The 886,692-nt window shown below is 40.7% G+C and overlaps 3 protein-coding genes across 6 annotated transcripts; 1 reads left to right on the top strand and 2 right to left on the bottom strand.

Moving 5' to 3' along the window:
• Positions 1-35,494: 35,494 nt before the first annotated feature.
• Positions 35,495-524,133, bottom strand: neurl1b (neuralized E3 ubiquitin protein ligase 1B). Of its 2 annotated transcripts, none has more exons than XM_072590954.1 (5): positions 523,814-524,133; positions 76,738-77,298; positions 56,024-56,731; positions 50,018-50,143; positions 35,495-42,667 (listed from the first exon to the last, which is right to left on the bottom strand). In XM_072590954.1, the coding sequence occupies exons 1-5, from the start codon at positions 523,923-523,925 to the stop codon at positions 42,423-42,425; spliced, it is 1,752 nt and encodes a 583-aa protein (XP_072447055.1). In that variant the 5' UTR covers positions 523,926-524,133; the 3' UTR covers positions 35,495-42,422. The 2 variants fall into 2 exon arrangements, with proteins under 2 accessions (XP_072447055.1, XP_072447056.1); XM_072590955.1 differs by lacking the exon at positions 523,814-524,133 and adding an exon at positions 97,795-98,348.
• A 138,465-nt stretch (positions 524,134-662,598) lies between these two features.
• Positions 662,599-665,069, bottom strand: dusp1 (dual specificity phosphatase 1). Its single transcript, XM_072590950.1, has 4 exons — positions 664,567-665,069; positions 664,103-664,251; positions 663,609-663,828; positions 662,599-663,302 (listed from the first exon to the last, which is right to left on the bottom strand). Exons 1-4 carry the CDS (start codon positions 664,934-664,936, stop codon positions 662,938-662,940), a joined length of 1,104 nt encoding a protein of 367 aa, XP_072447051.1. The 5' UTR covers positions 664,937-665,069; the 3' UTR covers positions 662,599-662,937.
• A 127-nt stretch (positions 665,070-665,196) lies between these two features.
• ergic1 (endoplasmic reticulum-golgi intermediate compartment 1) lies at positions 665,197-799,904 on the top strand. 3 transcript variants are annotated; one of them, XR_011963503.1, is made up of 12 exons: positions 676,720-676,863; positions 710,146-710,207; positions 726,940-727,012; positions 731,584-731,678; positions 734,417-734,541; positions 741,148-741,252; positions 743,000-743,060; positions 748,990-749,090; positions 753,591-753,713; positions 768,375-768,489; positions 798,254-798,303; positions 798,817-799,904. XR_011963503.1 is itself a non-coding variant. In XM_072590953.1 (10 exons), the coding sequence occupies exons 3-10, from the start codon at positions 726,963-726,965 to the stop codon at positions 768,480-768,482; spliced, it is 768 nt and encodes a 255-aa protein (XP_072447054.1). In that variant the 5' UTR covers positions 665,197-665,349; positions 710,146-710,207; positions 726,940-726,962; the 3' UTR covers positions 768,483-773,112. The 3 variants fall into 3 exon arrangements, 2 of the variants coding, with proteins under 2 accessions (XP_072447054.1, XP_072447052.1); XM_072590953.1 differs by lacking the exons at positions 676,720-676,863; positions 798,254-798,303; positions 798,817-799,904 and adding an exon at positions 665,197-665,349 and having other exon boundaries at positions 768,375-773,112; XM_072590951.1 differs by lacking the exons at positions 798,254-798,303; positions 798,817-799,904 and having other exon boundaries at positions 768,375-773,112.
• Positions 799,905-886,692: the final 86,788 nt, after the last annotated feature.

Below are 886,692 nucleotides of genomic sequence, written 5' to 3'. Positions count from 1 at the left end.
TGGGCTGGTTGTATTCTTTAGAAAACCTCACTTCATCCGGAGGCTCATTGATGATATGACCTAGTATGGTGACGAAACGTCTGAAAACAAACCTTCCAGCTCAGCAAGCAAACCTACATGCAAAAACTTGCTGGTATCAAAGTATTTGTATTACTGACTTACACTCTCTAGTGTGCTGTTCTGGTAGTTCTCTATCTGTTCACCAGTCATGTAACTTTTTCATTCTTCTATCTTTAAAGCCAGTCCTGCATTTCGAGAAGGTTAGATAATTGTTTGCTAGCCTGGTACTTGCTTCCAAAGCGCAAGTTGTGAGGATGGTCACCATTTTTTCATTGGTGTTGTATTAAAATGCAGCATGGAAATTTTGTTTTGTTGCTTGAGCCTTGACATGATAGGCGATATCATTCATTTTTGCTAGAAGGAGGATGCAAGGTGATTTGATATGTCAATTTCAAGGCATACACATCTTGAAACAATTTTCCAGTTAACTAAAAGATGGTTGTTGGATACACTGTTCTGGGACACTAAATAAACAGAAAATAATATTTATTATATCTGTAATTTGAGTGTAAATGTGACAGGATATCCCGCACAATCCAAAGATGTGCAGGTCAGGTTAATTGGTCATGCTAAATTACCCATAGTGTTAGGTGCATTAGTCAGAGGGAAATGGGCCTAGGTAGGTTACCCTTCAGAGGGTCGGTGTGGACTTGCTGGGCTGAAAGGCTTGTTTCCACACTGTAGGAAATCTAATCTAGTCTCTTCACTGACTGTAGTATCAAGATCTTGACGAGTGATGGTTTTCTAGTAGCGTTCGCTCCATCCTAACATTTGGTAAAATTTCCATTTCAAAAGTGGACTTCTGGAAGTGGGCTGATAGAAAGTGAGGATTGCAGATGCTAGAGATCAGAGTCGAAAAGTGTGGCGCTGGAAAAGCACAGCATGTCAGGCAGCATCAGAGGAGCAGGAGAATCGATGTTTTGGGTATGAGCCCTTCATCAGGAATGTGTGGGTGAGGAAGGGGGCTGAGAGATAAATGGGGTGGCGTAGGGCTGGGGGGTGTGGAGAAGGTATCTGGGAAGGCAATAGATAGATGCAGGTAGGGGTGTTGGTGATAGGTCAGAGCGGAGGATGGAGTGGATAGGTGGGAAGGAGGATGGATAGGTGGGACAGTTCAATATGGACATTGACCTCAAACCCACCAACTCTCACAGCTACCTGGACTACACCTTCTCCCACCCCTTTCCTGTAAAAACAGTATCCCTTACTCCCAATTCCTCTGTGGTATCTGCTCACATAACATCCCAGATAGCCTCCTACTTCAAGGACTGCAATTTCCCCTCCCATATGCTAAACAATGCCCTCCCGTGCATCCCCTATACTTCTCACACCTCCTCCCTTGAACCCCACCCCTCCAATCGCAACAAGGATAGACCCTCTGTGGTCTACACCTTCCACCCCACCAATCTCCAGATACAGTGCATTATCCTCCACCATTTCCACCACCCATAGTCAGACCCCACCACCAGAGATACATTTCCCTCCCAACTCCTATTAGCAGTGTGCTGAGACTAGTCGCCCCACGACTTCCTCGTTAGGTCATGCCCCCCAATCAACCCACCCTCCACTCCTAGCACTTTCTCTTGCCACCGCAAGAAAGTGTAAAACCCTGCCCCCACACCGCCCCCCTCATGTCCGTCCAAGGCCCCAAAGGATCCTTACACATCCAGTAGAGAGTTTCCTGCACATCGAATCACCTCATCTACTGTGTCCACTGTTCTGGATGTGGTCTCCTGTACATTGGGGAGACAGGAAGCTAATTTGCAGAATGTTTCAGAGAACATCTCTGGGACACGCACCAAACAACCCCACCGCCCTTAGCTGACCACTTCAATGCCCCCTCCCACTCCACCAAGGACATGCAACTCCTTCACTACCAAATCCTAGCCACCCAATGCCTGGAGGATGAAAGCCTTATCTCCTGCCTTCTGATCCTCCAAACACACAGCATCAACATAATTTCACCAGTTTTCTTATCTCCCCTCCTCCCACCTCATCACAGATCCAACTCTCCAACTTGGCAATGCCATCTTGAACTGTCCCACCTGTCCATCCATCTTCCTCCCCACCTATCCACTCCAGCCTATCACTATCACCCCTCACCTGCATCTATCTATCACCATATCTATGACTCTATGATTCTATGACCTTGCAGCTATCTTGACCCCCAGCACCCCCCCCCCCCCCACCCCCATTGATCTCCCAGCCCCTTTCCCCACCTCCATGTTCCTGATGAAGGGCTTATGTCTGAAACATTGATTCTTCTGTTCCTCTGCTGCTGCCTGTCCTGCTGTGCATTTCCAGTGCCACACCTTGCAGTTTTTAGAAATGGGTAGAACCTGAACACAGAAGTCCTTCCTCCACTTCCAACAGATTGACTGATCGATTTATTCATTCCCAGGAAAAGGCAAGAAGTATTTCACACTAGTGGAAAAAGTGAAGCAAGTCCATTTTGGTGGGTCCAAGGACATTAACTCATCATTGGTGGCATGGCGGCTGTGTAGATAGCACTTGACTCACAGCACCAGGGACCCAGGTTCACTTCCAGCCTTCGATGCCTGTGTGGAGTTTGCATGTTCTCCATGGTTCTCCTTGAGGTGCTCCAATTTCCTCCCATTGTCCAAAGGTTAGGTGGATTAGCCATGTTAAATTGTGTATAGTTCCAGGAATGTGTATGTTAAGTGAATTATCCATTGGAAATGCAGGCTTATGGGGATAGGGTAGTGGAGTGGATCTGAATGGGATGCTCTTCTGAGGGTCGGTGCAGCTGCACTGTTTTATAATGAGAATCCAGACAAAGGTGTAAATATTATAACATCAAAAATACTTTCATAATGTCATAATGAACATCACTGCCATGGTCTTGCTCATGTGGTAGCTACAGCGTGTGAAATTCAGGTGGTCTGTCTTATATGCATACTGTCATCTGTGTTGCATACTGTGCATTTTGTGGTAAGTGTTAAGGGGAAGTGACGGGTGCAAGATTGGGAGAGGAGTAGGAGGTAGGCTGAAGAGAAGTAGGGAGATCGAATTTGGATGAGAATCATAAAATCCCGATAGTGTGGAAGCAGGCCATTTAGCCCATCAAGTCCACTCTGACCCCCTGAAGAGCATCCCACTCAGACCACGCCCCCCAAATCTCAGTGACCTTGCATTTCCCATGACCAATCCACCTAACCAGCACATCATAGGACTATGGAAGGAAACCCACACAAACACAGGAGAATGTCTATGTGGAGTTTTCACAGTCACCCGAGAGAGTGGAATCGAACCTGGGTTCCTGGTGCTATGAGGTAGCAGTGCTAACCACTGAGCCATAATACCTCCCTGGTTACAAGACATATGGAATAGGGCAATGGAGAAAAGAGAATGCTTGCACAACCTTGGAAACAATGTTTTGACAATAAATTGAGCTCTTGTAGTGTGACTGCCATAATGTATCCAGAGTTGTTGACAGCAAAATGCATGTTTGCAAATGTGTGTCTGCACCTTTTATGTTAATCTATATTGACTGAGTGTTTTGCAGGGCTGCTTCTTACTGAAACAATTCAGCTAGCTGCAAGCAGAGAATCTTGCTACATACACTGACCAAAGCTCTTGGTCAAAGGCATTGATCAGTCTGACAATTATCTCATAGAAATCAGTGTCCTATTCTTGGCATTTCTCTTGAAACTACTTGAGTGCAAACACAAAATCATGGTTCCTTGATTTTTTTCTAGAATTGCTCTCATCCTTTTGTCACAAACCCTCTTCAAATAGTTCAGTCTGGTGAAGATTTTGCTTGAGCTGGAAAGGAGTAAGATTCCTCTATGATTGCCCAAGTTTAACGAATGTATCCACAGCTGCCTGAGGAACACTCTTGTCTTTATTGATTGTGTGATGCATGCAAGAATTGCAGCAGTAAGTGCGGTCTTCAACAGACTTAAGACATGAATCTGAGAATGAAATGAAGGTCTATATAGTAATTGTCTTGTCCACTCTGCTGTACAGATGCAAGATTATACCGTGCATCATCATCATATGAAGCTGAATCATTTCTAAAGATCAGATGGCAATACAAAATACAAAACACCGGAGGTGTTCACTTGGGCTCAAATGCCCACCATTTTGAAACCATTACAACCAAACTGGGATAGTCATGTAGCCAAAATGGCTGACACTCACCAAAGTGTCTATTCCACAGCATACTGTTCTCATGGCACTCAAAAAAAGTCAGAAAACTCCAAAAAGAATTATAAAACCAACTACATATTTGGGGAAAAGCTGTTTCTTAATTGTAGTATTTGTTGTCAACTTCAAAACCAAATACCTATCAAAGCTGAGAGTAAAATTAAGTAGAGGAAAGGTCAAACTTGTAACATGTCCAAAACTCAATAAACCTGTAGTATTCTATCCTATGTGCAGCAGAACATTCTGGACTCTCATCAGTAGTTATCCAGCAGAACATTACTAAACACTGCAGGCCTTAAAATAATGAGTAAAAAGAAGGTACACGAAACAGCATGTTTGCACATGAGATGATGGTGTCAGGTATATTACTATTTGGGCAATTTATCAATAAGGAGTCAGAGGCCCAATTCCACATTCAGGTGATGTGTATACAAGTACCAAGTTAGGCCTCAGCATTCACAGGTCCCAAGGGCGAAGTAAGCAGATGAAGCATGGATGGGTCATATTTGTCCTTTGCTCATTGAAGACGTAACATCTGTACCAAAATCTTCATTCCAGAAAATGATGAAATTATGAAAAACAATAAACTCATCACAGATATTTGCAGAACCACGTTTCTCAAAGCTGAAATGTTAAATAGTCAGCCAATGGCCAAATTGTAACAAATCAAGAAAGAGAAATGTTCAGCAGGAGGTGAGAGGGGTAAGATTTAAAAGGGACCTAAGGGGTAACTTCTAATGTAGAGGATGGTGCGTGTATGGAATGAGCTGCCAGAAGTAGTAGTGGAGGCTGGTACAATTACAACATTTCAAAGGCATATGGATAGGAAGGGTTTAGAGGGATGTGGGCTGTGTTCTAACAAGTGGGACTAGATTAGTTTAGGATATCTGATCAGCATAGACGAGTTGGACTGAAGGGTTGTTTTGATCCTGTACAGCTCTATGACTCTGATGATGACATCTCGCAGGGATAACACCTTGAAATGGAAAACCTGTGCTGGAATGCCACTTAAAGACATCTGGAGGAATATAATGCTTTGATACTCACTACATAAAAAGTATATTTTCATTTTGTATAGCTCATAAGTTGCCTCTTAACAGAGCTCAACAGCGTACATACAGCAGGCTGGGTTGTCCAGAACCAGGGGATTGAGTCTTAGAATAGGAGAGGTAATTTAGGGCGGAGAAAAGGAAGCATTTATTCACCAGCTTCTTCTTGAATCTTTGGAATTTTCTACCCTATAAAAGTTGGTAGATTTCTAGACATGAAAGATATCAAGGGAAATGGGGTTAGTGCAAGAAATGGTTTGTAAGTAAATGATCAACCATTACCTGTTTGCAGAGAGGAGCAGGTTCAATCGGTCAAATGATCCACTTGCGTTCACACATTCTGACTGTGTTCTAAGTAAAGAACACATTAATATTTTTATGCAGCTGAAGGAACCCTAAGACCAACTGTATATATGAAAATGAGTCAAAAAGGAAACTTCCTGCTTCATCCAGACTGTCGGGCACAGTTATAATGCATTTTTCTTTTCATCACGTGTTCATCATTGGCAAAGCCTAGCTCTATTGCTCCTTCTGTGTTTTTGGAGACACACTCACTCAGGCAAGTGAGAAAAATTCCACACACACACCTGCCTGTGTATGGTTGACAGGATTTGGTGAGCCAGGAGACAGGTTGCTCACTTCAGGTTTCTAGCCTCTGACCTTTGTTGTAGCCACTGCATTTATGTGGCTCCTCTGTTTCTGGTCAATTATGATGCCCTAGGCTGTTGATAGTCAGGGTTATTGCCATTGAATGTCAAGCTGAAAAATCACAATACAGCAACATATTGTCCAACGTGTTTATTTGAAAACTCTAGCTTTTGGAGCGTTGCTCCTTCATCAGGTGCACCCTGATGTAGGAACAGCGCTCCAAAAGTTAGTGTTTTCAAATAAACCTGTTGGACTATAACCTGGTGTCGTGTGATTTTTGACCCTGTCCAACCCAGTCCAACACCAGCACCTCCACATCAATGAACTTCAAAAGTCAGTTGTTAGCTTGCCTGACTTAGCAGAGATGGTCATTGCTTGGCATGTGTGACAGAAAAGTTGTTTTGACTTCATAAAGAGATTTAAGTCAAATGAAAACTAGTATAGTGCATCTTGCTTCATATGAACACAGTCAGAAAGAAACATTACTGTGTTTTCTGTAATTCACTTTATTTCCACAAGTAGTGAAGATGATGGAAAAACTGAATATGTTGTACAGTTTCTTAAAATACTGATGAAAAAGTGTCTCAGAAGTAACTGTAACAAATAACTGTCCCATCTATAGCATGTAAGACTATAGTGTGTATCCTTCAGATTTACTTGACCACACGAGCAAACTTACCATGATGTCTTGTAAAATGTCTTTTAAAAATGTCAAGATTATATCCCATTACATATTCCATGAATTCATAACAATTTCACTGCAGCAACTCTTGAGTAATAATTTAAGTCATATATAATTTCCCATCATCTTGCCATTCTCTTTTGGTTAAATGACCTACCATTATTAACATAGTTAATGACATGGTTGCTGGACAGTTCAGACTTGAATTTCCGAGAGTTTTACGAACTGAATCACTCGAGTGTTGATCTTCCGAAAGCAATTGTCTACAAGTTAGCAATGTATCACTAAATTCAATGTGAGCAAGAGCTCAACACAAAACAAAGCACATTTAACAGTTGAGACTTGTGCATATGTATCATTTGTATGCAAAAATAATTTTCTTATTACTCCATGATAATCAAGTGGCATAAACAAATTCCCATTAAAATGGCAAGTTAGAGATTACACCATCTTAACAGCTGTTAATTCAAACTTTTTTATTTTGTTCTTTATAATCAAGAATTGCACGATAATTAAACACCAATATCAGGAGCACTTATCTGTGGTTGCATTAGAGCTAAATTTGCACTTGTAATGCTGAGTCAGTTCATTTCAATAACATGGCTAAATTTAACTGTACTTTAACTTTAGTGAAGCAGCAGCAGTCCCAAACTATTCCTGGCTACCAGTAAATTCAACAGAACAGCACATTAATGTAATCAACAAGTACTGTCTCGGCTCTCGAGTAATAAGAGTTAGGATGCAAATAAATTCTTTTATCCACAGTATCTACAATGTATTTAAAAGCAGATATAGGCAGAATACAGAGACTGCTGTGCCATCCAAGCAGATTATGGTTGATGTGATAATCCTCAACTCTACTTTCCCATCTCATCCCCAACCTTTGGTGCCCTTACCAATTTGTAATCTATCTCAGCCTTGAAATATACTTAACAACTCAGCCTCAACTGCACTCTGCAGTAAAGGATTCCACAGATTCACTACCACTAAAAAAAACAAATTCCATCACATCTGTATTGAATGGGCAACCCAATACTCTGGAGGTTACACCTTCTAAGTCCTAGACTCCTCCCAAGGGGAAACAACCTCTTCACATCTACTCTGCCAAGCCCTAGAAGAATCTTGTGTATTTCATTCTCCTAACCTCCAGAGGGGTATAGGCCCAATCTATTCAATCTCTACTCATAGGAAAATCCCTCTGTACCCAGAATCAACTTAGTGAACTCTATCTGAATTGCCTCCAATGCCAGTATAATTTCTCTTTAGAAATCGTGTGCATGTATAGTTTTAGCAAAACTTTCCTACTGTTCCTATTGAAACAAAGGTCATCACTCCAATTGTCTTTCCAATTCCTTGCTGAACTTGTATACTAGCATTGTGATTTATGCATGAAGACACCAAATCCTTCTGTGCTGCAGTTTTCTATAGTCCTTCCCCATTTAAAATCAAATTCAACTATTCTTCCTACCAAAATACAGATTCTCACATGTTCCCACTTTATATTCCATCTGGCAATTTTTTTGCCCACTTATTTAGTTTATCTAATATCCCTCAATAGACTGTCATCCTAACTACTTATCTTCCCATCCATTTTTGTGTCATTTGGCAACAATACATCCATATCATGAATATATATATAGTAAATCAGTTTATCCAAAACAATGATCCTCATGGTACTCCAATAGTTACAGGTTTCTATCCTGAAAATAGAACTAGATCATTACAGCGCAGTACAGACACTTTGACCCTCTATGTTGCGCCGACCTGTGAAACCAATCTGGAGCACATCTAACATATACTATTACATTTTCATCCATATAACTATCCAATGACCATTTAAATGCCCTTAAAGGTTGGCATGTCTACTACTGTTGCAGGCAGTGCATTCCACACCCCTACTGAGTAAAGAAACTACCTCTGACATCTGTCCTATATCTATCACCCCTCAATTTAAATCTATGCTCCCTTTGCTAGCCACTACCATACAATGAAAAAAGCTCTCATTATCCACCCTATCTAACCTTCTGATTATCTTATATGCTTCAATTAAGTCACCTGTCAACCTTCTTCTCTCAAAGATAAACAGCCTGAAGTCCCTCAGCCTTTCCTCATAAGGCCTTCCCCCATACCAGGCAGCATCCTAGGAAATCTCCTCTTTTCAAAGCTTCCACATCCTTCCTATAATGCAGTGACCAGGACTGTATGCAATACTTCTGGTGTGGCTGCACCAGAGTTTTGTATAGCTGCAGCATGACCTCATGGTTCTGAAACTCAATCTGTCTACTAATAAAAGCTAACACACCGTATGCCTTCTTAACAACCTGAATCAACCTTAGCAACTTTCAGGGATCTATGTACATGAACAAAGAGATCTCTCTGCTCATCTAAACAATCAAGAATCTTACCATTAGCTTAGTACTCTGCATTCCTGTTACTCTTTCCAAAGTGAATCACCTCACACTTTTCCCCATTAAACTCCATATGCCACCTCTCAGCTCAGCTCTGCAGCTTATCTATGTCCCTCTGTAACCTATAACATCCTTCTGCACTATCCACAACTCCACCGACCTGAGTATCATCCGCAAATTTACTAACTCATCATTCTACGCCCTCGTCCAGGTAGTTTACAAAGGACCCAAACAGATCCTTGCGGTACACCACTAGTAACTGAACTCCAGGATGAACATTACCCATCAACCACCACCCTCTGTCTTCTTTCAGCTAGCCAATTTCTGACCAAAAACCGTTAAATCACTCTCAATCCCATGCCTCTGTATTTTGTGCAATAGCCTACCGTGGGGAACCTTATCAAATGCCTTACTGAAATCCACATGCACCACATCAACCGCTTTACCCTCATCCACCTTCTCAAAGAACTCGAAGGTTTGAGACGCATGACTTACCCTTAATAAAACCGTGTTGACTATCCCTAATCAACTTATTCCTTTCTGGATGATTATAAGTCTTATCTCTTATAAACTTTTCCAACACTTCACCCGCAACCGAAATAAGGCTGACTGATCTATAATTACTCTACTCCCTTGTCTCTACTCCCCTTCTTCAACAAGGGAACAATATTTGCTATCCTTCAGTATTCTGGCACTATTCCTGTAGACAATAATAACATAAAGATAAAAGTCAAAGGCTCTGCAATCTCCTCCCGAGCTTCCCAGAAAGTTTGACATTAAATCCCATCCAGCCCAGAGGACCTATCTATTTTTACACCTTCCAGAATTGCTAACATCTCCTCCTTGTGAACCTCAATCCTAAATAGTCTAGTAGCACATATCTCAGTATTCTTCTCGACAACATTATCTTTCTCTAGTGTGACTACTGATGAAAAATATTCATTTAGCACTTCTCCTATCTCCTCTGACTCCACACACAACTTCCCATGACTATCCATGATTGGACCTAATCTTACTCTAGTCATTCTTTTATTCCTGATATAGCTATAGAAAACCTTAGGGTTTTCCTTGATCCTATCTGCCAACAACTTCTCATGTTCCCTCCTGGCTCTTCTTAGCTCTCTCTTTAGGTCTTTCCTGGCTAACCTGTAACTCTCAAGTGCCCTGTGTTCACATCTCATTCTAACATAAGCCTCCTTCTTCCTCTTGACAAGAGATTCAACTTCCTTAGTAAACCATGGCTCCCGCCCTCGACAACTTCCTCCAAGCCTGACAAGTACATACTTAAAGGATCCACAGTAGCTGCTCCTTGAATAAGCTCCACATTTCAATTGTGCCCATCCTCTGCAGTTATGGTCACTATCACCAAAGTGTTCACCTACCTCCAAATCTAACACCTGGCCGGGTTCATTATCCAGTACCAAATCTAATGTGGCCTTGCCCCTTGTTGGCCTGTCTACATACTGTGTCAGGAAACCTCTTGCGCACATTGGACCAACATTCCTTTAGATGAAGCCTGTCTTTTGTTAGTCAATTCTCTAACCATACTAAGATGTTACCACTAACACCATGATTTATGAGAGGTACCTTATCAAATGCCTTTTAAAAATCTAAATTCATCACATCTGCTGGCTCCCTTTTATCTATCCTAGATATTACATCCTCAAAGAACTTGTCTAAATTTTTCAGGTATGATTTTCCCTTCATGAAGCTATGCTGACTCTGCTTGATTATATCAAGTATTTCTAAATGCTTTGCTCTTTCAAATAGATTCCAAAATGTTCTCAATGACAGAAGTTAAGCTATAACTGCATTATAATTGTCTGTATATTTTGTCTCCCTCGCTTTTTGAATATGGATGCTACATTGGCAATTTACCTAAATAATCTCCATAATTATTTCCTTTAAGATTCTCGGATGCAACCAAACAGGTCCAGGGGATATGCTTGTCTTTAGCCCCATTAGTTTCCCTTGCAATTTTTTCTCTAGATTTAGTTAATGGGCTGAATCTTATGTTTCTTTGGCTAAGTTTGTGGCAGAATAATTTGGAGGAATTCTCACAATGATGCCCACCAAGATATTGCACCATATCTTAAATATGGTGGGCGGCACGGTGGCACAGTGGTTAGCACTGTTGCCTCACAGCGCCAGAGACCCGGGTTCAATTCCCACCTCAGGCGACTGACTGTGTGGAGTTTGCAAATTCTCCCTGTGCTCCGGTTTCCTCCCACAATCCAAAAAAATGTGCAGTTTAGGCGAGTTGCCCGTAGTGTTAGGTGAAGGGGTAAATGTAGGGGAATGGGTCTGGGTGGGTTACGCTTCAGCGGGTCGGTGTGGACTTATTGGGCCGAAGGGCTTGTTTCCACACTGTAAGTAATCTAATCTTAAATGCACCTCATTGGCTACAACCCTGCCTCTATGGTGTCCCTCACATTTGATTCTGTCCCCGTGGAACAACTTGCCATTTTTTTGATATCTGTTGAAAGACCAGAATGCCTGACACCTGTACCATTTTTAAAAAGGCCACCGTGACCTGGACAAGCACTGGCATTCTGAAGCTGCCCTTCTCATTCCAGGATGGAATTGGAACATGTTGGATAAGGACAGAGTGCTGAAGGTGTTGGAAAGGAGGAGCATCCTCTTCCTGGAATACAGGTACAGAACACTATGACACCAGACCAGCTACAACAGCCACATCTCATTCTTCAGTACCTCTCCCCTGACCAGACCATGCCAGCCTATCAGTGCCTCCTAGGTCATTGACATCTCAGCAAAGTGGAGGAATGGGCAAGAAGGTCAATGACCTTGTCTGCTTCATAAAAGGTAGTGCCACAACTCTTCTGTCTGCTACCTTGAACTCACTATCTTGTCTGCTGCCCACCAAGGCTCGTGATTTAGCAATTTTCCCTCCTTCACTCAGCCACGACCTCCCATACCACTAACTCTACGCTGGTTTCTGTGCTGCTTACTTAATTGTCTGGGACACCTCATCACCTTTCGACTACCTGCACCAGCAATGACAACCATATCAGCACTTGCAGCTCACTCAACTCCTCACTTTTTCTGTCATCCCTGAAGTCAACACACAATAGGGCAGAAAGGGCTGACAATGGAGGGTACCCAACATACTTCTTTTCAAGAGAATCCAGGACCTCGCAAGAAAGAATTTGACTACTCCAACAAGATAGATAGGTTTGTCCTGCCAATGGAGTAGGTGCCACTTTTCAGTCCACAACACCACTGCTGACAGTGTCATTCATTGCAAACCACTTCTAAAGATTGCATGTGATGCCTTCTTTCTTTTCTCTTGCAGGTAGTAATGTCCAGCACCTCCATGGAGAAATGACCAGCTTTTACCAAATTGTTCATTTTCTTCAAGTTAATATTGTACTTAATGTCACGAGTTAACCAGGTTTGGTTTATCCTCTTCCTAGAATCCTTCCTCCTCACTAAGATACAACTTTGTGATCCACAACTATGTTCCTATACTCTGTCAATATAATCAACCATCTTTTCCATAAACTCCTTTCCCAAATTGCTCCAGCTGACATTCCTTTATTATTAACCTTTTTAAGCTTAGCATGACTGTTTCTCACTCACAAGCTGAATACTCAATTCTACAATGTTCTGGTCATTGTTTCCAAGGAGACCTTTTACTCCCAGCTCATTATTAAACCTGCTTTGTTACCAGATCAAAAATAACCTGATATCTGGTTTGATCCACAACATATGTTTCCAGGAAGCTGTCTCAAATGAATTCATCTTCATGGTTACATCAGCCAATTTGATTTTTCCAATCTACATAAGATTGAAGGCACCCGAGATTAACGTGCTATCTTCTTTTCAGACATGACCTCAATATCTCCTGATTCATACTTGTCCTTGAGGGCCTAATGAATTAGAGAGCAGTGTCGTCTTCCTCATGTTATTTTGACCCATATGGATTCTATATCTTCAAATCCAAGACCACTTTACATTATTGTAGCTAGTGCATTTCATACTCAAAGTTAGCCCATCACCCTTTCCTTCTCACTGTCATTCCAAAAAGTTACATATGCTGAATATTTAATTTCCAGCTTTGATTTGCATATATCATGTTTCTATAGTATGTAATGTCCTGCCTTAATTTTTAAGTCCGATTAGTAATTTATTTTCCATGTGATGTAGCATATGTATAGAACAGATTCGCAGGAGTAGAAAACATTGCAAATTACTAAACAGTAACCCCATAAAATGCCAGATTTTCATCTTCACCCTAGAAGAATGGGACAGGGATCCATAAAGCCAGATTGCCATCAAAACAATTTTACTGTGCAGCTGGATTCAATTGAATACATGTACACGATTGAGCAATCTATCACTTCTGTCAATGCAGAAGAATTCCATATGCTCAATACTTCATTCATTTTAGAAGGCAAATGGAATGAGATACTGAACTTTAAAGCTCCAGTTATACAGACTGCAACCACATCTTGAATACTGTAGTATTTTCTCATTTCAGAAAGGATGTAAAGGCATTGGAGGTGATTCAGAGGAGATTTACTAGATTGATACCTGGAATTAGTAGGTTGATTTATGACAAAAGATTGGACAGACCTGGGCTTGTTTCTATTAGAGCAGAGAAGAGCAAAGGGTGAGTTGACTGAAGTGTATAAGATCCTGAACAGAGTTTACAATGTGGATGTTGAAATGCTTCCTCTTCTGGGTGTGTCCAGCATGAGAAACACAGTTATAAAATTATGGTCCTCCTTTTAGGATATAAATGAAGAGTGTCTTTTTCTGACCACTGGTTGATTTAGAACTCTGCCTTAAAAAGCAGAGATATGGTCATTGAGTAGGTTTAGGTTAGAGATAGGTAGAGTTTTGTTAGGCAACAGAATCAAAAGTTATGGTAAGTTGATAAGAATGTAGAATTCTAAAGCTCTCACAGACAAATCAAGGTCTTATGCAAAGGTGGAGCAAACTTGAAAAGTAGGCCAAACACCCCCTCATAATCTGGTTATATAAATCTTTGACATTTACAAATATTTTCATATCACTTATTTTATTTTCAATTTTGCACTCCTGACATATGGGTTTTGATCTGTGTAAGAGGCTGTTTAATAATTAACTTGTTAGTATTTCTGAACAAGTAAACATTGAAAAGCATTAGATTGTTTTTAGTTTAGAAGAATGAGATTTTTGTTTGTTTGGGGAAAATGCATAGCTTGGAAAGATAAGGTTTCAAGACTCCTGATGAAAATTAAATGCATGAAAATGTGTTTTCCGGAGAAATGAGACAGTTTAGAACAGTTAGAATTAGGTTGCTTCATTGTAGGGTTTAAGTTAAAAGTACCAGACCTGAAGACTTTGTGTAGGTCCCTAAGGAAGGGTTATTTGAAGCAAAGAAAGTTAAAGCTCAGTTGTGTGACTAATCAGTTAAAAAGGCTTAAACTTTCAAGACCAGGAATTCAAAGAAACAGCTAAGTCAAACCTACAGATGTGATAGAAAAGTGAACTCTCTGGGTGTTTGAGTACCATAAAATGATGATGTTGGGATTTTACCATATATTTCTAAAATCTTTCAAATTTTGTTCTGTAAATAGTTTGACATAATAAATTATTTTCATTTTTATATTAAGCGTATATTCTATTGTTGAAACTAAATTTGCTGCATGATGTCCTTGTGAATATAATCGATCAAGCTAGATTTTGATGTGGGGTGTGACTTTTCCAGTAATAACAGTCAGAATCATAGTTTATATCTTTCACTTATGACTGGCAGCATCATACAAATTATTCTTTTTATTGATAGCTGTCACAATTCTTCATTGTTCCATGTCTTTCCTGCTCGCCTCCTCTCCCAGTCAATTTTACCTAGCTCCTCTCTCATGCCTCTGTCATTGCATTTATTCAGCTGTAACACCGTTACCTCTGATTCTATCTTCTCCCTCTCAAATTGCAGAGTAAATTCAATCATATTATGATCACTGCCTCTGAAGGGTTCCTTCACCTCCATCTAATATTCCACGTGGTCTTGGTCTCTTTACCCATGCAATGTAAGGCGAGTGATTGAGGGAGTGAAACAAAGGTTCACTAAACTATTTCTTAGCATAGAGACACTGTCCGATGAGGAAAGATTAAACATACCCCCAGTTGTTACTCAGAGAATTGGTTGGACGTAACCATTAGGTGGATTGTTGATGAAGAACTGTGAGCACTAACTGTCATTATCCCTCTGAAACTGACCACAGCTGTAGAATACATGGTTAATATGGCAATTCCAAAATTGCAATCTATAATTTAATTCTCCTATATTTAACTGCACTTTATACCCACACACCATAACCTTCAAGCTAGAGTGATTGCAGTGAGAATTTCAACTTTCCCACTCTAATATCATTCTTAGAAATGCTATAAAAATTTACTCAGGTGTAGTTGGATTTTTAAGTTTGATGTGATGTCATACATTTCATAAATAACAGAATGGCTGTGAAAAATGATTTTATTGTTGGGGAGTGTGGAGTATTAAATGACTGATTAATCAGATAATTTCAAAGTAACCTAAAACAAAATTTTAACTTTTCTTCTATGTTCCAATCTTTACTTTCTCTATGTAAAAAAAAAGGTATTCTATTTGATTTCTGTTTGTATAAGCATGATTCTTTAATGGTGGCCTGCTGACGCCATTTCAGCTCTGTCGAAAATGCTCAGGAATTGACTCTGCACTCCATTTCAAGATCGTTACATGGCATTAGAGCTGAAATTCTCAACAGAGAGAAAGAGAGAGAGAGAGAGACATTATTAGATTTTGCAGTCAGCAGAATAGGTAAGATGTTCACCACTGGCAATGAAAACCAGATCTATTTTGAACATAAGAAATAGGAGCAGGAATGAGCCATTTGATCTTTTGAGCCCACACCAACATTTAATAGGATCTATGGCTAATCTTCTAACTTAACACTGTTTCCCTGCACTATTCTACACTTGGTTGATCATTTTTAGCATGGAGAAATGTATCAGTCTTGTACATCCTCAGTGACAGAGCCGACATAGCCCTCAGGAGTGTAGAACTCCAAAGATTCACCATAGTCAGAAGAGATTCCTCCCAATCTCAGTCCAAAATGGTATGCCCATTTGAGATAGTCTCCTGATTTCAGATGCCCCAGACAGATAAAACATCCTTTGTGTATTTTACACTGGCAATCCTATAAGAATTTAGTATGTTTGTTTGAATGAGATCTACTCTTCTGAACTCCAGAAAATATAGATCCTGTCTGTTTAGTCTTTTCTCATGGGACAGTGGCTCTGTGCCTAGAATTAGTTTAGTGAACCTTTGTTTCACTCCCTCAATCACTCGCCTTACATTACTTGGGAAAAGAGACCAAGACCGCGTGGAATATTAGATGGAGGCAAAGGAACCCTGAGGAGCACGTGATCATAATATGATTGAATTTACTCTGCAATTTGGGAGGGAGATGATAGAGTCAGAGGTAACGGTGTTACAGCTGAATAAAGGTAACTGCAGAGACATGAGGGAGGAGCTGGGCAGAATTAACTGGGAGAGGAGCCTAGCAGGAAAGACAATAGAACAGCAATAGCAGGGGTTTCTGGGAGTTACTCAGGGGACAGTAAAAGTTCATCCCTAGGAGAAACAAGCATGGTACAGGGGGGATGGGCCAACCATGGCTGACTAGGGAAGTCAGGGATAGCATAAAAGCAAAAGAAAAAGCATATAATGTGGCGAAGGGCAGTGAGAAACCAGACGATTGGGACCCACTAAGACCGACAGAGGGCAACAAAAACAAAAATAAGGAGGGAGAAGATTAAATAAGAGGGTAAGCTAGCCATTAATATAAAGGAATACTGTAAGAGTTTTTTTAGATGTACAAAGGGCAAAAGAGAAGCAAAAGTGGACTTGGGCACTGTAAAATGACGCTGGAGAGATAATGGTGTGGAACAAGGATATGGCTGAGGAACTGAGTAATTACTTCATGTCAGTCTTCACAGTGGAAGACATGAATAATACCCCAAAGATTCAAGAGAGTGAGGGGGCCATCAAGTAGAAGGTGCTAGAAAAACAGAATGGCCTGAAAGTGGGTAAATCTCCTTGAGGTGTTTGTGGTGATCTTTCAGGAATCGCTAGAATCAGGGAGGGTCCCAGAGAATTGGAAAATCATTAACGTGACACCCCTGTTTAAAAAGGGAGTAGGGCAAAAGATGGAATTTACAGGCCAATTAGCCCAAACTCAGTCGTGGATAAGATCCTGGAATCCATTGTGAAGGATGAGATTTCTGAATACTTGGAAGTATTTGGTAAAATAGGGCAAAGTCAGCATGACTTCATCAAGGGGAGGTCATGCCTGAGAAATCTTATAGAATTCTTTGAGGAAGTAACGAACAAGAAAGACCAAGGAGAGCTCATGGATGTAATCTACCTGGACTAGAAGAAGGCCTTTGACAAGGTGCTGCAAAGGAGGCTACGGAGTATGATGTCAGAGGCAAGATGCTAGCATGGATAGAAGCTTGGCTGTCTGGCAGAAAGCAGAGAGTGGGCATAAAAGACTCCTTCTCAGGATGGCAGCCGGTGACAAGTGGTCTTCCGTAAGGCTCAGTGTTAGGACCACAACTTTTCACTTCATAGATTATTGATCTAGATGAAGGAACTGAAAGCATTCTGGCTAAGGTAGCATTGAGGAGGTGGAAAGGCTGCAGAAGGATTTGGGCAGGTTATGAAAGTGAGAAAAGAAGTGGGCAAAGAAGTGGCAGATGGAACACAAAATGGGCAAGTGTGAGATCATGCACTTTTTCTAAATGGGCAGAAATTTTGGAAGTCTGAAGTGCAAAGAGCCTGGGGAGTTCTAGTCCAGGATTCTCTCAAGGTAAACTTTCAGGTTGAGTCAGTAGTTAAGAATACAAATACAAGGATGGCATTTATTTTGAGAGGTGTTGAATATAAAAGCAGGGATGTACTTTGGAGGCTCTGGTCAGACCACATTTGGAGTATTGTGCGCAGTTTTGGACCCCATATCTCAGGAAGGATGTACTGGCCCTGGAGCAGGCTCAGAGGAGGTTCTAGGAAATGGTCCCACAAATGAAAAGCTTAACTTATAAGGAATATTTGAGGACTGTGAAGTTTAGAAGGATGACGGGGGGTTGTAATTGAAACAAAATGTACTAAATGGCCTGGAAAGAGTAGATGTTGGGGAGATGTTTCCATTGGTAGGAGAGAGTAGGACCCGAGGGCACAACCTTAGAGTAAAGGGAAGAGCTTTTAGAACAGAGATAAGGAGAAACTGCTTCAGCCAGAAAGTGGTAAATCTATGAATTCACTGCCACAGAAGGCTGTGGAGGCCAGGTCATTGAGTATATTTAAGACTGAGAGAGATAGGTTCTTGAGTATCAAGGGGATCAAGGGTTACGGGGAGAAAGTAGGAGAATGGGGTTGAGAAACTTATCGGCCATGATTGAATGGTGGAGCAGGCTAGATGGGTTGAATGGCCTAATTTCTGCTCCTATGTCTTATGGTGTAATATTGAAGGGGTAGTCACACCAAGGCTCATTACATTGTAGCAAGTTATTTTCAATTCTCTTGTAATAAAAAGCTACCATACTCTTTACTTTCTGCATTGCTTGCTATATCTGTATGTTAATTTTGAGTGATTCAAACAAGGACACGAAGTCCTTTTAAACTTAAGCACTTCCCAGCCTCCCTCCTGTTATATATCCAACCAAATACCACCTCACAGGTACCAGACTGCCTACTCACCACAGAGACCCAGTTGACACCACTCTCAACTCAACCCTGAACCTAACCAAACCCCAAACACTTAACCTCCCCACCTCTTCTCACCTGTAAGCCTTGGCCACCCACTTGGCACCCCTCCAACTGGGCACCCTACCTGCTTCACACACCTACCTCTTACCTGTACCCCCTTAACCATTCATTTACCTTCCATTCCATTACCTACTGACACAATACTGCCCTCGCCACTTATTTTACACAATTACCTTCTTTCAGTAGCTAAAGGAAGTGACATTGGGATCTTTCAAACATGTTACCAATATTTAGCAACTTTTAGGGAGGTGTGGTGTATGCAATGAGCCACTGCAATACTGGACTGCTTCTGTGGTAATGGATCCTGCATGCCTCATCTGGTTGGAAATGAGGATTCTTACCCCGATTGAAAGATTGAGTTCAAAGTATCAGATTTCATGCCCACTTATGAGTGTCATTACTTCAATGCTGACTGTAAAATCCACATCACTATTGTCCTACTGATCGCTGCCTTGCTCATGTGAAATGCTAAATTCTATTCAAACTTGGCCTACTCACATTTGCCGAGGTTTAAACCCATGAATGATACAATTTCAACTCGCACAGCCCCAGGAAACCAGGTACTCCTTGCAAATTGGAATAGAAAAGATTTTTAAGAAGTTCAAAATAATACTTTGGACCTACGAATAACACCTTTTGCAGCTACTGTTCTTTATCAGGTCAAAGTGAGTCTTTGAAAGAACTGATTCCTTCTTTATTCATAATTATTTTCAAGTTTCCACACAATGGATGTTAAATAAAATGCGAACAAAGCTTTCCAAATATTTGGGTGCAGAAGGTTGCCACCTGGTGGCTATAATATGGAATAATTCAAATACTCATTTACTCAAATAAGTAACAATTACTTCCACCTCCCAAGATGTTATTACTCAGCAGCATTTGGATACAGAAGTAATATTCACAAGTATATTTTTGGCAAAGCTATTTTCACCTATAGTCCCTAATGCTTTCAATTCATTACTATATCTTTCAATTGTAAATTTTTTTTATTCTACCCTTCAGTAAGATTTCCCATTACTTTCCTATCACCAATGTTCAACAGTCTTCTATAAAGCTCTGGATGAAACTTATGAAGGAAGAATTGGCTGTTCAGTCCCTCAAGCCTGCTTCGCTATCCAATGAGATCATGGATAACCTCAAATCTAGCTGATACCTCCAAATCTCAGCAATCTTTCACAATTTTCTTTCTTCTTTTAACAGGAAGAATAATGAAGAAACATGATTAAATGGTGAGAGACTGTAGAGCTTAGATGCAGAGAGATCTGGGTAACTTTGAGCATGTATCACAAAAGATTAATATGTAGGTACTGAGAGTAGTTAGGAGAGCAAAGATTATCACTTATTGGAAGGTACATTTAATACAAACAGAGATGGTTATGCTTTAGATCTACAGGGCATTGGCTATTCTCCAGTCTTCTGGGATCTCACCTATGGCTAAAAAGGATACAAAAGATCTTTAAGACCCAACAATCTTCTCCCTTGCCTCCCTCAGTATCCTGGGATAGATCCCATCAGGCCCAGAGGACTTATCAACCTTAATGCTTCTCAAGAAATCCAACACCACTCCTTCCTTCATACCAGCATGCACTGAAATATCAAAATACTCTTCCCTAATCTTACCATCATCCACATTGCATTTATATTCACCAAGGAGGAGGGCAAAGTACTCATTAAAAGACTTCACCCACTTCCTCTGGCTTCACATACAAATTCCTTCCTCTATCCTTGAGTGGACCCATTCATTCCCTAGCTATCCTCTAGTTCCTAGAATGTACAAAATGCATTGAAATTCTCCTTAATTCTATTTGCCAAACGCCTTTTATGGCCCCTTTTAGCTTTCCTAGTTTCTTGTTTAAGTTCTTTTCTTGCTTCCGTTATATTCCTCCAGGGCCTTGTCAATTTCAGTTTCCTAAAACTTGCATTTGCTTCCTCTTTTTTGGTTATATTTAAATTTTCTTTAAACTTTACTCTCTGCCATCATCCTGGGTCCCATCCTTACCTTTCATGCTCACAAGAACGTGCTGGTTCTGAACTCTGATCATCTAGCCTCTGAAAGACTCCTACATGTCAGATGTGGATTTACCCTCAAACAGCTGCTGCCAATTTAATTTCTCTAGTTCTTGCCTAATACTGTTGTAATTAACCTGCCCCTGATTTAGCACTTTCACCCAAGGACCATCATTATTTGAAAACTTACAGAACTATGATTAGTATTTCCAAAATGCTCTCTCACTGAGATGTCAATCACTTCACCAGACTTATTTCCCGTTACACGTTCTAGTAGTGCCCCTTTTCTAATTGGACTATGTATTATCTCAACAAACACTCCTGGATGCTCATGACAAATTAAAACCCATCTAAGCCCATGGCACGAGGTGAGTCCCATTTAATAGTGGGGAAGTTAAAATTACCCACTACAACAACCTTGTAGTTTTGACATCTTTCCATGACCTGCTTATATATCTGTTCCTCAATCTCCAGCTAGCTTTTGGGAGGCCTACATTATAACCCCAACATAGTGATTGCATCTTTCTTATTTCGGAGTTTATCCATATGGCCTCACTGGATGAGCCCTCCAAGATATCCTCTCTTAGTACAGTTTTCACATTACCCAGTAATGCAACTCCCCTGCTCCTTTTACATCCCTCTCTATCATGCCTGAAACATCTAAATGCTGGAATGTTTAACTGCCAGTCCTGCGCTTCTCTCAACTAAGTTTCTGTAATGGCTACAACATTATAGTTCCGTGTACTCATATAGGCTCTAAGCGGTAAGCCTTACCCATTATAATCCTTACGTTGAAATAAATAGAATTCAGACCTTCAATCCTGCCATGTTTATTAACCTAGTCCTGGCTGTTCTTCCAATTAGATTTCCTTGACTAAACTTCTCCCTTCTCTTCACACCACATGCTGCCTTACTGCTGATTCCCACCCCTGACACACTAGTTTAAACCATCCCAAATGGTACTAACAAACCTCCCTGTAGAGATATTGGCAGCCCTCCAGTTTAGGTGCAACATTTGCTTCTTGTACAGTTCCCACCAACCCTGGAAGAGATCCCAATGGTTGAGATATCTGAAGCCCTCCTTCCTACACCAGCTGATTTGTTAAATGTATTATTTTCCCATTTCTGGTCTCACTAGCGCCTGACACAGCAAGTAATCCTGAGATTACAATACCAAGGATTCTGCTTTTCAACTTTCTACTTAACTTCCTAAATCACCTTTTCGGGACCTAATTTCTCTTCCTATCTACATCCAACCTCTAGCTGCTCACCATCCCCTATAAGAATGTACTGTATCTACTCAGAGACATCACACAGCCACAAATACCCCTGTGACCCTGACTGAGAGTCCTCCATCACTTTGACCCTCCTTGCTATACCACAGCCAACTGTGGTGCCACAAATCTGGTTGTTGCTATGGCTTTCCCCAGGAGTATCTAAAATGGTATACTTGTTTGAGGGTGGAATAGCGACAGGGGACTCCTGCACTGCCTGTCTGACCCTCCTAGCGGTTCCTCCTGTCTGGCTGAACGTAGAGGTTTCAGGGATGTGGTCACACCAGTCTATAAAACTTTCTGCTTCCCCTATGCTCCTCTGAGTTTAACTGCCACTCCATTTGATCCATGCAGTCCGAGAGGAGCTGCAGGTGGACACTGCCTGCAGACACAGTTAGAACATTTCACTTCTCCCTGATCTCCCACAATTCACAGGAGGAGCATACCACTAAGTGCCATTACTGCCCCTCCAGAACTATTCAATTAAAAGAGGAAAATCATTACTATGCCTTGCCTTAATGCTCCTCAAAGATGGCACTTTGACCTCAACAAACAGCACTTGCACTGCTCAGACCCTTTCCAATGTGTTGAGTTGTCATAGATCTAGCAATTCCAAACAGGACATCCATGAGGCACGATAGGTCATCAACAGCAGTGGGACTGTTCTCAGGCAATCTGTACACTCATGCCATCCTATGGAGAGCACGTTTGTGCAGTGCGTGAGAGAGTGAGTCCACTGTTGCAGCAAGAGAGCAGGCAGCACCAAGTCTCTCAGCATCTGTTACTGGCGGCGAATGCGGGGGAGATAGAACTTACCTTCTGGAGACAGCTCATTGCAGCAGCAGGGGGCCTGGATCGGGAGCTTGACGGTTGGAGATACAACCCAATGCAGGAAGAACAAGCCCGATGCGGTAATGAGGGAGAGCCCCTGGCATCTGTGGCAATGGCAGAGAGCAAACAGCTTGAGGTCTTCCAGGGAGCAGGCCAAAGCAGAGGAAATTGAGCCCTTGTGTGCTAAGCATTAAAGACAACGATTCAACTTTTAGCTTTAATTTTCTACTTTATACTACAAGGGACTATAATGTGTTTGTTTCTTTATCTTTCTACTTTGTACCTAAGATTGTCTACCTAGGTACAAGATGGCACTGGAAATGGTAACACTGTACAGTTTTCACTGTACTCATGTATTTTTGTACCTTCCCTGTTCAAACACCATTTGCAACCCATCAGATACTGAAGCAGTCCATGTCCAAAATGCAGTAAGAGTTGAATAATTGTGGTTTAGATTTGCAAGTGAAAAGTAACATTCATGCCACACAAGTGCCAGGAAATGAGAATTTCCAGTATGACAGAATCTAACTCCTGCCTACATTACAAATGCAGTTCAGTTAACACTCAAAAAATCTCAACATTATCGAGGCCAAAGCATCCTAATTGACTGGCACCCCATCCACCACCTCCAACATTCCCTCATCACTGATAGTGATAGCTAGTGGGCAGCATGGTGGCACAGTGGTTAGCACTGCTGCCTCACAAAGCCAGGGACCCGGCTTGATTCCCATCTTGGGCAACTGTCTGTGTGAAGTTTGCAGGTTCCTCTGTGTCTGCATGGGTTTCCGCCGGGTACTTCGGTTTCCTCCCACAATCCAAAGATGTGCAGGTCAGGTGAATTAGCCATGCTAAATTGCCCAGAGGGTTAGCTGCATTAGTCAGGGCTAAATATAGGGTAGTGGAATGGGTCTGGGTAGGTTACTCTTCGGAGGGTTGGTGTGGACTTGTTGGGTCGAAGGGCCTGTTTCCATACTGTAGGGAATCTCGGCAAACAGAACCACAACAACGAGCACCCGAGCCACAAATCTTCTCACAAACCTTGAACACCTACGGGCGAGAGACACTGTAGGGAATCTTATCTACAGAATCAAGATACAGGCATCTATTCAGTCCCCTCTGATACCTTCCAAACCCACAATCTCTACCTTCTCAAAAGGGAGGACAAGGGCAGCAAATGCATGCACATACCACCAGCTACAACTTCCCGTCAAAACCATACATTAAGCTAAAAGTCTGGAACTCATTTCCTAACAGCTCTTTGGGTTTACTTATACTCCCCAGATCTAGAGGTTCAAGAAGGCAATGTGCCATCATCTTCTCAAGGGCAATAAATGTCTCACCTTTCAAAGAAAGAAAGGCTACATTGTGAGCAGGTGATCATAACTGTTGTTGTATAATGAGTATTGTGTAATTTGTCATGATTGTATCTGACATAGGTAAGAGAGGAGACACCAGTCTAGAACAAGCATGTGAAGAGAGAAGTCTTAGACACAACACAACATAATTGGTATTTGAGAATCCCATATGCACAGATGAGAATTATGCTTGTTACAGTATAAAGATGAGTTGAAGAGACTCACTGATTGGGTATAAATAATGTCAGGCATGGAGTATGTGCTGACACCCAGAGCTCAGAGATACCCTAGACTGGTATCTCAATGCAGAGGTAGAAGTATTGGCTTAAAGCACAAGATAATGTACCTTGGCAACTAAGGAAATAAACCTTCAGATCCAGGATTTGAAGTTAAGAGTTCATGGGTTACAGCTGAAAAGGGAAGATCCCAAAGGTAGGACAGGACCTTGACAGACATCAATAGGTGCAGGTGGGGAGAAAATGGAATGATTCCAGGCTAAAACCTCAGAAGACTTTAATTTTAAAGGACTACAGAGTAGGAGGACTGTGAAGAGCAGGAGAAAAGAACCTTGGAAACTTCAAAGCCTGGCCATGAACTGTACAGAGACTCAGAACATTTTGATAGTAAGAAAGTATTCAACTAGGTCATTCAGGCCTGAGTCTGGAGGGATGGAGCTCCAGAAGTGAATGTCGTTACTTCAACTTTTTGATAATGAGGAAGGTCCATAATGAGGACAGAAGTGGGTGCTCTGGAAGTGACAGATCTGGCTTACACATCAGTGCTATGAAGTCAACAAGATTTATATTTTGTAAATCCAATTGCTGATATTGCATGGAGGAGAGCAATATGAAGTATGATTCATTAGTTAATGTATTTGGTGTATACTGGCTTGAAAATAAATTAATGATAAAACAAGCATGATTTGGAACAGTAACCTATTTACTTTACCAAATGTGAAGACAGCTTTTAAACAGATTTATATAATCTCCCACAGGATGATGCTGAAAGAGCTTTGAAGTACGAATGTACTTGGAACCTTATAGTTGCTGGTCTGAGGGAGACGAAGTTATCAGATTTTCTTCAAAAGGAGAATTTAACAATCTAATTTGCTGTTACGTCATTCACTGACATGGTAAGATTAATGGATAGGGAGGGGACCAGACAGTCTCAAAGTGAACTGTCGGGGGTGGGGTTTGAAAATTTCAGGAAAATCCTGGTCTTTCTGGCCTTGAGGGGAGTAGAGCGTCAAGTGCATCAGGACTTCAGTGATTCGGGGCTCGGGCCAAAAACTGGGACATTGAAGGTTACATAAAATCAAAATCAGGGTGAGAAGCCATTGAAGAAGCAGGTATCAGAATACAGCAGTGGTGGAGAATATGGGGACAGCATTGAGAATCATAGATAGAATTTGAACCTCCTTGCAGTGAAATCAAAATCTGAAGCTCACCATACACTCCTAAGCTTTGATACTGACAAAGTGGGATGAGTAACTATTTGAAAGGGGGCAGAAATGGCAAGGAGAGTACCAAAAAGCTATTCTCGTAATCAAGACGCCAGTGAGTAATCAGTGCTGACCATTTGCCTTCAATTCTGATTGAATCAGTATGCCAACATTTCTCATAACATCCAGGGGGCTCTTGGTCCAGGTTTAAGTCCCATTTGCAGTAGAAATATGTCTGGACATGTTCTAAGAGTTTGGTATGAGAAACAACTTCTCAAAGGATCTTGTGGCACTCTGGCATTGTCCTTAGACTAGTGTTAAAAAGGAAGATTAGCGGTAGCATATATACCCAAAAGAGATCTTAGCAGAATCAGGTGCCAACTGCAGGCATCTCTTAGAAGATGCCATAGTTTGCTTTTGATTTAAAATTGGAGGTGACAGCCAGGATGGCTATTGAGAAGGATGATAATAAATTTAATAATGATTTATGGATAGATAAACTGCTGACAGAATTGGACTAGCTGGAGTTAACATCAACCTTCATGAAAATTCAGTTTTTGACAGATCATATGAACACATAAATGAAAAGGTGAGAAAAAGCTCTCAGGCCCATCAATATTCACCCTCACCACTAGATGGTGCACAATCTCTCCCAACTGCTCATGCTGCAGTGTTCTCCAGTGGTAGTTGTGCAGAGGCAGCTTCTTCATTGGAAAAGTTAAATGTTGTCTTATTTGATGACAGGAAATACAACAGACATGCTGAGGAAGTCTGATGGTGACATATTCACTTTAGATAAATGTGATCTTGCTAGTCATTGTGATCATAGAAAGTGGCAGTGCTACACTAATTTAACCGATACTTTATCTTCTGTTGAAGATGTTACATGTTTGTGAAATTAATTTGCGGTCTGTATGAGCTGGGTTCAAACCTCCTGGGAAACAACCTTTATTTATACTTAGAATTTGATTTCTTTGAGAGTGGTGATCCAAAATGGGAGGGCAAGGGTGTTGACTTCTTCGGAGGGATATTGGTTTTTATTTAGTGGCTCACCTCAGAAGTTTTATCTTAAATAGTTCCAGATTGCTTTTTTTTTCAAACTGTTACAAACCTCCAAGGGGATTACAGAATGGGTCTATTTAACTTATTGCACTTTTGGCAAGGCCAGCACTTACCTCTTCTATGTAATTGCACTTGCCAATTGGTGAACTGCGAGAGGCAACCATTTTGGGGGTTGCCATTGTTTGACCAATTAGGAGAACAGCACAGTAGAATGGCAAGAGAATCAAGAGTGAAGGCAACCAGAGCACAGACATACCAGAGACATTTCAATACAATTTGGGCAATGGGGTGCATTTCCTGTTCACCCATTCCCCTTCTAACTCTAACATTCCATCACATGGAATTCATGGAGAGCTTGTCAATTGCATACAAAATTAGCTTCACAGTAGGAGACAAAATGGTAATAGCGGAGGTCTGTTTTTCAGACTGGAGGCCTGTGACCACTGGTATTTGATGGGATCAGTGCTGGGTCCACTTTGTTCATTTATGTAAATTATTTGGACAAGAATTTAGGAAGCATGATTAGTAAGTTTGTGGATGATATCAAAATTGTGGTAAAGTGGACAGTGAAGAAGGTAATCTCAGATTACAAAGGGATCTCGATCAACTGGGCTTATGGGCTGAGGAGTGGCACAAAGAGTTTAATTTGAATAAATGTGAGGTGTTGCATTTTGTTAGGTAAACCAGGGCAGGACTTACACAGCTAATGGTAGGGCCCTGGGGTGTGTTGTTGAATAAAGAGACCTAAGGGTTTAGGTACATAGTTCTTTGAAAGTTGCATCACAGGTGGACCAGGTAGTGAAGGAGACTTTTAGCACACTTGCCTTCATAGCACGGATCTTTGAGTTTAGGAGTTGGGACGTCGCATTGTGTTGTACGGAATGATGGTAAGGCTACTTTTAGAACACTGTATAGTTCTGGTTGTCCTGCTGTAGGAAAAGTTACTAAATTAGAGTGCAGCAAAGATTTACAAGGATGTTACTGGGGCTGGAGGGTTTGAGTCATAAAGGAGAGGCTACAAGAGCATAGGAGGTTGAGGGGTGACTTTTACAGAGGTTCATACAATTATAAGGGGCATAGATAAGGTGAACAGCAAAAGGTCTTTTCCCTAGGATAGGGGAATTCAAAACAAGTGGGCATACTTTTAAAGGTGAGAGGAGAAAGATTAAAAAAGGCACCTGAGGGGCAACTTTTCCCCACACAGAAGGTGGTTCTTATGTGGAATGAACTATCAGAGGAAGTGGTGGATGCAGGTAAAGTAACAGTATTTAAAAGACATTTGAACAGGTACGTGACTAGGAATGATTTAGAGGGGTATGGGCCAAATGCAGGCAAATAGAATTAATTTAGTTTGAGAAACTTAGTCAGCATGGAGGAGTTGGACGAAGAGGTCCATTTCTGTGCTGTATGACTGAGTTCAAACTGGCTTATTATAAAACTGCTCAAGATGTCAGAGGTGTCAAGGTTCTGAGAACCCCTTAGGAAATGATTTCAAATTCTGTCCAAATTGATTCCAACCCCATGGCGCTTTGAAAATAATGGCCCTTGGTGCACAAGAACAACTAAGAAGTTGAATGGTGACTTTACAGAGGTTCGACTCAAAACAGTTAGACTTGAGGATAATACTTTTTAAAAAGCAAAGTGGAGGAGTGGAAAACTACAAATATTAGTGGCATAACAGATGAGCAAGACAAAATAAATTGGGTCAGCAGTAATAAATGTTCCAGCACAAGATGGTGAGGGTAAAAGATGTGTTCTGCAAAGCATAAGATGGGAATATCAAATAAATGGACTTCTGTGGTTACAGAAACTCAACTGCAAAGTAAAAGGGCACTATGCAAGGTATAGAATTTCCCAGTACAGGAGGCCATTCAACCCATTATGTCTGTGCCAGCTCTGGACAGAGTTCAATTCTCCAGTGCTCTCTCAATAACTCATCAATAATTCAACACTTTCAAATATATATCCAGCTTTCTTTTGAATCCTAATATGGAACAACTCCATCACTCTCTCAGGCAGTGCACGACAAATCACAGCAGCTTCTCATCTCACTTCCAGCGGTCTGGTTGACACTTGAAATTTTGAGCCCTGGGTTTGAATGGCCTCCTTCTGTACAGGGAAGTATTTCTCATCACTAGTTTAGATCAGTTTCTGGTCAATAGTAATCTCCAGGATTTTGATAGCGTGGCAATCAGCATGATTGCTAAGGGATGAAGTTTGGATTCTCTTTTGTTAGAGAGTCACTGCCTGGCATTCAAGAGGCACAGATGTTATTTTTATCACCAAGCCCAAAACCTAGATGTTATCCAGTTCTTGTTGCGTTTGGACATGGGACTGCTTCAGTACCTGGAGGAGTCATAATTTTTGTTTTAAACTCACTTGTGGGATGCGGCTTGTCAGCATTCATTGTCCATCCCTCATTTCCCTTGAGTAGATTATGGTGAGCTGTTTTCTTCAAATGCTGTAATCAGTGCCTGACCCACGATGCCCTTAATGAGAGAATTCCAGGAGTTTGACCCAGTCACAATGAAGGAATGGCAAGATGGTGGAGAGTGGTTTGGAAGGGAATTTATAGATGGCGTTCCCATGTATTGAGCATGGTGCAGTGAACATCCACACTTCTGACCTTACGATGGTAAGAAGGCTGTTGATAATGCTTCTGAAACAGCTGGGCCCAGATACTCTCCTGAGGAACTTCTGCGGTGATGTCCTGGAGCCTCAGGTGACCAACATCCAACAACTACAACCATGTTCCTTTGTGCTAGGTATGATTTTAACCAGTAGAAGGTTTTCCTCTCAATTCCATTGACTCCATTTTCACTAGGATTCCTTATTGCAACACTCAGTCAAATGCTGACTTCTTGTCAAGGGCAGTTACTCTCACCTTATCTCTGGAACTCCTTAGAAAAAAAGTTCAGCTCAGGATCAGATCTTTCGGTCCACCAAGTCTAAGCTGACACATGACACTTTTCAAAACTAAAAGCCTCTAGTCTGTAGACCTCCATTCCCTGTTATTCAGTATCTGTCAAGGTGGCCCTAAAACATTGCTAGGAGACAGTGAGTTCTGCAGATGCTGGAGATCAGAGTTGAGAGTGTGTCGCTGGAAAAGCACAGTAGGTCAGGCAGCATCCGAGGAGCAGGAAAATTGACGTTCCGAGCCCTGATGAAGGATTGGCCCAAAACGTCGATCTTGCTACTCTTCGGATGCTACCTGACTTGCTTGTGCTTTTTCAGCAACACACTCTCAACCCCTGAACATTGCTACTGTAACTGCTTCTACCACCTACACTGGCAGTGCATTCAAGGCAGTTACCACCTTCTGTGTAAAATAAAATTTGCCTCTCATCTCCTTTTAACTTCCCCCTTTTACCTTAAACTAACGTCCCCTAGTAATTGACATTTCTACCTCCTCAGACAAAGGCCAAGTATAATATCGCCATCGGGTTATTTTTAAAAAAATAAATAAATGATAATGCTTCCACAAATGCATTTAGTGAATATTTAAACAGTGGTAGAACCACTTAAAATTAGCGAAGTGTGTTTTTTAAAAAATCTTCATTCACTCAGGCTGATGTTGCTCCAATACCAGCATTTCTCATTTGGGAATCTAGAGAAGCCACAGAAAATATTTTGGAATAAATATTTCGGTCATGTTGTTCCATATTCTCGTTTAGTACATCTGTGTACAGTTTGATAAGCGATACTGTAAAACTTAAGATTTGGTTTTATAATAATAAAAAAGTCAGGAACCAAATTTTCATCTGGACTTTAGAAAACCCAAGCTGCATACTAACATAGCTCACAAAATGCACTCCATGTGACTTATAAGAGATGTGTGTTGTGACACAGGAATGTGATTTGCAGTATATTTTCTGAGAAATGGTTGAGTGAGTGAAGATTGTTCTTGCAGTGGGGGAGTGGTTGGAAGGCCCATCTCAGATCTCTGATGGAGCAACCCAGTTTAAAATGTCACTTAAAGGCCTTTAAGCCCTCACCACTCATCACCTCACACCTGCCTATGCGATACTCTGTTGGCCCATTGACATTCCCCCATGCTATCCTATGCATCCTCACATTCCCAATTTGCACCTGTGCTCCCTTTGATATCCCCCATGGTTTGCCACTTTCCTCGATGCCACCTCTGCCTCTCCCCCAATAGATACTTCCCAACTTCCCTCAGTACACGTGCACAATTGTCAGGAACAATGAAATTAAAATGGGAACTACAGTATTTTAAAATAATTTTAAAATATTTGAATGGTGAACAATCTAAGAAAACCATTCATTTATACTCATTACCATTGAAACTGTTGCAATCCAATAGGTGAACACACAAAGAACTACGCCAAAGGCATAATTTGCTGTTATATGCTGATATAGCAGAGTTCTTGGATCAATAAGGCCACTTGCTGAAAGCCAACCCAGCATTCAAAATGAAACTCACCTCATGATAAATGCTTCCATCTCCACTGATAGAATATATTTTCATTTCAAAGCAGGCAGCATATCAATGAATGGAGGGGAACATTTTCTCTACCTTCAGAATCTATTTGCTTTTGTAAACACCACTGAATCTTTTATTCTGATTAAATCAGAGCAAGAAAATGCCAAGAAAGGACCTTTTGTTTATAGCTGTCATTCACGTTGGGATTTTCCCCATTGGAAAAGTGAATGACTATCATTGTATGGTCAGTGTAAGGGTCAATCTACCTTTCCAGGTTAGATCCCCATAATAAATGTGTTTTTACTTGGGATGTTTATATTATGATGCGCCACCCAATAGTGATATACGATAGCATGAAAAATATTACACCTAGCTTTCAGAATTTTCCCAATTCCCCAGCAGGCTTTCCATTTCCTTCACAAACTCTCAACTCTGATATCCTTTCAATGAGCTTCTGATGCCTTACACCAAAATGGCGGACAGGAAGAAGTCCTACTTCTTTGCCATTTAAAAAAAAAGAGAAACCTGAGTTCAGAAGGAGGAAGGTGTTGGCATTCCTGAACCACAAAGAGACTAGAAGGAAAGTGGGGGATGCTAGATCTGGAATGCAGTGCAGATGAGATTTCCCCCCAAAAATTCAAAGTGTGAACACTCATTTACTGGAATACGCCTCCACATACAGATGAAAACATGTCCCCAGAACAGAAGATTAGCTGATCAAAGACAAATCTGAAGCAACTGCACAAATTTTATGTACTGCCTAATGAGAATTGGCCTAACAGTCCACTTGCAGACAGAAAGTATAATTTAGCAGTGTAAATTATGACCCTCAACATCACATCAAGAGAGAATATAGCAGGGATTTTGACAGTTTCTCATGTACCACTGGCAAATGCCTTGGAGGAGTTAAATATCTGCATTGCTTTCAACTACTACATATGTTTTACTTGGAGATAACTTACCAGATTTAGTGGTTGTGCCTTATCTCATCAATCTCTACAATACCCTCCAGGGCTGGTGACTTTTCAATTTTCTGGTTTTTGGCAGTAGCTCTACTGTTTTGGTTAGAAGAAATTTTCATTCTTATTGTCAGATGTGATCTTCAACTAGTATGAAAAAGCTCTTGAATTCTTTATTTCCCAACCACATCATTTGGAAGCAAAATGTTTATAAAAGGACACAAATCTGTATTTTGTTACAAGGCATGTTGCAATTGATTGTACCAACACTGAAATTTAATTCCATTATATTAATATGTTCTTCATCAATATAATTAGATTAGATTATCAGGGCCAACCTTTACAGCAGCTTGAGTTATAATGGGGTAGTAGAGTGCCATCAACTTAAACCCCTACTCAATAAACCTAGATTCCTTAATTTAACTACATTTTCCCACTTGTTTCTTTATCAGAGTCAATGAGCTGATTTTCTATATATTGTGGTGATTAATAGTGATTAGCTCCCTATTCACTGGACAGTTTACCTGATACTAATCTAAAATGGCTTTAAGGTGAAAATGGAATTGAAGCAGCTTGGTTGTAACACATGTTTATGTTTAAAAAAACATCTCAGTGCTTTAACATGAAGAACAACCGTCATGACTTGAAACATTTGGTCCACCTGTCTCTTTTAGCTCCTGATAAATCTATTGAATACTGACAATATTCCCTCTTAAAAATACTGCAAAGTTAAATAAAAGGCTGTATTTGCGGTATGTTGAAAGCTGCTCTCCATGATTTCTCTTTTCAGAAAATGAAGCATTACTTGATTTGGATTCTCTATCACTCCAAAAATGAGGAGAAAGTTAGCATGGTTGCTTGACATTCACCTAATATGAACATCTCATCCAGCTGTCAATCCTGTGACATTGCAGGAAATGATGTCAGGTCATGTGACTCACTGTCGATAGGGACGCAACCTGCAGGGATTTTTCTTTGCACTATACAAGATGCACATAGTTCATTAAATGATTCTGCTTACCAAGACCTGCTCCACACTTACAACAATTATGGGGTCAAACTGGGCTGCTTATTCATGTCAAAGTAGGTGATTTACAACAATGCTTGAACTGAAAGTTCTGTTCATTTATGATTATGTTTTTTTCTCATATACCAATTTAATTACAATTCACAAGTCATCGCATTTAGAAAATAAAATACTGCAATAGCACCTGATCTTACAAAAAAGCTAGTGGAAATAAGATTTTCCAAGGGCATAGGTTGGAGGTAAAAAGACCCTTTCACATGCAGGTATTATTCAATAAGTGAGCTGTCTTTGTCAGCTATGTTCTCTGTGTCACTACACAGAATTCAAATTGGATGATAACTGAATTTCTTACCACAAGGGAATTTTTATGATGTCTGTCATGATAAGTCAAACAGACTAGTTTTAACCTTAAAGGGACTGTAAAATCTAGTGAGAACCTCTGATAGGTAGAAAGCAGCAATTTATTATAAGTTGATTTAAGATTTAACACACAAACTAAACGCCACAGAATAGGTCTTAAAAAGACTTTATAAGCCTGGTCATGTGATCAACATGGTCACAGAACAAAGGAATGTTACAATTATGCAACTGGTTACAACAGCATTAAAACTGCATTTTCATCTGAAAAAACTCCAGTATACAGTGAAGCAGTCTACCATGAAGCTTTACAGTATGTATTTATTCAGAACCAGAATCAACAGTGTTTTGAAGCAAATAATTTACAAAAAGCAGCAAAAACATAATTTGTTTGCAGTGTTTTCAGAAAATTAACCTCTAAAGAACAAGGATGAGGGAAATAACTTGTTTCTGATCTTCTTCCTACAGAAATATTACAATTTCAATTCATTCTTTAAGTATTTAAATTTCAAAAGAAACTTCATTTTTAATTAATCAAAATATGTTTTTATGTTGGCACTTGCTTGATTTTGATTTAGATCTTTGTGAATGGAAATAACACATCTAGTTGGATTCAGTTTGGTAAACAAAATTAGATTTAAAGACTCATTACTTCTTTTAAAGGGAATGACCATCCATTTTACTCTTTCATAGTTAACAATTGCATTCTTACATGCTTTACCAGAAACAATGTGTCTCCCTTAGTTCCTATATAAACAATATGCTTAGATATTGGACACCATTTTAACCTTAACTTGGTGCAATGACAATGCAAAGATGTGGATCAATCAAGTTAACTTGTGATCAATTGAGATTTTAAGGTGCTCATAAACTGTGTGTAAATTATTGCTCTGCATGGTCCAACCTACTGCACACAAACAAAATTAGCCACGGGTACTGCTAGGCAGGGTAAAGAATGTCTCCATACAATCATTCATCTAATTTATTTTCACTGGACACCCATCCAGCTTTTTGTTTTACAGTATTTCTCTTTAAACATATTTTAAGAACTGGTACTATTCTTAAAGTATTTACTAATGCTAACTGCACTTTAGGAAATTAATACAACTTTTCTCCAGATGATAATGCCAAATGTCACTGCATGTGGCATAACCTTCATTGCACCACCAGAAGGAGGTTAAAATTAGGACCATCATCTTTAAAGCCTACATAAAATAGATGCTAAAACTGCTTACAAATTAAACTAACGCCAGTGATTGATTTATTTTAATAGTTTACAAAGTTTCCAAAAACAGACACAACCCAAGAAAGAGTGATGCACACAGTGGAAATGCAGTGCAACTCCTTAAAACCTTATGAGGGTTAAGAACATGAATGCAGGTTAGATAGGCTTAAAAACAGTCCAATGAACCCCACAATCAATTCCTTTGCACTTTAATGGAGCTTAAAATGTTGCACCATACATAAAATGCACCTTGTTAACAGATGACAGCAGAAATACAAAAGTGAAAAACTGTCATCTTTAGATGTCAGCCTGTGCAAGGTTTCACTGCAGCACTTTTACAGAACTTAACATGGAACACTGATTTTTTTTTTCAGAGGAACACATTAATCTGAGGAAAGATGAACAAGCATGATCTGAAAGCATATTTCCCTTGAAGTAAAACTAATCAGTTAATTCTTAACATACCAGTGAGGTGTGGTATGGAACTATTGCCCAACACTGTTAGCATGACTAAGGTGGCAACGTTAAATCCTCTTTGGTTGTTTCTAAAATCAGTTGCAAGGTGTTGAGTGTCATACTTGTGGACCAACATGACAAAGATAACACTTAATGTAACAATAATTAATTCGGGATGACCTGTTTGCTGCCCTCCCCCACAAACCCCCCCACCCCCCACTGACCAAGAGAAAGGCACTACCTCATTACATGCGATTTTTGACCATATCACATTAAGTCTAGTTCATCAGTTAGCCCAAGGAAGAGTTTCAAGTAAAAAGTTACAGACCAGGGTTGACTCAATATTTTTTAAACCAGGTTTATTAAAAAGTGAGGATTTAAAATTTTAGATTTTCTACATATTAATTGATTGAGGGGGAAAAGGTTTCTAGTAATAGTAAGCTCTACAAACAAGGACAATTAGTGGAGTCGCAGGTAGATAGGATAGTGAAGAAGGTGTTTGGTATGCTTTCCTTTATTGGTCAGAGTATTGAGTACAGGAGTTGGGAGGTCATGTTGCGGCTATACAGGACATTGGTTAGACCACTGTTGGAATACTGTGTGCAATTCTGATCTCCTTCCTATCAGTAAGATGTTGTGAAACTTGAAAGGGTTCAGAAAAGATTTACAAGGATGTTGCCAGGGTTGGAGGATTTGAACTATAGGGAGAGGCTGAACAGGCTGGGGATGTTTTCCTTGGAGCGTTGGAGGCTGAGGGGTGACGTTATAGAGGTTTGCATAATTATGAGGGACATGGATAGGATAAATAGGTAAAGTCAGGAAGTCCAGAACAAGAGGGCATAGGTTTAGGGTGAGGGAAAAGATATAAAAGAGACCTAAGGGACAACTTTTTCACACAGAGGGTGGTATGGGTATGGAATGAGCTGCCAGAGGAAATGGTGGAGGCTGGTACAATTGCAACATTTAAGAGGCATTTGGATGGGTATATGAATAGGAAGGGTTTGGAGGGATATGGGCCAGGTGCTGGCAGGTTGGTCTAGATTGGATTGGGATATCTGGTCGGCATGGACTGGTTACACCAAAGAGTCCGTTTCCATGCTGTACATCTCTGACTCTATGATGCTTGATATGTACTGACAGGGCAGCAGCAGCGATGCTCAGATTAATTTCAGTATTCAGAGCAAGAAGCTGAAGTGGAGACCTGATGCCCAAATCTAATTGCTTTCTGGAACACACACAAGTAAAGATTTGGAGAGAAATTGGGATTGAGATAGTTGTATTTTTTCCATGATCAGATAGCCTGGCACTCACTGGACTTGTAGTCTATGAGACTACTTTTGAGTGATGGTGTTAATCATGGAACAGTAAACTAGCACAAGTCGATAAGTTCACTATGAAAATAAATTGCAGTGAAGGACAAGGGGTTTTACAGGTGAAATCAACAGGAAAGCAGATGTTAAATGCAAAAGGCTTCAACACATAGGCTAGCATTTTACTACTCTCTGTAGACAGAATGCCATTTGAGAGATCCTTGCAAATTTGGAAATCATTCCTGGCCCCTACTCACAGAGAAACCCTACAGTGATAGAAGAAGACCATTCAGCCCAATGAGTCCACACTGTCTCTCTAAAGAGCGTCGCACCCGGACCTACCCTATCCCTGTAACCCTCCATTTCCCTTGGCCAATTCACCTAACCTGCACATCTGTGGACTGTAGGAGGAAACTGGAGCACCAAGAGGAAACCCATGGAGAAATGTTAGAATGTGCAAACTCCACATAGTCATCTGAGGGCGGAATTGAACCCATGTCCCTGGTGCTGTGAGGTTGAAGTGCTAACCACTGAGCTGCCGTGCCACCCTAATGGTATGGATACACGATTGGCTGGCTAGCGGAAGGCAGACAGTGGGGATAAAGGGGTCTTTTTCTGGACAGCAGTCAGTGACTAGTGGAGTTCCTCAGAGGTCAATGTGGGTATCACAACTATTCATGTTATACATTAACTATCTGGACAAAGGAACTGAAGAGCATTGTTGTTAAGTTTGCTGATGACACAAAGATAGGAGGAGGGTCATGTATTGTTGATGAAGTAGGGAGGCTGCAGGAGGACTTGCACAAGCTAGAAGAGTGGGCAAAGAAGTGGCATATGGAATATAATGTGAGAGGTTATGCACTCTGGTTCAAGAAAAGAGGTATAGACTAATTTCTAAACGGAGAAAGGCTTTCAGAAATCTGAAGGGTCTAAGGAGTCCTAGTTCAGGATTCTCTTGGTTTAACATGCAGTTTCAGTTGGCAGTCAGGAAGGCAAATGCAAGTTTGGCGTTTATTTCAAGAGGGCTGGAATACAAAAGCAGAGAGATACTGCTGAGGCTGTATAACACTCTGCTCAGACTGGTCTGGAACATTGTAAAGAGTGTTGGGCACAAGGAAGAAGGTGCTGCTCTTGGAGAGGGTCGAAAGGAGGGTTACAAAAATGGTGCAGGGGCTGAAAGGCTGGGCATATGAGGAGCAGTTGAAGATTCTGGGTCTGTACTCGATGGAGTTTAGAAGGTTGGGCGGGGGGTGGGGGGGCGGTTGTCAATGCAACGCATAAAATACTGAGAGACCTGGATAAAACGGATATGGAGAAGATGTTTCTAATTACAGGAGAGACGAGGATCTGATTGCACAGTATCAGAGTAAAGGAATGAGGAGGCTGGTGAATGGGATTGAGAAATTAACAATCATGATCAAATGGCAGAGAGGCTTAATGGGCCAAAAGGCCTAATTCTGCTCCTATATCTTATGGTCACACCTACTGCAATTTTCTCAAGGCAGAGTCAAGCAATAAATTTGCCCATGGGTCACTAAGAGTTCTCCTGCTAACACTGGGATTTTACCTGTACAATGCCTCACAGCAGGCTGCCAGGTAAAACCTGATAACATTTGTTGCGGGGCTGATGGGTGGATCGGAGGAGTTGCCTTTGAGGGACATCCAGTGACAGGTGGAGGGCACACCTTAAGGTGCGACCACTCTTTTCCAATGACACGTCTCCTCAAACCTCTCACTGGGGCCTCATCCTACCTCTGACACTAAAGGCCTTCCTCTCATTCTTCTGTTGTTGCAGCTGTGTCCACCAATAATGCAACATGAAATCTGCCATCCCTCCAATTAGCTGGCAGCTCTCTGAGACAGAACCTGGTTTTGGTGAAGAACGAACTTTCAATAGCAATGAGATGAGCTCAGCAAGTGCAGGGAGTCTCATCCCTGACATTTATGTGAATGGGTGCAACCACCACCAGAGTTAAATTCTGTCTATAATCTAGACCAATCCTTTCAGTACAGTAATGTTGAAGTGCAGCTTTTCAGATGACTTATTAAGCTAATAAGTCTTTCCTCTCAGATGAGTGAAAAACATCCTAGGACGCTATTGGAAGAAGAACGAGGGTTTTCTTCTGGCCCCTGCGTCAATATTTATTCCTTAACCAATACCATCAAAGACATGGTCATTTGTTTTATCTCACTGATGGCAAAACCTTGCACTACAAAAATTAACACGTTTCCTACAATACAACTATTACTCCAAACAAAAGGCTTCTTAGGATGTCCCAAGTGATTCACAGCTTGAGATTATGATAGGGCTATACAAAAACACTTTCAGTCCTTAATTCTTTAATGTCTGAGAAAAACAATGAACACGTTCTTCATATGGTACTGATTCACTGTAATATTCCCTGTTTCTTTGCTAAACCCAAAATACTGGGGCAAGGTTTTACTGTTTTCCTCAAAATGCCAATACCCCAAAGTGATATGTCTCATTATCTACCTCTTTGGTACATGCTCTTAGACAGAAACTTTCTTCACACTCTTTATAGACTTTCCCATGCATTGGGTAAAGTAACTATCATTTGATCTAACTCATCACCCCTTTGGCAGCATCTTCCAAACCTGTAACCTCTACCACCTAAAAGAACAAGGTTGTCACCATCAGTTGCACATTCCCTCTAAATCACATATTTTCCTGATTTGGAACTGTATTGCTGTTCCTTTACTGTCATTCAATCACAAACCTGAAACTCTCTTCCTAACTGGTTGTATACAAACACATGATGGACCGCAATGGTTCAAGAAGGCAGTTCACCACGACCTCTCCATGGCACTTACTGGGAACACTCGTAACCTGTGAACATCCTACGTTAAAGAAAAGTCTCCTTTGTTTATTTCCCAGGAGTGACAAGCTAAAATCATGAAAATACGGGACAGGACTTTGTGCCCTCTCCTATGATGGGTTTGGTAACAATGAATAATTTCATTCTATCCTCTTAGGTTCACTCTAGTTAAATCCATTGTCATCTATCTGCACCATGCTGGTATGAACTGAGCAGCTAGTGTTGGTGGTGTGAGGGGGTGGGGGATAGGATTGTAGTGTTGGGAGTATGATAAATAAACACAGGCATGTTTCTTTGACTGTAGACTCACCATTATTCACCCCATCTAAAGCTGCTCAATGGCTGATTGAGAGATGTGACATGAGGAAGTAGGGAGCCACCTTCTTGCATTTGATGCTGACTCCCTTAACCCCAAACCATCCCTTGCAAGCCCATCTCTTGCCATCACTCACCTCTGCCCAGGGATCCAAGGACAATCCTCAGGTGGCTGTTGTACTGAACAGCAGTCACCATCTTTCTGGTGCCATTGGAGTTCAATAGGATTGCTAGAATCTATTGGCCAACAGCTCTTGGAAAGTAGACCATCCACCACCATGGTCTTTGATCTTAGGGAAAGGCCTGACCTTGGTCTGCCAGAATAGACGGCCTTCCTAAAAAGAGGAGATGGAGCTATTCTTCAGCCAGCAGATGAAAACCTCATTGCTTCCACAAGATTCTGTCCATGGAAATTTTTAACAGGTCAAAGGCACAATCAGTAGTTCTACAACCTGAATAGTCTATGGACACATATAAATAAGAGCCTATAATGGAAAGATATATTGAACTTGAAATGTCAAAAAGATAATTACAAAGTTGAAAGTAGTAATGGATGGACAAAAGGTTTTAGGATGGAACCGAGGAATTATAAATTGACTGGAAAACAAAAGCAAATGAAGAATAAAAGACAACTAAATTACACAGTTAAATCTTAATTTGAGTTTGATAAATTATTCAAAGATCTATTGGACACTTGTTCATATTTCCTTAAAAGAATGTGCTATTAAATGCTGTTATGAACTATATAAAGAGGAGTTCTGTCAGTTCTGATTGCCAATCCTGTCAGGCCTTCGTGAAAGGTACGCTCAAACCTTTAATTTCAAATTTCCGTCTCATTTCCTCTTTTGCAACTGATTCTGTCATCTTTTCATTCACAGTGCAAGCACACACACACACAGAAACTCAAACCTTGGACAACAAAAAACATTTAAATTAAGTGCAAAAGAATTTATAATGTTTACACTATATATTGCGAGCAAAGTTTATACAAAGTGTCTGTTGACGTTTGTAGTATGAGCCATCATCTTCAATATTGAAACAATACTCTAACGAAACTAGATACTATTTTTGTACAAAGTCAGCAAATTAGGCAAGATATTAAATATATTTGTGTTAGATACCATTTTCACTCCATTATCAAAAGGAAAATATTTTTGTGGTTGTCACGTGAGTCCTATAAAACTACTTTGCCATTAGTCAGTGAATCTATAATAGTGGCAGTCAAAGTTCACGGGGAATCAGAAAAAAGTGCATCACCTTCCTATGTAAGGCACCTGTAGCTTTGAATCACCACAGAAAAAAATCCAGCATAAAACTTCTACTTATTAAAGCCATATTAAAAGTTGCATTATCTCTTTGCTGGCATGTTAGCCAAGATTCTGAAACTTATGAATCAATTGAAAATTTGGTTAATGGAGCCTCTTGGGGCTTCCTCTCCTCACCCTGAATCATTTCTGTTTCTTCCACTTCATGGAATGGCCTCTCCATGTCCTGAACCATGGGATTACAGGGAAGCAGATCTCAATCAGATACGGCATCGAGTTGTTGTTGTTTTTACAGAGGGGTACAAGTGAAACAGCTGTTAATGAACCAAAAACCTGTGAGATGACCTGATCAGCAGATACAACAAGAAAAGGACCAATTTTAAACAAATAATAAAACAAGATTTCTTTGAATAAAAGGTCCTGTTTGTGGTCACTGTTATGCATTTATTTTTTATTGTTTTTGAATTTGCGCCCAAAAGGGATACTACAACTTCCAGTCATTATATTGAAGCCATCAAGCTCCCCAATTCCTTCTGCGAAGTCACTGCTTGATGTTTTAGAAAACTTAAACAAAATAGCTCTCAATTTAGGGGTACTTCACCACTGGTGAGCTATCAATTTTGGCATGCATGTCGCATCCACAACACAACAGCAATTAGACATGAATTAATCTGTTAGAAATATGTACATTATCTCCAGATTAAATTTAATATGTACTTTAAAGGCAACTATGATGTCTTAATTGAATATGGCAATTGAGATCTCTCTAAATAAGTTTGCAGGCTGTTGTGCATGAAGCAGATGCAATAATATCAATCTTTGTGGAGAATATGTGGAGAGAATTCATTACTGATCCCTGTAGACCAATAGATAACTGCCTGTGGAAAATAACTGCTTATAGTTAGTCATTAGGAATATTGTGGTAGATGTGATCATGAGACATCCTTACAGAATATCTTTCTTTCTCAGATTATTTGGTCTTTCTTGATGATTAGTATTTTTCCTGGAGCAATGACAGAATTGCAAAATAAATCAGAAGAATATTGCTCTTCAATTGAACAGCTTAATTTTAGCTAGAATAATTAACCTGTATTCAGACTGGCTATGAGATGGTGTCCAAATTTCTCCGCTTGAGATACACTGATTAGTTATCAAGTGGCTCTGTTTCTACAGGTGGAAATGTGTGCAGCCATCCCAACTTCCTGCCAGCGAGTATCTGCAGACAGCAGGTACAGGGACAGAAAGGGGGAAGACAAATAAAGAGATAGAGAAACTAAGTGAATGACAAAGAATACAGCGACACTTTGTGCATATAACTGAAATTAAAGTGAGCAATAGAAGCTTTACATATCCATAAAAACTCTACATTTAAAAAAAAACAACAGTGTGGATTGAGAAACAGTCCTTATAGGAGCCAATTATCTCATGGACGGTATATCTTAATGACATCCTTTATAACTCGCCTGCAGATGGGACAGCAGGCATTGATCTGCTTCTTCAGCTTAAGACCACAGTCGTAGCAGAGACACATATGTCCACAGGTGTAAATAACAGTGTCAACTTCACTGTCGAAGCAGACGGCACATTCTCCATTTTTGCTACTCGGTGGTTCAGGCGGAGAGAAACTTGGGGAGAACTGAGGGCTCAGTGGAGAGCTGGGTGCAGTCACTGTGGGAAACAGAAAAAACATCAATTGACATCCCAAAATAGACACCAAAATAACATTGAATAGCACGTAGCCTTAGTACATGGTGTACAATGCAATGAAAAAGGCAGTTTGCAGAGGGTTAACACACAAAAGAAATTACATTCTTATTGATATTACAAATAGACATTAGGATTGAACTTGAAAGTCTTCTATTTTATAAACTGTAGCATATATAACATTTCCAATTGTGAATTAAAATTGTGCAAACAAATTGTCATGTTGGTCACACTATTTCAAACCTGTATAATTTCTTAATATAAAAAATCATGTATATGTGACTATTATGTGAGTTAAATTTTTAATTCAGTTGAGTTTAAATGTCTTTAAATTCTGAAATGTGCAGCTGACTTAAGACATTTTGTGACTGTCACCTCATCTGTGGTTGCCTAGTTATTCTCTCGTTCCATTTTTGCTTCTGGGCTGTGCATGGTTCCCTTTTGAGAAAGCTCATGCACATTTTTTTGACAACACTGTGTTGTGCTGCGATATATCATTCCTTCTCTGAGAACGGTGCAAATAATTATGAATGATAATGTACACTATTGGCTACTAACAATTAAAGGAAGAAATCAACAAAAGCCAGTTAGTGCAAGAACCTACCTTGCCTGTTTAAGTCAAAATACAGCACCCTATGAAATAATTCTTTTAGTTGCTTGTAACTAATTATTGTGAACTAACATCTAGCAGAATCCAGTTAGCGGGGTTAATGGAATGAAGGCACTAAGAAGATTGAAAAAGAAATTGGTCAGACTGAATAATTTGTAACTTATCACAGAATGGTTACAGCATAGGAAGTGGCCATTCACTGCATAATTTCTGTGCTAGCTTTCTGAAGGAGCAATTTACCCTGGTTTACTTCCCTGTACATTCTTACTTTGTACTTCAGATAATATTTCAATTTCCTATTAGGCACCTTGCTTTAACTTGGTAAAAACAATGTCTGCAGATGCTGGAAACCAGATTCTGGATTAGTGGTGCTGGAAGAGCACAGCAGTTCAGGCAGCATCCAAGTAGCTTTGAAATCGACGTTTCGGGCAAAAGCCCTTCATCGTTCCTGATGAAGCTACTTGGATGCTGCCTGAACTGCTGTGCTCTTCCAGCACCACTAATCCAGAACCGTGCTTTAACTTGCCTCCTCTAAACTCTCAAGCATTGGTATTCCAGATCCCAATCACATTTTTCTCATGTCACGATGGCTTCAGTTGTCAGTTACCTGAAATCTGTTCTCTCTGATTTTTGATCTTTTCACCGATAGGAATTTTTTTTTAAAAACTGTTTTCAGACCTCTCATGACTTTGTAGATATCCATCAAGTCTGTCTAAGTCTTCACCTTCCAAGGAAAACAATCCCACCTCACCATGTAAAACTGATGTTAACTGAAACATGCTGAACATCTGCTTATTTTAATTTGTATAGGAGATTGTTAAAAGTTGTCCTAAAACGTTCTGTAGCTACTACATAAGGTAATCTTCTTTTGAGGATGTAAATTGTAAAAGTGTAGTAAGAAAAGATTGGGATTGTTTGGCAACCAAAAAAAGAGACTCCTGTATGGCAGCGGTTGGTATGGCTGAGTTACCGACTGAGTATTTTACATTCATATTTACCTAGTGGGAAATATATTGGTGGATGTTTTGGTTCAGATAATGGATGGTCTACAAATTGATAAAGAGGACATATTCGAAAGGCTAATTATTTGATATTTGATAAAATGCCATACACAAGGCTTTCAACATTAAAATTATTAGAATAAAAAGATACAAAATTGAAATGATTATTTCTTTGTTGTAGGAAGCTATAGACCACACTGCTATCCCCCAGCAAGCGTCTGTACCATGTCCAAAACATTTTCCTTATATATATGTATATTAATTGCCAAGATATATGTGTGTGTGTGTGTGTGTGTGTGTGTGTGTGTGTACGCGGGGCACAATTTCAAAATTTGCGGATGAAAACAGCTTGGAAGTACAGTGAACCATGAAGTGAATATTGATATTCTTCAAAAGGGAGATGCAAAATACTGCAAATCACATTCGGGATTACAATCTTCTAATAATAGAGTCATAGAGATGTACAGCACAGAAACAGATCCTTCGGTCCAACCCGTCCATGCTATCCAGATATCCCAACCCAACCTAGTCCCAACTACCAGCACCCAGCCCATATTCCTCTAAACCCTTCCTATTCATATATCCATCCAAATGCCTTTTAAATGTTGCAACTGTACTAGCATCCACCACTTCTTCTGGCAGCTCATTCCATATACGTACCATCCTCTGCGTTAAAAAGTTGCCCCTTAGGTGTCTTTTATAACTTTCCCCTCTCACCCTAAAACTATGCCCTCTGTTCTGGAATCCCCCATCCCAGGGAAAAGACTTTGTCTATTTATCCTATCCATGCCCCTCCTAATTATACAATATGTATGTCTTAATTCAGTAAAAGAGAGAAATCTTAAAATAACTAGGCATAAAGGTTGAGATTACAACAAAGAAAACTCATTGCAGACTGTCCTACAGATGGCGCTCATGCATCTCCTTTCATCATTGAATGAACTCCTTTTAACCTGCTATCATTCAGGAAATTCGCTTTGGCGTAATTATAATCTGTTATAAAATTCCCATGACATCGAGTTTGTCCTTTGGCCTGAGTGTCTATTTCTGTCCAAATAACGAATCACCAATGACCCTTTTACATGACACAGTAACATTCAGCAGGATTCTCTCGTAGTACAAATATAGGTTTCCTTTCTTTGTTTAATCATGACAGAAGAATCATGCTACTACTCCATTTTAATTTTGTTGGCAATGTCAATTGCTGATAGTAAATGTTGTGAAACTCAACAGCTGCTTTATAAGTATTTTCAGTTACAAATGGGAGATATCCTATGACTTGTGGTTCCTTTTCTGCTAACCTGCACTTTATCTACTTTTGTTATAGTACATTTACAGCAAACAGACATGTGTAAGATATATTTACAATTTAGGTTATGGTTTTACCAGAACAAACATACAGGTCGTTGTTCAGAAACATCAGATTTTGTTGGCTGAATGTTTTGCAATGTGCTTATTAGGCATATAAAAAGAGATGTAGTAGAATGTAACAAGTATTGTACTACCAATTTGTTGTTTAGATTCTGAAATTGGGTGACTAAGTAAGTGTCATGGACAGACCTTGTTTCTTTATTGTCCATTATCAAAGTGTTTTGTATAAGGATCTACACTTTCTTCACCTCAGAGTGATTTATCCCAATTTAAACAAATTAAAGAAGGCATTTCTATCAGTTTAAAAAATAATGAAGGTTATTATTATCCGACAATTTCCTTAGATGTTTAAAAATGCAATGTTTCACTCTATTGACTGTCAAACACACAACCACACAAACAGCTTACATACACACAAAGGAAAAAAGTAATACAATTACACCTTAAGATTATTTGCGTCTCTTTCATAACAGGCCTGTGTTTTTTAGGTGAGCTAATAGTTTGGCTGGAGGGCAGGATTTGAAGAGCAGGAAATTCTCCGTAAGCTGTGAGACGTTTTGTAGTTGAATTGTCAGGGAGATATTTTCCACAGGAGAAGTTGAGGTTGAAACAGTTTGGGCAAATCCTACTCTTGAGTTCATGGTGTAGCTCTTCATTACCGAGGCAGTTCGAGTTGACTGCAGCTGCTCAATGGCTTTCAGATTGTGAATCTGCCTCCACAACAGCTTCTTACCATCTTAAAACAAGGCCACAAATGTGGCTTTCGTCACATGGCTGACTGCCATGCATTTAGTATAGGTAGGCGCACAATGCTTGTTAGGTAGCGGGGTCTAGGATTTTGACTGAATGGCACTGAAGGAGAGGCAATACATTTCCAAGTCAGGATGATGGAGTAGTTTGGACGCGAACTGCAGGTGGTGGCTGTTCTTGTCCTTCTAAATGGTCGTGATTGTGGGATTAGAAGCTGATGTCTGAGGAGCCTTGGTAAATTTAATATACCTTGTAGATGGTACACACGACTGCAACTGCGTGTTGGTGATGCAGAGTTTGAAAGTGTGGATGTGGTGTCAATCAACTGGGCCACTCATGATGTCAAACAATTCCTACTGACTCCAGTTTTCCTAAGGCTTCTTGAAACCAGACTCTGTCATATGTGGCCTTGATGGCAAAAGCAGTCACACTCACCTTACTGCTGGATTTCAGTTCTTTTGTCCATGGTTGAACTAAGGCAGTCATAGGTCAGTGGCTCTGGTATATCCCAAAAGTGAGCTTCAATGAGCAGATTATTGTTAAGCATGTGCTGCCTGATAACACTGTTGATGACACTTTCTATTATTTTCCAGATGATCTGGAGTAGGCTATTGGGGCAATACTTATTTGCATTGGGTTTGTCCAACCTTTTGTACATAGTGTATCATTGGGCAATTTTCCACATTGTTGGGTAAAGCCAGTGTTGTAGCTATACTGGAACCACTGGCACGGTGGCTCAGTGGTTAGCACTGCTGCCTCATAGCACTAGGGTCCCAGGTTCAATTCCAGCCTCGGGCGACTGTCTGTGTGGAGTTTACACATTCTCCCAGTGTCTGCGTGAGCACCCCTCTGGGTGCTCCGGTTTCCTCCCACATGTGCAGGTTAGGTGAATTGGTCATGCTAAATTGCCCATAGTGTTAGAGGGACATGGGACTGGATGGGTTACTCTTTGGAAGGTCGGTGTGGACTTGTTGGGCCAAAGGGCCTGCTTTCACACTGTATGGAACCTTAGCTAAGCGTGCAGCAATTTCTGAAATTTAAGTCTTCAGGACTGTTGCTGAAATGTTGTCAGGCTCATAGTCTTTGTAATACCCAATGCCTCTGGTTGTTTCTTCATATTACATGCAGTGCATTGAATTGGCTGAAGACTAGCATTTGTGATGCTGAGCTTTGCCAGAAGGTGGGGGGAGGGGGGTTCATGAGAGCCATCACAGTATCATGAAAGGTCAAAGGAATTTATTTCACATCTAGCTCATAACAATTGAAATTCAATGTATCTTTGTCAATTCTGAAGCAGAAAGTCAAGTTGCTCAGAATGTTCTACTTCCTTTTTGTTGCTGATCATTCCTTAAACAATAGAAAATGTGCAATTTAAAGGTATCCGAAAGGCTCTTTCACTCAGGTCCATGTTGAACAGGTAAAAGCAACAGCATCTACTGTCCACTGTTTAAATGCAAAAAGTGAAAGTGTATCCACCTTGAGAGCTTTTGTGTTTACATTTCAAAATAAAGAGTAAAAATTTGTAATATTTTCATATCTTTAATGGGGATGATATCCATTAAATAATAAGATGCATAGGAATCAATCCCATTTGGTCAATAAATGGAAGACCTGAAAACATTTTTATACTGCTTTAGCTAAAATCAATTTTTGCAAGCAATAAAGGAGTGAACCTCAGTTTGGGTCAGATATCCCACTCCACAAGTTAACTGCAGCCAATTATGAGATGAAACTGAATTGTATGTGCTGATTCAAAGTTATATAGCACATACATCAATCATGTGCAATGATGTTCTGAGTTATATGCTTGGTGTGAGTAAATATCAGGTGTATAAATGCTCCTGTGTTGAGGCTCATTCTGATTATCATAAGAACAGAAGCATTTGTCAATATGAACCTTCCAATGAAGTAAGAACATTACAGTACAGTTGGAAGTCAGCTTGACAGGGACCTCTTGTCTCCAATTTTCAAGTGTTGGCTATCCTTCTCAATATCAATATGGAACAGTAATACAAGTTACTGCTCTTCTGTTAGTACTTACCAGTTTTTCATACACATGTACAGGTTGTGACGTGCTTAGCTAACGACATTTCATCAAAATTGAAACATTTGAGAGGCAATAGATTTTAAGCAAGTGAAAGAGGAAGTGTGAAAAGGAGAAAAAAATCAGTGATAGGGCAGAGGTCAAGAGGGATTATAAGACAAAAGGTGCACAGTGCAAGGTCAAAGGGAATGCTAAAGAGTGGCTTCAGTCTTGGGACATCCAGAGATTGGGGCCAGCACAGCTGGAGGGGATACAAAATTACTATCCCATTTTTTAAAAAATGGTGTTTAAGTTTTGGGCTGGGTGTCAAGATCGCAGTGACCCTATTCCCATTTTACCACTCTTTTTTTCTGCAGGAATGTTGATGTGGGTTTGTTATAAAGTTTCTATGAGAAAAACCATATCTAGAATGTTGGATGCACGTCCAGCTCTGCATTCACAGCAGTACATGTCCATGGTGCCTCATTAACACGTTTCTTGTGGAAGGATGAAGGACTCACATGGATGCAGCTACCTGCTGCCAGCAGTGAGAATCATGCTAGCCTGTACATATCAGGAAAACATCTCTGGAAAACAGGCATGTAATTCCATCTACCTTTTCAAATACACAATTTTTTTCCTTGTTTATGTTCCCTCATTATTGATTCACCAACCAGTGGAAATAACCTCTTAGTTACATTATCATCCTGAACATCTCTAATAGATCACCACTTAAAATTGTTAAGTGATAAAAACATTAACTTCTCATGAAGTGGAGACGCTAGTGTTGGAAGTCACTTCACCTAACGAAGAAACGGCACTCTGAAAGCTTGTGATTTTAAATAAACCTGTTGATGCAAGGTTTGTGAAGGTTTGTAGCTCAGGTTGAGGTTTAGGGTGTAGGTTTGCTCGCTGAGCTGTAGGTTTGATATCAAACCTACACCATAAACCTGTTGAACTATAAGCTGGTGTTGTGAGACTTCTGACATGAACTTCTCAATGTAATTTAGATGATAAACCCCTGCTTCTGAGCCAGGTATTATATTCTCAGTTACTGCTGTGAAGTAGCCATCAGCTTCACTCTGACACTGGAAAAGCACAGTAGGTCATGCAGCATCCAAGGAGCAGGAAAATCGATATTTCAGGCAAAAGCCCTTCATCAGGAATGAGCTATGGAACTGTGCTTATTAGAAACTAAATTGAGACCAATCAAAGTTATTTTGAGTAGGACCTTAGAACCGGTGCATAATACATTTTCTTCCATCTGTCAGGGTTGAAATTGAAACCTGTCCGAGTATGAAATAATATACATGCTCTCTGTTCTCAATGCCACATAATTCATTCAAACAGCTACATCAAAAGCTCTTGTTTCTCAATCACATAGAAATCTTGGCTTAAATAAAACAAAGATGAAGAAGAATCACTGGAGATGAAATGTTAATTCCGCTTTCTGCCCACAGATGCTGCCAGACCTGCTGGGTTTCTCCAGCAATTTCTGTTTTTGCTTTAGAAAACTTGGCCTAGTGTTTTCATGCAAACAGTCGAATGTATTTCCTTACCAAGTGATGATTCAGATGCAGATGAGGATCTATTAACGCTGAATGCCATGTCAGAGTCACTGTCATAATGGGAACCACCTGGAGAACCTGAAGGAGATACATCTGCAGGACTGGACTGAGACGTACCTGCAGGGGGAATATTAAAGCCTGTTAACCCCACAAAGCACACTCCATTTCAGTGAACATTATTGTTGCTGTATGCAACATGCACAGAAACATTGGCATGATATAAATTCCAGTGCTAATGCACATAATAAGTGTATATTTTCCTGTTTTGTTACATATTTGTAACATCATTTCATATAGCAGGGGTAAACAGAAATTCATTTTGATCCTAAAGCAATTCAAACTATATTTACTCATTGGTAACACAAACTGAGGGTATGAAACATACACCCATTCAATTTATCTGTTGTTATTGATAATAAATGTATCAGAAGTAAAGGTTTATTTTGAAAATAGGTGGAAGGTAAATGGTGATAATGACACAGAGTCTGCAGTGGGATATAAACAGTTTGAGTGGCCAAAAACTTGGCAAATGGAATGTAATGTGGGAAAATTTGGGGTTCTGCACTTTGGCAGGAAAAATAGATGAGCTGACTATTTTTTAAATGAAGAAAGACTTCAAACAGCTATGAAACAGAGAGATTTGGGAGTCCTCATCCAATGAAACACACTAAACTATCATCCAAGATTAGCAAATAATAGGGGAGGCAAATGCAATGTTGGTCTTTATTTCAAAGAGAGTAGTAAGGGTATGGAATGCTTTGCCTGCAATGGTAGTAGATTCACCAATTTAAGTACATTTAAGTCGTCATTGGACAAGCATATGGATGTAGATGGAATAGTGTAGGTTAGACGGGCTTCAGATTGGTGTGACAGGTCAGCGCAACATCGAGGGCTGAAGGGCCTGTACTGCGCTGTAATTTTCTATGTTCTATAAATGTAGGGAAGTCTTGTTAAATATAAGGTACTCATCAGATCACAGCAGGAACAGTTTTGGTTCTCTTATCTATGGAAAGATATACTGGCATCGGAGGCTGTCACTAGGCTGACATTAAGTATGGAGGGATTGTCTTATGAAGAGTGATTAAGTAGATTGGGCCCATACTCATTGGAGTAAGGAAGAATGAGAAGCAATCTTATAAAACATGTAAGATTCTTCAGGGATTTCACAGGGTTAATGCAGAAATGTCATTTCCACCTGTGGGAGAGTCTGAGGCCAAAGGGCATATTCTAATAATAAGGTGTCACACATTTAAGATGAGTAGGGATTTCTTCTCCCAGCTGGTAGTGAATCTGCAGAATTCGATATGGCAGAGGAATGTTGAGGCTGGGTAATTAAGTATATTCAAGGATGACATAGATCGACTTTTAAGCAGAAAGAGAATAAAGGCTTATGGGGAAATGACAGTAGAGTTGAGGATTATCAGAAGTTATCATGTCATTTATGGCAGCACAGACTTGGGCTGATTGGGTTTTGATTCTGTATCTTATGGACACTAATCCAAGGTCAAATACAGAATGGCCGAATGAAGACTGAGATGCTCTTTACTCTATCGTAATGAATGTGCTTTGACATTTACCTCAGGGAAGGACCACAATGTATCAGTTAACATCTCCTCTATACCTCCTCAAAACATACTTGTTTTTATCACGAACCAGAAGTGAGGTCTATGGTAGCACCAAAAGGCAAACTATATCCCACTTTATTCCTTTTGTTTGTCCCATGTGTATTTGGTTTTAGCATTTAATATTTAATTAACTTGATCAACAGGACTTTCATTGTACAAACTGATTTAATGTTTTTCAATAAATTAACTCTTCAGTTCCACAAAGTCTGGCAATGTTGGTGGCCCCCTTATTATGATTACATTAAAATTGATGTCCTGTCTCTCTGTTTCCTCATGGGAGGATATTGAGCCTATTTATAAAAACTATTTACAAGAAACATTTGTGGCCTCAAGTGTGGAATCTGTTTAATCTGTCATGAGTATCAGCTATGATTTTATGGTTGCACAACCACTTCTGAATCAGAAGGTTATGAGTTTAAGTTACAGTTCAGTGACTTTAGCATAGAAGTTAGGCTGTAACTCCACTGCAATACTGAAGGAGTACAGCACTATTGGAGTGAGGTATTTTGGATGAGATATTAATCTGAGGTCCCTTGTACCCTCTCGGGTGGACTAGAAAGACCTCATTACACAGTACGGCAGATCTCCTCAGTATCCTGGTCAGTATTTGTTCTTCAATGAACACTGAACACATGCATAAAAAATTGCAGCTTAGATCTTCAATTAATTTTAAAATACATTTCACAAATTTTGGATTGCAAAACCCTGAGGTTTATAGTTTGACCATGTTTTTTTCTAAGTCTTGCTCAAATAAGATTGATACCTGAAATGACATTGATTAATATTGAAATGCAGTGATTGCTCTTGTGTATAAATCAGATAACTTCTTGGACATTCACCACCAAAATGTCTTTAGTGATTTGTCTGAATGCTGAGAATTTCTTCAATATCAATTGACTTTACAATAATGGACAAAAAAAGGGTGTGTTCTTCAAGATAATTTACAGCAGAATTTTAAGTTTCAAAGGACTGTCTCAAGTATCTAAAGCTTGACAAGTTGCCTAATCACTAATTTCCAATGTTCCTCTATTTGTTGAAAGAGCAAATAGGTAAATAAAATGGTCTGCACACAACGCAACAGAAGGCAGATAGAGAGAAAACCTTAAGGTGACCAAACTGGTATTTTCAAGAACATGAAGGGAACATGGTTATAGTCAGAGTGGTGAGCAGCTTATAGTTTGAAAAACTGATAATCAAAATAGAGAAATTGTATTTTACGTAAAGCATGATATTCATGAAATAAGTTATCAAGCAAAGCTCTTGAAGGAAATATCGTAAAAAACATCAATGAGCAATTATGTACTTTTCTACGGAGAAAAAAAACAGAATTTGCATGTATTGAGATCAACCTGGATTTAGTTAGTTATTCCTGTTCTTGAAACCTCTAGGGATAGAAAATGAAATGTAAGTGGTAATGTAGAGGTAATGTGCTAAAATCATGAAGATAAAAAAAATTCTGTAGAAATACTGTAATAAGAGTAAGAAGATACACAAGGCGGGAGTAGACCCAACAAGAGTTTGTAGCAAAGCATGAAGCTTGTAGTTCAGTGTGAGATAATGACAGAGATTGAATAGGTAGTCTGCTTCAGTGACAATTATTATTCAAAGAGATAGTCATAAAAAGTTATTAGAGCTCACAGTAATTAAATTACGAGGATCTATTGGTTTACATTGAAACACTCTGAGGGAAATTCAGGGTGAAATAGACACAGCTGATCATAATTTTTCAAAGTTCTTATGAAAAATTGTGTCAGAGGACTGAAAGATAACCAAAGCCTGTGAGCTTTACTTCGGTTGTTAGTAAATTAGTTAAGTTCAGCTCAAAATTACTAAATTTCTCTAAGATAGGTAATGCTTGAATTCCTGTAATGAATAGCAGAGGACACTTAAGAGTAATGGATGTGATCAATGAAGACTGCAAAAACAAAAATCGATTCAGTACAATAAGAAATTTATGGAAAAAAATAATGGCACATTAAATGAGTAAGGAATGTGTCTAACAAGATAGAAAGACGATTGAACGGCAGAAAATAAACCTGCTCCAACATTCATTAAGATCAAATTGCTTATTTACCTCAACTCCAATTTCCCTATGTATCCACATATCCCTTGGGTCTCTTACATTCCAAATCTCCAAGGCTGAAATTCCAATAAACCCTTTCAATGAAGAAATTTCTCCTCATCTCAGTCCTAAATGGTGAGGCCATTTGCTAAAATGTCAGCACCAGGGGCTGAGCAAACCTGATGAGGAAGACCAAATCAGAGGCACGTGGAGCTGAAATTTCATCCCCTCTGATTCCTGCCAACTGCCTTGGGATCGGAACATGGCAGGTAGTGACCCAACATGCTCTTACAGTGCGAATGGATTTGCTATTTGAACTCCTTCTCCAAATACAACTTTTCCTTTGGTTGGTATTTTGTCAAGGTGGGTAGGTTTCTGAAAGTTGTGGTAAATGTGTCTGTAATGTAGGAAGCAAGCTGTTGTATCAGGATTCCTTTGACAAGAAAGATTAACAACTTTTGCCAACTTCAACTGTGATAATTAAATGTAGTTATTCAGGTCAGAAGTCACGTGACGCCAAGTTATAGTCCAACAAGTTTATTTGAAATCACAAGCTTTCGGAGTGCTGCTCATTCATCAGGTGAACTTCGCCTGACACAGGAGCAGCTTTCCGAAAGCTTGAGATTTCAAATAAACCTGTTGGACTATAACCTGGTGTCATGTGACTTCTGATCTTGTCCACCCCAATCCATCACCAGCACCTCCACATCACTGTTATTAAGGTATGCTATTATTGTAGGGATTGATCATAGGACTCTCTCATTATTAGATTGATGTAAAAGGTTCAGATACACTAATTTCTCCAATGAATAAAGTCATCTTCTGCATGTTACAGTTTGGAGAACCAGTTAGGGGACTTTTACATTTACTTTATCATTTGGTATTTGTTGAGCCTTTGAAACACTCTTACAGTATCCAAATGAATAGAATCAACGTACCACATAATCACAGTGCCAATTCTTTCAAATCCTCATGAAATAAAAAAGCCATTTAAAATTACCTTTGAAAAAAAATTTCCAATCGAGCATAGCCAATAGGAAAAATGAACAAACTTTAAGTGATTTAATGTCTCCTAACTTTGCTCAAATAAACTAAAGTGAATTTTTAAAAGATTTCGAAGAAAGATCATAAGCTTATCAAACTGTCAATGAAACAAAACCAGCAGTCCGCTTTGCAGCTGTACAAACAGCAACCTGCAGGACTGAATTCATTAGGTGAGTTCAGCTAAGCATTGGCAATGATATGCTGTGAGCAACACAGAACAGGAGAGGTTCCCTGACCAACACAAATTATCCCTGGACTACCCTACTCCCAACTTACTTTTCCCTGGCAACACCTGTAATGACCTTGAATTTTCCTCTCCAGCAATAGCTGTATGCAACTGGGCTATTCCTTTGGGCCCCCAGCTTCCACTAGCTTCAAATTCGATGATCAATCACACTTTAATCTTTTGGCATCTCTCCCACAAACTGATTAGGTACCAACCATCAATTATTTTAAAATGGAACAAATGAGCTGCCTGAAGAAACAAGCTTACTAAAGGATATAGGGAATGGGACAAAGCTCATAGGTAACTCATGTGCAGAACTGAAGCAACACAAACCTAAAAAGTCAATTTGTCACTTCCTTTGCTAGAATATTTGATAATTAATCTAGTGATTCAGCAATCCTAATATTAAAACTCTGTTCATTCCACTGTTGCACAGACTCAAACTTGCTGCATTTTGTTAATTTCCCAAATGATTTGATGATGCAAGTCACAGCTATTACAATATCTGAGGAAAAAAAACACTAATACACACAACTTATATACTTTATGAAACAAAATATTTTGGTTTACTTATTGAAATTTTTATGTAGGATCCAATAAGAGTTGATTAAAGAGCCTTTAAGGACAGTAATTCCAAATCAGGGGTTATTATTCTATGTATCTCATTTCAATATGCCCAGAGGTTGATTAGGATAGTACTGAAGGATGTTTCTATTTTCTTATCTTGAAGATATTGATTCATGCAGTAACTGCTCAGGAGGAAGATGTGTATCTGTGGTGTGGTATGTGTATAATCTATTAATCATTGAGCTGAACAGCATTATTTCCTTGTCTGACAATCACGTAAGGGTACATCCAAAAAAAAGGATCACAGACCAATAAACAGTAGAAGCCCAGGAAAAGTTTCCTATTCTTATCTATTAGGGTTTTCTTGTCTTTTATGGTTTGTAAATTCAACATACGGTTTATTCACCATTTTATAACTGGAATTTCAATAAGCTTGATATGTAAAATGAAGAAGCAAGTACCAGTCTCCTTACCCAGTATCCTGAGCTGATTGACCACTCCATGTAAGCTGAAGAATACCCACAGTGACTGGGTGGTATCCACAAAGACCAGCATCCCTACATTTATTCCGTTAACACGATGATGGAGCTCACCATTTGGCAGAATAGTGAAACTGAAAATATCACCGCTGTTGGGCACTGAAAAACCTCTGTACACCACCCAATACTCCTTACGATCAAGCAGGAAGTCTGGATCCGCTGGGAGCTCATTTGTTCGCAGATTACTGGGGTCGCATGATGTCACACCAAAGAGCAGAGCACCATAATATGGTAACCCTAAATGCCCCACCTCCACATACAAGGTCTCCCCAATATGTAAAGGTCGGTCAGAGAACACCAGGGTCCTAGTACTCTCCTTCCAGTTTGTGCACGCGCCCATCCTGTCCTGAGAAAGAGTGATGTCAGGCCCTCGTATGTGGTGAAAGTGAAGGTCAGTGTCGAGGAAGGATGGTAGGCCTCGTGAGCGAAGCCTTCTGTTGGTACAACATGGTAAATTGTGATTGTCTGCTGCAAGGCTTTGAACTTCACCTACATTTAGGTTTGTGATTTTTGCCACCACAACACTATTCTCCAGTTCATTATTATTGAAGTTGGCATTGTCATGACTTGTCTGAGGAAGGCAACTATTCAGTCGTGCTGTGTTGAGTCGTGCTGAAGTTATGGTTTCTGCAAACATACTCTCTGTAATAGAAATAGAGGGAAAACATTACTGCTGTTACATCTTTGGTGAGAAAACATTTCTTACAACAAATATTATAATACCAGACTTGCGCGATACTCATAAATATGAAGAAATGGTGAATTTGACCAGAATTCACTAACTCTAATCACAATTACTAATTAATACATAGGTATTGTAACTGTGTGAACCTGTTTTTCTATATTTCATTCTGTCTGATTACTTTCCTGTTTCCTCTCAAATTGAAACTAATTTAGAACTATGTTCGTCAATACTTCGGTATCATTAGCTCAGAATCTATTCACTCCACGGAAAATGTTGTTAATGTTTTTTTTCCTGTTTTGATGGTATTTTTCCAAATTGAAATTTCTCTTCCCTGTTTTAAAATCAATATGTAGGACTTGAAACAGCTGGAAGCCTATACAAATCTGCAGAACAACAACCGGGCACTGTGTTGTTGCCTTTTGTACACCTGCTTGCCCTCACACAGCTATATTGTTTGTTAATCAAGGTGAACAATGAAATGGGAAATCAAGGAGTTTGTGCTGTGCATTTTTCGGAAACCAAACATAATACACAGCTCCTTCAACTGATCCTCCCATCTCACAATATTGAAAGCAAACCACCAACGTTCATCTGAAGGAAACTTCCAATTATTACATGAGATTGCTGCCAAGCTTTCTACAGCAACTGCGTAGAAGCTGAGAGTACTTTACATTGTATGTCTTGCCCACTGAGAATTGGATAAAAGCACATTAATTCATGACCTTCAATAACTGACACATAAGAATTTATCAAGCTAATTTATAATCAAATTCAGAGGTTAAAGTCTGATATTCATGTCATTAGAACCACATAGGGTCAGAGAGTCATAGAGCACGGAAACACTCTTCGGTCCAACTCATCCATGCAAACCAAATTGTCCAAACTAAACGACACTCTTCGGTGTGTGTTTGGTCCATATCTCTCTAAACCTTTCCTAGTCATGTCTTTTACATGTGAAAACTGTACCACTTCCTCTGGCAGTTCATTCCACATATGAACTACGTTCTGTGTGAAAAGGTTGTCCCCCTTGGGTTCCTTTTAAACCTTTCTCCTCTCACCTTAAAATTATGCCCTCTAGTTTTGAGCTCCCCAAGCCCAGGGAAATGATCTTTGCTATTCACCTCACCTATGCCCCTCATGATTTTATAAACCCGTATAAGGTCACCCCTCAACCTCCTACGCTCCAGTGAAAGAAGTCCCAGTTTACCCAGCCTCTCTTTATAACTCAAAACCTCCAGTCCAAGCAACAGCCTGGCAAATCTTTTCTGTGCCGTCTCAAATTTATAATATCCTTCCTATTAAACGCAAGTAGTCTTGTTTGGTAGCTTCAACAGGTTGTACACATTTTTAGGTATGCCTGGTGCTGCATTCAAGATTAAGGAGAAAACGACAAATATGAAGGAGTACAGGCTGGGTTCAAAACTTCAATAAGACATAAGACATGGATAATACTTGGCATTGTTTTCATTAGAAGTGGATGGAGAAAACTGCATGATTTATGTACCATCAATGTTGTTGGAAGTATGTTGTTCAGCGACATACTGAAAATCAGCCAGTGATAAACTCTGTTTTTACATGTAGGAGCTTTACTAGCAAGTGACACTAAAACAGATCATTAACTTAAACAGAAACTTGGCCCTACAATTATTCCAATGATTCTGTGAGGATCCTTGAGCAAAACGCTATTCCTACATCCTTGATTATTAAGGTTTTTCTTTGATTAGTGCTGCAGCCGTGTTACTGAGCTACCAGCACTAATAGTCAATTGTAGGGTGGTGTTCTTGAAAGGCTACTGTAATTGAACTGTAATTGAACTAAGAGTTTTTATGAGGAAACAGTCATTGGTTTCACCATTACCATAATTTTACTTGTCCATGAAAGCTGACTTGACAGGTGTGGGTGGACTACAAAATCATGGTGTTTTTGGAGCTCTGTACTGACTAAAATGTTGAGGTTTTGTTGCAGCAACCATACAGAATATACGTTTGTTCTTAGAATTGAAACTTGCGGCCCCAGTTGAGCCTCATCAACCCAAATTAAGTTGCATTGAGGAAGCTGCCTAAGGAGCACACTGCTTCATTGGTAGACTTTCAGTCACTTAGTATACAAGGGTCATCATCTACTGAGTTCTTCATCTACTGAGTGATTCAGAGTGAAATGCTATTTATGGCATTCTAGCAGGCACTAAATCCATGGGGATTAAGCTCAACCCCTCATCCGTTTTTGTTAACTAGAAACATCAGGTGCTAAATTTGATAGGCCCTAACAGATGGGGAGATCATGATGCACAAACCTATGCTCATTCAAAATGATGAAGGCAACATGCCAACTTCATATTGCCTGCTGTGAGCCGACAATACTAGCAAGACTGTGCAGATTTGCCTGCCTCAACAGGCCCCAAAATTCCAACAGGTTAATATGAATTAAGGCTAGCCAGCACCAGTTCATGCCTGAACCTCTTAAAGGGGGATGTATTGTGACTGGACCAGGTGCTGGGAGGTGTTGTACAACTGCTTCTGACTTAACACAACGCAGGACAGAATAGGTCCAAGGTTTTCAGAATGGTGAAGGGAAAGAGAGATCCTGTATCCATATGGATAATATAAAACTATGCAGACACAAACAGAAGGTAGCAGGAGCAAATAGCCATGCTAGGAGTCCAATCCTGAGGATCTCAAAGCAGAAATGCAAAAAGTTTAGATTAGATTAGGTTCCCTACAATGTGGAAACAGGCCCTTCAGCCCAACAAGTCCACACTGACCCTCTGAAGAGTAACCCACCCAGACCCAATTCTCTCTGACTGATGCACCTAACACTATGAGCAAGTTAGCATGGCCAATTCACCTGACTTGCATATCTTTGGACAGTGGAAGGAAACGCAAGCATCCGGAGTAAACCCACGCAGACACAGGGAGAATGTGAAAACTGCACACAGACAGTCATCCGAGGCTGGAACCGAACCTGGGTCCCTGGTGTAGTGAGGCAGCAGTGCTAACCACTGAGCTGCCCCAATGAGCTTAGCCAGGTTGTCAAGGTCCATAGGACCATACGACCATAGGAGCAGAAATTAGGCCATTTGGCCAACTGAGTCTGCTCCACCATTTAATCATGGCTTATCATGAGATAAGTTTCTAAACTATATTGTCCTGCTTTCTCCCCTTAACCCTTAATCCCCTCGATATTCAAGAACATATCTATCTCAGTCTTAAACATACTCAATGACCTTGCCTCCACAGCCTTCTGTGGCAATGAACTCCATAGACTCACCACTCTCTGGCTGAAGAGGTTTCTTCCTATCTCCATTCTAAAAGGTCTTCCCTTTACTCTAAGGCTGTGCCCTCGGGTCCTAGTCTCTCCTACCAATGGAAACATCTTCAATGTTTAAATTACATTCCCCCTCATCATTATAAACTCCATTGAGTATTGACATTTCTCATATGTTAAGCTTTTCGTTCCTGGGACCATTTTCAGGGACCTCCTCTGAGCCTGCTCCAGGGTCAGTACATCTTTCCTGAGATATGGGGCCCAAAACTGTGCACAATACTCCAAATGTGGTCTGACCAGAGCCTTATATTTCAGATGTACATCCCTGCTTTTATATTCAATTCCTCTCAAAATAAATGCCTTCATTGCATTTGCCTTCCTAACTACTGACTCAACCTGCAAGTTTACCTTGAGAGAATCCTGGACTAGAACGCGCAAGGCTCTTTGCACCTCAGACTTCTGAATTTTCTCCCCATTTAGAAAATTTTCCATGCTTCTACGCTTCCTACCAAAGTGCATGACCTCACACAATTTCCCATGATGTACTCCATCTGTCACTTCTACTAACCTGTCCACATCCTTAAGCAGCTTCCTGCATCCTCAGTGCTTCCTGTCCCTCTGCCTACCTTTATCATCTGAAAACCTAGCCAGAATGCCCTCAGTTCCTTCATCGAGATCATTAGTCTATAATGTGAAAGGTTATGGTCCCAACACTGAGCCTTGTGGAAGACCATTTGTCACCGGCTGCCATTCTGAGAAGGAGCCTTTTATGCCCACGTCTGCTTTCTGCCAGACAGCCAAGCTTCTATACATGCTAGCACCTTGCCTCCAACACCACAGACCCTTATGTTGCTCAGTAGGCTTCTGTGCGACATCTTGTCAAAGCTTTCTTGAAGTCCACGTAGTTAAAATCCATTGGCTCTCCTTGGTCTAAATTGCTCATTACTTCCTGTAAAAATTCTAGCAGATTTGTTGATGAAACGATGCTGACTTTGCCCTCTTTTACCATACTTCATGTATTCAGAACAATGGATTCCAGGTTCTTACTTACATTTGAGATTAGGCTAATCAGTCTGTAATTTTTCATCTTTTGCCTTACTCATTTTTTAAATGGAGTGTCACGTTAGTGATTTTCCAATCCTCTGGTACCCTACCTAATTCTAGTGATTTCTGAAAGATAGCACTAACGCCTCCACTGTCTCTTCAGCTATCTCCGTGCAAACTCTGGGGTGTAGGGCATCTGGTCCAGGTGATTTATCCAGGCCATTCAGTTTTTCTGGCAACTTCTCCTCGGTGATGGCTACCATACTCAGCTCTGGTCCCTCACTCGCTTGAATCTTTGGGAAATTACTCATGTCTACCACCGTGAAGACTGACATCAAGTAATTATTTAGATCCTCAGCCATTTCCTTGTTCCCCATGACGATCTCTCCAGCATCATTTTCCACCACCCAATGTCCACTTTTGCCTCTCTTTTGCCCTTTATATATCTAAAGAAACTCTTACAGTCTGCCTATATATTACTGGCTAGCTTACCCTCATATTTAATCTTCTCCCTTCTTACTTCTGTTTTTGTTGCCTTCTGTTGGTCTTAGTAAGCTTCCCAATTCTCTGGTTTCTCACTGCCCTTCGCCACATTATATGCTTTCTCTTTTGCTATCCCTGACTTCCCTAGTCAGCCATGGTTGCCTCATCTTCCTCGTACTATGCTTTTTTTTTTCTTGGGATGAATCTCTGCTGTGCTTCCTGAATTACTCCCAGAAACTCCTGCCATTGCTGTTCCACTGTCTTTCCTGCTAGGCTCCTCTCCCAGTCAATTCTACCCAACTCCTCCCTCATGCCTCTGTAGTTGTCTTTATTCAGCTGTAATACCATTACCTCTGACTCTATTTTCTTCCTCTCAAATTGCAGATTAAATTCAATCATATTATGACTGCTCCCTAATGGTTCCTTCACCTTAGCTCCCTTATCAAGTCTGCCTCATTGCACAACATTAAACCTTGTATTGTCTGTTCCCTAGTGGGCTCCACCACAAACTGCTCCAAAAAGCCATCTCATAGACATTTCACAAATTCCTTTTCTTGCAATCCAATACCAACCTGATTTTTCTAGTCCACCTGCATATTGAAATCCCCCATGATCACTGTAACTTTGCCTTTCCTACTCATCTTTTCTATCTCCTGGTGTATTTTGCACCCCAGCTCCTCCCTCCTGTTTGGAGGCCTGTACATAACTCCAACTAATTTTTTTCACCTTTGCGGTTCCTCAAGTCTACTCATACAGATTCTACTCTATCTGACCCTAATTTGTTTCTAACTATTGATTTAATTTCATTTCTTACTAATAAGCCAGTCCCATCCCCTCTGCCCACCTGCCTATCTTTTCAATAGGATGTATATCCCTGAATATTCAGCTCCTAGTCTTGATCCCCTTGCAGCCATGTCTCTGTGATGCCCACCACATCATACCTGCCAATTTCAATCTACGCCACAAGTTCATTCTCCTTATTCCTTCTACTGCATGCATTCAGATATAACACCTTCAGTCCTGTATTAACCGTTGCTTTTCTCATTGTCATTCATTTATCCAGCATGCTTGAAGTTAACCCTTTCCCATACACTCTGTCCTATTTGTTTCTGTGCTTGAGATTTTAATAACCTCTCCTGAGTTCTGCACTCTTATCACTTCCTTTTAATTTGGGTTTTCTAATTTCCCCTGGAACTGAACCCTTCCCCAACTCCCCCATTTACTTTAAAGCCCTGTCTACAGCCCAAGTTATGTGATTTGCTAGGACTCTGGTCCTAGCATGGTTCAGATGAAGACTGTCTCATTGGAACAGCTCCCTTCTTCCCCAGTACTGATGCCAATTCAGAGAGTATTACCTTTTTGGTTTTGTTTGTTAATTTAGTTCCTAGCTGTCCATACTCCCTTAGCAGAACCTCTGCCCTAGTTTTGTCTGTCATTGGTACCTACTTGGACCACAACTACTGGATCTTTACATTTCCACTCCAAGTTCCTCTGCACCCAGATGAGATATCCTGAACCCGAGCACCAGGCAGACATCTCGACCTTCGGGACTCTTGACCCTGGACACAGAGAACAGTGTCTATGCCTCTAACTATCCTATCCCCGATTACAACAAAGGGGGTTATATAAAGCCAGAGTATACAGACTGAATGTTTGCTCCAGAATTGGGAGTGAAAAGTTGGGAACAATTCTAGTTGCTAACCTGACTTGGCAGGAGTGGCAGGAGGTGCACAAGATTGAGTTGGGCCTGTCACACCTCCAGAAAGAATGCAGAGATAGACACAGGGGCTACATAAAAGGCCCAATCCATCTGCAATAAAAAAAAACAGGAAACAGTCCTGTAAGGCCCTATTCTTATTATTCCGCTCTCCTTGTCCCATCCATGCTGTCTCATACTCCCCTAACCGCCTCACATGATGATGTATAATACCTATGCCAACTTAGGTCTAATAGATGTCAACTCATAACATCTATCCTTAACACCTAAACTCATAACACTTTGCCCTTATACCTACTGTGCCAAATCCTCCAGTACCTAACATGGGCAGACTTCAGGACACATGCTGAGGTGAAATAAAGTCCTAAGCATCTATCAATGACATCACTGTTAAAAAATAATCTCCTTGATAAACTCTACTCAATGACATTTAAATTCCTTCAATACTTAATTCCATATGGAAAAAAAAATTGTTTCATAGCTACACATCATGAACTCTATAATCACTCGGGGCTGTCAATCGAATTTTGAACTTACAGCTCTCCGTGGAATTAGTCATGTTGCACCAATTAGATGATGGGGAGGCAGTGGCCTAATAGTTTTATGACTGGACTGTTAATCCAGAGACCCAGGTAATGTTTTGGGGACCTGGGTTCAAATCCCACTATTACAGATGGCAGGATTTGAACTCAAAAGAAGTCTGGAATTAACAGTCTAATGATGACCATGAAGCTATTGTTGATGGTCAGGAGAAACCCATCTGGGTCAATAATATCTTTTTGGAAAGGAAACTGCCATCCTTACCTGATCTGGCTTACATGTGAGTCCAGACCCACAGCAATGTGGTTGATTGTTACCTGCCCTCTGGACAATAAATACTGGCCCAGCCAGGGACACCCACATCCAGTGAATGAATTTTAAAAAACTATATTGATAGCCCTCGTATTATTTCAACAACCATTCACTGAAATTATAAGCAATAGGCTGGTGCCTTTCTCCAATTTAAAGAGTTTGGGGATTTAAACACCTTGGCAATTTACAGCTCCAGTGAGTTTATCCCATTTTTACACACATTCGTGCCTACCTTTAACAATCTCAAAGACCACCTGAGGTCTGCTGAAGGACAAATGACCTCAGGAGGCCTAAGAGACCTACACCCTCACCTCACAGAAAGGAAATCCAACTCCCCAAATGCCTCTGGCAACTTTAGATGTTTTGCTCAAATGCCTAAAGCTCCTTCGTTATGCTTTCACATCTCACTACTGAATAATTCACCTGTTTTGACACGTTCAGCTCTACATCAGTGGCTCACAGAGGCTAACTACAACTTGGCCTCACGTGCACCCCCAGCAAAAATGGTGTGGGCTGAGTTTGTGATATACAAGAGAGAGTTATGAGTTATTGGATAAAACCAGGAAAATGGAGCTCAGACCATCACCAGATCAGCCATGATCTTACTGAACGGTGAAGCAGACTTCAAAGGCCAAATAGCCCACTCTTAGATCCTACATTCCTATGAATCAGGGGTCCAGTATCATTTTGGCCAAGTCAGAGGCCCTTTCAACTTCCATGAAAATCCAGCCATATCTCTTTAGATGTTATACAGAACCAACGACACCGGACTCAGCCACTGTGAAGTTAACCAGCCCACAACTTTGAATAATTCCTATCAATCAGATTTGAAGCTGACATTCATATGCTCCATTACATCCTCGCATAATTAGCATTGCTGCCAGTCACATACCCACTGTTTGTACACATTGCTAGTTATTCAACAATGACAGCCAACTCATCCAAATAGATTCACTTGCATACTTCTTTCTTTCCCACAGGGCAGGGTTGCACATGGTGGAAGCAGGGGGAGCAAACAGAAGAGCCAGGCATGCCTTCAGCTGCTGATGCATAAAGAAATAAATGATGTCCACTCCTGAGTCATCTAGTGTGGAGAGTAGGAAGAGCACAGATGCTATAATTGACCCAATCCTTATATTCAATTTTCCATTCCACATTATCCCTCCCCTTTATTCCACAAAAACTTAGAATTTTCAAGCTGCAGATGGTGAAGTCATGATCTTCTCAGTCTACACACTTCCCCACATCACAAGAATGCCTAAGAAGGGCAATCAGATACAGCAGTGCAGGAACACTAAGCATTCGCTCATGGGATGGGTCAATAACAATTGCATATCCCTAGATACCCTTCAGAAGACGGTGGTGAGTTTCATTCTTGAACTGTTATAGTCCCTGAGCTGTAAGGAGACATACCATGTCATTGGGGAGAGAAATTCAAGGATCTTGACTCAGCAATAATGAAGGAACAGCAATATATTTCCAAGTCAGGATGTTGAGTAGTTTGAAGGAAAATTTGCAGATGGTGATGTTCCCATGTATCTGCTACCCTTGACCTTCCAGATGTAAGTGTTTGTAGGTTTGGAAAGAACTTTGGTAAATTTCTGCACCAGTCAAGGAGGGATGGTGTCAAACATTTTCTGTGCTGATGGAGTTGCATTCATCCAGCAAGTGGGGAGTATTCCATTAAACTCCTGGCTTATGACTTGTAGATGGTGGACAAGCTTTGAGGAGTCAAGGTGAGTTATTCACTGTCGTATTCCTAGCCTTTGACCTGCTCTTGAAGCCACTGCATTTATATGGCTGGTCCAATTCAGTTTCTTGTCAATGGTAACCTCAAATCTTGGTAGTGGAGGATTCAGTGATAGTAACACCATTGAATATCAAAGGGCAATTGTTAGATTATCTCTTATATGGTCACTCTCTGGCATTTGTGTAGTGCAAATGTTAGTTTCCAATTATTCAGCTGAAACTTGGATGTTGTCCAGATCTTACTGTATTTGGACATGGACTGTTTTGGTAGCTGGGGAGTCACAAATTACCCTGAACATTGTACAATCATTGGCGAACGTCACCACTTCTGACCTTATGATGGAGGGAAGGTCAGTGGCATCCTGCACAGATGTCCTGGATCTGAGATGATTGACTTCCAAGAACTGCAAACTGCATCCATCCAAGCTAGATATTACTTGTCCTGTAAGCTGTATCCTGCAGTTTCCTGTGCTGACAAATAAGGGAGGTATCATAGTGGTCTGCTAAACATACTAGCACCACAATTACCTCATATGGAGCATGGTATGTGACTGCAACTTGGTTTAAATATTTGGGATTTGTTTACAGTAAACTCCATTTGCTGTGATCGAACATTGTGATCAGGTTTGGCCAATTCATTGGTTGACTGCCATAAAAATTTTTGGAAGAATGAGCACAGTTTAGGATAAAAGCCAAAAGCTCAAAGGATTTTATGAAGCAACTACTGCATTCGGACTGGGGTGATATTTGTTTCAAGTCAAACTTATAGAGGTAGAGTTAGAATTAAAGTTAGATGTGTTTTAGTTTATTTTTGTTTTGTTCAATTTATTTATTTATTGTCAAGTGTATTTTGTTACAGCATCATCTTTAAACACAGAAAAGTAAACCAAAACGTTGAATATAAAGGCAAAAAAAAAGAAATAAAGAGAACGTGTTCAACTTTACAAATGTTCTTGTGAAGTGCTCCAGTGTAGGCCATGGGCCTGGTGACTAAACATGAGTCTCCTTCACCATGCCATCTCGTTTGCATCAATGCCCTCATCACTGAGTGCTTGCTGGCCCTTGCCAATGCTGACACCACTGATACCGCACTTGCCCAAACTCGACTCTGCTGCCATTAGTCCACTTTGGGTGCAACTTGCTGATGTAGCCACTGCTGTGCTGTTGTATCCCTCATACTAAGCCCAAACTCACCTCTTCTGCTGCCTCCATGAATCTATGCTGGACACAAGCACCACTGGGAACCCAAACCCGTCCCTGCTGCAGCAGCCCTGAGTCAGCATTAAGATCGCCTCATCAGTACAGAAGCTGCCAGGAAACCAGACACGCCAAGCTGCCACCACGAGTCCACGCTAGGCTCAGTCAAATCTGTGCTGGGATAACTCACCATGACCAAGCTCTTCATTTTATTAGAGACCAAACTCCCACCTCCCTCAACACTCTGGGATAGAGAATACAAAAAGACAATTGCTTCTATGAAGAAATTTCTCCTCACCGCAGTCCTAAATGATTGTCCTTTTTATGGCGAGACTAGTCATTAATATAGCTAAGCCCCATTTGTGTTCATGACATCATACCAGTCAAAGCCTGCTAATCTGAAAATGAGTCTCATATTCCTATTGTTTCCTATCCTTTAATCATGGCTCTGCCCATTGTCATACATAAGAGCTCTTGGTGTTGGGGATTATGTCGCACACCAAACTTATCGAATGTCTTTTACAAATCTATACGTGCTACATCCACTAGTTCCCGTACCTGTTTCTTCCAACCTCAAATAGATCTGTGAAATATAATTTCCCTTCTTATTAATTCATGTTGAATCTGCCTAATCATATCATTGTGTTAGTCTGCTATTACCACTTCCTTACTAAAATATTGCAGTAGTTTACAGATTATTGTTTTCAGGCTGTGATTTCCCTTTTTCGTTTTTCCTATTTTCTACAATAATGGAGTTATATTTACTCCCTTTCAATCCACTGGGACCGTTCCAAAATTCAATAAATATTGGAAACTTATAACCATCAATCCTCATGAAATTGCATGCTCACTCCGCCTCTTCTCTGCGAAAATATATTTAGCTCAAAAAAAGTGTCAGCATTCTTCCTTACACAACTATGAAAGGCAAACTGCAACATTTTCCAAATCTACTCATCTCTAACCAGGACAGAGCTGGGTGCATAAAAGTACCTCATTATGATCACCTTCACAACTATTCATAATGGGGTCCTCTCCCTGTTTACAAATTGCAATGTGGTTCCAATAGGTGACAGATTTCAGTCAGGACATCCTTGCTGAAGCAAGCATGTTGCCCCTCTTGTTCCATGCTGAGATCTGGGTGCAGGAAGTGTTTCCTGAACATTCCTCCTGATGAGAGCCCTTCTCATCAAAAAACACCAAACACCTGAAGAATCATAATATCAATCAGAAGAGACCAGCCAGCACTAATATGAAACTGGCTGGGTGGTCTTTTTAAATAGCATTAGAATTGAATTCCTCTGCTGCTGAATACATGGTCAGCCAAACATTATTAACAGACAAAGTAAAAACCAAAAGAACTGCAGATGCTGGGAATCAGAAACGAAAGCAGAAATTGTTGAAGAAGTTCTGCATATCTATCAGCAACTGGGGAGAGAAATCAGAGTTAAGGGTCCAGTGATTTTTCCTCAGAATGCTGAGACCTGAAATGTTAACTCTGATTTCTCTCCACAGGTGCTGTCAGACTTGGGGACCTTTTCCAGCAATTTCTGTTTTAGTTATTAAGAGACAACATCAGCTTAAGTCTTGAGTTTCAAAGTGACAGCATTTCTCTTCAAACTGTGCACAATATCACAATCTGTCAACTCCGCATTCTTGTAACAGGTATTTACTATGTGCTTGAGACTTGTATCGATACGGTCATGTAGGCCGCTAGATTTCAAATGGCATTAAAATGCACTTCTACATGAGTCCTCTGCCAAAGGCAGGTACTACCCATGGTGCTAGGACCTCCAACATGAGAAATGAAAGCAGCCCAACACTAATTTCACTCCTGCTGAAATGAAGATTGACTCCATGCTTTTGGTAGCAATTTGATCTGAACTGGGAGTCTAGCCAAAGCAGCCAAGTAGGTCCTCACGGGGTCTGAGTTACTGTGGCAACATACATTTCAACATGCATGTTGCAGCTTGGACAATGTTGGTAGAAGCTCTGAATTCTTTATATTACATGATTGATCAGGAATCTCTCCCACTCTTACTGCCTACCAAAAGTGTGCATTGGAAGGATTTACAATTGATAGTCAAGTTATTTAGTTACATTATGAACACACCATTCTCATCACTCAGTCTTGGTTTGGTCTTGAATCTGCCGCTCTGGATCTGAGGCAGGGACACTACTGACTACACTATGGGTACCCATCCTTATTATACTTCTGAGCTGATGGTGTCTGAAAGTTACTATTCAGTTTACTAAATTATCAGTGCTGTGCTTGAAACTTTAATTTTAATTTCTTACTTATTTCTCTGATTATGTTTTATAAAACATGGATAGTCATAGATGCATTCAGCTGCTGGTGGAAAGCCCCTTCCATTAACACACAGAATCAAAGAGTCACATATACCATAGCCAATTATCATTCTAATTTGTCCCCAAGGAGATTATGTGCTGATGTCCGGATGTGCAAATACATTGGGAATGATGTGCTATTTTAATTCCAGATGTTTCCTCCACATCATGAGGTGGGAAAAGGGAGGACTTTTTCCTGTATTCCTTAACTGCAGTGTTTTTCCTCTTGTTTTGAACAGTGCAAAATATTTCAAGGTCATATGGATTTATCAAGAGATATTTTTTGCATTAAATAAGGCATCCACCCCTTGCCAAATCTTTGAACCTGTATTGTGGCAGATAACTTCGTTGAAGAATTAAGAAGCACATTGTGTTAACAGATAAAGTCTTTACAATATTTGTGTTGTTATCTATAATACTACCAGACACCATTTAACACTGCATTTGTAAATGATTTGAAAAAGATTTATAAAGTTATTCAAACAAAGGATTTCTGACATTTCGGCAGAGACAGGCAGTACTTGCTTATTTCAACTTTAGGTCCTGTTTTTCACATGGCAACGGATAGTGAATGGAGTGGAATGTGAGAAGTAGTGAGTGGTTTTTGTTAGATCCAAGACTCAGCAGCTTCTGAATTTAATCACTGATCAGGCCTGAATGTATTCTGTCGGGGAATTTGTCAGGTCAAGAATACTGTGATTAAGGCACAAAGGTTACAGGCTGTTTTAGACACACTTTAAGTCCAAATGCCCTAATGATGGTGCAGAGTGGTGGTAGAGAAAGAAAGAAAAAAAAGCGGATACCATACTCCACATCTTTGGGATTTCCTTTCTCATGTGCCCAAGATCTGTAGGTTGAGAATCAGCCTGTTAAGTCACAAAGATTCACAGCAGAAGTCTGCAACTGTGAGTTGGCGACATCCTCAATTTGAAGAATAGCTGACAACAGTGACAGGTTGTAGTAGCCAATTAAACATGTATCTTTCCTAATGTATTTTACCTTTACTTTTTCTCCTATTAATTATGTTACGTAAGTGCGTTACCTACTGTGTCTAATATTCACACAGCAAATCCAGGTAATAAGTGGAATTTAATCGCTATTTAAATGATACACTTGAAACTAAGAGTAATTTTTCTAAAACTAGCTCTTCTTGAAATATTCTTGGAAGAATGGTGTTTCATAAAGTCATCACCACCAGGATGTTCCAAAATGTTAAATATCTCTTAGTTTTCAGGCATACTATTCATATGATTGTAACTATTGCAAACTACTTTTGGAACTTAAATACTGAAATCATTCCATTTATAGGTTACAACATGTACATAGGTTTAAGAGGAAATCTAAGATGAACTGTAAAATGGCTGGTGTGGGGTGAGCATTGAGCTCAGTCTCAATTTTGATGCCTATATCTATTAATGCTCCAACTGCAAGTGAGAAGGTGAAATAAAAAAAAGATTTTTGGGTAAAGGGAAACAAGCCACAACAGTTAAACTGTTGTAATACATTATCTTCCACATCTTTCATAACTACCGCAAAATAATTACCACCTAGTTTGTTGTCAGCTAACAAAGTATATTTTCACACAACAATTATACAGGTGATGTCCTTTGTTATGATTACATTTAAATATGTTTTACTTTCAGTGATCAATCTTTTGGTAAATGACAAACGTGGATCAATATTTTGGGAAAAGCTTCATTCTCTTGACGTAATCCTTCCTTGTAAATTAAATTAAATTCAGATTCAGTTTAGCACAAAGAGTGCCTTCATTGTTTCACAGCCATCAGCAATAGTCCCAGTTGCTGTTTATTTTTGGCAGGCTCAAACTCTTATGACTATACCATACACATTATCCATTAAGCAATTTTTCTGGGGAAGGACAGATAAATTTGGATACAGATTTCAGCAGAGGCATTGAGGCGTAGTGAAATATGCTATCTGCCTAACATCCTAGGTGTGGTAGTAAATCACAACTTATTCCAGATAAATGTTATTAGCTAGCTTACAAATAGGGACAATGCTTTAAAGTCGCCTCCAATCACCAATATAAACAAGGTCAATTAAGTACAAGGGCACAGTAATTGGGAAGCAAAGTTAGTTGACTTGCTACAGATTGAAGTTATTATAGAGTAAATTCAAAGTGGCAAGGAGACATGGAGACATGCCAACCATAAGGTTCTTGTGATACAGTGTGATGTTCCTACTTCGGGGCCAGAAAGTCTGTCTTCAGGTCCCAGCTGCTCCGGAGGTGTGTCAGAACATGTCCAAACTGGTTGACGAGAAATATCATTAAGGGTTCACCTATTTACTAATCTGTTTGTAGTTCACAGGAAATGTCAGCTTTGGACACTGACATCAAAGATATTAGTAGAAACTTCTTGTTGCTTGGGACTGAAGCAACGGTACCTCAATAAGTGTTGCTAGCAACTGTAACATTGAAGAGTTGCTATGGAGCTGTCCAGTCCTGTTAAAGCATGGAAAAGACCCCAGTTCCTGAGTTCCCATCAGAGAGTCTGAAAGTTGAAACTTCTCTGTTTGCTAGTTCAAAAGGGAGTAATATCCTACTCAAATTTCTGTGCAAGTGGGAATAACTTATATGACAAAATTTTATTTCTCTAGACTTCCCTTCCTTCAAAATACATTACTGGGACAGAATTCAAGTAATGCTGCTGTATATCTCTTTGTGTTTATTTGATAAGGAATGATTGGCAATTGGTGACAGGAGTGGGACATTTCTGCTGATGATAAGTTACAATTTGATTTAGCTAAAGTCCTTCAATTTAAAATATATGATTTTATGTCACTTTTATTAACACTGTGCAGACCAAATTGTATGCAAATAAGCTGGTAGACAACAACTTTGTGCTCCCACCATAGCTTAAAACAAAATTAACCTTTATGTACTGTGCTCAGTGCAAACATCCTGATTCTTTACTCAAACTTTCATAAAAAGACAATTAAAAAGTTCATAACGTACAGAAATTTTAGTCACTATCCCCCACAATTGATATCCTTAATATTATGAACACAACATTTCTGAAAAAAAATGCAAACTAAAGAGATGTGAAATTTGATATCCAGTAGGGATATAAATCAGGGAATAAAGATCGTTTTTTTTCCTCAAGTACTTGCATATCATTCAAAAAACAAAGAACTGAGGATGCTGGAAATCCTGACACCCTCCCTCAACACTCCATCACAACGAAAACAGAAATTCCTGGAGAAATCAGCAACTCTGGCAACCTCTGTGGAGAGAAACTGGAGTCAACGTTTCTGATCAGATCTGGAGAAAGGTCACTGGACCCAAAACATTGACTCTGCTTTCTCTCCACAGAGGCTGCCAGATGTGCTGATTTTTTTCCTTGTATATGGTTAATGATTATTGCTTGTTAGAAAATGTACAGCATTTTAGGAAAAAAAAATGTCAACATTCTACTGTTTAAATTGAAGTGTGTTTTAGGAGTATATTTTTGTGGCTGCTTTATCAGCAAGTAGAAGGTTACTTCATGCACCGATGAAATTGGTATAGAAGACATTCATTGCATCTTAAGAAATGAATTTGACCTCACATTAACCTTTGTTTTCTCCTTATGTGCTGGTAGGATTGGAATTTAATCTTAATGAGTGTAACAACTAAAAAGATAAGCAGGCACAGAAAGAAGAATTATTATCCCACTAATCAAGGGATTACAAATTATTAGGGAATAGAAAAGTTATCAGTTAAATTTAAAGCTGCTGTATCAGGATAGTTAACAAAACTATTCTTAAATATCTAGCTGTAATGAAGGGCAGCGTATTCTTTCACTTTGCAATGTGTTCCAATAACTGTTTTATATTGCAATTATTTTGAAACCATTGAAAAGCAGAACTGATGAGACCCATACCTGCATGTTTTGCAGGATGATGCTGAAATTGGAAGAATATTTTTCTCAGCATTATACCTCAAAAAATGATATTGCCTTTTGGGTCATTTTTGGGTGGTTTAGATTCAAAAATTTCACCTTACCATTGCTGTATTGGTACCTGGAAAAATCCATGCTGCATAAAATGTGATAATTGATGCCATCGTGATATTTTCACAATAAATTATTTTGAAACATTAACAAATTTGATAGACCACACAATTTAACTGTTGTGATATCACTGCACACTTCAATTTACAGAAATTTTATGGGAATGATATTGATTATTTAAACTTGCACTGCTAATGGCTGAATTGGCAAAAGTGGCTGGATTTTCCAGTGGCCAGATAGTCATTGCTGCAGCATTGATGAGAGTTACATGTTGGAACCCTGAAGAATCCGCGACAGAGCAGATTCAGAGGAAATTGTCAGGGAAACTGAAATTGGAACCTTCCAAAAGCATCAATTTAAATCAGAGTTAACAGTTGCTCAGGGAAAGTTAGAAGATTAAAAACTTAGTCTTACTTCTGGATTGCTATTAAACAGACACCCCAACTCAGCATTCACACTCCAACTGCAAATTCCCACAGACTCCCTTCTATTCCTCAGCCCATGATCCAACTGCTATTTTCCCCATCCACTGCTGGATCTGTCACCTTGACATCAGCTGCAAATTTCCAGTTCGCTTGGCTCCAGCTGCTTCCTCTTGACCGTGGATGTGCAATCCCTTTCCACATCCTTCTCCCAGTCAGGATGGCCTCAGGGCAAATATCTGAACCATCCTCATCCACCACCACCCCTCTCTGCCTGGCCAATGGGTCCTCAGTTTGAATAATTTCTCCCTCAACTCCTCTCACTTTCTTCAGGTCAAAGGAGTGGCCATAGGTACCCTAATGCTGCCTAGTTATGCCTGTCTCTTTACGGAGTAAAGGGAACATTTCTTGTTCCAGTCCTAATGCGGCTCTTACCCACAACTCCTCCTCTGGTACACTGATTACATCATTGATGCTGCTTCTCTCTCTTATCCAGAACTGGAAAAATTTATCAATTTCACTTCCAATTTCCAACCTGCCCTCACCTAAACTGGTCCATCTCTGACATCACTGTTTCTTCTCTTCCTCAACATCCCTGTTTGCAATTCTGGGATAGGTTGGCCACTGATATCCACTACAAAGTTCACAACTCCCAGGGTTCCCTTGAATATACTTCCTCACACCCTGCTTCCTGTAAAGACTGTATTCCATTTTCCCAGCTCCTCTACCTCTACCACATCTGTTCTGAAGATCCACCTTTCAGGGGAGGCCTCAGAAACATCCATTTTCCTGGACAAAGGATTCCTGCTTCCATGGTCGACTGGGCCCTTAGCTATGTTGGACACATCTCTCACCCCCCTACCCTCATCCCTTCCCTTCTCTCTCACAATAATGATAGGGTTTGCTTGGTCCGCACTTATCATCCCAACAGCCTCCACTTCCAAAGGATTGTAAGCATCATTTGCATCATCTCCGACAGGATGCCACAACAAGACACATATTCCCCTCCCTCCCCTTGGCAACATTCCACAGGGTCTACTTGCTCTGAGACACTTGGGTACACTCCTCAAAGAACAACATTTCATTTTCCTCTTGGGGAACCTGCAGCCTCTAGGATCAAAATTGAGTTCAACATCTTTACAGCCTGATTCCATCTTCCCAGTTTTTTACCCACCCCATATCTGGTCTTGTTATGACATGGTTGCTTTTAGCACAGTCACCCATTCCTACACAATCTTCTGCCCATTACCATATTAGACTAGGTTGCAATCAGTACTGCTGACCCATTTTCTCGCACTTAGCTCTTATTACGTCTTATTCAGCTTTTCTTCTCTGCTGGCCTGCTATCCATAATCTCCTTCTTTACTTAAAACTTTCACATACCTTTCTCCATGGATTCCATCTCCTCCTATCCACTCACCTCTCCCCTTGCCCCTCCACTACTTCAACTTCAGCATAAATGTCAATTTGTCATAGCTTATAACAGTTCTGAAGAAGGGTCACTGGACTCAACTCTGTTTATATTCCACAGATGCTGCCAGATGTTCCGAGTTTCTCCAGCAATTTCTGCTTTTGTACTCATTCCCCCGACTTACCTACATACTTGCCCTTTGACAGGACATGGAAAAATTTCTGCCTGTGCTGCTGGATAAGTAAATCATAGAATACAGCAATTACTAACATAATAAAGGAGCTGCAGTCTGACTATACCCCACCAAACACCTGATTCTTCTGCACATCGAGGGCCCTGTTAAACTTAAAGTATGCTCCGAATTGCTGAAGGACCCATGATCAGAATTTCTGGCCAGAAGAGAAGTCTTAAAACTAAAAAACGAGAGTGGAGTGGCAATCTGACTGTCAATCTGCCACTCCTTGGCAAATCCAGTCCATTGTGACTTGTAAAAGTCCTTCAACTAAATACATAATCTTAAATCACTTACAATAATGTCTCGCAGACTAAATCACATGAAAATCAGTTGGGCAGACAACAACTTGATGTTCTAATACCAGTTTCACCTTAGATTAACTCTTCGGAATTGTGCTGAAAACATTTATGCTCCCAACACAGTTTAATTTTAATCTAACATTTATGTGCTGTGCTCAAAGCAAAACATGCTGCTTCTTTTTGCAAGCTTTTACATGATAGCAATAGGAAAGTACATAATATATGGAAATTCTAGACTACTTCCCCACTCATTGGGAAAAAGACAAGGCTACTAACTTGATACTTATAAAAATCTAAAAATAACTGTTTCAATTGATATGTGCTCAATGGCAGAACTAAAGCATGACAGAGATTGCAAATATGGAGCTGTGCTTTGAAATTCAAAGAAAAAAAAACCTCAAAATGCTGTTGTAACTCTCAAAATGTTTTACTGAATAAAATATCTAGTCTGATGCCTATGAGCTGATCACCAAATGATCTCAGATCCTTACAGAGATTCCAGACAAAAGCTCAAATAAAAGTCTCAAACTTTGATCAGCTATTGCTGACTTTCCCAAAACCATATTCAATTGGATGGCTGTGAATGTTAAACCATCATTGGCAATGGACTCTTTGATGCTGTAGAAAAGCAGACAGCTAAAAAAATAAAGGACAGGAGTTGGAAATACACATTGTTACTCCACAGAATTCTTACATTGATGTTGTGCACTTGCAAGCAAGCTGCAACAACATTTCTTTCTCTTCTAGATTGTGGGTTATGACTTATAAGTTACAAACCTTGATCTCAGCTGTGGGAGGGCAAAAGTAGGTGGGCTTAAGTAATCATCATGTAAAATCAGCATGTCGGGTACAGGCACTTATTACATTAGATAACTCAAATACCTTATCTTTGCAATTATTGGGATGTTATTTTTATTGCTAGAATACTTACCAAGCATTTGGACCTCTTGTGTAATTCCATAAATGTCAATCAATGCCCAGAGTGGTCCTGAAACATTAATACCACACTGGAAAAGAACAGGGTCTTCATCGTTCACATTGTAAAATACTCGTCCATGTCTGTCCACCCAAAAAGCAAGGACATTGTCTTTCAGAGCAAATCTTTCAGGCAAAGCTTTGGCCCAGAAACCAGGCCTGGTTACCAAATCAGGGCAGGCATACTTTGGGATATCTGCAGAGCTCATCTGAGAGGGATCATGACTTGTAAAACCAAACCGTAAAGCACCACTCCATCCATGAAGTACCACTGATAACCGTAATCGCACTTTTTCATAGAGGTGAACTGGACGGTTGCTGAACGTTACACCATTACAGAAACTATTTTTCCGGGTGGCTTTTCTGAAATGCGAGTCCAGACGAACATTTTTCCCTTTGGCCTGCGAATGAAATCTCGGAGGTTCAGCAATGTTTAAATGTGCTCTCCGTTCATGACCGCTGGTTGGAACTGTATAATACTGACGAGCAGATCCAGAACGGGTCTGGTGAGCTGCATCTGTAAGGTTAAAATTTAATAGTGTTAAAAAGGCTGTCAAATTTTAGTTCAATATAATGAATATGTTCCTTCAATGACAGTAAGTTATTTATCAATAGGAGCTTCTATAAAACTGAACACCGTATCTAGTTTAATATGAGTGTTAATCTATTTTCTATTTGTTTCATCACTGCTGATTCTTAAATATTTGCTAGCTGGTCTTTGATACCTTCACAAATCCTCTCCCATCAGAAGTGTAGGATGATAAATGTCTCCAGGTCTTAACTGATTATTGATGTTGTTCTACAATTACACTGTATGTACTACAATTCAAACTTGAAATAGTTAGTAGCATCAGTTTCCATTAAAAAAATTATATAAACTGGTATGGTGTCATAATTAAAAATTGCTTGGCCAATACAGGCAGGGAGTTCCTCTGAATATTTAACAGCTCAAGCCCAGAACCTTGTGGTTAATAGCCCAATACCGGATCTTTAAGCTCATCTTACTGAATGGCTCATTTCGAAAGAACTACTTTGCTTGTCAAATGTCTCAGGTAAATTGCACTTGGCTCAGAATGAAGAGATTTCTATCTATTGCAACAACTGCAGTGGACAAGTTAATAATGTCAACAGATCAAACCTATATTTAGAATTGTCAAGGTATCAACCACCTGAATAAAACTAGGTACTGAATGTTAAATGTTGAAATATTTTTGCATCTTATTTTTTAAGGATAAAGTGATAATCATTTTGTTTTACTTAGTTGACTGTTGCAATAAAAATCGTAACAAATTGTTTAATATTTGTGCTTTCCACCTTATCTATAAAGAACATAAGAACGAGGAGCAGGAGTAGGCCATCTGGCACTTCGACCTGCTCCGCCTATCAATACAATCATGGCTGATCTTTTTGTGGACTCAGATCCACCTACCTGCGCTTGGACCATATCCCTTAATTTCTTTATTGTTCAAAAAAAAAATCCTAGCTTTAAAAACGTTTACTGAATTAGTGTTAACTACTTCACTGGGCAAGGAATTCCATAGATTTACAACCTTCTGGGTGAAGAAGTTCCTTCTGAATTCAGTCCTAAATCTGCTCCCACTAATCCTGAGGGTCTTGTCTTAGTTGCACCTGCCAGTGGAAACATCCTGTCTACTTCAATCTTATCTATTTCCTTCATAATTTAATATGTTTCTATAGGATACCCCCCCATTTTTCTGAATTCCAATGAATATAATCCCAGTCTACTTAGCCTCTCCTCATAAGCCAACCCTCTCAACTCCAGAATCAACCTATTGAACCTCCTCTGCATCCCCTCCAGTGCCAGTACATCCTTGCTTCAGTATGGAGACCAAAACTGCACATAGTACTATCAGATACTTGTGAGGTCAAACAACGGTGGAGGGATTTAAAAGTGTTACATATTTAAGAAATTGAATAAAAAGATTAGGATTCTCACAAACCACATGCTCAAACCTAGTTCAATTTGAAAAACGCTGAATGGGAGACAAACTTCATTTTGTTGCATATTCTCAAACATCTAGGACTTGTACATTAAACAGACTGCTTACTGGAGAATCTCCACAATTTTTTACTTACAGTGTGGAAACAGGCCCTTCAGCCCAACAAGTCCACACTGACCCGCCAAAGCACAATCCACCCAGACCCGTTCCCCTACATTTTACCCCTTCACCTCACACTACGGGCAATTTAGCATGGCCAATTCACCTAACCTGCACATTTTTGGACTGTGGGAGGAAACCGGAGCATCTGGAGGAAACCCACGCAGGCATGGGGAGAATGTGCAAACTCCACACAGTCAGTCGCCTGAGGCGGGAATTGAACCCGGGTCTCTGGCGCTGTGAGGCAACGGTGCTAACCACTGTGCCACCGTGCCGTCCACTAAATTGCTAAAGTACAATTTATAATAATCTTTCCAAAATAGGCTACCATCATAACATCAATGAGGTAAAAACAATGACTGCAGATGCTGGAAAGCAAATACTGGATTAGTGGTGCTGGAAGAGCACAGCAGTTCAGGCAGCATCCAACGAGCAGCGAAATCGTCGTTTCGGGCAAAAGCCCTTCATCAGGAATAAAACGTCGATTTCGCTGCTCGTTGGATGCTGCCTGAACTGCTGTGCTCTTCCAGCACCACTAATCCAGTACCATCATAACATCCTCAGTGCTGATTTATTGCTATGCTTCAGACTATATTGGAAGTTCTTGGCCCTTTTTCGATTACTACAGACATTCAGAGTAAAGAATCACCCTAAAAAACGATGTTTGAGACAGTCAGAAGGGATGAACTTCGCTGCAAAGGAACCACTATTTGGGTGATTTGAAGAGGCAACAGATAAAGGTACTTCAGATGTAAAATTAAATTTGAAATCAGTACAAAATGAGGAAGTCCAATTTGAGATGTGGAACAGAATGGCTAATCCTAATCTGAACAGATTTTATCATCATCCTGTCATATACCTGGTACAAAAATAAGTACACCTTGTTTGCATAAGTGAGTTCTGTGGTTTAAAAAAAAGTATGAATTCATCAGCCAGACACCTGTTGTAAAATAATTAATGTATCAATCTTTATAGAAATGTCTTAACATTTTCAATCTGCCTTCTTCTAGTTTCCACATACAGTGAATGTTTGGAATCCTCTGCCCCCAGAGGGCTGAGAGGTTTAGACTAAGATTAGATAAATACTTTTGAAGGAGAAATATCATGGAATTTGGAGATTATGCAGGAAAATGGTGTTGAAGTGGAAAATCCACCATGATCCATTTGAAAGGCCTGAATAGCCCATGCTGCTCCTCTTTCTTATGTTCTTACATATATTTCATAAGTCAGAATAATGACACGTAACATTAAAATAATTCTTTATGCACTCTTCAGGAATCAAATTTTAGTGGACTGTTAAATGAAAATCTAACTAGTACAGATTTATAAATCTGAGAGCAAAAGTAAAGAAAACAAAAATAAGTCAAAAATAAACAAGAAACAAGTCAGCTTTTAGTCAACATTAAAGTTCTAATACCCTTACACAGGATTGGTCAGAAACCTCAACAAGTGACCAATTTCATGACTAATAATTCATGGGATTCCTTTCAGGTACAGACTGAATCACGAATAGTGTTATTTAAAGGGGCACTCAGACATAGGTGCTCAAGTCTTCGGAGTGTGTGCACCAAATGGATTTGCTTGTGAGGAGTGAACCACCAAACAGGAATTTCTAACTTTAAGCACCTCACATCCTATGAAGGAGAAGGCATGCAGCCTGGGGGAAGCATTCTGTAACATATTGAGATCAATATCATATTGCTTGCACTTCTAGTCTTCTTTCCTGCAGATTCCCAATTAAGGGAATGACAATGAAGGTGAAGATGAAGGTAGAAGAGCTGAAACCACAGAGGCATCAGTGCAAACAGATGAATGTAGTTATGAGTCATCATGGATTAGAAGGTAAAGCTGATTCATTGTATCTTTGATGAAACAAATACACCATCGCACAAAACTCCTCCGTAATAGCCTCATTTAATCTGTTTGGCTGTACAGTCAATGGTAGGAGGTGGGGTACCTAGTGACGTGCATCCTCTTTAAATGCTCCCTTCTTTGTCCTTTTCTAGGCTTCTCATGTTCCATGCTATGGCCCACAGGTGTAGTCCCAAACGGAATACCATACTTCCTCAGGAGAAGCTCTTACCTGGGGTAGGATGGTTGGGTAAAATTCAACAAACAGAAACTGAAATTGCTGGAAAAGCTCAGAACTGTCTGAGGAAGGTCACCAGGCCAAAACATTAACATTGATTTCTCTGCACAGATGGCTGCCAGACCTACTGAGGTTTTCCTGCAATTTCTGTTTCTGTTTAAGATTTACAACACCTGCAGTTCTTTCAGATTTTATTGAGTAAAACTGCCAGTTTGTTTTCATCCTTTCAGAAGCAGTAAGAAGGTCCAGGTGTGTTTGGGTAGATCAAGTTCAAAAAGAAAATTCAATCTCAGGAATCACTAATGAAACTCTTTAAGCTTAGATGCTCCTCATTTCTATCTGTATCAGGAAATTATGATCAGATCCGTGTTTTATAAATCTGAGTTTAACTTAGAACTAATGCATTATAAAAATAATGCAGGCAAGATGGAAGTGTAACACTATTGACTATTGTTTTAAATGAACATATTCAGGACAAATGTTCCTCTAACTTCTATTTGCTGTACTTTAAGATTATGAACAAATGGAGCTTAATAAGCCATTCATTGCCTCGCGGCATTCAATAAGATCATGACTGATCTGATTGTGGCCCAACCTCATCTCCTGTCCAAATCCCATATCCCTCAACACCCTTCTAGATTTAAAAAACTGTCTAACTGTGATCCAGCCCAATGCACTCTGAATGAATATATTGCACTGCATAATTCCTGTAAGACTGCCACATGTCTGTGCATGCACACATCTTAAAAGGAATATTTCTTTGCATAGGCCATTTGTTCCTGATGCAACCATTTCCCAATTACTGCACATCCACGGAAATTAGAAGGAATAATCTCAGGTCTCAACTGGTGATATGGTAAGGACAAATAAATACAAGTGATTTAAAGTTGAATAACTGGCAGAAACCACTTCTCAATATCTGCCACAATTAAGTATAAAATCACATAATACCAGGTTATAGTTGAACTGATTTACAGTATTTAGAAGCACTAGCTTTTGGAGTGCTGCTCCTTCATTTACCTAATGAAGGAGCAGCATTCTGAAAGCTAGTGATTCCAAATAAACCTGCTGGACTATAAACTGGTGTTGTGTGACTTTTAACTTTGTCCACTCCAATCCAACACCAGCTCCTCCACATCACAAATAAGTATGGGGACCAAAAGGTGGAAACACGGATCTGATCATAATTTCCTGATCCAGATAGAAATGAGGAGCATCTAAGCTTAAAGAGTTTCATTAGTGATTCCTGAGATTGAATTTTCTTTTTGAACTGGATCTACCCAAACACACCTGGACCTTCTTACTGCTTCTGAAAGGATGAAAACAAACTGGCAGTTTTATTCAATAAAATCTGAAAGAACTGCAGAATCACAGGACCTGAAACATTATCTTTGATTTGTCTTCACAGGTGCTAGCAGAGCTGCTGAGCTTTTGCAGCAACTTCTGTTTTTGTTTCTGATTTACACTGTCCACAGTTCATTAGGTATTCATTTGGAAGAATTCACCTTTCCTACATTCATTTTTAGAAGAAAGATTATTTTGCCATTCAACTTCAGGTGGCACTGCACCCATGTATGACATAACAAGTAAATAGAGCAAAGAAAAAAATGACCCATTTATGGTGTCATCTGCATTATATTAGAAAACTTTTGAAAGAAGTGTACATCTCCCTGAAACCTTGTATCATTTTTCACTGCTGGAAAGTTTATGAAGCATTATAACTTATTCCCACCTGCAAGATTTACAGACTGTGGAGCTGTCACATTGGTTAAAAGGTTACACCTCATTGTCCTGGCCAGAGATTCTATAGAATCAATTGTCCATTTATTGTATGTGGTACATTAGTTTATTGTATATTGATAAACTGTTACGGTTCTGATGTAAATTAGACCGAGGTGATTGCCGGTAACAAGCATCTGTTTGGAGTGTGCAGTTGCTTGCAACAGCTTCTTTGATATTCATGAAGAAGCTCATTTGGTTTTTAAAACTCCATATACAGAAACTGGTACAAAAACTGAGAATTTTTAAGACAACACAACCTTGTTCATCAATTTTGCTAAAAATACGTTCTTTGTAAATTGACAAAACGCACACATTCTGATGTAATAGAAAATAAGGTGAGGAGAAATAAGATTGAATGCAATCTTTTTTAAAAGGTCCTGGCACAAGTCCAGGGTACCTTTTGACTTGGAAAGCAATCATTAATTGGGATTAAGTGCATAAAATATGAAAAGGATGTTAATATTATATACAAGGTTATCATTATTCTGTAATTTAACTGTACTTCATCAGTGCATAATTTTCTAGAACTGGTCTTTTTCTAAGCAAGTTTTAGGATCTCCTCAAAGTTACTCACATTCATTAGTTTAACAATGAAGCAGCTGACAAATATATAAAATTATTTATGGAATTGCAAGGAACTTGTGCACCTATTCATAAATAAATGGCCCTGTGAAATGGACACGTGACCATTTATTTGGTACTAAAAGCTATATTATATTAATTTACTAGTTTTCTATTGGAAATAAATTAGAACTACTTTTCCTAAAAGCATAAAAGCAAACCAATTACCACAAAAGAAAATGTTATTACGTCTACTCAACTTGTTCTTATAAATGACAACAAGTGCCATAAGAATTTGTTCAGTATTTGCCATCTGAAAAAAAATCTTTGACAACCATTTGCTTTCTTTGTAAACTACTGATATATTTACCAAGGTCATTGCATACAAGTTATTCAGTTCAATGATATAATCCATTTCGAACAGCTTTTGAAGGCTTTTTGAGCATGGTATCTCTGGAAACCTACGGGTCAACATGGCTGTATTAACTCAAACAGTGAGCCATGTTGTTCTAAACAGTTAACAGCATGACAGCAAACAATGTGCATTCACAGACTCCAGCTGCAAATCTACAACATTTGACCAGAATTATCTCAGACCGATTAAAAAAAGTTCAATTCAAGTGGTAAACCATTGTATAGAACAGAAATGCTTTGTAATTAGGTTGGGATGCTAACAGTATCACAATCAGACTCTTTACTCAAAGCAACTGTTCTTTATTTTGACTATTGAAAGTTCCATGTAAAAAAAACAGATGGTGGCCCAGATGGCTGCTTTTCCTAAGAAAGTTACAATTTAATGGACATAAGTGATTGTTAGTTTTCATTTGCTCATGTTCCACTGCACGTTAAAAAAAAACTCACAATATTCTTATGGGATGAACAGAGTGGAAGGGGAGATAATTACTCTTGGTAATTATGCACTCATAATCCAAAGAGATTTAAGAGTTTTCACAATCTATTAACAAGAATCCTTTTGGGATTTTTTTGAAACGGAAAACATTTTTCAAATTCTTTCTAAAAATAACCTTCCATTTTTCATCCTCAGTGATTACAAATGTGATTCAACATTCAAGGCTCACCACAACCGAAACCTTTTGATAATACTCAATTCTACTGCTCTTTTATAATTCAGTAAACAAAATCACTTTGTAATGCAGAGTTTATCTTCATAATTTATATATTAAGCAGGTAAACTTAAACAATTATAATAAAAGAGCAAACTCCTTTAAAGCACTAGATAGCCACATCCAGTTGAGTGTAGTTTTTTTTAAATTAGAATGTGTAAAACCAATAATTGATATAGATTCTCCTGGAAAATAAGGACATAAAATGTGTTAGTTAGGCCTAGATATCTTGGAACTGCATCACTGCAGAAAGCATCAGAGCTGCACCTTCCTATTCACAGTTTCATTTGTTTCCTTGACAGCACATGGTATAATGACATATGTGCTATATTAAAACATCTGTCACTGTACCAGATGAAAGGCAATCTCTTCCTCAAAACTGACATAAATGTTAAAAAACAAAATAACTGTTTGGTTAAAGGTTACACAAATCTTTTACAAATTAACACCAAGATGTTCTGCTCAGCACTCCTAACATGGTGAGAGAGTATTGGAAAATTTAATATCCCCAGCATATGATTTTCACAATTGTTAGATTAGATTCCCTGCACAATGGAAACAGGCCTTCAGCCCAACAAGTCCACACTGAACCTCCAAAAATTAACCCACCCATACCCTATATTTACCCCTGACTAATGCACCTATCACTATGGGCAATTGAGCACGGCCAATTCACCCAACCTGCAAATCTTTGGACTGTGGGAGGAAACCCATGCAGACACGGGGAGAATGTGCAAACTCCATGGAGACAGTCGCCTGAGGCAGGAATCAAACCCAGGTCCCTGGCACCATGAGGCTGCAGTACTAACCACTGAGCTACCATGCCAACCCACAATTTCCAACAATTAAAATAGCTGGTTGGAAAAGCAATGGCTGTGGTTGCACATATTTTCAATATGAAGTCTGATAGTAGCATGTTGATGAAAATGAAAATTACCAATTATAACTTAACAATACTGTTCTGCGAGAATAGATAGGAGCTATTTTTCCTGCTAGGGGCCTGCCATCCTGGAGCTGTATTGTTAGAGAACTAGTTTGTAGATTACAGTATATAAAAACATTGGTAATTTCCACTTAATCAGAAGAGAAGTTGGTAGCTTCACTTTGGTTTATTGGAAAATGTGATTAAATTCAATAAAAGATCTGTGGTTTACCACAGAAAAAAAATCTAAATTCTAAACTGTTGACAGCAATCTTTGGATTATATAATTATACATGATATAGAACATTTAGGAACAATTTTCTTTTGCATCACAAATATTTATACAAAGATTAACATTTATGTCAATGTAGAATGGTAAAAATGAACAAACTGAACAAATCATAGCACATGCATCATTTGAATGCAAATATGCTGTTGATTGGTGAGTTGCTATATGTGAAATACATTGGAAGGATTTTTTTTTGTATTTGCTGGGGTTTCTGCTTATTTTAGGCTCCTTTTGAATTGTATACATCACTCTCTTTTGAGCAGGTTCCAAAATGGGAAACAGTAGTCAGCCAGTCTGCCAGTAATAAATCAATACCGTTTCTTTAGAAATCAATTGTAAAAGTTACTTTGCTGGTTGGAATGACATGAGTAAAATATTAATATTTGTAGCTTGATAGCCACTAGAAACTTCTGGTTGTTGTGTTACTTGTGATCAGTTGTAAAACCCAAATATAAGGAAACTATGTAGAGTACTAACACTTCTTTGTCTAATAAGGTTCAAACACTATTCATTCTTGGCTTGTGAATCTGCTTCAAACAATAACTTGATACATGTGGTATTTCTTGGATAAAATTGCAGTGTGGCTTATAGACTTAGTTTTGGTTTCTCCAGGAGCATATGGTGATATGATGTTGTAAAAGATCACAGAAAAGTAAACAGGAATGCATCCATTTTACTAGCTCATACAAGAGTTACAAGAATACAATACTTTGTTGAAAGCAATTCCTTGTGAACGTGGACTAATTCTCTCCAACTATTGGATTAAGTTGTTGACAGTGAGAAAATATGAATACTGTTTGAGTTAATACAGCCATGTTGACCCGTAGGTTTCCAGAGATACCATGCTCAAAAAGCCTTCAAAAGCTGTTCGAAATGGATTATATCATTGAACTGAATAACTTGTATGCAATGACCTTGGTAAATATATCAGTAGTTTACAAAGGAAGCAAATGGTTATCAAAGATTTTTTTTTCAGATGGCAAATACTGAACAAATTCTTATGGCACTTGTTGTCATTTACAAGAACAAGTTGAGTAGAAGTAACAACATTTTCTTTTGTGGTAATTGGTTTGTTTTTATGCTTTTAGGAAAAGTAGTTCTAATTTATTTCCAATAGAAAACTAGTAAATTAATATAATATAGCTTTTAGTACCAAATTTCATCTGCAAATTAACATTGAATAAATGGTTTGAGTTTGCACACAGTGGTCTATAGTGTGGTTATCATGCCTTTTGAGGCAATAGGAAAAGGTTGGAACATTCTAGCAAGAGACTGAATACAATTTCAGCTAATTGTTAGAAGTGGGCTTTGCCCATGGCTGATGTTACAGTTTAGGATGACTATAACCTAGGCATGAACAGACAGAAGGGAAAAGCTCAAAATGAAACAAGGTATCATTATGGTTTTGGTTAGAGTGCAAGTTAATCAAACTCCTGATCAACTTTTACTCAAATAGTAAATCGTTCGGTGATCATTTTTGGGTCACATTGATGCCCTCAAACTGTACCATAATTAAACTCTCATTCAGTCCCTTTTCAATAATTAAGGAGGATGCCAGATTGTCAGGTCCCAGGACTTTTCAGGAAATGCTCTGTTATCTGAATTATAGAAAGTGCACGTGGGTGCCCCAAATGAATTCTCTTTCTCATGAAGGAGCACCGCTTAAAACAGGCTAAAATGGTTAGCACTGTCAATAGTAAGCCCTCATGTAATAAAACATTCCAAGGTTCTTCATAAAAGCATTAGAAAATAAAGTATGACAATGAACCATAAAAGGAGACATTCAGACAAAAGGTAGGCTTTAAGGAGTTCTTAAAGGAGACAAGAGAAATTTAAAGGTTTGGGAGGGAATTCCAGAGGTTAGGGCCAGGCGGCTGAAGCAACGCATGATGGAATGATTAAAACCCAATAATCTCAAGAGTTTGGAATTATAAGAGTGTCAAGATCACAGATGGTTATAAGGCTGGACGAGATCATGGAAATAGGAAGGGGCAAGCTTTTGGGAGGGGGGGGTTTGGGTTTGAAAATGAAATTGAGAGTTTTAAAACTGACGAGCTACTTATCTAGTATAGATAAACAGGTACATGGGTGATGGGTAAGCAGCATTCGGTGTAAATTAGGACACAGGCAGTGGAGTTTTGGATGACATCTAGTGTATAATGAATGTGAGAGGTCAGCAGAAGTGTGGTAAATTTGCCAAGTCAAGATATAACAGAAACATTGAGTCTTCATTTATAACTAGCTTTCCCTTGGGCCAAGAGGGATGTGTCAAAAGTTCACATTGGTACTGTGGTCTATGGGCTCAGTTGATTTTGGTGCCTGCCATTTGACCATTCAGTTCTGGTAGCTCTTTTGAGAATTGTAGAGGATTCTGAACTGTTTGCTTTGTATGGTGGAACGAAGAAACCATGAAGGAATTAAGCAATGAAGGAGAATGAGAGAACATCAAACAAAATTAAAACAAAGTGCATTAGGTCAAGTGTTAGCATTGGAAGCTCAACAGTGGTGGGCTCACCCTGTGTTCACAGATACAAGTTTCTATGTTTATGGATACCAAATATCATGGAAATGTCAGTTTTAATTCTCACATGAAGTTCTGTTAATAAAGTCTCTTTTCACTTATCGACATTAACACATTTTTAGATGTTGTGTTTAGCATACTCTAAATTATGTTGCTGCACACATCTAATGTAAACCTATCTTAACACACTTTCTCTTTTAATCCCCACCACATCTTTCCTAAGTAGAGGCCTAATTTATAGCCTTCCCCAAAGCTAATAACTAGCATTTCTCAAAATAAAACCACAGGTGGCAACATTCCAGGAGCATAGTTAAATTCCTTAGCAATTTGAAAATCAGCACCTTAATCTACCTACAAAAGTGAAGGAATGGAGTCACCTCTGAGTTATTAGAAATGCCCCGGTCACAGGAAATAACTCAGCTTTGTACATTAAAAAAGATAGAAAACAAATATCTTATTCAGTACCAACTTTTTGATAATAATTTAATGCATCTGTGCATTAATGCATCTGTAGACATTTTAAAATAAAGTTTAAAATAGTCAGAGAAAGCAAAGTGAACAAGCGTTTCAGTTCTTCCTGTTAAGAGCTTTTGGCTAACAAAATGCTGAGGAAAGATTTTATATTCCAAAGAAAGCAGAACTTCATTAAGCCGATAATTACCAATTATATAAAAAAACTTATTTTTTAAAAAACCTTGTTTTTTGTGAGTATTAAATCCATGATTAATTGTGTTAATATTGGATTAGTGATCAGTTAAAAATGACAATGTAATAAATCATGTTACAATCCGATGTTAATTAACTTGAGAATGAAGACAATTCTTTGACTTGTTCACTTTGTCATTCTTGATTCTTAAAATAGCTTTTGAAGAACAAGGGAATTCATCCTACTATAATATTCAATATGCTGTCTGACTCCCCCTATACTAGCTCCCCACATATAAACAACCAATTACATTCCAAAAAACAATTTTATTGCTTGATTTTAAAAGAAAATTAGGGATGCTATGTTAAAATTAAGCATTGAATCTAACATTCAGCAGAATACCAATGTTTTAAGTTCTATCCATACATAATGGATTAAGTCAATTTCAGCTCCTGAAATGGGAGTTTTCAACCTCCAAATAGGTGCTGGCCTTGATCCTTCAAATAATGACAGAAGCCCAGGAATTGCTGGGAGTCACTTTTTGGGCTGAGACTAAATAGTTGCTCCAATCAGCAGGCTCCTTTTGCTCTTCACCAAGAAACATGACAGATTGACAAATTGGATTTTGAAGATTCAGACTATCCCACGGATGCAATTGCCAACAGGTCTCAGGATTTGGGTAACAGAAGTTCTATGAAACCAAGAGAAGCACTCCTGTTTCTTTTGGACCCACCTCAAACTCTTAAAAATAATGGATTTGATTACAGTCCATGGACCAGGCAGCACAATTACAAAACCCTGTACAGAACATGTCTGTTACTTTCTCAAATCAAGGAAAGTCAGTTTCTCATGACATAGGCAAGTGGCCTAAAGTACATTTTAGGTGATCTCCCTGGTTGTATGAAAAACAGGAGAAAGTAAGGACTGCAGATGCTGGAGATCAGAGTTAAAAATTGTGGCGCTGAAGGGCTTAAGCACGAAACATTGATTCTCCTGCTCCTCGGATGCTGCCTGGCCTGCTGTGCTTTTCCAGCGCCACACTTTTCGACTCTGTATGAAAAATGCTCTAACACCCATCTTAGATCAAAAAGTACTTTAGGTACCAGTAGTTTGAAACACCGAAACTGAATATATCAAGAATAACTACAAAGGAAACTCCAAAATGTTACAATGTTTGTCTAGCAGAAAGCAGTACTTCAACAAGTGACAATACCTACCATGTACCACTGACCATTTAGATAACATTTTGGTTCATACAATGTGTTTGGTTTCTGTGTTTCAGACTACTCTTATATTGTTTGAGAGTTCTGTCTGCTCTGTCCCAAAGTGTTGTCATTTGTCCAGATACTTGTATTAATTTCCATGTTCAGAAAACAGAGAACTCTCTTCACGTTATTTCTTTTATTGATCATATCCTATTTATTCATAAAATTTACTGTCTTCTGAAAGCAATACAGTACTCTACAGAAGACTAGTGGAAGTGGTTTAGGGTGAAATTAATGATACCCTACCATCTTAACTAATGACAATGATATAAGATAATTAAAGAAGCAGGTTGTAAAAGTCAATAAATTTCATTTAAAAAAATACAATTGAAGGAAAATAAACTATTAAAATGCAATTATCTTTATAGAAAATGACAACATTGCATCAATTAGGATTTTCTTCACCATGCGGTTATATTAATTTTTATAAATTTGAGTTGAATTACCACCAATCAAAAGCAGTAAATTACTATAGATAATTGTTTCAAATAGGGTTTTTTTGAATTATAAATTTTAAATTTGTTCTCGATAATTGTTTGATTTACGGGCACTGGTCAATCTAGGTAGCAAATTTTACCTTTGCTTACATGCAATGTTTTACTTGTACAGCCTGGTAGTTAATCAGTCTGAGTAATATGGGACCTTCTTATTATCATGAATATTACTACATCCATTGCAAGTGGCATAATAAGAAATTCTCCAATTAAAGGCAGATTGATTAACACTTTAATGAGGCGAGGCCAGATTCTTATCTTACTTAAGCTGCTTTAAAGATAACAAATAAGAGTTGAAATAGGTCTCAATTACTGCAACTGTACTATCTGAGTTTTCTACAAAGGTTAGGAAAAGATGTTATCTCATAAATGGGCAAAGTATTTTTGCTTTTAGTCAGTGTCAGCATCGATTGAGACACAGACATTTATTGCGCTTGGTCAGCTCAACTTTAGATAAACTGTTTGAGCCCCACTTGATTCTGTCTCTCAAGCTGGCTCTGAACACATGGCGTTGTTCTTTTATTTCTTCTGTTCACTAATTGAAATTAGATCCCATCAGCTGTTATGTTTGAATTTGAATCTGTGATCCTCAGAACTGTAATCTAGGTCTCTACTTCAGTGACATTACGACATTAGCAATCCTACCCTATTCCTTGTGTTCATAGAAAACAGAGAGAGAAGTTTCACATCTCTTCTCATCTAGGATCTCTGAACAAGGCTGTTCTTTTAACTTGCCATAACCCTCTTGAAAGTGAATTCTTATCAGGCACCCAAGCTGTGAATGCAAGAATACCATTTGTGAACAGCATACCAGAATTCTAAAGGAAATTATATTTTATTGGAAATTGTTATGGACAGTAGCTTCAACAGCTATTTCATTAACATTAAAGATTTCTTCATTGTCTCATTTATTCTCCTATCGGTTAGTTCAGTTGGCTGGATAGCTGGCTTGCAATACAGAATGATTAATTTCCACACAGGCTAAGGTTACCACCAAGGATTCTCCTTCTCAGTCTCTCCCTCATCTGAAGTGTGGTGACCTTCATGTTAAACATTTCTCATCATTCCTCACACTAATGAGAGAGCTGTTCTCTGTGACTATGGTGATTTTACCTTTGCCTTTAGACCCAGTACAGGACATACACCTTCTGTTAAAGACAAGAATTGACTGTATCTTTGACTCTAGATCTTGACTTAAAGTTGAAATATTTTATAACTTAAAACAAAAAATCCCTCCAGGGTAAAACAGCTGTAATAATTAATTCCAAATTACTGGAAACATTGTACCTAATAATTTTCAAAAGAGTGTGATTTTGTAAAAAGAAACTAAAATTGCAAACATTAAGATCAAAATTGCCGGGTGGGCAGTTCTTTGATATAAATGCTCTAACCAAACTCAATGAAAGTACTGTAAAATTACTTTGTGTTGTTCAACATTTTCCAAATTTGTTGGCAAATGACATTGTTCTTTAAAGTAATTCACACTTTTCTGCAAGCAAGGGCATGTTTCTGCTTGTGAATATGAGGTATTGTTGAGCTGTCCCGGCAAAAACAGCAAGCAAAGAATCTCAGCAAGGAATTATTGTGTGATTTTGTGGTCAAGAGAGTTAATGTCAAAGGAAGAAGACAAAACAAAAGGGTATAACAGTGTTGCATGGGCACCAGAATATAAAACACAACTTTATTCCACTAGTAAAAAATAATTGGTGTCAATAAATAAGCCATCCATTATACAATACAGTATAGGTATAAACAATATATTCAGTGTTACAATTTCATATAAATCAAAAGTCTACAGCTGTAATATTGCAACTTCCACAAACCGCAACCGCAAATGCTCCAGGTTACCAGTTAGGTAAAGCAATGGAAACTAGTGTGTTATGCTCATGTAACAACTGTATTAGTTACTTTGAAATGATTCCTGGATGTTTTTATAATTCTTTTTAATTTTTTTTATTTCAAATGTGACATTTAGTAAATTTTGCAAATTATATTTAAAAATGCATAAATATATCACTTTGTAACATGGACTTGTTATTTCTTCACACCAATTTCAGAACTTCGATGTTTAGTGAATCCTTTTGTAGTTCAAGCTTGAATGTAATGCCTCTTAGAAGATTCATGGAACATGGTTTGCCATTTCAGTCAATAGTTGAGCCATTCTCATCATGCTTTTTGATTCAATAACAAGTGTTACCTGACCACAGTTTACGAATTAGCTCGTTACGTTTGACCACAATGTACTTTACCCCACACTTGATCTCCTTGATATTCAAGAACCTATCTATCTCAGTCTTAAATATACTCATTGGCCTGAGGCTCCATAAGGCTCTGGTCTCACCACAGTTGGAGTATTGTGCACAGTTTTGGGTCCCATATCTCAGGAAAGATGTACTGGTCATGGTGTGTGTTCAGAGGAAGTTCACGAGAATGGTCTGAGGAATGAAATGCTTAGCACATAAGGAACGTTTGAGGACTCTGGGTTTATACCTGAAGGCGCTTAGAAGAATGAGGGGTGATCTAATTGAAACATACAGAATACTGAATGTCCTGGATAGAGTAGATATGGGGAAGATGTTTTCATTGGTAGGAGAGACGAGGACCCAAGGGCATAGCCTTAGAGTAAAGGGAAGACCTTTTAGAACAGAGATAAAAAGAAACTACTTCTGCCAGAGAGTGGTGAATCTATGGAATTCATTGTTACAGAAGGCTGTGGAGGTCAGGATATTGAGTATATTTAAGACCGAGATAGATAGGTTCTTGAGTATTAAGAAGATCAAGGGTTATAGGGAGAAAGCAGGACAATAGGGTTTAAAAACTTATCAACTTTGAATGGCACAACAGAGTTGATGGGCTGAATGGCCCAATTTCTGCTCCTATGTCTTATGATCTTTGCATGCTTCAACTGAACTTTCTGCCACTCCATTTCCAGGCAGTGCATTCTATACCCTAATTACTCACAGGGTGAAAAAGTTTTTTTTCTCACAGCACCCTTTCTTTGTTTGCACAACACTATAAATCTATGTCTTCTCACTTTTTTTTTCTTTTATGAACAAGAACAACTTTTTCCGATCTATTCTACCCAGCATATTCATATTTTTGAAAACTAATGTCATAATTTTAAAGATATCTACTCAGTCTTCTTTCATTCACGTAACAATGCATGTTAAGTGCATCCACATTGATACAATTAACCAATGGTTCTGTCTTAAAAATATATACCATAAGATTTGAGCTTGATATTCTAATCGGCTTTCAGGCCTCCAATTTGTGACTTCAAATAATACATTTAACCTATTGTATTTACCTTGATTTGCTTGCAATTAATATCATCAATGAAATTAGTCATATGATGGTTTCACGAGAATCTATTCAGAGTCAAATTTGAGAATCAAAACCTAGTTGAAATGTGCAGGAAAATTAAAGCTGCATACAATAATAATTGTTGAAAATGACATAGTTTATATAAAATGTAACATGCAAGATTTGTAATACTGTTGTTAGAGTATAAAGCCTTACTTTAGAAAGGACATCAAAACCATGAGAAGCTTGCACAAGAGTCACTAAAATGAGTTGAGAGGCTAATAAAAGTAACTGGAAACCCTGGGACCCTTGCCTTTAGAAGAAAGAGGGTTCTTAGGGATCTTACTGGTGTGTTCAACATGATGAGTGGGGCAATATCTACAGGACAAAAATTAGTAATCAAATGAACAAGAAGGTAATATTAACCTCCTTACCATCATTTGTACAACTGGAATAAGACAGAAGGAGTAAAATCAATTGAATGGGTCCTGCTTTATTCCCACATATGAACTGCTGCTATTTTCTAGTTCAAACAGGTAGGATCCTTATTAGCCTACGTAAATTGAGGTTCTACAGCAGCTGGCAACAGGAGAAAATACCGGAAACAACAACAATCTGTAAAGAAATGTGCACTTAATTCACATGCAATACTTGAGGCAGAACCTGCTTCTCACAGATAAGACTCTTCAGCCATCAGTTAAATTATAATGTATAAAACTGGCCCAGTCTCAAGGATTTGACTTGTTGCATGTCCATCACTGAATGCAAATGGATTCATGCTGATGTAGATTGGACACGGACACATTTTAGATGTAGTCCCTGTCCAACCTCTGATTGAAAAGCAGTCACAACATTATCCTTTAAAGGAATCATGAAAGGCTGCAGTGAAAAGAGAAAGCGATTGTTTTGGGGAGATTCCATTGACTTGTGGAGTGTAAGTTCCAGCCCACTATTCCACCAAGTTGGACCGGCCCCTCTCTTTACATGGCTTTTGGCAGTTCAGCCCTGTGGTTGGGCCATTGGATTTCTGACCTGACTGTAGATTATTTCACCTCCAATAATACCAACTATGACAAGTTTCAAGGCCTCTCATCCACCACCACCAAAGTTTTGTGTATCTCAAAATGCCTCCCGACCACACTGTCCCTGTGTCACCTGTTCAATCACTACCAAAATTTGAAGATTGCTCAGAAGAATTAATTTTTTATATATACAATGTGCTTGGAATACCTGATCAGACATGGGGCAAAAATAAAATCTAAAAATGCTTTTTTTTCAGAAAAGAACAAATATTTGATAGAAAAATGGGAAAGGTTGGTGGGGGGAATAATTAATCAAATGATGTGTGCATGAAAATCTACCCAGAATTAGATTTGAGAGTTAGAGACTCATCAAAATAATTTTAATTTTTAATTAAAAAGAATGATTCTGTTCCTGTAGAAAGCTCTGGAGGCCAGGTGATTGAATTTACTTAGCGTAGAGTTAGATTTTTGATGAATAAATTACTCAAAAGGTTTTGTTTGTCAGATAAGAATATGGAGCTGAAACCACAAGCAGTCATTAATGTACTGAATGGTTGAGTAGGCTCAAAGGGATGTTCTTAAAATGTAAAAAGATGTCAAATCTTGTGTACCATCTCTTAAAATCACAATTTCTGAGAACTCATTTAATGTAAAATATTCCGTATAAGTTTTATAACACTATAATAACAATCTTGCAATACAATAATTTAGGGAGAATGTCAACGCCATGAAAAGCATACAGACGGGTTTCACAATGATGTTTAAGGGTGAAGAGAAAACATGGAGTGCTTTGTGGAGTGGCTATATCTTTCCCAGTTAGAGACAAAAAACTGCAGCTGCTGGAATCCAAAGTAGACAAACAGGAGGCTGGAAGAACATAGCAAGCCATGCAGCATCAGGAAGTGGAGAAGTAACATTTCAGGTTGAGCACTAGCATAGGCATAATAGACTGAATGGCCCGCATCTGTGCTGAGATATTTTGTGGTGATAGCTTACATAATTCAAATACATACAATGAGGTTCTCAAGTGCTTAGTATTGTGATGTTCACTTAAACTATAAAAGTCATATTACCAACAGACAGAAAACATGGAGGTAGAAGTGATCACTTCCTAACAGGTTACGCTGAAAATTTAAACAATCCCACATTTTATATACAATTAATTAAACTTATTTTTTGTGATGCAAATAATTTTTCTTCATCTGCACAATTACGACCTGAACGCATTTTTCCGGATGTGCCAGAATTTCAGACAGAACACATGTTGACACCACCATCCCCTTAAATAGAAACAAAATTAAACATCCTCCACTGCACACCCGCATCTTTTCAGAAGCAAATCCCAAAAGCGGCCTTAATGAAAACATACAGGACACGTTCGTTCGTTATTTATGTAACAATAAAACTGCAGTGCTAATTTTTCCAAATATTATGAAAACATGGTGTGGTTTAGTTGCAACCTTAGGACTGCACTGCACTCAGTGAAATGTGAACATGACAATTTCGGGCAAAATTGCTTCTTAGAGAACACCAGCACTTTTTTTTGTCATTAATTAGTTCGACTGCGAACCGTACTTTTGTGACATAGAGACTCACTCCATTGCTGCTTTAACCAGTGGCCCTTATTCAGGAGCAACTGTCACATTGTCTCACCACCTGTTCGGAACTTTTGGAAGCTGAAAGCAATGAGGTGCTTTCCAACTGAAACACACACCTTCCCTCGACAGCTGAAGACTGGAACCCCCACCCCCACCCCTGATACAGCAGTTAGTTGTGACTAAAGATAGCAGGATTTTTAAACAGTCACACGGACCTCAGTCCACATCCAGCGCAAAAGCTATTTTTTTCTCTCTCTCTCTCGAAGGCACTTGACAGCTATGGGGATTTGGTTCCCTGGCATCCTATTTCTTAGAGCGGCCTCCGTTTTTTATACATAAAAAAACGACACGAATAAGCTCCCCTACCTCTATATTTAAAACTGCTCGTCACGAAGGGCCTTGCAGATCTATTTATAATTCCTTGAAGTGACTTGAGATCAGAGGTGATTGCCATAAAAAGAACTGCGTTGTTAATCTAACCTTAATTAATGAGTTCTGGTTGACCAGGATTTTTTTTAACAAAAACAGCGAGATCATATTCTGGGCGGTTGGGGGCCACACTTTCTCGTTGACAGCAAGTTATATATTTTTCCCTGGTCTATTTCCCCTGGACACTCTTCTCTCTTTGTGTATTATGATGACAATTGACTGGTCTTTTTTTTTAATCACCCATTTTTTTTTTCTTAATCAACCTGTTCAGAGATGCTATTACACACCTCCGGGAGCAGGTAAGACGTGAATTTGGGTCTCTGGGTCAGGGAACGACCCACGGTGCAAAAACGGAGAGGAGAGGCGAGCCTGCCAGGTTGGAGAAGCGGAGGTCAGGAGCCCACAGGGGCTGAGATTGAGGGGCGCTGTCACCAGCGGCTGCAGAGGCGGAGGGTTCGGCGCACAGAGTCCGGGCGGGAGGGCGGGGCGGTGGCACTGAAATCACCCAGGAAAACCGCTTTGGCAAAACAAAAAAAAACACCGCAGCCACCAGCCCAGAGAAGAACAACAACGATTAAAAAGCATCATCGGAGGGCCTGGGCTTGTGTAACATGTGCCTCTCTCTCTAGCGCGCATAACGAAAGGATTTGCCTGTGGTCACAATAATCGAAGATGGATCACACAACCAAAAGCAAATGGGTCGGGCGGTCTGCCCACGAGGAAACCCTGTTTCACTTTAGCTTTTCAAGGCTGTCGGAAGCTGGAAAGTACAGGTTTGTGGTTCCCGGAGCAGGAGATCCGCGGCAGAGGGAGTAGGGTGAGGTGGGGGGGGAGAGGAAGCTCCCTACCTGCATGGGTTTTCTGAGCACTGTTTCCCATCCCTTCCTTTCATTTAAAGCAAGACAGAGCCGCCTGCGGTTGGTTTCATGTGGATCTCAGCAGCACTGTAATTTCTGCCCCTGGCTTCGAAAGGTCCATCTACTCGCGGGAGCAGGTCGTTTCAATGAACACACCGAGAGGGAGGTCTTCAGGTTCCAAACTGATCTCAGTCTTGCCTTCGACACAAAGAAAGCCCCTGCCGCTGTTCCCCGGAGAGGGGGGGGTTGGTTGATTCAAGCCCCTTCCTTATCTGGGGAATCACGCAGGGATTGCAATTGGCCAGGCTACCACACACACACACGAGTCGGCGCGGGGAACGACCCCACCGGTTCTCCCGGACTTAAGAAAAGTCAACTACTTCCTTCTGCGATCTCTAATGATCCTGGCAACGGCGCTGCCCATCTCTCGTCACTGCATCCCACCGCTCACTCCCCCACCCCCGGGCGAACCGAGAGTCCAACTCATTGAATCTCACAGCTTTTGGCAGTTCTGCCTCTGGATCACGCCGCTGATCATCTGCGCCGACAGTACCAACATTTCTGTTATTTTTTTTCTCTGACAGCCCGACTCCCCCCGCCCCGCACTCACGCACCCCCCCCCCCCACACACACACACACAGTCCTCCAGCAATCAGAAAACTGATTCTTAATATGTGACTGGCATAGCGTGAGAACGACATCACGCCTTAGGAATGTTTTATAGAAGCTAATGCACAGAATATCACTGGTATAATCAGGCCGGATTAAAGAATCTCTGTGTTGGTGTATCATTTCATCTAGAACTTCTTACAATTCACCAGTCAAATGGATTGAATTTCTACAGGTTTTCTCCCTTTCGCCGCGAAAGCAGAATTTTCTCAGATCGCCATCCTTTTTTCTGATTTAAATATCATAAACTGGGCAAATACAACTTGCTTGAAAGACAATCAAACCAACTACCTCATGATAACTGATTTTGCGTCCAAGTTCCATTTTATGATCAAAGTGAGTTGAGGTTCTAACTGAATAAGACCAATCCTTAGCCACATAACTTGAACCAATCATGTATTGAGCATCAGAACCTCAAGAAGGTCCTCATGTCTCTGATACAATGCCAGCACTCTTTTGTTTACATCTTATGATTCACGTTAAACATAAGCAGTGCAAGATCTGGTTGAATAGAACAATAATATCAAAACAGGAATCAAAGCCACATATTTTAGATGGTTGTTAGCATAAAACCATAAATTTTAATCACAATAATAAAGGCATCTTATCAGAAGGCATTGAGAATCTTCACAATTGTCCTCAACTTCATTGAACTCCAGGTGTTTCCATGTAAAATACGTAGCCCTGCATATGACCCACAGATAAACTACATCAGTCCAGCACAAATGCTTCCATTGAATGTCAGTGACGCAAATATTCTATTTCAAAAACAAAATCGAAAAGAAAATCTAAGTAAACCACAGCACACTATGAAGACAACCTGTAGCAGACCGGGAATTATTACTAGCTAAGAATGTATTTAGCATACAAATTATGTTACTCTAACTTATTCAGATTGGTTTGGGGGAAAAGAAGTATGAACATTTCATTTGCATAGCTATGGTATTAACTTGTTTTTATTTAGTAGTGTTAGCACTCTTGCTTAGAAACATGGAATTCGTATAGACTCATCCCAAGGTCGATTTTAACTCTGAGCACGACTGAAAAGTAGGAGATAGCAAGTTGGTAAATAAAAATTGAGATGTGTATAACAAACTGTTGTTGTCTCTTATTTTGCACTATTATCCAATGACCCCCCATCCCCCACCAAGACTTTAGAACTTCATTAAAGTTAACTCAAGTTTAAATTTTGCTTTCTAAAATATGATGTGCTTCGGATTAGATGTTTATCTAAAATCTTATTCCAATACTTAAATTGTTCATAAAATTTGAACCCTGCAGTCAACATCATGAGAAACATATTTTGCTGTTCATTCATCTTCTTGCTGTCAAGACAATTTGGTTGTGTACAAAATAGTTGCTGAACTTGCCTACAGTTTAGTTCAATGTGAAGCATTCAAAGATATAACAAGGAGTTCTTTACATATAACTCTTTACAAACTGATATCAAAAAATCTTATTTTTATAATCCAGCATTCCAAAAAATCTTATATCTGGGCCAAGTGATTTTGTGTTTTCAATGCCTGTATTGTAACACTAGAACAAGCAGTTGCAATACCATAATAGTTATTCAAACATCAGGGTCACTAAAATTAACTATAAATCACTCAAAGATTGACATAAAATACATTTAATGTAAAATAATATTTTAAAAACTGCACTCTGCTGCTTTATTCTTCTTATTGCATCATTCTGTTCCCTTCTGAACTTGGTCTCCTTGACCCTATTTTCATTTTAACCTTATTTAACCAATTTATCAATTTATGTTTGTCTAATGTTAAAGCCTGTTCCTAACAATACATTTTGGAATCTTGATTGTTATAATCTGAAAGCTAGTTTTATGATTTGAATTTTCAGCTAATCAAAAATTTCAAGAGGAGAATAATTAAATTGGTGACTTGTCCCGTTCACTTGTCCTGGTCACTGTATCACATGACTTGACATTATGGAGCCTGCTAACTCCATGGCAATGGGGCAATGATGCAATGATGCAACAAAAGAAATAGTGATTGATTTACCATCCTGTTCCTTGATATGCTTGGCTGTCCCTATTGTCCAAAGAGTGCAATGCTGGGTGACAGCAGTGCCTACTTAAGTCAGGCAGTTGTCCTTTCTCATTTGTTAGGGACACCTATTGATCTGGACAGAATTCAGTTTGGCTTTTAAGGAGAGCACTGAGTAGAGTGGTACCAAGCATACTTTGCACAATACTGAGTGGGGATCCAGCTGAAGAAGAGTCCGGAAAAAAAGTTTTCATTTATTTTGTGGACATTGGAGAATCAACAGAACTTAGTTCTCTTTGTCTTGTTTTGAGAGCCGATCTCCTCTGTGGTGATATATCAATGGTCATTATGTTTACAATATATATCTGAATAACATGCAACATTTTATTTTCTTACATGTAAATTACACAGAAAATTAATTACTCTAGCTGGTGGGAGCAGTTTTGAAATTAGCTACTTAGTGTATATTACTGTAGTCAGGATGTAGAACCCTTTCTGAGTGAAATGGAGTTTTATGGTCGCATGCCAGAGGATGAAGATTTTCTTATTTGAATCATCATATACCATTATCTTCAAAGCACTAAGTTGTGGAACACTTTTGGCTGTATTTCCTTTCTTTCAGGATGGGAGTCACGGTCGTGACTCTTAACACACATGACCTGACACAGTTTCCTGAGATGGGGCTGTTTCTCTTTGTAGTAAAGTACAGGCTTTTGTTGAGATCCTTGGATCAAAAGGAAGCCTGGCCAGTATCAAAGAGCAAAAGGGAGGTGGGGCTGCAGCAGGACATTCAATGGAGTAGAATCAAGACAGAATGGCCAGCAGTGTTCCTTAAGTAGCATGGGTTCATCTTCCACTGTGGGGTAGAGATTCATTCTGCTTGGTTTTTGCTATCCTGTTATTTTTGAATTTATAAGGAATAATTTAAAAAAAACATCTAAAATAGATCCAAAACATCTAATCTAGAACTTTTATTTCATTCAATATGTTGATACATTAGCAATTGAATGAGTAAGATTCTATGAACTTGTTGTTAATCTTGGAGTTTTTAAATTCATCAATGTTACCACCTCATCTCTGAAATTGCAAATTTGTTCAAAGTCAAAAAATGCCGACAGATATTGAGTTTGTTATAGTTTGTTTGTTTTCTCAAAGTTATAAGAGACTAAGTTACGCAAAAATACAAATTCTGTACACAATGATGTGATATACATCTCCTTGTGCTGATGGAAATCAGTTTGTAAAATACTGAGGTATAAATTTTCACTCCTGGGTCAGGGTTGCAGAGTGTTGAAAATTTCCGGCTCTGCAAACCTGACCTATGAGAAAATGTCCTGGATTTCCTGATTTTGGTTCTGGAGTGGTTGAATATAAATGGGAGTTGGGCTGCTGCCTCCAGACAGTAGAAACAATTGGAGACAGCCATGGTCTGCCAGATGTGGGCTGTGTGGTAGGCCCACCTCTCAGATCAAGGAATTTGTTGCAGCTTTAAAGAAGGCATGAAAATTAAAACCAATCCTACAGCCCTCACACCTCATTCTAGTCAAACCACGCTACCTCAAACTGTTCACATGCCATAGTCATAGCCCTTCATGTTCTCCACGCAAAACTATACTACTCTACCTATCAGCATGGCCCTTCATATTCCTAGCTTAAGGCTAACGTATACTTCATAACTCACCCAGTGTTCACCACAGAAAGATCTCAAGACTTATGTTGAGATGAAATAACATTCTAAATGTAAATTGATGAATTCATTTCATTAAAAAACTCTGATTGATTTAAAAAAACACCAAAGATTTTATGAACACTTTGGGAAAAGTGTCACAGTGAAGGAAGAGATGGTATAACTGGGGAGGGGGTGGTGTACTGGTAACATCACTGGATCAGTAATTCAGAGCCTAAGGCTAATGTTCTGGGAACATGGTTTGAATCCCACTGTAGCGACCATAGCATTATTTACAGTCATAGGGGTCTTGGGGGCCTTTTAACAATGTTGGGGAGCTGGGATTCTGAGTCAGAAAACTGAAACTTGCCTCCTAAAGAGCTCTAATTTGTACCCACATCGTCATGAACTCCATCATGGCCCCTAATTTACATTGTGACCTAATCTCTGTGTGGAAAGACTGAAATCTCAGGCAGAGTCACAAATGGCTTGATGTGTATTTCAAAAGGGACAAAAGTGCACACGTCAAGTTTTCCTAAGCCCACAGGAAACTCCAACCTGATAAGTCTGAATTAATATACTGCTACTTTGAATGAATGATCAAATTACAAATGTGCTTGATTTCCTGTTTCAGCTCTGAGAAGCTACAGGAAATCACAAAAGGATAACATTAGTGCTTGCACTAGCAGAACGAAGATGTTTCATACACAAAGGTTATTTGCAGCACTTAGTGCACTTTTGCAGTTCTAATAAATCAACAGATGTTCTGGTTCATTACACTGTTCATAATGATTATAATAAATAATTGTGCTATTTTAATCTCCTAATGGCCTCAGTGAATACTAGCCCTCCCTATTTATTTTGCAAATAACTTGCTGTAAACCTAACTTTCATAAGCCATACAAACTACTGCTATCATCAGCAGTTTAATTGTTTTAGTAGCATTTTGTGTGCATTAATTAGAATGTTTTGCAGGAAATCTGATAAATTAACTAAGGAAAACCTGATCCAACATTGGTTTCAAAAAGATTGAATGCCATACAACATTTTAATATATGATAATCACAAAATGAATTATTCTTGTTGACAGGAGGAGATATGTATCTTACTATCTGACTAGTGTACTGAGAAAGTGTCTTTGGTTATGAAAAAAACATGTAAAATGTTTTGGATATCACATTGTAATGTATTTTTAAATAACAGCTTTTATTCTACTGTGAAAGCCGTAATAACCACAGCAACATGTTAATATTTTAAACTTTCTTCCTCAAAAGCATCCATTAGCCTCATGATATTATAATGCAACATCTTTTACCTCATTAAGTAAATATTTAAGTTCTCATTTTTAAAAATTGTTTTTGTTTGTGGGTCTTCTAGTAAGGCTAGCATTGATTGCAATTCAATAATCTGTTTTGGTCTATTTAAATGATCAAAAATGAAAATTTTCAAAGTGATGAAAATTCAACAGTACAATGGTTTTCAAAAACAATGGCAGAGTCAACATCTGATGATACATTGTTGATGATAAAAGTAGATGATTTAAGAAATATATTCAGGCAGTATGACTCAGATCATTTATGTCATATGGTAGGTCAGTGATGACTGACCTACATTTATTTTTACTGGGTTGAATCTGATTTGGGTGTATTAAACTGGATAATACATCATATAGTCTTGCAACCTCCTCCAGTATGTATTAATATCCTTTTTGTTTCAGTTGCTTCACAAACATATCTATTGCACTAGGTTGCTATTCCATTAGCATCACTCAGGATAAAATCCACTTTAAAGCTTTACGGGATGTATGTTTCTCCATAATTAGGCAGAGTTAAAAATAAAGTTGCTTTACTGACTCAAATTAATTTAAAAGCTGAATAAAGGTTTTGCAGTAAAACTACCACCACCTTTGACTAAAGGCACCTGAATTTCTCAAAAATGTCTTTATTTTATTGACTGGAGTTGAACAACTGAAATGGATAACTGAATTGGCAGAGCTGCAATATAGGCAAAAGTGAGGACTGTAGATGCTGCATACCAGAGTTTAGATCAGAGTGGTGCTGGAAAAGCACAGAAGGTCAGGCAGCATCCGAGGAGCAGGAAAATCGACGTTTTGGGCAAAAGCCCTTCATCAGGAATAGTTGAGTATGGGGAAGAAGGTGTGATGATGATGATGATATCAGATCCAACTAGCATAAATGATAAACGTGAGAGCACAATGTTGTAATGATTTTAGGCACCGAATTATCCTCATTACTAAACCTCCTTACAACAAGGGAAAGTATGTTTAATATTATAATATTATGATAGGTAATAAAGATGGTTCAGTGCTAAAATCATATTTTTTCAGTTATATGCAGAACATTATAAACAAATAAAAATCACTAAAGCAATAAAAGTTGAGCTCAATAACTTCGGTTTTTTTTGTTTTTTTTTCAAAAGAAACCAGATTTGTTTGAAAGGTTCTTTAAAGGGTTTCTTTTTCAAGGTTTGCTGGACTAATTTGAATGATCCAACTTCTAAATTAATTTGCAATGAGTTGGCCTCTTTCTAATGCCCAAAAGAACATGACCATATGTATCAGGCATTTTGTAAAACACAAGTTCTGCTGCACAGAAAATTGGTAGCAAAATGTGGTCTAAAGTCGAACAAGTGAACTGGGTTATATTGAAAATAACTATATACAGAAGATGCTAAGAAAGGATATCTTATCTGGAGCCTTACACACCCAGCTCCCTATTCGCGTGATCTGATCTCACTCTGACAATAATTCCTTTGCACATATTTTGTTGCTATCCTCAGAATAAAGTGTAATTCCCTTTACTCAACAGAAATGTCCATGATGTACTGCAGAGTTCTGACCAGTGATCACATGAAACAGTTAAAATGCTTGCTGAACCCTACTCCTAAATGTGTTGAAAATACTCATACAAAAAATACAATGGAACAAAGAATTAAAATATAAAGAAAGCTTTTCTAATCCTGCACTTAATGTTGAGTCTTATGTAGGAAATCCTCATCAAGTCAAACTTCTCATCAGACGGTCTGACAATTCCACAAAAGTAAACAAACTCAACCTATCTGGACCTGCAGTAGGTGAATGTTCTGTCTGATGAGTATTGGGTATGTAATGTTGATAGTGAAGTAATTCAGATGATGTAGACTTGTGTGTAGTTTCAAATTTTCTCATGGAGTCTCTGAGTTCAAATGACAGCTCCAAGTTGCATTCAGAACTTGACTCCCACGATGTGCCAGTTTTATCAGTTCTTAATTCAACCACCAGATGGGGTGCTTTGCAGCAGAGCGATGGACCACCCTATTGAGGACCAACTGGTGGCACTTGACTCACTATTTTGAATCTCACCTCTGGTTAGATATTCCTAAAACTTCCTCTTGGAGGGATCATGACATCAAAAAAAAATTTAATGACCAATGAGGAAGTGCAATATGTGCCATGGTTTAAAAATATTCACAACCCATCCATTCAGTTTCTCACCCAAATTTAACAATTCATCTTAAAAGGTTCATCAGACTTCCTCCAAACCCCATCTCAGAAATATTTCCCAATTACAAATACTGACTGCCAAAAGAGAAAAGGCATAGAATGTATGAAGGTAAAATATGTTGCATCTTAAATTTACAGAATATGGTTCAAGAGAATGGCAGAGTAGTAGAGATTCATGATTCCCCCTTCACCTAACCATTTGGAAAATGACCAACAAACACCATTTGGATGGAAATTGCACTAATGTGCTTTCAGGCTTGCCATAGTAATGTGACGTCTGCTGTGAAGCATTCCCTGCCGGAAGCCATTTTACCACCAGTTCAATAAAGACATAATACAAACAAGACTGCTATCTAGTGAGCTCATAACAAATACTTCCTGGACATTAGTCCAGGAAACTTGTCCACTAACCACTGTCATTCACAAAAGGCCTAATTCTCATTCTAGTTTAGTTGTCATTCCCAATTTGATAACATGCTTGTCAAGTCAACCACAGCTGCAGTGTAATCCTCCGGTCAGTCAACCAGGTACTGCAACGATCAGGGGTTAGATCTTACAGCTGGATAGGGTTAGTGCTACTGAAATGAGTCATTTGTTTTTCACTTGATAGTAGCACCAAGAATAGGGTTTTAGCAAATTTTCCAGTTTGGCATTTCCTACTAAATGGCAGCACCCCCACGGGCCTATTACTGGACCTTAGGGAAGAAAGCTTATTAGATTGCTGTAAAATTGCTAAGTCTCATCTCTTTGATACCAGTTCTATTGTCAACAGATTAAGACTGATTATAATATTCTCCTCTCAGAGCTATCATTACCAAATACACATGGTGTCTGTGTTAGGGGATGGGTGTTCATACTTATAAGTTACTGCTTAAATTACTAGAGTTCACAACATTGCAGGACGATGTTCGTAGTTATTATCCTTCACAAAATAAATGTATTATCAGCAATAATTAAGCATACACTTAACAGAAGCATTTATGGAAAATTGTGAATTCACCAGATAATTCACATACTAGGTTCTCAAAGTTTACAAGCTGCTCAGACCTCGTTGAATTCTGCAATATTTCCAGCATCACTACCTCTACAGGGCAGATTCCAATAGGGGTCTCAGCATTGTGAGCTACAGTGAGAAATATGGCAAAATGTCCAGCGAGGCATATCTCAATGGAAGAAACAACTCACTGCAGCTTTTAAATAAATTTCAAGTGTAAAGGTGAGATTCCTATATACCAGGCATCAATGTCTCAGAGCCACACTCCATGCACTCCAATCCAAAGAAGTTAGCAAATGATATGTGACAGCTACTATGAAGATGTGGGTGTACTGTACCTTTAAGAGAGTAAAAAGCTAGCAGAACTACCTGACACAGCACCAAGTGTTCAGAATAAGGTAATAATGTAACACTTGGTTGAAAGCTAGATTAGCTGGTTGCCTGGAGACAACAAAACAAATTTGAATTAGGCCAATCAGTTTCAGATTAGATGCTTGGAGTACAGGCCATTTGGCCCAACAAGTCCACACCAACTCTCCGAAGAGTAACCCACCCAGACACAATTCCCTCTGAATAATGCACCTAACACTAAAGGCAATTTAGCATGGCCAATCGACCTGACTTGCACATCTTTGGATTGTGGGAGGAAACCAGGGCACCCGGAGGAAACCCATGCAGACATGGGAAAACGTGCCAACTCCACACAGACAGCCACCAGAGGCTGGAATCGAACTTGGGTCCCTGGCGCTGTGAGGCCCCATTAAATTATACTCCGAAAAAATACCAAACTCCAATCAAGTTTGAATTTAGTATATTGACAATCTTAAAAGTCAATGACACAATTCAATGCTTTGGCGGTATAAGACTGGGAAAACCTGAACAGTTGAGGGAGAACTGCCAAACCACCAGCATCTGCAGCAACTGCCAGGAGAATAGCTCTCTTAAATGTACCTTTATCAATCAGTGACCTGTGAAACAGAAATCCATAAGAAGAGAAGAAGACACAGGAAGAGAAGAATCGACATCTGGCTGGTTTTGAAAACTTGAATTGTTGGTAAATCTTAATTGGGGGTTTTGATCGGATTAGTATTGTAGAACAGGAAGGTAAAAGATAGGTCAGAAGAAGGAGTTGTAAATAGTTGTTAACTATTCTCTGTTATACCTTAAGAAATAAAGTTGATAATTTTTACTTGAAATAGTTATTGGCCTCTCGAATTTTCACAGATATTGGATGTGATAAATCTTTTCTATGTTGCTGGTTTAAATTAAGCAGGAGGGTTTACCCCGCGTCGTAACACCGCCTCTAAGGCCCCTCATTGCACATCTCCAATCCATTTACTGGATGCTTCTGAATTTCAATCCTGCACCTAAATGAGCAATGACAACTATAATTATAATGCTGCAGTGAGGACACCTTATGCTCAGGGACATACATCCAACTTGTGGACTGGACTGGACTGTTTGCTTGCTGTCTTAGTGCTCACTCATTTGAACATACATGGATGCTCACAATATTCTGGCTTTGTTTTGCCTTGCCTTAAACTTTTGCGACTTGTCCCCTTAAGCCAGAAGTACCAGGCTTACAGTGTTGCTGTATTACAGTGTCATTTCACACCGACATAAAGCCAGGAAGGTTTTCATAGTTGTCAGTAGTCTGACAAACCTGTAGTCCAGGGGCTTGGACACAGTCAGTCAACTGTTTAAGGTGTTCAGACACAGAATCCTTTGTTTATAACTGGTGAGGATTCAAATGTCAGGCAGCACACTCTTTCTCACTTTCTTTGTACACTCTCACTTTTTCTCCTCCATGTTTTCCTCCCAGAATAGGGAGATTGAAGTGAAGGAAGATGTTATTGGCAATATTTAGAGTGGTACAGCATTGACCTTGGTGTGAGGTGGATATAGTAGCAGAGATAGGGTGAGTGTGAGGTTTCAGACAGAAGATGGTGACACATATTTTTTACCAGGCAGCTGAGCATTCCTCCAGATGTCTAACATTGACCCAAATGGCAGCATTAAACCAGAGTGGCATTATCTGGTGTTCACAAGAGGACAATCAACTCTCTCCTACCTTATCCAGAAGACCACCAGATCTCTGGTTACAAAGTAGAGTGTGAATCTTCCCAAATCTTTCATGTTCAGGGTAAATGTAAGGAACATGTACTGCAGCTCCAGGCTTACAGTCTGTGCCCCAGTGCACAACAGCTCTTTAAAGATATTGCCAGTGTTAGGGATGTCAGTCCATGAAAGGATATTCCAGTAGTGGTGAGTTGCCCATGTATGGCGAATGGTAGAATGGAGCTTATATCAGAGGTGCGAAAGGGGTAGGATAGGTATTTAATGAGGTGAGTTTGGAAAGATGTGGTGAGAAAATTCACTAGGTTTCACAGAGAGAAACCCTTCATGAAGCCTGATGAAACTGACAGTTAAAAAAAACTAAGATTCCACCCTTTTTTTCCAATTCTGTTTGCTTTAGCATTATCTAAACTTGGTTCCCTGACCTTATCAAAATCTTCAGTTTTAGAGCTGTAATAATCTGATAATCAAGTTTTTGGACTGAAGAAAGTTACAGGAATTTGTGACTCATTAATATCTTGTAAACCACGGGTGTTCCTTTTCTATCATTGACACGTGTATAACTTTTAAGGTTTTCTGTGCATGAAGCCATTAATATATTAATACAACACTTTCCTACTACTTCTATCAAATCATCATTAAAAATGCCACATCTCTTCTATATCCCTGTGATATTGAAAGATTACGCCATGTTATTTATTCAGCCAGCCCTTTCTGGTACTTCATAACATGCTGCAATGAGTCCAAAAAGACAGACTGCAACATAATGCATGATTTCAGCGATAGTTTGATTCCAACTATGTAGGTTGCTCAGCTCAGAAATTGGCTGATGGAATCATCAGTCAATTCTTTTGGTTGCTTGCAACAGGCAGAACACAGACCATACTCAGCCAGTCTGCACTTGCAAAACCCAAATCAAAACATCGACTATTTGATGATTTTGTGATTACATTTGCTGTAAATTCTTGAGTGCACTAATAACAACACAAACTGCCAATTGAAGATAATTAGTGTCTGGATTAGAGTGGTGCTGGGACAGCACAGCAGGTCAGGCAGCATCCAAGGAGCAGGAAAATCGACGTTTCGGGCAAAAGCCCTTCATCAGGAATAGATGCTGCCTGACCTGCTGTGCTTTTCCAGCACCACTCTAACCTAGACTCGGGTTTCCAGCATCTGCAGTCCTCGTTTTACCTAATTGAAGATAATTAGTTGAGCTTGTAACATGGCTCATTTATACTTGCAAAAAGTGACATTCATTCATACATGGGGCCCATTTTCTGCAAATAAAAGGATTTGTTCAAACTTTGCACCTTATTTTTGAATGACCTAGGAATTTGGGAAGCCTATAGTTTCTCATTGCTTTCTCCATGCTAATAACTCAGTTAATCAAAGATGACTTGCAAAACTAATCAAAACTTGTTTCTCCTGTAGTTTAAGGCCATACATAAGAACCTAAGAAATAGGAGCAGGAGTAGTCCACTTGGCCCTTCGAGCCTGGTCTGCCATTCAGTACCATCATGGCTGATCTTTTCGTGACTTCAGCTCCACTTACCTGCCCTCTCACTATCACCCTTAATTCCTTTACTGTTCAAAAAAATTATCTATCTTAGCTTGGAAAGCATTTACTGAGGAAGCCTCAATTGCTTCACTGGGCAATAAATTCCATAGCTTCACAACCCTCTGGGTGAAGAAGTTCCTCCTTATTTCTGTCCGAAAATGGCTGCCCCTAATTTTGAGGTTATGCCCTCTTGTCTTAGTTTCACCTGTCAGTTGAAACATTCTATCTACTTCTATCTTATCTATCCCCTTCATAACTTTTTATGTTTCAAAAGATTCCCCCTCAATCTTCTAAATTCCAGTGAACATAGTATAAGTCTACTCAGTCCCTCATCATAAGCCAACCCCCTCAACTCTAGAATCAAATTAGTGAACCTCCTCTGCGCCCCTTCTAGTGCCAGTATATCTTTTCTCAAGTGTGGAGACCAAAACTCCAGGAGTGGCCTCACTCCAAGTGTGGCTGAAACATAGCCTCCCTACTTTTAAACTCCCTTTAGCAATGAAAGTCAAAATTCCATTTGCCTTCAAAATTGCCTGTTACACCTGCAGACCAACCTCCTGTGCATCGTGAATGAGGACACCCAGGTCCCTCTGCATAGCAGCACACTGCAATTTTTTGTTTAATCATTCAAGTAATAGTCCTGTTTACTGTTATTCCTACCGAAATGGATGACTTCACATTTGTTAAAATTGTATTCCATCTGCCAGATCTTTGCCCACTCACTTGAACTATCTATATTGCTTTATAAAGTTTCACAGTCCTCTTTGCTCTACCATTCAGCTTAGTGTCATTCACAAACCTTGACACAATACATGTGCTCTCCAACTCCAAATCATTGCGAATAATTGCAGCCCCAACACTGATCCCTGAGGCACACCATTAGTCACTGATTGCCAACCATAAAAGCACTCATTTTTCCCCACTCTTTGCTTCTTATTAGTTAACAAATCCTGCATAGATGCTAATCCATTGCCCGTAACACCTTGCATCTTTAGCTTATGTAGCAGCCTTTTTCACGGCATCCGATTGAATGTATTTTGGAAATCTAGATACACAATGTCTACTGGGTCCCCATCTTCATAGAATTTGAGTACATTAGTTATGCATGACCTGCCCTTCATGGATCCATGCTGTATCTGCCCAACAGGACATTTTCTATTTAGATGTCTTGCTATTTCTTCCTTGATAATAGACTCAAGCATTTTCCCCATTATAGAAGTTAAGCTAACTGATCTATAATTCCCCATCTTTTGTCTACCTCCTTTTTTTAAACAGTGAAATCACATTTGCTGTTTTCCAATCTGCTGGTACTGCCCCAGACTCCAGTGAATTTTGGAAAATTACTACAAGTGCATTAGCCGTTTCTCCCACCATCTCTTTTAGTACCTTGGAATGCATTCCGTCAGGGCCAGGAGACTTGTCCACCCTCAGCTCCATTAATTTGCCCAAAACTATCCTTTTTGGTGATAACAACTGTTTTTAAGTCCTCACCTATCTCCATCTCTTTGTCAATTACTGGCATGTTATTCGTTTTCTCCACTGTGAAGACTGACACAAAATACCTGTTCAATGCCTTGGCCATTTCCTCACATCCCACTAAGTTGTTATGATCATTCAGAATTTGGCATTCTTGCATTTGTCCCGATGTGGGAAAGCCAGAAAGCTGTGGCAAGTGTCTTTCTTTAAAGCAATATTCAAATTCTATACTACCAAGTGACCATTGGAATGAGAGCAGATGATTATGTTGTTTCTAGTCTGGCACTCATGCATTGACCCATAGAAGATGTTGAGGACAGTACTATTCCTCTAAACCACTCTTTAACAAAACTGAGTGTTTGAAACGTAGGACAAAATGGAATGGAATTTGAAATCAGTCGTATTTTGCATGATTGAATGGTGCTTTACTGGATTATACCTATGTACTGAGTCACTATGCTACTCACCTTGTAAATCTCCAAAGGTTAAAACAAAGATTTTTTTTCTCCCATTCTTCTCTATTGAGAGCACAAAAATCTTTCAGACCTCAGTCAATTGACTTTTTTTTTGTAAGCCCTGAAATTGACTGTCAATATAGTGTTTTATCATGGTGACATTACAGTGAATTTCACTGTGTGTTTTACATGGTATTAATCTGTTCACACTTACAGGCACTTACTCACTTACTGGTGTTCAGAAGCAGCCCTTTTATTTGATCTTTCATTTCTTAGTTCAGTAGAACTTATGGCTATTTTATTACTGATCTTGACTAAGGAAAGCTATATTGATTTTTAAAAATATCAGCATAATACTTATAATAGGAAAACATTGCCTTATAAAAAGGTAATTTTTAAAAGAATTAGCTAAAAATGTACTTAAAACCAGAGTTTTCAATAGCTAATACTGGTTTAGGTTACCGATACAAACAAAAGAAATAAACATACGGTCGTGAGACCAACTGTGTAGCACTTTGAAATCAGTTGTACTAACTTTATAGTTATTGCCTTAGGTCACAAGATATAATATTAAGATTGGCATTTCTTTTTAAAAATTGACACCTTTTAACCACACATGTGACATGGGTGCCACAATTCTTCATAACAAGATAAAGATTATTTTTAAAAGTTTAAAAAAAAGGTCATATACATTAATCTGGTTTCCAGTTCTAAAAGATCACTCAGTTGATCTTACTTAAACACGGTTATGAAGTGAGTTGAATCTACTAAAGGTGATGTCTGATAGCCTGAATTCAAACTTACATGATACTTTGTGGAAAACAGGCCTTTGGCAGATTTACCTCTTTTTAATAATGCAATACCCCCAGTGCAGCCAGTACCTTGAAGTACTGCCTAATGGACTGTCATTCTTTCTTCAGCAAGATCCAGAAAACAAGTGGTGACTTGTACAGGGAATGAAGTGAGTAATTACAATTTATTGTCATCATGTACAAACAATTGCTTGAAGTGCTGCAGCTGGAAATGGCCTTCTACTGGAATATTACTCAAATGTTCGGGATTTTGTTATTCCAATTTCTAAAGACAATCGTATTTGAAATAAACTAAAACCCCAATTCAGAAATTCTTACATACAGATTGGAATTTGAGCATCAATTTCAATATAAACGTATGCCAGACTGAATAAAATCCCCAAGACAGCATTTTGGCATTGTTAATAATGACAGGATGATGAATAACTTTTAGCTTACAATTATACTAAAAAAAGCATTTGTGATTGAGGATACAAGGCATTTATGAATAAAATGTTTTCATTATACATGATGTGAGAAGGAATCAGATGACAATGTTGAGTGTTACCTTTTTTTTATATTTTAAACATTAGTATAAGTTGCATTAAGGTCACTGTGAATGCATCTTCAGCTGTGCAAGGTTAAAGTTAATAGTTATAATTTTGTAAAAGATAGTCACTCAGAAGCAGCAAAGAGCAAACAATAATGCTTGAATCAATCCAGAAGAGTTTAATATTTATTTCAGGATTTATTTCTCATATGATGTAAAAATCTGCAAAATTCTTTGATGGTATAGGCAGAGTTGACTTCCTGGTTGCAGTATTTGTACATGGGTGAGGGGCAAAGTGTTGCCCACTACAGAGTTTTGAGAGATGATTATAGAAACTGAATGAAATGTTATGTTGAATTCTGAACTGGAACACTACTGAGGAGATTACTATTTCTATGTTTATACAAAACAAGCTTTTGAGGTTCATGGTGTTAGAATCAGAGGCCAATACCTACATTGAGGTAACGGGCAGTGGCATCTTCAAAATTAATCCACAGAAGTAACAGCACAGTCCGACAGAGATCAATTGATAGAGCAAGCTTCAATACACTGTATTATGGTGGTCAAAGCAGTTGGAATGAGTTCATTTACTGCAGGTGAGACCCATGTCTTTCAGAAATAGCATTAACGGGCAGAGTAAATGGGCAATAGTCTAAAGGCAAACATTTGTTAACTGTCTTTGTAGTTAGCACTGTTGCCTCATAGTGTCAGGGACCTGGGTTCCTACCTCACCTCGGGCGACTGTGTGGAGTTTGCACATTCACCCAGCGTCTGCATGGGTTTCCTCCCACAATCCAAAGAAGTGCAGGACAGGTTAATTGGCCATGCTAAATTGCCCATGTTAGGTGCATTAGTCAGAGGTAAATAAAGGGTAGGGGAATGGCTCTGGGTGAGTTACTCTTCAGAGGGCTGGTGTGGACATGTTGGGCTAAATGGCCTGTTTCCATACTGTAGGGAATCTAATCTAATCTAATTTCTTTTAGGAAGGAAATATGCCATTCTTACCTTGGATAGCTAATATGTGACTCCAAACCCCCCTCTGCCATGCCCTCTGAAATGGGCTAGTAAGTTGCTCAGTTCAAAGGCAACAAATACTAGCCTTGTCAGTGATAAGTACAGCCTGTGCAAGGATAAAGCAGTCAAGTACATTTTAATTGGAGAAAAGCATAATATTGTGTGAAAAGGAAGGTTGTAGCCATCTAGGACATTGAAAAAGGAAGCCACTTTACTTCTCCTTACGTGGTCGCAATAAGCCAGATCACAATATTGTTAAGAAAAATCATTATCCTGAGCCAACTCATTTAAATATGGCTGCATTAGGAGAATATTGTGAGTAGCTACTCCTCTGAATCAAAGATTTCAAGCAACCTTTTTATTAATGCAGTTAACAATAGTAATCCTCACTCACAGTACTCTGTCTAAAATTCATATAAAACTGTATGATGAATATTTTATATATTACAGTTTATTTTCATTATTTACTCAGACAATTGCAAGCTTTCATCTTAGAAATAATATTGTTTCACAGATGGGGGTATGACAACTGTTAAAATGACACAATTGTCTACTTGTGGCAGTTGTATTCCCAAACAATGTTGGAATTGGCCACGCCATTGAGGAACAGGCTCGGAACATGGAACTCATCTGGGTTTTGCATCTGTAATGTCACTTTGAATATGTGACACATAATTAACATTCAACCATGAGCATAAGGGTTACCCAGGATGCAAATATGCACAAGCCCCTTCTATGTGTCCACTGTGACACTGATGGAAGAAACATAGAAATTGTAAAGTGATAACATAAACACCACCTCAGCATCATCTAGGAACAGTGAATGAGAACAAGACCCTCTAAAAGTTAATCTCCCTAGTCCCAAAGAACTGAGTTAGAAAGAAGACTGGCAAAACTGGTTTCATTGATTTTGAAAGGAATTAATTGGCAATATACATTCCAGAGGCGTATAAGAAATGCAACAATATAGTAAAGGTAATTGAGAATACAGTTTTGACTGCAGAACAAAAGAAAACATCAAAGCAGTCACTTCAGTGGTGGGTTAGTGTGACAATAGATTGACTCATTTGGCTGAACCTTTGCTCCCAAGTCATGTCTATGAGTTTTTGTATGAGTTACTGCTGCCTTATTTCTGGGCATAAATGAACTAAAGGGTGCTCTAGTATCCTTGACCACATGTCTACCTGAAATTTGCACCAGCATAAAAGCACAGCATTAGTGTCCATTGCAAAACCAGTAGAACTGTCATAACCAGTTCCATGACAGGCAGATAAAACCCCTTTGATACAACTCCTTAAATTTCATAACACATTGGCAACAAGTAACATTTTCTGGATTAGTGGTGCTGGAAAAGCACAGCAGTTCAGGCAGCATCCAAGGAGCAGTAAAATCGATGTTTTGGGCAAAAGCCCTTCAACAGATTCCTGATGAAGGGTTTTTGCCCGAAACGTCGATTTTACTGCTCCTCGGATGTTGCCTGAACTGCTGTGCTTTTCCAGCACCACTAATCCAGAATCTGGTTTCCAGCATCTGCAGTCATTGTTTTTAACAAGTAACATTTAACTAACAAAACGTTCTGCAGTGTGTCCCTTTTAAGGAACTCCACCAGGGTGCCTTGCCTGGCATGCTTCAGTTGTTTCAAGTTATGTATGTTTGCCCTTGTCTGGTTTCAATGAACTCCAAATTCAAGTCTGATAAACATGAAAGGAAACATATTATGCAAAAATATTGCAGAATCGTTTTGTTAGGGTATGAAAACATTTTTTTCATCTCTGAATCTCTGAAAGCTATTTCTGTTTTACACTTAAGTTTGTAACCCAACTGTGGCCCCTGCAGTGTATTAAGAAATGCCAGTAGAGAATTCCAAGGTCAGGGACTTTGCTGGAAATATATGGTACAGCAAGTTGGTCAGGCCCAGAATACACACAGTCATAGAGATGTACAACATGGAAACAGACCCTTCAGTCCAACTTGTCCATGCCGACCAGATATCCTAACCGAATCTAGTCCCATTTGCCAGCACTTGGCCCATACCCCTCTAAATCCTTCTTATTCATATATCCATCCAGGTGCCTTTTAAATGCTGTAATTGTACCAGCCTCCAGCACTTTCTCTGGCAGCTCATTCCATACATACACCACCCTCTATTTGAAAATGTTGCCCTTTTATATCTTTCCCCTCTCACACTAAACCTATGCCCTCAAGTTCTGGACTCTCCCACCCCAGGGAAAAGACCTTGTCTATTTATCCTATTCATGCTCCTCATGATTTTATAAACCTCTATAAGGTCACCCCTCAAACTCTGACACTCCAGGGAAAATAGCCTCTCCCTATCTCTCAAATCCTCCAACCGTGGCAACATCTTTGTAAATCTTTTCTGAACCCTTTCAAGTTTCACAACATCCTTCTGATAGGAAGGAGACTAGAATTGCACGCAATATTCCATGCGGCCATGTTTTACAATCATCTTTATTATTCTCCGCTAAATAAAGGATAAAGTTAGAGACAAAAAAACAATTGTAGATGCTGGAATCCAAGGTAGACAAACAGGAGGCTGGAAGAACACAACAAGCCAGGCAGCATCAGGAGGTGGAGAAGTCAAAGTTCAGGTAAGAAACAAAATCAGAGCGAAGGCTTAAACCTGTTGGACTATAACCTGGTGTTGAGTGATTTTAAACTTTGCCCACCCCAGTCCAACACTGGTACCTCCACATCATTAGCTCATTCAGCATTAAAATGATGTAGCACAGTTCATATCAGAGCATCAGTTAAGGTGAGGTAAGGGAGACTGCAATTAAAATTATGGGGAACAAATGAGAAATGAAGTTTAAAATTTAATTATTGTATTACAGTACTATGTTAACTGTGTTTCAATCTGCTAGAATGCAAGGACCTTTCAACTAGAGTTCTGGTGGAAAATGACAAAGCACCAGAAACAAAGATTTTGACTTTTTAAAATTTTGCATTAGAAATTTAGATTTCTGTTAGAAGTGTATAAATAATGCTACAAATAGTTGTTATTTAGAGCAAGGGGCGAAACCAGAAGGTTACCACAACTGGATTTACACTTGCTTGTCCTTTGCTTACTGAACTTGCTTAATTCCTCAGTTGGGAGACTATTAATCATTAACTCTATTTGAAAACAACTAGGTTTAACAGTTACAAATTGTAGTGTAGAATCTGAAAAATTAATTGGCAATAATATAAAAATGTGCTAACTTGTTGCTTATATTTGAGGAAAATAAAGTATCTTCAGTCAATTTATGATTTGGAGATGCCGGTGTTGGACTGGGGTGTACAAAGATAAAAATCACACAACACCAGGTTATAGTCTAACAGGTTTAATTGGAAGCACGAGCTTTTGGAGCACCGCTCTATCATCAGGTGGTTGTGGAGGACACAATTGTAAGACACAGAATTTATAGCAAAAGTTTACAGTGTGATGTAACTGAAATTATAATTGAAAAATACCTTGATTGTCTGTTGCGTCTTTCATCTGTTCGAATACCCATGATAGTTTCACTTCTTTCATATGTAAATCACAAAACCTTGTTTTAAAAGTTACATTCTCAGGTTAACTGTAACAATTAGTGTTGGCCAGATAATATGTTGAAGGTGTTAGCCCCCTGTGTTCTCTGTCTGTGCTATAATGTTTAGACTGATTCTAATCTAAAAAGTGAGTTAACAGAGTCTTACATGAATTCGTGCAGTTTTTGAGCAAAGTACAATGTAACTCTGCAAGTACAAATTCATCCCACAAACATATATGTATATGTGTGCATGTGGGTTTTTGTGTGTGTGTGTGTCTGTCTGTCTGTCTGTCTGGGGTGGGGGGTTGTGAGTGTGAGAGAGTGTGTGTGTCTGTAAGTGTAGAGTGTCTAAGTCTGTGAGGGGGTGCATGTGTGAGTGTGGGAGTGTGTGTGTCTGTAGGAGTGTGTGTGTGTCTGAGAATGTAACTTTTAAAAAAAAGTATTGTGATTTACATATGAAAGAAGTGAAACTATCATGGTATTCGAACAGATGAATGACTCAACAAACAATCAAGGTATTTTTCAATGTATAATTTCAGTTACATCACACTGTAAACTTTTGCTATAAATTCTATGCCTTACAATTGTGTCCTCCACAACCACCTGATGAAGGAGCGTCGCTCCGAAAGCTAGTGTGCTTCCAATTAAACCTGCTGGACTATAACCTAGTGTTGTGTGATTTTTTTAACTCAGTCAATCTAGTTTATGGTAAGCAACTGAACTTTATAAAAGGAAGATTTCTCACAAACTTTAAAAGCTGCAATCGTTTCAAATTTATTCAGTTATTCCAATGTAAAGTATTCTAAATTAGTGCTGCATAAATGAGTTTTAATGTTTGGATAAAGAAAACCTCTTCCATTGAATTTACGAAGCTTCTCTTTACAGTTAATTCAATAGAATATGGCAAACTAGCATTCAATTCAATAATCCCCAACCTACATATTCTTTCAGTAAAAAAATATCAGAATGATATTGAAATTCATGGAACAGAACAAAGAACTGCTGCTTCTGTGCAGGGGAAAAGAAAATGAGGGATTTCCTTTCACATTGAAACCAGAAATTCAGTGGTATGTCAATCCATTTGCTGATTCGATATTTGTCTCTTTCAAATTCACGTACCAAACCTCAATTCAGAGAACCTTCCATGGGTTACAGTCATGTCTCACACAATGGAAGATTTTTGGCGTTGTTTGAGACTACAGTTCCCCAATGTCCTCGGCCCAAAACCCATCAGTTGCTAAACCTGTGAAATTCTATACATCATGAATGCTGACGTGGGGATATTTACTGAAGATTGCACAAATTGCAGCACCATTCACAACACCTCAGATACTGAAGAACCATTGCCCCTTTAGGACTGCAAGAACAATGGTCTTAAAGGGACTTGTCAGGGAGTTGAGCACAATTCCACCCAGCAACTAATCAACAGAACTGTGCCCCAAAGCTGAAGCTTTCTATGCAATAACAAAATATGTTGACCTCTACAGAACATACAAGGCAGAGCTCTCTTACATAAAAACTTAGGAACGAGAATTGGCTATTTAGTCCATTAAACCCATTTCAGCATTCAATCAGATCATGGATGACCTTCTACCTCAATGGTATATCCCTTTACGTAACTAATCTACAGAAATCTATCCATTTCTGCGTTCCTCAATTATTGTCTCCACAGCCTTTTGAGGTAAAGAATTCCAAAGATTCATCACCTTCTAAGTAAAGGAATTCCTTCTCATCTCAATCTCAAATGATCTACCCCTTATTGTCAGATTATGTCCCCTGGTTTTATATTTACCAACTAGGGAAAATATCTAGTCTACATCCACCATGCCTGTAGGATTCTGATGAAGTCATCTTTCTTTCTTTAAAATTTTAGGGAATAGAGACTCAATCTCTCTTTGTAAAACAACACCACCATCCCTGGAATTAATCTGGTGAACCACTGTTTTATTTCTCCTATGGAAAGTATATCCCCCCCCTTTATATGGGACTAACACTGCACACAATACTTCATGTTAGGTCTCAGCTAAAGTCCATACTATTACAGCAAAATATCTTTACTCCTGTCCTCAAAAACTCTTATAGTGAAGGCCTTCCTAATTCCTTGCTGTTACTGCATGCTATCTTTTAGTCACTCATGTACAAGGATACCCAGATCTCCTTAGTCATGTATGCTACTAAATCTCTTCCCTTTTAAGAAATATTCTGCCTTTCTGTGTTTTTCAACCAACACACATAACTTATTCACATTACATTCCATCTGCAATGTTCTCACTTATTAAATTAGCCTGTCCAAGTCCTCTTGAAGCCTACTTGCATCTTTGTCACAAGTTACAATGCATCCAGTTTGGTCACATAAGTAAATGTGGTAATATTACAGTTTCCCCACATTCCAAACACTTATCAATATTGTAAACTGCTATGGACCTAGCACTGTTTCTTCTAGTAGCCAGTAGTCACAGCCTGCCATCCTGAAAATGATGTATTTATTCATAACCCTTGAATTCCTGCCTGTTAACCAATTCACAATCAATACTAGATTATTTTCTCAATGTTCTCTTAATTGTATTTATTAACCTGCTGTGAGCAGCCTTATCAAAAGTCTTTTGAAAATCCAAATTTGTCACATCCACTCATTCTCCTTTATTGATGCTGCAAGCAATATCCTCAAAAATCTCAAACAAATTTGTCAAACATTATTTATAAATCTATGTTGGCTCTGCCCATTTTGCCATTCTTTCACAAATGCCCAATTATCACAATCTTTAAAATGTTTATAACATTTTCCCAACTACTGAAGTCAAACTAACTGGTTGTTAGTTCTCCATCTTCCATGTTCCACTCTTCTTAAATAGTGGAATTACATTTGCCACATTCTAGTCCACAGGAATCTTTCCTGAAGAATATAATTTTGAAAAATAACCACCAATGTATTCATTATATCTTTAGTCACTCATTCACCATTCTGAGATGAAATTCATTGTCCAGCGGACACATCAACCTTTAACCCAGTTAACTTTTAAAGTACTATGTCTTTATTAATTTCTTTTATTCCTCGATTTCACAAGTTCCTTGGTCATCTAGTATTTCAGGGAGATTTTCTACGGATGGAATGATACAGTTTATTTAACAAAGTGTCATTATATTGAGTTCAGTGGAGTGAATTCTTGCCTTGAAGCCAAGAGAGTTGTTTTGGTGTATTGTTATTCGAGTCCTTGTGATGTGCATGACATCTGATTTTCACCCCATAACATGACATACTTTTCTCAGAGCAATTTGCTACAGAATTGACTGGTACCACTGGTAACCCAAGACATTTTAAAAGTACACCCAATAAAGCAATCTCAATCTGGAGCTGCCCTGCATGGTTCCTGACATTTGTCCCAGAATGGCAGATGGAGGAGATTGTCACCCTGTCTTATGGGTGTTGTCCTAAAGCTTCTGGGTTCATGTTGCCAGTTACTACTGAGTGGTTCGAGATGTTGTTGCCCAGTGACCAATAATGAGGTCTTCTGGGGCAAGCAGTGAGTTGATCCACCAGAAACCCACGCTGGTTTCCATATTAAATTCTCCCCGTGTCTTTTTTAACTGTGCGTTTCGTATGATCACAACCCGTGATGAGCTGGACTGTTAACAAGACATTTAACAAGCAACAATGATTGTTTCTTGGGAACTCAATGCTCCCTTATGAAAACCTCCCAATGATGCTTCAGCAATGTAGGGAATTTGCAGTGATATCAGATCACTGTCTCCCTTGATTCTCTGCCATTTCCCTATTCTCCATTATAAATTCTCCTCTTCGAGCTGTAATTGGCCCATGCTTATTTTAACAATTTTTTTTCACATATCTAAAGAAAATTTTATGATATAATTTAAACTTTGGTAGTTTAAATTCATTGTCTTTTTTCTATTTTGTTAATCAGTTTCTTGGTCTTCCTTTGCTGAGTTCTAGATTACTCCCAATCCTTAGACTCACTCTGTTCGCTTCTTTTTTTGGTTTCAGAAAACTGCTGTCATCATTACCATGAAGTATAGTCCAAGAAAAATTTGAGATTCCATTAGACAATTAGGGCATTTGAGTGGAAAGAAACTCATTTGCTGATTCTGTTTGATATGACTGGTATTTTATAAGCTCCTGGAATAATTTGATAGAATTATGATATTTGAAGCACATTCCAAAAGAAGGAATTAGTTAGAGAATAATTTTTGATCAAAGATCTAACTCATACTCTGGTTTGGGTAGTTGTGATTGTTCCAGAATAAGTAAACACGGTAACAGCAATTGATCAAATCTGTGGACTCTCAAAAATCCAACTCATGCAGGAACATAGTAGATTAAATAAATTGGTCTGGCACGTAAAATGACTCAATTTCCTTTGGCCTGAAAATTCATGCTTTTGCATAAACTCTGAATATAAATTGATCCCCTTTTCAGTCTGACATACTAGATTCGTATTACAATTCAGCCTCAGTTTCTCATCTCAAAAATGCATGTTTTATTTACCAGTAACTTATAACTGGGTATAAGGCATCAAACAAGCAAGATGCTTATGTTGCAAAGATGCATCAGAGCAAACTCTGCATCATAAAGAACAAAGATGGCATACACCCACTCACATGCTGACAGTTCACTTTTATACTGAATGTATAAATTGACCCGGTTGTTTGGTATGGTTTACTGAGGCTTCAAACATTTAATTATACACCTACATCTCTGGTATTTCCCCACATCTCAAGTCCATTTGTGGGTTAAGAGATAACATGAATGCTTCAGAAAATCATAAAAGGTATGGTAAAATTCCTCCTTCTAATGAAAATTAATTTCAAAGAAAAACATTGATTGACACCTTATTTCCATCATACTGTTGAAGATGTATTAGTTTCATTAAATCATGAGTGCTAAAGGTAGCATTGTCAACCAGTTATGGGCCATTCTTCCCTCAGAAGATTGTAAATTCACATCCTGCTCCATTGACATGAGCACAAAATAGCATCTATATGGAAACTCATTAAGTGCTGTCTTTCAGACGAGAATGTAAACTCAGGCCTTGTCTGTTTCCTCAGGAGAATGTAAAAGATTGTATGGTACTATTTTTAAAAAGAAATTATCCTTGGTGTCCTGATTAATGTTATTTCTTAATAAATATCATTGAAGGAAAACACTTATCTGGCCATTATCATATTGCTGTTTGTAGGAATTTGAGTTCTGCAAATTAGCTGCCATTTTACATGATAACAACAGTAAATACACTTCAAAAATTCTTAAATAATTGCAAAGTACTTTGGGATATTCTGAGGTTATGAAATGCATTCAGTAAATGTGATCTTTCTTCTTTTCAATGTGGAGAACCTACATGAAGTGTTAGGAGGGATGATTTTATCTCTTGCATGTCAGAAGCCACAAGTAGTTCAAGTCAAGCAGGAGATTTAATCTCTGAAGTATAAGTTGTTCCATTGTTTCTTAGTTAAGGCCCTGTTCAAAGCAGGCAGCAAGATTACCAGCCCTCTATCAGCAGGTTACTTCTTTAATACATCGACTGGGATCCACCAACACTTCTGGGCCCTGATTTCAGTCTCACCTAGTCACCTAGTGCAGGTAAGCATAACAGAAAGTGGAGCCAAAGCCAAAACCAAAGCAGTGTCAAAAAGGTTCTTTTTTTAAAAAAAACCATTAGCTTTGCCTTAGGGTCAGAAGAAGAAGGAGTTCTCTTCTTACCCCCATATTGAAAGTTTAAGGATTTTCCTAATCTCCAACTTCCTGACCATGAGATCATCCTAAAGTCCTCTCCCGTACTTGCATACTGAATACTTAGTTCTTTGTGAGTGTTTCAGTTTTGAAAAATGATGACTAAAATAGTCATCATTCTTGACCTTCAAAGAATTGTTCAGTTGTTATGACTATATCAGTTATTTAAGTTTCAAATAAATCAAGATCAAAACTAATATTTTAAGGATTATAGGCAGCTTTTACTTACAGAAACTCAAAATAAATATTAATTAAAGTAGTATTTAACATTACTCCCCAGGTGTCTTCAAATGCTGCCACTGGACCATCCTTACTGTATGAGTCTGACTTTAAGACAATAATTCCTTATACTTGGGAAATTTCAGTTTCCAATTTTTATAGATTTACAATTGTCCCTCCTTATTCTATACACAATAAACCCCACATCTGAAAGGCTAAGATTTTAATGTTTATATGGATTGTTAGATAATGTCAAGTTGTTTTGCAATGTAGTAAATTATTATTGACAATGATTTGATATAATCCAAGTGTGAGTGTACAACAGATTTATTACTTCATCATTATTAAATTAGTGCTTTCATTAAAACATATCCAAGAGTAAGATATGTAAGGGAGCTGCAGTGTGAGTTAACTCAATAATGAAGGTCATCAGAGCTCTAGAAATCTCAACAAGGTTTCATTATGCACAGAAGCCCTTGTTGAATCTCTGTCTTCAAAACTTTTGCACTTAAGTTTCTATTCTGATAAATAATGCTATATTGATAACCATTTCATTATTGATAAAAATTGCAGGATTTGTCCATAATTGAATTAAGTACAATCGTTACAAGCTAAATATGACACTAATGAATCAGCTCATCATGTCCATGACAGAAGGCCAGAATCCTCATCACAACATGAATTGTCATTGACTATGGGTCAAATGTTTTAGGAAAAGCTGCAAGATTCCCTATCACAAACTGAGTGAAAGAGGAGAGTAGGAGAAAGTGCAGAGAGGAGGGTGAGCAGAAAAATAGCTGAACCTTCTTAGTCATGCCACTTAGAGGACTGACAAGCAGGCAATGATTGACGACGACCATGGTGATAATGTCTGCTGGATGGACAGGCATGCACCTTCACCCTAGATATGCAGAGTTTGGAATGAAATGCTGCATTATTGGCAGTTACATTTAAAACAGAACAACTAAAAACCACAGTGTGTCACAGCCAATTAAACCAAAATAGACTGTAAAAAAACACACACACATGTCCAGTCAAAAGCTTATTTAATTTCAGTTTGAATAGAAAATGAGGAGTAATTTTCTACAGCAAGTGAAGAAATGCTCACTGAATAATGATTGCATTCTGTACCCTGCAACCTGTTTTCAATACTCCTACCACTGTGCCATTATGCCAACGCTGCCTGCAGCAGCTCCCAGAGCTCTCCTGCCATTCATTTCAAAGGAAATCAGTGTGCTCTTTTCATAAAAAAACTGTCTTATTAGATGGCATTAATGCCATTTGTATTTTTGTTCAGAATTTGGGACAACAAACATGAAATGATGTAAACACTCATTGGTGTGCTTTTAAAGCTACTCCACTTTTCACTGATATAAATGTCAAGTGATAGCTTCTTGAACCCAATTTGAACTTCGGGCCATAAAGACCATAATCAGTTTGGGATGGCATGACCTGACTTGAAAATAGTCCACTTGTATATTTGCCACAAGTCAGTTAATGCACTGTAGCATGAAACAATCACAAAACATTGATTATTGATAATTATATCAATGTAATTATATATTGATAATTAATATGATAGTTACAACTGTGCTCTGCACTCGTTTCATACAATGCATTGTTGCCTGAAATTATCGCAAAATTTTGATATTGTGGACACTTAATGGGATATTTACTGTTGTATTCTGCAGTAGTTTCATACTAATAAACTCAGAATCACACCGATGTCTGGTGTCACACAGTACCTTTTCCACCAAGCTTTCCATTATCTGTCCTGAATGAGCTGCCTCATCCTGGAAGATGTCTATTATCCTAAACTTCACTTAAATCGTCTTTCGGAATATATGAGTCCTTACTTGTATATAGAATAATGGGAGTAAGGCAGGGATGGCTATTACACACAAATCTGAGAATACACTAATTGAAATATACTAATTACAGAAAAAGCGACATTTTTGTGCTGGAGAAAATACAATAATTGACAGAGATGATTAAGGTGAGTGGGTCATTCAATAAATGTATTGAGTTCCAAAGATTTCAGAAAATATAAGGCACACAAATTCCAGGCAAAATCCATCTACAACAAGAGATTATCAAGCCACTTCCCTTGACAATTAATGGCATTATCATCATTGTATTCCCCGTTACCCACATCCCAATGGTTACCATTGACTGGAAACTTTACTGAATAACTTTATAATTATTGTGGGTTCAGAAATTGAGTAGATTAGATTATTCAGTGTGGAAACAGGTCCTTTGGCCCAACAAGTCCACACCGACCCTCTGAAGAGCAATCCACCCAGCCCCATTCCCCTAACACTACAGGCAATTTAACATGGCCAATTCACCTAACCTGCACATCTTTGGACTGTGGGAGGAAATCCACACAGAGAGAATTGTGCAAACTCCACACAGACAGTTGCCCGAGGCAGGAATTGAACCCGGGTCTCTGGTGCTGTGAGGCAGCAGTGCTAACCACTGTGCCACCATGCCGCCCATTATTGGCCAGAAGCTCAGAACTCTGTGATGAGCAAATCATCTCCTGACTCCCAAATTTTGTCCACCTTCAGAAGGCACAAGTAAAATTGTAGTGTTAGGTTTCTCCCAAGTAGGCACATGCAGTAACTTGGATAAATGTGAGAGATATGATCATGAAGGTCTTAAATATTTATTCAATATAAATGGGACCTCGACATAAATTCCATTCTTGGTTTGCATTACAACCAGGTTTGGTTTGAGACCTTTGCCGATACGAAGGGAAGTGGTTATGCTTCACTCATGCCCTCTCCCTCCAAATGAAGAGATAAATTATAACCAGTTCAACAGAAATACAACGAATGAGTAACAGCAGTCATGAAAATTCTACATGTAAAATGCTGAAAAACATGATCTGACAGACAGAAGAGCCTGTGGACAAAGGGAAGGTTGGACACAAGCTGAGAACAGGAACTTGGTAAAAGCTGGAAATGCTCTTCACAGATGGAACTTTACTAACTTTCTCAAAACTTCTAACATTTTACATTACCTTTCTGCAACCGCTTCTTCAAGCAGAAATTTTATTTAACAAAGCTAAACAGGAACTCCTGTGTTTGATTTTATGCATGATATTTTACAGGAAAAGGTTAGACATGGTGATGGTAGCCAGGTGTTTGCAGTCAGGAAGCTGCTACCAGCAGTTCAGGGTATCCTATGTAAAAGAGAAACCAGTGCATGAAGATATCCACTTGAGGAATAGTAGACTGTGAGTCAAAAAGAGAGGTATCTTACAGCATCAGTGCACATAAGGATCTGGTAGTGGAAGAGAGGGACAGTGCCATTCTCCTGCAGGTGGAGGGTGCAGAAACTATTTCCATTTCTTAACTCACTCAGCCAGGGCTGACACTTGATCACTAGGCCCTTTGTTGTTGTACCAGCATCAGAGGGTTGCAAGGAATGGGCATTGATGTCATTGTTTCTTTCAAGAGTGGCATTAAATAGAGTGAACAAATAGTCACCAAGAAACAGGGAAAAGCTTCTCTGCTCTTCTTTGCAATGGTGCAATGCAATAATTTACAGTCACCCGAGAAGGAGGTGGAATCTACATTTAACATCTCCCCTCGTGAATGAACTGAAGTTTCAATCTGGATCACATAATCAAATTCTTGAACATTCTGAACTGATTTAGAGGCAGGAATACTGCCAATGAGCCAAAGGTGACTCCTGAAGATAGTCCCTACAAACCTGTATTAACACCTGAGGGTTACAAGATATGGACATGTCATCATAGTGTTCTTCAAGAGTGATCATGAACATGCTGCCCTTCCAACAGCTCTATCGGAAAAAAATAGGCTGGGAATTCTTTGAAAATGCAAGAAAAAATAACTGTTGGAAGAAAATCACTGACCACAATGAAATTTGAGCCATCTAGTGGTTGTGAAAAGTGCTATATAAATGGAAGCCTTTCCTTCCTTGCTTTCCCTTCCATGGGAACTTAGCCAGCCTGTAAAATGCCATAGTTCTGTCTCTTTTGCTTGTTAGCTTCCATTATAAAGGATATGAATTAAATAGTGTTTTTAAATAGATCTCCAGTGACATTCTTGATACTGTAGTGAACAGCTGCCTCATGCGGAAAAGGTCATAAGTCGTCACTAGTAAAAACACAGTCACCAAGAAACAGAGGTTAGGAGTGACATTGGTTATTGTAGGAAAGTTTGTTTTCTTGGTGGAAGTGGGTTGCAGTTCTTCACACAATTTGACATATTTCTCCAATAGCCTTGTTAGGGGAAAGTATAGCGTTCTGAGGTACTCAAAGCATGGTCTGTACACCTCAGTGAGAATGCACAAACAAGAAAATAAGTTCTTCTGTGATACCAGGTTTTAAGTGACTGCCCCTTTTCCTGCCATGGTCCCAACCCGACGTGCAGACCATACTCCCCCAACCCATCATCCAAACCACAACCACAAAATCATTTATCTGGTTAAAAAGGTTTGGCACTCTTTGTCAAGGAATAATTCTGTTCCAGTTTTCTAACAGCTAGTTTGATGTGGTAGCTGGGAGCTGCTAAGTACCAATTAAGAATTTACTATTTGCAACATTGTCATCGCAGTAAAAAATATCTCGCTCATTTTGTCACATGGAATATTTTAAATACTTTTCTAAACAAGCATTTATCAAAAGCTGAATGAAACCTTTTTTTCCTCTTTCACTTTCTTTGATATGCATGTTAATCAGCAAACAAAATTACATTTTCAGTTGGTTGACAAGTCAAATGTACTCAGTAGATTAAAACAAGCACCTCTTATTGGCCTCTAGCCTGTACAGGGTGGGTGTGTTTTCCTAAACAAAAGCATTCTATGAGAATGGATGACCTTTTAGGTACAAAATCATTAGTTTAGCTAATTTTAGAAGCTGACAGGATGAAAAACAGTTATTTCTATTCTACCACTTCAGAAATATCACACAGCCAAGTATTAAAACAATGCATTCTCCAAATGGCGTGAAAACAAAGCTGTTCTTCAGTCGTCTCAACTCTCGAATTTCTATTCTTAGTAAGGGTGTGTTTCTGCCTGTATGCTTTTGTAGCCAGAGAGTTGAACGTTATTGATCAATTGGTCACCAATGTATCAAATTTTGGACCAATGCTCATATTTCAGTAAAACACAAAATCAAACAATTCAAAGTCATAAAATTTGAAAATTCTCATCAGTTATTTTAAAAAAAAATTGTTTTCTAATCTGAACAAGCAGATTACACAATATAGATAATGCAGATTGTTAATAAAAATGGCCATTGAAAATGTGCTGCCACAGTCTCATGGTATAATATTATTTAATTAAGTGGAGCACTGGCTGATTAGTTTAATGACATTTCATGCTCAAGAAGTCAGTCATGGGACAGCCTTTGAGTTTAACAAGCAAACCAGTCCACACTGGAAGAAGCTTTCAATAACAAGCATCATAAAATGAAATTAAGTGAACAAAGCTGCTTAGCTGAAATAAACTGAAAAACAAAGTCATTATTTGATTTTGTGAGCAAATGTAATGGCAGATAATAAAAATCGGATGACTTTCTGTCAAGGTTTGCTCACAGTAATTTTGTTGGAAGTGTGGCAGAAACATAGAAAATATGTTTTCTTGAGATCTTGGCAAAACAGCAGCAGAATTCCCAAGCACATGGGGAAAAGGATGGGGTGGTTGACACTTTCCATGACCATGGAAAAAGATGTGATGAACACGACATGGACTAGACCCATGTGGAACATAAGCCATAGGATAGACCTGATGAACGGAATGATCTGCTTTGTGTTGTACATTATGTCAGAAAAAAGTGGATGCTGATGTTATGGAAAGTGAAGTCCTGTGAATGTTGGAAATCTGAAATTAAAACAGAAAATGCTGGAAACACTCAGCAGGTCAAAGAATGTGAGGGTAGGGAGAGTTGGTAAGCCCGATATTTGCTTGGGATTATGAGAAGTAGAGTGTGGAGCATGCGAGTTGGTGTGTGTGTGGGTGGATGTGTATGCAGGTGGGGGGGAGGTGGTTGTTACATCTGGAATGAAAAATCCAGAATCTCAAGCTGGACTCCTTTTAATCTATTTCAGCAGTTTGTTTCCCTACAGCCATTCAGTGAAGGAGAATGGTGTGAGAGTCAATGATTGCAGCCTTTGGGGAGCGTTAGGGCTTGTGGGGGAAGGTGGGTAAAGTCTGAGATCACAAGGAAGTAGAAGAGTTAGAGGTCATCGGATGAGGTGGAGGAAGTTTATGATTTCATGGGATTGGAAGGAATAGGAAATGATGGAATGGAGATTTCTAACTTGCATCCACATTTTTGCTAAAAATAATGAATGATGGAAAATACCTGAGCCAATGTACTATAGGGGAATTGCTGATAGTTTCACAGGAATAGCTAACTATGATAACTGTGATAAAGCTAAAACAAATATCTAACCGAGTTTAATTAATGCTTATTAAACTTCTCACCTACCACAATCTCATTATAAAAGAAACGAAAAATCATATGCTATTGTACCAAACATCTCCAATTCGTTTAGATAATAGTCTCATGCTTTTATAATCAGATCTCTGTATTTTATTCTGATATCAAGGAAGAGTGAATATCCCAAGAAATCAATTATATGTGCATAAGTATAGACTGAAAAGGCATAGTGGGGGATAGCACTGTGAAATCTGATCCTTTAACCATAGCAGCATTTGTTTCCAGTATAGAGCCGATAGCCTTGGTGGGAGACTTGCATTCCAATGACAGTGCCATTTCACCTTAATTTATGATCCATAGCTAACAACAGTTTTGACCAAGAAGGGATTTTTTTTTAAGCAACAAGTTACACATTGGTCACTAAATGATATCATTAAATGCTCAGCATTTTAGTCCTGATAGTTCCTTCTTAAAATCTTTTGAGAAACCCCGTAGACAAAGTGGGAACCAGGAGCTCATCTAACATTCTGAAAGACATAACTGAGCCTGTCATTCTTGCAAATATTTACATTCTTTGGCATGCAATCAGTGGAATCTTGACTCCCTTCCTTCCCTCAACATATAAATTTGAAGTAACATAGGTATGATTATTTGCATTGACACATCAGGCTGCCATAGTAAATGTTTAAAAACTACAGAGTTTAGCAAACTTAGAAATAAATGAGGGCATTTCATTAGCAGTTACAATTATGGACAGTGGAAAAATCACTTCCGTTAATCATGCTTGTACTTACAAAATGTATTTGTCATTGTTTTTATTTGTTGTTCATTTAATTCTATTTATAGATAGTAGCAAATGCTATTTGGTGGCAATAGTGGGCTATGACTGTGTATAATCAATCCTGAAAGCCATTCAAGTATAGGCACACAAAGGAGGAGTAGCTGGCTACTAGTTATGCTTGTGGAGAGAATCTGTTGCTGGAAACATTATGCGTTGTTGGAGGAATTGGAGGGAAGAGGAGCTAAGCCACTAAATGAGGTGGAAAAGAGAATTTTCAGATTGTATTTTTGGGGAAATCAGTTCTTCCTTTACTTGTATTTATATAACAAACTGAACTGCGTATAAAAGCCATACTTGGATAATTGTACTGCACGTCAAAGTGTGTTGTTTTGGGTGGTACAAAAGCAAATAATATTATGGTGCTTCCAAATCCTCATGCAACTTTAAAATTGTGAAACAATGAAGGAAATTCTTCATAATCAGGGGCAGTTCATTATCATCCATGCAGATGGGGTAGCAATCAGGATTTTATTTTAGTTAAGACTCTCCGTAGGAGCCGTTCAGTTTCCAGAATCAATAACCTGCAAAAAGCATTGGTATCATAGCAACTATGCACACTAACAAAAGCAAACTTAATGTAATCAAAATGTTAATAAATTACTGTATTGAGTGCAAAATATTTATTTGCATGCTTTATTCAAGATCCTTGGCAAGCAGATTTTTACTCCTATCATGTAGGATTGAATACTGCATATGAACGGTGGGCCTTAATCAACTAAGGTGTTGTTTTGGAGCTTTCTAGCCAGGAACCATGACTAATGAAACAGATAACTGAATGAAGAAAACAGTTTTATCTTTGCAGTTTCCCATAGTAAAGGGCTGCTAAGGTATTAGTTCATTACTTTATCTATGTTTGATCATACCACACCATACACCAATTTTATGACTCTGTTATACTTTGCTATAGCTTCTGCAACAACTGCATTTATATAGCACTGTTAATGATTCAATAACCTTATCCTAAGCATATGCATCAGCCAATGATAGCAGTGGTATGAGTGATCATGACACAGTCCTGTGTGAGCACAGGATTCCATCCTTGCAATCTTTTAATTGTATTGTGTGGCACTACCACTGTGCCAAATATGATAGATTCAAACAACTTGAACTCATCTTAATGCTTGATATTAATAAGGCATTGTTGGCTTACCTGGTTGGATAGGATTCCATGCAATCTGAAAATGTGTGTCAGCATATACATCATCCGACAAGGAACCAACTTTGATTCACTCATAATGGTGGGTGAGCATCCTGGTGCCAGTACAGGACAATGTGCATGCTAAACATCATATCAAAGCACTTCAATTCCGTTACAACCATTTGTGAAACATTATTGAACAATTAAAGAATTAATGGAAAACATAGATTTCATAAACATGCCCAACATCAACAATGACAGCTGAGTGCTGGGTGCAAATTACAAGGCTGATGTGCATGAAACTAATTTTAGCCAGAAGTGTCAAGTGGATAATCAATCTAAGCTTTCTCCTGAGTTCCCCACAATCAGAGTTTGTTGTGTATGAGAGATTATTTATTTTATGTTTGGACAGTGTTCCTTTAAGAGATAAGTCATGCGAGCACTGATGAGTCACACTGATCATTATCCAGTCAACCGGCATGTTCAGACTTGTTTTGATCTCTGACAGAGTCCATAGCTACAGAGGAAAAAAAATAAAACCTTCGGTTGGCTTGCAGTAAATGATGAGTTTGTATGTTCTTTAGTTCTGACTGGAGCTTGGTAACTGTCCAATATGGAATATAGATGACTGTCTTCTGCCATTCAATTCTTTCAAAATGATCTTAAGTAACAGTTGATGACATTGGACATAGCAAAGGTTATAGGCCCTGACAACATCTTGACTGTAGTGCTGAAGACTTACTCTTCAGAAATAGCTGTACCCCGAGCCAAGCTGTTCTCGTACAACGTAAACTGGAATCTAGGAGAACGTGAGGACTGCAGATGCTGAAGATCAGAGTAAAAAAGTGTGGTGCTGGAAAAACACAGCTGTCAGGCAGCATCCGAGGAGCAGGAGAGTCGACATTTCGAGCATAAGCTCTTCATCAGGAATGAGTCATGAAGAGCTTACAACTCTCTTGATCCTCGGATGCTGTCTGACAGGCTGTGCTTTTCCAGCACCACACTTTTTGACTTTAAACTGGAATCTACCTGACAATGTCGAATTCTGTGGAGTGTAACTCAACACCTGACAACTCAAAACTTGTCAAAACCTGAAGCGGTGGTATAGTGATATTGCCACTGGATTTGGAATTCAGAAGCCTGGGCTATATCTCTTGGGATATGGATTTGGATCTCATACAGCAGATGATGAAACTTGAATTTAACTAATGAATCTGGAATTAAAAGCCAGTCTTGTGGTAACCTTAATTGTCATGAAACTCGAGCTAGTTCACCAATGTTCTTTAGGGAAGTAGAATCTGTTACCCTACACATCACTCCAGAATCATGGGAAGATAATTGATTCTTAACTGTCCTCTGAAATGGTTTAGCAAGCGCGCTGTATCTAGCCAATACAGGGCCTAATAAAAGGAATGGACAAACAGATCACCTGACATTGTTGTTTGGGTGCCTTGCTCAATGTCACAAGTAGTTCTGTTGACCCTGCAAAGTCCTCCTCACTAACTTTTCCAGTTTTCACAAAAATTGGGAGAGCTGTATCATAGACTAGTTAAGCAACAGTTAACATAGATTCCCACAGATTCAGATTTTACAGACAATGTACCAGACATATCCATCACTATTGCCAGAGGTGGTTGCATAATGGTATGCATTTGCGAGGCAGTTTTCCTTGGAGTCCTCAACATTGATTTGGGTCCTGTGAAATCTCATATCACCATGTCAAACATTAGCAAGATCCTGCAGATTATCACTTATCATTCTCTGCTCAACTGTTGACACGGTTGACCTCATGATGAATAAAACTCAAGAATGCAATATGAGTTGCAAGGCAATGGATGTGCTCTGGAGAGGGCACTTCAATATCCATTACAAGGAGTGACCCAGCAGCACCATTACTGACCAAGTTAATGGATTTCTCAAGGGCATAGTTGCCAACTTGGATCTTAGGCAGGTGTGAAGGAGCCAACAGGACCGAAAACCTTATTGACTTCATCCTCACCATGACAGTATCAGTTAGAAGTGAAATCATTATTGACATACAGTCCTGCCTTCACATTAAGAATACCCTCCATTGTGTTGCCTGGCAGTGCCACCATGATGGATGGGATGTGGATTGAACAGATATAGCAACTCAAGACTGGATGTCAATGAAGCACTGCGGGTATCATTAGCAGAACTGTAACCTCTTGCCCAGCATATATCAGACTCTAATATTACCCCCAAGCCAGGGGATCAATGCTAGCTCAATGAAGAGTGTAGGAAGGCAAAACAGGAGCTGCATCAAGCAGACATAAAAATAAGCATCAACTGGGTAAGTTACAACACAGGTCTACTTGTATGCAGAGCAGAGTAAGCAGCATGCAACAGACAGAGCTAAGTGATGCCACATGCAACAGTTCAGCTTTACACTCTGGAGTCTTGTCACATCCAGTTATGATTGATGGAAACTATAAAATATTCTCATCCTCAACAATTAGGGAGCCAAAGCATAGTGGAAAAAATAGGGCTGAAGCATTTTCAACAATCCTCAGTCAGAGCTACTGAATGGAGATTCATCTTGGCCTCTTCTGGTAGTTGGCAACATCACAGTTACCAGTGTTTAGGAATATGATTTGCTCCATGCAATATGACGCTTGGTACTACAAAGCTTAACAGCTGTAACAATATTCCTGCAATACTACTGAAGACTTGTGCTCCAGAACTTGCCATGCCACTAGCCAAGCTGTTCCAGTATTGTAATCAATTAATACACCAAACTACAGACAAGGCATTAATTATAGGTATTTTCACACCCTTGAATTCCCATACTACAGCAGCTGAGCTTGATCATTTCTGTTTACTGTGGTACAGGCGCAAGACCTACTGAGCCATTGAGTGGAAAAAGATGAGTGACTGAGAGGAGAGAAGAAGAAAAATAAAACAAGGTTAATAAAGGAAAATGCAGATCAGGGCCTTTCTGTTTTATCACATATTTATATGGTGCAGTGCACTCTCTGTAGAGTGCATTCTTCACAAGAAGCCGTCCAAAGTTATTCCCAAGTTCCAAAAGATTGCTTTTCTCTGCTTTGCTAAGTTCTCAGAGTTATTGTCAAAGGCCTTTTCACTCAATCTTAGTGAAATCTGAAACAGCCTTCAGTAGCATGGTTCACTCAAGTGATTCTGTGACTCAAGTAAAGCTGTCAGCGTCTTTAAATTTCCACAGGTTCTAGTTCTTCAACTGGAGAACATCTTCTCACCATTTTCTGTGGCAGCTAAACGAAAGTCTTTTTTCCTTTGTTGACTCAAACATGCATTCCTTCTCTCACTCTCTCTTTGTCCAAAGTTTCTGAGATAGCCCCAAGTCAGTCCAACAACTTCTACCTTTGTGTTCAAGTGTGAAAATTAACATTGGGTTTCAACAGAAGTAATCATGAGTGCCTAGAGCCCATGATAATCAGGTTAGCAGATAGAACAAGCAGGAAAGTTATGTAATCCCCTTTTACCATGAATTAAAAGAGACAGTTTAATATGTAGAGTCTTTACATAGAAACATGAAACAGAAACAGAACTTGCTGGAAAATCTCAACAGGACTGGCAGCATCTGTGGAGAGAAATCAGAGTTACCGTTTTCGGTTCAGTGATGCTTCTTCAGAATGCCATTTTTGTTTCAGATTTTCAACATCCCTAGTTCTTTTGATATTGCATTGAAGCATTTTCAACATTTTTGACAATATGGTATGGTCTTGAATCATTCCTAGCAATATTGCCTTCCTGTGCAGGGTGTTTATTCACATTTTCAGAATCAAGGTAACAACCCATTAGTGTGGCTATTTTAGGAAATAATTCCCACTATTCTAGTAGTGAAGTGAGTCATTGCATCTCTTTAGTCCCATGACATTCAAGTTGATGATCCTGCTGGGAGAACACAAGTGCCAATCTTCTTTAAATCTTATTCATTTTGACCAAAAGACTTTAATTTTCTTCATTTTTACTTCTTTCCTCTCTGAAGCGCCTGACTCATGCTTATGGAGCTTTTCCATTAGAGATGGATGAGTACCAACTGGTACTCATACAAAATGTTAACTCTCCATGCATGAAAATTGCAGAACTACTGTTTCCTTTCAGCAGTCAGTTTGTGAGCCACTGTGCGAAGGGTCACAGGACAGTGATTGGAAATGGAAACCCTGGCTAATAATTCTCATCTATGACCTAGGGCATTTTTCCTTTGGTAACAGTCCTATTGTTAAACTACTTGACATCATCTAAATGATAAATGCTAGCATTTCAAAAAAAAAAATTAGTGGTATTTGGCAGATGGTTGAATCAGAATTTTAATCATTTTACAACTAGGACAGAAAGCATTATGTATGTTATGTAGTCTTCCTTTTGATATTACAGTGAAAAACATGAATGGAAACTTTTTTTAAACAGTCCAACACCACGTGTTTCATCAAAAAGAACATGCCTATAAACATTTTAATTTGTGAGCATGTATTTTTCAATTTTGGAATAGAGGGAGTTATTTTAAAAGTTAAGAAAAATCTATCCTTAAAAATGAACCGAAATTCTTTGCAATAAGCTTTGTCATTAGCTTATTTTTCTGGACACTTTTGTTTAAGTAGGCATTATGATTTCCTGTATATTTGCTTGCTTTGGCCCTCTCTTTAATATTGTATGCCAGCAATATTTCAATGGATTTTGCTTCTACTTTCTTATTTATTCACAGAACATGGAAACTGTTGCCCATCCAGAATTACCCTTGAGCAAATGGTGATGAGGCTGCCTTCTTGAACTACTGCACTTCCTATGGTGTAGGTACATCCAAAGTACTGTTTGGAAGGGAGTTGCAGATTTTGAACCAAGTTGTGAGTTACTTATCACAGAATTATCAGCTTCTTATTGTTCATGTTCTTTATATTAGCTTCCTCATGTAGATTTCTGATTAGTGATGATTCCCAGTAGGTCGATAGGTGATTCAGGGATACTAATTCTGTTGAACATCATAGGTAAATGATTAGGTGGTCTTTGCAGGGCACTTGTATGGCATGAAAGAAACCTATCAGACCAAGCCTGATATTGTCTACATCTTGCTGCAGTATTGGAGGAACTGCATATGGTACTGAATACTATGCAATCACCAATAAACAGTTCCATTATGACCCCAATGATGGAGCAAATTAAAATGGGCAAGACCTATGAAACTACCTTGAGGAACTCTGGCAACAATGTCCTGTGGCTGAGATGATTAACACCTAACAGCCACAACAATCACCCTTTATAGTAATATGACTCCAACCAGTGGAGAGTTTTCCTGATTTCGTTTTCAAGTAGGCTTCCTGATGCTATACATAGTCAGATTAGCCTGGATGTCAAGTTCATCGCTCCAATCTCATCTCTGAAATTCAGCTGTTTTGTCCATGCATGAACTAAGGCTGTAGTGGGGTTTGCTGCCAAATAATCCTGCCAGGATTCGAACTGAACAGATTATTGGTAAGTATCTTTTGATGTCATGGTTGATGATGCCTTTCATCTCTGTTAATGACAAGAAATAGATAGATGGGCCAATATGTGGCTGGGTTGGAGCTGTCTTGCTTTTTGTGGCAATGACCTGCCTGGGCAATTTTCAACATTGCTCAGTAGTTTCAAGGGCAGTTCTGGAAGAGATTGGCTCAGAGTATAGCTATTTCTGATCTTCAGATCTATAACACTGAAGCTAAGATGTTGTCCAAACCCATGACATCAACTGTAGCCAGCTGGTTTTGTTTAATATCATGTGGATTAAATCTAACTCGCTGAAGACTGGCATTTATGATGCTGGGAACTTCAGGAGGAGGTTAAAAATATAATCCACTCAGCATTTCTGGCTGACTATGGCTTGGCAATCAGACACTAGGTGTTGACCGTGAGGCTGCAGGGATCAGAAATTTGGGGGTGTCAAGATATTGAGCAATAGCGGTCCTGGAAATGTTTGAAGGTTGGGAATGATGGTGTAGCTAACATAAAGGAAGAATCATATGAATTTAGCACTGCAAATGGGAAAGGGAAGAAATATATAAATATTGTGTGTTTTCCCATTGTAGAGTAATAGCAATGATTGGAAAATGTGTCAGTCATCATTATTGTAGGGTCAGGTTCGGGTGGTTATTATGATTGTCATCTTTCAAATGTAGGTTTCATATTAAATTAAGTAAATTTTAACAATTTTCCTTTTAGGTGCCAGGCAGTTTCAAGGGCAGTTTTTATTGACCATAGTTGGGGTCAATCTTTTGGGATAATTTCAACTTGAAAAACAGTGATTGAAAAGGGTATTAGTCTCCAAGCACCCTTGGCATTAACCTGAACACCTATTCTTCTTTCTTTTCCAAATCTGATATGGGTACATTTCCTTTTAGAAATATATGCTCCCATCTTGCTGGTGGGCTGGTTAAAGCCTAAAAATTACAAAGATTCATACACCCAAATCTTTCAATTAGAATTTACGTATAAGTCTCATATCTGATCATTATGTTGTGGTTGTTCATGGAAATTTAGTTAATTCAGAGACTATAACAGGAGTTCTTGACAGACAACTGGTCCATACATTTAAAAAAAATCAGTCAATCAAATAAATTAAAATATGGACCCAAACATATGTCCTAAAATGCAATAATAAACAGGATACTTTTGCAAGTCATACCATTTTAAAGTGTATTCTGGCCCTTTAGATTCTCCAGATTCCCCTGCAATGTTTGTACTTCTGAAATTAGGCTTTTATTTGGACTGTAAGTATACTTTAATATACTTCAGACTCATTGGTTTTATGTATGTATATGCAGTTAATCTTCTGCTGTTCAAGGACACACCGACCTCATGTCATTTTGAAAATATGTAAACATAATTAAACTTATCAATGACGCACAAACTGATATTCCCATCAGTAAATGTACCTGCACTGTTGCTCTTCAAACAGTTTTCAAATTCCAAGAGTATTCTATGTTGGCTAGAATCAAATAGGAAGGGGAAGTATCTCAACAAGTATGCATGAAGGGGTCCTATCTCCTCAATGGGATCTCAACACCACCTTCAGTGGTGTTCCTGTCCAGCAGATGGTAAGGATCCGAAACGGGCACTGTCAGTGAAAAAGATGCATAGTTCTAAATATATGCTGATAATTGGTATCTGTCTGAACAGCTGGTTTGTGATTTTTATTTGCCTGACATTTTGCTTTTGGTTTTGTGTTGCTTTGTATTTTAGCCAGAGATTTTCTTCCTTTACTTAGTAATACAAATGACGTTGGTCACTGTTTATTGGTATTAAAAACAAAAACTGAACAAGCTTCAGGAAACAATAGGTGTTTCAAAGGAGTCAGCAAAGAAGGAGATCTACTTGTGGATAGCTTCAGATTGTTTATCAACTTAGATAGAGATAGCTGAACTTTAGTAAAAATCAGCGTTAAAAAAAAAAGTGGACTTATCAGATGAGGCAATATTAGAAACCTGGAGAATGATACTGTAGGAGTAAAGGTTTCTATCAGAGGGAGCATGACATTATTTCTGGCAGATAAGGCCCTGAATGCAAACCATTATGTCAAAGATTACTTCTGTATTAAACGGTACCTCAGTTTAACTGTGCAAATTTGCTTTAAACAGGTGTTGTCCTGCCCGTAGCCCACCTTCCAAAGCAGGCAAGCCACATCTGAAACTTGAAACAATCAAAATAGTTCAGACTTCTACTGTTGACATTAGGTTAGTGCTCCTAAGCTTCAGTCACCAATCCTCCCATGCACACTCTAACACTTCAAATCTAAGGTTGGTCAAATTTGGAAATTGCACTTTTCACAGATCACCATGAATCAGCACAGTTCTGCTCTCCAGTCATTCATGAATACAGAAACTGAACACAACAATAGCTAGAATAGATTGAATCACGTACTGAATAAAATTATAATAGAAAAAAGCTTATGCAAAAAGACATGCGATAAAAGATGTGGAACATATGCTCAGGGAGAATACAGGGATAATTAGCCATTTGGACTGGCTTGAAGATGCGAAAAAAGACAATGGTGGTGGAGGGTTGCTTTTCAGACTGGAGGCCTGTGACCAGTGGAGTGCCACAAGGATCAGTGCTGGGTCCACTGCTTTTCATCATTTATATAAATGAAATGGATGTCAATGTAGGAAGTATAGTTAGTAAGTTTGCAGATGAAACAAAAATTGGAGGTGTAGTGGACAGCAAAGAAGGTTACCTCAGAGTTCAATGGGATCTTGATCAGATGGGCCAAAGGGCTGTTGAGTGGCAGATGGATGTTAATTTAGATAAATGTGAGGTGCTGCATTTTGGAAAGGTAAATCAGGACAAGATTTATACACTTAATGGTAAGGTCCAGGGGAGTATTGCTGAACAAAGAGACCTTGGAATGAAGGTTCATAGTTCTTTGAAAGTGGAGTCACAAGTAGATCGGATAGTGAAGAAGACATTTGATATGCTATCTTTTACTGAGTATAGGAGTTGGGAGGTCATGTTGCAGCTGTACACGACATTGGCTAGGCCACTTTTGGAATATTGTGTGTAATTCTGGTCTCCCTCCTATTCATAAGATGTTGTGAAACTTGAAAGGGTTCAGAAAATATTTACAAGAATGTTGTCAGCGTTGGAGGGTTTGAGCAATCGGGAGAGGTTGAATAACCTGGGGCTGTTTTCCCTGAAGCGTTGGAGGCTGAGGAGTAATCTTATAAAGGTTTATAAAATCATAATGGGCATGATAGGGTAAATAGACAAGGTCTTTTCCCTGAGGTGGGGGAGTCCTGAACTAGGGGGCATAGGTTTAAGGGGAGAGGGGAAAGATTTAAAAGGGACATAAGGGACCACATTTTCACACAAAGGATGGTGTGTGTATGGAATGAGCTGCCAGAGGAAGTGGTGGAGGCTGGTACAATTACAACATTTAAAAGGCATCTGGATGGGTACATGAATAGGAAGGTTTTAGCGAATATGGGCCAAATGGGACTAGATCAATTTAGTATATCTGGTCAGTATGGACCTGTTGGACCAAAGGGTCTGTTTCCGTACTGTACCTCTCTTTGATCTTTGACTGAGGTTCATATACAGCACATTACACATTCTGCTTAAACTATAAGCAAGCCACCAAATGAATGACTAAGATCTCAGCCATCACCATATTAACTATATTAGAAAGCTGGTAGTGGGTTACTCATGTGAAAGGAATTGGAATAATTTCTTTCATTGACTATTGCTCAATTTATTAAAAGATATCTGCAATATATATTATAACTTAGTAACATGCTGCTAAATTGCATCTCAAATAGATATGGGTTAACTACTGAAGTTTTTTCTAATAGTAACCAATTTACCAGGAAATGGGATTATTTCCACACGAAGGCATGTCTAAATGCTCAAAATATATGCTTATGGGCAGTGGTCACACAGATACACACACACAAACACACACACACACACACAAAACCAACCGCACTGCATCGCCATGGCATATTTCTGACCCACATACAATTTGGTTTTGCATTTCACTGCTGCACTTTGGAGTGGGCACTGCCCTTCAATCTAATGCTGCTGCCAAGATAATTTGTGCTCAGTGCAAACTACCAAACCTGGGCAAATCCATCTCATGAATTCGACCCAGAGGGCATTTTAGGGTTCCTCTCTCACTCTCTTAGCACTTACTTACTTTGCGCTGACTTTGATGCTCAGAACATCCTTGCCTTGCCTTTTGTGCTTTGCTCCTCAGCTGGAGCTTAAAGTCTCACAGTATTTTACCTTGATTTGTCTTTTGGTGTGGACAGGTTGCTGTATGTGACTGTGTTACATCAATCTCACATCTGCATCATGTGCCATGGCAAAAACTCTGCACATGCTTCAATGAAATGGCCATGTCTCAAAGTCAACGTGAGTAGTCCTGAGTTAATTCTAAGACAGGAGGGTACTGGCACTGTCGGTCAAAGGCTCTAACATCTGCTCAGCAACAGTGACACCCAACTTGAATCTAAAAAAATGCTGACTGTTGGAGGGGTGCAGGAGGCATCAGTGCCTTCTCCTTCAGAGGTCAAAGAGGGCATATCTTGCTGGGTCAGTTTCTAGACTGCTGAAATTGTATTGTTGCCACTCGTACATGCAGGAGACAAAAGACAAAATGCATAATGGACAATGGGTAAATGTTATGACATATTAAGAAAACATTCACAGAGGTGGCAATGGGAGAGTAGCGCAGAGTGGGACAATGCTTTTTATTTGCTTGCAGTGACATGGTGTCTTTGGTTTTCATCATCGCTGGCAAGCATCGGGGTCCTGTTCTCATTGGGGGTGAGAAGCTGAATAATTATGAAAACCTCTATTTGTATTTGTGCTCTTGTTATTATTGTGGGAGCGGACAGCTTGAACCACCCCTGAAAGAAATTCAAAACTGAAGCAAACAACAATGCATGCTAATACAGGAAAATTAATCTCGTGGAACACCTCCAAGGTACACCAGAACAAAGAAAGAAACTGCATTCATATTGTGCCTTCAAACCATTAAGATCTCCCACAGAAATTTATAGCCAATGAATTACTTCAATATTAAATTCTTCGCTTTGACGTAAATGTCCATGTTACAGAACAAAGACTGGTGAAACAATAATATGGGTTGTTTATTTGAAGATAAGAACATTTAGACATATGGTTAACTGAGAGACTAAGTATCGATATAGCTTATCACAATGTAGGAAAGGCAAACAGCTAATTTCTAACAAACAGAAGCAAGTTCTAACAAACAGAAATTTGATAATGACTAGGTAATCTGTTTTGTTGGCTAGTAGACCAGCAAGAAGATCATTGAATGTTGCACAAGTATTCCAGCACTGTATGAGAATTAAGGGACCTGATGTGGTGGTGCACAGGTGGACATGAGGTTAAGTAGTGTACAAGGCGGCATGTGGCACAGTGGTTAGCACTGCAGCCTCACAGCACCAGAGACCCGGGTTCAATTCCTGCTTCAGGCGACTCTCTGTGTGGAGTTTGCACATTCTCCCTGTGTCTGCGTGGGTTTCCTCCGGGTGCTCCGGTTTCCTCCCACAATCCAAAAAATGTGCAGGTTAGGCGAATTGGCCATGGTAAATTGCCCGTAGTGTTAGGTGTGGGGGAATGGGTCTGGGTGGGTTGCGCTTCAGCGGGTCGGTGTGGACTTGTTGGACCGAAGGGCCTGTTTCCACACTGTAATCTAATATTTAAGTTAACCTTTGTGATTATAGATGATATTATTGAGGCACAGAATGTAACTAAGAAAGAGAAAGAGTTGAAGGATAGATGAGTTGATAATTATTTTGAGAAAGCTTATGGCAACTGTAGTTATTGAGGAGAGAGGGATGGTACCTAGTAATGGGTATCCTAAATGATAGCAGCTAATATGGGTATGAAGGAGAGGAGCTGAGTGATTAAGAGCCGTATGGGGAAGATATTGAATGGCCAGTCTTTAGAATTTAAAGGTAAGACATGGTGGAGAGGTGAGAGGGAGATGGTGCACTATCATGAGAGTTTCAGGATAGAGGAATTAGAGGGTGATTTGGGGCTGCCAAGCAATTCATAACTATCATAATCAGCTACATTTCAGCTACACTTCAATTTCTATTCCTTTATCTTTAGAGAAGGAAATATGGGCTGTACCCTGGGAGTGACAGGCGTGGGAAACTGCATTCAATTTTGTGAGAACTGGAGCATCGAAGGTACAGAAAGGAAATGATTGAGCAGGTTAGTGATAACAGATAAATGTAATGGGCAGAAACTCAAACATGAAGGAGCTGGGAATCTGCATTTAAATTTGTGAAGAACAGAAGACTGTTTATTTCTCCCCATGGCCAGAATAGACTATTTCAGGAGGAAGCATATGCAGTGAGGCGGATCACGTGCATTTTGCAAAGTGGTGCAGAGGTAAGTTTGAATCGGGTGGTGTGATGGACCAGAAGAGGGTAAAGTACTCAAATTGGAAATTGCTGGAGAAGTACTGGCTGGAGGAGTACTGAGAGCATTCGTGAAAATTTATGGCAAAGTGGTCATGTTGCGAGCACTGTAGTTATTGGGGGCGGAGGGTGGGGTTAAGGTGCAGAAAGGGAGGAGTTTTAACTCTGCAGTATGCATGGTTAATCTTTCAAACAGCCAGATTAATATCCTGGGGTCTATCAACAATATAAATTGAGATTAAATGCCCACAGGTGAGGGAATTATATTGGATCATAATTTGTGCTTACATAAAGAGAGGAGGCATACAGTGGTCATAGAGTCATAGTCATAGAGATGTACAGCACGGAAACAGACCCTTCATCCAATCCGTCCATGCCAACCAAACATCCCAACCCAATCTAGTCCCACCTGCCAGCACTTGGCCCATATCCCTCCAAATGCTTCCTATTCATATACCCATCCAGATGCCTTTGAAATGTTGCAATTGTACCAGCCTCCACCACTTCCTCTGGCAGCTCATTCCATACACGTACCACCCTCTGTGTGAAAAAGATGCTCCTTCGATCTCTTTTAAAGCTTTCCTCTCTCAACCTAAACCTATGCCCTCTAGTTGTGGACTCCCCGACTCCAGGGAAAAGATTTTGTCTATTCACCCTATCCATGCCCTTCAAAAATTTGTAAACCTCTATAAGGTCACCCACCTTGTATGACCAGTAGGCATCACAAGGGCGACAATGTATCATATCACCACTTTAAAGGGACACTATGGTTCATTCTGAAATATTTTCTATGTTTTTGTCTTATCTGCAATAATGGAAATTATTTTTTCCCAAATCACCACCACTCCCCTCCCCCGCCACCCGACCTTGGGGGAGCTGGTAATTTATTATTACTCCTATGAGTACTCAAAAAAAAGATTTCTTGACACGGAGGTGCATAAGAAATAAGAGCAGGAGTACAATATTCAGCCTGTTAAGCTGACTCTACAACTTAATAAGATCGTAGCTGATCCAATTACAGCATTAATTACAGTTTTCTGCTTGTTTCCCCTTCATCAATGACTAAGTTTGTGATCATAAATTATGACTGTGAATATATTCAATGACACAACCTCCACTGTGCTTTGCAGAAAAGAATTCAAAGACTGGTGACCCTCTGAAAAAAATAACTTTAACCTCATTGTAAATATTTTTAAATTCTGCCCCTTAATTCAAGCTCCTCCCCCAAAAAGATCAATATCTAGCCAATCAAACCTCCTTAGAATTTTATACATTCAATAATCTTCTGAATGCCAATGAGTGAAGGCCCAACCTGCTCAATATTTCCTCATAAGCCAACATCTTCATCCCGGGAATTAGTCATGGGTGCTTTGTCTGAATTATTTCTAATGCAGGTATGTCCTTCTTCAGGTATGGACAATAGAACTGTACAGAGAACACAAGGCATTCTTTCACCAATGTGTGGATTTAGCAAGAAACCTCTTCTTTATATTCCATCCCACTTGCAATAAAGTCCAACATTCCATTTGTCTGCCCAATTAGTTGCTCTAATTGCATGTTAACATTTTGTGATTCATATAAAAGGACAACCAGATCCCTCTGTACTGCAGCATTCTGCAATCTTGCTCAAGTTAAATAATGTTCTGCATTTCTTCTTTTGCCAAAGTGGACAATCCACTACTTGCCCACATTATTTCCCAGTTTTTGGCCAATCACTTAATCAAGCATATCCTTTCGTCCAAATTTTTATCAGGATAGAGAACCTCTAAATTGTGGCAAAAATAGTAGAACTAGCTATTTTTGAGTTCCGAGCACAAACAAAGCACCTGTCATTTTTTTCTGAATAAGAAGGGACTTGACTCAGGATTAGAATATGCACGATTTATGAAGGTAGTTGTCCATTAAAATCATCAGTTTCCTCCCTACACCATGATTTTGTTTAGATGGGTCTCTGAAACCATAAGTGTGCAGATGCGACCAGGTAAGAGCAGATCTGAATCTTGTGAATTTGTTCGGATAACCAAGGTTCTTCCCTTTTAGAGAGGTAAAGCATATGTTTGGATCTGATCCTGGTCCATTTTTGAAGGAAGTAAGCTGCCCTTTGGTGGAGGTAAGGCGCCTTTTGAGAGAGATGAGGCATCTTTTGCAAGTGATCGCGTATCCCTTTGAGATAAGTCTTTTTTTGGGATTGTCAAAAATAGATGTGTGTGTATACAAAATGTTTAAACCCTGGGATTGTCAAACTGGCAAAGACAATACTGTCAAAGAATTGTCAAAACTGTCAACGGACTGGCAGATTTATTAAAGAACTGGCAAGTTATCAAAGGACTAGAAAAGCTTTCAAAGGGACCAGTCAAGGCGTTTAAAATTTCAGGCGTTTGTTTCGATATGGTTTTATGGAGATTTAGGAATTTAAATGTAGTAAATATGTTTTTGTGAATTAGTGGCTTTCTCAATATAGTGAAATCTGATATACACTTAGTTTATTTAATGGATTCCACACTTGATCATATGAATCCAGACAGTAAGTAGGCTATTGGCCTTTCAAGCTTGCTCTAACATTCAAGAAGATGAGACTCATCTGCCAGTGTTCTGAATTACACATTCTCATCTATCCTCAGTAACCATTAGATTCCTGTTAGTCAAGGTAACCATCTGGCTCCACCTTAAAAATATTCAATGACCCCACCTTTATCATTTTCTGAGGCCAAGTTCCTAGTCAAACAAACTGCACACAGCATCACCAGGCTCCCTGTTATCCACAGGACATGTTACTCCTTCAAGGAATTGCAATAAATTTCTCTTCCACTAACTTGTTGCAGGTATCAATCTCATACATCTCTCCAATGCATTTTCATCCTTTCTCAAATAAGGAGACAGAAACTGCATACAGCAATCAAGATGTGCTCTCATCAATCCTCTATATAGCTGAAACACAACATCCTTTCTTTCATAAAAACAAAGTAGCGTGGATGCTGGAGATGCAATCAGAAAGTGCTAGAGGAACTCAGCAGCTCTGGCTGTATCTGTGAAGAGAGAAACAGAGTTACCATTTGGGTTTAATATGACTCTTCTTCAGAAATCTTTACTTGCATGTTCAATTACACTCATACTAAATGACAGCATTCCATTAGCCTTCTTAATCACTTGTTGTATCTGCATCCTAACATTGTTTTGTGATTCATGCACTAAAACACCTAGATCACTTTGTATCTCAGAACTCTGCAGTCATTCTCTATTTAACTAATACACTTTATTTGTCCTGTCAAAATGAATAACTTCACGTTTTCCCATATTATAGTAATAGATTTTTGTCCACTCACTTAATCTATATATGGGTATACATTCTTGTTGTGACGTCTTCATAATATACTTTCTTATCTTTAGGTCATCTGTATATTTCGTGATAATGCGTTTGGTCCTCTCATCTAAGCAATTGCTATAAAGTTTAAAAGGTTGAAGGCCCAACACAGACATCTGAGGGACCTCACTCATCAGATCTGGTCAATATGAAAAAAAGACATACTTATCCATATACAGAGAAACCTCATTTATCCAAATGAGACAGACGGGGAGTATTTTGTTCAGATAATCGAATGCCGGACAACACAGTTAAGCCAAGCATCAGCACCTTGCGATGTTATCCAGATAATCCAAAATTTGGATAATCGAATTTCCTCTGTACTCTGTTTTCTGCCAGCTAGCCAATCTTCAATCCATTCTCACATGTTAGCCTCTACTCCTACTTTATGCAAAAAGCTTTTGCATGAAACCTTGTCAAATACTTGCTGGATGTCCAAGTACACAGCATCACCAGGCTCCCTGTTATCCACAGGATATGTTACTCCTTCAAGGAATTGCAATAAATTTCTCTTCCACAATATCATTCTGACTCTTTCCTACCACCTTGCAATTTTCTAAATGTCTAGGTACAACTTCTTAATGATCCATTCTAACACCTTCCCCATGACAACATCAAGCTAAATGGCCGAGTATTTCTTTCTTTCTGCCTCCCTCTCTTGAGACCATAAGACCATAGTACATAGGAGCAGAAGTTAGATCATTCACCCCATCCAGCCTGCTCCACCATCCAGTGTTGGCTGAAAAGCTTCTCGACCCCATTCTCCCGCTTTCTCCCCATAACTCTTGACTCCTTTTACAACCAAGAACCTATCTATCTTCATCTTAAATATACTCAATGACCTTGCCTCCACAGCCTTATGTGGCACGGAATTCCATTGATTCACCACGCTCTGGCTGAAGAAGTTTCTCCTTGTCTCTACTTTAAAAGGTTTTCCCTTTACTGTGGAGCAGCACAGTGGTTGGCGCTGCAGCCTCACAGCGCCAGGGACCCGGGGTCGATTCCAGTCTCAGGCGACTGTCTGTGTAGAGTTTCCACATTCCCCCTGTGTCTATGTGGGTTTTCTCTGGATGCTCTGGTTTCCTCCCACAATCTAAAGATGTGAAGGTTAGGTGAATTAGCCATGTTAAATTGTCCATGGTGTTCAGGGATGTGTAGGTTAGGTGTATTAGTCAGGGGTAAATGTGGGATAACAGGGTAGGGGAATGGGTCTGGATAGGTTACTCTTCGGAGGGTTGGTGTAAACTTGTTGGCCTGTTTCCACACTGTAGGGATTCTATGATTTTCTCTAAGGCTGTGCCTTTAGATCCTAGTCTCTCCTACCAATTAAAATATCTTCCCAACATCGATTCTGTCCAGGCCATTCAGTATTCTGTAAGTTTCAATTAGAGCCCCACTCATCCTTCTAAATGCCATTGAGTGTAGATGCAGAGTCTTCAACTTTCCCCGTATGGTGAGCTCTTCATTCCTGGGACCATTCTCATGAATTTCCTCTGAACATGCTCCAGGGCTAGTATATCCTTCCTGAGATATGGGGCCCAAAACTGCACATAATACTCTAAATGTGATCTGGCCAGAGCCTTGTAGAGCCTCAGGAGTACGTGCCTGCTTTCATATTCGAGTCCTCTTGAAATAAATGCCATCATTGCATTTGCCTTCCTAACTAAAGGAATCTTCTTGAATCGAGAGGTATATTTGCTACTTTCCAATCTGATAGAGCCTATCTAATGGACTTTGGAAAATTAACACCAACACATCTACTACCTCCTTAGCCACCTTTTTCCATGACCTTAAGATTAAGTCTATCAGGCTTATCAATCTGCCCGTCCACCAATTTGCTGATTACACTACCCCACTGATTTTAATTTTACCAAGAACTTCCCTTATTCAGTCATGATCTGCAGGAATTATGAGAAATTTTTTGTATCCTCTATAAATAACCAACAATTATTATGCAGGACTTTGATCTATGCGTAGAGTGGAAAAATCAGATGGGAAAATGTCACCTAAATGAATAATTCATTGAAGCTTTGGAGCAATTTCTTAACCAACATGCTATGCCATTAACCAGACAGGAGGCTACATGAGACCTGGTTTTAAGTTATTAATGAATTACTGACCTCAGAGTGAAAGGGTCCCTGGGTAACAGCCACCAGAATCAATATTCCCTTGAATTTCCTTACCAGCTGCATGGGCCTCCAAGGCCCATACACAGCAGTGATTTCTGGAAATGGAAGTCAATGCCACAATTGTCATAAAACATGCATAGCCACACAGGTTTAGGGAAATTTGACTGAATATTATACAGTTTGAGGGACAGAAGTGTAGGTCCATGAATATTATTTTTAATTTAAAACAAGGTCATTAGAAAACTGGTGGCAAGCATCTAAGGGGAAATTCCAGAAATTGCAGAATAGTTATAGTCCAACAAATAGGAAAATCTCTCAGGGATGGAATTACCATCTGTGGTTAAGTAAACAAGTTAAAGATTGTATCAAACTCAAAGAAAAGACATATAACTGTACAAGAATAGGTGGCAGGTTAGAATGTTGGACAGAATGTTTAAAAAAAAATATCAGAAGAATAAAAAGGAAGGAATATTTGGAGTAAAAGAGAAAGGCAAGAATAGAAAAACAGATTTTGAAAGTTCCTTTAGGTATTTAAACGAGAGTTGACAAAGTAAGTGTTGGTCCTGTGGAAAATTAATTTGGGGAATTAGAAATGAAGAATAAAGAGATAGCAGATAAATTGAACAGATATTTTGTGTCAGTCTCCTCGAGAGAGAATACGCGTAGCATTCTGGAAATAGCGGTATGTCAGAAATTGAAAGGGAGGGGGGAAACTCGTGAAAATTACAATTACTAGGGAAGTAGTACCGAATAATTGTTGAAGCTCTGAGTTGACAAGTCTCTATAGTACGAATGTTTTGAAAACAGGTCACTGGACTTGAAACATTAACTCTGTTTTTTCTTCACAGATGCTTCCAGACCTGTTGAGGTTTTGTTTCAGATTTCCAGAATCCGCTGTTCTTTGTTTTATTTTGGTATGGATAGAATATTGACTGGCTAACAAGAAACAGTGAATAGAAATATAGATAGCCAAAAGTAATTATATGAAGACAAAGAATGTGTTAACATAAGAAAACTCAAGTTTTTAATGAGGAAAACTCATAAGATGTGATATCCTACCCACTTTCCTGTAGGTCTCAAAATTTTGGTCGATAAGTATGGCTCTTTGTAAAAGGCCTTAAAAATGTGGATGCTACAACATAAGTTCAATATTGTATGTAGAGATCAGAAGTTAAATATTGTATATAGAGACCAGAAGATAAATGAAAAGGTGCTTGATATTTCACAGGCAAAACTGCTAAAAAGTGATATCCAGAGAAGAAAATTTCTTTTTCAGTTTTACAGTCATTTGATCAGAACTTAAAGCTATTGCAATGTTTTCCAGAAGAAAAAGTGAAGGACAGCAGAAAGAGGAGTCAACTCAAGCATAGCTGGAAAATTGGGTCATATAGTGGTTGCAATGACCTACAATAGATGAATGAGGATGGCACAATACAGAATGGCATACCATGTCAGCAGATCTCCTTGCAAGAGCAATTATAAGCACAACAGCAGCAAAGGTTCACTTCTGGCTTCCTCTGTAACCAACTGGATATGGAGTTAAACAAGCTATGTTGCATGAGAGGCTAAAGCCCTGAAGTAGTTAGGTTACAAGTAGAAATACTCTACAGAATAGCTGTAGAAATTATAGTGTGAGGGCAATGGGCTGGTAGATACAGCTTAATTTGGAGGGTTGCAAATGTTAATATTGTGATGAATAGAGAAAGATTTTATGGTTTATAGTGGTGGGGGTTGGGTTCTTAGTGACCTCATGGGTCGATGATGACAATTGGAAACTGTAATCACATGGCAGTGGTTCAATCACAGGAAGGAAAACAGGTTTGTTGAAAGCATCTAGTAGGGAATACTACTGCTTCTGTTGGCCTACAGCTGATGCTGGAAAAGCACTTCCTCTTCCACACAGCAAATCTCATCTCTCTTAAAATGCTTTCTTTTTCAGAGATCGAGAAAACCAAACTGGACCATGTTAAAGTTGAAAGAGAGATAAAATCTGGGACATGCAGTTTCATTAAAACATTTAAATTAATATTCTATCTACTAGCAGTGGGCTTGTCATATGCTTCATGCCTTCCTTTTGATAAACTAATAAGTTGGACTCATTGGAGTCGCACTGTGTTTGGGTTTGAAATTTTGAAAATTTAATGTCACATTTTGGGGACTGGTTCAAATTAACCTATCACTCTTCAAATCGACAATAGTATTCGAAGATTGTGAAGTGTCTGTTGCTGTTTTTTAACTTTTATTCAAGCTTCTGGGGGGCGGGGGGGAGGGGTGGGAGTGGTGCGTGCACACACACACACACACACACACACAAACACACACTCACACATGAAAAGAACACTGGAACAGTTCTAAATTTCTGTAATTATTTCTTCCAGATCGTTTGCTCACAATAATTGCTTGAAGTTTATTACATCAATGCGGTTGCTTTCATGCCCTTAAATGGGGAACATTTTGCTTCATGGGAGGAAAACGATTATGTAAGCATGTCACTTTGTTCAGTTCAGTTGGTCCTCCAATCCTCTGACTGTGATGTATTGATTGCTGTTAAAATTGCTGAAGTATGTATGTTACTATATTTCTTTTGCAAAAACTATGCCTTAAAAATCAGTTCTAATTTCCAACTGAGGTCCCCTTTCTCACCCTCTTTTATCTTGGAGCCCATTTATGTCCTCATTAAACTGACTTTAAGTAGATAATCAGCTCTCTGGGAAAGTGTCAATTCATAGATGATAACAAGCAGCCAAAATGAATTATAGATTTGTACAAAGTCCAGCATTAGATTTGGCAAGGCACACATGAAATTCAAGCGTGGAACCACTGTAAACATCATTGTAATTTATCCCTGACCAGTTGTAAGTTTACAGAACAGCAGATACCTTGGTGAAGTGAGAAGACTATAGTGGCAAGGAGATCACCAAGAATTCTCAAAAAGCATGTAGTACAACATGCATTAGAAAATAATGAGCAGTTAATTCCAAAGATATAAAGCACAAGGAAACATTGCATTATTTCAATGTGTCAGTTTGAACTTAACAGAGTTTTTTTGTGTATTTGGAATAGAGGTGTATATTAGGTATAATTTCCTGCATGCAAAATAGGATAGCAACTAGTACAAACAACATCAAAGTGTTTTAAAAATATTTGTTTGCAACAGAAACAGTAAATGTTTTAATAAATTTGATATCTTGTTTCATTTATTTATTTATTTTTCCCTCGAACAAACATGTCACACAGCTACTTTGAACTTAGGAGAGATTTAGTATTTTATCAGTGGAAATGTCTGACATTATTAGTTTGCCATAACTTTAAAAAAAATAAAGTTGAGACGAGCCTCAACAAGCCTTGTTTGTGAGGTGAATTCCTGCACATGTCATTTAAGTATTTTTTATTATTACTGTAATCTGCTTGAAACTCATTAAATAGTTACATTGAACTGAATTTTGAAAAACTGCTGAAAGCAGGAACTGCTGTGTGTAACCCAAAAATTGATTGGTGCCAGACAGTGTACTAGTCTGCTGGTATTATCCTACATCCAATTAGATTTTCTTGTTTGATGTAAAATTCCAACCATGAATTTTGGCCTTATCCTGCATCAGTACATGCTCATTTTTTAACAACACCAACTGCACTCCAGCTGTAGTTGCTGAATAATGATCATTCACAAGCTGGCTGATTTTTCCTTTTGAATTCAGGAGTGAACAAGGCAAACTGAACAGCACGTTATCTATATGCCTAGCTGTGATGACTTCAGATCACACTAAAAATCTCTTGATCTCTAGGACACAATTACATATAGGGTGGCACCTTTAAACACTTTCCCAAGAGAAAACTCTCCTTGATACTAATAAAATTGTACAACATTGTTTTCAATGTCTGTTACTGTTTAATACTGCCATTTCAGATTGTGGTCAATTTTCTGATGGCACATTGCACATGATCTAGGAATACCATTAATATGTTCTTAGCTGTGACTCCAGAGATCCATATGGGGTTCACGTCCTGCTCACAGTATGGAGATTTATTTATTGGGATTCTCCTTTATGGATACCTTTTTTGGCAACTTTTTGTGATGGTGGAAGCTTGAGATTACAATGGCTGACAGCTTTCCCACTGTGGATGCATCCTGGCAGATGTTACCTGTTTATGAAAGTGAGGGGGTGAGTTTATCAGCTCCACAGGAGAGAATTACTTTCCCTTGTAAAGCATACTTTATACTTTAATACATTATTTTTTAATATTTTATAAGATTATGGAATTGGAATCATGCCACAATTCCAAGTAAAGCTCTAAAATGAGTTCTACATCTGCTGTTTTATTAGTACAATCATTCTGAGAGACAGGAGAGTTTGAATTCAAATCATATGGGGAGGGGGGAGGGGGGGGGGGGGGGGTCACTCCCTCTGTCCCTTTCTGTGCCTCTGATAAAAATATATGGGAATGTACTGGCATGTTGGATTCCAGCTGAAATTCCATTTCCAGCAAAATTTACCAGGGTGACTATACTTGAAAAGTCATGACAGTTCAGGGTCAGTATCTGCCAGGTTAGCTGCTGTAATCACGTTAAAAGATTGTGACAGAAATACATTGCCCTATATTGCCTGAGGGAGCATAAGCTATCATTCTGATATGTGGACCAGGTTTTGAAACTTGCACATGCCATTGCCATGAAGTAATTCCCATGACACATATCAATGAGGAATGCTGTTTCCTTGGAGGTAGAAGATAAGCTTAAAAGTCTTTCACCATTGCCCTATCCTGTTAATGCCTTAATCTAACTTATATTGCTGCTAGTCTATGACATGATGAAAACTGGACTGCCCAGTTCTTTGCTCTCAAGCCATTATTTCCCCCATCAAGCTGGATTCATTAGCTCAATTAGATCAAATTCGAGCCAAATACAACACAAAAGACAATATTACATTTTGTGCAGTGCAGATATTTCCTCCCAATGTTCTTTAAGCTTTTTTTTGCCAAAGGCCATTAATACAGCTTGAATGAAAGCATCTGGTGATGTCTCATTTTATCTTCTGGTGTAATAAAGCAGACAGTAGAATTCATGGTCTGTTTATCAGTAAAACAGTAAAAAATTCTCACAGGAAACAGATTGCTTTTCCTGTCTCTTGTAGGACTTCACAGCTGAGACATATTTACTACCTCTCCCACATTCTACATTCTTCCTGCCACGTGGGTTCATTAACTTAACATTTAAAAGAAATTAACTTTATCCACCAAAAGTCTTAAAATTTTCTTTCTGCATAGTGCTGAAACATACCGTGGGTGGCACGGTGGCACAGTGGTTAGCACTGCTGCCTCACAGCGCCAGAGACCCGGGTTCAATTCCCGCCTCAGGCGACTGACTGTGTGGAGTTTGCACGTTCTCCCCGTGTCTGCGTGGGTTTCCTCTGGGTGCTCCGGTTTCCTCCCACACTCCAAAGATGTGCAGGTCAGGTGAATTGGCCATGCTAAATTGCCCATAGTGTTAGGTAAGGGGTAGATGTAGATGTAGGGGTATGGGTGGGTTACGCTTCGGCGGGGCGGTGTGGACTTGTTGGGCCGAAGGGCCTGTTTCCACACTGTAAGTAATCTAATCTAAATACTTATTCAAATATCATAGGATGGCACCAAACAAAGATAGAAACAAGAGTGTACCATTTCTGCTTTCCCTTGGCACGAGGCTGGAAACCTTGCAACAATTTGACTGTCTATTCAATCTGTGCCAGCTATAGAAAAGGACTGGTCTCCAATGATGTGGTGTGTCAAATAGGGAATGAGAGTGTGGTGCTGGAAAAGCACAGCAGGTCAGGCAGCATCCGAGGAGTAGGAGAGTCGATGTTTTGGGCAAGCGCCCTTCATCAGGAATGAGGCTGAGAGCTGAGGGGGTGATGAGATAAATGGGAGGGGGTAGGGCTGGGGGGAAAGTAGCTAAGAGTGCGATAGGTAGATAGAGGTGTGGGTAATGGTGATCGGTCGGAGGGGAGGATAAGTGGATAGGTGAGAAGGAAGATGAACATGAAGGACAGGTCATGAGGGCAATGCCAAGTTGGAAGGTTGGTTCTAGGATAAGGTGGGGGGAGGAGAAATGAGGAAACTGGTGAAATCCACATTGATGCCATATGGTCAGAGGGTCCTGAGGTGGAAAATAAGGTGTTCTTCCTCCAGGTGTCAGATGGTTAGAGAGTGGCAATGGAGGAGACCCAGGACCTTCATGTCCTTGGTGGAATGGGAGAGGGAGTTGAAGTGTTCAGCGACAGGGCGGTGGGGTTGGTTGGTGTGAGTGTCCCAGAAATGTTGTCTGAAGCATTCTGCAAGTATGCCATCTTCAAACTGTCCTTCCCACCTATCTGCTCCACCCTCCCCTCTTACCTATCCCCCACCTCTACCTACCTATCGCACTCTCAGCTATCTCTCCCCCACACCCCCCGTCCCATTTATCTCACCACTACCTCGGCTCACAGCCTCATTCCTGATGAAGGGCTTTTACCTGTAATACTGACTCTCCTGCTCTTTAGATGCTGCCTGACCCGGTGTGCTTTTCCAGTACCACACTCTCAACTCTAAACTCCAGCATCGGCAGTCCTCACTTATCCCTGTCAAATAGGGATGTTCAAATAAATGAGAAAATTAAATTGATGAATCTTTCAAGTTCACCATCTCTTAATATAGGGGCTCAGAGGGCAGAAGTTTAAGCAGAAGTTTAAAATAGACCCAATGTTAGAATCACTTCTGGGTTCCTCTCCCAAACTTCCCCTATAAGTTGGCCACATCCATGTCATTCATTTAATTAAAGATGGCAGATAGGTTCCTGACAGCCACAACCTTGGAAGGTCAACAGCCACAGTGGTACAGGTGTCCCCAGTTTGGTCCTGGAATGGGAAAGTTTGAACATGTCTCCTTCCAACACCATTTTGAATTAGCCCCCATCCCCCTCCCTGCCTTTTTTTTGGTTTGCATTGCCCTTAACAAGCTTTGCATGTAAATTATTCAATTGGAAACATGGACAATTTACTGCCAGTGGTTAATAGATGAAAAATAATTACTTGGGTGATTTGGTAACGAGAAAAAGCAAACATACAGTTGTATGTAAGAGCACTTCCGGATATAAAAAGGAAAGAGAATGGTCTAAATGTGAATTGCATGTGTCGGTTGCGGGATACCAATGTGGCTCATTAGTAAGCCACTTAAAGCATGAGCTTACTGCAAATTTTGTGTTGGCTCAGGGATTTAATGTGTCTTGTACAAGTCTAGGGCAGCTCTTTGAGCACTTAAACAAACCTTAGCATGTTTGTCAGCAGCCTTATGGAACTTGATGGAGGAACCTCATATTGGGAAATTTCAAAAGTTGTCTGAGGAAAATTTACCTGGGCTAGGTTAGGTAAAAACTATGCCAGCTGGTACACCGTTTATATAACCTGTTGGACTTCTATAATATTCCTGGATGACAGAAATTTCCTGATGCCTCCTTTCTGTGGATGTGGCATCTATTTTCTGTTCCTAGCTGTCCTTGAGAATGTGGTAGTGAGCTGCTTTCGTGAACAACTTCAGACCACCTGCTGTGGGTTGACCCACAATGCCTTTAGGAGGGAATTCCAGGATTTTGACCCAACGACAGAGAAGGAACGACGATATATTTCCAAGTCAGAATGGTGAGTGGCTTGGAGAGGAACTTGAAGGTGATGGTATTCCCATAGGTCTATCTTTGTCCCTCAAGATGAAAGTGGTTGTGGGTTTGGAAGGTGCTGTCTAAAGATCTTGTTGTTCTGCAGTGCATCTTGTAGATAGTACATATTGCTGCTACTGAGTGTCGATGGTGGAGGGAGTGGATGTAGTGACAATCAAGCAGCTGCTTTGTCCTGGATAGTGTCAAGCCTCTTGACTGTTGTTGGGCCTACACTCATCCAGGCAAGTGGGGAATATTCCATCACACTCCTGACTTGTGCCTTGTAGATGGTGGACAGGTTTGGGGAGTCAGGAGATGAGTTACGTACCACAGTATTCCTAGCCTCTGACCTGCTCTTGTAGCCACTGCATTTATGTGGTGAGCCCAGTTGAGTTTTTAATCAATGATTATTCCCAAGCTGGTAATACCATTGAATGTCAAGGGGTGGTGGTTAGATGTTCTCTTGTTGGGGATGGTCATAGCCTGGCATTTGTATGGTACAAATGTCATTCGCAACTTATCAGCCAATCTTGGATATTGTCCAGATAGTGTTACATTTGAACAAGGACTGCTTCGGTATCTGAGGAGTCGAGAATGATGCTGAACATTGTGCAATCATTGGTGAACACCCCCACTTCTGACCTTAAGATGGAGGGACAGTCATTGATGAAGTAGCTGAAGATGGGTTTGGCCTAGGACACTACTCTGTCAAACTCCTATGGAAATGTCCTGAGATGACTGACATCCAACAACCACAACCACCTTCCCATGTACGAAGTATGATCCCAGAGATTTTGCCCCTGGATTTCCATTAACTGCAATTTTGCTAGGGCTCCTTGATGCTACATTTGGTCAAATGTAGCTTTGATATCAAGGGTTGTCACTCTAACCTCATCTTTGGAATTTAGCTCTTTGTCCATTTTTGAACAAAGGCTGTAACAAGCTCAGGAGCTCAGTGGCCCTGGTGGAACCAAACTGGGTGTCACTGAGCAGGTTACTGCTGAGTAGGTGCTGCTAGATAGCGCCGTTGATGACACCTTCTATCACTTTACTGATGATCAACAATAGACTGATGGGGCGGTAATTGGTTGGCTGGATTTGTCCTGCTTTTAATGTAGACATGCTCGGGCAATTTTGCACATCGTCGGGTAGATGCCAGTGTTGTAACTGTATTGGAACAGTTTGGCTAGGGAGTGGTAAGTTCTGGGGCACAAGTGTTCATTACTATTACCGGAATATTGTCAGGGTCAATAACATTTGCAGCATTCAGTGCATCCAACCATTTTTTTTGAAATCATGTGGAGTAATAAAATTGACTGAAGACTGGTATCTGTAATACCGAGGACCACGGATGGAGACTGTGATGGCACTTCTAACTAAAGATTGCTGCAAAAGTTTCAGCTTTGTCTTTTGCACTGATATGCTGGGTCCTTCTATCATTGAGGATGGGGATATTTGTAGTTTCCTCCTCCAGTGAGTTGTTTAATCATCCACTACCATTCACAATTGGATGTAGCAGGACTGCAGAGCTTAGGTCTGATCCATTAGTTGTGGGATTGCTTAGCTCTGTCTATCACTTTCTGCTTATGTTGTTTGGCATGCAAGTAGTCCTGTTTGTGGCTTCACCAAGTTGATACCTCATCTTCAGGTAAGACTGTTACTGTTCCTGGCATGCCCTCCTGCACTCTCCATTGAACCACTGTTGATCCTGTGGCATGGGGGATAATGGTTGAGTGGGGGATATGCCAGGCCATTAGGTTACAGATTGTGCTGGAGTACAATTCTGCTGCTGTTGATGGTCCACAGCGCCTCATGGATGCCCAGTCTTGAGTTGCTAGATCTGTTCAAAGTCTGTCCCATTTAGCATGGTCATAGTGCCACACAACATGATGGAAGTCATTCTCAATGTGAAGGTGGGACTTCATCTCCACAAGGACTGTTAGGTAGTTGCTCTTACCAATACTGTCATGTACAGATGCATCTGCAATTGGCAGATTGGATAGGAGGAGACCAAGTATGTTTTTTCCCCTTGTTGATTCCCTCACCACCTGTGCAGACCCAGCCCAGCAACTATGTCTTGGAGTGGAAGCTGAAGGGGGCATGTGTTCCCATATATCTGCAGTCCTTGTGCTTCCACTTGGAAGTGGTTGTGTTTAAAAGGTGCACCTGAGAATCTTTGGTGAAATCCTGCAGTGTATCTTATAGATAATACACACTGCTGCTACTGAGTGTTGATGGTGGAGGGAGTGGATGCTTGTGAATGTGGTGCCAGTCAAGTGGGCTGCTTTGTCCTGGATAGTGTCAAGCTTCTTGAAAGTTGTTGTTCCAGACAAGTGGGGAATATTCCATCACACTCCTGAGTTTGCCTTGTAGATGGTAGACAGGTTAGGAGGTGAGTTAGTCACTGCAATATTCCTAGCCTCTGACTTGCTCTTGTAGCCACTATGTTTATATGGTGTGTCCAGTTGAGTTTCTGGTCAATGATAACCACAAGGATGTTGGTAGTGGGGGATTCACCACTGAATGTTAAGTGTTGGTGGTTAGATTGTTGGTGATGCTCATAGCATGATATTTATGTGGTGCAAATATCACTTGCCACTTTTCAGCCCAAGCTTGGATATTGTCCAAATCTTGTTGCATTTAAACATGGACTGCTTCAATATCTGAGGAGTTACAAATGGTGCAAAACATTTGTGCAATCTTAGGCGAACATCCCCACTTCTGACCTTATGATGGAAGGAAGTTCACTAATGATGATTGGGCCTAGGACACTACCCTGAGGCACTCCTGCAAAGATGTTCTGGAGCTGAGAAGACTGACCACCAACAACCATGACCATATTCCTGTGAGCCAGGTATGACTCCAACCACCAGACAGTTTGCCCCTGATACCCATTGATTCCAGTTTTGCTGGGGTTCTGTGATGCCAAACTCAGTGAAATGTGATATTAACATGAAGGGCTGTCACTCTCACCTTACCTCTGGAATTCAGCTCTTTCATCCATGTTTGAACCAAGGCTGTAATGAGTTCAGGAGTTGATTGTCCCTGGCAGAGCCTAAACTCAGCATCACTGATCAGGTTATTGCTGAGCAGGTGTTGCTTGATAGCACTGTTGGTGGCACCTTCCATCACTTTACTGATGATTGTGAGCAGACTAATGGGGCGGTAATTGGTCAGGTTGGAATTGTCCTGTTATTTGGATTTGCTACAAAAATAAAAGTACAACTGACGTTCAGGAGAAGGGTCACTGGACTCAAAATATTAACTCTGCTTTCTCTCCATAGATGCTCCCGACCTGAGTTTCTCCAGTAGTTTCTGTTTTTGTACCACAGTTTTGCTGTTTTTGATATTTAGTAGCCCCAGAATATTAGTCGGAGCTTGCATAACATGAATACAGACTAGTCTTAACAAGTATAGGAGTTGGGCTTGTATAGGGTTCAGCAGTCTTGTTTCAATATTGAAATGAAGCCAACATTTATTTTAGACAGTCATCAGGTTCATTTAACAAAAAAGACTTCATTTATTAATTTGCTGGAGGTCCAAATCCCCTTGTAGATTGGGTGTGAGCTTTTGCACTGCTGAATCTGTCATTGTGAGGGTTGAACTTAGGCTCCACCAAATCTAAACATTGTAGTCAAGATCCCAAACTTTGAGGTGGGGGTGAGGGTGTGGGGGGGGGGGGGGGGGGGGGGGGTGCTCATGTGATTAAGACAGCAGGCTTTAGGAAACAGACCATGAAATAAACCTCTACAATCAATACAGGAGGAATAATTCTCAATATCTTTCTTACAAATGAAGTTAGAAGATGCATTGCAACAACTTGCTGAGTCTTCTTCAATCAAGGTTCTCCACCCACAACCTCTTTTAGCTGGAAGAATAATGGCAGCAGATACATGAGAACTCTAACACTTCCAAGTGTCCCCCTATATCACGTACCATCCTGATAGACTGGACATTGACAACAGTAGTTCAAGAGGTTGACTTAACATCACCATCTTCTCGAGATTATGGATGGGAGATAAATGCCAATCTTGCCAATGATGCCCATGTTTCATGAACAAATTTTTAAAAAGCTTCTTAATGAATAGATTTCTTGGAACCTAATACCAGATATATGTAATTCTATATAATTAGTTATTTGAATGCAAGATTCAAACAATTATGCATATATACTTTGCACAGGCATGGCTGAAATTTAAGGCAGCACCAAATGTCCTGATTGAATACAAGATCCCTACAGTGTGGAAAGAGGCTATTTGGATCATCTGGTCTGCACCAACCTCTAACCCGACCTAGTTTCCACACCCTCTTCCTGAAGTCCACATTTTACCACGGCTAATCCACCTAGCCTGCACATCCCTGGACAAAACAAGGCAATTTAGTATCGCCAATTCACCTAACCTTTTGACTGCGTGAGAAAATCAGAGCAATAACTGGAAATCCATACAGACATGGGGAGAATATCTATGTGGAGACTGCACAGTCATTCAAGGTTGGGATTGAACCAGGGTTCCTGACGCTGTGAGACAGTGGTGCTCACCACTGAACTACCATGTTGCGCTAACATTTTGAATATTATGGATGAGCTTTTATATTTTATTCCATAACAATAATGAAGAAGTACATGCCATTATAGTGTACAGACAAGCAGACATGGTGTACAGACATGGAACATTAAGGAACCCATACAATACACAAAGTTTTACATGGGATAGTTTCAAAATACTCATCAAAATTACAGTTATATATTATCTCTAATTACCATTTAAATACAAGTTTATCTGGTGTTAAAAATAATTCAAACCAAATGACAGACTTAGTGTGTTGTATTCAATGAAATTGAACATTCCTAATGGCTGTTTTCCTGCCCTTTCCCCATAACCATTGATTCCCTGACTGATCAAGAAACTGCCTAGCTCAGCCTTAAACAATTACAAAGACTCTGTTCGACAGCTATCTATGGCAAGGAGTTCCAGAGACTCATAAACCTCTGAGAGAAGAAATTCCACCTTATCTCAGTCTTAACTGGTGCTCCTTTATTCTGAGAGTATGCCGTTTCACCTAGACTCTCTCATGAGGGGAAACATCCTCACAGCACTTACCCTGTCAAGCCCCTTAGGATTCCTGTACGATTCAATCAGATCACCTCCCATTCTTCTAAATTTCAATGAGTAGAGTCCCAATCTGTTTAACATTTGCTCATAAGATAAGCTCTCCATACTGGGGATCATCCCAATGAACCTTCCCTGAGCTGCTTCCAATGAAATAATAGTGTTCCTTAGAAAAGGGGACCAAAACTGCTTATAGAAATCCAGATGTGATTTCACCAGCATCTTGTACAGCTATGGGAAATGTTGGAAAATTGGCTTTAAGTAAAAATAAATTTCAGAATTTACTGTCTAGAGCTAATGTTTTCCAGAAAACAGCTCCATGAATCAATTGATTAATTTGTCAGTAAGTGTCATGACAAAGGCAATAACACAATTTTTCAGAGGCTGAGCTTTCTGAACAGAAAATGTTCTGAGCAGTTTGGACTGGACTCAAAACATTGGCTGCTTCTCTCTCCACAGATGCTTTCAGACCTGCTGAGTTCTTTTTCCACATTTGCTATATGTGTTTGGCAAATAATAGAGCTGGTTATAGCTACAATGTCTATTGAAGCTGTCTAAAAAACATGTCTTAGAGAAAAAACAGAGTAGTGATTTTGATACACTGCTTAAAGATGGTAGAAAACATGAAGCAATTGGAGACAGAGAACAACATCTGCAAGTATGAAGTGCATTTACCAGTCGTGGTTCAGTAGCCAGGACGCTGAAAACAAGAAAGCTGTGTGTGATGTGTAGTCTGTTGTTTCCATTGTGGACCTGTCCTTCTTACCAAGGTCTTTGCAAGTCAGTGGCACACATGGACATACAGCTTGCCTTAGCAAAAAGTCTCACTTCAAAGATCCAACCAGAGGTTACAAAACAAGTTGTATGCTGGCTGCAACTGTAGAATTGTACCAGAGAACAACAGAAATACAAGCACATACATGAGGTTAACAGAAAGGCTGATCAAGGCACAGATTCCGAGTGAAAGAAGATTCAATTTAAATGTAAACAAATCTTCCACATTATGAATGTGACTCATTGTATGGATGAAGTCCAACAGTTAGAAACTTTGCCACCATTAACGTCATATGCCTGAAGAGATTTGGCACATATTCAAGACCAAAGTTAACTTGGGAACTTATGAACACATCCTACTCGTCAGAATCCTGAAAGATAGGAACCTGGATCACTGAGTCAACAGCATAATTACTTGTAAATAATGCAACATTTATTCTGTGCATTGACACATCGACAAAAAAATGCACCTATGGAAATTTTGCATGGAAATTACAAGATTTTCACTTACAAGTGGACCAACAATAGCAGAATAGCCAGCTTGCATACATCTAAATAACATGACCATTCACAAGATCACCAAGATAGCAAGTGCAGAAGATATCAAGAAGTCTTGCATTGAATCAGTTATGGTCTTAGAACAATTATACCTCGATAGATTCGATGCAAGGGCAAGCTTCAAAGATGAATTGTACCTCGGGGAAGATGCAATTCAATCAACTGACCCTTTCTTAAAGTGTGCAATTATATAGAAGAGAAGCCTAAGAAAGCTTTAGATGAAATGGAACATCATGGCATAATCCATCATATACATTCGCACACAGACTGGTGCCAAACTATTACGTGTATGCTGAAGACGGTACAATCAGAGTGTATTTGGATCCAAGACTTCTAACCCTTTCTTTAAAGAGATACAAAATTCCACACAAAACTCCAAAATTGGAGGAACTAATCTCAAATTCACAGTGGCTAAATTCTTCCTCAAGCTGGATGCTAAACACCGATATTGGTCAGTTCACTTTGCAAAAGAATCTCAAGAAATCACAACTTTTAGAACATAATTTGGAAGATATTACTTCCTGAGACTTGCAGTCTATCTGTCAATCAGGATCTGTTCCAGCATCATATGGAGAGAATTACAGAAAATACTTCTGGATATGTGTGCATTGCTGATGATATTGAGCAGATGGACAAAATTTAAAAAAAATCACAACCCAGATCTACGCTCACTAAAGTGTTCTGAAAATTGTGATGCCAGTTCTCATTAAAAAAAAAGACACTGTGTAAAGTGAAAATAAACCTTATGAAACAGTGAACCGAGCAATGTCCAATATACGCCAACAATTTATTTCAGGTCTATAATTCTATCTTCTTTAAATTGGATTTACAAGCAGGATCCTATAACTGCCCCTCCCTTTTGTCCTCTAACACCATTGTTATAAACACAATGGTGGTGCATTCCTTAGATAACTCTATTGAATATTCTGCAGAATGGAATTGTGCCAAAGGACACTAATACTTAAGGAAGAAAATGATCATTGTATTTGAGTTTTTTTATTGTATTGTTCACTGCCAGCAAACTTGCACTTAGAAAATAGTTAAAGTCTTGAAAAATATTATGGTGTCTGATCTTCAAAGAGATAGATTTTGAAATACTAACTGATAAAGGACTCAAGAAGATGACAAATAACATCAAAACATGTGTGTCCAGTGTTAAAATAACAGTTAGTAGCACTTGCAATGTCATCTGCAAGTCATTTAAAGGGTGGTGGTGATACATTGAGCATTTTATGGTCAGACTCGGTTCATAGAGAACAGCTGTTTGTTAAAACACACATGCAAGTTCACCACAAAAAAGACTGAAGGAAATTCAACAACGTCCAATGGTTCAGGGGGAGTTTTGTCACTCTTTAGGTACAGCGAAGAGGAAATAGGGCTGGAGACCCTTTAGTCCATTTCACTGTTCCCACGGGTTATTGCAGAATCCTTGAAGAAACCTGGCACAAATTCGGCTCAGCCACAGAGCTCATTGAGAGGCAGGAACTAAACCCGGGTTCCTGGCGCTGGAAGGCAGCAGCGCTAACTAATGAGCCACCGTGCCATCCTTAATTCAAAACCTTTAACTTCAGTGAGGTCTACTTTGACATCTTGTAGGCTTTTCTCGTGTGATGTGACGAGTTCCTGATTATTGATTGTTTAACACCTCATTAACGTTCCAACTCGCAATCAGTAGCAATCTTAATCAAACTCGCTGTACAAACTGACAAACTGTGAGAAAAGTGGAAATGGCAGACCACAGCAGCTTATTGGCGGGTTCAACTTGCCACTTACTCCATAAGACCGACATGTTGGACAGTGTACACTCAGGGATACACACCCAGCTCATGTACTGGACTAGGCTGCACCTCCAGGGTTCTTTATTCATTGTCATTGTGTTTACTCAATCCGAGCAAAGCTGGATGCTCCCAACACCCCCGCCTTGCAGTGCCTTGCCTTTTTGTACTTTACTCCAGCCTGAGATTCGAGGATCATACCACTACTAATCCACTATACTATTTTGTGCCAAAAAGAAAACCAGGAAGCTTGCCATGCGTGTCAGGAGGCCTCAGTTCAGTCACCAAAAGAGAAAATGCTGGACAATCTCAGCAGGTCTGGCAGCATCTGTAAGGAGAGAAAAGAGCTGACGTTTCGAGTCTAACTGACCCTTTGTCAAAGCTAAAAAAGGGGGAAATGGGGATGTATTTATACTAGGCTGGGAGAAGGTGAGTCATGGCTCCAGAAGCAAAGGTACCAATAAAGAGGTGAACTTGACTGTGCTTGGAGAGATTATAGGGAGAGGAGCTGTAATGACCAAGGCTGAAGCCAGTGCCATGTGACAAAATATGTGGGAGATGTCAAGGAGCTCAGCCTTCTTTAAGGGAATCCCAACACACTAAGTAATGACTGCCCTGATACCATTGCAGTTTCTGATTGTAAGGGGTGAGGTACCAAATGATGACAATACCCCACTTACCTTGCCTTTTTCTGCTCTAGTGTGGTCTGTTTTTCTCTTGGAATGAGAGAAAGGCAGATACTATAGAAGGTGAAAGTGGCTGACATAGCACTGACATAATGTTAGTGCAGGTGGGGAGTTTTCCTGAGTGAGTGAGTGGGCAGCACAGAGGGCATGGAGAGTTAGGGTGTTAACCTTTAGAGTGGGTGAGGGCAAGTGGAGAAAATGCTGCGGTAATAGTGAGAGTGGTAGAGCATGTGCCTTGGTGGGAGGTGGGTGCAGTAGCAGAGATAAAGTGAGTGAGAGGTCATAGAGATGTACAGCATGGAAGCAGACCCTTCGGTCCAACCTGTCCATGCCAACCAGATATCCCAACCCAATCTAGTCCCAACTGAAAGAACCCGGCCCTTATCCCTGCAAACCCTTCCTATTCAAATACCCATCAAAATGCCTCTTAAATGTTGCAATTGTACCAGCCTCCACCACTTCCTCTGGCAGCTCATTCCATACACGTACCACCCTCGGCATAAAAACGTTGCCCCTTAGCTCTCTTTTATATCTTCCCCCTCTCATCCTAAACCTATGTCCTCTAGTTCTGGACTCCCCGACCCCAGGGAAAAGACTTTATCTATTTATCTTATCCATGCCCCTCATAATTTTGCAAGCTGTCAGCCCTCAGCCTCCGACGCTCCAGGGAAAACAGCCCCAGCCTGTTCAGCCTCTCTCTATAGCTCAATTCCTCCAACCCTGGCAACATCCTTGTAAATCTTTTCTGAACCCTTTCAAGTTTCACAACATCTTTCCGATAGGAAGGAGACCAGAATTGCATGCAATATTCCAACAGTGGCCTAACCAATGTCCTGTACAGCCGCAACATGACTTCCCAACTCCTGTACTCAATACTCTGACCAATAAAGGAAAGCATACCAAACGTCTTCTTCACTATCCTATCTACCTGCGACTCCACTTTCAAGGAGCTATGAACCTGCACTCCAAGATCTCTTTGTTCAGCAACACTCCCTAGGACCTTACCATTAAGTATATAAGTCCTGCTAAGATTTGCTTTCCCAAAATGCAGCACTTCGCATTTATCTGAATTAAACTCCACCTGCCACTTCTCAACCCATTGGCCCATCTGGTCCAGATCCTGTTGTAATCTGAGGTAACCCTCTTTGCTGTCCAGTACACCTCCAATTTTGGTGTCATCTGCAAACTTACTAACTGTGCCTCTTATGCTCGCATCCAAATCATTTATGTAAATGACAAAAAGTAGAGGGCCCAGCACCGATCCTTGTAGCACTCCACTGGTCACTGGCCTCCAGTCTGAAAAACAACCCTCCATTACCACCCTCTGTCTTCTACCTTTGAGCCAGTTCTGTATCCAAATGGCTAGTTTTTCCTGTATTCCATGAGATCTAACCTTGCTAATCAGTTTCCCATGGGGAACCTTGTCGAACGCCTTACTAAAGTCCATATAGATCACATCTACTGCTCTGTCCTCATCAATCTCCTTTGTTACTTCTTCAAAAAACTCAATCAAGGTTATGAGACACGATTTCCCATGCACAAAGCCATGTTGACTATCCCGAATCAGTCCTTGCATTTCCAAATACATGGTACTTCCTGTCCCTCAGGATTCCCTCCAACAACCTGCCCACCACCGAGGTCAGGCTCACTGGTCTATAGTTCCCTGGTTTGTCTTTGCCGCCCTTCTTAAACAGTGGCATCACATTTGCCAACCTCCAGTCTTCCGGCACCTCACCTGTGATAAATCGATGATACAAATATCTCAGCAAGAGGCCCAGCAATCACTTCTCTCGCTTCCTACAGAGTTCTTGGGTACACCTGATCAGGTCCTGGGGATTTATCGAGAAGATGGTGGCACTCACGCTGGCAGAATGGAGAAAGTCATTGATCTTCTTCTTAAAGTATTAGACATTTCTCCAGGCATTAAGGCTGTTTCAGCATAGGTGGCAACCTCTGGTGCTGTGGCCTCCACTGCCATTCTGAATTGACAGTACTTATTAGGGTGCACAATGGTTTTTTAAATATATCATAGGTGCCAGAGATGTTGGTCAACTCCAGGATCTGCAGTGAGTCGTGAGTTGCTCGGGAGCATGTGTGATAAGATGAGACAGAAATCAGATATGACGTTCATCTTTAGGGTGGCAATTGCAATTAATGTTGCAAGTTCAGTCAGATACTGCAGGAAAATTTCCTCAGCCTCATAGTAAGAAGAATTCCATGAAATGCAACACAATGCACACTTAGCCAAAACTGTAAGATTTAGCCCGTACTTCTGCTGCAAGTCATAAGAATGTAAAATATATTTGGCAGATGTTCTCAACTGGGGCTTCAAACAATAACAGTTATAATATGAAAAAGTAAGAAGTTTTCTATCCAATTGTCATTTAGTTCATTGACAGCACTAGTGGATAAATTTACTTAAATACTCTACAAACAATTGATTCATCAGCTGGTATGCTGAATGGAGCTTTAACTGTATTTAAAAGACATTGTACAACCTTGTAGCTTCAAAAATCCTAAAGGGTCAAGTTTTCCTTAGTCATCAATTCATGTTTATAATCCTGCATGTACCATGTGTAACATTGTTGTGTACACAGTGCAATTCATTTTCTTCCAAAGATAAAAGCAAAGGGTACGCTGGATCATTAAAGGTACAGAATAAGCAATTATTCCTCATTGTAAAGACAACTTAAATTCTATTCATCTTGTGCATGCTCACTAAGTGAGAAGCAAAAAACCTATGAATTAAGACAGGAAGCCCCTGAAACACAAAGACTGAGTGACCAATCCTGAATCATCTGCTGCTGCCTTTATTCCCATGAAATATAGTCTCCTATATCAGAAAAGATCTAGCCATGGGGAAGGGATTTACCAGGTTTGACATTTCCCTATCTTAGCCCAGGTAGCCACGATACAGGGGAAAGCAGAAATACTGTGCTCCTGATCTGTTTCTTGGCCTGGAATGTCAATAAAATCATAATATTCCTGTCAAAACGTAGGTATTGTGAAGACCAGATTTCTGAAATAAAAACAGAAACAACATTGTCTGAGTGATAGGAAACAGACAGTAATGGTGAATGGATCCTTTTGGGCTGAAGGAAGGTTTGTAGTGTAACTCTTCCGGTATTGACATTGGGAGCCTTGCTTTTCCTGATATATATTAATGATATAGATCTTGGTGACTGGGGACAATTTTAAATGTTTGCACATGACACAGAACTTGGAAGCATTATAAACAGCAAGGAGGATAATATGGAACTCAGGCTTTTGCCCGAAACGTCGATTTTCCTGCTCCTCGGATGCTGCCTGACCTGCTGTGCTTTTCCAGCACCATTCTGATCTAAACTCTGGTTTCCAGCATCTGCAGTCCTCACTTTTGCCTAGGAGCCAGATGAAGCTCGATGTAGAGAAGTGTGAGGTAATGCACTCTGGTTGGAAGAACATTGAAAGACAATATAACATAGAGAGAATAATTCTGATCTGGTGTATACATACAGAAACCATTGGAGGTGACAGAAAAGGTGGACAAATCAGTCAATGAAGCTCACAGTTTTCTCTGCTTTATTGATAGGGGCAGGAAACACAAGAGTAAGGAGGTATTGTTGAACTTGTACAAGACACTCGTTAGTCCTCAGCTGCAGTACTGTGTACAGTTGGCGGTGTGACATTATAGGAAGGATGTGAAGGCATTTGAGAGATTGCAGAAGTGATTTGTAAGAATGGTTCCAGGAATGAAAAACGTTAGCTAAGGGGATATATCGAAGAGGTTGGGATTGTTCTCCTTGGAGAGAAGACGACTGAGAGGAGATTTGATAGAGCTTTCCTAAATTATGAGCAGGCTGATTAAAATAGATAGAGGTATGCTGCTCCCACTCATAAAAGAACAAAAAATGAGAGGGCATAAATTTAAACAAAGCAAAGGTAACGTGAGAGAAAAGAACTTATTCCCACAGCAGGTGGTTAGGGTATAGAATACATTGCCTGGAACTGTGGTGGAGGCAGATTAAATTGGGGCATTCAAGAAGATTACTCAGACAGAAATGTGGAAAGGGCAGGAAATTGACGCTAGGTAACAGAAGCAGGGCAGGCAAATGGGTAGAATAGCCTCCTTCTGCACAGTAATGAGCTGTAGGAGTGAAACATAATTAATTTTCAGATCAATGACCTTTGGTCAGTATTGTTCTGATGACATGCATTTGAAGCAGCAACTCTAATTGATTAGAAATTGTCATTGGCTTGAGGCTGTTGAGGTACTCATCCCAGCACGTGGCCATACCTGCACAGGTCCAGCAGATACTGGCATAGGTTCCCAACTTTATTATTTAAACAAGAGAACTCTGTCCAAACCTTGGTGCGGTCATTGGATCAGTGGTTAAGATTCCTGCCACTTACATCAAAAGCATAAGTTTCGAAGGGTCATGGAGGACAATTGTCTCATGGACCCAGTATAGAAAAAGATTTCTGCCACGCCATAAGGTGTCTAAATAAGGTCGCATGAGGTATAAAGGACTGTTTTTAGACATTAAGTTCTAAATGTACAATGGTTTAAAACAAATTTGATAGCAAATTATTTTAAAGAATGATTGTTAACTTTGCTTCCTTCTTATCCAAGAGTGCACTTGTCAGAGATGTTACATGCTGTCAGCTATTAGCACTTGAAGAATGGCTGAATTTATGGTAACTAGAGCGAATAAGGCTTGAGGAAGGATATATGAACATCTGAAACTGAAGTTGTATCAATAGAAGGAATATTTAGTTAGGAAATACAATGAACTGCAGTAGTGTGAGAAAGGTAAACAGAGAAGATATTAAACATTTACTTAAAAACAATTGAGGCGACTGGTTGTACAGACTGTGGAATGAAATTGGTTTAAAAAGAAATTAATTGACCTGTTCAGACATGTTATAACATATCCCCTGGGCAGGTGTGACTTGAATCTAGACCTGCTTGGTGCAAAAACAAGAACACTACTAACGTATCACTAGACCCCCTGTGAAGTTAGGCTGTGCTAGCTGCACAAAGACAGGCTCACGGTGTTAAAACAGTCAATTTTTCACTGTGTTAGTTTTTATTTTACATTAACTTTGAAAACAATAGCAAGAATTTTAGTTCCAATCGAAATGAAAGTGACAGTGATATTGTGGCTAAATCTTCAAAAACAGTTTAAGCTATTGTTCTGCGAGCTTCAGTTGAAAGATCAAATTTTGCTTCTTATTCATGACAAGCTGCTTCGTGATCATGGTGTAGATCTCTGAAGTGTGCTTTAAGATATCATGGTACTGAGACATTAAGCTGAGCTTGAGCTGCGCAGGCTTGAAAAGACAAAATTGTTTCAAAGAATGCATCATCACAGTAATTCCAAACTGAGTTTTCAATTGTTCAAAGCTATCAGATCCAACATTCAACTATTTTCCTTAGATGAGGGAAATACTTTTGACACTGATTTTATGGCAACAAATAGTTGTTCTTTCACTCTTTTAATAGATTTGCTCAAGCAAGAAAATGTAATATTTATTCTTCTTCATTTACAGGATGTAGCCAATATTTATTGTCCACCCCAAATGCCCAAGTGTCAAGCATGTTGTTGTGGATCTGGACTTACATATGCGCCAGACCAGGTAAGGATGATAGTTTCCTTACATAAGTGAACCAGACATGTCTGTCCCCCAGCAATCAGCAACAGTTTCATTGCCATTGTTAAACTCTTAGTTCCAGTGTTTTATTAAATTATCAAATTCAAATTTCAACATCTGCCGTGGCAGAATTTGAACCAACATCCCCAGAACATTACCTGAGTCTCTGAAATGATAAATCTAACAATAATATCACTAAGCCATTGCCTCACCATAACATGCACTGAAATATCATTATACATTATCTAAAATTCAGAATAACGATTGGTTCTCAAATACATGGGCGGCACGGTGGCACAGTGGTTAGCGCTGCTGCCTCACAGCGCCAGAGACCTGGGTTCAATTCCTGCCTCAGGCGACTGACTGTGTGGAGTTTGCACGTTCTCCCCGTGTCTGCGTGGGTTTCCTCCGGGTGCTTCGGTTTCCTCCCACAGTCCAAAACAAATGTGCAGGTCAGGTGAATTGGCCAGGCTAAATTGTCCGTAGTGTTAGGTAAGGGGGAAAATGTAGGGGTATGGGTGGGTTGTGCTTCGGCGGGGCGGTGTGGATTTGTTGGGCCGAAGGGCCTGTTTCCACACTGTAAGTAATCTAATCTAATCTAATGGCAATGGGATCAAAAGATGGTATTCATCTAATCCATTGCCCTTATGATTTTATAAACCTCTATCAGTTCACTCCTCATTCTGTGACACTCCAGGGAAAATAGCCCCAGCCTATTCAGCCTCTTCCTATAGCTCAAACCCTCCAACCCTGGCAATATCCTTGTAAATCTTTTCTGAACCCTTTCAAATTTCACAACATCCTTCCTATAGCAAGGAGACCAGAATTGCATGCAATATTCCAACAGTGACCGAACCAACGTATTGTTCAGCCACAATATGACCTCGCAACTCCTTCACTCAATGCACTGACTAATAAAGGAAAGGATACCAAATGCCTTCTTCACTATCTTGACTGCCTATGACTCCACTTTCAAGGAACTATAAACCTGCATTCCAAGGTCTCTTTGTTTAGCAACACTCCCCATAACCTTACCATTAAGTGTATAAGTCCTGCCTTAATTTGCATTTCAAAATGCAGCACCTCACAATTAATCTAAAGTAAACTCCATCTCCCACTCCTCAGCCCATTCGCCCATCTGATCAAGGTTCTGAAATAACTTTCTTCACTATATGCTACATCTCCAATGTTGGTGTCATCTGCAAACTTACTAACCATACTTCCTATGTTCGTATCCAAGTCATTTATGCAAATGATGAAATGCAGTGGACCAAGCACCAATCCTTGTGGCATACCATTGGTCACAGGCCTCCAGTCTCATAAGCAACTGTCCACCACCTGTCTTCTACCTTTGAGCCAGTTCTGTATCCAAATGGCTTGTTCTCCCTGTATTTCATGTAATCTAACCTTGCTAACTAGTCTACCAGAATCTTGATGACTAACATTGTTTGCTTCTGTCACTGTAACACCACCTGAACCCATAACTGCCAGAGTTCAGCTGCTATCAAAACCCTTAGCCATGCATTTGATATTGAAATGTTTGACTATTCTAAAGGACTCCTGGATGAATTATGTTCCCCCAATCTCCATAAATCTAAGTTTATCCAAAACTGTCTTGCTTGTAGGCCAACTCACAGCATGTACCACTCACCTCTGATCAATATGTTCACTAACCTATGTGGAGTCCTATGTGTAACATCTTTAAATTCTTAATTTTATTTCCAAATTCTCCCATGATGTTACACTCCCCCCCACCCCCCATCTGTGTAACCACGTCCAGTTCTACAACATTCCAAAAAAATTACTGCACTCCTCCAATTCTAGCCTCTTGTCTATCCCTAATTTTAATCACTTCACAACTGTGAAGTGCTTTCTGTGCTTTCAGCTGCCAAAACCATAAGTCTGGAATTCCTGTACTAAATATCACAGCCTTTCTTTAAGAGGCTTATTAAAGCCTATCTAATTGATCAAGCTTTTGGTCATCTGCCCTTCATGGGCTCAATTTTCAGATTTTGTTTGACGATGTTTCTGAGAAGTGCCTTAGGATATTTTGGTATGTTAATGGTGTTTTATAAATGTAATTTGCTGTTTTGGTCATATAATGTCTTGATCCTAATCATAATTTCTACGGTACTACAGCTTTCCTAATCTTTTGTGGAAGAACACATTTGCTTTTATTTGCAAAGTGCAGCAAATGGTGAGACATGAGACAAGCAGCATTGGAAGAATCTGAGGAAAAACAGGAAATGAGTGCAATGTGAATTTTATATTCAGCTGCATCACTGGGTGAGGGGAAAAGGACTGAAAAAGACTTATAATCTTTTCAGTGTTGACAGAGGCATTAACATTCCCTTTTCTGAAGCCCTGCTGTTTAAAAGCACCAACTTGTTCTATGTATGATGACCAATTTTGGTTTTCACTCACTTAAACCATGAATGAAAGTTATATTTTGATTTTCGGTTTTCCATGCCATCTTTGTTCTTCTTCAGAAGGTGGCCATGGAACTAAATCTTTCCAGATTTTAGCTAAACATCCATTCTTGGAAGTTTGCTGTGAGCCCAAGTGATCTTTCTCAGGCACTTACCTCCTGCTCACCTCATCAAGTACATATCCTTCCTCTACATTCACTGTTGCCATGCAGTATTATGTTCAGCAGAGTTGAAGTGGTCACTGGGGCTGGGCCTTCCCAGATTTCGATAAGTGGTTGCCATATTTAAACCTCACTGCATCTTTCCATTCACTGTCGGCCTGGAACCGCTTTCAGTGATTTGCTGTGCAATTTCATACAACATAGATGGAGAGGCAAGTTGGCAAACCACTTTACAAACAGGAGGTGGAAGTTAGATTGGATTGGAAAGGAGGATTATCCTACGTCCCCAGATTAGACAGAGGAGACTGTCAGTCTGGTCTGAAATAGCCATCCATGTCAATTCAGTGTCCATACTCTGGAGGAATATGCAACAAAGCCATGCAAAGGTCATTGGCCTTCTGCATTTCATCAGAGTGAGTGTCACCAACTTCGCTCTCCATACCCATTCTATTTCTAGCCAATACAGCACCTTTCAACCAAGGCGCATGGTCTGCCACACCCATGATTGCAATGCAGTGTCTTCCCTCAATGGCTCTCACCAATACCATCCTCCCAATCTATCACAATCTGCACTTCATACTTACTCGGGAAACTTTAGCAATTTTCCTGACTGAGGATGGACAAGCTTCTGATAGCTGCACGGCTGCTCCAATGACTTACCGGCAACACATACTAACAGATTCAAGAACAGCTACTTTCCTGCTGTTATCAGACTGCTGAATGAACCTCTCAAAATTTAAGTTTAAATGTTGATCTCCCTCTTTGTGCACCTTCTCTCTAGCCATAAAATTGTATTCTTTGAACAAAGAACAAAAGAACAAAGGAAATTTACAGTTCAGGAATAGGCCCTTCGGCCCTCCAAGCCTGAGCTGATCCAAATCCACTGTCTAAATCTATCGCCCAAATCCACTGTCTAAACCTTTGCTCTGTTCTGTTACCCTACTGCACTTTGTTTGGTATAATCTACCTGCACTGCACACAAAACAAAACTTTTCACTCTACCTAGGTAGGTATGACAACAATAAATCAAATTTTAAAAAAAATGAATCTTTAGACTGCAGGATGATTGTATCCAAGCCACAGAATGAGAGGACAGGAATTCTGATTGCACCAAGTGCCCAACTTACCATGGCCAAACCTTGCCCTTCACCACTGAGATCGTTCGTTGCCCTTGATTGATTCTGGCAGCACCTCATATTGGACTGAGGACTTCTTCCCTTAGACTTCCCTGGCTATTTGGTTGAAGCACATGCAGTATGTTTGCCGCATAAGCTGCTGGCACATGCTGTGGGTTTGACACTGAAGTAGCACCGTGTCGTATAGCAATATTTCTGCCCTGTAGACAAATCATTGCTGGCAAACATGACAAGCTGCTTGGCTTTCTGCCTGGGATAAAATGCAATGCAAGGCAGAGCTGCTGTGAGCATCTAAGTATGTACAAAGGTAGTGAGCAATGAGAACGCAATTTAAGAACCCTGAAATGCAACTTGTTCCAATGCAATGACATGGGTGCTCGTCTTTCCACCAAAGTAGCCTGGAAGAAGCATAACAATGTAAGTTGTCAGTGTTGAAGTGTATGTATTACAAATTAATTCAAGATGTGTTACAATGATGTGTTGAAATTGGTGCTTTACCATTTCAAGATATATAGACAGGGACGGATGTAGTTGCTACCCATGAAGCACGCTCCGAGTTGTTGAGGAATGCTGGAAAACAACTCCCAAATATCCTGTCTGATTTTCAAATCAGGAATTGGTACTGTTCTCTGGTACACAGGAGAATAGCAGTTTGAATTTAAATGAGGCAGGATGAGGTAATAATGAGGTACAAGCAATTGTACCTCAATTCGACAAGCAATTAGGGCCCTCACTGCTTACCAGTGAGTTACTTTTCTAGCCATTGAAGCCTTAAGGAGAATAACGAACATTTTTTTCTTGATGTCGAGAATCTAATTTTTCCATTCTCGCTGTATTCTATGAATTTCTTGCTATTGCCAATGTTGTTTATATGCTGGAAAAATTCTGTCCATAACTTTTGACTTTTTATATGGACGCCTGATGGGATCTGACAACTGGCAGCCTGCATCTGTTATGAAAATGTAGTTGCTATAGTGGGGCATTGCCCCTTCTATACTGGGCTGGAAAAACAGCAAGCAGACACCCTGATGTAGCTCATCAGAGTGTGACTGGAATAACAGGCTGTCCCAGCTGCTAGTCTTCAGTGTAAGTGCAGAAATGTGGGGCAAATCCAAGACCTGACATGGTCCAAATGATTTTTTTGGAGACAGCGAGAACTGCAGATGCTGGAGATCAGAGTGGATAAAGAATGGAGCTGGAAAAAGCACAGCAGTTCAAGCAGCATCAGAGGAGGAGGGAAGTCGACGTTTCAGGTCAGAAGCTTTCATCAGGATTGGGGGAGGGGAACGGGCTGGGGGAAAGGTGGGTAGGATGGTGATGGATGGATGCAGGTAGGAGGTGGCTGAGATTCATCAGTGGGAAGGGTGGAGCAGATGGGTGGGTAGGAAGATGGACAGGTAGGGTCAGGTTAAGGGGTTGGGGTGGAGAGGTAGGACTGGGCCTGGGATGAGGTGGGGGAGATTTGGAATTTGGTGAATTCTATGTTAAGGCCACATGGTTACAAGCTGCTGACGCAAGTAATGAGTTGTTCTTCCTCCAGTTTACATATGGCCTTGTGTTGGCAATGGAGGAGCCCCAGGATGGACATGTCATCAGGGGAGTTGAAATAGATGGTGACAGGAAGGTGGGGTTGTTTGGAACGTACAGACCATAAATGTTCCCTGAATTGTTCTGCAAGTTTGTGCTCAGTCTCTCCGATGTAGAGGAGACCAGATTGGGAGCAACGGATGCAATAAATCAGGTTATACAAAATGCATGTGAATAGCATAGTGTTATGCCCCCACAGTTGATATAGAACATAGAACATAGAACAATACAGCACAGAACAGGCCCTTCGGCCCACGATGTTGTGCCGAACTTCTATCCTAGATTAAGCACCCATCCATGTACCTATCCAAATGCCGCTTAAAGGTCGCCAATGAATCTGACTCTACCACTCCCTCGGGCAGCGCATTCTATGCCCCCACCACTCTCTGGGTAAAGAACCCACCCCTGACATCTCCCCTATACCTTCCACCCTTCACCTTAAATTTATGTCCCCTTGTAACACTCTGTTGTACCCGGGGAAAAATGTATCTTTAAAAGAAATGTTCATGATATCATCACTTTACCATAGTACGTAACACGAGGATCTCAGAGTCTATCTTAAATTGGGCAACTAGAAGCATGATAGATTGATGAAAGTCAATAGCTATTGTTAGTTGAGACACAGATGTGCCTATGAATATGATACCTGGAGACATTTGTGAACTGCAGTGAACAAAATAAAGTACAATAACATGAAACAAAGAACTGTGGATTCAGGAGATCTGAAACAAAAAAACAGAAATTGCTGGTGAAACTCAACAGGTCAGAGAGTCTTAGAGATGTACAGTATGGAAACAGACTCTTCGGTCTAACTCATCCATGCCGACCAGATATCCTAACCTAATCTAGTCCCATTTCCCAACACTTGGCCCATATCCCTCTAACCCCTTCCTATTCATACAGCCATCAGATACCTTTTAATTGCTGCAACTGTACCATCCTCCACCACTTTCTCTGGCAGCTCATTCCATACATACACCACCCTCTGCATGAAAACATTGTCCCTTAGATCCCTTTTAAATCTTTCCCCTCTCACCCCAAACCTAAGCCCTCTAGTTTTGGACTGCTGCCCACCCCCACTCCAGGGAAAAGACTTTGTCTATTTATCCTATCCAGGCCCCTCATTATTTTATAAAGATACAAAGATATAATAAAACTTTATTATTAGCATATTAAACATAAGCCAACAAATAATACATTATTTTCATTGCAAAATGTGATTAGAAAATGTTGATATCATCACACAATATACCCACCATAATTAATTTCACTAAACAAAGTTAAATAGACCATAAGGTTTAAAATGGATTCTGATGTGGACTTTTCACATAATTTGTGGAATGAATGCAAATATTAATTTTACAACTGATCATCGAATAGGTTCTTTCCCATTGCAGCCTTCTGGGATTTAGAACCTTCAGCAAGTATTGGAGATTTGCATAGTAATTACATTTAAATAACCCTAAGGTTTAGAAAATGATATATTTGATGGAAAATCATGAGCACTGTGGCCAAGAGTTCTGGAGGGATCCTCCATTGGTTTCAAAGCTTTGAGTCGGATTAGTACCTGTCATTGTCCCAAAATGTGGGCCCTGTCCTAAATGACAGGCTTGGGGGTCATATAAATGTCTGGCTCTGCAACTTGGTGCTAGCCCTGAAGTGCTCTGCTGAATATTGCATGATCCACAAACATTCTTCTATGAGTAGTTTCAACCCCAGTCTAAGACTGAGGAAAGAAATAGGTACATACATCTGGAGCTACAAAAGAAACTATGCTTTATTCAATAGAGGTGAACTTTTTTTTGATTTTCAAAGTTCAGTCCTGAGAGTTCAGTGGTACTCAAACTGTCAACTGAAGTAAATTCCACAGAAGTCTGAAGTGGACATAAAGGAATGGATTTTCCAGGGAATGTCTGTGAGACCACGCACATCCCTTAATGGAGAGGACAGCACATAAATATCTTGGCCTCACAACGGAAATCAAAGCATTTATGTAATCATTTGACAAGATCATTTAAATCATACATCACTCTTATAAGCCTTATTACAATATAAAGGACAAGTTATTTCCAAACCCAGAAAAACACCCTGTTTCTGATCTCATTGGTGAAATATGCAACAATAAAAAATGATTTACAGCTTTTTAACTTCCATAAAAATTAAACATTTACCACCTTTAAAATTTATGATTCCTATTTGTTCGATGCAAACAATTAAACTGAAGTCTGTTTAAAGTAAATGATCTTATTTTAAAAAATGATGGACATACTATTGAGAAGAAAGTGCTAACTTATCAATTAAATAAAATAGAACTCTTCCAATTTTTGTTTATAGATTTAATTGATTATTGATTTTTTTTACCATTCATAGCCTGAATGATTAGAATGAATTACCCAATAATTAAATTTGATACACAGCTGCACATATTCATAAGATAACACAGTGACTTTAAATGTCTGTGTTTTTTTAAAAACAGTATTGTAACAGTAATTTGTTTAAGATCTGCAGTATGATTGAATACATATTGCACTGGGAAATTGAACAAAGTTGAACTGTGATAAATTAGTCTGAATCCTGGTTGATACAGTTGTAAATGTTTAATGCTTCAGGTAACTGATCAACAGGATGAGATTTCAGGATAATGTAAATTGATTTCTAAGTACTTAATCAAATCTGACCTTCAAGTGCTTTTAACTATTTTTCCATTGTAAAGTGACAACCTTTGTATTGCTGCCTTTATGTCTGAATTTCCAATATGTATATCCATACTTTACTGACATTTAAACTATAGTCTAAATAATTTTCTTTGTACTTTAGCTTTCAGACCAAGCATGGCTGTGATTCAGAAGTTATGAGTAATCTTAACATGTTACATTCTCAGCTTCCAGAGGCAAGTTGGCACATCAATTATTTGATTCACAAGTAGCTAATGAAATTTGACATTATAGTGGTGCTGATGTGTTTCAATGTATGGCATGTGCTGTATAGCAAAAGCCACAATTCTATATTACAGGGTTTAGGTGAAGTTAATATTGACCAGAACTGACTTTATTGTCTTGTTTCAAATTCTGAATTATCATATTCTTCAATTCTGTGATTGTGTTCCCGATCAGTTAATACTGACAACAAATACCTATGGTATATGATACCTCAGAATACAGCTTCAGAAATATCTGCAAGGCTTGCATTACTTTGGACCTGCAAAAGGCCAGTTACTTATAAACCATAAACAAGAGGCTGGGTAGGAGTAAAACTCACAAATCTCTGGGTGACTTTAATAAGGCTTTTTTGCAAAAATGTGAAAGTGTGAATATACTCCTAAAGTAACGGCAAATTAAAAGTTCTTGAGCATTTTCCTTACCTCTTTGAATTAATTTTATATAAAAATGAGAACTACTTTAATTTATTGGCCCCAGCATTTTAGGTGGACAGACTCCTTTTTAGGGAAGACTGAGGGTATTGCATTAACATTTTGTCACTAATCTACAGCAGTTCTACATGCAGCATGTGGCACAAAGATAAAAATAATAGGCAGAATACTGTCATCTTAGAGTGCATTCCAACAACAGACTGCGAGTGGGTGGTGCTTCTGCTCCTGATGGAAATGGCTGGACAATCACAGGCTGTTGGCCAACAAACTTAGCGGAGGTGCCAGATCTGGTTGTGTGATGGGAACGGGAAGCTACATGATCAGTTTGAGTGGTAGCCAGAGATATCTGCATTGTTTATTAGCCAACAACATAAATTTTTCAGAGTCTGCTAAAGAATCCCTGGAGCAGACCTTGACTTTGAGACCAGGTATCCTCTCCAACACTGCTCTGTAAGACCAGGACCTAACCTTCCAGACACATGGCTCAGAGTTGACAAAGTAAGGCCCCACGGTTCAATGATACCTCTCTGCACGTTCTGCTGAAGACTGCCTGTCAATGGTGGGATTCCCACTGATGGCAGAAGGAGATCCTCCTGCCTTACAAAGAAAGTTGAGCTGGAGATTGTAGCAGAGGCTAGATACTGTTACATCCACAGTTGCACTTGGTTCCATTGCAGAAAGTGGGTCGATGAGCTTCATCAATTGTTTTTTTGTTAATGGGAAGTGGGCTTAGCTGGCTAGGACAACATTTATAGCTCATCCCTAAATGCCCAGAAGACAGTTGAGAGTCAACCAGATTGCTGTGGGTCTGGAGTTACGTGTATGCCAGTGCAGGTAAGAGTTTCCTTCTCTAAAGGGCATTAGTTTATTTTATATGACATTTAAATCCAGATTTTCATTGGAATTCAAATTCTGTCATCTGGGATTTGAACACAGTTCTCCAGAATGATACTAAATCTGTGGTGTACTAATCCAGTGGCAACACCACTATCCCATTGCTTCCCTCACTCCCCCATCCCGAGGATCAATAGAACAGAGGCTTTAGATCAATGTTACTCAAATGAAGTTAGCAGGCAATGTGTCTTAGTGAGGGAATGAAGCAGGCAGGCAAGCAAATGAGGTGCAAGACATAGCTACAGCTACATCATGAGGTTTAGATGGACCTGGTCCAAAATTTCAAGCTCATACTTCATTGTATCTGAAGTACTGTATGAGTAGGAGTGTGGACGGGTAACCCGGGAGGCCAAATCATCAGGCGAGGAATGTACGTCGATAAGCTTATTGGGTGCCAGTAGAGTTAAAACTCATTCTCCTCCTCTGAACACAAGAGAAAGTAGTACATAATGCCAAAGAACATGCAAAAAAGATGAAGAAGTACTTGACATAAGGCCGATTACACCTGCAGAAGTGATACTAGCCTGTGCTGACAGCCACACAAAACTCATTAGGTTAGACCTAATGAAGTCGAGCAACATTGAGGAACATCAGGGACTCTTCAAATGGGGACTGAGCAGAGGAGGAGGAGAAACAACAAAAAACAACTCTTCATTGAGGGCAGCTGATTGAAGAAGGGAAGTTAGTACAAAGCAAGGAAAACTGGGAAAAGAACACTAAGCAAAACCAAAAGGATGATGGGAAGTATGAAAGCCTGAATAAAGCCATAAAGAGGACAAATGAAGGTGGACAGAATTGAAAGACAGGAAGGTAAACCTGTCCACAAATTGGAATGACTCCAAAACTCTGCACAGAATGGGATAGGAAATGACTAGTACATGAAGCAAGACCACTGTACCATTCAAGGGTAAGAATAGTAGGACATTATTGACAGACAAGGAGCGGGAAACAAAGTGAACAGAACACCTTTAAGAGATCCTTAACCCAGCCCAAGGCTAGCAACGTGTTTGAGTTTGTTGACTGCACATCAACAGCTGAATGCCAAATTGCAGGAACTTGCCAGATGAGAGGTCCAAAGAGCTATCAAGAGCTTGAGGAAAAAGAGAGGACCTGAGATTGAAGACATAACTGCAGGACAATTGTAACTTGGTAAGAACCCCATCACTGTAGAATTCATAGATTTGTTTAATAAGATTTGGACTGCGGAAGACATTCTGGATGACTGCAGAAAAGAAATAATCATCAAGCTGCTGAAGAAAGGGTGCCTGAGTGACCACAACAACTGAAGGGGCATAACACTGCTGTCAGTAACGTTTTCACCACAATGCTCCTCAACAGATTTCAAGTAGAACTAGGATGTACCCTTTGTGAAGAACAGGTATCTTTCCACAATGGCAGATTATGCTGCAAGCTGATCTTCACATTGGAACATAGGAGGAGGGGTAGGCCATTCAGCACCTTGAGCCAGGTTTGTCATTCTAGATCATGGCTAATCATCTAGCTCAACACCATTTTCCCATGCAATGTTCATATCCTTTGGTGTTAATTATATCTAGAATTCTACCAATATCTATCCTGAATATGCTCAATGACTGAGCTTCCACAGTCCTCTGGAGTACAGGATTCCAAAGATTCACTATCTTTTGATTAAAGAAATTCCTCCCCATCTCAGTCATAAATGGCTTGCCCTTTATTCTGAGATTATCCCCAGTTCTAGATTCAGCAACCAGGGGAAGCATTCTTTCTCCATCCAACTTGTCAGAACCCCATGGGAACCTTGTAACTTTCAATAAGATCATCTCTCATTGAAAATTGGGAGAATGCAGACCTATCCCTCCTCATAGGACAACCCTACCATCCAGGAATTACTGACCTTCTGCTGTACATGCTCTTTGGAAAGTAATCAAAATTGCACATCAAATTCCAGATGTGGTCTTACCCAAGTTCTATATAGTTGAAGCAAAGCATCTTTACTCCTGTACTTGAATAGTCTTGATATAAAGACCAACATACCACTTGCCTTCCTAATATCTTGCTGTGCCTAGACATTAGTTTTCAATTGCTTATGTATAAGGACATCCAGGATACTTTGGAAATCAACATTTCCCAATCTCTCACCATTACAATGCAGCTCCTTAACAACTTTATGCTTACCATATTACATTCCATCTGCAATGTTCTCCCTGCCCAAATCCCCTTGAAGCCTCTTTGCAGAATCTTCACAAAACAGACCACCTAGATTTGAGCCATCTGCAAATTTGGAAATATTACATTTAGTCCTCACATCCAAATCATTGCTATAGATTTTGAACAGCTGGGTCTCAAGCAGAGAACAATGTGGTACCTTACTGGTCTCAGCTGCCACCCTGAGAATGACCCATTTATTCCTACTTGTTCTTTGCATGCACCAATCTCCAATCCATGCTAGTGTATTACCCCCTAGTATGTTAACCCCTGTCTCATGTTATCTGAATTTGTTTACTAATCTCTTGAATGAGGCCTCATTGAAAACCATAGGAACATTAGAACAGGGGCAGAATTTACTTGTTATTCAAAAAAAAATTCCAAATCTACTTCTATGAACAATTAAAACCCCCAGTAAAGTAGTAAAGTCATTAATGTACCCAAACTGTTAATTTAGTTTATTCTGAATACATTTTTGTGCCTTTATTCTTCAAAACTGGTTGCTTTCTCCCACACATCAGAAAACTAGCTGAATTCTGCCTGCCTCTTTATAATAGATGATGATATTGCAGCAAAACAGAACAATTTACATTTATAATCATGAACTAAGACAAAACAGGGGTTTGCAGGTTCCCAGGGATATGACAATCTGCTACTACAGTGTATAATTAAAGAGACCAAGATGAGGCCAAATCTAGTTATTATTACAGAAAAATAATTAATGTAATACCAAATATTCTAGATTTAAAATATGCAAATTGCTAGAGAGTTGCCCTTGTTGAATCAAGCAATGACCTAAAAATGTAATTAAGATGAGAAATCCCCAGGCTTTAAGCTTGTAACTATTTTTCCAGGCTTGAGTTAAAGAAACAAAATTTATTGCATGCTTTTTATGCTTCATTTTGGGAACTAAAGAAAATTAAATTTTCTTATTCAATTCATTTTTTTCATATTTGCATAACTAATTTATTGTATTGAAATGAAAAAACCCAAACACTTTTCCCAAAGATACTATAAAAAGCTTCCAGCATTCCCTATTTCAGAATTTTTATAACTGCATAAAGAGCATTACTGTACAGAGAAATATTGTAGCTGTTATTACAAGGAATGCTTTCTAAAATTTATTTGTTTGATTTTTAGAAGTGTTAGAGTTTACTATACATTCAAAACATTCTTCAGAAGAATATATTACCAATGTTAAAACATTAAGTTTAATTACATAAACTGCAATTAATAACCAGAAAACCCTAGAAGCATGGCACTCCAACCAGAACTCTATCAACAAACATATTAACTTGGATCCCATTTACCACCCCCGAGAAAAAAAGAACAGGAAATGACATCACCACTGGAAATGACATCACCAAGCCAAGGAAGCCTAAACACATAAATAGAAAGTGGGCCGTGCCACCAGTGCCTCATCCAGAGGCTCACTGATGATGAACTTTCCAGCTCAGTGAGCAAACCTACATCCAGTAAAGCTAATACTTCAAGTGCATATAAATTGTATATATTTATTCCTGGCTTATTTTTTGTAAATTTGTAATATCCACCTCCTCCTTTAGGCCTTGTGATTATATACATCATGCTGCATTGTGTAATGATTAGAATGAGGTCAGCCAAGTGGACCTCATAGCATTTGAGTTCCCTGAATGGGGCTGTTAATTTGGTCCAATTAGGGAGCTCCGCCTGACAGATATAAACAGGAATATCAATAAAATAAAAATAAAATTTTAAAAAAAGTAAACAGGAGTGCCACAGGTTCTACTCACTCTGAGAGCTGGCTTTGAGATTTGAGTCATCATTGTCCACAGGTTGAGTACCAGAAAACTGGAGGATTGCAAATGTTGTAGCCTTGTTCAAGAAGGGCAATAGAGATGACCCAGGTAATTATAGACCAGTGAGCCTTACTTCTGTTGTAGGAAAGGTTTTGGAAAGGATTATAAGAGATGAGATTTATACTCATCTAGCAAGCAACAATTTGATTTCAGATAGTCAACATGATTTTGTCAAAGGCAGGTCATGTTTCACAAACCTCATTGAGTTTTTTGACAAGGTGACCAAGCATGGCAATGAAGGTAGGGCAGTTGACATGGTATACATAGACTTCAGTAAAGCCTTTGATAAGGTTTCATATGGTAGGCTGTTGGAGAAAATGCAGAGGCATGGGTTTGAGGGTAATTTAGCAATTTGGATTAGAAACTGGTTTTCTGAAAGAAAGCAGCGAGTGGTGGTTGATGGAAAATATTCAGCCTGGAGTCCAGTTACTAGTGATGTGGCACAAGGATCTGTTTTGAGACCACTACTGTTTGTAACTTTTATAAATGAGTTAGACGCAGGCATAGGTGGATGGATTAGTAAATTTGCAGATGACACTAAAGTCAGTGGAGTAGTGGACAGTTTAGAAGAATGTTACAGATTGCAGGGGGACTTAGATAAACTGCAGGTTTGGGCTGAGAGGTGGCAAATGGAGTTCAATGTAGCTAAATGTGAAGTGATGCGCTTTTGGGAAGAATAACAGGAAGGAAAGTACTAGGTCAATCGAAAGATTATTGGTAGTGTGCATGTGCAGAGGGCTCTTGGAGTCCATGTACATAGATCCCTGAAAGTTGCCACCCAGGTGGATAGTGCTGTTAAGAAGGCATACAGTGTTTTAGGTTTGATTTGTAAAGGAATTAAGTTCTGGAGCTGCAATATTATGCTGCAGCTATACAAAACTTGGAATATTGTGTACAGTTTTGGTCGCCATATTTTGGGAAGGATATGGAAGCATTGGAAAAGGTGCAGAGGAGATTTAAGAGGATGTTGCCTGGTCTGGAGGGAAGGTCTTATGAGGAAAAGCTGAGAGACTTGTGTCTGTTCTCATTGGAAAGAAGAGGCTAAGAGGGGATTTGATAAAGACATACAAGACGATCAGAGGATTTGATGGGGTAGACAGAGAAAGACTTTTTCCTAGGATGATGATGTCAGCTTGTAAGAGGGGGCATAACTACAAATTGAGGGGTGATAGATTTAAGACAAATGTCAGAGGCAGGTTTTTTACTCAGAGAGTGGTAAGGGCGTGGGATGCCCTACCTGCCAATGTAGTTAACTCAGCCACATTAGGGAGGTTTAAACAATCCTTGGATGAGCACATGGATGATGAGAAGATAGTGTAGGGGGATGAGCTGAGAATAGTTCACGGGTCGGCGCAATATCGAGGGCCAAAGAGCCTGTTCTGCGCTATATTATTCTATGTTCAAAGCTGGATCAGTGTCAAGGATTCAGTACGTGTATATAAAGGGTGATTTGTTGACAAGATACCGGCCTCTGTGGAGTTATTTCACATTGAGCAGGGCTGGGTAAACAAAATATGACTTGTACTCTGATGTGCTCCTGCACTGGATTAAACTGGCTTTGAGTAGTAAGGATTGATATGACTTCATATATCTTTTTCTACATCCGTTCTTCAAACTGGCTCTGTCCCCGCCCAACTCTCAACAGCCAAATTAAGGCAATGGTGGAATTCGTTAGAAAAGCTTCTTTCTTTCAATGACAATGTACAATGCTACAATTAGTGTGGATGTATTGTCTAGGCCTGGCCACCTGGAAGTTTAATCAATTGTTAAATTAATTCCAATCTTGAATACTTTAAACCTGTGATCTTTTTTAAAAAAGCAACAATTCTGATCAAAGTCAATCTAGTGTTTTCAGATTTTCCTGATTCTAATTATCATGACCTGTTTCTCAGTCTCATCCTCGTTTAGAATGCTGAATTTAATTTCCTTGAAAAATTAACAAGTCAGGTAACTCATGGACAACATGCACTAATGCAAATATCTGACTAACAGATTAGGTACTGTAGGAATAATTGCTGATTTCTTGAAATCATGATATTATTCAAAAAGATATTTATCCTGTTGTTGTCTTTGCACCCTGTGAAATTAAGTCTTTGATAAATTGATATCTTAATGCATTCTTTGTATATGATGTGAACAGTAAATTCCTTTACTTCTTAAATATGTTATCTAGTATTTAAAGAAAATAAGTCAACTGCTAAAGAATAATTTGTCCTGGGAAGAAAACTCCCTCACTGGGGAAGATTAGTTTGTGGTGAATACAGTACAACAGCATTTAATTATGCTTTAGTTCTAATGTTTCTGAGTCAACTGAGAAACCTTCATGAAGGGCATGCCCTTAGCATTTCTGGAGACAATGGTACTCAAGGGATTCAAAGATACTTCACAACACAGAAAGAAATAAAGCTTTCCACATGAACTGTCCATCACATCACATCAATCATTGTAATCGTTATATTTGAGGACATCATGCTGCTGTACTGCAGTATTAATAGATATTCTAATAAGCAGTAATGAGCAGGACGAGAGGTGTCATTCAGTTACTTATATTGAATACATTACTGTTGGTGGCAAGAGTGGGGAGTGATTATTAAATCATTAATTGTTATCTCTTAATTTGCCACATTTGGATCTAGTTTGATGATATGCAAATTAAATCCAACTTCAGCTCTTCCACATTACGGCGGTGAGTCGATACAATAATACACACAGATAATATGTAGCTTAAATGAGATACAAGACAGTAATTTGATGGAACAATGCTGGGAAGGAAGGTAAAAATTCTACAAGATAACAGTGAGGCAGGTGAATTGGGGAAGAAGTGAAAATAGTTCCTCAAACCCATAGTTTTCTTCAAGTACTCATTCAAAAAATCAGTAGGGCAGTATGGTGGCTCAGTGGTTAGTCCTGCTGCCTCACAGCGCCGGGGACCCAGGTTCGATTCCAGCCTTGGGCAACTGTCTGTCTGGATTTTGCACATTCTCCCTGTGTCTGTGTGAGTTTCCTCTAGGTGTTCTGGTTTCCTCCCGCAATCCAAAATTGTGCAGGTTAGGTGAATTGGCCATGCACTGTACAGTAGGTTATTAGTTAGGGGTAAATATAGTGTAGAGGAATGGGTCTGGGTGGGTTACTTTTTGGAGGGTCAGTGTGGACTTGTTGAGCCAAAGGGCCTACTTCCACACTAAGATTCTTCTATATCCAATGGTCTTTTCCACTCAATACCAACACTCGTGGACTGAATTTTATGAAAAATTGGATAAATGTCAATTTTGGGAGTTTCATATTTTCAAATGAGGTCTAGCATTTTATGTTACTGCTCACCTTATTGAATACATGTTGTGCCTCTATGGTACTGCTCTCATGATATCATGCACTCAGCAAGAGCAGGAGTACTTGTGCTGACAAGACCTTCCAAGAAAGCTGTCATTGGTGCCAAATTTAAACCCTGGCACAATCAAGATTTACTGTTCCAAGTGGTAGTGTGTGAAGAATTACCTGGATATAGCTCCAAAAAGGTAGGAACTATTGTTTTCTCATTTAATATGTCAAACTCTATCTCTGCTACTGCACCCACCTCCCATCAAGTCTACCAGACTCAAATCTGCATGCAGCATATGCCCTCACTTACTTTCACCCACCTATTCCTCCAGACCACTAAATCTGCATGGCCTCACTCACCTACTCACTCACTTGGGGCATCTCACAGCCTTTTCCCCAAGTGCGCCAGCCACTTTCATCTCACTCAATCTCTTCCTTTGTCTCATTTGAAGAGAAAACATATCACAAGAGGGTGGGGAAAGCAAGATGTGGGTTGCCTGGCTTCCATCTCCTCACCTCTATGAGGAGAAGATCCTTGTTTTAGTAACTGATGACATTGATCACTTATGTCTTGATGTTGAGACCTTCATGTCCTAGCAACAAAGCAAGGTTCATTGTCAAGTGCTGCACTGCTCTCTCATTTCTCTCATGATATGTATTCTCAGTATGTCCAAACCTCTATCCTCAGTTGCAACTCATTCTCTTGCATCTCCTGCAGACGTCAGTAACATCCATGCAGCCACTGCCCTAAAGATGATAGCCCTTCAAGATATAATCTCCTCTCCATCTCTGAAGAAGCAGCACAGAACCCTCAGAGGAAGCACCATCAAGGCTGTGTCCAACATTCTCCACCAGCCCAGGTAATGAGACCTCAGTAGCTAGTGTACAATGAGGAGCAGTATCTGGTCAGCACATCACTGCCACACCTCTGCAGTTATTCAAGGGAAACCACCCCAGGTCATTGTCTTTTAGAGGACAGGCCCTGGCTTAGTGCCAGGCAAGAATGCAACCCATGGCGTTAGCCATTAATAACTTCAGCACAAGCAGATACAAGAGCAATGGGCAGTTTTGGGAAACTCGGGAAACTCATTCAAAGGATGAGGAATCCATCAATGCTATCAGTACATGCTGCCTCTGGCACGCAAGCATGTAGCTACCTTCATGGACAAGTTGGAGAGAAAGAGAGGGTCATACAGCATAGAATCAGACCCTCCAGCCTACCATATCAACATGTTCATATAGATGCTTGTTAAGTGTTGCAGGAATATCTACCTCCACCACCCCATCAGGCAGCGGGTTCCATATTTCTATCATATACTGGGTGAAAATTATTTTTCTTTTCTCTCCCCTGAACCACTTGCTCCTCATCCAAGAGTGACATGGTGGAAATGGTAGCACAGTGGCACAGTGGTTAGCCTCATTGTACCAAGGACCCAGGTTTGATTCCCTACTTGGGCTACTGAATGTGTGGAGTTCGCACGTTCTCCCCGTGTCTGCATGGGTTATATCCAGGTGCTACAGTTTCTCCCCACAATCCAAAGATGTTCAGGTTAAGTGGATTGGCCATGCTCAATTGTCCACAGTGTCCAGTGAGTGCAGGCTAGATGGATTAATTATGGTAAATGTGCAGTTTTGGGAATAAAGTGGGATGCTTTTTGGAGGGTTGGTGCAGACTTGGTGGGCTGAATGGCCTCTGTTTGCATATGGGGACTCTATGATTAAACTTGTGCCTTATGGTTTTAGACATGTATGCCATGGGGAAGACATTCTCATGATCTACACTGGCTGTGTCTCATAATTTTGCAGACCTTAATCAGATCCCCTTTCAGCCTCCTCTACTCCAGCAAAAACAGGCTCAGCCTGACATGACATTCTGATCAGCTCTTCTGAACAGAATGCAATGACAATGTCCTTATCTTACCTACATAGCACTCCATGGATAATAAGTGATTGTTGTTCCCCTGAATCTTCTCCCTACCGTAAGACTGGGAAGCTCCACAACAGGGGGTGACTCCACATCCACTGGAATGATGTGGTACTGATTCCGGTCTTGTGATTCCAGATTGATGTGAACCTCATCTATTTATGCATCAGCCCTTGGTCCAGCAGCCCTCAGGGATGACAACAGCTTCTGTAACAGGATCTATTAAGAAGGTTCCAATGAGCCTATGAGGGCAATATCTGAAATAAAGCAGCTCCTCAGTCATGTGATTATTCAGCTGTCACAGCACACACAAATGTTATCTGAACAGCATCTTCCAAACACTGGGACGTGAATGCTTTGACAAGTTCTCCAGTGGCATATCTCTGCATTCATTTTGCACATTGTTACCCTGATTTAAACAATTGCCACTCAAGTACTTTGGCACCCATTTTGCCCTTTTGGCATATTGTACTTATGGCAGCAATAATGAGGACATTCTCACCCCACTTGTAATCTCCATATGACCCAAGAAAGGCATCGTTGTAAACAGGATAATCGTATAGAGGTTTTATGGTCCAAGGTGTGAAGCAGCTCCTGCACCTTGTGCAGGCTGTGAAATCATGAAAAGTGGATGTGACTTTGGAAACAAAGATGAATATTTCCAGCCCAGAAGACACTGCTTGTACCGTTTGCCATTGGTAAGACTGCTTTGCAATGTTGAATGATGTGATCAAGTGTGCTGTGGTCAGGATTGTTTCAGTCAACCCAGTATTACAATGCATGAGGTCCACACTCAATATTATGTGATAACACGCCCTTCACTTGTCCTGTGTGGACATCTGTTTGATGGTATTGACCTTTGAATGGTCTCACACTGCACTAAGATGCATCCCCTCCCTCAGAAAATAACACACTTATTCAGCCCACTCCAGATGTGCTGGCAGCCATCTTCAATTCAACCGTGCACTTGTGATTTGGATAAGGGTGGAAGACAACACAGAAAATGTTTCATTGAGTGAGACGTAGACTCAGCTTGTGACCCCTCCAAACATTCACATTCTGTCCTGACTCACTTTCCCGGTCAATTCCGTTGGATTTGATCTTCCTCACATTCCCATCCAACCTGTTATTTAACGATTCATCTCTGCGCTTAATCCCCTGAACACTAGGCCCACATAGTCACGCACTCTCCCTTCATCAAAGCTAGGGTGGTGGTGACAGTCAATGACCACCTCTCCTTCAGTATCCCTTGCCAGAGAGTCAGAAACATAGAGTTCTACAGCATGGAGACAGGCTCTTTGGCCCAAACTGGTTCATGCCGACCAAAATGTCCATCCATGCTAATCCCATTTCCCTGCACCTGGCCCATATCCTTCTAAACCTTTTCTATCCATGTATTTGTCCAAATCCCTTTTAAATTTTGTTAATGTACCCGCCTCAACTACTTCTGCTGGCAGCTCATTCCATATACGGACTACCCTCTGTATAAAAACATTGCCCCTCAAGTTCCCTTTTATTTTTTCACCTCTAGCCAAAAACTTTCTTCACTGCTCTATCTACCTGTGATTCCACTTTCAGAGAACTGTGCACCTGAACTCCAAGGTCCCTCTGTTCCACTACACTCCTTAAGGCCCTACTAATCACCATGAAATTCCGACCTTGACTGTCCAAAGTGTAAGACCTCACACTTATCTATATTAAACTCCATTTGCCATTTCTCAGCCCACTTCCCCAACTGATCAAGGTCCTGCTGCAATTTCTGATAACCTTCCTCACCATCCATGGTACCACCCATTTTAGTGTCGTCTGCAAACTTATTAATCATGCCTTGTACATTCTCATCCAAATCATTGCTATAGATAACAAACTGCAATGGGCCCAGCACTGACCCCTGAGGCACTCCACTAGTCACAGGTCTCCAGTCCAACAAGTATCCTTCTACTATTAATCTCTGCTTCATACCACTGAGCCAATTGTGTATCCAATTTGCCAGCTCCCTCTAAATTCCACGCCTCCTCATACTTTAACGTCTTCCCCAATTCAAAAATTGTTCCCTCTGCATCACAGCATGTTGCAACTAAGCCCCACAACTGTCCTCCCAGCTTCCCCTACCATTACAATGGCTTCTGACATTACACTCCCTACCCATGACTATTAGTAAATGGACCCCATGGACTGACCATAACCCACCCCCTGACCAAGTCAGAAGGATAACCCTGACTGATGATTGAACAGACCACTGACTCTTCCCTATACAGCTCTCCAACTAACTTCCTGTTAATCCACATACTGGTTGGGCTGCCTGTGCAGGACTGACTTCCAGAAGTCCAGATCCACTTCCAGAACTGTGGAGATACAAACCCTCTGATCACAGATGTCCCAAGTGGTTGACTACAGTATCAAAACTCCTGGATCAATGTCCTTGACTTCCTATGTCAGCAGCCCCTGCTTGAATGCAGTCTCTGTAGACTTGACTGAAGACTACTCCTGTTACACTTTGAAACATGACCATTTGTTTTAAGGACAAGCAGTGTGCTTGCTGTGTAAGCACCTGGCATGCAAGTGTGAATCTAAATAGCACTGTGCCACGCAGCAACATGTGGCTTGACTGACATCCATGACAAGCTGCCTGGCTTTATGTCTGTGCTAATAAACAAAACAAGACAGAAGTACCATGTGCCAGTCAGATATAAATGAGGCCGCAAGGTATGACAAAGATGCTGTGAGCATCCAAGTAGGCGCAACGTGAGTGAACACTAAGAAAGGAAGCAAGGAGCCGAGATGCACCCTGGTCCAAATCATAAGATGGGTGCTTTTCCCTGTATGCAGAGTGGCCTGGCAACAGCATTGCAATCAAAGGTCCTGGTGCACTCCAAAGTGCAGAACTGAAGTAGAAAACTGTTGACAGTATTGACCAGTGGCAGAAGGAATTAAAGTTTAATTGATATGATGTTGGCCAATGAAGCAGGCTGCTTTATCCTGGATGGTGTTGAGCGTTTTGAGTTTTGTTGGAGTTATACCTCCAGGCAAGTGGAGAGTTTTCCATCAAATTGCTAACTTGACACTGGAAGCAGCACAGATTCAAGCCATTACCTGTGTTCTGACAGGACATGTTTGGTGACTTGGCCCTCTGTGGTGTCTGCGTGGTACAAATCCAGAAACTAGAGTGCTAGATTTCCATTCCTTGGCAATGTTTGCTTTCCCAAAGTGGACAGCGTGTGAGTTAGTTCCTGGCTTGCAGCATCTGTAGTGCTGTGCAGCTGGGCTTTGGATAAAACACCAGAAGTTTGCACATCAGAAGGTCCTGGCAGTGGCAGGGATTTCACCTCTTCTCTGGCATGATTGCACAAGAAGGACTCACAAACAGAAAGCATGAATAATAAGGTAGGGAACAGAAAACAGTGTGAGAAAAATCACTGTGAGCCACTATAGGGCACCTACCATCCAATTCCCTAAAAATAATGCTTAGGTTAAAAATGGGAATACCAGACCATAGCTGCTACAAATCTTTTATGCACTGAAAAACCTTCACTTAATAATACATCTAATTGCTCAATATAGTTAAATAAATAGAATATTTTTCAAACTGTACATAAATCACTGAAAAATGCCTGTGTTTCCCCTAAATGCTTTTGTACTTTGAAGAACACTCATTCTTAAATCCTACCCACAGAATGTAAATCATTGCTTTATTGTTGCAATGTAGTCAATAAGTGAGCCATTGGCCAAAACTCCAGCTATTTAACGGAATCCAATTCAGTCCAGCATTTCAGGCCCGTATGATGGGTCTGATCTCAAGTCATTGATATTTTACAATGTATTAGACCTGGCATTATAGTGGAAATCTGGCAGGGATATAATAAAAATAATTTTGAAATGACCTGGGATAGTTTATTAAAACCCATTTCTCTGTTATTCTAAACCTCCCCAACACCAATTCTTTGACGTCTTTTGTTTTTTTTTAATTTTCATTTTTCTGCCTATTTAGAGCATTTATTAAGAGGTTCTTCTTAATATATATTTTAAAATATACTAGATAAATCCTGTTATCCTTTCATATGGGAGTCACGCCCAGGTTTGTGCTGTGAGATTTAAACTTCTTCCTGCTAACAAGGTTAAACAATTCTTTTAACCTTCATTCTTGCTTGTCCTTAATTCTCAGCATCTCTATATCTCCTCTCCCTAAGGAAGCCTCTGTCACCTAATAAAAGAAATGCCTGCTCCTTCCCAAACCAGCTGGATTGAATACAGTTTTGAATACAGTGCTTTGAATACAGATTCCTGTTCTCCTCCACCCACTTCTGCCACATTTTTTGATTTGTTCAATTCCCTGGGCAGAAATTCTATTTAGTTTTATGATAGACCTATGAATCAACAGTTAAAAGCAATGTGAGATCATTTGCTATTAAATGTGGGTTTTTTCCATTTTTGATTAACTTTCTCAAATTAGAAATCTGCATTGTTGGGAGTGTTGTTTTTCAGATAATATGCTAAACAGAGGCCTTGCCTGCCGTCTCGGATGGCACTATTTCAAAGAACAGCAGTATTGTTTTCCCTCGTGTCCAGACCAATATTTATCTTTCAACTAACATCAGAAAAACAGATCATCAGCTTGTTATCATATTGCTGCCTATGGCACCTTGCTGTGTCCACGCTGCTGCCGTGTTTCCTACTTTATAACTACCCTTCAAAAAAAATCTAACACTCCTATTTGTAAAGTATTTTAGGATGTCCGGGTGCACTGAAAGTAGCAACATAAATTGAAGTCTTTGTTTTCAGTAAAATACAAAAGGGCCTTGCATTTATAAAGCACCTTCCATGTTATCAGAATATCACAAAGTGCTCCATAGCCATTCAATTGCTCGACTGAAGTACAATCACTTATTATGGTGGGTAAACACAGCAACCAATTTTCACAGAGCAAGGTGCCACAGTCTGGAATGAGAGGAGTACCCAGATATTGTACTCTCGAGATGCTGTTTGTGGGATTAATGTTGTATAGTACACTGAAAAAAAAACTCCCCTTGCTCTTCAAATGGTTAAATTGGATCTTTTTACATCCACCTGAGAGGGCAAACAAGTCTTTCATTGTATTGAGGCACTCCTTTTGTCAGCTCTGAAGTGTCAGTTTAAATTATATATTTCTGGAATGGATTTGAACTCAAGTTTCTGACTTGGAGAAAAGAGCACTACCACTGAGTGTGGTACTTAGCTCTTTGCACATGTATAGGTGATGTTTCCATTTTAACTAAATTACTTGACCTGAAAATAAATATCTCAGCATGTTTTTTAAAAATGGTTTGGCTGTGAAAAACACAGAATTAGTTGGTAGGCAGATAGATAGAAATTTGTTACTTGCATTTGTGAAAACATAGTAAAATGTGTATATGTTGCCACTAAACAACATTTAATTTAATAAATTATATGGGTATAAGAAAGAAACAAAGTTAAGATAGATATCTTTTTTTTTGTCCAATCTATGGTCTCTTGGTTTCATGAACCAGTCATTGCCAAAGACTGGGGTCTGCCCAACTGCTGATGACCAGGGGCCTATTGAAACAGTGATTGTACACAATCTTAATTGATTTAAAGTTTGCTGAATTTTATTTTTCAGTGTAAAAATGAGATTATTTTCAAAGATTATGTCTCCTTTTAGCAAATCCTGTTCTTTACAAAAGATACTTTTTTTAAAAAAACTAAAACATCAAGAAACATTGTACAGCAGACATGGTGGCACAGTGGTTAGCACTGCTGCCTCACAACGCCAGAGACCCAGGTCCATTTCCCGCCTCAGGCAACTGTCTGTGTGGAGTTTGCACATTCTCCCCGTGTCTGCGCGGGTTTCCTCCCACAATCCAAAAATGTGTAGGTTAGGTAAATTGGCCATGCTAAGTTGCCTGTAGTGTCAGGTGCATTAGTCAGAGGGAAATAGGTCTGGGTGGGTTGCTCTTCGGAGGGTCGGTGCGGACTTGTTGAGCCGAAGGGCCTGTTTCCACACTGTAAATAATCTAATTTAACCTAAAAAAAATGTAGGGAGAGTAAAATGAATGAAGCACAAAATCTAATCATTTGCATTAATCTGTAAAAATTGTAATGGAAAACACAAATGATATAAGAATGGGATACAAGGTGTAACAAAAGAAAATGTAAAAATGCATTCTTGCAAGCAACTACTTTTTCACTTTGCTCCTCATGTTGTATCATTTGACAGTTAATTGCCCAAGTTTCTATACCTGTCCAAGCATTGGTACCAGTCTGAAGTTTGAATATCGTCAGTAAACTATTCTAAATTCCTGGTTTCAGTTTTAGAATTAAGCTATTGCTTGACACTGTTATCATCAATTAAACCTTGGCTAGAAGGGCATTATACTGCTATTAGATTTGTATGGTGCAACAGAGACAAAAAAATGTCTGGAGAAGACATTTTCCTGTTTAAAATGAAGAAATATTCTATTGAAAAACAAGTGTATGGAAATCATGCTCTAACTATACAAACCAGCTAATTATTGTGCCATTTCTTAAATTTTCATTATGGTACTAATCCATTTGATTTAGCAGATGTGTTGCAAACATTTGTAGATATTCATAGAATAGCAGATTCCAGAGATTTTTAAAAATAATTTTCATGATAATTAAATATTTTTCACGTTAGATAACAGTGAGGCTATAGATTCAAGAGTAATTTGGCAGTTGCCATTTTAAGCATTTGTACCTGTAAATAATATAAAATGTACAACACCCAGATGGGTCACATCCAACTTAATTTTTTAAAAAGACCATGTTCCACTTAAAACACTGAGCTAATTCTTCAATGTCCAACCATGAGTTCTTTGCTGAAAACACTGACAACTTAAACTGTATGGTGTGCCAAACAAAATATAAAATACTTTTCTTCTTATGTGTTGAATGATTCACTATTAAGTGTGATGTCAACTGGTCAAGTTCAATTAACTTCTATTTCTGACCGTCAGACTTCAATTAACAATGTCTCTGTCGACTGCTGTTCTACATATGTTTACAAATTCTTTCATAGCTGCTACATGACTCTACAAGGTTATAATTCTGCAAACATTTTACTGAACTTCATAATTTTTAAAAGGATTATGAATAAATATTTGAAAAAGACAAGTTAAAGCATAAGTGGAAAGAAAGGACATGCAATCAAGTGGATAGTTCTTTCAAAGTATTAGCACAAGGAAAAATGGCTTAAAGTTCTCTTGGTTGTTAATTTCTTTTAAGTTATGAACTTGATGCACAATTCAGTAAGATGGCTCCTTCGGAATTTCTGGGGTGGTGATCACTCAGGACAGATAACTCAGGATATATAAATAAGCAGCAAATGTCTTTATCAGTTAGCAATACTTATAACCAATGAGGAATATAGATCCAACCTAGCATTTGCAAACCTGTTGATTAAAAGCTGACCTGAAAACAAAAAGGTACAGTGTTCTAAAAGTCAAGCATGATATTGACTGAACCAGAAAGGACAAAAAGTTTGCAGCTGCATTATCATACTAAAGGATCAAGTGATAATACTTTAGTAATAATTTGGAAGACCCATTCTTCTGACATTGCTGAAGTGGGGAAAACTGTAAGGCATTTCTTTCATTTCGAAGAAGATGCTAAGTTTACATATGTGGTGATAAATCTTTAACTGGTAGATGTACATCACTGAATATTAGCAGCCACAAGTAAATAGTTAGAGCAAAGTCTTCACTTGTGCACCAAATGGTTCTCCTGAATGGAAGAGATTCACATGAGTTGCTGAATGATAGAACAAACTACTCACCAGCCAAATTGATGCAATGAAGGGTGGCAGTCTAATGTTAAGTTTCAGTGAGAGAACTTTACATTTCTAATGTAGATGCATAGAGGACGAAACATCTTAATCGTGAGAATTCATCTTTTTAGCTCAAGTAGCTGAGAAACATATCATTCAAAATAATAATCCCATATAAGTTATAGAGAATTAAGTAGTAAACTGCAAGTATATCAATAGTAACTAGGCTCTTCATTATTGCTCAATAAAGCTATCTGTCATTTATTTCTCCAATTCCTCTCTATTAGCTATCTCTGAAGTTGGCCAGATGCTCTGAACAGTTACATAAAAGTTGATTAATTTTGCATAACTGTGATTCCAGAAGCTTCTAATATAACATGAGGGAAGGAAAAAAAGTGGTTGGAAAATGATGTTCAAACCTGCTAAACTCACAAACCTGCCAAATTCTAGACCAAACAAAACCTTCCACATTCATTGAATACCCCATTGTAATTATTAAACAGACTATTTGATTTTGCTTGCACTGCTTCAGATCTTCTAGCTATCAATCCTAAGCATCAGCATTCTGCAACACAGCCACATCAGAAATAATTGACTAGGAACAATTTGCAAGGCACTCATGGACATAGGAGGTTTTAGAATGCTTTTACTACAAATTAAGTAATTAACTTTCAATTAAGTTAAAATATGAATTAGCTCATTAAAATAATCCTGTTATACATATGGTCAGATCAAACATTATCCAGATTTCATGAGAAAGATGATCCAATTTTTAAGATTAAAAGTAATTCAGGTGTAAGTGTTCAAAGGTAACTGGAGCTAGGATCATTAACAATGAATGAACTTTTTTTTGAAAAAAATCACACTTTATCAGTGGACTGCTCAACAAATAGGAACTTCACAAAAACATGCAAAACAATCTTTTTTACCACATTGTTGGTCCAACACTTTCAAAACAAAAGATTTGTCAATTTTTGGTGCATGTTTACATTTCCAAAATTTAAACATGAAACAGATAATTAAGTTATTTATGCCAAGTTTATCCAGCAAATAAGGATGAAGTCATGAAGAACTTGAAGTTGTAAATGTTTAAATAAATTTAATACTTAAACTCAGAAATTTGCATCATTATACTGATGTATCACAAGAAGTCCAAGTTGCTGTTTCAACATACACTTTTATGTGAAATGAGTATTTTGAACTATGGATGGTGGTGATTGAGCTCCAACTTTCTTTCTACCAAATGGCTGACTAGTAATTTCTCCTGCAATCACCACATGCATTTTGGAAGGATTTACAGATTGTTCCTGGTCATGTTATGAATTCAACTTTCTTGGCCAGTCAGTCAGAGAGTGGGATTGAAGACATGTTGGGAAAGGATGGATCCTGTGGCATGATTTCCTGAGCTGACGGCCAAAGTCATTTGGCAATCTGCCTAATCACTAGAACTTTCCAACAAGCAGTAAGATATCACTTGGCTGGTAGTAAGAAGGCACTGTGAGATCCTTTGTGTATGCCTGGACTCTCTGAGCCACTCCATGCTGCCCTCAAAACAACTGAAGGGAGTAGAGAATGTCACACATCTGAAGTGTGCCTTTGCAAAGAAAGTCCGGAGAAAGATACAATGGTTTTTGTCAAGGTTCATCTTAAGCAGCTCTGTTGTGCAGGACTGTGCTCTACTGTCTGTTGCCCAGGATGCACACTAAGACAAACATCAACTGCACCTGAATTATCATCAACTCGGTGAAAGATGCTTTTTGGTCTGCCCAAAACTTGTTGGTCTTCCAGAACAAGGAGTTGACCCCGACTGAGTGTTGCAGACTGGCACAGTCCAAAATCCAGGACTATGTGCTGAGGGACACAGTAAAGCTTGGGGCAGCTGCTGGAAAGGCACAGTGGGGAAAGACCACTGTCTGAAGTCTTCCTGCTGAAGTTAAATAGGTCTCTGTTCAGTTATCGGACCATCCGGCTGCCTCAGATGCATGTAAATATAGTCTGGTACAAGTTTTGATAGGGTCAAACTCTAATGTTTGTTTGTTTTCTCGATATCTTACTTTACAGAATTGAACTGCATTATATATAAAGTTTATTTTGAAATAAAAAACAATTGAAGACATGTTTTATGCAACAAATTGTACAGGGATTTATCACCACACGCCAAAAGAGCAAGAAATATTTGTGACCTTGGAAGTAGTTTGGAGCTGCTCAAACATATTTCACTGGAGACTCAACATACTAATTTAGAAATATTTAAAAGTTAAGGACTGTACGCCCAACAAGTGAGAGATCAGTAATAAATATTAGTAACAACTGCAGAAATAGTTATGACTTTATTAGACCCCATGCACTCAACTCTAAAAAAATGTTCTTTAGAAGATTTGAGTTTAGAAACAACTTAACAGAAAATATAAATTCTCAGCTATGATCCTCCTTTCACCAGACACTTAGGTCTGAAGTTCTTTTTTGCTGAAGCCCAAAGTTGCATCCAGCTTCTTGGAGGGTTTGTTACTGCAAGGCTTAACAAGTTCTCTTGCTGAATCTTACAAAACTCACCTCATTAACTACATGCCACAACCCTATTGATCTCTCATGTCCAATTTCCACCACACCTTAGGGTCAGTCTCAGGACAAATTGCCACTTGAGGATAGCTGTCGAAGGACCAGACAAAAACCCTTTATGCACCCAATCAAGTCTAGTGCAGCCCTGCAGGGTTGCTGGTATTTGCCCATAAATGACTGACAGTGTGAAATGAATGCTCTGTTTTGTGGGGAGGGACCTGGAGATCCTGTTTGATGGGGTAGTAGCAAGGCAGTACTTTCTCCTCTGACAGGATCACCAGTGAATGTTAAAGGTGCCTGTCAATGCCAGTTGGCCTGAGGTTGTCACCTGGATGAAAGAAGTCTCAGACATCTAGAGGAATGTTCAGCACTGTAGGAAGAAGGTTAATGACCTCCTTACACCACCAGAGTAAGTGTCACCATCTTCTCTCCAATACTTCAGATTCAGTCTGTCTCTGCAAATGCACCCATTTCCCAGCAAGGCTCATGCTCTACCATTCTCACTATCACCTCCGACAGTTTCCCCATTTCTGTCACCCACTTCAATCCACAACATCAATTACCGCATATATTCTCTGCACTGCCTACTCACTCACTCGGGACACCTCTGTGCCTGCATGAAACATAACAGCTGTGCCACCCACTTTCATCTCACTTAATACCTGCCTCTTTCTCATTCTGGAAGGAAAACAGTCCACAATAAGGCAGAAAAATTCAAGACAGATAATGGGCTGCCCATAATTCAGTTCTTTCACCTGAAAGATGAAACTACACTGACTCTGACCCCCTAAACAGGGTCTGGATTGGTATTCGAGGCTGCCCTCATTGTGACAGGAAATCTTGAGCAAAGGCCATTCTCTCTGATTTGATTGAGGCTTACTGAAAAATATGGCACATTTTCATGGCTTTGATTCTGCTCTACAGGAGGGCTGTGGGCCTAGTATCTCTGGCTGAGGGGGAGAAGTGCAAAAAGGTGAGGCTATGAGCAGTCAGATAGGCTCAGAGTGAGGGAGTGAGCCCAGAGATGCAGCCTGGTCCAGTCCATGGGCTGGGTGCATACCCCTGAGCATGCAGTGTCCTTGCTGGAAAATTACAATGATAGCTTGTATTTCACCTGGATGAAAGAAGTCTCAGACATCTAGAGGAATGTTCAGCACTGTAGGAAGAAGGTTAATGACCTCCTTACACCACCAGAGTAAGTGTCACCACCTTCTCTCCAATACTTCAGATTCAGCTGAGCATCTTATAAGTTATTCGGTGTTTGACAGAAGGCTTCTTAGATGCTGGTATATGGTGGAGACACATGACCTGGACATAGGGTACATGTGACTAATTCCCATGGAGTGTGCCATATGCTATTTGACCCGGATTCAAACATGAAGGAACTTCAAGCCCAAGCGGTATCTGCCCACTTCTTGCTATGGTTATCTTGTCGAGTTTTCCCTATTTCAAATTTGTTTGGTGAGTTTGGTAAGATGAGATACTGAATATTCATGAGGTGATTTGTGCTGTTAACAAGGCAGAAACCAAGTAATAATCATCATTAACTGACAACTCGCTGCTGCTTAGAACATAGAACCATATAGCACAGTACAGGCCCTTCAACCATCGATGTTGTGCCGACCTTTTATCCTACTCTAAGATCAAACTAATGTACATTCCCTTCATTTTACTGTGATCCATGTGCTTATCCAAGAGTCACTTAAATGTCCCTAATGTATCTGACTTTACTACCACTGCTGACAGGGTACCCACCATCCCTGACATCTCCCCTAAACCATCCTCCAATCACCTTAAAATTATGCCCCCTCGTGATAGCCATTTCCACTCTGGGAAAAAGTTTTGGGCTATCCAATCTATCTACGCCTCTCATCATCTTGTACACCTCTATAAAGTCACCCCACATCCTCCTTCACTCCAATGAGAAAAGCCCCCGCTCCCTCAGCATTTCTTCATAAGGCATATCCTTCAGTCCTGGCAGCATCCTTGTAAATCTCCTTTGCATCCTCTCTAAAGCTTCCACATCCTTCCTTTAATGAGGCAACAGAACTGAACACGATGTTCCAAGTGTGGTTTTAGTGAGAATCTTATGCATTAATGATCTGGACGAAGGAACTGAGGACATTGTTGCTAAGCTTGGAGATGACACAAAGATAGATGATGGGGCAGGTAATGTTAAGGAAGTGGGGAGGCTGCAGAAGGACTTGAAAGGCTGGGAGAGTGCGCAAAGAAGTGGTAAATGGAATGCAATGTGGGAAAATGTGAGGTTTTCCAATTTGGTAGGAGGAATAGAGGTGTAGCCTATTTTCTAAACAGGTAAAGGCTTTGGAAATCTGAAGCACAAAGGAACTTAGGAGTCCTAGTTCAGGAAATTCTTAAGGTTAATATACAGGTTCATTTAGCAGTTAGGAAGGCAAAAGCAATATTAGCAGACAATTCAAGAGGGCTAGAATAAAACAGCAGAGACATAGTACTGAGGCTATATAACAATCTGGTCAGACCACTTTAGAATATAGTGAGTAGTTTTGAGCCCCATATCTTAGGAAGGATTTGCTGGCATTGGAGGGTATCCAGAGGAAGTTTACGTGAATGATCCGAGGAATGAAGGGCTTTTCAAATGAGTAATGTTTGAAGACTCTGGGTCAGTATTTGATGAGTTTAGAAGGATGGGTGGGGGGGGGGGGGGGTTAGATTCTCACTGAAATTTGCAGAATAGAGACACCTGGGTAGAGTATATGTGAAGAAGATGTTTTCACTTGGAGGAGAGACTAAGGGCACAGCCTCAGAGTGAAGACCTTTTAAACCTGAGTAAAGGAGGAATCTCTTCAGCCAGATGGTGTCGAATCTGTGGAACTCATTGCTGCCAAATCATTAAGTGTATTTAAGACAGAGATTGATAGGTGTTTGCTTAGTAAGGAGACCAAAAGTTCCAGGGAGAAGGCAGGAGAATGGCGTTGAGAAACATATCAGCCAAGTTTGAATACTGGATGAGTCAATGAGTCAAATGACCTAATTCCTATATTTTCTAGTCTTGCCAGACCACTTACGAAAGCTATAAAAGATGGTGTGAGTTTCTCCTGGTTTTGAGATAAGCCTCACCACACATCACCATTCCACATGTTGCTCAGACCCCTGTAAAATTGCTTAGATTATTTGAAAAAAACTTTGCAGCCTCCTTGAGGGGGATCAAATGCTGAAATTGCAATGACATAAGATAACCTTTTTTTAGCCTACTTTTGAAAGTTGCTGAGGTTAGAACAATGTCAATTGTATAAGTATGCTGCATTAGGAGATGACTGTCAGGTGTTAACAGGCAAACAATAAACACTGTGTACTGTTTATTAGCTTTATTACAAGAGACTGCCAAATTCCAAACATTTTCTGCAAATACAGCCAATATAAGGAAGTGTGAAATGATGGTTACTCTGTTCAGACAGAATTCTTCAACACTTCTTTTTTTTGACATCTGAGCCTTTCTTCAATTTCCTTCACTGTTTGGAATGATAATCTTGGATTTATAAAATACAATTTAATGAGGATTAACTATTTGTCAACTGGAACTAAAAGCAGAAGCTGATAGGCTTTATATTGTGTAATTAGACGAATTGTAAAATCTATTACAGAGGTGACAGCTATGTATTTAAAATACCCAGAAAAATGCATGAGTTTGAGATTTTAACAAAAAAAAAATAGCCAGTAATTTGTTTTGCCAACAACCTTTTTGACAAATTGCATCAAAACTTATCTTAAGCAATGGAAGTATAGACAATAACATAATTTCTCTTAGTACTTTCATCATCATTCCAGATGCATCCATTCAGATTTTAATGCTTTAAATGTTACCAAATCTTTTAGCATCTGATCTTTATCTATTTTTATTCTGCTGAATATCTGAAATGCCACTTTTTATTATGCATTAAAGAAATTCCAATTTCCCACAGCCGACTGGAAGTTTCACATGATGAAATTTCAAAACATTTACTGTAACACAGAGTTATAGTCAGAGCCATACAGCACAGAAACAGACCTTTTGTTCCAACCAGTCCAAGCCAATTGTAATCCCAAAATAAGCCAGTCTCACCTGCCTGAATTTGGTCCATTACCTCCAACATTCCTTATTCATGCACTTATCCAAATGTCTTTTAAACATTGCAATTGTACCCACATCTACCACTTCCTTAGAAAGTTCATTCCACACACGAACCACACTCTTGTAAAAAAAAATTGCCCCTCGTGTCTTTTTAAAATCTTTCTCTCGCCTTAAAAATCTGCTTTTTAGTTCTGAAATCCCCACCTGAGGGAAAGACATCTATCATTCACCTATCCATGTCTCTCATGATTTTATAAAACTCTGTAAGATCACCCTTTAACCTCCTACGTTCCAGTGAACGAAGTCCCAGCCTTTCCAAATCTCCTTATAACTCAAACAGTCCATTTCCAGCAACATTCTGGTAAATCTTTCCTGAACCTTCTTCAGATGAATAATATCCTTCCCAAAACATAGCGACCAGAACTGGAGACAGTACTCTAGAAGAGGCCTCACCAACATCCTGTACAACCTCAGCATGACATCCCAACTCCTATACTCAGTGGTCTAAACAATAATAACAAGCATGCTAAACACTTTCTTAACAACCAAGTTGACCTGTGACACAAACAATTACATACCTGCACCCTAGGTCTCTGTTCTACAACACTACAAGCCCTCACGTTAATTGTATAAGTCTTGCCCTTGTTTGTTTTACCAAAATGCAATACCTTGCATTTATCCAAGTTAAACTGCCATTCCTCAGTCCATTGACCTAAGTGATCAAAATTTCTTTTGTAATTTTAGACAACTTTCAACAAGCCAAAGCAGTATTGTTTAAATGTTATTCAGAAGGCATTTGAAATACTCAACTACTGACATGGTTTTCTAGTTTGACCATTATTGGCTATTTGGCCCATCAAGTCAGGTCCACGATTTGATCATGACTAATATGTTTCTAAACACTATTTGCCTGAGTTCCCCCCGTAACCCTCATGAAGTCATTGTGTTTGTGTGGTGAGTCCAGTTGAGTTTCTGGTCAATGGAACCCACAAAATGTTGATGGTGGGGATTTAGTGATGGTGAACATCCCCACTTCTGACCTGATGACGGAGGGAAGTCATTGATGAAACAGCTGCAGATGATTCAGCCATCATTTATATAAACGATTTGGATATGAACATAGGAGGTATAGTTAGTAAGTTTGCAGATGACATCAAAATTGGAGGTGTAGGGGACAGTGAAGAAGATTACCTCAGATTACAATAGGATCTTGATCAGATGGGTCAGTGGGCTGAGGAGTGGTAGATGGAGTTTAATTTAGATAAATGCAAAGTGCTGCATTTTGGAAAAGCAAATCTTAACAGGACTTAGACACTTAATGATCGGGTCCAAGGGAGTGTTGCTGAACAAACAGACGTTGGAGTGCAGGTTCATAGCTCCTTGAAAGTAGAGTACCAGATAGATAGGAAGGCATTTGGTATGCTTTCTTTTATTGGTCAGAGCACTGAGTATAGGAGTTGTGAGGTCATGTTGTGGCTGTGCAGGACATTGGTTAGGCCACTTTTGGAATATTGCTTGCAATTCTGGTCTCCTTCCTATCAGAAAGATGTGTGAAACTTGAAAGGGTTCAGAAAAGATTTACAAGGACGTTGCCAGGGTTGGAGGATTTGAGCTGTAGAGAGAGGTTGAACAGGCTGGGGCTGTTTTCCCTGGAGCTTTGGAGGCTGAGGGATGACCTTATAGAGGTTTATAATATCATGGGGGACATGGATAGGATAAATAGACAAAGTCTTTTCCCTGGGGTGGGAGAGTCCAGAACTAGAGGGCATAGGTTTAGGATGAGAGGGGAAAGATATAAAAGGGACCTAAGGGGCAACGTTTTCACACAGATAGTGGTATGTGTATGGAATGAGCTGCCAGAGGAAGTGGTGGAGGCTGATACAATTGCAACATTTAAAAGGCATCTGGATGGGTATATGAATAGAAAGGGTATAGAGGGATGTATGCCAGCAAATGGGACTAGATTAGGTTGGGATATCTGGTCAGCATGGACGAGTTGGACCGAAGGGTCTGTTTCCATGGTGTACATGTCTATGACTCTATGACTGTAGGACACTATCCTGAGAAACTCATGCAGAGATGTCCTGGTCTGAAGTTGACCAACCTCGAACAACCAAACCATGGATAGGCTGAGTGCACTCAGTCTTTTTCCCAGGGTTGGGAAATCGAGGACGAGAGGGCATCAGTTTAAGACTAGAAGGGAAAGAATAAAAGGGAATCTGAGACAGCAACCTTTTTACACAGAGGGTGATACGCATATGGAATGAGCTGCCAGCGGAAGTGGTTGAAGTGGGTATATTAACAACATTTAAAAGGTATTTGGACAAACACATGGATAAGAAAGGACTAGAAGGATACAGGCCAAATGCAGGGAATTGGGGTTAGTGGGGATGGACATTTTGGTCAGACTGGATCAGTTTGGGGCGAAGGGCCTGTCTCTCTGCCGTAGGACTCTGACTCTATCCTCCTATATACCAGGCATGACTCCAACCAGAGGAATTTTTCCCTGATTCTCATTAATTACAAATGTTTGACAAAGTGCTTTCATTCTCTGAGGAGGAAATAAACAAGATAGTTCTGAAAATAAAATATTTTGAATTCTGAAAAGGATCACTGGACTCAAAAATGTTACATCTGCTATTCCTCCACAGATGCTGCCAGACGTGCTGAGTTTCTCCAGTAATTCCTGTTTTTGTTTTAATCTTTTAACCTTTCTATTTAGGTACTCATTAAGCTTAAGTCAGTTAGAACTCTCTGACTTGAACTCAGGAGGGAAGGTTTTGGAGGGTTGAGGAGGCAGTGTAATTGCCCCAAGGGTATTTAACCTTCCCAGGCAATTTCTGCACAGTTGGCTGCATCAAGACCTCTGCATGGCCATGACATGCAACTCCATGACATGTTGAAGCAACAACTGTTTCCCTAGCAGAACATTATCCAAAATCAGGAAAGCTGCTTTGGTCATTGATAGCACAGAGGACCTTCTTCACAGTAAAACAACCTTGATATACCGTGGCTCAGTGGTGAGCACTGCTACCTCAGTGCCAAGGACCTGGGCTCGATTCCACCTTTGGGTGACTGTCTATATAGAGTTTGCATATTCTCCCTGTGTCTGTGTTGGCTCCTTCGGGTGCTCCAGTTTTCTCCTAAAGATGTGCAGGTTAGGTAGATTGGTAATGCTGAATTGCTCATTGTGTCCAGCAATGTTCAGGCTAGCTGGATTAGCCATGGGAAATGCAGGGTTACAGGCATGGGGGAGGTGGGATGCTCTTCAGAGGGTTGGTGTGGACTTGATAGGCCAAATGCCCTGTGGAACACTGTTGGAATTCTACAACCAAGTATCTCAGGCTTGGAGTCAGTAAAATTCAGAGTAGATCAATCATCCTCTTCCTTCCTCCAGACTGTTCCAAATTAAAGACATAGTCTCCAAACATTATCTTACAAATGTAATATTGTAACGCATAACGTTGTCAGCTATCTCCTTTTTAGCAAAATTAGAGGCAATGCCTCATTTAGTATTTTTGCCTTAAAAAGATCATCTCTTTTTTGACTCCTAATTGGTCCTGCTTTTTCCTTGATTAATCTTTTACTATTTAAATATTTAGGTTCATAAAAGAATTTTAGGTTCCTTTTATAATACCCATTAATCTATTCTCCTACTCTCCTAGCAGTCCAGGACAGAAATGTAAGCATAGGAGCAAAGGTGGTTTATTGAAATGATAAGTAACTGGAAGGGATTAACAGAGCAGAGGCGTATCGTAAAGCTGTCACTTAGTCTGTTTTTGGTCTTGGTGATGTAAAGGAGACCGCATTGTCAGCAGTGAAATCAGCAGGGTAGATTGAAAGAGATACAAATAAAATGCTGCTCCACCTGGAAGATATGCATGAATCTTGGACAGTGAGGAGGAAGGAGGTGATTGCATGGGAAGGTACCATGGTGGAAGGGGACAGTGAGGAAGTGTTAGGAGTTAAGAAGGTGCGAACATGATGTCATGAAGAGAACGATCCCTGCGGAATGCCGATGGTGGATGGGAGTGGAGGGGAAAATGCATTTGGTGCTGTTAGCCTGCTGGCAGTGGCAGAAATGGTGAAGGATGATCCTTTGAATGTAGAGACAAGTGGACGCAAAATGAGGATAAGGGAACGCTATTGTTCTGGAAGAGAAGGGGTGAGGTAGAAGTGTGGGAGATGGATTGGACACAGATGGAGGGCCCTGTCAAACATAGAGGTGAATCCTTAGATGAAGAAAAAAGACAACAAATAGAGTCATAGAAGTTTACAGCTCAGAAAAAGGCCCTTCACAGCCAATTGACTGCTCGAGTCAAAAACAAATACCTAATAAATTCTAAGCCCATTTTCAATATTTGACCCATAGTCCTGTATGCTTGACATCACAAGTGCACATTTAAATAAATGTTTGATCGTTTTTGCCTCTGCTACCCTTACACGTCAGTGTGTCCATATCTATTCTAATTATAATGATACTTAGTCTGTTTCCCAAACATTCTCGACTTCACTTCCCAAAACTAGATCCAGTACTTCTGCATTCTTCCTTGGATTGGGAACATATGTATACAGAAATGTGAGAAATTCTTCACCCTTTTTGTCTTTAACTCTGTGATTTATCAATCTATGACTGGAAAATTGAAATCCTCAGCATCGCCGTTCATATACTTTTCTCCCATTTGTCACAAGATTACAACCTCAACCTCCTTTCTACTATTCTATGACCTTTAGTTTACAAACAGCATAATAGGTGCTCTTCTGTTGCTCCTTAATTTTCACCAAACAGATTCTACGGAGGTGGCTGCAGAGCATGCTTTCACCCAACACACTAGCAGCTGGTTAACAGTCCAGAGGTTACTCTGATGATGTCAAGATCTCAAATGGAAAGCAAATATCACATGCCTGATATTTCTTCATAGATCAATACTTCCATGTCAGATGTTTGAGTTCTTAACCCAACACTTTATTTGGGGTTGCTAAATAAGGAGAGAAGATGAAATGCCCATCACCAACGGAACCAAAGACATGAAGCTCAGATCACCACAGTTATGGATTAGTGGTGCTGGAAGAGCACAGCAGTTCAGGCAGCATCCAAGTAGCTTCGAAATCAACGATTTAGGCAAAAGCCCTTCATCAGGAATAAAAGATGAAGGGCTTTTGCCTGAAACGTTGATTTCGAAGCTACTTGGATGCTGCCTGAACTGCTGTGCTCTTCCAGCACCACTAATCCAAAATCTGGTTTCCAGCATCTGCAGTCATTGTTTTTACCTCACTACAGTTATGGACAAACAACAGCATCTGAAACAAGGAACCAAGATCTTGAGCACCATTAAGCAGTGTAATGAGAGAGGGCCTACAGCTATCTGCAGATGGGAAAAAAAACAGTGCTGGGGCAGTCTTTACATGACTAGAGACATTGTTGCCTACATTTCATGCCTCCTGCAGGCAGATGTGCAGTCATGCAGCTGGAAGGTAGTGTTTTGTGGATAAACCTGAAGATCATAGAGGCACTGAACTTCCTCGCCACATGCTCCTCTGAAACTTCAACTTGAGACATGAGTGGCATCTCTCATTCGACGGCCCACAGTGCCTTCATGAGTTCAGCCTATTCGTCCTTTGTAAGAAAGTCATAGAATCATAAAGTTGTACAACATGGAAACAGACACTTCGGGTTCAACTTGTCCATGCCGACCAGATATCCTAAATAAATCTAGCCCCATTTGCCAGTATTTGGCCCATATTCCTCTAAAGCCTTCCTATTCATGTACCCATTCATGTTTTAAATGTTGTAATTGTGCCAGTCACCACCTCTTCAGTTCTGAGAAAGGGTCACTGGACCTGAAAAGTTAACTCTGATTTCTCTTCACAGATGCCGCCAGACTTGATGAGCATTTCCAGCAATTTCTGATTTTGTTCTACCACTTCCTCTGGCAGTTTATTCCATCCATACATCACCCTCTGCATGAAAAAGTTGCCCCTGAGTTCCCTTTTAAATCTTTCTCCTCTTACCTTAAACCTTTGCCCTCCAAGTTTGAAATCCCCTACCCTGAGGAAAAGAGTGTATGGTGGATGTCAAATCAGTGTGCAAGCATCTTCACCAAAATGGCATTCAGTGTCACCCGTACTACAAGTGTGCACATGTGGCATGGATGTCATTTTGTTCCTCTGTTACCATTTGTGGTACCCAACAAAATGGGGTCTATGCAGCTCATTTGCTCTGATATGTATTAGTGTGTAGTAGCTTGGTTAAAGTAGCGTGCTTATTGCAACCTCTAATATTGGTTTAAGTCTGGAGTGGAGCTTCAGTTCATAACCTTGTGACTCAAAGTCCAAAATTTGCCACAGTCACCAAGTGAGTTTTGAATTGACAGAGAATTTGCACAGATACTGGGTTTTTATTAATTCAAAGCTTGTACACTGATACACTGATGTGTATCTCACATTCTGACAGACCAGTTACTATTGGATTAGTTGATCTTTTGCAAATGTATAGACATCAGGAGTAAATATGAGTTAACTGTTCACTGAAGCATACACAAATATATCCATCTTTCAGTCTCAAATGATGCATAACAGAAATCAATGCAACAGAAAAGATCACACCCTAGTACTATTGGATTAAGGTTCCTAGCTATGCACCACTACAACATAAAAATGTAGAATTAATTTATTGACTACAAAAGGTCAAAATGAACACAGTGGTTCTCTGAATAGAACTATATATTAGCAATTTGAAAAATTATTTGAATAGCAAGTTTCATTAATGTGAGTTTGTTCATTAAATTCTAATGAGGTGACCTGTACTTTATAAATGAGGTTTGTGTGAACAACCAACAAAAAAATGCATTTAAACTGGTGAGATGTGAAACTAGGCTTTGTGTAAATATTTAAGAAGAATGCTAAACAAACACTGGTTCCCTTGTGTATATTAACATGGTCTGTTTGACAAAAATATGTAGTTAAATTACTGTAGTGAATGGCACATACCCACCCATGGAATGCAAAGTTCAGAGCTAAGCAAAACTGACAAGCGGTTTATGGAAACTCTAGGTTACAGTGTCAAGTAGCTGTTCAATTTGTTTCAAATATTCTTAGTACTTGGCTTTCTCTAAGACATAATGGTACGGATATTCCAAGGAGTGGTAATACATAGTCAGTTTGCCACTTTGCTCCCACTTTCTTTTGTAGTATTGAGTTCTGCATTTCTCGTAAGGAATTCCGATCTTGATTCCTTTAGAAATGAAAAGCATACCTGAACTCAAACAGCTCCCTTGTAGTGCAAGATACTCAGGAGAAGTCAAAACCCACTCCAGTCTGCCGTAGTTATTTGCCATTGTAGTGACTGGAACGAGATTAGCCAGCTAGCACTCATAGAATGAGATCCCTGATTGGGGCAGTTAATCTGGACCAACCAGGGGGCCTGGGCTGACATTTACAAAGGGGAGTGTTTTGATTTAATCCCTGCCCTCCCCTTCACTGTTTGATCACACAGCATTGCCCTTTGATGTGAAGGGCACTGCCTGTCACTGGCCACTCGGGTGTTTCCTTTCTTCCTGGTGGTGGAAACTGAATAAAGATTCATGCACCTTGTGTCTTTCACTGTGTCTCACACCTGCACAAAAAAAAAGAAAATAAAAAAACAAAGGGGAATGTTGGAGTTACTGACACTCTGGTAGCTGACTCTGAATTAGGCAGTACTAAAGTCAAGGACTGTTCATGTATAAATAAAGAGTGACTTGGTGATGGATACTGGCCTCTGTGGAGTTATTCAGTCATGTTCTGAGATTTAAATGTCCAACAGCACAGCCAGACACTTCATCAGCCATTGTGAAAGGGTAAGTGTAGGGTTAGGAGGGCAGCTGATTGAGAGGTTACTGTGCTAGGATGGTAGGGTAGAGTGCCACCAAAGGTTCAGAGGGCAAGGATGAGTCAAGTCTGGTGCAGTGCTGTTTGAGTCATTGGCAGGAGATGTGGGTTGTGGATGGGATGTAATTGTGTTGGGTTGAGGCTCTTTGACTGGGGTTGGGAGTGGTTGAGTGTCAAGGATGCAGATGATGTGTGATAATTTGGAGAGCAGGCTTAAAGGTTATCCAGGAGTTAGACTAGCTTTTAATTATCTAACGTTTCCTGGGTAACTATTGGCTGAAGCAGAGCTCACTGAATTCTCAAATAAAAGGGGGCTTTTTGGAGGTGTCCAAATACACAGGGATCGCAGTTTTGAATTTCCTAGCTAATTCCTACAGAGTCTGCTGCGTTTGACATTCCACATGATCCTGAAGTGTAATTCCAGTCAGTATTGCTGCAATGACTATCTAGCCATCAGAATATCTGGGATGTGATGAAGAATTCTATGAAATTAATCAGTAAGGAGAGTGTTCCTTTCTTTAAAAAAAACTTGCACTTTGAAAATGCCTCTTTTGGAAAACTATACTCAATAGTGTGTTAAACTCTGATTTTCTAATTGTGAAGTGCCAATTACAAAGAACAACCCATAATATGAAATTACAATTCAAATTGTTGTATCATCAAAACTATTTTCATCAGGATCCTGTATACAAGGCAGCTCCTGAAGTTTTAAACTTTTGCAAAGAAACAGATTGCTCTCACTTGCATGCTGCAGAACAAATGCTGAGCTTGGGCGAGCACTGCAAGTCCTGAATATACTTGAAACTGGGTCTGCTCAGTTAGGTTGAGGAGCAGATGTTCTTTATCATTAGTTCTCATTATAGTAATGTGGAGGAAGAGAGGTTGGTCATCATTTCACTGAACTGTCTAATTTTTTTCTTTGAATGCGATGCAACCTACTACGAATAGAACTAGCTGACAGCTGAAATTAGAGTCTAGTTTTACATGTCATTATAATCTCCAGCAAGAGGTTATTATTCATATTCAAGATTTACTTCCCACTGACATCAATATGGTGCATCATCATAATACACGTTTGTTATATCTCACCCATCAGGATAAAGTTTAGTGTAGGTATGTGGGAGAATAGGGAGATGGGAAGGGGTTGGAATAGATTGGAAATTCAAACTTGTTTTGGGAGTCTCAAGATGAAACAAACAATTACATTTTCTTCAGTGTTAGTACTGTACAGATATCAGTGAGTAGAAATTTGAGCAGTTAAATCCTGAGTGTAAAATTAGGTCATTTATCTGGAAGCCACTTCAACTTGCCAAAATATTGTCCCTCCCTAAATTTGCTCCACTACAGCAAAATTCCTGATTTTTGTAAAATAATGTCCCTTCTTCAGGTTTATATCCAGAATCCACATCATTTAGAACAGACATTGGCACTGTACAAGGGCTACATATGAACCATGGATGTACTTTTATGCTAAATGGTAAAATTATATGTTTTATTTTTGCACACATCACTGATTAGCAAGGTTAGATCTCATGGAATACAGGGAGAACTAGCCATTTGGATACAGAACTGGCTCAAAAGTAAAAGACAGAGGGTGGTGGTGGAGGGTTGTTTTTCAGACTGGAGGCCTGTGACCAGTGGAGTGCCCTCTACTTTTTGTCATTTACATAAATGATTTGGATGTGAGCATAAGAGGTACAGTTAGTAAGTTTGCAGATGACACCAAAATTGGAGGTGTAGTGGACAGCGAAGAAGGTTACCTCAGACTACAACAGGATCTGGACGAGATGGGCCAATGGGCTGAGAAGTGGCAGATGGAGTTTAATTCAGATAAATGCGAGGTGCTGCATTTTGGGAAAGCAAATCTTAGCAGGACTTATCCACTTAATGGTAAGGTCCTAGGGAGTGTTGCTGAACAAAGAGACCTTGGAGTGCAGGTTCATAGCTCCTTGAAAGTGGAGTCGCAGGTAGATAGGATAGTGAAGAAGGCGTTTGGTATGCTTTCTTTTATTGGTCTGAGTATTGAGTACAGGAGTTGGGAGGTCATGTTGCGGCTGTACAGGACATTGGTTCAGCCACTGTTGGAATATTGTATGCAATTCTGGTCTCCTTCCTATTGGAAAGATGTTGTGAAACTTGAAAGGGTTCAGAAAAGATTTACAAGGATGTTGCCAGGGTTGGTGGATCTGAGCTACAGGGAGAGGCTGAACAAGCTGGAGCTGTTTTCCCTGGAGCGTCGGAGGCTGAGGGGCGACCTTATAGAGGTTTACAAAATTATGAGGGGCATGGATAGGATAAATAGACAAAGTCTTTTCCCTGGGGTCGGGGAGTCCAGAACTAGAGGGCATAGGTTTAGGGTGAGAGGGGAAAGATATAAAAGAGACCTCAGGGGCAACTTTTTCACGCAGAGGGTGGTACGTGTATGGAATGAGCTGCCAGAGGAAGTGGTGGAGGCTGGTACAATTGCAACATTTAAGAGGCATTTGGATGGGTATATGAATAGGAAGGGTTTGGAGGGATATGGGCCGGGTGCTGGCAGGTGGGACTAAATTGGGTTGGGATATCTGGTCGGCATGGATGGGTTGGACCGAAGGGTCTGTTTCCATGCTGTACATCTCTATGACTCTATTCAGATTTCCTCCCAATGATTTACTAAATAGATATTTAAAACTGAGACTGTGAAGTAAGAGAAAACTGAAGTACTGAATTGAGGAGGATGCTGATTCAATATAATGTCAAAATTATTTTGTGCATATTAAGTATCTGTATTTAATGCCACAAGAAAATTATTTCAATTTATTGTCAACACAGAAAATATGTCCACCATCAGCAAACTTGCTTATTAACACAGATTTCGTTTAATTTATTCAGACTAAATTATGAAGTTCTCAAAAGCAGAAAGAGCGATCATAAACATGACTTCTCGATTAAGCTGTGCCTATTTGCAATCTTTATTCACATTTTCAAATTACTCCAAAGTTTATCACCAAACTACTCTGCAGCTTTCTCTTGTCTTTTATTCCCTCAAATATTCTTCTGTTTTAAGACTCTAGTACCTTGTCCAGCATGCCCTTTCCTCACTGCTGTGCTGATGCTTTGGCCCCATTCTCTGGTGCTTCCTCCTGAAACCCTACTGCCTCACCAATTGTAAAGAAATCTTCTCCATACTCATCATTTTCATCAAGATTTTCATCAGCTCTCCTGACTTCCACAATGGCTTGCTATTAATTTCATTATTTGCTTCTTTATTATCTTCAGTTTATCACATATTCATAAAAGACCTTGTAATATTTTCTACATTAAATTCCAGATTCATCAATAAGTTGCAGCTCTTGGAAAAAAAACTTCACGGTCAATACAATCACGCTGCTCCAATGTTCAAAAATTCCTGAGTAGTTTAAAAATTTGTTCATGTAAGCAAGGAATGTATTGTTAAAAATAGTTAGATTCAGCAATAACCAACAAATACCAAATTAGAAATTAAATAAATCACTGAACATTATAGTGGAATATCAATATGCCTCAAAGTTCCATCCTCAGTATTATCCCAAATTCTCTTCCCACACACAACATATTGTTTCATTAGACATTAAGTAGGCTAGAAATATTATTTCTTCTGATCAATATTATTTCATTTGCTTGATTACAGGAACTCTTTATCCACTGTTTAACTGGTGCAACTTCAGGTCAGCATTTCTGCTGAGCTACCTCTTGATTGTTCCTGATGTTATTCACTGATCATGGTTTTCAAAAAAGACAAAATAGAAATGTCCTGTAATAGATCCATGAAATTACTTGAAACCTGCTCAAACAACATTTGGTCATACCTCAAAATGTTATACTTAGAGTCATAGAGATGTACAGTGCAGAAACAGGCCCTTCGGTCCAACTTGTCCATACCGACCAAATATCCCAACCCAATCTAGCCCTACCTGCCAGCACCTGGTCCATATCACTCCAAACCCTTCCTATTCATATACCTATCTAGATGCCTTTTAAATGTTGCAATTGTACTAGCCTCCACCACTTCCTCTGGCAGCTCATTCCATACGCGTGCCAGCCACTGTGTGAAAAGGTTGTCTCTTGGGTCTCCTTTATATCTTTCCCCTCTCAGCCTAAACCTATGCTTCTAGTTCTGAAATTGATGCTAAGGAATTCTGGAATAGCAAATCTGACCAAATGTTTGAAAATAGAAGAGATTTGAATACAATTTTATCAGTAAACTCTGAAATGGAAAGCCAAAGGGGTTTCAGAAAATAATTTACAAGTGTATGGGTAATGAGTTAAAACCTCAAATACTAACAATGGATTAAACGTGGAAGAGGGAAAATACACAAATGAGTCAGAATGAGAGGACTGAAGAATGCTGGAGGACATATAAAATCATTAAAGGGACAAGATGCCAGTTAACAACTGGCAGGAATGGTATGTGACTATAGAGGAAAGCAGTTGTCAGACTTACCAAGCAATTGGTGCTCAGTAATAAGATAGTTTATCAACTTTAAGAAAACATTAAATTAAATTAAATTGGGCAAAAAAAATTGGAATGGAATGTCTGAACTTATTTGCTAAAAATGTCAAACAGGCACATACCTCACTGGATGGATCATACTTAAAAGCTAAAAAAAAACTCAACACACTTCTTATATTGGTAAGGCTGACAAGAGGTATCCTGTGCAGTGAGGCTGGATTGTGAATACTTGTTAAAAAGTAGGCATTATTTAATTTTGAAACAAATTATCTTTAGTGTGTAAAAGCAATCAATATAAAACATACATAAAGTCTTCACACAAAATATGACAAACCTTTGAAATAATCTCGGAGGTAATATAATAATGTCAACATCATTAAAAGGCGACATGAATAGGCACAATGAATTAAGTGTCGAATGACAATTTCTCATTGTTGATTCTCTTTCCTTTGTTCTTCATGTGCAAGAGGAAATTACTGGGGCAACTGTGCAAAAGCACTGACGAATTCTTATCCAAAGAAACCAAAATGTTAGTTACGGAAAAGACATAGGGCTCAATTTTATCAGAAAGCAGCTAAGTGCTAATTTTGGTGAGTTCCACACAGGGTTTCTCATCATGATACCAAATGAGAGTACTCACATTATTTTCTGAAACCCATCTCATTATCTCTACACCATGCCCCACTTGTGTGCTCCTTCTCACCGCAAGCAGAGATTTCCAGCACTGGAGCCACATTTAAACTACAGTTGTGCACTGCTTCAAGCATTGTCTGTCCCAGGCTGTCCTGCATGAATTATGTAAATTGCCTCTGAAATGTTGGACAGAGGGAAATTGAAATCCCACTTCCAGACTGGGATCTGGAAGTCTGTGTAGCGGGGGTAGTGCAAAGGAGAAACCATCCTTTTCCTCCAGGACTATCAGATGAAACTCCTGGTTATTACTGATTTCAACAGTTTTTAACAACCCACTTCTTGTTTACAGGAATAGATTTTTAAACTATTCGGAGTATATTTGAACCTTAGGGCAGAAGGGAGTATAACAAGTACATATTGCATTTTTCAACTACAATATGTAGTTGAATCTGGAATTTAATGTAGAAGACATTGCAATTTGTTTTATGAAGAAGTGATAAAATGAATTCCTCTTAGAATTTTTCTTTCTTGTTGGAATATATCTGTTTTTTGCATTCTGAAGTATTCCCAAAAATGTCTCATTGACCTATCCCATAATCTAATTTGCTAATTTGCCATCTATTTCCATACACTAATAATTGTCCTTATTTAAATATAAAATATTAGTTTCAGACTCTTCACTCTCTTTCATCTCTTATGACATTAGATTTGATTCCCTATAGTATGGAAACAGGCCCTTCAGCCCAACAAGTCCACACCGACCCTGCGAAGAGCAATCCACCCAGACCTATTCCCCTACCATACCACTGACTTCTGTGTGGAGTTTGCACATTCTCTCCATGTCTGCGTGGGTTTCCTCCGGATGCTCCGGTTTCCTCCCACAGTCCAAAGATGTGCAGGTTAGGTGAATTGGCCGTGCTAAATTGCCTGTAGTGTTAGGTGAAGGGGTAAATGTAGGGGAATGGGTCTGGGTGGGTTGCTCTTCGGAGGATTGGTGTGGACTTGTCGGGCTGAAGGGCCTGTTTCCACACTGTAAGTAATCTAAAAAAAAATCTAATGCACCTAACACTACGGGCAATTTAGCATGGCCAATTCACCTAATCTGCACATCTTTTGGATTGTGAGAGAAAACTGGAGCAACCAGAGGAAACCCACTCAGACACAGGAGAATGTGCAAACTCCACACAGTTGCCCGAGGTGGGAATTGAACGCAGGTCTCTGGCGCTGTGAGGCAGCAGTGCTAACCACTGAGCCACCATGCCACCCCAATATGTAAAATATAATCATATTATGATCACTGCTACCTAGGGTGCACCTTCACTATCAGGTCATTAATAAATCTTGTTTCATTGGCTAGTACCAAGTCTAGTATAGCCTGTTTCCAGGCCTCTTGTGGTGCAGAGGCAGTGTCCAAGAAGATCTGGGTTCAAGTCCCACCTACTCCCGAGAAATGTAACAACATCTCTGAACAAGATGATTAAAAATATCTAGCCTGCTCTTTCGTTGCTACAAGAACATGCCGTTCTAAAACCTATCCTGAAAATATTCAATGAATTCTTCATCTAGACTACCTCTGTCCATCTGGTTTTTCAGTCTACATGTGGAATAAAATATCCCATTAAAATTGCCTTACCCTTCTGACAATCAATTATTTCTTGTTTATTATTCCATCCTGCTTTGGTTTATTTTTAGGGGACATGTACACCACTCCCACAACTGATTTCTTGCCCTTATCATTCCCAAACCATATTCACATCATGGTTTCTTGAATTTAGATAATCCCTCTCTAGTGTACTAATATAATATTTAATGAACAGAGCTGTCCCTCCACTTTTCCTAGTTTCCTGTCATTCTCAAATGTCACAAACCTTTTAATATTCAGGTCCCAATCTGTCATTCTCATTAACTGCATAGAATGCATTTTATATTTCTCAGCCTGCCTCCTTAGCACTCACTCACTCTACCATTTAGTTGGAGGCTCCTAGTTGAAAGAGACCTCACATTGTTTTCTGAAGAGAGATTGAGCAGTTTAGGCCAATACTCTCTGGAGTTTAAACCAATGAGAGGAGAGGAGATCTAATTGAGGGATATAAAATGCTAATGGAGATTAATAAAGTAGACATAGAAAGGATGTTTCCTCATATGGGGCAATTTTGAATGAAAAGTCAAAGATTTAGGATTATGGCTGGCAGATTTAAAACAGAGATAAGGAGAAATTACTTCTCTCAAAATGTCGTAAATCTGTGGAATTCACTACCGCAGAGTGCATTGGACGCTGGGACACTGAGTAAATTTACGAGCAGTTTTGAGGGGCTGGACTGCCTATCTTGTGGATAGCTCTTGTGGTGCAGAGGCAGTGTCCAAGAAGATCTGGGTTCAAGTCCCACCTACTCCAGAGAAATGTAACAACATCTGGACAGCTCCTTGTTCTTATGTTTTCTTAGTTCACACTCACTGACTTCATCACTGACTTGCAGACCATCAGCTGTTTGTGGTTTGTATTGTTTTCTTACCACACAGGATCTTTAGATTGCAGTCAAAGGCTGCCTGTGTGGCTTGCAATGCTTTTTAGCACAGAGATACAAGTCAGGAGTCCAGTGGAATACTTCTCACTTTCGTGGTTGGGTGGAGCTCCAACAACGCTCAAGAAGCTTGACATCATCCAGGACAAAGCAACATCCCCCTTGATCGGCACTACATCTGCAAGCGTCCACTCCCTCCACCAGCAACACTCAGTAGCAGCAGTGTGTATTATCTCAAGATGCACTGCAGAAATTCACCAAAGATCCTCAGACAGCACCTTCCAAAGCAGGACCACTTCCATCTAGAAAAACAAGGGCAGCAGGTGCATGGGAACACTACCACCTTCAAGTTCCCCTCCAAGCCAGTCTCATCCTGACATAGAAATATATCACCATTCCTTCAGTGTCTTTGACAAAATCCTGGAATTCCCACCCTAATGGCATTGTGGGTCAACCCACAGCAAGTAGACTGCAGCGGTTCAAGAAGACAGGTAACCACTATCTTCTCAAGGGCAACTAGGGACAGGTACTAAATATTCATGAGCCAGTGACACCTGTATTCCACAAATAAATAAAAAAGTGTTCTATACAATGTAGCATCAGACTTGCAGCATCTAGCAGCACACTGCAGGTATTTCAAGCAAATGGTCATATGTGAAAGTCAAACAGAAGCAGTCCATATTGAGATGTAGGAAGGCTACAGTCAATCAGGGGTCTCATTTAATTACACTACGGAAAGTTGTCCACTGGCAGTTAGGCACTTGGTCCTTTCAGACTCAAAGAAATTGTATCACTGCATTTCAAAGATTAGGTCATCATCAGTCCGAGCGTTAAAGTGCAAGAACTCCAGCAATTACATATTGGTTCATCTGTATGCTGTTGACACATTGTCTAGGGGATAATGTGGCATTTTTTCTTGGAATGAGACAAGAGGAGGAATAGAGTATGATGGAAGTGAATGAAAGAGGAGTTAGTGATGATGCAGAAACAGGAGAGGGAGTGACATTATCTCACTGAGCGAGTAAGGAGCGTAGAGAACAGAAGGACAGAGGTTGTTTCAGAGGATGAGAAGGATGAGAGCTTTTGAGTGGACATGATGCATGCAATATTGAGAGTTGTCTTCCATGAGTCTTGGTGAGACATGTGTGCTATGATGCAGTTAGAGTAAGTGGTGGCCCTTTGAGGAAGCGCGAGCAGACAGAAGATGGTGGCACTTATTCCTGCAGAACCTGAAGATCATTGACCTTCTGTCAACAGGGCTGGACATTCCTTTTCCTTTGGGAGAGAGCATTGTCCCAGGCTAAAATCTGTCTGCTGGCTCATTGTGACTATTCCCCTGGCCTCCTGTGGTAGTCAGCTGGAAAAAGGACAGCCCTGCTTTCTACTAACCCTAGAAACAAGTGATGTGCATCTCGGTTTGAAATATGGCACGAGAGGTGTGAAAATTCTAAGAGAACAGCGAAAGTGCCCACTCTTCGGTCACATGATTCCAGTGGAAGACGCCCAAGAGCTCTATTGCAAAATTAGTGAGATGAAGGAGAGTAGATTGCATGAGAAAAGATCTTCAGGGACATGGCGCACTGGGCAACATAAAATTCACTTGGCAAAACAAGTGGGAAAATTCTGTCCATAGTGACAAAATGAAAATGAAGAATAATCAAGCAAGGTAGTACAGGTGACTGCATTCTTCAAAGGCTAAATAAGAAATAAGAAATAAATCTATATGAAGTAAAATTTTAAACTATTATAGTTCAAGTGGATGATGTCATGATACCACTGTGAAGTATTCTCATTGGAGTGCTTTGCAAGTATTATTTCCTGTTTTGGTCATAAAGACACAAGACAAATTTTCAAACTTGAGTCACTTCAGTGAACAATGATGAGGGTGATCTGCAGCATGAGAAAGCTGAGAGACTCAAGTTAGACTTTTCAGCTCCATAATTGACAATCATCAAATCTCATAAGAGCGAAAGATAATAAATGATACAGGGAAAAGTAAATGCTGAGTTATAATTTAAACCATAACAGTAGGGATTTAAACTGGAGCAAAACAGATTAAGAGTGCTACTGGGCTGTTTTTCTCCACGTAAAGCATTATCGGCACACGGTATACACTATGAATAAAGGAATGAATGCAAAACATTTAAGTATATTAGATAGAAGAGCAATCCAAAAACAAAATCAGTGTTTTCCCAACGGACTTTGTATCAATGATCACTAATTGAGTAAATTAGAAGTTGAGATTGAAGCCTATCATTACTCTCTCTCACACTTGCCTGTGCACAAACACAAGCAGAAAAACTATAAATAAGTTGACAAATTTTAAGTGCTACTATTGTGGGTGTACTTACCTCATCTTTGTGGCCAGAGAAGGTGTATATAAAAATAAAATGCAGAACTCTTTTTCAGAATTGAACCTTTTGGAACGTACCTGAATGTTGTTAAACCGGAATAGTATTTCCTTTGAGGCTGAATTTGAACATTATTTGATAGCATGAATGATCATTGGAGCAAATGAATTTGCCGAATTTATTGGAGTTTTCTTGTTCTCGTACTTGCACAATTCCACTGAGCTTTAAATAATTTCCAAAAACAAATTATATATATATATATATATATATGTAAAGGAAAAATTTACAAGGTTATGGGGTAAGCATGGGAAGCGGGGAACCAACAGCTAGTTAAAGAGTCCATGCAGTCACAAACCTATATCACAGAATGGCCTCGTGGGCTATTAGTGAAATAACTCCACAGAAGCTGGTATCCCACCACCAAGTTATCCTTTATTTACATGTTGACAGTCTTTGACACCGATCCAACTCTCTCAGAATCAGCTGTCAGAGTAAACAGGATGTTTGACACTCCTGTTTATATCTGTCAGCCAGGGCTTCCTGATTGTACGAATTAACAGCCCCAATCTGGGAACTCATATTCCACAGCATCCACCTGGCTGACCTTGTTATGATCCCTTCCCCCTCTGAGTCCGAAGACATAGGCTGGTCTTTTTGTTTTGTAGCTTCTCCTGGGGCATTTTAGCACCAGGTCAGATTCCTCCGACTCTGCCCCTCCGATGTGGATGACGTGTAATGCACAGTAGCTCGCCTTTTGTGCTCGGAGCATTGTAGAAGGAATTCATTCTCTTCATCAGGTGGCAAAGGCATCGAGGCGGTGACAGGTTATCACAGATTCTGAGGGATCTTCAACACTTGACGGAGAGGGAGAACCTAGTGCTCCAGAACAGTCAGAAAGGCTGTCGAGAAGCCTCGCACATTTTGCTCCCTCACCATTTGCAAGTTTGCAATTTTCATATTTTCCACGTACTTGTTCAGGACTACCTGAACTTTAAACATCACTGGACATGATGTCGTGTCAACAATGCTTCTTACTCACACAAGTCATAGAATCATACCATCCTCCAGGTTCCTACACGAAACTTGGTCCCCTGAATGAAACTGTCTCTTTTGCTTAACAGAGTCTGTGTCCGGAGTTGGTACTCCTGATGCCATTTCACCCCCACCCCCAGGTCCAGGACGGTCAGATTGAAACCTGGTATGGAATCTTCTCCCATGAGCAACTCTGCTGAAGCTATCCCTGTAGATTCATGAGGGGTGGTCTATTATCAAATTGGAACCGGGACAGATTGGTATTGAGTGAAGCTGTAGGCTGCCTTCAAAGTTTGGACTGCTCTTTCTACCAGACTACTGAATGATGGATGGTATGGAGCTGTCCTTATACGACGAATATTATTAGAGGAAATACTCAAATTCCTTACTCATAAATGACGGCCTGTTATGAGTGACCAACACTTCTCAGAGTCTGTATATTGCAAAAGATGCACACAATTTTTCTGTAGTCACCCCCATGGTTGATGAATGAATGCTATGCACATCCAGCCACTTTCAGTGGGCATCCACAGTGGGTAAGAACATCGAACCTATGGAAGGACCTGTATGGTTGACATGTAACTGAATCCAGGGTGGGGGAGCAGCTGGCAGTAATTTTTGTCCTTTGTGGCAGTCTGGGCACTTCCCCATCAACACATCTATGTCTGCATCCAATCTTAGCCACCAGACATAACTTCCCACCAACACCTTCATTTTGGAAACCCCTGGATGACCCTGGTGGAATTCAGCCAGTATCTGGTGGTGACATTTGCTCGGGACAATCACTCTTGCTCCCCATAATAATGTGCCACCCTATACAGTGATCTGGTCTCTGTGGGTCCACAACAGTTTCAATTCTGGTTCTGATGGCCTTTTGGGTTCTCCCATCACCACCAGCTGTTTCAGTTTTGTCAGGAACAGATCTTTCTGCATCCAAAGTCTGATATTGATAGCTGTGACAATAAGTGTCTCCAGAAAATTTAAAACTACTCTGGACTCTTCCAGTGCCAGTATCACTCATGGTGTATCTGTCTGCAGGAGGTAGCTCAATGCTTCAGCATTCCAATTTGTAATTACATGCACTTAATATTACAGCCCACTGCCGATTTTGGCCTGAAACTAGGCGTAGCACTACCTTATCTTTTTAAGTAGATCCAGCAGGGGTTTGTAGTCTGTTATTGTTACAAATTTATGGTTGTAAAGGTATTGGTGGAATGTACTGATTCACAATATGACCTTCTTTCCTTCTCTATCTGGGCATATTTATGCTCTGCATTAAGTGCTGAATGCATACGCTATTGGGCCTTCCATTCCATTGGGCCACCCATGAGCTAAATCTATCCTGATGCTGTACGGGAGACATCACATGTCAATAGCAGATCCTGCTTGGAATCTCAAGTGTGCCAACACTTTAGAGGATGTTCGCTGTTTACTTCCCTGAGGTCTATGGCTTGGCTCTATGACCATTTCCAAGGCTGACCCTTTAAGTGTTAATGCAAAGATACCAGAATGGAGGCCAAGTTATGTATGAATTTTTCATAATAATTCGCCAGCCCAAGGAAAGACCTAAGCTCTGGTACAGATGTGGGAACCAGAGCACCTGTGATCTCCCTCACCTCCCTTTTCAAAAGGTATAATCTTGTCAACTCTGTTGCCCAAGTAGGTCATCTGGAGTGCCTGGAACACATACTCTTCCCTTCCAAAGTGTACACCCACCTGGAAGAAACATCTAAGGACGATGTCCAAGTTCTTTAACTGCTCCTTAGTAGTCTTCCCTATTATTAGCACATCATCTAGATAAATGACAACCTGGTGTAGGCCTTGTAAACTATTTTCGATCTTCTGCTGAAACATTACACAGGCTGACAATACTCCGAATTTATTGGTACAAATCCTTATGGGTAATAATTGTACCTTACGCCTGGGAATCTTCATCTAATGGCAATTGCAAGTACGCATGGCTCATGTCCACGTGAATGAAGAATAGCCCACTTGTGAGCTTTGCATATAATTTTTTTATGAGAGGGACTGGGGATTTATTCCACTGCAAAAAGTGATTTACCATTTGTTTAATATCCCCACGAAGGCGAACTGACTCGTCAGGCTTCATAACCATTATGACTGGTGCTGCCCATTCTGCAAACTGGACTGATTTGATGATTCCTTCGCTTTGTAGCCTTCAGATCTCTGCCTTTACTTTTGCTCAGAAAGGCAAATGGCACTGGGGAGTCCTTGCAGAATTGCTTCCTGGTCAACATGTAAAGTGGCCTTGGCCCCTTTGACAGACCCTTGGCCTTCCTGAAAAACTTCCAGGTATTTACTTAGGACTTCACTTAGGCAGCCATGTTCTAATTGAAAAACACTGAGTCAATCTAAATGGATCTTCTTCAACCAATTTCACTCCATGAGGCTTGGGTCTAAGTCTTTTATTACAATCAGTGCTAACTGAACCAGCTACTTCTCATAAGAGACCAGAACCAAAGTTGTACACTTAAATTTTAAAAGTTCCCCGGTATATGTTCTCAGTCTAACCAAGGTCTTACGCAAACTTAAGGGTTGGATTCTGGAGTGAATTTTGTTAACGACTGACACTGCAATCACTGAAATTTAGTGACCATTTAACCAGATACTTATTTTGATTTGCTCAAGACTTGGATGTTGCTAATCAATGTAACTGTTCCAAGGCAGACGTGGGTGGTCTTCCACAGAGTGCACTCTCCTGGATACCAGCCATTGAGTTCTCTTAAACAGTTTAGGCCTAGTGCTGTCTTGAGTCTTCATACTGGCAGCAACTACAATGTTTGCCAGCCATGATTCTGAAGAAAATTTTAACCATTTGGCTGAAGCTTGCTTTTGGTTTTGGGGTTTTGCTGTGGGCTGACGTGGAATCCCTCTGTTCAAGATATATCCTGAGTGAGGCTCTGCAATTGCATTCACTCAAGTGGTATTCCCAAAGCTCAGTCTGACTGGCAAGGGTGTCTATCTGAATACCCTGCAACTTATATGCTCCACTTGCTGCATTTTCCAATGACAGTCAGTTGTACTGCTTGTTTGAAGTCCAGATGTACTTCAGCTAGTAGATGATTTTGTATGACTACATCATTAATCCCATATACCAAACAGTCTCTCAGTGTCTCATTAAAGTTTATAAATGCCTCTGCCAGTTATCTTAACCGAATCAAAAGGACTATTACGATTCCCCTGGTTCTCGAATTGTCGAGTAAAACTGATAGCATCTCAGAATTAGAGGAGGTTTGGGGTTGTAATACTCCTCAACCAAATCGATCAACTCTTGAAACTTTTTAGTATCTGGTGGTTCAGGGAATGTAAGTCTCCTAATAACCAAAAAAGCTGTGGGTCTACATGCTGTCATGATATTTACTCATTGCTTTTCATCTGCCCCAATGACATTTGCCTGGAAAGAATAATGCATTCCTTCCACTTACTGGGCCCAGTCTTCGATAGTAGGGTCAAATGAGTCAAGCTTCTCAGATATTGACATGATGCCAGATATGCTTACACCATCTCAAAACCAACTATTGCAAGCAATGTTCTTCAAGAACATGCTTTTCTCTTGTTGCCACGCAAATAACTCCACAGAGGTATCCCATTTCCAAGTCACCCTTTATTTATATGTGGAGAGTCGTGAACACTGATCCAGCTCCCTCAGAGCCAGCAGTCAGAGTGAACAGGATGCCTGACACTCCCGCTTTTATCTGTCATCCAAGGCTCCCTGATTGGACCAGATTAACAGCCCAGATCAGGGAACTCATATTCTATGTGGTCCACCTGACTGACTGCAATCACTATAATTAGGCTTCATGATTTATACTACAAATCATAGTAAGCATTAAAACATTAGACAACATTAAGTTATAGGCCTTAATCGTTACAATATTTTATACGGACATACTATACTATCAGGTAAATACAATGACTGCAGATGCTGGAAACCAGATTCTGGATTAGTGGTGTTGGAAGAGCACAGCAGTTCAGGCAGCATCCAAGTCGCTTCGAAATCGACGTTTTGGGCAAAAGCCCTTCATCAGAAATAAAGGCAGTGAGCCTGAAGCGTGGAGAGATAAGCTAGAGGAGGGTGGGGGTGGGGAGAAAGTAGCAGAGAGTACAATGGGTGAGTGGGGGAGGGGATGAAGGTGATAGGTCAAGGAGGAGAGGGTGGAGTGGATAGGTGGAAAAGGAGAAAGGCAGGTAGGACAGGTCCGGACAAGTCATGGGGACAGTGCTGAGCTGGAAGTTTAGAACTAGGGTGAGGTAGGGGAAGGGGAAATGAGGAAACTGTTGAAGTCCACATTGATGCCCTGGGGTTGAAGTGTTCTGAGGCGGAAGATGAGGCGCTCTTCCTCCAGGCGTCTGGTAGTGAGGGAGCGGCGGTGAAGGAGGCCCAGGACCTCCATGTCCTCAGCAGAGTGGGAGGGGGAGCTGAAATGTTGGGCCACAGGGCGGTGTGGTTGATTGGTGCGGGTGTCCTGGAGATGTTCCCTAAAGTGCTCTGCTAGGAGGCGTCCAGTCTCCCCAATGTAGAGGAGACCGCTCGGGAGCAACGGATACAATAAATGATATTAGTGGATGTGCAAGTAAAACTTTGTTGGATGTGGAAGGCTCCTTTAGGGCCTTGGATAGAGGTTAGGGAGGAGGTGTGGGCGCAGGTTTTACAGTTCCTGTGCTGGCAGGGGAAAGTGCCCGTATGGGAGGGTGGGTTGTAGGGGGGCGTGGACCTGACCAGGTAGTCACGGAGGGAACGGTCTTTGCGGAAGGCGGAAAGGGGTGGGGAGGGAAATATATCCCTAGTGGTGGGGTCTGTTTGGAGGTGACGGAAATGTCGGCGGACGATTTGGTTTATGCGAAGGTTGGTAGGGTGGAAGGTGAGCACCAGGGGCGTTCTGTCCTTGTTATGGTTGGAGGAGTGGAGACTGAGGGCGGAGGTGCGGGATGTAGACGAGATACATTGGAGGGCATCTTTAACCACGTGGGAAGGGAAATTGCAGTCTCTAAAGAAGGAGGCCATCTGGTGTGTTCTGTGGTGGAACTCGTCCTCCTGGGAGCAGATCTGGCGGAGGCAGAGGAATTGGGAATACGGGATGGCATTTTTGCAAGAAGCAGGGTGGGAAGAGGTGTAATCCAGGTAGCTGTGGGAGTCGGTGGGTTTGTAAAAAATGTCAGTGTCAAGTCACTTGTCATTAATGGAGATGGAGAGGTTCAGGAAGGGGAGGGAGGTGTCAGAGATGGTCCAGGTAAATTTAAGGTCAGGGTGGAATGTGTTGGTGAAGTTGATGAATTGCTCAACCTCCTCGCGGGAGCACGAGGTGGCTCCAATGCAGTCATCAATGTAGCGGAGGAAGAGGTGGGGAGTGGTGCCAGTGTAATTACGGAAGATCAACTGCTCTATGTGGCCAACAAAGAGACAGGCATAGCTGGGGCCCATACATGTGCACATGGCTACCCCTTTGGTCTGGAGGACGTGGGAGGATTCAAAGTAGAAATTGTTAAGGGTGAGGACCAGTTCAGCCAAACGAATGAGAGTGTCGGTGGAAGGGTACTGTTGGGGACGTCTGGAGAGGAAAAAACGGAGGGCTTGGAGGCCCTGGTCATGGCGGATGGAGGTGTAGATCTCTGACACCTCCCTCCCCTTCCTGGACCTCTCCATCTCCATTAATGACAACCAACTTGACACTGACATTTTTTACAAACCCACTGACTCCCACAGCTACCTGGATTACACCTCTTCCCACCCTGCTTCTTGCAAAAATGCCATCCCGTATTCCCAATTCCTCCGCCTCCGCCGGATCTGACCCCTTTCCGCCTTCCGCAAAGACCGTTCCCTCCGTGACTACCTGGTCAGGTCCACGCCCCCAAACAACCCACCCTCCAATCCTGGCACTTTCCCCTGCCAGCACAGGAACTGTAAAACCTGCGCCCACACCTCCTCCCTAACCTCTATCCAAGGCCCTAAAGGAGCCTTCCACATCCAACAAAGTTTTACTTGCACATCCACTAATATCATTTATTGTATCCGTTGCTCCCGAGCGGTCTCCTCTACATTGGGGAGACTGGACGCCTCCTAGCAGAGCACTTTAGGGAACATCTCCGGGACACCCGCACCAATCAACCAAACCGCCCTGTGGCCGAACATTTCAGCTCCCCCTCCCACTCTGCCGAGGACATGGAGGTCCTGGGCCTCCTTCACCACCGCTCCCTCACTACCAGACGCCTGGAGGAAGAGCGCCTCATCTTCCGCCTCGGAACACTTCAACCCCAGGGCATCAATGTGGACTTCAACAATTTCTTCATTTCCCCTTCCCCCACCTCACTCTAGTTCTAAGCTTCCAGTTCAGCACTGTCCCCATGACTTGTCCGGACCTGTCCTACCTGCCTATCTCCTTTTCCACCTATCCACTCCACCCTCTCCTCCTTGACCTATCACCTTCATCCCCTCCCCCACTCACCCATTGTACTCTCTGCTACTTTCTCCCCACCCCCACCCTCCTCTAGCTTATCTCTCCACGCTTCAGGCTCACTGCCTTTATTCCTGATGAAGGGCTTTTGCCCGAAATGTTCATTTCGAAGCTACTTGGATGCTGCCTGAACTGCTGTGCTCTTCCAGCACCACTAATCCAGAATACTATACTATCAACCAACGGCATTAATCTGATGCCTTTAACAATCAGCAGACATTTATCTTTTTCTAACACTTGCATAACTAATCAGAGACCTGTTTATATAGCCAAATATTTATGGTTTGTGTTTATGGCAATTTAACAAGAAAGGGTGACTACGTTTGAAAGCTGTGTTCTATGATATAAATTAGAAATTATAATTCTAATTGAAGGTACTGTAAAGACTAAGAAAAGTTCAATCATGAATCAGGCAGTAATGATATCAGAGGAATACAAAAACAGATAAAAGATTGTAACAGTTGAAGTATATTTATTGCAAGCCTTAGTGCCATATGTTGAAATACACTTACTGCAAGTCAGATTGCTATCCTGCTCCATTAAGCACATATCTGAATCGAGACAAAATGATGGAGAAAAATACAGATATGTGAATCTAGAACAAATGGTGGAGCGAAATTGACGTTTCAGGTTTCCTGATGAAGGACTTTTGCCCGAAACATCGATTTTGCTGCTCCTTGGATGCTGCCTGAACTGCTGTGCTCTTCCAGCACCACTAATCCAGAATCTGGTTTCCAGCATCTGCAGTCATTGTTTTTACCTAGAACAAATGGTAACAGCTTTCTCTCGTGCTTCTGCCTTTGGAAACTGATTTTTTTGGAACATAGTTAGACAACTTGCTGACCATTTGTTGTTTCCAAAGCAATGACTTGGTACCAACCATTATTAGTGGGAGAATAGTTTTGCAATGGCTGATAGGGTACACACACAAGCATGCTGAAGCAAATTGGATAAAACCTTACTGTGGATAGAAAACAATCAGTAGTCTCTATAAGTTAGTGGAAATACGTGTAACTTCTTCAACCTTTAGATACACAGTACCAACTTATTCATTGTTCCAGAATCTGGAACCGATATAGAATGCAGTCCACAAAGAAACATGATCTTTAGCTCCAAAATTCTAAATTACATTTCAGTGCATGCTATTCCAAAAACATGGTAAATATTTCATGGGAAGAATGCCTGAGTTTTTATCTATATCTTAACATGGTATATTTTCAATAAACCATTGTAAGTACCAGACATTTGTAGTGAGGTTCCCAACATCAATACAAATCATTATGTAAAGATCTCTTTTCTGATTGGTTGAGACCAATTGAGATAATCCCTTAAGAAATACTTCTTTGTGCAATTGGCAATCACCATCATTTTGTACCTTAATTATAAAAGTGCAATAAAAACAATGAAATTGAGATCCACAATGTTCTTGTTTCTCTACCACAGTAGAAACCAAACATTCTTAGACAATAGCAACTATTTTTCCCAACTTAAACCAACATTACCTGCTGCAGTGTTGGATCTCTTGCTTTTCTTTTTGTTCCCAAATGACAGACAAACATTGGCTCCTGTACATTTTCCAGGATCTTTAATCCTCAAGCCCCCTTCCATTATTAGATAAATTCCACTCAGACTGTAAAGTTTTATGTGTGGAAATAAAGTCAAAATACAGAAGACTTTTTCTACAACTTAATTCAATATGTATTTGTAAAGGTGTCGCAGTGTATTTTCACAATCAGTATGACTTGGCAACATATGCAATGGGTCATGTGACAACTGTACACAAGGTATCTTGCCCCCTGGGAAATTAACCACAGACAAAGCCATGGCTCAAACTCCCAAGAGAATACTGGAATATACATACACCATCTGGCTGAGGATCTCAGATGAATAGATTGGATTTCATAAGTTATTATTAATATAATGCTACAGCATTGTTTGAAATACTCTATCAATATAATGTTAAATTGAAATTACAAATTAAACTTCACACCATTATGATAATTTATTTCAGATATTTACAGGCAACACCTTAGCCATTTGTGAAATAAACCTGCCTCAAAACATTCAATAATGCACAATCTTTTATTAATACAGCAAATTAACATAAAAACTGTAAATTTTCAATTCAGTACATTGCAAAAGTAACATTACTAAACAGGCAAGTGGTTTGATGACAAACTTTAAGTTCTTCACTGATGCAAAGCATCCCACAGGGCTCAATTCTCAGAGGTTTGCCAATACCTTTATCAGGAGTTGTGAATTCACAGTTGAATTATGTACGAGACTCAAAGGTGGGTAAAAGCAGGGGATAGGGAGGGGGATGCTGGAACTTGGATGGTGGCAATGCTGGTTAGCAACCGATCATTGGGATTTGGGCAGGGAACCACCACAAGCCATTAAAATTATTGCAAACAATGAGGTTGAAGTCTCTACTGACCTTTAAAATGGCAGATGATATGGATAAACCCCATTTCTGACAGGTCCAGTAGAAAGGGGGCAAAAAACACAATTTATTGCCAAAGTCAGCCGAATTACACAACCTTAGTGCTGATGTTCAAACAGGCCAGAGTTTGCTGTACCAATTGTGAGAATCTTGGATAAATGGAGAAGATACAAATAATCTGGAAGAGCAAGTAAGTTTGTTTATGATAGTGGTCTGATGACTTTTAAACATTTCCCCACTCTTTCCACATGAAAACTAAAACAGGCTGAAGCTGTCAATGAGAGTCAAAAAAGACCCTCCACTTTGATTAACAAACTTGATGTAAGTTAGAAATCAAATTACCATCTGTTTGTGCAAACTCAATCAGTCAATTGCAGTTATTTCCCCCAAGGGTGATTATTACACATTGTGAATGTTTAGTTGAGTTTCAAAAGCCAGAATTATCTCACAGGAGGTTCTGAATTCACTGCTTAAATGACAGTTTAATAAGTTACTAAAGGATGAATTGTTTTTTATATGAATAAGAACAGAAGTTTGTTTGTTTCTATAAGGGATTAAAAACACAAAAGGATCTAAAAGTTTTATATGGATTTCTTGGATGGGAATAATTTTCACTATCGCATGCAAATCAGTGAGAGCTATATTAGATTGTCAAAAGATTTTTTTAGAGCCCACACAGTTTTTGAGGTAAGCCTGTGGTGAATACTGACTAACTGGTCTCTGTTTGGCCAGTAGCCCTCAGGACAGGATGTTCAATTGTACAGCATTTCAATGTCTCCAGAGATAGAAGCTCAAAGGTAGTATTTCCAAAGCCAATTAAAGACTTTATTCCACTGGGTCTCCTAGAGTTCAGATTCGGAGGATGCCATCAGATTTTGTTATGGAGGATTATTGACTGGTTCATTAACAGGATTGAACAAAGCTATGAAAGGCATATCATATTTAACAAACTTACTGGAGTTTTTCGGGGATGCAACTGGTAGAACAGAAGAGGGAGAATCAGGGATGTAGTGTATTTGCGTTCTCAGACAGCTTTCATATGGTCCTGCTGAAGAGGTTATACAGCAAAATTAAAGGACATGGGATGGGGAGAATATATTGGCATGGATTGAGAATTGGTTGAAAGGAAAGAGAGAATGGGAATAAATCTTTTTTCTGGATGGCAGGTAGTAACTACTGAGGTATCGCAAGGATTAATGCTTGGGTCCACGCTATTCACGATATATGTAAATGACCTTGGTGAAGAAACCAAATGCACCTTTTCTAGGTTTGCTGATGACAAAACTGGGCAAGATTGTAAATTATAAGGAGGACACAAAAAGGCATTAATGTGATTTAGACAAGTTGAGTGAGTGGGAGAAAATGAGGACTGCATACGCTAGAGAGCAGAGTCAAGAGTGTGGTGCTGGTCAGGCAGCATCCGAGGAGCAGGAGAATCAACTTTTCGGACATAAGCCCTTCATCAGGAATCCGTTGAGTGAGTGGGCAAACGCATGGCAGGTACAGTACAACCTGGCCAAATGTGAAGTTCTGTGTGAAAAAAGCAGAAAGGCTGAATACTGTTTAAGTGGTGACATGTTGGGAAATGTGGATGTAGAAAGGGATCTGGAGGAGCTCAAAAGAAGGGAAGGCTAGCTGCAGTTATATAGAGCCTTGAAGAGACCACGACTGAGTATTGTATGTCATTTTGGTTTCCCTATCTAAGAAAAGATGTATTTGCCAAAGAGGGGAGCAGTGGAAGTTCACTAGGCTGATACTTGGGTTGGCAGGACTGTGCCAAGTGGGGAGATTGGTTCAGCTAGGCCTGTATTCACCAGAATTCAGAAGGATGCAAGGGAATCTGATTGAAATGTATAAAATTATAAAGGAACAGGAGTAGGGTATTCAATCCCACAAGCCTGCTCTGCCACTCAGTGAGATCATGGATGACCTGTGGCCTAACTCCATATATCTGCCTTTGGCCCATATCTTTTCATATCATTACTGAGCAAAAGATTATCTATCTCAAGTTTAAAGTGACCAACTGATCCAAAATCCAATGCTGTTTGTGGAAGAGAGTTCCAGACATGTACCACCCTTGATGTGTAGAAGTGCTTTCTAATATTGCTCCTGAACAGTTGGCCCAAATTCTCAGACTATTCCCCGACTTCTAGCACAGGACTGGACAAGAAGGTTTCTACTCAGGTAGGGGTAGCTATAACCAGGAGTCACATTCTCAGAATACAGGGTAAACCATTTAAAGAAGTTGTTCACTCATATGGTAGAGATGTTATGGAATTCTCTATTACAGAAGGCTGGGAAGGCCAAGTCTCTAAATACATTGAACAAAGAGTTGGATTATTTTTTAGATTTTAAAGACATGGGGGAATAGGAAGGAAATGGAATATAACATTAAGATGGAGAATTGGCCATGATCATACTGAATATCAGAGCAGGTCAATGGGCCAAATGGTCTGCTACTGCTCCTAGATTCTATTTCTCTATGATGGGCTCCTGCTGACCACGTTAAAGTTCATCTCATGAGTGATACCAATTTGAGGGGTAGGAGAGCTCAGTAATTCGGGAGAAAGTTGATAAGAGACACTTGCCATCATTTCCAGGGACGATGTCTCTAAGCCACAAACCGATCAAGTGAGTGCCTGGGGCTAGAAGTGTTGCCTGATTAGAACTGCCTGTCAAACAGAGGCTGTCACTGCTTCTGGATGCCCAACTTTGGAGTCCCGGGATAGAGAAGGACCCATGACAAAAATAAGTGCTGCCAGGTTTCTCAGGTTAGGGGTCAGAGATGGACAGATCAGTCAAAGCCAGGCTAGGGGTTTACCACCTGGTGAGCACTGCATAGTGATAATCTCTAGTCCCCCAATATGGTGTTGACTGTCTTTGATTGGGGAAACCCCTCACCAACTTCCTAAGGTGATGAGCTGTTTCCAGAGTAGGGGGCATCACATATGCTGCATGGTGATATGCCTAGAACTGGTTTCATCTCATTGGTGGCTGGATAAGGTGCTCAAACAGTTTTAATTTGATCATTACTAAGACATGTCTGCAGGATGACATGAATTGGGTCCTAAATCTTGAAGAGACAGTGCATTCACGGAGGACAGGGAACTAGAAAATGTGGTCAGGTGGCTGTTGGTGAATGATGATATCAATATAAATGAGAGTGACTTAAGTTTTGGAATCCTAGATACAGATTTGAGTTGGTATAGGTGTGAAATGATAAAGGCAAGAAATCATTTGAGGGAAGTGGTGTACAGGCTCCCTAATGTAATAGAAGACATAATGAGACTTTGTTAGAAAGGCAAGGTAAGAACCCTGGGAGAAATTTAAACTGCATTTTAGCCGACAAAGTCAGATATGCAAAGGTAGCCTAGATGAAGCGATCGTAGAATGCTTTTGGGCTAGTTTCTTACAGCATCATGTTCTGAAGTTCACCAGAGATCAGGCTATACCAGACCTTGTTTTATACAATGAGACAGCATTAATGGTCTCGTATATAAAGCACTCCTAGGTAGCAGCAACCATAACATGGTTGAATCTTACTTTCAGTTTGAAGGAGAGAGGAGTGTGTCTGAGAACACTTTTTTCAAAATTTAAATCAAGGTACTCAGAAGCATAAAAGTAGAGATTGCTAAATGATTTGGCAAGCTTGGACAAAGGATAGCTCAAAAGAATCACAACATCACAGAAGGAAGCCATTCATTGTAACATATGTACATCTCTGAATATATTAACCTAATGTCTTTTCTTCATAACCCTGAATATTGTTTGCATTTAAATAAACATCCAGTGCCCTCTTGACTGCCTCAGTTGAATCTGCCTCCACTACACTGCCAGAACTCAATGACTTGCTGTTTGACAAAGATTTTCTCAGCGTGCATTTGTTTTCGTGTTCTTTAGTTCGGAGTTCATTTATGAGTTGGTGAAGTTACACTGTCTCCATTCTTTCAAGACGTTTCATGATTTTGAAAACTTTCATCAAATCTCCTCTTAGCTTTCTCCGCTCCAAAACAAGTCCCAATTGTCCAACCTTTCCTCATTACTGATGTGTCTCATTCCGAAAACATTCTCATAAACCTCTTCTACACTCTCTCCAATGTATTCATGCCCTTCCTATGGTGTAGTGCCTCGAACTGTACACAATAGTCCAACTAAGTTCTAACCAGTCACCCATTTAGAACAGAGATTAAGTGAAACCTTTTCCTTGCAGGGTTTTTCGAACACCTTTTCCAGAAAAGGATATGGAAGCAGTGCCCTTAATTACTGTGAAGGCAGAAGTAGTTAAAGTATTGACAATTAAGGCAGTGAAAGGTAAGTTGGAACAGGAATTTGAGGTTACAATCAAGCTATCATTATGTGATTGAATGGCAGAACTGGTTTGAGGGGCTGAATGGCTTACTCCGTTTTTTCGTATGTTGTATGTCTAAAGAAGAAAACAGATGTTTTTCACTAACTGAATTGCAAAGCATTTGTCTTTTAAGGATTTAGATGCAGCGTTTCTTTACATAGTCAAAAAAACAGCTGTCCTTTTTGTGTTGTATGGAAGAATTTCCAAATATATACAATAATGAAACTTTTACATACCAACACCATAGTGCACTGGACATAGATCAAATAAAGTAATTAATATTTACATTTGGCATTCCTCCATATCGCATAAAGTAAGTAAGTTTTTCAATGCAATGATACATCTGGATCATTAGCTTGGTTACTGATAAAACGAAAAGAGAAATAAAAATTTGGGTCAGATTGGGGTAGGAATTTCTTTCATTGCTATCATGGCTTCATCCATGAGTTTGTCCAGATTTCTCCTGTATGGTATTTGAAGCCAAAAAAAGAGAAAGATTTCTTTTTGGGGATGCTTCGATTTTTGCTTTAGATTATGATGAAAGGAAATTTTCCCAACATTTTTATGATTTTGCTAACTCGGCGGCCAATAGGACATTTTCTCTGATTGTGATCAATACACGGAAGTTTTTAAAAAAAATGTTATCCATGTCAAAATCCCACATAAAATACTAAACTAGATGCCATTCGTTTTTAGAAAGAAGTGTTCATTTCTACTGCTTTAGCTCACTTCATTGTGCCGAACGTTTCATGGAGTTCCAGACCGTGCAAGTACATAAAAGGAAAGGAGTTTGCATTCCACTAACTATTCTCACCAGAGACTGAAGCAATGATGAATACAGGATAGATAAGAAAACAATGTGTTTAGGATACTGCAAACCACTTTGTCCCAAAACGGTACTTCAGCAATAGAAGTACGGAAATAATATTTCTTAATCCAGATTTTCCACTGGCCAGAAAGTTTTATTTCAGCGTCAAGAGAAGTTGCTCAAGGGGACCTTGTAGAATCTCCATCACAGTACACTCCAACGAAAGTGCCTGGGAAATTGAAGATTCCACTGGACAATCCCCAGGCTCCTGGAACTCTCAGAAAATCTCCATTTAAATTCAAGAACTCGGAGGGTCCAATGAAATAAAGTAAATATTTCCTCCCAGTCCAACACTAGCACCTCCACACCATGGCTACCATTGACACCATAAACTGCTGGATCAAAGTGAAGAAAATATCCAAGATGATCCCACATATCGACACAGACGTCCAATTTCTCCAGAGATGCAAGAAAGCAGAGATGATCCTGAAGGGACAACAGATCACAAACCCGCTCAAGTCAGCCTACAACACAGATTATGCTGAGAGATTCTGCCATCGCACCTCTCACACACCCCTCAATCATCTCGTACACTAGCTCTACAGAAGACATTGCAATTTTGAAATCAAGATAGAGTCCACATTCTGGATTAGAGTGGTGCTGTAAAAGCACAGCAGTTCAGGCAGCATCCGAGGAGCAGGAAAATCGATGTTTCGGGCAAAAGCCCTTCATCAGGAATACAGGCAGAGTGCCTGAAGGGTGGAGAGATAAATGAGAGGAGGGTGGAGGTGGGGAGATAGTAGCGTAGAGTACAATAGGTGAATGGGGGTGGTGACGAAGGTAATAGGTCGGGAAGGAGGGTGGGGGAAGGTAGCAAAGTGTACAATGGGTGGATGGGGATGGGATAAAGGTGATAGGTCAGAGAGGAGGGTGGAGTGGATAGGTGGAAAGGAAGATAGGCAGGTAGGACGAGTCATGGGGACAGTGTTGAGCTGGAAGTTTGGAACTGGGGTGAGGTGGGGGAAGGGGAAATGAGGAAACTGGTGAAGTCCATACTGATGTCCTGGGGTTGAAGTGTTCCGAGGCAGAAGATGAGGCGTTCTTCTTCCAGGCATCGGGTTTTTACCTAGAGTCCACATTCTCAGCTTGCACTCAGGAGACAGTGGGCCAGCTATGAGACACTGCCAAACAGGCAAGGCAACAGAACTATACCACCTACTTGCGCACCAAGAACAGGAAACTCGGGATTACCACCAACAGTAAACTAGACCCCTCACCAGTACCATGGTTGGAACTGGTACCACCACTGGGAAATCCATCGTCAACTTGTCTGCCCATACCCCTTCAACCAGACAAAATCGAAGTTCTCAGCTGAGGGCTCAATTTCTGCCTTACTACCAATATGGACCCTATTGGTTTCGCAGAGGAATTCATCAGGCGATTGAGGCTCCAGGAATTCTTCCACAAACGCCGAAGATGTCAGCAGTGAGCCCAATGAGACAACCAATGAACCAGAACATTTGACAGAGAGGTCTGCAGTGCAGCAACCAAAGAAGAAAGAGTCGAATTGGACTGCTCCGGAAGAAAGTTGCCCTAGACTTGACAGGTATGGTCAAGCCGTCAGGAGATGGGTTAAGCCAGATTCACCAACCCGGCTTACAAGATAGCAGAGAGCATCACTCAAGCACAAAGCAACATCATGCATGCCCTCAAGACCAGTTGCAGCATTGTCATCAAACTAGCAGACAACGGAGGAGCTATCGTCATACAGAATAGAACGGACTACTGCAAAGAAGCATACCAACAACTGAACAGCCAGGAACACTACAGTGTTCCCGACCTATCACCTTCGTCCCCAACCTCATTCATCTGCCAATTTGACCAAAGAACATACCCGCCAACTCAACAGACTGATTGAGAGCTTTGACCCAGACCTTCAGAATATCCTATGCATTCTCATCCCGTGTCTTTCTCACATCAGAGACTTCTACTAGTTTCCAACGATACAGAAAGTCAATACACCTGGATGTCCTATCATAGCCTCAGTAAGCAACACCAACAATTGCCAATTTCCAGATGTCATCCTACAACTTATCTATTTCATCCTCACTGCAATGCCTTCACCTTCGACAACTAGCTCTTCATCCAGACACACAGAATAGCTATGAGGAACAAATGTGTACCCCAATATGCCAACACATTCATGCATACATTTGAGAAAGACTTATTTGCTGCACAGGACCTCCAACCAATGCTGTACACCAGATACATTTGTGAAATTTTCTTCCTTTGGACTCATGTCGAGGAATCACTAAAATGACTGCACAATGATATCAACAAGTTTCATCCCACCATCAGACTTACCATGGAGTACTCTTTAAAATCAGACTCATTCTTGGACACACACATCTCCAGCAAGGACGGACACCTCAGTACCTCACTGTACTGCAAGCCCACAGATAACCCCATAATGCTTCACTTCTCTAGCTTCGATGTTAAACATATTAAAGAAGCCAACCCCTACAGGCAAGCCCTATGTATACACAGGATATGTTCAGATGAAGAGGAATGCAACAGACACCAAAAGATAATAAAAGATGCCCTCATAAGAACGTGATATGATACTCAACTCATTGATCACCAGTTTCAATGTATCACCGTGAAAAACTTCAAGGACCTCCTCAGACGACAGACACAGGACACAACTGATAGGGTATCCGTTGTTGTTCAGTACTTCCCTGGAACAGAGAAACTATGCCATGTTCTTCGCAGCCTTCAACATGTCATCGATGATGACAAATATTTTGCAAAGATCATCCCGACGTCTCCACCTCTCGCCTTCAAACAACTGGCAAACCTTAAAACTGACCAATGTTCACAGTAAACTACCCAGCCTTCAGGACAATAATCAACCACAACACCATACAACCCTATCATGGCAGCATCCGCAAGACATGTCAGATCATTGGCATGGATACTACCATCACACATAGATATGGATACTACCCACTATGTACACGGCAGATATTCATGTGACTCATAAGCTAGAATGCCCCAAGGCAAAGTATATTGGTGAGACCATGCAGATGCTATGACAATTGATGAATGGACACCGTGCAACAATCGCCAGATCGGAATGTTCCCTCCCAGTCAGGAACACTTTAATAGTCAAGGACATTCAACCTCTGATCTTCAGGGAAGCATCCTCCAAGGTGGCCTTCAAGATACACAACACAGAATCGACAAGCAGAAACCGATAGCCAAGTTCCACACTCATGAAGATGGCCTCAACCATGATCTTAGGTTGATGTCATGCAACATGTGACCCTATCACACTTCTGTATTTGTAAAATCTTCCTTACTGTCCTGTTTTGACACTGTCACCTTGATAACTTGTTATGACCTTTCTACCTTAATTAATTTGTACAGATTTGGATTGCTTGTTACTTTGTTGGGCCTTTGGCATGCGACTCTTAAACCTATCATGTTATTCCAGTTATTTGGTTTGTCTCCAGCACCACCTTATTTTTAATTTTTTTTGTCATTAACTCTCAGATTAATTAATCAGATTATAGATCATCCCTTCACTTGCTATTCAGTTGTTAACACTTTATTCACACTGTCTGACACTCTTGATCACCTGAAAAGACTCCACTCACACCATTTCTATCATCTTTTGATCACTCTGATTATAGATTCTGTGCCTCTAAGCCTTCTCTTCACTTCACTTGATGAAGGAGCAGCGCAGAGAAAGTTTGTGATTTCAAATAAACCTGTTGGACTATAACCTGGTGTTATGTGATTTCTGACTTTATTCAGAAAATGTTAGACTATTTGTGCATGGTCTAATTCCTGAGCAAATATTTAAATGGAGATATTCAACTGACCCTATACTTAACTTAGCACCTCAACAATACCTTCCCTAAATGTCTTACACCATGAACGCTCCCCCAAGACCCAATGTCACCAGCTTCAACACCCACTCCAACCCTGAACACCCTTCCCCGTCCCAAACCAGGGAGGATTCAAAGTCCCTTCACCTAATTGGAAACTGACCCTTTCACTCCCCAGGTGTCAAACACTCTTCACCCTACTCCCACTTCGTCTGCTCCTTCTTCCCTTTCCCTTGCTCCACACCTGATCTGCCTCTTGCTCCTAGCCCAAGGTGCCAATAGCCCCATTGCCCCTCTGCTGGACCTAAACAATACCGCACAACGTAACAGCTACCCAACCCTGTACCTGAAATCTCCCACACACCCCAATCTACTCTGATCACAACATCTCTAATCTGGTCCTCATGCCTCCTACATAGCTTGCAACCTACCAAGCTATAACCCAGCTTAACTGGCACCCAGGTACCCCACCAAGTTGGCACTCTCATTATCTGGTATGCCGACACCCTCCACAGTCATTTCCCTACTTACTTGGCACTCTTCCCAGCTGGCACTCTAATTACCTTTAACCCTGGTGCCCTTCCCAGTTGGCACCTACTCTCCTGGTACCCTACCCACACAATTTTGTAGTTCCCACTTGACAGTGGCTGTCTTTGATGCCGGACCTTTCAATCCCAGACAGCGGCAGCTGACTCCTGTGGAAAAGGGGTGAGGATTGCCTCCCCTCCGATAGTTTCGTGCTACAGAAGAGCTGTCAGAATGGAAATATGGCTCTGCATTTCTGAAGGACACCTTTTCAGGTTTTCCTGTCAGAAATGTCGAGCTCTCTCCTGTCATAAAAATGAAGGGCAGGATGGGAATCTGGGTGAGATTGCCACCTGTTGGAAAATCCAATCCAATGTTTACTCTGGGGGAAGGGTGGGAGACCTCTTCACAAACAGGATGCTAAACCTCCTACATTCTATATTGTTTGAGCTAATAAGGCATGAACAAAATCTGCAACAAGCTGAAGTAGGTCGAACACCCAGAGATCATTTAGACATGTAGATTAGAGCTCATAGTTCACCAATGTGTCTTTACACGACAAATCGGTCAAACAGGAATGAGGTACAATTCACAATTGGGAGGCAGGTGATCAGAGAAGTGGTGAGTAGAAGCCATTAACTGATTATTAATTGACCACATCAAGGGTTTTAACACAGGTGAGTCAAGAAGATCCCACACTTGATTCATTTTGACTTATTATTGTCACACGTACCTTGGTACAGTGAAAGGTTTGGTTTTGCATGCAGGCAGGTCATACCATACAAAGTACATTAGGATAATAGAATAGAACGAGGAATACAATGTTATGGTTGCAGAGTAGATGCACAAAGAGTGAGATCACATTAAATTTAAAGTTTGAGAGGCCCATTCACAAGTCTACTAACAGCAGGAAGAAGCTGTTCTTGAATCTATTGATGTAAGCGTGTAAATTTCTTTTTAATGTCCTGCTCGACAGAAGAGATTATAGCTGGGTGGGAGGGGTTTTTGATGATATACCATGGAAAATTGATAAAGAAGGTAAATGCACAAGGGATTCAGGATAACTTGGCAAGTTGTATCCAAACTTTGGGCTTAGAGGTATGAAACAGAGGGTGGTAGTATCACAGGGATTAGTGTTGCATTGTTTGCGATACATATAAATGATACAGGAGAAAATATGAGGATGCTCACAAGTAAGTTTGAAGATAAAGTTAAGATTGGCCAGATGGTCAACAGTAAGGAAGATCTCTTAGGCTACAGGAGAGTACAGATAGATTGGTCAGAAAGGGGAAGATCAGTGTCAGATGGAATTTAAGCCTCATAATCGTGAGTTGAAGCACTTTGGAAGAAATAAAAGGAAAGAGTGTACTCAATGAATAGCAAGACACCAGAGGGCTCAGAGAAACAGAGGGATCTTAGAATGCTTGTCCACAGATCTTTGAAGGCAGCAGGAGAGGTTAATAGGATCATTAAGATGACATATGGGACACTTGCCTTTATCAGTTGTGGCATAGACTATAAGAGTAGGGAGGTTGTGTGTTCACTTCTGTTCACCGCACCATAAAGAAGGATGTGACTGCACTAGGGAGTGCAGAGGAGATTGACCAGGATATTGTCTGGGATGGAGCAGTTTAGCATTGAAGAGCGGCTGGAAAGGCATGGGTTGTCTTCTTTAGTCAGCTGAATTGGCTGAGCAGCTGGTTTGTAATGCTGTCTAATGGGTTCAATTCCCACATGGGTTGATGCTACCACGAGGGATTCTCCTTCTCAATCTCTCTCCTCGCTTGAGGTGTGGTTACCCTCAGGTTAAATAACAGCTGTCTCTCTTTAATGGTCTACTGTGGCAACTTTAACTATTTCAATGCATTCTAAAACAGTAACGTGTGTTTTAATTACTAATTTTAAAATTGTCTTTTTTCATTTCTAGACTGCCCATAATCAAGAGCCATCAGAATTTTGCACATGCTTGTTTTGAGGTTCTGGGAAAGAGAACCTGGCATCATCATCTTTATCTTTAAAATTATAGTAATGGCCGGCAAGAGGTTACACATTGTAGATTCTTCAAATATCTTAGAGACTCAATGGAACCCACAGTAAAGTTTGCTAAATTATGGACTGATTGTTGTTCTGAGAAATGTTTTCCCAGGATTGTAACCAGGAAGGTGATGATTGTGAACACAATCAGGTGGCTACCTATATAATGGTTGGATGAGATGGGAATGTAAAAGTCTAGATTACTTTGTACTCAATAAATAGCGATATTAATGTAGTAAAATGTACTGTTCATGAGAACAAGCCCAGTAATTCTATTACTTTCTCTTACTCCTTTTGAAAGAGGCCTGCATCATTTTCATTATTCAGAAAAGGCCTGTAATGTGTTTAGATGTTATTTCTTCACATAATATGCTTAGCAGAAACCTTTGTCAGAGATATCACCTGCCTTTGATAATGCAATCGACAAAAGTTCCTCACCATAGAATTTTCTAGAAATTAACTGAGAGTTATTTCTTTGTATGCTTCTAGCAATTACACTAAAATTATTTATTTGCCAGCGGCAAGCAGTTGCAATCAGCCTGACAGCCATTAATGATACAAAATAAAAGATTTAAACTGACACAGATGCACATAAACTTAAAAAAAAACTGCAGAAGAGAAAGCGGGATGCGTTAATTGGGCTTTGAAAGGTTTTCATATGTTCTCATAAAACATAGTGAACCCTCTGGACTGACCAAGTTAGTAACCTAACACTCATTTCAGCTGACGGTTATAAACCACTGGGAACCTAATGTCTGTGGTTAACAAAATCTTGATTTGTTTACTACCCTGTACTGTAATCAAGTGTAGTATTTTTTGACTTGCAAGTGATTGTTACCATACTTATAAGCTTGTCTAATTATATATGTATGTTATGCCTTCAGATATATGTATAAAGATCATATTCTGAGCAGACACATTACTGAGACAAACAAATAAATGCCAAGTAAAATCTCAAAAAACTGTGATTCTGACCTACAGTTCCAGAAATATGAAAACTGTCAACTACCAACATGAATTCAAAATCTCTATGCTTGAAATGTGCTCTTGATTTACTGAAAGGGAATTAAACAAAACACATACTACACATGTACAATCAAGATTATAGGCAAAATCAGAACAGTTACTCTTTAACTCTGACTGTATTGGACACAAACCCGACCAGATCAAGTTGTAATTCCATGATTACAGCCCAAGCCTGATCTAAAGCATGATTTCTATGCCCCAATAACTGTTCACCTTATGTAGAATTAGATGGCAGGGGTCTGTTGGCCACAACAGTGGATATGATTCTCTTGCTCAATAGTGTTTTCATTCAATGAAAAGACACCTTCCAGAAGAAATTACCGATACCAACCAGGATCAGAATCTGTTAAAAAGTGCAGAAATTTAAGCACAGGCCCCAGGTTGTAACCACGACTTTCCATGCTTATTCAGGTTAATTAATTCCTTTTTCAAATAGAATATCACAAATTTCTTTTCGCTCCAACTTATGAACCTCTACCTTACAATGCGCCATTTTCTGTTGTACAATTGTAAATGGAGGAAATCACCCAAAATATTACCAAAGACTGGGCAATTACATTTTGGTGCATTTTACAATATCTCTGGGTATTACATTCTCTAGATAAGACATTCTCGTGACATTAACTTTTGATCAAGCAAACAGGCTTGAAAGGTCACCACGATTGATTTTCTTAAAGTGGTTATGACTTTGGAATACATTTAATTTTAATTTTGTGATGAAGATTTATTGTTAGTCTGAAATTATAAGGGTTGTATGTAATACAAATATATGTAATTATTCTGGTGGTCTGTTACCAACATAAAACTGAAAGTGTGAGAGAAACTTAGCAAGTCTGGCAGAATCAGTAGGTACTGAAACAAAGATAACACTTCAAGTTCAGTATGACTTCTTCAGAACTGATGAGAGAGGTGGAAAAGTGATGGACTTTATATTGTGGAGAAAAGTAGGAAGGTACAAGTGGAATAGAAGGGAAGGCCAAGGGATGTTTAGAGGGTGTGGGAGATTAGATATCATAGCTATTATCGAACAAAAGGGAAAGGGCATGATAATGATTGTAGAGAAGGGAAGCTGGGTGTTAATCGAAGGCAATAATGGCAGAACATAAATCGGCCCTGCTGAAAGCAAAACCAGGGAAACCAGACTCTGGAGAGATATCAGGAGAAACAAAATGGATGGTATGGTCTGAAGTTATTAAACTCAATGTTGAGGCCACATGGCAGTAATGTGCCTAAATGGAAGATGAGGTACTTTCCTCCAGCCTACATTTAACTTCACTGGAACACAGCAACGGGCCTGGCACTAAAACATAAGTGTTAGAACACAGGTGAATTAAAATGGTAAGCAACCAGAAAGTTGGACTCATTCTGCAGAATGAGCTGAGATGGTTCACACTGCTGCTTCACAGTGCCAGGGACCTGGGATCAATTCCAGCCTTGGGTGACTGTCTATGTGGAGTTAGTATGTTCTCCCTGTGTCTGCGTGAGTTTCTGCTGGGTGATCCAGTTTCCTCCCACAGTCCAAAGATGTGCAGGTTAGGTGGATTGGCCAAGCTAAATTGCCCCGTAGTGTTCGGGGATGTGCAGATTAGGTGGGTTAGCCATGGTAAATGCAGGGTTACGGGGATGGGGTGGGAGGTGGGTCTAGTTGGGATGCTCTTCAGAGGGTCAGTGTAGACTCAATGGGCTGAATGGCCTTTCTCTGCACTGTAAGGATTCTATGATTCCATATGGTCACCTATCCAGAGTAGAGGAAACTACATTGTGAGCAGTGAATACAAAGAATTCCACTGTTTCATCTGGAATGAGTGTTTGGGGAAATGGAAGAATGAAGAGATAAAAAGTAGTGTCACACTTGCTGCAATTGCAGTGGTGTGGGGTGTGTTAGTGGAGTGAACCAGAATGTCACAGAAGGAACAGTCCCTTTGCAAAGTTAACAGGAAAAAAGAGGGGATGATATATTTGGTGGTGGCATCATGCTAAATGCAACAGAAATGATGGAAGATGATCCTTTCAATAGGGAGGCTGGTAGGGTGGAAAGTGAAGACACAGGCAACCCTATTCTTGAAGTGAAGGAAAGGGGTGAGGCAAAAGAGTGAGAAATGAATCAGACATAAATATGGGCCTTACTTATCACAATGGGAGGAATGCTCGGTTGAAGGAAAGAAAAACCATTCTGGAAAATACCATCATCAGAACAAATGCCATGGAGATGAAGAAACTGGGAGAAGACAATAGAATGCTTATACGAAGCAGGGTGGGAGGTGATGTAGTCAAAGTAGCTGTGGGAGTTGCTGGGTTTGTAATAACTATTAGTTGGCCTTAACCCAGAAATTAAAAATGTGTTGTGGAAAAGCGCAGCAGGTCAGGCAGCATCAAAGGACAGGAGAATTGATGTTTCGGGTATAAGCCCTTCTTCAGGAATGAGGAGGGTGTGCCAAGCAGGCTAAGATAAAAAGTAGGGAGGAGGGACTTGGGGATACGATAGGTGGAAGGAGGTTAAGGTGAAGGTGATAGGCTGGAGAAGGGGTGGGGGCGGAGAGGTCGGGTAGAAGATTGCAGGGGGTAGAAGATTGCAGGTCAAGAAGGCGGTGCTGACTCTGAGGGTTGGGACTGAGAAAAGGTGGGGGGGGGGGAGGGAAAATGAGAAAGCTGGAGAAATCTGCATTCATTCCTTGTGGTTGGAGGGTTCCTAGGCGGAAGATGAGGCGCTCTTCCTCCAGGAGTCGGGTTGCCATGGTCTGGCAATGGAGGAGGCCAAGGACCTGCATGTCCTTGGCAGAGTGGGAGGGGGAGTTAAAGTGTTCAGCCACGGAGCGGTTGGGTTGGTTGGTGCAGGTGTCCTAAAGGTGTTCTCTGAAACGTTCCGCAAGTAGGCGGCCTGTTTCCACAATGTATAGGAGGCCACATCGGGTGCAGCGGATGCAGTAAATGATGTGTGTGGAGGTGCAGGTGAATTTCTGACGGATATGGAAGGATCCCTTGGGGCCTTGGAGGGAAGTGAGGGGGGAGGTGTGGGCGCAAGTTTTGCATTTCTTGCGGTTGCAGGGGAAAGTGCCAGGAGTGGAGGTTGGGTTGGTGGGGGGGGGTGTGGATCTGATGAAAGAGTCGCGGAGGGAGTGGTCTTTCTGGAATGCTGATCGGGGTGGGGAGGGAAATATATCCTTGGTGGTGGGGTCTGTTTGGAGGTGGCGGTAATGACGAAGGATGATACGATGTATCTGGAGGTTGGTGGGGTGGTAAATGAGGACCAGTGGGGTTTTGTCCTGGTGGCGATTGGAGGGGCGGAGTTCAAGGGCGGAGGAACGGGAAGTGGAGGAGATGTGGTGGAGAGCATCGTCAACCACGTCTGAGGGGAAATTGCGGTCTTTGAAGAAGGAGGCGATCTGGGTTGTTCGGTATTGGAATTGGTCCTCCTGAGAGTAGATGCGGCGAAGGCGAAGGAATTGGGAATATGGGATGGCGTTTTTACAGGGGGCAGGGTGGGAGGAGGTGTAATCCAGGTAGCAATGGGAGTCAGTTGGTTTGTAGTAAACATCTGTGTTGAGTCGGCCGTCCAAGATAGAAATGGAGAGATCTAGGAAGGGGAGGGAGGAGTCTGACACGGTCCAGGTAAATTTGAGGTCGGGGTGGAAGGTGTTAGTAAGGTGGATGAATTGTTCAACCTCCTTGTGGAAGCACGAGGTAGCACTGATATAGTCATCAATGTAGCGGAGAAAAAAGGTGGGGGGTGGTGCCAGTGTAGCTGCGGAAGATGGACTGTTCCACATATCCAGCGAAGAGGGCCCATGCAGATGCCCATGGCTACTCCTATGGTTTGGAGGTAGTGGGAGGATTGGAAAGAGAAGTTGTTCAGGGTGAGGCCCAGTTCAGTCAGTCGAAGGAGGGTGTCAGTGGAAGGGTACTGGTTGGTTCAGCGGGAAAGAAAGAAGTGGAGGGCTTTGAGGCCTTCGTGATGGGGGATGGAGGTGTATAGGGACTGGATGTCCATAGTGAAGATAAGGCCTTGGGGGCCGGGGAAGCGAAAATCATGGAAGAGGTGGAGGGTGTACGTGGTGTCCCGAACGTAGGTGGGGAGTTCTTGGACTAAGGGGGACAGGACCGCGTCAAGGTATAAGAAATGAATTCGGTGGGGCAGGAGCAGGCTGAGACAATGGGTCGGCCGGGGCAATCAGGTTTGTGGATTTTGGGCAGGAGGTAGAAACAGGTGGTGTGGGGTTGTGGGATTATGAGGTTAGAGGCGGTGGATGGGAGATCCCCTGAGGTGATGAGGTTATGTATGGTCTGGGAGATGATAATTTGGTGGTGGGAGGTGGGGTCATGGTCAAGGGGGCAGTAGGAGGAGGTGAAATACAGACAATGAAGTAAAGGAATGGAAGGGGAATGTTACAGAAGGAGCAGGTAAAAGTCTGGAAGGCTGGAATGATTGACTTTTTCCAGTTCCAGAATGAGAACTAGAAGTGGCAATTGTACAGTCAACAATGTACTGGAGAAACGGATTTACATGGAAGGACAGTTACAACTTGGGCACCTGTGGGACCCAAGGCAAAGTTATGATTTGAACAAAGTGCAACAAGTTAAAGGAGAAATTGTTTAATGTTTAGAGGTGAACAAAGGTACTGGTGGATGGTGAATATTAGGACTTCAGTTCAACGAAGAAGTGGAGAGCCTTTAGACCAACCTGAGTGCCATTTCATAGAAATCATAAAATCCCTACAGAGCAAAAGCAGGCCATTCAGCCCATTAAGTCCACACTAACCCTCTGAACAGCATCCCACCCAGACCCACACCTCTACCTTATCCTTGCATTCCGTCATTTCCCATGGTAAATCCACTTAGCCTACATATCCTTAGACGCTATGGGCAATTTAGCATGGTCAATTCACTTTACCTGCACAACCTTGTATTGTGGTAGGAAACGGGGGCACCCAGAGGAAAACCATGCAGACATGGGGAGAATGTGCAAACTCCACGTACACAGTCCCCCAAGGGTGGAATCGAACCAGGATCCCTGGTGCCATGAAGCAGTCGTGCTAACCACTGAGCCGCCATGCTGCCCTACATCTTCTTGGTCAGAATAAGGAGTGAATCAGTATCTGGAAAATTGAAAAAGCAGAAAATGCTGGAGAAACTCAGCAGGTCCGGCAGCACCTGTGGAGAGAACACCAGAGTTAATGTTTCAAGATTAGTACAAAAACTTCCTCAGAATGGAAAGAGGCTGAGAAATGGTGTTTTCTTTGCAGTTAGAGGGGAAGAAAGAGTGGGCCAAACAGATAGTGGGTATGCCCAGACCAGAAGACAAAGTGGGTAATTAATGATAGTAAAGAAGTGATAGAGATGTAAACTAGATATAAATAAAGCTGTGAAAAGAGAAGATGGATATACTCTGCTGAGAGTGAAGTCAACAAGACATAATCAAGACATGTCCAAGACAGGGAGTGGGGATGTAAGAAAATGGAGGTCAGGGATCATGCTCTGAACTTGTGGATCTAAATATTGAGTCCTAAAGGCTGTAAAAGGCCTCCACGGAAAATGAGATGTTGTCCCTCCAGCTTGCATTGTGCTTCACTGGAGCACCGTGGCAGGCCCAGGACAGAAATATAAATCAAAAGAAAAAGATGACAGAGCCCTCAACTGTTTCAAACCCATCTCCTGCACTCCTGTCTCACCCCTTCCCCAGAAATAGAGTCAAAGTCATAATGATTAGATAAAGGCCGAAATATTTTAAATAAACTTCAAGAAGGTAAAAAGATGATTTTGTTTTATCACCATAATAGAGAACAGTGACAATCCATAAACACAATTTAGCTTTTCAGAATAAGGTTGGCTGACCAGCAATTATTCTGAAGTTAGTACATTATCTGAAAAGTCAATTTACTCCTCATTCAACAAGGTGCAAGTTTTTCAAATGCTTTTATAGTGAGACTAAAGTAAGACTGCAAATCCTTGTTGATTCAATTGACTTCTACGATTCTAATCTGACAATGGGGGGAAGTTATGTGGCGAATGGGGGATGCTGAAAGGACCAGTGCTATAACCGTACACCCTCTGGGGTCATCATTTGTTTCTACTGGAATATCATTTTAAACTGCAAATGTGTTGAAATCTGAAGTCAGCTGTCAGCTGCAGAGGAACAATAACAGAGAATGCTGACAGTTCTACTGCACTAAATTTGGGTCATTAAATACAAGACACAAATGAAAACATTCAAACGGATCAAAGGTCATTAGCAGAACTAGCTTCAAACTAAAATTAAAATACAAATTCTAATTCATCTCAGTTTTGGCAAAGTAAAATGGAAAATTATCATAATTACTTTTCTGTGATTGGAATGTGTGAAACATTTTGTTTAAGATAAACTGTACTACTTATCGTTGTTTCTTTCAAACGTTGACTTGTGTCAAATATGGGACTGGCTTAATTTGTTATTTATTCTGGGCACCTTTGGAAAATCAGAAATAAATTTCATGGTGGCTCAGTGGTTAGCACTGCTGCCTCACAGTGCCAGGGACTCGGGTTGGATTCCAGCCCCAGACGATTGTCTACGTGGAGTTTGCACATTCTCCCAGTGTCTGCGTGGGTTTCCTCTGGGTATTCCAGTTTCCTCTCACAAAGATGTGCAGGTTAGGTGGATTGGCCAAGCTAAATTGCCTATTGTATCCAAGGACATGCAGGCTAGGTGAATTAGACATGGGAAGTGCAGAGTTACAGGAGTAGGTTAGGGGAATGGTCTGGATAAGATATTCTTTGGAGGTTCGGAGTGGATTTGATGGACTGAATGGCCTGCTTCCATACTGTAGGGATTCTATGATTCTACAAAGATCATGTTACAGTGAATGTTGTTTAACTACCTACTTATAATTATATGACCCTTTGGACATTACACTGAAAGCTTTGCTTAAGGGAAAGGTTTTGAGGTGTAATTGTTTATATTACATTGTTTCCATCCACGTACTGTGTTTAAAATCAGTAAAATGGGTGGGATCAAAGTTCTTCTCCAACTTTTAGAGGGAGCAGAGTTATCTGTACCAGCTCTCTAAGGTGCTAGGAATTATGCCTGGCCAATTTTAATTGTACTTATCTCTACCATGTGGTAAACTGCTTGTTATGTAAGAACAGTGCATTTTCTGTAGCTACGCTATGGTTACATATTCTGTTATGACACTGCAGTGAACTCTTCTGCAAATTAAACCAAACACCCAGAAAAGCTCACCTCCCCTCATAACCTGTTAAATTATGGGTGACAGCGTACTCCCAAGTTCCACTATTTAAAGCAAATACTATCAATTTATTCCTTAATTCTAAAAGTGAACATTAAACAACTAATCACAACTCTAATATCCCCTTTCTCTTAATTGCTTATTATCTGCCTCTAATTCTATAACAACATTCTGTTCTAATTTGAAAAAACACTTATTAAAATGACATCAACTTAATTTCAAAACCATATAGCAGCAGTCATCGTCGGTGTCTGTCTTCTTTCAATTGAAGATCTCCCCGGGCCGTCTTCTTTCTTTTACTATGAAGATGTTTCATATAAAAAATGTGCTTTTGATAAGGCTGTTTTTAAATGGCAGTTTTTCTCCATTGCAGTTACTCTGTTGATAGCAGTTGCTCTGTCTGACTTTCAAAATATCTGTTTGTTTTTATACCCCCAACATCGCTTCGTCTCATTATTTCGATGTGACAAAAACAATAAATTGAAACTCAATTGGGTTTTATTATCCTGCGGCATAATTTAAACTGATTGGTTAAATTAAAATTGTTGTCAAAACAGCAACCAACTCAGGAATCTATTTCACAGCCAAATGTTACATATTTTCAATTTTCCAGTACTATCGGAGACTACTAGTTAGTCACCACAGGTGCTTGTCAACAGTTAAGAACAGCATTCACTCTCACTTAAAGGTACAGTACACGCCTACAACTTCATAATAATTCTGTACTGCTAATCAGTAGATAAAACAGCCAAGACAAGGGAGGATTGGTGGTAGTGAAGTACCAGTTGAACAATCCTTACCTAGTACCACATATTAGTAGAGGTGGCAAGTAATAGAAAGGGCCAATGGTGGCCATCAGGGAAAAATACCACGAAAAGCAAATGGCATTGTTTTCTCCCACTTCTACATTTTCAATGAGAGAGGAAGGTACAAAATTAAATGAGCATCAAGCTAACTCCACATGAACATCATTTACTGAGGAACATGGTGCCTGAGCAAAGTAAAGCAAATCAGATAAAATAAATGAACTGAAAGCAAATCCCCAAGAGACTAAAATTCAGATTTTTCTACTGCACATTATACATTTTATTCACTTTCTTAACAAAAATGTTAAACTTATATCATTGTTAGACACTGCTGAAGTTTTAAGAATTGATGGCTATATTAGAACATTCTCCTTTTTAACAATGGAATTTTGGAGCTCATTTCTGTTTGGGTTAGTGACATTGCATTCATTCAACATGAAAGAAAATATTCCTGGCAATAAGGTAAAATTAACACTTGTCAAACACTAACCTTTTTGCTCTAAGCTACTGCACACAAACATATGGGGACAAATTAACCAACCACACAATGAGTTATAGAGTCATAGAGTTGTACAGCATGGAAAGAGACCACAGACTCATCCATGCCAACAAGATATCCTAAATTAATCTAGTTCCATCTCCCAGCATTTGGCCCATATCCCTCTAAACCCTTCCTATTCATATACCCATCCAGATGCCTGTTAAATGTTGTAATTGTACTACCCTCCACCATTTCCTCTGGCAGCTCATTCCACACACGCACCATCCCTTTTAAATCTTTCCACTCTCACCTTAAATCTGTGCCCTCTAGTTTTGGACTCCCCCATCTCAGGGAAAAGACTGTCTATTCAACTTATCCATGCCCCTCATGATTTTATAAACCTCTATAAGGTCACCCATCAGCCCCTGACACTCAGAGAAAACAGCACCAGCCTATTCCGCCTCTCCCTTTAGCCCAAACCCTCCAACCCTGGCAAAATTCTTTTAAATCTTTTCTGAACTCTTCCAAGTTTCACAACGTCTTTCCGAAAGCAAGGAGACCAGAATTGCATTCAGTATTCCAAAAGTGACCTAACCAATGTCCTGTTCAGCTGCCACATGACACCTTCTTCACGAGCTTGTCTACCTAGGATTCCACTTTCATGGAACTATGAATCTTCACTCTGAGGTCTCTTCATTCAACAACACTCCCCAGGACCAATGGTGGTCATCATTAAGTGTTTAAGTCCTGGCTGATTTGCCTTTCCAAAACGCAGCACCTCACATTTATCTGAATTAAACTCTATTTGCTACTTTTCAGCCCATTAGCCTATCTGATCAAGTTTGCTTTGTAGTCTGAGGTCACCTTCTTCACTGCTCACTGTCATCTGCAAACCTAACCATACCTCCTATGTTCACACTCGTCATTTATGTAAATGATGAAAATCACTCGACCCAGCACCAATCCTTGTGGTACATTGGTCACAGGCATCCAGTCTGAAAAGCAACCCTCCACCACCACTCTGTATTTTATCTTTGAGCCAGTTCTGTGACCAACTGGCTAGTTCTCGCTGTATTCCACATGATCTAACCTTGCTAATCAGTCTACCATGAGGATCCTTGTTGAATGCCTTCCTGAAGTCCATACAGATCACATGCACCACTCTGCCCTCATCAATCCAGTAATTTAAATTACCTGAACCCTTAATGTGTCAATGTCCTACTCCATTCAATCTAATTTTGCCCTTCTAAGCAGAATCTATGGATACCCCAAGCAAAATTCCTTTAGTATAAAAATTAAGGTTCAGAAGTGGCACAATGTCTATTGTAATTAGTAAATGAGAGGTTGAAGCCAAAGGGAAAAAGGGACAATGATATAAGTTTTTATATGTATAAAGGTTTTTTAAATGTTCCTTGTGTGGCCACGAGGAGGAAGGATGCTTGACTATGCCTCACAGGAAATATTCAGGCTAGAGTGCTAGACCCATGCTTTCAGTCCCTGCCAACAGCCTTCTCTTGCCAGACAATCTTCTCCCATCCTCTAATGTTACTATTTTCCATCTTTGGACAATAACTGGTCGAGTGACTGGGCTCATACTGTCAAAAACAGTCAGTTCAAATTTTCTCATTGCCCATTTGCCTGATTCCTACCCAAATTAAATCATGACTCAATTTTTTGGAGAAAATATTTCACTTACAATAGATAACAAATTCTGTCCCTGCTGCAGATATTAGGTTTCTCAAATTCTGCGCATTTATCTGATAAGAGGGGATGATGTCATCTTCTTTGCCAGGCAAGCATAAGAGATGAGCAAAACATACAATATATTACTATCTCATTCTTGATAATATCTAGGTCTCTATCACTTGATTGGAGATTGGTAATTCAGGCAATTCATGGAAAATAGATAACAATATGACACCAATGCAATTTTGAAGTATCAAAAGACACATTACCTTCCAGTTCCAGAAAGAAAAATCTCCTTCCAACTACTAATGTCTATCTTTGCATGGATTTTGTCCTGTACAACCTTTGCTTGCTATTGGTTTTGGCTGGATTCCAAAGCTGTTCAATATTTGCCTGTTTTGCTGCTCCAAACACAAGAAAAACATGATGGAATTCTCGTCACTGCTCGGCCATTCAGTTACATCATAGTTTATCTGTACCGTATACACCTGTATTCATTATCTCTTTGCAGTACTGCCTGCAAAGATCAATCATTCACAGTCTTGAAAATGTCAATGCACTTAGCATTGCCAGTAATTGATCATGAGTTACACCGTCTTTTCTAAGAAAAAGCTACTGCTTGATTTCAATTCTAATTAACCTAACTCTATTTTTAAGATAATGTTTGGGGTATTTCAAAGAAAAGAAAATCGTTCCTCTGCATCTATCAAACCAGACCCGTTTCTCATTGCTTAATTACTTCAATTAGAACATTCATGGGAATACAAACCATGCTTATGCAACTTGTGATCCTAATTTAAGTCTTTGAATCCAGTTACCATTCTGGCGATTCTGCTACCAGACCATGATATAGTTTTAAAGTTCTCCAGTCATGTGGTATTGCATATTGCAGTCCAGATGGAGTCTGATCAAGTAACTGTGCAATTGAAGCATCACTTCCTTGCTTTTCAATTCCAATCTCTTCGAGATAAAACACAACTTTCCAATAGCCATTTTGATTTGTTTTTGTATCTGTGCATCAGTTTTACGTGATTTGTACACAAGGACAACTAAACAACAAATTTAATTGGAAGGAACTTTATTGAAAAAAAATTCCTTCTGAAAAAATATCTTTAAAACAACATGCCTGAATTGGCATGATGCTTGTTGCATGTACAAAATCCCCAAAGAACTGGGGGAGTAATGCAAATGACTCGAGCAGCTTCATGTAGAATTATGGCTGTTTTTTTTCCCAAAAACATATACACCACATAACTTAAAAGTGAAGGTTGGTAATTTTAAAAACAAATAATAAACAACATATGTTTTCCTTGATAGAATTAACTAAATCCTCATTGAAAAATGCAAACCAAATAAAATATTGGGCATGAAACAGTAAAGTGAAAGATTTGAATGTTTGCCTTATATGTTTTGCAGTTGGACTGACCATTGATCCAAAATCATTTGATTGATTTGGCTGATCAAGAAGACAAATGTTATCATCAGTTGTGCACTAAGGATCAAACAATTACAGACAGAAACCATCAGTGATAAATTCACACTGGGAAGCAGCACTCTAAGTGTGATAGCAGATCAGCTTCTTGCTTAAAACTGCATCTGATGGTGGATTGTTTGGTAGTCTCTTGATAGGGCATGACTGCTGTACAAGCCAAGTCAAACGTTAATCCCTCAACTCTTGATGGAGTGGAATCTTATAGTGGTCTGAACAATGTGGGCTATGACAAGAGGTACAGTAGAACTAGGTGACAACAGCAAGGAGGTCCATCTCAATGTTGAAAGCCACTCGCACCAATTCTTATGATTTTCACAGTCAGTGTGGCAAGTTTCTACAAGGCAGCAATGAATTGCCAATTAACGATCATTGTTGATTTTTAAGCATCTTGCCTCATTAATGCTCAGTCTCCAATCTTATAAAACTTGCCAACATGTCATAAAACATAAGGGAAACCAGAGCAAGCACCCTGCCAATTCAGTGTGCCTCTTGGTCTGAACTATTCCCATGTTGGAAACTGGGTACCAACATCAACACTTCACAGACACTGGACCCATACACAATCCATTTCCATGGCCACTGTCATCTAACATGTGTCAGCTTCTAAGAACCTTCGTGGCACATCTCCAATCTACTTCCAGTCATTCTACACTTGAACGCTGCATCGTAGGCTATACTGGCAACCATCATTGCAATGCTGATGTTAGGACACTGCATGCTCAGGGACATGCACCCAGATCATGAATTGGACCAGGTTGTATCTTCAGAATCTTCACTCATTTTTACCGTGTTCACTCACTCTGGACCTATCTGCATGTTCACAGCACCCTTGCTAACGCCTTCCTTTTTTGCACTTTATCCCTCAGCTAGAAATGACAGGCATACAGTGTTTCAGCTATTCAGCACAAACACAAAGCCATGAATTGTCAGCAGACAGCAATCGGGATAACAGAAAATATACTTCACTCAGCGTTTCTGAGGGAAGAGGAAAATCTCATGTTGGCACCACTTTGTCCAACAGGAACTCCAGGACCCCGTACACAAAGTGGAATAATGACTTTTCCTTGTCTGCCATATCTGGGGCAGATGTCAGGACCTGCGTGGGCTCTGCCAGACTGACAGCGCTTGTCTGCAAGCACAATAATCTTGGAAGGTCGGCTCAGGTGCAACAGATGCCTGTGAAGTCTGGATATCCACTGCACAGCCAAGTTGTTCCAGGAATAGTGCTTGCAGTATGGTTTTAAAGGTTTATTCAGCTAGTGCTTGCCTTCACTTGTGATATGAGTTGAAAAGGTAATTTTGAAATATGAGATTGTAATAAATTAATGATATTAATATATAACTAGAGATGTACTTACTGTTCCTCAAACAGCCTGCTGGACTTGAGGGGGCCTTTTATCTATTCCACTCTGAAAATGCTTCATGTTAAAATCTCATTTTACAATGCTATTTGCATTTAAGCAAACTTCAGGGAATACAGGTTTTAAAATATCAGTTGAAGCATATATGGAATGAGCTGCCAAAGGAAGTGAGAGTGGCTAATACAATTACAGGATTTAGAGACATTTAGACAGGTACATGGTTAGGAAAGATTTAGAGGGATAGGGGCCAAATGTAGGCAAATGGGACTACTCTGGATTTAGGAAATCCAGTCAGCATAGACGAGTTGGACCGAATGGTCTGTTCCCATGCTTGTGATTCTATGAGTCGACAACACCAAAATCTGAAGGTATCCTATTGGAGTTTTTGCCAGACACTTTTCTAACTATAATGTTTGCAATTTAGCTATGTTTTTCTATTTAGTACAGCTGGACAAAAAATTAGAAAGACATTTGGACTTGCAAAGCATGGTGGGTGTCCAAACTCCTCAAGGGCTGGGGTATTGCCTCTGAATGCTTTTTAATTGTGAATGCAAACTAAATACTGCAGCATGTCTTCTGATCACTAACCTGGCCTATAGGCATACTGCAAAAGGTTTTAATTTGTTGTCCATCTCAATGGCTACATTTTTAAGATTTACTAAAACACGTCTATTCCTGCTACTTTATGCAATAATCTGATCTTCTCCAGAAAGAACATCTTTTTCTCCTCTACTGTTTCCTTTTGATTCACTGCTCTCGATTTCATTGACACACTGAACCAGTTGCAACATGCATTTACAGCTCAGTCCTAGCAAATCAAGCAACAACCTTTCATTATGAATATCTTATAACCTCCATCTGAAAAGGATCAAAACCATTACAGTCAATTCAGGCTGCGAAGGAAATGATTGTGAAATAAGTGGAGAAAAAGCATGCAGTAGCCCTCTGAATAACAGAGCTTCTAAACAGCTAATTCTTGTTCCTCCATAACACAGGCAAATACAGATAATCATGTCTTGTTTTGCCCTTATTGACATTCATTAAAAACCAATTATACGTTATTTTATTCTGACTGTTAGTTCAGTGCAAAGAAGGATTTTTATTTGTCGCTGTTACTGCAATAATCTACACTAAGTACAGGTTTGTTCATAATCAGAAGTTTACATGGAAAGAAATGTGATGACTTCATAATTAAAGAAAAGTTGCATATTTTAATACTTAGGTTTCAATATCTAGGAATTTTGGGAATTAACAGAAGGGAAGAAGACTTTCAAGGTTATGTGGTAGATTTGTGTTATCAGTAGAATTTGGAAAATGAGGAAAGTGAGTTTATATTTCAAGAGAAGATGAAGAGTAAAATGGACTGATTTAAATTAACAAGCAAGGAAAGTGAGATTACTGAAAATAATGAATGCATATTGATGAGGTACAAAGGTTATGTGGCAATAACGTTGCGAGAAATGGGTAAGTTCAATAAATGAATAGAATCAAAGATGAAAAAGACGCATCAAAATCGGAACTAGAGTGTGGTGCAAGATTGTGTTTTTACTAAAGGTTGTAGATTTTCACCTTCACAAGCAACATATTGTTGTGATAAATTCATTCACCTACCTTTCACAGAAACCTGGCTAATTTCCATTCAATTGATTTGAATGGTGTGGGAAATAGAACCCATTGGTGCATAAGCAATTATGGTTGCAGAAGTAACACTGCTTTACCTATATCCCACAAATGGAATGAAATTTCAATAAATTCTTTAATCTGTTTCATTAGATTACATGACAGGATGAAGATGGAAATCTGATCCAATGGTAGTTCATTCGCTTTCTTAGAAGTGATTAAGGTCAGATTTTGTGGAATTTCTAAGGTCGAGTAATTGAAATAAAATATAATTTAAAATTAACTATCAGTGCTGGGCAGGAATTTAAACATTCAATTTAGAAACAAAAGGCCGGATCTTTTTTTGGCTAATTGCCAGTTGCACTGTTTTTTGGAAGTGTTTTTACTGTGAAACCTAGTGAGATTTCTCGCTGTGCCTCCTCAAACTCATCTCATCAGCAATGCCTTTATTCCATCCTTCTTGTCTGATTCGAGCCCAACCTTGCTATGTGCTGCTCCTGGAACAATTCGTAACTCAGTGGATAACTGCCAAAAGAGCAGAATCTTTGGCACTCGCGCCTTATTTAAAAGACTGCTCTGTGTCCAGATGAGCAGTAACATTCCAAATTTGCCTCGCTTGTTGTGCATCTCCATCGTGGAGGAGGGACAGTCAGCAGTGCTGCAAGAAGGTCACCTGCTGCCTCACTCTATCTCTACTATTGGTGCCACATCCCTTTGAGGTTCGTTTTCGACCTCCTGCATTGTTGCCCACAACATCTTACGTCGCTTGGTCTTACTCTCCCAATCTTCCATACTACTAACCATGCCTAGCCTTACTGAGCACTAAACTGCCTATCCATTCTCTCAGATCCCCTTACCACCTGCAACAGCACAAACAGCCATGCCACCCACTTCCATCATTCTGAATTCCTCTCTCTCTCTCTCATTTCAAAGGACAGCCAAGAATAGTTGGAGACACACCCAGCATCAGCCTTACTACCTTCAATGAAAAGAGAATCCTGACCCCCACAGGAGATCAATCAAGGGAAGATGCCAAGACATCCATGCCCTGCCAAGTGATTAAGTACCATTCTTCATTCCACTGCAACAATCACAGTAACCCTGCTGTCTGTCTCATTCATTGCACACCACTTCTAACTAGTGGCTGCAACAGCTTTTCTCTTGTGTCCTATAGGTGGGAGCAGGATGTCCATGACCTTGGCAAAGAAAAGGCCTGCTCTGCCAGAATGATGGATGACCTCTGAAGATAGGAGTACCAAAGCCTCAGACAAAGGATCGGTGCATTCCCTCACCCCCACCTCAACTCAGATACTGACACCTCGATGAAACTGTCAAGTCTTAAAATATTTGGGAGCACAAGCTGGAAAGCACCTCAGTGTGACAGCTCCTCAGTTGGCTAAGGAAGAAATGCCCCAGGCCACTAGCTCTGGGAGGACCATGAAAGACCAGGCTGCTGCTCAGTCCCAGGCAGGAGAGGACCATATGGTGTCAAAATTCGGGACCTCATCCACACAGGAACAGGGAGGAGCAGCAGCAACAGACAGGTATGTGGGGCACAATGTACTCCATCCATTTGTTTGAGTCTCTGTGTAGCCCTGAATATGACAGTGCCACTATGATGTCTAATTTCCTGTCCATACATAATGTACCAAGGATCGGTGTCTCAACTGACAGCTTTTGCAGGCTGTGGAAGGAAGAAGTCCCTCATGCTAGAAGATCTCTACTCTTTCCTGGTATTTCTGTTCAAAAGTGTTGGTGCGAATGAGGTCGTCTGTGATGTCTGGGGCAGGGAATTGTGCAGCACACAGAGATGCAATGCCTTCAGGTTGCCAGGATTTAACAACCTTGCATGTCTGTGTCCTATTGAGTGTATAGATCTGTGTGTAATGCTATTTCACTTTAAACAGCCTCACATTGGTAGGAGTTGCAAGCGATGTCTCACAGATCAAAGTGCGGTCATAGACATTTTCTTCTTCATTGCATACTTGCAAATTACAGAATAATGAAAAGCCATTGGCTTCAAATCTCTGTCTGTAGGTGTTTAACAAGTCAACATTAGAACAAGTCAACATGGATTTAGTAAGGGGAGGTCGTGCCTGACAAACCTGTTGAAGTTCTTTGAAGAGGTGACAAGTAGGTTAGACCGGGGAAACCCAGTGGATGTGGTCTACCTAGACTTCCAAAAGGCCTTTGATAAGGTGCCACATGGGAGGATGCTGAGCAAGGTGAGGGCCCATGGTGTTCGAGGTGAGCTACTGGTATGGATTGAGGATTGGCTGTCTGACAGAAGGCAGAGAGTTGGGATAAAAGGTTCTTTTTCGGAATGGCAGCCGGTGACAAGCGGTGTCCCGCAGAGTTCAGTGTTGGGGCCGCAGCTGTTCATATTATATATTAATGATCTGGATGAAGGGACTGGGGGCATTCTAGTGAAGTTTGCCGATGATACAAAGTTAGGTGGACAAGCAGGTAGTACTGAGGAAATGGGGAGGCTGCAGAAGGATCTAGACAGTTTGGAAGAGTGGTCCAGGAAATGGCTGATGGAATTCAATGTGAGAAAATGCGAGGTCTTGCACTTTAGAAAAAAAGAATACAAGCATGGACTACTTTCTAAACAGTGAGAAAATTCATAAAGCCAAAGTACAGAGGGATCTGGGAGTGCTAGTTGAGGATTCTCTAAAGGTAAACATGCAAGTTGAGTCCGTGATTAAAAAAGCGAATGCAATGTTGTCAATTATCTCAAGAGGGTTGGAATATAAAAGCACCGTTGTGCTACTGAGACTTTATAAAGCTCTGGTTAGGCCCCATTTGGAGTATTGTGTCCAGTTTTGGTCCCCATACCTCAGGAAGGACATACTGGCACTGGAGCGAGTCCAGTGGAGATTCACATGGATGATCCCTGGAATGGTAGGTCTAACATATGAGGAACGGCTCAGGATCCTGGGATTGTATTCATTGGAGTTTAGAAGATTAAGGGGAGACCTAATAGAAACTTACAAGATAATACATGGCTTGGAGAGGGTGGACGCTAGGAAATTGTTTCCATTAGGCGAGGAGATTAGGACCCGTGGACACAGCCTTAGAATTAGAGGGGGTAAATTCAGAACAGAAATGCGGAGACATTTCTTCAGCCAGAGAGTGATGGGCCTGTGGAATTCATTGCCGCAGAGTGCAGTGGAGGCCGGGCCGCTAAATGTCTTCAAGGCAGAGATTGATAGATTCTTGTTGTCTCGAGGAATTAAGGGCTACAGGGAGAATGCAGGTAAGTGGAGTTGAAATGCCAATCAGCCATGATTGAATGGCGGAGTGGACTCGATGGGCCGAATGGCCTTACTTCCGCTCCTATGTCTTTTTATGGTCTTATTATGGTCTTATTTAAGAGGTCCTGAATATCTAGATCCCCTTGCCAGTAGTCCTGACTAAAATCACCCCAACTGGACACCTGACTATGGTCAATTCCCTGCACAGGCATTGTTGGCTGTCCTTGACTTAATCTGCTGAATCTTTGATCATGGCTGCGTGTTTGCCACACATGCAGTGGGTTTGCAGAGTTACCTGCTGGCACATGGTGCAGATGTGAGATTGACAGAGCACACTGCCATACAGCAAGATATATGCCCTCCTAACTGAGGACTGCTGCTGGCAAGGCAGGTTGCTGGTTATCTGAGTGCACTATTGGCATGGTAAGGCCTGCCAGGGATGCTGTGATCATCAGGTAGGCGTTAAGTGAGTGAGCTTTAAGCGAACAAGTGACCAACCCTGAGATGGGGTTGGGTCCAATCTGTGAGTTGGGTGTCTGTCCATGTGTGCAAAGTGTCCTTGCAGCAGCCTTTCAATGCCCGATGCTGATATGCCATGTATACAAATTTGTGTTTCATAAATATTCTGGAAGCAGATCAGAAAAGTGCTATGAGGATCATGAAGGTTGGCAAATATGAAATATCTGTGGATGAGGAATGTACGTGGCCCGTACCCACTCTGATTTCCATTCTGAGGATTCTCAACATCTAGCTTGTTTGGTAAGATAGGAAGCTGTATATTAATGAGGTGAGTTACATCATTAATAACACAAAAACAAAAATTGCTGGAAAATCTCAGCAGGTCTGGCAGCACCTATGGAGAGAAATCAGAGTTAATGTTTCAGATCCAGTGATCTTTCTTCAGAACTATGTCATTAATAAGGTGTTTAACAAGCTATAATCCCTGTTAGTTGGCAACTTGTCTCTGCCCCATCAGAAACTGGCCTTGGAAAATGCATATCAGATATAATGAGTTTATTCTGAAGTCGAGATTGGCCTTTCCATATGCCTTGAATGATTCTGTAACAAATCTTGCTGTAGCCCATGTTCCACAGACCCCTCTAAGTATTCACCCACATTTTTTTCCAAAAGAATGTAATGTAAATCAAAATTAAAAGGAGCTATTGTTCAGTTTCAGCTACTGAGATAAATGGGACCAGGGAAGCCACAAACAGGAGTATCAAATGAGTGCATGATAATATACAGACATAGCTTTCCATATCCACCTCTATTATGCTGAATGATATAAAATGGTCCTAAGGGTTGTGAAGGAACATGCTACTTATGTGAACCATGATTAATTAACATTTATTGCTATGAAATTATTTCTAAAGGTACATGACCATTGAGTATGCATTTTTAAAAAGCAGTGTAAAAGAATTGCATTCAACCCTCTTTTAAATTGGCAATGTGGGTAATAAAACATGACAATGCACTCATAAAAACAGAAAGTTCTGGAGAAAGTCCTCCAGTATCTGTGGAGACAGGCACAGAGTTAATATTTCAAGACCAATATGACTTTTCTTTTGAACCAATGTTAAATGGAATGATGTTGGCAAAAAATGTGAGTTCACTGTCATAGGTCTGCTACAGTTCTCCAGTAAAGCCCAATGCAAGGTTAGGGAGAGACAGCGGTGTAGTGCTATTATCACTGCACTGTTAATCTAGAGACCCAGATCATGTTCTGGGCACCTGGGTTCGAGTCCTGCCAGAGCAAATGAAGGAATTTGAATTCAACTCAAGGAAAATCTGGAATTAAAAGTCTAATGACGGCCATGTATCCATTGTTTATTGTTGAAAACCCCCATCTGGCTCACTAATATCCTTTAGGGAAAGAAACTGCCATCCTTACCTGATCTGGCCTACATGTGACTCCAGACCCACAGCAATGTGATTGACTCTTATATGCCCTCTGGCAATAGGGGATGGGAATAAATGCTGGTCTATACAACGATGCCCACATCCACTGAATAAATAAATAATAAAACAACAACATTCACATGGAGTCAACACTGAGTTCAACATTAGCTCTGTCCTTCAGTTGATTACTGCTCACCTCACTGTCTGGTTTCCATGGGACAGTTGCCCCATATTTTACAAATAACATCTGCTTTTAGACAATAGACAATAGGTGCAGGAGTAGGCCATTCTGCCCTTCGAGCCTGCACCACCATTCAATATGATCATGGCTGATCATCCTTAATCAGTATCCTGGTCCTGCCTTATCTCCATAACCCTTGATTCTACTATCCTTGAGAGCTGTATCCAACTCTTTCTTAAATGAATCCAGAGACAGGGCCTCCACTGCCCTCTGGGGCAGAGCCTTCCACACAGCCACCACTCTCTGGGTGAAGAAGTTTCTTCTCATCTCTGTCCTAAATGGTCTACCCCGTATTTTTAAGCTGTGTCCTCTGGTTCGGGACTCACCCATCAGCGGAAACATGTTTCCTGCTGCCAGAGTGTCCAATCCTTTCATAATCTTATATGTCTCAATCAGATCCCCTCTCAGTCTTCTAAACTCAAGGGTATACAATCCCAGTCGCTCCAGTCTTTCAGTGTAAGGTAGTCCCGCCATTCCAGGAATTGACCTCGTGAACCTACGCTGCACTCCCTCAATAGCCAGAATGTCTTTCCTCAAATTTGGAGACCAGAACTGCACACAATACTCTAGGTGTGGTCTCACCAGGGCCCTGTACAGCTGCAGAAGAACCTCTTTGCTTCTATACTCAATCCTTCTTGTTATGAAGGCCAGCATGCTATTAGCCTTCTTCACTACCTGCTGTACCTGCATGCTTGCCTTCATTGACTGGTGTACAAGAACACCCAGATCTCTTTGTACTGTCCCTTTACCTAAATTGATTCCATTTAGGTAGTAATCTTCCTTCCTGTTCTTGCCACCAAAATGGATAACCATACATTTATCCACATTAAACTGCATCTGCCATGCATCTGACCACTCACCTAACCTGACCAGATCATCCTATAATCTCCTAACATCCTCCTCACATTTCACCCTGCCACCCAGCTTTGTATCATCAGCAAATTTGCTAATGTTATTACTAATACATCTTCTATATCATTAATATATATTGTAAAAAGCTGCGGTCCCAGCACTGATCCCTGCGGTACCCCACTGGTCACCACCTGCCATTCTGAAATGGAGCCGTTTATCACTACTCTTTGTTTCCTGTCAGCCAACCAACTTCCAATCCAAGTCAGTACTTTGCCACCAATACCATGCGCCCTAATTTTGCTCACTAACCTCCTATGTGGGACTTTATCAAAAACTTTCTTAAAGTCCAGGTACACTACATCTACTGGAACTCCCTCATCCATCTTCAGAGTTACATCCTCAAAAAATTCCAGAAGATTAGTCAAGCATGATTTCCCTTTCATAAATCCATGCTGACTCTGACTTATCCTGTTACTACTATCCAGATGTGTCATAATTTCATCCTTTATAATAGACTCCAGCATCTTTCCCACCACTGAGGTCAGACTTTTAACACATACTCACAAACTCCACCAATCCCTTTGTCTTTTACTCTGTGACATCTCTGACCTTGCCTTCTGCTCAAATTTCTTCTCCTCATGTTTTCTAACAAAAAATCCATCCCTTTTCCAGATCCTGTTTTGAAGAAAGGTCATTGGACACGAAACATTAACTCTGCTTTCTCTGCCAGATCTGCCGAGTTTCTCCAGCAATTTCTGGTTTTGTTTGAGCTTTCTACACCCTTTCGGTTCTATAGATGAGTTATAGTAGACCTATGTTTTTCCTTCCATAACTGTTGCCAGATCTGCTTAATTTCTCCAGCTCTGTTTCAATTTTAGATCTCCAGTATTCACAATATTCTCCTTTTGCTTTAGATATTAATACTATCGAGAGTATTAATATTGCTGTGCAGAGTACTGAAACATGAGCTGAAATCTACAATCTCCATGCTGTATGTTCAATCAGGGGCATGTGAAAAATGAGGCAGGAGAAAGGGGTGGGGGTGGTCAAGAAACCATCCAAAGGGAAAAGAAAAAAACTGAGGCTGACTTAGCCTCATCCTCAAATCCTTCTCAGTGCCTTGCAATACAGCAGCATTAAAAAATACTTGGCTGCAGTTTGGGTTACAATCTTCTCAGGTTCAGAATGGCATGTATAGATGATGAAAATTGGAAGAAAATATATCAAATCAAGTTGCTGGAAAAAATATATAATCAAAGTTTTGATATAACAATAGAATAAATGTCTATTGTGAACATTAACGCCTTTATTTTATTTTATCTTCAAAGTAAAGATGGCTGCAAAAATGTATGATCAAAATTATGTGTTGTCTCTTCTGCAATTTTATAAGGAGCACATACATATATGTATAAGGCTTAAGCAGCTGCAAGAACAATAGCAGTACAAAGAGCTCAAAGGAGTGTCAGCTCATACCACGGATTAGACTGTTGTTACTGTCAATCTTATTCTGCTTTCAAGATATAATGAGATGGTGATCCAGTGTTCACTTACAAAGACGCTGTCCATCTGTTGACATGGTTCTGTGTGGTTAGCTCATTATCACACAACTGCATGTCATGAGGAGCTCACTTTTTTTTAAATCTGTGTTTATACTTGTACACACACGCACACAGACCTAATGCATCATCGTCTATGCTGACAGAGACTTAAGTTGAATGTCCAAACATGGTGAATTTCCTGAATAACCTTCAGTATTTCCATTCTTAAATTCAAAATGGATTGCAGCAGGGTGGGAGGTGAAGCTACACAGAGGAGGAAGGGAAGTTGAAAAAAAATCCAACCCTCACTTAACATTCATGCGCCAAAAGTCTGCAATAAGATGCCCGTCGGTAGGCACTAAGACACGAGCTCATTTTCCCATTCCTAACTCCAAAGGCACATAGGTCTTATGGAAATCTCTGATTGATGGATCAATCTTTATAGAGGAACTAGGTTGCTATTCTGAAGCATTTATAAAATCACTGCTTATCTACACCATGGAGCTTTATCTCAATCCATTTGAAAATAAGGACATTGAATGTTGGGATGAAGTTAGAAGCAGATGTAATTACCTTCCATGAATCATCAAATATCGGTGAGAAAATTAGTTTCAAGTTGATCTTAAATTTCTATTTCTGATGATGATGTGACAAGGGTTTAGAGTAGCAGTGGAGGTGATCTTCCACTGGCTGGTTTACCTGATTCTCTTCATGTATTTCTGCCATTGGATTAACACTACCAGAAAGGGCTCTGACTAATTTTGGTGATACTAGGGTTGAAACACTTAATATACTCGTATGGAAACCTTGTTACTATCATCATGGCAGAGGTGTTCAAATTTGTTAACACCCCTGCTGAATGACAATTTGACCAATTAAAACGAACTCTGGATGCTGAAAATCAGAAACAAAAACAGAAATTGCTGGAAAATCTCTGGCAGCATCTGTGGAGAGAAAGCAGAGTTAACTTTTCAGGGTTTTTCCTGCAATTTCTGTTTTTCTACACCATTTGAACATTCTTAATCCATAATAAGTATGAAAATTATGTTATTGTAATACACATTAGTTCCTTAACAGTTCTTTGATTCTTGCCTCCACTTTTTGATTTCAAAGTTCAGTCCACCAGCTGAACGCTTCTCATGTGAAAAATAGTAACCATGTATCTGGCATGAAAAATACTTTTCTCTACATCAAATCAGTATCCACTTATTCCAAGCAAAAACAAAATAGTGCAGGTGCTGGAAATCTGAAACAGCATCAAATTTCAAGTTGATGACTTTTCATCAGGGTTAACTCTATTCCCTGGGCGTTGTCAGCCCTACTGCTTATCTCCAACATAGTCTTTTATTTTAAATTTAGACCCCCAGTATCTACAGTAATTCTTTTAGCTTGTTAGTGATTAATTTGCTGCAACTTCTCTTTTAGGAATGCCCTTTGTAAAGAGGTTCTGCTGTTCTTTTTCTGAGAGAATTTTCATTTGCTTCCTTCAACATTTCACTGATTAAAAAGCCATCAAAACCTGAACTTGATTTTTGCCAGGAATCCTGATTTTGGGGTAAAGTAAGCCTCTGAGAGGTAAATAAAAATGATTTCAAAATTCACAGGCCTAAGGCGCAAGTCCTTCTGGGAAAGTCATTGATTTATGATTATGCCTTCCCTGCCCACAGCCCTTTCCTTGGTCTGTGAAACTTTGATAACCCCCATTAAACCTCAGCAAGGAGGCTACCTCCAGATTGCCAGCAACCTCACCATGCAGCGAAAGGTCACCCGTCTTCAACAAAATACTGACAGCAACACTTAATGATTTCAGATTCAACCTTTGATTTTACAAATCGATTGCTCATCTCCTTTTGGGTGGGCATGATCTCCAAATCCAGTCTTCCACTGGTAAAATAGCCCCACTGTGGTGCTTCATTAGGCAACTATGAAGATATTAGATCTCCTTTCCAGTTTAATAAATCCTTGTCTTCCACTGGAATTTCCAGACTTATTAAATTCATTGGCATTGTGGTCATTGATCCTGCCATTGCAGCAGTCAGTCCAACTGTGTAATTTTACAGAAAGGGATACTGCAGACCATTGTTGTGTTTGCTGTGTAAGTTAGGACACAGATTAGCAAAGGTCATTCACAGGGCCTGCTGTGAGGACCAGCTGAGAGCCCCTCTGGGAGAAGACAGCACTGCTGACAAAACGAAGACACAAGTGGTAGACTCAAACTAGGGGCACTCACAAAAACATCCACAGGTGGTAATAAAAAACAAGGTCCCAAATCATGTACACAGATATTCAACACCATAAGTTCATGGCCATACCTTATTTGTGCTAAAATATGTTATTGTAGTTTGATGTTCAGTAACATCAAAAATATTCTGAAGACCATTTTTATAGATTCATGTTTTGTTTTTGTCAAACTCAATCAAATTCAATGTCTGATCGTTATCCAGGTAGCTGTACCTTTTTACCCTGCTGTGCAGTAAAATGTTTTTCAAACTATTAGCCATGTAACATCATATCCACTGAAGGGCAGGAACACTATCATGCTTTCGAAGCTAAAAAAACCATTTCCTCAACAGCATTATCTCTGCACTTGTGATAAAATCATTCACTTAACAATTAGCTGCCACTGTCAATGGTTTCCAGGCACCACGTTCTATCAGTGGGTTGCTGATTATGGCATACTGCTGCTATAAGAATGCTTTCATGGCTTTTAAGAAAGGTTGGCCCACTTATACAAAACATTTCAGTTTCTTTTGCTCATCCCCATTCACCTTCCTCCCCTAAAACTAAAGATATATTTCAGCTAGCTTTGCTTTGGTTGGATTATATTTGAGTTTCTTTATGGGTCAAGCAAAATATTATTGTGAGACAAACTTGAGACTAACTTCAATCATGAGACCAACATTTTATCCAACAATTCACTCATACTCAAGAACTATGGATATAATACTTATTAGATTAGTAGCTATTGTGACACATCTCTCACCTTTCAAAGGCAAAGTTCCAAAATACTGAGGGTTGACATAAATTGCAAAAGACTTCGCCCGAAGAGAAATTTGGGCAGATTTTTCTAAATTGTAACTTTTCATGCAACTTTGAAGCATCTCGCACGCAATGGAAAAATTAAAATCATTGTTGAAAAAACTAAAAGCCCACAGGCATAAGACAAAACCAGTCAGATAAACAAACTATCCTCTCATTGCAGGAGTTCTAGAAATACAGTCGTCCCCTTGTACCCACGGCAGAAGCCCAAAACCGCGGATAGGAGTGAACTCGTTCATTTCAATGGAAAATTTACCTCCCTGGCAGCCCCCGGTCCGTGGTTCCAGAAGGTTTCCTATAATATGTTTGAACCATGGTAAACTGCAGGTAATAAACTGCGGAAAATGATTTTGCAGATACTGGGGGGTGGGCCCTGTATCTTTTCATACCAGTTGGTGTCACTGGCCTTGCTAGCATATGTTGCATTTTCTAATTGCCCTGGAGAAGGTAGTGGTAAGCTGCCTTCGTGAACTGCTGCAGTCCATCTGGTTTAGGAACAGCCACAGTACTAATCGGAAGGTGATTCCGGATTTTGGATCAGACCAGCGGCAGTGAAGGAACAATGGTATTTTTCCAAGGCAGCATGTGTGTGACATGCCAGGGAATTGCAGGGGTGACGTGCATCAATGACAAAATGCGGTGAATACTTAAGGTGTTAAATGGAGTGTTGACCATGCGGAATGCTTTGTCCTGGATGACGTTGAGCTTATTGAATGTTATTGAAGCTCATCCATCCAGGCGAGTAGAGAGTATTTCACCACTGTCCTAGCTATGTTCTTCCAAATGGTAGACTGATTTAGGAGACAGAAGATAAGTTACTTGCTTAAAAAATTCTCAACCTCTGACTTGTCTTCTAGCCAGTGTATTGCAAGTGTTACAAATCTGGAAGGAAACAACAGGAATATCTTCTATAATTTTTGCACCAAGGACAAGTAACCATATCATTTATGGTGAAATGGGACAGTGTAACAGACATTGTCATAGCAGGAGATTTACACTGTATCTGCAAACTGAAAATAATCTGTTGTACCGATAGTAGAATACACTAAGTGGCACAACCCATATATCTTACACTGAAAACGTGAATAACCCTCAGGGCTTCCCTTGATCAGAAAGATACATAAGTTTATTGAAAGATCAAATGGAAATCCTAAGTAAACAATAGGATTTTGACCAAAAAATAAGCAGACAATTAGGAGAAGCCCAGAGTTGGTTCTTAGCAGCTGTTTAGAAGAAAAATCAGACTAATATTTATATATTTAGTTTCCAACAACATTGTTTAGACAAAGCAATGTAGTAACAATTGTTCAGTATGCTCCTTCAACTACTACTCTTACAGGTTTGGTCACATAGTGGGCACATTAACGAGAAAAGGAAACGATATTTTTGCTCCCATTTAACCTTTATTGCCTGGTACAATTTATTTCCAGTTACTGCTGCTGCACAAAAATAAGGAAAGTGTAAAAATGATATGCATATTCTCACATGATGTGTATTTGTAAAGGAGAAAAATACTGTACAATTTTTCAAGACAGAACTATTTTATAGCAGAAGTTTAGCTATAAGAACAATAACTTCCATTCATATTGCACCTTTACTTTCCAAGCACCATCCCCTGATGTCACAGAGTGGCACAATCAGAAATAAATACCTGCGAAGCCAATGAAGGGTTTACTGGAGGAACAATGGTTTGATCAGGTACTAAGAGGAGAAAAAGGTGGGACGAAGATGGAGGAGGTTAAGCAGGCAATTCATGAGCAAGTGGCTTTCAGAGTTGAAGGCACTGTCAACAATAATAGAATAATGACAGGAGATGATACCAGATGGACTGCAGCAGTTCAAAAGGCAGTTCACCTTCTGCAGGACAAGAGGCCAGGTTCAGATTTAGAGTTCTGAGGGTAACTATTGGGTTAAAAGTATTCAGAGATACAGTAGAATCAGATAGTATATAATCTGGCATAAAGGAACTATATAACATTGCCTTAACATAGTGAATAGTCAGAATTTGAAGACTTCTATCACTTAAGAATTTCATCAGCAAAAGATGGGCAAGAATTTTAGTTAACATATTGAAAACGAATATAGCTTCACTTCTTCCTTTTTAAGTAGTTTGTTCTTGTATAACCATAAGATAAGAAAAGCTTTGCAATAAGCCTCAACTACATTATAACTGGACTAAGACTAATAGACTCCAGTTCTCTAGAGACTTGAAAGCCCCTTTCCACTAATGACTGTTATTTGCTGTTCCTAGCGTGGATGTGCATTAAAGTCTGGAGAGATGAATGTCACCATTTATAATCATTTTTGGCCTCTAACACACCACATGCAATTAATTTTAAACACGTTGTTAGGTTTACTGGAAAAGCTATAAAAATATACAAAACACTTTGCATGCCAAGTTTTTTAAAATTCATCATAAGCACGAAAGAATAGAATCAACATTTAGATAGGTATTAAACAATCTCTCAGGTTTTTTTCTGAAAACCAATGCCAGATCCTCCATGTTCATTGGTCTTAGGCTATTCAAAGCACTAGGCTTATTTCAATACTCCATTGTGCCACTTCTGCAGATTTTCAAAGATTACAGTGTTGGCTTTGTGTGATAATGTGCACCATGTAATAGCGACTAGGTAAAAACAATGACTGCAGATGCTGGAAACCAGAGTCAAGATTAGAATGGTGCTGGAAATCACAGCAGTTCAGGCAGCACCCGAGGAGCAGTAAAATCGACGTTTCGGGCAAAAGCCCTTCATCAGGAATACAGGCAGAGTGCCTGACGGGTGGAGAGATAAATGAGAGGAGGGTGGTGATGGGGAGAAAGTAGCATAGAGTACAATAGGTAAGTGCGGGAGGGGATGAAGGTGATAGGTCGGGGGGAGGCGGCGGTGGTGTGGATAGGTGGAACACTTCAACCCCAGGGCATCAATGTGGACTTCAACAGTTTCCTCATTTCCCTTCCCCCACCTCACCCCAGTTCCAAACTTCCAGCTCAGCACTGTCCCTATGACTTGTCCTACCTGCCTATCTTCTTTTCCTGGACTAGTGGTGCTGGAAGAGCACAGCAGTTCAGGCAGCATCCAACGAGCAGCGAAATCAACGTTTCGGGCAAAAGCCCTTCATCAGGAATAAAGGCAGTGAGCCTGAAGCGTGGAGAGATAAGCTAGAAGAGGGTGGGGGTGGGGAGAAAGTAGCATAGAGTACAATGGGTGAGTGGGGGAGGGGATGAAGGTGATAGGTCAAGGAGGAGAGGGTGGAGTGGATGGGTGGAAAAGGAGATAGGCAGGTAGGACAAGTCCGGACAAGTTATGGGGACAGTTACTGAGCTGGAAGTTTAGAACTAGGGTGAGGGGGGGGAAGGGGAAATGAGGAAACTATTGAAGTCCACATTGATTCCCTGGGGTTGAAGTGTTCCGAGGCGGAAGATGAGGCGTTCTTCCTCCAAGCATCTGGTGGTGAGGGAGTAGCGGCGAAGGAGGCCCAGGACCTCCATGTCATTGGCAGAGTGGGAGGGGGAGTTGAAATGTTGGGCCACGGGGCGTTGTGGTTGATTGGTGCGGGTGTCCCAGAGATGTTCCCTAAAGCGCTCTGCTAGGAGGCGCCCAGTCTCCCCAATGTAGAGGAGACCGCATCGGGAGCAACGGATACAATAAATGATATTAGTGGATGTGCAAGTAAAACTTTGATGGATGTGGAAGGCTCCTTTAGGGCCTTGGATAGAGGTGAGGGAGGAGGTGTGGGCACAGGTTTTACAATTCCTGCGGTGGCAGGAGAAAGTGCCAGGATTGGAGGGTGGGTTGTTTGGGGGCGTGGACCTGACCAGGTAGTCGCGGAGGGAACGGTCTTTGCGGAAGGCGGAAAGGGGTGGGGAGGGAGATATATCCCTGGTAGTGGGGTATCTTCTTTTCCACCTATCCACTCCACCCCCCCTCCCCCTGACCTAACACCTTCATCCCCTCCCCCACTCCCCTATTGTACACATATAATAGCGACTGTAAAATCCAACCTGCTTTGCATCTTTCACAACTTCTCCTACTATTTAAAGTCAAATTGACCCCCATCATATCCTATTAAAACATTACAAACTTCAGGAAATTAGAACAATCTGCATAATATACTCACTTCCAATGGAAGAATTTAGTTTTCAAAGGAGGTTTTTTTGTTATTTGACCAAAGAGAAGAATTAATTATTTACAGAAGATTACTGAATTAAAGGCAAAGCCTCCATCACAATTTTATTCAAATTGACCAATTTCAGTGAAATAATTGGTCTAAGCATAAAGAATAGATATGAGCATTACCCTCTTATTATTTGTTTTGCTAGATTAAGAAAATACAGTGAAAAACATTTAAATGCATATTAATTTAACCTGGTTATAGACTTGTGTGAATTCATCTAACAAAATGGATTTTAATTTTTCTGTAATCTACATATGCGGACTTTGAAATTACATCATGAGACTAAGAAATGAAACATGTACACAGACCTAAAATTCATCCTTCAATTTTAGTGGGTATGTTAACCCATTTAAAATAAATTGGTGAACACCTCCAATTAAACAATAGGATGAGGAAATCTCAGACAAGATGCATCTGTGGAATTATTTCAGTGCTGTAACATATTAAATAGATCGTCAAAATGGAAACATGCATTGCATTTTGTGCTCAAGGGGATGGCATTGATTCACCTTTTGTTACCTAGCAACAACACTGAGCACAAGTCAGGTAGAACAATTTGCAGAATGTAGCTCCTTCTAAAGCATCCAAAAATATTAAGTAAATCCAGTCTCAGAGGAACACCATGTATGTACTGATTTTTCCATGTTTGCACCCCTGACACTCTGCTGGCTGTTCTGAATTTAATTGCCAAATTTGTATTAAATGTTAACAATTTGGAGCATCACTGAAGGACACGGTGGAGGCACCCAAGTATATTTCATGCAACAATGACTCTTCTACATATTTCAGACCTCTTGCTCCATGAATCTAGATTGAATACAAAACAAGGTCTGAGGTAACAGAGCAGTTGTTAACCCATTCCAAAAACTCAGGGGACTTCCTCGTTTTAAAAAGAATTCTGAACTTCTTTCCCAATTGCCTATCAAAAATTTCTTTTAGCGATGTTTTTTCAAGAACTTTCCCTTTTGATCATTGCAGGTTATTTTCTTCAAATATGGAGGCCACAATTACAATCTTGTTCTGGTTCAGCATTCCTGGCTTGAGATCTGACCTGCTGGCTGTGCACATTGCAAAGCCATGGCTGACATCAAAACGATGTTCAATATGGATGGAAAAAGCTGGTCTGCACCTGCTCGATTGCCCCATAATGGGCAAAATTCCAATCAGGAATGCAAAAGCGAGCATCACCCTAACATCCATCTATCGTCATTGTATAAACAAGAGAAATTATTGGAGCATGCTAAATAATGGCAACATGTGAAAAAGGCAAAACATCAAGTGGTTCAAACGTGGACGAATTCACAGGGTATAAGACAAGAGTGGCCCATTTGACAGTGGATCCCTCTTTCAGTTTCAAAAGCCATATTTGCCTAACTCCATGAAATTGCTCAAGGCTTGAAAGAATACATTGGGTGGAATGTTCCCATTTTCAGCTAAAGTGTCTTGTCAAGTAAGATTAATGCTGTTCTGTCTACCATAGCTTAGAGCAAATGTTCTCGCGTAATCTTCCACTCTTTACCACTTTAATTATTTACCTGGGCTCTACGCCAACCCCCTCATGTAACTGTGTGGCAAGAAAAGTGGAATCACTAACCACTGCCAGGATCTTGTGGTATTCACACAGTTGGCATCATATTTAAAGCCCACTCACAAACCACTTCAGATGTTGCAAGCTAGCAATTGCTCTCACAATGTGATGCTGTGCTGTCATCACTAAGAGCATGGACCTGAAGGGCTAGTCAGCTCTTCACTTTATAGATGGAGACATAGTAGGTATTTGCTCACACATGGTGGAAAGGAGAATAAGGTCCATCCAACTGACCACTTCAGGACACCAGGCCAAGTGGGCCAGAGTCCAGATAGGGGCCTGTATCCATATTATGTCCCAGTTTAATTGAAATGTAATATTATCTGCACTGCGTAGAGATAAGTGCTACCATTTTCTCTCTACTTCTGCACAATCACAGGGCACACTCTAACCTCTACGACTGCATTTGCATCTCACCAATACTCATGGACTACAACTCTGAGTATTATATGTGTCAAATACACAAAACGGTTCTCACCCATTTCATCCTTCCATTGCTGGAAGAAATCATCTACAACTGGGCCAGGAAGGCAAAGAGGATGGTGGCAGATATCAGGTTTCTCATTTCTATTTCCCAAAGAGAAAACATTCTATCTTGCTGAAGAGAAGGTGGGCTTCTCACGTGTTGATATAGGGAGTTGGTTGTGAATAGTTAACCAACCCAGTAAGTTTCATCATGCTGGGCATCAAGCCCATTAACACCTATGCTCACTCTTAATTTGCATGGGCTTTCAAACAAGCTTACACAACCAATTCCTAGGACTCTTGTGGCACACTGGTTGTGTCTCTACCTCTGAGCCAAGAGACTCGGCTTAAAGTCACACCTGTTTCCATGGCACGCAAGAATACTTCTGAACAGGTTGATTAAAGATATCGACACAACTTATTCCTTCACATCTCTGATGAAGCCACAACCATCAGGCAGTGAAGAGTTCAGCTCCAGAGACCCTCAGCTCCACCTGCACCTCTAAGGAGGAAACCACTGAACCATCAGAGGATGCATCGGTCAGGTTTTCACTTCCACCAGCTCAGAAACTTTCACCCCATTTGGCACTCTATCTAAATTGGACTCGGGAGCAGAATCTGGGGAGCAGGTCACTGACATTGCACATCTCAGTCTCAGAAAGAAGGTTATGTTCTTGGCCATTAATGACCTTACCAAAATGACAGACATGGATGTGAACAGCAGGCAGGTTTATTAGAGATAGTCAGTAAACTGGATCAAAGGATGGAGAAGTCCATCAATTTTATCATACTGGCTTCAGTATGTGTGCATCTAGTTACCTCCATGAAGGCAGTGCCATGGAGGTCCAGGTGATTACTTGATCAATTACAATTGTCTCAATGATGTGGCAATGATGGATTTCATGGACAGAATGTGATGCTCCTGTTTTCTTTCAGGCTAAGATTTATACTTGGACAATGATGACCTGCCAATGAAATGCAAATTGAAGCCAGAGGGTGGTATTAATGAATAAGTGGATAAATTATTATTACAATTACCTCTGTCTGACATCCAATTTGAAATGTTTTACTCTGCCCACACACACACACCCCCACCTACCAATCTCACAGAGAAAGAAATGCATTAACTTACTCTCCAGACCTTGCATGCCAATATTGGGCAGTTAAGTCTCAATCCAGCATGGCAAGATTCCAACTTCCTATTCTGGTCAGTCAGCTGCAGTCAGCCTGAGATGCAATGTTTCCATTCCTCCCCTACCCCTACGTTTCCCTTTTGTATTACTGCCCCGTGTCCCCGATGATATTTCAGCCTCCTACCATTTTGGTTGAACATGTTTATTGTGCTGTTAACTTGCCGACTTTACCCACAGAGGCCATTGGCTTTGCAAATTTCTCTGTCTTTTTCAGCCCTATACTTGCCCCATTTAGAGGCCAGTGTGTTTATGACCACTCCACCTCTTCAAACCTCCCAGTTCTCACCTATTCTCTATGAGATCCCACTTTTCTATCTAGAATAACACCCTAGCACATATCACTCCCTCAGCAACCCACTATAATAAACCCCAATCCCGGAAGTGAATTGCCCAGTTTCTCTAACATTCCATTGACTGACCACTGAATCATCCCTGACTAATATTACCCAAACTCCAAAGGAATAAATGTGACCCTCCCCTGTAGACTGATTTGGCACAACACCCCTGACTGAATGCAGCTCACATCCCCAGACAGATGATCTCCTTAACACCTCTAACTGCTTTAGCAGCAATCCATAGACTACTTGGACTTGGTCTGACTGTAATTCATTTCTCTGGACTGGAGACAAACAAGTCCCTTGACTGACTGAGGCAATACCCCTGACTGTCTGTAGTCACCCTTCACTCAACTGAGGACTCTCACTTATCACCATTTGCTTGAAACACATCCAATGTTTTTGCTGTGTAAGTGAATGACAGATGCTGCAGATGTTATTTTGACATAATATGGTATCATACAGCAACACTATCATCCCTTTGATCATTACTGCTCCTCAGCCTGATGAACTGCCTGCCTTTCCCTTTCTGTTGAAAAGCAATGCAGGCCACAACACTTGCAGTCTGTACCTGAGCTCTGAAGATTTTTAGTGCCAATAAAGCAATGTGACCCACATAGAGACTGGCAGCCTGTAAATCAATGCTGAAGTGAATAAACACTAAGAACTAAAGCTAGGAGCCATAAGAAGCATCCTATGCAATTGTATGACGTATGTGTGTTCCAACATGCAAAGCGACCTAGAATTGTTCAAGTAATGGATGCCCCTGAGGTTTAATGTAAAGTGCAATGCTGAAGGGCTGAAGTGGTGTGTACTGGGCTGAAGATTATATGCTGAGGGTTACCAGATGCCAGCCTGGGTGGTTAAAGAGGATGGCCATCAGGTACATGGGACACTGTGTTGCAGGCATAGCTGGATGATGAATGGGCCAAGCATTTGGCAAGTTACAACTGCCAAGAACCCACTCTGTGTTTCATGTCAGCATGTGCATCATATAATTTTTCAGGGAAAGAGACGAAAAATTAAAGTGGCATGGAAGTAAGGTAGGATGGGCTGCTCAGGAAGTGCAAATGCATGGAAATAAAGTAGCAGCTGCTCAGTGGAGAGATTCTGAACTCACCATTTAAGGATTGAAGCGAAAATCACAAAAACCTTTTGCTGACAACGAGAGTGCTTTCTTTTTCATTTTCGCCATATTTTCTCAATTTTCTTGCCATTTCCAAAGCCACGTGAGGGAAGGTGACGAAACAAAAATGAACTTTAAAATCAACCTCTGTAATCATACTGCAGCTTCATGAGGATCTCCTTCCGAATCATTTTATTAAAAAAATTATTATTCTTCACTTTCAAAGCTTCACTCTAATGGATAGGTTTTACTAGAATCTTGAGTTATATGAAACCATTACGAAGCATGATACTGTAATTAAGAATTCAAGTACTACCACTGATTATATAAATAACTAATTGTAAATAAATATGCATTGATTTCTGGAACCTTGTTATATTTATCAGGCCTATTGATATTGACAAATATGTTCTGTTCTACAGATATTGGTATTCCAATATAGCTCTGATTCATATTCTTGACTTGTTACAATTTTGTAGACTGAACAACTTCACTTAATTGAGCAAGTTTTAAATAATTTTCTAAACTAAATACTGCAGTCAACAACTGGATAAACCGAACTGTAATTTCAAATGGAAATCAGGATTTTGCTTTTAAAATCAAGGTATGTTAACAACTGAGAAATTAACCAAAGAAATGTAACACATGGTTAATGTACAGAAATATGAGATCAAAGACTTGACACGTGAGTCAATTATGAAATAAGATTATAGAAGTTTTACCTTAAAAGTTTAAATAACTAAAAATAATGTATGTGGCTGTTTAAAACAGCACAATTTAATTTGTTAGGTGATATGACGATAGTGTGCTTGCATTTTTTTAAATGTATGAATGCACATGGATTGAGCATGAGTTGGTTTGTACTGAGTCATATATTTTTAGATTTATAAACAACTAACTGTTGTTATAAAGCAAAGGAAGACCCCCTCCCCCACCAAGAGGAAAAACTGAAATGTCCAAAGAGGAGCATCTCGCTCTATAATCTGTTAAAAAGAGTGGGAGAAGGGGTGTAACCGATTTACAGCAACTTCTAATGTTAACTAAAATAAATCCCTAACACTCACTTTAAAATCAACAAGTAACAATTTATTTATCTAACTCTAACAGTGAATACATTAACGAAACTGTTAACAAACCAAATAAATCCCTTCTAACTAGAAACCATTCCGGAATAAAACAAAATTCTAATGGTATGCTGTTCCAATAAATATAAGACCCACTCATGTATAAAAAATGTAGAATTTAGTCTCGCGAAATTACAGCCAGGTTACGTGCCTTCCGGAATGCTCTCGGTCTCCTCTGTCGAGTCTTCTCTTAGGAACTCCTTCAACATCTTGCCTAGCTATCACCATTGCTAACAGCTAACCCGAGAATGCAACTTTAAAAAAAGGTTCCGTGATTTACACATGAAAGAAGTGAAACTATCACTGTATTCTAACAGATGAAAGGCTTAACAAATAATTTTCAATGTATAATTTCAGTTACATCACACTGTAAATTTTTGCTACAAATTCTGTGTTACGATCGAGCCCTCCACTATCACCTGATGAAGGAGCGTCGCCCCGAAAACTAGTGTGCTTCCAATTAAACCTGTTGGACTATAACTTGGTGTTGTGTGATTTTTAACTTTGAGGTTAACAGATTGGGTGCTGACTGAATCAATGACTGAATGTTGAGAAAGCAAGATGGAGAGCTTATATATGAAAGTATCACATATTGTGCTACTTGCTTAAAGCTATAGTGTCTTTCTAAGATCTGTACAATATGACGACATTAGCTTGTTAGCTGGTACTATAATTAGAGCCTCAAATTTAGTTAATTTTATGCACATGACAGAAATTAACAGCTTATTACAGTAATATGCACTGTAATATGGTTAGGTATGGTTCTTACAAGTGAACACTGAGGGAAGGACTCAGATTTTACAATAAAACAAGAAACTATGCTGTTTGATGAATGGCACAAATATTTCAAGGTCTATCAACTAGCCTGATTAATTCAAATCTTATGACACAGCTAATTTATTAGTGTTCATGGAAAAGAGGTTAGGATATTATAATCTAATTGATGCATTAACTGTCATCAGGCTCGACATTTTTCTTTTTGAGGCAAAAGTTTAATTGCATGCAACCTAAGTTCTGAATATCCAAATTATTTGTCAGGGTATACAACTAGAAAAGGGAAAACATAGTCTTGGTTCGCCTAGTGAGAGATCAGCAAAGGATACAACATATCAATACATTGCCAACTGAAATTATAGTCTAGGTACCTTAACTCTGGACTAGTTCCTTCTGGCATAGCACATCAATATAACCCACAGTACTCAGTAATAACACAGATTCCTAACTCAATTAAATATTCAACTAATAGTACAAGCAATGCACTGTATCACAATGATTAAATACAACAATTTGTCCATCATTAGCCCAAAATTTGGTTAATAATATTACTAAACAATAATAGAATTCTGCTACATGATATAAGTTAATGAATCATACCATAATTCTTAAGCTCTTATTGAATGATAAAATTCAAATTAAATGAGCTTTAAATTGTAGTAGATGCTAGTATGAAGTTCAGTGAAATAGAATATGCCTGTAATACTAAGTCAAAGTTTGCTCAGGATATTCACATAATATTATATCATGGTTAAACACAGAACTTTACACTTCATCTGAGATATATGAATGAGACTGTGGCAAACAAAATCAGAAAGAACTGTGGATGCTGTAAATCAGAAACAAAAACAGAGATTGCTGGAAAAGCTCAGTAGGTCTGGCAGCATCTGTGAAGAGAATTCAGAGTTAACATTTCAGGTTAAGTAACCCTTCCCCAGAACGGAGTTGTCCTGCCAGGTCTGCTGAGCTTATCCAACAATTTCTGTTTTTGTTTCTGAATTACAGCATCCACAGTTCTTTCAGAGACTATGGTAACGTTTGTCACCAGTAAGTGTAATGCAAATTACAGTTTTGCTTAAATACCATCAATCGGCATTTCACATGCCAATATCAGCATCTCGGGAATAAAAACAGAAAACGTTGGAAAGACTCAGCAAACTATGCATTATCTGTGAGAAGCAAAGGATTGGATTATTCGCTGTATCACATGTGCAAAGCCACTTAAAATCCAATGGCTAGTCAAGTGAGAGATCCCTGTGTAATGGGAAGAAACCCTGCGCATACCCTTTGTCCCTCCCCTCCCCTTGTCCCAACACCCACAAGTCTGAATTTACCTCAAAGTCTTCACTCTTCAATGTGTCCTCTTTGGGCTGCTTGAAGTCTCAGCAATGGTCACCACTACCAGTGGCACTGCTAGACCTAGAGTGTGGCTGCACTACTGATGGATCAGTGGAGCTGGACATCTTGCCTGATGGGTGGTGGGAGAAGTGGTTGTGGTGGAATCCTGTCTCAAGTAAATTCAAGGCCTGATGGCTGTTAAATGACTGCATGGCTAGATGACCAAGAACAGGAATGTTAGAAAGACCTCTCCTGCCTATAATTCAGTTGTTCGTGTCTCCACACAGATACTGCCTAATCAGTTAATTATTACAGCATTTCTAATTTAATTCAAATTTCCAGCATTTGTAGTATAGCGTTTCTGTATTTCATGACCTGTTTCCATTGTTGAAACTTAACAACAATTGTCATGAAATGGGTTTCTTTCTTTTCATTAGCACCTCGACAGCTTTGCTATTAAACATATCATTTCAGCCTCTGCACAGTACATGTTAGGTTTAGAGACACTGAAATAGAGTTGAGAAAGATTGCTGATTAGCAAAAACAGAAGATGCAAATAGATCACAATGAAAGGAAGGGAACTAAAAGGAAGTGGATAGAAATTAACATGGTGCAGAAATGTTAAAACCTAGCTGGGTTGAGGAGAAATGAGGCAAAGTTGAGCAATGGAAATTAGGGAAAAGGAAAATGTACTAGACTAAGTCAGGGGGTGGAAAGTACAGTAACATTAATTTCTGATGTGTAAAGAATGTGAGAAGAGCAAAAAATAAAACTGTATTAGTAAGATAGCATGTGTAAAGATATAAAATTACCAGGTCAAATTGAAAAGAAGAAAGAAAAGGAAAAACTTTCATAGAGAAAGAAGCCGCAGATCATTGGATGAGTGAATTGAGAGGATTGGAGTAGATTGTCATTGTGAAAGAGAAGAGTTTGTCGAGTACAGCATGTTGGTGATTCGGCCCAGAGGGAGCAGACTGCTTATTTGAGTTGGGGAAAGGAATAAGTAAGTTATCAATAGAGCTATCAAGTGACACAAATTGCACTATAATATGCCCTCTATTGCTCATTTTCTGTTCTATTAGGACCACTCACCTCCTGGTCTCATTATAGCCTTTGCCCAAACATTGGCAAAGATACCTGAATTCCAGAGGGGAGGTGAGCATGACTGCCCTTGTGAATGAGGCAGTGTTTGACCAAGCTTAGCATCAAATTTGAAAATTTGGAGTCAACAGCAATCAGGGAGAAAACTTTCCTCGAGTTACAATCATACTAACACAAAGGAAGGTGGTCATGGTCAATGGACGTCAGTTTTCTCAGTCACAGGATATCAATGCAGGAGTTACTCGGAGTAATTACCTGACTCTAATCATCTTTAACTGCTTCATCAATGATCTTCTTTCCTTCATAACGTCAGAAGTGAGGATGTTTATCAATGTTTACACAATGTTCCGCACCATTCATGACTCCTCAGATACTGAACTAGTCTGTGTTCATACATGGCAAAATTGGAACAATATTCAGGCTTAGGTTGGTAAGTGAAAAATAACATTTGCACTACACAAGTTCCACACAATGACCATCTTCAACAAGCAAAATTATAACCACCTCTCCTTGACATTCAATGAACTTACCATTGCTGAATTCTCCACCATCATTTGGAAAATTACCATTAACTCAAAACTGAACTGAACTAGTCACATAAATACTAAGGCTTCAAAGAAGGCTAGGAAATTCTGTGAGGACTGCAGATACTGGATAGTCAGAGTCAAAACGTGTGGTGCTTGAAAAGCACAGCAGGTCAGGTAGCATCCGAGGAGCAGGAGAGTCAATGTTTTGGGCATAAGCCCTTCATTAGGAACGTCCTTCATCAGGGGGCTAGGAAATTCTGAGATGAGTAACTGACTTCCTAAGGGATGAGACTACTATTTAGTAAACCTATAAATTGTTTTCACCACTAAAATGGTGCTGCCATTAAGTCAAAACGACTTTTTCACTGTCACACAAATGAGTTTCATTGCTCGTGTCATGCCAGGTATGTCAGCTCGACCTCACAAAAACTGGCAAACCTCTTAACCCATTCACAGTGGAAAGCATGGTGATCATAGTCAATCAACCTGTGTTTACTCGCCTCAGAAAAACATACCCACCATTAGATATGATTCTGCTATTGGAAATTATTTTTTTTAAATAATCCAGACTATGCTAAGAGTTACACTGGAAACCAATTAATGGTCATCAGTTAGGCTCACAGTGTGATGCATTTGCACAAGCTGGAAGTTTCATATATGAATACACAGGGCCCTGTTTTGTGGAGGCAAAATAAATTTGTATATAGTAAGTTTTATTTAATAAAATCTCTGCCAATCTATACTGTATCTCAATGGCAATCAGGATCTACATTTGGCCTGAGAATTAAAATTGACAGGTAACTGTCCTTGCTGCACCTCCATGCCATGCACACTCGTCTCATTCTGCATAAAATATGTCCCTTTGTTGAAGTATTTTTCTTGCATCCTAGTCCCATGAGTGTAAGGCAAAAAGCTTCAAATTCTAGTCTCCTTTTAGCAATGTTTAAACTCTGTACTGCAAAACAATTATTTATTTTAAAATATCAATGATAAAGTATGGAAGGCCTTGGAATGCACCAGAAAACACCATACTTTGAGTAAAAATATAAAAGACTAAAACTGTTCCCGGACACCTACTCCCTTAGTAATCTACTAACATTTGGATTTCCTCCCAAAGTACTGAAATACCTTCATGTTTTTCCCCAAATACAAATGAACAATCATTGTATAAAACCACAGTTTCAAACCCACATAATTACCTGTTTTCACAAATCTTAGGCTTATAATCCTACATTGGTAAGAATGTTGACACTTAGCAATAAAACAACTGAAAAGTATAATCAAATCAAGTTTTCTTCTTGTAAAATAAATCTCCTCTTCCTCTTTTCCCTGCCTCTTTATTTGGCCTGGAGCCAATGCTTCATGCCTGCTGTAGGAAGCAGAGATCCAGTTCCTGATCATATGAAGCATATTGAGAAGTTGACTCATACTCACCTTAGGCCAGCTAGATTATTTGTACGTATTATTTTGTTTTAACTTTTTGCTCATGTTTTGTCAGAATCTAATAATACCTTTAAATACAATTTAAGTATTCAAATTGTGAAGTATTCAAACAAACATTATGAGTTTGGTCATTTTCATAACCTTTTGAATCATAAAATGTGTAATGCTCAGTCGGATGCATTGCCATCCTTTCTCCTTTTTCTAACTTACAACACCATCCAATTTTCACTGCCGGATTGTGTTCTATCATGTAGAGCATGTTGAATTGACACAAGTATTGTTTTCAAACATTCAAAGGCATTTGTAAGCAAGTTTAAAAATAAAGATCACATTTAATTACATGTTACATGATCTTTTGTCAAAGGCTTTTTTGTTAACCTTTTACAAAAAATAAAGGGGAAATTTATCCTCAAGGATAGGTGGGAAGGTAAAAATGTTAAGATTCTCAAACTGGTTCCCAAATCTCCCTCTGTCAGTTTTAACACATGCATTAGGAGTGGACCAATCCCTTCTCAAGAAGCAAGTCAGACAATAAACTTTTTTCTGAAGGACATACATCTACATTTTAACATTTTTAAAATATTTTAGTACAGGGATGTCAAGATTCCTGGTCTCAGGAATTGTGGCAGGTAAGTGTAGTGGTGGGGTTGAGAAGGCTTGGATCCATGAACCAGGTGCCTTTATTGCCCTGCTTGTGGGCCAGGAGGAGTGTGAGGGTTGACTTCAGACCACACAAGCTTCCTGGGCATAGTTGGATCCCCTCAGTCAACCAAAAACCATCATCTTTGTCTGACCCCTGCATTATGCAATGGGTGACCAACCTCAAATTTCCTGCATCCTGTGCCCTGTGATTCCAGACAATCTGACACCTGCTCCCTGTTGCTTTCCTGTCCGAAAGGCAGCCAGCCAATCAGCTAGTCTGTCTGATTGAAAACCCATTCAAAAAGTTTCAAAGATATCCTGTGACTAAATCTACAATAATGTGAGAAACTCATATATCTGCCTTCCCATTTGAAAACCAACTCCTTGACCACTCTCTGTTCTTTAATTCCAGCCACAAGAAAATATCTAGGCCAAAGATTCTAGGAATTCATAGTAATGCGGGAAAGACTGACCAGTCTTCTGAGAGGGTGTCGATTAATTATACACTCATTCTTTGAATATGATCATCCGTTCACAGCTGGTCTGATGATGAAAAGTTTTTCAGGTTAAAATAAAATTACTCATATAGTTTTGTCAAATTTCAAGGAAGCAATGGAATCATCAGAGACTATAAACAGCAATTAATACTTAGGTTGACAAATTATGCTCTCCGATCTTCAACATCTGCAGTCCTCACTTGCTACTAGTTGATTTCAACCTTACTGCTAAACCTCTTCCAAGGATGCCTACCTTGAAGTTCTCCTCCTCTCTCTGAAGGGCTTGTTCCATAAAACATCAATTCTCCTGCTTCTCAGATGCTGCCTGACCTGCTGCGCTTTTCTAGCATTACACCCTTGACTCTGATCTCCAGCATCTGCAGTCCTCACTTTCTACTCCTGGCAAATTATGCCTGCCAAGTTATTGCTAAACTATGAGTTGCACTTCGGAAACAAGTAACCATTAAGCTGCGTCAATCTGTGGCAGATATTTATCTCTATCACAAACAGACAGCACCAACTTCTGCAGTTCTGTTCTCACCTCCGAAACACTGCATTATCTACTGGCTATGTTCATCTGGTAGCACATTAAGGGCACTTTCTATTGCAGATTTCAGAGCTCTCAAATCACATTGATTACAAGTTAAGACTCCACCTAATCTCCAAAATTAAATTCTGTTGTAAAGTCACTCACTTAAATTGACAGCTTTGTTGCCCTCTCCAAAGATGCTGGATGACTTGCTTAATACCAAGCATTTTCTGCTTTATTTTACCTTGAAGGAAGCCATTTTATGACAATTACAAATCAACACTAAGTAATAGAAAAGTATAGCACAATAGGAGGCTATTCAGTATATCTAGACTAAAGTGTGTACATTCTGAATAAGTCATATTGGACTCAAAATATTAACTCTGCTCTCTTTCTATAGGTGCAGCCAGATCTGCTGAGTTTATCCAGCAGTTTCCTTGTGTGATTCAGAGTTTCAGCATTTGCAGTATTTTACTTTCATTTGAGTAACTTTTAGCCAACCAGTGTAAACTTCTCAACATAAGTTTCCTGAAGCTTCTTGATGAAGGAGCGTCGCTCCGAAAGCTACTGCTTCCCAATAAACCGGTTGGATTATAACCTGGTGTTGTGTGATTTTTTACTTTGTACACCCCAGTCCAACACCGGCATCTCCAAATCATAAGTTACTCACAGCACAGTGTTACCTATGGGAGCTTTAACTCAATCTTTCGCATTAAATAGGATGAGAAAAAACCCTCAAATTAAGGAACATGTGCATACCCTGCAAACACAATATATAAATTACAAGCCATCTCAAGGGCAGCAAAGGAAAACAAATTTTCAATAGGATCTTTTAAATTATTAATTTTTTTCTTTCTTTTAAGTTGCAAAGAATTGTGGCTGGCAGGTAGCTTTCAGGCAACAAAACAGATGTGACAGTTTTAGGTTTACTTCTTGCAAATGCTTACAACAAACAAGTACCAGCTTTCTGCTGAATTACAATAATGTTAGCACTGCAGTGAGCCCTCCACTGCACAGATAAAAGCATCATCATTTCTCATTAGTGATGGATCAGTGGGACTATATTGTCACTGGAAGTTCTGTAAAATCATAATTCATCAGCATTTACTTACTGTATACTAATGGTTCTATTAATCTCATCTATTTTGCTTTCTAATGCTCTAAAACATTTCAGCAATAAAAAAAATAAAGGAATTTATAGCCTGTTTCATTTTCATATGGTACTGTGAAAAGTAAAAATACTGTATGAGGTCTGTTACTGATCATTTTCATTATATTAAATCCATACTGACAAGTTAAATATCAAAAATGATTCATACAGTTTTAGTAAATGCTGTTTGTTCACTATTATCTGCATTTTGTGCAAATAGTTTTTTTTTTGTGCAGAGTGCTTTGCATTATTTAACAGTTTTCCTCATCTCCATGTATATTTATTATCCTTATTTCTTGCTATTTGAGCTTTATCAGCCAAAAGGGGAATCCATTGTTGCTAAGCTCCCTTCAGTCTTGAGTAACAACATGGAAAATTAGGACTTTGAGGCTCTCTGAAGTAGATACACAGTCTTGACAGCATAATATCAATAACGGATGTCAGCTGTGTCAGTTAATCCCACGCCAGAGTCTTGAGAAGTAAAAAAACTAGCTTCACACTCCAATACAATACCGTGATACTGCACTGGTGGACATGTGCCTTTCTGAAGAGAACTTAAACTGAGAACCAGTCTGCTTTTTCAGGTCAATGTACATATCACATGAAACCATCTCAAAGAAAAACACGATGCTATTTCTGGTTTAACGACTAATATTCACCTCTCAATCAGCTTTCACTAAAATAGATTACCATAACATCTCCACAATGTGGAAGCAGGCCATTCAGCCCATCAAGTCCACACCAATCTTCCAAACAGCATTCCAACTCCCTCCACCCTATCCCTGTAACCCTACATTTCCCTTGGCTAATCCACCTAACCTACTCATCCCTGACACAAAGGGCAATTTAGCATGGCCAATCCACTGAACCTGCACATCTTTGGATTGTGAGTGGAAACCGGAACACCCGGAGGAAACCTATGCAGACATGGGAAGAGTGTACAAACTCCACACAGACAGTCATCCGAAGGTAGAACTGAACTCAGGTCCCTGGTGTGGTGAGACAGCTGTGCTAACCACTGAGTCACTGTGCCATCCCACCATTATTTGGTTATCATCACATGGTTATTTAAGGGGGTTTATTCTGTGTGATTTGGCTGGCCTGGATCAGATTCTTGTTGAGTCTGGTAGCTCAGAAAGCACTTTAAAAGTATTGGCCAACTAGAATTTTAGGATTCCTGACCTCTTTCCCCGGACTTTTGATTTTCACATGGTCTTTTATTGGTGCAACTGATACAGGTCACAAATCCACAGCCAACAACCCCAATCCAGCTTGCTGTATTAGGAAATAAGCATAAGGCATACTTTTGACATTTTCATGAAGTGGGACAATTATTCTCGAGGTATGTGATTTACCTCATATCAGAGATGCCTTGCACTATAAACTGAATGTGGAAACCTTATAAAACCTGAATTCAAAAGGCCCTCTTCAAGCCCAATGGATCTCTGTCCTAACATCTGACTTGGCTTATCATGCCCTCATGTTCAATTATTTCCCCTCTACCATCCAAAACCATCCAGGCCAAAGTAGACCTCCTCCTCATCCAATGGCCCCTCATTCAGACAATGTTAAGGTAAATGCATTCAAAACATCCTCAAGTCCCCTCCAAACAAGTGTAAAAGATTACACAATAATAAACTCCCCAAAGGTCATTCTCACTAAACACTTAATTGATGCCGTGATAAGAAGGGGATGAGCTTTTCTCCAGGGACAACACGGTGCATTATTTTCCTTCTTGCCAACTCTCTCACTTCCTCCCAGGAGACAAAAAATGTACTTTTATTTTCATGTTTGCAAAAATATGCTCCATCAAAACAAGACCATTTTTATTTTCTTTACCTTTCCCTAAACAATATATTTTTTCTACACTCTTCCTTATCATTAGTGTTGTTGCCACTTCACTTTGCATAGTCACATGTGGCATCATATAACATCTCATGCATCCTTTCTCTCGGTAAGAGATAAATAGCGAAGATTCAGACTGTAGATATCTGAAAATACTATTCATTATATCATTCTGTCCTAATTGAATTGTCTCCCATTTTCAAAAGTGCAATTCCTCAAATCAGCTATGCATTTGCTGAAACAAAAACAGAAACTGCTGGTGAAACTCAGTAGGTCTGGCAGCATCTATGGGACAAAGCAGAGCTTATGTTTCAAGCCCGGTAACCCTTCATTAGAATAGATGCATTAGCTGAGGTTTTTACTTATGTATCATCGTAGCATGAAGTCACTAATTGTAACCTTGTATAATTGTAATGTTCTTCTAAAACAAATGATCGGAAGGGAGGTTAAAATTTCACCTGGAGATTATATACTTTTGCCCACACATATATCCTGAAGACTTTAAAAGTTCAACTAAGATTCGTTCAGTCACTCACTTTCAAAAGCAAAACACTGATGAATAAAGAAAAACATCTATGACTCAGTGTTCTGCCTCCAACCTTCAGTCTTTCTAAAGATCTTAATGCTTTGAAATCGTACATCTCCTTCAACATTTCCTCCAAAGGATCTAGATTTTAGAAGTATGAATCTTATTTACTTTGTCTTTTCATTTCAAACTCTTGGCTTATAGTTTTCAAACATAGTGGCTATGCAGTCCTAAATATTTATTTCATAATAGCTTGAAAGTAAATGTTAAATCTGAGAGTCAGGGAATCAAAGAGTAGCAATTAATGGAGAAGAGGGTCTCACCTGCTGACTGGAGCCTGGGTGCTGAATGCTGCATCATTTGTGTGTGATAAACAAATACACTGAATAGTCCTGTATGACCCAAACTTCAAAAATGCCCATCAAGTCAGACAGGAAGAGTTCAGTTATTTCTGAAACAAGCAGTAAGTCCCAAAAGCACTCTGGTCAAATGGCTCACATAGCAGGCCATGCCAGAAGTGGCTGGCAGTGCAATAAACATTCTCAGAAGGGGGATTGGCTTCTCTAGAGCAATTTCTAGCAGAGCTGTGAATCTGTGGAACTAACTGCCCCAGATTGCAGTGGAGGCAGAATCAATCAACAGATTCAAGAAATACATAGCTATGATTCTTTTGAAAAGCGGGCTTTGGGGAGCAGGCAGGAAAGTGGAGTTGAGAACAGGATAAGATCAGCCACAATCATGTTAAATAGTGGAGAGGACTCAAAGGGCTGAATTGCCTGCTCCTGCACCTAATTCCCATGTTCCTAGGTGTCTGCTATAAGAGGAAAGACAAAACAGAAGTATGGGAGGCCTATAAGTTCTCAATGATGTAGCAATGTCTAAAATGTCAAAGCAAGGCAAGGTGGGGATGCTGTGAGAATGCAAGTAGGCACAGAGTCAATGAGCACTAAAAGAACGAGTGAAGTTCTCTGAGATACACAGTGCTCCAATCCATGAGAATGTGTGTCCCTGTGTGCAGGGGGCTTGGCAGCAGTATAATGCAATGTGTTGGTGTGGTCTAAAGTGGTTAATTGCATTCTAGTGAGTTGGAGAAATGCCATGATGATGTGATGAGGCTTGTATGTGTCCAATGCTAACCCCTATGGTGTAGTCAGTTGCTAGCTATGAAATATATGCCAGGAATGTCGGGGACTGCTGTCCAAGGTAGAGATCTGAAGGAGCAAACTATGGAGCTGGCTTTGCCAGCTGTCCACTTTGACTTTGTATCAGAAACTATCATTCAGTTTCTCTCCACAGGATGGGAGAACAGAAAACTTCAAATAAATGAGGCAAAACTATTTTTATTCAAGCAAGAGATTTGGGCTTCAATGATTTGGAAAGCATTTAATGCACAGTTCTAGTTGCCCATTAGCAAGGTGGAGGTGAGTTGTCTTCTTGAATTACCCTTAGTCAGGGAGTTCCAAAACTAAAGGAATGATGGTCAGCATGCTGAGTGGCTTAGAGAGGAAATTGCAGGTGGTGTTGGTGTTCCCAAATATCTGCCCTTTTCCTTCTTAATGGTGGTGGTCGTTGATTCGGAAGAGACCTGATGAACATGTAATAAGTAATACTTGGATATTAATTCATGAAAATCTGCCTTCACACTCACTAACTAGATTCTCAGCTCCCTGTTTAAACCCTTTCCTTTCTTGACAAAAACAGAAATTGCTGGAGAAACCCAGAAGATCTGGCAGCATCTATGGATAGAAGACAGAGTCAATGTTTCGAGAATAATGACCCTTCTTCAGCACCCAAAACATTAACTCTGCTTTCTCCCCACAGATGCTGCCAGACCTGCTGAGTTTCCCCAACAAGTTCTGTTTTTGTTTCAGATTGCCATCACCTGCAGTTCTTTGTTTTCTTTTCTTGACATTGAGAGTCTTATTTTAGCAATGGCATCATACTGCTGAATACAGGGAAATGTCAGCCCTTTGTATCCAGTTCTGAGTACCATACCGAAGGATGTGAAGACTTTATACAGGGTGCAGGAAAAATTCACACAAATGTTTCAAGAAATCAGGAGTTTCAGTTGCAGTGAAGATTAAAGAATCTGGGTTGCTTTCTTTTGAAAAGAGAAAATTGAGACATATGCCAGAAGTGTTCAAAATCATGTCCACACAAAGTTGATGGTGACAACACTTTTCATTGGCTGAAGTGTTAAAAATCAGATGTTTCAAGTAATTCACAAAGTGAACCTAAAGAAAAACAGTTTTCCACAGTAGCAATGGGAATTGTGTAGGCTCTAGCTACAAACTTTCAGTCTCCCCTATACTCAGGGGAGGTGCCAGAGGACTGGAGAATTGCGAACATTAAACACTTATTTAAGAAAGGTTGTAAGGATAAACCCAGCAGTTATAAACAAGTTAGGCTAACTGTGGAGTTGGAGAAGCTTCTTGATACAATTATGTGTGACAGCATTAGTAGTCACATGGAAAGATGTGTGCTGATTAGGCAGGGAGGAAAATTGTGCTGAATGAACTTGTTGGTGTTTTTTTGAAGAGGTAACAGAAGGTTAATGAATGTCATGCTGTTGATATCATGTCCATGGACTTCCAAAAGGCATTCAATACAAAACTTGAAATCATTATAAACTGTGAGGAGAACAGTGTAGAACACAAAAGAATATAGACAGGTTGGTGAAGTAAACAGATAAGTGGAAGATGAAGTTTGATGTGGATAGTTATGAGGTGATTAATTTTGTTAGGAAGAACATTGAGAGACAATATAAACCAAGTGGTACAATTCTAAAAGGGTACAGAAGCAGAGTGAACTGGGTGTACATGCACTGTCGCAACTCATTGGGGTAGTGTGTTGGAAATCAAAACCTATGATTTCCAGAGTGAACGCAAGTACAAAAATATTTAATCAAACTACTCAACATCCCCAATTTACCTGACTAATGAATTCAGGTTAGAATAAAACACTCATCAGGTTTTGCACTCAACAAGAAAATAACTTCATATCAACATGAATTGTCCTTAAACAATAATAATTAAACAATACAAATTACTAAATTATAACTGCACAGCTTAAATTCCATCCTTTCTTAAATTCTCTCTCCCTTCACAGCAGACAAAAAGTTAGACATGACATAGATATTCAGGGTGGAAAACGAAAATGAAACCAGGAAAGACAGTTCCAAAGCACCAATTGCTTTTAATTTCTTTGTTGTTGACATAAGGTTGTTTGTAAACCAATGCTCTGCTTCATACACTGATTGAAAAATTGTCCACTCACGGTCTTTGACAGTGTTACATTCCTCCTTCAGCAGAGATTTGAAGAAGAGTGAAAGACAGCTAACTAGTACTGGGTATTTTCCAGTATCTTCATGGAAGAGAAATTGTTTTGACGCTTTCTCTTTGCATTTTGGCTGGTTCTCTGTTGTACTCGATCCACACAAGCTACGGTCGCTTGGTCAGGAGCCAATGAAGATGTTGTTGTCAAGCAATTACCCCCTTTAGTGCAGAACCCATCAGCTCCATAGTGTTTGCTTTTTGCTCTTACCATTCAGGGAAATGCAACATTGTATGCAACTCACAGTGTGTTCTAGTCAACATGAGTTTTAACACAGTCTCCTTGGTTTAAAGCAGAATCTTGCTTTATTTATCCATAGTGTAAAAATAAAAGGAAATAAAAAGTTGCAGTCTTTACAACATGTTATTAAAAATTGTAGGAGAGGTGAAGAGAGCAGTTTATAAAGCATACTATACTTTGGTCTTTCTTAAAAGGACCACAGAGTATAAGAGCAGGAAGGTTGCATTGAATTTGTAAAAGTCATTAGTTGGACCTCAGCTGGAATATTGTTCCAATTTAGAAAGGATGTGAAGGTATTAGAGACAGTACAGGAGAGGTTAACAAGAATGGTTCCAGAGATGAGGAACATTAGCTATGAAGGTAAATTGGAGAGGTTCAAATAGTTTTCCTTGAAGGCGGCTTAAATAAAAGATTTGTTTGATATTTTCAAAATCATGACAGAGCTGGACAAAGTAAACAGTGAAAAACTGTTCCCAAAAGTATTAAAAGGAGAAAATAGATTTAAAGTAATTTGCAAGAGAAGTAAATGCATTGTGCAAAAAGGCATTTTCACACCGCAAGTGATTCAGGTCTGGAATGCATTGCCTCACAGTGTGGTGGAGGCAGGTTCAATCAAGATATTCAAAAGGGCATCCAATAATTCTTTGAATAGAAACAATGTGCAGGTTTGGAGGAAAAGACAGGATATTGACCCTCAGTCATAATGTTCATTCAAAAGCCAGTGCAAACATGATGAGCAGAATGGCCTCCTGTTTGCCATAACAACTCTATGATTCTGAATGTTAGCATATGAAACCTTTTTTTTCTTTATGTTTTCTATTTTTCACTGCCTGAAAGGGTGATGAGGTTAGTTTCAAATCTGGCTTTTAAAGTGAGATGTGATAAGCACCAGAAAGAAAAAGAACTGCACAGTTAAGAGAAAAGCCAACCTACTCATGTAAAGTTTTATTTCAGATTTCCATGTTCTGTGGTACTTTCCTTTTATTATTCAAACAAAGAACTGGAGTGACCTGAATGGTCTCAATCTATACAGTAACCATTCTCTGATTCATTGAAGGTTAATCTGCGATTATGTCTGGTGCAACATTTTGCAAGATTGATCTAAAATTAATATCTGAAAAATGTGTTGCTGGAAAAGTGCAGCAGGCTAGGCAGCACCAAAGGAGCAGGAGAATTGTCATTTTGGGCATAAGCCCTTCTTCAGGAAGAAGGGCTTATGCCCGAAATGTCGATTCTCCTGGTCCTTGGATGCTGCCTGACCTGCTGCGCTTTTCCAGCAACACATTTTCAGCTCTGATCTCCAGCAACTGCAGTCCTCACTTTCTCCTAAAATTAATATCACCAACCAACTTTGTCCAATAATCTTGTATCTTTTACAGCTTTAAATGCTTACTCAATTTTCATTTAAAACAGTCAGCCTTCTACGTTTCTACCAGTCCATGTAGTAAAGCAATTTAGTCGTCAAAAACTTGTTCATGAAGAAATTGCTCTCAACCAATAGACCTACTCAGAACAATATCAAGCTTACAGTAATGATGAAAAGCCATGAGAACTATGTAACACAAAGTGAAGCACCCTACAGTGTAAGACATGGTCACAACATGTTAAAATAAACAGCCCTTATTTGTTTAAGGCAGCTTTATTTTGCTTGGCTTCACAGTCAGACAGAATCCCTTTCCTCTGTCATTAACCCCTACTATTGCATGGTCACCATGTAGCACCAAGATGTGGTCCCCTTCCACTTCTCAAATTTAATAGTTAAACAAAGTTCAACAAAGTATGCAATTGTTTAGTTACATATTTGGAAGTTCAGATTTAGTAAGTGAAAACATAATTAGCTTTTAGACTGCCAGCAGATTCTGGGGAGACTATTAAATTACCATTTTGGTTTATTCAGTTCATGTACTGTAAAGTGCTAAAAATAATCATAACAATTTAGCTGCTCAAAACATTAAAAATACTTGTACTGCTTTAATATTACCTGAACATTATTAAATCATAACATCTTAATGACAATTTTAAATGGAAAAAGTAAAAGATCAATCACAATTTTGCCATACCTTTTACTTTCTTCTCATAAGTCAAAATTATCCTATTACTGTTTAGAATTACTTTTTAAAAATCTTGGTATGAACATTCCCATTTCTTTCTATTCTTCTGCCTCCCTTCTCCATCTTCAAAATAGATTTTTGCTGAGGAAAAGCAAGATGATAGACAATTGCATTCCAGTGTCTAAGTCAGTAGAACGTGTAAATTCTATTGATTGCATCATAGTTACAACAAAATGGTAAAAACATCTTGAGCTGATTATGCCACTAAGCACATACATCAGCAGCTTGCTCAACTTGAAACTGGTTGAAATGTATTACAAATAGCACGTTCCGCATCTCTTTTAGTCCCTTTCACCTCAAGCTAATTATCATGTTTGAAGGATTTTAACTAAATTCCTTCCATATTTAGGTTCAATAACTATAAGTCAGCTCCTCCAATGATTCCAACAATAATGAACACGCAAGGCTTCAGCAATATTTTTTCAATTCCTATATGATAGTGATAACAAATATAACTATATAGAGCAATGATAAGAATGATGATTTGTGAACTTAATAGCACACATCAAGGCACAAATGCTTATTACATTGAGATGCACACCTGGTACCACAGGCAGCTACTGTCTGAAAACAAAGCACCAAAATAAACAAATAATAACATTAACAATTAAATACAAAGCAATCGTGTTTGGCAAAGTAGGTCAGGTCTATTCAAACGTAATCACCTGTAGTCACCAGAAGGAATAATACGTCCACCACTGAATTTTTCACGGGGGCAAAATTTCTTCATTTTGATGTCACAAAGTGTTTTGTTGTGTGATTCATGGTACCTGGTACCTGGTCTGTCATGTCTCACAGCAACTTTCCTCACACATTCTTTTGGTCCTAATCTCACTATGTTACAGGTTTCTTTGGCACCCTCCTTGTGTCCACCTGTTTGACTGCTGTCTGCCCCTGCCTCTGCCTCTGCACTCAGAAGCATTGCAGGCGAGAGAGTCTGGCAGGCTGTAACTATGCTCTGAAAACCCGGTGCACTAAAAAGCAATGTGAGCCACATGGATGCGAAAAGCCCATCAGTCAGTGTTAAAGTCAGTGAGTGCGCATTAAGAAAACAATGTGAAGTGTACAAAGACCAGCAGCTTCCAATTAAGTGCAAAGTGCTAAGAAAGCAAGTTAACAAAAAAGAATGATAAGATGCATCCGACACACAAAACAAATTGGCAGAAGCATGCAAGTATGAGGTGTCCGTGAGCTCCAACGCTGAGTGTTGAGGAATAACGTGGTGTGTGACATAGTTTGAGAATAGGCATGATGGTGAACTGAGGCTGGTGGTTTACTGATGCAGACTTGTGTGGACAAAGAGTCAGTCAAGGAGGATGCCAACAATAGAGTTTGCAGGGACAGTGCATTGAAAATATAAGGGAAAGAAGAAAGAACAGTACAGCACAGGAATAAGCCTCTCAGCCCACAATGTCTAAACTAAAGGCCTTTTTGCCTCTACATGCTCAATAATACCTCTATTCCCTGGTTATTCATGTATCTGCCAATGTGGCTCTTACATTGCTATTTTGCCCATCTCCACCAACTCCTCAAACAATGCATTCCAGCAACTTACCACCCTCTGTGTAAACAAGCTGCCTCTCACATCTTCTTTAAGGTTACTCCTTTCTACCTTACAGCTACATTCCCTAGTTATTAACATTTCTATCCTGGGAAAAAGACTCCAACTATCCATTTTATCCATGCTTCTCATCATTTATAAAATTTAATCAGGTCACCCCTCATTCTTTGATGTTCTAGTGAAAAATAAACCAAGTTTGTTCAAACTCTCCTCACAGCTAATACCCTCCAAACCAAGCAACATCCTGGTAAATCATTTCTGAACCCTCTTCAAAGTCTCCACATCCCTCAAGTAGTGTGGTGACCAGAGCTGTGCACAATATTTTACGTGTGACCTAACGGAAGTTCTACACAGCTGCCACAAATGACTTGCCCTTTTTTATACTCTTTTGCTCCATGATGGCAGAGACCAGCTGCCAGGTACCTGCTCTGATTTACATATCTGTAATTTGCACCATCTAGTTTCTGAGGGAAGGAGACAAGAATTGGAAGAGGCATAGTGATAAGGTGCAGTTAGTAATGAGATGGAAGTATATGAAAATAAGATTATTGACACTAAATAGCACAATTCTGAAGTCTCCATTTTATGCTTGTGGGGAAAATTGGAAAACGTTTTCTCAATATCGAGGTCCTGAATTTTTTAAAAAATTTGGCTGTATTTTACCAACTTCCTCGCCATTGCTGATGCCACACCAGGAAAGAGACAATCTGCATATGATAATCAAGCAGCAAAATTTCACGTGCACTAGTATAAGAATTGCAACTATACATGTAACAACTTATTTGCAGATGCAACCTGGGAATAGAAGCCTGGGAATATTTGTCAACCTTCTTTGAATCAGGATCACATGCTCACAGATTTAACTCCTTTAATTGATTTGAACTAACCAAATAGTGCAGTTAATTTCTTACTTTTCTATCTACTCAACTAGTCAAAAATCTTCAACAGTTTATTTTCTCTAAATGCTTGCTTATTTTGTTTACCGAATTGATATGACAATCTCTTCTGACATTGTGGGTCAACTTCAATATATCTTGCAATTTCTGCTTCAATCTTAAATCCTCTGTTGTGTTAATTCATACAGTCGAAAGAAATGGGAAGCTGAAAATTGCACATGAAATGCAAGTGATCCACATTGCCGATGCTTAATATTCACACCAGTTTCATTAGTATAAAGGGGTTGAGAAAGAAACACAGAATTTACCCAAAGAAACACAAGGCATTTACTCATGCTAAATTAAGAATGTAAGTACATGGAGCAAGAATAGATAATTCAGCCTCTGCCATTTAATACAATTATAGCTAACCTCATCTTGGCCTCAATTCCACTTTCCTATCCACTCTCCAATAACCCTTAACCCATTACCAATTAAAAATCTGTCTATCCCTAATCCTATCCCTATCTTCTCCTTAAATTTACTCAATACCCCAACGTTCACGGACTCTTGGGTAGTGAATTCCACAGATTCATGACCATTTGGGAGAAATAATTTCTCCCCATTTCTGTTTTAAATCTGCTTCTCCTTATCCTAAAACTATGGCCTCTTATTCTAGATTGCCTGGCATGAAGAAACATCTTCTGTATGTCTACTTTGTCTTTTACCTTTAGCATCTTATATACCTCTGTCAGATTGTCTCTCATTTCTTCTAAACTCCAGACAGTATGGGCCTAAACTGCTCAATCTCTCTTCATAAGACAAACCTCCCAACTCTGGAATTAATCCAGTGAACGCTCCATGAACTGCCCCCAATGCAACTACATCTTTCCTCACATAAGGGGACCAAAACTGTTCACCAGATGTGGTCTCACAAATACAATGTACAGTTGCAGCAACTTTACTGTTATCACGGTCCTGATTTTTAAAAATTTTGTCTGTATTTTCCCAACTTTCTGGCCATTGCTGAAGCCACACCAGGGAAGAGAAAGTTTCTTTTGCAACAATTATTAAAATTCCATTTGCCTTCCATTTTGGAGTCAATGACCGCAAGCACACAAAGATTGAGAACAAGTAATTTAAATAAAAATAAAGGGCTGTACCCAAATTAAATGGAAGGAAAGATTAACAAATCAAACTGAAATGAGAAATGTTTAAACGCAATGAACTACATGTACTCATGAGGGGAGAAGGGAAGCATAAAAATCTGTGGTGCTATATATCAGCAGGAAAATTAAATCATTTTGGGACCAAGAAAGGAGGCAAGTGAGAGTTAAGTTAGTTCCACAACTTAGTGTTCTGGCCCTGTCCTGTCTCTGGGCCATTTACCCATGTCAGCAAAGTCAATGATCACTCCTTGATGGTAATCTTCAAATTCTCCACGGTAGTGATGTGGCTCCAAAATCCATTTTGTAATTTAGCAAATAAAGAAGATGGAGAGTGGGTTTCTCCATTTGAAAGCCCCTCTCTCTCGCTTATCTTCTATTGATGTCTGCTGTTCCCTTCAAGGTGAAAGTGATCTGATTGCTTGTCAAACTTGGTCAATCCACCCACCATCCATCATCGTCCATATCCTCACTAATTAAGGTGGGGGTGGGGGAGGGGGGTGGGCAATCCTGAAAACTACAATTAGTAACTATTTTTCTCTCCCTCAATCGATGGTGGCAGTGGCATCTGGGAATATTCCCAATCTCTATTACCTATCACTGGAGGTGACTGAGCATCTTGAGAAAGTTATGAAAGAAAGAGATTCAAAGGTTGAGGGAGTTTAAGTAAAGTTGGCAAATTGTGGAGGTCAATGAAAAGACTCTTTACAAATATACTAACAAAGAGAAAAATCAAGATTTGCATAATTAATGATGGAAAATACAGAAAATAATCGTCAGGTTCAACCTGATAAGTATATGCAGCATTTTCTGTGATTATTTCAGATTTCTAACAGCCAGAGTGTGTTGCTTTCCTTACTGGAATGGTTGCTGAGCAATGTGGGAAACAAGCTTAACATAGAACGCTACAAATACTAAAGAAGTGCTTTGTTTCATTTTTCATACAGAGAGTGAATAGTGGAATTGTAAAAGAATCAGATGTTTGTGCAGATTTGCTAACTTAGGTCATTATTCAATAGGGAGATATTATCCCATTTGTTACTGTAGTCTCAAAGATAATTTTTCAAAGTTCTGTGGAAGGAACATGTGACATGTCTGTGGCAAAATGTAACAGTAATTAGATCGGAAATTATAGATCAGCAATTCATAATTTCATTGTTAATAAACTGCTAGATTCTGTGATAAATGATAAAGCTACAAAGCAAAGCAAAGAACTCATTGGAAATATACAACACAATTTTCCAAAAGACAAATATCACTTGGCCAGTTATCAAATTCTGAGGTTGAAGGGCAGAAACCACAGGATAATGGCAAAAAAAAAACTCAGAGACTGCTAAGAAGTGGTGAATGGTATAAAAACAGAAGTTGCTGGAAAAGCTCACGAAGTCAGGCAGCATGTGTGAAGAGAAATCAGACCTAATGTTTCAGGTCAAATGCCCCTCCCTCAACTGAGAAAGGGTCACTGGACCTGAAGTGTTAACTCTGACTTCTGTTCACAGATGCTACCTGACCTAAGCTTTTCCAGCAACTTCTGTTTTTGTTTCTGATTCACAATATCTACAGTTCTTTCAGTTTTTATTTAGTGCACAGAAGCCTGCAGTGTGTCTGTTTCTATGTGCTATGTACTGAAATTACCCGAAAGTTTTAAGAATCCAGGATATTTTCCAGAAGAATGCTAATAATACAAAAGTGGCAGCATCAAAAGTTGTGACAAAAACAGCAGGGAGAAATAAATAAAAGCAATGTGGGTGGATCATGACAGACGTAGCTTGATGTAGAAAATGGTGATATCATTCCGGAAATAAGCAAAGGGAAAGGAAATACTATTTAAAATCTTATAGATTAAATACTGGAATCTTTATACATGTAGACACAGGTCATCAAAGATGTTAAAATGACAAGTAAAATCCTTAGTTTTGTATCTAGAAACAAAACCAAGAAAGATAATATTGAATTTGTAGAAGACTTCAGTTGAAACAATTGGAACATTCTGTACAGCTTTGGACTGGCCTCTAAAGTAAAATAAAAATAGTCAAAAGGGAGCAGCACTAAATTTACTACAGTTGAATGTTACCAGGGATAAAAAGTTATGAAACACCACATTATTTTTTCACTACACCTGAAAAGGTTATGTGCTGAAAGCCTCAAATTAATGAAAAAGTATGATAAACAACTAATGATTGTTTCCATTAGTCAGCTACACAGTGATGAGAAGACCATGCATTTAACATAACTATCGGAAGAATTAAAGAAGATATTTGTAAAAAATAACTTGCAATTTGTTTTGCAAATAATTTAATTTAGAAGCTTTAATACTTTGCTGCTATAGTAGAGTCTAATAAGAGATGGGTATAGCTCAAAATGAAAATCAACAATGTATGTACATGAATGTGATCGCTTTGTGCGGACAAATACATCAATATAATTTCTGCAAACAATAGCTCTGCATTAAAAAAGCCCCTTCCCATCCATCCACAGATTGAACTGTAGAGAAAAAACAGTGTGTCCCAATAATTTCAAGGAGACAAATATATTCCTTTCTCTTCTACACACTTTGGGTGGTAACTATTAAGATCCGCCTTCATTATGTTCTTTAGCTCCTTTAATTTTGCTCTCCAACTGTTTTGTTCATGAATAGTGGTTACATTGCTTAAAACGGTTACAGTTTGAAGCCACAGTTTGAGAAATCATTCCCAGGTAACTTCATTAAAATTAATGAATAAATTAGGTTCACATTATTTATCTACTTGCAACAATTTACATTAAAATCAGATTCAAAGAAAATAATGCAAATACAGTTAACCAATGAAGGTAAAATACAGCCATCCAAAATTAACCTGTTAAGAATGAGGAGATCAGAATGAGTTTACTTTATGTTGGGATGGTCTTGCAATATATATCCTAGCTACAGAACAATATTATTGCATTGAAACTCATCTTAAAGACCCTGGGATCAAACATCTGAGACAACAGCATAAATGCAAAGGTCACCTGGCCTGGGAATCTCCTGGAGTTAAAGGAAAGTCCCTTGTATAAATACATCAGCAGCAGATTTTTTTTTTCACACCAAGGCATGCATATCTCTCAGTCTGATTCCACAGCTTCAAAGCTTATGGATATCCCTAATGTAAGATCACAATCAGTCGGCTCTCACCTAATTTCTAACCCCATCTCATCGTGATGAGAGTTTCATCAAGACTGCATTAGTTTCCACTTGAGAAATGCATTCTATTAGTTCAAAATGTACATTAATGATTCAATAGTTACATTTACATAAAGTGGTTATTTTCTTCCAATTAATACAAATATAAGAGAGGATTTATAGTTAATTTTTAATGCAGCTACAGGATTTTCTCCACCACTGCGTTTACTGTAATTTTCAAACAGTAAACAAAAAAGGCAGTTCCTTTTTACTGAGGTAAGTAAGTTTCTGTTATTGACTTCTACTGGTCTACAATGTGGATCAAATAATGCAAATCATTTTTTCTATTTATTTATAGCAATATCTAAAGATTAACTTAACTCTTTGCCAATTTGAAAAATGAAATAAAGTATAATGATACACATGTAGCTAAAACACATGTAGCAAAAAGGATGGAAAATGGAATTGGAATCAGCATATAAATTTTAAAAACAAATTAGATTAGAACCATATTTTAATGAGATTTATATCTAAAATATATTTTTGGAGGCTGATGATTTTCAGCCTTTACAGTAATTGGCCTTCAATCAACACACTGCCTTTCATGCAAGACCATTAAATGCATCATTAATATTTAAATTATTTAGAAATATTCATTTATTTAGTAGACAAAAGAGCACTGATTGAATAGATTTATAATCTGGAGCTACCATTATTATCACATCATCTCAATAATTTTATGGACCAATATGTTTATTGCAACAATCAAGCTCAGTGATTAAAATATCCAAGTGACTTAAATGCAATGCATTTTCTAGAGCATTCATGTATGCATAAATAATAAGTTGATGCGACATAGAGATCACACAATATATATGCGTGGTCATAGAAAGGACTGAGATTAATAATTTGCTCTCTTTAGAACTAATTGCTCTTTGAATTGTCTTGGGACCACTTTCAGGGTTTTGTGATGTAAATGTGATGCTCCGTTGGGCATATGGAATTAAAAACTTTGTTCACATATCCTACATTTTTTCAAAAATAACTCCAACAGATTTTACTATTTCTACATTCTTTCATCTTATCATCAAAACCTTTCCTTAGTATTTCCTGGATATCGTACAGTGAGAAGTCAAACATATCTGGTAAAGTTATTGTTTAGTTGCAAGGTCAATGTGAACATTAGAATGAACCGGAAATCATTTGTTTATCTGGTTAATACACTTCTGTCGGCTGTCCCTTGTGTATCAGAATTGTTTTGCCAAGGCAACAGCATATATGGTTAATTGTGGTGAAGTTATACAAAGTTCAACATCAGTTTAATCATTAAGCTTAACAGATTTCTTTTTCCCTTAAGGTTTGTCCAATCCACATGCATTAGAAAGATTGCTTTTCTAAGAAAAGTAAATATGAGAAGAAAATACTCAGCAACAAACCTGTTTTGAGATTATATAATGTTACCAGAATGTGGCATATATTAAACCAATAGAGTGATGAAGAAATTTCTTGTCCCAGATAACAATTATAGCCGAGTCAAATGTCTTGAATGGAAAGAATAGATTAACAACAGCTGGCAGATTTAATGATCATCTCTAAACTATCCATATTTCAAAATGTAAGCACAGATTAAAGAAGTTTACAATATAAAATTTTTCTTTTAAAAAAATCCATATGTTGATTTGAACACAGTATGAGTGACACACCCACATGTTTATCACTTGAGAAAGTGTGTCCAAACATTGGCTCCTGATCCCTCATGTGAGTTTTGATGACCCAGAGAATTCAGTAACACTTGCATTCAGACATCTTAAACCAGGCTTTGTCCTTTGAATTTTGTGTACAAATGTTGGCAAATAAATCAAAAATTATGACTCCAAGACCGGCTAGAATCAATAAGTTAAATGAAGTAAGTAAACAGTAACATTGATTTAAATTTATCTGATATGGTTCTGTGATATGTGGTTATGTGGACCATAAAAATAAAAACTCATTCCTCACAATACAGTACTAAAAATCTACTGCAACATCTTTAAACACCACACTATTTTATAACAATACATAATTTGACATGATTGCATAGTATGAAGATAAAGCTTCTTTTGAAAGAGGATTAAAGACAAAAAAAAGGCAAAACTGCCTGCTGTAGTCTATTCCATGAGCAAAATTCTATTTTGTAGCGAACATAGCCAACGATGTAATTTCTTCTGACAGAGGAGGAAATTTGATCTAAAAATATATTTTCAGTCTCATCTGAGGAAGTATCTGGGAAAAGTGTCTGCCTCTCACAGCCAACCATTTACCATCTGCATGCACTTCAAGCTCTTGAGCTACTTGTTTCCATAGCAATATTTGAGCAGCAACCAATAGTTACCATCCTGTTTCCTACTTCTATCATTGCATAAAAATTATGCTAGAGTTTGTTATCCAGTTAAATGTAATGCACTTTGTACTCCATGTTCATGTTTGTTAAAGCAACTGTAATTCTAAATCAGAGTTATTGCGTACTTCAGCCACTGTGGCTAATTGGGGATCCAAATGGTGCTTTTGCTTAGTAAATATATTTTAAAAATCAAATATTAGATACCTGCATTGGGAATATGATCTCAATACCATTGTAGGAGGAAGAGCTGTTCGTTCAGCACACAATCGTGCCCTGTTATTCTGGAGCAAGGCTCATTATCTACCTTAATGTCATTATTCTGCACTACTTCCATATCGTTTGATGTTATGAGCATCAAGAAATTTATTGAATATATTCAAGCTAGAGATCAATGTCTGAGCTTCATAAATCCACTTAGATAAATAATCCTAAAGATTCACTATCTCTGAAAAAAATCCCTCCTCAACTCAGATCCAAATGGTTTGGCCCTTTTTTTTTGTCCCCTGGTTTGAGACATCTCAGACAGGAGAAGCATTCTTTCCGCACCTACTGTTAATCTACCTTCTTGATACACCACAGTTAAATATTGGTTTATTTGCAGAAATAGTATGTAACACATGTTTAAATGTTGAACTGCAGTAACATGGAAACATTAGCAACACTGGGCAAAGTTTAATGTGTGCCAAACCCAACCCCCACCATCCCCATAGGTGTGTGGTTCAGCAGGAAGGTGCTTGGTGGAGATTCCCCCCACTTTCCCCTTTCCCTCTAAATTACTTGACAGTGGGAAGGCTCAAGGATGTTCTTCTAGATCAGAGGCACATTAACCTCTTCAGTACTTCCTTATGGGTGTCATTGCAATGTTGCTGATGTTTAATTACTTACCTGTAGGAGACATTCCATGCATTGGACTTTGGCTGGTGAGGGGGCATAACACATTGCTGCATACTTTATGCCCACTGACAGTGACAAGAGGCACAAAAGCCCACCTTCTGGCCACCAAACCAACCCTCTTCCCTCTTCTACTTGGTACATCCCTGTCTCACAGTGGCAAATCCACGCGATTTATCTTATTCCCAGGCCTCCATTGTCAATCCTCTGTACTTGTCACAGTTGCCACTGTTCCAATGGCAATCCTATTAAAAATTCACCTGTAGATCTTGTGGATGGGATGGTTGACCCACATCTGGATTGCTGTGGGAAATATACCGCACAGGATCCAGGGCGCACAACATCGATACCAGATTGGGACATAGTCCCATCAGTTCTCCTGAAAACAGCCATGGTGAGGTTACCTTGAGCTTTGCAGTCAGCAGACAAGCCAAAAACTACAATCATTAAATTCCACCCATTATTTGAAAGTACAGCTGTCAATGGGTCAACTACCTTAACCAGCATTGCTACTCCAATCTGGCCGAAGAATGCAAACCTAATTAGTAATATGCAGCTCCAGCAAGGCACATTACGGCAAAGCAAAAACGACATCCAATTGCAATCTGGACGAACAACAGGAGGGATCTTGAACTAACCCAGGGAAGTAGTGAGGAAAGAGATCAATTTCAGACTGGTACAGTTGAGAAATGGAGCGAGCCAACCAGAGCAGGCAAGAAGAAAGCAGAGAACCAGGTAGGGCTGATAAATTAAACTGCATGTATTTCAATGCAAGGGGCCTAACAGGGAAGGCAGATGATCTCAGGGCATGGTTAGGAACATGGGACTAGGATATCATTGCAATTACAGAGACATAGCTCAGGGATGGACAGGACTGGCAGCTGAATGTTCCAGGATACAACTGCTACAGGAAGAACAGAAAGGGTAGCCAGAGAGGAGGGGAGTAGGATTTTTGACATGGGAGAGCATTACGGCGATACTGAGGGAGGATATTCCTGGGATTACATCCAAGGAAGCTATTTGGGTGGAACTGAGAAATAATAAAGGGATGATTACCTTATTGGGATTGTGTTATAGTCACCCCTATTGGTCAGCCGGAAATTGAGAAACAAATTTGTAAGGCGTTGTCAGTTATCTATAAGAATAATAGGCTAGTTACAGTAAGAGATTTTAACTTTCCATACAAAGACTGGGACTGCCATAGTGTTAAGGGTTTAGATGGAGAGGAATTTAAGTGTATGCAAGAAAATGTTTTGATTCAGTATGTGGATGGATCTACTAGAGAAGCTGCAAAACCTACTCTTGGGAAATAAGGCAGGGCAGGTGATTGAGATTTCAGTGGGGGAGCACTTTGGAGCCAGCAATTCGAAAATAGTTTTAAAATAGTGATGGAAAAGCATACATCAGATTTAACATTTGAAGTTCTAAATTGGAGGAAGGCCAATTTTGATGGTGTTAGGCAAGAACTTCAAAAAGTCATCTGGGAGCAGATGTTCATCAGTAAATAGATGGCTGGAAAATGGGAAGCCTTCAAAACTAAGATAACAGGAGTCCAGAGACACTATATTCCAGTTAGGGTGAAAGGAAAGGCTAATAGATGTAGGAAATGTTGGATGATGAGAGAAATTGAGGTTGAGGTTAAGAAAAAGAAGGAAGCATACATCGGGTATAGACAGCAGAAATTGATTCAATGCTTACAAGAGTATAAAGGCTGTAGGAGTATACTTAAGAGGGAAATCAAGAGGGCAAAAAAGGGAGATGTGATAGCTTTGGCAAATAGGGTTAAGGAGAATCCAAAGTGATTTCATAAATACATTAAGGACAAAAGGGTAACTAGGGAGAGAATAGGTGCCCATAAAGATCAGCAAGGCAGTTTATGTGTGGAACCACAGGAGATGGAGGAAGATACTAAACGAGTATTTTGCATCAGTGTTTACTGTGGAGAAGGACATGGGAGGTATAGATTATGGGAAATAGATGGTGACGTCTCTAAAAACATCCATACTAAAGAGGATGCCTTAAAACGCATAAAAGTGGGTAAATCCCCAGGACTGGATCAGGGTGTATCCCAGAACTCTGTGGAAAGCTAGGGAAATGATTGCTGGGCCTTTTCCTGAGATATTTGTATCATCGATATCACAGATGAGGTGCTGGAAGACTGGAGGTTGGCTAACGTGGTGCTACTATTTAAGAAAGGTAGTAAGGAAAAATCAGGGAACAATAGACCGGTGTGCCTGACATCGGTGATGGGCAAGTTTTTCTTAAGATTAGATCCCCTACAGTGTGGAAACAGGCCGTTTGGCCCAACAAGTCCACACCGACCCTCCGAAGAGTAACCCACCCAGACCCATTTCCCTGTAACTAATGCACCTAACACTATGGGCAATTTAGCATGGCCAATTCACCTGACCTGCTCATCTTTGGACCATGGGAGGAAACCGGAGCACCCGGAGAAAACCAATGCAGACACAGGGACAATATGCAAACTCCACACAACTGTTGCCCAAGGCTGGAATTGAACCTGGGACCCTGGTGCTGTGAGGTAGCAGTGCTAACCACTGAGCCACTGTGCCGCCCATGAATAATGTAGCTGCCCAAATGTCTTTCTCATAGAATCCCATGCCCTCATTCTACATCGACCCCTGACTAATTCACCCAATGTACACATCCCTGAACACTGTGCAATTTACCATGGCCAATTCATATAGCCTGCACATGTTTAGACTATGGGAGGAAACTGGTGCACCTGGAAGAAACCCACGCAGACACTGGGAGAACATACAAACCCCACAGAGACAGTCGCCCCAGGCTGGAATCGAACCCAGGTCCCTGGCACTGTGAGGTAGCAGTGCTAACCACTAAGCCACTGTGCCACCCTGTGATGGATAGAACCCTGAGGGACAGGATTTACATGCATTTGAAAAGGCAAGGATGGATTAGGGATAGTCAACATGGCTTTGTGCGTGGGAAACCAAGTCTCATGAACTTGACTGAGTTTTTTGAAGAAGTAACAAAGAGGATTGATGAGGGCAGAACAGTGGACGTGATCTATATGGACTTCAGTAAGACATTCAACAAGGTTCCTCTTGGTAGACTGGTTAGGAAGGTTAGATCTCCTGGAATACAGGGAGAACTAGCCATTTGGATACAGAACTGGCTTGAAGGTAGAAGACAGAGGGTGGTGGTGGAGAGCTGCTTTTCAGGTTGGAGGCCTGTGACCAGTGGTGTGCTTCAAGGATCGGTGCTGGGTCCACTGCTTTTCGTCTTTTATATAAATGATTTGGGTGTGAACACAGGAAGTATAGTTAGTAGGTTTGCAAATGATAACAAAATTGACTAGTGTAGTGGATAGCGAAGAAGGTTACCCCCAACGGGATCTTGATCAGAAAGGACCAATCGGCTGAGGAGGGGCTGATGGAATTCAATTTGGATAACATGAGGTGCTGCATTTTGGAAAAGCAAATCAGAGCAGGACTAATACACTTAATGCTAAGGTCCTGGAGAGTGTTGCTGAACAAGGAGATCTTGGAGTGCAAGTTCACAATTCCTTGAAAGTGGAATTGCAGGTAGGTGCTATAGTGAAGAAGGCATTTGGTATGCTTTCCTTTATTGGACAGAGCATTGAATAAAGAAGTTGGGAGACCATGTTGCATCAGTGCACCAGGACATTGGTTAGGCCACTGTTGGTATATTGTGTGCAATTCTAGTCTCCTTCCTATCGGAAGGATTTTGTGAAACTTGAAAGGGTTCAGAAAAGATTTGCAAGGATGTTGCCAGGGTTGGAGGATTTGAGATGCAGAGAGAGGCTGAATAGACTGGGGATGTTTTCCCTGGAGTGTCGGAGGGTGAGAGGTGACCTCATAGAGGTTTATACAATCATGAGGGGCATGGATAGGGTAAATAGACAAGATCTTCTCCCTGGGGTGGGGGAGTCCAGAACCAGAGGGCATAGTTTAGGGTGAGGGGGGAAAAATATAAAACGGACCTAAGGGGCAATTTTTTTCACACAGAGGGTGGTGCGTGTATGGAATGAGCTGCTAGAGGATGCTGGTACAATTGCAACATTTGAAAGGCATCTGGATGGGAATAAGTATAGGGAGGGTTTAGATGGATTTGGGCCCAGTGCTGGCAAACGGGACTAGATTAGGTTAGGATATCTGTATGGTATGGACGAAATGGTCCGAGAGGTCTGTTTCTGCACTGTACATCTCTATAACTCAATCTCATTGTGTGATCCAATATTCACAAAAATTGCTCTGAACAATTCAAAACACTGTGCATGACTGCTGAAGAACAACCCTAGAAGCTGAAAAGATGATGGACTTTATTTGGCAAATTCATGCCAGAGTTCAAAATTATATTGGAAGTGTAAGAAACGATGTTTCATATTGAATATTTGGAAGTACTTGTTAAGCCAATATACAAAAAAAAATGCATTAATCGTGACTGTGCAAGTGTATCGAAGTGATTTTCTAAAATTACTGCATGTTCCTAAACTAATTTTGCCATTGCCAAAGCTATAGCTAGTCACTGTTGTCTGTTGGATAATAGTGTCCAAAGTTAGCAAAATTTGAATTTGTACTCCTTCACCATCATTCAAACCTGGTCAATGAGAAACAGAAAACACGTGGAAAAAGAAATGGAAAGAATAAAATGTTTCCAGGGCAAACACTATAACTGTCAACATTTCAATGCTAAAGGTGGCCAGAAAAGGAAAACCCTCATAAAAGTTAATCTCTTGAGCAAAACAATGCTCATAGGTTAGTTTGAAACTATACATTAACTTGCTGTGAGAGATGGCAATGTCTCTCTAGCACCCACATTTTAAATATGCATTTTGCTCTCCACTTCCCCCTAAGACTTACCACTAGGCAACCCATAAATCATGCAAACAAATTTTCCTTTAACTTGTTTGCAGGCATTCCATGAATTTCAACCTACCCCAGTTATGATTGCTTAACCTACAATCACAATCTCATTTTGGGCCATTTAATAATTGCATTTTTTTTTACTCCCACATAAAGAGAGCTCTGTCTTTTGGTACCCCTCCTAAAAAACACATGAAATAAAAGCAGATGGATAATAGCTTGTGAAGTAATCCAATGCTGTAACACTTAAGGCAAAAATTGTGCAATTGTTGAGAACTCAGAGAGTAAAGAAACATTGGCACTCCCTTATCCCACACGCATGCACTATACAGAGTCAAATCTCATCAGATCAAACTTCACAATTACTGAGACATAGCCTCATTGTGCTCATTACAGGAATTCTTAATTTTATTTTCTGGTCATAACAAGTCTAACAATGATGTATCTTTGAATCCTTTTTCTATCATGTCTTTTTAGCAGTTGCTAGTTTAGTTCTAGTCACATTAATCAATAAAGGAAACTCTTCAGTAACTTGTTTTTCGACAAGAAATTGTGTTCTCATTCTGTCTTTAGATTTGCTTTCAGCTCTTTCTCTCACCTTTTGTTACGCTCATACATTTTGCTTATTGTGGTGCCTGTTTACAAATATACATTTCATGTTAATATTGTTTCTCTATGCCTCTTTCCTTCACTGTTTTTTTCCTCCTGGCTGTAGTTATAATTGTAAGGTTTGTAAAATTGTTATATTTTGCAACTATAACCTTACATTTAAGATAAATGAAACAATGGAAATATAGAAAAATGAGCAGGAGTAGGCCATTCAGCCTATACAGCCTGTTCTGCCATTCTACCTGATTACAGCTGATCATCTATCTGAACATCGTATCCCTGCTCTCTCATTATATCCCTTGATGCCTTTGGTGTCTAGAAATGTTAATCACTTTCTTAGATATATTCAGCGACCTGTCCTCCATAGCTTTCTGCCGTAAAGAATTTTACACTCTCTTAATGGAAAAAAATCTCTCTTCACATCATTCCTAAATGACCTGCCTCATGCCCTGAGACTGTGATCTTATCTGGACTACTTGCAACCCTCAAGCCTGCCACTTTTTCTTGAAATTATACATGGCTCTTCTTTGCACCTATTTATATCCTTAAGTTATTTTGTTAACGCTGTTGGTTCACTTTTCCAGTGCATTTTTATGCCCAAAAGGAATATATAACTGTTTCAATACATACATTTTCTTCTTAAATATTAGCCATTGCCTATTCACAGTCATTGAATAAATAATTTAATCTATCACAGCAAACTCAACTCTCATACCTTGTTTAAATTTAGTATCCTAGTTTCAGATTGGACAAATTCACTTCTCATTCTAACGAAGATTTCTTCATATTATGATCAATTCCAAAAATAGAATAATTTTTAACTCCTCTCATTGCATAGTAACTATTCCAGGATATCCCTAGTTGGCTCTTCAATGCATTAGTCTAAGAAAACATCAGAAACACACTCTAGGAATTCATCCAGTGCACTATTACTGTTAACATGATTTATACAGATTAAAGTCACTCATGATTACTGGAACACCTTTTCTGACATTCTTTTCCAATTCCTGTTTAATATTGTCCCTTACTGTTTGGAGGCATACAGATACACACTTTCACAAGGTCTTCTACGCGTATTTGTTTCTTAACTTCACACAGACTCCTTCATCTTTTTGTCCATCCTTCCTAAATTTTAAATACTCCTTGTGTCTTTAGTTCCCAACCTTAAACATGCCTCAGTCAGGTCTTTATAGTCACAATCATATTGCACCCATTTGTAACTATTTGCATTATATGCTCAATGTATTCGGATCCAGTATTTTTAAATGAGTCATCTTGATATTTTTATCCTTTTCCGTACTACTGCCCTATTTTCTGCTAGCTTTTGTTTCCTGCTTCTACTTTTCTCTCTTGTTCCTCTGTGCTCAATTTCCCATATCCCTGCCACTACATTAAAATCCTTCCACTGTAGTAGTTAAAGTCACAGTAAGGATATTGGTCACAGTCTTGCTGAAGTTCAGTCTATCCAGCCTGAATAAGTACCATTATCCCAATGCCTCAGGTATCTAAACCCCTCCTTCCGATACCATCTCCTGAGCCACACTTTTTTTTTCCAGTCGCTATTTAATTTGTTGTTAGCATGTGGCGCTGGGAATAATCCTAAGATTACTACCTTTGTAGTCCTCCTTTATATTGTATTCTCTAGGTCCCTATATTTTGCTTACAGGATTTCATTTCTCGTTTTACTAATAACATTAGTACCAACATGGACGGACACTTCTGACTGTTCACTCTCCCTGTTCAGAATGTTTTATAGCCACTCAGTGACATCTTTGCCCCTGACATCAGAGAGACAATGTACCATCCTGATATCACAAATGTGAAGAGTCTACTAGTTCCCCGTATGGTAAAATCCTCTATTACAGTTGCGCTCCCACCTTTTTTGTCTCTTGTTGCACAGCTGAGCCATTTGCTGCAGTCTTGGCTCTTGCTGCATTTCCCTGAGAAATCATGTCCCCCAAAAGTATCCAAAATAAAAAGTCACTTAGAAAGGGACATGAATACAGAGTAATCTTGAGCTACCTGACTAGTGCTTTTTACTTTGTGGCAAGTGGTGACTCATTGTTTTTTCTCCTGTGCACTCATCACCACATTGTAAATGTCATTCACAAAGATCTCAAGTCTAGTGGATGGTCCACAGCCACTGTAGCTGTTTCTGTTGGTCTAAATTGCAGATTTCTCATTGGTGCAGGTCAAGACAATTCCTTCACACATGATCATCCTGGACATTAGAAATGTCCCTGACTTCCCACATAGCACATAGCTGAGCAGCCCTTTAAACTGACTTACCTTTAAACTGATCCTAATACAGGACTTTATTTTGGTTAAAAATAAATTAAATATATACAAGAAACCTTGTGTCCTTCCTTATACATTAAGCAATACTTAAACTAAAGGAAAGATCAATAGCAGCTGCTGAGCAACTAATCAACTCATATCTTTCCTATGGTATCACTTTTTCCTGACTCAGCCCAATAGTCAAGTAGGGTCTGATTCTGCTCAGCTGTTCCACCCTATGACTGCAGGAAATGAAGGCCCCAAGCATCAGTGTAGATTTACAGTCCCTCTCTCAGCAGGTTACACCCAGATCTGATTCAGCTCAGCTGTTCTCTAAAGCCACAAACTCCTGCATATTAACATGTGTCTGTGCCTGTGATCTGTTCTGCAGTCTAATTGACAGTAAGCCTGGATAATTGCATTGTCACCGATCAAAGAAAGCTTAGTTTTATTAAAATAATGAGGTGCAAGGTATTTGTGCTCGGGGACAATACCAACAGCCTCTGATTTTTCTATGGACAGAGTCTTATGTCCCAAAATGCCAGAAATGTGTTGTTGGCATCTGGTTGTAAACAGCTTGGTGTGAACTGTCCACTTGCTTCTTGATTGAAAGGAAGTTTGATCAAAGATAGCTATTTATCATTTCTGATAAATGTGATTCACATTATGATTGAGAACAGAACAGAAAAAAATCATTTTTGAGATCAGGTTACAGGCTACTTTACAAATTAATGATTATCACAGGTGACAAGTAGCTCTGTGCTGTCAGCAGAGAGAAAAGGCTGCTTGACTTAGCAGGATACAGCAGATTATTGTGGAAGAGAGATGATCTCTAATTGAAAAGACACAACTAGAGCCATTTACATATTCTGTGAGATTTATTGCAACAAGCTTGAAGGAATTCTTGCTCCCAAGTCCTATATGATCTAGCCAGGTCAAAGGGAAGAAGAATTAACTGCTGCTGGTGGATTTAAGAAGCTCCCTGAAAACTAAAGCACATACATATGGACACACTCAAGAATTACCATTTAACAATGTACAGATATAGAAATCCACTAAAAGCTATGAGCAACTATGTACTCTTTGTTATAAGGAATACAATTTTATGGAGATTGTGTTGTCTGCTTACATAAACAAGAATAATCCTATCTGTAATTTAAAGTACATCCTCTACTAAAAGGAAATAGCACTTGGTTAACAATAGCTGAGTCTTTTGTTACATTAAAAATTTTAAAACATGAAATCTTAGCATGTTATTCTTTTAGCTATTAACTAGACATTTGAATCTACTTTTAAAAGTCAACATTGCAGATGGCAATGTGTACCAGTTACCTGTCTAAAAATCTATTACGTGTTCGGAGTCTTGTTCATTTTCCACACAAACGATTTAAGAGCAAGTTATTTTCAAATAAATTTTGAATCAATGTTTACTTTAAATGGTTTACTTTTTTTAGAACAGTCCATACAGGTTTCAAATTAAAAAGTCACGCAAGTTATGATATATGTTAACTCGAAGTTGTCTATGTCAGGAAAAAAAATCAATAAGTATTTCAGTAGTTAGGCCTCCCTGCCATAAATGATAAATATATTGCATCTACATTACGCTTGCCTGACTGTAATCAAATAAAAATAAAAATGATCAAATAGATCTAAGAAAAAAAACTCAGTCTGGTTTCTGGAAACAGAAATGAACAGACACAGATGTTTCAAGCAGCTTACTAAACACTGGAGACTAAAGACAGATATTGGAATATTATGTTCAATTTGGATTTCCCTGCCATAGGAAAGATGTTGTGAAACTGGAAAGGGTCAGAAAAGATTAACAATGATGTTGGTAGAGTTGGAGGGTTTAAGCTATAGGGAGAGGCTGAAGGTATTTGCCCTGAAGCGTCAAAGGCTGGGAGGTGGCCTTATACAAATTTATAAAAATCATAAGGTGAATAGTCGTTTCCCCAGGATAGGGCGTGTCCAAAACTAGAGGGCATAGGTTTAACGTGAGAGGAGAAAGATTTAGAAGAGTTCTAAGGAGCAACCTTTACACGCAGACGGTGATTTGCGTATGGAATGAGCTGCCAGAGGAAATGGTGGGCGCTAGTACAATTACAATATTTAAAAGGCATCTGGATGGGTATATGAATAGGAAAGGTTTGGAGGGATATGGACCGGGTGCTGGCAGGTGGGACTAGATGTACCACCCTCTGCATAAAAAATATTACCCCTTAGGTCTCTTTTACATCTTTCCCCTCTCACCCTAAACCTATGCCCTCCAGTTCTGGACTCCCTGACGTCAGGGAAAAGACTTTGTCTATTTATCCTATCCATGCCCCTCATAATTTTGTAAACCTCTATAAGGTCACCTCTCAGCCTCTGATGCTCCAGGGAAAAACAGCCAGTGTCTATACAACCTCTCCCTATAACTCAAATCCTCCAACCCTGACAACATCCTTGCAAACCTTTTCTGAACCCTTTCAAGTTTCACAACATCTTTCCGATAGGAAGGAGACTAGAATTGCACACAATATTCCAACAGTGACCTAACCAATGTCCTGTACAGCTGCAACATGACGTCCCAACTCCTGTACTCAATACTCTGACCAATAAAGGAAAGCATACCAAACACCTTCTTCACTATCCTATCTACCTGCGACTCCACTTTCAAGGAGCTATGAACCTGCACTCCAAGGTCTCTTTCTTCAGCAACACTCCCAAAGACCTTACCATTAAGTGTATAAGTCCTGTTAAGATTTGCTTTCCCAAAATGCAGCACCTCACATTTATCTAAATTAACCTCCATCCGTCACTTCTCAGCCCATTGACCCATCTGATCAAGATCCCGTTGTAATCTGAGGTAACCTTCTTCGCTGTCCACGACACCTTCAATTTTGGTGTCATCTGCAAACTTATTAACTATACCTAATATGCTCACATCCAAACCATTTATATAAATGATGAAATGTAGTGGACCCAGCACCGATCCTTGTGGCACTCCACTGGTCACAGGCCTGCAATCTGAAAAACAACCCTTCACTACCAGAGAGGTCTTCTACCTTTGAGCCAGTTCTGCATCCAAATGGCTAGTTCTCCCTGTATTCCGTGAGATCTAACCTTGCTAATCAGTCTCCCACGGGGAACCCTGTCAAATGCTTTACTGAAGTCCATGTAGATCATATCTATGGCTCTGCCCTCATCAATCCTCTTTGTTACTTCTTCAAAAAACTCAATTAAGTTTGTGAGATATGATTTCCCACACACAAAGCCATGTTGACTATCCCGAATCAGTCCTTGCCTTTCCAAATAAGTGTACATCCTGTCCCTTAGGATTCTCTCCAACAACTTGCCCACCACTGACATCAGGCTCACTGGTCTTTAGTTCCCTGGCTTGTCCTTACCACCTTTCCTAAACAGTGGAACCACATTAGTCAACCTTCAGTCTTCCAGCACCTCACCTGTAACTATCAATGATACAAATATCTCAGCAAGAGGCCCAGCAATCACTTCTCTTGCTTCCCACAGAGTTCTAGGGTACACCTGATCAGGTCCTGGGGATTTATCCACCTTTATGCATTTCAAGACACTTCCTCCTCTGTAATATGGACTGTCTAATACTGTCAAAATTGGCCTTTCTCCAATTTAGAACTTCAATTTTTAGATCTGTTCTATCCTTTTCCATCATTATTTTAAAACGAATAGAATTATGGTTGCTGGCCCCGAAGTACTTCCCCACTGACACCTCAGTCACCTGCCTTGCCTTATTTCCCAAAAGTCGGTCAAGTTTTGCACCTTCTCCACTAGGTACATCCACATACTGAATCAGAAAATTTTCTTGTATAACCTTAACAAATTCCTCTCCATCTAGACCCTTAAAACTACGGCAGTCCCAGTCTATGTTTGGAAAGTTAAAATCTCCTACCATAACCACCCTATTATTCTTACAGATAATTGAGATCTCCTTACAAATTTGTTCCTCAACTTCCCTCTGACTATTATGGGATCTATAATACAATCCAAATAAGGTGTTCATCCTTTTATTATTTATCAGTTCCACCCAAATAACTTCCTTGGAGTTATTTCCTGGAATATCCTTCCTCAGTACAGTTGTAATGCTATCCCTTATCAAAAACACCACTCCCCCTCCTCTCTTGTCTCCCTTTCTGTCCTTCCTGTAGCATTTGTATCCTGGAACATTAAGCTGCCAGTCCTGTCCATCTCTGAGCCATGTTTCTGTAATTGCTATGATATCCCAGTCCCATGTTCCTAACCATGCCCTGAGATCATCTGCCTTCCCTGTCAGGCCTCTTGCATTTAAATAAATGCAGTTTAATTTATCTGTCCTGCCTTGTTCTCTGCTTTGTCCCTGCCTGCTCTGACTGTTTGACTCACGTTTGTTCTCAACTGTACCAGTCTCAGGTTGATCTCTTTCCTCACTATCTCCCTTGGTCCCACCCCACCCCCACTCCCACCTTACTAGTTTAAATCCTCCTGAGCAGCTCTAGCAAATCTCCCTGCCGGTATATTAGTCCCCTTCGAATTTAGGTGCAATCCGTCCTTCTTGTATAGGTCACTTCTATCCCAAAAGAGCTTTCAATGATCCAAAAATGTGAATACTGCCCCCATACACCAGCTCCTCAGCCATGCATTCATCTGCTCTATCTTCCTATTCCTGCCCTCACTAGCTCGCTGCACTGAGAGAAATCCAGATATTACTACTCTCAAGGACCTCCTTTTTAAATTCCTGCCTAACTCTCCGTAACTTCCCGTCAGAATCTCAACCTTTTCCCTTCCTATGTTGTTGGTTCCAATGTGTACAATGAGCTCCTGCTGGTCCCTCTCCCCCTTGAGAACATTCTGTACCCTCTCTGAGACATCCTTGATCCTGGCACCAGGGAAACAACACACCATTCTGATTTTTCGCTGCTGGTCACAGAAACGTCTGTCTATACTTCAGACTAGAGAGTTCCCGAACACAATCAATCGCTTGGAACCCAACATACCTCGCATTGCATTGGAGCCAGTCTCAATATCATAAACTTGGCTGTTCGTGCTACATTCCCCGGAGAATCCATCATCCTCTACATTTTCCAAAATAGCATATTTGTTTGAAATGGGGATAAACACAGAAGACTCATGCACTACCTGCCTACCTCTCTTACCTTTCCTGGAGTTAACCTATCTTCGTGACTGCATCTGAGACTTCCCCCCTTCCTATAACTGCCATCCATCACATCCACTTGCTCTTGTAAATTCCCCATTGCCTATAACTGCCTCTCCAACCGATCAATTCGATCTGATAGGATTCGCAACCAACGGCATTTATTGTAGATATAATCCTCTGTAACCCGTAAACTCTCCCTAAACTCCCACATCTGACAAGAAGAGCATAACACTCTACTAAGGGCCATTTTTACTTCTTTAAATCTACAGATCCAGAAAATAGCACTGTCTTATTCCTCTACAAAAAAACTGCTCTAGGTTAAATTAATACTTATGGCTTATATTTTGAATTTAATCAAGAGACATAGCCCAGTAAAACATAATCAAGAAAGAACACACTCTACTCACTACTGCAGATTTACTGTAAGGCCACACTTAAAAATATTCATTTATCTGTTTCGGTGCTGTGACCTCTCCAAAACGGGTTTCTCCAAGATCAGTTGTGAATTTCACTGTTTTTTTAATTTTCCCAGATGCACTCCAATTTCCAGTGATATGTGATTCAACAGCAAAGGCAGTAACTTCACAGGTTCTCTGCTCTGTCAGTTAGCAATATAGGTTTCTTTCTCTCTCTCTCTCTCCTGCACTGACCTCATCATGTGTCTTTTAAAAGTGCTGTTGTTTTGACTTCTTTTTCTCCAAATTTCAAAACAATGCAACAGCATATAAAACAATAATTGTTGCTCCTGAAATTCGAGGAAATCACCTCCAACACCTAAAATACCTCAAAAAAAAGAGTAGCTGTTACATCCAGAAATTTTTCCCATCCTCCATCTTGGATTATCCAGAATCCTTTTAAGTCTCATGGGAAGCCTAGACAGTCAATGCTGAGAACATATTCAAAAGGATTAAAACTATACCTGATGCAGTCTTTGTCCAAATTCTCTGTGTGTACTTATCAGCACAAACAGCACACAGAAACAGGAACCATAACTATTCTCTGCCTTATGCCACGTGCACAGAGGTCAGTTAGAATATTCCAAGTGTTGTCCAGCTTGCAATTAGCTAATTCTGGACCTGGAAAGTGATGTAGGAGTTTCTTATCCATACAGCTTAGTATCATATTTAGCAAGACAACATACCAAGCTGTTAAGAAGCAGTTGAGGCGGATTGTGGCCAAATGCTATGCCTGTTATGGCACAGCGCATTAACACTTGCATTTTACCTTCTGTTTGTTCATTGCCAATGCACTTTACTTAAGTACTTGAAATGATGTCCTAAACATAGAAAACATTTCTGTACATTTACATTTCTATACCCTTGACAATCCAAATAATTTCAACACTGAATCACCCACAGTCACCATCCTGGTGGTTACCAATAACCAGAAACTGGACTGGACCAGCCATGTAAATAAATACTCTGGTTACATAAGCAGGTCAGAAACTGAAAATCCTTCAGTGAATAACTCACCTTTAGAATTCCCAAGACAGTCCACCACCTACAAAACACAAGTCTGGAGTGTGATGGAGTATTCCCCATTTGCCTGGGTGGCTACAGCTCCAACCACATTCAAGTAAACTGACACTATTCACCACATCCTCAGATATTCAATACTTTCATCCCAATGCACAGTAGCAACGTGTATCAGCTGCAAGATGCACTGCCAAAATTCACAGTACGTTCCAAACTCACAACCAGAGCCAGCTAAAAGAACAAAGACTTAAGGGCAAAACTAGGCTAGAATTTTGCTGAATTTGGCTGTGTCAATTTTAGCAAGTTTCATGAAAGGTTTATCTCACGCTATCATTCCAAACTCACCTAATTACCTATGTATCGTTCCCCATGGCAGTCCATTTGGCATATCTTCCCACTCACCACAGCTGGAAGTACTTGCCACTGCTGGGACCTCCTGAGGTTCACAGCACCGTATTTAAAATGCAGTTGTGGAGCAGGCCAATTTGCTGGCTATATGGAGCACTCCTGCACAATCTCTGTCAATTGACCCACAGTTTTGGACAAAGAGAAATTGGCATCCTGCTTTGTCAAAGGAAACCTCAGGGTCCTGGTGGATGAGATGATGCTGAGGAGAGCTGTCCTCTTCCTTCAGAACTAGCAGAAGAGATCATGGCATCAGCCCCTGCCAACCTGATCCAAGATTGCCTTGCAGGTCAGTGCAAACACGTACTGTGTTGGATGTATATGCCGTAACTTGGTGGGAACAGGTTGTTTAGAAGCTAGTTTATTACATGTGGGTGGATGAGAAAGAAACTATGAGGAATTGGAGTTGAAGATTCACAATAGGATGAATGCTCTCAGTCTTGTTCTCAGGGCTAGGGAATCAAGGGCTTGAGAGCATCAGTTTAAGGTTAGAGGGGAAAGAATAAAATGGAACCTGACCGGCAACTTTTCACACAGAGGGTGGTACGCATATGGAATGAGCTGCCAGCAGAAGTGGTTGGGCCAGGTACATTAACAACATTTAAAAGACATTTGGACAATTACATGGATAGGAAAGGTTTACAAAGATATGGGCCAATTGCTGGGGAATGGGGTTAGCATGGATGGACATTTTGGTCGGTATGGACCAGTTTGGGCCGAAAGGGCCTGTCTCCGTGCTGTCAGATTCTATGACTCTACAACACTATAACATTTCTAAGAAAGCAATACTGTTACATTACTGAAAGAACAATGTTAGAGGGAATGAAGGGTTTGAGGTATAAAAATAGTTTGCAAAGGCTGGGACATTTTTCACTGGAACATAGGAGATTGAGGGGTGACCTTATTAAATCTTGAGGAGCACAGATAAGGTGATTGACAAGGATCTTTTCTCTAGGGAGGGGGAAGTTCAAAACTAGAGGGCATATTTTTAAGGTGAGAGGAGAAAGATTTAGCAAGGACACGAGCAGCAACTTGTTGACACAGAGTGGTTCATGCATAGAATAAACTATCAGAGAAAGTAGTAGAAGCAGGTACAGTTAGAACATTTAAAAGACATTTGAATAAACTTATGAATAGGAGAGATTTGGAAGAATATAGACCAAGTGCAGGCAGTTGGGCTGAGTGGTCTGTTCCTGTGCCATGTGACTCTATGACTCTTTAATTTTCCCACTTATTTGTTGGTTGACTCCACATTCTTTTTCTCTCTCATAATTTTGCTTACATTATTCTACTTGTACTTAGCAAGGAGCATCTTTGTAACATCATTGCAAGATTGCTCCAGGTCCTGAAGTTGTACCCTTCTCAAAGTTTTCTCTCCCCAAACATAACCATTGATTAACACTTACATACATTCTCAAACAAGTCACCCAAATTATTTCTTCTTGCAACATTCACTTTTTCTTTGTTACTCTCACTTCTTCCCAAGTATTTGACTTGATTCTTCTGCATTGATGATTGGTCTGGAAAGTCTATGACATGGTATAGATACCATTAGAGAGAAGTTGGCTAGCGTTCTTTTTCTCTGCTGGCTTCTTTTAGATCATCAGTGCTTGCTAATAGGTCTTGCATAGATGTAATTGTAGGAATGATTGGGGAAATCGGATTGCTTCTTCTTCTCCATCGTTAGTATCTGGATCAGCTGATGGTGTTAATTCTGAGGAAAGAGTAATAAATGCCTGTCCATACGTAATTGTTCTCCATTCTTGCTCCTTTGCAGTACTAACCAGTGTGCTTGAAGGTTCTGTTCCAAGACAGGAGTACATATGATGGCTTGCAAGTTATTGGTTTGATGTCTGGTATGTTCTTTAGTAAGTTTACCTTAGACTGTCGCATATTTTTCTGCATTAATAGAACTTTTGATGAATAATGCACCTTGAACAAAGGACTGCTTGGATCTAGAGTTAAATCCCCCTTTAATTGAAGAAAATCAAATGTAATGTTATGAAGATGTGGGTGTAATATACCTTTACAAGAGTAAGAGCTAGCAGTGACAGCACCAAGTGTTCTCAATAACACACAATGTAACATTGCTCCAGCTACTGGGGTGGCTGGTTGTCCGGAAATGACAAAACTTGATTGTTTGATTTAAGTATATTGACAATCTTAAAAGCCAATGACACAATTCAATACTTTGGGGTATAAGACTGGGGAAAATTGAACACTTAGGAAAAGAACTGCCACCAGACCAACAGCTGTAGCCTGCTAGTTACAGCTCTCTGAGAGTTACCAGTCTAGAGAAGGAGTTTGCACAGAGAAAAATCTCAACACTAACCTGAAGAGCCAATCTACCAACGAAGATAAAGAGAAGGTTTGACCACTGTCTAGTTTTAAAATTTGGATTTTTCTATAAATCCTAATTGGGAGTTTTATCGGACTAGTATTAGAGAAGGGAAGGTAAAGATAAGTTCGAGAAAGGAATTGTAAATAGTTGTTAATTATTTTGTTATACTTTAAGAAATAAAGTTGTTAATTTTTACTTTAAATAGTTCTTGGCCACTTGAAATTTTACAGATAACTGTATGGGATAAATCTTTTCTGTGTTGCTGGTTCTAAATTAAGCAGGAGGGTTTACTCCTTGTTGTAACACTAAGAAAAGAATTAGACCATTCAGCCTGCCCTGTCATTCAATATGTTCATGGCTGATCATTGACTTACACATCCCATCCCCATAACCACCAATACACCACTGGTGATCAGAAATCTATCAATCTCTACCTTAAACATACTCAATAACTGAGCTTCCACAGCCTGTGGTACAGAACCCAAAAGGTTCACAAGACGCTGAGTAAAAATAAAATCTCCTCATCTTAGAACTAAGTGGCATCCCTCTTATTTTTAAACTGTGCCCCTGTTTCTTTCTCCTCAACTAGGTGAAACATCTTACCTGCATCTATCCTGTCTATCCCTTTAACTATTTTCTAAGTTTCAATGAGATCATCTTTCATTCTTCAAAACACTAGAGAATACTGGCCCAGTTAGCCCAATCTCTCTTCATACGACAATCCTGGCATCCTATGAACAAGTCTGATGAACATTTGTTGCACTCAATCTTTGGAACTAATATATTTACTGAGATAAAGAGACCAAAACTACAGTATTCCAAGTGTAACCAAGCACACTTCATCCCTCAAATCCCCTTGCCTTAAAGACTAACATTCCATTAGTCTTCCTAATAGCTGCTACACCTGCATGTTAACACTCAATATCTTATTGACAAGGATACCTTTTGTACAGCTACACTTTAAAACTTTTTACTGTTTAAAGAATACCCTGCACAACTGCTTCTCCTGTCAAAGTGGTTAGCCTTATATTTCTCCACATTATATTGCATCTACCATGTTTTTGTCCATCTATTAAGTCTGTCCAACTCCTACTGAAAATGTTTTACATCTTCCGCACAACACACATCCCCACTTAGCTTTGTATCATCTGCAATTTTGAAAATATTGAAAAAACAATATTGGTCTCCAACTCCAAATCAATGAAACCTATTAGGAACAGCTGGAGCCCAAGCAGTGATCCTTGCATTACCACACAGTCTGTCAACACAAAAATGATCCATTTATTCCTACTCTTTGTTTTCTGTCTGTTAGCCATGCCAGCACCTCATACCCCATGCGCTTTAATTTTTCGAACAGCCTCCTGTGGGTGACTTTATCAAGAATCTTCTGAAAATCTGAATTTTATGAGTAACATCTTCAAAACAATCCAACAACTTTGGCAAACACAATTTCAGATTTGCAAATCTATGCTGACTTTGCCCAACCAGATCATTATCAACTAGAAGTCTAATTATCCCATCCTAAAAATAGATTCGAGCATTTTCCCTCCTATTAATGCAAGGCTAACAGATCTGTAGTTTTTTTTTTCTCTCACTGCTCTCTTAAAATGTGTGGTGCTTCAAATTTAAATCATTGTTAGAAGTCTTGACTCTGTTTTTCAGTTTGTTTATTTGGGTGGAAACAAAACTTTTTCTTCTTTCTCTTTCTAAGAGATCCAATCTGCTTAGGGTGTCTGGTAATTGGATCCTTTTCACAAGTGCACAATCTGAACTTATCCTCCTGGTTGCTGGTGGGGCTTTATAGCTCTTATTGTTTTATTTTGAAAAAAAAATGCTTCCTTTACTAGTTGTAAGATGCTTCTACTCAGACTTACAGTTGTCTTTGGTGGTTTCCCTGAAGGAGTTCTCTTTTCAGAAATTTTTATTTTGTTTTCTTTACATCAGCTGTTCTGCTCAGTGACTTTTCTGGCTGCTAGCTGGTCCTAAAGCGGTACCAATGATTTTATGAAAATGTGATTTTTATTTTAGTTCTTCTCTTTGCATGATTTCAGGTCTGGTTCTTGATATTCAGTGCTGAAATAATTTTCAAGGCAATGGACCTTGTGGCTACCATCTTTTGCTGTGTGGTTTTATGTACACAAACTGAGGACAAGGCACAGTCAAGAACCTTCTTCAAGTTCAGGCTTCATAAAACTCTATGTATTACATGTTATTACATTTACAATTACACATACTAGTCATAGATATATCAGATTGAGAAGTTATTGTTATAATGTCTTCAGGCTTGGGGTTCGGTGCAACAATGTTCATCAATACTGAGACATAAATACTACAGTATGTCATTGAGATTTACCAGGCTCCAAGCTTACTGTTACGTTACTGAAAGATGATCCTATGAATTCCAGCACCTAATGCTAGCCAGTCTGCAATGCATTCTCCCTGCATGCGCTTCTCTCTTCTCTTTTTACTCCACCCACACTATGCTATTTCTGTCCAGTAAGGAGCAGCTCCATGACATCACCACAAGGTAGCCCCATAATCCTAATGCCATTACTCAACAGCTTGGAGATATCAGGCTGGGAGGAAAGAAAAAAGTTATTCGAATTTGTATTGGCGCAAAAACTGAGTCTATGATAGTTTGAAGAGGTGAAATGATCATCTGCACCAAAACGTGCTTCTATTATGCTCGAAATAATCTTGGGTTGATGTGAGGACTCATCTGGGATTCAGTTGGCTCTGGGGAATTTTGAGGGAATTTGAAAGCAGAGTGCAGAGTTTAAGTAGTATAGTGCAATTCAAAAGTGGGAAACAGCCAAGAGGAGCGCATCAGACGTCACAACAGATGGGGAACACTGTATGCTCGTTCTGGTAAAATCATACAATTGCAATTATGCCAAAGTCTAGAATTGTGCTGAAGATTTCAAACAAAAGGCCAGGCCAATACTGATAGCTGAGGGGTGGAAGCTACTGACAGGGGGATGGATTCATAATAGCATGAAGCATTTATAAAGGTTTTTGACTGCAGAAAGCAACTATACATATATCTAGACATTTCTGATTGGAAATTCAAATGGAAATTTGAGCAAATCAACATGCTCCTTGGCATACACATACGGGGGGAGGTGAATTCTTTGCATATGTCACTCACATTTCTGACATGCATCTTTAATTATAGACACGTGTGGAACATGCAGAATTGTGAATAATTTTCTACCATCTGTCAGCAGAATATTATCATCAGCTGATGAGAGAACGTTTGATGAATGAAGAATCTTTAAGCAGAAATCTTTGGCTAAAAAATGACAATTAATTTTAATATCATTGGTACGCAGAGGTAAAAAGAAACAGAAAATATAGAATTGATGTGGGTATCATATATTTTGTCCAATCATTGCATAATTACCCACATTTGTGGCATATTGGTATTTGTATTAAGATGTGTATAGCAGATAATAAGCTCTTTAATAATAACTCTCCTGAAACAGCTACAGTTTTAAACTAGATGTGGATGTTTCATTCGCTAGAGGTTGAGAAAAGGGGAAACAATTGGGCAAGTTGGTTCTGATGAAATACTCACCTCCTCTCATCACTTCACCAATTAAGTTCTGGGCAAGATCGTCCAATGCGGCCCTTAAGTTGTCAATTAAAGGCCTCTGGTTGGCCAGGAGTTTTAAGCAGCTTGGGACATCATTGTTGAGGTCCTGAGTAGGATATGATATTTAATGAACTCTGCCTGCCAGCTCTGAATCATCACCCTTACACTTAATCACGTTAATGGAAAATTGTGGCATAGTTAATAAATCATGCATAAACAATCACTGTCTAGAGGGAATATATTTGAAAATAAGATTCAATCTGAGAATGAAGAAGGAATATAATAATTAAAACAAAGCAAAATTTACACAGAGGATTGCTGGAAGATGGAATGACCAATCAAGAACACTGATAGCATCCGTAATCATTTTTATAAAGAAATTGGATAACATTAGAAGAAAAGGCATTGAAGATTGTGAGAAAAGGGCAGACAAATTGTAATAGGCTCTTGAAACTCAGTGTTAGTGCAAAGGGTCAAATGATCTGCTATGCTGCAAAACAATGACACTTCAATACTGCTTCCTCTATCATGTGATTTGTTAGCAAACTATAATTTTAGATTCAAGATAGATTGTTGAGGAGAAGGCAAAGTTGAGGACCGCCTTTGGGCTTAGACTTTAAAGTAACGCTACTGATTATACATTTTATACTAAATACTGTTATGTATGGTAACCATAAATATACCAGGCTCTGACTTCTAGTTCCATTACATAAGGAATATTCTAACTTCTTCACGCTCACGTGCTCATGTGAATCTTCCTGAGAGTAATGGAGACTAATCTAGTTTGATCTAGTAATGTCTAACTTTTCTACACTGTGCATCTCATGCTTATGTGCAGCTCTGTGGTAGCATTGCAAGATCACTCCAGAGTTGTGATGGGGTGTAGAGTCTAGTGAAGGCTGGCCAATGCTTCTCCAGTAGTCGACTGGCAAATGAATTCAGTCAGCCTCTCCACAAAGAGACATGGAGAGTCTTTTGCTGGCTCTCCAGGTCAATTCAGAATTGTCACCACAATAAAGGTCCATGTATAGACACAGTCAGTTTGTCAGCATCTGGGAGAAAGAGCAGCCAAAGTTTCACCATCCATGAATATAGGTGGGAGCATATGCTCAGATTAAAAGGATGAGGATTTGAAACAAGATTGGAAGATTTACCTAGTTTGCGCTAGAAGGAGAATCTTCAGGAAATACTCTCGCTATGAAAAATAGGATTAACAGTTACCAGATTGGGAAATTAAAACAATGAAAGCAAAACCCCTTGGAAATTCAGGATTGCATTGGACTGATTATGTAAAATTGAATGTCTACTTAAGGATAGTATCAAATATACCTGTGAAGTGAAATTGAAAAAAAAGACTGTGGATGCTGGAAGTCAGAAACAAAAACAGAAGTTGCTGGAAAAATTCAACAAGTCTGACAATTCTGAAAAAGGGTCACTGAACACAAAACGTGAATGCTGCTTTCTCTCCACAACTTTTTTTAGTTGTGCTCATCGTAAAAGAAGAAATTTCTGTTGAGGAGTTTAGAGTTAAAGTTGCCTTTACAAGGAGCATTTAGAACATATTGCTTGTGCGCTTGTTACATTAAGTCTTTAGACATGAAATCTTGTTTCACCCTTTCAACTATTAATTGGAAATTTAAATTTCCATTTCAATGTTATTTATATCTATAAAGAGAAGAAAACACATAAAAGCTAGGCCTAAACTGAACAATTGATACTTAACAAAATCCATCAGATAGATGAGGTGAATATTATAATAAGCATCAGTTCTGAAGATTAAAGACACTGGGTGAGCTGCCAGCAAACCACTTCAGTGGTTACAAAGGAATGATAATATTTGTTGTGGATCTTTTGGTTTGGTCTCTCCAAGCTGTAATAAAGTAATAACCATATCAAATGTAAAATACAGTGGCTAACTGGAATTAATGCAATTTAACTAAAATACGATGACACCATTTTAAAAAAAATGTTAGATGCTTTAAATAATTTGTCTGGTCATTTGATTTTTTTCACACCTGGACAAGCCAAAACCATCAACTATGTAAAGATTATTAGGATGGATAAACCTTTCCAACCGAAAAGTCAAAATTTAAATTGCAATCCCAAATTAAAAATATGGGATTGAATTGAATTCAACACATTCCAGTGAGAAATTGGTGCCCATTTAATCCTGGGAGAGGCTTCACAGTTTCCTGATCCAGCAATCAAGTCAAAAGAAGGAAAGAACTGAGTTGGGATTTCGGGCAGGTATCTCATTAATAAGCCAATTGATACCCATCAGCCTACAGTGATTTTGTGGTAGCACAAAGGATTAAACGGGGGCCACATATCTTTCCTGCATCCTCTGAAAGCAGCTAAGGGAACCATATCAGGTTCGACAGCGTCTAAGCAGGGTGTTCCCCCGAAGGCTTTACCAGTGTCCATGCCTTGTTAACAACCTGTGGGTAATAACTATTCATAGCAGTTGTTGAACTCGATGCATACTTGTAGAATCATAAATGAATTCTCCCTTTGGTGTATGACCACAATAAATAAAAACAGAGAAGTGGAGTAATTTGCCCCTCAAGCCTGTTCCACAATTCAATAGGATCATGGTTGATCAGGCATTCCTCATATCAACTTTCCCAACCTTACCCGTAATCTTTGATTCCGCCGATCAAGACACTATCTACCTCAGCCTTAAATATACACAAGGACTCTGCCCCCATAGCCCTATGTCGCAAAGAGATCCAAAGACTCAACTGTCGAAGAGAATAAGTTCCTCCTCGTTACAGTCTTAAATTGGTGCTCCTTTATTTTGAGACTATGCCCTCTGGTCCTAGACTCACCCATGAGGGGAAATAACTTCTCACCATTTACCCTGTTAAGTCCCTTAAGAATCATACATGTTTCAACAAGATTAGATTAGATTAGATTACTTACAGTGTGGAAACAGGCCCTTCGGGCCAACAAGTCCACACCGACCCATCGAAGCACAACCCACCCATACCCCTACATTTACCCCTTACCTAACACTACGGGCCATTTAGTATGGCCAATTCACCTGACCTGCACATCTTTGGACTGTGGGAGGAAACCGGAGCACCCGGAGGAAACCCACGCAGACACGGGGAGAATGTGCAAACTCCATACAGTCAGTTACCTGAGGTGGGAATTGAACCCGGGTCTCTGGCGCTGTGAGGCAGCAGTGCTAACCACTGTGCCATCGTGCTGCCCGTAAAGGTCATCTCTCATTCTTCTAAACTCCTGTGAGTAGAATCCCAACATTGTTTATCCTTTGGTCATCAGACAATTTCTCCAGGGCTATCAGAATCATCTTATTGAACCATCTCAAATGAAATGATAATTTTCATGAAATAAGGAGACCAAAACTTCTCATGGTGCCCTAGATACGGTCTTGCTAGTGCCAGTTGCAGTAAAATTTTCCAATTCTTATATTCTAACCCCACTTGAAATTAGAGACAACGTTCCATTAGCCTTCCTGATTATCTGCTGCACCTCTGTACTAGCTTTCTGTGGTTTATGCACAAGTACCCCCATGTTCCTTTAATTTGCTTTCTGCAATTGTTCTTCGATCTTTGTTCTTTTCCTCTCCTTGCCAAAATGAACAACTTTATATTTTTGCACATTATACTCCATTTGCCAACTTCTCACCCATTTACTTAACCTATCAATATCTCTCTGTAAACCTCTCTCAACCTGCCTTTCCACCTATTTTCGTGGCTACAATACATTCACTTTCTTTCTCCAATCATTGATATGTATTGTAAACAGTTACAGTCTCAGCAGTGATCACTGTGGAACCTCACTTGGTTGCAGGTTGCCAACTTGCAAAAGAATCCCTTATTCCCACTCTCTGTTTCCTGGCCATGAGCCAATTGTCTTTCAACACCAATATACTACCTCCAACACCATGGGCTCTTATCCTATATCTTAACCTTTTGTGAGGTCGAACACCTTCTAGAAATCCAAATACATATGTACTGGCTCACACTCTGTTGAAACCGCCTTAAAAACTCTAAAACCTTAGTCAGATACAAAATCGCTTTCATGATTTTCCCAAGTGCTTTTATTACTTCCTTAATAATTGATTCAGACATATTTGCTACAACAGATATGAGGCAAATCAGCCAATAGTTAACCACTTTTGCTACTCTCCCTTCTGAATAGGAGTATCATATTGGCAGTTTTCCAATCCTCCGGTACTTCCGCAGAATCCAAAGATTTTTGTGCATCTTGCAATGTTTCAGGAGTAATCCTTTGAGGTTTGAGATATGCAATGCCATTAGTTTTCAACCAGCTTAACATTCTTTTTGTCCAGAATTTAAAACATCTTTGGGACTTGTTTTCCAACAGTAGACTATATATTAGAATGGTGACCAACAACAGTTTAGACAACAAATTAGAAGCTTGTGCTAACAATAAAGTACAGTTGAAAACTCCAAATAATCAACAGAATTAAATGTAGAAGCATGGTGCTTCCATGTCAGTGTGCACCACTGGCAGAGTCTGACTTTTGAACTGGAAATTCCTATTCAATTGACTTTAACATCTCACCTCTCATATTAACAAAATATTGAGAGGTCAAATTGAAGTGAAAGATCCCAAGGCACTATTTGAAAAGTAAATATTCCTTCTGGCCATCTTGGGGGTGGTTGAGATGTAGTGCTTTGTTACTAGCTTAGTAATCCAGAGTACCTAATATTATGGAGACATGGGCTTGAATCTCACTGGGACAGATGGTGAAATTTGAATTTAGTAGCAAAAAAAGTTCTGGAATTAAAAATTATTTGACTGGTGACCAGGTAACCATCATTGTCATAAAAAACAATCTGGTTCATTAATAGCCTGGAGGAAAGGAAATCTGCTGTTGTTACCTGATCTGGCCTAAATGTAACTCCAGACCCACAGCAGAGGGTGGTACATGTGTGGAATGAACTGCCAGAGGAAGTGGTGATGGCTAGTACAATTGCAACATTTAAAAGGCATTTGGATGGGTATATGAATAGGAAGGGTTTGGAGGGATATGGGCAGGTGGGACTAGATTGGATTGGGATATCTGGTCGGCATGGACAAGTTGGACCAAAGCATCTGTTTCAAAGACTGTACATCTCTATGACTCTAATATGATTGACTCTTAACTGCTAACTGGAATCACTGAGCAAGTCACTCGGACAATAAATGCTGGCCCAGCCAAAGATAACTACATATCGTGGACGAATTTAAAATAAACTATCCCTCAATCAAAACCATCAAAAATCCTATTGCTGTTTGTGGGAACTAAATTGGCTTAAAATGTGCTCTGCGTTGTACAGTATTTCCATTGCTACTTTGGATTTCACAAATTTGATATGACAAGTCACATGGCCTGGAGGATGGGTGTCTAATTTCTGTGATACAAACAGATTTGGTACAATCACCAGACTTACTATTCTTACGAAGTCATTGCATTTTGCTTGCTGAAGATGAACATGAGCCTTAGGCAAGATGAGGAAGTGGCAGGAAAGGAAATATGATAAATGAAACTCAATTAAAGTAAAGGCATTAAAATCATCAACAAGACTGCAGCAAAAATCCAAACTGTACCTAAAACTGCACATCCACAAAAACACTTCATGTAGCAAAGTTAAAATATCACTGATTGAAGGCTTATAGTTGTTCGTAACTTTTGATTTTGTGCAAAACAAGAAATCAATCTCCACCCTCCCTGATGTTAAAATGATACAGTCATTACATCTCTGTTTGACTTTTCAAACTGAAACAGATGACAGGCTGAGGAAACTATTAGCAAGGCTAGTTCTTCGAGAGGGCTCCCCCTCAGGAACAGCATGTGGGTGGTGAAAGAAAAAGGTTCTCATGAAAAAAAAATTCAAGGGCTCGCCCACACACTACATCATTAGATAATATGAACTGTCAGCAGAATGTACTTGAGCCTGGATGGAATTAAATCTCTGCAAAATGTTTTTCTTGTCAAGTCTGGCTACTTTTCACTGATGAATTCAGCACACACATTGTCTGGGGGAAGGCATAAGCTCTGTCGATGCTCAAAATTTCAACAACTTTTTCTAACCTGCTCCAGAACAAGTAGATCTGGTGTAAGTAAGAAGCCATATATACACCAGAATGGTGAGTTACAAGCACTTGTTGGACTCTCTGAAGCAGGAAGATTCTGAGCTGGTGAGGATAGGGTGGAGCTATAAAGACCATGAAAGAGAATGTGACCAGTCAGGGTTCATAACTGGGGTGACCAACAGAAGGAGCATTCTTCCTGGCTCCACATACAGATAAGTGTTTTGTTTGAGTGTCAGCATCCTATGGTAACTTTATGGAACCTTGAGGTTGCATGTTGGTCTGGATTTCTGAGGCTCAGGGTTGTCCAATTTCAGAAAAAGACCTGAATCGCATGTGACAACTCTTATTTGTTTGGCTGAGTTAGACATTTCTTTATACTGTCTTCGCCATTCTAGCAAAAGAAATCTGCTGTTGTTACCTGATCTGGTCTAAATGTAACTCCAGACCTACAGCAATATGATTGACTCTTAGTATAGAATGTGAGCCTCATTACGTATGAGTACATCTCGATTATGCACCCACTGTAAACCATGTCAATGCTGTAGGCCATTTTATTTATGTACTGGCAACATTTACATCAGCTCAGCAAAGTCCAGTGAACTGGATTACCCATCAACAATGGGGAAAGAGTTAGGCCACATTTTCTGGGAAGTGGACCAACTAACCCTTTGCCTCCTTCACTGTCAGGTAAATATGCTGGGGATATGATTCAGAACGGATAGGGTAAGCCCCCATGAACAACTGAAAGGAGTCAGTAACCATGGTCTGAGCACGTGGGGGTGACTCTTCCTCTCCATTGCCTTTAAGAACCTGGTCATTAGGTTTGAGATGTTCTTAATGTTTCTGTATATGGTCTGGTCTATTCTTCACTCTCGTGCCGTGCCACTAACCTGAGCTATCTTCCACTTTATTTTAGAGTTCAAAGATGGACCATGTTCACAGCGACGCAGTGTACAATGGAAATCAAGAGATTAAAAAAGCAGCAGCATCTCTCTCATCTTATGTGTAGCTACACCAAGCTACCTGTGGATAATCTGTATAAAAATACTAATTGTCACTACATGCTGAGCTGCTACCTGTCCCTGATGTACCAAAGGATGGTTGTGGAAAGCTCCTAGTAGTTGGATCTTGACATACCACATGGCAAAGTTAATACTGAAAAACATTTTTGTTCCCAAGTTCATTAGGATGTGGTTAGCACATAACAATGTGGCTTTATAGGAAAAGGAGGTGGTAGATCCTGTTGGATGGTTCCCTGAGCAGACTGACAGTCATTTGGTAGAATCCCTTATAGGTACAACTAAATAACCATCACCAAAACATAGCTTAGCTGACAGTGAGAAAGACATCTCATGTCAGATTCTTCTCACATGCCCAGACTCTCAAACCATCACCCCCATGTTTCCCTTGAGGAGTCTGTCGAGGGGAAAAAAAAATTATTGTCCACCCACCATGTGGAATGTGTCTTTGCAAAGAAGGCCAAAAGAAAATGCAACACTGTATGTCAATGTTCATCCAAGATGCAGGACTCTATGCTCTATGGGCTGATGCTAGGCAAACATCAACTGCACCTGGAGGACAATCAATTTGGTAAAAGCTGTGCTTTAGTCTGCCTAAAACCTGCTGGTCTTCCAGGACAAGAAACTATCCTTCTCTAGAGTGCTGCAGACAAACACATTCCAAGGTCTGAAACTACATGCTGTGGGATGCACTGAAACTTGGGATAGTTACTGCAGAGATACAATGAGGAAATGTCACTGTCTAAGCCCTCTCAGACATAGAAACATCGGCTTTCCTGCTCCTTGGCTGCTGCTTGACCTGCTGTGCTTTTCCAGGACCACACATCTTCACTGAATCTCCAGCATCTGCACTCTTCACTTTCTCATAGTACACTGAGGGGCTAGAAACTGTAGAACCCCTTAGGCTATAAGCCTAACAAAGAATATTCATTGTCAGTTAAGTGTATTAAGAATGTATTGAGGCATGTGTAGAACATAGTGTATAGATTAAAAATATATTTATTGCAATTTTTGCAATTTCCAATCTGAAATGCTTTTGCCCTCAGGCTATATATATATAAAATATATATATATATCATAAATATAGAATAATCACAGAATTGTAGAAACCCTACAGTGTGGAAATGTGTAAAATATTAAGATTTTACAATCATATTGACTGAAATATGCTGTATGGAGACAAATTGAATTTTATTTCAAATTCTGCAGTTTTGTTTTTATTCACTCATGGGATGTGAGCATCACTGGTTGGCCAGTAGCTTGCATTGCCTAACCCTAGCTGTCCTTGAGAAGGTGGCAGTGAGCTACCTTCTTGAACCACTGCAATTCATATGCAGTAAGTTGACCCACAGTGCCCTTGGGAGGGAATTCCAGGATTCGAGAGAAATGCTTTGGATTGATTTGTACAAATCCAATTAAGAGTTTATTTTTTGGAAAAATGATCATTTTCAGCACACCCTCTTTGTGGTACGTGTGAACAGGGCAAGCAACAAAATGGATTGGACAATCCTCACTGAGACGTACAAGCCTAGATTTTTATTAGGCTGAACAGCCTGAAGGGGAAGTTCTTGAAAGTGCAGAGAATCCAGAAGTCATGGTTCCCCTTAAAACTGTGGAGTTGTATCAACAGGTATCATTTTCAGGCAATGGATAGGGAAGTGGTTGGTCAATGCAATAGGTCCAAGTACTGGGGTGCTGGAGGAGAAGAGAAGCATAGTGAGGAGGGAGTAAGTGCAGGGCTGATCATGAGAGGAGGGTCAATTCCCAGGAGGAATACAGAAGGCCTTGTGGGGAAAGACGAGGTGGGGATCCAATCACAGAAAATCTTCATGATTTGGAGATGTCGGTGTTGGACTGGGATGTACAAAGTTTAAAATCAAACAACACCAGGTTATAATCTATCAGGTTTATTTGGAAGCACTAGCTTTCGGAGCGCTGCTCCTTCATCAGGTAGTTGTGCAGTATAAGAGCATAAGGCACAGAATTTACAGGAAAAGTTTACAGTGTGATATAACTGAAATTATATATTGAAAAAGACCTGCATTGTTTGTTAAGTCTCTCACCTTTTAGAATGAACATGTTGGTTTCAGTTCTTTCATATGTAAATCACAAAACTTTTTTAAAGTTACATTCTCAAGTGAACTTGAACAATTGGTGTCATGTCGGCCCAGATAATGCATTTAAGGTGTGAGCAGCCCTGTGTGAGACTGTCTGTGCTGCAATGGTCAGACCGATTCTAATCTTAAAAAATGGATTTACTAAATCTTACATGGATTCATGCAATTTTTGAGCAAAGTAAAATGTAATTCTGCAAGTACAAATTCACCCCACAAACTTATACGCATGTGCGTGGATATGGGTGTGTGTGAGGTGGGGAGTGGGTTATGAGTGTCTGTGAAAGAGTGTGTGTATGTGTGTGAGTATGAGTTTAAAGAGGTATCAGTCTGTGAGAGGTTGCATGTGAGTGTGTGGGAGTGTACTTGTAAGCATATGAGAGAGGATCTGCGTGAGTGTATGGGTCTGTAGGAGAGTGTGTGTGTGTGTGTGTGTGTGTGTGTGTGTGTGTGTGTATAGTGCAATGGGGTCACCTGTAGTGTGACATGAACCCAAGGTCCCAGTTGAGGCCATCTGCATGGGTACCGAAAAGAAAATCCTTAAGTTGGCACATTGGATTAATTAGTTATAAATGAGGTTTCGGTCCCCTGGATCCAGCAAGTCTACGTCCAAATATATGTTTCAAACCCTAAACAGTTATTTTTAAAATCTGATGGCAGTGGAACTCACAGCCTCATAATCAAATGAAATTGGTATTCTGCCTTCCCCAGGCAGTCACTCATCCACCTATCTCTCTGCCTTAGGTAAAACAAGGAATTAGAGCCTTGAAGGCAGATGTGGATCAGGAGACATTAACCCTTATTCTGGATTAGTGGTGCTGGAAGAGCACAGAAGGAGCAGCGAAATCGACGTTTCGGGCAAAAGCCCTTCATCAGGAATAAAGGCAGTGAGCCTGAAGTGTGGAGAGATAAGCTAGAGGAGGGTGGGGGTGGGGAGAAAGTAGCATAGAGTACAATGGTTGAGTGGGGGAGGGAATGAAGGTGATAGGTCAGGGAGGAGAGGGTGGAGAGGATAGGTGGAAAAGGAGATAGGCAGGTAGGACAGGTCCGGACAAGTCATGGGGATAGTGCTGAGCTGGATTTTGGAACTAGGGTGAGGTGGGGGAAAGGGAAATGAGGAAACTGTTGAAGTCCACATTGTTGCCCTGGAGTTGAAGTGTTCCGAGGAGGAAGATAAGGCGCGCTTCCTCCAGGCGCCTGGTGGTGAGGGAGCGGATACAATAAATGATATTAGTGGATGTGCAAGTAAAACTTTGATGGATGTGGAAGGCTCCTTTAGGGCCTTGGATAGAGGTGAGGGAGGAGGTGTGGGCACAGGTTTTACAGTTCCTGCGGTGGCAGGGAAGGTGCCAGGATGGGAGGGTGGGTTGTAGGGGGGCGTAGACCTGACCAGTTAGTCACGGAGGGAACAGTCTTTGCGGAAGGCGGAAAGGGGTGGGGCGGGAAATATATCCCTGGTGGTGGGGTCTTTTCGGAGGTGGCGGAAATGTCGGCGGATGATTTGGTTTATGCAAAGGTTGGTAGGGTGGAAGGTGAGCACCAGGGACGTTGAGTCCTTGTTACGGTTGGAGGGGTGGGGTCTGAGGGCAGAGGTGCGGTAGGTGGACGAGATGCGTTGGAGGACATCTTTAACCACGTGGGAAGGGAAATTGCGGTCTCTCAAGAAGGAGGCCATCTGGTGTGTTCTGTGGTGGAACTGGTCCTCCTGGGAGCAGATACGGCAGAGGCGGAGGAATGAATACGGGATGGCATTTTTGAAGGAGGTAGGGTGGGAAGAGGTGTAATCCAGGTAGCTGTGGGAGTCGGTGGATTTGTAAAAAATGTCAGTGTCAAGTCGGTCGTCATTAATGGAGATGAAGAGGTCCAGGAAGGTGAGGGAGGTGTCAGAGATGGTCCAGGTAAATTTAAGGTCTGGGTGGAATAGAACATAGAACATAGAACATAGAAGAATACAGCGCAGTACAGGCCCTTCGGCCCTTGATGTTGCTCCGATCAAAGCCCACCTAACCTACACTAACCCACTATCCTCCATATACCTATCCAATGCCTGCTTAAATACCCATAAAGAGGGAGAGTCCACTACTGCTACTGGCAGGGCATTCCATGAACTTACGACTCGCTGAGTGAAGAACCTACCCCTAACATCAGTCCTATATCTACCCCCCCTTAATTTAAAGCTATGCCCCCTTGTAATAGCTGACTCCATACGTGGAAAAAGGTTCTCACTGTCAACCCTATCTAACCCCCTAATCATCTTGTACACCTCTATCAAATCACCCCTAAACCTTCTTTTCTCCAAAGAAAACAACCCCAAGTGCCTCAGCCTTTCCTCATAGGATCTTCCTACCATACCAGGCAACATCCTGGTAAACTTCCTCTGCACCCGTTCCAGTGCCTCCACATCCTTCCTATAGTATGGCGACCAAAACTGCACACAATATTCCAGATGCGGCCGCACCAGAGTCTTATACAACTGCAGCATGACCTCAGGACTCCGGAACTCAATTCCTCTACCAATAAAAGCCAGTACGCCATATGCCTTCTTCACTGCACTATTTACCTGGGTGGCAACTTTCAGAGATCTGTGTACATGGACACCAAGATCCCTCTGCTCTTCCACACTACCAAGTAGTCTACCATTAGCCCAGTAATCCATCTTTTTATTACTCTTACCAAAGTGAATCACTTCACACTTAGCTACATTGAACTCCATTTGCCACCTTTCTGCCCAGCTCTGCAGCTTCTCTATATCCCGCTGTAACTTGCCATATCCTTCCTCACTGTCTACAACTCCTCCGACTTTCGTATCATCCGCAAACTTGCTCACCCAACCTTCTAACCCTTCCTCCAGGTCATTTATAAAAATGACAAACAGCAATGGTCCCAAAACAGATCCTTGCGGAACACCGCTAGTGACGGCACTCCAAGATGAACCTTTGCCATCAACTACTACCCTCTGTCTTCTTCCAGAGAGCCAATTCCTAATCCAAACCTCCAACTCACCCTCAATGCCATATCTCTGTATTTTGGTGAAGTTAGTGTTGGTGAAGTTGATGAATTGCTCAACCTCCTCACGGGAGCACGAGGTGGCGCCAATGCAGTCATCAATGTAGCGGAGGAAGAAGTGGGGAGTGGTGCCGGTGTAATTACGGAAGATCAACTGCTCTACCTAGCCAACAGAGACAGGCATAGCTGGGGCCCATACTTGTGCCCATGGCTACCCCTTTGGTCTGGAGGAAGTGGGAGGATTCAAAGGAGAAATTGTTAAGGGTGAGGACCAGTTCGGCCAAACGAATGAGAGTGTCGGTGGAAGGGTACTGTTGGGGATGTCGGGAGAGGAAAAAACGGAGGTGTAGAGGGATTGGATATCCATGGTGAAGATGAGGCGTTGGGGGCCGGGGAAACGGAAGTCTTGGAGGAGGTGGAGGGTGTGGGTGGTGTCTCGAACGTATGTGGGGAGTTCCTAGACTAGGGGGGGGATAGGACAGTGTCGAGGTAGGTAGAAATGAGTTCAGTGGGGCAGGAGCATGCTGAGACAATGGGTCGGCCAGGGTGCTCAGGCTTGTGGATCTTGGGAAGGAGGTAGAACCAGGCAGTGCGGGGTTCCCGGTCTATGAGGTTGGAAGCTGTGGGTGGGAGATCTCCTGAGCTGATGAGGTTCTGTATGGTCTGGGAGATGATGTTTTGGTGATGGGGGGTGGGGTCATGGTCGAGGGAGCGGTAGAAAGAGGTGTCTTCGAGTTGGCGTTTGGCTTCAGCGGTGTAGAGGTCAGTGCGCCAGACTACCACCTCGCCACCTTTATCCGCTGGCTTGATGGTGAGGTTGGGATTGGAGCAGAGGGATTGGAGGGCTGCGCATTGTGAGGGTGAGAGGTTGGAGTGGGGGAGGGGAGTAGACAGGTTGAAGCGGTTAATGTCCTGGCGGCAGTTGGAAATGAAGAAGTCGAGGGCAGGTAATAGGCCAGCGCGGGGTGTCCAGGTGGATGCAGTGTGTTGGAGGTGGGCGAAGGGGTCCTCGGAAGGTGGGCGGGAGTCCTGATTGTGAAAGTAAGCTTGAAGCGGAGGCGACGGAAGAATTGTTCGATGTCACGATGTATATTAAATTCATTGATGCGTGGACGGAGGGGGATGAAGGTGAGTCCTTTGCTGAGGACTGCTCGTTCGTCCGCAGTGAGGGGAAGGTCTGGAGGGATGGTGAAAATACGGCAGGGCTGGGAGCTGGGATCTGGTGTGGGTGTAGAGCTGGGAGTGGGGGCGGAACCTGTAACTGGAGAGGGTGTGATGGTGGGGGGAATGGGGGTAGAGTCATGAGCAGGGGTAGTGTTCCCCTCAGGGTTCTGGGGGGTGGGGATAGTGACAGGGGGGTCTGTGGGGGCATGTCAGCAGAATGCAGGTGAGTGGCGGAAGTGGTGGTGACCACGGCAATAAGGGTGGCTGAAGTCACTGAGCATGTGGCATCAGCGATGATGTGAGGGGTGGAAGTGATGTCACGTGTGATGCATGAGGAATTGTGAAGATTGGAAGTGGTTGTGGGAGTGGCCATGATGGGGGCAGAAGTGACATCATCAATCAGGGTGGGGGTGGCAGCTGCATGAGCCGCATGGCTAATGGCGTTTGAGTAGATTCCGAGGCCGGGGAATCTTCTGGAATGTTTGAGGAGCGCTGGTTATGGAGGTGGGTAGATAAAAGTTTGTTGTACTTCCAGTTTTTGATGTTTGAGATGGAATTGAAATACTGTTTGTTGAGAGTATGAATTCTCCTGAGGATGTAGTACAGAGTGGGTCCTTTGCAATTCTGAGAGAGTGTGGCCCTCAGCTGAGGCAGGGCTGACTGTAGACAGGTTAGGTGCCGACGCATTGCTGCAAGCGTGGAGCGGAGGATCTTGAAGGAGAACTGTTGCTGGTGTTTTTGAATCTGTAGTCTGTACTGTTTGTCCTGTTCGGGTCCGAACTCTGCTGGTTTAAAGGTGGTCCGGAGTCCGTGTGGGATGAGTTGGTTAACCCTTATCCAACCAAAACCTGTTCATTTTCTTTAATTTTAAAATTTCCTTCCACAGAGTCTAAGTGTAAATTAACATAATTAAATGCAAACTCATGCACAGAAAATTAAATAAAAGGAAAGTATTTGGTAAATTGGATTAAGTGCAATAGAAATAAATAGTTAATGTTTTGTTAAATCATGTGCAATAATTAAGTTCTGAACTAATGTCCCTGCACATTGGTAAAATTAAATGTTCAGAACGTGAGAGTTAATTAATTACAATTTATCACTCTACAAAACTTTCATTTATACCTGAGTGTACCAATGCTTTTCTTTACACTTTTAATGCATTGTCTGATCTGAGATGTCACCTTTTGTTATAAAACCTTGTTAACTTGAGAAGATGACTTTAAAGAAGTTCTGGGATTTACATATTGATGAAACCATTCTAAAGTTTGAAAGACTTAACGACAATCTAGGTTTGTTCAATATATCTTTTCCATTGCATGACACTGTAATCTTGTGCAATGAATTCTGTGTCTTATGGCCTTATTCTCCACAACCACCTGATGAAGGAGCAGCACTCCAAAAGCTAGTGCTTCCAAATAAACCTGTTGGACGATAACGTGGTGTTGTGTGATTTTTAACTTAGTCCACCCCAGTCCAACACCAGTACCTCCACATCATTTTTTTTTGGCATTTTGTTGAATAATGAATGCACAAGTACATAACTTCATCCCTTTTGAGTTAGAATGCCAAATTGACAAATTTAGGTAATACTTACGGAGGAGCAGGGCAAATTAGAAAAATTGCAGATCATTTTTCATGTTTTTGCATTTAGCACTGCAAATGCATAATGTGTATATACTTTGGATATCACAACCCAATTTATTCCTTGGTAACAGTCAGTGCTATTAGCCTCACATTAACTTTTTTTTCATCTTAATACATAAGTGGAGAAAGGGCTTGAAAAACCACAAGTTTTTCTATTCACCAAATGTGAATTCATTGTTTTATGGAGTTTTTCCACGATTTCTCTGCTAAATTTATGACAGATGTAATGGAGCACTCCCAAGAAAATTTGATAGACCCTGGTTAAGGTTAACCCTTTAGTTACTCTTATTAAAAAGAATGTTAAAAAATATAAATACAGGAAAATATCACTGCATTTAATCAAGCTACAAACAATATTCTGACAATAAACAAAAATTCAAAAAAGGAGGGAGCTAAAATCTGGGTAACTATAAGCTAGTTATCCTAATATCTATTGTTGGAGAAGTATTTGAATGAATTATTCATGAAGTAATGGCAGACATTTGGAAAATTATAAGCTAATCAAGCAGAGTCAGCATGGCTTCATGAAAGGGAAATCATGCCTAACTAATTTATGAAGAGTTTTTGAAGAGGTTTCAACAATAGGAAGGATGTTGTGAAACTCGAATGGGTTCAAAAAAGATTTAGAAAGCCGTTTCCAGGGTTGGAGGGTTTGAGCTATAGGGAGACTGGGGCTGTTTTCCCTGGAGTGTCAGAGATGAGGGGTGGCCTTATAAAGGATTATAAAATTATGAGGGCATGGATAGGATAAATAGACCATCTCTTTTTCCCTTTGTTGAGGGGTCCAAGACTAGAGGGCATAACTTTAGGCTGAGAGGGTAAAGATTTAAACTTGTCCTAAGGGGCAACTTATTCACGCAGAGGGTCATGCGTGGATGGAACAAACTAGCAGAGGAAGTGGTGGAGGCTGGTACAATTACAACTTTTAAAAGGCATCTGAATGGGTATATGAATAGGAAAGATTGAGAGGGATATGGGCCAAATGCTGGCAAATGAGATTAGATTTATTTCGGATGAACCAAAGGATCTGTTTCTAAACTGTATATCTCTAGGACTGGATAAGAATGGATAGAGAGGAAAAGTAGATGTGCTGTATTTGGACTTTCGGAAGACATTCATCAAGGTACCTTATAACACGTTAAGTATTAATACAGTAGCACATGGTATTGGAAGTACAGATATTGATAGATTAAGTTAGTGGGCCAAAAGTTGGCAAATGGAGTGTAATTCACAACAAAAATAAAGTTGTTCATTTTGGAAGGGAGAATAAAAGAAGGGAATATTAATTAAATGGAGAAAAATTACAGAAAGCTGCAACACAAAAGGACTTGGGGTATTTGCACATGAAACACAGAAAGCTAGCACATAACTGTAGCAGGTAATCAGGAAGGTTTATGAAATGTTGGCCCTTATTTCAAAAGGTTTGGAGTATAAGAGTAGGGAAGACTTCCTGCAACTCTACAAAGCGCTGGTGAGAACAAATCTGGCATACTTTGAGGAGTTTTGGTCCCTTTCTTTAAATAAAATTATCATTTCATTGGAGACAGTTCAGAGAAGGTTCACTAAGCTGATCCCTGGAATGGAGAAATTGTCTTATGAGCAAAGGCTAAACAGGTTGGGACTCTACTCACTGGGGTTCAGAAGAATGAGAGGTGATCATGTTGAATCACATCGACTTCATAAGGGGCTTGACAGGCTAAATGCTGTGAGGACATTTCCCCTCATGCGAGAATCCAGGATCAGACAGCATTGTCTCAGAATAAAGGAGCACCAATTTAAGACTGAGATGAGGAGGAATTTCTCCTCTCCAAGGGTTGAGAGTCTTTGGAACTCCCTGCTGTGGGGACAGTTCTTGTGTATGTTTAAGACTGAGGTAGATATATTTTTGATCGAGGAACAAGGGGTTCGGTAAAGGGCAGGAAAGTGGACATGAGGAATGTCAGACCAGCCATGATCCTGTTGAATAGTAGATCAGGACTTCATGGTTTGAATGGCGTACTCCTATTCCTATTTCTTAAACTCTGACAGACTCTAATAAGTAGTAGCTGCATATGTTTTTTTCTGGCTATTAATACAAGGTTTGTAATTTGCAGATTAGTTTCAATAGTTACATTGAAGAAGCTTTGCATAAAATAAACAGTGTCATTTTCAGCCCCATAAGACTGGGTTTGGTGTGCATGATCTTGGAATAATCTTATTTTCAAATCTCAAACGTTGAACAACAAATAATTCAAGCCATTTCTATATAAAAGATCAAATGTATTCTGAACAGAAAATAAAAGGTATAAAATTTGCCATTGTAATGTATGGCATGAACTATAAATTTATTTTGGAATAGCCCAGACTAATAGAACAATTGTTTGTACCTAATGTTCTTCCTATTCATTGTCTAGTTAATGCTATAAGGTCAGGAAACATATGGATCATGCAGCAAAAAAAAGACAAACAGGCTGTGCAGCACTCAGCTGTTCGACAAACCATGATTCTAGCTCACGACTTTCACGTCAAAATAACTGTACTCCCACTGTCAGGAAAAAAAAACATTAGTTGATTTCTTTGCTAAAGAAGTTTTGAGAAATAGATAGTTTGAGAAGCACTGTTTCAAACTATGAATTGTGACAAAGTTGAACACATGCAAGATATGATTCTCCAGTGGAGAGTTTTCCCCCTTGTTCTATTTGACTTCAATTTTGCCTGGACTCCTGGATAACACATTTGGCAGAGTATTGCCTTGATACCAAGGATGGTCACTCATACCTCAGCTCTTGCATCTGACTATTTTGTCTATCGTTGGATTAAGGCTGTAGTATGTTGTGGAGCTGAATTACCCTGCTAGAATCAAAATTTAACTTTAATAAGCAGAGAATTACTAAGTAAAGGCCCTTTGATGGAATGTCAATGTTATTTTGCTGATAATTAAGAATCGACAGATGGGGAAGTAATTGTTCATGTAGACTAAGTCCTGTTTTTTTTTGTGGACAGGAGCAACCTTCCACATTGTCAAGTAAATGCCATTATTGCAGCCATACCACAGTGCAAAAAGAGGCCATTCAGCCCACTGAGTCTGCACTGACCTTCTGAAGAGCACCTCACCCAGATCCAGTCCCCCACCCTATCCCCATAACCCCACATTTACCATGATTAATCCACATAGCCTGCACACCACAGGGCTACTTAACATGGCCAATCCACTTAACCTGCACAACTTTGGACTGTGGGGAAAAAAAAACAGATCAGGGGAAACCCATGCAAACACAAGGAGAACTTGCAAACTCCAGACAGCCAGTCATCCAAGGCTGGAATTGAAACTAGGTTCCCGGAGCCGTGAGACAGAATTGCTAACCAGTGAGCCACTGTGCCACACCAGAACTAGAAGAGCTTGACAAGGGACGCAGCTAGTTTTGCAGAACAAGCCTTCAGTACTACTGCAGGAATGTTGTCAGGGCCCACAGACTTCTGCTCTATCCGATGCCTTCAGCTATTTCTTCATTTCTGTGATGTGGGACATCAGGAGAAGGCTGAGATGAATCATCAATTCAACACTTTTGGCTTCAGGCTTGTTTTGTGCAAAAACAGACTGTGAATATTTATGGTAGCAATGTTTGTGGAGCCTCGTGCCTTGATTAGTTGCTTAATTGTCCACCATCATTCACAAGCAGATGTGCCAGGATTGCAACGTTGATCTTATTCAATTGTTTTGAATTACCTAGCTATGTCTATCACATTCTATCACTGTTACAGAGCTTCACCAGCTTTCTTTCTCATTTTTGTGTGTGTCTGCTGCTGCTTCTGGTATGGCCTTCTGCACTTCTCACTGAACCATGGTTGATCCCCTGGCTTGATGGTGATAGTACACTGATGGATACTAATATCCTTTTGGAGAAGAAACTGTCATCATAACCTGAACAGGCCTACATGTGACATCAAAGCCAATGCAATGTGGTTGAATTTTAATTGCCTTCTGAGCAATTAAGTATGAGCAATAAATGCTGGTCTAGCCAACAACGCCTACCTCCTACGAATGAATTAAAAAAAAACACTAGCCTCGAGGTTACAGATTGTGGTTGAATAAAATTCTCCAGCTGCTAATGGCCAACAGTGCCTCCTGGTGCCCAGTTGTGAACTGCTGAATCAATTCTCGATATTTTTAATCAACAAATATAGTTACGTTATGACACACCCTGGACTGTGTGTAGGAGTTGAACCCAGGCCTTTTGGCCCAGTTGTAGGGAAACTACCAGTGTACCAAAGAGCCGTGGATCTGTTAAATGGATCCAATTTAGCACAGTTAGTGCCACACAACACAACAGAGGATGTTACTTTGTGAAGACAGGGCTACGTCACCTATGTGGTGGTCATCCCAATACTGTCAGAAAAGTGTGCATTGAGAGAAAAAAGATGGAGTTTTTTTTGTCATCTCGGGGCATTCTCTCACTTGCAGCCTTTGGTCAGCCATCACTCTCCAGTTAAGTGGTGGGGAGAAGGGACATGGAGGAAAGAAGCAGAGGTCCAGGGAAGGCCATCACTCACCTCATGAGGCCTCGAATAGCATTTCTAGTCACACAAAGTAAAGGTTTTGTGTATCAGTTTGACTTGTTTCTCCTTCAGGCCTGTTTAATGCCAATTGGTAAGTCACGGAGGAGTTAAAATTGCATTAGAATCCCATTGATATGGTACGACCCTTAGTTCCATAAATATAAAGGGTCCCGCCTGCTTTAGGAGAGTGATTCAGTTGCATTAGAAATGTCAGAAATAGTCAGGCTCTGAACAGTTAAGTCGACTATTCCAATGTTATACACCTGTGCGATCTTCGATGCCTTTTCATCACAATCCAGATGCTGTGAAATCTTACTTTTCTGTTCGATTGTCACTGTGGTCGACTTTCTCTTCACAGACATGGCAAGTATGTACAACAAACTCGATCAATTACACCAGATACGAACTTAGAAAAAAGTTGTAGGGGGAATGAAGACACCATTGATTTTGTCGTGCATTTTAAATCCTTCAGCATGTGTTAAAACTCTTTCAACACTGCAAAAATTGACTGACTAAGATTATTGCACCAGTATCATTAACACCTATTTGCTGCAATGCTTGCACATCATCTTCAGTGCAAGTACCCCCCTGTATTCCTCAGTTAGACTAAAGACGCAATCGTTGCACCATTGTCGGTTAAAAGTATTTTAATACGGCTACAATTGACTGACTGAGATTGTTACACCAGTGTGGTCAACACATCTTTTGTGCAACATTTACAGATCTTCTTCAGTGCAGTTAATCCTCATTTATCCTGCACTGTTAACAAAAGACAAGATGGTGACACCATTGTCGGTTACACCACTTTGTTATAACAATTTCACAGGAACTTCAGATTCCGTTCAAATCATCTGATTTTCGGATAATTGATATTCGGATAATCGAGGTTCCTCTGTATTTTGTATCCAGTAAAGGTATCCATTGCAGATGCTTGCATTGTCAATATTTATATATTTATATTATATTTATAACCACACTTGGAACCGATTTTCAAATCTCTTACAATTGTGAATCTTATTCCAACTTTTCCTACTTTGCAAATAATTAATTGTAAACAGTATTAAGAGCTTTGTTTAAATCTAAAGGTACCACATCAACAGAGTTACTGTTATCATCATGGTCCATCATTTTCTCCAAAGAACTCCAGTAAATGTGGGTGGTAATTTCTCACTCCCACGAATCCATTCCAATTTTTTCTCCCTTATTAAATTACATTGATGTAAGTGTTTCATTATTCATTCTTTCAGGATGCCTTCTAATTCCTTATCTGCAAATGCTTTTAAGATCAGTGACCAGCAGTTTCCTGGATATCACCATTTCCCTTTATTAATGATTCCTTTTAACTTTACATTGTTCCAATACACCACTTCTGTGCCATTAACTTTTTCAAAATGATTTAATGGAATGGATATCATTGTAACATTTTGCTTTTGAAAGTACAAAACCAAATTTTAATTCAGGTCATTTTTTCCAAATCCAAAAGTTAAATACAAAAGTGGATGCTGTTTCTCTCTATTCTAATATGTTTTAAAGACAGCATCAGAAACATGATTAATTGCACTAACTACTTCTTTCACAACTCTTTTACCAACTCAGCCTTAAATACCTTCAAAGTGGGCAGAGTAGTACATTAGTTCTGCTTCAAAAGAACTTATTAAAATTCAATAATCAACTAAATACAAATTCAAATACAACCATTATAGTTTAAGAATTTGAAATCAGATTTTAAAAAAAAATCAATTAAAGCAGTCAAAAGTAATTTGAATTCCATCATGCCCTTTAGGAGAAAAAAAACCTACCCTTTTTATTAATGTGATTGATTCTTAACTATTATCTGCACCCCACACATTGTCCCAAACTATTACAAAGAAACATAATGCCAGAGACTCTGGTTTAATTCCTGCCTAAGGCTGTGTGGAGAAAGTGAAGACTGTGTGGAGACTGTGTGGAGTTTGCACATTCTCCCAGTGTCTGCGTAGGTTTCCTCCGGGTGCTCTGGTTTCCTCCCACAGTCCAAAAATGTGCAGGTTAGGTGAATTGGCCATGCTAAATTGCCCGTAGTGTTAGGTGAAGGGGTAAATGTAGGTGAATGGGTCTGGGTAGGTTGTGGAGAAAGTGAAGATGCTGGAGATCAGGACAGAAAAATGTCTTGCTGGAAAAGCGCAGCAGGTCAGGCAACATCCAAGGAACAGGAGAATCGACGTTTCTGGCATAAGCCCTTCTTCAGGTGGGTTGTGCTTCAGCGGGTCGGTGTGGATTTGTTGGGCTGAAGGGCTTGTTTCCACACTGCAAGTAAGTAATCTAAGTAAAGTAATCTAAGTAATCTATTTTCATATTTCTATATCTTTTTGAAGTTTCTCTGTCTATCACAAAAGTTTAAATTCCACTGTGGCAAAAACATGTTTGGACTTTTCTGATAATACAGAAAACAAGAATGAATGTGGCATATTTCCTCTCCCCTAGACACTTGTTATCATTCCCTTTGGGACTGTTTGGTAGCATTGTCGTTTCTTTTTCTCTTGATACAAATATGTTTACAGAAATGTTTGGTATTTATTTCAACATTGGCCAATATCTTAAAATTTTAATAAAGACCCTTGGCCTGAAATATTAATCCTATTTCCCCTCACCACAGACACTGAAATATTAATACTATTCCCCCCTGGCCACAGACACTGAAATATTAACCTCAATTCCCCCACGCCACAGACACTGAAATATTAATTCTTTTTCCCCCCTCCCCCCGCCACAGACACTGACAGACCTGCCTCTTACTACTTAAGCCAATATTGATTATTTTGATTGATTTTTATATGTGTCTGGTTCACCATACCATTTGCAGTATTGTATTCTGCTTGAGTGCTTGCCAGCTGTCTCTAGTTATTGCTTTTAGTTCAGTTATTTTGGACTGAAGTTGCAGTATAGGAATTCCCATTGGCTGCAGCACACAATATAGCAAGAAAAAAAGTCATCTTCATGAAGATTTTATAAAAAATTGATTCAGTAGAAAGAAACCATGAAAACCTTTTTTGCTTTTGAGAATCAGGAAAGTCAAAATTTCAGGAAAAATCATTTTTCAAAGCCGTTTGAACTCAATCATAGAATGGTACTGCATACCAAAGCAAAATCTTAAACAAAAATAGAAAATAGTGGAAATATTCAGCAGGTCAGACAGTACTTGCCCAGAGAGAAGCAGAGCAAACAGGTCAGAATTTGTGATTTTTGTTCGGGACTCTGACATCAGGCATAAGTAAAGGGGTCACAATTCCTCGCTGTGTGTGTAATTCCTGCAGAATGTTTACTGGATTGACAAATATGGAGGACAAGCTTGACATCCAATTAAAAATGTTGGTCAGGCTCTCCAGGCCAGAGGGTAAATAGGAGGCCATTAAGATTGGAAGGAGCCTGCAATTAAGATTAGAGAGTGAAGGCCATCCATCTTGAGGTGTCTTCTCCAGAAATTCTTAAATCTTTAGTTGACCAAATGGACTCAGCAATCACACCATCATTGTAGTGGTAGAAATCCTTGATAGGGCAGCCTACTACAGCAGATCGGAAAACAAACCAGGTGGGAAGGGACCAAAAGCTGGTTTAGAGTGTCGTCTCCTGGCCTACTGCTAGGAAGACACCTCCAAGAAGCTAGCCTACTCGGGAAGCCTGGAAGATGACTGAAAATCTCTAACAATAGCCCTTTATTGTCAATAAATACTTAGAATATTCACTACTGGAATTCAAATAGTCCTTCCAAAATCCATCTTTCCATATCTCATACACTGTGTTCCAGGATACACATGGGGTGAGATGAGTGCTGGATGGTGCCAGAAAACCAGCATATTGGCTGAAAAATTTTAATATTTGCCCACTTCTATATTCATCCCATAAGGAGGCCAAAATTCATCCTGTTATTTCAAGTTGCTGGTCTTGCATCAGAACTGGAAAGGTGTTTCAAGGAATTATAGATGTGGAAAAAGGGTCGGGGAAAGAATAAGAAGGAAAGTCTATCATTGAATGTAAAGCAGGAAAGATTAAATTGTGGGAGGGATGATTTTGCAAGGTAAAATTAGTTCAATGGTGACTACCAAATGATCACTGAAAGTTGTAAAAGCCCAGATGGTTCACTACTGTCCTTTGGTGAAGGAAACTGGCCATTCTTACATGGTCTGGCCTAAACGTGACTCCAGATTCATGCACATGTGATTGACTCTTAACTGCTCTCTGAAATAGCCTATTTGAAGAAAAGGAATTAAGCCAGACAGGCCACCTGTTATTGAACTTGACACAAGAAATGACAATGGTAAACAAAGCCCTGTCAATCCTACAAAGCTCTCCAGTAAACATCAGTGGTCTTGGGCTAACTTTGGGAGAGCTATCCCACAGATGAGCCGAGCAACAGACTGATATTGTCATACTCACAAAATTGTACATTACAGATAATGCCGCAGCCTGTCCCACTGGCAGGTGACAGAACCGTGGTGCACAATTGAGTGTGAAACACCTAGTGAGTCCTCAACATTGACTCCGGACTCCATGAAGTCTCATGGTATTAAGTCAAACACAAGCAAGGAAACCTCCTGCTGATTACTACCTACCACGTGTGCTTGGTTGATGAATCAATAATCCTCAATTTTGAATACCAACTGAAGGAAATACAGACAGTGATAAAGGCACAGAATGTTTTCTGGGTGTGGGACTTCAAAGTTCACTACCATGAATGGCTCAGTAGCACCATTACTGACCCAGCTAACCAAATCCAGAAAGAAATAGCTGCTAGATTGGGTCTGTGACAGGTAGTGAGTGACCAACGAGAGGGAAAAGCCAACAGAAACTTGTCCTCACAAACATACCTATTGTCGATGCATCTATCCATGTCAGCAAATACTGGTATGGAAGGTTGCATTATCAAAGCAGATGTGATGCAGAAGGACTAACTGGGAGAATGAAACAGAGCCCTTTACATATAAATCCTCACCTGGACCTTTCAGCTTTAAATAGCATGGCTCATCTTAAGGTGCTGTCCAGGATTTCTATTTATTTTCATGGTGAATCTCGCAACATTAAACAGGTTCTGCATTATCCAAGACTTTGTTTTTCAAATGAGATATTTATTCAAGCTCCTTTTTACCTGTTAGGTTGTATTAAAGCTCCTAGGCATAATGTGAGGAAGAACAGGAGGACTTCCTGTGTCCTAGCAAACAATTTTTCATGAAAAGCATTACCAATTGAAGAAGAACGTTATTGTTCATTTCAGTGCTATTTCTGAAATCAAACCATGGCCAAAGTATTTGCCAAAATATCTATTATCGAGAATAATTGAGTAATCTCATCAAACTCATCTATAACATTTTGAAAAATGGTAGTGAGATATAGAGCTGAATTTAATGGCGGTGGGGGTGGAGGCGTATTCTTCATGTCACTTTTCCAAACAAACTTGCCAGCAGACGAAATTAATAAAGTACCTACCCTGCGTGAATAGTATGCTCCGGCTGGTGAACTCGTCAGGGAGTGGGACAATGTGACTGCTGGTAGCTCCAGCAGTGTGAGAAGCCAGTCGTATGTACCAATGGGACATAGCGTCTGGATGAAGATAAGGCAGAGGGATTAGGGAGCCTACAGAGTGGTGATGAGGGTGAGGAGGAAGTGTTTTGGCGACGAGATGAGGAGAAAGGAAAAGATGTAAAATATTTGGGAGTGCCACCAATGTGTAACTGATGTACCCACCTTCATTCCCGCTTTTGCCATGAACTTATTTTACAAACAGCCTTTTCTTTTCCATCTGTCTGCTGGTGCCAACCAGATTTTGGCAAAGAATGTAATATGCATGCATAACATTCAAGTAAACTGATGTGTTAAATAAATAAATAAAGTGAATCCTTTGAAGAGTATAAAGGCAGTAGGAGTATAATTAAGAGGGAAATCAGGAGGGCAAAAAGGCAACACGAGAAAGCTTTGGCAAATAGAACTAAAGGTAATTCAAAGGGATTCTATAAATATATTAAGGACAAAAGGGTAACGAGGGAGAGAATACAGCTATCAAAGATCAACAAGGCAGCCTATGTGTGGAACCACAGGAGGTGATGGAGATACTACTAAACGAGTATTTTACATCAGTGTTTACTGTGGACAAGGACCTGGAATGGAATAGGATGTGGGGAAATAGATGGTCACACCTTCAAAAATGTCCATACTACAGATGAGGATGTGCTGGATGTCTTAAAGTGCATAAAGGTGGATAAATCCCCAGGACCTGATCAGATATATTCTAGAGCTCTGTGGGAAGCGAGGGAAGTGATTGCTGGGCCCCTTGCTGAGATAGCTGGATCATCGATAGTCACACATGAGGTTCTGGAAGACTGGAGGTTGGCTAACGTGGTTCCACTATTTACAAAAGATGGTAAGGAATAGCCAGGGAACTATAGACCGGTGAGCCTGACATTGATGGTGGGTAAATTGTTGGAGGTAATCCTGAGCGACAGGATTTACATATATTCAGAAAGGCAAGGACTGATTAGGGATAGTCAACATAGCTTTGTGCATGGGAAATCATGTCTCACTAAGTTGATTGAGTTTTTTGAGGAAGTAACGAAGAGGATTGATGAGGGCAGAGCGATGGACGTGATCTATATGGACTTCAGTAAGGCGTTTGACAAGGTTTCTCATGGTAGAGTGATTAGCAAGGTTAGATCTCATGGAATACAGGGAGAACTAGCCATTTGGATACAGAAGTTCCTCGAAGGTAGAAGGTAGAGGGAAGTATGGAGGGTTGTTTTTCAGACTGGAGGCCTGTGACTAGTGGTGTGCCACAAGGATCGGTGCTGGATCCACAACTTTTCATCATGTATATAAATGATTTGGATGTGAATATAGGAGTTGAAGTTAGTAAGTTTGCAGATGACATCAAAATTGCAGGTGTAGTGGACAGGGAAGAAGGTTATCTCAGAGACTATAACTGGATCTTGATCAGTTGAGCCAATGAGCTGAGGAATAGCAGATGGAGTTTAACTTAGATAAATGTGAGGTGCTGCATTTTAGAAAAGCAAATCAGAGCAGGACTTATACACTTATTGGTAAGGTCCTGGAGAGTGTTGCTGAACAAAGAGACCGGAAAGTGCAGGTTCATAATTCCACTTAACTGGAGTTTCAGGTAGATAAGATAGCGAAGAAGGCATTTGGTATGCTTTCCTTCATTGGTCAGAGCACTGAGTATAGGAGTTGGGAGGTTATGTTGTAGCTGTACATGACATTGGTTTGGCCACTTTTGGAACGGTGTGCGTAATTTTGGTCTCCTGCCTATCGGAAGGATCTTGTGAAACTTGAAAGGAGTCTGAAAAGATTTACAAGGATGTTGCTGGAGCTGGAGGATTTGAGCTATCGGGACAGGCTGAATAGGCTGTGGCTGTTTTCCCTTGAGTATCGGAGGCTAAGGGGTAATCTTGTAGAGATTTATAAAATCATGAGCGGCATGGAGAGGGTAAATAGACAAGGTCTTTTCTCCAGGGCGGGAAAGTTCAGAACTAGAGGGCATAGATTTAGGCTGAGTGGAGAAACATTTAAAAAGGACCTAAGGGACAACTTTTTCACGCAGACTGTGGTATGTGTTTTGAATGAGATGCCAGAGAAAGTGGTGGAGGCTGGTACAATAACAGTATTTAAAAAGCATCTGGATGGATATCTGAATAGGAAGGGTTTAGAGGGATCTGGGCCAAGTGCTGGCAAATGGAACTAGATTAGTTTAGGATATATGGTCGACATAGAAGAGTTGGACTGTTGGGCCTGTTTCCGTGCTGTCCTTCTCTATGACTTGAATTGATCATTATTTATTGACTTTAAAATGGCTAGCAGGCTGTCATCTTTGGCGCCCGCTCACTCATTGATAATTATAAGGGGACTGGGGAGTTCTTCCATCTGGTGGACTACCCTGACATATTTTCTGTGCTCTGTTAAACTATTAGTAGGCTATAATATTCACCACTTTCATCAACCTCTTTAACCATACCCAGCCTTTCTTTCTTATTTCTGTCATTATAGCTATGAATCACTTTGAAAATTAACAAAGAATAAATCTGCTTCAATGCCTAATTCCAAATGGATAATTAATTAGTGCCAAAGTGGAAGATTTGGAGGGAGGAAAACGATCAGGATAATGTCATCAGGATAATGTCCTTTTTCTAAGATTCCTGACAGTGTGTAAACAGGCCCTTCGGCCCAACAAGTCCACACCGACTCTCTAAAAAGTAACCTACCCAGACCCATTTCCCTACATTTACCCCTGACTAATGCACCTAACACTATGGACAATTTAGCATGGCCAATTCACCTGACCTGCACATCTTTTTGCAATGTGTGAGGAAATCGGAGCACCCAGAGGAAACCCACGCAGACACTGGGAGAATGCCAATAATGCCAATTTTGATGTCTAAGCCATTTTGAAAATTTCATTCCAGAATATTAACATGTACTTAGGCATATTCCTATTTTTACAGTATTTAAACAAGCAATATGTTTCATATTTTGATAGAAATATTAAATAGTATAATTCTTGTCATGTACTGAATTTGGTTTAAGATACATTTGAAATGAGATTCTCTGATTGATAGTCCACTGCTCCATTGGTCACTTAGTACCATTCCAACAACTTGTGAAAGTAGCCCTTGTGGGGTCTTTATAAACCAGCCTGAGATTGTTGCATCTCGTCTGGAGGCCATTTTTACAAGCAATACTTCAGTCAGGATTACAATTGTATACGATTGTATATAGGAACATTCCTGTTCCTATAGCTACCCTGAAAATGTCTGGGATGGACTTTGTCTCTAGCTTATAAGTTTAAGCCTCATCTAGCCTCGAAAACCCATCCTGCCCATCCTCCTCCCCTCTCTCCAGTTTAAGCAGGAGTAGAGTAGAATGCCAGATAAAAGTTTGCCAGAGGAGATGGGATGGAAAGCAGGCACTGAGCTTATAAAACTGCCAATTGGAGAGCACTGGCTGGGACAGAGACTTTGAACAATGCTGCACTGTTCTGAGAATAATAGGGGGGGGGGGGGGGGGGGGGAGGGGGGGGCAGCGAGATTGGATAGCCATTGAAATGAATTAGCTTTATGGTCATATATATTTACAAGAGTACATTCTGCAGTTTCTTAGAACTTGGTTAATCATTCAGATTAATAGGGTAAGTAATAGTTTAGAAACTCTGTTTATCACATTACCATTGAAGATTCAGGGAGGCACTTATTGAAGATGATAGAGGTCTCACCCATTGGCAGGAGAGCAGATAAGAGCCCCATGACATCTCTTTTCAGGATGGCCTGTCAAATTAAGTATCAGTCAAGCACATTGACCAGATGTACATACAGATGCATTCCTGAACTCTGGGTATTCATATGAAAGCCATTTGGTAATACTCATAATGAATGTTTGCCTGAGTTCCAGGAATGGCTAATCCATTTGGTTTAGCAGGCAATGTTTATGTAGCTTGCAGTGGAATGCAGTTTAATTCTCATCTCTCCTAACTTTCAATAACCTGACATTTCTTTGATGTGGGTTTTCCATGCATGTGTATTCACTTACACAGGATTTAGGGGTTTCAAGTGAGACTAAATTGTTACATTGAATGACTGATACTTTTAAGAGATTGTAATTTTATCAAAGTGTTTTTTCAAAGCATCAAGTCCCTTAAGAATCCTATATTTTTCAAAGTGATCACCCTTCATTTTTCTCAATTCCAATGAATATAATCTTTGCTCATAAAATAATCCCTCCATACCAGGATCATCCAAGTGAATCTTCTCTGAAGTGCTTCCAATGAAATATCTTCCCATAAATAAGGGGACCAAAACTGCTCACAGTACTTCACATGTGGTCTCACCAGCTCCTTGTACAGTTTCAGTAAGACTTCCTTACTTTTACACTCCAAGCCCCTTGAAATAAGGTCCAACAATCCATTAGCCTTCCTGATTACCTGCTACACCTGGGTGCTGGCTTTCTGTGTGTTTCATACACAAATAGCTCCAAGTCCCTTTGTGTTTCAACTTTCTGCAGCTTTTCTCCATTTAAATGATACTCTTTTCTTTTGTTCTCTCTTCCAAAATAAACAACTTCATACTTTTCAATATCATAGTCTATTTGCCAACTTTTAGTTCACTTATTTCACCTATCAATATCTCTCTGTAAACTGGCTGTATCCCTCTTATAACTTGCTTTTCCACATATTTATGCATCATCTGCAAATTTGGCAACAGTTCATTCACTTCCTTTCCCCCAGGACGTTATTGTAAGCATTGATCCCTGTGGAACCCCACCGATCACAGGTTGCCAACCTGAAAACAAATTCCTTATTTCCACTCACTGTTTCCTGTCCATCAGCGAATTCTTTATCCAAGGCAATATGCCTCCTCGAACACCATTGGCTCTTTATGCTATAACTTAAGCTTTTGTGAAGTAGCTTGTCAAAAGCTTTCTGAAAGTCCAAAGAAAACACATCTACTGGTTTCCCTCTATCCAGCGTGATTGAAACGTCTTCACGTTGACCTCTCCCTTTATTTTCATATATCTAAATAAGCTTTTTTGTCAGATTTTATATTCCTTGATAATTTGTGATAATGTTATGAAGAATAATCACTTGGGAGAAATATCACAGATAAGGAGTGATTGATTGTATTTCTCCAAATCAGAAGTGATTCTCAAATGAAAGTTATGAATCTTTCTAAAGAGACAAAGGTAAAATCAAAAGTAGATTTGCTCTGTACCAGTTTTGGAACATTTCAAAATCAAGTTGTGGAGAGGAATTGGAAATAGTCCAGAATTCACTGTTCAACTAAAGAACAGCACAGACAAAATGAAGAGAAAACACAATTAAATAAAAAAAAATCTGGTGACTGGTCCACATACAATCAATTATTCTTTGCTCATTGCTTTTCTGTATTCCCACTTCATTCCCTCCCCAGCTCTGTCAATGATCACAGCTGAAAGATATCCATTTAACTGACGCTTTGAAATTTATCCAGTAATTTAGAATTATGTTCAAAAAGGTCAAACAAAAATAGTGAACAAGGTGTCATGATTAGTCATATAACAAGCATTCCATTCCTCCTATAAGGGTAAGAAAGACATAATTTACAAATTTTAATGAGAACAGATTTAGGCATCCACTGTAACCTCATGTTATTTGTATGAAATTTTTCTTCAACCTTCATTAGGTGTCTTAGATATCCCTACAGTGTGGAAACAGGCCCTTTGACCCTCCAAAGTGTATCCCACCCAAACCCATTACTCTACATTTATCCCTGACTACTGCATCTAACCTACACATCTCTGAACACTAAGGGAAACTTAGCATGGCCAAATCACCTAACCTGCATATTTTTGGATTGTGGGAGGAAACCCATGCAAACACAGACAGTTGCCAGAGGCTGTTCTCTGGTGCTGTGAGGCAGCAGAGCTGGCCACTGGCCACTGCGCTGCCCCAAACCTACTACTTAGGTACTTCAAATCTAAACAATTTTCTAGGTTCGGTAACAAAATAAGACTAACAACTTGTTTCACAATTTCCAAATTTTCTTCACAATCTAATGATGGGAGTAAGAGTTCATGGGATGGGACTGGACCTGCGCAGTATCAATCCACCCAGTGAAGCAAATCTGTCATGAGATTGTAATGCATATAGTAATTCACTTAATGAGAAAATCATACATAAAGGAAGCCAGGTGGTGAAAAAAGGTGGTGTGAAAAATTAATATCATGAAACTGTAATTGAATAATTCAAATAAACCTGCACAAAGGAATTGAAGTCAAGACAAATCCATCTACACCAAATATGTAATGGATTAGCAGAATTTATTCTCATCCTTTTCAAGTAAATATCTCTCAATAAAGGCTTGAACTTATTTCTCAAAGTTCTCTAACAGTTTCCCAAGAAAATTGAAGTTGACTATGACTGCTTGATGGAGTTTAGACAAAATAGCTTTCATTATGGTGTTTTAAACTTATTTAAAAGTGTTTCTTTTCTATTAATCACATGTGATGATAAAGTCCCCATGGAGATAGTACGAGTGCTATTTTATCCTGAAACTGGAATGGTCATATCTGGATGGTGGACCTCTGTACAGAAAGTCTCTGATTTTACAATGTTTGATTGCTGAAGATTTTTTTTAAGAGACTTAATCTCAAAGTAACATTTTGTACATAAGCAGGTCTTACAAGGTCTGGAGAATCGGGCAATTCAGTATGATTAATATTATGCACTTTGCCAAGTCCACTCATTTTTCCTCAACTGCGATTTCTTGTTTTACCTTAGTCATTCTCCTCAACATCAGGGCGACAACTGACTGAAGCTTCCTGGAGTAATTTTTACCTCTGCTTGTATGAAATACTCGCATAGTAATGGACGTTCATGTGCTAGGGGTGTGGACAACTCAGTAATAAAATTAGGTAGCTAACTATCTTCAGCTAACTATCCATAAAATTACATCTTATATAGTTTGATTTTGATTTGCTTTATTGTTGTCACATGTACAAAAGTTTTGTTTTGTAAGCAATGCAGGCAGACCATAGTATACAAGGACACATAGACCATAAGGTATTGAGACAGAATGAGGCATACAAGGTTATGTCTGCACAGGAGGCACACAAAAGCAAGGCAACATTTTTGAGCACTTATATATATCACTTAAAAATATTCTACATTAGGAACAGACCAGTAATTTTTGAAGTCATTCGCCAAGTAATTCCAACAGCTTTTCTTTCCCTTTCTTTCTTTTGTGAGGGTGTCTAATCTTTAATGACCAATGCTGACCTGGCTGCATATAACATCGTAGTAAGTCGTAAAGTCATAGAGATGTAAAGCATGGAAACAGACCCTTCGGTCCAACCTGTCCATGCCGACCAGATATCCCAACCCAATCTAGTCCCACCTGCCAGTACTCGGGCCATATCCCTCCAAACCCTTCCTATTCATATACCCATCCAAATGCCTCTTCAATGTTACAATTGTACCAGCCTCCACCACTTCCTCTGGCAGCTCATTCCATACACGTACCACTCTCTGTGTGAAAAAGTTGCCCCTTAGGTTTCTTTTATATCTTTCCCCTCTCACCCTAAACCTATGACCTCTAGTTCTGGACTCCCCGACCCCAGGGAAAAGACTTTGTCTATTTATCCTATCCATGCCTCTAATAATTTTGTAAACCTCTACAAGGTCACCCCTCAGCCTCCGATACTCCAGGGAAAACTGCCCCAGCCTGTTCAGCCTCTCCCTATAGCTCAAATCCTCCAACCCTGGCAACATCCTTGTAAATATTTTCTGAACCCTTTCAAGTTTCACAACATCTTTCCAATAGGAAGGAGACCAGAATTGCATGCAATATTCCAACAGTGGCCTAACCAATGTCCTGTACAGCCGCAACATGACCTCCCAACTCCTATACTCAATACGCTGACCAATAAAGGAAAGCATACCAAATGCCTTCTTCACTATCCTATCTACCTGCGACTCCACTTTCAGGGAGCTATGAACCTGCACTCCAAGGTCTCTTTGTTCAGCAACACTCCCTAGGACCTTACCATTATTGTATAAGTCTGCTAAGATTTGCTTTCCCAAAATGCAGCACCTTGCATTTATCTGAATTAAACTCCATCTGCCACTTCTCAGCACATTGGCCCATCTGGTCCAGATCCTGTTGTAATCTGAGATAACCCTCTTCGCTGTCGACTACACCTCTAATTTTGGTGTCATCTGCAAACTTAGTAACTGTACATCTTATGCTCGCATCCAAATCATTTATGTAAATGACAAAAAGTACAGGACCCAGCACTGATCCTTGTGGCACTCCACTGGTCACAGGCCTCCAGTCTGAAAAACAACCCTCCATTACCACCCTCTGTTTTCTACCTTTGAGCCAGTTTTGTATCCAAATGGCTAGTTCTCCCTGTATTCCATGAGATCTAACCTTGCTAATCTGTCTCCCATGGGGAACCTTGTCGAACGCCTTACTGAAGTCCATATAGATCACATCTACTGCTCTGCCCTCATCAATCTTCTTTGTTACTTCTTCAAAAAACTCAATCAAGTCTGTGAGACACGATTTCCCACACACAAACCCATGTTGACTATCCCTAATCAGTCCTTGCCTTTCCAAATACATGTACATCCTGTCCCTCAGGATTCCCTCCAACAACTTGCCCATCACTGAGGTCAGGCTCACTGGTCTATAGTTCCCTGGCTTATCTTTACCGCCCTTCTTAAACAGGGGCACCACGTTTGCCAACTTCCAGTCTTCTAGCACCTCACCTGTGACTATCAATGATACAAATATCTCAGCAAGAGGCCCAGCAATCACTTCTCTAGCTTCCCACAGAGTTCTCGGGTACACCCTGATCAGGTCCTGGGGATGTATCCACCTTTAACCATTTCAAGATATCTAGCCTCCTCTGTAATCTGGACATTTTGCAAGATGTCACCATCTATTTCCCTACAGTCTATATCTTCCATATCCTTTTCCATAGTAAATACTGATGCAAAATATTCATTTAGTATCTCCCCCATTTTCTGCGGCTCCACACAAAGGCTGCCTTGCTGATCTTTGAGGGGCCCTATTCTCTCCCTAGTTACCCTTTTGTCCTTAATATATTTGTAATAACCCTTTGGATTCTCCTTAATTCTATTTGCCAAAGCTATCTCATGTCCCTGTTTTGCCCTCCTGATTTCCCTCTTAAGTATACTCCTACTTCCTTTATACTCTTCTAAGGATTTACTCGATCTATCCTGCCTATACCTGACATATGATTCCTTCTTTTTCTTAACCAAACACTCAATTTCTTTAGTCATCCAGCATTCCCTATACCTACCAGCCTTCCCTTTCACCCTGACAGGAATATACTTTCTTTGGATTCTTGTTATCTCATTTCTGAAGGCTTCCCATTTTCCAGCTGTCCCTTTACCTGTGAACATCTGCCTCCCATCAGCTTTCGAAAGTTCTTGCCTAATTGGCCTTTCTCCAATTTAGAACTTTAACTTTAAGATCTGGTGTATCCTTTTCCATCACTATTTTAAAACGAATAGAACATGGTTGCTGGCCCCAAAATGCTCCCCCACTGACACCTCAGTCACCTGCCCTGCCTTATTACCCAAGAGTAAGTCAAGTTTTGCACCTCCTCTAGTAGGTACATCCACATACTGAATCAGGAAATTGTCTTGTACGCACTTAACAAATTCCTCCCCATCTAAACCTTTTAACACTACGGCAGTCCCAGTCAATGTTTGGAAAGTTAAAATCCCCTACCATAACCACCCTATTATTCTTACAGATAGCTGAGATCTCCTTACAAGTTTGTTTCTCAATTTCCCTCTGACTATTAGAGGGTCTATAATACAATCCCAATAAGGTGATCATCCCTTTCTTATTTCTCAGTTCCACCCAAATAACTTCCCTGGATATATTCCTGGGAATATCCTCCCTCAGCACAGCTGTAATGCTATCCCTTATTAAAAATGCCACTCCCCCTCCTCTCTTGCCTCCCTTTCTATCCTTCCTGTAGTGTTTGTATCCTGGGACATTAAGCTGCCAGTCCCGCCCATCCCTGAGCTATGTTTCTGTAACTGCTATGATATCCCAGTCCCATGTTCCTAACCATGCCCTGTGTTCATCTGCCTTCCCTGTTAGGCCCCTTACATTGAAATAAATGCAGTTTAATTTGTTAGTCCTTCCTTGTCCCAGCCTGTTCGACTCACTTCTGTTCTCAGCTGTACCCGTCTCAGATCGATCTTTTTCCTCACTATCTCCCTGGGTCCGACCCCTCACCCCCCACCTTACTACTTTAAATCTTCCCAAGCAGTTCTAGCAAATTTCCCTGCCAATATATTAGTCCCCTTCCAATTTAGGTGCAACCCGTCCTTCTTGTAAAGGTCACTTCTACCCCAAAAGAGATTCCAATGATCCAAAAATGTGAATCCTTCTCCCATACACCAGCTCCTCAGCCATGCATTCATCTGCTCTATTCTCCTATTCCTGCCCTCACTAGCTCGTAGCACTGGGAGTAATCCAGATATTACTACCCTTGATGACCTCCTTTTTAAGTTTCTACCTAACCCTCTGTAATCTCCCTTCAGAATCTCAACCTTTTCCCTTCCTGTGTCGTTGGTTCCAATGTGGACAATGACCTCCTGCTGGCCCCTCTCCCCCGTGAGAACATTCTGCACCATCTCTGAGACATCCTTGATCCTGCCACCAGGGAAACAACACACCATTCTGCTTTTTTCTCTGCTGGCCACAGAAACGTCTGTCTGTACCTGACTACAGAATCCCCTAACACAATTGATCTCTTGGAATCCAACGTACCCCTCGTTGCATTAGAGTCAGTCTCAATACCAGAAACTTGGTTGTTCGTGCCTCGTTCCCCTGAGAATCCATTACCCCCTACATTTTCCAAAACGGCATACCTGTTTGAAATCGGTATATCCGCAAAAGACTCCTGCCCTAGGTGCATACCTCTCTTATCCTTCCTGGAGTTAACCCATCTACGTGACTGGATCTGAGACATTCCCCCCTTCCTATAACTGCCATCCATCACATACTGTTGCTGTTGCAAATTCCTCACTGCTTCTATCTGTCTCTCCAACCGATCCACTCGATCTGATAAGATTCGCATCCAACAGCATTTATGGCAGATATAATCTGCAGTAATCCTTAAATTCTTTAAACTCCCACATCTGACAAGAAGTACATATCACTGCAAAGGTTATTTTTGATCCTTCACAATCTACAGACCCAGAAAATAACACCGTCTTATTCCTCTACAACACTGCCCCAGGTTAAATTAATAGCTATGGCTTATTTTTTTAGATTAGATTACTTACAGTGTGGAAACAGGCCCTTCGGCCCAACAAGTCCTCACCGACCCACCGAAGCACAACCCACCCAGATCCATTCCCCTACATTTACCCCATTCACCTAACACTACAGGCAATTTAGCATAGCCAATTCACCTAACCCACACATTTTTGGACTGTGGGAGGAAACCAGAGCACCCGGAGGAACCCCACGCAGACACGGGGAGAATGTGCAAACTCCCTGCAGTCAGTCACCTGAGGTGGGAATTGAACCTGGGTCTCTGGCGCTGTGAGGCAGCAGTGCTAACCACTGTGCCACCCACTAAGTTTATTTTAAGTTTAATCAAGAGACTTATCTCCAAAAACATATAATCAAGACAGAATCCACTATACTCACTACTGCAGCCTTTCTCTTGGACAGACTTAAAACAATGATTAACTGATTCTGTGCTGTAAACTTTGCCCAACAGTTCCTCCAAGATTAGTTGTGAATTTCACTGTTTGTTAATTTTCCCAGATGCACTCTGATGTCCAGCGATACACGAACATCCCATACTTTCTCAAGGTTTTTGATGCACCACTTTGCTTGATGGAATATGCTAACATTTTGGAAAATGTGTTAAACTTATTTGCAGTTTTCTTACAACAACTGTCAAAGATCTTGGGGGGTCGGGGGGGGGAGGCAGCTTAGATAAACGAGCAACAAGCATTTGCGTGTATTTTGAGTATCCTCGAACTCTGCTACACTAGCAATTACTTCAGCAAAACAAGTGAATCAGATGGCTGTAAATACCTGATGGTCCAAGATTTACATGGCCAGTTTACAAGCGTAAGCATTTGGAGAGACCCAACAAAGCTACGGAATACATGATAAATGGGAGAGTAGTGATAAGTGTAGAAGAAGTGAGAGACTGTGAAGTGGATGCCTACAGCACCCAGAAGGTAGCAGGACAGGAAAATTAAGTGGTAAAGAAGGCACATGGAATGCTTTTCTTTAATACAAGAACAGGATATTATGCTGAAATTATATAACTGGCTTGGTTACATCATCTGCACAGTTATGGTCACCCCATTACATGGAAGCAATCACCGGTCTTGAGAGAGTAGTGAGAAAATTTACAAAAGGTTGTCTAGGCTGGAAAATGACTGGTATGGAGAAAGATTGTATGTGCTTGGGTTGTTTTCCTGAGAACATTTCCTAATGACAGGCTTGGAGAGAATAGAACTGGGAAGACTGGTTTCCCAAACAGAGACATCAATTACCAGAGAGCACAAATTTAACGTGTGTGGTAGAAGGATTGGAGAGTTCACAAGGAAAAAGAAATTCACCCAAAGGATGGTGGGTATCTAGAATTCACTGTCCAGTTTGATGTTTATAGCAGAAATTCTCAACACATTTAAAAGGAACTTGGATTTGCATTGAAACACTGGAACCTGCTGGTAAGTGGGTTTATTCAGCTAGCCCAGACTCCATGCATGTAATGGCCTCTTTCTGTGCTATAACATTTATATGGCTCTATATACTAGCAAGGCACCAGGGATGAAAGACTTTAGTTATATGGAGGAACCAGAGAAATTAGAGCTAATATCCTTAGAGTGGAGGTTAGACCTCATAGAGGTGTCCAAACATAGAGAAGTAATTGTCAACCACAGTTAAGATGACTGGTAAAAGAAACAGAAGCAATATTTGCAGCTTTTTAAATAAAACACAGCATATTGGCATAATCAGGAATGCACTGCCTAAAAGGGCAGTGGAAGCAGATTCAATCACCACTTTCAAAGAGCATCATACAAAAACCTGAAAAAGAATAAAGTGCTGTATTAAGGAGATAGAACAAGTTAGTGGCTGTAATTGGATAGTTCCTTCAAAGCAGTGCAAATGGCTAAGTGGCCTTCTTCTGAGCTGTAAAATTCAAAGATTCTGTGATTCTATAACTGGGCATCCTGTGAACAGTGACTTAAGACTTGTTATGGAAATCCAGTTTCTCTGAGAAGTCCTTGACAAAATTTTAATCATTCCCAAAGTAAAACAACCACTGATAATGCAGAAACCTAAGCAATTCCCTGAGGAAAGCACTGAGCCATAGTGGAAAAGGTAGAAAACATATGATGCTGTTCTAACAGTTCTTAGAGATATCTATAACCCCGCTAATACCTAGGAATGGGAAAGCAATTGACTGTTGCCATGAGCAGTTCTTAATCCTCTGACTCTTGGCATATGCATGTTTGACACAAAAAAGCATATTAACCAAAATTAAGACCATTGAATTAGAACAATTTACTATTTACAGATACTGTTATTATTTTCTAAAGAAAACTTGGTTTTGAAACACTAAAGCTATCAGGCCATCTTCCACCTTTGTTTTTCACTACACATCAGTAATCAATGCTGACATAGTGTCTATCAGAGACTGCAGGAGCACTGCAAAGATTGCGACCTTGAAATGGCTGCCAATGCTCCAAGAATCTTTTGAAATGTGATAACGGTAAAGCAATATATTACCTTCTTCTATAGTTAACAGGATGCTGCTTCTTTTCAGCATAACTTAGTATTGTAAGCAAGTTGTCAGAGATCTCTATTCAGCGGTCTACGTTACATTTTCTGGTGACCAATTGCTGAATAAAATTTGAGTTGTAATAGCACCAGTTATGTGATGCTAAAAATCTTCATATCTGATATTATCATCAACGCTAATTGTCTTATAATTTAAAAAAAACTTAAAGTTAATTAATTACGCTTTAAAAAATATAGATCCTAAAACCACATGTTAGAACAACTATCTGACAGGTAATCTGTGGTATTGCTCAAAATTTTAAGGATTCTTTTAACATTCATTCAAAAACTGTGCACACAGTTTATGCAGTCTCATAACCCTGTGGTTGAATTACATTTTACTGACTCATTGGCGTGATTTAACATTTTCACTCAGTTAATCAAAATGAAATGTCTAATACTTAGACAGCTGGATAGAACAGAACTATAAGGTATCTAGTAACTGTAAATGAGATAGACTTCCCAACCAAACTTTGAAAGTAAAGTTTGATAAATTTCTAAAAGGCAATGGAATTGTCTCTGGACATTTTTTGGTCTCTGATTGATATGCAGCTTGTGTTGCAGGATTTCACCACTTTCAAATGTCACATAGACTCTGCTGGTCAATTCACAATTAGCTAAGGTCTGATTCATACCATTGAGGAGGGAAGTTTTAGGCAGCAAAGTTCCCAAAGTTGAAACCCTATCTCTCTTGAAAGGGCTCCCACCTACCTAATTCCATTCCATGGAAGGGAAAGGGGGATGTGTGGTGGGAGGAAACTCCACCTGCTGCCTCCAATCGCAACTCAGAGGCAACCATCGAGGTGGTGTGAAGGCCTATGTCGATTCACTGAGACTTCAGCCCAATTATAAAATAATTTGTTCAGCAACCCAGCCCTCACCTCTCAAAGGTAGAACATGTTTCAAGTTGTCAAAAAGCTCCCTCCTGTTCCTATGTACTCTGGAAGGGTGAGATTAAAATTGACTGAAGAGTCTTCTTTTGAACTTGTGATGTTAAAATATTTACAAAGCGCATTTCAGACAAGTAATTATTATCTTTATAACAGTTTCATTAAATTGTACAATAATTGGGAAAGCCTAGGGTACCTTCCTGTAGAAAAAGAGCAGATTCAAAGGTGACCTGACAGAGTTCTGTAAAACCGTGAAAGTGTTCAGCATCACTGAAATGGTGACAATATTTTCACTTGTATCAACTGAACATTAATAAATCCAACGAGGAGTTCAGGAAAAAACATGGCTTCACTCAGAGTACTGGGAATGGGGAACTTACCATCTTGTTGAGAAAAATGGAAGGGATATATTAAATATGTATGAGGGAGAAAGAAATGGAAAAGTATGTCAATAGGGTGAAACAATGTAAATTGAATAAGAGTTGGCTCCTGTGGAAAATGGCACATCTTTGCTGTAAATTTGAGGGAAGATGGATTCTGACTCATTCCTGGAACAATTTCTAGTCTTAAGAAAATATTTACAAGTTCTGTACAATGAGGCCGATTGATGCCGTGTCACTTTAATAAGTACCTTTCCAGATAAACTATAATCTCATTGTACTTTAAAAAACAAATAATTTTCAATCAAAAGTATATCAATCTCCATTGTGGAGGGAATTTGTCAGCAGCACCTGATGTTAGTTAGATCTTGCATGGACCAGAGAACATGCTCCTGCTCTGAAAACTTGATAACTGAGAGACAAAGATACATGTTTTCAGGAGACATATTGATCTCAAAACTCAACATCATATTGTATATGTTTTGATGATACACCAATATTTTTCACCCATTTATCTAGGAAATTATAGTATAAGCAACCACTTTTTTTTATTTTTCGGACTACAAACTGAAATGGAAGCTGGAATATTATAAAGATAAAATACCAGAACAGTTCTGCAACTCAAAAGGAAGGTGATACATATTTTTAGCTGTGCTAGACAATTGAAAGCAGTGACGGAGTGAATTGTAAACTGAGTGGGACTGAGAGCTTTTTCAGTTAAGGAAATTCTGCCTGAGAGCAGGCATCCGATAGGTTGAGCTGAAGACTGGTAGAAAGCTGTAAGTGCCAGGGCAGCCAAGAAAGATCACATCCAGAAGCTGAATAGTGAAAGTAGCCATCTCTCGCTCCATGTGGGAAAATGACTGAAGAATCATTAAGTTTAAAAGAAATAATTCTAAGAAGGAAAGATTTAGGTGCACCAGATCAATTATCGCTTTACAAACAGCAGCATGAAATGAGTGAAAAAAACATAGAAATATGTAGGACAATTCAACCAACCCAGAACTTCTGGTCTTTGAAGTTTTATTCCTTTTACTTATAGTATTGTGTTAAACCGTTTATACTTTGTCTGTCTTAAGCATGAATGAGCCTGTGTGAATCTGGGGTTTTTGAAGATATAATTTAAGTTACATAGCAGTAGTCATGTTTTGCAATAAATAGAGTTAATTTCTGACAAAACCTGGTGTGATTTGCTTTTGGCTTGAATTGCAGACAGTCAGATCAATTCATCAATCTAATAGTCTAATTGGGATTTTGCACATTTTGGGATGGTTTGTGGAAAAATGAGGCATGATTATCAGTCAATCTTCCCAGGTAAGTCATAAAAATACCAAGCGTTGAAGTAAACCACAGCCATATTCACAAATGAAACACAACACCATTTTCCCATTTCAAAAGAAGAGCCTACTAAACACAAGTTACAAACTTTGAAAAAATTTCAACAACTTAAAAGCATATTTCACATGAAAAGGGAGATCCATATTTCATGTTGGTGCAGTGTAATCTTTTAATCAGTTTAGGTTTGAATTTATTATTTCATTTGCTGGAGAAATTGTCAGGCTGTTCAGTCTAAATATATTTCCTTTTCCTATTTTAGCAATTATGTAAATGGGGGGATAGAACATCATCACATGGCGAAAGAAATCTGGGAGTGCTCACTTTATGCTTTATCAGGTACTGCTAAGGTCTAGAATTTAAAATGTGCAAATATGAGGAAATAATTGGATGCAAACATACCACAACAAAATCACCATAAAAAGCAACCTTCAGATAAGAATAAACATCAGTTCAGTGTTCAGCTGGAATCTGAGACATTGAATTGGAAATCTGTGAGGTTCTAAATGTTTCTTAGATCTTTAAAAATACTGGGAAGAACCTGGATCCAGAAATGCCATCCCCATTTCTTACAGCTCCTACTTCTGTCAGCAGTAGTAGGGTTAGGATGTGTCTCCCACATACATGAAACACAAACTCAGCAGGGTCATTTTAAATTGGTGCTGGAATTCACACAGGTCCCCATTTTTACTGGAGAAAGGCCCTATCACACAATGTGAATTATTAATTTTTTGAGCCGATGTAAATGCTCTTAAAAGGACAAATAAAGTCTTTAGGACCATCAAGCTATCAAGTTATTTAAATAGGCAGTCTTTTAAAAATTTACAAGTGCATGTCTGTGTCTGAGTTGAGAAAATACAGCACTATTAGTTTAAATGGATAAATAATGCAATAACCACCAATGCTATTGTTTTGTGTTGGCCCACGTGCTCTCACTGTTCCTTCCTGAGAATCTAATATGCCAATGTTTCTTGTAGTCTGTTCTTCCACAGTTCGAAATCCACCAACTCTGTAGTATTTATACCCACTGAAGGGCAGCTCCATAGCATCACCACAACATTGCTCCATGGTTCCAATCCCTTACACAACCATCTCAATAGTAATTTAAACTTCCTTAATTATCTTAGCTTTGAGTAACATTGACCTGCTACCAAAATAAAATTAAAAGTCTACTTAATCCATGTATTTGATTGACAGGCTAAATGCTTTGAAAGATGAAATCAATCATCTCTTATTGACAATTTCAATTGTCTTCACTGTCTGGAGCAGTAATTTGATAGGTAAACCTATCATGAATGCCTGGGTGAGTTTCAAAAGCTATGAAATATTTACCTAAGAAACTAATTTTTTTTAAAAAACAGATTACAGAATATTAACTGAGGAGTGACGCCCATTGGAACCTTTACTAGCTTAGAAACTGGACATTTACAGGATTAGTGGAACATTCAACCATAATGGTATCCAATTATGTTCAGAAAAATGTATCATATTGAAATTGTACTCATATCATAACTGATATTTGTGAGGTAGATGGTGATGTAGAGATAACTTCACTAGACAGGTAATCCAGAGGCTCAGGCTAGTACTTTGGAGAAAACAAAAAGTGCTGGAAATCACAGCAGGTCAGGCAGCATCCATGGAGAGAGAGAACAAGCTATTATTTCGAGACTACATGACTCTTCATCAGAGCTGATGCGAAATGTGGAGGGACAGCATTGATGCAATGATTGAAAGGGTGGAGTGTTGCAGGAAAAAGGGTGCTAATAGTGCACATTAAGTGATCAGAATATATGAATGGCAGAACAATGGTGTGTCGAACTGCCAAACAAGAATGAACAAACGATCCCATTGGAGTGGGGGGAGGGGAGAGAGGACATAGTGGCAGAGAATTCAACAAGTAAAGCCAAAAGAAAGGGAAGAAATGAGAGTAGGTACAATCTGAAGGTGCTGAACTCAATGTTAAATCCAGCAGGTTGTAAAGTGCCTACTTTGGGGACATAGGTTCAAAATGTCAGCTCATGGAAATTGAATTTCATTTGTAAATCTGGAACTGAAAGCTAATCTCAGTGACGATGACCATGAAGCTATCATCAATTATTCTAAAAACTCATCTGGTTCATTTATTTCCTTCATAGGGAAGGACATCTACCCCCTCAACTGGTCTGGCCCAATGTAACTCCAGACCCACAGCAACCAAGTTGATTCTTAACTCGCCTCTGAAACGGCGCAAGAAGTCTCTCAGTAAAAGGGGAATTGGGAATTGGCAGCAAATCTTGTCAGTGATGCCCACATTGGAGGAATAAAAAAGTATACTACATCACAAGGCATCTGCCAATATTTTGGATTTATCAGACAGATCAAGCTGCAAATCCAGCTTCAATCACAGACTCTATCACACAACAAAGGTTCTTTAAAATGACACTGAGGGATAATTACCATTGCATTGCAAACCATAAGACACCGCAACAGCCACAATTGTTCAAGCAAAAGTCATAATATATCTGAACATCTGAGATTTTGTCAACCAGTGGTGAAGGGGAAGGAACACAGCTCCTTGCAAAAAACAAATGCGTATTTATTTTTGTCTCAATATTATTGCTGCTGCTGTTATGGCTGCTATAGCATTCAACAAAATATGTTGGATTGTTATTATGTTCTTTTGCTCAGGAGAGTGAAGGATATTGATGCTGGCAATAGAACATTTTCCATTTCAGGCAGCTGACGTCAGAATCAAATGCCCCCAAAGTTTAGGTCAACATTGATAGGTGCAAAATAAAGCACCTTCTTTAATCAGCTGCGACAGAGCACATCAGCCCCAAACTCTGAAGGAAAAAAAAACAGCTACAGCAAGCATGGCAATCTTCTGTTTCTCACATCAGTCCTTTTGGACATTGTCAGTTTATGTCAAATTAGAAGAAGCTCTGAGCTTCAGATCCATCTTATCAAGAACTGGGCTGACACTACATTTGACATAGACTATTTCAGCCAGCACAGCTGCAGCAATAATATTGAGACAAAAATAAATACACATTTGTTCAAACTTTAATGCTGGTAGGAAAAACCAGGTAAAATACCAAACGTTTCCACAACCAGTTATTCAGTTAATATGAAAATTATTCCAAACTCATGCAAATTTTGCAAAACATCTTTGAAGAGCATGTCCTTTGGGCCTCAGCAGAGATTATTGCTATAGCATTTCCATTGAAAAAAAACTGTTTAACTCTTATCAAAGTAGCACTGGATTTGCCAAATAGTGCTGAACACGAGATAGAAAGATTGTGAATTCTTGACATTAGCTCTGATCTGAATCTTGGCTAAACATGATGTTTGAAGTTAGTTTAGGATCCCTACAAGGTGAAAAGAGGCCTTTCAGCCCATCATTTCCACACCAACAATTTGAAGAGAATCCCACCAAGATCCAACCCTAAACCCATAACACTGTATTTATCATGGCCAAACAAAATGCTCTGTGCTTTGTCCCACCTATCTAACGTTAATGCTCTTTATTTCTAAGGGGCCAATATCTATTTTCTGCTGCTAATGCAGTGAAGTGATATCCAGAAAAGAATGTTACTATCTAATCATTTTATCAGAGTTGAAAAGTAAGAGACCTCTCTTCTAGAGAGCAAAATGGAGGGCAGTAGGAAGAGGGATGGATTTGGATGATCTGTGTCTGAGAGTGGTTGTAGATGGGTAACAGTGGATATGTGAGTCTGACACAAGACTGGGGTATGTGACATACATTGACAGAAGATTTCCTACAGAATTAGTAACAAGCAATAGGTACAGGACAATTCTGAGGCCTACATGCTCTCCTATTTTCAGAAAATTTGGTCTAGGGACACATTCTGCTTTTGTACAGCAGTCTAAAATGAGCGACAGTATATTTTCCATTTGGGAGAAATGTAAAGTGGGCTATTGATTTACTATCATTCGTCTACACAATCAATCACATTCAATATAACATCAATATTGCCAAATAAATAATTGGCTCAGTTAGTACTCGTCTCTTCACTAAGCACTCAACCCCATTCAAGGGCTTTAATACAAAATCTAGTTTGAAATCTCAGTGCTGTGTTGAGGACAACAATATTCTTAGAATGGCCAACTTCGGCAAGGGATCCAAGGTGGCAGAGATCTAACAGGTCTGCCTTGCTGTGCTCCGCACCACAATTCAGGCGAAGTGACGAAGTGGTGCTTTTAACTACCTCCACCTCCTCCACCACCCACCAAACTATTTTGGAGAAAATTGATAATTAAATATTGGTAGAATTGCTGCATCTCTTTTTTTTCTAGCAAGGGAAGATGACTAGAGGCAAAAGGCTGAAAAGAGGCAGGACATTCCCCTGCAGCATCGGACACGCCCGCAGCCACAGCTTCGGCCCCCACTGAAACCCTGATCGACTCACCTACTCAACATGGCTTGGCTGCAGATTTCGCACAGCTCCAGGAGAAGATTGCAGCGTTGATCATAGAAAATCACACCAGGCTGGAACCGATCTCGGCCATGCTACAGAAGCATGAGCAGGAGTTGGAAGGACTCGGGCAGCATGTGAAGGAGGTCGAGCGGCAGACCGCGGCATCGGAGACCACAGCCAAGTCCTTGGCAGGCTGGATTCAGGCCCTCAAGAAACAGGTAGGGGCCTTAGTGGAGCCCGTCGACGACCTCAAAAATTATGATTCCAGTCATACAGGGACAAACAAAAGCTAACAGAAGTCTCCAGATAACCGGGAAAGGATCCTCAGGCCCTGATTTACAAAGGATGCAAGATTATGTTTTTCCAGGGCCTTTCTGCAGTCGTGATCTGCAAGAGGAAGTCCTTTGATGAGGTGAAAAAGAGACTGAGGGATCTTGGTCTTCGGTACTCTGTAAGGTATCCGATGGTACTCCGTTTCAACCATGAGGGGTCTGTGCATTTATTTGAATCATCATAAAAAGTGAAAAATTTTCTGGACACTTTAAAATAGACCAGATGGTCCAGAGGACATGAACAATAATGTTTTTTTTTTCTTTCCCTTGTACTTTTCTTTCTTATTACAGGAAGTGTTGTTGAATTTTTTCCAGTGTTAATTGAGATCAACTTATGGTTGGGGATGGGTGGAATGTGCACTTTTAACTTCTTTGTTCATAATACCTTTTTTTTATCCTTTGTCAGGGGTGCAGCCCAAGCTAGAAAGAGCTATGGAGGTGTATGTGGCTAGTGTAAGCACCCCCTTGTGGGCAGGGGGTAGAGTCTCCCATTTTTGTATTTTGTATCTGGTTTGGTGGTTTTTAGTAGATATAGCTTTTGAAAGTTTCATTAATGTACTTTTAGTGTGTCTATTTTCTAGGCTCTATTAATCTCTATTTATTTATACTTGGTGTACTGTAAGTAGGGTTCTTCCTCTCAGGGGTTCAAGGGTTGTTATAGAGGGATATGGCTAATTGTCTTCTTAAATGGTGCACCTGGAACATTAAGAGGATTTAATCGCCGGTGAAGAGAAAAAAAAGTACTCTCGAGTCTCAGGAAGGAGAGGATTAATAATTGCCCTATTGCAGGAAACCCACCTTGAAGATGAGGAACATCTAAAATTACAGCAGGGTGAGTTTGATTGGGTGATCTTTTCATCCTTTAACACTAAGAGCCACAAAGGGGAGCAGCTATACTTGTTTGTAAAAATCTCCCATTTAAGTTATTAGGTCACATTAAAGATGAAGATGGGTGTTTCACAATCCTTAAAGCCTTAATACATGGTGAAAGAGTATGGCATTCTAAATGTCTACTGTACCGCGGCACATCCCCTTAAATTTCTGACCGATGCACTCTCCAAAGTGACTGCCCTTGGAACGTGCATTACTATCATTAGGGGAAGGTTTTAACTGCCTCATGGACCCCATAATGGATAGAATGCCCAAAGACCCACAAAACATCTCTCCACAATAAAAGCGACTGGTTGATTTATGTGTGGAGTTGGGGCTGGTGGATGTTTGGAGATGTCTCCACTCCACTGGTAGGGACTTTACTTTTTTTTTCTAATCTACTTTTTCTAATACCAGGATTGGCCTTTATTTTAGTCCCCGCATTTTTTCTGGACTTGGTGATGTCCTGTACAATTGGAAATGTTGCTATTTTGGATCACGCAGCAGTATATTTGCAGGTCAAGATTATAGGCAATGGGACAGGTAAACAGTATTGGTGAATGGATTATTTTATTCTCAAGGACAGTAAGTTTATTGAGTATTTCTTGAGTGAGTTCAAAGCGTTCCTGACCATTCATTCAGGTAAGGTTATCAACCTGTCTACAGAGGAACCTCGATTATCCGAATAACAATTATCTGAAAATCGGATTATACGAAGCAGATCTTTAGTTCCCCATGCAAACATGACATCAAAGACGTGTTTCCAACAGTGATCACATCTTTTGTTTACAGTGATTAAACAGGCACCGTCTCCAAATGACTGACCTTCCGCTCTCTCTCTCTCTCTCTCTCCCCACACTTTCACTGGAGTTCTACAGAGAAAGTAACCTCTCCAACATTGTCCTGCACAGGGAGAAGGTAAAACCTGACAAAAACTGGCAGTAAAACGTTGTGTGTGTGGTTGTGTGTCGTGTCCAGCCCAGCTGACCCGGAGAGGGGGTTGGTGGGCAGGCAGGGGGCAGTGTTGAATGGGGTTGGGGGCGGGGAGGGTTTTGGGGTGGGATGTTGCACGGGGGGTGGGTGTTGGATGGGTTTGGGGCAGGAGGGTGATGCACGGGGCGGGAGGTGGGGTCGGATGGGATTGGGGGTGATGGGGTGTTGGGGCGGGGGGGGTGTTACACGGGGGCGGGATGCGGGGTTGGATGGGATTGGAAGTGATGGGGCGTTTAGGGCAGGGGTTATTGGGGGCAATGTTGAGGGCGGGGAGTGTTGACGGGGCAGGAGGCGGGGTTGGACAGGGTTAGGGGCGGGGGGGTTGTTGCACAAGGGTAGGGGGTGGTGTTGGATGGGGTTGGGGCAGGGGGTGGTGTTGGACAGTGCTGGAAGTGGGGGTCGGGGGCAGGGGGGCGGGGTTAGGGGCAGGGCCTTGTGCGCTGTGTGCTGCTGCAGTCTCCTGAACGAGGAGCAGACTTTAAAAACTCGGAGCCCTACAGGAAAAGCATTTAATCGATTAACCGAATAATCGATTATCCGAACGAAATGGTGCCCACCCATCACGTTCGGATAATCGAAGTTCCCCTATATACTCTGGGAGACTGCTAAGGCCTATCCTAGGGGGATAATTATCTCTTATTCGGCTAGTCAGAAATGACAGAAGGGAAAGCAGCAGCATCTGCTCAAGGGACAGTTGAAGGCAGCCGAAGCAGCATATTTTGATAGGCCATCGGTGATTAAACTACAGCAAGTCACAGCTCTCCAAGTTACTTTGAATTCCATGCTCACTCAGACAACGAAGAGAGAATTCTCTTCTGCAAATCAAAGGCTGTTTGAGTATGGTGACAGGCCGGGGCAAATATCTGGCATATCTCGTCATGAAAAAGAATACCCCCAAATCTATGACATTTAAGCAGAGAAAGCACTGAGATTCCTACTTATGACTCTAAAAAGATCAATGCTGCATTTCGGAGACTTTACTCTGAACTATACCAGTCGGAATGCTATGAGAATAGGTCGGTTACGATGGAGTCTTTTTTTATGAACCTGGACACCTCATGTGTGACCTCGGAACAGGCCTCTCTTGTCAATGCTCCTTTGACAATGCAAGAGATACAGGAGGCTGTAAACAGCTCCAAAGTGGGAAGGCACCCAGCCCTGATGGTTTCCCTAGTAAATTCTATAAAGAATTTATAAATATATTGTCAGGGCCGATGTTGGACATGTACAACTATTCATACAGTCATGACTGCCACCCGCCATCCCTGCGAGAAGCTAATATCCCGCTCATCCTCAAGAAACTGAAGACCCCAGAGGACTGGGCTTCATATAGGCCTATCTCACTACTAAATTCAGACTTCAAAATTTTGTTGAAGACTCTTGCATTAAAATTAGAGACGGTGTTGCCCTCTATTGTTACGGAGGACTAGACAGGTTTTATAAAGGGCCGCAGATCCTCCAACGATATTAGAAGATTGCTGAATATGTTCCAAGCGTGTCAGCAGTGATTCATTCAGGGATTAATGATCTCTTTAGACGCAGAGAAGATTGGGTGGAGTGGCCATATCTTTTTTACACCTTGGAATGGTTCGGTTTAGGTGAGGTCTTTGTCAGATGGGTAGGGGTCCTGTATAGCGATCCTCTGGCTGCGGCTCCCACCAATAGTGTGAGATCCAGTAATTTCAGTATCTGTAGGGGCAGGCAGCAAGATTGTTCCCTCTCACCTTTACTCTTTACATTGATGATTGAGCTGCTGGCAGAGGCTAACTGTAGGGACCCTAACATAGCTGCCCTAGAAGTGGGATCAATCACACACAAGGTCACATCATATGCAGATGATGTTCTCCTCTTCTTATCGAACCCGGCAGTTTCTGCACCCCATTTAATACAATGTATTAATTTATTTGGCTCTTTATCGGGATATAAGATCAATTTCACAAAGTCAGAGGCTATGCCCATGGTGGGGGGTCTCAGGGGAATACCTGACATTGAAGGTAGATCATGATTTCCATTTAAATGGTCACAGGGGAGTGTTCTTTACATAGGTACCTTTGTTATTCCCACCTTTGATCAATTATTTAACGCTAATTCTGTTCACTTGCTTGACAAGATTAAACAAGATCTTCAAAGATGGGAGGCCCTCATCTTTTATCTGGCATCACAGGCGGCCCTTCATTAAGCTCGCCAAATTGCAACTATCCCAAGGCTCAGGGGAGTAGACTTAAGAGATACCAACTAAGGGCCCTTTTGTCTTTTGTGAGTGACTGGGTTTTTAAGGATCCGACATCAACATGGTTGGTTATCGAGGCCCCCTAGGCATAGTGTCCTCTTCCTAGGCTACTGTTTTTGGATAAGATGAGGACAGTTACAGAAAACTGTCAGAATCCAATTATTATTAATACTGTCAAAGCATGGCAGAGTGAGGGCAACTTACCTAAAATCTCTTTTTTCACCCCTATAGTTGATTTGCCAGGATTCCAGCCAGGGATAATGGACCCTGGATTTAAACTTTGGGCAATTAGCAGAGTCTCTTGACTTGTTTCAAGGGGGGATCATGACATCCTTTAACCAAATGAGCCACAAGTATGAATTGTCTAGCAGAGACATTTCTCATTTTTTTTCCAGATTAGGGACTTTATTCAAAAAAGAACTATGCGTTTGACCAACCCGTACAGATCCGATACAGAGATTAGGATGCTTTGTGCCAAGAGCACTCTCAAGAGCACTTAATACTCTCTACTGCCTACGAGATGATAGTTCCTCGGATGAAATTGAGCGACTGCGTGAGGTCTGGGAGAAAGAGTTAGGAGTCGAGATCTCCTCCTGGACATGGGAGGACATTTGTGAGAATGCGAGAAAGATCTCAATCTGTAACAGAACACATGTCATGCAGTTGAAGGCTCTTCATAGAGTTCATTTGGCCCCAGATCATCTTGTGAAATTTAAAAAGGGAGCATCTCCAATGTGCCCCAAGTGTAAAATAAGCATAGGTACCCTTACTCATTGTTTACGGCTACGCCATGAGTTTTGTAGGTATTGGAGTGCTGTGGCAGGAGTAATTGAAAGGGTCGTTGGGACCAAAGTTAAGGTACACCCAGTCTCTCTTCTCCAAAGTTTGTCAAATTTACCTTCCTTAGACGTACATGAGAAAAAACTTTTTAACATTCTGTTTTCGTGCAAGGAAGAACATTCTGATCTGCTGTATCTCTGAGAACCAACCCTCCCACCCTATCCTCCCTACCTGGGCCTATTGGAGTGGCATAAGTTAATTATGAACACATCCCTTTGGATTTTTTCACAAATATCGTGCACCAAAATACAGAACATTTTTATAAGACATGGCAGCCCTTTTTGAATTATTTAGGCCTTTGTTTAGCCATGATGGTTAGGTTTCGTGAACCTGATGCCTTGAGAGGAAGAATTTTGAATAAATGTGGATGTAATAATTAATACTCTTGATAGTTGGGAGATTTGGTTTTGTTGCTCTGAGTGGCAATCTTTATTTATGTATTGATCTGTAGTGAGCATACTTTTGATTTATTCTGTAGAGTAGGGTAGTAGTTAGTTTAGTGTTATTATTATATTGTTATATTTCTGTCATTTTATAATTTTGTGAAGAAAGATTTTTCAATAAAAACATTAAATAAAAAATTGGCCAACATCTGGATGAAAGCCTAATTTCCATGAAAGAAAATCATAATTTTGCTGTCATTGCAGTGGGACAAACATGCCTCACTGAGCTAGGCACAGAAATCCAGCTCAACCATTGTTCATTGGAAACAAATGAATAGATGGAAGCTTGCATTTAGCTATGTTAGGAAAGCTGGACAAGAACCCATGCTCATCATTCAAGAGAAATTTGCTACTTTTCTGTCTTATACAAGAAGGATCTGCGAAATGTAGATTTGAAATGTGTGCAAGAACACTAAACTAATACACTAAACTTATCTCCCAATGTACTGTCACTAGTTATGCAACAGGGACATTGACTCAGGATAAGAAGTGGGAAGGGACTTCTGCTCTGCTCTAAATTATATGTTTGGTGGTAATAGTGTATGATTGAAAGAGTGGTGTTAATTTGATGGGAGAAAGCATGGAAGCAATGTCTGCTGGATACTAAGACATTGAAGCGATAAATACATGAAGCATGGGCTTGCAAACTGCAGCTACCTTTAAGTTGCAATTATCTTATCATCTACTTGCACAGTAAACGTGCTGAAGGTTCAAATTCCGGACAAAGGCAGATTGGTGCTTGAAAATTGAACATTGTCATCTCAGTGATGCAGAGATTAGTGGCAAATCCTGGCCGACATTGATTTAATTTGTGAAACTTTCAGGCTGTTGTAGGACACAAAGATAATTTCTTTGTCACCTAAGTATTACAATGAGCTCTACTGAGTGCAATAAAAAGTTGCATGACTGAAGTGTGTCTGAGAAGGAGCACAGCAGGTACTGTCTTTACAATACAATATGTTACTCACTCAGCTGACACTGTACTTTCATGAAAATGTTGCACACACTGAGGCTGAAACTAAATGAATGGTTCTTGGAATGCAGCCTGTCTCATTGTAGGCAGGAATGAGTGCAGCCCTCAGCTGCGGTATATGCCATCACTGACTGTTGTGAGAGCGAAGAATATGACTTGATCTTTATGTTCCCAACATGGGGCATTTCCACCAGCAGTCATGTACTCATTCACAGATGAGATGTTGGTTGGTCAAGAAGGAGAAAGCAGTTTCAGAAGGTCCATGGCTGACAGCAAGCAGTGGAACAACAACAGGCTGCTAAGCAGGATATGGGGCATTCAGCTCAGGAAGAAGGCACAGCCACAAGGTGCTTGGGGTCCACAGGAGGACTGATGTTTGTCGACCCCAACTCCATTTCACAGAGGGGAGCAGGCAAAGTGTTGACACATCAGGTTCACATATTCTGGGATCAGACTATGCTGATTTCTAGAACGGGAAATGAGACTGCGGGAATGGGAGGCCAAGCTATCCAGGCAGCTGTAATGGTGACAGCCACTTTGTTTCCCAATGGTGAGGTGAGTGCTACAGCCTGGCTGTAGGATTCAGCAAGTTCAGCATGCAAATAGACAAATCTGCATCAAGGTAATTCAAAAAGGGCTGCCATGTCTTATAAAAATGTTCCATTTTTTGGTGCACCATATTTATGAGAAAATACAAAGGGATGTGTTCCATAATTAATTTATGCCCTAGGTGCAGCATGCCATTGATTACACACACATATTATATAAAAAGCCACATCTCAACATTGCAGAATTCATCAGCAGGAAAGTATTCCAGTCAATTAATGTCCAGGCAATCAGTGATCACCAGTACCACTTCCTGGAAATGTGTGCCCACTATCCCAGCTTTCCCATGATCCTACATTGTGAAGCAGTCTCATCTACCTGGTGTGTTTGAGGATTCAGGAGTCTGACAAGGCTGGTTGCTAAGGGCAAGGGCAACTGTGGCCATGTTTCATGGCACTACTGCACAACCCATTATACAGAACACAAATACAATGCTGCCCCTGCCTTGACCAGTTTGGATCAGTCTGGGAGTGTCCTGTAGTATAGTAAGGCAGAATAAGCCATATTGTCCTGGTGTACTATGCTGTGCATAATTGAAACAGGGAACAAAGTGATATAGTGAATGCTGAGGAACTGGGGAAATTGGAACGTGTACCAAGAAGGAGAACAACGAAATTATGATCAAGGAAGCTCCTTTCCATGACAGAGCCTCAGCTGCATTGAGGCCACCTTGTTCTGCTAGGAGGTAGCTGACTGTAAAACAATCATTGATCGTTACTCCAGAGTTTGTTTTGGACTTTTGGGGCAAACCGCAGCCTCTAGGCAGTTTCCCTTGTTTTGTTTTTTGCGAGCTGAAAATAAATATATTGCTTCTCCAATTTCTTGCCTGCGTATGATATTCGCCAACTGGATAATGACAAGATGTGGGTTTACAGTGAGTATCAGGGACAGAGTAGTGGTAGTGTAGAGATGGTGTTTAGATAGGATACAGCTAATGACGGATGAATTGTGTGGACTGGTGGTCAAACCTGACTAGTGTAAACTGAAGAAAGGTCATTGATCCCAAAATGTTAACTCTGCTTTCTTTCCAAAGGTGCTGCCAGACCTGCTGAGTTTCACTAGCAATTTCTAATTTTGTTTCTGATTTCCAGCATCCACATTTCTTTTGGTTTTTAGTTTTACTTTTGTATTGGACTGCAACACTGCAGAAATAGCACAGTCAAGCTGAATTTCTGCACAATCAAAGCCTTCAATCCTAAATCATCATAGTTACACAAATGTGATTATCACACTGTAATTTAGTTGAGGAATTCAAATGATGTCATGAAACACAAGGACTGAAAGATTAGCTGGTTTAAGAGTACCAACTAAATCTTGACATAAAAGAAAGTGAAGGGGAAAGTGAGGACTCAGATGCTGGAGATCAGAGTCAAGAGTGTGGTGCTGGAAAAACACAGCAGGTCAGGCAGCATCCGAGGAGCAGGAGAATCGGTGTTTTGGGCATAAGCCCTTCATCAGTGCTTATGCCCAAAATGTTGATTCTCCTGCTCCTCAGATGTAGCCTGGCCTGCTGTCCTTTTCCAGCAAGACACTCTCGACAATAAAAGTAAGTGAATGCAAGCTTTTAATTTGACGAATTCATATATAGCTAACTTAGTTCGTTTTTGACTTTGTAAATACTAACTTTGAACCCACAATGAGTGTACATCTGATGATATTTTTTCAGATGGAAAGGAGAAAATTGGCCGCATGTCTCAAACACATGGTGGCAAAAATGGAAATCCCAGCTTCTCTGTTCAGAAGCATATATTTTAGTTTCTTGCAAGTTTTTATAGCAAATTGATCATGTAGGGTCATTAAAGTCATCCCCAAGTCCCATACAGAGGAATCATAACATGTTCTCCAAAGTTCCTCTCTTTTATTTTACCAATTGTATTAGCTGATTTATTATATACATCCATTGATACTCTAAAATTGCATAATGTTTCAAGGGCTAAATCAGTAAAATAATCTACAGATGATCATGGGAAATTTTATGTTCAGTAATAATGGTTATCGCTGTAGTCATTATGTTCTGAATCTAAAAGAAAAATTCTGCCTGTGGCTGAGAGTTATAGAGTAAAATATAATCCAATTAATTTCTATGGTTTTGTGCAAGTTCGAAAGATTTAACATCTTGACAGCCGTTTTTAACAGCAATGAAAGAAGACATCATGAGGGCATAAAATCAGGGTATCAAGGAGGATATTCAACTTATGCTCTGCTGTCACCTGTTCTTCTGTATTGAAATTCTTAACATTATTCCCTTTATGTGCTTCATATAGGATCTACTGTAGCATGTCAGACAATCATTTAGCAGGTGTCATCAGTGATCAGTGTCAACTACAGCAAAGATCAAAGACAACAATTCCTATATATGACAACAATTAAGGGAAAGAGCAGTCATTGTCCTCAACATTACCATACCTGTAGCTGTTAAGGTAGACAGTGGTAGATGTTGGTACTGGTTTTTCATTTCCCTGATTTACCTAGTCTGAGTGGGCTGTGCTTTGCAGGCTGTCTCAGCATGAAGTAGGGGGACCAGAGTATTGTGCTAGCATGAGGGACAGACTACCCTTTTCTCTTAAAGGCAGTCTGCCCCTCTTAAAGGCGGAGTTGCACTCAGTGGAACAGATTTGGTGGTGGCTGTATGTTCTGAAGCTGGCTGCTTCTAGGAGTTGTAGAAAAGGAGAGGAAACTGCTCTGTTCAACCTGGAGGAAGAGGGAGATTAAAAGTACAACACTAGTGAAAAGCATCGCCACGTTGTCTACATTCACTGCCGGCTGCTCAGAACTTGGGACTGCATGTACCTGACAGGCAGATTTCAGATCAGCAAGCAATGAGTCCAATGGCTGCAGCCAGGCCTGGCATAAAGAACACTTGTTGAGTCAAGCCCCAGAAGGGTAAAGTGGCAGATGGCTCCTTATACAAGACATTTAAATGAGGACTTGGAGAGAATGGCTTATATGAAAATCCTAAAAGAGTGGCCCGCCAGTCATCTGGCACAGAGTGCAGGGGTTCAGTTCCACAGCCTCTGCTCTATCTCTCTGCCATGCAGCAGACCCAGAGGTATGGCCCCTATTTCAGCCTTTATATAAACAGATATCCTAATACCCTGTCCTGTCTGTGAGAATGCAGTTACACTCCCTGTCAATCCCAGTAACTCACAGAATTTCCAAATACACTCTACAATATTTTGGAGTCTTTTTAATAGCACATTGTGATTGAACTCACCATATCTTCACATTATGCTTTAAATAATATTAGTGGTACACCCTTTTTACAGATATATGTCTTGGATGTCACAAGTGACTGTGTTGAATGGACTTGCCTTGTTCAAGTTTCTAAACCATGCATCAAAACCGCTGGCAAGCCAATTACTGTCACGATTTGACCAATGGCAGATACAGGACAAAACTATGTCCTAAAGTGTACCCTTACCAGATTGAGACATCATGCAGGCATGTTTGAAAACAGGTCAGTAATTTGCTATCAGTTCATTATATATTACTGGAAGTGATCAACTTCACCTCTGTTCGACATACTGTTTTAATGTGGTATCTCATTATGTCTCTCAAATATCTAAATGCACTTAAAATGTATTTTCAAGGTACTTTACCTATGTAACTAATACAATGGAAATGACCTCACAAGATAATAATGAAAGTATGAATTCAGGGATTGTTATAATAGACACAATATACACCATACAAAAAGGGTGCTTCGTTTCTGTACAGAAAGAAAATCCAAAGTATACTAATTGGAGTTGATTGTCTTTTTTGAACCTTATGCCTTCCTTGACATGTGCAAGCATTTAATCAGTCAACTGGTGTCTGGCTTATCAGAGGAAACATTCCCCGGGTGTAGTGGTTAAGTGTATTAAGACATACGTGCAAGTGCATGTTTTTATTAAAGTAAATCACAGAACTGATCCTTACATATTGTTTCCATGTCCAGCTGGTAAAAGTTAATAATCAGGAAGACAGGAAGGAAAATAAATTATGAGGAAAGACTATGGACATCAACAATATAAATAGGATAAGAGGAGTTTTTGGAATTACGAGATAAAAACTATGTGAAGGGTGTAGACTCTGTTGATTTCTAAAAAAGTGACCACTTTGTGGATCATCTCTGGTCAATCCAAAAGCATGACCCTGACATTCTGGTCACTTGCTATTTTAATACACCATCTTGCTCTCATGCTTACATCTCTAGCCTAGGCCTGCATCAGTGTACCACATGAGCTCAAAGAAAGTTGGAGGAACATCTCATATTCTGGTTAGACTTCTGGACTTAATATTGAGTTCAACAACTTCTCCCTCCAGCACCTACATCGTGTTTTCATGTTATTTTTACTTTCACTCGGAGCTAATTTTGTTTTGCTGGTAATTCCTACAGAGGACCAATGCTTTATCCTTTTCACACTCCCTTTGCAATTTGTTCTGTGACACCTCTCATCTCTAATCTCCCTCACCCACTAATCTTTTCCAGAGCTTCCATTTTACTCCATTTGCCACTCTACCATTTTTCAACAACACAAAACCTATGACAATTCCACCTCTTCAGTTCCAATGAAAAGTCACATTGGATCATTTAGCATCATGTTTGGCATAGCATCGTGGGCTGAAGGACCCATTTCTGCACTGTATACTTCTATGTTCTCTGGTTTATGGATTCAGAATGTTACTTTCATCTATTTGTCCACAGTTACTGAGAGATCTACTACGTGTCTTCTGCACAGAACCATGGAATCTTGATATTGCAGAAAGAGGCCATTCAGCTCATCAGGTCTGAACTGACCTTCCAAACAGCATCCCACCCAGACCAACACCTCCCACCCAATCCTGGAACTCAGCATTTACCACAACTAATCCACTTAGCCTGCACACCTCTGGACACAATGGGCAATTTAGCATGGCCACTCCACCAAACCTACACTTACAGTCATAGAGCCATGGAGATGCACAGCACGGGAACAGACCCTTCAGGTCCAGCTTGTCTATACTGACCAGATATCCTAAACTAATCTAGTCCTAGCACTTGGCCCATATCCCGCTAAGAGGGAGAAAGTGAAAACTGCAGACGCTGGAGGTCAGAGTCAAAGAGTGTGGTGCTGGAAAAGCACAGCTGGTCAGGCAGCTTCCGAGGAGCAGGAGAATCGATGTTTTGAGCATAAACTCTTCATCAGGAATCTGATCATATTCCTATAAACCCTTCCTAATCGTACACTCATTCAGATGCATTTCAAATGCTGTAATTGTACCAGCTTCCACCACTCCCCGTGGCAGCTCATTCCATACATGCGCTACCCTCTGTGTGAAAACGTTGCCCCTTAGCTCCCTTTTAAATTTTTCTCCTCTTATCCTAAACCTATGCCCTCTAGTTCTGGACTCCTCCACCTCAAGGAAGAGACCTTGTCTATTCATCCGATCCATGCTCCTCATGAAGGCTTCCCATTTTCCAGCCATTCTTTTTCCTGCGAACATCTGTCCCCAATCAGCTTTCGAAAGGTTTTGGTTAATACCGTCAAAATTGGCCTTTCTCCAATTTAGAATCAACTTTTAGATCTGGTCTATACTTTTCCATCACTATTTTAAAATTAATAGAATTATGGTCACTAGCCTCAAAGTTCCACCCCACTGACACCTCAATCACCTGCACCGCCTTATTTCCCCAACAGTAGGTCAAACTTTGCACCTTCTCTGGTCAGTACATCCACATACTGAATCAGAAACTTTTCTTGTACACACTTAACAAATTCCTCTCCATCTAAACCCTTAACACTATGGCAGTCCCAGTCTATGTTTGGAAAGTTAAAATCCCCTACCATAACCACCCTATTATTCTTACAGATAGCTGAGATCTCCTTACAAATTTGTTTCTCAATTTCCCGCTGATTATTCAAGGGTCTATAATACAATCCCAATAAGTTGATCATCTCTTTTTTATTTCTCACACAAATAACTTTCCTGGATGTATTTCCGGAAATGTCCTTGCTCAGTACAACTGTGATGCTATCCCTTATCAAAATGCTACTCCCCCTCCCCTCTTGCACCCCCTTTCTATCCTTCCTGTAGCATTTGTATCCTGGAATATTAAGATGCCAGTCCTGTCCATCCCTGAGCCACGTTTCTGTAATTGCTATGATATCCCAGTCCCATGTTCCTAACCATGCCCTGAGATCATCTGCCTTCCCTGTTAGACCTCTTGCATTGAAATAAATGCAGTTTAATTTATCAGTCCTACATTGTTCTCTGCTTTGTTTTTTCTTGCCCTGTTTGACTTGCTCCTTTTCCCAACTATACCAGTCTCAAAGTGATCTCTTTCCTAATGATCTCCCTGGGTCCTGAGCAGCTCTTGCAAATCTCCCTGCCAGTATATTCGTCCCTTCCAATTCAGGTGCAACCCATCCTTCTTATACAGGTCACTTCTATCCCAGAAGAGATTCCAATGATCCAAAAATGTGAACCCATCTCACCTGCACCAGCTCCTAGGACATGCATTCATCTGCTCTATCCTCCTATTCTTACCTTCACTAACTCATAGCACCAGGAGTAAACCAGATATTACTACCCTCAAGGACCTCCTTTTTAAATTCCTGCATACCATTCTATATTCTCCTTTTCCCTTCTTATGTCATTAGTTCCAATGTATACAATGACTTCCTGCTGGCCCCTCTCCCCCTTGAGAACATTTTGCACCCTATCTGAGATATCCTTGATCTTGACACCAGGGAGGCAACACACCATTCTGATTTGTTGCTGCCAGCCACAGAAATGTCTGCGTGTGCCTCTGACTAGAGAGTCCCCTATCACAATTGATCGCTTGGAACCTGATGTACCTCTCATTACGTTAGAGCCATTCTCAGTACCAGAAACCAGGCTGTTTGTACTATATTCTCCTGAGAGTCCATCACCCCCTACATTTTTCTAAACAGCATACTTGTCTGAGATGGGGATGGCCACAGGGGACTCCTGCACAACCTGTCTCCATCTCCTACCTTTCCTGGAGTTAACCCATTTACCTGACTATATCTGCAGCTTTTATCCCTTCCTATAACTGCCATCCAACACACCACTAGCTCCTGTAAATTCCTTATTGTCTCTAACTGCTGCTCCAACTGATTCATGTGATCCGATAGGATTTGCAACCAAAGCCGTGGCTGCGGGAGCAAACCAGAGCCCTGGTAGAAACTCACGCAGACACAGGGAGAATGGGCAAACTCCTTGGAGACAGTCAGTCATCCAAAGGCTGGAATCAAACCCAGGTCCCTGATGTTGTGAGGCAGCAGTGCTAACAACTGTACCATTTTGCCTTCCTTCCTGCTGCACTTTCTGTTTTTATTTGTTACAGCATCCAAACCATTTTGCTTTTATTTTGTTCTTCCACATATCTAAGGAGATTTGGTTTTAGTATCCAATTTCCATACATCTAGACAAATGACTCGATATCATTCTGGGTGTGCAGTGGGTCCACTTTAAGATCATCCCATTTAACGTTGTTTCAACTTAATTATGGTAAGGTAGTGGGGCCTGTTACTCCCTACCTGATCTGTAGTATCCTTCAATTATACTCAGTTTCCACATTATTTCTTTTCACTTTGAAGTTGATGGAAAAACAGCAAATCCCAATATGACCACTGAGGAATTCCACTGTAAACCTTCCTCGAGCCCATTAAAAAGTCTATTAACCATCACTCTCTTTGCCTTAACACTCAGCCAATTTTGTATCCATATCATTACTGTCTCTTTTATTCCATGAGCTTTAACTTTGCTCACAATCTCTTTGTTTGAATGTTGTTGCCCACATGACTTGCAGTTCCACCCATGCCCAAACCTTCAACTTATGACCCCAAATAGCCAGTTTCAAAATGACCGCCACAATTCCAACTGTTAAAATCATTCTCTGAGGCTGCTGAATTACATATTTAACTAGGGTTCAAAACAAAGACATGCAAATTAACAAGATTGCAATGCAGTATTTTATAACAGCACCATAAGAGTGAAGCTGCTGCATTCTGAATGCTGCTACCTATAATCAGGAACCACAGTCAGGTGGCATGGTGGTACAGTGGTCAGCACTACTGCCTCACAGCACCAGAGACCCGGGTTCAATTCCCACCTCAGGCAACTGTGTGGAGTTTGAGCATTCTCCCTGTATCTGCGTGGGTTTGCTCCGGTTTCCTCCCACAATCCAAAAATGTGCAGGTTAGGTGAATTGGCCATGCTAAATTGCCTGTAGTTTTAGGTGCATTAGTCAGAGGGAGATGGGTCTGGGTGGGTTGCTGTTCGGATGGTCGATGTGGATTTGTTGAGTTGAAGGGCCCGTTTCCACACTGTGAGTAATCTAATCTAAAAATAAATCCCAATTCCAAGCAGAACATGAAAAAAAGCTGCCACATCCACCATCTTGATACAAAGAATAGCACCAGTGCTGCTATTCTTCTGTTAAAAACAACTTCATGAGCCTAGCTAAAGTGAGCAAATAACGTAAAAATAGAAAATCACGTGAAGCAGCCTGGGTCCTGAAACAAAATATAAATCGAGAACAGTCTCCAAACTTTTACAGTATCAAGATTCACACTTACACAATGCAATGGAGGTGTAAAAAACATTTTTAAATTTGTTTCAGTTTTTCCCATTGAATTTAGGATTATGAATATATTTATATAAAATATTTACCTTACATTTTAAAATTTATTTTATTTTTGAATTATTTTGTTCAGCATTAGAAGAATTTAACAAGATAAATAATCTCAACATATAATTTTTAGAATTTAGATTTAGAATCCCGACAGTGTGGAAACAGGCCATTTGGCCCAATTGTCTTCATGTCTTTTTTTTCTGATAAGAAAGACCTGGAACAAACTACCTCCAGTTTTAGTACTGATTCTTATGGGAACCAAAGTTTTACTTAAGGTCCTGATGAAATGTAACCAGAGTAATCAGATTCAAAACTTTAACTTTCCTTTCTCTCCTCAGTTGCTGCAAGAACTGTTGAGTTTTGCCAGGAATATCTGTTTTTGTTCCAGATCTCCGGAATTCTCATTTCTTTGCTTTATTTTCCTTAACGTTGCTTTATTTCAAGATACAATCTTTGTGAACATGACTACAACTCTAAATGAGGACTTGCTGTGCATACACTGCAGCTACGATGTCATAATATCAGCCCAGATTCAAAACACAAGAAATTCATGGCATTCATTGGCCCCTGCTTAACTGAAACTTTAATTGACCTTCTTGGAAAGATGTTGTTCATCTACAAAATGCTATCTGCCAAATAATACAAAACTCCCATTCTTAAATAGTCTTGACATGGTGGATTTGGAAGGGATATTTCCTCTTGTGTGCGAGTCCACAGCTAGGGGATGCTCTTAAAATTTGTGGTGGTCTTTTTTCAGACAGAGAAGAAGGGTTTTTTTTCCTTTAAGTGGGTGGTGAGACATTGGAACTCTCTGCCTTAGAAGATCGGGGAGATGGAGGTCATTGAATGCTTTTAAAATGGTGAAGATAGATTCATGAAAGGCAAGAGAATCAAGAGTCCATGGAGGTAGATGTGAATACGGAATTCGGAACACGACAGATCAGCAATGATTTTATTGAAAGTTGGGGCAGAATTGAAGGTCTGAATGGCCCACTTCTGTTCTTAACTCATATATATGTTTGCATTAGCAAATTAAGGCTTATAAAATGTCAAAGGTCTAATAGATGGCTTTGTGATCCACACTGAACTTATACTCCATTCTGTTTCAAATAAAATATGACTATTCCTCCCAGAGGTTTTCACTCTCTGTGCAGTCACATACAGTCAGTTTAAGTTCATGTGAAAATGAATAACACTACAAGGCACAGTGGTTAGCACTGCTGCCTCACAGCGCCAGAGACCCGGGTTCAATTCCCGCCTCAGGCGACTCTCTGTGTGGAGTTTGCATATTCTCCCCGTGTCTGCGTGGGTTTCCTCCGGGTGCTCTGGTTTCCTCCCACACTCCAAAGATGTGCAGGTTAGGTGAATTGGCCATGCTAAATTGCCCGTAGTGTTAGGTAAGGGGTAGATGTAGGGGTATGGGTGGGTTGCGCTTCGGCGGGGCGGTGTGGACTTGTTGGGCCGAAGGGCCTGTTTCCACACTGTAAGTAATCTAATCTAAAAAAAAGTTTAACCCTGCTGTATAATATTCTGTCAGCATGGTCATTTATAAGAATATTCAAGATAGGAAGCATCTGCAATCTTTCCAGGAAAGATTATGTTTTAGAAAAGTCCTCATCGTTCACATCTTTTTCAGTCTCATCATGAAATGTAGCACATCAGCCTACACCATGTCTACCATCACCTCAAAAGCTAGATTCTATTTTGCAGTATCTGAATGTGTTTCAGTAAGTTACTAAATAGACCATGACGCATGTTGTCAATAAACAAGGAGGAAGCAAAAATGAAAAAGGACTGCTCAGTGCTAAACTACACATCCCACTGGTTAATGACAGAAAAATAGAAGCAACTAATCCAGGCCAATATACTGTTGTATGTTAAACTTTAGATCAATATTCCACACAGCTGCTCCTCTCCACACATTTTTATTTAATTTAGAACATATTTCTTCCTTGTCTGATAATGTAATTAGTTATTGGTTTTGTCACCCACTGTGATTGCTTTTGAGAAAAGTGCATCCATGTATCTTCTACTCTGATCAGTAGAAGGGAAGGAGAGGTTTATTAATCTCAAAACTTGTTCAACTTTGTTCTTCTATTTCCTGATTTGACAATCTCAGACTAAATTTAATAGACTGCTAATGTCCATATTATCTAAGAAATGTGAAGACATGAATACCTTTTCTCCATCTTCCCATTTCAAACGGTAGCAAGTACAGAACTGTGACACGTCTTTTACTACAGTGGTAGATTATCATCGACATTCCTATACAGGTCATCTCAACTCTATTGCTTCAATGTTCATTTGAAGGTAGGTGTTGCACAATGGAATGAAGTGTTTCAGATGTGCCTCAAACAATGGGCTCTATGTAAGAATGTTTTAAATTAATTAGATAACTTTGAAAGGGATCCAGGAACTTTGTTTATCTTGTTGACCATTAAAAGCTTCATGTTACTTCTATAATTCAAGAAACTTCAACCAGAACCACAACACATATCTCCACTTTTAACAATTGACAGATTCATCCTGCACATATTATACATTTGTCTATATTTAAATTAATCTCCCACCCTCTGCTCATTCCTTAGTTTCTTGAGGTTCCTTTGGACTTGCAACAAGATTGACATTAGATTCATATTAGCCTAAGTAGCTAACATATTACTACCAGTCATTTACAAATTGTGTGCACAACAGCAGACCTAGAACAAATCCTTTCAGTCATTGTGTTTCCCTCGACAAATTTATGTTTATTGAGAAATATTTGCTTTATTTTGTTACAATGTTAGCCCTTGTTGTTAATTTGCACTAATGTCTATTAACAGTTGGTTTGTTTAAAGTTTTTTTAAACAAAGCAATTTATATCATACTATTTCATACAAAATCAAGCAGTAAGCAGTTGAAATGACAACATGGGTCAAACAGAGGTGGAGGAAGGGTTAGTCAGTTCACATGTTCCCCAAATAAAAATGGTGGAGTAAGTTAAAGTAGTTACTGTAAACAGTAAATTGTGAACAAGATGAAGGGGATTTTTCCTGCTATTTTTTATATACCAAACCCATCCTAACCTGCCCTAGAGCTAAGATAACTCTTCTCACCTTCAGCCATTTCTAATACTAAGGTCATCAAATTGAAATATATGACTTATACGACCAATTATAGGCAGGCTACTGAGTGCTAGATGACGGGCCAAATGTGTCAAGCTATATAAATTTCATATGCAAAAGCCGTGGTTCCTTTAAAGACAATTTTGAGCTTGCCTGCTACTGCACTTCCACCTGTTCATGTTCATGGAACAGTTCAGACAATGTTTATATGGAAAATTTTCAAATCGTGCCAGAATTAGCAGTCTTTGTGCTTTCCAAGCCTGGCAATAGTGAAACTCATGCACAAGATATTCCATTTGGAAATACCACCAATAAATTATAGAAAATGACAGTGCGTATGAAGTAATGGAACGCTCAAGGTATTTCTAAATGGTAATTCTTGTGTTCTGGAGGACTAGCATTAGCGGGGTACATTGAGCACGCACTCCTTTAAGGCCTGTGGAGTTGTCTGTCAACCATTCGTTCAGAAGAAATATAAAGTCAACTTATCCTTAATTTGTTCTTCAACATTGATTTATGCCGTTAATTCAGTTACTGACATATATTCTCCCAAAGTTCAGTCTGTTTATCTGTCAATTTTGAACACTGAAAAGAGAAGTTTGAATGCTTGCACAGGGCATAATTTTCCTCTCCCCAGAGATAGTGAGTGATTGATGAGAAAGACAAACAATTGGATGAGTTTTCCCTGATGACATACTTATCCCCTTCTCACTCTGTTACTGATTAAGCTCTAAGCAAGGAGATCCATGGGCAGCCTTCTTGACTTGTCACTAATTAGGTCCTTAAGTGACCAATTAATGACCATTTAAGGATCTTGACCTGCCACCTCCCCAAATATATGCATTCTTGGTGGGCAAAGAAGATGTCAAATTTCCAGATAAGGAGTTAGGGCAACATTCCTCCTAGTTTGGGAATCCTCCAACTGCCCCAATATGGGGATGCATTTGGTCAAGGGAACAGTCTTTCAAAACAACACCCAGCCTGCAAACTTGACCACCACACTCGTTTCCCATGACCCTCTACTCTAATGGCCAGCAGCTTCTAGAAACCTGAAATGCCAGTGCTGTGGTCTGCAGCACATCTAAATACTTGCTCACATTTGCCTGTTAGCACTTACTGGACTGATTGGTATGTGATCAGGTGAGTTCTCTCAATGATTAAGGTATTGGTCACAACCTAACTTCACGAACCTTGATAAAAAAGTCACAAAAATCATGACCGTAGAATCTGCCAATAAGACCAACTGCAATGTCTGAAAAAACCATTTGGATAAATAGGCTCACTGTGTTGTCATAGAGACATAGAGATGTAAGCACGAAAACAGACCCTTCGGTCCAAAACATCCATACTGACCAGATATCCCAACCCAATCTAGTCCCACATGCAAGCACCTGGCCCATATCCCTCCAAACCTTTCCTATTCATATACCCATCCAGATGCCTTTTAAATGTTGCAATTGTACCAGCCTCCACCACTTCCTCTGGCAGGTCATTCCATACACGCACCACCCTCTGCATGAAAAGGTTGTCCTTTAGGTACCTTTTATATCTTTCCCCTCTCACCCTAAACCTTTGCCTGTGACTTGGTACAGGCTCAAAGAACTCATGATACTCTGAAGGCCATTTGAAATACTACTGCATGCTATAACAAGATACCCTGCACCAGCAAAACAATATCTAACTGGAAAGTTGATACATTCTAAGGAAGCAAAACAAACAGTTACCTAATATACACATGCTATTCAAGCTACCAGCTATAATGAATCGCTCTGATTTGCTCAAAACACTAACAATGGAATCTTTAACTTTTCATGGCAATAAATGCAGGTTGTTCTGCTATAATGTGCATTTTGTTCATGCGAATTCACTATAACGCAATTGACAAATCAGGGACACAGTTTCTAAAGCATTTATTGGTTATAACACAATTCCAGCCCCATTAGTTTAAATGGTGCTGCTATTACATGATTTTCTTATAACATGGAATTGCATGAGAACAGAATTGCCGCGTTAGAACAGAACCGACTATATTAAGCAGTTCAGAATTCATTTAAGTCTCATCATTACCAATATAATCCACAAATCGTGGAAGACAAATCTTTAAAGAGATTATCATTTTTTGTTAGCCATGATTGTCCCAAAACAGCCCATTTATATCACAAACACACCAAGTATAAAAGTTACGTCTAAACTATTAAACCTCAAGAATCACAAGCCTGTTTACAACTCAACATTTTGAAAATGGTTAAATTATTTCATAGCACACAGGATACACAAATAAATCACTGACAAGCCATATCTCTAGTCATAAAGTAATCTACAGGGAGACAAGACCTGGAGTCTGCAAGTGGTCAAGCAGCTAACACACTCTGGAAATGTTTGGATCCTCACAGGTTAACAAACAGTGTAATCCTTAAATAAAGTGATTATGAAACCCCACAGTCATTTACATAGCTGCAGTACATGTCTGAAACATTTCTTTGATTCTTTCCAAAGAAGTCTCTGAATAATAAAAAAATTCTCTATAATTAATAAGATAGGCACCATTCTGCAATAGGTAGAGCAAGTTCTTTTTAAGAAATTATTGTTTAAAATGTAGAAACTTGAAAGAAAGATAAATAACCACGCCCAATTTCTTACAGATCTCTCAATAAACTTTGCACCGAATGATTTTGAAACTTTAATTATTATACACGCAATGTTGCACTAAGCAAGATCCCATAAACATTATTATGATTGATGTTGAGTTATTGTGACTCACTAATATTGATCAGGACGTAATATCCTACAATATTTTTCCAAATTATTGTTGACATTCATTTGAACAGACAGGCAGTGTCTTAATCTCTTATCCTATTATCTGAAGGATAGCAAGCTGTCAGGTCAGTACTCCCTCCATTTTTGAAGTAAAAACCTACATTATGCTCATTTCATTCGAAGCCAAGGGAACTAAATTTTGCAATGAATATTGTCAAGCTAATACCATATTATTATGATTTGCCTTGCTCATCATGGAAATACTTAAAAGTAATATATATTCCATTTTCTCAATGTAACATGAGCAGGGTTATCACTGAGGCGGTATCATTTTTAAAGCATCTACATATATTTTTATCCCAGTCTTGAAGACAACAAAACATCAAAATAGCTGCTTTTGAACTTTGGCTCATTTTAATTGCTACTGTATTTAAAACCACATTTCCCTCACACCATCACTACCTCCCCTTCCCTTAAAGGATTCCAAAGTATTCCACTTGGACCAACAATATAGTATTTAATTGTGTTGAAGGAATATGAGCAAGGAGGTTTACTTCATGCTATCTGAAGAATTCATTGTTGGAAGATTTATTGCTGTTGAGCATAGGAATCATAGGAAATAGGAGCAGGAGAAGGCTATCCAGTCCTAAGTCTGTCCCATGAGTCAACTAGATCATGGCTGGTCTATTTCAATGATGTTTTCCTGGACTATTGCCATATCCTGCCTTGGACATATTCAATAACTGAAACTTTAAAGCCCACCAATTCACTGCACCTGCCACCCTCATCGCATGTCTTACCTTCCAGCCCGAGCTAAATAAGTCCAAATATTCACTACTCTCTCAGCAAAGAAATTCCTCCTCAACTCAGTGGTAAGCATCCTATCTCTTTTTCAGAGTTTGTGTCTCCTGCTACTAGACACTTCCCCAGATGGGAGATATCACCTTTCTGCATCTACACTGTTCAGGCCCTGTAAGAATTTTGTATACTTCAATGACATTACTTCTCATAAACCTTAGAAAATGTAGGCCCAGTCCCCTCAATCCCTCCTCATTGCACAATACCACTGTCCCAGGAATCAGTCTGGCAAAGCTTACTTACACTCCCTCTAAGGCAAGTATATTATTTATTATATAGGGAGACCAAAACTGTACACAACACTCTAGGTTCAGTCTTACCTATGTGCTACATAATTGCACCAAGATTTATGTATTCCTGTACTTACATCCTGTGCAATAAAGGCAACCCATCCTTGTCTTTCTAATTGTTTGCTGCACATGTATGCCATGTGAGCAAGGACACTCAGGTCCTTTGAACCTCACCACTTTCCAGTAACTTGCCATTTAAGAGATAATTGGCATTTCTGTGTTTTCAACTGAAGGAAATAGTTTCACATCTTCCATTTTCCTCCATTTGCAATGTTCATGCCTCCTCACTTAGTACACCGAAATCCCCTTGATTTGTGTCATCAGCAAACTTGATATATTATATTTGGTCTCCACCTTCAAATCATTGACATAGGTTGTGAATAGCTGGGGCACAAGCATATATGGCAGATTTTGTTTAATACAAACAAACAGTTTATAGAAGAAAAACAGTCACATTTTGCACATTATGTAGTCATATTTAAAGAATACCTCATAACAAAATACTAACAATCTAATTGATTAATTACAATAATGTTTTGTCCCAGTGTTTACACAGTAATTAATCAGATAGCTGATCTAAGCAACAGAACTGCTATAAAGAACCTTTTGAAAGTGTCCAGGTGATTTTGGTAAAAGTGACAATTGTCATGACATGCTGTTCATCTCATATGGATCAGAGACACACAACAAAAATTTCAAGCACTAGAGCAAGTTCAGAGAGAAAACACAAAGATGATTTCTAGTGCCAAAGGATGGACCGATACGCAAAAACTGAAGACTTCTGGGATTTGAAGGCTCAAAGGCAATTGAGAAACGTACAAAGCAGACATTGTGAAAGTCAAAAAAAAAGACTTCAAACTAAATTGTGAACCAGAATTCAAACTACTTAAAAAGAAAATTTTGAACTCATGTTACAAACATTTTGTTAATAAAAATAATCAGGAGAGAAGAGTCAAACTCTCTGCAATGGTCGAAGAAAACAGCTGGATAGTGCAGCAAAAAGCAGCCATTCTCACCTGTAATTGTACTGCATAAGAGTAATGAGTCACATTTAGATCATCTAAACATATCATTTGAAGTTGGGATTGGAAGGGAAATTGAAGTTAGAAAGTAAATCTATTTCTACAGAGCTTTTCTATAATTGAAAACACGTGCCAATTTATTTTTAATTGCTGTACTGGGCAAGTCTTTAGGCAAAGGATGTCAGAATTTCAGTTAAGTTAATCTAAGCTTGTTCCTGTGTCAAGCATCCAGATCGATAATCATATATGAATATAAAGTTTACTATTATACCACACTTACAAGTCAAAATATTAAATGAATCCTTCACAAACAAGTATGCTTAGTAATTCAGAGAGATTATATCAACATATGTCCCAGCATTCTCTTCAAATTCCAGGTTATGCATTTGCAAGCAGAAATACATGGTGTCCACCAGTGCATGTCTTTGAAGAATCATCAAAACTTCCAAAGTTCATATCTCAAATTTCAAAACATTATAGTAGATTAGTTTTGACCACTTATCCATGGCAAGTTTGAGCATCAGGAATCAACCGTATTTGCGGACCCCAACTAACATCTTCTCTGTGCAATTCAAGTCAAAGCTAGACTACAAAGAGATTAAAAAAATGAAGAAATACACAGATTATCTGTCAGAATCTGCAAAGACCAATGGGTGATCTTCTTTTCCAAACGCTTCTAACAAAGTCTCCAAATAATGATAGGTCTAATTTTCACTAGTCAGATTTTCTGTTTTTATTTCAGATTTCCAACATTCAATATTTTCCTGTCTTTACTTAGAAAGAGAGGCGGGATCATTCCAAGTTTAAGGAATGGTATGTGTTCACAGATTCTAGACCAGTAAGCTTCAAGATTTTATATCTAAAAATTGACTTACCAGCTCAGGCAACAAAGCAATGTTAACCAATCTGCATCTTACCATATTAGCATATAATATACTAGATCAATAAATGGCTCATAGTCCCCATCGCTTGTTGTCTATATTTGAAACTGCCTTTATTATGTTTATACAATTGCACAGAATGTAATTTTTCAGGATATTATATGACAAAACTAGATGACACAAAAAATATCTTCCACAACGACTTTCCTACTACTAAAGGTTTGTTCTCCTTATACAGCCACATGAAGAGAACAGTAAATCAATCCTGTAGTTGGTATTGGCATTATAAAATGTATCCTTGGAGCAAAACACTTTTGAACCTTCTAGGTAATGTATGAATCTCTCTCATCCCTACCATTACAGTAAATAATGTCAGTAATGATTAACAGTTTAAAGGGATTCTAACAATTTATCTAACTTTCTTTACTCTCGAGGCTGGAATGAAAGCCCATTTCCCAGCCTGAGATCTTCTGAGACAAAACCTTTACATTTTTGTAATCTCTTCATCGTTTGCTTCCTTTTCGTTGGGAATGTCTCTTTTTCACTTAATATTTCAAGTGGATTGTCACTATTTCTACCTAGGTATCTTCTTTGTATTCATAAAGTTAGTGTATTCCAACAGGCTAAGGTAAAAGTTGTCAGTTTCAATCACTTTGAAAAGTGGGACAGTGTCAGAAACAAACAGGTCACAATTGCCATCACCAGATTGTTCCAGACATGCAATAAATCTGATATAAATGTCTCTCACTCTAGTTTAACATATTTTCTTGAAGCAAAGAAGTTTAAAATTGTCCTGATGATTTTGAAGAGTGACATTTACGATAATAAAACCTGAAAACTGCTGGAAATACTCAGTTGATTAAGCAGCATCTGTATGCAGAGGAAAACAACCAACATGTCCAGCAAAAAACCATAAATCTGAAAAACTAACTTTGTTTCCAGTTCTACAAGTATTTCCAGCATTTTATATTGATTTTAGAGTTCTAGTATCTGCAGTATTTTGCTATTGCAATGAATAACATTTCATCTCCAACTCCAAAAACACGGGACAAAATTAATTGCCAAAACATCACCATCCAAAAATATTCCACAAAGGACTCCTTGGTTTATTCTGTTTTTTTTTGATATATAAAACTTCATTGTCTTGAAAATTGATTGCAGCCACTTTTGCAGGAAGGAGGTTGTTCACTTGCATTCGTGTTTTGACGTATTATAAACATTCTTATATCTGAACTAATCAGGGTTTCAAACTAAAGGAACACACTTAGTTAGAAGAGTAATATAGGTGATTTTGACTTTTACCAGCAGGATGTAAGATAGGTAAAACTGAATTGTAAAGAACTGTGGGATGCTTTACTTTTCCAAAACTGGTATATAAATGCAGACTGCTGTTGTTGTATGTCACCCCTTGTTTGAAAATCAGACAGATGTACAACTGATAGTTGATTCTGTAACACTTACTTTACACTTTCATCCAAGGTAAACTAATTAAAATTTTTCAAAATGGTGTATGTGCAAATAAATTGGGTCTGCATTGCACTGTTTCCCACTGCCATCCTCTTTAATGTTTCAGAATCTACAGGACCTGCTTGGAAAACCACTGAGCAGTTTCACTAGAAAAGCTTTTGGATTGAACAAGAAATAGTTTATTGGAACTTAGCAACTAATTACCAGCTACATTGACATGGAAGAAGTTGGTACAGAGACTATGAGGGAGACCAGAATATTAGGCTTCATTATCTAACAATGTAAGCTGTTCTGCCTTTATGGCATCAGCTCTATAGGTAGTGCTTAAGGCTTTCCTCAGTGTTAAATCTTTCAGACTTACATTCAAAATCTCCCACCTAGCTCTATCCTCAGTATTCTTATACATTTTTGTACTACATCCTGCCCCACACCACCAAAATGTTTTTATCTACAAATTCTGTTGATATGAAGGATTCACTATTTTTCTGGAACACGTTGTCTTCAGACTTGAACATTTGCAGTCTGTTGGGTGGAAGACAATTGTCTTTTAATCTTTTTCCTGATAGAATGATATGTGTGGATCCCTTTAAGCTGGAGGACCATTAATTCTCTTAGGTTTCTTTCATGGAAGATATCTTCCCTGCTGAAGCACAGAATTCTTCTTCACAATTTCTGAACCATTGAACATTGGTCATCACTTTTCAGTGATATATCTATGAAATTGTATGCATCAAATCTTCAATCTGCCTTTAGGTGTGCTAACTTATCCAGACAGTTCACCTCAACTTATTGACTGGTTTGGACATTTTCATTCACCCTCAGTGACTCCATCATTCCTCAGCTCCGTTGCTTGAGGATTGTTTCTGGCTTTGCATGATCTCAGTCACTGTTACTGAGGATTTGAGGATTCTTCCTTGGTACATAAAGAAGCCAAACATTCTGCTTGAACTTGTCTCTTCTGAGTCACCTCAACATCTACATAAAACTTAAATCTTTTTTAACTATTTGCACAGTAAGCTGAACTGCATTAAAGTTAAATAGGTTACAGATTTGTTAATTGGCTAATCTGAGAGTGTACTGCCTACCAACTAGCTCATTACTCGTGTTTCCTCACAAACTTTTCTGATTCTTGAAGTTTGAACTCTTTTCAGTGCTGATAGCATTTCTGCCAAACTTGTATAAAATAGGTTCCCATCTTGTTGATAGTATGAAACATATTTCTTATGCTGACATTGGTAACCTTGATGGATTCTGAATTCTAGTTAAGTCCTGTCCAGAGCCTAAAGAGTGCCATATAATCTTCAACTGGTTGCCATTTGACCAGTTGTTCCTTGATCAATTATTTCTTGATTAGCTTTTCCTTCATAAGTTGTTCCTTGATTTTAAATAGTTTAATTTGTTCTGCCGTCTGAAAAAGGTTCAGTTCAACACATACGCATTTCTACTCAAGAGTGAGAATATTAGATTATGAAGTATAATGGTTTTTTTTTACTATTTTGTGCCACCTATTTTGGAGAGTTGTTTGTAGCATCCCTTCAATCTTAAACACTATGCCTCCTGGACCTTGTAATTGTACAGTTGTCAGCTGCAGACAGTGTTTTTCCAGTTATGGCTGACTATCTGATAATGTAGCAACACTCACCCCGACACCTATCTTGAAATTCTTGAGACAATCATCGACATACATATTATCTTGCCAGAAAACCAGGTTTAGATCACCTATTGCTGCTAGGAAACATGTAGGTGTTTCTTCTATTGTAGTATCTTGTATCTCATTAACATTAGTGTGTGGAAAGCTATTTGACCTCTTAACTATCTGTGAATGTGTCCTATGGCAACACACTTTCTGAAAGTGACCTACTTATGATAAAGCATTCGTTTTTAATGAATGAATACTGTCCACAGCATTGACAAGGACTTCCAGTGGTTAGTGCCTGTCCTAATTGCTGTATTGGTTTCACTAGTTTTGTACCTTGAGTAGAAGAGACTCTGCTGATTTCCTGTGCTAATGTTGATCTCCTTTGAGAATTGATTTGTATTGGTGCTGGATTGCTGCTTTACTCACCAACTGAATGGTTTTCCCTAGATGGAGCTACGATGCATCTAACAAAGACTCATTAGCAATTCTGACAACAATTCTGTCTCTTATGAGTTCTGATTCTAAATCGCTACAGTTCCATTTTTCCATCAGTCTGAGCTCTAACCGACTCTTCAGTTGGAAAACAGCCTCAAGAGAGGACCAGCAGCAAAAGGCAGGGCTGGCAGACTTCTCAGAGCTGGGCCTTCACAGACAGTAAATGGTGACAGTGTTAAAGGGCTCACTGAGGGCTTTTTCAACCATTGCCAGCTTGCATAGGGCACCAACATATTAGCCAGCAATAATGGTAAAAATGCACAGGCACGGATAATAGTCCTCACATCTCTCACTGTCTCTCCAAAGGACTTACTTCACTTCCTATGACACCAAGATTGTAGTGGAGGTGAGCTTTTATCAGTCCCAGGGTGGGTTGGATTTTTTTTTTTTGCCCTTATCATTGTTAGCATCCCCAATTGCATCTCCAAACTGGGAGGCACAGACTCCAACTCTAGCCCATACCCAACCGTGCAACATCAAAATGCAATGGGCAAGCAGAGGTGCTCAGGGGGCTCAACTCCCAATTCCTATCATGACCATGAAATTATCCATTCAGACTGATGACTTTTCAGAAAAAAAAAACTGAAAAAAGATAGAAATGAAATAAGACCATAAAACCACTGGTAATGGGAACAGTTTTGTCCTTCAAATAGAAATGTGGCTGATTCTCTCATCCACATTTCTGCCCTTACCATAAGACCATAAGAAATAAGAGCAGAAATTAGGCCATTTAGTCCATCCAGTCTACTCCACCATTCTATCATGGCTGATAAGTTTTTCATCCCCATTCTCCCACTTTCTCCCTATAATCCTTGATCCCCTTGACAATCGAGAACCTATCTATCTCAGCCTTACATACACTCACTGACCTGGCCTCCACAGCCTTCTGAGGCACTAAATTCTATAGTCTTTCCTACCAATGGAAACAACTTCCCAACATCCACTCTGTCCAGGCCATTCAGTATTCTGTAAGCTTCAATTAGATCCCTCTCATCTTTCTAAACTCCACTGAGGATAGACCCAGGGTGCTCAAACATTCCTCACATGTTAAACATTTCATTGCTAGGACCATTCTTGTGAACCTCCTCTGAACACGCTCCAAGGAAATATATCCATCCTGAGATTTGGGGCCCAAAACTGCGCACAATACTCCAAATGTGGCCCGACCAGAGCTTTATAAGTACATCCCTGCTTTTATATTCAAGTCCTCTCAAAATAAATGCTACCATTGCATTACTAACTACCACGTCAAGCTACAAGTTTACCTTGAGGGAATCCTGCATCAGAGCTCCCAAGCCTCTTTCCACTTCAGACTCCTGAATTTTCTCCCCCATTTAGAAAATACCCATGCCTCTGTTCTTCCTACGAAAGTGCATGACCTCACACTTTCCCATATTGTACTGCATCTGCCAGTTCTTTGCCCACTCTCCTAACCTGACCAAATCCTCTGGCAGCCTCCCTGCCTCCTCAATACCACCTGTCCTTCTATCTATCTTTGTACCATCTACAAATTTAGCCAGAATGCCCTCAGTTCCTTCATCTGGATCATTAATGTGAAATGTTGTGGTCCCAACACTGACCCTTGTGGAACACTACTTGTCAATGGCTGCCATCCTGAGAAGGACCCTTTTATCCCCACTCTCTGTTTTCTGCCAGACAGCCAATTTTCTATCCATGCTAGCACCTTGCCTCTAACACCATGGGCCCTTAACTTACTCAGTAGCCACCTGTGTGGCACTTTATCAAAGGTCTTCTTCAAGTCTAGGTAGATAACATCCATTGGTTCTCCTTGGTCAACCTACATGTAACTTCCTCAAAAGAATGTTATTAGATTTGTCAGGCATAGCCTCCACTTGATGAAACCATGCTGACTTTGCCCTATTTTACTAAGCACTTCCAACCATTCAGAAATCTTATCCTTCACAATGGATTCCAGGATCTTATCTACAACCGAGGTTGGGCTAATTGGCCTGTAACTTTGTCTTTTGCCTTACTCCCTTTTTAAACAGGGGTGTCACGTTAGTGATTTTCCAGTCCTTTGGGACCCTCTCTGATCCTAGTGATTCCTGAAAGATCATCACTAACACTTCCACTACCTCTTCAGCTATCTCCCTTAGAACTCTGGGGTGTAGTCCATCTGGTTCAGGTGATTTATCCACCTTCAGGCCATTCAGTTTTTCTAGCACCTTTTCCTTGGTGATGGCCAACATTCTCAGCTCTGCCCCCTCACTCTCTTGAATTTTGGGTAATTATTCATGTCTTCTACCATGAAGACTGACATTAAGTAATTATTCAGTTCCTCAGCCATTTCCTTGTTCACCACTACCATCTCATCAGTGTAATTTTCCAGCAGGCTAATTTCTACTTTGCCTCTCTTTTATGCTTTATATATCTAAAGAAACCCTTACAGCCTTCCTTTTATTACTGGCTTGCTTACCCTCACATTTAATAGTTTCCCTCATTTCTTTTTTTGTTGCCCTTTGTTCATCTTTGCAAGCTTCCCAATCCTCTTGTCTCCCACTGCCCTTTAACACATTATATGCTTTCTCTTTTGCTTTTATGCTATCCCTGACTCCTCTAGCCAGCCATGGTTGCCTCATCCTCCCTGTACCATGCTTCTTTCTCCCATAGCCCTTGATTCCCTCGCGATCAAGAATCTATCTGAGCATTAAATGTACTGAAGGGCTGTGTCCCCACAATTCTCTGTGGCAAGGATTTCCAAAGATACATAATCCACTAAAGAAAGAAATTCCTCCTCACCTAAATTAAAATTGGTGACCATTATTCTGAGACTTTCCCCCAGTCCTAGACTCTCTGCATTTACCCTGTCAAGCCCCTTAATTGTCAAACCTGTTAATCTTTGCTCATAAGCAGGGATCATCCGAGTGAACCTACACTGAACTGCCTTCAATTAAGTAATGTATTTCCTTAAACAAAAGGACAAAACTGCTAAGAATACCTCAGATTATGGTCTTACAGTTGCAGTAACACTTACCTACTCTTAGACTTCAACACCTTGAAGTAAGCTTTTCCTGATTACCTAATTCAACTGTGTGCTAGCTTTCAGTGTTTCATACACAGGTAACCCCATGCCCCTTTGTGTAGAACCTTTTCACAGTTTCTCTCCACTTAAGTAATGTTCTACCTTCCAAAGTGAACAACTTCACATTTTCCCACATCATACTCAACGTGACAACATTTTGCCTACTTACTTAACTTATTAGCTCTCCTAAACTGTAGCCTTCCCACAAGCTGCCTTTCCACCTATTTTTGTATCTTCTGAAAATTTGGCTATAGTATATTCACTTCCTTCCTCCAAGTCATAAATATGTATAGTAAAGCATTGCAGTCCCAGCACTTATCCCTGTGGAACCCAAGGGTCATGAGTTGTCAAGCTGAAAAATAGCCCCTTATCCCCACTCGCTGTTTCCTGCCCATGGGCCAATTCTCCATCCATGGTGATACATACCTCCTACACATTGGCCTCTTACAACTTAAGCTTTTGCAAGCTGCCCTGTCACACAGCTTTCTGGAAGTCCAAAATAAAACATATCTACTGGTTCCCTTCAATCCACTTTTGCTGTGACTTCCTCAAAAAACTCTAATAAATTGAGGTTGTAGATTCATTCGCCGAGCTGATGTGTTTTTTCTACAGAGGTTTACTCTAAACATTAATAAATTAGTGAGACACAATTTCCCTTTCATAAAGCCACGCTAGTTCTGCTTGATTATCCAAATGCTCTGTAATTACTTCCTTAATAATTGATATCAATACTTTTCCAACAATAGATGGCAGGCTAAACAGCCTTATTGTTACCGCATTTTCATTCCCTACCTTTTTGGATAGGAGTGAAGTATTGGCAACTTCCAATCCTCTGGTACTGCTCCAAAATCCAAGGATTATTGGAAAATTACAATCAATGCATCCACTATCTCTAAAGCCAACCCTTTTAGGATCATAGAAGACAAGCCATTAGGACCAGAAGACTTACCTGTCTTTCGCCCCAACAGTTTATGTAATACTATTTCTCTAGTGATGATGATGGTACTTAATTCTTCTCCCATATTATTTAGTATTAATGAGATGTTGAAGAATCGTCCACCAAGAAGAATGACACAAAATGTCTGTTTACCTCCTCTTCCATTTCCTTACTCCCCTAACTATCTCCCCAGATTCATTTTATAACTTTTGAGCAAGTGAAATTGGAGAGTGTATGGGTGGGGAGAAGAACAAAAAGGAAGGTCTCAAGATGGTGGAGGCAAGAGAGGCTAAATGTTGTATGGTAAAAAAGCCAAACAGGTGAAAATGGATAAAGTGAAAGAAATGTATCCAGGTGAGATGTGAATGGTAAAAGCAGCTGCACAAATGAAAAATGAAAAATTAAAGAGAAGAAACCAACCAGCCAAAACATAAACAAAAACAAAAGGGAGCCAGAGCGATGATCTTAAACTCCAGATCCTAGAAGGCTGTAGTATACTGAGTTAAAGATTAGATGTTGTTCCTTGTGCTCATGTTGAGTTTCACTGGACCACTGGCCAACAATAGAACAAGGACAAAAAGGTCAAAGTGGAACCAGTGTGGATAATTAAACTGAGAAGTGATGGAAAGCTTTTGGTGATATTCGCAGGCTGAACAGAGATATTCTGCAAAACAGTAATCCAGTCTACATTTAATATTCCCCAATGGTACAAAAGCTCACTTCTTGAGTAGTGAGTGCTGTAGACTAAAGTGAAGGAAGTACAATTGTGAGTTGCTGTGTCACCTGAGGGAGCTGCTACTACCTGTTTTATGTTACTGCAAATTTGAAAAGTCAATCCATAGACTGAGAGTCAGCATTCATTTTGATTTTTCAGCTTCTGCTAATTTGGTGATGTGTAATTAGAATATGTGATATGTACCATTAGAATTAAAAACACAAAGACGTTAACGTTAATTGTCAATGACAATCTTCAATGACACCACATAAAGAATGAATTAATTAAGTTACATCAATTTGATGCCAAAATAGTATCACTAAACCAAACCATGAGTGTAGAACCAGGTAAATTTCCAACTGGTATCTGATTAATCTTAATTAAAACTGATGTAAACACACTTGTCACTAATATCCGGTGAGAGAAAGGAAATGTAAATTGATTCGTATCTCAGCAAAGAGATGCATTTAAGGATAAGATGCAAAGATCAGAATGTTTAGTTTTGTTTTACTGAAGGGCAACTTGGGGTGAATGATAAATGCTGGTCCAGCCCACATCCCACAAGTGAATTTAAAAATAAATTGGCCTTATGTGCCACAGTTGGATAGTTTTCTGTTGCAGCTTCAAGACTCACATGAATAACATCCCCTTGGCGAGAAAATAGAGGGTAAGAATACAGGTCAACATTCCCAAAAGACCAAAGTAGATGAGAAGGCTAGAGTGGGAATGTTTTTTTTCTTTTTAAGAAACATTGCAAAATGGATTTTTATCTTAAAGCATAATTATATGGAACAATTTGACTGAGATGCAACATCTATCAGAACAAAATCTAGAATCCAATGAATACTTCCTGTTAAATACATTATTCATCGCCACTCATCCTTCTTACATCATTTGCAAATACATCACTGATATCACTGGTGCTGTCAGGAGGATCCACTTGCACAATATTTTCCAGTATGGTCTTGCAAAAGCCTTGTGTAATATTATCCTCACATATCTTATAATTGGAAACACGAACATAGCATTTATAGAAACAGAATATAGAATCAGCTGTTAAGGGAAAGAAAAGCATCCACACCATTCACCATCACTCCTGACCTCTCATACTTCCCATGGAAATAACAGCAAATCATCAAAGAATAAGCATGAAATGTCACACATTCTACAATGTTGCTGATGACAGTATTCAGACAAGAGCAGAATGTTGATCATTAAGGCATGGTAATTAACTGCCTCTAACTGCAGAAGGGGTAAGAATCAGCTGACAATGAAGATAATACAATCACCTGCAGCTGCAGTACCAGAATATCACATTTTGAAATGCGTCAGCAACATGTTGAATATACTGCACAGACTAATGAGGGTGAATTGAAGCTACATCATTAACCACATTCACATTATAGAACATGATTAATTCAAATAAAAACATGTAAGAACTATGGATGCTGGAAATCAGAAACAAAACAGAAGTTGCTGGAAAATCTCAGAAAGTCTGGCAGCATCTGTGGAAAGAAATTAGAGTTAACATTTCCAGTCCAGTGATCCTTCCTCACGATTAATTCAGGAGTGAATTAATAAAATTTATTCATGTATACGTGTTTAGATCTACAGCCATCAGGGTAAGTACTTTCAACTTAAATCCTCTTATTATCTTATGTGATCTGTAACAATATCCACCCTTTGTTGAGAAATGCATCTTTGAAAAGGGTCTTCAATACAGCCCAATAACAGAACTGCTAATTTTATATCAGATAAGGGTAGGCATTGGGTCTTAACTCATGTAAATATATCCACAAGGGTAGATTTTCCTTCTTTAAAAATAGCTGAAACAACTATTTTCTATTTACTAATCAACCTGTTCAGAGATGTTATTACACACCTCTGGAACCCACTGCTTAAGTATTACCTTATCTCTTCTAGTCTGGTTGCCATGAAGTCTTTCTGTGCCCCCAGGTAAACACATCTTTTAAACTGAAATAAAAAAAACCTATTCTAATTGATATATAAATCAATCCAAACATTGAGTCTTGGTTAACAGATGCATTCTGTAAAGATTTCCTTTTGTGATACCAACTGACAATGAGAAATGTAAATTATAGCTTTCCAGCAAAGCATAGACGCGGATGCAAAATAACAAGGATCCAGAAGGATGTAAGCACTTTACACTGAAGTGAAACATTATTTCTGACAGCATCGTTGTCTTTTTACTTACAGAAAGGGAAAATTCAAATTTCATCTTGGTTAATTTTAACAAAAAAACAGAGGTATGAAGTATGTTTCCACATTTTATACTAATTCTTGGTTCCAAAGATTGGAACTTTATCCTACAAAACATGTACAACCAATCCTCACAAAAGAACTGAGGAATAATATGCACTAATTTAACCTAATGCCAATTTCTAATTAGCTATGGTTCAGGTGAGCTACAAAAGAATTACCTGTAAAAATAAAACTTCTTAATCCCTCTTCTTTAGCTCCTTTTCCATTTGCATTTATTCCACATCCTCTGGTTACTGTTTTGTCAGTCAGACTCCAGAACTGTTCCCCTACATCTATACATGCAGCCTTCTTTTTCACCACACTCACAGGAGGTTCTTCTATTTGTCATGTGTAAACAGTTACTGACTACCATATCTTTCTTTGTACAAATGGCCTACACTTGCTCCTTTTTGATATAATGCTGTAAATGATTAAAACTTAGCAGAATTAATTACGCTTCAATATAAAACCTTTCACTTTTCAGTTTGAGGATCTACTGTCAGTTTGCACTAATCGAAAACTAACCACAGTGCCTTCTTGCAATACATTATACTGCAAGTTTAGTGTCAATATGAAGTTTTTAATTCAGTCTGCTGCTATGCTTGTAAAGTGCAAGCTGTATATCAAAGTCCAAGTAATCTCAATGTAATTAGACATTATTTCACGAGTCTCACTCCAGAGGATCCATGTATAGGCTAGACACCATTAAATACCGATGCCAACATAAAATCGTACGGGTCAGAGGCCATGAAGTCTATTATGCCAGATATTAGAAAGAGATATTCAAGTATTTCCACTCTCCTAACATTTTTCATATAGCTTCACAAATAATTCACAATCAAATATTTATCCAATTCCTTTATTAAAATTAGTTATTGAGTCTACTTCTACCATTGTTTCAGGCAGTATGTTCCAGATCATAGCAACTACCTGTAAAAATAAAACTTCTTCATCTCTCTTCTTTAGCTCCTTTTCCATTTGCATTTATTCCACGTCCTCTGGTTACTGACCCAACACAACAGAAATGGTTTCTCTGTCATCGTTACTGATTTTCAATAATTCTGAGCATTGAATCTTTTAACAACCTCTGCTCTAAAAGAACTATTTCAGTTCCTCTAGACTCTCCACACAACTGAAACCCTTATTTCTCATACCAATAAATAACTCCCACTTATGCCTCCATAAACTCTCCATGGTCTTGAATTTTTCCTAAGGTGTTATGCCCTGAACTGGGCACAATGTTCCAGCTGAAATCCAACCGATGATTTTAAAAGATCTGCCAGAACTTTCTGTTTTGAACTCTATGCCCATTTCCATTTAAATAAATCCAGAGATATTATTACATACATCTGGATGGGCGGGACTTGAACACCGGTGTTCTGGCTCAGAGGTAGGGACACTACCACTGCATCATAAAAGCCTTTCCACACTGCCATTACCAACTCTTTGGAGACAGGCTATGAGGTTGCAGGGATGGCAAATTGGTATCCAAAAGAATGCCCATTCGTCCTGCCCATTTGGAGATATTCCTGGCAACATTAACAGCAGTAGTTTGGCCACTTACTGTCAGTGTCTCGTAGACAAATGAGGCAACTAATTGGTGACCATTTACCTAGGGGTGGGGAAGGGTGGGGGAGGTGGGGCAGGGTGGGGGAGGTGGGGAAGAGGTGTTCGGATGTACATTTCTCAACACTCCATGGTCCTAGTAGAGGCCTCCCCTAACTATGAATGATTTGACACTGCCACTGGCTGCTTCACACCTCCAACTGCAAGGGTATAACATAGACACTCATACACCTCTTACTGGCTCTTTCCTTGATGTGTAGGGAGACACAAAGGACTGTTAGGAAGGGAGTTCCAGAGTTTTGACCCAGTATCAGTGAAGGAGTGGTGATCCATTTCTAAAGCAGGAATGGTTGTGACATGGAAGAGAACTGTCAGACTGAGGTGCTTCCATACGTCTGTTGCCTTTGTTCATCTAAGCGATAGAGGTTGCAGCTGTGGACGGTACTTTCAAAATACATAGGTAAGTCATGATAATGGGAAGAAAGTGAGCACTGCAAATGCTGGACATCAGAGTCGAAAAGTGTGGTGCTGGAAAAGCACAGCCGGTCAGGCAGCATCTGAGAAGCAGGGGAATCGATGTTTTGAGCATAAATTCTCGATGAGGGAGTGGCCCAAAGGGGCCTGAGAAATAAATTGGGGGGGGAGGGGGAAAGGGAGCTGAGAATGCAATAGTTAGATGAAATTGGGTTGAAGGTGATAGGTCAAAGAGGAGGGTGTCTATGTTTGGATGAAGGCTACAATAAAGTTAGAAGCTGGATGGCCCTGGCAGTATACAAATCAAGCCTTGATAAACAGGTTATTGCTGTGTCAATGCCACATGTCAGCATGGTTAGTTGGTGACTATTTCCAACATTTTGCCAAGGGTAGACTGATGGAGATGATCATTGACCAAAAGGAATTTTCTTGTGGTAAAGATGGTTCTGGACAGCTTTCCATTTTGTCGGGTCGATGCTTGCATTGTGGCTGTACTGGAACAGCTTGACCAAGGTGCGGTTAATTCCAGAGCTCAAGTCATTAGTTATACTGCAGGGGTATTGGCAGGATAAGATATTGCAATATCACATGGAATGAATCTATGATGCTGGGACCCTCTGGAGGAAGTCAATTTGGATCATTCATTCCATATGCTTGGCCGAAGATTGTTGTGAACGCTTCAGCCTGATCTTTTACGCTGATGTGCTGGGCTCCCCCATTGTTGAGACTGTGCATGTTGATGCCTTTTTGTCCAGTGATTTGTTTAATTGCCCACCACCATTTGCTACTGATAGATGAAAAGACCATACTCAAGTGAAGAAGAATTGCTGAGTTGATGATTTCAATTTCTTCTTTAGGTCCCTTACATTACCAATGTCAGTCGTCAGTGAATTTGATTCACTTTACATGGTATCAAGAAACATTTGGAGGAACTGGATACTCCAAAGGCAATGGGTCCTGACAACATTCCAACAATCATGCAGAATGCTACTGCTCCCAGAAGGTGCCTTTCCCCTTGCCAAGCTATTCCAGTACAGCTATAACATTGGCATCTACCTGACCATGTTGGAAATTGCCCAGCTATGTTTTGTTTCCAAAAAGCAAGAGAAGTCCAACCCAGCCAATTTCTACCATACCATTTTATTCTTGATCATCAGTAAAGTGTGAAAGGCGTTGTCAATAGTACTATCAAGCAGCACCTTCTCTGCAATATCTTATACGTTTAGGTTCCACCAGGGTCACTCAGCTCCTGAAATCATTACAGCCTTCATCCAAACAAGAACAAAAGAGCTGAATTCTCCACAGGAGGTAAGAGTGACAGCCCTTGCCATCAAGAGTGAATTTGACCAAGCCAAGAAGTTTAGAAAACTGGAGTCAATGTGAATCAAGGGAAAAATTCTCCACTGGTCGGATTCATACTTGGTACAAAGGAAGATGGTTGTGGTGGTTGAACGTCAATCATCTCAGCTTCAGGACATCTCTGTAGGGGTTCCTCAGTTTAGTGTCTTTTACCTGACTATTTCAGTTACTTTGTCAGTGACCTTCCTTCCATTATGAAGTGAACAATCCTAGATGTTTACTAATGACTGCACAATGTTCAGCACCATCTGTGACTCTGCAGGTACATGCCCAAATGCAGCAAGAAGTGCACAATATCCAAGCTTGGGCTGAATAGTGGCAAGCAACATTTGCACCAGACAATGACCATCGACACCATGAGAGATTCTAATCATCATCCTTGACATTCAATGGTATAATCATCATTGAATTCCCACCATCAACATCCTGGGGGTTACCACTGACCAGAAACTGGACAGGACTAATCATTTAAACTTTGTGATTACAAGACCACGTCAGACACTAGGAATCTAGCCCTCTTAGTTGGCAGGCAAGTAAAGTTGCTCCATGAGCATCAGGACCAAAATTGATTCCAACATTAGAACCCAAGGTACAGATTCCCTACAATGCGGAAGCATGCCATTCAGCCCCTGAATCCACACCAACCTCCAAAGAGCATCCACCCAGATCCACCCCACCACCCTACCCCTGCATTTACCATCGTCAGTCCACCTAGTCTGCACATCCTTGGACACTTTAGCATGGCCAATAAACCTAACCTGCACATCTTTTAGAGACTGGGAGGGAACTAGAGCATCCGGAGGAAACCTACAGAAATACGAGCAGAACATACATACTCAACATAGTCAGCCACCTGAGAATGGAATCAAACCCGGGTCCCTGATGCTGTAAGGAAGTAGTGCTAACCACTGAGGTACCATGCATCTTTTGCATGCTCCAAGATGCTCTTCTCCATCACTCAGCATCTGAAATACAGATATAGTGGTGCTAAGGTTTCAGGAAATTTACACTCAAGCAGAAATAGGATCTCCAAATGTAGCTCGACATATTAACTGCAAGTTTGGAATTTGACTCCTTTGCATTGTGGTGTGCTGATGTACTACAAATACAATTGCTTTCAATACAATGGTACCTTTGACCTCCCTTTCAATGTCTGAATTGACATCCTGTATATAACTCTTCTTCCACACATCCCATTTGCTTATTCTCTCTTAATGCTACCAATCAGTTTTGCAGCAACACAAAGTTATGTGATCCTTAAGGTTTTATCATTTAAATGGGAACTTTCATCATCACCATAAAGTATATGATTGCCCTATTCTCTGGTGTAAAAAAGCAAGAGAAGTCCTTGAATGCTCTGGCACTACATACACAAACTCAGAGCATATTCCTGCCAAATTCAAAGAGTTACTTGACTTGCTAACTGAGTCATAACTCTCTTGGAATTGCTTGATTTAGAAGCTCAAGAGTGGGGTGAAATGCACAGTTTTGGATTGGCTTCCTGATATTAAACCTATTTAATTTTCCGTGTCATTTGTAAACTCTTTGCTGATCAGTTGCTGTCCATTTTGGGTTCCTGACAAGGTTGAACTTTACTCCCTTGGTATCCTTATGACAACACCCTCATATGAAAGGATCAAAGACTTTTTAAAAAAAAACTTTTTGTACAAAATTTGTGTACAAGGAGTTCCAAGATATAAGAAACAATGAACATCAATGCAGATTTTCACTTCAGTTTGTGAATATAAACTAAGATTCAGATGAGAAGAGTCTTAAGAGGGAACCTCAGCTTTAATTTTGAGGTTATAAACTGAATTAATTATTTGTGTCAATATGTCGTTATCCTTTCAATACATTATCAAACCCCCAGACTTTCAAAAATCTGTTTCAGCTCCTTTCAGGCACGAAAGAGTGAAATTTCAGAGCTCATGCATAATAGATACTAGGAAATCAACAGTCTGGTTTACATCTTACTCATTTTTTTTCCTACTTGAGTATATCTTGTTCCTGGCTTTATTCAAGTGTGAATACCTAATGGACATTCTAAATTCCTCATGATGTTTTCCAATGCAGGGTCAATTTTATATCTTTTTGAAATGTTAATTGATTTTTATGATGCAACTGTTAGAACATATTTTCCTCTGCAGCATTTTCAATCTTCCATCATTGTGTGATTCTATTTGTTTTTTTTTTGAGTTGCTTTCTAAAAAGAAAATAGAGTTAATGCAAGGAAACCGGATAGTATAATGGCAATATTTCTCTGTGCTCCTACAATAATAACACAGCTGCTGCTCCAAAGACTATTGCTACATTAGCCAAGATTAGAAAATGCTCACTTCTGGTTCATAGCCCCAGATCTTGTGGTACCAATCACAGTAAGTTTGTCAGCACTCACACCACTAGAGTGTGAAACCAACAGCAACTTCTTGCAATCATCTGGATGTTGTGAAGCTCTGAAATCCAGGCATTTTGATCAGTGATGATCCATTCTTTCAGAAAATTCAGTTTTGAGGTTTGAGAAATACAGTGAACAGTGTGAGGAAGCTCATTTTTATACAGTGTGTGGAAATACTTTGGAACACGATGGAGGGTGGATGGAGGCAGAGTTGATCAATGGTTTCAAAAGGGAATTGGATGGTACCTAAAGGGAACAGATATGTACGGCTACTGCAACAGACCAAAGGAATGAAACTGAATATACTACCCAAGACAGAGCAAGCACAGAGCTAACGAGCTAAATGGTTCCGTTCTGAGCTGGAAATGACTCTGGGCGGAGTTTGTGTTAGGGTGTGAGTAATTGTGCACAAAGTACAAAAGTACGGTGTGAATGTAAAAATCTGATTCTTGCCTTCAGGAAAGATTTTCATGATTTTCCCCTCAAGTCCTAAATGGTAAATTCTAAATCTTGCCATTGTGCGATAACAACCTATTTCCATGTATTTGCATCACATTGAGAAACCAACATACATTATTTCTACATCATTTCCAAATCTTCTCTCCTTGACTGAAATTGCCAGCATGTAAATCAGAGCCCTTACCTGGCCACCTCAACTCTCCAACTAGCATGGAACCACTTCTTCAGAATGATGCCTTGCTTATTCTATGGTCATCATCCTCCTTAAACCCCTTCGTCCATGCAAGACAGCTTCAGCAAACTACAAGCCTCATCACATCATCTTGCCTGTTCTCAGACCAACTGGGACACCACTTCAGCGCTTTAACACTTTGGAGCTTGAAGACACCTATGTCTTGCATGCTTCCACAAGGTCACTTTGCAGACAAGGACACACATGCATTTCATGCATCTGCAAGGATACATTTTTATGGCTTTTTATGGCTCTCAGCTTGCTTTCCTGATCCTCACTCACTTCACAACTTAATTAAAGGCTGCCAGCCCCCGCATATGTCACATTGCCTTCTTAGCACATACTTGTTGACTTTAATATTGACATATTGGCTCCCAAACTCCGACTGGCTTGCATTGTTTTCTTGGTAGTCAGGGTCCTTGCAGATTAGTTACAGGCTGCCAGGCACTGTGGCTTACATTGCTTTTTAGTGCAGAAGAAGCAGCAGCTAGCTTGTCATAGTGAGAAGATTAAACAATCAATCCATCAGTCAGTTAGAGGGTGGACATGTTGCTGTGTGGCATTGTGCTACATCAACAACAGGCCTGTAACCCCTTCAACACCAGCATATCCTTCCCTAGATTCAGGGCCCAAAACTGCTCACAATATTCGAAATGCAGTCTGACTAGCACCTTTTACAGACTCAGCAAGACATTTCTGCTCTTGTATTCTCGCCTTCTTGAAATGAATTCTAACATTGTATTTGCTTTCTGACCTGCCAACTGAGGCTACATATTAACCTTTAGAGAATCCTAAACTAGGACTTCCAAGTCCCTTTGTGTTTTAGATGTTCAAAGCCTTTTCCATTTAACAAATAGTCTACACCTCTGTTCTGGATTAGTGGTGATGGAAAAGCACAGCAGTTCAGGCTGCATCCAAGGAGCAGTAAAATCGACGTTTCGGGCAAAAGCCCTTCATCAGGAATACAGGCAGAGTGCCTGAAGGGTGGACAGATAAGTGAGAGGAGGGTGGGGGTGGAGAGAAAGTAGCATAGAGTACAATGGGTGAATGGGGGAGGGGATGAAGGTGATAGGTCAGGGAGGAAGGTGGAGTGGATAGGTGGAAAGGAAGATAGACAGGTAGGACAAGTCATGGGGACAGTGCTGAACTGGAAGTTTGGAACTGGGTGAGGTGGGGGAATGGGAAATGAGGAAACTGTTGAAGTCCACATTGATGCCCTTGGGTTGAAGTGTTCTGAAGCGGAAGATGAGGCGTTCTTCCTCCAGGCATCGGGTGGTCGAGGGAGTGGTGGTGAAGGAGGCCCAGGACCTCCATGTCCTCGGCAGAGTGGGAGGGGGAGTGCAAATGTTGGGCCACAGGGCGGTGTGGTTGATTGGTGTGGGTGTCCCAGAGATGTTCTTTAAAGCGCTCTGCTAGGAGGCGTCCAGTCTCCCCAATGTACAGGAGACCGCATCGGGAGCAACAGATACAATAAATGACATTGATGGAAGTGCAGGTAAAACTTTGATGGATGTGGAGTGCTTCTTTAGGGCCTTGGATGGAGGTGTGGGAGGAGGTGTGGGCGCAGTTCGTCCTACCTCTGTCCGTCCTACCAAAATGCATAAAGTCACACCTTTCCAGATTGTATCCCATCTGTCTCTTTGCCCACTCCTGAATCCTCTTCATATCATTCTGCAGCCTCCCCACTTTTTCAACACTATCAACCCCTATACCTATTTTTGTGTCATCTGCAAACTTTGCAACAATGCCTTCTGTTCCTTCGTTCAGATTGTTAATATATAACAGCTTACAGAAAGATTAGTCAGGATGCTGTTCGTCACCAGTCTGCAGTGAGGTACAATTGTTCCTACAATTGGCAAATGGAGAGATTAAGTGGAATGAAAGTGGATGAAAGAGCAGCTGGAGATGATCCATTAACAGGAGAGTGAGCGAGGGGTGCCTCGTGATTTAGCAGAAAGTGAAAATGGGAGGATGAGTTTGGTGAGAGTCATCAAGTGGACATGCTACATACAATAGTCAGAGTCATGAGCCTTGGTAAGATGTGTGCAGTGTAATAACCGGAGTGAATGCTGACCGTATAAGATGTGAAGTAGCAGAAAAAACAGTGCTGGTACAGAAGATCGTTGGCCTTCCTTCTAGGCTACAGGGCATCCTGCTTCACCTCAGATACAATACTGACATGGACTGCAATCCAAGTCCAGGCTGGCTGTGGTGGCGTGGTCTAGAATCAGAGAATCCCTATAGTGCAGAAATAGGCCATTCAGCCCTCTTTGACAGTGGCTGTCAATTGGAAAAAGGACTGTCCTCCTCTCCAATACTCCATCCACCAAAACTGCCACATCTTTGTCCACAAATGAGGGAGTGTGATTTCCTATCCTCCAGGCTAAGTGGTAATAAAACACAAGCACCACAGTGTAATGTTAGTTTCTGTTTTGCAGCACCTGAGGTGGTGCATAGCTAGGCTTTAAATGTGGTGTCAAAAATGTGAACACCAGTCCAGTCTCAAAACATTTAGAAAAAGATGCCTGAGAGCCCAGTTGTATCGTTAAAAACATGAGAGAACTTCTGAGCCATGATGGACTGAGTGACCTGAATCGCACTGACCAAAAAATTTTCACTGAAACCAGGAAAATTCCACCCTATTTTGAGATCTATATCACTATGGACCTGAACAGGATTGCGATGGGAAGGTAGCAGGCTTTCCACCCTTTGGCCTGTTCAAATGTCCCTCACCGTCAAACTCTCCAGGGGACTGGACAACGGCTTTCCATCCTTTTTTTTCCAACCGGCTCAGCTGCAATTCCCAGTAAAATTTCAAGATCAACATTGCAACATATAATTACTGCAAGGACTGCAATTATTTTCCAACTTCACCATCGCACTTGAGTGGGTTTACCATTAAATTCTTGATTTGATTAACACAAAGGGATCAGCCTGGCCTTTTCTTCATTGCTTTTATGCATTTTCTAGTATGTACTGAACTGGAAAGAAAGCACATCTATTTCAAAGTACAAATTCTGCTATTCCAACCTCAGGAGTGAAAATAGACAAAATCATTCATCCCTCTGGATTAAGCTGTAGTAATATATTTTAATCCATGAAGTTGTTCCTTCAGATTTGTTTTTAATTTTTCTTTCTGTGGCACTCTCATCTTTTCTTCTACTCCAAAAACTTTGCAGAGTACTCATTTAACAAGTCTGCAATTTCTTTCTCATCATTCACAGTATTACTTGTTTTGGCCCATATTTCCCTTAAACAGTCTATTTCTCATTTATTTATTTAAAAAAATACTGTTAGCCTTGCTATTAATTGCAAGGTTTTATTTTTGATATTCCTTTTTGTAGCTCTTGTTACTATTCAATATATTTATAGCCAAATGTCATTGTCTCTCACCCAGTTTCGTACCATTCCAGCCACAATTTCAAGGCCTGAGAAAAAAGAAACTTGTGGTTTCAAACACTCATCCCCAGAGGGTCAGAATATGGGAACAAACAAAGACAAGGTCACCAGAGTTCACAGTCACCCCCACTTTTCTGAATCTATTCATTGGCTAAATGATGGGAAAATGAAAAAGAAAGTTGTGAAAGATTCCAGACAGAATTTTTGGCAATGGTTTCCGCATCTCTTGAGAAGCATTTAAGTACCTTCCCATGTTTAAAAATATGCAGTGAGACAAATTATTACGTTTTTAAAATCTGATATAACATTGTTTGTCCCAAGAGTTCTGAAAATAAATCCAAAGAAATCCAAACAATTTATTTTATGCTTTCATGCCTAGTTAGCCAAACAAAGCAGCCACTGTGCCTGCTGTAGATAAGATTTTGACTTCAATGGTCAGGCTATACTACTCATTGCTGGTACTACACAGATAAAGTACAGAATGAACTGTCTGTAACTGTGCCACAAAGATACAGTCTGCATTATGCAATCTCTGAAAACTATAGCATTCATTTTAACAAGACCTGCCACTCCACTGGGCAAACAAAGTTAGATTTCTTCTTCCCAGGAAGGGCTTCTCCAGACCTTTTGCAGAGCTGAGCTGAGCTGAGCTGAGCTATCTCTATTGTTGGGAGTGTAAAGTCTCAAGGGTTTTTCTTTGTCAAAGCAGGGCAGCTCAGTGGTTAGCATTGCTGCCTCACTGCGCTAGGGACCCAAGTTCGATTCCAGCCTCGGATGACTGTGTGGAGTTTGCACATTTTCCCTATTTCTGTGTGAGTTTCCTCTGGATTCCTCCCACAGATCAAAGATGTGCAGGGTAGATGAATTGGTCGTGGTAAAATTATCCCGAGTTGTGCAGGTTAGGCGGATTAGCTATGGGAAATGCAGGACTAGGGGTGGGGGGTGGGGTGCTCTTTGGAGGATTGGTGTGGATTTGACGGGCTGAACAGCCACTTTCTACACTGTTGGGATTCTATGATCTAAATGGGGCAACATGTTAATATGACAACAATTCTCCATTTCATACGAAATAAGAGCATATTGTTATGTTGTTATATTTAGTTTAATGTTATTGCATCCATTGTTCATAACTTTTCTGAGGGCATACAGATTGGCAGGAATTACAAATCTATGTGCTCTTCATGTCATTGAGTTAGGTTATATACATAGAAAAATTCAACAGCATTTGAGAAGGTAAAACTGTACATGCAAATAATTTATTTTCTGTTGGTGGTTTCTCTGTTCGTTTGTTGATGGGAATGGAACACTTTTCACTTCAGTCATCCAATGTCTGTGTGGAATACAACACTGTCAGTTAGACTGAAAGGATGAAATGTTGAATATTGGTCAAATGTTTAGCTATGAATTGTCCATTATCTTGTCTCAATTTTGCAAGTCTATCTGCTCTATTTCATAGAATCCCTACAGTGTGGAAACAATTGGCCCAACAAGTCCACACCGATTCTACGAAGCGTAATCCACCAGGACCCATGGCCCTACCCTATTATTCTGCGTTTCACCTGACCAATGCACCTAACCTACACATCCCGAAACACTATGGGCAATTCACCATGGTCAATTCACCTAAACTGCACATCTTTGGAATGTCGGAGGAAACTGGAGAACCGGGAGGAAACCCATGCAAACTCCACACAGAGGATTACCTGAGGCTAGAATCGAACCCAGGTCCCTGGCGCTTTGAGGTAGCAGTGCGAACTATTGAGCCACCATGTCTATAACTACAGTTTCCTCAGCAGTAATTCAGGTGATGGGCACTTACACTGTTGAATCATTAGGTTTCTTTATTTACTTAGAAACATTTCAACAAGAATGAAGAATTTCCAAATGTTATTGGAATAAAGCAAGAAAGCATACAGGGGACCAAATCCCTACAGCAAGACCGCGGCATTTACCTTTCCACATGCAAGCTATCTGTAACATAAGGGGTCGGACTGTGTGCTATGCAAATTAGACAGTGTAAACATCACAGGAAGTGATGCAACAATCACATGATCTTGCAGACTCTTGGCAATGTGATGCCATAGTAAGATATTTCTCAAAAATTGTTTTTCTTACTTCAGCAGACTGTACATATTCTTTAGCAGTACACAGTGACCAGGATAACCCTCAACACTGGCACTCCACAAGGATGCGTACTGAGCCCCCTACTGTACTCCCCGTATGCTCACAACTGTATAGCCAAATTCTCTACAGAACGCCATTTACAAGATCGCTGATGACACCACTGCTGTAAACTGGGTATCAAACAATGTTGACTCAGAATACAGGAAGGAGACAGAGTCCTTGGTGTCACAGTGCAATGATAACAATCTCTCTCTCAATGTTAGCAAAACAAAATCACTGATCATTGACTTCGGGAAGGAAGGAGGTCATGGTCCTATCAAATTCAATGGAGCTGAGGTGTAGAGGGTCAAGAGAGTCAAGTTTCTAGGAGCGACTCCCATGTAGATGTGATGGTCAAGAAGGTACAACAATGCCTCTTCTTCCTCAAGAGGGCGAGGAAATTTGGCATAAACATAAAGACCTTCACCAACCTTTACAGATGTACCACAGAAAATATTCTGTCTGGGTGCATAAGAGCTTGATACAGCAACTGCTGTGCCCAGAACTGTAAGAAACTACAGGAAGCTGTGTGCAGAGGCCAAACAATCATGGAATACTGGATTAGTGGTGCTGGAAGAGCACAGCAGTTCAGGCAGCATCCAACGAGCAGTGAAATCGACGTTTCGGGCAAAAGCCCTTCATCAGGAATAAAGCTTTATTCCTGATGAAGGGCTTTTGTCCGAAACGTCAATTTCGCTGCTCGTTGGATGCTGCCTGAACTGCTGTGCTCTTCCAGCACCACTAATCCAGTATTTGGTTTTCAGCATCTGCAGTCATTGTTTTTACCCAAACAATCATGGAAGCCAACCTCCCATCCACGGGCTCAAGTTACACTTCTTGTTGCCACAGAAAGGTTGTCAATGTCATCTAAGACCCTTTCCACCCCGTTAATACTCTCCTCCAACCTCTTCCGTCAGGCAGAAGATACAGAAGCTTGAACACATGCACCAACAGGTTTAAGGACAGCTTCTTCCCTGCTGTCATTAGACTGCTGAATGGATCTCCCTAATTTCAATCTAATCTTGACCTTACTCTTATGCAGTCATAACCTTGCATGCCTCACTCTGTCTAAATACCATATGATCTCTATGTCCTTGTTTGTTATGATCTACCTGTACTGCTCACAGAACTAAACTTTTCACTGTACTCTTGTACATGTGACAATAATTCAAATCAAAAATTAAATATAATCTATTCAATGACCTGAATAAAGTTGTCAATTAATAAATGAATAATCAGATTATTTCTGATTGCTGGACCCGCTTCCACTGAAGAAGGATTATATTGCCCAACTTCATTTCAATATCAAATCCACACAGCTGGCACATACGTTCAGAATAAAACAACATGGGTAAATCAGAATACAGATACTGGGGATGAAATTTAATATTTGAGCTGTTTCCTTCAACCAACCCTTTCCTCAGTGTTTTGTGAAAAGTGTTGTGTTGTAAAATCCTAAAATGCATGACCAATAAAACTTTTTTGCTGACTCAAGCTCTGTCAGTTCCCATTACCTGCAAACCTGTAAGTTGAACTAAACTCCATAAAAAAGGTACGCTAGGATCATCACTTTGACATAACTGCCCACTTGTACATTATTGCAGAAGAACAGAACATGGCTTCATTAAAATTGCAAATGATATTGATTACAAGATATTCTAGGTCATGTCTTCAGCTTTTAAATGTGTACTTTGTCAGCAAGGGAACTTTAATTTTCTTTGATTGTGCACTGCTCAACTCATTTGCACTAACCACCTGCAACTGCAACTAATCCATTTTAAAGTTATGGATTACTGAATGGTTAAAAATTAACAGTAAACTGATTTAATAATACAATATTGGAGTCCTTTCATGAACAGAGAAGCTGAATCATTCATGTGTGGAATTGTAATAACCACTGTTTGATGGAAAAAATGCTAGCAAAACATGAGATTTCCTGTCACAAGCATGTACTTGGAGCTGTGCTGGGAAAGATTTTGTGTTTTGATCAAGACACCGCACAGGGTCAAAAGGGGGTCAGAAGTCGGCAGTGATTTTCCCTGAATTGGTGTTTCAGTGACCAAAGTGCAGGCTGTTGTTGCTGGGAGCCAGTAGAAGGCTGACCACTGTCCAGGAAGGAAAGCAGCTTGCCATATAGTTTGGGCTAGTTCACAGAGATTGGGCCAGGTTTTCGTCAAGCCAGTTTAATTAAAGAGCCCTTTTAAAATGTTTATAGGATCTGATTCTATTCTTAAGCTTTCTGAAGTTTCAATATCTGAAACCACACATCACCTGAAACCACAGGAGCCTGAGTAAACAAACATTGGGAAATTGCCTGATTAGCAAGGTTAGATCTCATGAAGTACAGGGAGAACTAGCCATTTGGATACAGAACTGGCTTGAAGGTAGAAGACAGAGGGTGGTGGTGGTGGGTTGCTTTTCAGACTGGAGGCCTGTGACCAGTGGAGTGCCACAAGGATCGGTGCTGGGTCCACTACTTTTCATCATTTATATAAATGATTTGGATGTGAGCATAAGAGGTATAGTTAGTAAGTTTGCAGATGACACCAAAATTGGAGGTGTAGTGGACAGCGAAGAAGGTTACCTCAGATGACAACAGATCTTGATCAGAAAGGGCCAATGGGCTGAGAAGTGGCAGATGGAGTTTAATTTAGATAAATGCAAGGAGCTACATTTTGGAAAAGCAAATCAGAACAGGACTTATTCACTTTAATGGTAAGGTCCTCGGGAGCATTGCTGAACAAAGAGACGTTGGAGTGCAGGTTCATAGTTCCTTGAAAGGAGAGTCACAGGTAAGTAGGATAGCGAAAAAGGCATTTGGTATACTTTCCTTTATTGGTCAGAGCATCAAGTAGAGGAGTTGGGAGGTCATGTTGTGGCTGTACAGGACATCGTTTAGGCCACTTTTGGAATATTGTGTGCAATTGTGATCTCCTTCCTATCAGAAGGATGTTGTGAAACTTGAAAGGGTTCAGAAAAAATTTACAAGAATGTTGTCAGGGTTGGAGAATTTGAACTAGAGGGAGAGGCTGCATAGGCTGGGGCTGTTTTCCCTGGAGCATCGGAAGCTGAGGGCTGAAGCTGACCTCATAGAGATTTATAAAATGATGAGGGGCATGGATAGGATTAATAGACAAGGTCTTTTCCTTGGTGTGGAGGAGTCCAGAACTAGAGGGTTGAGAGTGAGAGAGGAAAGATATAGAAGGGACCTAAGGGGCAACTCTTTCATGCAGAGGGTGGTGTGTGTATGGAATGAGCTGCCAGAGGAAATGTTGGAGGCTGGTACAATTGCAGCTTTTAAAAAGCATCTGGATGGCTATATGAATAGGAAGGGTTTAGAGGGATATGGGCTGGGTGCTGGTAAATGGGACTAGATTAGGTTAGGATATCTGGGTGGCATGGCTGAGTTGGAGTGAAGGGTCCATTTTCATGCTGTACTTCTCTGTGACTCTATGACAGAGCTGTTAATCAAACTGGGGCTCAGGTGTTTGAAGAGAGTAATGGGTGTCTGGGCTCTCTGCCTGAGAACTGAAAATAGTTACTCTCTTGATTGAAAGTTACTTGATTGACAGCTTGAGTCCTGAAGAAGGGTTACATCTGAAAAGATGGACTTCTCCACCTCCTGATACTAATTGGCATCCTGTGTTCTTGCAGCCTCCTGCCTGTTGACTGATTGACAGCTTCAGCTATCTGATTGCTACCAGTATCATGATGTTTCTTTACAGAAGCATAAGGAGTTTCAAGTGTCTTGTGGGATTCAGGTACTGAAACTTTAAAGTGTCTGGATTAACAGACTTATTGAGCTGCAGCAAACACAGATGTTAAAAAAAGGGTTTCAACACAGCAAATGTTATGAATGATTTCCTATTTTTAAGCATTTTATTTCTCACCCGAGGATTGAGCTCTGATATAATGTACATAATATACATCATAGGATTTGTTAATTTTAAATAATTTATATAGTAGGTGAATAGGAATACCTTGGCATGGACAGAACAATGGGTCATGCTGATGGGAAAAAGTAAGGACTGCAGATGCTGGAGATCAGAGCTGAAAATGTGTTGCTGGAAAAGCGCAGCAGGTCAGGCAGCATCCAAGGAGCAGGAGAATCGACATTTCGGGCATCAGCCCTTCTTCAGGAATGCCCAATGCCCCTCCCCAAGTCCCTCCTCCCTACCTTTTATCTTAGCCTGCTGGACACACTTTCTTATTTTAAAAGCATTCCTGAAGAAGGGCTGATGCCCGAAACGTCGATTCTCCTGTTCCTTGGATGCTGCCTGACCTGCTGCGCTTTTCCAGCAACACATTTTCATGCTGATGGGAGGAGAGGTACATCTTAACAGAGGGCCTGATCTTTTTTTGCCACCAAAATTAGGAACCCAAATTCAACTTGCAAGAAAGTGCCTTGGATGGTCAGTTGAGGAGTCGGGAGTGTCTTTAAAGGGACACAGGGTTGAGACCACCATCTGGGAAATCGAAGCAGGCTGTGTAAAACTTGAACATCAGTCCTCAAATAATAAAACACAAACAGCCCTGTACCCCTAACCTCTCCCCCACACTCTCAATACCACCTGATGTCCCCCACCAGTCCCAACAGATTCTAACATCTTGCATGCCAAATTGTGCTCCTGTAGCCACACTCAAGCCCTTATGGCTCCTATGTAAACAAAGTCTCAATTCCAGTCAATCTATATCACCCACCAACCACTCTTTGCCCTACATGTCCGTGCTAACTCATCCAGTATCCACCATAGAAGTACATCAGAACCCATACTGAGATGAAATAAGGTTATCAGTGCATATTGATGACTTCACTATTTCAAATCTCATTGATTAGAAACTTAATCAGTATCTAATTTTTTTCAACTATCAACTTTGAGTAAAAGCAAACACTTGTGTTCATAGAACCACATCAAAGCCTTTATAATCACAGAGCTGTCAGTTAAACTGAACTGACACGATCGTGATGATAGATTGTAAAATCTATCATGCAATACAAATCCATTAATGGTCGCCCTCAAGCTAATGTCAAGAGAATAAAATAGCAAGCACTAATTTTTTAAAAACTGCATTTTCTAACATTTAAATGCTAAGCGATTTAAACACATTGATAAATTGATGGGTCCAATTGAAAAATTGACTGTTCCAAAGAGATTATCTTTAACCAAGGAGCTATTGTGTATATTATGTCTATCTTTAAAAGTCCCAAGGGCACTTGACCTCTCCCAAAGGACACCTTATTTCTCCAAAAGCTGCCTCTGGTACTACCTCTCCAAAGAACTTGGTAAAACATAGGTCTTCTCCCAAAAAGTGTAAAGCTCACAACTTAAGTTTTAGACATTCACTTAGGAAAACTTGACCTGTTTGAAGGCAACTGCACTTTTACACATGCAACTACCTCCTTGACCCACCAACAACCCATCTTCAAATGGTGTCAACATTGAAGGTAGATCTTCCAGAATTGGAGCTCTGCCATTGGAGCTCCAATTGAATCATTTGGAAACCCTGTCTGTCCCTGCAAAAATCCATGCCTGTATTTTGAACTTCTAGTCACTTGGATGAAAAGATGAATTCTTTACATGAAACGGCTTGGAGATGAATTTACAGTTAAATGATGAAGTTAAAATAAAGTCAGTCCTAACAGTTTTGACCGATGTTAATTTATCTTTTTTCTCCACAGATACTCCTTCAATTGTTGAGTATTAACAGCACTTTATATCTTTTCTTAATGACTAGCAACATTGGGCCAAAGTTGCAAAGTCATACATACCTAGAACTTCCCATGCAATCACAAGTATTTTTTTTTAATTTTTCTCCACTGAAACAATGGAGGACAAATTCCAAGTAAACCATCATTTTACATAAAAACCCAAAGGAGAAACTGTTGGAGTGACTTAAAGCAGCTCATGTTGGCCCACCTTCCCAGTAATGGCACAGTAAATGTTCATGCTTGTGAATTTCAGACTGTTAAAATTTAGAATTGAAAATCCCTTCCTTGCCATCAAATCAAAATGATAAATAATATAAACAAATCACATTATGGTAGCATTCATTCAGCATCATCACTTAGATGAAAGTTTGGAATCCTTTGACTGTTGTACAAGGTCAAATTGTCTCCAGCTTTGTCTTTGCTGCCTTATCTGATATTTGTTTCCTAATACTGTAACCTAATTTTCAATTTGTGTACACAGACAAATGTTTAATTTTCAGTTTAGACTTCTTTTCACTGTAGTTCTCTCCTGCACAGGTAAATATGATTTTAATTAACTTCAGATTTACCAGCAATCATTTAATGGAGAAGAGGAAGATATTGCTTCTGGCAATTTAAGCATGCCAAATCAGAGAGTATAATTTAATTCAAACTGCACAACCAATATTCAAGAGAGACAGAAAATTGCAAGAACCTTGCACAGCTCTGCAATTCTTTAGTCTGAACTATCCGAACAAATTATTTTGGACCAATTACATAGGGTTGTATGGATCATATAACATTGCCTGTCTAATCACTGTTCAAAGAAATTACTCAAATAAAATTCGTAGTAAACAAGCCATGTGCAACTTTACAATATGATTATAGAGTTTTGCACATTACTGAGCCTAAGCAGATCCAAGATTTCAAATTTATTAACCTTTTACAAATAATACATTGGTATATTGCCAAGTCAATCAATAGTGTGCCAGTAATGAACCAGAGGTCCTTACTACTGAACTCAAAGAAAGCTGTCCAGAATGATTAAGATTAACTTCTCAGGGTAAGTGAGGCTATTTAGCAATAGTTACAAAGTTAATACATGACTAAAATCTATTTCCTTCTCATTTAATAAGGTCCAATTTTTTTCAGGCATTCTTACAGTTAATTAACTTGAAAATTAACAAAGATTTTACTAGTTCATAACTAAAATCTATAGGGCTGGATTTTCACAGAGCTGGGCAGATGCCAAGGCTACTTATGAATGGTGGAAGGGATCAGATTTCAAAATTTCCATTCTCCATTGCCTCCATTCTCTGTGCCCTACATTTCACTGGTGCAAAAGAGGTGTACATCCAATCTGGCTCACTTCACTGAGGGAGCAGGCATCTCCCAGTCTGCCACGATTTTTTGTCCAAGTCAGGCCAGCTTCTTAAGAACTTATGATTCATAGGCTTGATGGTATGGAACCTTTTAAGATTACTTATAACGTTTTTACCCATTCCAAATCAGGTTCCCAACCAACCAGCGACCCTTCAAGCCATTCACACCCACTCACTCTCAATGGCCTTCCATACACATCCATGTATCCCATCCTCAACGGCCTCTCATACCCTCCATATTAACTCATCCTCCAACCACCAAAGACCCCTCAAACCCTGCATGCCAATATATTGCAATTCCCTATTGATTCACTTAATAAACATACTTTATAGAACCAATTATCCCATAAATGCAATGACACACTATGAAAAAGCTTAAAATAAAGCCATCTAAACCTTTAAAAGTGCCAATCAACCAAATCTTTTAAAAGATGCTTTTTTAACCAATTTTAACAACTTGACATCTTTTGTATCTTATATAAATATATCTTAGGCCATTGACAAACTAGAGATACAACACAACGTTTGAGCTCTCTATGGACAATTTCTTGCCTTCTCTACACCTGTTCCATCAAACCAATAGAAGCCTGGGCTCTCAGGCAACAATTCACCCCCAACTATTTTGGGTGGGTGAGACATAGGTTGGCATGGATGATCATGAAGGGCTGACAGCTAGAGGGCATAATATTTCATAAAACCAATGAGAAGAAGTCTGAGAGCAGAAATAAGCCTTGTGAAGAATCTGCAGCAGCTCTTCAGGCTGTGTCACCACTGTGTCTGTAGACCTAACTCTGTCCTGCACCTGCATTCTCCCATTAGACCCTGAAATAGAAGTTGTGCCATTTTGCACATTTCTGTGCTGAGATGTACACCAAATTGGAAAATGCCCCAACTCAACCTATCCACCTATAAGATGAAAATCTAATCCAAAATGTCTTTAAATAATGACAGAGAAATGAATTTTTACTATCAGAACCTTTATATGATAGTAACTATCATTCATACTGAAAAACTCTAGACAATGCTAGAGTCCTTCCTACTGGATTAATGTCTATTAATATCAGTCCATTGTAAAGTTTCTGCCAAGCTAGTGTGACCAATATGGTGTGATTTTTCTTATGTGGAAATAGAAGGTACAGATCGCGAGTTTGTATTGCACAGTACAACCCAGTGTGCCTCCTACGTGTGCCAGAACACTGCAATTGGCATTATCTTGACATCAAGCAGTGGAGGTAGCTGAAAACATTCCAAAATGATAAAGGTGGAATATGCAGTTATGCATTTATGAATCATTTAAGAAATTAAAATCAAGTTCATAAAGGCAAATGGACCTTGACCTAGTAATATTTCATGGGCCACTCAAGCTGAGAGGTGAGAATTATTTTTTCACTTATTTTTTGTAAGGCAGTTTTGGAAGCATTATGGAATGCTAATGGAGTGTTTATTTAGGCAGTTAGTGATTATTGTAGGAAGAATAGAGGAGGGACAGTGGTTAGCATCAGTGCCAGGGACTCAAGTTCAATTCCAGTCTTGGGTGGCTGTCTTTGTGCAGTTTGCACGTTCCCCCTGTGTCTTTGTGGATTTATGCGAGGTGCTCCTGTTTTCTCCCACAGTCCAATGATGTGCAGGCTAGGTGGATAGGCCATGGTAAATGCAGGGTTACAGGATGGGGGAGGGGATTGCATCTGGGTGGGAAGCTCTTCGGAGGGCCAGTGCAGATGGCCCAATGGCCTGTACCTGCAGGGCAGGGACTCTATGAATACTGGATCCAAGTCCACAGATGGTTGTTGTGTGTTTTTGAGCAAATTACTGCAAATACTGAAACTCTAAAATAAGAACAGAAAAAATAGGAAATTCTCAGCCAGTCAGGCAGCATATGAGAAGACAAACAAAGTTTGGCATGGATCCATTATGATCCTTCATCAAAATTGGTGAAAGATAGAAATGTAATAGCTTTGGAGCACATGAAACTCTGGGGTCAAGGGAAGAAGATGAAAGAATAAAAGTGGAGGTCTGAAATTGGGTGGATGCTTCACCCGGAGTTTCCAGTTCCTTGTCATTTTAATTTTCTAGCTTAGCCGCAGTCTGTCTTTTTTGTCATTGATCTACTGCAATGTTCCAATGCAAGCTCAAGGAACAACACTTAATTGTTTGACTCAGCAATCTATAATCTTCTGTACCCAACAACTTTAGATTAGAGTCCTTGCCTCCAATGTGTTCCACTTCTTCTGACTATTTCATTTAAAAAAAAATCTTTCTTTATTTATTCCTTCACCTTGCAGTCAAATAGCTGCTATCCGGTCATTGAACCTTATTGGGACATATTGTTTATTTCCTTATTTTACTACAATCACTTTCTTTGGCTTTTGCAACTTGAAAGCTTTTGTTAGTTAAAATCTCCTGCCTGCCACCATATCGCATGACTTCCCTTTTCTCACTCTTTCACCTCCACCCCTTTCATTTACTTAAATTTCATTAGATTTCCATCTTTCCTCCATTCTAGTGTAAGGTCATCGAGCTGAAATGTTAACAGTTTCTCATCACAGATGTTACCTGACCTGTTGAGTGTTTCTAGCATTTTCTGTCCTCGACCTGTGAAGATAATATAATCTGGCATAGATAAAATTATGTAATTTTATTCTCATTTTGTCCTTGAGAGGTGGATCACAGAAACTGAAGATGGAAATGTAATTAAACAAATACATTAAGCATGAACCATATAATACCCAAACTGAGTCACATCTAAGTCCAGGTTGGGTATAGATATTTGGTTCACCTGCCTGAAGGGCATTATTGAATCAACTGGGTATTTTTGACAATCCATCAGCCATCTGTCTGCTTTTTTTCACAACTTGCAGAAGTGCAGGTTAACCTCATAACTTTGGTTTGCTAATTCAAAACTTGCTGAAAATGTGTTGCTGGAAAAGCGCAGCAGGTCAGGCAGCATCCAAGGAGGAGGAGAATCGACGTTTCGGGCATGAGCCCTTCTTCAGGAATCCTTCCACTCCCTCCGTTCCAACCCCAACCTCACTATCAAAAAACCCTCTCACCCACTCCAACCTTTCATCCTCGGAACGTGCAGCTCTCCACGCCCTCCGTTCCAACCCCAACCTCACTATCAAAAAACCCTCTCACCCACTCCAACCTTTCATCCTCGGAACGTGCAGCCCTCCACTCCCTCCGTTCCAACCCCAACCTTATTAAGAAAAACCCTCTCACCCACTCCAACCTCTCACCCTCTGAAAGTGCAGCCCTCCACTCCCTCCGTTCCAACCCCAACCTCACTATCAAAAAAGAAAACCCTGCCATGTATTCACCATCCCTCCAGAACAACCCCTCTCTGAGGATGAAAGATCAGTCCTCGGCAGAGGCCTCACCTTCATTCCCCTACGGTCTCGGATTAACGAGTTCAACACGCGGCAAGACATCGAACAATTCTTCCGCTGCCTTCACCTCTGCGCCTACTTCTTCAACCAGGATTCTCGCCCACCCTCTGACGACCCCTTCTCCTGCCTCCAACACACCCCATCCACCTGGACACCCCGTGCTGGCCTCTTACCTGCCCTCGATCTCTTCATAGCCAACTGCTGCCGCAACATTAACCGCCTCAACCTCTCAATCCCTCTCACCCACTCCAACCTCTCACCCTCGGAACGTGCAGCCCTCCACTCCCTCCGTTCCAACCCCAACCTCACTATCAAAAAAAATTAACCTAATTCAAAACTTGACCCACACCTCCCCCCTCACTTCCCTCCAAGGCCCCAAGGGATCCTTCCATATCCGTCACAAATTCACCTGCACCTCCACCTCCACACACATCATTTACTGCATCCACTGCACCCGATGTGGCCTCCTCTACAGCGGGGAGACAGGCCACCTACTTGCAGAACGTTTCAGAGAACACCTCTGGGACACCCGCACCAACCAACCCAACTGCACCATGGCGGAACACTTTAACTCCCCCTCCCACTCCGCCAAGGATATGCATATCCTTGGCCTCCTCCATCACCAGACCATGGCAACACGACTCCTGGAGGAAGAGTGCCTCATCTTCCGCCTAGGAACCCTCCAACCACAAGGGAAGAATGCAGATTTCTCCAGCTTCCTCATTTCCCCTCCCCCCACCTTATCTCAGTCCCAACCCTCGGACTCAGCACCGCCTTCTTGACCTGCAATCTTCCTCCCAACCTCTCCGCCCCCACCCCCTCTCCGGCCTATCACCCTCACCTTAACCTCCTTCCACCTATCACATTCCCAACACCCTTCCCCCAAGTACCTCCTCCCTACCTTTTATCTTAGCCTGCTTGGCACACCTTCCTCATTCGTGAAGAAGGGCTTATGCCCGAAACATCGATTCTCCTGCTCCTTGGATTCTGCCTGACCTGCTGTGCTTTTCCAGCAACACATTTTTCAGCTTTGCTAATTCAGCAACAATACCACTACACTGTTGCACCACCAAATAGATTTCAAAGCAGACTCAATGAGAATGATCATTGAATTATTTATTTCAACTTTTTTAACATGAAATGTAAGAACCCTTTCTCCAGGAATCCAAACCATATTAATATTTTATTATCCCTGTTAATGAAACAATCCATGTTGAAGAAATCTTATGATGTCCGTTGAAGAAAAAAACGCATGTTGAAACAATTTGCCATGGAGTACTCCCAATTAATAACAGTATTTTGTCATCCAGAACTTAAAAAGGTTACTTACATTTGGCCCACTATTAAAGCAACTATTTTTGTTTTGTTTGTCAATGCAACAATTAGCTGAGAAACTCTCAAACCCTGTGCATTTATTGAACTACTTTGACCACTGTCAATGCTTTGAAATAGTTTGATGTCAAAAATTCAATTAGCAGCCTTTTAAAACCTGAATCTTTAAGTTGAGGAACATAGCTCTTATTATTCCCCAATAATTTACCTGATGTAAATTATTAAATGTAAGCAAGGTACATTTGGCCCAGTTCGTGACTATCGGTCTATCTTTCAACAAATTCTAAAGAAGCGAAATAAAGTCCTGATCAGCCAAATCAAAACTTGAATATATTTTAACAAAATAGAAGATTTCCACGTGCATTTGCAATATCTTTATGCATTTTGCTCCAAATGCAAAACTCGGTGTAAGTGTCAATGCAAAAAGAAAGTTGCTGAAAACAAGTTTTGGAATTGATTGAATACTTAATAAGCAGATTGTACTTTGTGCAAGACAGAGTGGGCCAGAAATGTTCTGTGAGATTCTGAAAACATTAGACCTATTTAAGGTGATGTTTATAAAGAGAGCATGATATCAGAATAATGCTTGCGAGGTCCTTTATTAGAACCCTTTGAAATAATCCCGTTTTTTTAAAAAGTAATTTGGCTGTTCCTTTGAAAATGGTGAAAACGATTTTAAGGCTTGCAAAAAATTGTAATTAATCCTCCTTTTCTGAACCATGTTTAAAATCCACTTCACAATTGTTGAAAAGTTTTGTTTGTCTATCTGAATGGACTTGCTTGCCTTAATATGATGGCTCCAGTCTTGCTGTGTGGATCAGACAGGAAACTTGACACACATTACTTTTTTCATTAGAAAAGGTCATACTTTATATGGTCACATGATACAATCATATTAGAATGGGTCATGATTATTTACAAGGAAACTATCAATCATTGCTGGTTCCTTTTGGAATATGCAAGCACTTCCTCCAATTTCAATTAAAACTGAAGTTGTTTACATAGTAAATTGAACAAGCAAAAGATAAGGGATTTAGGATACACAATTACACCCTCCATTTGGCAATATATAGAACCGACAGCAGCTTCACACAGGTCACCTAAAAGGTCAATCGTACATTTGTATTCTGCAATGACTGCACTGACTCAAAGTAATAGCTTTCAATGACATACATCTGAAACATTCCTGAAACTTGGCACAGCTCCCTCCATAAGCTGCATCAATCAATTCCAGTATTAACCAGCAAAAATTGGAAGACAGAACATTAAGCTAGTTTATTAAGAGTTTTCATTCATGTTATTATACAATGTCGTTGCACAAGGCACATGAAAACTCCAAGGTAAGAGAATGGTTGAAGTAGGAAGAATACATTCTGGCAGTTCTGGTTACTTCCTTCTCTCTATGACAAAGAATGTCTTCATTGCCTCTATCCATATTGTATGCAAACAAGCATTCTATATTAGCCTTAGAACAAATGGCATGTATTTCCATTCAACCTAATACAGCAATTTTTATTGTATGACTACATTAGCTTTATGAAACTACTATATAGTGATTGACAATAAAAAATATTTAAAGGTAATCCCTGCAATACAGCAGTATACAAGCACACATGCCTACATATACAAGGTCCATCTACTTTTTTCTATTTGTTCATGGGTGTGGGTATCGCCGAGTACTCTGCTCAGTTTTAAACATTGCACTTCAGGAAGACTGCACTTGTGTGTGAATTGCAGGAGGTGGTATAAGGCAGATTTACCTTAATAATACCACAGTATAAAGGCTTATAGTAGAATTTCAGTCTGCACAAATGTGGTCTATATTCACTGAGACTTAACTTGTGAGATAAACAAATTATTTAAAATAATAAGTTGTTAGTATGGTCGCTACAATGAAACTACTTCCAATGGTAGGTGAAATCTTCAAATTAGGAATAAGAAATAAAATCAGGAAGCTCTTTATCACATGTGGGACAAATCTAGATCGCTCTCGCTGTTATGTCATAGCTCATAGTTAATATGCAGTATACTTTCAAGAGTAAAGTAACTCCACAGAGGCCAGTATCCCATCACCAAGTCAACCTTTATTTACACGTGGAAAGTCCTTGACACTGATTCAGCTCCCTCAGAGCCAGCTTTCAGAGTGAACAGGATGTCTGACACTCCTGTTTTTCTCCCTTCCCCCCCACCAAAAAAAAGCAGAAAGCAACAGCAGCAGTAACACACTGACTGTAGCACCAGCCAGCACAGAGTCAGTGCCCTAAACTAAGGCGACTCTAAATCTCCTGTTTAATTTGTTTTTCTTTTTTCAGTCCTCTAAATTGAGAAGACTCTGAATCTCCTGTTTATATATTTTTTTAAGTGTTTATATTTTCCCCAGCACCCGTGTGTGTGTGTGTGCAGGTGTGAGACACAGTGAAAGATACAGAGTGTACAAATCTTGATTCAATTTCCACCACCAGGAAGAAAGGAAACACCCGAGTGGCCAGTGACAAGCAGTGCCCTTCTCAGAGGGGACACTCCTGTTTTTTCTCTTTTCTTTTCTTTTTTCTTCTTTCCCCCCACACTACCGCCTAACTGCGATAGTGCTTATTTTTTCCCCAGCACCCATGGTGTGTGTGTGCAGGTGTGAGACACAGTGAAAGACGTGAGGTGCATGAATCTTGATTCAATTTCCACCACCAGGAAGAAAGGAAACACCCAAGTGGCCAGTGACAAGCAGTGCCCTTCTCAGAGGGGACACTCCTGTTTTTTTTTGGACTAAATCAAAATAAAGATGGAACACTCCTGTTTATTTTTTTTTCCGGGCTAATCTCGTGTTTATTTTTTTTTTCTTTCTTTTTTTTAACCCCCACACTACCGCCTAACTGCGGTAGTGCTTATTTTTTCCCCAGCACCCATGGTGTGTGTGTGCAGGTGTGAGACACAGTGAAAGACACAAAGTGCACGAATCTTTATTCAATTCCCACCACCAGGAAGATATGAAAACACCCGAGTGGCCAGTGACAAGCAGTGCCCTTCACATCAAAGGGCAATGCTGTGTGAGCAAAACAGTGGAGGGGAGGGTAGGGACTAAATCAAAATAGAGTTGGACGGGGAAATAATACACTCCACTCCCTGCGGCGCCCACCTCGCCCTGAACGACTCCAGGGTGTTGGTGGACACCGCATGCTCCTTCTCCAAGGACACCCGGGCTCTAACGTAACCCCGGAAGAGGGACACTCCTGTTTTTATCTGTCAGCCAGGGCTCCCTGATTGGACTAGAGTGACAGCCCTAAACAAGGAACTCATATTCTGAGGTCCGCCTGGCTGTCCTCGTTACAATCACTGCAAAGAGTCTTGATCATCACATCATTACTGTATTATAGAATGTGACCTGAAGATATAAAGGTCTCAGATTCTATTTTAACAGGGGCCATTTCATGCATGACACACTGAGAAAAATACACTACACTTTGTAACCAAATAGCTTGATAATAGTCCAGACACTGAAGTGCCTATGACGGTAATATATATCAGTAGTTGTAATAAATAACTGTTGAATCTTTCAGTATTACATTACCCTAATAGACAATAGACAATAGACAATAGATGCAGGAGTAGGCCATTCTGCCCTTCGAGCCTGCACCGCCATTCAATATGATCATGGCTGATCATTCCTAATCAGTATCCTGTTCCAGCCTTATCTCCATACCCCTTGACTCCACTATCTTTAAGAGCTCTATCCAATTCTTTCTTAAATGAATCCAGAGACTGGGCCTCCACTGCCCTCTGGGGCAGAGCATTCCACACAGCCACCACTCTCTGGGTGAAGTAGTTTCTCCTCATCTCTGTCCTAAATGGTCTACCCCGTATTTTTAAGTTGTGTCCTCTGGTTCAGCATTCCCCCATCAACGGAAATATGTTTCCTCCTGCCAGAGTGTCCAATCCTTTCATAATCCTATACGTTTCAATCAAATCCCCTCTCAGTCTTCTAAACTCAAGGGTATACAAGCCCAGTCGCTTCAGTCTTTCCGTGTAAGGCAATCCTGCCATTCCAGGAATTGACCTCGTGAACCTACGCTGCACTCCCTCAATAGCCAGAATGTCTTTCCTCAAATTTGGAGACCAGAACTGTACACAGTACTCCAGGTGTGGTCTCACCAGGGCCCTGTACAGCTGCAGAAGCACCTCTTTGCTTCTATACTCAATCCCTCTTGTTATGAAGGCCAGCATGCTATTAGCCTTCTTCACGACCTGCTGTACCTGCATGCTTGCCTTCATTGACTGGTGGACAAGAACACCCAGATCTCTCTGAACAGCCCCTTTACCTAATTTGATACCATTGAGGTAGTAATCTGATGGGAGTAAGGGCCCCACCATGATAGCAATTCATGCTCCTCAAAAAATTGGATGTTGGATGAATTGAAATGTTCAAATCTGTGATGATTAAATTGTTGTTAAATACAAGTATTAAGGGACATAAACCAAGTTTGGTATAGTGAGTTCCAGGACAGTTCAGCTATAAGGTGACTCAATAGCAGAACAGACTCTCTTCCTAGTTTCTCAAATTATTTCAGTATTTTAAGTTAAACATTTTCACAACAACTTAGTCAAAAATTCAGATTTTTTGTCATTTAGTGTAATCAGGTTTTAAACTAGAACTGCCAAATCTTAACGCATGCTGAAAGAGAATATGTCCATTGTGGGTATGATTCACCTCCAGAACCTGAATGACAATTCCAATGCTGCCTGTATTCTTTCTTCCTGCAATCCTTTTTCTTTGTGTCATCTGCTGTTTATAAGGTAAGTATTTTTCCTCACATTCCCAGCTCTCCGAATAGGATACATATTCAGGGGTGAAGGCAACAGGTTGGAAATTTTCTATCACACCATTGCCAGGATTGTTCTACTACCGGTCAACAGAATGTGTGAAAGAACCAAGGGATGCCTGAAGCATGAGATGTGGTCAGATACACTTCCATTCCAATACAAGTTTCCGATTTGACTGAAATGCCATGGTAAGCCAATTAGCTAGGAGGGAAGGTTCACTCAACTCTGTACTTATGCATTTCCTACTGCATGAAATTGACAGGCCTATAGATGTCTACCCTTCCTGTTGGGATTGGTTGGCTGCATGGAAGGGAACACTAATCCCTGAAACAAGGACGCTGGAGGACTGGATGGTGGCTAATGTTGTGCCTTTATTGAAGAAAGGCTGGAAGGAGAAGCCTGGAAACTAGATACCTATGAGTTTGACATCAGTGATGGGTAGGTAGTTGAAGGGGTTTCTGAGAGGTAGGATTTACGTGCACTTGGAGAAGCAAGGACTGATCAGGGATAGTCAGAGTGGCTTTGTACATGGAATATAGTGTCTCACAAACTTTATTGAGTTTACCAGGATGTAACTGAAAGGATTAATGAGGGCAGAGCGGTAGACGCTGTTTACTTGAATTTCAGTAAAGCCTTTGACAAGATTCTGCATGACAAACTAATTAATAAAATTAGATCACATGAGATTCAGGGAGAGTTTGCCAAATGGATATAAAATTATCTTTATGCGAGGAGGGAGAGGGTTGTTTTTCAGACGGGAGGCCTATGACCAGCAGTGTTCTGCAGGGATCAGTGCTGGGTCCATTTTTGTTTGTAGTTTATATAAACAATTTAGATGAGAATTTAGGAGTTTAGTAAGTTTGTGGATGGCACCAAAATTGGTAGTATAGTCAACAGTGAAGAAGGTTACCTAAGGTTACAAAGGGATCTTGATCAATTGGGTCAATGGAATAAAGAGTGGCAGATAAGAGTTTAATTTGGATAAATGTGGGATACAGTAGCGCCTCGACATGCAAAAGACCCCATTCACAAACAAATCAGTTTACGAACAGGATTGTACGTAAAATTTTGCTTCAACGTATGTACGAAGTTCAAGGTACGAACGAAGGTACGAACGCAAAAAGCCCATGTGCGACCACATGGTTTCATTGTTCTGCTTTGCTACGCGCATGTTGAACGCAAAAGCTCTCTGGCCCTGCGTGATCTCATTCAGTTCGTCTTTGGTGCGTGTGCTGTGAACAGTATTTGTTGCTACGTCCAAGCATTCTTACGCTATCAGAACAATGGGAAAAATTATTCAGTTTGCGAACTTTTCGGTTCGCAAACCGGGTCCCGGAACGGATTAAGTTCGTAAGTCGAGGCGCTACTGTATTGCATTTTGATAAAAACAAACAAAGGCAGGACTTATATAGTTAATGGTTGGGCCCTGGGTAATGTTGTCAAAAAGAGAGACCTAGAAGTTCAGGTACATGGTTCTTTGAAAGTTGCATTACAGGTAGGCAGGGTAGTTAAGAAGACGTTTAACACACTTGCCTTCATTGCTCAGACTATTGATTGTTGGAGTTGGGACGTCATGTTGAGGTTGTGCAGGACATTGGTGAGGCCATTTTTGGAGTACTGTGTACAGTTCTGGTTGCTCTGCTATAGGAAAGATATTATTAAATTGGAGAGGATCAGAAAAGATTTACCAGGATGTTGTCAGGATTGGAGGATTTGAGTTAGAAGGATAGGCTGGGACTTTTTTTTACCTGGAGCGTAGGAGGTTGATGGCTAATCTTATAGAGGTTTATAAAATTATAGAAAAGGAGAATAGCAAAGCTATTTTCCCTAGGGTAGGAGAGTTGAAAACGAGAGGGCATATTTTTAAGGTGAGAAGAGAAAGATTTAAAAGGGACCTGAGGAGCAATATTTTCATGGCAGAGGAAGAGATAGATGTAGGTACAGTTTCAACATTTAAAAGCCATTTGGATACATACATGAATAGGAAATGTTTACAGGGATATGGGCCAAATGCAGGCAAGTAGGACTAGTTTAGTTTAGGAAACTTGATTGGCATGGACGAGTTGGATCAAAGGGTCTGTTTCTGTACTGTATGACTCTAAGTGTCTTACAATAATCAACAATCAAGAGGCACCAAACCTGAGATCATTTGAACACATTTTTTCAGATAGTTGTCCTGAAGGGAAAGTGAAAAACATTCCCTGAATGTTACCTAAATGACCTTGTTTGAAGCAGAAAAAAACTCCAAAAAAAAGGAAAATATAAAAGCCAGTTCCCACATCACAGCTCACATGACAATGCACTGATGAGACCCTGTCATCAGTGAACAAAGTTTGTTTATAACTGGAATGACTTTTGTTCTTTTAGTCTATGTAACGACAATGATTTGAGAAGTCACGAGTATGAAAATATATCAAGGCAATAAAAATTAAAGATATATGTATCATTTTCTTTTCAATCATTCTTCTGTGTGATTACCCAGTGGAAAACAGCAGTTGACATTGATGGTGGGTGGAAATTGAAAAGAAGAACACAAATATGCAATGCGTATTTCATTTCACTGTCTAAATCTATTTTTAAGGTCCGAATCTGAATATACTTAAAGGGAAGTGTCTGTGTGGATTAATAGTAAAGATGATTGAGAAATTATATTTCTGAAAATGTAGAAAAAAGCTGCATTTATATGTTTGACACTCACATAACATTTCACTCAATTTTTTGACAAAGGAAGACAATTTATAAGTGAAAGATTATCATAGAAAATATTTGTGTAATCTGTCTGGCACAGACTTTAAAAATAGAAAACAACCTACAGGATACAAAATTATAACCTTCTTACTGCAGAACAATAAAACGTTTCCAAGCCGACCACAAAGGAGAAGTGGGTGGATTGCTGCATGACTCATTTACATCGACACAATTCAGTTCTTTCGTCTTTTATTTTCTTTTTTAATGTCCTTCATATTCAGGGGTTGGAAAGAGCCCTGACCACAATACCTTAATATTGGCATCTTTTATGAAGGTTAATAGCTTTTATATAAGCATTGATAACACATGGTGTAGAAACCGACGTAGAAACAGGATCAAAATGTATTGGAGAACTTATGGCATTATTTTCTAAAATACTGTTTTAGATAACTACACATATTACATGGCACTTATTTCCATTCACAACTCCTCAGAGGTTCAATGTCACGCCACTGTTGAATCCCAATATTCATTCAGTGTATTTATCTTTATACCCTGTGCTATATACAATTATTTTGGCAACGTGTCTCCTATGAAACATCCATGCATTTTTTTATTCATTCCTTGAACAGTAGCATCGCTGGCAAGACCAGCATTTGATGCTGATCCCAACTGCCTTTCAGAAGAGTTTCCTTTTGAACGACTGCCGGAAAATGTGACGATCGTGTGACAACACCACAGGCTGTTGGAAAGGGAGCTCCACGATTTTGATACAGTGATATTGAAGGAATGGCAATACTGTTCCAACTAAGGATGGTGTATGATTTTAAAGAGAACTTGGGTGTAGTTCTGTCCTCATGTACAGTCTGCCTCGATCATTCCAGATGGTAGAGGTCATGGGCTTGGCAAGAGGTGCAGTTGATGTCTTGGCAAGATGCTGCAATGCATCATCTATATAGTACATACTGTTCCTACAGTGTATTAATGATGGAGTGAGTATATTTAGAGATGGAAGATTAGATATCAATTAAGTGCCCTGCTTTATTCTAGACGTTGTTTTGTTAATAACTGGATCAGCATTCATAAAGAAAATTGTGCCTTGATGGAAAGGCTTTTGAGAGTACGCCTCTCACCAGAGAATATGCAGTCTTTGACCTTAATACCATGTAACCGTAGAAGTATGCCATTCAGTTCATCAAGTCTGCTCCGCTATTCAATGCGATCTTGGTTACTCCAGTAGTCCTTACCTCCAGTTCCCTAACATTTCCCCACTCCCCTGATTCCCTTACTCATTAAAAAATCTATCTCAACCATGAACATTCCTAATGACCCAGTGTCGAAGGTCCTCTGCAGTAAGGAATATCACAGAATAGCCATCCTCTGAGAGAAGGGATTCCTCCTCATCTCTGCCATAAATGTGTGACCCTTTAGTGTGAGATTATGTTCTCTGGCCCTAGACTCTCCTGCAAGGGGAAACAATCTCTCGGGTATCGATCCTGTCAAGCCCTCTAACATCTGCATATGTGGCCACAATATTTATGGCTGGTCCAGTTAAGTTTCTGGTGAACAGTGATTCTGGAAGGTAAACGAATTGGAAATTTGATCTAGCTGGAATATGTAGAGCTCAGTTCACTTTGGAAAATTGCTTTTTCTATCAACCATAAAGAAGTACATATATAATTCTATTAGTGCCACTCCTACATTTTCAATCAGCTGTCACAGGTAACTTCAGATTTGCCAAATGATTGTTATAGTCATGACATGGAATGGGTAGAGCTCAAGTCTAACAACCACCATTCTACTTACAGCTAGGATATCAACAATGACATGCATTATAATGTTTAAATGGTGCCTGCAATACAGACACTAAACTCAAGCATCCTTTATCCATGGAGATTAACAGGGCTGCATTGTACATCAAAGGTTTGCAAAGTGGCAGGAAGTCTCCTAAAATGCCACACAAGTAGGAGAAGCAAAGTGAATTGGTGTTAATGAGCTACATAACACACAGGTCCATGCTGTGTCCGAGTAAAATCACGCCAATATGGAGATTATGGAAGGAATATGCAAATTGGAAACCAATATATGAAATGTTAATGTCAATTCTGCATATAATGGTCACAAAATAACAAAAGGAATCTTTATCATTTTAAGATATACATAAAATAAAAGATCACAAAGGCTCCTTCACCACATTTGCATTTATGGAAGTCCAGCTTACATGGGAAAATTTGTTAGTAAACATGAATTTCCTGACTGACTATACTAAGTTAACACTGAATGCAAATCACTTCTCATCTGCTCCATCCTATAAAACTAAACAAGGTTACACTGTAGTTCAGATTCCACACCTTGATGAATTTTGCATTATGATCATAACAAATATAGTGAGTGAACACTTTAACCCTGCTTAGTAATCAAGCATCCTGTGATCAAATGCTGTTCAAGAACTATACAAATTACACAGTTCATTAACACAAAGGTATAATGCTCCATCCCTCACCATGGTATTAAATGATGCCTAGGAAGCTGCAAAGTTGCACTACGCCACAACAAAAATTATTGCCTATGTAAAACTATCATGTCAAGTGTACACTCACTCAAAAACTGTAAAATATTAGCGCTTGATCAAAGTTAAGCATAGAAATCAAACTATCTGCTATTACAATTTAATCCTGAAGCAAGACTGATATTACATTTCTATCTAATGCAAGTGACTGGAAATGGATCATTGAATTTGTATGTTTGTTGAATAGATGTTTAATGCAAATTGTATTACATACTGAAAGCATTAGAATTAGATTTCAAAAGCATTGGATTAAGTCAGTGTATCTTTGAACAGTGAACATGAATGCAATGCTACTGGTCTTTCAAGGCACAAATTAATATGTTCTGAACTGTACAAGTGTGCCACTTTAATAAAGAACAATATTTTATGAATAATTCTGCCTGTACAGAAGATAATATAACAAAACAAAGTGAAATATCCATGTTAACAATCACACTTCCTTCTAAAGCAGGTCTAAGATAACCCACCATTTACAAAGTTAACTCATTCAAGTTTTAAACATTCAAGTTCCTACCATAAACAAATCATGGCCTGGATATTTCAATAGCCAGGGAGTATTTAGAGCATGAGCCCTTCCTTGAAGAAGCTCTCCTCCTCCCTTTACAAGGATCTCAGTGAGTCCCTCTATATAAAAATCCTCACTTTCTCCTAGTTGATTTTTACCTACTGCGAATCCTCTTGCAAGGATGCCTTCCTTGGAGAAGCTCTCCTCCTCCCTCTACAAGGATCTCAGTGAGTCCCTCTATATAAGAAGGGCTTATGCCCGAAACATCGATTCTCCTGCTCCTTTGATGCTGCCTGACCTGCTGCACTTCTCCAGCAACACATTTTTAAGTTTTGTTCTCCAGCATCTGCAGTCTTCACTTTCTCCGAGTATTTAGAGCATGCCGATTAGAGACTGGGACCTGCAGAATCCCAGTCACAGCAAACTCTGTGGGAATTGTCTGGGAATTTAAAGATTCTGATGGACATTTTCCCCTTAATCTGGAAACCTCCAAAAAGAAAACATTAAGTTGGAAAATTTGGAAGGTTCTGCTTCTGTGAAGTTAATAGGTACCCAAGAAAACTCAGACAATTAAAAACAATTATTATCTTCAATACAGTACAGGCAGAGTTATTCCTTTTTGTCCTTCATTAAAGTGCCACACTTATATAGTCCAGAACATATTAATCTGTGCCTTGAAAAAAATAACAGCTCTGCATTTATGTTATGGTTCAAAAATGCATAGACTTAGTCGAATGCTTTTGAACTTTAATTCCAATGTTTGTATATATAATGCAACTTGTATTAAATTAACCTTAAAATTGACACTTCCACCCTACCCCTCACACAATTTACCACAAGCCTCCCCAACTACACCTTCCCAACTTCTTACATCTCTAGGTCACTGAGAATCTCAGGCTCGATCATGGCACTGATACCCTATGATCAGCCTCAAAACCAACACTCTGCCAGCCATACTCCTCATTCTACCAGCACTGATATTCAGCCCCACCTCTCCCATAGCCCACCACACCCCCCCCCTTGGCCCTGACAATTACTTGGGCCCAGTAGCTTAAGAGCCCCTTTCACTCCTCTGCTCGCTCCACCAGAACCTTCCCACCAACCCAGACACCTCCCTCCACCCTGCCACATTTACAAATTGCCAACCTATCCCAAGCACTCCATCACTTACCTGGCACCCATCTGTTTGGAACACTCATAACCTACTCACCTGGCACCCTAACTCCCTAATCAAATGTGATGCTAACCCCACATTTACTTCACATACTTTCACAATAGCTGTCCAAGTGTCTGGCTCCAATGCTGGACACTTAAATTTCAGAACATGGCATCAACTGCTGCAAGAAGAAAGTGAGAACTGCAGATGCTGGAGATCAGAGTCGAAGACTGGCACTGGAAAAGCACGGCAGGTCAGGCAGCATCCGAGAACCACTCCCCTTTCCACAGCCGCCCAAATCCTCCTCCCCCACCCCACATTCCTGATAAAGGGCTTACCCACAACCTGGACTCTTCCACTCCTCGGATGTTGCCTGACCAGCTGTGCTTTTCCAGTGCCACACTTTTCAACACTAACTGCTGCAAACAAGAGCATGGCTTGACTTCCCCTAAGTATCCTGAACTCTGGGGGAAGCAGTTTTGATTTCAGCTACGCTCTACATTTCTGAAGGCACCAGGATTGGAATTCCCAGCTAAAAATGTAAAGGAGCTCAGTTCTAACATAAACAATGATGACTAGAGTGGTAATCTAACTGTGAACATCACTCCTCAGACTATCCAAATCTATAGAATCTGATTTCTTATACTAACACCCATTTACCTCAATGTGACTTTCATGTGCTTATGGAAAACCATGTCACTTGGTGTCATCAGTATCTGGAAATCTATCAATCTCTCTTTGAACACACTCAATGACTGAGCTTCAATAGCAGAGTGTTTTAAAAATTTACCACCCTCTCAGTGAACTCCTCCTCACCTCAGGACAAAATGGCTTCCCCTTATTTGAGATCAGCTTCCTGGTTTCAAAGCTCCCAAGCCAATGGGAACATCAAACTCCTTGTCAATCCTGCAAAAACTGTGTAAATCCCAATTACCTCATCTTTGAAGTTTTATTTTAATATGAGGGATATGTGTAGTTTCAGAAAGCAACAAAAAAGTGTGCTGTTCAACACTGATAACCAATAAACCATTTTCCATTTCTACTTGTAAGAGGCGTTAGACATTCCATTCGACACTTTCTTTCAGTATCAGGATTTAAACATAATATATTGAAAATATTTCAAAAAGATGTTTCAAGTTGCATGAAAGCATGTTTCCTTTAGCAATTTGGAAGATTGAGAAATTAAAATCATAAAAAAACATACAATTTGGAAATTGGATTTCTACACTGAATCCATCTTTTCAAAGATGTCTGTTTCTGATTACATTCCTTATAAATACCCATGCAAAGCAAACAGTAGGAACTGAAACGCCCAGGACCTCACTTGCTTAGAAAGTCAGGAATTAATTCAACCTGGTGGAGGAGTTAATGTTGAGTAAAACTTTCACCTCCACATTCAGGTAAGTAAGCCCACTTACATGCCATACCACAATAATGGATTCCTTGAATCCAGTCAGTAATAGCTCCAGGCTCATCATTTAGCTATGCAAAGTGCCCAATGATAGCTTCAGGGATGGGTAAATAATGTCTCTATTTTCCTCATCTAATATTAGTCAAGAGCTTCAAGTCAGATGCATGCACAGGCTTCTAACCTTTCAGATTTGGACAGACAGTTGGTTCTGATATAACGCGATAGTTCCATTCTCTTGCGATCTTGCACTATAAGAAAGTCATGCAATAACTGCGCCATTTACACCAATGGGGCTGGAATCATGTTATAGCCAAAACAGGTAGGGAAAATTCCCATTCTACAAACAGTGGTCTAAATTCTTCAATCATGTTAAAGCCAATTTGCGTTAAAGAAACAGACATCATAGCAGAACTAACTGGACTTAGAAGGACCTACACAGCTGAATTTCTACTTAATGAATCAGTCCCTGATTAAATTCCATTGATGTGCCAAATTGGATTTAAAATGTTTCATTCACTGTTAACCTATTTCAGGTACTGACACCCATAGTCTAGTAGTGCAGCTCTGTGGAACCAGGAGTACTTTCCTGCAACAAAGGATTAATGTTCCATCTAAATAAAAGTCACTTGGTACAAGCCCAGGTTTTGCTTGTTACTACAAAACTTAAAGATTGCTAAAATAAGAAAAGTAAAAGCTTTTATTCTTGCACTTATGAGATTTGTGAGGCAAGAAGGAAGCTTGAGAAAAGGATACCAATTGATACAGCACGAGAAGAGGAAGATGACTCATTGGGTTCTCATTAATATGGGAATGCAGCATGAAAACTTATCCCTAATCTGAAATTTCAGGCCTGGCAAGTAAAGTCTGGATGTTGCCATGAGAATGGTGCAGAGATTGGCAGTCTCTATGACCATTTTGCTTCATGACAGTGTCCTGTGTATTTATTATGTCATTTGTAATACATTCAAATGCATTACACTGCAATCTGAGTAACGTTCTCAAATTGGTTGCAAGTGTAACTCTTAGTACAGCCTAAATAATTTAGTAAATGATTTCCAATTGTAGAATCCTATGTAATGATCATATGCTTTTCTGAGGCTTGCAACCAGGGGATAGTTTAGTACCATCGGCCTGCAGTCCAAATGGATGGTTGGTCGTATTAGACAACTGATCCTATCTCCCAGTCATTGGTAAGGTAAGGCTACATACCTGGCCACATACCAGCACAAAAACTTATATAGCATTACTCATTTGCATGGGAAGCAACACATCTTTTTATCTTGACAGGAGCATCCTGTTATAGTGGAGCAAACCACTCGTTGATTTCCAGGAGTAGCAGCTAGAGACAGCCGGCTTCACTTATTCAAATTATTGTGACACTTTCCCCTTCCAAGGTAAACTGGGAAACACTTAGGGCCAAAAGAGAATCCATTCACAGACATCTCAACTAATACATTGAGGAAGGGCTGCTTCTGAATTACTCCATTCCAATAATAAATGTGAATGCAGAATGGAGTTTATTAAGCAGTGTCATTTATGTCTGAAATATGCAAGGGGTAAGAAATTAGTGTTCATTCAATCTAAGGTATGCTTCTCGTGGTAACCAAAGATGTTAGCAAAAGCGAAGATAGCACTGCTGCCTGACAGTACTAAGGACTCAGGTTCAATTCCAGGCTTGGGTAACTATCTGTGTGGTGTTTGCACGTTCTCATTATGTCTGCGTGGGTTTCCTCTCACAGTCCAAAGATGTGCAGGTTAGTTAGATTGGCCATGTTAATATTTCCCTTAGTAGTACAGAGTGGGTCCTTTGCAATTCTGAGAGAGTGTGGCCCTCAGCTGAGGCAGGGCTGACTGGAGAGAGGTTAGGTGATGGCGCATTGCTGCAAGCGTGGAGCGGAGGATCTTGAAGGAGAACTGTTGCTGGTGTTTTTGAATCTGTAGTCTGTACTGTTTGTCCTGTTCGGGTCTGAACTCTGCTGGTTTAAAGGTGGTCTGGAGTCCGTGTGGGATGAGTTGGTTACGGAGGCATGCACTGAGGAAGCAAATGTGGCTGTGGTACCGAGTTTGTTTCACAACATGGTTGAAGAGCTTCAGAGCAGAGGATGCTGCCTGAACTGCTGTGCTCTTCCAGCACCACTAATCCAGTATTTGGTTTTCAGCATCTGCAGTCATTGTTTTTACAATATTTCCCATAGTGTCCAGGGATATGCAAGCTAGGTGGATTAGCAATGTTAAATGTAGGGTTAGTCTGAGTGGGATGTTCTTTGCAGGGCAGTGCAGACTTGATGAGCTGAATGGTCTCTATCTGCACTGTAGGGACTCTATGGTTCCATCAGCATACAGGGCATCCAACTGCATCGATTTGGGTCAACCTGGCTGTAATGAACTGAACTCAACTGCGCAAGTTGCCAAATTCCTGAATTAAATGAACAGAGATTCAGACAAATGGACACATCTAGATTACCATGATATGCCATGACTTCATATGATTGTAGATGTCAATGGCTTCTTTAAGTGGCATATTGGTAAATAAGCTGGCAATGTCAAAAGAGAACATGGACAAGCTATTGCTATTGATATGTAGGTTGTGAGGTCTTTGTAAAATTAAAGAAATCCTTCACAGTGTGTGCAGGAAACTAATTTAGAACTAATAGTAAGAGCTCACAGAATCATTTGGCTAATTTATATCATGTAGAGCTAGTTATGGATAAAATATGGCAGAGATACAATGAGCTGTGAGGATAAATCCTATCATATAAATCACCAGCTAAGACCAGCAGATGTCTCTGCAAATTGCCTTCATGTGTGGCTGCTTGGCCATGATAGTGGCAGGTCTTTTAGATGTGAACTTGGAACCATTATTGAGTACAATGTGCACTTGTTGATGCAATCACATTTGTTGAGTATGACTTTTCAAATCACTTTATCAGATGTATTTATATGATTATCAGGATTCACTAGGTAATGGCCATCTGAAAACTCCCTTTCAGGCACTGAACTGTTAAAATTCAGCAGAAGTAAGGAAAAGTTGTACTTTGATTAGAAGGTGCCATAAAGATGGAGGGTAATTACGTTAAAACAACATGACTGACATGATTCAGTAAAGTCCCCTATTTGCATATCCATCCTTTGTTAATTCGCTTATCTGTGTAATACATGCTGTATACCTCTTTGCCAATTACGAATCTAATCTGTAGTAATCCCCATTTTTTATATACATTCATTGAAAAATTTTTACTCTTTTACAAAAAAAGAAAAAAAATACAAAAGTACAAAAATACAGAAAAGTGGAAGTAATATCACAGTAATGTTAACAACAAACTACCTACTACTCTTCAGGATACATATTGTCTCATGGATGTAGGTTTGCTAGCTGAGCTGATACGCTCATTTTCAAACATTTTGTCACCCTACCAGGTTTCATCTTCAGTGAGCCTCCAGGCGAAACCTTCATCCGGAAGCTCAATGAGGATGTTACCTAGTATGGTGACGAAACATCTGAAAATGAGCCTTCCAGCTCAGCGAGCAAACCTACATCCAGAACCTCAACCCGAGCTACAAATCTTCTCAAAACTTGCTAATATTGTCTCATATTTACTTAACTTAACCCAGATTAAATTACAATCCAATAAAATTAAATCAGATTATACTACTCTACTCCAGTCGCCACACCTCCACCGAAGCTCCCACCCACGGGAGTAACAGTGATTATACCCGCATTTACTAGGCACCTCCCCCCACCCTCCTCCCAGGGTCCCCGGACCACCATATATGACCCTTGCAGCTATATAAAGGCCCTAATCTGCATCGCCAATAAATCCATGGCTATATAATTTAGAAATGGCCGCCACGTCTTATAAAATTGCTCTGTTCCGTGGTGCACCGTCCTCATCAGATAATGTTGGGGGATGTGCTCCATCACAAGTCTGCGGCACCCCACAAAACCTGGAGGTTTTTCTGATATCCAGTTCATTGGAATGTTCTTCCTTGCACAGCAAGGAATAACCTTTTCCCATGCACACCCAGAGAGGGAAGATTTGGCAGTCCCAAAAGAAGGGATATGTGTCCGCCTTAACTTCAATTCCCAGGATCCTCTCCAGCTAATTCACTATGCCACCCCGGTATGCACAAATCTTGTAGCTAGACCAAAAGCAATGCGTGAGGGTGCCTAAGTTGATTTTACATTTGGGACATTTCAGAGAAGATTCTTTCTTAAACTTTGCTAACCTCTCTGGTGCCATATGGGCCCTATGAAGGATCTTCAATTGCATAGCTTGTGCCCTACTGCATATTGAAATGTTCTTTATATTCCCCCATATATCCTCCCATGTTTCCGATGAAATTTCTTCCCCTACCTCCTGACTCCAGGTCTCATGGAGTTTCTCCATATCCCCCAAGGCGCACCCTCTCTGCAGAAGGTATATGGTACTAACTGAGAGAGCTTCCCCAACATCGAAGCACACTCCACTCTATATCCGCTTTGTTGGGCTTAGCCAAGAGCGTGGTCTTCTGTATATAATCCCTAACATGGAAGTATCAGAAAAGGTCCCTATTGGAATCCTGTACTTCTGACTTAACTGATTGAAAGACATCAAGACCTCGCCCCTCGAATAAATCTCCCAAACAGGAGATTCCCTTACCCTCCCATGCTCTAAAGCTGGAGTCCATTGACCCCGGTCTAAATCCTGGGGTTCCCACTAATGGGGTAATTGGCGAAATCTTAAGCAAATTGCCCTCACTCTGTTGCAGTATCCTCCATGCTTTCACCGTATTTAAGATACTTGGACTCTCACAGTGCTCAGCCAGGATCTCATCTTATCCACAAACAGTAATTTGATGAGGGGACATCTCGCCTGCGAGGCCTCAACATCAAACCATATCAACCTCAATTCCCTATTCACCCAGTCACCCACATATGACAGCAGGGAGCCTATTTGATCTTTAGATCTGGGAGGTCCACCTTCTCAACCTCAACACCCCCTCCCCCCCCACCCACTTCCAATATCCTGTGGAACGTGTAGATTGGTAAATTTAATTAGGGGACACCTACGGCACCAAATAAAGAATGCAAGCCAACCTGCAAACTTCCTCAGCACCAGCCTGGGTAACAACAATGGTAACATCCTCATCAGATATAACAACCAAGGAAGAACATTCATTTTAATCAGAGCAATACGACCTAACCATGATATGGGTAGCCCTCCCGCTACTGCAAATCCTGTTTAATTCTTTCAAACTATTGGACAAAGTTACAGCTGACAGAAGGCAGGGGGTAATAAAAATTCCCAGGCAGAGAAAACATTTCTGTGACCACCGAAAAGGAAACTGCACTCCATCCTGCAGCTTTAGTACTTCCACCAATCCCCCTACGGGTATGAGTTCTGACTATGCAAAATTTATCCTGAATCCCAAAACTGCCAAATAAGTTAATGTTTTGTATTAGCCAAGGTACGGACTTTTCCAGCTTAGCCAGAAACAGAAGGACATCATCCACATAAAGAGTCATTTTGTGGTGTGCAATTCCCACTTTTGTTGCCACTATTTCAGGGTCCTTTCAGACGGTCTCCACCAATGGTTCAATTACCAGAGTAAATAGTTGTGGTGAGAGAAGACGTTCCTGTCAGCTGCCTCTCCCCACACTAAAATTGCTCAATTTGACACCATTCGTGATAACGACCACTTTGGGGTCTCTATATAACACTGCCACTCACCTGGTGAAGGCCCCCGCCCATCCCCAGACGGGTTTCATCAAGCTAACATGTGTATAAACTCCTTGTAAAATTCACTCAGGAACCCGTCTGGACCAGGTGCCTTGCCACCTTGGAGCTGCTTTACCGCCTCTTGCACCTCCTGTATCATCAGAGGTGCATTTATAAGGGAGACCTGATCTGCGTTTATATCAGGCAGTTCCAGGTTTTCAAAAAAAAGGATTCCATTCTCACTACTCCATCCCCACAGCCCTCCGACCAGTATAACTCTGCATAGAACTCTCGAAACTGGCATTAAACCTTTTCAGCTCGCAAGTGATGTTGCCAGTTCTCTCCCTAATAGACACAATGGCACTTTTCTTTCTACCTGGTTTATCCACATATTCAAACAACCTTTGCTTTGCAAAGAAGACCCCTCTCTTTGCCGCTTGTGTGAGTGCTGAGTCCAGAGCAGCCCGGAAAGCCGTGACCTGTTGTAATTTAACCACAGATGGCCTGTTATAATATGCCGGCTCAGCTGCCTTCAGCCAGGCCTCAAGCATCTGCTTTTGCTCTCCTCTCTGCCTCTTTCTCATTGTTGAGTATGAAATAATCAGACCCCCTTAAATACAGCTTGGTGGTCTCCCAAAGCACCGATGGATTACTAGCCATACCCCAAATGATATCCCAAAAAGCCCTGAAATCCCTTGTAATGTACTGTACAAAGTTGCCATCGCTCTACAGAAACAGGTCCATGTGCCAGTGTTGTGTGTCTATTCCACTACCCTTGGTCTTAACAAGTACATTGCTGCATGGTCTGAAATAGTTATGTTCCCAATCCTGTAGGCCAAAAACAAGTCCAACAAACTGACGGAACAAAGAACATATCAAGTTTTGTGTGGCACTCTTGTGTGGGTTGGAGAATAAGATAAAATCCCTTCCTTTAGGCTGGAGTCACCTCCACACATCCTCTAGCCCCAACTCCTTACTCAAGTTCACTAACTGTCTAGACTGCAAAGGTGTCCTGACAGACCACTTGGCATCCTGTCTACCCCTGGGTCCATGAGACGATTAAATTCTCCTCCTATTATCATCCGGCACACCTCAAGAGCCATTAATTTAGACACTACGTCTACTAAACATTTGTAAGAACAGTAAACGTGAGGTTAGAAACAGGAGAGGAGAGGTCACACTGCTTGGAGTTTTTTATAGGCCTCCGCAGAGTTCCAGCGAAGTGGAAGAGAGGATTGGCAAAATTATTCTGGGTAAGAATGAAAAGAACAGGTTGGTCATTATGGGGGGCTTTAACTTCCCCAACATTGACTGGAAATGTTATAAATCTAGTACATCGGATGGATCAGTTTTTGTCCAATGTGTACAGGAGGGTTTCCTGACATAGTATGTCGAAGGGCTGACAAGAGGAGAGGCCATACTAGACCTGGTGCTTGGTAATGAACCAGGCCAGGTGTTGATTTAGTTGTAGGTGAGCACTTTGGAGAGAGTGACCATAATTCAGTTACGTATAGTTTAGCGATGGAAAGGGATAGGTACATGCCACAGGTCAAGAGTTATCAATGGGGCAAGGGCAATTATAATGTGATTAGGCAAGAATTAGGATGTATAGAATGGGGTAGCAAAATGCAGGGGATGCAGACAATGGAAATGTGGAGCTGATTTAAGGAACTGATATTGCGTGTCATTGATAGGTATGTCCCTGTCAGGCAGGGATGAAGTGATAAGGAACTATGGTTTACTACAGAAATTGTATCTTTTGTTAAGCAGAAGAAGGAGGCTTATGTGTTGATGAAGCAAGATGGTACAGATGAGGCGATGGAGTTACAGATCAGCTAGGAAGGATTTAAAGAGAGAGTTAAGAAGTTCAAAGAGAGGACACAAGCAGTCTTTAGCAAATAGTAAAAAGGAGAACCCCAAAGCTTTCTATAGGTATGTGAGGAATGAAAGGATGACTAGGGTGGGAATAGGGCCAGTCAAAGACAGAAGTGGGAAGTTGAGTGTGGACCCTGTGGAGATGGGAGAAGTGCTAAACAAACATTTCTCATTGGTTTTTACTCAGGAAAAGGAGAATATTATCGAGGAGAAGAATGAGGTATGAGATATTAGACTAGAATGGATCGTGGTTAGTTACAAACAGGTGTTATCAATTCTAGAAGGAGTAAAAGTAGACAAGTCCCCTGGGCCAATGGGGGGATTTATCTGAGGATTCTCTGGGAAGCTAGGGAGGAGATAGCAGAGCCTTTTGCTTTGGTATTTGAGTCGTCATTGTCTGCAGGTTTAGTACCTGAGGACTGGAGGATTGCAAATGTTGTGCCCTTGTTCAAGAAGGGCAGCAGAGATGACCCAGGTAATTATAGACCAGTGAGCCTTACTTCTGTTGTAGGAAAGGTTTTGGAAAGGATTATAAGAGATAAGATTTATAATCATCTAGCAAGTAACAATTTGATTTCAGATAGTCAACATGGTTCTGTCAAGGGCAGGTCATGTCTCACAAACCTCACTGAGTTTTTTGAGAAGGTGACCAAGCATGTCAATGAAGATAGGGCAGTTGATGTGGTTTACATGGACTTCAGTGAAGCCTTTGATAAGGTTCCACATGGTAGGCTGTTGGAGAAAATAAGGAGGCATGGAATTGAGGGTGATTTAGTAGTTTGGATTAGAAACTGGCTTTTTGTAAAAAGTTAAAAATCACACAACACCAGGTTATAGTCCAACATGTTTAATTGGAAGCACACTAGCTTTCGGAGTGACGCTCCTTCATCAGGTGATATCATTTTCCCTGCTCAACTTCAGACGTTCCCTATCGGTTAAATGTGTCTCTTGCAATAGAGCGATAGCAACCCTTTCCCTCTTAAGGTTTGAGAGCAGCTTTTTTGTTTTAATGGGAAAATGGCTCCCTGTTATATTCCAGGTGCACGACCTGAACAGATCGCCTGCCATGACCGCACACTATAGCCCGCGGTCCCGAGAGGAAGAACATATAGAACATTGAACATTACAGTGCAGTACAGACCCTTCGGGCCCTTGATGTTGCGCCGACCTGTCATACCAATCTGAAGCCCATCTAACCTACACTATTCCATGTACGTCCATATGCTTGTCCAATGAAGACTTAAATGTACTTAAAGTTGGCGAATCTACTACTGTTGCAGGAAAAGCATTCCATACCCTTACTACTCTCTGAGTAAAGAAACTACCTGACATCTGTCCTATATCTATCACCCCTCAACCTTCTTCTCTTGAATGAAAACAGCCTTTCCTTGTAAGATCTTCCCTCCATACCAGGCAACATCCTAGTAAATCTCCTCTGCACCCTTTCCAAAGCTTCCACAACATTCTTATAATGCGGTGCCCAGTACTGTACACAATACTCCAAGTGCGGCCGCACCAGAGTTTTGTACAGCTGTAGCATAACCTCATGGTTCCAGAACTCGATCCTCCTATTAATAAAAGCTAAAACACTGTATGCCTTCTTAACAACCCTGTCAACCGGGGTGACAACTTTCAAGGATCTTTGTACATGGACACCGAGATCTCTCTGCTCATCTGCACTCCCAATTAGTCCAGTACTTCGCATTCCGATTACTCCGTCCAAAGTGAATCACCTCACACTTGTCCGCATTAAACTCCATTTGCCACCTCTCAGCCCAGCTCTGCAGCTTATCTATGTCTCTCTGTAACCTACAACATCCTTTTTCACTATCCACAACTGCACCGACCTTAGTGTCGGCTGCAAATTTACTAACGCACCCTTCTACACCCACATTCAGGTCATTTATAAAAATGACGAACAACAGTGGACCTAACACCGACCCTTGCAGTACACCACTAGTAACTGGACTCCAGGATGAACATTTCCCATCAACCATCACCCTCTGTCTTCTTTCAGCAAGCCAATTACTGATCCAAACTGCTATATCTCCCACATTCCCATTCTTCCACATTTTGTACAATAGTCTACTGTGAGGAACCTTATCGAACGCTTTGCTGAAATCCATATACACCACATCAACCAGTTTACTCTCATCTAGCTGTTTGGTCACCTCTCAAAGAACTCAATAAGGTTTATGAGGCACGACCTACCCTTCACTAAACTGTGCTGACTATCCCTAATCAAATTATTCTTTTCTAGATGATAATAAATCCTATCTCTTATAACCTTTTCCAACACTTTACCAACAACTGAAGTAAGGCTCACTGGTCTATAATTACCAGGTTTGTCTCTACGCCTCTTCTTGAACAGGGGAACTACATTTACTATCCTCTAGTCTTCTGGCACTATTCCTGTAGACAATGACGATTTAAAGATCAATGCCAAAGGCTCGGCAATCTCCTCCCTGGCTTCCGAAGGGATCCTAGGTTAAATCCCATCCGGCCCAGGGGACTTATCTATTTTCACACTCTGCAGGATTTCTAATACCTCTTCCTTATGAACCTCAATCCCGCCTAGTCTAGTAGCCTGTACCTCAGTATTCTCCTCGAGAACATTGTCATTTTCTAGAGTGAATACTGTCGAAAAATATTCATTTAGTGCTTCCCCTATCTCCTCTGACTCCACACACAACTTCCCACTACTATCCTTGATTGGCCCTAATCTTACTCTCATCATTCTTTTATTCCTTAAATCTCAGGTTTACCCTGATCCTATCCACGAACAACTTCTCATGTCTCTTCCTGGCTCTTCTGAGCTCTCTATTTAAATCTTTCCTGGCTACCTTGTAACCCTCAAACCCCTAACTGAGCCTTCACATCTCATCCTAACATAAGCCTTCTTCTTCCTCTTGACCAGAGATTCCACTTCTTTCGTAGACCACGGCTCCCGCGCTCTACAGTTTCCACCCTGCCTGACAGGTACATACATATCTAGGACACACAGAAACTTTTCCTTGAATAAGCTCCACATTTCTAATGTGCCCATCCCCTACAGTTTCCTTCCCCATCCTATGCTTCCTAAATCTTGCCCAATCGCATCGTAATTGCCTTTCCCCCAGCTGTAACTCTTGCCCAGTGGTATACACCTATCCCTTTCTATCACTAAGTAAACGTAACAGAATTGTGATCGCTATCACCAAAGTGCTCACTTACTTCCAAGTCTAACACCTGGCCAGGCTCATTACCCAGTACCAAATCTAAAGTGGCTTCGCCCATTGTTGGCCTGTATACATACTGTGTCAGGAAGCCCTCCTGCACACACTGGACAAAAACTGACCTATCGATAGTACTCATACTATAGTGTTCCCAGCCAATATTTGGAAAGTTGAAGTCCCCCATGGCAACTACCCTGTCTCTCTCACTCCTATTGAGAATTATCTTGGCTACCCCTACCTCTACATCTCTGGAACTATTCGGAGGCCTATAGAAAACTCCTAACAGGATGACCTCTCCTTTCCTGTTTCTCACCTCAGCCCATACTACCTCAGTTGATGAGTCCCCAAACATCCTTTCTGCAACTGTAATACTGTCCTTGACCAATAATGGCACACCTCCCCCTCTTTTACCATCTTCTCTGTTCTTACTGAATCGTCTGTGTTCTTACTGAAGAAGCCCATTCGATGTGCGACACATGGAAAAAACACAGACTTTATCAAATCTGAAAACTATTCCTACTAACAGTACTAAAATTACTAAAACCAAGAAAATAACCATTAATCCTAACTTGGACAAATAAACACAAAAACCACAAATCACCACAGATCTCCTCCCCCTCATCCATAGGGGGCAATCACTCCCAACCTTGGTGCCATCCTAGCACCTTCCAGTCAAGGCCACACCCCAAACCCAAGCAATGGGAAAACAAAACATGTTATTTACAGTCCTGCAAGTTAATAATGGATGCCCCCCAACTCACACATCATTACACTAAAGAAATAACCACTCCTCACCTAGAAAAATAGAACACTAACATAACAGATAACTACCAAATGGACGTAATATGAATCAAACCAGATTTTACACCAAAGCAATACCCAGCCTATACGGCCAGAAATCAAAGAGAAAAGAACAAAAAAGAGAAGATTAAAAGTATTATGCCATTGCCTGCACACATCTTTTCCTCTTTCCCCCTCAATTCAAGTCCATTATTTCAGCAAGTTCACAAATTCTTTTATTTTTTCCGCGGAGTTGAAGTTATAGACAGATCCTCCATAATTAAACATAGTAATGCCAAGTACCTCAGAGAATATTGAATATTTAGTTTATGAATATCTTAGTTTTTCTTAACATCATCAAAAGTGTTCCTCTTCTTAATTATGGTCCCAGAGAAGTCTTGAAAAAGCATTATTCTCGAAACAGAGCCTGTGGATCTCTTTCCAGTCTAATAGATGTTTCTATTGTTAACTGCTTTTCTTTATATGCTGGAGTTGCACTAGGAATGGGAGGGAGCACAATCCAACCCGGACCTGTGCATCATGATCCAGTGGGCCCACTCCACATTCACCCGGCCCGACTCGATCTCCAGCCTCAACAACTCCGGGAGCTACTTCTCCAGGAACTCAGCCAGAATCTCGCCTTCCTCGCACTCCAGAAGATCCTGCGGATTGGAGGGTGGGTAATGTTGTACCACTTTTTAAGAAAGGAGTGAGAGAGAAAGCAGGGAATTATAAACCAGTTAGTCTGACCTCAGTGGTGGGAAAGATGCTGGAGTCAATTATAAAGGATGAAATTATGACACATCTGGATAGCAGTAACAGGATAAGTCAGAGTCAGCATGGATTTATGAAGGGGAAATCATGATTGACTAATCTTCTGGAATTTTTTGAGGATTTAACTCTGAAGATGGACAAGGGAGATCCAGTGGATGTAGTGTACCTGGATTTTCAGAAAGCCTTTGATAAAGTCCCACATAGGAGGTTAGTGAGCAAAATTAGGGCGCATGGTATTGGGGGCAAAGTACTGACTTGGATTGAAAATTGGTTGGCTGACAGGAAACAAAGAGTAGTGATAAACGGCTCCCTTTCGGAATGGTAGGCGGTGACCAGTGGGGTACCGCAGGGATCAGTGCTGGGACTGCAGCTTTTTACAATATATAACAATGATATAGAAGATGGTATTAATAGTAACATTAGCAAATTTGCTGATGATACAAAGCTGGGTGGCAGGGTGAAATGTGAGGAGGATGTTAGGAGATTACAGGGTGACCTGGACAGGTTAGGTGAGTGGACAGATGCATGGCAGATGCAGTTTAATGTGGATAAATGTATGGTTATCCACTTTGGTGGCAAGAACAGGAAGGAAGATTACTACCTAAATGGAGTCAAGTTAGGTAAAGGGACAGTACAAAGAGATCTGGGTGTTCTTGTACTCCAGTCAATGAAGGCAAGCATGCAGGTACAGCAGGTAATGAAGAAAGCTAATAGCATGCTGGCCTTCATAACAAGAGGGATTGAGTATAGAAGCAAAGAGCTTCTTCTGCAGCTGTACAGGGCCCTGGTGAGACCGCACCTGAAATATTGTGTGCAGTTCTGGTCTCCAAATTTGAGGAAAGACATTCTGGCTATTGAGGGAGTGCAGCGTAGGTTCACGAGGTCAATTCCTGGATTGGCGGGACTATCTTATTTTGAAAGATTGGAGCGACTGGGCTTGTATACCCTTGAGTTTAGAAGACTGAGTGGGGATCTGATTGAGACATATAAGATTATTAAAGGATTGGACACTCTGGAGGCAGGAAACATGTTTCCGCTGATGGGTGAGTCCCGAACCAGAGGACACAGCTTAAAAATAAGGAGTAGGCCATTTCGGACAGAGATGAGGAGAAACTTCTTCACCCAGAGAGTGGTGGGTGTGTGGAATGCTCTGCCCAGAAGGCAGTGGAGGCCCAGTCTCTGGATTCATTTCAGAAAGAGTTGGATAGAGCTCTCAAGGATGGTGGAAATAAGGCAGGAACAGGATACTGATTGAGGATGATCAGCCATGATCATAATGAATGGCGGTGCAGGCTCGAAGGACAGAATGGCCTACTCCTGCACCTATTGTCTATTGTCTCTTTTATATCTTTCCCCTCTCACCCTAAACCTATGCCCTCTAGTTCTCGACTCCCCCACCCCAGGGAAAAGCCTTTGTCTATTTATCCTATCCATGCCTCTCATAATTTTGTAAACCTCTGTAAGGTCACCCCTCAGCCTCCGACGCTCCAGGGAAAACATCCCTAGCCTGTTCAGCCTCTCCCTGTAACTCAGATTCTCCAACCCTGGCAACATCCTTGTAAATATTTTCTGAACCCTTTCAAGTTTCACAACATCTTTCTGATAGGAAGGAGACCAGAATTGCACGCAATATTCCAACAGTGGCCTAACCAATGGCCTGTACAGCCACAACATGACCTCCCAACTCCTGTACTCAATATTCTGACCAATAAAGGAAAGCATACCAAACGCCTTTTCACTATCCTATCTACCTGCGACTCCACTTTCAAGGAGCTATGAACCTGCACTTCAAGGTCTCTTTGTTCAGCAACACCCTCTAGGACCTTACCATTAAGTGTATAAGTCCTGCTAAGATTTGCTTTCCCAAAATGCAGCACCTCGCATTTATCTGAATTAAACTCCATCTGCCACTTCTCAGCCCATTGGCCCATCTGGTCCAGATCCTGTTGTAATCTGAGGTAACCCTCTTCGCTGTCCACTACACCTCCAATTTTGGTGTCATCTGCAAACTTACTAACTGTACCTCTTATGCTTGCATCCAAATCATTTATGTAAATGACAAAAAGTAGAGGACCCAGCACCGATCCTTGTGGCACTCCACTGGTCACAGACCTCCACTCCCCACCTTTTCCTCCGCTACTTTGATGACTACATCGGCGCCACCTCGTGCTCCCATGAGGAAGTTAAACAGTTCATCAACTTCAACAACACATTCCATCCCGACCTCAAATTCACCTGGATCATCTCTGACATCTCTCTCCCCCTTCTTGACCTCTCCATCTTCATCAATGGTGACCAACTCAACACTGACATTTTCTACAAACCCACAGACTCCCACAACTACCTGGATTACACCTCCTCCCTCACTGCCTCCTGCAAAAATGCTATCCCGTATTCCCAATTCCTGCACCGCAACTGTTCTCAGGAGGACCAGTTCCACCACAAAACGCACCAGATGGCCTCCTTCTTTAAGGACTGTAGCTTCTCCTCTCACGTGGTTAATGATTCCCTCCAGCGCATCTCGTCCACGTCCCGTACCTCCACCCTCAAACCCCACCCCTCCAACCGCAACAAGGACAGAACCCCCCCCCCCCCCCCCCCCCAGTCCTCACCTTCCACCCCACCAACCTCCATATACATCGCATCATCATCCCGCCATTTCCACCACCTACAAACGGACCCCACCATCAGAGATATATATCCCTCCCCACTCCTATCCGCTTTCCATAAGGACCGTTCCCTCCGCGACTACCTCATCAAGTCCCCACCCACTCACAACCCACCCTCCCTTCCCAGCACCTTCCCCTGCCACTGTAGGCATTGTAAAACCTGCGCCCACATCCCGCATCCCCCCACCTCCATCCAAGACCCCAAAGGAGCCTTCCACATCCAACGTTTCACCTGCACTTCCACACATGTCATTTATTGTATCCATTGCTCCCGTTGCCATCTCCTCTACATTGGGGAGATGGGACGTCTACTCACACAGCGCTTCAGAGAACATCTCCGAGACACTCTCACCAATCAATCCCACTGCCTTGTGGCCGAACACTTTAACTCCCCCTCCCACTCTGCCAAGGAAATGCAGGTAGGTCCTGGGCCTCCTCCATCTCCATTCCCTTTTCACCAGACACCTGGAGGAAGAATGCCTCATCTTTTGCCTCGAGACCCTCCAACACCATGGCATTAGTGTGGATTTCACCAGTTTCCTCATTTCCCCTCTCCCCACCTTACCTCAGTTCCAACCTTCCAGCTCAACACCGCTCTCATGACCCGTTCCATCTGTCCATCTTCCTTCCTACCTATTTGCTCCACCCTCCCATCCAACCTATCACCTTTACCCCCACCTCTATCCACCTACTGCAATCTCAGCTACCTTCTCCCCAGCCCCACCCCCTCCCATTTATCTCTCCAACCCAGAGGCTCACAGCCTCATTCCTGATGAAGGGCTTTTGCCCGAAACATCGATTTTCCTGCTCCTCGGATGCTGCCTGACCTGCTGTGCTTTTCCAGCACCACACTCTTGGTTCGATTCTCCAGCATCTGCAGTATTCACTTTCACACAGCTCAAAGGAATCCACATTTTAGTCTTAACTGGCAGTCCATTTCAGGGACATCGATACCAAGAATAGGAAAGCAGGTTCATTCCCAGGTACCAATATTGTTCATTTTAAGATGACCATAAACTTTAACTAAATATTTTATTTTGTGTGATAAGAAATTCAACTAGGTGCAGTTCTTGCCCAAGATTACTAGAGGATCCACCTTGCAGAAGGATTTTATGAACACCAAATAAGTAAAAAAAAAGGAAGAACGTAAGATATAGATACAGGAATAGGCTACTGGCTAGGAATAGGCCATTGGTTGTTTGACCCTGCTCTTCCATTCAAAAAGATCAGAACAGATTTGATTGTGACCTTAATTCTGCTTTTCTGTCTGCCATCATAACTGTGACTCCCTTCTGGATTTATAATCTGTCTGTCTCAGTGTTGCTTATTAGATTAGATTACTTAGTGTGGAAACAGACCCTTCGGCCCAACAAGTTCACATTGACCCACCGAAGCACATCCACCCAAACCCTTTCATCTACATTTACCCCTGCACCTAACACTGCGGGTAATTTAGCATGGCCAATTCACCTAACCTGCACATTTTTGGACAGTGGGAGGAAACCAGAGCACGCGGAGGAAACCCATGCAGATACTGGGAGAATGTGCAAACTCCACACAGTCAGTCGCCTGAGGCAGGAATTGAACCGAGGTCTCTGGCGCTGTGAGGCAGCAGTGCTAACCAGTGTGCCACCGTGCTGCCCACAGTCCACACCGACTCGCCGAAGCACACCCACCCGGACCCATTCCCCTATGTTTACCCTGCACCTAACACTACGGGCAATTTAGCATAGCCAATTCACCTGACCTGCACATTTTTGGATTGTGGGAGGAAACCAGAGCACACAGAGGAAACCTATGCAGACACGGGGAGAATGCGCAAACTCCACACAGTCAGTCGCCTGAGGCAGGAATTGAACCTGAGTCTCTGGCGCTGTGAGGCAGCAGTGCTAACCACTGAGCCATCGTGCCATTATATTCAATGGCCCAGCCTCCACTGCTCTCCAGGGAAGAGAATTCCAAAGATTAACAAGCATCTGAAGGAAAAAGAAATCCCTTATTTCCATTTAAATTGGAGACCCCCTTGGTTTTAAAATGTGCCACCTATCTGTAGATTTTGCCACAAAGGGAAACTAGCTCTCAGTATCTACCCTGCCAAAGCCCTGAAAAATCTCATATGTTTCAATTAGGTTAGACTTCTAAAGGTTAGTCTTCTAAACTCCAATAAACCCAACCTACTGAAGATAACCCTCATGAGATAACCCTTTCAGTTCAAGAATCAGCTTAATAAACCTTCTCTGAACTGTCCCTAATACAAGTATCTCTCTTCTTAAATGTAGAGGCCAGAGCTCATATTGCAACAGCACTCCCTTTTTATATTCCACCCTCCTTGTTATAATGGTCGATGCCGTATTTACTGTTCTAATTACTTTCTGTAGCTGCGTGCTAACTTTCTGTAATTCACTTAAAAATATACTTGTGGAATCTTTCTTAATTTAAACAATATTTGTCTTTTTTGTTCTTCCTGACATCATGGGCAGCCTCACAGTTTCCCACATTTTACTCCATCTGCCAAATCTTTACCTGTTCATTGAACATATGTCCTTGCACACTGTTTGCATTCCCCTCAAAACATGTCTACCTGCTTTATCTTTGTATTGTCAGCAAATTTGGCTGCTATAGGTTCCATTATTCAAATTACAAATATAGATTGTATATAGTTGAGTCTCTGCCACTGGGACATGTGGCACTTCACCATTATCATTTAAAAACTCAAAATGACCCCGTTATCCTGACTCTCTGGTTCCTGTTAGTTAACCAATTCTTTAGGCATGCTAACATGTTACCACCAACAAATGGCAAGGAGTAGAAATACATCAACAGTCAAGACTAAATGTTACTGAGATAAGCAAAAGGAGAAAACACTGACACTGCATCTGAACGCACATAGCGTTCATAACAAAAGAAATCAACTGACACCATACATTGACGAGAATAAAAAGGACCTGATAGCCATTATTGAGACATGGTGTCAGGACAGAAAGGACTGAGTATAGAGGGTCCCATAACATTGAAGAAAAACAGGAAGTTGGGTAAAAGTAGAATAGCAGCACTGCTAATCAGAGAGAGCAGTTTTGCAATAATTAAAGATAGGTCCAAAAGGTCAGGATGTAAAACTGGAATGGGTGCACTTGAGGAATGATCGGAAAAAGAATTCACTAGTGGAAGTGGTCGATAGACCCCCTAACAGAAACCACAATGTAGGACAGAATGTACAAGAAGGAATGCCGGCTGTTTGTGATAAAGATGGGTACATTTAATCTCCAGGTACAAAGTAAAAATATCAGAGTGGCATCAGTAGCCTGGATGAGGAGTCTACAGAATGCCTTTAAGATAATTTCTTAGAGTGGCAAGTTTTGCAGCCAAACAGATATCAGGTTCTATTTGATTTGGCATTGTGACAGGATCAAATAATGTCATCACTATAAAGGCAGGTAGTACTGACCTCATATGATTTAATTTTATATGTTTGAACACGAGAAGATTGGAACTAAGACTCACATTTTAAACCTAAATAAGGGCAACTATGTTGACATGAAAGCTGAGCTAACTGAAATGAACACACATACAGGCAATGGTCTTACTGAGGAGATCAAGGCTAACAGGGAGAATGTAGGAGAATCGGGTTGAGAAATATATCAGCAAATGATGAAATGGAGGAGCAGGCTAAATGGACTGAAAGCCCTAAATCTGTTCCTATGTCTCATGGATTTATATTCAGCGAGGGAGGTTGGATCAATACAGACACACTGGCAGGCATTTCAGATGGTATTTCAGGACATTCAGCACAAGGATATGATGACTATAAAGAAAAATTCTAAAGGGAAGGCCCACCATCCATGGTTAACGAACGTAGTTAGGGAAAGCACCAATCTTATGGAAAAAGCATTGAACTACGCGAACAAAAGCAGCATTACAGGTGATTGGGTCAGATTAAAAGGACAGCAGAGAATGACTGAGAAGTTATTGTGGAAAATGATATGGAAGATATAGACTGTAGGGAAATAGATGGTGACATCTTGCAAAATGTCCAGATAACAGAGGAAGAAGTGCTGGATGTCTTGAAACGGTTAAAGGTGGATAAATCCCCAGGACCTGATCAGGTGAACCCAGGAACTCTGTGGGAAGCTAGAGAAGTGAATGCTGGGCCTCTTGCTGAGATATTAGTATCATCGATAGTCACAGGTGAGGTGACGGAAGACTGGAGGTTAGCATATGTGGTGCCACTATTTAAGAAGGGCGGTAAAGACAAGCAGGGAACTATAGACCAGTGAGCCTGACCTCAGTGGTGGGCAAGTTGTTGGAGGGAATCCTGAGGGACAGGATGTACATGAATTTGGAAAGGTAAGGACTGATGAGAGATAGTCAACATGGCTTTGTGCATAGGAAATCATGTCTCACAAACTTGATTGAGTTTTTTGAAGAAGTAACAAAGAGGATTGATGAGGGCAGAGCAGTAGATGTGATCTATATGGACTTCAGTAAGGCGTTCGACAAGGTTTCCCCATGGGAGACTGATTAGCAAGGTTAGATCTCACGGAATACAGGGAGAACTAGCCATTTGGATACAGAACTGGCTCATAGGTAGAAGACAGAGGGTGGTGGTGGAAGCTTGTTTTTCAGACTGGAGGCCTGTGACCAGTGGAGTGCTACAAGGATCAGTGCTGGGTCCTCTATTTTTTGTCATTTACATAAATGATTTGGATGCGAGCATAAGAGGTACAGTTAGTAAGTTTGCAGATGACACCAAAATTGGAGGTGTACTGGACAGCGAAGAGGGTTACCTCAGATTACAACACGATCTGGACCAGATGGGCCAATGGGCTGAGAAGTGGCAGATGGAGTTTAATTCCGATAAATGCGAAGTGCTGCATTTTGGGAAAGCAAATCTTAGCAGGACTTATATACTTAATGGTAAGGTCCTAGGGAGTGTTGCTGAACAAAGAGATCTTGGAGTGCAGGTTCATAGCTCCTTGAAAGTGGAGTGGCAGGTAGATAGAATAGTGAAGAAGGCGTTTGGTATGCTTTCCTTTATTGGTCAGTTTATTGAGTACAGGAGTTGGGAGGTCATATTGCGGCTGTACAGGACATTGGTTAGGCCACTGTTGGAATATTGCATGCAGTTCTGGTCTCCTTCCTATCGGAAAGATGTTGTGAAACTTGAAAGGGTTCAGAAAATATTTACAAGGATGTTGCCAAGGTTGGAGGATCTGAGCTATAGGAAGAGGCTGAACAGGCTGGGGCTGTTTTCCCTGGAGCGTTGGAGGCTGAGGGGTGACCTTATAGAGGTTTACAAAATTATGAGGGGCATGGATAGGATAAATAGACAATGTCTTTTCCCTGGGATCGGGGAGTCGAAAAATAGAGGGCATAGGTTTAGGGGGAGAGGGGAAAGATATAAAAGAGATTTAAGGGGCAACATTTTCATGCAGAGGGTGGTACGTGTATGGAATGAGCTTCCAGAGGATGTGGTGGAGGCTGGTACAATTGCAACATTTAAAAGGCATTTAGATGGATATATGAATAGGAAGGGTTTGGAGGGATATGGGCCGGGTGCTGGCAGGTGGGACTAGATTGGGTTGGAATATCTGGTCGGCATGGACAGGTTGGACCGAAGGGTCTGTTTCCATGCTGTACATCTCTATGACTCTATGACTCTAAGCTGGAGAAATTAAATTATATGAGTGGAAGTGAGGTAGGAATGTAAAACTTGATAGCAATAGCTTCTGGAAATATTTTAAAAGGGAAACAAGGGAAGGAAGTGGAAGGGGGAGAGGAACTTAAGAGAATGAAACAATCTGATGGAGTTGTGGTGCAGATAAATGTCATCCTATGGTCTTAAAAGAGGTTGCAGATATAATGATTATAATTTTCCAGAATTCTCTAGATTTAGGAAATATTACATTATACTGGAAAGCAGCAAATGCATAACATCTACTCAAGAGATAGAGATGCAGAAAACAGGAAACCCCAGCTTGATATCTGTCATTGCAAAGCTGTCAGAATCAATAATTTAAAAGAGGTTATAGTTCCACACTTAGAAGAATTCAAACTAATTGGAAAAAGTCAGCATAGTTTCATCAAAGGAAAATCATGTTTAATCAATTTGTTGGAATTCTTTGAAAGAGGAACATGGACTGTGGATAAAGGGCAGCCTGCAAACATATATTACTCTGATTTTCAGAAGGCATTTGATAAAGGTGCCACATCAAAGGTTAGTCCAGAAAAAAAAACTCATGGTATAGGAACTAACATATTAGCATGGCTAGACGATTGGCTGGCTGACTGGTAAAAAGCAGAGATTATGCATAAATGGGTCTTTGGCTGATTAGCAGGATGTAATAAGTCGAGTTTCGCATAGGTCTGCACTGGGTCCTAACATTCTAAATTTATATCAATGACGTAGATAAGGAGAGTGAAGGAATGGTAACTAAATTCGCTGATGTCACCAAGATAGTTAGATGAGTATGTTGTGAAGAAGACACAAGGAAGTTGAGTAGTTGATCGATTGAATACATAGGAAAAATCTGCCTTTGGGAGTATAGGGAGGGAAAATGTGAAGTTGCTCACTTTGTCAGGAATGGAAAAAACAGAATGTTACTAAAATGGTGAATAATTGCAAAATTCTGGTGCAGAATTATTGAGGTGTTCTGGTGCATAATTCACAAAAAGGCAATATGCAGATAAAGCATGTGATTAAGGTGGCTTACGGGATGCTATCCTTTACTCCAAGAGGGACTGAACATAAAAGTAAGAATGTTATATATGACAATGTTAAAATCACATTTCAAATACTGTGTGAAGTTTTGGTCTCCTTATTTAGGGAAGGATACAAATGCTTCGGAGGTGGTTCAGAGGAGGTTTACCAGATTGATACGTGGAAAACAAAGGTTGTCTTATGAACACCCTGGCTTTGTTTCTGCTGGAACTTGGAAAAGGGAGTGGTGACTTGATTGAAGTGTACAAGATCTGGACAAGGTGGACATGGAAATGATGTTTCCTCTTCTGGGACGGTCCAGGTCTAGGGAGCACTATTTTAAAAGTGAGGATCACATTTCAGGAAAGAGAGAAGAATTTTTTTTCTCTCAAAAGGTTGTGCAATTTTAGAAGTCTCTGCCTCCGAAGGTAGTGGTCATGGGGTCACAGAGTCTTGTTAACATAGCGGTGGATAGATTCTGGTCAGGTAAAGGAGAATCAAGGGTTATTGGAGGGAATGTGGAATTCGTAATACAAACAGATCAGCCAAGATCTTATTCAATGGCAGAGCAAGCTCAAGAGACTGAGCTACATTGTTAGGTTTCATTTAATCTCATGTATTCCATTGATGATAGAAAAGTAATTAGATATATTAACATGTCATGACTAAGATAAGCCACCAATTGGCCAGGGGCAAATTCAGACTGAATTAATCTGATCTATTTGCCATTTTTGTTAATCAAGTTCTTCTGTGAGTATGAATTCTGGAAATATTTGATAGTTTTATAAACTAATGCTTGCTAAATAATTTTCTTCTATGCCTTAGTAAAAATGTCTAATCATTTAGACATTAATTCAAATAGAGGTGCCCAAAATTTGGCTGTGGACGTTGTCCAGCACAGACTTTGGAATGAAATGACTGTCTGCCACATCAGAAAATCTGCAAATTAATGTATCAGACAATTGATTAAAATTATATTCCCCGAAAGCATTCTGTGACACACTCCACAACATTGTGTGCTTAGACTTCTATAAGAATTTTTATAAGTTCCACACAAAAGAATTACTGATTGAGCTCAAAGCAGTGTGAATTCAGAGAAAAACAGATATGGAAAAGAAATTGGCTGAAGGGGAGAAATCAATGTGTACTACTTTAGCAGTGTCACATTCAGGCATGTGGGGCCAAGGATGAGGTGGAGGATATAGAGATAGAATAGCGTACTGACTCAGATGTCGAGAGCTTCTTCTTGCAACCTCTATTCTTATCATGTCCATGGACTGTATTCTGAAGCAATGCACATTGGCTAAATCTACAGTTGATATCAATTTAGTGAAATACAACACAAATGGTGAAAGAGGAGGAAACAAATTACCAAATACAGAAGAAGCTCACATGCAAGTGACTAAACAATGACAGATACAATTTAAATTAATCAAGAATAAAGAATTGACACTGGAACAAAAATGGGAAACATGACACTTCATGAATGATACTGAAATAGCTGTGAACAAACTGAAAAAGAGTCTTGAAATTGTCAACAGATTTAATGTTCAATATGATGCAATGCACAGCAGCAGAATGCTGAAATACATAGTAAACACAATTAAATGTATTTAAATAAATTTCTGATCCAACAGTGAAGTACAGTACTGTATCTAGTAACCTGAAGCAAAGAAGATATTGCGGTGTTGAGAACAGTGCAGAAACTAATCATATAAAAGCAACATACTGCAGATAGTGGAAACTGGAATCACAAATAGTAAATGCTTGAGGAACGAGACAAGTCTGGCAGCATCTGTGGAGAAGGAAATTGAGTTAACACTTCAAGTCTGATATGATGCTTCTTCTGAACGTTCAGTTTCTCTCTACAGAAAACAGCCAACAGGCTGATTCCAATTGTAAAGAATTTGAGGTGTGAGGAAAAATGAGACATGGGCTTTTCAATTTAGTAAGCAGACATTTGAGAAGTCTATAGAGTTCTACAAAAACAAATGGTAAAGAAAAGAATGGTCTGGTATACTAAACTCATTGAAAAATACACCAACAGGAGATAAAATGAGACTTTAAATTGAGTGCAAAGTAATTTTCAGACCAATATCATATGTTCAAGTAACAAGTACTCAACATGTGCAATGTATTTTTCAACACAGGTGTGAAGCAGAAACCTGAAATCAGTTACGCAACTAGATGTATTTAGTTAATTCATTTCAAATGGGGAGCCGAGGATTCTTTGGACCAGTGAACTATGTTGGACCAAATGGCCTTCCTTATTCATGCTTTGCATAAAATAATTCTCATCAGCATGCAAAGGAGGCTAGTGAAGGTACAGGGACAGATTTTTCTGAAAGAATCAGTGTCTCAACGATGTATGTAGTTACTCATGAGAAAATTTGTTGCCACTGTGTAGCAAGGAAGAGATTTCTGTGACTAAATCATTGTTTCAGATTGCTGACCAATGTGCACTACAAGCTTTCTAAAAACTGCATCGCATAGATAGGCATGACTGTCATGAATCTGTTGCTAAGGCACATTATTTGCCAATAAAAGTTTCGACAGAAAGTCACATTGAATAATTATAACCATAGTTATACTTTTAACAAAGTATTAATTGTTAATGACAGCCAATTAGACAGGAGATGAATAACAATAAAATGAGGAGTCCAATTTCCATATATTGTGAATGATGTCAGATTTCAAAAATGTCAATTTACAATATTTTCACTTTTTAATCCTTAAAGCTTCTTTTTTCTCTTTTCTTTCTCCCTTAATCTATTCTTTCTTTCCTCCCTTTATGTTTCTTGTTGTGCCTGATGCAATATTGAATTCAATTTATCCAATTTATCTTCCTTCTCAATCCATCATTTGTCTAATTCTCAACACTTTAAATCTTATCAGTTAAAGTCATTTATTGATGATCACATCAAACACCAAGGTCCTGGATGCTTTATTGTCCTTGTTGCTTTAATGTGTGCATTGTAAACTGGCTGTGGCTAGCCAGTTCGAAGTCAGTCCCTTGAACTGAGGAGATTCTAAATCCCCTGTTTAGTTTGGTGAGCCAGGACTCCCTGATTGGCCCAGGATAACAACCCAATCAAGAATCTTTCAGTCAACAAGATTCACGTGGTTCCAATCATTACACCAACTAACAATTATGTGATGCTCCTTTCCAGTAGAATCTGGTCCAAGGGACAGGTGGCATATTGTGGGTCTGTATTGGACTGGTTTTTATGTAATTGGACTTTTACATGTACAAAGGTCATTGTTACTGTTCTGTAAGATTGAAACTGGGATTTGAGGTTTGTCATTTCCCTGAAATCTAGTTGAATGGTAGGATTTGCCATTCCTCTCTCTTGTAAAATTGCTGTTTCTCTACATACAGCTGTTAATGTTAATTGTTTTGTGAACTGTGTATTGTTTAATAAAATATAACACAGAATCTGGTCCAGGGAGAAAAGAAATCAGCTTCTCCACTGTTCTTCAAAGCATCAATTTTATTTAAATGCATTTTAAAGGATAAACTAACAAATGTTTAATACAAAGGCACTGAAAGAAACAACAGTTTTATCAAATGGCCAAACTGCATTGTTATTACAGAAGAACCTCTATTATCCGGCATTTGATAATCCGAATGTCAGATTATCCGGCAAAATTGCAAGGTCCCAGTGCTTGACTAAACTATATTATCAGGCATTCAATTAACCAAACAAAATACTGCCTGTCCACGTCCTTCGGATAATTAAGGTTCCTCTGCACACTGCTGTCTTTACTCGAGAGTGAAGCCATTTTGGGAGTTTAGCAACATGAAATTAAGCATAACTTGTATGTAAGTGTGAAAATATATAAATGGATATTGCAGAGAATGAACACTGGCAAGTGGAATATTGTATGTGTCACTAAAGGTCACTCAATATTGTTGAAAAAAAAGAGAAAATTGATCCTTAATTTTTGATGCTTTCAGTTTGATATCAACGAGAAATGTGGGAACAATTTTGTTGATTTAAAAATGTTATTAACAGATTTTATGAATGTAATGTTTACAGAGATTATAACATATTACTGACATTTGTCTTAAGTTATTTGTGACATAGCACACACAAACATGCCTAAGAAACCAAGTCAAGGTTTTTAAAGCTAGGATTCTTCGTCTGTCAGGGAATCTAGGGATATGAGGAGTGGACAGGAAGACACAGCCCAAGATCAACCACAATCAAATTAAATGGTAGTGCAGTCTCAAATGTGCTATATGGGGTACTCCTGCTCCTATTTGTTGTGTAACTTGAGTACACCAAACCCTTGTAGTGAAGGATCACCTCCAGCAGCTGCCTCAAACCACTTCAGCTTCTCATCATATGCATCACTGCTTAAAACTAACATACAATATTGTCAAAAAGTGATTGACAATTCCAGATTTTTAAACATTGAAAATGCAATTACTGCCATCTCTGTTTTATGAGTATGTTCAAACATGCAGAATCCTTTCTGGCAGCTAAGTTGTTATGTGTGACTTGGTCCCATACACCACATAACATAGTCTGAGCTCTATGCCTCCAACACATAGATCCTGTTGACTGGTCAATCACAGTTGATCTTATTGCCCACCCACATTCCTTCTCTGTGCGCTCTTCCATAATCTTGCCACTATGTGATGTTTACTTCCAGAAGCCATATGGCTAGAGAAAAGTGTACATGTTTGTCAAGCTTGTTGTATCATGTTTCAGACTGGTCCAGGTGGACTGTCATCTCAGGATAATTTTGGTTTTGTGGTGGCAATGCAAACAAATTGAAAGAAACATACCAGGAACTGATGCATGAAGCCAGGATTTTACAGAAGTCGATACACAAGAGGCTATTCAGCCCATCACGCATGAGCAACTCAGCTCGTCCTGCTCTGCAGTTGTAAAGCATTTTCCTGCAGCTGCATATCAAATCGGTCCATGCAGGACAAAGAAAAATTATGGGAAATGACACGTGAGCCAAGGTCCACATTTAATATTTAAGCAACGCAAGCTGACCAGAGACCATGGGCACAAATCATGACTGCAGAAGTGACCTGAGCCTTCACAGTTGAAAACTGCCAGCAAAATTCTGGATGTTTCAAAGGCACAGAAAAGAGGAGTATCTGGCTGTCACTACAAGGTGAAGCAGAAATGATGGATGATCAAACTGGACCATCTAAAATGAAAACCAAAAATGCACAACTTCCACAGGAAATTGGAAAATTGATTTCTATTCAGAACTGTAAAAGGTGAGAATTGTTGCCTTATATGTCACCAAAATACATTGTTAAGTAAAAAGGGGAAATTTGAATTACACCACATAACAATGCATAGTAAATTCAAAGATAGTTTTCCCTTGAACAAGCAAAATCGATAAGTTAAAGGTTAATTTGAAAGCTTACCAGTCATTATTTTCTAAACTAGCAGCAAAGGGTAAGGCCGGTGCTGAAGCATCATTTTGAGAGTGTCATCTTCTGCCAAAATTGGAGAAATCATTCACAGATGGTGAAGTAATTAAAGCAGTAATAACTGTGGCCATTGACTCAAAATTTAAAGACTGTAAGAACAATGGAGAAATAATAAATGCAATTGTGGGGATTCAAATTCAAGTATGTCACTCGGTGCTTCCCCAGTAGTAAGAGAAGTCAAATCCTTCTCTGACAATGTCTATCCGCAACTACAGCAGGACCTGAAGGACTGTGAATGCCTCTCATTGCAGTTCAATAAATCAAAATGACCGATACAGGCCTGCTAACTATTTCTGTGCACATGGTTTTTAAGGACACAATAACTAAACACTATATTCTCATCTATTTGTTCCTAAAACAGAGAACAAGGTATGAGGCTATCTACATTGAACTATATTATATTTGAGAACTATACTATTCCAATCAAGAAACTGGTTTCATCACAACTGATGGTGCATCAGCCATGCTCGATGAAAATGTAGGCTTTGTGTCTTCTTGCAGAAACGATATTGATTTCCAATCTTTTATCAATTACATTGTATACTTCACCAACAAACATCAATGAGTCAAGCTATGGACTTTTCTCATGCAATGAAAGTTACTGTTAAGACTGCAAACTCAATTCAAGCAAGAGCCTTTCAGCATTTGTTGAATCCTTATTCAAAGATCTCAATGCAGCCAATGCTGAACTAATTCTCTATACTGATATGAGGTGATTAAGTCAGGGGAAGGTCTTGCAAAGATTATCAGATTTGACGCCTGGAATCATCACCTTTCTGAAATTGAGGAATGAAGTGTGCAGTAAATTGTCAGATAATCCGTGGTAGCTCGACTTTGAGCTCCTTACAACACCCTAGATAACACGGCCAATACAACTAACATCAAAACTATGGGAAGTACAGTAGCTTAGTGGTAACATTACTGGATGAGTAATCCTGAACCCTAGGTTAATGTTCTGGTGACATGATTCAAATCCCACTATTGAATGCAATAAAAATTTGGAATGAAAACCTCGCCTAATAGCGGCTATGTAACTATCATCAGTTGTTGTAAAAATCAATTTGATTCACTGGTTTAGCCTATATGTGACACCAAATTCACAGAATGTGGTTGGCTCTTGAATGCCCTCTGAGCAATTAAGGATGGGCCTAGCCAGCAATCCCCACATCACACAAATGCTTGAAAAAAGTAACTAAATGCATTAAACTTGGAATTCCAGGGATAGGACTGGGAGTTGGCACTTTTTTTTTTGAAAAAGTTCTTTAGTTTTTTTTTTACAAAATTACAAAACTAGTACAAAATAATGTAACCCCTTTACAACATAATAGCAACAAAAATGCAAATAAAGAAAACAAACTTTTAATCTACTCCACAAACTACCAAAGCACAAAAGAGAATATAAGAAAAGAAAGCTCTCTACATAAAAAAAACTACAGAACAGTAAATAACAAAACAAAAAAAATTCAAAATAAAATTATACCAAATCATAGCAAGATAGCTTAATTTACATTCAATAAAGTTACAACACATATAGTACGTCAGTAATCAGTCGTATACTTAGTGCCCCCTGTATCAGTTGAGGTTACCATAAATGTCCCACCTTCTCAACCTGACCCTTCACCTGAAGCATGATGACTCTCAGGTTAAACCACCACCAGTCATCTCTCAATAATGAGAGAGCAGCCCTATGATCCTTTGGGAATGTGGCAACATTACTTTTACCATCTAATGCTTTATACAGTTCCATCATACTCTCAGTGTACTTGTGCTTTGCCAATGTAGGAATACATCCTCCTGTTCTCCTCAAGACTCTGTGGACATGCAGAGCAAGGTCTTTCTGTTTCTCAAAATGTCTCAGAGTCTTATTATTTAGAATGTATGTTCTTTCCTTACTTATCCTTTCTAGACAACCTACCTCATACTTCTCCAGATATGGGCAGAAAAGTGACAAATGAAATTCTATTGAGCCAATCCACTGATATCTTTTTGTCTTACCAACAACAATATGGCCAATTTTTGAATCATCTCCAAACTTCTCAACACATTCCCTTGCATTTAATCATTGACGTAGATCACAGATCCAGTACAGAGTCCCATGAAGCTCTTGGAATTAGCCCCTCATTCATAAATATCTGTGTATATCGCTCAGTCGCATCCCTAAAATTGGTTTCTAATGTGCAGTAGTGGGCTTAAACAGTTGGAATGGTTACTACCTTCTCACCAAAATGTCTGGGGAACTTGCATGCCACTGTGCTCTGAGAATATTTAATTGGCTGGACATGGACCTTCCAAGCCTATTTAAGGATGAAGTGCTGCCTCTGGGCCCAGCAGCACTTTGGGCCCAGCAGCGCTCTTGGGAGTGATGGTCACTGCTGGGATTGACTTCAGTCTCAGAAAAGAAAGAGCTGGGGAGGCTCAAGATATGGCCTAGTTGGGGTGTGGAGACTTATGGGGAATGGTACGGGTAGTGAATGATAGAATGCAAAGCTGCATTTTGGGAAAGCAAGTCTTAGCAGGACTTACACACTTAAGGTCCGAGGGAGTGCAGATTCATCGCTCCTTGAAGGTGGAGTCACAGGTAGATAGGATAGTGAAGAAGGCATTTGGTATGTGTTCTTTTATTGGTCAGAGTATTGAGTACAGGAGTTGGGAGGTCATTTTGTGGCTCTATAGGACATTGGTTAGGCCACTGTTGGAATATTGCGTGCAATTCTGGTCTCCTTCCTATCAGAAAGATGTTGCGAATCTTGAAAGAGTTCAGAAGAGATTTACAAGGATGTAGCCAAGGTTGAAGGATTTGAGCTATAGGGAGACGCTGAACAGGCTGGGGTTGTTTTCCCTAGAGTGTCGGAGGCTGAGGGGTGACCTTATAGAGGTTTGCAAAATCATGAGGGGCATGGATAGGTTAAATAGACAAAATCGTTTCCCTGGGGTGGAGGAGTCGAGAACTAGAGGGCATAGGTTTAAGGTGAGAGGGGAAAGATATAAAAGAGACCTAAGGGGCAACCTTTTCACACAGAGGGTGATACGTGTATGGAATGAGCTGCCAGAGGAAGTGGTGGAGGCTGATACAATTGCAACATTTAAAAGGCATTTGGATGGGTATATGACTAGGAAGGGTTTAGAAGGATATGGGCCGGGTGCTGGCAGGTGGGACTAGATTGGGTTGGGCTATCTGGTCGGCATGGACGGGTTGGACCGAAGGGTCTGCTCCCATGCTGTACATCTCTATGACTCTATAACATTCAACGCACTCTCATCATAGCTCCCATCAATGGGGGCAATAGTGAATAGACCCCCATTTATACGGGATTCTTCCTCCCGGGGTCCCTGAACCGAAAGACATCCTCACGGCTAGACAAAGGCCCTAGATAACACAGCCAATACATCTACATCGATATAACTCAAGAAGGGCTGCCATGTTCTAAACAATAATTCCGTTTTCTGGTGCACCATATTCGTAAGAAAGTCCAGGGGAATGTGTTCCATAACTATCCTATGCCAGTTCGAGAGTCCTGGGGGATTTTCCAATACCCAACTCACTAAGATGTTTTTCCTCGCACAAAAATACAGTGAACAGTTTTTTCCCATGTTCATCCAGAGAGGGAAAATTTGGAAAACCCAAAAGGAGAGACACAGGATCCAACCCAATCTCCGTTCTCAAGAATTTTGCCAAGACATTTGCCAAGACACCTGCAGATCTTGTGCCATGTGCACAAACAATAAGTGAGAGTAAGGCTTCCATGTTGCACTTAAGGCACATTGGGGACGCTTCTATCTTAAACTTTGAAAGTGGTTCTGGTGCCACGTGGGCCCTATGAAGTATCTCCAATTGAATAGCTTGAGTCCTATTATAAATAGAGATATTTCTAGCATTTTCCCAAATGTCCTCTCACATCTCTGAGGAGATTTCCACCCATAATTCTTGAGTCCAGGTTTTATATAGTCATTCCATTTCCTTTGACACATTATTACCTAGCAATTGATAGACAGTACTGACCGAGGGGGTGCCCATAGATCGGAGCACTCTCTATATTTGATTTATAAAGGTTAACCATCAATATGGTCTTTTTTTGTATGCAGTCTCATACTTGAAAATATCAGAAGAGGTCCTTGCTAAGTAGCCCCAACTTCTGACGCAACTGTTCGAAGGACATCATGATCTCCCCCATCAAATAGATCTCCCAAACAGAAGATTCCTCTGGGCTCCCAAAGTTTAAAGCCAGCATCTACCAGGCCTGGCTGATATCCCAACATTCCCACTATAGGAGTGAAGAGGGAGGTCTTTTTGTAAATAACCCTCACCCTGTCACATCATCCTCCAAGCTTTGACTGTGTTTAGGACAACTGGACTTTTACAATGATCCATAACAATTCTCATCTTGTCCATAAACAACAGGTTGATGAGGGAGCATTTTGCCTGGGAGGCCTCGATATCCAACCAAATTGATAGTGGATCACGAGAAACCCAATCAGCCACAGATGATAACAAGGAGCTCAGTTGGTACTTCCTAAAGTCTGGGAAATCTAGACCCCCTCCCCCCCCGCCCCCACTTTCTTGTGAAGGCTGCAATTTATCTAATTTGATAAGGAGCTGTCTATGTTGCCAACTAAAGGATCCAAGCCAGCCATAAAACTGGAGAACATCCATCTTGACCAGAGCTATTCTTCCCAGCCAGGATATCGGAAGATCTTCCGAGCACCGAAGGTCCTGCCTTATTTTCTCTAATAATTGCACATAGTTAGCTTTATATAACTGATCGAAAGCCGGGCTAATAAAACTGCCTAGATACAGAAAAACCTCCCTGTGACTACCCAAAGGGAAAATGGGATCCATCCATAAAGTTGGATATGTTGGTAAGACTTCCCACCGGCATGGCTTCTGATTTCATGAAATTAATTTTGTACCCTGAAAGCACACCAAATAAATTAACCACTTATATTAAGCGGGGCACAGATGTCAAATGGATCAGTTAAGAAAAGAAGGACGTCATCCGCATAAAGAGTAATGTTATGGTTGCCATGATCCTACCTCAGGGGCTGTTATACTGGGGTTTGTCTGAATGGCTTCCGCCAGAGGTTCGTTCACCAGTGTAAATAATAGCGGCGAGAGAGGGCATCCTTGACGACAACCTCTTCCAACACTAAAACTATCTGTTCTTATGCCATTAGTAAGCACTGCTGCTTTCAGATCACTATATAGCACTGCGACCCATTTGGTAAAAACCTCTCTAAGGCCAAACCGTACCATGATATAAAAAAGGTATGGTCATTCCACCAATCGAATACTTTCTCTCCGTCTAGGGAAACAACCAAGTCCAATATCGCTCTTTGTTGGCATACTTGCACCATAATCAGTACTCTTCTAATATTATTAGTAGACCTACGACCCTTAATAAACCCTGTCTGGTCCTCATTTATGATAAAGGCAATACCCTCTCCAGTCTTAATGCCAGCATTTTTGACAGGATTTTAAAGTCCACATTCAATAAGGATATAAGCCTGTAAGAAGTACAGTCTCTTGGGGCTTTCCTTTTCGGGAGAATGAGACAAATATTTGCTTCTCTCAATGAGGACGGGAGACTACACTGACTGAATGAATAGTTGTATATGTCCATAAGCGTTCCATCCAGTTCATTGATAGAACTCAGTTGGGAATCCAGCTGGCCCGGGCGCTTTACCACTCTGGAGCAGCCTCACCACCTCCTGTACTTCTTGAATTGTCAAGGGGGCTCTCAAAAAAGACACCTGCTCTGAGGTTACACCTGAGAGGTCCAAGTTCTTAAAAAAGGACTCCATCTTCCTCATTCTATTCTCACAGCCCTCCAACTGCTACAGCTCAAAATAGAACTTTCTAAATGCTGCATTGATCGTTCTAGGATCACAAGTCAAAGTGCCAGCACGCTGTCTAGTAAATGTAATAGATCGGGGAACCTTCTTTTTGGCAAGGTATGCTAAATATCTGTCCGGCTTATCACCGTACTCAGATAGTTGACCTGCTCCTCCAAGGCCTGCACTCAGCTCTCCAGGGCCTGGATCTGGCTCACGGAAGATTTGGCCATGGTACCGGAGGGCTGCGGCCCATTGCTCCACCCCTCCGACACACTGCCCGTGACTCTGGATCTCCAGATCATGCTTTTGCAGCATGACTCAGATCGACTCCTACCTGGCCAAGGTCTCCTCCATCAATGCGTCGATCCTCTACAAACTCCAAGACCAAACTCACCTCTGCAGCTAAGTACCCCGCGGCGGCTGCGGACGCATCTGTTGCGAGTTCAGTACTCCTCTGCTCAAGTTTGGTGCAAAATGGCTATAACAGCCGGGAGAAAACTATTTCTGGCAATTTAAGAGGTGAAAGGAGGGCAGGTGTCCCACTTTGTCTGGGTCCTGGGTAGAGCTCAGCAGACTCGGACCTACTGGGTCGCCGCCATCTTGAATCTCCCGAGAATTGGCACGCTTACAAAGCAGTGGAGTTGATATGGAGATAATTTCTAAGCAAAATGATACTGAACTGAAAGTCAGATCAAGGGACAGTGATTCTTTGGGAACACATAAAAGAGAGAAAACACCCTCAGAGGGGCACCCTCTTCTATCCTCCTGTACTTTTAAAGTGAAAGCTTACTTTGGCTACACATTGCTCTGTAGGACACAGTTCTCCCAAATGAAAATAATCAAGTCCATGTATCACACCAGCCTTACAGCCATTGATTGACTGTATAGAACTAACAGTCTCAAATTATAACCAGACTTCAAGGCATTGGCAGATAATGCGCAGTTATAGGTGTCACACTGAGAATTGGTGAGCAGTGGACAAACTGAGTAATTACATAGCTTTAGATTTACAGTATATGCCATTAAAAATAAACTATTTATTCTGTATTTTCTAAAGAGTAAATGCTGTGTTGTACATAAATTCCAAATGTGATCTTGTTTTTAAAAAGACTGGAAAGCACTCGCATAACTGTTGACTATATAAACTCGAACTGCTGGTCTCAGTCACTCCTCTTTAAACATCAATTTAACTATAATCTTGACTTTTGTAATAACTAATCAATTAGGTCATTTTCAAAGAGGAATTCATAGCTACTACATCCAGTCATTGTAAAACGATTTTTCTGGAACTGAAATAGTATGCATCAAGTAATATTTGAATCCTGTTTAGCCAAATAGTGACAGATAGCTAACCCAGGATGATCCAGATTGAGCATTTTTAGTCAAGTGCTATTCTCTCCAAATTGCATTGCAGCCACCAGTCATTTCCAGACAACAAAAATCTTCTGGAAAATTGAAATAAATGATATAAAATAATCAAGAAAATGTTTGATTTGGGCTCATTTGAATGGTAGGAATGAGCTTGAGTACCAGATGGGCATCCTGATCTAACCTGACCGGCAAACCCTGATGAATTCCAGCTGTCAAGTTGGCATTCAGGCAAGTACTACAAGTGTAGAAGGAAACAAAGTAATGTGAGGAGCAGAGGGCATCAATGCTCAGTCTCCAAAAATCCGCAGTGATATTGTGGAGCTGGGACGAACACTTAAGATCAATTTTAATTGCTCAGAAACTTGTTATTAGCTTTGAACCCAAGCTCCACCTATTTCTGCCAGCATTTGAATCAGGATTCCATAACAGGCATAGATCCCTGAATTATGTAATAAATATATCCTAATCTTGAATTCAGCCAGTGAGATTTCTCTCCAGTTTACAATCCATCTCCTTATATATTCCATGTGGCAAGCCACAGGCATAAGTGGAACAGCCAAGGAAACCACCATCATCCACACCCATTACAAATTTTGGTCGCCTGATTTTTAACCAGTACATAGATGGATGGGGTTAAACATCTCTCACATCGTTTATTAAATGACAGTCTTTCACAGATGATCTCAAAGGGAGAAACCAAAAGGCTGTGGTGCCAGAAGGTATTTAAAAATGTGAAGTATTCCCTCTTTTGCCTGCTAATTGCTTTATTGTGCAGAACATGCTATTAAGTCATTATAAAGCAGGCTGACTTTGAAAGTCTGAATTTAATTGGAAATCGATGATGAATCATTGCAATAATCCGACAATCTTTGGTGAACATTTTGGCTGCCATCCCATTAAACGGTTTAAGAGATAAACACTGGTAATAGTGGGACATACAGGTAGAGTTCAGAATATTTAATCCAAAACTGTATCTATGTTGAATATTTCACTTTCTATGTATACCATACATCATTCTGTGACAAACAACTCTCCCAGCAGTAGCACAGTTTAGTATGAATGATGACACACATGGAAAGGGGTGGATAGGAGTCAGAAGCAAAGAGCACAAGTAAAATGTTTCTTGCAGTTGCTTTTTCACGTTTACATAAATTAGTTAGATGTGAGGACAGTTTGCTCATGATGCCAATTTAGGGAATAAGATAAACTGGGGAAGATTGCAAAAGACTACATGAGGACTTAGTTAGTGGAATAACTTGTTTTGTAACAGATGCAAGTTCCATGCAGAGAAATGGGAACATAGTGTAGCACATTTAGAAAAGCAAACAATGAAAGGAAATCTGCGCTAAATCGAAAGCACTGGTGATGAAAATGGAGATCCATACATGCTGGGAAACACCTCTTCAAATTGGGAGGTCATCAGGAAAAGGGGAGAAATGGTCAAACGTGATCCTGAGCTTTAAACGTCAAATCAATGAATGCATTATCAAGTAAGTGACATTAAATTGATTCAATAGGTATGATGGTACCTTATAGGTGCCTGAGCAGTATGGGCTTTGGTGAGAGTTGTGGCAAAATCTGGAGAGAAATCTAGCAAGACAAATCTCAGTGTTGGAAGAATCTTTGATACATCTACCAAGCAGCGAGTAGAGTTGCCAATTGTTGGGGTTGGGGGAGGGATTATTGCTTGTTAAAGGCCTTATTGACATTCCAACTCACCTCGTTAATATTCATCTTCTTATTTAATCAAATGCACTGAACTTGCTAAACATTGAGGACTTCTGATAAAGAAGTTAGAATGGGCAGCTCCTGATTTAGCTTGCAACACTTGCTCTGAAGAACCTACGTCTTGGACACTGAGCACAAACGGTTTAGATTATTGTCCACGGGAATCGGCCATGTGCAACCAATGTTCATGGACATAGTACGTGCCATGAGGGTTCTTGGAGGCTGGCACATCCCCGCTCCATTTACGAACACTTTTGCACTTCCATTCAACATCTGAAGCTGCACCAGCAATGATCATTATAATACTGCTGCCAGGACACTTTGCACTCAGGACATGCACACAGCTCATGGACTACGTTTCTGGGTTCTTTGCTTACTGTCATAGTGCTCACTCAGTCTAGGTCTGTCTGGATGCTCACAAAAGCTCTGCCTTGCATTGTATTGCCCTTTTGCACTCCTCAGTCAGAGATACCATGCTGATATTACCTCTGCCTTGCCTTGCCATTTAGCACAGTCACAAAGCTTGTCATGATTATTAGCAGGCTTCATTCAAGCCAAGGAAGATAGCGTTTACTCAGGGAACCTGACACAATAAGTCAAGGGTAGCTTCTGATACCAATCCAGGGGTTTGAACATGATCAGTCACCTGCTCAGGTCAGAGTCAGGATGCTCACCTCTTAAGAGGTAAGAAACAGAATATTAGAAATGTCTAGACGCTTTCTGCCCTAATATGGGCAGTTTCCCTCCTGGAATGAGAGAAAGGCTGGTATAATGGCAGATGAAAGTGGGCACAGCTGTTACTTCTAGTGCAGGTAGGGAGGTGTCCTGTGTAAGTGAGAAGGCAGTGTAGGGGGCATCCAGGTGTAGTGCCTTAGGGGTTTGAGGTGTGTGAGCATGAGTGACAGAGGGTGTTGTAGGCAATAGAGAGAGTTGTACAGCATGAGCCTTGGTGAGAGGTCAGTAAAGTAGTAGATACAGAGTGAGTGTGAGATATTAGAGAGAAGTTGGTGGCACTTAACCTGGCTAACTGAAGAAGTCACTGACCTTCTTTCTACATTACTATGCAGATGGTTGAGACTGCACTGACTTGTGTGGCAATCTCAGACCAGGCTGGTATGGTCTGGTGTCATGGTCTCCACTGCTGGTCCTCGGGGAAGAGCACATCCCACATCTGCACCACCCTGTCCAGCAAGACATCCAGGTCCCCGTCTGTAAAACATGGCATGGGTGCAATGGATGCCAGTCATTCAGTACATATCCAGTGAGTGGCGAGTCATTTTGGAAATGGTGTGTGGTCAGATTGGGAGTGAAATCAGACATGAGGAATGGCATGGGGGTTGGTAAATAGTTAATAAGGTGAAATTGTTAAGATATGGCAAGAAATCACATTAGGCCTTACAGTGAGAAACCCTTCAAAGAACTCAGCATAACTTGGGCTTAGGTGAAAAAGACAAAATTTAGCACATCGACACATTTTAAATGCTGTATGCAGTTCTTCACTCCTCATTATAAGAGTATATCAGATCCATGGAAAAGATACATCAAGGTTTACTAGACAATAAGATAACTGAGGTAATGTTTTATTTAGACTGAGTCTATTCTCACATTCTAGGCATATAACTCATACACCTCAATGCCATTGTAACTTCCCACTGCATTATCTGCATGACATACACTCAGTGACTCTTAATAATTAATGACATGGGTCACCCACATCTGTTATGTATCAGAGCCAAGCATGGAACTTCCAACTCTGCAAGTAAAAAATGATGAATAAATAAAATTATCCACTTAAATGTTGCCAGTTGACTTGATTATTCACAGCGTGAAACTGGTAAATTAACCAAGAACCTCACAGGAAGAATCTCTCTGCTTTTCATTTTCAGAAACTGCACTCATTATGAAGATGCATTATCAATACATCCCATAGTACACCACCTTAAATGTTAATCACTGGCAATGTTGGTTTTGACACAGAAATTGTAACATACTTTTTCTGCTTTAAACCCCTGAAACATGCTTACTATAATTGTGAATCTGCAAGGAAATATATTAAATTAAAACTGTAGATTGTTAGTGACTCCTTTGGCAGCAGGTTGGAACTGCAGCACCCAGTAGCCAGGGCATCTGGTTATTTCAAGTTTACATTATATTACCTACAGTGTGGAAATAGGCCCTTCGGCCCAACAAATCCATACCGACCCTCCAAAGAGAAACCCACCCCCCTATATTTATCCCTGCCTAATCCACCGAACACTACGGGCAATTTAGCATGACCAATTCACCTAACCTGCACACCTTTGGACTACGGGAGGAAACCGGAGCACCCGGAGGAAACCCACGCAGATACAGGGAGAATGTGCAAACTCCACACAGACAGTCACCTGAGGCGGGAATTGAACCCGGGTCCCGGGCGCTGTGAGGCAGCAATGCTAACCACTGAGCCACTGTGCTGCCCCAATACAAATTTTTTGAAACTGTGAATTTATGGCAAACCAAAGGAATAATTGCTGGCTATCGAGCTCATAATCAAGGAGGACTGGATCAGTTATATTGATTGGGTGCACTTTCCTACTCCACAGCACTATGGGCTGCGTCAGTTTTTTATTGGCTAAGTTCAAGTTGCGTTGAGCAATGAGGTGTTTTTCATTGCAAAGTCTAGTGGAATTTCTTGCTATTTCTTGTCACATTAACTATCTACCCTTCTATATGGCTTCCCTCACATCTGATTTCTGCCCCATCTTACCACACACTGTTCCCAGAAAAACGCATCACTCAGCAGACATCTGGTTAAGCAGCTGCACCCTTGCATTCGTGCCATTTTGAAAAGCCTGCCTTACACCTGCACGAGCACTGGCATTCTGAAGCTATTACCCTCTTCGTCAAAGTACAGAGGTGGAACATGACAGAAAAAAGGAAGATGTCACCACAACTCTCTAACAGGGGTCTAGAGTTCCTGGGGGACAGGGTGGTGCAAAGGAGAGACATCCTGGAGGACTGGCAGAGAACACTGTGTCACCAGACCATGGGAGTGTGACCCAAAGTAACCACCCAATTCAGTGCCATCAACAGGGCATGCAGGAACTTACTGCAATACAATCATCACTCATATTCTACTACATGCTACCTCACCTTCATTCTGATCTCTGGCAATGTACCCACCTCCCACCAAACTCACTACAATACTCTGTCACGCTCACTATTGCACACAACACTGTCCCTCACTTGCTCTCATTCCCCCACAACCTCCCACATGTTAACTCAGCATGCCCTCTGTGCTGCCTCTTTAGTCCCCTGGAATACCTCAATACATTTCCCCATATGCAATAGAACAAGGAGCTGTGCCACCCACTGTTATCTCACTCCTTCTCCCCCTCTCTGTCTTCACAGGGGAAGACAGCCATTAAAAAGGCACAGAAAGGCTGATAGAGGTGACATTTGGTTTCTCACCCCCGTGAGGAAAGAATCCTTGCCCTTACCCAAGAAGGCCGTTCCTGCAGAGATGCAGAAATAACTGTCCTACCAAATGAATATGTACCATGTTGCATTTCACAGGCACTCTGTCATTGATTTCTGTCATTGCACATTACTTCTAAGCATTAGCATTGAAGCCATCTCTCTCGTGTCTTGTATGTACAACCAGCCTTCCCATGACATCTGTAGAGAAATGCCTGGCTCTCCAGACACCACCTCTGAGGATGAGTGTACCAAGGACTCAGCGAAAGCTTCCACCAGCTTGCCTCATTCACCACCCCTCCCTCACTGATTCAGAAACAGACGGCACAGTGGGAACATTACAAGCAGAGTGTGGGTGTAGAAGCTGTTGAGCTCCGCACTGTGATAGCTATGCAACTGATAGAGGAAGAAATAGCTCAGGCCACTGGCTGCTAGACACAGGACACCTGCACAGTCTGAGGTTGTAGAGGACTCAGTGACACCAGCCATCAGAGATTACATCCAAATGCACAGAGAGAAACAGGAGAAAGAGGCAGGTGTATGAGATGCAATGGCCTTCTTTGTCCAGAGCAGCAGCAGTGCCTCAAGTCATGTGACCATCTGGTTCTCCATGGACAGACTGGCAATTACCATGGAGAGTCAGGTCCAACACTGTAAGGTCCTGCTGGACAGGTGCACAGACCTGCATTAAACTGGCACACCCATTGCTCTTCCAATGCATCAGAGAGGTCCCATGATAGTCATAAGGGGTTGTGTGATTCTGCACGCCAATGTCTGCATAGGAAGGGTTCATACAACGGATTGTACCGTGGCTGCAGTTTGGTCAGAGACAGCTTGGAGGTTAATTGAAGTAAGTAGTGAGCTGAAACTGCCTGGTACCTGCTCTGGTCTCCATGTCAAATTTTCTCAATGTCTATTTTGTTTGGCAAGTTCACTAAGATTGAAAAATGTGGGGAGTTGGGCCATCAACATGGCAGACAACAAAGAATGATCATGGTTAATTAGAAACTCAGCACTGCCCAGTGAGAAACTCAGCTCACCACTCAGGAAAAGATAGAGGGAGTTATTCCCACTATTGAGATGGGTCTAATCAGAGCTCTTCACCAATTCTGCCACACCGTTCACCACTGCACATGTTGTTCAAGTCCCACTAAGATTCTAAACTGCCTTTTACATCTTCAAGCTCTAAGGCAAGTCTTCCACTTCCATCCAACTTGTTCTGCAGTCTCTGCATTTCTTATTTAGTGCTGACACATGCCAGCTTTCTAAAGTCATGACGAACTAGTGAAGATGCCAAGCCACATTTCACAGCTCTCACATTTTCAGTTTGATTTACTGGATTTGAAACCAAAAATGAAATACCAGTACCTAAAAGTCAAAATTCCCCAATTCCCCTAGGTTATTGACATCAAATGATTTACATTGAATAAAGTTATGGAAATCTAAGAAAAGATGAGTTGCACATTCCAGTCTTCTAAAGGGAAAGTAAGATAACAGGACTGTCATATTGAAATTTAATTGAATACCTTACCTTTGAAATGTCTACAAAAATATTGCTACTTTCTAATTCACATTAGCCAGTTTCTTGGAGTTAAGTCAGCATAGAAAACCTTCTTTCCATCATCATTTCAACAAAATTGCATTATTCAATGAATTCAAGATGAATGGTGCATCATTTTATACTGGAAGGTTAGACTGAATTATAAGCAGAGGTTGGATAGACTGGGATTATTTTCGCTGGAGCATCAGAGGTGGAGGGGTGGTCGTACAGAGGTTTATAAAATCACGAGGAGTATAGATAAAGGTGACTAGCCAGGTAGTTTACCCAGGGTAGGAGGGTCTAAAACTACAGGGCACAGGTTTAAAAGGTGAGAGGGAAAGATTTAAAAGAGACCTGAGGGGCAACTTTTTCGACACGGAGGGTGGCGCATGTATCGAAAAACTTGCCAGAAGTGGGACAGGCAGGTAAATTAAAGCATTTAAAAGACATTTGGACAGGTACACAGATAGGAAAGTTTTCGAAGGATATGGACTAAACATAAGTGGGACTATTTCTGTTTAGGAAACCTCGTCAGCGTAGAAGAGTTAGGCCAAAGGGCCTGCTTCTGTGCTGTATGACCCTCTGCCTCTATCTTCTGACCATCATTTGAGTCTGCTGGTGGCCAACATTGACCATTGACTATTTGAGTGTACAATGCTTCAGAACATTTTACAAAAATACTTAAGGAACCACCATTTTTCAAAAGAAGAGATTAAAGGAAAAACACAAACTTCAGGTAAAAAATGCAAAAATTCGCCTTTAATCATATTTTAATTAATAAAGTATTTCAAACTAAAAAAAGCTGTTATAAATCTTATTAAAAGTCAGACGTGATTTTATTACTGAAGGGGACTAGAATAATAAGCCGGAATTTTAAAATGACACTGCAGTGCATAGCATTTCCTGGAAACAGAACATGATTTATTTAGATGATTGAAAGTGAATAGGATAAGATGTTCCTGGGCACAATTTACATTTTTCACCGCAAGCACATTTAGGGAGATTGCCCAGCACAGAATGTAATTGGTGTTGAACAGTCGTGGTGGCTTGTTGTTCCCTCACCATTGTCATTGTTCTCTCTACACGAATAATAGAACAATAGAAGTGATGTTTCTTTCCTGAACAAACCACATTTTATTCTTCCATACCCTTTCAAATTCACAATGACCAGGGATCTCCTGCCAGCAGGTTTGCAAGCTGAGAAACTGTAAAGTTCCAGTTAGAATAAAATCACAGAATCCTTACAGTGTGGAAGCAGTCCATTTGGCAGATTGAGTCCACACTGACCCTCTGAAGAGCATCTGAGCCAGACCCATCCCCTAACACTATCACCCTGCATTTCCTATGGCTAATCCACATACCTTGCACATTCCTGGACACTCAGAGCAATTTAGCACAGCCAATCCACCTAACCTGCACATCTTTGGATGGTGGGAGAAAACTGGAGTACCTGGAGGAAGCCCACGCAGACATGGGGACAATGTGCAAACTCCACAAAGACAGTTGCCTAAGGGTGGAATTGAACCCAGGTCCCTGGTATTGTGAGGCAGCAGTGCTAACTACAAAGCCTTCCTGCTGACTAAGTATCCAGCTCAATCTGTTTGTTATTTTCCCAGAGTAGGTGGCACAGGTGAAGCCGACAATAGGTCCTGCCCAACCCCAGGCTCACTCTAATTGAAGCCCTTAAAATGCTAAAGGGCTTTGCCCAAAATATCGATTTTCCTGCTCCTCGGACGCTGCCTGACCTGCTGTGCTTTTCCAGCACCACACTCTCGACTCTAATCTCCTGTATCTGCAGTCCTCATTTTCACCCTTAAAATGGCAGGCAACGTTAAGGGCTGCTTCCAGCCCAGCTTCAATTTTGAGCCAAGTGCTTCGTGAAGGCAAGGAGATCACCCTCCTTGAACTATTGGCAGAAAGTGGGGACACCTCTATCACTGACCCTTTCTCCAGTCTGTATGCCCGAAGTCCCAATGCCTGCTCTGTCATCCACCCAGGTATTCCATCCCCGCCTGGCCTTGCCATCCCAACCCTGTGCTTCACCTCCCATCCCTGCCATGAGGGATTTGTGTGTTTTTGTAGGCTCCTGCACCAGCCACAGCATTGTCCGCCAATCTGATTGGCCATTAAATCTCTAAGGGGCAGAAGTTAGTTTAATAAGTTATAACATTTTTCAGACATACAAATCTGAAACTAAAAGACTGTAAATGTATCCTGTAAAGTTCCCAGTTTTACTATTACAGATTCAACCTCATCTAAATTTCTTAATAAAGTAAATCCAAGTCCAAAATTACAGCATCTAACAGCTCCACAGCTTTTATTTGTTTGCTTCGAGAGCTTATAGCACAATGGCGTGCACATTGATATCAAAGCGTGACTTAGGTGAAATTAGTGCATTTTTCTTAGGCATTTATGTATCCACACTCCCATTGCCTTAATGAAAGTAATGTTATTCATGAATCTTATATATGTCAGTCACCTAAAAGATTAGAATTTCTTGGCTGCAAATGAAAAAGAAACAATCAAGTTACTCAACAGTATAAAGTTCAGAGAAGAGAATGGAACCTCAAAGTCAACTGCATTGCTACAAGTGAAGTGAGACAGTGCCATTGGTTTCAGTAGAATGCACATGAACAGGAGCACATCCCTCACTCTACTGTTAATGTTATTCAAGAGGACTAATTCTAATTCAATGGGCTATTTCGGGAAGCATGCCAGAAGCAGCAGACATATGAAAAAAAATGAGATACCAGTCTGGTGAAGCCACAACACAGGGTTGCAGGCTTGCAAGAAAGCGAAAATAGCATCAGACAGAGAGTTAAGCAACCCCAAAACCAACAGATCAAATCTAAGCTCTGCACTTCTGCCACATCCGATAATAAACAATGATGGGCAACTTTAAAAAAAAGAAAAAGTGATAGAAGGTGTCATCAACACTACTATTAGGCAGCACTTACTCCTGCTCCCCATTGTTGATTCAGTTCCACCAGGACCATCACAGCCCTTGGTCTAAACCTGGACCAAAGAAGTGAATTGAGACGGAAAGATGAGAGCGACTTGCCATGACATCAAGGTAGCACTTGACTGAATGTGGTGTCAAAGCCCTCTGGTAAAATTGAAATTAAACTGAATCAGGGGCAATAGTGTCCACTAGTGTTAGCATCCCAAACTTGGGCCAGGATGCCTACATTTGAACGCTAACTGCTTTTAAAAAGTTATTTCATAGGATATGGGCATTACAGGCTAGGTCAGCATTTATTGCATCTCCCTAATTGAACAGAGGATAGTTAAGAGTTAACCCATTGATAATTATCAAGAATTATATGTAGGCCAGACCAAGTAAGGACAGCTGATTGGCTTCCTTCAACGATATTAGTCAACCAGATGAGTTTTAAAATAATTGGCAGTGGTTACATGGTTGCCATTGATTAGCTTTGTCTTCCAGATTTTTATTGAATCAAATTTCACCATCTGCCATGGTGAGATTCAAACCCTTGTCTCCACAACATTAAGGTGAACATTAACATTATTCCAGTGACATGGCCACTGCTTCCCCATGCAGTGTGTAATAACATATCTGAACAGATTGATTAACAACTTGTATTCAATCCAACTGTTTTCCATGGATTAGAGTCTAAGAGAGTGAGATCTGGGGCTAGGGTAGGTGCCTCAAAGTATACCTTCTGGAGATGTGTAGAATCACAGTCAGCAGTTTCCACACTTCTGGTCTGAATTTCACACAGTGTTAGCAATGGGGTTGAAGGTGGTGGGATGGTAGAGGCATTTTAAATCTAGTAGCTGGCCTCTGCTCCACTATAATTACACAATTGGCAGTGGTGGCACCAGGCAGCGTGCCTGACAGTGGTCTCAAATGCCCACTTTATTGACTCATCCTGCCCCCACCTGCTTTTAAATGATAGTTGGCGTGGTTCATGCCAAATTGCCAGCCCAGCTGTTTTCCTGTGGGGGTGGGGGAACCTTCGAAGCCTCCCGTAACCCACACGTTATGTCCAATGCTTTACCCCCACATCCATATTCCAGGTTATCTCACACTGTACTTTCTCAAACCTCAGCTCACAAACCCTGGGCAGGGCTTGCCACTGGCACCTGGTAATATCCTCAAACTCTCATTAGTTCTGATCCTCATTGCACATCTTCTCACGTCCAAAGGGTTGGCCAGCAGCTGGGTTTTTGGAATTCTCTTCCATCGAGGGTATTCATTAAAGAGTCTTACAGCAGAAGTGGATAGATTCTTGATTAACAAGGGAGTCAAAGGCCATATTCCCAAGGTTTGTGGGAATATGAAGATCAGGGCACAATCAGATTATATATGATTTTATTGAATGGCAGAGCAGGCTAGAGGGTCAGTAACAGACAGCATGAAGGGAAGTAGAATGTAAACACTGAGTGGTCTTGCAAAATATAGCAAAGAATTGATCCTATACAATAGATTACAAATTAACTCGCAGTGTTCGATAATAACTGTATTGTACTCATAATTTAGGCAATTACTGCAAAGTTTTACAGCAATATGTACTGTATATTGCCTAAGAAGGACAGCAGACTGTTGTTATGATGAAACAATGATCCTATGAAGCAACATGATAACCAAAAATAAATCACTGTATGGAGAAGTACATATGAAACTGCATAGCTTTAAATATTTTCTAACCAACCTGTCTAAACATGTTAGTTCAGATCTGTGGAGTAAGTGGGACTTGAACCCAGGCTTCCTGGCTCTGAGGTATGGACACTAGCACTAGACTGCAAGAGCCTTCCCTGTGTAGCTGTATACTCCATGAAATAACAGTTAAAACTAAGTCCTGCACCTCTGGCACCCATCCCTCATGACTGATAAAACCAGAGCAACAATTCTGAGTAGATATTTTTGTACAAATACAAGCAGCCTTATAAATAAATACTTTTGTGCTGGTTATTCATGACCAACATAGTAAATGTCCAGAAATCGGTGCAACAAATTTTAGATCAAACACTTTGATCATTGACATTCCAGACAAATTGTTTACAAAATGGGGTTTGTCAGAGATTAGTACTATACGCAATGGACTGTGGTTTGTTTCCAGTCAATTCCTGGTGTTATGGACCAGGCCAGACCCCCTCAAGACATTTCAAGAAAGTAGCCCTGGTCCTAACATTGCTCGTTGTTTTAAGCAGGTGTAACACAGATATTCCAGGAGGGATGCAGCCCGTCATACCACTTAACCTTAAACAAAACAGAATTTATTTACAAGATTACCGAATGAAACACAAACAAAAGAAAACAGAATACAGAATAACTTAACCCATCCAAAAACCCAACAGACTATACCAACTTAAATGATGCTGTTCCAAATACTTGCAACAATCCCTGTAAACACCCCTTAGCACTCAAGGTAAAATCAAATACAGGGTCTTACAGGAGAGATGTCAGAGAGAGGAGTTCAGCATGGACCTGCTTCTTTGGGCCCAGCAGCTTCACAGCTGCCTGACTGCCTTCAGTGAGTAGCCAGACTGCCAAAAACCCAATCAAACCAGAGGGTTTGGAGCAAATGGCTCATCTCCAACTCTTTTGTGCCAGATTTAGCTGGAAGGTCTTTACAATGCCTGCGGTCCAGAAGCTTCTGGAAATATGATCATGCGATCAGGTTCAGCTAGTTTATGAGTCCAGAAAGGCTATCCATTTATAAAAGAAACAGAATCTAATGGCAAAAATCAAAGATAAAACAAAGTGGAATTCTCCCAGCCAATGACATTGTCAGCAATGTCAACTCAGTTGGGAAAATATGATAAGATTAAAAAAAATGAGATTCTCAACATCAAGAAAAGAAATTCTGACTTTGTACCAAGGTTCTAAACAACAAGTTAAGAATCTTGCTAGTGAGCAGCAATGGGTCTATTATCATGCATTAAGTTTCATTATTACCTATTCCCTACTCACTTATATGTGGGTAGCAACTCTACTCATGCTGCAGAGAGAAACTAAATGGTGATAAGTTCTGACATGAATGGCTGAGTGGGTATCTGATAGCTCCAGCTTGCCCCTTGACTCTCTGGGCCTCCATCTTGGCCAGTAGTGCCCAACATCTCAGCCATGCTCCATGCGCAGTGACTGCCTGCAACCCTCTTCCATAGAGGTTAGCATCACAGCAGGATGGACCTCATGACTCTTCACTTTCTTTCTTAGCAACCCCTCACATTGCGACTCCTTAGATGTCCACAGCATTTCTGCCTTACTTTGCCTTTCTTTTTTGCATTTACTGCTTCATTCAAAACGTGTATTCATAATAGGATTGTCTTTCTTTGCCTTTTATTGCTGACATAAAGCCAGGCAGCTTCTCATAGCTGTCAGTAGTGATCAGTCAAGAGGGTGGACATGTTGCTCCATGGGTCCGTGCTAGGTCAATGTCACACCTATAGCATGTGCCAGCAGCTTATGTAGTAAACGAACTGCACGTGATCAGCCAATTGATTAGGTACCCAAGTGTAAGAGCAGCAGTCTTCAGTCATGTTTCGGAGGACTGTCACCAGTTAGTCAATCCTCAGCCCACAAATGTATCGAGGCTGTTACTGCTACAATTTGTGCCAAATCAAACCTATTCCCTAATGAATTCAGTGCTGCAGATAGATGACTTTGACAGTATAGATGGCTTTCCACATGTGCAGAGCATTGTAACTGTCAATAAAATGTGGAGCTGGAAGAGCACAGCAGGTCAGACAGCATCAGAGGAACAGGACAGTTGACATTTTGGGTCAGGAACTTTTATCAGGACCTGAAATGGCACCTTTTCTGCTCCTCCAGTGCTGTCTGACCTGCTGTGCTCTTCCAGCTCCACATTTTATTGACTCTGACTTCCAGAATCAACAGCCCGTACTATCTCTGCAGAGTACTGTAGACTGTGCATATGTTGTGTTGAGAGTGGCATACCACAATGCAGTTCCATTCTATGTAATCAAGACCATTGTTCCTGATAGCAGAACCAAAAACGAATATTCCTTTCACTCTCTGCCTTTTTGTTTAGGAGTCTCAAGAAATTCCATTTAAAATGTAAAGAGCTGGCAGCTTGTCTCGGAGACATATGATCACACAGTGGGGGAAGATTTTTATTCGTGAAATCCATTGTCTGCTGATGCAGCAGACCTCAGTCGGCAATAAAAGAACCTCCTGGCCAAAGAGCAAAGCTTTGCTATCAAATGCCATTGCCCTTAACATAAGACCCATAGAGAGCATGACGGTGCTGTAGACCAATGCCACTACAAATTTGGACTGAGTCTCTAATTTTGAACTCACTATCAGGAAAGCAAAATTTCAGCTTCTAACTAATTAATTCAGTTCATTCGCCAGGTTTCCCACCTTTGCAGTCCCCATAAAATCCACCCAACAGCTGAAAATGCCAGGGTTGATCCAAACCAGAGGGGGTTAAATTAAAATTACTCTTCTAAGTCAAGGAAACTTGCAGAACTGTTCAACATCCAATACGTCACCACAGGAGTTCCAGGAGTAGGTGCAAAAGCAGTACCTTTAACATCCTCCCCTCACCTTGGTTCAGTTAGCAGTTTTCCAGTGGGCCAGCATTGAATTTCAAATAAGAAACATAAATTAATTTTCAGCCTTACTATAATCATCTCCTTGGAGCATGTTTGTCAACAAACACTGCTAACCTACTTTAAGACCAGAAGTGGATGGGCTGAAGGTAGTTTGGGGTTGGGATTCAGACTTTTAGCACTCTTTCCCCTATTGTGTGTGTCTGTGTGTGTTTGTATGGGTGCGCAGTGTGCATGCACATGTACGTGTTTATGCTTATGTATAGAGTAAAGGGCTACTTGGAACTAATCATGCAGTCTCTGCTGGGATCAGGCAAAAATACATAATCAAAAAGGGAAGCAAACATAGCATACTATGTTGCATTAAAATGAGTTGACAATGACTTGACATTATTATGCATGGAGTTCAGTTCAGTTAAATGCTTTTCCATGGACTCTGGTCTGATAATCAATCACTTAACATTTACATATAGTTACGTTTGTATGGGATCATTAGAAACCACATCTGAATACATTAGAGGTTTTTCTTTCAGTCAAAGCATTCATACAAAGCGTCCTCATAGCTATAAAAATGTAGACATAGACAAATGATTTTAGCCAAAGATAATAAACCCACTGTACATGCCATCTAAAACTCTTTATATCCAGAATATCAATGTTATGAGGCTTATTAAATTTTGCATAGACGCCTTGGGTAAAAATAATCATTTGGATCTGTCAAACAGATGGATTAACTGCTGCACATCTAAAAGATTTCATTTTGTTATTTTCATTTGTTACTGACAATTATCTGATTGACCTCAGAAACGATGTCAATAGATCATTTGATTAAATATCTGTTGGTATCAATGCTAAATGTCTCCTACTACAATTGGTACAGTATGATGTAATAAGGATGTGCTTCTAAATTCTCCACCTAAATATGAATCATGACACAAATCTTTCTTCAACTACAACTGAGGTTTGAAATAGAACACTATCTTTAGATGAGACAAAGAAAACATACAATGATAAAATAATATGCAAGCATGATAAAATGATGCATTGGAGTATAATTTACTTCAATGCATTGAATAACTGAAAGAAACACCTGCCCACATACTCCCACAACATTGATCCTTTAACGAGAGATTACAACAAAGTTGGTGTGAATAGCATAACAGACAATATAGCATCAAGCAAGGTGATAGATACCAACAATGTTAGTACAAAACCAAAGAAAAAAGTCAAAATCGTTACAGATTTATAGCAACAGATTGCAATACAGTTGCTATGGACCAGGCCAGACCTCTCAAAGCATTTCAAGAAAGTAGCCTGGACCCCAACGTTGCTAGTTGTTTTAAGCAGGTGTAACGTGGATATTCCAGGAGGGATGCAGCTGATCAAACCACATAGCTTTAAACAAAACAGAATTTATTTGCAAGGTTACTGAATGAAACACAAACAAAAGAGAACAGAATACATAATAACTTAAACTATTTGAAAACCCAACAAACTATCCCAACTTAATGATGTTGTTCCAAATACTTGCAACAATCCCATAAATGTCCCTTTGTAAATAAAGGAAAAATCCAACACAGGTTCTTCCAGGAGAGATGTCAGAGAGAGGGAGGATCACGAGGGGTTTCTTTGGGGTTCTTTGGGGTTCAGCAGCTTCACAACTGACTAGCAGCCCTGAACAGCTAGACCAAACCAGAGCGAAGCTGAGCTGGGAGAACTGGCCACTCCCCTTTCATTGTACTTTTTGTTTAATTGCAAGCCTTTTTCCTGAGGCAGTATCTATTAGCTATAATCAAATTGGCCCTAAAACCCTTCCAACCTAGACCTCCAGGAGTCTCTGGGTTTAAGACCCCTCTGAAAAAAAACAAGGAAAACACAATCTTGTTAAAGGAACAGCATCATCATAGTGTCAAAGATGAAATTGCAGAATCTTCCAGTGCTTTCACTCCAGCATGTCATACAGGCTCTTTGAAGGAGCTATCTAATTACTGTTCTATCTCCACAGTCCTCCAAATGTTTCTTTCTCAAATCTTTATCTGACCGACTTTTGAAAGTTACTACTGAATCTGCTTGCATCACCTTTCGTATTAATGCATTCCAGATCATTGCAATTAATTGCATTAAAAATTTATAATTTCCCCATTGACTTTGCCACAACTTAAACTTTGTTGTAAGCTTCACATGAATCGGAAGAAAAGATTGCATCCAAAGTGAGACATAGCCTGAGTCAGGGAATTTTTTTTTTAGATTAGATTACTTACAGTGTGGAAACAGGCCCTTCGGCCCAACAAGTCCACACCGCCCTGCCGAAGCGCAACCCACCCATACCCCTACATCTACCCCTTACCTAACACTACGGGCAATTTAGCATGGCCAATTCACCTGACCTGCACATCTTTGGACTGTGGGAGGAAACCTTGAAGGCAATGTGGGAATTTTTGCTTGTTGTTTTTTAGCTCATAATTGGGAAGGTTTTTTTTGACAGCGTTAATTGAACTCAGGTTCAGGGGCCCAGCATAAAAGAGTGACATCACAGGTAAACCATAATTAATTGGCTGGTGATTGCTACTAATTTGGCGATCTGTGACACTAGCTACTTTCAGATTGAAAATAAAATGGGGAAATATTTACAGGCTACAAACTAAAAGATCAGTAAAAAAAATTTTAAAATCAAATTAAAAATGAAGTAATTTAAATAGAGATGTTAGGCCAGGTGATGTCATTGTAACTGCATAATGTAAAAGCTGGTGGACCTCATTGTGGTTCAAGATGACCACATCGGTAGCAAATGTTGGTTGTTTGAGGAACTCAGTTGATGAGGTGGACTCTGAGCTTCAAACACTGCGACACATCAGGGAGGGGACAAGAGTTAACCGGGCGTGGTGCTTCAGGAGGTAGTCACATACCTTAGATCAAACTCAGTCAATGGTCAGGGACAGGAGGTTGTGACTAACAGCGAGGCAATGAGCAATCGAGGAGGTAGTGCGGAAGAAGCCTCAGCTCTTGAGTTTTCTAACAAGTTTGAGATTCTTGCTCACTTTGTGGTTAAGACTGAGGTTGTCAGGAAGATGAGCAAACTGGTCAAGGAACCATGGTACAGGGAGACATTCAAGGGTGAGGAGACATTGCTCAGACCGCTGAATATAGGAATTGGGACATCGTCTCACAGTTGTACAGGATGTTGATGAGGCCACTTTTGAAGTACTGTGTACACAGTTCTGGGCGTCCTGCCTTAAGTAGGATATTATTAAATTGGAGAGGGTGCAGTAAAGGTTTGGGGGGACATTACTAGGGCTAGAAGGTTTGACTTATAGGGAAGAGGCTGGATAAGCTGGGACTTTTTTCACTGGAGCAGAGGAAGTTGAAGGGGGATCTTTATATCAGTTTATAAAATCATGAGGAGCATAGATAAGGTAAATAGCGAAGGTCTTTTCCCTAAGGTGGGGGAGTTCAAAAACTAAAGGGCATAATTTTGAGATGAGAAAGTATTAAAAAGGTACCTGAGGGACAAATGTTTTTACACAGAAGGTGGTGCATATATGGAATGAACTGCCAGAGCAAATGGCAAATGCAGGTACAATTACAACATTTAAAAACATTTGGACAGGTACATGAATAAAAGGTTTAAAGGGATACAGACCAAATGGAACTAGGTTAGTTTGGTATGGATGAGTTGGACCAACAGGTCTGTTTCTGTGTTGTATGACTTTATGAGAAAAGAGAAACATAGTTGTAATTGAAATTAGGGCAGTCAGGAGAATAGATACAGTTCTCTGTGATCAGGATTGAGAGTCCTAAAGGTTATGTTGCCTGTCTACTGTCCGGGTTCAGGATATCTCATATGGGCTGCAAAGAAACGTGGAGCAGGAGGGGAAGGATCCAGTTGTTGCGGTTCACATAGGTAACAATGATATAGGTAGAAAAAGGAAAGAGGTTTTGCTGAGGGTATATGAACAGTAAGGAGCTAAATGAAACACTGGAATCAAAAGGGCAATAATCTCTGGATTATTACCTGAGCCATGAGCAAATTGGACAGGGTCAACAAGGTTACTAGTACTAGGAAGGAAGGAGCTGTTCCCATGGGACAGGTTCCATCTGAACATTCTGGGACCAGAATCCTGGTGAATCGCATAACTAGGACTGTGGATAAGGCTTTAAACTGAGTGGACAGCATGGAGACTCAGACGTTAGCACTGCTGCCTCACAGCGCTAGGGACCCAGCTTCAATTCTTGCCTGAGATGACTGTCTGTGTGGAGTTTGCGCTGGGTTCCATTGGGTGCTCCAGTTTCCTCTTGCAGTCCAGAAAGATTTGCAAGTTAGGTGGGTTGGCCACACGGGCTTGCACAGGAGAAAAGGGTGGAAGGAGCTATGGTTGGGTTGGTTCCCATTCGGAGGGCGAATGCAGACTCGATGGGGTGAGTAGACTCTTTCTGCACTGTATGGATTCTATGATTCTATGGAAGAGGTAGGAACTGCATGGGTAGAGCTCAAGGACCACAAAGGAGAAAAGATGATGATGAAAGATGTGTACAGGTCCCTTGCACTAGTCATGATTCGGGGAAGAAAATAAACCAGAAAGTAGAAAAGGCATGTAAGAAAGTCACTACCATAATAATCAAGGGGGGGGCTGCAATATGCAGAGGCTCTGGGAAGAATCAGATTAGCAGTTGATCTCAAGAAAAAAAAATTGTGGCAAGGCTACGAGGTGTTATTTTGGAGCAGCTTGTGGTAGAGCAAACTAGGGAACACACAATTCTGTATTTGGTGATGTATAATGAGCAGACTTGAATTAGGGAACTTAAAGTGAATTGACCCCTAGGGGGACAGTGACCATAATATGATAGAATTTACCTCATAGTTTGTGAGAGAAAAGCTGGAGTTTTATGGAACAGTATTTCAATAATGCAAAGGTAACTAACAAGGCATGAGTGAGGAGCTGGCCAGAGTTGGTTGGAAGGAGAGCCCAGCAGGAAGGCAGTGGAGCGGCAACAACAGGAGTTTCTGGGGGCAATTCAGGAGGCACAGCAGAAATTTATCAAGGAAGAAGAGACAAACTTAGGGGAGGATAAGGCAACCATATACAACAAGGAAAGTCAAGGAAAGCATACAATATGGTGAAGATTCATGGAAAGCTAAAGGATTGGGAAGCTTTTAAAAAACCAGTAGAGGATAACTAAAAAAAAAAGAGGGGGAGCAAATGAATGGCAAGAGTAAGTTGCCAATCATAAAAAAAACACACACAAGCATGTTTTACAAGTTATCTAAAAGGTAAGAGAGAGGCAAGAGTGTAAATTAGACCACTGGAAAATGAGGTTGAAGAAGTAGTAATGGAGAACGAAGAATGGCAGAGGAATTGAAAAGGTACTTTGCATCAGTTTTCCCAGTGGAAAGCGCCAGCAGCATACCAGAACTTCAAGAGAGTCGGGGGCAAAGATGAGTGTAGTGACCATCATTAAGAAGATGCTGGGGAAGCTGAAAGATCAGAGGATGGATAAACCACACAGACCAGATAGACTACACCTCAGAGTTGTGAAGGAGATAGCTGAAGAGAGTGTAGGCATTGGTGGTGATCTTTTAGGAATCACTGGAGTCAGGGAGTACCCCAGAGAACTGGAAAGTGGCTATTGTAACACCCCTGTTTAAGAAGGGAGGGAGGCAGAAGACAGGAAACTATGGGCCAGTTAGCCTGACCTCTGTTGTAAGTAAGATATTCGGTTTCATTATTAAGAATGAGATTGTGGTGTATTTGGAAGTACATGGTTAAATATGGCTGAGTCAGCACAGCTTTCTCAAAGGGAGGTTTTGCCTGACAAATCTGTAGAATTCTTTGAGGAGGTAATGAGCAAGCTTGACAAAGGAAAGTCAGTGGACGTGATTTATTTGGATTTCCAGCAGGCCTTTGACAAGGTGTCGCACAGGATGCTGCTAAATAAGGTAACAGCCCATGTGTTAGGGCAAGGTACTGGCATGTACAGAGGAATGGCTTACAGGCAGGAGACAGATTGGGGATGGCAGACCGTGATTAGTGGATTTCCTCAGGGCTGCATGTTAGGATCACAACAACTCATGTTATATATTAATCATCTGGACCTGTTAATGGATCATCACCAGCTGCTCTTCCATTCTACTCAATCTCTCCATTTGCTAATTCCAGGAACAATTGCTCCTGATGACTAACAGCATCCTAACTAATCTTTCTGTAAGCCGTTATACATTAACAATCTGAACTAAGGAAATGAAGACTTTGTTGCTGAGTTTGTAGATGACACAAAGATAGGTAGACAGCCAGGTAGTATTTAGGAAGCCAGGAGGCTGCAGAAGGACTTGGACAGGATTCTGGAGTGGGCCAACAAGAGTCAGATGCAGTACAGTATGGGAAAGTGTGAAGTTATGCTATTTGATGGGAAGAATAGAGGTGTAGAATATTTTCTAAACAGGGAAAGGCTTCGGAAATCTGAAGCACAAAATGACTTGGGAGTCCTAGTTCAGGATTCTCTTAAGGTTAACATGCAGGTTCAGTTGGCTACTTGGAAGGTGAAAACAATGTTAGCAATTATTTCAAGGCAGCTTGAATATAAGAGCACAGATTTATAGTTGATGTTGTATACAGATGTAGTCAGACCATATTTGGAATATTGTGAGCAGTTTTGGGCCCTTTAACTAAGGACTGCCCTTGGAAGGGGCCCAGAGGAAGTTTACGAGAATGATCCTAGCTTATCATATGAAGAACAGTTGAGGACTTTGAGTCAGTACTCAAAGTTTAGAATGAAGATGGAGAATCTCATTGAAATTTACAGCATACCGAGAGGCTTGGACCGAACGGACGTTGCAAAGATGTTTTCTCTAATCTGAGAGACTAGCAACCAAGGGCTTCAGAATGAATGGATGACCCTTTAGAACTGAGATGAGGAGAAATTTCTTCAATCGGTGGGTGGTTATTCTGTGGAATCCCAGAAGGCTGCGAAGGCCAAGTAATTAAATGTATTTAAGAGTGAGATAGTAAGGTTCTTGATCAGTAAGGGGATCAAGGGTTATGGGGAGAAGGCAGGAGAATGGGATTGAGAAACATATTAGCCATGATCAAATGGCAGATCAGAACCTATTGGCTAACTGGCCTAATTCATATGGTCTTACGGTTGAAACCTGTGTCTTGTGATTATTACCAGGAGAAACAAACTTTGTTAACCACTCTGCCAGACCAGTAACAGAATGCCACATATATTAAGAACTGGAGTTTACGAAATACAGAAAGTAGCATCTCCATTTAATTTTTGAAAGGAAGGTATCCTGGTGGCTAGTTTTCTGCCTGTTTATCCAATGTAGTGTTTGTTACAGTTCTTGCATGGTATTTTGTAAATAACATTAGTTTTGCTTGTTTTGCTACTACTCAGAACCTTTGGCGTCATGGTAGCCCACAAACCCACCAACCCACCAACACACTAAAATAGCAGCCAATGAACTTGAAAGACCCTATACGGACAACAAGCAAAACAGGATACATGAACGTCAACTTGCCACAGAAACAACATGACTCTCTCACTAGTATTCTTACATACAGATGAGGAAGGACACCACTTCAACCGTCACAACACATCCATCTCAGCAAGCAAACCAAATCCAGATGCTCCACCGCCATCAGGACCTATGCATTCAAGGCATGGCAAAATTGTGCCAACGTCAGCCATTTTAGCAACTGGAAGGCCAATCAATGGAATGTGTAGTCGAGATATCTGCCCACCTGATAGGAGACCTGGTTATCAAGCCATACTATTACCTTAAAGTGGAGGAAAGGGATATATGGAATTTGATTTGCAAAATGGGCCACAGACTGACACAAGTTTTAGCAAGAACTAAATGTAAAACTTACCACTAGATCATTATTCATAATTAATGTACTTTCTTGAATAGCTCCCTTTAAAATTGTGTGTAAGCTTCGGAAAGGTCATTGTGTGGTGCACATGGTGGCCATTTTCCACAACAATGTTAGGTCTAATGAAATGAAATCAAGATATGACATACTTTTAATATTTTGGAGAATATAATCTGGAGAATAAGACAGTGAGGTTTGATGTCCAATATAAAATAAAAACAGCATTACTTTGTATTCCCACTTTGAAAGCAAAACAATGAAGACTGGTGTCAATTTCTTTGAAATAAGTGCAACCGATACATAGAGCATAAAAAGCCAAATATTACGTACACTCTAAATTTAGTTAGAAAGCTTACGCAGTTACAGCAAATTCATCATAGAATCTCAAACACTTAGTAATGTCAGCACTCCCTCAAAATACTATTGGGTGATAATGCAGTTTTAGCACAATAGGGATCTCACTGCTGCTTTTCAGGCAATCTGCATGGCTAAAGTGTGAGAAGTGGGAAGGGTCGATAATGCACAGGCAGCTCAGTTATATAACGGTACACTGTATTGTGCCTGACACACTAGGACTGTACCAGGGCAAAGAGTGACTTAGTGGCTTCGAGAAGATTGCTTGTCACATTTAGCAAAGATTATCACTGAAAATTGATTAAGTGCTGGGAGGATCTTAATAGTCCATTCAGATTACACTGTGAGGTTTGGAATTGGTGCTTGGTGCTTTTTAAAGAATTGCATTGTCCAGGAAATTGCAGCACTAACATGTAAATGATTGAAAGAATAAATGCTTCATCCAGCTCAATTTAGGTAAAGGGAAGAATTTTCTGGTTTCCCAAACAATGCCATGGTAGATATGTTCTTAATTTACTTAATTTTTCAATGTCACCTTACAATGTTTCTGCACAACACTTTCATTGTAAGCTCTATGGCGTGTCACGCAACAGTAAGCATAGTACCGAATGAGTATTAATTTTCTTTCAAATCCATAGGCTTCCCCTGTGTTATCAGAAAATGCCATAATATTAGCATGTCAATACATTTTGCCTGAGGTCCACTAAATGTGTGAAGTAGCAAATAGCAGTAATGTTGCCATTCACTGGGTTGCATGATAAACCATGGAGCTTACAATGAAAGTGTTGTGAAGAGACTTTGTAGGCTGACATTCCTAAATGTAATATAGTTGCAGGTATATGCAAATGACATGGACATACAGCAGAGTCCATACCTTGTTTATACAATGTTGTTGTAATTATGCAGCTCTTCCTAGAGGCTTTCCTCTACCTGTTGCTCTAGAAGCACAAAGCAGAAAAAAGAAATATTTTTATGAGGAGTTTCAATCTCACCGAGGAGCCTTCAGGCCAATACACACCCAATAACTGACTAAGAAATCCATGCTCACATTTTGACAACTTTGCAAACATCCACCGTAGCAGCTGAGAGAAAGTGAGGACTGCAGATGCTGGAGGTCAGAGCTGAAAAATGTGTTGCTGGAAAAGCGCAGCAGGTCAGGCAGCATCCAAGGACCAGGAGAATCGACGTTTCGAGCATAAGTTCTGACTTATGCTCGAAACGTCGATTCTCCTGGTCCTTGGATGCTGCCTGACCTGCTGCGCTTTTCCAGCAACACATTTTTCAACCATAGGAGCTGAGACAATCCACAACATTAAAAAAAAGTCAATTTGCCCTCTCTCCCAATGTTAATTGTAAAATTTGAAGGATCCCGATCTGACACCACACTTTCACCAAAAAACAATCATTGGCCAAGCCCTATATATTTACAGAGTTTTGTTGAAATCTATCCACTAAGATTTGAGATATATTGCTCACAGACAAACCAACAAACAGGGTCCTAAATATTACTATGACCACCTTCAGTGCCAGAGGTCATAAAATGCTTAATGGATGAATTTGGTTTCAGAAAAAGAGTACACAAGGTCAGTGAGGGGGTGGTAAAGAGAGCAGAATGAAATTATTGCTTGTAAAACTTTAGAATACTGTACTTGTAAAATATTAAAATCATAAAATATTCAGTGTTCCCACAACAGAAGAATTTATCAAAACCCTGACTCTCACCGTCACAAACAAAAATAAATTGCAATACAGCATCTTGTCAGATACCCTCCATTCGAAGGGATTTTCTTTTCATTCACTGGTGGGATGTGGGTGTTGCTGGCTGGCCAGCATTTATTATCCATTCCCGAGTTGCACTTGAAAAAGTCATGGTGAGCTGTCTTCTTGAACCACCGCAGTCCATGTGCTGAAGGTTGACTCACAATGTGCTTAGGGAGGGAGAGCGAGGATTTTGTCCCAGCAACAGTGAAGGAATGGCAATATTTTTCCAAATGGCTGAATGGCTTGGAGGGGAGCTTAAAGATGGTGGTGTTTCCTTGTCCTTCTAGATGGAAATGATTCTGGGTTTTGAAGGTGCTGTCTGGGGATCTTTGGTGAATTTCTGCAGTGCATCCTGTAGATAGTACACACTGCTGCTACTGTGCCTTGTAGATGATGGGCTGGCTTTGAGGAGTCAGGAGGGGAGTTCTTTGCTGCAGTATTCCTATCTCCTGACTTGCTGTTGTAATCACTGTTTGTGTGGCCAGTCCAATTATTTTCTCATTGGTGGTAAACCCAGGATGTTGATAGCAGGGGATTCAGTGATGGCAACAACACTGAGTGTCAAGGGGCAGTGGTTAGATTGTCCCTCATTAGAGATTGTCAATGCCTGGCATTTGTATGGCTCAAATGTTACTTGCCACTTGTCAGTCCAAGCCCAGATAATGCTGCACTTGAACATGGACTGCTTCAGTATCTGAGGAGTCATCATGGGGCATTGCACAATCATTGGTAAACATCCCCACCTCTGACCTTACAATGGAACAAAGAAAGAAACAGCTGAAGATGGTTGGGCATAGGACACTACTCTGAGGAACCCCTGCAATGATCTCCTGGAGCTGAGATGACTGACCTCCAACAACTATAACATCTTCCTATGTACCAAGTATGACTCCAACCAGCAGAAAGCTTTCCCCCCCTTTAGCCATTGATTCCAGTTTTGATACCACAGTCACTCAAATGTGGTTTTGATGTCAAGGGCGGTCACTCTCACCTCACCTCTGGAATTCAGCACTTTTGTCCATGTTTGAGCTAATGCTATAATGAGGTCAGGAGCAGAGTGCGATCCAAACTGGATGACACTGAGCTGGGTAATACTGACCAGGTACTACTGTTAGTGACATGTTCCATCACTTTACTGATGATTGAGAGTAGACTGATGGGGCATAATTAGCTGGCTTGATTTGCCCTGCTTTTTGTACGTAGGACACACCTAGGCAATTTTTCACTTTGTCAGGTAAATGCCAGTGTTGTACCGGAAGAGCTTGGCTAAGTTCATGTCTTCAGTACTATTGCCGAAAAGTGTTCGGGCTCATAGCCTTTGCACTGAACAGTCATCCAATTGTTTCTTGATATCATATGGAATGAATTGAATTAGCTGTGATATTGGGGACCCCTGAAGGAGGCCAAGATGGATCAACCATTTGGCACTTCTGGCTGGAGACTGTTGTGAATGCTTCAGGCGTATTTTTTGCACTGATATGCTGGGCTCTTCCATCATGAAGATGGTGATATTTGTGGAGTTGATTAACTATTCACCACCATTCACAACTGGATTTGGCAGACTGCCAAGCTTAGATCTAGTCGTGAGATTGCCAATCTCTGCCTTACTTGATTCTTATGCCGTTTGGCATGCATGTAATCCTGTTTGGTAGCTTTACCAGGTTGAGACTTAACTTTTAGATATGCCTGCTTCTGCTCCTGGCAAGCTTTCCTACACTCTCTGTATAATCTTGCATTGTTCTAGATATTCAAAAAGCACCGTTAAATATGTGCTATCAACCAAGCATCTCAGAGCACCTAGTCATTGAATACTATAAATGCAAGCTTTGGTGGATGGAAGAGCCAATTGCTTCATTTGGATTCACATTCAAGTGCTTTGTTGTTCTTGTTTATCTGTTTGCTTTGTAAATCGTCAGAAGATATATTTTTCATATTTTTAAAGGTTATTTGCTTTTCCAGATACAAGTAATGCTATCTAAGATTGAATTATTTTCAAAGCACTTTGAAATCTTTAAACTTACTGTTAATTTTGTATGCTACTTTTAATACAAAAATATAGCTACAAATGTATGTTGTTGTGGTTCTGTACGCTGAGCTGGAAATTTGTGTTGCAGATGTTTCGTCCCCTGTCTAGGTGACATCCTCAGTGCTTGGGAGCCTCCTGTGAAGCGCTTCTGTGATGTTTCCTCCGGCATTTATAGCGGCCTGTCTCTGCCGCTTCTGGTTGTCAGTTCCAGCTGTCTGCTGCAGTGGCCGGTATATTGGGTCCAGGTCGTTGTGTTTGTTGATAGAATCTGTGGATGTGTGCCATGCCACAGCTGGAACTGACAACCAGAAGCGGCAGAGACAAACCAATATACATGCCGGAGGAAACAACACAGAAGCGCTTCACAGGAGGCTCCCAAGCACTGAGGATGTCACCTAGACAGGGGACGAAACGTCTGCAACACAAATTCCCAGCTCGGTTAACAGAACCACAACAACGAGCACCCAAGCTACAAATCTTCTCACAAACTTTGAACAAATCTATGTTCCTGAGAGTTGTAAGGGTAGAACCTGCTATCCTTTTCCATGAAATCTCTCGGTCTTCATACAGAGGAGACTGATTAGATCCTCCTCCCAACTCAATAAACCAATACCTCTTTATTATGATTGATAATATTATCATTATTATTTATCACTTGGCTTATTCAACATTCTGTGCTTAATATGTAGCTGGTTGCAAACACATTTTTTCTTTAGGATTTTCCCTGAAAGTCAATTCACAGCAAAACATTCCTTAAGACAACAAACCAGTCTGCCCAAGTGCAGGAGATACTGTGCTCTGCGGTGGTCATCTTGCCATTCTCTTATTTCAAATCACACATGACTCTTGTACTTTTTTTAGTTTTAGGCAGATATTCCACATGATCATCCCCGCCCTTCAATCCCAAACACACACATCCCTCGTTCTGGGTTCGATCAACAAGTCTGTTCTTAATTTTTTTAGTCTCCTTAAGGAGGTTGGTTATAAACATGAACTGTAAAGATTAAATCAAAACTAGGTGCAGATAGTTTTTATAACAGCATTAACTCATCAAGTTTCAAGTCAAATGTTGCTTGACTCTGTGCTGAGATTGAGCTCAAAGCTGTAATGTCCAGTCAAATACTTGAAATTCTGAATTATCTCCCACGTCAAATCTGCTCAGCATTTAATGCTCAGTGCAACAATGTCCTGCTTTATTTATTTTCAATCAGTATTAAAATGAGCATAAGTCTGTAATATTTGCATTTTAAGTAGCCTCAATCACTATGATAAGACATTTTTGGTAAAGATTATGGATTTTCTTCAATATAACCTGAAAGTTACATTTACACTATTCTGAAGTTTATCCTGAAATATTTTCATCTTTAAGACACTATGTGTAATTGCTAAGCATACAGAACAGTTTTCCCATCAAGTGTCAATATTAAGAGAAGTTAGATTTAACATCAGGCGTTCTATGAACTGTGTCTGTTCTCTGACCCAGTGGTGACCTGTACAGAAACCTTTCCTATAGTTTGGTGCTTAATCTGCCCTTGCACAACATTATTTTGGTTCACATATCATAATGTCATTTCCACAGATAAGTTGTGAACCAGGACTTTGCAGTCCTGAAAAGTGACCAACTGGCATTATGTTCATAGAGACAAGGCCCATTGCAATGCAAAAGTGGAATTCCTGCCTTTTTTCTATTGCCAGTCATATTCAACGGTGTGTGGAAAGGGAGCAGGGAGTAAAGTAATTGTACTGTTTAAAAATTCACAGTACCACTATAAATAAGGACACTTTAGAATTTCTGGAATTTTCATGAAAGCAACTATAATTTGGAAGCCCTTCTATATCAAACCCTTGGAATGGAAAGATGAGCCACAGATTGAGTGTGAGAAGAAAATAAGAAGTGAACAAAAATAGTGTTGTCTCCTTTACAGATTATCATGAAATGCTCTACACTGAGTTGTATCCGTGCTTTCTAAAATGTGCAGTAACAGTGCTGTGATTGGAAAATAAAGTTACCATAAACAATGTTACTGTTGATTTATTTCAAATGATTCAGAAAACTGTCAATTGAAAGAAAAGTATTGTGAAAATGGAAAAGTCTTCAGATGCATTTGAATCAGTTAACCAGTGAATAAAATGAATATTATAAAATTTTGAAAAGTTAACCCAATGTGAGACCCAGAGGTTATTTCTTTAACTGCACCCATAGCTTTAATTCTGTCTTTGCAGAACAACTTAGCCATCTGTTTGGCTGTTTGAAAGCTTTGATAAAGTTCCGTGCTTTTCACTTTCTCCAAAAGCACAATGGATTCTAATGTGCAGAATTTGTTTGCTCACCTGTCCTGACAATATGAATTTGATTTGCTTGGCTGCCTTTCAAACCACAAGAGGATTCTTGTGAGCAATGTCCATTTAGTCAAAGCTTTGGGGAAAGTGAGTTTGATGCTTTTGACAAATCTTTGAAATTTTGAAGAGGCCAATGTTTCTTTTAAATGCCTATCATGTGATAGCTGTTTATTTTGATAGATTTATGAGTTTATTAATATGTCATTGTAGGCCTTGTAAGTTTTTGTCTTTTATATAAAGTGGACACTAGGTTAGTGGATTAAGGGCAGTAAGGATAAGAGGTGAGGGGAGCTCTCTGCTAATCTGTAGATTTTACTTATTTGGAGAAATGACTGATAGCAATGAGGAACTGAGCCAATAGTTTTGGAAACAGTGCCATACCTTTCAACTTAGCCACTTCAGCATTGGTCTACCTCTGTCTCCAATTCAGAAGTGCTATATTAAGGTAGCAGACCCAACTTCAGGCCATCTCATCATCAAAACATGAAAAGCCCATCTGCCGGCACTGCTGGAATGATGTCACAATTAATCATGAATTCTGTTCCCAGCTTCCAGTGGGAAATTTCTGGTCCTCACGCTCATAGCTTCAAAAGCATATTCTATCCCAAATGCATAATAATCATTTGCTTGGGTCTGTGTTAATTATTTTTAAGCTATTTGAAAAACTCTTTGTCATCGCAGAATTGTTCACAGACTTCAAAAGCAGCACTGTATTTTTTCAGATCTCATTTTTAAGTTTAAAACATGGAACAAGTCAATTAAATAAAATACAAACAAATAATCTAATAATAAATTAATAACAATATATTTAAATTCACTATCTAATGTCTTCAGTGCACGAATAAGTCACAATTCAGTCCCAAGTTATTCTGTGATCATTCATTTTTATACATTTAGATCCTTTCTTCCTTTGAAATCTTTTCTGCCTCTAGTAGTAAGCTACTCCACCTTATTCATTCTCATCAAGTTTCTCAACAGTTTAACTATTCTCTTCCAACTCCTGCCACTTATTAACCCTTTCAGATACTGTTGAGACCGAGTTAAGAAAATAAATTGACCTTCTCACAATAAACTGCAAAAATTTGCATTTGCTCAAAAGTAGATTGTCTACTCTCCTCAAGTTTTCAGTTTGAGAAATCAGATTTACTTTTTATAGATCAAATATGATGAGTCACAAATTCATAGTCACAGAAGCGCTTCACAGGAGGCTCCCAAGCACTGAGGATGTCACCTAGACAGGGGACAAAACATCTGCAACACAAATTCCCAGCTCGGTGAACAGAACCACAACAATGAGCATCCGAGCTACAAATCTTCTCCCAAACTTTGATCATTGTGTTGAATAGTGTGCATAGTACAATTCCACATTGTATACTGTGGAGGGCTGTTGTAGGTTGCAAAGAAACATTGACAGGATGCAGAACTGGGCTAATAAGTGGCAGATGATGTTGAACCCGGACAAATGTGATGTCGTTCACTTTGGAAGGTTGAATTTGAACGCAGAATACAGGGTTATGGTGTCATAGAGTCATAGAGATGTACAGCACGCAAACAGGACCTTCAATCCAACTCGTCCATGCCGAACAGTTATCCTAAATTAATCTAGTTCCATTTGCCAGCACTTGGCCCATATTCTTCTAAACCCTTCCTATTCATATACCCATCCAGATGCCTTTTAAATGCTGTAATTGTACCAGCCTCCACCACTTTCTCCTGCAGTTCATTCCATACACACACCCTCTGCATGAAAAAGTTGTTCCTTAGATCTCTTTTATGTCTTTCCCCTCTCACTCTAAACCTATGCCCTCTAGTTCTAGACTCCCCCATCCTGGGTAAAAGACCTCAGCTAGTTATCATTTCCATGCCCCTCATGACTTTATAAACCTTCATAAGGTCACCCCACAGCCTCCAACCCTCCAGGGAAAACAGTCATAGCCTCAGGCGACTGACTGTGTGGAGTTTGTACATTCTCCCAGTGTCGGCATGGGTTTCCTCTGGGTGCTCCGGTTTCCTCCCACAGTCCAAAACTGTGCAGGTTAGGTGAATTGGCCATGCTAAATTGCCCATAGTATTAGGTGCAGTGGTAAATGTAGGGGAATGGGTCTGGGTGGGTGCGCTTCGGCGGGTCGGTGTGGACTTGTTGGGCTGAAGGGCCTGTTTCCACACTGTAAGTAATCTAATCTATTCAGCCTCTCCTCGCTCAAATCCTCCAACCCTGGCAACACCCTTGTAAATCTTTCTGAACCCTTTCAAGTTTCACAACATCCTTCTGATAGGAAAAAGACCAGAATTACACACAATATTCCAAAACTGGCCTAACCAACATCCTGCACAGCCACAAAATGACCTCCCAACTCTTATACTCAATGCTCTGACCAATAAAAGAAAGCATACCAAATGTCTTTTTAACTATACTATCTACCTGCAACTCTCAAGGAACTATGAATCTTCACTTCAAGGTCTCTTTGTTCAGTAACACCTCCCAGGACCTTGCCATTAAGTGTATGAATCCTGCTCTGATTTGCCTTTCCAAAATGCAGCACCCCACATTTATCTAAATTCTGCCACTTCTCAGCCTATTGGCCCATCTGATCATGATCCCGTTGTACTTGGAGGTAACCTTCTTCGCTGCCCACTACACTTCCAATTTGGTGTCATCTGTAAAGTTACTGACTATACCTCCTATGTTCACCTCCAAATTGAGGTAAGAAGTAGTGGACCCAGCACCGATCCTTGTGGCATAACACTGGTCACAGGTCTCCAGTCTGAAAACCAACTCTCCACCACCACCCACTGTCTTCTACATTCAAGCCAGTTCTGTGTGCAAATGGCTAGTTCTCCCTGTATTCCATGAGATCTAACCTTGCTAACCAGTCTCCCATGAGGAACCTTGTCGAACACCCATGCACAATGCCATGCTGACTATTCCTAATCAGTCCTTGCCTTTCCAAATACATGTAAATCCTGTCTCTCAGGATTCCCTCCAGCAACTGGCCTACCACCAATGTCAGGCTCACTGGTCTATAGTTCCCTGACTTTTCCTTACCATCTTTCTTAAATAGTGGCACCATGTTAGCCAACCTTCAGTCATCCAGCACTTCACCTGTGACTATCGATGATACAAATATCTCAACAAGGAGCCCAGCAATCACTTCCCTAACTTTCCACAGAGATCTAGGGTACACCTGATCAGGTCCTCGGGATTTATCCACTTTTATGCATTTCAAGACATCCAGCACCTCCTCCTCTGTAATATGGACATTTTTCAAGATGTCACCATCTATTTCCTCACATTCCATATCTTCCATGTCCTTCTACACAGTAAACACTGATGCAGGGTTAAAGGCAGGATTCTTGGCAGTGTGGAGGAACAGAGGGATCTTGGGGTCTATCCATAAATCCCTCAAAGTTGCCACCCAGATTGATAGGGTTGTAAAGAAGGCATATGTTGTGTTGGCTTTCATTAGCAAGGGGTTTGAATTTAAGAGCTATGAGGTTATAGTGCAGCTCTGTAGAGCCCTGGTTAGACCACACTTACAATATTGTGTTCAGTTCTAGTCACCTCATTATAGGAAGGATATGGAAGCTTTACAGGGGGTGCAGAGGATTCTGCCTGGACTGGAGGGCATGCCTTCTGAAGAAAGATCGATGGAGCTAGGGCTTTTCTGATTGGTGTGAAGCAAGATACAGGTGTAGAAGATATTGAGAAGCATAGATAGAGTGGATAGCCAGAGACTTTTTCCCCAGTATGGAAAAGTCTATCATGAGGAGGCAAAATTTTCAGGTAACTGGAGAACATTTTAGGGGTATGTTAGAGGTAGGTTCTTTACTCAGAGAATGGTGGGTGCATGGAATGCACTGCCAGCAGTGGTAGTCCAGTCAGATACATTAGGAACATTTAAGCAATTCTTGGATAGGCACATGGAAGATAGTACAACGAAGGTTATTAGGTTAGTCTGATCTTAGAGTAGGATAAAAGGCCAACACAACATTGAGGGCTAAAGTGCCTGTACTGTGCTATGCTGATCTATGTTGATGTAAAAGTAATTATTTTCTTAATTGCTCCAGTAATGGTTTGTTTCCAGCAGTTTCCTTGGAAATATCGTCAAATAATGTGGCATTTAATTAATTATTTTATTTATTTATTTATGTAATTTTGAATAATGAACCAATTTTTTGTCAAACTCGAAGGTCTGTTGGAAAATAGACCAATATTCTCCAAAAGCACTTCATCAGGAATGGGCTTTTGCCTCAAACATCAATTCCCCAGTTCCTCGGATGCTGCCTGACCTGCTGCGCTTTTCCAGCACCACACTCGAGTCTGATCTTCAGCATCAGCAATCCTTACTTTCTCTCAATATTCTCCAAAGCTCATTGAATTAGGGTCTTTATGACTTACAAAAAGAAGAGATATTATGTCTTCAGTCTACACTTAATCTAGTTCAATAAAAGAAACGATAGAATGAGCAAAGATTGCTGGTATTATTTTAAAATTTAGCGAGTAAGTGACATAATAAATACTAAGCATACCTAAGCTTAAAAAAGATAATAATCTTGTTTTAAAAAGTGTTCATAAGACAAAAAATTAAACAGAAAAATCAAGGAAAGCTTTAGAGGATTGTCTTGGTGTGTCCATATATCTTCCTGGCTCAGAAAGTTTATGAAGATCTTTCTCTTTTTTCACTCAGAGCAATGGACAGACTCCTGGAGTCTGAAATACACACTAGTATAATGGAACATTTATCTTAAAGGCAATTAATTTGTTAGCAGCTTTAGCCCATATGGAGAAAGAGCTGTGCATCTTGTGTGAGAACCAGAGGAAATAAATGTATCTTACTAGAAACCAGTATTCATTCACATGTTTCATATCAGATAAACCACCTTGCCAGTTTTACATTGGTTTTGTCTCAGTTGAGTGCTTTTCAGGTCAACACATATGCATGACCATAACTTCCAGGACATCTAATTCTTAAATAAAATATTGGGAATATAAAGTGCACTCTGAATCAAAGGGGTCATAACTTGCTGACAGAAATTAGCAGTGAAGCTCTCACCAAGGTAATACGTACTGTGGACTCAAGATATTTGCATCAGAATACATGAAATTTTTGAGAGAAGGTTGAATCAAAAAGCTTGCACTATGAGAAAATATTTTCAAAACTCTTTAAAGTACCACAAAGATTATACTTTTGTGCTGTTCCTGTGGAAAATGAAACCCAATTGAGTTAGGAAAGACTATTCCAAATCAGAAGAGTTGATCACAGCAAAAAATATTTTAATATCTCAATGTTAGAAAAGTAGCCGCTGATAAAGTAGCTTTTCGTTCATGGCCACCAGCAGCACCAAGATCAATATGAAAGTGTATTTCTAATATGACATCAAGCTTTAGACCTATGATAGCCATTCAGATGAACTAATACAATACAATAGCAGAATTTATTAAAAGCAAAGGACAAGGATGTTGGAGGGAACAGAAGTGAAGTCAATATAGTTTATTGATTTGTTTTCCTGCCATTTCGCAGTACCTCAAACAATCAGATAGTGAAAAATGCAATATAGTGGCTGAGAACTAACTAAACTTCAATCAATTTCATGAATAACTGTTTAAATGGTGTCAAAAGAAGGGAACGTGCATACATGATGATGCCAATGGTCTCCTTCACCGCCATAAAATCCTATGTTGCTTTAAGTTCAGGAGGTTACCAAAACAGAAATCAGTTTTTCTATAATAATTCAACGTTAGCAAAAGCCCACAAGCCATACTCAAACAGCAGTTTTCATTCATACTGCCAAGTACTTGTAAAAACAGTACTGCCACTTTCAATTGTAAGGAATTTGGCACATTCTACAAAAACATTGTCCAACCTTATTGTAGTGATTAAAATGGGATCAGCTGGGTATTCCTCAAAATAGGAGCTCCCTAACTGAAGCTGTTAACTTAAAGCGTCATAGAATCATAGAGATGTACAGTATGGAAGCAGACCCTTCGGTCCAACCCGTCCATGCCGACCAGATATCCCAACCCAATCTACTCCCACCTGCCAGCACCCGGCCCATATCCCTCCAAACCCTTCCTATTCATATACCCATCCAAATGCCTCTTAAATATTGCAATTGTACCAGCCTCCACAGGCTCATTCTGGCAGCTCATTCCATACACGTACCACCCACTGCGTGAAGTGGCCTAACCAATGTCCTGTACAGCTGCAACATGATCTCCCAACTCCTGTACTCAATACTCTGACCAATAAAGGGAAAGCAAACCAAACGCCTTTTTCACTATTCTATCTACCTGAGACTCCACTTTCAAGGAGCTATAAACCTGCACTCCAACGTCTCTTTGTTCAGCAACACTCCCTAGGACCTACCATTAAGTGTATAAGTTCTGCTAAGATTTGCTTTCTCAAAATGCAGCACCTTGCATTTATGTGAATTAAACTCCATCTGCCACTTCTCAGCCCATTGGCCCATCTGATCCAGATCCTGTTGTAATCTGAGGTAACTCTCCTCGCTGTCCACCACACCTCCAATTTTGGTGTCATCTGCAAACTTACTAACTGTACCTCTTATGCTTGCATCCAAATCATTTATGTAAATGACAAAAAGTAGAGGACCCAGCACCGATCCTTGTGGCACTCCACTGGTCACAGGCCTCCAGTCTGAAAAACAACCCTCCACCACCACCCTCTGTCTTCTGCCTTTGAGCCAGTTCTGTATTCAAATGACTAGTTTTCCCTGTATTCCATGAGATCTAACCTTGCTAATCAGTCTCCCATGGGGAACCTTGTCGAACGCCTTACTGAAGTCCATATAGATCACATCTACTGCTCTGCCCTCATCAATCTTCTTTGTTACTTCTTCAAAAAACTCAATCAAGTTTGTGAGACATGATTTCCCACACAGAAAGCCATGTTGACTATCCCGAATCAATCCTTGCCTTTGCAAATACATGTACATCCTGTCCCTCAGGATTCCCTCCAACAACTTGCCCACCACAGAGGTCAGGCTCACCGGTCTATAATTCCCTGGATTGTCTTTACTGCCCTTCTTAAACAGTGGCACCACGTTTGCCAACCTCCAGTCTTCCGGCACCTCACCTGTGATTATCGATGATACAAATATCTCAGCAAGAGAACATTCTGCACCCTCTCTGACACATCCTTGATCCTGGCACCAAAGAAACAACGCACCATTCTGCTTTTTCTCTGCTGGCCACAGAAACGTCTGTCTGTACCTTTGACTACAGAATCCCCTAACACAATTGATCTCTTGGAAGCCAATGTACCCCTTGTTGCATTAGAGCCAGTCTCAATACCAGAAATTTGGCTGTTTGTGCTACATTCCCCCGAGAATCCATCACCCCCTACATTTTCCACAACAGCATACCTGTTTGAAATGGGTATATCCACAAAAGACTCCTACCCTAGGTGCCGACCTCTCTCACCCTTCCTGGAGTCAACCCATCTACGTGACTGTATCTGAGACATTTCCCCCTTCCTATAACTGCCATCCATCACATACTGTTGCTGTTGCAAATTCCTCATCGCTTCTGTCTCTCCAACCGATCCACTCAACATGATAAGATTCATATCCAACAGCATTTATGGCAGATATAATCCGCAGTAACCCTGAAACTCTTTAAACTCCCACATCTGACAAGAAGTACATCTCACTGCAAAGGCCATTCTTGCTCCTTCACAATCTACAGACCCAGAAAATAACACCATCTTATTCCTCTACAAAACACTGCCCTGGGTTAAATTAACAGCTATGGCTTATATTTTAAGTTTAATCAAGAGACTTATCTCCAAAAACATATAATCAAGAAAGAATCCACTATACTCACTACTGCAGCCTTTCTCTTGGACAGACTTAAAACAACAATTAACTTATCTGATTCTATGCTGTGAACTTCACCCAACAGTTCCTCCAATATTAGTTGTGAATTTTACTGTTAAATTTTCCCAGATGCACTCCGATGTCCAGCGATACACAAATTCAAACAGCAAAGGCGGTAACTGTGCAGATTCTCTCTCTCTCTCCTGCACTGTCCTCACCATGTGCTTCCTTTGTCCCCTCTTCTCCCTTTTAAACTGCTGTTGTTTGGACTATTTTTTTCCAAAGTTCCAAAACAATGCAACAGCATATAAAACAGTAATTGCTGCTCCTGGAATTCGAGGAAATCACCTCCAACACTTAAAATACCTCAAAAAAAATAAGGAGCAGCTCTTACAGCCAGAAATTTTTCCCGTCCTCCATCTTGGATTACTCAGAGTTCATTCAGTCAGGGAGTCCTGACTGACAGATATACACAGGAGTGTAAGGGGTTCTGCTCACTCTAGGACCTGGCTCTGAGCTAGCTGGGTTAGTGACATTACTATGCACAGCTAAATAAAATGTTTATTTGTTCTGGAATATTGGCTTTTGTGGAGTTATCTCACTTATCACATAAGGTGGGTTAATTTGAGAAAGGTAAGGTTTACCCCAACAGTTTACATGAATTTCAGAGGAAAAAAAGTAACTTAATGAATTGAGCACAAATACAAGTTAATAGGTTTGATACTATAGCCATTACAGAAATATAGTTACAAAGAGATCAAAGCTGGGAACTAAATATTCATAGGAATGGTGACTTTTCAAAAGGACACACAGAAAGAAAAGGGTGATGGGATAGGCCTTAGGGACATAGTAAAATTTAGCACTCAGTTAGAGACAGAGGAACTTGGGTCAGAATATAATGTGGGAAAGTATGAAGTCATGTATTTTGGCAAGAAAATTGAAAAGCTGAATATCATTTAAATGGAGAAAGACTGCAGAAAGCCAGAGAACAGATGGACTTGGGAGTGCATGAATCACAAAAAGCCAGCATTTAAGTTCAGAGGGTAATAGGGAAGGCAAATGAAGGAAACAAACAAAGAACTGCAGATGCTGGGTGTATTCTGGGTTCACTGGAGAAAGGTTACTCTGCTTTCTCTCCATATCTACTGCCAGACCTGCTGGGTTTCTCCAGCAGTTCCTGTTTTTGTTAAGACAAATGGAATGTTTGCCTTTATTTCAAAGGAAATGGAGTAAAGAAGTCAGGGCGGAGGGAAGTTGCTGAAGCTAAACAAGCGAGGAGAAAGTGAGGACTGCAGATGCTGGAGATCAGAGCTGATAATGTGTTGCTGGAAATGCGCAGCAGGTCAGGCAGCATCCAAGAAGTAGGAGAATCGACGTTTTGGGCATGAGCCCTTCTTCAGGAAGAAGGGCTCATGCCCGAAACATCGATTCTCCTGCTCCTTGGATGCTGCCTGACCTGCTGCGCTTTTCCAGCAACACATTTTCAAAGCTAAATAAGCCACAAGTTAGACCATAGCTGGAATAACGTAAACAGCCCTTTATCTGACAAACAATATGTCAGAATTCCAGAAAAGTCCAGAGAAGGTTCATGAGGCAGATACTGAGTATGTCTTTAAGGAAAGGTTAATTAGGTTGGGCCTGTACTCATTGGAATTTAGAAGAATGAGAGGCAACCTTATTGAAACCTACACATTTCTTAGGAGACTTGACAGGGTGAATGCAGAAAGATGACTTCCCTTTGTAGGAGAGTCGAGGACCATCATGCATATGTCAAAGTAAGGGGTTGCCCATTTAAGACAAATGAGGAATTTAACAGAAGCGGTGAACTTGTGAAATTTTTTCGCACAGAAGGATGTCAGCCTGGGTTGTTAAGTTAAATTCAAGGCTGAAATGGACAGATTTTTAATCTACTGAGGGGATCAATGGTTATAGGGCAAAGGCAAAAACATCAAGTTGTGGGTTATCAGATCAGCAAAGATTCCATTAAATGGCAGGGCAGACCTGATGAGCTGAATGGCTTCCTTTTGCTCTTACTTCTTCTGGTCCTAACCTTATATGTTTTCAGATGATTTTATGTAAGAGCAATGTGAGAAATAGGAAGGGGTATTCGATCATTTAGCTGAGGGGAGGGAGAATACTAAAGGTGATGTCACAAAAACAGGAAGAGAAGAAGTGCTATCAGACACCTCTTACTTAGCCATAACCTACTCAAAAACACTTGTTTGTGTTGTCGAGAGTGTGGTGCTAGAAAAGCACAGCAGGTCAGGCAGCAACCAAGGAGTAGGAGAATCGACATTTCGAGCATAAAGAATTCCTGATGAAGGGCTTATGTCCGAACTGTCGATTCTCCTACTCCTTGGATGGTGCCTGACCTGCTGTGCTTTTCCAGCACCACACTCTCGACTCTGATCTCTAGCATCTGCAGCCCTCACTTTCTCTTAGTTTCTGTTGTACCAGATACCAGCTCCTGACCTCATTACAACTTTGATCCAAGTAGGAACAGAAGAGGTGAAATCCCAAGGCTGGATCAGTGTGACTGCTCTTGACATCACAGCAGCATTTGACTGAGTGTGGCGTCATGGAGCCCCAACAAGCTGGAGACAATGGGGATCAGTGGGAAATTTCTCTGCTGGTTGGAATCAAATCCAACATAAAAGGAAAATTGTAGTCATTCTTGGAAGACAATCTTTTCATTCCCTGGACATCACTGCAGAACTTGCCGAGGCCTAATCATGTACATCAACAATATTTCCATCAGAAGTGGGAATGTTCATAGATTCAGCACTATTTGTGACTCCTCAGACACTGATGCAGATCATGCCCACATGCATAAGATCTGGACAACATCTGGGTGTGGACTGATAAGTGGCAAGCTACATTCACATCACACAAGTGCCAGGCAATAACCATCTCCAGCAACAGAGATTCCAACCATTTCCCCTTGACATACAATGGAATTACCATTGCTGCATTCTTCACTATCAACATTATCAGGGATACAATGAATCAGAAACTGAACTTCACTAGCAATTTAAATACTGTGGCTGTAAAAGCAGAAGGGCTAGAAATTCTAAGATAAGTAACTCTTTTTCTGATTCCTCAAAGCCCATCCACCATCTTTTTGACATAATTCATGAGCATGATGGAATATTCTCCACTTGTCTGGATAGATACCGCTCCAACAACACTCAAGAAGCTTGACATCACCCAGAATAAAGCTGCCCATTTGAGTGGCACCCTCTCCACCATCTTCAACATTCATTCCTTCCACCACAATGCACAGTGACAGCAATATACACTGTTGTGAATTCACTAAGACTCATTTGATAGCACCTTAAAACCAATAACTTTACTACTCAGAAGGGCAAAGAGCAGCAGGCAGATGGGAACATTACCATCTGCACATTCCCCTTCATGTTACACACCATCCTGACTTGGAAATATGACCCTACTCCTTCATCTCGCTGAATCAAAATCCTGGAACTCCCTCCTTAACAGCACTTTTAGTCTACCTATACCACATGGACTGCAATGGTTCTAAAAGACAGTTCATCATCACCTTCCAAGGACAATTAGTGGCAATCAATTCATGCTATCCCAAGCCCACAATCTGTCAATAAATTACAAAAACGTCATTGCAGAAGATATTCTGTCTAAGGGTAAAACAGACCAAGTGAGGACCGTGCCATCCAACCTGAACAACAGAAGAGAGACATAGGAGGAGGATTGTGTGGTTAATCATGTCAAAAGATGAAAACAGGTCAAGAAGGTTAAGGAAATACAGTAACAAGAAGAGACAGACTACTCCAGCATCCAGTGTGCATAAACAATAGCTCGTAGGAATATAGAAACAGGGGAGATCTTCAACTCTGTTCCGCCACTCAATGTAATTATGGCTGATCTGTGGCCTAACTCCATATAGCTACTTTTTGTTCATATCCCTTAAGTCTTTGCTTAATAATAAACTATCTAATTCAGATTTAAGATTAACAACTGACAGCGTATCAATTACCATTTGTGGAAGAGTTCCACACCTCTACCCTCCTGTGTGTGTCGGTGTACTTCCTAACATCTCTCCTGGCCCTAATTCTCAGACTACGCCACTTTGTTTTTGAACATCTAACCAGTAGAACTCCATTGAGAATGCAGTAAGTTTCAAAACAAAGATGAGCCTAACTGTTTAAAGAGCAAGCCAAAATGAATGAAAAGAACTGTAGTCAAAGGAACAAGTGAATCAACAGGACTAGAAAAAGATGAGCAAATAAATCGGACGCACATTCTGAGAAGCTGAGAATATCTAAAATTCTGTTGTCTGTCTCATAACTCACACCAAATCATTGCTCATTGAGGTGGTAGACAAACATACCTCGGCAAAACCTCTACTCTAAAATGCTCATCCTTACACTCATGGCCATCACCTCTCCCCATCTCTATAATCTCATCGAACTCCATGACCTTCTCAATTCTGTATTCTTCTTCAGCATTCATAATTTTAATTGCTCTACTATTGGAAGTGACGTGTTCAGTTGGCTGTGCTCTAAGCTCTGTAATTTTGTCCCTAGATCTCAACACTTCACTGTCCTCCTTAAAACTAACTTAAAATTCATCTCTTTGAGTAAACATTTTGCCCTCATTTCTTTATGTGATTCTGTGTCAAAAGAACAAAAGAAAATTTACAGCCCAGGAACAGGCCCTTCGGCCCTTCAAGCCTGAGCCAATTCAAATGTACTGTCTAAACCTGTCGGTCAATTCCTAAGCATTTATATCCCTCTGCTCCCCATCTACTCATGCATCTGTCCAGATGCATCTTCAATGAGTCTACCGTGCCTGCCTCTACCATCTCTGCTGGCAACGCGTTCCAAATGCCCACCACCCTCTGCGTGAAGTACTTGCCACGTGTTTCCCCTTAAACTTTCCACCTCTCACCTTGAAAGCATGACCTCTGGTTATTGAATCCTTCACCCTGGGAAAAAGCTTGTCTCTATCCACCCTGTCTATGCCCTTCATGATTTTGTAAACCTCAATCAGGTCCCCCCTCAATCTCCTTTTTTCTAGTGAAAATAAACCTAACCTACTCAACTTCTCTTCACAGGTAGCACCTTCCATACCAGGCAACATCTTCATAAACCTTCTCTGCACCCTCTCCAAAGCGTCCACACCCTTTTGGTAATGTGGCGACCAGAACTGTACACAGTATTCTAAATGCGGCCGAACCAATATCTTGTACAATTTTAACATGACTTGCCAGCTCTAAAACTCAATACCCCGTCCAATGAAAGCAAGCATACTATACACCTTCTTGACCAACCTATCCACCTGTGCAACAACCTTCAGGGTACAATGGATCTCTCTGTCCATCAACTTTTCCCAAGGCTCTTCCATTCACTGTATACGTTCATATACATGTCATATGTTCTTTTGTACCTGTCCTATGAAGTTCCTTGGTGATTTTATATACTAATGGTGAAACATAAATGTGAGTTGCCATGTGGACGGATAGGAAACAAAACGTTCTCCTACCATCCTTCATTAATTCAATTCCATTAATCAAAATATTTATTTGCAGTATGGACTACTTGCTAAGTGATGTACATGATCAATATAAACCTTGGATTTTAATTAACATACTTCCAAAATAAATTCCATGACATCCATTCATCCTTTAGAAAACGGAGGAAAACATACACGACAGGCCTGAGACCAAGTGAGTTTTTTTTAAAATGGAGTTACTAAAACAAATTATATTTGTGTAAAATCATGGACTAGTTACAGCACAGAAGATCATTTTGCTCGTGTGTGTACTGGCTTTTAGCAAGAGCAAGTGGCTTAGTCCCAAACCTTGACTAGTCTCTTGACCAATGAGAGTTACTTGACAACCAATCAACTCCCTGTTCTCGCACAGTAGAAATTGTTTCTCCTTTTTAAATGTGGCATTCTTGTGTTGGTCCTGATGAGTGCAGGATGAAAAGTTTAGGTTTATCGAAGTTCCATACCACCTAGTGACCTTTAAATAAATAAATAATTCAAGCAAAATGCATTACATTTGGAAGCTGCATTTTATATTCAGTAGCAATGGGTGATCATTTGGATAGACTGTTTCAGAAGTAACAGAATTTGAACCAAATTGTATTGCTGGCATCATTACTAAATAAGATTTCTCCTACACTTTCCTACTTTAACAGCATTATGTTAAATGCCTGTACTGCACGCAACATAAAACTTTTCACTGTACTTAGGCAGACGTTAGAACAATAAATCAATCCAAAATACCGGCTGCCTTTAGGACCCTGGGAAGAAACGAAACGTTATCAGCTGTATGAACTCTGGCATTTTTTTTACAATAAACAGCAACTAACCCCGCGCTTACAGTCAGAGAAACTGCCAACATTTCAAATGAACGGGGGGGGGGGAGGGGGGTTATTTCACCCCTTTCTGATTATAACGCCCATGCCCGGTATGGATCATATACCATTCCCTTCAAACACCAACTAGGTATGTTTCCACCCCAACCCCCTTGCCATCACTTAGCAACTGAGGGTCACAGACTATAAATATCACAGGCTATGGGTGTATCGGTGGAGTGTCTTTTCAACAGCACATTAGGAGGTGTAATTGCATGAAGCAGGAACTCACACTGATGGTGTCCCTGCTGACAGTGCAGCCCGGGAGTCGTTCTGCTGCCGTTGGCCAGGTTGATGTTATTCCAGGTGGATCGGGTCAGTAAACTGGAGCTGCTGTTCCCCATGTCCTGTCACTCTGTCTCTCTGCTGGTACCGGTTGCAAACAATGACCGACTGCTTCTATTTTCTCCTCCTCAGTTTGCACTGTTTTTTTTTGCCGCTACTTAGAACCAATCGTTGACCATGGCAGAGACACCAACCAATCCAGCAACTGTGAAGCCAGCCTTTGGCACAGACACCTCTCTGCCCCTCACTGTCAACTCCCAAACCAACAGCACCGTGCGAGCAAAGATTGCGCGCTTTGAAATTTGAACGTGGGTTGGACAGGCAGAAGCTGGGAAGTTCCCCTATAGGCGGGGTTTGATCCCTAACCTCTGCAAGTCATGTTGTCTAATGTTGTTTTTGTACAAATATCGGTCAGTACAAAATACGTTTAGTGGATCAATCTTACTTTGGAGGGAAGGACTGTGGTGTGCTGTCTGCTCTTTTCTAAATCAAATAAAGAAACTGCAATCGATCTGAAAATGGTCAGACCTGTACAAATGCAACAGGCTGCAGCTGAGATATATTGCTCGGTATTAAACATAGATGCGCACTTTAGCAAAATGTTCTAAATATCCGAATTGAGATAGTATTATTTAATAATTAAAGCAGATTTTGTTTTGAAAATGAAATGCTCACGCTGTATGTAAATACGGCTTACGTAAAGACACCAGCTCAATTTCAAACTGAACATTACCGGATGGATAATAAGTTGAGTAACCGATTCCAAAGAAACGATTGTCAGTGTTTCCAATTGCGAACAATTTAAGATTCGAGTTTACACTTAGGGCACAAAATGAAGATTAATCTTCAGCACGCTGTTTTGTGAAACCTTGGAGATAAAAAAAATCAGATACATTAAAAAAGATTTTTTTATTGGATTATTTGAACTCTTTGTCCGTGCTAGGGATGTTGAGGATGGAAGTACATAAAATGCTGTTTGGCTGACAATCAGGCATTGTCTAATTGGGTCTTCTGACTTTCCAAATGGCATAAGAAGACAAGGTATCACAAAAGTGGATGTGTTTGCCAACTAATGGTTAAAAAAGTGGAGGGCATGCCCCTATCTACATCAATGGTGCTGAGGTGGAGATGGTCAACATCGTCAAGTTCCTCGGAATGATGATCACCAATCTGTCCTGGTCCACCCATATTGATGCTGTGGTCAAGAGGACACAACAATGCATCTACTTCCTCAGGAGACTAAGGAAATTCAGCATGTCTATGAAGACTCAACACTTTTTATAGATGCACCAGAGAAAACATTCCATCCAGATGTATCATGGCATGGTATGGAAACTGCTTTGTCCAGGACCACAAGAAACTACAGAGGTGTGAACATAGCCCAGTCCATCTCGCAAGCCAACTTTCCATCCATTGACTCCATTTATACTTCTCACTGCCTCAGGAAGTCAGCCAACATAATCAATGACTCCTCCCACCATGGTTATAACCTTTTCAGGCAGAAGATATGAAAGCTTAAAAACATGTATCAAAAGGTTCAAGAACAGCGCCTTCCCCATTGTTATTAGACTTCTGAATGGACCTCTCAAATTTTAAGTTCAATGTAGATCTCGCTGTTTGTGCACCTTCTCTGTGGCCATATCATTGTATTCTTCACTCTGTTCTATTACTTTAATGCCACTTAGTATGTTATGATCCACCTGTACTGCACACAAAACAAAACTTTTCACTGTACCTACATACATATGATAATAATGAATGAATTCAAAAACATACACCAGATTTTCACAACATTTTTAATGGAAATATGAACCTGGAATTTTATCACCAAGACAGGAAACAAGAGTCAGGAAAATTTCTAGTGTTGTGTACCCACCTTAATTGTAAAGGTACCATAGTCCTACACTCTCTTTAGAGACAGATGACGGGTGGTGGTTTAACCTGAGGGCTGCTACAGCTCGGACAAGGAGAGCGATTGAGAGGGAGAGTCCTTTATAGTCATCTCAGCCGATGCAGGAATTGAGCCCATGCTGTTGTTTTTACACGACATGGCAAACCAGCTGTCCAGCCAACTGAGCTAACTGACAGCCCATCCTTGGGTTCAAGTACCTGCAAAAATAGGATCATCATTGTCGGGGTATGGGTAAGCCTCATAATGCATGCTTGGCAGAGAGACCATAAATCTAGTTGAAACACCTGAAGCCCAGGAGATGCATCGCTGATTAACAGCAACAGCCCCCTTATCTTCACAGTCAACTAAACATGTTTATTACATGTTTAGAGGTTGCAAGTGCATGCATTTTCTGCTGTGGATAGTAAAGGATTTGGGTGATTGACTTTTTCGTTGCCCTGGAGTAAATTAACTTTTTGTCAACATATTGTAGATAATGATTGAAAGAATGACTGTTTTTAAAGCAACTTTTATCCATACTATTGTCAGTATACAGTTCATTGGCTTTAAACAATATACAATGGATCAAGTTACATGGAAGTGCAAGTGCTTAGAAGAGACAGCATGAGGACTCAAGGAGATGGTTGGAGTAGTTTAGGTTGCCATAGCCTGGCAGAGAGAGAATGTGGAAGACATGTAAACCCACCTTTCATAAGCTTCTGTCATGCACACTTGGGTTCATGACATAATAGGAGCTCTGATAAAGAGTCATCTAGACTTGAAACATTAGCTTATTCTCTCTCCATGGATGCTGTCTGACCCGCTGTGATCTCCAGCATTTGTTGTTTTCAGTCAGGGTTCATGACACCTCTGAGATGCCATGAACTGCAAATGTTTAAAAGCCTGACACAACACCAAGAAAATTGTTGAGAACTAGGACTTGTCTGCCTTTACAAAACAGTCAGCCCAGGGAGGAGTGCTGGGTGCGGGTTTATGACGCATACTAGACTGCTCTCACGAAGGACTTCCCAGACGCAGAAACAGGAAGTGCCAGAGAAACTCAGGAGATCTGGCAGCACCTATAGAGAGAGAAAACCAGAGTTAACATGTTGTGTCCAGTGACCCATCATCAGATCTGAAAATAGTTGAGGAGGAATGGTATTTATGTTGATCATGTGGTTGGGAGAGTGAATAAAATATATACACATGGGGCCCAGAGAGAGATAAAAGGGATAGGCAAACCAAGAGATTGCTGATGACAAGCTGAGAGATAGAGATGTATACCAGGAGGATGCTAGTGAGAAGTGTGAATGGTTGAAAATAGTTTGTATATGCTCAGAGCAGCCCATGCAAACCAGGAATTGGGGTGTGGGGATAGGAATACAAAAACAGAGGAGGGTGTTCACATTCTGAAACTGTTAAATTCAATATTGAGTCCCAAAGGATGTAAGGATAAGGCAGGAGGTGAGGTGTTGTCCCTCCAGCTTGCACTGAGCCTCACTGTAGCAGTGCAGCAGGACTGACACTCACTTTCGCACAGAAATATTGGGACGTGGTGGATCTGTTGAAGTGGCAGGCAACTGAATATTCAGGATCATTACTACTAACAGAGCATAGGTGTTCTGCAAAGTAGTCACCCAGTGTGCGCTTCAGTTCCCCACTGTAGAGGGGATCACATTGCGAGTATCAAATTCAGTAGTTTAGATTGAATGAAGTGCAGGTAATTTGCTGCTTCACCTGGAAGATATGTCTGGGATCTCCGAATCACAGGGTTATAGAGATGTATAGCATGGAAATATACCTTTCAGTCCAACTCGTCCATGCCAACCAGATATCCTAAATTAATCTAGTCCCATTTGCCAGCATTTGGCCCATATCCCTCTAAACTCTTCTTCAATGTATACCCATCCAGATGCCTTTTAAATGTTGTAATGTACCAGCCTACACCACTTCCTCTGCCACCCTTTGTGTGAAAAAGTTGTCCCTTCGATCCCTTTTAAATCTTTCCCCCTCACCCTAAAACTATGCCCTCTATTTCAGGACTCCCCCACTCCAAAGAAAAGACCTTGTATATTCACCTTATCCACACTCCTCATGATTTTATAAACCTCTATAACGTCACTGTTCTACCCCCAATGATGTTCCAGGGAAAATAATATCCTAGCCCATTCAGGCTCTCCCTGTATCTCAAATCCTCCAACCCTGTCAACACCTTTGCAAATTATTTCTGAACCTTTTCAAATTTCACAGTATCCTTTCTATAGTCGAAAAGACTCCTGTCCAAAGAAGTGGATGTAGACACAATAGTGATGCAGGCGCATACCGTGTCTGAAATTTGTGAAAATCTGAAAGCCTGGGAAATTGGGTTATGAATCACAGAATTGAAATCTGCTTGCCATTTTTAAAGGGCTCCCAAGATGTCCCCATCTGGTGAAAATCGGTGCTATTATTCCTGATTTGTTTGCTAGCTGGCCTACCTCTAAGTTGAATTCTTGTTTTCATCTTGATTAATAAATCCTTTACCATTTCAAACACCTTGATTAAGACAACCCTTAGCCTAAGAATGCACATAATTGCAAACTCAGTATATATAGGCTGTCATAACTTGATCCTTGGAACTACCCTGTATCCCTTTCCCCAAGATCAATACATCTTACCTGAGGTGTGATATTCCAGCAAGGGTCTGGCCAATGTTCCACACAACTAAGCATCATTTCCTCAAAGTGGTATTCCAAACCTTCTTTGAGGTAAAGGGCAACATCAAATTGACAGGTTCCAGTAATTTTCTTTATGTGATATATAACAAGGAGGAGTTTGTTACCTGCTTAGTATCTCCTTTCAATTTATGGAGTGACATTTACATTTACAATTCAGCACCATAATGCCAGTTTGTCATCGACCTCCTAAAATAAACATAGTCCATTTGTTTAAATTAATTTACAAGCTGTTCTACACTTTGCTTCTATTTTTAAGATAACTTGTTGAAACATGACATCTGTTTTGCTCTCTATTGAAGTGGATAAAGACTCTGTTATGGTACTGGAAACTTATAGCAAGTTGGGGCCAAGTTGGTAATCTCATTTAAAAAAAAATCAAACAGGCTCCAAAAATAAATTGAAAATGCAGATTTCAAATATCCTAGTATAGACTGAGAAAATAATAGCATGGAGGGCAAACAGGGAAAGAAATTCCAGAAATGTCAACAAAGGAATTCTCTTGAGCAAATGCAGAAAAGAACTGAATCTAATGCTGGGAAATGAAATTGTGCATTGTTCATTGGCGGAGCATTTGGGTAACAGCAATCTTAATGTCATTACGCTCATGAATTATAAAAAAGGACAATGAGAAATGAAATATGACAATACTCAACTGGAGGAGAGTTCATTTCAGGGTGTCAAAACATTTATCTACAGTTAGTAAACCGAACTCAGTAATTGCCACGCAAAACAGGAAATAATATGAGCAGCTGCCTTTAAAAATGAGATAGTTCGGTATTGACTGGACACATTTCCACCAGGGGTAAAGGAAGGTTATGCAAAGATAGGGCTCCCTGGATGACTACAGAGTAAAGTGAAACAGAAGAAGTCTTATGATAAATATTAAGCTCATAGTTTAATTGAGAAATGATTTGAATGCAAAAACACAGAGTGGAACTGAAAACAAAATTGAAAAGCAAAGCGATTATATGAGAATTGATTAGCAATCAACATAAAAAGGGAACCCAGAGGTTTTTTCTGATCATATAACTAATAATGAGCATCATTATGATCCCGGCTAATGATATTAGTAGACAAGTCAGACACAGATTGAAGTCTGGCTTGATTGATCTTTTGTTTTCTTAATGTAACAAAGCAGTCTTTCACTGAAACATTCATACACAAGGCTGTGGTTTTGGTTTTGACAATAAAACAAAAGAGTATTACACAAAATAAACACAAATCAAGATATTTAAAAATAAAATTTCAAACACACAGCAAAACAAATCTATCTACTCTTTAGTATTTTATAGTGAGTCAAGGCTCAGAGTAATTCCATCCTTATCACATTTGTAGGGTTAATGTTTCTTCTTAGTTCTGGTCCCCTGAGCAGGGTGGCCTTTTCCATTCACTACTCATAAAACTGAGTCAGAAGTCACACAAAACCAGGTTACAATCCAGCAGGTTTATTTGAAATCACAAGCTTTTGGAGTGCAGCCCCTTTGTCACATCACAAAACCTTTTGATTTCAAATAAATCTGTTGGACTATAACTTCGTGCCATGTGACTTCTGACTTTGTCGGCCCCAGTCCAACACTGGTACATTCACATCATACAACGGAGAGGTTAGACTTCCTCAGTGCTTTATCAATCCACAGAGTTCTAAACAAACATTTCTGATCTGGAACTTCTCACTACAATTCTTAACTTATTTGCTTAACAGCTGTGAACAATTTCCTTTTCTAAGAGAAATTATTTTACCGCTGAATGCAGTCAGATCTTCTTCAGAATGAACAAGAATATATTTTCAACAATTTGTCTTTAAAACTTGCTCATCCTAGCTCCTGCCAAAGGAATGGCTTAATGTTTCTTTTTTCCTGTCATAAACTCCCACAATATAGAAAAAAATGTCAATTAACAGGCAGTGACGAGTGGGGTGCTGCAGAGTTCAGTGCTGCGACCTCAGCCGTTCACAATATGCATGAATGATTTGGATGGAAGAATTGAATGCAGTTTGCAGATGACAGTAAGCTGGGTGGCAATGTGGGCTGTGAGGAGGATGCTAAGAGGCTGCAGAGTGACTTGGCTGAGTGGGCAAATCCTTGGCAAATGCAACATAATGTGGATAAATGTGAGGCTATCCACTTTGGTTACAAAAACAGGAAGGCAGATTATTATCTGAATGGTGGCAGTTGAGGAAATAGTGTGGTGCAACGAGACCTGGATGTCATGGTGGAACAGTTGCGGAAGATTGGCATGCAGATGCAGCAGGCAGTGATGAACGCTAATGGCATGTTCTCCTTCATAGCAAGAGGATTTGCATGTTGGAGTAAGGATGTCTTGATGCAGTTATACAGGGGCTTGGTGAGGCCACGCCTTAAGTATTGTGTGCAGTCTCCTGGTCTGAGGAAGTGCAAAGGTTCAGGATGACAGAACTGACATATGAGGAAAGACTGGATCGACTGGGCTTGTATTTGCTGGAATTTAGAAGAATGGGGGCAATCTCATAGAAACATATAAAATCCTGAATGGACTGGACAGATTAGATACAGGAAGAATGTTCCCAATGTTGAGGAAGTCCAGAACAAGGGGTCACAGTCTAAGAATAACAGATAAAGCATTCAAGACTGAAACAAGGAAGAAATTCTTCACTCAGAGAGTTGTGAGAGTTGTGGAATTCTCTTCCGCAGGAAGCTGTTGGGGCCAGTTCATTAGATATATTGAAAAGGGAGCTGGATGTGGCCTTTGTGGCTAAAGCAATCAAGGGGCTTGGGGAGAGGACTGGAATTGAGATTGCATGTCCTCGGCAGAGTGGGAGGGGGAATTGAAATGTTGGGTCATGGGGCGGTTTGGTTGATTGGTGCGGGTGTCTCTGAGATGTTCCCTAAAGCGCTCTGCTAGGAGGCGCCCAGTCTCCCCAATGTAGAGGAGACCACATCGGGAGCAATAGATACAATAAATGATATTAGTGGATGTGCAGGTAAAACTTTGATGGATGTAGAAGGCTCCTTTAGGGCCTTGGATAGAGGTGAGGGAGGAGGTGTGGGCACAGGTTTTACAGTTCCTGCGGTGGCAGGGGAAAGTGCCAGAATGGGACGGTGGGTCATAGGGGGGTGTGGACCTGACCAGGTAGTCACGGAGGGAATGGTCTTTGCGGAACGCGGAAAGGGGTGGGGAGGGAAATATATCCCTGGTGGTGGGGTCTTTGACACCCACATTCCTCTCTCTACAAGAATCTCAGGGAGTCCCTCTCCCACTGCAACTCCCAGGTCATTTCCTCTGCTCTGAAGCTCTTCAACCATGTCGTGAAACAAACTCGGTACCACAGCCACATTTGCTTCCTTAGTGCCTGCCTCCGTAACCAACTCATCCCACACGGACTCTGGACCACCTTTAAACCAGCAGAGTTCGGACCTGAACAGGACAAACAGTACAGACTACAGATTCAAAAATGTTCCCTCCGTGACTACCTGGTCAGGTCCACACCCCCCTACGACCCACCCTCCCATTCTGGCACTTTCCCCCGCCACCGCAGGAACTGTAAAACCTGTGCCCACACCTCCTCCCTCACCTCTATCCAAGGCCCTAATGGAGCCTTCCACATCCATCAAAGTTTTACCTGCACATCCACTCATATCATTTATTGTATCTGTTGCTCCCGATGTGGTCTCCTCTACATTAGATTAGATTACTTACAGTGTGGAAACAGGCCCTTCGGCCCAACAAGTCCACACCGACCCGCCAAAGCGCAACCCACCCATACCCCTACCCCTACCCCTACCCCTACATTTACCCCTTACCTAACACTGGGGGAATTTAGCATAGCCAATTCACCTAACCTGCACATCTTTGGAGTGTGGGAGGAAACCGGAGCACCCGGAGGAAACCCATGCAGACACGGGGAGAACGTGCAAACTCCACACAGTCAATCGCCTGAGGCGGGAATAGACTGGGCGCCTCCTAGAAGAGCGCTTTAGGGAACATCTCAGAGACACCCGCACCAATCAACCAAACCGCCCCGTGGCCCAACATTTCAATTCCCCCTCCCACTCTGCCGAGGACATGGAGGTCCTGGGCCTCCTTCACCGCCACTCCCTCACCACCAGACACCTGGAGGAAGAACGCCTTATCTTCTGCCTCGGAACACTTCAACCCCAGGGCATCAATGTGGACTTCAACAGCTTCCTCATTTCCCCTTCCCCCACCTCATCCTAGTTTCAAACTTCCAGCTCAGCACTGTCTCCTTGACTTGTCCGGACTTGTCCGACCTGCCTATCTCCTTTTCCACCTATCCACTCCACCCTCTCCTCCTTGACCTATCACCTTTATCTCCTCCCCCACTCAGCCATTGTACTCTATGCTACTCTCTCCCCACCCCCACCCTCCTCTAGCTTATCTCTCCAAGCTTCAGACTCACTGCCTTTATTTCTGATGAAGGGCTTTTGCCCGAAACGTCGATTTCGCTGCTCGTTGGATGCTGCCTGAACTGCTGTGCTCTTCCAGCACCACTAATCCAGTATTTGCTTTCCAGCATCTGCAGTTATTGTTTTTACCTAAGATGAATGTAGGTCCATTGAAAGCAAAATCAGAAGAATTTATAACTGGGAATGGAGAAATGGCAAAGAAGTTAAATGTTTCCTTGTGTTTGCTTTCACTGAGGAAGATACAATAAATCCCAAAATTAGTGATCCAAGTGACTGAGCAGAATGAGAAGTTGAAGGAAATTTATGTTGGTAAGAATGTTGTACTGGAGAAATTAAAGGAGCTGTAAGTTAATAACTACTTGGGGACTTGATAGTTTATATCCTTGGGTGTTGAAAGAGGTGCATATTTACATGGTTGATGCATTGGTAATCAGCTTCTAAAATTTAAAGATCTGTGTGATGGTGCTGTCCCTTTAATAAGGTTATTTTGTCCTTGGGCTCTTTTTTCAGACAGGTCATAAAGGCAAAGGTACTGGAATGTCTGGGCAAGAACCTAGTTTAACAATGACAGGGGAGTGGTCATTTCTCCCAGTTCAGGTTTTCTCTAGTTTCCTTAGTAGTAACAGTCAGAATATGCTGCAGTTCAGAGAAATGTTCCAAGCTTCAGCAGATGGTTCCTGACTGACTTTCTCTCTGAAATCTCTCCTGCCTGTAAGAACTTATGTTTGAATTTAGCTTTTGCAAAAGGGTGTGATTGTGGGATGTCGCAGGAATTTGAACAGCTCTTTAGTTAAATTGCTATATCGAGTTGGTTAGATTTTCAAATAGTTAAGTTATTCTAAGTTCTGTTTTCTTTTGTTTATGTCTTAACTGTAGTGTTTAAATAAATTGCTTAAAACCGAGTGGTTTTACCAGCTGCATCACTCCTGGAATATCCACTTACATCTGCTTTTAAAATAAGAAAAGGTTAGGGTCTGGAGTACCTTCTTAAAATATTTTGAGAGGATCTGGCCTCGCCCATAACATTTGGCAAATTATGGCTAAATGTCTTCAGTGATTGGCATCGAGTAGTGAGATCTCCTCAAAAGCTTTACTGAGATACTTTGGATGTATGAATTCTCACAGCTTTCCTGTTTCTTTCACTGTTATCATGCTGCTAATAGAATCTGTAGGATTTGCCACTTTTATGGTTGCTACCATCTTTTCCAATTCCTCTGATTTGTCTTTCAGACTGGACTTAAGGGCAGCTGAAATTCTCCACAGTTGATGCAGAGTTGATCTCACACTCATCTACTTTGAGATGATCTTTATCGAGGAAATGTCCAAGACTTGTAAAAACATCTTTGTAATTTTTTTAAGACCTGTTCAACAACCAATGACTTCGTGGCCTGCAAAACATGACAAATCTCTTCTGGCATTTTTAGAGTTACTGGTTCAAACTTTAGATTTACTTCAGCTGAGGTGAGTGGCATTTGGTTTAATATCCACAGCTAGAACAATAGATGTTTGTTCTTCCCATTGCATTGGACTCTTAGCTTCATTTGTCCTCTTGGGATAAGTATCATTGAGCATTATAGCCTCAACTTGACCTTCAGGGGCTTCATATCTATGGCACTAAACTGAGTCACTTCGCACAGGCCTATGAAACTCATGATGTTGCACAAAATAAACGCTAGTATCTATCTGATACTTGACATCCATTTGATGCTCACCTTCCACAGTCATCATTTTAACACTTACCTTTAGACCTTACCTTTATACCAACCTTTTGTATATGGTAGTGATTTGTCAGAATCATTGTCTAACATCTCTCCATTAGCCACACTTATAGGCTTGTTTTGCTCATTTCTAGCTGAACACTTGTGTCCAAAGTGATTCAGCTTCAGCAGTTATAGAATCATAGAGTGATACAGCTTGGAAACAAACTCTTTTATACAACTCGTTCATGCCAATCATGTTCCCCAAACTAAACTGATCCCATTTGCCTGTACCTGTCCAAGTGCCTTTTAAATGTTGCAATTGTACATGTATCTACCACTTCCTCTGGAAGGTCATTCCATATATACACTAATTTCTGTGTTAAAGCACTGCTTTCCCCATACTGGACATGATTTATTTCATGTGGTATCCTCCAAATATTTACATCCTCTGTTTTGGACTTGTTCTTTCTGGTGGCCCTTCTGCAAATATGTTTTTAAGCGGCAGTTCAAATGTACCTTCGAACTTATTCCAGCCTGGTCTCTCTATTTATCATCTATCACATTATATAGCTTGCAACCCGCTTTCTCCAACTGGGATACAGAGTTGCTATTCTTATTTTCTCAGGTTTGTTTTTATTTCATTTTGTATTTTGAAACTGAGACTGCAAATAGTTTCAAATCTGTCTCATCTCACATTCGTTTCTAAAGGACGTGCAAGTGAAAACTTGACAGCCATTCTGACTCAAACCATAATTAAACGTTGCAGATTGCTGTCGTAATTCTTTCTTGTTGTTCTTACAGCTTTGATAATCCAAACAATTTCATCTGGACACTTCTGACAGCATGGGCATAAGTTTATCATTTTCTGATTAGTATTTTGTCCAGTGAGATTCATGGTGCCTGTCCACCACAGCTTGGAACAACTTTACTCATGCAAACTGTTGCTCTTCATTTCATTAATTAGGAATTGGGCTCTTCACTCCCAGGACCTACCAGCACTTATACTGCTGACCCCTTACTTAGGATTCAGTTTTGTAGATGCTGCAAGTCAGGAACAGACCCTCACACTGTGGTGCTCAATGGAGGACATTGCTGAGAAGAAAGAAACGTTCACTAATGGCTTCACAGACAGGAATCTGGTGATCTCATTGGATGAATGGTGGAGTGAAGTCAGTCCTATATCCCACAGGAGGTTATGTCTCCTGACCAATCCTGCCTCAACCCAGAGTACAACACAACGAGTGCCACATCCTCTGTGAAACAGAACACTTAGCAGCACAGGGGGAAGTTTAATGATATTTTGTGCACTGCAAGGGCAAGTGACACCATCTTCTGTCTGCTACCTTGAACTCAAAAGGTCATCATTCCAACTCAGAACTGTGTTTCCATCTTAGTCTCCGGCAACTGACTCAACACAGATATCTATTTCAAACTCACTGATCCCATAGCTAACTGGACTATACCTCCTCCCACCCCCATCCTGTAAAAATGTGATCCCTTATTCCCAATTCCTGCACCTCCTCCATTTTTGCTCCCAGGAGGAGCAATTCCACTCCAGGACATCCCAGATGTCCTCCTATTTCTAGGACTGTAATTTCCTCTCCCACATGATCAACAATGCCTTCCAGTGCATTTCCTTCATTTCCCCCAGTTCCAACCTTGAACCCCACTCCTCCAGCTGTAACAAGGTTACAACCCCCTGGTCCTCACCTCCCACCCCACTAATCTCCAGACACAGCATAGCATTCTCTGCCATTTCGGTCATATACAATTAGACCCTACCATCAGAGATATATTTCCCTCCCTGCTCCTATCTGTGTTCTGCAGAGACCATTCCCTCCGTGACTCCCATGTTAATCCACGCCTGCCCCCCCAAACAGTCCACCCTCCACATCTAGCACCTTCCCTTGCCACTGCAAGAGATGTAAAAGCCTGTGCCCACACCTCCGTCCAAAGCCTAAATGATCATTTCAAATCCAGCTGAGATTTTCCTGCACATCCAAACACCTCATCTGCTGTGTCCATTGCTCTCGATATGGTCTCTTCCACATAGGGAGACAGGATGCCAACCCGCGGAACGGTTCTGAGAACATCTCTGGGACACATGCACCAGACAACCCCACTGCCCTGTGACTAACCACTTCAACTCCCCTTCCCACTCCCCCAAGGACATGCAATCCCTGGGCCTCCTCCACTAGCAAATCAAAGCAAGCCAACGCCTGGAAGGAGGAGGAATGCCTCATCTTCCGCCTCAGGACCCTACAACAACACGGCATCAATATTGACTTTACCAATTTCAAAATCTCCCCTCCTTTCACCTCATCCCAGATCCAACTCTCCAACTCAGCACCACCCTCTTGACCTGTCCTACCTGCCCATCTTCCTTCTCACCTATCTGCTCCACCATCCCCACCGACCTATCACTATTACCTCCCACCTGCATCCACCTATCACCTTCCCATCTACCTTCCCCACAGCCCACTCCCATCTCCCTATTTATCTCTCAGCCCCCATCCCCCTCCACATTTCTGATGAAGGGCTTATGGCCAAAACATTGACTCTCGTGCTCCTCAAATGCTGCCTGACCTGCTGTGCTTTTCCAGCGCCACACATTTCGATTCTGATTCTCAAGTCTTGTGAACTACAGCTCTTACTATTGCACACATCATTTCCATTCAATAGTTTTCACTCGCCACATCGTTCTAAACTCTGGATTAGTGGTGCTGGAAGAGCACAGCAATTCAGGCAGCAATGAAGTAGCTTCGAAATCGATGCTTCAGACAAAAGCCCTTCATCAAGAATAAAGGCAGTGATCCTGAAGCGTGGAGAGCTAAGCTAGAGGAGGGTGGAGGTGGGGAGAAAGTAGCATAGAGTACAATGGGTGAGTGGGGGAGGGGATGAAGGTGATAGGTCAAGGAGGACAGGGTGGAGTGGATAGGTGGAAAAGGAGATAGGCAGGTAGGACAAGTCCGGACAAGTCATGGGGACAGTTACTGAGCTGGAAGTTTAGAACTAGGGTGAGGTGGGGGAAGGGGAAATGAGGAAACTGTTGAAGTCCACATTGATGCCCTGGAGTTGAAGTGTTCTGAGGCGGAAGATGAGGCGTTCTTCCTCCAGGCATCTGGTAGTGAGGGAGCGGCGGTGAAGGAGGCCCAGGACTTCCATGTCCTCGGCAGAGTGAGAGGGTGAGTTGAAATGTTGGGCCACGGGGCGGTGTGGTTGATTGGTGCGGGTGTCCCGGAGATGTTCCCTAAACTGCTCTGCTAGGAGGCGCCCAGTCTCCCCAATGTAGAGGAGACCGCATCGGGAGCAACGAATACAATAAATGATATTAGTGGATGTGCAGGTAAAACTTTGATGGATGTGGAAGGCTCCTTTAGGGCCTTGAATAGAGGTGAGGGAGGAGGTGTGGGCGCAGGTTTTACAGTTCCTGCGGTGGCAGGGGAAAGTGCCAGGATTGGAGGATGGGTTGATTGGGGGCGTGGACCTGACCAGGTAGTTGCGGAGGGAATGGTCTTTGCGGAAGGTGGAAAGGGGTGGGGAGGGAAATATATCACTGGTAGTGGGGTCTGTTTGGAGTTGGTGGAAATGTCGGCAGATGATTTGGTTTATGTGAAGGTTGGTAGGGTGGAAGGTGAGCACCAGGGGTGTTCTGTCCTTGTTACTGTTGGAGGGGTGGGGTCTGAGGGCGTACGGTTGGAGGCGTGGGGTCTGAGGGCATATGGTTGGAGGGGTGGGGTCTGAGGGCATACGGTTTTACATCGTTCTAAACTGCAACTTCTTTGATTTCTGCTAACCTCATTATGAACACCTCCTCATGCATCACTACTTCCTGCTTTTCCATTCATGCTCATCATTCTAAAACCTTTTCTTATTTTTACTGCAGAAAAGATTAGCTACAGCTGGACTGATGCCTCTACAGCACCCTAACTGACCTATTTATAAGCATTGAACTATTAACTATAGGATTGTCTGTGATCCAATCTCTGGACAGCAAGGACATGGATCCTCGGATTCTGGTAGGACCAAGTGCCAGCTTTCTCTCGGGTTTAGGTAATGGATGCCTTTGTCATTTTATGATTGAGAGTATTGCCTTTCTGCCTGCAATACTGCATAAGAGATTCTGAGATGATGTTTAATTGCTCCTTTTCAACATTAGACGAGTTGCCAAGTTATTAGCAGCCCCTTCCAACATAAAGACGTAGGCCTACACTTTGGCAAGTCGCATTCAGGGGATCAATCAGGGTCTCTCCAGGGAGTGCCCATGAAGAAGGGACCAACTGAAATAAGCTAGGAAGCTTCCAGGCTTTACTCAGTGGTCTCTTCATGTGGTGTCAACCCTCTGTACATAGGCGAAGTGTTCTTGGAGGCAGGAGCTGACACTTATCTGTGTGATTTATGTGGTTTATTTGAACATTCAGCAAGCAGCCAAGCCGTCATGTTTCTCCCCTTCTGTAGTATAGTATGACAACAAGAAGATATTAGGCATCTAGCCCAAATCTCTCCCCCACATTTTGTCAACGACCCCATTTCGCAGCCCAGTGAGCTAAGCGAATGCAACTATTGTATTTATAATTCAATAGTTTTCAAGCTCATTTAATTGCAGTAGTTTATTTATAAGATTAGAATTAATGTTTTTTAACAGAAGTGAACAAAATAATAACATTTAACATATGTTAAGCTTTTAATACCATCAACATAACATGAGCATTCAAATATTTTATGAGGTGAGTGATACTGCAAATGTGACAAATTGTTGGTCAATTACAAAAACTGATCTATACCAAAGTAATCAGAGTTTGAAACCCCTGTCACCATTCTTTAATTCTTCACATTGGTTATCTAAGTAACTCATTCACAGTTTGAGGTTCAAATAAAGAACAAAATATGTCTCTTCTTTGTATATTATTCATTGGAAAATAAGAAAATATTTCAGCGTTCTTTGTTTGTATCTAGTTGTACCAAACCTGACTCAGTTACTGAAGTGCAAAAGAAATAAGAGTTTGAACGAATACAAGTTTGTGAATTGATTATGCATTTAATATCTACTGAGGAATTTAAGAAAGCAATCAAATCATGTGATCAAATATGTGAGAAATATGAATAGTTCTTACAAAACAGGCTTTCTAACCTTCCCTTGTTGACCAGGTAACATTGAAAACTGGATCTTACCAAGCTCTGAGTGGCATGGGCTCTGATGATTTGAATAGTGGTGTTAGGCGAGATGTTCAGTGAGGTCAGTCTCAATGCCTAAACTATCTCGCCACATCTTGTTTACTTTTCTCAACTGACATAGTGAGATTCTCACTAGCTAGCAGTGAGTTCCAATTAATCTCATTATTCCTTGTTAAGTGTTTTGTTAACAGCCCAACCAGCCATTGGTTGTGATCTTACCAAACTCAACTTACAAACTACTCAGGAAGCCACAATATGAAAGCCAGGGTGGGTTTTTGGTCATTTCAACTCCCCAGTTGCACCAAAAGAACTTCATACTGAATGTCAAGCACCAATATCTTGGGCACACTGCATGGTTATTAGCCACATTCACCTTATATTCACAAATGTTGTCATCCAATATGCGCCAGTCTCCATGGACACTCAGAGCACAGTTCCACTGTAGAATATAGAACTGTACAGCACAGGAACAGGTCCTTCGGCCCATAATATACTTGTAGGACACTTCTACATTTCAATGCAACAGCTTAGCTGCATCAGCAACTATCATTGTAATGCTGCAGTAAGGATACTGCGCACTTAGGAACATGTACCAGCTTAAGTACTGGACCAGCTACATCTCCGAGCTCTTTGATCACGGTTATGGTACTCATTGAATCTGTGTTTACCTGTACACTTATCTTTGCTGTGCCTTGCCTCTTGCACTGTGTCCCCTCAGCCAGGGATATCTGGATCATATTCCTACTGTCTTGCAATGCCATCCCAGTATGCTCTGTAGGGCTGCCTCTGATATCAGTCAAGGCACTGCTCAAGGCAGTCAGAGTAAGGAGCCTCTCACTGCTTATAATGGGCGAGGAGCCAAAGGATGGGCAGCACACCAGCTGCCTTCACTGTTTCTGACTCATTGTGGGCTGTTTTGCTATTGGAATGAGAGACAGGCTGGTATTATGGAAGATGAAAGTGGATGGCACAACTATTACTGTTGGTGCAGGTGGGGAGATTCCCTGAGTGAGTGAGCAGACAGTGCAGATGGCCTATAGAGTTAGTGGTGTCGCAGTTTGAATAAGGGTGAGTGGGAAAGAAATTGCATACATTAGTGAGTGTGATAACAGGTGGAAACTGATTAAGTGGTAGCGACAGAGTAAGTGTGAAGTCTCAGAGAGAAGTGGTGGCACTTATGTTCGCAGAGTAGAGAAGAATATGAATATATCCTTTTTTTCTCAAGAGTGCTGGGCATTTCACCAGTTGAGACTGCACTGACCTGACATTGGAACTGGCTGGCATGGTCTAGTGTCACAGTCTGCCCAGGTGGTCCTGAAAAAGAAGGAGTCCTGTGTGCCACTCTGTGGGGCAGGAGTGCCAGGTCCCTGCCTGCATAATGGAGCACAAAGCACCCCGCTTTGTGCTATGTCTGGGGTAAATGTCAGGAGCTGGCAGATCAGATCTAGGCCGACAGTGCTAGTCTGGGTGCTGAACAATCTTTTAGTTATGGCACCGGTGCCTGGGATGTTGATTAATTCTGGTGAGTGGCAAGTTGCTCCGGGCACAGGACATGGTAAGATAGGGTGGAAGGCGGACATGACATTCACCATGAGGGCTGTGACAAGTTTGGGAAGACACAGCAAGAAAATGCAATGCACACTCAGCCTCAAATAACAATCTACTGCAACAAGTAACTCAGAACAAAAATCATGAGGGGATTAAAAGGCTAATTTCTTTACAACTAGTAATCTTTGTCTTCATTGTTTAAGCCCTTTTATGTAGTGCAAAAGCTGAAGATAGGAATAAGTTTTTTTGCCTTAGAGGAGTGCTGGAGGCAAAAGTTTATGTGGTGAGCTCACCAGGAACATGCCCAATCAAAAAAGATAAACCTCAATGATCATAAAGAAACGTAACTGTACTAAAAACGTGTCTCCCTCTTCATACCTCAAATTGCACAATTAACAATACATTACTCTTGCAGGATCTCTTTTAAAACACATACCAACAAATACATGCAATCAAGCAAGGACATGCACTTGACAGCTCTTTACATCACTTCATTATTTGCTTATAAAAATGTGAAAAATATATCTGAGCTCAAACAAAAAATGTGTCTTCTACCTGAAGCAATGTTTGTGGAGAGTTATTAAAAAGCCAATTATGTTTTTAAGTGATGATTACCATTTATGAGTAGTTTAGCAGAGATTATCACAAACTTATTTTTGTTCAACTAAAATAGGTAAAAATAGGAGCGAGATAGAACTTAGTAAAAATGACCATCACTTATCATACCTAATGTGTCAGCTATTCAACTGGTGCTTGCTATAAATACAACTTTTCTTTAGTTCAATTATTCTGAAATCTATGATATAGTTTCTGGTGCCTCGATGTCACTGGAGTACAAGGTCATTATGGCTTAATGGACCAGATGTGGCTGACCTGCTAGCAGACCTCTACTTTAGGCTGTCTGCCCTGCTACTTGAGATCAATGGTGAGGGAGTGCAGTGATGAGCAATTGAATGTGTAATGCCTTTTTAACAGTGGTCCCAATGTCTGTTTGCAGTAACTGAAAGACTTGTATGTCAGTGGAGGTTACTATTCTGTTGAAAGTATAGAATACTAGGGAGAGCTCTACAAAGTTGGTCATTTTTACACAACAAAGAATAATTTCTCCTCCCAGTATATCATTTATATAAGCATCAGGGATTACCAGCTTCTTTGACTGTTTCAATTGTGAATATGATTTTTGTAGGTGATAAAGAAAGAAATTGTACTGAAGCTGAAAACCGAAATACCAAAACTATTTTACACATCAACATACTTAAGGAAATAAAAAGAGTAGAACTTTAAATTATTCCTTTTGCTCACTTGAAACAGAACTAGGATCAATTGAAATTCTTTCAAGAGTTCTGTCGAACTGATTTGAATCAAATCAATATCCTACCTGTGGTGTATAACTCAGCTGAAGTGGTTTTAAATTGAATCAATTATCAGTAAAGTAAAATGAATTGATCTAGATGTCTGCGCAGTAATCATGTATATTGTAAGCATTCCAAAGACTTTCTACTGCATTCAAACATCCCAGGATATGATGGAGTTGGAATTTATGCAGTTCTATTTTTAAGCCATGAGTCAGAATGGCACATGGTGGAACAAACCTACCATACCGGTTAGAGGGCGATATTAAAATGAAATAAGCAAAGCAAACTGTTGATTAGCAACTTCACTATTCTGGGCTTTTAATACAAAACACCCCCAAGGTATTTAAAATTAACTTGCGTTTTGGCTACAGGCATTGAAGGAGAAGTGGATACTTCAGAAACCCACTGTAGTACAAACACTACAATGGTGTCCATGGTAGAGATCGACCATCAGGATAGAGACTTCTATCCACCAACTGGATAAGAAGTTATTCAGACAAATTTGTTAGCAGCTGTGGCAGACATGCCATTAGCTCCTGACCATCAGCCCCACACTTCCAATGAAGGTCCTGACCTGGATTGCTAAAAAATGTTTCCTAACACAAACCATGTACCAATCTCTTCATAACCCTACCCCCAACTATGCCTGCTTCATTGTAGGATACGTGGAACAGTCCATCTTCCACAGTTACACTGGCACCATTCCCTACCTTTTCCTCCACTACATTGATGACTGTATCAGCACCACCTCATGCTCCCCTGAAGAGGTTGAACAGTTCATCAACTTTACTAACACCTTCCACCCTGGACCACCTCAGACACCTCCCGTCCCTTCCTGGAGCTCTCTGTCTCCATCTCTGGCAACTGACTCAACACGGACATCTATTTCAAACCCATTGACTCCCCCAGCTACATGGACTACACCCACTCCCACCCCTCCTCCTGTAAAAGTGAGATCCCGTACTCCCAATTCCTCCGCCTCCACTATACCTGCTCCCAGGAGAAGAAATTCCACTCCAGGACATCCCAAATGGCCTCCCATTTCAAGGACTGCAATTTCCCCTCCCTCGTGATCAACAATGCCCTCCAGCGCATCTCCAACACTTCCCAGACCTCTGCCCTTGAACCCCACCCCTCTAACTGCAACAAGGTTCTCACCTTCCACTCCACCAATCTCTGGATACAGCTCATTATCCTCTGCTATTTCTGCCACCTACAATCAGATGCCACCACCAGAGATATATTTCTCTCCCCATCCCTATCTTCATTCTGCAGAGACCATTCCCTCAATGAGTTCTTCGTTAAGTCCACACCCCCACCAACCCGCTCTCCATGCCTGGAACCTTCTCTTGCTGCTGCAAAAGGTGTTAAACCTGGGTCAACACATTCCCCCTCCCTCACCTCCACCCAAGGCCACAAAGGATCTTTTCACATCTGACAGAGATTTTCCTGCGCATTCAAACATCTCATCTACTGGATCTGTTGCTCTTGATATGGTCTCCTGTACATTGGGGAGTCTGGACACCAAATGGCGGAAGATTTCAGGGAACATCTCTGGGATACATGCACCAAATAACCCCACCACCCTTTGGGTGGCCACTTCAACTCCCCCTCCCATTCTGCCAAATCCTGGCCTCCTCCACCACCAAATCCAAGCCACCCGATGACTGGAGGAAGATCGCCTAAACTTTTGCCTTGGGACCCTTCAACCATACGGTATCAACATCAACTTCACTAGTTTTCTAATCTCCCCTCCCCCCACCTCATCCCAGATTCAACCCTCCAACTCAGCACCACCCTCTTGAACTGTCCTAACTATCCATCTTTCTTCCCACCTATCCTCTCTGCCCTTCCCACCAATCTATCACCATCACCCCCTCCAACCTGCATCTACCTATCATCTTGCCAGCTACCTTCCCTTTAACACCACCTCTACCTACCTATTTTTCTTTCGGCATTCCTTCACACACATTCATGTTGAATGGCTCATGCCTGAAATGTCGACTCTCCTGCTTCTCTGATGCTGCCTGACCTGTTGTGCTTTTCCAGCGCTACCCTTTTCGGCTCTGATCTCCAGCATCTGCAATCCTTACTGTCTCCATAACCCTGCACTAGCAGAAGTCAAAACAAATTCCCAGTCTTCTCTCCTGTACCAGTACTACTGCACACTTCACTCTATGTGCTATGCATCTGACTACCTTCATCTCCTCAGCATTTACAAACTTGCATTCTCAGCAATCTTGATTCACACATCCTCATACAAACTCCCTAGGCATCACTAAGGCTCTCCCTTGCTTCTTGCAAGAAAAGCTATTGATGACCAATTATTGGGAGGGGCCAAGCATAGAAAGAGGCCATTTAGGTTCTCTCCCCACTCCAGCAATTTGTAATGGAGGTCATGCAGATGAGTTGGAGCAGGGGAAGTTTAAGTGGTTATTCTAAAGAGGTTTGTCATGTTCTTAGCTATCTTTTACTATGTCCCTTCTCATCCTCAAACACAAGTTGGACAAACTGCTGTTTCTTCAGCAGCCATTATATCCCTCAAATGATGAACCTGTAATATAGGAAGACTTCCTTTAAAAAGCCTCACCTTGTCAGTTTTATTACTTTACAGTTCTGGAAGTACAGCTTAGCCATGATTCTCTTGCCTACACCTTGCCCCCACATTTCTTCTGCCTGTGGTGACTGTGAGGTTTGGTTCTTTTGAATAGCCTAGTCGTGTGGCTTTTAGCAAATTAGTTCTACATATCTGCAAGTCACTGAGAATTATATCCAGGCATTGTCTCTCGAGCTGCTGTGCCATTCAAGAAGATAATTTACTTCCTCCTTAAATAGGAAAACTAGAATTCAAGACATGATCGCAGGTGAATAAGTTAATGCAGTTAATGCATCCACTGGCATGAAATCAAGCGTATTTAATGTTCAATTAACATATTTCCTTGTCCCTTAAAATAAAAATCATAGCTAAAACGCGCAAACAAAATGTCCACTTATATTAAAGCAAACTCCTCCAAATTGTGTACAAAGGAGAAAGTGAAGACTGCAGATGCTGGAGATCAGTGTCTAATAGTGTGGTGCTGGAAAAGTGCAACCAGCCAGGCAGCATCTGAGGAGCAGGAGAGTCGAGCATAAACCCTTCATCAGAACTGAGGCTTGTGGGACAAGGGGGCTGAGAGATAGATGGGACGGGGTGAGGCTGGGGGGGATGGTAGCTGGAAATGAGATAGGTAAATGAAGGTGGGGTGAAAGTGATAGGTTGGGTAGGGTGGAGCAGAAGGGTGGGAAGGAAGATGGACAGGTAGGACCATTCCAGAGGATGGTGCCAAGTTGCGAGGTTGCGACTGGGATAAGGCAGGGGAGGGGAAATGGGGAAACTGGTAAAATCCACATAAATATCGTGTGGTTGGAGGGTCCCAAGGCGAAAGATGAGGCGTTCTTTCTCCAGGCATTGGGAGAATGGTTAGGGTTTGACGATGGAGGAGGCACAGGACCTGCATGTCCTTGGCAGCGTGGGAGCGGGAGTTAAATTGTTTAGCCACAGGGCGGTGGGGTTGGTCATTGTGGGTGTCCCAGAAATGTTCTCTAAAATGATCCCGTTCTGTCTCCCAATGTAGAGGAGACCGCATCGGGTGCAACAGATGCAGTAGATGACGTGTGTGGAAGTACAGGCAAATTTCTGTCTGATGGAGAAGGATTCTTTGGGGCCTTAGACAGAGGTGAGGGGGGAGGTATGGGCGCAGGGTTAGCACCTCTTGCAATGGCAGGGGAAGGTGCCTGGAGGAGAAGGTGAGTTAGTGGGGGGGGACATGGACCAGACAAGGGAGTCGCAAAGTAAATGGTTTCTCCGGAAAGCAGCTGGGGTGGAGAAGGAAATATATCTCTGGTGGTGGGGTCTATTTGTAAGTGGCGGAAATGGCATAGGATGATGAATCCAGAGGTTGGTTTGTTGGAAGGTGAGGACTGGGGATTCTGTCTTTGTTGCAATTGAAGGGGTGGGGTTCAAGGGCAGAGGTACGGGAAGTGGAGATGTGCTGGAGGGTATCGTTGACCACATGGGAAGGGAAATTGTGGTCTTTGAAGAAAGAGGCCATCTGGAATGTTCTATGGTGGAATTAGTTCTTCTGGAAGCAGATGCAGCACAAGCAGAGGATTTGGACATAAGGGATAGTGTTTTTACAGGAGGCAGAGTGGAAGGAGGTGTAGTCGAGGTAGCTGTGGGAGTCAGTGGGTTTGAAATAGATGTCCGTGTTGAGTCGTTCTCTGGAAATGGAGACGGATTCTATACAAAGCATTATGACCTCTTTCACAACCTGTAATAATTTCTTCACACATTTCAGGAGACAATCAGGCAGTTGATAACACATTAATTTCCATTGATTTCCTTTCTCTTTAGCATTTGTATGAAGTCAATAAGGTCAATCCATAACATTTTCTCTTTTTTTAAAAATGGTACACTATCCTATGATGAATGATTATCTAAATAACATTCAAGGTCATGCTACCTTCAGTTCAACCTTATACAGAATATTCCTTAAAACACTTGACAAATAGAAGCTCAAATCTATTGTCCCGAGTAATGTAAATCCCTGGACTGGTTGCACTGGATCTCAGGACTGACTGTGGCCCATTCCCTGAACTGTAGCGATATGGCCATCTCGACCCTGACCATCCCAAGTCACCAACTAACCGTCTCTCTGCTCCTAGACTGATATATTGGATGCTATCTTTGACTTACTGTGTCAGGAGCTCCTGACTGAAGACAGTCTCCCTTGATTGACCAAGGATTACTCATGCTTTACCAACATTTAACTTAAGCACATGCAAGGTGTTTATCACGTATGCTGCTGGCACATGGTGCTGGTCAGAGATTAACATTACGTGGTGCATTACAGCAACATGTCCATCACCTTGACTGAAGACTGTTGACTGCTGACAACCATAGTAAGCTGCATGGCTTTCTGTCTATACTAAAAGGCAAGGCAATATAGAAATATGTGAGCCCCTAACCTCTGTCTGAAGAGGCAAAGTACAAAACATAGAACAAAGAACATAGAAAAGTACAGCACAGAACAGGCCCTTTGGCCCATGATGTTATGCCGAGATTTAATCCTAATGTGAAATATAGTAATTTAACCTACGCACCCCTCAACTTACTGCTATCCATGTACATGTCTAGCAGTCGCTTAAATGTCCCCAATGACTCTGCTTCCACCACCACAGCTGGCAACGCATTCCATGCATTCACAACTCTCTGCGTAAAGAACCTGCCTCTGATGTCTCCTTTATACATTCCTCCTACTATCTTCAAACTATGACTTCTCACACCAGTCAATCCTGTCCTGGGAAAAGTCTCTGGCTATTGACTCTATCTATTCCTCTCATTATTTTGTAAACCACGTTCGGTCTCCTCTCTTCCTTCTTCTCTCCAGAGAGAAAAGCCCGAGCTTATTCAATCATTCTTCATAAGGCAAGCCCTCCAGTCCAGGCAGCATTCTGGTAAACCTCCTTTGCACCCTCTCCAAAGCCTCTGTATCTTTCCTATAGTAGGGTGACCAGAATTGGACACAATATTCCAAGTGTGGTCTCACCAGGGACTTGTAGAGCTGCAGCAAAACCTTGCGGCTCTTAAACCCAATCCCCCTGTTAATGAAAGCCAAAACACCATATGCTTTCTTAACAACCCTCTCCACTTGGGTGGCAACTTTGAGGGGCCTATGTACTTGCACACCCAGATCCCTCCACTCCTCCACACTGCCAAGAATCCTGTCTTTAGTCCTATATTCAGCATTCACGTTCAGCCTTCCAAAATGCATCACTTCGCATTTGTCCAGGTTGAACTCCATCTGCCATTTCTCAGCCCAGCTCTGCATCCTTTCTATGTCAATGCAAAGCAAAGCAAGGCAATGATACCATGAACAATCAAATAGGTGTAAAAGAGGCGATAAGAGATCAAGTGAGGGACCCTGAAATTCTGCCTAATCCAAACGACAAATTGGATGCCTCGCTGTGTGCCAAGTTGTGTGGCAGTGGCATTACAATGAAAGGCATCGGTACACGCCTAAGTGCAATGATAAAGTGGAGCACTGTATTGTAAGTGGGTTAGTGATGTCTTATGATGATGAGGTAAGGCTGGTCCATGTCCTATGATAAATCCTGTGGCTGTCAAGCTCAAGCATGAGGTACCCACTCAGACTTTCACGTTACAAATTGTCCAGCATATCTCTGCAGCACAGAAGAATGAGAAAATGCATCTTAGTGAGGTGTGATTTGGTACTAATGAGATGTTAATGCTTGCAAATAGACCTCTCACTGAGACTCTCATCTCGCCCATCAAAAAATGATTACAGAATCAGCCTTTCTTATCCAGACATCATAAATATAATTTTTATGGTATCACCATACTTTTCCAACTGATTTACCACTGACCCCCCCCCCCTTAGTCAATTTCAGAATCCAAAATATTTTGTGGTTACATTGTCCATTTACTGTCAAATACATGTTCCTGTGAAGTTATAGGATACAGCCTGAAGAAATCAATTGTTTTGAAGCAACATCTCGAAGTTTCATCCTGAGCGAAAATAGATTTTTGAATCTTCCAGGATCAGTATGTTTCAGCCCCATTAAAATGTTTATAAAGGACAACAAATGCATTTTATATCCAGAGACACAATATATTCTGACCATTAACTTTCATGATGATTAGATTAGATACCCTACAGTGTGGAAACAGGCCCTTCAGCCCAAGAAGTCCACACCGACCCTCTTCAGAGTAACCCACCCAGACCCATTTTCCTCTGACTATTGCACCTAACACTACGGGCAATTTAGCATGGCCAATTTACCTGACCTGCACATTTTTGGACTGTGGGAGGAAACTGGAGTACCCGGAGGAAACCCACACAGACACGGGGAGAATGTACAAACTCCACACAGGCAGTCACCTGAGGCTGGAATCAAACCCAGGTCCCTGGCGCTGTGAGGCAGCAAGACTATCCACTGAACCACTGTGCTGTCCCTAACTGCAATGAATTTACTCAATGACCTGGCCTAAACAGCCTTGTGGTAGTGAATTCCATAGATTCATCAGTCTCTGGCTGAGGATGTTTCTCCTTATCTCCTTAAGGTCTTCCTTTTATACTAAGGCTGTGCCCTCAGGTCCTAGTCTCTCCTACCAATGGAAATTACTTCCCAACACCCACTCTGTCCAGGCAATTCGGTATTCTGTAAGTTTCATTCAGATACCCCCCCCTCATCTTTCTAAACTTCATCGAGAATAGATCCAGACTCCTCAAACATTCCTCATGTGTTAAGCTTTTCATTCCTGGGACCATTTCCGTGAACATTCTCTGAACATGCTCCAGGGCCAGTACATCCTTCCTGAGATTTGGGGCCCAAAACTGTGCACAATACTCCAAATGTGTCTGACCAGAGCCTTCTAGAGCCTCAGAAATACATCCCTGCTTTTCTACTCAAGTCCTCTCAAAATAAATGCCAACATTGCATTTGCCTTCCTAACGACTGACTCAGCCTGCAAGTTTACCTTGAGAAAATCCTGAACTAGAACTAGACTTCTGAACTTTCTACCTATTTAGAAAATAGTCAATGCCTATATTCTTCTTACTAACATGCATGACCTCTTACTTTCCCATGTTATACTCCATCTGCCAGTCCTTTGTCCATGCTCCTAACCTGCCCAAATTCTTCTGCAACCTCCCTGCTTCCTCAGTGCTGCCTGTCCCTCTACCTATCTGTGTATCATCTGCAAACTTAGCCAGAATTCCCTCAGTTCCTTCATCTAAATCGTTAATGTCTAAAATGAAAAGTTGTAGTCCCAACACTGGACACCACTTGTCACCGGCTGCCATCCTGAGAAGAAGCCTTTTATCCCCACATCTGCTTTCTGCCAGACAGCCAAGCTTCCATCCATGCTGCCACCTTGTTTCAAACACCATGGGCCCTTATCTTACTCAGCAGCCTCCTGCGCAGCACTTTGTCAAGAGCCTTCTTGATATCCAGGGAGATAACAACCATTGGCTCTCCTTGGTCTAACCTGTTCATTACTTTCTCAAAGAATGCTAGCACATTTGTAAGGCATGACCTCTCACTGATAAAACCATGCTGACTTTGCCCTATTTTACCAGAGACTTTCAAGTATTCAGAAACCTCATCCTTCACAATGTACTCCAAAATCTTACCCACAACCGAGGTTAGGCTAAATGGCCTGTAATTTTTCGTCTTTTGCCTTACTCCCTTTTTAAACAAGGGTGTCATGTTAGTGATTTTCCAGTCCTCTGGGATCTTCCTTTATTCTGGCGATTCCTGAAAAATCAACACTAGCACCCCTTCAGCTATATCTCTTCAGCTACCTCCCTTAGAACTCTGGGGTGTAGTCCAGTTGGTGCAGGTGATTTATCCACTTTCAGCACATTCAGTTTTACTGTACCTTCTCCTTGGTGATGGCCACCATACTCAGCTCTGGCCCCTGACTCTTTTGCATTTTTGAGATATTACTCGTGTCTTCCACCATGAAGACTGACTCAAAGTAATTATTTAGTTCCTCAGCTATTTCCTTATTCCCCACTACTATCTCTCCAACATCATTTTCCAGCAGCCCAATGTCCATTTTTGCCTCTCCTATGCCCTTTATATATCTAAAGAAATTCTTACAGTCTTCCTATATATTACTAGCTAGCTTAACCTCATATTCAATCTCATCCCTCCTTATTTCTGTTTTGGCCTTTGTAAGTTTCCCAATCCTCTGGTTTCCCACTGCCCTTCTCCACATTATATTCTTGCTATCCCTATTGTCCCTCGTCAGCCGTGGTTGCCCCATCCTTCCTGTACCATGTTTCTTTTTCCTAGAGATGGACTTTTCTTTTATTTTTTACTTCTTTTTTTCTTTGTTTTCTTTTTTTTTCCCAGCACCCATGTTGTGTGTGAAAGATACAAGGTGCACGAATCTTTATTCAATTCCCACCACCAGGAAGAAAGGAAATTCCCAAGTGGCCAGTGACAAGCAATGCCCTTCAGGATGGACTTTCATTGTGTCTCCTGAATTACTCCCAGAATCTCCTGCTATTGCTGTTCCACTGCCTTTCCTGCTAGTCTTCCCTTCCATTCAATTCTGCCCAGCTCCTTTCTCATGCCCCTGTAGTTACCTTTATTCAGCTGCAACACTATTACCCCGACTCTATCATCTCCCTCTCAAATTGCAAAGTAAATTCAATCATATTATATCACTGCTTCGTAAGGGTTCCTTCACCTTAAGCTCCTGCATCAAGTCTGTCTCATTGCACAGAACTAAGTTATGATGTGGTAGAGGGCAATGCAACTTAATGATAAATTCAAACATTCTTATTTCATTCACTATAGAGCATTTTTACTTTCCTGTCAGGAGGACATTCTTTGAGTGGAAAAATCATGTGTCCCTGTTTCTGGACAGTTCCTCAGTAAAGTTGGCTGATGTTTGAACTGTTCAGGACTGAATTCTCAGGAGTGTGCGGCATATCCAGGGGAGACACAGCAGAATAAAATCAGCTACAGTGTGGACCCGGACTCCCGGCCACATCATGGACTCGGACTCCCAGCCTCAGTGTGGTCTCAGGTTCCTGTCCTCAGCGTGGACTCGATTTCCCAGCCTCAGTGTGAACTCACACTCCCAGCCTCAGTGTGGACTCCGATACCCAGCCTCGGTGTGGACTCAGACTCCCAGCCTCAGTGTGGATTCCGATACCCAGCCTCGGTGCGGACTCAGACTCCCAGCCTCAGTGTGGACTCAGACACCCAGCCTCGGTGTGGACTCAGACTCCCAGCCTCAGTGTGGACCCCGATTCCCGGCCTCGGTATGGACTCGACTGCTGGTCTCAGCGTAGACACAGATTCCTGGCCTCTGTATGGACTTGGATTCCCAGCCTCAGTGTGGACTCAGATTCCCGGCCTCAGCGTGGACTCAGATTCATGGCCTCAGTGTGGACTCGGACTCCTGACCTCAGTGTGGACTCGGACTCCCAGCCTCAGTGCGGACTCAGATTCCCAGCCCTCAGTGTGGACCCGGATCCTCGTCCTCGGTGTGGACTCAGATTCCTAGCCTCATTGTGGATTCAGGTTCCCGGCCTCAGTGTGGACTCGGATTCCCAGCCTCAGCGTGGACCTGGATCCTCGTCCTTGGTGTGGACTGGGATTCCTAGCCTCATTGTGGACTCAGATTCCCGGCCTCAGTGTGGACTCGGACTCCCGGCGTCAGTATGAACTCGGATTCTCGTCCTCAGTGTGAACTCGGGCTCCCGGCCTCAGTGTGGACTTGGATTCTCGTCTTCAGTGTGGACTCAGATTCCCACCCTCAGTGTGGACTCAGATTGCCGGCCTCAGTGTGGACTCAGAATCCCAGCCTCAGTGTGGACCCGACTCCTGGCCTCAGTGTGGAACTCAGATTCCCAGCCTCAGTATGGACTGGGATTCTCGTCCTCAGTGTGGACTCAGATTCCCAGCCTCAGTGTGGACTCGGATTCTTGTTCTCAGTGTGGACTCGGATTGCTGGCCTCAGTGTGGACTCGGACTCCCAACCTCAGTATGGACTCAGATTCCCAGCCTCAGTGTGGAACTCGGACTCCCAGCCTCAGTGTGGACTCAGATTCCCAGCCTCAGTGTGGAACTCGGACTTCCAGCCTCAGTGTGGACTCGGACTCCTGGCCTCAGTGTGGACTCGGATTAGTGTCCTCAGTGTGGACTCAGATTCCCAGCCTCAGTGTGGACTCATATTCTCGTCCTCAGTGTGGAACTCGGACTTCCAGCCTCAGTGTGGACTCGGACTCCTGGCCTCAGTGTGGACTCGGATTAGTGTCCTCAGTGTGGCCTCAGATTCCCAGCCTCAGTGTGGACTCATATTCTCGTCCTCAGTGTGGACTCGGATTCCTAGCCTCAGTTTGGACTCAGATTCTCATCCTCAGTGTGGATTCAGATTCCCAGCCTCAGTGTGGAACTCGGACTCCTGGCCTCAGTGTGGACTCGGATTCGTGTCCTCAGTGTGGACTCAGATTCCCGGCCTCAGTGTGGACTCGGACTCCCGACCTCAGTGTGGCCTCAGATTCCCAGCCTCAGTGTGGAACTCAGATTCCCAGCCTCAGTGTTGACTCGGACTCCTGGCCACAGTGTGGACTCAGATTCCCAGCCTCAGTGTGGACTCAGATTCCCAGCCTCAGTGTTGACTCGGACTCCTGGCCTCAGTGTGGACTCAGATTCCCAGCCTCAGTGTGGACTCAGATTCCCAGCCTCAGTGTGGAACTCAGATTCCCAGCCTCAGTGTGGAACTCAGATTCCCAGCCTCAGTGTGGAACTCGGACTCCCAGCCTCAGTGTGGACTCGGACTCCTGGCCTCAGTGTGGACTCGGATTCTCGTTCTCAGTGTGGACTCAGATTACTGGCCTCAGTATGGACTCGGACTCCGACCTCAGTGTGGAACTCGGATTCCCAGCCTCAGTGTGCACTCATATTCCCGGCCTCAGTGTTGACTCAGATTACTGGCCTCAGTGTGGACTCAGAATCCCGGCCTCAGTGTGAACTCAGAACCCCAAACTCAGTGTGGACTCAGATTACTGGCATCAGTGTGGACTCGGACTCCCAGCCTAAGTGTGGAACTTGGACTCCCAGCCTCAGTGTGGAACTCGGATGCCCGGCTTCAGTGTGGACTCAGATTTCTGGCCTCAGTGTGGACTCGGATTCTCGTCCTCAGTGTGGACTCAGATTCCTGGCCTCATAGTGGACTTAGATTCCCGGCCTCAGTGTGGACTCATATTCTCGTCCTCAGTGTGGACTCGGATTCCTAGCCTCAGTTTGGACTCAGATTCTCATCCTTAGTGTGGACTCAGATTCCCGGCCTCAGTGTGGACTGAGATTCTCGTCTTCAGTGTGGACTCAGATTCCCAGCCTCAGTGTGGACTCAGATTGCCGACCTCAGTGTGACTCAGAATCCCAGCCTCAGTGCGGACCCCAACTCCCGGCCTCAGTGTGGACTCAGATTTCTGGCCTCTGTGTAGACTCATATTCTCATCATCAGTGTGGACTGGGATTCTCGTTCTCAGTGTGGACTCAGATTCCCAGCCTCAGTGTGGACTTGGATTCTCGTCCTCAGTGTGGACTCAGATTCCCAGCCTCAGTGTGGACGTGGACTCCTGACCTCAGTGTGGACTCAGATTCCCAGCCTCAGTGTGGAACTCGGACTCCCAGCCTCAGTGTGGAACTCGGATTCCCAGCCTCAGTATGGACGCAGATTTCTGGCCTCAGCGTGGACTCAGATTCTCGTCCTCATTGTGGACTCGGACTCGCGTCCTCAGTGTGGACTCGGATTCCCGGCCTCAGTGTGGACTCGGATTCTCGTCCCCAGTGTGGACTCAGATTCCCGACCTCAGCGTGGACTCAGATTCTCTTCCTCAGTGTAGACTCAGATTCCCGGCCTCAGTTGGACTCGGATTCCCGGCCTCAGTTGGACTCGGATTCCCGGCCTCAGTGTGGACTCAGATTCCCGACCTCAGTGTGGGATTGGATTTTCGTCCTCAGTGTGGACTCAGATGCCCAGCTTCAGTGTGGACTCAGATTCCCAGCCTCAGTGTGGAATCCAATCCCGGCCTCGGTGTGGACTCGGATTACCGGCCTCAGTGTGGACCCCAATCCCGACCTCAATGTGGACACCAATCCTGGCACTCCTGGCCTCGAGGTGAAGTCTGGCATAGTCTGAGTTGGAAGGACTGTTAATCTGAACTCTTATTTCACTACTTTTCTAATTTTTTGCGAGAATTTTTATTCCTTTACTTTTCTAATATTTTTCCTGATGAATTTGTACTTAAGAATTTGCACCTTGATACCTAAGATGGCGCTGGAAGTGACAACTTGTAAACTTTTTACAGTGTACTCAATAACGCTAATTCGAATGCTAATTTTAAGAGAAACTAGATCGGCTGGGGTTATCTTCCGTAGAGCTGAGACGGTAAGGGGGTGACCTGACTGAGATATAAAAATTATGAGGGACATGTATTGATTAATTTTTTTTCCCCTTAGTAGCTGAATCAACAACCAGGGGACACAATTTGAAGATAAGGAGCAGGAGGTTTACAGGGGATTTGAAGAAACAGTTTTTCAATCAAAGGCTGGTGGTATCTGGAATTCACTGACTAAAAGGGTGATAGAAGCAAAAGCTCTCAAGACCTGTAAGAAGCATTTAGATGCAGACCTAAAACAACATAATATGCAAGGCCAGGGGCCAAATGCTGGAAAATGGGAGGGAATAGATAGACACCTGATGACTGGTATGGACCTGATGGCCTGTTAGGGCGTTTATCTTTGCTATAAAAACTCCATTTATTAATGACAATGCCAAGCCATTCAGCTCCCTGAAAGTCAATCAGACTATTGGTGCCAGGCAGAGGGCCTTTGTCATTGATAACTAGTTACTGGCTCGCAGATTAATTTTGTTGCTCGCTGAATATCCATTTGTCCACAGAGTTGGTCCAGCTCTTCTGCAGCTTCTCCCAGTAATACGTGAACTAACAATGTATAAGCAGTGTTTACAATGAATGTCAGGTTACTTGTTTTAAAACATGCAGTAATCCATCAGCAACCAAAGTTCTTTTCTTTTTTCATCCACAATCAAAAATACAGAAAAATAATGACATAGTCTTTACAATAACCAAGGCTGTTATCACAGTCCTTCATCATCACAGCTGTAGGACATCTCTGTAGAGGTTTCTCAGGTTAGTGCCCTAGGTCCAACCATCTTCAACTGCTTAATCAATTTCTTCTGGGATTGCACATGGGGATGCTCACCAACAATTACACAATGTTCAACACCATTGGCCATCCTTAGACATCAAAGGAATCCAAATACAAATAAAGCAATGCTGAGACAACATGCAGGCTTGAACTGACAAGTAGCAATTAATATTCACACCACACAGATGTCAGCCAATTACCCATTCCTACAAGACCAAATCTAACCATTACCTCTTGACATTCAGTGGCATCAACATTGATGAATCCTCCATTATCAGCATCCTGGAGGTTACCATTGAACAAAAACTGAACTAGACTAACCAGATGAATAACATATCTGCAAGAGGAAGGGTTAGGAATGAGTATTTCACCTCATGACCAAAGTACCTTCTAACTTTCTTACCAGCCATGCAGACTTCCAAGACTCATGCACAGTGATGACTACCAGGACTGGGAATCAATGCCACAATCATCATGCTGATGCCAACGCTGTGCATGGAAGGTTGGAATGGTGGCATGCATGCACAGCCACGCAGGTTAAAGCAAACATTGCTCCTGACTCCACAAAGCCTGTCCACCACGTAAAAGACACAAGTGAAGAGGATGACATAATACTTTCCATTTGCCTGATGGGTGCAGCTACAACAAGACTCAAGAAGCTAGATACCATCCAGAACAAAGTAACCTATTGACTAGCACCACATCCAAGGACGTGCAGGTCCTGGGCCTCCTCCAATGCCAAACCCAAACTACCCGACGCCTGGAGGAAGAATACCTCATCTTATGCCTTGGGACCCTGCAACCACATGTTTCCTCATTTCCCGTTCCCCCCTCCCCATCCCAGTCCCAAGCCTCCAACTCGGCACAGCCCTCTTGACCCGTCCATTGTTTTCCCATCTTTCTGCTCCAGCCTCCTCTCTGACCTATCACCTTCGCCCCCATCTTCATCTATCTATTGCATTCCCAGCTAACTTCCCCCCAGCCCCAACCCCTTCCCATTTATCTCTCAGCTCCACCCACTTCCCTCCCCCCCCCCAACCCTGGCCCCACAAGCCTCATTCCTGATGAATGGCTTATGCCCAAAACATTGATACATTGACTCTCCTGCTGCTCGGATGCTCCCTGACCTGCTGTGTTTTTCCAGCACCACACTCTTGATTCTGATCTCCAGCATCTGTAGTCCTCACTTTCTCCCCAGGGTTGGACAGGACTGGCAGCTTAACGTTCCAGGGCACAAATGCTAGGAAGGATACAAAAGGGGGCAAGAGGGGAGGAGGAGTGGTGTTTTTGATAAGGGATAGCATTATGGCTGTACTTAGAGAGGATATTCGTGGGAATACAAGCAGGGAGGTTATTTGGGTGGAACTGAGAAATAAGAAAGGGATGGTCACCTTATTGGGATTGTATTATAAACCCCCTAATAGTCAGCTGAAAATCAGAAACAAATTTGTAAGGAGATCTGAGTTATCTGTAAAAATAATAAGGTGGTTATGGCAGGGGATTTTAACTTTCCAAATATAGACTGGGACTGCTGTAGTGTTAAGGGTTTAGATGGAGATGAATTTGTGAAATATGTACAAGAAAATTTTCTGATTCAGTATGTGGATGTACCTACTAGAGAAGGTGCAAAACTTGACCTACTCTTGGGAAATAAGACAGGGCAAGGTGACTGAGGTGTCAATGAGGGAGCACTTTGGGGCCAGCGACCATAATTCTATTAGTTTTAAAATAGTGATGAAAAAGGATAGACCAGATCTAAAAATTGAGGTTCTAAGTTGGAGGAAGACTAAGTTTGATGGCATTAGGCGAGAAGTGGGCGTGGGCGTGGGCGTGGACGGCACAGTGGCACAGTGGTTAGCACTGCTGCCTCACAGCGCCGTAGACCCGGGTTCAATTCCCGCCTCAGGGGACTGACTGTGTGGAGTTCTCCCCGTGTCTGCGTGGGTTTCCTCTGGGTGCTCCGGTTTCCTCCCACAGTCCAAAGATGTGCAGGTCAGGTGAATTGGCCATGCTAAATTGCCCGTAGTGTTAGGTAAGGGGTAGATGTAGGGGTATGGGTGGGTACGCTTCGGCGGGGCGGTGTGGACTTGTTGGGCCGAAGGGCCTGTTTCCACATGTAAGTAATCTAATCTAAAGTTTCCAAAGCTGACTGGGAGCAGATGTTCATGGGTAAAGGGACAGCTGGGAAATTCGAAGTTTTCAAAAATGTGATAACAAGAGTCCAGAGGCAGTATACTCCTGTTAGGGGTAAAAGAAAGATTGGTAGTTGTAGGCAAAGCTGGATGACTAGAGAAATTTAGATTTTGGTTTAAGAAAAAGAAGGAAGCATATGTCAGGTATAGACAGGAGAGATTGAGAGAACTCTTATAGAAGAGTATAAAGGCAGTAGGAGTATACTTAAGAGAGAAATCAGGAGGGCAAAAAGGGGACAGGAGATAGCTATGGAAAATAGGGTTAAGGAGAATCCAAAGGGATTTTATAAATATATTAAAGACAAAAAGGTAATTAGGGAGAGAATAGGGCCCCTCAAAGATCAGCAAAGCAGCCTTTGTGTGGATCCTGTAGGAGATGGGGGAGAAACTAAATGAGTATTTTGCATCAGTGTTTACTTTGGAGAAGGACATGGAAGATATAGAATGTCGGGGAATAGATGGTTGGAGACAAAAAAAAAACTGCAGGTGCTGGAATCCAAACTAGACAGGCAGGAGGCTGGAAGAACATAGCAAGCCAGGCAGCATCAGGAGGTGAAGAAATTGACATTTCAGGTATAACCCTTCTTCAGGACCATTTGGAAATAGATGGTGACATCTTCAAAAATGTCCATATTACAGAAGGGGAGCTACTGGATGTCTTGAAATGCATAAAAGTGGATAATTCCCCAGGACCTGAGCAGGTGTTCTCTAGAACTCTTTGGGAAACTAGGGAAGTGATTGCTGGGCCTCTTACTGAGACATTTGAATCATCAATAGTCTCAAGTGAGGTGCCGGAGGATTGGAGTTTGGCTAGCGTGGTGCCATTATTTAAGAAAGGTGGTCAGAAAAAGCCAGGGAACTATACACTGGTGAGCCTGAAATTGGTAGTGGGCAAGTTGTTGGAGGGAATCCTGAGGGACAGGCTTAGCATGTATTTAGAAAGGCAAGGATTTATTAGGGATAGTGTACATGGCTTTGTGCATGGGAAATCATGTCTCACAAACTTGACTGAGTTTTTTGAAGAAATAACAAAGAGGATTGATGAGGGCAGAATGGTAGATGTGATCTATATGGACTTCAGTAAGGCGTTTGACAAGTTTCCTCATGGGAGATTGGTTAGCAAGGTTATATCTTATGGAATACAGCAAGAACTAGCCATTTGGATATAGAACTGGCTTAAAGGTAGAAGACACAGGGTATTTGTGGAGGGTTGTTTTTCAGATTGGAGGCCTGTGACTAGTGGTGTGCCAAAAGGATTGGTGCTGGGTGCACTGCTTTTCATCATTTATAATAATGATTAGGATATGAACATAGAAGGTATAGTTAGTAAGTTTGCAGATGATACCAAAATTGGAGACATAGTGGACAACGAAGAAGGTTACCTCAGAGTACAATGGGGTCTTGATCAAATGGGTCAACGGGCTGAGGAGTGGGCAGATGGAGTCTGATTTAGATAAATGTGAGGTGCTGCATTTTGGAAAGGCAAATCGGAGCAGAACTTATACACTTAATGTTAAGGTCCTAGGGAGTGTTGTTGAACAAAGGGACTTTGGAATGCAGGTTCCTAGCTCCTTGAAAGTGGAGTCACAGGTAGATAGGATAGTGAAGGAGGTGTTTGGTATGCTTTCCTTTATTGGTCAGAGCATTGAGTATGGAGTTGGAAGGTTATATTGCGGCTGTACAAGACATTAGTTAGACCACATTTGGAATATTACATGCAATTCTGTTGTCCTCCTGATTGGAAGGATGTTGTGAAACTTGAAAGGATTCAGAAAAGATTTACAAGGATGTTGCCAGAGTTGGAGGATTTGAGCTATAGGGAGAGGCTGAATAGACTGGGGCTAGTTTCCCTGGAGTGTCAGAGGCTGAGGGCTGACCTTGTAGAGGTTTATAAAATCACGGGGGGCATGGATAGGATAAATAGACAAGGTATTTCCCCTGATGTGGGTGAGTCCAGAACTATAGGGCATAGGTTTAGGAAAGATATAAAAGGGACCTAAGGGGAAACATTTTCACAAAGGGAGTGATACATGTATGGAATGAGCTGCCAGAGGAAGTGGTGTAGGCTGGCACAATTACAACATTTTAAAGTCATTTGGATGGGTATATGAATAGGAAGGGTTTACATGGTCAAATAGGACTAGATTAGGTTAGTATATCTGGTCGGCATGGATGAGTTGGACCGAAGGGTCTGTTTCTGTGCTGTACATCTCAATGACTCTATGACTCAATAATCTCAACCTTGTCATTGTACTAGGTTTCAGGGTGCTTCAATTGCATTTATTCAAATGTTTTTTAATTAGATTCCCTACAGTGTGGAAACAGGCCCTTTGGCCCAACAAGTCCACACCGACCCTCCGAAGAGTAACCCACCCAGACCCATTTCCCTCTGACTAATGCACCTAACACTATGGGCAATTTAGCATGACCAATTCACCTGGCCTGCACATCTTTGGACTGTCTACTGCTTTTCTTTATTTCCTAAAATTATAAAAACTACAAGAATATTAATCATTAACTAGATATTCACAACACAGGAACTAAGCCATTAAAAATATGATTGACCCAGCTGAACAGAGTTTTTGTTGACCCCACAGCTACCTGGATTACACCTCTTCCCACCCTATCTCTTGCAAAAATGCTATCCCGTATTCCCAATTTCTCCGCCTCCGCCGTATCTGTTCCCAGGAGGACCAGTTCCACCATAGAACACACCAGATGGCCTCCTTCTTTAGAGACCGCAATTTCCCTTCCCACGTGGTTAAAGATGCCCTCCAACGCATCTCGTCCACATCCCGCACCTCCGCCCTCAGACCCCACCCCTCCAACCGTAACAAGGACAGAACAGCCCTGGTGCTCACCTTCCACCCTACAAACCTTCGCATAAACCAAATCATCCGCCAACATTTCCGCCACCTCCAAAAAGACCCCACCACTAGGGATATATTTCCCTCCCCACCCCTTTCCGCCTTCCGCAAAGACCGTTCCCTCCGGGACTACCTGGTCAGGTCCACACCCCCCTACGACCCACCCTCCCATTCTGGCACTTTCCCCTGCCACCGCAGGAACTGTAAAACCTGTGCCCACACCTCCTCCCTCACCTCTATCCAAGGCCCTAAAGGAGCCTTCCACATCCATCAAAGTTTTACCTGTACATCCACTAATATCATTTATTGTATCCGTTGCTCCCGATGCGGTCTCCTCTACATTGGGGAGACTGGGCGCCTCCAAGCAGAGCGCCTTAGGGAACATCTCAGAGACACCCGCACCAATCAACCACACCGCCCCGTGGCCCAACATTTCAACTCACCCTCCCACTCTGCCGAGGACATGGAGGTCCTGGGCCTCCTTCACCGCCGCTCCCTCACCACCAGATGCCTGGAGGAAGAACGCCTCATCTTCCGCCTCGGAACACTTCAACCCCAGAGCATCAATGTGGACTTCAACAGCTTCCTCATTTCCCCTTCCCCCACCTCATCCTAGTTTCAAACTTCCAGCTCAGCACTGTCTCCTTGACTTGTCCGGACTTGTCTGACCTGCCTATCTCCTTTTCCACCTATCCACTCCACCCTCTCCTCCTTGACCTATCACCTTCATCTCCTCCCCCACTCACACATTGTACTCTATGCTACTCTCTCCCCACCCCCACCCTCCTCTAGCTTATCTCTCCACTCTTCAGGCTCACTGCCTTTATTCCTGATGAAGGGCTTTTGCCCGAAATGTCGATTTCGCTGCTCGTTGGATGCTGCCTGAACTGCTGTGCTCTTCCAGCACCACTAATCCAGTATTTGCTTTCCAGCATCTGCAGTCATTGTTTTTACCTCACTCAGTCTATTGAGTCCACACTGACTCATGGAAGAGAATCCCATCCAGAGTCACCACCCTATCCCTGCAACCCTGCATTTATCGTGGTTAATCCACCTAGACTGCACATCCCTGGACACTATGGGTAACTTAACATAGCTAATCCACCTAACCTGCACATTGTTGGACTATGGGAGAAAACCAGAGTACCTGGAGGAAATCCAGGCAGACACAGGGAGAACGTGCAAACTCTATACAGATAGTCACCTGGGGGTGGCATTGAACCGGGTCCCTGGCACTGTGAGGCAGCAGTACTGACCACTGAGCCACCATGCCACCCATTTTCTTTCTCCTCCACATCTTTCACCTCCTTCTCTATCTTGTCTAAACAATGAAACCCCAGAATGTTGAGCAGCCAATCCTGAAACCTCTCTCAGCCAAAACTTGAGTCTACTGTATTTAGAAAATGTATCCAAGAACAACTGCAAACAGAACTCATGACTGAAAATACAGCAACATTTCACAGTAAAACGAGTGATTTCTACAGCAAAGTGCAGTGAGTGGAAGATAGAGTCATGACCATTTACAGCACAAATAAAAACCCTTCAGCCCATTCAGTCTGTACCAGTCAAAAACAACTACCTAACTACTCTAATCCCATTATCCAGCAGTTAGCCCATAGGCGTGTATCTAATGGCATCACAAGTGTACATCTAAATACCTCTTCAATGTTAGAAAGGCTTCTGCCTCCTCTACCACTGTTACTGGCAGTGAGTTTCCAATTGCCACCACCCTCTGGGTGAAAGACATTTTCCTCAATCTAAACATTATATCAGTAATATCATAAAAACTACAGCAAAACCCAGTGAAAAGAAACAGTCTCGTACACGCAATCTACTGTATAAAATCAATCCCAATTATTTACAACAGAATTGTTTCCCAATAGCCACCAAAGTGCAGTCCCCTACAACACTGGGGATCCTATTATACTTGCAAAGTCACTCATCCTATTTTTCCCTGATGTATGAGTAAAAGCCATACTCATCTCTCCTGGCATAGATGGCCTCCATCACAGATACATCAATGGGCATTGTACTAGGAGAGGAGTGAAAGGGGGGCTCGGTGTAAAGGGCCTTACCACAGGGGAGTCCTTACAACAGGCAGGTCATTCTAATGAAAACCAAATACTGCAGACACTGGAAACTGGCAAAATAAACAAGAACGCAGGAGAAACTCACCTAGTCTGGTGGGATCTATGGAGAGAGAAGCAGAGTTAACGTTTGAAGTCTGGCATGCCACTTTTTCAGAACACTTATCCATTCACCTCATCCCTCCTCTCTGTTCAAGGCTCCAAACATAACTTCCAGGTGAAGCATCATTTCCTTTGTGAAGGGCTTATGCCTGAAACGTCGATTCTCCTGCTTCTCGGATGCTGCATGACCTGCTGTGCCTTTCCAACACCACATGCTCGACTCTGATCTCCAGCATCTGCAGATCTCACTTTCTCCTTCTTTTAATTGAGCCTATTCTATTCACTGCTCAAAATGTGATCGCCTTTATATTGGTGAGACTGGGTGGGTACACCTTCACTCTCTGTAGGAATGATCCTGACCTGCCAGTTGCTTGCCATTTCAATAACCCACCTTGCTCTCATGCTAATATTTCTGTCCTGGGCCCAGTATAATGTTTCAATGAAGCACAATGCAAGCTCAAGCAACAACACTTCATTTTCCAGTTAGGCTTTTTACAGCCTCAAAGTCTCAACATTGAATTCCATAACTTCAGGAACTGACCGCACTATGTACATTCTCTCCCATCCATCCCTCAATATTCTTACCTATTTTGTAATCTGTTTACTTTGCTCTTAGCATAGAGGACCCATCCCTCCCTTCACACTTTAACTCCCTCCACAGGTTCTGCCAGTTTCTGCTGAGTTTCTCCAGCATTCACTTTGTATTTAGCCAGCCTCGTTATTAGATTCATGAAAATTCTTGAGAAGGAGGACCACCCACCCACCTTCCATCAGTCCACAGCTATACTCGACAGCGTGTATGTGGCAGCTTACCCATATGGTAAAGCCCTTACCCACAAGATAAAGTGCAGTGCTGCACTTTGGTACAGCAAATCAATGCAGGACTTATACACTTAAAGGGAAGGCCCTGGGCATGATGCTGAACAAAGAGACCTGAGAGTAAAAGTGGAGTTGCAAGTAGACAAGACAGCGAAAAAGGCATTTGATGTGCCTGCCATTTTTGTCAGTACGTTGAGCATAGGAGTTGGGAGGTCATGTTGCAGCTGCACAGGACATTGGTCAGGCCATTTTTGGAATACTGCATTCAATTCTATTGGAAAGATGTTATGAAACTTGAAATAATACCAAAAAGACTTACAAGTATGTTGCCAGGGTTGGACGGCTTGAGTTAGGGGGAGAGGCTGAATAGTCTGGGACTATTTTCCCTGGAGCATAGGAGGCTGAGGGGTGCCCTAATGTAAATCAGTGCTGACTGTGTCTGATTCTACCACTGTTTTCTAAGTGCTCTGTTATAAAATCCTTGATAATGGACTCTGCCATTTTTTCCAATACTGACATCAGACTCACTAGTCAATAGTTCCCTGTTTCCTCTACCTCTCTTTTAAAATAAATGGGTTATTATTAGTTATTATTACATTAGCAATTATGAAACTGTTCCAGAAACAGATGGGACTCATTGTTTTCATAGCTCAAGGACTTAGAATGTGAAACTGCAATTGCCTTTACCTTGCATATAGGCACCAATGATATAAGTAGAAAGTGAGATGAGGTCCTGAAAGAAGAATTCAGGGAGCTAGGAGAGAAGTTAAAGGGGAGGACTTTAAAGGTAGTAGGGTAGTGGTGATGGGAGATTTTAATTTTCCCAACATTGACTGGGATACACTTAGTGTCAGAGGTCTGGATGGAGTAGAATTTGTATGAAGTGTCCAGGAGAGTTTTCTAGAGCAGTATGTCAATAGTCCGACGAGGGAAGGGGCCATATTGGACCTGGTACTGGGGAACAAGCCAGGACAAGTGGTAGAAGTTGCAGTGCAGGATTTCTTTGGGAACAGTGACCACAATTCTGTAAGTTTTAGAAAACTCGTGGATAAAGCAGAGAGTGGTCTTCATGGAAGAGTACTAAACTGGGCCAAGACCAATTATATCAAAATTAGGCAGGAGCTGGGAAGTGTGGATTGGATACAGCTATTTGAAGGGAAGTCCACATTTGAGATGTGGGAGGCTTTCAAAGATAGCTTAACGGTAGTGGAGGACAGGCATGTCCCATTAAAGGAAAAGGATAGGAAGGGCAAGATTTGTGAACTGTGGATGACAGGAGAAATTGTATGACTAGCCAAGAGGAAAAGGGAAGCGTACATAAGGTCTAGGCAGATAAGAACAGAACGGGCCCTGGAGGAATATTGGAAGAGCAGGACAAGTCTTAAACAAGGAATCAAGCGGGCTAAAAGGGGTCATGAAATTGCTTTAGCAAGCAGAATCCCAAAGCATTTTATTCTTATATAAGAACCAAGCAGGTATCTAGAGAAAGGATAGGTCCACTAAAAGATAATGAAGGAAGGTTGTGTGCCGAACCTGAGAGAATGGGTGAGATTCCGAATGATTACTTTGCATCAGTGTTCACTGAGGAGAGGAACATGATGAATCTTGAGAATAGAGATAGAAGTTTGATTAGTCTGGATCACGTTGGCATAAGTAAGAAAGATGTGTTGGGTATGCTAGAGGTTATTTAAGGTGGACAAATCCCCAGGACCGGACGGGATCTATCCCAGGTTGCTGAGGGAAGCGAGAGTGGAAATAGCTGGGGCCCTAACAGATATCTTTGTGGCATCCTTAAACACAGGTGAGGTGCCGGAGGACTGGAGTGTAGTTTATGTTGTCCCCCTGTACAAGAAGGGTAGTAGGGATATTCCGGGTAACTATAGACCAGTGAACCTGACGTTGGTAGGGAAGTTGCTGGAGAGGGAACTGAGAGATACGAGCTATTTATATTTAGAAAAGAATGAACTTATCAGTGATAGGCAACATGGTTTTGTACGAGGGAGATCGTGCCTCACCAACCTAATAGAGTTTTCAAGGAAGTGACCAAGTTGTTAGATGAAGGAAGGGCTGTTGATGTCATATACATGGACTTTAGTAAGGCGTTTGGTAAGGTTCCCCATTGTAGACTAATGGAGAAAGTGAAGTCACATGGTGTGCAGGGTGTTCTAGCTAGGTGGATAAAGAACTGGTTGAGCAACAGGAGACAGAGAGTAGTAGTTGAAGGGAGTTTCTCGAAATGGAGAAATGTGACGAGTGGTGTTCCACAGGGGTCAGTATTGGGGCCACTCCTGTTTTTAATATACATAAATGATCTAGAAGAGGGCACTATTGGTATGATCAGCAAGTTTTCAGATGACACAAAGATTGGTGGAGTAGCAGAAAGCATAAGGGACTGTCAGAGAATATAGGAGGATATAGATAGATTGGAGAGTTGGGCAGAAAAGTGTCAGATGGCTTTCAATCCAGACAAATGTGAGGTGATGCATTTAGGCAAGACTAATTCTAGAGCAAATTATACAATGAATGGAAGAGCCTTGGGAAAAGTTGCTGGGCAGAGAGATCTGGGAGTGCAGGTCCATTGTACCCTGAAGGTTGCTGCACAGGTGGACAGAGTGGTCAAGAAGGCATATAGTATGCTTGCCTTCATTGGATGGAGTATTGAGTATAAGAGCTGGCAAGTCATGTTAAAATTGTACAAGACATTGGTTTGGCCGCATTTAGAATATTGTGTACAGTTCTGGTCGCCACATTACCTAAAGGATGTGGACGCTTTGGAGAGGGTGCAGAGAAGGTTTACAAGGATGTTGTTTGGTATGGAAGGTGTTAGCTGTGAAGAGAGGTTGAGTAGGTTAGGTTTATTTTCACTAGAAAAAAGGAGACTGGGGGGGACCTGATTGAGGTTTACAAAATCATGAAGGTTATAGACAGGGTGGATAGAGACAAGCTTTTTCCCAGGGTGAAGGATTCAATAACCAGAGATCATGCTTTCAAGGTGAGAGGTGGAAAGCATAAGGGCGGCAAGTACTTCACGCAGAGGGTGGTGGGCGTTTGGAACGCATTGCCAGCAGAGGTGGTTGAGGCAGGCACGGTAGATTCATTTAAGATGTGCCTGGACAGATGCATGAGTAGATGGGGAGCAGAGGGATACAAATGCTTAGGAATTGACCGACAGGTTTAGACAGTACATTTGGATTGGCTCAGGCTTGAAGGGCCAAAGGGCCTGTTCCTGGGCTGTAAATTTTCTTTGTTCTTTGTTCTGTCTATACCAGATGTTCCTCCAAACCACACCACCCCTTCCCCACCCTAGCCATGACCACTTGTGCTTTAAGGTTATTACCTCTGTTTGATCTTGGGTTTTTTTACTATTTCTTTGGGATTATTATATACTTCGACTGAAGAAAGTAAGTTGGCTCTTTCATTTTGATCTAGTTAGTTATGTTTGGTTTAAAGTGTGTAGATCCATGTGAAAATTCCTCCTCCTCTCCTGATCGTAACAAATTTGGTGCGTCATATAGTGACAATCCCATCAGCAAATGAAGAATTGGAGTTGAGAGAAACAAATTGTTCCTTCAAAATCCTGTGACATTTATTTAAAAGAGAAAAACTACAAAAAGGTTTTCTTGACTCTCTAAGATTTGATATTAATGCTTTTGTACAGCAACATGAAGTAACATGAAAAACTAAAAATGTTGTCCTTGAAAGAAGTGAAAAGAGTAGCTAGGCAGTTAGAGGTGGCTTTTTTTTATCAAAAGCCAGAAAGAACAGAAATTTCAAACAGCTGGCAAAATAACTAGAGCTAGAAAGTGGGGTTAATGAAACAGAGATGGGAGAGAGGCAGCGACAACATAATAATTGGATGAGTATACCATAAGTCTAAGCTTATGCCCTGCACACGTGGCTTCAAATTTGATAAAAGCCAGTGTTAGAATTTAACTTCAATTAATATAATCTAGAATTAAAATCCTAGTCTCAGTAATGGTGACCAAGAAACCATCTTTGATTGTCATATAACCCATCTGGTTCATTAATTACTTATAGAACCAGGAAATCTGCTATCCTTACCTGGTTTGAGCCACTGCAATGCAGTTAATTCTTAACTATTCTTTGAAATGACCTAGCATTCCACTTAATGCAAGGGATATTAGGGATGTGTAACAGATACTGGCCTTGCCAAAAACCCCCAGATCCCTTGAAAAAATAAAATAAAATTAGAACAGGAATTTCAGCAACAAAAAAGGGGATTGAAGGAAAAGTGAGAGAGGAAAAGCAAGAAAGAGAATTCCAAGTAAGAGGAAGGGAGTTTAAATTGAAAGAGCTTGAGAAAGGAGACTGATGAGGGAGCAACACTTAACTAAGAGTTAAGGGCTCCAATGTTAACTTTTAACAGTAAGTGCAGACACTTAACATGAAGCCACCTAAAAAACCATAATAAAGTATTTCTCCTCATGTAGTTCAAAAACTCAAAGCCTTTTTCAATTTAGATTTATGGTGAGAAACAGAGGATAGCAGAATCCAGATTGGCAGCAATTTTAGCTGATGGCTATCATCTAACATACAGACCCATAAACTCAATGAAGTTGGAGTCTGGAAGCTTTCACAGACCAGAGAGAGATAAGGGTGAGGGAAATACTCCAGAGACAAGGGAGGTCAGACAGACAAAACAGAACTGTCCTTAACTGTTAACAGGAGAGATTAGAATGGAAGAATGTTGGGAAACCTTCTCAAGTGTTTCAGTTGTAAAAGGTTTGTGCATTTAAAGAAAAATCGTTGATCAAGAACTGAGTAAAAATTCCAACTGCAAGATCAGTGTCTTTAATATTAAGGATGATCAATGCTTGCTCGGGATGATTATGCAACAGGAAAGCTCTCAAAAATTTTTATCAAAAAAGATGGTGACCATTGATAGCTTTAAATAGTCAGAAAGAGACGTCAGCATTCTCTGAGAGATTGAGTTCCCACAGTCTTTGTGCATGGGGAAAATATAAAATTTTCTACCTGGAAGTAAATCAAAATCCAGTGTGCTCTTGAAAGGAACCTTGAGAAAAATACAGAAGTGCCACTTGTTACATTTTATTCAGGAAGAGAACTGGTTATTAGTCGGACAATATGGGTAGACCCAAGTTGGCCAATGCCAGGGGAATAATTTGGTTTCAGAATGTATTTGAAAATTTTTATCTCCAGGCTAAGGACTGAGAACTGATAAGTGGGATTAGGTTCTAGCTTGCTTTTGGTTAACAGAGGCACCATTGGTCAAATGTTTTCCTTCTGTGTTTTGTTTTCCTGTAGGCTAGTAAATGGGTGGCACAGTGGTTAACACTGCTGCCTCACAGCACCAGAGACCCAGGTTCAATTCCTGCCTCGGGCAACTGTCTGTGTGGAGTTTTCACATTCTCCAAGTGTCTGCGTGGGTTTGCTCTGGTTTCCTCCCACAATCCACAAATGTGCAGGTTAGGTGAATTGGCCATGCTAAATTGCCTGTAGTGTTAGGTGTAGGGTAATTGGTCTGGGTGGGTTGCTCTTTGGAGGGTCAGTGTGGCCTTGTTGGGCTGACAGGCCTGTTTCCACACTGTAACTAATCTAAATTACAGGACCAGATTGCTTTAACAACAATTCAGCAATTTCATCTTTGCCATTATTAATACTGGCTTTTTGTTACAGTTTTATTTAATTTGGGAGACTTAAATTTCTCAGGTTCTGTGGTGGGTTTTAAACTCAAAACTTTTGATTGTTAATCTAGCTACCTGCATTAGTAGTCCAAGAACATAATGGAGAACATTGTCCAATGATGCTTTAAGTCGTCTAACCATGAATAGTTAAACCAGCTGTTCTTCAAAGATATCAATATCTGCTTCCCTTTGACGTAGGTGAGTGAAGATGAGAGCTGTACAGGAAGAAAAAATTAGGCTGAAAAAATTCTGAAGAAAAGAAGGAACAAATATGTTCTGAAGCTTTAAAACAAGAATATAAATGCTGAAGAAATGGTTACAAACATAAATATGTGTGCCTGACAAGAATAAAATGTTTGGAAGCTAAAGGGAAAATTACGTTTTTATTATTAGCCACAAGATTCATGACAATGGAAAATTGCATCTCTATTTCAGTCATGATAGAGAATACTCAAATTATACAGAAAAGTAGGTAGAATACTACCTGAATAAGCAATTATATATAAAACAAATGTTGGATGATTGGTCAGGTGAAGTTGCCAATAAAGAAAGGAATGTAAAATATTATTGCACAATCTAAGTGTGCACAATTTATCAAAACAATTGGAAGAAGAGAGATGTTAAGTGAGCGTCACTGCGATGATTTATTTATAATTCTTTGAAATACCCATTGATTGACTGTTACAGAATATTTCCCCAACTGGAATGATTTAGCTGAAATCAAGCAGCAGACTGCTTCAAGCTAAAACAAAAGAAAAAAAAAGTGCTGGGGAAAAGATCTCAGGAATAATTGCACTTCACAAGTGCTGTTCAATTTCAATCTAGGCTTATTTCGCCATCTACTGCTAGCTGTTAAAATTACTGTTTTCATGCTGCCATAATAGACTTTGAAAGACAGTAAACAGTATGTACTTTATGTCAAGATATATTTCACCATTTTTGGTCTTCATATCCATACATACTACATGACTTCAATGACATTTTAGCCATCAGAGTTCTATTTATGACACCTGACTGTAGTTTCTGGATAATTCATGAGAATAACATGTTAGATAATCGTTATTTACTCAAAGCTCAGTTCCAATTGATATCTTTCCATAAATGCCAAAGCAGCTATCACCAGCTATAATGCAACAAATTAGAAAACTGAGAAAAACTGGTGCAACATCCAAACAAATGCTGTTATAACAACAAAAGATTTTCATTGTAATTTGCCTGCAATCATACCTAACACACAGAATTGTTGAAGGCAATTTGTGAAGACCAAAGACCATGAATTTGTTCTTCTCAGGAGAGAATGATTGGCTCATCAGCTGTTTTGTCATTGATCTTTCTTGTGTCATAAGATCAAAAGTACACCAAATGATGTACTTAATTGATGTACACCAATAATTCTTTAATATTTAATTACACACATCATTCCTCTGATAATGAAGCAACTGTCTCTGGTCCATAAAAGGGCTTGGACAATATCAAAAACTAAAAGAACTGTAGTTGCTGGAAATCAGAAACAAGAGCTGAAATTGCTGTTTCTCATCATGCCTGGCAACATCTGTGGGGAGAAAGCAGTGACTGTTCTTCAGAACTGGACAATGTCAAAGTTCGGACAGAAAATATTAGGTAACATCCGTACGACATAAATATTTGCTGATGACCATCAATACTTTAAAATAAGGTCTCAAATACTTCCTCTTAAGAGCTTTTTTAAAATTCAGTCAAGGCATAAATATCAATGATAAGGCCAGCAATTGTTACGTATCTTTAATAGCTGTGAGCCAGCTTACTAAACTGCTGCAGCCCATGTTGCGTATTATGTTATATTGTTGGGAAGGAAAATTTCAAGTTTTTGAACTAGTGAAACAAAGGAGGAGTCATATAGTTCCAGGTGAAAATAATGTGTGGTTTTGAGCAGATTTGTAATACAAGCTTCCAATGAGCAGTTATCATTTGAGAAGATGAGAAGAATGGATACATTGATTGCTGACTATCACGTAAAACTAAATGAAGATAGTATTCATTTGCATCATTCAATATGAAGTGATTTTTTTTCTTCTGAGGTCCAAATGAAAGCCATCACAACAGAGAGCTTTACATGTTCAGGAATGGAAAACCAGTGCCAGAATTTTACAAAGTCAAATAATGAAGAATAAAACATGATAATTTATTTCATTTATAATTGATTTTTTGGTAAAATTATCAAAGCAGAAGAATCACTACTGGAGATGCTACAGTGCATGTTCAAAATTATTAATGTATTCAATTCAAAAGCTACATTGAATCCAATGAAATGAATTGCACTAAAACATTATCCTATTTCATTTTAAGCAGCAGTTAAATGTTACTTCAGTACTTATGATTGTCATACTTTCAAACAGAATATTGTAATAAAGGCATAATTTATATGTACTATCAACATCCTTTTAGAATGCAGATTTTAAACTAGCAGAACATGGGAGAAATCTAGTTTTGTGAAGGTGTTTAGAATTATTGATTTCATCTTTCCGGAACCGTGAAATTATACCAATATGTGCCAGAGAGGAGGTCCACCAAGCCTCTTTGACTTTTATTGGTAGCGTGTTTAAATTGTAAGTATTTAGAGAAAGCCTTGAAAGACATTAACTTGCATTTGGGTTTCAAATGATCAAGGATTGATTTTTAACTTAGAAAATCCTGGAAAGTTTTGGCAGTTCAAAGGAGATGCAACTGAAGTCAGATGCAAGTAAAATCTCTCCTAGGGAAATGAGATTGTTCAGAGCAGTTAAGAAAACAAGTTACTCAGCTGAGGAGTGTAATGTTTGAGACTTCTAGTCCAGGAGAGTTTGGCTGGAACCTTGCAGATTGTCAGAAGGCTGAGAAAGGCTAAGCTCTCAGTTGTGTGAATATTCAAGAGAAAGGCTTCAAAACTCTCAGGACCAAAATTGAAAGGAAGGGGTTAAGTCCAACCTACAGATTTTAAAGGGAAGGAAAATTTCTCTTGGGTTTGAATAGCTGCAAAGTGATGGTGTTGGGGAGTAGAAGACATTTTGTTTTGCCATGTATTACAAGAGTTGTGCAGGCTATGCTATATTCAGATACCTTGGTTTGGTTTGTTTATCTCTATTTCTAATATGGGTGTAGTGAACTTCCTGTTATATTGTTGAAACCAAATCTGAAGCCTTGTGTGTTTGTGTTTCAGTGGAAGACTCTCATGATCGATCAAGTCACGTTTCTTTCTGAAAATTTTCTGTTTAGCAGTAACATCAGATGGGACCATACCAGTAAACAGTCCCATTTAATTAAGAGAAACAGTATAAAGCATATTTTTTTTTGTAAAAAAAATGGACTTGCAGTGCCCATACCTGGGTACTATTGGTTTAATCAATTAGTGATTTTATTCAATAACGTACACATCGATCAATACATTCTACCAGTCTATTGATGCTAGTCACATCATGCCACGTTTGGAATACTGCGTTGAATTCTGGTTTCCCTGCTATTGGATGGATGCAGTTGGAGGGTTTGAGCAATGAGAGAGGCTGAATATTTTCTCTGGAGTGCCAAAAGCTGAGAGGTGACCTTATAGAAGTTTGTAAGATCATGAGGGACATAGATAAGGTGAATAGCTGAGGTCCTTTACCCAGGGTAGCCAGGTTCTTCCAGTTTCTCCTGTTTGTAGACGTCTTGCAATGCTAGGTTTGAGTTCAGCTCCTGGGGAATGTTCGCATTGACCTCTTTATAGGCCTTTTACCCAAACCACTTCCTTACTCCATCCTGTATGTGTCGGTTAGTATTTGACTTTATTATCCTTTTAACTAAATCAGCGGATAATTTTGTTATGCAGCAGTTTGCAACTGTGTTGTTTGTTTTAACTCAATCAACAATTTATGTCATTTATGTCACAGTTTTGACCTGGCAGAAACCGTTTAAAGCACTCTTTGGTACTTGTCTCATGCTCTGAGATGCCCTAGTCTGTAACCTTGTTATATTTCAGTTGACTTTACAATTTTGCAGTCCCTCCTCTTGATGCTTAATTTCTCAAATTAACTCATCCTTCCTTCAGCATTTGCAGCCATCTTCTGATCACAGTTGTACTGCTCTCTAACAGATGGCATAATTTAACAAATTACAAATTGCAATCTACATAATTCAACTCAAATCACACAGGTGTTGCAAGTAAATGGAGTTATGTAACATTTGCTCTTCAAAAGTTACGCATCATTCATAAGCAAGCCATTAAAATCATTACAATTCACTTCTAATGTCACTTCCTTTGCAGGGTTAATTCCAAATTAAACTGATGAGTTACCTCCTGCTTCCAATGATTAAACATTACCATCGTGCAAATCAAATAAAACCAAGTACAGAATATCAGTATGATCACTGCATGCAAAACTATACAAATCCAGGAATGGATCTGAACATTTTGACTCCAATTCCAAAAATCATCCCACCATATAGTGACCTTAATATTTTTGATTGTTCGTTTAATTCCCACAGCATCTTGAACAACCTTAACGAATGTCTTATGACATAACCAAATGTTCCTTAATCTTGTCGTAAATTCTCAGAAAAAAGTGTTATATTGGATGCACATTTATCAAATTATTTCCCAAATCTTGTTGCATTTCCTCAGGAACATGAGTGAATCCTTTCAGTTTCACCTCTTCGGCGAGTGTCTGGGGCTGAATTCGGAAATGAGCATTCTTAATGACATATTGATATTCTTTTAACCAATCAGTTACACAAAATTTCCCATTCCCCCTATAGGCAATTCTTGTATTATCACTTTCAAGCCTCCAGGCTTCAATCATATAATTTAAAATTCGATCTGTTCCAAAGCTCCATACAGTTTCCTCATTGGAGTTTTTATTTTGTTTTTTTCTTTCATGGAATATATTGGGTCGGGGAAAACGATGATTTCAGCTGCTTGTGGATATCTAGTCAAATACCTGAATGATCCTATCAATAGCATATGCTTGTCTGAAAGATTAGGTACCTCCTCAGAGTAGTGCCTTCTTTCTCAATCACATGTGGTAAGGTGCTTTCATGTCCTATTCAGATGCCATCCTTAATTATTCTGATATTCTCCACCTCATATCTTTAATTCAGTTGTATACCTAGGAATTATGGGAAATCCCATCACCATTCCCAAGCTTTACCCAATGTCCCCTCACAACCAATTTTAAACTACGCTTTGGTTAGCTGTTAGAGTTGACAGCTAGACACACCCTTGGATGCATTTCCCCATTAGTTAAATCCCTTACGTTTCCATTACTAATCTATGATGGTACCTTCTCCCAATTGGCTTGCTCAAACTTTTCTCTTAATTGTTCTAATATCCAATTACCTTAAACGCTACACAAAGTCCTGGTTTGTTGCCGAGCATCATCTCCTTCCATTCCTTTGAATAATAGTTTTAACATGGGCTGATTTGATTTCCAGCCAGGTTTTGTTCTAATCCTCCTGCACTATTGTGCTGATCAGTACTATTCACTTTTTTTGCAAAACGTGTTTTACCTTTGTTATCGAAGGTCACCAAATCAAGTGTATTTGCAGTCATCATTCCTACTCCAAAGGCTGTAGCTACATCATTGGTGAAATCCCTCTTCCGTCATTCCCTCAGTGTTATCCTCATCTTTCCTTGTTTATTACTCAAGCAAGATTCTCGTGAGATGATTGTACATTCTCCTGGTTTGACTTGAGCATCAATAGGGTATCTGTATCCCAGTGATGTTAAGCACTACTGGAACTAATTATGATGGATGTTATCAAATAAGATGTTGTCAGTTTCCATCATGACCCTGTCATTAAACGGTCCTAACGTGGGTTCAAATCAGGCTTCTTTAGGTTGGGGACAGTAGATTTTGTGGAGGTTTGAGGTGTATAATTGTAATAGTCAACTCTACATCTGTCCATCCAAATTCATTGCCCCATCCCTCATCAGTCCTTTTGTAAGGACAAAACCCGGCCATATTCAAATCCTTCTTGTCCCAAGGGATGCTACACCTGAATTGTACCAGCCCTTGAGAATTATTATTGCAGCTTTCTGTCCAATATTCTTTCCCAGTCACAGACCCCCAACTCCCAGGGAGATAGGATTGAATTGCACTCGTCCACTCTCTCAACCCAAAACCTTATGACATTAGGGGGCTTTTCTGATCCTGTGGTCAGTCTGGAGTGAGCATTGTGATCACTAACATTCAAACAATTTTCTCCTTGTTTACAACCCCCAACGTCACCTCTGTTCAGAGTATAATATTCAATGATCCCTTTGAACAAATTCCATTCCTTAATGGATTATACCACATCCCTCCTTTCCGGTCGAAAGTGTCCTTGCGAATTGCAGTCTTCGAGTTGGTAATGACAACTGGTGATCGCAACATGTTAGCCACTCTCAGAATAGCTGCCGCTCTCATTTAGCAGCTTCTCAGTTTCCTTCCTGTAATGATATAGCATAGTTTCTGCTTTTATTTAGAGTTTCATATCCGACTAACTTCCAATTATCAAATTACAGATTAATATCCCAAGTTTAGATTTGTCAATCTTCCAGCAAACCCTTCTTTTCCATTAAGTCTTTTTAATCAATTATTTTCTCCCTGGGTCCTTTTGCTGCGCTTCTCCTCTTCTTCTTTGTGTGGGGGTTAATCTAAGGGTGGGGTTTTGGTGGCAGTTTTAATGTTGATTCATATTAGAGTCTTCTGGATCTTCTAATGGACATAATTCCACATGACGAGTACTTTCCTCAACATCTTTTGAGCTGATTCACATTGTAGCAAGCTGTCATAGAGATGTACAACACGAAAACAGACCCTTTGGTCCAACTCGTCCATGCTGACCAGATATCCTAACCTTGTCCCATTTTCCAGCACTTGGCCCATATCCCTACAAACCCTTCCTATTCATATACCCATCCAGATGCCTTTTAAATGCTGCAATTGTACCAGCCTCCACCACTTCCTCTGGCTGCTCATTCCATACATGCACAACCCTCTGCGTGAAAAAGGTTGCCCCTGAGGTCTCTTTTATATCTATCCCCTCTCACCCTAAATTTATGCCCTCTAATCCTCAGCTCCCCCATTGCAGGGAAAAACCTTTGCTTATTTACCCTATCCATGCCCCTCATGATTTTAGAAACCTCTATAAGGTCACCCCTCAGCCTCCGAGGCTCCAGGGAAAACAGTCCCAGTCTATTCAACCACTCCCTGTAACTCAAATCCTCGAATGCAGGCAACGTCCTTGTAAATCTTTTCTGAACCCTTTCAAGTTTCACAACATCCTTTCAAAAGGAGGAGACCAGAATTGCACGCAATATTCCAACAGTGGCCTAACCAATGTCCTGTACAGCCGCAACATGACCTCCCAACTCCTAAACTCAATACTCTGACCAATAAAGGAAAATATACCAAACACCTTCTTCACTATCCTATCTACCTGCGACTCTACTTTCAAGCAACCATAAACCTGCACTCCAAAGTCTCTTTGTTCAGCAACACTCCCTAGGACCTTACCATTAAGTGTACAAGTCCTGTTAAGATTTGCTTTCCCAAAATGCAGCACCTCACATTTATCTAAATTAAACTTCGTCTGCTACAACTCAGCCCATTGGCCCATTTGATCAAGATCCCATTGTAATGTGAGGTAACCTTCTTCGCTGTCCACTACACCTCCAATTTTGGTGTCATCTGCAAACTTACTAACTATACCTCCAATATTCACATCCAAATTCCGTCATTGAGTCACAGAGATGTACAGCACGAAAACAGACTCTTCGGTGCAACTCGTCCATACTGATCAGATATCCTAAATTATTCTAGTCTCATTTGTCAGCATTTAACCCATATCCTTCTAAACTTTTCCCATTTACATACCCATCCCAATGCCTTGCAAATGTTGTGATTGTACTGGCCTCCACCACTTCTTCTGACAGCTTGTTCCATATACCTTCTGTGTGAAAAAGATTCCCTTTATGACCCTTCTTAATCTTTCCCCCCTCCCCTTAAACCTATACCCTCTAGTTTTGGACTCCCCTATCCTGAGGAAAAGACCTTGTCTATTTACCCTATCCATGCTCCTCATGATTTTATAAACCTCTATAAGGTCACCACTCAACCTTGGAAGATCCTGAAAAAATAGCCCCAGACAGTATGCGGAAGTATTTAGTTGGGGGGGGGGGGGGGAAATTACAATGCTGTTAGGCAGGAACTATGGAACATACGTTAGAAACAGATGTTCTCGGAGAAATGCATGACAGAAATGTGGAGGTTGTTTAGGGAGTGCTGGATAGCTTTGTCCCATTGAGGAAAGGAAGGCTGATGGTAGGGTGAAGGAACTTGGATGACAAGAGAAGTGGAACATCTAATCAAGAGGAAGATGGAAGATACTTAAGGTTGAGGAGGCAAGGATCAGGCAGGCCTCTAGAGGGTTACAAGGTAGTCAGGAAGGAACTGGAGAATGGACTTAGGAAAGCTAGAGAGGGGCATGAAAAAGCCTTGACAGGTAGGATTAAGGAAAACTCCAAGATGTTCTTTACTTATGTGAGGAATAAGACGATGGCCAGAATAAGGGTAGAGCTGATCAGGGATAGTAGAAGGAACTTGTGCCTGGAGTCAGAGGATGTAGGGGAGGCCCTCAATGAATACTTTGCTTCAGTATTTATTAGTGAGAGAGTTCTTGTTTTTTGTGAGGACAGCATGAAACAGGCTGATATGCTCAAACAGTTTGATGTTAAGAAGGAGGATGGCCGGAAATTTTGAAACACATGAGGATATCCCCTGGGCCACACAGCAGAATACCCAAAGTTATTATGGGAAGTGAGGGAAGAGATTGCTGTGCCTTTGGCAATGATCTTTCCGTCCTCAATGTCCACTGGAGCAATACCAGATGATTGAAGGTTGTCAAATATTAGTTCATTGTTCAACAAAGGGAATAGGGATAACCCTGGGAATTATAGACCAATCAGTTTTATTTCGGTGGTGGGCAAATTATTGGAGAGATTTCTGAGAGACAGGGTTTAAGATTATTTGGAAAAGTATAGTTTGATTAGAGATAGTCAGCATGGCTTTGTGAGGGGCCGATATTGCCTCACAAACCTTCCTGAATTCTTTGAGGATGTAACAAAACACATTGATGAAGGTAGAGCAGTGGATGCAGTGTATATGGATTTTAACAAAGCATTTGATTAAGTTCCCCATGATAGGCTCATTCAGAAAGTAAGGGGACATGGGATACAGGGAAATTTGGATGTCTGGATACAGAATTGGCTGGCCCATAAAAGACAGACTGTGGTAGTAGATGGAAGGTATTCAGCTTAGAGCTCGATGACCAATGGTGTCCTGCAGGGACCTCTGCTCTTTGAGATTACTATAAATGACTTAGACGAGGAAGTGGAAGAGTGAGTTGTAAGTTTTTCGATGACATGAAGTTTGGTGGAATTGTGAATAATGTGGAGGGTTGTTGTAAGTTGCAATAGAACATTGACAGGATGCAGAGCTGGACTGAGAAGTGGCAGATGGAAAACAACCTACAAAAGTATGAAGTGAGCCATTTTGGAAAGTTGAGTTTGAATGCAGATTACAGGCTTAAAGGAAGGATTCTTGGAAAGAACAGAGGGATCTTGGGGTCCACGTACATGGATCCTTCAAAGTTGCCATGCAAGTTGATAGGATTGTGAAGAAGACATATGGTGTGTTGGCTGTCATTAGCAGGGGGATTGAGCTGAAGAGCTGTGAGGTTATGCTGCCACTCTATAGAGCCCTGATTGGACCACACTTGGAATATTGTGTTCAGTTCTGGTTGCCTCATTATAGGAGGGGCATGGAAGCTTAGAGAGGGTGCAGAGGAAATTTACCAGAATGCTGCCTGGATTGGAGGGCATGCCTTATGAATAAAGGTTGAGGGAGCTAGGAATTTTCTCATTGGAGCAAAGAAGGATGAGAAGAGGTGACTTGATAAAGGTGTGCAAGATGATGAGAGGCAGAGATAGAGTGGATAGTCAGAGAATTTTTCCCAGGGCAGAAATTGTTATTATGAGGTGGCATCATTTTAAGGTAATTGAAGGAAGGTTTAGGGGAGACGTCAGAGGTAGATTCTTTACACAGAGAGTGGTGGGGTGTGTGGAATGCACTGCCAGCAGTGGTAGTAGGGTCAGATACTTTAGGGACATTGAAGTGAGTCTTGGATAGGCACATTGGATGACAGAAAAATGAAGAGTATGTAGATTAGTTTGATCTTAGAGTAGATTAAAAGGTCAGCACAACATTGATGGCTGAAGGGCCTGCACTGTGCTGTACTGTTCTATGTTCTATTCAGCCTCAACATACAGCTTAAACCCTCCAACCCTGGCAACATCCTTGTAAATATTTTCTGAACCCTTTCAAGTTTCACAACATCTTTCCAATAGGAAAGAGACCAGAATTGAATGTAGTATTCCAAAATTGACCTAACCAATGTCCTATACAGCCAAAAAACAACCTTCCAACTCCTGTTCTCAGTAAAGGCAAGCATACCAAACACCTTCACTATTCTGTCTACCTGCAATTTCGCTTTCAAGGAACCTGCACTCCAAAGTTTGTTATCCACCAAGACTTTACACTCAATGAGACTGGCCTTTTCTACCAAGGGGTACAGTTCTACAAATACTGGGTCCAGGAATGTACCCGGTTGGAATAATTTTATCAAAACCTATTCACCTGTATCCGTTTAGATTGGGGTTGCCTTGTGAAAGGAAGCCTTACTTTTGGCCTTTTCCTTCCCCATTCTCATCCAAGCAGCCAAGCAGACTGCTTGTGCACGATCTTTTAACTGGATAACTGTTTTCTCATAGCATAAAGCATCATCTTGGGGTACTGACACTGATCCCAATGAGTATTTGGGTATTAATCTCATCTTCCTTCCAGGTATATGGGATGTAGAGTTGAAAAGGGTGGCACTGGAAAAGCACAGCAGGTCATGCAGCATCTGAGGACCAGAAGAGTCGATGTTTCAAGCATAAGCCCTTCATCAGGAATGTGATTATGCCCAAAACGTCGACTGTCCTGCTCCTCGGATGTTGCCCGACCTGCTGTGCTTTTCCAGCATCAGCCTTTTGGACTCTGATTGTCCAGCATCTGCAGTCCTCACTTTCTCCTCGTATATGGTATGTATGAGGTGGACACCACGTCTCTGACTGCTGTCAATACTAATGGGAATATCCTCACCCAAGTTGTACTATTTTGCTGGACCATTTTCCTCATCATTGTTTTCAACATCATATTCATTAGTTCGATGATGCCACTGGACTGCGGTCTGTAAAACATGTTAAATCTCTGTTGGACCCAAACAATTGCATTGCTGTTTCCATGATGTTCCCAGTGAAGTGGATTACTTGCTCTGAGGTAACCCACATTGCGTAAATACTTGGTTCACTGAGATCTCTGCTGTGATTGTTGTCAAATTGCTTTTAGTGACCAAATTTTCAATTTATTTGTTAAGATATATATTACTACTGAGATGGATATATACCCCTTGTCTGCGGAAGGTAAGGGTCCCATATAAATCTCGTTGGAGATTTGTCTACGGTCTATTGGCTAGTCCCGTGCATCGCAATTCTCCTTTGTTGGCATATCCATGTGGGTTATTTTGGATACACACATTTATTTATGTAATGTTCAATATCCTTTATCATTTCTGGCCACCATCCCCATTGTTTAACCCACTGTTGGTGTTCTCTATTCATTGATGTCCATAGTGATCATGTCCCAAGCTTACCATTTCATTTCTCAAGCCTTCTGGATGACATATTTCCCTTTCTTTACTCAATACTGTCCTTACTTTTCAGTTTGTTGCCCCACCTATATGATCCCAAACTTTTCCCTGTCTTTATCTGTTTTAATTCATCAACTTCCTCTTGCATTTGTTTCATGTCTTCTAACATCATCCCCTACTGTCACCATGGCCACTTCCCCACCCACTACTTCTTTAGGATCCCATAGTATGCCTTCCCTTGCTTCCTGTTTTGCTAATTCATCCATGCTGCTATTTCCCCAAGGCATTTCTAATAGTGAGTTCTCACTTTTCTTCCCTTATACTTCTCTCCCTCAGCCTGATCAAATATCCAACTCAGTGTTAAAGCTGACGCTTACCCATTGCCATCTGCTGATACGAATCCCCTGGTTTTCCACAAGGGTAGGAACTCTATAAGTCTATTACTGACATACATACAGAGTAGCTGGTACTCTTGCTGGGAAACTCTTCCTTGTTATTCATTTTATAGACTATCGTAGCCAGTTCTGCTGTCTGAGCACCCATTGTGTTGGATCATTTTGTGGCCATTTCTTCAATTACTACATTCTCTGAACCCAATGCACACATTCCAATGCCTGCTTTCCTCACTCCTTCCTCTACCATAGGGGATCTGTCTACAAAAGTTTTAAATGGGGTCAAATTTTCTCATTCTCCCACCCACTTCCTGCTGTTTTAACACAAAGGGTCCCTTGGTATCCTTTCCTGTCAATGTTTTACATGTGTGAGGTGAATATAGCATGTTGTCTGTCAACTGGGGCCAGTGTCTTCGAGTCACGCTGGAGATATCCTTTCCCTGTAACCTGATACCATCCAGCAATTCTGCCTAATACTTCTATCCTTGAAATGGCCATCTCAAAATATGATGTGGGGAAGCTGGTGTTGGACTGGAGTGGACAAAGGTAAAAAACACACAACACCGGGTTATAGTCCAACAGGTTTATTTAGAAGTACTAGCTTTCAGAGTGCTGATTCTTCATCATGTTGCTGTGGAGCAGGACCATAAGACACAGAATTTATAGCAAAAGATTACAATGTTATGCAACTTATATGATATATTGAACAAATCTAGATTGCCGTTAAGTCTTTCATCCTTTAGAATGGTTTGCAGGTTTTGGTTCATTAATATGTAAATCCCAGAACTTCTTTTAAGTCATGTTCTTGAGATAGATTAGTTAGAGTGGAAACAGGCCCTTCGGCCCAACAAGTCCATATCGACCTGCCGAAGCGCAACCCACCCAGACCCATTCTCCTACATTTACCCCTTCACCTAACACTATGGGCAATTTAGCATGGCCAATTCACCTAACCTGCACATTTTTGGACTGGGGAGGAAACCGGAACACCTGGAGGAAACCCATGCAGACACGGGGAGAATGTGCAAATTCCACATAGTCAATCACCTGAGGCAGGAATTGAACCCGGGTCTCTGGTGCTGTGACGCAACAATGCTAAACCACTGTGCCACCCACAAGCTTAAGGCTTTATTTAAAAATTGGCAGCATCTCAGCTCAGACAATGCGTTAAAGGTGTGAGGTCAGAGTCTGTCTGTATCCCAATCTTGAGGCAGACTGGCTCTAGTTCCAAAGTGGAATTTATAAAATATTACATGAATTATTGCAGAATTATATTTGCAGATATATTATATTTTGCTCAAAAACCACACAAACTGCAGGCCGTCAGTGCAGGCAGTCAATCCATGTAATATTTTATAAATTCCACTTTAGAAATAGAACCGGTCTGACTCAAGACTGGGATACAGACAGACTCTAACCTCACATCTTTAATGCATTGTCTGAGCTGAGATGTCACCTTTTATTTTATAAAGCCTTAAGTTATCTCAAGAACGTGACTTAAAAGACATTCTGGGATTTACATATTAATGAACCAAAACCTGCAAACCATTCTAAAAGATGAAAGACTTAACTGCAATCTAGATTTGTTCAACATATCATTTCAGTTGCATGACACTGTAATCTTTTGCTATAAATTCTGTGTCTTATGGTCCTGCTCCACAGCTATCTGATGAAGAATCAGCACTCTGAAAGCTAGTACTTCTAAATAAACCTGTTGGACTATAACCCGATGTGTGTTTTTTAACTTTGTCCACCTTACTCCAACACTGGCACCTCCACATCATGACACCGAAAAGAGGCAAAGGTCATGGGAAATAGTTTACTTTGGTTTTCCTGCAGGAGGATAACAGACAAAACCTTGTCTATTGCAGGTGATTCCATTACAGAAGGCACTGTATTAACAGGCGCCCACAAGGCGAGAGCATTTGCTAGGATTTGTTTTAATTCTATCACTACTTGGTTCTGGTCTTGCCCCATTCCCACTCATTCCCTCTGTTTAACAAATGAGATGGCGGGGCAACTTTAGCTGTGAAGCAATTGATATGATTGACTAGTCTTAGAGAGGAGTGAGTGACTGGTTCAGTGCAGTTATTTTAGACTAACCATTTTCCCTGACTAACTGTTTTTGTGCCTGATTACTGGCGACCTCCAGTTTTCTTTTAAAGGATTTACTTTTAACCCAACAATCCTGGTAACAGGACGTAATGTCCCAGAATGGTTTTTGTTTGTGACATAAACTCTGTTCCGATTCTGTGTGCTATGATCCTGCTCCACTTGCTATCTGATGAAGGAGCAATGCTCCGAAAGACTATACTTCCAAGTAAACCTGTTGGACAATAACCTGGTGCTGTGTGATTTTTTTAACAGAAGATTGTCCATGTACTGTATTTAACACACTTAACAATACCTGAGTAACACGCTGGTGGAATATTAACTGTGAGTTATGGAATCCTTGCTGCAAATATGTCCAAGTAATATTGTTAGTTCCCAAATATAAAGGTAAATGTACATTCACATTCCTGTCCGGAGAATACACCAAAAAAGCGTCTCTAATGTCTACTTTGGTAAAAATATTTACTTTGGCCATCTGTCTATTGTCTCTGGGATAGTAGTGACTATGGCTGCCATTACTGGGGTAATTTTACTCAGCTCCCAATGATCAATTGTCAGTCTCCATGATCCACTTGGTTTTTTTTGTACTGGCTAAATATGGGAATTATTTGTTGATTCAACCTTTTGCTTCTTCTAAACTCAAAATAATCCATCACTGACACTTAGTGTGTATCATCTACAAGATGCACTGCAGAAATTCCCACAAGTTCCTAAAACATCACCTTCCAAACCCACAACCACCAGAAGGAAAAGGGCAGCAAATACTTGGGAACACCAACACCCACATGGTTCCTCTCCAAGACACTCATCATCCTCACTTGAAAATATAATGCCATTCTTTTGTTGTTGCTGGGTCAGAATTCTGGAATTCCCTCCCTAAGGGCATTTGTGGGTCAACCTACAGCATATGGACTGCAATGGTTCACGAAGGTAATTCACCACCACCTTCTGAAGGGCAACTAGGAACAGGCAATAAATGGTGGGCAGCCAGGGACGCACATGTCCAATGAGTGAATAAAAGAAAAATAGTTTTCTTAACTATTCCTGACAGAAGCGAGAAAACTGTATTATTTCTGTGGCTTGGGATCACGACCCATAATCTGCAGGTGATACATTCCAAGACCTACCGTGGATGGCCAAAACCGCAGATAGTAGCGAACCCTATCATTTAAATAGGCAATTTACCTCTCCGCCAGCCCCTGGAATTATTTCTGGAATGTTCCATGTAATATTTTCCGGCTGTGGTAAACCACGGATAACTGAAACTGCGGAAATCGAACCCGCGGATACATGGGTTCTGCTGTACAAATTTCTCCTTCTAGTTATCCACAATCCTGCTTATGTGTCACAAATCCTTCTCAATATTCTATCAAAATTTGCAATAATAGGGGATCCCCGTCATAACTGCAGGATGGAACATAACAACTTGTTCGTAAAATTTCTATCATTGTATATGACTCAGGGTATTTCCTGTTCCTCCTCTGGCGATTTCGAAATAATGTAATTTTTTTTGTATCACAAAGCAGTCTCAGTTTACTCACAAAGTCAAAACCCAAATATATTCGGTGTCCCTGGTGTCTTGTTTGGCAAGTGTTACTGAAAGCCACCCTCACACATCTCCCAATCTTATTAGTATGGGTTCTGTCTCTAATGCCTGCTGACTGAGTCCTATTAACCCACTCAGAATTACTGGTTTAGTTTGCTGCCAATTCTGATGATGTCTGGCATACCAAGATATTACTAAGTGTGGCTTGGAATCCTCCAGTGTCCCACAAGAATGGAATGAGGTGTCCTCTGACCCCTTACATTCCTACAGAGCTTACCACACCTTATCCGTTTTAAGTGTCACATACCCAGACTGGGGAGTGAGGTCATGGACTGCCAGGCAGCCCTTTTTGGGCTATGAAGGGTAACGAGTGACGTGTCCTAAACTCCCAAACTCTCTACTATGCTTGTTCCCCTTATAAAGGGGGCAGTGTTCTATTCCTTCAATGTAGGATGAAGTTTTCCCGATCCTGATCCTCTAATCAGGTTCATTTTTCCTTTTCCTCTCCCTCTTGTCGACCTTCCTCCCAGACTCGCTTGGGTTAAATATCCCAATACTCAGGCACTGTGATGTGCCGCTTCCCTGACATCGAACTCACCACGTGCCTGTTTGTCATTTTCAGTATGATGGGAAATTAAGGTTCAAAGCCAATTAATTAAGGCTTCTTGTTGTAATTGGGATCAAGGGATCCCTGGATCAAATCTTCTTTGTAGCTTACTCCAATTGGCCTTTCCTGTTTATATTTCTTTAACATTTCACCAGGATCCCCCACCCCATGCCACCTTCCAGCCTGGAGGGTCACATCCTGCTTTTCTTGTAGTATACCTCCTCTGTGAATCTGAGGCCCTGGCAGAGCTGAATAACCACAGAGCTCTGGCACATTAAAAGCTATTTAGTGTCTCTGTGGCACTCTGGTCTCCTTCCTATCGGAAGGATGTTGTGAAACCTGAAAGGGTTCAGAAAGGATTTACAAGGATGTTGCCAGGTTGGAGGGTTTGAGTTACAGTAGAGGCTGAATAGGCTGGGGCTGTTTTCTCTGGAGTGTCGGAGGCTGAAGGGTGACCTAATAGAGATTTATAAAATCATGAGGGGCACGGATAGGGTAAGTAGACAAGGTCTTTTCTCTAGGGTGGGGGAGTCCAGAATTAGAAGGCACAGGTTTAGCTTGAGAGCGAAAAGATTTAAAGGGGACCTAAGAGGCAACTTTTCCATGCAGAGGGTGGTGCGTGTATGGAATAAACTGCCAGAGGAAGACGTGGAGGCTGGTACAATTACAACACTTAAAAGGCATCTGGGTGGGTTTATGAATAGGAAATGTTTAGAGGGATACGGGTCAAGTGGCAAATGGGACTAAATTAGGTTGGGATATCTGGTTGGTATGAACGAGTTGGACAGAAGGGTCTGTTTCCGTGCTCTACATCTGCATGACTTTATGACTCAAATGTCCTTATCATCATCGAGGCCGTGGGACCCCATTGTTGGCTTCACATAAAAACAACATCAATTCCAACTTGTTTAGCTATTTCACTTCACTGGGTGGCTGGGTCGAGATTGGTACAAGATTGTGATCCAGCTTGGGCCAGAGCCCCCTCACCCACTCCAAGTGTAGCCTCCTGACCCACTCCCGGTGCAGCCGCCGACCCATCCATCGTCTTGCCCCCTGACCCACTCCCCGTGCTGACCCTAACCCACTCCCGGTGTTGACCCTGACCCACTCTCAGTGCTACCCCCTCACCCACTCCCGGTGCTGCCCCCTGACCCACTCCCCATGCTGACCCTGACCCACTCCCGGTGCTGACCCTGACCCACTCGTGGTGCTGCCCCCTGACCCACTCCCGGTCCTGCCCCATGACCCACTCCCGGTCCTGCCCCATGACCCACTCCTGGTGCTGCCCCCTGACCCACTCCTGGTGCTGCCCCCTGACCTACTCCCCATGCTGACCCTGACCCACTCCTGGTTTTTCCCCCTGACCCACTCCCCATGCTGACCCTGACCCACTCCCGGTGCTGCCCCCTGACCCATTTCTGGTGCTGTCCCCCACCCACTCCCCATGCTGCCCCCTGACCCACTCCTAGTTCTGCCCCCGACCCACTCCCCGTGCTGACCCTGACCCACTCCCTGTGTTGCCCCCTGACCCACTCTCAGTTCTGCCCCCTGACCACTTCCAGTGCTGACCCCTGACCCACTCATGTTGGGGCCCCCTGACCCAGTCCCAGTGCTGCCCCTGACCCACTCCTGGTGTGACCCCTGACTCATGCCCGGTACTGCCCAATGACCCAATCCTGATGCTGCCCTCTGTCCCACTCCCAGTGCTGCCCCCTGACCCACTCCAGGATCCTGCCCCCTGACCTACTCCCGGTGCTGCCCCCTGACTCATTCCTGGTGCTGCCCCATGCCCCACACCCAGTGATGACCCCGACCCATTCCTGGTATGACCCCTGACCCACTCCCATTATTCCCCCTGACCCTCTCCGGGTGCTGTCCCCTGATCCACTCCCGGCACTGCCCCTTGACCCACTCTGGGTGCTGCCCCCTGACCCACTCCTGGTCCTGCCCTCTGATCCACCCCTGGTGTTGCAGCTGATTCTTGTTGTTTCTGACGGGTTGTGTGAGAGGTATGTTCCTTTGGAGGCTGGAAAATCTCAGGAAATCTCTTTGTGTGAATCTTCACAGGTTATATTGTCTCTGCCTCTTTCCTCCCTCATAACACCCATCACTTCCCACCAATTGCCACCTCAGTTTCTCTAACTCCCTTTGATACTCTGTATGGGTTTCCTGTCCCTTTGTGTATTTGTAAAACCTTCGCAGCTACCTGTAAGTCCTCCTGTGTTTTCCCAATGTTTTGGACTCCTTGATGACCTTATCTTTTTCTATTATCACCTTCTCGTGTTGTATTTTCTCAAGTTGACACAAACAAACCACCTCCACTTGGGTGTTCGGTTCTGGATTAGTGGTGTATTCCTGTATTCCTGATGAAGGGCTTTTGCCTGAAACGTCGATTTTACTGCTCCTCAGATGCTGACTGAACTGCTGTGCTCTTCCAGCAGCGCTAATCCAGAATCTGGTTTCCAGCATCTGCAGTCATTGTTTTTACCTAGTTGATTTTAACCCTACTGCGAATCCTCTTGTAAGGATGTCTGCCTTGAAGAAATTTTCCTCCTCTCTCTACAAGAATCTCAGGGAGTCCCTTTCCCACTGCAACTCCCAGGTCATTTCCTCTGCCCTGAAGCTCTTCAACCATGTCCTGAAACAGACTCGCTACCACAGCCACATTTGCTTCCTCAGTGCCTGCCTCTATAACCAACTCATCCCACACGGACTCCAGACCACCTTTAAACCAGCAGAGTTCAGACCCGAACAGGAGAAACAATACAGACTACAGATTCAGAAACACCAGCAACGGTTCTCCTTCAAGATCCTCCGCTCCACGCTCGCAACAATGCGCTGGCACCTAACCTCTCTCCAGTCAGCCCTGCCTCAGCTGAGGGCCACACTCTCTCAGAATTGCAAAGGACCCACTCTGTACTACATCCTCAGGAGAATTCATGCTCTCAACAAACAGTATTTCAACTCCATCTCAAACATAAAAAACTGTAAGTACAACAAACTGTTATCTACCCACCTCCATAACTAGCGCTCCTCAAACATTCCCGTAGATTCCCCTGGCCTCTGGAACTGTTCAGGCACCATTAGCCATGCGGCTGCTGCATCTACCATCCCCACGCTGATTGATGATATCACTTCTCCCTCATCATGGCCACTCCCACAGCCACTTCCGTCCCTCACAATTCCTCATGCACCATACTTGACATCACTTCCACCCCTCACATCATCGCCGATGTCATACACTCATTGACTTCTGCCCCCGCCACTGCCATGATCACCACCACTTCTGCCCCCACCAGCGCCACTCACCTGCATTCTGCTGACACGCCCCCCACAGATCCCACTGTCACTATCCCCACCCCCCAGAACCCTGAGGGGAACACTACCCCTGCTCATGACTCTATCCCCATTCCCCCCACCACCACACCCACTCCAGTTACAGGCTCCACCCCCACTTCCAGCTCCACACCCACATCAGGTCCCAGCTCCCAGCCCTGCCGAGTTTTCACCGTCCCTCCAGACGTTCCCCTCACTGAGGATGAACAATTAATCCTCAGCAAAGGACTCACCTTCATCCCCCTCCGTCCACGCATCAATGAATCTAATACACGCCGTGACATCGAACAATTCTTCCGTCGCCTCCGAGCTTACTTTCACAATCAGGACTCCCGCTCACCTTCTGAGGACCCCTTCGCCCACCTCCAACACACTGCAACCACCTGGACACCCTGCGCGGGCCTCTTACCTGCCCTCGACCTCTTCATTTCCAACTGCCGCTGGGACATTAACCGCCTTAACCTGTCTACCTCCCTCCCCCACTCCAACCTCTCATCCTCAGAATGCGCAGCCCTCCAATCCCTCTGCTCCAATCCTGACCTCACCATCAAGCAGATAAAGGGGGCGCAGTGGTAGTCTGGCGCACTGACCTCTACACCACTAAAGCCAAATGCCAACTCGAGGACACCTCTTCCTACCGGCCCCTCGACCATGACCCCACCCGCCATCACCAAACCATCATCTCCCAGACCATACAGAACCTCATCAGCTCAGGAGATCTACCACCCACAGCTTCCAACCTCATAGTCCGGGAACCCCGCATTACCCAGTTCTACCTACTTCCCAAGATCCACAAGCCTGACCACACTGGCTGACCCATTGTCTCAGCATGCTCCTGCCCCACTGAACTCATTTCTACCTACCTCGACACTGTCCTCTATCCCCACTAGTCCAGGAACTCCCCACATACGTTCAAGACACTACCCACGCCCTCCACCTCCTCCAAGACTTCTGTTTCCCCGGCCCCCAATGCCTCATCTTCACCATGGATATCCAATCCCTCTACACTTCCATCCACCATGACCAGGGGCTCCAAGCCCTCCGTTTTTTCCTCTCTCGACGTCCCCAACAGTACCCTTCCACCGACACTCTCATTCGTTTGGCTGAACTGGTCCTCACCCTTAACAATTTCAACTTCGAATCCTCCCACTTCCTCCAGACCAAAGGGGTAGCCATGGGCACACGTATGGGCCCGAGCTATGCCTGTCTCTTTGTTGGCTGCGTAGAACAGTCGATCTTCTGTAATTACACTGGCACCACTCCCACCTCTTCCTCAGCTACATTGATGACTGCATTGGCACCACCTCGTGATCTCGCGAGGAGGTTGAGCAATTCATCAACTTCACCAACACATTCCACCCTGACCTTAAATTTACCTGGACCATCTCTGACACCTCCCTCCCGTTCCTGGACCTCTTCATCTCCATTTGTTAAAAAAAGCCTGTATTCCTGATGAAGGGCTTTTGCCCGAAACGTCAATTTTACTGCTTCTCGGATGCTGCCTGAACTGCTGTGATCTTCCAGCACCACTAATCCAGAATCTGGTTTCCAGCATCTGCAGTCATTGTTTTTACCTTGGGTATTCGGTTCTCAGTCTTTCATTTTCTGTCTTTGTTCGACTGAGTTCCTTTTTTAAACTTTTTATTGCCTTGTTGTAGGGACAATCACCAGGTTCAGAGTCAGAGTTGGAGTTCAATAACAGAGTTTATTGTGCTAGGAAATATTGTGCTAGGAGCTCCGGGGAGAGAAAGATACCAACAGCACAGTGGCCAGTTGCGAGTCTTCTCTCGACCCAGAGCACATGTCAAGATACTTTTACACATCTTGTCGTACAATAGGTCAGCGATGAGATTATTGTATTTGTAACATGGTTTGTTTATAGTAATCATTGCAGAATCATTGATAGTTTGGATGCAGTCACTGTCAGTTCCAGCGCAGCCTTTGTTAATTTCAGTACAGGCATTGTCAGTTTCAATGTGGCGCAGTAGTCCATTGCTCTAGTATTGGGCGCTAATCATTCTGCCTGAGAAGCACAATTACTGCAGTCCTGGCTATTATTACTCTGTATTGAGTCCGTATCAAACTGTTAGCATTTCTAACAAAGGTGTTGGCTGGACCCAAACACTTCGGCAGGCAGTGTATTCTACTCATGTATATTCTCTCCCCCACCTGCCTTAAACTAATCAACTAGGTTGTGAGTGCATTGTGCTGGCATTCTTGTGGCCCCAGACTGTGTCTATGTTTGCTCTGTTGTCTCTCTCCATATTGTGGTCCAGTGGCCGTCTTGTGTGTCAAGTGGCCAACTTATGGCTCAACAGCCATCTTGTGTGTCTGTGTGCCTAGTATCACCCTGCCCTGTGCCATGTCCCACATAACTTCCCCTTTTGTGATCAAGGAGGGCGACTTCACCGATCTCCCGCAGACCACCCAATTTAAATGTAGAGGTAAGTCATCTCTAGGAGCTCCTCCTCCCGAGGGGTATCATGGTGCCAATTTCGTTGGGGGCTTTTCCATGGTGACACTCACTGCTGGTATAGTTCTGGTCAGTAGCATCTTACAACAGAGCTGTAAACACCCATGGCTCACACAGAATACCAGTATGAGTGCAATGAGAACTGTCCCATGTGCCAAATAGGCTCCCCAAGATTTACCTATCAACCAATTTAGCCAGCTGTCTGTAATTGTGGCTCCCTGTTGAAAACTTTCTAGCTGGTCTCAGATATTCTTGATGGTTTCTGTAATGTTATAAGAGGTATCAATAACATGGGTGATGCAATGGTCACCAATAATTGGACAAACTCCCCCTTGCTGTGCTAATTGATAATCCACTGCATAATGTGTCTGCTGTGTATAGAGTCCGAGTTCAGCCAGCTCTGTATTAGTTACTTCCAGAGTTTTTGAGGTATTATTTCCTAAGATAGTCAGGCCACATACAAGATAATTTTGGTTTTTAGTGCTGGCGACCCCTGCTGCACCCCTCCCCCTCCCCAAAATAGAGATCCCAAGAATCCATATCCCAGTGATGACCTCAAAGTGGTGGGGATCTGCCAGTCAGCAGAACTCTTGGCTGATGGAGCAGGTCACTATCCTTCACCAAATATATCCCCCACTGGGCCATGGTAGAGTAAGGGGTGCAATCGTCTGTACCATGAACAAGTTTGGGAGGTCTGGGGTGTCTGTTGCATAAAAATGTGTTGCTGGAAAAGTGCAGCAGGTCAGGCAGCATCAAAGGAGCAGGAGAATTGACATTTTGGGCATAAGCCCTTCTGTTGCATAAGTCCCCTTAAACAGAAAAACAAATCCCTTCGCCGATCGGTAATAGACCTTCTGTCTGTCTGTCCACCCAGGTCATCCCCAATCCTCCGGGTGCCCCCCACCAGCTGGTGAGTATCGAATGGGTACATCCATGTGACAGAGCTGATGTGGGTGCCATTGCACTGACTACATATGAATTGTCTGCCCACGGTCACATTCCAGCATGCCTGCTTGCTGCTGGTGCAGGTAAACTGTCCCCTCGTGACTGTACAGTGCTGATATGTGCACTGTGTCTGGACGCAAGAGTCACTTTTGGGATCCAGGGCATAAACGCGTTCACATCCCTGCCTTGTGAAACAGAGTGGGTAACTACCGGGTTTTAAATGAGTCTTCCCTTGCCTCGACTGGGGGGCCCGGCTCCATGGGCTGGTGGTCTTGTCCAGCTGCACACATCTACCCTGGAGTCCCCATTTGTATTTTCCTACCTGCGCCTTACTCGGCACTCCTGAGGTGTCTACTGTATACAGGTCATGAGGGGTCCACACAGGGGTGACCACAAATAGGGATTCTACTGATCACACCTGTGGGTAGCAGAGAGTTCGGTTCCTATGCAAACTTAAGAGAGTTTTATAGAAGAGGTTATCTTCAAATCCTGACACGCTCCCAACAGTTGCAACACTTAAACACAGTGAAGTACATACAGCTATATATATTTTGCAGTTACAATAAGGTTAGCAATCAAAGTCTTTGTTTTCGTCAGGAGGTGCAGTCATGCTTCTAAGTGCTTTGTTCTGTTGTGTTTTCGGTACTCCCCCTGGGATGACCATCTTGTCCGCCATTCCTGTCTGCACCTGGGGAATGGTCAATGACATTAGTTTGGTCACAGGAGTCTTTAAATGGTTTTAGTTGGGCCCAGTGCTTCCATGTGCCTTTCCTTTTAATGTCTAGGCAGGCACAGGTGTCCCCACTTATTACCAAGTCGTACGGCCCATTCCATTTTGGGGCAAAGCCTGGTTTATCAGGCAATGCTCGCACTAAGATGCAGCTTCCTGTTGCTGGGATGCCATGGAAGATTTTGAGTTCCCCTGCCTTGTCCTTTTTGTATTGTTTATCAATTAGACATTTGCACACACCTCAGCCCACGTTCTGCCTGAGGTTTGCACAGCATTAGCTAAAGTATTTTTGAGCGTTCTATTCATTCTCTCTATCATCCCTGAGTTCTAGGGAATGTGAAATTTTTGCCTAATGTTGAGTAATTGGCATACAGTCTTCATGACCTTGCCTGTAAACTGCATCCCTTGGTCAGAATCGATCTGGAGGGGTACCCCCCCTACCTCGGGATTACCTCCTCCACTAATATTCTGGCTACAGTGGTTGCAGTGGGGAATGATTCTACCCACCAGGCGAATTGGTCTATGACGACCAGGCAGTACGGTTTCCCACAGGAAGGTGGTAGTGGCCCTGTAAAATCTATCTGAAGGTGTTCCCAGGCTGGTGTGCCAACTTAACTTTTATGGGTGTCCCTGAGTAATGTTGTGCGCAAACCATGCACCGATGGCAGTACTTGGCCACATCTCTTCCCATTCCCTTCCACCACCTCTCTCCCTAGGCTTGCTATCATGGCCTCTCTACCTGTATGGGAGAGCCCGTGGTGCAGTGCAAGCAATGTGTTCTGTATACATGCTGGTGCTTGCCTCCAGACACCATCCTCCCCTTTGAACACCCCTTACAGTTCCTATTCATCTCTCTCTTCCTGCGGGGTGTCCTCCTGTAGTTGCTGAATTTGGATAGCATCTTTCGCTAATTCAATAGTGGCTATGGAAGACTTGTTAATGGCTTCTTGTTCGAGAGCTCTCTGAGCTGCTCAGTCTGCTGCTTGGCTTTCTTTGAATTGTAGCCAATTTGGGCTATTTTTTGCTGTGCTTTTGTTTTTAATACTGTCGCCTTTTTTGGCTGTTCACTGGCACGCAATGGTGCCTGAATTCTTAAATGGTGTCTGATAGAGGATCCCCCCGCGGTGGTGAACCCTCTTCTACACCATGCCACCATGTAGTCATGGATAACATCAAAGGTATATTGACTGTCCATATATATATTCACAATTTTTCCTTTCACTAGTTCCAGTGCTTTGGTGGGTGCTACCAATTCTGCTATCTATGCGGACTGACTTCCATCAATCCTTCTGGACATAACTGTTTCTAACTTATCATTCACCACACCCCATCCTGTTCGGGTCGACCTGCTAAGTATTTTCGTGACCCGTCCACAAAGACGGTGTCCTCAGTTGTGTCTAGGGAGGTATCCTTTACTCTCCTCCATCCTCATCCCCATCTATATCCCCACAGTTGTGCGGTTCTGCTGCGTCTAGATTTCCCTCAGCTGGATTTTCTCCCATATCCCTGACTATTACCACGGACTGACTTGGAGGTAAAAGAACTGCCTCCCACTTTGCCCTTCTCATATTGGAGATGGCCCTCAGTTTCCCTGTGTTTAGCATCTCTACTAGGGTGTGTTTAGTGTGAAGGATGACATTCTCTGTCATTACTATGGGCTCACTAACCCTAATGGCCCAAGCAGCACAGTCTAAGGCTTAGCAAGTTTTGAGAAGATTTGTAGTTCAGGTTGAGGTTCTGGATGTAGGTTTGCTCGCTGAGCTGGGAGGTTCATTTCCAGACATTTTGTCACCCTACTAGGTAACATCTTCAGTGGGCCTCAGGTGAAGTAGTGTACATGATTCCTGCTTTCTATTGATATGTTCTTGTTCTAAGATTCAAAGAAACCCAAACATATCAATAGAAAGCAGGAATCATGTACACTGCTTTGCCTGGAGGCCCACTAAAGATGTTACATAGGGTGATGAAATGTCTGGAAATGAATCTCTCAGCTCATCGAGCAAACCTACATCCACAGTCTAAGGCTGCTATGCACCTGGGCAACCCGGTGACTACTGGCCCTTCTGTAGTTGAGTAGTACCCTACGGGCCTTCACCTGTTACCGTGGTTTTGGGTGATCACTGCGGAGTAAAATCCTCCCTCATTATTACAGCGGATGTGAAAATCCTTGCTGGGACCTGGCAGCCCTAGACTGGGGAATGATATGAATCCAGTTTTAAGCTGACTGTATGCCTCCCCTGTGCTGGCCCCCAACTTACAGGTTACAAGGCGGGCTTGCCTCCTTTGATTAATCTCTGGATTGATTCAGCCAATTTTGCAAACTTAGGTATAAAGCTCCAACTGTAGTTGAATAGCCCTGACTCCCCTGAGAGTGGCTGGTCATGGCATCTTTTGGATTGCCTTCTTCTGCTCATTGGGCATTTCTTTGAGTTCCTGGGATGTTAAGTGTCCCACGTATAAGACTTGTGTTTTGCTAATTTCTGCCTCTGTGCGGCTAACTTTTAACCCTGCGGTTGCCAATTTCTACAATACTAAACATAAGGCTTCCTGGTGTCCTGACTTAGACTCTGAGGGAATTAGAATATCATCTACATATTGGAGGGCAGTGCTACCCTCTGGTAAGTCTATTCTCTTTAGAATGTCGCTCATTGCCCTGTGAAAAATAGCGGGGCTGTTGTGGTACCCTGGTGGCAGGCAAATCCACATGTATTGCCTGTCCCTTACTGTAAAAGAGAATTTGTTCTGGGACTCAGGGTGTAACACAATAGACCAGAAACTATTAGCTATGTCTAAAACAGTAAAAATCTTGTGCTCGGGGGCCAAGCCATTTGAAATGGGGTGCAATTTGGGGTGACCTTATTTAGTCCTGTATAATCAATGGTGAGCCTATAGCTCCTATCAGGCTTTATTACTGGCCATGTCAGGGAATTAGTTGTACTTGTGGTTGCTTTCAGGATTCCCTGTCTCACTAGTCCTTTCATTATCTACACAACTGCTTGTTCTGCTTCGGGTTTTATTGGGTATTGCTGGTGGGGTTATGCTCCAGTCCAGGAACCTTATTGGGTCTATGTTAACTGGACCTGTATCGAATTTTGCCCATGCTTGGGGGACAGAGGCTCAGATGGCTCCCATTGCCCCCTTTTCGAGGTTCCAGTCCCTACTGGTGGCTGTAACCACTTTGATAATTTCAAGGTAACTTGTAAGGTTCCCAATCTCGATCTTTTGACCGTTCAGACTGGGACAAATCAATTTCCCTTTTGCACGATCAATTAGAACATTATATTCTCTCATGAGATCATTGCCCATTATGATGCCCTCATTATTTTGGCATGCATAGAATTTCATGGGGATATACATATTGCTTATTTCTACGAAGGTAGTTTTGCTTAGGTAAGCTGGTGTTTTAACCCCTCCGACCCCAGCTAAGTGAATCATTTTATTTGTGTGGGGTGAGGGTAAGTTTATGATAGATACAGCTGCTCCTGTGTTTACCAGCATTTCACATTTCCTCCCTCCTATTACTGTGGGTACTTACATGCTCCCCTCTCCCTTGCCCTCACGAATGGGGGCAATTGGTTATCAGCTCTGCTGACCTGGGGACTCACACAGTTCTGCGGTGTTCCAGGTGGTGTTTGGGGGTGCCCCATGCTTTTCCCAGCACACTGCTTCTATGTGTCCTCTTCTTTTGCAATGGCTGCTGTATTGTACATTGTTTCCTACTCTATCCCCTGTTCGTGGGCCCCTACACCTTCTGGCAAAGTGTCCCTGTCGGCCACATTTGTGGCAGGATAGTTTTATTCTACTCTTGCCTCCATTCCGGTCGGATGCTTTGTCAGGTCTTGCTTTTATTGCAGGAGCTTCTGCATCCTGCACCCCGCTAGTCCAGTCAACTAGGTCTTCATAATGCTGGGACATTATTACTCCCATTCTCAGGATGGCTTGATAGGTGCTAGAGAGCCCATGTTTAAAAGCTTGGATGAATGCCTGGTCCCCCCAATTTGGGTTTGCTTGCCCTGAGTATTATTGATAGATCCTAAATAATTGTTCCCCATACTCAGAGGCTCCTTCCCCTTTAGGTTGCTTAGTGGTCGTGATCTTGTTTCAGTTCATGGAAGCATTTCAGAGCACCTTCAGGATTTAGTCTTTAAAGTCGGTGAAGGGGGCCTACTGGGCATCTATCTCGGCTGTGAGGGTGATGGCATGTGTCCGTCCTCCCCTAAAGTCTCAGGCTGCTGTGGCATTGGGTTCACCAACTACCTGCCTCCACTTATCCGCTGGGCAAGCTGCCCGGACCAGCTGGTATATGTCCCTCAGGTGTATTTGATGCCTTATCCATATACTATCTAGCTCTTCCCATAACCTGGTGTTTGCGCTCCGGGGCTGTAATTTGCCCAGGGATGCCATAATTTGCTGCCCCTCCCCTGGGGTGAAGGGTTTATAATTCGCTTTGGGCTGTGAGTCTGTTCCTCCTCTGATAACAGGCGTTACGTTATAGTCTTGCATGGCTCATCCAACAGAGGGAGCAGTTGGTCCCTGCTGGACGGTTTCGTAGGAGGGGAGAGAGCCAATCTCTCTTTCCTCTTGTATTTTTTCTAATATGTAATCTAGCTCCTTTATCCTGCCCTCCAGCTCATCAATTAGTTCTTGGCCTTTTCTCCACCTGTTAGTGGAGGCACCTACTTGTTTAATTAGGCCTGCGAATTGGTACACTAACATTACCCTTTTTTTTAGTTTTATTTCATTTCTGTTTATCTATGCACACTCTCTCTGTTGTGCTAATGTCTGGGATGGATCCCAGCCACTTTTCTTCATTTGCTCTGACAACTCTTGTCTGTTTGTCTTGTATTTCTCAATAAGGGAACCTGCAGTATTCCCCTTAAAACTTTGATCTGCCATTTAGCAGATTGTGTAGCCCAGATACCACCAACAGTCAAGTGTTCCTAACCAGTGGGGCCTTCTCTACCCCTGGAAATAATACTCTCCCACCATCGTCCATACAGCTAAAGCCTCCTAGCAAGAGGGGAGAGGGAGATCTGTCTGTATTCAACACACCAAGGCCAGGGAGAGACAGAGACAGAGACACAGACCCACACGCACTTTCAAGCTGTCAAGACTAATTTATTCAAATATTTTACCGGTGGGACTTCTCTACCCTCCCTCTCTACCCTGGGAATGCTGGCTCAATAGGGTATGCTCTCTATTGGTGGGACTTCTCCACCCTCACAGCCACCTCTAATGGCCCCACACCTCCCGATAGGCCCAGAAACCTATCTCTAGCCCGGTGTGCTCTCTACTGGAGACTCTTTACACTCCCAGTCAAGACTACTATTTAAGCTCTGTTGTTCTATGATGGACTGACAGGGTATCACGGTTACTCACAGTGTCCAAGCTCCCCACCTTGGTAACATGCACTCCATTGAGGTTTGGTTTTTGGTCAGAGTGATCAGCTCTTCTTCCTCACCACATTGAAAATTACAAGTACAAACAGCACCCAACTTTGAACTTAAGCTCTAACTGGACTCTGTGTTGTTCGCACTGATAGAGTCCAATGTTACCTGACTTTGCCACTTGTGCTTCACAACTCCTAGAGCCCTTGGCATCTCAATCCCCATTTCAAATCCCAACCTTTGCGTGGGGGGGGGGGCTACCCTTCTTAACGACCCAGTTTGGGGAGGGTTTTTGTGACAGCTACGACCTTGTCCTCCGGCTGTTTCAGCACAAGCAGCAGATTCTTACAGCAGTTAATACAGTTAAACACTTATTCTCCACAGACATGCACTTAACTTTTTTTAAACTCAGTCCTGTAGAAAGTTAGGCATTACAATCGGTATACCCTTTAAACTGTGTCTGGCCCAGTCTGACTCTTACCGTTTGCAGGTACAAGTTGGTTCTTACCCTGGATTCCCGATCATGGCCTTCAACCAGGGCACCAGTAATAAGAGCCCTGCTCGCAGCACCAATTGTTGTGGGAAAATCACCAGCCTTGGCATCAGAGTTGGGGTTCAATGACAGAGTTTATTGCACAAGGAAATACCAGAGGCCTGGGGAGAGAAAGACACCAACAGCACAGTGGTCAACTGTGACTCTTCTCTCAACCTGGAGCACATGTCAAGATACTTTCATACATTTTGTGACACAATAGGTCAGTGATGAGATTATTGTCTTTGTAACATGGTTTGTTTATTGTAAACATTGCAGAATCATTGATAGTTTTGATGCAGTCGTTGTCAGTTCCAGTGCAGCCTTTGTTAAGTTTTCAGTTTCAATGTCTGTGCAGACGTCCATTGCTATAGTAATGGGCACTAATCGTTCTTTCTGAGAAGGACAATTACTGCAGCCCTGGCTATTGTCACTCTGTGTCATACTGAGTCCATATCAGACCGTTAGCATTTCTATCAAAGGTGTTGGCTGGGCCCAGACACTTCGGCGGGCAGTGTACGCTACTCATGTGTATTCTCTCCCCACCTGCCTTAAACTAATCAATTAGGTTGTGAGTGCATTGTGCTAGCATTTTGGTAGACCCAGGCAGTGTCCGTGTTTGCTCTGCTGTCTCTCTCTATATTGTGATCTGGTGGCCATCTTGTGTGTCAAATGGCCAACCTATGTCTCCGTGTGTCCGTATGCCTAGTGTCACCCTGTCCTGTTCAATCTCCCAATTCATCCTGCACCTTTGCTTTTATTTTTGCACCCTCCATTCTCTCTTATCTGTTCACATTTTCTATAAGCAGCCAGCTATTGCAAGCCGCTTCAGTAATTTGACAGTCTTGAATGATTTATATCCCATACGCTCTTTGCAGTCCCTTTACTGGAAGACTGTCACTTTTAAGCTGTCAAGACTAATTTATTCAAATATTTTTCACACTATGGAACATTCATTGTCATTGTCCTTCCTGAATTACTCTATAATGATTTGGGAGATAGCAGTGCTAAATTTCTAGTCTCCTTTGACAACATAATACCAATTCAAAGCCTCTATTTGTTTCGCAAATAGGAACGATTGCACTCATTCCAAGCTCACTAAAGGAAAAGACAGTGTCCACTTTTACTGCTCAGGCCAATGGTTCCAGCTCTTGAAGAGAGATTGCAACTCTCCTTTTTAACTATTCAGATTGAGAGCCTCAATGGAATGATGATCTGACTCATGGAATAGTTTGATCAATTAACAATGCTATTCAATAAATTGCGCATAGATTATTACACTTTACCAGAATACCAGTCGGATCATGGAACCTCCAGTTCAAAGGGATTCTCCGGGTTCTCCTGTTTGTGATCTTCTTGCAATGTTAGTTTTGTGTTCTGTTGGTGAAGGCTGTTCACACTGACCTTGTTATATGTCATTTACTCAAACCTGTACTTGTTGGTTGGTATGTGATTCAGTTACCCTTTAAACTCAGTCAACGGTTTAGTTTTGTTCTGCAGCGGTTTGTGATCATCTCATTTGTTTTAACTCAGTCAACGGTTTATCTTGTTGATACCACAGTTTTGGCCAAGCAGAAACTGTTTAAATCAGTCTCTTTGGTGGCTGAGTTGTGCTCGTTAACCCTAGACTGTTAACCCTTCTATTTCAGTCCATCTTAGAGCCTCTCAGTCAACGGTGCTATGTTTCTTATTGATTCAAAATGGCATCATTCAGCACATGCTCACACTTCTTTTGGGAGTCTATCTTACTGAGAATGTTAGCATGTGGAGAGACAGCAGCTTAAAGTCTAAAGCTTATAACATCAACAACATTTTAAACTGGTTTAATACCAGCAATGGGAAGCTCCACCCTGGCCTGATGGGTGCTATTTAAATTATTCATCGATGACCACAGATTTGTTGCTGATAATGTCTATTGAGTTACTGCGGTTGCATAATCTTTACATGTTTTCTGCAGTTCTTCAATGCAGTTGACAGAAAATGGTGTGGGGCAGCTGCTGAGAATTTCTCCTGACTTCAAGATGTTGCACAAAGCAGTTGACCAAAGACATGGGAGGAGAAGTCAGCCTTTTCCTTGGACCATAACGTGATGTGGAGAATGAGCAAAGGACATGTGGAGCAAAGCTGAATAGCGAGGAATTGAAAGAGAGAGAAAGGGTTTCAGGAGGAGATATCATTGACTCAGGGTTTTACAGGAGCAAGTTTCATTTTGGACAACAGTGAGGAAGGATATGCAAGACATCTATGCTTCAGCAAAGATGCCCTCACTGAAATCTGCTACCACACCTGCAAAAACAGAGCAGTGAGGATCACGTTACCATTGGGTGCAGAGGTGACTGTTGCCAAGAACATGTCCATGTGTTATTCCTACTAGGATGAAATGGAGACTATTTGCAACCTCACCCTGTTTAATCCCCATTATTGTACTGCATTAGTTACTGAGGCTTTCAGTTCAAAGACAGCTAACCTCTCCAAACAGAGAGCAGCAGGCAGTGTAGGAATGTAGGCATGAAACATCATGGGGACTGTAGGCTTTCACATGGAACAGGATGCCAGTCACTGCATGTACATCACTTTGGGGGCATTGAATCCCAACTGTGAGATGCAGAACTTTCCACTCCCTAAAACACCCAGTGGGTATGTGTTACTAGCCAGAGAATCATGCACGTCACTGGTCAGAATCCTGCCTGCAATCACTGTGGTATTTGACTGTGACATCTGCATTAGAGCCACCAAAGCATACCAAAGGATGACTGTAAGCTGATAAATGTTAACAACTACTTTCATGACTCATGACTCCAATGCACAACCCTGCAAACATGGGAAGCACACATAGAATGGAAACCACGGCGCCTCATAGATTATGATGGAACAGGCCATCTGGATACTGCAATATTGATCCCACTGTCTAGAATATTCGGAAGGAATCCTAGAATATTCAGTACCGTGGGTATCCAGATGAATGGTGATCACCTGCCTACAGTGCTGCCTTGCCAAATCAAGGCACTGCTCTTGATATCAGCTTTACAACATCATCATCTGAGGAGGATGAAGAGAAATAAGAGCAAACAGGAGGCAACCGACATAACATTTTCTGGTCAAGTGTTGGGGAACAATTCACGTGATTACAACATCAATAATTGTAATCCTAATTTCTCAATCATCACCAGTACTATAATTTACCTCTTTCTGCTTCGGAGCATCATAATGTATGCTTTGCTACAATGTAAAAATAATAACCCAACACAAAAAAGCATTCCAAGTCATTTTTATAAATCGTATGTCCACATGGAAGCATGCATCAACTAGTTATTCTTGTGAGAACTCAACCTGCGGTAAACTGGCATCAGCACAGTTTGTCTCCTGTCCTGACTGCAGGCTTTGTGGTTTCTCACGACATATCGATCCTACCTCTGTGTTAGCCTTTGAATTGCATGACTGCAAGTGTGACATTGAGTGACAATACTCTGCATTATTACTATTTTGTTGCTCATCTACCTGTTGCTCTTCTGCTATATCTTCATTCCGTAGCAATTCTTGGGAATCTCAACAGAGACAGGCACAAGGTTAAAACTGTAGTGAGGAGAAGCAGGGAAAGTCAGCAGTGTATGATTACACTATCAAACAAAACAGATTGTAGAAGGAGGGGAGAAGTGGAAGGGGAGACAGGGAATTAGATAAAAAGGATAACATCATCCACGAAAGATTTGGCCCCATTGTTGGGCGTGGCAAAAAGCATAAGTATTTCAATGATGGTTAGCACTGTTTATGCCGTGAGGGTGATGACATGCCTGTTCCCTTCCAGTTGGCTCCTGCTGTTTCCAAATATTCTCATTTCGTTCTGTAAGAGAAAGAGAAGTATATCGGTGCAATCAGGGCAGACTGTGTGATTTGTCTGTCTGTTTGAATAACTGTGATTACCTGCACCTTGTGTGTTGTCATGTAAGGCTTGCAGCAGTGTTAATTGTGTGTCCACTCACCTTAATCTCTCAGGTAAGGCTATGTGACTAAACGAGGAATTTCATGAGGCTTCATGGTTTGACTTTTAGCATTGACTGCATGACATCTGCTTCTGTTGCATACTGGGAGTTTGTCTGGATGACCTCCTGAGTTGCTATTGACAAATAACAATAAACGCTTGAAGGCAGATTACAACCCTCCTATTGAACTACAGATAGTTGAGAACCATACAAGAACGCAATCATTGATCAGTTTGACTCACGGAATGGTTTGTCCAATTAATGATTGTATTCAATAAGATGCACATAGATCATTACACTTTATCAGAATACCGATACCAGTTGGACCACGGAACCTCCAGTTCACTGGGATTCTCCGGGTTCTCCTGTTTGTGATCTTCTTGCAATGTTAGTTTTGAGTTCTGTTGGTGGGGGATTTTCACACTGACCTCGTTATTATATGTCATTTACTCAAACCTGTACTTGTTGGTTGGTATGTGATTCAGTTACCCTTTAAACTCAGTCAATGGTTTAGTTTTGTTCTGCAGCAGTTTGCGATCACATCATTTGTTTTAACTCAGTCAACGTTTAATCTCATTTATACCACAGTTTTGGCCAAGCAGAAACTGTTTAAACCAGTCTCTTTGGTGACTGAATTGTGCTCAGTTAACCCGAGACTGTTAACCCGTCTATTTCAGTCTACCTTAGAGCCTCTTAGTCAGCGGTGCTATATTTCTTATTGATTCAAAATGGCATCATTCAGCACATGCTCACACTTCTTTTGGGAGTCTATCTTGCTGAGAACGTTGGCATGTGGAGAGACAGCAGCTTAAAGTCTAAAGCTTATAACATCAGATAATATTGTAAACTGGTTTAATACCAGCAATGGGAAGTTCCACCCTGGCCTGATGGATGCTATTTAAATTATTCATCAATGACCACAGATTTGTTGCTGATAATGTCTATTGAGTTACTGTGGTTGCATAATTTTTACGTGTTTTCTGCAATTCTTCAATGCAGTTGACAGAAAATGGTGTGGGGCAGCTGCTGAGAGTTTCTCCTGACTTCAAGATGTTGCACAAACCAGTTGACCCCAGACATGGGAGGAGAAGTCAGCCTTTTCCTTGGACCATAACGTGATGTGGAGAATGATCAAAGGACATGTGGAGCAAAGCAGAATAGGGAGGAATTGAAAGAGAGAGAAAGGGTTTCAGGAGGAGATTACATTGACTCAGGATTTTATAGGAGCAAGTTTCATATTTGAACATCAGTGAGGAAGGATATGCAGGACATCTATGCTTCAGCAAAGATGCCCTCACTGAAATCTGCTACAACGTCCGCAAAAATAGAGCAAAGTGAGGATCACCTTACCATTGGGTGCAGAGGTGACTGTTGCCAAGAACATGTCCATGTGTCATTACTACTAGGATGAAGTGGAGACTATTTGCCACCTCTCCCTGTTTAATCCCCACTATTGTACTGCATTAGTCTCTGAGGCTTTCTGTTCAAAGACAGCTAACCTCTCCAAGCAGAGAGCAGCAGGCAGTGTGGTAATGTAGGCTTTCACATGGAACAGGATGCCAGTCACTGCATGTACATCACTTTGGGGGCATTGAATCCCAACTGTGAGATGCAGAACTTTCCACTCCCTAAAATACCCAGTGGGTATGTGTTACTAGTCAGAGAACCATACACGTCAATGGTCAGAATCCTGCCTGCAGTCACAATGCCTTTGTTCTGTGATGACTCACTGTGACATCTGCATTAGAGCCACCAAAACATACCAAAGGATGACTGTAAGCTGATAAATGTTAACAACTGCTTTCATGACTCATGAATCCAGTGCACAACCCTGCAAACATGGGAAGCACACATAGAATGGAAACCATGGTGACTCATGGATTATGATGGAGCAGGCCATTTGGATACTGCAACATTGATGACACTGACTAGAATAAGAACATAAGAACGAGGCACAGAAGTCGTCCATCTGGCCCTTTGAGCTTGTTCCACCATTCAATATGATCATGGCTGATCTTTTCATGGCCTCTGCTCCATTTACCTGCCCTCTCACCATAACCCTTAATTCCTTTACTGTTCAAAAAATTATCTATGTTAGCTTTAAAAACATTTATTGAGGAAACCTCAACTACTTCACTCGGCATGGCATTGCATAGATTCACAACACTCTGGGTGAAGAAGTTCTTTCTCAATTCAGTCCTAAGTCTGCTCCCCCTGATGTTGAGGATATGCCCTCTTGTCCCAGTCTCACCCACCAGTGGAAACATCCTCTCTACTCCGATTTTATCTATTTCTGCATAATTTTATATGTTTCTATAAGATCCCCACTCATTCTTCTAAATTCCAATGAATATAATCACAGTCTACTCAGTCTCTCCTCATAAGCCAACCCTCTTAACCCTGAAATCAAACTAGTGAGCCTCCTCTATATCCCTTCTAGTACCAGTACATCCTTTCTCAAGTAAGGTGACCAAAACTGCATGCAGAACTCCATGTGTGGCCTCACCTGCAGCCTGTACGGTTTCAACATAACTTCTTTGCTTTTAAACTCAGTCCGTTTAGCAATGAAGGACAAAATTCTATTTGCCTTCATAATTACTTGTTGTACCTGCAGACCAACCTTCTGCGATTCGTGCACAAGGACACCCAGGTCCCTCTGCACAGCACTGTGCCGCAATTCCTTACCATTCAATTTACACTCCTTTTTAATGTTATTTCTATTGAAATGGATGACATCACATTTATCAACATTGTACTGCATCTGCCAGACCTTTGCCCATCTACTAAAACTATCCATATCATTTTGCAAAGTTTCACAGTCCTCTGCATACTTTGCTCTACCACTCATCTTAGAGTCATCTGCAAACTTTGACACACTACACATTGTCCCTCATTCCAAATCATCTATGCAAATTGTGAATAATTGTGGTCCTAACTCTGATCCCTGAGGGATACCTTCAGTCACTGGTTGCCAACCAGAATAGCACTCATTTATTCCCATTATTTGCTTCCAGTTTGCTAACCTGTCTTCTATCAATGCTAATAGATTGCCTTTAACACCTTGCATCTTTATCTTATGCAGCAGCCTTTTGTGTGGCATCTTGTCAAATACCTTTTGGAAATCTAGATACGCCACATCTACTGGGTCCCCTTTGTCTACCATGTTCATAATCTCTTCATAGAATTCCAAAAGATTAGTTAAGCATGAGCTACCCTTCATGAACCCAGGCTGCATCTGCCCAACGAGACAATTTCTATCAAGATGCCTTGCTATTTCTTCCTTGATAGACTCAAGCATTTTTTCTCACTACAAAAGTTCAGTTAACTGGGCTATAATTTCCCATCTTTCATCTACCTCCCTTTTTAAATAGTAGCAGCACATTTTCAGTTTTCCAATCTGCTGGAACTGCCCCAGAGTCCAGTGAATTTTGGAAAATTACAACAAGTGAATTAGTTATTTCTCCTGCCAGGTCTTTTAGCACCCTGGGGTGCATTCCATCGGGCTCAGGAGACTTGTCTATCCTTCGGTACATTACCTTGCCCAATGCTATCTCTTCTTTAATAATGATTGTTTCCAAGTCCTCAGCTACCTTTGTCTCTTTGTCAATTACTGGTATGTTATTAATGTGCTCCACTGTGAAGACCAATGCAAAATATCTATTCAATGTCTCCGCCATTTACTCATATCACACTACTAAATCCCTCTTCTCATCCTCTAAGGGACTAATGTTTACTTTAACCACTCTTTTTTGTCTTTTATATTTATAGAAACTTGCTATTTGTCTTTATATTCTGAGCTAGCTTTTTCTCATAACCTATCTTACTTTTCTTTATTGCTCTTTTTGTGGCTTCTGTTGACCGTTAAAGCTTTCCCAGTCTTTTAGTTTCTTGGTTATTTTGTATGCCTTCTCTTTCAATTTGATAGCCTCCCTTATTTCCTTGGACATCCTTGGCAGATTACCGTTTTTCCTACAGTCCTTCCTTTTTGCTGAGCACTTTGAAATTTGCTTTGGAAGTCCTCCACTCTTCGTCAACTGTCCCGCCATAACGTCTTTGCTTCCAATCTACTTTAGCCAACTTCTCCCTCATCCAACTGTAGTCTCCCTTAATTAAGTACAGGACCCTGGTATTGGATTTTATCTTCATGCCTTTCCATTTGTATTCTAAACCATACGGTGGTCACTCCTACCAAGAGGGTCCCTAACTATGACATCATTAATTATTCCTGTCTCATTACACAGGACCAGATCTAGAATAGCTTGCTCCCTCATCGGTTCCATGACATACTGTTCAAGAAAACTATCGCAGGTATATTCAATGAATTCCTCCTCAAGGCTACCCTGACTGAGCTGGTACAACCAATTGATACGTAGATTAAAATCCATCATGATAATTGCTGTACCATTTTTTACAGGCATTCGTCATTCTTTGTTTATTGCCTGCCCCAATGTGATATTATTATTCTGCAATCTGTAGACGACACCTATCAGTGATGTTTTCTTCTTAGAAGTTCTAATTTCCACCCATTGAATCATATGGGTTCAACCTTATTCTCAATTGAACCTATATCATCTCCCAGCACCGCCCTGATGTCATGCTTAAATATCAGAACTCCAACACCTCCCTTACCTCCCTGTCTGTCCTTCCAAGTAGTCTGACACCCCTGGATATTTAACTCCCAGTTGTGACAATCCTGCAACCATGTCTCCACAATGGCTACTAAATCATTCATTCATGATGATTTGTGCTGTTAACTCACCTACTTTGTTACGAAAGCTATAAGTATTCAGGTAAAGTGCCCTTATGCTAATTTTTGTACCTTCTTTATGAATTCCAACGTCTCCAATAATAATATTTCCTGAGAAATTGTTCCTTTTTACTTTTTTCATAGTCTGCCTTGTAGTTAAACCGCCTGCACTAATGCTAACCTGCTGCTTACCTTTTTATTTACCATCGTACTTCCTGCCCTTTTCGCTTTTCCTTCCCTTTCCCCCGACACACTAGTTTAAAGTCCTAGTGACCACCCTATTTATCTTTGTCGTCAGAACACTGGTCCCAGATCAGTTCAGGTGGTTACTGCCCCCGATCCCTCCTGTTCCAAAACCGATGTCCATGCCTCATGAAATGGAACCTCTATTTCCCACACCACTCCTTTAACCACATGTTTACTTCCCTAATTTTCTTTTCCTGAAGACAATTTGCACAAGGCTCAGGCAGTAATCCGGAGATTATGAACCTTGACGAGCCGTTCCTTAATTTTGTTCCTAATGTTTAATAATCCCTGAACAGATCCTCCATCCTGGCCTTGTCTATGTTGTTTGTCCCAATGTGGACCATAACAACTGTATTCTCCCCCTCCCACTCCAAAATCCTTTCAAACCGGTTAGAGATGTCCTGCACCCTGGCACTGGGCAGGCAACACACCATGTGGGAGTCACGATCCTGATTACAAAGGATGCTATCTACTCCCCTAATTATAGAATCCTCTATAGCTACCACTTGTCCTTTTGCTCTCCCCTCTTGAATGGCCTCCAGCACCATGGTGCCGTGGTCAGCTCACTCATCCTCCCTGAAGCCCTTTTCCTCATCTGCACAGGGAGCAAGTACCTCAAACATGTTGTACAAGGTCAAGCGCTGAGACTTCTCTGTTCCTGAACTCAGGATACACTTACCCACCTCTCTTACAATCACACCCTACTGTCCCTGATCACGAAGTGAATTTAAAGTACTTAATGTACCAGGTGTGACTGCCTCCTGAAACAAAGCGCCTCTTCCCCACTCCCAGTTGTGTCGCAGTGTTTGAAGTTCAGATTCCGGATCATCAACTCTGAGCCAGAGTTCCTCCAGCAACCAACACTTACTGCAGATGTGGTCACTGCCATTCACAATGTGATCAGCCAGCTCCCACATCATACAGCTACAGCACATCATCTGCCTAGTCATCTCGACTTAATTTATATAAACTTATGAACTAATTAATTTCTTAATACTTCTCTTCTATGTTCCTTTTCAAACTTAGTGCTGATTTCCTACCAGCCAATCAGGTCATACCTTCCCTGTGAGGTCACTCCAGTATTTTCCGCAGCTACAGAGTGCCCCTAGTTTTATACTCATTTCCCGCGCTCAGTGAATTTTATACTCTCCATGTTACTGCTGCTGTTCCTCCCTCTGACCGTTCCCCTCAGACTAGGCCTCAATCCCTGAGCTCAGTGAATTTTATACTCACTCCATGTTACTGCTGCTGTTCCTCCCTCTGACCGTTCCCCTCAGACTAGGCCTCAATCCCTGAGCTCAGTGAATTTTATACTCACTCCATGCTGTTGTTGTTCTGCCTTCCAACCTATCCCACAGACTAGGAATCCTGCAATAGTCAGTATCATGGGTATCAAGATGAATGGTGATCACCTGCCTACTGTGCTGCCTTGCCAAATCAAGGCACAGCTCTTGCTATCAGCTTTACAACCATCATCTGAGGAGGAGGAAGAGAAATAAGAGCAAGGAAGGAGGCAACCGACATAACCCCTTTCTGGTCAAGTGTTGGGGAACAATTCATGTGACTACAACATCAATAATTGTAATCCTAATTTCTCATTCATCACCAATACCATAATTTACCTCTTTCTGCTTCAGAGCATCATAATCTTTGCTTGGTTGCAGTGTAAAAATAATAACCCAATGCAAACAGAGTTTGCAAAGATGTGCAGGTCAGGTGAATTGGCCATGCTAAATTGCCCGTAGTGTTAGGTAAGGGGTAGATGTAGGGGTATGGGTGGGTTGCGCTTCGGCGGGGCGGTGTGGACTTGTTGGGCTGAAGGGCCTGTTTCCACACTGTAAGTAATCTAATCTAATCTAATCTAATCTAATCTAATCAAAAAAGCATTCCAAGCCATTTTTATAAATCGTATGTCCACATGGAAGCATCAACTAGTTATTCTTGTGAGAACTCAACCTGCGGTAAACTGGCATCAGCACAATCTTTGTCTCCTGTCCTGACTGCAGGCTTTGTGGTTTCTCACTGCATATCGACCCTACCTCTGTGTTAGCCTTTGAGTTGCATGGTGTCAGTACCTGAGCTGATGACTGCAGGTGTGACATTGAGTGACAATGTTCTGCATTATTACTATTTTGCTGCTCATCTATCTGTTGCTCTTCTGCTATTATTTCATTAGGTGGCAGTTCTTGGATATCTCAACAGAGACAGGCACAAGGTTAAAACTATAGTGAGGGGAAGCAGGGAAAGTCAGCAGAGTATGATTACACTATAAAACAGAAGAGATTGTGGGGGGCGGGGGGTGGAGAAGTTGAAGGGAAGACAGGGAGTTAGATAAAAAGGATAACAACATCCATTAAAGTTTTGGCCCCATTGTTGGGCGTGGCAAACCGCATTATTAGATTAGATTAGTATCTCTGTGTAGAAACAGGCCTTTCGGCCCAACAAGATGACACCGACCCTCCAAAGAGTAACCCATCAGACCCATTTCCCTCTGACTACTGCACCTAACACTATGGGCAATTTAGCATGGCCAATTCACCTGACCTGCACATCTTTGGACTGTGGGAGGAAACTGGAGCACCCGGAGGAAACACACACAGATACAGGGAGAACGTGCAAACTCCACACAGAGAGTCACCCATCATTATTTCAATGATGGTCAGCACTGTTTGTTCCGTGAGGGTGATGACATGTCTGTCCCCTTCCAGTTGTCTTCTGCTGTTTCCAAATATTCTCATTGTGTCCTGCAAGAGAAAGAGAATTACATTGGTGCAATCAGTGCAGACTGTGTGATTTGTCTGCCTGTTTGAATAACTGTGATTACCTGCACCTTGTGTGTTGTCATGTAAGGCTTGCAGCAGCGTTAATTGTGTGTCCACTCACCTTAATCTCTCAGGTAAGGCTATGTGACTAATCGAGGAACTTCATGAGGCTTCATGGTGTGACTTTTAGCATTGACTGCATGACATCTGCTTCTGTTGCATACTGGGAGTTTGTCTGGATGACCTCCTGAGTTGCAGTTGACAAATAACAATAAAAGCTTGTTGAAGGCAGATTATAACCCTCCTTTTTAACTATCGAGATAGAGATCCATACAGGATCGCAATCATTGATCGGTCTGACTCACGGAATGGTTTGCTCAATTAATAATTTTATTCAATAAGATGCACATAGATCATTACACTTTACCAGAATACCGATACCAGTCAGATCACGGAACCTCCAGTTCACAGGGATTCTCTGGGTTCTCCTGTTTGTGATCTTCTTGCAATGTTAGATTTGAGTCCAGTTGGTGGCGGTTGTTCACACTGACCTCTTTATTTGTCATTTACTCAAACCTGTACTTGTTGGTTGGTATGTGACTCAGTTACCCTTTAAACCCAGTCAACGGTTCATCTTGTTGATACCACAGTTTTGGCCAAGCAGAAACTGTTTAAACCAGTCTCTTTGGTGGCTGAATTGTGCTCAATTAACCCTAGACTGTTAACCCTTCTATTTCAGTCTACCTTAGAGCCTCTTAGTCAGCGGTGCTATATTTCTTATTGATTCAAAATGGCATCATTCAGCACATGCTCACACTTCTTTTGGGAGTCTATCTTACTGAGAATGTTAGCATGTGGAGAGACAGCAGCTTAAAGTATAAAGCTTATAACATCAGATAATATTGTAAACTGGTTTAATACCAGCAATGGGAAGTTCCACCCTGGCCTGATGGGTGCTATTTAAATTATTCATCAATGACCACAGATTAGTTATTGAGTTACTGTGGTTGCATAATTGTTACGTGTTTTCTGGAGTTCTTCAATACAGTCTACAGAAAGTGGTGTGGGGCAGCTGCTGAGAGTTTCTCCTGACTTCAAGATGTTGCACAAACCAGTTGACCCCAGACATGGGAGGAGAAGTCAGCCTTTTCCTTGGACCATAACGTGATGTGGAGAATGATCAAAGGACATGTGGAGCAAAGCAGAATAGGGAGGAATTGAAAGAGAGAGAAAGGGTTTCAGGAGGAGATTACATTGACTCAGGATTTTATAGGAGCAAGTTTCATATTTGAACATCAGTGAGGAAGGATATGCAGGACATCTATGCTTCAGCAAAGATGCCTTCACTGAAATCTACTACCACGCCCGCAAAAATAGAGCAGAGTGAGGATCACCTTACCATTGGGTGCAGAGGTGACTGTTGCCAAGAACATGTCCATGTGTCATTACTACTAGGATGAAGTGGAGACTATTTGCTACCTCTCCCCTGTTTAATCCCCATTATTGTACTGCATTAGTCTCTGAGGCTTTCTGTTCAAAGACAGCTAACTTCTCCAAGCAGAGAGCAGCAGACAGTGTGGGAATGTAGGCATGAAACATCATGGGGACTGTAGGCTTTCACATGGAACAGGATGCCAGTCACTGCATGTACATCACTTTGGGGGCATTGAATCCCAACTGTGAGATGCAGAACTTTCCACTCCCTAAAATACCCAGTGGGTATGTGTTACTAGTCAGAGAACCATACACGTCAATGGTCAGAATCCTGCCTGCAGTCACAATGCCTTTGTTCTGTGATGACTCACAGTGACATCTGCATTAGAGCCACCAAAACATACCAAAGGATGACTGTAAACTGATAAATGTTAACAACTGCTTTCATGACTCATGAATCCAGTGCACAACCCTGCAAACATGGGAAGCACACATAGAATGGAAACCATGGTGACTCATGGATTATGATGGAGCAGGCCATTTGGATACTGCAACATTGATGACACTGACTAGAATAAGAACATAAGAACGAGGCACAGAAGTCGTCCATCTGGCCCTTTGAGCTTGTTCCACCATTCAATATGATCATGGCTGATCTTTTCATGGCCTCTGCTCCATTTACCTGCCCTCTCACCATAACCCTTAATTCCTTTACTGTTCAAAAAATTATCTATGTTAGCTTTAAAAACATTTATTGAGGAAACCTCAACTACTTCACTCGGCATGGCATTGCATAGATTCACAACACTCTGGGTGAAGAAGTTCTTTCTCAATTCAGTCTAAGTCTGCTCCCCCTGATGTTGAGGATATGCCCTCTTGTCCCAGTCTCACCCACCAGTGGAAACATCCTCTCTACTCCGATTTTATCTATTTCTGCATAATTTTATATGTTTCTATAAGATCCCCACTCATTCTTCTAAATTCCAATGAATATAATCACAGTCTACTCAGTCTCTCCTCATAAGCCAACCCTCTTAACCCTGAAATCAAACTAGTGAGCCTCCTCTATATCCCTTCTAGTACCAGTACATCCTTTCTCAAGTAAGGTGACCAAAACTGCATGCAGAACTCCATGTGTGGCCTCACCTGCAGCCTGTACGGTTTCAACATAACTTCTTTGCTTTTAAACTCAGTCCGTTTAGCAATGAAGGACAAAATTCTATTTGCCTTCATAATTACTTGTTGTACCTGCAGACCAACCTTCTGCGATTCGTGCACAAGGACACCCAGGTCCCTCTGCACAGCACTGTGCCGCAATTCCTTACCATTCAATTTACACTCCTTTTTAATGTTATTTCTATTGAAATGGATGACATCACATTTATCAACATTGTACTGCATCTGCCAGACCTTTGCCCATCTACTAAAACTATCCATATCATTTTGCAAAGTTTCACAGTCCTCTGCATACTTTGCTCTACCACTCATCTTAGAGTCATCTGCAAACTTTGACACACTACACATTGTCCCTCATTCCAAATCATCTATGCAAATTGTGAATAATTGTGGTCCTAACTCTGATCCCTGAGGGATACCTTCAGTCACTGGTTGCCAACCAGAATAGCACTCATTTATTCCCATTATTTGCTTCCAGTTTGCTAACCTGTCTTCTATCAATGCTAATAGATTGCCTTTAACACCTTGCATCTTTATCTTATGCAGCAGCCTTTTGTGTGGCATCTTGTCAAATACCTTTTGGAAATCTAGATACGCCACATCTACTGGGTCCCCTTTGTCTACCATGTTCATAATCTCTTCATAGAATTCCAAAAGATTAGTTAAGCATGAGCTACCCTTCATGAACCCAGGCTGCATCTGCCCAACGAGACAATTTCTATCAAGATGCCTTGCTATTTCTTCCTTGATAGACTCAAGCATTTTTTCTCACTACAAAAGTTCAGTTAACTGGGCTATAATTTCCCATCTTTCATCTACCTCCCTTTTTAAATAGTAGCAGCACATTTTCAGTTTTCCAATCTGCTGGAACTGCCCCAGAGTCCAGTGAATTTTGGAAAATTACAACAAGTGAATTAGTTATTTCTCCTGCCAGGTCTTTTAGCACCCTGGGGTGCATTCCATCGGGCTCAGGAGACTTGTCTATCCTTCGGTACATTACCTTGCCCAATGCTATCTCTTCTTTAATAATGATTGTTTCCAAGTCCTCAGCTACCTTTGTCTCTTTGTCAATTACTGGTATGTTATTAATGTGCTCCACTGTGAAGACCAATGCAAAATATCTATTCAATGTCTCCGCCATTTACTCATATCACACTACTAAATCCCTCTTCTCATCCTCTAAGGGACTAATGTTTACTTTAACCACTCTTTTTTGTCTTTTATATTTATAGAAACTTGCTATTTGTCTTTATATTCTGAGCTAGCTTTTTCTCATAACCTATCTTACTTTTCTTTATTGCTCTTTTTGTGGCTTCTGTTGACCGTTAAAGCTTTCCCAGTCTTTTAGTTTCTTGGTTATTTTGTATGCCTTCTCTTTCAATTTGATAGCCTCCCTTATTTCCTTGGACATCCTTGGCAGATTACCGTTTTTCCTACAGTCCTTCCTTTTTGCTGAGCACTTTGAAATTTGCTTTGGAAGTCCTCCACTCTTCGTCAACTGTCCCGCCATAACGTCTTTGCTTCCAATCTACTTTAGCCAACTTCTCCCTCATCCAACTGTAGTCTCCCTTAATTAAGTACAGGACCCTGGTATTGGATTTTATCTTCATGCCTTTCCATTTGTATTCTAAACCATACGGTGGTCACTCCTACCAAGAGGGTCCCTAACTATGACATCATTAATTATTCCTGTCTCATTACACAGGACCAGATCTAGAATAGCTTGCTCCCTCATCGGTTCCATGACATACTGTTCAAGAAAACTATCGCAGGTATATTCAATGAATTCCTCCTCAAGGCTACCCTGACTGAGCTGGTACAACCAATTGATACGTAGATTAAAATCCATCATGATAATTGCTGTACCATTTTTTACAGGCATTCGTCATTCTTTGTTTATTGCCTGCCCCAATGTGATATTATTATTCTGCAATCTGTAGACGACACCTATCAGTGATGTTTTCTTCTTAGAAGTTCTAATTTCCACCCATTGAATCATATGGGTTCAACCTTATTCTCAATTGAACCTATATCATCTCCCAGCACCGCCCTGATGTCATGCTTAAATATCAGAACTCCAACACCTCCCTTACCTCCCTGTCTGTCCTTCCAAGTAGTCTGACACCCCTGGATATTTAACTCCCAGTTGTGACAATCCTGCAACCATGTCTCCACAATGGCTACTAAATCATTCATTCATGATGATTTGTGCTGTTAACTCACCTACTTTGTTACGAAAGCTATAAGTATTCAGGTAAAGTGCCCTTATGCTAATTTTTGTACCTTCTTTATGAATTCCAACGTCTCCAATAATAATATTTCCTGAGAAATTGTTCCTTTTTACTTTTTTCATAGTCTGCCTTGTAGTTAAACCGCCTGCACTAATGCTAACCTGCTGCTTACCTTTTTATTTACCATCGTACTTCCTGCCCTTTTCGCTTTTCCTTCCCTTTCCCCCGACACACTAGTTTAAAGTCCTAGTGACCACCCTATTTATCTTTGTCGTCAGAACACTGGTCCCAGATCAGTTCAGGTGGTTACTGCCCCCGATCCCTCCTGTTCCAAAACCGATGTCCATGCCTCATGAAATGGAACCTCTATTTCCCACACCACTCCTTTAACCACATGTTTACTTCCCTAATTTTCTTTTCCTGAAGACAATTTGCACAAGGCTCAGGCAGTAATCCGGAGATTATGAACCTTGACGAGCCGTTCCTTAATTTTGTTCCTAATGTTTAATAATCCCTGAACAGATCCTCCATCCTGGCCTTGTCTATGTTGTTTGTCCCAATGTGGACCATAACAACTGTATTCTCCCCCTCCCACTCCAAAATCCTTTCAAACCGGTTAGAGATGTCCTGCACCCTGGCACTGGGCAGGCAACACACCATGTGGGAGTCACGATCCTGATTACAAAGGATGCTATCTACTCCCCTAATTATAGAATCCTCTATAGCTACCACTTGTCCTTTTGCTCTCCCCTCTTGAATGGCCTCCAGCACCATGGTGCCGTGGTCAGCTCACTCATCCTCCCTGAAGCCCTTTTCCTCATCTGCACAGGGAGCAAGTACCTCAAACATGTTGTACAAGGTCAAGCGCTGAGACTTCTCTGTTCCTGAACTCAGGATACACTTACCCGCCTCTCTTACAATCACACCCTACTGTCCCTGATCACGAAGTGAATTTAAAGTACTTAATGTACCAGGTGTGACTGCCTCCTGAAACAAAGCGCCTCTTCCCCACTCCCAGTTGTGTCGCAGTGTTTGAAGTTCAGATTCCGGATCATCAACTCTGAGCCAGAGTTCCTCCAGCAACCAACACTTACTGCAGATGTGGTCACTGCCATTCACAATGTGATCAGCCAGCTCCCACATCATACAGCTACAGCACATCATCTGCCTAGTCATCTCGACTTAATTTATATAAACTTATGAACTAATTAATTTCTTAATACTTCTCTTCTATGTTCCTTTTCAAACTTAGTGCTGATTTCCTACCAGCCAATCAGGTCATACCTTCCCTGTGAGGTCACTCCAGTATTTTCCGCAGCTACAGAGTGCCCCTAGTTTTATACTCATTTCCCGCGCTCAGTGAATTTTATACTCTCCATGTTACTGCTGCTGTTCCTCCCTCTGACCGTTCCCCTCAGACTAGGCCTCAATCCCTGAGCTCAGTGAATTTTATACTCACTCCATGTTACTGCTGCTGTTCCTCCCTCTGACCGTTCCCCTCAGACTAGGCCTCAATCCCTGAGCTCAGTGAATTTTATACTCACTCCATGCTGTTGTTGTTCTGCCTTCCAACCTATCCCACAGACTAGGAATCCTGCAATAGTCAGTATCATGGGTATCAAGATGAATGGTGATCACCTGCCTACTGTGCTGCCTTGCCAAATCAAGGCACAGCTCTTGCTATCAGCTTTACAACCATCATCTGAGGAGGAGGAAGAGAAATAAGAGCAAGGAAGGAGGCAACCGACATAACCCCTTTCTGGTCAAGTGTTGGGGAACAATTCATGTGACTACAACATCAATAATTGTAATCCTAATTTCTCATTCATCACCAATACCATAATTTACCTCTTTCTGCTTCAGAGCATCATAATCTTTGCTTGGTTGCAGTGTAAAAATAATAACCCAATGCAAACAGAGTTTGCAAAGATGTGCAGGTCAGGTGAATTGGCCATGCTAAATTGCCCGTAGTGTTAGGTAAGGGGTAGATGTAGGGGTATGGGTGGGTTGCGCTTCGGCGGGGCGGTGTGGACTTGTTGGGCTGAAGGGCCTGTTTCCACACTGTAAGTAATCTAATCTAATCTAATCTAATCTAATCTAATCAAAAAAGCATTCCAAGCCATTTTTATAAATCGTATGTCCACATGGAAGCATCAACTAGTTATTCTTGTGAGAACTCAACCTGCGGTAAACTGGCATCAGCACAATCTTTGTCTCCTGTCCTGACTGCAGGCTTTGTGGTTTCTCACTGCATATCGACCCTACCTCTGTGTTAGCCTTTGAGTTGCATGGTGTCAGTACCTGAGCTGATGACTGCAGGTGTGACATTGAGTGACAATGTTCTGCATTATTACTATTTTGCTGCTCATCTATCTGTTGCTCTTCTGCTATTATTTCATTAGGTGGCAGTTCTTGGATATCTCAACAGAGACAGGCACAAGGTTAAAACTATAGTGAGGGGAAGCAGGGAAAGTCAGCAGAGTATGATTACACTATAAAACAGAAGAGATTGTGGGGGGCGGGGGGTGGAGAAGTTGAAGGGAAGACAGGGAGTTAGATAAAAAGGATAACAACATCCATTAAAGTTTTGGCCCCATTGTTGGGCGTGGCAAACCGCATTATTAGATTAGATTAGTATCTCTGTGTAGAAACAGGCCTTTCGGCCCAACAAGATGACACCGACCCTCCAAAGAGTAACCCATCAGACCCATTTCCCTCTGACTACTGCACCTAACACTATGGGCAATTTAGCATGGCCAATTCACCTGACCTGCACATCTTTGGACTGTGGGAGGAAACTGGAGCACCCGGAGGAAACACACACAGATACAGGGAGAACGTGCAAACTCCACACAGAGAGTCACCCATCATTATTTCAATGATGGTCAGCACTGTTTGTTCCGTGAGGGTGATGACATGTCTGTCCCCTTCCAGTTGTCTTCTGCTGTTTCCAAATATTCTCATTGTGTCCTGCAAGAGAAAGAGAATTACATTGGTGCAATCAGTGCAGACTGTGTGATTTGTCTGCCTGTTTGAATAACTGTGATTACCTGCACCTTGTGTGTTGTCATGTAAGGCTTGCAGCAGCGTTAATTGTGTGTCCACTCACCTTAATCTCTCAGGTAAGGCTATGTGACTAATCGAGGAACTTCATGAGGCTTCATGGTGTGACTTTTAGCATTGACTGCATGACATCTGCTTCTGTTGCATACTGGGAGTTTGTCTGGATGACCTCCTGAGTTGCAGTTGACAAATAACAATAAAAGCTTGTTGAAGGCAGATTATAACCCTCCTTTTTAACTATCGAGATAGAGATCCATACAGGATCGCAATCATTGATCGGTCTGACTCACGGAATGGTTTGCTCAATTAATAATTTTATTCAATAAGATGCACATAGATCATTACACTTTACCAGAATACCGATACCAGTCAGATCACGGAACCTCCAGTTCACAGGGATTCTCTGGGTTCTCCTGTTTGTGATCTTCTTGCAATGTTAGATTTGAGTCCAGTTGGTGGCGGTTGTTCACACTGACCTCTTTATTTGTCATTTACTCAAACCTGTACTTGTTGGTTGGTATGTGACTCAGTTACCCTTTAAACCCAGTCAACGGTTCATCTTGTTGATACCACAGTTTTGGCCAAGCAGAAACTGTTTAAACCAGTCTCTTTGGTGGCTGAATTGTGCTCAATTAACCCTAGACTGTTAACCCTTCTATTTCAGTCTACCTTAGAGCCTCTTAGTCAGCGGTGCTATATTTCTTATTGATTCAAAATGGCATCATTCAGCACATGCTCACACTTCTTTTGGGAGTCTATCTTACTGAGAATGTTAGCATGTGGAGAGACAGCAGCTTAAAGTATAAAGCTTATAACATCAGATAATATTGTAAACTGGTTTAATACCAGCAATGGGAAGTTCCACCCTGGCCTGATGGGTGCTATTTAAATTATTCATCAATGACCACAGATTAGTTATTGAGTTACTGTGGTTGCATAATTGTTACGTGTTTTCTGGAGTTCTTCAATACAGTCTACAGAAAGTGGTGTGGGGCAGCTGCTGAGAGTTTCTCCTGACTTCAAGATGTTGCACAAACCAGTTGACCCCAGACATGGGAGGAGAAGTCAGCCTTTTCCTTGGACCATAACGTGATGTGGAGAATGATCAAAGGACATGTGGAGCAAAGCAGAATAGGGAGGAATTGAAAGAGAGAGAAAGGGTTTCAGGAGGAGATTACATTGACTCAGGATTTTATAGGAGCAAGTTTCATATTTGAACATCAGTGAGGAAGGATATGCAGGACATCTATGCTTCAGCAAAGATGCCTTCACTGAAATCTACTACCACGCCCGCAAAAATAGAGCAGAGTGAGGATCACCTTACCATTGGGTGCAGAGGTGACTGTTGCCAAGAACATGTCCATGTGTCATTACTACTAGGATGAAGTGGAGACTATTTGCTACCTCTCCCCTGTTTAATCCCCATTATTGTACTGCATTAGTCTCTGAGGCTTTCTGTTCAAAGACAGCTAACTTCTCCAAGCAGAGAGCAGCAGACAGTGTGGGAATGTAGGCATGAAACATCATGGGGACTGTAGGCTTTCACATGGAACAGGATGCCAGTCACTGCATGTACATCACTTTGGGGGCATTGAATCCCAACTGTGAGATGCAGAACTTTCCACTCCCTAAAATACCCAGTGGGTATGTGTTACTAGTCAGAGAACCATACACGTCAATGGTCAGAATCCTGCCTGCAGTCACAATGCCTTTGTTCTGTGATGACTCACAGTGACATCTGCATTAGAGCCACCAAAACATACCAAAGGATGACTGTAAACTGATAAATGTTAACAACTGCTTTCATGACTCATGAATCCAGTGCACAACCCTGCAAACATGGGAAGCACACATAGAATGGAAACCATGGTGACTCATGGATTATGATGGAGCAGGCCATTTGGATACTGCAACATTGATGACACTGACTAGAATAAGAACATAAGAACTAAGCACAGAAGTCGTCCATCTGGCCCTTTGAGCTTGTTCCACCATTCAATATGATCATGGCTGATCTTTTCATGGCCTCTGCTCCATTTACCTGCCCTCTCACCATAACCCTTAATTCCTTTACTGTTCAAAAAATTATCTATGTTAGTTTTAAAAACATTTATTGAGGAAACCTCAACTACTTCACTCGGCATGGCATTGCATAGATTCACAACAGTTCTTTCTCAATTCAGTCCTAAGTCTGCTCCCCCTGATGTTGAGGATATGCCCTCTTGTCCCAGTCTCACCCACCAGTGGAAACATCCTCTCTACTCCGATTTTATCTATTTCTGCATAATTTTATATGTTTCTATAAGATCCCCACTCATTCTTCTAAATTCCAATGAATATAATCACAGTCTACTCAGTCTCTCCTCATAAGCCAACCCTCTTAACCCTGAAATCAAACTAGTGAGCCTCCTCTTTCTCCCTTCTAGTACCAGTATATCCTTTCTCAAGTAAGGTGACCAAAACTGCATGCAGAACTCCATGTGTGGCCTCACCCGCAGCCTGTACAGCTTCAACATAACTTCTTTGCTTTTAAACTCAGTCCATTTAGCAATGAAGGACAAAATTCTATTTGCCTTCATAATTACTTGTTGTACCTGCAGACCAACCTTCTGCGATTCGTGCACAAGGACACCCAGGTCCCTCTGCACAGCACTGTGCTGCAATTCTTTACCATTCAATTTACACTCCTTTTTACTGTTGTTCCTACTGAAATGGATGACTTCACATTTATCAACATTGTACTGCATCTGCCAGACCTTTGCCCATCTACTAAGACTATCCATATCATTTTGCAAAGTTTCACAGTCCTCTGCATACTTTGCTCGACCACTCATCTTAGTGTCATCTGCAAACTACACATTGTCCCTCACCCCAATTGTGACGAGAAATGTTCCCGGTTCGACTGCTCCGTGGGTGCTGAGTGTCTGTAAGAAATCCGTAACAACCAGGAACACTACAGGCAACTACCAGCTAATCTGACCAAAGAACACACCCGTGAATTAAACACATGGATCAGGACTTTGGATCTAGTCCTTCAGAGTTCCCTACGTGCTGTCATCCCATGTACTTCTCATGTAGGCGACTTCTACTGCCTTCCAAATGTATACAAAGCCAACACACCAGGACATCCCATCGTATCGGGTAATGGGACCCTGTGTGAGAATCTCTCCAGCTATGTTGAAGGCATCTTGAAAACCATTGTACAGGGAATCTCCAGCTTCTAACATGACACTATCGATTTCTTACAAAAACTCAGCACCCACTGACCAGTTGAATCTGGAACATTCCTCGTCACAATGGACATTTCAGTGCTCTACACCAGCATCCCCCACAATTATGGCATCGCGGCAACAGCCTCAGTACTCAACACCAACAACTGCCAATCTCTAAACACCATCCTACAACTCACCCGCTTTATCCTCGATCACAACGTCTTCACCTTTGACAACCAGTTCTTCATCCAGACACATGGAACAGCCATGGAGACCAAATGTGCACCCCAATATGCCAACGTCTTCATGCACAGGTTCGAGCAAGACTTCTTCTCTAAGCAGGACCTCCAACCAACTCTATACACCAGGTACATTGCTGATGATACAAAGCTGGGTGGTAGGGTGAAATGTGATGAGGATGTTAGGAGATTACAGGGTGACCTGGACAAGTTAGGTGAGTGGGCAGATGCATGGCAGATGCAGTTTAATGTGGATAAATGTCTGGTTATCCACTTTGGTGGCAAGAACCGGAAGGCAGGTTACTACCTCAATGGTATCAAATTAGGTAAAGGGGCTGTTCAGAGAGATCTGGGTGTTCTTGTCCACCAGTCAATGAAGGCAAGCATGCAGGTACAGCAGGTAGTGAAGAAGGCTAATAGCATGCTGGCCTTCATAACAAGAGGAATTGAGTATAGAAGTAAAGAGGTGTTTCTGCAGCTGTACAGGGCCCTGGTGAGACCACACCTGGAGTACTGTGTACAGTTCTGGTCTCCAAATTTGAGGAAAGACATTCTGGCTATTGAGGAAGTGCAGCGTAGGTTCATGAGGTCAATTCCTGGAATGGCAGGATTGCCTTACACGGAAAGACTGAAGCGACTGGGCTTGTATACTCTTGAGTTTAGAAGACTGAGAGGGGATCTGATTGAAACGTATAGGATTATGAAAGGATTGGACACTCTGGCAGGAGGAAACATATTTCCGCTGATGGGGGAGTGCCGAACCAGAGGACACAACTTAAAAATACGGGGTAGACCATTTAGGACAGAGATGAGGAGAAACTACTTCACCCAGAGAGTGGTGGCTGTGTGGAATGCTCTGGCCCAGAGGGCAGTGGAGGCCCAGTCTCTGGATTCATTTAAGAAAGAATTGGATAGAGCTCTTAAAGGTAGTGGAGTCAAGGGGTATGGAGATAAGGCTGGAACAGGATACTGATTGGGAATGATCAGCCATGATCATATTGAATGGCGGTGCAGGCTCGAAGGGCTGAATGGCCTACTCCTGCATCTATTGTCTATTGTCTATTGTCTATTGTCTATTTTCTTCCTCTGGACCCATGGCAAGGATTCACTGATAAAACTACACAGTGATATCAACAAGTTGCATCCCACCATCAAAGTCACCATGGACTACTCTCGACTATCTGTCTCATTCTTGGACACATGCATCTTCATCAAGGATGGACACCTCAGCACCACACTCTACCGCAAACCCACAGACAGCCTCACAATGCTACACTTCTCCAGCTTCCACACAAAACATATTAAAGCAGCCATCCCCAATGGACAAGCCCTACACATACACCAGATCTGCTCAGATGAGGAGGAACGTGACGGGCACCTGGAAGTACTCAGGGATGCCCTGGCAAGAACGGGGTATGATGCTCAACTCATCGACTGCCAGTTCCAACGTGCCACAGCAAGGAACCTTAATGACCTCCTCAGGAGATAGACACGTGCTGCAACCGACAGGGTACCCTTCATTGTTCAGTATTTCCCAGGAGCTGAAAAGCTACGCCATGTTCTTTGTGACCTGCAACACATTATCAATGAGGATGAGCACCTTACCAAGACCTTGCCCACAACTCCACTACTTGCCTTTAAACAACCATCAAACCTCAAACAAATCATTGTTCGTAGCAGGCTGCCCAGCTCTCAGGACAACTCCATACAACCCTGTCACGGTAGGCGCTGCAATACATGTCAGAATGTGGACATGGATACCAACATTACATGTGGGGACACCTCCCACCTTGTACATGGCAGGTACTCATGTGACTCAGCCAACGTTGTCTATCTTATACGTTGCAGGCAAGGATACCCTGAGGCATGGTACATTGGGGAAACCGAGCAAAGGCTACGACAACGGATGAATGGACACCACACAACAATCAACAGACAGGAGTGTTCCCTCCCAGTTGGGGAACACTTCAGTGATCCAGGACGTTCAACCTCCGACCTTCGGGTGACCATCCTCCAAGGCAGACTTCGGGACAGGCAGCAGCAAAAAGTGGCCGAGCAGAGGCTGATAGCTAAGTTCAGTACCCATAGGGAGGGCCTCAACTGGGAACTTGGGTTCATGTCACACTACAAGTGACTACCATTGCACTAAACACACACACACACACACACACACACACTCCTACACACACACAAGTACTCCTATACACACGCATACACTTGGACACACATATACACAGACAGGCACACAGACACTCACGTACACCCTTACAGACACACATACTCCCACACTCACACAGGCATCCTCTCAGAGACTTAGACCACTCTACACTCATGCACACACATATACACTCACTCTCACAGGCACTCACAACCCCCCACCCCAGACACGCACACATGAATCCCCTTACAGACTTAAGACACTCTAGACTCATTACACATACATATACACGCTCTCTCTCACTCACAACCCCCAACCCAGACAGACACACACGCAAACAGACACAAAGATCCACATGCACACATATACGTTTGTGGGGTGAATTTGTACTTGCAGAGTTACATTGTACTTTGCTCAAAAACTGCATGAATTCATGTAAAACTCTGTTATCTCACTTTTTAGATTAGAATCAATCTATACATCATGGCATAGACAGAGAATACAGGGGGCTAACACCTTCAACATATTGTCTAGCTAACACCAATTGTTACAGCTAACCTGAGAATGCAACTTTTTAAAAAAAGGTTTTGTGATTTACACATGAAAGAAGTGAAACTATCATGGTATTCGAACAGATGAAAGATTCAACAGACAATCAAGGTATTTTTTAATGTAAAATTTCAGTTACATCACACTGTAAATTCTTGCTTTAAATTTTGTGCCTTACTATTGTGTCCTCAATTATTACCTGATGAAGGTGCAGCGCTCCGAAAGCTAGTTTGCTTCCAATTAAACCTGTTGGACTATAACCTGGTGTTGTGTGATTTTTAACTTTGCCAAAGATGTATTATGGGATGTTACAATATTGGATCAGTTGCTGTTTAGTTGTCTATTAATCTCTTATTCAGTTATATTTTCCATAAAGACATACCAGTTTTTCTTTCTGTTTGTATTTTAACTGGAGATAAGAATAAAGTATGTTTTGCCTAAAGCCAAGTAGTGTGACTAATTGAATTACATCTGGAGCACAGTACCTCATACTTTCCTTTAAAATGAGCTAAGTGATGGGGTCTAGACTATGTCCTTGACATAGGAGATGGTTTTGTCTGTAACAAGTTAGAATATTGTGTGCAGTTTTAAAATGCACATTGTATGAGGGGTATGATAGCACTAGAAAGGGTGCAGTGGAGATTTAACATGGTGTTGCCAGGGCTGGAGAATTTGTTATGGAAAGAAATCATAGAGACTTAAGAGGTATAGTTAGTAAGTTTGCAGATGAGACCAAAATTGGAGGTGTAGCGGACAGCGAAGAAGGTCACCTCAGATTATGACAGAATCTGATCAGATGGGCCAGTGGGCTAAGAAGTGGCAGTTGGAAAGCACAGCAGGCCAGGCAGCATCCAAGGAGCAGGAAAATGGATGCCCCGGGAAAAAGCTCTTCATCAGGAACATACTCACTCTGTGTTACTGCTGTTCCACCTTCCGACCACTCCTGGCAGATGAGGCTGTGCTCTCCGCGCTCAGTGAGTTTTATACTCTCTCCATGTTACTGTTGCTGTTCCTCCCTCTGACTGCTCCCCTCAGACTTGGCCACAATCCCTGAGCTCAGTGAATTTTATACTCACTCCATGCTGCTGCTGTTCCTCCCTTTTTTGACTGCCCCCCTCAGACTAGGCCTCAATCCCTGAGCTCAGTGAATTTGATACTCACTCCATGCTGTTGCTGTTCTGCCTTCTAACCGTTCCTGCAGACTAGGAATCCTGCAACAGTCAGTATATTGGTATCCAGATGAATTGTGATCACCTGCATACAGTGCTGCCTTGCCAAATCAAGGCACAGCTCTTGCTATCAGCTTTACAACATCATCATCTGAGGAGGAAGAGAAATAAGAGCAAGGAAGGAGGCAACCGACATAACCCCTTTCTGGTCAAGTGACTACAACATCAATAATTGTAATCCTAATTTCTCATTCATCACTAATACCATAATTTACCGCTTTCTGCTTCAGAACATCATAATGTTTGCTTTGTTACAATGTATAAACAAAAACCCAACACAAAAAAGCATTCCAAGCCATTTTTATAAATCATATGACCACATGGAAGCACGCGTCAACTAGTTATTCTTGTGAGAACTCAACCTGCGGTAAACTGGCATCAGCACAATCTTTGTCCCTGCCCTGACTGAAGGCTTTGTGGTTTCTAACTATATATAGATCCTACCTCTGTGTTAGCCTTTGAATTACATGGTGTCAGTATCTGAGCTGATGGCTGCAAGTGTGACAATTGGATGAGTTCCTGGGAGTATGATGTTATTGCTATTACTGAGACTTGGTCGAGGGAAGGGCATGATTGGCAACTAAATATCCCAGGATTTTGATGCTTCAGGCAGGATAGAGAGGGAGGTAAAAGGGGTGGAGAAGATACAATACATTGCTGTATTGAAGGAGGCCACTATGGAAGACTCGAGCAGTGAGGCCATATGGGCAGAGCTCAGAAATAGGAAGGTTGCAGCAACAATGATGGGGCGACAGGCCTTCCAACAGTGAACGTGAGATACAGGTATAAATATGTAAACAAATCATGGAAAAATGTAGTAGGGGATTACTTTGGGAATAGTGATCACAGTTCCATTAGTTTTAAGAGACTCATGAACAAAGACGAGAGGGGTCCTAATGGAAGAGTGCTAAATTGGGGGAATGTCAATTATACTAAAGTGTGGCAGGAGCTGGGGAATGTAGATTGAGAGCAGTTGTTTGAAGGGAAATCCATAGTCGATATGTTGGAGGCCTTTAAAGAGAGATTGATTAGAATTCAGGAGAGATATGTTCCTGTAAAAATGAGGGATAGCAATGGCAAGATTAGGGAACCATGGATGACAGGTGAAATTGTGAGACTAGCTAAGAGGAAAAAGGATGCATACATAAGGTCTAGGTGACTGAACACAGATGAAGCTTTGGAAGAATATGGGGAATGCAGACCAATCTGAATTGAGGAATTAAGAGGGTTAAAAGGGGTCATGAGAGATCCTTACTGAACAGGGCTAAGGAAAATCCTAAAGCCTTTTATTGATATATAAGGGGCAAGAGGGTAACTAGAGAAAGGGTTGATCCATTCAAGGACAAAGGAGGAAACATATGCATGGAGTCAGAGAAAATGGGTGAGATTATTAATGAGTACATTCCATTGGTATTCACCGAGGAGAGGAACATGGCAGATGTTGAGGTTAGTGATACATCTTTGATTACTCTAGGTTAAGTTAGCATAAGGAGGGAGGAAGTGTTGGGTACTCGAACAGGCATTAAGGTGGACAAGACCCCAGATCTAGATGGGATCTATCCCAGGTTACTGAGGGAAGCGATAGAAGAAAAAGCTGAGGCTTTAACAGATATCTTTGTAGCATCCTTGAACTCAGATGAGGTCCAGGAGGACTGGGAAATTGCTAATGTTGTCCCCTTGTTTAAGAAGGGTAACAGGGATAATCCAGGTAATTACAGACTATGAACCTGACATCAGTGGTAGAGAAGCTGCTGGAGAAGGTACTGAGGAATATATTCCCATTTGGAAAAAAATTGGCTTATCAGTAAGAGGCAGCATGGTTTTGTGCAGGGAAGGTCATGTCTTAGAAACCTAATAGAATTCTTTGAAGAGGCGACAAAGTTGATTGATGAGGGAAGGGATGTAGATGTCACATACATGGACTTTAGTAAGGTCTTTGATAAGATTCCCCAAGGTAGGCTGATGGAGAAGATGAAGTCACATTGGGTCCAAGGTATTCGAGCTAGATGGTTAGAGAACTGGTTGGGCAACAGGAGATAGAGAGTAGTAATGGAAGGGAGTTTCTCAAAATGGAGACCTGTGACCAGCGGTGATCTACAGGGACCACTATTGTTTGTGATATACATAAATATTTAGAGGAAGGTGTAGGTTGCATCATTAGCAAGTTTGCAGATGATACTAAGATTGGCGGAGTAGCAGATAGTGAAGTGGACTGTCAGAGAATACAGCAGAATGTTGATAGATTGGAGAGTTGGGCAGAGAAATGGCAGATAGAGTTCAATCTGGACAAATGTGAGGTGATGCATTTTGGAAGATCCAATTCAACAGCGAGCTATACGGTAAATGGAAAAGTCCTGGGGAAAATTGATGTACAGAGAGATCTGGGTATACAGGTCCATTGTTCCCTGAAGGTGGCAACGCAGTTCAATAGAGTGGTCAAGAGTGCAGAGGAGGTCAACTAGAATATTGCCTGGTATGGAGGGTGCTAGCTATGAGGAGAGGTTGAGTAGATTAAGATTATTTTCATCGGAAAGACAGAGATTGAGAGGGTCCTGATTGAGTTCTACAAAAACATGAGAGGTGTAGACAGGGTGGATAGCAAGATGCTTTTTCCCAGCTTGGGGGCCTCAATTACTAGGGTCACCTAGTTCAAAGTGAGAGGGGAGAAGTTTAGCGGAGATTTGTGTGGAAAGTTCTTCACACAGAGGGTGCCTGGAACGCGCTGCCAGGGGATGTGGTAGGGATGGAAACGATAGTGTCATTTAAGATACAGATACATGAGTGGACAGGGAGCAAAGGGATAAAGACCCTTAGAAAATAGGTGGCTGGTTTAGATAGAGGATCTGGATTGGTTCAGGCTTGGAGGGCCTAAGGGTCTGTTCCTGTACATAATTTTCTTTGTTCTTTGTTCTTGTTCTCTATGCACCAATAATAAAATCCGGGATACTTTATGTTTCATTTAATGTCACCTTCAATGATCTGTGCATACTAACAAACAACACAGGTTCCTCTGCTCTTGCACTCCCTTATGTTATATTGCCTTATCATGTTCTTTATACCAAAATGCATCACCTAGCACTTCTGCCTAGAACTTCATCTGCCACCTATCTACCAACTCCAACAACCTATGTATGTCCTGTTGAAGCTCTATATTGTATCAGCAGTTCTGTGGGTCCTACTCACAAATTACTTCTCCACTTTTGGAAGCTGACAAGGGTGCTGATTCTTCAAGGGAGTATATCAGAGCTATGTTTGTGACACTAAAAATAGATAAGTTGTATAAGAGAGAAGGAAGACAAAAGGTAGAGTAAAAGTGATAAATGATTCATTAGTTAGGGCAACAGACCTGTGTTTCTGTGGCTGTAGGCATAACTCCCAGATGGTATGTTGTTGCCTGGGTGCCAGACATCACAGAATGGCAACAAAACATTCTCTTGGGGAAGGGTGAGCATCCAGAGGTGTGGTCCATTGTTCCCAATGAATTAGATAGGAAGGAGGATGTGGTCACACAATCACAATTTGATGATCCAGGTAAAAAAATTAACCAACAGGACCTCAACTCTGGTAATCTCTGGATTATTCCAGAATGCGCATGCAACTGAGTACAGAAATAGAAGGATTATTCAGATTAGTGTGTGGCTGGGAAGATGGTAACAGAAGGAAGGGCTTTAGATTCCTAGGATACTAGGACAGGTTCTGGGGAAGATGGCATCTGTACAAGTCAGATGGGTTGTATCTGAACAGAACTGAGACTGAACTATTTGTGAGTGTTTTGCTTGTGTTTTGGGGAGAGCTTTAAACTAACTTTGCAGAGTGAGGAAACCAAGAAAGAACACCAGGCATGAATACCAGCATTCACAAAATAGTTGGAGAGACATAAAGCCCCTGAGATTAGTTTGTTCCTTGGTGATGTCAGAATAATGGAGAAAGGAAAGAAGGCTAAACCAGAGTAACTGTGCAAGTACAGAGATGCACTGTGTATACTAAGTAAGACAGGAGAGTTATAGGTGCAGGTTGCTATTTGGAAATATGAAAAATTTATAGAAAAATATATGGCAATAATATTACTTATCATGTAATATACATGGACTTGCAAAAGGGATTTGATTTAATGCCACACAACAGATTTGTGAGAAAGTTACAGGTTGGGGAATAAGGGGAACACTGTCAATGTGGATACAACATTGGCTGGGTAACAGGAAACAGAGAGTAATGGGAAACTCGTTTTTTTTAATGGCACAACGAAGATTTGCAAATGAGTTCCCCAGCTGATAGTATTGGGTCCCCAACTTTCCCTCATAAATATTAATGACCTAGACCTTGATGTGTAGAGGTCAATTTCAAAGGTTGTGGATGATATGAAACTTGAAGCATTGCAAACCATGATGGATACAATGTAGAACTTCAAAAGGACATATAGTAAATAAATTGTTGAGGCGGGCAGATAAGTGGCCAATGAAGTTCCAGGCACAAGTGTGAGGTGATGCATTTTGGTATACAGAACATGATGAGACAATATAACATATGGGGTACAATTCTAAAGGGTGCAGGAGCAAAGGAACCTGCATTATTTGTTAGCACACTCAGATCATTGAAGGTGGCAGTAAATGTCCTGTCAGTATTCTGGGTTTTATTAATAGGTCCATCGGGAACAAGAGCAAGAAGGTGATGCTGAACTTGTATAATGAACTTGTTGGGCTGCAGCTAGAGTATTGAGTACGGCTATGGGCACCACACTATAGGAAGGATGTGAACACACTGGAGAGAGTCCAGACAAAATTTACAAGAATCCTTTCAGTATTAAGGATCTTCATTTATGAGGATAGATTGTACAGTACTTGTCTCATCTCCTTGGAGACAATAAGGCTAAGAGCAGGACAGATGGAAATTTTCACAAACTTGATGGGGCTGGACCAAGTAGATAGGGGAAATCTATACTTGATCATAAAAGAATTATGAATGAGAGGCAGCAAATTTAAAATAATTTGCAAAAGAAACAAGTGTGAGGTAAGAAAAAAATATTTTCATACAATGAGTAGTTTGGGTCTAGAAAGACCTGTCTGGAAATGTGGCACTGGCAAGTTCAACTGGAGCTTTCAAGACATCATGGCTTGATAATTTAAATAGAAAATGTGCAAGGGTATATAAAAAAGGCAGGAGAATAGAACCTAGACAAAAATTCATTTGGATGAACTATGATGGGCTGATTGCCCTCCTTCTGCACTGTAACATTTCTGTAGTTCTGTGATTCAATGTGTACCATTTACAAGATGCTCTGTTCACTATCCTTCATTGTTATTGGACCTTACTTCCTAATGCTGTGGGTGCACCTCAAATACATGGACTGCAGTAGTTTAAGAAGGTAGCTCACAGCCACCACCTTGGCAAGGGCTATTGGGGATGGGCAATAAATGTCTCTAGCCACACCCCAAGGATAAGTCAAAAAAGTAAATAATATTTTACAGAAGACAAATTGAAGGGAATATTGCACATATCCATCACCGGGAATTCCTTAAAGGTAAGACTTATAAAACCATTCACAATAGAGAAAAAATGCATGAAGTTATTCATTTTGACAATCCACACATCAAAAAATGTGAAATACGCATATTAAAATGGCAGTTAACACTGTAAACGTTACAGTTGGAAAAAGAAGGTGGCCAAATACTTTATGTAGCTGAAAATGTGTTGCAGGAAAAGCGCAGCAGGTCAGGCAGCATCCAAGGAGCAGGAGAATTGATGTTTCAGGCATGAGCCCTTCTTCAGGAATGAGGAAAGTGTGCCAAGCAGGCTAAGATTATGTTTGTTTTTAATGGAATTTTTTAAATCTAACAAGATTTAAGCAAACATAACATAAGATTTTAGCACTTAGGATTATGTTTTAATGGCATTTTGCTCATTGCATTTGCAATTCTGCTAGTATTTTCCATGAAAAACAATTAGTAGCACTGATCATTTTGAATAATTTTAAGACCAAGACACAATGATGTAAGAAGAGATTCATCATAGACAGGAGACAAGCCCCATGCTTTCAGAAGCAGTTTCACTGAATTCCTATGGAGAAGCAAAACAGCATGGGTTAGTGCAGATTCCTCAAGCTCACCAAACACACTTTCCCTGGCCATTTCAGAATTTTGAAAGGATCGTTCCCTCTGCAACACTCTCATCTATTCTTCGGTCTTCCCTCTTTCCATGGTAGCCATCTATGCAAGCATAGAAATGCAACACTTGCCCTTTACCTCCTCTCTATTCACTGTCTGTGTTCACAAAACTCCTTCCAGTTGAAACAGTAATGTACTTGTACTGTTAATCTAGTACACTGTATTCACTTCTGACCATTTTGCACAGCACCTCTTTTCAGTCAGGTGGTATGACCCTAAACTTTGATTGCTTGTCATTCTAATACTTTATCATAAACTCACCCTAATTTCTCTGCTCTTGTCTCCTGTAGTCTTCCAACACAGCTCAACATAAGTCTGAGGAACTGCCTTCTCAACTCATCTGGGTTTATCTATTTCAGACTATAACTTTTTTATTTATCCACCCAGACATGAGCATCACTAGTTGGGCAGCGTTTATTGCCCCTCCCTAGTTGCACTTGAGGTGATGGTAGTGAGCTGCCCTCTTGAACCAATGCAGTCTTTATGCTGTAGGTTGACCCACAGTGCCCTGAGGAAGGGAAGTATAAGATTTTAATCCAGTGACAGTGAAAGAACAGCAATATATGTCCAAGACAGGATGTTATGTAACTTGGAGGGGAACTTGCAGGTGGTAATGTTCTTGTGTATCTGCTGCCTTTATCATAGAGTTAGAGAGTCACAGTCGTACAGTATGAAAAATGACCTGAAAAATTCATTTTTTTTCTTTCTCCATAATGGTGCTTGGCCGACTGAGTATTTCCAGAAATATGTTTTTGATTTCAGATTTCCAGCATTCACAGTGTTCTGCCTCTATATTCATGCTTGCGTATTGAAAAGGCCAGAGTTTGTCCTGACCTAAGCCCCATGGTCATAAGAATCGTCATCAAATCTGAAATAACTGCATGGGGCTGATATCCCGTCATGAAGTAAGTTTTGAAAAGCAGACTACTCAGCTTAATACAACCTTTAATATAGCTTTAATATAACATGTAGTCACACTGAAGGTACACAGACTGCTCATGACTTAAATAACGGATATACCCAACATTCCATTATTTGCATAGCATCAAATTCAGACATTAAATGTCTGAATTTCCATCACTTCCTGCAGACATTGTCCACTTTTGTAGACATGTATTGTTGGTTAATCTTAAAATTGAGTTAGAGTGGTCATGGTGATAGAGGATTTTTACTTTACAGTTCAGACTTACCCACAATCTCTCACTGCTTCTATAGATCCCCACATCCCTCACAGCTAATGTTACCATTTATTTCCCACTCAGCTTATGTTGGAATCCCTATTTCTCACACCACCAATAATATTTTCCTTCTCAACACCCTCAATACACTTCCAACATCCCTCCAACCCATTTGCAATGCTCTGGGTTTTTCCTGTTAATATTATTTCCAACATTTAAACATCATTGTACATTATGGGTAGGACTTCCAGACACTGATCCAAAACTATTGTGAATTCCTGGCCGCAGTATTCGGAAACATTTAGACTTTGAAAATTCTGACTGTGACATGGAATCTGGATGGTTGTCTTTATGAAAAAGTATTCTGGATTAGTGGTGCTGGAAGAGCACAGCAGTTCAGGCAGCATCCAAGGAGCTCTTCCAGCACCACTAATCCAGAATCTGGTTTCCAGCATCTGCAGTCATTGTTTTTACCTTAATGAAAAAGTAATCAATGCATGATAAGCTATAATTTTGGCAATGGTCCAAAAGAAACTATGTTAAGAATTGTGCATGAAAAGTTATTTCTATTAGCCCACTCTGAATAATTGATATTTGAATACATACTTTTTGACAATTTCCTTTGCAGAAATAAGCTGATCATGATGTCCTATGGGGGAGAAATCTGCATTCAGAATGGCCTGCAGGTGGCACTTGTTACAACAAAATGTGCTTGCAAGAAAAAGCCAATATGTTTCTAAAACTTTTTTTTAGCAGTCACCTGAGATCTGTGAACTCTGTGAATTTTTTTTTAAACATTGAATGTTTATTAGGTTAAAACAAGTGTAAACAGATAGGGTCCCTAAAAAAGGAGAAGGTATCCAGGATTCTTGTTGTAATGGAGGAAAGTACAGACACCATAGAAACCCTATAGTGTGGAAACAAGCCATTTGACCAACAAGTCCACACTGACCCTCCAAAGAGTAGCTCAGGCAGACCCATTCCCCTACCTTATTACTCTACATTACCCCTGACTAATACACCTAATCCACACACCCCTGAATACTATGGGCAATTTAGCATGGCCAATTCACCTAACCTGCACATCTTTGGATTGTGGGAGGAAACCAGAGCAAACCCATGCAGACACAGGGATTATGTGAAAACTCCAAACAGACAGTCACTTGAGGCTGGAATCGGACCTGAGTCCCTAGCGCTGTGAGGCAACAGTGTGAACCACTGAGCCAGAGAGAAACAATAAACAGTGCTACGGACCCCTTTGTGCAGGCCCTTCAAGAAACCTCCCAATTGCCAATATAGCATATTTCCATTCCAGGATTATGCACTTCTGTAGTTTCATGCATCAAAGTAAATTGAAAAACAAGTCACTTCTATATTGAGGTTATTTTGAATTTCTAAAGAGGCACTCACATGTTCTGAAGTTTTGGTTTGAAATGGTTTCATACAAACACAGCAATAGCTAACAACAGAAGATCAAAATCATGAAGTTTACTTTCTAATGTCCTGGTGTTTACATGGTAACTATGGAGTTATTGATTAAACATATCAAGTAAATTTATAACAGTCTACATCAAGTTATGAGTTGGAGATGCCGGTGTTGGACTGGGGTGTACAAAGTTAAAAATCACACAACACTAGGTTATAGTCCAACAAGTTTAATTGGAAGCACACTAGCTTTCGGAGCGACGCTCCTTCATCAGGTGTTTCATCAGGTGTTGTGTGATTTTTAACTTTGTACATCAAGTTAGCCTGCAACATAAGACCATAAGATGTGAGAACAAAAGGAATCCATAGAGCCCATTGAATATGTTCCATCATTGAATGAGATCATGGTTGATCTGATAATCCTTAACTCGACTTTTCTGCCTTTCCCCATAAACCTAATTCCTTGTCTATCACAGCCTTGAACACACTAATGACCCAGCCTGCACAGCCCTCTGTGATAATGAGTTGCCACAAATTCACTACCCTCTGAGAGAAGAAATTCTTCCTCATCACTCTTAAATGTGCAACACATTATTCTGAGATTGTGCCCTCTAGTGATACTCTCCCCCTCAATGGGAAACGACCTCTCTGCATCTACCTTTCAAGTCCCCTAAGAGTCTTGTATGCTTCAATAAGGACACCAGTCTGACTTTTATATTCCAATGTTTACAGCCCAACATAGTCAACCATAAGACAGTTCCTCCATACCTGGTAATAACTCAGTGAACCATTTCTGGAATACCTCCAATGCCCGAATATTCTTTCATTAAGGTAAAGGACCCAATGCTCTTTGCAGTATTCCAGCTGTAGCCTGATGGCGCCTCATATATTTTTCGCAAAAGTTACCCACATATATTCCATTCCCTTTGAAATATAGATCAACATTGCATTTGTCTTCCTCATTAAATGCTGAACTTGGATGCTAGCTTTTAGTGATTCACATTCCTCTATTCCATAGCTTTCTACAATCTTTCTCCAGTTCAATACTATTTAGCCCATCTATTCTCCCTGCCAAGTACATGATCTCACATTTTCCTACATTATATTTCATGTGTCATGTTTTTGTGCACTCTCTTACCCTGCGTATATCCCTCTAAAGACTCTTTCTGCCATCTATACAATTTGCCTTTCCACCTAAAGAACCTAAACATACAATGAGCAAAACTAATATAATTTACAAAATACCATACAAGGACTGTAACAAACACTATATTGGACAAACAGGCAGAAAACTAGTCACCAGGATACATGAACACCAACTAACCACAAAAAGACATGACCCTCTCTCACTAGTATCCTCATATATGGATGAGGAAGGACACCACTTTGACTGGGACAACACATCTATCCTAGGACAAGCCAAACAAAGACACGCACAAGAATTCCTAGAAGCATGGCATTCCAACCGGAACACTATCAACAAACACATCGAGTTAGACCCCATCTACCACCCCCCCCCGAGAAATGGAACAGGAAGTGACTTCACCACAGGAAATAACATCACCACAGGAAATGACATCACTAACCCAAAGAAACCCAAACATATAAATAGAAAGCAGGAATTTTCAGCATTGCTTCGCCTGAGGCCCACTGAAGATGTTAGGTAACAAAATGTCTGGAAATGAACCTTGCAGCTCAGCGAGCAAACCTACATCCAAAATCTCAACTTGAGCTACAAATCTTCTCAAAACTCGCCAAGACCTATTTCTGTGTCATCCACAAACTTGGCTATGGTATATTCATTTTCCTCATTCATATCCTGAATATATGTTGCAAATAATTATGGCCCCATCACTGATCCCTGTGGCACACCACTAGTTGCATGTTGTCATTCTAAAAATATCCCCCATATTGCAACTCTGCTTTCTATTGGTTAGCCAATCCATGTTAATATCCACCCCAATACCACAGGCTTTATACTATATCAAAGGCCTTCGTAAAATCCAATTATATGACATCACTGCTTCCCCTTTATCTACCCTGCTTGTTACCTGCTCAAAGAATTCTAGTAAATTTATCAGGTATGATTTCTCCTTCATGAAGCTATGCTGACTCTGCTTGATAGTATTATATATTTCTAAAATGCTCTGCTGTTGTACCCTTTATAACAAACTCCAACATTTTCCCAATAGTAGTGTTAAGCTAACTGGCCTGTTTATTTTTGTCTCCTTTTCTTCTGAAATAAAGGTGTTACTTTGGCAGTTTTCAAATACTCTAGGGACTTCTCCAGAATCAATGGAAGCCTGGAAGATTACCCAGTGCATCCATTTTATCCATAGTTATTCCTTTAATATTCTAGTATGCATCCAATCAGGTCCAGGAGATGTTGGTCTTTAGCCCCATTACTTTCCCTAGCACTCTTCCTCTAAGGATAGTTATTGCATTTGTTTCCTCACCTCCTTTTGCCCCTAGTTATTTAGTAATTTTGAAATGCTAGTAATGTCTTCTACTGTGAAGACTGATGCAAAATATTTATAAAACGCCTCTGCTACTTCCTAGTTCCCCACTATTATTTCCCCAGCCTCATTCTCTAAAAACACTTTGGCTTCTCTCTTCCTTTTTATACGGTAAAAGTTTTTTTGCTGTCTGTCTTGATATTACTTGCAAGCTTTCTCCCTCTTCATTTATTTTTTTGGCCAACTATTGTTGGTTTTAAAAACTTTCCCAAACCCTCTTACTTACTACAAAGACACAATTGTGAGGCATGGAACCCCCTAGTGATTGGGAACTTCAAGAAGCATGGGTTCAAAGTCATTTATTCTTCACGAACATACTATACTCACCATATAATACTCAAATTAATCACGTAGTGTATCCTAAAGTGTAACTTCTTGAAAGAAGTTTCACTTTGCACCAACATGGGTATTAGAGTGATCTTTTGTGCTCCACAATCCTCTGTCTACAATCTTGTACGCACAAGGCTCACTCAAACTTTGCTGCTGCACAGTCCTCTCATGGATTGCAACTTTCACTACTGCATTCATTACATCCATTCAAAGGCTCTCACCCAACTCATCCTCAAACTACTAACACTTCATCCTTTTTGTGTTTCCTACTTACTCAGTAGGGGCACTTCCCCACTCTCCTGCTTTTGATCACCACTAAAACTCTCCCATCCATTTCCATTACTAAATTGTTTCATTGTAGAAACATTGGCCCAGCACCTGCCACCTTGACTCACTTGCCTGTAATCCTCATAGTGATTGCACTTGACGTGCAGGAATGTATTGTGATCAGATCTCTCACGTACAAAGATCCCAACTTTGGTCGGACAAAGCATCTGATTTACCATAGCCAACCCCGTGGACTGATATTGACCAAGCCCCTTTACTAAGGGAGTATTCTGTGATTGATTATATTCCAACTTGACCCAAATGAGGCCGTCTCTTCTTCAACTTCCAAACATGCCAATTTTGTTGAAGCACATACAATTATTTTGTCACATAAGTTGCTGGCATGGTCTTGACGTAGTATAGTACTGTATAATAGCGAATATTCGGTGCTCCTACATTAACAAGATGCCTCCTTCTCCCTCTGGGTTAAAATCTAATGCATGCCATGAAGGCTGGTGGCCTTCAAGAAAGCAGCAAATGAGTGTGTACTAAGGGATGAAGTTTTGTTTGAGAGATTATAAATTTTAATTTTGCAGTTTGATTATGCTAATAGTCAATCACTAGACATTTTCACACAAGACTGTCAACCAAAGAATATACATTTAATACACAAAAGATTTTTAAAAATCAATAACTATGTCAATTTCAAAAAAGGGAAAATCTCTGCCTTTTCCCTGCAGTATTCTTAATAGTCACACAATTCCAGTGGCATTTCACTTTTATCTTAACTCTTTAAGTTGTTATTCAAATGATTCTTAGCGAATCTTCTCCTTGGACTGCTGACGCAGCTTACAATATCTTTTTAGCTCTGATAGTTGGAAATATTCTTTCCAATTTTGACAACCTGGAGATTTCTACCAACCCTCATCATCTGGAGACTTCTACAAACTAGAAAACTTTCTTTCTCTTCCTCTGAATTCAACTTACTAGTAGTCCCTGATCATATGTTTCTGTATCAAAAAACTCAATTTTCTACACAGTCAGCACTGACCTCAGGTAACTGAACAACAATTGAATTTAAGCAAAGCTGTATTTAGTTTTTTTGCTCATAATTACTTTCTGACATTTATTTTTAAAAAAATAAGTTGCCCTCACAGAACTGAAAATTAACATCTATTTTTCCCACAGGCAAATCCAACTTTCCAAATAATAATAATGTACAACAAACTATCCCACCCCTTAACTCCTCCCCCTCCCCCCACCCCCCACTATGCCCCCCAACCCCCATAAATAAATCTGGAAAGATTTTTAAGAAGCATTTTAATTTTACATCAAAATTTCCTCTGATCACTAGTTGTAGTGAATATCTGGAACCAGTAATAGTACCTTCACATTAATACGCAATAATTTTCTTATCAACCATATTCTACACTACAGTGCATTTTGATCTTGGCATTTGTTTTCATATTTGCACTTGATAAAATATTCCCTATAGTATTGAGTTTTTTCTGTGAAATGAATGATGTTAAGATTGTCTGGGTGTGGACATTAAACTCCAATGGAACCATCTTAAATTCTTATCATGAAATCTCTCCAGCAAACTTAAAGTGTTATAGTCCATGTAAATACCAATCTTTGCAGTATTGTTGGATATGTAAATATCATAGAGCTAAGGCCAGGCTCAGTGTTTACTTGTGAAAATAACCAACTGAGTTCTCAGTCCCCAGCTCATCTCCCGATAACAATTATACCAACACTAACATCACTGGTATCCAATTTAAATGCCTTCTGACAACTAACTGCTGCAAAAACCCACACAGTAGTCAGTTCAATTCTTTAAGTTGATAAAGTCAACTCCGATATTCTGTTTTTCCAATTAAATTTCTTGCTTTTCTTCAATCAACTTGTCAAAGGAACCACTACAGTGCTGAAATTTGGAACAAATATCCAATAAAATCCACCCATCCCAACATATCATACAATTTTGCATTTTATCTCAGGTATGGGAAACTCTTAGGTAGCTCTCACTTTTGCTTCTCTTGGTATTACTCAGCTGTAGATACAGTATGGCCCAAATAAGTCACTTTTGCTTTGGTAAATTAATTCTTAGCCAAATTCATGACCAAATTGGCTCTTATAATGAATCAAACAGTTTGGACAATTTTTCTTCCCCAGATTTAATTGACTTGCAACAAGATCATCAATACAGACAACATAGTTACATAATTCTTCAATTACCTTGTTAGTTAATCATTGAAAAGTTGCAGTGAATTTTTAATTCCAAATGGCATGACTTCACTTTGTCAAAGTCCATTTGCTGATAAAAAAAAGCTGATGTTTCAACTACTCTATCGGTCAACAGGACTTATCAATATCCTTTTAACAAGTAAACTTGTTTAACAAATCATTGTTGTTCAATCCTTTCAATATGATATTTGAATTTTAAGAAATCATTTGTGGGATGTAGATGTTGCTGGCAGTACGAACATTTATTGTCCATCCCTAGTTGCCCTTAAGAAGGTAGTAGTGAGCTGCCTTCTTGAACTGCTGCAGTCCACCTGCTGTGGGTTGACCTACAATGACATTAGGAGGGAATTCCCAATTTTGACCCAGTGACAGTGAAGGAATGGTGATATTTTTCCCAATCATAATGGTTTGTGGCTTGGAGAGGAACTTGAAGGTGGTAGTAACTGCTATCCTTGTCCTTCGCATTGGAAGTAGTTGTTGGTTTGGAAGATGCTGTCTGAGGATGTTTGGTGAATTTCTACAGTGCATCGTGTAGATAGTACACATTGCTGCAGCAGAATGTCTGTGGTGGAGGGAGTAGATGCTTATGGATATAATGCCATTCAAGCAGCCTGCTTTGTCCTGGATGGTGTCAAGCTTCTTGTGTGTTGTTGAAGCTGCACTCACCCAGGCCGTGGGGAGTATTCCATCACACTGCTGATTTGTGCCTTGTAGATGGTGGACAGGCTTTGGGAATTCAGGAGATGAGTTACCCACTGCAGCATTCCTTGACTCTGACGTATTGTTGTAGCCACTGTGTTTATGTAATGTGTCCAATGAGTTCCTGGTCAATAATAGCACCCAGGATGTTGATAGTGTTGGATTCAATGGTGGTAGCACCATTGAATGTCAAGGGGCAGTGGTTAGATTGGCTCTTACTGGTGATGGCATAGCCTGGCATTTGAGTAGTGTGAATGTTACTTACCACTTGTCAGACCAAGCCTGGGTATTGTCCAGATCCGGTTGCATTTGAACATGGACTCTTTCAGTATCTGAGGAGTCGCAAATGTGCTGAATATTGTGTCATTATTGGTGAACATCCTTACTTCAGACTTTATGGTGGAGGGACGCTCATTGATAAAGCAGCCGAAGATGTTTAGCTGAGGACACTACCCTGAAGAACTCCTGCAGAAATGTCCTGGAGTTGAGATGGCTGACCTCCAACAACCACAACCATCTTCCTATGTGCCAGGGTTGACTCCAAATTTTGGAGGGCTTGCCTCCAAAACCCATTGATTGCAATTTTGCTAGAGCTCTTTGACGCCACAGTTGGTCAAATGCAGCCTTGCTGCCAAGGGTTGTCACTCTCACCTCACCTCTGGAATTCAGCTGTTTTGTCCATGCTTGCACCAACGCTGAAATGAAGTCAGGAACTGAGTGTTGTTGAAAAATGGTGGAATTAGACTTGAATCTGTCTTTGTTATCACATTGACTTTACAATATAGAGGTTTTGTCAATCATCTGGATTTGGCATTTCACAATAGGTGATCTCCAACTACTGTGACTCAATTCAATAATATCATTGTCCATCCTGAATTTAATCTTTCCTTTCACTTGCGCTAATCTCTTTAGTTATTTTTTTATGTTATTTTGTTGGTAACACATTCCCTACACTAACATCATACATAGCCAATGATGTTCTTTCGTTGGCCTATATACACAAATCACTTTATAAGCCTGTGGCAGTTTCTGTAAAACCCTTCAACAATTTTCTGGGAGATAGTATAACATTCCCATTAATTTTTTTTAAACACCTCTGCATTATCCAATTTCATTACTGGAATGTTAACTTTTGAATTTTCAATTACTGATTCACTCGTGAATTGTTGTAATCTTTTCTCTCCATTCTGTGTATTTCATCACTTTAAACACCATCTGTTCTATCTGCCTGTCATATTAACATTTTAACATATTAACTTTTTTTTCCCTGACAGGAGTACTCATTACATAATTCACATAATTGAGTTTCTTTTTATCTGACTCCAACATCATTCTGAGGTTTGATCATTTTATCTACTGTAGTTTTATTGTGTGTTGAACAGTTTACAAATGGTTTTTGGCCAACTCACAAGCTTTGAAGAGTGTTTCTTGGAAACTTGACACATATTTTGGAATAGTAATCTCTGAGGAATGGTTTTTCATTCTTTCATAAGAAGGGGTCCTCTCAGCTCATGACTATATATCAACTAAGAGAAGACTGAATCATGTTGGCTCATTTTAGGTGTCTTTAATGGCAAAGATTAACAATTAAATTCATTTAGCCTAATCAGCTGGACATTTCTGACAATAACCAGTTCTGACTGAACTGGTCCTCACCCTGAACAACTTCTCTTTCCAATCCTCCCACTTCCTCCAAACCAAAGGAGTAGCCATGGGCACCCGCATGGGCCCCAGCTATGCCTGCCTCTTCGTAGGATATGTGGAACAGTCCATCTTCCGCAGCTACACTGGCACCACCCCCCACCTTTTCCTCCACTACATCGATGACCGAATCGGCGCTGCCTCATGCTCCCAAGTGGAGGTTGAACAGTTCATCCACTTTACCAACACCTTCCACCCCAACCTCAAATTTACCTGGACCGTCTCAGACTCCTCCCTCCCCTTCCTAGACCTTTCCATTTCTATCTCGGGCAACCGAATCAACACGGATGTTTACTATAAACCGACCGACTCCCACAGCTACCTAGATTACACCTCCTCCCACGCTGCCCCCTGTAAAAATGCCATCCCATATTCCCAATTCCTTCGTCTCCGTCGCATCTGCTCCCAGGAGGACCAGTTCCAATACCGTACAATCCAGATGGCCTCCTTCTTCAAAGACCGCAATTTCCCCCCAGATGTGATCAACGATGCTCTCCACCGCATCTCCTCCACTTCCCGCTTCTCCGCCCTTGAGCCCCGCCCCTCCAATCGCCACCAGGACAGAACCCCAGTGGTCCTCACCTACCACCCCACCAACCTCCAGATACATAGTATCATGCGTCGTCATTTTCGCCACCTCCAAATGGACCCCACCACCAGGGATATATTTCTCTCCCCTCCCCTATCAGCATTCCGAAAAGACCACTCCCTCCGTGATTCCCTCGTCAGATCCACACCCCCCACCAACCCAACCTCCACTCCCGGCACCTCCCCCTGCAACCGCAAGAAATGCAAAACTTGCGCCCACACCTCCCGCCTCACTTCCCTCCAAGGCCCCAAGGGATCCTTCCATATCCGCCACAAATTCACCTGCACCTCCACACACATCATCCGCTGCACCCGATGTGGCCTCCTCTATATTGGGGAGACAGGCCGCCTACTTGCAGAACGTTTCAGAGAACACCTCTGGAACACCCGGACCAACCAACCCAACGACCCCATGGCTCAACACTTCAACTCCCCCTCCCACTCTACCAAGGACATGCAGGTCCTTGGACTCCTCCATTGCCAGACCATAGCAACACGACGGCTGGAGGAAGAGCTCCTCATCTTCCCCCAGGAACCCTCCAACCACAAGGGATGAACTCAGATTTCTCCAGTTTCTTCATTTCCCCTCCCCCCACCTTGTCTCAGTCCCAACCCTCGAACTCAGCACCACCTTCCTAACCTGCAATCTTCTTCCTGACCTCTCCGCCCCCACCCCCACTCCGGCCTATCACCCTCACCTTAACCTCCTTCCACCTATTGCATTTCCAACACCCCTCCCCCAAGTCCCTCCTCCCTACCTTTTATCTTAGCCAGCTGGACACACTTTCCTCATTCCTGAGGAAGGGCTCATGCCCGAAACGTCAATTCTCCTGCTCCTTGGATGCTGCCTGATCTGCTGCGCTTTTCCAGCAACACATTTTCAGCCCATTTCTGACAGTAAGTCCTAATTACAGTATTTAGCATTTAATGTCAAAATTACAATACTCCTTGAAATTGTGGATGATAATCTAAAGGCAAGCAGTGGTTAGCACTGCTGCCTCATAGCGCCGGAGACCCGGGTTCATTTCCCGCCTCAGGCGACTGACTGTGTGGAGTTTGCACGTTCTCCCTGTGTCTGCGTGGGTTTCCTCCGGGTGCTCCGGTTTCCTCCCACAGTCCAAAGATGTGCAGGTCAGGTGAATTGGCCATGCTAAATTGCCCGTAGTGTTAGGTAAGGGGTCGATGTCGATGTAGATGTAGGGGTATGGGTGGGTACGTTTCGGCGGGGCGGTGTGGACTTGTTGGGCCGAAGGGCCTGTTTCCACACTGTAAGTAATCTAATCTAATCTAATCTAATCTAATCTAAGTATTTTACTCCCAAACTATTAACCATTTATTTGAATACTTGTGAAATTAATGCTGAATTTTGATTTGGTTGTATTGATTTGGACAATCCATAATTTATATTTTAAAAAATGGAACTAATGTCTCCACTATCATTTTTGCCACAATTTTCTCCAAAGGTATGTTTCAGAAAATCTTGTTAAAAAAATCCATAAATATCTGGAAGATTCTGATACCCACTCCTTGTTTTAGTGGGGTCCTACTTAATTTATTAGAAGTTTAAATGATTCTTCAAGAGTTGGAATTGGAATTGAACGTTCAGGTTTAATTGCTAGTTGGAGTTTCTCCATTACTTGTCATGTATGGCATATCTGGCAAAATGTAATCACATTTTTATGTAATCCTGGCCAATAAAGTGCTTAGCATTTTAGCTTGCATTTTCTTTAACACTTAAGTTAACTGCCATTGGAACTTGCGAGCCACTTGAAATATTTTGTCACGGTATTTTTATGGAACTGCTGTCAATTCCTCATCGATTGATATTTGAGGTGGTTTCCATTTTCACTTTACCATTTTGTCTTTTAAATAATAATACTCAAGTATTGGTTCTGATTCAATTTCCTGGTAGGCTGCTTGATATTGTTTTCTCAGTTCACGATCTGGCTGTTGCCTTCTTACTAAAACAAATGGACTAAACATATGAGCTTTGTTCTGTTTCATTCCATTATTTTTATTGAAGTTTTTGAAAACCGCGTCAGTTAATTAAATTTCTAACTCATCATCCTGAGTCATAGACTCATGTTCTTCATGTATAATTCTATTGGTCTGAGATCTAGTCTTGATACAGACAGGAAACAATCCAGGATGTTACTCCTGCACCATCTCATTTTAATTTACTTCTGTTGGTTGTTATACCACCATCAATGATGTCCATATTTTTGCACCTGTTGGAGCATTCCACAAGATAAAATCAATTCCTCCGATAGTGATTTGTTATACTACTTATCCCAAGTCACTCATTAATCCAACTGTATATAATGGGACTGGTTTGTAAATTCCATATATATTTCTAATTAATGTCTTCTATTTCATTAACCACTCTGGGTGACAAATTATATCATCAGTGACTCCTTGCTCCAATATCGCTCTGTAATATTAGATTACAATACTTACAGTGTGGAAACAGGCCCTTCGGCCCAACAAGTCCACACCGACCCCCCACCCACTCAGACCCATTCCCCTACATCTAACACTACGGGTAAGTTAGCATGGTCAATTCACATAACCTGCACATTTTTGGACTGTGGGAGGAAACCGGAGCACCCGGAGGAAACCCACGCAGACACGGGGAGAATGTGCAAACTCCACACAGTCAGTCACCTGAGGTGGGAATTGAACCCAGGTATCTGGCACTGTGAGGCAGCAAGACTAACCACTGTGTCACCATGCCGCCCAGTTGATTGCCTCATTGATTAGAAAAATGAGGAAACATTTTTACTCTTAAAATATAATACTCAGAGCCTCCAGTTCTGATTACCTTTATCAGTAATAAAGTAAGAATTTTCATGACTATCCTCAGTCCCTAGTCGGTTGTGAGAGAACATGCTACACTTTTACTCCTGCAACATTTTTAATACCCATTCCTTTTCTGACATCACCTTTTCTGAGAATTCCTTATGCAGTTCTACTACAGCATTCAGTCTCGCATTTAACTTCTAGCAATCAGCTATTGTCAGACTAGCCTTATTCAATAGAAGGTTATTATTTTCTGTATATCACCTATGATCCTAGCCTTTTTACTTTTATTGCTTCTTCTGAACTCAACCTACTAGTAGCGTAGACCAGGAGGGATTTACAGGACTGCTGTGTTTTAGTCAGAGGCAGGAATGTCACACTGGGATCAGGTGCTGAGAGCCAGAAACAGCAACAGGACCCATGAATTCTTTCCACCCCAACTATCTGTTCCTGTATCATAAAACCCAGCTTTGGAATTAGCAATTAACCTTCCAGGTAGTTGACCAAGTAATTTAACAGAAATCAGATGCTTTTGTTGTAAAGTCATCTTTGGTTCACTGCTCAATATGACTCTCTTTTCTTTGCTGAACAAAAGTGACTTTCACAGAACTGAAAACAAAAATCTGTTTCTTGTGCACCACTTTCAAATCTAAGATCCCAAATAATAACAGTATGCTACAAACCTTTGTCAGACTGCCTGTAATTTGAACCAGGGCAACAGCATCCCAGATCATCAGGTAAAATTCTGCCAAATGCCAGTATCGGTCTTCAAACTCTACCTGATGAAGGAGCAGCACTCATAAAGCTTGTGATTTCAAATAAATCTGTTGGACAATAACCTGGTGGTGTGTGACTTCTGATTTTGTCCATGCCAATCCAACACTGGCACCTCATATCAAGTGTCACATGTTATTTAGTGCAAGGGGTATCACAGTTCAAATGTGATCTTCTTGCATGCAGCAGCAGGCCAGTTGGCCCATTGAGTCCATACCAAACCTCTGAAGAGCATCCCATCCAGACCAACATTCTTACCCTATCTCTTTAACCCTGCATTTCTCTTGGCTAATCCACCTAAACTACACATCTCTGGACACTATGAGTAATTAAGCACGGCCAATCCACTTAACCCTGTTGGAGAGAACAGGAGCACCTGGAAGAAACCCATGCAGACACAAACAGAATGTGCAAACTCCACACAGACAGCTGCCGAGGGTAAAATTGAACCCAGGTACTTGGTGCTGTGAGGCAGCAGTGCTAACCACTGTGCCACCCTGCGCCACCCTGCATCTACACGTGGACTTTCAAAAGACATAATTAGATAATAACTATGAATGGGAATGCTGGCCTACACATTACTGCCTAAATTTGTGAGCATCCATGTTAACATCTACTATCTCAGTATGAGGGAAGAATTGAACCCAGAATCTACTTTGCCTTTTCTGTCAACTACTCAGCTGAAGCAGTATCAGGGAGTCACTTCTTTTTCCACTAAATTAGAAACTTAATGGTCTCCTAATTTAATTTGTCTCAATTTAACATTGTTCTATCAGTATCTAGCAATGAGCAGAACTCTCTTCATAGTTAGTGATCAGTAAGCATGCATCTGATCATCTTTTCAACTACGTTCCACCCTAATGTGCTGTATGGACTGTAAAATATTGGTTGTACTGTGTCACTATTTGTCATGCAATAGAACAGACAGATAGAATTTAGCATTGGGGAAAAATGAAAGAAAAAAAGTGGCACATCTCTGAAGTTAATCTCAGGCATTAGTATACATTAATATTATAGTAGTAATAAATTAAAGTAATATTAGGTGCATTTGCACTCTAACTTTGAATTAATACCAAAATTCTAATGCTATGTAGAAGCAAAGCCACAATTAAAATTTAATCCAAAATCACATCTAGGGAACAACCAGTGTGATAACTCTTGAAGAAGGTAGACTCATCCCTTGCATAGACACTATGTGAAATGCCACATTAGGGCAATGGGAAAACTTGTTTTAAAGTGGCCAACAGATTGCTTCGACTTTTTAAATTTATCTACAGCTGATATAAATATTTGTAGAGAATGATCAGAGAATGCACCTCCTGCCTCCACACTCCCGAAAACCCCAGTAGAAAAAGGAAAGTTCCAAACAGGTAGAAGACAAATGGTGCAAATTGGGCACTTACTGGCTGGAACTCATACTGCTGATGAGTATGATAAAGAAGAGTATGCGTGAAGCCTTTGATGGGTTAATAAATGCCAATGTGGCTGCACGCCATTAATAATTTGTCCTGAAAACCAGGCTTACAACAGTTTGGAGAGAGCTTGAAACCTTTGTGTACAAACACAATAATAGCATGCTTTAGCATTGAAACAGCATTCATCCCTAGAAGCAGTGAGAGCTTTATTCACAAGGCATGCAGTGATCCTATCCTTCTGCTTTTTGTTCATGAAACATAATGTTCTCATTTTCAGGTATTTAATTCTGCTTGAAGATTAGTTGGCAATATTCCAAAGTACCACCTTCAATTACATTTTTTTTAATCTTTGTTTAAATTTTCTTATCATTTTTCTGATTATCGTAAATATGTATCTATCTCATTTACTTTTAGGAACAGGCTATCATTAATTACCCCATAATAGCCTTGTAATTTTGATTATCTTTGGTCAGTATTGAACTTTGCTCAATGGGAGAAAGTTCCAATTCTTCAGGTATTTTCTCATAAATAAAATCTCTCATTCCAGTAACTCTGCACTACAAGCTTTCCATTATTTTCATATTCTTTACCCAATGGCATGCCAAAACAGTACCAAATATTCCAACTTTCACTTAAGGTCTTGTTTACATTCAATTTTATCTACTTACTGTTATAACCTTTGTTCTATGCCTTCAAATACAAAGACAGATATTTCATTTTTATGAGCGTTTTATATGACCTTGCTATCATGTGTAATTCTGTTGTGTCACCATGCCAAAGTCCTCTGTATTCAATTTTTAATAATGTTCCTCATTGCAAGTTGTTTTTCCCTCCTCTTATTTCCCAAATATATAACTTTATGGTTCTCTATATTGAACTGCATCAGCCACATGTCTCCGCCTATCCTGTGAACATAACAATCTCCTTTTTAATTTTCCCATGATGCTGATCCTAATTTGTCTTTCTAATATCAACAGCAAATTCCAAATAAAATAATAGTAAACACTCTTGAATCCCATATCAATATCAGAATCTGCATCTAATATTTCACCATTACATTTGATTTGATAGAAACTTGTATCCATTATGCATGAATGTAAAAGGGGCAATGGAACCGCACACTTCTTACAGCAAGCTTGGCCTTAAGTCTGTTTAGCATGATTACTGAGAGCCAAAACCGATGAAGATTTGAATGCCAGTACTGACGTCACTCACCTTAATGGGTGCAACAAGTTATTGTTTTATAATGAGGTATTGTAGTGAATGTGTTAGGTTTAATAACCTTTTCTAGACTTGAGTTTGCAGGATTGCAAATAGCTGGGCATTTTATTAAGAGGTCAATGAAAGGGTATTGGAACTTGATTTTATGAAAGACATTTCTTGGTAAACATGTATCAACTGCGTGTTAACTGGAGATACCCTACCTTGGTTTCTATGACTGTCAACTTGTATAGTCTGCTTTGGATTGTTTGTAATAGTTGGTGACCAGCCTGCTGAAGAAAAGGAGCTTTCAGTTTAGCACTCCTTTTTCTGAAGAAGAATTCCTGTTGTGAGTTCAGTGCAATTTCCGGAACCTGGTCTAGCTGCTGTTACATGAGAAGTCTCTGAAATAATGTGTTGATATCTCCTGAATGATCTACAAAGATCCCTAGCAAAACTGCATGTATGTCTGGTGACATACATCTCTCTTCATAACAATAATAGATAGATGGCCAACTGAACATTCCACATCTTACCCTTTGTTTCCTTTAGGAACCAACCAACCATTAGTAGCCAAGTATGTTTTTTCCAAATGCAAATCTCTATAGAGGGAGGTATATTTCTTTTAATCCTTTAAAACATGTTCACCAACGTGTGTCTTATGGGTAAACATTCATATTTCCATATTTCCTCCATGTGTTAACCAATTTTTGTACCTTCATTTAACAGGTTTTGTTTTGTCATAAGTCAATACGTATGCATTTATTGAACAAATTGACAGAACTTATAATAATGCATATAGAAAAAGCATATGATTGGCCAATTTGGGAATGAGATAAAACATTTAAATTTATATTGTGGACCCTTGGAAGAAGAGAAAGACAATGCACTTCTCCCAACTCACTCATAACAGTACAAATAGAAAGGATACATCATTGTGTCAACTTTTCTTGATCTATTTCTTTTAGCTTGTTACTATTGTAGGATTTTATATCAAAGTTTAGAAAATGTATGTTTGCATTGTTTAAATAATAAGCAATGATAGAATGATAATAAATGTTTTATTTTAATTGAAGCAAAAATCGGATGTTCTTTACAGGTAGTCTGGGATTAAGTGCAAAAATCAAATTCATAACAAGCACTCATGTCTTTCCATATTGGCCACACTTTTATACCAAAACACCCTATTGCCATCCCACTTCACCAAATCCAGGATACCACCACTCATTGGAGATCTTTGTAGAGTTAACATTTGTTGTGGATAATGGGAAGCTGGTGCATATGCTACTTAAATTTCCAGAGGGCATTTGGTAAGGTGCAGCAAATATAATCTGATAGTGTAAGAGTTAAGATACTTGCATGATGTCTCACAAATTTGACTAATTTGTTTTGATGAAGGGCTGAAGATCATTGATAAGGATAGGGCAGTTGATGAAGTTTATATGGAGTTTTCTAAGGCATTTGACAAGTCCCTTCATACTAGGCTGGTCCTGAAGGTTATGTACAAAGGCACCAAGGCAAATTGGATATGAAATTGGCTTGGTCATAGAAGATAGAGGGTAGTCGTGAAGTGGTGTTTTTCTTGACTGGAAGTCAGTAGTGACATCTTGAAAAATCAGTAGTGACCAGTAGTGTAACAGAGTCATAGAGTCACAGAGATGTACAGCACAGAAAAAAACCCTTTGGTCAACTTGTCCATGCCAACTAGATATCCTAAACTAATCCCATTTGCCAGCACTTGGCCTATATACGTCTAAAGCTTTCCTATTTATATACCCATCCAAATGCCTTTTAAATGTTGTAATTGTACCAGCCTCTACCACTTCCTCTGGCAGCTCATTCCATACATACACCACCCTCTGCATCAAAATGTTGCCCATTAGGTCCCTTTTAAATTTTTCACCTCTAACTCTAAACCTATTCGTCTTATTCTGGACTCCCTCACTCCAGGGAAAAGACCCTCATGATTTTATAAACCTCTATAAGGTCATCGGTCAGCCTCCAACACTCCAGGGAAAACATCCCCAGCCTATGCAGCCTCTCTTTGTAGCTCAAATCCTCGAACTCTGGCAACATCCTTGTAAATCTTTTCTGAACCTTTCCAAGTTTCACAGCATCTTTCCAATAGGAAAGAGACCAGAATTGCATGTAATACTCCAAAAGTGGCCTAACCAATGTCCTGTACAGCTACAACATGACCTCCCAACTCCTGTACTCAATGCACTGACCAATAATCCATCCTGTTTGTTACTTCTTCAAAAAACTCAATCAAGTTTGTGAGCCATGATCTCCCATGCACAAAGCCATATTGACTATCCCTAATCAGTCCTTGCCTTTCAAAATACATGAACATCCTGTCCCTCAGGATTCCCTCCAATGACTAACCCAGCACTGATGTCAGGCTCACCGGTCTATAGTTCTCTGGCTTTTCCTTACCACCTTTCTTAAATAGTGGCATCACATTAGCCAACCTCCAGTCTTCCGACACTTCACTTGTGATTATTAATGATACAAATATATTAACAAGGGACCCAACAATCATTTCCCTAGCTTCCCACAGAGTTAAAGGGTATACTTTATCAGGTCCTGGGGATTTATCAACCTTTATGCATTTTAAGACATTCAGCACCTCCTCCTCTATAATATGGCCATTTTTCAAGATGTCACCATCTATGTCCCCACATTCTATATCTGCCATGTCCTCCTTCACAGTGAACACTGATGCAAAATACTCATTTAGTATCTTCCCCATCTCCTGTGGTTCCACACATATGTTGCCTTGCTGATCTCTGAGGGGCCCTATTCTCTCTCTTTTGTCCTTAATATATTTAGAAAATCCTTTTGGATTCTCCTTAACCCTATTTGCCATGTCTCCACTTGGCCCTCCTAATTTCCCTCTTAAGTATACTCCTACTGCCTTTATACTCTTACAAGGATTCACTCGATCTCTACTGTCTACACCTGACATATATTTCCTTCTTTATTCTTAACCAAAACCTCAATTTCTTGAGTCATCCAGCTTTGCCTACACCTACTAGCCTTTCCTTTCACCCTAACAGAAAGATACTGTCTCTGAACTCTTGTTGTCTTAATTTTGAAGGCTTCCATTTGTTCTGCAAGGATCAGTACTGGGACCACTGTTGTTTGGAATATATATATCTGATTTGGACGAAAGATTAGCTGGTCCGATGGGTAAATCGGCAGATGATGCGACAATTGGTGGAATTGTGGATAGTGAGAAAGGTTACGAAAAGATACAGCAGGATATTAATCAGTGGGCACAGAAATGGCAAATGGAGTTTAATCTAAACAAATGTGAGATGATGCATTTTAGGAGACCAAATGCAGTAAATGGCAGAGCACCTAGGAGCATTAATATAAGGAGAGACCTTGGGTACAAGTCCATAACTCCATGAAAGTAACAACACAATTGGATAAGATGGTAAAGAAGGCATATATCATTGAGTTCAAAAGTTGGCAAATCATGTTGCAACTGTATAAAACTTTAATTAAGTCTCATTTGGTGTATTGTGTGCAGTTCTGGTCACCACATTATTGGAAAGATTTGGAGCTTTTGGAGAGGATGTGAAAGAGATTCACCAGGATTGGAGTCTATTGGCTATAAGGAGATATTGGCCAAACTTGGATTGTTTCACTAGAACATCAGAAGCTGAAGAACAACCTGCTAGAAATATATAAAATTATGAGAGGCATGGATAGGATGGATAAACTGAGTCTTTTTCTCAGCTTGGAAATTTCAAATACTAGGGGCTATAGGTTTAAGGTGAGAGGGGGACAGCTTAAAGGAAATGTGTGAGGCAAGGTTTTAATAGAGGATGATAGATGCCTGCAACACCTTGCCAGAGGAGGTGATAGAAGCACATAAGATAGCAACATTTAAGAGGCATTTCGATAGACATTATGAGAATAAAGGGATATGGACCATGTACAGGCAGATGGGATTAATTTAGAATGGCATCATGGTCGGCACAGACATGTTGGACCAAAGGGACTATTCCTGTGCTGTGCTGTTTTATGTTCTACAATTAGAACAGGATATGGAAGCATAGGAATATTTGGGTCACATTTTAGATAGCAAGTTGCAACAAATAGTGTACCACAGGGATCAATTCTGGGAGCATTAACATTTTACAATTTATATTAATTACTTGGATGAAGGGATGGAAGGTATGCTTGCTAATTTTGCTGATGATTCAAAGATAGGTAACAAAGTAAGTTATGAAGATTACATTAGGAGGCTACAAAGGGTTATAGATTGGTTACGTGAGTGAGCGAAGATCTACAAATGTCATGCAATCTGGAAATAAAGTGAGATTGTCCATCTCAGGAAGAGAATTTTAAAAAATTATCTAAATGGTGAGGGATTGCAGAGCTCTGATATGCAGAGGGATCTTGGATATCCCAGTATGTGAATCACAAAAGTAATAAGTGGCTATGAGCAATAAATTAGGAATGCTAATAAAATATTCTTGTGCATTGTAGAGAAATTGAGTACAAAGTAGCAAGATTATGCTCAAGTTATTAAGGATATTGACACACCATGCCTGGAGTACTTTGTATGGGGTCGCCTTATTTAAGGAAGAATGTAAATGTATTGGACGCAATTCGGTGACATATATCTGGAATAAAGCATCCTTACTTTGGCCTTAAATGTGAATCCTTTCAATTCATCCCGCAAAGGTGATGAAACAGGGCCTTTGAAAATGGTAAGGCAAAAGTAGACAAATTCTTGATGAGCAAAATGTTGAAAGATTATCAGGAGTAGGTAGGATTGTGCAGAAATCAGATCAGCAATGGTGGATGGTGGAGCAGGCTTGAGAGAGTGAAAGTTGTCTTCTTGTTCTTAATTTCGAGGTTCATGCATTTATCCGAACACACTACTTTAAATTTTATAACATCCTGATAACTCCTCACTAAGTTTTCCCAGTCCTAAATCGTTGCACATGCCAAATTTTAGCATAACCATTCTCCTATATCTTGAGTTCTACTTCACCCTAGCACCACCTCCTGAAAATCAGCAGCAGCACTATATCTAATGTTTCAGCATCAAGTCCACATTAAACTACTGCCACGTACTCATCTTTGATATCAGAGTCACTGCCCAGTGCTTCCCCTGCTATCAAAAGCCCCGTTACAGATTTCATGCAGTCTGATATCCCAACATGGCCACACATTATTTCCCAGTATGCACAACCACTCATAGTTGTCCTCTTGCTGTAATGCCCCTAATATTCATGCAGCCCATATTCCTTCCTCCTCACACACGTTGATGCACTCCGAACACTAATGGATGTAGATTTGCAACCCAAAGAAACCCAAATCTAAATATAGAAAGCAGGAATCGTCAGCAATGCTTCGTCCGGAGGCTCATTGAAGATGTTACCCAATATGGTGATGAAACGTCTGAAAATGAACCTTCCAGCTCAGTGAGCAAACCTACATCCAAAACCTTAACTTGAGCTAATAATCTTCTCAAAACTCGCACCTAGCACTAGTGATCCACAACAGACATAGTGTCACTAGTGTTGCCTATGCCACATGAACAAATAAGAAAATTTCCACACATTGAATCTTTAGTGCTACTACATTCAACACATTGCTCTTGTGGAACCCCCAAAACCATTTCCCCGGCTATATTCCAAATTCTCCCTCATCCCAGTAGCATCACCACAATACTTTGACACTGTGCAACACCTTCCCATCAATGACCCATCACTACACACTGCTCCCTGCCTCCAGGATTCCCCTAACATATCTTACTGGCATACCTATTCCTCCCAAAACTCATTTCTCCAACACTTGTAAACTTCCTTCACAAATCAATTTCCAGTCACATCTATAAACTTCATCTTTTTCACATTCAGATTCACATCACTATTCACTAATGAACCTCAAACTTGATACCCAAAACCTTGCTCCAACTAGATAAATTGTTTATAATATATACATATAAACCTCTATTTCCTTAACCCATTTAGTTTTGCAGCCAAAAACAAACTCTTTCATTTTTTAAAATTCCATCCTCTATCCTTTCACCATTACTCACTCAGCTTGCACTTTACCACCAAGTACCAAACTCTCTTCGATTCACTCTCCATCAATATGTTCACCTGTATTCTGTCCATCATCTTTTCCTGCTATATTATATCTCCCTACCACTTTAATCCTCAATCTTTCCTCTTTGTCCACAACATCTTAAACTCCAACTTCATCAAAATACTTCAACATGACAACATATTATTTAAATAAATTAGCCAGTTTAAATCCTACAGCGATTTTATTACTTCAAATATTTCATGTTAATTTAAAAAATATTTTTGAATCATAAACCTTTGCTTCTGCTAAACAATAAAAATTACAACATACTATTTAATTTCCAATGAATCACATTGTGAATTTCTATCAAACTTCTCATCATTTTACATCATTGTCTTTAAATCTCACCACTGTTTTGTGCCTAACATTTACAATGTACTTCATGACACTATAACTCTCCCTAATAACCAGCACATTTTATACAAATATGCATATTAAAATGAATCACTGAGCTGAAAATACCACTACCTTCCCACAACCCGTGTGCCAAAAATACACTTTTCAATTCCCATAAATCAATAATTCCCCCCCAAACTTCCCTTTGCTTGACTCCCTCCTACATCATAGGGTTCCATTGGTTGCAATGTTGATTGACATTTGGGTCTAAGAATGTTGGCTTTGTCCATTCTGTTCCCCCACCCACCTATTTCCCATGGCAGTTGTCTACCATGTACTCATTTAGTATCTTGTAGGCTGCTTAGCCAATTGTATTTTGTTTCCTGTCTGCGCCCTCTCAATGACTTTCAGGTTTCCTACCACCTACCCCTTTTAGGATCCTCAGCTATCACTGCACCAGCCACTCTCATCACATGCTCAGCCTCCATCCCACCATTGCAATGCTGGAATTTAATTCAGTTCGTCATTCTGAAAGGGAAAACCAGTTCTCAGCAATGCTGACTGTGAAAATCATATCAATTGTTATAAAACTCATCTGATTCACTATTGTCTTTTAGGAAAGAAATTTTGTCTTCCTTAGTCAGTTGAGCCTACATGTGATCAGGTCCTCAGCAATGTGGCTGTCTCTTACATGCCCTCTGAATTGTTCGAACTCAGCAATTAGGGATGGGGAGTGAGTGTCCAGCACAGGTCTCACAAAAACTTTTTTTTAAATTTCCCCCAATAGGAAAGTTGCTATTAAACTTCAGAAGGTGCAGAAAAGATATACAAGGATGTTGCTGGAGTTAAAGGGTTTGAATTATAGGGAGGGGCTGAATAGGCTGGAGCTATTTTCTCTGGAGCATTGGAGGCTGAGGGGCGACCTGATAGAGATTTAGAAAATCATGAAGGGCACAGATAGGGTGAATGGCCAAGGTCTTTTTTTTACCCCCCCTCCAGACTAAGGGAATCTAAAATCAGAGGGCATATGTTTAATGTAAAAGGGGAAACATTTAAAAGGGACCCAAGGGCTACTTTTTCAAGCAGAGTGTGGTGCATTAATGGAATGAGCTGCCAGAGGAAGTGGTGGAGGCAACTGCAATATTTAGAAGACACCTGGATGGGAAGGGTTTAGAAGGATATGGGCCAATTGCTGGCAAATGGAACTAGATTAATTTGGGATATCTGGTCGGCACTGACAAGCTGGACTGGTCTGTTTCCTTGATGTACAACTCTACGACTCTTATCTGAAACTTCTCATTTTGAACCATTCCCTATCATCCTAAGTGTCCCCTTTGAAATAACGTTCTTCCCGCGTTTTACATTGTGATTAGCCGCCACTTACATAACAGATGATCCATCTCCCCAATCAAAGATTTGTTTTTCTTTTAGTTTTGAATTTGGAAGTTCACAAAATGGTATGCTATGTTTTTTCTCAACCATGACTTAGAAGTGAGGTATTTGAATGTATGTCAAAGAGTTTTCGAATATTAACAGCATATTAATAATGGATGCTGTAGGATTTTATTTCAAGTACTGGGTCTGAATTTCAATCCAAGGCTCCATCAACATCTTGTGTCCCTCCCTCCAGTTTAAATTCCAGTTTTCGACTGTAAACATATGTGGAACATTATTTAGGGCTTGATCGGAGAGAGACACAGAACAGCGTGCGGAGATCATTGGGAAGCCGCTACAATAGTTTCCATGACAGTTTGGTACCGATAAAATGAAGCGATTGTTCGTCGTTCATCCGGCACTGCTCACATTTCTAAGAAATTATTTATCTGCAATCACGGATGTTCTGATTTACTCTGCAACTTAATGTAATACTCTAATTCTGCCGTTCTCAGCTCGTAACACTACAGCACATCATCCCCATATTCCTAGGATTGGAACAACCATTTAATCGTGTTGTTCATTGTCGGAAATAAAGCGACTCGAGCAGAATGTGGGAGTATTTCCGCTAAATATAACCACGGCTTCCTACTTCTGATAATCTTTTAAAAAGTATGGTTCCCATGTCCCGTATTAAACTGATTAAAAACACCATGGAATGTGAGTTTGCATGCGATTAATACTAATGTTTTTACAAATTACTCTGTATACTAACCATTTGTTTGAATTGTAATATCCTAGTGTTGGCTCAGAGACAAATTACAGTGTTTTCGGGAAAATAGGGAAGGGTGGGGGGAGAAAAGTGCAGCTTCAGCATTTGGTTTAAAAATGGTGCTGAAGCCGGAATGGTTACGTTATCTACCAGCGAAATGCCGGCGGAAGTTCTCTATCTGCAGAGAGGCAAAGTGCAGAGAGTGAGATATCCCGATACTGAGAACAGGATGTAAAATCCATCCGTTGACAGCTATTTCAGTCTGTGAAAAAAAAACGAAATGCTTCACTTGCAATTCGACCCATCAATGTTTCTAATTATAGAAGTACAGTACATCCGGCGTGACCTCCGGCGGTACATCTGCAGTGGGAACGTGCAGGACACATCCTGAGGAATGAGCGGAACGCATTGCCTCTCGGGTCTCGCTGTTCTCTCGCTAGTTTCAACGTCAGGGCGTTGTTGCCGTGGGGACGCCTCTCAGGCGATGGGCTGCCCACTTGCCCTTGTCATGGAAAGTCCCTGAGTGACAGCGCCGCTGGCCATACGCCTGCTTCAAGAGCGGCTGCAGCGATCTTCCATAATAGAACAAGAAAGACGCCCAATTAAAAATAGCACCTGACTGGAGGTTGGAGTTAGTCCCTTTTCTAAGGTGACCCTCAGGAGAGCGGTTCGGTGTCAATTATCCTACCAGTCATCTGAAGAGTGAAACGGATCCTGAGCAGCTGATCAGTACCTCGCTCCTAACAGTTCATGTGTTATGCGTGTGTTTTTAAAAGATGTGATTAATTTCAATCTTTTCGATACGTATTTGTGGAGTCCAGTCAACCAGTTGTCCTATTGAGCCGACAATTACATTTATTTGAAATGAAATCGTCCATCCTTGTTTTAAATTAATCAATAGGAATTTGATCTCTTGAATAAATCAGAAGAGGTTAATACAATCCCGACGAAATACATATGCGAATATACGAAGCGTTAAAAACTCGCATTTTCTTGCTCTTCTACAGACAGTTTATCTTAAACTGACACAAAATAAAGAACTGCAGATCTGGAATCAATAAAAACAGAAATTGCTGGAGAAACTCAGCTGGTCTGGCAGCATCTTTGGAGAGACAAACAATTAACCTTTCGAGTTCAGTGACCCGTCTTCAGAACTAGAAGCAGCTATCTTATTGTAAAGCTCTTTGCTCGGATTACATACGTAATTGTGCAGTACATCTCCTTGTCAAAGTTACTGGTGAATATTTAGCTGATGTTTTACAATCGGTTCCTTCCTATAAACACGCTCAACTTCCAAGTACTTTCGCCATGTGCATACAGATATGGGGTAAAAATATTTTTTTTTAACTGGGAAACTTGAAGACAGAGATTAGGGCTTTTTTCTCCCTCTCTTTCAGAGAGTTGTGAGCATGTGGAATTCCCTCCGAAGAGAGTAATAGGGGCTGGGTCACTGAATTTACTCAAGACTAAATTTGACAGATAAGTGAGTCAAAGGTTATTAGGGAACAGACTCCAATAAAGTAGGGTTGAGACCACAACCAGACCAGCCATTATCTTATTGAACGGAGGAGCAGGCTGGTTGATCTACTCCTGCTCCTTACTCATCCGTTAAAATGGGTCTGCATCTTTATGTATACTTGTATACTTGTACTTATACTTGTATACTTGTGAAAGTATGCGTCCAAATGAAATGTGAGGGATAATTTTTATACACTGATTGCCTGATGATATGTTCCTATAAAGTAACATTTTGTTACGAGACTTGGAGCCATACTGTATAAACATTGCCTGAGCAGGAGCCGGGCTGGTGGCCAAGAACAAACAGTGACGCGCAGCTTCCTTGTGCGATTCAGGAAACTCCCTATGGTTCCCATGGAGACGCAACCAGTCATACACTTCGAAGGAACAACTCCTCCTCGTTACTTAGCAACGTTATTGATCTACGATTAAACTAACGCCAAGACAAATAACTTCGCTAATCTTTACTTTTGATCCAAGTACACCGTCATTATGAAACCTTCAGGATAGGTTCTTGGTGGAGATTTCGTATGTTTGTTTACTTGGCTTGAGTTTTGCAACTGTAGAAACGTGCATATAGGGATTGCATGTATTCACACATTATTTCAGCTGAATAGGACAAACTGTACTTTCTTTTGCCGTGTTTTTAATTACGACAATGGAAATATCTTCTCAGCTGAAAGTTTAGAAATCGTATATCCTGAGTGTTCTGGTAATGGTCTAATTCATATAGGTACACAGGATGCATGCAGTTGTTTCAGATCCAAATGAGGAAATATTGTTAATTTTTTGTATACATTTCCCAGGGTGTGGGTTGTATTGTCAATCTGACCATTTTTGTCCCAGCTTTGTTACCCTTTTACAACTGAATGACTTCCTAGGTAATTTCTAAAAGTATTCATCTTCTGGATTTGAGATAAATGCAGACCAAACTATTTAGAATGTAGAATTAATTTCCTAATAGACATGAACTAACCATTTTTTAAAAAATGCTGGCTGGTCAGTTTTCTCCAATTTTATTAAAATTCTGAAATGACCATTATAGAACTTGAACTCATTCTCTAGTCCATTGGTGTAGTAACCAGCAAAAGAGAGTGATTCTAATTTCTTCATAACTTTTTCAGAAGCTATGCCTAGGAATACTCTTTTCCTCTATTCATTTCCAAATTCGGCCTCAATTATATGCCCACTATCGTTTAAATGTAAGTTCCGGATAAATAGGACTTCAAACAGAACATTTTAAAAGAGCTAGTTTTATAAAGAGGACTGTGTACGCTTGTTCCTGTTATTGGTGGAAAGACCAAGACTGCAATATCAAAAATATATTTTTGTACTTAATGGACAGGGTACTATGAAATTAAACTGGTTCCTTTAGACATAATGAAAGGGCACGTCCGGACCATGATTTGTAACTAATTCCTCCTAGCAGCATGTTTGAAGATTTTGGAACAACTGGCTGGATTACGTAGAGTTGAGATATTTAAAGATCCTCCAAGCTTCTAAATAATCCCAGTGAAACTATAGACGTTGTCGAAGTTAACACACACAAAAACAGGGCCAGCCTAGTCAACGATAGACTGCTCCCCCTGGAAATCATCACATGCGACTCTGTTGAGTTCATTGAAAGATAAACCTCAGCAGAAATCTGCACTAATTTATTATTCATACTTCTAAAATATGAAAGAATATTTGCATAGGAAAGGAGGGGAGGTGAGTGGAAAGAAAAGAAGAAGCGGTCAGAAAGATTAACAATGTAGACTTTTTTTTGGGGAATCACATCCATTGCTTATACAGCATGGAAGTTAAGGTTTACGTTTGTTTTGAATAGGACTTGCTCTGGACGGTTATAATACAATTGAAGATTCCTAGTAGTTCACTGACCTCTACAGATCAACGGTATTAGGATACGTTGTTGCACACATTTTTACATGTTATACATCTTTTGTGTTTAGTTATTCGCCTAGTTCCATAGTAATGCAGCACTGGAGCGATCAATGACACTGAAGCGAAATCTTTTAAATAAGAACTGTGCAACCACATAGAAAAGGCAATAAAATGGCAGAGGGAAGACTGAGTAGGGATGAACTGTTATGTGCTTTACTAGTTAAAGTTTTCGGGGGTGAAAGAAAAATCATAGAATCTTAAGATAACTCGCTGATTCCAGTAGGAATGAGAGTTGGACTAGGTTAGGGTTAAATACCAAAATAACACGTTTTATATATATAAAAAAAGGTTTTATTGGATTCGTACAAAATAGTCAATACGTAAATAAATAAATTGTATAAATTATCAAACCGACAGTCAGTATAAACTGTTGCCACTTACAGTTCCGTCAAATATTAAAAGAAATGTATAAAAAAAAAAGTGCTAAAACGCCAGTTGCACCCTCTCCAGACAGTTTTCAGAATGTGACACAGTGCAGGGTCTGGTTGAGGTATTATGTTCTTCAAAATCAAGAGTTTCTGGTCTAGAAATCGTGAATCGGTTTCTGTACATTAAAAAAGTGAACACAACCTTTCAGCTTATTTTACTTGGTTTAGTCTCAAAAGTCAGTCCATTCCATCTCAGTAGGTTGGGGACGTGGTGATGGGACTTTGCAGAAAGTTGAGGGAATTAGCCGCTGGACAGACAGGCATGGAGACAGGAAAGTTGAAGACGAATCGAGTGGAAGCTCCCGGGGGGTTATTTGAAGGGCTGGCCGCCTCGGTAGCACACGAAGGGGTCAAAACTTGAGACTCAAACTGCAAGAGCTGTCCCATGAAGCTGAAATTGGGGGAAATGACACTCCTGCGCTGTTTCACGAATTCAAAAGCTTCGTCCAACTTCACCCGGTTCGCCCTCATGAGGTAAGCCAGGCAAATCGTGGCCGATCGAGAGATCCCAGCTTGGCAGTGTACAAATACCCTGCCGCCAGTATTCTTCACAGAGTCTGGGAAGGAACAACAGATCTGATTTAGGACATAACTCGATTTAAAAACAAACACACAGGTATACCATAAATAATGTGTGACTGGAACGTTAAAGATTACAGAATTAATTGTCCGATTTAACAGGAAAATAAGACAAATTATATAATGCTAAGGTCAAATTCCATCATTTGGTAGAACAATGCTGGTGCTCAGTATTTTAACAGTTACAAGATTCTAATAGCCTTTAATTTGAAAGTCTAACCTAAGTTTGAAAATTCCTTCTTGCGGAGCTAAAATGTTTACAGCTTAACTGAACAAGAATTTACCTATAAATTCAATAGCCTCAATGAACCAGGAGCTGATGTCCGCTTTGTGACTGTCCTCCACAGGAATGCATTTGTACTGATAATGCTCCTCAAAGTGGTTCGGGCAGTTGGCAGAGACATTGATGAGAGCTGTGATCCCCAGGGCGTCCAACATGTCTTTTCTTGACGCATGATAGGCACTTCCGAGGTAGAGGAAAGGGAGGATTTCGACAGGCCCGCCCTACGGAGAAAAAAGGGAAAACATCAGCCGTCAGCTTTTAGATAAAACCGCACATCATCCGAATTCTCGACATTGCAGGAAGCGAAAACTTCCAATAACAGACTATCTTTTGAGGCGTCAAACATAAATGGAGGCTAAATTCTTCATTTTACCAGGCAGTATCCAAATGAGTTTATCTTAAGATGATTCACTTTAGGTGGGAGTGTTGCGTAATGCAACTGCTGTTTCATAATGTGATGCAAACATTAAGTGTTTCGCCTAATTGTGAACTGACCTGATCATATAGAGGAGTCTCGCAGGAACTGCAACTCGACTCTGCACTGTTGGGGTTGCTGCTGGCGCTTAGAGGTAAAGATAATCCCGACGGAGGCGAAGGTTTAGTGCAAAACTCTGGATATTCCGAGGAAAACGCATCGTAGCCACCTGAAATCAAACCGAATGCAGACCTGGTTAGTTCACAGATCTTAGGCAATTAAATTTCACATTTATTGTAGTATACACTAGTAAACTACGCACGGGAGGGAATATCGTACTTATTCAAAGTTATAATTCGTTCAATGATATAAACAATCTTTTCTAATACGAAACGCTACAGAATCACCAGATTCACATATGCTAGGGTTGTGACTTTGAACAATTAACCGCTGTTGAAGATTTCGTTCAAGGTAACGAATGGTTTGGGTAAGTGTGGTGTGTATGATCTTTACAGTAGAGCGATTTTTTTATTTTGACACTCACCTCGGAGAAAAACAATCCTTGCCCCATAGGATTCTCGGCATAGCGCATTAACCGCCAAGAGTACAGTGCTGTCCTTCTTGAGTAGCTCAAACTCAAAAGTCCTTTCATCAAACACAACAATTACAGAATAAAGACCAGATACTAAACTCTTGCGGGACTCTTCATTCGGAACGATGTGTTCAAGCCCCATTGTCCCTTTCGCCCTTCGTTTAACTATGGTGCTAAATCGGACGTTGAGCGAATTCACGATATGCGAAGCGTTGAAGGCGAAGAAAGATCGGCAATCCAGCAACAAACATTTCGAAGGATCTTCCTTCAGAAGCTGTCCAAGAGTTTCATTACTAACACTAGCGATTTCCATCATGACCATAATTGCTGATGTAGACAATTGATACTCAAGAAGCCAGCTCCGCCGCTTCCTCGAGTTTAGTGACAGTCCGGCTGCTTGCTTTGCCTTTATCTCAGTCAGTGTTGACGCTTCCTTCCCCCTTACTCTGGCCCCTGTCTCTCCGAGCGCCTTTTTATAGATGACTTTTATGAATGGGGATGACGCGGCGGCTGTCACGTGATGCGATTGTGTGACGCACTCGGCGCCTGGTGGAAGTGAGCTGCCTTGCCCTTGACGTGTGCCAGGGAGAGACATCCCGCTTGTTTGCTGTGCAATTGGAAACAAACAACGTGATGTCACCTCAAAACACCAGCAGCAACTCTCGGCGTCTTCGCTCCAGCTGAGAAAGGACACTGCTACAGCACACACTCAAGGGTTCCGATCATTGTTTCACAGTCAGTAGCATGTTATTTCTCGAGATTGTGCAAGTTTAAAATCTCTCTGTTAACTTGTGTAATGATTAACCAGCGGTTATCTGATTTACGTAATCACTTGGAGAAATAAAGTTGTTAGGTCATCACATTTTCGTTTACTAGATTATTGATTTATTGTGGATCGGAGAACGCTCTACTTGATCCTTTAATTTGGGGTGAAATTGAAATTAAGCGGTGTAGGACCTCTTTCTTACCTCCCAGTCGACTTAATTCTATTACACAGTACCATTAAAGAGACCAAAATTGTAACGTAATAAGATCTCAGTATGAAGTTACCTGCAAAGTCATTGACTCTATATGCGCGCATGTTCACAGAAATTAGGTGTTTCACGAAGAGAGGCTCAGGAGATGAGATCGTTACAAACTTCACAGGTTTAATTTGTGAAAACTAACCAAGGTATTTTCCTTTAAACTATTAATTTGATAAATTTAGATTAAACTCATTCTAATGGCATTTCGTGCTTAATTCAAAGTACGAATCGTTCGGAGAGGATAGTTCGATTTGTTTTTAAAGTGACGAACAGGGGGGAAAAAAACCCAAACCAATAATCACAAAGTTACACTGCTGCGGCGAGTGAGTTAAATCTTTAAACATGTGGAATAATATTTTCACGATATCTGATGCAACCACAAAGCAAAGTATCTAAAACATGTGTAGCGAGCAATCCAGAAAACCAAATCGGAGCCCAGAACTATTAAGACTGCTGCACCAAATCGGCAAGAACAACATTTGTCAGAAAACGTGAATACCTCCGCCCTTTACTCGATTACAATCAATGGTATTTGACACACCTACGTTCAGTACGAAATTCTTAACATTTGTCAGTTAATGGAATACAGTGAAATAAAAGGTGTTAATTAACGAAAATAGGACAACTTTAGCATGGACGGTGACTACTAAAAATATTTCTACTCCTTTGTAAAATCAGATGCAATAGACACATTAAGTTAAGTCACAAGACTGGTGTATGGCGGGAAAACGATAAATGAAGCAATTGGTAGAGTTGAGGTATATTTTTACAATTGACCTGACTTGATGGTACATTAATAAGGTGGCTAGTATTTGTCTGCAATCAATTTGGATAAAAGAAGTTGACTTTGATTTCCTTGAATTATACAATACTTTCAATGTTCTATTTGAGTCTTGTTTATTTTTCTTTGGACTTACAAGAGTTTAAGAATATTACACAATTGCAAAAAAAAACCACATTAAACCTTTAATAATGAAGCTAAATCACTTGATACCGTGAGTTATCAGCAAGAATCCAATTCTTTTAATTGAACCCTTAAGACCAGTGTCACCAAGCCAAATAAGTTGAGAAGGACCATTCTCCAAGACTACAAGCATAAATTGTCAAATTATTCCAAAAAAGGGAACTTGACAATAAAATAAAGGATTTCTGACTAAATACTACTCTCCAATCTCTACTGGTCAAAGAAGGTCTCAAATGTATTGGCAGATACCATGGCTTCTTTCTCCTTGACCAATTAAGTGCAAACCTAGTTGCAGATAGACAGAGTATCTGGTACCACTTATTCCTAACTAATGATTATCTTAATTAGCTGGATAAGAAGGTTTGAATCCCACCTGCTTTGGAGGTGTGTAATAACATCCATAGACAAGTTGATCAAAATATCTACAGATCAAACCATGTACTTAAGGGGACTTCTGTCGCCCAGCAGTATTGTCACCACATCTGAACTGGAGGCCTGGGTTCAAGTCCCACTTGCTTCAGAGGTATATAACAACCTTTCTGAATAAGTTGATTATGAAAATATCTACAAAAAATGCTAATGTGAATAGTTGTTTTTCCTTTGTTTACTCTTGTATCGGTTAAGCCTCATAATATCTTGGGTGTTTCCACAACTTGCCAATGAAATATTGGTCTGTATTAAAATTGTTTACAGCAATAATCATAGATACTATATAAAACATTTTATTCCCCAAATGTATTGTGCAAGCAAGTTAAAATCCCATATTTTAAGTGCTATTCCTCATCAATGGAAAATTTTACACTGTAAAACAGAGAACATGTGGTTTAGTTATATGACTGTTGTTAAAAAATACTTGAGTAACACATTCATAGCACATGATAATTGGCAGTTATTTCATTACATACGTAATATATATGGTCAGAAGTCCAGGACTTTTTTTTGAAAACTTAGAACTTCAGTCTTAATGTTTCAATCTCCATGCTAGCTGTGATAGTTATGGAGACCACCCTCTTCACCTTGCCCTGTATTTGCAGAGTGGTGCCCTTCAACCTAAATATCCTGTATAATAATTTAGTTGTTACATATTAGAATTTAGTAGAAATAACGATCAACTTTTATAAACTATGGTAATTGTCCTTCCTTTCACCTTAAATTATATCAAGTACATATTTGAAAAAAACAGCGACTTAATGTTGACAATCAGTAGGTTATCCATATGTGTAAAAACAATGACTGCAGATGCTGGAAAGCAAATACTGGATTAGTGGTGCTGGAAGAGCACAGCAGTTCAGGCAGCATCCAACGAGCAGCGAAATCGACGTTTCGGGCAAAAGCCCTTCATCAGGAATAAAGCCTGATTTATTCCTGATGAAGGGCTTTTGCCCGAAACGTCGATTTCGCTGCTCGTTGGATGCTGCCTGAACTGCTGTGCTCTTCCAGCACCACTAATCCAGGTTATCCATATGGTAGATACCAGAGCTTTGGTGATACTGTCAAAGGAGCCTTGGCAATTTGTTGCAGTGCATCTTGCAGATGAGCACAGACTGCAGCCACATTGAAACAATAGTTGATGGAGTGAATTTTTAAAGTAACAGTTTGGGTACTAATCAAGATTGTCCTTGAATTGTGTCAAGCTTTGAGTGTTGTTGGAACTGCACAGAACATGGCAAGTAGAAAGCATGCCATTTGGTTTTGACTTCTGCTTGGCAGAAGAACTTTGAGGAGTCTGGATGTGAATCATTTGCTACAGAATACATAAGGCAGGATTTCTGCTCTGATATTGGAGTGAGAACAGAGAGTGCCAGAAGCGTAATATTGCTTAAGGCTACATTTGGGGTGACTAACTTGTTTGGATAATTTAGCGGTCAATGGAAAGTGATTATCAGAAGTTATCTGGAATTTTCCAGTCAGCCTACAGAGAGGGTATCACAAGATGGGGACAGACTGAAACTTCTTCCATGTTGTAGTTTCTCCTATAGATCCTCCATCCAGTGTCATTAATTGAGAGGTGAAGGGTGTTCATTCTTTGATCAGCTTAGGCAAAATCACTGTCGGGTGACTGCTCCTCTGTATTGCAATAACCCATCCTCAACAGTCCTCTGCAGTAAAGAATTTCATAGATTTGCTATCCTCAAAGAAATTCCTTCTCATCTCTGACTTAATTGTATGCCCTCTTATTAATCCCTCATCATGAATCTCCTACAAGGGGAAAGCAACCAATCTGCATCTACCCTCTCAAAGTCCCCTAAGAATCTTGTCTTTTTCATAAGGTCAGCTTCCATTCTTCATAATTCCAATGGATACAGACACAAACTGCTCAACCTCTCTTTGAAAGACAGTTCCTCCATATCTGGAAACAGCCTTCTCTGGACTGCCTCCAATGTCGGTAGATCATAAGCATGGAACCTAAATCTGTTCACAGGATTCCACCTGTAGTCTGATTCATGCTTTATATACTGAAGTCACCCTACTTTGATATTCCATTCCCTTTTGAAATAAAGGCCAACATTCTATTTGCCTTCCCTAATACCTGCTGAACTCAAATGCCAGCTTTTGTTTATTCATGCATGAGAGGTCTCCCTAATCACAATGTTCTGTAGCTTCCTGCTGTCTTTCTCAATTAAAATAATGTTCAGTTCTTCCTGCCAAAGTGATAACTTCACATTTTCCTTCATGATTTTCCATCTGCAAAGTTTTTGGCCACTTGTTTAACCTGTTTTATCTCTCTGTAGTCTCTGTAATCCTCATAGCTTGCCTTTCCACCTATTGTTGTGGTTCTGTTTGCCGAGCTGGGAATTTGTCTTGCAAACGTTTCGTCCCCTGTCTCGGTGACATCCTCAGTGCTTGGGAGCCTCCTGTGAAGCGCTTCTGTGATGTTTCCTCTGGCATTTATAGTGGCCTGTCTCTGCCGCTTCCGGTTGTCAGTTCGAGCTGTCCACTGTAGTGGCCGGTATATTGGGTCCAGGTGGATGTGTTTGTTGATAGAGTCTGTGGATGAGTGCCATACCTCGAGGAATTCCCTGGCTGTTCTCTGTTTGGCTTGCCCTATAATGGTAGTGTTGTCCCAGTCGCATTCATGTTGCTTGTCGTCTGTGTGTGTGGCTACTAAGGATAGCTAGTCGTGTTGTTTCGTGGCAAGTTGGTGTTCGTGTATAGGGATCGTTAACTGTCTTCCTGTTTGTCCTATGTCGTGTTTTGTGCAGTCCTTGCATGGGATTTTGTACACTACATTAGTTTTGCTTATGCTGGGTAATGTAGTGTACAAAATCCCATGCAAGGACTGCACAAAACACGACATAGGATAAACAGGAAGACAGTTAACGATCCCTATACACGAACACCAACTTGCCACGAAACAACACGACTAGCTATCCTTAGTAGCCACACACACAGACGACAAGCAACATGAATGCGACTGGGACAACACTACCATTATAGGGCAAGCCAAACAGAGAACAGCCAGGGAATTCCTAGAGGTATGGCACTCATCCACAGACTCTATCAACAAACACATCCACCTGGACCCAATATACCGGCCAATACAGTGGACAGCTCGAACTGACAACCGGAAGCGGCAGAGACAGGCCACTATAAATGCCGGAGGAAACATCACAGAAGCGCTTCACAGGAGGCTCCCAAGCACTGAGGATGTCACCGAGACAGGGGACGAAACATTTGCAAGACAAATTCCCAGCTCGGCGAACAGAACCACAACAACGAGCACCCGAGCTACAAATCTTCTACCAAACTTTCCACCTATTTTCATATCATCTGCAAATTTGATTCTAGTTCATTCACTTTCATCATCCAAGTCATGAATATGTATTGTGAATAATTGTAGCCTCAGCACTGATCCCTGTGGCACTCTGCTAGGTACAGGCTGCCATCCTGAAATTACCACCTCCTTCCCAATTTCTGGCAGTTAGCCAATTTTCTTTCCATGCCTATATACTACCTTCAACACCACAAGCCTGCACTGACCCTGGCGTCAGGGTCCCAGCCTAAAACCCTACTCAAGTCCCTTACTTGCTCTTGCAGCCCTAATATTTAATTTTCCATTTCTGATTAATGGTAACAATAGGATGCTGACAGTAGAATGTTAAGAAACACAATTGAATGTCAAGAGGATATTAGGTTAGATTCTCTCTCACTGAAAATGGTATTTGCCTTACATTTGAGTTGTATGAACATATATGTTTATCAGAGGAGGTTATCCATGTCTTGCTGCAGTTTGATTCTTTTTCTTTATTTATATCAAGAAGTGATGGCTCAAAGGAGAAGATGGAGGGTGCTGGTGGAGGGTTGCCTTTCAGGCTGGAGGCCTGTGACCAGCAGTGTGCCACAAGATCAGTGCTGGGTCCACTGCTTTTCGCCACTTACATAAATGATTTGATGCAAACATAGGAGGTATATAATTTGTAAGTTTGGCAGATGACACCACAATTGGAGGTGTACTTGACAGTGAAGGTTACGTCAGAGTACAATGGGATCTCGATCCAATGGTCCAAGAAGTGGCAGATGGAGTTTAACTTCGATAAATGTGAGGTGCTGCATTTTGGAAAGGCAAATCAGGGCAGGACTCATACACTTAACAGTAAGGTCCTGGGGACTGTTGCTGAACAAAGAGACCTTGGAGTGCTGGATTGTAGTTCCTTGAAAGTGGAGTTGCAGAATAATGAAGGCAGCATTTGCTATGCTTTCCTTTATTAGTCATTGCATTCAGTATAGGTGTTGGGACGTTAGTTAGGCCACTTTTGGAATATTGTATGCAATTCTGGTCTCTCTGCTACAGGAAGGATGTTGAAAGAGTTGAGAAAAGATTCACAAGAATGTTGCCAGGGTTGAAGGGTTTGAACTAAAGGGAGAGACTGAATAGGCTGTGGCTGTTTTGCCTGGAGTGTCAGAGGCTGAGGGGTGACCTTATAGAGATTTATAAAATCATGAGAGGCATAGGTAGGGTAAATAGACAAGGTCTTTTCCCTGGGGCGAGGGGAGTCTAGACCTAGAGGGCATGTTTAGGTGAGAGGGAAAAATTTAGAAGGGACCAAAGGGGCTACTTTTTCACATAGAGGGTGGTGTGTGTATGGAAGGAGCTGCCAGAGGAAGTGGTGGAGGCCAGTACAATTACAATTTTTGCAAGGCATCTGGGTGGGTATATGAAGAGGGAAGGTTTAGAGACATATGTGCCAAGTGCTGGCAAATGGGATTAGATTAGTTTAGGGTATCTGGTCAGCATGGACGCATTGGACCGAAGGATCTGTTTCTGTGCCGTACATCTCCAAGACTCTAAGTGCTCTGACATACAACTGAACTTTCTTCCCAATCAGCAAATCACCTGAGTTTTTTTTCCACATCTAATAGCAACCATGAGTAAATTCCCAATGATTCCAATTTGAATAATTTACATGCAAAGCCTGCCCAAGGGCAATGCAAACCATTGTTAAACAAGAGGAAGGGAGAGGGGTAGGAGACTAAATATAAATAAGAGTTGGAAGGGGATTTGCTGCAGTTTGATAAAAGGATGGTGATATGATGAACCTATGTCTGTTGACTGCAATGTCCTGTTAACTGCTAATTTTAATGATTTAATCTTTCAACCAACTTGAAGTTGATTGACATGACATATGCGCAAGACGATTTAAAATTACTCTTTCCACATCCATGGCTTACATTTGGAGGCACTGGTGGAGCGGTGATAAAACTGGATGGTGAGGTAAAAGATGGAGAACCCAATCATCATCTGATTTCTCTTTTTCCCACTCCCTAGTAATGTCAGAAATCATTCCTTTCATCCCAAAAAGACCTTGAAATGTTTAATGAAAGGTCACAAGGGTGTAATGCTATCAGTCATAGGGGAAGGGCCATAGTGCACAAATTACACTGTGATGGCCTAACTGAGTCTCTGTGGTGGTGCAAGGTCGCTTCTGATCAGGGACCCTCTGCCCTATTTAGGACTCCAATATAGCAAGAAACATCCCTACTGAAAGACTCCTATCCTGCCTTATGCACTGACCAGGCTCCCTTCATATAACTGACCCCACTCACTTTCCTTTGGAGGCCTCCCTGGCTTCTATTGCTCCAAGACCTCATGAAGCTCAGGCATATGTGATAACATCTCTGAACAGGATGATTAGAAAATATCTACGCCTGAGTTGGCAGCCTCTTACTCAAAAACTGATACTCTCTGTAACTGAGGACATAGCATAAAAATGAAAGCTGCATGTGGTCAGACACTGGACAAGATTGGTCTGCAACCAATGCCAGGGACAAGAATACTTTGAAGTTGAAGTTGGAGAAGTTCTGCTGTAGAGGACTCCAATAAGCACTCCAGTCTAAGAAAATAGTGAAGTTTGGTGTGTTGGTAAATCTTGTTAGAAATCCTGAGGTCATTGTTGAGGAGCAAACCAGCATCTTGGCAGCACTAAAAAATAAACAAAACGTAACAGTTGCTGTCAAAAATAAATATGAAATTTGAGTTAAATCACTAGTTTTTAGAAATTTACGTGTATTTCTTTAGTCATTCATAACTTCTTCAAAATTGTATACTACAAAGTATTTATCCAATTCTGTTTTGAAAGCTATTGTTGAATCTACTTCCATCACTATTTCAGATTGTGCATTCTGGTGCAAATTGCATTCTCCCCTTCACTACTTCAGTTCCTTTTCACTGGTGTCCTCTGGCTACTGATTTTTCTACAAGTGGACAGCAAACTTATTTACTGTCATGAAGACATGAGTCAAATTAATGATTTTTAATCTATAAATTGAATTTTCCAGAAGACAGATTTTTAAACTCAAAGATTAAAGTGATTTATCAATGCACCACTCAAGATTAGCAAACCCAATTTGCATCATGAAACATTGCTCCTTGAGAATGATACAAAACCCAATGACAACAATCTGTCCCCCAGAGCTGTGAAAGATAGCAGATCTTTTGTTCTGGAGCAAGTGGGACACTACCACTGTGCCACAAGCACTCTCATCTCCCATTCTTTTCACAAAGTGTTAAAGCTGTCACCTGATGTAATCAGGTTCAGGCTATTGCTTGAACAACAGGAACCTGGTTTATTATAGCTTTGAAGACAATGAGCTAATGAAGTTACAGTTGAAATGTACCATTGTATTCAAGCGACTGGCAGTTGGGGAACGGGGAAAGCAGTCACAGATAAGCTATCTCCTCTGTGTTTTGAACACATGTCTACTCAGCAGAATTTGGAACAAATAGCTAAGAAGTTGAGCAAGGTCTTCCCTCCACCTAACTTGTAATCTTAGACCCTGTTGGCTTTTCTTTCTTGTGCAGCAGACAGACTTGAAGGAAAGAGCTCAACTTCATAACTGTCTTCAAAAGAACAAATAGATTGTCAGTTTTTAGTTTTAAACCCCCTGAATATAAAGTAAAAAGAGGGATTTGGCCAGAAGCCAGCTAAGCTACTAAACTACTGACTAACTTAAACTTTCACTGTAGTTTTTAGTTTGGATAAGTAATCCTATGTATTTGTTTTTATCCTCATTTCAAACTAACACATGCATATGCAGACATTTATTTTACTTAAAATCAATTGAATTATGATAACGTTAACCCCTTTTATGCTGATTAAAAAAGAATTGTCCATTTGGTTCTATTATACATCATAGCACAAACTTATGTACTCACTGAATTGGCAAGTATAACCATTTCAATATAAAAGGTGTTGTAGTTAAACAAGGAGGGGAACAAAGACCCCCATTCATCTGGTTGTAATATTAGCCTAACAAGATGCTTTAAGATTTTGAACACTCCAGGAAACCTCAGTTTAATCTTCAGTGTTCAAAAGGAAATCAACCAGGATCTGAATGTAAATAAAGTCTTTCGTCACTGCTACCGTTCTGCTCTGTAAGCTTTCGAAAGTCTTAGTCCTTGATCCTTGCTGAAGCGTGATGCATAGAAATGAGCCAAAACAAAGTCTTATAAAAAGTTTATCAAAATTGCATCTCTTTTGTACTTCATGTTTCTACTTATGAAGCCAAGGAGTCCATATCCTTTTTAAGCAGCCTTCTTAGTTTGCCCTATACCATCAAAATTTGCGCTCCTTCAGACCGGTTTCCTACACTCATTTTATGATAGCATTTGGTTTATATTGTGTCATTTTCCTGCCAATATTAACTTTTTCACATCTGTATTAAATTTCATGTACTCATCTACCAATCTGTCAATGCACTCATGAAGTTTATTACTATCTTCCTCATTTATTACACTCCCAAGTTTAATTTCTTCTGCATGTGTTGAAATTAGCACTCAAATCCTGGTCTTTTATTAAAAGAAAAAAAACAATCCCAACACCAATCTCTGAGAAACACAGATGCATACTTTGCTCATTGTGGGGTAAAAATGTTCATCAATACACTCTGCTTCCTTTTTTTTATTTTGTATTTACTCATCCACTTCCGCCTTAAACCCAGAGACTTCAAATTTTACTAACAAGATTACTTTGTGGAACTTTATCAAATGAAAGCCCACTTACATAACATTAACCGCACTCTCACCATTTTGTACACTTTCAAAGAATTTATTCAAGTTTAACGAAGATGACTTGCCAAAATCCATGTCAACTTTACAAAAAAACCCAAAAGACTGGATGTCTATAACTTTTTTCTAGGATGGGAGAAGCCAAAGCTAGAAGGCTTAGGTTTAAGGTTAGAGAGGAAAGATAAAAGGAACCTAAAGGGCAACTTTATCATGCAGGGTATGGAAGAACTGCCAGAGGAAGTGGTAGAGGCAAGTACAATTATAACACTTAAAAGGCATCTGGATAGGTATATGAATAGGAAGACTTTAGAGGGATATGGGTCAAATACTGGCAAATAGGACTAGGTCAGATTGGGATGCCTGGTCAGCGTGAATGAATTGAACTGCACTGGACAGTCTGTTTCTGTGCTATATGACTCAATAATTGGTAGTCCTTTACAAAATGAATTCTGCATGGGGGAAATAATTGGAGAAGGAAAAGGGGAAAATTAACTAAGAAAAATGATTTAAAAAGGTGAAAAAAAAACTCATGGAAGCCACGTTAGGTATAAACCAGAGCAATGACAACACTTACAAAAAAGTCGCTATTTCTTAATACCATCTCTCATATTAGGCAGCAATTCCTGACAGTCTGTCAGATTTGGTGGATGAATTTGGATTTTACAAAGGGTTGTCCTGATTGTGATCTCTGCTTTCCCGGGTAATGATGGTATTTCAATCAGTTCAGCTATGATCAAAATGGCAGAGCAAACTCAATGGCTAAACGGTCTATTCTGAAGTCATATGTCTAATTCTACCTCCAGGAATCAAGGAATGTCAGAATGGTAATTCAACAACATTGTACTGACATCCAGCTTAGTGAAACTCTGATTATTTCTGGAGACGGATACCAAGTGTTTAACTACCACAGAATTTGTCCTTTCCAATTTTCCTGATGTCACAAATATTAATGTTGTGAAAGAAAAACTCAGCATATACTTTCTTCAATAGTTAAACGATCAAGGTGACCTACATAATTAATCTTCTCATCAAATGTTATTTTGAAGGATTATTTTCCCTCTAAATATTTCAGATGATAAATTTCTAAGTATGTACAAGATAACCTGAATTGTTAACTCAATATTTCTAAACATTTTAGACTAGACTTTAAGATATATTTCAACCTTCAGACATGTTTCACCAGTAATTAAATACCAAATTATATTTTTTTAAAAACAAGTTTTCACATTTTCTTGCAGCTATACTTCAAGGTACAGCACTAGAATAGTTCAAACCATACATGTGAAGTTTTCTACGATTTACTGCTTAACAAATAGTGGCCAAAATCCATTAAGCATCTAAGATTTAACACGTAAGTTTGTTCAGCGCTGCATTAAGAATCCATGGCAAGGGCAATTCGACCGGACGGATTCCTCATCTTTTCCTCCTTCTTGAGCCAGTTTGTTCTAACGTAGAGAAGTACTTCAGTTTCATAATGCTATTGGAGGGAGGTGGAAGAGAAAATAAAAAGAACAATCTCCCGCCAAGACACTTTCCACACTGCATTAATCAGACCGGAAAAAGAGTAGAGACCTGTTTCTCAGTACAGCCAATAGCGAAATACAAGGCGTTCAAGAGTGACGGTGTATCCGGGAGACAGCCGGTGGGCTGCAGAGAAAGTTGCTCACTTTACCTTTGATAATTTGCATTGCATTCATTGTCTTGTTGGTTCGATTGCAGTTTAAAGCCGTCGGGATGGCTTTCGATGTAAGACGGTGAGTTGAATCGGGGTTCGTGCATCAATAATATGTCTGATTCTTGTAAAGCCGAAGCTTTGGAAGGATGTAGAGAGTTAAAAAACTGTATAACTTGACATGAAGGGCCAGCGGGTCTTTTTATCTTGTAAAACGATTCCACTTCAGAAACTGCAAAAGAAAATCCTTAGCAAAGAAATACTAGGAAGCTGTTAACAGTTGCACTTTTTAAAAATGCAAATCTAGTCTAGGTTTTTATTAGAGCATCTCCGAGCTAAAGAATACACCTTTCAGGTTAGTTTCTAATCGATGTATCAGCGGCATTAAATGGAAATATGTTGCCCATCTCAGGTCGGGAGTAATTAATCAGTAAATGTCCTTTTATTATAGCTGGAATTAAAATGACTTTTAAACATGTCCAGAATAATGCAATTTCCATGTGATCTCAAGTGACTTACACCTGCAGCTCAGTGAGTTGAGCTTTGATTAATTTAATTTAATATCCTTTCTTTCATTGTGAACTGGAATAGCTCTAATGTATTAACACGTGGCGCAAAATGATTTGTTCTTACTTGAGTCCAGCTCCACCCGGAAGTTTTTTCTCCTGGTTTTAAAAATTGCATTCAGAAACTACATGTATTGGAATTTCAGACCAGGATACAGAAGATTAAAGTGTCGCACTTTAATCTACTTTGCGGGCTTGATTAAAATCTTCTAGCAATTAATTTGGTATCGATTTGGCGCTTTATCTTGGTGGTACATTATAATTAGAGTTAGCTTCCCACTGCCTGTACTTGAGATTTTAACCTCTGTACTCACAAGGTTCTGGTATAGAAACTTTAATACTAAGGTTGGTTTGTTGTTATAAATGTGTAAAGAGCTGAAAATGAAGCTGTAGCGAATCATTCAGAAATATATTTACAATCTTACAGTAACATATGAATCTTAATCCGTAAAATGAGGGAATAGCTTTGTTTGAAAAAAAAGACGTGTTTCATATTTAAAGTTTCTGTGTGGTGTGTTTATCCTGTAACAGCTGAAGTGCATTTTTATTTTTAAATGTTGTTTTGACAACCCCACAGTAATTTTTAGGTTTTCATGTCTGTGTGAATTTAAGGGAATTGTGAGCCACTCCTGCCAACTTGTATGCTTTTCCCTGGGTTTATGCCAGAAAATATGGGTAAAGAGTGGAAGTCAGTGATACAAGAATACAAGTCAGGTGGAAATGAGAGAGAATTCATGCCTGTAATACAGCATGTGATGCACCAAAGTACCGAATCAGTATCAAAGATTTTTCTCATTTTCTGTAGCCTTCCCTTTTAGTTTCATTCTTGATGCTCTTTCTATTGAAGATGCTGATTTCTTTATTGTGTATTGAGCTAATTGCTCTCTCATCTTATTTCCGTTTCCTTTGTAAGATCAGTTGATGTGTGGTGGACATCATTGTTAAATCCATTACTGCACTTGTGTTGATCTTAAAATATATGAATCCAACAATGTTTTTGGATATTTCAGTAGTTTTTGGGAACAAGAAATCTTGATGTTTCTTTTCTCAGTTGCATCACTAAAGTGTTTCATCCAATGGTAGTCTCTCTGCCACTCTTGACAATAAATGTCTCCAGCTGAATTTGAGACCTTGTGTTGTGTGAGGTAGCAACTATTCATGTAGTCTGGTGATATTGTCTAACACTCCTTCCAAGCTTCATTTATCTATTCTTTTCTACCTTGTATTTTGTCTCCCTAAGCCAACAGAAGGGTCAAGTGAACGTGTTCAAATATAGATCAAAATTGACTGGGCTATGCTGCCTTTCCATTCTGAGCTGATATCTGTAGCTGGAACATCAGGGTGTGATGTTGCTTAGATCTAATAAGTGATCAATTTTTAAGGGATATGGAGGGAGGTTACTGAAGGATGACAAAAGTATCTAAAAGATTAATAGCACCAATAGTGATGATACTGGGAATTTAACTATCAGTTCAGTTTCAAAGTCTTTACTGCTCTTGCATCAAATAGATCTTGGATAAATGATCTGAAGGGGAGAAAAATAATTAAGGATTCATCAATACTAATTAATATTGTACTACTGAAGCTTTTTAATTTTGTCGTTATCAGGACAAACAGAAGAATATTCAGAATTTGGCAATCATAAGAATTTATACTTCAGAGAAAAAAAAGTGCTGATTGGTTGACAACTGGACTGAGGTGTTGATGTGGAGAAAGCAGTAGGGAACTACAGGATGCCCCAGCTCCTGTGTCATTCAATAAAAGCACAAAGCCTGAGCGTATCCCTTTGTTTTTGACAGAGAATTGGTCCCTGCACATGTATGTATGTCACTTTTTTTATCAAGAGCAAATGAGCTGTCTCACAAGCTCATCTGATTATCTTAGACAACACCAACCAATTAGTGAGTTTCTTGGTTCATGTTAACTTTATGGAAGTGACATATATTCATAGAGCAGGTCTTGACAAACAATAGGGATACGTTTAAATGAAAGATGAAGAACCTTGGTATCTTGTCTCTTTTAGCAATAATCAAAGTCTGCCCTACCAAGTGGCAGTATTAATAAGTTGTAGCACATGTCTCCAAAGCTTGTGGATGAAGACAATGTCATAATACCAAGCAATATGTTGTGGTATTTCTGAGCATGATAAGCGTTTTGTATTCAATGCCTATAAAATCCATCAGCATCTTTTTATAGATTTTATCTTCTCAACATTTTTATAGTTAAGGAATTTCCATTTCTTTTGAACTTTTTTTGCTTCTGCTTTCAAAGATGTACTATAATTTTATATACAATGTCCATTCAAAGAATGGGTCAGTATGATTGGAGCTGTTAGTTAAATGCACCAATTCTTGTTACACAGTTTATTAGCCAAGTTTGAATGCAAAGTTTTCAGATCTGGACAGAATTTGTTTTGTTGTTTGCCAGTCAAATATTGAGTCATCCTGCATTAGTGTTGTTACAGTTCCATACTCAGTGGGAAATGAACTATCAATCTCATGTTCTATTAATAGAGTATTCAGGATGTGCTTCACATCCACAGTCACACTGTACTGCTGTAGATTTTTCATAATTTCACAATGAAACCACTCAACTTTCAGATAATTACATTATTATGCACACATGAATTTTGTTTTTAACACGTATCATTATTTTCTAAGGATAGCCATTATACTATTTGGTTCTTGTTGTGTATAATTTTAAATAGGTGTTGATTTCATGATTATGGATGGTATTCTTTATGCATTGTGCTCTTCAGTTAGATTTAAAAATGTAACAGAATTTTAAAAATTGACTCAGCTGAGATCTTTTGTAGATTCACTGAAACTCTGTTGTGTCAAACATTGCTTTCCATCATGCTGCTAACAACAGATTCAAAAGTAACTTGATGCCAAACCTTCTACAGTGACTATTAAGTTGTTATAGGCGAGATTTTGCATATTTCAGTCAGCTGCAGCATTGCTGATTTGTTTAAAACCAGAATGCTGTTACATTTGAATGCAAATTTTTGTCTTCAGCTAAAGTTTCAGGATTGCAGGTAGGTTCTTGGAGGCGTTCAAGGATCCATAATTTTGCAGTGCTAATTATTAGGTATTAATGCTCTGTAATGGAATTGATGTTGTTTCACTCTAGTTTCTTTTTATTATTGTGCAAGGCCTCTGTAATGCCCTTCCCAGGTGACTGAAAGAGCTGGATTTTCATGGTTTTGATTGGGACCAAAATGGATGAAGGGGTAAAAGAAAATGCCAGCCAAATCTTGGATACAGAAGTCACACCTTCACTTCTTTCAGCAACAAATGGCATGGGAAAGTGGGTGGGTTGTGTTTTAAAGTTGCCAGCATTGTTTAAAAGATGCCAAGTGCTGATTTTCATGGAGGTAGCCACTATTGGTAAGGTCTCCTGCTTTATGTAGAATGAATACAGATGAACTGTATTCATGAACTGTGACCTGGACATGGAAATAGAATTTCATACCTTACAGTTTATCAGGAAGTGTGAAAATCTGAGGTACATCAATGTTACCAAAGTCAGAGCCAGCCCAGCTATAGACTGGGGGTGGGGTAATTTTTTGAATGGCTCACGCTCACGTGGCTTTTCTTTATTGGCAGTTCTGTGAGGAATCTTACACCATTTCAACCTTTATTATAGGGTCAAATGAGAATACTGGGTGAGTGTCGGTATGATGTGGATGAAATGGCTAAGACAGCAAGAGCGTCACTGTGGTTGGTGAAGATGGGGGGGGGGGGGGGGGGATGGGTGGATGCGGAGGTGGAAATCTATAAATCTGACTTGTGTTGCTTCCTTTTATCATTTTAAATTGCTGGTGTTTTCATTCACTTGAAACTGGGCTACATTAACATTGACGTTGCCCTGCCTTGGGGCCTGGCTTCGAGGTAATGGGCTGACATCAGCCCATACTCTCATCTTAACAAGAAATTATGGCAGAAGGGCTCGTAGAGGATGGACACAGGATCAGAGAGTCAGGGAAATTTTCAACCCCCAGTATTTGTTTCAACTAAGAAATTACAAGCCTCTGTTAATTGATGCCTTTTAATATTTCAGTTGGTGACTTCTGTCTTGTTAAAAGTCAATTTAATGTATGAATGCTGCAAAAGCTTGTAATTTTGTCCACATTTATTTTATTTGAATGAAATCAGTCTGCCAGAATTCTTTTGATATTGTTTAAAATTGTGGTGGTTTTACTTATATCATGCATGCAGTATTTCAAAAGCAAATTCTATAAGTATGTGTGGAAGGTGCGAGTGCATAGAGTTAATTTGCCCTCCGGGTTTTGAGTCAGTTAAAGGAAATAGGCTGCAACAACGCTTGTGTGGTGGTTTAATTGCATCAATAAGTGTCGCTAGATTGGTTATGTTAGTTAACCATATTTGATAGTGCTTCATTTACAAAATTATACAATAACTGCTATCTGTCATTTGTAGAAAAAAATTCAATTTATAATTCAGTGTGTTATGGAACATTACTTCTTTAAAGTTTCTGCGTCAGCAATGCTTCATTGTCAAAGAAGGATGTTTTATTGAATTTGTTGCAATACATTTGCCATTGGTACAATATACTATACACTATTCCCACAGCTTTGCTATCAATATGAAAAGAAAAACATATTTTAAGACTGTGCAATTAAATTCAGGTCTGCCCTAGGTACCTTGTCTCATTGTCAGTTACTTGCTTTGTCAGGGAGAAAGTGAGGGCTGCAGATGCTGGAGCTCAGAGTCGAGAGTGTGTTGCTGGAAAAGCACAGCAGGTCAGGCAGCATCCGAGGAGCAGGAAAATCAACGTTTCAGTCATAAGCTCTTCACCAGGAATCACCCTCAACAACTTCTGTCCTTCCAATCTCACCCTCACCAACTTCTCCGTCTTTAGTGAAGGGCTTATGCCTGAAATGTCAATTCTCCTGCTGTTCAGATGCTGCCTGACCTGCTGTGCTTTTCCAGCACTACACTCACTACTTCCTTTGGCAGTCATTTTCACACTGTGCTATATTTACCCAAACAAAGTACATTTTGATGACATAGCAATAGCATTGTTTTCTGATCAACTGGATATTCATGCCTTTTGCATAAATGATTTTTCTGTCTATGTATGAAATAAGAACTCAAAGTGAGGTCTGAAGCAATATATAGACTTGGTATAATTAAACACATTTATCTAATTTACCTTTTTGTAGAATTTACCTTTTATGTAAAGACCAAAATGAAGAGCACATTAAACCAGATTACCCCATTCGCTGAATGGCCAAATTTTGTTCTGTACATTTCTATCATTCCATGACCTTCTAATTTCCTGCAGCATTTTTATCCTTTCTAACTCCTTTTAACAAAATCACTTCAGCACAATCTCTTATTCTCCTTGCCCATGTTTTGGTCATTTGTCCTAAAATCTCTGAATGTGGCCTAGTGTCAGGTTTTATTTGCTAGTTCTGTGAAGTGCCATGGATTGTCTGAATTTAAAGTGTTATGCAAATGACTGTTCTCTCTCTTTCGACCTCAGTGTTTCTTTAAATAATTCTGTGAAAATTCTTTTTGGTCAGAAAAACCCAATACCGAAAGTATTTTTCTGTGGCAAAGCAGTTAAACTGACCTCAGCAATCTGACAGTATTTTTTAGATTAGATTCCCTACAGTGTGGAAACAGGCCCTTTTTAGCCCAACCAGTCTACACTGACCCTCCGAAGAGTATCCCACCCAGACCCATTTCCCTATGCCTGATGCACCTACACTATGGGCAATTTAGTATGGCCAATTCACCTGACCTGCACATCTTTTGGACTATGGGAGGAAACTGGAGCACACAGAGGAAACCCACGCAGACACTGGAAGAATGTGCAAATTCCACACAGACAGTCACCCGAGGCTGGAATTGAACCTGGGACCTTGGTGCTATGAGGCAGCAGTGCTTAACCACTAAGCCACCATGCGATGTTGAATTCATTAAGCTAAATTATTTCCAACAATACTGACAAACCAGTATTCCAGCTTCCTTCACGTATCACCCAGTTTTGGAGGTCAGCCTCATTGTGTAATTATTTTGTATTTTTAATATAAACATTACGAAGTGTTTTGCTGATTGGGGACTCGGTTGGGGGGTGGGGGTGGGTTGTAGTGATGTGGTGGAGGTGATAAATCAGATGAAGGAGCCAATGTTGAACAGAATTGGGAGAGTTAAGAGAGGTTACTGAAAATTGAATTAAAAGGTTGGATTAGAACAAGATTTTAAAATTGAAAAATTAAACAGGCTAATTGATCTCAGAAGTATGAGACAAGGCACGTAAGCTGTATGAATGGTGGGTCAACAAGACAGTGTATGCACAAAGGGCATGCGACAGCACCAAACAATATGGGCAATGATAAAGTCATACATTATAGCAGTGAGCATTTTTTTTTCACAGTATGGTTAGAATTGAGTCAAACATTTCGTGCAGTTACTACCACGGTTCACGGTTGTGATAGTCCTTCTTGTGTGTGTCTATTTTTTTGGCTTTAGAAATGAGTTTGAAAAGCATTTATCTTTAAAGGTTTGGCAGGAAGTCACTATCATATTGCAGCTGTATCATGGTGTTTTTTCGCTTCAGTGATGAGTTGACAGATATGCAAAAATTCAGCTGAGGTGACCAGAAAGCCACTTCCCATGTAGAAAAAAATGGTGTGGGGTTACCCCTGAATTTAGAAGTCAGTCATCAGTGTTTCTGTTTCTAATGTTGGCGAGTTGCAAATGGGTGACTTTTTAAGCAATGGTTGCTTTGAAAGAAAGAGTTGGAACGTTAAAATATGTCCTGATGCTTTTTATTTGTTCAAGTCCAGATTTTTAAACTTTATTGCAAATAAACATTAGTATTTGGCATTTGTGGTCATAATGTTTAATTTACTTTTAAATGGTAGTTGACACTGAGGATGGGATGTGTTACAATTGATATTTGAAATGGTACTGTATGTGGAATTTAATGGAACTCCCTTTCTTAACCACTTTAGAGAAGCATGTTGTTTTGTCCTGCTTTACTATCAAGAACTTATATTTATGAAAGCTAGGTTGTAAATTTGGCAGGACACTGTCCAAAAAAGACAGGAAAGATCACTAGTGGAGTAAATTATGGTTTGAATCCTGAATAAGACTTTATACCTTTGCAGCTCATTTTGTAATGGATTTTCCAATTCTCAAAGGTGTAGGATATCCATTGTCCATTTGATAGTAAAGCAGGAAGTAGATGCCTACTTTTTAATTTTAGAAGCTGGAAATAAATAAACATGCTTACTGTGCATAAACTTATCTTCAGGATCATGCCTTTAAGGCACTGGTTGGAATTTAATCCATGACGTATTGTTTCCGATGATTGAACCGGAAGTATGTGTTTTGTTTCTCCTCTTATGTTTCCCAGATTAATACTTAATGTGCTAATGGTCTGCATGGGCGATATGTGATTCTGCACCAACAGAAACTTGGCAGTGGTAAACGATGTTAGTTGTTAATGAGGTTACCAAAGAATAGGTTGGGCCTATACTCGATGGAATTCCGAAGAATGAGTAGTGTCCTTATCGGAATATACAAGATTCTTAGAGGATTTCACAGGATGGATATGGGAAAGTTATTTTTCTTTGTGGGAGACCAGAGGGCATAATCTCTGAGTAAGGGGTTGGAGAGACTGGATTGTTAAGTATATTCAAAGCTCAGATAGACAGACAGATTTTAATCAGTAAGGGAATCAAGGGTTATGGGGAAAAGACAAGTTGGAAATTTTATTTGAGGATTATTGGATCAATCATAATTTCTTTGAGTTTCGGAGCAGACTTGATGGGCTGAATGGCCTACTTCTGCTCCTATGTCTGGTTTCATTAGCATAAATATATTGGGAGCCAAGATCAGGGTTGGATGTTTTTTCATATTTAATTATCACTTGTAAATATTTCATGGGACATTGGTTTCACTTTAATTAGGCGTGCGTCATCATTTATTTGTTGAGGCTAGCTTAGTCAGAATTCTAAATATTCTGGCTGGCCTCATGATTGTCTTACATTGGTTCCCAGAGAATTCCAACATTTCCTTTGTTGTGGAAGAAACAATGCTGTAGTTTTTGTTCACTGTCTACATGTCACTCATTGGACTTAGCAATTATCTCAGAACCTAATAAATCAGCATGGAAGCATGGTATCCTCAATATAAGGGTTTGCCCGAGAAGGGAATAAGATACTGTTGTGTTATGGTACACTATCAGTGAAATCTAAACAGCCAAGTTCATGATCTTAAAAACAGAAATTGCTGGAAAAGTTCAAAAGGTCTGGCAGCATCTGTGGAGAGAAATCAGAGCTCATGTTTCGGGTCAAGTGAGCCTTCTCTCCACAGATGCTGCCAAACCTGCTGAGCTTTTCCAGCAATTTCTTGTTTTTGTTTCTGATTTAAAGCATCCACAGCTCTTTTGGCTTTTAAACACATGCTAACACTGTCTTAAGGGTATAGAAACTCTTCAGTAACACAATATTCATGTTCAGTTTCTAATGTGTTACGAGAGATAAGGTAAGCATTGCTGTTTCAAGTTAAATACCCTGCTGGCAGCCATCTATAAAATAAACACTGAGAGACAGAAAATGACCACAACCTTCATTTACTAATACAGTAGTTTGATGACAAGGACTCCTGTTTAATAGCATGTAATATCAGTTTAATATCAGCCAGGTAAACTACTTTTGAGTTCTTTTCCTCTGCCCACAGAGTCAATCCTGATTGAGGTAAGGTGGAGGAAAAATTACTTGCTCTTCAGATAAATTAATGATTATCAGATCAAGACAAGTTTTCAAACGTCATTGTAATGCTTAGTCTCTTAAAATCTGTTTTACCTGTTTACATAATTATTGAATTGATAACACATGAATCTGTACAACTCAGGTGGTGGTGAGTTTTTATCTTTGGAAGTACCTATGCTTTACATCTAAACTCCAAAGCAGTTTTCTCCATCAAAGGCAATAGTGGCTCCTATTGATTTTTTTTTTAAAGTAATATACTTGGAATGGGTTATAATTGCTGATGGTAGCACACTTGTGTGACTGGATATAGACTTTGTAAGGACTGCTGCAGTATTTTGTTACTTCAAATGTGAAAATAGGAGTTATTTTTAGATTCATTTTAAATGTGCAAATTTCAATAGAAATTGTATACCATCCTATTTTTGAAAAATTTTATTTTGTCTTAGTCATGAAGTTTGTGTACAGAGTCAATTTTCAGTGATAACGTTGGCAAATTATTTGAAAGAAATGTGCTTTGTTTGGGCTTGCTATAAATGAATTGAACTGAACGTAGCTGTCATGGCCTGTATGTCAGTATCCATTTAAGACACATCCTCCTGATGTTATCATTCTATTACACCATGTAGCCTGAGGTAAAAAGATCTCATGCATCATCTGAATTTGGACTATTTGATGCACAAGCTCTGACTAGAAGCATGCTGCTCATCTCTTGAGGAATGGTCGCTGGGCCCAAAATGTTAACTCTGCTTTCTCTCCACAGATGTCCTGTTGAGTTTTTCGAGCAACTTCTGTTTTTGTTTCTGATTTCCAGCATCAACAATTCTTTGGCTTTTCTGCTGATTACTGTTTTAATATAAAAGCCTAATACTAACCCAGATATTCTGTGCCTGTGAATGTAACATCCACAACTGTTGCACCCTTCAATACCGTGGGTGTCCAAGTCTAATTTCTTTGGTATGAGAGAGCATCTAAGTATTGCTGCATCAGGTAGAAAACCTTTTTGGAGGCAATACCCACTGCAGAGACCTAACAATATTTTGGAGTCTATGAAGAATTTAAATTGTATCCTGAAATTCTGAGCATCTCTAAATGTTACCAGAAGAATATATTCTAAAGATTACATATGTTGGGTTATCCATTAAGCAACTTCTTTTTGGCATAAAGTCAACACTAGAAACTAATCAATGGAGAGTGTGAAAGTAAGATCAAGGGAGAACCCCGTCTCTTGCACGGCAAGGTGCAGCTTTATTACATGCAGTTTTTTCCTGTAATTTATTGAGTTTTTGTTGCATGCTGTTAAAATTGTTCCATTTGCCAGAGGCAGTGGAATAAGGAGCCACTTTATAAGTTGAAACAAAGATTTTAAAAAAAACTGCTGATTTTGCATTGCTGTTACAAATGCGTTACTATTACAAGTCAAAATTTCCCCTGTTTATTGGAAACAGATTACAGGAAGTGTCATTAGCAAGAACAATAATAAGCCAGTGTTAGGAAAATCTTCCCATTATTTTGGCTCACCACTGCAGCACATACTATAAACACAGTAGGCTGCCACAATATGTTTCGTGCACATTGGCTTCCAATAAAGCAATCAATATCTCACTATATGACATGGCTCCTAATAATAATTCCATTTTCTACCGTTGTTTTCACAAACAACAGGATTGGTATATTGATCAAGTTGTCACTCTTCACACTTGATTGCAGAAAGTGGAGCCACCCTCTTTCTTTCATTCTTTACCCATGACTTTTTTTTTTCTCTTCCCACCTCACCCTCTAAACTTTTTTTATGTTTTTCTGTCTACTTGCTGCTGTCACTTGCCTCCTCATTTACATGCTCATTCTCCTTGCTCCTTTCTCTGCATGCACACTGTCTCCATTCCTGCTCCATTCTATCTACCTCCAAGTATCTACCTCACTGTACATTCAACAATTCTTGTCTTCCCTTTTGTACTCTCCCTCTCATGCCATACCACAGCACGCAGGGAGGGCATCCATCCCATTAGATGTCCACTGCTCACATGTTAGAACAATAAAAAACTATAAAACCACTTTCTCCTTTATAGCCCTGTACACTTCTTTTGTTTTTACATATATCCATCGGCTTTGCCATTAAGTTGTGCATTGATTCCGGTCTCAAGCACTCCCCAAGCATTCATTCTCACAAGGCAAGACAAACATGAAATTTGTTGTCATGTATGAAGTGGTTTCTTGGGTTTAAATTTTACTTGAAGTTAAGTTGGATTCTGTTATGTGATTGTTATTATTGTTGTCTGGGAAACAAAAGTGACTAATCAAAGGCTTTGCGATGATGAAAGTTAAATTGTGCAAGCATTTGGTCTTTGTGGTTGTTCCTGCACCACAGCTGATCATTGAATCTTGTGAGAAGTTTTGTACTTTTATGAAGATGACACAACTGAATGCATGTGATCGGGTGAGATGAAGTTTAACAGTGATGCCACTGTAAGTACTTCCAAAGCTGTATTCTACCTTTTTTAAAAAAAACAAACTTACCTCCAAACTCTGAGATCTAGGACTTTGCTCCTCCCAGTGCAACTGGATCCTCAATTTCCTGACCCTCAGGCTGCAATCAGTAAGGATAGGTGACAACCCTTCAGTAATAATCCTCAAGGCTGCGTACTCTGCCCCTTATTATACTCCTTATACACTCCTGTCTGGGTGGCCAAATTCAGCTTTAACTCCTTTTAAAAACTGATGATGCCTCCGAAGTGGCTTGGATCTCAAACAATGACGAGACACAATATGGGTGGCTCTCATATAAAGCGTGTTTATCGGCAGCACAATTTGGCTATAATGTTGCTGAAAAATGTAGTATTTTCAAGAACACTTACCCTTTGGTTTGCAGTAGCGTGATTCCAGCAGCGATAGTTTTGCACACTTTTTTTTTGTGTTCTGCATATGTACCAATGTCAGCTGCTGTCGGAGTGTGTGAGAGGAATAGTAATGTACATTCAGTAGGGTAGCAATTCATTCAATAAGATATCATCTGGCATCCTATGAACAGCTTCTTTAAGATAGAAGAAAAAGGGCAAAGTGTTAAAAACCTGATGTCCTTTTTTTTTACACCAACCCCCAAGAAGCAGTCAAAGACAATCAACCACAGCCATCCACTTCTGCAACTACAACTGCACCTGAAGGTGATGATAATGGCCCTCTATCCCTACATTAACAATATTTTTCAATATTTTCATTCCTGATGAAGGGCTCTTCCCTGAAATGTCAATTCTTCTGCTCCTCGGATGCTGCCTGACATGCTTTGCTTTTCCAGTACCACTCTAACCTTGACTCTGATCTCCAGCATCTGCAGCACTCACTTTCGCCTAATATTTTTCAATGTAATGTGTTAAATTTACTTTGGTTTCATTTGATTAAAAAATATGATCTAAAACTTCATTCAGGATGTGTTATACTTTGTGTTAGGCTTTTCGGTGATTTTTTTTGAGTGATTGTGAGTGTTTTTTTTTCGTTTGCTGGTCTACACCTAACTCCATTTTTCAAGTAGGCCCCATTATTTCTATGAAACAAAGTTGTGTTCCAGTGAAACCATGGCATTATAGGAGAACTACCCATAGGAAAGAGGTAGACAGCTTAACAGTGTGATGTGAAGACAACAATCTCTCTCACTCTCTCTCTCTCTCTCACTCTCTCTCTCACTCTAAATGGTGCTGAGGTGGAGGTAAATGACATTGTCAAGTTCCTGTGAGTAAATGTCAGCAACCTATGTCCCATTCCATCCATGTCGATGCTACGGTGAAGAACGCACATTGTGAGATATTTAGCTCACTATCTGAATTACTACTGAGTTCCTGTTCATCCGTTCATAACCCTTTACTAACCCGTTATTTACTATAACACTATTTCATTCATTCATAAAACCGCATTTCTGTACTATCCCTTCAAGGAACTAACTGTCAAAATGGGGCTTATGGGGAATTCCATGAATGAATGAATGAATGAATGAATGAAACTCTCACCGGCAAATAGTAAACAAATCTCCAACTTGGCTGTGGTATTCAGTTTAATATCCTTTATTCTTTTATTAAGTACAGGTACAATATTTAACTTACTCAGTATATACAGGCCTAGTATGCTTAACTAACACTTACTAACATGAAAGACAAAAGGACTACCACCTCTTAATGATGCAAGCAGACTGGACAGACACACTTAATCCTATCAGGAATAGCAGCCAGCTCATGTTTTAACCCATCTCCAGTCTCCCAGGACAGAAGTCCCTCAAACTTTTATCTACTATAGATAAAACAACATAACGATAGAAATTTAATGTGTGTAAGAACTGTATTTCGGGATTCTATTATCGACTTGAACTTGTGCCACGGTGCTTGCTGAATAAAAGAGCTATTTTTGTTACTCACCGATTTTGGTCATTGTTTGAATATGATCCCACAACACTAACACCGCTACTTCCTCAAAAGGCTAAGGAAACGTGTCCACAATGACTCTTACTAATTTTTATCGATGCACCATAGAAAGCATCCTACTCATGGTATGGCAACTACTCTGCCCAAGACTGTAGGAAATTAGAGAGTTGTGAATGCAGCCCAGTCAATCACAAAATAAGCCTTCTATCCATTGACTCTACATTTCCTGCTCCTCAGGAAAGCAGCCAACATAATCCAAGATCCCTCCAACCCCAGTTATGGGTGACACGGTGGCTCAATGGTTAGCACTGCTGCCTCACAGCGTGAGGGACCCGGGTTCGATTCCAACTGTGTGGAGTTTGCACATTTTCCCTATGTCTGCGCAGGTTTCCACCCACAGTCCAAAGATGTGTAGGTCACGTGGATTGGCCATGCTAAATTGCCCATAGTGTGAGGTGCATTAGTCACAGGGAAATGGGTCTGGGTGGGTTACTCTTTGGAGGGTCAATGTGAACCTTTTTGGGTCAAATGGTCTGTTTCCACACTGTAGGGTATCTAATCTAATCTACAATCTTCCACCCTTTTCCATTGGGCAGAAGATACAAATGTTGAAAATACTGGCCAAGAGATTCAAGAACAGCTTCTCCCTGCTGTAACTGCAGACTCTTAAATTCTGCATTCTGTTTTATTCTCCTGATGTACTTTTGTATTTAGCATGCAAAACAATACTTTTCACTATCTCAATATATGTGACAACAGTAAAGCAAATCTAATCCAACATTTATCAAGAACATGTAAGTTATATAGTACTTATAATGTGGAAATTTCGATTGAGGTGGTCGACTTATGTAGCAAACTGGTTGCAAGAAAATAAAGGTCAAGTCAACTCTTCTGTAGAATTTACATTTAAGCTTTGCGTATATTTTTAGTATGTGCTATAAACCAAGTATGGCCAGCATTTCATTTCTGTCACCGACAATTGTTCAGCAAGGCTAGTCCAGTGTACTATTGGGTAAAAGTGAGAAATAATATTCAGGCTTTTGTTTCTCATTTAGATGTTAGTTAAGTACAAATATGATAAATTCTCTAACATTGGCCTCATTCATGAATGAAGAACCTCCAATATCTAATGACCTTTTTGATTTGAGTGAAAATGATCAAATGATCTTCTGGCGATTTGTAAATTTAAATTGCCCTGGCACATTCATTCCACCTGAATTATAACTAAAAAGAGAGGCTTTTTCAGTTGCTTTTGAACAAAACCTGTACCTCTGAAGGAGGAGAGTTTCAGCTGTTGAGCCTGAAGCTTGTGCCCTGTGATCATATACATTTTGTGTAGGTTCCTCACTGCATGAAAAATTGTCAATGTTTACAATATCCTGTTTGATAATTAAGTCTAAATAGTAATGATAGTGAGGGGGTAATTTGGATAGTGCTGTGTCTTGAGCATAAATAAAAATTGATTGCGTTTTCTCAAAACAAATGTGGGATGAATCTAGGCAAGTACAGAAAATATTTTTAATGAAAGGTGTTCATATTTTATGCATATTATAAAACTTGATAAAGAAGTTAATTTTTTTTTGTTTACTTACTAATTTTAGTACTTCTCTGATCACAAATATTTGCAGGAAGAAATTATTTAGAACCACAAGCCTTATTTATCTCTGGCTAAATGTGAATGCCAGCAATTGAGTAACATGATGTCTTTAACTTGTAGCATAGAACATTTTTTATGCCCTCACTCATGTATCATCTTTTATTACTGCCTCCTGTTTCCATAGAAATAACAGAGTGGACTCTGAGCTGTTAACCTCAACCCAAATAAACTTAATCTGTGAGAAATATGTAAAACCACTGCAAAGGATTGGGAAATTTTAAACCTCGGGGAGATACACGTAATACTCCATGTTCATATTTTCTGCAATCTTTTATTTTGTCTAATGACTCAATTAAATGAATCAGGTCCCACTTGCAAAATTGCAAGTCTCTCCATTTGTCATAGAGATGTACCGCATGAAAACAGACCTTTGGTCCAACTTGTCCATGCTGACAAGATATTCCAACCCAATCTAGACCCACCTGCCAGCACCTGGCCTATATCCCTCCAACCGCTTCCTATTCATATACCCATCCAGATGCCTTTAAAATGTTGCAATTGTACCAGCCTTTACCACTTCCTCTGGCAGCTCATTCCAAACACGTACCACCCTCTGCATGAAGAAGTTGGTCTCTTTTATATCTTTCCCCTCTCACCCTAAACCTGTACCCTCTAGTTCTGGACTCCCCTACCCTAGGGAAAAGATTTTGTCTATTTATCCTATCTATGCCTCTCATGATTTTGTAAACCTCTATAAGGTCACCCCTCAGCCTCAGATGCTCCAGGAAAACAGCCCCAGCCTGTTCAGCCTCTCCCTATAGCTGAAATCCTCAAATCTGGCAACATCCTTGTAAATCTTTTCTGAACCCTTTCAAGTTTCACAACATCATTCCAATAGGAAGGAGACCAGAATTGCATGCAATATTCCAACAATGGCTTAACCGATGTCGTGTACAGCCGCAACATGACCTTCCAACTCCTGTACTCAATACTCTGACCAATAAAGGAAAGCATACCAAACACCACCTTCACTATCCTATCTACCTGCGACTCTGCTTTCAAGGAGCTATGAATCTGCACTCCGAGGTCGCTTCGTTCATTCTACATAAAGCAGGAGACCTTACCAATAGTGGCTACCTCCATGAAAATTGGCACTTGGCATCTTTTAAACAATGCCGACAACTTTAAAACACAACCCACCCACTTTCCCATGCCATTTGTTGCTGGAAGTGAAGGTGTGACTTCTGTATCCAAGATTTGGCTGGCATTTTCTTTTACCCCTTCTTCCATTTTGGTTCCAATCAAAATCATGAAAATCTAGCCCTTTCAGTCACCTGGGAAGGGCATTACACAGAGGCCTTGCACAATAATAAAAAGAAACTAGAGTGAAACAACATCAATTCCTTTACAGTACAGTTCAGAAGAGATTTACAAGGATGTTGCCTGGGTTGGAGAATTTGAGCTATAGGGAGAGGCTGAACAGGCTGGGGCTGTTTTCCCTGGAGCGTCGGAGGCTGAAGGGTGACGTTATGGAGGTTTACAAAATTGAAGGGCATGGATAAGGTACATAGACAGTATTTTCCCTCGGGTCGGGTGTCCAGAACTAGAGGGCATGGGTTTAGGGTTAGAGAGGAAAGATATAACAGAGACCTAAGGGCCAACTTTTTCACACACAGGGTGGTACGTGTATAGAATGAGCTGCCAGAGAAGTGGTGGAGGCTGGTACAATTGCAGCATTTATGAGGCACCCGGATGGGTATATGAATAGGAAGGGTTTGGAGGGCTTTGGGCTGGGTGCTGGCAGGTGGGACTAGATTGGGTTGGGATATCTGGTCAGCATGGACGGGTTGGACCGAAGGGTCTGTTTCCATGCTGTAAAACTCTAAGAAGTAATTACTCTAAGATATTACTCTAAGAAGTAATAAAAAGTTTCTGGAAAACATGTTTAGCTAGAACAACGTCTGTTTTTATAGTGAATATAAAGGTAGAAAAAATGCCCTGAAGCACTTTCAGGTTTCAGGCAAAAGGGTTCATTGGACCAAAAGGGGTTGACCTCAAGAACCCTATCTTGTAAACATATCATTTCTTTTATCAAACTTATGTGACTTACTGAACCCCACATTTATACCAGATATCTGTGGACTTTGCAAGTACAATGATATCTCTGGCGAGAAAAGAGGAGTGATTTTTAAATCAATGGGGCAGGAGCAGTGTTCCATACAAATTTGCATAAAAAAGCAGTAACTTCAGTCATGTCCCTGTAACAAGCAAGGAGCAGAGTCCTGTGTTTATCATGAAGCTACAGCTGGGAATTCTCTCTGACTCTTCTCAATACTGGCAGTTTGAAAGGCTGAGGCTGGCTACTTCATCACTGGATCAGAATCCTCTTGACCTAGCAGCACTGTGGGAGTATTTACGCTACAGACACCACAGCAGTTCAAGAAGGTGACTCAGCACCAGCTTCTTGAGGGCAAATAGCGATGTGAAATAAATGCTGGCTTTTTAGCAATGAACAAATCAAAAAAGAAATGAAGATGGAGCAGAGGTGCATGAATGAGTGATGACATGTAGGAGTTGGAACATCATGTTGAGGTTGTACAGAACATTGAGGCCTCTTCTGGAGTACTGTGTGCAGTTCTGGTTGCCCTGTTATAGAAAGGATATTATTAAACTGGAGAGGGTTCAGAAAAGATTTACCAGGATGTTGCTGGGACTGGAGGGTTTGAGATCTAAAAGTAAACTGGAAAGACTGCGACTTTTTTCAGTGGAGTGTTGGAGGTTGAGGGGTGATCATATTGAGGTTTATAAAGTCATGAGGGGCAGAGATAGAGTGAATGACCAGGTTCTTTTCCCTAGGCTGGGGATGTTCAAAACTAGAGGGCATATTTTTCAAGTGTGAGGAGAAAGATTTTAAAGATTGATTGCGAGGCAACTTTTTTACATACCGAGTAGTTAGTGTGTGGAATGAACTGCTAGAAAAAGTGGTGGATGCAGGCACAATGTTTAAAAAGCATTTTGATAAGTACATGAATAGGAAAGGTTTGGAGGGATAACTGCAGGCAAATGGGTCTACTTTAGTTAGGGATTATGGTCGGCATGGACTGGTTGGACCAAAAGGTATGTTTCCATTCTCTGTGACTCTGATACTGGCAGGTCATTAGAAGAAATGTGAAAGTCAGCAAGTTATTCTTTACTAATGTACAAGTTGGAAAGGGAGCATATCTTAACAAGATGAAAAAGGTTGATTTGCTGCTGGCAGGTTAGATAGAAGAAGTGTTCATTAACAGGCTCAGAGCTTTCATGTTCTGTTAAAATGGTGAATGTTTGCTAAGGGCTGATATGGTATTCAGTGCATATTGACTTCTCCATGATGAAATATTGTTACTCCCCTCTGAGAGCAGTGCCCAATGATTCAGTAGGACTATGGTGACTTTACTTAGTCAATTGGATGTTGCTGTTAATGCTCTCTTTGAGTTAAAAATCCTTGAGTTAAAATTAAGCTTGATAAGAAATGAAGCTTTCTGTTTGACACATACTCCATATTGTATTACACCAGGACCTGTGCAATATCCTCTTCCAAAATACTTTTAAAAACAATATTTAAGCTATCAAATGTATTACGTGGCTAATACTGTCTTAATACATCTGTGTCAGGGTGCGTGAGTATTAAAAGAACCAAGTTTGTAAATCATCCATTGGGTCACCTTTGAATGTCTTTTGAAGCAATGGAAAATGAGACAAATGGATAGATAAATGAAGGAAAGATAGAGAGAAATTAAAACAGTTGTAGCTGATGGGATAAATTCAGAAACTAGGACAAAACAAAAGGAGGAAAGAAAATGTCCCTGAAACCCAGAATAACAATAAGAAGTTTTATAAAAAATGACAAGCTGTTAGAAGTCCAAGAATATCATTTAGTTAATTTTTACTCTCTGAACTTTATTTTATCAACACTTGAGGAGCTCAACATTGTGCTGACCATCTTCTCTCTCTGCGGTTATGATTAGTTAATGGATTATTGAATGGAACCTGGAGGGAGTAGTGGTTGTGGCGATATATGTTTGTACTTGCAGGAGTTAATGATGGCCAGTGCTAGATTCATGTCTGTGAACCTGGTGCAGCAACCTTGTTACTGCAGGTCCTTCAAATTGACTCATTTACCAAGTGTAAATGATTTTATACATTTCCTGTTGTCCAATTCCTGGAGTAATATAAACTAAACAGGAAAGTAAGCAGAATTGATGTATTTCTTCTTTGGTTCTGAATGTACTTTAGATGTGTTTCTTTTTGTAGACTATCGTAATCAAGCCACTGCAGCCATTTGGTCAGCATTTTTCTTGTAATATTCGTTTTCCATGTCATTGCACAACAGCTGGCTACATAGCAGCAGGTCATTAGAAGAAATCTAAAAGTCCAGCAAGTTATTCTTTACCTCCGCTCTGGTAGGCAGATGTTTAATTTATAACCAAATAATCAATGAAGTAAACTTTTGATTGCCATGATTGCGTTGCGTCTGACTGACTGACTGACAATCTGTAGCTGAGTTCACTTGAATCTTTGTCACTCCAGTGAGAGTAGAATTGTTGATGACGTAGTAGGCAAGAAGAAATATTGAGTGTTTGTGTTAAAGGGAAAACCATAAGCATGGATGACTTTGATCTACATATAAACTGGAAAAATCAGTTTGGCATGAGAAGCCTGGATGAAGAGTTCATAGAATGCTTTCTTGATAGTTTCTGAGAACAGTGCATTTTAGAGCCAACCAGAGAGCAAAATGTGTTAGACTTGGTATTGTGTAATATGACAGGATTAAAAAATGACCTCAGAGTGAAGGCACCACTTGGTTTCAACAACCACAATATGATTGAATTTTACATGCAGTTTGAAAAGGAGAACATTTGGTCTAAGACTAGTATTTTGATTCTAAATATGGGCAGCAATGTGAGCATGAAAGCTGAGCTACCTGAAGTGAACTGGCTAGGAATCGACAGTGGCAGACATTTAAGGGGATATTTCAGAATACTCAGAATAAGCAGATTCCATTATAAAGAAATACTCCTAAAGGGCAGACCCACCATGTGTGGTTAACTAAAGAAAGTTAAAAAAATCCTTTAGCTTAAGAAGAATGCATTGAATCATGTGCAGTTGAGAATGGTGGGTCATGTTTGTTCAGAGTATAAAGAATGACAAAGAATGACTAAAAATGTAATAAGCAGGAAGAAATTAGAGTATGAGAGGAAGCTAGTTGGAAGTATAAAAGCGTATAGTGGGAGATTCTATAATTATTTAAAAATGAAACAGAGGGGATATTGGTCTCTAGAGAGTGAGAATGGAGAGTTAATTATACATAAGGGAATTGTATATGAAATGAACAAATACTTTGCTTCTCTCCTCAGTATAGACGATAATCGATGTAAATCAGAAGAAGAGAGAGAGGGACTTTATTCAACAGGGTGTAACGATTAGAGCTCTGCAGGGCCTGAACTTGTTTACAATTTACATTAAATGGCAGATGAGGGAAGTGAAGGCATGGTAGCTAACTTCACAGGTGCCACCAAGATAGACAGGAAAGTATGTCGTGAAGAAGGAGTCTACACATGGAAATTGGAAGGGTGAGTGACTAGGCAAACATCTGACAGATCAAATATAATGTGGGAAATGCACAATTACTTGGGCAAGAAGCATCAAAAAGGGAAGTATTACATAAACAGAAAATGATTGTAGAATTTTGAGGTGTAGAGAAATTTAGGTGTTCTAATGTATTAATCCAAAAAGTTAGTATGCAGGAAAAGCACATAATTGCAAAAACTAACTTATTACGTTTTTTTGAATTCATTTATTGCCCAATCACATTATTGTGGGCAGACCAGGAATGGGCGGCAACTTCCTACCCTAAGGAACTTTAGTGAACCGATGGGTTTTTCTGACAATCAACATGGATTCATGGTGTCATTAGACTATTAGTTCCAGATTTATTTTCTATTGAATTCAAATTCCATCATCTGCCATGGTGGGCTTCGAACCCCAGTCCCAAGACATTATCTGGTCTCCGGATTAACAGACCAGTGATAATACTACTAGGCCATCAAGCAAACAATCCTTAACTTTACACAGTGTGTTGCAAAAACATTTCTAACAACTAACACATACACTTGGTTATATATTCATAAATCATAAGTATGATTACTGTGCTTGAGGAATTATATTCCTGGTTTGTCTATTAGTATTGCTTGACAATTCTGTTTCCTACAACTTAATTCCTTAAAATAGGGTTGGAATTAAGTTCACCTTTTCAGTATTATCATATGGATGCGTAAGAATAATTAGCTTTCTGTTTTTAAATTTGGCTGCTTCTAATTTTCTCTTTGTCTAGATATTTAAGACAGCAATATCACCTTGGATAAAAACATTCTGAAAGTTTACCTTCAGGAATATTAAACTAACAAACCTGTCATTACCTAAATTTGATCTGCTTTCTTTCTTGAAAGGAATTATGTCATTTTGAATTACTACAGGCTGTAACATTTACAGTAAAATTACAATACATCAAATCAAAGAGGGAATGTGCCAACAAATGTGTGTTCAGCAGTGCTTTGAGATACCTGATGATATCCCTATGTGATCCCATTAATCTACAAACACACTCTTTTCATTTTTGCTTGACATACAATGGTGCCACTAATATATGAAAAATGACTTTAATTTTCAAATCTTCCAATAAGCTAACTTTTTAAGAGTTAAAAAAATCTTGGAAAATGTTGATAGTTAGGTCCAGAAAGACTCAGGAATCATGTTGTGCTTAGCGTGCTGTCATGGACATGACCCAGCAGTGTTGCCAATCATCTTTTCCATGTTTTTGTGTGGCACTGTGAGATCTCTGAAAAGCTGTTGTTTGCAGTTTCAGCTAGAGAAACAGGTGGATGAGCAGATGGTCTTCATCTGACTCCTCAGATCCATTGCCACCAATGGCTCCTTGGTTGAAGAATTTTCTATGGCTGTGATTGCCTCAATCTGTCAGTCTTTTGGTGCAGTGCAGAGTGTTGGCCACCTTGGTATGGGTTTCCATGGTTGTGTCTTATGGAATTTCTGTGCCAGTGTTCCATGGTCAAGCAAAACAAGCCTCAATGTTGGGCCTGTTGCCCTCACCATGCTTTGCTTTGCTTTGTAACACGTTTTAACCCAGTTAGGCAGAAGTAGCTAGAAGGTACCTCTGTCATGACATGTTCCTTGCCATCACCACTTATGTGTGGGAGACTATGCCTTGCCTTGTCAGGGTTCAGTCCAGCCTTCTATTATTGTAGGTTGGCTCCTTGTGGCCAATCCCTTTTAACCAGGCCAACTCCTCTTTCCTATAGGCCTGGACTAGAGAAGGGAATTTTCTCTGTTTGAACTGCTTTTAGCAATGAGAATGCCTCCTTGTCAAACTGTTGCAAGACTTTTCCCCCTTTGTTTCAGAATGTTTGACCAACCCAGTGGTGAAATATCACATCCTGTGCAATGACTCTTTTTGATGCACACCACATTTTTCTACATGCTGTATTTGCTTCACTTGGTCTTCAATTTACAGTGCTTTTAACTTTACCATAGACTTAGATATTCTTGGAGTATTTGAACATCTTTTTATAAGTGATCTTCATGTCAATTGATGACTTGCCAGGGATTTTTTACTCTAGCATGGAATAACTCCACTCTGGTGGTACATGACAAGTATGTACGAGTTCAGCTAATCTCTAGTTACAGTTCAGAATTTCAATGTATTACATACATCCTTCTACTGGATTTCTGATTGTGTAGGAATTGCTGATAACATGCGCGCACACAATTTCACATTATCAAAATTTGACTTGTCTTAATTTCACTGCCAACTCAAATAGAATTCTGAGAGACCATTTCTATGGTCACTGCTATTTCTACTCATCCATTTCCCTCTAGATCCTTCAGTATGTCCTTTTAGTGGTCTGATATTTTGTTTCTCTTTAAATTGGCTAACATGGCAAAAACTTATATTTGTTTATTGCAATATTCCTGAACTGTATACTCTGAAATTCTAAAAGGAATTCTCATCTTATTTTTAATCAATTGCAATTAACTAGCTCCACAATAAGCGTTTCTTTTGGAAGTATTGTTGCAAATGATTTGAAAATCTCCGTAAATGTCCAGTTAGTGTTTATTAACTCATCCTTTTTTTTAAAATCAAGGACCCATTTCACAATTAGCCATTCTAATTTTAGTGACCGAAACAGAAATTGCTGGGAAAGTTCAGCAGGTCTGGCAGCATCTGTGGAGAGAAATCAGCATTAACATTTCAGTTGAGTGACCCTTCATCAGAATTGGGTCAGCATTTACTTTTGGTGATATCCTTGTGGGATGCTATGTAATTTTTCATTATTTTTGAAACCCATCTGAAATTATCTTTTCAAACTTCCCCATCTTCTCCATCTTTCCTTATCTTCATCAGGTTTATTTTATTTTTTCTCGTTTTATCATTTCTATGAGCTCCATATATTCTTCTCTTCAGGTTTAGCTTGTTTTGACTTGTCTTTGTCAAGTTCATACAGAAACTTAATGTCTCACTTTCACAGTAATTATTTTGCACATTTACAACTTCCTTCTTAAAAGCTCTTGATCCATAGTTGTGTGGAACAATTTCCCATTTTATCTCATCTCAGCGAGACCATTTTGCATGTATGTAAATCTGTCCTTTTTACATTCTAGACCGCCGAATGATTTTATTACTTTTACTTTTTAGAGAACAAAGAACAAAAAAAATTACAGTAAGGTAACAGGCCCTTTGGGCCTCCAAGCCTGCAGTGATTATAGATCCTCTATCTAAACCCATCACCTATTTTCTAAGGATCTGTATCCCTTAGTTCCCTTCCCATTCGTGTATCTGTCTAGATGCATCTTAAATGATGCTATCATTCCTGCCCGTACCACCTCCATTGGCAACACGTTCCTGGGTACTCATCACCCTCTGCAGAAAGAGATTTCCATGCATATCTCCCCTAAACTTTCCCCTCTCACTTTGAACTCATGACCCCTAGAAATTGAGTCCCCCACTCTGAAAAAGTTTCTTACTATCCACCCTGTCTTCACCCCTCATGAGTTTGTAGGCCTCAATCAGGTCCCCTCTCAACTGCCTTCTTTCCAATGAAAATAATCCTAATCTACTCAATCTCTCCTCATAGTTAGCACCCTACGTATCAGGCAAGATCCTGGCGAACCTCCTGTGCACCCTCTCCAAGATATACGCGCTAGAATGTTCCAGACCCCATGCAACTTCACCTTCTTCATCAGCCTATCATGGGGAACCTTATCAAATGCCTTATTAAGTCCGTATGTATAACATCTACATCCCTTCCCTCCTCAATCAACTTTGTAATCTCTTCAAAGAATTCTATTAGGTTTGTAAGACATGACATTCCCTGCACAAAACCATGCTGCCTATCACTGATAAGCCCATTTTCTTCCAAATGGCTATATATCCTATCCCTCCGTATCTTCTGTTGCGTCCCTACCATTGACGTCAGGCTCATAGATCTATAATTACCTGGATTATCCCTGCTATCCTTCTTAAACAAGCGGACAGCATTAGCAATTCTCCAGTCCTCTGTTCCATCCCATGTTCAAGAATGCTGCAAGTATATCTGTTAAAGCCCCAGGTATTTCCCCTCTTGCTTCTCTCAGTAACCTGAAATATTTTGAAATATTTTCGTAGGGTCCTGTGCCATCCCAACCTGCTCTTATATTTTTGGCTTTTTCTGCCTCATTTTCCATTTTCCATTTTTCTCCCTTCCACTGCCTCAGCTATTTTCTCATGTTAATTTTGGTTTTGTGCTGATGGCACTTAAACCATTTAATAATTAACTGTTTCCACTTGAGCATTCCCTTGGTCATTCTAGAGTTTGTGCTGAGTATTGTGAAACTCCCTGGTATTCTTTTGAGGAGTGCCATGATGCCTTTCACATCTACCTGAGCAGGCAAAGCCTTGGTTTAATGACAGCTTAGACAAAGTAATTCACTCAAATGTTCACGCTGGATTCTGTGCTTAAATTCATAATGTTCTGACTCGAATAAGCGCGTTATTACAGAGCTATGCTGACATGCAGTGTCTGTATTCGTATCATATTCAAAGACGCAAAGACCATTTAGTGGCTATAACGTTCCTTCCTAACAAACTCATTGTTGCATTCACGATTTTGCACTACTTGTTTTCAGACTCTATATGTGCATTGACAACACTGCTGTCCTTGTCCTCCATGTCTCATGGCCCTTGCACTGTCACTGTTTTATCAGACTGTTTGGCCTCCAGTTCTGGAATTAGCTGTAATTTCCTCTAGTTAAAAAATGAGTAAGGCTGAAATTACCACAGACACTGTGCCCTTTTCATCCTACAGTTTCCTCCCTACCACTCTTCCTTTTGGAAATTGCATGGGAAAAAGTAGATTTTGCTGTATTTTTACAACAAACTGATAACTAAATTGTGTAAGAGTACTCTTTGAGAAGAAATTACCTCAACCCTTTATGTCATTTCTTTCAGTGCTGCTTGGAAAAGGAAGGTAAAGGAAACATTACGTGCTCTCACATGTCACCTTTTCAGTTTACTTACTTGAGTCAGAGGCTTAGTCATCATTGAAGGATTTTAAACCCTTAATCTTGGCTGCCACTTGAATACAGCACATGCTATAAGGTCATATCTCCTAACTGAGTGCAGGACATTTCAGATTCCCAGAATTTATTTTATATTGCCCGCTTTGCTGTTATCTCTGTTATGGGATGTAAATAACATTAGTTCAATAATGGATACCATGCTTTTGGTCTAAATGTTAATCATTGATCAGTGCAATTCGTGACTGAAAGATAGCAAGGAGGCAAAGATGGAATTTTGTACATTTAATTTGAGAAATTAAGGATTGAGAACATTGTGACACACTTTGAAACTTCTGAAGTTCGTTTTGAGGAAGTTTGAGGGATTTAAAAGATGGCTTTGTGTGCAGTGCACATTGTGTTCAGGTACACACTGAGTCACCATGGTCTGTAATGGAAAGAAACTAACATTGAAGGAAGATTTGGGGGAGTTCAACTTGAATATAAAGGTCTAGTGTTATTATAAAGACAAGCTGCCCTTTTAGAGGAAAGGGAATAAACTTGAAGTTGAGAATAAAGTAAATGCTTTCCTCACAATGTTTGGACCAGGCACTTTTGACATGTTTTCTTTAAAACCAGTGTTGTCCAAGACACTAAACTAAAATGAAGAACTCCTGGCACAAACAAAGAGATTGGTGGAGAAATTCACCAGGTCTCTCCACTGATGCTGCCAGATTTTTATTTTTCTTTGTCCAAGAGACTCCTGGAATATGTTGAAATTAATGAAATTTTGGGCTCCTGTTGTGGTATGACTGTGAGTGAGATTGCAATGAGACTTGCACTTTGTGAAAGGAAGCAGTTGTGAAGTGAAATTTGCAGATTAAGTTCTTGAATTAAACCAAGTCACATCACTGGGTGTGGTGCAAACTAAGAAATCAGTTTTGAAGGCACATTGTTAGAAGACCAAAACAAAATGCAGACCAAGCTTTTGAGAAAAGTCAATGATCTGACATGGAATGGGGCTCATAATAAACCCATAGTTCCTGATCAGCTGGGGAGGTCAGCTGGATTTCTGAGACTCAAGGCCATGGCAACCAAGTTTAGTTTCAGTCATAACTTTAGATGCCACTGTTGCCATCTTCATCACCAACCATTTAAGTGCTCCCATTTTTTGCCAGAGTGCTATACTTGAGGGAAAGTCAGTCATATAAGGACAGCAAATAATCACATAGCAAACCAGAGTAAAGCCTCAGTTTGGAGTTATGGTTGATTGAAAGACACTTCAAAAGCCTGAAAGTCCTTGTGTGTGCATATGATAAGTTATGAAAACAGAATGTTGCAGTGTAGAACAATCAAGAGTTCTAGTCATAGAGTCATTACTCTGACAAAAGAAAACAGCACGTGCATGTTGAAAGTGAAAGGGCTGAAATCAGTGAAACTTGGAACTTTATTGCTCAGTTTCATTATCGATACAGTTGCAGCTGTATCTATAATCTCAGGAGGTGAGTTCAAGAAATCCCAGACTCCCATTCCTTTCTGCAAAATAAATGTGGAATTGATTAACCATGCCAATTGAAGAGAGATTCTGTCAGGTAGATCATGTTCTTGAAAGAAGAAATTGGACAAAGGGAAAGCGGGAACTTTGGGGTTGGCTTATATATCGGGGAAACTAATATGCTGAGAGCTGTATTATATGTCATAGAGTGCTACAGCACTGAGACAGTCTCTTCGGCTCATACTGGTCCATGCTGACCAAAAGGTGTTGGTTGTGATTACAGTAAAGGCAATTCTGCAATCTGAGTTAGTAAGTCTTCAGGCATAGTAGATGTTGGTTCTGTCATGGTATTCTGGGAACTTCTGCATACTGGCTATCTTGCACCTTCATTAATTTGTTTTTTGGAGAAAGTGTGGAGGGAATCCAGTATAATATAAGACCTCCTGTTCTCTTATATTGATCTTCTGCTGTTCACTCTTTCCGGTAAATGTAAATAAAGTTAGTTCAACGATGGCTTCTTGCTGTGAGTCTGTATGTGAAATTTTTTCAGTGCATTCTTCAACAGTGGATAATAAAACAAAGAAGTATTCTCTGTTTACAGTCCTTCACATTGATTCCTACAATATTATTTGAGGAATCGCAGCTAACATTTCTCTCCCAAATAGTTGCAGAGATGACACATTATCTGTTCAATACATTCTTTGTACTCATGGAATCACATTGTTTATTAAATGGCTGCCTGTCATTTTAAATAATAATTGCATTTCAGAGGAATTTATTGTCGATACACAGGTTTGGCCGATGTAATGAAGTCCTATACAAATGTAACTTTAAAAATCAATTATTGTAAATTGTTTCTTTGGTGCTTTGCATTTCCATCAATACTCTCTTGTGCTTCAAGCTAATAACACATATTTAGAGAACATTTAATTTGTCAATGTCAACCTGTTAGCTTTTTGTTCCACTAATTCTATTTAGATTGGTTTAGCACAAGCTGATTGGGACTGGTGTAGAAATTAAACCACTCACACACTTATTTCTGCCTATTTCATTTCTAACTTACTCTTTTATTTTCTGGTATTTGCTAATATGCAAGTCAGAAAATAATAGCCCATATTTTGCAGTCAGTCAGCAAGAAAACAGTAGCTCTTGCCACTGAGCTCCATAAAGGTCTAGTGATATCTAGGTTGTGGATTTCCTCTTTCCTGACAATAGTTTGAACTAGCAACCAGACATCCAGCAGCAGTGATTTGATTGGATTTATTGTAGTCACATGAATCTAAGTACAGTGAAAAGCTTTGTTTTGTGAGCAGTATAGACAGATCATGGCAAACAAGGACATACAGATCATAGGGGGCTGAGACAGTGAGGCCTACAGGTTACACTGCACAGGAGGTGCAGAAAACAAGATCAACATTAACAAGACCAACATTATCTGAAGTTAGAAAGTCCATTTTCTTAAAAAAGAATCAATGAAGGTGCAAGATATCCAGTATGCAGAAGTTCCCAGAATACCATGACAGAACCCAACATCTAATATGCCTGAAGACTTACTAACTCAGATTGCAGAATTGCTTTTATGTAATCACAACCAACACCTTTTGGTCAGCATGGACCAGTATGAGCTGAAGAGCCTGTCTCAGTGCTGTAGCACTCGATGACATATAACCTTCTAACAGCAGGGAAGAAGCTGTTCTCGAACCTGTTCTTGAATGTGTCTAAACCTCTGTATCTTGTCTGACAGAAGAAGTTGTAGGTGTGTATTTGCAGATAAGAGGGATCTTTGATGTTGGCAACCTTTCTGTGTCAATTAGAAATATAAATGGAATCCATGGATGGGACATTGGCTTCTATGATGGTCTGTACTGTACACAAAACTTTCTATCGTATTTTACAATCCTGGGCAGAGCAGTTGGTGTACCAGGCTGTTATACTCACGGTTAATATGCTTTCTATTGTGCATCTGTCGAACTTGGTGAGGGTCCTTATGGACATGCTGAATTTCCTAAAGCTGCCTGAGGAAGAAGAGGCATTGTTGTGTCATCTTGACCGTCGCATGTATGTGTGAAGTCCAGGACTCCTAGGAAGTAACATTCTCTGCAGTTCAACTCCATTGATATAAATGGGGGCGTGTCCACCTCCTTTCTTCCTGAAGTCAATGTTGTCATCAGTCAGGCCAAATAGCTAAACACATTGAAGTATTCTCATGTGCAGCGAACAAAGAAGTAAAATGCATTGATTATTCTTCAACTTTAGTTATGTTTCGCAGAGAGTGAAGTAACTAGATCTATACATAATATTAAGAAGGAAGCTAAAATACACTAAATTTAAAAAAGAATCCAATTGAGCAATTTGATATTCTATAAAACTAATTTTCAGTGCCAAAGAAGGTGTTTAGCCGAATTTATGAACTTGGCAAACCACTTAGCAAACTGCGCTGACCCACTGTTGGGCACCTGGTTTTATGGTAATGATAGGGTATATGGTTACAGATTGTGTTTGAATACAGTCCTGCAGCTGATGGCCCTATAGTGTTCAAAGTCTGTGCAATCAAGCTTGGTGGTGGTGCCATGCAATATAATGGCAGAGAATTTACAACGTTAAGATACAATTTTTTGTGGTGACAAAATTCTGTGATGGTCACTTACAGATGTAACAAAGTCAGGTAGGTTGGTGAGGACAAAGTCAAGTACTTTTCTGCTGTTGGATCCCTCATCACCACCTTCGTTCTTAGACGTTCTCCTGAGCCACTCTTGGTGATGGACATTGGAATCTTCACCCAAAGTACATTGTATACCCTTGTCACCCTCCGTGCTTCCTTCTTTTGGTGTTCAACATGGCAGAGGTCTGACTCACCGGCCTAGAGGCAAGGGCAATAAATGCTAATCAGAACGGGTTTCCTTTTGTTTGTTTGCAATGAATCTTTATGGGGTTCAGAGTCAATATTGAAGATTCCCAGGATAGTTCCTTCCAACTATGTACTGCTTTGCTAGAGCTCCCAGTTTTAGCTCGGGCTACCCAGTGTTAATAAGGAAGACTTTGCAAGGTCTGAAGAGTTTATTGTTTCCAGTGCTAATGTTGGTGTTGGATGCCCGTCCTGTTTAATTTCTTAGCTGTATCAAACCAAGACTAAATGGCTTGCTCATGCATTTCAGAGAACCTTTTAAGTGTCAATCATATTGCTCTGGGTCTTGAGTCATTTAGAGTCACATGTAGGCCAGATTTCCTTTGGTAAAGGATATTACTGAACTAGAGAGGTTTATACAACAATTAATATGGTTATTAGTAGACTGGTTTTTAAACTCCAGATTTGTGAATTGAATTCAAATTTACCATTTACAATGGTGACATTCAACCCCATGTCCCCAGAATGTTAGCAACAGCATCTGAATTGCTAATCCAGGGGCATTGCCTCCCTGCCACTGCCTCCCGCTCCCTCTCTCTCTCTCTCGTGCTAATACCGCCAAAATTGTAGGGAATTTATTTCCTTCTTTGGAAATACATTTGCAATTGTAAACTGTAATCAGCTTGTTGCTTCCTGTGAGTGTCCCCTGAGTATGCTACAGTATCAACATTTTGTTTCTGATCACACAGCAACTTAAAGGGCTTTGATTGCCTGCAATAATTTACATCACATTTCCGTGATGTGTGATACCCTGTACCATTGGAATGTTTATTGTTCACTTTAATAAATAGAGCACATTGCAGGATATCATTCTTCCTTCCCAAGTCAATGTTATTGAATGTTTCATTATACCTCGTCAGTCATCAAAATTTGGCATCCTTGCTGTCCTAAATAACTCTGACCTTACTCGCACTGTCTAGCCTGTTCAACTGGTCTAGTCTCCATTTTTGGCTGCATCTATTATGCTGGAAGCCTATGTTCAAGTGATTATGATTGGTCTTGTTATTCAATCAGAGATCTGGTCTAATCAGGTTAAGCAGAAGTCTTCCCTTGTCTGCATCTGATCCTGCCTCACTCTATTAATCCTAGTAGAGAGGATAGTTTAACATTTCTCTGTTATGAATTGCTTGCTTAATACTCTTTATGCCTGTTCTCTCTATCTTTGTCTCTAATACCAAGTGCAAAACAAACCCAAAGCTATCAATTTGTGTCTGATACCTACTATGTAGACAGAAGACTGAGGGTGGTGGTGGAGGGTTGTTTTTCAGACCGGAAGCCTGTGACCAGTGGAGTGCCACAAGGATCGGTGCTGGGTCACTGTTTTTCATCATTTACATAAATGATGTGGATGTGAGCATAAGTGGTACAGTTAGTAGGTTTGCAGATGACACCAAAATTGAAGGTATTGTGGACAGCGAAGAAGGTTAGCTTAGATTACAACAGATCTTGATCAGATGGGCCAATGAGCTGAGAAGTGGCAGGTAGAGTTTAACTTAGATAAATGCGAAGTGCTGCGTTTTGGGAAAGCAAACCTCAGCAGGACATATGCACGTAATGGTAAGGTCCTAGGGAGTGTTGCCTAACAAAGAGACTTTGGAGTGCAGGTTCATAGCTCCTTGAAAGTGGAGTCGCAAGTAGATAGGATAGTGAAGAAGGTGTTTGGTATGTTTCCTTTATTGGTTAGGCCACTGAGTTGGCAAGTCATGTTGCAGCTGTACAGGACTTTGGTTAGGCCGCTGTTGGAATATTGCGTGCAATTCTGATCTCCTTCCTATCAGAAGATGTTGTGAAACTTGAAAGGGTTCAGAAAGGATTGACAAGGATGTTGCCAGGGTTGGAGGATTTGAGCTATAGGGAGAGGCTGGATAGGCTGGGTCTGTTTTCTCTGGAACGTCAGAAGCTGAGGGGTGAGCTTATAGAGGTTTCTAAAATCATGAGGGGCATGGAGAGGATAAACAGACAAGGTCTTTTCCCTGGGGTGGAGGAGTCCAGAACTAGAGGGCATAGATTTATGGTGAGAGGGGAAAGATATAAAAAAGACTTAAGGGCCAAATTTTCACTCAGAGGGTGAGTGAGCTGTCAGAGGCAGTGATAGGGGCTGGTACAATTACAGCATTGAAAAGGTATCTGGATGGGTAAATGAATAGGAAGGGTTTAGAGGGATATGGGCCAGGTGCTGGCAAATGTGGACTAGATTAGGTTGGGAAATCTGGTTGGCATGGACGAGTTGGACCAAAAGGTCTATTTTGGTGCTGTACATTTCTATGACTCAACATCGAGGACTGAAGGGTTTGTAGTGTTCTAATTTCTATCCACCATCACCACCACTTGGCTCTCTACCTGTCTCACCTGGCATTGGCTAATGCTGAGAGTTTGGTTTTTATTTTGTGTGTGTTATCTGTTGGCAATTCTTCATTTACACAGTTGCAAGCCTCGGACCTCTACCTGTCATGATTCTAATTTAAGTGAAAGTTGGACCCAGGACCGTTTATGGTTGCAATTTTACTCATATTCTCATTACTTCTGCCCTTTTGTGCTGAGTTTAATATATTTACACTCAAAATGAAATCTCTACCTCGTCTTGCTCCACTTTTCACCTTTTCACCCTTCTCCTGCAGTTTGCACTGTTTGCATGTTGACATTGCTTTTGTTTTATACATATATATCCTTTCAAGTCCATCATTGATGGTAGAGCATCCGGGCACCTCCAGCGTAATATGTCTTTAAAAAGAAAATCCTTTAAAAATCTGAAAATTGATTTGTTTGGTCAAGCTATGATAGTCTTTTCTTTATATGTGTGTTCCTTCATTATTTCTTCATTCCATAAAGTGTTATTTGGCGTTTCTTCCATTAATGCAATTTTTTTGTTGTTTGCGTATGAAAAGCGGCAAGCATTGTAATTTTTATGCTGACTAATAACTTAAGAGCTAAATGAATTTTTTAAAAATTCGAGCAAATAATATTAGTAAATTGTGATGCAGTTAATAAAAAATGTTTATTGATGTTTTAAAATTAAATCTCAAATGCATTTTAAAAATATTTTTCTTTTTTCTTCCTAGACTTGATATCTACAGGAAAGTACCAAAAGACCTTACACAGCCCACATACACAGGAGCTTTTAGTGAGTATTGTTGGGGAAAAAAAACTGTTTGCTTTTACTTACTCAGTCAAGATTGCAGATGTGTTCCTGAGAATTTATGGAAAATGAATACTTCAAAATGGTCTCCCTGCATGAAAGTGATCAGTCCTTGAGACATTAGAACTACCAAACTGCAAACAATCTCTCATTCTTATCTTATTCCACTTATGAAGTACTTATATTCAGCACATTAGACGTACTGTATAAATGCAAGTTGTTGTTCAAAGCGCTCAGAAGTGTCTGCAATTCGACAACTCCACAGTGCCAACAAAATATAAAAGTAAATCATTGTTTTTTTTATTTGTTCATGGGATATGGATGATATTGTGAAAGCTAGTACTTTTTGCCAATCTCTGTTAGCCTTGTGAGGTTATGGTCTGTTGTTTTCTTGGAACTGTTGTATATTATGGGATAGCTTTGCTGTTAGGGATATCTGCTTTCAGATTTGAACCCTTCACTGTGCAGTCCAATTGTAACTCCTCCAAAGCTGAAGCTTACTGTGCCCAGAAATTGGGCAATAGACCTGGGATTATAAATGACAACTAACATTTGGCTGTATACATGTTTGTCATCTCCATCACTGAGAATCAAACTATATAGCACCTTGATAGTAGCCCCACTGTTTATGGGGTTGGACTAATGAGCTTTTAGTCAACAGTTAACCCCCAGAATGTTGATGACAGAGGACTCCGTGATTGTTATGTGCTCAATGTCAAGGCACTCTGTGACGTTGCAATACCATTTAGGATCTATGGCTGCTACTTGATTAGGTTGTGGCTAACTCTGCCAATTTTGACACCAGACTCAAGTTGGTTACGAATACTTCATTTTTTCTGGTGCCTCAGCTGATACTGGGTGACTCATCAGGTTCAAAGCTTATTTGGCATCTCCCATAATCTAACCAAGCTGTTCCAGTACAGCTACAAGACTAACAGCTACTTGCCAGTAGAAAATTGTCCAGGTATGCCCACAAATTGATGGTTATTCTTGATCTTCAGGGGAGTGATGGAAAGCATTGTTGATTTGCTATCTAGCAGCACTTGTTTTGCAGTGCCCAAGATAACAGTTTAGGTTTCACCAGGGCAACCTGGCTCACGAATTGAGAAAATAATTGGATTCCCGAACTGAGATGAGAGTTGATGACCCTTGATGTTACAGAAGCATTTGATATCGAGGAATGATATCAAAAATTGAAGTCAGTAGGCATTGCAGGAAAAACTGACCACTAGTTGGAGTCTTAATCAGTACAATGAAATTGTTGAAAGTCACACCTCCATTCTGGGGACATTGTTCCAAAATTTATTCAGGTTATTTTCCCAGACCCAATTCTGTCTGGCAATTTCATTGATGACCATCAGCAGCTTATAATTAAGACAAATGTCCTTAGCACAGTTCTGGATTCCTGAGATCCTGAAGCAGCAGCAAGACACAGATAATATTCAGGCTTTGGCTGGTGTAGCAAATAATATTTCATGCCACACAAGTGCTAGACAGTGGCCATCTCCAACAAGAGGGATATATGAATAGGAAAGATTTGGAGAGGGATGGGCCATGAGCAGGCAGGTGGAACAAGTTTAGTTTGAGGTTTTATTCGGCATAGACTGATCAGATTGAAGGGTCTGTTTCTGTCCTGTATGACTCAAGACTCTATAAGGAAGACTCTAACCATGTTCCCTTGATGATTGTTGGCATTCCAAAATCCTTGGGGTTAATATTGACCAGATATTTAACAGGACCAACCATGTGTATACTGTGGCTATAATTACAGGTTGAAAGTAGGGAATTGTATTGTAAGTTTATTTGTGACTGCCCAATTCTTGTCCACCTTCTACAAGACGCAAGTCAGGAGTGTGATCGATTTCCCTCTATTCACCTGAATGAGTGCGACTCTGACAATAAGAAGATCAACATCATCTTGGGCAAAGTAACCCATTTGGATGTCCATTCACTTTTTTCTTCCTAATAAGCGTGTGCAGTTGCATGAGCATGTTCCATTTACAACATGTGGTACAGTGACATGATTAGGCATCTTCAGCAGTACGTTTCAAACCCTGAACCTCTAATGTCCAGAAGAATAAGGGCAGCAGGTTCATGGGAACACTACCTACAGATTACTGCCCAATCCACACAGTATCTTGACTGAGGACTCTGCCCCTATTCACTGTTGTTGGGTTGAAATCCTGGAACTCTCTTCCTATTGGCATCATGGAACTTCCATATGGGCTGCAGAAGTAAAATTTGGCAGCTCACAGCCACCACCACTTCAAAGGCACTTAGGGTTTGGCACTAAATGCTTTAGTATTTGTCACTTGTTTTCTTGCCTGCTAGTCCATATCTCTGACAGTGTTGATAGTGGGGTATTCAGTGATGGTCTATCATTGAGCATCAAGGAGAGGTGGTTAGGGTTTCCTTGGGGATGGGCTTGGTCTGTCATTCTCTGCCCCACTGATTCTGCCCTTGCTGGAAGACTGCTCCTTTCTACCACCTTTTCTGTCCTGATGAAAGATCAATGACATAAAATATTCACGGTTTCACCTTCCATAGATGCGTTTACCAACTGTTCATTTACTTTAACTCTTTCAATTATGTTTTAGATTATTTGTTTGAGGCTCCTGTGTCTTAACATTTTTTTTTATTTGTCTAAAAGGGAGTATCACTTTGCCTTATTGTTTGCAGACTGTGACTCTGTAGGGTTGATGTTTGTATTTTCAAGCTCTAACGGTCTTGTTTTTCTGCTGGATTATTTCTGCATTGTTATGAATGAAGTCTTGGTCAGTTTCCAAGCCTGACTGACAACCCTCGATCAGGAGTGTATGGAGACTGTGTCTGGCTCCTGTGTTTCCTGCTGCCTGGCTAAAATGACTCTGCCCTGTTAGCGTCACTGTCCAGGTCTTGGGAGAAAGTAAACATTCCCAGTACATCTAGATGCAATCCTCAGGAGACAATGGCTTAATTTGAAGACTCCTAAAGACACTGGTGCCTGACACAAATGGAAACTCAAAAGATAAATATAAGTTTGAACCTTCTTCAAAACCAGTTCAGCTGATGCTTTTTAAAATCTCGTTAAGGTTTTTTTTGGGGCCACGATATTAAATCTCCCACAACAATTACTTCCTAACTGAAGTATTGCTTCTTGATAATGCTTTAACAAGATTTGTTTAAGGAGCAGAATGCACAAGCCATCGCCATCCCTCCCGCACTACCACTAACATCAGAATTAATCCATCACGTTCCCTTTTGTGTTGCTGCCTGGGTCACTGATGTTTTTGCATGCTCTCTCCATTTCTGGTTGTCCAAAGGGTCATCTCCTTTATATAACTACTTAATGACCCTACTTTTCCCTCCGAGTCCATGGCTTTGTGAATTGCCTTGGCCTTGTTCGTCATACATTCTTTTCCTATTGACGCTTTATTGTCTGTTGTGAAAATGCCCCTTCAGCTGCTTCCCAGTTCTCTCCTATACTCTGAGATTTCATCCTTTTCTCATGAATTGCTACTTTTCATGATAACCATTCCCTCTGTTACCCAGTCCATTGCCAACTTGAGCTTCCCATTTTCCCCAAGATTCTCCCACTGCCCCCTGATAAGCTCCCAGATGATAAATGCCTAAACCCTCAGGATTGCCTGTTGCCCACCCCTTGGACTGTCTTGGCATGGCAGCCACAGCTGAGCATACCCCAGCCCTCAGACAGATGTCTCCACAATATTTGACTTGAAGGAGCGGGCTGTGGCCTAATCCCTGAATTGCAAAGCCATGGAGCTCCATCTCTAATAGGACCAAGCACCAGAATGACCTTGGCTAACTTAATGAATTGTAATCAGATGAGTCCCTTTACTTGGTTTTGGGGAATCCCCAACTTATTAATGGCCTCCTTGAGCCCACTTAAGACAGGTCCCTTTGACTTTCAGAAGTAACCATTTGTTTAGGGCACATACAGAATGCTACCTATGTAAGTTGCTGGTACAGTTTGCAAGTGTGATTCTGGTGTATTGCAGGGCTGTAGAACAAAACGTACCCTCTCTGGACTGTCAGTACTGTGAATTGTGACAAATTCCTGTCTGTGTACAAGGAAGCAGTACAAGGGAGAGAAGCTGATAGCCTGTAGCTTCGTACTGAAGAACCAACCTGTTGAAAATCAAAACACACCATATGGGCTGGCAGTGCAAAATCAATGAGTGCTAAGAAGGTCAGCTAAGAGCCATAAGATGCATTCTTGGGTAGGTGTTTGATGTGTGTTTGCAAATTAACTTTGAGAAGCAAAACATAAATGCCCCTGAGTTCCAATGTGAAGAACTGCATCACTGTAGTGATGTGTCAATTATGCTGAAAGCAAAATAATGATGCTGTGGGTTGCTGTTTCCTACTTGTATGGATGGAAGGGCGAAAAAGATTGTTTCCAGCGAGCATTCAGGAACATTGTTGTACAGTTGGAGTTGCCTGAAGGCCTGGTAACTGCTCTGACTTAGAGTCATAGACGTAGAGACATACTGCACAGAAACAGACCCTTTGGTCCAACCTGTCCATGCCGACCAGGTATCCCAACCCAATCTAGTCCCACCTGCCAGCACCCGGCCCATATCCCTCCAAACCCTTCACCGCTTCCATACACGTACCACCTTCCGTCTGAAAAATTGGTGTCGAGAGTGTGTTGCTGGAAAAGCACAGCAGGTCAGGCTGTATCTAAGGAGCAGGAGATTTGATGTCTCGGGCCAGAACCCTTCATTAGGAAAAATTGGCCCCATGTCTCTTTAACATCTTTCCCGTCTCACCCTAAACCTATGCCCTCTAGTTCTCGACTCCCCCACCCCACGGAAAAGACTTTATCTGTTTATCCTATCCATGCCCCTCATGATATTATAAACCTCTATAAGGTCACCCCTCAGCCTCCGACGCTCCAGGGAAACAGCCCCAGCCTGTTCAGCCTCTCCCTGTAGCTCAAATCCTCCAATCCTAGCAACACCCTTGTAAATCTCTTCTGAACCCTTTCAAGTTTCACAACATCTTTCCGATGGGAAGGAGACCAGAATTACGCGCAATATTCCAAAAGTGGCCTAACCAATGTCCTGTACAACCACAACATGACCTCCCAACTCCTGTACTAAAGGAAAGCATACCAAATGCCGCCTTCACTATCCTATCTACCTGCGACTCCACTTTCAAGGAGCTATGAACCTGCACTCCAAGGTCTCTTTGTTCAGCAACACTCCCTAGGACTTTACCATTAAGTGTATAAGTCCTGCTAAGATTTGCTTTCCCAAAATGCAGCACCTCGCATTTATCTGAATTAAACTCCCATCTGTCATTCCTCAGCCCATTGGCCCATCTAATCAAGATCATTTTGTAACCTGAGGTAACTTGCTTTGCTGTCCACTACACCTCCAATTCTGGGGTCATCTGCAAACTTACTAAATATACCTCTTATGTTCCCATCCAAACCATTTATATAATGATGAAAAGTAGTGGACCCAGCACTGATCCTTGTGGCACTCCACTGGTCACAGGCCTCCACTCTGAAAAACAACCCTCCACCACCACTCTCTGTCATCTATCTTTGAGCCAGTTCTGTATCCAAATGGCTAGTTCTCCCTGTATTCCATGAGATCTAACCTTGCTAGCCAGTCTCCCATGGGGAACCTTGTCGAACGCCTTACTGAAGTCCATATAGATCACATGTATTTCTCTTCCTTTGTTACTTCTTCAAAAAACTCAATCAAGTTTGAGAGACATGATTTCCTATGCACAAAGCCATGTTGACTATCCCTAATCAGTCCTTGCCTTTCCAAATACATGTATATCCTGTCCCCCAGGATTCCCTCCAACAACTTGTCCATCATCGATGTCAGGCTCACTGGTCTGTAGTTCCCTGGCTTGTCCTTGCCACCTTTCTTAAATGGTGGCACAACTTTAGCCAACCTCCAGTCTTCCGGCACCTCACCTGTGATTATTTGAGTAAGAGGCCCAGCAACCAATTCCCTGGCCTCTCATGGAGTTCTAGGGTACACCTGATCAGGTCCTGGGGATTTATCCACCTTTATGCGTTTCAAGACATCCAGCGCTTCATCCTTTATAATATGGACATTTTGCAAGGTGTCACCATCTATTTCCCTACATTCTATATCTTCCATGTCCTTTTCCATAGCTAATACTGATGCAAAACACTTGTTTAATATCTTCCCCCATCTCTCACAGCTCCACACAAAGGCCGCCTTGCTGATCTTTGAGGGGCTCTATTCTCTCCCTAGTTACCCGTTTATCCTTAATGTATTTGTAAAAACCATTTGGATTCTCCTTAACTGTATTTGCCAAAGCTATCTCATGTTCCCTTTTGCCCTCCTGATTTCCCTCTTAAGTATACTCCTACTGCCTTTTTATACTCTTCTAAGGATTCACTCCATCTATCCTGTCTATACCTGACATATTTCACGTTAAAGATTATATCCTCTAATTTCTTGAAGACAGAAAGGAGAATTGCGTGCTGCATAGAAATGAGATGAGTTGAGCTAATAACAAGATAAAGTGCAGATAAATCAAAAGTTACTATTCATTATTATGTTTCTGAACTGGGCATTTAAACCTTAAGGGAAAGGTCAGGTATTTTGGTATATTTTGCAAACGTCTTTGCAAACACCTAGGTTGCTCAACAGAATAGAAGATTTCACCCCATAATTTATTTTTGTGTTCCTGTGTAAATGCTAATTCAAAATCTAATATATGTATAGTCATGATACAATCTTGTATTGTATGGCCTGATGATAAAACAATTGTGCTTTGTTAAATTTTATTTAATATGAATTTTACAGAATGTTAGAGAAGATCATTCAGTTCATTTTATTCATGCTATCTTTTTCTTAAAACTAATAATTTGACAGAGTAACTTGATGACATTTGGTTATTGATTAACCAGAGTAATATTCATTGATACAATTTTGCATCTTTTAAAAATAATGCTATTTTAAAACTGTTAACTGTCTTTGTTCCTGTAGGAGTAGATGTAGCATTTCAAATCTCACCTGAAACAATGGCTTCCCATTTCTGACTTCATGATGTTGAATTTACATTGCGTACATTCTAAAATCTTAATGTCCTTCCTCCAATGAGGTGCCTGAAACTTTCACACAGTTTGCTAACTATGGCCGAATCATTGCCATGTACAATTCAAATGTTGAGTCTTCACTTTATTTTTCCATTTATAGAGCTCTAAATAAATCCAAATAATGTTTCTTTATAATACTATGTATTTTTTTTTGGAATTGCTTAGAAGTTGAAAAGAACTTCAGTGTTTGTCTTAAACATTTGCATTTCTGTGTACTTGTGGTCTAGTTCCGCCAGTTCAAGGTTTAGTTACTGCTCTTGGATGGCGTAACCAAGCTTTCCTGATCTTTATTTCAGAAAATCACATGATATATAACTGGTGGAAATGCATACAATTACTCATTTTTGACAATTTGGCATCGTGAGTCATAGCAGTTGACTTATAGTGACTGTAAGGTCACATCTCCTCCTAATATTGTAATACATTTCCTCTGTTTTGATACTCGTCATAACCCACATCTTTTTTGTAGTTCAGTGACATTACTTCAAGCATAAATCGATCGCACCCTTTAAAGGCTATATAGCATGAAGTATGTTGTTCTAAAATGAAAATTAGAGTTAATTATGAAAATGGGGTGGACAATATAAATTGAGCATTGACTGTCTCAGAGCAAAAATCTATTTGCTAACTAATTCTAAGTTTTATTTTGAAAGTTGAGATAAATCTAATCCTGAAATAAAACATAGAAATAAGTGTTCCCTGATTTTGGACAGTGCTTATATACACAAATAAGGCATTCTCACTTTTCAGAGAGACAAGGTAGGTATCCTTTAGAGACAGGTGGCTCAAATATGAAAGCCCAAAGTTCTTGTTTAAAGTAACAAGAATAACTATTAAACAGGCATTGGAATGTATATTTCTCTGAAAATAGGTTAAAATTACAGATTATTTTTCCATATAAGGTATAGTTCTCAGGACGAAAGGGATCAAAGGTATGGGGAGAAAGTTGGAACAGGGGTACGGAGTTAGATGATCAGCCATGATCCTATTTTCCTTGTGTAATGAAATTAATGTTTTAGCTGCTGTAAGGGTGTAATTTTTATAACGGAATGACGACAATTTGGAACTTCTGTTTCTTAATAAAAAAAAATCTGTTTGAGCTATTTGTTGCTACAATCTGAATGCGATGTCAAAACAGAAGTATTCTGAGAAGAGGAGTCATACCTTCAGGAATTTCTCAGAAATAAGAGGAAGTGCAAACAGTACAGTCGAATGTGGTTTGAGAGAACAAGTGTTTAAGGAGCATCTGTCTTTAATTACTGAATTTTAAAACACAGCTCTTAACAAAGAAATAATAAAATTCCCCCCCCCCCCCCCCCCCCACACACACACACACACACACACACACACACACACACACACACACACACACACACACACACACACACAAATTAAACAGGGTAGGTAATTTAGGATTAAGATGAGCAATCTATTCGCCCAGAGAATGGTGAGGCTGTGGAATTCTTTGCCATAGAACGTCACTATTGCCAAATCATTGATCCTTTTCAAGAAGGAGTTAGAGTAAATTCTCTGTATACACAAAAGCATGAATCACATATTCACTTATCCATGGCAAAAAAATAAGTAACATCAAAAATCAACATCCGTGGGCAAAAATTATGTATCTGCGTTTTTTTTTAACCAGCTCTGGATACATCTGTATCCATGAACACCCTTATGGATACAGATGAATGACTATATACTGCTTCGGTCTAAGGGGATCAAAGGATATGGAGAGAAAGTGGGAACAGGCCACTGAGTTCGATGATCTGGTTAGCTGGTGAAGCAGGCACAAAGGGTCAAGGCACCGACTTCTCCTATTTTCCATCTTCCTATGTCAGGCAACTGCTCAGAAAGATTGAAGGCTATCGCCTATTGTACATTGCTCTTCAGTTTTGAATAGGAGAAGCAACATTAATAGCTCTAAAATCTTCAAATTGATATTACTTATGAAAAGAATAGTTACTTTGTTGAAGCACCCTGTTCACAATAGTGCTCCAAACATGTCACTAAAATGTAATCTAGAAAATAACAGTTCAAATCCTGCAATGACTTTTAAAAGATCAAAATTCAATTCAAGGAAAAGACTAATTTCTGGGATAAAGATCAGTAAACCTGATTCTTATTTAAAATTCAACCATTTCACTTGTGTCAGGTCTAAGGGGTGGCCATGGGTACCCACACAGGCTCCACTTATGCCTCTTTGTGGGGTACGTAGACCATTCCTTGTTCCAGTCCTAATCCAGCTCTCACCCACAACTCTTTCTCCAGTATATCTATGACATCATCAGTGCTGCTTCCTTCTCTTGTCCTGAATTGGAGAAGTTTATGTATTTTGCTTCCAATTTTCAACTTGCTCTCATCTTTGCTTGGTCTATCTCTGACTCCTCCCATCCCTCTCTCGACATGTTTCCATTTCTGGGGATAGGCTGGCCACCAATATCCTCTATCAACCACCAACTTCCACAGTTACCTTGACTATACTTCCTCACATCCTACTCCCTGGAAAGACTCTATTCCATTCTTCCAGTCCCTCCGTCCCGTCGCATCTGTTCTGATTATGCCACCTTCAACAAGGAGTCCTTTGAAATGTCTGCCTTTTTTAATCGAGGATTTCCCAGCCCCATAGATGACAGGGCTTTACGCTAGGTCTGACCCATCTCCTGCACTTCAGCCTTCACCCCCTCTTCTCTCCATGACAGCAGTAGCTCCCCCTTGACACCATGTCCTTACCCCAACCCCTATCACATGGGCTGCTGCCACACAAACTCATTGTCAGCTACTAATAGCCCCTATTAGCAGCTATGCATTATCCCAGACTGACCTTTAACCACTCCTTTGTCTGTTCAACTGTTTTCCTCTCTCTTTGGACTCTCTCTCCCGTCTATTGTTTACTCCTTACCTCGTCCCCTCCCCCACTATCTTGTGCAATAACACCAACCTTTCCCCAGCTACTATTGGTTCTGAAGAAGGGTAACTGGACCCAAAATATTAACTCTGATTTCTCTTTGCTGACGCTACCAAATACTCTGAGCTTTTCCAGCAATTTGTTTTTGTTTCTCATTTCCAGCATCTGCATTTCTATGAATTTTTTTTCTTGTTCCTCTTGTGTGTTTGGCATTTTGATCCTAAATGCAATTCCAACCCTACATCTATGTAATTAATCATTTTTTTTGCTACCTGCTGAAATGCCTTGCAAAGTCACTCACTTGTGACTAGCTGCTACAAAGTATGAAGCTAAAACTGATGGAGTACTTGAGTGATCTAGGCATTGAATTATCACTCAAAGTGGTACAGCCCGAAAGTAGCTGCAAAGCCCTCCTTATTGGGGACTGATGTCAAAATTAGGAGAGTTGTCTCACAGACTAGTCGAGATACAATCATAGATTAGTCAAAGTTCCAGCAAGACTCCCCCAGTCCCCATCCTTGGATGTGTCCTGTCATGGGGGGTGTGTTAAGCACAGTGGTAAACAATAAGTGAAAGCGGCTTTGACTAAAAATCACCCTGAATTGTTGGAGCCTCTGGTCCGACACGTCAAAACAATCTGTTAGATACAACCCACCATCCTCACTAGCTCATGAATCAGTGATCCTCCAAGTTGAATACCAACTGGAGGCACTGAGGAGAGAAGGACACAGCATTTACAAGTGCTGATAATTATGGGTGTTTTCATTGGCTTTGTTATACTACCAATGACTTATTGTTGTGGTTCTGTTCGCCGAGCTGGGAATTTTCTTGCAAACGTTACGTCACCTGTCTAGGTGACATCCTCAGTGCTTGGGAGCCTCCTGTGAAGGGCTTCTGTGCTGTTTTCTCTGGTATTTATAGTGGCCTGTCTCTGCCGCTTCCGGTTGTCAGTTCGAGCGCTCCGCTGTAGTGGCCGGTATATTGGGTCCAGGTGGATGTGTTTGTTGATAGAGTCTTTGGATGAGTGCCATGCCTCTAGGATGTCACCTAGACAGGGGACGAAACGTTTGCAAGACAAATTCCCAGCTCTGCGAACAGAATCACAACAACGAGCACCCAAGCTACAAATCTTCTACCAAACTTTGAATACCAATGACTTACTTTGGTTGAATTCTAGATGCTGCATGTGGTGTGACAGTCATTGGTATAACTGACATGAACCTGTTCTCACCAACCAAATATGTTCTAGATGTACCTGTTTGTGACAGCATTGGTGGGTATAAGCTTTGCATTGTCAATGTGGTGGGTAATTGCTATTTTAAGTATAAGATGGAATAAAATGGATAGAAATGCACTTTGTAGTATTTGAATGAGAGGGCAGCTACAAATTTGAGATTCGGGACAGCAGACAGGAGAAACATCTTTACTGAGTTGTGAGGGTTTGGAATTATTGATGTGGCCATGCTAACATGTAGTAATATGTTCGCTTAGATTTTTGAAGGGCAAGGGAACAAGGGGTTATGGAATGGAGTGGGCACATATCATTGGGACTTCTCATGGTGATAAACACCAGCATGCATTTGTGGGCTGTGTGGCCTGTTTTCTATGTATGTCTATTAAAATATTTAAATGCTTGCAATTAATGTAGTGTATTTCCTTCCGTACCTTTTTAGAATGGTTGTCACATCAGATTATGCAACACTGGCACCCACTTGAACTTGGCAATGAGACATTTTAAATCAAACAAAATACAGATCTGGCAACATCTGTAAAGAACAAAGCTTAGTTAATATTTCGATTCCAATATGACGTTTTCTTTCCTGAGAAACCCTTTGACATACAATTCATTGACTTTTATTTTTATTCTTCTAAAAGCTGAGGGTTAAAAGAGAAGTGGGAACTGACATTTTCTGCCCAGACTATTCTTCCTGTCATTCTCTAACATTCCACCCCAGTGATCTCATGAACAGTGAGTGCTGCCCACAGCTCACCGCTTTGGCTCATGTCACTGAAGGGGAATTTCAGGAAGCCACACTAGGGGGAGTTCCACAGTAAGTATTGGTTCCCAGGCTGTGTCAAACCAGCAGCAGCTACAAGGGGGTGGCAGAGATTCTGTGATTTCCTACAGTGTCACTGTGGATCACTTGACAATCAAGTGGAATATAGTTTCTATCATAACCATTTGTGTCACAAGCTCTGAAATTTTCCTAATAGAAATTTTACTCCGGCTAGCACATTGCAGAATGCTTTGGGATTTGCAGGCAGTAATATATGTAATTGATTTTCTGAATAACACCATAGAATCATCAAATCCATGCAGTGCAGATAGAGGCCATCAGCCTCCGAAGACCACTCCGCACCGCCCCCCCCCCACCCCCCACTCCAATCCTATCCCTGTAACACTGTACTAATCACGGCTAATTCCCTAGCCTGCACCTCCTGGATACTGCAGAACAATTCAGCATGGCCAATCCACCTACCCTACACATCTTTGGACTGTGGGTGAAAACTGGAGCACCCGGCAGAAACTGACACAAACACAGGGAGAACATGCAAACTCCACATTGACAGTTGCATAAAGCTTAGCCCTTAAAACTCCAGAAGAGTTCCAGACTGCTGCTGCCTTTTCTGTGTCTGTGTTCATGCTTGGAAGTCCTTGGAGGGGGGAACATGTGTACACTGATGTGGAGATACTGGAGAGTGAGGGTGTTGTGAGCGGGCAATTCTTAGAGCAGAGAAAGTTGAAGGGAAATTTAATAGAGATGCTCAAAGTCAAGAAGGGTTTTGATAGAATAACTGAAGGATAAGGTGTTTTCCAGTGACTAAATATTGGTAACTGAAGTATGAGGGCATGGATTCAAATTAATTGTCGAAAATACCAGTGATGATGTAAGAAGCAGTATTTTTCAGTGAATATGATCTGGTAAGTACTGCCTGAAAGGTGTGGTTGAATTATGCTCAGAAATGAATTTCAAAAGGGAATTGAACATTTGATGAAGTGAGAAAAATTATTGCAGGCTGTGGGGAAACTATAGGGTTGAAGCTATAATTGATTAGCTCATCCAAAAGACTTGACACAGATGCAATAGGCCAAATAACCTGCTGTTTCATTCTATGATATTATTATGCTGGTCTTGTTTTCCACTGCCAAAAGGTTTGTTTTTGATGTCATTTGACTGCTGAGGATATCTAAGTCATTGTTGGATTATTTTTGGTGATTTACATAAAATAGTAGAGACAATGTCTCATTGACTCATAGGTGTTTACAGCACAGAAGGAGGCTGTTTGGTCAAAAAGATCTGATCGCACTATTCCCATTTTCCAGCTCTTGGCCATAGCCCTGGAGTTTATTGCATTCAGGTAAGTGAATGGATGTAAAGTTTGCTTGCTGAGCTAGAAGGTTCGTTTTTAGGCTTTTCGTCCCGTACTAGCTAACATCATCAATGAGCCGCCGGTGAAGCACTGGTGTTATGGCCTGCTTTCTATTTATGTGGTTAGGGTTCCTTGGGTTGCTGATGTCATTTCCTGTTCTTTTTCTGGGAATGACTGCCAGACTACTCGGACATCTTGGCATCATGGTAGCCCACAAACCCACCAACACATTAAAACATCAGCTAATGAACTTAAAACACCCTATACAGACAACAAGCAAAACAAACGTAATTTACAAATTACCTTGCAAGATCTGTAACAAACACTACATTGGACAAACAGGTGGAAAATTAGCCACTAAGATACATGAACATCAACTAGCCACAAAAAGACTTGACCGTTTAACACTAGTATCCCTACACACAGATGAGGAAGAACACCACTTTGATTGGGACAACACATCCATCCTAGGACAAGCTGAACAGAGACACGCACGACAATTCCTGGAAGCATGGCATTCCAACTGGAATTCTATCAACAAACTCATTGATTTGGACACCATCTACAACCCTCTGAGAAAAGAACAGGAAGTTACATCACCAACATGGGAAAAGACATCACCAATCCAAGTAAACCTAAACACACAAATAGAAAGCGGGACATAACATCAGTGCTTTTTCACCGGAGGTTCACTGATGATGTTACCTAGTATGGTGACAAAATGTCTGAAAATGAACCTTCCAGCTCCCTGAGCAAACTTACATCCAGAATCTCAACCTGAGCTACAAATCTTCTCAAAACTCACTAAGAGAAGTCAATATTTAAATATTGCTTGAATGTCATAAGATTTCTGACTCATCCACTCTTTCAGGCAGAGTGTTCCAGATTCGTACCACCCTCTGGATGAAAACCTATCCTCCTCAACTTTCCTTTTAGCTTTCTACGTCCTTAACTTAAATATACCCCCAGTTATTGACCTTTCTACTAATGGAATACGTAGCTTCCAATCCATCCATTCTACATCCCTTATCTTAGAATCACTAGTGTGGAAGCAGGCCGTTTGGCCCATCGAGTCCACACCAACTCCCCAAAGGCCAGCCCACTTAGACTGACCCCTCTACTCTGTTCCTGTAGCCCTGCATTTACCATTGCTAATCCACCTAACCTGCATGTCTTCGGACTGTGGGACGAACCAGAGCTCCTGGAGAAAGTCCACACAGACGTGGAGAGAATGTGCAAACTCTACACAGTCTGAGGGTGGAATTGAACCCAGGTGTTTGACGCTGTGAGGCAGTAGTGCTAACCAATGAACCATCATGCCACCACGATTTGTGCTTCTTCCTGGATGTTACTATTACCTATTCAATTTGCCCCCAGAATTCATAGATCAGTAGTCTTTATTTTCGATGAGCCAAGGGTGTTGGCTCCAATCTAACATTTGAAAAGATTGTTTCTTAACTTTTAGCCACAGTCCTGATCCAACTTTATTTATTTTGTCACGTGACTTGCAAAGGAACAGGTAGAATCATCTCCTGTTGAATTTGCTCATGAAAATGTTTGTGTGAGGAGCATCTCTGGGGCAGGTCTCCCTGATGTTTAGTTCAAATGTCCAATGCTTGCTTCAAAACTGGCTGCCCTTACTGCAATTCATGTTAGTTTTGAAAATTAATAACATTTTGAATTATTCAAGCAGCTCATTCAAGTTTTATTATGTGGGAACTTTGCACTTCGGCGATCTTTTGACTTTTCTGAACTCAACAAACATCAGGAAGTCGATGAAGAGAAGGAAACAAGATTTGCATAACACTTTTGATAACTTTGGGACATCAAATAATGTCTTTATAGCTAATGAGGTACTTTGAAGTGTTGTTGTACAGAGAAGGGAAACAAGGAGTACTCACCAGCCCTGATAACCCAAGAAGCAAGCAGTCTTCAATGTGCCAACTGTCTGTTTGAACCCACATCCCCAGTACTTTATTCATTAGCTGTATTTTTGCTGTAGCTGAGCTTTAGCAGCTCAACAATGATGTGCAGTGTCATGTTCCCTTGACTTTTGTTTTGTATAATGTTTAATCACTCTAACAAATACAGGTAATTGATTTGATGTCAGAAACCTGGAGTGATGTGGGATGCCGCTTCTCCAAAACAATCTGTGATACTGCCATTTACTGAGATATTTTTAATCAACCCGGGCAGATATGTTCAGACACACTATTTGGAGCAGGTAGACTGGAACCCAGACCTCTGGCAGAGCTAGAGACATTACTACTGTGTCGTGTGATCCCAATTATCGAGCTGTGACTTGTGTATTGGCTTGTTTAATTCCATCTTTAACGATAACATGGAAATGATTTATTCATAGAACACTATGGATCCACAATTCTTTTGTTATTTGTTATTACATTTGTAAAACACTGACGACAATTCAACTTTCTGATTGAGATTTTTTAAAATGTTTTTGTTTTCGGCTTTATCGACAGGTGCTTACCTTCACCTAAGTCATCAGTTAATCAGCCTTTGTTGTGTGAATATACCAAAGCACTATGACTCTTTACTACGCTATATAAATGGTGATAAAATTGAATTATGGTCTGGACCAATATGATTCAGAGCTGAAAAATGTGTTGCTGGAAAAGCGCAACAGGTCAGGCAGCATCCAAGGAGCAGGAGAATCGACATTTCGGGCCTTCTTCAGGAATGAGGAGGGTGTGCCAAGCAGGCTAAGATAAAAGGTAGGGAGGAGGGACTTGGGGGAGGGGCGTTGGGAATGCGATAGGTGGAAGGAGGTTAAGATGAGGGTGATAGGCCAGAGAGGGGTTGGGGGCGGAGAGGTCGGGCCAACTAGGAACCCTCCAACCACAAGGGATGAATGCAGATTTCTCCAGCTTCCTCATCCCCCCCCCCCGGCCTTATCTCAGTCCCAACCCTCGGACTCAGCACCACCTTCTTGACCTGCAATCTTCTTCCCGACCTCTCCGCCCCCACCCCCTCTCTGGCCTATCACCCTCACCTTAACCCCCTTCCACCTATTGCATTCCCAATGTCCCTCCCCCAAGTCCCTCCTCCCTACCTTTTATCTTAGTCTGCTTGGCACGCCTTCCTCATTCTTGAAGAAGGGCTTATGCCCAAAACGTCGATTCTCCTGCTCCTTGGATGCTGCCTGACCTGCTGCACTTTTCCAGCAACACATTTTTCAGCTCTGATCTCCAGCATCTGCAGTCTTCACTTTCTACCAATATAATTCAGCAGACTTTCTCACACTTTACATTGACAACACATCTTGCACTTTGAGCAAAATGAGTATTGGAGTTTGTGTTTAAGTGCGTTTATTTGTTTTATAGTTTCCATCTGCTGCTGCGTGTTCATGCTGTTCCTTTTCTTGTCAGAACTGACTGGCTTCATTGCTACTGAAATGTAAGTACGACAGTCTGTCCCTTGACCTCTGTGGTTGATAGTATTGATAAAAAAAACTTCTTTTGAAGGGGAAAGCTTAATGGATAAGGCCTAATTAGCATGACCATTGCTCGTTATTGTTGACAAAATGGGGGTGCCAGAATGTTCATTGTGTTTCATTCACCTTGGTTTGCTTATTGCTAATAAATCATACTTCCCCTCTTTCCTTATTTTTGTTAGACTATCTATAGTAACAGGTCATGAACAAGTCCCTGCTTCATATGTATTCTCGCAAAAGATGGATATGTTTTGGACAAAGAGGAAGCTATTTTTTTCCCTTGAGCTCACTCTGCTGTTTAATTGAATCCTGATTAGATTATATATGACTTTGTTCCGTATCCCTTCAGGTATTTAAATTTTTAAAAAATCAATTCGTTTTAAAATGATAAATTGACCTTGGCTTGCAGCTTTCTTTGTGGAAGGTGATCTTTATCCAAAAAATGTTTTGACTCCAATTTTAAGTTCTTTCCCTGATGTGCAAAAGGAAACAGATAACAGACTATGTCACACATTTTACAAAAAGTTCACTTTGTAAAACGGCGCACATGTGTTAGCTATGGTCATGCTCTAATAATTTTAAAACTGTCCTTATGCAAATTTGCTACAGCAGAATCACTATACATATCCAAAAGTAAAAAGAGAGAATTACATTGGGAATGCTACAATCCAATATGACAACAGAACAACACCAAACATTTGCAGAAAATAAAGAGAAGAGAGATGGAAAAATAATGTCACCACGTTTGTGCTCCTTCCTCAGCACAGATACCATCAATGCAAGCATGATGCAGCTATGTCCTTTTGAAAAAGAAATCTCCTGTATCAGGCTTTGGTGGCAAATTGAAGGATAGCCTGACGTCGGTGATGGGCAAGTTGTTGGAGGGAATCCTGAGGGACAGGATGTACATGAATTTGGAAAGACAAGGACTGATTAGCGATAGTCAACATGACTTTGTGTGTGGGAAATCATGTCTCACAAACTTGATTGAGTTTTTTGAAGAAGTAACAAAGAGTATTGATGAGGACAGAGCAGTGAATGTGATCTATATGGACTTCAGTAAGGTGTTCAACAAGATTCCCCATGGGAGACTGATCAGCAAGGTTAGATCTCATGGAATACAGGGAGAACTAGCCACTTGGATACAGAACTGGCTCAAAGATAGAAGATAGAGGGTGGTGGTGGATGGTTGTTTTTCAGACTGGAGGCCTGTGACCAGTGGAGTGCCACAAGGATTGGTGCTGGGCCCTCTATTTTTTGTCACTTATATAAATGATTTGGATGCGAGTCTAGGAGGTATAGTTAGTAAGTTTGCCGATGTAGTGGACAGCGAAGAAGGTTACCTCAGATTACAACAGGATCTTGATCAGATAGGCCAGTGGGCTGAGAAGTGGCAGATGGAGTTTAATTCAGATAAATGCGAGGTGCTGCATTTTGGGAAAGCAAATCTTAGCAGGACTTATACACTTAATGGTAAGGTCCAAGGGAGTGTTGCTGAATAAAGACACCTTGGAGTGCAGGTTCATAGTTCCTTGAAAGTGGAGTCGCAGGTAGATAGGATAGTGAAGAAGGCATTTGGTATGCTTTCTTTTATTGGTCAGAGTATTGAGTACAGGAGTTGGGAGGTCATGTTGCGGCTGTACAGGACATTGGTTAGGCCACTGTTGGAATATTGTGTGTAATTCTGGTCTCCTTCCTATCGGAAAGATGTTGTGAAACCTGAAAGGGTTCAGAAAAGATTTACAAGGGTGTTGCCAGGTTTGGAGGATGTGAGCTACAGGGAGAGGCTGAACAGGCTGGGGCGGTTTTTCCTGGAGCGTCGGAGGCTGAGGGGTGACATTACAGAGGTTTATAAAATCATGGATAGGATAAATAGATAAAGCTTTTCTCTGGGGTTTGGGAATCCAGAACTAGAGGGCATAGGTTTAGGGTGAGGGGGGGAAAGATATAAAAGAGACCTAAGGGGCAACTTTTTCATGCAGAGGGCGGTACGTGTATGGAATGAGCTGGCAGAGGATGTGGAGGAGGCTGGTACAATTGCAACATTTAAAAGGCATTTGGATGAGTATGTGAATAGGAACGGTTTGGAGGGATATTAGCTGGGTGATGACAGGTGGGACTAGATTGGGTTGGGATATCTGGTCGGCATGGACGGGTTGGACTGAAGGGTCTGTTTCCATGCTGTACATCTGACTCTAAATGCAAGTGTTGCTCAATGTGGACTTTTGGGTCTCTCGAATTATGGGTAGACAGGCATTCAGCAATCTTTAAAACCATGCGGTTGCCTCTGCTCTAGAAATCCACAGGGCAAAAAGATCCCATTTTCTCCCTTTCCTCATGTAGAGGAATTTGAGCCTAAAGGCCACTTGCTGTGGAACAATGGCTCCCCCATAGTGACTTTTATCTCCCAAGCTACATGGTCACGGATGAGGTAGTGACTGAGAAAACTGGGGATTGATGAGTCAGGGGAAGCCACTTGATACTCTGTGACCTCAACTGACATGGCTGGATTGATTGCATTCAGTTGTTTCAGAAGCTGCATCTGTCAATGCAGGAGTCTTCTTCATACAGCCACCATCTTAAAAATGCTACCATAATTAAGCCTCATGGTTAGCTGGCCATACTGTCTCATCCAGGGAAGCCAGCTGAACCACATGCCAATGAAACAATGACATGGCCACTGGCAGACCTTTGCCAGGAATCAAGATCCCTGGGGTGTGAGTCCCATCAATCGTGAACGAGTCCGAAACCAACAGCTTTTGTTCTTGGCAGCAGTATTGGTGAGGAGGCTGTGGCTGCTGATGGGAGTGCCCTCCCTGGAATCCTAGGACCTGTAGAGGGACCAGAGCAAATGTAAAGGTGGAGTGGGTATGGATGGCGTTTACCAGTTGTGGAATGCAGGAAGGGGGGTGTGCAGGGTATTGGTGACTCCTAATGAACAACACCTGCCTGATGAAGGAAGTGGACATTAAACACTGCTTCCTTTGACTGCAGGAACCAGCCCTCTGCCCTAAGGTGACATGCTGCTCACTGGCTTGCAGGGAGCTGCTTCTATGCTGACGGTGAGCTCAGGTTCTAAAGTGGTCATAAGTTGCCCATCTCAGGGCCTCAGTTGCCTGTGAGGTTTACCATATATCTTCCTGCTCAACATGATTCTGAAAAGGCAAGGAGATAGTGGTGTGTTGGTAACCTGCCTAATTAAGTATCCTGCCCACTTCCAAGCTCTCATCCTATGGGAGCAAATAATTCAATCCATCAAGTTTAGCAGTTGGGAGCATTTGACTAAACCTCTTAATATGTGACTAAGTATTGTGCTTTTCAAAAGAAAAGTTCATAAACTATGAACCTTACTGGCTGGCCTAGCATTTTTTGTCCTTCCCTTAAATGGAGTGGTCTATTTTAGAGGACAGCTAAAAGTCAACCACATTGTGTGGAGTCATGTGTAAGCCGGACCAGGTAAGGTTAGATCTTTCTCTAAGGGTATTTAGAACAATGACAGTGGTTGCCAGATTAATTCTATATTGAAATTCCAAAAAAAAAAATCTGGAATTAAGTTTCACCATCAACTGTGGTGGGATTTGAACCCATATGTCTGGAACATTGGCTGTCTCTGGATTTCTAGACCAGTGACGGTCCAGTACACTATTACCTCTGATTATTGTGCTGCTTAACGTCAGTGTTGCTGCAGTGTTCGTGTAGTCCCATTCTGTATCGCTGTTCTCTGAAGTGTTAGATGCATGAAATATTTTCAAGCTCTTTATTCTTCTTACTGCTTATTTAACTGGTATGAACTGGGAATGAAAACGGAGAAGCAGCTGGGGGAGTAGATTATTTCCTCTAATATTTCAAGGACAACTTTTGCTCCTGACTCCACAGTTAGTTCCTCATTTCAGTGTCAATTTTCAAAAAAAGTCAAGCCCGGCTGCTGGGTTTCAGAGTGAGAAGAGATTTTAAAAGTTCTGTCTGCATTGAGTGATGACTGAAATTTTGACAACTCCCATTGAAATGCCAAAGCATTGGAGCAAAGGCTAATAGCAATGTCCTCGGTGATCTTTACATTCTTAAGAAAACAGGAAAGCTCTTTAGAAATCTTATTTTGTTCCTCCAACTTAAGATCACAATTTTTAGGAGCTATACTTTTTAAATGTTTAGTTCGCCGTGCAGATGAGGAACCAATTTGCCCGGAAGCTATATATCCTTTGTATTGCATGTTATTCACAAATGCCTTGAATATAAATATCAATTTGCTAATTGTTGAGAGATTTTCCCCTTGGAATGTTGCCTTGTTATTTTCTCTATTTCATAGTTAGATTTTAGGACCACTTGTTGAAGTCCTTTCAGAGAATTTGTAATTTTAAATTTCACCTCCGAGTCTTCAGTAGCTCCTGTACCACCTTGTCTACGTCTCATGTATGCCTCGTTGCTAGGAAAATGCTGCATTTCTTTTTATCTTTGGTGACGCTGACTGGAGCATTTAAAACATTATATCATCACCAAATGTTCTCAAAAATGAGCAGTTGCCATTGTATTACAGAGTGAATGAATTGTACGTGGCTGACCCTGACAAAGATAGTGGAGGAAAGATTGAAGTGAATCTAAATATCAGTTTACCTAACCTTTCGTGTGATGGTGAGTAAAAGTCAGCTTACCCTTTTGTTTGTGTCAGAATATGCAAAGCTCAAGGGCCAAATTTTTCTCTTGCCTTCCAAGCTAATTTCAAGCCCGTATCACTGTTCCTTATAAGGTTGGTGAAATAGCCCTTTTTATTTTGAGTGTTTCAACCAAGTCTACCTCTTACTGTCATAGAATATATTTCAGTCTCCTACTTTTAAATGCGAAGTAGTTTCTCATTTTATGTATAAAGTCAAAGTACTATGCATTTTGGGGATCTGAATTTAAAAACAAAGTGCTAGAGAAACTCAGCAAATCTGGCAGCATCTGTGGAGAGAGAAACTGGGTGATGTTTCAAGATGGATTTAACATCAGAGATTGATAGATTCTTGTTGTCTCAGGGAATTAAGGGCTACGGGGAGAATGCGGGTAAGTGGAGTTGAAATGCCCATCAGCCATGATTGAATGGCGGAGAGGACACGATGGGCCGAATGGCCTTACTTCCACTCTTATGTCTTATGGTCTTATGGTCTTAACATTTCTCTTCATATCTGAAGGGTGCTGGGAAATTTGTTTTTTTTTAAACGATATTGAGAAAGGGTGAGAAGAAGCAAGGACACTGCATTGAGTTCAATGATGTCAGACCATGAATATTCTCCTCCATTTTGATTACACACCCTTCTCCAATCCATCACGCATCTCATGTCTTGGTTGCAGGAGTTTGCTTTGAGCAGAGCTGACCTAGTTTCTGCTATTATCATTGACAATTTACAACTATTCTTGTATATACTTCCTCTACTACCATTAGCACTTTCTTTGCCTTTTGCTTTGGATACCATCACCATGTCCTACTTCCCCTCTTCCTCATTTGTTAACAGCATAAAACCATCACTTTCCAGCCCTCTTCAGTTTCAACAGTTATAGTGGACTCAAAATACCTTTTTTTGTTCTCTCTGCAAATGCTGCCTGACCTGACCTTCTCCACCACTTTCTGTTGTTACTTTAAAGTTGTGTCTTGGTTCAGTTTCTGCAACTGATAAACCCATTTCTCCGTTCACTCATTCAATTTTGTAGTTAAAATAAACTTGAAACATGAGCTTCCCTGGCTGCACCTAGCTCCCTAATATCCTGTTTCTAGTGAAAGCCAGATCAACTCCTCTTGGCACTCATCGTGCATTTTTACAGAACACTGTCAGGGTTTGTTACAAAATAAATCCAGATTTATAACATTGCCTGACCCTTTTTCAAAGGTTGGTGCAGTGAGAAGTGTCCTTCAATTCTCTATTGTGTCCATGTACTATACATCATTTGTGCAAGTGTGGTATTGTGCTTCCAAAGGTAGCTTGGGATTTGGTAAATGTTAAAAAAAAAACACACACACACACATCGTGCTGTGTCAAGCATCATCTTGGGGTTAAAGTGCTGTTAGGGCAGCTGCTAGGAACCAGTGGCAGAAAGAAAGGATGATGTGACCAACTTGGATTCAGCTTTTCTTATCTAGTTTTTGGTAAATGGTTAGTATGCCTTTGAGTCAGCATTTATCCTCTGTATTATTTCTGCAAAAAGGCCCCAAAATGCAAGAGACATAACATTATTAATCCCACTGGACACGGAGTTAACATAAACCCTCAATGGAAAATGCCTTATTTCTCACTGTTAGTTAGAATCCTTCATGCAGGCAAAGCTGGTTGCGAATGACATCAGTGCTTGTCATGACAGTCAGAACTACGTCAGTGTTTGCTGGCTGGAGACATGTGATATTGCCACAAAATTATCTTCTAACCATGTGGATATCAAAGCTTGTAAGTACATGCAATGTTCCTGCACTGCCTGACTTGTTATCCAAAATTTATCTTAATTTGCACATATGCACAGAGGAACTTGTGCAATGTTGTGCTCTCTTCCTGGTTTGTCATAATATCATTCTTTGTAGTATTTGTAGGGGTGCAATGATGAGCTTTAGAAATTGATTATGTAAATTGTTCCAGGGTGACTAGTAGATGTCAAATATATCTAATAGCCTTCAAAATGTTGTAAACAGATGGATAACATAATATTCTGGAACTGAGGACGGGATTAGGAGTTGCATGCATCTAAGTCTCCTCAGGACATAGTTTGAACTTTAGTGTTCACATTCTCAAAAAAAAGTAATCCCACGGCTGGAAAATGGCTCTTTTGTGCAAATAATTACCTTTGCGAGTCATTGGTAAGATCTTTGGGTCAAATTGCAAAATTTGATTCTCAAAACAATCCGTCAACAATAGTCAGCCTACCACAGGCCTGAATTCAGTCTTGGTTTTGAGAACAAACAAAGAACAATACAGCATAGGAACAGGCCCTTTGCCCATGTAAGCTTGCACTGACACATTTTGCCCTTCCATACCAAAACTGTCTTCACTTACAGGATCCATGTCACTCTGTTCCCTTCCTATTTGTGTATTTGTCCAGGTGCTGCGTGAATGCTGCTATTGTGTTTGCTTCCACGACCTGCTCTGGCAGCACATTCCAGGCACTCCCCACCCTTTGTGTGAAAAACTTGCCCTGCGCATCTCTTTTAAATCTCTCTCTAATTAAATGCTGGTTATTTTAGGACCAGTTGAGTGCTTACTTTTAATCAACCAAAAGCAGATTTCAGAATTTCAAGTAGACAAATTGGTCAAAGCTGTTTTGAATTGTTTTAGAGTTTTCTTTAAGTTTTTAAAAAGTCTTTTTAACAGCTTGCAATGTCTACTTATATGAAAACCTTATTTTTTTAGTTGTTGGATTAGACATCCAAGATGAAATGGGAAGACATGAAGTTGGCCATATTGATAACTCCATGAAACTTCCTCTAAATAATGGCCAAGGCTGTCGGTTTGAGGGACAGTTCAGCATTAATAAAGTAAGTTTGACATCAAGACATCTTTTATATAAAAATAACATTTGAAAGGCTTTTGTGTATGTTTAAGAAATTTAATGTTCATGTCTCAATGTTATCTTGAATGATGCAACAAAGGAAAAACAAGAACTTGTGATAAATGGTGATTTTCTGTCTCTGGTATAGTAGTTAAATAATCTTATAAATGCTTCAGGAGCTTTGCTGGAGGATGGGAGGGGGAGAGTGTGTGTTAATTCTTTACTTTTTCCACGAGCTTTGCAACCATATTATAAATCACAGGCAAAGCCAGAAGAATACATTCAGGAATTAGAAGCCTGATTAGATTATAGACAAAACCACTTATGTTTGAGTTACCCATGAACTTTTCTGCTAGTTCAAGATTAAATTTGCCAGGATCAGGCTCTGTAAATAACTGGCCTGATCCCCAGACTGACCTTACGAGATTCCTCTGAGAGAACTGGTTCGGGAAGAGTTCTGAGTCAGGTTGACTGCACCCGAAAGGTTCACTCTGATTTCTCTCCAGCAATTTCTGTTTTTGTTTCTGATTTCCAACATCTGTAGTTCTTTTGTTTTTATTTGATTTAGAAAGACTTTCGAGCTCAAAACATGAGGCGATGTGTTTTTTCCCATGTAATTAATTTACAATAAGACTGGCTTGTGTAAACTAAAATATTTAATGGCTCACTCGCATTATTTTATGCAGTATTTGTTCATTACAAATCTAGTTGCTCACTAGCAGAAGCTAGGGAGTACATTAAAAATAATTATTTCTGGTGATAAACCAACGTTTCAGCTGTATTAATAATACTGCCCAGGTTAGCGCACCTAAATACATCAAGCAATACTTTTGATGAAAGGACACTCCCAAATCCCACAGTGGTTAGCACCGCTGCCTCACAGTGCCAGGGACCCGGGTTCAATTCCCACCTCTGGTAACTGTCTGTGTGGAGTTTGCACATTCTCCCCGTGTCTGCATGGGTTTCCTCCGGGTGCTACATTTTCCTCCCACTGTCCAAAGATGTGCAGATTAGGTGAATTGGCCATGCTAAATTGCCTGCAGTGTTAGGTGAAGGGGTAAATGTAGGGGAATTGGTCTGGGTGGGTTGCTCTTCGGAGGGTCAGTGTGGACTTGTTGGGCCAAAGGTCCTGTTTCCACTCTGTAAGTAATTAATCTAATTACCTTGGCTCACAGACGATTGTAAGTTGTTATCACGCAAATTAGTTTGGGTGGAAACTTTGAATTAAATTGTATTTGAACTAAACATGTTTTGATTCTAGTTTCATGATTGCTTCCCAAATGGGATCTCGCTCCCAGAGTGTATTACCAAATTTCATCTTTAAGAAAGATCAGCAAAGTTCATGTGGATGGTTCAGATGTTTTTGTTTTATTTAAGAGAGGGAACAAGGATGGGAGGTTTGTTCAGTTTAATACATGATCCCAAATTGTTCTGGAAGCAAAATATTTGCAATGAAATCAAAAATAAACTATGGATCCTGCTAAAAGGCTTTCTAAATTATTAGATTTTACTAAGTTTGTAGGAAATAAGAAAATTGTTTGAGATTGCCAAAAAAAAGGATTGATTAGATCCTGTAGTTAGGAAAAATAAAAGTAACCAAAGGGCTTCATAATTTTTTTTTTGAAAGGTTATTTACAAATAAAATCATAGTTTCAAAAACTCCCTTTGACCAACCTTATATCATTCTTCCATTTGGTGGAATGATAATTTCATTGGGAAGAATGTACATCTATCATTGTTTACTTCAGGGCCAAATAATAATTTCATAAGCCAGACAATACAAGATGTTACACTAAAGTAAAGGATGTATACGAGCTGTACAGTCTTTTTCAGCAGAATGACATTTTATATAATCTTTCAGAAAGAGATAGACTTACAAATATACTTACAAATTTGACTCATCAATAATGAATCAACATTCTTTTGTTTTGTCGTACCTTACTTACAAACGCTGTTTCAGCTACAGCTCCACCACAGAGTATTCTTATTTTTTGTAAAGCCCTTGTGACTGGCATCGCTTTTGTCGTGTATATTTAGTCATATGGTAGGAATCCTATTCTTTGTCTTGATTAAGTCAGTGAAGTTCAAGGTAAAGGTGATGTAATCTTCAGGTAACAATGAGTGATTCCAAAATAGCTTACTGTTTGGGAGTGGCAATTACTGACTCATCACTGATTTTTATGATGATAAGCCTCCATAAGTGATATGAGCTGGTAAATACAGATCTGAAACTGGAAGACAAGACCATAAGACATAGGAGTAGAAGTAGGTAATTTAACCTACTCTGCCATTCAGGAACATCATGGCGATCTAATAACCCTCAACTCCACTTTCCTGCTCTTTTTCTATAAACCTGATTCTTTTATTTAATTTTAAAATTGTCTCTCTCTGTATGGAATATACTTACCATGTACTTATGAAGTTTAATGAGTCTCTCAACAGCAGTCTGTGGTAAAGAATTCCATAGATATGCAACCTTCAGAGAAATTCTTCCTCAACTGGGTCTTAAATGTGTGACCTCATATTCTGCGATGATGTGCTGTGGTCCTAGACTCTCCCACAAGGGGAAATAACCTTTCTGCCTCTACGGTCTCTCATGTCCTCCAAGAGTCTTGAATGTTTCAACAAGATTGTCTCTTATTCTTCTCTTTTCCAATGAGAACAGACCCAATCCACACAACCTGTCCTCAAAAGACAGTTCCTCCATACCTGGTATAAGCCTAGTGAACTTTCTCTGGACTTCTCCAATGCAAGTATATCTCTCCTTAATGAAGGGGCCTAAACTGTTCACATTATTCCAGCTGGTGGTCTGATTAGTTTCGTGTAAAGTTTTAGAAAAACCTTCAAACTTTTATACTCCATTCCCTTTGAAATAAAGGCCAACATTCCATTTACCTTGTCCGTTACCTGTCGAATGTGGATGCTAGCTTTTCACGCACCAGGACTCCCAAATCCCTCTGTTCTGCAGCTGTCAGCAGTCTTTCTGTATTCAATTAACATGAAGTTTCTTTATTTTTCCTGCCAAAGCGCAGAATCTCATGTTTCCTCTGTGTGTTCCATCTGCCATGTCTTTTGCCCACTCACTTAACCTCTGCAAACTCTGTCATCCCTGCCACTTGCCTTTCCACCTATGTTTGTGCCATCTGCAAGCTTAGCTATAGTATATTCACTTTCCTTATCCAAGTCAGTAATATATATTGTAAATAATTGTGGCCTTAGCACTGATTTTTGTGGCTCACCATTTAAAGGTTGCCATCCTGTCGTAATTGTACCAGCCTCCACCACTTCCTCTGGCGGCTCATTCCAAACACACACCACCCTCTACATAGAAAAAGTTGCCTCTTAGGTCCCTTTTAAATTTATCCCATCTAATCCTAAAGCTATGCCCTCTAGCTTTGGACTCCCCCATCCCAGGGAAAAGGCTTTGCCTATTTACCCTATCTATGCCCCTCATGATTTTGTAAACCCCTCTATAAGGTCACCCTCAGCCTCTGATGCTACACGGAAAACAGCCCCAGCCTGTTCAGCCTCTCTCGATAGCTCAAACCCTCCAAACCTGGCAACATCTTTCTAAATCTTTCCTGAACTCTTTCAAGTTTCATAACATTCTTCCAATAGGAGGGAGACCAGAATTGTGCACACTATTCCAAAGTGGCCTAACCAATGTCCTATATAGCCACAACATGACTTCCCAACGCATATACTCCATGCTCTGACCAATAAAGGAAAGCATACCAATGCCGCCTTCACTATCCTATCTACCTGCGACTCCACTTATAAGGAACTATGAACCTGCACTCCAAGGTCTCTTTGTTCAGGAATACTCCCCAGGACCTTACCATTAAGTTTATAAGTCCTGCTCTGATTTGCCTTTCCAAAATGCGGCACCTCACACTTATCTAAATTAAACTGCATCTGCCACTCCTCAGCCCATTGGCCCATCTGGTCAAGATCCCATTGTGCCCTGAGGTAACTACCTTCGCTGTCCACTACATCTCCAATTTTGGTGTCATCTGGAACTTACTAACTATACATCCTATGTTTACATCCAAATCATTTATGTAAATGACGAAAAACAGTGGATCCAGCACCGATCCTTGTGGCACACTGCTGGTCATAGGCCTCCAGTCTGAAAGGCAACCCTCCACCACCACCATCTGTCTTCTACCTTTGAGCCAGTTCTGTATCCAAATGGCTAGTTCTCCTTGTATTCCATGAGATCTAACCTTGCTAACCAGTCTCTCATGGGAAACCTTGTTGAATGTCTTACTGAAGTTCTTAGTCCATTGTCCCCTTGTGTTAGCCTTCACCTTCTGAGGAAAAAGGCTCTCACTGTCCACCCTATCTAATCCTCTGATTTATCTTATACATCTTGATTAAGTCGCCTCTCAATCTTCTTCTCTCCAATGGAAATAGCCTCAGTTTCCTCTGCCTTTTCTCATAAGACCTTCCTTCCTTACCAAGCAGCATTCTAGTAAGTCTCCTCTGAATCCTTTTCAATGCTTCCACATCCTTCCTATAATGAGGTGATCAAAACTGTATGCAATACTCCAGGTGCGGCCTTACCAGTGTCTTGTACAGCTGAAGCATGACCTCATGGCTCCAAAGCCCAATCCCCCTACCAATAAATGCCAACACACCATATGAATGCTGCCTTAACAGCCCTATCAACCTGGGTGGCAACTTTCAGGGATTTATGCACCTGGACACCAAGATCTCTTTGTTCATCTACACTTACTTCTTGCGAAGTGAACTACCTCACACTTTTCTGCATTAAACTCCATTTGCCATTTCTCAGTCCAGCTCTGCATATTATCTATGTCCCTCTGTAACCCACAACATCCTTTTTCATTATCCACAACTGTGCCTACCTTAGTGTCACCTGCAAAATTACTAACCAATCCTTTTACGCCCACATCCAGATCCATTATAAAAATGGCAAACAGCAGTCGCCCCAAACCAATCCTTGCGGCACACCATTGGTAACTGAGCTCCAGGATGAACATTTCCCATCAGCCACCACGCTCTGTGTTCTTTCAGCCAGCCAATTTCTGATCCAAACTGCTAAATCACCTTGAGTCCTGAAACTCTGTATTTTGTGTTTCTAACAGCATTTTTGATTTATGCTTTTACTTAATTTTATTTTGAATATTAGTATATTAATGAGAAATTTCAATGAAAGTTGAAACATACTATATAATCTTTTTTTGATTTAAAATGATTTAGTTTGATTAAAAGTTGTCTGAAGTAGAACATCCCAGGTTTTGAGTTAATGATGACGGTAGGGCCAGCAGTGTTCCCTGATATTATCAGGTAATTCTATGCTTGTACAGGTTGGAGTTTAGAATGAGAGGCAACTTTATTGAAACACAGGATTCTAAGGGGACTTGACTGGGTAGATGCAGCAATGTTACCCCATCTGGGAGAGTCTAAGTCCAGAGGCCTTCAGAATAAGACTTGCATATTTAAACAGAGAAGAGGATTTCTTCTCTGAGGGTAGTGAATCTGTGGAATTCTTTGGCACTGAGGGCTGTTGAGGCTAGCTCATGGAAATATAATAAAGGCTGAGATAGAAATCTTTAATCAGTAAGAGAATGAAGTGTTACAGGGAAAATGCAAATAAGTGGAGTTGAGGATTGTCAAATCAGCCATGACTTTATTGTGTGTGGAACAGATTTAATGGGCTGAATGGCTACTCCTGTTTCTACATCATATGGTGTTATGGTTTTCTGATGTCTGCATACATGCTTGGACATATGGAAGTTGTTGTTGGGGATAACTTGGTCTCTATCGAGTGCATTGTAGGAATTCTTGCTGTTTGATTTGCACTGTAACATAGGACTTAGGAGCAGAAGTAGGCCATTTGTCCTTTGAGGCAAACGTGAGGACTGCAGATGCTGGAAACCAGAGTTTAGATCAGAGTGGTGCTGGAAAAGCACAGAAAGTCAGGCAGCATCTGAGGAACAGGAACATTCGTCCTTTGACCCTAGTCCACCATTCAATCAAATCATGGCTGATCTGGTTGTGGACTCTGCTCTACCTTCTTGACTGCACCCTACAACTTTTGACTCTCATGTCTATCAAAAATCTAACGCTGTCTTGACTTAATTTAAAAAAACCAGTCTCAGCTACGTTCTGGGGAAGATGAGCAATGGCATAAGTTTTGGGTGACTTGCTCAGTCGCTGTAATTAAGATGTTAGGACTCATGTGCATACAGGAGCAAATACTTCTTTAATTGACAAGTATTTTTGGAGAGTCTGTCTGATTTTTGAAAATTTGATTTTATGTTGGAGTTTCATTCTTCAGAGGTTAATGAATGTTGAAGCTATAACATATCAAAATAATCTATCGTTCTGTCTGTTATGAGCAGCTGTCTGATATTTCAGTGGCAAGTGCTGTTTCTTTGGTGTTAACCATGAAATCTAAACCAAAACCTTTACTAGGATTTAAATATGACATTTTCTACTCTCCACTCCACCCTTGTGTTAAGCATTCTGTATTTCTGTCCAATTATTTATTTTCATTTGGGCATTAGGTGGAAGTCGAGGGTTAATTTGTACTTGGCTAAGCCAATAAATATGTCTTTAATAGGTTCCAGGCAATTTCCATGTATCCACACACAGTGCCACCGCACAACCAGATAATCCAGACATGACTCATGTGATTAACAAGCTGACATTTGGTGAAATAATAGAGGTGAGTAATTCTTCTCCCTTCAAATCAATGCAATTCTCAAAGCCTGATTAAAACCCTGCCCAACGAGAGTGTTCCTCTTTCATCATATTTAATTGTCAGTATAAATGATGTTTAGTAGCTCTTGATTTTTTTTTAAAAGTCTGAAACTCGGATGTCTGGTTTTGTAATATTTCAGCGCTCGTACTTTGCTGATAGATGATAAATTTGAATCATTTGTGTATCTTTTCTCAAGGCAGTTATGATCACATTCCTGTCATTCAATCTGAACAACTTGCTTTTTTATAACTTATCAAATTGGACATGTTAGGCTTCTTAATATGAATAAGTCAGCCACCTTGATTTTATAACTTTTTAAACTTCCTATGATATATTTTTCTCAACATTTTTTTTTTTGTACCTCAATTCTTCACAGACCTTTGTTTCACTTTAGATTATTCTGGCTGAAATAAAATGATCTCGGACAGGAACAAACTACATAATAAAATTATTGTAACTGCCATCTTGTCTGTTCAATATTTTTCCTTTGCATAGGGTTAAACACAATGTCATGTTTAATACTTCAGACATTGCTGGTGGATATTGTTCCCTGTGGTGGATGAAATCCATTTATGTGCAAGGTGTTACAATTTGGAAGAAATTACAAGGAACGTAATTTAAAGTTGTTAAACCAGAAAGGAGAGAAATGGAAGGAGCTGTGCCATTAATTGTAACATAATTAATGGGGAAGCCTGATCCTTGAGTCTATTTCTGGAGCAGAGTCTGAACCCTGGTTCAGATTCTTTCCTCCAAGTTCAGTGATGGGGTAAGTTCAAGCTCCTAACCAACAAGGGATGGTGAACGGAGCAAAGTGTCTGATAGGGAGGGAAGGAGAGAACAGTGCAGCCCTATCTGATACTCCGAGTGTTCAGAAGATATTTGTTTCTCTCTCAGACTCCCACAACCTTGCTGTGGTTGCTCCATATACTGAAGCCTAGAAAGTTTGACCAGTCCTGCAAATGAACCTAGTTGGACACAGAGAACCCTGAAATCGGGGGCTTCCCGTTTTCCCAAATTTCAAATGCCAACTGGTCCCCTCTAATGCATTGGCCCTCTGCTCTTCACCTCACCTCAGTAACATCTGGAAGTTGGCAGATTGGAGCTGACTTCTTGCTGTGCTTGGAATAATTGTCCACTTAAGACTCCTACTCTCAACCAAATTCTACCACTCTTCCATATGAACCATCCCTCCCCATAGCTCCCCTCACCATCACTATTTGCCTGTGAGCGGCATGGTGACTTAGTGGTTAGCACTGCGGCCTCGCAGCACCAGGCACCAGACAGATAGTCATCCATTCTCCCTCTGTCTGCATGGGTTTCCTCCAGGTGCTCTGATTTCCTCCCACAGTCCAAAGATGTATAGATTAGATAGATTGGCCGTGCTAAATTGCCCCTAGTGTTCAGGGATATGCAGGTTAGATGGATTAGCTGTAGGAAATACAGCATTACTGGGATGGGGTGGGTCTGAGTAAGCTGCTCTTTGGCGTGTTGGTGTGGATGTGATGGGCCGAATGGCCTGCTTTGACACTGTAGGAATTCTATTGTTCTGTTCCATGATATTTGCAGTCTGTTATAATGACTTGATTAAAGGAGAATAATATCCTGTGCACTGTCAGTTACTCAAGGTAAATATGTTATATTAAATGTGAAGAAATGATTTCTGAAGCCAAGCCTAAATTATTTGAAAGTTAATCTTTTTTAATTTCTTTAGGTTAGAAATGTTCAAGGTGCTTTTAATGCCTTAGCTGGAACAGATAAACTTAGTTCAAATGGTAAGTACCTTCCATGATTTGACTTTTACAGATTCTGTTTAAATGTTTGATTATCACTTTTATTATACATTTTATTGAATGGAAACTACGATGAGGAAATTACATTTAAAAGAATAATGGGGTTGTGGTCTCGTTTACAAGGCGATTTGAAATATAATTGAAATGTGAGTTTTGAATTGTATGGAAATTTCAGTTGAAGTCCCTTGCTCCTATAAACAGTGCTGTGTGTCTGTCATTCATTAAAAGAGGCTGGAAATCAGGATTAAAAATTGTCGAGAAACTATTCCTCTGTTCCAGGCCAGTCAATAGGTTTGCTGTTTCCGTACAGCACCTAATTTTATTCTGGAAAGACAACTGAAAGTAGCCAACTGCCCATTAGAGGAGAGAATATTGAAACAAAATCTGCAAATACCTGTACATTTTTGATTCCATCAAATATAAAATCCAGCCATTACCGACAAGTGATAACAGGATGAACAATATTTTAAACAGTCTGGTTAGCTGTGTTGTCATTTATATTTAAAATAGTTGCTGGTTCCGTATTTAACAAGAATAAGAACTGATGTCTCAGGTCACATTTGGCAAACTTTCTTTCTAAGAGGAGATGTACTTGGGAAGAATCGAATCATTACTAGCTGTTGTCTTAGAAAATGGCAGCAGCCTTTTTGAATTGAAATTATTGAGGAGAGTGTTAAGTCTGTAAGTCTGTAAAGTGCCTAAGTGATAGATGTGGTATTGTTCCTCATCCTTATATTGAGCTTCATTGGAACTGTGTTGAAGGCTAATGCCAGAGAGGTTAAAGAATGAATGTAGCAGACAAAATGAGTGATGACCAGAACACTGAGTTGACACTGTAGATTGAGTGGATGTGTTCTGTACAGCGATTTCCCTCATCTGGATTTGATCTCGTCTTTCCAGAGGAGGCCACATTGTAAACAGCAAATGAAGGATATTACATTGACAGAAGTGCAAGTAAATTGCTCTTTCATTTGGAATGCATGTTGGTGCCTGGTTGAGGAAAGAAATAAGAGGTATTCCATCTTGAAATATGGAAAGGGGTGTTGGTGGTCTTAAGGAATGGCTTGGGGTGTGGTGAGCAAACTATCTGTTTAGAATACTGAATAGGGGGAAAGGGGTAGATGTGTTTTTTTTAGTGCGATCATGTTAAAAGTGGCAGAAGTAATGGCGAAAGATCCATTGAATGTGAAGTTTGGCAGATAGAAGGTGTGGATAAAGGGATCCCTGATATATTTCAGAGAGAGATGAGATGTGGTTTGAGGAGAAGTGCGATAAATGCAATGGATGTGTACACTGGAAGGCCCTGTTAACCATTGTGTTTGAGGGTGAAGGACTTAAGTTGTGGGATGGGGAAAATCCTTAATTGAGGTAAAACAACATGAGATGCACTGTTTTGAATCATTAAAATCTGTAGATTGTGAAAAGAAGCCTTTTAACCCATTGAGTCTTCACACTGGCCCTCTGAAGAACATTGAATCCAGACCCAGCTGCCCTATCCTATCCCCATTACCATATATTTACCATGGCTAATCCACTCAACCTGCATAATCATGGACACAATGAGGCAATTTAGCATGGCCAATCAGCCTAGCCTGCACATCTTTGGACTGTGGGAGGAAACTGGAGCACCCGGAGAAAACCCACGCAGACACGGGGAGAATGTGCATACTCCACACAGACATTCAGTGGAATTGACCCCAGATTCACTGAACCATCATGTGCCCAGGAAAGTGACGATACCAGAGCAGATGAGGCAAATGGAGAAAATGGGAGAATGGCATGGAATGATTTATCAAAAATGAGATAGGAGGGAGTACATTCAATGTAGCTGTGGAGGTTATTTGGCTAATACATCTTATATTGGTTGATCGTCTGTCACCCAGAAATAGTGACAAGACATCAAGGAAGGGAAGGGAAAAGTCTGAGTTGGACCATGTGAATATAATGGTAGGCTGGAAATTGAAATCAAAGGGCTGCAATTTTCCCATTTTAGGATGAGAGCAGGATATTATTGTGATCCAGTTGTGAGTGTACTGGAGAAAGAGCCTGAGTTGGTCTGGACCAAAGATGCTCCATGTGTCACTCAAACCAGCATGCAGACTTAGTACCCAAATGCGTTCACAAGGCTGCCACTTTTTACTTGGACAAAGTGGGAAGAATCATCGGAGAAGTTGTCCACTATGACCATAGGAATTGGGAGCAGAAGGTAAATCATTCAGTTCCTGAATCTGCTGCACTATTCAGTAAGATCATGGCTAATCTGTTCGTGTTTTTGAATTCCACATTGCCATCTATATCTGTCTAACCAGAATCTATACACGTCTGTCTTAAAAATATTTAATGATTCTGCCTCCACTGCCTTCTGAGGCAGAGTTTGGAACTCATGCATCCACCTGAGAGAAAACATTTCTCCTAATCTCTGTCAGCAAAGGGCAAGACATCATTTTAAAGCAGTGCCCCTGGTTCTCATCCACAAAAGGAAGCATCCTTTCCACATCTGCCTTGTCAAGACCATTTCAGGATATTCAAACAAGTCCCCCTTCACTCTTCTAAATTCCAATGGGGGGAAAAGACACGGTCTGTCCAACCTAAGAGCCATCTCTCCACTCATTCCAGGTATCAGTCTAGTAAACCAGCTTAGCCAGAGGAGGGATGGGGACTGGGCGGACCTCTGTTCAAGGAAGAATTGCAGAATTCTTGTGCTGACCCAGTGGGATGATCATGGTGAAAAAGCAGTGATTATGGCCTGGAGGCTGCTATTGTGGTGGAGTACACTGGAAGAGTCTTGGATATTGGCCAGAATTAACTGGACAGGAGGAATATAATAGCTATAATAGGAAGAAATCAGTTTGATCTCAGGCTTTAATGTTATTTCTCTTCTCACAGATGCCACCGGACTTGCTGAGGATACATGAATATATACTGAGCCATTTTCTATTTTGATCCCAGCCTGGCTGTTCTGAAATGGCTGCATTTAATTAAGGCTGTCTATATTTATGAATGCTTTCAGATGGTTGCACCTGCCTGTAAACACTGTCGATTGAATACAGTCATCGCTACAAATATCTCAGATTATTTTTGTCTCATTTTAATCCTTTTCAATTCCTCCTTTTTCCTCTGCACCTCTCCCATCCTTTAAACAGATCCCTAGGCTTACATCTATCCTCATTATTCTTTTTCATAGCTGATTCTTGCAGAGCCATAGACTTCTCTGTGTTAGCAAAAAGAACACATGACTTTTTTTTACTTTTAAGACTATGATAAGGAAGAATTATTTTTCTCTAAGAGGACTGTGAGGCTTTGGAGCTCTCTTTCTCAGAGATTCGTGGAAGCTGGGTCAGAGCTATATAATCTTGTTCATCAAGAATCTATCAGGGGTAGGTAGGAATGTGCAATAATCATAGTTGAGGCCACAATTGGGTCAGCTATGATATTATCAACTGCCAGAGTAGGCCTGAGGGGTTGAAAGGCCTATTCGTACTCCTGATCCCTATAAGCTGACAGTGAACTTGTTTCCCATAGGTAGAAACAGAACGTTAGCATTTTCTCCCCCTCCTGGTATGAGTTGTTCAGTTTCCCGAAGGTAGCACATTCAAACCATGCACTTCTCCAATTTCACCTGATAGCCAGTATGTGTAAATCAAATTGTGATTTAATAGACTTGAAAAGTCTAGTTGGACCAGAAATTAAGCCATCTGTGCAGGTATTTCAAATATTTTGTTGATGGTCCCACTGGCTGATTAACAAGTTGCAGGGTATGGTTAGTTTGCAATGATGAAAATCTGCCAAATGTGTCTGGCTGGCCCACATTGCCCATAGCTGTCGTGATACTGCACATATGGCTACAAGTCTGTTGACGACACCACCATAGAAGGACAGATATCTAATAACGGCGAGCTTAAAATACAGAAGGGAGATTGAGGGTTTGGTGAAATGGTGCAATGGGAACAAACTCTCTCTTGACGTCAGCAAAACTAAAGAACTGATCTTTGACTTTATTAGTAAAGGAGGAGAACATCCCCATCTACATCAACAGAACTGAGGTCGAGAGGGTAGAGAGTGTCAAGTTCCTTGAAAAGATGATAACTGTCAACCTGTCCTGGATTTCCCATGTGGATGCAATGGTCAAGAATACACAACAATGCCTCTCCTTCCTCAGGCGGCTCAGGAAATTTGCCACATCCATAAGGAATCTCACCAACTTCCACAGATGCACAATTGAAAGCACACTGTCCGGGTACATAACGGCCTGGTGTGGCAACTGCACTGCCCAGGATAATAGGAAACAACAGAGGGTGGTCTGCGCAGCCCAGGCCATCATGGAACCCAACCTTCCATCCATGGTCTCCATTTACACGGCTTCATGCCATAGCAAGGCTGCCAATATCATCGAAGACACTTTGCACCCTGGTAATGATCTCCTATAGCCTCTTCTGTTAGACTCCAGATACAGAAGCCTGAACATATGCACCAGTAGGTTCAAGAAACCGCTTCTTCCTGGCCGTTATTAAGCCATTGAATGGACTCTCTAGCCTCAAATAATGCTGATCTTGCTGAAGTTGATCCCTCTTGTGTGGCCTGTGCAATGTTACCTGTATGTCTCCATCTAAATCTTTTGTTCTGTACATCCTTGCGTACTGTGATGTACCTGTACTGTTTGTAAAGAAAGCTTTTCACTGTAATTCTATATGCGTGACAATAAATAAATCAAACAGTCAGTATACTGTTGATGAATAGTTCATGCCACTGGGCTACTAAATACAGATGTTCAAAATTGTATTTTCAATGAATTAGCATGTGTCCTAATTGAGAGAGTAGTGATTCAGTTTTCCAAATAGTTTTATGCACAAACAATTGAAGATGAAGTCCGCTGATTGATCATTATGTCATTATTGGTGTAACCAATCTGGGAGTCACTCATACTATTTCGATGAAATGACATTGACTGTTCGGGTGTGACAGTCACAAGAAGGTAAACTAAGAAAATAGACTATTACCTGTGCACTTAAATTGTATTTTGTTGTTTTCACAAAACTGAAAGATTTGTTGGAATGTCATGTGCTAATGATGATCATTTACTTGGAGATTGCTATTCCTCATCTCTTGAACAAACAACTCAAACTCTCAATTACCTTTTTAAATAATAAGTTGCAAAACCCAAAATAAGGGCCACAATTTGATTCACATCTGGAATCAGAGGTTTAGTTAATTGTTTTTGCACTATGAATAGCTTGTATATTATCTACATATAATGATTTTAAACGATTGAAAAATGGGAATGGAAGTAGGCAATTGAGCCTGTTGAGTTTGACCTATTTAACATGATCATGGTTGATTGAACACTTCAATGTCTTATTGACCCCATTCCCATAACCCTGAACACCACTGGTAATTAGAAATCTATCAATCCCTATCTTAAACATACTCAAAGATTGAGCCTCCACATCCCAGTGTGGTAGAGAATTCCAAAGGTTGGGAACCCTCTGAGTAAATTAATTTCTCCCCATCTCCAATCTAAGGGGTATGGCCTTTTTTAAAAAAAAATTATGTCTCTTGGTTTCGAATCCCCGCACCAGGAGAAATGTCTTAGTTGCATCTTCCCTTTTACCCAGTTTGAGTATTTTGTAAGTTTCAATGTGATCACCGGTCATTCTTCAAAATTTGAGGGATTATGGCCCAGTTTGAATCTAATCTCTCTTCATAAGACAGTCCTGCCGTCCTGGGAACAAGACTGGGTGAGAACCTTGTTGTACTCCTTCTGTGGCCATAAAATCTTTGCTCTGATAAGGAGAGCAAAACCTCACCCTATACTCCAGACATAGTCCTAGCCAAGCTGGTGTACAAGGATTCGAGTTGAAAAGTCTTTGATATGTTGCATTGTAACTGTTTGAATTTCATTTATTTTGCACAGCTCTAGCATCACATGACTATGTACTGAAGATCGTTCCCACAGTATATGAAGATTTAAAGGAAAAGCAACGCTTTTCCTATCAGTACACAGTGGCACAAAAGGTACGGTGACGGAGTTATAATTGTGATTTTATGAAAGAAGCATGTGCTCCCATTCAACTTTAATTAAAATTGATGCAGAATAAAAACTGCTCACAAGAGGGCTGTCAAATCAAGTTACATCCTTTATTATTGTTCTATCCCCCATATTCTACTTTCTTTTCTCATTAAAATTTCCATTTTACATAACCAGTCTGTTTTTCATACAAAGTGATGTTTATTTGTACATCTTGGGACTTGAAAGTAATTAACTAGGCTTACGTCCAGAATAATAGAGCTGAAAGTGAGAGGTCTGATCTTGAAGACATATTATATCTTAGCTTTAATATCCTGTCTAAGGTTCAGCTTGACATTTAAGCTTCTATAACATAATCAGAGAATTCTCTTCACCCTCCCACAAAACCAGATTTTTGTGCATGACAGGACTGTGCTGTGCACAAGAGGGTTGCTGCATGTGCCTACAAATTGTTCATGCAATTTCACACTAACCTAGCAATTAGAGTCTACTCGCCCACCAATTAGTATTCTCCACTAATGCAGAATAATGTTGCTTTACCATTGCATTGCTTTTCTTGCAACTTATCCCAATGTGAGCAAGACGTAAAGCAATGACACAACGGCTGAATTTTTCTAGCCACTGAGCAACATGAGTAACAGCGAGTTAGTTGAGAAAATATTTTGAGTTAAGAAAAATAATTTCTTGACTTCAAGAAATTAAAATCTGATTTGTTTTTTCCATCTAAAGTTTGAATGGCAAAATGATAATCTTGTTTAGCAGTGAAAGATTTTTTTGTCTCATCATTGGCAAATCTTGCCTTGTTTATATACGGTTTCTGATTGTCCCATGAATGGAGAGAATGACAAAAATTCCCCAAATGAGAGTCAAAGCAGGTACCTGAATGTTCCAGCTTGCCATTTGTTTCTCCAGGCCTCCTCCCTAGACTGCAGTCTGCAGTATGTCAGGTTGTGCTCTATGGGCTGTGAGTGCCTGTATTCACCCGTCTATGGAGGTAACCAGCAGATATGCACCTGCCTCACCATATCTCCATGGCACCAGTTGGAATACAGTTCTCCACTTCATTAAGTCATTTTGGAGTGCACCAAGACCTTACATTGCAATGTTATGCCAGGCCACTTGATATGCAGGACAGAGACCTATTTCATGTATCAGAGCATCTCCGGCCTCTGCTTTCTGTCTTAGCATTAACTCTGATTTGGATGCTCACAGCATCTCTGCCTTGTCTTTCTTTGATACCTTATTCGGAACTTACAGGCTCATAGCACTTTTGCATTTTCTTGCCTTTTAATGCATAAATCAAGCCAGGCAGTTTGTCATAGTTGTCAAGCGAATAGAAATCTTGCTATACCGTGCGATGTCAGTGTAACACCCAAGAGCATGCACTATCAGCTTATACTGCAAGTACACTGCATGTGTGTCAGCCAAATGGTGAATTGAAGGGCATGATTTGATGGAAAGGAGTGGGGAGGCAACGATGTGAGGATGTGTGGTAGCTGAGAGTTAATGAGGTCAACAGGGACTGTAAGGAAGACATGTGAAGTTTGAGGCCCTCTGGATTAACAGGCTGCGTTTGCAACAACCAGGTTGCCGTCTGTTGTCATCTGAATCGTATGTGCGCAATGGGAATGGCAAATGGCTGCTGCCACACATGGAGAGGGTGGAGTAAGTGTTCTTTTAAAATCCGTCTGAGCACATTAACTTGTGAACAATGTGCAGCCCTTTGAGGGCAATTACATTAATTAGGCACTTACACAAAACAGATTAAAGGTACCTGTATTCATAATACCCGACATGTGAAACATCTGTAGTGTCCAATTATATGAGATGCAAGTCCTGGCCACAAGCAATCTTGACCACTTTATTGGTTTTGCAGATTAATCACCGACATCTCTGTGAAGCAGATATAATCACAGTGATTTTAAAAGTGGGCTATTGACTACAAGTGGAAAGAAACTCCATGATCTCATAAACTGCACAAGGATGTGGAACTGATTTCCTCTGCCTTGAACTGTATCTGTCAGCTTACTCTTGAGTTGTCGTTACTGTTGCTTTGATACAACAAAAGTGCAGAGAAATAGAGGAGCAGATTCTCCAGCAAGTTGGGAACCAGCAGAAACCTCAAGAGCCAGCTATCTCAGAATTGTGCCATCTGCTGGAATGTGTCCTGAAGGGGGTGGCTATCCAGGTGGCTCCCAAGGTGACAGCTGCACTACATATTTATGCGAGTAGCTGCTTCCAAAATCCTTGAGGGCCCTGTATGGAATTTTTCAATTGTCCATTTACAGATGTATCAAAGGCTGTTACTGCTGCTATTTGTGCCAGATGGCATCGTCATCTTGTTGATGAGGGCAGTGCTCTGGCCCAAGCAGAATGCTTTGTCTCCCAGGCAAAGGGCACTATGGACTCTATGCATACCATGGCAAGAGTGCCATAAAATAACTTAGCAGCCTTCATCAACAGAAAAGATTGTGCATTGATGGAATGGAAATCTGCGATCATTGGTACCACGTCCCAGAAGTCTATACCAGCTACTCTGGAAGCTATCCTCTGTGACCATGGTGGCTGACTCCATTACACAAGCCCCTGACTGAGGCTGGAGGAAGTTACAGTGCAGTTTATTCTTCCACCAAGGCCATGATGGAGCAGGTGGCATGCTTCCTAAAGATGAGTTGATGCTGCTTGGACCACTTTGGTGGAGCCTTTCAGTCTATCGCAGAGAGAGTGTGCTGCTTGATCCTTGAGTGTTGCATTCTGGATAACCAGAGCAAGCAAAGAGGAGATGCTGAAGAGCTGGGAGAGCAGCAGCAGTGGTCTTCTGAGAAGGAAAATGAAGACATTGAGCAGGATGACAATCACCCTTTGCATGATACAGTGATACAATGTCACTGGACTGAATTGACACCCAGTTCCAGTAGATAATATTTGGGTGTAGTCATCACTCATTGCCTTTCTTATAGCATTGATTTTTTTAATCGATCAGTGCCTGTTTATTCCCAGAAACAAATGCAGATTCTTTTTCTGTTTTTTTTTGTTTCCTTGATTGAACATACGAAAAGTAACAGCTTGAAGGCTTTTCAACATATGATGCTCTCACAATAAACAATGACAAGATGTTATGACATGTTGGGTGTTAGGGACAGAGGAGCTCTCAGTTTAGGCTGGGTTCTAACATGGAATGGTGATAAGAATTTGTTGCCTGTGTAGTTTAATTTTTGTAACTGCAGTTCCAATGATAGTTGATCAATCAGCTGATGTGAGTAGCTATTCATTTACAAATGTTTCTGCTATTTACATTGAAGTGTCACCATACCACCTATGTTCCTTCAGAAGCTGTTCTTTCATGATTCCATCCCACTCTGTGGTCAGTGATTAACCTGCTGCATGGTTGGGCTTTATGTGAGGTGCTGGCAGCAGAAATCCTGGATGGTCCTGGCAGAGTCATAGAAGTCTACAGCATGAAAACAAGCCCTTCAGCCCAACTAGTCCATGCTGCCCAGTTTTCACAATTTAAACTAGTCCCATTTGCCTGGGTTTAGTCCATACTCCATCTATCCCATCCATGTACCTGTCTAAATGTTTCTTAAATAACAAAATTATACTCACTTCCTGCATTAACTCTGACAGCCAGTTCCAGACACTCACCAATCTCTTTTAAAAAATGTCCCTTTGGACCCTTTTGTATCTCTCTCCTCTCACTTTAAACCTATGTCCTCTAGTTTCCCCTACAGTGGGGATAAGCTGTCTGCTATCGACCTTATCTATGTCTCTCATGATTTTCTGATGAAGGACTTATGCCCGAAACATTCTCCTGCTCCTTGGATGCTGCCTGACCTGATGTGCTTTTCCAACACTACACTCTCATCTCCAGCATCTGCAGTCCTCACTTTCTCCCCCTCATGATTTTGTACACATCTATAAGGTCACCCCTCAGTCTCCTGCGTTCTGAGGAAAAAAGTCCCAGCCTATCCAACACAAACTTTCCAGTTCAAATAGTATCCTAGTAAATCTTTTCTGCACTTTTTCTTGTTTAATAATATCCTTTCCACAGTAGGGCGACCAGAAATGCATGCAGTATTCCAAATGTGGCCACTAGTTCTGTCCATGGGAGTATGCAATAGCACAAGGACAGTGCAAACATAATGAGATGAGCAGTGGATATTTGCGTAAGATAACTTGCCAGTGCTCACAAAGAGAAGCCTCCATGAAGTTCCTCAAAATTGGTACTTGGGCTAGAACCATACTCTAGTTCTGTACTTTACATAGACTAAAACAACAACAGTATTTGTAACTCATTTTATATGACACACCATCGAGAAATTTGTACAAAGTGATAAATTGCTAGATAAGTTCAAGAATATCCTTGCCCCTTCTGTATATCTAATAATTGAAATAAAAATGAGAATCTTTACCATGCAGCAATATTGAACTGAATTTCAATAGCCTTTGCCAAAATTTGACTAATGCTTAGTCATTGTGCATTACAGGAATATGTGGCATATAGTCACACGGGCCGTATTATACCTGCCATCTGGTTCCGATATGACCTTAGCCCAATCACTGTCAAATATATTGAACGACAACAGCCATTATACAGGTTTATTACAACAGTGAGTAAACATTTGTTAATTATGATTCTATGAATGCTTGTTAGTACAACATACAGTATCAATCAAAGTATGTAACATAATATAAAAGCAATTATGGCAAAGTTTAAAGTCAACATTCTGATAGTGTGTGTTTGAGATTAATTGCACTTTTAAATTAATGAACTATGTATGGATATTTCAAAATTTTCCAGTGTGCTAATGGTTATTCTGTGGGTTAATTATTAATGACCTTTGTGGTTTTCCAGTGCAGCATTTAAGGACTTAAAGATGGGTATTTCCCATGTCTCAAAGATTCTTAGTATGGATTTTTCTCCAGCTTTATGACTGACTGACTCATTGTTTTTGGAATCCTTTTACCCCAGTACAGTTTGTTTTCAAAGCTGCATAGAAAGCCATTCTAAATTTTCAGATTTCTCATTGGGTACAGTGAATTGTGGATAATAGAATCAAGCAAGAGACTCTGTAAAATTGGCATCTTGCACTTTGATACTTGAATAATTTGAAGTTTTGGTGCAGTACATTCAATGTTTGCCTTTCATAAACATGTCTTGGAATTAAATCCTGCCGAGAGTGATGGAAGAAAAATCTTTCTGTTGGCTAAATCATTTCATGTCAAAAGAGTTTGAACAATACACTTGATATTCAGCAAAATACTATCTCAAATTTTGAAGTGTATTGTCTCAGAAGCCTGCTTCACTGCAGGAGAATCATTGCAGTATTTATGTAGATGCTGAGTTTAGTGAAAATTTTACTTAGAGTCATAGAGTTGTACAGCACAGAAACACACCCTTTGGTCCAATTTGTCCATGCTGGCCAGATAGCAAAATTAATCCAGACCCATATCTTCTAATGCTTTCATGTTCATGTACAGGTGCCCTTTGAATGTTGTAATTTTACCAGGTTCCACCACTTCCTCTGGTTGCTCATTCCATGCTGTCACCACATGTGAACAAGTTGCTCCTTAGATCCCTTTTAAATATTTTCCTCCTCATCTTAAACCTATGCTGTCTGCTTTTGGACTTCCACACCCTGAGGAAAAGACCTTGTTGATTTACCCTGTCTATGCCCCTCATGATTTTCTAAACCCACATCATGTCACCCCTGAGCCTCCGATTCTCCAGGGAAAATAGCTCCAGCTTGTTCAGCCTCTCCCTATAGCTCAAATCCTCCAACCCTGGCAACATCCTTCTAAATCTTTTCTGCACCCTTGCAAGTTTAACAACATCTTTCCTATAGGAGGGAGACCAGAACTGAACACCATATTCAAAAAGTGGCCTAACCTCTCATCTAACTAAGCTATAACTATATCTTTCAGTGATTATTTCTGATACCTGAGACTAGAATATTGCTACTGAGAGTGGGCGGCACAGTGGCTCAGTGGTTAGCACTGCTGTCTCACAGCGCCGGAGACCCGGGTTCAATTCCCGCCTCAGGCGACTGACTATGTGGAGTTTGCACGTTCTCCCCGTGTCTGCGTGGGTTTCCTCCAGGTGCTCCGGTTTCCTCCCACAGTCCAAAGATGCGCAGGTCAGGTGAATTGGCCATGCTAAATTGCCCCTAGTGTTAGATAAGGGGTAAATGTAGGGGTATGGGTGGGTTGTGCTTTGGCGGGTTGGTGTGGACTTGTTTGGCCGAAGGGCCTGTTTCCACACTGTAAGTAATCTAATAGGGCGGCACGGTGGCACAGTGGTTAGCACTGCTGCCTCACAGCGCCAGAGACCCGGGTTCATTTCCCGCCTCAGGCGACTCTGTGTGGAGTTTGCACGTTCTCCCTGTGTCTTCGTGGGTTTCCTCTGGGTGCTCCGGTTTCCTCCCACAGTCCAAAAATGTGCAGGTTAGATGGATTGGCCATGCTAAATTGCCCGTAGTGCAAGGTGAAAGGGGTAAATGTAGGGGAATGGGTCTGGGTGGGTTGCGCTTCGGCGGGTCGGTGTGGACTTGTTGGGCCGAAGGGCCTGTTTCCACACTGTAAGTAATCTAATCTGAGTTGCAAGCATTGGGAATTTAATAGCTTTGTAGACATGCCATGGTTTAACCTACCTGGGTACATACAGTTTTTGCTCTGGGAATACATGTGTGGAATGTCATCTAGCCAGCTGATCCTCGGAAACAGAACCATTGCCAGAAGGGTGAATGAGGGCTGAGGCAGGCTGTTTAAATGGTCAGCTTCTATTCTCTGAGACTTTGTTCCATTTGTAATAATTGTCCCTCTAAACTTGCTGCTCATGACCCATCCAACCACTTCCCATGGCCTTCATGTCAATGCTTATACCATCCTCTCAGCCACACACATGTCCTCTTGCACCTTCTTTGTCTGCTCAATGCCAATTCATGTCCCATCCTTGCTCATTCATCCGGTGTGCACCATGTCAATAACTAACGACCCATGTAATAACAATAGCAAGTGGTGAACTGCTGAGGGGAAAAAGACACCCGTTCAGAAATATTCTTAAATAAGAAACTTGTTTTTTGCACAACCATTTGAAAGTGTCAATTAGTCAAATCATTAAAAATTCAATAACCAATAAAATAACAGAAACATCAGCACTTCACCCCTCTTAATCATGTCCCAATAAACATTGAGACAAAAGCGAGTACAGAAAGGACAACTTATCATAACTGCTTACAGATGTCAATCAAAGTAATGAAAAATGGCTTTGCTTGTAAAAGTACAGACCCTTTGCTGAGCTGATGGTTATTGACTGGCCTCTCACTCAAACATGCATCAATACTGTGACCATGAGACCAGCTAATGGGGAAGGGGACACAACAAAAAGGAAATGAAGGGTTCACAGTACTAGGGACTCAGGTTTGATTCCACCCTTGGGTGACTGTCTGTGTGGAGTTTACAAATTCTCTCTGTGTCTGCATTGGTTTCCTCTGGGTGTTCTGTTTCCTCCCACTGCCCAAAGATATGTCGGTTAGATGGATTAGCCATGGGAAATTGTGAAGACGTGGGTGTACTATACCTTTTAAGGGAGCTAAAAGCAACACAACTATCCAACAGAACCAAGTGTTCTGAAAACAAAATAATGTAACATTTGGTCAAACAACTCGATTAGCTGGTTGCCTGGGAATGACAAAACAGGTTTGAATTAAGCCAATCAGTTTAATGTATACTCCGAAAAATATGCTAACTCCAATCCAGTTTCAATTTAGTATATTGACCATCTTAAAAGCCAATGACACAATTTGTTGCTTTGGGGGTATAAGACTGGGGAAAATTGAACAGTTGAGAAGAGAACTGCCGGGCTACCAGCATGTAAAAACTGTCTGAAAAATAGCTCTTTTAAAGGTACCTTTATTGATCAGTAATCTATGAAGCAGAATCTCCAAGACGAAGAAAAGAAGACAGGAATAAAGAGAAAACTGAAAGCTGCCTGGTTTTTAGATAAGAAGTTTTGTTTTGTAAATCTTAATTGGGGGTTTTATCAGACTAGTATTTTAGAGGGGAAGGTAAAAGATAGTTTACAGGAAGGAGTTGTAAATAGTTGTTAGTTAATTATTCTCTGTTATACTTTAAGAAATAAAGTTGTTAATTTTTACTTTAAATAGTTCTTGGCCTCTCGAATTTTCACAGATTACTGCATGGGATAAATCTTTTCTGTGTTGTTGCTTTAAATTAAGCAGGGGTATTTACTCCGTGTCGTAACAGAAATACAGAGATGGGGTGGGATGCAAAGATGTGGTAAGTGTGACAGCCGGAAAATGAGGAATGATTAACAGGCCTCAGGAAAAGCAAATAATGGCAACGCTTGAGCTCAGGAACTGATATTGGTGAAGCTCAGCTGGTAATGCCACCTCAATAATCCTGTGAGACTTGGCGCTCTCCTGCTAATTTCCTGTCACGAGGCAGTCTGCCTGTTCTCTGCTGAAGGGCTAGAGTGACCGTAAACCTTATCTGTCAGGCTGTATTATTATTACGCTGCTTGGTGGATTAATGAGATCCACACAGGCCTGCAGATTAAGCTCTCATTTGGTCTCAATGTTGGGGTCCCACAGTCCATAGGTGAAGAGCGAGGAACAGTTTAATGTGGAAATTCTAAAGTGAAGGACTAACTTCAGTGGGATGAAAGGGATCTTACCAGGATAAAATGGAGCCAAAGTTCCACAGGGAAAACGGTAATAGAACAGTGGGTGGTTTTTAAGGAATAAGTCTTTCTGGTACAGGCTAGGTATGTCAACAAGCGGAATAAGCAGGAAGACCAAATCCAGGGTTTGTTGGATGATAATGGAGATAAATGATACAAATGAAATAAAAATAAAAGAATGTGGGGATATATCTTGGGTGAATTCCTCAGGAGAAACAGGCCAAATACAGTCAGTTGAGAGGGGAAGTGAAGAGGAAAATAAGACTGACAAAAAGACAGTTAACATTGAACGGGACCCCAAAATCATCATCTGGCATGTAAGTGCAGTTGGTTCTGCTATAATGTGGTAATTCTATTCTCATGCAATTCTGTGTTATAAGAAAATCATGTGTTAGCAGCACCACTTAAATGAATGGGTAGAATTGTGTTCTAACCAATACACACTTTAAAAGTTTGCCCTTGAGAAATAGTGTTCCCAATTTGTCAAATTCACGTTAACGAAACATGCGTTACAGCAGAATGACCTGTAGTAAACAAATAGCAAAAGGAGAGGAAAAGCCTATTCAAGCATATAATACGTTATCTGTCCTGGAGGCATAAGGCAAAACTTAAATTGAAGGGTAGTTTAAGGGTACTTCATAAACACTTCGATCAGTGTTTACTAGTGGAAGCTGCAGACAAATCATTGATAGAAGGTGAGATGGCAGAATGAAAATTAAGATGCAGGAATATTGGAAAATCTGGATAAATTGCTTGATCTGAATGATGTAGATTCCAGATTGCTAAGTGAAAGGTGGGCTGGTGATATGAAAGGTTTGGCCATAATTTTTCAATCTTCCCTACTACAGAGGATCGGAGAGTGGCAAATGTGAAACCCTACTTCAAGAAAAGATGTAAGGAAATTCCTAGCAAAGACTAGCCAGCTAATTTAACATCATTAGTAATTTAGAAATGACAATTAGGAAAGATCAGTCTGTACTTGGAGAAATGTCTGAGTTAATTCATCAGAGTGGCATTGATTTGTAAACTCAAACTGTTTGAATGTAATGTAATTTTTTTGATGAAGTAACGGAGAAGGTTGATGATGGAAGTGCAAAATATGTTGTCTTTTTTTTAAGAGCTTTTGACAAAGTAATGCACTAAGGACTGCTGAGTAAAATTGAGGCTCATTACATTAACCCCAGGACCTGATCAGATGTACCTTAGAAATCTGTGGGAAGCTAGGGATGTAATTGGGTCCACTGCTGAGACATTTGTATCATTGATAGTCATCGGTGAGGTACTGGAAGACTAGCAGTTGGCTAACATAGTGTCATTACTAAGGAAAAATTGTAAGGAAAAACCAGGGAACTATACACCGATGAGCCTGATATCGGTGGTGGGTAAGTTGTTGGAGGGAATCCTGAGAGACAAGATTTACATGCATTTGGAAAGACAAGGACTGATTACGGATAGTGCATGGGTCATCATGTTTCACAAACTTAATTGAGGTATTTGAAAAAGTAACAAAGAGGATTGATGAGGTCAGAGCGGTGGACGTGATCTACATGGAGTCTAGATTAGAGTGGTGCTGGAAAAGCACAGCAGGTCAGGCAGCAGCCGAGGAGCAGGAAAATTCGGGCAAAAGCCCTTCATGTGATCTACATGGACTTCAGTAAGGCATTCAACAAGGTTTGTCATGGTAGACTGGTTAGACAGGGAGAAGTAGCCATTTGGATACATTGGCTTGAAGGCAGAAGACAAGAGGGGTGGTGGTGGATTGTTTTTCAGACTGGAGGTCTGTGACCAGTGGTGTACTACAAGGATTGGTGCTGGGTCCACTGCTTTTTGTCATTTATATAAATTATTTGGATGTGAACGTAGGATGCAGAGTTAGCAAGTTTGCAGGTGACACCAAAATTGGAGGTGTAGTGGACAGTGAAAAAGGTTATCTCAGGGCACAACGGGATCTTGATCAGATGGGCCAATGAGCTGAGGAGTGGCAGATGGACTTTAGATAAATGTGAGGTGCTGCATTTTTTGGAAAAGCAAATCTTAGCAGGACTTATACACTTAATGGTAAGGTCCTGGGGAGTGTTGCTGAACAAAGAGACCGTGGAGTGCAGGTTCATAGCTCCTTGAAAGTAGAGTTGGGTGGTAGATAATACAGTGAAGATGATGTTTGGTGAGGTCAGAGCATTGAGTACAGGAGTTGGGAGGTCATATTGTAGCTGTACAGGACATTGGTTAGGCCACTGTTGGAATATCGTGTGCAATTCTGGTCTCCCTCCCATTGGAAGGAGATTGTGAAACTTGAAAGGGTTCACAAAAGATTTACAAGGATGTTGCTCGGGTTGAAGGATTTGAGCTACAGGGAGAGGCTGAATAGGCCGGGGCTGTTTTCCCTGGAGCGTCAGAGGCTGAGGTGTGACCTTATAGAAGTTTATAAAATCATGCGGGGCATGGATAGGATAAATAGATAAAGCCTTTTCCCTGGGGTGGGGGGAGTCCAGAACTAGAGGGCATAGGTTTATGGTGAGAGGGGAAAGATTTAAAAAGGATCTAAGGGGCAACATTTTCATGCAGAGCATGGTGTGTGTACAGAATGAGCTGCCAGAGGAACTGGTGGAGGCTGGTGCAATCAGAATATATAAAAAGAATTTGGACAGATATATGAATAGGAAGGGTTTAGAGGGATATGGGTCAAGTGCTGGCAAATGGATTTAGATGAGTTCATGATATCAGGTCGGCATGGATGAACTGGATTGAAGGGTCCATTTCCATGCTGAAAGTCTCTATGACTCTATTAAAGATAGGTCAGTGTGAACTCCAGTTTGGGGGACAAAAAAGCTTAAGGGCAGAAAGCAGAGTGTTAAATTAAATTGCTGCTTTTTCAGACTTGAGGATAATAAATCTATAAAATGTTTCAAACTTTGCTCATTATTAAGCTGTAAGGTGTGGCAAACGATAGGATGATGCTAATCTACTACAATAGGATAAAGATTGATTAGCAGAACGAAAAGAGTCAGATGATGTCTTTTAGTGAAAGGGATTGATGCTTTAATTCATACACTTAATGGTTCAGTACAAAAGGGTTATGACATAATAGAGGAATCTGGGCTTTTGGTTCACAGATCTTGGAAGACGACAAGATGTATTTAGAGAGTCACTAATCAAATATGGAATTTTGGCCTTTCCAAACCAAAGTCTTGTGGTGGTATTGTGTTGCTATGGTTGGTGTCTGTGCCTCTGAACAGAAGCACCATGCTCAAATTGCAAATCGATAGCCAAGGAAGGTGCATTCATTAACATCGTGAAGTAAGGTGGATATCAACTTTAAATCCTTTCAAATGCACCAGTGGCAGGTAGTAAAAGCAGGACAGATTCCTGGTCAACCACATGATGGAAAGAAATTGAGCCTTCTATTGGCAGTGTTTCTAGCTCCAAGCTACAGCTGGCAGAGCAACTTTTGTCTTCTGAGTGGCTAGGGCAGTTGGTTCAGGTGAGACCAGACTAACTAGTGTGAATCAAATTAGTGCCAACAGTATAGCCTTGTTCTGCGGTCTGACTGGGTTTTTTCTCCATCCTTGCTCCCTGCCCTACCTTGAGGGCTGAGGCACTATTGGTTACATCTGTTTTCAGGCAGAGGACATAAAAGGAAGCAGTAAAGGTATTTATACAACAACAATGAAGTAAAATTCTGATTATATCACAACTGTAATAGTGCATGTAGAGCTGGTCACCACGTGGTAAGATCCTTATGGTGTGCAGAAGAGATTTTTCAGAATGAGTTCAGAGATGGCAGATTCTAGTTACAGTGGTACAAGGTTTAGTTAGAGAAGGAAGCTAGGGCTGTTCTTCCTGGAGCTAAGGAGATCGAGGGGAGAAATATTCAAACTGTACAAAATTATGTTCTGTTTCGATAAGATAGACCAAGAAAACAATTCCTATTAGCTAGTGGTGGAAGGACCGGGTGTCCACAGATCTAAAGTTTTTGGCAGGAGGCGCAGGTGGGATGTGAGGAATAAATTATTTATTAATCAAGTATTATTGTAGTGGAATTCACTTATGAGGTGGAAATAGAAATGATAATTTGATATCAGAAGGAAATTAGATGGGCATCTGGGGAAAACAAGCTTAAAAGGCAATGGCAATAGAGCAGGAGAATTGGTCTGACGGGCTTGCTCGACATGGAGCTCAATGGACCGCATCATCCCTCTTTGTGCTTTCATGATCTCAGTTTCAGAGGAATGGTGATGGCAAATTTTACAGTTTCTGCCATAACTACTGGTGTGGCATTGAGGCCTATACATTTGGAATAGAGTATTGTAATAGTGTGTTCAGAAATCTTCAGTTCTGAATACACTGCTAGTTATTTTAGGTTCTAATCCAGTGATTTCATTTTTGTTCATTGCAGATACTGCTAAGCTCAATGTTAAATAGATCCATTCTTTGAGTTTTTTGTATAGACGTATCTACGAGTTGACTTCAAATCTGTATGTTATGCATATCACCCAACAAATGTATAGCCACTTTAAACTAGAATTATGGTTTAATCAAAAGTTTTAGTAATTTTGTAACGTACCTCTGTTTTGCTCAAGCTTTCTTCTAATTGTGATGTAATCAAACAATTCCAGAAAATGAAAATGAGTGATCCAATCTTCAATTTTATAGTTGCCTTGTATGGTTGTTACTTGCTTTCAGAGGATTAGAAAGTACTTCAAAAGAAGCCTGTTAATTAAAATTATTTATTTTGGACTTGGAAATTGTTCAAGCTATCAATTCCTTTTGTCCTTTTTATTTTTGACTGTCTGTACTTAAGTGGCCAAATGAAGTACTATTGCATTGTTGTACTGTAAACTCACTGAGAAACCAGATGGAGCTACTAATATTGCTGAGAAAGTGTGCTGGAGTGGTTGGTGGTGGATAGCATCATACTGCAGATACTAAGCAAATGGATTTGCAACCTGCATATGTCACACGTGTTTTAAGTGACCTCTGTTCATTGGAGCAGTAACTTTGCAGTAACTTGGAGCTTAAATGTTGTTTGGGAAGTACTTTGTAACTTGCTGTCGCTGTTATATCAGTACAAGTCTATGACCTGCAGATCATTTTAAAAACTTACCAAAGTAACCTCAGCTCAAATGTTTCTGAGTTGCCTTGTCACATTCTTGTCGTTTCAGCAGGTCAGTTTCAAAAATGTATGGATCATGTGCTTGATTGGTCATTTTGGTTCTCCACTTAGAGTTCCAGTCGGTTATCATGTGGAACTTTCAGAGGAGGGACAGAGATGACCTTTTGATGTAAATTGAAACTGAGCACTGTATTTATGGATTGGAAGAGATTCCAAAAGCTGAGAACCAAGCCCTTGATAAGAATGGTTATACTTGAGGAAGTGACCAGGATCTCTGATATATATCTGGTGAAGCTGTAGGACATTTATAATTCTGAATTTGATGCAGCTGTCTGACTAAATTTAAGAGTAGAAGTATGGAATAAGACGACAATATAGATTGATGATTAAGATTTCTATAGAATGCTGTACTTCTGATTTGAATACTGTAAGTCGAAGGACATCATTCTTATAGGACAAATTTAGCTGATGGTGCTAATCGTGAGGATTTGCATCATTGTTGCCATGGTAGCCTGTGAATCATCGTAGTGCACTGAAAGCTGTCCAGGGCTGTTTCTAGGGAGATTATCTGCTGGATAGCAGATGGTGTATTGTTTATAGAGTAGGCATTGGGATGAAGCGGGAGCTTTTACACCTACGCAGTAAATATATGCTCACCAATTACAGTAGGTGGCAAATTTAATTTCATAAATTATTAAAAGTTAAACTTGCAAGTGTTCATATACTTTGAAAAACTCCTCCCTTGATATGATTTTAAAATAATGCATATTCATCTGAACCATGTGATCTTACCCGAACTTCTGTCAGATATAGAATAGAGATTAATCGTAGTGTAAACACCATGAATCACTGAGTAGGCTTAAATGCAAATAGATTACATTGTAATATATAATGCAGTTTCCATTTTCATTAGTTCATCCCTTGGACACTTAGGATTGCATTCTAATGCAGAACATGGTTTAATTATTTTGTATAAAAATAAAGTTTCAGTCGCAACTTAAGAGAATGCAAGTTCTAAATTAACATTCATCAGATGATAACTGAGCTGGCCAGTTAGCTGCCCCCACCCTGGTCATTTTCACAGGCAGGTAGTTAAATTGAAGCAATTAAAAGACACTTAAGTACTAATTGAATTTTCCTGTCTGCTGTGTCTGTAATGTGAGCAGTGAAAGATGGGACCAACTGGTGACAGGTTGGGACCTGCCCACGATCTCTGTGCCAGGATCTCAATCCTAAAACAAAAATCCTCCCTTTCATGTTCAGAATGGCAGGAAACTGGTGGTCGAAGATTCAGTGACATGTTACATTCTGCATACTGATGCTCAATGCACTGCTGCAAACTTTCCACATCCATGTAATTTCCAGTCCCGCTGAACATGGAATTTGCATAATCAAAAATCTCAAACAATCTAAATTTGCCTCAGTGGGTACAAAAATGTCTTCTGCAGCTCACTTTAATAACTACTCTAATATTCTAGTACCACCTTGCTGAGCTGTAAGCTTTTATTTTTATCCCCAAAATGGTGTGTGTGTGGAATAAAATCCTAGTTTTGGCAGTTATTGTCAAAAAATATTAAGGGAGTACTGTACAACTATTATGTGACTGAAGAATATTAAATTTGCGGACAAATTACAACCTATACTGTTGATGGACTTTCATATTAATCATGAATAGCTACCATGAGATTTATTTTCTATTCAAAGTAAAATAAAAATGGGATTTGTGCAGAATGCACACAAATGCTGGAGAAGTGAAGAGTAAACTATTCTCACTTGATTCTCAGTTTGTGCACTTAGAAGTTTTTTGTGATGGACCGAAGTACAGGACAGGGAGAATGACAGGTGTCTTCTGAGGATAACGATCAGGATATTGAGCAGGAGGAGCATCACCACTTGCATAATGTGGCGAAACGTTGTCAGGCACATGAAGTTGGACAGTACTTAACTGACTCCCAGTCCCAATAGATGTGAGCTGGGTGCACTGATCACTCAGTGACTGTAAATGTTTTGCTGCTTGGAAGGCAAGTAGTCTCTGTCATTTACAGAGGCATGTGCAACTTCAGTTTGGATGCTTCTTGCTTTGTTTTTGCTATTGATGCGAAGAAGTGATTTTAATGCGATGCACCCACATTGTGCAATTGGAAAATGTTATGCTATCTTAGGTGTTGGGGAAAGAGTAGCACTTCCTTCCAGAGGGTTCTAGTTAAGTAACTTGTATGTTTGTTCTTAAAAAGCAATACATTTACAAATGTGCAGTTGTCTTTGCAATGTGCCCTCAGAAGCATTTGTTTCTCATTCCCCTCCAACAATGTGTACTGTGCAGGGTGACTCCTGGCTATTTCCTCATGCTATTCTCTGCAACTTGTCTCATGTCTGCATAGCATGAGGAAATTCGCTTGGCTCATGGAGAGAAGCCCTTCACAAAATACTCCAAAATTGATATATAGCTGATTTCTGGTAAAAGTCATTTCAGATCTGAGACAAAGTGGAAGGGTGAAGGTTAAATATTTTATTGAGTTCACTGGAAAGGAATTATAACGGGGGTGCTGCCTACAATTTTCATCACTGCTTTGTGTTAGTTTAAGATGAATAACAGAATATCTTTCTTCATTCTATCAGTAATTTTGACATTTTTTGTTATTCTTTCATGCAATGTGAGCTTCTCTGGCAAGACCAGCATTTGTTGCGCTTGAGGTGGTGGTGGGAAATCTTCTTGAATTACTGTAGTATTGGCAGTTTAAGTGCATCCACAGTCCTTTTGGGAAGGGATTTCTAGGTTTTTGATCATGAGAGTGAAAGGACAGTGACATAATTCCAAGTCGAAGAACCTGCTGCTGGTGGTGTTCCAATGGTTGTCTGTTGTCCTTGTCCTTCTAGACAGTTTGGAGGGCATTGCCAAAAGAGACATGGCATCTTATATGTGGCACATATACTGCCAGTATGTGTCAATGGTGGACAGAATAAATGTTCAAGATGGTGGATGGGCTGCAGATTCAAGTGTCCAGGATGGTGTTGAGCTGCTTGAGTGTTGTTGGAGATGCAGACTTCCAGGCAAGCAGATAATATTCAGCCACACTCCTGAATTGTGTTTTGTGGATGGTGGACAGGTTTTGAGGGCTTGGGAGGCAAGTTAAGAATTTCTCACCTCTGATCTGTTCTTGTTGCCACTGTATTTAAATGCCTGATACAGTTAAGAGTTTGATTAGTATTGACCACTAAGGGGATTTCGCAATAGTAATGCCACTACGCTTTAGAGGAGTTGGTTACATTCCCACTTTTTACAGATGGCTATTACCTGACACTTGTTTTCGAAGAGAGTAGAAATGTTGATCGCCTGTGTTGTTTGTCCTTCAATACAGAGAGCTGTAGGAGATCAAGTTTGGACTTTTCTGTACTCCTAATCTACAAATAGATGGGGTCATGAAAGCAATGTTAAGTGAGACTTCAATCTTAAGCTATAGCACACCATTTTCAGGGAAAGAAAAATACTGGTCAGGAGTGTATTTGATTAATTGATGTTCATCAGTATGGTATTCTTTGTTATTTTCTATATGGTGATGTAGATGAAATTTATAAAGATTTATGTATTGTAATTTGGGTGTTTGAGTAAGTAACATGTAGATTTTTGTCTGTCTGAAGTTAATTATTACTTAAGTATTTCTGTAGCCATAATGATTTGTTTTAAAATAATTTTTTAAGGCCTTGTTTTAGAATTAATGTTTTTTGGTGCAGTACTAATGGACTTTGTTTGTGACCCAACAAGATCTTAAGGGTTCTTAGATATTTCTTGAATTTGTTCTTATTTAGGTTTGGAGTGGGGTGGGGGGGCAACACCGGTAGATTAGAGTTTTTTTTTTCAGACTTACTGTACTTTTAGGCAGTCCTGTGAAGTCCTTTTGATGAAGATGTTTGGATAGTGGTGTTCCTAAGAAGAAAAGGACATGTGAAACTAGATGAAATAGCAGCACAGAGGCCAGTGTCCCATCACCAAGTCACCCTTTATTTACATGCACACAGGACGTTGGCTGCAGCCAGCCAGCTCGGTGTCAGTTCCTGAGGTGAGGAGAGTCTGAATCCCTTATTTATTGTATTGGTCAGGTAGCACTCTGGGTCCAGGTTAACAATCTCAATCAAGCATCTAATAATCAATAAGATACAACTGGTTCCAAACTAGATTACCTAAATTAAAGAGTTAGTGTCAAACCTAAACCAGAAGTGATGGAATAAAACTCTGAAAAAGATACTTAAAGCTAATTATGTTTAATATATAGTCGTTCCAGGAGAAAGTTATCTCTGGTTTCAGTATTTTTGGGCTTAATGGAATTGTACTTTCTTTGAATTTATGTCACAAGTTTAGTTTATTATACTTTATCACTTTTTTGTTTATAAGCTTCTATTTTACTGTTTAAACAAAATCTGAAGAATTGAGTGTTTCTTTTTCAGTGAGAAACAACTTTGTTAAAACCAAAGCATCAAAATATGGTCTGGCAAACCAGGTTTCTATCTGGGATCAGACTTATCCAGTAACGACATGAACTGAGATTATAACATTTTGTTGGGAGATTTGTTACAAAGTATGTTATAATTCATTGTAACCCACCGGCAGGTATGCAGACATTGGTATTGGCAAAATACTCAAATTTGTACTGGTCTTCCTGTTGCTTTCCTACATCCCCTGATAGATCTGTAATTTTAAGAGCTTTAGGGAATGTAGGTGAGGCTTAGGTGATTCACATGCCCTTATCTTGATTGAAACCCTATCTTGCCATTCTGCAATTTTTCGACAAGAGGAGTTATGGGATGTGGCAGATTGAGGAGTGGCCCAGCAGATCACCTTGCTTGAGCCACAGGAGAGAAATGGGGGTTCACTAACTCCTTTCCACATCAGGCATATCCTGATGCTTCTCAGATGCTACTTCCTTGCTTGGCATTGTTATCCTTGCTCCTGGATCTCCCTTCACTCTCCCTGTAACCATACCTTCATGACCCTGACAGTTCTGACTTAGACTAGTGGGACTACTTGTCGTCTGGCAGGGGCCACCACTTGAGTAGTAACGAGCTACAGTGATCAGTGGAAATGTGTTTTGTTGGCTCTTCATGAGGTGTATTGTCTCTTATTTTATTTAATCTTCACTCTCAAATTCAGCCTTGTTTCTGTGGTGTTTGAGCAGTATGCCTTTTGGGAGAGAGGTGATATCTGAGATCACTTTGTAAAGAGTATATTCACTTGTCTTTAACTTGATGTATATGGCAGTTTTGGATTAGAGTACATTCTTGATTCAGTAATATTGTTTGGTTCAAGATGCACAAATCCATTTAATTTCTGGCATCCAGTTGTTTTGGGGAAATGCTAATTTTGAGTTGTCCTTATAAAATATCATGTCTGTTAATGTTGTGCAGAGAAATATTAGTATTTTGAAATTGCATAATCTGATCAATAACATTTTTCACCCCCAGATTTGTGCAATCATTGGAGGAACATTTACAGTTGCTGGGATCATAGACTCTTGCATTTTTACAGCATCTGAAGCCTGGAAGAAGATTCAACTGGGCAAAATACACTAGCAACAATGTATGCAATTACTGAGCCAGTCCAGTATGCAAGTAATTGATTTAAAATGAATTGAGATTTTTATTTAAACTGGACTACCAACCAGAGTCATTCAAAGTTACAGCTAGATTTTGGGTAATTCTGTTTCATTCTGTAGTCATTAAGAAGTGAAATCTGTTGCGCAGGAAGTTTGAATATCTAAATTGCAAATATTTTTGAATGACAAAAATAACTTCTGCACGCCTGTCTTTAATAAGATTACATTATTTTCTGACGTAAATTGGTAACATTGTTGAAAAAAAAATCTAAAGCTGAAAGTTGTTGAGAAAAATAGAATTTGCCTTTCCTGATCTTAAAGCTTACAGAAAAGTGGACAATGAAGAGACACCTTTTTGTTTTGTTTTACATTTTTATGCAACATGACTAAAGTTAGATTTGTTTAGTTCTTTTAACCAAGTTCAACGTGCCACTTAACAGATCGATTTGGATATCACTTTTTTTGTTATATGTATCATCTTTCGTCTGTGTCTTCCTTTGGCCCGACATATCTGTGCTGACCATGATGCTATTTTAAACTAATCCCATCTGCCTGCACATGGTCCGTATCCCTCTATTCCCTGCCAGTTCATGTGCCTAGCTAAATGTCTCTCAAACTGTGCTATCATATGTTTCCACCACCTCCCCTGGCAGTATTTTCCAGAAGGGATCAGAAGTTTAATTTGCATTTTTTTGTCTTACTGTCTGTATGTATAACACACATGCATATTTTGAAGGGTATGTTGGTAGTTTTGTTTTAAAGAACACTTGCACATAAATTTTGAGACTGCTTTTTGAGGGCTATAATCAGAGCTTAAAGTTAAAAATTAGGATCTATATTTATATTGGTATGCCATTTGGTCCATAGATATTTACTTGTACTTTAATGTATTCAAACTTCTTTGAATACGAATAACCTCCATGCTGGAATTTTAGATAACTCTAAGCAATTACTTGATGGGTTTAAAAAAGCTGTATTTATCTGAAGTGAATCATCAAACAGAAATTAATGCTTTTTTCTCCCTTATGGTTAGTGAAAATACAGTGACACTCAAACTTTCAAGGTGCAGCTATAATAATGATATGTAAACCTTCTGTTTCAGTTATTGTTAATTCCGTAGATACTTAGCTGATAGAAAACCAGTTATAATGTACTAAAATTGAAACAAATTGCTTGAGAAAACTGTTGAAAATTGTATCTTTCTGGTGGAATAGATGAACAGTGATATTAAATATTTTTCTCCAATACATAGTGCCAAATGTCTTGAAAAGCAGTATGATTCCATCATCTAAATTATTTTTAAAGTTTATAATGAAGTCATTTAAAACACAATATTGGGTGCTCCAGAATTATGAAGAAGCAAATATAATTCAGTAAACATTTGTGCAGTAAAAATTTAAAGCAGGATCATATAAAAAAAAATTGTTCAGTATTTTGCGGTTTCCGATTCTCTCCAAAGTACTCAGCAATATTTTTTTTTCCCCCCACTTACTTTTGAGCATGTTTGGTTTCCAGCCTTTCTGAAAAAGGGACGGCAGTCATTTTTTGTTGTCAAAAGTAGGCTTACCAAAACAATCTGTATTTTTCACTTTTAATTGTATTGTGGTTCTAAAGGATGAGAAAACAATTTCATCTTCCAAAATGTTTCACATAGTTCCTTACTTGAGGCAAGTTTATTTGTTTTCAGTATATTATATTTGTCTATGATATGAAAGTTACTACATGAACTGTCTGGTTGCATTCTGGAAATGATGTAGATCCACATTTTAAAATAAATTCTTTTAATATTGCTGCAATGGTGCCACTTATGTCTATTCTGCATGGCAGCAATTACCATACTAGCTAGCAGTTTCCTGAAACCATGCACTGTAGCAGTAATCCTGTCAAAGTATAAAATGATGGATGTGTGTGAAGCAAGTATGGTATTATTTGCAGAATGTCTTTTCTAAAAACAACACATGATGACAACAACCTTGTTAAAACTTCTACCATCATTTTCCATCCATTTGGATTGAAAAGTGCTGTGTTTGTCATTGTTCTTAACTGAGATGAATGCATGTCTGTGTTCTTTTCAGTTGACATGTACAATATTTGTGACAGTGAAGGAGATCGAAAATTAACCAAAAAAAGCACCATCCCAATGTTGGCTGAATTCTGCAGAAATTCCACATTGAACTTGTGATGCTGAAAAAATTGTATATAATCTCCTATCTAATGAAAACTACTTGAAATATGGCATTTCCCCTTTCAATCAATAGTTAAATTGGGGGAAAAAAGTAGAATAAGGCATAAAATTAGGGTACCTCAATCTTCCCAAATGTTTCAGGCATTTCTTTGCATTATGACAGTTAATTTGTTTAAAACCTGCGATGTTTGAGTACTGCCTTTATGCAAATTAGTATGCAAACTGATCGTAATTTGGAAGATGGTGTACTTCTAGTTTTTAAAAAGAACTTTGTATATTGATCCTTCTTGTTTTGTTAAATAGAAATCATTGCAGTCAGAAGTGAGGTTAGGATATTAATCTCCCGAGACCAGAGAGAATTCTTCTGTTTGCTGGTTAAAATGTCAAATTCCCAAAAACAATTGTGTTAAAATCTAGGATTCAAAGTGCTGTGGTAACCTTGGACATGAGCATTGATGTTCCTGTGCAAATATTAGCAATAAAATCCACTTGCAACTTTTTAGTATGGGACTCCAAAGAGTTGTGTGGATTTAGCTACACTTTATGACTGCAGCTTCAATTGCTGCATTGAGTTCTTCGCAAAGGTGTATTTACCAGCACAAACTTATAGTATTGACAATCAAGGCTATCACTTTGACAAAACAACCACTGATTCTGTAGGATGCAACTTTGGCATTTTATTTTGTGGAACTTGAAGAACATGTAAGAGACTAACTGTTTTTAACCAGTTTTATTATGTTTGATTCTGCTGATATTTGCATTATTTAATTGACTGTTTAAATATGTTGCAATATCCTGATCTCTTGTGGATATAGCAATGTAGGCTGTTCAGAAATTAGTACAGGGTTTAATGTAGGCTTCAAATTAAAGGCATTGTCAGGCAGAAACGTGTCTCGCTTCAGATTTTTGTTTCTGTTTCCAGAAACTTCCAAAATTTATTGCGTTTATAGCAGTGTCCACAAAATCTGGCCCTCCTCCTCTATAAATGAATTCAAGTGTCAAAGGCCATTTTACCAGAATTAGTTTTCCTGGCATTTTTCCAAATCATCTCTATTTGCAGTGTATCATGTATTAGGGCAGGCTTTTGAAACCTGTGGGGTGCAATGCTCACTGCAGTCACCAGCGAAAAGTTTGGGTCCAGAGTTCCGACCGACTGCGAACAATAGTTGTGAATGTGGCAGCGCAAGCTTGGTGGGGAGGGAGCCAAAGGCCCATTCCTGTGCTGAATTGTTCTTTAGTCTAACTGGTTAATTCCTCAGGCCTAACTGGTGTATTGCAAATCATCATGGGAAAATTGCATGTTTAAACTTAAAAACTCCTAACACCATCCTCCTCTTATTGTAATTTTCGAGCATTGAGGTTGCACCACAATTGGAAACAAGTTGGAATGGACTGGATTAGGGATACTTGTTTTGCATTACATCAAGCCTGAAGGAATGATTTATCTTTCATTTTCTCTAATATCATCAGAATTATAATAACAAGTGCCAAACATACTACTGGTATTTTCATTAGTCTTTTATATACAATACTGTTGATCTGACCAATAATATGCAAAAAGAAACTAAGGGAGAACTGGTTCTTTTTGGGAGAGATTTGTCCTTGCAGCATGTGACATGTTCACATTGGGTAGTACATCTCTAATTTTAATTTACTTCCTGTTATTCTTTTGGATTTTCGAAATGTCAAAGATACTTTCCTGTGTGTTAGTATTTAACTTTTTGGCCTTAACTTAGATTATTTCTGGTGTACTTAACATAGCATTTTAACTTCTCCCAGAACTTTCAAGATGTACACCAGTCAGAAGGAAACGTTAGCCTCCTCTCGATCAATGGGAATTAGATGCTCTGTTAAGCAACTGACAGGATAACACTCCAGACAACTGGATTCCTCCTGGGACGGTATCATTCATTCTCTTTCTGCATTTTATCTGAAGTAATAGTCCCTCGGCAATACCAGGAAATCCGGTTTATCTCAATGCCAATTATTTAATTTCAATTAAGCAAGGATTGTTGTAAATTTCTTATTCCTAGTTCACTGCAACTATCAAAGATACCGTAAGCTTTCAGATAAGTTGCACCTTTGAATTTTTAGTTGTAAATTTCTTCAGCCAGAGAAACCAAAAGGTAAGCCACTTCTACATGGGCAGGTTATGTGTTGCAAGGACAAGCCCTAGCTGAAGGACTAGGCTCTCTCTGCTGTGCTATTCCTATGTGATTGCCTGACTTACCTGTGGTAAGAATGACAAATACAACACACAAAAATTGCATAATCCAATTTTACAAATGTATAATAATTCAGTATGTAATTGAAATGTGGCAAATAAAACTTGGTCTATTTAATTATGTTGAACGTTGTTCACATACTTGGTTATCATAATCATTGTCAGCCAAGAAATATTATAAAGGCTTTTGCAATCTTTCATTTTCTGGAGTCTCTCTGTATTCTTCATTATTTTTAATGAAGCAGGCAGCCACTTGGCTGTCCTTTGCTCACAGCAATCCAACACAACACCAGGCACAGTAAAATGCTTAAGAGACAGGCAGATCTGACAAAGCAGCTGAGAGATTCCTTAGGCGACACTATGCCAGAGCTTACTGAAGACTGTGTTGTATTTATTTAGGTGGAGGTGGTAGTGTAGTGGTAATGATACTGGACTGGTAATCCAGAAGTCTAGGCCAGTGCTTGAGGGATATGAGTTCAAAACCCAAAAGGGCAGATGTTATACATGGAATTAGGCTAATGAAGCCATTGTCAATTGTTGTAAAAGCTAATGGTTCACTAATTGCCTTACCAAAGGAAATCTATCATGCTTGCTTGTTCTGTCCTATTGTTATGAAGCAGACCAGAGTTCCTTAAAGTATGTTAGGGTCTAGGTTACCATCATAACCTTTTCTTATTTTAAAGGCAAATGTGAACTGCCGTGTTCCAGATGCAATGCAACTGGTCAAAGTACTCAACTTTAGGCAAAACACAATTTATTTAAACACTATAATTAAAATATAAACAAAAGAAAGAGGAATTTAGAATGACTTAACAAATACAGTAAATTTTACTAAATAACTGTTCCAATATAGTAACATCCCACAAATATCATCTTAGCAAAAAGGGCAAATTCAGACACAGATTCTCACAGGCAGTTCTCCAATCCAGAAGGAGAAAACATCAAGAGAAAATTCAAAGAGATTTCCAGCTAAGACACATTCCCTGAAATGTCCAACTCTGTAGAGACCCCAACAGTTTCTGATGCTACTGAGAACCCAGAACCTAGAAATCCTAATCTGAGAGAGCTGGGCTCATTCATTCTGGCTGCTTTTTTAAAAACAAAACCCAAGTCCTTCCAAGTTTTCTACTCAAGTGGTCTTGCCAGCTTGGGTACCTCTCATTCAATCTCTCTCTCAAAAGAAACCAGGACAAAATCTCTCAAACACACAGCATCATGACACTATATGTGACTCCAGATGCATAGCAATGTGGTTGATTCTTAATAGCCCCCTGAAATGGCCTAGCAGTTGTACCAAACTCTGACAAATTCTAAATGATAGCATCTGTCACTGACCTAGATACCAGAAATGATAACAGCAGACAAATCCTTATCAATTGTGTAAAGTCTGCCTTACCAACATCTGAGGTCCTGAGCCAAAAACTGGAAGGCATCTCCCACAAACTAGTCAGAGATTTAAAAAAAAAGACTGCAGATGCTAGAATCCAAAGTAGACCGGCTGGAGGCCTCAAATAACACGGCAAGCCAGGCAGTATCAGAAGGTGGAGAAGTCGACTTTTTGGGTGTAACCCTTCTTCAGGACTGGGTGGTGGTTGTAGCAGGAGCTGCAGATCAAGGGAGTTGCGGGGACAGGGTGGTGAAGTGGGGATAGGTGAAGACCGGCAGAGGGTACGACTTAATTGGTCAATGGGAGGAATGAATCCGGTTGGTGGCAGGGAGCAGTAGAAGGGTACCAGCGAGAGGTTATTTGAAACTGGAGAACTCCAAGTTGAGTCCTCTGGGCTGTAGGCTGCCCAGGCAGGAGATGAGGTGTAGTAAAGCAACAGACTGACTTGGTCATACTCTCAGAATTAAGGCTTACTGACCATAACAGAAATTACTGGAGCAAGTCAGCAAGTCTGGAGGCATTTCTGCAAAAAAGAGAATCCAGTGACCCTTCTTTACAATGTCTGAGATATTACTATCATCTAATGGCAGAAAAGACCCACACCCAGCAGAGTGGTGCCTACTGTATCCGTTGCACCTGATGTGGTCTTCACTGCATTAAGGAGACAAGGCGCCAACTTGCGGATCGTTTCAGAGAACATCTCTGGGCCACCTGCACCCACCAACTCCACTGCCCTGTGGCTGAACATTTTCAATCCCCTTCCCACACCAAGGACATGCAAGGTCATGGGCCTCCTCCATCGCCAAACCCTTACCACTCGATGCCTGGAGGAAGAATGCCTCATTTTTTGCCTTGGGATCCTGCAACCACATGAGCTCAATGTGGATTTCACCAGTTTCCTCATTTCCCCTCTCCCCACCTTATCTCAGTGCCAAGCCTCCAACTTGGCACCATCCCCTTGACCAGTCTTGCCTGTCCATCTTCCTTCCCTCCCACCTATCCGCTCCACCCACCCCTCTGACCTATCACTTCCAATCACACCTTCAACTACATATCACATTCCCAGCTACCTTCCTTCCCATGCCTCTTTTCCCCCTCCCCTCCCATTTATCTCTCAGCCCCCGTGGCCCACAAGCCTCATTCATGATGAAGGGCTTATGCCTGAAACATTGATTCTCCTGCTCCTCGGATGCTGCCTGACCTGCTGTACTTTTCTAGGACCACACTCTCGACTCTAATCTCCAGCATCTGTAGCCATCACTATTTCAAGAGGTGGTGCCACAGCTATTTTTAATTACTCCTGCATTTCTCAACATTTAACTGCAAAGCCCTTGAGGTCTCATGGCATTAGTTCAAACATGGACCTCACTCAGCTGTTCCATGTTGAACACCACAGAGGAAGCAACAAGGATGACACGAGGGTGGGGGACTTCAATGCCCATCATCAAAAGTGACTCCGAGATGTACTATTGAGCTAGCCGAGTCCTAAAGAATGTAACTGCTAGACTGAGTGCGTGGCAAGAAGTGAGGGAACCAGCAAGAGGTAAAAATCTGTTTGCACCATCCTCACCAATGGACCTGGTATAGATGTGTCTATTTCAATTCAGTAAGATTGATCACTGCACAATATTTGTGGAAATTATGTCATGTCCTCACATTTGAAGATGCCCTCTGTGTTATGTGGCAATACCTCCATGCTAAATGAGACAGACTTTGAACTGATCGAGCAACTCAAGTCTGGGCCTCCATTAGGCACTGTGGGTATTCAGCAGCAGCAGCAGCAGGAATTTATTCACTCAGAATCTGTAACCTCATGGCCTGGTTTACCTACCACTCTACCATTACCACCAAGCCAGGTGACTAACCCACATTGAATGAAAAGTGCAGCAGAGTTTTCCAGGGACAGCACCATGAGTGCTACAAATGAGCCTGGTGAAGTTACAGCACAGGATTTTCAACTGCCTAGTCTACCTTTAGGGGAAGACGGTGGCTTCGTGGTAAAGTGACTAGGTTAGTAACTCCGGATGTTAGGCTAATGCTCTGGAATTGTGGGTTTAAATTCCAATATAGCAGCTGGTGGAATGTAAGTTCAATTAATAATTTTGGAACATAAACTAGTCTCTGATATACTGACAATGACAGCTATCATCAATTGTAAAACATGAACTTGGTTCATTAATGTCTGTTAGGGATGGAAATCTGCCATCCTTACATCGTCTGGCCTATATGTGACTTGAGAACCACAGCAGTGGGGTTGGTGCTCAATTGCCCTCTGAAATCGCTTACCAAGTTACACAGTTAAAGGGCAATTAGAGTCAGATAACAAGTGCTATCATTTGCCAGAGAATTTTAAAAATTAAATAAATGCAAATTAAAGCAAGTTGGATCTTAAACCAATCCTATAACCAATGAGTCATATCTGAGCTCTGGAATTCTGCCAAATCCATTTGTGAAGAGCTGGAGTCTGCACAAATATTTCCATCCTCAATGATAATGGAGCCTAGCACATCAGTGCAGACGATGAGGCTGAATCATTTGCAACATTCTTCAGCCAGAAGAGGATCATCCACATCCTCCTGAGATCCACTGCATCACAGGTGCAAGCCTTCAATTAACTTGATTGATGTTATTATGATAACAAGATCAGACTGAAGATGCTGGATACTGCAATGACTATAGGCACAGTCAAAATTCCTGCAATAGTGCAGAGAAGCTATGCTCTTGCATTTGCTGGTCTCCTAGCCAAACTATTCCAGTACATTTACAACACTGACATGTCCTGACGATATGGAACAATGCCTAGTATGTACTGTGCACAAGAAGTAGGATAAATCCATAATGGCCAATTATCAGCCTATTAGTCTACACTTGATCATGTGCTAAGTATTGGAAGGGATCATTAGCAGTGTTCAGGCAGCACTTACTTAGCAATTACCTTTTCCCTAACAATTAGTTTGGGCAATGCCACAGCCCCTCAACACCTGGGAGCAAGTGAGGACTGCAGATGCTGGAGATCAGAGTCGAGAGTGTGGTGCTAGAAAAGGACAGCAGGTCAGGCAGCATCCAAGAGCAAAAGAATTGACATTTTGGGCAAGAGCCCTTCATCAGCTCCTCAACACTTGGTCCAAGCAAGGCAAAAGAGTTGATCTCCAGAGGTGAGATGGGAGTGACTGCCCTTCACATCAAAACAACCCTTGATCAAATGTGACATCAAGGAGCTCTTGCAAAACAAGATGGAAATGGAAATCAAAGGGAAAACTTGGTTGGAGTCATACCTAGCACCAAAGAAGATGGTTGTGGTTGTTGGAGGTCAATGATCTTAGCCTCAGGAAATTCTTAGGGTAGGGTCTTTGGCCGAACCATCCTCAGTTGCTTCATCAATAATATTTCCCTCCACCATATTGTCACAAGCAGGGATGTTTACTGATAATTTTACAACAATCAGCACCATTTGCAACTCCTCAGATTCTGAGGAAGCTCGTGTCCAAATGCAGCAAAACATACAGATTTAAGCTGAAGAGTGGCAAATATCACTAGTGCCACAGAAGAGACAGGAATGACCATTTCTAACAAGAGAAAATCCCAACATTGCCCCTTGACAATCAATGATATTCCTGTCCCTGAATCCTGTACTATCTGCATCTTGAGGGTTAGCACTGTTAAGAATGGAAAAACACAAGCCACAAGTGGCTACAAGAGTAGGGCAGAGGCTAGGAATTCTGTGATGAATACTCAACACCTGACTCTCCAGAGCCTAACCACAATATACAAGGCACAGTTCTGGAGTGTGATAGAATACTCTCCACTTGCCTTAATGGGCAACACTCAAGGAGGTTGATGCCGCCCAGGACAAGATATCCCGCTTCATTTGCATCAGCTTTACCAGCTTCCACATTTATTCACCTTTCCAACAATGTCTACAAGAAATGCTGCAGTGACATGCCAAAGGTCTTTCAACAGCATCTTCCGAACTTGCAACTCCTACCATTTTGAAGGCAACAGACTCATAGATTTGCCACTGTCTGCAAGTTCCCCCGAGAGCCATGCACCATTATGTCTTCAATGTCACTGAGTCAAAATCCTGGAACTCCCTTTGTAACAGCATTGTAAGTGTTTGTTTACTCCAAGGACTGTAGCAATTCAAGAAGATAGTCATGACTACCTTCACCAAGACAGCTAGGTGTGGGTAATATATGCTCACCTACTCAGCAATGCCCACATTCCATAACCAACTAAAAAGAATTGTGAAGAAAGCGAGGGAAGAAGGGATATGAAAGGAATATTTTCAATGAAGTCAAATGTACAAAATCTTTCCACTTCTGTGGTTTGCTTCTCTTCATAGAAGTTTTTAAATCACATCAGTATTCCTTGAGAGCCTATTAAAATAGACTTTTAAAGCAGTGCTAACATTTCCATGAGATTGTATAATGAAGCTTACTCTATTCATTGGAAGAGGGAGTCTGCTTCATCTTGAATTGCTCTACAAGGATGAATTTACTTGGTTTGTCAAAAGCTGATTAGGAACAAAAAATTACCAGAAAATAGGTTTCCTCGTTTCATGATTTCAGCATTAAAGCCAGTGCTTTTAAAGTATTTGACACAGTGTGTGCTTTAAATACATTTGCAATGTTATTTAAACATTGTTGCAGCTCAGTAAACATTTCTAATCCACCAGGATCAGAAAAACAACATCTGTTGTAGGTTTTGTCAATTTTTTCTGGTGAGTCCTTACTTCATCCAAAACCCTATTGCCTAGACTTGGTGATTAATAATATATTTATAAGGTAGCCTGGAATGTAACTGCCGCAGTACACCTCGAGAATTTGATATTTTAATCTGTATTTTCCTCCATCTCCACCGACTGTCTCCCTTCCTTCACCCACTCCCAACCCCCACACTCAATCGTTGTTTTATTAATCTTCATTAAATCTCAGTAAAGACAAGATAATAATGTCAGGTTTCTTTCATTTCGTCTCCTATATTTTTACCTGTACACTAAGTTAGTGATAATATGTTTAATTTAGTTAATCGTGCAGCATTGGAACTTCATTAAGTTTTGAAGTTTAGTCAGTTCAGTCCTTGTTGACCAAGAAAACTGACTGAGGTAATTAATGAACTAGAAAAGCCATCAAACCTTACAATGCTTTTCTGCTTCTAAATCACTTGAGATCTCCCAGTCTGTCTCACTAAGTGGTTGATTCATTGTGGTTGCTTCTCTGTTGTATTCTTCTGATTATTGCGCTGAAGTATACTTAAGCTAACAAGAGTGCTTCATAATCTCAAGTAGAAAATGACTTTAGTGTCTAAGCTTAAGTGTTGTGCTTCCAATCTCAATTACCCAAGGTCAGATCCTTTAACAGATATAGTTATGTCCCATTACCATTTTTGGCTGAAATGCTAGTAAATATTTCCAAGTGCTTTGCTAGATGAAGCCAATAATCATCCAGGAAAAGTAGCTGCAACTTTGCATTTCAGAGTAACTTTTGGGCCATATATTTTACAATAAATGAAGTTACAAGTAGTGAGAGGAAAGTGTAACTAATATATGATTTGTAATGGTATTAATTTAAAAGCAAATAATCTGATAGGATAGACCTGGGACTATTTCATTTTTCTGTTTGACACAAAATTATAAAATATCGATTTCCAGATAAATACAGGTAGTAGAAAAGGAGCTTCCTTGTTGAGAATAAGACTTCTGAACCCTCCTTTTGTGACCACAGATTGTTGGATGAAACCTTGTTTTCATTTCATTTCCTTGCAAATGACTCTTGTGGAGAGAGCCCAGTTTGAGCAGCTCCTAGTGGCTTTGAAAGGTCAATTAAAATCAGACTTCACATTTTCACGCTTCAAAGGTACTTTAAGCACCTGAAAAATTTAGAAATACATATAGATAAGTTACTAATTTAAGCTATCCAAAAGGTATCTTAGAATATGAAGGAGTTAATATAACTGTGAGGCAAATCCATTTAGTGACCATAATTTATTCTGGAGTTGAACATTATGTTCTTGGCACAATTGGAATATAAATAATTTTATGAATAAATGTACTTGTTTGCCAAACTCACTTTAATTGATTTGCCAGGTATGAATACAAAACTGTGATTGTAGATTAATTCAATAAGATGCCACACAATGTCTAAAGTGCAGAACATCGCACACAATATCTGATATACTGAAAGCCACACAATAGCTTATGTACATAATGTCGAACAACATTGGATGTACACAATGTCATAGAATATCTAATGTGCACAAAGTCAACACAAATGATGACTTTTTAAAATTTATTCACTCACAAGTTATGGGCATTAATGGCTAGGGCCAGCATTTAGTGACTATCTTGAATTCCCCTTGAGAAGGTGGTGATGAGCCAGCTTCTTAAACCACTGCAGTCCTTGGAGTGTAGCACCTTCAACAGTAAAGTTAGGAAGGGAGTTCCATAATTTTCAACCTGCAATGGGGACAAACCAACAATACAGTTCCAAGTCCTTAAGGTATGTAACTTGAAGGGGTGTGCAGGTGATGGTTTACCCATGTATCTGCCTTCTTGGTTGGAGATTAGATAGGTGCTATCAATAGAGCCTTGGTGAATTGCTGCAGTGCAATAGTGAAGAAGGCATTTGGTATGCTTTCCTTTATAGGTCAGAGTATTGAGTACAGGAGTTGGGAGGTCATGTTGCGGCTGTACAGGACATTAGTTAGGCTACTTCTGGAATATTGCGTGCAATTCTGGTCTCCTTCTTTCAGAAGAATGTTGTGAAACTTGAAAGGGTTCAGAAAAGATTATATAAGGATGTTGAGGATTTGAGCTACAGGGAGAGGTTGAATAGGCTGTGGCTGTTCTCCCTGGATCATCGGAGACCGAGGGGTGACCTTATAGAGGTTTATAAAATCATGAGAGGTATGGATAGGGTAAAGAGACAAGGTATTTTCCCTGGGGTGGAGGAGTCCAGAACTAGAGGATATAGGGTTAGGGTGAGAGGGGAAAGACTTAAAAGGGACCTAAGGGGCAACTTTTTCATGCAGAGGGTGGTGTGTGTGGAATACGCTGCCAGAAGAAGTGGTGGAGGCTAGTACAATTGCAACATTTAAAAGGCATCTGGATGGATATATGAATAGGAAGGGTTTGGAGGGATATGAGCCGAGTGCTGGCAGGTGGGACTAAATTGGTTGGCATGGACGAGTTGAACCGAAGGATCTGTTTCCATGCTGTTCATCTCTATGACTGTATGACTCTCTTGATTAAGATTATGTGAATTGAGGTCACAAATAGACCAGCCACAACTTATTGAGTCAAATGCTGACTATAGGCCTATTACTGCTCCTAACATGTATATTCATGAAAATTGGTTTAAGTTGAGTAAAAGTTTTCCACCTGGTTCACCATTTCCTTAAACCTTTAGTCATTCTTAGTATTCCTGACTGTCTAAATATAACTTCTGTCTTTCTCTTCTTGTTACTTGAACAACATGGCCTAAAAATTTACTTGTTGACTTTGACGATTCACATTTGTTATTTTGTGTCAATCCCCTATAACACTTTCAAGAGATCCTTAATCTGCCATAATATTGGGCTTTAGTTAATCCAAGGATGAGAAAGTGTTCTGTGTGGCAGGTGACACCTTACCTACTTCCTAATATGTTGGACATCATCTGCTTGAAGTTGTTGGGTATGCCAAAGAGTAGGCTTGACAGTTTGGAATCATAGAATCCTTACATTGTGGAATAGGCAATTCAGTCCATCGAGTCCACAGCCACCCTCTGAAGAGCATCCTGCTCAGACCCACACCCCCATCCTATTTGTGAAACCGTGCATTTCCCATGGCCTGACCAGCACATCTTTGGAAACCGGAGCACCCGGCGCAAACCCAAGCAGACATGGGGAGAATGTGCAAACTCCAGAGTTGCTGGAGGGTGGAAACTAACCTGGGTCCCCAGTGCAGTGAGGCAGCTTTGCTAACTACTGAACCTCCATGCTGCCCCATGGCTGTTAACACAATAATGTGCATGGAGTATGAGGAATGTGGGTAGAGGTTTGGAGTGCTCATATAGGGGAAGTTGTCAGAAGCTATTATTCATACTTAGCTTGTTGAAGATTGTGCTGTTTACAAGTTTGTCTAAACTCTGCCTATAGATGCCATTAGATGTATCTTTTGTTGTGCTACCTTGTTCTAATAGCTCCATGTAGTCTGAACACTAGCACAATTGCAGAGAATCAGGTGGCTGGTGGTGTGCCTCTTGAAACAAGTCCTTTTCAGAGCTTGAGCTCAGTCACCTCTTTTACCTTGATTCTAAGTGGACATGCCACTTTTTTGTGTGTGAACAAACATATAGAGTTGGCATCTGCTTTCAGTGTGATTTGATATGGAATGTTTGTTTTTTTCAGATCTTCAAAGAGTTTTGGCAATTGTTGTTTCAACTCATTCACTTGTTTCTGACTGTTTAATGTGTTTGCTTTAAGGATGAGGTGAAGTACCATGTGGATTCTTCTGCTGAATAGTGAGCCTAATTTATTGTAGATAATGTGGTATTTCAAAAGTTTCTTTGCCTTTGTGTTTTATTGTTGCTTGAAGCTGATCTTTGACATTAAGCTAGTTCCTCCTTGGACAGATGAAGGGGCAGGATTAGTTCCTCAGCCATTTATTGCTGTCTGATAGAACAGTGACTCCAGCCTCTATACAATTGGAAGTGTCCATAGTCAGAAATCCATCTCCAACACTGACTCTCCTTGTCTGTAAGTTTCCTGAGGGGAAGAAATGGCTGCATGGGGTTTGCCTTTCAAAAATATTACTTTGTATTTTCTTAACATGGGCTAAATGAAGACATACTGCTGTGGCTGCTGCCATGGCTTTATGTGTTATGGGCCATGCGCTCTTCCTCCCTTTGGGAGACTGTGTGCCATCTCGGAAAACTTCCAAACTGGGTGTTGGTGCTTTTTCTGTTGTTCCTGCCATGGGGCATTGTTGGTTCTGGTTCGTGTTCAGCTTGTCTGCATTGTTGTATCATCAATAATTCTTTTATAGATGGGTTAGTGCAGAAGACATTGCTCACCTGAGACAAAGAATTGGTCTTCCCTTGTGCTGGCAGACAAACCTATTTAGTGATCTGGTTGCTGTAAAAGACCTTCACTGCTGCACCGTACTGCATTTGGACCACTCCCTAGACTTTCCCCCTCTCCTGTGGGTTAGGTTGCTGACCTTTGTTCTTTTCCCTTGTACTGAACTGCTGATGGACTTCAATTCAGAAGCTTTGTGCTGTTTCCTGTTTGATCTATGAACCTGTCACCATTGCCACCATCTAGTAAGATCAGCTCTACATTCGGGAATGTTAAAAGGTTTTATTGAACATAACTATATACAAGAATTGGTGGGAGAGGACAATTTATGAAACTATAAAGACATTGGCTCTGTGTGACGATGCTGCTCCTTTAACAAGGCTATGTTATCTTTGTTTTTTTCCAGAGAGGTCATAAAAGACAAAGACCCCAAAAAGCCTATGTTTCAGGGGTTTTAGGGCCAGTTTGATTATAGTTAACAGATACTGCCTCATACAAAAAGCTTTTAAGTTTAAAAAAACTTGTACAATGAGAGGGGTGTGGCCAGTTCTCAGCTCAGCTTTTCTCTGGTTTGGTTTGGTTTTGGCTGTCTGCCTATTCACTGAAAACAGTCCGGAGATTTTGAAGTTGCTGGACTCAAAGAAGCAGGTTCATGCCTCTTTTCTCTTTCTTTCTCTCACTGTCTTTCTTTTCTTTCTCTCTCTCTCTCTCTCTCTCTCTCTGGTACAAGGAGATCTCTTTCCTAATACAATTAATATATACTTTGGAAGATAGAAAATAGGAACAGGAGTTAGCCATTAAGCCCCTTTGAACTTTACTTGCTATTCAAATACATTATAGCTCATCTTCTACCTCAATACCATTTTTTAGCAACATCTTTATATTGATGCTTTTGGTGCAAGCCTCCTGGCAGTAGCATTTTCAATAATGTGTTCCCACTGCAAGGGATATGGATGACTGGAAGACCTTTTATTCCCTGGGACGAAGAGATTTCCTTTTTCCCTTCCACTGTCAGCCCAGAGTTTATGAAGAAATTTCATGAAACTGGGTGCCTCTCATTACTTCCTGCTACCATTTCTCCAACAGATATTTCCTGGAGCAGAACTTTGAAACTCCGATTGGGGCCAGAAGCAGAGGTAGGTGAGAACTGAAAATAGTTCTGATGGGGGATGGGACATTTGTTTGGCTCGAATACCTTCATGAACATTCAGGTGGAAGTGGGATTCAGGGGCTAATATACAGGCACCTGGATACAGTCCACCAGAATAAGTCCAGGTCATTAGTGCTTCGGGCAGGCTTAGAGGTCAGCTATTCTTCACAATGAAGGAAAGTAAAGAGTCTCGCCTCTACACTGTTTCTCTGTTCATCCCTTAATGGGCATTTTCAGAACAACAGTAATAAAAGCGTGGGATTAAATTACCTCTTGGCCATCATTCACAAAATAGCAAGAATAAAAATATGCAAGCAAATGCTTTATTAGTAACTTTCAATCAATGTGTAACTTATTCTTTGTGCCAGTTTCTTGCATTAAAAAATAATGCAAGGCACAACAGACTTTAAAACACCAAAGATTGACATTCCATTCATTGGCAAAATGAGATACAGTATAATGTAGCTTTCTCATCTCTGTACAATCTCTGGAGAACAAGGTGGATGAACTTAGATCACAGCTCAGCTTCCAGTGGGAACTACAGGACTGCTGCACACCCTGCTTCACAGAAACCTGACTCAACCCATCCATTCCCAACTGCGCGTTTCAGGCTGATGGTTTTTCTATCCATCGTATGAACAGTACAGACGGGTAAGACAAAGGTTGGAGGGGCTGGCTTTTTAACCAACAACCTGTGGTGCATGGACGTTGCAGCCCTGGGCAGCCATTGCTCCACAAACCTTGAATTCCTCACCATCAAATGCCCCCTTTCTATCTACCACGGGAATTTACCACTGCTGTACTAACTGATGTGTACATTCCGCCACAAGCAAAGGTTGAGGAAGCTCTGGATGTGCTGTACTCCACCACTAACACCATGGAGACAGAACACCCCGTGGTCCTGTTTATTGTAATTGGCTACTTCAATCAAGTCAATCTAAGGACGGTGTTGCCCAAGTACCACCAGAACATTACCTGCCCCACCAGGAGCCTGAACATTTTAGACCACTGCTACACCCCTGTAAAAGATGCCCACAGCTCCATTCCCTGTCCTCATTTCGGGAACTCTGACCACAATGCCGTGTTTCTTCTCCTGGCTGACAGACAAAAGCTCAAGCAGGAGACCCCCCTCATGGATACAGGTCCAGTGCTGGTCGGAGAGGGCAGAGGATCAACTCTGGTGCTGTCTGGAGTCGACTGATTGGGCCATGTTTAAACAGTCCGCAGGTACCTTGAACGAGTACACCACCACCGTCACAGACTTTATCAGCAAGTGTGTGGAGGACTACATTCTGAGGAAGTCAATCTTGGTGTTCCCTAACAGGAAACCCTAGATGAATCAGGATGTACAGAACCTGCTAAAAACTAGGCATAAGGCCTTCAGATCAGGAGACCCACTCAAATATAAGGAATCCAAGTATGACTTTTGCAGAGCCATTAAGACAGCCAAGGACCAATACCGGTCCAAACTAGAGACCCAGACAGACACCTGGCAACTATGGCAAGGACTGAATGGCATCACAGGTTCTAAAGAGACAGTGTGAGTTAGCAGACAATGACATATCCCTCCCAGATTGTCTCAATGCCTTCTATGCTCACTTTGAGCAGAATTTCGGCAGAGAAGTAACACCTATTCTGACAAGTCCTGACGAGTCTATCTCAACAGTCACTGCATCAGAGGTCAGATCAGTTTCCTACATGTGAATCCAAGGAAAGCGATGGGACAGACGGAGTAACAATCTGTGCACTCAGAGCATGTGCAGATCAACTGGCAGAGGTCTTCTCAGACATCTTCAACCTCTCCCTGCAGCAGGCCACTGTCTCTGCCTGTTTCAAGAGAGCCAACATCATCCCTGTGCCTAAGAAGGCTCATGCAGCATGTCTCAATGACTTACTGCCCAGTGGCCCTAACTTCAGTGGTCATGACGTGCTTTGAAAGGCTGGTCATGGCATTAAGCAACACCAGCCTCTCCACTACTCTTGACCCACTCCAATTTGCCTATCGGACCAACCGATCCACCTGAGATACCATATCACTTGCTCTTCACTGTTCCTTAAAACACCTTAACACCAAAAACAGTTATGTAAGAATCCTACTCATTGACTACAGTTCAACCTTCAACACTATTATCCCCTTGAAGCTGATTACTAGGCTTAGTGATCTCAGACTAAGTCCACTCTCTGCAACTGGGTCCTCAGTTTCCTGACCTACAGACCACAATCAGTGAAGATTGGGGACAATATTTCATTCCTCACTAACACTCAATACTGGAGCCCCCAAGGGTGCTTACTCAGCCCCTACTGTACTCACTGTATACTCATGACTGTGTCGCCAAATACAAGACTAATGCCATTTACAAGTTTGCTGATGACACAACCATAGTTGGCTGAATCTCAGATGGCGATGAACCAGACTACAGCCAGGAGATGGAAGACTTGAAAAAATGGTGCACTGAGAACAACTTAGCTCTCCATGCCGGCAAAAGCAAGGAACTCATTATTGACTTTTGGTCGGATGTTACTCATGCCCCCCTAGACAGAAGTGGAACGAGTGGAGAGTGTCAAGCTACTGGGAGTGGTCAACAACAACAAGCTTTCTTGGACTCTTCATGTGGACGCACTGGTTACAATGCCCCAACAACGTCTCTTCTTCCTCAGAAAGCTGAGAAAATTTGGCATAATGGCAAATACCCTGTCCAACTTTTATAGTTGTGCCATTGAGAGTATTCTGTCTAGATGTATCACTACCTGGTATGACAACTGTACCATTCAAGATCAGAGGCGGTTACAGAGAGTGGTGAACTTAGCCTGAACAATCACAAAGGCCAACCTCCAACTATAGAATCCATCTACCAGGCCCGCTGTCAAGGAAAGGCCGCCCGCATTATCAAAGATCCATTCCACCCTGGCAATGTTTTTCTACCATCGGGGAGAAGGTACAGAAGCCTGAACACACGCACCAGCCGGTTTCGAATCAGTTTCTACCCTACTGTTGTTAGAATACTGAATGGACTCACAACCTTTTAACATTCGGCTGTACCTGTGTTTCTGTTTTTGCCGCTGTTTACGTATTATTTACTATCTATGCTACTTAACTCTGTGATCTGCCTGTATTGCTCACAAGACAAAGCTTTTCACCGTGCCTTGGTACATGTGACAATAAATTCAATTCAATTCAATTCAATTCAATTCATCTTCATTCTTTATGACAATGAATAGACGTCAGTTTTGGGTTGTGGGTAGAACAGTGAAGATTTAAAATATTTTATTGCTGAAAACATTTGAAAAAGATTTAAATTGGTCTGTTTTTTCACTGATGTATTAGCTTTGTTCATCATTCCCTGGGGATTCAAATAGTCTTCTGTTAAAACCTCACTTATCCAGGTCTTGAATATCTTCTGCATTTCCTTTCTTGTTATGACTTTTCATATGTTGGCACGTGGCTGTTTTAACAAATAGATTCATTGGTTATTGGGATTTGAAAGACTCCATTGCCCACCCTGGCTGAGCTGAGCAGACAATATTTTAAAGCATTTGCTTTGTCATGTTCATATAAATTCATGATAATCAAAATTTCATTTGTGTTAATTTGAGAGCCCTATCAAGTGACAAAATTGATAGAACTGAGTGTGGCAGTCTGTTTTTTAATAGCAAATAAATTCTATTTGTCAAGTATGATGAGTGAGGGCTAACCTCTGAGATTGGTTGGGTTTGGTTTAGGTTGAAAGTAAAGGTTGAGATAAAGTTAGAATGTGACCGCAACCTGGCTCCACCCACGGGTTTAACTGTGGCACCTTTGGCTGTGTAAATGTAACATGTTCGCAGGAGTAGCGCAATCATTTAGAGTGGGCAATTTCATAGAATTTCTAAAGTGCAGATAGAGGCCATTCATCCTGTTGAGTATGCACTGACCTTGTGAAGAGCATACCATTCTATCCCTGTAATTCCACATTTGTGATTGTTAACCCACCCAACCTGCACACTATGGGGCAACTTAGCACAGACAATCCAACTAACCTCCATGACTTTGGACTGTGGGAGGAAGCCCACACAGATATGAGAAGAATGTGCAGACTCCACACAGCCAGTCGCCCTAGGCTGGAATCGAACCTGGGTCCCTGGCACTGTGAGGCAGCAGTGCTAACCACTGAGCCACTGGGCAGCCCTTAGCACTGAGAATAACATTGAATGTTATTATATGATAATAAGGAGATTTTTAATCAATTTAAACATTGTTTTAAATCAAGGTCGCCAATTTGCATTTCGCAAGACTTGGGATACTTGCCTGTTAAAAGGAGGCAGTGTTGTTGGTTCATGGGGCTCTTATAGAGACCAAATTGGATGATATCAATTAAGTCCGATTTATTGCCCCTCTGTAAAAAATCAAAGACAGAATCTCCTTGAGCCAAGGAACAGCTTTTAGAAAAAAAGGTACTAGCTTTGTGACACAATGTTTTCTCAAAAACATTTCAGCTTGTTGGTGCCCGCTCACAAACTTCCAAAGCTTCTCAGAAATGTTTGTGATGCTAAGATCAAGCCATTAAAAGTTTCCTACAGGGTAGTATTCAAAACCATATATTTTCTTGAAACTATAAACTGAAATGGAAACTGGATTACTAATATTTATAGAGTTTTGCAATTTGAAAATCAAATGCTCATTTGTTGCAGTGTGCAATACCGTATTAATATTTGAAGAAGTGGGAAGGAACAATTTCAGATTGAATGGCACCAATTCTGCCTGACAACTGCCCTCTGATTGGTTGTGCTGCAGTGTGCTGACAAGCATTCGGAGCAAGAAGAGAAAATCTTCCAGAAGCTTCAAGCTGAAAGCATCCGTCTTTCTTCTCTCTCTCAGTCTACATCTCTGTGTTGAAAAAAAGGCAGAAAAATAAAGAAAGCTTAAAGGGAAGAATTCTAAAACAAGAAAGACCTCACTTCACCTGATCATTGAATCAAAGAACAACCATCATCCCACAGACAGTAGCATGTCGTTAGTGCTAAAAATTACAAACGTCTGGGGGAGACAATTTAACCCGCCCTTGATATCTAGGCTTGTGATTGCCATGGTTTCGTTTACCATGTGTATATTAGTTTTCCATTTATACAATTTGTTTTGAACCAGTTGCCTTGTGTCCACTTTAATTATCATTGAGTGTGTGTTTCTGGGGGTTTTGAAGGGGTGTACTTTAAGTTGTTTGGTAATAGCTTAAAAATTCATTCTTTTCATTGATTTTATTAATTAAAGTTGAGTGTGTTACAATAAAAATAAATATATTTTGTTGCTGTTGCCTGTTGTACGAATTGCTTCTGTCCTGAAAAGCAGTCAGACAAATAAATTGGTCACTTTTGATGATCACATGATGGTGTACATTTGTGATGATATCAGTTATAACAATTGTGGAACAGTGGGGCATGATTATTGACTCAGTCTCCTCAGCTAATTAATAGCAGAATGAAGAAGAAAGCTGTAAGAACTGAGTCTTTATTCAGATCAGGAGAGAGTGAGGACTGCAAATGATGGGATCAGAGTCAAAACGTGCAGCACAACTGGTCAGGCAGCATCCGAGGAACAGGAGAGTCGATGTTTCAAGCATAAGCTCTTCGTCTGGAATGGGCCAAAAGGGACTGAGGGATAAATGGGAGGGGGGGTGGGGCGGGGGTGGCATTTGGAGGCAGGGGGGAGGTAGCTGGGAATATGATAGATGGATGAAGGTGGGGGGGGGGATGGTGATAGGTCGGAGTGGAAGGTGGAGCAGATAGGAGGGATGGAAGATGGAGAGGTCTTCAGGGCAGAGGAGATGACTTGGGGGTGCAGTGAGAGAGATTCACTGAGATCATTATAGAGGAAGGAGAACTTCTTCGAGATGGGCATCCTTGGAAGAGGCTTCTCAGTAAGGTTATACAGAGGAATCTCAATTATCCGAACAAGATGGTGGGCACTATTTCGTTTGGATAATTGATTCTTGAGTTAATTGATTCAATGCCTCTCCTCTGGGGCTCGGAGATTTCTGAAGTTTCCTTTTTCCTCCCTCTGCCTGCTTTGCTCCCTCTCTCTGTCTCAGAGTTCTTCTGAGCAGGCACACACTTGTGTGTAATAGACCTGCGGCATTGCTGATGCCTCCACCACCGCCCCCCATCAGTTCAATGTGATTGACACAGTGAGCACTTGCTAAGTCCATTCCCCAGGAGACTAGGCAGCAGCACACCCCGCACGAGCCCCACCCCTCACCTGTCCCTAACCCTGTCCAACACCAACCCCCATCCGCCCCACCCACCGTCCACGCTCCCCCACCTACCATGTGCCCTTGCCGGTCAGTCTGGTTTGGTCCAAAGATGAAATGGATTTTGAGAAGCCTTTTGTCTATATGTAAACAGATGAGACTTCAGGCCAAAGTGGTCATGCTTCAGAAGTGACTTGTAAAAGGAGAGAGGAGGGGTCAGCTCTTTAGCTGAGCTGAGCAGGGCTGTTTTAGTTCAGTGTAGACACTCTCTCTCTTTTCTGCCCTTCACCTTCAACCTGTAAGCATGTGTTCCATTTATATTGAGTTTTAAAGCAAGTTTGTTTCTTGGGACTTTTGTGTATTCAGAACAGCATAATTAAGTCTAGTTGGATAGGCTAAGTTCTGTAGGGGTTCTTTATTCTGGTCTTTGTGTTTCATTGTGTAATTTTGTGAAAAATTTTTCTCTGTTTCAAAATCTGGTAGTCAACCTAGCTATCTTACTCTGGGTAATTTTCACTGTAAACTTACCGATCGCAAAGTTAGGTCTAGGGCTGCCTGTTTCAGAATGTTTAGAGTGGTCTGGTCTAGTCCATAACAATTGCAAGACAAAATCACTCACCATCCAAAGCTGTGGTGATAGGCTGAGGTGGGATCAGAAGATGCACAGGCATGGAGGTGTTTAAGAAGATGCAACTACAATCAGCGATGGTTGGTGTGTATAGCACATTCCCTGAAGTATCATAATAGCTTTGATACTACAGCTGTCCAACATCCCATATCCATCTGCTGATATCCCAAACATTTTAGTGATGGTGGGCAGAACCTTAAAGGGCCTGACTGACATGGGTTATAGTGAAATTTGAGGCATGAATAGATGAGGCATACTGTTGATATCGGGAGCATGTTTTATGTGTCTGCTAGGTCCCAAAGTGAGTTTCTCAGCAGCAAGTTGCCAATTATGGGTATTGTTGCCTGTTAAATGTGTGATGTAAGTGGTGTAATGATATGTATAATTTTTAATGTTGTTTATTGTGAGTTTGTATCTCTGTGTTTTTGAATTAGTAACTGGTGGGTTTTCTATATGTCCGAAATTAATTAAATGCAAGTATTTCTGTAGCCATGGTGATTTCTTTTAGAAACAGCTTTGAAACGTCACTTTAAAGTGAATGGATTTTGAGTAGTACTAACGGACTGTTGTTTATTTTAATCATTTTGTGACCAGTATGGTAAATGATGTGGTGTGACAATGGAAACCTCATAACTATAATGACTGTTCATGGATTGAAAGAAGCAGCAATAACTCTGTCTCTGGAACAAGCTTTTTCTTGAGATGAAATGAGCAATGATAAATGGTTATAAAAGGAATTGCAGCAACATGTGAATTAACCATCCCTGGAAAGAAGAAACTCCAGAAACAACATAAACAAGCTGTTTCCTGGGAGAGAGAAGATAACACTTATTTGATCATCTCCAGCTTCATGATAAATGAGGAATTAAACCTGCCTTCCGAAGTAATATTCTGATGTAAAGGCGTTAATTGCAGGAAAAAGCTGCACACTTGTGGTCTTCAAAAATATAATTAATGTTGAGGATGAAAGAATCTATAGGATACCACAGACTCAAAAGAGAGAAAACTGTATAAGAATCCAACATGAGAACAACTCAACAACAGAACTTGGAAGAACAAAACTGCAGAAGGACTGAACACTGGAAACTTCCAGAGATGGATCACTGTTCATTGAAATCCTGGCCAGATTTCACCATTAATTGGATTGTCTGTGAAACCTATAAGTAGCTGAATTAAATGTACCTTGTGGTGATTTACCCACAACTGGGCCTCATGTTTTGTTTGTATTCCACTACTTGAGTTTTGTTTAAAGCTTAAGGGAAATACGCATAACTGAGAGAGATGTCTCATTTTGACTTTGAGTGGGGCAATCCTGCCAGCCCTTGTCATTCTGTAAATGTAAAATTCAACTGGAAATTGGTGGGGACAATGCTCAAGGTGGATAGAGTCTGTGCTAATATGTAAAAATGCACATCTGGTGTGTGATTGGACTTCGAAAGGGCACATAAATGAAGCATGTGCTTGAAATCTCCAACTACAGTTCATTTGCAATCATTACTTTGTTCATCTGCAATACGTGCAGAGTGAATGTGTTCAGCATTTAAATGCTGATCAGAGGTGATTTGCATCACACCACTGGTGCTTGCAAATTAAACATTGTCATTTCAGTGATGCAGAAGTTAGCGGCCTTGATTTAAAAGGAAGTGAATGCTGGTCAAAATCATTTGATCACTTGTGAAATGTCAATACGTGCTGAGGGAGGAGGGGAAATTGCTTAATCATTTGTCATGTAACTATGACGATAGATACAATGATTATTGAATACATTGAAAATTTAAGTGATTGATGTTGGTCTGGGAAAGGGGTTATTGGAACACAGAAGGCAATATCATTTTGATGCAATGCCTAGGCAACTCACTTGTCTCAGCACCTCCACCAAGTTGATCAGAGCCAGGGTGGAGCAGAGTATAGTGCTCTTGAAGATGCACTTTCACTATTTGGACCAGTCTGAGAGAGGAGGGAGTTGGGGATTGTGGGACTCCAGACGGAGCATGGCACCTCATCCTGTTGTGTTATGTTCCACACAATGGGACAAAGTGCTGAATGCTGAGGAAGTGAGAGAATGGAGCAGTCTTCCAAAGAGGAAGCGAGGACACGAGGAAGAAGAAAGCTTTTCTTGTGCGTGACAGAGATTGATTGTGTTAGGTGTTAAAAACCAGGGCAGGACTGACACCTTCCAAACATGGGAGCTGGGGACACCACACCGTCATTGATTGTAGAACAGCTGTATATGATAACATTTGTTTTACATTGTGGGGTGAATCGCAGCCTCTATTCATTTTGTTTGTGTTCCCTTTTGCTGGATGGAAATCAAATCTACGTTTGGAATTGTCCAATTGCTTGCCTGTATGTGACTTTAACTTACTGGATGATGACAAAGATCTGGACTACTTTGGGCACTGGGAACAGAGTAGCAGTGAATTAGAGAGGGTTTTCAAGTAGGATATAGCTAAAGAATGGTAAACTGAGTGGCCTGGTGTTTAAACAGTGACTAGGGTGAGAGAATAGAGTTGTAAGGAGTTTTAGTTATGTTAACTCTGTGCAACAAGCAGAATGGCTTTGTTGTTGCTCTACCATCAGATTACCGGTGAGGGCACAAGGAATGCTAGTCTTTTGGTGGACACCTGCCAAATGGCAACTTGTTCTGGGGACAGTGCATGGCAAAATGGGGCTAGAATCAGATGCAAGGGACACCTTTGGGGTGGAGTCGGTAGTTAGTGAAGTGAGTTTGTTAGGTAGGGTGAGAAATCCTGCTAGGCCTCACAACAAACATCCCTCCAAAAAAACTCAGCTGGCACTTGGACAAACAAAAAAGGCTTCATGCCATATCCAACCAAGTGATGTGAATTGTACCTGACTGCTGTCATGCAATAAACTATGTTTTGTTCAACACTAGAATTTCTTATTAAGGCACTCAAATAGTTTTGTTCTACCACTATAAACTAAGGAAATCCTTAGACCAAGTCAAGGGAAGAGGGTGCTGCCAGCAAACTGCCCGAGCCACAAGCTGGTTGTGGTTGGCATTGCAGCATGTAAAACATAGAGAGGTTACAGGTATAACTCTTCTTTGCACCTGGGAGCTGGACTATATCGTTGCATCCCACCTTCATTTCTGTCCCTCTATTTTTCTTACACCTTGGACACTTTTCTGCAAGGAATAGAAATAAACCAAGACTGTGGAGGATGTACTCACTCAGTGGGTACAGTGCATTCTGTGAAAGGTGACGTATCAAGCAGATACAAAAATGGTATTGAGTGGCAGTGATTGATGGACACATGCAGAGGAGTGGAAGTGCACTGAAACTGAAGAATGGGTTGTGTTGAAACTTAAATGGGTGTGAGGAGTCATTTGATAGATTACGTTTGGCAAGACAGAAGAAGGGTTGGAAATTGCACCAACGATAGAGGTGAATCAGCAAAATGGTTGATTTTGTTTTGCTAACCTGGTTGGGTCATTAAACCATGTCCAGCATTGCATTCAAAAACAGCTTTTTGTGCTGCTCACCTTAGCTACATTCAAGGAGAAAGTGAAGACTGCAGACGTTGGAGATCAGAGTCGAAAAGTGGCACTGGAAAAGCACAGCAGACTCCATGACCTGCTCTGCTTTTCCAGCACCACACTTTTCAACTCTTAGCTTCATTTGACTTCACCTTCTTGGGAATAGCAGGTTTCTTTGTTGGGATAAAAGTATGTCGCTTCTGTTCCTAGCTTCAGTCAGCAAGAAGTTAAGGGAAGTGTTAAAATTTCCATTTTTATACAGGTGCTTCATATGTGGACTTTGGATTATCATGTGGGTGTGCTTGTGTACAGTTTGGTAATGACAGACCAGGAAGCAAGACTTGGTGATTCACTGCATTTGAACTCAGAAAATCCAGTCCAGTAACTTTATTTTCCAGTTCTGTGTACATAGTCTCACCAACCACTCTACCTCAGCATGGAAACTGTTTTGAATTAATATTGGGGCCACTTTAACATCACACTTTTTAAGCCTACTCTATTTTCTTTCGCCTCACTCAGAAAGTCTGTATTGCTATATTTAAATCATCAGCATAAAACTTTGAAGGTTCTTTTCCAAGGGATTTTGATTTTTGCTTTTTTCTTCTTTGTCTTGCACCCCACCCCTGCATTCCACAAGATCTTGTAAAGCTGGAATGGGAAAATGAGTGAAGGTATTCATTCCCAATTGATTACATCACATGATTTTCATAAGCAGCATTTTTTGGTCTGTTTGCCAAGAAAGTACTGCTAACAGGAAACATCTTGTGCTGAATTGCTCCAGGATTTTGAATGCCATAATGGGAAATGTCTGGCTGCTTGTGTTTCTTGAGTTATCTCATAATCTCACAGCCTTAGCTCAGTAGAGGCTCAGTTGCCTCTGAGTCAGAAGGTCACAGGTTCTTGTCTCACTCCAGAGACTTTAAGCAGCCTGGCAGGCCAACCATGGAAGTGGCGCATTTCACATGAAATGTTAAACCAAAGTCCTGTTTGCCATCTCAGGCATTAAAGTTCCCGTGAAACTAATCAAAGAAGAGCAGAAGAGTTATTCGAGTGTCTTGGCCAATATTTATTCCTCGATCGATGTAATTAAAAGCTGATTATCTGGTCATTACACCATGCAGACTAGCTGCTCATTTCCCCATATTACAAGAGTGATGACACTTCTGAACTACTTTGCTGGCTTTAAGACTCTCTGAGGCTCTCTAAGGCTATGCAAGATATTTTCTAATGAATGATTCTTTCACCTTTAATGCTTCAGAGTTGTTGGTTTGAAGCAAAATGATTGCACAGAAAATTCTTATTATCAGGTACCATAAAATCCAACTCAGCACGATCACGATTGAGGAATTCTACCCACAACAGTTTCCATTCATGATGTCAGTTGTTGAAACTTGATTCATGTTAGCAAGAATGTATCTGCTTTAGCTCCCCACATGGTTAAATCACACTTACTCACCCAAAAACAGTCACTTGGCTGGGATAGTGGACAATTGTTTGAACTGGTCGAGTGATAAACTGTGCCTTTAAGACAGTAAGGGGAAAAAAAGACTAGAAGAGTTTAAATAAAATCCATGCAATCTTCAATAGAATAAGCTCCAAACATTAACTTCCATATCTTTTTCCACAGTCAATGATAATTATTAAGAAAAATGTGTGTTGTGTGACATCCCTAGCCACATCTGAGCTTCATTCTTTACACATACATTTGCAACGTTGCTATGAATAGTGAATAGCATAATCCCCAAGGCACCTCTTATTTATTTTGTATATACTTGCAAAGTACTCTTTAACATGTAAATTGTGTCTGGCCCCTTTCAGTTACGGATTTGACATTAAAACATTTTTCTCCATGTGATTCATTGGAAGAAAGCATTAGTATATTTTAACATTCAGATTAGAATTTGCCACCAGGCTATTGAACTTTGAGCATTTCCTGCTCCTCGGATGGCAATATTTAAATTCACTTGGCTAATCCAAATGATCTCTACAAACCTCTCTTCTTCTTTATCATCATTTAAAACCCACCTTCCGACGTACCTCTTTGACCAAGCTCTTAGTCACTTTCCTAACATTCTTTGGTTTTGTGTCAGTTTTTCTCTGACTCTGTTTCTGTGAAGCACTATTGGACATCTTCCTATTTTAGGGGTGTTTTATAAATTTAAAGTGTGTATTTTCTGTTCATTATATTAGATGCTTTTAATGCAGCTGAAATATCTGGACCCTCCTCATTTCTCACCAGCCCACCATCCAAAGATGATTCTCATTGTCATTAATTTACAATAATTGACAAACTTGGAAAAAAGATCATTGATAAAACCAAGTTAAAAATCACACGACACCAGGTTATAGTCCAACAGGTTTATTTGGAGGCACTAGCTTTCAGAACGCTGCTCCTTCATCAGTTGGTTGATAAAACCAGTTATCTTAAAGTTGTCCCCTTTGATTTTAATTATATGATGATCTGTGGATTATACAACACGTCATTTTTGGGAATTTTTTGACATGGAATTTCACAGTTGTAGATAGGTTTGCAACCTTGGTGAAAAATTCATTAACAAAACTCATTCAGCTCAGAAAATGCACAAAATAATCTTAAAGAAATTGCATGGCTTAATTTGGATTAATCAATATTAGTGTCTAAACCCTGCTACATAAATCCACCTTATTTAAAATGCTTAATGCAGCTTGTTACTCCTCATGGTCTCACAACGCTAATTTACTTCAGTCTGGGTGGGATAAAGAAGCTATTGTTTGTTTATATTTATCTAAAGTTGAACTATTAAATTATTTTTCAGGCAGAATCAGGAGTAAATAAGATCCACTGGTTACATAAAACACTGTAGTTGGTATGGAAACAGTGAATTGTGAGAATGTTACTCTTTTTTTCTAAAATATTAATTTAAAGAAAAATAATTTGAAGGAATTCAAGTTTTGAACTAAACAAGTGAAGCAATCATTTTTTAATAATTAAATATGAGTCCTCTTCCAGGGAGCATATTGTCAAATCTCCCTGAAAGGATTAGTTCTGTAATTACCTTCCTCGTCCAATCCTCACCTTTTCAGGATTTTTCTTTGTGATTTGTGCCCCCTCTTTTATTTAGCTTGGGAATATCATATGTGCTGTGTATTCATTCTGAATCATAAAAGTAAGCTTTCTTTTACATGAATATGCAATTTGTACGCAAAGCTATATGACCATTATGTGTTGTAATCACTAACATTTTAACTGATTTGTTGCCACTGTCTAAAGTAATTTACTATCAGGAGAAATTGAGATATCTTTACAGATTGTTTATTAATGAGTGCAAGATAAACAAGCATTACACTTAGTAAAACAGAAAATTCTCTATGAATGAAAACACCATTTATGCAAAACTCTTCTTGCAATGTTTTTCAGATAAGCACAGGATATGAGTAAGGAGTAAATTGAATGAAAGCATTCCATTGGTAAGCATCATTAGATCTTCAATGGGAACTGAATTGCATCAGAAATCTGTGCTTTAAAAATGTTCATTGTTGCAGCAAAATATATTAATTCTATAGCACCATAACTTTTTGGCAGTCAGTGATGATTGGCAGCAGAGTCTGGAACCTTTGCATAGATAAAAGCTTGCTTTAAGTATTGGCCAATCCATTTAGAATTGTTCTGCAACTGTCACATGTGCTGTACCCTGATGTCAGTGTTTCTTAATATGTAGATTAGAGAAGTTCATGTTCTCATACGTGATGCAACAGTCGACTTTGGCTTTATTACTATGTATTCAAGCAAATGTTACAGTTGTCCTAATGAAAGATAAATCTCACAATGGAACAACAGTGTACAAAAGAACACTTTATTACGCAAAGGAATAATAGTGAATTAGAATAGATTCTTACGAATTCTCGATAATGTCTGACAAGCCTTTTCCTAAACAATTTGATGGTGTGTGACATACAAATGTTCTTTTCATCTTGATACAGATTGCTTTTTTTGTCGTAGCTCGGAGGGTGAGGAAATGTGGAATATGAAGAATAGACAGGAGCGAGGCAGACTGCCACCTTTTATACCTGGATCCTGGATTCAAGTCCATTCAAACAGATGGAAGTCCTGTGTTTGCTCTAAGCTCTGAGCATGAAATGAGTTCAAATTCAGTCCAATTTCTAAAGTATTTGTTTCACAAGCACTTTCCCAAAGTTGTGATCTTCCGCAGAGTCAGAAAATGCCTTGTAGCATAGAAAATTGAACAACTTTACATATTGCTATTTTAAGAGATGGTTTCTACTTATGCTTAGGATACATTGCAAGCTTTACTCTGTACCAAACTCTCTCTTGGCATTTGTTAAAATGTTTAATTCCATGGCCTTGAATTCCTAAAATGAAGCTCCTGCAATGCAGTGAGCACAGTATTCTTAAAGCAGCAACTTACTTAAGTGGAAATAATATGTAACCAATTTAGTTAATGAAGTTAGTTTGGAGTTGTCAGGTCAATTGACCTTTAGGTACTTCCTCATATGTTGAGTAAATTGGATATTTCGTTTTCTCTTCATTGCACAACTTGCATGAGAATCCCTCTTTTTATACTTTTGTGTTCAAGGATAATGTCTGTATGAAAGTACTTCTCTAATCAGGGTGTGCTTTATTTCAATGATGGTGCATTTGCTTCCGAATCCTAAAATTCTACACATTCAAAATGCTGTGACTCAAACACATCAAACCATTTATTTTTCACATTTTATTTACAAATGTTTTTTCTTTTTTTTTATATAATCTCTGCATCAGTCCCCAAACGTTAGGTTTGTTAAATTGGAGCCAACTATGGTGAATGAAGACAAGCTGACTCCTTAAGGATAACAAGAACTGAGACCTGAGTGACCCATATCATTCATTAGTTTATAAGATCATTTTTAAAAACCAAGTCATGCGCCCAAATGACTGTCCCACCTGAGTATGTCTATGGAGTGAATATGAACAATCAGTTAAAACTACTCAATCTTATTTCTCAAAATGACAATTATGGGAACAAATAATAAACTTGTACATCTCTTTATTTAGTTCTAGCCAATCTCTGTGTTGCTTTTTAGTGCATTTTCTCAATAAAGGAAATGTATTAAACACATGAATCTTGTGCATTTGTGAACACTTCTTCTAGTTTGCTGTTGCCTCTTAACCTTTTCATTCAAAAATATTTATAATCCTTTTTGGCAATTCTAGCTCTGTAAAAACAGTAATTATAAATTGAATAATGCTGCAAAAGTAAGAAATTTAGAATTGAATCCAAAATTGTAAAGCAATAATGGATTTGAGAAAAGCCTTTGCTCGGTTTAAATTTGCACGAGAAGTTAACTACATATGAAATGTTAAAAATGGCATGCAAACGTTTCACGGTTAGTCATCGTGTAAACATTTATGGCTTGAACAAGTTCCATAATTCAATGTATCATCATTTTAGGAATGTGGAACGTGTAAGCGTGCATGCATTGGTTGGTTTTGTTGAAAATATATTTGGGTGTTTAGGGATAACAAAAACAGTGACCTAAAGACTTTGGATTATGTTGCTATTACACTCGAGAAATTGGAGGCACTGGGAGTCAGCATTCCAACCATGCTTATTGCATGAGGTTACATTTCCTCAGCAGTTGTGCTGATACATAATGTACCAGCACAACATGTATGGACTTGAATGCTCTTGCTGAGCTCCTTGGGAACTGTTGACTGATTCCAGCTTCTTGAAGCAATTTTGAAATGGCACAGGTACAGCTCCAAGTTGATTAGGATCATATGCAGTTTTGTTTTTTTTTTCACTATAGAGTGCAGGAATTTTAACATACTGATTCACATTTAACTTTAGAAGGAAATACTTGAGATGGAGGTTGGGGGAAATTATGACGCATTACTCCTTAAAATGCATGAGTTTCATATCATTTTGAAAACAGAATGTTCTCAACTAGCATTACTGAATTAACAACTCATTGCATAGTTGTGTGATAAACAAGAGAGACATTTTTCTTTTATCACATCTTTCTTTTAACTGGATATTTTTCTTACTCCCATTTTCTTCCTAAGGCTTTAATCTCTTCTATGTTTCCTTTCAATTACATGCAATGAATTTCATGGAGGAATGATTTTAAAGTTGGTAGGTCCTACTGAAAAAGTGGAAGTTGAGGTTGTGATTGTTGGTGGCGCAGGGCAGGAGGGAATGGGGGAAATGGAGGAGTTCTATCAATTTGTACCAGTTTTATGGCAGATCTTAGGTTTGAAGAACTGTGAATTTGATTAAGGCTACTTGGATGTATAACAGCTATGCGTATACCTCACTTCTGTCCACATTCTACAGTCTTTTAAGTCATGTAATTTGTTTGCACCCAGATGACATAGATCTGGGCAAAAAATAGACAAAGCTTCAGGTCTGTTATTGCCTACCTGACAGAAATCTCTGTATAAGTAAGAAATGCTGCATTCTATGGCTCAGACGCAATATATTGCTCCGTTATATTGCAGCAGAAATGTAGCTCCGTCCCTGCCACAAGACCTTATTAAATCAAATTATAGGCATTTCTTTCTTTTGAACTAACTTTCCATCATTAGTATGGGCAATCTCAGCAGGAACATCAGTGAAAATGAGAGAAATGATAGTTTATTCACAGCACATATAGTTCAATTCATTTTGCAGAATTTCCTAATTTGTCAATGGTAAGAGATTTTCATTCCATTATAGAATCATAGAATCCCTACAGTGTGGAAGCAGGCCATTCAGCCCATGAAGTCCCTTTGAAGACCCTTTGAAGAGCATTACACCCAGACCCACCCCCCTACCCTATCCCCTTAACCCTGCATTTCCTATGGCTAATCCACCTAGCCTACACATCCCTGAACACTATGGGCAATTTAGCCTGGTCAATTCACGAAACCTGCACATCAGACTAGGTTAGTTTCAAATATAAATTGAAAGTTTGCTTTAAACTTTGTTTTTCAATTTCAACAAAGTTCTGATTTATCACCGTATATATAGTTTGAAGGGTCCTGTATTTTTAAATCACATTACTTGTTCAAAGTGTACTAACATTATGTTCCAGCTTTCACTAAGTAAGTAATGCACAAACATAAATTCAATAAATCCCATTATAAAATAATTACCTTTATATCATTTTAGTAAACTACTCAATTATATCAATAAAACCTTCAGTGGTTTATGAAACAGGTTCATGACAACTTTCTCAGGGCAAGAACAAAGGACAGTAACTGTGGTTCTTGCCAATGATGCCAGCAATTTAAATACAATAGGAAATTAGAAGCACAAATATTATGCAAGTTCAAAATTCAATTTTTTTTGAAGCACTACATGCTGAAATAGAGTTGTTCTTCTGAAGGAAAGAGAAACATTTGGTTTTGCTGGAGGCATTGTTGAAACCACTTTGTGTAGCATTATTATCTGGAAAGGAAAGACTTCATCCCACGTTTCAGTTAATATTTTTTCCATAAAAGATTATATAAGTCCCTACATTTTTTCATGACGCATATTTTTGCTTTTTCTCTGTGGCACTTTTATTGGTGTTGCTATTCGATACCAATGGGAAAGTGGAAACCAAAAGAAAAGAGACTTCTGAGAATCTTTTATATTTACTCAACTTTAAAAATTGTTCATCGTGGTTAACCTATTTTCGAGTAATGTATGTTCTTTTTGTGACATGTGAATAGCTGCTGTATTTAATGTGACTGTATGCAATCTGCAGCTTCTAGCTATTATTATATGAGAAAGGAATTCAAGAAATACCACAAGTTTGGACCAATTATAGTGGAATAATGATAAAGCTTCAAGTTTTTGTTCAGTGCCTGCCAGGCATTATTGTTAAAGTTGAAAGACAAGACATCATTTTGTTTTCAAAATTAAACATATTTGACCATCAGGTGGTACAGTGCTTTAGTGCTCAGACGCACTAGCGGAATAGTAGATTGGAGGTCACTTGATTTTGACTGCAGCATTGTGCATTTCAGAGGCCATAAGTAGACAAGCTTTACTGGTCTCCTGCTGGTTCTGAAACTTCAGGACCATTATGTTTAGTCGAGGTACAATCAATAACTATTCAACCATTTTCAATATGAGCTATCCTTTCACTGTGGTTTGTGAGAGTGAATCTAGATTGTCAGCAAAAACAAATGTTACTTCTATGATTAATATCCAGGGAAACAAAAACTTATATTTGTAAAGCATCTTTAACATAACAAAGCAATCAAGGTGCTGAACAAGCATATAATCCAAAAACATTTGATAGCAAGCCATTGAAAGAAATGTTAGGATATACAGAACTTTTGGTCAAAGGCTTAACTTTTAAAACTTCCTTTCTTACATACACACTACACCAACCCCTTAACACAGTGACAGTATTTGCTTGCTTTACTTTCAGCGATGATTCCACCAAATATTATCATGACTTCCTGGGTGATCCTATGCACAGATAACATGTTATCTTACTAAGTCGATATATGATAAAGGAAATGCTTTGACCTCCTTTAATCTTACTAAATCATCTGTACATTTAATGTTCTCTGAAAGGGATGATTGTACATCCTGTTTTTGTCTCCTTTTAAAATGAGGTCACTTGTGTAAAGACAACATATAAAAGTACATAAATAGGATTCAGTAGAAAGAAAAATAGAAAGAAAAGTCTTTGGCATTCTGCCATTTTCCATTATTATCTTCTTGCATGAATTAAGTAAAAATATTTTCTGTCAACAAAGTTCATTGAACAAAGATCCTTCTTTAGAAATAGCTATGTGTTCTCTTGCTAATGTAATTTTTCTCACTTAAACTGTGAGATTGAATGTATATTAATTACATCAATTATTGGGATTCCATGCTTTCTTTCTATTCTCAGATATGTTTGAAAACTGGGACAAGAACGATTAATTGTGATTGTTCTGAGAGTAAGTAAGCTTGTTTGTCAATGAAAGGAAGTGGATATGTTTCAGAAAAACAATTTTAAACTTCATTTGTGCAATTATGCAATACAACACAATTATTCAATGTGATTGGAATGGGTTATCTAAAGGTATTTACAAACTTGTTTTCTCTTCTACTTTATTGCTTTTGCTATACTACTTTGATCATGTTGAATTTTCCTTTGTTATCTTCTATGCAGCCTTTGATGTGGTCAACTACACTAAATGCCTCTTTTCAATGACACAGCACAATAGTACTAAGCAAAGTTGGTTCTTTTAGCCCCTGTTTTCTGCCTGGTAAATTAGGGGAAGCAAATTCAGAGCTTCCTGGATGATGAGAGAGATAAAGAATAAGATGAAGCAGAAAAGGGGTGTGTATAAACGATGTTTGGTGGATAATGCATTAGGAGATTTGGCTCAACTTAGAAGGTTCAGATAAGAATCAGAAAAAAAATACAAGATGGAAAGAAGAGACTAGCGGATAACATAAGAGAAAATCCAAAAGTCTTCGGGAGTATGATGAGGACCTTTCTGGAATACTGTGTCCAGGTCTGGTTGCCCAATTATAGAAAGGATATTATCAAGCTGGAGAGGGTTCAGAAGAGATTTACCAGGATGTTGCTGGGTATCGAAGGTTTGAATAATAAAGAAAGGCTGGGACTTTTTTCACTGGAGTGTAGGAGATGGAGAGGTGATCTGAAAGTTTATAAAATAATGAGAAGTATAGATAGAGTTAATAGTAGTTGTCTTTTCTCTAGGATAGGGAATTTCAAGACTAGGGGGCACATTTTTAAGGTGAGAGGAGAGAAGTTTAAAAAAGACATAAGAGGCAATTTTTTTTTACACAGAGGGTGGTTTGCATGTGGAATGAACCTCCTGAGAAAATGGTGGTTGTGGGTACAATTACAATGTTTAACAGACATTTGGATTGATACATGAATTGGAAAGGTTTGGAGGGATAACGACCAGGAACAGATAGATGAGACTAGTTTAGTTTGGGATTATGTTTGACATGGACTGTTTGGACTGAAGGGTCTGTTTCTGTGCTGTATGACTCAATGGAAATATGAATTGTTTATAAAAAGGAGGAATGGGACAAATTTTGTATCAAAGTGGGACCAGGCATATGAGTACTCTATAAGGAATTTGTATCTGTTTTAATCATGGAAAAACATGCTGTCAAAATCACAGTGAAGGAGGTGTCAAGAATTGCTTGGGGTTTAAGCAACTGAAGATTTGGCCAGCAATGACAGAGTCATTATGATTAAATCATGATATTAATGAAGCTGAAAAATCACTGACCTCACCTGATAACTGCCTACTTTTATCAGTTGGGTAATGGATAGTCTGGGATGACCTTAGCTTCATGTTAAATTCTGAATGCATCATTAAATCAGGTTCAAGGATATGCAAATAGAAGTTAAGTGCCTTTTCCAGTTGGCTTAATTATTCTCTTTATGCTTGCTTGATTTCTCTGGCCACTTCCTGTGAGAGACCTTTAAAAGTTGGCCTCTTACCAAAAATGCAATTTACGTCATGCCCTGTTCTTGTGCAGAATAGAGAAAACTATCAACAGTGAGAATGAGGCACATATGCTCACTTGCAGCTATGTAGCAAGGCTGTGGGTTCAAGATCCTCTCTTGGACCAAAACAAAAAATCTTGTGTGAAATTCAGTCATAGTGCTGAGAGTCCATAGCACTGTGAGTGGTGCTGTCTTTCAGATGAGACATTAGACCAAAGTCTAGCTGCCACGTCAAGGAACGTAAAAGATCCCATAGTGCTATTTCAAAGCAAAGTTATCCTTTCTCATGTTGTGGCCAATACTTATTCTTAAATCAATATCACGAGACAAATTATCAGGTCATTAATACATTGCTCATTTGTAGGAGTTGGCTGTTTGTGAATTGACTGCCATGTTTTCTACAATATAATAATAACTAACTACACTTCAGACATGCTTCATTGGCTGTAAAAACCATGAAAGTTACTATATAAATGCAGATCTGTCTTTTTTGATTTAAAATGAATTCAAAATGTTGAAGGAGTTTTAGAGTGAATGACAATTTATTTCAAACATCATCATACCTATTCCTTTGCTACATCGATGACTGTATCGATGCTGTCACGTGCTCCCACAAGGAAGTTGAACAGCTTATCAACTTCACTAACACTTTTCACCTCAACCTCAAATTCACCTGGACCATTTCGGATACCTCCCTCCCCTTTCTGGACCTCTCCATCTCTATCCCTGGCGACTGACTAACCACAGGCATCTACTACAAGCCCACTGACTCCCACGCTACCTGGACTACACCTCCTCCCACCCTACCTCCTGTAAACATGTCATCCCATATTTTCAATTCCTTCACCTCCAACGTATTTGTTCCCAGGATGACCAGTTCCACCTTAGAAAATCCCAGATGGCCACCTTCTTTGAAGATCGCAACTTCCCTTCCCACCAGTACATCTCCTCCACCTCCCGCACCACCACTTTTGAACCCTACCCCTCCCAACACAAGAAGAACAGAACTCCTTGGTCCTCACATTCCACCCCACCAACCTCTGCATACATCGCATCATTCTCCACCACTTCTGCCACCTACAAATGGAGCCCACCACCAGATATATTTTTCCCTTCTCACCCCTATCAGCATTCCAGAGAGACAATTCCCTCTGTGTCTTCTTTGTCAGGTCCACACCCACAACCAGCCCACACCCCAGTCCCGGCACCTTCGCCTGCCACTGCAGGAAGTGCAAAACCTGCACCCTCTCACCTCCGTCCAACGCCCCAAAGAATTCTACCACATCTGATAGAAATTTGCCTGTACCTCCACCAATGTCTCACCTACGGTATCCATTGCACCCGCTGTGGTCTCCTCTACATTGGGGAGACAGGACACCTCGTTGTGGATCATTTCAGAGAACATCTCTGGGGCACCCACACCAACCAATCCAACTCCTCCTCCCACTCCACCATGGACATGCAAGTCCTGGGCCTCCTACATCGCCAAACGCTTACCACCCTATGACTGAAGGAAGAATGTCTCATATTCCACTTTGGGACCCTGCAACCACACAGGATCAATGTGGATTTCACCAGTTTCCTCATTCCACATTCCCCCCACCCACATTGTCTCAGTGCAAAGCATCTAACTCAGCACCGCCCTCATGACCTGTCCATCACCTTTCCCATCTATCTGCTCCACCTTCCTCTTTGACCTATCACCTTCTCCCTCACCTTCATCTAGCACTCTCAGCTATCCTCCCCCCAACTCCAACCACCCACCACCTCATTTATCTCTTTGCTCCGTGGCCCACAAGCCTCATTCCTGATGAAGGACTTATGCCCGAAACATTGATCCTGCTGCTCCTTGAATGCTGCCTGACCTGCTGTGCTTTTCCAGCACCAAACTCTCAACTCATATCTTAATGCCTCAGTAATATAAAATTTGAAACTTTTTGCATTGGTGTGAAATTTCTAAAAATGAACAATTAGTCATTGAGCTGTGAACATTCGAGTACATTAGCTTTTTATGTTTAAAGATAATTGAACACCAAATAATTGATTCATTTGATATCTTGGATTGTTCAGGGAATGCTAAATAGGGACTGCCATTGACTATAACATATAGCATCCAATGTAAAACACGACCTCATATTTTCAATGCCAATATACAGTTTTAGGTCTATAATCAGTATATAAGTCATACAGATATACAGCACGGAAACAGACCCTTTGGTCCAGCTTGTTCATACTATGCAGATATCCGAAATAAATCTAGTTCCATTTGCCAGCATTTGGCCCAAATCCCTCTAAACCCTTCCAATTCACATACCCATCCAGGTGCCTTTTAAATGTTGTAACTGTACCAGTCTCCACCACTTCCTCTGGCAGCTCATTCCAGAAACGCACAACCCTCTGCAGGAAAAGGTGCCCCTTAGATCCCTTTCCACCTTAAACCTATAGCCTGTAGTTTTGGACTCCCCCACCACAGGGAAAAGACATTGTCTATTTACCCAATTCAGGTCCCTCATGATTTTATAAATCTTTATAAGGTCACCCCTCAACCACCGACGCTCCAGGGAAAACAGCCCCAGTCTATTCAGCCTCTCCCTATAGCTCAAACACTCCAACCCTGGCAACATCCTTGTAATTCTTTTCTGAACCCTTTCAAGATTCACAACATCCTTCCTAGATCAGGGAGAACAAAATTGCATGCAGTTTTTGAATGGTGGCCTGTACAGCCGAAAATAACCACCCACTCCTATATTCCATGCACTGACCAATAAAAGAAAGCATACCAAGCACCTTCTTCACTTCCTATCTACCTGCGACTTCATTTTCAAGGAATTATCAACCTGCACTCCAAGGTCTCTTTGTTGAGCAACACTCTCCAGGATCTTACCATTAAGTGTATAAGTCCTGCCTTCATTTGCCTTTCCAAAATGCAGCACTTTTATCACATTTATTTAACTTGCACTCTATCTGACACTCTTTAGCCCATCTGATCAAGATCCCGTTATACTCTGAGGTAAACTATTTTGCTCTCCACTACATCTCCAATTTTGGTGTTATTTGCAAATTTACTAAGTATACCTCCTAATTTCACATCCAAGTCATTTTAAAAAACGATGAAAAGCAGTGGACCCAGCAACGATCCTTATGGCACACCACTAGTCACAGGCCTCCAGTCTGAAAAGCAACCCTCCACAACCACCTTCTGTTTTCTACCTTGGAGCCAGTTCTGTATCCAAATAGCTAGTTATCCCTATATTCCATGAGATCTAACCTTGCTAATCCACCTACCATGAGGAACCCCATTGAATGCCTTAATGAATCTGCCCTCATGAATCCTCTTTTTCAAAACCTCAGTCAAATTTGTGAGACATGATTTCCCACACACAAAGTCATGAAGAATATCCCTAATCAATACTACAAATACATGTAAATCCCATCCCTCAGGATTCTCTCTAACAACTTGCCCACCACCGACATCAGGCTCACCAGTCTATAGTTCCCTGGCTTTTTCTTACCACCTATATTAAACAGTGGCACCATGTTAGCCAAGGTTCAGTCTTCTGGCAGCTCACCTGTGGTCATTGATGACTCAAATATCTCAACAAGGGGCCCGACAATCACTTCCCTAGCTTCCCACAGAGTTCTCGGTCCTGATCAGGTTCTGGGGACTTATCCATCTTTACGCTTTTTCAGATGTCCAGCACTACCTCCTCTGTAATGTGGACATTTTTCAAGATTTATTTCCCCAGATTCTCTATCTTCAATATCCTTCACCATAGTAAACACTGATGCAAAATACATGTGTTCCTGTAACTACATTTGTGCTTGGAGCTGACCGAACTTTTTTAGCTCACTGAAAGATTTTTAGGGTTACCCTTGCCTTGTAGGTCAGAACATAGGATCAAACAAGCAATATGGGCCATGTTGCAAAATACAAAAAATACAAGCATGGGAGTTTATAATATGCCCATAAGAATTAGATCCTGCATGGTGACAGAAGATCAGAAATGGTTCCCTCTTGCACCACCAGCATCAGCCGTCTTGCACTTTGAGAATGGCTGGTCAGAATCATAGATTAGAATCATGGAATCCCTGCAGTTTGGAAGCAGGCCATTGGGCCCATCAAATCCATGCCAACCCTCTAAAACCTATCCAAACCCACCCTATCCCTGTAACCCTACATTTCCCATAGCTAATCCACCTACTCTACATATTCCTGGACTCTATAGGCAATTTAGCATAGCTAATCCACCAAATCAGTACATCTTTGGCCTCAGAATTATATGTTTCTGGTGAGTCTTCATATAACCAAATTGTTTATCATCTGCTGGTCCTTGGGCATGAGAATGTCCCATAAGCAACATTCTAAGTTGTGTGGTCCAAGATTCTGCTCATGATCAGTGACATCGACTCTGGTTCTGGGAGTTGTTGCCATGCATAGATCTCAGAGGACCATGTTCCTGGAAAGCAAATTAGAGGGAATGCTGTCCATGAGAAAATGAGATTTCAAGTACAGGATTTGTTTCCTTTTCATCCCTTTTTTGTTATTGCTCTGCTTCAGCATTTATGTATTTGAACTTAAAGCATAATACAGTTTGGTGGATAAGGTGTTGCCATTTTAAATGAGCAACCTCCTCCCAGTCATTAATGTCAATGTCACTGTGCTTCAAGGAGAACTTCAGAGTAACTTTGAAACATTTGTTTTGCCCTCTCCTGGGAAAGTTGGCTATTTGAGACTGGACCTGGTTCAGGAGATGCTTTTCAGCCATCTGGGGACAAATATTCCATCCATCACAGTTGATTTTTCCAGAGTTTTGCATGAATACTTTTAGGCCTGACGACAAGAAGGATAGTAGTGTTTGTATGACAGTCTTCTTATGAAAGTGGTGCAAGTAACAGAGCTTTCTCCACTGCCGTATGTCATTGATAGACAGTCCAGGTCTCAATACTGTATAGGAATGTGGTGACAAGAATACCTTTATACAGAAATTACTTCAGCAGAGATCTTTGTTATCAAACACTTTTCTGCTATTATTTGTGGAGGATGGTGACACAGTGGTTCCAGGGATCCAGGTTCGATTCCAGCCTTGGGTGACTGTGTGGAGTTTGCACATTCTCCCCATGTCTGTTTGGGTTTCCTCCAGGTGCTCAGATTTCCTCCCACAATCCAAAGGTGTGCAGGTTAGGTGAATTGACTGTGCAAAATAGTCCACAGTGTTCAGGGATGTGTAGGTTGGTGCATTAGTCAGGGGTTAAATGTATGAGAATGGGTCTGGTAGGTTACTCTTTGGAGGGTCAGTGTAGACTTGTTGGGCTGAAGGGCCTGCTTCCACACTGTACGGATTGTATGACTCGACTGGTGCAGATGATCTGTATTGAATCTCCTCCTCATTGGAGGTGGCTGCCAAGATTCAAGAAATGGTCAACATATTCCAGATTCTCTTGTAAAACATATATGCCAAGTGGAATATTTAACTGATTATACCTGAACTGATACGAGTTTTGTTGTTCAAGTTGAAGTCAAACCTTCTATATAAAGAACTGGAGAGATGGAGACTGCCTTACAAATCTGATGAAGAGTGGGCATCAACCAGATATGTCATCTACATCCTGTAGATTGTGTATGCTTATGGTAGTCAGTTTAATATTGGCATGGAGCTGACTGAAGCTAAAGAGTTTTCTATCAAGATGGCATGAGGTCCAATTTTGTATGCTATGTATAAGTCGATTTTCAAAGCTTTACAGATTGATTTATACATTACAGTCCTCTGTTGATATTTCTGGAGCAATTGCACATTACTTGGTATCACACTTATAAAGGTAATCTACAGTCACAAAGAATTGAAGTGATAAAATTCTGACTAGTATACATTCAGTATATAATTTGTATATGTATGCATATGAATATTTATTTGTATTAAAAACATATGAAGGCATTTCTAAGATGAAAATTGTTTCCTATAGTGTGACGTTTAAGAACAAAACTTGTATTGTGCCTTGAGACATATTTGTAGAGATCAGATATTATTTTGATGAAATCAGGTGTCATTTAAGAGAGGTCAAATACCCTTTGGGATTGTTAAAAATAGACATGAATGTGAGTTAAAAAGTTAATTGAAGCTATCAAAGGGAACAATCAATTTGTCATAACATTTGATATGACCTTTATAGATGAAAAAAGATGGTGTGTCATTTAAAAACAATTGTTGTTTGCTTTTTCACCCTGTCTGTTGACATTAGCCAAAACGAGCCTTCACAATGTTGAATATGTGCTACATGACTGATTTCATAATGTGCCGTTGCCACTCTGGAGCTCCTATCACTTGACAGTTTAATTGATTGCTCAAAGTGGTTATAAATTCTTCAAGCTGGTATTATTGAATATAAATCATCACTTTTATAAGGAATTAAAAGAAGTTAATATAGTGAATAAGTTTTTATCAATTAGGTTTTTTAAAAATAATGAATTCATCAATAGACACATTATTCAATATTAGCATGGGTTATGTGATCTACTAGTAGTGCATATTGAGTGAGTTGGCATGATTAATGTAAGGGAAAAGTGTGGTAGGTGGGGGCATGTGTTGGCATGGGTCTACAAAAGTCTGTAGATGAGGCAGAGGAGAATATATTGGCATAAGGGCTATGTAGGACCATGGTGTGGGTAAAAGGTTTTAGCTTGGCTTGTAGGGTATGAAGGACCATGGACGTGAGTGGGAGACATGATGTAGCATGAGTGACTGTGAGAACTGGATGACTTTTATTGTTATAGATTTTTGTCAAAGTTGCGGCATACTGCTGGAATACTGAAGCTGATCCTTTGCCCAGCCCACCTCCTCATTTGATAACAATCATTGTTGCTATTTCACCCTGTCTATATGACTACCTCCAAACTGCATCCACGGGCTGTGGGCACAATTTCCATTTCGATTTTTCCAAACCCCACCCCAGACTGCAAGTGCTCTTCTCCAGAATGCACACCCAAACTTCTCGGCCCTTTACTTTCCTGGGTGACGTTTGTGAAGCTGGTATTTGTCCCAGCTCTGTGCTCCTGAGCTGGAAGTGAAAATTCAGGCCATTTGTTTCTGTTTTCCCTCTTCCATCCTTTTGTATTCTCAACAGTTTATCAAACAATAGGTGAAACCTTGAGAATGCTCATACTTATCAATTGTTTTCTCTGTTGGCCAATCTAAAACTAGGGGTTCTTATTGTTAGCATGAAGTAGCAGCCATTAAAACAAATTTTATCTCTCAGAGTGATGTAAATCTTTAAAATTGTCCACGCATGAGACCTGTGGATGCCTAGTCATTGAATATATTCAAGACTGATATTAATAGATTTATGGACATTAAGAAGCTCAATGGATATGACAATAGGACATGAAAATTGAGTTCACGTAGAAGGTCAATTAGATTTGACTGGCAGGATATTTGACTGATGAATGGTCTATTTCAGCTCCTATTTCTTGTGTTTTAAGTTCACCTTTTAATCTCCTCTATTCTAATGACAATGAAATTTAGTGTTTTAAATGAGTTAAGACAGGCCACAACGTGACCACAACTGGTTGCAAGCTAAGAGGTTCGATGATTTTGAAGGTTAATGCAGTGTATAGGTTTTGGTGCAAAATCTAAAGAATGGATATTGTATGACTCTACGTGAATTTCCAAAATTCCTTGGTACTGCTCTCCATGTGGCAAGATTTCAGAATGTGCTGGAAACCGTGAATTATTGCTTCAAATTAATCAAATATCTTAAAATACTCTTGCCTAACCAGCAAGTTATTTTCTGTACTGCACTTTCTGCCAAGTGATGTCAATGACCCACATTCCTGGCTTGGAAGCTGTACATGTTTAAACACAGTGAGGAACATTTGGTAATGATGATAAATAAATGGGAAACTATGACTCCAGTAGTTCAAAGTAGCTCACAAAGCCTGCACAGTGGAATATAATTATGTCACAGCTGTTCAATATATCTTGATGGGGGTGGAAAGGAGAAACATTTTACAATTGAGTAACCACTGCCTTTATGAATTTAATTTTTAATAGCTAAAGAAATATGTCATCACATTGTCAGCATTGTACCATCACACTTCTGCACCAAGCCCCACCATTCCCGTAAGATCACCCATAATAGAGGGTGAACAGGAGCCAAAACTGGCAGGCTGCCCACCAAATAGAAATAAATGGTTCAGACTCAATTGAACTTGTTAAAAGCTCAATTTAACAAGATAACATGTTGCCTGTTTATTGCTCAAAATCTGTTTATAAAGACATTTATAAAGTAGCAGGAAGAAAGGAGGGGTACCATCCTTGGGGGTCTTTATTCATCAAGGAATCCTTCTCAACCACCCCAAACTCCCTAAACTTTCCAAATCCTCCTGACCCAATGTCTGGACTCCCTACAGGCCAGGACTCATTCTGTCATCTTCAAAGTCCTATCTGCATGATTAGCAGTGTCAACTCCTGAGCTTGTGGCATTGCCAGTCCTGCCAGGAATGCTGGCTGAAGGAATTGGCTGCGGTTCCTGTGAACAAGGCATCCACTCTGGTGAAGGGTGGACATCCTTCGGTGAGGTAGTGTAGCCTTTCTGTAGCATGGCATGACTATGGGGTGGGCTTCTTTCTCTTATGTTGGCTCACCGCAGACTTTCTGTCCGGCATCAGGTATGGGTGAGGGATGGGGTTGCAGCAGAAGGTTGGGTTGGGATAAGTTGGGCGGTGTGGCAAGGCAAGCTGTTCTCCTCCTCTCATTCATGTAGCATGAATGTTACTTGTTAATGATCAATGTAAGCCTGACTATTGTCCATGTTTTTGCTCCAACTGGACACAAGCTGCTTCAGTATCTGAAGATTCATGAATGGTTTGAACTTGATGTGATCATCAGCAAACATCTTCACTTCTGACTTTATGATGGAGGAAAAGTCATTGATGAAGCAGTTGGAGATGATAGGGTCTCGGACACTACCCTGAGGAACTCTTGAAGAGACTTCCTGGAATTGAGATGATCAATTTGAAATAACCACAACCATCTAGGACTACAGCCACTAGAACGTTTTTCTCTGATTTCCATTGATTCTACTTTTATTCAAGCGCCTTGATGCTTTGTTTCATCAGGTGTCACACTTTTGCAAAGGCATATGTATTATTGTCATCGTTATCGATTTCATTTACTGTCGTCATAAACCAGGTCTCATGTGAGTCACCTGTCACAGATATTTTGTCCTTTATGTAACCAGACACCTTTGCTGAGTGGTAGTTTTGTTTTCTGGCTTGTCATGCAATTAGTTTTGCCTGGTAAAATAATCTTGTTTGACATGTTCTCTGATTTCTGTTCAATGTATGTGTCAGAACATGAGTCATTATTTATTGTAAATTTTTTGTCATGTGGTTTTCTTAATCATCCCTATCCCGTCAACCTCCTCCTTCTTTATTAATAACTTAGTTATAGTGCCAGATGTTTAGCATTTTCTTTGAAAACACATCCTTACATCCTGCTAGTGTAAAATTTACATTTACGCTGTCACAAAGTGTAACATGTAATAAATAACCGATTTAAGGTAGCGAAAAAACACCTTTCCAATCCAATATCCTCACTTTTAGCCATGTTCACCCAGCAAACATGGTGTGTGGAAGGGGTTAAGACTCACCTCACTTTCCTGTTTCAGGTCACGTTGTTCCTGCCTGATGGCGTTATACCTTTAGCTGAGGGCCCCACTTTAGAATTTGGGTTTCTGGATTCTTAAAATCTTGTGATGCAATTTGTACTCCCACTTGCAGGCCTTGACATTAATCCCAACAGTTTTGGGAGGGAAATTGTCTTGCAATATGGTTAGAATTTAACATGATAGGATCAGGTGCTTGAATCCCTGTGAAGATTTCCTTACAGTCTGCGTCACTGCCCAACCTGAAAGCACTCCCATATTTACAGTTCAATTTCCCGTGAAAATCATTGAGCATGTTGCAACGTTTATTTCATGTGAATTTTTAAGCAAAAAAATTGTGATAATACAGAGCCAAAACGTATGGCAAAATGGGCAAATGTTCTGACTTTGGAATCAATGCAATTGAGAAAGTTCTGTCGTGCAACAGTTTTGTTTGGATATCTTGGAGTTTTTGAAGGAAAATGGAGTTGTGCTAACAAAGGCATGGGAAAAAGTAATTCAGTAAAGAACCTATACCTCTGGTAAATTTCCTGCCACCAAGTGGAGTCCCTCAGTTTTCCATTCCCTACAGTAGCATAGTATTGTCAACAAAGTTTCACAAAAGATGTTCATTAATAGATGCACTTATTTACATTTTTTGAGATTTTTTTGCCTGTAAAATTCTCCTGCTTATTTTCTTTTTGGACATGGTTTGATTAGCAAGATTAGAGATGATACATTGCTTTGGAATTGAAGGAATATACTATTGGTTAAGGATGGTCTAATTTCTAATATCTGTCTTAAACATTGGTGTGTAAAGGCATGTTTGTGCAAGTTTCCTCATGATCTAATTCTTATGATTACAATTCCAGGGCAGATATAGTGATGTGTCACTGTTCTCTACCCTCTGCCTTGGGTCTGGTCACGTAACCTCTCAGGAGTGACTTATTTAAGGACTCATTGCTTGTAACTGTTAACATTTACTCAACAACAGCTCATTGAACACTCAACCTCAGGTGCTTTTTTGTATGCATAGAGACAATAGTTTTGCAATTTTCTTTCTGGGAAAGCTAAGTTGTATTTCAAAATTTACATTACCAACAATACTTCCATTTCATGTGTATAGGTTATTAAGTATCGATTTTAGGTTTTAAAGTGTTTGAATGAGAAACTGCTGAAAGGTGAAATCTGTGTGATATACTGTAGGATCTCAAACTATTAATTACAAAATATTTTAATTTAGCTGTTTCACTGTCAGGAAAAGTTTCCAGCAAGATTCCCAAAGACACCTTTTCGCAATCAGTTTAAAGAAACACCTCTTTCTGAAATGGTATTTGGCAAACTATTGTCATTGTTTTAAAAATGAGCAACATGATGTCAGAAACTACCCGAAAACTAATCATCAAATTACTGACATTTAGTGTTGTGTCAAATGTGATGCAGGGTCTTCTATTTTTTAAGTAGAACTTGGAGGAAAGTTTACCAATGGCTAACTAGTAAATTCACTGACAGGTGGATACTAAGCCACGTGGATTAGCAAAACAGCTTTGATTCCTATACTATGCAATGTATTCTATTTGAGACTAGGTGATTTGTATTTGCATTCGTAAAATATCCAAAATATAGCAAACACTCCCATATGCTGTCACAACTGTTATAGAACAAAATTTTATCTAGTCATATAAGGAGCTATTTAGACAGCTGATCAAAAACTTGGGTAAATGAAGCACAGTAAGTTCTTGCATTTAAAGTGTATCTTTAATGCAGTAAAATATTTCAAGCACTTCAAAGAAAAATTACAAAGCTCAATTTGACAAGACATCTTAAAGAGTATCTTGAAGGAGGTGAGGAATTTAAGGAGGAAATTCCAATGTCTTGGCAATAGAATTGATTTCAACCAGAATTACTGCTTTCAACCTACTGAATTGCTTCTTTAATGGTAATGAGTTTGTTTTGAATATGCAAAAGTTAGCCTGGAGAATACAAATTGCAAAGGTTATCCAATCCCTGGAAAATAAATCAAATCACATTTTATTGTGAAAATGATGCTAATGTTTATCAAACTTTATTATTTATTTATAAATGGTACAGTAAGTTCAAGCAAAGAACAGGTGGATGGTAAAATTCCAGATCTGAACGTTGCTTAATTTGGTTTTTAGCTTTGTGTAAACATTGCTAGCTGTCTCAGCACTGAACTGTGTTGAACAGCATGAAGTTGTTGTATTTGCATAGTTTTATATGAAGTAAACATGCCAGCAGAGTGAGTTAGGTCATGACATTTCAAGTGGAAGCATCCTTTTGGCGACACAAGTGTTAGTTATTGCCAATCAACCTCCTGGCACAGAAAACTAACTGTTCTAGTTATGGAGTTGTGTTCCTTTAGCTATTAATTGTTGAAAATTAAAAATATCCCATCTATATGCAAAAAAAAATCTTTTACTTTTGTTATGAACCCAGCTGGTGGTAATACTGGACATGTCGGGTCCCAATTCTGGATTAGTGGTGCTGGAAGAGCACAGCAGTTCAGGCAGCATCCGAGGAGCAGTAAAATCGACGTTTCGGGCAAAAGCCCTCCATCAGGAATACGGGTGGAGAGATAAGTGAGAGGAGAGTGGGGGTGGGGAGAAAGTAGCATAGAGTACAATAGGTGAGTGGGGGAGGGAATAAAGGTGATAGGTCGGGGGGGGGTTGGGAGGGTGGAGTAGATAGGTGGAAAAGAAGATAGGCAGGTAAGACAAGTCATGGGGACAGTGCTGAGCTGGAAGTTGGGAACTGCGGTGAGGTGAGTGAAGGGGAAATGAGGAAACTGTTGAAGTCCACATTGATGCCCTGGAGTTGAAGTGTTCCGAGGCGGAAGATGAGGCGTTCTTCCTCCAGGCATCTGGTGGTGAGGGAGCAGCAGTGTAGGAGGTCCAGGACCTCCATGTCCTCGGCAAAGTGGAAGGGAGAGTTGAAATGTTGGGCCACGGGGCAGTGTGGTTGATTGGTGCGGGTGTCCCGGAGATGTTCCCTAACTGCTCTGCTAGGAGGCGCCCAGTCTCGCCAATGTAGAGGAGACCGCATTGGAAGCAACGGATACAATAAATGATATTGGTGGATGTGCAAGTAAAACTTTGATGGATGTGGAAGGCTCCTTTAGGGCCTTGGATAGAGGTGAGGGAGGAGGTGTGGGCGCAGGTTTTGCAATTCCTGCCAGGTTGGGAGGGTGGGTTGAAGGGGGGCATGGACCTGATCAGGTAGTCACAGAGGGAATGGTCTTTGCGGAAGGCAGAAAGGGGGTGGGGAGGGAAATATACTCCTGGTGATGGGGTCTGTTTGGAGGTGGCGGAAATGTCGGCAGATGATTTGGTTTATACGAAGGTTGGTAGGGTGGAAGGTGAGCACCAGGGGCGTTCTGTCCTTGTTACCCTACACCGCTGAAGCCAAACGCCAACTTGAGGACACCTCTTCACCTGGAGGGGTGGGGTCTGAGGGCGGAGGTGCAGAATGTGAACGAGATGTGTTGGAGGGCATCTTTAACCATGTGAGAAGGGAAATTGGGGTCTCTCAAGAAGGAGGCCATTTGGTGTGTTCTGTGGTGGAACTGGTCCTCCTGGGAGCAGATACGGCGGAGGTGGAGGAATTGGGAATAGGGATGGCATTTTTGCAGGAGGTGGGGTGGGAAGAGGTGTAATCCAGGTAGCTGTGGGAGTTGGTGAGTTTGTAAAAAATGTCGATATCAAGTTGGTCATCATTAATGGAGATGGAGAGGTCTAGGAAGGGAAGGGAGGTGTCAGAGATGGTTCAGGTAAATTTAAGGTCAGGGTGGAATGTGTTGGTGAAGTTGATGAATTGCTCAACCTCCTCGCGGGAGCACGAGGTGGCGCCAATGCAGTCATCAATGTAGCGGAGGAAGAAGTGGGGAGTGGTGCCGGTGTAATTACGGAAGATCGACTGTTCTATGTAGCCAACAAAGAGACAGGCATAGCTGGGGCCCATACTTGTGCCCATAGCTACCCCTTTGGTCTGGAGGAAATGGAAGGATTCGAAGGAGAAATTGTTAAAGGTGAGGACCAGTTCGGCCAAATGAATGATTGTGTCGGTGGAAGGGTATTGTTGGGGATGCCTGGAGAAGAAGAGACAGAGGGCTTGGAGGCCCTGGTCATAGCGGATGGGGGTGTAGTGCGATTGGATATCCATGGTGAAGATGAGGCGTTGGGGGCCGAGGAAACACAAGTCTTGGAGGAGGTGGAGGGCGTGGGTGGTGTCTCGAACGTATGTGGGGAGTTCCTGCACTAAGGGGGATAGGACAGTGTCGAGGTAGGTAGAAATTAGTTCAGTGGGGCAGGAGCATGCTGAGACAATGGGTCGGCCAGGGTGGTCAGGCTTGTGGATCTTGGGAAAGAGGTAGAACCAGGCAGTGCGGGGTTCCCGGACTATGAGGTTGGAAGCTGTGGATGGGAGATCTTCTGAAGTGATGAGGTTCTGTATGGTCTGGGAGATGATGGTTTGGTGATGGGGGGTGGGATCATGGTTGAGGGGGCGGTAGGAAGAGGTGTCCTCGAGTTGGCATTTGGCTTCAGCGGGTGTAGAGGTCAGTGCGCCAGACTACCACTGCGCCCCCTTTATCTGCTGACTTGATGGTGAGGTTGGGATTGGAGCAGAGGGATTGGAGGGCTGCGCATTGTGAGGGTGAGTGGTTGGAGTGGGGAAGGGGAGTAGACAGGTTGAGGCGCTTAATGTCCCAGCGGCAGTTGGAAATGAAGAGGTCAAGGGCGGGTTATCGGCCAGCGCGGGGTGTCCAGGTGGATGCAGTGTGTTGGAGGTGGGCAAAGGGGTCCTCGGAAGGTGGGCGGGAGTCCTGATTGTGAAAGTAAGCTCAGAGGCAGAGGCGGCGGAAAAAGTGTTCGACGTCATGGCGTGTATTAAATTGATTGATGCGTGGACGGAGGGGGATGAAGGTGAGTCCTTTGCTGAGGATTGATCATTCATCCTCAGTGAGGGGAACATCTGGAGGGATGGTAAAACCTCAGCAGGGCTGGAAGCTGGGATCTGGTGTGGGTGTGGAGGTGGGAGTGGGGGTGGAGCTGGTAACTAGAGTGGGTGTGTTGGTGGGGGGAATGGGGGTGGAGTCCATGAGAAGGGGTGGTGTTCCCCTCAGGGTTCTGGGGGGCGGGGAACATCTCTGGGATACCCACACCAATCAACCACACCGCCCCGTGGCCCAACATTTCAACTCTCCCTCCCACTCTGCCAAGGACATGGAGGTCCTGGACCTCCTTCACCGCCGCTCCCTCACCACCAGATGCCTGGAGGAAGAATGCCTCATCTTCCGCCTCGGAACACTTCAACTCCAGGACATCAATGTGGACTTCAACAGTTTCCTCATTTCCCCTTCCCCCACCTCACCGCAGTTCCCAACTTCCAGCTCAGCACTGTCCCCATTACTTGTCTTACCTGCCTATCTTCTTTTCCACCTATCAACTCCACACTCCCACCCCCCCGACCTATCTCCTTTATTCCCTCCCCCACTCACCTATTGTACTCTATGCTACTTTCTCCCCACCCCCACCCTCCTCTCACTTATCTCTCCAACCGTATTCCTGATGGAGGGCTTTTGCCCGAAACATCGATTTTACTGCTCCTCGGATGCTGCCTGAACTGCTGTGCTCTTCCAGCACCACTAATCCAGAATTGGGACCCGACATGTCCAGTATTACCACCAGCTGGGTAATATGGTCAATAGCAGCAAATTTACAAGGTTGCTGGGAATGAGGAGAAGTGGTAAGGGCAAGGCAGGACAGGACAGGACAGGAATAGGGGATAAGAAACCTTGGCTTAATTTTATTCTTGAGAAAAATGTTTTTTTGGCTTTGTATGTTAGTTTTCATGCACAAATTATGAGTGGTCAATGAAAATATGGAACACATGAGACTATAGTTGGTGGGAATGGAAATCCAGGAATTGATCGCTTTATGTCTATGATCAATTAAAAAGGCACTTGACCTTCAGCAGTAGAATGTCCAAAACATATGCAGACCCTTTTATAGTCCAATTTTCAGATCATGTTTTGGGCGTGCTGTTAGTGGTAGTAGTAGAAAATTAGAGGCAAGGATGGCCCTTCAAATGTGCAAAAGAAACACCAGAATGGCAATTGTGTGGATCATTGGTTTAAATGGGAACAGGAGCATGATGGTTATATTACTGAACATGTAATTCAGAAGGCTGAACAAATCATCTGGAATATGACTTCAGATCTGACCACAGCAGTTACAAAAATTAAGTATGTTTAATTAAATCTGGGATACAAGGTTAATTTTAGCAAAATTGACCATGTAATTAATAGATTTTTGTAAAAGTCTATCTGGTTCATACTATTACTTTGGGAAGTAATGTGGCTGTACTTATCTGTTCTCTGCTACATGTGACTCTTGGGCTACAACATTGTGGTTGATTCCCAAATGTCCTAGTAAATCATCCAACTGTCAAGTCTGTCAGCACCTTCTCAAGGGCAAATAGGATGAGCATTAATTGCAGGCTTTGCCATTAATATCCTTGTCCTCCAAATGAATATAAAAGAGGAGTGCAATATTCTTGTATTGGAAAATCTGGCAACAATAAGTGAATAAAGAATGGTTAATGACTGTTCACGTTGATAATGGCAGCCACATCCTGAAATTAATTAAAAAATAATATTCAGTATCCATGTGTTGGGAGATCTGGCTGAAAATAATAACAGCATCAAGGTAAGGCATTAATAAGAATATGAAACAGCTCTACTGCATATAATTGAAAAATAATGTAGATCTGTTTTATTCCTACAGAGAAGTATATTATCTTTCATTGTATCACCTGTGATTTGCTCTTTCAATTTTCTTGTTATGGATTTCTGCCCTGAGCCTTCAGCGAATAATAATCCTGTCTTGGTTGTGTTTTCTTAATTTCTGTGTTTCATAGGTTCTGATGCAAGAATATGTCGAATAGATTCAGACCATAGAAACCAAAACATGCAAAATCAGAATGTTTTCCAAATGAGTTAATGAATTAAATTGGAAAAATGTATATTGAATTTGAGAATTAATCAGATCATTGGAGTGCATATCTACCATCTAAATCAAGGAAATTGGAACTAAATAACATGAACCTTACTTGTTTGAATCAGATCTAATGATAATTTAACTTCTATGGATTAAATTTTGTTTTATCTTCTATTAAAATTGCAATGCATTATCAAATTAAATCATATGCTTTAAACAAAAGAAAGAAAACTTGAATTCATATTGTGCTTTTCATGATTCCTGGGAGTGTCAAAGTATTTTATAGCCAAAAAGTACCTTTTAAGTATATTCAATATTGTAAGGTAAACAACCTGGCAGCCAATGTGTGCAGAGCAAATTCTCGCAAACATAATGTGATGATAACCAGATAATCTATTCTTTTATGATGTTATGACTGAGAGATAACTATTGGTTTGGACACCTGAGTTAACTTCCATGATCCCCTTCTGAAATAGTGCGGTGGGATATTTTACATTCACCCAAATAGCCCAATGGGGCCTTATTTTGATTTTTGATACAGCACTGGAGGTAGAGCCTTGAGTTTTATGCTCCAGTATTAGAATTAGTTTTTACTCCAGACCCTTGTGACTTAGATGCGAGAGTGGCACAAACTAACAAGATTTATTTATTTATTTATTGTCCCAAAAGGTATAAAATTATGTGGTTAATTAGCTTGAAGTCCACTAATTCATATGTAGGCAAAGATAGCAGCCAAACTTTACTGTTATCAAGTTCATACACACAGGAGCAAAATACTTGATTGGGTTTGACTGACAGAAAATGTTGATTTCTTACAGGGGATGTGATGGCCTAGTGGTATTGTCACTGGACTCTCATTCCAGGGAGTCAGGTAATGATCTGGGGACTCGGGTTTCAATCCTATTGTGACAGATGGTGGAATTTGAATTCAATAAGAATCTAATGATGACCACAAATCCATTGTCAGGAAAAACCCATTTGGTTCACTGCTATCCTTTAGAGAAGGAAACTGTAAGTTACCTGTTCCTGACGCTTAACAATGTTTGTTTTTATTCCTTCTCAGGATGTGGCATTGCTTGCCTGGCCCACATTTATTACCTATCCTTAATTGCCCAGAGGGCAGTTAAGTATCAACCATATTGCTATGTGGTCAGAAGACACATGTAGATCATACCAGTAGTTTTCTTTCTTGAAGAACATTAGTGAATCAGATGGGTTTTTCCCAGGCAATCGATAATGGTTTCATAGTCATCATTAGACTCTTAAATCCAGACATTTATTGGATAAAAAAATTCACATCTGCCACGGCAGGGTATTAATCTGGATCCCCACAAAACTACCAGGGTCACTTGATTAATAGTCTAGTGAAAATACTGTTCGGCCATCATCTGCCCTCAGTGGTTGACTCTTAATTGCCCACTAGGATGGGCAATAAATGTTGATCTAGTCAGTGACACCCTAATCTCAGTGACGAGTAGAGAAAAAAAACCAGAAGAATTCTCTGTTTTTCAAATTGTGCTCTCCAGACTTTAAAATTTAATTGGACCGTTGGATTAATCTCACACATTTTCAGTTTAATGACTCATCTGAAAGAATAACACCTCAAAATGTGCTGCGCATCCCAAAGTATCAGTTTATTTTATGGGCTTAAGCTCTTGTGTAAAGCCAAATTTACAAAGATGGAGACAAAAGTGCTGCTAACAGAAGTAATGTTGACAAGTAGGAGGCTGGAAGAACACAGCAAGCCAGGCAGCATCAGGAGGTGGATAAATCAATATTTCAGGTATAACACTTCTTCTTGGGGTGGGTGTAAGGGGGGGGGGGGGGGGGGGCTACAGATAAAGGGTGGGGTGAGGGAGGGTTTTGGGTGGGAACTGGGGTGGATTGGTGAGGCAGTGAAAAGTGAACACAGGTAGAGGGTACGGCCTGTTTGGTCAATGGGAGGAATGAATCTGGTTGGTGGCTGGAAGGAGGGATCGGTAAGTGAAACAGAAGAGAGGAGTAGGGGCTGGAAGGGAAGTTGGTGGATGGGAAGGGAGGCTATTTGAAATTGGAGAACTCAGTGTTGAGTTCAGTTCAGCCTGGGTGCAGGATGCAGCACTGATGCAGTCATCAATGTAACGGCGGAAAAGTTGGGGAACAGTACCTGTATATGTGCTGAAGAGGGATTGTTTGACTTAGCCGACAAATAGGCAGGCATAGTTGGGGCCCATGCGAGTGGTCCATACTGGTGTCCAGCCCCCTCTCGTCCCCTTTGGATTCCAACATCTGCAGGTTTTTTTTGTTGCTAACGGAAACAATGACAGCCATGTGGGTTTGTATTTGTAATGTTATTATTTTAAAATGCTATGGATAACATTTAAAATAATGAATTCAGCATCTATTTTAAAATTGTGGCGTGAATGCATCTGTTAAGTGTATATCTGTGCCTGAATGTGCAATATTTACTGAATTTGTTAACATGTTACTGTAAGTGCTCACTGTCCCCTGGTGGCTAAACAGCAGCATGCATGTAGCATAAACATTTTAAACATTTTAAAAAATACTAGACAGTCATCACTCAGAGTTATCCATAAAAATTGGTCAAGCAAGTGGGCCACAACCAATCCTGGGGGTTCATCTACCAAAAATCACGGGACTTATCCCGCAGCCTCTGCTGGAGGAGGGGAGCTAGCGTCTCATTTGTAGGGATTGGAGGCAGCATTATTGGATACAGAGGGGCTAACAAATGTGAAGTGGGTAAATATTTACCCGCAGCTAAGATTTATTTAACTGTATTGATAAGTAAATTTTGTTAATTATACCAGAACCTGATCTTTGTTTTCTGTCAACCTATGTCTACAAAGACAGGTAAATTGGGGAGTTTTGCATACTTTTTGTAATGTTAACTTTTGTGACAACTTTATAAATAGCAGGGCTTAATTTCCAGTTCAGCACCCCAGTGGAGTGTGACAGTAAATGTCCAGTTTTCATCATCAGCTTTTTGATAATTTTCCTATCCAGCTGCAACTACAAGATTGAAGGTGTAGAGTCAAGCCATAGAGTCATAGAGATGTACGGCATGGAAACAGAGAGTCATCCTCAGCACAGCACGAGATTTCATTGGTCCAAAGTGTGACGTGAGCAGCTTTAGTAACATGTGCAGGGTATTGAAACTTGGAAGATAATTGCTACAGTGAATCTTTTCAGGCCACAATACATATCTTGTGCTTAATAGTAATTAATTCCTGATGCTGTATGATGTGGACAAGTTTGCTTAGGCTCATACTTTGTACTCCGCACAGTAGAATGCTTAATATTCATAGACATTTGCAAGTGTCTTTCAGCTGTAAAGATATCTGTGTAATCCTCTTACTCTTTGATAGGCCTCACATTAATTGACAGTGTAGCCCCCTCCCTTACAGAAAGAAACATCTATCTCACCCAACCTTTCTGAAAAAGGGTCACTGGACTCAAACATTATGGAACATAGAAAAGTACAGCACTGAACAGGCCCTTTGGCCCACGATGTTGTGCCGAGGTTTAATCCTAATGTAAAATATAGTAACTTAACCTACGCACCCCTCAACTCACTGCTTTCCATGTGCATGTCTAGCAGTTGCTTAACTGTCCCCAATGACTCTACTTCCACCACCACAGCTGGCAACGCATTTATGTTTGTTCTCTTTTCACATGTGCATCCAAATGTTTCTGTTTTTGTTTGTTGCCTATCTCACCACTCCAGGTGTGATGGCAATTTATTTCAGCTCCATTGCAGATTTTTTATTTGCATCATGATGAAGGAAAACAGCATTTGCACATCACACGCGAGACTAGGCCCAGCCTCTAGGTGAAGCCCCAAATTTATAGATTCCTTTCTTGGTGGCCCTCCCCATCAATCCCATTGGCTATCCATTTCTCTACATTCCCAGTCAACCCGTCTGTCCATTTCCCACTTTAAACTCCAGTTCCAGGCATATCAAGTCATGGGTGAGTAAGACAGCAACAGACAATGATTCTTACTTGATTACCGGGATAGGGATCAACAATGAGCAGTCTTATTCTTGCTGACCAGTGCCAGGACCATGTCCTCACAAGGGCTGAATGTGGGATGCCCCTCCTCCTGTTCTGGCTCTCTCCACTTGAATGTGGGTTGTTTTCTCATGTAATGCAAGAAAAGGGAGGGTTTGAATGAATAGCTGTTAGTGTTTGTACAGGTGGTGAGCTGTACTGAGTGAGTGAATAAGTGCAAAAGGCATTCAGAATTGGTAGGGTGAAGGAATTGGGGTGGGTGAGATTCAGTGAGGGACGATGATGTATGCAATAGCGAGTGTGGTAAACCATGAGACTTGGTGGGAGGTGATGCAGCAGCGGAGATAGAGTAGATGTGAGGCAACAGAGAGAGAAGATAATGGTGCTCTGACCTTCTTCCTGCATTGCTGTGTGCTCCTCTGGACTGTGGATGCTGAGCTGTTCCTGATATCAGTTTTCTGATCAGGATCCCCGGGTGTGATGTTCAGCCTCTTCTACTGGTCTTGTGAGGAAAGAGGACAATCCTCCTTCACACCACCCTGTCCACCAGGATCTCCAGGTCCTTGTCTGCAAAGTGGGGTGCTAATTTTTTTTAATCTGCCACGTCTGAGGCAAATGCAGCCATGCAGGGCAACTTTGGACTACCAACATGTGATCAGGTACACGTGTGCCTTTTAAATATGGAGCTGGTGCCAACAGTCCCGGCAAAGGTGAGTATTTCCACCTCCAGTGACTGGGAGAATACAATGAATGGGAGCAGCATAGGGTTGCGATGCATAGTTAATGAGACACATTTTGGATAATAGGGTGAAAAAACACACTAGGCCTCACAGAGAGAAACCGCCCATAAAACTAGCCAAAAATAGCGCACAGCCTCCTTTGACAATCCCATGTAAAATTTGTGGATTTGTAGGCAGAGGAATGTTCATCATACTGTGAGATAGGTGTGTCGCACATTGTCAATATGATGCATGCAGGGAAAAGTTCTGCCAGTAAAATCCCAGAAATTTTTTTTTTCATTATATTAGGCGTGCGTTTTGCAATGACGGAGAACTTATCCACTGTTGCAAAAATCATGACGGAAGCCAGAAATCAAATATGCCATGTCTGAACATGATATCTAACAATTTCACAAGAATGGGAATATGGACTGGATAAGATTCATGCATTTGTATTTGTAGACTGCTGATTTAAATTAGTAGTTTCCCACATTCATGTCGAAACTCAGAATACAAGATGAATGAAAAAGGATGTGCACATGTTGGTAGGGGAAACGTTTGAACCCTACAGAGTCCTTTGGAGAGGTGAGGTACCATTTAGAGAGGTAGGTACTCATTTGGAAATGGCCCAGGCATAGAGAAATTCAGTAGTGTCTGGAAGAAATAAAGGACCCATGAGAGAGGTTCAGTACCCATTAGGATTAAGTGTAAAAATGATTGTCCATTTACTCAGTAATTGTGCAGCTCATAGGAACTGTCAAAGGCAACGATCAAAAATGTCAAAGGAAATTGTCAAAGCATTTAAAACTCTTGTCTATTAGGATATTGGAAATAAAAATGTTCAGAGTGCTAAATAAATTGCTTGTCATTTCACACTGTCACTTAACATAAGCCTCATGGTTACCACAACTGGATTAATACTATAGGACTGATTTCACAACCTTCCATATCACAATGCCTGCCATTCCTCAGTTTGACAGGCCCAAATGGCTGAAAACATTTTGAAGTGGGACTATGAATTTCCATTTTTTTAAAGTTTATTGTATATCTGATTGAAATGTTTCTTCCTATAAATGATTAAATATTTGAGGGGACATGTAAATGCAATGAATGGGTTATTATAAATGATAGGGTTTTATTTTTAAAAGAATAGAACATAGAACAATACAGCACAGAACAGGCCCTTCGGCCCACGATGTTGTGCCGAACATTTGTCCTAGCTTAAGCACCCATCCATGTACCTATCCAATTGCCGCTTAAAGGTCGCCAATGATTCTGACTCTGCCACTCCCACAGGCAGCGCATTCCATGCCCCCACCACTCTCTGGGTAAAGAACTTACCCCTGACAATCCCCATACCTTCAACCCTTCACCTTAAATCTATGTCCCCTTGTAACACTCTGTTGTACCCGGGGAAAAAGTTTCTGACTGTCTACTCTATCTATTCCTCTGATCATCTTATAAACCTCTATCAAGTCACCCCTCATCCTTCACCGTTCCAATGAGAAAAGGCCTAGCACTCTCAACCTATCCTCGTACTACCTATTTTCCATTCCAGGCAACATCCTGGTAAATCTTCTCTGTACCCTCTCCAAAGCTTCCACATCTTTCCTAAAGTGAGGCGACCAAAACTGCACACAATACTCCAAATGTGGCCTAACCAAGGTCCTGTACAGCTGCAACATCACTTCACGACTCTTGAATTCAATCCCTCTGCTAACGAACACTAATACACCATAGGCCTTCTTACAAGCTCTATCCACCTGTGTGGCAACTTTCAAAGATCTATGAACATAGACCCCAAGATCCCTCTGCTCCTCCACCTTACTAAGAACCCTACCGTTAACCCTGTATTCCACATTCTTATTTGTCCTTCCAAAATGGACAACCTCATACTTGACAGGGTTGAACTCCATCTGCCACTCCTCAGCCCAGCTCTGCATCATATCTAAGTCCCTTTGCAGCCGACAACAGCTCTCCTCACTATCCACAACTCCACCAATCTTCGTATCGTCTGCAAATTTACTGACCCACCCTTCGTCTTCCTCCTCCAAGTCATTAATAAAAATTACAAACAGCAGAGGACCCAGAACTAATCCCTGCAGAACTCCACTTGTAACTGGGCTCCAGGCTGAATATTTACCATCTACCACCACTCTCTGACTTCGACCGGTTAGCCAGTTTTCTATCCAACTGGCCAAATTTCTCTCGATCCCATGCCTCCTGACTTTCCGCACAAGCCTACCATGGGGAACCTTATCAAATGCCTTACTAAAATCCAAGTACACTACATCCACTGCTCTACCCTCATCCACATGCTTGGTCACCTCCTCAAAGAATTCAATAAGACTTGTAAGGCAAGACCTACCCTTCACAAATCCGTGCTGGCTGTCCCTAATCAAGCAGTGTCTTTCCAGATACTCATAAATCCTATCTCTCAGTACCCTTTCCATTACTTTGCCTACCACCGAAGTAAGACTAACTGGCCTGTAATTCCCGGGGTTATCCATATTCCCTTTTTTGAACAGGGGCACAACATTCACCACTCTCCAGTCCCCTGGTACCACCCCCGTTGACAGTGAAGACGAAAAGATCATTGCCAACGGTTATGCAATTTGCTCTCTTGCTTCACACATAATCCTAGGATATATCCCATCAGGCCTGGGGGACTTGTCTATCCTCAAGTTGTTCAAAATGTCCAACACATCTTCCTTCCTAACAAGTATGTCTTCTAGCTTACCAGTCCGTTTCACACTCTCCTCTTCAACAATACGGTCCCTCTTGTTTGTAAATACTGAAGAAAAGTACTCATTCAAGACCTCTCCTATCTCTTCCGACTCAATACACAGTCTCCCACTACTGTCCTTGATCGGACCTACCCTCGTTCTCGTCATTCTCATGTTTCTCACATACGCATAAGATGCCTTGGGGTTATCCTTGATCCTACCAGCCAAAGATTTTTCATGTCCTCTCTTAGCTCTCCTAATCCCTTTCCTCAGCTCCCTTCTGGCTATCCCGTATCCCTCCAACGCTCTGTCTGAACCTTGTTTCCTCAACCTTATGTAAGCCTCCTTCTTCCTCTTTACAAGACATTCAACCTCCCTCGTCAACCAAGTTTCCCTCACATGACCATAGACACAAAGTTAAATGAAGATTTATTTCCTAGATCCTAAAACTGGCTCATGGAGCCTGGGTAAGTTGACATGGTAAGTGTTAGGAAAAGGGTGGTCAGTGGGGCTTTAACTTCATAGAATTAACACTAAATTGGCATGGTGTTACAGAAGGCCATGGGTGTAGATGGAGGGCATATGTTGTCAAGGATGATATCATGGTTAAGGGTGTTGGTTAGAGAGCATAGAGTAATCTGGAGAGAATGATGGACCGTGGATCTGGATGGAGTATATGAAGTTGCATGGCTGGAGGTTAGGGAGTGTGATTTTTCAAAAAGATTGAATACAATGGTGAAGCATTGAGGTGGACCTTCCACCCAGGTGGCCTCTGAAATCCATACACTCCCCAGCATGAAAATTCCAACTTCTGGGACACTTTCTCTATGCTAAGGTTTGTGGAGCTGGGAGATGTCCCAAATTTGCACCCTCAACCCATGAATGACAATTCAAGCTTTAGCATTCAGGCCTTCAATTTCTTTCAGTTTTCTTGTTGCTAATTTTGAACAAGAGATTTTTAGGACTTCTGCGTATCATTTTAATATGAAGTAAACATTTGTACAATCATGGAATGAGACAGCACAGAAAGATCCCATTTACCCTTTCTAAAATATTGGTTCAATACATCCCATTTCATTTCTCTTTCCCAAAAGCTTAATAAATTATTCTGTTTCAGATTTATTTCATACCTTTTTGAAAATTGTTTTGAATTTGCTTCAATCACTTTTTCAAAATATGCACTCCAAATAAATATCTGTTGCATTTTGTTTCCATTGAAAATGTTTATGCTTATTAGTTATATCAGAACCCTTTGTGATTTAAACATACCTCTCAAATGTCCCTTAACCTCTCTGCTATAAGTGGAACATTTGCCAGCTTCTCTTGTCTCCCTTTTTAACAAAAGTTTTTCATGATGAGTACTATTCTCATAAAGCTACTCTACATTCTGCCTAAGGTTATGACAATTTTCTAATGTATAGTCCTCATCTTTGAGCACATCACTTTGGAGGTTAAACAGTGTTTTATTAAGTTAGTGTCATGTTTTTACTTTGCCTCTATTCATAAAACAAGAATCTTCTGTTTTAACCAATCTTCTCAACTTGTCCTACCACCTTCAAAGACTTGTCTCATTTGGCTTATGTAACCTCTTGTAATTATTCCCTTCAAAAATGAATCACTTCCATATGTTAAAATGCATCTGCAATTTGTCTTCCCAGCTCAGCAGTCTGTATCTGCCTTTCTGAAATCTGCTTGATTTACACTTATTACATGTATGTCTCATACAATCTGAAAACTTTAAAATTATACCCAAAACCAGTCATTAATCTGTACATGAGCTTCCAAAACAGAACTGAGGGACCTTGACATTTCTCAATTTAAAATGTCCATGTTCTCTTACTTTCTACTCCAGCATCTAAGCAAATTTCATATCATAATCATCACTGCCACTTTAAAAGCCATTGACTTCAATTTTGAAAATCCATGTACCATTTGTCAACAAAGTCAGCTTTCATCTATTAACCCATATTTGCTAAAGTGTCTATTCATTTTATCCATGATAAATGTCCCTAAAACATTTCCGGAGTTATCTATATCGCATTTTTTGAACAGAAGAGTTATATTTGCTAGTCGTCTGGTTGCACTCTTGTATGTGAGAGGATGAATAGAAAATGTGGCCAGAGCTTTCACCATTTCCACTCTTGTTTCCCTCTGCGAGCAAGAGTGCACCCATCTGCTCCATGTGCTATTACTGTCAAACTTACGTACTCTTCATCTATTTTCATCCTATCCAATTTCCCTATTTCATTCTGTGTCAGCACCCTCCTCTTAAGTGAAATAAGCACTCATTTAGTAGCTCAAGATTTCCTTTTTGATCCTTAATTGACTCCAGCCTTTCATTGACTACTCTATTACTACTTAACATGTTTATAAAATATTTTTGGATCTCTTTGCATAAACTCACATTGCCACTGGCTCATTTGGTTCCTTCTCCACTTGGTGCTAAACTTCCTTTGAACGTTTCAGCTACAGCTTCCATTTTGATTAGTTAATCCAAGGAAATCAGCTTTGATTCTTTCAGATAAATATAACTCAGCCTTTCTCAGAGTTTGATTGTAGAATGAAAATACAATGGAAAATAAACAATGGTGGACACATTTTGCCAACTGCATATACCAAACAAATTCATGCTAGCTCTCTGTTTTAATAATTTTTATTTATTAGTAACAAGTGGACATTGCTTATAATGCAAATTATTGCTATTGACAACGATGAACCATTGTCTTAAATGTAAATGAGTAGCTTACTGAGCCAGTTAAGAAGACTGATTACAATCAGTCACATTTCTGGTGATCTGGAGTCCCAAGAAGGCTAGGACTGATAAGCACAGCAGATCTGCTTCACAAAGGTTCAGAAAAGGCTCTTAATGTTCTGAGGAAGGGTCACCTGACCCAAACAGTAACTCTGATTTCTATCCACAGATGCTGCCAGACCTGCTGAACTTCTCCAGCAATTTCTGTTTTTGTGTCTTAATACAATACAGTTGGTTCATGGTCAATATTGCTGATATTTCTTTTCTATTGCAGATTTTATTTAATTGCTTGAATATATTTACTTAAGCAACACAACTTCCTTTACTATTATAAGGTTTCCTATTTCAGCTACAAGGTCGAGAAAAAGATTGCTAGTGGCTGTGTTTAGCCAATAGCTTATAGGAAGTGTCCATATATGTCTGTAGCATACCACTATACACCGCTGCATAACAGCTAACAAGTCATAGAATTAACCAATAAACATAATAAAGTGGTCTTGCGACTGTGGAATGTATTTGGCTCCAGTCTGGTTTAGTCTATGTATAACAGTGGTATGTGGGATATTATAAATAAATCTGTCAGCATACAAATAACCAGATAAGCATTTGGTATAGATTTATGTTGAGTTTACATTACAAAGAAATTAGAAAATCTAAAACACTGAGTCTGAAATGAAAACAGACTTGGTGCAAAAGCAACGGTTCCATTTGTCTTGGCTATAGTGTGGTGGAATTTATCCTTTGACTCAGTTTGCTGGATGGCTGGAGTGGATCTGATTGGTTTTGATGCCCATTCAGCCTGAGGTGGTTTTGAGATCTGCTTCCATGTTCTACCTATGCAGGACAACATGGCACTGTGGTTCGACTTACCTTAGGGCAGAGACTCAATGCTCAATTTCTAGTTCTGAATCTTAATCTACATCACTACACTATCTCAGCTGTTAACTGAAGGATAAATAAAACATTTCACTTTGTAGTAGATCTAGAGAGAGAAACATGAGTGCTTCACATTCCTTATAATTCCTTTGCAGTGTCAGATGCAATCCCTGTAATCATAAGACAAAAAGACAGTATTGTGCAAATGAGAATCGTGTGGTTGGATCACAGATGTTGCCATGAATGTATACCTTGAATGATAAGAATTAAAGTTGGATACATGTTACAATAATGAATTGGATAGATTTACTTCTTAAGCCTTTTTTAAAAAGCAAACAACATACAAAGTTCATTTCTTCACAGAGCTCTGTTAATGGCTTTGGTCAGATGCATAAAAAGGCCACTCATTATCAAGATAGAGAAAAATACCTTGATGCAGAGGGATTTGGGTATCCTCATGCATGAGTTGCTCAAAGTATACAGATACAGAAGGTAACAAGGAAGGTAAATGGAATTTTGACATTTATTGCCAAAGAAATTTAATATAGAATTAGGGGAATGTTGTTGCAAATGTACAATGCATTGGTGAGGCCCCATCTGGAGTACCATGTCCAATATAATTGCATTGGAGGCAGTTCAGGGAGGGTTGAGTAGATTAATTCCAGAGATGAAAGAACTGTCTTATGAATAAAGATTGAGCAGTTTAGATCTACACTTTCTAAACTTTAAAAGAAAGACTGGACATATAAGTGACGTATCTAAGATGATAAAGATCACCGCCTCTAATGGATAGCATTAGCCAATTGTCAGTACTGTTGGAATCCATTTCAAAGCTGCTCATTGTAACATATCAAAATGCCCGCTATTTCTGTCAGTGCAATCTTTAATATGTAGCAGCTTAATCCGTAGCAATGCTGGATCCTTGGCTTTGTTACTGGGCTAATAATGACTCATAGATGGAATTTTAAATTCTACCTGAGCAGCTGGGAGAATTAAAACCTGTTTATTAAATAAATCTGGAATGCAAAGCTAGTTCCAATAATGGTAATAATGGAATGATGTAATTGCAGTAAAACTAACTGGTTCACTCATGTCCTTTAGGGAGGAGAATGTACTGTACTTGCTCTGTCTGACACTAATGTGGCTTTTGACACATAACAATGTGGCTGTCTGTTAACTGCCCTTTGAACTGATCTAACAAGTAATTGAGCCTTCAAAATCCTCTGTTACTTCTGGGGACTTGTGCCTAGATTGTGAGAACTGTCATACAGTCTAGTCAAGCATGTCCTTTGAGAGTCATAATTACAGAATTCTATCTTTTAGCCACTATGCCAGACTTCTCCACCAGCCTCCCTGGGAAGGTTCCATGATGGGACAAAATAGGAGTAGTGCCTGATCTGCCATTCAATATGATATAGCTGATCATCCAACTCCATAACCTGTTCCGCACACCCTTTTTTCCCTTTAGCTCTAAAAGGTACATATAACTCCTTCTCAAAGAAATTCAATGTTTTGGCTTCAACCACTTTCTGTAGCAGACAATTCCACAGGCTCACTGCTGTCTGGGTGAGGATATTTCTCCTTATCTCAGTCCTAAATGGCCTACTGTGTATCTTTAGACCGTGCCCAAAGGTTGTGGACCGTCCCACCATTTGGGTAGGGATGGAAAGGCAATGGGATCTCCAGTTGTCACCCTCCTGCCTGATGAAATGTCTCTCTGCCACCAAACCTACCATTATGGGACAGCACAAAATTCCACCCTGTGGTTCGAGAGTTCCCCTCGATGATTCATTGTGCCTCCATCTCACACCCTCCTTGATCCTTTCAATTTGAGCTGAGCACAGTTCAGGACCAAATGGCCTACCCACATTGTTGACTGAAAATCTGAGTTGACCTGGGAACAAGACTGTATAGGTTCCATGATTAGCCTGAAATGGCTGTCTGCCAGGAAGTGATGGGCAGCCACCATGGCCCCGAGCTGCCCTCAGGGTTGGTATGGTGCTGGGGAAAGAGCACGGAGGCAGTGATGCTAAAATGCTTGTCTGCCTGCATCCAATCAAGCTGTTTAAAAATCCATTCCCATTCATCAAGCATGTTTCCTGACTGTTTTCATAGTCAAGGTTAAAACTTAGCAAGAAAGCTACAATTAAATTTTAATAAGCCTGTGCGTATTTAGATATACCCCACGAATTGCAATATTTAAATTGACACAGTGCCTCTTTAGCAGCTGTTAAAATAAAAATAACTCGAGGCAAGTTAAGCAGTGACCCTATGCAAATCCAGCACAGATCATCACAGCGCTAATTTCATCACTGTCATAAGCCATGAAAAATTGACGTAATCAAGTGGAATTTAGACCCTGGTACTCTTCAATGCAAATGTTCACTTTTCAGTAGTGAAGGGAGTAACTTCTGTCAGAATTCAGTTCTGAAAACTGAACTGCTATTCCATATCATATATGAAAGGCACAAAATTATTGTGGAATGTGTTCATGCAGATGTATGTTTGTTGTTGTTGACCTTGAACATATAGCTACTTATGATTCATCAAATGCCATCAAATTAATTTTAGGTTGCTGTATATTATGAAACAAATTGTTTCTATATTTAGATAGGGATAGGATTACATTATCATCTGCTTCCTTGGCATAAATATTTGAATTTCGCATGAATTATGAGAATGGATTTGACTCCACTGAGAGGCGAAAGGTATTTTTAAAGTAATCTCCAATCAAAATATAAATCTCACAATCCTATTTCCCTTTAGACATGCGAATACTTTATTGGCAGTGACAATGGGGTTTAAGAAGATTGACTCAAGATGTAATTGCAATTCCTTACTTGCTATGACATTCTGTATAAATTTAAATTTGTGAATAAAGTATGTTGTCAGTCATTGCACCTTAATGCTGCTACAAAACACTTATAAATATATATTCGTAAATCTCTATTTTACATTTCATTATATATGCCATAATTTTATCATATTTTGTTACTTTGCTGGTTATACCAGTTTTCATGCACAACATATGGACTTCTGCAAACCTGATTTCCAAGTGTTTGATGTTGACCTAAAAACATATAAAAACATGGAAAGTACATTGCACCACAGGGATGTATTTTACCAGCTCAGATTACATGTCCTCCCTGACTCTCCCAAACTAAATGTCAGTCAGCTTATCACCAAATGGAAATCTGACTGCTCTATAGCAATACCAAGCTTGAGCAGCCTTAAACAAACTCGCTACCACAGCCACATTTGCTTCCTCAGTGCCTGCCTCCGTAACCAACTCATCCCACACGGACTCCGGACCACATTTAAACCAGCAGAGTTCGGACCCGAACAGGACAAACAGTACAGACTACAGATTAAAAAACACCAGCAACAGTTCTCCTTCAAGATCCTCTGCTCCACAATTGCAGCAATGCGCCGGCACCTAACCTCTCTCCAGTCAGCCCTGCCTCAGCTGAGGGCCACACCCTCTCAGAATTGCAAAGGACCCACTCTGTACTACATCCTCAGGAGAATTCATACTCTCAACAAACAGTATTTCAATTCCATCTCAAACATCAAAAACTGTAAGTACAACAAACTTTTATCCACCCACTTCCATAACCAGCGCTCCTCAAACATTCCAGAAGATTACCCTGGCCTCGGAATCTATTCCGATCATTAGCCATGCGGCTGATGCAGCTGCCACCCCCACACTGATTGATGATGTCACTTCTGCCCCCATCATGGCCACTCCCACAACCACTTCCACCCCTCACAATTCCTCATGCATCACATGTGACATCACTTCCGCCCTTCACATCATCGCTGATGCCACATGCTCAGTGATTCCTGCCACCCCTACTGCCGTGGTCACCACCACTTCCGCCCCCACCAGCGCCACTCACCTGCATTCTGCTGACATGCCCCCAACAGACCCCACTGTCACTATCCCCACCCCCCAGAACCCCGAGGGGAACACAACCCCTGCTCATGACTCCAACCCCATCCCCCCCACCGTCATACCCACTCCAGTTACAGGTTCCGTCCCCACTCCCAGGTCTACATCCACGCCAGATCCCAGCTACCAGCCCTGCCGAGTTATCACCATCCCCCCAGACCTCCCCCTCACTGAGGACGAACGATCAGTCCTCAGCAAAGGACTCACCTTCATCCCCCTTCGTCCACGCATCAATGAATTTAATACACGCCGTGACGTCAAACAATTCTTCCGTCGCCTCCGCCTCCGAGCTTACTTTCACAATCAGGACTCCCGCCCACCTTCCGAGGACCCCTTCGCCCACCTCCAAAACACTGCATCCACCTGGACACCCCGCGCTGGCCTATTGCCTGCCCTCGACCTCTTCATTTCCAACTGCCACCGGGACATTAACCTCCTCAACCTGTCTACCTCCCTCCCCCATTCCAACCTCTGACCCTCACAACGCGCAGCCCTCCAATCCCTCTAATCCAATCCCAACCTCAACATCAAGGCAGCGGATAAAGGGGGCGCAGTGGTAGTCTGGCGCACTGACCTCTACACCGCTGAAGCCAAACGTTAACTTGAGGACACCTCTTCCTACTGCCCCCTCGACCATGACCCCACCCCCCATCACCAAACCATCATCTCCCAGACCATACAGAACCTCATCACCTCAGGAGATCTCCCACCCACAGCTTCCAACCTCATAGTCCAGGAACCCCGCACTGTCTGGTTCTACCTCCTTCCCAAGACCCACAAGCCTGACTACCCTGGCCGACCCATTGTCTCAGCATGCTCCTGCCCCACTGAACTCATTTCTACCTACCTCGACACTGTCCTATCCCCCTTAGTCCAGGAACTTCCCACATACGTTCCCACATACCATCCATGCCCTCCACTTCCTCCAAGACTTCCGTTTCCCTGGCCCCCAACGCCTCGTCTTCACCATGGATATCCAATCGCACTACACCCCCATCTGCCATGACCAGGGCCTCCAAGCCCACCATTTTTTTCCTCTCCAGACATCCCCAACAGTACCCTTCCACCGACACTCTCATTCGTTTGGCCGAACTGGTCCTCACCCTTAACAATTTCTCCTTCAAATCCTCCCACTTCCTCCAGACCAAAGGGGTAGCCATGGGCACATGTATGGGCCCCAGCTATGCCTGTCTCTTTGTTGGCTATGTAGAACAGTTGATCTTCCGTAATTACACTGGCACCACTCCCCACCTCTTCCTCAGGTACATTGATGACTGCATTAGCGCCACCTCGTGCTCCCGCGAGGAGGTTGAGCAATTCATCAACTTCACCAACACATTCCACCCTGACCTTAAATTTACCTGGACCATCTCTGACACCTCCCTCCACTTCCTGGACCTCTCCATCTCCATTAATGACGACCGACTTGACAGTGACATTTTTTACAAACCCACCGACTCCCACAGCTACCTGGATTACACCTCTTCCCACCCTACCTCTTGCAAAAATGCCATCCCGTATTTCCAATTGCTCCACCTCCGCCGGATCTGCTCCCAGAAGAACCAGTTCCACCACAGAACACACCAGATGGCCTCCTTCTTCAGAAACCGCAATTTCCCTTCCCACGTGGTTAAAGATGCCCTCCAACGTATCTCGTCCAAATCCCGCACCTCCGCCCTCAGACTCCACCCCTCCAACCGTAACAAGGACAGAACGCCCCTGGTGCTCACCTTCCACCCTAACCACCTTCGCATAAACCAAATCATCCGCCGACATTTCCGCCACCTCCAAAAAGACCCCACCACTAGGGATATATTTCCCTCCCCACCCCTTTCCGCCTTCCGCAAAGACCGTTCCCTCCGTGACTACCTGGTCAGGTCCACACCCCCCTACAACCCACCCTCCCATCCTGGCACTTTCCCCTGCCACCACAGGAACTGTAAAACCTGCGCCCACACCTCCTCCCTCACCTCTATCCAAGGCCCTAAAGGAGCCTTCCACATCCACCAAAGTTTTACTTGCACATCCACTAATGTCATTTATTGTATCCGTTGCTCCCGATGCAGTCTCCTCTACTTTGGGGAAACTGGGCGCCTCCTAGCAGAGCGCTTTAGGGAACATCTCCGGGACACCCGCACCAATCAACCACACCGCCCCGTGGCCCAACATTTCAACTCCCCCTCCCACTCTGCTGAGGACATGGAGGTCCTGGGCCTCCTTCCCTGCTGCTCCCTCACCACCAGACGCCTGGAGGAAGAACGCCTCATCTTCCACCTCGGAACCCTTCAACCCCAGGGCATCAATGTGGACTTTACCAGTTTCCTCATTTCCCCTTCCCCCACCTCACCCTAGTTCTAAGCTTCCAGCTCAGTAACTGTCCCCATGACTTGTCCGGACTTGTCCTATCTGCCTTCTCCTTTTCCACCTATCCACTCCACCCTCTCCTCCCTGACCTATCACCTTCATCCCCTCCCCCACTCACCCATTGTACTCTATGCTACTTTCTCCCCACCCCCACCCTCCACTGGCTTATCTCTCCATGCTTCAGGCTCACTGCCTTTATTCCTGATGAAGGGCTTTTGCCCGAAACGTTGATTTCGAAGCTCCTTTGATGCTGCCTGAACTGCTGTGCTCTTCCAGCACCACTAATCCAGCCTTAATACTGTCAGAGTGGGACTGCTGCCTGGAGAAAACTTGGCCAGACAGATTTTCTGGCAGCTCTGGAGTCCCAGCAGTTCCAGAAAAAAATTCTGGCCACCAGCATTCCCAAAGAGGAAGTGTAGGTACCTCCCTGTGTTTGAGATAATGCTGCAGATTTTGGGTGGCCTCTACTGGGAGACTGCAGCTACTGCATGTAGAGGTCTCTGGGGAGTCAGCTTCGAAAAGCAGTGGAGCAGTTTGGGATGTTTATGATGTTGGGTGGTGGAGTGTCCCCAATGGGCATAACTGACAATTGTAGCGGGAGTGGGACAAAGCTCTTCACTGGCAGTTAATGGGTCTTAAGGGCCTCAAAAGGCCTAATGTTCTACCTGCAACATTGGGGAATGAGGTGGAAAGATGGTGGGCTACCACACACTTTATTTTCTGACCGCCTCAACCTTAAAATGCACCAGGGAGGATCTGCAAATATCGACTATATTGTTCAAATATGGCTACGTTTATGGTGGAGAAAGAAAGATAAGGTTCGAATCACTCTGTAGATAAATTTCACAAATTGGGAAATTTGTGCTGGCATACTTTGAATGTACTTATTAACATTGAGCAGAGTAGGTTTCAAACCAATTTCAATGTATTGTCCTGCATCACATAACTCGCTTACTTTCCAAGATAATGAATAATTCTTAGCAAAAGAAGAGATCACATCTTGTCACAGTTAAGACTTTGTTTATAGGAAATTTAGGTTTTGATGACAGACAAGAGTATTATGTTTATCTTGATATAAATTAGGATCTAAATGAAGTCCAGAGTTTGCTGTACTGGTACATCTCACAGCGATGATACAGCGACATGAACAGTATGTTCTTATTCATTCCAGATCACGCTATAGTTGTGCCAACATTTATAGAAACACTGAGTGACATTGATGAACTGATGTTAGCATTGCAATTGAGGCCTCATGGACATTGTATGGATTTATGTTTGTTGTCACTTAAATTAATGAACTTTGAAACACAGAGAAGAATATGGGGTAAGTTAGCTGACTGATTAAAATAAAACTAAAAGGGAATACAAAAGAGTGGTTTGAGAGTGAAAGAGTGAAAAAGCACAGCAGAAAAAGGGACAATAGAGAACAAAAAAGACATTCTAACCAGTTATGTTTAAAAAGTACTGTAATGGTCTTTGAGATAATACAAATGATGTTATGGTCGATGAACTAAATTCACAAACATATTAAGGCCATGAGTTTGAGGATCTCCATTCACAGGAACAAAGTAATGCATCTCATTTTTCTTCTACCAATCCAGTCATGCAGTGATACAGTAATAATAGCCAATATTTCTCATTGAGTCTATAACAACAGCAGATATGAGATGAGCAAACATGAGATGAGCAAACACAAGTGCTAAAAGGCATTTGGGAATTATTGGTCCAACATCACATTTATTCTTTCAAACATGCTAAAACTTAACCACATCGTGTTTCAAAGTAGCTCATATATTGTGTCCTACAATCTCTATCCTTTATGCACATGAAGAGTCAGGATTCAGCAATAGTTGTTTGCTTCCTGTGTTAATGAATGAGATCACTAAACTCATGTTCTTGCTACAGGTACTGAAACTTGTTTTCCAGCAGCCGTATAAGTGGCTTTCAAACCAATAGTCATGTCAATTCCATATAATTTTTCTTCACTTTAAAACCAATGTTTCAAACTCATTGATATCATATTCTGGCAGTCAGCATAGGCCAAAATAAATAAAGTAATTGAAATATAAAAATAAACCATTTTGGCTTTTACATTTAGATTTTATTTGTTACTGCTACTGCTCCAAGCCCTGTGGTAAATGTAATTCCTTAATTCTTTAGTGTTTGCTGCGCTGCTTAGCTTCTTCATGCTGTACAGGGATTTTGAACAGAATTGAAATTAGTGAAGATTGATATGTGGATGGATACTGAGCCAATGGCCTGCATGTCACCTGAGGTGTTTGGGATATACTCCTATAATTTTCTTCCTTCCACAATCAATGCTGCATGTGCTGTACAATGGTAGTACGCGTCAGCCTTAGTTAAATCTAACCAAAAACAAAAACCTGTGTGGAAAGACTGAGGGACATGAGCTGAACAGTTAGATTTGAGGATACCATCACCATTAATGAAACCAGCCTCAACATTGGACCTTGCCATAAAGTTCAAACCTATCTCCACTGTGAAGATTAGAACATATGGGCTCACCTTGTCACCTCCAGTTAACTCTTGCTGTCTCAGGTTTTGCAATAGCTTCTCCTGAGAGAGGGAGAGAGAAGAAGCGTCAAGTCAGGAAGGACAGTTGTTGCTGAATTAAGTGATGAGAATCACTCTTCAAGTGAATCTGACCCTGGGACTTCAGGCATCCTTTCTGCAGGGTTTGCTGAGATGATATTTTTGCTGGCCAGGACTTACTGTCCTTTAATTTCTCTTCTCCAGGTACCTCTTACTTCCTTGCAGGAGGCACGGAGTGACTGGTTTCTCAAATTATAAAGTTGCTAACTTACTGGTTAAACCAACCCCTGGCAGCAATTCGTAGGAGAAGAGACTGGCTTTCTTCAGGCTTCAAGTATTTTCTACTATACAAAGGTGAACTACTTCCCCTCTCAGATGTCCAAGGTCTCCTGGCAATATCATTCACACCCATCAGCTGTTCAGCAACATAAGAACCAACTGCATTGTTGCTGCCAGGCTGATGGTGGTTATCATCCACAGATGGTCACAACTCCAAAAACCAATCAGCTACTTGTTGCTGGCTAAACCACATGTTGTACATACCTCTTGTTGGTAGTATGTCTGCAAACAACCTCCCTCACTGATTGAACAAAATGGCAATGTAAATTGAACTTAAAATGACTGTCAGGTAAATTGCTTTTAACAAGTATAGTAATCCTGTTCAAAATCACTAGGGTTTTCCATGTGTGCCTACATTCCACAACATTATCTAAATAAACTACACAATTATAGGCCTCAGCTATGACTTGATTCATGAGCTTCTAGAATGTAGCTGGGGTATTCTTTAACTCAAATGGCATCACTTGACATACATATAAACCATTTGTTGTAACAAAAGCCATATTTCTTTAGTCCATGATGTTAAAGGCATCTTCCAGTAACTCCACAAGAGCTGAATCTTAAAAAGGAACAAAGCATTGCCAATCCTATCCCAGGGGATTGGGTATGAATCTGTCTTCATGACTGTATTCACCTTTCTGTAGTCTACATAAATGTAGTTGACCCATTCAATATCAGGACTAATACAAGCAGTGATGTTCAGCTGAACATAGAACATAGAACGTTACAGTGCAGTACAGGCCCTTCAGCCCTCAATGTTGTCCCAACCTGTGAAAGTAATCTGATGCCCATCTAACCTACACCATTCCATTATTATACATATGTATGTCCAATGTCCATTTAAATGCCTTTAACTTCAACGAGTCTATTACTGTTGCAGGTAGGCTGTTCCACACCCCTCCTGAGTGAAGAAACTACCTCTGACATCTGTCCTAAATCTATCATCCCTCAATTTAAAGCTATGTCCCCCTGTGTTAGCCTTCACCATCCAAGGAAAAAGTGTCCAGTCTATCTGACCCTCTAATTATCTTATATATCTCGATGAAGTCACCTCTCAGCCTTCTTCTCTCCAATGGAAACAGCCTCAGTTTCCTCAGCCTTTCCTTGTAAGACCTTCTTTCCATACCAGGCAACATCCTAGTAAATCTCCTCTGAACCCTTTCCAAAGCTTCCACATCCTTCCTATAATGCGGTGACCAGAACTGCATGTAATACTCCAAGTGTGGCCTTACCAGTGTCTTGTACAGCTGAAGCATGACCTTGTGGCTCTGAAATTCAATCCCCCTACCAAGAAACGCCAACACACCACATGCCTTCTTAACAACACTATCAACCTGGGTGACAGCTCCAGAATTAACTTTTCTCATCAACCACCATCCTCTGTCTTCTTTCAGCTAGCCAATTTCTGATCTAAACCGCTAAATCATGAAATTCTGTATTTTGTGCAATAGCCTACCATGTGGAAAATTATCAAACGCCTTACTGAAGTCCATATACACCACATCAACCACTTTGCCTTCATCCACCTGTTTTGTCACCTTCTCGAAGAACTCACTAAGGTTAGTGGGGCATGACCTACCTTTCACCAAACCATATTGACTATCCCTAATCAAATTATTCTTTTGCGGATGATTATAAATCCTATCTCTTATAACCTTTACCAACACCTTACCCACAACCGAAGTAAGGCTCACTGGCCTATAATTACCAGGGTTGTCCCGACTCCCCTTCTTAAACAAGGGAATAACGTTTGCTATCCTCAAGTCTTCTGGCACTACTCCTGTTGGCAATGATGACATAAAGATCAGAGCCAAAGGCTCTGCAATCTCCTCCATTGCTTCCCAGAGAATCTGAGGATAAATTCCATCCAGCCCAGGGGTCTTAGCTATTTTCAGAGTTTCCAAAATTGCTGAAACTTCCTCTTTGTCAAACTCAATCCCATCTAATCTTGCAGCCTGTATCTCTGTATTCTTACTAACATTGCCTTTTTCCAATGTGAATCCTGACAAAAAGTATTCATTAAGTGCTTCCCCTATGTCCTCAGATTCCACACCCAATTTTCCACTACTATCTTTGATTGGCCCTAATCTTACCCTAGTCATTCTTTTATTCCTGATGTACCTATAGAAGGCCTTAGGGTTTTCCTTGATCCTATCTGCCAACAACTTCTCATGTCCTCTCCTGGCTCTTCTTAGCCCTCTCTTTAGGTCTTTTCTGGCTAACTTGTAACTCTCAAGCCCCCTAATTGAGCCTTCACACCTCATCTTCACAGAAGCCTTCTTCTTCCTCTTGACAAGAGCTTCAACTTCTTTAGTAAACCATGGCTCCCTCTCTCAACAACTACCTCCCTGCCTGATAGTTATATACTTATCAAGGACCAGCAGTGGCTGTTCCTGAATAAGCTCCATATTTCAAGTGGGTCCATCCCCTGCAGTTTCCTTCCCCATCCTATGCATCATAAATCTTGCCTAATCACATCATAATTGCCTTTCCCCCAGTTATACTGCTTTCCCTGCGGTATATCCTGGCCCATTACTATTGTAAACATAACTGAATTATGGTCACTATCACCAAGGTGCTCATCTACCTGCAAATCTAATACCTAGCCGGTTTCATTCCCCAGTACCAAATCCAATATGGCCACGCCCCTTGTTGGCCTGTCTACATGCAGTGTCAGAAAACTCTCTTGCATACAATGAACAAAAACTGACCCATCTAAATTACTTGAACTATAGTATTACCAGTCAATATTGGGGAAGTTAACGTCCCCCAAACAACTACCCTGTTACTCTCCCTCCTATTGAGAATCATCTTTGCTATCCTTTCCTCTATATTCTTGGAACAATTTGGAGGCCTATAGAAAACTCCCAACAGGTTGACCTCTCCTTTTAGTTTCTAACCTCAGCCCAAACTACCTCAGTGGATGAATCCTCAAACATTACTTCAGCTACTGTAATACTACCCTTGATTAACAATGTCACACCCCTGCCTGTTTACCATCTTCTCTGTTGTTACTGAACCATCTAAATCCCAGAATCTGCAACAACCATTCCTGTCCCTCCTCTGGCCATGTCTCTGAAATGGCCGCAACGTCAAAATCCCAGGTACCAACCCATGCTGCAAGTACACCCACCTTATTTGGATGCTCCTGGTATTGAACTACACACATTTGAAACCAACATCCTGATTGGCAGTGTCTTCTCGTGACCTTGTAAACCTATCCCTGACCTCACTACCCTCAACCTCCTGTACACTTGAACTACAATTCTGGTTCCCATCCCCCTACTGAATTAGTTTAAACTGCTTTGGCTATGTTCGTTTGAGTGATTTTGTCACATGTATTGAATCTCTGATTCCACTTGAGCTCATTTTTCAGGGCTCAGTGATAAGGATTGGTTTTATCAATTCTGATTATATTACATACATAGTGCACCTAGCAGTATCCCTTCAGGTACCTTATACTTTCTATGTAGTCTTACACGATCTTCTCATCATCGTTCCTCTAACTCTGAAAACAGTGTCTAACTGTTCCAGTGTTAGCTAATCAAAATGTGGGAGGTTTGCTTTGTATGTCCTTCTTTACACTCTTACTGCCTCTGTCAACTTCCACTACTCTTATCACCTGGCACATTTATTTTTCCTCATTCTCTTCTATAGATCTTACAGGGGGCTGTTTCTTCATGATGGTAAGACTTTGCAGCTTTTGACCATACATGTTGATTAGATTAGATTAGATTCTCTACAGTGTGGAAACAGGCCCTTCAGCCCAACAAGTCCACACCGCCCCTCCAAAGAGAAACCCACCCAAACCCATTCCCCTACCCTATATTTACCCTTCACTAATGCATCTAACATTGTGGGCAATTTAGCATGGCCAATTCACCTAGTCTGCACATCTTTGGATTGTGGGAGGAAACCGGAGCACCTGGAGGAAACCCACGCTGACACAGGGAGAATGTGCAAACTCCACACAGACAGGTGGGAATCGAACCCAGGACCCTGGTGCTGTGAGGCAGCAGATTTAACCACTGACCCACCATGCCGCCCATGATATATGTTTCTCTGCAGTGATCCAGGCAGATAAATCATTGCTTCAGAATGTCAACTGTGTGCTTGATCAATTTGCTTGTTACAGAACAGCTCTCTTTGTATGCGTGCTGCAGACAGGTGTGTAGGCTGTGAACTAGAGTCATGAGTGATTTTGTCAGCAGATGGAACTTTTTGTCATGTACCTTAATGGTATGCTCAGCTGTGTGAGGCTAAGAGAGAGGGCTTAAGCTGAAGTGGTGAATTCTACTGCATTCTGATTGATAACATCATCTATTTGCTCATCCTGCTTACAGGAGATGTGCAGTGTGCTCATTCTGAGGAAGTTACTCCTTTAACAAGGTTATGCTGTCCTTGGCTTCTTTTTAAAAGGTTTTAAGAGGTTGTAAAAGCAGTGATTCCAAAAAATCTAGGGTTGGAAGGGTTCTAGGGCCAGTTTAATTATACATAACACATACTACCTCAAGCAAAAGGCATTGAAATTAGAAAAAAAAAATCACTTGTACAATAAAAAGGGAGTGGCCAGTTGTCCCAGCTCACCTTTTCTCTGGTCTGGTTTGGTTTGGTTTGGGATTTTTTTTAGCAGTCTGGCTGTTCACTGAAAGCAGTTAGTCAGTTTGAGGCTGCTGGTCCAAGAAACAGCTACATGCAAGAAGATGTTCCACGCTGAAGCTCACTGCCTTTTCACTCTCTCTCTCTCTCTCTCTCTCCGTGTAAGACCTGTCCTTGCTTTTATCTTTTATGCCAAGGGGTGTTTATGAGGATTGTTGCAAATATTTGGAACAGTACCATTAAGTTATGGTAATCTGTTAGGTTTTTGGATGGGTTAAGTTATTCTATATTTTGTTCCCTTTTGTTTGTGTTTCATTCAGTAATCTTGTAAATCAATTCAATTTGTTTAAACTAAGTGGTTTGACCAGCTGCATCACTCCTGGAATATCCACTATGCACCTGCTTAGAACAGCTAGCAAAGTTAGGGTCGGGGCTACTTTCTCGAAATAGTTTAAGGGGCTCTGGCCCGGTCCATGACATTATGCTAAACCATTCAACAATACCGAGTCATAGAGTCATGCAGCATGGAAACAGACTAGACTGGAAACAGGTCCAACTTGTCCATGCCGACCAAATTTCCCAAACTAAACTAGTCCCATTTGCCTGCATTTCCCCTATATCCCTCTAAAGCTTTCCTATTCGTGTACCTGTCCAAACGCCCTTCAAATTTATAACTGTACCTGCACCTACCACTTCATCTGTCATTCATACCACATACACATCACCTTCTGTGTGAAAAAGTTGTCCCTTAGATCCCTTTGAAATCTTTCCTCTCTCACCTTAAACCTATGCCCTCTAGTTTTGAACTCACCTACCCTCGGGAAAAGATAATAGACAATAGGTGCAGGAGTAGGCCATTCTGCCCTTCGAGCCAGTACCACCATTCATTATAATCATGGCTGATCATCCTCAATCAGTATCCTGTTCCTGCCTTAGCCCCGTAACCCTTGATTCCACTATTCTTAAGAGCTCTATATCCAACTCTTTCTTGAAAGTATCCAGAGACTTGGCCTCCTTTGCTGTGAACTTTATCTATGCCTCTCATGAATTTATAAACCTCTATAAAGAAATGCCTCAATTACCTGTCCCAGCTTATCCAGCTTCTCCCCATAGTTCCAATGTTCTAGTCCCAGTAACATCTCTTGTAAACCAATGCTCTAATGAAGGCAAGCATGCCAACTGCCTTCTTCAGCACCCTATCAACCTGCAATGCCACTTCCATGGAACTACGTACCTGAATCTAGGTGTCTCTGTGCCACAACATTCCCCAGGGTCCTACTGTTAACTGTATAATTCCTGCCTAGGTAAAAACAAGGACTGCAGATTCTGGAAACCAGATTCTAGATTAGAATGGTTCTGGAAAAGCTGCCTGATGAAGAGCTTTTGCCTGAAACGTCGATTTTCCTGCTCCTCGGATGCTGCCTGAACTGCTGTGCTTTTCCAGCACCACTCTAATTCCTGCCCTAGTTTGTCTTACCAAAATGTGACACGTCATGTTTATCTAAATTACCCTCCATCTGCATTTCATGTTAGGAATGTGTATATGCAGGATGGACCTCAGTTGAGAACTTTAAGGACTCACTTTGCAGTCAAAAACAGGTGGCACCAGTTTTGTCTCCCCTCTCCATCACCTCTCCCAATATCAAACCTTTCTCAGTTTGTATACAGCAACTGCATTCTGTAATGCAGCTGTACCTTAGTTAATAGTGTGACTTTCTTTACTACTAATTAAAGTCAACCACGGAACAAACACTCCCTTTCATTGTGCCCTTTGAACACAAATTTTGTGACTTTTCAGAGCAAAGGTTTTAAAGTAAATAGGAGTAGGGATTCTTCTGCTCTGTTTTGTAACTTCAACATGCAGTTTAATTTCAAAATTCAAATCACTATAATTCTTTTTGCATAATGTCTCCAAACACACAGTGGAGGAGAGTAAGGGAAGAACCAGTTGTTAAACTAGTCTACTTCCTGGTAACTTTGAAAGTGTTCAAGCCTTTTGCCATCTGGAAGGTTAACTGCATTTTCTTTCAAAACATAGCAGGTAACTGTGCTGGGTTCAAACCAAATACAACTTACCTTAGCTTATTCTTAAAATAAACACTACTGGCAACATCATTAATGTGCATGTTTATTTTCCTACAGACAATTCCTCTCTGCATGAAACTTACTGTAAACACAAATAGTTGCATACTGGCTTTGGAATGATTTCTGCATCAGCAAATCTTGTTAAGGTAGTGAAAGATCTTTATCAGCTAGAAAGCATTTATCAACCAGAGAATTTTGACTCTTAAAAGTTTTAGGGATCAAAGAAAATAACTGAGTTTTGGAGCACTGGATAATAATAAAATGGAAGGCTCTCTTGTACCAAGTCACACTAAATTCTAAGACCTACTGATGCTAAATGGCACTATCTCCAAAATTTCATTGCTTTCCCTCTGTTCTCATAAGTGATTCCAGAAAGACAAACAACAAACCAACATCTGGTAACCAGCAATTTGAGATGCTTCATTCAGAGGATTTAGTCGGTGAGTGTTAATATTGTGTGATATTGAGATAGGCAGACAAGCATATTTGTCTAAAATATTATTTGCAAAACCTGAGATTGTACAGCAATTCAAAATGTTTAAATAATATTCAGAATGCTCAATTTTTATACATTGTTTTCATTGCTTTCTAAAGGATTGTTTCTTTGTCTTTAAGGGGAGTTATGTAATTTCCTTGTCTTAACCAGATTTATGTCCATTGCTGAATTTTTTCAATATAAACTAGCTCTACTATAGCCACAGCTTGGTGGCAGTGTTGATCACAGTTGATATTTCAGCCGGTCTTATGAAAATAATTAATTTAGCAACTGTGAATTCATTGTTTCAGAAAGAAAAAGTGCTGATGACCAATTATATTAGTAACCTTAAATTGGGACTGTTAAACATGTTAACAAAAATGTCATATTGTACTTCTGTTTTGGCCTCAATAATCATCATACCAACACAACCAATGCAGTTTAGGAATACAGCAGCAGGAATGTGCCAAACAGTTCTTTGAGCCTGTTTCATTATTCAATTAATTCATAGGTGAAAACTCCGTTTGTCACTTGGTTTTATAACCATCTATAACCATGAATGAATAAATAAAAAAGGTCAACTTTAGTTCAAAGGTTTTCTATCCTTGACAATGAACTAAGGACAAGAACGAATGATTTCACTTCCCTTTATGTGAAGATGTTCTTGCTGACAAAACATTATACCTAAATAGCCCAGTTCTAATTTTATGGTTAATATTACTTGTTCTGATTTCCCCACCTAAGGGAATAGTTTATTTCCAATATTAATCTTCTATTCTCAAGGAAATACAAATTGAGTTTATCAATTTGCCTTATAATTTAATCCTTTTGACTCCAGTTGTATTCTGTGAATCTATGCTGCACCATCTCTAGAACCAATGTGTATTTCCTGAGATACAGGTCACAGAACTGAGCAGTGTTCTCACAATGGGACAGAACTAGAGACATATATAACTATAAGTTCTACTCCTTTGTATTGTAGCTCATTGAAATAAAAAAAAGCATCTTATTTAGCTCACCACCACCTTCTCAAGGGCAATTATAAATGTTTATCAAATGCTGGCCTGGCCAGTGTCACTTACATCCCATGAGTGAGGAAAGCAAAATTGTACCCATCTGCTAATTTTTAGTGATTTGTGCATTTGGATCCTCAAGTATCTTAACTCTTCAATATTTCCTAGCTTTTCACAATTTATCTGTTTTTCTTCATTTTTTTTCAGGAATGCATTGAGGAGATCACTGGGAGTCTTCAGTTGTAACTAGGTTCTGAGTAGAATAGTTGCTTTGGGTTTCTGGAGTCAGATATACAAATCAATGTCCCACCAATACCTAGTTTTGAGGAATCGTTGTCTTGATAATAGGTATGTCGGCTTGAGAGAAGATACTGATGTTGGACTGCCTTCCTTTGCGATGGGATTTGGAAGATCTGACAAAGGTACATTGATAGATCTTCTCCAGTGCTCTAATCTAATAGTTTATGATTTAGTGGTGGCCTTTAATTTGCTTGTAAGACGTACATCAAATACAACCATAGACTGAGTTTGAAAGTGCCGATCTAAAGTTTACTAATCCTGGTTAAAGTTAAAAATCATACAACGCCAGGTTATAGTCCAACAGGTTTATTTGGAACTATTAGCTTTCAGAGCGCAGCTCCTTCATCAGGTAGCAGTGGAGTAGGATAATAAGACATGAAGTTATAGCAAAAGATCTCACAGTGTCATGCAACTGAAATGATATATTGAACAGACCTTGATTGCTGTTAAATCTTTCATCTTTTAAAATACGTTGCACATTTTTGTTCATTAATATGTAAATCCCAGAACTTCGTTCAAGTCATATTCTCAAGATAATTTAAGGTTTTATTAAAAAAGTGGTGACATCTCAGTTCAGACAATGCATTAAAGGTGTGAGGTTAGAGTCTGTATCCAACCTTGAGCTAGACTGGTTTTATTTCCAGAGTAGGAATTTATAAAATGTTACATGGATTGATTGCCTGCATTTACTGCCTGCAGATTGTGTGTTTTTTGAGAAAAATAGAATATATCAGCAATTACAGCTCTGCAAATGCAAATTCACCTCGCAGACTTATATGTGTGTGTGCATGCATATGAGAGAGAGAGTGTGTATGTGTGAGTGAGTGTGTGTGTGAGTGTGAGAGAGCATGAGTGCGTGTGAGAGTCTGTGTTTGCATGTGTGTGTGCTTGGTAGAGTATGTGTGTGAGTGTGACAGACTATAAGCCTGTAAGAGGGTGTCTGCGTGGGTGTGAGTGCAGGATGTGTGTGTGTGTGTGTGTGAGAGAGGGTCTGCGTGAGTGTATGAGAGAGGGTCTGCGTGAGTGTATGAGTATATAAGTATGTGTGTATATGTGTGCTTTTGTGTGTATGGGAGAGAGCATGTAGAGTGTAGTTAGCTCACCTGTAGTGTGACATGAATCCAAGGTCCCGGTTGAGGCCATCCTCATGGTACCAAACATGACTATCAGCCTCTGCTCGGCCACTCTGCATTGTTGTGTATTCCGAAGTCCGCCTTGGAAGGTGGTCACCTGAAGATCTGAGGCTGAATGTCCCTGACTGCTGAAGTGTTCCCCAACTGGGAGAATACATCCCTGTACCAATGTACCTTGCCTCAGGGCATCCTTGCCTGCAGTTTATGATATAGACAATGTTGGCCAAGTCACATGAGTACCTGCTGCGTCCATGGTGGGACGTGTCCCCACGTGTACCTTGGACCTTGGGTTCATGTCACACTACAGGTGACCCCACTAGACTATACACTCTCACACACATACATACATACTCTTACATACTCACACACTCATGCAGACCCTCTGTCATACACAAACACTCTCTCAGACACACACACATACACCCTCCAAACTCACACCCATTCACACACCCTCTCACAGGCTTATATTCCATCACACCCACGCACACACTCTACCAAGCACACACACATGCAAACACAGACTCTCACATGCATTCACGCTCACATGTACATACTCACACCACGCACTGTCTCTTCCTCACAGGCACGTACACACACGTATGAAGTGAATTTGCATTTGCAGAATTGTTATTGCAGATACATTCTATTCTGTTCTAAAAGCACACATGCAGGAGGCAGTCAATCCACGTAACATTTTATAAATCCCTCCTTTGGAAATGGAACCAGTCTGGTTCAAGATTGGGATACAGACAGACTCTACCCTCACACCTTTAATGCATTGTCTGAGCTGAGATGTCACCCTTTTTTATAAAACCTTAAGTTATCTTGAGAATGTGACTTGAAAGAAATTTTGGTATTTACACAGTAATGAATCAAAACCTGCAACCTATTCTAAAAGATGAAAGACTGAACAGCAATTTAGGAGAAAGTGAGGATTATAGATGCTGGAGATCAGACTTGAGAGTGTGGTGCTGGAAAAGTACAGCCAGTCAGGCAGCATCCGAAGAGCAGGAGAATCGACATTTCAGGCATTACCCCTTCATCAGGAATGAGGCTTGTGGGCCAAGGCGGGGTGAGAGATAAATGGGAGATGGGTGGGGCTGGGGGGATGGTAGCTGGGAATGTGATAGGTAGATGAAGGTGGGGGAGAAGGTTGGAGAGGAGGGTGGAGCAGAAGGGTGGGAAGGAAGGTGGACAGGTAGGACAGTTCAAGAGGGCGGTGCTGAGTTGGAAGGTTGGGATTGGGATAAGGGGGGGATGGGAAATGGGGAAATCACATTGATTCCATGTGTTTGGAGGTCCCAAGGCAGAAGATGAGATGTTCTTCTTCCAGGCGTCAAGTGGTTAGGATTTGGTGATGGAGGAGGCCAAGGACCTGCATGTCCTTGGTGGAGTGGGAGGGGGAGTTAAAGTGTTCAGCCATGGGCGGTGGGGTTGGCCATTGTGGGTGTCCCAGAGATGTTCTCTGAAATGATCTGCAAGTTGACGCCCTGTCTCCCTAACGTACAGGAAACCACATTGGGTGCAACAGATGCAGGAGATGATGTGTGTGGAAGTACAAGTAAATTTCTGTCAGATGTGGAACAATTCTTAGGAGCCTTGGATGGAGGTGAGGGGGGAGGTGTGGCTGCAGGTTTTGCACTTCTTGCAATAGCAAGGGAAGGTTCCGGGTAGGGAGAGTGGTTTGGTGGGGGGTGTGGACCTGACAAGGTAGTCATGAAGGGAATGGTCTCTTGGAATTGCAGCTAGGGGTGGGGAGGGAACAATATCTCTGGTGGTGGGATCTGTTTGTAGGTGGTGGAAACAGCAGAGGATGATGTGCTGTTAACATGGACCTCCACTACAAACCCACCGACTCTCACAGCTACCTGGACTATACCTCCTCCCATCCTGCCTCTTGCAAAAATGCTATCCCTCATGCCCAATTCCTCCACCTCCACTGCATCTGTTCCCAGGAGGACCAATTTCACCAAGAACATCCAAGATGGCATCCTTCTTTAAAACTGCAATTTCTGCTCCCATGTGGTCTACGATGCCCCTAGTGCATCCCCTCCACTGCCCACACCTCTGCTCTTGAACCCAACCCTTCCAATTGCAAAAAGGACAGAATATCCCTGGTCCTCACCTTCCACTCCACCAACCTCCAGATACATCGCATCAACCTCTGCCATTTCTGCCACCTACAAACAGACCCCACCCCAAGAGATATATTTCCCACCCCTATCTGCATTTCATAGAGACGATTCCCTCCATAACTCCCTTGTCAGGTCCACATCCCCTCACCAATTCACCCTCCCCTCTCGATACCTTCCCCTGGCATCGTAAGAGGTGCAAACCCTGCGCTCACACCTTCCCCCTCACCTCTATCCGAGGCCCCAAAGGATCCTTCCACATCTGACAGAAATTTACCTACTTCCACACACGTCATTTACTGCATCTGTTGCATCCGATGTGGTGTACTCTACATTGGGGAGACAGGACGCCAACTTGCAGATCATTTCAGAGAAGATCTCTGGGACACCTGCACTGGCCAACCCGACCGCCCTGTGGTTAAACACTTTAACTCCCCCCCCCAACTCCACCAAGTTCATGCAGGTCCTGGGTCTCCTCCATCGCCAAACCTTAGCCACCTGACACCTGGAGGAAGAACGCCTCAACTTCTACCTTGGGACCCTCCAACCACACGAGATCAATGTGGATTTCACCAGTTTCCCCATTTCCCCTCTCTCCGCCTTATCCCAGTCCCAACCTTCCAATATGACACCGCCCTCTTGAACTATCCTACCTGTCCATCTTCCTTCCCACCTATCCGCTCCATCCTCCTCTTTAACTTATCACCTTCACCCCTACCTTCATCTACCTATCACATTCCCAGCTACATTCCCCCAAGCCCCACCCCCTCCCCTTTATCTCTCACCCCCCCACCCTTGGCCCACAAGCCTCATTCCTGATGAAGGGCTTATGCCAGAAATATTGTTTCCCCTGCTCCTCAGATGCTGCCTCACCAGCTATGCTTTAACAGCAATCTAGATTTATTCAATATATCATTTCAGTTGCATGAAACTGTGAGCTTTTGCTTTAAATGCTGTGTCTTATGATCCTACTCCACAACTACCTGATGAAGGAGCAGCAAATAAACCTGTTGGACTATAACCTGGCGTTGTGTGATTTTTAACTTTGTCCACCCCAGTCCAACACCTGCACCTCCACATCATGGCTAATCCTGGTTAGTTACAACATACATTCCACGTACAAATATGTTTTTATGAGTTTTACAGAATTAATTAAGTTCATCACAAATGCAAATGAAATCACTTTAATGAAGGCAGTAGTTTTCAGCCTATCAAGTTTCAGATGCCAGTTCATGACATTGGTTCACTGGGCAGGGATTTCCTGTTCTGTTTTGCTCCTTGCAGTCTTTTTTGTCTGTCTTTGATCTTACTTTTTTGTGCAGCAAAGCAGTAAAACCGCGGGTGTATTAATCCTTACTAGCCATAATCCCTATACATGATCAGAGGCATCGAAAGTCAAATTGGCTTATTAATGCAAAAACAGTGCATGAACAGTTCATGGTCAATCTTGGATTGGCTAAACAAATTGTGTCTAATTTCTAACTGGTTTCTTTAACTGCATGGTGATTTTACAGAAAGGGGAAGAAATGGTGAAAAACCAATAATATTTGGAATTGAGTGAACTGTTGATATTTGAGCCCCATTTTGAAGTATGCAAGATATGCCTGACCAGTATGTCTCATTTGCAATTATTCCCAGTTTTTCCTTCTGGATAGTGACATCAGAATATTGTCTCCCCATTCATTCCTTAACATGCCAAATACTTTATAACATGGTCCCTTCTATAACAGTTTGTCCTTAGTTTACCATGTACGTAGATTTTTCACCAAGGTAGTGTGGTACCGGTGATTATCTGGCATTAGATAGTCCGAATATTGGATTATCTGGCAAGACCACAAGGTCCTGCAGCTCCTCTAAACTATGTTATCCAGCATTTGATTATCCGGAATTCGATTAACTGAACAAAATACTCCCCGCCTGTGTCCTTCGGATAATCGAGGTTCCTCTGTATATATCTGTGTAGAGAATGTAATGTCATCTCTAAGTGATTAACGATCAGTGGTAGTCTGGCGCAATGACCTCTACACCGCTGAAGCCAATCGCCAACTCGAGGACACCTCTTCCTACCGCCCCCCCCTCGACAATGACCCCACCCCCCCATCACCAAACCATCATCTCCCAGACTATACAGAACCTCATCACCTCAGGAGATCTCCCACCCACAGCTTCCAACCTCATAGACTGAGAACCCCGCACTGCCCGGTTCTACCTCCTTCCCAAGATCCACAAGCCTGACCACCCTGGCCGACCCACTGTCTCAGCATGCTACTGCCCCACTGAACTCATCTCTACCTACCTCGACACTGTCCTATCCCCTCTAGTCCAGGAACTCCCCACATACTTTCAAGACACCACCCATGCCCTCCACCTCCTCCAAGACTTCTGTTTCCCTGGCCCCCAATGCCTCATCTTCACCATGGATATCCAATCCCTCTACAGCTCCATCTGCCATGACCAGGGGCTCCAAGCCCACCGTTTTTTCCTCTCCCGACGTCCCCAACAGTACCCCTCCACCAACACTCTCATTCGTTTGGCTGAACTGGTCCTCACCCTTAACAATTTCTCCTTCAAATCCTCCCACTTCCTCCAGACCAAAGGGGTAGCTACGGGCACATGTATGGGCCCCAGCTATGCCTGTCTCTTTATTAGCTATGCAGAACAGTCGATCTTCCGTAATTACACCGGCACCACTCCCCACTTCTTCCTCCGCTACATTGATGACTGCATTGGCGCTACCTTGTGCTCCCGGGAGGAGGTTGAGCAATTCATCAACTTCGCCAACACATTCCACCCTGACCTAAAATTTACCTGGACCATCTCTGACACCTCGCTCCCCTTCCTGGACCTCTCCATCTCCATTAATGACGACTGACTTGATGCTGACATTTTTTACAAACCCACCGACTCCCATAGCTACCTGGATTACCACCTCTTCCCACCCTACCTCTTGCAAAAATGCCATCCCGTATTCCTAATTCCTCCGCCTCTGCCGGATCTGCTCCCAGGAGGACCAGTTCCACCACAGAACACACCAGATGGCCTCCTTCTTTAGAGACCGCAATTTCCCTTCCCACATGGTTAAAGATGCCCTCCAACGCATCTCGTCCACATCCCGCACCTCTGCCCTCAGATCCGACCCCTCCAACCGTAACAAGGACAGAATGCCCCTGGTGCTCACCTTCCACCCTACCAACCTTCGCATAAACCAAATCACCTGCCGACATTTCTGCCACCTCCAAAAAGACCCCGCCACCAAGGATATATTTCCCTCCCCACCCCTTTCCGCCTTCCGCAAAGACTGTTCCCTCCGTGACTACCTGGTCAGGTCCACGTCGCCCTACAACCCACCCTCCCATCCTGGCACCTTTCCCTGCCACCGCAGGAACTGCAAAACCTGCGCCCACACCTCTTCCCTCACCTCCATCCAAGGCCCTAACAGAGCCTTCCACATCCATCAAAGTTTTAGCTGCACATCCACCAATGTCATTTATTGTATCCGTTGCTCCTGATGCGGGTTCCTCTACATTGGGGAGACTGGACGCCTCCTAGCAGAGCGTTTTAGGGAATATCTCCGGGACACCCACACCAATCAACCACACCGCCCCGTGGCCCAACATTTCAACTCCCCCTCCCACTCTGCCGAGGACATGGAGGTCCTGGGCCTCCTTCACCGCCGCTCCCTCACCACCAGATGCCTGGAGGAAGAGTGCCTCATCTTCCGCCTCGGAACACTTCAACCCCAGGGCATCAATGTGGACTTCAACAGTTTCCTCATTTCCCCTTCCCCCACCTCACCCTAGTTCCAAACTTCCAGCTTAGCACTGTCCCCATCCTACCTGCCCATCTTCTTTTCCACCTATCCACTCCACCCTCCTCCCTGACCTATCACGTTCATCCCCTCCCCCACTCACCTATTGTACTCTGTGCTACTTTCTCCCCACCCCCACCCTCCTCTAGCTTATCTGACCACCCTTCAGGCTCTCTGCCTTTATTCCTGATGAAGGGCTTTTGCCCGAAACGTCGAACTGCTGTGCTCTTCTAGCACCACTAATCCAGAATCCCAAATCTCCCAACTGATACATTTGAAGAAATTAAAACAGTGACAAAAATAACTGCAGACCTAGGTCCAATGCCATATCTACAACTATAGACCTGCTATATATATTGTATGAACTAAACCATTTTAAAACAGTTATAAGTTTGATTAAAATCTCTTACACCTCAAAGCATTCTCACATGTTTACCTGAGTTTACATTATCCTGAGCCATAAGGCAACAATAAAATCAAAAGGGTTTTACTCTTATCAAGACCCCATGTCTTTTTCCCTACAGAAAGTGTTTAAAACTAACCATACTCAAACAAAATATAATTTTGTTCCTTGCTTGCTTAATCAACTAAAAAATATTTATCATCTAAAAAAGTCTCAATTCTACACCAGTAGTTCATAACAATCTACTTTAGTGCAATGAAGCAGATAATTATGGTTTTTGAGCTGCTGCAAAAATTCAATTTGTAATTTGCTTAAATAATGAAATAAAATTGGGATAATTTAAAAGGTTATTCATTTCAGTATTGGGAATAAATCTCTCGTATTCATATGAAAAAAAAGAATTCAACCCTATCAACGTTTTACAAGTTTTTTTTTCACTTTATTACACAGTCAAGGTAAAAATGTATCTATTAAAATAATAATTTTCGGCGATCTGAGAAGATCACATTGCAGAGCTTCGCATTGCAGCAGAATGGTCATTTAACCCGCCCAACCCAGGTCATCAGGATTTCTTGGGGCGTTAGAAAGATTGTGGAGCCCCAAGAAACATTTAAAAATGGACTTACCTGTATTTTCAACTGTCCAGAAATGCCTAAAAAGGGAGGAGGAGCATCTGAGGCCGGGCCTGCAGCAGCCTCGGAGCCAATTACTTTCCAGGACCTGGTGAACCAGCTCTCGAAATCTCGCGAGATGTTGGGGAAACAGATTGAAGAGAAGCTGGCTCCAGTCTCTCTCATGCTGCAGAAGCATGAGCAGCAGCTGGGAGACCTGGAGAAGAGGACGGATGAGGTGGAGCACAGGGTCACAGTGGTGGAAGCTGGTGCCAGTTCATTCAAGGAACAGCTTCAAGCCCTGAAGACGCAGGTTTGTAATTTGCGTGACCAAGCGAATGATCTTGAAAACAGGGGCAGGAGAAAAAACATTCGGATCATCGGTCTGCCTGAGGGTAAGGAAGGTGAGCGGCCTGCGGAATTTGTTGAAGATTGGTTTCCGAAATTCCTTGACTTGGAGATTGGCACGAGAGGATTGAAGATAGAGAGGGCTCACCGGGTTGCAGCACGGAGGTCGGGTCTGGGTCAACGCCCTCGTCCTTTCCTGGTGCGGTTCCATCATTACCGGGATAAGGAGAGAGTCATGGAGGCTTCCAGACTCCAGGGGAAGGATCCAAAGGCCCTAATTTACGAGGGGTCTAAGATCATGTTTTTTCAGGACTTTTCAGCGGCGGTGATCCAGAAACAAAAATCGTACGATGGTGTCAAGGGAAGACTGAAAGAGCTTAGGATTCAGTACTCCCTGAGATATCCGGCAGTGCTTCGGATCACCTTAGATGGATCCATGCATCTCCTTGACACATCGGAGAAGGCAAGAGACTTTGTGGATAAACTAATTTAAACAATTGTAGTATGTATAAATATTGTTGCTTGGGTATGTGTTTATCATTCTGTAAAAGAAATGGAGGAAATCCGGTAGGAGCTTTGTTTTTCCCCTTTTTTCCCTCTATTGATAATAATTTGGTTCAAACTATGTCTGGCAGTGGTTAAGATGCACATTTTAGATTTCTAAGTTAGGACATACCAAAGGATGGGTGAGGTATATATTCCCCTTTTTTAAATAAAAGAATGTTTTTTTTATTCATATTGATACTCTATGGGGTGTTTATTCTTTTTAGCTTGTGCTTGCGATGCTGCTTTAGCTGGGAAAAGAGAAGGTGGTTGAGATGGTTAGATGCCTATTTATGGGCAGTTCGGGAAGGGTAGTTGCCCTCTCCAGGCATGGGGTCAGTTCCCCTACTCAGCGCTATTGGCGCTTTATATGTTGGTTTGTTTTCTGGTTTTTGTTGTTTTTTTATTTTTAATAATTTTATATGTTTGTTAAATGTAGTGGTTTTAGTTTATGTAGTTTTTATATTTGGTGGACCATGTGACACTAAGGCTCAGCAATGTGTGGTTCCTCCTCTCTGGAATTTAAATGTAATTGCAGAAGATTATGGCTAATGAGTTGATTAAATGGTGTACCTGGAATATCAAGGGAAGTCACTCACCAATTAAGAGGAAGAAGGTACTCTTGGGTCTTAGAAAGGAGAAGGTGAATATTGCTTTGTTACGGAGACACATTTGGATGACAAGGAGCATCTGAAATTACATCAGAATGGCTTTGACCGAGTTTATTTTTCATCATTTAATACCAGAAGTAGGGGAGTGGCTATATTGGTTAGGAAAAAATCTCTCATTTAAATTGTTGGAATGTGTTAAAGACACATACAGGAGGTTCATAATTCTTAAAGCCTTGATAAATGGGGAAGAATATGGCATTTAAAATATTTATTGTCCCCCAGCTCATCCTCTTAAATTCTTGGTAGATGCTTTTTCTAAACTGATAAGTCTGAAGTCTTGGCACATTATTATAGGGGGAGATTTTAACTGCCTCATTGACCCCACAGTAAACAGGTTGCCTAAAGGTCCCTCAATACCCTCTGCACAAACTAAACAGTTATTGGGTCTGTGTGGGGAATTAGGGTTGGTGGACGTCTGGAGGTGTCTCAACCCTACAGGTAGGGATTTCACGTTTTTCTCCAATCTGCATAGATATCAACACGAGGATTGATTTTTTCTGACCCCTGCGGTAACCCTGGATCTGGTGACAACCTGTACAATTGGTAATATTGCCATCTCTGATCATGCTCCAGTGTACCTCATGGTTAAGATTAAGGATGTTACAGTGGATTCAAGGTACTGGTGAATGGACCCCTTTATTCTCATGGGCAGTAAGGTTGTGGAGTATTTCTCTAGGGAATTTTGGGCATTCCTAGACATCAACATAGGCTCAGTTGATAGCTCATCTGTTCTCTGGGAAACTGCCAAGGCTTATGCCAGGGGGTTAGTTATTTCATATTCCACCAGTAGGAAGCAGCAGAAGGGTGATCAGCAACGTCTCCTTGAAGCATGGTTGAAGGCAGCCGAGAAGGCCTATTTTGACAGACCCTCGTTGGTCAAACTACAGAGGATTACGGCACTGCAGTCCACACTGAATTCCGTGCTCATGCAGACGGCAAAGAAGGAGCTGGCTTTTGCAAAGCAAATATTATACGAGTATGGTGACAAGCCAGGCAAATACTTAGCATACCTTGCCAGAAAGAGAAGTGCCCCACAAACCATTACAGCGATTAGGGAAGGGTCTGGGAACCTAACATGTTATTCTAAAAAGATTAATGTGGCGTTCCAGAGATTCTACTCTAAGTTATATCAGTCTGAGAATTGTGAGGAGGGGCAGGCCAAAATGGAATCCTTTTTTAGAGATCCGAAGCTCCTGGGTGTGACTCCCGAACAACAGTCCTTTCTCAATGCCCCATTATCAGAGCAAGAAGTGCAGGAAGCTGTGAGGCAGCTTCAGAGTGGAAAGGCACCCGGTCCTGATGGACTTCCCAGTGAATTCTATAAGGAATTTATAAGTATACTGTCAAGCCCGATGCTGAATATGTTTAATGATTCATACAGTCATGTTTGTCTCCCACTATCTCTGAGAGAGGTTAATATTTCACTTATCCTTAAAAAAGGGAAGGATCCAGAAGACTGTGCTTTCTACAGGCCCATCTCGCTCTTAAATGTGGACTTTAAGTTCCTTTCTAAGGCTCTTGCATTAAGGCTGGAGACTGTGTTACCTTCTATTATTAGAGAGGATCAGACGGGCTTCAAAAGGGTCGCAGATCCTCCAATAACATTAGGAGGCTGCTTAATGTAATTCAAGCGTGCCAACAGCAGTCATTACAGGGATTGGTGATTTCTTTCGATGCAGAGAAGGCATTTGACTGAGTTGAGTGGCCATACCTTTTCTATACTCTAGACCGGTTTGGTCTTGGCGAAGTTTTCATAAGATGGGTAAAGGTTCTCTACAGTGAAACCCTCGCGGCGGTCATTACCAACGGGGTATGATCAAGCAATTTTACTGTTTCTAGGGGCAGCCGGTGGGGCTGTCCCCTTTCACCATTACTTTTTACGTTGGTGATTGAACCGTTGGCAGAGGCCATTCGTGGGGATCTCAATATATCAGCTCCAGAAGTGGGGTCAAAATTACATAAGATCTCGCTGTATGCAGACGATGTTCTAATTTTCTTGACAAATCCAGCAGTTTCAGTGCCTTGCCTGATACAATGCATTCACGCGTTTGGTGCTTTTTCAGGGTATAAGATTAATTTTGCTAAATCAGAGGCTATGCCTATGGGTGGTCTTACGAAAGAGTTGGCTCTTGAGAGTGACCATAGATTCCCATTTAGGTGGTCACAGGGGGGTTTTATGTATTTGGGCATACTCATTACTCCAGTTCTGGATTGGCTGTTCAAAGCCAATTTTACTCAATTGTTTGAAAAAATTAAACAAGATCTCCAAAGATGGGAGGCACTTCCAGTCTCTTGGTTGGGTTGGATAGCACTTATTAAGACGAATATTCTCCCCCGTTTGCTATACCCTGTCCGGATGCTCCCCCTGATTTTCAATAAACAAACACTCAGGAGACTGAACAGTTGGTTCAGCTCCTTTGTCTGGCACCATAAACGGCCTCTCATTAAATTAGACAAACTGCAGTTGCCTCACAGATTGGGGGGAGTAGACTTTCCGGACATTAAAAATTACCAATTAAGCTCGCTTTTGACCTACGTGAGCGATTGGGTTTGTGGGGACCCTCTTTCAATATGGCTAGATATCGAAGTCTCCCAGGCAAGGTGCCCCCTTACCAGTTTGCTGTTTTTGGACAAGGTGAGGACAGTTAGGGCATATTGCCATGACCCAATAGTCATCAATACTGTTAAAGCATGGAGGGCAATTCGGCTGAGGGAAGGTAATATTGGCAAAACATCTTTGTTTACACCTTTAGTGGGTATGCCAGGTTTTCAACCGGCTCTGATAGATTCAGGATATAAACGTTGGGCAGCTAGGGGTATATCTTGCATGGGTGATTTACTTGAGGGAGATGTAATGATGTCCTTCGATCAGTTAGTACGGAAGGACGAGTTACCTAATAGAGACCTCTTTCGTTTTTTTCAAGTTAGGGATTTTATTCAAAAAAAGACCACACTTTTGACTGATCCCTACAAATCTGACATAGAAAGAAGGGTATTAAGGGCTAAGAGTACACTCTCTGTCAGTACTCTATATCACCAATTGCGGGGTGCCACGTCAGATGAGTCTGATCGACTCTGCAAGATGTGGGAAAGAGAGCTGGGTGTTGAAGTTTCTTCAGAGGCATGGGAGGATAATTGGGAGAATGCAAGGAAGATAGCAATTTGCAATAGGACCCATGCTTTACAGTTGAAGATTCTCCACATTTAGCCCCAGACCGTTTGTCAAAATTTAAACCAGGGGTATCTTCATCATGTCCCAAGTGCAAGGTCTGTATGGGTACTCTTACCCATTGTCTTTGGTCTTGTGACAGGCTTCAAACATATTGGAGCGCTGTGGTGGTGCAATGGAGAGGATTTTAGGTATAGGGGTGGAGAAGGACCCCATTTTGCTCCTTTTGGGCCTACCCATTGTATTTCCTGCAGACTCACATCAGAAAAAACTTTTCAATATTCTTACGTTCTGTGCAAGGAAGAATATCTTGCTAGGTTGGATATCAGAAAACCCCCCAGGCCTGTCGGGTTGGCGGAAGCTTGTTATGGAGCATATTCCCCTGGATTTTCTCACAAATATGGTACACCACAAAACTGAGAATTTTTACAAGAAATGGCAACCCTTTTTGAAATACCTGGACACAGATTTATCTGCCACACTAACAAGGGCTTTTATATAGCCGTAACGATTGTGTTTCATGAGTCCAATATCCAGGGAGGAGGAACTGTGAATGTATGAGTGTTTTGTTTGGCTGGGCTGAGTTATTACTATTTATTTGTTTGTTGTTAGATATTTATTTATTTAGTTAAATAGCTAGTTTAGTTTTTTAAAAATTTGTTACTTCTCTATATATGTTTATACATTTGTATAGGAGGATGGGTTGAAGAATTTTTTTTATTATTTGGGTTTAGTTTTATACTATTTTTGTACTGTTTTGAATTGCATTCTTTTGTATTTGTTGTAATATTTAAAAATCTATTTTTTCTTAATGAAAATATATTATTAAAAAAATAATAATTTTCAACAACTTATTTGATATTTGTTCACAGACAGCAAATAAAACTGTCTACATTACATTATTGTGTTTGCATAAATTTCCATGCATTGAATCCACTGTACTCTGAGCAATAACTGTTTCTGCATAGTTATAACTGTGTGCACTCAAACGCTCAATCATTTTTTTTGGCTAAGTGAAAGTTGTATGAGGTTTTTAGCGGGTTTGTTTCACTGTGTTTTGCCAAGCTTACTTAATTAACCTGACTCACCTCATGATAACCCAAATGACCACATCTTACCATCTTACCACATGCCATTCCCAGAACAATTCACCACTGACTGGATATCCAACAAAACCCTGGCATCCCTTGCATCCATGTCATCTTTGTGAAGCTGGTGTGCACCTGGACAAATGTTGGCAATCTGGTGTTGTTCCTTATCAACATACTAGCACAGAAACCACAAAGCTGTGCTGTCCCACCACATAACCAGGATGGCTGACACTCCTTCACACACAAAATGTCATTCCCACATCCGAGTCGCTGGTTAAACCCCACATAAGACTTTTTGCCTGTCCTTAGCTACATTCCATCTGAAAACCTCCTTTGAGTCCCCAGTATGCTTTTCTCAATAAGCATTCATCACCTAAATTTTGACGTTGCGTCGTAGGAAAACATCACTTACAGGTAACCATTCAGACAAGTCCAAGCATGAGTTTTAAGTGTCAGCCAGCAAAAAGGAATGGAAAGGAAATAAATACAGGCTACAATTCATACTCGCAATGTGCACCAATGTTCACAGCTTCACCTTGATAGTCCATGATGCACTCAGCCAGCATCCACTGGAACCAGGTATCAATTCGATCCTGTTTGCCTTATAGGGACCAATTCAGCTGTTTCCATTACTCCCACAACTCAGCATCCAGCACATCATATTGTTCCCTATTCCAATTATCCAGAGCACAGAATGCCAGGATGACCTAGTCTGTTCAGACTGTACTGGAGGGTCCCTAGTCTGCTTCAAGCTGGAGAGTCAAACTTTCAACAGCCCAAACATTTGCTTGACCATGACCCTTGTCACAGCAGGGATACCAATGTGGTTAAGGTGCTGAATTACCTGCAAGATAAACACGTAAGACCAAATACTATTGGTGTCTGAGTGATGTGGGCTTTGATATGATGTGTGGCAGACTTGAGTGACCAGAGTGGTATGTTTTATGTTTTTCTCAAGCAGTGTGGCTAGATTCTCGCTCGGCACCAGCGAGTTGCTGGTTGATGGTTTTTATTGCTTGTTACTAATGCCACAATTTGCCTCAGACTCCCATCATAACAAATTGGCCAAAGATGATTGACAACTTAAAAATCTCAGAGAATGCGCATAGGAAGAAACTTTTCAATGGCCTTACTTTCCGCACCAGGAGAAACACTTTGCTATGTTGGGTGTTTAAAAACCCCCCGGATCTGTGGAGTTGGCGTAGTCATAGAGCATATTCCTCTGGATTTTCTTACAAGTATGGTATACCAAAAAACTGAGAACTTTTATAATACATGGCAGCCCTATCTTGGATTATCTGGACACAGATTCATCTACCACGCTAATAAGGGCTTTTATATAGCCATGACGGTTGTGTTTAGTGAATCTAACACCCTGAGAGGAAGTATTACGAACATGTGAATATGTGCAATTTAATGTTCTCAATGATCGAGAGTTATTGTTTTGTCTCGCTCAGCCATCTATTTATGTATTTATTTATATGTATACACACATGAGTGTAGTTCTGTTCTTTTTGTATTGTTTTGATTTGTATTGTTTTTGGTTTAACGTAATTTTTAAAATGTTCCCTTTTTCAATAAAAATATCTTTAAACAAATCTTGGAGAAAGTGACCAGCTGTGCTTTTCCAGCGCCACACTTTTCTACTCAACTTAACAACCTCCCAAGGAAACAATAGCAAACACCTGGTGAATTCAGCTCACGGCTTGCTTTGCTCCATGTTTGGTACCAAGCACCAATATCTCAGGTCATGTTCATTTGCAATTGTGTCTTTGCCAGTGATCATTGTCGTACAACATGTACCTGTGTCTAAGAACCTTCATGGAACATCTCTGATCCACTTTAAGGGTATTTTAGCACTTCAACATTCTAACATTGCTGGCCCAGCAACAATCATTGTAATGTTGCTGCAAGGACACTGTTCTCAGGGATCATGCCCAGCTCATGGAATGGCCAAGATTGCATCTCCAGGCTTTCACTTGATAGAATAGCACTTACTTCCCCTAAGCTTATTTGGCTGTTCACATCATCCCTGCTTTACAAAGCCATGCCTTGCCTTTTTGCACTTCTCCCCTCAACCAAAGATACCAGATTCATTTGTGCAATCCTCAGTCAAGACAAAGGGTTAGCTTTGCTCATGGGTTCCCAGCATAATAAGTCAACGGCTGTCTCAGATACCAGCCCAATCCCTACTCAGGGTGATCAGAGTCAAAAAATGCTCTGCAGAAGGGTTTAGGAACTGAATGACAAGACACCATACATCCTGTCTTGAGTCTTCTGCATTAATTTGAGCTTTTTCCCTCAGGGAATGAGAGAGGGGGTAATATCACCGGAGATGAAGTGAGTGGCACTGTTATTAGTGTTGGTGCAGTTGGGGAGGTGTCCTGAGTGTGTGAATAAGCAGCATGTAAGGCATACATATACGCTCAGTGGTTTCAGGGTTTGGCATAGGTGACAGTGATGTGGAGGTGCCGATGTTGGACTAGGGTGGACAAAGTTAAAAATCACACAACACTGGGTTATAGTCCAACAAGTTTATTTGAAAGTTCAAGCTTTTGGACCACTAATCTTTCATCAGGTATCTATGAGTGGGGAAGATGTTGCAGGCAATAGTGAGAGTGTAGAACATGATCCTTTATGGGAGGTAGATATAGTAGCAGATAGTGAATGTGAGGTATCAGAGAAAAGATTGCAGAACTTACCCTGACAGAGTTGGGAAGGTCATTGAACCACTTTCTACAGTATTGGTTATTTCTCCAGATGGCTGAGGCTGTTTTAACCTTGGTGGCAAATTTGTGCCCAGGTTGGCATGATCTGGGACCTGCAGGACCTAATACTTGAACTCAAACAGCAAAGGCAGTAGCTGTGCAGATTCACTGCTTATCAGATATCAGTGTAGGTTTATTTCTCTCTCTCTCTTTCTCACACACACTCCCATGTTGTCTCTGCCTTTGTTCTCTTCCTCCTTTTTAAAGTGCCATTGTTTTGATCTTTTTTTCCCTCAAAGTTCCAAAACAATGTAACAGCTTATAAAACAGTAATTACTGCTCCTGAAATTTGAAGAAATCGCCTCCATCACCTAAAACAATCTTCCTCCTATAGGAAAGATGTTGTGAAATGTGAAAGGGATCAGAAAAGATTTACAAGGATGTTGACAGGGTTAGAGGGTTTGAGCTATCGGGAGAGACTGAAATAAACCAGGGCTCTTTTCCCTGGAACATCGGAGGCTGAGGGCTGACCTTGTCGAGGTTTATAAAATCATGAGGGACATGGATAGGAGAAGGTGAGGACTGTTGGTGCTGGAGATCAGAGTAAAAAAGTGTGGTGCTGAAAAAGCACAGCTGGTCAGGTAGCATCTGAGGAGCAGAAGAGTCGACATTTCGAATGTGAGCTGTTCATTAGGAACATGGATAAGGTAAATAGACAAGGTCTTTTCCCTGGGGTGGAAAAGTCTGAAGTGGAGGAGTCCAAAACTAGAGGACATAGGTTTAGGATGAGAGGTGAAAGATTTAAAAGAGGTGTAAGGGGCAATGTTTTCTTGCAAAGGGTGGTGCTTGTATGGAATGAGATGCCAAAGGAGGTGGTGGAGGCTGGCACAATTACAACATTTAAAAAGCATCTGGATGGGTACATGAATAGGAAGGATTTAGAGCAGTTTGGGCCAAGTGCTAGTAAATGGGACTCGATTAATTTAGGATATCTGGTTACCATGGATGAGTTGGACTTGAAGGGTCTGGTTATGTGCTGTACATCTCTATGAATCTATTACCCTGCCCATAAGGTAGAGTGTCAGCTTGCCCTTGTCTACCATGACCAGGGTAAATGTCAAGATCTGTGCATTGGAGTTTTGGCTGACTGTCCGGGTGCTCAATGGGCTTTTAAACATGGTCCAAACACAAGAGATGCCACTGAGTTGTGAGTTGATGTAGGAACAATGGGCAGTAAGTTGAGGTGGAAATTGGATATTCGAGATGCCATAGGGGTATGGTAGGTAATTAACGAGGTGAGTTTAGTTGATTGCCATACTTGCATGATATAATATGCAGCAATATTCCCCTCGCCCCATAACACCCTTTGAGGTTCCCTGAATGGTGGTGTGCTTTTCATCACATGCACCTCATTTTAAGTTATAATTCTTATCACCAAGATGACAGTGTTAGTTTGACTAGTGGAAATGGCATGATGCAATCTGTTTTTGATACAGAAGCAGTTTCACTTTGCACACATCGCAAATGTGCGAAGAAATGTTTGCAAATGAAATGTACCTGAAGCTTGCAAATGCATGCTTCATATATTTGTTTCTTCAATGTCATAATGTCTAGTAGATGTGGATCCCATGTGCTCACTCATCAAAGTGACATTTGATTGTCCAAAGTGGGAGTTGTCCAGCACTTTATTGGGCGGCACGGTGGCACAGTGGTTAGCACTGCTGCCTCACAGCGCCAGAGACCTGGGTTCAATTCCCACCTCAGGCGAATCTCTGTGTGGAGTTTGCACATTCTCCCCGTGTCTGCGTGGGTTTCCTCCGGGTGCTCCGGTTTCCTCCCACAGTCAAAAGATGTGCAGGTCAGGTGAATTGGCCATGCTAAATTGCCCATAGTGTTAGGTAAGGGGTAGATGTAGGGGTATGGGTGGGTTGCGCTTCGGCGGGGCGGTGTGGACTTGTTGGGCCGAAGGGCCTGTTTCCACACTGTAAGTAATCTAGTCTAATCTAAACACGTTTTCAGCTCTGATCTCCAGCATCTGCAGTCCTCGCTTTCTCCCAAAGTGGGAATTGTCCAGATAGTTTTCAATTGCATCGCACATCTAGAGAATGGCAACTAATGACAGGAATCACAGGTTATGCTGGACTCTGTCAGGAGCAGTTTCCACCTGGTTTGCAGGTAACCCACCCCTCCCACCAAATTACCATGTCCTCTTTTACATCCTGCCAGCCCATTTCTATCCACCCTCATTGCTTCCGAAGGGTCTCATGAGTGTAGCAGAGAAATGCCATGATAGATATGGGGGCTAGCAAATACTGAATGTCAATGTCTGTGAATAAAAGGTGCATGAGGCTGGTATCCATGAAGTTGAGATGCTGTTTGCTCCTACACCTTCAGAGCAAGTGGTGAGCAGAATTCACCAGTTAGCCCATGTTAAGTTTTCTCAAAGTCTATCTTGTTTGGCATATTTGATAACATGCAAGGCTGATTATTAATGAGGTGAGTTGGACGGTTAACAAGGCATTTAACAACCAATAAACTTTCTTAATGTACAACTCACTACTGCCCAGCAAGAATCTCACTATGCCGCTTAACAAAAGCATAAAAGATAGAGCAAGATGCTCCCAGTGTCAAGGTTGGTCTCACTGGACATCTCGTCTGATTCTGCTGCACATCTCCTCATTGACCACATTGCTCAGACCCCTGTAAGATTCTGCCCACAATATTATTTCCTGACAATAGGTACAGTACCTACAAATTTAACTGAGTTCATCATACAGCAATATTGTAAATTATTAATTTTTATAAGTTGTCACCAAATTCATGTCTCACTGTTCAAATGCCACAGATACTATTTTAAATTAATTTTTACTTTTGTCACTGTCGTGATTTACATAAATGTACTGCAGATGACTGGTGTTCCACGAGTTACTTTCATTGAATTGAACACCTTTTCTTATAGTTCAATTATGGTTAATTTTAGAATGTAGCATGTGTGACTCATTATGATTCGTTTGAGTTCTGCCATTTTGGACTTGTTTGCATTTCAGATGCTGTTCAGACTTTGAAATGTAATGACTATTGTCAAAGTCAAATGATATTGTAGGTAAGTTTATTTAGTCATAGAGTCATAGAGATGGACAGCATGGAAACAGACCCTTCAGTCCAACTCATCCATGCTGACTAGATATCCCAAATTAATCTGGTCCCATTTGCCAGCACTTGGTCCTTATCCCTCTAGACCCTTCCTATTTGTGTACCCATTCAGATGCCTTTTAAATGTTGTAATTGCATGAGCCTCCACCACCTCCTCTGGCATCTCATTCCATACACGCACCACCCTCTGTGTGAAAAAGGCGCTCCTTAGGTCCAGATTAAATCTTTCCCCTTTCACCCTAAACCTATACCCTCTAGTTCTGGACTCCCCCACCCAGGGAAAAGACCTTATGTATTTACCCTATCCATGCTCCTCATGGTTTTAAAAGCCTCTATAAGGTCACCCCTCAGCCATTGATACTCCAGGGAAAACAGCCCCATCCTATTCAGCCTCTCCTGTAGCTCAAACCCTCCAACCCTGGCAACATCTTTGTAAATCTTTTCTGAACTCTTTCAAGTTTCACAACATCCTTCCTATAGGAGGATGACCAGAATTACACCCAATATTCCAAAAGTGGCTTTACCAATGTCCTTCTTCTTTCATTTTGATGACTGAAAATTCTGATTGACATAATCTCACAAACAATCCAACACTTTTATTGAGAATTTTAAGCAAAACAACTGCAACAGAACCATCCAGTTACCTCTCAGGTAACCAATCTATGATGACTTTTGGTTATATAGGTGTGATCTTAAAAAAGATCTTTCTGTTTGGTTCACTAGAACTCTTCATGTCTATATGCATCGTCTGTCTTTTTTTTCAGTGCTTTTGGGGTTTAGATAGAAAATATAGCTTTTATAAGGGTTCATACACAATGCTGTTCTTGATGTTGTGTAATGTGTTTCTATTTCTTAGCCATAAAAGGACATCTTCCTACCCCACTGTAATAACTCTCTGCTGATTTAAAAAAAATTGTTGTGATCAATAGTTCTATTCAATTCAAATTGATCTATTTAATTCAGTATCAATGCAATGAACAAGAATAGATATAATTAGCAAGTAACTCACTCATCTGGTTTCCACATAACAAATACAACAAACACTGCTCTGAGTTCAAATAAATCAAAGATGCTGGAGATCTGAAACAAAAACAGAAATTGCTGGTGAAACTCAGCATATCTGGCAGCCTGTATTGGAAGAAAACAGACTCAATGCTACAAGTCCAGTAACCTTTCTTCAGAACTGAAGGAGGTTCTGAAGAAGGGTCACTGGATTCAAAATGTTAAATGTGTTTTCTTTCTTCACAGATGCTGCTGGACCTGCTGAGTTTCTCCGACAATTTTTGTTTTGGATTTACAGCATTTGCAGTTCTTTGTTTTATTTCATTTACTTTGATGACAATTGGAAGAGAATTAGTAGTTATTTTAATATGACCTTTTCTTCAAACAAATCCATTTTCATTAATTATCGATCACTCAGTTTTTACATTACCAAGTTGTTTCTATATATCAGTCTATGCAGTTTTGCATTTAATCTTTATTTACTCTTTTTGTTGTTGGTAACTTTAAAGTATGAGCACATTCTTGGGTTAACAGTGACCTATAAAACTGGATTTTGAAAAATGTTCAACATGACTTCAAATCTAAATATTGTGTCTTGTCATTAAAGTTTATTGCTGATGGTTCAGCTCTGGTTTGGCCATCTTCTCTGTAGTGTAAAGGATCATGCTGTGCATTCTCTTTCACACCTAGGCTTGGCTATTATTTGGAGAGCAGCTGGAAAATGAATAGAATAGTTCTTATGTGTATTGCCTTGCATTGTCGAAGGAGATTGAGGACACAGTAGGGAGTGAGATGCCACAGAGCAATAATTACTCATCATGCCAATCACTTTAGGGGTCATGTGTATCAGACCATGCAAGTTGATTGAGTTTCTGCCACCACCTTGCATTATTTCACACAGTATGAAACATTGAATTTTGGTCTTAGCAATCATGCATTTTCAATTCTATTTTCTATACATTTAACAAAAAATGTAGCTACATATAAGGAGCGAGGTGGGTGATGGGAAGTGGCAAAGTACCATTGACCATAGAGAGGAAGGAGTAAGGAGGGAAGGATGAAAGGGAGACAGATGAAAGGAGAACATCTAGAGATGAAAATGGAAGAAAAATGTTGGGGAGATGGATATTTCAGGAGACATGGAGAGTCTGACCAGAAATGGGATGGAGGAGAGAATTGGTAGCTGAATAAGAAGCCACTGGGTAAGTGGAGCAAAGTCACCAGATGCATGGAAACTATTAATTGATGGTGAAGTTTAGGGAGGGCAGGTATGGTGCACCCAAATCTCGAGAACAAAAATGATTGTCCTGTGAGCATGAAAGAATGGAGGACAATTATTTTCAATGGAGAGAAAGTCATGAATCTCCACGGGGATGAGGAAAGTGTTCTCAAAAGCTCTCAGTTGTCCTGCTTTCTTCCTAATAGTAGTGAGTAAACAATTTTTGGACACTTACGAATTCTTGCATCTTCTACTTGATCTGGAAAGATTTACAATAATTACAATCTAAACAAATGTACACACATTTTGCCTTGTGTTAATTGTTGTAAGCTGGGTGGTCATTGGAGGGCCAATTTCTGATACATTGGTCAGAAGGTTTGGGAGTATTGGCACAGGCCATCAAAGTGCTTCCTTAAAGCGTAAATGGTACTACATCCAAATAATTGCACTTCCAAAATAGATGGCAGAAGAATTTGTGCATGTTGTACTGCTTCAAATAACACCATCCGAACTTGTTGCTTTGACGGTGCCATAAGGTACTACTTTTGTGGCATATGTAACTTCCACCATTGATATAATTGAAGAGACGTCAATGGTAGTGGATCAACAGCACAGTTTGGCCTGAGAGTGGTCTGCAAATCACTAGAAGCAGTACTAACAAACCAGTTTTCCGCACATTGTTCTTTAGATGAATCCTGAAAAAGTAATTTTCTGTAGTGGAACATTGCAACCCATTCATTATTTTTAACATGCAATAGATATTGGGAATCTTACAATGCTGCAGTTTACTATGTGACTTCCTAATTCTATACTGTGAGCATGTGGTCTTGTGGTGTTCATATATCATCAATTTGTATGATTAATTAGTGCTATTATATCCTAAAATGTTCTTGTATTTGTTTTATTTGTTCAAACAAAATTGTCAAATAAAAAGACCATACATTGTTTCATCCAGAATTACTTTGATACTGACCTCTTTAAAAGTGCAGAATAAAAAAATTGGAAATTAGTTAGTCCATTTGATTGTATCAAATTATGTGCAATTAGATGTTTATCCAAAAGCTGTTTGGGAGGTTATAAATGTCACATGTTGCCTAACCGAAATAATCTACGATTAAATTATATAGGTCAGTATTGATCAAGTTGAATCACATCTAAGGCTAAACAGCAGATTACCATATAATTACATTTTTACTGAAGCATCTCCTCAAAACATTAGCAGATTCTTTTGTTTTAAATGCTTACTGATTTGCCATGCATTTTAACATTTTCAGTATTTCATATATAAGCTCCAATATTAATTCTGAAGCTGGTTTGATTTTAGTTATGGACTCAATAATAAGTGGAAGCCCTGAAAGAACTTCCAGTGCTCTCCTGTATTTTAAGCTGCAGTTGCAGTGAAAATCCACACTGATGCAGTGTCAGGTGGAATATTTAAAGGTCAAACCAATGATGGAACTTCTGTTCCCCAGCAACAGAAGAAAGAAGGCAAAATACTGAGGATACTAGAAATTCGAAACCAACTCAGAGAAAGCTAGAAATGTCAATAGGTCTGGCAGCATCTGTGGAGAGAGGAACTGAGTTAACGAGTCAGATCCTATTTCACTCTTCTTCAGAATAGAAGAAAGAAAGTAGCTGTTGCCACAATGAAACTATGACTGGAGGTGGACCAGAAAATCAATGACAGTTGCATTGTGTTAACATCCTGGGTTCCCTGCATCTTGTGTTTTACCCTAAACAGATCAGGGTAGGTCGTTCTTTCTTTCCCCAGCTTACCCTATTTTGTCAAGTCTGCTCCATGTCACTCCCCTCCTTAAACATATCTTTCAAATGTACTTCCCCATCCTCCTTTCTGGGCACTTCTCTTCACCCTGATCTATCTACATACGCCATCACTCACCTGCATCCTTGTTTGATGTCACTCCATTCATTAAATGCTCTGAATCTATCAGTTGGACACAAACCACTGTCGTCACTCAAAAATAATGCAGCTTTTTCTCCTGCTGCAGGAGCAAGGAGGGCAAAGCAGTATGGAAATTGAGAAAATCAGAAACAATCCTCAACAGATTTTTCAATTTGCTTCTGCAATGATGGAAATACAGATTAGTGGCTTATCAATTTCTCTGGCCTCTCAACTCCTTGGAGACAGAAGTGAACATCAGTGACCTGTGCACCTTGTCATGTGGATTTGATGTTAGCCATGAATGAAACACAATAACCTTCATCATAACCAGTTGCAGCATTTTTACCTAGGTCATAACTCATTTTTTCCCTCTGCTAAGACTTGCACATGTAATAGGGAGAATGTCAGAGCCTAGCCCACATACACCGGGAATGATATCTTACAGCATTACAGGATATTTTCTTCCATGGGGTGAACAACTTTATGAAACATTAGCCATGGCAACAGAATGAGTCAATGAAGGAGTGGAACGTAACTGGATGTCAACATGCTCACCCTCTAAATAGGATGCAGGACGCCTTGACTGTGATCTTAAAAATACTTGAATTTATATTATCACAGTCAGAAGCTTATGATACCACAAACTACTTTACAGTCATAGAGTCATTGAGGTGTACAGCATGGAAACAGACCCTTTGGTCCAACTTGTCCATACTGACCAGATAACCTAATCTAATCTAGTCCCATTTGCCAGCACTTGGCCCATATCCCTCTAAACCCTTTCTATTCATACACCCATCCAGACACATTTTAAATGTTGTAATTGTGCCAGCCTCCACCACTTCTTTTGGCAGCTCATCCCATACAAGCATCACCCTCTGTGCGAAAACTTTGCCCCTTTGGTCCCTTTTAAATTCTTCCTCTCTCACCCTAAACCTATGTCTTCAAGTTCTGGACTCCCCCGCCCCAGGGAAAAGACATTGTCTATTTACCCTACCCATGCCCTTCATGATTTTATAAATCTCTATAAGTTCACCTCTCAGCCAATTTTGCCCATTCACTTAATCTAGCGGTATCTCATTGTAATTTTACACTTGCATCTCCACTGCTTACAATATCACATAGATATTTTTGAGCCAACCCATTATGAGATGTTACTACACACCTCTGAAGCTGGTGGGACTTGAACCTACGTCTTGTAGCCTAGAGGTGGGGTCAGTACCACATGCCCCAAAGACTCACAATAATATCACATATATACTATTTGAAAGTTTGGATATGTAGTTTTCTGTTCCATCACTTAAGGTGTTAAATGAATAATTACAGATACAGCACATACTAGTCACAATCTGCTAATTAGAGTAGCTGTCCATTTTCACTCGCCGCTTTTCACCTGCTTAGCCAGTATACTAATCAGGTACATAATACAGTATTAAAGGCATTAACTTCAAATTTGTTAATGGTGTCTTATGTGTGGTTTTATCAAACTTCCTCTGAATTTCATATAAATAATATATCCCTAAATGTTTCCCTGTCCACTCCTCCTTCACTTCTTTAAAACAAAAATAAAAGGAGTCCACAAATCCATATTGTTTTTCTTATAGAGTCATCTCAGTCATAGAAGTCATAGAGCCAAACAGTCATACAGCATGGAAATAGACCCTTAGGTCCAACCAGTTCACACTGACCATGTTCCCAAACGAAATGAGTCCAACCTGCCTGCGCTTGGCCCATACCCCTCCAAATCTTTCCTATTCATTAATTTATCCAAACATCTTTTAAATGTTGTAACTGTACCTGTATCCACCACTTTCTCTGGCAGGTAATTCCACACACAAAATACTCTCTGTATAGAAATGCTGCTCCTCATGTCCTTTTTAAATCTTTCTCCACCCATCTTAAATATATGACCCCTAATTTTGAACTTCCCCACTCCATGGAAAAGACCCTTGCCACCCACCTTATCTATGCCCCTCATGATTTTATAAACCTCAAAGTGATCACCCATCAAACTTCCATGCTCCAATGAAAAATGTGTCTTTCCAGTCTATTTTTATGTCTCAATCCCTCCATTCTCATCAATATCTTGGCAAGTAATTTCTGAAACATCTCCAGTTTAAGAATATCCTTCCTATATTAGGCAGAAAGTGAGGACTGCAGATGCTGGAGATCAGAGTCGAGAGTGTGGTGCTGGAAAGGCACAGCAGGCCAGGCAGCATCCTGATGAAGGGCTTATGCCCAAAACATTGATTCTCCTGCTCTTGGATGTTGTCTGACCTGCTGTGCTTCTTCAGCACCATGCTCTCGACTTCCTATAATGGGCAACTAGAATTGCACACAGTTCTCCAGAAGAGACCTCACCATAGTCCTTAATAGCCTTAAAATGATGTCCTAACTCCTATACTCAAAGGTATGAGCAATGAAGGCAAATGTGCTGAGCAACTTCTTAATCACCCGGTATACCTGTAATGCAAATTTCAAAGAATTATGTTCCTGAACCTCTGGATCTCTCTAATCAACAAAATTACCAGGGCCCTACCATTATTTGTGTCCTTGTTTACCCTGTCCTTGTTTGTCCTTATCAAAATACAAAACCTCACATTTATCCAAATTAAACTCCATCTGACATTCTTCAGCCCATTGACCCAATTGATCAAGACCTCTTTGTAATCTTCAATCTTAATTGTTCCTCTAAATCTTAATTCTACCCATAAATTCTCTATTGCCTGATTACAGCTCTTGTTATATCCTTTCTCATTGAAGTGATTTAATTCTTATTAACTGATGCTTCCTTAGCAACTATTTTCCTAATCTTTCCTGTCACTGTAGATATTTAATGTGGTAGATTCGGTTCCCAGTCACACTTTCTTGCAGCCATGTCTCAGTGACAGCTATCATTTCATGCTTTCATGTTGAATTTGTAAAAGCAATTCAATCAATGTTTCACTTACACTCCTTATTTGCACAAAGAATGCTAATTTAGGCAATCCATTCTAATCAGTTTTTCAGCTGTTTATGATCAAACTCAAATTTTAATCTCTTTACATCTTTAATATTACACATTGCATATGCCTAAACACAATTCGCCTTTGTTTTAGAACAATTTTTAGTACTAAATTTTCCACCCACATCCTCCTCCAGAATTTGTTAAAGTTCTTCTGAGCAACTTAATTATCCTTTCCACAGAACCCTGGTAGCAGCCAGGTACAGCTGGATCCCATTTCACTGTTTAGATCTTTCCTGTTCAAATAATGTAATTACTATTCTGTGAAATGGAAAACTTTTTTCCCACACTACTCCTCCAGCCACTTGCTCACCTCCTCAATGTTCTAACCTCTACCCAATTTGCAAATGCCTCAAGTATTAATCCAGAGGTGATAATCCTTGATATTTAAGTCATTAATTTAGTTCCTGGTTCCTAGTTCTCTACAGAACGTCTTACCTAATCATCCCTGTGGTTTAGTCCCTTCATTGTCCACATTGACTGAATACTCCTCCAATGTAAAATACCATCTCGAGCCAGTTTGAGAGGTCCCTCACACTGACACCACAGGCAACATACGACCTACAATTGCAATCCAGTTTGCAAAGGATGCCATCTGTCCTTTTAAATTTTTAATTCCCTGCAACTATCACATTAGCTTTCACCTCATCCACAGCCTGCTTTGTACACCTCATTCAAGTTTCCACAAAGGCAGGGCAATGACCATCTCCAATACAGCACGAAACAGACCCTTCAGTCCAACGAGTCCAAGCTGAACATAATCGTCAATTAAACTAGTCCCACCTGCCTACTCCTGGCCCATATTCCTCCAAACCTTTCCTATTCATATATCTAACCAAATGTCTTTTAAATGTGTAATTGAATCCGCATGCACCACTCCCTTAGCAAATTCATTCCACTAACAACCTACACTCTGTGTAAAAAAAATTGCTTCTCCTGACTTTTTTAAATGTCTCTCCTCTCGTCTTGAAAATGTGTCCCCTAGTCTTGAAATCCCCCCATCTGAGGGAAAAGACAACTACCATTAACTCTATCTATACCGATCATTATTTTATAAACTTCTATCAGGTTACCTCTCAATCTCCTCCGCTCCAGTGATAAACGTCCCAGCCTAACCAGCCTTTCTTTATAAGTCAAACCTTCCATTCCCAACAACACCCTGGTAAATCTCTTCTGAACTCTCTCCAGGTTGATAATATCCTTCCTATAACTGGGTGACCAGAACTGGACACAAATCATCCAGAAGAGTCTTCACCAATGTCCTGTACAACCTCCTAGCATGACTTCCCAACTCCTACACACAAAGGACTGAGCAATAAAGGCAAGCGTGCCTTTTTAACCATCCTGTCTAGATGTGATTCAAACTTCAAAGAATTATATACCTGAACCCCTAGGTCCCTCTATTCTACAATACCACCCAAGGCCCTACCAATAATCGTATAAGCCCTCCCCTTGTTTGTTGTACTGAAATGCAATACCTCACATTTATCCAGATTGAACTGTAACTGCCATTTTTCAGCCCATTGACCCATTTGATCAAGATCCCTCTCTATTCTTAGAAAATCTTCTTCACTGTCTACAATGCCATCAATTTTGGTGTCACCCACAAACTTAGTAATCATGCCTTCGATATTCCCATCCAAATCATTTATATAATGACAAACAAAAGAGGACCCAGAACCAATCACTACAGAACACCACTGGTTACAGGTCTCCAGTCCGAAAAACAACCCTCCACTATTACTCCCTATCTCTTGTCATTAAGCTAATTACGTATCCGGTTGACAAGCTGACCCTAAATCCCATGTGACCCCTCTTTATAAATTGGTCTACCATGCATTACCTTGGCAAAAGCCTCACTAAAGTCCAAATAAACAACATTAACTGCAGTGCGATCATCAGTCTTTTTGGTAACTTCCTCAAAAAACTCAATCAAGTTGCTGCATTTTGGGAAAGCAAATCTTAGCAGGACTTATACACTTAATAGTAAGGTCCTATAGAGTATTGCTGAACAAAGAGACCTTGGAGTGCAGGTTCATAGCTCCTTGAAAGTGGAGTCGCAGGTAGATAGGATAGTGAAGAAGACGTTTGGTATGCTTTTGTTTATTGGTCAGAGTATTGAGTACAGGAGTTGGGAGGTCATGTTGCGGCTGTACAGGACATTGGTTAGGCTACTGTTGGAATGTTGCATACAATTCTGGTCTCCTTCCTATTGGAAAGATGTTGTGAAACTTGAAAGGGTTCAGAAAAGATTTACAAGGATGTTGCCAGGGTTGAAGGATTTGAGCTATAGGGAGAGGCTGAATAGGCTGGGGCTGTTTTCTCTGGAGCATCCAAAGCTGAAGGATAACCTTATTGAGGTTTATATAATCCTGAGGAGCATGGATAGGATAAATAGACAAAGTCTTTTCCCTGAGGTGGGGGAGTCCAGAACTTGTGGGGATAGGTTTAGGGTTAGAGCGGAAATATATAAAAGAAACTTAAGGGGCAACTTTTTCACGTAGAGGGTGGTACGTGTATGGAATGAGCTATCAGAGGAAGTAATGGAGATTGATACAATTACAACATTTAAAAGACATCTGGATAGGAAGCGTTTGGAGGGATATGGGTCAGGTGCTGGCAGGTGGGGCTAGTTTGGGTTGGGATATCTGATTGGCATGGACGGGTTGGACCGAATTTCCGTGCTGTACATCTCAATAACTCGATGACTCTTAAGTTTGTGAGACATGGTTTTCCTAGCACAAAACCATGTTGACTATCCCTAACCATTTTGCCTCTCTAAATCTCCATAAACCGTATCTTTTGTAATCACCTCCAACAATTTACCCACAACTGAAGTCAGACTCACAGGTCTATAGTTCCCCAGTTTCTCCTTACAACCCTTCTTTAACAAAGCACAACATTATCCACCTGCAGACATCAGGCACCTCACCTGTAGTTATAAACTTATGCAAATATTTCTGCCTGGAGTCTCACAATTTCTCCCATTACTTTCCACAATGTTCTAGGATACATTAGATCAGATCCTGGAGATCTTTTCATCTTCATATATTTTAAGACCTCCTGAATGTCCTCTTCTCTAATGTGAACTGTAGAGACAAACCAATCACTCCCCCATGCATTCAATGCTGTTACCATCACTGAAATCCCACAGTCAAAATCCTGAGGGTTACCATTGACTAGAAACTCAGCTGAACTCACCACATAAGCACATTGGCTACAAGAGCAGGATAGAGACTAGGAATACTGTGATAAGTAACTCACTTCCTGATTCCCCAAAGCCTGTCTATTATTTTATACAACACAAGTCAGGGATGTGATGGAATACTCCCCATTTGCCAGAATGGGTGCAGCTCCAACAACATTCAAGAAGCTTGACACCATCCAGGACAAAGCAAGGACTGGCATCACAGACATATGCATTCTCTCCCTCCACCATCAAGGCTCAGTAGCAGGAGTATATACTATCTAAAAAATGATTTAACAAAGAAATTTACCAAAGATCTTTGGGCAGCATCTTCCAAATCCACAACCATGTCTATCTAGAAGGCCAAGGGAAGCAGATACATGGGAACACTGCCACCTGCAAGTTCCCTCCCAGCTACTCACGATCCTAACTTGGAAATATATTGCTGCTCCTTCACTGTCACTGGGTCAAAATCCTGTAATTCCCTCCTTAAGGGCATTGCAGGTTAACCTACAGCATTTGGACTGCAGCAGCAGTTCAAGAAGGCAGCTCACCACTACCTTCACAAGCGCAAAGTTAAAAATCATATAACACCAGGTTATAGTCCAACGGGTTTATTTGGAGGCACTTGCTTTCGAAGCACTGTTTCTTCTGAAGAAGCAGCATTTCGAAAGCTTGTGCTTCCAAATAAACCTGTTGGACTATAACCTAGTGTTTGTGATTTTTAACTTTGTCTACCCCAGTTCAACACCAGCACCTCCAAATCATGAGTTCTAAAGGGCAATTAGGTTTGTGCAATAAATACTGTCCAGCACAGTGAAGCCCATGTCCTGCAAATGAATAAAACAAAACTCTTCTAATTTGATCAGGTTCCATGTAAAAATGAATATTATTTATTGTAAAAGCAAAGAAATGATATGAAACAAAATCAGATTATAATGTTTCACTTTCATAATGAAGAGAATAAAAGAAAATATTCTATTTTTATGCATAGTTTCTGTGAAACTTCAGGATTCCTCTTGGCACAGCGATTTGTGATTGATATATATTCAAAATATTTACAAGAATAGAATACTTACGTTTTTCTGTGCTGGCAACTTTAACAGTGTGTACCAATTTTCTGTCATTGAAGTATCTGCCATGAATATTGTACTTTTTTTTATCATATACTAGAATTCTAGAAAAGATAGGCCTCTTACATCAATATATAAAATGAATTGAGTTATTTCATGGGTGATTGTAAGAACACACTATAGACCATGTCTTTTTAGACATTTGCTGAATGTCAACATCATTCCATGTAGTTTCCTTTCCTGAACACTAAATATTTAGCAAGAATTGACTTTCTTATAAAACTAATGATCTATGAATAAGATTCAACTCTATATTATGCTCCAATGTTTGATTTTTGGGGATATATACTTTTGAAATAAAAAAATTCTGGTCTGTCTGAATGATCCAAAACCCTTGAGTACATGAGTAAATTAATAAAGGTTAGTAAAGCATATGGGTTCCTGAGCTTTATCAATAAAGGCATAGACTACACATGTATAAAGCACTGGTTGGCATATCTAGAGTACTGGATTGAGTTGTGGACACCACACTTTAGGAAGGATGTGAAGACATTAGAGTTAGTATAGAAGAAAAATCAAAGGAATGGTTCTTGGGGGGAGGAACTGGCATAGCTTTGAGAATTGGTGGCTGTTCTCCTTGGAGAAGAGAAGATGAGGATGAGGTTTATGAGAGGTATTTAATATCATGAGGGGTCTTCCCGTAAAGATAGTGACAGAGTATGGAGGACGGGAAACGTTTCTGGCTGTAACCACTGCTCCATTTTTTGAGGTATTTTTGGTGCTGGAGGTGATTTCCTCGAATTCCAGGAGCAGTAATTACTGTTTCATATGCTGTTGCATTGTTTTGGAATTTTGGGAAAAAAAAGTCAAAACAACAGCAGTTTTAAAATGGAGAAGAACAGACAAAGGAAGCACGGGGTGAAGACAGTGCAGGAGAGAGAGAGAGAGAGAGAGAACCTGCACAGTTACTGCCTTTGCTGTTTTTGAATTCAAGTGTTGCTGGACATCGGAGTGCATCTGGGAAAATTAACAAACAGCGAATTTCACAACTAATCTTGGAAGAACCTGTTTGTGTGAAGTTCACAGCACAGCATCAGATAAGTTAATAGTTGTTTTAAGTGTGTTCAATAGAAAGGCTGCAGTAGTGATTAGAGTGGGTTCTTTCTTGATTATATGTCTTTGGAGATATGTCTCTTGATTAAACTTAAAATATAAGCCATAACTATTAATTTAACCTGGGGCAATGTAGAGGAATAAGACAGTGTTTTTTTCTGGGTCTGTAGATTGCGAAGGAGCAAAGATGGCCTTTAGTACAGTGATATGTACTTTTTGTCAGATGCGGGAGTTTAAAGAGAGTTTAAGGGTTACTGAGGATTATATCTGCCATAAATGCTGTTGGATGCAAATCTTATCAGATTGAATGGTTCAGTTGGAGAGACAGTTAGAAGTGACGAGGAATTTGCAGCAGCAACAGTATGTGATGGGTGGCAGTTATAGGAAGAGAGGAAAGTCTCAGATACAATCACATAGATGGGTTAACTCCAGGAAAGGTAAGAGAGGTAGGCAGCTAGTGCAGGAGTCTTTTGTGGATATTTCCCATTTGGAAAATGTAGGGAGTGATGAATTCTCAGGGGAATGTAGCACGAACAGCCAAGTTTCTGGTACTGAGACTGGCTCTAATGCAATGAGGGGAATGTCGGTTTCCAAGAGATCAATTGTGTTAGGGGATTCTGTAGTCCGAGGTACAGACAGATGTTTCTGTGGCCAGCAGAGAAAAAAGCAGAATGGTGTGTTGCTTCCCTGGTGCCAGGATCAAGGATATCTCAGAGAGGCTGCAGAATGTTCTCACTGGGGAGAGGGGTCAGCAAGAGGTCATTGTCCACATTGGAAGCAATAATATAGGAAGGGAAAAGGTTGAGATTCTGAAAGGAGATTACAGAGAGTTAGGCAGAAATTTAAAAAGGAGGTCCTCAAGGGTAGTAGTATCTGGATTACTCCCAGTGCTACGGGCTAGTGAGGGCAGAATAGGAGGATAGAGCAGATGAATGCATGGCTGAGGAGCTGGTGTATGGGAGAAGGATCATTGAAATCTCTTTTGGGGTAGAAATGACCTGTACAAGAAGGACAGATTGCACCTAAATTGGAAGAGGATTAATATACTGCAGGGAAATTTGCCAGAACTGCTCAGGAGGATTTAAACTAGTAAGGTGTAGGACCCAGGGAGATAGTGAGGAAAGAGATCAATCTGAGACTGCTACAGTTGAGAACAGAAGTGAGTCAAACAGTCAGGGCAGGCAGGGACAAGGTAGGACTAATAAATTAAACTGCATTTATTTCAATGCAAGGGGCCTAACAGGGAAGGCAGATGAACTCAGGGCATGGTTAGGAACATGGGACTGGGATATCATAGCAATTACAGAAACATGGCTCAGGGTTGGGCGGGACTGGCAGCTTAATGTTCCAGGATACAAATGCTCCAGGAAGGATAGAGAGGGAGGCAAGAAAGGAGGGGGAGTGACATTTTTGGTAATGGATAGCATTATAGTGTTATAGGTTTAGATGGAGAGGAATTTGTACAAGACAATTTTCTCATTCAGTATGTGGATGTACCTACTAGAGAAGGTGCAAAACTTGACCTACTCTTGGGAAATAAGGCAGGGCAGGTGACTGAGGTGTCAGTAGGGGAGCACTTTGGGGCCAGCGACCACAATTCTATTCATTTTAAAGTAGTGATGGAAAAGGATAGACCAGATCTAAAAGTTGAAGTTCTAAATTGGAGAAAGGCCAATTTTGTCGGTATTAAGCAAGGCGGCCTTTGTGTGGAGCGTCAGAAAATGGGGGAGATACTAAATGAGTATGTTGCACCAGTATTTACTATGGAAAAGGATATGGAAGATATAGATTGTAGGGAAATAGATGTGGTAGATGTGATCTATATGGACTCAGTAAGGCGTTCGACAAGGTTCCCATGGGAGACTGGTTAGCAAGGTTAGATTTCATGGAATACAGGGAGAACTAGCCATTTGGATACAGAACTGGTTCAAAAGTAGAAGATGGAGGGTGGTGGTGGAGGGTTGTTTTTCAGACTGGAGGTCTCTGAGCAGTGGAGTGCCACAAGGATCGGTGCTGGTCCACTACTTTTCATTATTTATACAAAGGATTTGGATGGGAGTATAAGAGGTACATTTAATAAGTTTGCAGATGACACCAAAATTGGAGGTGTAGTGAACAGCGAAGAAGGTTACCTCAGATTACAACAGGATCTTGACCAGATGGGCCAATGGGCTGAGAAGTGGCAGATGGAGTTTAATTCAGATAAATGCGAGGTGCTGCATTTTGGGAAAGCAGATCTTAGCAGGACGTATACAATAATGGTAAGGTCCTAGGGAGTGTTGCTGAAGAAAGATCCCTTGGAATGCAGGTTCATAGCTCCTTGAAAGTAGAGTCGCAAGTAGATAGGATAGTGAAGAAGGCATTTGGTATGCTTTCCTTTATTGGTCAGAGTATTGAGTTCAGGAGTTGGGAGGTCATGTTGCGGTTGTACAGGACATTGGTTAGACCACTGTTGGAATGTTGTGTGCAATTCTTGTCTCCTTCCTATCGGAAAGATGTTGTGGAACTTGAAAGGGTTCAGAAAAGATTTACAAGGATGTTGCCAGAGTTGGAGGATTTGAGCTATAGGGAGAGGCTGAACAGGCTGGTGCTGTTTTCCCTGGAGCGTGGGTGGCTGAGGGGCGACCTTATAGAGGTTTACAAAATTATGAGGGGCATGGATAGGGTAAGTAGGCAAAGTCTTTTCCATGGGGTGGGGGAGTCCAGAACTAGAGGGCATAGGTTTAGGGTGAGAGGGGAAAGATATAAAAGAGACCTTAGGGGCAACTTTTTCACGCAGAGGGTGGTACGTGTAAGGAATGAGCTGCCAGAGGAAGTGGTGGAAGCTGGCACAATTGCAACATTTAAGAGGCATTTGGATGTGTATGTGAATAGGAAGGGTTTGGAGGGATATGGGCCGGGTGCTGACAGATGGGACTAGATTGGGTTGGGATATCTGGTCGGCATGGACGGGTTGGACCGAAGGGTCTGTTTCCAAGCTGTACATCTCTATGACTCAATGTCTCTTTGTAGCCGGAAATCCTCTGCTCTCCAATTCCTTTTCCTCCTACTTTCTTTTATTGCCTTTTGCTGCAGTTTTTCTTCCACCCCATCTCCAACTTCTTAAAGTACTGACCTGGAGGGAATGGAGAATGGAGTCCAAGGAGCCGAGTCACAGAAGCAAACTGTGGCTGGAGCAGGAGCAAAGCAAACACGGGCTGAGTCCTGCAAGCAAACCATGGCTGGGGTGGGACCAGAGCGAGCATGGGCCACGCTAAGAGCTGAGATGCCGCCGGAGCCTGGAAACGGAGCAGAGCAAGTGTGGGCCACGCTGGGAGCTGAGATGCTGCTGGAGCCTGGAGTGGGAGCAGAGTGAGCGTGGGCCAAGTTAGGAGCTGAGTTGCTGCCCCAGTCTGGAACAGGAGCAGAGCGAGTGTAAGCCAAGCTGGGAGCTGAGTTGCTGACACACCTGGAATGGGAGCAGAGCAAGTGTGGCCTGAGCTGGGAGTTGAGTCACTGCCAGAGCCTGCAACGGGAGTAGACTGAGCACAGGCTGGCCGGGAGGGACGAGTCCTAGAGGTGGATTTTATATGGAGGCCAGTGCATAGAGACAGCAAGGCCTCTGTTCTGATACCCGGTGGGCATGGACTCAATGGCAAAGGACTATTACTTGAGTACTTTGAAGACATTGTTTATTCTCATTCTGGACTTCTAAACTCTGTATTCC

The sequence above is a fragment of the Chiloscyllium punctatum genome, chromosome 20 (assembly GCF_047496795.1).
Source record: "Chiloscyllium punctatum isolate Juve2018m chromosome 20, sChiPun1.3, whole genome shotgun sequence".
Classification (NCBI taxonomy): Eukaryota; Metazoa; Chordata; class Chondrichthyes; order Orectolobiformes; family Hemiscylliidae; genus Chiloscyllium; species Chiloscyllium punctatum.
The sequence above is the reverse complement of the archived record's forward strand: the minus strand, read 5'-3'. Positions and strand labels throughout refer to the sequence as shown.

Excerpts from the sequence above, each read along its gene's own strand:
- neurl1b (XM_072590954.1), bottom strand. The coding sequence starts at position 523,925 with ATGGGGAACAGCAGCTCCAGTTTACTGACCCGATCCACCTGGAATAAC. Across the intron at positions 77,299-523,813 it reads TCAGCAGGGACACCATCAGT|ATGCAGCTCACCAGACCCGT; the intron begins GTGAGTTCCTGC and ends TTAACCTTACAG. Across the intron at positions 56,732-76,737 it reads ACAAGAGGTCCAAATGCTTG|AGAGTATGTTTGCAGAAACC; the intron begins GTAAGTATTCTA and ends TTTCTATTACAG.
- dusp1 (XM_072590950.1), bottom strand. The coding sequence starts at position 664,936 with ATGGTCATGATGGAAATCGCTAGTGTTAGTAATGAAACTCTTGGACAG. Across the intron at positions 664,252-664,566 it reads AAGGATTGTTTTTCTCCGAG|GTGGCTACGATGCGTTTTCC; the intron begins GTGAGTGTCAAA and ends GTTTGATTTCAG. Across the intron at positions 663,303-663,608 it reads TGAGGCTATTGAATTTATAG|ACTCTGTGAAGAATACTGGC; the intron begins GTAAATTCTTGT and ends GTTCCTTCCCAG.
- ergic1 (XM_072590951.1), top strand. The coding sequence starts at position 676,844 with ATGGCTTTCGATGTAAGACG. Across the intron at positions 741,253-742,999 it reads CATTTGGTGAAATAATAGAG|GTTAGAAATGTTCAAGGTGC; the intron begins GTGAGTAATTCT and ends TAATTTCTTTAG. Across the intron at positions 749,091-753,590 it reads AGTACACAGTGGCACAAAAG|GAATATGTGGCATATAGTCA; the intron begins GTACGGTGACGG and ends TGTGCATTACAG.